General features: G+C 41.6%; 6 protein-coding genes, 8 long non-coding RNA genes and 2 pseudogenes across 34 annotated transcripts; 8 read left to right on the top strand and 8 right to left on the bottom strand.

Moving 5' to 3' along the window:
* Positions 1 to 71,623: 71,623 nt before the first annotated feature.
* LOC144291602 (thioredoxin-dependent peroxide reductase, mitochondrial pseudogene) lies at positions 71,624 to 79,365 on the bottom strand (annotated as a pseudogene).
* Positions 79,366 to 101,528: 22,163 nt separating this feature from the next.
* LOC144291841 (cyclic AMP-dependent transcription factor ATF-2 pseudogene) lies at positions 101,529 to 105,492 on the bottom strand (annotated as a pseudogene).
* Positions 105,493 to 135,653: 30,161 nt separating this feature from the next.
* On the top strand, positions 135,654 to 200,625 carry TSLP (thymic stromal lymphopoietin). The gene is made up of 7 exons (XM_077861197.1): positions 135,654 to 135,852; positions 136,034 to 136,209; positions 152,996 to 153,057; positions 195,408 to 195,579; positions 196,546 to 196,590; positions 197,255 to 197,389; positions 199,783 to 200,625. Exons 1-7 carry the CDS (start codon positions 135,654 to 135,656, stop codon positions 199,897 to 199,899), a joined length of 906 nt encoding a protein of 301 aa, XP_077717323.1. The 3' UTR covers positions 199,900 to 200,625.
* Positions 200,626 to 208,394: 7,769 nt separating this feature from the next.
* Positions 208,395 to 251,071, top strand: WDR36 (WD repeat domain 36). The gene is made up of 23 exons (XM_077861622.1): positions 208,395 to 208,723; positions 210,897 to 210,924; positions 212,478 to 212,578; positions 214,018 to 214,135; positions 215,992 to 216,124; positions 217,808 to 217,862; positions 219,091 to 219,223; positions 219,501 to 219,676; positions 219,988 to 220,108; positions 220,597 to 220,662; positions 221,908 to 221,994; positions 223,114 to 223,259; positions 231,083 to 231,197; positions 231,948 to 232,113; positions 232,348 to 232,456; positions 235,303 to 235,382; positions 242,677 to 242,784; positions 244,546 to 244,643; positions 245,037 to 245,182; positions 247,643 to 247,762; positions 247,926 to 248,007; positions 249,427 to 249,614; positions 250,883 to 251,071. Exons 1-23 carry the CDS (start codon positions 208,574 to 208,576, stop codon positions 251,030 to 251,032), a joined length of 2,676 nt encoding a protein of 891 aa, XP_077717748.1. The 5' UTR covers positions 208,395 to 208,573; the 3' UTR covers positions 251,033 to 251,071.
* On the top strand, positions 223,277 to 229,507 carry LOC144291838 (uncharacterized). Its single transcript, XR_013359411.1, has 2 exons — positions 223,277 to 224,280; positions 229,140 to 229,507. It is a non-coding gene; the product is annotated as an uncharacterized LOC144291838 (long non-coding RNA).
* LOC144291834 (uncharacterized) lies at positions 230,538 to 256,605 on the bottom strand. 2 transcript variants are annotated; one of them, XR_013359410.1, is made up of 5 exons: positions 256,307 to 256,605; positions 251,845 to 252,122; positions 236,905 to 237,130; positions 234,214 to 234,327; positions 230,538 to 230,664 (listed from the first exon to the last, which is right to left on the bottom strand). It is a non-coding gene; the product is annotated as an uncharacterized LOC144291834 (long non-coding RNA). The 2 variants fall into 2 exon arrangements; XR_013359409.1 differs by lacking the exon at positions 230,538 to 230,664 and adding an exon at positions 230,739 to 231,223.
* Positions 256,606 to 256,939: 334 nt separating this feature from the next.
* CAMK4 (calcium/calmodulin dependent protein kinase IV) lies at positions 256,940 to 527,359 on the top strand. Of its 6 annotated transcripts, none has more exons than XM_077861519.1 (13): positions 256,940 to 257,202; positions 332,068 to 332,415; positions 333,130 to 333,371; positions 430,761 to 430,839; positions 451,678 to 451,740; positions 453,643 to 453,725; positions 468,294 to 468,366; positions 500,107 to 500,197; positions 502,208 to 502,282; positions 512,846 to 512,921; positions 516,433 to 516,559; positions 518,810 to 518,962; positions 520,490 to 527,359. In XM_077861519.1, the coding sequence occupies exons 3-13, from the start codon at positions 333,211 to 333,213 to the stop codon at positions 520,928 to 520,930; spliced, it is 1,422 nt and encodes a 473-aa protein (XP_077717645.1). In that variant the 5' UTR covers positions 256,940 to 257,202; positions 332,068 to 332,415; positions 333,130 to 333,210; the 3' UTR covers positions 520,931 to 527,359. The 6 variants fall into 6 exon arrangements, 4 of the variants coding, with proteins under 4 accessions (XP_077717645.1, XP_077717635.1, XP_077717617.1 ...); XM_077861509.1 differs by lacking the exon at positions 256,940 to 257,202 and adding an exon at positions 313,819 to 313,873; XR_013359229.1 differs by lacking the exons at positions 256,940 to 257,202; positions 332,068 to 332,415 and adding an exon at positions 332,634 to 332,659 and having other exon boundaries at positions 520,490 to 522,639; positions 525,571 to 527,359.
* Positions 392,158 to 404,779, top strand: LOC144289988 (uncharacterized). The gene is made up of 4 exons (XR_013357876.1): positions 392,158 to 392,294; positions 392,882 to 392,905; positions 403,462 to 403,911; positions 404,684 to 404,779. It is a non-coding gene; the product is annotated as an uncharacterized LOC144289988 (long non-coding RNA).
* LOC144289983 (uncharacterized) lies at positions 402,908 to 409,308 on the bottom strand. Its single transcript, XR_013357875.1, has 3 exons — positions 408,951 to 409,308; positions 403,213 to 403,612; positions 402,908 to 403,059 (listed from the first exon to the last, which is right to left on the bottom strand). It is a non-coding gene; the product is annotated as an uncharacterized LOC144289983 (long non-coding RNA).
* A 1,831-nt stretch (positions 527,360 to 529,190) lies between the features above and the next one.
* LOC144291827 (uncharacterized) lies at positions 529,191 to 536,337 on the top strand. The gene is made up of 2 exons (XR_013359400.1): positions 529,191 to 530,135; positions 536,099 to 536,337. It is a non-coding gene; the product is annotated as an uncharacterized LOC144291827 (long non-coding RNA).
* On the bottom strand, positions 531,024 to 547,650 carry STARD4 (StAR related lipid transfer domain containing 4). Of its 5 annotated transcripts, XM_077861544.1 has the most exons (8): positions 547,516 to 547,650; positions 546,910 to 547,146; positions 540,644 to 540,757; positions 539,445 to 539,494; positions 535,599 to 535,725; positions 534,609 to 534,723; positions 533,381 to 533,553; positions 531,024 to 531,836 (listed from the first exon to the last, which is right to left on the bottom strand). In XM_077861544.1, exons 3-8 carry the CDS (start codon positions 540,746 to 540,748, stop codon positions 531,825 to 531,827), a joined length of 582 nt encoding a protein of 193 aa, XP_077717670.1. In that variant the 5' UTR covers positions 540,749 to 540,757; positions 546,910 to 547,146; positions 547,516 to 547,650; the 3' UTR covers positions 531,024 to 531,824. The 5 variants fall into 5 exon arrangements, with proteins under 5 accessions (XP_077717670.1, XP_077717662.1, XP_077717676.1 ...); XM_077861536.1 differs by having other exon boundaries at positions 531,024 to 533,553; XM_077861550.1 differs by lacking the exon at positions 540,644 to 540,757 and having other exon boundaries at positions 531,024 to 533,553.
* Positions 547,651 to 547,824: 174 nt separating this feature from the next.
* Positions 547,825 to 619,101, top strand: LOC144291795 (uncharacterized). 8 transcript variants are annotated; one of them, XR_013359338.1, is made up of 8 exons: positions 547,825 to 547,861; positions 549,160 to 549,234; positions 549,968 to 550,084; positions 551,200 to 551,332; positions 552,534 to 552,609; positions 552,996 to 553,093; positions 553,491 to 553,653; positions 554,564 to 558,921. It is a non-coding gene; the product is annotated as an uncharacterized LOC144291795 (long non-coding RNA). The 8 variants fall into 8 exon arrangements; XR_013359348.1 differs by lacking the exons at positions 552,534 to 552,609; positions 552,996 to 553,093; positions 554,564 to 558,921 and adding exons at positions 574,083 to 574,171; positions 619,087 to 619,101 and having other exon boundaries at positions 547,827 to 547,861; XR_013359344.1 differs by lacking the exon at positions 552,534 to 552,609 and having other exon boundaries at positions 547,839 to 547,861.
* A 33,159-nt stretch (positions 619,102 to 652,260) lies between these two features.
* Positions 652,261 to 665,615, bottom strand: LOC144291787 (uncharacterized). 2 transcript variants are annotated; one of them, XM_077861569.1, is made up of 4 exons: positions 665,477 to 665,615; positions 659,026 to 659,099; positions 657,054 to 657,187; positions 652,261 to 656,701 (listed from the first exon to the last, which is right to left on the bottom strand). In XM_077861569.1, exons 1-4 carry the CDS (start codon positions 665,498 to 665,500, stop codon positions 656,655 to 656,657), a joined length of 279 nt encoding a protein of 92 aa, XP_077717695.1. In that variant the 5' UTR covers positions 665,501 to 665,615; the 3' UTR covers positions 652,261 to 656,654. The 2 variants fall into 2 exon arrangements, with proteins under 2 accessions (XP_077717695.1, XP_077717687.1); XM_077861561.1 differs by having other exon boundaries at positions 652,261 to 657,187.
* Positions 665,616 to 676,216: 10,601 nt separating this feature from the next.
* On the bottom strand, positions 676,217 to 704,616 carry NREP (neuronal regeneration related protein). 2 transcript variants are annotated; one of them, XM_077861583.1, is made up of 5 exons: positions 704,598 to 704,616; positions 704,177 to 704,214; positions 702,795 to 702,858; positions 682,036 to 682,113; positions 676,217 to 677,970 (listed from the first exon to the last, which is right to left on the bottom strand). In XM_077861583.1, the coding sequence occupies exons 3-5, from the start codon at positions 702,795 to 702,797 to the stop codon at positions 677,845 to 677,847; spliced, it is 207 nt and encodes a 68-aa protein (XP_077717709.1). In that variant the 5' UTR covers positions 702,798 to 702,858; positions 704,177 to 704,214; positions 704,598 to 704,616; the 3' UTR covers positions 676,217 to 677,844. The 2 variants fall into 2 exon arrangements, with proteins under 2 accessions (XP_077717709.1, XP_077717702.1); XM_077861576.1 differs by lacking the exon at positions 704,598 to 704,616 and adding an exon at positions 704,413 to 704,466.
* Positions 679,528 to 690,394, top strand: LOC144291811 (uncharacterized). Its single transcript, XR_013359363.1, has 5 exons — positions 679,528 to 680,436; positions 685,120 to 686,515; positions 687,649 to 687,807; positions 688,439 to 688,873; positions 689,391 to 690,394. It is a non-coding gene; the product is annotated as an uncharacterized LOC144291811 (long non-coding RNA).
* A 109,944-nt stretch (positions 704,617 to 814,560) lies between the features above and the next one.
* Positions 814,561 to 889,370, bottom strand: LOC144291819 (uncharacterized). 2 transcript variants are annotated; one of them, XR_013359375.1, is made up of 6 exons: positions 889,282 to 889,370; positions 886,147 to 886,368; positions 871,174 to 872,867; positions 826,600 to 826,741; positions 825,957 to 826,106; positions 814,561 to 815,340 (listed from the first exon to the last, which is right to left on the bottom strand). It is a non-coding gene; the product is annotated as an uncharacterized LOC144291819 (long non-coding RNA). The 2 variants fall into 2 exon arrangements; XR_013359384.1 differs by lacking the exons at positions 814,561 to 815,340; positions 825,957 to 826,106; positions 826,600 to 826,741 and adding exons at positions 867,456 to 867,561; positions 868,614 to 868,752.
* Between the last annotated feature and the right edge of the window lie 51,324 nt (positions 889,371 to 940,694).

Genomic DNA, 940,694 nt, shown 5'->3' with positions numbered 1-940,694 from the left:
CAAGTGCCAGCAGGAAGGGAGGGGGAGGCGCAGCTGTGAATGGCTGGCCGCGTGTTAAAGGGGTGCCCAGCACACAGCCGCCCCCAAAGCCCAGCAGCCAGCTGAAGCCAGAAGTCCAACCTCGCCTTGTATCTAGTTGAGGCCCACCAGAACAAGACCTCTCAGGGGCACGATATCTGCTCTTCAGGGAAAGAACAATAGCTAACATATTCGAGAACTTACTATAACGGCCAGATCATTAATAACTCACATGTGTTCTCTTGCAAATTCCCTACAGCAACCTTATAAAGTAGGTCTAAACAGTATCCTCATTTTACAGACGCAGGAACTGTGGCTGGGAGGTTAAGAGCTTTGTCCAACCGACATCATGCGTAGTTAGAAGAGCGAGGATTTGGCCCAGGACTTGCTCAATTCTTGCCATCCTCGGCGGGTTCCCAGGCCAAAGTTCGCCTTGCTTTGAATGGTGACCTCCAACTGAAGGACCAGGGGACACCACTGTTCTCACTAATTGATGAACTGCTTCTCAGCTTAATCTGTCCTGGCTCTAAAATGGAAGAGGTCTTGGGAGATCCCCCCAAGTCCTCCCATGCCCTGCCCCTCTTAGGTTAAAAACATCTCCCTTTCTCTCTGAGCTTCCATAGCCTCTTAACTCTGTGACATAGAGACTCTCTACCTTGTAGTTGTATGTGAGCATCTCTTAAACTCTTTGACTTTATCCTAGACACCATGTTTTCTCCCCACTCTCACTACACAGACATAGACATAGACATAGGGAATTACACAGATGTAGGAGATGTTGAATGAACAAATGAACCTATAAAATGGTGCACCAAGCCTTGTCTATATATTCTGAAACACTCCTTTTTAGTTAGAATTTCGATGCTAAGAGTGACCTTTGGGAATCATCTTGACTCAAGCTCTCATTTTACAAATGTATAAATTGAGTCCTTGAAGTGTTCAGTGAGTTTACTAATGTCACAGAATAACGGAGCTGGTGCCATAACCCAGATCTTCCCAATCCCATACTAGTCTTTTTCTCCTATGTCACCTGCCTCTTCCACTCATCATCTCCCTCCGTTCTAGCTACACGTTACCTATGCAAACATACACCTGAAACTCTGAACTCCGTGGCCCTTGATAGATTCTACTTTCAAAAAAATATATATATGACTTGCACATTCCTTATCTCATTTGTTACCTTTTTCCTTCCATTTTTGTCCCTGTCCCTGGCTCCAATTTTTCTAATCCTCACCTTAGAATTTTTCTGACTCTGTTCTAAGGCTTTACTTTTTTGTGACAGGACATAATGTGCTACCATTGTTTCAATTGACTTCTCAACATTCATCTTCGGCCTCGATTTGTCTTCTAAACTGTAAACCCACATCTCTAATTATTTCATGCACTTCGGCACTTGTGTTCCCCACCCACGTTCAATATAATAAGAACTAAATTCATTATCTTTTGCAAACTGGTTCCCTCCTCTCTAATAATGTCAGCATCTTCTCAAACATAAGCAACCAGTTGAAATCATCTTCAATTTCTCCCCAGATATTTCACAGTCAATCAATTATCAAAGTCTATCAACAAGAGCATGCCTTGGAGCCTGGATCACTTGGCTTTGAATTCTGTATCTGTGGCATACTAATAATCTCTCTGAGCCTCAGTTTCCTCCCCTGTGAAATGAAAATAAGGCCTGTCTCACTGAAGTTTAAATGAAATAGTGTCTGTAAATAACCTGCAGTACTGAAAGTGTTCCCCTTTCCCATCTCCTTTCGGCCTCTGGAGTTAAAGTCCTCATTATCTCGCTAATGAGTAGTAGATTTTCCCTGTGGCTTTACTCTTTATAATTATCCTCTTTTTGACATTGCTTCTCGCTCAGTTGCTTTCGTTAACCACCCATCCAGGTGCCTATGCCCTTCCAGGGCCTTGCCATGTCTTCCCGGGCTTTCTCTAACCTCTCCCTGCCTCTGCAGGAGCAGCAGCTACTTGAACCACAGTTACCTCGGCACTTGGGCTGCTCTCATTCCTGTCTTTGCATCTTTGCTTGCTTTCTGCTCCACCAAGATTGTATCCTTTCATCTTACCTGCACAAATCCTAACTGTCTCTGGGATTCCTGACTCAAATCCTAAAGCACCCCAAGAGCAGATGTTCCTTGAGGACGTAGTACATGCTAAGGGCCCTGAGGCAGCAGGAGAGACGCGGTGAATGAGGCACCATCACATGCACCAGGAACTGTTTCAACAAGACTGTAACCTCCATCATAATAAAGGCTCAATTTTGTTGAGTGTTGGATATGTAGGGGGAGAAGAGCTTTCCCCTCTTTCCTTCTAGATTCTTTGGCTGGTCTAACAATTCAATTGACACGAGACAGATTAACAGGAAGAAAACAAATTTAACTTTGTATGTATAGGAGCCCATACAAATACAAGACTCAAAAAAATGACCAAAGCAGGCATCTTTTGTACCTTTCAGACAAGAAAACAATAAATTTGTGAAGAATTGACAAGACAAAGACATTTGTGCTTGGGCTAGTAAATTAGTGAAGAAGTATCAAGGTTTGTTTATATACATCTCTTGGCCCTAAATGCCCTATCTCTGGTGATAAGGATGCCTTCTACCCTCCTGGTGGGTGCTTTCACATGGGAGATCTATTTCCTGCCCACAGGGCACAAAGGAGGGCCAGAGTGTCCTTTCTGCACTGGCTGTTTATTAAGTAATTGTAATTCAAAATAACCAAAAATAAATAAATAAACAAGCAAATAAATAAATTAAATAATTCAAAATAATCAATATGCCAATGTGGTATATTTTAGAGGACATATTGTGCTCCTCTTCAGATGTGTGCCACACACTATACTAAATGCTTGACAAATATTTATTATTTATAAATTTTAGAGACATTAGTTAATATCTACTGAGACCTCATGAGGTTATTGCCTTCATTTTATTTTATATATTATATAAACATTACCCATAATTTTAATATTATACTTTTAATCATCAACATTCTATAATTATATTAATATCATATTAATAATATAATTAATATTACTATATATTATTATCTCGTTTTTAAAATGTAATCTCTACACCCAGTGTTGGGCACAAACTCATGATCCTGGGATCAAGAGTCACACATGCTGTAAGCACTGAGCAAGCCTAGCACCCCTGTTATCCCATTTTAAATAAAGAAAACAGAAGCTTAGAAAAATTTATGATGGTGAAAGTCACATACGTAGCAAGCACCTGATGTAGCAGATCCTCCAGCAGCCTAATTATAGACTTTTACTCATACTACCTCCTAAACGGCCTTCTTAAGATTTGAAATAAATTCACCACTCCATTCCACGCCAGCACCTAGAACATTTCTTGGCACACCTAGGTATTAAAATATATAAGCTATATTTACTATAAACAAGTAGCTTATTAAGCTCATAATTTACAGTGTAGAAGACGCCCTTTCAATAATCTCAAATTCTCCTTATCTAGGAAATGAGCTCAGGACTCCGAGAACTGCCAACCCGAAGTCCAAACTCTGAGACTAGAGCCTATCTACAGATCTCTCTTGAGGAATGGCTCAAAGCCTCAAACAAACCTTGACTTTTAAGGCTACTTAGAGAATTTCTTTACCCCCAAATCAGATTTACTGGAACCCAACTGCAAGTGTCTTTAAACAAAAGTATAAAGAGTGCTGAACAAAACCTGTATTGGGCTGTTATGAAACTTGTTCATCTGATCTGATGTACTGACGAGGGGAAACTTCCCACCCCTCCCTGTAGCACCCAGTGCCCAAGGAAAATACGTGTTTGATAGGTCAACTGCTTTATTTTTTATTTTAAAGATTGTATTTATTTATTCATGAGAGACCCAGAGAGAGGCAGAGACACAGACCGAGGGATAAGCAGGCTCCCTGCGGGGAGCCCGACTCGGGACTCCATCCCAGGATCTCAGGTCACGCCCTGAGAGGAAGGCAGATGTTCAACCACTAAACCCCCCATGTGTCCCAGGTCAACTACTCTAAATTACTGATGTAGTCACAAGACTCCTGCATCCAACAATGGAAATGTATGGCCCAAGTACATTTTATTTATTTAAAAATAGACCTGTGATGTGCTGCAACTAGTGAGCAGGTGACTTCTTTGGGCTAGCTGAGGTCATTCTGAGCCAGAGAGAAAACATGGCCTGGAGTTTGTGGGAATGAGAAACTTGGCATCATCAAGCTTTGGATAATAGAAGAGGTTCATTCTCAGTTACAACATTTGCCATAATTGCTACTGAAAAGTCCGTAACATTGACATCATTCCCAGTCTTTTATAACCAAGGGGGAAATTAAATAGAAAAATTGCCTGTATATAACTTTGGATGTAGCCTTTTCTTGAATTACACCCTGAAGCTAAATGAAGTTCCTTCCAAAGGTAACCAAAATACTGTCGATGATGGCTCTGTAAAAGTATCGAATCCCACTTAAAATAAAATTGGAATATTTACAGTGACACGTATCTATGTACAAGGTACAGCCAAAGAAGGCAGCATTTCATAATTCTACTCATTTATGCTCTTTATTTCAATATTCACTTTCAAAAGACATGATAAAAAAACAAGCCACAGACTAGAAGAAAATGTGTTAAACATGTATCTGATTATGACTCGTATCTCTAAGATACACAAAGAACATTGGCACACCAATGGCAACTCAATAATAAAGAAAATAACTCCATTAAAAGTAATTAAAAGTAAAACAGTAAAAGCAACTAATAATTGGGCAAAAGATCTGGACCGATCCATAGACGTCTCACCAGAAAAAAATATGCGGATGGCAAAAAAGCATATAAAAAGATGCAGAACACCACATGCCATTGGAGATTGCAGACTGAACCAGAAAGATAGTACTGCGCAACTTCTAGAAGAGCTAACATCCTAGTCACTGACGGTACCAAATGCTGGTGAGGATAGAAAGCAACAGGAACTCTCATTCATTGCTGGTGGGGATGCGAAATGGCACAGCCACTCGGAAGAAGGTTTGGCAGGTTTCTTACACAACTGAGCACACTTATGCCATGCAGTCGAGGAATCAAGCTGCTAGGTGTTTATCCAACTGAGATGAAAACTCACGCCCGCGCAAATACCTGCACACGAACGTTTATAGTGGCTTCACTTACAATTGCCAAAAATTGGAAGCAACGGAAAGGTCGTTCGATAAGTGAATGGATAAACAGACTGAGATGCATCCATAGAGCGGGATATGATTCAGTGATAAAAAGGGAAGGGAGCCACTGAGACACAGAAAGACAGGAGGAGACTTAAACGTTTATTGATAAGTGGAAGAGACCAGTCCGACAGGCCACGTACTCTGACTGCCACTCGATGACGTACTCAAAAGGCAAAACTGCAGAGACCCTAGAAGGATCAGTGGCTTCCAGGAGATGGGGAATGAAGAAGAGAGGGAGGGATGAATAGGTGAGAACAGGGGACTTTAGGGCCGTGGAGTTATTCTGTATGACACCGTCATGGGGAGTGTATTACAGCACGTATTCGTCGACACCCGCGGGCTGTGTGACACGAAGAACCGACGTTAATGTAAAGGATGGACTTTAGTTAATAGCAATGCATCCATTTCAGTTCATTAATTATAACATATGTACCACACTAGTGCAAGTTAGCAGGGGAAACTTTGTACCACGTGCGCATATTTTTCGTAAATCTAAAACTATTGTTTAAAAATCTCTTAATTAAAAAAAATACAAATAGTTGCCTTTTATCCCTCAAAATGCTTTGTCTTAATAATAAAATTTTATATGACCATGGTAAAATTAACAAAGATAATTAATATTGGAAAGATATTCATTAAACTACAGACTGTATTTGAATCCTACCATTTTTTCCACTAGTGTCCTTTCACTGTTCCAGGATACTATCCAGGGTCTCATAATGCATTTAGTTGTAAAAAATTCTGTTTTTTTTTTCTTTCATGATCTTAACACTTTTGAAAAGTACTGGTCAGTTATTTTTTAACTTGTCCATTAATTTGGACTGGCCTTATGTTTTCTCATAATTGAAATGAGGTTGTGAGTTTTTGGCAAGAATCCCATAAAAATGGTACTGTGCCTTTCTTCTTATCAAGGGATTTATGTCACCACGTCTTATTACTGGTGATGTTAACCTTAATTACTCGATCAAGATGGGGTCTGCTGAGTCTCTCCTCTGTAAAGTCACTATATTTCTTTTGTATTTAATATAAATATCTTGAAAGTGATAGCTTTAAACTATGCAAATTCTATTTACTCTGAAATTTTTACCCACTAATTTTAATATTCATTGGTGTATCCTGCCTGCAAAAATTTGTACTGTGATATGTACCCAGTGCGATTCTCTGTTTCTATATTTCCTTTTATTTATTTTTTTTAAGGATTCTATTTATTTATTCATGAGAAACACAGAGAGAGAGGCAGAGACACAGGCAGAGGGAGATGCAGGCTCCCTGCGGGGACCTCGACATGGGACTCAATCCTGGGACCCCAGGACCACACCCTGGGCTGAAAGCAGCACTAAACCGCCAAGCCACCCAGGCTGCCCTATATTTCCTTTTAAATTTATTAACTGTAAAGTTATAAGAGTAATTTTTTCTTCTTATCTGTTTATACCAGAATAAACTCATGCATAGAAGGGCACATTGAATTTTTGAGTCAAAATCACAAAAAAATATATGGCATTTATAAATATTTATGCAACAAATATTTATAAATATTTATGCAACAAATAACAGAGATCACTTTTATAAAAACAAAAAATAATCAAAAGTGTAGTCAAAATGCAAAAAAAAAGAAGATATAAGCTAATGATATCGAATTTTAACACGTCATTCTCGGTGTACTACAAATAAAGTGGACAAAAATAAATACTGATATTAAAGATCTAAACAACATAAGCAATTATGTAGATTTTATGGATATATATCAAATGTTATATCCTAACACTACAGAATAGATCTTCTACGTATACTATTGGAACAAAATATATTGACTGGATGTTTACAAAATATTGATCATATTTAGGTTACAAAGTCAACATCAATAAATTCTATAATGTAGAAATATTATTAATAACATTTTCTAAACATCGTGCAATAAAACTAGAAATTATTTTTAAAAATTTTAAGACTATTTCTCTTAAACTTAATAAAATTTTCTACTTACTAGCTCCGGGTAAAAGAGGAAATAAAATCTGAAATCATAATAACAAAATACTAAATATCAAAATCTATGGGATATACTTAAAACAGTGATCAGAGGAAAATTCATAGTACCATATACTTTTATCAATTAAATCAAAGAATTAAAATTAAATCCTAAGTTTTAAAAAAAGTAAACAAAATGAAAGCATTAAAGGGAAATAATAAATTAGATAAAGCAGAATTAATGAGGTAGAGAAAAGAAATAGATTACATAGAATTCTGAAAAGATTAACAAAATAGACAAAGCACAAGAAAATTTGATCAAAAAACAATAGGTGAAGCACAAATTTACAAAATAAGAAGAGGAAAACAGTGGATATGGAGAAAATTTTAGAAAGAAGAGGAGGCCACTTTGCAGAGCTTTATGCAAATGTATTTGAAAACCTACCTAAACTGAATAACTAGCAAAATACAGATTAACAAAAGCAGCACAGTTTGAAAATGGAAACTTAGACTAATTTTAGTAGAAGATATTGAAAAGGTTATCAAGGAGCTATCCCACAGACGCACAGGCCAGATGGTTTCACAGGACAATTCTAAGAAATGCTTAAAGACCAGAGGTAGTCACAATGCCCCATAAATTGTTCCAGAGCACTAAAAGTGAAGGAAAACTCCCTAAGTTTTTTTATGTAGCAGATATAACCGAATCTTACAGTACAATGAAAATTACAAACCAATATCACTTATGAATATTGACACAATATTTAATAAAATATTAGCAGAGGCTACAATATCACATGAAAGAAGTAACATGCCATGATGAAGTGGAATTTATTACATGAATGCAGGATTGTTCAGTATTAAAAACTATTAACATAATACACCATATTAATAGGTCTAAGGAATAAAACACGCGATTATCTCCATACATGTTGAAAAATCCTTTGACAAAAATCCAACAGCCATTTCTAACAAAAAAAAAAAATCAAGAAAAAGGGCTTGCTAGATACTCTCTAACATAAATATATAAACCCAAGTTAAACTTAATAAATAAACCATAGGCATATTTCCACTCAAATTAAGAACAAAGCACAAATGTCCACAATCTTGACCCCATTTTACCTTGTACTGCTTGCTGTTATTAGCCAGTACAAATAGCCAAGAGAAATCAATTGGAGACATAAAAACTGATTTTAAAGATCTAAAGCTATCCTTATTTGCAGATGAAATTTTTGTTTGCCTAGAAAACCCTAACATATCAATAATAAAACTTAAAAATTTTAGTTAGGTATTCAGTTCAATAAAAATTAATATACAGAAAGTAATTACCTTTATATATTCAAATAATAGGATACAGTGGCAGGGAGAAAAATCCCTCTTTCAATAGCAACAAAGAAGATTAAATATTTAAGAACAAAATTAACAAAAAATATGCAATGTCCATATAGGTTAAGGAAAAATTTTAAACCACTCCTGAAAGATACAAAGGTATATTTGAAGAAATGGAAAGCCTTCTATTCTTGGATAGGATGACTCAACATTGCAAAGATGTCAATTCTTCCTAAATGATTTCTAAAGCTGATGCAGTCCCAATAAAAATACCTATAAGATTTTATGGAGCTAGACAGTTAATACGAGAGTTCATGTGAAAAAAACAAATTTGCAGGCCAAGACAAAACTGACTTGGAAAACTCTGAGGGACACGTTGTCTTACTAAACATTATAATATATTGTAATATCTCTGTAATTAAAATAACGTAGGACCAGAGAAGTAATAGACAAACCGAATATATAAAGCCCAGAAATAGATCCAAGTGCATATGAAAAATTGGCACATGATAAAAGCGGCATCACAAATCACTGTGGGGTGGGGATGGCGAGGGGGAGGGGAAAATACTCTAATTAAAATGTGCTGAACAATAGTTTTGCTGCTTGGAAAAAGACAAAGTTAAATACATAACTCAAAGCTTCTCAAGAATAAATTCTAAGTGAATCAAAAATCAAAATATAAAAAAGGAAAAAATGAAAAATCAAATAGTACAAGCACTAAAAAAAAAAAAAAATTCGTGAATTTCTTTATAACTTGGGTGTGTGAAAGGCTTTCTAACTATGACTGAAAATCCAGACCATACAATTTAAGGTTAATAAATGTGACTAAATTAAAAAGTTTAAACCTACATAGCAAACAAACAAAAAAAAAACCATAAACACATTCAAAAGACAACTGACACCAGAAGAAAGTATTTGCAACAGAAAGCTGCTATCTCAAATATATGAAAGACTCTTAAAAATGGATGAAATGGGGTGTCTGGGTGGCTCAGCCAGTTAAGTGACCAACTCTTGATTTTATCTCAGGTCATTTATCTCAAGGTGGTGAGATTAAGCCCCACAGCAGCCTGTGCACACAGTGCAGCCTGCTTGAGATTCTCTCCCTCTCCTCTGCCCTTCCCCATGCTCCTGCTCTTTCTCTTTCTCTCTCTAAATCAATAAAATAAAATAAAAATAAAATATTTTTAAAATATGGATAGAATAAAGTAAAAAACAAAAACACCTAATAGAAACATGGCAAAAGATATAGTGCAGAAAATGCATTAAAAAGATGTAAGAATGGGGCACCTGGGTGGTTCAGTCGGTTAAGCATCCAACTCTTGGTTTGGGTTCAGGTTGTGGTCTGCGGCTTGTGAGATCCATCTAGCCCCAAGTCGGGCTCTGGGCTCAGTGGTGAGTCTGCTGGAGATTATCTCCTCCCCCTCTACTCTTCTGCTCACAGGCTCCTTCTCTCTCAATCTCTCAAATGAATGAATGAATGAATGAATGAATGAGCGAAAAATAAATAAATAAATAAATAAATAAATAAATAAATAAATAAATAAATAAAATCTTTCCAAAAAAAGACATAAGAATGGCCTTTAAGTATGGGATAAAATTTTCATCTTCACTCATAGTTACAGATACATAAAACTACACAGATACTGTTTTTCACTTAACTTTTTAAGATAAAGAAAATGTAAAAGGTGTGGCATCTTGTGCTGCATAATGAGGAAACAGTCTGGTGCATTTCTGGTAGATATTCCAACTGGCACAACCCTTTCCGAATAGAATTTGTCAGTACCTAACAAAAAACAGATAAGCGTTTCCTATGTAACTCAGCGATCCCAAGTCTAGCTGGGGCCATGGCTTCAAAAAGAAGAGAAAAACGAACAGAGGCGTCATCTGTATAAAAAAAAAAAAAAAAAAAAGGAAATGTTTTTCCTAAAATCCCCCAAAGACTTTCCCTATTACTCATCAGTTCCAAATGTGTCAAATGGTGACTCCGTATTGTAAGGAATTTGGGGAAGCAGGAAGTACTGTTGGTTGGGCACACGGACACTCTGAGTCTAGTTAGTAAGAGTTCTGTTACTAAGGAAAAGGAGGAGACTGGAAACTAGGGAGGCCACTCAGAGTGCCTGCCACAACTGGGCATATTTTTCTACACAGTGCTCTTGGCTTCTGACAGCCTTCTTGTATTTGTGGAATGTCCCACATTCTGAATCCCATCTCTCCAAGATAGAAACCAGAACTCACCTTTCTAGGATCTCTTGTGTCCAAGGCAGATACGTGTGACCTAGACTTTGTAGTCAATGTGCCCATGAGAAATGTCAGATCAGAAAATGAAAGATTACCATGAAATCCATCTTTGGGTGAGGATATAACCAAAACATTCTGCTTTTCAGGAGCAGTGATGACAAAAGAGTAGCACTGCTGTAAACTACGGTGTCTGTGTCCATTGGTGGCACATTAGGACCACTGCTAAAGCCTCAGTGCCTGTGGCTGGTGTGTTAGCTCCCGCCGCACGTCCTCTAGGCCTGGTTCTTTGGTTCACCCAGGAGTGAATGCTTAGTCTAAATTTAATGTATTGTTTCCACTTAAACTTAAAGAATTTAAATATGTAAGTATCACAAATATCAGGTGATATAAATAATAATCTAAATATAAATATATATAAAATATACACAAAATAGATATGACTACCATTTACATTCTATCATTTATATTATATAATATATATAATCTGTTTGTTAACAATCCCTCCTGGAATGGGAGTCCATATGGACAGAAATCTTGTCTTCCTTTCTCTTCATTTTCTCCCTGGAACCCAGCATAGACCATAGCATGGACTCAGTAAATATTTACTGAATTAGCTAATTAATGTGGAAGGAAACTTTTCCTTGGATATGTGAGAAAAGAAGTAGGGAAGGCCACAAACTTAGATATGTTTGTAGGTGGGATGGTGGGAAAGTGAGATTCTATAGGAAGTTCTAATGTATCTTATACTTTATTCTAAGGAATTCAAGTAGATAAAGCAAAACTGAGTTTCTGATGGTTTGGCATAATCATTACAACTATCAATTGTTGACGATGCCTCAGTAAGGAGACGATAATACCGAAAGCCATATATGCTAACACTGGTGTTGCCCGTGATAAGGTACCCTATTCATGTTAGTTTTTTCCCCTCTTTCCTTCCAGCTATTCCCATGATCACCTCTTGTAATATTGGTAACTTGTCCGATTCCTGACTTTGAGGATTTGCATGGTATATTGGAAACGAAATGGATTTTAGAATTAAACCTACTCATTGAATTCTAACTATATCCTTTAACACCGTTATGTCCTTGACAATATTAAACACTTTGAGCTTCAGTTTCCTCTTTGATCAAGTGAAAATAATAATACCAAATAAACAAAAATGCTGAAAATGTTTATGAAGAGTGTGTAGGTTGTGGCGCACAGGAAGTGCTCATTGAAATGTAGCTGCCAGAAGAAAGTAGATCTTGATGGTTTTGGACCCCTCCACATCTTAGCCCATTTCTTTGCTCCATCGGGTACCTGTAAATGTTCGATGACCTCCTTCTGCTGTCAATGAGTCCATTTCCTTTTGTTTTCATTACAGCTTGTGTCCTGCTGATGTGGCTGTCGGTCCTAAAAATTATGACTTTTCTCTTCTTCCTGTCTCTTGTTTCCTTTTTTATTTTCTTCTCCAATTACAGCCATGTCTTCATCGCACTGTTGCAGTAAAATCTGATTCGGGTATATTATCTCATGAGCTAGGACTTGTCGTAGGTGCAAAATCACCCCACAGCCATTTTCTCTCTGCTAGTTTCTCCAAGTGTCTGGTTTTGTTTCTTTGGTCTCTCTCCTCAGGCAGAGGCTTTCATAGTTACCTTTGTTTCTGTGGTCAGAGGGGTCATTCGAGGGGTACTTATTTTAAATATGCTTTGCTGATTGAAGAAGACATAAGGCAGCCTCTCCCAATTTCCTATCGAAATACCTTCTAGAAAAAAAATAAAAGGAAAAGAAAACTCAAAGCAGCAAAACTAGCACTGTCAGTCAACTTATTGTGAGAATCTTGGAGGATTTTCCACTTATTAGATACTATGAAACCTCACAGAACTTTGCTATCAGAGACTGACACACAGGAAATGAAGCACGAATTTCCAAATGTACATAGGAACACTATCTTTTTTATCTCCATTATCTGCTCTATCCTATATTTGCAGTTTAGTCAAGGAAGGAAATTTTATTATTATGTGCTGACAAAGTTCCCAAACTATCAAAAGGTCAAAAGGTCAATTGCCAGAAAGGACTCCTACAAAGCATTCACGTATCCAGTCTCAGTAGATATGTCTGTTTGGCTGTATGGACACAAGGAGCTCCTTAAATAGCTTCAGAAGCCAGAACTGTACAATTGGCTTCTCTGAAACCCAACCTTAGGAGCACCAGGAGGTCAGAGTTCATTGGAGCTCTAATTTGGGATTTGGACTGATAAACTCTATATAGTTCAAGAACATAATTTACTTAAAAGCAAATCACCTCTTGGGCATCCTTCAGGTAGATGTGGGTTTGTTTTACAGGTGTTTATTCTTCTCTCTACCAACACTCTCCCAACTCCAAGTGCACCAGCCTGAAGTGCAAAAGGCTGGAGGTGGTGCCAATAAGCAGCAGAGCTTGGATAGACCTAATTAACGATAATAGAGTGTACTAACTGCCTTGCTGTTTATCTTATCAGTGGTTGGCAAACAAGGGGATACATTTAATTTGGGCTTCTGTGGTTCGTAATGGCCTACTTAGTCACTTGTGATAACTCTGGCTTTAGTCTATATCAAGGTACACAGTACCCGAGGACATTGCTAATAACATAACTGGAGAAAGATGTGAGATAATAGGTGGTTGTGGTTATGGTGATGTGTTACACAGCAACTGATCATTAATACCATTAGTGATTTTACAATACTTTTTTAGAGAACCCTACGCAGATCAAGAAAGAAGGGAAAATTGCAGTTATTTATGGCCATTCAGAAAAAAGAAAAAATGAACACCTTATAACTGCAATGTCTTTTTACTTTAATCATCTTACTTTAGTCTCACACTCGTTTGGGTACAGGGGGTAATCTAGGAATCTGATAGTTTCAGAGAGACTCTCTGAGCAATACCATACAGCAAGTCAGCCAAATCTGGAGAGGACCTCCACCTTCCAGAGTTCTCCTCCCACGATCCTTGTTGCTAGACTACTCTGCCTCAGCTTACCATTCCTATCCAACAGTTGGTTGAGGGTTGATTAAATAAGGAAGCTGGGAAGCATTCAAGACTTTAACTCTAAACTCTAATACCCAGTTTAAGAGTGGGAGTTGGAATAAGAGCTACCCGCAGTTACATCATTTGTGCCATTATTTTATGAGATACTTTATTAAACCAGATAAACCATCATAATATGTAGAGACCATAACCTTATAGGCAGGCCTCCTGTCAGGTCTTCATATATCAGCTACTTGGTAAAACTGGTTCTCTTTTTCTGGTTTTATTGAGATATAATCGACAGACAGCACTCTGTAAGTTAAAGTATACAGAATCATGATGACTTACATATATTGTGAAATGATTATACCATAATAAGTTTAGTTAACACCCATCATCTCATATAGATACAAAAAAAAGAAAAGAAAAAGAAGAAAAAGACTTTGTCCTTGTGATGAAAACTCTTAGGATCTACTCTCTTCACAACTTTCAAAAAGGGAGGTGGGCAGGGGGTGGGGGATGATTGGGTGACGGGCACTGAGGGGGGCACTTGATGGGATGAGCACCGGGTGTTATGCTATATGTTGGCAAATTGAACTCCAATAAAAAAAAAAAAAAAGCAATACAATGGTGTTAACTATCATCATCATGCTGTACTAGACATCCCTGGTACTTATTTATCTCATGACTGAGAGGTTGGACTTTTTGACCATTTTCATCTGACTCCCCCTTCCCACCACCCCCTGCCACTGGTAACCACAAATCTGATCTCTTTTTCTATAAGACCATGTTTTTCCTGCTTCTGGAGAAGAAATCTAGAAAAATGATCATGAGTGAGAAGGAATAGGGTCTAGAAAAGTAAAAGATTAAATCAGTTACGTTTATTAATTTTAATTCATATTATCTAAGAATAGATCATATTCTTTGGAAGGAAATAGCATAAACTTTGGAAGGAAACTGTGTGATATGAAGTACATGTCAGACATTAGAAATATTCTCTTACTGCATGAAATATATGCTCCAAAATATCCACCTGGCACTTAACCTATACACCTTTGAGAGCTAGTTACTTTACTTCTTCATTTAAGTTGTGATATACACAACCATCTTTCCTTAGTTGACACCTTGAAATGGGAAGTCTGGTTTCCAGACCCAGATGAGATGCCTCCTCTTCGGTAGGGCCTTACCTAAGTCCTTCAGGCACAGGCAGCTTTTCCCCCTGGGCCTCCCCAGACACTATTGCATAACTACTTCTGTTCCATGGTATTCCAGTTATTTACACACTGCTTTGCTCCACTAGATGGCAACCACCACAGAGGTACAAAGTTCATTTTTTTTCTTTTTATTTCTTCTGTTGCAGAAAGGTACATACATAAGCATTAGCTACGTAAACAATGAAAGGAACCCAGCCGACCTACGTGGAATGGAATACATAGAAACACGCAGTCTATTGAGGTCTGTACCTACACGTCAGTACAGATAGGGCTATGCACACGTGGTCATTAGACAAAGAGACACTCTCCTGCTAGACCTCTGTGGTTCCTTCCAGTGGCTGAGACCAGAGCCAATCCTCTCTGCTCCCACAGCGGCTTCCCAGCAGCCCCTTCTGGCAGTCACTCTTGGCAGTGGCTCCTGGCACCGGCTCCCAACAGCTGCTCCCATCTGCAAGGGCTCCTCCCTGAAAGGGTCCCCGCTGCCAGAGAGCTCCATCACTAAACTCTGGGCAGCATCAACTTATTCTACCTTGAAGGACACTTGTTGTCCTTGTTCCCTTTGGTGCCTGTTTCCTGCTCTCTCTGCCCCACTTCCAGGGGTGGCTGGAGCAGGATCTGCACAGAGCGTGCCCCTTGGGCACTCATAGAGTGGAACTAAGCTCAAAGATAGGAAGATAAGAATTCTAAGTTATAGGATATGGTGCTGTGTAGCCTCTGTCATTTTCTATGGTCTACTCAGCACTTCCTGAGGTTTGGGATCTCCCTTCGGAGTTGGAACTGCTTGAGGACAGGCTACCAACCCTCCGTGACTGACAGAAGGATGTTTTGTGGTCTTACCTGACAGCACACATCTCCCCTTTTTTCTGGTGAAAGCCCTCTTTTGGAGACACTTCCCTCACCCTAGTTTCAGTGCACGTGGCTGAGGTGAAGACAGATGACACCTACCGACTCTTTTGTTCAAGGAGTTACACTATGTTCTATGTTGCACAGATTCTATGTTGATCCAAGTAACGGAATTCCAGGAATTTTATCTGGATATGTATCTAGGTGCTAAAAAAGATTAACTGTCTCTCTGATGGCCTTGTTAAAGATAAAGGACTATGTAATCTTTAGCTGCTGGTGGCAGTACATGGAATGGCCCATTTATGAGAATGTGTGTGTGCGTGTGAGAGGGAGGGATAAATAAATAGACAGAAAGACACACACACACACACACACACACACACACACACACACACAGAGACTGCTGAAAATAATATTTGAATGCCAGGACATAACCTGCCTGACCAGCTCTACCCATGGGCTTCTCTGTTATGTAACTTAATAAATTATTTTATTTTCATTCTTATTATTTGCATAAACTAGTTTGAATTAGAGTTCTGAAACTTATAAACAAAATGGCTCAACTAATTGATTAGGAAACTAAGAGACTGTTGGAAGCACAAATCCCACTTGCCCATCCTCTGAGTAGCAACCATACAACCAGGTAACTAGGATTCCTAGCACAGTTTTATTTCAAATACTTCCCTACTATTTTCCCTATCAATATAGTTCTATTTTCATATTTTATATTTTATTATTTTTGTAGAAATAAAAGGTAATTATGCCTACTGGACATAAGGGCAGCAATGAGAACCAAATTGCTCCATAGTTACTTTGGGCCGTTCATTATTCCTTTGTAAAATCTTAAATTACAAAAGAGGTCAATGATAGCTGCATTTCCACGCAGAATTGTTGCAAAAAATTAATTAGCATTTGTAAAAATAGAAAGATATATATATCAAATAGTAATATATCAGTTTACATAATATATCAAATAAAAAGGGTATGCAAATCTGTGGCTTCAATACTATTATTCCTATCAAGGTCTTTGAAATGATTGCGAGGTGCTTGTGGGTGGCCATGTCTCCCCTAGTACATCAAAAGTCTTAGAGACAGGGATCCCTGGGTGGCGCAGCGGTTCAGCGCCTGCCTTTGGCCCAGGGCGCCATCCTGGAGATCGAATCCCATGTCAGGCTCCCAGTGCATGGAGCCTGCTTCTCCCTCTGCCTGTGTCTCTGCCTCTCTCTCTCTCTCTCTCTGTGACTATCATAAATAAATTAAAAAAATTTTTTTAAAAGTCTTAGAAACAGTGTCTGCATCCCGACAGCATTTAGCACAGCTTTTGTTGCATGTGAAATGCCCTTTGTTGGCCACTGGATATGGATATGGTCCTCAGAAAAATTCTTGTTGAGAACACTTTACTAAAATCAGGTGGTTCCAATATAGAGGGGAAAAAAAAGGAAAATGCTCAACCAGATCATTCAACCTTCCCAAAAAGCATAAGAAAATTTCTAGAAAAATGAGGTATGTTGTAGGAATAACAGTTCATTGCTTTGTATTTGTGTTTCATTTTACATGTCCAGATGTCCCTCATACTTGGGTGATCCGGTTGGAATTCCATAATAAAGCCCCTACTTTTTCATTATAAAGGATGTAAGGGTTCAGAAATGGCTCATGGAGTCATTTCCTTACTCATGTATGAGTTGGGGTGCCAGGAAACAAGCTTCAGTCTTTCCTGGGAAGTCATCCTGGATCCAGTCATCACTCAGTACAAAGACTATGAGAGGAACACCAAGAACTGAGAGCTCATCCATTTAATCCTCTCCCTTTTCACATAATAAATCAAGCCTTAGAGAGTATCACTGATGCACGATGTTCACCTGCTGCTATAATCCATTGCCCAATGCTTTGTCACTCTGTCACCAATTCTACTGCACTGGGCATAATTTGGGCATACATAGATGAGCTTTTTATTTTAATAATCATATATTTAGCTTACTATACGTTTAAAAATTATAATAAACTTGAAATTTCACAAGTATTAGTACAAAAGATGAGAATAAGTTAAAAATAGTAGAGAGAGGTGGTTTAAGTAGGATTAATGAAAATTAAAATTACATGTGACAGGTATGTGGCTATGGCCAAAAATGATAAACATGATCTGAGAATGGCTAAAATCAGAAAAACAATTAATCTTCATGACATGTGGTATGACAAAATATATACAGATATGTACTATCTTACAAAGATGCAAATTTGAAATAATTTTCATTTGAACAATTGATTCTATTGAAAACAATAAAAGTGCATGAATGTATAAAGCAGCATATATGCATTCAGTAAACATTTACTTTTTTTTTAATTTCCTAACACGGAAGTTCAATTTTCCAGGAATTCTGTTTTCTTAAAAATTATTGGTTCTCTTTTTCCTACATATCTTGGCAAAAATAAATAAGTTATTTGGATAACTTAGAGAAATTAAACTTATTAATTATCTAGTGATCGTTTTTTCAAAAATGAAAGTTGGTAAACTTACTCATTTGATTAGTAATTATTAAGGGGTCCCCACAGGTTGGGCAGTAGGCATTGGGAATACAAGTGAGTAAAAAGTAAAATATTTGCTGTCATGGAGTTTATGTTAAAGTGAATGAAGAAGGCAATAAAAAATGGTTACATATTTTTAGTAAGTATTATCAGAAAGCAGGGCAAAGTGATAGAAATTGACCAGAAGATACTTTTGTGTTAAGAAAGTCTGTGTTAAGAGTCTCCTGGGGGCACCTCGGTGACTGTCTGTTAAGCATCTAACTCGATCTCAGCTCAGGTCTCAATCTCAGGGTTGTGAGTTCAGACCCCATGTTGGGTTCCATGCTGTGTGGGGAGCCTACTTAAAAACAAACAAAAACAAACAAAGAAACAAGAAAGTCCTCTCAGAAGAGACATTTGAACAGGGTCCAGTTTGAAGTAAGAGAGTGAGCCTTATGAATATCCGGGAAAGAACAATCTGGGCAGAAGGAAAAGCAAATGCCAATCACTCCATAAACCCAACATCTCTTCTTTATCCCTTAAGTAGTATATACTTAGACTGTCCCTATGATTCTCACCAACATGTGACAAAAGAAATTTCCAATCAGTATGAGATATTTAGCAGCATGCATGACCACTGTCTAATTATAAAGGTCTTTTATGTGTATTGTTGTATTTGGTATGCATTCCCACCTTGTAGTACCGGGAAAGCACTTTTTATCATCCCTACTTTTTAAGATAAAATTAAGTTTTAGGGAAGTTAAGTGATTTCCCTAAAACCATTCAGATAATAAACAATAAATCCTAGCCACAGATCTAGATCTGATGTTGGAAGCCTGGTATATTCCATTAAAGGAGAAGGAAAGAAGGAAGGAAGGAAGGAAGGAAGGAAGGAAGGAAGGAAGGAAGGAAGGAAGGAAGGAAGGAAGGGAGGGAGGGAGGGAGGGAGGGAGGGAGGGAGGGAGGGAGGGAGGGAGGGAGGGAGGAAGGAAGGAAGGAAGGAAGGAAGGAAGGAAGGAAGGAAGGAAGGAAAAAAGAAATAAAAGACAAAGGAGAGAGAGGGAGGAGGGGATGAGCAAAGAAAAAAGTTTACTTTTATTTCTCAAAATTAGATTAATATATGTTTATTTTAAAAACACTTAACATGTAAAAGCAAAAGAAAAAAATTAGATCTACACTTTGAAACACATCCAATTACTTCATTCATTTATTCAAACAGTAGTTATTGAGTTCCCACTATGTGCCAGGTATGGTGGCAGGTATTAGGGATACAGCAGTGAACAATTTAGGCAAAAATCTCTGCCCTAATGGGTCTTATATGAAGCCCTTCCAGCAGTGTGAGAAGGTGAATAAGTAAAATAAATCACTGCAATATAAACATGTTAAATAGTGGTAAGAACTGAGAAAAATAGAAAGGATATATACTATGAAACAATACATTTTACAAATAATGGTACCGAGAATATGTGGCTTAAATGAAACTCACTTCCCCTCTACTTTGAAGTCTAAGTGAAAAGACTAGTGTGGACTACAGGTATTTTGGTCCAAAAAAGGACCCTAACAAGAATAAACTGTTAGGTATAAATGCTTTGGAATCTTGAGTTGGAAGGAAAATTATGTAAGGAAAATCCTGGTGTAGCTCCAAACAGCCTAGAATAAAAAATTCTAAACTACTTTGGCAAAATGTAGAAATTGAGGATGAGGGTGGAGGGAGAAGAAGGACATTCAGTGGACTGAGGTGGGGATGGGAAGGTAAAGGAGTGGTGGAGAGTAAAAATATTTTACAGATCTCTCATCCTATTTAGGTTGTAAAGAAATAAGGGGAGGATGGCTGAGTGGCTCAGTGGTTGAGCATCTGCCTTCAGCTCAGGGCCTGGTCCTGGAGTCCAGGGATCGGGTCCCACATTGGGCTCCCTGCATGGAGCCTGCTTCTGCCCTCTGCTTATGTTCTCTGCCTCTTTCTCTCTGTGTCTCTCATAAATAGATAAAAATCTTAAAAAAAAAAAAAAAAAGGAGAAAGAAAGAAGGAGGATAGTTTGTGTTGTGGGAGAATGTACCTGTATTTTATATCCAAACGCTATTAAAGAAATGAATATGATCATGAGAGTGGGGAGAAGGAAAGTAGACATTAGCAGAACAAAGGAGTGAAGTAGAACTTTTAAAAGCATGAGGAATAAATGAAAAAAAAAAAACAATTTGATCAAACTAGCAAAAAAATGGAACTTGAAAACAGAGAAAAGACTAATATGAAATAAATTCAAAATATCATCCATTAGATGGAATGAATAAGCATGACTCCTTATACTGAGGGTAAATAGGCCATTTTCCCAAAACAGGAGAAAAAAAGATAGTCAAATTGGCTACTAAGATAAAAGCTATATGTTTTTTATAAAACACACACACCCATAAAATACAGTGGTAAGGATGGGTTAGAAATTAAGGGGATAGGCAAAGAAATGCCAGTTGAATCCAAGCAAAACAAAAAAAAATCCAGAATGAAAATATCAATAGTGAAAAATCACTATTTAAAATTTATATTAAAAGAATGAAACAAAATACAAATGAGTATCATATGATAACATACAATTTATGAAGATAAGCAGTTATAACTTCTATGGCTCAAAAACATAGCATATGAATATATAAAATCTTTTAAAGTGAGATGTTAAAAATGAAATTTTAGAGGAAGACTTTGAACTATAGATGTAGTGTATTAGAATATGTAAATCCCCTTATTCCTGGTTTAAAGAAAAAACAAACTACGGGAACAGCATAATACATACAGTCAATAACCTTGTCTCAGGAGAGCTATATAACCTCATGTAATACACAATACATGCATATGCAGATGCATAAGATTTAAGGGATATTATAGATTTTTAATTCATTGAATATTTACATAAATTGCACATGTACTTTACAGGCCAAAAAGAAACTTTAACATATTCTTAAAATTCACATTCTCTGACTGTAATCTAAAAATTAGAAACTAATATTAAAAACAATACCTCTGAATTTGGAAACACATTCTCAGATAACTCTTAAAGGATTTTAAAAGAAAAATCATAAACTATCTAGAAAGCAATAAAAAAATTTCATAGTAGAATCTTTGGACACAATGAAAATTGTGCCAAAGAAAGTTTAAAACATGTCTTTAAATGCTTTTATTAAGAAATACCAGTAAAAATCAGAAACATATGAAAATAAAAATAATTAAAAACTTGGAATAAAGGAAAAGAACAAAGCTGAAATGTATTAAATATAAAAATTTTAAAAAAGAGAAAAAGAGATAAATAAATCCTCTCCTAAACTTTCATGTAAATAAGAGAGAGGGAAAGAGGGGGAATGAAAGAAGGTGAAAGAGGATAGAAGTAGAGAGCAAACAAAAGCACAAAAATAAGCAATATTGGGGATCAGAAGATATAACTATGGATACAGGAAAGATAATAATTCTAAGAGAATACTACATGCAACTGTACTGAAACAAATTTGAAAACCTAAGAAGAAATATATATTTTCCAGGTAAAATATAAAAAAAAATTAACTCTAGTTGTGGAAAACATGAGTAGACCAATTTTCATAGAAAAGACTAGAGGGGCAACCTGGGTCGCTCAGTTGGTTAAGCATCCACCTCTTAATTTCAATTTAGATTATGGTCTCAGGGTCGTGAGATTGAGCCCCACATTGGGCTATGTGCTGGGTGTGGAGCCTGTTTAAGATTCTCTCTATCCCTCTGTCTCTCCTCCTGCACATGCTCTCTCTCTCTCTGAAAAAAACAAAAACAAAACAAAAAAGAAAGAAAGAAAGAAAGAAAGAAAGAAAGAAAGAAAGAAAGAAAGAAAGAAAGAAAGAAAAGAAAGAAAGAAAAAAGAAAGAGAAAGAAAGAGAGAGAGGGAGAAAGAAGAAAGAAAGAAGAAAGAAAAGAAAGAAAGAAAGAAAGAAAGAAAGAAAGAAAGAAAGAAAGAAAGAAAGAAAGAAAGAAAGAAAAGATTGGAAAGGTCATTAAAGACCTATCTAGAAATAGGAACTCAGTGCATAGGACTAGTAGCAGACAGATCCAAAATGTGGGGGGGCGGAAGGGAGAAGGCTCAGAATAAAGTTGCTTAAGGAATACTGGTTCAGAATGGTCATCTCATTCCCTGGGGTAGATGTAGTATCCAGAACCAGACACATGATCAGAAAAGACAGGAGAGAACCCTAGGCTTGCATCTCTGGCAGACATGTAGATTCTGTTCAACCAGGAGATGACAGCTAAGGCTGTTTTAAGCTACCTTAGTGATAAAGGAGTGATCAAGCTCAGAGTCAAGCTGCAAAAAACTGAGAGTGGGGTGCCTGGGTTATTCAGTTGGTTAAGCATCTGCCTTCGGCTCAGGTTGTGATCCTGGGATACTGGGGTCAGAGCCCCACATCAGGCTTCCCGCTTATCAGGGAGTCTGCTTCTCCCTCGCTCTCTGCCCCTCCTCCTGTTCATGGTCTCTCTCTCCCAAATAAAATAAATAAATTCTTTAAAAACTGAGAGAGTGGTATTTATTCTCATCTTCTTGGTTCTGACCATTTAAAGAAATCACTGTCAGGTCACTGACTGACACCTGAGATAACAGACAGACTTTAGTGTTAATGCATGATAAGGAATACAGTCTTTGCAAAAATAGTTTGGAAAAGTCATCAAACAGTTGGATGACTGAAGCCCTCAATGGTTAACAAAGAACACTGGAGTAGAGAGAGAATTTGATTTCCTGCATTACTGCATGATAATATTCAACATCTCCAATTTTCAACAAAATAACAATAATAAAAATCACACGGCATACAAAGAAACTGTGAAGTATGGCCCATTCAAAGGAAAACAGTAAGTTGACAGAAACTGGCCCTGAAGAAGTCCAAACATTAGACTTCTTGGATAAATGTTAAATCAACTGCATTCAGTATACTCAAAATGCTAAAGAAGACCATGGACAAAGAACTAGAGAAAACATGAAAAGTGATATATGTGCAAAATGAGAACCTCAATAAAGAGATAGAAATGTTACAAAAAGAACCAAAAAGAAACACTGGAAATAAAAATTACAAGAACTGAAATTAAAAGTTTCCTAGAAGGATTCAACAGCAGGCTTGAGCAGGCAAAAAGAATCTGTGAATTTGAAGATAAGACAAGTGAAATTATCCAATCTTAGGACCAGGAAGAAAAAAGAATGAAGAAAAGTAAACAGAGCCTGAGGGGCTGTCAAGAACCATTAAGTAAATCAACATATACTATATGGGAGTCCAAGAAAGGAAAGAGAGAGAGAAAAGTGAAGAAAGAATGTTTGGAAAAATAATGGCTGAAAACTTCCCACGTTTGATAAAAGACGTAAATCTACACAAACAAAAAAACTCAACAAACTCCCAAGTGGAGAGCAACACTCAGACACATAAAAATAAAAATAAATACAAATAAAAAATAAAAATAAAAATAGAAAGAAAAACAGAAAATATCAAAAATATCAAGAGAGAAGTGACTGGTCATGTATAAGTTACTCTTAATGAGATTACCAACAAACCTCTCATCAGAAACCATGAAGGCTAAAGACAGTGAGATGATTTATTTAAAGTCATAAAAAAAAAAAAACATGAAGGAAGAATTCCATATCTGGAAAAACTACCCCTCAAAAATGAAGGACAAATTAAGACATCTCCAGAAACAAAAGTTAAGAGAGTTCTTTGCTTGTAGACCTGACCTACAAGAAATGCTAAAGAAAATCCCTCAATCTGAAATGAAAGATCACTAGACAATAACTTAAAGCCACATGAGGACATAAAGAACATTGATAAAGGCAACTACACAGATCAATTTAAAGCCAGTACTAATATATTCTTCAGTTTATAACACCTGTTTTTATTTTCCATATTATTTTGTTTAAGATTTTATTTATTTATTCATTCATTAAGAGAGAGAGGGAGAGACACAGGCAGAGGGAGAAGCAGGCTTCCTGCGGGGAGCCTGATGTGGGATTCGATCCCAGGACCCGAGGATCAGGCCCTGAGCCAGAGGCAGACGCTCAACTGCTGAGCCACTCAGGTGCCCCTATGTGCTGTTTTTGTTTCTTTTACTTTTCATATATAAATCCCATAATATAGTCTTATATTTTATTTAAATAATAACTTGTCTTTCAAGAACAGCCAGTTGCTGAGGCTAAGTCCTTGGGGAGGGCAGTTGAGTGGTGGGAGCTCCCTTCTTCCATCTGCCTCCACCTGCGGCAAGGAAGCTCTACCAATGACACAGCATCCTGAGAATTGGGCTCCAATTAGCCTTGCTTCAGCTCATGCAGTGTTGGTTCCACACCAGGAGAGGCAAACCAAAATGATACGAGGCTGCTTTCTCTCCTAACACCACGCACTTAGCTCTTAGAGTGAGGGTGTCACTCAGAAAGAAGCTGCCATTGTCCTCACACCCAGTTCCAGATCTCTGGCTCAGAAATTTCTCTGGCGGGTATGATGCTGAGTGAAGTTTAGGTCAATTGCAGAAGGACATGTGGTCTCACACATACGTGGAATATAAGAAATAGTGAAAGGGATTATAGGGCAAAGCAGGGGAAGAGAGTGGGGAAAATTAGAGAGGGAGACAAACCATGAGAGACTGCTAACTGGGAAACACACAAAGGGTAGTGGAAGGGGAGGCAGGGGGATGGGGTGACTGGGTGATGGGCACTGAGGGGGACACTTGACGGGATGAGTGTTAGACTATATGTTGACAAATTGAATTCAAATTAAAAAATGTAAAAAATAAATAAATAAATGAAATACAAGAAATTTCTCTGGGTGGAGAAGCAGGTTATAAAATAGTTAATTCCTAATCTCTTCCAAAAGGAAATAACTTCATTTGCAAGAGAATTTAGAGAGGTTCTGACTAAAGGCCCAACAGTAGATGTTGTGGTGAAAGGTAATGGGAAGAAACTCAAGATACAGGATAAACTGTAAGCTGACTAGTTTTCAGGAAAGAATCAAGAAATAAGACAGCTCCCTCTCCCACCCCCGTTCAACTGTTAACAAATTATATTTATACGTTGTGTGTCCATTAACATAGGTTTGTAAAACCTTTAGCATCGGTCTATAATGACTATTTTATGCATTTGTCTTTTAAATAATATAGAAAATTGAGATGGGGCTGGATCTCACCACCCTGAGATCATGACCTGAACCAAAATCAAGAGTCAGTCATTTAACCTCCTGAGCTACTCAGGTGCCCTTATGTTTTAAATTTAAATCCATGATCCATTTGGAATTCATGTTTATGTATTAAATGTAAGTGAAGGTATTTTTGTCTATGGATGTCCAATTGTTCCAGCACCATTTATTAAAAAGACTATCCTTCCTCCACTGAATTACTTTTAAACATTCATAAAAAATCAACAATCATATTGAAAAAACTTTCTTCTATTTTTAGTTTTGGAGCTTTTTATTAGGTTCCTACTAACTTAGGATTTTTATGTCTTCCTAAGAGACCCACTTATCACTACAATTTTTTTTTTTTATCTCTAGTAATTCCCTTTATTTTGAAGTCTTCTTTGACTGATATAGACACAGCCGTACCAGCTGACTTATGATTACCGTTTACGTGGTATGGTTTTTTAACTTTTGCTTTTCATTTCTGTGTCATTATATTTAAAGTACGTACATTATAGAAAACATACACTTGGTTGTTGATATTTTTTAATGTAACCTATCAATCTCTGCCTTTTTATTGGTGTCAATCTCTGCTTTTTATTTATAAAATACATTAATATTTATAAATGTAAAATATAATTATATTTACATTTAATACATATATTGATATATTTGACTTTACCATATTGCTATTTTTTCCTATTGTTACTATCTGGTTTTTGTTACTTTTCTGCTATTTACAGACCATTTTGTTTTCTCTAGTGACAAGTTAATTATACATCTTTGTATAAATTATTAAAGATAATTTCTGTATGGATTACAGTATTCACTATTAACTTATCATAGTCTATTTAGATACTAATATTGTGATACTGAAAAACCTTAGGATAGAAAAATTGTATTAAACTCCTCTGCATAGGGCTCCCCACACAGCACAGTCTGCTTAAGGTTCTCTCTCCCTCTCTTCCTCTGCCTCTCCCCCCGCTCTTACTCTCTAAATAATAAATAGATAGATGATAGATAGATAGATAGATAGATAGATAGATAGATAGATAGATAGATAGAACCTTTTAAAAAAAATAGAAGAGGCACCTAGGTGGCTCAGTTGGTTAAGCATCTGCCTTTGGCTCAGGTCATGATCCTGGCATCCTGGGATCAGAGCCCCACATCAGGCTTCCCATTCATCAGGGAGTCTGCTTCTCCCTTTCCCTCTGACCCTCCCCCTTGCTTGTGCTTTTACCTTCACACTCTCTCTCTCAAATGAACAAATTTTAAAAAGTTAGGAAAAAATAAAAATAAATGTAAAACTACGAAGCTTTTAGATGAAAACATAGAACATCTTTGGGATTGAGGATTGAGATTTGTCAGACATGAATTAAATGCATGATCCCCAATAGAAAATAATAAGTTGGATTTTCTCAAAACCACTTTCTCACACCTCTGCACTGTGGAAGACTATTAAGAGGATGAAAAGACAAACGATAGATCCAGGAAGAAATATATGCAAACTATATACCCAAATATATTTTTATATGCCTAGACTATGTAAAATACTCTCAAAACTCAACAGAAAAAAAAGAACTACAAATAACCTATTATGAAGTGGACAAAATACATGAATGAATATGTCATCAAAGGGATAATATGGATGGCAAGTAAGCACACGAAAAATGATCAATATCTTTAGGCAAACCATAGATGTGGGAAACATTTTAGTAGTTGCCAAGGAACTGGGACTTGGAGGGGTGGGAGGTGGATGAGAGCACAACATGAGGGAGTCTTTTTGTGGTAATGGAACAGTCTGTACCTTGATTGCTGTAGTTACATGCATAGAGAGGCATAAGAAAACTGCATAGAACTATAATCATAAACACACACAATGACTGGAGTTATAGAAAATGATAAAAATTGGTAAGGTCTATCGTCCATTTAGCAGAGATATACCAATGTTACCTTCCTAGTTTTGATATTGTACCACACTTGTGTAAGAGGATTGGGGAAGCTGGGGGAAGGATGCACAAGACTCTACTATGTGATGAATGTGATGAATGTGATGAATGTGATGAACCCACAGAATATGTAAAGTATATAAAAAACCAGAGTATAAGCTGAGGGGTGAATCTAATTCAGGAGGTAGGATTTAAGTTCCATTTCTGATTCTGTTAAACTTAGAAATCGCTCAAGAGTAACTTCAAGGAAAAATTAAAAGGACATGACCTTCTTGCCCGCTAGCCCTACAAGAGTATTCTAAGGGCCTCGGATAGGTCTCCCTAAAGCTCCTATGAAGTATTTGAGCTTCTGACATTCATAATGCGGAATGAAAGGGCAAATAATGGCATCTTGTCCAAAGACGGCAAGGGATCACCCACCCTCAAAACAAGCCTGGATATAACAAGTGAGGTTTTTTCTTTTATGTGACGTTGGAGAGCAGCTGAGTGATTACAGCTGTGAATATAGGTGCACATTTCTGACTTACCCAGTCGGCTAAAATGCAGTTCCCAGGAAAAACTGACCATTCTGATTTTCACGTGTCCCTTAAGTGATGTCACTTCATTGCAAAAGCCAACAACCGAAGTTGAATTATTGCTTTTCACTTCCAGACCCTTCTCAACCCAGTCCTGTTCAGGCTGTGTGCTCATTAACTTCTGCCCGTTAATACTTCCTTGAGTGGAATTGTCCCTTTGCTTTCTTAATGGATACACATCTTCTTTATTTTTTTTTCTTATTTTCCTTTCAAGGTGTTTTGCTTTATTCTTTATTTTTACACTCAGGATTAATGCAAAAAGAGTTTTTATCAAGTGTTTTGTATAAGATTCTAGTTCTTGAGATGTCTTGCAGTTACACACTAAGGGAAATGAGACAAAGATATGAAACAAAGCTAAAGTATAACTGGGAAAGCACACTTTGATTAAGCTCATGGAATCTTCAGCAATTTTTTTTTAAGATTTTATGTATTTATTCATGAGAGACACACACAGAGAGGCAGAGACACAGGCAGAGGGAGAAGCAGGCTCCATGCAGGGAGCTCGTCATGGGACTCGATCCCAGGACCCCGGGGTCATGCTCTGGGCCGAAGGTAGGCACTTAACCACTAAGCCACCCAGGGATCCCTAATCTTCAGCGATTTTATAAATACCATGATGCTCACTGACCCACAGGACCTAAGCTGTGAATCTTGCCCCATCTAGCTTAAAGAGAAACATTTGTTTTTAAGACTTCAACCATTTTAGTAACTTTATATAGTTGTGCAAACATCCCCATAACATCTCTTAACAAGGTTTTCATACATTTCAAAAAACTGCCATTCAGAATTACTAGTATTTCTGAAACTTAAACATTGACCCTAAAAGTTTGGCTTGAGGCTTCCTCATATTCAGGGTCAATTGATCAAGTAGATGCCAAAATTACTAATCATCATTAGTAATGATTAGTAATCATCATTACTAACCTGAGGAAAAAGGCAAAAACAATCTGTCAAAATAAATTAAAAATATTAACAGATGGCTCTATTCAATAGATAAGGTAACAGAATTACAAACTAGCTTATTTAAGAAAATAAAAAGGGAAAAGAGGAGTTTTGCCTTAGCCACTTTTTTAAGCTAAAATTCTCTCCTAATTCAATGAGAGCCAATCCAACCACACATATTTCATATTGTAAATAAAGTTACATTCTGTGACGAAAGTAGATATAGATGTATGAATGAGAACAGATCAAGTTGAGGAAGCTATACATATTGACTAAGTGCATAGACTTAACATCATTTGTTTTAATACCCTACTGATTTAGTAGCTTGCAGAAAGACCAAACATTTCAGTTAATCCCTAATAGAATGAGCAGCATGACATTCGCTTTTACCTCTAAATATTTCTATTTCTCTTTACCTCTCCATCCTCTTGTTTTGCATTATCTGAATTATTAAAACTCTGACAATCCTCTCAGTGCCTAGCATGGTGCTGAAAACAGCATATTGTTAATACATTCTTTTTAGCTGAACTATAGCTTAAAGCATCAGTGACACACACAGAAGATGGCTCACACTAAAAGCCCCTAAGTGGAGAGGGGGGTAAGTCACGATGGGCCCAACGAGGAGGTGCCCCTAGTGAAAGTGGAAGGCGTAAGAGTGTGGAAGGATGAAAACGTGTAAAACCTGAGGCAATCAGGGTGAAGCAAGTTCCTTGAATCTCAGGTTTGGGAGGTGTGCGTTTCTCCTTGAGTTGCTCAGAGACCACGAAAGCTCAACGATGCGTGATCAAGTGGAAACAAACATGTTTATTCTCAGTCAAGAGTCCTGCAGCTCCATGTATGAGTGGGTACGGTTGGCTTGCACACTTAGAAACTGACTGTTTCACCTTCCCGCCCGCTTTTACTTTTCCTGATAAAGATGAAACATCACAAAACAAAGGAATGAAACCACCATATCAGAGTTTCTGCCCTGGAAAGGCCAGCGAGAGACAAAGTCTGAGGTGCACATAGGGCGTCGAATGCTGCATTTCAGGCTCTTTGCTTAAAAATACTCAAAATTTTGAATGCTCAAAAAAATTTGCTAGGTGTTTGCAGAAAATGCCAAGGAGTCAGTTTGCAGGCTAGGTCTTCACAGGGTTTAGGAATGCCGGTTGCTCCTTTTGTTAAATAGTGAATTTTTCATTATGCAAAATGTAAAGATAGTACAGAAATAATGCAAGTGATGGCTCGTGTGTTTGTTTTTCCACAGCCCTCCCCTAAATCTCAGTTGCCTTTCCCTCCTCCGCCCGCCAGGCTTGCTTTCTCCCAAGTTTGCACTTCTAGCACCATCTTGGTCGATTTCAATATGCGTGTTGACAATCCATCATATAACCTGGGGTCAAAATTCCCTGATATAGTCAAATAATAAGGGGCTTTGTCTCTATTCCATACTCTGCTCTCATCAGTACTACCTGGACTTTGCCACCTTCTAGAACTGTCCTGTACCTGAAATCTTGTTTTAGAAAATTTTTTCCCTTCAATAAATATTGATAGTTATAGAGATTTTATTAAAGATGTTATTTATTTATTTATTTATTTATTTATTTATTTGAGTGAGAGAGAGAGCATGAGCAGGGGTAGGGGTAGAGGGAGAAGCAGACTCCCCATTGAGCAAGAAGGCTGACGTGGGGCCCGATTCCCTGACTCTGAGATCACGACCTTAGCGAAAGGCAGATGCTTAACTGACTGAGCCGCCTGGACGCTCGATAATTATAGAAATTTTGAAAAAAAAAAATCATTGACAATCCTATTATCTAGAACCATGTGAGAGTTCACTAGTGCCTCCTCCATCTTCTCAATTAGGGAATCCAGCAGTGAGAATGGGTTTACTCCTCGTTGGCTTCCTCCCCATCCTAGGGTTCAAGTATGGTTTTATCTGGTTCTGCTCAGTTCCACTCTCATTTTTCATCTTCCAAAATTCTTGGCACCTCCTTTTCAGCTGTATCTCCTTCTTTTAATCTCTGTAGGGTCATATCTTCTTATTTCTTTTAGCAGTTCGTGGGAGGGAGCAGAGATAAACAAATGTATTCCGTCTGCCACTTTGCACTTCCAAGATACCCTCAGTCCTCAGCACTGGCCTGCTTAGCTTGGCTTACGACCCTCCTAACCACACTTTTACCACCTTCATTCTCTTACTCTATTTTTTCCACTGCACATGCCAATCTCCAGACATATACATCCTTTGATACTACACGTAGGGAATCAAGGTCTTCAGAAGACGACATGAAGCCTGTCACTATTTGCTTATGGCCTTAGCCACACATTAAAGCCATTCAACAATCTTCTGAGGCTTTCATCTCTTTCTTTTTTACAACAGTTCTAAGTCTTCACTATGCTTTTCAGGTCATAAAGTATGGGTCTCTGGAGGTTTATTGCCTGAATTTGCATCCGGGTTCTAGAACTTACTAACTCAGTGACCCTGACCATGAGTATCCTGCATAAACTCGGTCTAAAATCCCTCATCTAAAAAAATTAAATTAAATTAAAAAATAAAATAAAATCCCTCATCTAAGAATAGGGTTGGTGATAGTTACTAATATCATTACAGGGACTGTATGAGTCATAGGAGTATTGTACTGATTAAATATATTAATGGAACGAAAGCTTCTAGAAGAGTTTCTTGTACCTAGAAAGTGTTATGACCCCTTTCCTTAAATAAATGAACTAGCTCCCTTCTACTCAGAGAAAATCAAAGCTTTCTCATTGCTAACTCCATTATTTTATCACACACTCTCCACGAATGTTCATATCTGTGTTCATATTTCTTTCCTTCTTCTCTATTTCAGAGGAAAATGTGCACTACTACAAAGTAAAGTACACATAACATGTGCAGAGGAAAGTTGGCAGTTCCTAAGCCAACTCAGCACCCTGAGGAGGGCTTCAGGAAGAAGTGACGCAGCTGGGTTTTGAAGGGTGAATATAAGCCAGGTGACAGACTAGAGAAGGTACTTTAGGCAAGAACAATCTCTTGTACAAACCTTTAGGGAGGTACATAGTATGACGTTTTGAGAACTATAACCATTTTTAACAGAGCAAAGAGTCCCTATCATATAGGGAAAGGTAAATACATGTTGTATGCGAGGGTTTCTCTTCATTTTTGTACAGTGCTTCTGAGCATTTTATTAGCTGAGTTACATTCTTATCACTCATTTTTCAAATCAATCTCTTCGCCTCAGGTTGTACATCTCATATGGGTGGAATGATGTCTTGGACTGCCTCTGATTGCTTATAATACATACCACGTTGCCAAAAGTGATGTAAGCCCTCAGTAAATGATTATTCAATAATTAATTCTTTGAACTCAAAAATATTTCCATTACTTCAGTCAGCAATTTTTCTAGTAATCAAGAAAGAGCTCATTTAAATGCACAGAATTTTAAATCAAAAATAAACGTGTAAACAGGAGAGACATCAACACAAGTTGGAGCTTCGCATTGTACCTACAGAAATAGAGCAATGAGGGCAGGAAGAGAATGTAAGGATTTTCTATGCCACCTTGGTAAAGTGATAATCCGAATGGAAATGCAATCAAAGCAATATATGCTCTTAGATAAAACTTCTTTTATTAAAGGTAGCCATGCTTACAAAATGTGGATGCATCTAAAAAGCAGTGTTGATCAATGGTAATGCTTACAGGAAATGGAGTTTGCACAGTATAAGGGGAAAAATTCCTCTAAAATAGCTTTTACTTCTGCCTTTCAAGTGCAGCTCTGTACAAGAGGGCTGTCCACAAAGTCCATCTTCTGCATCAGGAGCTTCTCCCTCTGTCCTTCTTCTTCCTGCTCCATACTGGGGGCATTATTCTCTCCACTCTAAGCCCCCAGGGCCCTTCGACCTCCAGTGTCACATCCTGCTACTGAAAGATGGAACTGAGCCAACGTAACGTGGAACAGCCTCCAGCTTTTCACAACATGGTATTTCTACCACCTTTTTCTTTTCGGTTGCCCAGAGTCCTTTTTCTGAAAATTCCCTTCATTTTATGGACAAACAGGAAATGATGATGATATGAGACATTTACATATGATGAGCTTTGATGAGTTACATATTAATATGAAAACACTTGAGTCAACATGTTCCTTCAGACAGGATTTATATGTTGATTGGTTCTTTTTTCTGATGGCGAAATAAAAAATTTTTATTTCTGTTTAAGGAATTTAGGTTTCCTACCAGCAAGTGAAGAAATTTTTAATTTGTGTTCTTCAGGGATATTCTGAAGTCATGGCTTACCCAGACAGACGGAAGCTCTAGTCAAATAAAATCCCGTAAGCAGCCTGTTCATTTGGTGTTGTCGCCTCTAAACACCCCAACCTCGACGATCATGATCAGGAACAGCACCTTCACTTCAGGTACTTAGGAGCACTTATTTACCTTCGACTTCGTGGAAATGGAAAAATAATGATTTGTCAAATATAATCGAACAGCTTTTTGAGATACCCTAATAAAAACATAAAACGGGGTGCTGTCCCACTTTTTCCTGATTTAATCTACCAAATTCTATGAATCTCCTTTAGAGACACTTACTACACTTTACCTGTGGATATAATTCCTTGTTTGCATGTGTTAGTTTAATTCTTCTAAAGACAATAAAATTTGTTACATATTCGTTCTGTACAGACCACAAGGGCCACCCTACATCTTTGGTAGTTCTCCACAGTATTCCCTTGTTCAATCCAATATTTCCCTGGCCCATCTTTCAATATTTTATATTTTTCAATTATTAACCTTGAACTTCTCCCCAGTATTTCTCTGTCCAAGTTCCTTAACTTGTCCATGTTCTGTATTCTTTATGATCTCTTTCTCCATTTGGAATCGCTATGCTGATTTCTGTATGGGGTGGGGAGAAGCTCTTGCTGCAAAGGGGCACCTACACAGGCTGCCTGGCCACAGGCCACCTGGACAAGGTCGGCATACCCCACCTGAGCAGGCCCCTCACCTCTGCTATTGTCTGTCACCAGTGGGATGAGCTCCATACATCCTGGAAGACCGCAGGCCCAGTGTCTTTCCCACAGCAACTCATACCCCGCGCAACCTGGTCCCAAAGCATTTGGACATCCTTCACCTCATGGGAACCTCGCAAGATCCCTGTGAGGAGGACAGGATGGGTTATTGTACCCACTTTACAAATGAGGAAGGGGAGGCTCAGAGAGGAAAGGGGTTCCCCAAGGCTGCATGAGAACTGGTAAGAGGTGGAGGCTGAACTCATCCCAAGGTCTAGCCGAGTCCCTTGTACTTATTGACAACTGCTCCATTTTTGAAATCATTAATTCAGACATCCCCCTCTTATTGCGAATCCCTATTCCTCCAGCTTTTTTACTTTTTTATTTCTCCATAGAGTGGGTGATTGCATACCACAGTAGTTAATGGCATAGTCTCCAGAGCCAGATTTCCTGGGTCTAAATCCCATCCCTATCACTTACAATACATATAACTTTGTGAAAGCTGGTTAGTGTTTAGGGCCCTTAATTCCCTCATCTACATACAGAATGGAAAAAGTAGCATCTCACTCACAGAGAATTAGAGATCTGTGACCCATACATTAATAACATTTCTTGAATACATAGTACGTGTCAGGCACTACTTTACATGTTTTTAAAACATATTTTTAAATTAATTCATAAATTAATTTAATTTTCAAAGCAATCTTGTGAGTTAGATGTTATATACTGACTTTTTCACTATCTACAAACTGCTTCTTCCATTTTTCTTTCATTTCCTTTTCAGGATAATTTTTGTTAGATGAAAATTTTTCCTTTACTACCTTAGGTTGTAATGGATGGGTGCCTGGGAATTAACTAACAAGAGACAGATTAACAGACGAAAAGACAACATTTATTCATGTGCATATAGAAGAGCATAAAAGAAGTGGTTTTCTGAACATCTAGAACTAGGGGTTTATTTACCAGCTTAATAGAGGAAATCAAAAAAAGGGACATTTAGGAAAGACAACTGGGCTTTGGGAGAATAAATGAAAGGTATCACCACTTATGAAAATGTTTATGTATGCAGTCTCTCATCCTGGTACTAATAACTAGGTTCCTCTCTAGGACATTTATGACAACTGTGTTTTTGAGAGGTATATACTGTCAGCCAAAAAAATTTAGGTAAGATTCATTTATAATTGTTTAGGTTAAAAAAATCTTCATGCCAGTACAGAGAGCTGAGAATCTAAACATTCGATGGCATGTATATTTTTTGCTAACAATCTCAAATACCTCTATGATATCTTTTTGTTGCACCAGTCAGGCTGTATCACAGCTCAGGATCGAGGTAAGAATCTCCTTTGTCCACTCCTGCATCTAAGGGACAGAATTTTATAGAATTGTCATAAGATGCACTCGTCTATTCAGGCTGACCTAACAAAATATTGTGGACTGGGTATCTTAAACAACACTAATTTTCTCACAGTTCAGGAGGCTGGATGTCCTGGATCAAGGTCTAGCGGGACTAATTTCTGATGAGGGCTCTCTTTCTAGCTTGCAGATAGCCACCTTCTCATGTGCTCTCACATGGCAAACAGGGTGATCTCTGAGTCCCTTCCTCTTTTTGGAGGACATGATTTAACCTTAATCACCTCTTTAGTGGCCTGATCTCCCATAGGGCTCCAACACATGGACTTGGGGGGAAACTCAGATATTCAGTCCATAACACATGACCATACAACCATACAGGTAGGTAAAACTATAAATTCATGTGATATACTTTGCCCATACCTTTTTTAAATTAAGACTTTATTTATTTATTCATGAGAGGCAGAAACACAGGCAGAAAGAGAAGCAGGCTCCTCACTTGGAGCCCGATGTAGGACTCGATCCCAGATCCTGGGATCACGCCCTGGGCTGAAGGCAGATGCTCAACTGCTGAGCCACCCAGGTGTCCCACCCATATCTTTAACATAAACGACAATCCTTCAGTTTTTACGATTCAGTTTTTCCTCTCATTCTTCACAGTTACTATTTAAAATCTCTATCCTACTCAATCTTTGACTTTATCATCTTCATAGGTCCTGGGCCAACAACCCTGCTTATTTAATTTATAAAATAAAAATATAACAATTTCTGTTATGAAACCTGCAAAAAATATTTTCATGCTCATTTAAAACATTTCAAATGTAAGAATTATTTAATCTTGCTTAAACCTAACTTGTTTATTTGTTTTATAGATATCATCCTCTTCCAGCTACTTGAGGATCACTTCTCACTCTTAAAATTCACTGTTTCCCTCTACAGACACCTTCTAACAGGAAGGTGCTGTTCCTGATCATGATCATCGAGGTTGGGGTGTCTAGAGGCGACAACACCAAATCAACAGGCTACTTACTCTGTGTTACTTATCTTAAAAGTATTAAACAGAAAACTTCCCTAGCTTCCCTGTCATCCTTCAGCTACTAGCCTATCTCTCTCCATCCATTTACCTCTTTAGAAGCAAACTTCCTACATTTCCTGTAGGTACTTATTTTCCCCCTAGAATCCATTTATAAACCTGTAACAGTCTGGCTTCAACCCCTGCAATGCCACCAAAATGCTATGATCAGATAAAGCAAATTGATAGTAAATCCAAGTAATTTTTCAATATTGACCTTTGCTACATTTGATTCTGTTAACCTCATATTCCCTTTTGGAAGACTTCCTCCTCTTGCTTCTGAAGATACAACTCTTTCTGGTTTCTAGCTGCCATTCTGGCATTTTGTATTCAATCATTTTTGTGAGGTCTTCTGACTTTCTGCAAAATGTTGGTGTTCCTAAGGATTCTATACTAGACCCTCTTCTCTTCTTCTTCTATACATTTATATTCAATAATCTCATCCACTTCTATGATTTCTATTCTACCAAATAGACTAATGATTCCAAATTGGCTTATCTCCCTCTTTTTTCTTTCCTGGGCTTCATTCAAGAGTACGAGGTTTCATTCAATGGTCCACTCAATATTTATGGATTTCCTATAAGCACGTAAAACTCAACATAGGAAAAAAATAAGATTCTTGCCATCTTATACAAAATCACTCTTTCCCAGTGACTTCTTTTTTTCCCCCAGACACTTCCAACAGAAATTCAGTCATTTGCTAGAAACCAAATTATCCTTATTAATCCAGAAATTATATACTCAAGGATTCCTATACATAATCTGTTCGCTGCTTTCTATCTTTCCCACTTCCCTTGATTAGACCATGACCATTTCTCATTAAGACTAGATATTGCCAAAGCATAAATACTGATGTCCTCCCTGCTCATGATTATACTTTCCTCTAATCCATCTTTCATATTCCACCCAGAATATCTTTCCTAGGATACAAATATGATCATATCTCTCTCCTGCTTCAGATTCTTCAGTGGCTTCTCATTGCACTTAAGAAAAAGTTTAGTCTTATCAGAGTTTACAAAACTTTCCAAGTTCCATCCCAGCTTGCCTCCATTCTTATCTCTGATCAACTTTCAATTCTATGATCCAACTGTTTAAAATTTTTTCAGTTCCTCAAACATACCATGTGCCACTTAGCTTTGATATATGTCTTTTCCAGGGTTATTGTTGGCATCTCTTCCTACTTTTTACCTAGATAAACTCATATCCATGCTTCTGATATTAAGTTAAATATCACTGCTTTCAGGAAGCCTTCTCTGAATCCCTAGTTTGAGTTAAATGCCTCTCCTTTGTATCACTGTTCACCTTATAAAATGTATCATTCTATTGCCCGTTTACTTGCCTTTATTTCCTACCGGTATGGAAGTTCTATGCAAGAAAGACTATTTCTTTCTTGTTCACCATTATATCATCAGGGTCTAGAAGAATGCCTAACACATAATAGGCATTAAACAGGTATCTCTAATACAAACATATAATGCATAAATATGCTAAACTTTTAAGATTTCCAAGGGCAGAGATCATTCCCAGATTATTTTGAAATTCCCAATAACGTCCTTATATGTTTAATAAATGCTCCCTTTTGCATGATTGCTACTCTTTTTAATTTGTTAAAACGTGTTTTATGGCACAGAATGTGAACTACCTCAGTGAGTATTCCATCTGAGCTTGAGAAAACTGTATATCTTTCTGGTGTTCTATGAAGTATTCTATAAATATCAATTAGATCCGGTTGATGGTGTTGTTTAGTTCAACAACGTCCTTACTGATTTTCTGCCTACTAGTTCTGTAATTTTTTTTAGACTTTATTTTTTCATGAGAGACACAGAGAGAGAGAGAGAGAGAGGCAGAGACACAGGCAGAGGGAGAAGCAGGCTCCTTGCAAGGAGCCCGATACGGGACTCGATCCCAGGACCCCGGGATCACGACCTGAGCTGAAGGCACTTGTTCAACTGCTGAGCCCCCCAGGCAACCTTGGTTCTGTAACTGTTAATAAAGAGATGTTGAAGTCTCTAACTACGCAAGTACATTGATCTATTCATTCCTGTTGTTTTATTAGCTGTTGGATCACATATTTTGATGCTCTATTGTTAAACACATACACATTAAAGATTGTTGTGTTTTCTAGAGAAGCAAATCCTATATCATCATGTAACACACCTGTTGGTCACTGACAATTTTCTTTGCTCTGAAGTCTGCTATGAACGCTGAAATTAAGTTAGCTACTCCAGCTTTCTTTTGATTAACATTAGCGTGTTACATCTTTTCTCCATAGCTTTACTTTTAGTCTATTTGAGTCTTTATATATAAAGTGGGTTTCTTGCATAAAATGGCCAGATGTGCAATTAAATACTGATTCATAGCTGGATGTTCAGAAACTTGGAAGGAGCATGATTGGAAAATTGGTTTCTAATCTATTTGGAGAAGATAGATGTTTACAGACCTCTCTGAATGGACAGAAAATGTGAGGATATCTGTGTCCCATGTGAATGTTCACCAAAAGGTGGCCTCAGCAGAGGAAGTTAATAATAATCAAGTAGATAGAATGACTCATTCTGTAGATGCCAGACAGCCTCTCTCCCCAACCACTCCTGTCATCTTTCAATTGGCTGATAAATAAAGTGACCATGGTGGCAGGGAGGAAGGTTATGCAGGGTTCAGCAGCACGGACTTCCATTCCCCAAGGAAGACTTGGCTATGGCCACCTCAGAGTGCCCAATCGGCCAGCAGCAGAAACCAACTCTGAGTTCCTGATATGACATCATTTCTCCAGGGGACGAGCCAGCTACCTGGTGGCAGGGTTATTATTCCAGACCACTTCCATTCGCACATGGATTTACTTTCCCCACATGCAATGCCTCTGCCAAAACTACTATCCATAATCTTATAAAATGTCTTACTCACCATCATGGTATTTCACACAGCATTGTTTCTGATCAAGAACTCACTTCACTACAAAAGAAGTTCAGCAAAGGGCTCATGTTCACTGATCTTACCCAGCCTCCAGAACTGTGAGAAAATAAATTAATGTTGTTTAAATCACCCAGTTTGTATTTTTTCATTATGACAGCCTAAGCTGATTAAAACAATTATTAATTTTCATGTATGGTATGAAATAAAAATAAGGTTAAACTTTTTCTGTATGATATCTGATTGATCCAGCACCATTATTTTAAAAACTGTCTTTTCAGGGTGCCTGGGTGGTTCAGTCAGTTAAGCATCTGCCTTCAGCTCAGGTTCTGGGACTGAGCCCTGCATTAGGTGCTCCATTCAGTGGACAGTCAGCTTCTCCCTCTCCCTCTCCCTCTGTGATCTCTCTTATTCTCTCTCAAATAAATAAATAAAATTTTAAAAAATTAATAAATACAAAAAACTCTTTCCCCCCTGAATAGGAGTAGCATCTTTGCTATAAATCAGATCACTGTTATATGTGTGGATCTGTTTTAAGACCCTTTGCTTTCTTTGTTATTGTGTTTATTCCTATATCAATGTCTTAATTGCTGTGATTTATAGTAAAACTTGACATCTGCCAGTTAAGTCCTCAAATTTGCTCTTATTTTTTTAGATATTTTTGAATTCTAGGTCCTTTGTATTTCCACAATGAATTTAGAATTAGTTCATCAATTTCCACAAAGAAAAAAAGCTCCTGAGATTATTCATTGAAATTGCACAGTATTTGTAGATTATTTTAAGAAAAACTGACATTTTAATATTAATCATCTAATTCATGATCATGACAGAGTTCTCCAGTTATTTAGGTGTTCTTGAACTTCTCTCAGCAACATTTTGAAACTTTCTGCATGGAGGTCTTGAACACTTTCATTCCAAAGTGCTTTAAGTTAAAGATGGATATATAAAATTTAAATTTCTCTTTTTAAATAAAGCTCATTTGTGACTCATTACACTTTGGAAATGATGTTACTGTGCTAATGATGACATGAGAGTTTAGTTACTAAAAGCATTATAATATCTATTTATTGTCATAAATTAAGTTTTGAGACTATAAATATCTATGTGGAAGATCAATTAGTCACGTCAAATTATTATTAAAAAATCACTGAGCTTATGATTTGAAACAAGGTCCAGGAGAGACAATTACTCTTTTGAGTATCTTTTTTATAATCTCAGGTAGGAAATTATTAGTGATAAACAGATTTTGTTTTAGTCTTGTTCAGATACGAAACAAACACACAGATATGTACACACACATATGCACTCAGAAATTATTAGAAATTTAAAATCGTTTCTACTAAAGTTGAAATAAGACTAAATTTGCCAGCCCAATCCTGAGAATAAATATCTTTCAGCCACTTGCAATGCAGGCATATATGATAGTAGGAACAAGCGTCATCTAGAAGCTACTAGACTTGAAGACAAGATGAACAAAATACATAACAAGGTAACCTCACCAGAGTAAAACCAAAAAAATGTAGAGTGAAGGAAAGTAACCAAGTCATATCTTTTTGTCATATTGGATTTAGATTATGGAAGAAGTGGTTAACTAGATGAACAGAGGACTAAAAAAAACCCTAATTCTTGTGAGTTATCAAGTAATAATAATATTAATAATATAATTATTATATTGCCAGGCAACTATCTAATCACCACACATTAACGCATTTAACTTTCATAACAACCGCACCAGGCATGTGTTGCTGTCAGTTCCACTTTAGGGTGCCAGAGGGAGGACTAAAACTAGGAGCTGGCTCCATAGACCATGCTCTGAAAGGGGCAGAGTACTCTAAAGATAAGAAGCCACAAATTTCAAACATTAACTAAATAAAATTGAGGAGACATAACACATGCATATCTCATTCTTTGTTGTAACCAGACTTTGGGGGGATTCCAAATTTTGGGATTAATTTACCCAAATCCTTTAAAGTATATTTAAGCCAAACATCTTCTACAAAATCTTGCCTTAATTGATATTCATGGGTGAATCTCTCCCTTTCCAAATGTTCTGTAACACCTATGGGCACCGTGTTATTGCTCTTGAAGTGATCTAGAATTTGGCTTTCAGAGCAATCTTCTAAGAAAAACTCCACTTGCATTTCTATGAAGAATGAACATTATCTTCAGGGATAGTCTGGCAGAGTTGGATGGCTGATTAAGGAGAGTAACTTCATACAAGAAGGAATTCCATTTAGATAAGAATGTTTTAGATTGCTCCCTTGATGGTTTCAAGAAGAGGAGACAAAATTAAACAAAGTTTATAAGTATTTTAGGTTTCTTTCTGTCCTGATGATAAGCAGACATACTGTATCTTTTGAAGCTTATCTCGGAACCTGGCTTTATACTTGCTCTGGTCAAGAAAATGACTCAAGTCACACCTGCATTCCTTCATTCATTAAGGAAGTTTTAAAAGGGGTGCGTGGGTGGCTCAGCCAGTTAGGCATCTGACTCCTGATTTTGGCTCAGGTCATGATCTCAGGGTGGTGGGATCAAGCCCCAGCTTGGGCTCCATGCTCAGTGGAGAGTCTGCTTGAGCTTCTCTCTCTCCCTTTCCCTCTGCCCGCCCCCACTCATGCTCTCTCTCTCAAATAAATAAATAATTCTTTAAAAAATAAAAGATGGGCAAAATGCAGAAAGGTGGAGCAAGTAAGAGGTCTGTTTGTTAGGTGAATATTTTTAAAGAAAAAAATGTATCTGTATTTTATTCCAATGAACACCCAACATCAAACATGTTTTCAAACATCTTTTTAAAAAAAACACCAAAAATTATAAGATCAATGATAAGAAGAAGTTGTATCATAGCACAAAAGTATAGACGGAAACACTCATTAGCTGACTCCAGCTTTAGTATCGTCTCCTCTCCTTGCCCTTCGCCATCCCAAGATACAGTAAAAGGAACAAAAATATAAACTCTGAATCTGGATTTGGCTGGTTTTTCTATACTTACACTAAGAAGACTGTCAACATGGTCCACAGTGAGCCAGTCTTCATCAAGACTATAGTAAAGACCTGCACCGTATCAGTGCTGGTGGTGGTACAACGTACTAGTTGTTATGGGTTGAAATGCATTGTCCCAAAATTCTTTTATTTTTTTAAGATTTTATTTATTTATTCATGAGAGAGACAGAGAGAGGCAGAGACACAGGCACAGGGAGAAGCAGGCTTCTTGCAGGGAGTCCGGTGTGGGACTCGATCCTGGGACCCCAGGGTCACACCCTGAGCCAAAGGCAGACACTTAACTGCTGAGCCACCCAGGTGTCCCACATTGTCCCAAAATTCTTGTGTTAAAGTTCCCAGTAGGGCAGCCCCGGTGGCCCAGCGGTTTAGCGCCGCCTTCAGCCCAGGGTGTGATCCTGGAGACCCGGGATCGAGTCCCACATCAGGCTCCCTGCATGGAGCCTGCTTCTCCTTCTGCTTATGTCTCTGCCTCTCTCTCTCTCTCTCTCTCTCTCTCTCTCTCTCATGAATAAATAAATAAAATCTTTAAAAAAAAAATAAAGTTCCCAGTACCTCAGAATGTGATTGTGTTTGAAGACAGTGTGCTTAAAGGTGTAACTAAGTTAAAAAGAGGTCATATAGGTGGGCTCTACTCTAGCCTGACCAATGTCCTCATGAAACGAGGAGATTAAGACACAGACACACATAGAGGTTAGACCATGTGAAGACACAGGGAGAGGACTGTTGCCTCTAAGCCAAGGAGGGAGGCCTTAAAGGAAACCAACACTGTTTCTCCTTGATCTCAGACTTCTAGTCAACCAGAATTGCAAGAAAATATATTTGTTGTTTAAATCATCCAGTCTGTGGTACTTTGATATGGTGGTCCTTGCAAACTAACACACTGGGGTGGGCATGAAGAAAGCCAATGCTATATTATAGTTGAGAAGTCGAATTTAATTAAAAAGTAATCTCCAAAAAAAAAAAAAAAGTAATCTCCAATATTCAGAAGAAAAACATTGAACAAAATAACTCGAAAGCCAGCAACATTCTAGTGAGGTAAAATCCTCAGGAAAAGTTACCTAAATGGCCTTGAGCCCATATTTTATGACTCAAGCAGATTAGTCATGTGCTAAAGGGCAAGTATGAATTCTTTTTCCTAAGGAAGAGGAGAGAATAGAAAAGCAAATCAATATTCATCCTTCTATTCTTAACTCATAGAATTAGTCTTTGTTGCCCTTTATTGTCTTAAAATGTACTGAATACGGGACACTGGGATGACTCAGTGGTTGAGCGTCTGCCTTGGGCTCAGGTCGTGACTCCAGGGTCCTGGGATCAAGTCCCATATCAGGCTCCCCACAGGGAGCCTGCTTCTCTCTCTGCCTGTGTCTCTGCCTCTCTGTGTGTGCCTCTTATGAGTAAATAAATAAAATCTTTAAAAATAAATAAATAAATGTACTGAATACAAAGACATATGTTGGGGAATAGTATAATATTCAAACTTGCAGTCTTGATTAATCAGGCTCAATCATTTAAAATTTGAAAGCTCATATCCTTGATTGGCATTCAACAGATGTGGATTCTTTCTTTTTTTTTTTTTTAAGTATTTATTCATTTGAGAGAGACATAGCAAGCGAGAGCACAGCAGGGGGAAGGGGCAAGAGGAAAAGGGAAAGGAAAAAGCAGACTCCCCAACACCAGGCTTGACCCCAGGACCCTGGCATCATGACCTGAGGTGAAGGCAGACGCTTAACCAATGGAGCCACCCAGGCGCCCCCTAGATGTGGATTCTGAGTCTTAAATCTTTACCAACAGGCTGGTTGTCCCTGGTTATTTATTTTAGTTATTCAAGATTCCCTTAATAGAGAGGAGCATAGAGTCTCCACTGTCTCTCTCTTCAGGAGCTTCCATGCCAGCATTTGTGATTTTCCCACTACTCCCATCTCCAGCTTATTGTTTAATTTAACAAAATATTAATTGTGTGCACTACTTTCTTGGTGTTACTGACAGAGTAGGAGAAGGCATGTGTACGTGTGTGCATATGCACACACACTTCATGATTACAAAATTTCAGGGAAAATCAAATACATTCACAAGAATATTGCGAGTTCTACCAAAGGTACCTTGAATTAAACTTTCCCTGAGGTTACGCCTTTGTCACATTTCAGGAGTCATCTCTTCCTTGTCATTTCTGGTTGAGCTATACACACAAAAAAGAAACACTCTCCTGTTTGTTCAAGCTACCTTGTTCAAGAATTCAGATGCTTCCTTTTAAAACTGAATTAAACTGAAAAAAAATCCTGATTTTTTTAATAATGAATTTATTTTTCATTGGTGTTCAACTTGCCAACATACAGAATAACACCCAGTGCTCATCCCCTCAAGTGCCCCCCTCAGTGCCCGTCACCCATTCACCCCCACCCCCCACCCTCCTCCCCTTCCACCACCCCTAGTTCGTTTCCCAGAGTTAGGAGTCTTCATATTCTGTCTCCCTTTCTGATATTTCCTACCCATTTCTTCTCCCTTCCCTTATATTCCCTTTCACTATTATTTATATCCCCCAAATGAATGAGAACATATAATGTTTGTCCTTCTCTGATTGACTCATTTCACTCAGCATAATACCCTCCAGTTCCATCCACGTTGAAGCAAATGGTGGGTATTTGTCATTTCTAATGGCCGAGGAATATTCCATCGTATACATAAACCACATCTTCTTTATCCATTCATCTTTCAATGGACACTGAGGCTCCAAAATCCTGATTTTAAGGTGATTGTAATTCCCTTAAATCACACAGTCAAAGCTTAGCTTCTGTTTCTAAACTGATTAAACTACAGCTTTTACTCAGGTTTCTGAGTAAAAAAAATTAAATGGACTGGACTAGCTAGCTAATCAGCTGCTATTTATTTATTTATTTTTAAAGATTTTATTTATTTATTTATTCATGAGAGAGACAGGCAGAGGGAGAAGCAGGCTCCATGCAGGGAGCCTGACATGGGACTCAATCCTGGGTCTGTAGGATCACGTCCTGGGCTGAAGGCGGTGCTAAGCCACTGAGTCACCGGGGCTGCCCATCAGCTTTAAACCTTGCGGCCAAATAAATACACAAATACATAATCTATTCATTTATTCATTCATTCAGGAAACAATGAGAATCTACTTTGCACTATGTATTGTGCAAATCTTTATGGTTTCAACAGTTTACTAACAGACATGGGTCAACCTTCATGGAGGAGATTTTTGGTTTTCTTTTTAAGATTTTGTTTATATGTTTCAACAGTTTACTAACAGACATGGGTCAACCTTCATGAGGAGATTTTTGGTTTTCTTTTTAAGATTTTGTTTAAGATATAGAGCACAAGCAGGGGAAGGGGCAGAAGGAGAGGCAAGCAGACTCCCTGCTTGGTGGGGAGCCCAACACAGGCCTCTATCCCAGGACCCTGAGATCAGGACCTAAGCTGAAGTCAGATGTTTAACTGACCGAACCACCCAAGCGCCTCCACCTTCAAGGAGTTTGAATGAGTATTAAGAATATGGAAAGTAAGTAAAATATTGCAAGTAGTCTGGAATCTATTTTATAGAAACAAAAGTATAAATTAATAAAACCAAATATAATGTTCATTGCAAAACTAGTTGTAGGATCAAAACACAGATCAAAACTAGTTGTCTTATCTCAATCAAGCTGTACATCATGAAAAATCTAGTCGTTACAAAAATATAAATATATGAATCACTTGGAATCACCCATGACCCATGATTTGACTCAACAAAGCAGAAACAGTGAGATAAATGCTATAGTGACTAGAAAAACATGACTGGGAAAGACAGGTGTCATAGGACATTATTCCTTGAGGATTGATGATATCAAAATAATATTACTAAGAAATTTTCCTGCATATCATACTTTCAAAACTGAGATGAGCAGCACCCCCTATGATTTTATTTTCATTAAGATAAAATTCATGTAGTGGAATAATCATAATTTTACAATTCAGTGAATTTTAACAAATATATACACCTGAGTAACCAACATCCTAGTAAAGGTATAAGACATTTCCTTCATTCCAGACAGTTTTCTCATGCCCTCTTCTAGGCAAATTCTCCAACTTACAGAGGCAACCAGTGTAATCTTTTATCACCATAGGTTTGCAAGCATATAGATTGAAACACTCATTCTGTCCTCTTTTGTGTCTCTGTGCTTCCCTTAAGGGAACATAGCATTACATTAGCATTTTCATTATTTTTCCATGTTGCATGTATTAGTTTATTCTTTTTATTGCTGGAGAATATTCTATTACAATGATTATAGTGCAATTAGTTTATCCATTCTCCAAGTGAGGACTATTTGAATAAAGTTGCTATGAATATTTTTGTACAAATATTTTAAAACCTATATTTATTTTGAGTTGATACCTAGGAAGAATTGCTTGGTTCTAATAATATAAGGATTTCAGGGATCTATATTCTTGCCAATATTTGGTAAATTTTTTCTTTGGCCAAGTCTTTTGTTGTTTTTCATTTTTAACTATAGCCATTCTAGTGGGTATACAATGGCATCTCACTGTGGCTTTAATTTTCATATCCTTGACGACTATTAAGAACTTTTTTAAGTACTTACTGGTTTTTTAAATATCAATTTTATGAAGTATCTGTTCAAGAATTTTCCTGATTTGGGGAACGCCTGGGTGGCTCAGGGTTGAGTGTCTGCCTTTGGCTCAGATCATGAATGATCCTGGGGTCCTGGGATAGAATCTCACATCGGGCTCCCTGCAGGGAGCCTGCTTCTCCCTCTACATATGTCTCTGCCTCTGTGTCTCTCATGAACAAATAAATAAATTCTTTTTTTAAAAAAAGAATTGTGCTGATTCTTTAAATTGAGCTGTTTGTCTTATTTTTACAAGTTGTAACAGTACCTTATGCAGTTTGAATAAAAGACCCTCATCAAATATATTTATTATGAATACTTTCTCCTAGGACTTCTCACTTGCTTAAGAGTGTCTTTTGATGAGAGATACTTTTTTAATGTGAAAAAGCCAAATTTTATCTATTTTTCTTTTCTTTTTTTAAAGATTTATTTATTTATTTGAGAGAGAGAAAGAGAGTTGGAGGAGCAGGGGGAGAGAATCCTCAAGTAGACTCCCTGCTGAGAATGGAGCCTGACACAGGGCTCCATCCCATGATCCACAAGATCATGACCTGAGTTGAAACCAAGAGTCAGGTGCTCAACCAACTGAGCCACCTAGGCACCCCTATTTTTCTTTTATATCTCCTGCTTTTGACCACTCTAAAGTTGTGAAAATACTCTTTATTTTTGCTACAAGTTCTACATTTTTGGCTTTACATTTAGGTCCATGATACTTCCAAAATAAATATTTAAATATGCTATAAAATAGAAGTCAATATTAACTTCTAAAAAAAATTTTATAGAGTCATCTAGTTATTCCAGCATGATGTGCTGAAAAGATTTCCTTTCCATATGAAATGTCATTGGCATCTCTGCCAAAATTCAATTAACTCTATTTATCTGGACTCTGGATTCTATTCCATTGAGCTCTTTACCTTTTCTTTTGCCAAAATCACAGTGTCTTGATTACTGAACCTTCATAGTAACTCTTGATTGCAGATATTGTAAATCATCAAAATTTCTTATTCTTTCACAAGATCAATTTGACTATTCTAGTTCCTATGCATTTCCATACACTTTTTAAAAACAGCTTGCCAACTTCCACAAAAACCTGATTGATAAGATTTCTAGTGGGGTTATGTTCAATTGGTTGATAAGTTTTGAAGAATTGACCTCTTCACAAACTTGAACTTTCCATGAACATGGTATATCTTTCCATTTATTTGGAACCTCTTTGATTTATCTCCATAATGTTTTGTAGTTTTTTAGTGTGGTGCATTTATTCTGGTTGGTATTTGCTGAGTTTCTTGGATTGTTAAGTTAGTGTTTGTGAGCATATTTGATAACTTTGGGGCCACTATTTCTTCAATATTTTTTGCCTTATTTTTCTATCTCTTCTTTTTATGTAATTCAAATTACACCTAGATAAATAGTTTAATATTGTTTCAAAAGGTCAATTTTGAGGCTCTTAATTTTTTTTTCTTTGCTATTTGGGTTAGATAATTTCTACTGACTTATCTTAAAGTTCACTGATCCTTATCTATAATACGTAAACTTCTTTTAAGTCCACCCAGTAAGATGGGTGATATGATAGTTTCATTTAGATATTATAATTCTTGTTTTTAAATTTTCCATTTATTTTTTATTGTTATAATTTTTCTGCTAGGATTCCATAACTTCATATATTAGATTCTTAAAAGCATTATTACTTTTTTGAAATTTCTGTGTGCTAATTTCAACATTAAAGACATCTTAATTGCATCTACTTCCTGCTTTTAATCTTGGTTACAGGATCCATTTTCCTGGTACTTGCCATGTACAGTAATTTTTATTGTACTACAGATAATGTGAGAATACATCATAGGGAGTGTGGATTGATTTCTTCCATAAACAGTGTTGGTTTAGATGTGGCAAGTGGTAAAAGTATTGGCAAGTCATCCTGTTTCTATTAATCTCAGCTTTTGGCATGTAGTTCTTAGAGCACAACTATTTTGGGATCTTGTTGTGGACTGAATTATGTCCTCCTCAAAATTTACATGTTAAAGCCCTAGCCCCTAATATGGCTTGGAGAGATAGACTTTAAGGAGGTAATTAAGGTTAGATGAGGTCATAATGGTGAGGCCCTAATCTAATAGGTATAGTGTTATTATAAGAAGAAGGAGAAACACAGGGTTGCATCCATGCAGAAGAAAGATCTTGTGAATATACAGCAAAAAAAGTCAGTCATCTACAAGTTAGGAAGAGAGTTTTCACCAGAAACCAATGCTGCAGGCACACTGAGCTTATACTTCCAGCTTCTAGAACTGTAAGAAAGTCAATTTATTTTGGTTAAGCCTCTAGCATGTACTATTTTGTTATAACAGCCCAAGCAGACTAATAAGGTCTCAGTTGAATGCTCAATGAACTTAGTGAGGTCTCTCTGCTCTGACTGATTGAATACTCAGACTTTATCAGCATTGTATGACTTTAAGCTCTCTGCCTAAACATTAGCCACTCTGCTAGACTTTATGGAGTCTTGTGTGCATGCACAGCTTAGCTCTCAGCAGAAGGCCCAAGGGCCACAAAGACTTTTGGGATTCACTTCATCCAAATATGCCTTCCAAATCCACTTGGAAACAAAGATCAGAGCCACACATCATTACATATCCAGTCTTGCCAAGAGGGGATCACAGCAGCTCCTCCATTATTTTCCTCCAGGTTCTTTCCATTCTGCCAATGCTCTAATCATGGCATTCTCCGGCAGGTAGGGAGTGGAGTGGAGAGCAAGGTGATGCATCTGACCCTGAGCACTCCCCAATGCTATGTTGAAGACTTTTCTTATCATGACAGTTCCAAATGGGCCCAGAGCAAACCAGGCTTCAGCTTGCAGCACCACACCTGAATTAATTCTCCTGCCAAGAAGTCATGCTCCTTCCTGATTCCAGAGAAGAAAGAACTAGACTCTTTTCAAAGAGATTGTTACAAATGCTCTGCTGGCAGTCAAATTATTGACATCCAGGCTGCTGCTAAACTAACCACATCTCTAGCCAAGTGTATGCCAGGGAACCAGTGAGAAACAAAATAAGAGAAATGAACAGTTTAGGGTTTACTTAGCAGGAGGAGTCATATTTAATAAGACAGGGGGAAAAAAAGAGCAATTCCTGATAAGCTAGTCTTTGTTTCCAAAATCCTTTAGAAACCTTGCTGCCTACAAAAATACGCCACAAATATTGGATGATGAAATAAGTAATGGGTGGAGAGTAGGTTCTGCTGGGTTCTCTCAGGGCTCTACAATCCTCTAGTGGCATAATCTCAGACATTTTACCTTCTTCCTCTTGACTCAGTTTTCACATCTGTAGCATGAAGATATTAGATGAGATTTTCTCTGTGTCTTCTTCAAAGTCTCAGATCCTTTTTTCTAAAGAAATGTTTTATGATTCATACTTATTTGAATGATATCTCTTTCTATTTTTGACTAGCATTTTCTATTATATTGAAGGAGAATAAAGAATAATATCACATATGAATGCAGACAAATTACTGTCGCCTAATGCATGGTAAAGCACCAATTGGTCCAAAAACATTTATTTTTCAGGAATTGAATCTTAGAATGCAGAATTGAAAGAAAAATTTTAAATCATGTAGTCCAACCTCTTCATCTTACAGGTAAAAAAATATATATAGTATGAAGAAGTGGAGATATCTTCCCAACACTGACTGGCTTGTTAGATAAAGGATTAGTACAAAAACCCAGGATATCTGAATGCCTAGTTGTGTGGTTGCTGCACAACTTATCTCTGAGGAAGACTCTATCAGTTCCATCCTGGATACAAAGATGAATCAGACATGGCTTATAATTTATAGACAGAAAGAATCAGATAAAAAAATTAAAGGAGGAAATAAAGTGGATTATAAAAAAAATGGCACACCAACAGTAAATAGTTCCTGTGGACGCACAGAGGTGGGTAAGATTCATCATCCCTGTCAAAGGTCTGGAATATGATATCTCTGAATGAAGTCCACCTGTCCAGAAAAATCACCTACTATTAATACTACTTTAGCCATCTAGTTTTTCAAGTCAGTGCCAACAGATTGATTCATATCTCTTCCAGGGTTCTCTGCTTAGTGATTCCTGCTGGTGAAAGGAAAGGAAACTAGTCTCCATGGTGAAGCTAAAGTGAAAAACTAGAAACTAAAGTGAAAGCTGCGCTGTAGAAAGGATAGATGAGAGGATACTGGCAATGATATGAACAGGCAAACGGCAGTTTCATTAAGTGTAGTATTCCAGATGCTCCGAAGTGGTGCCCATTTTGCTACCAGAAGCAATCCATTCTTTATACTCTACGCATTTACTTTTTCTCTTCTCAGAGACCTTTGGCACTATCCTGTTTGCAATTTCCCTGGATTAATCCAACGAATCATGGCTAGGGATCTGTTTGGCTCTGAGAAGAGGTTTATGAAGCAAGGAGGACTCCCTAACTTCAGGACCACAAGACTGCTGCAGAATCACCTACATTTGCTTACATTCAGGTGAGTTTTGCTTTGCTTTATCTGGGACATCACACTTCATAAAATGCCCCATGAATGGTTTGGAACTCATGTACCTGGAGACAGTGGTATAGAAGGGTTCATGGTTCCCTTTTTGCCATTTGGTTTCAGTCTGGTTCAAACTTGCAGTAGTCTCTAAGTTGTTTTATCATAGCTAAGTCCCTGCCCAGTGCAGAGCTAATTGAGGTGGTCTAGGTACTTCTCCTTGGGCAACCTAAAGTCTGTTTTTTGCAGTCTTCATATTTGATCCAAATGGAAATCTACACCCACTGCATATAATATAGTATGATATGAAATAATACAATATAATAAATATTTGGAATGTATGAAACTTGGAAAAATCCAAACTGTTCTTTTTATTCCCACCCACACCCCTCACCCACTTCTTAGCCATCCCTCATTTGCTCCCCTCTACACATTTTGCAACCTATTCAGTAAATTTCTACTCATTGAATCTGAAGGAGAAGAATATATTGTGTTATTGATGTGATGGCCTGGGTTGACTCTCAGCTTAGTACATGGGCCTGACCCCGTAGTCATCTTTATTTAAATCTGATGGAAGCCTTTGATACTCAGTTTCCCCACTTCTGAAAGGCTTACTCCCTGATTAATAATATTTTCCTGAGAGGACTGAGGTATTCTATGTTCATACTAAACATTTTCCCTCACTAGAAAAAACACATTCACTTCACAAACACATCCTTACTTCTAAGCCAGAACTTTTCAGAGTATACTCCTGCATATAATTACCTACAATATTAAGTCCCTTATAATACTAAATACATTCCCTGGGGGTTGAGATGACCATTGGTAATATCACCTTTGTAAGGAAACAATTAAAATAAGTAAGTTATACATTTATGGTTAGGAGGATGACTGATGATTATGCCTACACTAAATTAACTTCTAACATCCTCTTTTTCCCTTACTGATAGATAAGTTGGCAATGTACTGTCAATGATTTTAAATTTATATACAGAAAAAAAATTACACATTCAATTTGGCCACAAAACTTGCCTATATAATGAAACATAAGTGAAGGAGCCAATGATTTCTGGGGTATTTTTTTAACCCACAATATCAGATATAGGTTGAAAAAATAAACAATGTATATCCAAATACTTCTAAAATTTAAATTGATCTTAGAAATACCTCTGGTTTAAACAACCTGAAAATAGATCCTTTCTCCACTTCTGACAACAATAATTTTATTTTTTATAACCAGTAATTTTTACTTGCTGAAGAACAATGGTCTTCTGTTCCACTCCAAAAATCCCTCCCAACACCTATTCTGTTTTCACCCATCCCAAAAGACAAGGTAGTGATTTCAACATTCCCTTGGAAAATATGTAAATTGCTACAAATCCTCTAAAGGGCAATCATACCACATCTATTAAATAAAACACCCATTCCATATGACTAAGCATAAAGTATTTGCCTTACTAGCTATCCACCCTAGAGAAACACCATCATAATATAGACAAAGATATTTGTCCAAGAATATCTGATTATAGCTTTATGCGTAACAACAAAAATTGGAAAGAACCTCTTAGATCTGAGCTTGAATGGTATCAGTGGAGGTAGTGAGAAGTGAATGAATACTAGGACTTCATCAAGATAAACAGCTTTTGCACAGCAAAGGGTACAGTCAACAAAACTCAAAGACAACCTACAGATGGGAGAAGATATTTGCAAATGACCTATCAGATAAAGGGCAAGTTTCCAAGATCTATAAAGAACTTATTAAACTCAACAGCAAAGAAACAAACAATCCAATCATGAAATGGGCAAAAGACACGAACAGAAATCTCACAGAGGAAGATATACACATGGCCAACAAGCACATGAGAAAATGCTCTGCATCACTTGCCATCAGGGAAATACAAATCAAAACCACAATGAGATCCCACCTCACCCCAGTGAGAATGGGGAAAATTAACAAGGCAGGAAATCACAAATGTTGGAGAGGACGCTGAGAAAAGGGAACCCTCTTACACTGTTGGTGGGAATGTGATCTGGTGCAGCCACTCTGGAAAACTGTGTGGAGGTTCCTCAAACAGTTAAAAATAGACCTGCCCTACGACCCAGCAATTGCACTGCTGGGGATTTACCCCAAAGATACAGATGCAGTGACACGCCGGGACACCTGCACCCCGATGTTTCCAGCAGCAATGTCCACAATAGCCAAACTGTGGAAGGAGCCTCGGTGTCCATCGAAAGATGAATGGATAAAGAAGATGTGGTTTATGTATACAATGGAATATTCCTCAGCCATTAGAAATGACAAATACCCACCATTTGCTTCAATGTGGATGGAACTGGAGGGTATTATGCTGAGTGAAATAAGTCAATCAGAGAAGGACAAACATTATATGGTCTCATTCGTTTGGGGAATATAAATAATAGTGAAAGGGAATAAAGGGGAAAGGAGAAAAAAATAAGTGGGAAATATCAGAGAGGGAGACAGAACATGAGAGACTCCTAACTCTGGGAAATGAACTAGGGGTGGTGGAAGGGGAGGAGGGTGGGGGGTTGGGGTGACTGGGTGGCGGGCACTGAGGGGGGCACTTGACAGGATGAGCACTGGGTTTTAGACTATATGTTGGCAAATTGAACACCAATAAAAAATAAATTTATTATTTAAAAAAAAGAAGTGAATGAATATGACACAGGCCTAGTTAACAGGATGTGTTGACTGATGAGATGAGAGTGGGAGACAAAGCACACAGCCTTGGAAGTCTCAAAGACCTTGGTCCCAAGAAACCTGGAAGAATAAAATTCCTATTTACTAAGATGAGGAAATCTGTGGTTAAAGCTACTTTGAGTGGTAGTGGTAGATGAAGGAATCAAGAGCTAGTTTTTAGTGAAGTTTTAGGTGCCTATTAGATTTATATACAAAGAGTCAAGTAGATAACTGGGTATATAAGTCTGGAGTTCAAAAGAGAAGTCTAGGCTAATGGCATAAATTGGGGAGTAATCAAATAGACAATATTTATAGACATAAGATTGGGTGAGTTCATCTAGGGATTGAATATAGAGAAGAATCTCAGAATTTAGAAGACAGGAAGATAAGCAGAATCAAACAGGAAGGGAAAAGGGCAAGAACTAAACTGGAAATCCAGGACAGGTTGTCACCTGAGAAGGCAAGTGAAAGAACAAGGTGCAATAAGAAAGTGATCAATTGTGTTAAAACGTGAAAATGCTAAAATGGTGTCAAATGCTGTGTTAAATTTTGAAAACAGCATTTGTGTTTAAGCCAAACTTTCAGAACATTGTAGTATATGTCAAAGCATTAAGGAGCAAACCTCAGTAATCTGTGTGGTTCATGGCCTTAGGAACCTCTGTTTGCAAAGCAAAGTGTGCTATTGGAATTTTATTGGGACACTTACAGAATTCGTATCTTATTTGAAGAAAAGACAGGTTTTCTTTTCACAGGTTTTCATGTGATTTTGGAACCAATTTGGTAACGACAGATTTAAGTTTCCAGTTCAGTTGTTCAGAATGGTTATATAAATGAAATTCTGATAGCTTGGAGCACGTCTAACATGAGTAAACCTGCTGCTTAAGTGAACTTTCAGTACCAGGTGGTATAGAGGTATTTTTGAAAGCCTCCCAATTTATCTGAATTGCATACCTGTTTGCACATGTCAATAGGCAGTTTGTACTTTTTCTTTTTTTTTTTTTAAGATTTTGATTCTATACCAACTACTCATTTGTTTATTACTACTGTAAAAAATTACAAAACTATGTAGTTTTAAATGGCACTATAAATTAATATTCTCCAATTATAGTTCAATTCTTAATGCTATCTGAGAATTCTCCTAGGTTTATCAGTTATTAGTTATTACTGCTGTTGTTTCTATTTTCTGTGGTCTCCGTTTGAGTCAAATCTTTAATCCCTCTAAACTTCCCAAATATTTCTCAAAATTAATAAAATCCATCTTATACAAACTCCCTCCCCCACAAAATCTACACATTTACATCCATACCATCCTTTCTCCCTTCTCTCCTGCTTGGGGAAATATCATCCATCTATATAAGGTGCACTGACAACGACATTCTAGACGCCCCCTCACTTAGAGACCTCCTTCGTCTACACTGTTATTTTTTTTCTGTATCTTCAAATTTTTCCACTTCAATGGTTTGTTCTCATTGATATTAAAAATATTTTTAAGTTTCTATGATCTTAAAACAAAAGCTAAAAAACAAATTTCCCCATGGCCCTACACCCTCCGCAGCTACTTCCCCGCCATTCTCCTTTCTTTGCAAATCAAAGTCTTAGCAACAATGATTCCACCTCCACTTCAAATCACTTTTCAGTCCACGACAGTTTACCTTCTGGTCCTGCCACCCCATAGAAATTTCTCATGCCTGAAACACCAGTGATTTTTCTTTGTTCCTAAACCCAATGCACATTTTCTTTTAATGTAATCGAACCCTTTAGATTACTTTATTTATTCGTTTGTTTGTTTTTCTTTTTTTTGGTTGTTTGTTTAGATGAAAGATTCCTGGGGCACATGGGTGGCTCAGTCAAGTGTCTGACTCTTAATTTTGGCAGTCATGATCTCAGGGTTGTGAGACTGAGCCATGTGATAGGCTCTGCACTGGGTGTGGAGCCTGCTTAAGATTCCCTTGTCTGCCTCTCCCTATAGTCCACTCCCTCCCACCCCTGCTGTCTGTCAAAAAAATAATAAAATAAAATAAAATAAAATAAAATAAAATAAAATAAATAAAAAAATAAAATAAATAAAATAAATAAATAACAACATAACATAAAATAAAATAAAATAAAATAAATAAAATAAAATAAAATAAAATAAAATAAAATAAAATAAAATAAAATAAAATAAAAAAGATTCCTATCCTTTGCCCTCTATGACATTACATTTGCTCCCTTGGTTTGCTTCCTCTCTCTTTGGCCATTTCTTCTCTATTTGAATCCTGTTCTGTCTTTCCTTTAAGTGCTGGTCTTTCTGAGGATCATGAGTCAAGTCTTCTTTTTAGTGCATTTAATACATTCTCCCTGAAAATGTACTTCCATACATTATCATGGTTTCAATTACAACACCATAGTGATATTTACCTTTTGGGCAAAAGCCAAACTAAAATCATGATTACTAATACTTATAATAATGCACAAACTTTATAAAAAGTGCTGAGTTAGAAGTCAGGAAATCATGATTCCAATCTTGTTTCTACTATTCATAACTAAAACAGGTCTTTAGGAAAGTAGTAGTAAGTTTCCCCTTTAAAGATTCTATTTTTAAAAAACAGTAATTAAAAGATTTCCTCTACTTAAAGACAAAGTGGTTTTGAAATAGAGTAAGATTATTAAAGAGTAGTGAAAAGTAGATAGAAGAGTATGAATATAGATGATATTTTATGATTATATATAAATTTGTCCATATATACCAATGATTTTGTGCACATGTATATTGGCTCATTGGGTTAAGCATCTGCCTTCAACTCAAGTCATGATTCTGGGGTCCTGAGTTCAAGTCCCTGAGGCTCAGTGGGGAGTCTGCTTCTCCCTCTCCCTTTGCTGCCCCCCATGTTTGCTTGCTTGCTCGCTTGCGCTCTCTTTCTGTCTCAATTAAATAAGTAAAAGTCTTTTTTAAAATGTGATTCATCAAATGGGACATTACTGTTCTGCTTAGACTGCTTGAAATACATATTTTTCTAAACTCAATGGGGGTTTATTTTATTCCCCATGTGCCTAGAACATAATATATTTTAGAGAGCTATGAGGTAGTTATTATATTTTCAATAAACTACAGTTAAGATATATTAAATAATTTGTCTAAAATCACACCTGTAGTAAATGTCAGAAGTATAATTGGACACAAAACTTATTTTTTAAAAAGCCCTCTTTCAACTCCTACCACATTATCAGTCTTCAGTCCTGCTTTCAAGACATATCTACTTTTAATCATTTTAGGAATAGAATGATATGGCTTCAGATATTTTTATAAAATAAGAACATGATAAATATCTGAAATATCTATATTTTGAAAGAACATAGATGAAACCATATAAGGCCTGATGAAAACAAAAATCCAGCAGTAAACTGTGTGTCTGTGTATGTATGTGTTTAATACCTTTATCCCTAGGTTGAACCAAGTTTATTAATAGATTTTTTTATCTGCTTTATAACACTTTACCAACAGGAGCTTAACAACTCTACTTTTTTTTTAAGTTAGACTAAGACATATGTGGAGAGAGGAAGGTAAAAAAACACTGTGGCAATTTCCAGAAATTTCAAACAAACTTGACATAGAGAAAATAACACCACTCCTGAATGACTCATTCTAATGGCTGAATACATCATGTGCATTGGATAGTTACAAAACTCTCCATTTTCTTACATCTGATTAGAGATAGGGATTGTCAAAGAATCACTAGAGTGAAGCTACTGGAAGGAAGTGAACTACAGAATTAGAATGTGGTAGTTAGAGAGTAAGGCACTGAAATTCAGAACAGGGAGATAGTGCTGTTGTCTCAGGGACATTTGTTTCTAGTTTGTTTTCCTGGTGATTGTCATCAAATTTATACCTTAGATAGTTATGCCTCCATTACTTCATTTATTCAATTTTTAACACTATCTAGGGGTGCTAGATATTGGCTCAGTTGGTTAAGCATCTGCTTTCAGCTCAAGTCATGATCCCAGGGTCCTGGGATGAAGCCTCCAGACAGGCTCCCTGCTCAGTGGGGCATCTGCTTCTCTGTCTCCTGCTCCCCCTGCTTGTGCTCTCTGTCAAATAAATAAATTAAATCTTTCAAAAAAGAACCAATATCTATTGACTTTCTCTTGGGAATGTTGGAATACTTTAGCTCATTTATACTGTTTTTCACTTAATTTTCCCTACTTCTATATTTTAATTATTATTTTATTCAGTGGCATAGTAAATTAGAAGTTAATTTTTTTGCTTATACCATTCAGATGTGAGGTGATTTCCCTCCATTCATGGTAGGGGCCTTCAGTTTTATGGCTATATCATCCCAGAGATCTTCACTGTCCTCTGCATGAAACCAGTAGGAGTGTAGATTTTAACCAAAATTGAACATATGATTGCTTAATAGGATACAGTATAAAATGCATTCTTTTACCTGATTATGGAAAAGAAGTCATTTGGACTTTTTTTTTTTTAATACCAGCCAAGTAAATCTGACTGAAATTTGTTAAAATTATTGATCTTTCAGTTATTTGGGCCCTTTCAAAGAGCTATAAGGGACTTAAAATTGATCTGTAAGAGTAATATGGGAATGAAGTAACTTGATTAGATAAATTTTGATCTAAGTTATGAAATTCAGGCCACATCTCCCTAGTCTCAGAAATTTCAACTCTTATTTGCTTAAGATAACATAAAAGTTCTATAAATGATCCTTACTGTCCTTCTTCCTTAAACAACTTAATTTTAAACATAAATTACAGCTGTATACCCCAACAAAAATATAATATCTTTAAGCAATTGGACAATTCAATTTGTCGTGTAAGAAGACAAGTGCCTGACTCCAACTTTTCCACAGTAAAGACAAAGGTAAAAACTAATATTGAGAGTCAAACACTATGACATGTAATAATGAATATAATGGAAAAATAGTGATAATAGAATAGAATACTGAATATAATTTTAAAAATGAAGATTTTACTGTGTTGCTGAGAGTTATTAAAGCTCCTGAATCCATATACTAAAATGTCTGATTTTTGATGTGTTTTTCTAACTTTGTTTTCTTTACGTTTAATTTAAATTCCAGTTAGTTAACTACAGTGTAATTAGTTTCAGGTGTACAATATAGTGATTCTACACTTCCATACATCAGCTGGTGCACTTGTGATGAGCACTAACTAACCCATAGCCCCACCCACCTTCTTCTGGTAACCATCAGTGTTTTCTCTATAGTTAAGAGTCTGTTGGGGCTCCTGGGTGGCTCAGTCAGTTAAGCAACTGACTTTTGGGTTCAGCTCAGGTCAAGATTTCAGGGTCCTGAGATTGAGCCAGCATCGGCAGGGAGTCTGCTTACTCTCTCCCTTTGCCCCTCCCCACACTCTCTCTCAAATAAACAAATCTAAAAAAAAAAAAAAAAAAAAAAAGTCTCTTTCTTGGTTTGTCTCTCTCTCTCTTTTCCCCTTTGTTCATTTGTTTTGTTTCTTAAACTCCACATGTGAGTGAAATCATATGGTATTTGTGTTTCTCTGAGGGGCTTATTTCACTTAGCATTATACCCTCTGGCTCCATCCATGTTGTTGCAAATGGAAAGGTTTCATTCTCTTTTATGGCCAATAACATTCCATACACACACACACACACACACACACACACCCTATTTATCTGTTCATCAATCAATGGACACTTGTATTGCTTCTATATCTTGCTATTGTAAATAATCCTGCTATAAACATAGGGGTGCATATATTAATATCTTTGTATTCCTTGGGTAAATACCCAGTAGTACTATTGCTGAGTCATAGGGTAGTCCTATTTTTATCTTTTTGAAGACCCTCCATACTGTTTTCCATAGTGGCTACACCAGTTTGTATTCCCACCAACAGTATAGGAGTGTTCCTTTTTCTCCACATCTTTGCCAGCACCTATTGTTGTTTTTGATGTTAGCCATTCGGACAGGTGTGAGGTGATCCCTCATTGTAGTTTTGATCTGTATTTCCCTGATGATAAGTGGCAATGAGCATCTTTTCAAGTGTCTATTGACCATCTGTATGTCTTCTTTGGAGAAACGTCAGGTCATGTCTTCTGCCCATTTTTAAATTGGGTTGTCTTTGGGGTGTTGAGTTTTATGAGTTCTTTACATATTTTGGATACAAGCCCTTTATCAGATATGTCATTTGCAAATATATAAAATGTCTGATTTTGAATTCCAGCTTTGCTATTACTAGCTGTGTATCCTTAGGCAAATTACTTAACAGCTCCGACCTCAGCACCCTCATCTTTAAAATGGGGATGATGATAATGATGATACCTAAGTCATAAATCTATTGAGATGATTGTAGGAGGTAATAAAAGTAATTACTTAAAGCAATGCCTGGAATATGATGAATACACAATAAATAACAGCTAATTATGATGAGGATGAGGATGATTATGATATCAATCTCACTAAATGTTACAGTTCTAAATGTTTAGTATATTAATAAAGTTTTAGAAATTTGGATATCTTTTAAATTTAATTGATATTCAAGTGTTGGGGGTCTAGAAGCAGAATTGTTGCGGTGACATGCAGTATCAGTCTTAGATTCTAGTTTATTTCCCTATAATACATATTAGGACATGATTTTTAATAATTATGTCTCATAACAAACTTCAGATGAGCTAGAAATTGTACCGTAAAGAGGTTCCAATGATGTCAGACTATCAGACAAAATATAGCATTAGAACTCTAAAGTTTCCTTCAGAAAAACGTTTCTTGGAAGCATCCTATCATCTTGCCAGCATGATGATATCATTAACTAGTAACCGAAACTTCTTTGTAGCACCTAAGTCCTTTGACCTTCTTATTGGCACTTAGCTTTGTAGTGCCAAAGAATACAAATTATTGCCATGCAAAAAACATAAACTACTACCTACAACCTGTTGCTGCATGTGAGAAAAACTCCCCAACAATTCTGTCTACACAATTAAGATATCATAAATTGTTTGGTTGAGCTGGCATAAATTTCACAGTGTACAAGGAGTAGAATGCCATATAAGGAAAAACTTGGCAAATTTCTTCAATTACTGGCATTAAGGGAGTGATGATTATACAAATATATCTGGAATTAAAGGTTTAAGCACCAAGTCATTACATCACTACTGTAAAAATTGTCTGATTAGAACATTTAATCTGACTTTATGTAAGTGCTTAAGAATATAAAAACTAAAGTATGATTCGGATCCAATGGACATTCAAATCAAATGATCTGTGGTCAACAGTAATCCCCAAGGCAAGGATGTCTTTCTCAATGACGATTTTTAAAGAGGTGTATCCTTGATTCTTTTAAGAAGCCATGTCTTCTGTTTCTAAATTTACCAAGACATTTTAGTTGATGGGTATTTCCTATCTATAGTAATTTTTGGATCAATTAATTCCATTTGCTTATTATATGAGACAAATAGCACTTACTTCTATTAGTCAAATTTTATCTCATTTACCTTTCAAATGCTCTTTCTTTGAGTCATCCAAAAAAGTTTCTGTTCATCTTATTTATCTTAATTGAGGTGTCAAAGTTTCTGGTCTTAATACCCTTCTCAGGCTATGGCTACGGCACCAGTCCATTTACCATCAAAATTGGGCAAGACAGTATGAAGAGGAATTCAAGCAGATTATGTAGCCACAAAACATATTCTTCCTCATTCTCACTGTGTAAAAGTACTTCTATTTCAGGGTCAATATTTCAATGTCAATTGCCTCTGCTTGCATGGTGTCTCCTTTAATTGCCAACTTTCTTGGTCAGCAGCCTGAAGTGTCAATGAGGCATTGGATCTGCATCTTACTCTGAAATAATTCAGGGGAAAAAATTCTTCTTTTTTCTCTTTTCTATTCTGTAAAGTTGTGATTGTTTCATATATCTATAGTTAGATTGATAGTTACACACATGTACATATATGTGTGTATATGTATTAATATTAACTATTAATAATTGATATTAAAATCAAATATACATGTCTTGAAGCCTTGTTTATCTTTTGAGAGTTTAAATTGTTATTTCTCCCTCTATATTTGTGTAAGCTTGTTAATATTTACATAAAATTGTTAATATTTTCCTTAATATTTACATAAAATTGTTACATAAACTACTACCTACAATATTTACATAAAATTGTTATTATGTGATAGAATTCACCAGTAAAACTATCTGAACCTGGAAGTTACTACTGAGTACGATTATTGGTTTTGAATTCAATTCCTTTCTTTCTTCTCCATTGAATTCAATTTTTCAAAAATAGGTATAGAGCTATTTAGATTGTATATTTCATATTGTATCAGTTTTCATAGTTGTTTCTCAAGAACTATGCCCAATTCATCTTAGTTTTCAAATATTTTGGCTGAAAGTTGTTTATATAATTTATTACCTTTTTTAAATTTCTGCAGTGATATCCCTTTATTTATTCATGATATTTCTAATTTGTTTTTTTTAAGATTTTATTTATTTATTCATGAGAGACATAGAGAGAGAGAGAAAGATTGAGAGAGAGAAAGAGAGAGAGAGAGGCAGAGACACAGGCAGAGAGAGAAGCAGGCTCCATGCAGGGAGCCCCATGTAGAACTTGACCCTGGGATTCCGAGATCACACCCTGAGCCAAAGGCAGATGCTCAACTGCTGAGCCACCCAGGCATCCCATGATATTTCTAATTTGTACCTTTTCTCTGTGTTAGTAAAGTTTTAACCACAAAACAAAACCACTATGAATATCATAGAATAAATTATTTATTCCCCAAGGCAATCGTAAGAGATTGGAGAAAGGTCTATTAGTGGGTCAGAGAAAGCTCATTAAGGAGCTGAGTCAACCCTCCTGAAGAACTGTCTTAATTAGATAATTTGGGTCTGGCAAGAGAATTTAGGGAATCAGGCACGTCTAGCTGCCAGATCTGATGACCCTCAGAAAGTAAAGGCTGCTGCTTCACTTTTGTCTTCCAAATTTTGTGTAAAATTCTCAGGTAGCCAACTCTAACTCAAAGTAGATTAATTACATCAGATCATTGTCATCATAAAAAAAGGAGGGGGGGACAGTACCTTGCTCTCATTGGAATGGATATTTACTCTAGAAAGCATTCAGCAACTGAAATATGGCAATGAGCCCATGCTGAGGGAACTTATTTGTCTTATCATGTTCTTTGTCACTCTAAAGCAGATGACCTGAGTCAACAGTGAAACCCATCTTTAATGTTACATTTACTCATTTGAAGTAGCCCATCTTACTTCTCTGGCTGTTTATGAGATTTTTCTATTTTTTGCTTTCAGCAATTGCACATTATATTTCTAGGTGTGATTTCTTTTTATTTGCTTTGCTTTGTATTTTTGGCCTCTGAATTTGCATATTGATATCTTCTATCATTATTAGGAATTCAACAATCATTATCTCTTTAAATAGTGCCTCTTCCCCATACCTTTTCTTCTATACCTCTTGGACTTCAATTAAATATATATGAGATCTTTATATTTTATCTTCTATGTTTTTTGCTCTCCCTCTCCTATTTCCTATCTTTTTTTTCTCTCATTATAGCATTTTTCATAGTGTCTTCTTGATTCTGTTGTTGATTGCTAATGTTCGTATTCCTCATGTATTTCCGAAAGTCCTCTTAAATCTATTATGGAACAAAGTGAAATAAACTACATAATTCTCCACATTTCCATGTTTCACAATATCTTCCAAGTTATTATTGCTTTCCTCTATATTTCTGTGAATTTTAACTGAAAAGTAGACAAGGACAAAGAGGCAGCAGCTTAAAAAACAGCAGTGTCAGCTTACTCATACACATAAGTATGTGAAGAAAAGCAAAACAGATCAGAAATGGAAAAAAAGGAAGCAGTAATTTGAAATATGGCTCATTTTTTAGTAACTTTGTTCACTTTGAGTAAATACTCATTAATATGAGTAGGGCAGTAAAACGAAAAAAAAAGATCAGGAAAGAATAACTGAAAACACAGCAATTTTATCTTAGTATATAGTGAGTGATATAGATTTTACATAACTGTTCAACGTAATCAAGTCAGAAAAAATATTACAATGAGTGTTTTGTTTTTAAAATTTTACTCACAATTACAGTATCTGTGATGGTTTATGTCGTGCATTCCTCATTTCCTGCCACGTGCTTATTTGAATCATCAACAATTTACTGCTACCTTCAACAATAGGAGTAAGCGGGTGATAGCACACTGAACATAGTGTATCATGATATAAACACTTTCAACAGATAATAATGATGCAAGAATGTGTTTTCTTAAATTACTATATCAGATACTTCACATTAAAAATTGGTAACGTGCTTGAGGCATGTCTTCATGAGCACCAAGAAAAAAAGAGCTTTCTTCCTCACGTTGCCTTCAGCATTTTCCCCTCATATTAAAGCAAAATTAAAAAATATATAAAATAAAATAAAAATAAAGCAAAATAATAAAGTGGTTAAATGTACTTTTTAGACTGACTGAAATGGGTAGGTGTTTAAAATCTATTGTTTACTATCCATATTATTTCACCTCTTTAAGCACTAGCTTCTTAACTGGCAAAATGAAAATAAAATGTTCACTTACGTTATATATTTCATTGTATTCCCCTAATGAGAAAATGCACATAAAACACTTAGCAAGAGTCCTCGGCACCTAGTAAATGTCGCAAAAATTATAAGCTATCACTATAATCTCCTGCGGTGATTGCTTCCACGTAAGGATACACCTATATGAAAGGAAAAACTGAATTTTATTCACGGTAAAGGAGATTAGGGAGCACAAGGATCTCCAAGGTTACAAATGTTATGAAGTCCCTGAATATCTAAGAATGTCACATGCTCAGGGTTACAAGAAGACCTAGACCTACCTCATACCACACCTGAATCTGTTCCCCAACCCAACAGTTTCATTCAGGGCTGCACAATACTTGAGCTTCCACATAAAACAAAACAAAAAACAAAACAAAACAAAACAAAACAATCATGGGGGGAAAATAGAGGCAAACCAAGGAAAGAGACTCTTAACCATAGAGAACAAACTGATAGTTACGGATGGGGGGTGGTGGTGGTGGTGGAGCGGGTAAGTAGGTTAAATAGGTTATGGGTATTAAGAGGGCACTTACTGTGATGAGCAACAGGAGTTGTATGCAAGTGTTGCATCACTAAATTGTACACCTGAAACTGATATTACATCGTAGATTAACTGGGCTTGAAATGAAAAATTTTTTAAAAAGGAAGTATATGGGGCACCTGGGTGGCTCAGTCAGCTAAGCACCTGCCTTTGGCTCAGGTCATCTCAGGGTCCTAGGATCGAGCTCCGTGTTGGGCTCCCTGCTCAGTGGGAAATCTGCTTCTCCCTCTCCCTTCCCCTCCCCCCGCTCATGCTCTCTTTCTCTCTCTCTATGTATCAAATAAATACATAAAATCATTCAATCTATAAAAAGAGCCATTTGCTTAGAAAAAAATAGAAGAGAGCAAATAGAAATTTCTAAAAATGCTTACCACAATGCAATCTAAGGATTTTTTTCTCATTAGTAGATTTATACCTCACCTTCAATTTTCTTAATATTTATATATTTCAAATTTATAAAAAGTAAGTTATACATGTGGAGGCAAGAGTATTATACATTTATAGATAGTGGAAATGACCACGTAGTTACACTGAACCCCCCAAAATATTTCACCATCAAAATAGAGGCTCATTACTTGTGAAAAATGAAGCAAATTTTAGTATTTAATTGTACTAATATAAAGATATTCCTCTTAAAGTAACAACTTAGAAAGGACATATATACAATATTAACTCCATAACGACTTCATAATTTCTTAAAGGAAACATTCTTGACTTCCAGTTAAAAGCTATCTATTAATGAAATTAACACCTCAGTATCCTCACTAAATGCTAATAAAAACAGCTATAACGAAAAATCAGAAAGCAAAACTAACTTAAACAAGAGAAATTAGTGAAATCAAACTATGCAGAGAGCTGCTGATAGCAGTAAAAATTGGAGAGAAAGCAACAAGGAGAATTTAATCTCTGTAGGCCTCGGGCAGGCACACAGTTCTCTGAAAATAAGTTTTACATTCTGAGGGACTGGACTAATTATCTCTTATTTGGAAAGTCAAGATTTGGGAGGGTAGGAAGCCTGAAAGTGCATTGTTGAGTCCCATTTGACTCCAAAGAAGGGCAGAAGCAAGATATACATAAAGGTGTGCCATCTTTGCAAAAAGTAGACTTTCAATGTGGAAATGTTGAGAATGCAACCAAAATGCATTCCATTCTTCAGCTGATTATTTTAGAAACAAATGCAAAACTCCATAGAAAGAACTCTTAAGATATAAGAATTCACTATCAGCCAGAAAGAATACCTGATCTTTGAGAGTGTAGATATACCCATAAGACAGTACTGTCCATAAAAGTATTCAAAAAAATTCAAGTATGTTGACTTACTCAATTCTTTAGCACCTCCTTCACACTATCCTTCAACAGATCATTGATCTATTAAGAATGGATGACATCTTAACATGACTATGAACAAGAAAGGAACCAGCAAGGAAAAGGGAAGAAGGCACATGTCAAAGGAAAGGACAATGAAGTGTATGAATCATAAAAATATACACACATAGTAGGTGAAAAATGCAAATACTTCCTTATAAAGTCAACATTCTCTCTGTAAACTGCTAAAATAAGAACTATAGAAGCTCTGTGAAGACATAGTAAGATTATTAAAAGCATTAAAAAATGGCTCAGAAAAGAATCTAAGTCAAACTATTTCACTTAAAGGATGTACTCAGTAACATTCTTATATACCACGTCAATGTACAAAAATAGGTTCCTCTAAACCAGCAATTAAATAATATAGTCTTCTTAATCATATATAGCACACTTATGAGAGAAATCTAACTGAAAATAACTGAAGCAAATCATTTAAATGTAGATATGGCATCTGAAAATGTATTGGAATATAAAAAAAGAATAAAATAAACAAATGAGAGATATGTTTATAAATGAGAAGACTTAAAAAAAATGAGAAGACTCAATATCATAATGATAGAAACTTTCACTAAATTTATCTTTCATTTTAATCAAATATTATTTTTGTAGAACATAAAATAATTCTAAATTTGATATGGGATGGTTTAAGCATCATGAATAATCAGAACAATTCTGAGTAAAAAGAGTATAAGAAAATAATGTATCCTATTGGATATCAAGTTATATTATAAAGTCATATTAATTTAAATAGTTTTGATGCAAGGTAGACAAATAGATCAAAATAGCCAATAGAAAGATATATATTATGTATATAAGAATATTCTTATAATAGATATAAGAATTTTGTAAATGAAATAGCACTGGAGTTCAATGAGATATAACATGAATTTATGGAAATTAATTAGATTCCCACTTTACACCATTCACAAAAATAGATTAAGTTAAAAGAATAGAATATTCAAAACCAAAAAGAAAGGAGCGCCTTGGTGGCTTAGTTGGTTGAGTGTCTGACACTTGTTCTCAGAACAGGTCTTGGTCTCAGGGTCATGAGTTCAAGCCTCACATTGGGAAAAACAAAAGAAAAAAGAAAACCAAAAAGGGAAATATATCAGATTATTTTTAGGAACTATAAGTAGGAATTTTTAAAGTAAGACTCAAACTTTACTGAATTCGTTGATTAGTCCCAACAGTTTTTGGTTGACCTTCAGGATTTCCTACATAGAAGATCATATCATCTGCAAATAAAGACAATTTTACTTCTTTCTTTATGATTTGGATCCCTTTTATTCCCCTATCTGCCCAATTGATCTAGCTAGGACTTCCAATACTATATCGAATATGAGGGGTGATAGTAGGTTCCCCTGTCTTGTCCTGATCTCAGAGGAAAAGCTTTCAATCTTTCACCATTAGTATGATATAGCTGTGGGTTTGTCATATAAGGCTTTTACTGTGTTGAAGCACATTCTTTTATACCCAATTTTTTGAAGGTTTTATAATGAAAGGATGTCATATTTTGTCTTTTCTGCATCTATTGAGATGGTCATATAATTTTTGTCTTTCAATTAATGTAGTGTATTACATTTATTGATTTGCATATGTTGAACTATCTTTGCATTGCAGAGATAAATCCCACTTGGTCATGGTGTATGTGCTGTTGAATTTGGGGAATGTAAACTGAACCACTACAGAAAACAGCCACTATACAAAACAGTATGGGGGCTTCTTAAAAAACTAAAAATAGAATGATCATATGATTCAACAATCCTACTTCTAGCTATATACCCAAAGGAAGTGAAAACAGGCTATTAGAAAGATATATGCACCCCCATATTCACTGCAGCATTATTCACAATAGCCGAGATATGGAAACAACCTAAGTGCCCATCAATGGATGAATGGATAAACTATTATACGTGTGTGTGTGTGTGTGTGTGTGTGAGAGAGAGAGAGAGAGAGAGAGAGAGAGAGAGAGAGAGAGGGAGGGAGAGAGAATGTTATTCAGCCATGAGGAAAAAAGAAATCCTGCCATTTGCAACAACAAGGATAAACCTTAAGGGCATTATGCTAAGTGAAATAAGTCAAAGAAAGAAAAATACTGAATGATCTCATTTATGTGTGAAATCTAAAAAAGGCTGAATTCATAGAAACAGAGAGTATGATGGTAGTTAGCAGGGGCTGAAGTGTGGAGGAATTGCGGGAATGTTGTAGTAGAAGCTGAATAAATTCGGAGACCTGATGTACAGCATTGTGGTTATAGTTTGAAGTTGCTAAAAGGCTAGATTTTAAATGTGTTCACCACGAAAAAGAAATAATAACTATGTGAGGTCATGGAGGTGTTAGCTAACATGATGGGGGGAATCATATTGTAATATGTAAATGTAGCAAATCAACATATTGTACACCTTAAATTCACACAGTTATGTCAATTATATATCCATTTTTTAAAAATCTCCAAATCATAAAAAAAGATCAATAAAATATGAGATTTCTATATGACAAACAATACCATAAATAAAACAAAAAAGCAAGCCATGGGATGCCTGGGTAGGACTCAGTTGGTTAAGCAGCCAACTTTTGATTTCAGCTCAGGTCATGACCTCAGGCTCATGAGATTAAGCCTCATGTCAGCCTGCTTAAGATTCTCTCCCTCTCTCTGCCCATCCTCACTCCTCTCTCTTTCTCTCCCTCTCTAATACAAAACAGAAAATGAAACAAAACAACAACGTTGTTGACACACAACGTACCATTACCTTCAGGTGTGCGACAGGGATTCGGCTTCTCTATAAATGATGCTATGCTTGCCACAAGTACATTTCACGAAAAGAAAAAAAAGAAGGGGATCCCTGGGGGGGCTCAGTGGTTTAGCACCTGCCTTCGGCCCAGGGTGTAATCCTGGGGTCCTAGGATCGAGTCCCACATTGGGCTCCCCGCAAGGAGCCTGCTTCTCCCTCTGCCTGTGTCTCTGCCTCTCTGTGTCTCTCATGAATAAATAAATAAATAATCTTTAAAAAGAAAAAAAAAGAAAAAGGCTAAATGGATGAGAACACTCCCTCTGTGGGTGAGCTCTGCAAATCTGAAAGCCACAGCGAAGTAAATCTCCCCAAGGAGCCTGCAGTCCTGGCAGGGTGTCACAGTTTCAGAAAATGCCTGATTTCTAGGGATGTTAGTGTCTTAGACTCCTGTAACCTGTTGGCTGACGTAGGTCACCAATATACATGTGCAAATATTTAAACATAAAATACAAAGTAGAGAAAAAAATTTAAATGACCTGATAGATCTCAAAAATCAAATGCAGGAAGAAACTGAAGAAACGTGAATGTTTTAAAACATGAAAATGTAAAAAGTATGTTACCGAGAAGTCAGGGAGAGGAGTCAACTCTTGTGTCTAAAGTAGTAACGTCACCATAAATATGTGAGCTACTTGTGTAATTTTTAATTTTCTGGTGGCCACATTAAAAAGAAACTGGCAAAATTAATTTTAGTGATATTTTTTGTTTAGCCCAACATACCCAAAATATTATCATTGCAGACCATATGATCATTATAAAAACTATGAATGAGTTATTTCACATTTTTTTCCTGAAAGTCTCTGAAATTGAATGTGAATTTTGCACGTAGAGCACATCACAAGCCACATTTCAAGTGCTCCCCAGCTCTCTGTGGCTAGTGCCTGCTTACTGTATACATAACAAAACAACTGTCTGAAAGATTACCTCAAGAAATCAAAGATTAAGCATATTATGGCAATTATAAAAACAAACACTAGATGATCTAAAAAATGGGAACTGGACACGTAATGTTTTTACTTAGTTGTTGACCTTTTGTATTAAATTGATGTTCTTACTATATACCCAGCATAATATGTGTAAGAGAGACTCCTTTCATTTATTTGGATGATGCTTTTTTCCTGAATAGTTTGTTTGGCTATTTTAAGATAATATCTATATCTGGGGGGGGGGGGGGGGGTCAAACATTCAAGAACTTATGGAACATATGACATCATAAACTACATTCACCACGTTTAAAATGGGTGCATTTTATTATATGCAAATGATATCTTATTTGAAAGAGTACTTTGTTGAGAATATAAAGAAAATATTAAAAGGAATCGATGCTTTTAAAATACTAATACACCTCTTTAAGGTCCTTTGCATTTGCTGTTCCTTATACCTTGAACATGTTGCTCCCACTTTCTTCTGGTTTTTACTCATATGTAAACTTTATATAAAGCCTTCCTTGGCTGACTAATCTAAAATGGCCAATGCTCCTGACAAGCCCTATCCCCTATGCCTTCTTACTTACCTACTATTTCCATTTAATATACCACATATTATTTATCTCAAGTATTGCTTGCTGTCTCTTGAGAGTATAATGTCTTTAAGGGCAGGGGTTAAATTTTTGTATCTCCAGAGTCTAGAATTGTGTCCTGTATCTGAAACTAAATGTGTACACATTGAATTTGTGAATGAATTCGCACATTTATTCTATCACTCTATTTTAATAATTCATTTATTCATTCAATGAAACTTAATTCTGTCCCTTTTAAGCATTGTGCTAAGCACTGGAAAACTGAGGCTTGGATGCCAACTCTGGATTCAATAAATATCCTTTATAATTACCCCCAATCAATACCTAGAATTATAGATAGACCCTATGTTAGCTAACAAATAAGTAAAATAACTATGTTAATCTCAAGGATGAGAAACATGCATGATGACTTAAGTCATTTTGCCACCATGGTTTTTTTAAGAACGTGATTCACATTTGTTTCAAGTAGATATACATGCATTGCAAGAGTTAAAATAGACCACTAATGTTAACACCTTAAAACTACGTATGATTATGGTCTTCGTTACCTTAAAAGAAAATTCAGTTTAGTACAAAGAAATTCAAGAAGAAAATTTCAGGACCCTGGATCAGAAGCTTCAGTATTTGTTGTACTACTCTGGTGTACATAAAATTTCAGGTAAGGCCAAGAAAGAAGAATGTTTCCTCTTCCCACTGAAGACACAATCCAAGAAATACATCAACTAGTGCTCTATGAACTAGCTAGCCATCAAGAAGTTACCAATAAAGGACACTTTGTGTGTGTGAGTACATTCAAGAGCCTTACCCAATATGACAAAAAGAAAACATTTAGAATATTATTTATGAATACAGGCATAATTGGTGTTTTGTCTTCTGTAAATAATCATCTTTAAAATACTAAAAATGAATTCCAACAGTGGCTCTTTCATGGTGCGATAAGCTGTGGGTGCACATGGGATGATCTGCTGATTAACCGCCTCAAAGTATTCTGTGGAAGAAGTTGGATGTGACATGATTGTAGGAGAATCCAGGTTGCTGGGCAGACTTCTCCGTGGATTTCCACAAACTGGAACACCTTCACCAAGCAGAGGGTTTCTTCCACACCGTGGCCCAGGAGAGAGAGATCATTGACACTCAAGTGCTTGATGCCTCCACTGGGGTCAATGATGAAAAGTCCTCTGAGAGCAACTACCTGGGCCTTCTAACAGCCCACTGTAGTCTCAGGAAATCTGTTTAGTCAAATCTGACAAGAGTACAATGTTCATGCGGCCCAAACCACCATTCTTCCTTGGTGTGTTGATCTAGGCAAGATGGATGGAGAGGGGATGCACTGAAATTGCAACAACTTCACAGTTCATGTCATGAAATTCATTGGGCTTTGTCAGTAAAACAACAATTTTTTGTAGGACACACAAAGATGAAGTCCAAATGACAGAAGAAAAGCACCAAATATTTGGTGATTTTAAAATCATCAAGGCTTAGGTCTTTGAACTCTCTGTTGACAATGGCAATGCCCTTACAATAGGGTGTGAGCTGGGTGATGCAAGAGCATGGTATGAGCAATTGGTGCGAAAAGTGAATTTTGTTTGACCGGAACCAGACCATAATACATTTGTCAGCCATGTTCTTTGGAAAGCAGCAGGGCTAGGGCTGCAGAAGCCTTACTTCTGACTTTCATATTCAAGCATTCAAACTGTCTGCTGTTGAGACTATTTCTGTGTAGGAATTTGAGAGACAAACTACACTGGCAGGATAATGAAGAATCACCCCTTCAAGTGTTTATTTCCATCCTATAACTGCTCCCTTTTCACTACTATTACCCTTCTCCTCTTTGGTTTCTGTGCGTGCGTGTGCTTCTGCATGAAAAACTTAAGAATGAATCGGTTACTAGGTTCATACCTGGATGAATGAACACAGGTTTACATTTAGCTGGTTGTCCTCATCATTAAGAGAGAAAAATGATCCTGGCATTGGTGCTGGTGGTGAATCAGCCAGTTAACTGGAGCTCTGACTAAACAATGATCTGAAACTTGCTGTGTGCATATACACAATCTTTTTGCTCAACAAAAAGTTTTGCAAAGGAAATATTCTTTTTTTTTCATTTTCAAAAGAAAGCTACATCTTTTTTGAGTAATAGGAGAAACCCATTTAAATCCATAGATGGTATGAATCATTCAGGCTTTCTTCTTACAAATTAGTGAAAAGAATAAGTAAAGTCAACCACCAAAGTTAGAGAAATTTTAGTCTTTTTTCCTGGACATGCACCACCCTTCAAATATTTTTAAGGAATCAGTTTTTGGAGGGGGTCTCAGAAAGAGCTGATCAGAAAGTATAGAAAAGGAGGACTCTGCCAACTGTTTTGAGCCAAAATTGTTTAGTCAGGAAGAGAGACTGTTATTTCAGTAAAAATCTGAAATAATATTACTAATATGACTTTTTTTTAAGAAAGCAAAAGTAGAGTCAGGTGCTTAACCAACTGACCATTCCATGTGCCCCACATTACTAATATGACTTTTACAGGCACCCGGGTGGCTCAGATGGTTGAGTGTCTGCCTTTGGCTCAGGTCGTGATCTCTAGGTCCTGGGATCGAGCCTCAGGTAGGGCTTCCAGCTCACTGGGGAGTCTACTCCTCCCTCTCCTTCTCCCTTTCCCACTGCTTGTGCTCTTGTGCTCGCTCTCCCCACCCCCTCAAATGAATAAACAAGAAGTCTAAAAAGAAAAAAAGACTCTTAATGAAGTACAGTAAAAAGTAGAATGCGCAAATTAACATTCCCGTAAACATTCTTTTGTGTGTGTTCATGTTTCTTACTAGAAACTATTTCTGCAATATGCTGTCTCATATCTGTAGAATTTAAATTTTTTAATTATTATGTTGTAATTGCCAATGAAAAAATAATTCGTCAACTCCATGAAAAACTGAACATCTTTAATTTCAAAATTTAACTTCCACAAAGCAAAAACTGCCTGAAACTTCACCATCAGAAGTTCACTCTTTGCCATATTATATATTTTATAAATTTAATTCATAATGTTGTCCCTCAAAGTTCCTCCACCAAATCACCTAGTCCAGTTTATTGAAATCATCTAGTCATCCAAGCTATAAACTTCTGCTCTTCTCTTTAATCATTTCACCTTTATAATACACTATACTTCCAAACTCCATGAATTATTCTCTCTTCTCCATCATGATTTTCATTACCCAATTCAGGCCCCTTAAAAATGCTCAAGTGGATCACCACAATGATCTCATAACCACTCTTATACTTGCCAGATGATCCTTATCCAAGGGAAAAAGAAAATAACAACAACAACAACAAAAAGTAAAAAGACTGATGGTTCCTGATGTTACCTCCAGAATAAAAATTTAAAAATCCTCACCAAGTGACTGAAGATGGTACGGAAAGAACATTGGTTTTATACCATTGTTCTCGTGTTTATTAGCTTTTCAATCTTATAGAAATTATTCAAATTCTCAGAGCCTTAATTTCTTTATTAGAGCTAGTAACACCTACCCAAGAAAGTAGTGGTATTAGTAAAATAAGACTATTCACATGAGACTGTTAGTAGAGCAGAAAATCTAGAAATCAGTTTTTCTTCCTTCTTTTCTCAGCATATTCCCAAACTGCTTTGTAGATCCTCCGGCCAAGTCCAGCCCCTTGCAATCCAAGCTCTAACATTCCAATTTCCCACAAACATGCACATCTGTATCCTATTTCTTTTGCCCGGAATTCATCACGTCTCTTAGCCTTCTTCACTCATCCAGCTTGTACTCATGTTTCAAGACTTAACATCAGGTATCACATCTCCAGGGTAGTTTCTTTCAGCCTCCTCCCCCTACCCCCACCCCCCCAGTCAGAAGAGATTTCTGAGCCCATCTAGGCTGACAATAGCACATTTCTATGTTTTCACATGCTTTTTGTCAAGAACTGTAAAGGATGTGAATTTTTATCTACTCTCACCTGACAAGTTAGTCTGTCACATACTCATGTTGGCAGAAGACGAGAGAATCCTGCACTAGAGACAAGAGACTTCGCTAATCATAGCACCGCAAGCACTGCGAGTTGGTTTTCCTTGCTTCCCGAGTCCCATGGTGTTGAGGCTGAGAGGGCCCGGGTGCATGCAGAGCATGGAGTAGAACTCTGAGCCCAGAGAACCTGAATCTGTTCATGAGCCGGGAACAAACCTGCCAATGTTTGCCCCAGAGGGAAACATCTTTATTATGCTGGACGACAAACAAGCAAACCTTTACTTGGCTCTACAAGGAAAGGCTAATTCCATCTTCTAAGGCTCTCACTCTACAAATATCTATAAAAGGTTAATCTGGAATGAAAGAGCAATTAGTTCTACTTGCAAATTTTGCAGAAACATGAGAGTCTCACGGAGAACTGTGTCCCAACACTTTTGATGAGGGAGCAGGGCTAGCTGAGGACAAAGCACAGCTGATATCCCACAAAGGACCCCACCCAGGGTGGGATGCGTGTGAAATTCTTCAGGAAGCCTCCAGTTGCCTTTTTTTTTTTTAGATTGAAGTTCGATTTGCCAACATGTAGTAAGACATCCAGTGCTCATCCTGTCAAAAGCTAGAGGGAAAAACAATCTTTAACTTGACAATGGCAAGGCCTCCAGTATCTTCCTCCTTAGCATGTGAAAATCCTTTTGAAATCTCCCTTTTGCTTACTTCCCCCAACTCTTGGGTATATAATCAGCCACCTCATAAAGGCCCAGGGCAGCCACTCTCCCTGCCCACAGGTCCTGTCCTGGTGCTTTAATAAAACCACCATTTTGCACCAAAGATGTCTCAAGAATTCTTTCTTGGTCGTCAGCTCCAGACCTCACCTATATTCCAAAACTTCATCACGTTCATGGGAGCTTGCCCTTTATTTCCAAGGTGGTGGTTGAGAAGGCCTGATAGTTTCCAAAAATCCATCTACAAACTATGAAAAGTAGCTATATCTTGATAGATATCTGAGCCTCACCTTTTATCTACATCATTAATCCTCATAGCAGCCTCATGAGGAAATTTCTATATTCCAAACTTTTGGACTGGGGTGTGTAGGTGGCTCAGGAGGTTAAGTGTCTATCTTTGGCTCAGGTCACGATCCTGCTTTCTCCCTCTCCCCCTTGCTCATGCTCTCTTTTTTTTTTTTTCCTCTCTCTCTCAAATAAATAAATAAAATCAATTTTTAAAAAAGTTTTAGACTGATTGGTTAAGTCGCTTACCCAAAGTGACAGAACTAATAAGTGGAGGACATATGTTATTTTTGAAACTAGTCTATTTGGTTCCAAATTCCATGAACTAAACTCCCTCATGTGAATTCTCCGGTAAGCTGACTCCTCTTAGCTCCATCAGCAGCTAGGACTGGAGAACCAAGTGAATGAGAGATGATTCTGGAGGTTGGCCCAGACTCAGGTCTGTGAGTGATTACATCGACAGTACTAAGCAGGAGCCACCAAGTGGAGAGAAAGAAGAGCATCTAAGTCTCACTTCACTTGCCTTCCAATTTTGGCTGAAGTCTGTCCTAATTGTAGATATACCAGAGCACACTGGTTCTCTTTTCACTTCATAGGAAGATTGGAGCAAATGCAAAGAGATGGGGCCACTTAGAAATGCAGTGCCGTGGCATTTCTATTTCTCAGATTAACATTGTTCATAAAATTTCAGATGGTTTCTTTCAATGATCGATTCATTCATCTCTCCATCAAGTCAAGAAATTTTTGTGGCAAGCTAATGAAGTCCCAGATAACTCTAGAATATAGAGGACTCAGCGTTAACGGAAGATATGTGAACTTTTAAATCAAACAGAGCTCAGTTGGAACCCTGCCTCTCCCACTTATAAGTTTTCTAACCTCTCTGAGCCTCTGTCTCACTGTATATAAGTGAAAGTAATAATCCCTATCTCTACGAATGTATAAAGATAAAACCAAGAATTATATCAGGGCGCCTGGGTGGCTCAGTTGGTTAAGTGTCTGCCTTTGGCTCAGGTAATGATCTCGTAGTCCTGGGATCGAGCCCCACATTGGCCTCCCTGCCCAGTGGAGAGTCTGTTTATCCCCTCCCTCTGCTCCTTCCTCCACCCATGGTCTCTTCCATGGGTTTCTTCCATGGGTCTCTTCCTCTCTCTCTCTCTCTCTCTCTCAAATAATAAATAAATAAATAAATAAATAAATAAATAAATAAATAAATAAATAAAATAAAATAAAATAAAATAAAATAAAGAGCTGTATCAGTTTCCTTACAGTACCCAAACAAGAATGATATCCTCTTCCTTTCTTTCAGATAGTACAAGGCTATGATGTATTATTTGCTACTCCTGAGAGACTAATGGATAACACAGACAAAGAAAAACTTGGCCTCAGATAACTGAAATATTTGATTTTAGATGAAGCTGTCTGCATGCTAGTTATGGATTTTGGACCAGAAATGAAGAAGTTTATCTTCTGCCTTGGAATGTCATTAAAAGAACATCAAACCCTTATTTATGCTCTGTGAAATTTTTTTCCAGAGGAAATTCAAAGTCTGGCTGGGGAGTTTTGAAAGTTGAATTATCCGTGGCTGCTGCACAGGTTGGGGCGGAGCACACAGAGATGATCAGCAGACCGTTCTCCAACTTAGCTAGTACCGAAACAGAGGCAAACTTGCAGAAATTCTGTAAAACATAGGTGATGAAAGAACTATTGTCTTTGCTGAAGCTAAGAAGAAAGCAGATTTTATTGCAACTTTTTTTTTTTCAAGAAAAAAAAATAGAAACTTCTGCTACTGATGATGATCTGGGATAGAGAGAGAGAGAAAGAGAAAGAGAAAGAGAAACCTCTTGGGGATTTTCATTGGGAAAGTGTCCAGTCCTCTTAAATACTTCAGTAACTGCCAGAGAGCTGGATATTGAAAACGCTAATGTTATCAACTGGTACATTCCTTCCACTATTAGTGAAAGTGTCCAGTGAGTCTGGTGTACTGGTCACGCAGGAGCACTGGCAGAGGAGCTTCCCTTTTTTTGCTCAATCGGGCAACCCTCAGCTGAGTCACTGCAAGAGTACGGTTTGATGCTCAAGCTGAATGCTCCTGCGTAGTTGGGAGAAATGCCTTTAGCACATATGTCCTGGATTCAATGACAGTATGAGAGGACATGTGCGCATCACTTAATACTCAAATGAATTATCAAGGCAAGAGCACTTTGGACATACAAAATCTTTTTCTTCACCAATTCCCAACCCAGTATGCTGATGAGACATGGGATCAAAGCCAAAATATTGAAGTTTGTGCTACTTTTGCTGCAAACAGGCAGAGAGTTCAGTTTTGATTTTTGAGCTTTTAGATATATTTAAATATATTTATATACATATATATTTATATATATATTTATATATAAAACATATTTAAAACCTAATATTCTTGTGTCTCCTGTCCTTCTCGTCTCACTTCGATCCTTTAAGAAATGAATTTTCACAGACTAGTTTAATGTGAGATGCCAAAAATAACACTGTTGTGGTTACTAATACAAGTGGTATTAACCAGAAAGATGAAAGCATTCTAAATGTCTTGGAAAAAAAAAAGTCCTTTAAAGAGTTTATATTTTACTTGGGGAGAGAATAGAAAATAACCAGAATAGAAGACAAAATATTCTTCAGGCCATAAAACAGAGAGACAGTTGGTACAATGGGAATATAAAGGAAAAACTGCCTCCAGCCTGTGATGTTGAGAATTTCATCAACATGAACTTGCCCTTCCTAAATCAATAGTAATGATCTGTGGAGAGGACTTTCCCTCTAGCTAGTTTAATTGCTCCCTCTTTGCTTCTTCATTGGCTTCAGCATGATTAGAGGAACAGAGAGGAACAGTCAGATGGAAACAAGAAAAGGCACAACCCAAGAGAATCAACCTTTTTGCCCTTTCCAGGGAGAATGGTATTGACATCAGTTCTCCACCCAAACCTTCACCTTGTGATCCCGCCTAGCCCGTCGGTGATATTTGCCTAATCTTCCTTAATGAGCACTGGGTGTTATTCTGTATGTTGGCAAATTGAACACCAATAAAAAATAAATTTATTATTAAAAGAAAAAAGAGTCTGTTTGGTAGTGTCCCCTTGAATCCCACATGTGAGTGAGAGCCAAATGGCTTTGCAAACTACAGCTCATCTCTCCACACCTCTCACTGATGCCACCTGTTTACCCTGATGGTGGTGCAAGTCCTTTAAAAATGCAACAGCCGATTACCTCCTTGCCTCTACTTTTACGCTACTTATCAATGATGTGTTTCCCAGCTCTTATTTTTTTTTCCTCTAGCCTCTTTCCTTTCTTAGGTAATTGTACTTTATTTTACCCTTTTGTTTTGATATAATTATAGATCCACAATTATTTGCAATGTAACCTTTACCCAATTCTCCCACTATTTCCATTGTTCATAATTATAGTATCAAAAGCAGGAATTTGGCATCAACAATGTATGTGCACAATGTGTAGCAGATTTTGCTTTCCTTATTGATTTTTTTCCCGTGTTTCTTGTGAGACTCACAATTTCTTACTGCGATTAATCCCCATGTTGGGCTCACAGTGTGCAGAAGGCAAAATGATGCCAGGCATATTGTGTCACTTTTTCTGTGGGCACAAACTTTCCAAGATAAACATGTCTCCAACATCAGGAAATCTTTCTACTTAAACTTTGGCAAGATGTTTAAAACACACACAATGAATGAAGGAAATGTGGTTTACTTAGGAAGATCTCAAAATAAGATAGTTGGTTAGCTTTTCTGCATTATACTTGTTATTATAGCCAATAGGTATAGACTATAATAGTTGCTTTATTGTGGTTACTTTGTTTGTTTGTTTGTTTGTTTGAAGTAGGCTCCATGCCCTGTGTGGAGCCCAACATGGAGCTTGAACTCATGACCCTGAGATCAAGGCCTGAGCTGAGATCAAAGTCGGATGCTTAACCAACTGAGCCACACAGGCACCTGGAGTATTTTTTAAAGATCTTATTTATTTATTTGAGAGAGAGACAGAGACAGAGAGCACATGGTGGTTGGGGGGGGGGGGTTAATAGGGACAGTGAAAGGCAGAGGGGGAGGGAGAATTAGACTTGATCCCAGGACCCCAGGATCATGACTTGAGTCGAATGCAGACACTTAATCAACTGAGTCACCCAGGCACCCCTCCAGTATACTTTTTTAAAGACTTTGTTTATTTTTTCAAGTAATCTCCACACCCAGAATGGGGCTCAAACTCATAACCTCGAGATCAAGGGTCATGTGCTCTCTCAACTGAGCCTGCCAGGCACCCCCATTATGGTTACTTTAAGTTACTTAATGTGGAATACTTTGCAGTTAATAAAGTGACCTTATATCCATTTTCTCATTTCACTTTTAAATTACATTTTGTTGAAAAGTATATATTGTTTTTCCTATTTAACAAATATAAAACTGTGGCTTAGAGACAGTAAAAAAAAAAAAAAAAAGACAAATGGGTGGAATGAGGGAGAAGACATTCAGTACTATGAGAAAATTGTCCTGCTCAAAATAAAAGTCATCTACAAACCAAAAAGAGAGCCCTCCGCAGAGAGTTCCTCTTAGAACCTGACCATGCTGGCACCCTAATCTCAGACTTCCAGCCTCCAGAACTGTTAGGACACAAAGTTCTGTTGTTTAAACCACCCAGTCTATGGAATTTTGTTATGGCAGCTCAACTTGATTAAAATGACCTTATGGTTTGGAATAATGGTCTCCAAATTTCTATACTCTAAAGCTCAGTCAACAGCTCAGGGACTTACTAGAAATTGATTGAAAAGTGACTACAAACTTGAAAGTGTGGCTACCTCCTGAGAGAAAAATTAAGCATGAGAGCACAAATAAAGGTAGGGAAAAGAAGGCAAATGCTCTCATTTTTTTCAGTATATTTTGCATACTGTTCAATATTTGAATATTTTATAGTTAATGTATTTATAACTTTAAACCAAGAAATTAGTATTTCCAATGTTTTTGTGTGTGGGATGTGGGTGTGTGTGATAGTGTGTTTTGTTCTTCAAGTTGTAACAGGAAAAACTGGTCAAAAAAGTTTGGAAATTCAGGCTGTAACCTTTATTTGATTGTAAGGTAGCTGCTCAAGCCAAAAATGTTACCTTAACCTTCCTTACCCTCAAGCCATCACCATTAAAAAATCTACTACTCACTCAGCCACCTGCTATTATCTGCACTTTGGTTATATTTAGGGCCATCTGTAGAGGATTGCAGGGTCTGGGAAAAGTCACACTCTGTACTCCTCTCCAATATTTTTATTGAGAATAAATATTTGTAAATCATTTTCAAGAATAGTATTCAAGGGGAAAACCAAGCTAAATAACACAGTGTAAACAGAGGTTTGCACAGACAGGAATGCTGAGTTGTAAATCCAAGCAGGCAGCCCCAGATCTGAATCTGGGGTGTGTCATAGATCACTTTCGGAATCCATGACATCTCATTCCACAGATTGCTGTGAAGTCGCTGCAGCTGAGTCTCTACAGCAAAAGAGGCAAAGAATAGAGTCAGCTTTGATTTTAAAAAATAACTTCTTTTTCTAAAATCATTCACAGGTATTCAATGATTCAACAAGCATGTGTTGAATGATGTCCCAGGCACTGGACAAGGCTTTGGTTGAAGAGTGTGGGACAAGGAGTAGGGGGGACACAGTCTAAAGATTCTCAATACACATTTCTCCATAGGTCTAAGTCATAAGGGGCTGGAAAATTGACTTGTCTGATGCATGAGTGGAAAACGAGCAAACACATATCAAAGTTGGGGGACAGGCTAAGTTCAAAAGCAGAACTATGAGTCCGAGCCAAAGTCAAAGGCATCCATTCTATCCACTCATCTATCTCAGTGACCACTAGCCAAGTCTACTAAGCACAGGCATCTCCCCACCTGCTGTGAGGAATACACAGGTAAGAAAACCACAGGTCCTGCCCTCAGGGCGCTTACAAACTAATGAGGAAGACAGTATAGTCAAGTACATCGGACACAGACCAGTACGCATTACACGCCAGAACTTCTGGCTGGGCAAACCAAGAAGTCATTATGGAAGAGGTGGTATTTGAATAAAGAGAATCATCTTAACAGGACCAAACCATGGAAGATCAGACAAGGGGAAGGCCTTTGAGGCTGTGCCACCAGCAGAAACAAGGACATAAAATCAGTCAAGAAGCTGGGGGTGCTCAGTGCCCTAGGACCAGGGAGAGTCCACTGACCCAGAAATGGGGTAAGCAGATGATCGCCAAGACATCTTGAGACAGGTGGGCTGTATAGGTTATCTCTCAACCTAAGCCCTCCCATGGCATTATCTTTATCCCTTTTGTAACTTGAGTTTCTACATACAATTTTATTTGGAGAAAACAAGGCATTATTCGCTAAAAGTATTTTAAAGCCTGAAAATCATTGAACTAGCACATTGGTTCATGTACGGAATGACAGAAATGTGCTCGGAAGAACTTTCAGGCCAGATCCTGAGAGTCATTAAGTGCCCAGAAGAATGTCATTTATACAGAGAACAGTAATAGAAACAAGAATACTGACTACTAAAGAAAGACTAAATTATGAAGTGACTCTTGGGTTTAAGATCAGGAAGGAGAAGAAAATGAGGCAAAGAATTTAATCAGAAGGGGAGATCAGCAGTTCAGGAAAAATATTCAGGGCCTGCAAGAGGGGATAGAGAGAAGGAAAAAAAAAAAAGAATTGTCATGGACATCCGTGCAAGCAAGTGAGAAGCAGACTGATAATCTAGGACTCTTTTAATATCTGTTTAATATTTATATTTGCAAGTGCTACACCCGCACACATTTTTAATAGACTATTTTTTTAACACTTTGAAATTTATAGAAACATTTCAAAAATAGTACAGAGGGATCCCATATACCCTGCACCCAGTTTCTCCTACTAATATCTAATATCAGGAAGGTACATTTGTTATAACTAATAAACTATGTTGATATATTATTATTAGTTGTAGTCCTTACTATATTCATATTTCCTTATTTTTACCTAAGATCTTTTTTCTGTTCTAGGGTCCAGGATACCATTATTACATTTAGTCATCACGTCTCCTTAGGCTGTGACATTTTCTCAGACTACTTATTTTTAATGACCTTAACAATTTGGCCAATTATTTTGTAAAATGTCCCTCCTTTGGGGATTTTTCTTATGTTTTTCTCATGATTAGACAGGAGTATGGGTTCTTGGAAGGAAGACCACAGAATGGCAGAATGAAATGCCATTCTCATCACATTATATCAAAGATACATGCTGTCTAGGTGACATTATCAATGATCACCTGGCTGAGATAGTATTTGTCAGATTTCTTCACTGTAAAATTACTCTTTCTCCTTCTTTTCATATTTTGCCTTTTGGAAGGGAGTCACTATGTGAACATAAACATTTGCTAGAGAAGAAACCCTTTCCTTGATTCAGCTCTAATGCCTATTTGGATACTTCATTCACTAATATAAAAACCCTGCAGTAGGTTAAGCCCACAAGACTTAGAAGTCACCTAAGCAAACATCTGTGACTTGAGCAGGTCTAACTCCTAAACAATGTATGAAATATCACTTTCCACCATAAACACTGTTCTCCATAAGGACTTCAGATAGATCCGTTTTCTCTCCATCCTTTCTCACCTTTCCGGTTATGCTGTGGTTCCAGTGATGGTCAAACACCCTTCTAAAACAGGTCCAAGTTCACTTGGCTGAGGCTCCCGTGTGCATTCTTCCTAGCAGCCTGCCCATTCCTACCCCAGCACCTCACCTTCATTCCAAACAACTCACAGAACCGCTGCCTTTCCAGCCTCAATCTACCTCTCGGGTCAAGGCAGTGATCAAGCTCCCACTGCCGCCCTATCCTATGGGCTGTAGGATCTCTCCACCACCCTACTTTCAAGCCACAGATGACACAAGAGAGGAAGGTTCAAGTCCCTTCCTCCTCCATGTCCTGGGGACCGTAGGGCTTCTCTCTCTTGGCATTCTTGCAGCAAACTGGGCCAACATCCCTTTCTGTCTAGGTGACTGTCCAAAACAGAAACTCTTCTGGCCACTGAACTCCTCCTAGTCTGCTCTAACTTTATATGGTATGACAAAATGTTAGAATGGAACTCTACCTGCCTAGTTTCAACCAAGGTGCTGACACATTATCTGTCATACTTCAAAGTCAGTATGAGACAGATCCCCACATGCAAACTGTGCAACGGAAATGTATCAGAATCATTGCACAACTCCCGTAACCCTTGACCAGATCAAGACTATCAGGAGACACCAGAGTGTGGAAAAAGAAAACTGGAAAGGAGATTCTTTTTAGTGCCAGCTACTATCTGGGCCCCCACTCCTACCTGAAGTTCTATGGTGGGGGCTTCTGTAGGATCCTGTAGAGAGTTTTGAAATATGTCTTGTGTAGCTGGAAGATGTAGCATACAGGTGCCTGACTCTTGAAAGAGAAAACTAAAAAGGACTCTGGTGGCAAAATGGAACTAATAGCCTGGAGTTTAGCCCTGTACTCCCAGAATTTGTCAGGGGCTATGGCAGCCAAAGAGGATCATAATTTCTTTAAATAGACTTTTTATAGGGGGTCTATTCCTTCCCCCTTGAGTTTTGATAAGCTGTGACTCTTTGACAAAAAAATACAGTGGAAATGACTCTCAATGCCAATTTCTGGTCCACTTTCTCTCTTTTAGAAAATTCTCTCTGGGATCCCTGAAGTACCACGTAATAGGTTCAAATACCCTGAGACCACCATGCTAGAGAAGCCCTGGGTATCCACTCTGGACAACCACCAACTTCCCAACCAATCCCAACGAAAGCACCAAACACTTAGGTCTTGGATCAGTTCATCCTCTAGCTAAATACCACTAAGTGACTTTCACCAAGGCCACATGGAGCCCATGAAATGGCCAGTTGAGCCTCTCTCAAACTCCTGGTATCATGAGGTATAATAAAATAGTTGTTGTTTTAAGCCCCTGAATTTTGGCATAATTTGTTACACAGCAATAGATAATGGAATGGCAGCAAAGGAATGTTTCTCACGGTACATGGGGGCCTTCCAGAAGAAAGCTGCAGCACAGTGTTAGCATTTGGGTTAGGTTTATGCCTAGAGTTGAGTCCTGTTTAAAATGCCTTCCTAGAGATGCTGGTGGACCCAAGCATTAGGAAGGTGGAGGTGAACACCAAACAGCTCGGGGATCTGGAAGGAGTTGAACGTGTCTACCCAGAATGAAATTTGTCTGCCCTGGTCAAGGGAACTGCAATTTAATGAGCTTAGCTGTGAATTCTGGAAAAGTCCATGAAAGTGTCCCATGGGAGAAGTTTTACATGATCTCTAGACCAGAGAATGTAGCTTGTACTGCACAGAAAAAAAAAATTACGTCCTGTTTTCTATTGATTTCTTTCTTCCCAGAGATGGTCATTGTTTTCCTTTGTCTCTATTCCTTGTGTCATTTGTCATAAAGAGGAAAACCATAGGGTAGAACATAGGCATGGGTCCTATAAGCCTGTTAGTCAAGCCAGCCTCGCAAACTGGTGAGTTCACAGTTCTCACAGAGCAGCATCTATTTAGACAAATTTTGTGGTGGGTCACCTGTGTAAAGACTGGATGAAGTTTTCCTCTCAGCTTGCTCAGCTTTGTAGCCAATGGAAATATTCTCTCCGGTCCAGAGACAGAAGATGCAAGTACCAGCTTGCGTGTGGTGTCTAGGTGAATAGACTGGCATTCTAAGACACGAGGCTGCAAACAGCATTCTCAGTGCTTGACCATGCAGTTCTCAGGGAAAATTTTTTTTAAAGATTTATGTGTTTACTCATGAGAGACACAGACTAAGAGAGAGAGGCAGAGAGAGAAGAGGCAGAGGGAGAAGCAGGCTCCCTGTGGGGAGCCCGATGTGGGACTCGATCCCTGGAATCCAGGATCACAACCTGAGCCGAAGGCAGGTGCCCAACAGCTGAGCCACCCAGGCGTCCTGCTCTCAGGGAAATTTGTCATGGGGTTCCCAGTCCCTAATGAGCCTTCAATGTCTCAACATTCATTGCCTTGTTAGTACCGAGAAAGTTCCATTCCAATAGCACCTGCCTGTGTCACAAATAGACACCTGTGACTGGAGGCATCTCGTGGTCCCATGGGAAACAGAGAACCCATTTTCATTCTAACCACCTGTGACACTCAAGGTCTTTATAGGTCTTTGTTTTCTTGGGCTAACTCTCCGGATCTTGTAATGGATTTACCTTTTGCATCCTCTTTGGGGACACTCCTTGCATCCTTGGTTAAGCCATAGAAGAGCTTACTAGTTTGAGTAACTACTGAAATGAACAGAAAATCCTATTTATTAATGACCAGAAGAAGGATCCTCTGAATCAGAAAATCTTCTATACTTAGGGGGAAAAATGGAGCTCTCTTCTTAAATAATTAATAATGATCTTATTGCTACCCATGGAAAGAGAAAATTAAAAAGTGGATACGAAGGAGTATAATGGCTAGCCCTAGGGACTCCCTTCACAAGATGAAAGGAAAGAAATTAGACTTAGAAAAAATAAAGTCTATGTTCAACATAAATCCCCCTCCTTAAAATCTGGCCCAATCTCCTCAACAAATTCCTTTAACTTCAAAAACTCCTCCACCTTCTTCAGAAAATGCCTTAAACACCCAATTGCCTATTTTAACCTCCCTTTCCCTACATGATTCATAGACAGCACTCCAGGGTGCTCCCTAAGGCCAGGGTGTACAAGTTATTCATGTAAATGCTGAAAGCCAGCAAGTGAATGTAGCAGAAGCGCCCAGGATGGACGACCAGGCTCACTTCGCAGGCCCTACAATCAGGCTGTGCCAGTGTCAGGCCTTCCTGTGCCATGTCTTTTGTGAACGTGTCCTGCCTTCTCTACTCACCTACTCCCGCCGGCAAAGAATTCATGTCCCTTGGACAGCAACAGGTCTTTTAAATTATGAAGTTCTTTTATCTCCACTTTCAGAAGATCCTACCAAACTGAGAAAGGAATTAAAAATCTTAGAGGCTCTTCACAACTCCACTCACGGGGATATTGATTGGCTGCTGAGGGATGTTCTCCCCACCAATGGTTATGACGTAGTTAACACACAAGCTGGATGGCTCAGATGAAACAGATGACCAGAATTTCTTGCAGGCCCTCCTCCAAATAGTCAGGAAATGAATCAGCTTGGACACTGATGTTTCGGAGCTAATAGAAGCAAGACTATATATTGGCTTCCCGCCCTAAGGTGAACTGGTCTGTGCACTCAGAAAGGAGAACATCGGAAGGCCTTTACTGAACGCTTTTACAGACCTTTCAGAGGCTTATTACCCTAAACCCTGGAGATCTAGGACATAGGAATCTTTTAATTTCTGCCCTGCTGGGAAATTTTCTCCCTGATATAAAAAGGCAAATTCAAAATAGCATGTTTGGATAGTGAAACTCTAAGCATGATAATAGAAGCAGTTACACAATTCTTTGAAGATAGACTGCAGAAATGCAAGAAAAGGGCATTAAAAATCAGCAATTCTTGATTTGCAATTTGAATCTTTAGAGAAATAAAAGCATGACAATGAAAGCAACTCAAAGTCCACTCAGACCCTTTCCTATTTGCCTTTCAGACATTTGCAGATATCATTATTTTTAAAAAATCAGAACATTGGAAGTATAATTGTCCTGCACTTAAGAAAAAGAAGGAAAAATGTAAATAGTCATCATCCTAGACTTCTAATAACAGACAAATATATTCCAAAACTTCTAGGAGAAAACTTACATTCTTTCTCTGTCTCTTGAGGATGAAAATCTTACCATGTCTTTAAAATGTAAACATCCAGAAGATAACTAAACCATAGCCCACAGTCACCTGAGACTGAAGAAAATAGAAAGAGGAAAGACACTGTAAAATCCTAACATCTATAAATTTCCCTTGCCCATACTCGAGGCTACACCCTCCACAAAATTCCTTGTCAAGGACAAATACAAATCTTAAAAGTCTACTCCACAAACATTACTAAAAATCTTTAGCCATTTGAGGGCGGAACCTTATTTAACTTGTTCTATCTCACAGAGATACAATTTGAATTCAACAGCTATTTATAAACTAGTGAGTTTTATATGATTGTAACTGCTTCAGAGCTAAAATTTTAGAACGAGAGCTATACAATTCTGGCTGTGTCTGTGTGTTTCTGTATGTCTATATATATAGATTACAGATATGATATTTTTCATTTTCATTTTCCAGATGGTATTGGCAAAATTAATTTAATAAAGAACTCTATACAACTGGCTTAAAAGTAAGTGCTTATGAATGAAGTATTTCTAAAACTCAGAAATACACAAACTAACTCAGATGTTTTCAAGTTCACATGATCTGGGATAATCTGTGATAAATAAAAGCTGATTTAAGTTTATTGGTTTGGGATCCCTGGGTGGCTCATAGGTTTAACATCTGCCTTCAGCCCAGGGCATGACCCCGGGGTTCCGAGATTGAGTCCTACATCGGGCTCCCTGCATGGAGCCTGCTTCTCCCTCTGCCTGTGTCTCTGCCTCTCTCTCTCTCTCTCTGGCTCTCATAAATAAATAACATATTTAAAAAATAATGATAATAAGTTTGTTGGTTTAATTAAAATAGGCATGTCTTCAGAGTTATCAGCATTAAATATGATTCATTAAATATAATACCTGGGGTTACTAATCAAATAAACTTATGTTCTCTCTTTGTCAGCAACAAAAATAGCCTGGGATGGTGGCTGACATTTTCCAATGTCTCATGAAGCTTTCATGTATAATGTAAATGTATTTAAAGCAAGCATACAAATACAGTAAGTGGAATAAAAGTTTATAAACTTTTCAACAATAATTATGTTTCCCAAATATTTTTTGTAACTTGAGGCCTTAGAGTTTTACTAAGTTAAGTTAAATGGTGGATATTTATTAAATATCTAGATCATTTCCTGATAAGACAAAATACTGAAACATTAATTATTGAACATAGGCTTTTGGCTTATTACAAGAACCTAATATATTTGGGTCTGTCAGTAAACATGTCCTGTGCTATACTGAAAGACTGCACTATGAGGAAGCTTATATTTCTAGAAATTATGAGCTGCATTCATAAATTTGCCAATGTAACATTTCACAAATACTTCTTAGTTTTACTAGAAATTAAGGTTTCTGAAGTTTAAAAATTCTAATTAATACATGTATTTAAAACTACTAGCAATAAGATGGGAGTTTTTGAGTTCAAAAAGAAAAGAAAAGGTATGGAGATGCACTTTTGCTAAGGAAAAGAAAATAAATTTGTCCTAGAGTAAAAGCAATTATTTCAGAATGGGAAGGAAGAAAATGAAGGACAAACTAAATGTATATAGAAAGCTGAAGACAGAGAATTTTACCTTGTGCAGTCAAGTTGGCTAAACACTGAATAGTTATAAGAGTTTTTAAAAATAAGCTATAGGGGTCCCTGGGTGGCTCAGTCAGTTGAGCATCTGCCTTCAGCTCAGGTCATGACCCGGGGTCCTGGGATTGAGCCCCATATCAGGTTCCTTGCTCGGCAGGAAGTCTGCTTCTCCCTCTCCCCCTGCCCCTTCTCCCATTCGTGTTCTCTCTCTCATTCACTCTCTCTCAAATAAATAAATAAATAAAGTCCTAAAAAATAAGCTTTAATATTAATAGTTTGATAATGTAATTTTCTGCTAAATCTGTTAAAAAAGAAAAAGATTTCTTGGACTATTGATCTGCTCTTGATGAAATATTATGAAAAGTTTTCCCTCACATTTTAAGTAATCTGCCTAGAAACCAAAGACCTTATATTTAACTATAATAATTTCCTGTGCTTTGTGTTGTCTTCATCAGGTTGTTGATTACTTAATTGTCATAACAGCATGAGCAAAGCTTTGCTTAAAATTATGTAACCTTCTGTATTTGTTTTTAAAATCCCTTTTTACTTTGGTTAAATAGATAGTTAAGGATTGTTTGTAATGATCTTTAATCCTTCTATATTCTAGTGTCCAAACTTTTTGGTATTTTTGACAAATTTTCCAAAATCGAATTCTGAATGAAGTTTTTTGACCTGGAAGAAATTTGGGATTTTTCAGAGCATCCCTGGAGCATCTCAAAAGATTAGTTCTCTCCTTATAAAAAAAGATTGTAAATTAATTTGGCTTATTTGATATGTTAAATTACAAGGAAGTATTGTCAAAGAAGTAATACTAAACCTTCTTAGATTATATTTGTGTGGATACATGTTATTAATATATGTTGTAATAATTACAAAAAATTCTGAAATATCCTGGTAAAATGTTATCAGTTGTAATTACAGTGTCATAGAAACAACTAAATTTCTTTGTTAATAATGAACTCTAGTCAGATCTTTAACCATGACCAGTTTTAAGCCTTTTTGCAATTTATGGAAGTTATTATTTTATTCTGATGCTTTTGCAAAAGTATTTCATCACGAGAGATTCAAGGAAAGGACCCTAACAAGCACAAGTTTCTAGTAACTTCCAGATCATACCATGATCTTAACTGAGTAAGAATTTACAGAACTCTAATGGAGAAACTGATGGTTTCATAAAACGTCTCATAAAATAAAAATAACAAAAATTAATTACCTGGTACTAAAGGAACTGACTAGGATAATAGTAATTTTTATGGTATTTTTATTTGAAACATAACTGGTTCTTTCATGCTTTGTTTTTCCAAGTTCTCTTAAGCTATCAGAAATTTGGTAAAATAAACTTTTGTGAACAAAAAAGAAACATTTATCTTTTTGACCTTGCCTGATCCTTTCAGAATTCTGAAACTCTTAGTGAATATTCTTATCTTCATGACACTGTAGTTATTTGCATGAACTCAATAAGAACCTGTTCTCCTTTTAACAGGACACAATTGAAACATTAGTTATATTACCAAGGCTTTGACTGTAATGTCGTATTTGAGAATGATGTACAGGAATCAGATATAAATAGACAGCTTTAAAGAACTAAGATTAAAAAAAAAGAAGAAGAACTAAGGTTGACTTTATGGAACAGATAAAGCCCCTAGTTTACAGGGTTCCAGACAACCTTACCAGGTGAGCAAGGAAGATCACTTCCTGACAAACTCAAAAACCCCCAAGCTATTTGGGGAATCTCAAGAGGAGAGCAATTTACCCAAATCTATAAGTATTGCAGGCAAAGTCTGATGGTAAGTCCTTGGCTTGGTTTCCTAGCCTCAAGTGTCTTTTAAAAGTTCAGCCTGAGATTCGTTATGAAAAATTCCAGCAAAGCAAATATAAAAGAGCCTACATTGCCAATTGCTATTCTTGCAATTGTAAGTGCAATGTAAATAACCATTGTATAGCATATGTAAATATAACCTATGTAAATAACCAGGCCAAGCTGAACAAGACTAGAGTTATTTTGCAAACAAATTAGTCTTGCTTTGATTATTTCTGATAGAAATGGAGGTAAACGTAGAGAGAAATTTTGTTTCAATAGAAACCTATAGCATACTCTTTTGGTTATCAGATTCTAGTGCTGTTAATTGTCTTTGAGTTTTTATTTCCTACCTGAAAACTAACGGATCCTGAATTCTTGTAACTTCCTCCAATATTTCGCTACAACTTTCCAAACTAACATTTCCAATTTTCTGCCGCTTTGACTTGAAATCACTAAGAACAAAAACTGCCCTTTTCTCAGAAGCCCTGCAAACTGAGTGTGAATGACTTTATATAACTTTTAGGGAAATCACCACAATAACTTGTGTTTAGATGATGTTTGTGCCTGTTGCTACTCAGAAAGTTTACCTGAACATTCAGCGGCATCATTAGAGATGTTCGGACTGCAAAAGATGCTTTGACCCTAACATCTAGAAATCTTCTTGATTGGTTTCCACCTGGGCTCAGAAACTGGTTTGTAATTTGCTTCAATCGTTAACCATTGTTTTTCTTTTGGGTACCTGACTTCTTTTTTTTTTTTTTTTTTTTTTTATAGGGTACCTGACTTCTTATACAATATAGATCTAACTTTGGGATCCCAGGTGCATCACCACCTCCAAAAATGAGATACAGCTGTTTAATCAAACTTCATTTTCATGACTAAGAGATTAAATCTGTGAAATAATGGATCAATCTACCAACTCATCTTCTTTTAAAAGAAAACAATTAGTTTTGTTTGTTTTAATGAATTTATCTATTTAGATAATCTCTACACCCGATGTGGAGCTCGAACACAGAACTCAAGAGTTCAAGAGCTACAAGCTCCACAGATTCAGCCAGGCACCACTACCAGTTCAGCTTCTAAATTGTGAAACTTCTTAAAATTTCAAAAGTGGTACTAAAGGGGAACAGAATACACCTCCCCAAAATATGCCACTTAGGCATACTGATTATTTTGAGTTAACGTTTCTTAAGAAACAGCCTATGCAAGAAATACTCTGACTTCCTTTGTTCTCTGAAAGTAGGAAATAAATCTCCCACATGAAATGTACCCTCTCTGTTCCAAGATGGTTGAAGACATCCTTACCACCAGAGACAGGGTATATTTAGGGTCAAAAAGGCTATATAAACAAAACTTGATACTTCACTAAATTACTACCCCAAGCCCAAATCTCTTTGTCTTATCAATTCTTCACAAATTTGTTGTTTCTTTGTCTAAAAGATTTAAAAGCTGCCTGCTTTGTTTGTGTTGGTTAAACTTTTTCAAGTCTCACATTGTTATGGGCTCCCATATGTACAGAATTAAATGATTTTTCTCCTGTTAATCTGTCTTATGTCAATTTAATTATCAGACCAGCCAAAGAACCTACACAAAAAAAAGGGAAAATGTTTCCTTCCCTATATGACAAATGCTTAGAGTACCATATAGATCAGTGCCAGCATACTAAAAATTTTCTTTTGTGTACAGCTAACCATTTAAAAAACATATATTCTAATAGCTCCAGCCTTTTTCTTGGACACAGTTTTACCAGTAGCTTAAACCTCACAGAGATCTAGAGTAGCAAGCATGCTTACAAGAGTAAACAGAAAAACAAGGAAACAAAAACACTTCACGTGCTAAGCCAAATGAGTCAATCAGAGAAAAGCAGTTATCATATGATTTCACTTATATGTGGATATTAAGAAACAAAACAGAAAATCCTAAGGGAAGAGAGGAAAAAATAAATGAAGAGAAAATCAGAGAGGGAGACAAACTATAAGAGATTCTTAACTCTAGGAAACAAACTGAGGGTCACTGGAGGGGTGGGAGGGATGGGGTAACTGGGGGATGGACATTTATGGAGGGCATGTGATGTGATGAGCACTGGGTGTTATATAAGACTGATGAGGGATGCCTGGGTGGCTCAGGGGTTGAGCATCTCCCTTCCACCCAGGGCGTGATCCCAGGGGCCTGGGATCGAGTCCCACATTGGGCTCCCCACAGGGAGCCTGCATCTCCCTCTACCTGTGTCTCTGCCTCTCTCTCTCTGTCTCTCATGAATAAACAAATAAAAATCTTAAAAAAATGATAAATCACCAACCTCTACCTCTGAAACCAATAATACATGTTAATTAGTTGAATTTAAATGAAAAAATATCAAACAAACAAAACACTTTTTAGGAATAATGGCCAAATTTGCTTGAAAATAAACTAAGATTCAATTTAAAAGATTGTTTTAGGTTTGTTCTTATTTATCTGCACAGTGGAGAATACAAACGCCAAACAGGACATTATTCGTATGTATATACTAAGGGAATCACCATAAATAACAATTTTGATTGCTATCAACTTTACAAATTCTGTCTGACTGAGCTCTAAGGAAGTGATTCATAAATCCAAACTCCTTAATTCTCCTTTGTTTCCTTATTCTTATTCCTTTGATTCAACTCTTTACCTCTCAACTAAACTATTAAAATAATTTCCTAGCTGGTTTCCCTCAGGCAAGTGTCTCCTAACTGGAAACCTATCTACGTATTCTCCAAACTTAATCTTTTTAAAATCCAAATCTGGGACACCCGGGTGGCTCACAGATTGAGCGTCTGCCTTTGGCTCAGGGTGTGATCCCAGAGTCCTGGGATTGAGTCCCACATCAGGCTCCCCGCAGGGAGCCTACTTCTTCCTCTGCCTGTGACTCTGCCCCTCTCTCTGTGTCTCTCATGAATAAATAAGTAAAATCTTTTAAGAAAAAAAATCTAAATCTGATTATATTTCTTTCTCAATTAAAAATTCATGCTAGTTTGCCATCAGGAAGATCCCCAAACTCCTTAACATGGCACACATATGACTTACTGACACTTCCAGCCAAACCCATGTACTTCACAAACACACCTAATTGACCACACAAAACTCATACCCATCACCCACACAGACAACCTGGCTTCTCCTCTATGGCTTTCTCCCCCATTCTTCTCTCTTTGCAAATATTTATCCTTCAAAACCCAATTAGGTTTCACCTCCTATGGAATCTTTCAGCACTTTTCAAAGTGAATTCACTTTTTTTCCTTGCTTTTTGTGTTCCCATGGCCCTTCACAGCATATTGTTTTGTGTAGTACTATTTTGGATAAAGTTTGAGCTTCCTAAAGGAAAGATACTGTCTTTCACCTTTGGTACCATCTTTAAGACCTAGAAAGTGCCTGGCTTATTTATTAGATAGCCTTTGGTAGATATTTGTGGTGTGAGTGAATGATTGATAGACTAGAATGTGAATCTAGACAGTCACACCAAAAAAAAAAAAAAAAAAAAAAAAAAGGTAGAATCCTGAAAGGCTTTTGCTGGCCTATTAGTTTATTTTCTTTCCTAGGTTGCTTGTTAAATTGGAAAAGTGAGAACTGGGTGATCATGGGATAGAATAACAAGGCATAAAGTCAGCTCCATCACAAAAATATGTCTGACAAGAGGCATAAAAAATTAACATTAGTTACTCAGAGATGTTGTCTCCTGCATAATTCTGGGGCTCTGTTGTAATTGTTTACTACTGAAGTAGCTGTGATCATTTTTTTAAGCCTTTTGGCAATAGTTTGTATTTTAGATCAAAGGCAAGAGACACCCTCATATCATCAGCCACATATTAAATCATCTCTTAGAATGGGCCACTTTAGGAAAGACTTCATTTAGGAATGAGCCAGTTAATTAATTAATAAGACCCAGTGGTTTTATTTAGTAATTGTCTCCAGGTCTCGTACATTGTGTGCATTCAGTTTTCCCCCTCTATGTATGAGCTGAGACAAATAAGAGCAAAAGAGCTAACATCATTAGCCCCTTAATACACACAGTATCTGCCTTCTTTCCTAATCTTCTTACCATATGGGATCCTGTGGGTCAGTCTACTCAAGCTGAGTAGAGTCAAAAATCTACTTAAGGAAGCTCTGAATGGACCTCAAAATTAGAGAGATAGGGCGTCTGTTCATTTATCCTGGATCGTCAGATGAATTTACATATTAGATAAATTTTTAATTTTTGAAACTAACTGTTTCCCAGGAGCAGCTGTTCTCAAACTAGAGTCTCAGATCTGATTTTCCCTTGGCTTTTCTCCTCTCTCCACCACTCACCTTACCTATGCTGTTGTCAAACATGAAGACTATTAATGTATGTGACTCCACTTGAATTAAGAATTCTTAACTTTTGAATAACAGTCTGTAAATATCTGAAAAAGACTTGTTCTTGGAGAGATTAGCTATCCATTATCATTTTTACATAAAATGATACGTACAAGAGAAAAAACATTTTAAACTATTATATCTACGAGGCTTAGACTTCCCATAATAGTACTTGTCCATCAGAAACATATAGTTAAGATATTTGGGTAATGTATGGATCCGACTCAGGAATACTTAATATATGAAGTACAAATACTGAAAAGTTCCTACATTCAGACTGAATCAAGAGACTCTGCTTGAAAAGTGTTTTGTAGTGATGCAACCATGCAAATGCCTCTGAAATTGGTTTTCTCCTATACTGACCTTGGAGGGAGCTCATCTGCTCTAAATAAACGAAGGTATGTGAACACTGCCCCCTCCCCCTTAATAAGTCTACCCACCTCTGTTCTATGCCATGAGTAGCTGCAGTGCTCTAGGCCCTGTGAAAGAAGATTCTAAGGAATTCAGACTTATCTCAGTTTGGACAAAGTCATACATGACTACGCGGGTTCACCCAAGCCATGTATAAATTATAGAGGAAAGAGCAACTGTTTAAAGTGGGTCTGAGGAGGCAGGTACAGGCATATGCTGCTGCATGAGTTGCTTTCCCCGTGGAGTTTCTGGAGATATTCAATAAATTCCTTGAAGGAATCATGTAACACTGTACTTGCCTTTAAGAGATGGATGCCAAGATTAAAACTTTGAACCTTTTAAGAGAAATACCTTATAAGTTAATGTAAGCATTCCAGACTCTGGAAAAGAATATGCATTACCAAGTATAAATCCTTTTTAAATATTGTAAAGGATATTGTGATATTGTGAGCTGCTTTAGCCTGTTCTTCATGGGATGCTCCTATAAAGTTCACTGTCTGTGCCTAAAAGCCCTAAAGTCCTGGAGGAGAGAGAGCTCCAGGGTAAAACTACAACATTCTCACAAGTCTCCTGGTCACCCTCTGGCATGCCTCCGTGGAAGTGATGGTGTGGGGGCCAAGAGCAGGCTGCCCCAAGATGGGCCATTTGGCTTGAAGATGATGTTGAGCTGAAGGTAATTGAGACCCAGAGGGGTCAAGAGAAACTTCTGCCTCTCCCGTCACCACACAGAAGAATCTAATTAGGGGTCTTTCCAGAATAAAGATTATTACCAGAGATTAATTTCACCTGAATCATGCATGTTTGGCGAGGCAACAATCTAATTACCAAGCATCTGCTCTTCTTCTTCCTGCCCTGTGAATTGCATTCCTTCTCTTCAATTTCTCAGACCGCTGCACACTTCCCCTTCGTTCAGCATGACTTACACACTTCATTTTCCTGACCGTCTTTGAAATTTCCAAGTCTTTGTGGATTCCCTGTACATAAATACCATTAAATTTAATTTTCTCCTGTTAATCTGTGTCATGTTCATTTAATTCTCAGTCCAGCTGGAAGGACCTTGAAGGAGACAGGAATTCTTGCTTCTCAACAATGGCATTCCTCCTCCTTTGCCCACTTTTCTCCATTTGAAATTTCCACAGTGACCAAATTAAATAATGAGTTATGTAGGATCTAACTCCAAGGCTTTTTAAGTAACAATTACCTTTTTGGTATTTGTCTGCATATGCTTTAAAAAGAATTCTTACTACTTTTCTCAATAAAACGAGGCTCAGAGAGGTAAAATAATTTATCTAGGCTTATAACTAGTAGAGAGCAGAAGTGGGATTTGAACCCAAATCACTCTGCATGCATGCCAGTGTTAACTCCTGTGGACAACACAGTGATCTTTTTTTTTTTTCAAATGAGTAGTTGAATATGTATGACTTGTCTATTTGAATAACTAGCATTTTGGCAAAGACGAACAAAAGATTATTAGAGTCTACTATGAACAAATATAAGCCAACAAATTGGATAATCTAGAAGCAACGAATAAATTCCTAGAAACATAGAGCCTACAAAGACTGAATCACAAGGAAATAGAAAATCTGAACAAATAATGAGTAAAAAAATTAAAGCAGTAATCAAAACCTCCCAACAACAACAAAAAGCCTCAGACCAAATGGGTTCATAAGTAAAAGCTACCAAACATTTAAAGAATTAATCCTGCTTCCTTTCAAACTCTTCCAAAAAATTGAAGAGGAAGGAATATTTCTAAACTTATTTTACAAGGCCAGCCAAGGCCTTACACCAAAGCCAGATAAGGGTCCTACAAGAAAAAAAATTACAGGCCACTATCTTTGGTGCAAAATCCACAAGAAAATACTAATAAGACACATTCAAAAACATGTTGAAAGGTGTATAAATCATGACTAATTGGGATTTATTCCCGGGATGTAAAGATGATTTGACATATGCAAATCAATAAATACAACACAACACTTTAACAAAATGAAGGATAAAAATTACATGATCAAGGATGCCTGGGCGGCTCAGTGGTTGAGTGTGCCTTCAGCTCACGTCGTGATCCCAGCGTCCTGAGATCGAGTCCCACATTGGGCTCCCCACAGGGAGCCTGATTCTCCCTCTGCTTGTGTCTCTGCCTCTCTCTCTGTGTCTCTCATGAATAAATAAAAACTTTTTTTAAAAAAATTATATGATCAGTTCAATAAATGCAGAAAATGCATTTGACAAAATTCAACATAATTCATGATAAAAATTCTAATAAATCATAAGTAGAAGGAATGTATCCCAACATAATAAAGGCCATATATGATAAGTTCACAGCTATTATCATCCTGAATGGTGAAAATGTGAGTTTTACTTCTAAGGTCAGGAATAAGACAAAAGTGACTGCTCACAACACTTTTATTCAACATAGTGCAGGCAGTCCTGGCCAGAGCAATTAAGTAAAAAATGGAAATAAAATGTAAAAGAAAAAAAAAAGTGGAAAAGAAAGAAGTTAAATTTTCTCTGTTTCAAGCTGACATAACCTTATATATAGGAAGCCCTAAAGATTCCACCAAGAAACTGTTCAAACTAATAAATGAATTCAGTGAAGTTGTAGGATACAAAATCAAAGTACAGAAGTCATTTGCATTTCTATACGTTAACAATAATAGCATCGAAAAGAATTAAATAACTTAAGAATCTGTTTAACCAAAAGGCACCTGGTGGCTCAGTCAGTTAAGCAACCAACTCTTGGTTTCAGCTCAGGTTGTGATCTTAGGGTCGTAAGATGGAGCCCCGTGTCAGGCTCTGTGCTTAGCACTGAATCTGCCTGGGACTTTCTCTCCCTCGCCCTCTGCCCCTCCCCACTGCTCTCCCTCTATTTCTCTCTCTCTCTCAAATAAATAAATAAATATTTTTAAAAAAACAACCAACAAACAAAAGAATAAACTTAACCAAGTTGGTGAAAATCCGTACAGTGAAAATTATAATACAGTGAGAAAAAAACTAAAGACACAAATAAATTTAAAAAAACTCTTGGATTAGAAGAATTAATATTGTGAAAGTGTCCATACTACCAAACTTATCTAAAAATTCAGTGCAATCCTTATTAAAATTCCATGAGTATTTTCATACACATGTGCCTGGGTGGCTCAGTCAGTTAAGCATCAGACTCTTAATCTCAGCTCAGGTCTTCATCTCACAGTTGTGAGTTTGAGCCTCACCTTGGGCATGGAGCCTACTTAAAAATAAATAAAGCAATAAATAAACAAATATGTACAGCCAAGTAAATGATCAACAAAATGAAAAGGCAACCAATGGAATAAGAGAAAATATTTACAAAGAATATATCTGATAAGGGGTTAATATTCAAAATATATAAGGAATTCTTAAAACTTTATAGGAAAAGACTATAACCTGATCAAAACATGGACAAAGGGCCTGAATAGACATTTTTTCAAAGAAGACATACGAAGGGCCAACAGGTCCATGAAAAGGTGCTCATTATCATTAATCATCAGGGAAATGCTAACCAAAATAACAATGAGATATCACCTCACAACTGTTAGGATAGCTATTATCAAAAAGATAAGCAATAAGTTTTGGCAAGGATGTGGAGAAAAGCAAGCCCCTGTATACTGTTGGTGAGAATACAAATTGGTACAGCCAGTATGGAAAACAGTATGGAACTTACTCAAAAAGTTAAAAATGGAATTACCCTATGATCCAGCTGTCCCACTAGTGGATATATATCCAAAGAAAATGAAATCAGGATCTCAGAGATGTCTGCAGTGCCATGTCCACTGCAGTATTATTCACGATAGCCAAGATACAGAAATGACCCAAGTGCCCATCAGAAGATGGATAAAGAAAATGTGGCATATTTATATGTGTATATAAATTTGTAAATGTATTTAAATATATACATGCACACACGCATACACACAAACACGGGGAAATTACTAAGCCATTGAGAAAAAAGCAATCCTGTGGCACCCAGGTGACTTTGGTTCAGGTCTTGATCTCAAGATCCTGGGACTGGGCCCCACATTGGGCTCTCCACTCAGTGGGGAGCCTGCTTGTCTCTCTCCCTCTGCCCCTCCTCCCACTTGTGCTCACTCTCTCTCAAATAAGTAAATATTTAAAAAGAGAGAGAGAGAAATAAATCCTTTCATTTGTGACAACATGAATAAATCTTTAAGAAGCTATGCCAAGCGAAATAAGCCAGACAGAGTAAGATACATACTGTGTGGTCTTGCTTATATGTGGAATTTAAGATCTTCAACCCAGAACCGGAGGATAGAATAGCAGCTGCCTGGGGCTAGGGGGTGGGGGAAATGGGGATAGTGGTCAAAGGGTACAAAGTTTCAGTTATAGGATGAATAAATTCTAGGAATCTAATGTACAGTACAGTGAATATAGTTACTAATACTCTATTCTGTACTTGAAATTGGCTAAGAAAGTAGATCTTAAATGTTCTCACCACACCCTCCAAAATGGTACCCATGTGAGGTACTGGATGTGTCAATTAGCTTGACAGTGCTCATCCTTTCATGATGTGTGCATGTACCAAACTGTCACATGTATGTCTTAAACATATACAATTTTTATTTATCGTTACACCTCAATAAAGCTGGAGGCAAAGGAAGTCATGTTGTTGTTTATTAATTTTCAGTGGACAAAGTTTTTAGTTGGTGACTCCCGTTTCAATTTCATTGTTTTCTCAATTTTCTTCTATCAGGTATATGAGATAACATAAAAATCTTCAGTTTTCTTAGAATTAATAAAGCCAATTTCCCATTTCTGTCTTCTTTCTGATTTTTCTAGGATTGTCAGAAAGTGTTTATTTATTTGTCATATTAAAGAGATGAGGATTCTGAGTCTGACCTCACACCTAAACACGAAAAGGCATGAAACAGAGACTATACACCATGTAATAAATTAACTACCTTTTATTATGACTTTTACAATCTAAGTCTTATATAATCTATAACATTTTGTCTATGACTTTTATATCTATGACTTCTACAAACAGGAGTTTATTATAAAGTCAGCTTCCCAAAACTAGTAATATCTTCGGTCACGAAGACCAACTAGTAGATGATGTAGTCACCAGTGCATTACTGTGGGATTGACCATCCAACTCCTCTCTCCTTTTTAAAACTGCTCCGTCTTCCCCATCCACAGTCTGCAGGAGTAGCTACATTAATGCTTAGCCCTTGCATTATCTGGGTATTGGGAGTTGGACTGGATCTTAGCATCTCCTCCAAGCTGAGCCAGTGAGACTCTACCCTGGGGTTTTGCAAATGGGACTTAGAAGGTGATTGTTGATTTCCTCCCATTTTATTGTTTAACTGTCTCAAGCCTATGTATAAGTGGATTTTCTCATGTCTCTTCCTGTATTGTCCACGCAGACTTGATGTCACGGTCCTCACTGTGCTCTACCACTGTATTTCTAGCTTCTCCGTAAGAAAACATTACGTCACAACTGGTCACCCCCTATCTGCTGGGATGCAGTCACCTCAATAATATAGTGCTTTCTGTGCCAATAAAAGTTGGTACTGGTACCAACAAATATTAGTAGGATACATTTCCTGTATTGTCTGTTCTTCAGTTCCACGGAGTATCATTAAATGAGATTGAACAACTGCATCAGTCTTTACAGAAAGATTTATGTTAACTAAAAGAAATTATGACATAAAACGGAGAAAATTAAACTAAATAATTAGCATAACATCTACCACAGTGGTTTTTTTTTTTTTCAGGTGATGTTACTTTATGAAAGATAGGTAAGGACAAGCAAATTATGAACATAATTTAAAGATAGAATTTATTCTCTGATGGTTTACTCATGCAAACTGCACATAAAAGAAAGTAGTACAGTTTGTGTAACATTGCAAATATAAGGACTCAAAATGCTAGGTACAGAAGTAGTGTGACATCCTGAAAGTCAAAATGGAATTTGTGTTTATACAACTAATAATGATTTTTATTTGCTGAGTACAGACTGATTTACAATGAAAGTTTTGCTAACCTTGATAAAAGTTCATTAACCGTTTACATGACTTCTTACACCTATGTAGTTTTATTTTACAGTTGCAAGAATTCCTGTTACCAAAAAACTTTAACTTGCATAAATAATAAAATGAAAGAAAAATGTACTGAAGGACTTAGGAGAGTGAAAAATTGAGGCTTTTCCTAACCCATTCAAACTACAATAAAAAATAGCCTTCTTGCAGAATTTATATTTTGTGCCTTTGAGATCAACTCCTTAGCATAACTATGGCAAAATCACGATTAGAAATTCATTACTTTAAAATTATAAAATCAGTTAAAAATAAAAAAAATTTAGAAGTAGAATTATCAACTAAAAACGCTCACTTTTAATAAGCCAAACAATAAAAATCCTATTATCTTCATACTTAAAAGTCCTGAAATGTCATTTGTATAATTTGAATGTTTCCCAGTTTGGAACTTAGGCAGGTGGGATATTTCCTTGAATTATCAAGGATATTCGATATAGGTTTTTTAAATGTCAGTCTCATTAGGAGATGGCACTGAGACGTTCGTAAATAGTGTAGTATAGATGCAGAACAAACTACACAACTTATTATAAATGCATTACAGATATTTACATAATGGAATCCTGCTTGAATGCCAGAAGTTGCTACTGGGTAGGACTCAACTATTTTACAAAGTTTTCTTACACACATCTACTACTTTATTTTTAACAATTTAGTCTATTTTAAAATATTGTACTGTATTTTGAACATAACTGCAGAATAAAAATAGATAATGGCACATTAGAAAACTCAGTATCCCACAGATGATTGGATAATGAGGAAAGTGTACCTACAATCATCTCATCAGAAACAAACTACATCATGGAATGTTAGTTATCCAAGCCTGCACAGTAATGACATTTTAAATTGCAATCATCTATTGGCCAGCATCACACTGAAGGCATCGTTAAACATTCAAGCAAAGACTGCTGGCATAAACTATTGAAAGAAACATACATACACACACATTCATACTCTCTCTCTCATTCACTCTTGCTTCTCACATTATAATTACATTGTTCTAAAGATAGATACTGATTTTTTTCCCACGAGAAACGTTATCAAAATTTGCTACTAAAAGATGACAGTGCTTTCACAAGAATAAGTACAAGTTAGCTTGCAAGTACAAGACAATGGGGGGTAAACAGTCTTAAATTTTCTAAGTAATTTTTAGGCTTTTTCTGGCAACCATACCATACTTGATTATGCATAAACTTCTCAGTTTGTAACCTGAAATCTGCAAAAAAAAGAAAACCAAAACCAAACCTAATTTCAAAAAATTACTATATCGGATAACCCTGTATCATAGATTATGTAATTTCGTATTTTATTAGCCTCAAAACATACGGTCTAAAATACTGAATTTAAGACTTGAAAAATAGTCATTTTGAAATGATAAAGGATTCCAAAATTCATGTCTACTTAAAATCTTAAAAGAAAATGCACGATTAATGATCTTGATTTAGTTTCAGAGTGTGCATAAAAGCACCGTATGTCTCTCACCATGTTTCACTCACTTAAAAAAGTGTTCGCTAATGTTATTCCTTTTGCATAATGTGCAAAATAAAAGGCAAAAAGATTAAAAGCAAATCTCTATCTTTCTCTTGCTAGTGCTTTATGACCTTGTTATTATTACAAAGTCAATAGGGACTATGCAGAACTTTGGTATAAATGATAAACAATACTACCATCACAGCTGAGGATTAAGAGGTGGTCAAAAGAAATGGAAGTGGGAAGAGATTCAGTAACACCCCCATTTATTAAAACACCACCAAATTAAAAGTGAAATAAACCACAATGAATTATAATACAATTTACACATTGAGCACAGAAAATTAATAAATCTAACAATATTTATAAAAAAAGCAAAATCAGTCTTTTTCCAGAGACTAAAAACTGTTGTTCAGTCTATCATCAACTGCTGCTACACCAACTTTAGAGCCAAATTTAATTTCAAGTAAAAAAAAAAAAAAAAAAAAATTTACAACCACAGATTTCGCATAAATGGAAACTGGTCTTTCCTTGATTTCCCTTTGAAGTCACTAATGAGTATCTAAAACTGCTGCACTGCAGGTTTCTAATCAACTTCCTGAGGGCTGTGACTGGGAGGCAGGAGCCATAACAATCTGCGAAAGCGCAGGCTCTGTACTCTGGTCCGCCATCTGCGTGAGGACTGAGGTGGCCACAGCTTCGGCCTTGGAGGTTGAACTGACTCCATTGGATGTGCTGACAGAACTATGCTGTATAGCTTCTGTATGTGGACTACTTGGCACTGACAGGTCTTCTGAACTATCATCTTTATCTGCGGTATGATAGCCAGATTTCTTCTGCATGGCGGTTACAGGGCAATCTTTATGAGCCAGAAGAAGCTGTTTCAGCTGTGCCACTTCATTTCTCAGCAGGGTGACTTCACTCTGCAGTTGACCATTTAATGAACTCAAGTCTTCTGCTTTCTTCTCTAAAGACTGAACCCACACTTTCCTTTTTTGTCGGCATCTTGAAGCTGCTGCTCTATTTCGCTCTAGAAATTTCCTCCTTTTTTCATCAGGATCTTCATTAGCTGCTCTTCTTCGACGACCACTTGTATTTTGGGTCTGTGGAGTTGTGTGAGCTGGAGAAGCCGGTGTTTCTGTAGTGGATGTAGCTGGCTGTTGTAACGACTGTGGTCGAGATTCCTCTGACTGAGTTCTAACCAATCCGCTGCCATGACCTTTGACTGTATCACCATTGGTAACCGGAGGATGTTGCTGGGTCAAAGCAGCTTTTAATCTCATTTTTGCTTCTGACTGTACTGGTTGAGGGGAGGAAGGACCTGGAATTCCTGGAACACTAGGCACCATGGTGACTGGTCGAACAAGTGGGACTGCAGCTGGAACATGCACATTAGAACTTGTAATTGATGCAGGAATAGCAACAGGCATGGTCTGTCCATTAGGAAGATGCAACAGAAGAGGAAATGGGCCTGGTACAGGAACGATTGGTCTGTTGGAGGATGGTGCCTGGGTGATTACAGTACTTGAGGTTGGTGAAGGTACTGCTTGCTGAATAATTACACTTGAGTCAGAACTTGTAAGCAGCACGTTGGGAACCTGTAATGATGCTGGACGAACAATAGCTGATGTGGGCTGTGCAGTTTGTGCCAATGGTACCTCCTTTTCATCACTGGTAGTAGACTCTGGGTGAGGTAAAGGACTATCCTGGTGAGTTGTTTCTACAACAGAGGGCTCCTCAATTTTGCTTCTTATGATAGGTGTTGCAAGAGGGGATAAATCTAGAGGCATTTTTTTAATGTCGTCTTCTGAGGCTTTCTTGAATTCATTCTCAAATGGACTTGCCAACTCATTAAATAAACCCACTTCTTCACAGTTTTTCAAGAATCTTGTTGGTGTAGGGGTCTGATCTGTCCACATCCAGGGGCAGTGCATAGAAAGGGTTTGTCATCACTCATATTCCACAGGTCCTTGTACTGCCTGGCAGAATTCACATGTAACTTGAATTTCATAAGTTGAGCAACTTATCACGTCCTCTGTTTCATGGCAAGGATACTTTCTAACTGGTGGGCCATGAGCTTTATTCACTGTTGCCAGGAATCCCTCAGCTCTAATCAAGTAAGCAGTCCTTCTCAAGTCTCCATCCAAGTATCTCTTCCCAGGTCGCTAGTTCATGCTTCTCGCGGCCGCCCGGGAGGCCCGAGCTCAGCCGTGTTTACAAACTACCCCTACCACAGTGTTTTGTAACTTCATGTGGAGAAGATGTTCAGACCATGAACCATACAAAGGCGACCATCCAAAAGTATGAATAACCTGATAATGTTACAGATGACTTCTTTTTGGCCAAATGTATTAAGTGTGTTTAAATATGTCTTGCTAAATTGGACATCACCAGTACTAACGTGCCTCTGAATCACACACAAGGAACACAGACAATGGCAAAGGAAGGTGATGAGTACTTCCTCAGACTTGTGGAAATCTGCTTTGGGCAAGTCACTCCATATATCTCATGAAATATGGGTCTGCTGGCCTGTGAATTTCTGTGGGACCAAGGGGTGCATGGGGATCTTCCCTGTGCCCTGTACCCACGATGATGCCACATTATCTCGTTTCTTTTCTAGACAGATATTCTTGAAACTAAGTAGCTTTCTATAATGATATATTTGTTGACTATCATCTGGTGTATACACTACCCTAAAAAAAGGGAACCAGGGGGATCCCTGGGTGGCGCAGCGGTTTAGCACCTGCCTTTGGCCCAGGGTGCGATCCTGGAGTCCCGGGATTGAGTCCCGCGTTGGGCTCCCAGCATGGAGCCTGCTTCTCCCTCTGCCTGTGTCTCTGCCTCTCTCTCTCTTTCTGTGTCTATCATGAATATATAAGTAAATAAATAATCTAAAAAAAAAGGGGGGGAACCAAGAAGTTAAAAATGTACAGACTAGCTTCTCATGGATGTCCCTGATCCCTGATCTCATGCCTTTCTCTTCTGCCCTGTCCCTTTCTTTAATGTTTCATATGCCTTTTGGGAAAGTATGGCCATGATGACAGGAGTCTATCTTGCTTTAAGATGCATCTGACTTCTCTCTGCAGCAGATTTTTACAGGTCAGAGTTATTCAGTCCGAAATAATTGCTCACGGGTTCTAAAATTCTCTGCACCAGTAGTAGTCACAGAACTTGTCTTATTATTCTTCCTATTTCTGGCAAGTACACACACACACACACACACACACCTCAAAGTATAAATATCAATTGTTATAAAACAGCATAATACTAATTCATAAAGCAGAAGATAAATACTTTTCTTACCAGCTGTTAAGACCAGAAATCTCACAATTAAATATTTAATATTCTTATTTTGCAGATCAGTGCTAATTCCTATCTTTCATCCCTATTTTGCACAAAATAAATTTTTGGCCAAGAAATATCCTATTCAGATCGTCTTTCCCCTCCACCTCTTCTTCCCCTCCTTTCTCCATCTCTTCTTCTTTCTCCTCCTTCTTTTTCTTAGAGAAAAGGGGGACATAGTTTCTTTCTTCCAATTAGAAAGCTACATTTAGGTGTTAGTAAGAGGTCAGGTTTTCGACCACATGTAGAAAGCCAGTCTATACACATAGGGAAAGGGTCAATAGGAAAAGGAAAGAGCCCTGAGAGTATTGCAGAGCCTGGGGTTGCGGCTTCTAAGGCCCAGGTGAATTCCTGCCCTTCTTACAACTAGATTGTTCTCTTTTCATTTCACTGTATATCATCGTGTCTCTCCAATCAATTTCCTAACTAAGAAGGCTAATCCAAACGTGCTTTATGTCACTTATAAGCAAAAGAAATCTCACTAGTAAACCAAACTAATAACAAAAAAAAAAAAAATGCTTCCTTGTCTCAGACCACCTGGTCCTGTTTGACAAAAGGCAGACGTTTACTCCAGACTTCATCATTTGCATAATTGTTGTACAGTGTTGACTCAAAATATTAGTAGCATGCTTTCTGTGCATTTCACTCCCCCTTTCACTCTTATTCAAGAGCTAGGTTTCCTCCTCCAGCCTACAACAAAGCAGAAGCAAAATTAAATCTGAGAGGAGGATTCTCAGATCTGTGCTTACAGAGCCAGCTTTCTCAATAGACTACGGGATTTGGAGGCGGCGGCATTGGACAAAAGGCAAAGAATACGTATAAGCTGGAGCAAAGTTAGATGAGAGAGAAAAACCCATAGTCTTTGAAGAGGGAAGAAGAAGGAATATCTTTGTCTCAATAGCAGCAAACAGAATAGAATGGACAACAACGAGCAAATGCCCTAAAGAGTCAGCACCAGTCCATGTCATCCACAAGGACAAGCCACGGTTCAACAGCTCTGCAAGCCTACTAGCCCCTTAGGAGGAGAATAAACATTTGACCATCCCGTATGAGATGGAAGCATGAAGGGAGCATTTGCTCCTGATCAATGGGAAATGAAAAGAACCAACTGGGGATATCCCTATGTGAACCGTCAGTAACTGTGTAGACCCGGCACCAACGAAAGCCAGAGCCCAAAGAAAAGCCCAAGATTACAACACTTCTCTGTGGAACTAAAACCTTACTCAAGCCAAGAGAGACCTTAGGGTTTATGCATGAAAGATTACAACTTGCCAGAAAAAGAAGATAAAGAACCAAATAATAGTTGGTTTAAAACACAAAGCTGTAAGTAGTAATTGCTGACTGCTTTTTATTTCTCTACTTTCCCAGTTGTCTTCACCATCTACCATCCTGAAGGATCGACTATAGTAGCAGTTTTGCAGGAGTTAACAGTCATCTGCTACTGCCTTCCCCTATCCTGCCTTCCCTGGGATTTCCCAAGGGCTCTTTCTTACCCATTTTTCATGTTGAAGATGGTTAACACAAACATAGGGCTTCTTGAAAACATTCCAAGTCTGTCTTCACAGCACGCCCCCAAAGCAGCAAAACTCCCCATTTTAAAAATACAAACTTTCACTCATCTATGACCTATGTAATACGTATGGAATAAACAGGAGATACGACAACCAATACTACCGAAAGGCTTGGTTTCAACATCTTAGTTTGTTAATGGTGAGTTTCTTGGAGCTCCAAGCTTGATGCTGGATGACCTCTCCTGCTTTTCCAAAGAAGATGACTGAACTCCTTTGTTTACCTATCTTTTCTTGTCATTTATTTTTCTCACCCACCTTCCCTCTTAACTTGAATCCCTGGAGGCCTTTATTCCATATAAGTAACCCAAAGACCATACTTCCAATCTGTTTCCAGATATTTGGGGTAGTGGCAAGAAGAGTAAAATTAAAGGGTTAGTTAGCTTGATTTTTTATACAGGAAAGTAATGGGAAAGATGGCAACACATGGCATTATTCCACATTCAAACTCAGATTAACCTATCTGATTCAAATGCCTGTCATCTTCACTCTAGCTGTCTCTCTCTTCCACTCAGCTGTGTTATGATTTTTAAAGCTATAAGAAGGGGTAGATTTGCTTTAAAAAAAAAAAAAAAAGACAAGACTTGTTTAGCTCCTTTGATTCCTTGTTGATATTCTAGGAATAGAAATGTCATACAAAAAAAAAAAAAAGAAATGTCATACAATTCCTTCTTTGAAATATGTTTATCTATTTATCCAATCTTTCTTCTTTTTCCTCATCTATTCCCTATCTTCCTAAAAGTCACCAAGTGTCTATATTTTTCCTACACGTTTCTTAACATCTTTCTCCAAAAATTATTCCTCCTTTCTTCTTCCTTACTTTGCGTAAGGTTAAGTGGCTTGGTTAAGAGGCATTGAAAAGATTTAAGCAAAGGAGATAACTATAACCAAATTGGCATTTTGGCAAAATTTTTCTGAATACAGTCATTTGAACAGTGACCACAAATAAAACATTAGATAAACATTCCTCTCGAGGCTCATCCTGAATGCAACTGAACTCTGAATGCTTGAGCTTCATGTTCGCCAGGGTAACATTAGCTCTTTTCTTCAACTGCTCTTATTCTGACCTGAGAGTCAGAAATGTCCAGAGATATTCATTCTGTTTTCTCTGTCACTGCCAATGAAATTCTTGAACTCCTGTATTCTCCTTACTTTCCTCTTTTTAAGATTTATTTTCTATGGTCCAAACTCCCACTGTGTGATCTCATTCTTCACTCCTCCCTTGGGCACTCCCATTCCAAGATTAACAAACCCATATATCTTCACATTCTTCATTCATATTTTTTTCAATGTTTATCATTTACTAAAATGTGATTGTCTCCAGAGGGACTCCCTGAATTTACTCAATCACTTTCCTGCATTTTAAGTGCAAGACTGCAAGAGGATTTCCAGGATCCTCCTTACTCTCCACTCACTTCTGGACAATTACTCCTCTCCTTTTAAGCCTACCTTCTACTCTTTCATCTCACTGCCACATAACAAAATCATTCCCCCTTCTCTTTACACATTGATGTCTTTGTCCTTTCCTTCATCCCCAAATCCTGTCATCCCCTCAGGGACACATAGCTGATCCATCCCAAATCATAGCTCCTTAGGTTTCATCACCTCCTTATTCCTAAGGACCTCTCCTTAGCTCTATTTCAGGCACTTACTTCAATGGCCACATCTTGAGCCTTGTCTTTATATGCAGCTACTTCACCACTAAAATAATGCATGTGACTCCTCTAAAACCATACCTTCCTATCCTTCCTGCTTACTTTGTTTATTATGCTCAGTCCCACAGATCTTGCCCATCATCAAGATCATCAGGCCATGAATTCCTCTATTATTGTCTAGCAACCATTCTTCTCTTTAATTTTTTTTTCAGTTTCAACTTTTTATTTAAATTCTAATTAGCTAAAATATAGTGCAATATTAGTTTCAGGAGTAGAATTTAGTGAAACAACGCTTACATTCAATACCTGGTGCTCATCACAATGCTCTCCTTAAAACACATTATCCCTGCCCACCTCCCATCCAGCAACCCTCAGTTTGTTCTCTATAGTTAAGAATCTCTTTTGGTTTGTCTCCATCTCCTTATTTTTTTAAACCCCCTCCTCCTATGTTCATCTGTTTTGTTTCTTAAATTCCACATATGAGTGACATCATATGGTTTTTGTCTTTCTCTAACTTATTTCACTTAGCCTAATACACTCTAGCTCTATCCACGTCTTTGGAAATGGTAACATTTCATTCTCTTTGGTGACTGAGTAATATTCCATTATATATACCACATCTTCTTTATCTATTCATCATCAGTGGACTTTTAGGCTCTTTCCATAATTTGGCAGTTGTTGATAATGCTGCTATAAACATCACAGTGCATGTGCCCCTTTGAATCGGTATTTTTGTATCCTTTGGGTAAATACCTAGTAGTACAATTGCTGAGTCATAGGTCATAGTTCTATTTTTAACTTTTTGAGGAACCTCCATACCCTTCTCTTTAGTTGGAGAAATATGTTGACCAGAGGTAAAGAAAAAATGAAAATTTTAAATGGGGCCTAATACACTGTGAGATTACAAGCAATCTGACAGCAATTCCTCATTTTCTCCCCATTAAATGTCCAAAAACATGGGCCTGAACTCAGTTTGCTGCTTCTTCTCTTATACAATGTAGGCATTGTACATCTTGAGTTGTGCTCTGGAGATTACAACTTGCCTTTGCAAGGACTCAATGCCAGGAATTATCTCTTTTCACTTGTGCATCATCACTGTCAGCCTCTTCACAGTTTGATCCTGATGACCCGTGATCTTCCATCTTTCGCCTTTAAGCATCTCATTAACATTCAATGCTCCTGACTTCCTCTGCCTTAGAATACTTTCTTCTTTTGGCTTGGGTGACTGTGTAATCTCCCAGTTTCCCTTCTATCTTCTGTGCTGGCATATTGTCCTACTCTAAGCTCTAAGTATTGGAGAGCCTTTTATCTCAGTCCTAGGCTGCCTTCTTTTTTTACACAGATTCTCTGGGTAATCTTGTCCAGTCTCATGATTTTAAACAAATACCCACCATTTGCTTCAACGTGGATGGAACTGGAGGGTATTATGCTGAGTGAAGTAAGCCAGTCGGAGAAGGACAAACATTATATGTTCTCATTCATTTGGGGAATATAAATAATAGTGAAAGGGAATATAAGGGAAGGGGGAAGAAATGTGTGGGAAATATCAGAAAGGGAGACAGAACGTAAAGACTGCTAACTCTGGGAAACGAACTAGGGGTGGTGGAAGGGGAGGAGGGCGGGGGGTGGGAGTGAATGGGTGACGGGCACTGGGGGTTATTCTGTATGTTAGTAAATTGAACACCAATAAAAAATAAATAAAAAAATAAATAAATAAATAAATAAATACCATGTATATGCTGTGTACACTGAAAACTCCCATCATCATATCTCTAACTCCTGACCTTTCCATTTGGAAGTCAAAGAAGCACCTTAAACTTCAAATTGTGTTTGGCTTCTCCCTTATGCAATTAAAAAGTTAATTCAGCAGACTCAAACTGCCCAAATTCTGCACATCCCAAAGGTCTAGCCTGGCTCTTTATTGGCTTCTAGGAGATAACCTTTGAGCCCTTAAAATATTCTGCCTAATAAAGAGCCTTTGTATTCCTGGAGCACCAAGTTATGCTCTATCAGTTTAAACTTGGGGACCTGGGGATTGGACATTGATTACCTGAAGTCGGCCATGTGGGTATCCCAGGCCTATGTGAATGATCCCCAGGAAAAGCCCTGGACACTCAGTCGCAGATGAGCTTCCTTGGTCGGCAATACTTCCATGCCTGTTATCCTACATTGCTGCTGGGAGAATTAAACACTGCCTGTATGACTCCACTGAGATAGAATTAGAAGAAGCTTGTGCCTGGTTTCTTCTAAACTTCACCCACATAGGGTGACTTTTTCCTTTGCTGCTTTTAATCTATACATTTTTGCATAATTATAGCTATGAATATAAGAGCTTTTCTGAGTTTTGTGAGTCCTTGTAGTGAATCATGGAACCTGAGGTTGGTCTTGGGAGCCCCCAACACTCCCCTGAAACTTGTCCCTCTTCCGCTTTTCCTGTATTAGGAACTGCCATCACATCTGCACACTCAAGCCAAGAATCTAGCAATCATTTTTGAATTGTACTTTCTTCTTATCCCACTCATCTAATCCATCACCAAGTTCTCACTGTTTCAGCCCCAAAGTATATCCTAAATCTATGTGTTTCTCTCCATCTCATTAATTACATTCCAGTCCAAGTCAAAGCCATCATTCACATGGACTGTTGCAATAGCCTAACTGCTCCCTTCTGTTCCATACTTAAATCCTATAACCCAGCCCTTAGTACAAAAAGTAACCATCCACATTTGCATCCCTACAGCAATTTCTCCCTGCACTTACAATAAAATCCAAACTGCTTTACGTTGCCTACAAGATCTTATATGATCTGTCCTGTCTATATCATCTTCCACCACTCTTCTCATGAACACTGCTCAGGCCCTCAGTCCTTCTCCCTACTTGTCCAACATTCCAAACTCATTCCTGCCTCAGGGCAGGTATATCTACTTAAATAGTCCTCCCCAAGATTACAACTTGGCTTACTATTCAGACACAGCTCAAGTGTTAACCTCCAAGAGGCCTTTTCTAACACATCTACCACTGCCTTCTAGCACTTTCCCTCTCAGTTGTATACCCCTGTTGCAGTTCCTTCATTGTCCTTATCATGAAATGAAAGCCTGTTTTATGCTCTGCTTAGTGATCTATTATATGTATCCTCAACTATAACATATGCAACATAAAAGCATACCATCTTACTCTTTAGCAGACCTTAAAATTGTCAAATATGTAATTGTTGATTGGCAGTTAAAAGATTTAAAACCATGGAAATTAGAGAGGACAGTCACAGGGAGATATTGGCAGTTTCTGCTCAAGCCTTGATAAGAGAGAAATTAATTACAATATGTAATATATCTCCTATGCTTATATAAGATAAATGTGTCAGGTTACTTTTGTCTGACTCCAGTAGATGTATCTACCTAAACCCCTTTCCACTAAGTCCATGCTTTTTGTCTTCACAGATAAACCTTTTTGTCCTCATATATAAACCAAGTGATGGATTTTGCCAAAGACACTTAAAATTTACATTATAAATCAATTTATATAATCTATGTATAATAATAAATATTATTATTTGCATTCTTTTCATGGCACATAGCCATGTTGCCTAATAATATTTGAGTTTCTACTTTATCTTCGATACTGTTCATGTTCTACTTGTCCAGTTCCCTCAGTTCCTTCTCGGGCCTCTTGCCTATCTCTACTTTGTCCTTCCATTTCCTAAATGAGATATTAACAGTTCAGTCCTGAGCCCTCTGTGTTTCCCAATCTATACTTGCTTTCATACACAAACTGCCATTCCTAGCTCAAAGATATCAGTTAGGCTTCCATGAAACCCAAATCTTAATCTTACTTTAGGGAACAATAATTGATCATTGAATTGATTATTGAATGAATTTCAACTTTTATTCTGGTCCCTCTAGTCCTCATATCTGGACAGTTAAGCATTCCTCTTAGATGTTTACATTTTAGCCAACTATTTTCCACTACCAGATTAATTCCCTTAAAACATCGCTTTATGCATGTCACTCATTCTCTCAAATAATTTTACTGGTGTCCTCTACCTGGGTCTCCCTGGAATTCATAATGTCACATCAAAATACTCTTCTAGTTTAAATTCCCACTGATGACCTACATCAACAACAACACATATTAGTTAATCACGATGTCCCAAGCACTATTCTAGATATTGGAAGTCTGCAATACACAAAATTTTAAAACATCTTACTTTCACGCATCTTTCTGTTAGTTGGAAAAAAGCGACAATAACCAAATACACAAAAATAAGTAAATTATATAGCATATTAGAAGATAATAAGTGCTAAAGAAAAAAAGATGAGTGTCAGGAGGGTCTCTAATTATAAATAGAGTGATCAAGGCAGACCTCATGAAGTAGATAACATCTGAATAAAGACTCAATGGGCATACTGGCATAAGTCACAGGAATATCTAGAAGGAAGGTATTTGTAACATTAGAAAGAGCAACTGCAAAGGCCTGAAGCTGATCAATGTCTGGCAAGTTCAAGAAATAGCAAAAAGGCAAGTGTGGCTGGCATGGGAATAAATGAGATGGAGACTCAGAGGAAATGAGGTCAGAGAGGTGATGGAAGCCAGATCAGAGAGAGCCTTGTAGGCCAATATGAAGGATCTTGTCCTCCAACCAAACTGGCCACCACCTCCGTTTCCCACATGTACGTAACCATTCCGGCTTTTACAGATTTGCTTAGCAGGCTTCTTTTTCCCTGTCTGCTTATCTAAAGCTCACCAGGCCCAGATTACTTCTCCCTTCCTTTTTAACACCTTCCATACCTCCTGCAGACTACAGTGATTTTTTTCACATTTTATCACACTGTTGACACTTAGCATATTTATGTTTTTGAACATCTTTCTAACTTGTCTATGTCTTTGTAATAACATCTCATTTTATGGATATTATTAATATTAATTCATAATGATGATAATGATTGTATTTAGGGCTTTGGTTGGCAGGTAATGCTAGCTATCACCCCTCTGGCCCACCAATGAAAGATGAAATTATCCACATAGAGTTAGTATATGAAAAATGCATAGCATCTAATTGATTCTCAATAAATAGCAACATTTATTATTTATTTCCTAATCAATGTCATATTTCACTTGCAAACGAAGAAGGCCAACTTTTTTTTCATTGTCAAAATATGAGTGATTATTTGACCAACTCATGGTGATTTCTCCCTCTTACTAAATATCTGAACCACTCAAATCTTACACAGTCATATTCACTCTTGATACATTTCTTGTATTCTTAATTTACTCTTACTTGTTTTTACAAATTTATCTTTCATCTTCTCAATTAAATAGCCGGTCAGCTTGAGGGCAAAATCTTATACACTATTGCACCTAGCTCAGCATTTCATGCCACAAGTATTATGGAATGGGTGTATCAGGAAGAATGATATTCTTTCCCCAAGCTTTTTTGTATATTGCCACAAAATACCCTCTTCACAGGACACCTGGGTGGCTTAGTGGTTGAGCATCTGCCTTTGGCTCAGGTCATGAGCCCAGGGTCCTGGGATCAAGTCTCCCATCAGGCTCCCTGAAGGGAGCCTGCTTCTCCCTCTGCCTGTGTCTCTGCCTCTCTCTGTGTGTCTCTCATGAATAAATAAATAAGATCTTTAAAAGAGAGAGAGAGAGAAAGTAAAGAAATCCACTTCTCTTTTGAGCAAGGGCCATCTCAAGGCATCCTGAAAGAAAATGAATCAGGCACTAGTATTGGTGTTCTAATCACCTTTGGATGATTCACTCCTGTATGAGCACAGCTGGCTTTTTGCCAGGCAGATCCTTCCCAAGAACAAGCAGGCTCCTGCCCTTTGTCTGAAGCAGTGCTTTGCCAGGCCTTAAGCTAGTTGATGGGAAGAACAATTTCTCACTTCTATTCTTTATCTTAGATCTTTTGGAGGGTAGGAAAAGCAAGTGCCAAGATTTTTTAGAAAAAAATAAAAACAGACAAGAATATGCAACTTCCCAAGGAACCAGAAAGCAGCCTCTTCTTTACTTCAGACCCTTAACATGACCTTACTAAAACCATCCCATAGAAATGGTTGGTTTACACCTGAGGAAACTAAGGCACAGAGAAGTCAGAAGCTTGTCAAATGTCACCCAGTGAGGAGGAGGCAGGGCCAAGTGACACTTGCTACCTATTTGGTCTTCTTCATATACCCCCTTAGTGTCCTTGGTCAGATGGGGAGATGGCATACAAGCAACACATTAGTTGGATTCAAAAAGTTAATTTTTAAAAAGGGGACACATTCAATAGGCATTTCATATTGCTACTTAAAATTATAAAACTTCAGAGTTTATTAAGAATAATATTCAGATCATTTCAAACCAACTACCTTAAATATTCCTTATTAGAAATGAATGATGGTGTGGGTTCATGTTTTTTGTCTGTTTTAACAAAGGCTGTAGGTAGGCAGGCACTCTGGGATACTGTATGCATTGTTGTTATCAGATAGGACGTTTTATATTTAAAATTGAAACAGATCTTAAGATCTCAACCTCATCCATGTATAATTCAATTATTAAAGGAACTTAATAGAGAAAACAACTTTATTTTCAGACACTTTGGCTTTTGACGAAAAAGCTAGTAAAATGAGCTAAGGGCTAATTCATATTATTTTCCAAATTTTCTCCTTTAGAGTCATCATCTGCCTTATCATTCTCTAAACATCTGATAAAGAGCAATAATTTAGATTTAGAAAAGGTTGATGGGTATATATTGTTTCAGTTCCTAGATGATAGCATCACTCCCTTTGTTTTAAGAAAGTGCTCTTATATTCCAACTCAGTCATTCCAGTAAGAGGCTTTGACCCCACCTCCCCACCAACAATGTGAGCTAAGCCAGGTCCATCAGAGTCCTATGACTTCTAAAAATTAGAGCCAATAAAAAGTGTCTTGTCCTTTTTGGTAATAAATCTGTATGTGGCTGATGGCCACAGTTCCAGATCTGAGGAAGAACTATTCAGGAGTGATTTCAACTCAAGAAACCAAAGATAGATGAGAGAAACTTTTGAGCCCCATGACAACTGTGCCCTTCCCATTGCCCATGTAAATTAATCAGTAAGTTGCAGGGTTTTTTTGGTCTAAGTTAAGGATGGGTTCATTCACTTGCAGCCAAAACAATGTAAACTACTACCAAGAAAATGCCTTAAATCATAGTTGCAACTTCCTTGAAGGTATGAGCTGAATGTGCTATATTCTTATCACTATGCTCACTCAATGAAGTACCAAGCATGTTGTGACTGCTTTTTAAAAATATGCTTGTTGGTTTTCACTAAACGGAATGACTCTAATCATTTGAGGCCGCAAAGCAGATTGGTTCAGACCTGGAGGGAGCAGATACTTTTGATCAGGAGGAAAATAGTGTGTCCCCCAATTCATTCTGCACAAGTAAATTTTTAGGCACAGTCCTGGCCCTAGTTATATAACGAGACCTCACTAAATACAACTTACAATATCAAATCATAGTCTTGTAAATAAAAAGCTCCTAAGGTATTACTTAATTAGTATAAACTTTTTCTTTCTTTCTGACTAAAACTGGTTGATGTTAAGATGCCTTGACTAATTTGAGCACAGACATTTAGGTCTTATTTAAAGACTTAGGATGTGTGGTAAATAAAATTGTCTGTTGTATGACTTCTCTAACTGGGAATATACAGTCTGATGAACTCATGACCGGGGAATAGTCTCACAAGATCAAATCCTGAAGAGGTCAATGACCACTGGCCAAAACGTGTTTACAGAGGCCATTTATGAAAAGGATTTAACTCCAGATCAACATCCTCAGCATCTGACCTTTATTCTTTCCTCATTTCAAAGGCCTGTATCCAGTACTTGGCTTCTTGCCTCATCACCAAAGGCATTTTGATTTCCCAAAAGATAAATATTAATAGCATAGCAAACACATGTGCTTTACAGAATGCAGAGCTAAGAGTTAGACATTACTAGTTTATAAATTTGCTGAGAGCTTCCAGAACTACTTTAAAAGACAGAGTCCCAACCTCAAAACACTTAAGGACAACAGAGGAGACAAGACAAGAACATGTCAGCTACCAAAAAATAAAAGTACAAAGTGTATTGCTGGGAAAAAAGAGATAGGAGATTATATTGATAGCCTGAAGAATATGCTATAGGACATGCTGTACAATAATAGATGGGATGAGTACTGGGTGTTATACTATATGTTGGCAAATTGAATTTAAATTAAAAAATGTAAAAAAAATAAAAATAATAAAAAAGCAATAGAAGCTATTATTTATTAGAGCAATTACTACATGGCAAGTGCTATATCTCAGTAACTTTGCAGAATTTCCCCCACCAAACAGAACAGAAAGCTGGATATTGATAAGAGTTAAGTGGTCGGCCAGATGCCATGTAATTAGTAACAGAGCTAGGGTTCAATCCAGATCTATGCCCAACTTTTAGTCGTTTTTCAATTGTTCTTATTTCTTGCCTTGGAGCTGACTGTTGGGCTCCCTTTTCCTGTCCTCCTTGGTTTTATGTTCCATTTTCAGTTTATCTAATTCAGCAGCTAGGTACTTCCTATTTATCACACTTCTTTGGAACCCCAAATGTTTCCTAAATGAACATAGGTCCCTTCTACTCTGTCTGTAGAAACCTCTCATCAAAACAGAAAGACGATGGGTTAAAGGAGAAGAATTTGAGGTATTGATTTATTCTATTCTCTGTGAAACTGTGCCAGTGGCAAAGGACAGCACTTTTGCTCTCTTTCATTACTCTCTCCTCTGTGGAAGACCGCTGCCCTTTTAAGGGAAAAAGAAGGAACGGTGTGGACAGGGATACATAGAGAGAAAAGTTTCTAGCCCCAAAGAATGTTTCAGATTATGTAAGCAGTTGACACATGGTATAAATCCAATGGCACTAAAAATCTCCCCCACCAGCCTGCTGCATAGCTGGCATTCCTTCCCTCTTTATTCCCTCTTTAAGGTCTTTTTAACTACAATGTAATAATGTTAAAAGAAACAAGTCACTAAATGACATTTAATGAAGACATAATCAACTAATTCACTACATAGAGATCCAGCAGAAAAGCAGATTCGAACAAAATGGGATTTCAAATAAGTGTGTATTTTGATAAGGAGGGACGCGTAGGTGAATATTCCCAAGAGAAGACGTCCAGCGTAATGTCATGAAGTAAGTTGGAAAACTAAAATTTTCACTTATATGACAATCTTTATTATCTTATTTTGCTCAGACAGTATTTCCCAAATCAAGTCAGAGTTTTCTGAACTGCAATGACACATAAACACCTATTTTGCTGACCCTATGTCATTTTGTAGGACTAATACAGTTATCGACCTAAGTCCATGTCCTTTTATCATGGCCAATGGTATTCTTTTATCCATGAACAAAAAACTGGTTATCGGTGCCCTAGGAAAAAAATCAGCAAATCACAGTCTTGAACCAGACTCAAAGTTGAGGGTTACTACCCAAGGGCCAAATGAGAACTTCCTCTAGGCAGAGCATGGTGAAGAGCTGTCTGAACTGGAGAGCACCCCCGGGCCTGTCCTCCCTTCCCATTCTCATCTCAGTTCTCATGTACCGTCTTTGCCCCCAAAACCTTCAACCAAATTCCTACCAAGGGCAATGGTGTTGTCTTTAGATGATTCCCATCATAACATCTGAAAATTTCTGTGTATCAAATCTGAAAAATTTTGTCTTTGAAAAATACATGTACTCTGCCCTATGTAAAGATAATACACTGACAATAGGTTCCAATGTCTAGACTAAGACGATGCCAAAACTAGAGCAGGAAAGAATAGGACAGCAAGCTCAGAGAACAGGCCTGGGCCAAGTAGCTCAGAGGGACCACAGCAATTGTCCTGACTCCCCATATTCTTAGGATGCTTTCCCTGGCAAGTGGAGAAAGTACAGAGGTTGCCAGACTTCCTCTGACTCACTCTTACTTATGAGTTGGCACCAGTGATGATGAAAGAGGGCGCAAACACAGCTGAGCTGCCTCCTGTCCTCACTGTCTTCCCAGCAGAATGGTCCTCATAGCCAAACTGAATACACTTCAGATGTGTCTGACAGCAGCTAGGAATGTAGTTGCTTCTCCATTTCAAGTCGCTCTGCCTCTGTTCATGCAATTTAAGATTTCATTACCTTTATGTCAAACTGTAAATTCATATTGAGTTTCCTTCCATCCAACCAAATTCTCAAAGTTCAACAAGCACTGCTGTTGGAATAGTTAGTTCTTCATCCTAGAGATATATGTATTTGTGGAATACAGGATTGAGGCTTTACATAATTCTGTTATATTTTAGAAAGAAGAAAAGAGGGGTGCCTGGATGGCTCAGTCAGTTCAGTGTCCAGTGCTTAATTTCGGCTCCAGTCATGATCTCAGTATCATGAGATCAAGTCCCAGGACAAACTCTGCACTGAGTAGAGCCTGTATAGGATTCTCTCTCTCAAAAAATAAAAAATAAAAAAAATAAAGATTCTCTCTCTCCCTCTACCCCTTCCCTGCTCAGGTGCATGTACATGCACATGTGTGTGCTCTCTAAAATAATTAATTGATTTTAAAAAGAAAAGGAAGATGTTCAATAAGAAGAAAAGTAAAAAGACACAAAAGGAAAACAAATGTGCAAAACAATAGAATGCCTTTTTTATGAAGACTCAAAACAAGTGTTGTTGATCCAGATTGTATACAGGAATACCTGTAGACGGGAAATGAGTAAAGTTTTATAAGATATAGTTTCTGGAGCTGATATTTACTCTGACTACAGTCCAGTCAGTTGGTACAGAAGTCTGAAAATGAAACTTGAAAATTGCCCAAAGATCGAAAACTGAAAAATGAAAATAGATATCTATTCAATAAAATCTAATTTCTTGCTTTATCATAGATTTAAAAAGGGGGGCGGGATTTTCCTAAAGGAGTTAGAGAAACTTAAGAGGAGTTATAAGTCTTTTCAAATATTTAATGCTATGTGGCAGAAAACATGGACAATATAGCTGCAGAGACAGAACAACGAACAAGTTTAATGCAGTGAATGTTACTGCCACAGAAGCAGAGTGCAGAAATGTCACTACTTCACTTATTCAAAATAGAGTTGATGACCTGCCAATACGGAACCATCCATTGCTGGAAGAGTGAAAAAGAGCCTTGATATGAAGAACCAGGTGACAAAGATCCTGATACTACATGGAAGCCTATGAAAATCACATATACACCACCCTCCATCCCGCTACCAAAAATCTGAGAATCTCAGAGCTATCTACTCAGGTTTGCAGGTTTCAAGAGTTGTGTTTATTTAGGACTATGATTATTAAGAGAAGTTTTAGGTTCACAGCAAAATTGTGAGGGAGGTACCCTACCCCCACACATGCATACCTGTCCTCATTATCTAGGTCGCCCACTAGAGTGGTGCTTTATTATAATGGATGATTCTTCACTGACACGTCTTCACTCCCCCAGAGTATGTAATTTACGTTAGGGTTCACTCTGGGTGTTGTATATTCTATGGGTTTGAACAGATGTATAATAACACATGTCTATCATCACGGCATCATACGCAGGATCTTCACCAGTGTTCAGCCTATTGGTCCTGCCCAGCCCACCCCAACTCTTCGCAACCACTGATCTTTTTACTGTTCCATAGTTTTGGCTTTTCCAGAGTGTCATTTAGTTGAAATCACACAGTATGCAGCCTTCTCAGATTGGCTGCCATCACTTAGTCGTATGCATTTAAGGCTCATCATGTCTTTCTGTGTGGCTTGGCAGCTCATTTTCTTTTAGAGCTAATTAATAATATTCCATTGTCTGGATGCACCACAGTTTATTTACCCATTCACCTACTGAAGGACATCTTGGTTGCTTCCAAGTCTGAGTAATTATAAACAAAGCTGCTATAAACATCAACGTGCAGGTTTTCTCCTGGACAAAATTTTTTTACTCCTTTGGGTAAATACCAAGGAACATGACCACTAGACTGTACAGGAAGAGTATGTTTAGTTTTGCAAGAAACTGCCAAGATGTCTTCCAAAGTGGCTGCACCATTTCGTATTCCTTTGTATACCAGCAATAAATGAGAGTTCCCGTCACACTATAACTTTCCCAGTTGAGTGTTGTCAGTATTCCAGCTTTGGGCCATTCTAACAAGTTTATAGTGGTACCTCATTGTTTTAATTTGTATCTCCCTGATGACATGTGATGTGGAACATCTTTCCATATGCTTGTGTGCTTGTACATCTTCTTTGGTGCATTGCATATTAAGCTCTTTAATCAGGTTGCTGTTTTTATTTGTAGATTTTTTTTTAAGTATATATTAGTGGAAAATATTTGTATGCATTTAACCATATCATGATAAACTTGCTGTGAGATCATGAAGACATCATATTTACCTGATATTTGCCCATCCTAATTGCTAAAATATGAAGAAAAGTTACTCGGGCTGAACTCTTTTAGTCACTCTCTAGTCTCCTTTTTAATCTCATACCAATAAAACAGCAAATCTTATTGATTCTATCACCAAAATACATCTAGAATCTGTCTACTTCTCATCCCATCAATTATTTCCACCTTCACACAAGTCACCACCATCTCTTGCCTGGCTTGTGTGGAAAAACTTTGGGACTGGTCTCCCTGCTTTCCACCCCCATATCGTGTATGTTCAACACAGCAGCCAGAGAAATCCTTTTAAATAAAGAGCATGTTATTTCTTTGCCCAAAGCTACTTAATGATTTTCTTTTTTACACAACAGTGTCTGACACACGATTAGGCACTCAAAAATTTGATTATTTTTGTAGGCTTCCCAAGAGATTCTGTGACATAAATTTAAGAACCATTAATCTGTGAAAAGAAAGGGCTGTTTAGTGTAAAGAAATTTGGGATTAGACAGTTTATTTTGTTGAAGGATTAAAGGTTTGAGTATCGTCATACAAAGAAAAAATGTATAGAATATCATTCTTATCAGATCTTCCTTTAAACATAGTTTCTCTGGCTTTATATTTCATACTACTATTTGTCTTATAATAAAGTAATAAAATTAAATTTTTCTCTCTTTAAAAACATTCTTAAATGTTGGGAAGGGATATATATCATTCAGAAAACAAGACCCAAGGGATTGAGGAAGGATCTGAAAACTTAGAAATCCTAGGAGAAGGAAAATCCAAAGGTGAATAATATGGCTATAAAGGAGAGTTTGGGGTAAACTGACAACACTAGAATGTGAAAGTAAGTGAAATTAAATTACTGTAACAACGATAAATATATCGAAGCTGGTAACTGTACTGTGATTATGTAGGATAATATTTCTAGTCATAGGAAACACTCACTGAAGTATTTAGGGATGCCACAACATGGCAAAAAAATTCTTTTTGGATCCTAAAGTCAGGTGCCATAACACAGACCAGCTTTTGAGAAGAGTCTTGATCTACCTTTCTATAAAGGAGATTCTCCACTCGGAAATTAAGGTCTTTCTTTCTCCTTCCTTGTTCAACCATCAGAGCATGTTTCATCATTACATATACAAAAAAGGGGGGAGCTTTAAAAAAAAGAATCATGAAGATATCTTCAACGTCCAGCTGTTCCTACCACACATCTACTCAGGTTTAAGACAGGCATCAGAACACTTCGGCAGTCATAAAATAAGAAAATAGACACTTTAGCTACAAAAATAAAAAATAAATGAGGTAGATAAAGCTTTCACACCCATGACTTGCCCATTCAAATATCGTAGCCTTCATGCAACACTCAAGAACAATCTTCATACTAACTTGGCATAAGCTGCCCCAAGGACATTTTTTTGTACAAAATAGTATGTGAAACTGTAAGAAACATGTCCTTTCTGTGAGTTTCTTCAAGAAGGAAAACCCAGGTCTTTGATCAAGTAGGCCATGGCGAACCAAATTAAGTCACCTGAGGGTCCCTGCTCAGGTGCCTTGCCCTCCTGGTGGCTCAGGAAGGAGGCATCTGGAAAGCATAGGAGTACACGGGCACTCTTGGGGCTCCAAAGGAACTCTCTTTAAATAAGCAGCAACACACATTGACTCCCTAAGGACTAAACCAGTCCATTTGAGGGTATCCTACCTAAGGTCCCAAGTTTGAAGGAATTTTGTAATTCTACAACCTTAGTTAAAAAAAAAAAAAAAGTACATTCAGGAAGAAGGAAGGAAGGAAGGAAGGAAGGAAGGAAGGGAGGGAGGGAGGGAGGGAGGGAGGGAGGGAGGGAGGGAACGTACGTACAGGGTTGGGGAGTCATACAAAACAGGTCCCTAAACAGATGCCACATCTTGTCCATGTACCTGCATACAGTCACCAGTATAAGTGCCCCCCCGCCATTAGGCTAACATTTGTCTTGTCCATTGTAGTTCACTAAGTTCCAACTTGAAATAGGAGGACAGTCTTTGGAAATACTCTCGGTTAAATAGTGATATTTTAAAAATAAAAATTTTAAATATCATTGCTTAATGTTTCAGTACAGAAAGAATTTCACCCGTAAGATTTTTGTCCTTATCCTGATGTAATCTTACTCACTCAAAGCTAGGCTTGCTGAGGATTTGAAGTGGTGATGTTATAAAACCAATTTGCCATATTCAATCCCGTTCTCTCTATTCAAGACCAGGTAACTGACATGTAAACAGCAAGGGGCTAATGACTTCAAATCTTCCTCATTATCATTCTTTAGAGTAGCCCTTCTCAATCAAAAGCTATATGAAGAAGATAACGGAAATCTTTGGGAAGAGCAAAGAAGCCAATTTCTTTGCATTTCAATGAGAATCAAATTATATGGGTGACTGAGGAAATCTGTTCTGCTTATCCAGATAGCAGAGTAGAGTCCTCTTCTCTGACTCCCTTGGCTCCTTTTACAGATTTCCTTGCCTTAAGTGTCCCAAATTGGGGCCATCATCATCTCCATTTACTTACTCTCTGTATATATAAAGTACTAATTTCCTCCTGTGAATTAAACTCTTACAGAGCCATATTTAGGAGATTCCCTAGGACCCTACTAATAAACTCTTCAGAAATCTGGCTGTGCATAAAACTAGTCCTTGATAATTATGGTTTACAGAGTCTCTGGTTTAAACCAAGCAAACAAATCTACATGTATAGACCTGCCTGCTGCTTTTATCCCCTTTAAGGGATTTGCTTATCTCATTTATAGTCTAGATGATCGACAGTAATTGTGTCTAATGACAACTTTTCCTTCTCATTAAGGCATCAAGAGGTAGGCATCCATTATTCCCTATCAGAGATATACAAAGATAACAAGTATGTAAAATCATCACAATAAAGCACAGAATGTTAAGACAAAAAATAATTGCATGTACTTATCCCATCTAGTTATATCTTAAGTAATCCCTATCTTGAGAAAATAGAATCCATCTTTCTCAACTATTTCTTAATAGTTTACTAGGTCTCTGTGCTTAGAGTTGAAGGAAGAAGTATCATATGCCAGATGGCCAAGAAAATCTCCTTGGCTCGCCAAGGCAGGGCTATAAGGTCACCCAGGTTACTGGGAGCCTATTTCTCCAATACAAAATCTGAACCAAGTAATAAGTGGAACAAGAGCCAAGTCTGAGTTTAAATTTATTCCCACTTTTGTTGTTTGCAAAGTGGAGTTTGGAGGCGGGAGCTTGGATCCATAGTCAACATGTGGTCCTCCCACTACTTCTCTCAAGCATAGATCTTGGGATCTACAAGTGGGATGAAATGAAACTACAGAGCACATTCAGTGCTTCCTTGAGATTCAAGGAAGACAGCCAGCCTATCCTGTCTGAACCCAGGAACAAAGAGAGAAATCTGTAAGTTTGGGCTGCAGCTTTCAACATGCTAACTCCACCCAATGAGAATCAGGTTCTTGTCCAAACTGCATGCTCCCTTTGATGGAGAGAAGTAGCAAAGAAAGTGGGGAGAGAGTTCAGAAGCATTTCACCAATCCTGATTCCTCTTGGGCAGTGGGGTGGGAACTCTCTCCCTTCTGCAGAAATGTGAGATGTGTGGCACTAACCCATCTTCCCATAAAAGAAGAAAGTAGAGTGTCAAAGTCAAGGAGTTTAGAAAGTGGAAGGTCCTAGTAGTTTGAGATGCAACCTAAGAGGAGGACAATGACTCCAGAGCCCAATTCTACTGGATGTTGGCAGCTTCAGAGAAAGTTTGTAAAAAGTGGCCATTGCCAAATCAAGGCAAAATTCTTGCTAGTGGTGTCTTTTGGTTTTGGATTTTTTTTTCCAGATATGGTATAATTTATTTTGCTATGGTTGTCATTGCTCTCACCTCAGGAAAGCGATAGTTGGGTATTTCAAAACACTCTGAGTAGCAGGGTAAGAAGAAAGAATGGAGTAAATGCTTGGAGGCAGGAATTTTGTTAGTCATACTTTCATTTGTTAAAGAGAAAAGAAAGTAAGCCCTTGCCAGGCATGTGTCTTAAGGCTGGTGTGGGAAGTAGGTGAAATTTTTCAATTATTAGCAGGTGTTCACTTGGCTGTGCTGTCAGAAACTTCTCCTTCTTTATATTTCATTTTTACTGAGATAAAACTGACAAATTGTACAACGTAATAATATGAGATATGTATGTATTATGAAATGATTATCACAATTAATCAACATCTATCACCTCATGGAGTTACAAATTTTTTTCTTGTGATGAGAACTTCTAAAATCTACTGTCAGCAACTTCCAAACATACAACATAGTGTTGTTAACTATCATCACCAGGCAGTTCATTACATCCCCAGAATTTATTTATCTTATAACTGGAAGTTTGTATCTTTTGACCACTTCCCTTCATTTCCCCTATTCCTCACCACCCATCTCTGGAAAACACCCATCTCTTCTCTATTTCTGTGAGTTTCAATGAACCTATTCTTCTATTAGTAAAGACAAATATAGATAACCTGACAGCTGAAATATGATGAAATATTCTGGTTTTGTTTTGCTATGACATTTTTAGAATGCCTACAATTCTAGTTCAAATAAAACTAAAAAGGAAGTTAGAATGGAGTGTCTCTGATCTTATGATCCCATAATATGACTTTAGGCCTGGCTATACCTCAACCCTAAAAATCTGGATCAAGTAAGCTTAAACAGCACTATACTATGGTCCTTTTTTCTTTGCTGGGGCTTTTATTTTCTTACAGGTGTCTTGGCTTCCATGTCCTCACATTGTTGTTCTGATACCCATAATATTGACATGAGTATGAAAATGAACTCCTTTTTCAGTTGTCAAACACACACACATGCCCCTAAACACGATCTTATTTATTGACTCTTATAAAAGATTAGAAATTTCCTATAATATATCCTTGTTCTGGCCATTTGTCTTTGTTATATTGTATTATTTTTTCTATTGATCATCTTCATGACTTTACATAATATATAAAAACCTCATTTTGTATTGTTTTAACTTCAAAGAGTAACTTCTCACTCTGTTACATAAGATGAGAAAAGTACATAGTATATTTATACCTCTTTCCACGGACATCTTCCTCCTAACATTTCCCAAACTCTGTCAAGTATAATGTTTTCTAATGTTGTTAGATTTTCTAATACTTGGATTCTGTGCTATACCCATGACTTTTCTTTTTCCAATCTTTGATCATAGGTTGATTTGGGAAATCAAAAGCAAATATATCATTAAGAATATTATGATAGTAACTATGCGTATTCACTGCAACTCCAAACCATATAAATGGAGCTAAGAGAAGAACGCCTATATCTTATGTCACAAAATCTGTTCCCCTTGAAGAGGAATGTTTCACATAATAATGTCAAAAGGATTATCTCTAGTTATACCACATTAACCATGCCTTCTTGTCATTTCCCTTATATTTGGTTCTTGATTTTTTTTTTATGAATTTTGCTTGACTTTCATTTTTCTCGGCTGAAAAAAACACTTCTCATCTAATCACTAAGATATTCCAAAATATCATACATGCTGTTTGTGGAAGGCTTTAATATTTAACAATTTAAATGCAAGAACTGTTAATATGAGATTTTTTTCATTGCAATCCTACTGAATTTTATATTCCATATTCATTTGTTTCTGATTCTTTGTTTTGCTAGAGTATTTTCACAAGGATTTTTTTGAGATAAGAAGCATGGGAACAAATTTTGAATGCGCATGTCTGAAAACTATTCTGCTTTCACACTTGATTGATAATTGTACTGATTATAGATTTTGGATACAAAATCATTCCTTGTCATAACTTTGATGGAATTTTACTGTCTTCAAGTATCCAAAAGATGTGTGTCCACAGCCTGAAAAAAATGTCTAATATCCTTGCGTACTAAAGTTGCATGTTATTTCAAATATATTATTTTGACTTTATGTCTTCTGGATTAATCTTCTAAAGCTCAACATTTTCTCTTATCTTCTATCTTTTTGCTATATCTTCTTGAGATTTTTCTCAACTTTTTCTTAGGGCCTCCCTATCAAATAAATATTTACTTAATAATATTTTTTAATTTTCAAGATCTTCTTGAGTTTAGAAGGGTTGCTTACACTTGGTTTGTTTTGGGGTTCAAAGGTTTGGTTCATTATTTTTGCTTTGTAATAGATATACTATCTTCATAAATCTTTTTGAAGAAAATAAATACAATTCTTATAAATTTAAGAAGTCCATCTCATACATTGTCTACCTGACACGTCTGACAGTAAAAGAGGTGTGTTATCAATTAAAACCTAAGAAATCAGAAACCAAGGTTTTCATGCAAACTGGGAAGTGTTAGCATCCTTTATAAAGTACTTTTATGTTTTTTGATTACCTATTTCCTCTAAGTTAGATGTTCTGTTTGTTCTTCTTGATATGGCTTATTTGTGCGGCTATTTTTTCCCAAACGCCTAGAGAAGCATGATTGTTTAAAATTGTTTATAAAGACAAGCTCCTTGATTTAGTTAGCATATATAGGTTTTCTCTTAAATCATTGACCTTTCCTTTAAATAGGTGATGTAACCACAAGCTCTGTGATCCTAGGTGGACCTTTTGACACGCAAGCATCACTAGGTATACAGGTAGGGAAGAGTTAAGGGCCAAAATCTGGAGGCCTGCTCTGGAACTCAACCCCCACTCTGAAGGCCTTGGCCTTCTAGGAAGATCACTCAATTGCATTAAGATTCTTTGCCTGATTTAATTGCACTGTGAACAATTTGTCCCAGTGTTGGGTTGAGGGATCAGTAACACACAAAGAATTAATCAATTCTCTCATTTCATATCTGTTCCCAAATGTCATTCCTATTCTCAGTACATGTTAGTTTGTGGTAGTTTTGCTCTGGAAGAAAAATCTGGCTCTTACTTCTGCTTCAGCCATTTCTCATATAGGCCTGGACTTCAGCTCCTTGTTCTATAGGGTAACCACTGCTATAAAAGCATCTACTTTTCATTTTCCTGAAAAGTACCAATCTCTTTGACTGATGCCTTTACTATAATTCTCAGCACTTCTTCTTTAGATTAATTTTAATGTTTTTCAAAATGAAGAGAACTAATATTTATGCTTTGTCTACAAGCTATTATTTAGCAAACATTCACCAATCATGTTTACTGGTGAAATTTATTTCCCAAGTGATTTTTATGCACCAAGAACTATGTTATACAGGTAGGAATACAAAGATAAATAACACATGGTACATAAAAGTGCTTCAAATCTAATGGACAATTTTTTTCTACCACTCTGAGCTTGATTCTTTAATTTTAAAATGAAAAGGTAAGACTATGAATTATCATGTTTATATTTTTAGACCAAGAGCCTGTAAGATCTTCCTCCAAAGTTGTGTTGCTCAAGAACAATGCCTTTTAGCTTACTATCCAACCATCTAGGCCCACTGGAGTAGCAGCATCCCTCCCACAGATCTGTAGTTAGGGGACAGCCCTGCTCCTTTGGTTCTGTGGGGGGTACCCACAATCCTTCAGCTTGGGGAGAAGTTGTGAGCTGACCCCTCTGGTTCTCTGTGAAGGACCCCACCGTGTGGTTCTCTGCAGGAGCCAGCCTTCTGAAACCAATGGGGAAGCAGCCTTGCCCCGGACTTGTAATGGGAGTGACAGCCCTGTGATCTCTGAATTGCTTTAAAGGTCATTCTTCCCTTGCTTGAAGAATAGTACACATCTACAGCCAAAGAGCTCTATGGTCACATTTTTATAGAAACCCAAGAAGTCTGACAGCCTTCCTTTACCTTGTCCTACTTTTTCTGCCCCTTTTCATTCAAAATGACAGTATCTCTGCTGATATAATCCCATCTCTATTCCTGGCTTCTGTTGAGATGTCTAATTAAGTCCATGAGTTGTACTCAATATCTCTTTATCCTGTGGTTAGTGTTCTCTTCAGAACATGCTTTCTCATTTTTTATAATATGGAAAGGATGAGAATTATCCAAATCTCCAAGTACTGGTTCCTTTTTCAATTCATATCTCTCCTTCCAAATTTTACTATAAAGCAGTAAGGAGGACTTCGCTTAGAAATCTCCCCTGCCAAATACCCCTTTCATCACTCACAAGGTCTATCTTCTGCAAAACAGTAGAATATAATTCAGCCAACTTATCTGCCACTCACAATGATCACGTTTCCTCTAGTTTCCAATAACCTGGTCATCATTTCTTTGTGAGACCTCACCAGAATGGTCTTTAAAATCCAGTATTTCTAGGAGTGCCTGGGTGGCACAGTCAGTTAAGCATCTGACCCTAGGTTTCAGCTCAGGTCGTGATTTCAGCATAGTGATTTCAGGGTCTTAAGCCCCAGCCCCATGTCCTGCCCTGCATTCAGGGTAGAGTCTGCTTGGGTTTTTCTCTCCTGCCTCTGCCCTTTCCACCGCTCTCTTTCTCTCTCTAAAATAAATGAATAAATCTTTAAAAAAATAAAATAAAATAAAATCCAGTACTTCTACAAACAATCCCTTTTTAGCAATCTCAGATTTTTCTAACACTTGACTCAAAACTCTTCTAGCCATAATATATCACCCAGTTCCAAGGCCACAGTCACATTTTTAGGTATTTGTTACAGCAGCACCCCACACCTACTGCCAAAACCTGTTTTAGTCAGCTAGGGCTGCCATAACAAAATACCATAGTCTGGGTAGCTTAAACAACAAATTAATTTTCTCACAATTCTGGAGGTTGGAAGTCCAAGATGAAGGTGCCAGCTGATTCCATTCCTGGTGAGAGCTCTCCTCCTGGCTTGTAGACAGTCACCTTTTCACTTTGTCCTCACTTGATGGGAAAAAAAAAAATCAAAAACAAAAAAGATGAAGAGAAGGTACTGTGGCGTCTCTTCTTATAAGGACACTAATCCCATCAAATCAGGGCCCTTCCCTTATGACCTCATTTAACCATAATTGCTTCCTTATTCCAAATACATTTATATTGCAGGTCAGAGCTTCAACATATGAATTTGGGGGCAGGGGGAGGAAGGACACAAATATTCAGTCCATAATGGCAGGCATGTGCAGGTCTTTCAAAAGAGGATCCCAAATCAATGTCTCCTCTTTGTTCATGTCATACTGGCCTATAGTCAGTACTTGCTAGGTATTAAACACACAAAAGAGACTAAGATTCCACCATCAAGGAGAGATCAGAACAGGAAACAATAACTATAATAAAAGACAATTTTCTTTTTCCTTAAGAGAAGTAGAGACAGTGTTTTACGAGGGCTCAGTAGAATGAAAACTCAGTAAAGGGGATTCAGAAAATGCTTCGTGGAGAAAGTCATGCTTAAGGAGGTCTTGAGGTAACAGGAGGGAGGATTTCAGGATTTAGAGGGACAGATTATAGTGAAAAGGAATTGCATAAGGAAAGGCTCAAAATGAAGAAAGTGTAGACACAGTCGGGAAACAGCAAGTAAGCCAAGATTGCCAGAACAGAAGATGCATCAAGACAGGAGTAACCAATAAGGCTAAGGAAGTAGGTAACATATTATGAAAATCTTCAATGCTAGAGTGAGAAATTTATAATTAATTGAGTCAGCAATGTGAAATTGAAAATTTCTGGAAAAGAAAAAAAAAAAAAAAAAGAAAATTTCTGGAAAAGAACCGTGTGACCAGAGCTAGTGTTCATATTTTAAGTCTCCAAAGCAGGAACACATCTTCTGTTAATTGTAATTCAGCAAAGAACAATGAAGAGGGTTGTGATTAAAACCATTAAAATAAAACTCATCTTAATACTCATTACTAACCCAAATTCGTAAGGTTATCCCATAAAGATTAAACCTAGCCCACCCCCAGTATTACTATTTCCCACTATATTCTAGAATTCAAAGGAGTACATGGCACACAATGGAAATGCAACATATATATGTCTTAAGTGAATAAATGAATGCTATTAAAAATTACACAAAAACTTTAGTTTTTCCTTAAGATCAAATACAACTGTTACAAACTGACTCCAATAGCATTATTTTAAAATCTTAGAAATCAGTAAAAGACTATTGAAATTACATGATTTCAGTAAGAACTACCTTTTAGTATCCCTAACTATACTTCTGATTTTATTTATTTTACTATGTTACTTCCCTTGAAGTCACCAAATTGGAAGATAAAAAAATTATTTTCTGCTTTAGCATAAAGGTTTACCTAGTATCATTCATTGAAAAATATTACTTTCAACTATAAAGGTTGATGGGACTGGCTCCTAAAATCAGCTCTTCTGCACTAACATTGTGGCAACCACTGTTTCTGAATATTAATATTACAACTAATGTACAATATTATATTCCACTTACTCTTAGACTAGTATCACTAATTCATCATCACTACACAGACTTGGAGAACAGAGGACTTCAACCCAGAAAATTAGGGCGCTGACTTCCTCCTACCATTCTGGACCTTCAGCTCTGTAGAGCAGAGCTCTCTGTTCTTCTTTTACCCTTTTTCTCCCATCACTTTCCTACAACCAGGAAGCACTCTCACTCTTAACAACTGTGAAGCACAAAGAAAGAAAAAATGAAAGCCTATATATCATATGTCTATTTAAAATTTATAAATTAAGCTTAAAAACCCAAATAAAATGTCATATCTTCCTATATTTGAAAATATATCTCCATAATAATGTATAAGTTTAGGTTGTGTTTTGGAATTCCAGATTTCCTCAGGGTTCTGTATTGAGATGTGCCTACCCAAGAAGTCAGCTTCTGGCTCTCAGCCCATAGCACCCCCTCTTCTTTTCCCACACCCTGGACCAGCCTGCCCACAAAGAGCCATTTGCTCAGCAGGTGGTCACCCTAGTCTTCATACCTAAGACTGGTCATTCTACTTACCACCTCTAAGAAGCATCTCTAGGCACTACTAAAGCCAACAAATGGACACCCCAGTGCAAAGTACAGCATTCAACAAGATGGACCAGAGAAGAGCACTGTGGAAGTCCAAAAAGTGAGTTTGGGGCCATTTGGATGGAAAAGTCTGGAGATTCAGAGGCCCTTTATGTGTGTAACAAGAGGATGAGAGGGCTACAGGTGCACGCTTCTCACTGGACTCATAGACAACTACCCCTGTGGGCTTAGGCATGGCTGGAAATGACTCAGAGTTGGGTACTCTACAGTATACAGCCTCTTGCCCAAGTTTCAGAGTGGTACCATCGGATTTCAGAGAATATATAAGTGGAATGGAAGAGAAATTGAAACTGACAGTGTAGGGACTCCTGGGTGGCTCAGTGGTTGAGCATCTGCCTACGGCTCAGGGCATGATCCCGGGGTCCTGGGATTGAGTCCCACATCGGGCTCCCTGCATGGAGCCTGCTTCTCCCTCTGCCTGTGTCTCTGCCTCTCTCTCTGTGTCTCTCAGGAATAAATAAATAAAATCTTTTTTAAAAAAAGAATAAGAAACTGATAGTGTAACAATGAGTTTTAAGGGTTGTGGCACCCACAATTTAAGCACTATGTGGGGAAAGCAGAAAAGAGAAATCCTTATAACAGCAAATTCTAAAATTAAGCATTACACAAAAATCAGTTTAGATTACTATGCAGGAGTGGAAAGAACATCCAATAAAAAATAGAGAAGAGGCACCATATATTTGGAGCTATGCCAATTAGCACAATTTCCAGTTGTAGATTTAAGCCAAGGATCCTATATCCTATATATATATATATATTAAAAAAATAAAATATCTAGTAATTATACCACTAAAAAAAAAAACCAACCCAATGGACAGAGTAGTAAAATCAGAACCTGGCTATATTTCACCTTTTTTGAAGGATGCAAAAAAGGAAGACAAAAAAAATTAAAAAGAGACCTGGGTCGGGGGGTGAGGGGAGTGGTACAAAGTAAAAGGAAATACATCCTGAGGGCTTCACAAGTTATTGAAGAATCTAGGAGAAATTTTAGGAACTTCACTGGTAACCTACAAAGAGTAAAAAATCTGCTTCTATAAATTGGAAGAAAACATATAAAGGGGGAAATACTGAAATGAGAAGATAACAGAAAAATAAAAATAAAAATAGAATAATGAAATGAAAGACAACAGAATGAGTGAAGAAGATGGGTGTGATGAAGAAGATTTCAGAAAATCTAAACTGTAAAACAGCAACTGACCCACATTAGAGGCAGTTAAGAGTATAATTAAAGTCTCAAACAACTGAATCACTGAACATGAGGAACGTGCTAAGAATACAGAAGAAAAATGAAAGGAAATTAAAACAATAAACTAAAATACTAGGTTATTCTACTCAATAACTCCTACAGCAAACTGACTTAGAGATTATCTGGATGCTAAAAATAATGAAAATGGGGCACCTGGATGGCTCAGGTGGTTGGTTAATGTGTCTGCCATGGGCTCAGGTCATGACCCCAGGGTCCTAGGGCGGAGCCCACATCAGGCCCCCCTCAGTGAGGAGCCTGCTTCTCCCTCTCCCTCTGCCGCTCCCCATACTCATGCTCTCTCTACTTCTCTCTCTCAAATAAATAAATAAAATCTTAAAGAAAAAACAATGAAAATGCTAAAACTGTACTAAGAAAATTTAGAACATTATGAGTATTTCTTAGACACAGTAAAAAGAAAATGAACAAAGTAAACTTTTAGAATAATAGGAACTAGATAAATAAAAACAATATGTGCCTACAAAAAGAAAATAAATAAGAACTAAATTTAGAATTAATAGTACATTTTAAAACAGGATAAATATGTAAGTTCAAGAACCAGTCTCTGAAAAAACAACAACAACATGAAATGGCAAGAGTGATCCAAAAAAAGCAGGGAAAAAGGAACAAAATATTTAACGATTAGAATAAGAAATAAAATAATGGTAGAAACTTACGACAATGTGCCACAAACTATATTGAATGATTCACAATCAATGATATCAACTTACCACGTAAATATCATTTGTATTCTAACTTTCAGGTGAGTAAATGAGTCACGGAGCATTAAGAGTCTTGTCCAAACCACAAAACAAGGAAGTGATAATACGAGTCGGTAGTCTGCAATCTCAATCTGGAAGACAAACACCAAACCAGAGGAAAAAAAAAATTGTAAATTATGAGAGATACTAGGTGCCACTCTAGTGAAAAACTAAAGTCTTTAATGAACAGGATCCATTTCTAAGAAAATGTAAATCATCAAAGTGTAGGAAAAATTCCCCACGGAGAATTCATCTGAATCAATATAAAAATCTCTATCCCAAAAGCTCTGCATCCATGTATTTTTAAAAGTAAGTTCCAGAATACTGGTGGATCATACCTACCCTACTTATTTTCCAGAAGACAGAAAAAGATGAAAAACTGCTCAATCTGTATGAGGCCAAATCAGGAGCTGATGTGGCAGACCAAAGATGAGCAGCACGTAAAGGAAAATAAAGTAACTTACCTATGAATAGAAAATTCACAAATCTATAGATTTGTCTATAGAAAAATCTACAAATAAAACTTTAGAAATGGAATCTCCCGGCGCATCTACCGCTGAGACAGCAGGACGACGCTTGTGCACCTGGTACCCAACCCTCTGCCTCCCTGACGACCTGGTCACTAGGATCAGTGCTGATGCTCAGGTGCGTGCACCTGGGGGAGCTGCCCCGCCCCCGCCAGGTGCGCCCCTGGGCGGGGCTTTAAGGAGCTCGAGGGCCGCTCCCGCAGGTGCGTGCTCTGCAGGTGAACGCCTCACGGCACCTGGGAAACTGGGCGCGGACGAGCGGGATCGGCGCTCAGGCCCCACCCCGGTCGCGTCAGCGCAGGAAACGCCACCCTTAGTTTGTCCGCGGGGCGGAGAATGCATTTTTGGCTTGAAATGTCATTTCAACCATCGAAATGTTTACAGGTGCAGCGGCTGTGAAGTGTGCTTTAGGGTTTGATTCTCCACCTGTGCGAAGGGTCTCGGTCGATGAGCGTTTACAAGAATTCAAGAGCCGGAGGCAGGCGGCGGGCGGAGGAGGGGGCACCCCGGGCAGCCCACCCCGGCAGCTTCCCAGCCCTGCACCCCCGGATCCGCCGGATGTAAACGGGGACCGGGGAGGAAGGCGGACGGAAGGAAGAACCAGGGGGGAGGGGCGGGGGAGCCCCGATCCCTGGGGGGGGGGCACCGGGCGGAGGGGGCTGAGCCCCGATCCCTGCTGAGGGGGCTCCGGGCGGAGGGGGCTGAGCCCTGATCCCTGGGGGGGCTCCGGGCAGAGGGGGCTGAGCCCCGATCCCTGGGAGGGCTCCAGGAGGAGAGGGCTGAGCCCTGATCCCTGGGGAAGGGCTCCTGGCGGAGAGGGCTGAGCCCCGATCCCTGGGGGGACTCTGGGCGGAGGGGGCTGAGCCCCGATCCCTGGGAGGGGCTCCAGGCGGAGAGGGCTGAGCCCCGATCCCTGGGGGGGTGTTCGTCCTTTCTAATGGCTGAAGAATATCCCATTGTATACATAGACCACAGCTTCTTTATCCATCATCTGTCGATGGACACCGAGGCTCCTTGCACAGGGTGGCTATTGTGGACATTGCTGCCATAAACGTTGGGACGCAGGTGTCTCGGGGGGATGGGGGGGTTGAATATTTTTTAATTGGAGTTCAATTTGCCAATATATAGCATAACACCCAGTGTTCATCCCATCAAGTGCCCCCCTCAGTGCCCATCACCCAGTCATCCTAAAATGGCAGAAGTTAATACCTTCTAAAATATGACCACCATACACCCAGAACCAAGTGGTATACTGTGCTGGTTCATTCTGTGAGATTATATTCTCTCCTCATTCCCATTCTGCCCCCCTCTTTTATCTCCTTTATGTTATGGTGGGCAGTGTTGGGGCTCTCTACAAGTATTTCTCATTTATATAAATTTGGGACTGAGCATCTTCTAACATACAGAACTTAATATACTCAGAAGCAAGAGGATCACCCTCTAGGACCCCTCAGGTAGACTACATTCTCCCTCCACTACAACTTGGTCACCACCACCATCTCCCGGTTCCTGCCTTTTTAAAATTTTTTCTCTTTTTCCTCTTTATTTTTTTTTCTTTTTTGTTTTTCTTCTTCTTTGGGATTTTTGGCTTTTATTTTTTACTACTTTGCTTTAAGATTTCTTTTTCACTTTAGTGGTCCTTTTTTTTTTATTTTGTTCTGATCTTCTTTTTCATTTTCTGGCCTCTGACCTCTTTGGAATCATCTAGGGCAGATTTTACTTAGGTCATGGCTGATATTTTTGACTCAGCCCACTCATACAGCCACTCTGCACTGAGCAAAAATGACTAGAAGGAGGAATTCACCACAAAAGAAAGAACTGGAAACTACTCTCTGCCACAGAGTTACAGAATATGGATTGCAATTCGATGTCAGAAAGCCAATTCAGAAGCACAATTATAAAGCTACTGGTGGCTCTGGAATAAAGCATAAAGGATTCAAGAGACTTCATGACTGCAGAATTGAGATCTAATCAGGACAAAATTAACAATCAATTAAATGAGGTACAATCCAAACTGGATGTCCTAACGACGAGGGTTAATGAGGTAGAAAAAAGAGTGAGTGACATAGAAGACAAGTTGGTGGTAAGGAAGGAAGCTGAGGAAAAAGAACAATTAAGATACGATGAGGAAATAATGACAGCCTCAGAAAGAAAAATCTATGTATAATTGGGGTTCCAGAGGGCACTGAGAGGGACAGAGGACCAGACAGCTTATTTGAACAAATCATAGCTAATTTGGGGAGTGAAACAGGCATTCAGATCCAGGAGATAGAGAGGTCCTCCCCCTAAAATCAATAAAAACCATTCAACACCTCGACATTTAATAGCGAAACTTGCAAATTCCAAAGTTAAAGAGAAAATCCTTAAAGCAACAGGAGACAAGAGATTCTTAACTTACCGGGAGAAATATCAGATTAATACCAGACCTCTCCACAGAGACATGGCAGGCCAGAAAGGGCTGGCAGGATGTATTCAGGGTCCTAAATGAGAAGAACATGCAACCAAGAATACTTTATCCAGCAAGGCTCTCATTCAGAATAGAAGGAGAGATGAAGAGCTTCCAAGATAGGCAGAAACTGAAAGAATATGTGACCTCCAAACCAGCTCTGCAAGAAATATTAAGGGGGCCCCCTATAAGAGAAAGTCCAAGAATCCACAAAAACAGGGACTGAATAGATATCATGATGACACTAAATTCATATCTTTCAATAGTTACTCTGAACGTGAATGAGCTAAATGATCCCATGAAAAGACACAGGGTATTGGACTAGATAAAAAGCAAGACCCATCTATTTGCTGTCTACAAGAGACTCGTTTTAGACCTAAGAACACCTCTGCCTGAAAATGAAAGGTTGGAGAACCATTTACCATTCAAATGGTCCTCAAAAGAAAGCAGGGGTAACAATCCTCATATCAGATAAATTAAAGTTTATCCCAAAGACTGTAGTAAGAGATGAAGAGGGACACTGTATCATACTTAAAGGATCTATCCAACAAGAAGACCTAATAATCATGAATATTTATGCCCCTAATGTGGGAGCTGCCAAGTATATCGATTAATTAAAAACCAAAGTAAAGAGATACTTAGATAATAATACGGTAATATTAGGAGACTTCAACGTGGCACTTTCTGCGAATGACAGATTTTCTAAGCACAACATCTCCAAAGAAACAAGAGCTTTAAATGATACACTGGACCAGATAGATTTCACAGATATTTACAGAATTTTACATCTAAACGCAACTGAATACACATTCTTCTCAAGCGCACGTGGAACTTTCTCCAGAATAGACCACATACTCGGTCACAAATCAGGTCTCAACCAATACCAAAAGATTGGAATGTCCCCTGCATATTTTCAGACCACAATGATTTGAAACTAGAACTCAATCACTAGAAGAAATTTGGAAGAAACTCAAACACATGGAGGTTAAAGAGCACCCAACTAAAAGATGAATGGGGGCAGCCCGGGTGGCTCAGCGGTTTAGCCCTGCCTTCAGCCCAGGGTGTGATCCTGGAGACCCAGGATTGAGTCCCACCTTGGGCTCCCTGCGTGAAGCCTGCTTCTCACTCTGCCTGTGTCTCTGCCTCTCTCTGTGTGTGTCTCTCATGAATAAATAAATAAAATCTTTAAAAAAATAAAAATAAAATAAAAGATGAATGGGCCAACCAGGAAATTAGAGAATAATTAAAAAGATTCACAGAAACTAATGAAAATGAAGATACAACCATTCAAAATCTTAGAGATACAGCAAAAAAGGTCCTAAGAGGGAAACACATCACAATACAAGCCTCCCTCAAAAAATTGAAAAAACTCAAATACACAAGCTAACCTCACACCTAAAGGAACTAGAGAAAGAATAGCAAATAAAACCTACACCAGGCAGAAGGGGGATAATAAAGATTTGAGCAGAACTCAATGAAATAGAGACCAGAAGAATTGTGGAACAGATCAACAAAACCAGAACCAAAGCTGGTTCTTTGAAAGAATTAATAAGATAGATAAACCACTAGCCAGCCTTAATAAAAAGGGAAAATACTCAAATTAATAAAGTCATGAATGAAGGAGGAGAGATCACAACCATAACCAAGGAAATACAAATGATTTTAAAAACTTATTATGAGCAGCTATATGCCAACAAGTTAGGCAATCTAGAAGAAATTGATGCATTTCTGGAAAACCACAAATTACCAAAATTGGAACAGGAAGAAATAGAAGACCTGAACAGGCCAATAACCAGGGATGAAATTGAAGCAGTCATCAAAAACCTCCCATGACACAGAAGTCCAGGGCCAGATGGCTTCCCAGGGGAATTCTATCAAACATTTAAAGAAGAAACCATACCTATTCTAATAAAGCTGATAGAAATGGAGGGAATACTTCCAAACTCATTTTATGAGGCCAGCATCACCTTGATTCCAAAACCAGACAAAGACCCCACCAAAAAGGAGAATTACAGACCAATATTCCTGATGAACACAGATGCAAAAATTCTCAACAAGATACTAGCCAGTAGGATCCAACAATACATTAAGAAGATTTTTCACCACGACCAAGTGGGATTTATCCCCGGGATGCAAGGTTGGTTCAACACTCATAAAGCAATCAATGTGATTGATCATATCAACAAGAGAAAAAACAAGAACCATATGATCAGAGAAAGCATTTAACAAAATACAGCATCCATTCCCAATCAAAACTCTTTGGAGTGTAGGGAGAGAGAGAACATCCCTCAATATCTTAAAAGCCATCTACAAAAAGCCCACAGCAAATATCATTCTCAATGGGGAAGCACTGAGAGCCTTTCCCCTAAAATCAGGAACAAGACAGGGATGCCCACTCCCACCACTGCTATTCAACATAGTACTAGATCCTGGCCTCAGCAATCAGGCAACAAAGAGAAATAAAAGGCATTTAAATTGGCAAAGAAGAAGTCAAACTCTCCCTCTTTGCAGATGACATGAGAATGTACACAGAAAACCCAAATGCCTCCACCCCAAGATTGCTAGAACTCATACAGCAATTCGGTAGCGTGGCAGGATACAAAATCAATGCCCAGAAGTCAGTGGCATTTCTATACACTAACAATGAGACTGAAGAAAGAGAAATTAAGGAGTCAATCCCATTTACAATTGCACCCAAAAGCATAAGATACTTAGGAATAAACCTAACCAAAGAGGTAAAGGATCTATACCCTAAAAACTACAGAACATTTCTGAAAGAAATGGAAGAAGACACAGAGATGGAAAAATATTCCATGCTCATGAATTGGCAGAATTAATATTGTGAAAAAGTCTATGTTACCCAGGGCAATATACATGTTTAATGCAATCCCTATCAAAATACCATGGCCTCTCTTCAGAGAGTTGGAACAAATTATCTTAAGATTTGTATAGAATCAGGGCAGCCCAGGTGGCTCAGTGGTTTAGCGCCGCCTTCAGTCCAGGGCATGATCCCAGAGACTCGGGATCAAGTCCCACGTTGGGCTCCCTGTATGGAGCCTTTTACTCCCTCTGCCTGTGTCTCTGCCTCTGTCTCTCTCTCTCTCTCTCTGAATAAATAAATAAAATCTTAAAAAAAAAAAAAAGATTTGTGTGGAATCAGAAAAGACCCTGAATAGCCAGGGGAATATTGAAAAAGAAAACCAGAGCCAGGGGCCTCACAATGCCAGATTTCAAACTGTATTTCAAAGCTATGATCATCAAGAGAGTGTGGTACTGGCACAAAAACAGACACAAAGATCAATGGAACAGAATAGAGAACCCAGAAATGACTCCTCAACTCTATGGTCAACTAATATTCGACAAAGCAGGAAAGACCATCCACTGGAAAGGAAAATCTCTTCAATAAATGGAGCTGGGAACATTGGACAGCCACATGCAGAAGAATGAAACTGGACCATTCTCTTATACCAGACACAAAGATAAACTCAAAATGGATGAAAGATCTAAATGTGAGACAAGAAGCCATCAAACTCCTAGAGGAGAACACAGGCAACACCCTGTTTGAACTCAGCCACAGCAACTTCTTGCAAGATCCAGCTATGAAGGCAAGGGAAACAAAAGCAAAAATGAACTATTCGGACCAAATCAGGATAAAAAGCTTCTGCACAGCACAGGAAACAGTCAACAAAACTCAAAGACAATCTACAGATGGGAGAAGATATTTGCAAATGACCTATCAGATAAAGGGCTAGTTTCCAAGATCTATAAAGAACTTATTAATCTCAACAGCAAAGAAACAAACAATCCAATCATGAAATGGGCAAAAGACAGGAACAGAAATCTCACAGAGGAAGACATACACATGGCCAAGAAGCACATGAGAAAATGCTCTGCATCACTTGCCATCAGGGAAATACACATCAAAACCACAATGAGATCCCACTTCATACCAGTGAGAATGGGGAAAATTAACATGACGGGAAACAACAGATGTTGGAGAGGATGCAGAGAAAAGGGAACCCTCTTGCATTGTTGGTGGGAATGTGAACTGGTGCAGCCTGATCAAAACTCTTCAGAGTGTAGGGATAGAGGGAACATTCCTCAACATCTAAAAAGCCATCTACGAAAAGCCCACAGCAAATCTCATTCTCAATGGGGAAGCACTGGGAGCCTTTCCCTGAAGATCAGGAACAAGACAGGGGTGTCCACTCTCACCACTGCTGTTCAACATAGTACTGGAAGTCCTAGCCTCAGCAATCAGACAACAAAAAGACATTAAAGGCATTCAAATTGGCAAAGAAGAAGTTAAACTCTCCCTCTACGCCGATGACATGATACTCTACATAGAAAACCCAAAAGTCTCCACCCCAAGATTGCTAGAACTCATACAGCAATTCGGTAGCGTGGCAGGATACAAAATCAATGCCCAGAAGTCAGTGGCATTTCTATACACTAACAATGAGACTGAAGAAAGAGAAATTAAGGAGTCAATCCCATTTACAATTGCACCCAAAAGCATAAGATACCTAGGAATAAACCTAACCAAAGAGGTAAAGGATCTATACCCTCAAAACTATTGAACACATCTGAAAGAAATTGAGGAAGACACAAAGAGATGGGAAAATATTCCATGCTCATGGATTGGAAGAATTAATATTGTGAAAATGTCAATGTTACCCAGGGCAATTTACACGTTTAATGTAATCCCTATCAAAATACCATGGACTTTCTTCAGAGAGTTAGAACAAATTATTTTAAGATTTGTGTGGAATCAGAAAAGACCCCGAATAGCCAGGGGAATTTTAAAAAAGAAAACCATACCTGGAGGCATCATAATGCCAGATTTCAGGTTGTACAACAAAGCTGTGGTCATCAAGACAGTGTGGTCCTGGCACAAAAACAGACACATAGATCAATGGAACAGAATAGAGAATCCAGAAGTGGACCCTGAACTTTATGGTCAACTAATATTCAATAAAGGAGGAAAGACTATCCATTGGAAGAAAGACAGTCTCTTCAATACATGGTGCTGGGAACATTGGACATCCACATGCAGAAGAATGAAACTAGACCACTCTCTTTCACCATACACAAAGATAAACTCAAAATGGATGAAAGATCTAAATGTGAGACAAGATTCCATCAAAATCCTAGAGAAGAATACAGGCAACACCCTTTTTTAACTCGGCCACAGTAACTTCTTGCAAGATACATCCACGAAGGCAAAAGAAACAAAAGCAAAAATGAACTGTTGGGACTTCATCAAGATAAGAAGCTTTTGCACAGCAAAGGATACAGTAAACAAAACTCAAAGACAACCTACAGAATGGGAGAAGATATTTGCAAATGACCTATCAGATAAAGGGCTAGTTTCCAAGATCTATAAAGAACTTATTAAACTCAACACCAAAGAAACAAACAATCCAATCATGAAATGGGCAAAAGACATGAACAGAAATCTCACAGAGGAAGACATAGACATGGCCAACATGCACATGAGAAAATGCTCTGCATCACTTGCCATCAGGGAAATACAAATGAAAACTACAATGAGATACCACCTCACACCAGTGAGAATGGGGAAAATTAACAAGGCAGGAAACCACAAATGTTGGAGAGGATGTGGAGAAAGGGGAACCCTCTTACACTATTGGTGGGAATGTGAACTGGTGCAGCCACTATGGGAAACTGTGTGGAGGTTCCTCAAAGAGTTAAAAATAGACCTGCCCTACGACCCAGTAATTGCACTGCTGGGGATTTACCCCAAAGATACAGATGCAATGAAACGCCGGGACACCTGCACCCCGATGTTTGCAGCAGCAATGGCCACAACAGCCACACTGCGGAAGGAGCCTCGGTGTCCATCGACAGACGATGGATAAAGAAGCTGTGGTCTATGTATTCAATGGGATATTCCTCAGCCATTAGAAAGGACGAACACCCACCATTTGCTTCGACGTGGATGGAACTGGAGGGTATGATGCTGAGTGAAGTAAGTCAATCGGAGAAGGACAAACATTATATGATTTCACTCATAAGGGGAATATAAGAAATAGTGAAAGGGATTATAAAGGATAGGAGAGAAAATGAGTGGAAAAAATTAGAGGGGAGACAAACCATTAGAGACTCCTACCTCTGGGAAACGAACAAGGGGTAGTGTAAGGGGAGGCAGGCAGGGGGATGGGGTGACTGGGTGATGGGCACTGAGGGTGGTACTTGACGGGATGAGCACTGGGTGTTATACTATATGTTGGCAAATAGAACTTCAATAAAAATAAATGAATAAAAAATAAAGATCTTATCTCCAAATATGGTTATATTCTAAGCTTCAGAGAATTAGGACTTCAACATATGAATTTGGATGGGGTATGTAACAGAAGAGTACCATAGTACATTAAAGGAGCACTGTACTTCACTTAGACTTATTACTTGTCATAACTAAGGAATTATTCGAGAACAGGCAGTGTAACATCATGGTTAAAGTCATGGAGTTTTTAAATCACAAATAAGTTCAAATTCTAACTTCCCTTTTACTAGTTGAGAAAGCTGAAACATGTTATTTAAGTTTGTTTCAGTTTCTTGATCTGAAAATAACAAACATTCCTGAAGACTTGATTTTAAAAGTGTTTAAAGCATTTAGAATTTGAATTTAAAAAGACGTGGCTAATAAACCATGGCTATTCTTTTTTTAAAACCAAAAAAAATTAAAAAAGAACATCACCAAGCCTTCACCAGGGAATTGTGTGTAGTAACTATTTCAAGCATAAATCCTTACACATATCTACAAAAAAAAAAAACTTTTAACAAAAGCTATGCCCATGGGAACAACAAAAACTTTCTCATTAGAAATTTAGAAAGTATTGGGATCCCTGGGTGGTGCAGTGGTTTGGCGCCTGCCTTTGGCCCAGGGCGCGATCCTGGAGACCCGGGATCGAGTCCCACATCAGGCTCCCGGTGCATGGAGCCTGCTTCTCCCTTTGCCTGTGTCTCTGCCTCTCTCTCTCTCTCTCTCTGTGTGACTATCATAAATAAATTTAAAAAATAAATAAATAAATTATTTAAAAAAAAGAAATTTAGAAAGTATTTATTTGTAGGTTGGAAGCTTTATTCAAATTCAATTATTAATATCTTCCCCATTATGTTATATTTTATTTTTCTCATAAAATAAGGAAAATACAAAGATTATTTTCTCCGTATTCCATATAGGCAATACTAAACTCCTTCCAGTGTACTTTGTGCAAACATTGTGGAGCCTCACAGATGAGATGGTTCTCAACTAAGTGACTAGAAGAGGAAGAAGGCTGTGTAGAAAGGTCGAAAATTGTAACTATTCGTACTTTGAGAAAAATGCCACAGAGTATTCTAAAATGTCCTCTGCCCTCAAACTGAGAGGAAAGAACCCTCTAAGGTTAGAAATATTATAGTAATAACTGCCATCACCATCATATCATTTTCATTCGCAAGATTAAATAACTAATTTATTGTGATTTTGTATATGGCTTACTACTATCTCCTGCCTTACACGGGCAAGGACCATAAAGGATAAACACATACAATTTGAAATACGACAAAACAACCACCATGACATACTTCTGTGTAATGTCTCGAATCCCTAAGAATTCAACTTAAAATAGTTACTGGACAAGTGCACAGACACATATGATCAAAGTTGCTTGACTACTATATATCAATCAAAAACTATAAAAAAGCCTTAATATCCAATAATAGAAAAATGTTTAAATATAATCATACCCATAACATTAAGAGAGGTTTAGTAGATGTGTTCCAGTTACCTTCTGCTGCTGTGGAAAAAAAAAAAAATTCCCAAATTTTATGGCTCAAGAGAACAAAACATCTACTTTCCTCATAAATCTGCAATTTGTGCAGGGTTTGGTAGGACTTCTTGTGTCTCTGCTACTCAACGTCAGCTGGGGCAGCTCTAAGGCTGGGGCCTGAATGATCAAGTATCTGGTGACTCACACTGGGACGTCTCTCCCTCCGTCTCTCTCCCCCTCATGTCTATCTGTCTCAGATCCTGCCCCTCTGTTATTCCACATGGTCTCTCTAGTATGAATTTTTCAGGATAGCCAGACTTTTTAACATTTTAGGGCTCCCAAAGGAGGTATATTTTCCAAACCAGAAAGAGCCAAGTAGAAGCCGTAGTCACCTTTTACAATCTATTCCCAGAATAATCATAGTATCCTTCTGCCAACAAGTCACTAAGGCGGTCAGTCATATTCAAAAGGAAGAAGAAGTAAACTCCAACTCTGGATAAGATGGGATGGGAATATTGACAAATTCAAAAATGTGCTTTAAAACATCTACATGATGTATATTTACCGACCTTTTAAAAAATCTTTATATATTATGAGTACAAACGTTATAAAACGTATATATGTGTTAATCACTTGATATGTTTATAGACATATATATAAATGTGAAAGTAAACCAAACATAATCTCAAGGTTATGCACCAAAGTATTAGCAATCTTTTAATGTGGATAAATGAGTCAAGTGGCAAATCCATTTATTTTAGTTGTTCTGTAGTCTTTCAGTAATTTCAGCAAACGTACACTACTGTATGATTTAGAAGCAATACACAAATAATCATTTGTGTATTGGTGGAGCACTGAGGAGACATTCTTTCTCAGAAAAAGACGTTTTGTACATGAAGAAGGAGGTAAAAGCTTTCGCTAACCACTAATGTGCTTAGCAAGTCTCTGAAAGGTGGGTTCAGAGTTCTTCTTCATTTTTAATGTGGATCTTCTGCTTAACCTTTAACCCCTTAAAAATAAGCCAGCTCTTCTCAATGAATGATCTGCATGACAAATATCCCCCACAGGGCACAGAGCTTCAAGCAACACAGAAAACTTTAAGCAGTGACACATCTTCAATATACTTCAAGAGAAATAGAGAAAAGAAGTAACAAAAGAAACAAGAGTTAAAAATATAATCATTTAAATATAAAAATTTTAAAAGGAGAGAAATAGTTAGATATTCTTATATGATTAACTGGACTCTCTGCTCTTATTTCTTCCAAATTTAATTTCTTGAAGAGCACCAACATTTCTGGTGGAGAAGGGACAAAGCATTACTTATAAGTGATTAGATACCCTTCCAGTAAACATAACACACGGTGATTTTCCCAGTGCCGAGGACGCATGCCATTTCCTTGGGATTTATTCCAGAAGATGAACCTATTCAGAACCAATCTGTGAGCCTCAGGCCAGTCCTAGGCAGAACGGAGCAGTTGGCAACGTTTCTTGTAGGTGTCCTCCACAGCTTCCTTGAGGGTACTTTTTCACCTTGGTCCCTCTTTGTCTGACCCCACAGCCCACCGACCACATGTATCCTTAGAGCCCAGGGTCTTCCTCTGCACTGGATGTTCTTAATCTGTTGGCCCAGAAAAATTCCCTAGTTTGGGATCTTCCCAAACTCAATTCTTCATCCCTATCATCTCCAGCAAGCATTAGTTGTTTTATGAGTCAGTTCCCTCAGGGTCTTTTTCTTTACTTAGTGACATCCAAAGGTAAAAATAAACTCACATCTGTGGTGAATGAGGGGAATTCTTGAACTCTTAACATTTTCATACATTCAACCAGTGTTCAAATCCCACCTACTTTCCATGTTTAGAATTGAAGACACAGAGTTGAAAGAACTTGGCAGGCAAACATAATTACATTGTAATTAAAGTACAATTAAAAGATAATTATTAATATAGATTTATGAGAAAACGGAATGGCTATGCCATTTTAGGAGGGATTTTAAAGGTTTCATGCAGAAAATACTTGAGCTGAGACTGGAAGGATGATTTCTTTTATCTTTTATATTATATTTCAGTAGTTTTGAAATTCCCAAGGAAGAATGAAATGGACAAGGATATTTAAGAGAAACTAGTTATTCATCATGACTGGCAGATGTTTAGCTTGAAATGGAAATGATGTCAAGTCTTAAAGGAAAATTGGATCAGGAGGCCTGGAGGTTCTAAGAACTGAAGAGTTCAATCAGTTTTTATTTAAAACGTATTTATTATTCGCCTAATACACTCTGAGCTTGCACTGCTAAGCACTGGGGAAAAAGTACGGATGCCCAAGGGATTTATAGTCCAGTAGGAGAAATAAACATACAATTCGGTGCCAAGATGAAAATACATTTGAAGTATAAATTGGAGAATAAATAGAGAGTTCTTATTCTACCTAGAGAAGAATGAATAGGATAGTTGTTTAAAGATGGAAAGAAGCCACGATGTCCTTCGACAGATGATGGATAAGGAGATCTGGCCTATAGCTACAATGGAATATTCCTCAGCCATCAGAAAGGATGAACACCCACCATTTACATCGACGTGGTTGGACCTGGAGGGTATGATGCTGAGTGAAGTCAGTCAGTCAGAGAAGGACAATCATCATATGGTCTCACTCATACAGGGAACATAAGAAATAATGAAAGAGATTATAAGGGAAAGGAGGGGAACTGAGTGGAGAAAAAATAGAGAGGAAAACAACCATGAGAGACTCCTAACTTTGGGCAACAAAGGGTTGCAGAAAGAGAGGGTGGAGGCATGGGGTAACAGGGTGATGGGCACTGAGGAGGGCACATGATGGGATGAGCACTGGGTGTCATCCTATAGGTCGGCAAATTGAATTTCAAGAAATAAATTTTAAAATAAAATTAAAATAAAGATGGAAATATCCAAAGGACAGTAGTTTCTATTTGTAAAGTTCGTGTCTCCGCAGGCGGGGATTTTAAGGAGGAAATCTATAGCTGAGATTTCTGGCAGCCTGGTGGGAGAATTATATGAGGTTAGAATCTTTTTACATTGTACCACAAAGATTTAAAGGGTCATTATACTACCTGCCCCTGATGCAGCCACTCTAAAATCTTACTAAAGTATTAAAGGAAAAAGTGTGATAGCTAAAGCTATTAGTATTTACTATGTGGTAGGTAAGATTCAGAAAGCTATACCCTCATAGGACTATTATTATAGTCCTGAGGAGCTGAGAGGTTAACTAGTTTGTCCAAGTTCGCACAGCTAGTAAGTAGCTGAGCCCGTATTCCATCCCAGACAGTTTGGTCCCAAAACCATGATATAGCGACATTGCCTCCCAACTCATCAGATTGGGACCAGTCAAGGTATTTCCAGATCCAAAGAAGAGTTTCCAGATCCTATAATTTTTATGGGACTGCACTGAAATTGTTTGCTGGTCACCCCTTTGTGAACCTCTGTAGGTAGGCAGGAAAATCCATCACAATCTTCATTAAGGACTTCAACTGAAATAATAGGTAATTGCTAATTTGCTTTCCAAAAAAAGGATGATTCCTGTTAACTTCAGTTAACTTTGTTTCAGTGAATGGGGTTTGAGCTTTTAGCCTAGATTGCAAGAGACAGTTGAACTCTAAAAGTCTAGGGCTGCCACTCATAATCTTCCGTTTTCCCTTTTTCCTTAGTTGGCCCTCAGCTTACTAAGTAAATATTGAAGGAGTAGCTTAGTATTATCTGTTTGGTGGGGTGCGAGATAACCAGCCCCCCTGGGAAGACTAGGTATTTCATCTAAGTCCAGCCTCCACCAATGACCACAGCTCATCACTGGACACTGGTTGGCATGGAAATTGAGTGCTTGGTTGACACAGTGACTCAATGAAAGTAAATCCACAACACTGGTCATCAATCCCTGCATCAGAGCTCTGAACCTAGGCTTCTGGCCAAGGGACCCACACCATCTGCCTGAGGCAAACTCAGTTCAGGGAGGGCTCTGAAGCAGAGATACGAGGAGAGACACCTGTTGTGGGCATTCCTACAACCCCCTTCCCCTTCACCTCTCCTGCTCCTGGGAGCAGGGGCGGGCCCTTGACCTCAGCTCTCGGTGAGCACCTACTGCTGGGAAGCACCAAAACCCATGTGTAACTGGAAGAAGTGCACCCCTCTCCTCTCCATTCACCAAAATCCCCAACCCAGGTGCCCCCACGAAATAGCCAGCAAGGCTAAGGGCCGTTACTTGGGTATTTCTGACTACGGGGAGCAGAGAATTCCTCCGACTTCAAGGTTCTCTAACCTTTGCTTTCTTCTCTTGTGATTACAGGAGATGGCATCTGGGGAGCACATGCCCCTTCACGCCACCACTTCTCCAGCTTGAGGGAGAAAGAGGTTTCCTCTCCTCTCCCATATTCCCTCCACTGTCGTACTTCATCTCAAAGCAGGACTACTGAACAGCTGGCTCTTCTATGGAGGTGCTAAATGTAGATCAAGCATGCTTTTTTAATGTTTTCCAGTCAATGAGAAGGTGAAAAGAGGGAAAAAACATTGAAACACAATTCTAAATTGCAGGGATTTTCCTAAGAGCATATAAACAAAATTTATATTCAAAGGTAAAACTTGAACACCTGGATGGCTCAGTGGTTGAGCGCCTGAGCTGAAGCTCAGGACATAATCCTGGGGTCCTGGGATCGAGCCCTGCATCGGGCTCCCTGCATGGAGCCTGCTTCTCCCTCTGCCTGTGTCTCTGCCTCTCTCTCTCTCTTTCTGTGTGTCTATCATAAATAAATAAATGAATAAATCTTTAAAAAAAGATAAAATAAAATTACACAGACCGTGAGACACCTGGGTGGTTCAATGGTTGAGCATCGGCCTTTGGCTCAGGGCTTGACCCCGGGGTTCCAGGATCGAGTCCCACATCGGGCTCCCGGCATGGAGCCTGCTTCTCCCTCTGCCTGTGTCTCTGCCTCTCTCTGTCTCTCGTGAATAAATAAATAAAATCTTTTAAAAAAGAAAGGTAAAACTATTGACAGAGCCACTATTATCTGTTCTCAGATCACTTAACTTTTTAGACTATTATTTCACTTAAGATGGTAACTTCTTATGATTTTTTTTCCCTAATCTTCCATCCACCCTCAACTTTAGGGCAAGAATTTTGGGCCACACTAATGAGATAGAACTATAAAAGGAATAGTAAAAATTATCACTTTTTTCTTTGGCTTTCTTTCCTGGAAGATTTAAGGAAGTTATTAGCCTGCAAGTTTTCTTAACTTTCCCCTACAAGACTTGCTGCAAATGAGGTAATTATGATGACAAATACCCTTTTTTACTACTGCGGCCTCATTGCAATAAGAAAGATCCCTTGCCTATTTTTCTGAATGGAAAGGAATTTTCTAATTTGCAAAGCTACTATTGGCTGTGGCACTGCTGAGTATGCCAGGGCTAGAGGTAGGCTATGGCTCCTAGCAATGCAACCTGAATAATACAGTGACTGGCTGAAAAGGCATTTTGGCTAAGGCACACCATTGACACTCCCAAATAGCCAAAGGGGCATGATTTTGATGAATAACACAGTTTAAATTTTACTAACTCCTTTGAAAAATCTTTTGGTTTTCTTCATGCGAAATAGAGACTCTAGCTTTCCAATCAGATTGTGGGAAAATCTGATACATGTATCAGTGGAAATTATGAAAATTTGGAGAAGAAACCAAAGGAATTTAATTTAATTTAATTCCATTAAATTCAACCTTTTTTCCTATAAGTTATTTTTTAAAATGAGTAATGCCTTTTTGAAATTCCCAAACTAGAGGGTATATATTTCAGAGAAAGAAAAGGATAAAAATAATGATCTTAGGAATTCTCCCTAAATCAGAAAACTTAAGTCATTATAAACAATGTATGACCACCACTTCAATAGAGTAAAGAATAGAAGAGTATTCTCTCTTTGGACAACATCTTTTTATCTTAGATGAAAAAATCACATATGTGTATTTCCAAGCCGTACACATGGAGGAGCTCCTAAAGTCGTCTACACCACCGCTCTTCTTCAAAGTTCATATAAGAGCCTAATCAAAGTGACCTATCCTTTCTCCACGCACCTGTCCTACACATTTACTCTATTTTCAACTTTTACTAGTCTCCTATTCTCTCACTGTTCTGTTTATATAAACCTAACTTTCACAAAAAATCACAAGCTCTTTCCACTCAGGAATGTAACTTTGAGAATTCTCACAAAACCTACTACTACCTGCACAATAAGCATTTATATTAAATATACTTCATGATTTATTAATCTATTCTTCCCTCTGGTAAAATTCCTTTTTAACAGACTTCATCTCCAAAGTGTTATGATATGATGTGAAGATAAATATGTGGCAAGAAAGTACATTCCCAGTCAGAAGACCCTGGGGATAAAATAGTTGCTAATCATCACTGTAATTATTTAGCAAATGCAAGGAAGTAAATGCCCCTTCATTCACTGATGCATTTAGCATCTGGCTTAATGTCCTCCTCTGACCTCAGATTTTCCAGTAACCTGGCAGGCACCAGTGTCTACATGAATGACCCATCCCAAGCTTAGTAACTTTTTTTAACCTCTCATTTTCCACTCTATTTATTATACATTTGTAAACTACTTCCACGGCCAGGTACTAAAAATTATTATCCCACATAATTGCCCACTCTGGAAACTTCCAATTCTCTGACCATGACCTCAGACCGTGTCTGGTCTGTCACATCTATTTTCCTAATAAAAATTTTTCAATTCTCTGTTTTCTCCCAGTCCTCACTCCTCTCCTCACCTCCTTTTATATAGACCTTTAGTTAAATCACCCACCTGTCTCTTCATCCTCTATCTTGCCAATATTATTGGCTGTCTTGGCCCATTTTTCTTTCTGTCACATCTCTCTGGGGAAAAAAAAAAAATCTGGACCAATGCAAAAGTCCTTCTGCATCAGAGCTGCTGAGCATTGCTGTTGAAAAACCCCATAGAATTGTACTATAGATGACCACAGAACTAGAAATTCGTGTTCTTTGATTTTAGTCGTGTCCCTACAGTGACCAAAAATTCTCTATTTCGTTTTACCGCTGAATCTCCACAGCAGCAATTATTACAATGTGCTGGGTTTCTGTTATTTTGCTTTTCCAGAATCGTATCTTGTCTTCATCTGAGAAATTCTCCCTCGAACCGGAGACTGCACCTGTGTACAGGTACAACCGCTGTGTGCCGGGTGGTCGGGGTGGGCGCCAGGCCTGGCCTGAGCTGACCTAACTCCCCACTCGCCAGCCATCCTTGATTCATACAGAACAATATTAATATAGTCTTCCTGAAGATACTTTTAACACAAACTGGGGAAGGAGATGAGTAAGAAGGAAAGAGGAGGAGGAAAAATGGAGGAGAACCACAATTACAATTAAAGCAAATAAACACTCAAATTAATAAAATCATGAATGAGAAAGGAGAGATCACTACCAACACCAAGGAAATACAAACGATTTTAAAAACATATTATGAACAGCTATACGCCAATAAATTAGGCAATCTAGGAGAAATGGACGCATTCCTGGAAAGCCACAAACTACCAAAACTGGAACAGGAAGAAATAGAAAACCTGAACAGGCCAATAACCAGGGAGGAAATTGAAGCAGTCATCAAAAATGTCCCAAGACACAAGAGTCCAGGGCCAGATGGCTTCCCTGGGGAATTTTATCAAACGTTTAAAGAAGAAACCATACCTATTCTCCTAAAGCTGTTTGGAAAGATAGAAAGAGATGGAGTACTTCCAAATTCGTTCTATGAGGCCAGCATCACCTTAATTCCAAAACCAGACAAAGACCCCACCAAAAAGGAGAATTACAGACCAATATCCCTGATGAACATGGATGCAAAAATTCTCAACAAGATCCTGGCCAATAGGATCCAACAGTACATTAAGAAAATTATTTACCATGACCAAGTAGGATTTATCCCCGGGACACAAGGCTGGTTCAACACCCGTAAAACAATCAATGTGATTCATCATATCAGCAAGAGAAAAACCAAGAACCATATGATCCTCTCATTAGATGCAGAGAAAGCATTTGACAAAATACAGCATCCATTCCTGATCAAAACTCTTCAGAGTGTAGGGATAGAGGGAGCATTCCTCAACATCTAAAAAGCCATCTACGAAAAGCCCACAGCAAATCTCATTCTCAATGGGGAAGCACTGGGAGCCTTTCCCTGAAGATCAGGAACAAGACAGGGGTGTCCACTCTCACCACTGCTGTTCAACATAGTACTGGAAGTCCTAGCCTCAGCAATCAGACAACAAAAAGACATTAAAGGCATTCAAATTGGCAAAGAAGAAGTTAAACTCTCCCTCTACGCCGATGACATGATACTCTACATAGAAAACCCAAAAGTCTCCACCCCAAGATTGCTAGAACTCATACAGCAATTCGGTAGCGTGGCAGGATACAAAATCAATGCCCAGAAGTCAGTGGCATTTCTATACACTAACAATGAGGCTGAAGAAAGAGAAATTAAGGAGTCAATCCCATTTACAATTGCACCCAAAAGCATAAGATACCTAGGAATAAACCTAACCAAAGAGGTAAAGGATCTATACCCTCAAAACTATAGAACACTTCTGAAAGAAATTGAGGAAGACACAAAGAGATGGGAAAATATTCCATGCTCATGGATTGGAAGAATTAATATTGTGAAAATGTCAATGTTACCCAGGGCAATATACACATTTAATGCAATCCCTATCAAAATACCATGGACTTTCTTCAGAGAGTTAGAACAAATTATTTTAAGATTTGTGTGGAATCAGAAAAGACCCCGAATAGCCAGGGGAATTTTAAAAAAGAAAACCATACCTGGAGGCATCATAATGCCAGATTTCAGGTTGTACAACAAAGCTGTGGTCATCAAGACAGTGTGGTCCTGGCACAAAAACAGACACATAGATCAATGGAACAGAATAGAGAATCCAGAAGTGGACCCTGAACTTTATGGTCAACTAATATTCAATAAAGGAGGAAAGACTATCCATTGGAAGAAAGACAGTCTCTTCAATACATGGTGCTGGGAACATTGGACATCCACATGCAGAAGAATGAAACTAGACCACTCTCTTTCACCATACACAAAGATAAACTCAAAATGGATGAAAGATCTAAATGTGAGACAAGATTCCATCAAAATCCTAGAGAAGAATACAGGCAACACCCTTTTTTAACTCGGCCACAGTAACTTCTTGCAAGATACATCCACGAAGGCAAAAGAAACAAAAGCAAAAATGAACTGTTGGGACTTCATCAAGATAAGAAGCTTTTGCACAGCAAAGGATACAGTAAACAAAACTCAAAGACAACCTACAGAATGGGAGAAGATATTTGCAAATGACCTATCAGATAAAGGGCTAGTTTCCAAGATCTATAAAGAACTTATTAAACTCAACACCAAAGAAACAAACAATCCAATCATGAAATGGGCAAAAGACATGAACAGAAATCTCACAGAGGAAGACATAGACATGGCCAACATGCACATGAGAAAATGCTCTGCATCACTTGCCATCAGGGAAATACATATCAAAACCACAATGAGATACCACCTCACACCAGTGAGAATGGGGAAAATTAACAAGGCAGGAAACCACAAATGTTGGAGAGGATGTGGAGAAAGGGGAACCCTCTTACACTGTTGGTGGGAATGTGAACTGGTGCAGCCACTATGGGAAACTGTGTGGAGGTTCCTCAAAGAGTTAAAAATAGACCTGCCCTACGACCCAGCAATTGCACTGCTGGGGATTTACCCCAAAGATACAGATGCAATGAAACGCCGGGACACCTGCACCCCGATGTTTATAGCAGCAATGTCCACAATAGCCAAACTGTGGAAGGAACCTCGGTGTCCATCGAAAGATGAATGGATAAAGAAGATGTGGTTTATGTATACAATGGAATATTACTCAGCTATTAGAAATGACAAATACCCACCATTTGCTTCAACGTGGATGGAACTGGAGGGTATTAAGCTGAGTGAAATGAGTCAATCGGAGAAGGACAAACATTATATGTTCTCATTCATTTAGGGAATATAAATAATAGTGAAAGGGAATATAAGGGAAGGGAGAAGAAATGTGTGGGAAATATCAGAAAGGGAGACAGAACGTAAAGACTGCTAACTCTGGGAAACGAACTAGGGGTGGTAGAAGGGGAGGAGAGTGGGGGGTGGGAGTGACTGGGTGACGGGCACTGGGGGTTATTCTGTATGTTGGTAAATTGAACACCAATAAAAAATAAATTAAAAAAAAAAGGCAAATAAACATTAACCCCCAGAGTTACCCTCCCTCCAGGAGTCAGGGTGGAATTCTCAATGTGAATAGAGCTGAGCCAGAGGCTTTCTTGTGTGTGTGTTTTTCACTGAAGTAGAACTAACATACAAGTTATAGTCGTTTCAGGTATGCGACATCCTGATTCAACAATTCTGTATCACCTCACACCTGTCAGAACGGCTAGGAACAAAATTTTAAAAAAAATAACAAGCATTGGCAAGGATGCAGAGAAAAAGGCGCCCTGCCACCCGGCTGGTGGAAGGCGAGCTAGTGCAGCCGGTGTGGGGAACAGGGTGGAGGGTCCTCAGAAAGTTAAAAATAGAGCTACCCTGTGATCCAGGAACTCCACGACTGGGCATTTACCTGAAGAACACAAAAGCACCAATTTGAAAAGACATGTGCAATCCCTTCTTTACTGCAGCCTTGTTTACAAGAGCCGGGACAGAGAAGTGTCCCTCAGCAAAAAAGATGTGAGAAGATGGGCTGGACCTACGCTGGGCCGGGGGACGTATGCTGGAAAGACTGCCCTCTGAGCACTCGCAGCTCTGCCCACACTCGCACCCATCACCCTTCCCACTCAGAGGATCACCTTCATTCCCACTTTAAAGAGACCATATAAGTCTCAAGAGGGGCAATCCCTCAAATTCCTGCCATCACAACTGTACGTTTTCACATCACACATCCCCCCTTCCTCTCTCTCTCTTGAAAGCACAAAAGAGCATGTGCCCTTCAAAGATTGATGTTCCTAGTCCTCTTGTCCCAGCCCCCCTGGTCAGCACATCCTGCTCCTTTGGGTATTTTTCTTCTATACTATGTCCCCAGCCTCTTTTCCAAGAGCATTGGACATTTTTTTTTTTTTGCAAGACTTTTTAAGTCTTGCCATTCTTAAAAATAATAATAATAATAGAATAAGTTTCTCCAGCATGTCCCCTCCAAGTACTACCCTACTGTTTTCTTCCCCACATTATGGTCAAATATTTTTCTTCCATTTGACCTCAGGTTCATGAAACTAGATTAATCATAATTGATGATTCATCATGATTAGTAGTCATCACTCCAAGCCTGGTGCCCTACGTTTGATTGATTCCTTACTTTTAACTCCATAGTAAGCTGCTATGGAAGTACCATCCCCGACAAAAGGTAGGTCCTTCAAACAAGCATGCAGCCTTCTCATTCCATCTTCCCATCTTCCTTTTCTTTTATTTTTTCCTTCTGCCTTCCCCTTTTTGAGGTGTCTTCCTCCTTAATCCTACGTTAATCGTTCATGGGCTTTCCTTTTAATATTAATAAAGAAATTCTCTTCTACTTCTAACCTACAATGACTTTTATATACTAATGCGTAATATTATCCAATGTTTCTTCTGGATTTTTGTTTTTGTTTTTGAGCGGTTATATGAATTTTTCCCTTTTTAATCTATTATGGGTTAGTTATATTCATGGATTTTTCTAATATTAAAACTTCCTTATAGTCTGGAATAAAACCAAATTGGCAGTAGTGTAATATCTGTTTTAAACGCAATTGGATTTTATTTGCAAGTATTTTTTAAATTTCTTCATATATAGTAATAAGTGAAAAAGACATTTTTGCCATGTCTTTATCTTATTTTGGTATCAGGACTGTTTAAGCCTCATAAAAGTAGTTTGGAAGTAGTTTCTCTTTGTTATTTTCTGGAAGAGTTTACATGAAATTGGTGAAATTGGGATCATCTGTTCTTTGTTTACTCATATTAATAATGAAGAACACTGGGACACCCGGGTAGCTCAGCGGTTGAGCGTCTGCCTTCAGCCCAGGGCGTGATCCTGGGGTCCCAGGATCGAGTCCCACATCGGGCTCCCGGCATGGAGCCTGCTTCTCCCTCTGCCTGTGTCTCTGCCTCTCTCTCTCTGTCTCTCATGAATAAATAAATAAAATCTTTAAAAAAAAATAAGAACACAATTTGGAAAAGATTTGTTGGATATGCTCCTAAAAGCACAGGCAATAAAAGAAAAAATGGATAAACTGGACTATATCAAAATTAAAAACTTCTTTGCTTCAAAGGACATAATTAAGGGAGTAAAACAGAAACCCACAGAATAAGAGAAAACATTTGCAAATCTGATAAAGGTTTAATATCCAGAACATGAAAATAACTCCTATAATTCAACAACAATAATTAAAAACAAGCTGATTTAAAAATGAGAAAAAGACTTGAATTTTCTAAAGAAAATACATAAATGGCCAATAAGCATATTAAAAGATTCTCAACATCCCTGATCATTAGAAGAATACAAATCAAAACCACAATGAGATACTACCTCAAATCCATTTAGATGGCTACCATCAAAAAATTAGAAAACACCAGGTTGTTAGCAAGGATGTGGAGAAACTGGAACCCTTGTGAACTGTTGGTGTGCATATAAAATGGTGCAGCTATTGTGGAAAACAGTATGGTGGTGGTGGCTCCTAAAAAAATTTAAAATAAAGATACATATTACTCATCAATTCCACTTCAGAGTATATACCCAAAGAACTGAAAGCAAGATCTCAAGCAGATATCTGTATATCTGTGTTCAGAGTAGCATTACTCAATATAGACAAAATGTAAAAGCAACCAAAGTGTCCATGGACAGATGAATAAACAAAATGTGGTATATACATGAAAGGGAATATATTTCAGCCTTAAAGAGGAAAGAAATCATGACACATGCTACAATATGGGTGAACTTTGAGGACATTGTGCCTAAGTAAAATAAGTCAGTCACAAAAAGACAAATACTGCCTGATTCCACTTACATGAGGTACTTAGAGTGATCAAATTCATAGAAGCAGAATGTAGAGTGGCAGTTGCCAGGGGCTGGGAAGGAGCAGAGAATGGGGAGATACTTTTTAATGGGCTTTACAGTTTTGCAGTCTGAGGAGTTCCCGAGGTGGACGATGGTGATGGTTGCAAACCAATGTGAATGTACTTAATACCACTGAACTATACACTTAAAAATGTTTAAGATGATAAGTTTTATGTTATGTTTATTTTATCACAATTAAACATATTTTTAGTGAAGAATACAGATATTATTCTGTGTAGCTGATGTGGTTTTCCTTTGCTTAAGGAAAGGAAGAAAGACTTTCCGAGTCTTTCTAAGAAAGACTTGGAATTAATTCGTTTAGCTTCTGCCCTACCTCCCACCCATTGCACCCTTAATAGTCACTAATTCTCAGCATGGGTGTTGTGTGACTACCACCAGTACCATCAGCTCCTATCTTCCCAATGCAACTTCCAGGATATATTCTGTGCTGTGGAGCTCTTTGCTATGTTTCATCCATCGATTTGTCTCCAAACACTTCCTTTTATATTTGTTGAAATTTCTTATTCATTGATGTCTTCTGCTCTCATATTTTTTCGCTATACATATTGGAACAGAGGATAGCCAATCCTCATAAGAAATGACTTTACTGCTGCCGACTACTGGAAAGCATCAATCACCAGATTACACCTTACACCAAGCCTTTTAGGATGTGCAATGATTACCTTTAGGTAGTCAAATAAGTAAGTTCAGGCTTCATGTCCTTTTAAATCTAAATCAACTTGAAGGAATCACCAGGAAATTATAATAACTAAAGTTAGCTACTTTGCTATCAATTAATAATGACCATAGAAAGTGTTTTCTAAGTTCTCTTTTGAAAATTTAACTGTGTCTGTGATAAAAATCAGGAAACTATTGGCAGCTACTCTCTAACATACTAGAGTAGACCAAAAAAACCCAGTTTAAGCATTAGCCAATCTCTATGTGGCCTTGGAATGATCATCCACTCAGATATGTATCTTAGAATCATGGGATCCCTGGGTGGCACAGCGGTTTGGCGCCTGCCTTTGGCCCAGGGCGCGATCCTGGAGACCCGGGATCGAATCCCACGTCGGGCTCCCGGTGCATGGAGCCTGCTTCTCCCTCTGCCTGTGTCTCTGCGCCTCTCTCTCTCTCTCTCTCTCTGTGACTATCATAAATAAATAAAAATTAAAAAAAAAATTAAAAAAAAAAGAATCAGTTAATACACCGCTGGTTTTTGATAAAAGCATATCAACTTTACATTCTCTTCCACTTGATCATATAATCTGTAAGAAAAACCTTAATGTAAATATTTACTATCTGCTTGGTTGCGAGACATAATATTCTTGGATAGCTGCCTAAAATAATGTGCAATTTATACCCTCTTCCAGGTATACTAGATTTTGTCTTGCATCTGGCCATAGCATCAAAGAGGTATACATATAACACATTGCTTTGGCTTCTTAAAAATAATTTTCTGTGTTGTAAGTTCATATCATGATATCTAATTATTTTGTGGAATAATGAAAAGCAACAAAATTCTCTCTATTTACCGTATTATTTAGTTAAGAGTTTGCCCACTACATCACTTAGCACCTAATTGAGGATGACTCATGGTAGAAAGGCCTTCAAGTATGACATTGTCCAAAAGCTTAATTAAGGATCAAATAAAGATGTGCCTTCTCCTCAGCTTATGGTTCTCCCGTGATCACTATGAGCATTGGTAGTGGGCTTGTTTCTCTTTCTGTTTTGTTGGAAGGAAGCTCAGAACCACTTTTGTATCTCACTTCCTACCAAAGATGTAGCATCTTTGTAGTACCAATTTTTAAATTAACTGTATCCCTGGTACATCATAATTTCTTATCCTGCTTTTACTTTCACTCATACTCATTCACCAGCGTTTTTTATCCTACTATAATTTATGTGTATATATATATGTGTGTGTGTGTGTGTGTGTCACCTTTATGCTTTTAGGAGAAAAGGATAATATAACACCAAAAGGATAATAAAACAGGGCAGCCCAGGGGGCTCAGTGGTTTAGCGCTGCCTTCAGCCCAGGGCCTGATCCTGGAGACCCAGAATCGAGTCCCACCTCGGGTTCCCTGCATGGAGCCTGCCTCTCCCTCTGCCTGTGTCTTTGCCTCTCTCTCTCTCTTTCTCTGTGTCTCTCATGAATAAATAAATAAAATCTTTTTAAAAAGAAAGGGATAATAAACAAAACAAAGCAAATCACACCATAGGACAAAATGTAAGCAAACAGCTAAACTACTGCACCACTTGCTCCACTGTCCTCTCTAACCTTGCACTAAGGTGGCTGTTATAAAAACAGAGACCTAAAAAAGCATTTATCGTGTATTTGTTCAACTATTGATTCAGAAACTTTCATGATATGCTTACTATGTGTTAGGTGCCATGATCATTGTTGAGCTTGCAAGATGTACAACTCATGGTCCTTAATACCCAAGAAACTCAATCTTCACTAGGAAAAGCAGATGAGTTCAATAGAGCATAGTAAGTGTAACACTAATAACAGAATTTTTAAAGTGACATTTATCTAGTGATATATAACACAAATATTTATATTACAATTGTCATGTTTTAGTTTGGTAAATTATAAAACTTAAAACGTATCTTAAAGAAAGAAGTAAAGCATGCCTGAAGATGAAGTATAGAAGGACAGTTGAAGCAAAAGAAACCACAAGTAAAAAGACATGGCGCTAAAAGACTATTTGGTATAATCAGGGTTTTATATGGCTGGAAACTCTTGTGTTTGTGTAGGTGTGGGGAACAGGAGCACCATGTGAAGCTGCACAGGTTGTGCATTGTGTAAATCCAGGTAATACCATTTACTTAGGTTGCAATGTGAAAGGTGTCCCAAGGGTGTCTAAAAACTTGCATAACTATATATAATGATAAGAGGTTGGGGATGGGCATGGAAGGAAATATGACATCCATAAAGCCTTGTTACCCACTGTAAGGACACTAAAATCAACTTCATTATAACAGTTCATTCTACTGGAGGGTATTATGCTGAGTGAAGTAAGTCAATCAGAGAAGGACAAACATTATATGTTCTCATTCATTTGGGGAATATAAATAATAGTGAAAGGGAATATAAGGGAAGGGAGAAGAAATGTGTGGGAAATATCAGAAAGGGAGACAGAACATAAAGACTCCTGACTCTGGGAAACGAACTAGGGGTGGTGGAAGGGGAGGAGAGGGGGTGGTGAATGGGTGACGGGCACTGAGGGGGGCACTTGATGGGATGAGCACCGGGTGTTAAACACCAATAAAAAATAAATTTATTATAAAAAAAATAACAGTTCATTCTTTGTAACATTATGCACCTTAATGAAATTTTGCCTACATTTCACTGCTTTGTTCACAGGACAATAATCATATCCATACATAAGCACATGATGTTGATTATATATCATCACCTAATCTGGGTGAGGCTGCAAACTATGGGAGAACTTTTGAACTTTAAAAAACCCTTGAGGGGATCTCTGGGTGGCGCAGCAGTTTGGCGCCTGCCGTTGGCCCAGGGCGCGATCCTGGAGACCCGGGATCGAATCCCACGTTGGGCTCCCCGCATGGAGCCTGCTTCTCCCTCTGCCTGTGTCTCTACCTCTCTCTCTCTGTGTGTGTGTGACTATCATAACTAAATAAATAATAATAATAATAATAATAATAATAATAATAATAATAAAAACCTTGATGCAAATGCTTGCTTAGTCAGGGCCAACTTCCCGAAGGTTACTCCCTAAGAGTAAGTCTCATATAGACAGTGTACAGGTAGGTAGTAATTCTGGAACCATATATATTTATAAAATCATGTAACTGTCAGTCATAACTCTCTAAATTAAGACAAAGGTACCTAAAAACCAAGACTAAAGATATGTATCCCATGAGATAGAAAATATCCATTTAAATGAAAAGGGCAGAGAAGGGGCAAAAATCTATCCTAGATGAAGCCATAAGGCTTTAGCACAAATCTGGAGAGAACTAAAGTGGCAGCCACAGCTCTGAGTTTGTCACTGCTGATAACCCTAGTAGACACACCAAAAAAATTGAACTTAACCCTGTTCAAAAAAGGAGCAACATGACTGGGGCTAAAAGATAGTCTGGCCAAATGCAGACAGGGGCATAATCTCATATGAACATCTCAGAACTGATCTGGATGAACGAGGAGTTTACTGAAGAGTCATGTGGCGTTTCTAGATAAGCAACTAATAAAAGTATTCTTTCATGGTTCCTGCAAGTAATAATTAATCATGAACCACCTTAAAAAACCATGTCAAATATAAATGAGAGATTCTCTGTGAAAAAGTAGGGTTTTTAACTGAGGGGGCTCTAAATTTTTTTTTTTTTTTTTTTTTTTTTTTAATGATAGTCACAGAGAGAGAGAGAGGCAGAGACACAGGCAGAGGGAGAAGCAGGCTCCATGTACTGGGAGCCCGATGTGGGATTCAATCCCGGGTCTCCAGGATCGCACCCTGGGCCAAAGGCAGGCGCTAAACTGCTGCGCCACCCAGGGATCCCCCTGAGGGGGGTTTTAAATTTCATCTATTTTAATCCCTTCTTTTACTTATAAGGAATCAGAAAAACAAAGGATAAAGTGGCCTCCCTAACAGCAAAGAGAATTGGTAGGAGAGCAGAGTTAGCACTCTTCAATTTACCATGCTGACCTTGAAACCAATGTCTATAACATTCAACCTTTCTTCCTAAATTTTAAATGCATGCTGAGGTGTAGTTCAAATGACATAGGATCAAATGATCTGACTTCTCTCTTAGCAGTCGAGAATCTAAACATCCAAATGAAGGCCTGCTTTCTTTGGAGTTTCTAGATCCATCCTTACAATGTACTTGACCTGCACAGCTCTCTGCCCCTGAATTTTTGACCCTACTCTTGAAAAACCAAACCTAAACATAGTGACTAATATCACAAGGTTAATTCATTCATTCAACAAATGTTTACTCCCCAACTTTTTCAGAGTTTGTTTCCCAATATCCTTTTTCCTTTCCTAACAACAATGTAAAATTTTTTGAGGAATGACCTCTTTCTTATTTAATGCAACCTTGGTTAGATTTTAGTTAGCAAACTTTCCTCCCTGGGTGGAGGAGCATGAGACCTCAGGTAGTCCATTCAGATGTTCTTTTCCCTCATTTGTATCTTCAGCATCAAGTCTAAGAGATTGAAAGCAGTTGGAGTCCCATCCTGATCAGCAGCAGCAGCATTCTGATCATTGACAGAGGACCACTGGTGGTCTAGCTTCCAACAGCTCCAAGAACTTCCCAAACTCTTGCCACAATTTTGCTTTTACTTACATAAGCCATAGTTGTTTTTATCTTGTTTGAAACCAAAGCAGGGCAAACTATCTCTCATGTATTCACCACTATTTTTGATTCTAAATACTGATAGAAAAAGAATATAAATTAATTAAAAGGCAGAGCCCCATTCCTCCAACAATTTCCTGTATAGCTGAAAAGGCAAGACATGCATATAAGAAACAAATGCATAATGCAATAGGTCACATATTACCAAATTAGTTGTTCCAAACAATAAGAGTTGTAGGAATCAAGAGAAGAAAAAATGAAATCAGAAAAGGTTAGGTCTTAAAAGATGGGTATACATGCAATAGCAGGAAGGAAAGGAAATGACCGCTTAGATGGGGGCAATCAAATAAACCAAAACTTTGAATCCAGAATGAACAAAGTGTACCATAAGAGTAGTAAAAATTGATCTCCAAAAAGATGATAACCTTATTAAAAACCAGGCCACTTTTTTGAAGGCAAGTGAATAGAAAGAATGAGGACAAACAGCTGTTGTGAGCCATGGAATTCACACAGGAAGGTGGTAGTAGGGGAAGCCAGAAAAAAAGAAGCCAAAAAAAAAAAAAAAAAAAGTAGAAATGAGAGAACAATGAACAAAGGACATTTGAACTGGAGTTTAAGGCACATCCTGAACTTCCCCGGTCCTCAGTTCCTCATCCTCAGAATAGGGATAATCATGATACCACCCCATAGAGTGTGGTGATGATGAGTTATATATGTAAAACACTTAAAACATAGTTGGACTAGATTAATAAATGATACAAATCCAAGTTTCAAGAGCAGTGTGCTCTCTAACTCAAGTCTCCAAGAAATTCAAACCAAGAACAAATGCCACCAAATTTAGTTTTAGTTCATGGTTGACTATCAAGAAAACAATTCTAAGATAAAAGTGAGATCACAACAATTTAAAGAGAAAATAAATGGTGAAAACATGGAAGATGTGAGCTTTTTATTAAACAACTTGGTAGGGCAGCCCCGGGCTCAGCGGTTTAACACCGCCTTCAGCCCAGGGGGTGATCCTGGAGACCCAGGGTCGAGTCCCACATCGGGCTCCCTGCATGGAGCCTGCTTCTGCCTCTGCCTGTGTCTCTGCCTCTCTCTCCCTCTCTCTTTCTCTGTTTCTCATGAATAAATAAATAAAATATTTTTAAAAAATAAATAATTTGGTAATGAAATGAAAGTGACAGAAAATATTTTTTAAGACGTATTTTTTTAGAGAGAGTGTGTGCATGTATGAGTGGGGAAGGGACAGAGGGAGAGAATATTTAAGCAGACTCCTCACTGAATGAGGAGCCTGATCTGGGGCTCAATCTCAGGGCCCTGAGATCATGACCTGAGCCAAAGCCAAGGGTCAATCAGTCACTTAACCAACTGACCCACCCGAGCACCCTAGAAGACACATACCACAACACTTTGAAGTCAGGGGAGAAGGATCCACAAGGAGGAAGAAGCAAGGAAGAGAATGAGATGAGTCTAGGCCTAAAAGATTTTCACTGGAGTCAAAAGGACTCAGTGAAAAGGACACAGAGCAATTCATCTTAGGAAAGTGAATCCTTCCTCCAATCTAGAAGAAAGATAAGCATACTAAGAGAGAAAATGATACAGTGAAGTAGAAAGTAAGTTCTATGATGAAATTCAGTAAGTTCTATGATGAAATCATAAGTTCTATGATGAAATTCAGGGCCACTGGGCATGACCTTATCAGGAAAGGAGGAAAGACCAAATGAAGTGAAGATGATGAGGTTATGGAGAGATATTATGACAAATCTTTGTACATCTCATTGAGACTCTACAATCTCAAGAAATTTCAATAGGGAAATTATAGAAAAACTATCCCTATAAGATGAAAGCATAAGATAAAAACTTATTTTAAATAGCCTGTTAGGCTGAGTGTTCATAACCAAAAGCCTAATTTATGAGGAGAGAAATGGAAGGGCTCAGAATGGATAAGAGATATCATGTAGCAGATTCCTGCAGTAGAAGGAAAGAAAAGAGAATGTCCAACACCCCATACATTTCTTTGATGTTATGAATCATCAAGATGGAAAATAAGGGGGCGCCTGTGTGGCTCAGTTGGTTGAGTGGCCAACTCACTTCAGCTCAAGTCATGATCTCAGGGTCCTGGGATCAAGCCCTGTGACAGGTTCTGCATTCAGTGGGGAGTCTGCTTGAGGATTCTCTCCCTCTGCTCCTCCTTCCCATTCTCTCTCTCTCTCTCTCTAAAATAAAATAAATAAATCTTGAAGAAGGAGGAGGACAAGCAGGAGGAGAGGAGGATGAATAGAAAATAAAATTTTATATCAGGAATTTTGTATCTAATAGGAACTCCAGGGAGTCAGGGTTTTCTGCATAATGTGTGAATCACAGGAAAAGGAGGCTTGACTTCTAGAAGGATGAACTTTCTTTATTCTCACAGTAATGCTTGCACGTCCCTAGATATCTATTATGTTATTTTCAGCTGACCCACTGAAATGACATAAGGACAGTCTCCAGGATTGGCTAATGGAAAGGAGGCTGCCAAAGGATCTGAATCTTTCTTACAGACTACTCTTTATCTAGGATTCCCTAGTGTAACAGAAATGTTCTAAGTCTCTTATCTCCCACAGCTTCACTTCTCTTTGAAGTTTCTCTTTGAATGTTTCAATCATTTTTTAAAATTTAAATTCAATTAGCCTACATATAGTACATCATTCATTTCTTATTTTGGAATTAGGAGAGCGATGCAAAGATGGTTCCTAATCTTATTTGGGCTGTGGTCCCCAATGAACATTTGATGAAAGCGTTAGAATGACTCCCAAGAAAAATGCACACAAAATATGAATGCAATCTCATTGAGGTCAAGGATTCCCTAAACACTGTCTAGAAATTAAATGAAGAAACACTGTCTATCCAGTAAGACTTGTAAGACCAGATATCCTCCCAAAATGTATATTCTAAAACTGCTTATTTCAAAAGGAATTTTAGTTGTGCATTGGAATTCCAGCACGTGGCATAGCTAATTTACATAAATTCAACCATTAAATCTTCTGCAAAAGTAGTTATTATAATAATAATTTAGGGACGCCTGAGTGGCTCAGTGGTTGAGCGTCTGCCTTTGGCCCAGCTAAGCCTAAGCTAGAGAGTGAGCACTACATGAGAGCCATGAATCTGTTTCCCTCTGTGGGTCCCAACATGTTGCTGACAGCATAGAATTCATGTTTTGCTGAACATCATTCTAGTTCACATAATATAGCCCCTGAACTCTAGCCACTTAGCTGGCACTTAGCTGGAAAAAAACTGATTTTTTTTCTGCTGAACTGGTATATTATATTTGTTGTTTCTTGACTTCCTGGTATCCAATAGCTCTCTGACCCCTTCTTAGTATCTTGATTTCCCTTTTAGGTGGAATTTCCCCATGATTAAGGTTCCCAGGGGAGGACAATTTCTAACCCCTGTCTCTCATGGTACATCCCATTACAAAATCCAAGAGACCTAGAATTTTTTCATTGTCTGACACTCGGTACAGCACATAACTTAAGCTTGACCAGTCAGAACTTTTAATCATAAGAAAAAGGTGCAGAGATGGAATAATGATTTGAAGGCCTAATTAATTGTAGTAAGCCACTGAAGCATGGACCAGACTGTCCCTGCAATCTAGCCTTTTTTAAAGAGCTCTTGATTTTTGCCCATTTGCAAAACCTAGTTACCAATTGATTCCCAATGAAGAATAATTCTCCATAATCTTCTAATAAATAACTCTTGCTTAAAAATGCCAGAGGCAGTTTTTGTTGCCTAAAACCAGAAGATGCTGATACTCCAGAGGAAAAACTAGCCAAGATGGACCAATGGAGAAACACAACATCAGTGTCACTCAATGCGATATTTCAAGTGGAAACTGCTTTAAGAGAATTTCAGATACAATTTTGTCTGAGATTTTTACCTTACATATTGACTAGAGACTAAGTTTTGTGTAATAAGTGACTCTAATATATTGTGCACCACAGTGAGATACTGGAAGCAACCAAAATGTTCTACAATAGGGGAATATTTAAAAATTAAAAATCTATAGTCTATGTATGGATTATTATGCAACCAATAAAATCATGTTATAAGAAAATACAAAATAACACTGAAAAACTGGAAAACACTGCTATATTATTACAAAATAGTTTGGCTAGTATGATTCTATGTTCACTTATTCTTATCCTCAGAAAAATGGCTGAAAATGTTATATATAGTCTGGGTTTATGAGTGATGTTTTTCCTGATGTTTTTATTTATCTTTAAATTTTCTTGGGATTAACATATATTACCTTTGAGATTATATTTTAATACTCTGATAATGTTACTGTAAATAAATAAGAAAAGTCCCTATCCTAGTGCCTAATGCTTTTCTATGATCTGAGATAAACCTTTACTTTCTCAATACAGCAAAAAAGGGTGGAATCATGCTTTTAAAAGAAATTACAGGCCCACCTGGGTGGCTCAGGTGGTTGAGGTCTAACTCTTGATTTCAGCAAGGTCAGGATCTCAGGGTCTTGGGATCCAGACCTATGGTCAAGCCTGGAGTTGGCTCTGCACTCAGTAGGGAGTCTGCTTAAGATTCCTTCTCCCTCGCCTTGTGTCCCTCCCCCTACACACATGCTCTCTTTCTTTTCTCTCTCTCTCTCTCTCTCTCACTCTCTCTCAAATAAAATAAATAAATAAATATTTTAAAGAAAAGAAATTACAGCTCAAGCTATGGAAGAAATTTATGGAAATAAGTTTATGAAATGTCTCTTACAATTTGTCTTGTTAGTTTGATGTGAATATCTTTCACCAACCCATTGGTTTAAAGCTTTTTATCTTTTAGCTTTATGTTTCAGAAATTAAGACTCAGAAAAATCTCAGATTTAGGATTAAAAATTCCCCTATTGGGTCATTCTTTTTTTTTTTTCCTGGATGACAACCCAAATGACACATGTCTTAGCAATCACATGACCTATAGAACTCATTTAGAAAATAAATTAACTGGAACACCTGGGTGGCTCAGTCAGTTAAGCAGCTGCCTTCGGCTCAGGTCATGATCCCGGGTCCTGGAGTCAGGCTCCCTGCTAGGCAGGTAGTCTGCTTCTCCCTCTCATTGTCCCACCCCCTGCTCACATGCTCTCTCTCTCTCTCTCTCTTTCTCTCAATCTCTCCTTCAAATAAATGAATAAAACCTTTTTTTAAGAAAATAAATTAATTAAAAATTAAAGGAAAATAAATTACTTTGAAATGACAATTAGCCACGGCTGGGAAAAATCCTCAATGGGCCCCATCCTCTGTAAATCTCTCATGATCTTACTAGTTAGTTTTAGTTATTGTTTGCAGTGGTGGTTTTGGCATGAGCCATCAATCCAGACGAATATTCACCAGGAGTTCTGACTGCCCCATTTTATCACTGGTTTTAAGTATATAGTAATTATCATCTATTAATTATTTATTTCATAGGGTGTGAGATATAATTGATGCTTCCATCTATTATGAAGAATTTTCTTAGAATCTTCATACAGTGAACACATCATCCCTATTTTACAGATGAGGAAAGAAGATCACAGAGGTCGCAAGGGCTAGTGAGTGAGACAGTGAGATCTGCCTATCAGGGTCTCCACTATAACAATATACTCATTATTTAGGAAAAACACTATGACTATCTAAAATCTAAACACGTTCTAGGAAAATTGAGCATACCAACACTTCAGGATATTAGAAACCATAAAAGCACTAGAATAAAATATAAATTGCTATTTTCTAAGTATTATACCAAAGAAAGAAATTATAAAGTTTAAAACATTTGTAATAAAAAGCACAATATACAAAAGAAAATGAGAAACTGAGCTTCCTCAGTTTGTAGCAAATTGATAGCAAGAGGCCCTACTATCCTTCACATAAGAATACCTATGAAATTATTAAGATTTTCCCAGGTCAAATGAAGTTGTGGGGCACTTTTTACAGACACAGACACAGACACACACTCTCTTCCTGCTCTAAACATGCAGCAATAATTGATAAAATAATTTTTAAGTATAATTTTTAAAAAGACATAGCCTTACTAATTTTTTTAAAAGGTAAGCTATCACTGTAGTCCAGAAACAGAACAAAATAAGCAGTTAGCCTGGCAGCAGGAGGAGACAGTTGATTTGACCATCTATGGGAAATGAAAACTCAAAGTGGCCCACCTAGTTGGTAAGCTAAGGGACAGCATTAGGCTCATGGCACGGTGACTAGGAAAGGTTAGATCCCTCCTGAGTGCAAAGACAGACTAAGAAAAACAAAAACCTAAAAGATATCATTACACCATGTTGTCTTTTTTTTTTTTTTTTAGGATTTTATTTATTTGTTTGAGAGAGTGATGGAGGGAGGGAGAACGTGATTGGGGGTGCAGAGAAAGGGACAGACTCCCTCCTGGGTGGGGAGCCGGACACCAGGACCCCGGGATCATGACCCGAGCCGAAGGCAGGTGCTTAACCCGCTGGGCCCCCCCACCTGCCCCTGTTGCTCATACACTGCTTTTTAATGAGGGAAATAGAGGAAAGCAGAGACACCTGACAGCCAGGAACAATATAAAACTAGTCTTTGTCTAAACGGAGGCAGAAGCCTCAAACCTTGAATATGTCCTGGTCTGGGAATGAGAGCTTCCCAAAATATTTAAATATAAAGGAGAAATCAAAGGAAATGTCCCGGTCACGATTAGCCTGCATATTACCCTTCCACTGCACATGGAGAGAATTCATGAAGACGCACAAGGCCTCGTTCTTCTTATGGCTGAGTCGTAGCCCACTGTGTCCGTGTGGGCCACGCCTTCTCTATCCATTCAGGGGCGCCTGGGCTGCTCCCACAGCTTGGCTGCTGCACATAATGCTGCAATGAACATAGGGGTGCGTACATCTTTCCAAAATAGCGTTCTCCTATTTCTTGGGTAGCTACCCAGTAGTGGAATTACTGTATTATTTGGCAATTCTATGTTTAATTTTTTGAGGACCCTCCATACCTTTTCCACAGTGGCTGCACCAGTTTGTACTCCCACCAACAGTGCAAGAGGGCTCCCCCTTCTCCACGTCCTCGCCAACACTTGTTTCTTGTGTCCTTGGGTTTAGCCATTCTGACCGCTGCGAGGCAATATCTCATTATGACTTTGCTCTGCATTTCCCTGATAATCAGTGATGCTGAGCAACTTTCCATGTGCCCATCAGGCATCTGTATGTCTTCTTTGAAGAAACAGCTATTCATGTCATCTGCCCATTTTTTAATTGGATTGTTTGACTTTGGAGTGCTGAGTTGTATGAGTTCTTCATAATAATTTGGATACTAACTCCTTATCAGATATATCACTTGCAAGTGATTTGCCTTTTCTTTCTTTCTGTTGTCTGACTGCTGATGCTGGGACTTCTAGTACTATGTTAAATAGCAGTGGTGAGAGTGGACATCCCTGTCTTGTTCCTGACCATAGAGGAAAGGCACTCAGTTTTTCCCCGTTGAGGATGATATTAGCTGTGAATTTTTCATACATGACTTTTACTATGTTGAGGTAAACTTACCCCAAGCTTATTGTGTTGAGAGTTTTTAGCATGAATGGACTTTGTACTTTGTAAAGTGCTTTTTCTGCATGTATTGAAATGATCATATGGTTCTTATTCTTTCTTCTATAAATGTGGTGTATCATACTGACTGATTAGTAAATATTGAACCACCCTTGCAATCCAGGAATAAATCCCACTTGATCATAGTTAATGATTTGTTTAATGTGTTGGATTCGGTTTGCTAGCATTTTGTTGAGGATGTTTGCATCTATGTTCATCAGGGATAACATTCAGTATTTTTTTAAAAGATAGATTGATTGATTGAATGATTTGACAGAGAGCGAGAGCAAGAGAGCCCACGCAGGGGAACAGCAGAGGGAGAGGGAGGAGTGGATTCCTTCCCGAGCATAGAGCCTGCATGGAGCCTGACCTGACCACACGGGGCTCGATCCCAGAACCCTAGGATCGTGACCTGAGCCGAAGGCACCTGCTTGACTGATGGAGCTACTTAGGTGCATCCAGTATTGATGCTGTTCCTCCCATATCCAGGATTCGTGGTCCTGGAACTAAGGGATGGAGACGTGAGTAGTGGCATCTCCCACTATTATCCCTAGAGACCCACTAGATAATGGTTTTCCTCCTGTTGCTATAACCCTATGCTTTGCTGGCCTGGACGACTTAAGTACAGAGGTGGGAGTCCTCCCACCAGGAGTCCCGATGACCCCACTCCGCTGGAGCTACTGTGCTGACCGAGGTGCCGAATCTTGACGGCCCAGGACAACTTGGGGGGCCCCTCCACGAAGGCAGCAGGGACGGCCAGACCCAGCCGTGCCTCGGCGGGTCGCACTGCCTCTCCTGAGTCCTAAGTAATTGCATCACCACCAGGCCAACGCGAGAGCCAGATCTGGAATCAGTACTGACCACTTGACAAATAGTTTTTTATATTAAAATCCCGTGATCCAGAAATCAGAGATCTTACAGAACTAAAGGTCTAATCACAAGCAGCCAGAACCAGTCTCAATGTCACAGGCATAAAACTTACCCAATTTGCTTATTGTCCTTTGTGCCCTTGTTGGTGAGCTGGTGGCTCCTCCACAGGCACCTCCTGTATTGGGGCCACAGTGGCTCAAACTAGGAGGTACAGGAAGCTCATCTAGAAGGCTTTCTAAACGCACCCACATCCTGGGCGCCTGGGCGGCTCAGTCCGTTAAGCACCTGCCTTCAGCTCAGGTCATGACCCTGGGATCGAGTCCCTGTTGGACTCCCCACTCAGTGAGGGGTCTGCTTCTCCCTCTCTCCGCCCCTCCCCCAGCTCGTGCTCCCTCTCCCTCTCAAATGAATAAATAAAATCTTTTAAAAAATACCCAAATCTAGAACCTAATGTTTGAGATTCCAATTTAAATGGCCTTGTGGAGGGAGGGGTGGGCAGGTGTGGGCACTGGTGATTCCACTGTGCTGCCTGAATTGAGAACCATATGCAGTATCCCTTTGACATGACATAAGATGAGAATCATGAACGTTCTCACCAGGTCTTGATGTCAGAGCAGACACACAAACCCTCATCAGACTGAATAAACTCACTACAGCACCTAGATCCCAGAGTGCCAGGTCTGAGAACATTAAAGGCCTACGTTCTCGGGACTGAGGACCTTAACGCTGAGGCCACTGAGTGCCACTTGAGGCACAGTCAGTGGCAATCTCTGCCACAGGCAAGTATTTCCCCATCTTTTTATTTTCTATTTTCTAGCCATGTCTCCATTCCTTCTTTTCTCCTCCCTGGTTTTCTCAGCTCCCAGCCTACCTTTTAGCTCATCATATTCAACCGCTTTAGACCTTATCAGAAAATAAACCTTGTTATCCCTATTCCAGAGCCATGCACTTAAGTAGATGGCAGGATTTAGACTTGTCTATGTCAGATTTGTGCTAAATCAGGAAGGGTCTAAACTCATAACCAGTTTGACCGTGACAGGATTCGCCAAACAGGTGAAGAGTCACATCATGATCATTAGGGTTGCTCAGCCTCCGGAAGAGGGTTGTTTTCGAGTTTCAAAGGCACCCATTTATTAGCAGTATTTTCACTTGCTAAATTATTTATAGTTCTGCCCTGTTTATTAAAATATCAAAATAGTCTTCTAAAAATTTAGCTTTACACAAAATCAGATTGATGTTTCCTATCTACTGCTTCAGCATTTGTCTCTTTCTTTGGGTCACTACAACTTCTACAGCTCCCACTTCACACTGTCGCAGGAAGTAAGTCACGGCCACTGTTGAAGACACGTGTGGGCAAGACTGATTCTGTGGTCAAACGAGCTAGGAAATCTAGTTCAAGCACAAATTAAAGAGGTTGTTTGTTTTACAAAATTACTCATACATTTAAAACATTAGTGCGTATCATCATTCTCCAAAGTGTAGATACGTTACCCGTTTTGCAAACTTCATTGACCACAAGGGAAAAAAAGTAAAGGGTTATCCTGAGAAACTAACATTGCACAGAATACACTTAGCAAATGTTGTTGAGAGCTTTACAATTGGTGATGACAAGGGCAATAATCGTGAGTCTAAGAGCTCTCCCGGACTCTCCCATCCCAGAACCCTGCATTTCTGCGATTTGACATCCTGGAAGCAGAGGAAACTGCCTGTGAAGTTCATTCCCCTCCCCTCTCGGGAGCTCCATCCACCTCCCAGGGTAAACTCCACATTTTCTCAATGTGGAGAGACAGGAAAGTGGAGTCCCAAGGTCGTCCTGTAGTTTTCATCTCAGGGAACTGAATATTGCTTCAGGCCCCAAGATCTAGGGAAGAACATTCTGGGGAATGCCAGGCACTAAAGAGAACATATTTATGAGGAGGCAGGGGTGATGAGGGGAGAGGAGAGGTGGTGTTTGATGTGTACGTGCTATTTAAACATATTTATTCATTTTTGAATCTGTTTATACCTGCAAATAGTAATAGACTCAAAATATACATGAGAGTATGGAGTGGAAGGTAGGACTCTTCCTTTCCCATTTCCTAAAGTAACCCTATTTCCTGTCCTGCTTGCAAGAGTCACCTCCATTACTACTTCGTTGTGTATGCTTTCACGTTGTGTATCAGAGTCTCTCTGAAAGGATATTTTAGTAAATGAAAATGAGATAGATGGGGAGGTAGCTAGCTACTAGAATCCAGAAATTTTTCATAATTAAAAAAATTATTTAATGTTATGCATAAGAAAATATAGAAAATAATATGATTCATGTATAACAGAGGTAGTATTTCAAGTTGTGGGAGTAGGTGGGATTATTTATGTAGAGACTATGAAGTCAGTTACACAGCAAACTAGGAAAATAAGCAAATACCAACCCTAAAAAATTTCAAAGTGAAACTAAAGTGCTAGAAAATAATGTGTATATGCATGTACATATGTTTGGCATATACATACAATCTTAGCTAAGGAAGCCCTCCAGCTTTTCTAAGTCATAGAATAATAGGTTGCTCAATTTGAGTATAAAATTTTTTTTAAAAACAATCTCTATAGGGGCACCTGGGTGACTCAGTGGTTGAGAGTCTGCCTTCAGCTCAGGGCGTGATTCCCCAGGTCAAGTCCCACATCCGGCTCCTTGCAGGAGAGCCTGCTTCTCCCTCTGCCTATGTCTCTGGCTCTCTCTCTCTCTCTCTCTGTTTCTCATGAATAAATAAATAAAATGTTTTAAAAAGAAAAAACGTCTATAAATTCAATTAACAAATTAAAAAGATACATGGCAAATAAAAACTTTTTTCAACCTGTCAGTAGGAGAAAAGACTAATTCAGTTCAATAAGAAAATCCAAATTTCCAAATCAAAAAGTAGGGGAAAAATATAAATAGGCAGTTCACAAAAAATATAGAGAGAAATAGCCAATATACACATGAAGACCTCACTTACAATTAGAAAAATTGGAATTTAAAAGTGAAGTAGCAGTGTATCAAAGGTCACAAAGAACAGAGTGAAAAGGCAACAAAAGGACTTTTGTGAAAATATTTGCAAATCATATATCTAATAAGAGGTGATTATCCAAAATATATCGTGAACTACAACTCAACAAGAAAAACCCAAATTAACCCCAATAAAAAGTGAGTCTGCTGGAGATTCTCTCCCTCCCCCTCAGCCTCTCCTGCCCATTCTCTCTCTCTAATAAATACACAAATCTTTAAAAATAACTAAATAAAGGCATATGCTCTGTTAGAATTCCTGACAGTGAGGATCACGCAGATCAGGGCATTAATGAAGATTTCAAATGCCATACAGAAACTCAGAGTGAAATGAACTCCTGGAGGCTCGGCCAATCTTTTTCCTCTTTTACTTCCCAGGAGTACTGCCTTGAACCACCCCAGGAAAAATTTAAAGGTGTTTTTCAAAGTGTATTAGTCAGGATAGGCCACACATTTACCAATGAGGTCAAGAGCATCCCTGGGGAGAAAAAAACTGGTTCTTGGTATGGAGGTAGGGAGCAAAGATAGCTTATTGTCTTTAATTAAGCACAGATAGGCACATAGTTCCTAAACAGAACAAAAGTATGCCTGTGGTATTAAAATTTCATGAAGGGGGCAATTATGAAAAAAAGCCTAGTCAGTCTACCTTGAGAAGTGATAAGAGTATGCTAAACTGCTAGGACAAACCCCCCTCCCCCTCCCCCCCCCCAATCTCAGTGGCTTTACCAAACACTTTCTTTGACAATAGGGGCCTGGAGTGTACTTTCTTCCACACAGTCATACAGGAACTCAGTCTCCTTCCATCTGGTGACTCTACTATTCCCCAGAACCCTTGAGAATCTTCCAGAATCCTCTTCATCTGGCAGCCCAATGTGGAAAGAAAGAGCAAGCGGAAGATAATAACAGGGTATTTTAGGGGCTAGGCGTGGCAGGAGGTGTACAATTTTCTCCGACTTTATATTGCCACAAGCTAGTAACATAGTCTCTATCAAATGCAAGACAACTGGGGAATATAGTCTAGCCCTGTGCAAGGAAAAATAGAATAGAAATACTGGAGTGGAAAAAGTTAATCTTTGCCTCATAAGACAGAGATTTTGATGCTTTACAAGGGTCTCACAATTGATGAAAATTGAATTATATTTAATACTTGCAAAGATAAAATGTACCCAAGGAAAAAAATGGAGAAGGGTTTATTTTAATCCTATTCTTCAGCTTTGAGTTCTCTTCTGATCTTCTGTGAACTTTATTAGCGGTAAACATTTTTAACTGCTTTGATAAACAGAAAAAAAATTTAAAGTTTGTTTCCCAACATACTCCACATATTCAACGTTGGAAAGAATATGGAGAAAAAGGTACAATGACTGTGTAAGTTGTAAACACCTGTGAAGGGCACCTTGGCGATGTCTGTAAAAATTTCGCAGGCACATAACTCATTGACATAGCAACCTCCACGTCTAAACATTTATCCTGAAGATACATGACCTCAAGTAAAAGGAGTTCACCCTTGCGTACTGCTTACCATGTCCCTACTAATAACTGACAAAGTTGGGGTTTGAACCCACGCAGTTCATCTCCAGTCTCTGCTCTTAACCACTATCCCTCCCATGCACACAGACGTGTCAAAGCAAAGACTGAAAACCACCTAAACATTCATTAATAGGAGACTGATTAAGTAAATTATGATAACAGATCACTACAAAGCTATTAAAAGTAATGAGCCACTGGTGTGAAACAATCTACAGAATTTACTACTATTTAGAAAAAAAAAAGATTATAGTGGAAAACAATGCATTTGGTAAGATATAATTGTATAAAAAATTTTGAAATGAATTTCTTTGGGGAAAAATTCTCAAGGAAAGAGAGAAATATTGATAGGCCCTTAAGAGAGACACTGAAGATGCCTGAGTGGCTCAGCGGTTGAGCGTCTGCCTTCAGCTCAGGGCGTCACCCTGGGGTCCTGGGATCGAGTCCCACGTCAGGCTCCCCAAAGGGAGGCTGCTTCTCCCTCTGCCTCTCTCTCTCTCTCTCTCTGTCTCTCAAGAATAAATAAATAAAATCTTTTAAAAAAAGAGAGAGAGAGACACTGAAAATCTACTGGGAAACTTCCTCTGAATATCATGTTGTGCTACTGGAATTTTGAAGTAATAGGTGGTAGTTAATTGCTATTTGAAACAATTATGATTTTCACCAATGTGCAAGAATATACAAAGGTGATGGAAATGATGACAATTATATATGCATCCATTTAATCTTTTCTAACTCATAAACTTCCCTTGCCTAATCCAGCTAGAAGTAGAGAGGATCAACTGCTATGCATTACCATCTCTTCCCTCCCATTACCTGTGAAGCAGCAAATCACAGTTCTGTCACTGGGCTCTGATTACGTCAGCACATTACGGAGGTCTGGTCTATTGCCTCAACATATTTCTCATCGCCTTGGCCATCTTTGTCATCCTTGCTACGTGCTAGCTCAGACCGAAATACTAGCTGGATCCTCTCAAAACTCTCAATTCTAGCTCCTGGGATTTCCCAAGGCCTGATTCATGTTCTACCTAATTCAAAAAACTTCTTCCTGTGACTTCTCTATCAGCATGGGTAGAGGCTTTCCCTGAAGTTAGTAGGATGTGAATCAGAGCTGCGTAAATCCCCTTGGATTAGAGGTAGCTTTTTATTTACACATTTATTTTGAATTTGTTTTAAATTTGTTATTTATTTACATGTTATTTTTTAAACCTCACAGAAAATAGAGAAAATGAAACTTTTAACAGCATTTTCAGGAATGGAGCTTAGGTTTCATAAGGTGGGGATAAAGCAAACAGAAGGTCAACACGAGGGCCAAAAAAATTAAGAAGCCTCATAAGGTTGTCTGTCCAATTGGATAAGACCTTTTACCTCACTTCTCTCTTTCAGTAAAGATCCCAGCATCTGAACTTCCTGAACATGTGGCAAAATTCCTCTTTTCAGTGTCACCTCTCCGGATGCATGAGAATCACCTATATGTGAGAGGACACATTCCTTCCCCCTTCTTGTCCATTTAAGGAAAGTTACATGGCCTTTCCTCACCGCGTGAAAGCTGCCAGCATTTCGTGCTTTTAGAGTTCCTTTGCAGTGCTTATCAAACTGTTTTGTACATTCATGGAGATTCTGTTAAAAATGCAGTTTCTAATTCAGTAGGCTTGCGGGAGGGGAGATGAGATTCCACGTTTCTACTGGGTGGTGCCAACGCTGCTGACCCAGAGAACACACCTCAAGTAGGAAGGCCCCGGAGACACCTTAATGCTAAGGAGCCACAGCGAGCAGTGCCGTTCTGAGTATGTGCAAAGGTGTCTGTGGCCATAAGGACTAGAACAGGGGGATGCTTAGCCCTATCATGAAAAGTTCCATGGAGCAGCTTATGCAGACGCAGAAGAGCATTTTGTTAAAAGCATGGGACCAGAGTCTGACAAGCTTTATTTCAAGCTACCAGTGTCATCATTCACATCTCCACTCACAATCTTGGAAAAGGAATTTAACCATGCTAAGTCTCTGCTCTCTTAGTAGTTGAGGAGGACGATAATAGGTAGAATTGTATGATATTATCATTTTTCTAAGTCAGAAATGGCCAAATGTGGATACTTTCACATGGTTCAATCTAATGGCATCACTTCCTAGAGCAGTTGTGAATATTTAAACGGATCGTATATGCGATGATCATACCACAGTTCCAGGAACCATAGAATAAGAGCACAATAAATTCTAGTACGTATTACTTTAGTGTCCACATGCACACTTTGAAGCATGAAGATGGGAAGAAATATTTTAGTTCCTTCTCCTTTATCACCTGGAGTCTTCTTGGATTTTTTTCTTTCCTTTTTTTTTCTATCAATATAATATTGTGTTTAAAATCACTAACTCTGGAGCCTGATTAATTGAATACCAATACACCAGGTATAAGCTGTATGAGTTTTAGAAATTTACTTTACCTTCCTATGCCTCAGTGTTCTCACCTGTAAAATGGAGAAATAATAGTATGTACTTCATTAGGATTGTTGTGATACTACATGAGCTAATATTTATAAATTGATTACAGCAGTGTCTGCCACACCCTAAATATTACGTACGTACATAGATAGATAGATAGATAGATAGATAGATAGATAGATATAGATAGATAGATAGATAGATAGATAGATAGATAGAGATAGGTAGAGAGATAGAGAGATAAAGATAGATACATAGAGATAGATAGGTAGAGATAAAGAGAGAGAGATAGAGAGATAGAGATAGAGATAGATAGAGATAGATAGAGATAGAGAGATAGATAAAGATAGATACATAGAGATAGGTAGAGAAAAAGAGAGAGAGATAGAGAGACAGAGATAGAGATAGATAGATAGAGATAGGTAGATATATAGAGAGAGATAGAGAGATAGAGATAGATAAAGATAGATAGATAGATAGATAGATAGAGTCATACATAATACTTTACCTCTATCTCACTACTCTTCTCAACAGTACCTGTTGATAGTTGGTTAATTCCAATAAAACAATTACTGTTAACGAATAAAACAATTGGTCAGTAACCACTAAAAACAAGCCAATAAAAGTTTAATGTTTTTCCCTTTCCCTTGTTCTATTTGAACACTAGTGTTGAAAAAAACTAGAGCTGCGGAATCTGAAATCTGGAAGATATCTTAGAGGCAATCTATTACATTTATTCATATCACATAGGAAAATGAAATCCCTAAATATGTACCTAACTGACTTAGGGATGGGAGTTGTCCATGAAGCCACCCTAAAGCTTCTTGTCTCTCCTTAGCTACTGCCACCAATTTCCTCCCCAGCAGATCTTTTACCAGGAACTATCAAGCTACAGAATTTCTTGGTCTCATTCTTACTTTTTCCTCTACTTTTATTAATCACTCTGTGGAAATAGCAGAATTACCAGCTGTAGCCTTTGGAATAAATCTCCCAAACTCATATTTCAGTTGGCCATACAATCTGTACTCATGGCCTCAGGAGTGGTTCTTAGATGGGACTGCCTCAGGACCTCAGGGCTCATACAGATTTAAAAAATATACTTCTTTGTTGTTGTCTGCAGCGGCTCCAAAAACAAAACAAAACAACAAAACAGCCTAGACTGGAGCCTACGTTGAAAATACAAGAAAGAGTCTCAATTGTTCAGTACAAGCACAGTTTCAGATATTAATCAGAACTGCTACCCCTTCTGGGGCACCTGGGTGGCTCAGTTGGTTAAGTGTCTGCCTTTGGTTCAGGCCATGATCCTGTGGTCCTGGGATCGAGCCCCAAGCTCCACAGTGGGCTCTCTGCTCAGCAGGGAGTCTGTTTCTCCCTCTGCCCCTGCCCCTGCTCCCTCACTCTCTCTCTAAAAAATAAATAAAATCTTAAAAAAAAGAACTATTACCCCTTCTTACATATTTCATAATGGACATTGTGGCTCATAGAAAAGCAATAGAAACAAAACCGATAAGCGATAGCTAAAGCCGAGGAGGAAAATTATACCTGGCCCCCCTTGGATATCTGGACTTGACTGAGTTGTATATGGTACCACCCATGATTCAAGTCCATAAGACTTTAAAGAAACAGGCAAAATTAGGTTTAACAATTCTCCAAGCAGAACACATCCCACAAAAACATATCAAAACATATGGCAAGTCTTACTCATCTTGAAGCTAGGTCATTTATTCTAAACTTGACTTGATAAAATACCACTATGCTAATTGGGGCAGATCATCTATGGGAACAGAGTTCAGTCACTTAAGGAGCAAAGAATTGGATCCCTGGGTGGCTCAGCGGTTTAGCACCTGCCTTTGGCCCAGGGCGTGATCCTGGAGTCCCGGGATCGAGTCCCACTTTGGGCTCCCGGCATGGAGCCTGCTTCTCCCTCCTCCTCTCTCTCTTTCTCTCTCTCTGTGTGACTATCATAAATGAATAAAATTTTTTAAAAAAAGGAGTAAAGAATTTATTTCTCATATAACAAAGTAAAACATGCCTAGCTGCAAGGAGAGCTTGGAAAGAGTCTCTCACTGGGCAATCACTTGTCAGTCACTATTTTATTAATGCCAAGGAAAAAAGAACAAGTTTTGAACAGCTAGAAGTCTCCACGACATTCATAAACACGATTTAATAAAACAAGACCTTAATGAATCATAGTGAGAATTTTAAAATCATCTGAAAGACAGGTCTCTGTGAAGATCTCTATCTTCTAAGTTTTTGAAGTTTTTGTGAACTAGTTTATGTCAGATTCCGGTATAAGCACTTTATATCCAGTAAAACTAAACCTGCAGTCCTACTATTCCACCACTATCAAAAGTGTCTTTTCTTTTAAAGATTTTATTTATTTGAGAGAGAATGAACAAGCAGGGAGGGGCAGAAGGGGAGAGAATGGAAGAGAGAACCCCAAGCAGTTTCCACACTGAGCATGAGCCCAATGCAGGGCTCAATCTCATGACCCTGAGACCATGACCCCAGCTGAAACCAAGAGTCCTACCTTAACCAACTAAGCCACCCAGTCACCCCAAAAGTGTCGTTTAGTGAAAATTCCAACCCACACTGATCTTCATTTTTCCTCATCTCCTATAATATTTATTCATACTAGTCTCTCCGGTGCTTCGTTATATATCGCTGCCCAATGCACACTTCTAAAAGACCACAACCTTCTTAAAGATTCCTTAATATCAGTAGTATTCAGTAAAATGCAAAACTTAGAAGGTACTTAATAAATACTTAATGATTTGAAGTAAAGGCTTCTGAGGCTGGAATCTGTCTAGTATGAACAAGATGGAATAGTTACTAAGTTTCCAATGGATACCAGCTTAATAATTTACTGACGACAATACTGTACAATTCCTTGTGACTAGAAAAGAGTGAAAGTAAAATGAGTGTGCAAAGTGGACCACAAAGCAAAAGTTTGCTCCTAGGAAAGTAGGAAAAGTCAGAAAGAAAGAAAGAAAGAAAGAAAGAAAGAAAGAAAGAAAGAAAGAAAGAAAGAAAGAAAGAAAGAAAGAAAGAAAGAAAGAAAGAAAGAAAGAAAGAAAGAAAGAAAGAAAGAAAGAAAGAAAGAAAGAAAGAAAGAAAGAAAGAAAGAAAGAAAGAGAAAGAAAGAGAAGAAAGAAGAAAGAAAAGAAAGAAAGAAAGAAAGAAAGAAAGAAAGAAAGAAAGAAAGAAAGAAAGAAGAAAGAAAGAGAAAGGAGGGAGGGAGGGAGGGAAGAAAGAAAGAAAGAAAGAAAGAAAGAAAGAAAGAAGAAAGAAAGAAAGAAAGAAAGAAAGAAAGAAAGAAAGAAAGAAAGAAGAGAGCGAGCAGAAACAGAGAAGAAAGCAGACATGGAAATGAAATCGTAAAAAGCGGTCAAATCAATCTTAAAGGAAACAAAATTGTAAAAAGACAAAGCACTTCAAGAAAAGAATAGCAGGGGCACCTGGGTGGCTCAGCAGTTGAGTGTCTACCTTTGGCTCAGGGCGTGATCCTGGGGTCCTGGGATCGAGTCCGACGACCGGCTCCCTGCATGGAGCCTGCTTCTCCCTCTGCCTGTGTCTCTGTCTCTCTCACAAATAAAAAAATAAAATCTTAAAAAAAAAAAAAAAAGGAAAGAAAAGAATAGCAGGCCTTTGGCATCTCTTTAACAAGCTCATTAGTAAAGTCCCAGTTGGGGCTTGTCACCAATGAATGAAGAGCTGGAGGAGAATATGCCTTCCTCAAGATGAATGAAAAAAACAGAGTTTTTTCTAATCATTTATGTGAAATTTGGTCCACTTCCTCATTTGCCAGTCCGTTCTTCTAAAATAAAAACCCCAAATTACCTTTGGTTACCGCATTAACTCCTTTGGTGTAAGAGCTGATGCCTTTGTTTGGCTCCTCAGGTAGATTTCTCGTTATCTCCGCCTATCTTCTGAAACCGTGAATACTTTTTGCGTGAAGATTTAAAGCAGCCAGGGGTCAGGAGAAGCAGCAAGGAATTGAGACTTGCACGTTTTCTTTGAAAAAATAAAAGATGGGGAACATTGTCCAAGAGTCAAGTTAGAAAACCAAAGAAATAAAGAGATGTGGCACCCAGAAAACAAACAAACAAAAAACCCACCAAAAAGCAAAAACTTGTGTTGTGACACATCATAACCAAATATCTTACAACCAATAATGAAGATTTTATTCTTTTGATGCCATTATACATCAGACTGCTTTTAAATTTTTTCTTTCAATTAAAAATAAATTTAAAAAAATAAAATAAAATTTTTCTTTCATTGTTAGAGTACAGAAATGTACCTGATTTTTGCATATTAATTTTATGACCTGCAACTTTGCTGAATTTATTAGTTTTAAGTTTCTTTTTGTGGAGTCTTTTGGATTTTTTTTAATTTTTTATATATAATATCATGTGATCTGCAAATAAGACAATTTTACTTCTTCCTTTCTGATTTGGATGCCTTTTATTTCTTTTCCTTGCCTAACTGAGCTGGATAGGACTTCCAGTACTAAGATGAATATAAGTGGTGAGAATGGGCATCCTCGTCTCCTTCCTGATCTCTGAGGAAAAATTTTCAGCTTTCAATACTGAGTGTGTTAGCTATGGACTTGTCACATATGGGCTTTATTTGTTGAGTTACATTCCCTCTATACCCATTTTGTTGAGAGTTTTTATCATGAAAGGATATCACATTTTGTCAAATGCTTTTTCTGCATCTATATTGAGATGACCATAAGATTTTTACTATTTGTTTTTGTTAATGTGGTGTGACACATTGATTGATTTGAGATGATGAACCATCCTTGCATCCCTGGAATAAATTCCACTTGATCATGGTGTATAATCCTTTTAATGTAACTGATGAACTCAGTTTATTAATATTTTATTGAAGATTTTTACTCCCATGTTCATCAGGGATACTGGCTTGAAACTTTCCTTTTTTGTTGTGCTTTCATCTGGTGTTGGTATCAGGGTAATGCTGGCCTCATAAAATGATCTTGGGAAGTGCTCCCTTCTTTTCTCTTGTTTGGGAGCCTTGGAAAAGGATTGGTATTATTTATTCTCTAAGTGTTTAGTAGAATTCACCAGTGATGCCATCTGGTCTTTGTTAGATTAATTACTGACTCAATCTCCTTACTAGTAATTGGTCAGTTTAGATTTTTCATTTCTCCATGATTCATTCTTGGTAGACTGTATATTTCTAGGAATTTATCTACTTCTTTTCAGTTGTACAATTTGTTGGTGTATAATCATTCATGGTCGTCTCTTATGATCCTTTGTATTTGTGTGGAATCATTTGTAATGTCTACTGTCTCATTTAGAATTTTGAGTCTTCCTTTTTCTTGGTCAGTCTGGCTAAGGATCTATCTATTTTGTTTATATTTTCATTAAACTAGCTCTTACTTTTATTGATCTTATCTATTGATAATATTTACTTAATTGTGTCCACTTTGATCTTTGTTATATCCTTCCTCCTGTTAACTTTGCACTTAGTTTGTTCTTTTTCTTATTCTTTAATGTGCATAGTAAGGTCTTTTACCTGAGATCTTTCTTTTATGTTAATGTAGGCATTTATCACTATAAACTTCCCTCTTAGACTACTTAGACTATTGGACCGCTGCATCTTATAAGTTTTGGTATGTTGTGTTTCCTTTTTCATTCTTCTCAAGATTTTTATTTTTCTCAAGAGTTTTTCAGCTTCTCTGTTTTTTTTTAAAGACTTTATTTATTTATTCATGAGAGACAGAGAGAGAGGCAGAGACATAGGCAGAGGGAGAAGCAGGCTCCACGCAGGGAGCCCAATGTGGGACTTGATCCCAGGATTCCAGGATCACGCCCTGGGCCGAAGGCAGGCATTAAACCGCTGAGCCACCCAGGGATCTCCAACTTCTCTGTTTTAATTTTGTCTTTGATTCACTGGTTTTTCAAAGGCATGCTGTTTAGTGCATATATTTATGAATTTATAGTTTAATTGTCATAATTGATTTCTAGTTTCATACTATTATAGTCAAAAAGGATCCTTGACAGGTTTTCATATTCTTGATCTTCATGATGTAACCTGAAGAATGTTTCATATGTACTTGACAAGAATGTGTATTCTGCTACTGTTGGATGGTATATTCTGAAAATATCTAAGTCCATCTGGTCTAATGTGTCATTTAAATACAATATTTCCTGGGGCACCTGGATGGCTCAGTTGTTAAGACTCCAACTCTTTATTTCAGTTCAGGTCATGATCTCAGGGTCGTGGGATTGAGCTTCGCATCAGGCCCCAGGCCAGGCATGGACTCTGCTTAAGATTCTCTCTCCTGGGGTCCCTGGGTGGCGCAGCAGTTTGGCGCCCGCCTTCGGCCCAGGGCGTGATCCTGGAGACTGCGGATCCAGTCCCACATCAGGCTCTCAGCATGGAGCCTGCCTCTCCCTCTGCCTTGTCTCTGCCTCTCTCTCTCTCTCTCTGGCTCTCATAAATAAATAAATAAAAATAAAATCTTAAAAAAAAAAGAAAATCTTAAAAGCGGCCAGATGAAAAAGACATCTTATGTTCATTCTTGTATCATAAGAATGACCACAGATTTCCTTTTAAAGATAATGCAAACCATTAGACCTTAGAGGAAATCTTCAAAACAATGAAAGGGAAAACTATCTATTTTCAGGAAAATATCTTTGAAAATTGAAGGCAAAGAAAGCAGAGAGATTCAGATATACAAAGTCTGAAATAGTTAATTACCTGCATATCTGACCTTAAAAAAAAAAAAATGCTTGGGCAGCCCCGGGTGGCTCAGCGATTTAGCGCCGCCTTCAGCCCAGGGTGTGATCCTGGAGTCCCGGGATCTAGTCCCACTGAAGGCTCCCTGCATGGAGCCTGCTTCTCTGTCTGCCTCTCTCTCTCTCTGTGTCTCTCATGAAGAACTAAATAAAAATCTTTTTAAAAAATAATAAAAATAAATGCTAAAGAGAGTCCCTTACTGGGGCTCCTGGATGGCTCAGTCAGTTGGGCATCTGCCTTCAGCTCAGGTCATGATCCTAGGTTCCTGGGATCGAGCCCCACATTGGTCTCTCTGTTCATTGGGGAGCCTGCTTCTCCCTCTCCCACTCCCACTGCCTGGGTGCTCTCTCTCTCTGTGTGAAATAAATAAAAAAGAAAGTCCCTTACCAAAGAGAGAAATATGAATATACAATATAAAGAAGGACACAGGAAATAATAACTACATGAGTAAATATATAAGGTAAATCTTTCTTATTTTAAAAACTCTTTGAAAGATAATTGCTTTTTAAACATGATTAATGTGAAATTTAAAAAATATGTAGAAAAAATATGAGTGATTGGATGGAAGGGGGAAACAGAAATATACATTAATAACACATTACTACACATGAAATGGTATATTATATTACTTGAAAGTACACTATGATAATATAAAGATATGTACTATAAATTCGAAGGCAGCCACACACAAAAGAACTAAGCAAATAAGGCAATAAAATGGAATTAAAAATACTGAATTAATTCAAAAGAAGGCAGAGAAAAAGAAAAAAACAAAGGAAACAAAAAATTTTTAAATAATAATATAATTATATGCATGCATATAATTTTCCCTGCAGGAAATGTTCTGTTCCTGCAACTTGTCAGATAGATATATATGGTATGTAATGAATGGCTGTGTCCCCCCAAATTCAAATGTTGAAGCCCTAATCCAAAATGTGAAGGTATTTGGAGATGGAGTATGTTGGAAATCATCAGGTCATGAGTGTGGAGCTCTCATGATGGCATTAGTGGCCTGTTGAATCCTAATTAGTGTCCCAGTAAATGTCCTAAAAAGAGACACCAGAGAGATCACCTCTCTCTCCACCATGTAAGAATAGAGTTGTGTGCAAGCCAGGAAGAGAGCTCTAACCAAAACCCAAAGCAGCCAGCATCTTAGTCATTGACTCCCCAGCCTTTAGAATTGTGAGCAACAAATGTTAACAGTATTTTCTTTGGTAGCAGCTCAAGCAGAGGAAAACACACTTAGCCTCACTCTGCAATTGAAAAATAATGACTCATGAAGACTGTTACTCCGAGACCTTTGCTAAAGGAGATAAAAATGCCCACGGCTGTTCATTACATAACAGCTCCAGAACTGTTTCTCAAGTGCATGTGATGCTACACACTCCCACTGAGACACCTAGTGGTGGGCAGTTTTATCTGAAGACAAGAGGAGACCTGTATGCTCAGTGTTTTACATTTTTACTCATAAAATGCACAGTTGGGGCTTTCCCCAAATACTCAAAGGCTTTTGATATATTAATTTCTCTTTACATCATCCCAGTGAGGCATAAAGAGAAAACAGACGGCTGCCTGGGTGGCTCAGATGGTCAAGCATCTGCCTCAGGCTCAGGTCATGATCCCAGGGTCCTGGGATGGAGCCCTGCATCAGGCTCCCCGCTCAGCATGGAGTCTGCTTCTCCCTCTCCCTTTCCCCACCCCCTGCTCCTGCTTATGCTCGCTCTCTCTCTTTCAAATGAATACATAAAATCTTTTAAAAGGAGAGAGAGAAAAAACAATGTGTAAGCAAACTTCCCTGGGCCAAAGACAGAACTGTATACCTTCATCTCCTGACTCCTATACTAGTTGACTATTCATTAACTCACCACATTTAAATTTTAATTATTAATAATTAAATAATAATTTTAATTATTAACTCTCACATTTTAAAAAATCATGCATTTACAAAATAAAATGCCACATTATCTGAATCTTTGAATTTACTTTTGTGAAACTAATAGTTGCTTAAAAAACATTAACTAGAACTGAATTACATTAATATATAATGAGGCCATGTTCTAGACCCTAAACAGAATATGGATATAAGCATCATATCTGAATTCAAATACATAGGCTTAAAATTATCAAGATTATTCAAAAACTATTGTCCTCTAGAAGAAATCCTTTAAAAAATTAAGTCACCAATTGAAAAGCTCTGACTTTGCAAAAATTCAAGTATACATGGGAAAAGTAACTCAGCTCATTGTATCAGGGAAGTTTGGGGGTTTAGAGAGAATGCAAGTTTTCTTCATTTAATTAAATTACAATAAACTTACATATTGGCACATTCTTGTAATAGGAATAATGCTGACACTAATTTTATAAATTTCTTCTTTCAAATAGGTGAGAGAAGCCTATATCTCTAAGATATAGAGTTATTGAGGTTCATTTCTGGTTTTATATTTTATAAACTAACAAAGTATGAAGTACTTGCCGTAGGTCTTTGTTTTCAAATTCTATCTCCTCTTTTCAAATGCATTTTTGAAAAGAGGCCTGTAAACATTTTCTGTAAAAGGCTAGACACCAAATATTTTAAGCTTTGCAGGCCAGATGGTTTCTGTCTCAACATGCGACTCCGTCCTTGTAGTGCAAAGGGAGCCAGAGACAATGCTGTTAAAAAAAAAAAAAAGAAAGAAAGAAAGAAAGGGCATGTCTGTATTCCAAAAAGCTTTATTTACCCAACAGGCAGGTGAACAGAATTCAGCCTACAAGCTGTAGTTTGCTTACCTCCTGCTCTAAATTCCCAGCATCTGTTCTAGATGATAGTCCCACCTGAGGACAGGCGCCAGGTCAAACTCTTAGATCCCAAATTTCTTTGCTGTCCACTTATCTTTCTCAATCTTGCACAGTCTCCTCCTTCTTTTCTATTTCTTCCTCTCTTCACCATCACCCTGCATCTGGAATTCCCAGGCAGCCCTTTCTCAGAAACTCTGACTGGCTGTATGGGCTTTAATGAGGCAGTGCCATAAAATGGTTATTAAAGACTTATTACATTTTAGAGAGGAAATACTTAGGGTGATTGTTTAGCCCAGATACATCATTGAAAATAGTGGGATTCAAGATAGGGGAAGTACTTGGAGGGCCTCGGACATACCAGATGAGAAATATGCTAGTGGCTACCACCTGACTCACATAAGGATCACTTTTCTTAAAAGCATTTTATACATAAACAATGAGAGCTCAACTATGAAGCAAGTTACACAATAGAGCAAGTAGGTGTGTGTGTAGCTTACTTACAAATCCCAGCTGACGATATTACTAGGAAGAGATGTCATTTGGGGGAAAAAAAAAAAGGAAGGAAAATTGCAGAATTTCTTATAACTCATCTTTCACGCTTAAAATGAGTAGTAAATTAGAATTTAATTATATAAGAACCACATTTCCTGTGTAAAAGTTGTAGAACTAGTATGCTGCCACAAGGCAGACACAAAAGGTGATGAAGCTGATAATTTCAAGTGAGTAATATACTGGTGACCATTGTAGGCAACTGTATCAGTAAGGGGGCCCACAGGAAACCAATGGTGCACTCAAGCTGGGTAATTGCAGAAGAGTCTAACAAAAGAATTATTTACAAAGGGCGTAAGTAGAGAAGTCAACAATAATCATGTAATTTATTGTTTAAATTGTGCAACTTTTAAGGGTAAAAAGCTTTATTAATAAATTATGCCAGGACATACATTATGTTCAGCCAAACTGCAACACTCAGCATAGAAGTGTACCCCTAGGCTAGAAAGAGTAAGGGGCCATTATCACCCTCAGGCCTAAAAATACAAAGAAAGGGAATGGTTATCAAACTCTGGAAGGTAGCAGGATGAACAGATCAACCAACAGGAGATAGGGCCCTCAGAAGAGGGAAGCATCAGTCTATGAGGAGCCAACATGAGGGAGTGGGTCAGTTAAGATCCCAACTTCATTGGTCTCCCTGGGTGCCGCCAAAATCTCCCACTGGCTGAATGTCACTTGAAGCTGTAGGTCAAGGGAGCCCATTCATGCAGTCCTTGTGGGCCAGGTTCCCTAGAGTACAAAGCAAGGTAGGGAAGGGTGGACGGTATATCTGGAGAAGAAAACAAGGTATTCGGTAGAGTGAATATCTTTGCAAAGGTATTGAAATTGGAGCTAACCTTCAGCTCTGACCTCTTCTACAGCTCTTTGGAAGCATTCTAAGGAAGCTCAACTGCTACCTTTTCCCTGAACAATCTTCTCCCTGTTCATTGCCTGTTAGATTGCAGAAGGGTAAAAGTAGGCAAGATCTTTTACCTCCAATTGGCTTAGGGGTAAGATGGTTTCTTCACACAGAAATGAGTGCAAACCCTAGGTTTTCATGCATCTATTTGGCCTCTTTCATTCCCTAACTCAAAAATATCTGGGAACATTTCTTAGCCATAAGCTGATTATGTAGATATCATCAGCCTTAGAATAGAATAGGATAGGATAGGATAGGATAGGATAGAATAGAATAGAATAGAATAGAATAGAATAGAATAGAATAGAATAGAATAGATCTGTTTGCATTTGTCATAAGAAACTCCCTCACTCCACGTTCTGGTCTAGAAGCGTCTCCAAAAGATCTTAGAGGAAGTATGGAGTTATGGAGTTTGCTAAAACCAATCAACAGTTCCAACCAATAGCAACACTGTTGTACAAATGCTTAATGCAAAATTAATGGGTGAATGGACATGTGCCAGAGTCATCACAAATCATACACTTCACATCACATAAACACTGCACCTGACTGTGACCAATGAAGGGAGAATATAAAGAAAGAATGTTTACTTCTGCAAAGTGTGGTCCTTTCTGCATAAGTGTGTGAGAACCAAGAGTTGGAGTGATTATATGACCAGCACCCTGGAAAATCCATTGAAATCACTTTACTTCCAGACTCAACTACTGGAGAAAGTGCATTTTCACACTTCCTAAAATACTACCAAGCAAAGGTTGGTGTCATCCACTTTTCTTACTCCACAGAAGATCTCTCCCCTTTCATCAGTAACCTATGTGACATCCTTTTCATTTTTTAAGTCCAATGACAACAGGCATTAATAAAGTAAAAAGTTTTAATTTAAAAAAAAAAAAAGCACCTCTCTTTCCTGACAGCTTGGATCTATGTCTTCAAACACAGACTGAATTTTGCATGAGGACTAGATTACTTTAAATATTCAGGATTGTTATAAGAAGAGGAGGAAGAAAGTAAGTTTAAAAGGAGGCAGGGAAAGAATAAGAATAAGAGAATGAAAAAGAAAGAGAACTATTATTAAAAACAATAACAAAAATATTAAGAAAAGAAATGAATGACAGATGTTTCTAATGAAGGTAAGAGAAAAGAGCTGTGTAACTGGTCATTTTCTGGCCCAGTTCTTGGGTAATCTGAGTAATCAGAGTGCTGCAAATGAACTTGCTTCTGTTTCCTAATATAAGAAAGTCATCATTCTTGACCTAAGCTAGTATTTCCCTAACTACACATATAGATACTGCTCACACCTTCAGCATGTGAACAAATGGAAAGAGAAAAAAAAAAAACAGAAATTTATTCAGCCCACCAGGAATTTTCAAAGATTCCCTTATCCGAATGGTAGTCCTAGCAAGCCATCAATGGATACTAGCAGGAAGACAGCAAAATGCTAGAAAGATCTCTCTAGAGAGATTCTTTAATATGAAATAATTTGCTTCCTAACAATGACCTTCACAGAAGGGTAATGTACTTTAATTGAGGATTTATTGAGTATCTACTACATGCAGTGCAGAAGACCAACCCCTTTGGTGGCTATGATGACAACCACAGGCATAAGATCAATTGCCTTCCCCAACAAACTTGTAGGCCCTTCCTTCCCATTGTCTCCTTTGCAGTAGTTGCTTGGAAAATTGGAACCATTTTTGAGCTTGTCTTAATTCTCCAGTTTTTTTTGTTTGTTTGTTTTAATTCGAGTATAGCTGACACGTGGTGTTACGTTGGTTTCAGGAGTGCAACATAGTTATTTGAACCTTTGACTATATTCCCTGTGTTGTACCTTTTATTCTCATGACTTATTCATCCATAACTGGACTCCTGTATCTCCCACTCCCCTTCACCTTTAATTCTCTAGTTCATAATAATGTTTTTCTATGGCTTCTTGTACCCAATCCACACTTCCTTTAGTTCTTTGGTTTCTTTCTTTTGCCTTATCTTGATGGTTTCTTACCTTCTGATACCAGTACATGTACTCCAAGTCACTTCAGATGGTTTTGTTAAAGGTAAATGGATGTTGAGAACAAATCATTTATCATAAAACATTTCTTGCTTCTAAAGAACTCAAAGTCTAATAAAAAATTACATCAAAAATATTATTGAAATATTACATCATGAATGGAGATCATAAAAGAGAAGCCCAAAATAAATATGTTGGGGATCCCTGGGTGGCTTAGCGGTTTAGCGCCTGCCTTCGGCCCAGGGCATGGTCCTGGAGACCCGGGATTGAGTCCCACGACTGGCTCCCTGCGTGGAACCTGCTTCTCCCTCTGCCTGTGTTTCTGCCTCTGTATGTGTGTGTGTGTCTCCCATGAATAAATAAATAAAATCTTTAAAAAAAAAAAGTATGTCTTAAAGGGGAGTGACACCACATCCAGGTGGGAGACCACTTTTGGAGATGTCCAGTGAAACCAGCGTCGAATGACAGGAGAATATCAACACCTGAGGGTGTGAGGCTGGGAAGAAGAAAGCTGAGGGTTTATGTGGAGCCTATTGAAGTCGGATACTATTTGGCAGAAGCCTAAGAGAAGGAAGGAGCTAAGGCTGGAAAGACAGCTTGGAGTCCAGCAATTGGAGATGTCAAGGCAACTATCTATCAAGAGTTTGTAAGCAGAAAAGTGATCTGATCAAAGTGATCTGAGAGCTCACATAATTACAGACAAGGAGATTGGGGGTCCTGGGCATAAGGGTTTAGCAGTGTGTGTAACAGGCAAAGAGATGACTTCCAGGATGCCTGAGGAGGAGGCACTCTGCATCATCTCTACAAAGACCCCCATGGATGCAAGGTTGTAAAAGAAGCAGCAAAGGCAGGGAGGCCACTCATTCACACCCTGGAGGAATGCAAGTGGAACCTCCAGGAAGGCTGCTTTCTTCTGCCCCTACTCCCATCCGCATAGCCCAGCCTAGTGAAAAAATCCGTCTGCAGCTCCTGCTTGCTGACCTCTTGCTTGCACCTCTGATGTCACAGCAGATGAATCAAGCTTTGGCATCGTCCCACGACACCCTGGGTGTTGACGGGGGCGAGGGGCAGCCAGATTTCTTTCCCAAAAGATGCTGCCATGACCCCCCAAAAATACAACCTTGGACTTGGAAGATTCCAGAAAAGCCCCTTTGTCAGTCATGGGTGAATGAGTGGCTTACTAGGACCCGGGTTAGAGCCCCGGGCTTTCTCCCGGGGGCCTAACCAGCGACTGGGGCCAGCTGCACCGGTGCAGCTGCTGGGCGCCTGCTGCGGGGAAAGCGCCCTTCTGGCCCGAGTCCCCCCACCCCCACCCCCGCCGCTGTCCCCAAGCACCCCGTGGCCCGTGACCTTTGCCGGGACTCTCGTGGGGGCCCTGCCTCGGCGGCCGGCCGATTCCTAGGAACTTCCCCAGGACCCGGGCTCCGCGGGGGGGGGAGGGGGGGGAGGGTGGACATCCCGGAGCCGCTGCACAGGCCCGTCGTTCCGACCCCGCTGGCGGGCTTCTCCGGGCGCCCCCCGACTCCCTCCGCTGGGCTGCAGCTCCCTCGGTCCGCGTAGACCCGCCGCCCCGCGGCCCGCGCGCTGGACAGCACCCTCCCCCGCGCGCCCCGCCTGGAGCGCCCAGGAGTCTCTTGACCCCTGTAGCACGTGCTAGGAGATACCGCAGCCCCCAAGGGACCCCCAGTCACCCAAGAGCAGGCGCGCCTCGCCCCGAGATTGGTAAGGGCGGAGAGAACCAGCTGGACTTGGCCCAGAGAAGTGCTCAGGAGGTACAGCAGGCGCGAGCATCCCTACCTGGCCCCTTGGGGTGTTTTCTAACCACGACAAAGGGGCTTAGCCATGGAAGTGGCCCCGGAGGAGAAAGGACAGGTACCTGTTTCCTAAAGCAGCTTCAGGTACAAGACAGGGGCTTAGCCATGGAACTGGCCCCGGAGGAAAAGGGATAGGTGCCTGATTCCTAAAGCAGCTTCAGGTACAAGACAGGGGCTTAGCCATGGAAGTGGCCCGGGAGGAGAAAGGACAGGTACCTGTTTCCTAAAGCAGCTTCAGGTACAAGACAGGGGCTTAGCCATGGAACTGGCCCCGGAGGAGAAAGGACAGGTACCTGTTTCCTAAAGTAGCTTCAGTAATAAGAAAGGGGCTTAGCCATGGAACTGGCCCTGTAGGAAAAAGGATAGGTGCCTGATTCCTAAAGCAGCTTCAGGTACAAGACAGGGGCTTAGCCATGAAGTGGCCCCAGAGGAGAAAGATATGGATATCTGTTTCCTAAAGCACCTCCAGGTACATATCAATGGTTTAGGGCCAAGATAAAAAGAGGAAGGTGAGGGAAATTCCTGATGATTTTACCAATGTGAAAATGCCACAGATTTGGCTAGTTCTATCTTTTCTTTCATGTAATCAATTGAGAATTCTATAAAGAAAGGGAATGACATCAAGGAAAATCATTGGCCTAGAAGAAAAGAGCCCGTAGGCGTTTAGGTGTTATATATGTGGAGCCAGAAAGCTCTGGAGCATCAGGGAGACTCCAACTTAAGGCAACAGCATGGGTAAATATGGGCTTCAGGAGGCAAAGAGTGGTGTCTGGGCACACACCCCTAAGGCAGGCCTCGCACATCTAGGGGTGATGCAGGGCGGTTGGAAAGTTTCATGTGAAACTGGGGTTGAACTGGGTTTCCGAGTGTATTGCCTGATGCCTTATTATCTGTTCTGTCAGTGTTTTTCAGGAAGATCTTCGTCTTGCAGCTGGTAGGGCTGGTGCTAACCTACAATTTCATTGACTGTGACTTTGAGAAGATTAGACGGAAGTATCAGGAAGTCATTTACCAAGCCCTGGAGAAATACATGGATGGGGTAAGTGAATAAACATTTTTTAAAGATTATATTTATTCATGATAGACGGAGGGAGAGAGAGAGAGAGAGAGAGGCAGAGACACAGGCCGAGGGAGAGGCAGGCTCCACACTGGGAGTCTGATGCGGGACTCATCCTGGGACTCCAGGATCATGCCCTGGGCCAAAGGCAGGCTCTAAACTGCTGAGCCACCCAGGGATCCCTGAATAAACATTTTTTAAAAAACAAATGTGTTTCATCAAAAGAACGGGTGTACACAAATATAAACTACAATTTAATTTTTAAGGAAAGAAAAATAATCTGGAAAAAGATCGCGGCCCGGCATTTTGTCAAAAATTTTTTTACAAGTGACACTTAAATATATTGGCCTCTCAAAGGACGACCTAGAAATCGGTGCACATGAGGTGTGCAGATATTGATGAGGAGCAATAGTGACAGATAACACATATCCAGGTGTGTTTTCTCTGCCCCAGCGCTGCTCCCCCAGGTGCAGGAGAGAGAAGACCGTGGGTGAGGGCCAGAGAGAAAAGGAAGGGTAAAAAGAGAGGGAATTCTTGTGAGCCAAGCCCTGGCCAGGCAGGGATCGCAGCCCTGGGTTTCTAGTGTTCCAGAAGCCTCGGAATGCCGTTATGGGATGGGGTGCGTTTCAGAGTTTTAATAGACAGCAGCGATCATTTCCCCTGATTACTGGTTCTGGATGGGGCACGCAGGTGCGAATGCACAGGTGGCCACGAGGCAGAAGGCGGGGCCCTGGGAGCGCGGCCTCCCGGCTCCCTGCTGCAGTCGGACGGCGGCCAGCGTGCCCGGGGCGCTGGGGAGGGCGCTGTGGGGCCGGGCGTCCCGGGCCCTTCCCACGGCCACGCACGGAGGCACCCGCGACGCCGGGAGCCGCGGGCGGGCGCGGGCGGCGGCCTCGCCAGGGACCCGGCGCCTGACCCGCGTGTCGCTCACGCTTCTCCTTCCTGCAGACCAGGAGCACGGAGTTCAGCCACCCCGTGTACTGCGCGGACCCGGTGAGCGGGCGGGCGGCACCGGCGGCGGGGGCGGGGGCATCCGCGGGGGCACCGGCGGGGCGGGCCGCGGGGCGGTGCCGGCCTGGCCCCGAGACCTGCCGCGGTCGGGGAGGGCGGGCGGAGCGGGCGCCGCGGGCGGGGAGCGGGGAGGGGCGCGGAGCAGGGGGGAGCGGGGAGGGGCGCGGAGCAGGGAGGGAGCGGGGGGAGCGAGGAGGGGCGCGGAGCAGGAGGGGAGCGGGGAGCGGGCGGGCACCAGGGGCCAGGCCCGGAGCCGGGAGGGAGCGGGGAGGGGCGCCAAGGGGCGGGGCCGGGGGAGCGGGGAGCGGGCGGGCACCAGGGGCCAGGCGCGGAGCAGGGAGGGAGCGGGGAGGGGCGCCCAGGGGCGGGGCCGGGGGAGCGGGCGCGGAGCAGGGGGCGCTCCTGCGGCGAGAGCGCGGTCTGGGCGCCGCCGGTGGGCTGCGGCGGGGAGCGGGGAGCGGGGAGCGGGGAGCGGGGAGCGGGAACCGGGAACGGGCGCGGAGCGAGCCCCGCGCCTGCTCCCGCCGCGCCGCCCAAGGACCGGCCCCCTGCCGCTCCGGCCGTGCCCCCCGCGGCCCCCCACTGGTCTCCCGCCGACCGTCGCTCTTTGCCCCCGCCGGTCCCCGCCCCGCCCCGCCCCCCGCAGCCCGACTGCCTGGCCAGGATCGAGCGGCTCACCCTGCACCGCATCCGCGGCTGCGCGTCGGGCGCCCGGGAGGCCTTCGCCGAGGGGACGGTCGCCGCGCTCGCCGCCGAGTGCCCGGGCTACGCCGCAGCGCCGGTAAGCCGCGGGCCGCGGGTCACGCTGGGGCCTGGGCCGGGGCCGTAGGAGCCCAAAGGCCCCCTGCAGGAGCAGGCCAGCGGGCGACAGCTGGCAACCAGCCCCTCGCTTGTTTCGGGGCTTCCGAGTCTTTGGGCAGAATTAGAATTCTGAACCTCGGGCAGCGTCTCAGGCTGTCCTCAGCGAGCCGCCTACATCTTGGCCGCCCGAGCCGGAGAGGGTGATCGTCCAAAATGCTGCCTCCCAAGGACCCAACCTTGCACGGGCCCCTAATGCCATCCTTATCCGCTACACACCTCGAGCGGCATTGCTTGGGTTTATCACCGATAATGCGTGCTGCTTTCTTACAATGCTAGATGATACATCAAGTCTCTACCCACACCTGCTTACTTGCTGGTACGGCTGGCTCTTTGCACAATGGATTTTTGCACACGCAGTTACCTGCCTCTGAATGGATGTGTAGCTTTAACTAGAAATAGTAGTGCGGAGTTAGGAGCAGGAAGTCTGCAGAAGGTCTGGCCTGACTTTGAATCCTAGCCCCAAAACTTTTTTTTTTTTTTAAGATTTGATTTATTCATGAGAGACACGGAGAGAGGCAGAGACACAGGCAGAGGGAGAAGCAGGCTCCCTAGGGTCTCCATCCCGGATCCCACTCCGAGCCAAAGGCAGACACTCAACCGCTGAGCCACACCCAGGCATCCCTGGCCCCCAAACTTCTAACTTGACATCTTCAATTTAGAAGATGTTCAATTCAATGTCAATTGAACATTGACATGTTCAATTTCATCTGCAAGACCGAGCAGGAGGCCCTAAATGCCACAAGAGAAACTCCTTTGGGTCTAGTGAAGGCTGGTTGGTACTCATTAATTTCCAAAGTACAAGGTGGGGAAACAGATGGCAGTTTAAGTCCATTAACCCCATTTTACTAGGGTCATATTAGCAAGTCCCATATAGTGTTTATGTGGATTCAATGAGTAAATAGACGTAAAAGTACCTAAGGTAGTGCCTGGCAACATAACAAGTATTCGGTAAATATTTCCATAGGCAAGTAAAATAGGTCATTTATCTCTCTGATGACAAATTTTAAAAAGACAAAAGAGAGACATGAGGATATGCATGATTACTGCCTATTAACGGGTGACTTTTCTCAGTCACTATTTTAGGGATTGAAGATTGAGCCATATGGCCCATCTGGATAGGGCTTGAGTTAAGCACTCAATACCCGACAGCCATATAAAAAAGCCTGTTTGGATCAATGCCTTCTATCAGAGATCCTGACAAATCTACAAATGGCCATAGTAGCATTAGTCTATGAAAGAAGAGTATAGAAGACAGTCTAGATCAGGTTCTGGACAGCATGTGATAAAGAGAAAGTCTCAGTAATTTATTTCAGCCCTCTCCTGAGCGCAAAGGGAGAGCCTAAGACCAATAATACTTAGGACTCGGCACATTTTAGATTATAAGATTTTTGTTTAGTAACCTGATGAATTTGATTGCTCTGAACACTGTGTTTCTAGAAGGCCTACTCTGTTGCTACCCAAGAGTAATTCAGCTGAAGGAATAGGTAGGAAGATTATCACAATCTTTTCTCTTTTTTTTAAGTTTAGACTCCACCTTAGTCTTGGGCACATGTGGGTGGTAGGCGATGGGAGGGACAGAAAGCAGGAGCACTTGGGATCCAAATTATAGTCTACTGAATTATATCCATGAAGAGGTGTATACACCCTGTTCGGCAAGAACTTACGATCTTGTCAGGGAGATCATGAAACCATTAACTGAGTCATTTATTTAGCCAATCAGTAAATATTCAATGCTTCCCATGTAAAAGACATGCTCAGCACTAACAGGGAATATCCATGATGCAATAGTTAAAAACAGCACGTAAGTGAGAGCCCCGTTAAGTGAAACACACTCTGAAGCACCAGAAGAGTTTCCAAAAGAAAATTCTGAGCAATTAGCAGAGGCCTTGTAACAGAGGTGGAACTTGGCCCTGAAATGAGGCAGATGGGTGGAGAGATGGCAGGGCTTCCTCTGGAGAAAGCACACTGGAGGGATCCCTGGGTGGCGCAGTGGTTTAGCGCCTGCCTTTGGCCCAGGGCGCGATCCTGGAGACCCGGGATCGAATCCCACGTCAGGCTCCCGGTGCATGGAGCCTGCTTCTCCCTCTGCCTGTGTCTCTGCCTCTCTCTCTCTCTCTCTCTGTGACTATCATAAATAAATAAAAATTAAAAAAAAAAAAAAAAAAAAAAAAAAAAAGAAAGCACACTGGAGCAGCGGGGGAGCAGGTGTTCAGGGGACATGCTGAGAGATTGATTTGCATAAAGAAGACCCTGCCATTCAAGGGCTTGTTAAAGGTAGTTACAGTCCTGATGATTGATTCTCCTATTCCACAGATAAATAATACCCAGGCAAAGAAGAAAAGAAAAAAAAGAGGAGTCACAACAAATAAATGCCGGGAACAAGTCGCACACTTAATAGGGCTGTGGCGTCGTTTCAGTCGCATTTCATAGAAACAAAATACACCTTCCTTAAGGCTATATTTCACAGCAACAGAATAAATCATCTTTTATTAGGTAGATGTAATGTTAACTCTAACTGTGACACCTAAAAGACCACCGATGTTTATTTTTTCATTGCGGTAGGGTTTCTTAACTTATTTTTGTAAGCTTTTATTGTTTGATGTACACATATAAGGCAGGGGAAATACTATCCCTCAAATGGAGGGGGAGACTCTTATAGGGGTGATGCCTGGGGCACTGTGTGTAGTAATTTTCGGCTGCAACTGCAAAAGCCTTTACTTCAAGGGAAGAACCTAAATGTGTAGTAGGAGGGGAAAGGAGAAGGTCAAGGAAGGAAAAGCTTGTAGACCTCTGTTTATAAAGGCAGGTGCTGCTTCTACATGTACTGATGCTTCTCGTGTTCTCATTCCAAAAGTATACAAAAGAAGAAAATAAAAGCAAAAGGGGTGCACAAAAAAGTTGTATGTTATAATGAAGCAATTTGTAAGAATTTCCAAGCAAAATATTGTGGGCATATTGTAAATCAAGTTCTAAAAATTATCTGACAAGAGTGATATGCAAGTAGATCCTGAAGAAGTGCCTTTGTTAAAGCTAAAATATATATATTTTTAAATTTATGGAATATATTTTTAACTTATTTGTAAGCACTTTTTTAAAATGTACATATTACTTTGTAATTGACACTACATATTTCTTAATAAAACAGTTCTCAAATTAGCTTCTTACAAATGGTCTTTTTGATGTAGTTTGTAGACAGTCTCACACCATTTTCTGAGGGGCATCACTTCTCTTCAGTTCTTTTTTTTGTGGTCTAGCTTTAATTTTTATTTGTTCTAATTAAAAATGTTCTTTATGGAGGTATAATTGACATATAATATTATATCAGTTTCAAGTATAAGCACAGTGAATCTGTATTTGTGTGTACTGCAAAATGATCGCCACACTAAGTCTGGTCACTGTCTGCCAACGTACAGTTAGGGACTTTTTTCTTGCGGTGATTTTTTTTTCTTCAGTTCTTTGCAGCCCCCTGGCTACTCCCCTCTTGCTTTGTGGCTTGGTCCTGCCCTTCGGAGAGAATATTAGGGGATAGGTGGCTTCCAGATGCATCCCAGTGTCCTTTCTCCTAAGTTGTGCCTTTAGTCCTCTCTCCCCCTGTTTAATGTCCCCCACATCTAGAAGAGACAGTGGAGTCTAAGGTCAACAATGCTAAATGCTTTCTCCTATTCTGGAATGCCTGCTGCACCCTATCAATCACCTTCCAGGGGGAGGGGCCGCCCCAGCCCTGAGCCCAGGCCAAAATAGAGCAGAGAGCAGTAGTTATTTGTTGAATTTTTCCTCCGGGGGGGTTGGGGGGAGGGACTTGTCCCTGACCACTGCCGGGAGGGCTGATGCTCACAGAAGAGGAGAGGTTCAAGGTCCCTAAATCCATCTTAACCTGCCAACAGGTAAGAGGAAGCCTACTTACATTAGGTATCCATAATGCATTTACGGAGCACCTACTGTGTGCCATGCCTTCAGCCAAGTACCAGGGATACAAAAGTAGATAGAACACAGCTTTCACCCAGGGAAGCTGAGAGTGTTGCTCAATAGGCAGTTCCCTTGGCCCTGAGGGACTTTTCTTTGCCTTCTTTCCAAAGTCAAGTCCTTCAAAGAAAGACCGAGCAGGAGGCCCTAAATGCCACAAGAGAAACTCCTTTGGGTCTAGTGAAGGCTGGTTGGTACTCATTAATTTCCAAAGTACAAGGTGGGGAAACAGATGGCAGTTTAAGTCCATTAACCCCATTTTACTAGGGGTTAACTGACGAGATTTTAGTAACCCATGGAAAGAAATGCTTTCAGAATTTTTCTCAAGGTTTTTTCCAATCCCCTTATGAACAGAGAGGAATGAAGAACTGAGGATAGATGAGGCCGCTCAGAGTCATCCGATTGAATGCATTTTCTTTGAGTTTTCTGCTTTATCTTTAAAATCCTGGGTGATTTATATATTTTATTTTTCTATGTTTTAATATAAAAATAATCATTTACATTACTGTCAATAAAAGTAATGTGCAAGAAGACACGCCACATTAATCTACTAAGAGCTTTTCCAAATATAAAGTGTGGATTATATGTGTCTACTTTTTAATTATTTTTATGTGTCTACTTTTGAAATGCACTGAGGTTTCCCAGGTGGATTCATATACAGTCAGTTTTATTTCCGTGGTCAGTGGAAAGTAGGTTGCAAATTGTGGTTTAAGCATATACCTACTGGGGCTCCTTTGTTAATCAGGCTGTTGACATCATCTGGATCCTCATCTCATGAGCTGGAAACAAGCATGTCACAGCAATTGCAGGTGGCAGTTACTCTATGATCATCTTTCAGATGAAGCTGTGGATGGCAGAGAAATAAGATGGAAAGGACCTGAGGTTTCAGGTGTACAATTGAATGGGCAGATCAACCAAACTTGAAGTTCACCCTGTTTCTTCATTTGCCATTGTGGGAGCTAGCTGAGTAAAGGTTTTGTTTCCTCTTTGGTTTTGAACCTGTGTGGTTTATTGTTACTTCTTGCTGAAAGATGCAATTTATCCGAATGCGGACAACAGATAAGTGAGGCTTTGGTTTAAGGAATAATTTGAATTGAGGTGGGAGGTAGGAGGTGGTGAGTATCACGGAGGGGGGGAGGGGTGCGGGCAAAGCCTCCTCTGTGACCTGGGATGGGAGGGGTGGTATGAGACAAGTTTGCATATGAGAGGATACCTCTCTTTAGCATATTTCATCTTGCTTCCTCTAAACAAGTCTCTTTTTGCCTTGGAGAGCATAGCCAAGCTGCTACTTTTCCAGAATGTGCCCACTGGTGCACTGCTTTTGGGAACCTGTTCCTCCCCTTCTATTCTCCGTTCCACTATTGAAGCTTCTCCTGAAAAGGAGACGGTAAGGGATTTCAGATTGTGTTGAGGATGAATTTAGACTGTTTGGAGCAGATATCTTGGATAGGAAAATTGGTGGAGTCATTGGGAGTAAATAGATCACATGGATGTGGACTTTGAGGAAGACCTGGTGAAATCTTAGGAGTATGGCTCACACTTAATCTTGAAACAATATCTAATACATAGTGGATTCTCAATAAATATGCTGGGTAAATGAATACATGAATTAAATTGAAATTGAAAGTTAAATACCTGTTTCCCAAGAACAAACTGTTCCTTAAAGGCTGTCATGTATCAGAAATGGAATTGGCGGTGGCAGCAGCTATCAGATAGATGAGCTATCTGGTGTCTGCCACTTGCTTTCTCTCCCCACCCCATTACTTCTGTATGTATCTAAAAGATAAAAAGAAAAAAATTATCATATTACAAAATGAATCAATGTTGTTGCAGTCTGCCAGTATTCTCCACAGGCTTTTTTTTTCTTAACAACCCTCCTCTATAAACTTCAAAGGCAAAGTCAGTCGATAGAGGTCTCCCTGGCTTCCCTCGTCAAGAATCACTACTCCACCCACACCAGTGGCACAGACTTGGGCCACACTGTTGTGCTGCTGCAATACATACCTACGTTGAGCACATCTACATTAAATTGATAATTAGTGCCAGTGAATGAAAACTAATATTGCAAGAGAAATTTGGAATTATGAATAATGTTGCCTTAGTAGGTGATGATGCTTGCTCGTACTATGAGTCAGAACACAACATCACATTGTTAAAATAAAGTAGCATTTTATTTTCAACTGTTGAGAACATTCAACTGTTCTTAACCAGTTGGTATGAAAAAACGCCTACTGCAAAAGTATTTTCTCAGTTTTCCATAAATAGTGTTAATTTTAACATTCTTTTAGGGGCGCCTGGGTGGTTCAGTCATTTTGGTGTCTGATTTTGGCTCACGTCGTGACCTCAGGGTCAAAAGATGGAGCCCTGCATCAGGCTCCATGCTCAATGCAGTCTGCTTGAGATTCTCTCTCTCTCTCTCTCCCTCTCCCTCTCCCTCTCCCTCTCCGTCTACTTCTCCCCCAGGTCATGCTTGCTCATGCGCTCACACTCTCTCTCTCAAATACATACATACATACATACACACATACATAAAATCTTTTAAAAATATATGATTATTTTTACTAGAAAAAGAGAAATCATATTCAACTCTATTTCTGCAAGTTAAATTGACCTCTACAGCTCATCTCTGTGTTGCTAATGCTAACTAATAAAACCTCAGAGTCTATCCTTAAAATGCAACAATGCAGAATGCATTTTTTTAAAAGATTATTTATTTATTCATGAGAGACACAGAGAGAAAGGCAGAGACACAGGCAGAGGGAGAAGCAGGCCCCATGCAGGGAGCCCAAAGTGGGACTCGATCCTGGGACTCCAGGATCACACCCTGGGCCAAAGGCAGATGTTAAGCCACTGAGTCACCCAGGGATCCCCCAGAATGCTTTTTATATTACAGAAGGAAGCTTAGACAAAGATGAAGGAGCTCTCTCAACCCTGTACCCACAGAGGAGGAGAGATCATTCTTTGTCATTAAGTATTCCAAAGAATTTTATTTGAAAGAACATTGTATTATATATTTTTACAAGAATAATCTGATTTTCCTATGAAATATTTGGATGTAAGTAAATAATCATAAATTTTATCAATGTCTTTTTTTCCCTTGTTACTATCAATCTGGTTTTGGAAGTAGTTTTTGGTTGGAAAGCTCTTGTAAGATTGAAAATTTTAGAAATTGTTGTCAGGATCCCTGGGTGGCTCAGTGGTGGAGTGTCTACCTTCGGCTCAGGGCGTGATCCTGGAGTCCTGGGATCAAGTCCCACGTCGGGCTCCCTGCATGGAGCCTGCTTCTCCTTCTGCCTGTGTCTCTGCCTCTCTGTGTGTGTCTCTCATGAATAAATAAATACAATCTTAAAGAAAAAAAGAAGGGAAAGAGAGTGTGTATTTGTCCCAGAAAACGAGCACTGGAGGAAGTGATACTTGGAAGTTCAGAGAAAGGAGAGCTTCTTACGGACTGAAAAACTCATAGAAGCCTTTGTGGAGGAGGGAGAACTTGAGCTGGGTTTGGAATAAAAGGGAGACTCTTATCCAGAAGGAAGGGGTGAGGACGCTGCGCAGAGAACAGAGCCTAAGCCGCAGCCTGAATGAGGTAACGGGATGTGTCGAGTGTCCCAGGCACTGCCACTGCAGGATAAGCCACTCTGGAACACACACTGTGTCGTGTTATGGCTCCGGTGTGCAGAAAGAGGACAGCAGAGATGCTGTGCCAGCTGAGAGAGCAGAAATCTGGGGGTGGCTCAGCACGCCCCCCCCCCCCCCCCCCCCCGCCCTGAAACAGTCTAGAGGCATCCGAGCTGTTGCGCCTGGTAGTTAGCTCTGGTTGTGAGCTGCGACCACGGCTGGTGACAGGGCGTAGGACCTGTCCACGCTCTCCACAGGGTCTCTCCACGTGAGTTTGGGCTTTCTCTCTGCATGGAGGCTGGCTCTGACAGTGGGCACCGCCAGGGAGCAAGGTGGGAACGCAAGGGGTTTTTATGATCCGATCTTGAAAGTCACATGCTCACCATGCTTCATTATTCAAAGCAGTTAAAAAGATTCACCAGGCTCAAAGGGGAGGAGATAAAGATACCAAGACTGGATAGTAGTAGTGTCAAGATCACATTTTCGTAGGAGTGTAAGGATGGGCAATTGTGTTGCCATCACTTTTGGAATCTCAATCTGCTACAGCATGAAACTTCTTCTAAAGTCTCAAAGCTGGGAACAAGTAACTCTTCTCTCTCCCTGTCTAAGGAAACCTTGCAAGTCATTAATTGAGGACTTGCTTAAGAGATGGCCGGTGACTGTAACCAGATCATGACCCGAGAAAGACAGTTGTAATTAGAGGATTCTTTTAAAGAGAATTTGTAGATGTAGGGAGAGCTGTGGTTTCCCCAGCAATCCTTACCAAGAAGGGGGGACCTGCGTTGCCCAGTGCCTGCAATTCTTAAGCTAAATGATGTGCCCTCTCCAAAAAATTATAGAGATTAAGGGTATGGACAAGCAAGTGAGATTGATGATTTACTCCCGGTCTACTAGGCTGTAGAATTTTGTAGGCTCACCCCAAGCCTACCTAAATGAAACACAAGATGGTACTTGGAAGATCTTGTATTTTGAGGATGAGTCAGAGTACATTAAAAAAAAAAGTTCTCATTGGGAGAATTCTATGGGGGGAAAACTAGTCATAATGGACTACAATGCCTAGGATCTTGAGATAGATCAAGAGTTGGTCAAGATGCATGAGACAGAGGACACTTGACAGTCAAGAGAGTACTACCAAGAGTACCTCGTGAATATGATGTCTGCTTTACATTTTCCTTTTCCTGATCCAAGCGGAGCGGACTCAAAGTCGTGGGGGCAAGGAGAGTAGAAGAAGACGTTAGTAGGAGTGGGTCCAGCTCCTGTCATTTTGAAGTATGGTTCTCTAATTTTTCCTTTGGTTCTGTAAGCATTCTCAGCCCTTAACCCCACCTCATGGATGAGGCACAATCGTTTTGTTTTAAAGTTTTCTTGCTTCTCTATGCTTCTGACCCAGACATTTCTAACCAATACAGATATAAAGGATATTAGGAGGGTGGGGAGAATGTGGGGGTGAAACAAGAGAGTCTTAGGAAAATTAGTTTCTTATTTTTGAAATATTTGGATATATCTCTCCTGTAGCATGAGGTTGCTGTCAAGACGTGTCAACAAGGCAGCTGTCATCTGAAGCCTACAGGCTTGACGGGGGCTGAAGGATCTGGCCTCAGGGTGCTTCTATTCACATATCTAGCAAGGTGTCCTGGTGGGTGGCAGGAGGCTCTCAATGCCTTGCCACGCGGAACCCTCTGTGGGACTCCTTGAGTATCCTCCCAACACGGCTGTTGAGTTCCTTCAGAGCAACTGACCCAAAAGGGAGCAAGTCAACATCTTGAACCGTCTTCATCTGTTGTGCTCAAGATTGCGAATCTGAGACACCACCAAAGAGCCGACACCAATGCAAGTACACGAGGGTTTATTAACAAGCTCGAGCTTGGGTCCAAGTATACCCGACACAGCGGAGCAGGGACTTGGACCCCAAGGTAGGTTACAGCTGGGTTTTTATGGGCTGGTCTAGGGGGTTTTCAGGTGGAGGAATTTTTTTCATTCTGATATGGGGGAAAGGGTGGGGGAGTTTCTTAAGATCTGTTTTCCTTCCAACACAGGACTTTCTGTCTCTTCTTTCTGATATAGGACTCTCTGTCAAGGGCGTTCTGTGGTTTTTCCTGTAAAGTTCAGCTCTTATTCACAGGGGCCTGAGATGGCTGTACTTGTGCTAATGTTAAACTTGAGCTGGAATGGCCTTAATTTTCTCGGCCTCCACATACCTTCATTGTCTTTTACGACCCAGCCTGGTCACACAAACCAACCCTATTTTGTGTGAGAGGGAACGAGGGTGTTGAATACCAGGAGGTAAGAATCATGCAGGGCCATCTTGGAGGCTGGTGGTCGCCATCCATGGAGTCACCCTCAAAAAAAAAAGAAATGGTCTTTGTTATATACCCTACTCAGAAACCGTCCTATTGAACGTTTTTTAAAAAGCTGGAAATGATTACATAGCACAGCTGTAGACTTAATGTACCTAAATATTGTGAAGCCCTAGTGTGTTGAATCAAATAGGAAACGATCATTTGCCAACGGTCTACTATACACACATTTCCTTGTATTCTAACTGGGGGGCGTCTCTAAGCAAAGAGTGAGAGCTGGTCCTTTCTCCCACTGCACATTCACGCAGGTCACTGGCAGCTGAAGAGCAAGCAACTAAGGGAGCCCACTGATGGGCAGGGGCGACCTGGGGCCCTTGTTGACCCAGTTAACCCCTCAGCCCACCCTCCCCGTAAGAGCTCGCTGCTGTGCTGCATCATCTGTCGCTGTGCCCATGCTCCTGTACATCCCTATACTACTGGATTTTCCAGGATGGCTCTCATTTTTTAGACTTTTGCCTTCCTGTCCAGATGTAGGTTAAAGAACAGGAATGTGATTGTGGGACAGACCCCAGTTCAAACTGCTACACGGCCGTCAAGTAAGCGACCCTCCACAGGTTAGGTAATCGGGCACTTCGGGTTCCTTGTCTTTTTCTTTCTTCCTTTCTTTCTTTCTTCCTTTCTTTCTTTCTTCCTTTCTTCCTTTCTTTCCTTCCTTTCTTTCCTTCCTTTCTTTCCTTCCTTTCTTTCCTTCCTTCCTTTCCTTCCTTCCTTCCTTCCTTTCTTCCTTTCTTTTCTTTCTTTTCTTTCTTTCTTTCAAGATTTTATTTATTTATTCCCGAGACCCCCAGAGAGAGGCAGGGTCCCCGCGGGAGCCCGGCGCGGGGCTTGATCCCGCGACCCCGAGGGCGGAGGCTCCGCTGAGCGCCCGCGCCGGCCTCCGTCCCGGCTTTCTGCAGGTGTGACCAGGCCCCTAACGTGGCTGCACGTGTCGGCCCCCCCGCGACCGCCCTCTGCGGGCGCGACCCCTCCCATCGGCGGGGGCGGGGGCACAGCCCTGGGCCGTGGCGCGGAACCCAGGTCGCGCGGCCCTGGGCGCTCGGGGGAGCGGTTTGTCGGGCGCACGGGGCGCCGCCCCCGCGGAGGCCATTGGCCGGGGCCCCGGAAGTGCGGTGTGGCGCGCGAGGCGGGGTCGGGCCGCCGCTTCCGCCGGGCCGGGCGCGGAGGCCGCCATGGAGCGCGGCGCGGGCAGCGCGCTCTTCGCGGGGTTCCGGGCCTTGGGGCTCTTCAGCACCGACGTCGCGCACGTGCTGCGGTTCAGTGCGCTGAAGCGCCGCTTCTTCGTGACCACGTGCGTGGGCAAGAGCTTCCACACCTATGACGTGAGTGGCCTCCCGCGTCGCCCGCTGCCCGGGACCCCGCGCCCCCGCGCCCCCGCGCCGTCCAGGCCCGCCCCTCCCCGCTCCCCGCCCCCCCCCACCTGCCCTGGGTCAGCCTGCCCTCCCCGCCTTCTCCCACTGCCCTGGGTCAGCCCCTCCCCCCCCGCCCTGTCGGCCCTCGTGCTGCCGGCCAGGCCCAGGCGGGCCGTGGGGCCGCGGGGAACCCCGCGGGGACACCCGGTTCCGTGACGTCGCGGCTGTTCCCTCACACCTGTGAAGGTGTCCTGAAGGTGTACATGTGAGGCACTCGGATCCTAGGCACACACACACCCCGAGATCTGCGCGAGAAACAGTCGTAAGACGCTTGGCTGTGCAGCTCTGGCCCAGGCTGGATTAGGCCCCCCCGGGGGAGAGCGGGAGGGGGAGGCCCTCCTCCCCGAGGCCCCCTGCGTCCGTCCTCCCACGTGCAGTGTCTGGCCCCCAGCCTCCTGGCCTAAGCCGGGCAGCGATTTCTCTCTACCGTGCGGGTGGTCCTTCCGGAGCGCCCTGCTGTAAATCCCGAAACCGTTTCAGAAATCAAGGTACCTGCCCCGGGCCCTCCTGCCTGTGAGTTGAGGGTTTTTCTCCTTTAACTTGTCTCGGTCAGTCGTCCTAATCACCTTTGTTGCTGTTTCCCTTTATCTGCAAATAAATGTGCGGGGCCGACAGCCAGTGTGTTTTTTTTTTTTTTTTCCTCTTTTTTACGATTTCATTTATTTATTCATGAGACGCAGAGATGGAGAGGGAGAGACGCAGGCAGACGGAGGAGCAGGGAGCCGGATGCAGGTCTCCATCCGAGGACCCGGGGTCAGGTCCTGAGCCGAAGGCAGACGCTCCCCGGATGAGCCCCCAGGTGCCCCGAGCCAGTGTCAATTAAGTACTTTTTCTGGAAACCGAGCTGCAACCCTTCTTTGAAGGATTGTGGAAAGCAAAGGGGTTATTAGTAAGAAGAGGTGGTTGCTGGTAGCTGGTTGGGGTAGCGGAAGAGGAAAGTGAGGGCCATGCCCACGGTGCAGGTGGCGCTGGTGACGGCAGCTGAGGTTTATTGGGCATTAGCTATGACTAGCTCCTTTCTAACTGTTCTACTGCTAATCTAATAACCCCATAAGGCAGAAGTCTGTTTTAATTCTTATTTTATAGTTGGGACTTTGAGGAGGGGGGGGGTGGTTGGGGTAACTGTCCAGGTCCTACTGCTGGGTCAGTAACCAAAGATTGGGGTCAACCAACTACAGCCTGCAAGCCAGTGCTGCCCACCATTTGTTTTTGTATACTCCTGACATTTTTATTTTACAGGTATGTTGTTTTTCTAATAAAACACTCCCCCAGTAAAATTTGCACACTAGTAGGATGCAGTGTAATTAAGCTTTGTCATGGGATGGAGACTTGCGTCTACTTCCATTTAAAAAATTAAGATATGGGACGCCTGGGTGGCTCAGTGGTTGGGCATCTGCCTTTGGCTCAGGGCATGATCCTGGAGTTCTGGGATCAAGTCCCACGTCGGGCTCCCTGCATGGAGCCTGCTTCTCCCTCTGCCTGTGTCTCTGCCTCTCTCTGTCTCTCGTGAATAAATAAATAAAATCTTAAAAAAATAAAAATAAAAAATAAGGTATTTAATATGACCTCCAAGGGCCTTTTCAATCTTAGGATCCTATCAGATCTGGGATTTGAATTTCCATTTATACCCCTCCGAGCTCTGTGCTTCAGAGATGGGTGGTTTTGACATTTATAAATGCTTGGGAAAAAGTCAGAAAAAAAAAGTCATATGTCATGGCATATACAAGTTACGTGAAAATCAAATTTCTGTATTCATAATTGGAATAGAGCCATACACATTTATTTATAAGTGGTTGTTTTCATGTTTTATTAGCAGTTCAGGAAAGACCAGATAGCCTACGAATCCCTAAATATGTACTGTATGACTCATTATAGAAAACGTTTGCCTATCCCTTCCATTAGTACTCCTGATGAAATAGTTGAAAAAATATGCTTTTCTAATAATGAAAAATTAGGATCAGTAAGTGTCTTTTTGACGAAAGATAGCATAGCAAACTTATGTATGAGATTATATTTCAGTTTTCAGGTGTTCAGTTTTCATTAACAAAAGCAATTACATTCTAATTTTTTTTTTTTTAAACAGGTTCAGAAACTTAGTCTGGTTGCAGTAAGTAAGTGTAAACTCTTTTGAATTTATACGTTTGATGTCTTTTAAAAACCTTAGAAACGTTGACATTAATTTAAGACTTTCAGAGTATATAAGAAATCTAGTATTTAGTTCTGATAAACTTACATAGTGAAAAAAAGAATCCAGGGTAGGATCATATGTTGGATTTAGTTGTCCTGTCTCTTGAGTGTCTTTAAATTTGTGTTTCACAGCATTGACACTTTTAGAATATGGGTTCTTTTTTAGAGTGTCCTTCAATTGGACTTTTTTTAATGTTTCCTCATGATTAGATTCAGGTTATGCCCTGTGGCAAGAAGAACATAGAAATAATGCAGAATTCTCAGTGAATCGTATCAGCAGGCATATGCTGTTGGTTAGTTCTTTTCCTGGCAGTGATAACTGATCATTTTATTAAGGTGACATTTGTCAGGTGGCTCCATTTTAAAGTTTTAGCTGTTGTAATTAATAAGTATCTTGTGGTAAGATCCACTGATCAATACCCTATTACTCTTCAAAGTTTTACTCATTTAGGGATGGTTCTTGCTGGAACCAGTTATTTTAATGATGATTACCAAATAGTGATTTTCTGATTCCATTCCTTCTACTGTAAGGAAGAGTTTTCCCTTTTCCTCCATTTTGATATTTTTTCCAATAGAAGGAGCATTTATTTTTTTGGAAACTATAGAACAGAATAAAGGGCTTGCTGGGGCTGAGAGAGTAGTTTTACCATCAAATATGATCACTGTAACAGAAACAGGATTTTTAGAAGTCTGATAAACAGAAAATCTAAAAAAGATTATAAAAGGCAAAGAAGGGCACTGTAACTTAAGTTGAATACAAAGTGAATGATAAACTTATAAAAGTAGTATTTGGGAAGTGGAATATGCAGCATGAAAAATACTTGAAACAATCTTTTATCTTTAACTCTCTTCCCAAAACAGGTAATAAAAAGAAAAGGCCAGGGTGACCATGATAGAGAGGAGTGAAAAAATCATATTCTCTGAGAAATGGCTAGAGATGATAGGCATATTTACCTTGGAGACTGAATAGATACCGTATTGTTCACTTTAAGGTCAGAAGGTAGAGTATCATAGAGTTTTTCTGAGGTTTTTCCAAAAGATCAAGTTAAATAGGGTTCTAGGTTTTGATTAACTTTAAAAATTTTCTTTGAGTTGTTAGTTTGATATTCCTGAAGGCATTTATATGAAAGGTGGATGACTGTCTGCCAGTTTTTTTATATTAAGTGAGGATATTTTTCCATAAAACCTCAAAAAGCTTCTCATTTCTTTAGGATTGTTTTTATGTCTGTAAGTCCTATACATTAACTCTCTTAGGGAAGGTCAAGATGATTTTATATTCTCAATCTGGTAGTTAATATTAGATGCATAAAATAACATTAAAGTCAAGTTTATCCTGATTCTCAGCTTTTACTTATATATACACACATTTACATTTTTTAAAAATTTTAGACATGAAAAATGTTCTATGTGTATTGAGGTTTCTATTTGTGCCAAGATTTTAAAATTTCATATTTATTTCATATTTCTCTTTACCTAGGTAACTCTCTTCCACAGGATATCTGCTGTATGGCAGCTGATGGGAGGCTAGTCTTTGCTGCTTATGGGAATGTTTTCTCTGCATTTGCCCGTAATAAAGAGGTTTGTATCACTGAACTATTTAAATTGTCCTTTGTAGTCAATAGTTGTCATAAAAGTAGAAGAAACTTTATTGTTGGCATTCTTCATCTGGGACATTCTGGACATGTATTTTTTAATGTAAACATTTATTTTTCTGGAAGAGGAGAAACCTGATGTCATCAAATTCTCAAAATTAGTTAAAACTTGTACTTAAGTTCAGTTTTATTTGTCATGGATGAACATCAGAATTATTTGGGCAGCTTCTTCAAACTTTTCTTGCCCAGTTGGGTCCCATCTCTTGAGCTCTCTACTTTGTATTTTGGGTTGAAATAGGATTTAGGAAATGCCTTTGAAAATGCTTTCCCTCAAGAGTTTCATATTTATACCACTATTTTATGTGGATTGACTTTTTCATTATAAACAACTCAACCCATGACTTCCTTTTCTAAGAACCAAATGCTTGTTTTCTGTGGAGAGAAAACTAGCTTCTTTCTCGTACCCTGGTCTTTTCTAGTCTTAATCTATCAGCTGGCTTCTAAGTTTGTCCTGGAACAACTGATTTGAGAGAGGACCTGGCTCTGGTGGCCCAGAATGAAAGGGAAAGTAGTAGTAGAGCTGCCTAAATAGCTAAGTAATTGAGTCACTGTACTTGTGAAGTCCTGACTTGGACTGACATTTGTTCCCAGAGTCCTCCATCATCACTGTCTGTGGCAGAGGGAGGTGGTTTACCTGTGGAGTGCTTTAATGGGACTTGTTTGGATTTTTAGAGAGTCGGGGAAAATGTCCTCTTGCCCGCCCCCCCTCCAAATACTCAAGTTTGTAGTTTTCCCTGTCTATATATATAGAGAAGAGGGCGGGGAAATAAGGGTGGCAAGGCATCAGAGACTTAACTGTAGGAATCTAGGGTCAGAAGGACAAGGAGAAGAAATAGTGTTTCTGGACCCTGGTGTGAACTGAATCCATGGTGTGAATTGAATCCATGGTGTGAACTGAATCCATGGCTGTAGTTCTTGAGGGATCTAGCTGCTGTAGAGATAAGGATCTCTGTCTAAACAAAGCTATGCAGAAGAAGTGCTCTATCTCCCCCATCATCTGGAAGCCAGCTGGTGATGGAGTCTGTAATGGTCAGCCTTTTAGAACATAACCACTATATTAGGATGCATGGAGTTGTGCTGGTTGGATCAGGTGAAAGACCCAGCTGTGTGGATGCGTCCTCCATAAGCTCAGAGGTCTCATTTCGGTGTTTCTACTCCATGCCTCCTTATTATTGGACTGACTGAGGAAGCAGGTGAAAATGCCTGGTTCCTTGCTATCTGTTAATCTAACCTTGGACAGTCAAAAGTTGGACCTCATTTCTCAGCATAAGCATCTTTAGGATTAGCATGTTTTTGGTTAATATGAATAATATTACATGGTGAATGAGTAATAATATGAAATTCTTTTGAACTTTGACATTGTAGGTAGTACACACCTATAAGGGTCATAAGGCAGAGATCCGTCTTTTGCAACCCTTTGGGGATCATGTTATTTCGGTTGATACCGACAGCGTTCTTATTATTTGGCACATATATTCAGAAGGTAAGAATGAACTAATTTATTGCATTAAATTGGTGGGTAGTATATATATAAGCTAAAATTAAAAACGTATGTAGGGCAGCCCAGGTGGCTCAGTGGTTTAGTGCCACCTTCAGTCCAGGGCCTGATCCTGGAGACCCAGGATCGAGTCCTGCGTTGGGCTCCCTGCATGGAGCCTGCTTCTCCTTCTGTCTGTGTCCCTGCACCCCCCCTCTGTGTGTGTGTGTCTCATGAATAAATAAATAAAATCTTAAAAAAAAAAAAAAAAAAAAAGTATGTAAACACAACTTCCATGTCAAAGGTTTCACATGTAATCAGAAAAAAATTTAGACTTTTTAATGTGTATTAGGAAAAAGATTTTAAGTAAAAAAATGGATAAAGTTTTAGTCAGCCAGTGAGCTCACGTTTATAACCTGTTTAATGTGTTTCTCTCAGCTAAAAACATTTTCTATTGCAGTTCTCCAAGTTTAGGGACATGTTAATTATTTTCTTTGTGGAGTGAATTTTGGTATATGTTCTTAGTTCGTATTTTCAACTTTCAGTAAAGGAGATTATAGTAGTAAACTAAGATCCTATAATCTGAAGAAAAGAACCCATCTTTTTTCTGAGAATATGAATCCATGTCCTTTAACTGTGATACTCTTCTACGGTGGCCCTGAGCTATGTCTGTAGGACGGTGTTACCCTCAAAGAATTTATCCCCAGAATATCCACAGTAAAGGACTGTGGCTCTCCCATGAATTCAAGCTTTTATGTTTTTAAAATCTGTTTATATTTTTTAGCTTATATTACCTCTTGTTTAACCCATGGTTCTATGAGGTATATTTTTAGTAAAAATTGCTCTCCTGGGAGTTAATCCATGTTCTTCAAATTAGACCTTCTTTGTTCTGTCTTTGCCCAGGTAAGAGAGCAGAATTCCTGAAGTAGTCCTTGTGCAGATGGATGTTAAGAGGTCTTAATAAAGTCAGAGAATTGGTTTCTTATAGTCCAGGAGGCTTTCTGTTGTTGCTGGTGCTAGCTTTTTATTATTAGAGCAGCTTATTGAACCAGTGTCTTCAGGGAGCTATTTATATTGGTTATAAGTAAAATTGCTTGCAAATAGAGGCAAAGATCTTATAAAGTTTAAATGATTTTCATCATTTTCTTTGCTTTTTAAACTGAAGACAAATGTCTCTGGGAAAGTGAAGCAGTGTGCTAAACTAAAAATTAAATGAAATTTACCTTTGATACTCAAATTTTGGGGAAAATTCAGTGAAAAATAGTTTTCATCATGCATGAACTATGAAGTAGGAATAAAAATTTACATGTAAGAATTTTAAATATAGGTAAGATTTCAAAAAATGACTAGATTTACTATTTTCTACTCCACAAGGCTGTAAGTTTTTTCTCACATCTATTATAGGCTCAATGGAAATGTTTGAAAAGCACTATTCTTAGTTTCACCAGGGTTTGCCTCTTTCTTTTTACATCTTTGAGTGGTCCGTCTTTGAGAGCTCAGTACAAGCACTTCACTTAGAATATTCACTCTGTCTCTTGATCAAATTAGAAATATGGCAAAGCTGATCCCTAAAGTCACTTCTTTTAATCCTTGTTTTTTATTCCTGTAAACCAGTTTAGCAGTGAGTGAAATTTTTAATAGTATTGATATCAGAACTTTTAGAAAAATTTTTGACAGTCTGTTATAGTTACAAGTTGCTCCTCATCATGTTTAATTTTTTCAAGGAATGTGTATAGGTTAGTATATAAGTCTTTGGTTTATATTAGGACATAAATTTTTTATATGGTAGACTTACGTTAAGGACTAAATATACAGGTACATGAAAAATAATTACATGTTATTTGTAACTTTTACTTTTGTAGAGGAATACCTACAATTGACTTTTGATAAATCAGTATTTAAAATTTCTGCAATTTTGCACCCAAGTACCTACTTGAATAAAATACTTCTTGGCAGTGAACAAGGAACCCTACAGCTGTGGAATATAAAATCCAAGTAAGTTATTTAGAATATAACGTGAGTGGTTCCCATCTTATCCTTATCTATTACTCCCTAATGCGTACTTAAATCATTCAGTTCTCCCTGACTTTATATGTTTACTTGAAGGGCTTTCAATAAATATATCTGCTTTTGGAGTTGTTACTCATGACATGTGAAAGGTGGCACATGGTCCTGACACAGGGCAGCTTCATAATACCCATTGAAAAGTATATACTTAGAGCCCTAATCTGCTGTAAAGAGTCCGTATAGCTATAGAGAAGACTCTGGCAAGGTAAGTTAAGAAAATAATTATGCTGGACAGCATCTAGTTTTCGATAAACTGAAAAGTTTGAAGAAGCCAAAGTAGGTCAGTGTTAATTTAGTATTAGCATTTAGGAATCATTTTCAGGGTAAAAGTACATTTGTTACCAACCACAAACTTGATGGACATCTATTATATTATTGGTAAAATTAGCTAGAGGGCTAGATAAATGGTTTTGAGTAACCTCTACCTCTTACTTAAACATTTATCTGGAGCAAAAAGTGACAGCTCAGTTTTTGTATAGCATTAAAAAGACAAATATTTACCATCCAAATTGTTCTTTTTAAGGCCCTTATAAATTTGAAAAGGAAAAAAAGATTATTAGAGGTTTATCCTAATTCTTAGATTTTTTTAAAAATTTATTTTTTATTTTTTTTAAAAAAGATTTTATTTATTCATGAGAGACATAGAGAGAGGCAGAGACACAGGCAGAAGGAGAAGCAGGCTCCATGCAGGGAGCCTGATGTGGGACTTGATTCCAGGACTTCAGGATCACGCCCTGAGCTCTAGGCAGTGCTTAACTGCTAAGCCACCCAGGCATCCCTAATTCTTAGTTTTAAATCCGTGTTTTTAGTTTAACAAATAACATTGGCTATCTACTCTGTGCTCAGCTTAGTGATAATGACTGAGAGATATTTTCTCTGCCCCTAATTTTATCTGTTGAGACTCTTTATGTAATGTTTAGACTATTATGCATTAAGTATCCCTTGGGTAATCATTGAGTAAACTAATTTGTGCCCACTTACTGAATTTACTATGTGATTTAATACTTTATTGAATATTGATATAATTTCAGAATATCTGTTTCTTCAAGGACTTATTTATCATTTGTGGCTTGATTCTGAAATTTAGAGCACCATCACTACTGTCATGCAGCAGTTCTACAACATTATATGATACGTTATATCATATATATGATACATTATATTGTATCATAGTTATAATCCTTTCTGTAATATTTTCCTAGAGATCTTTCTACAGAGTATGATGGTTTTTTATGATCTGTAATGCAAAATGGATTTTAGCCTTTTTTTTTTTTTTTTTTTTTTCTATTTCCTACAGAGTTGGTATAGTATAATAGTTACTAGCAGCATGGGGCATTGGATCTGGAATTGTCTGTCTGGGCTCTGAATTGTTAGCCATATAACCTTAGCTTGATTGTGTCACATAAATTAAGTTTCTTAGTTTCTGTGTCTGAAAAATGGTGATAGTATCTATCTTGTATTTTTTTTTTAGTATTAAATAAGTTAACATGCATACTTAGAATAGTGTGGGGCAGAGTAATAACTTAGATGTCTTCTATTATTTCACTTTTTAATATGTAGTAGATTTTGTTTTCCTAAAATTAAAACCTTTCACCTATTTTCTTCTTGTAGTAAACTACTATATACATTTCAGGGATGGAAGTTTGGAGTAACAGCTCTCCAGCAGGTAAGTATTTTTCTGTTAAGTCAACCATATTTTTAGACCTGAGGACAAAAATAACATACAGAACCAGCTTATTTTTATAAATATTACCCTAAAAATAGTATTTTGGAAATGCAATCGAAAACAAATAATAATGCCTTTGCCTATAAACATTTGTGGAAATCTTTTTGCCTGGAATTAGGCTCTAACCATATAGTTGGTATGGGACTGTGTTTACCAATCATTTTGCAAGCTTGTAGTCCAGGGCCTTGTGTAGAGTAGAGATGATAGAGATGAGTTAGTTGTTCAGTAAAGCAATCTAATGATTAGGTACCTTGAGGACAAGGAGTCATAACTTGTTTTAGAAAACAAAACAAAAACTTGTTTTAGTATCCCCAGGGTCTAGTGCATAATAGTCACTTGATGGTAAATTAATAAAATGTTGAGACTGATTCTCTTCTGTAATAGTGTGGGACATTGATCTTCTGTGCTAAAATAGAGAAATTTTATTATGGAGCCTGTTTGTAAGACCATTGTATAAAACGAAGATTATAGTCATAGAATATTAGAGCTGGAACAGACTAATTGTAAAACTTTTTTGCCTTTTAACGTATTTTATAGGCATTTCCTGTTTTCCTTGGATAAATAATTCTCCACTTTCTTTATAGTTGGCCTTTTATGGCATTTATGTTATGTTTTCTAAGAGTTGTCTCTTTTTTTCTGTTTCCATCCAGTTCATGATCTGTAGTGATATATAGGAGATTATTTTTCTTTTATAGTTGTTTTCTGTGTCAACTATGTTTTAGTGGTAAGGAGGTTGATGGTGGCTACCATATTTGAAACTGGAAGGTAACTTCAAAACATCATTCTTTAAAACATGCAAATAGCAATCAAAGTATGCTAGAATGGTAATATTGTTTTTTTGCCATCCTTCAGAGGATATTCCATGATTTGTTTCAATAACACACAAGTAATAACTGTTAACATCAGGATTATTAAAGATGTTTTGATTAAGAAAATAAAAAGCTGGGATCCCTGGGTGGCGCAGCGGTTTGGCGCCTGCCTTTGGCCCAGGGCGCGATCCTGGAGACCCGGGATCGAATCCCACATCGGGCTCCCGGTGCATGGAGCCTGCTTCTCCCTCTGCCTGTGTCTCTGCGCCTCTCTCTCTCTCTGTGACTATCATAAATAAATAAAAATTAAAAAAAAAAAAAGAAAAAGAAAAGAAAAAGCTGAGTAATTTAATTTTCAGGCACCAGCTGTGGATGTTGTTGCTGTTGGCCTTACATCAGGTCAGGTTATCATTCACAACATTAAATTTGATGAAACACTAATGAAATTTCGTCAAGACTGGGGACCTATTACTTCGATTTCATTTCGCACAGGTAACTTTTAATTTATTGATAAATATTAACATTTAAAATGCATAACTTCGAGGCTCATGGAAGTTTTCCAAATGGTTGTTTTCTTACAATTTAATATATTTGGAAGAAATTAGTGAAATATTACATCACAAATAGCCAAAGGAATAAGAATAGTTTAATAGTAGGTAGTCTTTTCTAACTCTATGTGTATGGATTAAAAAGGTGGAGAGAAGAATTACTAAGTTTGGTTGTTTTATGGTGCATTTTTTTTTTTAATGTATTTTACTTTTGGTAACAGATGGTCATCCAATAATGGCAGCTGGAAGCCCGTGTGGCCACATTGGACTCTGGGATCTAGAAGACAAAAAATTAATCAATCAAATGAGAAATGCACATTCTACAGCAATTGCCGGGCTGACATTTCTCCATAGAGAGCCACTTCTTGTCACAAATGGTGCTGACAATGCTCTGAGGGTATTATGATTATTATTATCATTTTCTTGGCTTCTATCCTTGGAATTATAATAAGGCTATTGTAGAAGCTTAGAAGATGAAAGGAAAATGGAATAAGATAATGCTATAGATGAAACAGAAAGCATAGCAGGTTACATGATTGTAGGGAAATGAGACAGTTACAGTTTATCTTTTCCCCCTGCCCCCCTCTCCAGAGTCAGAAGCCTGGCAAGCACTACCCAGTGCCAGTTGATATATGTGAAAGTTGATCTCACTGCTTGAAGATCATTTAACACATTGCAAAATAACTCTATCTTTTTATTTCTTGGCAGATATGGATATTTGATGGTCCCACGGGTGAAGGTCGGCTTTTGAGATTCAGAATGGGGCATAGTGCTCCCCTTACCAAAATCAGATATTATGGACAAAACGGACAGCAAATTCTTAGTGCAAGTGAGTTTCTGCTTTGTGCTTTTAATTTATTCAAACAATTATTGAGAATAATTTAATTTGATTAATATTTATTAGGTTTGACATTTATGAATTTTTGAGTTTAGATACTCCTTAGAGTGATTTGGAAATCTGGGGAAATGAGATTTTTTTGGAATACATCAGGAAGCATTGTAAATTATTTATCTTCATTTGGAGTGTTATTTTATTTACCAATTCTCAGAGACAGATGGTCAGATTCTGAAACTGTGGCCCTTCCCTAGTGTAATAATCTGAAAATTATTAGTACCTCATTTTATCCTTTATTCTTACTAAATGGCATTCTGTGCACAGGTGAATATGGTAATGAAGTAGTTGCAATCCAGCTCTCCTTTTAAAGTGTCCCAAACTGTAACTTCAGGTTTTAATAATCTAATTTTATAAGATCTGTCATTCAAATGATCCACTGTTGTGATGAAGTTTGACTAGGTATTTTCTATCTATATCAACAGGTCAAGATGGAACTCTTCAGTCATTTTCCACAATACATGAGAAATTTAACAAGAGTTTGGGACATGGTAGGTCACTTGCTAGGTGAAAATAAAGATGCTGGTCATAAAAGAAACATTTCGATACTGGGAGACAACCAGAGGAAGTTTCATTGATAAATTTCCTCTTTTCTTGGATAAAATTAAAAAACCTCTGTATAGAAGAGTAGTAGTAAGACTCTTAAGATCAGTGTTGCTATAGAAGTGGTTGACGTACTGCTATAAGATTATTGAAAAGAATTAGACTTTTTGGGTGGTAAAAACATACTCCTGCCACCCAGAAGATACCAGTGGTCTCACTGGACCCATGTTTAGAGTGCTCAATTTTAAACATGGAAGGGACCTTAGAGAAAGCATCAAAGTAAGCAGTGTCCCATCTTTTTGCAGAAAGGGCTTGCTTTATTCTTTCTTTCTCTATCCCTTCCCATTGTTTCCAACATTTGAAAGATTTTGTATATTAAACAAAAATGTTTTTCTGTTTTATTCATAATTAGCCTTCTTTTTAGCTACTATCCTGGCTATTCATGTATATATGTACTTCCAAATGAGTTTCAAAGTCTTTTTTTTTTTTTTTTTTCTTTTTTTGGATCATTTTTTAATCATCCAAAGTGATACTTGAAATTACGTTGGAGAGATTTGCTATCTTTAAGAATCTTCACATCTAGGGATACAATATATCCTCATTCAAGTTGTGTTTTACATTCCTTAGTGAAGTTCTTTTAGTTTTCCTCTTGTTGGTCCTATGTATTTGAGATAATTCAGTGGTATTTTATGTATTTTACTATAATTTGCTAATTTTCTTTTTTTGCTAGTATTATGGGTGTGATCTTTGCTCATTATATTTCGACCTTGCAGTATTTAATATTTAGTAACTAGTATAGAAGAATACATAGTTTATTGTAATTACAAAATAATAATTGTATTAAATACTGCATCATAGGGAACTCACTTTTTTTATTTCTGTTTGGTTATAAAATGATTATGAAATGATTGTTACTGTAAGTAGTTATTTGATTGTTTATCTTAATTGACATGACTATGTGACCATCTAAAAAATTATTTTTACCTTTGTTTTTCAATTTATATTTTCTTATGCAATTATATACATTAAATTTCATAAATGATTAAATAATAGTGGTAATAACATCTTTATTTGGCTCTTGACTTAAATAGGAATATCTTGAACTTTATAATTCTGTGATAAGGAATAGCTTTCTGTTACGTACATTTTTCATTAGGAAGAGTTCATAGCTATATTCCCTCCTTCAACCCCAGGATTAATAAATAAAAAAAAAGTCAAGCGGAAAGGACTTCAGAATGCCATGTCAGTGAGGCTTCCACCCATCACAAAGTTTGCAGCTGGTAAGTAACGTCTTTGTTTCAAGAAGTTCTGCTTTTCTTATTTCTCCTACTATTTATGTTTAAATTTTCTTCATTTTAAAAAATGTTTTTGCAAGTGTTTGAAAATAATGCTTGCAAGTGCGTGCAAATCCAATGTGAAGACTAAAGTTATTTATTTTTTCTAAAGTTATTTATAATTTGAAATTATTACCTTTTAATTTCAATTCGTTCTTTATAAGACCTATTGATAAACAGTATTTGATATTCCATTTTGTAACCTTTCTTATTGTATTATATGGTTGGTATAATGAAAATGACTAATGTTAAAATGGTAAGAATGGAGAACGTGTATCTCTAATCAAAATCAAAATATACTGAGGTCTTAGAATGCTACATCACTTGAGCAATGTTTCATTCAAAGAAGTGATTTTAAGGAAAATGTAGGTAGGTGATGGGATTGTTGAGTGAAAGCTATCATAGATAAAGTTCAAATAAAGTTGAGGTTGTTGTATCAACCACATGATGGTTTTTTCCTTTTTTTAACTTTAGTTTTGACCACCCTCCTGTCTTTTTTTATCTTAGAGCCTGAGTGATCTTCCTAAAACATCTAAATCCTGTCACTCACCTGCTTAAAAATCTTTTAGACTCCCCTTATTACTTATAGGATGCATTCTCCTCTCTTTAACATGGCTTTCAAGACAACTTTTGTGATGTGTGGCCCCAGTTGCCTTGCCTGCTACTCATCCTTCTCAGGAAGATGCATCACTTAACTTGCTGGGCTTCATTTTGTTCAAGATACTCTTGGACCTGTTTGTCCCCCTGCTTCCTTGTTAATTGCTGTTGGTTTGACTGCTTCTTTCAGGAAGCCATTTATTACTGTCCTCCTATCTTCTTTTTTTTTTTTTTCTCCTATCTTCTTAGTAAACTCTTCCTGAGTGCTTTTATGAGATACTATCATTTTTTTATTATAGTTTTTTCTAATCAGAATCTCTTGTTAGATTGGAAGCTCAGGGCTATCTAAAATTACCTGTAAACCATCAATCATATCTCTAGTGCTTAATGATAACATAAATATTATATGCTTTATAAATAATGAGGGAATGAAAAATAATGTGATTTATGATTTTTATTATGTTTTAGAGGAAGCTCGTGAAAGTGACTGGGATAGTATCATTGCTTGCCATCAAGGTAAATTATCATGTTCAACCTGGAACTATCAGAGATCTACAATAGGCGCTTACTTTCTCAAACCAAAAGAGCTGAAGAAAGATGACATAACTGCAACAGTAAGTGAGCTTGTTGATAAGAGCATTTTCTCCTATAAAACTGTCCAGTAGTAATCTTGTTATACTCAGGTTTATTAATGATAATGTTGGTTGAAAGAACATAGTTTAACATTTTGAAATTATTCCCTAATAATGTTATGTTTTGCAACTATAGAGAGTTACTTTAGGTTTAAGTTAAGCTTTGATTAATCAGATGTAGTATATTATTTTAGTCTTATCATTAATATAGGATTACTCAGAATACCCTTTGAAGATTCGGAGGGAATTCAGCATTTATCAATGAACTTCTTACCTTAATTATGTTAAGTATACAGTACTGTACTCAATGAATGTGTATCTTCAGGTTTCTTTTTTTTTTTTCTTGATTTCCTTTGACAATAGGGATTAAGATTTAGCCAACTCTTGAATGAGTTATAGATGTAGAAGTTATTTAAAGCCTTTATGTCTTTTCTTATGTTTGTCTCTTGAGAAGTGCCTTGAAGAGAAATTCTGAGTCCTAAACCTTTCTTAAATATAGCTTTTAAATGCCAGTGTTTACTTAAAAGTTTATTTCCATTAAATTTTGTTTTTGTTTGCTTTTGTTAATACGTATGTCTACTTTTGTTGAGTTCAGATTTTAAGATATAAAGTAGTAGTGTCAAATTTGGTTTGCAGAATTGTTGCTCCTATTTTTTTATAAAGTTAATTGATATAATTCACATACTAGAAAATTCTCTCATTTAAAGTGTATACAGTTCAGTGATTCTTAGTATGTTTATAGGATTGTGTAGGTCATCACTATAATCAGTCTAATTTTAGAACATTCTTATCACCTCAAAAAGAAACCCCATTCTCTCACTTCCCCTTTCCCATCTCCTTTTTTGTTTTATTATTATTTTAGCTTTTTAAAAATTTTATTTAAATTCAGTTAATTAACATATAATGTATCATTGGTTTCAGAGGTAGAGTTCAGTGATTCATCAGTCTTATATAACCCTGGTGCTCATCACATCACGTGCCCTCCTTAATGTCCATCCCCCAGGTACTCCATCCCCTCACCCCCCTCCCCTCCAGTGATCCTGTTTGTTTCCTATGATTAAGAGTGTCTTAAAAAAAAAGTCTCTTATGGTTTGTCTCCCTCTGATTTTGTCTTGTTTTATTTTTTTCCTCTCTTCCCCTATCCTCTGTTTTGTTTGTTAAATTCCACTTGAGTAAGATCATATAATTGTCTTTGATTGACTTATTTCACTTAGCATAGTACCCTCTAGTTCCATCCACATCATTGCAAATGGCAAGATTTTGTTTGATGGCTGAGTAGTAGTCCATTATATATGTATACACCACATCTTTATCCATTCATCTGTCAGTGGACATCAGGGCTCTTTCCATAGTTTGACTATTGTGGACATTGCTGCTGTAAACATTGGGGTGCAGGAAACCCTTCACATCACTACATTTGTATCTTTGGGGTAAATATCTAGTAGAGCAATTGCTGGGTCATAGGGTAGCTCTATTCTCAACTCTTTAAGGAACCCCCATACTGTTTTCCAGACTGCACCAGCTTGCATTCCCACCAGCAGTGTAAGAGAATCCTCTTTTCTCTGCCTCCTTGCCAACGTCTGTCATTTTCCTGATTTGTTACTTTTAGCCATTCTGACTGGTGTGAGGTGGTATCTCATTGTGGTTGTGATTAGTATTTCCCTAATGAGAGATGTCGAGCATTTTTTTCATGTTTTGTTGGCCATTTGTATCTTTGGAGAAATGTCTGTTCATGTCTTTTGCCCATTTCTTTTTTTTTTTTTCTTTTGCCCATTTCTTGACTGGATTATTTGTTCTGTGGGTGTTGAGGTTGAGAAGTTCTTTATAGATTTTAGATACTAGCCCTTTATCTAATACATCATTTGCAAATATCTTCTCCCATTCTGTTGGTTGTCTTTTGGTTTTGTCAACTGTTTTCTTCACTGTGCAAAAGCTTTTTATCCTGATGAAGTGCCAATAGTTCATTTTTGCCTTTGTTTCTGTTGCCTTTGGAAGTGTGTCTAACAAGAAATTGCTGTGGCCAAGGGCAGAGTTTGCTGCTGTGTTCTCCTTTAGGTTTTTGATGGATTCCTGTCCACATTTAGGTCTTTCATCCATTTTGAGTCCGTTTTTGTGTATGGCATAAGAAAGTGGCTCAGTTTCATTCTTCTGCATATGGCTTCCCAACACTATTTGTTGAAGAGATTGTCCTTTTTCCAGTGGATTTTCTTTCCTGCTTTGTTGAAGATTAGTTGACCGTAGAGTTGAGTGCCCATTTCTGGGTTCTCTGTTCTGTTCCACTGATCTATGTGTCTGCTTTTGTGCCAAATACCATACTGTCTTGATGATCACAGCTTTGAAATACAGTTCGAAATCTGGAATTGTGATGCCACCAGTTTTGGTTTACCTTTTCAACATTCCTTTGGCTATTTGGGGTCTTTCCTGGTTCCATACAAATTTTAGGATTATTTGTTCCAACTCTGTGAAATAAGTTGATGGTATTTTGATAGGGATTGCATTGAATGTATAGATCGCTCTAGGTAATATAGACATTTTAACAATATTTGTTCTTCCAATCCATGAGCATGGAACGTTTTTCCATTTCTTTGTGTCTACCTCAATTTCTTCCATGAGTGTTCTATAGTTTTCTGAATATAGATCTTTTGCCTCCTTGGTTAGATTTATTCCTAGATGTCTTAAGGTTTTGACTGCAATTGTAAATAGGAATGACTCCTTAATTTCGCTATATTCTCATTGTTAGTGTTCTGTGCAGTGATTTTATATCCTGCCATTTTTCTGAATTCCTGTATGAGTTCCAGCAATTTTAGGGTGGAGTCTTTTGGGTTTTCCATATAGAGTATCATGTCATCTGTGAAGAATGAGAGTTTAATTTCTTTGCTGATTCGGATGCCCTTTATTTCTTTTTATTGTCTGATGCTGAGGCTAGGACTTCTAGTACTACGTTGTGCAGCAGTGGTGAGAGTGGATGTCCTTGCTGTGTTCTTGACCTTGGGGGATAAGCTCTCAGTTTTTCCCCATTGAGAATGGTATTCACTGTGGGCTTTTTGTATATGGCTCTTATGATATTGTGGTATATTCCTTCTATCCTTACACTGTGAAGAGCTTCAATCAAGAAAGGATACTGTACTTAATCAAATGCATTTTCTGCATCCATTGAGAAGATTGTATAGTTCTTGTCCTTTCTTTTATTAAAGTAGTGTATCACATTGGTTGATTTGCAGATGTTGAACCACATTGCAGCCCAGGAATAAATTCCACTTTGTTGTGGTAAATAATCCTTTTAATGTACTGTAGGATACTATTGGCTAGTATTTTGGTGAGAATTTTGGCATCCACGTTCATCAGAGATACTGGTCTGTGATTCTCCTTTTTTGTGGCATCTTTGTCTAGTTTTGGGATCAGGTAATGCTGGCCCCATAGAGTTTGGAAGTTTTCCTTCCATTTCTGTTTTTTGAAACAGCTTCAGAAGAATAGGTATTAATTGTTTTTTAAATGTTTCGTAGAATTCCCCTGGGAAGCCTTCCAGCCCTGGACTCTTGTTTGTTGGGAGATTTTTGATTATTGCTTCAATATCCTTGCTGGTTATGGGTGTGTTCAGACTTTCTATTTCTTCCTGTTTCAGTTTTGGTAGTTTATATGTATCTAGGAACGCATCCATTTCTTCCAGATTGCCTAATTTGTTGGCTTATAGTTGGTCATAATGTGTTCTTATAATTGTATTTATTTGGTGTTGGTTGTGATCTCTCCTCTTTCATTCACGATTATATTTATTTGGGTCCTTTTTCTTTCTTTCTTTCTTTGATTTTTTTTTTTTTTTTTGATAAGTCCATGGGTTTATCAATCTTATTATTTCTTTCAAAGAACCAGCTCTTAGTTTCAGTGATCTTTTCTACTGTTCTTTTGGTTTCTATTTCATTGATTTCTGTTTTAATCTTTATTACTTCTCTCTCCTGTTAGGTTTATGCTTTATTTGCTGTTCCTCCTCCAGCCCCTTTAGCTATAAAGTTAGGTGTGTATTTGAGACCTTTCTTATTTTTTGAGAAAGGCTTGTATTGCTATGTACTTCCCTCTTAGGACCATTAGGACCACCTTTTGCTGCATCTGAAAGATTTTGAACCATTATGCTTTCATTTTCATTTGTTTCATGGTTGACCCACTCATTCTTTAATAGGATGCTCTTTAGTCTCCATGTACTTGAGTTCTTTCCAAATTTCCTCTTGTGATTGAGTTAAGGTTTTAAAGCATGCGACCCAAAAATACGCAGGGAATGATCCCAGTCTTTTGGTGCCAGTTGAGACTGATTTGTGATCCAGTATGTGATCTATTCTGGAGAATGTGCGATGTGCACTAGAGAAGAATGTGTATTCTGTTGCTGTAGAATGGAATGTTCTGAATATATCCGTGAAGTCCATCTGGTCCTCCATGTCATTCAAAGCCCTTGGTTTCCTTGTTGATTTTCTGCTTAAATGCTTTGTCCATTGATGTTAAAGTCCTCTACTATTACTGTATTATTATCAATGTGTTTCTTTAATTTTATTATTAATTGGCCTGTATAACTGGCTGCTTCCATGTTAGGGCATAAATATGTACAGTTGTTAGATCTTCTTGTTAGATAGAACCTTTAATTATGATATAGTGTCTTTCCTTGTCTCTTATTACAGTCTTTGGTTTTAAATTTAGTTTGTCTGATAGAAGGTTTACCACGCCTGTTTCCTTTTGATATCCATTATCATGAGAAATGGTTTTCCACCCCCTCACTTTAAATCTGGAGGTGTCTTTGGGTCTGAAATGAGTCTCTTACAGACAGCATATCGATGGGTCTTGCTTTCTTATCCGATCTGATACCCTATGTCTTTTGATTGGGGCATTTAGCCCATTTACGTTCAGAGTAACTATTGAAAGGTATGAATTTAGTGCCTTGTATTACCTGTAAAGTCACTGTTTCTGTATATTGTCTCTGTTCCTTTCTGGTCTGTGTTACTTTTGAGCTCTCTTCACTTAAAGGATCATTTTTAATATTTATTGTAGGGCTGGTTTAGTGATCACAAATTCTTTTAGTTTGTTTGTCCTGGAAGCTTTTTATTTCTCCTTCTATTTGAATAACATCCTAGCGGGATAAAGTATTCTTGGCTGCATGTTTTTCTCATTTAGCACCCTGAATATATCATGCCAGTCCTTTCTGGCCTGCCAGGTCTCTGTGGAGAGGTCTGCTGCCAGTCTATTGTTTCTACCCTTGTAGGTTATGGACCTCTTGTCCCAAGCTGCTTTCAGGATTTTCTCTTTGACTCTGAGATTTGCAAGTTTCACCATTATATGTCAGGGCGTGGACCTATTTTTATTGATTTTAACGGGGGGTAGGGGGGATTCTCTGTGCCTCCTAGACTCAGATGCCTGTTTCCTTTCCCAGATTAGGGAAGTTCTCTACTATGATTTGCTCCAGTATATCTTCTGCCCCTCTCTCTTTGATTTTCTTCTGGGATCCTAAGTATTGTAATATTGTTTTCTTTTATGTTATCACTTGTCTTTTGGATTCTCCCCTCATCAAGTATTTGTTTCTTTTTCTCAGCTTCTTTATTCTCCATCATTTTGTCTTCTGTATCATTAATTCTCTCTTCTGCCTCATTTATCCTACCTGTTAGAGCCTCCATTTGTTATTGCATCTCATTACTAGCCTTTTTTATTTGACTTGGTTAGTTCTTTTATTTCTCCAGAAAGGGATTCTCTGGTGTCTTTTATGCTTTTTTCAAGCCCTGCTAGTATCTTTATAATTGTGATTCTGAACTCTACTTCTGACATCTACTTATATCCTTACTGATTAGGTCCTTGGCAGTCAGTATTACCTCTTGTTCTCTTTTTTTTTAGATAAAATTTTCCATCTTGTCATCCTGCCCACAGGAGAGTAGATGAAGGAGAGAACAAAATACTAAAATGGCAACAGTGATCCCAGAGAAATATGCACTAAACAAATCAGAAGAGACTTGAAACCGAAAAACAAAAAACAACCAAGAATTTAGTCAGACAGGTGAACAGAATAGTATAATACACTGGATCCAGCATGTATTTTGGTCCATTTGTTAGAAAACTGGATCCCAAAATTGTAATGAGAGAAAAACTTCTATGTACAAAATAAATATAATGAAAGGATAGAATGTAACTGTAAAAATGAAACTTTAAAGACAAAAAAAGAGAGAATATAAACAGACAGATTAATAAAACAGAGCAATACACTATATCCAGAGTGTGTTTTGGTTGGTTTTTTAGAAGAAAGTGTATCCCAAAATTGTAAAGAAAGAAAACTGTGTGTGTGTGTGTGTGTGTTAAAAACAACGAAAGAGTAGAATGTAACCGTAAAAATGGGGGGAAAAGGAAAGAGAACAAAGTAAAAATGGAAGGACTAAACAATCGGGGTGGGGACCCTGTGAATTCTATATGCTCTCTTCCCCCTAGCGCTGGAGTTTTGCAGCTGTCAGTGATCAGTAAACTTGGTCTTGGCTGGATCTTCTTGCAGATCTTCTGGAGGAGGGACCTGTTATGTTGATTCTCAAGTGTCTGCCCCGGGCAGAACTGCACTGCTCTTGCCAGGGGCCAGGCGAAGTCATCTTCTCTGGAATGCTTAATGTGGCTTGTGTTCCCTGAAAGCTTTCTGTGCCGCTTTAGAGGATGAGAGGAAAATGGGGGCCTCCCAGTCTCTATCCTCAGAGCCAAAGGTCCAGGCCCCACTCTTCAGCATGACCTCAGGAAAAAGCAATCATTCCCATCTTCCTGGTCTCCATCTACACCCTACACTGAGCATTTCTAAGATCTCAGGCACATGACCAGGTTTGGTGTCCCCAAACCATGCAGACTCCTGTCGTGCGCTTCCCTGCCAATCTTCCCTGGGGTCTCGCTGGTTCTGCCACTTGCTGGGCTCCTGTGTGGAGAGTGGTGGTCACCTGACTGTGCTGTGGTTTGTGTTTTATGGCAATGCTGAGCTGAAACCCCCCCCCCCCCCCCGCTCGCTGATGGCAGTTCTCAGATTCCTGGGAATCTGCTGCACACAGGCACCCCTGGTCTTCCTGTGACCCTGAGACTACACTGTCCCACCTAGGATTCCCCATCCCCGCTTCGCTGCTTGAGCACCTTTCAGGCAAGTTTGTCCCGGGAGCAGACTTTTAAAAATTCTGATTTGCTCTTTGCTGCTATGTACTTTCCAATGGCCAGCTTACAGAAGCTCCCTACCCCTCCCCCATTTATTTTCCATATATCATTTTGGATTCACTTCTCTGCATCTCCTACCTTGCAGAAAGTGGTCACTTTTCAGTTGGTAGAGTTGGAGCGATTCTCTTCTTAGATTGCCAGTTGAGTTCACAGGTGTTCAGAATGACTCAATAGCCATCCAGCCGAATTCCTGGGACCAGATGAAACAAAGGTCTCCTAGTCCTCTGCCATCTTGGACTCTCCCCTGTGTCCCATCTCCTTAACCTAGGCAACCACAACGTGCTTTTTATTTCTATAGATTTTCCTCTTTTCAAGGTTTATTCATGTTGTAGTATGTATCAATACTTTGCTCCTTTTATTGCTAAATCATATTCAATTCTGTGAATAAACCACGTTTTATTTAGGCATAGATCAGTTGATGGCATATATGTTGTTTCTATATGCCCAAGTATAATTACATTATGTTTAAGGAAATGAGACAATTCATTTAACATGTTTTTTTTTTTAATGAGATAATTAGTAGATAAAAAGATATTTGGAAATCATACAGTACAGTAAAAATGTTGGTTATTTTCTGTATCATTTGTCTTTAAATTTTGTTTTCTAAGGCAGTAGATATAACTTCTTGCGGAAATTTTGCTGTAATTGGTCTCTCATCAGGAACAGTAGATGTATATAACATGCAGTCTGGTATACATCGAGGAAGTTTTGGAGAGGATCAAGGTATTGAATTTATTTCCTTTTTCTTACTTAAAAAAATAATAATATGGAAAGAAAGAAAGCTAATGACTGTCTGGCATTTATTAAATTCTTGAGTGAGTGCCAGGCATTTTGCCAAGGTTATAGATGGGTTATTGTCAAACCTACCTGGCAGTTACTGCCATTACACTTACTATAATGTTGAATGTTGAATGTTGTTACTTACTATGTTGAAATACTTAAAGAGAATGAAGCTATTGATAGATTAGGGAAAGCAGATATTATACAGAATTAAAATTTTTGTTTTCTTCCCGTTGCATGAAACAGAAAATCTTAACCTTTGTGGCATCAACCTGATGGGTGTGTTTTCTTTTCTTTTTTTTTTAAATATTTAAGTTTTTTTTTTTTTTTTTAATTTTTTATTTATTTATGATAGTCACAGAGAGAGGGAGAGAAAGAGAGACAGGCAGAGGGAGAAGCAGGCTCCATGCACCGGGAGCCCGATGTGGGATTCGATCCCGGGTCTCCAGGATCGCGCCCTGGGCCAAAGGCAGGCGCCAAACCGCTGCGCCACCCAGGGATCCCTGATGGGTGTGTTTTCACTAGAGCAATATAATAACTTTCTCCTTATTCCCTGAAATCCAGCTTAATTTTAAGATTTTAAGGGAACTAAATAGTAGGAACTTATTTAATTGAACGAATCATTCTTTGTGTACTGTTCAGAGAGGCAGTGCCAATTCTTACTTCTTTTTTCTTTTAAACGTATGCTTAAAGCTCATAAAGGATCTGTTAGAGGTGTTGCAGTGGATGGATTAAACCAGTTGATTATTACAGCTGGTAGTGAAGGATTACTCAAGTTCTGGAACTTTAAAAACAAAATTTTAATCCATTCTATGAGCCTCAGTTCATCTCCAAATATGATGCTGCTACATAGAGACAGGTAAAGTTTTTCCTTTAATGATTATGGATTTTCTTCTTGATGTTTTTGGTAAAAGTCTTAATGTGAGTACGTGATTTTCCAAGTGAGAAAATCAGACATTTAATGTAAAAGGACAGAATTTTGCTTAATTTCCCCACAGATATACTTGATTATTAGCAAAATTAAAATGACTATGAGATTTTAGTTAAAAGTTTGTTGGTTTGTTTACTAAAACTAGTATATTTATCTTACTAGTGGCATTCTGGGACTTGCCTTGGATGACTTCTCCATTTGTGTTCTGGACATTGAAACTAGGAAGATTGTCAGAGAGTTTTCTGGACACCAAGGCCAAATAAATGACCTGGTAAAATGAACTTGTGATGTTTAAATAAAACTGGACTAATTTGTTTCTATTTGGGTTAAAAATTTTCAAATTAATGAAATTGTTATCTTTTAGTAGCATTAAATTTATCATGAGGTATTCAAAATAAATAATTCAGAAACTAATTTTTAGAGAATAGATTTTTAAAGAAAATTTAGAAGTTAAAGAAGTTTAATATTTCTCAGGGAGTTAATGCCATCAGGTTAAAGCATAAATCCCAGAATTCATCTTTTTCTGTTAAACTCTAAACACAGCTGAAGTATACTTTGGAGAATGAGGACCTATTGAAACATCAGTATATCATTTTTAACTTAATATTAATCTAGGGTGAAAGAACTCATTTCTGATTTTTTGCATGCATAACAAATTAATACTAGGGAACCTGCAGCATCTGATACCTGTTTTTTTCTACTTTAGTGTAATTTCTAGTTTATATTTAACTGTAAAAGTTTAATCAATAAAAATGTATTTTAGCTTACTATTAGGTACGTGAAGTGGGATGAACGGTATGTGTGATATGACATTTTATTCTTATAGTGGGATATGTAATTACATGATACAATATAGTAGGATATAATAGTTGGAAAACTATATATTGAGAACTACACTGAGTATATATTGTAACTTTTTATCAATCACAGTCACTTTGATTTACTTGAAAACAAAAAAGTTAAAATCTGAGCGATTCAGTGGCAATTCCAATAGCTACATTATGTATCTGTTCTCGCATCAAAAATCAGAACTTGCAGTGGTTATCCATTCCCTTAAAAATATGGGGAAAAGGGCAGCCTGGGTGGCTCAGCGGTTTAGTGCTGCCCTCAGCCCAGGGTGTGATCCTGGAGACCCGGGATTGAGTCCCACAAGTCCCACGCCGGGCTCCCTGCAGGGAGCCTGCTTCTCCCTCTGCCTGTCTCTGCCTCTCTCCCTGTGACTCTCATGAATAAATAAATAAAATCTTTAAAGTGGGGGGTGGTCAGGAAATTGTGTTGTTCTGCAGGTGGAGATTGGCAGGACTACCCATTGACAGAATATGTTGTGATAGCCTCTATAGAAATGAAAGCAGGAGTGGAGTAATTTTATTTTATTTTATTTTATTATTTTTTTTATTATAAATTTATTTTTTATTGGTGTTCAATTTGCCAACATATAGAATAACACCCAGTGCTCATCCTGTCAAGTGCCTACCTCAGTGCCCATCACCCAGTCACCCCCCACCCCCTGCCCACCTCCCCTTCCACCACCCCTAGTTCGTTTCCCAGAGTTAGGAGTTTTTTGTGTTCTGTCTGGAGTGAAGTAATTTTGATGAAAATCTTTTTAAAACTTTTCTTTCGTCTTTTTTTTTTTTTAAGATTTTATTTATTATTCATGGGAGACCCAGAGAGAGAGGAGCAGAGACATAGGCAGAGGGAGAAGCACTCCCCCATGTGGGACTTGATCCTGGGACCCCAGGGTTACGCCCTGAGTTGAAGGCAGACGCTCAACCACTGAGCCACCCAGGTGTCCCTTGATGAAATTTTTTGAGGCATTTTTGAAACCAGTCAGTGTCAGCTTGTTCTTTGTATTTCTTTCCTTTTCAAACCTTACTTTGATCTTGTGTATCTGGAATATCTCCTACTTAATAATAAGTTACTCCTGTTTAATTAAACCTCTGAGCATTTATAACATGACTTTACCTATCAGAGTCATTTTTCCTCTTCCTTTGTTAATGTGCACTATTTTGTAAATTGAGTTCACTGTACCTTAAGATTTGCGTTTCCACAGTATCACTGCAACCCAGTGAACATCTGTTCATCTGTTTAGCCCATTATCATCTGTCAATATTGAAGGTCATAATCCTGGTGGTATTTAGACTCCTGGATAAAAATTAAATAAAATTTTGTTTTGGGTCTTGTTTCACATACGACCTGATCTAAGCTTCACAATACGTTTATGCTACAGGGAAATGAGAGCTGTTTCTCCACTATGTCAATAAAATAGATACAGCTTCTTTAAGGTGACATAAGTAATCTATTATTTAAATTTATTTTGAAATTCTGATTATTGCAGGTTTTTTTTTTTTTTTTTAAGATTTTATCTATTCATGAGAGACACAGAGAGAGGCAGAGACACAGGCAGAGGGAGAAGCAGGCTCCATGTGGAGAATTTGATGGCGGGACTCAATCCCAGGACCTGGGATCACAACCCTGAGCTGAAGGCAGACGCTCAACTACTGAGCCACCCAGAAGTCCCAGATTATTATAGTTTTAAATTTTATTTTGGAAATAAAACATCATTATAAAAGTTTTTTAATTGAAACTACAAGAAAAAGTTACTCATTAGTAACTTTAGTATTTTAAGAGTATTTACATTCTTCAAAATCACTTTGGATTCTTAGAAAGTCAGTCGAAATATATAGACTCTTCAGTAGAACTTTTGTTTCTTTCACATAACTTTATAAATGAAATTAGGCTAACAAAATATTTGTAATGAATGTTCTTGGAATAGCAGTTTTATGCTAAAAATGTTTTGTAGTCAGTTAACTGTCTATAAGTATAGGAGATTATGGAGTAAATTGAAAATTGGATACTGTTAACTTGTAAAACTTCTTGTAATTCATATAAAAGCTTAATTATATTTATCCAACCAATGGTATATAAGAAGTGATACTTTTTTATACAATAAGGTAGTCTAAGTTTTACGCAGGCTTATTTTTAATGAAACCTACATCTTGTTTTCATTTCTTACATTTTTTAAGCTTTAAATATACAGACACAAGCATATGTATGTAAATACGCACACATGTTGTGTATATATATATTCTTTTTTTTTTTTTTTTTTTTAATTTGAAGGCTTTCAGTCCTGATGGTCGTTGGTTAATAAGTGCTTCAATGGATTGTTCTGTTAGAACTTGGGACCTTCCATCTGGGTGGTGAGTTTATTTTTAAATCCCTAACCTCTGTCAGAAGATTTCTCAGTAATTATCTTTACATGTAACTTTTACCTATAGTTCAATAATTGTATGCCTTTTGAATGTAAATATATTTGGGGATTTTTCTGACCTTACTCTATTTTGTCCTTGGAGTGTTTGTGATCTTTTAAACAGCAGGGAGTAGTGCTGTAAAAAATAGTAGTAAGGAAATGCGGTGTCTCTTAGGTTTTCTGTTCCTGCAAAATTGAGATATAGAAGTGAGTTGCATAAACTTTAAGAAAGCTTACTTGACCCTTTTGATACTCCAGATACTGGTAGAGTTCAGATTTTAGAACTGCAAACTTCTGTTGAGTGTGTGTTGTTTATAGTGAATTTAGTTAAAAGGCCAAAAACCCTAACTTTCCTTTGTGTATATTATATCTTTTCTGTCTCTAACAAAATTCTTGAAAAAAGATGTTTGAGAGACCTTAAAGTAACGAAAATGTGTTAAGATTTGGGCAAAACCCGGGGCAGCCCAGGTGGCTCAGCGGTTTAGCGCCGCCTTCAGGCCAGGGCATGATCCTGGAGACCCGGGATCAAGGCCCACATCAGACTTTCCTGCACAGAGCTTCTCCCTCTGCCTGTGTTTCTGCCTCTCTCTCTCCTTCTCTCTCTCTCTATGTGTGTGTGTCTCTCATGAATAAATAAATAAAATCTTTAAAAAGAAAAGAAAAAAAGATTTGGGCAAAACCCAGCAGTGTTCAGAAATCTGTTTCACATGAAACTTGTTAGAAAAAGAAGCACTTAAAAAAATTATCTACTTCTGTTACATAATTGGAACAGTGGAGACCTACAGAAAAGAGCAAGGGAGCTAGCTTTGTTGTTAAAAATTATGTAGGAATAGACACAGTTTAAAATCATCTCACTTAACAGAATTGCTTGGATGAATATGAAGATGTTAATGGGAATAGTGAAGTGTCCATTTTAACAGGAACATACTTTAAGGAAATGTGAGGAAAATGAGAAGGAAGATGGCACTTTCTAAGCCTCTGAAATATTCCTAAATTAATCTCTGTCCAAATGTACTTCCTCTTTTCTTAGGAATTGATAAGTTTATACCTGAAAGCAACTTGACCTTTAGAAAGGAAAAACCCTGATGTGCTCATTTCCCTTTAACTTTGATGCAGGAATGAGGCACAGCTACTGTCTAGAACACGTAGAAGATTTGGAATATGCACTTCAACAGTGTCTAATGGGTCCAGCCCTAATAACAGGGACCTTTGTCCACAGGGCTCTTTTTCACTTAAAATACAGTAAAACAAAATATAACTAGTTGGTTGTGTCTTCTGGCTTTAAAAGGTTCACATAAAGTTGGTATTTTCTTATTTTTAAAACCTTTTTTCGAAGGCTACATTAGAAATGCTAGTAGTCCTTTGTTTCTTGGAGTTTCACTGTCTTCTAAAAATGAATTTTATAATTGAATTTCTTTACAGTAGAAAAGTTGTACAAGTAGTAGAGTTAGTATAATTTACCTTTCACTTACCTTTTTCACATTAGATGGGAGAGATGGGTTAATATTTTTAAAGTGGTAAGCTTATATTTGGATCCGAAAGTAGTATTCAGACCCACCAGTCTTTGACTCAACCTTAGCCTTTTTGCTGAATTTCTTCAGTAGAAAGTTGAACACATTTAAATCTGGCAGGTTTTCCACTCTGATATCTTACTTTTAGATGAGCACTGAGATAGTATTAAGTGAATACAGAGGGAAGCTAGGAGACACACATGAGCAAGAAATGAGTCACAAAGAGATAGTTAAAAGAAAATGTAATAATTTCTACACCGGTTGATTGAACCAAAATATATTTTAATAAAGAAAAACATTAAGTGCTTTTTGGTTCAGCCATGAGGTAGGTCGAATGAGAGTTTGAAAAGCAGTATTACATAGCTGCTGCTGCCTGATTGCAACTAAGCTGACATTTACCATGAGTGCTAGGCACTTAATATGCTTTTATTTTCATCTTCCTGCATATCCTATTAGCTGTAGATACTACTACTGTTATTAGTTCCATTTTACATATAAGGAAATGGAGGCTCAGAGAGAAGTGATTTTACCCAAGGTAGCATAGTTTGTAAGTGACATTTTGCTATAATAAGCGTAGGAGAAAGAAACAGATTTCCCAATAGTTGGTGATAATCAACTTTGGTTGCATCATGTTCTAAGGATGAATTACTTCTGTTGATGTAGAAGATAATAAGGAAGTGAGGATTAGTATTTCATCATATGACCATAGGTAACTGTTGGGTTTTTTGGTTTCTCCCCCCCTTTTTAAAAACATAATTACTGGAGCAATCCTTAAATACTCCTAGTTCTTTCTTCAGTAAGCAGGTTCATCATTTACGTAACATGTTAAAGAGTGAGTTTACTTATTACATAGTCTGAAAAGTGAAGCCATCTGTGAGCAGACCTTTGAGTGTGGTTACATACAGGTGTATCCATTTGTTGTAATACCTATCTAAAGCAGATTGCATGGATTTTGAACTGTTACCGTAAAATGTTTTTAAGTGCTGAAAATTTTCATGTGTTTGTAGGATTCTCAGAGAAGCAGAGTTGAAATTTTTTATCCCTGAAATTATCTGGCGTCCCCTATCACTACCACCTCTTATTTCTGGTTGTTTTTAACCTATTAAGAAGTTCAAATTTGAACCCCTTTGGAGTGAGAAAAATGTAAAAGGAAATAGTTTAATAGAAATTTACATTTTCTTCTTTTTCACCCTCTGACCCCTGCTTTCAATGGAGCATTACATGAATATAGCTGGAAGAGAACATTGTTTTGTGATTCTCACTGAGGCAAAACCATCCCTTTTGTTCTGTTCATTAAAGATACCAGTGTGAGGGATCCCTGGGTGGCGCAGCGGTTTAGCGCCTGCCTTTGGCCCAGGGCGTGATCCTGGAGACCCGGGATCGAATCCCACGTCGGGTTCCTGGTGCATGGAGCCTGCTTCTCCCTCTGCCCGTGTCTCTGCCTCTCTCTCTCTCTCTCTCTGTGTGACTATCATAAATAAATAAAAATTAAAAAAAAATTAAAAAAAAAAAAGATACCAGTGTGAGATAATTCTGATACTTTGGAGATTGAACATCTAGACGCTGTTTACATTAGTTTAGAATATAATAAAAAATTACTTAAGGGTGCCTGGGTGGCACAGTTAGTTAAGCAAAAAGGTTCAGTCCAATGTGAACTTTGTATAATAGTTAATAAGGGTCAAATGAATCTTAAGGTAAACAAAATTGCAAAAAGACAAAAGCACTTTAAGAAAATAGCAGAGTTTGAGTAGATCAGCAATTTTAACAGAAACTTGCCATAAGGGCAGCCTGGGTGGCTCAGTGGTTTAGCGCCGCCTTCAGCCCAGAGCATGATCCTGGAGACCCGGGATCGAGTCCCACATCGGGCTCCCTGCATGGAGCCTGCTTCTCCCTCTACCTGTGTCTCTCCCTCTCTCTCTCTCATGAATAAATTAAAAAAGAGAGAGAGAGAAACTTGCCATAAATACTCCCTTTACAACCACCACTGATTTTTTTGGCAGCAGAGAGCCATTGGAATCTTACAGCAGTAAATGGATACAGGGAATGGGATGACTGTAGTTAAGTGACCATACATGGGGAGTTCAGGCAGATAAGGCAAAAGGGAAGAGGTAAGGAGTGAAAACCAAACCCAAAGAGATACTCTTCAAACACAAGGCTGTCCTATCATTGTCTGTATAGCACTGAAGCTGTGCTTGCATGTGGTGAAAACAAGCATCAGCTCACATGTGGACCAAAGTGAAGTGAAATAAAGCAAAGCTTTATTTTAAAGAGAACAGAAACATGGGAACAAAACAAATAATGGCTCAACAGTGTTGGAATGAAAAACAAATTGAACTGGGATAAGAAACTTTTATAACCAAATAATAAAGCAACAGTAAGATCAAATTTCTGATTGCAAGTACAAGCAAAGTTGCAATGACCAAGGCAACATAAAACCAATCCAGGGGCACCTAGGTGATGCAGTCAGTTAAGTGGCAGACCCCAGATTTTGGCTGGGATCAGGATCTGGGGGTCGTGAGATCAAGCCCCATGTGGGACTCCACACTCAGGAGTTTGCTTGAGATTCTCTCTCTCTCTCTCTCTCTCTCTGCCCCTCCTGCTCAAGCTCTCTCTAAAAATAAATAAATCTTAAAAAAAAAATTACTTCCTTAATGTTACTTGTATATGCAATTTTCTGTGCTTAAAAATCTGATCCCTTAGAATGGGAATTTTAATGTTCTCAAAAATATGTATCATTTACCTAGGACATTTCATTTTGTGGGATTAGCAGAAGACTATGTGGTAGTTTGGTGTAGCGTTAAGCCTGTTCACTTAAACTTTATGAACTAATGTGGCAATGTAAAATAAGCTGCGTATGTGGAAATCACCTTTCTCTGTTTGATACTTTTACATAATGTAGAGCCAATCTACCCACACAAAACAGCTGTGGAACCCAGGTTACGCAATGAATTTGGTGAAATAATTTCAGTATCAAGTAAAATAAATTTGTTCAAGCATTAGATTCTCTTTTTAACAGATTGTAAATATGTTAGGAAGTTTTAATGTTCACGGAAGTTTTAATGAACAAATATTGATCGAGACACAAGAAATGGTAAGATCTGAAATTGTGTTTAAGTTTGATCTTCATCTGTATACACTGAGGTAATGTTTCTGTTCTGGATTGCTAGGATTAAGTGAATTAGTATAAATAATTTAACTGCTTCTGTTATATAGTAATTGTTTAGCACATGTTTTGTTTTTCCCCAAATCCCCTTGATTTCTAAGAGAAGCCATTCTTATGAGCTTCCAAAGTAGGTTTGAACAGAAATTAGATAGGTTCTTTTTTCCCATAACAATTAAAACATTGTCCTGAGCACACTTTGCTGTGTGTTTGTGTGTGTGTGTGTGTGTGTGTGTGTCTTTAGTACTAATTTTAGTCTTATTTTCCTATCTTGCGTTCATTACTGAAAGTTACATTTTTAATCTTAAATTTTTAATTTTAAATTCAGAAAGATTTTGTCATGAAAAAGTCACTTAATATCATCACTGGAGAATCTTTATTTCCATTTGAGCTGTTTAGAGTATGTTCCAGGGATCACCAATGTAAGGATCCTCTGGGTCTGTATATGCCCTTGAGCTATTTATTGTATCTTTAGTTTTAGTAGTTTTGCTGAGTTTATAGAGATGAAGAGTTCAGCTGCTTGGATGACAGTCCTTAGCTCAGTTGCTTTCTACCTTGAGCAGGTTTTTAAATCTTACTAGACCTCATTTTTCTGATCTATGTAGGACAGATCTGCCTCAGAGAGTTGTGAGGATTAAATTAAGTGGACTCAAGCACTCAGGTTACTTCCTAGCATGGAGCACTAAAAAAGTGTTCACAGCTATTTTTTTTTTTCTTGAAATAATGTTTTATTTCATGTGGATTTTTTCTTTGTTTTAGAGAGGTGAGGAGAAAAGGGAGGGGTGGGCAAGGGGAGAGACAGAACCTTAAGCAAGTGCCACATTCATCGTGGAGCCTGACACGGGTCTCCATCTCCGGACTCCGAGATCATGACCCGAGCTGAAATCAAGCGTCAGACACTTAGCTGACAGCCACCCAGGCGCCCCTTAATGTGGATTTTAAACTTCAGTCACTTTGCAGAGTTTTCCCATGGATAATGTATTGGCTTCAGTGAATAATGTAGTTTGCTGTGATTAAAACCAGTATGCTTCTCTTAAAATACAAAGTATTCACACTCAGCCAGCGTAAGAAGCCTCCTTTGCAAGATGCCAGTGGGTTAGACTTTTCTTTACTCCTTAGATCCACCTTTTCATTTCCTCCTGCCGCCATTGGTCAGGTGACTACTACCATAATCTCACTGTACTTCCTGTTCAGATGTATTCAACATTTTGATGGCAGATTTTCTTAGGAAGGTGAAGATTACACCACTATCTGCTGAAAAGCCTTTAGTGACTTTTCCATTGATTTAAAGATAAACTCATATGGTTGAATTCAAGATGCCGTACTCAGCCTTATGCTTATGCACCTGTTTATATACCAAACCAATACTCACTTGTACCTATTTGCATTTTCCTTCCCTTTGCGCCCCACATTTTCCTCAGCCAGGAAGTACTTTCTGTATCAACAACATCTGTGGAGACCTTGTTCATATGTAAGGCTCAGTCTCGATCTCTTTGAGATTTGAGATGGGCCACTTACCAACTGAGCCACGGTGGGGGCGGGGGGACGACGGGGGACGACTGGCTATCATATTTGGCTTTTATTTGCAGAATAGCTCAGTGAATTTTACAATGTTAGGGAAAAGGAGTCTCTAGCCAGGCCCTGGCCTTCAAGCCATAGCCCAGGACTACTTTATGACTTTGGCCAACTTTTCAACTCCTCTCTTTGTTCTTTGAAAATCCTCTTTTGGGGATCCCTGGGTGGCTCAGCGGTTTGGCGCCTGCCTTCGGCCCAGGGCCCAATCCTGGAGTCCTGGGATCGAGTCCCGCGTCAGGCTCCCAGCATGGAGCCTGCTTCTCCCTCTGCCTATGTCTCTGCCTCTCTCTCTCTCTCATAAATAAAAAATTAAAAAATCTTAAAAAAAGAAAATCCCCTTTTGTGTCTCCTACAGAGGTGTGATCACTCCCTTTTCCTCCCCAATTTTTAACTCTTCCAGCATTTTAAAGTTGTGAGACTGGCTTCCATAAGCTGTTCTGCGGTTATGCTCTGCAGACCGAATTTTCATGTTTCGCATATAGTACAGTTACCTATTTGAAAAATAGTTAGAATTACTCAAAAAGTTTTTTCCATTATTATTTTCTTATTCTTACTTACAGCTATTTTATTACTTCCTTGTGTTGACTAAGCCTTTTTAAAATTTCAATGGAATAACAAATATATAGGAGAATACTAGTAATCAGATTTATTTTAAATGTGTTACATCTTCAGAATTTGTCTCCAATTCAGTCTACCAAAATGGTATTCCAGAAAAATAGAGCATTTCCTTTAGTACACAGTAGGGAATATTGTTCAAACTTTCTTCAGTTAATTGGTCTGTTTAGTGTTCTTGGTCTTACTCATTAAGAGAAATGATTATTACATATTAACTTAATAAAGCTCTTTGTTAGTGATGGCTTTCTGGTATTCATTTGTGAATGTCAAAAATGAGTTTTCTTCATCTCTGATCCCTTGTTCTTTTACAAAGATATATTTTGTGAGTTATTTCCTTTTTTGGTACAGTTCAAATACTTTATAATTTTTTTTTTTTTTTATAGCCTTATAGACAGCTTTTTGGTGGACTCTGCTCCTCTCAATGTTACCATGTCCCCTACTGGAGACTTTCTGGCCACTTCTCATGTGGACCACCTTGGAATTTATCTCTGGTAAGTTATTTCATACATTTTTGTTCTAGGTAAGGACGACGACGATATTGTCAGAAAGTCATGTTGCTAACATTGTCATTTAGTTTTGGTTTTTTTAATTTATAAAATAGAAATTTCACATAGAGTTAACTGGCCATAAGTTTGTGACTGATTCAGCATCTGCTTGATAATTTAGGTATCTTTGCCTGTGTGTGAAATTCTGAACCATATGACTGATTTTTATTTATCACATTTGTTTGTTTGTTTTAAGATTTGTCAGTCTTAGAGCTGACTCCCTGCTGAGTGTAGAGCTCCATCCATGGCTCAATCCCAGGATTCCAAGACTTGAAGCAAAATCAAGAGTCGGCCACTTACCGACTGAGCCACGGGGCATGGGGGGGACAATGGGGGATCACTGGTTATCATATTTGGCTTTTATTTGCAGAATAGCTCAAGTGAATTTTACAATGTTAGGGAAAGGGAGTCCCTAGCCAGGCCCTGGCCTTCTGCCACAGCCCAGGACTACTTTATGACTTTGGCCAACTTTTCAACTCAGCCTTCTTTATCTACAATGTAAGCTATAAGTATGGGCAAAATGCTTTCTAAGATTCATTCATTCTAGTTACATAACTCTTCATAACCATGTAAAGATATTTATGGTGGTGATGATGAACATGTAAGAGTTCAAGATAAGTGGTCCATTATCTGAGTCTAGAAAAATTTTACCTATTTTCTGAATTCACGTCTAATTCCTTTAATTCTTATTAAAGAGAAAAAAGTGGATTCCTTTAAAATTTTATAGATTTTTAGGATGTGAAAATAAATATATAATAGAAATAGCTGGCCACTCTAATATACAAAATAGAGTATCTGCTAGAATCTAAGAAGCTTGAACAGTCAAGACAAGAGAAGAATAGTAGAGTACCTGTGGGACCTCAGCAAGAGTATATAGTGCCACTATTAATGAAACTCAGGATCTGATACTCCCAATTGTTATTTTATATTCCAGATTTATAATGTATGGGAAAGAGAATCTGATTAGCCCACTTTGGGAGAGTTCTCTACATCTTGATTAGTCATCCAAGGCCATGGTGTACAGGGTTAAGTAGCAGACACATGACCACTTTAGAGGATCATTCTAAAGAAGGGAAAGTCCGTAACTTCAGCAACGCAAAGTATCTAATCAGCATAGTCTCTCTCTGACTTAATTCTCTGAGTCCATCTTTCCTTCAGTAATGATTTCTCTAAATGGACGTGTTGCCATTTGTCAAAACAATACAGATATATGTTATCTTGTAAAATTTTATCTACTACTGATCTCTCAAAAAAATACTTTTTTGTATTACATTGAAAATAAAGACTCTGGGGATCCCCTGGGTGGCGCAGCGGTTTAGCGCCTGCCTTTGGCCCAGGGCGTGATCCTGGAGACCCGGGATCAAATCTCACGTCAGGCTCCCGGTGCATGGAGCCTGCTTCTCCCTCTGCCTGTGTCTCTGCCTCTCTCTCTCTGTCTCTGTGTGACTATCATAAATAAATGAATAAATAAGACTCTGTTTATAATGTTTATGCACAGCTTTCTTGTGATGACATCTGTGACACAAATTGAGGCATTTTCAAAATAATACTTTGAGTTTTTTTTTTTTTTTTTTTTTTTTTTTTACTTCAAAATGATGGAATCTGATGCTGAGCGCAGGATAGTAGAGATTATTGCCAGTAACTGAAGTTTCTCAGAAAAATCTATTTTTATAAGTTTTTAAAATTGTTTATATGTTTATTTCTCAGGTCCAATATTTCCCTGTATTCAGTTGTTTCACTACGGCCACTTCCCACAGATTATGTTCCTTTAGTAGTGATGCTTCCTGGTACTTGTCAAAACGAAGGTAATCACAAAATAGTAGTTTTGAAGTATAATATCATAAACCTAACATGAGGGATATTACTACTGAAGGCAAAGTTTAATGCATTCCTTCAAAGTATTTTCTAACTGGTAGGCAATATTTTGAATGACTTTATGAATTAATTGCAAAAATATAATTGATACAGTATTGATAAGAAATTAAATAGTATACCAGTGGATAAGTGTTTTGGAACTGGTCATGGGAGTTGTAGACAATATGAGAAGGTCAGGAAATGAAGTCAGTAGAGTTTATAAGGCTATGTTCAGTTAACATGGTATGAAATACTAATGGATTTAGAATAAATAAGTTGCTTTTTATCTGACAGAAATCTCATTCTGCATTAATTTGTTTCACCTGAAAATGTTTTGTTTTAAGATGTGGAATTTTCAGAAGAAACCATAGAACCAAGTGATGAAATGATAGAGTATGATTCCCCAGAACAGTTGAATGAGCAGTTGGTGACACTATCACTCCTCCCTGAATCACGGTGGAAAAATCTTCTTAATCTTGATGTTATTAAGGTAATGCTTAGAACGCTTAATATTGGCTCCTAAAGACACATTCCAGGAGCATTTTCTTTAGTAGAGATAGCTCCTCTATTTGGAGAGTTTCAGAAGGAACAGTTAATGCCTAAGGTAGTAGAAAATACTAGTTGAATACTGTTTGATCCAATATTATTCTTATAGGATTCTTTCCCTATAGAAATTGACTTTGAGGGCCCTGAGCAAAAGTACAGCCTACAACTAGAGAAAATTGGGTGTTTTAAATTTAATAAACTTTTTTTGACTTTTTTTTAATTTTTTTAATGGCTGCTATGATGTGTGATATTTCTATTGCTAGGTACTTGGGAATGAAAAGAAGACTTTTGCTGGTCTTTTAATTAAGCTTCATTTACTATTCCATATCTTACTGTCAACTCCAAGAATATTTTTATAGCTTGCTGTGTTGAGTCCAGGCACATAAATTAATATGAACTAAGTACTGGGTAATGTCCTGAGGACAACAGCAGTGAAAAAAATCCTAGTTCCTTTGTCCTTGAGGAATTTATAGTTTTACATGAGAAATGGAAAATTATGGCATAAGTTAGTATTTTCCAAAGCATATTTTATGACTCCACATTTGTGAGTAGCAAATATAATTTAATAGAATAGAAAACTTCAAAGATTATCCTGATAGTAAGGATAAATGATGTTTTATGAAACTTGATTGTTTAGATATACATCTTCACATGCATTAGAGGTTATGTGTATACTAAGTGACATGGTGGGCCGGGCATAAAATAGTGTGAGAACTGACATAGATAACTATGACAAGATAGGATGTTTTTGTAATTGATTACTTAGCACCAAAAAAGATAGGTGTGTCTTGGATAAGAAGAGTTTTCATGTGTTAATTTTCCTCTCAGAAGTTAAATATTCTTGTTTCTACTTGCTCACTTTGTGAGAGATTGGGCATTAGCTTTAGCGTGCATTGTGTCGGAACATAGTTATGAAATCTGTCCATCATGTTGCCCAGGGTGTCAGCTGTAAAGGGAATACTTTATGGGATAGCTTTAAAAGCAATGCGTTAAAAAGTCCCAAGTAGACTAGTGTGAAGGGAGCAATCAGAATAATGCCCAATTCATTGAGCTAAGGTGTTGAACAGCTCTGTTCTGTGCTCAGATACAGTTTTGTTCTGCATAAAAACTTACCTAGAAACCTGAGTGAAGGGGGACCCCTGGGGAGCTCAGTGGTTGAGTGTCTGCCTTTGGCCTGGGACATGATCCGGGGTCATGGGATCGAGTCCTGCATCAGGCTCCCTGCATGGAGCCTACTTCTCCCTCTGCCTTGTGTCTCTGCCTCTCTCTCTCTGTCTCTCATGAATAAATAAACTCTTCAAAAAAACAAAACAAAACAACAACAACAACAAAAACCCCTGAGTGAATGATCTTTATGGGAGAAATATGCTAAAAACCCCAATATTTTTATTTCTTATTGAATGAAAGAAGTTAGAATTTTTACATTTGCTCTGTGGTAACTTTTCTCCTTTTGGTTTTCCTTGTGAGGTTAGATAATTTCCAGAGCCCTATGGAGCACCTGCAGAAGCCTTTTGTTCTTATTTACATCTCGGTGTCTCTCCCTTCTAACTCAGTGTGACTGTGACCCTTATTGCAGTCTCCACCGTCATCAGGAAGGGCTGTGCTTACGCTGCAGGCAGCAGTACCTTGTCCTGCTTGCGTGCAGGAACTTTCTTTTATGGTATGCCTCCACAAGGACACCAGTATCCCTGGTGATAGCCCTGGTGGAATCAGGGCTATTCTTCACACACAAAAAAAATTTCACCAAATTATTTCTAGTGGCAAAGTCTACCCCTGGTTCCAAATTTCTTTTGGAGAAAAAAAAAATTTGAGAAACTGTTGAGCACTTATCTAAGTTTTGCTTTCTAGCCCATTTTGCGAAAAAGGTCGTATAAGTTCAAAATTACTTGTTACTTGTTTACCAAAATATTCATATAAATATGTTTGAGGAAAATGAGAACTCTCAGAGCTTCTCCAGAACCCTGTCATTCTTCTTCTCCCTCGTCAGCAAGGGCACTAGAGGTCTGCCTTGAGAAGCCTAGTTTATTTTTTTACTTATTTTTTATTTTTTAAAAGATTTTATTTATTTATTAATGAGACATAGAGAAAGAGGCAGAGACAGAGAGAGAAGCAGGCTCCACACAGGAAGCCTGACGCGGAACCCGATCCCGTGTGCCCAGGATCACACCCTGGGCCGAAGGCAGCACCAAACCGCTGAGCCACCTGGGTTGCCCGAGAAGCCCAGTTTAATCTGTAATCTTGGTCAGTTGGGACTTTATTTTGGCATTCAAATTTGAGAAAGTTCATTCCTTCCGTTTACTTTTTGCACTTTGTTTTAAAATTGATTTGGAATTAAATATTAGAAACTGTTGGCAAGGTAATTACTAATTAGTCCTTTTTCCCGTTCTCATTTCCTTTTAATCAGAAAAAGAATAAACCAAAGGAACCACCCAAAGTACCCAAATCAGCACCATTTTTTATTCCAACAGTTCCTGGCCTTGTACCCAGATATGCTGTACCTGAGCAAAATAATGATCCCCATCAGGTAAAAACCAAATTGAAGCATTCTATGTTCTACATTTATAGTTCTTTATCAAGACCTAGTTTTACAGATATAAAGCAAAATGTATGACAGCTTTTAATTATAAGCTATAATTTTTTTGTTACACTTGTATTCTTGGAATAATGTATTTTTGTTTTTGTTTAAGTCTAAAGTGGTAAATCTTGGAGTTTTAGCTCAAAAATCAGATTTCTGCTTGAAACTTGAAGAAGGACTGGTAAATAATAAATGTAAGTTAAATTATGAAATCTTTCACCAAATACCATCAATGTATTATATAATACATCTTATGAAGAGAAATTGAGTGAAATATTAGCAAGTTTTCCAGTAGTTGAAAAAAGATAGTAAAAATTTGAAAGGAGTGAAATTTTGATTTTAATGTGAAATAATTTTAGCTTTTGTATTGTTAATGTTAGACAAGTGACACTAAACGCAAATGAATATCAATATTATAATAACTTTTTGAGAACCTTTCACATTTTCCATACGGAAAATTAGTGGGTTTTTTCTTCCTGTCTTTTTTGTTGTTATTTACAAATACAGTTTATAATACAGAGACTTTGATCTTAGGTGATTTTTAGATAGTCCCAAGTTACCCCATTAAGACAGTTTTTAAAATTTATTATGATAATAGATTCAAATTTTGAAAGCTAGAGTTTGTAGCTAATAGTGATCAACAATATGAACTATAAGCAATTAACAAAATCACGGTCATTCTCCTTTTCGATTTATCCTCTTGTTTTTTTGGATCCAAATGCTTTTGTTTTCATACTGGCATTACTTCAGTCCACCTTGGCAAAAGTCAAATAATGGTACTGATGGGCCATTATATAGATGACTAAAGAATAGCAGAATCATTAAGGAGTAACTCGTTATATTTCTGAAGGGACAAAGAAGAAAAGCACTATTATTTAGTATAGACTGAAGGACAGAAAATAAAATTTATTAGATTTTTGTCATTGGTGTTATTCCTTTTCTAAAAGCTAAAAGCATAGTTATTGCCATTATAATATCAAATGCCTGTTTTAAAAATAGTTGTAAGTGTATAGAATATGTACTTGTAGGATGCATATAAAACAAGAGTGCTTCTTTCTGGAAAAAAGGAGTAAATTTAGGTGGGTAAGAATAAGGTGTAGAGTCTTCCCCCTCTTAGATATTTCTGTATTGTTAGTGTTTCTTAATGATCATGTGCTTTAAAAAATTTTTAGCAATAAAAGGAAAGAAAAATAAATACCCTCACCTCATTCTATTCTCCATGCAACTACTGTTAATTTGGTGTGTACCTTACAGCCTTCTTATATTTGGGTTTGTTCTGATTGATATGTGACCATCTGATTGATGTAAGACCATCTTGAAGGGTCTGTTGCTAGGCATTAATTAGATTTTAACAGCTTGAACAGCAGGGGAAAAAAACTTAGAATGCAAAAACTTTAGTGCTTTTAGTACTTTTTATTGTATTTCTCTCATCATTTGTATTGATTGGTACTTAATTTGGGGTTCATTCTACTACTTAAGAGGAAAAAATAAAGTCATGGGAAGACTTTCCTGTGTAATTTAAATAGATGTTGCTTGGGCATGAAATGAAACTACAGTTTTTTAAGTGAAGTGATTGTAGGTAATAACTGGATTCTTCTTCAAACTTAATGCAGATGAAGCTGCCCTTAACCTTCTGAAAGAATTAGGCCCATCAGGAATTGAAACAGAGCTGCGAAGCCTATCTCCTGATTGTGGTGGGTCTGTAGACATTATGCAGAGCTTCTTAAAGATGATCGGGATAATGTTGGACAAGAAGCGTGACTTTGAATTAGCCCAGGCTTATCTTGCATTGTTTCTAAAGGTAAGTCCAACGTAAGGCAGGAATCCTCAGCTTGCCTTCCTCTAGGGTGATGTCGTCTGATGGAATTGTCTGCAAGGATGGCAGTGTTCTCTGTCTGCTCTGTCCAGCATGTCAGCCCCTCGACACATTTCACTACCGAGCTACGGTAGTAGCACTACGCCAGTTACACTGAGAAATGTAGCTAATGTGACTGAGAAACTGGATTGCTTATTTTACAGAAATTTAATTAAATAGCCATCTTTACCTAGTGATTATTGTATTGGACAGCTGAACAGCACAGCTTTGTAGTCTTTTCCTTTACTCAACACAATTTTGATACATTCCCCTGACTTTTCTGTGTCATCCATTTGATTCAATATACTAAACTATTAACTTTTTAAAGTCATTATATTTTGGCACTCTATTATCATGAAGAGAAAATTAGGTTTCCTGTTTACTTTTTGTTTTTTTCTGCTGCTGAAATCAAGTACATCTATCCTGGTTGAAGGGGTTTCAAGTCTTTTGGCAAGAACAGTGGGTTTTATGACTAACGTAATGGAGAAATCATGTTTATTTCAATAGTATATTGTATTGAAGAAAGTAGATGATGTGACTTAGTGTTAACAGATGATATACTCCATCTATCCTATTAATATATATAAAATCAGTTTTCACTTGATCTAATTATTTAAAATTATTTTAAAAGTAAATATGCAGATGATACCATGTAGGTTGAGAAAACAAATGCTACAAATTTTTTCTATATCCCTTCCCAAATTTACCAACTATAGTTCCTGAATATAAATTTACTTTAATCTTTAGAAGATAAAGCCAAAGGCCATCAGTCATTCATTACCAGTGAGTTCCAGTGAAAGGAGAAACCTAAAGATACAGAAATATGGAGTTAAGTGTTAGAACTAGGACTTTGTTTCTCTATTTGTATCAGGGCGTTCCTTAGGTGGAGGAGAGTGATGACAACTTCAGTTCTCATAAGGGAGAGACAGACAGTACCAGAAACGAACTCATAAGAAGGTTTGATAGAGGGGCTCCTGGGTGGCTCAGTGGTTGAGCATCTGCCTTCTGCTCAGGTCATGATCCTGGGGGGTCCTGGGATCGAGTCCTGCATCGGGCTCCTCCAGGGAGCTTGCTTCTCCCTCTGCCTGTGTCTCATGAATAAATAAATAAAATCTTAAAAAAAAATATATAGTATCTTGCAATGTTCCTTGGTAAGAAGGTTGAATCTAGAATAAACAAAAATTTAATTTTAAATGTTCTATTTTTCTTTTCAGTTACACCTTAAAATGCTTCCTTCAGAGCCAGTACTTCTAGAAGAAATAACAAAGTTATCATCACAGGTGGAAGAAAATTGGATCCATTTACAATCACTCTTCAATCAAAGCATGTGTATTTTAAATTATATAAAAAGTGCTTTGTTATAAAAATAAAATTATGTGAGTAAATACTTTTATATTAAATGAGTTCAGTTTAACTCCTGTCTTGTTTTCTAAGTTTCACCATGAAAAGAAAATTGCTAAAACTACTAACTAGTTGTCACTTTTCACTTTAAATGCTAAATAGTTTCTTGAAATAAAATGATCCCCGCCTTTTGTCTTAAATACTTACAGAATCTACTCAAAATACTTATTTTCTGAGTCTCTTCACATCAGTTACTTGTGTATGACTTCTTTGAACTGTCGTCATCGGCTCCTGTTTTTTGACTATGTGTAACGTAAGAGGTGTTAGGTGTTTCATGTAAAATATTGCTGAATGAAGATAAAACTGGTGTTTAATAGAGTTGTAAAAGTGCCTTCATGATATGAAGTAAAAAGGCCTGTTTCCTTGGTGGCCTGTGGTGAAGACAGTTTGGATCGTGGAGTCTTGGAGTTTAGGTCACTGACTCAGACCTTAATGCAGCCAGAGCTCTTGGAAGGCAGGAGGGGAAGTTCCCCGGTGGTTGTGGGATCTCAGCAGCAGAGCAGGTTTATGACCCTGCCCCAGGCTCTCCCACTGAAGCCCTTTGTCACAGGGACTTGTTCTAAGGAAGGTGAGAGGCACTTTCCCAAGGCAAACCCGCCTTTGCCTCCGTAGGAGAGCGCTGACTGGGTACTTAGGGCGGGGCAGGGAAATTCTGAATTTCACTGGAGAGGTGGTTCTTCCTCACCCTTGACCTCTTCATTTGGGAGAAACTACTGCCCATACGCTTTCTCTCCTAACCGTTGTGAAACCAGATTGTTCTGGCAGGGTCTCTTACCTTTATTTTCGTGAGTTAAGACTTCAGCAATACACGAATTCAAAGTCAGCAATTCCTCTGCCCGGAAAAGTGCCAGAGGTCATCACGGCACCTGCTTGGGCCTGCTGTGTGTGTCTCCTTTCCCTGCTGCCAAAGAAGTCTTCCAAGGGTGCAGCTAAGGTCACCAATGAGTGAACGAGCTGCCAGTCTTTGCATCTATTAACTGAAGCTCCCTCAGAATGAGAGGTTGATAGAGGACTTTATGGTGGGATTGTGCTGTCCCAAACGTAGACACTTTCCTAATTAGCAGAAAAAGGCGGGGACAAGTTACGCCAGTTACACTGCAGGTCTTCAAGATACAATAGGACTGCTGTGGTGGTGTCTTAACTCGGTCCCTATTGCTACAGGCAATTTATTTAATAATTGGAAACCATAATGATAATGGATGTATTAATCTGAAAACAATTTTTAGTTTATACATTCAAGCGTAGTGTTATTCATAAAATGCAGCTTGTACTCGAATGCCAGTGTCATTCTCATTAGAATAAGGTTTTACAGAATAATCTCCAGAAAGAACAATGCTCACAAGGAGTTGATCAGTTGGTGACTTTAAATATCAAAGGATTTTTGTTTAAATGGTTGAGGTGGAATTAGTAAACTGCTAAAGAAATACGCCAATCTGGATTTCAGAGATGTGTATAAATTTAATAAAAAACTACTGACTGAAATGCTCATGACTTAAGTTTAGCCTTAAAAATTGTATTTCCCTCTGCCCCAAATACTGCCTTCTAAAGATAAGCAGAATTTCAGTGTACAATCATGTACCATGTGGATGTCAGAAGTCACTAAAAATAATAGGAGCTCTAAACAGATCCTGTATTGCTTTTACAAATCTTGAACTGAATTTTCCTTTCTTTCAAATGAGAATATAGGAGTTGAGTGTATCATTTCTACTGGAGATATCTTTGTACAGAATTAGCATCATTGTGGCAGGTAATCTCCCAGAACCTCACCTGTATGTTTACATCAAGGAAGGAAAGGAGGAAGAAATACAAATAATTTTGTGTATTTGTTTCTTAAAATGCATGTTTGTGCATACTGCTTTTTCTTTACCTTTGAGATTACAAATGTAGTATATGACTACACTTTACTAGTAAAAACATAAGAGATAAATCTATTTTCGGCCATCACCTTCAATCCTAATGCCTTCCCTGTAAGTACCAGTCGTTAACTTTCTACCTAGACCTTTGTCCATGGATGTACATACATGTTCTATGTAAGCACAGGAAATAAAATATATAGTTTCCATTTTTGCATAAATGTATGCTTTTTGTTCTGCAACTTTTCTACTTGGCTTATTTCAGTATAATCACACCTAATCTCTTTACTTTTATAAAAATAAGTTGTTCCGTAATCTAGTCTAAAATGGACGCTTAAGAGAGTTTCCCCATTTTTGTCCCGAATTACAAATGATGCTGAAAGAACACAGCACATCATCCTGTATGGCTCTTCAGTGCATATAAGGATCTCTCTGCAGGAGATAGTTTTAGAATTGTTGGACCAGAGTTAGGCAGTTTTAAAGAGATACTTCAGTTGGCTCCCAGAATGGCTTGTCAATTTATGGTTTATCTGCAGTGAGTGAGTACCCGTTCCCCATATTACTAAGCACATTTGATACCAGATTTCTTAATTTTTTATTTAATGAGTGAAAAAATATTTTTATTTTAATTACAAACTGGCACTAGTAGGGATGGGCATCTTTTCATGTTTATTTTAGACCATTTTTATGTTAGGTGAAGTGCCTTTTCTAACATGACCCATTTTTCTGTTGAATGATTGTCTTTCTCTTTTTTGTTGTTTTTTTCATATAGTGTAGAGATTAGTCTTTTATGTTACCCATGTTTATTGATTGGTCACTTGTATTTGACTTATGTGGTCTTTTATTAATAGATGTTTTATATTTCTGTGTATTCAGATTGATACATTTTTTACTAATTTCAAAATATGAAGTATATTCTCTAAGACATCATGTATGCATCCAGCTAGATCTTTATCAAGAATTGACTTTTTTTTTAAGATTTTAAAATTTTATTTATTCATGACGGGGGGGGGGGCAGAGACACAGGCAGAGGCAAAGGGAGAGGGAGAGAAGCAGGCTCCATGCAGGGAGCCTGACGTGGGACTCGATCCCGGGCCTCCAGGATCACACCCTGAGCTGAAGGCAGCGCTAAACTGCTGGGCTACTGGGGCTGCCCAAGAATGGATTTTTTGAAGAGTAAGGTATAGAGCTACTTTTATTCAAAAGTTCAGAATCCAATTATTGAAGTCCACTCTTCTGATTTGAAATGCTAGTATGTACTAAATTCTTTGAGGTATTTGATATCCCAAATAAAATAATTGCTTTGATTCTGGTTTTCTGGTGTATTGTCAGATTTGATGGAGATAACACCCTACTAACGTATTTCGCAAAAATTTTCTTGACTATTGGTGAACATATCTTGGAAGTTTTTGGTTGTGCTAATAAATTCATGGGATTTGGAGAGATTTACAGTCGTATTTCTCTTGAAGAACAACATACGTTTTCATTAAACCAGAGCTTTTTGTAGGCTTGGTTTTGTAAGATTTCTTACATTTTGTAACATTTTCTGGGCATTTAATTTTTGTTGCTGTACTGAAATCTACCTTTTTCCTAATATATCTTATAACTGGCCATTGCTGTCATGGTAAAAGCAGTTTGGTTTTTATGCTAATCCGTTAAACTGCAGAACTCTTGTGAACATACTCTTACCTAGAAAATCCAAAAGAATCCCATCTTTCGCAATTGATGAAACTTTATTTCCTATATGATATTTAAGTGTTCTTAGGATTGCTTTAGCTATGGTCTAGCACAGATAACTGGATACTAGCAGTGTGTAACAAATACTTGCTTTGCAGGGCACCTGCGTGGCTCAGTGGTTGAGTGTCTGCCTTTGGCTCAGGTCCTGATCCCAGGGTCCTGGGATCAAGTCCCACATCAGGCTCTCCCTCTGCCTATGTCTCTGCCTCTCTCTCATGAATAAATAAACAAATACTTGCTTTGCTACAGACTTCAGTGGAAATGCTTTTAATGTTCCACCATTAACGATAATAAATGCTCTGAATTTCTTGCCGATACCCTTTCGTTAAATTCTATTAATTCCTACTTTAAAAAATTTAAACTAGAAAGAATAAAATTTATCAGGTTATTTTTCAGCATATATGGGAGGATCGGTATCTGCCTTAACTGGTGTAATTTGGTGAATTTTATTCAAATATTCTTAAAAAATTATTTGAGAAAGAGCACAAGCTGGGAGGAAGGGCAGAGGAAGAGAGCAGCTCTCCCCGCTGAGCAGGGAGCCTGATCCAGGGCCAAAGCCAGACTCTGGGGTCATGGCCGGAGCAGAAGGCAGCTGCCTACCTGACTGAGCCCCCCTGCGCTCCTAGTCAAAGACTTACTCTTCACTTTTATTCTTGGGATAGAATTTGTAAGTAAGGTGAAACTGGTGGATTTTTCTGTTCCATAGAGTCATCCTTGATTTTTCTTTTTTTTAAGTAATCTTTACACCCATCGTGGGTGGGGCTTGGACTCCTTACCCTGAGGTCACGCGTGGCGTGCTGTACTGAGCCAGCCAGGTGCCCCTGACCTTGATAGGTCTTTAAAACTTGTTTAATCAAAGGGAAAAAGTCTTGCACAAAGTCTTTATTGAGATTTTTGCCTAGTTTTTTTTCCTATGGTTACTGAACGGGGTTTTCTGTCTCTTGGCCCATATGGGTAAATTACATCCTCCTTACACGTCAGGACTTTATTATTTTTAAAAATATTTTATTTATTTATTAATGACAGACACAGAGAAAGAGAGAGAGAGGCAGAGACCCAGGCAGAGGGAGGAGCAGGCCCCACGCAGGGAGCCCGACGCGGGCCTCCATCCCGGACCCCGGGGTCACGCCCTGGGCCGAGGGCGGCACTGAACCGCTCGGCCACCGGGGCTGCCCCACGTCAGGACTTTAGACTGAGTTTGAAATTTACTCGTGTAGGTTCTGTGAGGATCATGCTTTCTATTTTATTTTACTTCAATTTTTTAATTTTTATTTATTTATGATAGTCACACACGGAGAGAGAGAGAGGGGCAGAGACATAGGCAGAGGGAGAAGCAGGCTCCATGCACCGGGAGCCCGACGTGGGACTCGATCCCGGGTCTCCAGGCCAAAGGCAGGCGCCAAACCGCTGCGCCACCCAGGGATCCCCGGATCATGCTTTTTAATCAATCACCGGGTTGCGACTGCCCGGAACCGCAGGCCTGCGTGGGCGCCCCCAAGCCCGGGGCTAACGCCGGCCTCCCCTGCTCTTCTAGCGCGTTCCTCGGGATCCCCACGTCCCGCCTGGCCCAGGAACGCTCCCGCTCCTCCCCGGGGGCCGGAGGATGCGCTGCGGCCGCGGCTCCGAGTCTACCCGTCCTCTCCTTACCTCACTACAAGCGGTTCCCTTCAGACGCACCCGGGTAGGCCCCGCCTTGAGCTTGCCCCGCGGCGGCGGAGGGAGCGGCCTGTGAGGGGCGGCGGCCGCGACCCGGTGACCCCCGGAGGGCGCGGCGGGTCCCACGTGCGGCCCGAGGGGAGGCCGGGGCGGCGGCCGGCGGGCACGGGGGCACCGGCGGGGTGAAGCAGGCCCGGGAGCAGGCGGCTGCCCCGCGCCCCCGCCAGGCCCTCCGGGAAGGAGCCCGAGCGCCTGCGCTGAGCAGACGTCCCAACCGGAACGTCACCTTGCCCTGCTCAGGCCCAGGCCGGCGTGGGGGGCCGCGTGCATGACGGGCGTGCGTGGGGGCGCGTGCGAGGGCGCGTGTGTGGCAGCCCCGTGTGAGGACGTGTGTGTGACTGATGCGCGTGAGGGCGAGGGTGCGTGCGTGCACGCATGCGTGAGGGGCGTGCGTGGGGGCGCGGGGTAGCGCGTGCGTGACTGACGTGCGTGAGGGCGAGGGCGCATGCGTGCGCACATGCGTGAGGGACGTGCGTGAGGCGTGCGGACAGGCGCTGTCGGGCGGCCTGGGAGCGTCGGCGTGCCGTCGGCGGCGCGAGGCCCGGGTGCGGCGGGTCGGGGCCGCGTGCGTGCTGCTGGCGGCCGCTGTCGTTCTGCCCGGGGAGTCCTGAGCAGGAGCCAAGCGTCCGAAGAGACGACGTGCGGTCGCGGAAGGCCTCGCGTGGCTGCCGCCGGAGTCCCCGGGCGGAGTCCCCGGGGCCGAGCGCCCTTGCTCTCGGGTGATGGAGGCGCGGCCCGCGGGCGTGTGGAAGCGGCGGGAGGCCGGGAGCCGGGCGGGCCCGGAAGGTTGCGGAGAAGACGGCGGCTGCCGCGGGCCCGGGGGAAAGGTGGGTGCGGGACGAGAGGCGGGCGGGCGGGCGGGAAAGCGGGCGGCTGACCACGTGCTCGTCCTTACCTGTCGGGGCGCGAGCCCGAGGCCCCGCAGTCTCCATCGCGGGATTCAGGGAAAATCAGACAAAACAGGAAATGACGTGAACCGCAGACTCTGGGCTTTCTAATATTTCCGTTTCAGAATTCTCCGGCGGTTTTAAGTTTTTATGTAATTTTTCTCATGAAACGTGCACACACCCGTCCGTCCGCCCGTCCGCCCGCCCGCGCTCGCATCCTGGCACGTGCGTACATCCCGCGGCTCCGGCGGCGCTGCTCCTTCTGGAAGGCGACCCCTGCGCAGACCCGCAGGTACCCCGGCCTGAACCAGGGCGGCCCCTGCACGCAGTCTCGGCCCCCCGGGCGCCCGGCGCCGTCCTCGGCGTTTCGATGGAGCGCGTGGTGCCCAGGCCCCCTCCTCGCCCGGCGGACGCGAGCTGCAGCTTAGAAGGCGCCCCGACGACCAGACAACGACGAGACGACGACGACGACGCACCCTGAGTAACCGGGAGCCGGACCGAGCCTGGAGCTCCTCCAGGAGGCGGTGGGAAGGGCAGCTCTTGGCAGAAGCGATCCTCACCTGCATGGCGGGGTTTCCCAAGAAGCGGGAGGAATATTGAGGTGGAGAGTTTCACTTTCCTTCAGCGATAAACAGAAATAATCCGCTTGATTGCAGAGGAGTTAAATGTCAAAGGGAGACTTAATCCCAATTAGCTTATCTCCTTACCCTTTACCAGAGTGCAAAGCAGGAAATTACCATTTCCCTTCCTGCTGGGAAATGACAGTCACCTAACAGATACACCACACCTTTGTATCACTGGAAACCAATTTCGTCTTTAAAAAATGACTAATCTGTAAGAAAAATGTTGACTTTTTTTTTTTAAACCAAAGTATCTTTTTTTTTAAAAAAAGTTATTATATGCAAAATCCCTAGACAAATAGCACTGCCTGGAGGCACTTGAGATAAATTTAGATCAGACACGAAAGTATCTCTATTTTTTTTTTCTCCTCTTCACAGTGGCTGGTTTCCTCCACTACTGCCAGCGTGGCAGCCACATTCTCACGCCTCTCCTTCGCATGAGCTGCACATTTGCTAGAGGCCGTTTCGATGTAGGGCAAACAACAGATGTTCAATAAATACCTAATTCCGTGGTTTTTGTACAGTGAGCCAGTGTTCCCTGGAGGTTCTCAAAATTCTTTTAGAGGATCAGTAAAAGTATTATGAAAAAGTTTCATAAGAGAGTAAAGTATTATGAAAACGTTTCATGAGTTTTTTGGCTCTCTGTGATCTCATGATCTCAGTATTTCAAATATAGGAAATATCAGTAGATATAATCTGTATAACCAAAGCTTGGTGAAGTCCTTAGTAACTTTTAAGACTGAAGGGATGCTGAGACCAAAAATATTGAAAATTACTGCCCTAAATGATTGGTGAATGAAACATACAACTTGACCAAGATGTGCTAATATATATGTAATATAAGCTACGCGATACCTAATGCCCATCTATGAGAATGCCTTAAACCCCGATGTTCTGAGATACAGAATATGAATCAGTATTACTCTCAGACCCTGAGAGGGCTAGTGGGGCCAGGGCAGCTCTCTGGTTTTGCGATCCAATTCACTTGCAGATCCATTGGGATCAGTGGTTTGTTGAGTTCAGTTAGTACTAGATAGATGGCTGACTTTGGGCTAGGACAAATGATAAATCAAGATGTTTAAATTGTTAATAAGAGATCCATCAGTCTGGGTGTTTAGAATCAGTTTTAGCTATTTTCAGCTGTATGCAAATTTATTAGAGAACATTAGTAATCTTTCCAAAATTTTTCTTTGTGGCTGAGAACAGTGTCTGGATCATCTCAAGGCACTTGTATGGCAGCACTGGCCCCGGGTTGCTGGGTATCCCTGGTACCTCTGAAGGCTGGTCGTCTTGGCCACTACCTCCCTGGAACAGATTACACACAGTGCCTCCTCCATACCAACGGCTTATAATTCATATTGTCCTGAGGGTACATCCAGTTGGGAACAGGCTAAGGATCACTCCTATACCCAAGTCACAAAGGAAGCCAAGAGAGTGAGGTTCTGAGTTCTATGTTGGGGATGCAGGAATTTTAAGTGGGAAATTCTCCAAACATAGAGTGTTCACAAGGTATTTGGTATCAAAAAGTAGGTCTTCCCATAATCTTCCGCTTGGCTGTCCAACACATACCATTAGTCTATACGTTAAATGTCAACAATAATACAATATTAACCTTCATACAAATAAAAGCATATATACCCTCCCCATAGGAGAAACAGTTCTCTATCAGTTAAAAAATGATATCAGGATTAAGTAACAGAAAACCCCAATAACCATGGTCTTAACAGATGGAGGAGCCTTATTTTTTTTTTTTTAATACATTAAGAAGTCTAGACGTAGGCAGTTTTTCACATTGGTTCAGTTTTTCAGTAATATTGTAAAGGACATAGGGTTTTCTTCTAGTTTCCTTTTTCATTTTTATGAGATTTTGTAAAAGATATTAAAGTTAGTTCCTCATATCTTATTTTGTGGTCAGGATGGTTACCAACAGCTGTAGACATCACACCTCATCAGACCTTTCCAAGAAGGAAAAAAATGGAAAGAGAAAATTATTTCTCCATATGAACTTTGTTCTTTTAACTGGAAAAACCCCCAACTACCAGCCAAGTATCCCTGGGCAGACCTGGCTCACATTGCTACCATTTGGCAAGTCACTGATAAAGAGGAATGATTAACTTAGATCAAACATGGTGTAGCCCCTAGGGCTAGGGAAAGAGCAATGGACACAATCTAAACATGAAGCTGGGATGCTGTTAGAAGGAAAGAAATGGCAGGCATTGCTGTTACAGTGGCAGTGGACACTGTCTTTTGGTTCATAATACCAAAAAAAAAAAGAACAAAAACCTCTTACACTATTCATCGTTTACTGGAGATTATTTTTACTGAGTTATTGGTTAAATATTATTTAAACAAAATATATTTGTTTTGTGTATAATTTAGCAGTTGGTCAGATATTTTAGTATGATATGAAAGTGCATAGATGCTGAGGAATTAAAATTGTCCAAATAGTCCAGTTTTTTTCTGCCTTGTGAGCCTGTCTCACCATCTCTGAGTAGCTATGAGTGGTAAACACAATACTTCTTGAGTTGGTAGCAGTACAGCTCTTAGTAAAGAATCTAGAAGGGAAGATTTAAAGCTATAGATGACATTTATGACAAAGTCTCTTGTATGAATGTGACCTTGCTGTTTTATATAAATTCGCTCTTTTTAGAAACTACGCTCCATGCCAAGCATGGAGCCCAATGCTGCGCTTGAACTCATGACCCTGAGATCAGAAGTCAGATGCTTTATCGACTGAACCACTCAGCTGCTCCTATAACCTTTTTAGTAGCCTCCTAAATTATAGGCTTTCTCCAGTTTAGGTGCTGGTGTCACATGATTTCATTGCTTTCAGTTGCCCTATTCCCCTCAGGTCCTTACTCAACTGATTAAGTCAGTATGAAAATAGTAGCTTCTTGGATAATTGGAGTTTCTTTTTAAAATTTTTTTTTAAGATTTGTTTTTATTTATGATAAACATAGAGAGAGGCAGAGACACAGGCAGAGGGAGAAGCCAGGATCCACGCCAGGAGCCCGACGCGCGAAACCGCTGAGCCACCCAGGGATCCCCTGGAGTTTCTTTTTTCTTTTTTTTTTTAATTTTATTTTATTTTTAATTTTTATTTATTTATGATAGTCACAGAGAGAGAGAGAGAGGCGCAGAGACACAGGCAGAGGGAGAAGCAGGCTCCATGCACCGGGATCCTGATGTGGGATTCGATCCCGGGTCTCCAGGATCGTGCCCTGGGCCAAAGGCAGGCGCCAAACCGCTGCGCCACCCAGGGATCCCTGGAGTTTCTTTTTTAAAGCTTTGTCAATGTATAATTGCACACATGTAGTATATATAGCTTGATGAGTTTGAACATGTGCCATGATACCCAGGATAGCATCGCCACAACCATGGCGGGGTCAGAGTGCCCTCTGCTGATCCCTGGAGTCCCATGCTCATTCAGCACAGGAAAGTAAAGTCACTCAGATCTAGTCCGGGTGTGTGGGCAAAGTGCTGAGGAGTCCCTCTTTTCAGCACCTCATCTGTCAATAGCAACACCCTGTGAAAGTTCAAGATTCAAAGGGTGTTTCAGTCAAGTGATGGTACGCACAGTTAGGTACATCTCTCTTTCTCATCTAAAAATATTAAATGATCTAATGTTAGAAAAAAGGTGTTAGGGAAGGCTTAGAATATTTTCAAGGAGTTTATACCGAATTAAAAGCTATCTCACAGTACACCTGGGTGGCTCTGTGGTTGAGCGTCTGCTTTCGGCTCAAGAGTGTGATGCCGGGGTCCTGGGATCAAGTCCCTCATCGGGCTCCCTGTGAGGAGCCTGCTTCTCCCTCTGCCTGTGTCTGCCTCTCTGTGTCTCAGGAATAAATAAAATCTTAAAAAAAAATAATAAAATAATATCTCAAGTTGATCATCTATGTGAAAACATACTACATTTAGAAAAAAGTTTTACCTTTAAAAATAAAGACATATCTATAAATTTTAATTTCCATTAAAGAAATGACAGACCAGGAAATGCTATGTTTTAAGGAGAGAAAACATGTGGCATCACTTTCTAGCAACAATGCTGCATTTTTAAATGAATCCTGAAGAAATCAAATGTAAATAACGTAGAGTACTTTGTACTTTTTTTTTTATTAAACTACAGCAACTTAAAAATACAAGTCTTCCTTCTTCCTCCTTAAAAAACAATAACCGCCAAACTGCCTCCTTAAAAACTATCATTTGGCACCTTTTCAGTGACAAAGTAATTGTGGAAAACTGAATTGCTAGTTAGAGTCCTGTAAAAAAGGTCTGTACTCCACACTTTTCTCAAGTTTAAGGCTTCAGTCTGCTCCCCAGCCAAGGGTTTGTGCTCCGCAGGAATGAGTGGTGGTGGCCACTGCAAACCTGATGTCCTGACTAGCCTCCCTGACCGTTTATTCTACAAGGTGCCTCTGAGGTGACGAAGTGAAGGGATATCGGGAAAGCAGGGAGAGGAAGAGATCATGGGTCAAGAGACTGCATACAGAGGGGTCCCCCTCCTCACTGCTCCGGCTGCACAGCCCTGCCCCTTGGGTGTGCATGTATCTGTATTCCCTGACTCTGTGTGGTCCACTTCCCAGCGCTATGGTTGCCTCGTTTGCCACTCGCGTCCAGAGTTCAGCACAATCCTGGCCTGTCCTCTGCCTTCTACAGTCCAGCCGCGCTCAGCCAGTTTCTCTCCTCAACACGTGCTGATCTACAGACACTTGCACTGCTTGCTGGAAATTTCCAGCTCTTCCTGTGGCTTTCCCATGCCCATGCTTTGGCTTGTGTTCACAATGTCCTCTCTGCCAGTTTCCAAGTATGAAAGGAGAAGATTTTGCTTCTGGAATGAGCCTCACCTGACAGCAGGCCTGATGGAAGCTCCAGAGTCTTTGCAGCTTTGAAGTGAGGGTTTAAAAAATGGGGATCCCTGGGTGGCGCAGCGGTTTAGCGCCTGCCTTTGGCCCAGGGCGCGATCCTGGAGACCCGGGATCGAGTCCCACGTCGGGCTCCCGGTGCATGGAGCCTGCTTCTCCCTCTGCCTGTGTCTCTGCCTCTCTCTCTCTCTCTCTCTCTCTCTCACTGTGTGCCTATCATAAATAAAAATAAAAAATAAATTAAAAAAAATGCACTGCTCCCCAGGATTCTTGGAAAATGCCACATCCACCACAGAGCCTTTTTCATCATCCACGTGGGAGTGCATATCTCTTGGGCACCCCGTGTGCTATATATATGTCCGAGGGGGTTTGTTTGACTCTCGTTCTTAGATGGTGTCCTGCGAAGTATCCCCAGGGTTAAGAATAAATCTGTATCCTGGGGGTCATATGTCTGAAAAAATTTGGCCTAGCTTTTTGGAAATTGCATTTTTTACACTTCATAGTATATGTGTGTGTGTTCATGTAAAATAATGCATAGGTTTTCAACTTCTGTGTGCCAAGACCCACTGGTAATTCAGCAAATGGTCTCTGAGTATGTGCTGGGATCTGGAATGCCCCTAGGCACATCTCCTCCAACTTTAAGTGGACCTGTCACTATACGTGACATGAGTGTGCTGCATGTATATTGGCACTTTGCCAGTGTGTGACAGACATTGAAAAACACTGCATAGTTGTTTTCTTGAACATGTCCTGTCTCCTGCAGTCTCGCATGGGAGAAGTTTGTCCCTGCCAGGTCACTTGGGGGACAGACAGAGCTGGGCTCTTACTCATCTGTAAATCCCCAGTACTGATGGGCAAGATGGCTTGGGTACCTCCTCAGTGAGTGTCTCCTCCAGGTAATTGAGTTGAATGTCAGAGAGAGGAAAGTGAATTCCCAAAGCAGACCAAATCAGACCTGCCATTGCAAAGCTGCAAGGATCCCAGAGCTTTCATTAGGCCTGCCAGAGTCTTAGGCTCGCTCTAGAAGCAGTGGCCTCTCTTTTACCTCATCTTCCTCCTTTCTCCCGATGGGCTATGGCCTCCGTACCAAACTCTTAGATCAATATTAATATAAGCCAAGGAGAAATTATGAAAGTAAAAGTAATAAAAAATACACTATCCCAGGAAGCAGAGAAGAGAGGCAGGCTTCCTGGCCAAATGCTGCTATTGCCGCATGAGTCTGGAATTCAGAACCTTGAGGATAGTGGTGCTGCCTGGCTGGTACCTGTGCCTTAGGAACTTGGAGGAGGTGCCACGCTGAGATGGAACCGCCTCTCAGATCAGCCATTGGTAGCATTGGCCAACTGGTGCTGGTGCCTCTGAGTGAATGCTATGAGGTCCTAGTCTAGAAGATATGCAAACAAGAACCAACCATTGCCTATGGAATGAATTACTGGTCTGGATTAAAGAAGTGCAGCTGGGGGACTGCTGGCTGGAACAGGAAGCAAACAAGAAAGGAATGTCTTAGGACGCCTGGGTGGCTCATTGGGTGAAGTGTCTGCCTTCGGCTCAGGTCATGATCTCCGGGTCCTGGGATGGAGCCCCACATCATCGGATGCCCTGCTCCACAGGGAGCCTGCTTCTCCCTCTCCCTCTCCCTCTCCTTTTGCCCCTCCCCCTCTGCTTGTGCTCTCTCTCAAATAAAAATCTAAAATAAAAAAGAGGGGGAGTGTCTTCTTCCCACACTAGCTTTGCAGCCTCCCTTCAGCAACCTCTTATCACTGAAGACTGACAGGACACTGGAGAGAATGCCAGCCTTCCTACCCCCAGGGAAATAGCAACACTTTCCCCGTGGTCATCAGGAGAAGTCACCTAGACAGTAGAGCATCTTCTTTTTCTCCCTTTGTCTATTTGTTCAGTGGTGCAAGGAGCCCAAAAGATAAGTGGAATCTCCACTCCCAAGTCATGGAACCTTTGATTTGTTCTCTGACAAAGATACTATTTCTCCATTAGGAACCAAGAACAGCTCACACCAGAGGGGAAGGGAAGCAGGAATGCTGAGAAGGTTATTAAATGTCCTAGATTAGTCACACCTGCTCTACCACTTAGTTTTCAGATTCAAACATTCTAGCTATGGGAGAAACAGCACCATGTGTTGGGTTTGAATCAAGACATATACTGTCTTCTATAAGGTATTACCTATCCTTTCAGGATATTGTTTCTCAGCTGGCATCATAACTGAGACTTCAGTAAGCTGCTCTGTCGGTCTATCAAGTCCCTTTTCTCCCTGTAGTTTCAGGGTCATGTAAGACCAGTGAATTCCATAAGCATGAGCCCATTAATGCACCTTGATCACCATGACATGAGTTTCTTGATCCAAAATCGCATTCTGGCAATACCATGGTGGTGAATATGACATCCATAGGTCCATACGGGCGGTGCTGGCAGAGATTTTAAAGGCAGGGAGCACAAGTGCATATTCAGAATATCAGTCTACCCTGTGGAGGACAAAATGCTGTGTCCTCTATGATGGAAGAGGTCGGGTGTAATCCCTCTGTCCCCAGGTGTCTGCTGTTCTCCCAGGAAGTGCTGGCATACAGGCACCCAGCAGGAGTCTTCTTGTGTGCAAGCAGAGCACTCAGCAGTAACAGTACACAGATCGGCCTGTGTATTTTTTAAGCCTATATACTGCCTCTCTTCATGCTACCGTGATCCCTTTGTACACGGGGCGCTTTAAAGAAACACCCGTGTGATGGAGGCAGGAGTCGGATTGACATCCACAGAATGTATCTTCTTGTCCATCTAATTATTGAAAGCTGCCTCTGCCATGGATGCTTTTAAGTGACACTCACATGAGACACAAATACTTCTATCTTTATTTTCTTTTTTTTTATCTTTATTTTCTTAAAGATTTTACTTATTTATATGACTGAGAGAGCACAAGCAGGGGGATTGACAGGCAGAGGGAGAGGGAAGCAGGCTCCCTGTCGAGCAGGACTCGATCCCAGGATTCTAGAATCATGACCTGAGCTGAAGGCAGACACTTAACCAAATGAGCCACCCAAGCACCCTATTTCCATCTTTATCCATTCTAAGAATCATTGCTCTTGAGTGGTGAAACTAATTAAAATTGATATATGTTGTCTGGGTAAAATGCTTAGCATACTAATTAGCCAAGATAGATTAAGCCCAAGGGAATTCCTGTCTGGGTGTAGATGCAGTAGCCCCTGAGCATTTCTTTAGCTATTTAATTCATCCAGAGTGATGTATACATAATGTTCGTGGCTTTGATTGATACCAGAGTGGAGGCTCATCATGTTCAGAGACCTCAAGCTCTTCTGTGTATAAAAGCTCAGACAGGAGCTAGTAGTTAATTCAGTCTAGGAATTTATCATTTGATTTGATTTGATTTACTAATTCATGAGACACACACACACACACACACACACACACACACACAGAGGCAGGCAGACAGACACACAGGTAGAGGGAGAAGCAGGCTCCATGCAGGGAGCCCAATGTGGGACTCGATCCCAGGACTCCAGGATCATGCCCTGGGCCGAAGGCGGCGCTAAACTGCTGAGCCACCCGGGCTGCCCGGAATCTATCATTTTAAAAGTGTCTCAAATCTGCTACCATGTCCCATTTTCTCCTCTGACAGTCCCCTTACATATTTCTCTGCCCTTGCTGTAGCACCAGGGACACACTGGGTAAGCAGTTCCAACCCTCCCCTTCTCCCCTTCTGTGCTTCAGAAGGGCCATATTCAATCAAGAGTCATAACGTTCTAAAGTTAAAAGGGGAGAAAAAAAACGCTAAGTAATTAAGAATCATCCAAATGATTGGCTCTCTTTCCTAATGCTTACAAATATTTTGACATTTTCTGTAGTAATTATGATAGCACAGAAGCAAGTAGCCTGATGGAATTGTGGGATCACTTACTGAAGACTCATTTATGTGTCAGTGTTTTCTTCAAAAGTATATGAAAGCCATTTTTCCACATACGTGTCTGGTATGCAGATTTCTGAGAAAGAGAGTGTCATCCAGGATTTATACTTATTAACATCCCTTGATGATCTCAAATCATTGTACTTAATTTTCCCTTTACCTCTGAGAAGTGAAGTCATTTGAGGAAGTTTGGCAAAGATCACTCTTTAGTTGGTGGTAGACAGTCTTTGTCTCCAAAGCCTATTCTACTTAAGGAAACTGGCACAGTGTCATTAATATTAAACAGGAATATTTTTGTACATCCCATAAATTCTGGGGTGTCCTGGCTGGGATTAATTAGTTACTAGAAAGCTCCTTTTCTCCACCTTGGGAATTGATCTGTACTTGCACAAATAAAAAAAAAGTAACCTATTAATTTTCTTATCAACTGGAGAATCTTCTCACTGATCTGGTACCTTGATAGGAATAGCTGTGAAAAGTTCATATCCAATTGCCCTCCAGACCAGTTTGGGAAGTAGATCTGAAAAACAACCTGGCTAATTAATCAAGGGCACATCTCATTAATCACTGGTTTTGATTTTCTTCAGAGCCCAGCATACTTAGGAGTATGGAATTATTTGGAAACTGACTTCCTGACTCACCTACTCTTCTGGTGAACCTCACTACTTCCAGAGGAGAAAAACTGTAGCCAGCCAGAAACTGATTATTTAGCTATAATCTTAGATTTCAAGAAGTCAATTGAAACTTCAGGGTCCTTGATTGATGGAAAGTGCTAGCAAGGCTGTTGGTAATATCTGATAGCCCTTTCTCTACTAAGTTTTCTTCTTGGAATTTAATTTGCATATATGTAAATGTACAGATATTAAATGCTCAGTTCAGGTGTACATCATGAATCTATTAAAACAAGATGTAAGAGGTGCCTGGGTGGCTCAGTCGGCTAACTGTCTGCCTTCAGCTCAGGTCATGATGGTCCTCGGATAGATGCTTCTCCCTCTCTGTCTGCCACTGCCCCGCTTTGTGTTCTCTATCAAATAAAAGAATAAAATCTTAAAAAAATAAAAATAAAACAGTTCTATCACCCAGAATGCTCCCTCTTGTCCCTTGCCAGTCAGTTCCCCTTTCTTCCACACACAGATCTCAGAAACAACTGCTGTTTTGATTTTTGTAACCGCAGAGTAGTGTTGCCTGTTCTTGGATTTCATATATATGGAACCATACATTGTTTAATTTGTGTCCAGCTTCTTTCACTCAACATAGTGTCTTGAGGTTCATCCATGTTTTTGTATATATCACACAATTTTTTATTGCTATTTAGTCTTCCTTTATATGAATTTACTATAATTTATTTCTTTGTTTATAGACATTTTGGTTGTTTCTAAGTTTTGGATTGTTTAAATTTCCTTTTCTTTCTTTTTTTTTTTTTTTAGATTCAGATTTTTTTTTTAAGATTCTATTTATTTGAGAAAGCATGAGCAGGGGGAGGGGCAGAGGGTGAAGCTGACCCTCTGCTGAGCAGGGAACCTGAAGACCCGGGCCTCCATACCAGGACCCTGGGATCATGACCTGAGCTGAAGGCAGATGCTTAACTGGGCCACCCAGGTACATCAAAGATTCAGATTCTCTAATTGGAGTAGACTTCATGTAAAATTATGAAAGGAGAGTATATATTTTGCAAAGAGGAAGCTTCCTTAACTAAAATTTATTTCTTTATTGAACAGAAAGTAGGACTGGATTTGTTTTTGGAGCAAAGGGGATTTCAAATAGACTCCCCCAAAATTTCAACTGTAAGGTTTGAGGGACCTGGAATTCTTTTCCAAGGGAACATGTGGCATCTCCTTTATTAAAGGACCTTAAGTGATATTTGTTCTGATTGATTTGGTATAATTTGGGTGAAATTCAGAAGCAAAAGGAAGAGCCAAATCCGTATCCTCCAGATGTTATTTTTAATCCTAAACTGATAGAGACACCATTCTTTCAAGAAACGACTTCATTAGCTATCCTGGTACAGAGACGTGCGAGACTCTGATTAAACTCTCTGCTTTGCTTGTTCAAAAAATTCAGCTTCCTTTCTCTAATAATGCTGGAAGTATATCCTATGCTTAATTCTTGTGTTCATTCAGTCATTTATTCATTTGACATGTTTGAGTATCGTCTCTGAGTTTTAATAGAGGTTACTGTTGAATAAAATGTACTTCTTTTGACATTATATAAATTGATTGAGGCCTCTTGTGAGGGCCCGGTATAAATGGATTCCATGTTATTGTTTGGTATTTGTTGAAGATACTAAATGTATAGGTAACAATCATTACATCTATTATGGCAAAAACCAAGCTTGTGCTTTTCTTCAGACTGGAAGGTGACTCCATGTATACCTGGGAGTAGGATGATCAGATCTGCTGAACTGTGGCAGCAGTGACCTGACACTTAATCTTCATTCCTGGCCTTTCTCCTCCAACTCACTAACTCCTGTCCAGGGAGAAAGAATTTTGCAAAGCTTAGTGCAGCCTGCCTCTGGAGAGTGGAGGTAGTGGAAGGGCTGAAGCTGTCTGTTCTGCTAGGAATTGGTGAGCAAGTGAGTTTTTGTTTTTGTTTTTTAAAGATTTCACTTATTCATTCATGAGAGACAGAGAGACAGAGAAAGAGAGAGGCAGAGACACAGGCAGAGGGAGAAGCAGGCTCCACGCAGGGAGCCTGACGTGGGACTCGATCCCAAGTCTCTAGGATCAGGCCCTGGGCTGAAGGCAGCGTCCAACCACTGAGCCACCCGGGCTGCCCAGCAAGTGAGTTTAATTCAAGGGAAAAATATTGGCAGGACCGTTTGGTTCCAGTTCTAATGCCATATTCTCCAGTCAATTTTTCCTGTGAAGAAAGTAGGTATATTGAATATATTATCTTGAGGTATACGACTATCTTTCCTAAAATGTTATCTTTTTCCTAATTTAACTTGCATTAGGGTGGGAAAGTGGAGTATGATAAAGTATAATTTTAAAACATTGAAAGTATAGCTCATAAAAATATGTGATGAGCACATATAAGAGATATGTTATTCACTCATTAATGATGGAATTATCAGGAAGGTAAAGCTGGTTCAAAGAGAATATAAGAGATTGAAAGAAAGTAAAAGAAAGACTGCTAAAATCAATTCCTAAGTTAGATATAAAACTAGTTAATGTTTTACAGAGCACTTAACTTCAAACTCTGGGGTATCTTTTTTTTTCTTCTTAAAGAAATTACTTTCATCTCTACTGGACAAAAAAAGTTACTACTTATCTATCTTATTAAAGTCAACAATTTTACAGAATTGAGGCCTTAATCAAAAGTCAAAATATTTTCCCTTATGTCATCAGATGACCATTGTTGACAGTGTAGCTTCTTTAGACAATGACTTAGTATGACTTTAAAAAGAGATGAAGTAATCTTATTGCCTTATTTCCAAGTCTGGATACTTTTTCTTCTTTAACAGTTATTCTTTATCAAGATACCACAAATCCGGGGATCCCTGGGTGGCTCAGCGGTTCGGCGCCTGCCTTTGGCCCAGGGCATGATCCTGGAGTCCCGGGATCGAGTCCCATGTCGGGCTTCCGGCATGGAGCCTGCTTCTCCCTCTGCCTGTGTCTCTGCCTCTCTCTCTCTCTCTCTCTCTCTATCATTAATAAATAAATAAAATCTTAAAAAAAAAAGATACCACAAATCCTAAAAGACAGGTATTCTTTCTATAAATAAAAAATAGGAGAAAACACTCTGGCCTGGAATGTGGCCCACTGAAGGCAGTTGTCACTAACTGGGCACCTTTCCTTCCACAAACATTACTAAAACTTGTTCATATTCTACAGCATTTGTTATAGACTGAATGTTTTTGTGTTTCCCTGAATTCATGCATTAAAATCCTGACACCTCCCCTGCCCCCCAGTGTGATAGTATTAGGAAGTGGAGTCTTTGGGAGACAATTAGGTCTGAAGAATGGATCCCTTCTTAGAAAGACAGGAGAGCTTGCTTCCCCCTTTCTCTGCTCTCTGCTCTTCGAGGATAAAAGAAAACAACCATTTGCAAAAGAAGAGGTCCTTCACCAAATACCAGATCTGCTGTAGCCTTGATCTTGGACTTCCCCACCTCCAGAACGATGAGAAATGAGTATCTGTTGTTTAAGTCACCCAGCTGTGGTATTCTTTTATAGAATTGACTAAGACAGCATCTGTATAGTGGTTGATTTTTGACAGAAATCTTTACCTTTTAGATGAGTAAGTCGCAAAATGTGCCTTCAGATTGTTAAATTGACCTGTTTTATGAAGCTACTGCCTGGACCATCGTGTGTGTTTATGTAGGTGTTAGGTTCTGCTTTTATGGCCCACATGAATAGTAAGAAGCATGTGATATAGATTATGGTTTTATTGTCAATCATTAATATTTAACTCTTCTAACAAAAATTGTTCTGTTTCTTCTTGAAACTACACTGCGTTTCTATGCCATCAACATAGAACAGAGCATTTGTCTATCTCTTAGCCATGGCTGGAAGCCATGGAGCTCTTCATCTAAAAATGTATCTAGTCACTTTGACTAAAGATAGGTGGAACTGGGACACAAAACCATTTTATGCCATTTTGTAATGGAACTTGTTCTGTCAACTGCCTATTCCTAGTACTCAGAGAATCACAATTATTTTTAGGAAAAAGATTCTGAGGGAACAGTAATAGCCTGGTATCTATTTAAAGATGAAATAGCTTGGCTCTTTGACTGTTTCTGGTTATAGTATCAGGAATTGATAGCAAGAATATAATCAGAAATTGTATTATGATTCAAAACAGTAAAGGAAGTCCTAAATAGCTTTGCAATTTACTACATTGTAATAGTTCAATAATATGATATTTTGTCCAATATCTTTTTGTACTTTCATAGAATATTCAGTTGGAAAAGTTGGACTAGTATGTTATGTATAAAATTGGTATAGATTTACAAGGAAATTCTTAAAGAAATTCAGTGATGTGCTTTTACAGTAAGGGAATGATTGCATGGTGAAATATGTCGGAAAAGCCAACTTAAGGTATAGATAGATATTGATATGTAGCTTGTGTGCTTGGCTTGGGTTAAAATAGTTTTATATACTTATTTTACTGAGATGCATTAAGCTGAATTCAAAGCTTAACATTTCCCTTGTTCTTATATAAGACTATTTCGAAAGGAGCATTGTGAAAGTGAAAGATGCCAGGTGTAATGTGAATTTTCCTCTTTATTTCAGGATACTAAATTTTGCCAGAGAGCGTGAGATAAAAAACAAACGGACAGAACACACTTAGCTCTGTTAAGAGATAAGTAAATTGGTAACCCATGAGATATATGGCACAAATAAAGCAAGTAGAGAATATGTGTGTGGATACAGATGGAGAGTGATGGAGGAAACAAGTAGACACTAAGTATTTAATATACACTACCTATCTATGAGACACACAGTATTTGTGAGATCTTAAATCAGCCACCCATTAGGGACACCCATTCTGGCCCTGTCTATTCTCTGCCTGAGTAAAAACCGTAACTGCTCATCAGACCGATTGGTGAGCTACACTGTGGCCCCAGGCATTTGCCCCCAGAATAGCTTGCCTGATGATGTACTTACAGGCAACCATTGCATCAAGGTGATTCCCTACATGACATCAGGAATTGAGAAAGGATGTTTCAAAATATCCTCAGGCAACGAGTTTTAGGTTTTTATACTTTTTATAGTTTCTCCCGTGTTTTTTATACTTTTTATAGTTTCTCCCGTGTTTTATCAGTCTTTCCCTCTAAGCCGCATTGCTAATTCTTACAGTGAGTCACTGATGGTAATGGCATTTATCATCCCCGTCAAGGGTTGGATTTGCAAGGTTCCCCGTCACCTAATAGTGTGTTTTATGCACCCCTTCTCTCTTCTTTCTTCCTTCCTCACTTCTTCCCTTCTTTCTGTCCCATTTCTTTTTTTCTTTCTCCTCCCCTCTCTTTTTCTAGTTTTCTCTCTTCCTCTCTGTTACTTTTGACCCTCCTTGCTGCTGCTTCTGCATGGTTTGTTTTAGAGATGTCTTAAGGTTGTTTAATGTTTAATAAGTGCAGCAAAATAGTACTTGTGAAAATAGGTGAAAAAGAAGCATGAAAATCTTGGGTGGAGATACAATATGAAGCTACCACAGAAACTTCCTTGTACAAGATGCGCCACAAAGTTGGTTCTAAGCCTTCTGAAATTTAATGTAAAAAGAAGAAATTGATCAGGAACTGCATTTCCAACTCTGGGACACAATGCTGGCTTGAACAAAATTTGATGCTGTTAGTAAGGAATAAAAGATCATTGAGCAGAAAACTAGAAGTATCTACCACTTTCTACTCCTTTGGCTTTGTAACATTCACGTACACCCTTTCTCCTATAAATTGAATACCTTCCCAGGCCGTTCCCAAGTTAAATCAGTCATGCATTGTGTGATATGTCTTGAGAAATACAGTTCCCTCTAAAATTGAGTAAGACTTTTAGTCTTTTCCAGTTAATTTCTGTTTGTGAACAACCACTGCCTAAGGTCTTACAAGATACAGTGTTAAGGCTTGAGAAATATTGGTTCCTAGTGACAGGTTTTTATTTTCCATACATCCTTTCCTTTATTTTCCTTTCCTCCTTTCCTCTTCTCTCCTCTTCTCTCCTCTCCTTTCCTCTTTTCTCCTTCCCTTTTTTTCTTTCTTTCTTTTAAAGATTTTATAAATTTGACTGAGAGAGACTAAAAGAACACAAGCAGGGAGAATGGCAGAGGGAGTCTTCTTCTCCTTTTCACTTAATTGCTATTAACAATATGAAATAATAAGTTTGGAGGTAAAGAAACACCTTTTATATCTCTTTTTACCAGCAGGTTTACCTCCTTTGTCCAGCAGAGGACATGAAACAAGAACTGGGAGCCCAATACCAGCCTCTGGTAAGGCTGCTGCTTCAGCTCTGGTAGAAAAGTAGTATTTGTTCCTCTTACAGTGGGAAGACTCCCATCATGGGCTTCACAGACAACTTAGATTGCAGTCTGCATGCAGAGACCTGCTCTCTTAGCTGTAAGACTAATCAACTCTCATCTGAATTCATTTTTCTCAGGTAGGACTTTGCAAAAATCATCAATAACGCACACATTTTGTATTTTCTTTTTTTAAAAAAATATTTTATTTATTCACTCATGAGAGACACAGAGAGAGAAAGAGAGGCAGAGACACAGGCAGAGGGAGAAGCAGGCTCCACGCAGGGAACCCGATGCAGGACTTGATCCTGGGACTCCAGGATCATGCCCTGGGCTGAAGGCAGGTGCTAAACTGCTGAGCCACCCAGGGATCCCCACACATTTTGTATTTTCATATCACTTTCTTCTAATACTAGAGCTGCAGTAGTAAACTCAAAGTCTGTGCATGAAATCACGTTTCATACTGCATAAGAAAGAATCTTCAAATTTCCAGACTGAGATAGGAGAGACCTAGTTGTCTGTCTCTCTGCCTTCTTTACTTGGAAAATTCACATTTTTGTTTCTTCTCTGTGCAGCATTCCACTGCTAGGTCCTACACTTTGCATCAATGTAGAATGCAAGTAACAGAAAATTTAATAAAATGGCCTAATCAGATGGGTGTTTGTATGAGTAGGCTTAGATTGCCATAACAAAAATATCACCGACTAGGTCAGTTAAACAATGGACATTTTTTCCTCAGTTCTGGAGGCTGGCAAGTGTGAGGTTAAGGTGCTACTTGATGAGGTTTCTGGTAAGAGTTCTCTTCCTGGCTTGTTGATGGCTGCCTTCTCACTCTGTCTTCACCTGGAGGGGTAGGGAGATCTCTTTCTCTGTAAGTTCAATTAAATATTTGATTTAATGTGCAGAGAAAGATCTGGCTTTCTCTTCTAAGGTAACACTAATCCTATCTGGTTAGGGACCCACCCTTATAATCTCAGTGAATAGTAATTATCTCCAAAAAGCTCCATTTCCAAATACTCTCATAGTAGAGATTAGGGCTTCAACATAGGAATTCAGTCCATAGTTAGATCCCCCCCGCCCCAAATCCACTTTTTTCCTGTAAAATTCTAGAAGAAAGGATTTCAGGACTGGCATAGTAGCTCCATGATGTCACCATTGCCTCAGGCTCCATCTGTTTCCCTACTTTAGCTTGTGGCTTCTGTTCCAGCCTACTTTACATCTGCTCACCTGGCTGGCAGGATGAAAGGTTGTATGTTCATCAGAAAGCAGTTTTTTTTTTTTTTTTCTCCAGCAGAGTCTTACATCGTAGAGAGACCCCTAACTGAGGGGGTGGAGTGCTAAACATCGAGTTTTGTAGCTTGGGATAATTTTGCTTGGAATTATGTTAGAGAGGAAGAAGTGGTGAATGGATATGGAGAAAGTGACTCTCTCCAGACAGGCTGCAAAAATACCCAGAGCATAGTCAGTTAAAAAAAAAAAAATCAGGAGATGCTCCTCACGTAACATATTCTAGATATATAACCTTTGATGTTTTTATTTAATCCACAGAAATACTGTAAATTTTTCTCTGTAAATATCCTTACAAATCTTTTTTGTGTATTAAAGCACAATGTGATCTACCACTGCTCTCATATTTAGGCCCAGCATCAGACTATTTGCTAGTATTAGTCTATACTGAAAAGGACCAAGACTGCTTGGAGGGTGGTTGAATCTATGTACTTGGGGCCAGGAAAAAACTGGTCTTCTCCAAAGTACATCACAATTCCCTTCGGAGAGGCGGCTTCTCTCCATTGCCCCTGTGAGTGTCCCCTCCAGATGCAGGGATGGGCTGTGGTATCACATTTAGCCAGTAGGTGGAAACACTGTCTAACACATGAAGATTGCTGACCGGCAGCCACACGCAGGAGGCTGAGTGCTGTCATTATTTGTGTGTACAGCTCTCCTTTTCTCTCCAAGACTCCAGCAGAATTGGATTAGCTTCCTGAGTGAAATGATAATGTGTTGATGCAATAAGCTAAACACAGGGACAAACACAACACCTCTCCTAGGTGAGGGAGTTTTAACAAGAGATCTCAACACGCGATGCTTTGCTTCCCCCCAAAGTAACCAAAGAAAGGCCTAGAAGGATGTGGAAGATGATGTGGGGGGAAGGTTGCTTAAAAGTCTGTTTTGGGGATTTCCCCCTGGAATGCCGAATAGGACATCTGTAGCAGCCCACTACACCTACACTTAGGCTCTACACGAATACAGTTGCCTCGTAAGTTTTTCCAGAGGAAGGGATGTGTGTGGTTCATTTTGGAAAGGAGGGAATAGAAAGGAAAAATTAGAAGTTTTGAAGCTTCTTATCCTTTACTCTGAAAATATTTGAGTAAAAACTTGGCCATTACATTGTTAAGAAAATAGAAAACAGAACCTTGATTTCTGTAACTGTAATGGACATCTATGTAGCACCTACTATAAACTAGATGCTTCACACACAGCCTGCTTATAAATCCAGATTTGTAATTCACATCCTATGGTAAGGAGTCAGTGGCTCACGGGACTTAAGTGACTTGGAACTCTGTATTCTAAGCTTACCCTGAGCTCCAGATTTTCTTATCTCTTTACCTAATCTCAATAAAATGTTGCTTGATGGTAAGATATCAACACTGTCTAAAGGGTATCATCAGAGGAATTGGTAAGTGAAGACTGGAATCAAGCCCTGCCACTGTCCAACTAAATAGGGTGATTTTGGGGAAATTGCTCAATCTGTAAGAGACTTTATAGTTTTTTACATTTGAAAGCCTATGAAATAGCTATTTTTATAGATAAATAGATCAGAAGTCGACAGTTTAATGACACTGTTGAATCAGTAGGACCACATGACACATCATTGCTATCATTTCGCATAATTATAATTGGATAACCACCATGATCTCCATGGTAAAAGTTCAACCATGATCAGTAGTGATGAAGCTGCAAGATCAGAAAAGTCAGTTGATCCCTTAGAAGCTACATTACTTACTATTTATGTAGGATGATTCCACCCAACCATGATAAGAGGATTTCCTGTTGTTTCTGTGTGCTAGGTCAGAGCCTTTACACTTGTATACCAAAAGCAAGGAGGCAGTGAATCTTAGAATAGCTTACTGAAGTCTGGACATGTGACAAATTTAAAGTATAAGGCAGAGAACCCAAGGGAATTGATCTGAATTTTATTTTCCTCTTGCCATGTATCCCAATTATAATACCATTTCTAAGAGTGGCTGTCTCATGGCAAGCCCACAGATCTCTTTGTTGTAATCAGGACAGGAAGGATTCTGTAATTATCTTTCCATCAGCATTTTCCCTGGGGACTGGCTGCAGTATTCAGAAAACTCTCCTGAAGGAAATGGAGTTGTTCTGATTTAAAAGTCATGGTTTCTGCTGGAACTTGTGTGGTCCTAGCTTCAGGAGTTTAGGCCAAGAATCAAGGGGAAGGATCAAGTGGGACTTCTAGCCTCCAGAGTTGTGGGAAAATCAAGTTCTGTTCTTTAAGCCACCCAGTGTGTGGTTCTTTGTTATGGTAGCCTAAGCCGACTAATAAAGCAATGAATTCACATCAAGAGAGAAAAAATGAGAGCCTAGACAGAGGTAGTAGCTTTGGGTTTAGAGAAAGAGCTAGAATAATGAAATACAGAAAACAGGATATAGTGATCTATTGCATTTGGGGAGTAAGAATGAGGGGTCTAGGCCAACCACAAGATTTCTCACATTGGTACTAGGGTAGCAACTTGGTACTGATTTCATTGAAAGAACTGGTGAACTTATGAGTGTGTGTGCATGTATACGTGTGTGTGTGTGTGTGTGTGTATTAGCATAAGGCTGAGAAGCTAAAAAAAAGTCGCCCAATAATTATTCTTTTGCTTACAAATATAGACCTCTACTTGTCTCTCATATATTAGTACAAGAGCCACATTCCTGGTTAATGGGTACTTCTGCTTCTCAGCGACCCAGGTTTCTAGGTTGCTTCTTCATTCCCCAAAGCTTTGTCCTTATACTTGTGGTCGAGGTGGGGTTGCCACAGGTTCCAGCTGTTGAAAATGGCAGAGAAAATGAAATATGGAGGAAACAGATCTGGACATCCTAAATCTTAGAGCTGGAATTGGCAGACATCACATCTGTTTACATTGTTTGAAGAGAAATTAGCCATGTGGTCACAACTAACTTCAAGAAAAGCTGGGAAATTTTGTATGTCTGGGAAGTTCTGTGCCAAGCTAAGATTCTATTTCTATTAAAAGAAAAGGTAATGGATTTTGGTGGAAAGTGAACAGTGTCTGCTATAGTAAGGACATGAAGTGGCTAAAGGTGTTTATTTAGGAACCACAGAACTATGAAAATGGAGATGTCTAAAGAGTGTGTGCAGATGAGGGATTCATGCACAGAAGGGAACACCAGAATTTGGAAGAGGAGCCCATGAAGGAGATCAAGAAGAACTGGACACACCCTTATCTTTTTACGTAGGTATTTATCATTCTTTTAGTCTACCCAGCATCTAAGCCCTCTTCATATGTTTGAGGAATTTCTTACCTCGCAAATTTTGATAGGAGAACCACCTCCAGAATACAGAAGTATGACGATGCCAGACACTTCTCTCCTAGAGGGCCCTGTATCAGGTTTGTGAGCATGTGACCTAGCCCTGCCAACCAGATGCTTCTGATCAATCTCTAAGTTACAAGCTAGTAAGATAGAGCATGGACAGAGGAGTCCTCTGGCAGCAATAGTGGTGGCAGTGGGATGGAGTGTCCAGGGCAGCGCCATGGTGGTACCAGGGCAGTGTCTACATCCAGTGCTGGAGATGTTGGAACTGCTTGGTGCTTGTGGCAGTAATAATAGTAGTGGTGTCTCAAGCAGGTTACTTCTGCTGAATTATGTTAAGTATTGCTCCTGTCTGCCAAGCCTATGAGCCACCTTCTCCTCCTCTGAGATCCATTAGATTGATGCAGTAGCATTATAGTAAATTACTCCCTTTTTTCCTTAGAAAAAAAGAATCTCTTCTCTTTCTTCAAATGCAAATTTGTGGTTTGTCCTTTCAATTTTTGGAAGTCTAGTGAGTATGTTTCAGAATATTATCTAAGAAGGAAAGCATTTTCCCCAGAAACGTTTGAAGAACTAAATATGTCAAAAATAATAGGTATGTGCATAATGTAGGTCATGAGATGGATGTTGGAGGTGGTTACAAAAACCTTGCCATGTTCAAGCATGGTTTTGTTTTTAGTAATACAGGCTAGTGGTTTTGTTAAATTGCATGAACATTAATTTAGATAACAAGAGAAGCTGGGCCTGTACTTGTGGTTAAGTAATGGGAAGTCCAGAAGAGATACTAAGCTGCTAATGATGCAATTTACTTAATGATGCAAATTTCAAATATGATTTAAAATTTATTTTCCCAGTCAGTTGATGATTTCATAAGTTAACCTGTTCCCATGGGAATAAGAACATATTTTATAACTGCAGTTTTAGTATTTCTTTATCCATTTCTGGGCTTAGCTGTTAGGATAAATTATTTTTTATTTAAAGGACACATAATTAAATATAGAACATAGCTGATTATTCCATCAAAACCAGAATTCTTATGGCTTAATTATGGCATTATGATTACTTCTTAAAAATTTATTGTTTATGCTTCCTACTCTTTACCTTCTTCTCTTTTTTTCTACCTTCTTTCTAAATGGATACCAACTTCTCTATTTCTCATTCTCATCATTAGTCCTTTGTAAATTATCCAGCCATCCTCTTCATTTGTCACTTGAGGAAACAGAATAATTTTTGGAGTTTATGTGTATGTGATATCCTGTCACATAGCTTTTGATGCTCTCCACCTCCATCCTACCCCACCCCAATAGTTTTGTTTTCTAAGCCTTGGAGTAGAGTGAGAACAAGTGTCAGCCTTCCTGGATGGCACCTAGATCATTATCGCTCTTTTGATGCTCTCCAGTGCACACTTCAGTTCTCTGATTTGTCCAAATACTTCTGTGTTTTGAGGCTTTACTGAAAAATTGTTTCCTTTACTGGACTATCTCTAAAATTCCATTGGATTCCCAGTTTTTTCTAATGTTTATTTTTATTATCTAGAGACAGTTAGAAGGGTTTTTAAAAATAGGAACAGGCTCCCAGCAATTTGTTTCCATCCTGCTAAAGACCTAAGTTTATTGGGACACCTGGGTGGCTCAGCAGTTGAGCGTCTGCCTGTGGTTCAGGACATGATCCTGGAGACCCAGGAACGAGTCCCACATTGGGCTTCCTGCAGGGAACCTGCTTCTCCCTCTGCCTATGTCTTTGCCTTTCTCTCTGTCTCTCATGAATAAATAAATTAAAAAATCTTAAAAAAAAAAAGACCTTAAGTTTACCTACTAAATTTGCTGGCAAAAATGAGTGCATAGACTCTGTGAAACTTACTACCACAATCTTATAATCTTATAATAATGCAAACCTTTTAACACTGGTAGATAACTTCAGGAGATAAATTGATATCAACAGGGACTTTAAGCCTTCCTCCTGCCTCAGTGCTAGAATCTTGAAAAATCTGGGGTATTTTGCTCTTGATTGGGTCATCGCAGATGATATTGCTGCTGACATTCAGGATCATAACGCAGTGTTATTGAAACACCATACAGTGTAATTATTTTTCATAAGAATTAAGGAGAGAAAGATAAATAAAAGGAAGGAAAAGATGAAGAAAAAGGAGAGAGGCTGGGAAGAGGAAAGGTACCGAGAAGGAAGGAGATCTGGGAGAAGGACGCAGGAGCAGAGGGCAGGAGATGGGGAAGCCGGAGAAGGAAACATGTTGGAAACTGTGTTCTCAGGGAGTCCCAGGTGCAGATTTACGTTCTCATCAGCCTGGGCAGCCTCGCATTAGCTCCACCACAGAAAGAACTGGCCTCTCTCATGATACAGTCTCAGCTTGCCTTTTTGGCCTGAAACATGTGGGGGAAATGAGCACAAGATTTTAGGGTCTTTGTCGTTCCTCATAGGAGAGGCTGCCTTGCAGGCTTGTTGGGCTCTAAACCGCTACTTCAGATAAAAGTAATTTGATGTCTGAACTTTTGGTTGAATAGTGTGTCAGAACAGGTTTGGGTCACATATCTGATTAATTGGGATGATCTGCCTCATTCAGACAACAGGATCTGCCTCTCCTGTACATTAGACTGTTGTTTTCAGTGTGGTTTTTTGAAAAATATATTGAACTTACTAAGAGTCAGGAAATAGGGCTTATACTCTCAAACCTCAGGCTTAGTAACTCCTAGCAACTTGGTTTTGGGCAATTCACCTAACCTGCCTGGTTCAGGTGAGCCTCCATATCATGATCAAGCTGAATGAGTTCTCTTCATTTGGAACATTACACAATTATTTTAGACATTTGTTGAGATTCCCTGCATGTCTACTTTGAGGAGACAGCGGTCTCGTAGAAATGAACACAGCAGCCATACAGTGTCCTGGACAGTGTAGTGGTGAAGAGCACGGTCGCTCCAAGGCCTAATATAAATCCCAGCACTGTCCGTTAAACACAGGCATCCTTAATCCTTATTCCAACATTAATCTTTGTGTAGTAGGAGAAAAAAAATGATTATGTAACTAATCCTAGTTCAAGATTAGTCATTAAAAGAGTCAGAATAACGTGGCTCTCCCCTGACCTGTGTCCAGTCCAATAAAGAGTATGCACCCCCTCTCCACTGTTTTCGTCCAGCTTCCCTGTAACAGACACTCCTCCTCCCCTATGCAGGGTCGCTGGCTGCCCTCCCCAAAGACATCCTTTATTTTGGTATCGTAAAATTCAGGACACTTTTTCTCTCCTCATCTGATTTTGTTTTTGTAGCATGTGCTACAGTCAGCTACTTCCTCTTTCTTGAAAATATTCTCTTGATTTCTGAGACACCACTCTTCCCAGGTTGTCTCCAACCTCTTTGTCGTTTCTTCCCTCTGTGTCTTAGTCTCTTTTCTGTAACTTTCCCCATTAAATGTTGGTGTCCTTTCCAGTTCTTTTCCTAGAAACTCTTAATTATTCTCTGTATGCTCCTTAGAAGATGTCATTTGGCCTAAGACTCTAACAACTACATCTCCTAAAGAATCCTGTATTTTATCCTTTTTTTTTCCCTCTCCCCCCCGCCCTTTTTTTAAAGCAACCCTTGTGTCCAAGGCTGACTTTCAATAGATTACAGTGAGGGGCTGCTCTGCTACTGATGAAATTGCAATCTTTTTTTTTAATGTTTATTTCTTTTTCATGGAACTTCCCACAAACTTATTTATTATTTTAATTTTTTAAAAAATTTCATCAAGGTTATTCAACTCTGTTGGTGTCCTCATGTAGTTCTGACTCCATACCTGCAACTGATGAGTTTTTACTGCTTATACTGCTATTTCTTAATTTTTCAGTCTTCTTTCTGTGGAAATTAAGAATTTAATGCTTTTTCCCACTTCCTCCACAGCCCACCAAATGAACACACACACACACACACACACACACACACACACGCACACACACACACACACAGATCTTCCACAATCCTCTTGATGTAGTTGAACACGGTGGTGCTGTATGGCTCATAGCTGAGGAATGTAATATGTTATTATTTCATTTATTTTCTTATATAACTTTTTTATTAAAGATTTTAAAAATATTTTTTTTGGAAATTTATTTATTCATGAGAGACACAGAGAGAGAGGCAGAGACACAGGCAGAGGGAGAAGCAGGCTCCCTGCAGGGAGCCCCATATGAGACTGGATCCCAGGACCCCAGGGTCACACCCTGAGCCAAAGGCGCAGGTGCTCAACTGCGGAGCCCCCCAGGGGTCCTCTTTTCTTATGTAACTTTTTGTTTCCCTTGGAGAAGAGAATAAATGTCTTTTCTTCTAGTTTCCTATATAGCTCACTAAATCATCTGCATACTCTTTAACTTAAGAATTTCTGGGGCACCTGGGTGACTCAGTAGGTTAAGCATCTGATTCGTAATTTTGCCTCAGGTCATGATCTCAGGGTTATGAGATCTGCCTTGTGTGGGGCTCAGTGCTGGGTGTGGAGCATGCTTAGAATTCTCTATCTTGTTCTGCCCCCCTACCTACCCTCCCACCTGCTGCCACATGCACACACACTCTGAAAAAAATTTTGTCAGTGATTCAAACATAATAGATATTTCTATGAATTTAATCTCCTTTTATTTCCCTCTTTTGGAGCCCACTATTCTCTTGCCAAAATTTGAAATGGTTTCTTTCTAAGCCTATAGCTCAGCTGTCATTCTAGGTTCACTATTATTCTGTAGATTCCCTTTGCCTCTCATTGTATTAGATTCTCCGTTCTATGTATCTTACTGTTTTCTGCTTTCCTAGTTTTTTTTTTTTAAGATTTTATTTATTTATTTGACAGAGAGAGAAAGAGGGAGCACATAAGTAGGCAGAGACACACAGAGGGAGAAGCAGACTCCTTGCTGAGCAGGGAGCTCGATACGGAACTTGATCCCAGGACCCCGAGATCATGATCTGAGCTGAACGCAGATGCTTTTTTTTTTTTTTAAGATTTTATTTATTTATTCATGAGAGGCGCAGAGAGAGAGAGGAGAGAGGCAGAGACCCAGGCAGAGGGAGAAGCAGGCTCCATGCAGGGAGCCTGACGTGGGACTCGATCCTGGGTCTCCAGGATCACACCCTGGGCTGAAGGCAGCGCTAAACTGCTAAGCCACCTGGGCTGCCCCTTGAAGGCAGATGCTTAACTGACTGAACCATCTAGGTGCCCCCCAGTTTATTATCTTTAAACAGAGTATCTCTTTTTGAAGATTTCTAAGAAAGGGACAGTATAGAGATAAACATGTGAGACTTTGAAAGTCTGAAAATGTTTTTATTCTATTTAGATATTGTTGTCTTGTTTCATTTAGTTGATGTTGGTTGATAATGTTTTTCAAATATTCTGTATTTTTATTGATGCTTTCTTGTTCTATAAATTATTGAGAGGAAGATATAAATCTAACTGTTTGAGTTTGTCTATTTCCCTTTCCAGTTCTATCTGGTTTTGCCTCTTGTATTTATAATCTCTGTTATTAGGTACATACACATTAAGGATCATTATGGTTTCTTGATAAATTGCTGCATTTTAACTGTTCTTTAATTCTTCAGTGTTTAATTTGCTGTCAACCCTATCCACTGTGATTTTCATTTCAGGTATTATTGTTCATTTCTGGTAGTTTGGTTGGGCATTTTTTATGTCTTCCATTTTTTTTATGGCACTACATTTATTGATAAATAGAGAAAAGTACATAGGTTATACAAATAAATAGTTTAAAGAATAATAGTAAAGGGTGCCTGGGTGGCTTAGTAGTCGAGCATCTGCCTTTGGCTCAGGTCGTGATCCCAGGGTCCTGGGATTGAGTCCCACATCAGGCTCCCTGCGTGGAGCCTGCTTCTTCCTCTGCCTGTGTCTCTGCCTCTTTCTCTGTGTCTTTCATGAATAAATTAATAAAATCTTAAAAAGAAGAATAATAGTAAAACAAATAGCCATGTTCTCACCACTAGTTTCAGAAATGGAATATTGAATTCCTCTGTGTATCTCAACCCTATGACATTCCCTTGCTTTCCATTAGATTTATTTTTAATTTTTTTTATTTATTTATGATAGGCACACAGTGAGAGAGAGAGAGGCAGAGACACAGGCAGAGGGAGAAGCAGGCTCCATGCACCAGGAGCCCGATGTGGGATTCGATCCCGGGTCTCCAGGATCGCGCCCTGGGCCAAAGGCAGGCGCCAAACCGCTGCGCCACCCAGGGATCCCTCCATTAGATTTTCATATACATGTGTCTTCCTAAATGATACATTGACTTTTCCTTATTTGGCCTTTTATATAAGTAGAATCATTTAGTGTGCCTTTTATGATGTAATTTTTATTTTGTGTTAGATATTAGTTTCAAAGATACATCCATGTTGGGGCACCTGGGTGGCACAGTTGGTTAAGTGCCTGACTCTAGATTTTGGCTCAAGTCATGATATCAGGATACCAGGATCAAACCCCACATTGGGCTCTGCACTCCACTTGGAATCTGCTTGAGATTCTGTCTCCCTCTCTCTCTCCCCCTCCCATGGGTATACACTCTCTCTCTCAAATCAATCAATCAATCAGTCTTTAAAAAAAAATAAAGGTAATCCATGTTGATGTATCCAATTGATTTATTTTTACTATTCACTAGTTCATAATTTAAATATGACCAATTTATCCAGTCATTTGAAGACTGAATGTTTCCAGCTTTTGCTGTAATGAAGGCAGTTCACTTATAACTGCTCTCTGCCTTGGATAAGAGTGGAACAGGGAATGTACTTGTCCATATGTACAATGTAATGACAGTTGATGTTCCCATTGACAGGCATGATGGGTCCTATTGTTCATCTTGCCAACCCTTTTGTTGTCATTCTTAACTGTTTGTCCAACTGTGAGGTGTAAAAATGTGTTTCGTTGTGAGTTTAATCTGCATTTATCACTGATGACACTGAGCATCTTTTAAAATCTTCATTGGACATCCATATTTCACCTTCCTTGAAATGCCTCTTTATAGTTTTTTTGCCATCTTTTAACATCTATTTGTGCCACTTTGTGTCTTTTCCTTCTTTTCATGATACCTTTTTTTTGTTTTTATTTTAATCCCAGGGAGTCGATATACAGTGTAATATTAGTTTCAGGTGTACAGTATAGTGATTCAACACCTCCATATGGTGTTAATCACAAGCATATTCCTTAATACCCATCACCTATTTAACCTATTCCCACCCCTGTCTCCCCTCTGTAACCATCCGTTTGTTCTTTATAATTAAGAATCTGTTTCTTAGTCCCTTTCTCTCTTTTTTCCCTTGCTCATTTGTTCTGCTTCTTAAATTTCACACAGAAGTGAAATCATATGGTACTTGTTTTTTTTCTGCCTTATTTCTAGCTCCATATGAATTGTTGCAAATGACAAGATTTCATTCTTTTTTATGGCTGAATAATATTCTGTTGTGTATATATTACCACATCTTCTTTATCCATTCATCAATCAATGTACACTCGGGCTGCTCCCATAATTTGGCTATTGTAAATAATGCTGCTGTAAACATTGGGGTATGTGTATCCCTTTGAATTAGTGTTTTCATATTATTTGGGTAAATACCTAGTGGTGGTATTGCTGGATTGTAGGCTAGTTCTATTTTTAACTTTTTGAGGAATCTCCATACTGTTTTCCAGAGTGGCTGTACCAGTTTGCATCCCCATCAATAGTGCATGAGAGTTCCTTTTTCTCCACATCCTCACCAACACCTGTTGTTTCTTGTGTTTTTGATTTTAGCCATTTTGATGGGTGTGAAGAAATATCTCATTGTTGTTTTGATTTGCATTCCCTTGTATATGTTCCATTTATTAACCATCATTTTCATGTTTTCTTATATCTTCTTAACATATAAATACATATAAACATATGTTCCCTATATATACTTTATATCCCTATGCTGTATATATTATATATAATCTATATATATTATATACACACACACCATATATATATATATATATATATATATTCTGTTTTAATATACTTACTCCCTAATTTTATCATTTTTAACATTTCTGTGCCTGTTTCCATTAATTAAGCTTATTTTTTTGTTATGGGACATATTTTCCTCCCTCTTTCATGCCTGACAATTTTAGATAAGATGCTAGACATTTTAGGGGATGTGGGTGGAGGGATGAGGTAACTGGGTGATGGGTTTTAAGGAGGACACGTGATGTGATGAGCACTGGGTGTCATGCAACTGATGAATTACTGAACTCTACATCTGAAACTAATGATGTACTATATGTTGGCTAACTGAATTTTTTTTTTTTTGCTAATTGAATTTAAATTAAAAAATGAAGCTAGACATTTTCAATTTTAACTGATTGATTTTCAAAAATTTATTTTCTTACAGTTTTAAAGTTTGTTCTAGGACACAGTTATTTAGATTTAGTTTCTTTCGCAGCTCACTTTAGAGCTTTATTAAACTAGAGCAGGATTAGTTTAATTAGATTAGGATTAGGGCCTAGAGCAGGATTAGTTTAGGACTACCAAAGCAATAAATTTCTGATGACTCCACCCAGTGATCCATGTAATAGGAAGTTTTTCCATTCTGGCTGGTGAGAATAGGCGCTAAGTATAGCCCTTTTTTAGCTATAGAAATTGTTTTGCTTACTCTGTTCCAATGGTTCTTTCCCCCCAGACTTGGGTAGTTTGATCACAAACATGGTTAGATCACAACTCAGCCAAACACTCAAGTGAACCCCTTTGTAGATCTTAGAGGTCTCCGTGAAACTCATCGCTCTCCGATCTCCACCTCCCCATACCTTCCACCCCACCTGCCTGCCCACTACACACAAATTTCAGCTACCTTAGCCTTTGAATTCCCAACCCTATCTTGCCAACTCAGCAAGATTACTGATGTCTCTTTGAAGTCCCCCTCTCTGAATGGCACACAGGAAATGCCCTCTAGCATGCGATGCCTTCTTACTCTTCAGATTTCATTTCTCAAAATCTTCTTAAATGACATACAAAGTATGCACTGTTTGCTTGTAATTCAGGTGAAAAGGCTTCTGGTAAACTTAGGGTTACAGCTTATGAAACATTGATATTTATTTTCATCCTAAAAGAATAAATCACTATGCCCTAAATCAGTAAAATTAATAATTTTTATTCTTGAATTTCCTAAAAGGCTGTCAGTCCATATAAGTAGGTCCCAGCCCTCACACTGATATAATTTGGCACTATTTTATTTCCTTTTGTGTTTAGCTTGATTCATCAAAAATTTGATATTTCAAGTATAGGGGCATAGCAGTCTTTGTCATTGAAAATCTAAACTCTTCCTGGAAATTCCCATGCAAGAACTTAGTTCTAATGGCCACTGTCTCAGCTGTGAACAGGTTTAAGAAAACTCTCATGTTCCAAAAGATTAAGATTCTTTATCTGCCTCAGAAAGCTCCCAACCACATTTGAAGGTGTCATTGCATCCCCGATTTAATACGCTTCAGTTACAAATACAGAAGACTTTTCATTCAGGGAAGATGACACTTAACCGTGGACAAGATGATTTATCTAGCATAAGCCCACCCAGCCTCATGGCATTCATGGGTAAGTAGGGGTTCTGCAAGCAAAATAAGTGCCTTTGAATATCCTATTTTCTTTTCTAAAACTGCAAGTTTTCTCTCTGCTCAGCAGGGAGTTGTCATCTCCTTCTGCTCCCCTATCCCCACGTTCATGCTCCCTCTCTCTCTGAAATAAATAAGTAAAATCCTAAAAAATGGGGGGAGGGTGCCTGTGGGTTAAAACTACAAGTTTCCCCAGAATCAAAGTGACATTAAAATCTAAAAAGGTCACAGTTGTAGCATAGACCAAGCTGTAGCTACAAGTGCTTATTCTAGGAACAGTGTCATTATTTACATACAGCAGTAATCGAAGTATGTCAGCTGCTGAAAGATGCATACCTCTGTTTTGTGTTTGATGTGAGAAGGGGGGAAGAATGTCAATCTTGTTTATAAAGCAAGAACCTCCAAGTTTTTTTTTTTTTTTTTAAGATTTTATTTATGTATTTGACAGAGAGAGAGAGAGAGACCACAAGCAGGGGAAGTGGCAGGTAGAGGGAGGGGGAGAAGCAGAGTCCCTGTTATCAGGGAGCCTGACTCAGGGTTTGATCCCAGGACTCCGAGATCATGAATTGAGCCAAAGCAGATGCTTAATCGCTTGAGCCACCCGGGCACCAAAACCTCCAACTTTTCTAAGTATTTTCTCAGGTGGGAGGCTCCTATATCATAGGGCCTTTTCCATCCATGTTTTGAGTGTATGTTGTTAGATCCAGTGTTGGAAATGTAAGCATTTTGCATATTTTTTTGACAGCTCAGAAAATGTATTGTTACATTTTTATTATGGTATGGATCACCAATAATAAAGGGTATGGTAATAGACCTAGGTACAAACCCATAGCTTTTAGTATTTTTATTTTTTTAAAAATCTATTTATTTTTAAATAAATGAGAGTGAGAAAGCAAGCATAAGCAGGATGCCCAGAGGGAGAGAGAGGGAGACTTTCAAGTAGACTCTGTGCTGAGCACAGAGCCTGTCACAGGGCTCTATCCATGACTCCGAGATCATGACCAGAGCTGAAACCAAGAGTCAGAACTCAACTGACTACATCCCTAGTATTCTGTATTTTTAAAACATTGAGTAATTTTTGGATATTCATATGGCTCAAAAATCAAAACAATAGAAAAAGGTATACACTGAAGAAGATTGTTCCCCTTCCAGCCTCCATTCGCTTTCACACTTCCCTCTCTTCTCCATCTTACTAGTTTCATATGTTGTCTTTCCAGTGTTTGTTTTTTAAATGCAAACACAAGCAAATATAAATATGTGAATTTTTATTTCCCTCTTTTTTTTTTAAAGATTTTATTTATTTAATCATGAGAGACACAGAGAGAAGCAGAGACACAGGCAGAGGGAGAAGCAGGCTCCCTGTGGGGAGCCCGATGTGGGACTCGATCCCAGGACTCCAGGATCATGTCCTGGGCTGAAGGCAGACATCCAACCGCTGAGCCCAGGTGTCCCTATTTCCCTCTTTTTAATACAAATGTTAGCATAATATGTTGAGTGCTATGAATTTTGCTTTTTTTAACCTAATAATATGGCTTTGAGATCTTTTCACCTGAGCACTGATAAACTGTTGAGTAGTATTTCTTTATATGAATGTTATCATACTTTCTTTAACCAGACCCCTTCTGATGGATACTTGGGTTACTCCCTATAGTTTATTTTAACAGTGTTAGAGTGATACTTTCTTTGGCATGTGTACTCTCTTAGCTGTAGGATTAATTCCTTGATGTATAACTTAGGTCAAAGGGCAAATGCATTTATTATTTTATCAAATACAATCAGATTTCTTTCAAGATAGATGGTACTAGTTCTTACTCCTAAGCAATAGAGTGACTTTGCCCATAGCTTTGCCACCAGAATATATAGCCAAATTTGGATAATTGACAGTGTAATAAATGAGCAGTTATGTTTTAGTGTGGCTTCAATGTACATTTCTCCATTTATGAGTCAGGTTAAACAGCTTAATATGTATAATCATTTGTATTTATTTTTCTGTGAATTCTCTGTTGTTGCCTTTTACCTATTTTCTATAAATTTGTTTACCTTTTTCTTATTTATATTTAAGAAATATATATAAATCAGAGATTGGCTCTTGCCATATGAGTTTTAAATATTTATTTCCAGGGGATCCCTGTGTGGCTCAGCGGTTCAGCGCCTGCCTTTGGCCCAGGGCGTGATCCTGGAGACCCGGGATCGAGTCCCATGTCAGGTTCCCGGCATGGAGCCTGCTTCTCCCTCTGCCTGTGTCTCTGCCTCTCTCTCTCTCTCTCTCTCCCATGAATAAATCAATAAAGTCTTTAAAAAATAAATAAGTAAATAAATATTTATTTCCAGTGTGTCATTTGGAGTTTTATCTGTGGTATATACTTGCCAATTAGTAGATTGTTTATTTTTTATATTTATTTACTTTTTTAAAGATTATTTATTTGAGAGAGAGTGTGAAGGGGAGGGGCTGGAGGAGAATGAGAGAGACAATCTCAGACTCCCTGGGAGGGCAGAGGCTGTTGCGGGGCTTGACCTCACCACCCTGAGATCACGACCTGAGCCCAAATCAAGAGTCAGGTGCTTATCTCACTGAGCCCTCATATGTCCCCTTTTTAAATTTAATTGTTCTTTTAGGCTTTCAGATTTTAAGTCGTAGAAAGGCCTAAGTACAAGGCTCTAAAGGAAGTCTTCCATAAGACTTTTATTTTATTTTTATGTTTTACACTTATATATTTGACTCATTTGGAATTTACTCAGGTGTTTAGTTGAGGTATGGATATAGTTTTATCCTTTTCCCTAAAAGACATGAACAGAAATTTCACCAAAGACATACACGTGGCCAACAAGCACATGAGAAAATGCTCCGTGTCACTGGCCATCAGGGAAAATATAAATCAAAACTGCAATGAGATACACCTCACACCAGTGAGAATGGTGAAAATGAATAAGACGGGAAACAACAGATGTTGGAGAGGATGTGGAGAAAGGGGAGCCCTCTTGCATTGTTGGTGGGAATGTGAACTGTGCAGCCACTCTGGGAAGAGTTAAAAATAGATCTGCCCTACGACCCAGCAAATGCACTGCTGGGGATTTACCCCAAAGATACAGATGCAGTGAAACGCCAGGACACCTGCACCCCAATGTTTTTATAGGAGCAATGTCCATGATAGCCACACTGTGGAAGGAGCCTCGGTGTCCATCGAAAGATGAATGGATAAAGAAGATGTGGTTTATGTATAAAATGGAATATTCCTCAGCCATTAGAAACGACAAATACCCACCATTTGCTTCGACGTGGATGGACCTGGAGGGTATTATGCTGAGTGAAGTAAGTCAATCGGAGAAGGACAAACATTGTATGGTCTCATTCATTCAGGGAATATAAAAAATAGTGAAAAGGAATAAAGGGGAAAAGAGAGAAAATGGAAAATATCAGAGAGGGTGACACAACATGAAAGACTCCTAACTCTGGGAAACGACCAAGGGGTCGTGGAAGGGGAGGTGGGTGGGAGGTTGGGGTGACTGGGTGACAGGCACTGAGGGAGGCACTTGATGGGATGAGCACTGGGTGTTGTGCTATATGTTGGCAAATCAAGCTCCAATAAAAAATATACAAAAATAAAATGTTAAAAAAATAAATCTAAGTGTCAATTTAGTGCTACTTCCAGACTTCCTGTTTCATTCTTTCAACAGAGTTTGGGAAGTAGGAAGGGATCACAAATATGTCTGAAACTAAGTTAAATGTATTACTTGTTAAAGAAGATAGAAACATGTTTTTTGGACACAGTCTTACTGAAGAAAACAAAAAAACAAAAAAGTAGCCTTACAAAATTTGGGGAAACATGAAGGGTAGGCATTAGCTGACTTTCAGAGTGGGGATAAGGGCCAGGCTGGGGTGATTGATTGCAGCTCGTTTAAACCAGTTTTGTGATTACTTATTTACAACTCAGAATATGGGCAAGAGAGAGTCAAATTTAGAATGTAGGAACTTTTCTTCTCCATGTTCTGTCTACCTATTCATGTCCTATGCTAATTCAGGCCTATCATTTTATCACCAGAAGGCCTATATGCATGAACATGTTATGAGGGAGACAGTTTCATACTCATATGAGTTGTGAATATGTCTGGTTTCTGTATAAACCTTGTTGGGTTTATTTTCACAGTTCCATTTTGACCTTTTATTTCCCCCAATTGGTTCCGAGTGACATGAGCAAAGGAGATATTATTTGATCTTTAGGGTTTTGCAAGTTTCATTTGAAATACAGTTTATAAAATATACACCCTGCTAATTGGCAAGGATATTATGAACCTAGGGAGAAGTCATGTAAATGTTTCTTGCTTCCAATTATTGTATTAGTCTTCACATATAAATATGTATCTATCTATCCTGAAAAGATACATACAACTATTAAGATTTTTTTAATGGAATCGGTACTTCTCATTTGAAAAAAATTAAGCTAAATGTCAAAAGAATTTTCTCTGATGTGGAAATATGAGTTGCCGGTATCTTGTCAGCTTTTCAACATTGTAGTCCTGACAGATTGAACAGGGAGTTCTGATAGTGTTGAACAACATGGGGACCTTTGGAACAATCTTAGATTTATGATATTTCGGATGTGCAAAGTTACTCATTACTCATCCATCTGGGTTTCATCTTTATAAATTTCATTGCCATAATTTCTTCTATTCTTCCATGTGGGTTTAAACTTTAAACTTTTCGTTTTTATTATTTAAAAAGATTTTATTTATTTATTTGATGGAGACAGAGAAGGGGAGAGGGGCAGAGGTGGAAGGAGAGGGACAAGCCGACTTTGTGCTGAACACGGAGCTCAACATGGGGTCCATCTCATGACCCTGAGATCATGACCTGAGCAGAAACCAAGAGTGAGACGTTTAACCAACTGAGCCATCCAGGTGTCCCCTAAACCTTTACATTTTTTAATTAAATTTTATCCTTTACTGTTATTTCAGTGGGATTTTAACTGGGAGTGAAGAGAAATGCACATATTCAGATATCTTCTTCAACTAGAAGCTGTCCCATAGCATTGTTAAGTCTTTTTAAATTCATTTATATCTTTGACTAATTTGAATATTCCCTGAGAGAATACCTATAGTCAAAACTCTAGCCCATGGCGAACCATCACATGTTCTCAGTAGATTATTATTTTTGATTAATGTGTACATTGCAAAATACAGACACAACTGAAAGAAGTTCTTTTAAGGCTGTATTGACAGAGAATTTTCCATCATACTGTGTTGTGCTCTAATAGATTAGTTTGGATCCAATAGGAGGTGCAAGTTTTTCTATTCAGTTCTCATTATCTATTTTAATCCACTTATTCTCAATATAAGCAACTTGCTTAGCTTTGAAATAAGATTAAATCTTATCCAGAAAAAAAACAGAACATGGCAACAGAGCAAATTGTTGTCATTTTATATCAAGGAAAATAAATCTCATTTCATGATGATATATGGCACACTACAATAAATTCCCAGCACATTCAATGCCTGCTTTTTCCAGGAAAAAAAAAAAAAAGTAAATGTTCCATTCCAGGAACTACTTTCTACTTAGAAAAAAAAATGTTTATGAAGTGATTAACTTTTCCTTTACTCAAAATCACTGAACTGATAATGCTTTCTGTATGGAAGTCCTATGTCTATTCATAACAATGGACTGTACATTGGTCTCAGCTCAACACAAAAAAACACCTCATGTATTACAAATCTTAAAATATTTTTCAACCTGATTGAAAATTGAAATCTCATTTAGTTTTATTTTGTATTTTCTCTCTCTTTTTTAAAAAAGACTTTATTTATTTGAAGGAGAGGAGGGGCAGAAGAAGGGGGACAAGCAGATTCCTCACTGAGCAGGTTGCCCAATGACACAGGGCTCTATTTCAGGACCCTGGGACGGTGACTTGAGCCAAAGGCAGACACTTAACTGACTGAGCCACCTGAGTGTCCCTATTTTGTATTTTTCTTATTATAAACAAGGTTCAGCAGCTTTTCACGTTTTAAGTTTTACTGTCTATAATTTGTCTTTTCTTAATCTTTGCTCATTTTTCTTTTGGATGGTTGATTCATACACGTTTACTATGTTAATAATATTAGTTCTTGTCATCTTTTGTGTTGCAGAAGCTTTTTCCTAAATTTAATTTGTCATTTTAACTTGTTCACATGAAACTTTTTATTTTGGGGGTCAAAATATATCTTATTTTCATTGCTTCTGAGCTCTGTTTGATTGCTGAAAGAGACAGAGTAAGAGAGAATTCAAAAATTTTTTCATATTTTTTTTTTAGTACTCTCATCTATCTTATTTTACATTGAAAAGAATGCTTTTCCTGGGATTTATTTTGGTGTAGAGTGACATATGAATCCAGACATCACAACGTCTATAATTTACTTTGAAAAAATGCTTTAGCATTTATATTGTATTATGTGTGTTAACTTACATGGAGCCATAATGCAAGTCAACAAACATTATATCAGAAACTCCTGGGAAGCGACCACAAGCTCTTCTATTATACCTGTCTCCATCAAGCCTTGCTTTTCTTTCTTTCTTTTTTTTTTTTTTTAAGATTTCATTTATTTATTCATGAGAGACACAGGCAGAGGGAGAAGCAGGCTCCATACAGGGAGCCCGACATGGGACTCGATTCTGGGACTCTAGGATCATGCCCTGAGCCGAAAGCAACGCTAAACCACTAAGCCACCCAGGCTGCCCTCTTTTCTTTTTTTTCTTTTCTTTCTTTTCTTTTCTTTTCTTTTCTTTTCTTTTCTTTCTTTTCTTTTCTTTCTTTTCTTTTCTTTTCTTTTCTTCTTTTTTCTTTTCTTTCTTTTCTTTTCTTTTTTCTTTTCTCTTTCTTTCTTTCTTTCTTTCTTTCTTTCTTTCTTTCCTTCTTTCTTTCTAAGATTTTATTTATTTGATAGAGAAAGTGAGTGAAAGAGAAAATGCTAAACCGCTGAGCCAACCAGGCTCTGCCTGCTTGCTTTCTTTTCTTTTCTTTCTTTCTTTCTTTCTTTCTTTCTTTCTTTCTTTCTTCCTTCCTTCCTTCCTTTCTTTTTCTTTCATTTTATTTATTTGATAGAGAAAGTGAATGAGAGAGAGAGTGCACAAGCTGGGGGGAGAGGCGGATGGGGAGGGAGAAGCAGACTCCCTACTGAGTTAGGAGTCCTATGGAGGGAGCTCCATCCCAGGACCCTGGGATCATGACCTGAGCTAAAGGCAGATGTTTAACTGACTGAGCCACTGAGGTGCTCCAAGCCTTGCTTTTCTGATCAGCATATTGAATGTCATAAATTTTTTTAAACTATTGAATGTCATAAATTTTTTTTAAGTTTTCTGTTGAAAATTGTTACCTGTTTACTAATTTGATGAAAATTGGAAATGGAATATCACTGGTGAAATTAAAGGTGTTTAAGACATAGGAATGGGTCAAAAGATTTTAGAAACACTCAAACCGTGCATGAACAGAGTTTAAGAATTCATTGAAGTTCCAGTCTGCACCCTTTGGAATAAAGCTTGAGTCTTGAATCTCTAAGTCGTTCTGAATCCAGCCAGTAGTTTGAAAGGTTGGTTGGTTGGTTGGTTGGTTGTATGATGCTGATGATCCTTTCTTGGTAATGCTCTACTCTGGCTCATGTGAATCTATTATGCAAGGTAGTGGTAAGAGCATCTTGGACATTTATTTAAGATGTGTAATATGAATGTGTATGTGTGTTTGGAAGCTTGTTTTCATTCTGACTAAAGGAATATCTAATTAACAGAGGTGCAGTTTTAGTCAATAAAGAGTAAGTGACAGTCATTTCTCAGTGATTACAATCTGTGATATCAGAACTGGTGAGGCATACCTTCTAGTTATAAATCAAATTATAATGATTTTGTTTTGATCCTCCTTAAGCTAAGTGTGGGCGTTTTCATCCTGGGGGGTGGCTTTCCATCTAAAGGGCCATTTTCTGCTGCCCTATGCTTTTCTAACCCACCCGTGCATAGTCTTCTTAAAGCTACCTCCCACATTCCCATAGCCAAAGCCATCTTGAAAAAGAAAAGCAAAGCAGGAGGCATCACAATTCTGGACTTTAAGTTACATTACAGAGCTGTAGTGATCAAGACAGGATGGTACCTGCACAGAAACAGACACATAGATCAATGGAACAGAACGGAAAACTCAGAAATGAACCTATAGCTGTATGGTCAACTAATCTTCAATAAAGCAAGAGAGTATCCAGTGGAAAAAAAGAGTGTCTTTAACAATTGGTGTTGGGAAAATTGGACAGCAACATGCAGGACAATGAAACTGGATCATTTTCTTAACACCATACACAAAAATAAATTCAAAATGAATGAAAGACCTAAATGTGACACAAGAAACCATCAAAATCCTAGAAGAGAACACAGGCAGTAACCTCTTTGACATCTGCCATAGCAACTCCTTACTTACACATGTCTCCTGAGGCAAAGAGCAAAAAGAATCTTTTGGGATTTCATCAAGATAAAAAGCTTCTGCACAATGGAGACAAGAAAACTAAAAGGCAACCTATGGAATGGGAAAAGATATTTGCAAATGACATGGCTGATAAAGGGTTAGTACCCAAAATATATATAAAGAACTTATAAAACTGAATGCCACCAAAACAAATAATCCAATTAAAAATGGGCAGAAGACATGAATAGACATTTTTCCAAAGAAGACATACAAATGGCTAAGAGACACATGAAAAGATGCTCAACATCAGGGAAATACAGATCAAAACTACACTGAGATATCACTTCACACTAGTCAGAATAGGTATGAAATAATCCAGGAAACAGCAGATGTTCATGGGGATGCAGAGAAAGGGGAACCCTCTTGCATTATTGGTCAGAATGCAAACTGGGGCAGCCACTTTGGAAAACAGTATGGAGGTTTCTCAGAAAGTTAAAAACAGAACTACTCTATGTCCCAACAACTGTATTACTAGATATTTACCCAAAGGATACAAAAATACTGATTTGAATGGATACATGAGCACCAATGTTTATAGCATAATTATTAACAATAGCCATATTATGGAAAGAGCCCAGGTGTTCATCAACTGTTGAATGGATAAAGGAAATATGGTGTATATACTATAACACTGGAATATGACTCACCCATCATAAAGAATGAAGTCTTGCCATTTGCAACAATGTGGGTGGAGCTAGAGTGTATTATGCTAGATGAAATAAGATAGTTGGACAAATACCATATGATTTCACTCATGTGGATTTAAGAAACAAAACAGATGAACATATGGGGAAAACGAGAGAGAGGCAAACCAGGTAATAGATTCTTAACTATAGAGAACAAACTAAAGGTTACTGGAGGGTAGGTGGGTGGAGGAGTGGGTTAAATGGATGATGGATATTAAAGAGGGCACTTGTAGTGATGAGTACTGCTGTTGTGTGTAACTGATGAATCACTGAATTCTACACTTGAAACTAATATTACACTATGTTAACTAATTGGAATTTAAAAACTTAAAAAAATAAATATTTTAAAATCTTTTTAAAAAAATTTTATTTATTCATGAGAGACACAGAGAAAGAGAGAGGCAGGCTCCATGCAGGGAGCCCGATGTGGGACTTGATCCCAGGACTCCAGGATCACACCCTGGGCCAAAGGCAGGCGCTCAACTGCTGAGCTACCCAGGCGTCCCAGAAAATAAAATAAATACAAATCCTACAACTATGAAAAAATAAAAAGAATGGGTCCTGGACACAGAAAGAAAAAACTGCATGATCTCACTTATATGTGGAATCTAAAACAATCAAATATATAGCAGGAGAGAGTAGAATGGTGGTTACCAGGGTGGGAAAGATAGGGAGATTATTGGTCAAAGGACACAAAGTTGTAGTTATGTAGGATGAATAAATCAAGAGATCTAATGTACAGCATGATGACTATAGTTAATAATATTGTATTGACTCTTGGAAATTTGCTCAGAGAGTAGGTTTTAGATGCTCTCATCACAAAAAATTAACTACATTGGCTGTAGTAATCATTTCATGTATACCTTAAAGGTACATAAATATATCTTTTTACTGAAGAAAGAAAAATGGCCAACAATTTAAATGGGCAAAGGATATGAACAGGTAATTAGGAAATTTAAATTTATTTATTTACTTGTTTGTTTTATTTTTTATTTTTTTTGGAAATTTAAGTTTAAATGTTGCTCAACCTTAGTCTTAACAAAAAGAAAATACAAATTAAAAAAAAAGGGGGAAGAGCTAAAGATGTATGTTTCTGTACCTTTGGATATATTTAGAATGATAACTGAGATCACCACATGAGAACCTATTCTCATAATTTATATAAATCAAATATATCAAATATATATAAATGAGTAAAAACTATATCAACTGTTTGAAAATCAAAGTATACCAAAATAATACATAAGCTGACTAATCTCAGTTTGAACAATTTATCCCAGGGGAAATTGATAGAATGAATATTTGGCATGTGTATTTATTTATTGATGAAATATTAAAAATATATGAAATTAGAAAATGACCTTTCAAATGTGTAAGATAATTTTACTTGCATTACAAAATTTTATGTATACATGTAAAAATATGTGAAAGGCGGGTAAACAGATTGTTAACCATGATTATATTTAGGTGGTTGGATTACAAGTAGTTTTATTTTTCTTTATATTTTCATGAAATGATATTTTATCATGAATAAGTATAATAAGATGATATAAAGATGTGTTAAATTTACTTCATGAGAGAGTTAAGACACTAGTAAAAAAATATATATTATGAAACCAGAACAGAATGGTCTCCTAGTTGAAGAGATCAAAATAACTGCCTAAAGTGGAACACATTTTACTGTAACTTTTTAGTTATATTAAGAATTAGCCTTCTCAACTATAACAAATAGGTATAATGAAAATGATTGATGTTCAATTATTAAGTCATTAAACCTAAATAAAATAATTTATTTTTTTATTTGACAGAGAGAACACTTTAAAGTGCTTGTTTATATTAAAAAATACCAAAATTAAGGATCAAAATTAAAATGTTCGACAGCATTCCCTTTCTTTCTTTCTTTCTTTTTTTTTTTAAGAATTTATTTATTTATTAATGAGAGACACAGAGAGAGGCAGAGGCACAGGCAGAGGGAGAAGCAGGCTCCATGCAGGGAGCCCGATGTGGGCCTCGATCCCTCTTCTCCAGGATCATGCCCTGGGCTGAAGGCAGGCGCCCAAGCGCTGAGCCACCCAGGCATCCCAGCGTTCTCTTTAATATTCCTTCTACGATTTAATTTCACTGCTTTAAGCTTTACTATATTGTGATCAGAAGCAGAATACGTAAAAGACTACAAGCTAGAACTTAGATCAATGTGACAGTCCTCTGTAAAACATTTTCTTGTTTTTTCTCAAAAGCAAATTTTAAAACATTTTAAAAACTAGAGGGCAAATCTTAAGCTCCCTAAATTTTGATTTCTGTAGAAGTAAAGGAATCCAGATGTACAAGGCAAAGGAAAATCAGTAACATTGTTCCAGGCTGTATTTTTATTTTAAAAATTAAAATATATACTTGGAAATTCTTTCTTTAAATCTCACTGTAAACTTTTACTTGATGAATCATAAAATGACTATGAAACTCACCTTGCACTCTAACTTCTCTATGCAGAGAAAAGGTAGCCTATTTTGCCTCAAGCTTCTCCTGCCTTTATCTTGAGCCCTAAGATTAATGCTTCCTGCTGAAACCAAAAACCTGCCAAGTAGGTTTAGGTGAGAGCCTGCCTCTGCCCTCACACTTCCTCTTCTCTCCAACTGTATCAGATAGAGCAGACACCTGATAACATCACTCTCTTTCCTCTTTTTATCTTTTCCTTCTCTTTCTTTCCTCCAGAAGCAGAAAGGCATGTTTTTTTTGTTTTGTTTTGTTTTTTACCTTACCCTTCCAGTTTCCTCTCCCCACAGTAATGATGCTAAAGAAGGAGATTAAAGCAAGTGGAAAGGTCCTTGCTTAAGGCAGTAGCTTGATTTGCAAGGTAATTCTAATGTGATAGCCTATTTTGAATGGAAGATGCCAAATATTATGTAATTTTTTTCTAGTAAAGAAAAAAAGGTTAATTTATGCTGTTATATTGGAAATTCCAATTTATTTCCAGCATCTTAGCTTATGCTTCCTATTTACCATGCTTTTTCTTTTCTTTTTTCCTCTATTGACTTCTTTTGAAATCATTCTACTTTTCCCTCTTCCACAGATTTAAAAGTTCTATTTTCTTTTATTTTTTTAATATTTATTTACCCATACTTTGTAATAAAAATCTGATTTTAGCCACATGCAGAAGAATGAAACTGGACCAGTTTCTTACACCATACACAAAAAATAGACTCAAAAAGGACGAAAGACCTATATGGGATACAGGAATCCATCAAAATCCTAGAGGAGAACATAGGCAGCAAACTCTGTGAGCTTGCCGTAGCAACATCTTGCCAGACGCATCTCCAAAGGAAAAGGAAGCAAAAGCAAAAATGAACTACTGGTACTTCATCAGGATAAAGAGCTTCTGCATAGCAGAGGAAACAGTCAACAAATCTAAAAGGCAACTGCAGAATGGCAGAAGATATTTGCAAATGACCAGATAAAGGGCTAGTATCTAAAATCTATAAAGAACTTATCAAACTCAACACCCAAAGAACAAATAATCCAATCATGAAGTGGGCAGAAGACACAAACAGACATTTCTCCAATGAAGACCAACAAATGGCCAACAGACACAGGAAAGAACGCTCAGCATCACTCATCATCAGGGAAATGCAAATCAAATCTTACTTCACACCTGTCAGAATGGCTAAAATGAACAAGTCACGAAACAACAGATGTTAGCGAGGAGGTGGAGAAAGGGGAGCCCTCTTGCGCTGTTGGTAGGAATCCAAACGAGTGCAGCCACTCTGGATAACGGTATGGAGGTTCCTCAGAAAATTAAAAAGAGAGCTACCCTTTGACCCAGCAATTGCACTACTAGGTATTGAGCCAAAGAATACAAACATGGTAATTCGAAGGGGCACCTGCACCCCATGTTTATAGCAGCAATGTCCACAATAGCCAAACTATAGAAAGAGCCCAGATGTCCATTGATGACAGATAAATGGATAAAGAAGATGTGATATATAGAGACACTGGAATATTACTCAGCCATCAAAAAGAATGAAATCTTCCCATTTGCAATGATATGGCTAGAGCTAGAGTGTATTATGCTAAGCAACATAAGACAATCAGAGAAAGACAAATACAGATTTCGTTCATGTAGAATTTAGGAAACAACACAGATAAACAGAGGGGGAGGGAAGGAAAAATAAAATGAGATGAAAACATAGAGGGAGACAAACCATAAGAGACTCTTAATCATAGAAAACAAACAGGATTGCTGGAGGAATGGTGGGTGGGGGGATGAGATAATTGGGCGATGGGCATACAGGAGGGCACTTGATGTAATGAGCACTGGAGGTTATATGCAACTAATGAATCATCAGATTCTATCCCTGACAGTATACATTAACTAAATTGAATTTAAATAAAAAATTAAGAAATTAAACAAAATAAAAATTAGAACAGAATATATATAGTGAAAATGTGACAACATAATTAAATCTACAGATCACTGAATTTTTACAGATTTCACATACTGTGTAGTGGTATTTAATTCAAAGAGTAGAAGTTTATTAGCCCCCAGAAACTCCCCTTTGTGATCCTTATTAGGTATAGTTCCAGCAACCTGCTTCATTTCTAATCCCATAGACACTTTACTCCTCCTTTTGACTTTGTATAAGTAGAATCCTGTAGTATGTATTCTTTTGTGTGTGACTTCACTATTCAACTTTGTGAGATTTCTTTATACTGTTGTGAGTGGTTGTAAATAATTTATTCTCACTGCATATATGATTCAATTTTATGAATATACCACACTTTATTTACTTACCTGTTTAAGTGTTTTTGGTACTTGGACAGTTTTGGACTCACATGAGTACAGCTTCTATATACATTCTTCTGCCTATCTTTGGTGAAGCTATGGAAGCATTGTTTTAATCTAAGAGTGAAATTGTGGGTCATGTACAATATGCATATGTTCAGCTTTAGGAGATATTTCTACACAGTTTGACGACATGGTTGTGTCATTTTTCATTCCCACCAACAATGCTTGAGTCTGATTTCCCACATGCCCCTGAAATCCTGTCTCTTCATTTTAGTCAGTCTGATAGGTGTACAGTGGTGTTGCATTGTCATTTAAATTTCAGTATGCATTCTCCTAATTATTAATGAAGTTGAGACCAATAGAGGACAAATTGAATGTTGATGTAGGGAACTGGATGGGAGATGGAATAGATGGGTGATGGGTATTAATAGGACACTTGTTATGATGAGCTCTGGTGTTATGTGAAAATGATGAACCACTGAACTCTACTCCTGAATTCAATATTGACCATATGTCAACTAACTAGAATTGAAATAAGAAAAATTATGGTGTTGAGTCCACATTAATATGTTTATTGGTTATTTGAATACTCTTTTTTGGGAAATGTCTGTCTTTTGTCTATAATTCTATTTGGTTGACTTTATTTTTCTATTGATTTGTAGGAGTTGTTTGTATTCCTGAATGAGTTGTTTTGTATATATGCTTGCTTTTCTTAAAAAAAATCTCATAATACTATCTTGATGCAAAGAAGTTATCAAGAAGTTGTATTTTAATATAGTCCCGTATATCCATTCTTTTAGCTTTTTGTCCCACTTTAAGAAATGTTTGCTTCCTTGACAGTCTTAAAGATATTCACTATTTTGTTGCCTTTTATTTTTAAATGTAAAATCCTTCTGAAATTGATTTTTATATATGGTGTGAGGTACAGTCAAGATAGGTCTCTTTTTAAAATATGGATATCCAGTTGACTATTGTGTATTGAAAAGACTGCAATGTCATTTTTGCCAGAAATTAAGTATGTTTTGGGGTCACCCAGGTAGCACAGGTTGAGCAGCTGACTCTTGGTTTCTACTTGGATTGTGGTCTCAGGGTCCTGAGGTTGAGCCCTGTGTTGGGGCTCCATGCTGATTGTGGAGTCTGCTTGAGAGTTTCTCCCTCCGCTCCTCCCCCTGCCCATCTCTCAAAAACAAATAAATATATCTTTTAAAAAAAACAAATCAAGTATGATTTTTTTCCCCACTCTTATATTTCACTGGTCAATTTGCTTATCTTTGTGTGGATGCCACATTGTTTTAAGTAATATACCCTTTTTTAAAAAAAGGTTTTTATTTATTTACTAGAGAGAGAGAGAGCATGAACAGTGGGGAGGGGGAGAAGGGGAGGGAGAAGCAGACCCCTCACTGAGCAGGGAGCTTGATGTGGGACTAGACCCCAGGACCCTGGGATCATGACCTGAACCAAAGGCAGATGCCTCACCAACTAAGCCACCCAGGGGCCCTAAGTAATATACCTTTTAATACATATTGATCTTTCTTTTTTTAAAAGATTTTATTTATTTATTTATTTATTCATGAGAGAGACAGAGAGAGGGGCAGAGACACAGGCAGAAGGAGAAGCAGGCTCCTTGCAGGGAGCACAACTCGATCCTGTGACTCTGGAAACACGCCCTGAGCCAAAGGAAGATGCTCCACTGCTAAGCCATCCAGACGTCCCCATATTGATCTTTTGTTGTAATTTCTCTACCTTTTGATGATATTATAAATGACGGAATTTTATTTTCTCTTTTGTTGTTTTTGTTACTTACATGTAGAAATGTAATTACATTTTGTACATTGATCTTGTATCCAGGAACCTTTCTATATTCATTTATTCTATTGTGATGAAGATTAGATGAAATAGTGCTGGTAAAAATCACATAACATCATGCCTAAGAAGAAAAAGTACTTAATACATTTTAGTGTATTTTGAGAAGAAATTTCTTGAAAGATTAGGTGCTGTCTATTAAGGTTTCTTCTAACTCTGAAACTCTGTTATTACATCACTTATAGATAAGGCTATAAGGCTATAGATAAGGCTCTATACTCCTTATAAATTACATTTTCCCAGTAGTATACATCACAAGTCACAACCAAGGACATAGTTATGAGTGGAGAGAGAACTGTAAGGGTGGTAATCATATTCTTACTCAAGAAAAGCATTATGGCATTCTAGAAGGAGAAATCTAATTTGACTTTTACCAATTAGCTGTATAGGTAGCTAATATCAATTACAATGCAATTGATGTGAATGGTATTATAACAAAGTTTATTATTGTTAACCATAAATTAGTCATGTGATCTTAGTGAAATTATGCTTCTTAGATTCTTGGTTTTTTAAGTTGTAAAATGATAATATATTATCCCCCTCAAACATTTGGGATGAAGATTATTTATGTTTTGAGCATGACAGCATCTGGCACTGAATAGATATTCCATAAATTGTTTTTATTCTAAAGTATAAAGCTTGACAGAAAAAAAATGTTTTAGAGTCAAAGTTGGAAGTAAAACACTTATATATGTCTATTTATAAAAGGCCATCTCTCCCTACCAAATTAGGGCACAAGAAGCAGAAGACAAAACTAGAGGCAGGAAAGGGGACTTGCTCCTTCCAATTTTGCTTCCTGCTCATGTCAGTGTCATGGCAGCAATAGTTTTTTTCATCCTGGCAACTTATTTCCCATCCTTGCAGAACTGGCCTCATTTGTGTCCTCAAAGGTATCAGCACCAGCTTGCAGCTGGTCCCTAGTGTCCCTTCCTTCAATTTCTAAGTCCTAGCTACACACATCTCTCTTTTGAGGTCCTGGGATACCAGCACCAGCTGGCCAGTTGAAACAACCTCAACCTTTCTCTTTGCTCCTCCAGCCCTAAAGGTAGGAGTTGTTTTCTGTAATTCCTTCATCTGCTATTTAGTGATTCCTTTTACCTTTTACCCTTCAGTCACCCAATAACTCTTTAATAATTCCTTAAATTAAATTTACTCTGTTAAAATAACTGTGTGTTTCTCTTTCCACAACTAGGCCCTTGACTGATATATTCAGTATTTGAATAAGGCACAGAAAAGATGTACAAATTGTGTATTTATTAATGTAGATGGCAGTAAAATATCCAAAATAGAAAAAAAAATTCGAATTGCAATTCTAATTTTGGGGGATTAGGAGAGAAATTTACATTTTCAATAATTTGTGCATAATAAAGTATAAAATGACCATTTTTAAAAAGATTTATTTATTTATTTGAGAGAGAGATCATGAGCAGGGGGAGGAGCAAAGGGAGGGGGAGAAGCAGACTCCCTGCTGAGCAGAAAGCCTGATGCAGGGCTTTAATTCCAAGACCCTGAGATCATGATCTGAGCTGAAGGCAGATGCTTAACTGACTGAGCCACCCAGGTGCCCCAAAGTGACTACGTTTTTAAAACATGTTTTCCATTAAAAGTTTTGGGAACATTCTCTTGATTATTAGTCCTGATTATGCCTTACCTTACAGAATCTGTTCGTTACTTCAGAGTGGGTTTTGCAAGGCCCCAAGTTGTTACTGAAGTAGCTGCCCCTGGAGATTCCTCATTCACTTTTTCTCTGATTATATTCTCCCAATGCTGGTGCATTGTAAACTTGTGAGATTAACCTAAGGGTCTGATTTTAATGCCTTTTCTCCAAATAAGTCATTTTTATCTTACGAGGCTCAGAAGTTCAAGACAAAGAAGAATTAAAAGTACACAAAATCATTGACATTCTGTGAAGAGAATTTGTTCAAATAGATGCCTCTGTATTCAAGTACAATTTGTTACAACATTCTGCTAAAGAAAGAACTAGACTAGATGTTTCCACCTACCCATTAATCCAAATAACATCTTCCTTTGTGAAATATCCATTCTGTGTATTAACCATGTGATCTTTCCACAGTGATATTAATAGACCAATCCCTTTTTTGTAATTGGAATCATCCTTCAGAAATTTGAACTGTAGTTAAGTTGCAATGGAAATGTTATCAGAAGACCTAATGTTTGTACATGAAACATTTATATTTTTCCCCTCTCAATTTCTTTAAATCTTTTTTGAGTTGGAGTATTTTTATTTTTTTAAAAAGATTTTATTTATTTATTCATGAGAGACACAGAGAGAGGCAGAGACACAGGCAGAGGGAGAAGCAGGCTCCATGCAGGGAGCCCAATGTGGGACTCCATCCCAGATCCCACAATCATGGCCTGAGCCAAAGGCAGATGCTCAACCACTGAGCCACCCAGGCATCCCAAATTGGAGATTTTATATAGTATACATATATATTATGACTGTCAAGTTTAAGCCCAGTTGTATTTAAGACTAAGTAGCTAACTGTAATATTGAAAATAACAGATATATAATGTCCACAATTTCTGGGAATTCAGGTTTCTGATGGATTATAGATTATTATTTGGTCAAGCAAAGCATGTAGTAGAGGATGATAAAGCAAACATATTACCCTCAAAAAGCTTATGAGCTCCTATGACCACTTGGGTCATGTATATAAATAGTCATAAAACAAAGTAGAAAGACTGACAAAGGGAAATATATTTGCCTTAACATAGTGCTGTGGAAATTGAGTCTAAAGAAAATTACTTCTATACAGGTGATGAGGGAAAGCTTTCTGTTAGTATTCAGCTTAATCTTGGAAAACTGACGGTGGGGAAAGCACACTCCAGGCAGGGTGACCAGCATCTGAGTAAAGGTAGGGGATGAGATTGGGAAGTACAAATGTTTTAGAAGGGACCTGGGAGAAAATATGTTGGCAGGGACAGTTAAAGAAAGAGGATGGAGAAAGTGAAATGCCATAATCACAATCATACCTATACCCATCTTCACAAAATCTTTGGGAAATCACATACATTTATGGCTCTCAGGTCTACAGAATCAGATACCTCATTCTGTGTTCTTTAATTACATGTAGAGAAAATAAAACCTAAAAATACATACTTTTGAAAAATAAAGCCTCAACTCCATTAAAATGGAAAATATAGTTCATATGCAATATATATTTCAATATGAAAATATTGAACGAGACTGTAATAGAAAACTTAATGAAGAAGCCAAATATTTGCATGTTACCATAATGAATAAATTTGGACTTTAGTTGATCTAACACTTTAAGAACACAAGGAAATCATAGACCAGAGGTATAGGTGACATAAACCTAGAATTAGGATAGGTAATAAAAGAAGACTTACATGTATACAGTAAAAGTGAAGTAACTTCAGTTGATGTGAGTATAACATATCAGACAATTACAGGCAATTACCTTCAGTCTCTGACACTATAAGGTCAGATAAAGGTTGAACTGAAACAAACACACACCAGGGCCCACCAGGTGCTGTCTGGCAGACTATGGGGACAGGGAAAAAGAGTAATCGGGAACCCCCAAATAAATAGTTATCATATGCAGTATTATAACCTAGATTTATCCTATGCTACAATTAGAAATTACATAGGAGGTATTAATATGAAACACTTAAAACTCTTTTATTGATAAATTCAGTAAGATTCCTACATGTCATATGTCTTTGCTCATTTAAAAATATTCAACTCTAAGTCTGTTAGAAAGAGTCTTGATCTCTTCTGTTACATATTTGCATGTGAATTAAGACTAAGAATAAAAATAAAAAAAAAAGGACTAAGAATACAGGCCAGTCAGCGGTGGTGTATTGTTTTGTCAACTCAAAACCACAGACAGCATTGCTTTCCCTAAAATGATTTCCTGAAATGATGGTCAGCCTTCTAGCTGCATTCTTAAAAAATAGTAAAACCATGAGAAAATACTTTGCGATTATGTTTTAAAGATTTTAAGTGTGTTTACATGCCAGATATTTTAAACTCAACTGATTATAAAATGATCTTTCAGTTGCATTAACATCTTGTCAAGTATTGGAAAGTTGGGCTCAAGCAAAGCACCTCTTAAGTATGAATGACCCACACTTGCTACCAGCCCTAAATCTCTTACCCTGTCCACTAAGTGCCGTTCGCCATCCCTAGTCATTGCAGTGACCCTAAGTGGCCACACACACCTATGGAACTCTCCATAGGATATGGTATAATTGTCACTGAAAATCACTGTTGTTAGATGTGAATTATCAGTTTGCCAGGGTCAGACTCAAAGAATGAAAACTTTCAGCAATGATTTGAAAGATGACCAAATGATTTTTAAAGTTCAGCGTTCATTGAACTGCAAGAAGTAAGGTAATCAGGAGGGAATAAATACAGAAATGAAATTCAAAAATGAAATTATAGCCTCAAGTAATACAACATGTCCTATTTTTAAAAGTTTTTATCTGATTGCTACACTCAGAGGTTTTTGTAAGTAGTTGTGTACGTATATTCCATAAGCATCTTTCTATGTTGGTACTTTTAACTGTTTTTTAAAAAACTGGATTATGGTAATTCACGGGTCTTTTTTTTCTATAAAACTCAGTATCTCAACATGCTGTAGTAACTATTACATATTTCAACAACAATTGAGTGTTCTTTAGAACTATAATAATAAATATATCAGGATAAGTTCAGAAAAAATTTAAAGTGGTTAAATTTGGAGGAGAGAAAGGAGCATTAAAAATTGTCAACTTTCTCAAGAGGATAAAGAGCAGTGAGTGACCTAAATGATGAAGTCACAACCTTGGGAGTCTCTCAGAACCTCTGCTAGTCAAGCACATCATGACAGCAGCAAATGTAATTTCGCCACCCTCTCATCCTGTAACTGTGATCATTTTAACTGCAACTGCAGATCGTTTTAAAGGACCTGTGACATCTGTTTTTATATTCTCATATATAAATGAGAAAAATGATTAATTATGGAGAATTTTTGCCCAGACATTTCCTTCTTTAAAAATATTTAATGAGGAAAAAAATATTTAATGAGAAAAAAAGAAACTATTTAATGAAGATATCTGTGATCGAAAAAAGAAATCACATTTTCTTTTTTTGAAAAAAATTTCTACTTAAGTAAAGTCATAGGTATTTATTTCAGGTTATTTTGATGATGTACTTGTTAATATCTACTTTTAAACGAGGAAAAACTTTAGAAACAGAAAGTATATCCTTAAATGACCTTAAAGTATATCCCAGAATGGAACCACCTGCCCTAATCATGAGCTCCTGGAAACCAGAAACCAGCCTTATTTAACCTACTTTGTGTATGTAGCATCTACTAGAAAAGGAACTGATCTGGGGACATCCTGTATTCATTTCTACCTTAGCAGTTATTTCCCTATGTTATAATTGCCTGTCTGCTTGCCTGTCTCATTCCACTAATCCCAATAACTTTTAGAAAATCAGCCTCCTTTATATTAGATTAGCCTCTTAGTGATGTATTAAAATCTTCCCCTATAATTTTTTCAGTTTTATAGTTACAACAGTGATCACTGTGTTTCTAGTTATGCTCTTGTCTAATGCATACAAGTGTATAGCTATTACATCGTCTTGGCTAAGTAGTGATTGTATTTTGAAATTGTACCTTGTATATATTTCATTCTCTTTGTATTTACGTTTGCTTAGTAATTATTTTTCTATTTTTTTCCTGTCATTTTTAAAAAGATTATTTATTTTTATTTATTTTAAGATTTTATTTATTTATTCATAGAGACAGAGAGAGAGAGAGAGAGAGAGGCAGAGACACAGGCAGAGGGAGAAGCAGGCATCATACAGAGATCCTGACGTGGGACTTGATCCAGGGTCTCCAGGATCACGCCCTGGGCTGCAGGTGGCGCCAAACCGCTGCCCTATTTATTTATTTTTAGAGAGAGAGAACATGAGCAGCAGGAAGGGCAGAGGGAGAGGGAGAGAATAAATCTCAAGCAGACTCTGCACAGAGCACAGAGCCTGACAGGGATTCCATCTCACAACCCTGAGATGATGACCTGAGCCAAAACCAAGAGTTGGATGCGTAACCTACTGAGGCACTCTTTACTGTCGTTTTAAAATTTATTACTTTAGGTATATTTCTTACAAATAGCATATACTTGGGTTTTGGTTTTTGTTTGTTTCATTTTTGAGATATAATTAACACATAACATTAGTTTCTGGTGTACAACATAATGATTCAATATTTGTATATCCAATTGATTCTTAAAACAGGTTTGAATTATAACAGTCCACTTATACACAGATTTTTTACAGTACTGTTAGTATATTTTCTTTCTTGTGATTTTCTTATGAACATTATTTTCTCTAACTTATTTTGTTGTAAGAATACAGTATATAATACATATTACATACAAAATATGTGTTAACTACTATTGGTAAGGCTTGTTTATAGGCAATAGTAGACTATTAGTAGTTAAGTTTTTGGAGAATCAAAAGTTCTATGTGGATTTTCAACACATTTAACCTCTATGTTGTTCAAGGGTCAACTGTACTATGAAATGAGCACCACATATAGTTACCTTTTTTTCTTGTGGTGAGAAGTTTTAAGATCTCTCCTAGCAACTTTCAAGTATACGATACAGTATTATTTATAGAGTCACCATGCTACATCTTATATCCCCAGAAAGTTTGTACCTTTTGACAACCTTCAGTCCTTTGCCTGCCCCCAACTCTGGCTCTGGCAACCACCAGTCTGTTCTCTGTATTTATTAATTTGGTTTTGGGGGCAGGGTGTTGTTGTTGTTTTAGATTTCACACATAAGTAAAATCATAGGATATCTGACTTTCTCTGTCTATTGACTTTAAACAAAGCTGGAGTACTTTGGCCCATTCATACTTAAAATAAGAACTTGGATGCTTCCTGCCGTATTAATGTTTACTATTTATTTTATTGTTTCCTCCTTTACTTTTCCTCGTTTCTCTTGATATGACCAAACTATACTTTATTCTGTTTACTAAGTTGAAAATTCAGCTTAATGTTTCAGTTGCACTAGGGGTTACCTTCCTGTTTCAAACACAAATTCGCACTTGTGTTATGAAAGCAAAATACTCACCATTCTCATTAGCGACATTGCTAGTTACCCTCCTGATCATATTTTCCTCTTTTTCTTTACTAATCAGAATGTAGATTTCTTTGGGGGAGACAGTTGCCACAAACTTGATTTCCCACACTTTTCTTTTGACTAGGTGTGGCCAGGGAACTACTCTCTAGCTAATGAAAAACAAGCAGAAATATATTGGGTGGGGCTTTGGGTGGCTTTAAGGAGAATGATAATATGTGTATTCTCTCTTTCTCTTCTTTCTGCCTAAAATGCAAGTATCGTGCCCAGGGAACAACCCTCTTGTGATCATGATGACAGAAGCCACGGAGGGGGGGGGAGGGGCGGGCTGAGTGGGAACACGGGCAATTAGGGCCTTGCTGGCAGTGTGGAGCTGTGCTAGCACAGTTGCCTGTGCCCAACTTCTCCTACTTGAGAAACACAAGACTTCGTAGGGTCAGACTGCTTGCTTTGAGCCGTTGAATGCTGTCCAAATGAAGATCGTCCATCCCGACCAAGGATAGCTGACCCTTGGTGCCCCCCTCACATGAGATGGAGTAGATGAATGCTCTAATTCCCTATTCTCCCCAACCTATGATTTGAATCTTTTACCTCTGCCCCTTTCTCCTCATTCTCTACATAAAAAGTCTTGGTGAAATTATTTTGTGTTTTAATTCCATTAAAACTAAAAAATATTTTGTATTATTTTAGATAATGCCATTTTATTTCAAAGTCCTTTATTATTTCAAATCACTTCCCCATATATTGCAAAGTTCATTTCTCATCATCATTTTTAAGGGTTTTTTAAAATTATTTATTCATGAGAGACAGAGAGAGAGAGAGGCAGAGACATAGGAAGAGGGAGAAGCAGGCTCCATGCAGGGAGCCCGACGTGGGACTCAATCCCAGGACCCCGGGGTCACACCGTGATCCCAAGGCAGACACTCAACCACTGAGCCACCCAGGCATCCCTCATCATCATTTTTTTTCTTCTTCTCCTTTGCTTATGTTAAGATACCTGTTCTGAGTATTCTTGTCAGAGACATGTGCATAAAACCTGTGAGTCCTTGCTTATCAGTCTGCAGTTTTTTCTCTGACTAGCCTGTCAGTGTTGTTTAAATTTAACCAGGTTTTTATTTTTATTTTTTTAATTTAAATTCAATTTGCTACACATATAGTATAACACAGTGCTCATCGCATCTCGGGCATTAATTGGGACCTGTGGATGTTATTTAATGCCATCTACTTTCCAGGATGACAGGAAAGAAATCTGAAGTTAGTCTGTTCTTTTTCCTTTGTAACTAATACTCTTTGTCTAGAAACTTATAATATTTTTATCATTGGGATTCAAGTATTTCAACATGCTAGCCATAGATGTTGTCTTTTATAAGTTACTCCTGTTCAAATTCAGTGAGCATTTTTAACCTGCAGAATCAATTTCTTTCTTGAAGCCAAGGAATTTTCCCCTAGTATCTAATTATTGCATCTTTCCCTTTGTTTCTTTTTCTTCTGAATCATCTAGTATTTGCTCATTTGGACCCTCGTGTGTTTTCCAAATTACTTCTCTTTTCCCTCAGGATTTTTTTTTTTAATTTTTGTTCTGTTTTGAAACATTTCTATACTTTGATTTTTGGTGACAGTAATTCAGTTCTCAGTACTGCTCATTTTGTTCGTCATTGTGCCTAATGTATTACATTTTTTAAAAAATTAAAAACTGTGCTTTTCATTTCCTGAGAGTGTGTTTTGAAGCTGTGACCTACTGTCCTTAAGTCCTCTTCTTCTTTTGTTGCTGATGATGTTAAATGTGTAGCCTGTCCCCGTTAGAAATTCTCATCCCTGAGAGTTCCCTTTTTGCTGGGAGCCACAAGTGGTGCTTGCTCGTTCTTCCCTCATCTGGTGATGCACCCATTTGGGCACTGGTTTTTATTACCTTCAGGACTCAGGTTGACATCACCAACAGAATGGTGGGGCCATGTAAATTGATGATAGACAAGTGTGGCTTATTCCTAAGGAAGCCTCTTTCCTCTCCACTCTCAGCTACACACAGTTGGTGTCAGGCTTGAGAAGACACAGAAGTCAACATTGTTGTGACCATGTTATGCTTTAGGTCCTGTTCTAAGCAGTTTATGCAATTAAATATTACTATTATAACAACTCTTGGATCTATACACTGTTATCTCCATTTTATGAAAGAGGAATTAAGAAACCTGCCCAAGCTTTCACAGCTAGGAAGCAGTGGGGCCAGGACTTATATCCAGACATTCTTTATCCATAGCAAGGGAGTATATTATTCTGCCCACATGAGCATTCCTCACGTGTGTGTCCCTAATGGCTGTTCCAGGGTGGAGGAGAGGTACTAAAGCTCCTCCAGAGGTACCGAAGCTCCTCACGAATCAGAATCTCACCAGGAATCCCAGGGCTCAAATCCTTGCTTGTGGCTTTTCCACTGCTAGTTCTCAGATTCTGTTGGCCAAAGGAGGGAAACATCCTGTACCATTACCTCCTCAGAACCCAGCTAGGGCAAGGCTTTGTACACACCCTTTTACAAACTCTTGCTTCCTGACAGCTATCGTTTAGATTAGATTAGAGGAAGCTTTTGTTGGAGGCTGGAGCAGTTTGAATAGGCTGGAGTCAGGCACGTGCATCAATATTATACCATCCTCTGAGTGTAACCTGTTTGAGGCTGCTGACTGTGTGCATTAACCAGTCCATTCTCAATTTCCTGGACTTTATAGAGGGTGTAGTAGTAGCTCAATAAGTATTTACAAAATGAAATGATAAGAGGCCTTAATCATCTTAAAGCCATCCCCCTAAAGTAGGTTAGACCAACTAGACCTAGAACTCCATCCCCAAACTCTAATTCCCAAACCAATCCTTTTCTCAGTCTTTGGAAAGCAATCTCTGAGGTCTGTCCTTTTAGAAGAGGGAAAGGGAATCCTTTATTCATTCTTTTGGTTATGAGTTTACAACAATAATAAAAGTAAAGACTTTAATTTCTTATTCATAAATGAATAAACATTGTGAATATGGAAGTACTCTAGAAAACTCTTGTGTGTGTGTGCATGTGTCTATTTGTGTGTCTGTGATGATAAGGAAGAAAAGAGAAAGATCAAGCTGATGAAAAGTTAATATGGCAACCCAGCCCCACAAAGAAGGAAAATGTTGCTTAGCAACTAGAAGTTTCAGGAAGGAAAATTCTAAATTCCACTGGGGGGAAGTGTGGAAGGTAGGTAATACATATCTAAAATGAAGGCTTTTGAGATGACGGTGATGGTGAATAATCTGCTTTGAGAAATATGCTGCTGCTCTTCCTCTACATGCACTGAAAATTTGTCCCTGTCTCAAAGCATAACTAATAAATGGCCAAAATGAATGGAGTGACCAAATTGAGGTCAGCTTGTTCATTACAAATAGATGTGGCCAGGGACCAAAAAGGAAAATCATTTGCTACTTCACTGCTCTAATTGTTTTGTTTTTTTAATTACCAATTCATGAATATATTCTCATGGTAAAAAGTTTTTAAAATTCAGAAGTATTAAGAGCAAACCCTGAAATGACCCTTCTAGTGTGCTGCTCCTACTTTCCTTTCCAAGGTGGTACCACTGTCAGGAGTCTGCAGGCATCCTTCTGTCCTTGCCTGTGCATTTGTGTGTGTGTGTGTGTGTGTGTGTGTATTTGCTTTCTAATTTTTAAAAATATTTTATCTATTCATGAGAGACACAGAGAGAGAGGCAGAGACACAGGCAGAGGGAGAAGCAGGCTCCCTGCAGAGAGCCTGATGTGGGACTTGATTCCGGGACCACTGTGGGGTCACAACCTGAGCCGAAGGCAGATGCTCAACCACTGAGCCACCCAGGTGTCCCTGCTTTCTAATTTTTAACACAAAGGGAGTCAAACCCTACTATTTGAACTTGTATGTATATATGTTACATATATGTATATGTATGTTTAGAAGTCATTCTTTTTATGTGCCATACACAACTTTCCTATCGATGGGCATTTCATTGTTTCCAGTTTTACATTAATACAGGCAATAAGGTTATTGAATATATCATTGGTTACTTGAGAAAGTATTTTTTGAAAATGTGTTTCTAGAAGTAGAATTGCTAGCCTAAAGGGATTTAAGATTTAAAAAATATATTTCCTAATTACCTTCTCAAAAGACTTTAGACTTTCCTCTGCTTCATCTGAATGTGTCAGTTTCCCTGAAACTCTCTCACATTTGACAGTTTATACCATCTGATAAGTGAAAAACCACACACACAACTTACACACACATGATTGCCAGTGAGACTGACTATCCTTTATATTTACTGGCCATTTTGTTCTCTTTTTGAGAATTGCCATCTGGCATCCTTACTCATTTTAGTGTTGAATTGTTTGCCTTTTACTGAATTATTTATAATCATCCTTATACATTCCGGTTATTAATACCCTGTCTGCTAAATGTGTTACAGTAATTTATTTCCACCACATGTATTTTATATTTTTTAAGTCCCCCCCCCAATTATACAGTGTTTTAAAGTTTTTTGAGAGAAATCTGTCATGTATACTTGGTTTCTGGGTTGAGGGTCTCACTTGAGAGGACCTTTGCTACCCCAACAGTTGAAAAGTATTCTGTATTTTACCTCTGACACATAGACATTTTTGCTTAATGTTTAGTGCTTTAAACTATCTAGAATTTGTTTTAGTAAATAACATGAGGAATGAATAGTATCTTGCTTTATTATTTCATATGATAGCTACTTTTCTACAAATTAGTAAATATATAATTTTTCCCACTGATTAAAAGGACAAACTAATCATGAAGTCATATATGTGTGAGTCTGTTTATGTACCTATTCAGTTTTATTGACTTGTTTCCCTGTTCCCAAAATCTCCAGTTTTAATTAGAATAAACCTCACCACATGTATTTGTATTTCTTTAGAAGTCTTGTTCATTGATAGTCTTTCAGATGGTTTTTGCTCTCCTGGGGCATCTTCTTTTTCATATTATGAAAGAGGAGATTAGATAGATAAATAGATACACATACAGTCTTTTGGATTTTGTTTTCCAGGTATTTTATGTTTTTTGATGAGATCTATTTTTTCCACTGGGTATTGCTTATAAAAAGAAATGTGCTAGCTTTATATTTCTTTCTCCTATGCCTTCATTACACATCATTACTGTAACAGCTATCCTTTTTTGTGTGTCTTTAGTTACAATGCTTCTCATATTTTGCCATAAGGCATGATATTTTCTTAGATTTCATATAAGCACCCTTTATTTATTTTTTTAAGCACCCTTTATTAACAGGGGATATTTCCTTTTAGTTTTTGTTTGCTAATTTCTTGAATTATTAAAGAACATTGAATATAATCAAATGGATTTTTTCCTTAATCTGCTAATAATGATTTATATTTTTATGTCCTAATATTTAACCAGGTGTTCTGGGAAACCTTTGTTAGACATTTCCTTATAAGCATACATTTCAAGATTTTTCCTCTCATTTCTACCAATGAACAGAGAGGAATGACCCTATAATACAGTGTGAATACGGTAATAGAGAGAACTGGTTAGGCTTTGTGCCAGTCACAGCTGTACCAGAAGAGGTTGGACAGAGATCTGTCTACCTCACATAAAGTGCAGAGGAAAGGGGTTAATATTAGTTCAGATACATGAAAAAAAGAAACAATTTCACAGGCAAAAGACTGAAATAAGGGTGACAGTATCTGAATTTGTGTAATGTGTTGGTTATAGAATAAGTGGTCGATGGAGTAATATTCTAATTTCTGAATCTCTTAATGTACTGAAATTTCTACCTCTTGATCACACACACATACATCCAGGAAGCAACTTTTATCTGATTTTGGCAAATACCTAAGAGATGACTTCTGTTTGTTTATGATGTATTCTTAAATTTTCTGCTGGGTTTAGAATATTAATATTTACTTCAGGATTATGATATCCATGCTCATGAGAAGAAGTTGGATTACATTTCTCTTTTTTATACACTTTTTCCTTTGTTGATAGTAGAGAATTGCTGTTCTCATAGGATGACTTAACAGCACTTTCATATTTTTTTTTAAGATTTTATGTATTTATTCATAGAGACACAGAGAGAGAGAGAGAGAGAGAGAGAGAGAGAGAGAGGCAGAGACACAGGCAGAGGGAGAAGCAGGCTCCATGCAGGGAGCCCAACGTGGGACTCGATCCCGGGTCTCCAGGATCACACCCCGGGCTACAGGCGGTGCTAAACTGCTGTGCCACTGGGTCTGCCCCACTTTCATATTTTTTTTAATGCTCTGAAACAGTTTATGTATAATGTAGAAAATATCAGCTATTTGAAGTCTGATAGAGTTCTTCTATTAAATTACCTGGACCTGAAGTCCTTCAAAGAATAGATTTTAATTGCCTTGTTCATTTCTTTATTACTAATAATAGTTCTATTCCTATTTTTATACTTTTTGAATTAATTATAATAATATGTACTTTTATGTGAAGTGATACACTTCACCTAGTCTTCTAAATATGTGGCATAAGGATAACCATAATATTTTCTTATAATTCTTACCCTATTTAATGTAATATTATGTTCTTGTTCCACTGATAATGTTGGTTGCTGGTCTTTTCTAATTTTCTTTTCAATAGAATTGCAAGATGTTAATTTAATGGGATTTTCCAAAGATAAACTTTTGGTTTCACTTACTGTACTTAATCTTTTCATTGTATTTAGTCAATAACTGTTTTATATTTATTAATTCTTTTAACTTTTGGGGGGTCTATTTGTAGTCTTGTTTCTTAAGTTATATGTGTAACAAGATGAGTAAATCAGATATTTATTGTCTCATTTTGTCTGAAAACCAAAGGCCAAAAGCAAAATAATAGGGGACAAGAAGCCCTATATTTCTAAATGAAGGGATAATTCACCTGTGTACAATTGACAGAAGAACTAGCTGAAAAGCAGTTTTGTGACCATTGGCCCTAAACCCAACTTAAGGGGAATAAAAGGATTGAGGTTGGAGAGCCAGGGAAAAGAAGATATTGTGAGGAATGTTGTCACTTGGTGACATTGTCCAGCCATACTTCCCTTCACATTTAGTGTGTGGGGTGAACGAGTGGCAGCAATGTTACCCCTGACCTCTGGACAAACTAGAGGGACTTCAAGAGACCTTCTTATAGAATTGTATATCCTTGCCTTCGCGTATTGCCCCTGGTGTTTGATGAGGCAGTTTTTGGTCTGCATTTACAGAAAATAAAAACAGAAAGTATGTGGCTAGAGCTATCTTCCTGGGGAAGAGCAAAGAGAGGTGCCTGCTTCCACTATGGCTGAAGAGAGGCATGTGTTTTCCTAGACCAGATGCTCTCATAAAAATGGGAGCAGTTGGGATGAACGGACCAAAAAGAGGCTGGAGGAAACATTAGATACTGAATGTGAGAGCAAAATCTTAAGTGGTAGGCCGGAAGCAAAGCTCTGCTCACATCGAGAGAGCTACAGTTGGATGTTCTGGTGAAGACATCTCTATAAATTATAAGTCACCAAAATACCCCATGAAGCCAGCAGTAAAAATCAGCAAACCCAGAGAGCACTCTCACCACATCACAACACCCCTCCTTTCCTGGAATAGCAGCCCCAGTACTCCCCTGATAGGTTACGTTATGTTGTGTCAGGCCTTTATTCCCCTCTACCCCCTTATGCCATCTCTGATTCTGCCCAACTCCAACCTTGGAGGGTCCTAATATCACACAGCTTAAAGTGTGGCTTTGAGTGAGGAGGAACTGAAAGAGCAAGGACAGAAATTCCCACACACATCCTACCGTCTGAATTTCAGCTGAATTTCAGCCTGAAATGAACCTGAGCTGGGAGGAGGGGAAAAATGAAGGATTAACTAAATTCCCAGTGTAGACTATTTCACTAAAATGGACAGCTTAATTATTTGAATAAAAACAATTGGTATTAGAAGTTTTGGGGGTTTTTTTGTTTTAGTGTTTAAGGTTAATGATGAAAGCTATGATCTTTTCTCAATATTTTATCTGAGAGGGGAAGAATAAGACTGTATAATGGATTTAAGAGGATATGAAAAAATAAACTCATATTATGTTTGCATCCTATCAATTTCTGCTAGTTCAACATACCAGTTACATAATCTTAACTCATTTATTTTCAGTCTTTGTTGTTTACTAACACATGCATTTAAAATTGTATTTCTGTGAGTACTGTTGTGACTACATTACACAGATTATCATAATTAGTGCATTCATTTTTACTCATAAAGGATTTAAATTATAATTGTAATTTCAATTTTAATTTTATCTGAAGGGCTTTTAAAAATTTACAAGTGCATGACTCTTTTTGCTATTTTTGCTAGTTTCTTATTTTACTGTATTTGGAAAGAAAACTTGTCCTGTATGATTAGTCTCTTTGAATACTGATAATTTTCTTTGTGGCTCAACACACAGATTTCTACCTGAGGGCTTAAATTCAGTATCAAAAGGAGCAATTTGCATGCCCATAAATTCTTCCTTTTGCAATTTTATGTTCTGACCTCCTTGATTCAGAAATCTCAGGATCTAACTTTGTGCCACTCCATGTCAGCTGTGTCCTACAGCTCCTCAGACTATAGTCCCTTTCCTGGAATAGCAGCCCCACTACTTCCCTGATAAGTTATGTTGTGTTGTGACTTGATCCTCGTTATTAGTCTGGAGACCAGGGGGATGGTGAGAGGATAGGTGCTGAATGGGATGCTTACTATCTTGAAAGACTGTGGAGGAGCGGTGGGCCACATCTACAGGCCTAGATGGTCAAGGAAGTCTGTTGTTTCAAGTTTCTCCAGTGCATTAGCCAAGATGATTCCATACCAAAACTCAGAGTCTCATTTGTTTTGATAAAGGGCCTGACCTTGGCAAAGTAGACTTTCCAGGATTGAGAATTTCTCTTTCTCTGCCACTAGCTATCTTCATAATTAAGTCCTGTACCTGATTCACAACTCTTCCAATGTTCTATTGCAGGAGGTGGGATTTTCTTCAAAAGCTGCCACAGGGGATCCCTGGGTGGCGCAGCGGTTTAGCGCCTGCCTTTGGCCCAGGGCGTGGTCCTGGAGACCTGGGATCGAATCCCATATCGGGCTCCTGGTGCATGGAGCCTGCTTCTCTCTCTGCCTATGTCTCCGCCTCTCTCTCTCTCTCTGTGTGTGACTATCATAAATAAATAAAAATTAAAAAAAAAATAAACAAAAGCTGCCACAGAAACCCTCTACTCTTTCCTACTTTACCTTAAATTGGTGATTAATCATCCATGGCCTTTTATTTTCTTTTTCCAGTGCTTGATTGCACTCAATAAAATCCATCTGATTCCATTGTCTTTATAATTATGACTTTTCTTGGGATACCTGGGTGGCTCAGTGGTTGAGCGTCTGCCTTTGGCTCAGGGCGTGACCCCGGGGTCCTGGGATCGAGTCCCACATCAGGCTCCCTGCAGGGAGCCTGCTGCTCCCTCTGCCTGTGTCTCTGCCTCTCTCTGTTTGTCTCTCATGAATAAATAAAATCTTTTAAAAAAAATTATGACTTTTCTAAACCCGTCGAAGATTTGAGACCATTGCACCATTGCTTTTCCTTCTACTATGATTCCATCTCAGTTCACCACTAGTGAAATTTTAACAGTTATACAGTAGTCTCCTAAGATGACCCCAATTCCATGGCATCCTACATGTATATGTCACACATCCTGTCTCCTCTCCCTTTGAATCTGGCTTATGCTTGTTAATTGCTCTCTGATCAATAGAATGTGGAATGAGTGATGCCTTTGGCCTAGCCTTTAGTTGACCTAGCAGTTTCCACATCCTCTCTTTTGGAATATTTATTCTTGGGATGTTCCCTCTTGGAACCCAGCTGCCATGCTGTGAAAAGCCTACTTGTTAGACATTTTGATCACCACTTCCAGGTGATCTCACAGTTGAAGCCTATGAATGAAGCTTCCAACCATATGAATGAGCTCAATTAAGCTCCTTGATGACTGCAACCCCAGTTGACCTTATTGAAGCTGGAGAACTGCCCAACCAAGCCCACAGAATAATGAGAAATAATTAAATAGTTATTTTAAGCCACTAAGCTTTGGAATTATTTGTTAGGCAACAATATGTAATCAGAATATGTTACCACAGTATGCCAGGAGCTACCATACTCCATTCACTACTAATGGGATCTTCATTGTTAACCAGCTGGTGAGTGATTTGGCTACAAAAATTCCATCTTTAAAGTCCACTTCCTTGGACCACTTAGCACCAACTGTCTGAAGCCAGGTGCCCTTAGATACATTTGTTGAGATAGAGAAGACAGAGATAATAATCATGCACAGAATGTATTGGGGAGCAATCAGGAATAATGCCTATGAGGGAATAAGGAAAGGATTGAGAAAAAAAAAAAAAGTTCAGTTCATTGATCTGTGATGTATTTGTCCCAGAGGTCTCAACCAATCCTGAAGGGAGCTTTAATTATGGGACCTTCAGAGGTGTCCTAAATTGAGGTAAAAAGTATGGGATGAGTAAGTGGATGCAAGCAGCTTCCAGGGAGGGAGCTAATTTTGAGGAGGCATCCTTGTCAGTGCACCACAGCATCCACTATACTTCCAATTTAAATATTTTATAGTACTGTTTTGTTTCTTTTCATTCCTTTGTCCTTTATCTATCAAACTGTCATTGTCCTATTTCCTCCCCTTTGTTATTTGAAGACTATAAACACTTTCTATTATTCCCATTTTTCCTTACATTTTTAAGTGTGTATTAACCTTATAACTTGCTATCGATGTCCAATGACTTTATAACTTGCTGTCAATGTCTGATTAATCAGAGTATCTCTTCTTTGCTTGGAAAGAATGGAATTTGTAGTCTACCTCTATGTTTTCTGCTCCTAACCTCTCTCCTCTGCTGCCTCTCATGCTTCTAGACTGATGTGTTATATTAACACACATTATTTTATTTGCACTAATAACTTTTAAAACATAGTTTTTTGTTCATTTAGCATTCTTTCTTGTATTCTGTGTCGCTGTCTTTTACATATAAAGCATTTTGTTGCAGTTCATCCTATAGTCATTATTTCTGAGAGGAAGAATGAGTGATAAATCTTCTGACTCCCTAAATACTCAGAAGTGTCTGTTACTTTGCTTCACTTGAAATGCTAGTTAACTTGGTCATATCATGAAGATTTAAAATCAGATTTTTTTCTTTCTTTCTTTCTTTTTTTTTTAGAGAGGGGGAAATGGTAGGTGGAGGGAGGTATTGTAAGAAGGCTCCATGCCCAGCATGGCACCCGACACAGGGCCCAAGGTGGAGCCTGAGGTGGGACTTGATCTCACAAGCCTGAAATAATGACCTGATATAAAATCAAGAGTCAGATGCTTAACTAACTGAGCCACCTGTTGGGTTTTTTCTTTGAACTTTGAAATGATAGCTTCTTTGTCTTTGTACATCCACTGTTACTGATGAGAAATCTAGTGAAATTCTATTATTTCTTTGTAGGTAACTTGGTTATTCTTCCCAGAAATTTTAGTATTCATAGCACTAAGATATATGTCTATGTGGGTCATTTTACCTTCACTTTTTGTTCTAGAATTTCAAATAAATCAAATCATACAATACATACTCTTTGGAGTCTACTTTCATTCAGCTTAATGTTTTTGAGACTCACTCATGTTTCTGTATTAATTGTTTATTACTTTTATTGATGAATAGTACAGTTTAAATTTTTCTTTTCTGATTATTTGTTGCTGGTATACAGAAACACAGTCTTATACTGAATTTTGCATGACTTTGTATTCATTGACTATAAACTCTTTAATTCTAATAATTTGTAATTGAAAATTTGGATTTTCAACATAAGTAATCCTATCATCTGTAAGTAATAACAAGTCTTTTCTTTCTTTTCAATATTTATTCCACTTAGTTTTTTTTTTTTAAATCAATTTTTTTTTAATTTTTATTTATTTATGATGGTCAGAGAGAGAGAGAGAGAGGCAGAGACACAGGCAGAGGGAGAAGCAGGCTCCATGCACCGGGAGCCCGACGTGGGATTCGATCCCGGGTCTCCAGGATCGCGCCCTGGGCCAAAGGCAGGTGCCAAACCGCTGCGCCACCCAGGGATCCCTTAGTTTTGTTTCTTAATCTTGCCTTATTACATTGGTTAAGACCTACTATATAATACTGAATAAAAGTAGAGGTAGTGGTAGAGAGTATGTTTTCATCATTTCTGATCTCAGAGGGAAATTTTTACATTTCACAATTGTCTGATTTTGGCTGCAGATTCTGTGCCTACTTCACAGTGTCTTTTTTGGCTTTTATAATTAGTGGACTGGACTTTTATCACATTTTTCTCTATCTACTGAGATGGCTTTATGATTTTTCTTTAGCTCTGTCTGCTAATGTGGGTGAGAGGGTGAGATACATGATTGACTTTATAATATTAAACTAATCTTGGGTTCCTGGAATAAACCAAACTAGGTCATGATACAGATTTACATTTTTTTTTAATTCATGAGTGATATTGGCCTGAAAATTTTTTTCCTTGTAATGTTTTTCTTATAAACCTACTGATCCTGAATTCAAGAGTCGGTTAAAAATTAATCTTTCTTTTTATTTTCTGGAGTAGTTTGTGTAAAATTGATGTTCTTTTTTCTTAAAATGCAGAATTTACCAGTAAGCCCATCTGGGTCTAAAGTTTGTGTGTGTGTTTTCACTAGAGATTCAGTTTCTTTAATAAATATAGCGCTGGCCAGATTTTCATGTTTCCATATCCTCTTATGACTTTCTAAATCTCTATCAAATTTGTGGTAATTTCTCCTGCTTTAATCCCAATATTGGTTACTTGTGTCTCCTCTTTCTGTTGATGATCTGCGGAGAGAAGTTCATCAATTTCATTGGTCCTTTTGAAAAACTATATTTGGGGTTTCTGAGTATCTCTATATTTGTTTTCTATCTTACTGGTTTTCCCTCCTATCCCCTCTTTCTAGTTTATTTCCCTTTTTTACATATGATCTCTTTTTCGTTACTAATTCCTTGAGTTGGATACTGAGATCATTGTATTTCAAAGCCAGAAAATGTTAGGAAAGATGAACAAGGCAAGAAAAGCCAGGTCATCTAGCTAAAGAAAAGAACTCTGCAATTGTTTGGAAATCTGGGAAATTTAGACGATAATTTCGAAGACTCAGGACTCAGGCTATCCTCTGTGAAGTGGAAATTGAAAATAGAAATAAATAAGGCAGAGTACTAAGCTTTGTGACACTATATGATTTTTAAAAATACATCTTTATATTAGTTTCTTTAAAAATTAAGCTGGATAAAAATATAATGAATACAGTAATTTCAGTTATGCAAAATCCTAGAAAATGTGAACTTCTTTATAGCAGACCAGTAGTTACTTGGGTTGGGGGTGGCAAGGCGAGATAGAAGGGAGAGATTACAAAGGAGCACCAGGGTTGGAGGTGATGAGTATATTCACTATTTTGATTGTGGTGATGGTTTGGCAGGTATATACATATATCAAAGCTTATAAAATTGTACATTTTAAATATTTACAGTTTATTTTATGTCAATTATACTTCAATAAAACTCTTTAGAAAACATACCATTAAGGAAATAACAGGAAAAAAAGATGTCACTTTATTGTCATCTTCCTTCTCTGACAGGAAGTTTATTGTAACTCTTATCTTTTTTCTTTGTATGTAATGTGTCTTTTTTTCTCACTACCTCCACATTTTCTCTTTGTCTTTTGTTTGCAGCAGATTAAATATAATATGCATTGGTGGTATATTAATAATGTACATACACAGATATGTAAGTACTTACATATGTATATAATATTTGATTTATATCCTTGTTCTTCTCTAAATTTCTTGAATTTGTAGTTTGATGTGTGTTACTAATTTTGGAAAATTCATAGCTATTACTGCCTCATACTTTTCTCCTGCTTTTTCTTTCTTCTCCGTCTGGAATTCTATTTAGGCATATGTTAGACTGTATAAAATTGTCCCATAGGTCTTGGATACTATATTCTGTGTTTCAATTTGGATAATTTCTATTATCTATCTATAAATTCACTGGTTGTATAACCAGTGATATATCTGTTGATATACATGTTGAAGATTTTCTTCATTTATTTTACTGTGGGGGTTTTTGTTTCTTAAAATTCCATTTGATTTTTTTCTCTTGGATCCCATTTCTTGGCTGAAATTTCCCACTGATCTTAAAGTTTTCACCTTTTCCATTAGAGTTTTTAACATAATAATCTCAGATATTTTTTAGATCTTTCTTAGATAACTAACATGCCCATCATATCTGAGTCTGGTTCAGTTTATAGTTATGTTCCTTAGCCATATGTTTATTTCTTGATCCTTTGTTTGCCCCATAATTTTGTGTTGTAAGTTGTGCATCTTGTTTTGGACAGTGGAAACTGTGGTACACAGATTTTATGTCTATAAGTAGGAGTGCCTTCCCTTCTTGTGGGGATTTTGTGTGGGAGTTTGAGTTAATCTAGTGAGGATTTTGGTTGGATTTGCATTTGTTTACGCTATGCTTAGCCTCACTGCACAACATGTTTTGTATTTCTCTACCAATATCTTTTGTTTAGGGTGGGGGCTGGTTTTTCTCAGCATTTTTCTCTGTGTTGCCCACCCTTAGCTTTAGGTCTTCTAGGTTGAACTAAGCCACAGAGTAGGCCTGTATCTGTGCTCTTGAAATATTCTACTGTTACTTGTTACTTGATGCTTGTTAGCTTGGTGGTGGGGAGCAGAGGAGACCTTCTCTGTTGTTCTGATTAAACTTTAGTGTTAGGTAGGTCCTGTGTTTTAGAGATGTGACTTTCTGAGAACTCTAGCCTTTCCGCCATTTGTAGTTTCGTGTTTAGGACACATTCCTGCCTCTCCCTTCAGGGAAGAGCAAGTTTTCTGATCCCTTCCTTGTGGGTTTGTGCCTCTGCCTCGAGATGTCAATGTTTGTTGCCTCCCCCTTCCTGCAGAATAATGCAATTTCTTTTTTTTTTTTTTTTTCACATAGTAGAGATAAGGGAGACAGTCATGGCTGGTTTTCCACCCCCTCCTAGTAGCTGCTGTCTCTTCTTCTAGATCTGCACCATGAGGCATGCTTTTTCAGGACTCTCACCCAGTTTTCTGTGTGCCCAGTAGAGTCTGTGGGGAAAAGTCTGCAAGGTGTGAGCTCTTCCTGCATATGTTGCTCCCAGGGGGTTCACATTCTGTTCTAAGCCCACATTCAACATCCCCCAATTTGTTAACTCTTCATAAATAATTTTTACTATTTTGTGGCTACGTTTGCCACAGGTAAGCAACTGCCATCTTTCCTGTGGAAGCTCTGTCCTAAGATTTTAGACTACTTGGTTGTCCTGTGACCTCAGTTCTCTGAAGTGGTAAGAAAATCTTGACCTTGCGTTCTGGCTTTTGGTTGTATTATAAAGATTGGAGCAGTGCTCTTTGCAGCTCTCTACATCCTGAGTAGAAACCAGAAGTCTTTTAATTGTTTTTATTTAATCTTTGTATCAATTTCTAAGAAGTCTTTATGTATTCCAGGGACAAATTCTTTATCAGATATTTGTATTAAGAATATTGACTCCCAGTTTGTGACTTGTGTTTGTATTTTCTTAATTTTGTCTCTCAGTGTGTAGAAGGTTTAAAACTTAATAAATTCCAATTTTTAATTTTTTTCTTTTATCTTTAGAACTCACAGTATCTTGTCTAAGATATTTTTTCTCTTATAAATTCCTGAAGATATTCTTCAGTTTTTTTTTTAGAAGTACTGCCATAGTTTTAGCTTATATGCATAGGTTTATCCATCTTAAATTAATTTTTGTTTGTGGTACAAGGAAAAGATTGAGGTTTGTTTTTTCCCATATATTTATCCAGTTCTAGTACCATTTACTGAAAAGACTTTCCTTTGCTCATTAAATTGGTTTGAATCTGCTTACGAAAATTAATTGACCACATGTATATAGTGAACTCCCTATTCAGATTTCATTTCTTTAGCTTTATTGTAAATTTTGAAATCAAAAGAGTAAAACCTCCAACTTTGTTCTTTTTCAGAATTGTTTTTGGGGCAGCCCTGGTGGCCCAGCGGTTTAGCGCTGCCTTCAGCCTGGGGTGTGATCCTGGAGACCCGGGATCGAATCCCACGTCACGCTCCTTACATGGAGCCTGCTTCTCCCTCTGCCTGTGTCTCTGCCTCTTTCTCTCTCTCTCTGTCATGAATAAATAAATAAAATCTTAAAAAAAAAAAAAGTTCTTGTATTCCAGGTATTTTGCACATTTTAGAGTAGACTTTTTAGTTTCCACAAAGACTACTAAAATTGGCCTATATAATTTAGGGGATAATTGACATGTTTACAATATTGAGTCTTTTAATCAATGAACATAGTATATCTTTACATTTATATGGATTTTATTTCATTTCACTTAGCAATATTTGGTAGGTTATGGTATAGAAGATTAAATTTTTATGCTTTTTCTGTTGTAAATGGAATATTTCTATTCCATTTTCCAAATATTTCTTGCTAGTATTTCAAAATATAATTGATTGTTTTATTTTTATCTTGCACCCTGTGACCTTTTTAAATTTACTTAATAATTTTAGTAGTCTAAGTCAAATCCCAGGATTTTCTGTGTAGAAAAATCAAATCATCTATAAATGGTGACAGTTTAACTTCTTCCTTTTTAATATTTATAGACTTTTGATTTTAGCTAAGTTAACGAATTGGCTACACGGTTACTATAATTTTTAATTGGCTATATTATATACAGTTTGCATGCAACAAATACATCAATTTTTAAAATATAAGTAAGGAGTTTTGACAAATCACATAATAAAATCATATAATCACCATCAAAATCATGATATAAAATTTTCTATCCCTCCCAAATCCCCTCAAACCTATTTTCAGTCAATTGTCTACCCTGCCTTGGACTCTGATAACCATTAATCTGCATTTCGTCACTAATTTTTACCTCTTCCTCATTATTATATAGAAGGATTTATATGTAGTATTTTGTATCATATTTTACTTCTATATATTATAACCCACAAAGTTCCATATTGTAGTTTTTACTTTAAACCATGAGTTGTTTTTTAAGTAAAAGGGAGAATAATAACTAGAGCTTTTTCTATTCCCACATATTTCCCATTTCTGCTATCTTCATTCCTTTCTGTGTATATGAGTTTTCATTTTTTTTTTTTTCCTTTCAGCCTAAAAATATTCCTTTAGGGGCACCTGGGTGGCTCAGTCGGGTGTCCAACTTGATTTTGGCTCAGGTCATGATCTCCGGGTTGTGAGATTGAGCCCCATTTTGGGCGCTGTGCTGGACATGGAGCCTGCTTAAGATGCTCTTTCTCTCCTTTTCCCTCGCCCCCCTCAAGAAAATCCCTTTAGTGTGGAATTCTGTAGCTACAAGGATTTTTAGTTTTTGTTTTTGTTGTAGTTAAATGTCTTCAAAGTTAAATAACTTTAGAGATACCATTCCATTATTTTTTGGCCTACATTATTTTTGATGAGGAATCATCTGTCATTTGTATTATTACTTTCCTATAATATATAATATACTTCCTTCTCTCTTTCTCTTTCTCCCCCATACCCTCAACAGGGGATGCTTTCGAACTGTTTTTTTTTTTTTTTTTTTTTTTTAATCTATTGTTTTTAGGCATTTGACTTAAATGGGCCTATGGTGTGATTTTATTTCTTTTCTTTTTTTTATTTTTATTTTATTATTATTATTTATGATAGTCACAGAGAGAGAGAGAGAGAGAGAGGCAGAGACACAGGCAGAGGGAGAAGCAGGCTCCATGCACCGGGAGCCCGATGTGGGATTCGATCCTGAGTCTCCAGGATCGCGCCCTGGGCCAAAGGCAGGCGCCAAACCGCTGTGCCACCCAGGGATCCCTGTGATTTTATTTCTACTTCTATTTGGGTTTCTGAAATTCTTGAATCTATAAGTTGATGTTGTTTACTTAAATTTGGGGAAATTTAAGCCATTTTTTTCGAAAGAGGTTTCTGCTCTAGTTCTTTTCTATCTCCTGGGACCCCGGTGATATCTAAGATATCTTGACACTGTCCTATAATTCACTGAGACTCGACCCTCCCTTCCCACTTTTTTCGCAATTTTTTGTTTTCACTTGCTGTTGTTATTGTTCTCTAGATTGGATAATTTCGATAGTTGTGCTATTATTAATTCTCTATTGCTGCAAAACAAATTATTCCAAAACTTAGTGATTTATAACAGCAATAATCATTTATCTCCCACAGTTTCTGTGTATTCAGAATCCTGAATTATCTGAAATTCTGAATTATGTGGTTCAGCTCAGGTCTCTTAGGTTTTAGTCAGATGTTGGCTGGGGTTGCAGTCATTTGAAGGTTTGATTGGGGTTGGAGAATTTACTTTTATGATGACTGACTCACATGGCTAGTAAGTTGATTCCTCTCCACATTACTATCTCCATGGAGCTGTTTGGGAATCCCATGGAAGTTGGCTTCCTTTGGAATAAGCAATTCAAGAGATCAAGGCAGATTCTGTAATGCTTTTATGACTGTGGAAGTCACAGAACTTTACTTCTACATGCTCTATTTGTCACATAGGTCAACTCTGATTCAATGTGGTCAGTGAACCCAGAAAGTCATGATTATCAGGAGATGATTAGTGGAGACTCTCTTGGAGGTTAGATATCATAGTCTATCTTTGGGTTTGCCCACTATTTCTGCTGTAATCTGCACTCTTCTGTAAGCTCTTTGATTTTATTTTCTAATTTCAGATAATTTGCCCATTCAGCTTTTAAATTTCCAATTTTTCTTTTGAATGGTTTCCATTTCTACAATAGTATTATGCATGTATACATACTGTAATTATTTTTCTAAAAAATTATTTGAACATATTTATAATAACTATTTCAAATCCTTTGTCTATGAATACCAACTTATCTAAATCATCCTAGAGTTGGTTTCTGTTGATTGATATTTCTTTCGACTGTGGTTCAACTTTTTCTACCACTGCACGTATCTAGTATTTTTTTTTTTTTTAATTGTATACTGGATTGTCTGTGATTCTTTGCAGAGACTCTAGATTCTGTTATCTTTTCCCTAAAGAGAGTTTTTAAAAATTTATTTCTTGTAACACAGTTAAACTTGGTGAAACTCATACCCCAAACCATGTCTCTACTATGATAAGGAACAGCTAAAATTTTTTCTCAGCTTTTCAACCTTCCAGTTACTGCTTTTTGTGCTTTCTGCTGAGTTCCTTGGAGTTTCCCACACATATGCATAGTTCAGAGATTGGCCTTGTATTTGAACACAGTTTATATGTAGATTTTTGGATTCTTCCACTGTGCTCCCTCCTTTCTGGAATTTCCCCCTCAATTTCTAGCCTCCCTGCCAGCCCTGAATTCTGTTTTCTGACACCTCAAGCTACTAAGAGTTGTGTTGCCTGCAGAGCCCTCAGAGGAAGAGCTAAATAAATGTGCATCTAATTCAGAAATTCCTTTCTTTTGAAGGTTACATCATTTTCAGTTTTCTGATTTTGGTGGATCTCTAGCACATTTAAATAATTCTTTTTATATTTAATCCAGAGATTATAATCGTTATGTGCGGCAGGTTTAGTCATACCAGCTACTCTGCCAAACCAGAATGGAACCTTATTCATCATGCATGTTTGAGTGAGACAAATGATAGACAACTAGAAGCTTTGGATCCCCAAGCCTGTTCAGTGATAGGCTTCACTGTAAGGTGTTGAGGAAAATCAGGATATTTTGTTGGGGTGGGGGGAGCATCCTAATTGTCAGTACCCATAGGTCCCTCTCTTCTTGGATTACTTAGTTTTCTCAGTGAGGAGTCCTTTAATTTCCTGTATGGTTGGGGATATGATTGATATATGCATTCTAGGAGCCCAGTGGACCTGGAAATCTCATATTTTGTTATGTAGAGTTTCATGAATCCCTGTTTTCAATATGGTCTGATCCATATCTTGTGATGTAAGACAGATTTCATTTTCTGTTTAAGATTTTCAAAGATTAAATAAATCTCCTCTCTTTTCCAAGGGTCTGGGAAGTGTGTTTTTGGTGTGAATGGTGAAAGAGAAACCTAGAAGCCTAAGAACTTCTTATAAAAGTGTTCAACTAATGTCTTACTTTCTATTCCAACTTTAGAAGGATCTGGTATTCAATTTTTGAGCATTTCTCGAATTTTGTGGTACAAATTAGATTTTTTTCTCATCGGCTTCTCCCATTATAAATCTGAGTTTCAGTTATACCTTGTCTTCTAAATCAGTTACCATCTGTCTGTCTGCTCTTAGATTCTGGGGTTTGGTTGATAATATTTCTCCCTTTCTTTTTTTATTTTTTTTAATTTCTCCCTTTCTTTTTGTTGATATATGCCTTTGCTCTTCTGATGATTTTAGATGATGTTTTGTAAGGAGAGAAAAATCACATGGATTCAATCTTGTTCTACTTGTTTTAAGGATAGTATTTATTTTCATCTTCTATTTTTAACTAAACATAAACTGATTTATTAAGCCAGATACCCTCTTTTGAAACATCAGCTAATAATGAAGTATTTCTCTGGCTGTTGTTCCCTAAAATAGCAAGAGTAGAAAGACTTATCTCTTTCAATGTAATATGCTTGCTTTGAACTTATGTTGTAAAAGAATTGCTCACAACAGGCAAATGTATACATGCAGTGCTACTTCAGAACTTGCCTCAAAAACCTGTGAATAAAAAATGGCCTAGCAACTACTCCATGCCCCTCCTCCACCAGTTACTATAAGCCAAGGGAAACTTACTTCATGAGGACTAGAATTTACTTTACAGCTTTAATAGCTTGCTTTGAGTTGAGTTTGATTTTCTAACATGAAGATTAATGAATCCATTCTCTGAAAAGTAATGTTGTGTGAGCATTTGCAGTCTTTCACCAAATCAGTATTTCACTGAATTTGTATGAATCTATGTATATTTGCTATGTTTTAGGCCATTTGTAAATTGAGCATATGCTCATCTTCATAAAATTACCTGTGAGGAAGTTTTTATATATTTTTTTTCATTTCTAATCAACCAAGGATCCTATTCCTTTCACTGGTTGGTTAATTTTTGTTCTTTTGGGTTTTTTTTTTTTTTTTTTTTTTTGGTAGTTCACCAATATAGCATGAAAGCTCTTAGAAGTCAGAAATAAATCAATAAATTAGAGGAGCATATTGGACTGTGTTTATTGGTGTCATCAGGAATAGGGACATGTGAGAAGAGTTTATTGCATGTTGGAGGAATGTAAAAAAAAATACTGAAAGTAACACCTGTGAGATAAGGTTAAAGAAAGGGCCTAGAGTCATTTACCCAGAGATAAGGTTGTGATGTTATAAGTATTTTTATATGTATTTATTACAGAATATGACTGTTGCTTGTCTTTGCTGAAATCCACAGGGAAGAGAGTACAAGGGTGGCAGTACAAACGAACGCATGAAGCAGTACTCCGAAGAGTAGCCTGAAGGTTGACAGACACTGGAGTGCTTGTGATGGGACACATCTCCTTGGAAGAGGAAAGAGCTTTGTAGCAGTCTGCTGTGTCGTGAACGGTGACAGGTCCTGCCTCCAGGCTTCTACAGGGCCCTCCCGGACCTGTGATTCCTGGGTCTGTGTGTTGTAGCCTTCAGAGGCTGAGCGCGAGCCAGACGCAGCAAACCCCGGCCCTCCCGGGGCTCCCCCCGCCAAGGGAGGCCGTGCCAGCGGCCGCGCAGCAGCAGCCCCTGCACCTGCAGACCTCCCTCAGAGGTGAGCCAGGGCAGCGAGGACCCGCGGCCCCCGGCCCCCCGGCCCCCCGGCCCCCCGGCCCCCCGGCCCCGGCGGCAGGGCGCTGGGGGAGCCGGCCACGCAGGGCTCCCTCCCCGGCTGCGGCTGCGGGGGCGCGCTGGGACCGGGGGGCGGACGGGGGCGGCTGCCTCGCTGGCGCCAGGTGGGAGGGGCTCGCCGCCTCGAGCTCCGGGCTCCGGGGACCATGAGCGCCAGCGCCCGCCAGGTGCCTCCGTCGGCCCCCGCCCCCGCCCCCGCCCCCGGCCGGGTGGTAGCGACCCGGGGCTCCCCGCGCGCTCGGCGCCCGCCGCTCCCGCAGCCCGGCCCCCCGGCTCCCGGCACCTCCCGGCTCCGGCTCCCGCTCCCGCCCCTGCTCCGGCTCCCGGGCTTCCCCGGCCCCAGCCGCCGCGGCCCCCGCCCGGGTGGGGGAGGGAGAGGGGGAGGGGAGGGGGAGGGGGCGAGGGGGGCGACGCCTCTCCTGCACGGTGCCTGCGCCTCGCGGTCCTCCGCCTGGCTGCTCGGGCTGCGGCGCCTGGGCGTCCCTGCACCCCCGCCCCGCGCCCCCTCCCCGGGCCCCTCCCCCTCCCCCTCCCCCTCCCCGGGCCCCGGCGGCGCGTGCGGGAGGGCCCGGGCGGCGGCGGCGGCGGCGGTGGGCGTGCGCGGCAAGGACGCCACCTCTGGCTCCTGCGTTCGCAGGCGGCGGGCGGCGGGGCTTCTCGCTCCGGCAGCGGCGGCGGCGGCGACGGCGGTGGCGGCTTCCGGAGTCCCGCCGCCAAGATGCTCAAAGTCACGGTGCCCTCGTGCTCCGCCTCGTCCTGCTCTTCGGTCACTGCCAGCGTGGCCCCGGGGGCCGGGAGCCTCGTCCCGGATTACTGGATCGAAGGTTCCAACAGGGATGCCCTGAGCGATTTCTTCGAGGTGGAGTCGGAGCTGGGACGGTAAGGCGGGGGGCGCCCCGGGCGGGGTGGGGCGGGGTGGGGCGGGAGCCCTCGGCGGGGACAGCTCGGGGATGCGGGGACAGCTCCCGGATGCGGGGACAGCTCCTGGGATGCGGGGACAGCTCCCGGGATGCGGGGACAGCTCCCGGGAGCGGAGACAGCTCCTGGGATGCGGAGACGCAGGTGCCAGCCCCGGGGATGCAGGGACAGCTCGGGGATGCGGGGACAGCTCCCGGGGGTGCGGGGACAGCTCCGGGGATGTGGGGACAGCTCCCAGGGATGCAGGCTCAGCCCTGGGGATGTGGGGACAGCCCTGGGGATGCGGGCGCCAGCCTTCCTGCCTGTCCTCTCCCGCAGCCGGGGTCCAGCACCGAGCTGTGCAGCTCCAGTTGGGAGGCAAGTCTGGGCGCCCAGGCCGGTGCCACTGCGAGCGCCCCGGCGGCTCTGCTCCTCGAGGCCGCCGCTTCCCCTGGGTGACAGCTCCCACTGCACGTGGGCCCTGCTCTCCTGGTTGCCGGCCTTGCTCACCATTATAGCTCGCCAGACGTCTTGTTTGTCTAGTGATTTTTTGGGGCCCAGGCGGAGGGTGTCCCTCCAAACCGTGACAGAATTATTAAATTAGGTTCTTCCAACTTCCTCTCATCAAACTCTCCAAAGCAAGTGGCACTAGAAATTAAACTTAAGTACTAGCTTCCCTGCAGAGTCTGCTCAGGAGTGAAGGGGGGGAATGAATCATTTTAAGGGAGCTGAAGGCAGAATAATGAACTAGTGTGGCTTTAAAGAAAAAGCCGCACATGGGGTCTAGGCAGTGGTAATTAGCAGAGTTCTGCTCTTCTTTCATGCTGGAGTGATGTGTTTAAATTATGTATGCAAAAAGCTGTCTCTCTGGGGTTGCAGAAATGTCCCTCACCTGTCCTCTAAGGATCCAAACAGGTAGAGAACACTTTCCATGTGGATGGTGCCATACGTCCTCATGTTTTTATCCATAGAAAATAATATTTTTTCTTTCCCTTTTTCCTTTTTCCTTCTTTCCTTTCTGTTATTGGCAGGTAAGGAGAATTCTGTTCAACACCTGTTTTAGATCCAGGCCTTTTATGGGAGGGAATCTGAAAATGTAATTTCAAGTGTTGACAAGCTGAAGCATCTGTACTTAATACTTTGTAATTTCATTTTCTGTTCTTTTCGTTGGAAAGAGTTTAGCTAAGAGCCAATTAAAAAAAAAATTGCCCCTGGAGACCACAGTGCGGGATTATGGGTGTTGGTACTTGGTGGGAAGGGGTAAGGGTCACTTCACGTTCTGTGTCTCCCCACCCCCATTTACCCCAGTTTGCCACTGCTGTTAGTGACTCATGGATATAGAAGGTGTGTAAGAAAGGTAAAACTTCAGGGTGCTTGAAGGCCTTGTTGGTTAAACATTCAACTCTTGATTTCTCCTGAGGTTATGATCTTAAGATCCTGGGATCCAGTTCAGCAAAGGGCTCCACACTCCGTGGGGAATGTGCTGGAGATTCTCCCTCTCCCTCTTTATTTAAAAATAAATCTTTAAAAAAAATGTTCCAAAATACTTGGGCATTGAATAGCGTATACATTAATCTACTGCTTTGATCAGAATTTTCAGTGCTCATCTGAAGATGTGCCATTGTCTGCATTTGCTAGTAGGTTGGCAATAAATGAAGTGCTTCCTCTTTTCAGGTTGGAACTTTACTATAATTGTATGGTAAGCTTCAGTGGAGCAGTATAAATTTCTGATCAAAGAGATAATCTACTTACAATTGTTTACTTGGTGTTTTAGAAACTGCCACCTAGTAGAGGAGGTGCCTGCTGGTGCTAAAGGGACTGTCCCACCACCAGATCTAACTGCTTTCTGAGTAACATTTACCCCACAAGCCTAATTGACTCGGACTTCTCATTAGCACATGTTAACTTTATGAATAAGCTTTGCCAGCAGGAAACTGAAGACATTTCTTTAATTTGAGCAATGGAAAAATGGTTAGAAAAAAATAAACTGCCAATTGTACACAACTGTGGGATGGTAGACTTTGAAGGGAAAACCTAAGGAATTTGAAGTTTATTTTTTTAAAAAGATTTGTGGTATATTTTGCAATACCTTTTGGAAGACAAATATACATCAGTTATATATTGGCTAAGATTCTCACTCTGCTATCTAGCTGTTTCATTACCTTGCAGATCACAGAGTTAAAATATTTTGAGAAAACTAAAAATTCTTTTGCTGCTTTCAGTAGTGATTGTATTAGGTAAGTTCTCTGTAGATGGCAGTATCGGTGAGGTGCATGCTTACTTCTTTTGGCTGAGACTGAGAAATGTCCCTTTATGATCAGTCATTTTTTTTTTCAACAAAATAAACCTAAAACATAAAGCAACTAATATTACAGATATAATTACTAAGAATCTATATAACCAGAGAATGCAGAATTATAATTTTAGGTATTGACTGACAAAAGTCCTCTTTTCCTCCTCCACTAGGAATAAAGTTGAGACTCAGTCAGTGGGTTTCAAGTCTTTACTCTCTTAGCTCTCAGCCTTGGGCCAAATCTGCCTTGGTAACTCTAAGGCCAAAACATTTAATTTACTAGTAACACAGTTGTCATTAAGATGCTAAAGGAATGATGACCTTGGTGTTGTGGAGTGCCCCTGTGGTCAGTGTCAGGGTAGAGACAATCCCCACTAGATTAGGTTAATTTGAGAGTTAATTCCTCTGTTAAAATTATCTCCTGTAAGCTAGTGACTCCTGAATTAAAGAAGATTGGACATGTGACTATTAGGGCAATACCTCTGAGGGTATGTCTGGGAATTTTAGGGAGCTCAGTGAAAGCCAGATGCTGGCAGCACTGTTTTACAGGTAGCCCAAGGCCATGTGATAGCTCCTATTTTATTTTATTCTATTTTACATATATATATAAGGATATATTATAAATATATATATATAAAGGATAGAGAGGTTGAGGGGTGGGAGTGGGGTGAGGAAGATTATTTAAAGGGTATCAGACAAACTAATTTTTCTTTTTCTTTTTTTTTAAAGATTTTATTTATTTATTCATGAGAGACACAGAGAGAGAGAGAGAGAGAGAGAGAGGGAGAGGCAGAGACCTAGGCAGAGGGAGAAGCAGGCTCCATGCAGGGAGCCCAACATGGGACTCAATCCCGGGTCTCCAGGATCACGCCCTGGGCTGAAGGCGGTGCTAAACCGCTGAGCCACACGGGCTACCCCTAATTTAATATTTCTAAAATCACATTTGAAAATACTGCTTTGTTTATAGAGTTCGTCAAAAAGTTTACAAAAACTGTGATGCCCCAACAAATTCAGTTCCGCTTATGAATATGAATTGGCTGTGATCCTATTCAGGGCTCCCTATCCTAGAGAGCAGTTGGTCCTTTGCCCAGTAATTTGAGAAATTGGCATTTTAAAGGCTTTTCTAAGGGAGAAAAGAGCCTACCTCTGATCCAGATTCTGTCCAGTGGTTTGGCACAAGGAGAACAGAATTTGGCCTGGGCTGTCCTGTGGTGGGGATTTGGCCTTGTGTATCCAAACCCACGTCCTGTTTTCAGTTATTTCCCAGCTTTTGTTTCTCTCTGCAGTATGAGACTGAAAGAATGTATGCAAAATTAGATGGGTTCCCATACACAAAAGTTAAGGGAAACCAAATGAAAGATAATTAGTACAAATTCCTTATTAATTTGCATTCTACTTACTATAGTTTCTTTAGGCCAGTGAAATGCAGTCACCACCTCCCCCTCCCCAACCTGATCCGTAATTTAAAAGAGTACATTTATATGTCAGTGGAATTAAAGCAAAGTTTTATAGGATCCCTTGCTATATGTATTAATGCTTAGGAACCAAATAGATTTAGATAGTGAGACTTAGGTGTGTATAAAATAGAAACATGAAATTATGGTGTATAGATTGGAAACAAGTTTCATAAAACAATGTTTATTTTTACTACCAACAATATACTCTAATATTTCCTATTCAATGCCATTTGATTTTATTCTACTTCATTTATAATATTTGCTGAATCCACGTGATCTCACTAATGGATTGTGACTCAGTATGAAAATGCTGTTTTAGGCCACAAACCTATATTATGGCCAGATTAAAATATTAGGCAAACCCCTTTTGAAAAATGCCTTGCAGACCAACTGGTAATGCTGAGTGGTCTCCATTTGCACAGCTCTGTAGAGAAAAGTTCTCCTGTCTTTGTCTCTGAGTTCTCCCTGGGTTTCCCTTCCAAACATTTTGGAAAAACTACTGTCTCCCCGTGATCTGCTGGGTGCAGTCTACTCTGAAATGGCTGACAGGGACAGGAGGCCCGGCCAGGAGCGCCTCCCCTGTATAGGCGACGAATTCAGAGGACTGAACACTTGTGCATTCCACTTGGTAACACTTCACTCTGGCTCTGGGTAATGGGCGGCAGGTACTTCCTGTAAGGAAACCTGAAAATCAGCATTTTCTAACAGCAGGGCTCCAACCAGTGCCCTTGGCTGGTGAGGAACCAGATCCTTCCTTCCCCATCCCTCTCTTTGTTCGAGCCCCTTCCTGAGCCATTTTCAGCCAGTACTTCTCAGACCCTTGGTTTTCCCCCACACTGTCCTTTAGGACCCCCCAGCTTATCCAGAATATACTACTGGTTATGGATCTCCTGCCACCCACACTTAATATCACTTAATATGCACTTAATATCTTAAGCTCATTTGGGGATCTGACTGGGACTTAAAAATGGAACTGTTTGGTCCCTCTGTTGTTCTCTGGGCCTCCAGTTCTTTTCTCAGGCAGTTGGCTCAGGAGCATGGTGGGATCGGAGGCGGGAGAGTAGACACCCGGGTCCACATACTTCAACACTGACTGTAAGCGCCCAGAAGGCAATCTGTGGATGTGGCTGGTTCACTGTCATGTGCTCAGTGCCTCACCCAGTGCTCTGTACCGGGCAGGTGTTCATCAAATGATTTTAAGGAGAGTGAGTGAATGATAATGAAATGGGCCAGACATAGTGGGCATGACCCCAGGGAAAGGGAAATCTGGTGACTTGTTTATCTTCTCCCTAAAATTTGTGCGACCATAATCTCGTTTGTGCTGGTTTTCTTTCTTCACAGTGGGAGTCCTGATAACTGTCACCTCTTTTAGGTGTTGAAAATAATGCTGCTTTTCTGTTGGCAGAGAGCTTTGTGGCTCTGAAATGAAAAGGATTCAGTTTCACCTTCACTATCATTTTGCCACAGGCATCTCAGAATTAGGAATTAAATCAACTTGAACATAAAGGCATGAAATGCCTCCAAGCTATACCAACCACTAATACTAATACATAGTAAATGTTAAGTTAGGGAATCTACTCATTGTAAAGAACCTTAAAATTAAGTGATGACTATGATAGGATCACTAGTTTAAGAACACACTATTTTTTATGTTTGAATACTGTTACAAGGGTAAAAATTACTCCAAATTTGAAAAAAAAAAAAAAAAGACACAGGTGCAATTTGCTTCTAAATTGTTCTAGAGAACATTACTCAACCAAAAAAAAAAAAAAAAAAAAAAAAGAAAGAAAGAGAAACAAAACACTAACCACAAAATAGCTTCAAAGAATTCTTGTAAACACTTTACCCTCAGAATATATGTATGTATTTGTATTTGTAGTAATGCATTTGAGACTATAGTGCCAAGTGTAGCCTTTTCAACTACTGGTTGTTATTTTTTTATGTTAATGTTTCTTGTTTGTTTGTTTTGCCTAGCTTTATAAGTAGTTCTCCTTAGACTCCCTTTTGGGACAGCTAACATAGCTAATATATTTAGTAAAAACTGTATTTTTAAAATTTCAAGGTAAGGTTTATTCTGCAAAATATATTTGAGTTAATAAATCATATAAATCAGGCGAAAGAGTAACTTTATGTGTAATCATGAAATCAATAGCAGCTAGAATGAGGTTTTACTCAAACTACATTAGTCTTTTTTTTTCGCCTCTTTAATAATGGGTCATCTGAAAATCTCTTAATTCCCATGGCTTAATTAGGAAGCTGTATCTAAATATTGATAGTATACTGTGAGCACATAAAGATTATGGACTCCTCAATACAGTCCATTTTAAAATTCTTACTGCTAACTGGGGGCAGTGGGTATCTGGATGGTATAAAATAGTGAAAGATTTGGGTGGAAGATTGTCCTCAGTAATCATATCAATGGTGAAGAGCAAATAGGGAAAGAAGTTCTGGACAGAGGGTGATTTATTAACAGTGGGCAAAGCTCTTACATGTGGAGCTTTCTCTTTTCCTTTAGAGCAAGATTTCTTAATCGTGGCACCACAGACTTTGGGGGCCAGATAATTCTTTCTGTAGGGGCTCTCCTGGCACTGTAGGGTGTCTAATAGTATCCCTAGCCTCTACCCACTAGATGACAGAAGTAGCTCCCCCAAACCCCCAGGTTGTGACAACCTAAAATGTCTCTAGACATTGTTGTGTGTTACTCCCTCCCCCTTCCTGTTAAGAACCACTGTTTCAGAAGCTTGAAGCTAGTCTTTCACATGATTTTCTTTTAGTTTTGTAGAAGGTTAACAAGAAGGAGGTTGATGGATTGAAATCATTTAACTTTGTTGAGTATCTGCTATAACCAAATGTTTCTTCCATTTCTAGGTTAATGCCATTAAGATTTCTGTCGTATGTGCATACCACCTGTGCTATAATATGCTTAATATTTTTTTGTTTAAAGTATTCCATTTGTTAACCTAAAGTTATTTATTGAAAATACTTATTTTCATTACCTTGAAATTAAATTTCATTATTTTGTATTTATGCCAGAAACAGAAGGAAATTATAAAAATAAATTGCAGCAAAAACAAAGCATTTTTGTTAAACGGGGGCTGTGAATGTTTTCTTGCAGAAGGCTCCAAGCCTGAGGATTGTTCTCTTCTTTTTTAAAAAGGGAGATTATCAAAGATTAGCAGGGTTAAAATCATAGTAGCATAAATTGAGGATCTCTTTTGTGATTAATCAGAAAAACTGAAAAATAATTGAAAAGAGAATAATGGTCTCATTTCTTGATTCTTTGTTATTTAATTCAATGTCTTTGTGCCACCTTAGTTCTGTTATAGGTCTGACCCTTTGTGTACCTATGAACTAGGTGATGTATGTTGGTAGCTTGTGTGACCAGGCAAGGAAGCTGGAATATGATGGATAGAACACTGTATACTGACTTCCAGTTGTGTAGTTCACTGTATACTTTACAACAATAAATTTAATATGAGATAAATAATACATAAAACTAATATGATATAGAGCTCAGACAGTCACCACAATCTAAATATGGATAATTCTGATTGGCAGGATTGAGTTGTCTTCGTGGGAGGGGTGGACCTTGAAATTCAGCAGAATTTTAACAGGTAGAGCTTTATTGAAGGACATAGCAGGTGGAAAGTACATTCTAGGGATGCCTGGGTGGCTCACTGGTTGAATGTCTGCCGTTGGCCCTGGGTGTGCCCCTGGGGTCCAGGATGGAGTCCCACATTGGGCTCCCTAGGGGGAGCCTGCTTCTCCCTCTGCCTGTGTCTCTGCCACTCTCTGTGTGTCTCTCATGAATAAATAAATCTAAAAAAAAAAAAAGTACATTTTAAGAAAAGGCAAAAACTGGCAGAAAGTACATTCTAAGAAAAGGCAAAAACATGGAGGATACACATTTTATTTTGCAAACTTTATAAAACATGAACATTGTCATGGCATTTAAGGTTGGGAGGGTGAGTTGATGTCAGGCCAAAGAGAGCCTGTAAAAAAAAAAAAAAAAGAAAAAAAGACTGTATCTCTACTAGTTAAAAACCAAAACTAGGTAAAGTAACCATTATGAGAGCAAAGAGTGGCTGTAGAAGCAGCTGCATCTTGGGTTGATGTTGTGGGACTCAGAATTTGCCATTAACCCATAAACCAGGGCGTGAGTAAGAGAGAACTTACCCTGTTTTTTAAAAAGGAAGGAAGAGAAGGAGGGCAGAAGGGAAAAGAAGGATTGAAAGAAAGGAAAGGAAGAAAAACACCTCCCACAGCCTATGATGAGATAAGAAAGGGGAAGTGGAATTTAAGCAATTGAGATCAGTTACCTAGACCTGGTAAAGAGCCCGTAAAGGAATAGACACTTAATATTTTAGGCTTCGTGAGCCCTGTGGTCTCTGCGGCTATTCAGGTCTGTGATGGCTGAGTGAAAACAGCCATAGACAACACAGAAACAAGTCCACGTGACTGTGTTCCAATAAAATTTTATTTATGATCATGAAATTTGAATATAATAATTTTCACGTCACAAAACATTATTCTTCATCTGATTTTTAAAAAACTGTAAAAAGTATTTTTAGATTGCAGACTATAAAAAAACCAGTGACTGCCGAATTAGGCTCTTGGCCTGTGGTTTGCCAAACTCTGGCCTAGAATGTCAGTTCAAATTCTACCCCTCTTCAGTTACATGAGAACTTCAGGTTAAAATGATATCAAGACTTCATTTATTCAAGAAACCACCTTGAATTTCCCTTTCATTTTGAAAATGTTAACCTGATACCAGTTTTTCAGGTGGACATAAGCTTTAAAGCATACTCATCCTTTTTCTACATCTGTTGAAACTGAAACAGTTACGGTTTTTACCTGTGTAGCAAGTTGGCTAGCTCTGTTCATCATTTATGTTTTTGAAAATCAGTGTTTATATTGAGAGATTATTTCTTGGAGGTTAATTTATTTTTTATTTAATAATGAAATAGGTTTCAGATCATTCTATTGTATTTGAAGTGACAGTTTAAAAATAATATGCTAAATAATCTAGTGATAAGAGATTCACCTCTAACTAGTAAAGTTTAATTAATTTTTTCTGTTGGCTGATATATTAGCCACATGTTGAATAATCCTTCTATATGCCATGCATATAGCTCAGATGGACTAATTTAAATTGGGACTCTGTTTAGATAATCTTTTGAAAAAGTAGAATTGTTCTTGTTTATATTGAATAGACTTAAGTGCTAAATTAAAGCATTTACTGACATTTTGACTAAAGTAGGATGTCCATATCTAGGGTATGCTTGAAGAGAGTATTAGAGAATTTATTTTTAAAAATATTTCTAATTTTTGCTTTCAATTTTGTTTTTGGATGTTTTAAAAAACACATTACAGATTGGTTCAGTAGCACATGTATTGCATCTGCAGGTGCATGAATATGCATAACTTTGGAGCATGTTCTTAAAAACGTTTCAGTTGGATGATTATTGGATCAAAGAATGGTAGTTACAAGTGGAAACTAAGTTTCTTTACTATATTTAAAACACATTCTATTTTTTGAAAATGATTTTAAAGCAGATACATAGATAAAAACTGACACACAAAAAAATCATGTGGCAAGGTGTGTCTTTGTGCAGACAGAGGAAGTGGGTACATATATGCACTTGTTATGCTCTTAAGACTGATAAAAGGGTTTGATAAGAGCTTACTGCAGTTGTAACCAAAGAAGTCACAAAGCAGAAAACAGAAAAAAGAGAAAAAAAATCCAGCCTGCCTGTCAAGCAGAAGGCTGAATGAATTTTGTTTTTCTTTATTGTTGAACCCCAAATTCATATCATTTGCAAGAATCTCAATTTCAACCTACCTGCTTTGTGGTGAATTTTGCCAACTGCTGCTTTATGCAGCTGAAGTGTTTGGTGGGCAGTGCTTGCAGAGTTGAGATCCTTAGTGCCGGGATGCCGGGCTTACCCCTGTCAACAAATGCGTTGTCATTGCTTCATCACTTCGTAAGTCATGCTTCAGGGTCATACGGTCGAAAAATTCACCAAGTGCAAAAATGCAAAATAGTTCTTAAAAGATAAAAAAGGCTAGACTTTAACAACCCTCTGACCGGAATGATCTTCTAGGAAGGTAATGGATATGACATAGATTCTTAGCTGTTTTCTCTACTGGTTTGTAGTAGCCTTCTTTGTTAAAAGTGCACTTTCTTTGATTTATGTCATGATTATAGACAGAATCTGACTAATATTACAAACCAGAACAAAGAAGAGTAGGCAATCACAAATCTGTTCATTGTGATCACATTTATTGCTACCTACAGTGCAGTATTTCAACAACTTCTCTTTACTTCGAGTCCTTATGGACTGTTTAATAGTCCTTTGCTTGCATTTTAGCCATCATTGCACTTTTTACTCGGTGTGCCTCACGTGTACTGGGGGCTACTTAGTGACTCTTTTAAGTTAGTAGGTGACAACCTTTCATTTGGTGCTCTGACAGCCGTATAGAGTTGCTGTTTAGGTGTGATGATTAGTCCGTGTAAGTTTGGTCTTTGGTAGGGTGTAAGTTTCCTATTACCTATTCATGCAAGTGAATCTTATATTTTTTTTCAAAGCTCTCTGTTAGGATAACCGCTGAGAAAATGAGTCTATATTATTAAATGTGACCAAATTCACAATATGTAATTCAATAAAACAGCCTGGCCTAAAGTGTTCTCAATCATAATAGGCCTCTAAAGGTTTCTTGTGTGAGTGGAAACATTTCTAGTGGCTCCTATGGGACTCTGGGTCCTTCCTTTCCTTTTTCCCTCAATGAGAACATGAAGCTAATAATCAGTGAGAGAGGCTCTCCTGAGTGTCACCTGTAACTAGAAACAAACTAACACCATAATAAACAAAGCTTTTCCTGTATACGTATGACATATGACGCGGCAGTGAGATAGAAAGCTGACGAAAGTATCAGGATCATCTATGGCAAACCAGCACAGTTCTTTCAGATCTGGAAATACTGAGGAAATGAACCATCAGGACTGAGCAGACCCCCCGGGGGGGCAGTCGGGGGTGGGACCCAAGCCAGGAGCGGGCAGCAGAGTGGCAGCCCAGGGTCCTCAGGGAGCCACAGCCCAAGGCGGCTGCTTCCGGGGGCAGGGGCTGCAGGCTGTTGTGAACAGCGGTGGAGAGAGTGAAGAGGACTGCCGACTAAGGCAAGAGGTGAACTGGGTGCTTGGGGCAGGGAATAGGCAGGGGCAGATGGCTACTTGGTGGCCCTGTCCCTTTAGGCGTGACACTGAGTGAGCTTCACTTAGCCTTGTTTAAGAAATGAAGTACATCCTCCCAAGGTTGCTGTGACGGTGAAGTGAGACCACGTATGTCACACCTGAGCTCTGGTGCTGGCACAAAGCTTACTGCCATTCACCAGAAGGGACGTGAGGTGACAGTTTAGGGGGTAATGATTCCTACAGGCATCTGTATATGGGGAAAACCTTAGGCTAGCTTCTGGGCCCTTGTTAGTCTGACCCCAGCCTGCCTGCCGGGGTCACTCCCCACCACTTCTCTTCCTAATTACCAGTTTGGAGCTTGTGGTACAGCTTCTGTACCTTGCCAGTTATCTCGGTAGTACGAGATGATCACACCAGCAGGACCCTGAGGTTCAGAGGTTCAGAGGTTCAGAGTGTTCAAGCGGCTTGTTCAAGCTCCTGCAGCCTCAGGGACCTCTCCGAGATCTTCGTATCTCTGTGGTGTTGTCCATGAAACTCTCTCGGCCTGAAATGCTCTTGTCCTCCTGCTCCCTGCAGGACAGGACCTCCCCCCAAGGCAGGGGGTGCTTGCTGCCTCCCTGCCCTCCTATCACTTCATATGCTTATTGTCTTACAGGTAAATGCTTTGTGGTCTTTACCCTGTATCTCATCCATCTTTTATTCCAATTACTAAGCCAGTTCTTCATCAGCTCTCCCCCACTGTTACCTGCCCCTGTGAGTGCTTCATAAGTGTTTGTGGAATAGTGAGCACATAAATACAGGAATGCATGAATATTGAAAGAGTTAGGTGAACAGCAGCAGAAAAACAGGATTTAAATCTCTCCCTTTCTTCAAGATGTTTTTCCTTTGTAACTCTGCTAAACCAGCAGGAAGTTAAGGAAGTTACTTATGCAATGACTACGTCCATATCTTTTTCAGTGTGAACTGTTGTGGGCTGGGCCTCTGACCCCTTGTTCACTGCTGTGTCCTAAGCGCTTAGTGCGATGCTTGGCACATGGTAAGTACTTAGTAAACATTTGTTGGGTGAGTGAGTGAGTTGTGCCAGAGGGGCTTCTGTAGTTGAAAGTCCTCTTGAAACTCAGGGGCTCTGGTCTTTTGTCAGTCTACTGTCTTGAAGGGCCCCATCTCTGAGTGATGGAATAGTGTGACTTTCTGATTCGGTCATTTACCTCTAAGGTCCCTGACAGCCACAAGCATCTGAGCATCTGTGTTGTCTTCCAGTTGAATTCTCTGAATGATTATCTGAGATCTTTACTGTGTGTTCAGGAGACAGGGCAGGTTTTGGAGTAAAGTAGGGCTCTAAGCTTCAAAGCCTTTGTAAATGTGTCAGAGGATCCTTGGATAATTTCTATCCTCCTTCTGTGCTTTTTAAATGCCTCATCTCTTGTTAGAGACATGTATTTAGTATTATATTTGCTCATTTTTGCTTCCATTAGTGAACTGTACAGATGCTGACGACGATTGTGGTATCTAGGACAAGGTTTTTCTCAGGAAGGATGCTTCCTGGCTTTTCCCCACTCCTCCAGTTTTGTTTTTGAAAGGAACCATCCTTTTAAAAAAGCTTGACTTGTGATTTGTTTGTGGCTGTGTAATCGATTAGCAATGTCCTGTAACACAGTCCTGTAACATGCATCTGGTGAAGGAAGAGCTAAGGAGATAATTGTGAAGGAGATAAGAATGTAAATAGTCTTCCCTGTGTTTCTCTTTATTTGGGATTGTTATTTTAAAATGATCTATTGAAGTGTCTCATGCTTTAATCAGAAATAAAAATAATTCCTGGACATAACTTCCAGGTAGGGTCATTAACTTTATGTTCATGATTTGTTTGCACTGTTGAATTAATTATCCTGGAAAATTTGTATGTCTCCATCCCTGTTTTGACCAGAGCGGCCAGGGAGTCTGGTGAAAGAAAAGCTGTGTAGGAGGGAGAGGCAGAGACAGGGCTGAAGGGCAGAGGGCAGGCCACCCTTCACCCTGGTCCACTTCTTGTTTTCAGGGCCCATTTACCCCTCAACCCACAGGTGCCTCTCTGTCCTTGCCTGATTTCTCCATGTCCCATTGTGCCACCAGAGCCAGGGTCCTTCCCACCCTTGTTATGGACTGAATATCTATCCTCCCCACCCCCCACCCCAAGTTGCTAGGTTCAGGCCCCAACTCCCAACATGATGGTATTGGCGATAATTCAAGTCAGACAAGGTCACGAGGCTGGGGCCTTCCTGATGGGATCTGTGCCCATACTGTCTCTGCCATGCGAGGACTCAGCAGGAGGCAGATGTCTGAAATCCAGAAGAGCGCTCTTAGCAGAAGCCAGTCGTGCTAGCCCCTGATCTTAAGCTGCTAGCGTCCAGAAGTGTGAGGAAATACTTTGCCCTTGTTGAAGCCACCCACTTTATGAGATTTTGTTCTGGCCGCCGAAGCTAAGACAGCCTTTGTCCTTCTTCCCCACTTTGATGTCTGTCTGACTGGTCATAATCTCCGAGTTTGCTTCCTCGGCTCAAAAACTAAGCTAGGTTAATCTATGCTAATATGGCAAACAGGGTTTGAGAAAAATGATGTGCCTTTCCTTTCCCAAAGGCCCACCGTTGTTTCTCTGCCAGGTGTCGGGAGATGTAGTCCAAAGACTCACTTTGCAGAGATTATAGCCCCTGCATTTGGTTTATCTGGGATGGCGGAGTGGACTCGGAGTTGCTCTTTTTACACATACAAGAGGGCTTCCTAGCACACTGCCTTGCTGACCTTGGGCTGGGACACTTGTTCTGTGGTGATGCTCTTCCTTTCCTCTGCCATCTAGACCCTTCCGCCTTGGCATCCCCTGTGTGTCCATACCTGTTGGCTCTCCAGGGGCCAGTGCCTGCCAGCTCCCAGCACATTATTTCCTCAGCAGCTGGCACAGGATTTTTTTGTTGCCAGCTGGAAGCTCAGCTATTAAAAAATAAAACTTGGCCCATCTTGAGTATCATATGTTTCCATCAGGACTTGGATCAGCGTCTTGGCACAATGCACAGTCACTTGGACACCTCTCTAGGACTGAGAACCCGGTCTTCTTCTAGGTCTGGGACCACATTTTCACCTGCTACGCCAAATACAATTTCCTTGAGAAACCTGTGATGTTTATGATTAATTGAGGGCCACTTTACCATCATTTCATGTGGTCATATTGAATTTATTAACCTCTACAGTGTTTCTTCAGCATTAGGTTGCCTGCTCTGATAGTTACTGTCAGTTTCATATGGTAAATTGTAAATTCTCAGAATAAGGTTCATGTTTCTTAGGTTAATGAGCAGCTAACACACAACCCTCAAATGGTGGACATTTACTGCATAGCTTCACGTGAGCTGAGGAGATCCAAGAGCAAGAGATCTTAGTAAATACTTGACGAGTGTCCTTGGTATTTCACATGCTGAAAAGAACGTTTGGTAGAATGTTTTTTATATCTGCAAACAAAAGAATAATTGGGTAATTTAAAATAGTTACTGTAGCTGGGTCTTTCTGTATAATTCTTACACTGCTTTGCTTATAAGAAGGACATTAAAATTAGAAAATATTAATCATTTTGTAGCTTTGAGATCTTATTTGCACTAACTTCAACTCTTTGTCATGAATTCATTAATTTTTTATTCGGAATAATGTATTCTTCCCTGGAAAGTTAAATAAGCAGGCCTGGGATTACTGCAGCTTAACTGTGATTCAGAAATAAAGAGTCCTGGAAATCACTTACTGGTATTAAAAAATGTATACAGTAAGGAGGATTTTAAAGCAGTCTGTACTGTGTGTATACTGATAAAGAAAAACAGCACATTGAAGAGACTTCTTATATTTAAATGATGTCACTGTTAGTCATACCAAAAAAATGTATTTCTCTAATGTGGTACCTAGATGGTAAAGTAAAGATTGTCTTCTGGTTTCATCATGTATTTCTTTAGTAGCTGGTATGAATTGTCTGGTATCTATGAGATGTCTATTGTTAATGAAGGTTTTAAATTGTAATGAACTTCGCTTCCTTCATCTGTAGAATGAAATAGTAGTGCCTTTCTTACAGGATTATTATAAGGAATTTTAAAAGGTAAATTATATGGCTATATTAAACACAGAAAGCTGTGTACATAGTGCAATGATACATTTTATTATTTGAATAATAAATTTTTTTAACCTCTTAACTCCAGACTTTATTTAGATTTCACCAGCTTTTTCCATTAATGTCCTCTTTCTCTTCCAGGATCTAGTCCAGACAGCCACACTGGATTTAGTTGTTATGTTTTTCCTGCCTTCTCTGATAAGTCACCGCTTCTCAGTCTTTCCTTACTTTTCATGACCGTGACAATCCTGGGGAGTGTTGACAGGTATCCTGTAGAATGCCCCCCTCAATCTGGATTTGTCTGTCTTTTTACCACATGATTAACTGTGATTATACATTTTTGGAAAGAATACCATAGAGGTGAAGTGGCTTCCTTGTCCCATTGTATAAGGGGTGCATGATGTCGCTGGTGATAGTACTTTCACTACTGGTGTTTGTCAGATTTCTCCACTCTACAGGTACTGTTTATCCCTTTCCCTTTCTATCTAGTCTTTGGAACTAGGTCACTAAGTCTAATGGACTCTTGGGAAGGAGTGTGATTAAGCCCCATCTCCTGGTGGGAATAGCGTCTGCATATATTATTTATAGTTCTGTAACGAAGACTTGTAAGCTATTATTTTATCACTTAATAAATCCTTAATACATAAAATAATAAAGCATCTCAAATAATTTTCCAAAATTCTTGTAACAATATACTGCCACTATAGATCTTGCAAGACAGTGAGAAACTTTGGATCTGGTAGAAGAAGCTGTCCCTGGAATTTTGTGCTTAGACAGTGAAGCATATTGGAAATGAGGACAGGAGAGATGCAAAGGTAATGGTTCTCTCCTGTGCTCAAAAATAGGCGTAGTGGGGATCCCTGGGTGGCGCAGCGGTTTGGCGTCTGCCTTTGGCCCAGGGCGCGATCCTGGAGACCCGGGATCGAGTCCCGTGTCGGGCTCCCGGTGCATGGAGCCTGCTTCTCCCTCTCCCTCTGCCTGTGTCTCTGCCTCTCTCTCTCTGTGTGACTATCATAAATAAATAAAAATTAAAAAAATAAAATAAATGGCAATTCGCCTTTAAAAAAAGAAATAGGCGTAGTATGTCAAACACTTAAGTTATGAAAACACCAAAGATCCTGTGATTGTTTCCTGTGCCTGGATCTACCTGGATCTACATCTACATCATTTATAAGGTTTTGGCTTAGATTTGCAGGAATGTAGAGTGGATACCACCTTAGAAATCAACCGGTCTGGTGTTTCTTTGTACAGGTGAAGAAATTGAAGCACAGAGAGGGCATATATCTTCCTCAGCACTCCAGAACTGGTTTGCACAGGGACAGATGGTAACTAGATTTATAGTGAGCATCATTTTGTAATGTATGAAATATCAAATCACTCTGATGTACCCCTGAATTAATAGGGTATTATATGTCAGTTATACTTTAATTTTAAAAAAGAAAAACCATAACAAAATAAATCACCTTTATTTGTTCTTCCTAACTCCAGAGAATTGGAATGTTTGAGCAGATGGCTTGATTAATAGCATAACCGAATTTTTTTTTTTTAGCATATCCGAATATTTAGTAGTACTTAAGAACTGGGAAAATTGCATGGAGGTGTTTTTGTGCCACCGCATGTTATGCGACCAAGCCTATTATCTTATTGACACTATTGACTCAAAAATAAATTCATAGGAAAGATATATTGGATATTTATTTTTAATTTTAATTAATGCTAATAACACCTGATTTGCATTGAGTAAATATTCTTGTCTTTTTTCCCTTCCCTAATAATTTTACTGACTGACTACTGTGGGGGGCTGGCAAGTTAGGTTTTCAATTCTTTTAGCTGATAGGAAAAATATTTTTACTTACTGTTGCTAGAAATGGCAGAAGTTGTTATTATCAGTAAGAGGGAGAGTTATGAGAGTGTCTTACTTGTTTCATTCACCTGCCTACATCTAAGCCTGGGCTGGAGTGCTGCACTCTTCATAGCAGTTCATGCCCTATCTTTGCTGCTCTTCGTGGTCCCCCGTTCTCTGACGTGGGTCAGCACTGCTGTTTCCTTATTCCTCTCAAACAGCTTCTCCTTGGGCCCCTTCTATCTGGTTCTTATCCTGATTCTTCCATTAAAGGGACGGTTCAGTTCCACCTCCCAAACAGATTCACTGATCTCACTGATGAAACCTCCGAACTCCCTGTGAATCTGTTAATCACAAATTTTCCCTTGCCTTTTTTTTTTTTTTTTAGTTTTACTTATTTATTTGAGAGAGCACAAGGTGAGGGCGAGGTGGGGGGGGGGCAGACCGCCCGCTGAGCAGGGAGCCTGGGCGGGATGGGGGGCACTGGGCTCCATCCCAGGATGACCTGAGCTGAAGGCAGACATTCGTTTGCCTTCACCGCTGAACCCCCTGAGCCCCCCAGGGCCCTTCCCTTGCCCTTTTTAAAGTGATACGACTGTGCTTCCTGTGCGGTGCGATGCTAAGCATTTGTGGATTCGTATAGGAGGTTTAACTCACGTAAATACAACTTACCACAAAACTGGTGTCCGTGTCTGTCATAATCACCTGAGGACGGTTACCAATCCCAGGAGTAAATGGTTCTCACAAATAATTGGAATTTGTATGACCTGTGTTCCGCCCAACCATGTTTTTAGTTTTTTCTGTGTTGCTGTTTATAAAGAGCCATCACTGTTGATGGTTTTTCTTGCCACGACGAAGAGTTAGGGATTCCCAGTTTCACTCCATAGACCTCTGGGTTTTAGTACTACATGAAGCTCCTGAAATTGCAAGTTAGATTTTTCCGTGTTAAGCATTTTTCTGAGGCAACAGACCATAGCTTTCATCAAAGTTCCTAAGATGTTTAAGGAGCCGTGATGTTCAGGGTTCATCTACACACGTATTCTTACATAGACTCAGAGCAGTTGGCTAGCAGACTTCATTCATTCAGCAGACTTCTTTTCTCTCTTTTGCTGTCCTTCCCAGTTCCTCTGTATTCCCCACATAGCGCCTCCTGTATTTTTATATTCCTAGCTCTTACCTCTTCTATGCTCCCTTCCGTTAGTTAGGATGCTGTTAGGTGCAGGTGTAATTTAACAAATAGACATTGAAGCACCAAAAGAAACCTGACTCAGATTGCCTTAAACAATGGATTTATTGGCTCAACTAATGAAGGACAGAGATTGTTCAGATTTTACATGTGGTTTGACTTGGACCCAGATTTATTTCTCTGCATTTCTCTCACCTTTGCTCTCCTTCCTACATGTATTGCCTTTGTTCTCCTGCCAGCTTCCCTCATGGTAGCAAAAAGCAGCAGTTTTAGTCCTGATGTTGACAACCAGTCATCATCATCCAGTCCAGTAGGCGCTTCACTTCCTTCTATCATTAAATAAGCAGAACCAGTCAGGTTAGCCCGGGGGATGACTTAAGCGTGGTGTTACCACCATACCTGGATAAGTCACAGTGATGAAGGGGAAGAGATTACCATATTTGGTTTATGTCAATCAAGATCTACTTTTAGGACTTTAGCATTCCAACTTGGGTGTGGGTGTGGATGCTGGTAAGAAATCTGCTGAGCAGCAACTAACAGTATTTATCATATCCCTTAAATTATGTGGGGTTCTGACACACAGCTCCTGGTGTTTGACTGCAGTCATGTTTTGGAGATAGGATTTTACTGCTGTAGAAGTTGGGAATACACTGTGTTATGTGAAGAAAGTTATGTGAAACCTTAGTTCTTGGGATGTTTTACTAGTCAGAGATCTACCAGAGAAACAGAACCAACAGTGAACACACACACACACACACACACACACACACATATGCAGGTACTTTTTTATTTAAATATTATTAATGTTAAATTTTATTTACCTGTTTACCTATTAAACTTATTTATTTGAAGGCATTGATTTATGGGATTTGGAGGCTGCTAAACCTGAAATCCCAAATGCAGGCAGGCAGGCAGGCAGGCAATCTGGAAACTTGGGCAGGAGCTGATACTGTAGTCTTGAGGTAGAATTTCGTCCTCAGGGGACCCTTGGTTTTGTTCATAAGGCTTTTCAACTGATTGGATGAAGCCCACCCACATCACAGAGAATAATCTCCTATGCTTAATGTCACCTAATTGTAGATGTTAATGAGATTACAAAATACCTTCACAGCAACATCAAGACTAGCGTTTAATTGAGTAATAGCTTAGCCAAATTGGCACATAAAACTAATAATCATCGATGTTATTATTGTAACACCAAAGAAGGCTTCTGTTATTAAATAAATTTGAGAAATGTTATATTAGACATTGTTCTAGGCTTTTCATTCTTTAATATGCTTAAGCACATTGTGATTTTTAACTATTTCTTTAACTTGATCAAGGACATTTTTTGTTCCCCTTAAGACCTTCTCACTGGACTAGTATTTCACAGAACTCATTTTGCAAAACATTGGATTAAACTAGGACTAGGAAGAAGGAGTTTACTATAATTATGGGCAGTTTTATTTATATGTCTCTGTTGTTTGTGCTCTTAAATTTTTAATGCGTATTCCTCTTCCTCTGTTAAATTATATGCCTCTTTTGGCATTGTGTCTTCACAAAGTGGAAATTCAATAATGTTGGCTGAAATATTTTTAGATAAATGAATGGTTGTTAAGTCTTGGGTTAATGATCTTTATATTTGCTCAGAGCCATCACTTTCCCTTGACAGACATTAAATGGTAATAGCTTTAAAATGTTTGCTGCTCTTTGGAGGTTTTCTCATTGTGGAGAACCAGCTAGTAAGATGGAGCTGGTTCTATGTCATGGGCATAATAAGCCTCATCTTACCACTTCACTTTTTAATGTGACAGGCTATAACTTTGTTTCACTTAAAAGATTATTTAAGTGGACAAATTATTTAAGAGAACAGAACAGGTTATGGTCTGAAAGCAACTCTGCTCGTTTTGTTTGTTTTGTTTTACTCCTCTCACGGTACCCAGCACGTTGTCTTACTTTCGTTGGTGTTTGGTATATGTCAAGCCTGACTCTTAGAAGAGAAAAAGAATTCCTCTTAACTTGGCTTCAGTTCCTTCTGTTTGTGATGATCTGTTATGAGATCAAACAGCTGAGATTTGCTCTCAGCCTGTAACCTCTCATAATGTCCTGTGGTCTAGAGATGGTCTAGAGTCTAGATGTGGAGTGAGTCCTGTCCAAAGACCACGCCCAGTAATCAGATCACGTTGAGGGTAGATCCACTTGCCTGGAGGGGAGTGGAGCAGGCAAGACAGGAGTGTTTGTCCCCTGAATGTCCTGAGCATATGAGCTATTATCTTGGATCCCTTCCAGGTCCTTTGAGCTGTTTCCTATATAGGATAGGAGCCACCCTAACCTGTTTGCATAGATGTTGTGAACAAGGAAAATCACTCTTGGAAAACAAATCAAAATTTAAAGTCTGATTGAATTAGAGGGGCACCTGGGTGGTTGCAGGCAGTTAAGCGTCTGACTCTTGGTTTTGGCTCAGGGCATGATCTCTAGTCATGAGATCAAACCCTGCTTCAGACTCTGTGGTCCGTGGGGAGTCTGTTTGAGATTCTCTCTCTCCCTCTCCCCCTGCACTTCCCCTCTGCGTGCTTTCTCTCTTAAATAAATAAATCTTAAAAAAAATAAAGCGTGATTTGATTAGAAAGGCTCTAATTGTATCTGAAGAGGTTATTTTAAAATAACCAGTTTTGATTGAATTCAACATTTTGTGCAGGCATGAAAAACTGGACATGTTCATTTCTTTTCCTTGCCATACAAAAGAAAAAGATACTTCAAAGGTGTCATTGGTCATGGAGTTGGGATAAAGCCCAACCTTATAAAACTTAAAAGCGTTCTTCCTTCCAAGGACAGAGACAACCACAAAATTATCTGTGCTGCTTGAGACAATAGCCTGAAAACTGAAAAGAGCTAGCCTTAAACACTTTTTCCCAGATTAAAAATGAATAATCTAAATATTATTGTTATTTTTAATTTTTTATTTCAATTCAACTTAATTAACATATAAGGTATTACTAGTTTCAGAGGTAGAATTTAGTGATTCATCAGTTGCATGTAACACCCAGTGCTCATCACATCCCTGCCCTCCTTCTGTGCATTACCCAGTGACCATATCCTCCCACCTCCATCTCCCCTCCAGGGACCCTCAGTTTGTTCCCTAGAATTAAGAGTCTCTTACAATTTGCCTCCCTCACTGATTTCATCTTATTCTATTTTTTTCTCCCTTCCTCCGTGATCATCTGTTTTGTTTCTTAAATTCCACATATGAGTGAAATATATGGTATTTATCTTTCTCTGAGACTCCTTTGCCTTTGCATAATACCCTGTAGCTCCATCTACATGGTTACAAATGGCAAGATTTCGTTCTTTTCGATGGATGAGTAATATTCCATTGAATATATACATCACATTTTCTTTTAAATATTGTTTTATATATAATACAATATGTAAAATATCTACATTTACTATAAATATAATATATTTAAACATATTAAATATCTGAATAACTATAAAATAATAAATCCGGGCAGCCTGGGTGCCTCAGCGGTTTAGCGCTGCCTTCAGCCCAGGTCATGATCCTGGAGTCCTGGGATCGAGTCCCACGTTGGGCTCCTTGCATGGAGCCTGCTTCTCCCTCTGCCTGTGTCTCTGCCTCTCTCTGTCTCTCTCTGTGTCTCTCATGAATGAATAAATAAAATCTTAAAAAAAGTTAAAATAATCATTTTGATTGTAGAAATTTTGGAAATGACAGATAAAAGGCAGGCATTAAAAATTACATTTAATCCCATTACCCAGAAATGATCACTATTCACTCTGTACTTAGTTCTTATTGTATTCATATATGTACGTGTAACTGTTTTCACCTAATTATTTAGCTCCCCAAATAATTATTTTATTTTTAGAGCCTTAAGGTTAATGTTATAGAAGTTTATGAATATATTCCTTGTTGATTATTAATATGCTTTTATATGATTCATATAAAATATAAAAATACATCTTATATGTTCTTTTTTTTCTCCCACCTTCCAACCTTGTTAGAAGGACAAACTCTTTCTCTCTGTAGCGTTCCACCTGTTCTCTCTTTAAATCTCAGGTCGAATTCGTAGGTTTTCAGGATGATTTGAAAGTTATCTAGGTAAGTTGGTGGGAACAGGTGACTTGGGGACCCTACTCCTCCGCCATCTTGCTGCTCCCCCTTGTATGTTCTTTCATCGAATGTACAAAATCACACACAGTAATGGCAGCTGATCTTTAATAGGTGAATACCGTGAGCTGCATGCATTACCTGTATTGTCCTCAACCCTCACAATGAGGTGCTAGGTAGGTATTGTTTTTTTTTGTTTTTTGTTTTTTTTGCTTTTTTTAAAATTTTTATTTATTTATGATAGTCACAGAGAGAGAGAGAGAGAGGCAGAGACACAGGCAGAGGGAGAAGCAGGCTCCATGCACCAGGAGCCCAACGCGGGATTCGATCCTGGGTCTCCAGGATCACGCCCTGGGCCAAAGGCAGACGCTAAACCGCTGCGCCACCCAGGGATCCCCTAGGTAGGTATTGTTAACCCAAGGAAGCAGAGGCCGGGGGAAAGCAATAATTATTTATGTTACGTAGACAATAAGTGCCCGTGGTCGAGGACTTTCTGGTTATCTGACTCCAAAGCTTATACTCTTAAAACTATCATATTATCTCTTCTGAAGTAAATTTCATGTCAAATTTATCAGGTCCCAGACACAATATCTAAGACATGAAATTATGAGCAAACTGGCCATGCACACAGATTTGACATTCAAGACTTGACAGTGGTGATTCAGAGTGCTTTCACATTTCAGAGGGATAGTATGACTGTACAGTCCATCTAGGGATCACAGGGAGCCAGGGGGAGAGTCCTTTTGCCTGGTCCCACCTGAGTGAAGGCATGATGCACTTTATTTATTTGTTTGTTTGTTTAAGGATTTTATTTATTTATTCATGAGACACACACACACACACACACACACACAGAGGGGCAGAGACACAGGCAGAGGGAGAAGCAGGCTCCATGCAGGGAGCCCAACGTGGGACTCGATCCTGGGTCTCCAGGATCACGCCCTGGGCTGAAGGCGGCGCTAAACCGCTGAGCCAACGGGGCTGCCTGATGCACTTCTTTAAAAAAGGAATATTTTCTCCACAGACTTTAAAAAATCAGGTTTGTTTTTGATAATGACCTCAAACCAGTATCAGGGGACCCGAGTTGGTGACTTGAAGGTTAGCTGATAACAGACTATATTTTGTTATCCATTATCATTGCCTGTGGGCTCATTATGGGCCTACTTTATATTCCTAGAAGAAAGCCCACGTACTGAAAGTTAACTCCACTTCCCAGGACACTGCTTCCCTGTCATTATGGTGTCTCCATCCCTTCAGTGTTCATTTTCCTTCCTCATACCTGTGTCATTCTTCATCCTTTCTAATCTTACCTGGATCCCACTTTACCATCTCTCTTCTTCCTTCTCTCGTTAAGTTTTCCATGCCCCATCGCCATTCTTCTGTCTCTCACTTCCCCTTTATCTTCCACTCAGATCTTCAATCCTGTGCCAGGCTGTACTCCATTCTGAGCCCTATCCTTGGTCGTCCCAGATTTTTCATACTCTTTATCTAGCACTTAGCCCCTCAGTGCAGTGTGACCTTTGTCAGCTCAATAGCTACGTTGGCTTTGTGAGTTAACTTCTTGGACTTTCTTCAGTGTTGCTTACAATACTCAGGTAAAACTTTTTCAGGAGTGGAGGGCATTTCTGTTTCTTTAAGACATAAAATGGGGGTAGCTGCATTTTATATTTTCCCCTCTCGTTAGCTGCACTTCATGAAGTGATTGTTTTGCTACTGGTAGAAAGATTTGTGTTGTGAGTAATCTGATTAGGTTTTACTCTCAACCCAAAGGCGTTTGACCCACAGAGTGATCTCCAGGTCATTGTCTACTTCATTCCAGAGGCACAGGTATCTTTCTTGAATTCTTTCTCCAGGGTCATTGAGTGTAAGAGAGGTCCTGTCTGCGTGCATGTCCCAAGTTGATGTTGGAAACACACAAGTACCCTGGTAGTAATATGGAGGCCTCCAAGACCATAGCAGAAGGGAACTACCTACAAGGACATGTGCGGTGTTTGCATGCCCACTACAGTACAACACCAGAAGGAGCATAGGGCCAGGTTGATTGCAGTTTTCTCCTCGCTTTCTTTTTAAAATAAATTAAACACACACATGCACACAGCTAAGAGGATTCAATTTGAGAGGGCTTTTACTTTTTTCCTGTGATTTTTATGGTGTCTGTGTTTTTCTTTAATTCTCTCCTTTTCCTTTTTATTTTTCTCCTTTCGGTCTAGTCTTTCCCTCCCTCTTCGAAATGTCAAATCTAAATAAGGAAGAATGTGATACATAGCTGTGATGGAAGGGACATTTCCATACGAATTCACTGGGAAAGGTTTCCTGATTCATGAGTATGTTGAGGAAGATTGCCCTTTTCTAGTTCATGTTGTGTGTTGTAAGCATGTGACTTTGAGGTATTGAGTTTGGGGATCACTGATGTGTTTCTTACTTCGGGCTTCCATGTTCATGCCTCCTTGCTGCTAATGAACCCTGGTGTGATGGACCAGGGCAGGGAATAATCATGAGTCCAGACTCAGGCATCTGTGCACAGTTTCTTTTTCTTTATGCCTGTATTTCTTCTTGAGTTGTGCTAGCGTGACAGAAGGCATCTGAGCTAGGGCAGAGTTATGGGATGCCAAGGCATAGTCATTATTACAGGATGCCAAGGCACCATCACGTTCATGGCAACTCTGGGAATTACTCCCCAAGTCTGTACTCAAATACTTTCCAAGAATATCTATTTGGAGAAGTATTTTAAACCTTGTCAAAGTCATTTGTCTTGGCTTCTTCAGTTGATGTATGTGGGGACTCTGATTGTTGGCTGCTGAAGTGCAATCTGTACATGGAGATATAGGACTCATGCTGTAAACAGTATGGCATATCATAAACCAGGGAAGAGTGAATGGCTTCTTACATATTTTTGTTTGGTATGGAGAAGTGTGGAAGAACACAAACACGACTGCTTCCTTATTTAGGCTCTCATGATATATTCAAGACCGGTGTTATCTTATATATGTTCTCTGGATTTCTCCATGTAGCCAACTATAAATTGAAAAACACTTGTGGGGAGGCAGTGGACACTAGTGGAGTGAGAACAAATCCGACAAGCCTCACCTGGAGAGCTCAGTGAGGACCTCCACAGTGCACTTACGTGGCATTACCGTTATTTTGAGTTAAAAGCCATTCAAACCCAGTGGATTCAGAAAAAGCTCTTTACCTCCCCTCAGCTGTCTGCTTATACCAGGAAGAAAGCTATTAACAGAGATTCATCTTTCCCTAAGGAACTTACCTACCTGCCACCTTTGTTTTCTGAACATATCCTTTCAGCTTCCTGCCAATAGCCTTTGTCCCCTTTGTACCCTGAGATCCCTTACCCTTCTCCTTAGCTCATGTAAGCTACGTGTTGTCTCATGTTGTCTCTGGAGTTTCCATGTCTGTGTGGATTCCTGTACATATGCTATTAAAGTTGATTTCCTCCTATAAAAAAGAAATCTATGATGGGATTTTTAGCAGTGGGCTAGTAACTAATACAGTAGTAATAATGTTGTAACAGGAAGTTAATTATAATGTAATGTTAACAAGTAAGATGGTGCTGGAGAAGCTTAGACTAAATTTTGTGTCACTCACTATATGTTTTCTGAAGAAATTCTTAAAATTTCTGACCTACTGATTTCCAAAATAAGGACTGAGTATGAAATCTGTCCCTGATTTAATGATAGTTATTAATGTAGCATTTGCCTGAACTAGAAAAATTATTCTAGTAGTCTACAAATTTTCACCAGTCTGACAATGACCTCGTAATAGTAAGTGAACCTGCTTGTATTGGTGACAGCTCTGCATGGACAATGCACAGAGATAGAGGCTCAGGCTATAAATTGTATTTGCATTTGTATTAGTTTCTTATTTTCATCAAGTCCAAATTCTTGTCAACAGAGTCTTATTCTTTTAGGTCATTTGGCCTCTGCTGATTAAGTAACCAGACACATGCACGCACACACACATAGGCACGTTAATGCCTTAGTCTGTGAGGTGGAGGTGGATGCCGTTTTCTGCCGAGATGGTTCTCCAGCGTGCCTCTCCTGCCCTACTACCCCTCCCTTCCATCTTCCTCTAAAAGCACTTTTGGGTTGGCAGCTACGTATGGGAGAAGCCTCAGAGCCATGTGCTGATCCTCCTCTTCTGAGCAGACTTCCCAAACCCAACATCAGGTGCTGGCCACCCTGCTTGCCCCTGGAGCCTGGGAGGAGAGACAGTTCCAATTCTGGACAGGGTCGGGCTGTTTTGCCACAACAGATGGCCAGCATTTGGTCTTTAGTCTTGTCACCTGGTGACTCCAATACTGTTTATAGTCTCTTATTTGCTTTTCATTTAAAAAGGCAGAAAAGGGGACCACAGTGCCATATCAAAACAGCCAACAGTTTCAACATGGACAGAAGTGAAACACAATACAAAAAAAAGAAAACGAGAGCGGAATAAACATGGCACGTTTGCTGAAATACTTAACTACAATTCTATGATCTTGATTTTATTTATTCCATTTTATGGAAGATTAAAAGGGTTTAGCTACTGAAAAACTATTGAATAGATTTTATAATGTAGTTTTTTCACTTTTCACAAATGAGTATGCCAGAAATTTCCATTTTAATTTTCTAATTTGATATTCATATATTCACACTGGTATTTCTTCATCTCAGACAAGACTTTTGTCATTATCAGCTCCATTTAGCTACATAATGACAGGTCAGTCAATTCATTATTTAAATCATTTCCAAATAAACTTCAGTTATTTAAATCACAAATTACTTGTTATGTTACACATAAATATTTTCTTTTCACCTAGAAAACATTTCAGAAGTCTTACTGTATTCAGATACAGAGCTCTGGTAATACTATCATAGTTTAAGATCTGACGATTGAATCTGACTTATGAAAAATAGAAACCCAGAGTATATGATCTTCCTCTAGATTACTGCTGCACATGAAGGTGGCAGTGACTCAAATTTTATTCTCAAATGTAGACAGGGTCTGTTTTGGGAGTTGAGGGCAAGGGCCTTAGTTCTGCCTCCTGGGATATAAGTAGCTGTGTTGCTGCTCATATTAACTCATTTTCTGAGCCCGGTACAAAGAGGGAAGCTGATAGGAAATGAGGTGAGGGTCGGGGGCATGTGAGACCCCAAGGAGAGTCACCAGGAGACTGGCTGAGATTGCTGCAGTGTGGTCATTGCAGTGTGGCTTGTAAGGTGACCCCCAGGCCCTGCTCAGAATCTTTTCCTAGATGTGAGCAGTGTTAACACCCTTGAGAAAACATGGACCTGTTATCAGACCTGTTTAACTCATTTATTAACTCCTTCCCACTCTGTAAGGACACGAACTGACACTAATATCAAAATACAGATTTGGGGGGGGGACAGCCCAGGTGGCTCAGCGGGTTAGTGCTGCCTTCAGCCCAGGGCGTGATCCTGGAGACCTGGGATCGAGTCCCATGTCGGGCTCCCTGCATGGAGCCTGCTTCTCCCTCTGTCTGTGTCTCTGCCCCCCGCCCCCGTTCCCCCACCCCCATGTATCTCATGAATAAATAAATCTTTAAAACACAAAAACCAACAAAATACAAATTTCAAAGTGTGACAGAGATGATGTTTATGTAAGATTGAATAAATTAACATGTTAAAGTAACTGAAGAACCAAGAGGTGTCTCTCAGGATTCACATAAATGCATTCATACAAATCTATGTGCTCATCTCATCTACTCTTAGTATTTAGATTTTCACTGAAAATTGCCAGCATCTGTAAGGCAAAGGGTTCTGTCTGCCTCAGTGTTGGCATCAATATTGGCACCTAGATTTCTTTGGGTGATGGTGATAAGAAATGAAACTAGTAGTAAAAAAAAAAAAAAAAAAAAAAAAAAAGAAATGAAACTAGTCAGGTATGTACTTCATTGGATAATGAAGGCCAGCTGCTCTCCATTCCCTGGGTTTTCTCTGGTTTTTGTTGTGGTTCCTGGGTGCTGTTTTCACACCCTGGCCGTTACTTGTGTTGACCTTGATGGGTCATCAAGTGCTGGAGGGAAACCTGAAACACCTCTTGGCAATGGCATTGATGTGAACACAGTAACTGCAAAAGAATCCAACAAAATCTCAGTGTTTCTGGGGCCCTTTGGTGGCACATTGTTCAAACATCTGACTCTTGGTTTCAGCTCAGATCATGATGGTGATGAGATCGAGCCCCTTGTTGAGCCCCACATCGGGCTCCCAGGTCAGCACGGAGTTTCCCTAAGACTCTCTCTCCTCTGCTCCCCCCTTCAAATAAGTAAATAAATCTTTTTAAAAAAATCTCAATGCTCCTAAAGCTGAACTTTGTGCAATCTTTACTTAGAACTTCATTTATTTTTATTTTTTTTTACAAGATTTTATTTATTTATTCATGAGAGACACACACAGAGACACAGGCGGAGGGAGAAGCAGGCTCCCTGCGGGGAGTGCAGTGCATGACTGGATCTCAGGACCCGGGAGTCACGCCCTGAGCCGAAGGCAGATGCTCCACCACTGAGCCACCCAGGCGTTCCTTTACTTAGAACTTAAAAAAATCAACTTAGTGGTTTTATGTGTCTTTGAAAATGGAGCCAATTATTGGAATCCCCCGGTGAGATTGAAGTACATTTCTGATAGGATTTGTTGAAGTCCTAACATAGTTGAATGTTATCTGTGCTGCTATTGATGGCCGTGGAGACAGGGTTCCCGTGTCTTACAAATGACTTTGGTCAGCCTCACCCCATTGCCATCGTCATCCCCATTGGATCTGCTCACTTTGGTGAGCTATGAATGGAGAACTTTCCAGGTACCAAACAATTATACTTCTCCTTACAAACAGAAAAGGTTTGCCGCAGTCTTTATTATATCTGAGTGGGTTTTCTTGAACTTACGCCCAGCAAGTTTTTTGTGTTTGTGTAGAGTAGGCTGATTTTCTGATTTTCTAATTTTCTGTGTACTTCTTGGTAGAGTTTCCGAAACTGTTTATCTTTGCTGACAACTTCAGGTTGGTCAGTTTGAGTGAATAAACAACACACTAGAGCCTTTAAAAAGCCATTATCTGAAATTACCTAAGATCTTTATTGCGGACTCTCAGAGTAACCATTTCTGCAGCAACCTTAGTTCAGCCTGACTGGGGAATGAAAGCAAGAGCTGAGTTTTGTGTTTGTATCCCCAAAGCTCCAAACTGTGCTTATAAAGTCTCTATTATTTATTTTTGTAGTCTCAGAAGCTTTGCATTATGGATTCATTGTATCATTGCCTTATGATTTGGAGTCTGTGATGATGTTCTAATTAAATGCTCATTTCCTAGTTACCACAACACTGTTTCACACAGCTTAAAATACCAGCCTCCCCCAGTGTATTTTTGGATTGTGAATAATGGGTTGGAATCAGCAGCATTGCAGGAAATAAGCGATTTTAAGGCTAATGGTATAAAGATTAAAAACATTTCCTCAAGGTAAGTTTTCACATCTTTTGAACACATACAAACACACATACTCTATATACAGTAGCACATATTTGGACATTGACTCACTGATCACAGAATCTAATGGCACATTTTATAAAAATGAGCCATTCTTGCATCCACGCAATGGCCACCACTCAGCAGTAAAAATAATAAACTATTGGTACATGAAACTACTTGGATGGATCTTAACAGCCATATGCTGAGCCACAAAGCCAGTGTCAGAGGTTGTATACTGTTTGATTTCATTTACATAACAGTCTTGAAATGAAAGAATTACAGAAGTATAGAACAGATTAGTTTTTGCCCGGGGTTTGGGATGGAAGTGATGGGAGGAAGTGGCATTGGGTGACCATAAAGGGGAGCATGAGTGAGATTGGTGGTGATGGAATAGTTTGTATCTTGATTTTGGTGGTGTGATGAGTGAGCACATATGATAAAAAAGGCATAGAAACACACACACACACTGCACTGATACCAGCTTTCTGGTTTTGATTTTGTATTATAGTTATGTAAAATGGGAAACTAGATAAAACTGGGTAAAATATAACCATTGGGGGGAACTCTCTAATTTTTTAATAGTTTTCTATGAACCTATAATTATTAAAACTTTTCTTTTCAAATGAGGCAGTAGTTATAAGGATCCCTAGGGAAAACAAACCTTTCCTTACTGATGTAGATAATAAAGTTGTGCTAAGTGAGTCTCAGAGCTAAAAAAGACTTTCCATAATATTCACAGATAATGCTAGAATAATGTAATGGTCCTACCCTTTTTGTTGTGAAATTTGCTAATGTGGTGGAAGTTGTTTACTTTTTGTTTACTGTTTTTTAAAAAAAATCCTGAAATCCATATCCAGGCATTTAAGCTGGCTAAGAAAAGCAAGCATTTCAAGTTATGGCAAGGGGAACCTAGGAAAAACCCATAAGGAAGTAAACCTCAACATATGGTATGAAATTTATATAAAATTGTCAGCCCTAAATCTAGAGAAGAAAGGGAAGGATTTAGTGCTTTATTTATTTATTTATTTTTTTGGTGTGTATGCTTTTCTTGAGTTGTCCAGTGGCAAGTCATTTCAGGAATATGCTGTTTTTACCTTCTCCACTTCTTCTCTTCCCCTTCCCCAGTAAAAGTAAAAGGAACAAGGAACAAGAACTCCTAGAGCAAAAAGAGTATGTTTTCATCACCTTCTTTTAGATAGAAGAGTATGTACATCTCAGAGGGTAATACATTTTATATTAATCTCTGTATCTCTCACTGCCATATCTTAGTGTTTGCCATACGGTGTAAGAGTTAACTCATTTGCCATAAAGTTTAATATTACACCTTCAGTAGTCTTTAAATATGGGAACTGAATTATTACTTAAAAGCTGAGTGAAGTCCGGGGAAAAGTTGTAGCAATGACCCAAAATTAATGGATTCTTTGAGTGTAATTTAAAATACAAGTAAAAAATGGTTTTCACCCAAGTATCTTAAAGGATATTCTTACAGAACTCATGGTATCCATGGAAAGAATGTTGAAGAGTACACAGGCAAGTTTCCAATAATCCATTGGAAATGCCAGGGATCTGCAGTCTTTGGAAGATGGGGTGTGGGTAAAGGTGCACTGCCATGAATTCTCTTCCGCAGATTGTGATGGTGACCCACATGCATTGTTCCAAGTGATTAGAAGATGGTGTAATATTTTTTAATACCATAGCCCTATGTGTGATTTCCTAATTGTCCTGCTTTGCATCAAGAAAATGTGATTTACAAAGTTTCCACTGTATGAAACTAATTAAAGTATTTCAAAAAGACTTCATGTTAACAAAGGATTTCCTGTGACATTCATATAAGAGTGAATTCCTTCAGGGTGTGAAAGTTAATTTCTATTAATCATTAACAACCTGAAAGATTATGGGGGTAGAAAGATATAAAACCGTTGTTAGGAAGCAGTGCCAATTGAGGATCAATCAAAAGTGACATAAAGTAGTTCTGAAAACTTTAGATGAATTAAGCAGAAAAAATCTCAATTTATAAACCATTTGGCAAGAACATATCAATTATATACACTTAGTACACTGTCTATAAATTCTTTTAATCTCATGAATAATAGCTGAAAAGATTTTCAATAGACAAAATAAATCGATCTCTTTTTTATTTTACAGCTAACATTCTTGAGGGAGAAGTCAGTTCACTTATTTCTCCTCATTTTGGTATTCCACTCTCTTCTCTATCCAGGTCAGTCTTGATGCTATCCCACCAAGTCTCTGAAGCTCAAGCATGAAGGTCATCTTCTATCAGCCACATTCAACAGTTACTTTTATTCCTTATGTTAGTTGACTTCTTTCTGGCATTTGATAGCTTTAATCATATGATACTTTTGGAAACCTTTTCCTTTGGTCCCACTTATACCATGCCCTCTGGTAAAATCTCCTTCATACCTTACCAGACCTTCTCTGCCTTTTTCACTGGCTTTGCTTTCTTAGTCTACTCCCAAAGCCTGGGCTTCCCCCAGAGCTCCATCCTCAGCGCCCTACCCTAGTCTTCCTCTACAACCGTTGCTGGATGATCTTGTAAGTGCCAACATTCTTAGTTATAATTCAGTATTCTTACGTCAAATATGTATCTGCAACCCCTCCCCTCTCTGAAGGCCTGATTTTCCAGTCTTGAGTATTCTATCTTACTCAAAAAAATCCCTGCTTCTTTCCCTGAATACCTGCTCTTATGCCACCAAGTTCTCAGGCTCTTCCTAAGCTCTGTTTTCTCCTTATTTCCCAGTTCATTCCCTCATTTCACAGCCTTAAGATCCTTCAAATCCAGAAACTGCTCTGCATCCCTACTTTCACTATTTTTTCAAGCCCTCAACATTTCTTACCTGGATTATTTCAGTGGTAGTCTAGCATGTATCTTGATCCCCAATTTCTTCCTTTTAACATCCACCCTCCTCATAAAGTCAGAATTATCCTTCTAATTAAAATCTGATCATCTCAGTCATGATTCTTAAGACATTTTACCATCTGATCCCTGCCTACATTTCTGGGCACATAAATTGGCTTCCGATCCAACATTCACTTTTTGACATCTCCATCCTAGAATTCATTGTCACTTTTCCTAGAATTCCCTTTCTCAGACCTTGACCATCTGGTACACTCCTGTTAATTTGTGGTACAGTTTGTCAAACATGGTGAAGTTTTCTCTGGTTCTTCCAAAACCTGGAACCATTTGTCACAAAAAATCACAACAGTAATTGTCTTCATTTTCCTTACTTCATCATCCTTGGGATTTCATCTTCTGCTTCTGAAAATTACTCCTCTTATCACCAGAGTTAGTGAGGTCTTTTTTGTGCTTCCCATACTGGGAGTGAGTCACTTTTTCTATTTGACACCCACATTTACCGTGCAGAAAGGAATTTCCCACTTGTGTTAGTTACATTCTCTCCCAATTAGTGTATTGATCACAAGCAGATTTTGCCTCTTATTCCTTTAGTAATAAGGTTTTATCCCATGACTTACTTTTTCTTAACAGATCCTCTCCTCTCTTGAACCAGCTTAAGCTCATTGGGACTGGAATATGTTTCAGTCTGAGTGACTGACCCTGTGCTCTTTTTGAAAGTATTTCTTCCCTCCATGTGCTTAACCGTTATCTAGACCAAAACTTGGATAACATATCTCTCCCTTTTTTCAAGGCATATAGTGCGAGTCAGTGAAGACAGGCCTTTGTCTCTGATAGTTTAACAGTTTGGGCACCTTACATCTGCAGACTCATCTTTGAGTTCATTCATTGATTGTGTCCTTGTTTGGATTCTTGAGCACCCTTTCTCCACCAACATATGTTCATGAGCCATGGAGACCCAATTTAGGTCTTCCTTCTACAACCTTGTTGTGTAGAAGAAACATTGTACCAAATCAAGTTAAACAGGCAAGGAAGATTTTATTTAAGACAATTGCATTAGGGGACAGAGACTATTGTAATAGGAGAGAGCACTTGAACTCCACTCTCCTGAAACAAAAGGCACGAGGTGGGAGCTAGTGGAAAAGTACGGGTGGACATTAGTGGTGAGGTTGATTGTAGTGATTAGGTCATCAGTGTTTGCTCAGTGCTTATGGAGGTTAGGCTTCTACCTTTCCACAGAGACTGGAGGAGGAAGATGCTATCTTTCTTGATGGTTACATTTCAGAGGGATAGTTTTCACATCCTGGAGGAAGACATTCTGGGTTATAGCAGATTTATATCCCAAAGGGGCAGAGAAAAAATATTAATTTTAAGTTCCCTAAAGTAAATGCTCTAGGAGAAGGGAGGTCTGGGATCCATAGTCAGGAAGAAACCTGTCTAAAGTTTAGTCAAGCAGTTTTAAGTTCATCTTGGTCAGATGGGTAAGCATAAACTAAAAGATAAATAATGACCCACTTAACTTGCTTTCATGTGGCTTTTCGTATTCCATCAATAACAATGAAATGGGTCATGCATTAGGACAGGTACCATTAGTTAATGAAATTTATATATACTTTATTCTAATAATTTGTTACGATTGTGAATAATTTCTCTCTTAGGTAATGTCCTTTTGAGGAGGAATGAAAAAGCACTTCAAAATGAATGCTTTACAATTATCACTGTTTTCTTCCTTCTAACTATTTATTAAAGGTGAATGCATTTATCACAGAGGCAAATGCTTATGTTTTGATTTATATTACTGCATTCCCTTTACTGTAGAAGTTCCCATTAGGGTAAGTCTTTCTGCAATGCAGGAAATAATAATTTAGTGCCCTAGCTGGGCTGTTTCTAATCTATGTGACTCATAACAAAGCCAGAGGCCGGGTAAGTTAACAGAAAGGGAAGTAGTGAAGTAGTGAAGAAGACAACAAAAACAGATCATAGGTCAATGTCACCATCTTTAAAGCATACACTTTAAAGGGTATATCTTGACTACATCAGGTGATTTTTTTTTCTCACTTGGTGGAAATGGTATAGACTTGTTTTCCCGTGCCTATTATGTAGAACAGATTTCATAAATACAGCTAGTGGTCCTAAGGCAATAGTGATTTTTTAAATTATATTACATGTATTATAATTATTACTGTGACCCGACCTTTTAGATAGAGCTGCATGGAACAGGGAAAATAAAGGAAGATAGGAATTGGGGCAGGACATAGAATGAGTGGCCAGTGAAGGCTGTCAGGGGACAGTCAGTAACTGTGCCCACGGAAGTATCCACGGAGGTCTCTGAGGTGGACACAACTTTCTGACATGACCTGAGGATTCAAGGCAGGGGAGCTGGCCATGGGCAGTCTTGCAAGGGGGCTAGGCGGGGAGACACTGTTCCAGCCTCTTTGGGCTCTTGGTTTGGGAAGTGGGTGGGCTCTTCTGGGTGCCCTCACCCCCAGTAAATGAACTGGGTAGAGAAAAAAACAAACAATAACAAAACAAAAAAACATTGCCCAGCTTATTTCTGCCACAGAGCCTTTGCCCCTTCTGTTCCCTGCCTCTGGACAGCATGGCTACCGGCTTGGTGTTTGCTTTGCCACCTTAGTTTCCTGCTTCATCTCTTTGCTGCTGTACTGCTCCCACGCTAGGCTGCTTGTCCAAACCTCATCACTGTTGCCTCTCCGTTTTTGTGTCCACTCTAATCCAGTCCAGCTTCCCACATCTCTGCTGGATTGCTGCAGTAATATCTTTACAGATACACCAATTTTTATGGCCTCTCTACAATCTGTGTTTTATATAAAATAAGCTTTACAAATGTAAACCGGACCAAATGGTCCTGCTCAGTACCTATAAGACTTGCCGATTGCTTTTCCATGTGGTCAGACTAAATTCAAACTTCTGTGGCCCTCAAAACCCAGTAGACTCTAGACTGTCTACCTCTTACTGTTCTGGTTCACGTTGCCCTCAGCACACCATCCTTTCTGTTCCTCGAAACTGCCAAGCTTATGTCTGCCATGGGGTCTTTGCCCCTACTGTTCCCTCCCTCTGGACAGCGTGGCTACCAGCTTGTTGTGTAGCAACAAGCTACCTTGCTGTTTATCTGTCAGCACAGATGTCCCCTCATCAGGGATGATTCCCTGACCACCCAGTCTGTGTCAGTCCCCTTCTCCCCATTCACCATCAGCCTATTACCTTCATCTGGTTTTGGTTTCGTTGTAATACTTAAATTACCTGAAGTTTCCTTGTTTGCTTTTTTTACTTTGCTTGTCTACAACTGTGAGACTGTAAGCTCCGTAAGGGTAAGGGTCTTGCCTGCCATATATACAGCTATCGCACAGGCACCAAAACACCCCTGAGACATTGATATACCCAATAAATATTAGAGCGAATGAATTAATTTACTAAATATCTTTTATTAATGGCTTACTGTCTTCCAGGTTCAATAAAACATTCTTTTGAGAATCATAAATGAATATTGCATGGCTCCCTACCTTATGAGCTTACTAGCTTGCTGTTACCTTTATCTGGGCATCTGGTTACCAAACTGTATTTCAAGATACATAATTTTTGTTTGGGAAAGCAAGATAAATGGATACGATGCGTGGTTAGCTGGATACTTTGGTTCTCTAAGTTTATGTTCTGCTTCCTTTGAAATGTCTGGTAGGTGATGAGAGCCATCAGATATGTGCTAGCAGGACAGACACTAATGCAGCACACTTAGAGCCAATTTGACATCTCTTGGCAGAATGGACTGAAGTGTAGACAAACTGGAGGCACGCAGGCCAGTGGTTCGCAATCTTTTACAATATGACAGTCCAGAGATGACAGACTATGAGTTTGAAAGGTGGGAGGGGAGCTTTCCTGAAGAAATATATTCAACACACATATACACAGTCGTGCATCCAAAGAAACTTTTTCATTACTACATTTATCCTGAAGTTACTCCATTCTTCAGTCTGGGTTTTTCACCTTCACACTCATGAACTCTGTCCTCCTATAGTTGTGTTTTTAGAAATAGATTTTTGGGTCTATTTTACTATTCTTAGGTATTTAAAAGCATGTTTAAAATCTCTTTAAATCCTGAAAATTTTCCATATTGCTAGCATAGTTGAAACATCCATATTTGAATTTGGCCACAGTGGTTTTTACTCTTAGGAATTACTGTCTTCCTATTTATTATACTTTCTTAACAGATTAGTGTAGTTGGCCTTATTTTCTCTGTAAATATTTCACTCCCGCCTCCCTCAACACACACACCAGATCACATCATACGTGTATCAGAGATGTCTTGCCATACAAATCCCTTATCTAGCCCTATGAGTTTATACATGTCACTCATATCTCTTGGTTTTGCCATGTGCCATAGCTCCGAGGGTGCCAAGTGCTAAATCCACTGGATGTATTTCAGTCCTCACTCTCTTTGACTTCTTGGAGTATTTGATGTTGATGACTACTCTGTCCCTGAAACACTGTTTTCCATGGGTTCCCATGCCATAACATCCTCTCTGTTTCCTTTTCTCCTTGCCTCTTAGTCTGTTTCTACTCTGCTGGAATATTCTTTGCCTTGCCATTAAATATTGATGTTTTCCAAAACCTGGGTCCTCTTCTCTTCTAATTCTGCATGCTCTCCCAGCTGTTACCTCATTCTCACATTTTTGGCCAGTAAGATCCTCTCCAAGTTAGCTCCTGAATGCTTTTATGATCCTACTAGTCTTTGAATGTTTTCTAGCTACCTAGTTTGTAAAGATATTCTAGTCTCTCCATAATATTTCCTGCCCTCCACCTGCGATCAGCCATTTCTAGGAAGTCCTGGTTTCTTTTATTGGGAAATGCTGTTTCAAGACCATAATATGAGCTCTAGAAGTATAGGTTGTGACAGGATTTGCCACTGTTTCTAGGTTTTTCCATTATATAAACATAAAGTGACACTAGTGTTTCTGTTTACAATTCTTTTTTTTTTTTTAAGATTTTATTCATTTATTCATGAGAGACAGAGAGAGAGAGAGCCAGAGACATAGGCAGAGGGAGAAGCACGCTCCATGCAGGGAGCCCGATGCGGGACTCGATCCCAGGTCTCCAGGATCAGGCCGTGGGCTGATGGTGGCACTAAACCGCTGAGCCATCCAGGCTGCCCATCTCTTTACAATTCAAAACTATGGGGCAGCCTCGGTGGCACAGTGGTTTAGTGCCACCTGCAGCCCAGGGCGTGATCCTGGAGACCCGGGATCAAGTCCCACGTCAGGTTCTCTGTGGAGCCTGCTTCTCCCTCTGCCTGTGTCTCTGCCTCTCTCTCTGTGTCTGTCATGAATAAATGAATAAAATCTTAAAAAAAAAAAAGAAAAAAAAACAATTCAAGACAATGTGGTTCTTAATTCATCTATTTTACATCTGTATTTCCTTTCTTCCACGTTGATGATCTTGGTTCTGAAGGACACGGGATGCTAGAATTAGACTACCCCACATTACTAGCACAGCAGCCTCAGAATAACAGTTGTAACACTGTCATCACAGTGTGATGTATGTACTGCTTTTGACTTAGGACATGTTAGTGAGAATGCTGATGAATATGTGCACAATGTTCTAATCAATCTAGAAAGTTACAGACCTCTATATTATTTATTTGTATATGTAACAAATGGTACTGAGTAGTAGGAATGATTTTTCCTCGGTATTCCCTCCTTTATAGTTGAGGTTGTCCTTGGTTTCCAAGGGAAGTCTTGTGGGGATTCCACACTCAACAGGCAGATGAATAATTAGGCTCAGTGAATTTTCACGGTGAGACAGTACCAGGTGGAGGCTAGAGGTGGGCCCACTACTGCTCATTATTATCATTCCACTTCAGTAAAGGGAACTTCCAGACTTATGAAAATATTAGATCTACTGGGGATCAGTGATTGTCCTTTGATATGTTTACTTCCAATGAATATAGTACTGATTTTGTATTTCCTGCTAGGATATAATGGCTACTCCCTTGAAAGCCACTTTTACAGGATCTTAATTATTGTTCAAGTAAGGATGGAGGTGTGTTTGTGATAGATCTAGGATGGTAAAGGAGTTTCATGGATTCATTTTGCAATGAGATATATAAGTGTTAATCCTTTTGAAAGAAAAGTGAGCTGAAACCTGTTTCAGTGGGAATAATGAGAACCCTGAAGACACTCTGGCAGCATCCCTGGAGTTTCCAACCTATGAATGATTCCTGCTCAGTTTTCTTTTAAGATTTATTTATTTATTTTTTTACAGCAGTATTAGGTTCTAAGTAAGATTGAGAGGAAATTACAGAGATTTCCCATATAGATCCCACTCAGTTTAGCTGTGTCAACAGCTACTTTGTACTTAGAAATCTTAACCTTTGCAGGAAATTAATGGAAAAAAGGTAGTCTTTTGAGTCTTTGTGCAGTTGGTTTTGGGGCAGCCAAATTCAAATCTAGCTCTGAAAACGTTTAGGAAGAAGAAAAGAACTTTGGTAGTGGAAATCACATTACATGCATTTACCATGTGATTTAATAGATGGAAAGGCTGATGTGTGATGTGTGGCATGTTGAGGATAATTTCTACTTCTTTTTAATGAGACATCACTAACTTGACATCCCTTTTTAGCTATTCCTAAACCTGAAAGGTATGAAAAATAAAGACATGTGGAGCAGGATAAGAAAACAGAATTAAGGAAATGTGGAGATGTATTTCAAAGAAAAGGTTTTAGAAGCTAATTACATACAACTTGAATTACATTGGTTAGGAAAGGATGTAACCTACAAATAATGAAAAGCAGCAAATAAATCTGAAAGCCGGCAAGATTTATTTGATGATGAAAGATATATGACCAGGAGGAATAAAATGAAATTAAGGTATGGGGAATTTAGTTTAAAAGTATTTTAATACTTACCAATAATGATAACTTGAAAGAAATACTTTTTTACGTTTGTGTGCATTGAAATTGTAAATTTGTACGCCGCATGCATATGTGCCAAGAAATGGAGGCATCTACTCTCCGATCTGTGAGCTGATCTAAATTGCATAGTGGAGATTGTATGAGGAGAATAGGAAGGCAAACCTTAAACTTGACAGTTTACTGTATCACAATATCTTCTGATTTAAATAACTTATTTTGGATAGTTTTGTCTTTACTAAGTTTAATATTCAATTTCAGTTTTTTATATTTCTTCCTCTCCTGCTTTTCCTCTCTAAAGTGGCATCTGATGGTATAGGATGGGGCTTACATGATCTCTTAGGACAAATGGGGGTTCCATAACCAGTCCACATCCTGGGCCTTCCTGGGTCCTTGCTGTGCAGTGGCTCGTTTGGTTTCCTTTTGAGATTGGTGGCTGCTGAAATCTGTCTGGCCGAGACTTGCATTGTGGGTACCATTGCGGGTGCCATGAAAGCACTTAGAGCTCCTGATCCCAGCTATTTGTCTTTGTTCACCAAGTCCCAGGTTCCTACACACTGTATTTATTTTTGTCCTACTCCCTAACCCTGCTTGCGCCTCCTCATCTTCTCCCCGCCTCATATGGAAAACTCTGGATTCCCTGCATAGATTTCCTAACGGAGAACATGGGGCTCTGCTTCGGTTTACTCATTGAGCCACTTCCTTCTACTTGTGTTTCTGCTGGATGTTGTACAGTGTTGGGCATGAGCATGTGAAGGACTTCTTCAGATAACAAATGTGTGCCACCAACAAAACTTTGCAGTGTTTTAGAGCTCCCAATACCTGCCTGAATGTTTATATTAATGCCCTGCCCCTCCCTAACATGGCAAGGTAGAGGACCTATGCACCTGACCTTTCAACTCTGCCTGTATCTTCTGCTTCCGAAATCTACCAGGCCGGGTCTGGCAGCCTTTTATCCCCTTCTCTAATCCTGCAGCATCTCTGGGCCATATGGTTCTCCATCTCAGGGTAAAGTTTTCCCTATCTCCTTCCTTGGTGTTATGATGTCAGAGTATCTACTGGAAAACCTGATTCACTAGGAGGAGAAGTAAAAACACATATAGGCAATATTTTTGAAATGTTAACTGTGTTATAATAATAAAAATATTAAATGTAGGTTGTGGTGGAAAAGGTTGTGTAAAGCTCCTCCTGCCTTAAGGCTGTTACTACCCTACCAGCCCCTCCTCTTGCCTGTCCGTCTCTTACAGCATTCCCTGTCCTAAACTTAGCACGGACAGATAAGCACTTAGCCCACATCCGCTTTCTCCCTCCAGTGGCTGCCATCACCCTGGCCTCTGGATTCTTCACCCTTTTTGTCCTTAGTTACTTCCATCAAATTGTAGAATGGCTTCATACCCCAAACTGTCAACTCCTACACCCCAGTCTGGGGATACAGCCTTCCTTTTAGCTTTCTCACATGACCACTGTTAAAATACTTCCTTTTTCAGCCTTTGGCTCTTGTTTTCCCTTCTTGCCTTTTGGCTTCCCTATCCCCTTCCTTTCTCATTCCTCTTAAATCCCATTAACCATGCCTTCCATATGGTGTTAGTTTCACCGACCTGACAGGTCAGTTTGGACCCGCCTCACCCAGTTTTATCATGCTGCAGCCTGGATTTCAGAGCACAAGGCGCAGGGCCCAGCATACACTAAGTGCCTAGTATTTGCTGGATGAATGAAAGCCTGTGGAAAACATACAATGGAGTATTTAAGATGATGGAATTTGGCTGAGACGCAGACACGGTTTCAAGCTGTAGGGCCTCGAGCATGTTAGTAAACCCCCTCTGTGTTTCAGTCCTTCACCACTAAGATGAAGATCGTAGTCGTGTTTACCAGATGTGAAGATTCAAGGGCATGACGAGGATAAACCATGTGGTGAGGGGCTGGCACATGGTGCCCTGCAGGGCCTGCCAGCCACCATGTGACGTTGAAGCAGAATGGTCACCTGCATTTGCACCCTGGTTTCCATTCCTTGACTGCATGTTCCAAAGACTTATGATTGGACTGGCAGGAGAAGGGAACAAGGAGCCCACAGTTAGATGAATGTGAGATCACAGCAAGCAGGAGATGGGAGTGTGTGTCAGTGGCTAATAAAATGACTGTAGTATTTTCTTTTTCTTTTTTTTTTTTTTAAGATTTTACTTATTCATGACAGAGAGAGAGAGTCAGACAACAGACAGACAGGCAGAAGGAGAAGCAGGCTCCATGCAGGGACTCTGGACATGCAACGTGGGACTCCATCCCAGGTCTCCGGGGTCACACCCTGGGCTGAAGGCAGGCACTAAACTGCTGAGCCACCCAGGGATCCCTATTGTAGTATTTTCATGACACCGTTTCTTGCTCAATGCCTAATGAACATGAGTATAAAAAACCTGTTACCGTGGGGTGCTTGGGTGGCTCAGTTGGGCAAAGTGGCCGACTCTTAATTTCATGTCAGGTCGTGATCTCAGAATCTTAGGATTGAGCCCCGCATCAGGCCCCATGTCAGGTGCGCGTCAGGCTCTGTGTTCAGCTGGGAGTCTGCTTGAGATTGATGTTCTCTCTCTCTCCCTCTACCCTTCCCCCTGCTAGCTCGTTCTTGCTCGTGCACTCTCTCTCTCTCTCAAATAAATTTTAAAAACCCCAAAAACAAAAGCAAAAACTTGTTACCACATAAGTAAATTCACAGAAAGAATCATCCTAATTTTTGCTAAGATCACATTTTAGATTTTGATTGGGCTTATTCATTGCTCTTGCTTTGTTTTCCCCCCTCTCTTAAGCATCATTCTCACCCTCTTGTGTAGTTCCCAAGGTTTCCTACCAGGACTTCTCTTGCCTAGTTTCCAATATTTCCTACTTCTAACTATGCCGTAGAACTTCATCTCAGCTCTGTTTTTGAGGCTTCAGCAAAGATACAAAGCAAAATGGGTATCATCATCCATGTGTTATTGGAGTTTCCTTAGCACTCATATTTTTCTTTGCATTCTTCAGTAAACTTTGCAGATACCCTGGGAAGTCTTCTGTGAATATCATCCAACCCAAAAACCTGAGAAGGCATGGGATTTGTCTTTTTTGCCCTATGATGCTATTCCCAATCATTCATGTCTGGCCCATAGACAGCTTTACGTGTGTGTGTGTGTGTGTGTGTGTGTGTGTGTGTGTGTTGTTTTCTAAATAATTTAAAAGGTGGGTAATTTGCCAGGAGGTCAGATACCCACAGATGTGATGGAACTTTGTGTTCCAACTTACAGTTTCTGGATTTCTTTGCTTTAGTTCTGCTAAAGAGGTCACTAGCCAGAGTCTTCACTGGGGCTTTTTTTTAAAGATTTTATTTTATTTTATTTTTTTGAGAGAGAGAGAGGGAGTGGGAGCACAAGCAGTAGGAGAGGCAGAGAGGGAAGCAGACTCCTCACTGAGCAGGATGCCCCACTGGAGGCCTGATCTTAGGCCCCTGGGATCATGACCTGAGCTGCAGACAGACACCTAACTAATTGAGCTCTCAGGCATCCCTTCACTGGGTTTTGTAAAAGTATTTTATGGTTTACTTTTTAAAAAATATTTTATTTATTTATTTATTTGTGAGAAACACAGAGAGAGAGAGAGTCAGAGACACAGGCAGAGGAAGAAGCAGGCTCCCTGCAGGAAGCCTCATGCAGACTCGATCCCAGGATCCCCGGGGTCATTCCCTGAGCCGAAGGCAGACGCTCAACCACTGAGCCACCTAGGTGTCCCATTTTATGGTCTACTTTTACTTTCTTCCTTCTATTTCCCCTCCTTCTTTACCGTCTTTCATTTATGTTATGGTATAGAGAAGGGGACCAAGATATACATGCCTATAATGGTTTTTAAACATTTTCATAGATATTAAGTAATCACTTAACGTAAATGTGATTCCCACAAGCAAAATGTAATACCTATAATAACCCAAGAAGTGGATTTTATCTCTCCAGTTTGTAGATGAGAAAACTGAAGTGCTAAGAGGTTAAATAAATATTCCAAGGACATACAGCTTTTAAGGGGCCGGAACCTAGATTTGAAAGAACTATTTTGGGACTGTAATCTTGAGGGATGACAGCGTACACAAATTCACATAAAACTTATACTTGATTTAACATATTCGTGCCATGTACTATGCTAATGATTGCAAATTAGAAATTAGGTAATGTTACATATTTGACTTTTTGCAATTAAGATAATTAATTATTTGGAAATGTTGTGAATAAAATGCGTTCAAGTATTTCAACAAAGTTGCAAAGTGTCTGAGTGCCAGTTTGAAGGAAATAAATTTCTTTGATAGGAAAGATGGCCTTGTTAGGGGGAGTTACGGGTTGATCTACAGAATCCATAGACAACGTTTTAAAACGTTTCAAGTAATTTCTCTGTATAATTCTTGTCTCTCTGTACAGTGTTCATGAAATACGTGGCAATAAGAAAATTAATTTGCTAGGGCCTTTCGCATGCAATCATTAGACTGTGTACATCACCTTTCACAATTTCAGCCTAATCATCATTATCCATGGGATTGTCTTTCTAGGAAGGTACACACGTAGCGTGTCTATTTCTGTGCTTCCCTGAGTCAGGAATCCTTGGGAAGTGACTGACCTTTTATCATGTTGGATATGTTATTGTGTAAATAAATTTTCCAACTGTTTCTCTGCACCAGTAGTCATTCAAGATTTTCATTATATATACATACATATATATGTGTGTGACTTTCATTATACGTGCATCATGTATATAAACCTATAGATCTATGTAAACATATACCCACGTACAACCACACATATACAAAAACAGAGTTGTCCAGAAAAAGGCAGTCTTTATGAACAATTATCATACTTATGTACCATTTTTATAGAAATTTACTTACAAAATTTCAAAGAGTTCACCTGGAGGAGACTGTAGTAACAATATTTACTTGTTAGAGATGCAGAGGTTTGCTGGATGGTTAAAGATTCTTTTTCTTTATCTAATTTTTAATCTAACAAATAGCACATGTATTCATTCTCATCATGAAGAAATTAAATATCATAAATTTACCAAAATTCCTTTTGGCAGTTTCTCCATTCCAGAGCACTCCTCAGAAAAATCACTGTTGCCTCTTTTGAACATATCCTTCCAACTATTTTTTTAAAAAATGTGTTTGTACACACACACACACACACACACACACACATACGCACACATTTAGCTTTATGTGTCTTTTTGTTTTTATTATTATTTTAAAATTATAGTTAGCTCACAGTGATATATTAGTTTCAGGTGTACGACATATCGACAGTAATGTATGTCACACAGTGCTACCTGCAACAAGGGTAGTCACCGTCTGTCACCATACAGTTATTACAATATTGTTAACTTATTCCCTGTACACTTTTCATCCCTGTGACTTATTTTATAAGTTTGTACCTTTTAATCCCCTTCACCTGTTTTGCCCATCTCCCTACCCCTCTATTCTCTGGTAACCGTCAGTTTGTATTTTTTATTTATGAATCTGTTCATTTATTCATTTGTTTTTTAGACTCCATATATAAGTGAAATCATATAGTATTTGTCCTTTTTTGTCTGACTTACTTCACTTAGCATAATACTCTAGGTCCATCCATGTTGTCATAAGTGGCAAGGTTTCATTTCACATCGTGTGTGTGTAGGCACATCTGTATGTATACAGACACATCTTCTTTATTCAGTCCTCTGTCGATGGCCACTCAGGTTGCTTCCATTTCTTGGCTCTTGTAGGTAATGCTGCAGTAAACATAGTGGTGTATGTATCTTTTCAAATTAGTATTTTTGTATTCTTTGGGTAAATACCCAGGAGTGGAATTACTGGATTGTGTGGTATTTCTATTTCTAATTGTTCGAGAAACCTCGATACTGTTTTCCACAGCGGCTGCACTAATTTGCATCCCCACCAACAGTGTGCAAGGCTTCTGTTTTCTCCACATTCTTGCCAGCTCTTGTTTCTTGTCTTTTTGATAATACTTACTTTGAATGGTACAAGGTGATACTCATTGTGGTTTTGAAACCATCCACAAAATGAAAAAGGAACCTGTGTGGAATGGGAGAAGATATTTGCAAGTGATATATCCAATAAGGGGTTAATATCCAAAATATGTAAAAAAAAAAAAAACTCAGACAACTCAATACCCAAACCAAATAATCCAATTAAAAATGGGCACAGGACCCGAATAGACATTTTTCCAGAGGCCTACGGATGGCCAACAGACACATGAGATGTTCAGCCTCACTCATCATCAGGAAAATCTGTGTGTTCTTACTAGAAAAGGTGCTATAGGCAGGTATTATTCTGCAAGTTCTTTGTTAGTCTGTATATACTACAGACTCTCTGTATCAGGCCATATACACGTAGATTGTTGATTTTAAGAGCTGCGTGGTGTCTTACCACTTTAGAATAAAGGTCAAGCCCTTACCTGATACAGTTCACAGAGTGTGGCCACCTCATCTTAGTCTCCTCCTTGCTCACTTCTTTCCAGCCACCCTGGCTGTTTCTTGCTGTTTCTAGAATACGCTGAACATGGTCTTATCTGTGTCTTCTGACACAGGACTCCTGGATAGTTTCCCACCTTATTTCCTTCCTTCCTTCAAGTTTCCCCCAAAATGTTCTCTCATCAGAAACTCCTTGTCTGTTCACTCCATCTCTTGCACCCTTCCTTGCTCTGTCTCTTTCCGTCTTAGTGTCTCTTGCCCTTTCTTTCTCCCTCCCTCTGTCTTTCTCAGCTCTATCACTTTGTTCCCTCTTAACCTGCTTTATTTTTTTTGTAACGTGTACCACTCTCTGGCATGTAATAGATTTCTTTCTTCTTTGTCTGTCTTCCTCCACTGGAATGTAGGATTTACTTTAGGAGTAGGTTCACTGATAGATCCTCAGGACCTGGAACAGTTGCTTGCACATTATTGGTGTCCAAATAATACCATTATTGGTATTAAGCATTGGTATTAAGCATTGGTTTTTTTTTTTAATTTTTATTTATTTATGATAGTCACACACACACACACACACACAGAGGCAGAGACACAGGCAGAGGGAGAAGCAGGCTCCATGCACCAGGAGCCCGACGTGGGATTCGATCCCGGGTCTCCATGGCCCATGCACCACGCCCTGGGCCAAAGGCAGGCGCCAAACCGCTGCGCCACCCAGGGAGCCCCTAAGCATTGGGTTTTTATGCTTGAGATCCTCCAGTGGGTTTTTTTTTTCCCTCCTTTTGTCCATTATTGTAGTGAATTGCATGGATATATTTTTTAGTGTTAAAACACTGTTGCATTCCTGGTGATAAATGACCTACTTTATCATGATGGAATCAATTAGCTACTCTTTTTTTTTAAGATTATATTTATTTATTCATGAGAGACACAGAGAGAGAGAGAGAGAGAGAGAGGCAGAAACACAGGCAGAAAGAGAAGTAGGCTTCATGCAGGGAGCCCAATGTGGGACTCGATCCCGGACTCCAGGATCACGCCCTGGGCTCAAGGCACAGGTGCTAAACTTCTGAGCCACCCAGAGATCCCCAATTTGCTACTATTTTTATTAAGAATTTTTACTACATGTTTGTAAGTTAATACTGACTTTTGGTTTTTTTATTGACCTGTCTGACTGTGGTATAGGAGTTTATTTCAGCATTATAAAATGATTACAATAGCTTTTTCACTTTTTTACACTATGGAACAGTTGCTATAATCTGAGAATTATCTCCTTGAAGGGATGTAGAGATTAACTCATTAAACTATTTTAACAGCTAACTTTTTTAGGGGTAGATGTTTTTCTGTCTCTTATTGTTTTTGAACTTCTGAATGTTTCTGATTTATTTCGTGCCAATTTTGGTAATATGTTTTCCTAAAGAGATTATTTGCCTAGATTTGAAAAATTATGTAAAGCTCCTCACAGTGTTCTTTTATCATTTTTTACTTAAAATCTCTTAGCTATTATTACTGTCCCCTTTTTTGTTCCTTATTTGTTTCTTCTCCCCTCTCTCCCTTTTAAAAAATTGACTTGCCAACCCATTTGGATTTTAAGTAAATGGTCATAACTTTAAATATATAAGCCTAGGGATCCCTGGATGGCTCAGCAGTTAAGCATCTGCCTTCGGCCCAGGGTGTGGTCCTGGAGTCCCGGGATTGAGTCCCACATCAGGCTCCCTGCATGGGGCTTGCTTCTCTCTCCGCCTATGTCTCTGCATCTCTTTATGTGTCTCTCATGAATAAATAAATAAAATATTAAAAAAATATATGTATATAGGCCTACTGTCTTTTTGTATCAAATATTACTGAGAATTCTATTTAAACCTAATATTTAACTTTGATTTCTTCAGTGTTTATACTGGAAGCTTAGTGTATATTTTTTCTTTATTCTTGATGTTCTCAGATTATGATCTGTGTCTGCTTATTCTCCTCTGATTTCTCTCCTTCCTTTGATTATGAGGGCTAATGTCTTTATTTAGGTTTGAGAAGTGTTGTTATAAATTACTGAAGCATTTCCTCCAGTCTGTTTTATGTGTTCTCTGTTTCTGGAACTACTAAATAAGTGTTCCAAGATTAACATCTGTCCTCTAGGTTTCTGTGTTTTCTTTCCAGCTCTCATTTTCCTTTTTTGATGCATTTTGGTATAATTTTCTTGCTCAATTTCCCAGGTCACTTCTTCACTCTCCTTTTTATTGAAGTATAATTTATATATTTAAAAATGCACAGATCCCAGGTGCTTAACAAGGTCAAGATATAGTTCCATAATTCCAAAAAGTTCTCTTGAGCCCCTTCCTAGACAATCCTTACCCTCCACCAGAGACAGCCATTATTTTGATAGCTTTGTCACCATTTTTTAAATTTATATAATATGAAATTATGTAGCACATACACTTTTGTGTCTGCTTTCTTTCACTCGGTATGTCTGTGGGATATGAGAATAACTTCTCAAACATAGGTAAACTTTAGGGAAGTTCAGACTGAAAAATCCTTGCTGAATTAAGAAAAAAAATGTATGACTTTTGGCCATTTTTCTATTATCACTTGTGGTTCTTCACAATCACAAGAGTTTGGTCCCTTTTAACCTTCAAATGGTGTAAGAAATTTGATTTTAAAATTATACATATATATTTCTGTTCTTTAGCCATAGACAGTATTTTGCTAGATTGAAATTAATAGTTTTAAGTGAAAAATCTCCACTTGATTGAATTGCAATTTCCCAGGAGGTGTTTTCACTTAGCCCAAAATATATATACTATTGGAAAGTTATCTTTTACCTATTTAATTTTCATTAAGATTTTAACACATGGATGATTAACTTTGAGAAGCTGGATTTACACATACAACACATGAAGCTCTCTGAGTAATGAAGTATTGGAATCCTAGGGATTTGGCCTTGGCTTTGTAGGCCACAAGCTTTCAACCACTTAAATTAAAATCTCACAGAAGCTAGAATAAGTCTTTGGTTTGCTCTTGTTGCAACTGGTAAAAAATATCCATTGAATTAAACAGTGACATGTGGGTATGCTATATCATGAAGTATTAGGAGCATAATACATCATAGACTCTGCGTGCAACTGATTTTCTGGGATTAAAAGTAATGTTTCATTCAGCCAGTTGCTCGTTGCAATTTCAATAGACTTGAAGCCATTTTATTTTTATTTCCCTTTTTACCTCCCTCTTGAAATTTTCCTATAATATGATTTACAGTGACTTCAATTTTGGTAAGAAATCATAAATCTCAGTAGCCCTAAAAAGGGTGAACAGTCAGCATTAACTTGAAATCAAGATTGTTTTTAGATGTTAATAAAACAAAATAATAAATTTTTAAATGCTGGTTATGAAAATCAGGCACATTTTTCTTCTCTGAATTTGTTGCACGACTTTCTGTGTCTCTCAATTCTAGCTTCTAAACTACATGTAACATTTCATACATTTTATGTCACAACATTTATTGATGCTTAGAGGACCAATAGACTGTGAGCTACTTCTTAGTTTTGAGAATTTAGAACATGTTATAAGTTTGTTTGTATATATGTATAAAAACTGTGAACCCGGAAAAATTTTAAATTCAGTATTGCCAGGGGTAATGTTTGATCTTTATACGTAATAAATTAATAAATTAATTTTAGGATGTGGTATAACTCGAAGAAAGAGGAAAAGCCAATACGTGGTGAATCTCTTCCATCTTAGAACTTAAAGAATCAACTTATTCTGTTACTTTATGTTTTGATAGTTGTAATACTGTTTTTAGGGCATTCCTCTGTATGCTGTATTTCTCCCCAACTGAAATGATAATGTCCACGAGGGCAGTTTTGCTTTTGCTTCTCTCTCCCATATGAATAATTACAGTACTTACAGAGTGTTCAGAAAAGAATGCTTGGAGCTTTGGAATCTCTTCCAGACCTCTGGACACTTGGGAATGCCTGCTTTTGTGTAGAAAAAGGGTATTGACTCAAACCCATGTAATAATCATTGCATTTTATAGATTAATGCTGTAATGAATTTCACTATGAAATTTGTAGACTTGAGCTTTTTTTTCCCCTGACAGTGAGTTTAAATATTTCGGAAAAATTTGGGAAGGGCCATTCACAATTACTAAAACCTTTATCTTAATGAAAAGTTTAAAAGTAATGTGCTTTTGTACGTTCGAATACATTAACAGTTTATATGTTGAATTGTATTATAATATAAACAGATTTCCTGTTAGGCTTATATAAATGAATAGTTAAGAAAACTAAACAGATTTTTTTTGGGTATTTATTGAGGCTTACCAAGCATCTTAAACTGGATCTCTGCATCTTGCAAAGAAACCCTACTCAGCTCTTTACTTTTCAAAGAAATGAGAGAGATTAAAAAAGGAATGTTTTCAAAGTGATTATGGAAATTTTAAAAATACTTTTTAATATATAGATAACTATATATATTTATATATAGTTCACATCTGCTTTTGTGGGAAAGAAGTGACCTTAGAGGTCCTAGAAAAGATTGTAAATGTCTTAGGACACTAACTCAATGACAGTAAAGTACCTTAGTCTAGACTCTGGGGACAGCCCTCTGAGAATATTCTAGTGAATGGTGCCCCCTGGAGCACAGCCTTAGTATGAATGGCATCCCTTGGAGTTTAGCAACACTTACTCAAAAAGATAACTCATGTCATTTACCTGAAATGAGTCCAGTTTGCACCCTAAATTCCCTTTGTTTGAAGAAATTTAGTCATAGGCTTGAATTGATCATGTGTATTGACTTGAGAACTCAGGGTAGAATAATGGAGACTACTGGGAAACATGAGTGAGGTCAGGCTGGGCTTCACAGAGACCTGGGTTCCCCACCCAGTAACTGTGGTTGGATATGACACACACTGGCTGAACGGCTTGGGAGCTTGAGCTCTGTTGCCATAGCAACGCTGGGACCTCTTCTGCAGATCTTAGCTGTAGCTGCCTCTGCCAATCAGCTCCGGCCCTGAGCCATCAAATCCATTTGTGATGAAGCCAGATGCTACATACTGAAGGATGCACAAACCAAGCACAGAGGAGCCCGAGGGAGGGAGGAAGTGAAATATTCTCTGAAAGTGATTTTTTCTTTCATATAGTAGAAAAAGTTAAAGAATCCAGTTATTCTACTTTGTGTCAAAGCACAACTGATTCAGCAAATCCGGACTCCCATTGCTCATCAGTTGCTTTTAAGAGCTCCTGGAGAACTTAATTTTTTATACTGCAAGTATAGAACTCACCATTATTGTATTTTTTTTGCAGTGCACATGCAAACACGTGTATTGTGTATTGGGTGTTTGTGTTTGTGTGTGTTCTCCAACGGGTTTGAAGTGCCCTATGGACAAGCATAATGTGGTATTTATCCTTGTGTTTTGTACCTACCACCGTGTCTGGCACTTGGTTAGGCACCCCATGAATGCTGTTTGACTTGCTGAATGTAATTAGGAATGGCTATGCTTAATAAATGATAGAGCCACTCATGAATAAATTTAATTGGTGACTGAACTGGAGGTGGCCAGAGGAAGAGAGTGTTACAGAGCAAGTATTACTGAGGTCAGACAGTAATGAAACACAATTGTCAATTGTATGTGTGCAGCTTGTAAATAAAAACATGAGAAGGCAATTTTCATAAGGAGCAGAAGAACTCTCTCGAAATGTGTGTTTTCATACATCTGATTGTGGTTTACTAATGGAATAATAATATTCCCCAGACATCACAGTGAGGGGGCCCCATTTTGAAACAGCAAGCTTTTAAGTTATTCTTCTGATAGATTATCAGGTAATAGCAATAACTTCTTAGTTTTAAAAATCAGCTCCAGTAAATTACAGGTTTGATAGGAAGAAGCATTCTGAAGTCACTGGCCAAGCATTTTGTACCTTAAAAGGCAGAAAAAGAATTCAGCAGTGCAAAATCTTTTCCTGGTTTTTGAGACCCAAAATAAGTCTGCCAGTTACATAAACTTGTTATTAACCAGGTTTTGAGACATCTACCAAAGGTCTTGTTTTAATGCTCATGCTTCTTCCCCTTTATCATGGTGCCTAATAATTAAAATATATGTGTTGATCAGTAACTTCACAAAGGAAACGAACACTCCAAAATTCTAAATATGGTTATTTCTATAGGAAAGCCAACTGTTCTGTTAAAAATCTAGGCTTGACTGACCTAGATCTCCAAACTGAAAGGTTTGCAGAGACACGTGCAGCCGTGTAAATCTCTGAGATGTGGGTTATTTAAACAGATGGTAACTGTGACACAGTGAGCTCTCCATGCAAATTGGCAGAGACCAAAACCAGAAAGGAAGCGAGCTAGAGAGGAAACATTACCTCACTATGGACCTCTGAGAATTTTAATTAAAACAGAACAAAATTCAGAGTGCTTGGATATACTTCTTTAGAATATTAATTGAATATCAGTATTGGTTGTATTGTTGCTATGATACTAATAGTTGGCAGGACTAGAGAGTTTTCAGAATCTTCCTTATACTTTCCCAAGTTTCTGGATGTTACTTGATTTGGCCTTGCCATTTATATACACTCAAGTAGGATGTGGAATGGGGAGCAGTGTTCCTGCTGTACTGTTGAGGCTGGCAAGTTAAGTTGTGAAGTTGGTTTGTCTATAACTGTGTTCTATGCAAGGCGCTGGCTTGGTTGGTGTCAGGACATAATTAAGGCAGAGACATCAATGGCATCCGGATCCATGGGTCTAGAAATCCCAGAATTTCTAATGGTGACATGGAGGACAGCTCTGTGGTCTTTTCTGAGATTCAGTGCTGGTCGCCTTGCCTCAGCTCCTCGTTTGCTGTATTGGCTTTTTAGCTTAAAAGAGCCTGAATAATTTTTCTTTCCCGTGTCCCAAACCTACCTGATACAGTACATGTAACAAAAGATTACTATTTCCTGCTGCACCCCATCTCCCAGATCTGTGGTACGTCTTTCATAAGCCTGTTTCCATGCTGAAGTGTAAAGAACACATCTTTCCCTTATTTATTTTTCTCTATAAGGAAGAGGAAAATAACATTTAAGGAGAAAGAGGTTAAGCTTATTCATTGAATAACTCAGACCATTTTGGAACATGAGAAGATTATCAAGAGTGATAAGGATAAAACACTGCCTGAGAAGTCAAGTTCACAGGATTTAAAATCTGTTTACAACTTACATGACTCAAGAATAGAAGATGAAAGAGTGGCTACTTCTCCCAAAGAGCTGCTAAAATAGACAAGGAATTTCCTGGAATAAGGGCAATGGAGACCCCATTTATTGTGTATTTTCTTCATTGCGTTTTTTTCTCCATAGAGAGAGTCAAGGGGACAAAGCAAATACAGAACTGTTTGGCTCATGCTATTGGATGATGGCTCATGCTGTTTGGCTCTGATAGAAAGATACAATATTAAGTTCATGCTTGGTTATTTTGTCTGACATTTTAAAATACAAGTGTGTGATTAATTCCCTAATGTTATTTTAGTTTTGAAAATATGGGAGTTGATGTAGAAATTGAAAAAGTTCCAGCCTGAAAATAAAAGAGACTGATATCCCATTAACCACTGGTAATTAACTGCCAGTCAATATTTGTATCTATTTGCTTTTGGCCAGTTTTTCTAGGTACATAGGACTTGAAAACAATACAGTAATGTAAGAGTATATTTTCCAATTTAGAAGTAGAACTTCATAAATGATCAGGTTAAATCACATTTTTCTGTGATCTCTAATTCTGATTCTCTTACCTCCATCTGGCCTGAATTAGTTTCTGTAATTAGCTTTGTGTTTTCCTTTCAGTGCATTTTTTATATTTTGACTGGAATGTGTATATGTAGCTAAAAAAATACAGGTTATAATTTTATGTGAGTTCTTTTTACATGAATAGGATCATACTGCATGTATGTATATTTTTGTAATGTACTTTTTTCCTTCAACAATATGCGTTTGAGGGATCCCTGGGTGGTGCAGCGGTTTGGCGCCTGCCTTTGGCCCAGGGCGCGATCCTGGAGACCCGGGATCGAATCCCACGTCGGGCTCCTGGTGCATGGAGCCTGCTTCTCCCCCTGCCTGTCTCTCTGCCTGTCTCTCTCTCTCTGTGTGATGATCATAAATAATAAAACAAAAATTTTAAAAAAATTAAAAAAAAATATGCGTTTGAAATCTGTCCTTATATTTGCATATACATGTCTCATTCTCAGCTCCTCAACATTTTTGTATTAATTACTAAGATGGAAAAAAGCATGGCTAATTAAACTGACCTTCTTAGACTTATTTAGATGTAGTTTTATCACTTATTACTCTGTGTATTTAGAAAGGAAAATACAAGAAAAATTAACTAGTTAAGATAGTCCTAACATCTCTTCACATTCAGAATTAAATTCTTGAGTCACTGCTTGACTCAGTTACTGATGCATGTGTTTTTTCTAAACAGTATCATCCAGAGAATTGCTGAAAGAACACTTCTTTTCTTATTTTTTAAAAATATTTTATTTATTTATTCATGAGAGACACACAGAGGCAGACACACAGGCAGAGGGAGAAGCAGGCTCCCTATGGGGAGCCCAATGCAGGACTCAATCCTGGGACCCTGGGGTCACGCCCTGAGCTGAAAGCAGATGCTCCACCACTGAACCACCCAGGTGCCCCTGAAAGACCACTTCTTTAGAGAATGCTCTATTTTTGGGGCACCTGGGTGGCTCAGTAAGTTAAGCATCCAACTCTTGGTTTCAACTCAGGTCATGATATCAGGGCCGTGAGTTCAAGGCTCATGTCAGGCTGTCCACTTAGTATGGAGTCTGCTTGAGATTCTCTTTCTCCCTCTCCCTCTGCCCCTCTCTTCTCTCAAAAAATAAATTTTTTTTAAAGGATGCTCTATTATCTCCAGTATTTTTTCTAAGCAACTGGTACCCATTGTGTCAGTTTTGATGTTGGTACTTTTTTATTTTATTTTAAAGATTTTATTTATTTGAGAGACAGAATGAGCACAAGTGGAGGGAGGGCCAGAGGGAGGAGAACCAGACTCCCCACAGAGCAGGGAGCCTGACACAGGGCTCCATTCCAGGACCCTCAAATCATGACCTGAGCCCGAAGTAGACGCTTAACCCACTGAGCCACTGCCCAATGTCAGCACTTTCTTGGTCTGTCCAGGGGGTGAATAGAATGTTTGCAGATAGCAATCAAGATTGGTATACTCAGTTTTCAGGTAATCCGTAAGTGGTTTGCTGAGTACAGTGTTACAGGATGGCAGTTGTGCAGGTCTGCCATCAGGGATAGGTTGTTTGCAAGCTTAGTCAACAGAAGCATGCCTGCTGCCTGAACAAGAGACATTTTGTGATGCCATTGATTGTAAGAAGCAACAGTATTTCGAATATAGTAAAATGTGGAAAATAGTACAGCTTGGAATGATGAAATATGGCAGTTCATCTTTTAAGGTGCTATATATAGTATTCCATTAAAAAAAGCACAACCTACTTTAATGGTCTGTTCCTATACTCCTGAGCATTAAGGTGGTTACTTCTTTTTGCTATTGTATTTCACTTGGAAAGTATTTTTATTTTTGTGAATTGTGTCATAATGTTTACAATTTAATTTATGAGGCTTTCATAAAATACGACATTTCAGATATGGCTAAACTTTAATACGTAATTAAATAATTAAATTAATAACAAGTTTACAATTAAGTGGAAATTGTAGTTTCCCCTCCTTAAACCTGTCATCATCACAGTCAATTAAACAATGCATTTTATATCTCACAACTTTGTAAGCCAAAAGATTTTCAACATTTACATGGAATGATTGTAGGCAACAAACATTTCATATTTGGCTTTGACATATTGTTTAATTTATATATACTGTAAATGTGGATTTGTCAGATAAACATTAATCACCATATTCATTCAAAAGACCTTTATTGGTATTGCAAGGTAATGTGAGAAATATAAAGATGAGCTAACAAGAAACTGAAAAATCGTCTGGTCTTCCCAACATAACCCTTGCTCAGAATCTTCCCGTTTCTCACTTGTTATTTCAGACTTGGGATCTCCCGATGTTGAGGGCCTGCACGTGCAGACTCCATACCAGGTGCACCGAAGCCCTCTTTAGATGTGGGCAGAGCCCCGACCTCAATAGCTCCTCCTGCCCGCCTCCCAACCCCATTCCATGTGCACACTTAGTTTAGATTTGCAAATGCTTCTTTCCTGAAGTGCTGTGAGAAGAGAATGTTTAGGTTTAAAGGCTCCTACCAAGTTAAAGGGGCCCAGGGCTGGGAGACACACTGAGGACAATACCTCTTCTTCCTGTTGTTGTTTATGCTAATTTGGAAGTTAAACATACTAGTGATTTGTATGGGAAATAAACAGGAGTATAGTCAGATTTTTGTTGCCCACCTAATTTCTATTTTCTCTTGTTCATGATTTCTCTACTTCTTTTTAAGCCACGAAAAAGAGATTTTCAAAAAAAAACTCACTTTCTCACAAAATTGTATGTCCAACTGTATGTCAGTAGACTCTCATATGTTACAAACTTGGATATGTTGGATGATTTATAATTTTTCAACATTTCATGCATGGTACATATGGAACGTCTGTCACTAAAATAAGAGCTATATCACATACTGTTCTTTTGGCTAGAGCATAAAAATAAAACCCTAATCCAAAGAATCAAAACAAATGAAGATTGTCTTAAAAAGATCACGGTACACCAGAAGGAAAAAAAAAATACTGTGCTATGCAGAATATTCAGAACGACATACACTAATGAACAGCTTATTTACAATTTGAGAAATGAAATACATACACACACACATATCTGAGATATCCATGTATTTTTACGTGCATTATAATGACTATTAAATTTGTACTTTTCCTAGTCTCTGATGTGCTTTACACAATTCACAGGTTGCCAGTGTGATTTTCATGAATATCAGAATGGCCTGGTACTTTACTAACTTAATTGTTCATTAGCATAATGTGTCATGTACTATTAGCAAGATGACGCCTGTTAGCTTTTCTAAAACATCTTCTATAAGCACAATTAAAAATGCTGCCAAACTTGAGGTTCCCATGCATACTGATGTCACCTACGGTGCTCTAAGCATGGCCCAGTAGATGCGTTTCAGAATTTATGCTTTTTCTTTTTTCTTGTTTTAAAGATTTTATTCATTTGAGAGAGAAAGAGCGTGTGAGTGCACACACGAGTGGGGGGGAGGGGCAGAGGGAGAAGCAGACTCTCCCCTCAGCATGGACCAGGACCCCAGGATCATGACCTGATCCAAAGGCAGGCACTCAACCAAGCCACCCAGGTGCCCCGAAATTCATGCTTTTTCATATACATAATTCCTCAAATCTTTTCTCTTTTTTCATGAATGCAATTCTGTGTTCTAACTGTGTTCATTCTTGGAATGAAGTGGCATATTCATCTGTTTTTATGGTAATCCCCTTAATGATGGGTTGTTTATGTTCCTTGTCAAGGCTCTTCTGGCCAAATGACATCAGCAGGTACATCCCTGCTCTGTTACTGTGTAGTTGCCCCTGTGACGGCAGGCAGCCTTTGGGGAATTACATTGGCATGTACATGTGGTCATGCATTTTTCTGATAAAGTAAGCCCACGAGAAGAGTTCCATAGTCTGTTGAGGAGGACACTTCATCACTGACTCACTGTTAGCAGCATTGCTATGATGCCGCCATCGACCTAGCTTGGGATAAATGGAACATTATTAGCCAGAATCTGTCACGGCCTGGGCTGATATGTGACCAAAATACAAAGGATATGTTATCAAGCTGGAGACACCCTGCTGTAAGAAAAAATAGAGGTATGCAGAATGCAGTGAAATCCGTATTCCAATAATGATGGTGACGTCTAAGAGTCCAAGGGCTCTAAGTTCTGTACATACTAGTGTATATCATATATCATCTCATTTAGTCATCATGACAGCTCTTTTGTGGTCATTCTTAGCATTTTCTCTTTATAAAGATGAATAAATGAAGCTCAGAGAGGGTAAATCCTTGATCCAGTACCACACAGCTATGTCATTTGGCATTTCACAATCCCGGATAGAGAGCTTTTACTTGATGATATGTAGTTGACAAATTGTATTCATATAATATGTCCACAGTATAGGAATAGTAAATATAAAATTAAATTAGCATAATTGTGAAAATTGATACAGTGTACTTTTATAGATTATGCAAGATTTTACATACCTTATTCCATTTAACAGTTCTTTGTGGCCCCCATTACAGATGATACTCAGAGTGTTCAAGAAGTTTGCCCCAAATCATATGTCTATTAAGTTTCAAAACCAAGACTCAGACTCAGTTTCTTAGGACTGAAGCTACATGCTATTTTCCAGGTACTAACGGTGATCTAAAGCCATTTTGTGAAGGTGACTTTTTGTTTCCACCTTTGGTGGTATTTCTAATAGGAATCCAAATAGGGAACACTAAAATTTAATCTACTCCTATTAGATGCAAATTGATGCATATTAGAAAGGAAAACCAGGGAAGTGCTACTGAAATTCATGTTTTTGATTCCTTAATCGTTAGACCTATTTGAAGTTAAAGTTTCCAGTATTTTTGGACAAATTCAGCCCTTCCTGATGCCTCTCTCTCTCTCTCTCTCTCCCTCCCTCCTTCTCCCTCTCCCTCTTCCTCTCTCTCTCCCTCTCCCCTTTTTTCTCAGCAAAAGCATTTAGCCTTTATGTGTTCTGAGACTTTTTTAAAAGTCACAGGAGTCAAATTCCATGACCTCTTCAACCCCTGGTTACAATATGCTAGTTGGTGGGGATAGTAGTGTCTTTTGATCAGAATGGCCTCACTGAACCTTCTTTGACTTCTAGAATGTTCTTTATGTCAGATTCCTAGAGGTCTCTGCAGACAGAAGACCACTGCACTTTCCCTCTCTGAGTGTAAACAGGTCACTGGGAAAAACCTGAATGTTTCTCAGAGTATTCAGAGCATGCTAAAAGGGGTCTGAGGGATGAATCAGGCCAGGTGATACAGGTTAGGAACAAAGTCCCAGAGAAAGTTGGTGGGCAATTGAGTGAGCATAATAGTTAATAGAACTCATAGAGGTCACTAACAAAAAGCTTTGGTTAATGCTTAAGCATAAAATGTAACTTTTATACTTAGAGTTGATATGAAATCTTGAATAATTAAGATTTCATTTTTGTGTTTGAATTTTAAACTGTTGATGGCGATGGAAAGAATTATTAGATATAAAGTTATATTTTAAATATGTATAATATTTACTGTGACAATCATATTGCTTTGACAAAAATGTCAAAATACACTCACATTCTATTTTGTATTTTAACACTTTTAAAAGTGATGGAAAGATTAGATGCTTTTATAATAGTTTGTCTTTCAAATATTTATAGCATTTACTGACTGTTAGAGATGATGTAATGCTCAAAAAGTGACCATCTCATATAAAAAGCAAGTTAAAATTGCATTTTAATCTCCTTTTTGTAAAAATGAAAAAGAAACAACAAACCCACAGATAGAGAAAAATGGAAAATTGCCAACACTGAGGAGCTTCTTGCATGCCTTTTCCTAATCCTGTCCCCTTCCTTTCTATGATAACCAAGTTCCTTGGTTTCCTTTTACACAAGGTATGCATTCCTAAATAATATAGTTTCATTTTGCCTGTTTTGAATTTTATATCCATGAAATTATGCAGTGAATATCATTTTCTGGTCTGTTTCTTTTGCTCAAATTAAGTTTTTAAGACTTACTCATGTTTTGAGTATAGTAACAGCTATTTATTTTCATTGCTGTATAGTATTCTGTTGTAAAAATATACCACAATTTATTTTTCTGTTTTACTTTTCAGAGAAAGTTGGATTGTTCTTAGGTTTTGTTACTACAGATAATGATGCTCTGGGCATCTTGTTTGTAAGCTGGCACACATGCAAGTTTCTCTAAGATGGATAATCAGAAGTGAAATTCATGCCTATAGGGGATACATGTTTAAACTTTATTAGATAACGCTGTTTTTCCCAAAGAGATTATGTGTCTTGACACTCCCACAATAGTGTATGAGAATCTTCATTGCTTCACATCTTTGCCAGACATGCTGTTTTGAGACTTTGCCTCTATTTTAATATACATTTCTATGGTTACTAATAATGTTGAACCTTATATAACTATTGTTATATATAAATGTGTCATATAACTGTTGCCTATTTAGATTTTCTCTTTCATGAAGTCTCTAGTCAAACCTTTTGTCCAGTTTTCTATTAGGTTGTCTATCTTTTTTGTGTTGATTTGTGAAAATACTTCATATATTTTGGTGACAAGCTCTCTTAGTCTTCCTTCCCCTTATAGCAGAGCTTGGGATGAAGGGTTTATCTGCTCCGTTAGGGAGTGCAATCTCAAGGAGAAGGCATGGGTAACAAGGAGAGCGAGGCAGAAATGGGGGGAGAGCCAAAGAAAGGAAGTATTACTGATTCCTGAGCAGTTTACCACTACATGTAACTAATTGCTCAATCTTAGACAATTGTCCCACAAGAACAGTAAATGCCTCTTGAGCCCTTCCATTCCAGGAGAAAAGTGACAGATAGCTACCTGCCAGCTCTTGCTTTCTGTTGGTCAGAGGTCCATACAGAGGGTGTTAACTACCTCACACTTCTGGGTTGCATATATGTGGGTGCATATATGTGGATCTGCTAGTCCAGCTGCAACAAGGAAAGCTCATGGTGGGAGAAGAGAGTCTGAAACACAGGCCTGAGGTAAAGTATCCAGCTTTCATACAAGGCCTTTATCTTTTATAAGTACAAGATGTCCTCCTCATTTCTTCTTCTTTTTCTTCTTCTTTTTTTTTTTTTAAGATTTTATTTATTTATTCATGAGAGACGCACACAGAGAGGGAGGCAGAGACACAGGCAGAGGGAGAAGCAGGCTCACTGCAGGGAGCCTGACATGGGACTCGATCCCGGGACCCTGGGGTCACACTCTGAGCCAAAGGCAGATGCTCAACCACTGAGCCACCCATGGATCCCCCCTCCTTATTTCTTCTAATCAGTCACAGTAGCCCCTTCAAGATGGTAACCTGTCACGATGTCTGAAAGACTTAAGGCAAGAGGATTAATGAGACAAGTAATGGTTTCCATTATTGTGGGTAATCTCAATCTCAAAGCTGTAGTTGGTATTCATTGTAAATTTCCCTCACCATCAATTCTAGATTTTTTTCTTACTCTTAGATAATAATACACTCCCTCGTGGTTGCTTGTCTGTGAGTAGTTCCATATCTTTATCCCTGAGAGATTTCAACTCTTGGATGCCTTGTTCTTGTTGGCCTATAGCTGCTACATTTGGTTATTTACTATTATCACAGAGGCACCATGAGATGCCAATGAATAGTCCCACATTTATACTCCTTCTCACACCCATTGTGTGGCAGAAACTCTAGTTCCTTTTGATGATAGGGTTGATTATCTGTGATATTATAGTGAATCATTTATTTGCCAATGGAGCCTCAAGCATGAGGAGTCTAAAGTTTTGTAGAAATAATACTATATCTCCTGATGGAAGCAGTATCTTCTCGGGAGCTCATTATTTACCCTTCCATTGTTCAAGATTGTGGGGAAGTACAAATTCCACAAGTGGATCTTTGGGAGTACGGGTGAGAAGGGCCAATCCTACTTCTATCCCTAGATCCTCAGACCTGTGAATTCCAGACCTGTACTGTATCATGTATATGCCGTGGGCTCAATGTATATGCCATGGGCTCAATCCATAAACCTTGTGTTGGAAAATAGACTGCCCCCTTCTCAGACCTCATAGAATTTTCCCTGAGCCGATACCTAAGATGATCCTGTAGCTGGCCGTTTTATTATGCTATTATGCCACCTGTTTCTTTTGTTAAAACGTTTTTTGAGTATAGTTGACTGATTTTAGGTGTACAACATAGTGATTCAGCCCCTTTGTGTGTTATGCCATGCCCACTACAAGTATAGATACCATCTGTCACCATGCAACACTATTACAAGATCACAGTTTCACTGTATTCCCTGAGCTGTACCTTAGGCCAATTGCTTCAATTTTAGTTGGAAGATTAGTGATTCCCATGATCATGCAAACATTTTTACACCTTTTTGCCATAAACTGATCCCTAGCCAGAAATCAGAATCTGAGGCAAAATTCTTAAGAACTATCACTTACTTAGGGAATTAAATCTCAGGCGTTGGGAATGAAGGACAAGAGAAATGAACTAGAAAATGAAGGCGAGCCAGTGTGTTACTGTGCTGGCAAGCAGTGAATGTAACGGATTGCTCAATTCCGTGAGACTGTCCCCTGGGAATCCTTCTCAGGGCTGTCTGACATAGGCAGGGATGGAGGCAGAGAAAGGGGAAGAATTTGTCCACTGGCTCTTGACCTGGTCATAGACAGTCATTAGGGAATATTAACTTTCCCACCCTTGCGGGTGGCACCCATGTAGGTGCCAGGTGAGATTCAGTGGTAGTAGTGGCAGGGATGCTGAGGTGGAGACATCCTGTGCAGGAAGGGTCCTGGGCCCACAGACCCTGCTGTCATCATTAGGGCCTAACATTGCACTCCTGTCAGAGGTTTCTAGAAAAGAATATCTAAGACTTCAGGAACCACACGTGTAGATTGGGACTCTGTCATGAAACTTGGGCTTATTATAGTCCAGATGTCACTTAAATTAGGAATATGCCACATGGCTTCTTATTCTAAGGGCAGAATTCTGAGGCAAGAATCTTAGTCTGTGTTGCCAGTTTGTTAGGTGTCTACCTTCAGCTCAGGTCATGATCCCCAGGTTCTGGGATTGAGCCCCACATCAGGCTCCCTGCCCAGGGGGAGCCTCATCTCCCTCGCCTTCTTCCCCTCCCCACTCATGCCCCTGCTTGCTCGCACTCGTTCTTTCTCATAAATAAGTGTAATCTTAAAAAAAAATAAAACTACAAATCCCATGATGTTAAAGATGTAATTCATAATTGGTAAATTTTGGGGAAAACCCCCTAATTTGCATTTAGTTTTACACAATACTTCGTTATTTTATACATATGTTCATGCATGATTTTAAATAGCACAGGCATTTTTTTGTATTTCTTTTTTACTTGGCATTAATGTGAGATATTAATTACAAGGAGCAACTTCAAAGGTTCAGGATGCCACAATATTCTCCCTCTTATTTTCACTCTGTGGTTTCCAGAGTCATGATTGAGAAATGTATCATTCAGGTTCAAAAGCAAGATGGTGATACCTGATGAATACTAGCACTAAGCTACAAAAACACACAAACTGATGCACATTGTTCTGTATTTTGTTGCAAATACTGCTAATTCCTAGTTCCTAGTGTTTTGGAGAGAATCAGGTGAGGCTAAGGAGCAAGCATCTGCATGATATTGAATATGCCCTGTGGCAGAGTCCTTGGTGCTGCAGTCTTTCATATCCCCAAACTATAGGTTTTTCTTCCTTTTTTTTTTTTTTTTCAAAGCAGGTTGTATCCTTCATGAGCAAATTTTTAAAAGTAAAGCTATAATTATTATTACTTATTATGAAATTGTTGCAGATGCTACTAAGCTGTGTTCAGTGCATGAAACTGTTGTATTTTCCACTTTGAATACAAAGTGATAAAAAGCTGATTGTAGTACAGCTCTGTCATCTATACAGGGAAGTAATTCTTCAAATAAAACATTTAGAGGCGAATTTCATGTTGGAAATTTGTGACTTTGAAAGTCTGCACAGATTTCAATTTCAAATTAAAAACATATTGCCAGCTGCTGTGGTTTAGTAGGGCTTAATTTGCAGTTGTTCTCGCTTTTAAATTTAACTCTTCATGATAATTGTCCCAAATTGGCTTTTCCCCCCTATCTTTCTTTTAAGACTTTAAAATAGAAAAGGAAGCCAGAATATCTGCAGATGAGTAGAACTGTGTGAAAGGGAGACAGTTACAGTAGGGAAGTCCAACAATAAACATCTTTAAAAGCATGACTGTTTTCCAGGCCCTTCTGCATCCAACAGATTTCTCATTAAGCTGCACCTCCACGCTCACTACCCCATATGAAATTGCCAGTATACTATTACTATAAAGCTGAAACTGAAGCAGATGGAATTTTGGTTTAAGTTCAGTTCAAGAACTCTAGACCTAAAATGATTACTTAAAGAAATTTTTTTAAAAGATTTTATTTACTCATGAGAGACACACACAAAGAGAGAGGCAGAGACCCAGGCAGAGGGAGGAGCAGGCTCCATGCAGGAGCCCGATGTGGGACTCGATCCCGGGACCCCGGGGTCATGCCCTGAGCCAAAGGCAGATACTCAACCGTTGAGCCACCTAGGCGTCCCAGATAACTTAAAAATTTAAGTTTATCCTTTAGCCTCCAACTTGGTGTCGCTGAAAACCATAACTAACGGCAATGTGCAGGATGAGATCATCCCAAGTCTGTATCAGTAAAAGCTCTCCCCATAGTAAGGCAAATGCATTTTAGAGAAGTAGTTACTAAAGCTATCATGGAATTACGGAATACATAGGAAAGAGTACTATCTTTATTTGCCCTTTAATTCCAGTATATCTTCGAAATTATTTCTGGGAGTTGTATAATATTCCAAAATACTCAGATGCTGGGCTTCTCTTTCTTCTCCCAACTAATGGTCTGTGTGTTATGGGGACAGGTGGAATAAGGACAGCTCAAAGCAACAGGTTGTTTTTTGTTTTTGGTTATAGGGTTTAAAAACATAGATTGAAGAATATAACTAAAATGAAAAGTTTTGAATGATCTGTGAATTCTAATTCTGTTACCAGTCTTTGTTTACTATGTAGTTGGCCATAGTGACTTGCTTCTCAGAGGTATTATTGTATATTTGTATCATATATGTTGTGAAAAGGTTTCCCCATCTAGTTAATAAACATGGTCATCACCTCACATAGTTACCTCCTTTTTTTAGTGAGAACATTTAAGTTCTACTTTCTTAGTAAATGTCAGTTATATAAAACAGTGCTATCAACCATAGTCAACATATTATGTCATTCATCTTACAGCTGAAAGTTTGTACCTTACTATTAATTAACCTTTCCTTGTTCCTCCTTTCCCCGATCCTTGGCAACTACTTTTCTATAAGTTTGACTTATTATTTTTATTTTTTCTAATTTAAAGATTCCACATATAAGTGATACCATGCAATATTTGTCTTCTTTGGTCTGACTTACTTCACTTGTAATGATTCATTTATTAATCATATCATAATAATAGATAATGGTAAGACCTCAAAGCTATTTTTATTTAGAAAGATAAACCTCATATAAATTTCTAAAAACAAAACAAGGCCCACACGCCTTCCTCTAGAAAATTAGCAGCTTTTTTGGCACCGTCTCAACATTCCCACCTCCACCCCTGTGGGTATGGAAAATAGCAGTTTGTGTTCATTGGCTGTGATGGAGAGAGAAGCATCTGGCACCTCAACATTAGCTTCCTTTATAAGAAGTTAGGCTTCCCTTCAGGAAGTATAAGGGAATGTTTAAGTCTAGTGAAGACAGCTTTGTTAAAAACTACCCTTACAGCCCATCCCTCAGGAAAATAGGAAAAGGTTCATGGATGGTCTTCATGTATAAAGTCCTAAACAAGAATTCCTGGTTCAGCAAATCATTTAAAAAGGGACACATAACTAACTTCTAATCTCTACTGTCAATTGCTTTTTTCATTTATTTAAGTTTGCGTTTGCATTCTGTGACTCTATTATCAAATAAATATCTTCTACCAAAAATTTGTCAAATGTACATGTGAATAAAACCACTCTAAATTAGCATATTAGATGAATAACGTATGGCTTGAAAGAAGCTGGGCTGCATGAGAAAGTAATGAATGAATGAGTGGGTATTTAAACAATACTAGAACAAAACCTTTAGGATTTTGGCTTTGTTAGGATACTATTGCATACCCTTGGGAAATTCTGTTCATGATGGGCCCAGAGCTTGCAGAGCTAGACATTTCTGATACAGTAGCAGCAGTTCTGGCTCTGTGCATAATACTGAACAGATTACCAGTCATTCAGTTCTGAATCAATACATTTTAGACACAGATATAGCATAAATCAAGAAAGTGATTATAGTCCGTGAAACTGGTATTGATTAGAAACTTGATGAGGTTCTACAAAGGAAAATCCTAAGGAGCCTTCTCATAATTATTTAGGGTTGGCCAACAAACTGCATTTGGTTGCTTTGTCTGGTGGAGTTTCCAATTTGCTTGTAAGCTTCTTTAGGGTACAAAAGAGTCAGATGTTTTTATGATACACCAGGATTTCAGTTTCTTGAAAATTTGCTCAGTTAGAATCCCATTGTAAAAATGAGTTATTTCTAACTGCACTAAAAGATTAAATTTAAAAAACCTTTATAATCCAACTGAAAACAATGAAACATTCTCTTCTTTTTCCAAAATTATTTAATACCTTTATGGACACCATACAATTAACTTTCAAGACTTGATTATGTAGGCAACTTAATAGATTCATAATTTTTTTTTAAGATTTTATTTATTTATTCATGACAGAGAGAGAGAGACAGGCAGAGGGAGAAGCAAGCTCCATGCAGGGAGCCTGATGTGGAACTCGATCCCAGGTCTCCAGGATCACACCCCAGGCTGAAGGCGGTGCTAAACCGCTGTGCCACCAGGGCTGCCCAGATTCATAATTTCTAAAGTCTTTCCTGGGGCAATGTAGTATTCCAAAGTCAAGCTAAAATATGGAAAAATAGTTAAGTGTACTCTGTCACAGCCATTTGAAATAGATTTTTATTTAAATCCATTTGATACATGAGTGGTTCTCAATATTCTGCCAAGCCATATTGAAGCCTAAGGCAGAAGGAAACAGCTCTATGGATTCTATTTTTATTAAAAGTTCTAATATTTTGTTCAGCATGGATTTTTGCATTGACTTTAAGTATTGCACAAAAATGTTATTAATCTTGATTATTGTTTTTGTTGCCACTTTCAATTTTGCACCCAAGATGAACGCTCTCTGTCTTCACCCTGGCCTTGGCCTTGGCCCTGGTGGTTCTGATAAATAGATTTGAGAAGCAGATCTCGTTTTTTTCTACTTGTGGCAACACAAATGTCTGAATGTTATAGTTGCCAGACATCATCCTACAGGTGCTGGTTCCTCTTGGTTTAGAGCAGTCACCTCCACTGACATGCATACACGTCAGTTGAATTGGGTGCTTCTTATCTCTACTTCTGTTATCTCTAGTAAGGAATACTGTATTTCATCAATACTTAGGGGCACACACAGGCTTTACCTATTTTAACATCTATGAAATTCAGATATATTTTATAATAAAGGACATTTTACAATTATAATTGGTAGCTTTTTTTCTTTCTTGTGTGTCTTACAATTGGTAGTGCCTCTGAATTGATGAAGCACACTACTCTCTATAGCATAGAAGGTGGTAATACTAATTTTCTTTTAAGCTTCTCTATACTGAGAAGTAGGCATGTCACTTAATAGCATTCTAAGCCTCGACTCTATACTAGGACTTTTTTACAATTGGGAAATATTTCAGTAGGCTTTTATTTTTTAAATTCTTATTGGTCATTTAAAATTGTATGTATAAGTTCTAAATAGATAAAGATTATAAATATGCGTTATCAAATTGGAACGCATATAGATGAAGAATAGTAAAAGGATAAAGTGTGCAATAAGACCAATACACTTTTCACTGAAATATAATTAGTACACAATACACTTAATTTAGATTACTTTAAGTGATCTCTTTTGCAGAATTCTAAGAATAGCTAGAGAACTCAGCTTTGATCATACTGTATCCAGTGAGAATTATATTGCCTCTGTTTCTCCTCCCATCTGTCTTGTTACTCACAGGCCCTAGTTGTGCAGTGGGGGCATTGCCTGTGGAAATAGAGTTGGGCTGGGCAGGAGTTCTAAAGGCCATGTCGGGTGGAAGCAGAGGTCACCTGAGGTACCAGTCTTACTCTAAGTCAGTTAGAAAAGTGTAAATTAGTGTTATGGTCAAGACAAGACTGTTGCTAAGAAAATACTGCCAAGAGAGAAATCTAATAGATAAGGCAAAGATGAGGGATGCCTGGGTGGCTCGGTTGGTTAAATGTCTGACTCTTGTCTTCGGGTCAGGTCATGATCTCAGGCTTGTGAAATTGAGATCTAGCCTTGCATCCAGCTCTGTGCTGGGCCTGGAGCCTGCTTAAGATTCTCTTTCTCTCTCTCTCTCTCTCTCTCTCTCTCTCGGCCCCTCTCTCTGCTGTCTCTCTCTAAAATAAGTAAATAAATCTTTTTTTTTTAAAAAAAAAGATATGGCAAAGATGAAATGGGAGGATGAAGCTCACAGTGGGTAGTAGAAAGGTGGAGAGCCAAGTGAAATCAGCTGTGCAAGGAATGGATTTCAGAGTGCTGCCTGGAGAGAAGTGGAGAGCCGGATTATGCTAGAACTCCCTTTGCAAGGTGCCATCCCCCAGTGCTTCAGAAAGGTGGTGGCTGAAGGGGGCCTTAAAGACTAACTTCCTAAAAACCATAGTTGGCACTTTGTCTTTGCTTTTTCCCCTTTCAATTTATCCTCATCCCTCTCCAACCCTTCCACCTGTCAACCTGTACCACTCCAAGAAAACCATTCTCATTAAAATCAGTAGCAACTTATTAAATGCTGGCCCAATAAGCAAATTGTAGTCCATGACATTTAGAATTATTGATCCTTCCCTCCTTGTGAGTGATTGGATTTATGATCAAATGTGTGTGTGAATGTACTGTTGTTTGGGAAGAGGAGAGAAGAGTATTGTGGATTGTGTGGAGAGTTGGGATTGAGCTTGCTTTCATCCCAACTACTGGTTCAGGCCCATAGCAGAGGCAGTTCCATGCTTGGCGGCTGCTGCTCACTTCATGGGACTCCTGTCCTGTTGCCCAGCAGGGTTCTCAGGTAGGAGAAAGAAAGCTCCAGGTCGGACAGTTTCAGGGAGGACCTGAATGTCTCTTCAGAGGACATTGAAGAAAAGTAATGTAACATGAGAAGAAGAAAATGGATGAGGCCTGACAAAGTACATTTTAAGGATATTTGGGAAAATACACTGCCAATTTAGAGAGGAGTTTGAAATAGGGCACTCTTCTGATTTTAGGGACTACTGTTCTTCCCCAAGACCATAAAAGGTCTCATGCGTTTCTTGGAAAAGGAGAGATTACAGTAATTATAAGAAACTGGGGTATAGACTTTGCCTTATGGGAAATAACATTTAATTTAGGAATGAGAAATGCCTATTTATATTTACAGTGGAAGGCAGTCCCGAATCAAATGCTAAGAGAAGCTGTACAAATGACTTTCTCATTTATCTAACACGCAATCTCTGACAGCCCAAAGAGGGCTGGCAGCTGTGTGGGGTGTGGGGGAGCAGAGGGGGGTGACCGGAACCCGAGTGGCTGTGGGAGGCGGTGAGGACGCGGGATTCTGAGGCGTGACTTGGAGGGGGGTGTAGCTTGGAAAGGTGGGGGGAACGACGGTGTTGTAGGCAGCAGCCTGAGTTAAAGACACGAACCAAACCGAGTGACGAACAGGCTTCCAGGCATGCGGCAGTGCCTAATTGTATTATTCTCTAAAAAAAAACCAGAAACAAAAACAAAAAAAATAAACGAGTAAAGGGCAAAGTATTTGCTGGCGGTGGTGGAACCTGGCTTCCTCCCCCGGTCCTGGGTCGGTGCTGTCCGGCGCGGTGCGGCGCTGCTCCTGCGCACCTGGAGTGTGTCCGGTCTGCCTTGGGATGGGCTGTTCAGTGCCCTCACTGAGATGCGTACTAGGCTTTAAAGACCCAATGAGGACAGAAAATGTAAATTATCTCACTAATTTTATGCTGCCTACATATTGAAATGACAATATTTTAGAAATAGTTTATATTGGACATGTTTTTGGATATATTGGTAACGTTCCATATGTTCTTAACATGAACTTCACCTGTTCCTTTTTACTTTTTAAAATACGGCTCCCAGGAACCTTGCCTCCCATCCCCGGGCAGCATTTGCTGAGCAGCGTTTTGCTTCTGTTGGGCGGTGCTGTTCCATTTGCTGTAAAATAGGAGGGTCTGGTAACAAAAGATCTCTGTGAGGTTATTACCTCCCATTTACACATTTTTAAAAGCCTTCTATTATTCCTAGTCATATGCCTCATATTTGATACAATGCAGGTTTTTCTTTTTTGTTACAGTATTTTCAAACTATCTCTGCGGAACTTCCAAGGGGCCCGCCGCTGAACAAGCCCGCAGGCACCCGGGCAGCAGCCCGAGCTGGGCTTTCACCCGGGCCCCCTCTCTTTGCACTTCCGGCCTTGTCGTCTTCTCCATGATTTCACCTAGAGGCTAAAGAAAATGAGAAAAGGGCATAAGAAATGGCACAAAGCATGAGGTGATGAAGTAAGCTGAAATGGTAGAAATGATAGACCAATTGTATGCGGACGTGGGAACCATGGGACTGTTTAGTTCATAAGATTCATGAAACAAGATAGAATTGCTGCCCTTAATAAAACTAAAACTTGCAAGAGCAAAAGAGCACGTTTAGACTGGCTGCAGGTTCAGATGCTTACGTTTTCCCTTCTTTGTAATCTGAAGCTTTGTCTTGTCTGCGAATGTGACTTTGCCTCCTCCTCTACCAGCTTAAGGTAATTTTGAAATTCTAAAATTGTAGTTTTGAAGAAAGCTGGTGAGATAGACACCATTTCACTAAAAATTAAGTCACAGATAAAAAGTGTAGATAATCTTTGCAGTTGATAGTCTTTTTGTTCAAGCTTTCTTTTCAAAGAAAAAAATGTTAAATAATTGCCTCATTTCCCCCTACTCTAGTAAAATATTCAATTCGATATCTGTTTCTTGGCCATTGATATTATAGTGGAAGATGTCATAGATAAATTGTTGAAATAATACAACTGACTTTTTTTATTGAACAAATGAGTTTTTTTCTTTTGAGTGTTTCACAGAAACTGCCAAACTTCAACATCACTTTAAGGAGTTGACCCATTTAAATTTTTGCAACCTATTTCACGTTAGTTTGAGAGAGATGTTATGAAAAATAGATTAAACATGTTGGAATCAAAAGTACATGAGGTCATTTTAACATCATTTTTAAGCATGTTCTAAGAATGCTCCTGGTAAAAATTTGAGCTGCGTATTTAAATTAAGCTTAGTGGAATGCGTATGCATCAAAATTACCAGTTAAATTGTAGGGAAAAAAACCCCAAACCTCAAGAGCCAAAGTGCATTAAAAACACCTCTGTCCTGTGTTTGTAAAGTCAGTGACCATAATTTTAGATAAGAATTTTTATTTACCATTGGGAAAATTTGCAATTACTAATTTGCAGTTGGAACTGATCATAAACAAAATCCACATGCAGGAAAAGGGTTTAATGGCTTTGTGGCTAATTTTTTTCTAACCAGCAATTGTTCCAGTGCCTTTGGTAAGAGGATGGCTTGCCTCCTTCACCCAGTTCATCTTGACTACAGATGTGATTTGCTGCCACGTTATCTCAGGCAAGATCTCTTCCTAGCAGTGGTGGAAAAGATTATTTACTGGGGAATGGCAACAGCAACAACATTTTTTTAAAAAGATAAATTTATTTATTTGAGAGAGCAAGAGAGAGAGAACAAGCAGGGGGAGGGGCAGAGGCAGAGGGACTCTATGGGGCAGGGAACCCAATGTGGGACTCGATCCAGGACCCTGAGATCATGACCTGAGCCAAAGGCAGTCGCTTAACCAACTGAGCCACACAGGTGCCCAACAAAACACTTTTTTAAGAGTAGCTCCTGTCCTTCTATTGTAGCGTTTACCTACTAACCAGTCACAGTTAATATAAATGTGTACATTTAAGTAACTTCAAAAGATAGCAATTAACCAAGAGAGATTCTAGTGATGACTGTTGATCTGCTCCCAGTTGGGTGTTGGTGAAACTTCTTGGAGCAGCCAAAGGAACCATGAGCTGTGATTGCGTTCTGACCATGCCCAGGATCAAAATGTCCCTGAGGAAAAGTCATTATATTCCCTTTGAAGGGCATGTGGGAAAGGACCTGGGTAGGAGGATGAATTTTCTTGATTAATGTAACTTCCATAGGGGTACCTGGGTCTGGAATGCACACACTAAGCAAATGACTTGGATTCTCCCATTTCAGAGAGATTTGGTCCCATTGTGTCCAGCCTCCTTACGCCTTGGTCCCACTGCATGTTGAAGACCCTGTTTTAACTAGACTTCAAACTTACCTTTACATAAACTTGATTCCATTTACAGATTTAGATTCATTTTTAGGACTGGACTGAAAGTGCAAGCCATTGTAGAGATTTTTTTGCATACTCTTATTGCTTATCATTCTTTCTGCAGTTCACTTGTAAAAATATTACATTTAGTTGGTTTTCATATGAGAGAGAGAGAAGTCCTTTGTTCAGTTGAGGATCATTTATTCTGAAGAGCTTTTGATGTAATTATTCCATTGGCATTTGAATTAGGTGAGGATGCTTACTGAAGAATGAATATTCTTAAATTGTAAAGCCTTGGCATCTTTAAACCTTTTAACTAACTACTGTTGATTTTAGATGGAAAATAAATTTTAAAGAAGTTTATATTTATAGGCCACATTCTCTTTTATTTACTAATAAAATATAGGTATACTTTAATTATTAAAAACCCAGGGTTTAAAAAACCAAATAAATAGAATTATAAGATAGGAGGAAGATGATAATGGCTACAGAAGAATATTTTGTTTATAAAGCAACCAATAATCCCTCTAAAATAATCATTTATTTTACTGTACTACTTATTTATTTACAGATATGTATCTGTAGGTCACATAGTTTGCAGATTAAATTTGAGAGTTAATTTTCAGAGTCATCCATTTTTGTTTTACTTTTTAAAGATTTTATTTATTTGAGAGGGAGAGAGAGAACAAGTAAGAGTGCAAGAGCAGGGGGAGGAAGAAGCAGACTCCCTACTGAGCAGGAAACCCAATGAGCCTCAGGACTTGGAGATCATGACCTGAGCTGACCCTGAACCCACTGAGCCACTGAGGCGTCCCCAGAGTCCTTTCCTAATCCAGCATAACAGCAGAACATCTTGGGAATTGAATTGCATTGCAGTGGGAAAACATGATGTGATTTAGAGATGTTTGGTTGACTCAGGTTTTAGAAAAAGTTAATTATGTAAAATATTCCTGGAATCATTTATACAATGGGAAATAATAACTAATTATCTAGGCTTTAGCTCTTGTTATTGAACTTATTAAAGATGCCTACTGTAACCTCAAAGTGAAACCCAGTTAGTTATTTGAAAGGAAAAGGAAAATTAAATATCCAATAATTTGAAAGTAACACTTGTTTAACTATCAGTGAAAAATATAATAATCGAGACATGGTTGACCTTCCACTTGCCACATGGGGTTTACCGGTGTTATGGTTATATACGTTTAACTTCATCAGCTGATTGACTTCTTTATAAAACAAATATGTACTGTTCTTACTGAATGCCAGGCACTGTGATCTGTGCTGGAGACATGAACGGATAAGACTTGACCCCTGGACTTGAGGATCTTTGAGTCTCGTGGGATCAGACAAATAAGTCCGCAGAAGAGTGGCCCGTGTCACAAGGCTGATAGCTGCTCCTTCAGGGCATCCTGAGGACACATAGGTTAATAATTCCGGGGCTTTGCAACTTAAAAACATCCTATTGTTAATAAGCATCCACACCGAATCAGTTGGCACATGAATGGTGTTATCAGTTCTCCTGGGTAAGAGGAACAGGGCAGCATGATCAAAGGCCTGCATGTGTGTGGAACTCTTCAGGGTCTGGGCCAACACTCCATCCCCTCTCGGGCCCCTGATTACTTCGGGATGCAGTGAATGCCCATATTTCGCTGCAATTAACTATCCTTATAAAAACTCATTGCAGCTAAATGTAGCTCCTTAAGTTAAAGCCGCATCAAGGCTTGAGCTTTGGTATTTGGCCCTTCCTGTGTTGACCCTGGTCCTGAGCTGTTTACTGCCTGCTTCTGGTAGTGGTTCTTCCCCTGGGGGGGAGCTGTGACCTCTGTGCTCCTCGCTGCAGGTAGGCTGTTTTGTTTACTCCAGCTTGCTCTTTCTGCAATCATTGCCCCTCAGTTACCACCAGCATCTCTTTAAAATCTCTGTTCTCTTTAATTTTTCTTATTTTTAAAAAGTGAGCTTGAAATAAATATAAACTGGGATTCAGGACTTTGTATTTATTCCATCTCCAGGACCAGCAGTGGCCAGAGTTGAGGGCAGAGGCTGAGTAAAGGATATCTAATGGGCTGGTGCCTTGACTTGTGGAAAGATAAATGGGCAATCTTGCAAGTGCTTGGAAATAATGGATGAACAGTTTCTTAAAGACAGGAGTACAGGACAAGGTTCAGTCGTTTTGTGACCTGCTGTTCACAACCTGAGGAGTGTTTTGCTGACACCTTCTTGAGTATCCTCCCCTGGCTCATACGTGGTGCTTAGCCTAACAAGGCATCATCAGCTTCCTTGTTTTTGGTGCAGGTCTGAGTTAACCACACTCCTCAGTCATGGCATCTTACATTCCAGATTGTGCAAGGTTTCTCTAGTTTAGTGCTTTATTCCCCTTCTGTCAGCCACCCTACCTCTCTGCCTCCACCCCAGTAAGCATCTGTTCTCATGTGTTTGGTGAATGTCTTTGGAAAGTAAAGTATCACCATGAAGTTCAGTGTTTTATGTATAAACACGCTTTTAGTATATGTCAGTGATACCGTGCTACATGGTGAGGGATGCCAGGGCGTTGCCAGGAGCTCAGTAAGGCTCAAAGTGCTTCTAGGCACTAATAGCAAAAGACACAGGCAGGAGTCAGTTGATAGATGGTCTTATATGTCATGCTAAGGAATTTAGATTTTTTTTTTAAAGATGTTATTTGTTTATTCATGAGAGACACAGAAAAAGAGAGACACAGGCAGAGGGAGAAGCAGGCTCCCTGTGGGGAGCTCAATGGGGGACTCGATCCCAAGACCCCTGGGTCATGCCCTGAGCTGAAGGCACTCAACCACTGAGCCACCTGGGCGTCCCAGGAATTTAGATTTTATCCATCGATAGTTGGGAGTTACTGGAAGATTTTAAAAGGGGCATGACAAAATCAGCTTTGAGGCTCAAAGTTACTTGGACAGTAGTGCAGAAGATGACTTACAGGGTGCCAAGTGGGCATTTAGTGCATAGGAACTTCTCAACGATGATAGCTACTGTTACTTTTTATGTGTCAGTAATCTCTGTCCTACTTAACACCATACAGCTTTAAAGTTAAGAATATATTCTGACACTGTCACTTAAAGATCTAGTAAACTACAAAAAATGTAATGGTCTGGTTTTATAGTAGTTGAACTGTATTAAGTCATTGTAAGCATACTCCTTTTTCTAGGACATAAGACAGTTATTTGTGTTCATTTGGGGAGGTTTGTGTAGTGTCCTGATCTGTGGGTGATGATGACACCCAGACCCCTTAGCTGTGTTCCTCTGCTCTCACTGGCATGTGACAGATCCACGCATACCTATTCTAAGAATGACATTAAAATACAGTGACCTTAAATTGTGAAGTTTATGTGCGGAGAGAATGTTATTAAAAAATCCTCAGGCTTGAGTCAGAGCAGTGCCTGGGCGGACGTGAACAACTTTAGGCCTCCCTCCCACGTCTTCCCTTACCCTCTCTGCTGTGATGAGGAGATGTGGCATCGCTTTAGCTGGCATAAGGTTGTAATTAGGTCCAAGGCAAAAAGGAAAAAAAAATATTCTAGTTCCTCTTCCTCAGATTTTCTAAAATTGGCTTGTGGAGGCGCAGCCTGCTGCCCCGGGCAGCCACCCCACTGCCGGCCTCGGAGGACTTGCCAGAGAGCACTGCTATTACCCTGCCGCGTGCCTGTGATTTCTGTTGGAAGAAGGATGGAGCTTTCTGTGGAAAATCTCAGAAATAGGTGATACGTTCAGTCATTCTCTCTTCAGAAGGAAAAATGGTGCAAGAGAGCGTAGAAAAACTACATGGTGGTTGAGAGGCTGGTTTGTTCTGGATGGTATGTGACCTCCGTAGAATAGATCTGGGAATAGCCAGGCTTTGCAGAGCTAGCATCACACCCTCTGTTCATATGGCACAACTGTCATTCAAAAGGAAGTCGAAGGATTCCCTGCTTTTTTTAGGAAGTTTCTCAAAGCCTGATAATTGTAAATATTATATAAAAACAGCTGTGTTTGCTGTCGTCCTTGGTCTCATTCCAGTAGTGAATCAATGTGGTTGATTTGTCAGACTTCTCAATCTTCAGTAGCAGTGAGTTGGGGTTGTGTGGTTGCTGTTTTGTCACAGCCGATTCTCTTGGTATATGTAGAAAGCCAGATTAAAAGTTACAGTTTTTTGGAAAAGTCAAAGAACTAAAAATACGAGATGGATTTCTGCCCTAAAACTGTTAGTCCTTTTCTCTTTAAAGCAAAGCAAATTCCTTGGTTTTTAAATTGTGAATTTGGGTACAAAGAACTTGTTCATTCCAAGAAATACTTCCATTTCATTGCAGGGGGATGCACCCTGTAACATGGCACAGATGCGCCTCGTGCATTTGTTCGTGCCAGGACCTTACCACCAAAGCGGAGGGCTTCTCCTACACACCCAGAGATGGGGCTCTGAGAGATTGCCGAATAAGCCAGATACCATGATGGGTACAGGCGATGGCTCTAACAATAGGGACAACTGGGTTCAAACTCTAGCCTTACCTCTTAATAATTGTATGACTTTGAGCAAGTAAGTAACCTGGGCCTTAATCTTTTCATCGGTACAATGGGCGTAAAATAGCTATCTCATAAGGTTGTCCTGGGAGTTAGGTGAGATAATACGTGTAAAGAGCATAGTACAATGCCTGATCTAGAGAGACTGCTTATGAGCACACACTCTGTCTCTCTCAAATAAATAAATAAAATCTTTTTTTAAAAACCTAACTTCTTTGCAAATTTAAAGCTCAATTTTAACTCAGACTAAGAATGAAGGATTTGAGAACTTTTATTACACCAGATGGATGTCCCTTCTATTCTGAGTATCCTGTATCTGCCTGAACAGCTTAGGATTCTGAATTGGATCCGTCTCATCTTAAGCCCGGAGTTCTCAACCCAGCACTATTGGTGTGTTGGGTCAGTAATCCTTTGGGTGGAGGTGGGTGTCATTCTGTACAGCGTGGGAATTTTTTGCAACATCCCTGTGCTCTACTTACTAGAAGCCATAGCAAACACTGCTTCACTTGGATTTGACAACAAAAATGTCTGTAGAGATTTGTAAAGGTCACCTGGTGGGGGCAAAGTCACCCCCAGTTGAGAACCGTTAACTCTACTTAGCATACATAATTTTAGTAACAGTCCAGTTATGCAACTTTAACACTGCAGCTTTGAGAGAGTTTTCTTTCTTCCCTTGTCCTCTGTCTTGTTTGGAGCGTATTCATTTAAACTCTTCTCTTTGTACTTACCCTGTGTTGTGGTATCAGCCATTACCTCCAGCCATGTGATACGCAGATTTTTCCACTCTGAACATCTTGACTGGAATTTTTAGTTTTAAACTCCATATATCAGAACTTGATTTAAAACTTCCTTCTAATTCTTTCTGCTTTGTTTGCCACTCTTCCGGTAGCTCAGGCTCAAATCTAATCACCACTGTCCATTCAGCTGTCTCTGTCTCCACCCACTTCTAACCATTCCTAGAGGTGACTTTTGAAATAAATCTCTCTTTCAACTTCCTGTTCTCTCCTTGCCTGCTACCACCGTCGTCCTCCTGTTTCCGCCATACTTGTGCTCCTGTAATGGCTTCTCCAGCAGTCTCCTGGATTTTGTTCCCTCCCCGACCAATATGTTCCTCATCCCTTATCCTCCTGTAGTGTACTGATCTTATTACTCCCATGCTTAGAAACCCCAATAACTTCCCTCTGCCTGCGGAGTTGGGAGTTGATAACAGATTTCCAATCTTAGCATACTCTGGCCTCATCTTATTTACATGAGAAGACTCCCTCATCCACCTCATGGAAAAGCCAGCCTAAGAGCTCTTGCTGTTCTTGTTGTCTGAGGTTGAGTCTTCAGTCCCAGCTTCTGAGCTATTGCTCACTTCCTTTGCCCAGAATGACCTTCGCCTTATCTCTTTCTGGTAAATTTTTCCTACCTTTGAAGGTAGTCAAATTATATTTCCTCCCTGAAGTTTTCCCTAATTCATCACTTTTCTTTAAGCTACCATTGTACTTTATCTGAGCTTCCTTACATCACTTGATCTTCTAGCAACATACCTAATTAGAGAATCAAGAAGATTTTTTTTAATATGTAAGCAAATGAATAGAGATAAGATCTCTTTGTTAACAGAATTAAAATTTAAAATGGTTTGTCCCTTCTACTGAAAGGTATGTTAGAAAGTCTTTGTTAATCAACTAATCTGTCATTCTACTTAAGAAATATGAATCATGGGGCACCTGGGTGGCTCAGTGGGTGACCATCTGCCATTGGCTCAGTTCCTAATCCCAGGAGTCCCACGTCGGGCTCCCTGCATGAAGCCTGTTTCTCCCTCTGCCTGTGTCTCTGCCTCTCTCTGTGTGTCTCTCATGAATAAATAAATAAAATCTTAAAAAAAAAATACAAATAGCCACACGACTTTTCTTAAAAATGCCAATAATGCAAGTCATCAGATTCTTCCTCCCCACCACATACTAGCTTTGTGACCTCGCCCATATTACTTTACTTCTCTGAACCTTAGTTGTCTCATCTCCTTAAATAGGTTGTTGTTATGAAATGGTATATGCAAAGTAGCCAGTACAATGCCTGGAATGTAGGGCTCAATACATGTTGGCTATTTGTACTTTGCCATTTAAACTATACAAAACATCCTCTTTAAGTGAATTTCTTCTGTAAGGATTTCTACAAAATGCCCAGATTACAGACATAACTATGTGCTATTTGGATATTTCACTGTAATGAAGTCAGAGGGGAGGACAATGAAATGGGACCTAACTTTAATGTATGCTCTTTGAAATGATGTATGAAGTTATATGAATTGATTGTCCTTTTAAAAAAATTTCTTACAGTAATTGTATGGTCATATAAAATGATAGGAGCAGAATCTTCCTAGTGAATTTAGAGTTCTTAAAAGTGCGTCTTTTTTCCCACTTAATATGATTTTTTCCCTATAGAAACCACTCCTCAGAGGTATAGTAGAAATTAACACAAAAAGTAATCCAGTATTAAACAATTGTGTTATTTTGGGGAATTAATGTATTTAACATGTGAGATATGGTCAATATTTACATTGGAGTTTCTTATAAATGTAGATTTGGCTAGTTTTCAGATTGTGTAATTTTTTTAATAATTTTTTTAAAATTTATTTATTCATGATAGAGAGAAAGAGAGAGAGAGAGAGAGAGAGAGAGAGGCAGAGACACAGGAGGAGGGAGAAGCAGGCTCCATGCAGGGAACCTGACGTGGAACTCAGTCCTGGGACTCCAGGATCGCACCCTGGGCCAAAGGCAGGCACCAAACCGCTGAGCTACCCAGGGATCCCAGTGTAATTTTTTTTTTTTTTTTTTAAGATTATTCATTTGAGAGAGAGAGCACAAGCAGAGAGAGGGGCAGAGGGAAAAAGAAAAAGAGAGAGAGTCCTCAAGTAGATTCCCCTCTGAGCGCAGAGCCTGACACAGGGTTCCATCCTAGCACCCTTAGATCATGACCTGAGCCGAAATCAAGAGCTGAATGCTTAACCAGCTGAGCCACCCAGGTGTCCCCAGGTTGTGTAATTTTGAGGAAGTATTAATGATACCTTTTGATGCTCTTGAAACTACTACAAAGGTATGAAGACATACCTTTGCCATCTTTGTCCAGATCCAGATAAAATTTGATCAGTAGCACATCAAAATCCATATAATGGAAAATCATTTTAATACAATTCTAACACTATTTTGCAATCATGATTCTGCAAATCCATTTGTATGATATATAAATAGTATATCATAATGCAATTTTATAACAGTGAAGACTCTTACTGAATAAAAAGTATTACTCTTCTTCAGTGTATTTACAAGGCTGTAATTACAATAATGTAAATTGCTTTATATTCTTCTGGTGAATGTAAAGTATTGCTCATGTGCCTCATAATACACATTTTACTTTCCAAAAATTGCCTTATAATTGACCAGTAAGTTGATAGTACCTTTATTTTTTTTAACATTTTATTTATTTATTCATGAGAGACACACAGAGAGAGAGAGAGAGGCAGAGACACAGGCAGAGGGAGAAGCAGGCTCCATGCAGGGAGCCCGACATGGGACTCGATCCCGGGTCTCCAGGATCACGCCCTGGGCTGAAGGCAGTGCTAAACTGCTGAGCCACCCAGGCTGCCCTTGGTAGTACCTTTAATTGAGAAAAGGAACAAACTCGTTCTGTCATCTTTGCAGAATACTTTTGTATTTTGAAAACATTAAAAAACTAATAGTTAAAAATATACAGAAGCTAATGAATTAATTAGTTCCTATCAATAAATGATATAGTCTAATATAATCTTATGTTTTATTTGTTCTTGAAAATGGTTGAAAACCATTAAGATCATTAAATAAGTATCTTGTTAATATGTTGAAATCACTATTTCCATCTTCATAATGAACACTATATAAATGAGGAAAGTTGACATTTACTAATATGGAAGAATTTGTGTTTAAAATGAACCAGCAGCGACTACAAATAACTTGAGAGAGATTTCTCAATCTTTACATTTTGACAAGGTGATAATAGCAATCTAGATGAAGAAATGCCTTTTCCAAAATAGATGGATTTGGTATCAAAAAAGCATTTTATCAAAGATAAGAGAGTGCAATAGCAGAATGCTAGGAAAAATGGATGTACATGTTTCCGCACGGCTTGCTCTGTTCCAGACACTCCGGTTCCTGATACACGTTTTGCTACCCTGTTTGTTGCCAGATTATCGGGGACAGTCTTCCATACCTCATCTGAAGTGAATGTACTTTGGGTGACCTTTTGGCCAAGGTTCTTTAAGAAGAAAACTGTAAATCGAAAATTTTTATTTCTTTCTTGAATTAGTGGTCAAAGAGAAAAGTCACTGTTTGCCCAGATAATTAGCAATTTTGCTAGCATTAGCTTTTCAGTTGATTAAAGAGAGAAATAGTTACTTTAATTTTACGTACTGTTTGCCTTGTTCAATTTAATGACTATTGATCTGTTCAGATTAACTTGAAATATTGACATTATAGGTGATGAACAGAAGAGGGACTCTGATTTATTAATGAGTCTGTGTCTATCTGGAATTCCCAAGTCAGATACAGGAGAAAAGTAAGATTTGTTTCGCTCCTTTTATGTGCCTGACACTGTGCTAGGTTCTTTCACATAAAATACTTAATTTAAACCTCATAACAACCTTAGTTGCTGTTGAAAAAGCAACATTTTTTACACATGAAGAAACTCATTATTGCCTCAATCTTACCTCTTTTCCTCTAAATCTTAAACTCACTAATCCTTTTTCCCTCAAGATATGTAGGAAGAGCTAAATAAATAGAATAATCTCGAAAAGTGATTTCTGTTTGGTGTTTAGACAAATTCTTGCATGTTTTGCTGAAAAGGTTCATCCTATTTTTCCCAGTGTGCACCCAGTGGCGGCTCCATCTGGTAGGTACTTTGATTGCAGGCTGAATGGTCGCAAGGGCGCCGATGCCGATGCCAAGGTCCCTTTTGTCCGTGTAAGTTACACAAGCTTTACTGCTTTCTTCAGGAAGCAGCTCAGCAGTCTAGGATTAAAGTTAAAGAGGGCACAGAGGAGCTTATCATTTCGTTTGGCTCATTAGGCGATAATTAGATGCCATTTCTAATTAATGCAGGAAGCAGAAGAGACCACTACTACATTGTAGCCATTAAAGACTGCATTTTAGGCCAACTCAAATTATTCCATGACCCTAAGCAAACATTACTGATAATAAAGAGGAAATTGACATTCTCCTAAGGGATTTCCAATCATTCCTAATCACATCAGAGCCCTGGCATGTGGCCTAATACTCTAATTCCCCCCCCCCCCCCCCCCCCCCCCCCCCCGACCTCCTCTGGCCATTCCCACTAAACAGGAACAGGGCAGAAGATGTCGCCAGTCCCCTAGAGAAGATAAGGCATCTGTGCAGTTCCTTTACTGTGGCCAGCCTCTGCGGTTTCAGTTCAGGGTACTTTGTGATTGCCACTGTCCCACTTCAAGGTTCCCAGCCATTTAGTTCCGCCCCCCCACCAAACATTTGCCCAGGAGGCCTGTTCTGACATTTGAAAACACGCTCTCAGTTGTAACCACCTTTTTCTTGACTTTTTCTTTGAAGATTAGGACACCGAGGTGGCTTTTTCTTCTAACTCTGAGCCTCTGATAGAAGTTGAGTGATTGATCTTCCTCCAGCACTGTCCACCCTTAGCCTTAAATGGATAATGAGATAAAAGCATGAAGATGCAAAGAGAAGGTTCTTTTGCGGCCATAGATAGTGTTGTATTCAACCAGAGAACTCCATTATTTGTTTAAATTACTTGTTTTAAAATAGAAAAAGAAAATAGTTTTCATAGGTTACATTATGCTTATTAGAAGAAAAAAGGATCCAGAGCCTTTATTGTCTCTGCTTTACCGGCATTTATAAATCACTAGAAACAAGGAATCTATAATTTTAATTAACATTACATTTTCAGGAATAGGAATAGGACTATTCTAACCTATTTCAAAGCTATTTAAATGTTCCCTGGAAAGCTGAATGAGAACAAAGATCAGAACAAAAAGATATTTACTTCCACACTACCCATTGAGTCATTTTATAATTAGATCCTAATATGTTTTGTGTTTTGAGACCCAAAAACACATAGGAATTCATTTTGAAATTTCTAGCTGGTTTAAGTTTGTCTCCTTTGCTTTTGCCCCAAAAACAAAATGCAGGAAAGTTACAGAAAAGGTATTGAAATGACAACAACCACAAAAACCTCTTCCTACAGGATTGGAAATTCTGCCAAAAACAGACACAAGGACTCAGAATTGAGGAAACCTCAATCTTCCCTCTTCATAAATTCTAATCCAAGCAAGAAGGAATAAATAGAGCCTCTTAATGCCTTTGATAATTTAACATGCTAGGAGGATTTATACCCAGAAACTAGGGATGCTCCTAAAACTGGAGGCAGAGTGATGCAGGGACTGGATGTGCCAGAAAATAAATGTAAAATATCGGAGTTACACTACATAGTAATTTGAAACAGTTTAGGTTAGTTTTAAGGCATCCATTTGTGCTCAGGCACATCTGTTTAGTAGACTCTTATTTCAGGAGGATCTTATTGTTAACTTCCCAAAGTACACAGTTGATGTAAAATCATGGTAAAGATTGTTTTTAGAAAGAATTTGAGTTTTCATAGAAGGATGAACAGTACTCATTTGTTTCAAGCTTGGACCTGTAAGAAATATTTTCTAATATTTGTTAAATGAAAAAGAATTATGTTCATCAATAACTTTGTAAAACACACAAAGTGTTTTGGAATCTACAAAGGATTTGAACTTACATTATGTCATTATGATCCTCACAGTGACCATGAGAGGGATAAGGCAGGCAGGTGTGATTAGGTCATTTTTTGTAGATGAGCAATCTGAGGTTCAGGGAGGCCAAGTGATTTCCCTCTGATCAGCGCCAGCTTCATGGGCATTTGAGCTGTACAGTCATGTGGGTTCCTGTACTCAGGAAGTTCTATACTTTGTTTAATGCTTTACAGTCACCCTTTGGAAAAATTTTTTTTAATTTTTTTAAAATTTATTTATGATAGTCACGGAGAGAGAGAGAGAGAGAGGCAGAGACACAGGCAGAGGGAGAAGCAGACTCCATGCACTGGGAGCCCGACGTGGGATTCGATCCTGGGTCTCGAGGATTGCGCCCTGGGCCAAAGGCAGGCGCCAAACCGCTGCGCCACCCAAGTATCCCTGGAAATTCTTAATATCTAAACAAGATGCCCTGTATTGGCTGAATGCAAAATTACATTTTTTTTTTCAAATAAATCCAGAATCTTAAAAGCAGTGACTTAATCCCTTCAAACCTTAGCTTTTCATTTAAGGCAAGATAATTATAAATAGTAATGATTTGTTTATATAAGTATATTATTTAATTTAGCAAATTCATTAGGAGGAAGCATGTTATTTATGACATGAAATGGCTTACTAAGTAACAGCTGAAAAAAAGGTGATCAACTTTCCATATTGGGATTTAAAGTTGGCAAACTATATGGCCAGCTGAATTCATAATTCCTGTGATCCACGTGGCTAGGCAGTATCATTTTGCAAGGCCCAGAATTGTCAAATAGTAAAACCCCAAATATGGTTCTTGTTTCCTGGACAAGTAAGTGAGGTTCATTGAGTACTGTTTATGGATCATAAGACTGTTGTAAGGCCGATGGCATTAACATAACCATGAATAATAGTTACTCTTTTCCCTTATGAATTTTATTACCCAAGTGGAAGAGGGAAGAAGACATTGTAAGTCTTTTGAGGGGAGGAACCCCCAACAAACTGTATAAATACCAACCTCTGCTACCTGTCAGTGTCAATTCAACTTAGACAATACTGTCCAAAACAGCAGTGTCCCTTCTAATTGTAAGAATGACTCTTAAATTGTGATGAAATGTCACTAATGAAACAAATTGTTCAGCATTAATGAAAGAAACACATAGTGCTATTAACAAAGTGAGAGGTGGTGGTGACCTGGTGGAAACATATAAATCTGAAAGAGTCAGTAGGACAGTAATGTAACTAAAACTTTTAACTCCTAAATGCATTAGAAACAGAATGAATTTATCTGTTTTATCATGACAAATACTGTTGATAAAGATGGGAAACAGTAACCAGGTAAAGTGGACTCTTGACTGAGTTTTATTTTGTTTTTATTTTTTAGATTTTATTTATTTATTTGAGAGAGAGACAGAGATAGCAACAGAGAGAGTGAGAGAGCGTGCACAAGCAAGAAGGAGAGGGAGAAACAGGCTTCCTGCTGACTAGGGGGCCCAGTGTGGGGCTGGAGCCTGATGGAGGATTAGATCCCAGCACCCCAAGATCATGGCCTGTGACCAAGGGTGGATGCTTAACTGACTGAGCCACCCAGGAGCCCCTTGACTGAATTTTAATTTCTCTTCTTTTCTAACAATATTCTTCTTTCATTCCTCCTTTTTTTTTCATTCTTTATTTCTTCCCTTCTCTCCTTTCGTGTTATTATAGAAATAACAAAGAAAAGAGAGCTATCCATTCAATTTCTTCAAATTCTCCAAGCCAGTGTTTCAGGTCTACTACATGAGAGGTACTGGCTGGTCATAGGATTTCATCCTCAAGTCATGTGAGGGGGACACATGCATACAGGTAACTACAATACACAGCAGTGAGCAGTAAGTTCTGTGAAGGGAGGGCTATAGAGGACATGGTGATTACCTTATTCACTGAAAAAAAAAAGTTGAGGTTTCATCACCTTTCCAGATAGATAGACCACAAAAGACTGTGTGTCTTAGTGCTAAATCCTGAGACGTGGAGTAGAGATTTGGGTTCAGTCTTAGCTTTACTTCATATGAATTATGTCTTCTTAAGCAAGACATTAACTTTCCAAACTAGTTTCTTTATCAACTGTAAGTCCTAATACCTACCTTACCTTTTTTAGTAGACTGTTGTGATTGTCATATCAGGTTAATCCATTCAATTCATCAACTGTTTCTTGAACTCCAACTTCTAAACCTGGCTTTGTGCTGGGCACCAGGGGACACAGATCAATAAGATACTCCCTTAATTCAAGGAGCACACAGTTTATACCCAAAGTTGCAAACTCTGATGCTTACTGAGGCCAGGTCTGGATTGTAAATGATTGAAAGGACATATTATAAACCAGTCGGATTGGTGGGCTTCCTGATACACTGTAGAAAGTATGTCTTATCTTGATGGGGTGGCCCCTGCCAGCTTCAGCTCATTGTGGCTTTTCAAGAATGCTAGTATCTTATATCTAGGTTTGGTTTCCTTAAAATATGAAATAATTTGTATTTTTATTGTGGACATGCAATTATAGATATTATCTAAACACTTTGCAGGCAAAGTGTGTCTGTGAAGGATGGAATCCACTTATGAGGTGGCCATTTACAAGCTCTGGTCTAGACAGGCATGCATGCAGATAAACCACAAGGCATAAACCATAAGTACAGAAATGGACTGAGCTAGCTTCAGATGACTCCAGAATGGAATGAAAAGATGCAGTATTTGTGCTGTGGAAGGCATCCCATAAGAGGTGATGGCTGTGCTGAATTAAAGAATGACTGAGATCTGGTTAGCCAGAAAATTGGAGGAGGTGACTGAAACGAAGAGTTTGGTATTGGTAACTACAAAAGGGAGAGCAAGAGGAGGTGAAACCAGAAAAGGGCAAGATACCAAATGATTTCACATGAGGTCTCACATCTGAGAAAACTGGGTCCTTCTCACTGTCATGGAGATGGTGAGCATAGAGGACAGTCAGATTTCTGTTCTAGAAAGATTGTCCTGCCAGTAGACTGGAGGAAAACTGAAGGGAATGAGACTAGAGGCCTGGAGCCTATTTGAGAGACAGTGGCAGAGAGGATGGAAATCAGGAAGAGGGTGACATAGATTTGTAAACCAGAAAGCATTCTATCCATGTGTGCTATTCATATATGATATTAACATTTTTGATTGGTATTAAGATGTACAATTTCCCACATTGCAACACCTCTGTCTCAAGATGGATTCAATCCATGAAATAGTCAAACAAAAGCACCTTTTTCTCTTTTTTTCTTTTCTTTTCTTTTCTTTCCTTTTCTTTTCTTTTTTTCTTTCTTTTTAGTGATCATAGCATAATGATGCCTCTGAAAATCGATGGTGTCTTTGATACAGTGAAATAGAGTAATAATCATGGACTGAATTTTAAAGCAGAGAAATGAAATATGTTCTAGGAATTGGGAATCCCACCTACATCTCTGGAAAGGAGCCTTTAGACATTCATCTGCTTTGGTTACCAGCAGCTGTACTTACTTCCTGAATGTTCATTAGGTCAGGGAAGGCAAATGTGTATGCCACAGGATCTGGGTGGTGATGTAAATGTATAAAGCTATCAAGGGCACTACAGGCCCTCTCTAAAAATCATTTGCTACTTAGGTCATATCAACTACTACTAGACATGATTTAAAAATTACTGTTGCCAGATTCAAGAAAACCTGGAAATCTGAATTTTTTAATGAAATCCTTGAATATTTATATCTTGGCAAGACATTCAAAAACCTGTGCAGGCCAAATATCTATGTATTAAATAAGCTCCCAGCCTTTCCCCTTGCTAAGCTGTTCGTTGAAGGAGTGATCGGATTGATATCTAATCCTTATAGTTTCATACTATTAAATGCTAGATGTTGCTAAATGCCAGTGAGAAGACTAAGTCACAGCTGGGAGAGATGAAATCTCTTCCTTGTCTCTAGTGACCATCTGGTACAGCTCACAGCCATGTGAATCCTTTAGAGCAGTCTCAAGGCCTGTGATCTAAAATGGGTTAGTTATTTTGTCCTAAAATTTGCCTGTTTGATCATTTTTCAACAGGAAAAAATTTTGGCCACATTGTTTTGACATAATTATGTCTCATGCCTCAAAATTTCTTTCTTTTTCAGAAATAATAACTGAAGCTATTGATGTTTAAAAGCTGTCTAGAAAGCCAAAGGGAATTTCTTAATTTTGCTTTTATAGATTTATCACTTACTAATCTCCTTTGCTCACAAGCTTTGTCACCATTTGCAATGCACTATTAATAAATGTAGAAAGAATAAATATATTGTTTATCTTTTTTGCAACAATAATATCTGATTTAAACTTGATAAATTAATAAAAATTAAGAGTGTCAGCAAGGCGTTCTGCTCTGGCAGTGATTGGAGTAAGAGGAAGTACATTTATACTTCCATAAATTACCTGGGCATAATGCATGGCACAGTTATTTTTAGGCACTAAACAGTGCAGGACAGGACTTTGGTTCCTGAGAGAAGGGAAACACAAGGTAAGTACCACATTCACCATGGTTCTCTGAGGACCATATATGGTGAGGTTTTATGAAGCTAAGCAGCAGCAATAGAGCTATCAGAAGAAAGATAGGCATGGATGTTAGAAGACAGGGGATCTATGGCCAAACCAAGGTGGAGAGACTTCACTGAGCACCTCAGATGTTTGGTTGAAATCTCAGGGACAGCCCGAGTGGCTCAGTGGTTTAGTGCCGCCTTCAGTCCAGGGCCTGATCCTGGAGACCGGGGATCGAGTCCCACGTCGGGCTCCCTGCATGGAGCCTGCTTCTCCCTCTGCCTGTGTCTCTGCCAATCTCTTTCTCTCTCTCTCTCTCTCTCTCTCTGTCTCTCATGAATAAATAAAATCTTTAAAAAAAATCTCATGTCATGAGACATGAGACATGTTGGGAGTATAGGCCACATCCCTAGAGCAAGGACCATGCTGTTGCACCAAGAACAAAAAACAAATAGATTTGCTTTAACAACAAATAAAACCAAACTGAACAAGGTCAAAAAGATTTGTCCCCAACTCAACTGCCTGCCACCAAAAAAGGCAACTCTTTTTAAAAGGAAGATAACACAGGGGCACCTGAGTAGACATGGAAGGCATTATGCTAAGCAAAATAAGTCAGACAGAGAAAGATACATACTGTATATATCACTTATATGTGGGATCTGAAAAAGCTGAACTATAACAGAGTAGAATGGTGGTTGCCAGTGACTGGGACGTGGGGGAAATGGGGAGATACTGGCCAAAGAGTACAATGTTCCAGTTATGATTGAATTCTGAGGACCTAATGTGCTACATAGTGATTATATTTAATATTATATGCTTGAAAATTGCTAAGAGAATAAATCTTAAATATTCTCACCACAAAAAAGAAGTAATTATGTGAGGTGATGGAAGTGTTAAATGAACCCCAGTGTGGTAATCTTTTACAATATATAAGTGTATCAGACCAACACGTTGTATATCTTAAACTTATGCAATGTTATATATCAATTATATTACAAGAAACTGGAAAGAGTACATTACGACCAATAGTATACAAAAACAATAGTATTTACTGCATGTTGGTATCACTAAGCCTAAGTCAAGGTGGGAAGGCTGGATTAGATGAATACATGTAAACACAGTAGTAAAGTAGATGATATGGAAGAGAAGGAAAGGAGTCTGGGAATGGAGCAGAAAGGTGAAGAAAGAAGAGCCATAGCTGTCCTCATCTCATGGTGACATGAGATGGTTGATTGGAAATTCAGTTTCATGTGTGTTGCATGCATGTGCACACACAGATTCAAAGAGAAAAGAAAAATAAAGTCTTCATCAGACATTTGGTTGATTGATTCTGATGGCTAACATATGAGACAGTAAATATTTTAAAGCAAACAAAGGGAAGGAGTGATAAGAGTATTAGGACCCTTTATGTCCACAGTATCTACTGTTAGGTGATTTTCTGATTGAGAACAAATACATAAGGCAACCTGGTACTTTGAAGCTGTTTCTTATTTGTTTTATTGTACTGAAATTCAGCATTTGGATTCCAAATCTTCTTAGGCTCTTACTTTGTCTTAGGGCAGGGTCTTTGTTAAATTTTTGAAATAAAAGGAGTCATATATAAGCTAGTCATTGCAGAGACTGAGGACTCGGAGCAAAGTCACAGCTAGGTGCTGTCAAGGCCACAACTGAAAGGAATTGTGAACTCGGAAGCAGGGCTGTGAGGGCCTGGAGGCTCGCCAGGTAAAGAGCATGATGGTTCATGGTTTGAGGTGGTGGTCAGAATGGAGGAGTTAAGCACTTGCCAGCGTAGATCTTGAAGACATAAAGGAGTGGGCATAGAGCAAGCTGAAATCAGGGTGAAACAAGTGAGAATCTGTCCAGGAGAGTGGAGGAAGATGGGTTATGACCCTGCTAACTCAGGTTGGAGTGCTTGCCCTGGCTCTCTGCACGATTTAGCAAGTAAATGAACCAGAGAAGGGAGAGCATGGTTCTGGATAGACTGAAATTCTGAACCAAGCCTTATTAAAACCTCAGGCCTTGAGCACTTCATAAAATCTGAGGTTTACTGGCATTCCTTGACATGATATTTTTGAGATATACTTTAGGATTGTAAACTTTACCAGACTTGGAAAACCTCCAGGTCTAATAACAATTTTCTAAATTTTAAAGGTTAGCCGTTCCTCAAGTTGTGGATTGAAAATGCCAAATCAGGGATCCCTGGGTGGTGCAGCGGTTTAGCGCCTGCCTTTGGCCCAGGGCGTGATCCTGGAGACCCGGGATCGAATCCTGCGTCGGGCTCCCGGTGCATGAAGCCTGCTTCTCCCTCTGCCTATGTCTCTGCCTCTCTCTCTCTCTCTCACTGTGTGCCTATCATAAATAAATAAAATAAAAAAGAAATTAAAAAAAAAAAAGAAAGAAAATGCCAAATCAGTAATTCAGTCATTCCAGCAGTTTTTCCTGTTCTTTGTTGGTTTAAGGTTCAGATTTGATTTTTGTCTTTGGTGACGAAAGAGCACCTTGAAACACTTCAGTATTGAAGAGCATGGAGGAGTTGCAGCTGACAGGGTTGGAGAATGAAACAATGAAAAACTGTCACTGGAATGGAGCAAGATGTGTGCTGACATTAAACATTTAGAGACTTTGATTTTTTTCAGGCTCCTGTTCCTGAGTATGACTCTACTTTCACCCCCAAGAAGAATCAATTTTGGAGTTATAACCAGTATTCTTTAACAATTCATTGAATCTAAAAAAAAAAATCAATGAAAAGAATAGGCTTGTTAAATAATAGCCAAGTCAATCATGTAGAAGAAATACAATGACATATAGAGTTGGCACACATTATGTTTTCAGCATATGACTGACAGTTCTTATTAATCACAGCCTTGTTCTTAAACCCTTCCATAATGAGTGTTAGAAAGATCTTTCCTAAAAAAAAAAAAAAAATCTTTCCTGCAAGCACATACACATATTGAAAATAAAATAATTTAAAAACCAGGTGCAAAACCAAACAAAACAAGAAATAAATGCATCGAAATGTTTAAAAATTATTAATATTTTAGCATAATTCAATGCTTTAACCAAGCACCTTCAACATTAGAAAAAGGTAACAAGATTCTCTGGGTCCTGTTTGAGACCCCTCCCATTTAAAAAAAAAAAAACAACAAAACTCTTTCATAGCTTATGAGGCTTAATACACTTAGCAGAGATGATTTCGCATGGCTGTGAAGCGTATCATTACAGAGGCATGTCTGAAGCCAGCCAGAGACTAGTCAACAGTCCCTGCAGACCTCTGTGTTTTAAGAGATTCTGTATCTGCAATTCTCTTGCATTTCCAAAGAACAAGTTGTAGGTTTGGTAGCAAGTCAAGCCAGCCTCTATTGCTTCAGCCCCCAAATCACTAATGTCCCACTAAGTCCTCCCCCAGAAAGCCAGTCACTGATTTTTAGCCTTCCTTACTGGAGAGTGCCCATGACTCTAAATTGTCTTAACATTATGCATTTTCATCCTAATTCCCTGAAACATTAATGTGAATCCTGTTGATAGTTGTTCCTTAAGTGTTGGACATGAGGAGCATGTAAAGATGAACTACAGGATAAAAGGCCCCCTTTTCTGTGCTAAGTAGTCCTAAATGTAGTAGCATGGGACTCTATACTTGATATGTTCTCAGACAAATACATAAATATTATATCTGGAGCTTTCCCCCACATCTGTAAGTTTGACACACACCTGGGTACCAATATCAACTGTTTCTTAACTTTTTCATCTTTCTCTGTAATGAAACTTGATAGTCTACCTTTTAAACTTGTTTCCTAATAACCATCCATTTTAGAAAAGGCTAGAGTTAAAAAATATTTTTTTTCCAAAATTTCTGTTAAGGGGGCCCCTGGCTGGCTCGGTTGGTGGGGCATGGGGCTCTTGATCTAGGCTTGTGAGTTCAAGCCCCACATTGGGTGTGGAGAGTACTTAAAAATAAAATCCTTAGGGGCTACTGGGTGGCTCAGTCGATTAAGCCTCCACCTCCTGATTTCAGCTGAGGTCATGACCTCAGAGTTGTGAGATGGAGGCCAAGTGAGGCTCCGCACTGAGTAGGGAGTCTGCTGGAGTCTCTACCTCTTCTTTAGCCCCTCTGGGTGCTCTTGCACACACGTTCTCTCTCTTTCAAAAAATTAATAAATAAAATAAAATCTTTATACATCAAGACTTATTTATAAATTAATATTTATTTATAAAATAAAGGTTTATTTTATAAACAAATAAAAATAAAGTATTTTAACAATTCTTTTAAAACCATTGTGAAAGTAGAAGTTCAAATTTGAACTCCAAATTTGATATTAACTCTCAATTTGGATTTGGATATTATTAACTCTCTTTCTTAACAAAGTCATAGCAGAAAAAATTCTAACTGGAATAATTTCTTTATTTCTTGGCCTTTTTGTTAAAGAATATATTGTAATGAATAGTTAATAGTTGTAATGAAGCTTTTTTTCTTCCAGTTGAATAACTCCATATAATATCCTCTGCTATAATCTTCTTGCTTCCTTTATATCTCAGAAAATTTTATGGTGATTCTCTCTATATAATCTATTTTGAAATGTGGATACAATATTATAACAAATATTCTTTGTGTATTAACTTTCTGTTTAACAGAAAATAATTTATTATTTTTATAAAAACATTGAAATGTGGTTTCTTTAAGCTAATCATTTAATTTGATCAAAGAATGGGTGATATTTTAGAGAAATTACTGAAATGTTATTTTCACATAAATTTATTTTGGCTGCTCTATTCTTTTAACTTGAATTTTTTATCCTCTAAAAAGTTATTTCTAAAATTGTGAAAGTTATTTCTAACTATGTGAGGTGATGGATGTGTTAACTAGTATTACTGTAGTAATTATTTTACAATATCTACACTTATCAAATCATTACATTGTACATCTTAAATTTATACAATGTTACATGTGAGTTATACTCAATAAAGGTGGAAAAAATTAAAATATGTTAATATTAACAAGTCCATTACTTAACAAAGTAAAATTGGATTCTCTTAATGGATTCCTCATATACAAAAATACCAAAAAATTTTTAAAGGTTTTTATAAATTATTTCTGGCATACTTATATCCTGAGGTTGATCAGTTAAGAATGTATTTTGTTAAACATGTTTGGAAGGCTTTTGCTAAGACAATGATTTTTATACTGAAATTATTGATAGGTAATTTAATGTGATCAGGAAATTAAGGAATAGATGATATATAATGTATTTCTTTGACATGAATTTTTGAGTATCTTAATTTTTCAATTGTTATAAAAATGGAAATTGGATCTTTAGTTTTCTTCAGTGTTTGCAAATCATTTTCCCTTGTATTTTCTGTTCTTTTTTCTTTTCCTTTTTTTTTTTTAAGATTTTATTATTTATTTATTTATTTATTTATTTATTTATTTATTTATTTATTCACACACACAGAGGCAGAGACACAGGCAGAGGGAGAAGCGGGCTCCACACAGGGAGCCCAACGTGGAACTCGATCCCTGGTCTCGACGTGGAACTCAATCCCTGTCTCCAGGATCACACCCTGGGCCGCAGGCAGCGCTAAACCGCTGCGCCACTGGGGCTGCCCTCCTTTCTTTTTTTAAAATGTCATCGGTTACCATTAAATAAAAATAGACTAAGTTGAGTGTCATAGGCTACATTTTGGTAATTTTTAAAAAATCTTACCTTTGAACAATATGGTTTTCTTGAAAAGGTTTTTCACTCTATTTTTATCAAGGTGTAATTGCATACAGTAAATTTCACCTATTTTATTATACATTTCTACCTACTTTAACAAATGTATGTAGTTATATAAGCAGCACCACAAGCAAAATGCTAAAAAATTCTCCCATACTCACTTGTAGCTGGTCCCTCCTGATCTCTGAGCACTGATGTATTTTCTGTCCCTATAGTCTTGTCTCTGCAAGAATATTCTATAAATGGAATGAGTATGTAGACTTTTGAATCTGGCTTCTTTCCCTGAGAATACTAGAGAACCATCCAAGGTGGTGTGTGCACTCTAGCTCTTTCCTTTTTCTCTCTGAGTAGTATTCACCTCTATGGATGGGTCCACAGATAGTTAATCTGTTTCTCATTTGAGGAACAACATTGGAGTTGTTTGCAGTGTTTGATGATTACTAAGAAACTGCTACCAAGATTTGTTTTCAAGTTTGTGAGTGAACATAGCTTTCATCTAACTTGCGCAAATACCTAAGAGTAAGATGGATGGATTATATGGTATTGTTAATTTTATAAGAAACTGCCAGGCTGTTTTCCAAAGTGGCTGTACCATTTTGCATTCCTTCCAAAAGTATATGTTTTAGTTGCTCTGCATCCTTGCCCGCCCATGGTTTGTGCGTTCTCTCTCTCTCTCTCTCACTCTCTCTTCGTCTCTTTTCTTTAAGGCGTTCCACTAAGTATGTAGTTGTATCTCATGGTGGTTTTAATTTCATTTCTCTAATGACTAATGACACTGAGCATCTTTCTCTGTACTTTTTGACATCGATATATTATTTTCTTTGGTGAAGTAGATGTTAAAAATCTTTGGTTCTTTTTTTTTTAAGATTTTATTTATTTATTCATGAGAGACACAGACAGAGAGGCAGAGATACAGGCAGAGGGAGAAGCAGGCTTCCTGTGGGGAGCCTGGTGTGGGACTTGATCCCAGAACTCCAGGATCATGCCCTGAGTCAAAGGCAGATGCTCAACCACTGAGCCACCCAGGCATCCCTGGTTCATTTTTAAAATCTGTTATTTTTTATTGGGTTTTAAGCTTCTTTGTAATTTTAGATACAAGTCCTTTATCATATATGTGATTTGTAAACATTTTCTCCCTGTCATGGCTTTCAAAGAGCAGACATTCTTAAATTTAAGTCCAATTTATTTATTTATTCTTTGATTCATGTGCTTTTGGTTTTGTACGTAAGAATTCATTGCCTTAACAAAGGTCACAAAATTTTCTTCCATGTTATTTTGGTCATGTTTTAGAATCTTAGGTTTTATATTTATATCTGTGATCCATTTTGAGAATTTTTTGGTACAGTGTGAATTTGGAAGAAGGTTTTTACTTTGTTTTGCTTGCTTGCTTGATTGTTTTTTCCATGTGGGTATCCAGTTGTTCCAACACTATTTGTGTAGTTAGAAAGACTGTCCTTTCTCCACTGAATTGCCTTTTTACCGACAAGTCCTATATGTTTATGACTATTTCTCTTCTTTTTTTCATTCTTTTTCATGTTCTTTCTCCAACAGCACTTTCTTGATTACTATAGTTTTATACTAAGTCTGGAAACTGAAGATGTGAATCTTCTGACTTTGAAGAAAATGTGTATTCTGCTTTTTCTGTAATTTTCTCTTCATTTCAGTTAGGTTAGCTTAGTTTAATAATATTCATGACTTCTATCGGTGAAATTTGTCTACTTTTTCTAACAATTGCTGAGAAGGTGTGTTAAAGTCTCCAGTTGTATTTGTGGGTTTGTCTTTTTCTCCTTTCAGTTCTATCAATTTTTGCTTTGTGCATTTTGAAGTGCTGTAACAGGTGCATATACATTTGTTATGTCATTACGGGAAATTGACCCCTTCATAGTTAAGTAGTGTCCATCTTTATACTTATTCTGAAGTCTGGTTGACTTGATGTTGGTATAACTATTTCTGCTTTCTTTTGGTTAGTATTTGCATAGTATCTCTTTTCTATAATTTTATTTTTAACCTATTTATACCTTTATATTTAAATGGTCTTATTGTCCACAGCATATAGTTTGATCTCAGTTTTCCAATCCAGTCTGATGATCTTTATTTTTAATTAATGTATTTATAAAGTTTAATATAATTACTAATATGATTGGATTAAAATCCACCATATTTTTAGCTGTTTTATTTTTAATCTTTTATTTTGTTTCTTCCTCTCACATTTCACTTTTTTAATTATTTCATTTTAGCTTCATTATTGATTTTTTATTATTGATTGTTCAAATTATTTTATACATTGCCCTAGGTTATACAGTATACATCTTTAATCAAAATCTACTGTTAAATAATCTCATAATACTTAACATAAAGTATAAGAACCCAACAGTATCTTCCTGATTTCTCCCCTCATTCTTTGTGCTATTGTCATATATTTTACTCTTACATATAAACACAATGCATCATTAATAATTTTGCTTTAGATAGTTATCTTTTAGATAATTTAAAATAAAATTGAATTTTGTAGTTCTATCCGTTTATTCCGTTTCTAAAACCCTTTATTTCTTTGTATATATGTTATATCTTACTAAAGTTTTTAAAGATGCATTGAAATTGTTCCTTTGTATTAGCACGTAGACCATCAGTTCCTGACTTCTTACTCTGTTAAAAATGGATTGTGAATGGGCAGCTAGGAATATGTTTAGTTTTCATAATTCTTTTGTGCTTACTTAGAATTTCAGAAACACAGGATTGAATATGTCACAAGAGGTCCTTTAGCCTGATTTTTAAAGTGTGACAGGTTTACTTCAACTGATCTTATTTTAAAATTTATCTAAAGTTCTCTTTCTGAGGTTGAACTTAAGCCTACTTGGTGTATGCACTTCTTTTGTCTCTGTTTAATTGTCCTGCTCTCATGTGTGGAGAGGGAACATCAGGACCACACTGCTTTTTAATGTCCTCCTTTTAGTAACCTCACACACGTATTAAGACAGTTACTGAGCCCTTCTTGCCATTCCCCTTTACAGGTAAAAAACATTCTATACTTCTTTGAGTTTTTAATAAATATAGATTTACTTTTCCTCTGTATGTCTTATAACCATTTCTATCGTATTTTCTCCTGGATATCTCACACAATTGTTTTTGTTAGGACATGTGTAAATAAATGGTAGCAAGCGTCTTTCACCAACATGAAAGAGCCAGCACCTTTGTGGGGTTAATGTTGGCACTGGAAGAATGCTGGGCATTGAACGAATTGGTGTAAGTTCACAGGGTTCCCTGTTCCTTCAGCAAGTAGTGCCCGCTGTCCTGACCCTTCCAGCCTGGTGCTGAACTTAAACCCTCTCCCTGACGCCGTACGGTTAATTTTACCCCAGACACGTACCTTTAGAGAAGCTCAGGGACTCTGAGATTTGGTTGATGTCCTCCAAAAGCTACATTCACCTGAGGAACCAGATTATTCCAGAGCCTACTGAATGGAGCAGCCCTGGGCATGTTACTTGTATAGGTATGGGCCGGGAGGAAAGGAACAGACTGGAAAACCTAGAGTTTTTCTGAGTGAACTGTACTCAGTTGTGAGAAAAAAAAATACAACATTTGGGCTGGTACTGTAGTACAACTTATAAACACTTGTCAGTTATGAGAGTAACTGCAAAAGATACTTATGTTCAAGCTTTCCCCTTGATTTCACGTCCAGAGCATAACATTTTCTTTTTGTCTTTTTCCCCCCTCAAGGGGTGCTACCTCCATTGTGTACAGATGCAAACAGAAGGGGACCCAGAAGCCTTATGCTCTCAAAGTGTTAAAGAAAACAGTAAGTCTATTTCATTATATAACAGTATCTCTAAGGGATCTGTGACCTGGAGAAGGCGGGAGCCCTGATTTACGGGGCAGAGAGGCCAGAGAACTGCTGTGTGCAGCTAACTCCCTTGAATCTTGATAATGAGAGTGCAGCCAAATGGCTTGTTTTCTGATGGAAGCTACGTGATCCTTTGAAAGTGAGTGGATCTCAGGCTGGGAGTGGTTGTGGGGAGAACTGTGGTGAGGAGAAACATTTAGAGCTGGCAGGTGGACCTCTTACGCTTTGTACACCAGTTATGTTTTCATATATATATGAAAACATATATACACACACACACACACACACACATAAAATCTCCAATAACAGTTTAATATACTAGAAATGCTTGCTGTTTAAAAATACCTAAGTGAAACACAAATAGATGCATTTGTGAAAGGAGTCATCAGCTTCTGACTTCATTTTCAGATGTTGGGTTTGCTTTGGTAAAGTGCAACTAGACAAATGCTGTCATTTCTAGGACTGAGCCTGTACATTTGAGAAGTCTATTTGAATAAAGAAGGATGGTGTTTTCATATTGCTTCTTTTGGCATATGCTCCTAGGTGAGCTGAGGGGGGAAAGTTACTTAGGCTTATCTCCAATGAGTAAGAAATGCAGCAGGTGAAGGTTCACTATACAAATGGCAGCATCTAACACTAGTATTCCTGGTAGGCTCTGTGTCCCACAGAGTATTTGTCACTGCAGTCCCCTGGTACTCTCTGTCTTTAAAGAGTTTCCCTTTATAAGACCACAAAAACACAACATATTCTTTATAGCACATTCTTTCTCAAATTCTGTGAAATATATATCCTTCTGAAAACCCAGCTGTAAAGTATGCTGAGGAGAGAGCTATCATAAATTTTGAAATCAAATAATTCCTCTTTTAGTCCAAGAGATTTTTTTTTCTAAAGGTGGTTTAATATCACCAGCTGTTTATGTATTGTCTGGCACAGGGAAATTTTAGAATCTCATATAATGAAGAAGAGCATAATGGCATAGGATTTTTCAGTTGAGTAGAAGTAGAATGACATCTTGAAACAACCTTAGAATTTAAAGCCAGAGCAAACTAACAAAGACAGTTTAATTGAAGGATAATAATTTAAATGTCAGTTTCTACTATAAACCTCTATTTTGAATTTCCTATTTGGTATAGCCAATGGTTTAAGTTGCACCAGAATATAGAAGAATCTTTTGATTGATAAGGTTTGGAATTTTGTCTTGAATCAATTTCTTATAGTCATAACATTGATTTGTTATGAGGGTAACTGCAAAAGATACTTATCTTTCATAAAAGATAAATTTGATGAAATGGGACTTCCTATTAAATATCTATTTTTTATGAAAATAAATTGGCATGCTTTAGCTGTAGTCACACAAGAGATGTTTTTGGACTTGATTGTATCCTTTCTTGCCGGTTAAAAAAATTGTCAGTAAAATTTGTGAGTGGTTATTTTATTTTCATAAAATAGTTGAGGCAACCTTGAAAGGGGCTAGCTATATGAATGTCTAGGAGAGGAAACATTCAGAAATGACCTGTGAATGCTCAGAATCCCAAAGAACAAATGACTGGTTTAGAAAAATAATTGGTTTATGTCAGAAATCTTTGGTTGAATTGGAATAAGAGACGGGTGAAGACATTTGGTGGGTTGGTGACTCATTCATTAGGAAAGTAAAGCTCTGGTTTGCCCTTGCTGTCTTCTCTTCTCCACCTCTGTTGGGGAAACATCCTCCTTGGAAGCCAGGCGGGAAGAAACTGTGGATGGCAACCAAGTGTCAGATGGTGCTGTAAGGCAGATGTTGTCAAACACAGTTACTGCTGTGCCAAATGGATGAGAGAAAATCCTCTGGAGAAACCCAAGCTTTGAACGTAAATCGGATGGAATCTCCAGCATTGTCTCCTAGAATAAACCATGCACAGAGATGTGTGAATGAGAGAAATAGGAGGCAAAACCTCGAAGAGCAGTTGCCTCCAATGTTTAATTTCATATCGGTTGTGAAGACGAAACTTCCTATCTAAGTGAGATGCATGAAACTTAAGAATCTTTTTACAGAAGAAAAGCAATGCAGGGAAAACAAAGTATTTTCCTAGTGAATGGTTAAAGATCTGCTCTTTCAGGGAAAAGAGGGCTTCAGAAATTGAATTATTTATGTAATCTATTAATTAGATTGAACTGCATAAAATTGCCTCTATGAAATCATTTTTTTACATACAAAAATGGCAACTTTGTGTGGTTCAACTGATAACTTTGGAACCACCATACTACTTCACTGGATAATTCCTCAAGTCCTCATTTTATGACTAGACCTAAACCTAAAAGATCTAAAAGATTGTCTGTCTATTTATCTACCTGTCTATCTTTCTGTCATCTATTATCAGCTATTGATGAGAATTTCCTGGATCTGGTATAATAAACTACCAGAAACAAGGAGGCTTAAAACAATGGAAACTTATTCCCTTACGGTTCTGAGGCCAGAAGTCTGAAGTCAAGGTTATTTTTTTTTGGCAGGGCGATTATTTCTGGGCGTGCTCAGGGAGACCTTGTCCAATGCCTCTCTCTTGGCTCCTGGTGACAGAAGCTTGCTTGCAGACGTGTCACTTTGACCTCTGCCTCCATTGTCACATGGCTACCGTCTCCCTATGTGTCTCCATCTCATCTTCCCTCTGCGCACTGTGTCCAAATTTTCCTCTTAGAATGACACCATTCCTATTGGGTGGGGGCCAACCCTACGCCATTATGATCTCATCTTAAATGAACTACTTACATCTACAACAACTTGATTTCCAAAGCAGGTCATTTTAGAAGTATTAGTGGTTAGATCTTCAGCATAGCTTTTGGCAGGGGACACAATTCTACCTATAAATACTACCTATAAGAGAAAACGTCTTCTTCTTCTTCTTCTTCTTCTTCTTTTTTTTTTTTTTATAAGAGAAGACTTCTAAGGTGAATTTCAAAACATGCCATTTAGTATTTTAATGTGAAGATGAGTGTAACTTATATCACACTCAAGAAAATTAATAAACCAAAGAAGATTCCATGAGTTTACAGGTGATTAAATTCACATATGAACATTTTTAAGTCCAGCAAAGATTTCCCATCTCTTTAACAGTCAATTATTTGATAATAATAATCCTCCCAGGATCTGTTTAAATACTTTTCAAGACAGTTTACTCAAATTTTATTTTGTGTCAATGTTAGTCTGTAATATTCTCATAACTTAATACTTGAGGAAGGATTCAGATTACGTTGGCAATAAAAGACTTTCAGTTCATCACTGAGAATCCCTTAGGCACTGACATGTCTGGATGATAGACAATGACTCGAATTTAGACAGATTAATGCACCAGCCCTATGGAGAAATCCATATCTCTTTGATGATCAGATACAGGACAGAGTTAATACTGATAATAAACATAAACCATCATGTTTAGACAATTGAATATTTTGACTAAAAAAATCTTTATGGGAAATTAATGTGTAATTATAATAAAAATACATTCTTGAGATTTTCTTTAGTTGACAGCACAAGCAGGGGGAGTTGCAGGCAGGTTGTTGGAGAGGGAGAAGCGGCTCCCTGCTGAACAAGAAGCCCAATGTGGGGCTTGATCCCAGGACCCTAGAATCACCACCTGGGCTGAAGGCAGACGCCCAACCCATTCAGCCACCCAGGCTCCACAAAAATGTTTTTAATTACCATATATTTTATAGGTGGATATAATACCATATACTTCATATATAGATAACTATATTTTATAGAATTAGTATACATTAAAATTTGTATCAACCAAGGTAATAACATGCTTGCAATTTGCCTTCAATTAGTTAAGCAACAAAAAAATGTGTGTGAGTATATGTATGTACACATATATATGGGGAGAGAAAGAAAATATGACAAAAATCAACAATTATTGAATATAGTACAATATACTAGTATCCATGCTGGCATATCAAAATTTCAGTATATATAAAAATTCTCATAACCAAAAGTTTGGGTTAAAACATACTTCAGCATTGACATCCTATTTATCATAACTTAGCATTTCTTCTAGCCATTCAAAAAGCATTTCAAGGGACGCTTGGGTGGCTCAGCGGTTGGGTGTCTGCCTTTGGCTCAGGGCGTGATCCCGGGGTCCTGAGATCGAGTCCCACATCGGGCTTCCTGCATGGAACCTGCTTTTCCCTTCTGCCTGTGTCTCTGCCTCTCTCTCTCTCTCTGTGTCTCTCATGAATAAATAAATAAAATCTTTAAAAAAAAAGGCATTTCAAAATCTTGCAGGTTCTAAATGTTCTGATAAACATCAGTGACTCTACTATAGGTGTATTGAAGTGCTAGAAAAAAGAACATTATAGTTGAACCAACTTTTTGCCCTAATGAAAATCCTGGACGTTTCTAGAAGCAATATCCATTCATCTCATTAACAAGGATAAAGCTTTGAGGACAGCAGGAGTAATAAACAAGAAGGAAAATGAATTAAGAGTCTTTTGTAATCATGGATTTAATTTTTTTTCCACTATTATTCATGGTCCTTGTACTGAAGTAGTTATCAAATCACTTGGAGTGGCATCCTTACTCTCCTCTTGGGAAAAAGGTGGCCTGTTTTATAACTTTAATTTTGAAACAGCTACAAATTCAGAAGCAGTGCCTTTTGGTTGCCCGGAAGTTCTTTATCGCCTTGCATTTAAGAACTAAGTGACTTGCAGGTATCAGTAGAACTTTTACTATGAACTTTGTAAAACATGAATCAAGGGTGAAGGAAGAAACAAGGCTAACTTTTTTCCACTTCATTCATGAGTTCTTTACCATCTCCATTTTATGTGATATTTGGAAGAAATTGAAGTAGAGAAAAAGGATTTACTAAGCTACTTCCTCAGATTAATAACATTGGAGCATTAAAGGATTGTGACAGGCACAGGTATTAGGACAACCTGTGATGTAGGAGACGGAACCTTATTACTGGTATCACACGACTTTTGAATATGCTGAACCTAAAACTGCGACAAAATGAGAAAAATAGATTCAAGAAGGTGTCAGAATTTGAACAGATTAAGCAGATGGAACCTTCAGTTTGGACTGAATTTTGCTGAGTGAAATGGAGTTACAACTTTTAAAGAATGGCATGGTGATAATGCCGTTACTATTTTAGGAGTGAGTTACGTGCTTTACCTTTCTTCCTTAGAAGTACATACCTCAGGGTATATCTAAATAATCACCCTTCATCCCTATCAGTATGGCTCATATTCAAGAAAAACTGAAATTTAAGAAAATTATGCTCACCAATCATTATAGTGTCCTTGAAATTTTGGAGACAAGTATTTGAATTCTAAAAGTGAGATGCAATTTCTAGCTGTATGGCTCAGCTCTTGGAAGAGACTTCATTCAGCTTACTGGAAAATCTATGCCCTTTCATGAAATACCCAGTACCAAGTCTAAGAATTAATCTCAGTGTATAAATTCAGAATTTGTGAGTCTGAGAGCCAATCTCAGCATGCCATTTCAGCATGTATAGGTTTTCTGAGTCTCCTTAAGAAGGGCTGTGCAGTTGTGGGGTGAGATTATGGGGTCTGGAGCCAGACACATTGAGTTCAGGATCACTCCTGCCATTTACTACTTGTGTGGCTTTACAACAAACAAACTCTCAATCTTAGTTTCTTCATCTGTAAAATGGCTTTAAGAACATCTAGCTCATGGTGTTCTAATGAAGATTAAAGTGAGATCATTTATGTAAAATATTTTTCAATACCTAGGAAGCTTGCTATAAGTGGGAACATTCTTATTAATTATAAAGGGTCTACACAGACATTTTATATTATGATAGTACCAGTTCATTCTGTGCAATTCTGATGTTCTCATTAGCTTCATTTAAAACTGAGTAAGCAGTACCCAACATATTCTGCAATTTTGTATGAATAAGATTAATTATATTGTTTTTAGAGTGCTTTTAAAATTACTGCTATTATCAATCAAATTTAATACGGTGCTAAATAAAGATCTCTGATCTTAGGACCTCCTATACAAACAAATCTTGGATCCTCATGATTGCTAGATTTAGAATGCTTTCAACCTCATTGCTGTATTCTGGTTCTTAGCATGGGAGCAGTGTGGCTAGGTCCACAGTGTAGAAGCTGTCCCTGGTCTAAATTTTGTCATATTTTAGTTATTAGAGTGTAAAGTTACCTATCAATTTCTATAAAGGTTTTTGTTGAATAATTTATTTTACTAGAAAATGCCTTTAAGTTTTATAAAATTTCCATTAAGTGCTAAAGGGTGAAAGAGGCCTTTTATCTTTTTTTGAGTTAGTTGAAGAAACACACCTTGTGATTTGCTAATAATTCTGTGGTTTATTTTTTAATGTCTAATCATTTTTCCTTATATTCTTATGAGTTAACTATTTGAATATATAACTATGATGTTGCAGGAGAATTTGAAACGTTCTAGATTAAATATACACAGGCCTCCTCCTAAATTCTTGGTAGATGAAACTTCAGGATATGTCCATTAGAGGAAATTTCCAGATTCTTCCATTCTAAAATAAAGATAATACTATTTACCCCACTGGGTAAACTGAGGATTACCTGCTCTTGTCTCTTTCTACCTAGCCTTGGGGAACATAGAACACTGACCATGGGCCATTTATTTTCCATTTTCAATGATTTACATAAGAGAGATGTCTGGGTTCATCTTAATTAAAGATTTGCATTTATTAAATGTTGCCATGGCCACTTGTAACCATTCATGGGTGTGCTTTAAAAGTGAAGTCAAGGTTGCCTTTGGTCAGTGATGGACAGGAGAATATAAATCAGTATCTCAAATAGACTTTTTCGGCCCAGTTGAGGTCTCAGAACACATTAAGTAAAGTAGCTTGCAGATAACAAGCTGTATCAACTGAAGTGAAACTTCTTCAAGCATTGTCAGTTGAAACCTATTGATTTTTAGGGGAACTATTAAGGCAGGTTTCCTGGAATAAGAACAGGTATATTTCTATTCAGTCTGTGACAAGTATATGTCTACACGAGAAAAAGGTAGTGGGCTGGAATGTTAAAACCTTGCCCTGATTTGTATGCTTTACCATTCAGAGAGCCACTTGGAAGTCTGAACCTTCTTGCAGAGAATTAGTTGTTGCAGTGTGATTTGTTCTCATTTTTGATAGCAAGGCTGCTGGAATTTGTCACAATTCAGCCTGCTTATCCATCCTCTCATTATATTGATCTTTCCTAAGTATTTTGTTGCCTTTTAAAAAATAAACCATAATTCAGACAACCTGCTTTGAAGGGTGGTGGGAGGTGGGGAGAAAGAGAGATTGAGAGTATAGGCGCATGCCTGGGTGCTGTTGCCTAAAGGAAACACACTTTGCAGTGACGCCATCCACTCAGATGATCACAGTGAAACCTCTAGTGCTTTTATAAGGAGTGGGCAGCTTGATCTAAAGTGATCTCCACCCTTTAAATGGAGGCTGTGGAGTAGTAGAAAAAGGAGATGCGTGATTAGCCACAAACAGGAAATCTTATAGGTGGAGACTAGAAACTTCTCATAGAGCTGAATGGAAAAGGCCTAGAAACCGAAGGAGAAGTGCTAGGAGACCAGCAGTTGAAAGGAGCCAAGGTTGGAAGACCAGAGCTGGGGAGTAGTGCCCAGTGGGCCACATCCAGGGAGACGAGAGAGTTGAAAGAACAGTTTACCAGCCTTAGAGCAGAGTTGGGATTCATAGCTTACTAAGAAGGGAACAGGCTATAATATCAGTGTTAACAGAAGGACATTGCAATAAATTTTGATTTTTTTTGTATTTATGGTACAATGTTGAATGATGGTCAAAGCTACATACATCCAGATAAGGTAAGAAGAAGAGGGGAGAAGGAAGGCTAAGAAAAAGGATCAAGTTGTGGAACTCCAAAACCATGGGTCTGCTAAAGGATAGGAAAGGAGTGACTATGAGCAGATATTAATTAGAAGAGATTTGAATAATTTTCAGTATTGAATTAGCTTTCAGCTGCTTTCTTTTTAAAGTTAAATATTCTCAAGTCATCTTATGCCCCTTCAGTAGTTTTAACAGTAAAGGAGCTTAATGCTGATAAGAATGGTGCCCACATGTAATTATTAAACCCTATGTGGCCCCTTCACATGTTAACACAACATGCCCCATGGGAGTATCTTACTTATGGGAGTTTTAGAAAACAGACGTGTCCAAAGTACATAATGGCATACAGAATTTGAACCCAGGGCTTTGAGTCCTAAATCTGGGTCCTTTCTGTTTATACCAGTTAAGTCCTGATAAAAAAAAAAGACCAAAGGGGGGAAAAAAAACAGACAAAAAAAGATAGGAATGATCATGGCCCAGATCTAAGACTGAAACTAGATATTGCTCCTTGCTAAGCTGATAAGAGATGAAAAAGCCTCTGTTGACACAGAAAAAGAGAAACTGAGTGCATTTCTAAGTCACACTGTGAAACAAAGGTAAATAATATTCCCTATGTGCAGCAAACACAAGCAACCTATTTCTTTACAAATGCTGTTAAAAGCTTAATTTAATGAGTCTCAGCACACAATATTCACTAACAAATGAAAGAGGAATAACTAGGGAGCGTGTAAGACACAAACTATATTGTGTTGCTTGGTGTGAATCTCTTTGCACTTTGCCTTACTGGCAGATGGGATGGAGGGACCCCAGGCATGGATGCGTGTATGGAATTCCAATATCTTCTCTGCTGCAGGTGTCAGTATCACAAGATAAATTCACTTAAAGCTTCTCATATTTATCTCTACCCCAGAAATCTGGAAAATATATCAAATGGGTTGTTATATCTAGTCCCCCCCCCCCCCACACACAACATACCAAGCTGTCATTGGGAGGATTTTTTTTTTTAATTTGGGGATCAGAATAGTCTAGAACTATTTTTCCATAATAACATGAGGACACATTTGGGTGTTGTGATCAATGTCAAGATGGGGCATGTGTAATAAAGTACTACAAGCTGTGAATGATTTTTTTTCCCTGATAAAGCAGATGTAAGATTACCATTATGAGCTTTTAAATTTTGACATTCTTATGAAGGGGAAATGTGGACAAGTGTCAAAATTTACCTACAACGTTTATCTGCCAAAAAATTTAAAGTATCCTCTATTTTCTTTTTTTTTTAATTAAAAAAATTTTTTATTGGAGTTCAATTTGCCAACATTTAGCATAACACCCAGTGCTCATCCCATCCCCCCCTCAGTGCCCATCACCCAGTCACCCCCACCCCCCGCCCACCTCCCTTTCCACCACCCCTAGTTCGTTTCGTTAGGAGTCTTCCATGTTCTGTCTCCCTTTCTGATATTTCCTACCCATTTATTCTCCCTTCCCCTTTATTCCCTTTCACTATTATATTCCCCAAATGAATGAGACCATATAATGTTTGTCCTTCTCCGATTGACTTACTTCACTCAGCATCATACCCTCCAGGTCCATCCACGTCGAAGCAAATGGTGGGTATTTGTCGTTTCTAATGGCTGAGGAATATTCCATTGTCTACATAAACCACATCTTTATCCATTCATCTTTCGATGGACACCGAGGCTCCTTCCACAGTTTGGCTATTGTGGACATTGCTGCTAGAAACATCGGGGTGCAAGTGTCCCAGCGTTTCATTGCATCTGTAGCTTTGGGGTCAATCCCCAGCAGTGCAAAGTATCCTCTATTTTCTATGATAATTAAATTCTTCCTGAGACTGGTACCCCTGGATATCTGGGGAAATGATACTTAAACTTTCCAGTTAAAGACATCTTAGTGTTACCTCATTTAAAAAATCTTTTTCAGTTTAAAAGAACTTCTCTAGGGTAAATATTTAATGTAAGTTTATCTGTCTCAGAGCTGTTTGTCCCTTGCCCTGTTCTTTCCATACTTGCTTAAAGTTACCCATGGTGTCTCCAGTGAGATTGAAGTACCCATGCACCACAGCCATCACCAGCCGCTGACTACACTGAACACCTGACCAGATGAGGCCGCCAGCAGCGATAGACAGTTGGGGACACATCAGGGAGTCACATAGTGGCCGACATTCAGGGACAGGACTAAACCAGCCAGGCAGCACAAAATCAGAGACCAGCTCAGGGCATAGATCACAAACCCGTTCTGCTGTCTTCTCTGAACGCTGCCAGTCCCGGACAGTATCAGAGAGGGGACACGCTAGGGCATTGGCATGGAATGATGTGCGTGTCTACCCAGTCACTTAGGCATGAGGCCTTTAAACTCTGAGCCATTTAACCCAGAAGAAACTTAAGGAGAAACTAATGGGAGCACCAGGAGGATGTGCACATCACCCCAAAGAGAAAGATGTTGAGAAGAACTGAGCTGACATACTTCATCTGCGGATTTCTAGAAGCCTCTGGTCTCCAGAAAAGCGAAGCTCTGGGTCCACTCATGTTAAGACGCTTCTTCAGCAAGGTCACACCTTCAGAGGAAGAGTACTGCCCTGCAGCAACATCAACAATGGAATTTTTTTCAAACCTTAAATCATTAAGATTTCTACTATCTCTTTCCTTTTAATTCCAGCCCCAGAACATGTTTATATTGCTTTTGAGGTAATTTAAAATCTTTTTTTTTGTCAGTAACATTACTTTTCTTAGAGAAAAATTTCAGCATCCTTGAACAATATTAATTAGCTTATTTGAAAGTCATAATTATCTTAGAAAGAACAGTTAAGGAGCTAAAGCTTCTAAGAGTGTCCAGGTTTCTCCTATTGAAAGCTTTTCTCTTATGCGATTCAACCCCAAAATGTGATTGTTGAGATTTAAAATCATGTTTATAAGAGTATTTTTTGTTTTTGTTATTTGACAGACCACAAAGTCATAAGATCCCTGTCTTTGTTTGGGGTCTGGGGTTTTAAAATTGAGGATCATGATGGCGTACATGTCCTCTCAGGCATCCAGGAACCACCTAGAGCAAAGATGAGGACCCAGATGTTACTCCTTGGAGCCAGGAGGCCTTGATGTCAAGACGCCCAGCCCTGGTGATCTGGAACAACCACATGATAGCTGCATCCAGTCATCCACACCTGGCCTTCCTCAGATATTGTCTATTCTAGAGAAATCAAAACTCCTCATCTCATACCAGGAAGATGTACACTATGTGCATTAAGGCATGTGCAAAGGAGGGGTGCAGGTCCTAGCAAGAACAGAGGCAGGAAAGGCACAAAAAGCAGGTTTTTATTCCTTCCTTCAGTTTCCCTACCTCAGCACTACAAGGGCATGATGCAATTTGTTAAGTTCTAAGAGAAATTCGAATTAGGAGATAGCTGATACCCAGGTCTGTAGTAACTCAGGTGTGACCTCGGTGGTCAACTGGGTAATAAACATAAGATTTTGGTATTAAAAGCTCTGTGGAGCTTAACCAAAGTAGTGCGGCTCTTATCCCAGTCTTCAAAAAAAGGTGCAGGAAGGCATTTAAATGTAAATGCAAACAGATATCAGTTCCCCCCTTTGATTACCTTCAAATAAGAAGATTATATTGGATATAGTTTAGGATTTTGATGAAGTTATCTTTCACTTTTAGAAGGAAAGAGGAACAAAACCATATTTCAAGCTTCTTAGACACTTTTTTCCTTACTAGGACTGGCACTCTCATAAATCCCAATATTTCTAAATTTAGTTTGTTTCAATTAGAGTGACTTTTATGGGAAAACATAGAAAATTGAAAATAGAACACTAGGAAATACTTACCTTACTTTTAAAAAGTCCTTTCAGGAAAGGCACTGAACATCTGTGAGCAGGAGACTTCACAACTATTTTCATTTACTCCTTAAACAGTGATACTGTAAATAGCAATTATTATCTCTATTTTAGCTCTGAAGAAATCTAAATAATCCTCAGACAGGATAAATGATTTTATCAAGGACTCTAAATGGCAGAACCAGAATTCAAGTTGCATTTTCAAAAAATTGTATTTATTTATTTATTTATTTATTTATTTATTTATTTATTTATAAAATATTTTATTTTTTAATTCATGAGACAGAGAGAGACAGAGACACAGGCAGAGAGAGAAGCAGGCTCCCTGTGGGGAGCACAATGTGGGACTCAATCCCACGATCCCACGCCCTGAGCCGAAGGCAGATGCTCAACCATGGAGCCCCTCAGGCATCCCACAAGTTGCATTTTAAAATAAAGCACAGCCATGGCTGTTCATTACACAATGATTTATATTGTAGCAAATTGTAAGAAATCCTAAGAATCTAATGATAAAAATAGTCATTGATGATACTAGGGCATTAGGAAACTGTTTTACACTTTGCTTGTGAATGTTAGGTATCCTTAATATCTTATGGTATTTTTCATGAAAGTTGTAAGAAACAAAGCTATCTCTCTGTATTTGAAGTATGTAAAGAAACAGCGTTTAAAAAGTTGAAAGAAAATGAACCAAAATGCTAATGATAATTGTGTTCCAATGGTCGGTATATTCCTCACTCGTATGTTTTATATTTCACATTTTTTTTAAGATGGCTAGGATACTTCTCTAGAAATTTATACTATTTTTTTTCTTTCTTTCTTTCTTTCTTTCTTTCTTTCTTTCTTTCTTTCTTTCTTCTTTCTTTCTTTCTTTCTTTTTTCTTCTTTCTTTCTTTCTTTCTTTCTTTCTTTCTTTCTTTCTTTCTTTCTATTTCTTTCAAGATTTATTTACTTATTTGTGATAGACATAGAGAGAGAGAGAGAGAGAGAGGCAGAGATACAGGAGGAGGGAGAAGCTGGCTCCATGCCTGGAGCCCGATGTGGGATTCGATCCCGGGACTCCAGGATCGCGCCCTGGGCCAAAGGCAGGCGCCAAACTGCTGAGCCACCCAGGAATCCCCTATACTATCTATTTTCTTCCAGCCCTGGCAACATGCCCCTGAAAAGAGAATTTCGGAGGCTGACATTACGTTCCTTTTTTATCACAGGATATCAGCTTCTTTCTTTTTGCAAGCATCTGACTGTGCTGGTGTCAGGGAATCTGGGGGAGTAGGGACCCAGCCAAGCTTCCCTATTGAACTGTCCCCTGGCAGGCAGAGACAACAGAGAGTTTGCAGCTCCATCCCTACACTTCCCTGCTTCCCAAGGTCGTCTAGCTCCTTCAGGAGCCCATAGTGCCTTCCAGCTGGCACTGCTACCAGCTTCTGATTTTCATCATTTTCACTTCTTTTAATCTTTTCTCTGGCTGTGTTTGATACAAAGCATTGATCACACAAATAAAGGCAAGGTGTGCTGTTTGAAGAATGGGCCTCCCTTTTGGCAGCTTGAAGAGCTCTGTATCCTGTGATGGGGGAGAGGAGCAGATGGGAAACATCACCCCCTGTTGCAGTGAATTAGAAAGTCTGTAACGCCATCAAAGCTTTTATTATTATTTATTATTTCTTGGAACATTCTCACTTACCTTGGGAGAATGTCGTCTTAAGTAAATGGCATACTGATTCTTTGTGGCTCACGGTTTGGAAACCACAAGCTAATATCCATGCGGGCCCTAGATTGGGTATTTTGCTCTGCCAGGAGGACAGGTGTCCTCCACTCCATTAGTACCAATAACATGACAAAAATGTCATACAGATTCGAATGACAAGAGGACAGACTAACCAGTTCTAATCTCCGCTAACCAAAGCTGTGAAACCAGGGATCTTTCCTTTGAACCAGCCAACTCTTGTATTGAAGTACTAGCTCCCTCCCTTCCTTCCTTCCTTCCTTCCTTCCTTCCTTCCTTCCTTCCTTCCTTCTTTCCTTCCTTCCACTGTATACCAGGCATTGGTAAAAAATGCTGGGGATACTGATGTGTAGGAAATGGACAGAACCCTTGGTGTCCTACAGCTTTGTGTTCTGGTAAGAAAAACAAACAATGAATTGGAAATTAAATGATAACATTGGCTTTTTTGGTAAATGTTATTAAGAGATTAGAGTGATATGATTCATGGTGTGAGGATAAATGTGTATGTGTGTGTAGTCACTTTTGAAGAAGAGTCCAGGGAAGGCCCCTCAAGTGCTCTGAGAAGTCAGAAGGTCTAGTGCAAGAGAAAGGAGCAAGTGCAAAGGCTTTGGAGTCGGGTCTAGTAGTTGAAAGGCCTGTGTAGAGAGAAAAATGACATCAGATTGAAAGGGTGAGGCCCAGCCATCCAGAGTTTTATGGTCCATGGTAAAGCGTTTGTGTTTATTCTAAGTGCAATAGATGCCAACAAAGGCATTTAGGTAGGAGAGTGACATGCTCTGATACACATTTTAAAGACATCACTGTAGCCTGTATGCAGAGGGAATGATTGTAAAGGGTAAGAATCCAGAGAGATTAGTGAGGAGGTATTTCAGAGCCTTTATTTTTTATTTTATTTTATTTTTTTAAAGATTTTATTCATTCATGAGAGAGAGAGAGAGAGAGAGAGAGAGGAGAGAGGCAGGCAGAGACACAGGCAGAGGGAGAAGCAGGCTCCATGCAGGGAGCCCGACGTGGGACTCGATCCTGGGTCTCCAGGATCACACCCTGGGCTGAAGGCGGTGCCTAACCACTGAGCCACTGGGGCTGCCCTCAGAGCCTTTAAAGTAGAAGGAAAGTCAGACCAGAGTGGTGACATGGAATAATCAATTTTATTTCAAGAACGGAGTGACCAAATATATCCAATGCTGCTGACAGGATAGGATGAGTAGTTTGGCTCCAAGGACTCCTCCAAAAAGGCCCTGATTCTTTTCTAGAAGAGCAATTTGGAGGCGTTCTTGGGATGAAGCCAGAGAGGGTTGCACTGACAAATACAAGGGGGTGGGAGGAAGAAGTGGAGAAAGGAGGCAGAGACCATTCTGGGGAGTTTGTCTGTGGAGGGAAGCAGAGAAATGCTTCGGAAGCAGGCAGAGAGGTGAGGCACTGAGGGATGCCTCTGGCATTGTGAGATACCCAATCTAGGGTCTTTTGAAGGAGAAGAGGTATTAAATCAGGGTTACTCCCATATATTCTTAATCCCAGGGAGAGATACAGAAATGAAAAAGGGGAAAAGAGCTAGTGAAAGATGTAAAGTCCTTTCTGCTTTATATATTTTTATATATCTCCTGTCTTTTCTCTGTTAAGCCAAATCTGTTTCTAGTGAGAGTCTAGCATGAGCCAGATCTTTTGTATAAACTTTGTTCAGCTTGTCATCTCTCCTAGGAATATTTTAAGCCTGTTTCATTCACTATAAAATAAAAGACTGTTTCTTGTGAAAGAATCTCTGGCATCTGTGAGCAGAAAGGCTTAGATGTTAGAATGTAGGAATGTGGGAGCAGAGGTGCCTCCCTTGAGGGAGCTGCCCGGTTCTGAATCTCCCTGACTATAGACATTTCCGGTTCCGAAATACAGGCATCTTTATTTCCTGTTTGAACTTCACGGAGCCATTCTTGTCTGGCCTGAACTCTTCCAGTTCTTGGGCTCCTCCTCCACTGGAAAGCTCTACTCTTCCCATGGCCCTGCCAGTGTTTCAGGAGTCTGCAGGGAGTAGGAGGTGACTATTAACAGAACTATCAAAAAATGAGTCTCATAGTTTCCAAAACCAAGCTTATTTGATTGATGTGCATTATGAGAGTTTGTCTTCCCAGGCTAATCAGAACAAGAGTGGTGATGCTCGTCAGTGTTAAATATAAAATAAGATATTGGTCCCTCCACAGTGCATACCTCCTTGCTGTCCCACCCCATCACGGCCAGGGCTCATCACTGCCTCCACCTCTGAACCATGACCTCCACTGTGCAGCTGCCCCTTCCATGTTCCTCTCCACTGGGCCCAGACTCACACTGCAAGATCTAGCAGAAGAACATTCAGGACAGAAAACTATCTAGTACATGGTGGAAAGGCCCAGAAATGGAAATGATCTTGGCTTCTTCAGAGATTGACTAGATGATTAGCGAGCTAGAATGAGAGGGGACGGCCGATGGGTAAGTGGAGTGGACAGTGGGCAGGGCCGTGATGTTACTAGCTCTTCTGAACCTGCTCCTTTAGTCCTTCCCACCTCAGGACTTAATGGCCGTTTTATGCTTCCCATTGCTGAAGCTGAAAAACTTAGAGTCAACTTGTGCACTTTTCTTTCTCTTACATCCCGTAGCCAGTTCATCTGCAAATACTATTTTCTCTCCCTTAAAAATACCCATCTGCTTCATGCCTCTGTCATCACTACCAAACCTCCCTAATTTCTCACTGGAATAACTTGTTAACTAGTGTCCCTGCTTTACTCTTTCCATCATCCTCATCTCTATAAAATTCAGAGCATCTTTTTTCTTTCTTTTTCTTTCTTTTTTTTTTTTAGAGAGGGAGTGGGGAAGGGCAGAAAGAGGGGAGAGGGAATCTCAAGCAGGCTCCATACTCAGCACAGAGCCCACTGTGGGGCTCAGTCTTATGCTCCTGAGATCATGGCCTGAACCAAAATCAAGAGTCAAATGCTTAACCAACTGAGCTGCTCAGTTGGTTACCCCTCAGAGTATCTATTTATCTATCTATCTATCTATCTATTTATTTATTTACTTACTTACTTATTTACTTATTTATTTATTTTTATTTATTTTTTCAGAGTATCCTTTTAAAACTTAACTAAGACTGTGTCATTCTTTTCTCAGAATCTTAAAATTGTGTATGACCTCTCTCCTCCTAAAGCATCAAGTTCTTACCCAGTCACCGTAGCTTCTATGACCTGACCCCTGGTTATGTGGAGCCTCCATCATCATCTCCTACTTTCCTCCCCTGTCACTTTGCTTTGGCTAAACACCTTGCTGCCACTCGTAGCTGAGGGCCTTGGTGTTTGCTGTTTCTTGGTCTAAAGCACTCCTACCTCAGATCCAAGTGGCCCTGCACCATGGTACGTCTCTAACCCTCGATCTCAAATAGCATCCTTGCTATTGGACAGGTAGGACACCCCATGTCCTTTACCTTTTTTTCTTCCTTAGTATTTATCAACTCTGGACCTTTTACTTATTTACTTATTTTGTAATCTTCACTAGAACATAATAAGCTTCTTAGGACATGAAATTTCTAGGCAGTTTATCTGTTTTGTTCACTCCTGTATCCTCATGCCCAGAATAACATCTCCATGTAGGGGGGGATCAAAAATTTTTGTGGAATAAATGGATGACATTAATTGGATACAAATGTATATAAGATAATAAATTGGATGATGATAATATTGTGTTCTCTTTGTATTATTTATACCTCTCAGAGGGTTGGAAAGGTATAGAATAGGAGATCTATGGTAAAAGGGGGAAGGCAGGGGGAGTATTGGATGTTAGAGGAGGAAAAGTGTGAAATGTTCTGTTGTAGAGTAAGGAGCTCTGAGGGTCCCTTGAGATTAGGGGTCATAAATTAAAAAATGGGACCAGTCAAGATTGTTGTCCAGACACTTTAGTTCAGACACAGACATGGAGTAAAAGAAGAGTAGAGTTTAACCAATTTAAGGGTTTTACTTGGGAAGTCCAACAGAGAAAGATAAGAGCAAAAGGAGTTGGGGGAGATGCATATCAGTGCTTATCCTTTTTTAAAAAAAGATTTTATTTACTTGTGAGAGACTCCGAGAGAGAGGCAGAGACACAGGTGGAGGGAGGAGCAGACTTCCTGTGGGGAGCCTGTTGGGGGACTCGATCCCGGGACCCTGGGACCTTTGGTCACGCCATGAGCCAAAGGCAGACACTCAACCACTGAGCCACCCAGGCGGCCCTATCAGTGCTTATCCTAATGGACCATGGAAACTAAGTAAGAACTAAAAAGACAGGAGGTAGAAGGCAGAAAGCAGGAGGTTTCAAATCAGTATTTTTGAAGTGGTACAATTGCTGGTAATGACAAGGCCTGGATATGGCAATGGGGATGGGTTACTAAGGGAGAGTGGAGGAGGAGATTGTTGGAATTGAAGAAATGACAAACTAGAGACAAGGATGTTGACAGGATCGTTCACATGAGAGTTGAAGTTGTTAAGAACGATGACAGGATCCGAGGTTGAGATGAAGTTGCTGAAATGTTCTGAGATCTGAGGATGCTTAGGAAGAGTAACAGAGATAGGAATAGGAGCAAAACAAAAAAGGATGCAAGTTGGACTGGCTGATGGCAGACATTTCAAGACAGCTGAGACTTTAGGAGGACAAGGGAGGAGAAATGGTTTAGACATAGCAGTGGGGACAGGAAGGCCACCTGTCCCCCCAGGCCCTGTGGTATATCTCCTATTGGGACAAAAACAAGACACCACTTGAGAAGACAACGAAAAAAGTAAGGTATCATGAGATGTCCAGGTTTCCATCAGGTTAAAAATATAAAAGGAATAATCAGATTTGGTTAAAATTAAATAGTTACGGGAGATACCAGGCTCCGTATTTTTATCTGTAAACCGCATTTGATTTTTACATGTTCAAACAGCAGTGCTTAGCTTTTAAATCTTTGTAGGCTAAAACTGTCATTCTTGAATTTAACAAAGTGCCAGCTGACAAGTCTTTTCACCAAGTATGTTGGTGCCAACATGTACTTGTTGATATGTCAGGAAACAGGATGTTAAATTAGGCAGAAGCTATGCAGAAGAGAACTGTTGTGAAAATTTAAAGACATTTGTCTGCTTATTTATTTATCTACTAATAATTTGTATTTTGCCATTTTCCACAAAGCGTTTGAGGAGCACAGTCCTGTGCTTCACATCATGTTCTCTTGTCATTGCTCAAGCCACAAATAAGCCTAAGAAGCCAGAGAAAGAACAGAGAGACACACAAGGCTTATGGACTCAAACCCCACAGAGAACATGAGACGAGGCTGAGCATCTGATGTGGAGATGCCACTGTACTTGCCTGAATCCTAGGAGTAGAGCAGTAGTCTCTGCTCATATAGGTTCCCCAACTCAGCAGAGTATTTAAAATCCCAGAGTCCAGATCTGGGCCACATCTGAGGTGCCCAAGTGGCTCAGGTCCACCACAATCTGCTGTTACGAAATCCCCTTCTCCTCCTCAGGTCCTTTCCTGCCTCTGCCTCCATCCATCATTCCCACAGTACAGAAACGGGTTTCCTTTTCTTTTCCTAAGTCCTCATTATGTCTTCTTCACGTATTTTTCAATCCTTTCTCCCTTCTTTTCTGTAACTTCTCAGCCCCAGGACAGGAGTATAACTGCTGTATATCTTAATGAAGGGTCCATGTCTGATTAACTCTGTTCCAATGGTGGAGCCTTTTTCTTTGATACTACTCTAGAATGACACCTTTTATCCATTTCTTTATCTCCTGCCATAGAGAAAGATAGTAAAATTGGGATTTCTTTCAACAATAAGGAATCTTAAGTTCCATGGACTTTTAAAACTGTACAAATCAGTATAACCACTTTTATTAAATTGTTTTATTTTCTTATGTGTAATCTTCAAGAAGTATGTTTTCTATTGAAAGTATTTCAGAAACCATTAAAATTATTAGATGCTTCAAAGGTGACTTTATGAGGATGAAGGGAGATATTTGGATATTTTGAACAATTTAAATAGAGGAGCTAAAATAGGTTTTAAGAAAAACCCCATGTACCCAGCCCATTTAAAATCGACAACTAGACCAATAAGACAATATAAATAGAAGACAAACCTCTTACTAATTAACAATAAAAGGTAGTAAATTAGAGAGGCAGGACCATTATCCCATTTTTGTCAATCTGGCTTACCTTATGACAGATGAGCACTCAGGAACACACTGTGACAGGACAAACTCCTTTGGGCTTCAGCTTCTCTCTGTCCACCAGTCCTCCCCACCAGGAGAGCTGGAGTGCCCACTGTCTGCTTCATGCAGTTAGGCCAACTGGACACACAGCTGAAGCTTGTGGCCCTTCCAGCCACTTCTAGATTTGAGTGAGATAGAATACCTCATGAGGAGGATTATGGCATCAGAACTGCCACAGAGACCGGATGTGCAACCTAAACGTGTGGAAAAGTTAACACCAGAGGGCAGGATTGCACCTGTGGGAAACAGGAGAAGTAGCTTCCAAGGCGGGTGAAGTCTCCCTCCTTCCTGTGAATGTCTTCAAGGCATGATGGCTTGGTGCGGCTCCTCTGGATGAGTGCTGTGTGCCAACTGTATGCACCTGCCCATGTGACCTCCTATTTCTTTACATCTCCTGTGCCACCGTAGGCAGTGTGCTGACTGCATATGTCACCCCTCACCTTGCCGTACTTCCCCTTTTCCCTGCTCTCATGGCATCTTCCAAATAAAATATCAGTGTTTGTTGATCCTTGCCCTCACGTTTGTGTGCTGGGGAACCTGGGCTCAAATACATCCCCCAACTTAGAATTTAATAATATATGTTATGTATTTTATAATTGTGAATTGTTAGTAACAAAAAACTACCATTCTTCAAGGTGTTTTGTAAATACTGAAGGTAATTTTATGGGTTTCAATTTTGTAATATTGATCTCTTGAAGCCATCTGTTGATGTCTGAAGATGCTAATTATAGTAGCACTTGGAAGCTAATTTCAGGTCACCGTAATGACTGTTCAGATAGCTGCCCGGTGATTTTTGTGGTGTGTTTGACAGTTATTTTCTAGAAAAACATCACTGATTCTGAGTGGCAGGGTCAGGGCTCAGTCCCTCCCCTGGCCTTTTGTGATGAGAGCAGTGATTTTTGAAAAAGAGGCTTGACAAGTTGTGATCCACATTGTAACTAGTTCTGCCTTATGTCTGAAGTAGAGAAGAAAGACCTACAACTGAAAAGGGGTGGAGGTGGGTGCGTTAGGAAAGAGACCAGAAACGCCGGAGAATGAGCCTCTTTGCCAATGACCTGATTCACCCAGGTGGTTAGTGCTGTTTCTGATTCTCTGCTGCAGTTAAGGTATTTCTAAGGTGAGAGTTCCTTTTACTTTCTCTCTCTCATTTTGCCTTCTAGGTGGACAAAAAAATTGTGAGAACTGAGATAGGAGTTCTTCTTCGCCTCTCACATCCAAACATTGTAAGTGGTTTTTAATCTACTATTTCAAATAATCCTCAAAGTTACAGAATGGGATCTTTGTTCTTTGTTGCCCATGCTGATAATGAGAAAGGAATTCTTCACCACCAGCAGGTAGCTGCCATCACCTCCTCTCGTCCTCATCTGATCACATTTTTCAGTTCTTGAGCTGAATAAATCTTTAAAATAATACCACTTGAAAGAGTTTCAAAATGGATGGATCAGCACTATATACCATCTTTGTTTTCATGCATAAAAGGATACCTAAAAATTGAAGAGTTTTGTTTCACTCTAATAAAACACTGGCTTTTTCCTTTTGTGTGCCTATCTTATTAATATGCCATTGCTGAAAAAGCAGGTGAAGAAATGCATGGCTCTCCAAAGTCATTTCAGTGTCCTTTGAGAGGCTATCTACTTTAGAAACAATGTGAAGATTCAAATAAATGATGTACTTGAATGGGAAACATAAAATGTCCTCAGAAGCTCTGCTCTAGGCTATGTCCAGACAAAGGCGCTGAGGAAAAGGTCTGGCAAAAGCTTTCTTGAGCCAGTGAAGTGAAGAGAACAAAATCATTTTCCAGGCCATAACTTGAATTGAGCCAACTACTTAAAGAAAATATTTTACTCGTTTCTTTGAGAAAGTCTTAGTGTCCAGGAGGATGACTAATCTGCAATGCTTAGTTAGGCTTAAAGCAAAGTACTTAAGACGTAATATACGGGTTAGCAATGCAGTCAGCTATAAGTCATGGAAACTGGAATATGGCAGTCTAGACGAACACTTTATGTGACAATCAGAAGGCAGGCAGTTGGTAGCATTGCGTCAGCTCCTCAGTGGGAGATGCCATTCAGGACCTAGACGTCTTCCCCCCTCAATGCTTTTCCTTTGTGGTCCTCAAGGGCCGCTCCACAGTCTTCACAAGTTGTCAGCCCATACCCTAGACAGAAAGAATTGGAAAGGCCTCGCCAACAATGTGATGAGAAGAATAGAGGCTTTTCCAGAATTTCCAGCTACAGCAGAATTCTCTCCAGACTTTATTAGCCAGAGCTGGCCACAAGATCATCACTCTTCACTGCACGGAGACTGGAAAATTGGGGAGGAGGATTATCGTAAACAGCTTAAACCAATCACGATCCATAACGTGAGGCTGGGTACTTTGCTTCCCTAAACAAAATCCATTTGCAGTAAAGAGCTTTGGCAAAATGGCACCAAAAAATCACCACTTTTACATTATCCATCTTTTTCTTTCAATGAAAAGCCAATATGGATTTTTTCTCAATTGCAGATCAGTCCTGGTCACTAAATTTTTAGATATATTGAGGAAAATATTCAAAATTGAATGGATTTTCTGAATGTGATGAAAACCCTGTTACAGTCCATCAAATCCCTACCATCACTACTTTTCTGAGGATCCCTGCATCTGCTGGCAACATTTTTGCTATTGAGAGATATCCTTTCCATACAGACGGACTTTAACCTGGTCCCTCCTGTTCTGGCTTAGGTCTCTAATTCCAAGTTCCTTTTGAGGAGAAAGAGGCATTTGCATCACTAGTAACCATGATGCTTTCAAATGGCTCAAGTTTTCTTTGCTTGCTTTTGCTTTTTAATTCTGAAGCAATTCAGAAATTGTGATGTTTTGGCAAAATTTAGGAAGTGTTTCTAAGGCAGGTATCTTTCAGCTGTGAAAAGGAAAAAATATAAAAACTCAAAAGGGTCTTTAAGAAATGAGATAACTGATACAAATAACCAGAGAGTGACAGATGGCTGCTTGTTACCTGGATGTGGAACCTTTATTGACGATCCAATGTATTACTGTTACAAAGAGTGTTGTTTAGTCATGGCGTTAGCTTTTCCTAGAAAAATGAAAATAAGGAACTTACGATGTATTTTTTAATATCTTTCCCCAGATAAAACTTAAAGAGATATTTGAAACCCCTACAGAAATCAGTCTGGTCCTAGAACTGGTCACGGGAGGAGAACTATTTGACAGGTGAGTTGGTCCTAGAAATCTAACCAGAGAAAGGTTATGCTTCCAGGCATCAAAAAGTACCAAAGGGAAATTTCTCCTGCCAATTTTCATAATGACACATCATACCACTTGATAAGTTCTACTAAAATAAATCATAAGAGGAATACACAATGGAGAGGGAGTGTTAGTTGATATGATATGGGTAGGTGAAATTTTGCTTTGCTTAGTAAAACATGAAACACTGTAGTATCAGTTTACTTTTGCAAATATTTACTTTCCCAATAAAAACAGATTTCTAAAGTCATTCTAAATTTAAACTAAATAGTAGCATTTATGAGAATATTTCATGATAAAATATGTGATGAAATTTATAGAAAGTTAAATGTGTAGTAGTATTCTCTGTTATGATCCAAAAGCTCATAAAAATCAATATTCTTCAAATAATTATTTTTAGGCCTATGTTCTCTATTAAGTTGTTCTGAGTTCCAAGATGCAGAGTAAAACATGTTCTGTTAGGACCAGTTATAACCAGCTTTAGTTGTCTGATCATATGCTTATCACTCAAGGCAGAGTTTGAGGACGGTGGGGAGTATGCCTGAAAATCTGGTAGAGCACAGTATAGGCAAACAATATGTACAAGAAACACAACCGTCACGTTTCTGTAGCTTTCCCATCTTCCTTGTTGTCCCAGGAGAATTCCCTGTTTACCTTGATGGACCCCTAGGAGCCCTTTTCTGTGCTCATCGGGGTAATCAAAAAAGATTGGAACTGGAAGAAGACAAAGTGACTAAGGAGGTACATATTGGAAATGGTTAGAAACTGTGTGCTGATACAAGCTTCATGTTGGTTAAGAATGGGTTAAGAGAGAAGTGGGCTGCAGAGAGAAGACAGGAAAGATTGAAGGACTGTGATGAAGCCTGAGCCTGGAGCACAGTAAATTCTCAATAGATGTTTGCTGAAAGAATGAGCACCGCTCTACTGAATGGACTCTGGAGGGAGAGTCTGCAGGGAATAGGGTTAGAGCGTGCTAGGAAAGGAGGAAAGGAGCACCCCTCCCCATCCGCCCCCCCCCCCCAAAGGTATTCATGATGGTTTTCAAAGGTTCTGTTTGTTTTTACTGTTACCCTGTGTAGATTTGGATCTTCAGATCGCAAGGAGTAAAATGGTCCAGTTTGATCGGAGCTACATATGTATCTTCAACAGATAGACGGTTTTGTTCGTATATACATTGACATTTTCTTAGAACAAGTTATGTGCATTATCAGACTTTAAAAACTGTAACATTGGGGATCCCTGGGTGGCTCAGTGGTTTGGCCCCTGCCTTCAGCCCAGGGCGTGATCCTGGACACCCGGGATGGAGTCCCACGTCGGGCTCCCTGCGTGGAACCTGCTCCTCCCTCTGCCTGTGTCTCTGCCTCTCTCTCTCTGTGTCTCTCATGAATAAATAAATAAAATCTTAAAAAAAAAAAAAAAGAATAGTAGCTAAGAAAGTAGCATACAAAAATGCTAAAAAAAAAAAAAACAAACTAACATTTTAACTCTATCCATACTTGACAAATAAATGAATCAACTTTGGGAAGTGAATATCAGTAGCCTAAAGACATGCACTTCTTGTGGCAGTTCGGTAGTCATTTGGATTCATGGTTCGAAGTCTTGACTTAAAGGCAAATACTTAACCTAGAGTGATTTGCTTACCTTTCTGAAACTCAGAACAAATTTGAAGTGATTCTATGCTGCTAGGGAAGCTGAGACACCCTGATCCACGGTAAGAATAGTCTTGTTCTAAGACCATCATGTTATGTTCCCTTATAGTTAGTGAAGACTCTTCTAGACTAATTTACTTAAATGTTACCAGAATTGGCCAAAATGGCTTCTTTTTCAACAACTCTATAGCTAACTCTTTCATAGACATGTTATATAGTTATGCCTTTGGAGCCGTGAGGTCTCTCTAAGGAGAACTAACATATTTCTCTGCTAATTACAGTCTATTGGAGACAAACACCATGTTCTTCCATTGTAAATAACTGCAGGACAGGAATGTCACACCAAAGCCATCATCTACCAATAGCATTTACTATTTACCTACTCACCTCTATTTGTTTGAATTATTTTGGAAGAAAGTCTCTTTCCATCCCTCTCCAACCCTTTTTTTCATGAAAAGATTCTTATTCTCTCATCTTGTAGTTTAGTTGATATAATGGAACAGGTAAAAATGAAAAACTAAATACTGTTGATAAATTTCATTTACAGAGATAAATGGATGAAATATTCAGATTTAACAGAAGACATAAAGAATGGCAGACAGCCAGTAAAGCACTCAATCACTTATAAACTCTTAGTGGTCTTAGATCATAGACTTTATTCCTCCCGAATGTTATTATCCATGTATCTGTTGCAATATCTGAGATGGATTTGGTTTCTCCATTAGGTTATTTAATCCTATAGTTATCTTTAAAATTGTATCAAGCTGAAAATATGTCTTGCATTATTATCCATGTATTGCTTTCGTTCTTGAGGGTTAAAAATCATAATATGGTCCCTTTTTCCTGTACTTAGGTCAAAACCAAATTCATTTAATTGTGATGATCAAAATTCATTCCTCTTTGAATGATGACGTTAATTGTTTCTAATGAATGAAATAATGGAGCAATTGATGAAGAAATAATTATGTTCGTCTAATATAGTCAAAATGGTTGTATTTTATTAGCAAAAAATCTATTCCATGGTGCTTCTAAAAAACTAAGCATAGTAAAAATCCAAGTGGAATCTGCTGTTTCATGTAGAATATAAATAGGAAAGTGCATAGGACAATTGATTAAAATTTTTGGAATAAAGCCAGTGATTATTTTGTGTCCAAGAAAAGCTCCAGAGGTTTTCTGTTTCATCTTTCTCAATCTCAACATAATTCTTAGAAATTCACTGCATTTTTTTTGTGGCCATAATGTGAGGTTGTTTGCTTTAAGAATAAATTTTCTTTTCTTTCTTTTATTCCAGAAAACAATTATATTTTATTATTTATTTATTTATTTATTTATTTATTTTTGTTTTTTATTGGAGTTCAATTTGCCAACATACAGCATAACACCCAGTGCTCATCCCATCAAGTGCCCCCCTCAGTGCCCATCACCCAGTCACCCCCACCCCCCGCCCACCTCCCTTTCCACCACCCCTTGTTCGTTTCCCAGAGTTAGGAGTCTCTCATGTTCTGTCTCCCTCTCTGATATTTCCCACTCTTTTTCTCTCTTTTCCCCTCTATTCCCTTTCACTATTTTTTATATTCCCCAAATGAATGAGACCATATAATGTTTGTCCTTCTCCGATTGACTTATTTCACTCAGCATAATACCCTCCAGTTCCATCCACATCAAAGCAAATGGTGGGTATTTGTCATTTCTAATGGCTGAGGAATATCCCACTGTATCCATAGACCACATCTTTATCCATCATCTGTCGATGGACACCAAGGCTCCTTCCACAGTTTGGCTGTTGTGGCCATTGCTGCTATAAACATCAGGGTGCAGGGGGCCCGGCGTTTCACTGCATCTATATCTTTGGGGTAAATCCCCAGCAGTGCAGTTGCTGGGCCATAGGGCAGATCTATTTTTAACTCTTTGAGGAACCTCCACACAGTTTTCCAGAGTGGCTGCACCAGGTCACCTTCCCACCAACAGTGCAGGAGGGTTCCCCTTTCTCCACATCCTCTCCAACATTTGTGCTTTCCTACCTTGTTAATTTTCCCCATTCTCACTGGTGTGAGGTGGGATCTCATTGTGGTTTTGATGTGTATTTCCCTGATGGCAAGTGATGCAGAGCATTTTCTCATGTGCTTGTTGGCCACGTGTATGTCTTTGGTGAAATTTCTGTTCATGACTTTTGCCCATTTCATGATGGATTGTTTGTTTCTTTGCTGTTGAATTTAATAAGTTATTTATCCTTTATCTGATAGGTCATTTGCAAATATCCCATTCTGTAGGTTGTCTTTTAGTTTTGTTGATGGTATCTTTTACTGTGCAAAAGCTTCTTCTCTTAATGAAGTCCCAATAGTTCATTTTTGCTTCTGTTTCTCTTGCCTTCATGGATGTATCTTGTAAGAAGTTGCTGTGTCCGAGTTCAAAAAGGGTGTTGCCTGTGTTCTCCTCTAGGATTTTGATGGAATCTTGTCTCACATTAAGATCTTTTATCCATTTTGAGTTTATCTTTGTGTCTGGTGTAAGAGAATGGTCCAGTTTCATTCTTCTGCATGTGGATGTCCAATTTTCCCAGCACCGTTTATTGAAGAGACTGTCTTTTTTCCAGTGGATGGTCTCTCCTCCTTTATCGAATATTAGTTGACCATAAAGTTAAAAGTCCACTTCTGGATTCTCTACTCTGTTCCATTGATCTATGTGTCTATTTTTGTGCCAGTACCACACTGTCTTGATGACCACAGCTTTGTAGTACAACCTGAAATCTGGCATTGTGATGCCCCCAGCTATGGTTTTCTTTTTTAATATTCCCCTGGCTATTCAGGGTCTTTTTTGATTCCACACATATCTTAAGATAATTTGTTCTAACTCTCTGAAGAAAGTCCATGGTATTTTGATAGGGATTGCATTAAATATGTAAATTGCCCTGGGTAGCACAGACAGTTTCACAATATTAATTCTTCCAATCCGTGATCTTGGAATATTTTTCCATCTCTTTTGGTCTTCCTCAATTTCTTTCAGAAGTGTTCTATAGTTTTTAGGGTATAGATTCTTTACCTCTTTGGTTAGGTTTATTCCTAGGTATCTTATGCTTTTGGATGCAATTGTCAATGGGAATGACTCCTTAATTTCTCTTTCTTCAGTCTCATTATTAGTGCATAGAAATGCCACTGACTTCTGGGCATTGATTTTGTATCCTGCCACACTGCCGAATTGCTGTGTGAGTTCTAGCAATCTTGTGGTGGAGTCTTTTGGGTTTTCCATGTAGAGTATCATGTCCTCTGCGGAGAGGGAGAGTTTGACTTCTTCTTTGCCAATTTGAATGCCTTTAATGTCTTTTTGTTGTCTGATTGCTGAGGCCGGGACTTCTAGGACTATGTTGAATAGCAGTGGTGGGAGTGGGCATCCCTGTCTTGTTCCTGATCTTAGGGGAAAGGCTCCCAGTGCTTCCCCATTGAGAATGATATTTGCTGTGGGCTTTTTGTAGATGGCTTTTAAGATGCGAGGAATGTTCCCTCTATCCCTACACTCTGAAGAGTTTTGATCGGGAATGGATGCTGTATTTTGTCAAATGCTTTCTCTGCATCTATTGAGAGGATCATTTGGTTCTTGTTTTTTCTCTTGCTGATATGATCAATCACACTGATCGCTTTACAAGTGTTGAACCAGCCTTGCATCCTGGGGATAAATCCCACTTGGTCATGGTGAATAGTCTTCTTAATGTATTGTTGGCTCCTATTGGCTAGTATCTTGTTGAGAATTTTTGCATCCATATTCATCAGGGATATTGGTCTATAATTTTCCTTTTTGGTGGGGTCTTTGGTTTTGGAATTAAGGTGATGCTGGCCTCATAGAATGAAGTTGGAAGTACTCCGTCCCTTTCTATCTTTCCAAACAGCTTTAGTAGAATAGGTATGGTTTCTTCTTTAAACGTTTGCTAGAATTCCCCTGGGAAGCCATCTGGCCCTGGACTTTTGTGTCTTGGGAGGTTTTTGATGACTGCTTCAATTTCCTCCCTGGTTATCGGCCTGTTCAGGTTTTCTATTTCTTCCTGTTCCAGTTTTGGTAGTTTGTGGTTTTCCAGAAATACGTCCATTTCTTCTAGATTGCCTAATTTTATTGGCATATAGCTGCTCATAATATGTTTTTAAAATTGTTTGTATTTCCTAACAATTATATTTTAAAGCAGCTAATTTAGCAGTATCGTTACACTCTTCCAATTAAATTTTTGAAGAGGTATTTTTTTCCTGATTTTTGTCTTACTCCAATATCAGAATATATTATGAATGTTTAAATTGTGTTTTTTTTTTTTTTCATTTTCTACTTGGGTTTTTGCTTGCCTGATTATGCTTGTTCAAATGCCAAACATTATGTATAAAACATATTGGAATATGAGGCTTTAAATATGTAACCTTCCAAAAAAGTGTATTTTCTTTTGCAGGCAGTTAAGGTAAGGAGCAGATCACTTTAGTCCAATAAGATATTGGGTTGATTCAAAGCTGGGCTTCCTGAAGGCAGATCTATTTCTTGTCAACTCTTACTCATAGGGTTTTGCTCTTTAAGGGTTCCAATTTAAGTCAGGAGATTGTTCCAGGGCCTCCTTTCTTGACAGACCCTAAATGCCAACTTCTGTTCTCTCCATCCTGTGAGATGGCCAGAAGCTTTGTTCATCTTCTCAGCCTGTTAGCCACTGATGTCGAGTCAATAAATGCCTCAGTCAAAGCCTTTAAAGGGAAAACAGAGGCATCAGATGTTAGGTTTGCTTTGCTGGGTTTTTCTTGGCTCCTGAAGCCTTTACTTCCTTGGTAAACTCTCTGATGTCTTCAAATATATTTTTAAACAATATTTTATTTAGCTTGTTTTCATTGTTCTTGCCTGGAAGCTTGTCTACCCCACTGTTGCTGAGAACAAAAAAATCAATATATGGGGTTTTAAAAGTCCTTTCCCAGACACTAGTGTATTTTCCTCTTTTATAGCAACGCTTTGGGGTAAAGAAGATGAAAAACCATTGCCCCCACTTTTACAGAGATGGCAGCTGAGAATGAGGAAAGGTAAATGATGTTCCCAAATCAGGCAGCCAGTCTGTCTTCTGGTCTAGCCCTGCTAGATGAGTTTTCCAAAATGAAAATACTCTTTTAAAAACTACAAGTGGTCAATAAGCAAGAGAAGTAGTGGTTATATTTGGGGACTGTGCATTTAGCCTAGTAATTACCTGACAGAGGGACTATGTCTCCTTTTATATGGAATTTCTAGAAGGGTCAAATCTATAGAAACAGCAAAGCTGTGATTGCTTAGGGCTGGGAGAGTGTTGGGGAGGGGAGCCTGTAAGAGGTTTAAGTAGTTCAGACTTGTTAAGCTCTATTTTAACAGTATTGTTGTAGAACAGAAATTTATCGACTAACAATGGCTGGGAGACAATGGACCACTTGAGGGAAGAAGTAGTGAGGTTTGTTAAGTGGGAATGTGTAAACAAACTAGGCAAGAGTAACGATTTTTGAGGAACTCTGAGGGTCTCCTGAGGCTGGAGGTTGGACGTTTTTAGCGTCTGGTCCATGGTATTTCACACTGCTGGCTAACCTTCTCCATGTCCTTCATGTGGCATGACATCACCTCTTTTCCCTTGGATTTTATTCGGCCTTTACAGTTTTATCCTCCTTGATCTCTTTCCTGAGTTCCGCTTCCTCTTTCCATCCTTTAAGTGTCGCCCTTCCCTAAAGTTCTTCCCACATTCCCTGTGGGTAAGTTGGACACTCTCCTGTGGCTTCAGCCAGGCTGCTGGCTGCTGTCTCAGCGGAGATGAAAACTTTATTTTAAACAGTCTGCTAGACATTTCCACCTGTACATCCCATGGGCACTTCTAGATCAGTGTCTCCTCAGGCCCTCCCTCAGTCCTGCTTCGTCCTCCTAACTCCCTGAGCTGATTTAGCTTATCTGAGCTGGTCCGCACTGAACTCTCCCTCTTCCTCTCACTTCCCAGCCCCTTTCCCGTGACACTTTCTCTGAGCAGCCTTCAGACCATTCTCTCTCCCCTTTCCCACTGCTTATGCCCTTTTGAGTCTTCACATTCACTTTTCCATTGCAACAGACTCCTAACTGGCATTAGTTTCCCTGTCTGCCATCCATCTCTGTTTAAAGCACTGATTATCTGATCAGGTCAGCCCAAAAGTCTACTCCCCAAAACTTAGTTCTCTTAAACATGACAAACAAAACAACTCAGTTTGGCCTCACCCGACTCTTCTGGCTTCACCACCCACCTTTATTTCCTTCTCACCATCACATTAACCATAGCACATTGCTGTGACCCTCAAGAAGTTCCTAGTCTAGAACAGGAAAGGAAAAATGTGATACGGCCCCTAATATTGCTTTTTAATACCACCATCATTTCCCAAAGATGTGTTAGGGCTTGCAGGGGCAACCACAATATCACAAGATAGGAGGACAAGGAACTAAAAAGGAAATAAAAATAAGAGGCAGTACACAAAAGACATATATCATAAGATACTTTATATTTCTGAGAGGTTGGCCACAGATTTGGCTGTAGGTCTTCATGTGGGAATAACATGTGCTATCATTGGGACATAAACAGTACTTTGGGCACAAAATCAGGGTATCTTCTAAGGCAGAAATGGCTTCAGGGTAGAATAGAATCTTTGAGCTGAATTTTACGTGAGATATCAAAAATTAGCAGCTAAAGGGTAGAGGGGAATGAAATGAGAAAGGGCAGTGAATGAAGCTTATAAAGGAGTGGTGGATTGACACAGGGCACAGCAGAATTCACTTTATACGTACACCAGCATGTCGTGTGCTGGCAGCCCTTAAGCCTTGGTTCCTGAAACTCCTCTGTCATTTGATCCTTCAAGTGCACATTGTCATCAGACCAGTGCCTTTCTTGCAAAAACCTACAGTCCTCCAATAGCGCCTCAATTAGAGAAAAAGCTGTCATTGGTGGGGGGAGCAGTAGGGCTCCTAATCTGCGTGCCAGGAAGTCTGAGGGCCTCAGGACATGATCAGATTAGAGCTCTTCAGCTGCATCGCTGGTGCTAACTGCCCGGCTGGAGATGTGCTCAATTCAATTTGCAGCAATTAAGGTGACAGCAACAAATGCACGAAAGTCATATTTCCAACAGATCCGTGGAGAGAAATAGGCATTGCCTGTGCTTTTTTATCCTGCAATTTTAAACTGATGAGAAGGAAAATAGTCCCAACTGTGGGGGAGAGGAGCATGCGCACCCACACAGGAAACAGTGGCAGTAAAAACACCTTCTGGGCCTAAGAAAGCCTGTGGAAGTCGGAGAATCACAGCCTGGGAACACGTCCCCCGTGCACTTTCTTCCCAGGTCTGTGGATGTCGGCTAGGCCTGTTACTGATGGAGGGCCCTGGCAAATGGAGATCCCAGGGTAGCCTTTTGGGTCCTGTTGTGATTAAAATCCTAGGAAAGATTTTGTTTTTAGCCCTGAGTCTTCTAGCCCAGTTCACAGTGGAATGATGAGAAATCTTGCCGCATAGCTGCAAACTTCATGGCCCTGGGCCTTTGAAAACGATCTTAAGATGCTGATAACATCCGAACTGCTTTCTTATTATTTTATAGAGCATGAAAAGGAAATTAGTTTGCTAAATCTGAGGAGAAATAGAGCAGTAAATATGTTTAAACATAAAAACCAAAACTATCAACCAAAATTATCCCATTTCTACAGTTCTAAAACACATACAATGATTGAATATTTCATTGTTTCTAAAAATTGAAGGCACTAGTATATTTTGTATAAAGCTGTAAATCCTTGGCTATATATACATGGCAACTTTTTTTTAATTCCAGCTAAATTTTATGTAGAAATTGTTATGTGTTGCCTTATGAAACAAATGCTGTATTTTGCTAATTTGAATCACTTTGATTTTATTCAAAATAAGTTTCTAAAAAGATCATGTTATTACAATAATATCTAGATACTATGAATGATTCCTAAGACCAACAATAACCTTTCTACTTGTTGCATTTTGCTTTGGGAAGCATCTGTATGGCTGCTCTCCCTCTGGATTGATAGCCAATGTGCTTGTGGTGAGCATCACTTCCCAGTCCAGTGCTTTGTTCCCTATGAGAAGGAACCCAGGCAAAGGAGTTGTTCAACCATCCAACATCTGAAATTTCTCTGGCACTCATTTACTTGGCACTTAGTATTGATTCTACAAATATTTATTGACTGCCTACTATGAGCAGTGTTTGGAGCTAGGCCCGGTGGGTGATGGAAACAACAATCTAGTGAGAAGGCTAAGAATTTTCTCACATTTTCTCACAATGACCTGCAGAAGGCATTGGCCAAACATACCTACTGTAGTCATGCCTAAATGAAAAAGATTGCAAGACTTCATTTTCCTTTGCTTGGTTACTGATGTATTCACTTGCTGTCCTAGCTGTCGATTATAAACCTGAATTTGCAACTTGTGAAGTTCACTGTAACTGATCTTTCTAGTCAGCCACGCATGGCCTGAGTGGTAGTTCAGCTGATAAAATAATTAAAGTTGAATGTCTGAGTTCCAGAAACCTGCCTTTGTGACGCTCTGATGAACAAATGAACTGGGAACAAAATTCCTTTGGGCAGAAGGAACCTGGTAGAGACGCAGTTAAATTCTGATAGTAGGGCCGTGCTGTGGCAAGCAGAGCTCATGGGGATGGGGTGGGAAAGGCACCCGCATTCTGTGCTCCTGTCCCACATATCTGCTCTAGGGGCATCTCTGACAATAGAACTTATAACTCTTTTGACTCTACAGACCTTAGTAAAATATATATTACATCTATGATGATGTTTTTGTTAATAATTTCTGTACTATCTGGGGCAGGACCCAAACAGTATTCTTTATAGATTTCAGGAAGTACCTGGCTCATGTTAGACAGAAATATTTATTGGCCATCACTACGCCATCCACAGTCCCTAATTCTCACTGTAGTGTTGGTTCTTTTACTTGGAGAAATCTCCTTCCCCTCCAGTCCCTGCTCCTCCACACCTATCCCACCCTTTCTGCACTTGGAAACTTCTGTACCCCCTTGAGATCTGAGCTGAGATATCAGCTGCCTCTGGAATCCCTTTCCCACCCTGTTCGGCCTCCACAATAGATCACTGGCCCTCTCTGTGAGCTCTCAGGTCATTTTCTAATACCTCTGTCACAGCAGGTAGCACAGCGTGCTGATGGTTTTCTGTCTGCTTATACCAAGAGAAATCCCGTGAGTGCAGAGGCCATGTCTGGTTCACTACTAAATGCCCAGCCTATAACAGTCATTCCATAATATTTATTGAATAAATGAATGAATGGACATATTTATTAGAATGTATCCTTAATTAATAGATGAAATATTTTATTAATTTAACTTATATTGTGGAAAATTAGTGAGATTTCCATTAACTATTATTCTTATACCTACTGTTCTTCCTTCTATCCTACCTGAAAACAGATCCCAAGAAAATTCACTCCTTTATCCAGCTAGTCTCTAAATTTTCACTCACAAGACCACATTCTGAACACAAGCACTTAATTCTAAATTGTACCCAAAGGAAAATGCGTGAACATCATATTTAGGCCAAAACTTGAGAAGTGATAATAAATCAAAATACAGAGAAGCACTGCTTGTATTCTAGTGTGTGAAGCACTGCCCCTTTAAGAGGTAGGGATGTTTGTAAGAACTCATGTATTGAGTAGACGACAAAGAGGATTTCTCATCAGGGAGGCTGTCCGTGGTTGTGCAGGTTGGCTCTGGACAACCCCAAGGAGTAGCGCTCAACAAAGACTAAGCCATCAGTAGTACCCCCTAGAGAGGTACAACGAAGTGGTTGTGAGAAAGCTCTAGCCTTGGTGAGTGGCCATCGGGGAAATCGACACTGATTTTCACAGGCCAGGAGGTAGCTGATTTTTATCCTCCTCTGAGAAGAATGGGATGTAGGAATAAAGTTAACTCTCAGCTCTTCTTTTCCACCATCTTTGTAACAACTCTCCTCCTTTAACAGGACTGGTGAAAGCCAAGCTGCTGAGAGTGCAGGTGCCACACACAGAAGAGACACTAATTACATTTGAGTTGGTTCATGGACGTACCACAAAATCCACATTTAGAACAAAATGCAGAGGCTGATGTAATGGTAGCCAAAGTTCTCGACTTACCTGACACAGTCGTCCTTCTTTTCCTCTTCTCTCGTGCTTAATTTTTACATGTTCAGAAAGTATAGTACAAGTAATTACTTCAATTAAACTTTTAATAAGTAGACATTGTAACTTAATCATAAATTGGAAGAATGTGTAATCTTGTAAGGAAATATTGTATGAAAATTGATTTTCAAGAACCAGTTAATATTGACTTCCTGAATATTGTAATCTACTTTCACATTTTATTTGAAATATGATACTTAACAGGTATCCAATAAATAAAAAGGTGAGGAAGGATGTTCCACCTTTCATCCTTTGAAAAGATGAGTTTGTGTTTCTTTACAATGTTCTGAATAATTGCATAGAAAAAATAGTTGGAATTTTTGCATCAATATGGTTTTTTTGAATCTTAATAATTATGGTCATTTAAGGTATCTTCTTATGTATTATTTATTTTATATCTGCTTTTTTTCTGCTTTTCCTCATCATCCATCCCCTATTTTGGAAATTTTCTAGATTTTTAAATCCAGCTTTTAACACCAGCTACTTCAAGAATTTACAACTTTTTACAACAACATATAAAAAAAAGGAAGATACTTTCTGAAAAATAATTGTGCTACTTAAGATATTAACAGTCTAAAAATTTCAGTGCAAAACCACAAAAATTGTTGAAGTTTTGTGTCTTATATATTTTGAATTTACCTTTTATTCAGACCTGTTTTCACCATAAACTTTTTGTCAGTTGAAAGCACCTTATGCAAGTTGGTAATCTTCAGTGCTATCAAAAATGTTTTTTCTTGAACTTTTGGGAAGATAGAAACAGCAACAATGTGGTTTTCCTGTCTTTCCAAATATCCCTATAAGAATAGACAGAGAAACTAGGACAGAAAAAACAAAAACTCACAGACAGTATCTAACAAAACCAGGTGACAAGGTTCCTTGTGAAGCCTAGAAAACAAGTGAATGAGGACAAACTAATGATAATTGCAAGAGCCACGTGGTATTAGCATCTATGTTATGGGAAGCAAGAGGACGTTGATGAACCTTAAATCTCCAAAGCCTCCAAATCAGTGAGAAGCAGAATGGGCCAATACAAGAGCAGCTGAAACTGTGAAGGCTTTTTGCCTCCAAATTTCTGAAAAGCGCAAGGGCTGTACCCATAGTAAGATCTGAAGAGACTAATGCAGTCAGAGCCCTGTGAACTCCTGAGACTAATATCTGAAGCCCCCTTGGGTAAATTGGAGAAACTGCTGGGAAGAGACTCGAGTAACCAGAGCAGACGTGTAGAGGCAAGGGAATGAAGTTCCCGAGAGAGGAGAAGGGATCTCAGAAAATATGAGGTCATAATTTTGAATGCTTCATGAAAATAATCTGTCAAGAGCCATGAAACTAGAAAAGATATCCTGACCCATTAGTCTGTCAAAAAGGTTAAGGAAACCACCGTTGCTTACAAGTAAGCAGCAACAGACAGGTGTCTCCATTAATTGCAATGCAAAATAATTATAAGAGCACAAAATATCAGTGTCATAGGAGGATATGCCCACAAAATAGATGAAAGTATAATCTGCAGAATATTAAAGTTAGTATTACTTAATACTAAAATTAGGAAAGTCATAGGAGAAAGAACAATATAAATTGAAAGTAGAAAAACTCCTAATACATATAATTGCATACCCCAAAAAAGAAAACTGAAGCAATGGAAGAAAAGAAATAAAGCATTCTGATTCAGGAAAACATTCTTGAAATTAAAATGGAAAAGACTTAAGTTAAAAGAAGGATTTCTTAAAGGAAAAGAAAGATTCCTTGTCCACATCCAGGCGTAAAGAACAAGTCATTTATTTGGAATAGAAAGTCAGTTGGAGAGAAAGGAGGAGGGCAGAAGGAGGTGGTGAGGAGTTATAGGCAAAAGGAGGATAAAAGACACAGATACCAGTCAAATCATGTGGGCCTTATTTGGATACAAATTCAAACAAATTTTAACATGTCCAGGATCCCCAGATGGCTCAGCGGTTTAGCGCTGCCTTCGGCCCAGGGCGTGATCCTAGAGTCCCGGGATCAAGTCCCACATCGGGCTCCCTGCATGGAGCCTGTTTCTCCCTCTGCCTGTGTCTCTGCCTCTCTCTCTCTGTGTCTCACATAAATAAATAAATAAATAAATAAATAAATAAATAAATAAATAAATAAATAAAATCTTTAAAAAAAAGTTTAAGAATTTTAACATGTCCAAGACAGTTGGGAATTTGAAACTCTGTGTATTTGAAAATATTAAGAAACTGTATAATGGCATTGTAGTTAGGAGTTATAAAAGGTCCTTTATTTTTTAGAGACAACTCTTTATTTATGAAGGAAATTGAGATGTCTGATATTTGCTTCAAAATAAAAAAAGAGGATGGTGAATAAATAATTGATTGGGTAGATAAAACACTGGCCATGAGTTAATAAATATTGAAGCTGTGTAACAGTTACGTGGGATGATTTGTGGTATGTTGTCTACTTGGTATGTGTTTAACACAATTCACAGTACAGAGTTTTAAAATAATTTTTTTGTCCTCAGATAGGATGGAGAGTTCAAGCCTAGGCAAAATACATGCTTTCATTTTCCTAAATACACCCAAGGTTTCTAGAGTATCAGTTCATGGAAATATTTCCCCCCTGTGTCATGCTAACCTGTTGCAGTTGTGTAGATTTTCCTTAACATTAATTCATTTAACCTCTTTTCACATCCATTCCCCCGAATGCATGTGTCTGAGAAGAATTTCCTGATTCTTTTTTTAGGATTGTGGAGAAGGGATATTATAGTGAACGAGATGCTGCAGATGCTGTTAAACAAATCCTGGAGGCAGTTGCCGTAAGTATGAAGTGACAGCACTAGTGTGACTCTTGGTAACCTTGTCCTTGTGCAGAATCATCCCTCACCATGCATGTCTGTGACCAGCCGTTACATTCATAGCAAAACAGTGCGAAATGCTTGGTAGACAGTATGCTGAGTACATTTATATTTTCTCTTGATTACTCTCACTCCGAAAGACGTGGTCCTCCTGTAAGATGCCGTCAGTCTGTTAACATAATTTCCCATTATTATGAAATCAAATCAGACTTTGGGGCTTATAGTCGTTCTCCTCTCTTTCTTTCCATTTCTTGAGTTTGTTTCTCCATTGTTTTTGTTATTCAGCAGGGAAGTGGAGGGAGGCAGAATGTGATAAATATAGATCTGGGAGCATAGGGGCTATTGATTTTTCTTTCAAGACAAGAAGTAAGAAAATTCAAGTAAAAATTCTGACAATTTTATTTTTTTAAGGAAGAAATCCAAGTTGATGTTTTTAACGAGAACAAAGTTTTGTAAGTTAATAATGGAAATGTGTACCCATATTTACACAAAAATAGAATTTTGAGAAGCTTGTTGGATTGAATTAATAAGGAAAAATCTGCCTAGATAAGACAGACTCCACTGATGAAAACCTTCCCATAGATTTAATGGTGTCTAATAGGTGCTGAAACACTTTGGTGATTCATTTATTGAATATATAAAGTCAGAACAAATTATTCTCTAAACAAACAGGATGAAGCCCAAGGGAAAATATTTATCAGGGTTAAAGAGACAAATCTCTAAAATATACCTCGAGTTAAGTTATATTCTATTGTTTAGAGTCAGTTATATAAGTAAAATCATCATTCAGTATCTTGAAGAACCAGCCACAGTAACAAAAGCACACATCCTATGAACTTTTCCCCCAACCAAAACAGGAAGGAGGAGAGAGGGAAGAAGGGAGAGAAGGAAGGAAAGACGGAAAGGCTCTGGCGTCTAACTAGCTCATCTATCATTGAGGAAAAGGGAAAACACAGTCTTCACAAAGTGCACAGGACTGCTAGAGAGAGCAGATCTGGCGTCTAACCAAGCCCACGATTGAGCTATCAACACCAAGTTCAATAGGCCCACTCTTTCCACATTGTTCCTTCCTGTAAAACTGTGTTGGTCTTTTTGCTATGGTGGGGGAGAAAATGTTTGAATTTGGGGTGGATAAAAGCTGGAGAGGATGGCCTGGAATTTTACTCTCCAGTACACAACACAGCTCCTAATCACATGAATATTGAATTTCAAATTCATCCTCTTAAGCATGCCCAAAATAATCACTCCATTCTAGATTTTTTGGTCACCATCCCTGGTTTCCTGAGCTTACCAGCTTAGGAGCTCTGCCCTTACCGTCTCTCCTCACATCCACCTTTCCAACGTCAGTGGGGTCTTCTTCTACTGCCCATGAATGTAACCCTGCTTCCTACCATGCTAGGACTGCCCCTTTATTAAACAAAACGAACAAAACAAAACTTGTAGTTGCTTCCAGTTCCTGTCCTTAAATGTATAGGTCTAGAATTCTCTTTTGCAGTCCCTGCTTTCATCTTGTCATTTCTGTGTTCAGTAATGGCAGTTTTATGCCTTTCTTAAATACCCATTTAAAAACATCATTCCTCATTACCACATGCAATAGATTATCTAGTTAAGTAAACGTGCTGGCACTGGCCCACCATCACTTTACCCTAATCAGGCAGGAAGCTAGTGTTACAGTTAAGAGTATTTTAGGAGTCAGTCAGAGTCTAGATAGGTGAGCCTGGGCCTTGGACCCAATCACTAAATACTTCTAATCCTCAGTTTTCTCATGTAAATAGGCATAGTATTCAACCTAACAGAGCTGTGGAAAAAACTAAATAAGATGAAGCATGGAAGTCATAGCAGTGTTCAAAAAAGAGGGAAAAGGATAGGCAACGTGAGACTCAGGACATTCATGTAAAGATATATTAGATGATGTAAATCTATACATACATGTCTCCTCCCCAGCTAAGCACTGAAGTCAACTGACAATAGTCAGTGCTTGGTAAATATTTACCAAATAAATAGCTGAAAAGATATCAAAATAGGAATAGTCACTATTCTGTTTGTCTTTCTAGATGCTGATACGTTTAGTGAAACATCCTTACTGTCGTTTTTCTACTCATTTCATCTGAAATAAAGCTTTCTTTATAACTTGTTTCCATTCATGAGATTCTTTTCTGCTCTTACTATCATTTAATTCTTTTCCTTTTGCTCAAAATGCACCTTCTTCAATACGTTCTTTCTGGGTGCCTCCATCCATTTAGGTCAGCTCTTGATTCTTTTGGCGTGTCACAGTGGGCATGCTTCAATTTAGTGATACCTCAGGTAAACAACTGGGAGAACTCTGTCTTCATTCAATCAATGAGAAATGAATGCTTTCAGCATCAGACTTTTCCACCTATTGGAGTTACACACCAATTAAGGAGTAAAAGGGCCCCCAACAGGGATGCCCCAGATAGGGGGTACCCCACATAGAAAAGAGGGACTAGACTTTAACTCTATTCCAGATTTGCAAAGATGGGTTGATTAGTCTACTGCTAATCCTCAAATTAAAACAAAATACATTGTTATTCTACCTACTTAGAAAGTTTCAGTTTAGTAAGTAGGTTACCAGGCAAAGGGGAAAAAAAGAGAGAGGCAAACCAGGAAACAGACTCCTAACTCTAGAAAACAAACTGATGGTTACTAGAGAGGAGGTGGTGGGGGGAGGGGAGAAATAGGTGAAGGAGATTAAGAGTGCACTTGTGATGTATGGAAGTGTCAAAACACTGTATATACCTGAAACTGACATTACACTGTATGTTAACTATGGGAATTTAAAAAGAAAAGCTTAAACAATAAAAAAATAAAAAGTAGAAATAAGTAAGAGCAAAAAAATAAAAGTAAATTACCACATTCAAGTCACTCTTTGAAAGAAGGTTTATAAAAATCAAATTTTCTCTAATTGCTACAACTAAGAATTAGAGAAAAAAAAAGTTAAAGTCATTTCCCTAAGTGTTTCCCCAGGTAAAAAGCAAGCAATTTTAAACTTGAGGGAAGTGGCTGACATTTATGAAATAATTTATTGTCAACTACATAGCTATAGATAGCTATAAAAATAGGACAGTTGGGAACTCAAAGTAATCAGTGATACATCTCACATTTCCTCTGTATCACACACTTAGAAGACTATATCTAGGCTGGCTTTTGAAAGCACAGAAACAGAAAGCTTAAAGATTGGAAAGTTCTTGGGAAATAATGTTGTGGGGATAACTATACCCCTTAGGAAACAAATCGCACAATCCTTCCCTTCCTCCCCTCTTCACCCTAATTCTTGCCCCAAATATTTCACAGTATTTGTCTGACTATAATCTAGCTCCTTCTGCTTTTTAAGCTTTAAATAGAATTTTTGAAAGCTTTTAAAGTAAATTTGAAAGATGTTTTCCTGTTTTTTTGTTTCTTGTTTTTTTGTTTGTTTGTTTGTTTTTCTGTTTTTTAATTCATCCAGTTAGTCTGTGAGGGCAGATCATTAAGTCTTCTTGAAGACTTCCTGAAGTGAATTCCAGGTTGTCCCAAATCAGATGCTTTACGTCAAGCTGGACATTCTGGAAGGGTCATCATGTCCTCATCTGTCATAAAGCACAGTGCCTAACTTTTAAAGCCCTCCTTTTCCATTTATTTACTTGAAAAGATAACTAGGGAATATTCCATCACCTCTGAAGTCTCTTCCTGTTGCCACCACCTCTTGTCCTTCTTTTGTTCCTCCTGATGTCCTACTGTCTCTGTTCCCTAGAAAATCACTATCTTCCTTTTTTACCCCACTCCTGATGCCACTTTGCATCTTTTGCTGGCCATAGTTCTCTTAGATAGTATGTCTTAATTTCAAAGTCATGACTTGAGAGCCTGGAGAAACTTATACATACAATAGACATAGAGTATCTATTGAATTTAATAAAATAAAAGGAAATGGTTACAGAACTTAAATATGTCTGCCACCGTAGCAATAGATTTAGGGTCAGAATTTTTTTTAAAAAAATTGTCATAATGGGGGTGACAAGTTGCACACAAAAGCATCTAACTCTTTAAAGTTATGGAAACCAATTTGGCATCTGAACATTGAAGTAGAGCAGGATGTGGACATGATTATAAGGACAAGAAAAGATGAAGTAGTACAGGCTTCTTTTGGTAAAAAATTTTAAGACCTGTAGCCTCCCCTAAAAAGGAACAGATTTACCCTATTAAAGGATCTATTGATAAAGAATTGATGAGTAAATTCTTGAAGAACTGGAAAGGAAAAGGGGGAGTACTAAACTAAGGTCCATGCAGGTAGCACCTACAGGAAGCAGCCTCTGCTCAGACTAGGGGAACAAAGCATGTGAGATGATTAAAGCTTAGACATTTTTTTTTATTTTTTAAAAGGATTTTATTTATTCATGAGAGACACAGAAAGAGGCAGAGACACAGGCAGAGGGAGACATAGGCAGAGGGAGAAGCAGGCTCCCTGCAGGGAGCCTGATGCGGGACTCGATCCCAGGACCCGGGGATCACACCCTGAGCTGAAGGAGATACTCAACTGTTCAGCCACCCAGGCATCCCTAAAGCTTAGACATTTAAAGAAGGAGTGATGAAGGCTCACTGCCTGGCTGGTGCTGGTGTCCAGTCTCTGAGCTAGAGGAATTGCCCCCAAAGCTGGCACTCCAACCTTTGAGAATGGTGTTCTAGCCAGTTAGAGCTGGTGTTGCTGAAGAGGAACACTGGTTGGTTCTGTGAGCATTGGAAAAACTGCAGTCAGCAGCTGCTGCTAGAATGATCCGCACTGCAGAATAAAAATGTGTCTTTAGGGTGCATGGGAATAACAAGCAGAAAGATAGGCACAGAAAGCAAGGAGGACTGAGCGGGTCCCTTCATCCTCCTCCAACCTTCTACTCTCTCCCTAGCACCCTCTAATAGCAGAGCCGAACAGAAAGCCAGCAGAAGGGAAAGTGTGGCTTCTAATTCAAAGTGGACTGAGGAAGGGTGATTTACAATTGAGAGCCAATCGCTTAATAAATGGCAGAGGAATATATTTGCTTTTTTTTTTCCAGGAATTTATTTGAAACAAAAAATAAATTTTCTAAGTTCCTATTGCTATTCATAGTCATCTAAAATGTTCAGTCTTTACTACTGTGCGTGAAATGGTTCTAGAAGTCAATGAAATCAAAACAAGTGCAGCAGCATTAAAATAAACCACTGTCTATATTTAGTCCTGAGCACCATCCTTGATAATATTTATAAGTTTGGTGGACAACATATACATTATCAGATTTATATTTCTTGACACATTCAAACCATCTTCCACCTGACCTCTTATTCTCTGTTGATAGAGCCAATGTACCTTCATAAAGATGGAAGATGTCAGAATGTTTTTTTTCCCAGCCTCCCTTGCAGCTAAGCAAAGGCATATGACCTGATCCTTAGCAGAGAGTTCTGATGAGTATTCTGAGTGTGGGTTCTGGGAAAACTTCTTAATAAAAGGAGACCCAAGGAAGGAAAGTCCATTTCTCTTTTTCAGTGGCATAGTCAAGTCTGCATATGATGCAGGAAACTGCTTTTTCTATCTTGTAATTAAGAAGAAAAACATAATTGTGTTGAAGAAGGTGGAGAAAAGAGTAGACCACTTTAGAATTCTCCTCCTGTTTGCTATCTCAGAGGATAATAAGATTCTCAATATTTCTGCCACTTTAAATTATATATCCTGTTACTTGAAGCAATAAGATACTGAACTTCTTGAATAAACTTTTGAGTATATACTAATAATTCTGTGGTCAGAGCAAGTTGTGTAATTTTTCATCCATCGAAACATAACACAGAGGGCATACTCCTTGATAAAAAGATTCTTGTCCCCACAAATTTCTAAAAACTGAATTTCACTGAATACCAAGCACACATCCACTCCCTGATAAATCCGTGAGGTTTAAGGTTATTAACAGTAGCGAGCTTGCTTCTTCTGATAACTGTTGTTTTTGTGAATATTGTTCCCACTTGGGTCCATTATTGTCAGTGAGAAGATTCCGAGAGTTCAATTAAGTAATGAGCCACTAGAACAGAAAATATGGGGTTCTTTGTGGTTTGTTTTAAATCTGTCAGTTCCTATGGTATTTGCATTTATTTCTGGAGGGATTTTGTCTCCTGTTACTCACATTTGAATATCTCTGGGGGATGGATTTTCATGCAAGGCTCAAAGCACTGAAACACTATTATAATGACAGCTTTACCAGTAAAAAGTAAAAGTAGTTATATACTCTTATTAAGAATTGAGATATCACAATTACCAGAAAAGAAATAAAAAATAGTTCTGTTAATATTCTAATATTTTAATTTATAAACACAGAATTAAATAGAGTAGCAGCTCAGCCAGAGCATAGGTATTTTATTAGAAAAGAGTTTGGAACAAAAAATAGTCTATATTCTGAAAATTATAGCTCAATATTAGAAAGCTAGAAATCTAAAAATAATTTCTGGGAGGCAGAGTATCTTTCTTATTAAATGTTTCTATACATCATGATCAGCAGTGATAATGATATCAGAATTTTGTCAGATTCCATCTAAGTGGCTTCCTCTCTCTTGAGTTCTGGGAGAATCACAATTCTAGGAACATATATTAAGAAGCTGACTAGTTCATGGGCCAGATAGACACATAAACACACGGCTGTACAGTGACCTATGTGCATCTGTTGATGCATTTTGCAGACTAGAGAAAGAGAAAGCTATTCAGTATACCTAGAGAGAAACTGAGTCAGAAAAATCTTGCCAGAGGAAGTTATATTTGAGTTGGGTTTTAAAAGAAAAATTGTTTTAACAGGCAGCCAGTATGAAAGAAATGGAATTCAGGGATATTCCTTTTCTCCCACAGATTTTTAGGGAACATAATAGACCAAAGGTGCAAAGGCATGAACTGCTGGTCTTTGGCTATGGCCAGGAGTGAAGTACACTTGGTGAGGACCAGGGCTTGCAAGAAGTGAGAAGCCCATCTTGAGGGTCTACCATGACTTTCAAAAGAGGTTCATATGACTGGTGATGAGCAGACCTGAGGGACCTTTGCTACAGGACCGTCATCCCGACGGCGGCATGAAGTCCACAAGCAGTGAGACCAGTTAGGAGGCTGCGGCAGGGTCAATCAGGAGGAACGTGGTTTGTGGCTGTATGAAGGGAGTGTGCTAACCAGCGAAGCCCAGAATCCCCCTTGAAGCTTCACGGTCAATATTAAAGAATGTTACTTATGCAAAGACATGGAGATAATGAAAAATAACCCACGGCAGGCAGCATGCGGATGAGCAGTTAGAGGTTTGATAAGAACTTCTCACCGAACTCTCTCTCTCACCTTCTCTGCTCTCCTTTACCTGCTTGTTCTCTGAGATTTTATTCCACTTTCTTCCATCCAGTCTCTCAGCTCCTCTAATGACCTGTGTTTCTTCCATTCCCATTTCCCTCTCCTCCAGCTGGGAACTAATGATGAATAAAACAACAGCAGCAAAAATAACAAACATTTTAAGAGCCATTAGACCAGGATGACTGTGTTTACTACACACAGCACATGTTGTACGTAGGTGCCCAGGAGAGCTATAGAGAATAAATAGGAGACACAGTCACTGCCTGGAAGAATTAACAAGGCAAAGAATATTTTTAAAAATAACATCTAAGTTATCTTTCGTCTCAGGATTGAGATAAGTGTTTTCACTGGTAAGAAAGCCCACTGAAATGTCATGGACATGATGTCTGATTCATGTTTGATGACCTCAGATTATAGTCTTTGCAGATTCATTCATAGCTATTTTGGCAGGTTTCTGTTGATGAGGGCATGAGATTCACAGATTCATTGATCTTATAGCAGGAGAATTGGATAATCTCCAGTAAGGGTGGGAAATATTGTCTAGCTAATGATGGCAGTATCCAAAAAAGCATAAAAGAGCAAACAATGTAATAATAGAGAGGTACTCACAATACCCTTAGGAGGCCGGGAACGGCAAGTATTGTATTGTGTCTGTTTCCGTAGATGACCTATGAAGACTAATGTGAATGAAGAGAAAAAGAAAAAGGTGGGCATTCAAGCTATAAGGGAATACAGTTTTGAGTAAGGTAATAAGTTTTAATTATGTTTAGAAATGTTTATTCCAAGCAGGTGTATATAGACTGTGAGAGGAAAGGAATGATCATATTATCACAATATATTTTTTATTTTCAAACCTTACTCTAATCAGTAACTTGGCCTATTTTCCATTCTTGTGACACCTCCATTGTACATGTACGTATTCTGTTCCTCTGATACTAAATGCTGTGAAAAGCTAAAATTCAGGGGAAAAGCTGAGCAAAGGATTGTGCCACCCACAATGGGGTCTCTAGGAGGACAGTCTCTTCTTGACATCAATATAATGTACATGCGACAGCCTCTACCTACTATGAGCTACAAGGGACGGACTCTCAGCTGGAAAGATTCCTTTGACAGTGATCCCCTTTTAAGAAAGAATGATTGTGTGTGAAATATCAAAGTATCGTGCTTTGAAGGTGAACCGTGATCTTTTCTTTATAAGTATGCTTCTCTCCATGGGTGGTAGAGTGACTAAGGTTAGACTCTAGTTAAATATTTCTATGTTGTTCTTCCGTCGTTTGTTTATTGGAGGATGGGGATGGGACCATGAAATTTATTTCCCTACTCTCTGGCCCAAACCTACAGTGTCCCTGTCTTGAGGAAATAAAGTCCTATTTTATGTTATATGGTGCAGTGTGAATCTACTACTTGTAATGTCCTTGACCCATAAACATGAATTTTTATTTTGGGAATGGCTAATTCAGAGGCAGTTTTGAAAAACATGAACAATGCTCTCAAAAAGAATATTTTTTTTATTTCTAGAAGAACATTCAGTCAATATTATAATATTCTGTTAATTTCATTCTTTGAACATGGAATTTTTATTTTATTATTATTAAATAATTCAGGAACAAATTCTGCAAAAGTTTTACAGTATATTTTTTACCTGCCCTTGTAAATAAGAGATAGATAATTCAGTGAAGATGCTAAATTACCATACAGACAGAGGCCTAGGTCATAGCCTGTGCACATTACACTGGTCATAGGAACAGAAGGTTAACCTGGTTTTCTTATTTTAATCAACTCCTTCCCTCCCATCTTAAGTGTTTAGCTCCTGAATAAGGAATGTTCATAAAAGTGCAGTTTACTCACTTTGACTGAGATGCAGAATTTCTCAACGGGGATGATGGGAACAGTAGTTTCATTCGGGCAAAGCAGTTCTTTTGTGTTTGGTATTCCTGACTCTGATGGCCTGTTCTGGCTGCTATAGCAGGATACCATAGACTGGGGGGCTAAACAATAAACATGTATTTCTCGCAGTTCTGGAGGCTGGGGGTTCCAGATCGGGGTGCCAGCATGGTGAGACTTTTGGTGAGGGCTCTGTTGCTGGCTTTCAATATGCTGCCTTCATTCTGTATCCTCACATGAGGAGGAGTGTGAGCTCCCGTCTCTTCATCTTCTTGGAAGGGCACTAATCCCCTCTTGGGGCCCCACCCTTAAGACCTTGGATCTAATTACCTTCAAGGGCTTCACCTCCAGATACCATCACACTGAGGACTAGGACTTGAACATTTGAATCCTTGGGGACACATTCGCCCAGAGTGCTTGTTCCAATAACTAAATGCCAGTGGGAGACCCAGATTTTGTGACAAAAGAAAAAGACTTTCACACAATTTCCAATCCATCTAAGTGGAACCTTTCCCCTAATCTGTTTTCTTTCTCTCTCCCTCTTTCAACCTCTCTCCCTTCCTCCTTCCTTCTATTCTCACCTCCCTCTTTACCTTGTAAATTCCAAAGAATCATCACCCTCCAAAGATTCAGAGAAATGTAAACACCATTGCAGTGTGTGCAGTGCTAGACGTTGTATTAATTCTTGTTAACTTTTTGCCTCCTTTAAGGAAATTTCAATAACCATTAGTGGTTTCAAGATGTTTTTTGACCTAGGAAAAGAATACCTTCCTCACTTAGTGTCCCATTTTATCATTCTGGCTTTTGTAAATGTAATTTAAGGTCCCTCTGTGCGATATCCTCTTTATTTTTAGCTCATGAAAGAAGTATGGTATAATTCTAATGTATCTTACATGCCATGTATTTAATATTAATCTTCCCTGGTTCCTGAACATTGATGTTTTCTCCAGATTATTTTGCTTAAAGTTTACAGAGCCTGATCTCATTTTTTTCATAGAAATATTTCCCTATATATTATCAATCTGAAAATTTTTCCTGGAATGTCAGGGCTCTGCCTACTATGTTATAAAGTGGTTGGTAAGTTAAATAGAGAATGGCTTGGCCATACACTGCACACTTAAAAATAATAAAAACTCAGACTTTATTAATAAGACATCCAAATGTTTTAAAAGATAGATATGAATTGAGAGGTGCCCAGTTGGCTCAGTTGGTTGAGTGTCCAACTCTTGGTTTCAGCTCTGGCCATGATCTCAGGGCTCCCCTTTCGGCATCGAGTCTGCTTCTCCTCTCTCTCTGCTCCTCCCCACCCTCCGCCCCACTCTCACTTCCTCTCTCTCTCTCTCCCTCTCTCTCTCTCTCAAATGAATGGATGAATCTTAAAAAAAAAAAAAGTACATATAAGTTGCATGATTATATTAGCAAATGATGCCCACCAGGAAAATGAATAATTTACACACATAACCTGGGCCGTAGATGAGGGTGAGTCACATTTAACTGTCTTTGTTTTCTTTATGTAGCAGAATGTGTTGAACTGAAAGTATAGTAAGAATTGCGGCTCTAAACCTGCGTGTTGGCAATGATTGCATTGTCGTCTCCGTAGTCCTCAGTTTCCCTCACATCTACTTTTTGATATTTAAAAGACATTGCTTGAACATTTGGGATCCTTCTTGATTTGTAAGAGAAAAGCATACATGGTATGATAGCATTTCTCCACTCAGCCCTCCGCTGTCACCCCGCCAGACTCCCCACCCTGCGTGTGTGACCCTTGGACTCCTGCCTGGAAGGTCTCCTCTCCAGGGTACCATCTCATTCACGGTGCTTCAGTGACCTTCTGTCCCTCCAATAGGAGAAATCCTAGGCCCTGGAACTCTGAATTCTTGTTTGAAACTAGAATAAATGAGTGCCTGGGGGACTCGTTGGTTATGCATCTGCTTTGGGCTCCGGTCATGCACTGGGGTTCTGGCATCGAACCCCACTTTGGGCTCCCTGCTTGACATGGAGTCTGCTTCTCCCTCTGCCTCTCCCTCCACTCATGCCCTCTCTTTCTCTCTCTCTTTCAAATAGATGAATAAAGTCTTTAAAAAAAAAAAAAAAGAAACTGGAATACAAATTCCTTGAGGTCTTGGACCTCACTGTACTATGGCCAGTGTCTGGAGTGTTTCCTGATACACATTAGGTCTTCTGTAAATATTTGTTGGATGACTTGACTGACCAAAGATCTTCATTCATTTATTCATTCATGCATTCATTCACCAGCTAACCAAACAAACTACAAATGTTTATTGAGCATGTTTAGTTCCTACCACTGTGGAGTCATTAAAAAACACATGGCCCCTATGTGCCAAGAGTTCGTGTTCTTTGGCCCATTAACTTGCTAACTGCAAAATACTCAGTATATTAGTTTTCTTTTACTAACTAACAAATTACCACAAATTTAACAGCTTAAAAGGTCTGGAGTCCAGTGGGCTCTAGTGGGTTCTCTGGTTAGTCTCACTAGGTAGAAACCAAAGTGGTGGTCAGTGGGGCTCGTATCCGTATGCTCTGAGAGAACATGCTCCCAGGCTTGTTCAGGTTGTTGGCTGAGGTCACCTTCATGTGGTTGTGGACTGGAGTCCTTGTCCCCTTCGTACCAGCCCACAGCCTGAAGGCTGCCTGCATTTCTTGGCACATCCTTCCTCCACAGCCAGCTGAAGTGCTTCAACTACCTGGTTTTCTTTTCTGCTCCCAGCCAGAGAAAACTCTGCTTTTCAGGGGCACGTGAGATTTGATTAAGCCTGTGCGAATCATCTCCCTTTTGTCATTTAAGTTACCATGATCATAGGGATGCTAACCTCCTCACTCAGAGATCCCACCCACACTCAGGGGACAGCTGGTCCCATAGCGGGGCCATTGTTGGCATTCTGCCCACGGCACCCAGACCCCCCTATTCTTTTTTTTGTTTAAAGATTTTTTATTTATTTATTCATGAGAGAGAGAGAGAGAGAGAGAGAGAGAGAGAGGCAGAGACACAGGCAGAGGGAGAAGCAGGCTCCATGCAGGGAGCCTGACGTGGGACTCGATCCTGGGTCTCCAGGATCAGGTCCTGGGCTGAAGGCGGCGCTAAACCGCTGAGCCACCCAGGCTGCCCAAGACCCCCCTATTCTTGAGAATCGGTGTGTGATGCAGGAGTTTCTCCATAACGCCCGTAGTCTAATCAACCCCAACCATGGTTTCCATTGGAAAGTAAATTAGGAGTCCAAAGGTTGACCCAGTCACAAGAATAAATTTGAATGTCATCGCTTTCCAGGCCTTCCAGAGGCTCCTTTACTGACAAGTGTTTTGGGTTGTTTGTTTTTTAATGTGTAGCACTTACTATGTGTTCTCATGCTCTTCCTTTTATTCTTTTCTCTTGTTTTATTCTCCTGGTTTTTATGTTAGGAAATCAATTCGGCTACTTCAAAGCATTAGCCACAACGAGCATTTTCAAAGGTTTTCAGAACTGCTGTTAGGAAACAAGCTCAAACACAGATCAGTGATCAAAAAGAAGGAATGATGGCTGTGGCTGAGACTGTGTGGCATCTTGGCACATAAAAATACAAATAGTGTCCTCAGATACATTTCTTTTTCATGTTGCTCTCGTATCTTGTTTCCCTTAACAATAAGTCTTAGAAATCTTTCTGTTGATAAATTAGTTTGCTATCAAGGCATAACAAATTACCACAAACTTAAAAGCATAACCAGCACACATGTGGTATCTCCTAGTTCTGGTAGGTCAGAAATTGGGCACGACATGACTAGATTCCCTCAGTTCCAGAATCTAGGTATCAGCAGGCTGCCTTTCTGTCTGGAGGCTCTGTGAAAGAGTCTGCTTCCGGGCACATTCAGTGTGTTGGCAGGATCCAGTTCCTTGTAGCTGCCTTGGCACTAGACCGTCTCCATCTTCAAGCCTGCAGTGGCGCATCAGGTGCTTCTCATGCTGTGAATCTCTTCGACTTATTCTTTGCATTCTTCTTTCGATTTTAAAGGCTCATGCGGTTACACTGGGCCCATCTGGATAATCCGGGATGGTCTCTGTATTTTAAGACCAAAGTGATTAGTAACCCTGACTACAAAAGTTCCTTTGGCCAAGTTAATGGCATGTTCATAGTCCTGGGGATGAGAGCATGGAGTCTTCTTAGGGTCCATCATTCTATCTACATCAAATGCATTATATTTTAGTGCATTTGGATCTTTTTCACTCTTTTAATTGCTACAGGATAATATATTTCATACTATGGGTCCTATAATTCATTCAGGTTCTAGATAGTTGTGTAACTTTTTCCCAATTTTAAAAATTGTGAGTAATATTGTCATAAATATCCTTGTAGGCATATTTACACACAAGTAAAAATATTTCTTTAAGATATGTTCTACGAAGTGGCTTCTTTCATACCCAGAATATATTCATTTTACACAATTTACAGATGCTGATGAATTGCAAGGCTTAACAGCCTACAATCCTGCCAGGAGTCTGCGTTTGCTTTTTTACCAACATGTGCATCTAACCAGTCCTGGATAATACCAGTATTTTGAGAGGAGGGGAAGGGAGTAATATAAGTGCAAAAAAATAATTCATTGCTTTGTTTTGCTTTTTCTAATTTTAATACTAAAGATGTCATGAATATTTCTTCGGTTTATGGGTCCTCTGTCAGTTGGTCATCATATTCTTTACCTTCTTCTATTCTGTGCTCTTTTTGCAATGATAATTTTATGTTTTTTTCTTAATGTGTAGAAGCTCTTTATATATTCATATTTTAATCTTTACTGTATTATCTTTATAGTAATCTTTATCATGTAGACAGATGGACAAATAAAGTAAATGGTTTTTTTCCTAGTTCTGCTTTGTTTATGCTGTCTTGTGATGTGAAAAAAAATTTTAAGTTTTTATTTAAATTCCAGTTAGTTAGCATATAGTGTAATCCTAGTTCCAGGTGTAAAATATAGTGATTGAACACTTCCATATGACACTGGGTGCTCATCATGACAAGTGCCCTCAATCCTCATCACTTATTTTACCTGTCCCTCCACCCACCTTGCCTCAGGATTAGTTTGATTTGACAATTCTATACATTTTGCTATGCTTAGCATGATAAATATGCTTATCATCTGTCACCATTCAAACTTACTGCAGGATTATTGACTCTATTCCCTCTGCTGTACTTTCATCCCTGTGATTGGCTTATTTCATAACTGGAGCTGTGAACCTATTAATCCACTTCACACATTTCACCTGTCCCTCCAGCCCCCTCTCCTCTCACAACCACCAGTTTGTTTTCTTTTTTTATGATTCTATTTCTGTTTGTTTTATTTTTGTTTGTTTGTTTTATTTTTTTAGATTCTACATATAAGTGAAATCATGTGGTCTTTGTCTTCTTCTCTCTGACTTATTTCACTTAGTATAATACTCTCTACATCTATCCATTTTGTCACAAATGGCAAGATGCACACACACACACACACACACATCACATCACATCTTCTTTATCCATCCATTTCTGGATGGACACTTAGGTTGCTTCCATATCTTGGTGTGAGCTTAGTGAGTTTTTGTGTATGCATTTATATTTTCAGTTCTTCTGGTGGCTTTCCTTTTATAACTTTATTTTTTTTAAAGATTTATTTATATATTTATTCATGATAGACATAGAGAGAGAGGCAGAGACACAGGCAGAGGGAGAAGCAGGCTCCACACTGGGAGCCCGATGTGGGACTCGATCCCAGGAATCTAGGATCGCGCCCTGGGCCAAAGGCAGGCACCAAACTGCTGAGCCACCCAGGGATCCCCTCCTTTTATAACTTTAAACAACATCTTTCAACCTCTATGTTTCATTAAACTTCAGCAGTATATACTATTTTTTCACTGAGAAAAATAGGAAATTAAATTCATCCACTTCTTCAGTTGACCTCTGCCTTCAAATTCTTTCTTGTCCTAGCTCTGTTTTACATTGGTAAGGTTTATGTCATTTATATTCTGCATCTTATTTGTTCATTTGGGTTCTACATTTAAATGGACTTAATGCCCATCACCAGCCCTTTACCACCACATTTGTTTCTCTTTATTTCTCATGTGGCTGACTTTATTCATTCAAATAGTTGGGATTTTGTTTGTATTCTTTGGGTCTTTTGCTTGTTTGTTTTTTCAGTTTGTGGAAAGACATGGCAGCAATATATAGCAATATATCGCCTCAGTGCTTTCATATTTGCAGGGCATACTGTAATATTTGCAGGACACTTGGTTCCAGCCTCAGCAATCTGTGTGTATTCTTCTGCACTGCATGGAAACCTGCCTTGCAAAAATCTGCACCAACTTTATATTCCCCTTCTTACAGATGGTCTGCTTTTTTCTGCCTACAGGTCTAAGAATCCCTTCTTTATCCTTGAAGGTCAATAACTTGAGCAGGTGCATGTCAGTTTCCACAGCTGTTTTCCTGTGAGGAAAGGAACAATAGCATTTCCCCTATTTTACAATTATGCACCAACTAAAGTTCAGAGAAATTGGCTTTTGCAATTTACACAGACTGGAACCAAGGTGGTTAGAACTCCCAGCCTAGGCTTGACGACATGGCCAGGCATCTGTACAAGTCTTCTTTATTGGCCTTTAGGACTCTGGGCCTTTCAAGTTTCAATCTGTATAGAAGTCCACTAATCTACACAGCCTTATGGGTTTTGGATAATTTTCTACACTAAATCTCTGTAACAAAGCAGATGGAACATTTGAGCTGTTTTAGTTCCTGTGACTCTCTGGCCCATTTCTTAGGGAACTTCTGAACGTTAACCTAAGGTTCTTCCCCTTCCTTCATTCACCTTTAATAAATTCTGCCACTAAGTGCATATATTTGTTTTTACTTTTATTTTTTTCTTTTCTTGAGAGATACAAGTTCTGAATTTCAGCAGATCTGCTTCTTCCCTGCAATCCCATGCATTTTCTACCACTAGTGTGTAGCACTAGCCACCTTATATTTTGGTTAGTTGCACATGAGCGTGTCTCCTGAAAGAGGCAGATTCTCTCTAGGCTAGGAATAATGATTTATTCCTCTGTATCTATCATCATTTTCCTCTGGCCTCTACCCCCCCCCCCTTACAAATACACATACAAACCCCTTATGCCCCTTTGTAGTCATAGCACATAACAAACACAGTATATATTCTTTGACTTGAATCCAGTTGTTTACAAGAACTTATTTAGGATTCCAATATTTTGAGTGCTGGGAATATTTTAGAACTGGCCTTATATCCATGGTTTCTAAAAGACAATGGAAACCCCTAATACATTGAATAATTCAATAAACTGTTAAATCACATTACTTTCAAAAATCACATTACTTTCAAAAATCATATTACTTTCAAAAGTGATAACGCTAATCCAATTTTCCAGGAGAGTGCTTTTCATGGAATATAATGTATTTTAAAATTTAAATAAATACACATAGTATATTTCTCTCTGTTTTGGAAAAGATATCTAATTTCATAGAACTTAATGTGCTGATAGATACAGGGAAAAATCTATGTCGAAAAACAAAATTTCTCATGCATATCATTTGCATTCTAGTCTTGGTTTCTACTCCTCACACTTTAAATGTGAAACACTTATATTTTTTATGAATAATATGTTGAACTATGTGTCATAGGTTCTCAGTGTGTGATTTATTCTTTGAAATATTCCTTTGAATGTTAGAACTCATCTAAAACATATGTAACTTTTAAATTATCTTCCTGACTTTTGCCTGTGAAATTACTTTTAGAGAAACTTAGCCGCACTCAGAGTTAAATGGCTCTGGATCAATCAGAATTCCAGAAATGCAGCTTTATTTTAAGTTGAATATCATTGTGAAAGAGCCTTATGACATACCATTTCACAATGTTCATACCTTCTGTTTACCCATATAGTAGGCCACTTGGTAAAGAGGCTAAATACTTATGCTAGATTTTGCTAGAAAACTGAAAGAAGAATCTTGAAAGGAATATGTAATTGGAACACATGGGGGCTGCTTCAATAATAGTGACACCAGCCATCACTACCATGTGTTATTAAGTACTTACTGTGAACCAAGCTCTAGCTAAAAGCTTTATGTACATCATTTCACTTAATCTTCATACCTATAAGGCTGTCTCATATTAATTTCACAGATGAAAAAACCGAGACTCCAAGATTAGGTAGCTTTTCCAAGATCATACAGCTGGCTCATGGGGGAATCAGGACTAGAACACAAAATCAAAGATGACTTCAGAGTTCATGTTCTTAAGTACTTTGCTTTCTACTTTCCTCTACAGTAACTGCTATAGACAGTGCTGGACCCAAAGCCAGAAACACAGAGGAGCACAGGGGGCCTTAGCATGGCAAGAATTCAGGGGCCAGCAGTGAAACGAGACAAGTGAGGTACATCCATTTTAAAGATCACATAGCAGGAAAATTCACATTTTTTAAAAAGACACAGGTGCTTTGCAGCAGGTGTGCCTCTTTATGTTTGCCTGTGCTTTTTTACTCTTGGATTCAGTTCTCGAAAACTACATATTTGACATAACAAGAATCACTTCACATGCTATAATTAAAAAATTAAATCTGTCTCAAATAAATTAAGAATATGTGCATGCATATTCCATTCTTTTTTAGGACAAGTGTAGGTGGGAATAATAATAGCTCCACAGATGTAAGTCTTCCAGGTGCAGTCAGCTCTGTAACTTTATCGATGTCCAAGATGATGGTAACATTAAAAGCTAAACATCCTCTATGTGAGTCAATAGTAAGAAATTGGGTAGAAGATTTCTTGTTTAATTCTTTGCAGCCAAATTCAACTTCCATTTATTGCATCTCCTTATAAGTAGTTGTCCTTTTATGCCAGCTTTTTAAGGGTCACAAAGAGAGTGTAGTACTCATGGGCAAATTAGTCATACTGGTCTTACCTGGCATACATGGTCCAGAGCCTGCTGATGACCAAATTGACTCTTAAGTAGCAGCTTCCACTGCTTTCAAGTATTGTGAAAAGCTTTGGAGGTAGGATATGCTGTCTCCATAATCCACTGTTCCCCAGCCCAGTGAGTAGGAGTACAGACTCCAGGCCAGACTCTGCATTCAAATCCCAGAACTGCTACTAACTGTATGAACTTTAGCATGTTATTTGACTTGGCTGTTCTTGATGTGTAAAATGGAGATAATGAAATTGTATATACTGATATTATACAGAGGATTAATATACATGTAAGATATAACAGAATTGATATATTTGGTAAATCACTTAGAACAGTGCCTGTCACATAGTAAGTTCTACAGAAAAGTTATTAAGTAAAAGTATTTAAATTTAAATGGAGTTTTGCCCACTTCACTCTCATGTTCTCTGCCCCTCCTTTAGTGATATTTGAGTTTGAGATTCCTATTCTAAATAATCTCTTAAAGTCTGGACTGACTCTAGGATTCTTAGAGTAATCCTTCAGAGAGGGCTTTAAAAGAATTTGCTTGTAAAACACCTTAATTGTCTAAATTTACTATAATCTGAAACCTTCTTTAATAAGACTTAATATTCTAATAGGCACTTGATGTTTTTTAACGTATAGATGAGTTGAGGCACTTCAGGCTTAGTAGTAATTTCAACATATGTCAATCTTCAGAGGTTTGATAAAATTGTACTTTCTTTTCTTTAAATGAAATGTTACAGAACACGATAGATCTTTTGACCACTTTTATCAATGAAGATCAAGAGATTGTGTAATTGTCATAAAGCATAGAGATTCTCTGAACAATCACCATATACAGGTGAAGTTGATTTATAATTTTCTGAAGCACCACTGAAATACTTTAATTACTAAATGGACTGTTGTAGTATCTGAAAATGAGTAAAACCAGTGTAATTCCTCATATCAACTCTTTAAGCAGGTTTAAAGCTGCTTTAATGATATACTTGTATAATAATTATACCTTTCATATATTTAGTATTTTTTCCTATTTTGGTAAATATTCATTTTTTATCAATAAATCTTTAAGGTTTATGAATCACAAATTATGTAAACATTGTATAAAGAGTAGAATACAATAAATAAATACTTCATCTCTACTTGAAAGGAAATATGGCCTTTAATGGTTAAAACATTGATTCATCTATTTTATAGATTTAAGAATTTTTGAAAGGATTATCTCTAAGCCAAGCACTGTTGTCTCTCTTTAACTTATTTACATGATTTTTATCCTTTACTTCTCTATATAAAGAGACTTTGACTGCACTTCACATCTGGCACTTCTCTCAGGCACTCTCATTGCCTCACAAAGAAGAAGAAATTCTTTCTAACCAAAGAGCAAGCTGAAAACTTAGAAACATAAATGAATACTATAGAAAATTTTTAAAAGATTCTATGTATTTATTCATGAGAGACAGAGAGAGAGGCAGAGACACAGGCAAAGAGTGAAGCACAGGCTCCCTGCAAGGAGCCCAATGTGGGACTCGATCCCGGGACCCTGGGACCACAGCCTGAGCCACACCACACCCTTTGCCTAGATCTTCAACCACTGAGCCACCCAGGTGCCCAATACTGTAGAAATTTTGATCAACATTGAACTAAGTGCAGAGTTTCCCACATTTGTCATTTTTTATTTCCTTAACAGCTTTAACAGCATTAACTGGTACACTAATAGCAGTAATAGGTTCAAAATGGTCTCAAATACTGAGGATAATCCCAATTTTAGGTATCAAGTAGAATACTACTTAGAAAACACTTAAAATGTGTGGAGTAATGGTAGTAATTTCTGCTTCTGGGCAAGATGAAGTAAAAGGGACTAATTTACACTCTTTCTGAAACAAAAAACCAAAAACTATGCAACATGGTTTTCAGACATTGAACATCAGTCAGCCCAGCACAGGGATCCTTGAAAAAGGGAGCACAAATACTGTGAGCCCTACAATTGCCTGAAGAGAGTTTCCAGGCCGCCATCGAAAGAGGAGAAACCAAAAGGGGCCCCGCGGTCTCCCTAGGTTGAGACAGAACAGCGTCCAGGAGGCCCAGGAGACCAGGGTTCACAGAGCAGAGTGCCTGAGATGAGAGACCTGCTCTGGGAGAAATCTCTGAAAAGCTGTGGCTACCTGTCCCCCCAGATCTCCCGGTGAGTACTGATGAGCATATGCCTGTGAGGTAACCACCAGAGGCCAGGGGAAGAACCACGGCTTAGCAGGACTAATGCTTGCCGTTCACATAGGAACGGGAGGAGTTTGTGTTTCCAATAGACAGAGTAGACAGTTTTAACAAAGTTTAAAAGCAAGCCTCAAAAGGATCAACCTAGTTACAAGAAGTCTAACTTAGCTGCATCTGGACTAGAACTAAAGAAGATCACAACTACATCTGTATTTGTCTGGCTCCCAACAAGATAAAATCACAGTGTCTTACCCACTTGAAATTATGAGAAATGTATACAGTAAGCACATCCAGAGTGAGACTGGGTGAAAGCAGGGGAAAAAAAACGAATCAAAAGAAATAGCCTTAGAAGGACACAAATGAAATAAATAGTATATAGAGACCTTAAAACAGTTGTTATTACTGTATTCCATATTCAAGAAGGTAGAGGAAAGACTGAGGATGTAAAATATATATGTCGAAACTATTTAAAAAAACTGAAATCAGGGCAGCCCGGGTGGCACAGCGGTTTAGCGCCGCCTTCGGCCCGGGGCCTGGTCCTGGGGACCCGGGATGTAGTCCCACGTCGGGCTCCCTGCGGGGAGTCTGCTACTCCCTCTGCCTGTGTCTCTGCCGTGCTCTCTATCTCTCTCTGTGTCTCTCATTAATAAGTAAATTAAAAAAATCTTTAAAAAAAAAACTGAAATCAGACATCTGGAGATGGAAACTACAGTATCTGAGATAAAGTCTACTGGATGGAATGAACAGCAGATTAGATATTTCAGACATATAAAAGAAAGTGAACTTGAAGACATAGCACTAAAAACTATCCATTGTGGGGACACCCGGGTGACCTGGCAGTTGAGCGTCTGCCTTTGGCTCAGGGCGTGATCCCCTGGGGTCCTGGGATCGAGTTCTGCGTCGGGCTCCCTTATGGAGCCTGCTTCTCCCTCTGCCTGTGTCTCTGCCTCTTTCTGTGTGTCTCTCGTGAATAAATAAATAAAATCTTTTAAAAAACGAACAAAAAAATACAAACAAAAACTATCCGGAGTGGAACAGAGAGAAAAAAGGCTAAAAACAAAATGAACAAAACATGAGTGAGCTTGGGAACAACTTCAAGTACACACACACATACACACATTATGTATATAACTACACATACATAAATTGAAGTTGAAGAACAATGGGAGATAGAATTATATCGGAAGAAATACTATTCAAATTATTCCAAATTTAGTGAAAGTTGTAGAGACGTACATGCAAGAATCTTAATAAATCTCCAGCACAAGGAAGACAAAAAATATGATATGAAGGCGCAGCATATTCAATGTCCTTAGAACTAAAATAAAATATCATAAAAGCATCTAGCGAAAAGATACATTACATCAGAAGAACAAAGATAAGGATGATATTAAATTTTCATCAGAAATAATGCAAGTAAAAGACATGAAAGTATTACAATAAAAGAAAAGCAACCTGTTATTCTAAACTTGGTGAAAATAAACTTTCAAAAGGGAAGGCAAAATCAGGACCTTATTAGACATATGCAACCTAATCAAATCCATCACTTGCATACCTGCAATACTCGAGTCGATTTGGTTACGCACCATAAAATAGAACCGATCAGTGTGCATTGTGTTCTCTTTGTAGCCCGCGAGCCAAGGGCGGCTGTTGCTACTGCCTTCAACAAAGAGCACGATGAGTTGAGTTCACTGTTTCTTGAACACAGGGCCACACACTTGTGAACCGGGATGGACACGGGACATTTATTCTAATCCAGAGCTATTAGGAGCTATTTCCTGTCTCAGTTTAGGAGTTCACCATTTTATTTATCTAACAAACATCTGTAAGTGCCAATATGTGCTCGACCTATTCCTTGGGATTTTGTGTCTATTTATTTATGCCTGTCATAGAGCCTCATTCAACCCATGATTCTGATTATTCATTAATTCCCTGCTGCTTTCAACATTTTTTTCACAAACATTTATCAAAAACACACCAGACCCTTTGCCTAGAGTCTGCAATACAAAGGCAAATAAAATAATTCCTGTTCTCAAGGAATTTATCTATTACAATAGATACAGTACAATTTATCTTGTACTGTGATAGACAAGTACACAATTAACTAAATATTCTATCAGAGTATTACAGGGATATGAAGAAAATGCTACTGGGAAGAGCAGAGAAAATGATATTTATTTTGCTTGTAGAACTAGAGGAACATTTCACAGAAGAAGTGGTATATAATCTTGGTAATGACATGTTCCAGGTCCTGTCGCTGTGTTAACAAATGATCCCCAAACCCACCAGCTTGAAACATCCGCTGTATTGTGCTCACTCAACATATTCTCTGCATCAAGACTTTAGACAGGGCACAGTGGGAGTGATGATTACCTCTGCCCCGTGACGTCTGGAGTTTGGGCTGGGATCACTCAAGGGTTTAGTGGGTTTGATGGCTGGAAACAGGACTCATTTAGAGGTGTCTTCACTCGCATGTCTGGCAGTGAAATGTCTGCCACGCGGGACTCCAGCAGGGACTGTCAGCGGGAGCAACCATTATGTGGCTTGTCCATGTTGCCCAATATTCTTAAAGCACCATGGCCTTGGGACGGTTACAACTTTTTATGTGGCAGCTTAGGCATCCAAAAATGAGTATTTAGCACACAAGGTAGAGGCTGCATTGGCCTTTATGTTCTAACCTCAGAAGTTACACATTGTCACTTCCCTACGTTCTGTTGGTTCTGGCAAGTTCCAGACCAAATTCAGGAGGAGGAGGCTCCACCTCTAGATGGGAAGTGGCATGATGCTGGAAGAGCATTGGATGTGTGATATTGTTGTGTTTTGTTTGAGATTTTATTTATTTATTCATGAGAGGCACAGGCAGAGGGAGAAGCAGGCTCCCCACGGGGAGTCGGTTGTGAGACTAGATCCCAGGACCCTGGGGTCACACCCTGAGTTAAAGGCAGATGCTCAACCACAGAGCCCCCCAGGCACCCCTGGTTGTGTGATATTGTTGGAAGAGTCTTTAGAAAATACAGTTTGGCACATGAAAGATTATCCTCATCTGGGAACCGAGTGGGAATATGTATGGCATGATTTAGGAATAGTAAGCAAGGCTGTAGACTTAGTGCTTGGTAAGAATTGTCCCAAGATGATGCACAGTCAGAAAGAAACTGGGGGCAGATTTTGCAGGGCCTTTATTTTCACCCTGAAAATATTAGACTTTGATCTATAGGCAGTGAGGAGCCCTTAAGGCTGTACTGTTTTTGTATTTATTTTATTTATTTTTAAGGATTTATTTTGGAGACAGAGCATGGGTTGGGGAGAGGCAGAGGGAGAAGAAGAAAGAGAACACCAAGCAGACTCCCCACCTAGTGCAGAGCCCAACATGGGGCTTGATCTTGTGTCCCTGAGATCATGACCTGAGCCAAAATCAAGAATCAGATGCTTAACCAACTGAGCCACCCAGACAGTCTGAATGTTTTTGTTTTTAAAAGAGGATTGATGTGAGCTAATCTGTGTTTTAGAAAGATGACCTAGATGTAGGGATGTGGGTGGGGGTGATTAGGAGACAAATGTCAATAGTGCCAGTAGGGACTATGAAGGACTATGCACTCAGTGGTAACAATGTAAATGAGAAGAGTAGATATGAGATGTATTTTGGAGGTGGAATCATGACTGATTGGCCAAGACTAGTGAGAGAAAAGGAAACATCAAAGATGACTCTGAAATAAATGGCCATGTAGGCTACTTGGCTAATAAATGAGAAACCCCAGCACTTGGCTGCTTTGCTGACGGTGGATTCCTCTGATCTTGGGATGTTCTCCAGATTAAGGCTTACCGTAGGTCTCCAGCCCGCCAGTCCCAATCATGCCCATCGATCTGGTCATGGGAGATAGTAGTCACCTATTGCTTTTCCCGTATATTCTGTTCACAATTCTGAAGGCATCAGAGAGTGTAGAGGTCAAGCAGAAAGACAAAGGTAGTAGTCTCCAAAGCAGATGTGACACAAAAGTAGAGAATTCACTTTGAAGTTCTTACTTAAATTTATAGGTATTGATTATGAATTTTCTGAGCAATAGAGAAGAGCCATTTAATTTTTCATGCAGTTTAATTTTCTTCCCAAAGGAGAGCTGTAGGCAGAATACAGTTTTCTTTTTTTAATGACTGGTTCTTCTTTGTCCTGTTAGATTTTTAAAGAGATTTAAACTTCCTCCTACCAACTCCTGAGACATTATCAATTAGCCACACACAGCCCATTGAACACAGCATAGCTGTAATTAAACTAAATTACTATGCAGTAGCTTTCATTACACAATGACACGGTTTTTGTTAGGACCATAGAGAGAGTTTAATTACATGTCTAGACACCCCCTGAATTCAGAGCAGCAGTATTATCTTTGTCTGTTTAAAAGAGAGTTTGAGCTTCTGGTGATTGCATTTTTTTTTTTTTTTTTGAAAGACCAAATGGTAAGATCCGTTGGGTGTTTTTTTCTTCTTCATTTTAATTCTACTTTCTACTTACGAGCCATTTATACATCTGTGGATATAAGTATTTTCCAAGAAAAATGTATAGATTGTCACTCTTTGTCATATTTGATATACATTTTACTTTCATCCAGAAACTTTCTTTCTCTAATATGTCCTCAAATATCCACTCTTGACTTACTAATATATAAGGCGTGTATGGTAATCTGAAGTACGGTCACCTCTTATAATAATATTTCCGGCTTCCTCTTCTTTGTGAGGAAGCTCATCCCTCTGCCTGAGCATGGAGTACTTTCTGCATTTCTCCTCAGTCCTGCTCATTCAACTTCTCTGTGGACTCTTAGCATCTCTTGAACAGTGTGCAGTTTCAAGAGCTCCTGTGTTTCTTTTGTGCTCCAGCCTGATCTCTTCTTACTCATTACGGAAATGTGAGTGCTCGTTCTCTCTCTGTAACTGCTGATGACTGTTGGACCTTTTTCCAAGTGATCTATTATCTCCTGAATATGACCTCCATTACATTGGTCAAGCCTTTCCATAGCCTCCATTCCTCAAATCTCATCTTTCCTAAAATCTGACCACATACATTGGAAATAAGAGAATGAAATTTTCACATGCTTACCATCTCTAAATATTCTCAACAGCCCCTCAGAAAGTTGTCCTGCAACGTGCACCTTCTCCGATCTTATATACAAAAATATTTTATATATTGATTGTTTGCTGATTACATGTAAATTACTTAAAATTTTTTGTACTATCTTAGATGAGACTTGTCTATTTAAATCAAGACATATCACTTTTCCCATGAGTTTTTTGCATAATGTGTAATTTAAAATGATACAGATTCACTTAATAATTGCTCTTGAAAGAAATGATGTGTTTCATTGAAGTCTTGAGTGAATGTTTTATTTTTTTTTATTTTTTATTTATTTTTTAAGTTTACTTATTCATGAGAGAGAGAGGCAGAGACAGAGGGAGAAGCAGGCTCCATGCTGGGACCAATGAGGGACTCGATCCTGGAACTCCAGGATCTCACCCTGGGCAGAAGGCAGGCACTCCACCTCTGAACCACCCAGACGTCCCTTGAGTGAATGTTTTAGATTTTGAGTTGAATCTAAGGAAAATAGTATAGGTAAAATTATATGTTCCACTAGTACCACATAGACCATTCTTACGAATATGTACGTAGTAGAATTTTATAATATGCACATTTAGAAATAGACAGGAAAATGAGTTTCTAGACTGTTGAAAGTATCCCTGTTACCTCCCTCTGAGTTGGCCCACCAGGAGACTCGTGCTAAAATCTGAAACAAGACCTGGAGTCTGTTTTTCATGACCTGTTTGCCTATCAAGTGCTCTAACCTACACCCCAGGTTCTCCTCTGCAGTGGCATTCCTAATTATCCTCTCTGTTAGCATCCCGCTTCCTCTCCCTGTGATACTGTTACTCCCGCCACTCCATTGCTCCCTCAAAATTCCCAGCTTTTCTTTATCTAGACACTTGTAGGCCACACCCCAAATCCCTAGTATCTTTATGCTCCCATGGGAACCTTATTCAGGGACAGGCCGCAGGCTCGGTGCACCCCTAGGGGGCCCAGCGTGGAGCCTTCATCCACCAGCAGAGGACTTGGGCTTGGCCATCGATCGTTAACGTGTCACTGCAGCTGGCCAAAGCACTACTTAGTTCCATTTTCTCAACGAATGTTTGAGACACGAAGGAAACTGAAGAGAAAACTAACAGATGAATTTTCAGCTCTCTTTGCCCAGACTCCCCTGAGGCATATGTTGTGTTGGAAATTCAGATCCACTTCAAAGAATGTGAAGAGATTAATTCAGCGATAACTATCAATGCTACTACAGAAGAACAAAAACTAATTATTCAAAATGTCTTTATGAGGATGAAACCCTTTTGCCTGATCTTGGAGTTAAAATGTTCTTACCGGGGTTTGACTTTTCTCAGAGTGATGCTATAAATCTCAAAGTGCCTTTGAAGTGGCTAAGTATTATTAGCCAGTGAGTACAGTATGTTTCATTAGCACACAGATGCTCAGCCTTATTTCAGTTAAATTTATCAAAGTGATGTTGCTATGGAAATACGCTGCGTCAGGGGCACCTGGGTGGCTCAGCATCTGCCTTCGGCTCAGGTCGTGACCCGGGGTCCTGAGATCAAGTCCTGCATCGGGCTCCCTGCCTGGGTCTCTGCCTCTCTCTCTCTCTCTCTCTCTCTCTCTGTGTGTGTCTCAAGAATAAATAAATAACATCTTTTTTAAAAAAGTGAATTCTTATAAAATCCTTAAAAAATGTACTTGTTCCCCTACCTTGATTACTCTGCAGATAGAGTATTTGTCATTTTATGCTGTTTTTCTTTTTTTAAAAATATTATTTATTTAAATTCCATGTAGTTAACATATACTGCATTATTAGTTTCTGAGGTAGAATTTAATGATTCATCAGGTGCGTGTAACACGCAGTGCTCATCCCATCCCGTGCCCTCCTTCATGCCCAGCACCCAGTGACCCCATCCCTCCACCTCCTCTCCTCCACCGGCCCTCAGTGTGTTTCCTGAGTTCAGGGTCCTTTATGGTTTGCCTCCCTCTCTTTATTCATCTTATTTTTTCCTTTCTTTACCCTGTGTTCATCTGTTTCTTAAATTCCACATATGAGTGAAATCATATGGTATTTGTCTTTCTCTCATTAACTTACTCTTTATGCTTTTTTAAAAAAAGATTTTATTTATTTATTCATGAGAGACACAGAGAGAGAGGCAGACACAGGCAGAGGTAGAAGCAGGCTCCCCGCAGGGACCCCGATGCGGGACTCGATCCCAGGACCCCAGAATCACGCCCTGACCCAAAGGCAGATGCTAAACCGCTAAGCCACCCAGGGATCCCCTATATGCTTTTTTCTTGAAAGATAATATATTTCTAAAAAATTGAGCCAGCAAATTAATTGTGCTTCTCTGCCTCTTCCTTTTCTGCCCCCTTTTTCTTCTTCTTTTTATTCCTTAAGGTTTTAATTAAATTCATATACAACTGGTTATTTACTCTTCCAGTTTCTTTATTAAAAGTTACGATTAGTCAAGATTCAGTAGTTAGATGCTACAGTTGTCAGATTTATTATTTCTTTCTCCACTAAATTGTTAGGTTTTAGAGATCTTCCAAAATGGCCTTTTAGTTTTTAATGTTTCCTTGCTTATCTCTGGTTAACTTTATGATTATTTTCAACCCTTGGTTTATTGTAGAATAACCAACTATCTCATTTCTCAATTTTTCCTCTCCTTTTGTCTACTTGTGATGAATCCCCATGGTTTAATCTGTAGCTAAGATCAACAATATCGTGATAGGGTCTCTTTATTCAAAATTGGGTATTTCTTAATCAGTTCTACGTCACTGATACGATATTATAAAATGTATTTGTACAATTTCCCATGAGTACATAATTTTGATGGGCATCTACCCCCTCAGTTTCCTTTTCTCCACTTTTCTGTGTAGAGTGATCTTGGGTGATCTTGATAGGATCTAACCTCTTGATGAGGTTAGAGGTGTGCGTGTCATTTAAAACCCAGTCTGAAAATAAAGGGCAGTGTGCGTGTTATTCAGCTCTTAAACTGCCCTTGTTATGTCTTCAAATGCTCTAAGAAGCTTTCAAAGTATGGTCTAAGGATTCCTGAAGGGTCCCCAAGACCCTCCTTTCAGAGGGTCTGTGAGGTCAAAACTGTTTTGTCATAATATGAAGGAATTTCCTTTCACTTAGGAAAGTATGATGGAATTTTCCAGGGTCTGTATCGTGTGTGATTTTACAATAGACAACACAGAAGCAGATCGGAGAATATATTAAACAAGAAATCAAAGAAATTTCTAAAACTTTAAAACAACAACACAGCACTCGTTACTTTTTTTGTTTTAGAAAATAGTTATATTTTTATTAGAAAATATTTATGTTTACTATATCATGAGTTTATTGCTTTTTAAAAATAAAGTGTATTTTTTTAATTTCTCAGTTTTAACCATTAACATAGTAACTAAGGTTAGACAGAACTCATGTAAGCAAAAGCTCTTGGAGGTTCTCAATATTCTTTTTTACTATAAAGGGGTTCTGAGAACAAGCTGTTTGAGAACTGGGGCTCTGAAAGTGTTGCAGCTTCTAACAATCGTATTTTCTTGGGGGGAAGACAAGAGGTCATATTCCACGTTTTCCTTTTTGCTTGGCCTTTTAGCGTGAGATACTGTAAAAGGTAAAAATACTCACTGTTCTTTAAAGACAATCAGTGGGTCCAAGCAAAAATAAAAGAGTGACTCCTTCTGTTTTGTCAGTCAAATGCATGTAAACGTCTCCTACCAAATGTGTATGTGATTATACGTCAACTTTTAATAATCTCTCTACAGCAAGAATTTATAGCAAATGATCTCATTTCTCGATCTCTGCCTATATTTCTAAAAGCCAGGATCGTGACCTTCATGATTTCATTGCTTTGTTTTGTTTTTAAATATGTTCCTCCTTAGTCTGTTATTTTCCCTCAAATGTTTCTTCTGCTCTCTGGCCCGGCTCTCCTCTGTGGAGTGCCCCATGGTGTCGTCTAGTTTTGTTTTGTCTTAGTTCGGACTTCGAACAGCAAACTCCGGCTTCTGTCCGGACGGCCAGGCCGGTGCTCGGGCCAGTGCTCAGCCCGTGTAGCCGGTCCCTGCGGGGCCGCGCTCGGGAGCCCGGACACTGCCGCGCGGGCTGCTGTGAGCCTGGGCCCCGCCTGGCCTCCGCCTCAGAGCCCGCGTGTGCGGCGCCGCGTGGCGGGTCCTCCGCCGCCTTCCGTGGCCTGCGGCCCGCGGCCCGGCTGCTCCGGGGCTGTCACGCTCCACGCCGCGGAGCTGCCATGACCCTGCAGGGGGAGGCGCGGGCCCCGTGGGTTCTCGCGGGCCGGGCTCGGGGAGCCCCTGGGAACCTCGTCCTTGTGCCAGCGCGGCCTCGGCACCTGCGACTGCCAGGAGCCCCGCCGCCTCCTCCCGCTGCCCGCCTCCTCCTCCCGGTGCCCCACACACCCCCAAGCCCGCGAGCTGCCCGCAGCCCCAGTCAGCAGCTCAGCCTGACACCCTGTCCCTGACGTCTCCATCCAAACCTTCTGTTTTTCTCAAGTGAGAAAAGTGAGCTGCATATGACTCCTGTCCCCAGACCACTGAGTGACACCCGGCAGGCCCCACACACTGTGACCTCTGCACTGCCCACTTCTCTTACTTGCCTTGCAGAGAAACAAAAGACTTCTTCCCTCCCCTAGACTGAAAAGGAGAAAAACTGAAGTGCCCCAGCAGTTTTTTCTTTTAACCTCAACAGAAAATTGGGCAAAGAATATAAATGGGGAGTTGATGCAAGAGGAAAACCAAAAGGCATGTACTATAGCAGTAATCAGGAAAAGACAAACTAAACCAAACTTAAGATGCAGTGTTTACACTGTAGCTCCACAAAAGTTAAAAGTACAGATTTGGTGAAGATGTCAGGAAAACAAACACATTGTTTGTGTGAGTAAATATTGATGGAGTCTTTTAGGAGAATGATTTTGCAACATATGTAAGAATTTAAAATATGCCTTTTGACCCCACCAGACCTGCTTCCAGCTGCCTGTCCTAGAGAAACACTAGCAAAAACACCCAAATACCCAAGTGCTAGAAGACTTATTACTGCATTATTTGTAATTTTTTAAAACTTGACTGTTGATCAGAAAGGGACTAGCAAAATAAATTATGATGCATCCAACAAAATGGATGCAACTGTTAAGTAGAATAAACTGTAGTGATTTGTGGGAAAGGTTGCAAAGCCATATTGTTAAATGAAAAAAAAGCAGTGTCGAAAATTAATAGTAATCCTACATTTATGTAAGAAAATGGAAAAATCAGGAGTATCTCCTTGCATACATATATTCATATTTGTGAATTGATAGAAAAACTTGCAAACCACTTCATAGTGATGAGTAATTACTTTTGGAGAGGGTCTGAGACGAGGGGAAGCAGGATCAGGTAGGATTTCCACATTCACAGTGAGAGGATATTACATGGTGATAACACATAATTCACAAAATAACTTAAAATATAATAAAATGAGTAGGGTTGCTACAGGCATTCCATAAGATCATCTCAGATATGCCACTAGGTATTGATAGTTGGATTTACTAATCCTGAGGAAGGCCTAAGAGAGCATTCATCACCTTTATTTTTTTTCTAAGATTTTATTTATTTATTCATGAAAGACAGAGGGGGGGGGGGGCAGAGACACAGGCAGGGGGAGAAGCAGGCTCCATGCAGGGAGCCCGAAGCAGGACTTGATCCCAGGTCTCCAGGATCGCGCCCTGGGCTGAAGGCGGCGCTAAACCGCTGAGCCACCCGGGCTGCCCCATTCATCACCTTTAAACAATATTTATCCTATTAAGGATCGTCCTTTATAATAATTACTCCCATCTAAAATTCTTGTTCAAACAGTAATTATAAAGTCTTCACTATGGTTGGGAGCTTCTATGATGACACATAAAATGATACTTTTCAGATAATAAGCCAGACAAATTTGCATATACAGAACCTTGACTTAATATAATAATTAGCAGATTTGAACTGATACATTAATATGCATGAAGAGAATTGCAACTAATATTCTCTGAGGAGCAAATATTTTATTTCTGGCAGTTGATTTTATGCACATTAAACTGTATTTCACTTTTAGGTAACTGTATATAAGCTGTTCTTGAATTATGAATAGTATTTTCCTAAATGGTGTTTATTTTTAAATCATCATATGCATGTGTGGTTGAATCATATGACATAGTAAAGATTATTCTAGTTCTGAAAAGATTAAACATAAATGTTGGAACCATAAATACAGTTACTGGAATGTTAATTCATCATGTTCCCTATTTAGTACCTACATGAAAATGGGATTGTCCATCGTGATCTCAAACCAGAGAATCTTCTCTATGCAACTCCAGCCCCAGATGCACCACTAAAAATCGGTGAGGACATTTCCAGAAATCTTATGACCCCTTTCCTGTAGCAGAAAAAACTTATTCCATGGAATTTTAAAATATTGTTCCATCCAGTTTTGCCTCCATTTATCTTCCTTGGATAGTTGATGTCTGTAAAGGAATAATGCATTGTTTTTGGAGGTCTGTATTCTTTCCTGATATATTAACCTGGAATCAGTGCCTAGAAATTGGTGCTCCAGGTTGGGACATAAAGGAAACATAGCTCTTAGAAATCACAGGGACTTCAGAAGGTGATGGTGTATGTTGTAGATAAATTTATACAGAAGAAAAATCACAGATAATATAACCTCTTTTTTTTGTTACTTTTTATCACATAAATTAGTTGGAGCTTAATTTTAGATACTCAAGGACTTTGACACAAAATGCTTAGTACATATCAGTGAATTTAGGATCTGACTCATTTGTTTATTTGAACAGAGATAACTGAGATCTGTCTTTCCCAGAGTGCCCTCCCTAGAACACTGGTTCCTCAATTGAGTGCGCAAGTGTAAAATACTATAATTTCCTTTGAGGGAAGTGGCAGTGGTTTGTGGAAGCGCTAAGGTTGGTCAAATAAGTTAGGAAATGCCAACTTAAACAAGATTTTATTTCCTTAGGACTTCCCAAAACTTTAAAAGTACTACTAATTTGTGAACTGACATCTAAATTAGTACATTCTGAGGCTTTTTCCCAAGCCTTATTTGACTCTGGGAACCTTGTTTTTTCTCCCAGTAAGAATTTTGAAGAACTACAAAGGTGAACTTTGTGAAATTCCAAACTATTCAAAGAGTTCTTTAAATTGACGTTTTAGAAAAAAGTATACTAAATGTTACTTTCCCTGTCTTTTCATTTGGAAATAATAATAAAAGAACTTATTTTACAGGCGTTCTCCTTAGCAGAATCCGTGTTAAATCCTCTGAAGGACATTGCTCTTTTGCTACTGGCCTGTATAATGTTAATCTGCTAAGTTCGCTGCATTAGAAGTGTTAACACCTTTGAAAATTAAGTTATACATATCATGGAAGAGCCCAGACAACATAATGTGCTTTATGAATGCAAGAACCCAAAGAAAAAAAATACATACCCAAGTCCTGCCAGGCGGCCAGCTTGTTCTTGTAATCACTCCTGAAAGGCAGGGAACAGCAGGGAGACTTCCATTTCCTTTGACATCACTTTCAAAGATTTTATCCTTAAAGAAATGTCTTTAAATGGATGGACAGATACTAATTTAGACAGGAGAGGCTTTCTTTCTGAAGGACTTCCTGCCGCTTTCCCTGATAAGAATCAGCACCTCCGTGGAAATGTGGGTTTATCTTTGAAGTCTAAAATGGCATCAATTCTCTACCTGCCTCTCTTGAAGAATGGCCTTGAACTGTTTCCTGATGTTTCCTGAGCGAAAGAGATGTAGCCCAGCAAGGAGACCATAATGGTAGCAACTCTGGGTGATGTTTTACCGGAGTAATATTCTGAGGAATAAATAAAGAGGATATTTGGAAAAAAACAGAACAAAACAAAACATCGTATTCCTCATCTGAAAGTAAATCCTTTTCCGTGAGATATACTAAGGAATTACTTTATTTTGAAGCAGAATGAACCTTTTGCTATTTCTGTTCATGTCTGTGACATTCACAAAAGCCTAATTTTTATTTTGATCTCTTCCGGTGCATTACCAATTGTACCTTAGAGTTACTGTTTCATAAATTAGACAAAATGCAACTGTTGCTTCAAGAAGAAACAGCTTATTTGCTAAAAGCTAGGAATTATAGAGAAGAGCATAAAATGTATTTGGGAGTCATATTTTTCTCCAATTTAAAGCAAGATTGGAATTATTATTATTTTTCAGTTTCCTCTCCCAGATGAGTGGTCCCCTTCTATATCTGCCTGTCATCAGATACAAAAACAAATTAGTCCGTTTTATTTTAAATAACAGAAGTGTCTGTCATCTCATAAAAGCTGAGAAAAGACCTGATTCACTAAATTTTTCTCTTGTGTTGTTAGCTGATTTTGGACTCTCTAAGATTGTGGAACATCAAGTACTCATGAAGACAGTGTGTGGAACCCCAGGCTACTGCGGTATGCTCTTTAATACTGATGTTTACTTTTATTGCTATTGGAAATCTATTTTTGTTTAGTGATTTAATTTCTTAACTCCTAATATCTCTAAAGTGTTTACTGTGTGGGGGCTCCTGGGTGGCATAGTCGGTTAGGCGTCTGACTCTTGATTTCAATTCAGGTCATGATCTCAGGGTCATAGGGTTGAGCCGCACGTCGAGCTCCACGTTTAGCGGGGACCATGCTTGGGATTTTCCCACTCCCTTACCCTCTGCCTCTCCCCCCCAGTTTCTTTCTCTGTAAAAGATAAAAATAAGTGTTTTGAAACACTTACAATATGATGCAAGTGTCCATGAGGAAGGCATATAGAAATGACACGCAGACCACTTCTGCATGAAGGGTTCAGTGATGTCAGTTTGAGGGCACCCCTCTTAGGAAAAGAGGGAAAGAGGGAGCCCCAAGGGGTGAGCACTGGGTGCTCTGCACCTGTCTTTGGGGCAGTAGCTCCTCTTGAACCCACTCTGGGGTAGAAGGACAGTTACCAAGAAAGAGGGCAGGGAAATAGCTTTGTTTGTGGTTGGAAGTAGGACGGTGAGCCCTCAGTCACTTTCCTTACCTGCTTTTATTTGGGAAGGTGTGTGAGGAGTTCAGACAACATTTAGGACAACATAGTCCCTAGTCCGTCCTCACTGAAGCCATACACCTAGCCCTACTAAGACAACGGTCTGAGGCGGGGTCCCCACCAAGGGCCCCAGTCTCTGGACATGGAACGTGTGACAGTCCTCACACCTGAGAACCGCATAACTGACTCGTTTTGACATCAGCCTGTAGAAGGCACAGTTAGATATCCACTGAAGCAAATATGTGACAGAACTGTACTGCTAGAAGAAGCTGTAAAGTTCACTTAATAACATTCTCATTTCGCGTTCCAGAGCATGACTTTCCCAAGATTCCCTGTGTAGTTGTTAGTGGGCCAGAGATGAGAATTCATGTAGCCAACGTCCTAAAAACAGATTTACAGAACTCCCTCCTCAAAAAAGCAATATAGATAAAAATCAATACATCTTTCCTTCATAGAAATATTTACCAGTTATTGTTTATAGCTTAAAATGGTTTTTAAAAGCTTTTATTTTTAAGTAATCTCTGAACCCAATGTAGGGCTCAAACTCATGACCCCAAGATCAAGAGTCACATGCGGAGCCAGCCAGGTGCCCCTAAAATGTTTTCTATTTTAGTGTTTTAAATCCCAGTGTATAACTTGATCATTGTAAGATGTAAAAATCCAAGCATATGTAATCACTCTTAATAGTCTTATGCATTCTCCTTCATCTTTCTCCATGTTTCCTTAGTCACATAAATATTTTGTAAGTTTGCTTTTAACTCATTAGTTTCCCTAGTGAATCGAAAATATTATTTCCTTGTTTCTCAATTGTCTGTAAACCCAAGTAATTACACAGAATGAAGTATAACCTATCTTTCTGTTAAATCTTTACATTGTGCCAAATATTCTTGTTCTGGATCTTAAACTCCTTGACAACAAGGGTAGTTTTTCAACTGATAAATTCAGAAAACTCCAAGTAACGGTAGCTTGAACAAGATAGAAGTTGCTTTCTCTCACCCAGACCTTTCCTATCTCGCTCTAGCATTCTTTAGCATGCTTCCTCAGGGTCCAGAATGGCTGCTTGAAATCACTCATTACATCTGTGTTCTACGAGAGGAAGGGGGGACAAGAATGTACCTTTTCACTATTAAATAGACTTGCTAAAGCTCCATGTCACTTCCACCCACACTTATTGGCCAGTCCTTGGTTACCGCCTGCACGCTGTGTCGTTTGGCTAGACATGCTGGGCCCCCAAGTGAATTCAGGGTCGTCTTCCCAAGTATGAGTATTGCATCAGACAGCTCACTAGCTCTACCACAGACTTAATAAGAGGAGGATTCCCAGTCCTAGAAAAGAACCCACTGAACTGCACCATGTTCCCTGTCGGCATCCTCTTGTTTTGTTTTGTTGTTGTTGTTGTTCTGGGTTTTTTTAAATATATTTTCCTTAGAACTGTTAGCTGACACCCTCTCCCCGACCCTTTCCTTCTGATGGTGCCATAGATATTTCCCCTCTCTCTAATTTGTGTGTCCTTATTTATCGTCCTCCTCTATTTCTTTCGTGCCTCCCTATCTCCAAGACTTAAGAAGAAAAAAAAGGAACCCCGAATTTAGTACTGCGTACCAAGCAAGGTTGCCCGTTTGTGAGTTCTCACTGCTGACCACAGTCGGTAGAAGCTTTGAACGAGAATTGACAGAAGAGTGATAGAGCACAGTAAGGACTTCCCAAAAGGAAGCTGGTGGGCAGTTTAGTGATCATCATGTGGTAGCAGTGTCCCAAAGAGGTAGGTAGGCTGGAGCTGCTGCCCGAGAATTTGCAGCCCTGTAGCGGGAGGTTGGGGCGAGCCAGTCCTCTAGCCATCCTTCAGGGCCCCTGCTGTGATGACCAGACGGCCGCGTCCTCTCAGTGGCTTTGGTAATAGTGATAAGAACAGTTCTTTGTTGCAGCACACGGAGCAGTCATTCTGGGAGGGAATGATCCACTCATTGGTAAAACGAACAGTGAACGTCTCGCAGATGCCGTGTTAGGCTCCGAGATGACAGGAGGGAGAGCCATATGGTCTTGTCCTCAAGGACTTCATGGGCTATTTAGGAAGAAACGGCCATATCCAGTAAACCAGTTTGTTAGGATAGCTTCTCCGTTTATCTCAGCTCAAAGCTTGAGGGAACTTGATCCTCCCTAAAGAAGTCTTTAGAGAGGAGGGCATGTGAGCTGGACCCGGAAAGTTGAGTAGGAGTTCAGCAAGGAAAGAGGTGGCCACGGGCCTTCGTGGGCAGGCGAAGGAGAAGTCGGGGAGAAGCGCCGGCCCCTGGCAGCGTGCAGCCTGCTGGTTGCTCTGTGACTTCACACGACTGCAACATAGGTTCTTCGGTACAGAGACTACAGATGCGCTTGGAGAGGTAGCAGCGACCATATTTTTTAAAAGAATCTATAGAGCAGGCTAAGGAATTCAGAATAGTGTCCTGCCAAGGTCCTTAATCAGGGCAACTATATTTTAAAATCAAATCTGTATCTCACAGATACCTTGATAATGACATTATGGGAGATGGATTGGACGGAGACAAGAGTTCAAAAGAAGATAAATTAGAAAGTATTATAAATTCTCTTTCCTGTCCTTCTGCTGTCAGAAGTCTACACACAGGGTGCTGTCGCTCCCATAAATAGCTTCTCAGCATAATGAATGCGATCTGTTCTACATCCAGTCATTTACTTTTTTTTAAAATATAAAATGATTATAAAAATACTACTTCAGACTCCTGTCGCTGCCATAAACAGGCCCGTCTTGCAGATCGTGTCATCTACTAATGGAGGCTTGGTTTCCGTTGCTCTTCGTGTTTCCCTGCAGATACCCACGCCACCCCGAGGCTAGTAACGGGGTGACCGAGTGTTTCCCAGATAATCCCGTTGCGGCGCTGTGGGTACAGGCTCACCAGGAAGCAGTGATTTGCTATATTATAAGAAAAGGGGGAGAAGCAGAGAGGAAGCCGGGCGTGGAAGGAGGAAGGATGGAGAGGGAAACTAGAAGTGCTCTGTGGACTCCCAAGTGCTAAACATAGGTGCGGAATTACTATTGTGTAGGCAGAGGCAGGCTCGGAAGTCAAAACCAAGTAAGTTTGGACCTTGGTACAAGATCAAGGTCTAAATTATATGTAAATAGGCATATATTTATTCATACATACTCTGGATCCAAAGGAAATACACTAAATTTTACTTAAAGTGGGAGTAGAGGTGGAGGCTGGGTTTTTAGGGTGCTCCTGTGTATAACAACCCAGAGGACCCTGGAAAGACTGAGTCAGGGACAAACAAGTCACAGAAACCCCAGGGCACGGGAGGTGGATGACCTACAGCAGAGGAAGGATGCACAGTTGAAATACTTAAAAATTAACACAGTAATGAATATTTCTGTTTGCCTGTCTTACAAGCAGACTGTTTATCGGCAAGGCCGAAGCCCCTGTGAGGGCCGCTGGGTTCTAGCATCTCTCCCTGCACCACCTGTAAGCTCTGCCAACCGTTTGCTGTGTCTCCTCAGAGAAGACCCGGTGGGGAGGAATCTGCCGTTGGTAGGATGAGTTGGAAACGAGACCCAGTGCGAGACTGGTGGGAATCCCCATTGCCCTGCAGAAGGCGTGACTCACACCGACACTTTACACTTGACAGAAAACGCATCTGAAGCCCAACTAGTTGGTGGAGAGGAGAGGCGTGAGCTCGTCCCCTTGCTCGTTGCAAGATGACCTCCGGGCCGGTCATCCTCCCATTCACCGGGTCTTGTTTCCTCCTTTACTGGGAGGCTTTCTCGTTCCATCTTTTCAGGGACGGGCTGTGTGTATTATACCATCTGTCATTTGTCAGGAAATACACAAGTGAGAAGCACCCATTCAGTCTCATTCACAGAACCTTTACCCCGGGCTATTAATAACAGAGGGTTCTCCTATAAGTGAATTGCAAAAGAAAAATCACAGATGCTGTGTGTTTAAGCAAATACTCATTATTTCCTGGGAAATGTGCCCAGTTGAAAATAAACTCCAGGCCAGAAAATTAAAATCTGTGATCCAGATAAATGAAATCAACGAGTAGTGCCCTGAAATGACCATGAAAAGATTCTCCACATCTTGTTGGGAAAAGAAATAGGTCTCAACCACCCCACCCCCCGCCGCCCCCAAATCCATTAGGTTAGGGCTCCTGATAGATGGGCCACAGTGTACGCACTCCTACTACCAAGATGTCTTGAGTGGTTTTGCCGTTTGAGGCCTGAAGCCCGGGCTTGCTCACCCTGCCCATGCCAAGCACAAAAAAGAAGAACAAGCTGTTAGAGTAGAAGACAATCTGAGAAAGGGCGAGATTAGAGAGTGTCTCTGTCTAATCCTGATTTCTATTTCGTAAGCTTAGTTGATTGAACTATGTACGTTCATCTTTTGTACTTCTACCTATCTACCCAAATTCTATTTGCAGGGTCTAGAAGCTGTTAAATTTATTTTCTGTTGGCCTTTGCCAGGGTCCCATTAGAGATGATCCTATGTTGTTCCACGTTGTTATGTCTTAAAGAAATAGCTTATTCTGGTCACTATATCACAGTTAAAGACGCTGTTTCAGTAGTCTGGAGTGAGACAGAACAGATTTCTGTCTACGTGAGCACACACGTGTGTGACCAATGTAGGGGTATTTAAGTGAAGGCAAAGAAGTAAGTCTAATAATCTAAAATATAAGCTTTCAGAATACTTACATTAAGAGATGGACTTTTGTTCACCTCCACGGGACTAAGGAGCTAGGGTGAGATCAGAATGTCAGATTATACTGGTAATCTAACCCCCTGGAGGGTGGTCTCACCTGAGAACAAATGAGATACCCACAGCAATGACCTTCTTTTCATAGTGAATCTAAGAAACAGCAGAGGAGCACAGAGTAAAATGTCAAATGCAGGGACTATGATCTAATGCCTGACAGGCTGGGCTGTGTACGCAGGGTCCTGTGGGGCCAGCAAGGGACGGAGGGGAAGCAGGCAGCGGAGGCCGGGTGGGCGGGGGAAGCGTGCCTGGGCCCATCTCCCTTTGGCACCCACGGCCCTTCTTCCTCCCTTGAATAGGCTGTGGGTCCAGCCGCCGTCGGACTTCCGAGACTGGCCCCGGGGCCAGGGGTGGGAGCGCCGAGGCAGGCCAGAGCTCGTCTTGTGGTCCCCCCCGGACTGGGCCTCTGCCGCTCTGCGGGTTGTTGTCAGCTGTCCCGGAAATCTTCAGTCCAGAGGAAGACGGGCCTCCTGGGGTGCGCGGATTGGTTTGGCGCTGCCCTGAGCATGGTGGATCCTGTGGAGCTCCAGTCACGCGCCTGCTCGGGCCTCTCTTCGTGTAATAAGTGCCCACTGAGCCCCTGCTGTGCAGCAGGCACTGTTCCAGGTGCTGGGGGTGCAGTGATGACACGGTGAGAGGCTCTCCTTTAAGGACGCCACGTGGGAGTGGAGGGGCCAAATAATAAAATGAGGGTGTCGATACACAGAGAGGTGATGCCGTGGGAAGGAGGATGGGGGTGCTGGGGGCCTGGGCTGCCGACACAGGCCCACTGGGAAGGGGAGTGGAAGAACAGACTTGGGAGAGGTACACAGATGCTGGGGAGGGAACATTCTGGATGGAGGGGACAGCAACGCTCAGGCAGGAGGGAGGCCGTTGGGTGGAGAGTGGTGACAATTGGGGGAACAGGTAGGACGGAGGATGCAAGAGCCCTGACTGGAAGGATAGCGTTCACGTGGGAAGGACTGTGGGAGCACAAGAGCTGGGGCCTGGGGACGTTGCGGTGCTGCTTAGCTCTTCAGGTGGAGGCGACCCGTGGGCAGGATGGTGTGTGTTTGACATTCAGGGGCAGGGACGTGGCTGTTGACAGAAGCGTGGGCTCCGCCACCATCTGGGTGTTAGGTCAGTCCTGGGGCGCTGCGGCACCATGACTAGGGTGGAGCCCGAGCGGCTCACCTGGACCCCGGGGCCGAGATGGAGAGGCACACCAGGACCCCAAGGCGGAGACGGGGTGGAGGGGGCGCGGAAGGGCGGCCGGGGCCGTGGGCTGAGCAGAGTGTTCCTGGGGTGGGGGTTCACGACTGCGTCGGTCTGGGTCCGCGGCCCCCGGGAGGCTGCCTGCTGCCTGCAGAAGCCTGGCTCAGCGGTGCGCTGGTGTCCGTGCTCTGAGGGTGGCAGGAGGATGAGGCGCTCCCCAGCTCCTGCTGCGGCTCATCATGGGGTGCGGAGGCGGCTCCCCAACACTCAGTTGGGCTGCTGCGTGCCAGGGACAGGGGGCAGCATGCCTGCTTCCGACGGGCCGCCCCCACCCTGTACCTGGGCTGCCTCCCTGTCCCCAGAGCACCCGGCCCCACCCGCCCCCACCCTGCACCTGTGCTGCCTCCCGGTCGGAGCACCCTGCCCACCCCACCTGTGCCAACTCCAGGAGCCAGTTTCCCTTTCCTTCCTCATCCGCTGCGCTCCCCCCCTCCCCCCCCCCCCCCCCCCCCCCCCCCCCCGCCCCGCCGCCCGGTTGACTCCTCTGGTCCTTCACGTCTCCCCTGCAGCTTCGCTTTCCTCCCCCTCCCTGGTCCTGCGCAGGCCAGGCCTGTAGTAGAGGCGCCGTCCCTGCCAGCCCTCCACCCCACACCCCCGCACACAGTTCTCTGGGTCAGTCACCCCCCAGACCGTGCGCTCCACGATGCCGGAGACTTGTCCTCAGCAGCTCCCCGATGCCAATGCTGTGCAGCACCATGCACAGGGTACTAGGTTCCTGATGTGCTTAGTGGGGAATGAGGGAACCGTGGGCTCCTTCACTTCAGGCTCCTTTGCAGGTGTCCTTTGCGTACAGCTCACAGCGGCTTGGAATAAGTCTGAGGAGGAGAAGGAGGAGGAGGAGTGCCCTCTCGTTTTAGCCCAGTAGGTAGGCGGGTACAGTCAGGGGCCAGAGCCATTCCTCCGCCTTCCTCCTGGGGCTCTGAGAGGAGGGCAAGCCTGGGATCCGTGGTCCCTAGCAGCATGCCGCCCCCCGCGCCTCATGCTCTTTACGTGGGACCATTTCTAGACCTGGTTACGGTGAATTTATTTAATAAAGTGAAATTCGTTCAAGTCTATAGATGGATCCTCAGTCTCTAAATGTTTCAGTGGTACCATGATCTTATGAAAAAGCACCCTGTGATCGATAAATATCACTGAAGTTTGGATTTTTAATATACATTTTATATTCATTTAAAATTGCTTTTTAAAAAGCGAAGCATATTTTGGTAATTCTAAGACCATTTAGCAAGATTATTCTGTTGGAGACTGGAGTATGAAGCGTGCTGGGGGCTCTGTACAGTTAGTGGTAATGAGCAACAGGCAGGAGAAGGTATGTTCAGGAAGTGGCACAAAGTGGACCTCCTTAGGAGACAGCCAGAAAAATCAATAAGGGATTCTTGACTATTTTAGAAAAGATGATTCTAAATTATTTTAAATACCTGTTTAAAACTGGATCACACCTTGAAATGGTTTTCTCCCCTGCTTCAGTTTGTTTGTCCATTTGTTTGTTCTGGCAATGAAGTGAGAACAGATGGGGAAGACGGGCGGGAGTGCTCACAGCATTAAATGTGCACTAGCCGATGTCTTTTCTCGAATGAAGTTGGGAGTAATCAACTATTTCTCATCTTAAGAAAATCACAGATTGGAATCCACTGCAAGGACATTTGATACCTAGGAGACTTGTAGTGCTGCTATGCTGGAGCCTGAAATTTATCCTAGAAATTTTGGGCTCTTGGAAAGGCTCCACATACATTACAGAGGATGTCCTGCTGGTCCTCAAGTCAAGATCATGTCCACTAGCAAGGATTTAAAGGTTTCTGTGAGTGGGATCTGATTGGGTCTAGATGGTTAGTTTGTTTCACCTAAATTTTGTATTATGATTAGTAAATATTATAAATTCCTCTTAAGAGAAACTTATTATGGAGGGCAAGAACATTCCATACTCCTTTTGTCTCAGTTTACGTCCCCAGGGAAAGTTGAGCTTTTCACACTACAACTCTGCCAGTGTTGGAGCCCAGTAATGCCTTACAAGGAACTGAATTGCCCCCGGGGGTAAAGGTGGCACCCCGTGCTGTGGAGGGAGGTCAGATATGGCCACATCAGGTAGGAATCCCAGGTGCCCCATAGAGTGGATTCAGAAAGAATTTTGTTCTGTGGCGTTCACTTCATTTCAGGCCTCAGCCTGGGAGCCATAGCGAATCCAGAAAGAGCACCTGCCTCTGCGCGGGGTCCTAAGCCCTGGAGAGCCGGGGCCAGCAGGACAGGGCCCACGGGCAGCCCGCGTAGTGGGCCCTTCAGGAGCAGTGGGCTGTGGACGCCGAGTGCCCTGACGGTCCCTCACTGGTACCACAGCGGCTAACAGCTTCCGGCTCGAAGTAAACTTGGAAGTAGCTAATCTAATCCTCTTAGATTTTAGAGGTTAAAAACAAGTCCCAGAAAACGCGAAGACTCTCGCCGACTATTTCTGTATGTTTAAACGTCAGCGTGGGACTTGCCAGCACTTCGCTGAGCGGGGAAGGCCCATCGCACTGGCTGTGCGTGCCCTGACCTGGCAGCCGCCCTCCGGGTGCAGCCCAGCTGAGATCCCTCTGAGCTGTGAGGAGCGAAGCCTTGGCAAGTGGGAGTCGGTGGTGGGGCCCGAAGGACCTGAGTCGGGCTACGGATTGCCCTGGAGAAGGAAGGCTCACTTGCCAAGAGTGAATGGTGTTGGCAGTGAGCTTGCATTTCTCTTAATTATGTTAATTAAATCCTAAGAGGAAAAATTTCTAGGAATAATGTGCCTGGAGATGAGAAGAACTTCTTGGCCCCAGATACCAGTCTTTAGAGGCTGCATCTTGCAGCAGTGCTGCTCGGAGCGCTGCGTTGCACACTCTCACTGGACTCATTGGTTGCACACACCAAGAGTCGTGTGGACTCTGCAGCTCGTGTATTTTATGTCACACAATTTCTGCAGGGAACAGAGTATCCTGATTGCATAAGGACGGGGGCGGGGGGGGGCTCGTACGGGAAGACATTGGTGGAAAATCCACTGTGTGCCTTCTTCTGAGTCCGACCCGAAGCCGCAGGAGGTGGCTGGTGGCTTCCCTCCGGAGCTCTCTGACAGCCTGCACTGAGTGTGACCTTCCAGCCCGCAGCAGGGCATCCAGCTGGGAGGGGGCTACGGGCCCACCCCCAGGGGCGCTCGCCGGTCAGCTCCTTCCTCAGGGACCCAGGACAGCTCCAGCACCTTTGTGCGAAGTGGAAAAAGGCCACTCAGGCTCTAGGGCTGAGCCTTGTTTGTGCGTGGATCATGAAGCTCTCGCTCCTTCCCTCTTTCTTCCTTGTTAGTTAAACAAGTAACCCCTCCGGTTGTCGGAGCCAGGTGCCGTCCGTGTCCGCAGCTCCAGCATAAGACCCGGAGGAGACCGCCTCGTGCCGCAGGACAGGCCCCTCGCGTGGCCGGGAGGGCCGCCGGGCGAACGGGAGCAGGCCGGCTGTGCCCCGGGAACACCTGTCCCTTTTCTCAGTCCATGTCCCATGCTGACTGGCAATGGCATCCGCCTGCTGGCCGACACGTGCCCCCTGGGCCCCTGCCTCTTGTCCCCCCGCGTCCCCGGCAGACCAGGGTGTCAGGATAGGTCTCGGGTGTGGTCGCCTGCTGTGCTGACCGGCTCTGCCTGCCTGCGTCCGAGTCCCCCTGGGAGGAAGGCCGGACCCTCACAACACACATGGCTCCATCTGATGACCGATGTTCCCTTGGGGACCGTGCAAGCCGCTAGCTGTACCGCTCTGCACCTCCAACACAGACACACTAGTTTCCCCCACGAAAACAGGCGTAAGAGTTCATAGTCTCATCCTTGGGTTTGGGGGGACAAAATTTGTTCCACAGCTGTTCCGAACTTACTGTTAATTTTTTACATGTTGCTTGTTACTGAGATGTAAATGTTAAATTTAGTGTCTGACTTAACATGATGTTCATTCTTTCCGCAGCACCCGAAATCCTTAGAGGCTGTGCCTACGGACCTGAGGTGGACATGTGGTCCGTGGGAATAATCACCTACATCTTGTAAGTGGAGAAGGCGAGGTCCGTTCGTCCTTCCTGTGCAGTGCCGTTCCTCACGTGGCTGTAGTCCTTGTGAAAAGCGAGATCACCCTTTGACTTCTGTGATTTTCTACGACATACTAAATGTCAGACTTTTCTGAAAATAAGCATTGCTTTTAATTCTCTGATTTTCTTGAAGCCGGACCCTTCATCCAGGGCTCTCTGTGCGTCCTTGTGCAGCGTGTGCCAGGCTCAGGGGGCGCGTGCCCTGCTTGCTGCTAGTGAAGCAGGAGAATGAGGTTCTTATCTCGGGGATGGAATCCCACAGACCCGGGAGAGCGAGGGAAGGGACGAAGTTTGCTCAGCAAGGAGCCGGGAGCGAGGGGCCCCCAGGGTGGCCACCGGGCCCGAGGGCCGGACCTGTGCTGCGGGGCAGCCGGGAGCCCCAGCGTGTCCGCACCGCGCTGCTGCCAGCACTGAGCAAGGCCTGGTGACCACCCCCCCACCGTCAATGGGGACTTCCCTGTAGGACGTCAGGAGCAGCTGTAGAAATGAGACGCCCCTCTGGCGCCTGGGTTGGGAAGGTCTGCTTCCCTCCTGTCTCCTCGTTCTTGGGGTTTTTGCAAGTTGCCTCCGTGCCCCCGCCCCCGGCCTGCTGTCCCTCACTCTGGCTTGCGGCCGCAGTGTCCGTGATGCAGGTTGGCCTTCGGTGCTGTCTCTGCCCCTTAGCCCTGCGACGACCTTGACTTCCATGCCCTGAACTTAGAGGAACCTCTGCTCCGGTAGAAAGAGGATGGGCCACGCCCATGGTTGTCTGGTGTCCCCACCTCCGGGCCCCTGTCTACTAAGGGGTGATGGACTTGCCTGGAGCACAAGGGATGAAAGCGACGGGGGATTCTGGGAACACGGCCCGAGAGCAGCCCCGGGAGGGAGAGCAGTGAGTCTCGGAGCTGGATTCAGAACGAGTAGGTCTGGGTGCCACTTGGCCGTGGGCGTCTGTAGAGGACCGTGCAGGGCCAGGCCGCCGTCAGCAGCACCGCGTGTCTGTCGTGGCTCCGGAGGCCGCAGTGTGGGGTCAGGAGCTGGGAGGTCCCATCGTGGAGACAGGCCCGCACGGCGAGGGGGAGCGTGAGCGCTCGTGTCTCCCCCTAAGGACGCCAGTCCCACCTGGTGGGAGCACCCCGACCTCTAGGGCCCTCGGGCAGGGGCTTCCCATCCTAGGAGTTGTGGGTCGCACGGTTCAGTCCGTCCACAGAGCTTGGGGGGCTTAACAGTGATCTTAGCGCAGCGTCTAGGTAAGAAGGGCTAGAGGGGCCTCGGGCACCCCGACACCTGAGCGAACTCTGGGGTCGGCCGGGCGTGCTCCGCCGTCCGCAGCTGACAGGGGTCGACATGCAGCCCTGGAGGTGGCCACGGGCCGCTGTGCACGTCCAGACGGTTCCAGCGCTGGGTTCCCTGTCCATCCAGACGCCAAGCCTTGAGCAGCCTTCGGAGAGGGAGGCTCTTCCTATGGAAGTGCGGAGCCGGCAGGGAACGTGTCTGCCGTGGTAGGGGCTTGCTTCGTGAACCGAGTCCCGGGCGGCGGCCGTGCGGTGGGGCGGGTGGGCGGCAGGGCACAGTCGGGGTGTCCCCCCAGACACGGGCTGGCGGGGCAGGCGGGTGCAGGTGGAAGACGCCGAGCACTCCGAGGGGGGCGAGCAGGCCGCTCACGGTCCCTCTGAGGCCTGAGAAATGAACGGGGCTCCCGGCGGCGCCGTCGGGCACGCATCCAACTCTTGACCTCAGCGAAGGTCCTGGTGTCCAGGCCGTGAGTCCAGGCCCATGTTGGCCCCGCCGGGCGTGGAGCCTACCTGGAGAGAGGCGGGTCAGGGTCCCTCCGTGGTGCACCTCAGGTCGTCAACCACCACTGTGGCTTCCGAGTACATGGGAGCTCCCCGTGCGAACGCGTCCCCGGCGTTCGCGCTGCTCTGTGGTCGGCAGTACGCGGTGCTGTCCGCGGGGTGAGGCTCCGGGACGCGTCTGCCACACTCTCGTGGGAAGCTCCACGTGCCCTGACCTTGCGCCCTGACCTTGCGCCCTGACCGCCTATTCCTGAGGAGAACACTAGGACGAAAACCAGGGCCGCTCTGTTACTTCTCACAGAATTCTGGTCCCTGTACCTTCTACTCCTCAATCCTTTGTACGCCGGACAGAGCGGCCACTGCGAGGCTCGGGTCAGCGTCACATCAGGTAACCTCACTCGGACGCTTCCGCTCCCAGCAGCACAGCTGGCCCCGTGGCTGGGGCCCCGGTGCATTCTCAGCCCAGGCCTGAGGCCCTGCCACCCCCGACAGCCGTGGTCGCCACCGCAGCGCTTCCGTTCCTGCAGGCGTCTTGCACAGTGTGCGCGTGTGCATGTCGCTCTGGCACGTTTCTTCTGCTTGGGCATCTCTGCTGACGTGACGTGGGCTCCTTACTCCTGTCACCAGCACAGACTGACAGGCGCGTCTGAGAGCTGGGAGGGGCAGCTGGGTCTGTGCCTGCTCAGCTGCCACCGTTCCTTCTAGATTTCCAGAAGGGGAAGCACCAGGGTCTCTTGAGCCAGGTGGGGCGGGTGGGCCAGTCTCTCCATGACCGGGCGGGTGACCGGGCGGCGCTGGGCTGTCCCGTTCTCACGTGGTGGACGGCGCACGGGGGCCCTGTGCCCGCGGGAGCAGGACCTGGCCGCCACAGGGCGGGGGGAGCTCCACGGTGTTGAGGACACACGGACTGTCCCCACAGGACGTCCCCGAGCAAGGGACACAGAAGCTGCTCGGGTGGGAACCCCCAGGTCAGCGTTGCCCTCAAACAGGGAGGCCCCAGGAAGCGTGTCTGACGCGCATTGTCCCCCGTCGTTTGCACAGAGTGGCACCTGCCGCGGTTGGGGCGCCATCGTAGTGTCCCCAACGTCTCCAAGCCCGTCCCCGCCCGTAAACATGGGAGGCGTGGCGCCCAGGCTGGCCGCTGCGTCCCTCGGGGTGCCCCCCACGCCTGCTGCCGCCCCGCAGGAGCCTGACAGGGTCGCTACGGGTGTCGTGCGCCGGCCCGGCGGGGACGTGGCTCCTCTGTCCTGTGTGCCCCTGAAAGGCCCTTCGCTCACAAGACTCTCCCTTCCCGACTGTCCTCTGACGTCCGGGGCGGGGGGGCTCTCCCAGTGGACCCCCTCTGGGGGCGCCTCGGGAGCGGGGCTGTGGCAATGCCCTCTCGCTGCTCCCTGGTCCTCGGCCTTGCCCCGGGCGCCGTCCTGACGTTGGGAGAAGCTCTCCGGACCCTCAGGTCGGTGTGGAGCCTGGCGTTGGTTCCGGAGGGCGCGGTCGTGTGCGGGCAGGGGCAGGGGGCCAGGGCAGGGGGCAGGAGGCAGCGGGCCGGGGCACGGGGGCAGGGGGCCGCACCAGGGCGGCTGCGCCGTGGGCCGAGCGGCCTGGACGTGGGCAAAGGGTGAGTGGGACTTCTGTGGGAGTTTGATGAGATGTGTTCAGGTTCCTAAAGACAGCTTCTCTGTCTTCTGTCCTTCTAGACTCTGTGGATTTGAACCATTTTACGATGAAAGAGGTGATCAGTTCATGTTCAGGAGAATTCTGAATTGCGAATACTACTTTATCTCCCCCTGGTGGGATGAAGTGTCCCTAAATGCCAAGGACCTGGTAAGTGCGACCACGGCAAAGCCCAGTCGAGTCTTCACGTTGATTTTTTACTGATTAAGGGGCAGCAGCGTCCTTTCCCAGTCCGCCCCCCTTGATGATCGTCATCCGTGAGGCCCCGCCTGCGTATGCCCACAGATCCATCTTCCTCGTAGGTCATAGGTCGTGCCGAGCAGGCCTGCCGGCTCCTCGCTCCCACTCCCGACCTGCCACAGGTGCCAGCTTCCCGGACGTGGGCGGGGGCCTTGCTTCTGGCTCGGCCTGCCCGGGTCCCCACACTGGGCTGTGCTCGGCATGAAGCAGCTTGGGGGTTCGCACGGCCCATGTCCCCGTGACGGCACCAGCGCCCTGGCCTCAGGCCTCCCAGCCGAGCTCGCCGACGGGTCACTCGTGGGCTTGTCCCTGTTCTCACTGCTTCCCACCTGAGCTAAGGGTGATGCCCGCCAGCACAAAGGAGCCGGCCCGGCTGTAGGGTGAAGGGCAGCCCCAGGTGAGGAGCTGCCCCCCGACGGCCGGCTCACCCTGCACGGGAGCCTGGGGAGGTGTCCTGCTGTGCAGGCCCACAGCGGCCGCGTGTGAGGGTCCAGCCCAGCCCAGCCCGCGCCACCACACGTTTCTGGCCCCATCGAAGCCCCAGGACATGGCTACTCCTGGGACGCTGAGGCCTCCTGCCAGCTCCTCCCTCCAGGTGGCCCCACGCCCCAACATCTCCTGACTCTGTTTACTTCTCCGCCCCCCCCGCCCGCTGCCCGTGCCCTGTCCTCCCCTGACCCCTGACACCCCGTCCTCCCCTGCCCCCTGAACCCCCCTCCTCCCCTGCTCCCTGCCCCCATCCTCCCCTGACTCCTGCCCCCCTTCCTCCCCCACTCCACTACCATCTCCCTCCCTTCCTCCCCCTTTCTACCCCCTTCTCCTTCCTCCCACCCCCCTCCCCCATCTCTCTCCTCCTGGACCTGCGTGGACCCGAGGCCCCTTTTCCGTACCTCGAGCTGTGACCCAGGGCCTGTTTTCTGGGATGACGAGGGCCTTCTGTAGGTTTGGGGGACGGGGTCCTGGGCAGGCTCAGCAACCACCGCCGGCTTACCCCAGCCGTCCTGTCACTCCTTCCATTTCCATCACTAACAAACGTCAAGCGGCAGGAAGGCGCCCTGGGCGGTGCACCTGCTCCGATCATCGATCACCACAGGGTCAGGGCTCACAGGGGCCTGGCCTTGCTGCTGGCGGCTGGCAGGGGGACGCACCGGGAGGGGCAGGAGGGCTGGGGACGCGGAGCGTGTGTGCCCGGTGCTGTCCTAGGCACTGGGCGCGGCCCGAGGCGGTGGGGACCGCCTCCGGGTGATGGCTGGAGGGCCGTGGCCCCAGTGCCAGGCAGTACCCGCCCCCCACAGCCTGGTGTCCGCGGCAGCAGGGCTCTCTGGCTGCTTCCCGCCCTCGTTTCCCAGGGACAGGCTGCAAGGGACTGCGCGGTTCTGCAGCCCCCGCCACGCCTCTGGCAGGGGATTCACGGGGACTCAGAGTGGAGGTGACACCGTGGGAAGAGGGTGTCCCAGCCCTGCAGGGTGTGCGCAGGCTCGGGCTCCAAGTCAGCCTGCAACCAGGGTCACGACCGGGGGAGCATTTGTGAGGAGGGCCTGCCGGGGCCCAGGCCAGGAGACTCGCTGCTCCCCTGGCGGTTCAGCCTCTGCTCACCCTGGGGGCAACCTCCCCCACGGGCTAGATTCGGTCCTTCGAATGGCACGCCCTAAACCGCTGACGCTTTATAGGCTTGTACGCCAGCACTTGGCCTATTGCTTCAAAACCATCAAGGTACCAGAAGGAATTGTAGCATAGAAGGTGGGATGAGCGTCAAGACATGGTCTTGCCGTTTGCGTGATGAGAGCACCGTGATTCCATCGCCATTGACTTGGCCCCGAGGTCCTGAGTTCTAGGTGGTGCGCGGGGCCGCCGCCACCACTCAGCACCACTCATGCTGGTCCCACTCCACAGCACGTGCGCCGCGCAGGCCACCACCTGCCCCTTGAGCTCCCTTGGGAAGGGCAGCCGGTGGGCCGCAGGCGCTGCACCGTCTCCCCCGCCACCGCCACCTGACCTGTCCTTACCGTGACCCCGAGGCCTTCAAATTGTTTTTTTAAATGTGTATTTAGTGGCACTTCTAGGAAAACAGAATAAAACCTACAAGTTCACCAACTGAGAGGCAAGCCTGGGTCACTGTAAGATTTCCCCTAAGAAATCTATGGTTCTTGATCATTTCAGGTCAGAAAATTAATTGTTTTGGATCCTAAGAAACGGCTGACCACCTTCCAAGCTCTCCAGCACCCATGGGTCACAGGCAAAGCAGCCAACTTTGTGCACATGGATACAGCCCAAAAGAAGCTCCAGGAATTCAATGCCCGGCGCAAACTTAAGGTAAGATACGTTTTGTTTTGCTCTGTTTCTTTTTTAATCTCTTGAACTGTTAAAGATAATTCCACTATTCTTCATCTAATACTATTTATCTCTTATGGAACCAGTGAAAATCCTGCTTTGAAATCCCAACAATACTGGTGTAAAGCACTGACGCTCATGTGATTCTCTCATAAGAATTCATTGTTAATAAAGGGAAATGAGTGATGTTGAGATTTATTCACCAAATATATTGTCCCTGCTTCTCATTTAATTAAGACTGAACTGCTTGATGAACATCGTTCAGGAAACATACTTATTCAGAAAGTTGCCTTCTTTCTGAATATGTGAAAATTGGGAAACTTTGTAAAAAAAAACTATATTTTGTAATATAAATAAATCCCCATACTTGATAAAAATTAAAATACAACTAATGTTTGAACAATGCTGGGGTTACGGGCACCACTGATTCCTCTATAACTTTTGGTCTATAACTTTTGACCCCCTCCAAAATGTAATCCCTGACGACCTACTGTTGACTGGAAGCCATACCGATAGCAATCGATTAACACGTGTTTTGTATGTTATATGTATTATGTGCTGTTTTCTTACAATAATATCCGACATTTTCTTAATGTTTTGGTTATTTCTAGGCTGCACACTTTGTGAGTTTTTTTAAATTGTTACAAATCTCCAAAAAATTTTTCAATGTATCTGTTGAAAAAAATCTGCTTGTAGGTAGACCCTTGCACTCAAACCTATGCTGTTCAAGGGTCGGCTATAATTCACATGATGGAGAAAATTATCCAAAATCATATTTTTTTATGGAGTATATATGGAATATCTATTTCATGCCTTTCTCTTACTTAATGGTGTTTAGGACTGACTACATCTTCAGAGGATTTCAGAGAATAGCTGAGGGTCAAAATACTGTTCTGTCTAGCCATCACTTACAGGCTGGTAAAGGCTAAAGAATAAATAAACCTTAAGGGTTGTGTGGTATTTGAAATACCGTGGATTAGGTAAACTTGACTTACCCCTTCTCAAACAAACTTGACTGTGGAACTCTTTTTGTTCCATGAAACAAAGACTTTGGGAAACAAAGTCCAAAATACTTGAAAACAGATAATCCAGGAGCAGACACATCTACCTGAGCTTTCGCTTGTCCAGATAACTAAATACACTAGCTTGAGATCAAAGAGATGTTGCTGTTCATTCTCCGAACAAGTTTCATTAAGTCATCTTGGAATATATTTGGAATCCATAAAATAAATGAAACAAACTCCCTAAATGCAAAGCTGAGATTGAGCTCTGATTCAGGATTTTTTTTAAAAAAAAGATTTTATTTATTCCTGAGAGACACAGGGAGAGAAGCAGAGACATAGGCAGAGGGAGAAGCAGGCTCCCTGCGGGGATCCTGATGTGGGACTCGATCCTGGGACTCCGGGGTCATGCCCTCGGCCCAAGGCAGATGCTCAACCGCCGAGCCCCCCAGGCGTCCCTGATTCAGGATTTTCAAGTACTACCTAACACTTTTGTATTTCCAATCAGGCGGCAGTGAAGGCCGTGGTGGCCTCTTCCCGGCTGGGAAGCGCCAGCAGCAGCCACGGCAGCATCCAGGAGAGCCAGAAGGCCAGCCAGGAGCCATCTCCCACCCAGGATGGCAGTGAAAATGTTAAAGCTATTTCGGAAGGAGAGAAAGTTCAAGGAGGTGGGGCCCACGTGGCAGTCGAGGGGGCAGAGGCTGAGCTGATGAAGGTACAGGCCGCAGGGGACGTTGAAGATGCTGATGGAAATGCTGCCAAGGCCACCAACATGGTGCCCAAAGCACTAGAGGATGAGATGAAGGTGGCTGACGCAGAAATAGAGGAGGGCTTAGTGGAGGAGAAGCTGAAGAGCGTGGAGGGAGCAGCGGCCCCCAAAGAAGGGCAAGAAAACCCAGCTCTGGGATTTGGAGCTCCGCAGAATGATGTGATCCTGCCAGAGTACTGATGTGGCTTCTTTCCGATCTGGAAGCCAAATTCTGGCACTTTATGCATTTTGTCCTTCAGCAAGGAAGGTGTGGAAGCATGAGAAGCACTATAGTGATTCTGTTTTTTGAGGTGCAGAAAAAAAATACATTATCTATCAGTTGGTAATCCTAATTTCATGCATGTGATTGCTTTATGAAAAAATAGTGTCTTGTATGGTATGTAATGGATACCTCATGCCGAGGAGTTAAATTTGAAATTGCAAGTAAGTGCAATGTAACTTTTAAATACATACATGTTCAGGGACCAGTAGCACAGATTGAAGTAACTAGTAACAAATTGTTTTTGCTTTGAAAACCTAGTCATCATACATCCTTTGGATTTCTTAAGGCAGTGATTCCTTTGCACTCTGGCTCAGCTAATGTTGAGTAGGCTGGAAGACATGTTCGCAGGCATTCGCAACACCGTACTTGTCCATGTGCTCACACTGTCCGATGTGCCCAAACTGTTTACAAGGACATGGTCACAGGCTATAGTTTTATGATACATACAAAAAAAAAAAAAAATCCCACATATAATGGTAAGATGTTGAAGCGTACTTAAAGGCCATGAAACAAAATGCCCTTAAAGCTTGTCTGGCTAATGCTTCCTTATTTTGTCCTTATTTATACACACAATATTACTAATAACCAAAAATGTTCTACACAAAATCCTGCCATCTTACAGTCCCGGAGAAAGTATTTTACCAACTTCTGCTGAGGGAGGTACTCCTTCCTTCCCCGCTAATACAGTTTCTTTCTCACCGACAACACTTAAGGTAGGCTAACACAGTCAAGGGAAGAAAAGGACCTAAGGCCTGGTCTTACACTAACAAAGGTTGACTGCTTCTCATTTTCAGATAAAATTGGATTTCTTTATAAGTTTGTACAACTTTAAAGACCATGACATTTTTGTGGATAAACTCTACAGTTAGCCAAGTTTCAAATATTTAGAAAAATCTACCCCACACGCTGGTGCCAAAATGTCTGAGTGAGAATAATATTCCATATAAGATCATTCATTATTGGCTTTACTACATTAAGGAAACTTTTGTTTATGAAAGCCCTTTTTTCCTTCAATTGATGGTTATCTCGATCTATTGCTTATGAACTAAAGATATTTCTGAAAATCTGGTATATCTTTTTTTCATACTTGGAATAGAAGTGCCCAAACTTTTCAATGTAGTCTTTAGCTTCCATGCCAAGAAATTTAGGACAGTGCAACGTTTTATTTACCTTAAAAAAAGAAAAGAAAAGAAAGCACTGATTTCAAATCAGACTCATGAGAAGCTGTAACATTAGAACTAATACTTCACTATAATTTTTTTCAAAGTATTTTTCTTTGGTTTTCATATGAACACCTTTTCTTTATAGAAATCACACTTAAATTCCAAGTACATCATATTTATTTCTAGTTTGAGTTGAACATTTTTATCAAATTATGTATCACATTTTAGGTTTCCTCAGTTTTAAAAGACTATTCTCAAAGACCAAAAGGATGGACAGTAAAAATGACTGTCACATACAAATCCTCATCAAAAAAAGATCTTAAATTCTTTTAGCTCTTCCTCAAAACTATGAAATTGGAAAACGACATTAAACCTCCAGTTCCTGAGGGCTACTGGACCTTGGGAGACAGTCTACTTTCCAAGCACAAATCTTCCTCTACTACGATTCCAGAGAAGAAAACAAGGTAGGACTTCTCCTTGTCCGTAGTTTAGAGGCCTGAGGAGTCAGTCACCGATGTGGACAGAGGAAACCGCCCTGAAGGGCACATCACCTGGCTCAGAAGAAAATTTTTTGTTTTGACTTCTTTTGATGAGTTAGTAGAGAGTACTTACCTCTTCTCCCTTTCTTTCCTTCCCTCTTTATCCTCTCTCAGAATTTCCATGTTAGGATTTGTAAAGGGCTCGCTATTTTTAACCTTTAGGATTGCCTTTTTCACTAAAGCATTAACATTTCCATGTGAGAAGGTCAGTTGCCTGGTGTACTTTTCCTAATGAGACTCAACAGGCATACAGGGCAAGTGCCCCACGTATTGGAAAAGGAAAGAAGAGGGGGAAGTGGGTCTGACTAGAAGTGCTATTAGCTGGCAGATGAGGGTGCGCTGCCCCTCAGGGCACCCCCCATGCCCCGCACACCCCTCCCCATTCCCAGGGCAGACGGCGGCCAGCCTGTCCTGCCTTCACTGGGGCCTGACCTGCGCGGCTGGACGCCCTGTAGCAGAAGATGCAATAGCAGCCCTGCCAGTGCCGGGGCCAACATGTGGTTAGGAATGTACCCACTTAAATGAGTGCACATGCCTCTCCCTCGGTGGTAGTTGAGCGAAGGAGGGTAACCTCCTCTCTCTGTGTTTTTACCCTGTAAATTGTACTTTCTAAAACTCAATGAGACTTTTAAATTTTAACTTGTATGTTAAAGAGTAAGTCCTGATAATGCCTAAATAGTGACCAACTTTGTCATTTCGATGGAAAACAAGTCTGACTTTCACAAAAATTGGGTCATTTCAGCCAAGTGATTCAATCTACGATTTCACAGAAATACAGCCTTAGTTAGGATCATTAGGTTAACATTTTTGAAAGAAGAGCAAACATTTATCTTGCTTCTTAAAATGAGATGTTACCTATCTCTGAGATTATTTAGCTAAATAATGGTAGCCTATTGCAGATAGAGCCTTAATTTGACAAACTGTTGTATAATGTTACCTTTAAATAAGACAATATAGTCACAGAGCAAAAAACATTAAGGATATTTCAACACAGAACAATAAATTATGTTTTGCATTTTAGAGCTGACAGTTGTTACATTATTGATTTTTGTTTTTCAGATAAGTTCAGATACAAAGCATAAACTAGACTATTTTACCATGAAGATAGACAATCTTTAATTATTTCACCATTTTAAAAAGTCTAATTGGAATCCCAGTGCTTTTTTTTTTCAGAATATAAGTGCTCATTTGTCCCACAAATACATAAATAAGGTAGAAATTAGAATAATACGATTGTAGAAGTTATCGTCTAGAACAAATGCTGTTGTTCCAATGTATAATCAGTATGAAAACTTAATGAGATATTTTGAATTTTTTATTTTTATATCAAGTTCTCAAAATCAGGAGTACATGTTACACCTTCAGTACATCAAGTGCTCAATGGCCACATGTGACTAGTTGCTAATGTATTGGAACAAAACTAAGTCCTTCTAAAGCAAAATGGCGCGTGGATTTCTGTGCTTGGATTTGAGCTGCCTCAGTTTCCCACATGGATGAGCTGGTAGGAGGCCAAAAAGAAAATATTTCCGAAGTGTCATAGACTGAAATAAGTTAAAACTCTTGGCCATATCTGCTTAATCATGTGCTTCAAAGGGATGTTTCCCAACATGACTTAGAGAACAATGCTTTCCTGTGCATTGCAAACTTGTCTGTTGGCTGCAGTCCCTTGATTCCCTCGTTGGGCCCTGGAGTCTCCGGAGTACTCCCAAAAGTCAATAGTATTCTTGTGTATGAAAATTTACTGTGTGCAGACGGTGGGCCCCCATTCTTCAGGAGGGACTGCACATAAAATGTTAATGGGATTTTGTAGGGTTGGACTAATCTGGGCATCATTTTCTTACAGGCTTTCTTTCTACAAATCTACTGAAACGTACTAAATTTGCATGATGAAGATTATATGATGAGGAGAGGATATTCTCAGTAACACCCGAAATGGGGATGACCACTGGCTGGCATTTTTTAGGTTTCCTTAGAACGATTTAATCAACACTGCCATTATACATGGATTCAAAAGACTTAGAATTTTCTTACATACTGCTACTTTAGAATAATCCTCAAGGTTCTATAGCCATTTTTAGTGGCAAACTTGAAAAAGAAAGGAATAGTTTGCCTTTTACTGTGACCTCAATTACATAGTATTTTAAACATTTTGTAATTTAGAATGTCTAGCAACCCCTATTTCCAGTTTCATATGCAAGGTAACTGCTGGTGGGCTGCCTACAGACCGAAGATTTAGAGAGAGCCATTTTGTTTCATAATTCAGTTCTTATTTCACAGAAGCATCTGGTTGCATTTCAAATGGAAAAAAAGAACTAAAGCCAGAAAAGGCAAAGAATAAAATTAGTAAACCATCTATTCAGTTTTAGGATTGTTCTTGCAAAGCAAATGAAAAAAGAAAAGTCAACGAAGTGAATCAGCATTCGATTTTTCTGGATGAAGGTTGACTCCACATAAAATTGAAATAAATATACTGAGCAGAGTCATTTACATAACTACAACGCCATTATGTAATTTGCTTGTCATTGCGGAGTATTCAGTCTGGTTATGCAGGCCTGCTTTAGGTGGTGCAAAGTTTCCAGACATTTGCCTACATAATAGGGTTTGTAATATCCTTGCAATTACTGTCTATTAGGTCATATTCCAATTTCCTTAATGTTCATCATGGATATGTTCCTGATTAGGGTCGTAAATTGGAGCATTTACTGGTTACATACTGCCTATCGACCAGATTCTGTGTATGTCATCCATGTTTTTTAAAACATTTATGTGCATGTAAACACAATGTTGGTGTAATGATATTCATAACCATGTGATAAGCAGAAATGTACCCAATAATTTTCTATGTTTTTTTCAAAGTCCTTTTCTTCCCCTGGCACAACTCAGGGTGAGTTTCTGGCTCCTTGACGAATATGAGAGAAAAAAAAAAGCCACTGGAGAGAGATCAGCTACCCACCATGGTTACCAAGTTGAGCATTTCCTCTTTCTACATTCCGATCTACTACGGGCCAGTTTTTGTCATTATTCATCCTTTCCGCTATCACCTGAGATCAGATAATACAGTCTCAGCGCACAGAGCCCAACCATTTATACACTTCTCTCGGAGAGCAATAACAAACTTGACTAATTCACGTTGGCTTGTTTAAAATTCCCATTTTCATAAAAGCTTGTGAAATACTCCAAAGGATTTGATTGCATGATTTTAACTTCCTTCAAGCCTCAGTCATTTCCCCTGTCATCTGGCCCAGACGTCCACCTAGAGCTAGATGGAAGCCTTGAATGAGAGCGGCCCATCGGACTCCTTTGCGGGAATCAGACTTCGCTCGCAAGACTCCAGGTGTCTGACCTGGTTGAGCTCAGATGAGCCAAATGGAAAGAAGCCCCTTCCCCTGCTGACTGAAAGTGATGCTGTGTGAATGCTGGGATTCCTGCTATTATTCAGCGATGAGAAAATGGGACTCCACCCGTCACTCTTTCCTGTGTCTTGGTTTGCTACTGCTTGGCCCAGATCAAGGTTTTGTTCCATCCTTCTGCCGTCAGGCTGCCCTCTAGCTTGAGATCCTCTAGAACCCTGGAAGGAGCATCCTGGACTTGTTGGAGGACTGTGGGGCCTGTGGTGGCCCAGAATCTAGTTTGAAACTCTAAACAGCAATGCTAAGACTGTAAAATCATGCTTATTCTTAATAGTAGTTTTCAGCATATTTTGATGATTGACCTGGAAAACCCATGGATATGAAATAGTTTGTATCTGTGTGATCCTTGCTATGACTCATTGTTAAAAATGACAGATATTTAATCTTCAGCCGGTTAAAAATAATACTATTTCTTTTCCACTTAAAAGATTATTTGGGGCACTCAGATATAATAGGCTTCACATTAGAGTTTTTGAAAGCTGCCCCCCCCCCCCCCCCCAGTGGTCTCACTCTGACCATCAGTTGTGGATAAAAATTGACTAGGTTGGTCCTTTCTTTGTCCTTTCCTTGAACCATGCATGGTTGTTCATCTGGTCTGTAAAAGATAAAAGTATGACTATAAATTGGAAACTCCCTGCCTCCTGTTAACCTGACCTATTTTATCAGCTATCATGCCGCGACTCATGGCAGCATAGAGTACAAGTAGCGTATTCATGGATTCAGATTTTGTTTACATTTTTATCGTCAAGGTTACTGCTTAGGTTAGAAGTTCTGAACAAGGTGTTTCTCTTAGCACACCCTTGGTCTCAGTATTATGCTCACGGTCCTCCCAAAGCCAAGAAAATTATCATGTCCATTAATTAAGTCGTTGGGCCCGAACAATCAGTGTCCTAGTGCATTCCATAGCTGATGGACGTTGCTGTGTTTCCCTTGAAATCTTAAAATGTCTTGTGAGTTCACTGAATTCCTCATGCCCGGTGAGCTAAGGGTGTCTGGCGAAAGGTATTATTGCTAGTACATGAGTTAGAAGGTGTTTATATTTTCTTAATTATCTCTGGTGGTTATGATATGCCTATAAAACGTCTGTGTGCATTTTTTAAAAAGTAATTTCCACATCATCACCCAAGGAAATAAATTTCAATCTCCAAAGAACCATTTTCAGGAATCAGGCCGACTGGGGTCCCCGACCAGGTCAGCAGGGGCCTGCTTTTCTAAATAAAGTTTTTATGAGAACACGACCAGGCTCAGTTATTTGCCTGCTGTCCGGTCGCCTTTGCAGCTGCTCCGACAGACCGGAGACGTTTCAACCGAGACCAAAGCAGGCGGCCCAGCGGGGCCTGGACGACGCGGCGCTGCAGGCAACGGCGAGGCTGGAGCCCGTCCCGTGGCGTCGGGTGCAGCCGCCTCGCTCCGCGGGGCCGCGGGCCTCGGGCTCTCGCTCCGGAGGAAGCCGAGGGGGAGGCGGCGCTGCTGCCGGGCGGCTCCCAGGGCCGAGAGAGATGTGCGGGACGAATGGAGCTGGTTGGGGCGGGGGAGGCATCCGGGGCCGCTTAGAGACCGCAGCCCCTGTCTGAAGTCCGTACCCGGAGCTCCGCCGCCGGCGCCGCTCACCTTCCAAGTCCAGCTTCAGCGGCCTCAGCCCCTCGGACGCTCCCAGGCGCCTCCCGGCGGCGGACTCGTTCTGAAGCCCCGCGGCGCGCGCCCGACGGCAGCAGGTGCCCCGGGGCGGCCAGACGCTGTCGCGGGGCTCGCGGGGCTCGCGGGCGTCGGGGCGCAGGGGTGGACGTGGGCCGGCGCCAGGTACCCGCGGCCTCCTGCCCGCTGTTCCGCCGGGAGCGTGACGGGCGCGTGGAGCGCGTGGGGCGCGGACACGGGGGGCGGCGGCTGGTCCCCTGGAGCCTCCAGTCCGCCGGGGCCGGCGCGGGAACCCCTGAGGCGACGCGGCGGAGCAGGCGCGGCCGCGGGGAGGGGCGGGGCCGAGCGGCGGGGCGAGGGCGCTGCGGGCGGTCTGGGTCCCGCCGGCGCCCGCGGGCCTCCCCGCGCGCCCTTCCCCCGGGGGCCGGGGCTCCCTCCGCGGGCTCCCGGGTGCGCCCCGGGCGGAGGCCCCCGACACGCAGACGCCCGGCAAGTCGCCCGCGTTCGCGCCTCGTCCCCACGGGGAGCGGCCCCCGCGGCCGGGAGGAGCCGCCGAGTCTCGGGCCTCCCGCGCGCCCGACCCCGCCCGGAGGCCGCCGCAGCACCGCCCGCCAGTCCCGCGGCGCGCCCGACGGCCCCGCGGAGGCCGCTGCCCTGCCCGCCCCCGCCCCGCGGCCGCCGCTGCCCTGCCCGCCCCCCCGCCCCGCCCCGCCCCGGGCCCGCGGCCGCCACAGGGACGCCCGGGGCCGGGCCGCAGCAGCGACGGCGCGGACCGGCCCCCGCGGGAGGGAACAGCGCGCGCTGCCGGCTCCGCAGGCTCCGGGACCAGGGGCCGCGCCTCAGGGCGACCGCGGCGGGGGCCGCGGGAGGGGCGCGACGGGCGAGCGGAGGCGGCGCTGCCGACGCCTGAGGCGAGTCCTCGCGGGGTCCGGGGCACCTCCCGACGCGGGGGACCCGGGGAAGGACCCGCGGCGCGTGGCGGGCAAGGCGGGCAATGCGCTCCTCGGGGGCGCGGCCCTGTCACTCGGGCGCGCTGCGGGCCGGGGCCCCTGTCCTGCTCCGGGGACGCGACGGCCGCCCCCGCCCCGGTGAGTACGGTGGCCGCGGCCCTCCTGCGGGAGGCGGCCCTCACGGGGGGTGGGGGCGGCCCTGGGGGATGGGGGGCAGGGGGAGCGGCCCTCGGGCCCGGCGCGGCCCTCAGGCGGGAAGCGGCCCTGGGCGGGGGGGGGGGGGAGCGGCCCTCGGGCCCGGCGCGGCCCTCAGGCTGGGAGCGGCCCTCACGGGGTGGGGGGCGCGGCCGTCAGTCAGAGCCCGACGTGTGGACGGCGGGACGCTCCTCGCCCGCCCGCGCCCCGCCCGCGTCCCCGAGCCCCCGCCCTTGGGCCCCGGCGTGGGCGGAGCGGCGTCCCGGCGTCAGGGCGCCCGAGGGCCGCGGCGCAGGCAGGCCCCGGTGCGCAGCCCCCGCGTGAGGGCCGCCGCCTTCTCACCGGGAGACGAAGAACCTGCCCGGGGCTCAGGGCGGGGCGACGGGGGGTGGAGCCGGCTGCCCCCCGCCCGGTCTCCGCCTCTGTCGGCGTCTCTCGTGAATAAGTAAAATCTTTTAAGAAAAACAAAACTGTGGAAGCTCTGGCCCCGCGTCGCTGAGCCGGCGACTCGGATTCCCCGGCCCCTGAGGTGGCGGCCGCCGCGGCCTCAGGTTCAGGGACGGGAGGCCCCGCGGGGCAGGGCGGGCGCGCGGCGGGAGGAGGGGAGGCCGGGCCGGGCCGGGCCGCGCAGCTCGTCAGGGGCCGCGGTGCGCGGCGGAGGAGACGGGGCCGGTGAGCCTCCAGCCACTGACCTTTCTTTTCCCGTTTGTTTCGGGAGGCCGCGGTCCGCGGCGACGGCCACGGTGCCCTGGTGTCGCCGACAAGGGCCCAGGCGTCCCCGGCCGTCCCGGCATCTCAGCACGGACACCCCGCTCGTGCTCGTGCTCGCGCTCGGGGGGCTCCGGGCGGACGCCCCGCCCCCAGAGTCACACACGTTCGTAAAACGTGAAGCCCCCCGGCGGCGGCTGAACTGCGGGACGCGACCTTTTACCCCGCTGCACGCGCAAAATCTTTGGAAATGACAACGTGACCAATGTGCTCTGCTCCTTGTCTGCTCCGATCCCACCTCCTCCTCCTCCTAGGACCAAAGGCAAGGGCGGCCGACCCCACAAGGGGTCCTCCGACCCACGTTGCGACGGAAAGCGGGTCCAGCCCCGGCTTCTCCGGGCCGCTCACCTGTCCCCACGGTGGCCGCGGAAGCGCAAGCACAGCGAGGAGGCCCTCGTACCCGCCCGACACCCGCAAAGGGCTTACCCGGCAGGGCCCGCCCACCTCCACCCGCGACCGTCAGGTGAGAACGTCCTTCAACCCGAGCGTTGACAACATGCCCTTCAGTTAGTGCAGGGCAGGAGCGGGAACAAGAGTATTTTTATTGGGACATGGTCTGACCTGCAGACACCGGCCAGCGTACCCAGCCTCAGGAAGAGTGCCCCGGAGGCACGGCTGGGATTTGCCGTGTCTCTTAAGCGCTCGAGCAGCTCGCGGCCTCCAGGTCCCGGCCATCACTTCTGCCGCGTCCTGTGCTCAACTGGAGGGTCTGTCGGGTTATCAATACACACGGGAACTTCAGAGCATCACTTGTGTTAAACTACTAATTTTTATATGAAATTAATGTCCTTACAAAAATAGGTGACACGTACTGAAAACAGTCCTGTGCCAGTATTTCCTGCATAAATAGATTTCTAATGCAAACTAGCTAGAAACTAGAGAAGATACATCTAACACGGCAGATTATAGTTTTTTTGTTTGTTTCATTCATGGCCGGTCCACCTTATTTTTAAAGGAAAAGCTTTTTTGGCTACAATTTTTACATTATTAACAACAATGAATGGATTTCTGATGTTCAGAAGTCTCTATTTGGCAAGCAGGAGGCTCCAGGGACCAGAAAACATTTTGCAATTAAGAGAGTAATTCTGTGAAACTCATCACTTCATACTATAAAAAGACGAATGAAACCAAACAGATCTGTGCTGGCCACCGCACGCTGCTGGCCTAATGTGGACAATGCACACTTAGAATGTGGCTCATTCAACCCAGTAAAATACACACTAGATTTCAACAAATTAGTATAGAAGGAGAGTATAAGCCATCTTAATCAGTTTTTACACTGATTACAAGATTAAATGGTAATATTTGGGATTACTGAGTTAAAACCTGTATCATTAACATTAACACCAGCTGCTTTTTATCTTTTTAATGTGGCAGATAGAAAATTTTAAATTACATTTATGGCTCATGTTATTTTTCTATTATCCAGCACTGCTACAGAAACAGCAGACTCAATTACATGTTATCATTAATCCCAACCCAGATCATTAAATTTTTGTATAATTACAGTGTTTGAGATAACATTTAATACATTACCATAAGGTGCCTGAGCTTAGGATCAAACACACCTCTCCTCTAACAAAACCAGATAAAGCCTACGCTAATCTTTTTCATCTTCTGTATAAGGGCAACTGCGCTCAACTTTGGTTAGATCTGAGTCTGCAGACAGGCAAAGGGGTCGTTTGGTTGCTAGAAATATTCTAAAGCTGGATTGTGGTGATGACCGCACAACTCTAAGTGCATGCGAGATGTAACTGGACTGTATTCTTAGAACCAGTAAGTCGTGCAGCATATAAATTATACCTCTATAAAGCTGTTTAAAAAAGAAAAGAAAAAAGTAGCATCTAGAGCCCAGCAAATCTCAAGTGCCATCTAGAAGCTGCATAGAAATTTCAGGTAATTCAAATACTATTTTTCAGTCTATCCTAGGACTCAATATTGCAACAAAAATTTTTCCTTTTATGTGCAAGGGACCCAGTGCAACAGTGGATTATGTAATCACTAATTGGAGGTGATTGGTATAAGCTGAGAAACACAAACAGCACATTAGACAGTTTATTCATGTTAGGGGTACCCAGCTCAGGCCATCTTGTCACAAATCCCTCACCCAGTCTGGGCCCCATAATTGGACGTCTGCTAGCATTTCACCATCCTAGACAGTATGCTGGAATAGAAGAAACCTCAGATTAATTTAAAAAAAGAAACAAAACATTTAGAAACAGTAAGTACCACGTAACTCCCACTGAACAGGAGACAGATTTCAAGATATAGGCCTGAATACAAGCATAAATACACCCGCAAGGATACAGCGAGTTGTCTCAAGGTCTCGTTTTGGAAGTCAACCAGGTGGCTATTCAAAAGCAACAGAATCACTTGGAATGTTCAGATCATTCGGGAATGTTCATTTAAGGCAGCCATGGAGTCACGGGGTCTATTACAGTCCAAGCCAGTTTTATAAAATGACTCATCTAGGCAAGTGGACAAATGTATGAACGCATGTACTAAACTTCCAGACTGGGATCCCTGGGTGGTGCAGCGGTTTAGCGCCTGCCTTTGGCCCAGGGCGCGATCCTGGAGACCCAGGATCGAATCCCATGTCGGGCTCCTGCTGCATGGAGCCTGCTTCTCCCTCTGCCTATGTCTCTGCCTCTCTCTCTCTCTCTCTCTCTGTGTGACTATCATAAATAAATAAAAATAAAAAAAAAAAAGTTCCAGACTGAGTCACGTTCACACTCGTGAACGTGTATGATGCAGTCAGTAACACTTTGAGGGGAGCGATACTTTGAAATGTGAACATGGATGAAATGAGAAAGACTAAAAATCTGATTATTTTCCTACAGAATATTGGATACTTCTCAGAATTAAAAGCTATTTCTCGAGGGCTTGTCTTAAAAAAAGAAAAAACTGAAATATGAAAACACTCATTGAATTTGATTTCTGGACGATTTGCTGTTGGTGAATGTAGGACATCACCACGCCCTTTACACAAGCCATCGGGTTGGTGGCTCCAGCACATACTTGGCAGTTCTTGGTCTCATCCGTGCATAAACACTTTGGAAGACTTCCAAAATAAATGGACAGAAAGATACAAATACATTTTTAAAAGATATCCAGAAAATAATGTTATCTAGGTATCAAAACAACTGTCTGAATTACATCTATACTATCTCTATTCTTCTATTTCTGATTTTTTCAATATTTGAAGTAGTACAAGTCAACTGACAAGTTCACCTTTTATAAAATATAAAGAACTCTTCTCTTTAGATATTGGCCAACTCATAGAGCGTACCAAAAGTAAAGCACTGATATTTAATTTCCTAAGATAGTTAAAACTTTTAAAGGTTTGTAAAGCTCTAAAACAGATGACTTAACCAGTATGAAGCTTGTGCTTTCATATTCACATCGAGGCAATGTTCAGTTTCGTAAGAGTTTCGGTCAAACAAGATGCGCCGCTGTACCAAACAGTGCGCAAACAACTGTCTAAGGAAACGGAGATGCCTTCTCTTAGATAACTAAGGAATAAGATAAACTGACAAATCATCTCATGTTTCTACAGCTACACAGAAGAGAGAAAAGGATGATTTTCACAGGCCACGCCACTGAGGGAAAAAGTTGATTTGGGGGAACGGCTGTCCTACGAGTTTAGACATCTTAGGCCTTCTGTAGGGCTTTTCGTAAATCCACATAGAAGCTGATTAAAGTGCTTGCCATGGCTGTATCGACCGCAGATTGCGGGATCATCCCACGCAGATCCGTCTGAATATAGCCCGTCAAGAGACTCTGCTGGGGATTGTCTTTACGTGGAACGCAGAACCAGCCACAGGGATGGTTAAACCCACGAATAAACTCTGGTCTCTGTTCACTCCAGTCAACACTTAGCCCTGTAAGGGAATTTTAAAATAACACCATGAATAGCAGTGACTGAGATTAGTCTAAAACTCTCATTCAAAGACCCTTACCAGATTTCCTGTTCAAATATTTCCCTTCTTACCATGTAGATGAGAAGTGAGCCCCAAGAGAGACCAGGAAAGAATTCCCAGGTGGAATTCTGATGGGGGCCTGGCGGGTAGGAATGGGGGACGGTTCGGATCCCATCAGAGTAGGTGACAAATGTCACTTCAGTAACTCCTTGTGAACTAGGCATCTTGGCGGGAGCATCCGAGACTCAAGGTGCCAACACTGAAACCGGCACCAGCGCTACTCCCTGGGGCACCGGCACGGCCGCCTGAGGCGCGTGCCTGCGCGGGTTTACCGACGGCTGCCAGCTGAGCACAGACTGTACTCGAAGACAACACGCCTACAGGTGGCTCTTAGAAAGCAGGAGACTTCTAAATGCAGGAAATGTCAGCTTTTAAAAGAAAGATACTACACAGCTCAAGGAAGGGAAGATATTCTAACACGCACCAAGCCTGTTTTTCTGTGTGTGACTACGAGGCAGTCTTCTGAGAAGGACAGAAGCTCCTTACTCCATCCCTGCCTCAGAGGCAGCCACGTGAGCCCTACTCGCTAGCTGTGACCTGGGGATACCAGGTAACTGAGAATCAAAGCTTACCGGAAAGATTTCAAAACCCTTCTTGATAGTGTGATTTTAATCCCTACGCTGTAGCGCTTGCAAAGCTTAGTGATTATTAGGTAAGTGTGGAGGCTGAAGTGTCTCTCACACAGAAACGTCTTGCCTAGAACACTCAACTATTTAAAACAGATGAGGGGATCTCTGGGTGGCACAGCGGTTTAGCGCTTGCCTTTGGCCCAGGGCGCGATCCTGGAGACCAGGGATCGAATCCCACGTCGGGCTCCCAGTGCATGGAGCCTGCTTCTCCCTCTGCCTGTGTCTCTGCCTCTCTCTCTCTCTCTGTGTGTGTGACTATCATAAATAAATAAAAATTAAAAAAAAAAAAAAACAGATGAAAAAAGTATAAGGTCGTGAGATCATTACCACAGGACAAAAGCCCGTCTTCGTAGTCCACGGTGTAGGAGAAATCCACAAACTCTCGAGGGGAAATTATATTCCAAAGCTGACCAGCCGTAGTGTAGCGCATCACACAGCAATTCTGAAAGACAGACAACAGGTAACAGGTGTTGCTACTTAGGAAACATGGACTCAGATTTAAGGGCAAAGAGTATATTCCCCTAAAATTAACCCTTAGTAAAAAACGACTACTCCTATAAATGTATTATTACTAATAATTCTGACAGTGATTCTGATAGGTTTAGACCTCTATTCTAAATGTCACTGCTACATACGGACGTGAATAAGGTACATATAATCAAGGTACAAAGAGGTAAGCCACCCAGCCTCTAAATCTCTACCTCAGTACAGTGACCTTATATCCTATAGGACATTCAGCATGGGAGCAGGTGGCGTAGACTGTAGGCGTTTAAGATAAAATGCACAAATACTTAGACTAAAACACCCAATGTTTCAATAAAGAAATTCAAACATGGGAAGAATGAATTAATATAAATAGAGAAAGAAGACAACATGCCTCAGTTACATCATTCTCTAATGCCTAAGGTGGCATCGTTATCTCTGATCTTTGACTTTTGGCTTAATATTAATGGAAAAACCTACATCCGATTACTTAGAAACCTGAATACAATGGTGCTGTTTTCAGAATTTTAGATTTCGGAACCTCAACATAACTTTACAATTAAAGATGCTGACAATTTTCTCAAGCAGCAAGGGGAGAGCTACTGTGGAAAACAAACTCAGTTCTGACTAAACTCATTAGTTAGTATGAGGAAGCTCAAGGTTTTTAAAAGGCAGCTAGTATCGTATCCCCTGTGAGGTCTTTGCCATGACTACTCACTCTCAAAGCAAAGAATACGGCGAATATAAGTGGGTACATGCTCACGCTCACCTGCTCTCTCTCATGCGCGCGCGCGTGTACTCACACAACCTGAAGTGATGTTTCTAAATAAATACCTCTTCAAAGTGTTCCAGAATATCCATTGAAGTCATTAAGCTGTCCCAATCCAAGCGATAGGGACCCGGGCGTATATGGTCTATGACACTATTGACAATGTCATCTATAACACCCTGGGCTTTGAACCTGGAGAGAAAGATAGTAAGGTCAGATGCTATTCGGATGAAGAATTTCAGCATATGCCCTCATAGAGCTAACTTAAAAAAAGTAAAAGTTAATAAAGATGTTTTAAATGGAGTAAATCCCAGCAGTTTTTCTGGTAAGTTACATCAATTATTTTATGGAATGCACTCTTTGCCCTCAAAACCGATTAGTGACCTGAAGGCTACATCATGTTACCATGAATATAGTGAAGCACCCCCACGTTATAGTATAGCCCCAAACCGTCCATACAGCACTAGTGCTTTATTTACTCTGGATGCTATTCTTTTCTCAGTTATGCTCCAACGGGTTATTAATATACATATATTTTTACTCTTTCAAAAACTTTTTTTTACAGGGACAGAAAAATAGGTCACCCAGGAATAGCACACCGAGGGTGGACTCAGGAATAATATCCAGACCTCGACGTATTTCGAAGGTGCAGTACCTGTCGGTGGGGAAAGGGTATACTATTCCTTGGGTGGCCCTTTGATTCCGTACTTATGCTAATAGGGAAACTAAACACTGAATCACTACTTGATACCATTCACAATGATTAATTCCAGATGGACTAAAAACCACTACATAAATTTTACACCTTTGAGAAAAATACATCTTTGTGACTTTGGGATTTCTTGAATATGTAAGACACACAAAAACAAGTAACACTAGACAGTTAAAATTAAAAACTTGCATACCACGAACGACAAAATAAGTAATTTCTTTAAAAACCAGCCACAGACTGGAAGAAGGCATGTGCAACATATAAACAGACATCATTATAGAGAATATATAATTAATTCCTGTAAATCAATGAGAAAAGACAATCCAAAGAAAATAAGGGCAAAAGATATGTTAAGATCTGAAATGTCAGTAAATTTAGAAAAGATGCTCAACCTCACTCATAATCAAGTAAATACTAACAAGATAGCATCTCACGCCTCTGAGTGTGGCAGAGTGAAACTGAGTGGAAGGGAAGAACTCTTCAGACTGCTCACTCCACTGCAGAGCAATGAATCCCACAGTCTCACGTGTCCTTAAGACCCAGGTACACACCCAGAGAAATCACACATACCAGAGACGTTCACGGTAGCATTACACTTCATAAAGAGGAACTGTCAACGACCCAAAAATGGGCAAACACAGGCAAACATATCAGAGCATTTTCACATGAATGTAAAAGAACAGATCTGCATGGAAAACATGGCTAAACCTTGAAAAAACACTATATGGGAAAAAACCATAGCAAATTACTAATAGAAACACAGTACACACATATATGGCCAAGGCATACTACAGGGATAATGCACACTTACAGTAGCTAGCTCTGGGGAGGAGAGAAAAAAGAAGAAAAGAGAGACTGCTTTAACTCCAGCAGTAACATTAGGGGTGGGGCTTTTTAAGTTTTTTTTAAAAGCATCTGAAGCTGTTGCATCATTTTGTAAATATTTCCAGCTCAAACTAACATTATATCCCCCATCCTAAATCTGCCCTTCCCTTCTGTGTTCTCTAATTTGGGGTAGGGGTGGGAGTGGGGGCAATACAAATTAATCCAGTCACCCAAATTAGACATCTGGGATTCAACTTGGCTTCTTCTTTTTCTCTTAATTCCATTTCAGTAGTCAGAACGGAAGTCACCATGTTTTATCAAAAAGACATACTAAATGTAAAGTGCTTAGAACAATATTTGGCCCTCAATAAATTAGTTATCATCACCAGCACCACCAGCACCATCATTAGAGCTCTTTCATGTTCACGTGCCCTCCTCAAGTCCCATCCTTAGTGTGTCCAACTCAACACTAACCGTTTCTAGCTCTTTGGACTACACACCTCTTAAAGTTTCTGAAAAACACCAAAGATCTCTTCTCAGGAATATAACATTGACATAAAGTTTTATGATCTTAAGGAAACTTTAAGAAGCTAGCCATCAGCTCCCAGAGTAAAACCTCTAAACTCTCCATGCTCACCTCCATTTTCACAGTGCTATGGGATTAAGTTCAAAGTCTCTGAGAACCTGGGAAGTGGAGGTAAAGGTTGAGCAAGGGTGAGCACAACACTGAATTCCTTACTTTAGAATTAAAAAATCCCTCAGACAGGGGCACCCAGCGGGCTCAGTGGTTGAGCACCTGCCTTGGACTCAGGTCATGATTCCAGGGTCCTGGGATCGAGTCCCACATTGGGCTCCCTAAGGGGGCCTGCTTCTCCCTCTGCCTGTATCTCTGACTCTCTCTCTGTGTCTCATGAGTAAATAAATAAAAAATCTTAAAAAAAATAATTCCTTCAGACATATGTTCTCCCTACCCTCACACTTTATGCTCTAGCTATACAGACATCACTTGTACTTCCATCAACAAACTCCTCAGAGGGTTTCCCATCTGTGTTTATGTAGTAGATGCAATCCCCTCTGCCTGGAATATGAATCAGTCCTTCATTCCCTAAGAATTAACTCATTCTTTCTTTAAAGCTCAGCTCATACACTAGCTCTTCTGTGAAGTCCTCTCAAGCACCAAGTGTAATGCTGCCTTGGCACTTTTTTTTTTTTTTTTTTTTTAATTTTTATTTATTTAGGATAGTCACACAGAGAGAGAGAGAGAGAGAGAGAGAGGCAGAGGGAGAAGCAGGCTCCATGCACCGGGAGCCCGACGTGGGATTCGATCCCGGATATCCAGGATCGCGCCCTGGGCCAAAGGCAGGCGCCAAACCACTGCGCCACCCAGGGATCCCTGCCTTGGCACTTTTTATGGTTTTCAACCCCCACTGGGAATCAGCGATGTAAGGGATTAACTTCACACTTGCTTACAGTGCTTGTCAGAAATCTTGTTCTGGAAATGCTGTCTTTGTATTACACTAGAAAATATAGTACGTGGGACCAACAGTTTCATTCTTAAAAGGGCTGATTCCCAACCCAAGGATATGAATATTCCACTCCCAATTACACAAGGCAATTGTCTCCACTGGCATTAAAAACCAATTTTTTTTTCTGATTAAAAGCATAATTCATGTTCAACTATATGCAAATACCAAAAAATGGAAATAGAAATCACCTACAGAACTGCCATCTAGAGGTGTATATTTGGTATTAAATAAAAACATTTTAATACAAAAAAATATATAAAGTCAACTCACAATTCTGCTACATGCAGTTTAGAATTCTGCTTTACTCACTTTATATTACATCTTGAGCATTTTCTGGTGTTTTAAAGTAATATTTGAAAATGTAGTTTTTAAAGACTGTAAAATATCATGTTTCAAAATTTAACCATTCTCTTTTGATTATTCAAATTTTTTGTAATTTTTAATATTATAAGTAATGCTGTGATGGAAGAGAGAAGTACTTAACTATTATCTTTCCTATGATTTAAGATAAATTCTTAGAATAAAGTATGCTACAGCACTGAGTAAATACAGAAGACTATTAGAAAGGTGTTACATACCATGCTGAGAAATTAAGATTTTATCGGCCATTTGATATCCTTATTTATGATTTCCTTTATCACTAACTCAGTCCACAAGGAATATGGACGTTGATAAAGACTTTGAATTTATAAGGTGCTATTCTTCTCAAAAAGTTTAAGTTCCTAAAAGCAATATTTTACTGGCAATGATGATTTAGTGATAATATATGTATATTATCACTAAATATATATATATAAAAAGTTTGGCAATGTCCTAAGAGCCACATAAAACTACAAGAATTTACTTACAGGTATCCATTAAATTCTTCTGAAGGTTTTCTCCAAATTGTTACATCTTTCTAGAAAAATAAAAACAGTATATGGGCATAAATCAACACCTAGGTAGAACTCTGTATATAAAACCAACAGTTTCAAAGTCTAGGGCATCAGTCTATCCTTGCATTAAAATAAAATGTAGGGATCCCTGGGTGGCTCAGCGGTTTAGTGCCTGCCTTTGGCCCAGGGCGTGATCCTGGAGTCCTGGGATGGAGTCCCACACCAGGCTCCCTGCATGGAGCCTGCTGCTTTCTCCCTCTGCCTGTGTCTCTGCCTCTCTGTCTCTCTGTCTCTCTGATGAATAAAAATCTTTAAAAATTTTTAAAAATTTAAAATAAAATAAAATAAAATTTAAGTAAATATTCAAAGAGTTACCTAGAAGTCACTTATACCATCAAATGATCCATATTTGAATTTCTTCTGTATCCTAAAGTTCTTCACATTTTATTTAAAGTACAGACCCCCCCAAAATAGATTATCCAGTAGCTTAATGAGGTGCAAACATTGTTAAGATCCTGGGTTGGCTCTAGCTCACCGACCATTATTATTTGCCTCACTCCAATCTTATTTAGCATTATGGACACATTTAGACTAAGATAATAGGAATGCTACATATTTCATTTTGAACTTGCTCCTATCTTTTTAAAAATCAAACCATTCACATCTATTATGGCAGTGACCATACCTTGAGTTGGTCCCTACCAATTCTTTCTGATCATTTCCCAAGAAATTTTGAATATCAGAGTAGCTGTAGTACTGAACTGGAAGAGTCCTGAGCTCTAGGTTTGGCTCTGTCAATACCTAGCCATGTGATGGTTTGGACAGGTCATACCTGTAGAAAAGAATGCTAACTGGCTACCCTCTTAGGCTTGCTGACATAGCTGAAACTATTTCAAACTACCCATACATGATATATTTTATATGTTGACTTTAGAAGCTACTATCGCCAAGAGCCTATTCTCACGTATAATATCTAAAGAAGTAATGAAAGCAGTGCAGGATTATTATGTGTTTGCCTTGGTTGAGATGTGAAACCACCAACTTTATTAGCTTAATTATCTACCCTGCACATCCAAAGTATGGTCCAAATTTTCCCTTATCATGTTGAAAGTCATCCACCAACTCATTAGATAGAAGATAAATGCCAAATACAGGTAATTTAAATAATTTACCACTTTCTTGGCAACTCGCCACTTATCATCTTCGATGCTATGATATTGGATGAGAGTGTTTTTAAGCCTAGTTGCAAAAGCAGCAGCATCAGGCAGGCCTTCCATTTTTTTCTCCTGTTACAGAGACAAAGATTAGCATCCACAAATTCCACACTTTGAAGCAGTAGACTAGTGAGTCTCGAGGCTGGCTTCATAATAGAATCACCTGAGGAGCCATAAAAGATACCAATACCTGGATCCCATCCCAAATCAACTAATCAGAATCTCTGGGAGTAGGACCTGGGCATCAGTTTTTTTCCTGAAAGCTCCCAAGATGAGTAACACCTAGTCAAGGATGAGAATTCCACATTTTAAGTTATTAAAATCACTCATATAAAAATGATAATACAATCCTATTTTCCCTTTTTATATATTACAGAATTCTAGATAACTTAAAGAAAAAAATTGCTGTTTCCAAACTACAAAAGTAAATACATAAGGAATAAATTCTTCTAAAAAGTCTTTAGAGCTTTAGCCATTAAATGTTTAATTTAACATCCGACAAATTTAGGACTCATTCTAGAAAACTAATGACAAGCTCAACTAGAAACTTGTTCATACATCCTTTCAGGATAAGGTTACAAAACTTTGAATAATTTTAATAGTTTGAAGAACTGCATCATTTTCAGTATTTTACTTCATTTGATTAAGTGTTACAGGATTCAGTATCTGTGTAAGGAAGGAGATCACCTGTACAGCATAAGTAAGTGGTTTGTAATTTTAAGGCAGTAATTTTGACCATATAAAAAAGTACTAAATCAATCAATTCCAAAGATAAGCTACCGTTCAATGTTGTTTTTAAAGAGAAATGATTACTAACCTTAAAGATAATAAATGATATAATGAAGCCTCCTGTAATGTGACAGTTTTAAAACATTGCTGCAAATTCTCTGATACAGTTCCCTTCAAGAGGTGGTCTGTGACTGCATGACTTCCTAGGCTGGGTTAGAAAAGTCCATGCAAGCTCTGCAGGTTTCTTTTAGAATAATTGCTCTGGGAGCCTCTGATCAACACGCAAACGTGCAAAAACTCTGGCTACCTTGAGGCTGAGAGGGGAAATGGGCAGAGAGATACAACTCTATAAAGTCCCAGATCCAGAAGCATAGTTAGAGCTCCATCCTATCACCTGAGACTTCCCTCAGTTTCACTTGGTCATCCTCATCTTAACAATTTACTTTTATTTTTACTTATTTATTCTTTAATGTAGGCTCCACACCCAGCATGGAGCCCAATGCAGGGCTTGAACTCAAGACCCTGAGATCAAGACCTGAGCTGAGATCAAGAGTCAGATGCTTCACTGGCTGAGCCACCCAGGGGCCTTAACAATATACACTTAAAATGGTAACTGAGTCAGTTGCTCAAAGTCAAAGCCTAGGAATCATCCTTAATAGAAATTAAGAGATTCCTATTCACACCACCACATCTTATCACCTATAATAGTCTAGTCCTACTGCTTTTCTTTCTGTCCCTCAAATAGGCCAAGCTTGTCACTGACTCTGGGCTTTGCACTTGCTATTTCTCTGCCTAGATATTATTATTATCTCAAATCTGGGCATGACCAGTAACAACTTGTAATGACAATTTCATTTTAAACCTCCTGTCTCAATATAGCCTTCTGCAAGTCACTATTATATCCTTTTATTTTCTTCAGAGTGCTTATCACTATCTGAAATTAACTTGTTTATTTATTGGTGTACTGTATTTGACGCTTTCACCATCATATCCCCAAATAATAGAGCACGGGCCTTATTTATCCCCATATCCCCACCAACTAGAACACTGCCTGGAACACAACAGGCCCTTAATATTTGTTGAAGTGTGTTTGCTTCAAAAGAAGAATCATTAGGTCTTTATTTTGTGTCCTTTTGGTGTCCTGGTGCACTCCAGTAAAAGGAAAAGGAGAAAAAGCTTCGGGGGGAATAGCTGCACAATTTGCATAACTATCAAGTTACTACTAAAAAGAAAATCAAGAAAATATGTAAATGAAATGTCACACCCCAAACCTCCATGGGAATAAGGCTGCAACTCTCAACCACAGGTGCACACATCAGAATCCCCTTTGTCATATTTTATAGTAGTTGTTGCTGTTGACAAAGATTCCCCTCCTAGGCTCTCTGCGTCCTCTTTTTGACCAAGCATCATTCTTGGGCTTGTCCTTGGCCCCCTAAGTTCAGCTTTACCAAGAATCTCACTGAGCTAGTTTACTGAAAAACCCTCACCCTCAAAAATTCCTCATCCTACCCTTGATCTTATTGCATTGCTCTTCATTCAGCAAGAATCCTAAGTCAATTTAGCCAGAATCCTTCTTACCCCTAATGCTTCCTCTTAGCAATTTCCCATCCGTTGACACCTACCCTGCTCCTTGGCTACAAATCCACACCATCCTTACTGTAATGCAGAATGGAGTGCAATTCTTTTTTTTTCTTTTCTTTTTTTTTTTTTAAGATTTTGTTTATTTATTTGAGAGAGTAGGGAGGGGCACAGGAGAAGGGAGCAAGAGCATCCATAGCAAGCTCCACACTGAGCACAGGGCAGGAGACAGGACTCTATCCCATGACTGCAGGATCATGACCTGAGCTGAAACCAAGAGTTGGAGGCTTAATCTTAATTCTGAGCCCCCAGAATGAGGTACAATCCTATACTGAGGTACTGTTTCCCCTCTTGTAATAGTTCTTGAATAAGATTGGCCTGTACCATTTTCACTTCTATTTGCCTCTGGTTTTCATTGACACTGTTTTTAAAAAATATTAGATTTCAGGGCCCACTGCCAGACAGTGTGATTCAGTGGGTCTGTTCTGGAGTAGGCCCCCAAAGTTTAGGTTCTATAAAAAGCCTCACTGACCATTCTGTTATCCAGCCAGGGTTGAGAACCACTGACCTAAAAACTAAAGGTAACGGAAATAAATCAATGTTGTAGTCAATATATAAAGAGCATAAAGCAAAGCATATAAGCCATTAAACATGATGAAGAGTAAGATGATAAAGAACTGTAGGGAGGAAAAAAACCTTTTTCTCTACTCTCTTAGGTTATGCCTCTGGGTCTGCAAATTAAACTGAAAGAAAAGGAAAGTATACTAACAGGAGAAAAGGTACACAAATTTTATTTGCTATTAATAATTTAATTTTTATGTGCATAGAGGCCTACACAAAAAAAAAGAAATGGAGACCCAAAAAAGCAGTTAGATCTAGGGCTTATATACTGTTCTAACAAAGGGTGATAAACTGTGGAAAAGTGACAAGACAAAGGAAAAGGGATTTGGGCTTTTAGGGGTAGTAAATCATGAGAAAGTAAATATATGATGGAAAACTAATAGAAAAGAAAGGTTATTATAGTAGAGTTTGTTTTTAGACAACCTTGGTGTCAACCCTATCTTCAGTGATGAGTTGTTCTCCTGCCATAGGAGAGGGGAGAGGGAAGACAAAGGGAAATTTATGTCCTACTTTTAGGCAGTAGAGGGAGAGAAAACAACTCTTTCTGCATTTGCTGCTGAATTGCCCTCAGCTCAAAATAATCCTTATTCCAAAGTGGCATTTTTGGGGGTGGTATATCCCAAAAATATGGGAAATGTGAGAAAGCATACATAGAAAATTCAATAACACAGAATTTAGGATCTATGTAAGTGATGTAAGTGAGGTAAAATATATAATAAATACAGATTCCATCCACAGAATAAAAGTGGATGAGCTCATTCAAAAAGTGTGCCAATCAGGAAAGTATTCCATTTCCCCTCCTGAGCCTGCCAACTTGGTATATACAATAGATACAATACAATGAGCTTAATCAAGGATATGTTACAAACAAGCACAAATTCTTAGAGAAGAATTGAAAAACAAATTTATCTATTACTGGAATCATTACGACTAAACACTATTCTTGAACCACAAAGGTTGCTGGCCAGGTTCCTGTGGTTGCCAGGGAAGATATTTTTTTTCAAAACCCCGATAGAAATCAAAGATGAAATGTAGATATGCTATTATCACAGACGTCATCTTTGTACAAATCCATTATACAAATGTAAGCAATAAAAACTACCTATAAAGATGAGAATCTGCATGTTTAATTACTACCTGAGTAATCGTTCATTCTTACTGATCATATAGAGTCCATACTCCTAAATATGGCTTCTGGGCCCTCTTAGCATCTGGCTGAGCTTTACGGCCTAATTTCTTCTTTCTTGGACTCCCCTAAAGACTAGGTTCGCTTCCCTCAACACCACCAATGTTTCTCACAGCAACTCTGTGATTATTAATTTGTTAGCTTTTCCAATTCAACTATAAGCCTTTAGGGGGACAGGAAATGTGCCTTGTTCAATGTTATCATCCTATGTCTAGCATACAGTAGGAACCCAGTAAATAAAAGTGGGAAAAAAAGGTAGACAGTGGGCTACTAGTGTCACTTATGGAAGACCTCAAGATGGGGAAGACAGGGCAGCCCGGGTGGCTCAGTGGTTTAGCGCAGCCTTCCGCCCAGGGTGTGATCCTGGAGACTGGAGACCTGGGATCGAGTCCCACGCCGAGCTCCCTGCATGGAGCCTGCTTCTCCCTCTGCTTGTGTCTCTGCCTCTCTGTTTCTCTCATGAATAAATAAAATCTTAAAAAAAAAAAAAAAAAAAAAAGCAAAGACGGGCCCACTTTTACCAATCATCCTGGAGCCTCCGAGTGACAACTTCATTGCCATAACTAACTACAGCAATTTCTCAAGGAAGTCTAATTTATTCACCAAGCGCTAGTACCTACCAGATCCTAGAACTACAGAAATGGATGTAATCCAGTGTTTGCTCTCAAAGTTGACTTATTCCACCCTTTAAATATTTAACTCTGAATTGCAATAACAACAAAAGCTAAAACATTAAAAATCACTAATGAGCCTCTTCTAACGGTAGTGGAGTTGTAGGCAGGAAAGAAGAACAAAGTAAGTATAAACTCAGAAGACTTTTTTTTTTTAGCCCAATGAAGTATGGAATCAGGCAGTTCATTCTTGCATGGATATTTTTCATCAAGATTAAGTCCAAAAGAGAATAATGGTTATTGTCTGAACCATCTGTGTGTGGGCAAGCACAATATATCTCTTGAAATATAGCCCAGACTTGAGGAGTGGGCAGTACTGATTGGGGTTACCATCAAGGTCTTGGGCTCTCCTAATAAAACAGAGAGTGCTCACACTGATCGACACTGATCGAAAGGAGAGCAAACAACATGCACCACTGCAACCTCCACTTCTGAAGAATGTGAGGCAGACGTTTTAAATACTACTCTGAACTCCGCCTTGCTGATCCTTTCATTCCCTTTCTTGACCCACATGGGGAACCTCTCAACTCAATCGCTTACATTTCAGAGAACAGGTACCGTTTCACTGTATCAGAATCTAGCAGCTCCTTCTGACGGTTCTGTTACTCACTACTCGGTAACGTCCACCTCCATTTTTTCCCTACTGTAACCTCTTATTCACGTTTTCTATGCCCACGTCTTTGCAGTGATCGCCAGTATAGACAATGGCTGCCACTGCGGAGTGGGCAGCCTGCCAAAGTCAGAAATGATCCTGGGGCCATCTATGGGCACCACACTCTGGCCACTACAACTCCAATTTTCATCACACTTACATCACAGGGAGCCGGCCAGAAGTTCTCTTTTATATACGAAACATAATAAACACTTTAATCCCTAATAAAAAGTGAGTGTCCTCACAGTGTCTGTACCTCCGTAGTATGAGGTCAGGATTCGCTCATTAAAGAAGCTGTTACCGGAGTTGTTTAAACTTCCATTTCCCAATGGATAAAGGCCTTACATGAACAGCTTAAATTTAACATGCCATAGATTTTCCCCAAGATGTCATGCAAACCCAGGCTCTGTAAAACAAATTGTACAAATACAAATTGTATTTGTACCTGACATAAAAATTCAGCAAATGCCGGATTTCCAACCCATCTTTGAGTTTGTAATTTGGCTTTTCCAACCCAGTCAAATACAGTAATTTCTCTTTTTCTTTTTTGAGACTGGCTGTAGCAGGGACTCAACAAGGAAGCTCGCTTCGGCAACGTGACCACAGCACTTCCCTCTGTTTCAGGACTCACTTCAGCTCGTTCTAGTGTAAGCGTTACAACAATGCAGAGACTTTTTACAACAGTTAGGGCAACGTTAAATTCTGACGCTATCTGGGCTCTCAGTTTGAGTCCAAGCTGATGTCTGAGCTCCTACATGTCTAACAAGAACACTTATTGATCACTTACTATGTGATCAGTCTTTCTGGCCGCTTTGGGTTGTGTTCTTCCCTCTAACCCCCACAAACGACCTTCAAAGCTGATCCTATTATCCTTATTTTGCGGAGAAAGAGCCAGCAGAGAAATCCAGTCACTTGTCCCGGGTCTCGCTGCGGGTACGAGGTGGAGCCAGCCGGGCCCCCAGCCGGGCCTCCGCCTCAGGGTCTACAAGTCTATTTTCTGTCAAGCGCCGAAGTCGCCCACAAGCTGCAAGAGACATTACATAAAAAATATGACCTCACACTGAACCTGTCCTTCCGCCCGGGCTCCTGACCGCAGGCGGGCTCGGGACGCTCCCTAAGCCGACGAGGGGCGGCCCGACGTGCGAGAACTGGCCCGGCTGCCCCGCGCCCTGGAGGGTCACGCCGCCCATTTCCCGGATGCAAAGACTGACGCCCGGGAGGCCGCCAAGAGGGAGGACGGGCGACACGCCGGCCCCGGGGTCCTTCCGGGGACCTCCTTCCTCTCACGCTGCGGGCTCCGGCCCCGACCTCCACGCCGGAGCCCCCCGCCCGGATCTCCCCTGCGGCCCCGGCGCCCCGCGTCCAGCCCGCCCGGCGCCGGCCCCCGAGATACCTGAGACGCGGCGGGGAGGGAACGCGGCGGCCTCCCGGCGGTCGGCGACCCTGACGCTGTGGGCTCCCGGACGCCCCGCCCACTGGGGCCGGGCGGGGGCGGGGCCGGGCGGCGGCAGCCAATGAGCGACGGGACGCTGCCGCTCGCAGCCAATGGGAAGGCAGGCGGCTCTCGAGGGGAGGAGGGCCTAGTTCCTCCGCAGAGCGCACCCGAAGGGCCTGCGGCAGAAGTTGGCGGGGCAACGTGTGTTGGCTTGGATTGGCTGGCGCGGGGCGTGCGGGGCGCTGATTGGCGGGCGCGGGGCGTGCGGAGCGCTGATTGGCCGCTGGGGATGGAATGATTTATGGTGCGTGGGCCGGCGGGAGGCGGCGGGGCTGCGGCGTGCGGGCTGAGGGGCCGGGGCTCGGCGGCCCCCGGCTGCCCTCGAGGACGCAGCAGGGAGGGGAGGTCGGCGGTGACTGGCGACGCCGGCCTGCCTGCGGAGGCGGCGGGGCCGGGCTCCGGGACCCACGGTGCGGTAAAGAGGAGGCGCCGGGCCGGGACGACGGTGCCCCCGCCTCCCGCCGGTTCCCCCGCCGCCGCCGCCGCGTCACGAGGCACACAGTCGCGCTGCGAATCCGCCTTCGGCCGGACGGTAGTCCTCCCAGGAGGGAGACGAGGAGCCCCCGAGGAAACCGAGCCCGCGGGGCGGCAGGGGGCGGGGGAGCGGCAGGTGGGGCGGCGGCAGGTTGGGGGAGCGGCAGGTGGGGGCGGGGGGGCGGTGGCAGGTAGGGGCGGGGGGCGGCGGCAGGTTGGGGGAGCGGCAGGTGGGGGCGGGGGCGGCAGCAGGTAGGGGCGAGGGGCGGCGGCAGGTTGGGGGAGCTGCAGGGGGGGCGGGGGGGCGGTAGCAGGTAGAGGCGGGGGGCGGCGGCAGGTTGGGGGAGCGGCAGGTGGGGGCGGGGGCGGCAGCAGGTAGGGGCGAGGGGCGGCGGCAGGTTGGGGGAGCGGCAGGTGGGGGTGGGGGGGCGGCAGCAGGTAGGGGCGGGGGGCGGCGGCAGGTTGGGGGAGCGGCAGGTTGGGGGCGGGGGGGCGGTAGCAGGTAGGGGCGGGGGGCGGCGGCAGGTTGGGGGAGCGGCAGGTGGGGGCGGGGGCGGCAGCAGGTAGGGGCGAGGGGCGGGGGGAGGCGGCAGGTTGGGGGAGCGGCAGGTGGGGGCGGGGGGGCGGTAGCAGGTAGGGGCGGGGGGGGCGGCGGCAGGTTGGGGGAGCGGCAGGTGGGGGCGGGGGGGGCGGTAGCAGGTAGGGGCGAGGGGCGGGGGGAGGCGGCAGGTTGGGGGAGCGGCAGGTGGGGGCGGGGGGGCGGCAGCAGGTAGGGGCGAGGGGCGGGGGGAGGCGGCAGGTTGGGGGAGCGGCAGGTGGGGGCGGGGGGGCGGTAGCAGGTAGGGGCGGGGGGGCGGCGGCAGGTTGGGGGAGCGGCAGGTGGGGGCGGGGGGGGCGGCAGCAGGTGGGGGGAGCAGCAGGGGTGGGAGCGGCACGTGGGGGCGAGGCGGGGCGGTGGCAGGTGGGGGGGGCGGCGGCAGGGGGGGGGCGGCAGGTGGCTGTCGGCTGCTCGCCTGACGGGTCCTGGCTTTTGAGTGCTACCCATGAAGAAAGAGTTCTGTTTTCTAGGATGTCCGGTTTGCGACCTAAGCGCCAGAGCATGCAGTGCCGCGCGGTGAGCCCTGCTGCTACGTGCAATGACAAGTAAGTACGCATAAATCGTTAGATTAATGTCACTAAAAGAATCACCAAACACCACTTGCTAGTTCTTATTGGCAGATTTTAAAATCTTACTGTCAAAGCTCACGTCATCCATAAAAGGAATAATTTGGCTGGTGGTTACTTTTCCATTACTTCACATGTAGTCATCTGTAAGACTCAGCCACCTTGGGGGGAGGCTCTTAAGTAGACTGAGCGCTGCACGTAGTGTGAGACCTTCTACAAAGCACTTTTCCACACCATCCGAGGTCATTACGCAGATATGTTTGCAAATAAGGCCACAATAATTAGTCAATCATAGCAAGCAGGTGAGGCCTGGGCACAGCTCCTAAGGCAGATTTACTTAATTTCTGAGTAGCTGAGCAGGTCTGCTGGGCTCCAACACCAGAACTCTTCACCCCCCTGCAAACCTTGGCATGTGTTTCACGACTTTCCAGTGGGCACGTGTGCGCGGCAGTGAGGACCAGAAAGAAAAGACGGAGAGACCTGATCCTTGCCAGCAAGGTGTACGCAGTGTCATGGGACAGAGGAGCAAGTTCTCAACAAATAGAAAATGAGAGTCTCTTGCTGTTAGGATTCAGCTGGGAACGTGTTGCTCAGCAGCTCTGCAGTCCTCTCACAGAACCTAATAGAACAACAACAACAACAACAACAAAAAACTAGTAGAACATGTTTAAAACAAAATTAACCTGGCTTTTGTTGTGATTTTCTTGCTTAGAAAGAAGCCAGAGGTCATTAAAAGCCATCCTATATAGCACAGAAAGCAGAACTGCAGGCTCAGGAAAAAGAACATAATATCATCTGTGGCTATTATGGATGGCGCACTGTGGACAAGGTAAGCATTTTACACATAGTAACTCGTTTAATCCTGATAACGGCCCTGTGGGGTTTGTACATTTATTACTGTACTCACGAGAGCACAGCCATATATAAGGCCACAGACAAGTCCCTCCTCCAAGTAGTTTGAAAATGGGGAAATAACCTATCTAGAGTTCAAGTATAAAAGAGACATAATGTATTTGACCAGCTTTATGGAAGGTCGCCCTAACGTAACAAAACAGCTTCCCTGCCAAGCCCTGATTGAAATCAGACTGAATATATATTTATATATATTTTATTCCTAAGAAACAGGCAGAGACACGGAGGGAGGGAGGCGAGGGAGAAGGAGATGCCCTGTGGGGAGCCCAATGCGGAACTCGATCCTGGGACCCCGGGGTCATGCCCTGAGCCCCAAGCAGACACTCAGCTCAACCACTGAGCCACCCAGGTGTCCCCAGACTGAATATATTAATGTATCCAAAGAAAGAATTTTCAAAAAGAAAAAAAAGTGCAAAAACACCGAAATACATTCACAATTTCTTACCAAGAGGCAGTAAATCTAGAAGTAAAACAAAAGACACAAGAACACACATGCACAAATACCCCTAACTACTTGAAAATTAAAAGAAATTCTGCCTTCCAAATTCTTCAATTAAAATTAAATCAAATATTAAATACTGTAGAATATTAATAATACTTAAAATATTAATAAATGTTAATAGAAATAAAACCCTGATACATCAAAGCCAGGAAAATATGACAAATTCTATGCTTAGACAACTTGACTCTGGAAAATTCATAGCCTTAATTCAATTCAAATATTTATTAAATGCCTGCTGCAGGAAAACTGTTGAAACTGGGGCAGTTTATAAAGTGACCCTCAGCCAATTCCAGAGCTGGATTTAATCCTGAACCTTTTATTTATATAATCGAGTAACTTTGTTTTTCTTTTTAAGTCAGTTTGAGTTGACTTCTTTCATTTAGAATGAAAGAGCCTTACTGAAACTAATATTACACTTATATATTAACTAGCTGGAATTTAAAAGCTTTTAAAAAAATGGAATGAAAGAGAATTTAGAGACTTGAGGGCACCTTTTCCCCTGCAACACTTTCTTCCTTTGTTTTATCCAGCCATGGCCCTGAGCCTGGTGAAAACAGGGAGGAGACACCCTAGTGGCAGCTGTTCAGGAAGGAGGGACGTGCAATGTTGCAGCTCTGGGGAGGTAAACAGCAGCTCCTGCCCTTCGCTGGAGAAACGTATGCTGTAAGCCACTTATATGTAGGTTGGGAAAATAAACATCTGGCAATTAAATCTATTTTCTCTGATATCGCAAGTATCTCAAACACCCAAGCCTGTGTTTAATCCAATTTCCTTCAGGCCAAGCTGTATTTTCTACCTTAGTTTCCATGAAATTCTCCTACATCCTTTCCCTAAGCTGCCTTTACGTCTTTTGAGTGGGTTTCTGTTTCTTGTAATCAATCCCTGACTCTCATCAAAGGGCAAGGCTTGGCCCATCCCCTCATGGAGACTTTTACATGCTGGAACAAATGAATTCACATCAACCATGGTGCCAACTGCACGCTCTTGTCAAGGAAAGAGGCAGAAGACTTTGGACAAATTACCAAACATAACCCAGTCTTGGTTTCCTCACCTATAATATGGGATTGAGAATATGTCCCTGGCAGGGTACTTATAGGTGTTTGAGCCAGTGGCTGTGAGGCTGGCACGGCCTGTGGCCCTGCATGGGCAGCGGGGGCTGGGAGGAAATCCTGGGTGAAAGTACGAGTGCAGGCTCGGAGCAGAGGTCCCTGAGACTCTCCTGCACTTGCAACATGGGAGGCAACCTGAAAATACAGACATCATGCCCTCTCCTGAAACCACTAAATCTGTCTTTTTTTTTTTTTTTTTTTTTTTTTTTTTTTTAATCTAAATCTGTCTTTGAGGGACTAGTTAGGAGTGTGACCTGAATGAGCCCCGCCTGGATGACGTCACTTAGCTAATCTAAGAACAGTCTCGCTGGAGTTCAAGAATTAGAACTCCAGAAAAGAAAAAGAATCAAGGTTTGTGGGTGAAGATAGCAGGCCCGAGGGATAGCCAGCTGGTCAGAATCAGTGGGCCAAATACTGAAGTATCCATGCTATTTATTTTTGTTGCTTAGATTTTGGGCTCCACTGTTTTGTGCTTCTGCTCTATTCGTTCAAGCTTTATGCTCTCGTTTGTTTTCAAAAATACGTGCACTGGGGCGCTTGGGTAGCTCAGCTGGTTAGGCATCTGACCCACGATTTCAGCTCAGGTTACGATCTCAGGATTGTGAAATTGAGCCCCCTGGCAGGCTCCGGGATGGGCGCGGAACCTGCTTAGGATTCTCTCTCCCTTTTGCTCTGCCCTTCCACCCCCGCTCTAAAACAAAAACCAAAACAACAAACACCCCGTGCACTTAAAAAAAAAATTTTTTTTTTTTAAGCTCTAGGCTCAATGTGGGGCTTGAACTCAGGACCCTGAGATCAAGAGTCATATACTCTTCTGACTGAGCCCACCAGGTAGCGCCAAAATACATACACTTTTAAGTAAGTTTAGGGCAACTGAATGGTAAAACTCACTAGCCCAATGTAGGTAAAATATGCATGTTAGGAGACCATAGTTAAAAGAAAAACAAATAAGCAAAACTTGGAATTTTCCCTGAATATATCAACATTTTACCTGAACATATCAAAATATTCAGATGAAAATGAAAACCAGTTAATAATGTTGTGATGAGCACTGGGGGTAGTAAGTGATGACTCATTAAATACAACATCCGAAAGCAGTTTTACCCCATATATTAACTATTTAGAATTTAAATAAAACCTTGAAACAAACAAACCCCCCTCAACATTGTGATGATCATAAAGTGTGTGAGTAGCTGATACCAATTTCTCTGTTGCAGGGAGCGTCTCTGGAAGGCTTGTTACAGCCCAGGCACTGCTCTGAGAGCCTCTTACCATGACCCCCATCTTGCGTGTTAGGAAACTGTAGCGTAGAAAGGTGAAGTAATCGTCCTGAGGTCACACAGCTGATGAGTGACACAAGTCAGATGTGCTTGCTGTGCTCCTTGTCACTGTGCTGAGTGCCACTCCCCCTTAGTACAAAAGCTACAAAGGGCAGGTCAGCAGTAGAATCTCCATCCGGGTGTGGGAGGCCGCGGTAGGTAGGTCACAGTAAGTACCAGGTGTGACCAAGTACATATAGTAACTTTGTTTTTCTTTTTTAAGTCAGTTTGAGTTGACTTCTTTCATTTAGAATGAAAGAGCCTTACTGAAACTAATATTACACTTATATATTAACTAGCTGGAATTTAAAAGCTTTTAAAAAAATGACACAGCAGGCTGTGTCATTATGAGGATGGTTACTGAAGTTAAATAGTGTGTTTGCGTCGGTTCAGGAGAACACTGACACACGACCGGACAGTGAAACCACGCAGAGGGAAGCGCTGTCGCAAACACCAGCAGTTGGGCTGAGTGTGTGTAGTGTGTGAAGGAAAGGACTCCCCACCCACGGGGAGGAGAGGATTGCCAGCTAGTTCCACAGCTGAAGTGATCAACAAGGTACTTCTGATGAACTCTCTCTTAATAATTTTTTTTAATTTAATTAAAAAAAGTTTTTTATTTATCATTTATGTAAACTCTACCTTCAACATGGGGTTTGAACTCACAACCCCAAGATCAAGAGTTGTGTGTTCTGCCGACAAGCCAGCTGGGCGCCCCTGAATTTGTTTTCATTTATTTCATGCAATTCTCTAACACACAAGGGTTGGCAAATGACGGTCCGTGTGCCAAATTAGGTCCCCCGTCTTTTTTTGTAAATATAGTTTTGTCAGAACCGATGCACTCTCATCATCAGTGTGCTGTCTGTGGCTCCCTTCACACTATAGTGTCCAGATTGAGAAACCTCAACAGACACGATGTGGCCCCCAAAGCTGACTATACTATCTGACCTTTCAGAGAAAAAATTTACTGACCTCTGCCCTAAAACATATTTCACAAATCTAGATTTAAAACTCAATTTTGTAAAAAGATAGCAATGAAGCTCGAAACACGTCCGAGAGCGCTTATTTCCTTGGATCATGGGTGTCCGAAGACATGGGGAGGTCAGACCACCTGAAAAAGAACAAAGTGTAAGAGACGTGGATTGATCCAGAACTGGATTCCCAGTTACAAGGTCAATTACTTCCGCAGAGAATGAATTGTGTTAACCAGAAGGTTACGGGTGAAGGTATTCAGAGAACACTATATTGCGCTTGAACCAATAGAAGTACAAAATAATTGTGCCAGTGTTTGCCTTTTACAAACCTGATCTGATATTTCTTATTGCCTGCACATTTTCTCTAAGAGGGAGCTTGTTTTCACATACTTGTCGACTATGAAGAGCCCCGTCTATGTCAGAAGGAACTCTAAAATATTTATATGCATGGTCTGATGACCTGTGCTTTGTCTCCTTCCCCCTTTTCTTGCGCAGGAATGGAGCCCTTGATATTTAGCCGGGTGCATCACAGCCCAGAACAAGAGTCATTTCTGAGCCACTCCGAGAACCAGAGCTCTGAACTACTTGGATCCTGCCCATCCATGTAGTTGGCAGAGATTCGTAAGGTGGAAGTCGTGCTTGCACTGCCTCCGCGATGCTACCGCGGGTTTCTGTTTCCCAGTCCCCTGCCCCAGAACAAAACTGCTTTATGATTTCGGTGGCTTTCCAGTGGCTATAGGACCATCTGCATGGGCGGCCTCAGTCTGTTGGGCTGTTCTCAAAGGAGTCCTTGACTGTTTCTTCAGTCCTCCCACTGGTCCTCGAAGCCATAACCAAACCTGTGCTAAATCCCGTTCTGATTTAACTAGCTAAAGTGAATTCTGTTTCCAGCAAGTGAGCTCTGACCATACAAAGTTTGGAATTTAGACGTGGGCTGCTGCCCTAAAAGATATTAACGGACACTTCCTTGATTTAGCAGTCCAAGCAGCTGGTGACAAGGGCAGGTCTAACAGTGTGGGAGGCTGGAGACCCTCGTCATTGGGCGTCCGAGTATTTGATAGATGGTCACCTACAGGGCCCTGCGGGGCAGATTGCATATTGCGGGAGCCTCTAGTGGCAGGTTCAAGGGTGGACAACTTCATAATGCTGTAGGCTGGTTGCTTCTGCTACTTTCAGCGAAGTTTTACCAGAGAAAGATGAACTACATGTACATCTGCAAAAATAAATGAAAAGAATGTGTCTGTTAAGGAAAGGACAGCAATCTAAAGCTCCAGCAGAGTATCTCACCTGCGGCAGGGAAGCCAAAATATTTGTGACCCTAATAATTTGGTGCCTTGCAGTGTTGAAAAAGCCAGTTGTGTCTGTACTTTCTCACTTAAGAATTATAAGAGTTTGCTCTGGGCAGCCATGGTGGCGCAGCGGTTTGGTGCCGCCTGCAGTCTGGGGTGTGATCCTGGAGACCTGGGATCGAGTCCCAATCCGGGTCCCTGCATGGAGCCTGCTTCTCCCCCTCCCTCTGCCTGTGTCTCTGCCTCTCTCTGTGTGTCTATGAATAAATAAATAAAATCTTTAAAAAAAAAAAAAGTTTGCTCTGAAGGAGTGAGCACTGTCGCCCCAACTATTTACAAGCACCTCCCAAAAAAGCATTGGGAGCTGGACGTGAGAACCGGCCCAGCAGCGGAGAGGAGGCTGGGGTGTTGCCCTCCCCCGCAGGAGCCTCGTTTCAGCACATGGTGGTGGCCACCTGCACTAATTTGCTAGGGCTGCTCTCACAAAGTAGTGCAAACGGAGTGGCTTGATCAGAATTTGTTGTCTTACATTTTAGAGGCTAGAAGTTCAAGGTCAAGGCATCAGCCGGGTTGGTTTCTTCTGAGAGCAGTAAGGAAAAATCTGTCCCATGGCTCTCCCCTAGCTTCTGGTGCTTTACTGGCAACCTCTGGCATTCCCTGGCTTGTGGATGCATCACTGAGATCTCTACCTTCCTCTTCACGTGACCTTCTCCATGTATCCACGTCTGTGTCCAAATGTCCCCTTTTTACCAGACCAGTCATCCTGAACCAGGGCTCACACCCTAATGATGTCCTTTTAACTTGTCTCCAAATTGATTGTCTCCAAATAAGGTCACATTCTGACGTACTGGGGGGTCAAGATTCAAGCATGTCTTTTTTGGGAGGGACATAATTCAACCGTAAACACCATTAAGTCAAAAAGAGGCTGTGCACATCATAGCAGCTCATAATTAAAACTAGGTCTTCAGATTTTAATATCTATTTAAATTTAATATAATTTAGATAATATATAATTAACTTTAATATCTTGTATATTTGTATATACTGCCTAGATTAGTTCTTTGGGTTCTTGATGAGTTCTAGATGTCCCTATAGCTATTGGAGATATTCTCACACTGGAAGCCTATCGAGTTGAGGAGGAAGCTCTTTGCCGCAGAAACGGTCACCCTGGCTTGCCAGAGCTTGGCTGTCAGCACAAAGCAAACCTAAGTAGCCATACCTGCTACCTAGCCTCCTGCCGCAGAAAAAAAAGCAGGATGTGGAAGTTTTACAGCCTCCAGAAAGGAAGCCTCTCCAATGGTCAGTTCAGATGCGGTCACAGAGTCTCCCGGGTAAGGAGGAGCCTCCAAGAGAACAAAGCCAGGGGTCATGGACACGAGAGAGGAGCCAGAGGCCAACCTGGAAAATTGCAACTAAGTCTAGCCAGGGCCAAGGGCCCGGAGACTCCCACCGGGCACTATTTTTCTGCACTTTCTGTTATAGCCGTCCTGTTCCTACTCTGCCTCTGGGTGGTGCGCACCTCTGTGCCTGTGTGTGGCTGTCGTTGGACACACGGGGTAACTCACCTGGCACTTCCTGGGTCACTTGTGCACCGATGGCCGCATCTGGACTTGTTGGGGAGGACTTGGAATCGCTCAGAGGCCCTGGCCTTGAACAGGTGCAGTCTCCAATGGGACTTGGAGGTCTTCCCTCGTAGATAAGCCACGAATTACTCTGGGGAAAAGGGCGTTTGCGGGTCTCAGAGATAAAAACAGATGGCCCACGGCAGATGCTAGCCGTCCTCCAGTGCTGCTCTCCCCCTTTCTCTTAATCTTTGGCGGTGGAACCTGTGATTTTTTACTGGCGCACAAGAGCCTCCGAATAAAGGCTATGTCCAAGCCTCCCGCGCAGCTGTGGCTCAGCTATGAGGCAGTTCTCGCCAGTCAGGTCTGTGTTGAGCTATCGGATGGCGGGAGGCCGTGGAGGAGGCCGTGGAGGAGGCTGAGGAGGCCGGACACAGCGCTGCCTGTGGTAGCACCCCGGGGGAGGCGGCCTTGGCGAGCCTGGTGGAGGCCAAGGGCTTTTACAGCCACAGCCTCCCAAAAGGCAGGTACGTCCCATTTTCCAGTGTGAGGCGCGAATCTGTGTTCCGGAGCAAATTCCTTTTGTATGTAAACGAGCAGAGAGATCGTGTTTACTGCAGCTGAACGTGTTCAATACTGATTGAAATTTTATTTTTCTCATTTTATGGATGAACAGACTAAGGCTTAGGGCCGGGAATAAGCCAGCAAACCTGCTCTCTGTGGGGAAGGAAGAGCCCCGTTTGTGGCATTTGCAGCATCTGTGCTACCGTGGCGAGTGTGAGGCTCGAAGGGTTTAAACACTTGTAGGCAAAAGTCCTGAACATTGAACAACTGGCTCCCATTAGCTGCCTCCTGCTCCAAGCCGACGCTACTTGGAGAACGTAACTGTCCCCAGGAACCACATCAGCAAGTATTCAATAAAAAGATTAAAAATATGTGGTACTTATTCTGCCTGAAAAATCATTATGCCTTGTTGAGAGCATTTGGGGCTGCACCTCAGTATTGAACAGAATTTACAGCACATGGTAGGTTCCGCGTCTTCAGAGACTTCGCTAGGGAGCTTTGCGGCGGTAGTGGAGAAGGACAGAGTATCTAAAAGCTTTTGGTAGAATTTGGATGGGCAGTCATTGCCATTATTGTTACATGCACGGGACAAAAGGGATTTAAACAGCCTGAAACTGTCAAAGTGGCAGATGGGACTTAAGAAGGGAGGGAAATAATTCATAAATTGGTATGTGGAAAGTTGATGCTCCTTAATCAAAACTGCAGTTTGGTCTCACGTCACACCTGTCAGAAAGGCTAGACTCAGCAACACAAGAAACACAGGTGTTGGAGACGATGTGAGAAAGGGGAGCCCTCCTGCACTGTTGGTGGGAACGCAAACGGGCGCAGCCACTCTGGAGAACGGTGTGGAGGCTCCTCAAGAAGTTGCAAATAGAGCCACTGTAGGGTACAGAAATCACACTACTGGGTGTTTACCCAAAGGATACAAAAACAGTAATTCAAAGGGATACATGGACCCCTGTGTTCACTGCAGCATGATTTACAATGGCCAAGATACAGAAGCAGCCCAAGTGTCCATCGATTAATGAATGGATGAAGATGAGCATAATGGAACACACACACACACTGGATTATTATTCAGCCATTTAAAAAAAGAATGAAATCTTGCCATTTGCAATGACACAAATGGACCTGAAGAGTATTATGCTAAGTGAAATAAGTCCAAAAGACAAACACCATATGATTTTACTCATATGTGGAATTTAAGAAACAAAACAAATGAGCAAAGGGTGAAAAAAGATGCAAAGCAAGAAATAGACTCCTAAATGCCCCTGCTGGTTACCAGAGTGGGGTGGGGGTGGGATGGGAGTGAAACAGGTGGTGGGGATGAGGAGAGAGCAGTTGCTGTGATGAGCACCGGGTGATGTGGGGAAGTGTAGAATCACTGTACTGTATGTGTGAAACTAATATTACACTGAATGTTAAGTAACTGGAATTTTTTTTTTTAATTTTTTATTTATTTATGATAGTCACAGAGAGAGAGAGAGAGGCAGAGACACAGGCAGAGGGAGAAGCAGGCTCCATGCACCGGGAGCCCGATGTGGGATTCGATCCCGGGTCTCCAGGATCGCGCCCTGGGCCAAAGGCAGGCACCAAACCGTTGCGCCACCCAGGGATCCCAAGTAACTGGAATTTAAATAAAAACTTAAAAAAAATAAAGTTTGTGCTTCTTGACTCCTATGGGATTGAGTTGGTGGATGAGGTATTAATACAACTGACCTACTCAAAAACTCCAGGAGACCACATGGTGAATGGAAATGGGTTTTCTTCAAGCACATTTTGACAATCGTGTTGCTTTTTGACCTTAAGTGAGCACCAAAAAAAAACTGATAATGTACTTGTTTTTCAGGAGGTTGGTGAGGAAGTTTGGTGCTTAGCCATGAGATCAAGCCTCTAAAGCTGTGACTGACAACCTGGTTAAAGCCAAGGCTTTTAGGGGAATGATCAGGAGAACTTTAAACTAGATGAGCATTTCATTTTTAAAAAATCTGAGCAAAAAATGGAGTCATCTGCTAACATAAGAGGTAAACTGCCCAATGTGCACAATAATGAACATTTCACGGAGCATTCGAAAATTGTCAGGTGAGAGTGGTAGGAAAGAGAAGTGGAAAGGAAAGGTGATGGGATAAAGAAAGATGTGAGTGTGAAGCTGAGACCCAGCCCTTGTCCGCTCCTAAACACGGCCAGCAAGGCCTGGCCCGCTCGGGGCCCTCACAGGTGAGCAGACAAATGAGCGCCACAGCAGGTGCTGCTCCTGGGGGCGTCTGGACAGGAAGGCGACTCCCTCTCTAGGTCAAGTGACCACACATGTTTTGCTTTAACACTGTGCAAGATAACACAAGTACAAGGTGATAGGACAGTTCTCAAGTGTGGTGTTTCTCTATATGGTGAGGATATGATGCAAAGGGCAAAACATTTTGAGAGCAAGAGCATTCCTTACAGAATAATGGGGACTTAGATGAATCCTGTTCCCTTGGGTATAATTGCTCTAGAAAATAGTTTCCCTAGTTTCCTTCTATTATCTATGAAGAATCCATTACCGAGTGATGAGAAGACGTTACTGCTTGACAGGTGAGAACAAATGCTAGGAAAATGGATATTTTAAAGATAAAATGTGAAGACAATTTTATCTAAAAATGCCACTGCTTTAAAGATAAGGATTAATTTTAATTCTCACAGAATCAGTCGCTAAGTGTGATAGATTCTCCTCTTTTAGTATCTCTTCGACCCATCCTGGTCTCTCTAGTCCTTTCTCACCACCAGAGCCCCATGTGTGTAGTATTACACTGCAGTCCTACTGGGATGGAACACACTTTCCTACTTCCAGACCTTCTCAGCCCAAATCTATCCTCTAAGCTGCTTCCTAACTTTCCTAAATCACTGCTTTTGTGAGCTCAATCCTCTTCTATAAACCAATGGTCCACAACGTGATTTATTAAAGCATTATGGAAACTTGTCCCAGATTAGACAGAGCTGAGATGTCCAACACTAGAGGATTGTTAGACATAATTTTGTATATCAATGAAATACCATGCAGTGGTTAAGAGCATGCCATAGAAAACAATTATTGTTCTGAAGAAAATATTTGCACCTTATTGAATATAGAGCAAAGCATGAAACAAGTCACCTAGTAGTACATACGAATTCTACAAAAAGAAGTAAATACTCTCTGACTCAAAATTTTTGTTTCTTGTAATTTACCTAAGAAAATGAGAGTGGGTGCAAAGATTCCAAGTTCGTCTTCATCCAAGAATTGTTTTCAATAATACAAAAAATTAGAGAAAACCTACAAGTGCAAAAGCATGAGCTTGAATTTCTGTTCGCAATCAAGACAGAGGTTAACAAAAGACATACAAAGCATGTTCTCTGTAGTCGAATAAAATTAGAAATCAGCAGTTACCTGGACAAACCTCAAATATATAAATTACCTATGTTTACATATCCCATAGGTCAAAAGAGAAATTAAGAAAAATTTTAACTAAATAAAAATAAAAACGTAGCATTTGAAAACTTATGGGATACAGGCAAGGCAGTAATAAGGAACATTTTTTCCTCTAAATACCTGTTTAAAAAAGGTCTCAAGTCAATGATATCAAGTGTTCACCTTAAGAAACAAGAAAACCTTCAAATTCCTTAAAAGATAAAAACTACCAAGCTTATTTAAGAAGAAACAAATCACCTGAAGAGCCTTATGTCTTTTAAAGACATTGCATTTTGAGTTTTAAATCTTCCCACAAAGGAAATTCTGGTCTCAGATGCCTTCACAGGTGAATCCTACCAAACATTTAAAGAAGAAAAAATATTTCAACATGAACTCTTCCAGGAAAATTGAGTACTTCTCCGCTCAATCTATGAGGCCAGCATGACTATGACACCAAAACCTGAATAATATAAGAAAACTACAGAACGATATCCCTTGTGAATATGGAGATAACATTTCTTGCTGAATTTTAACAAATCACATCTAATGCTATATTAAAATGATTATTCATCATGATCGAGTGGGTTTACCTCGGGGATGCAAGGTTAGATTGACATTTGAAAACCAATCAAGGTAATTCATGTTATTAGACTAAAAAACAATATAATCATCTCAAAAGATGGAGAGAAATCCTCAGCCTGATAAAGAGCAGTCACAAAAACTGTTGTGTTAACATCATCCTTAGAGGACAACGTTCTTTCCCCTAAGATGGGGCAACAGGCAAGGATGTCTACTTTCACCACTTCTGTGCAATATTGTGCTGGAGGTTTTAGCCAATCCACCTAGGCAAGAAAGAGAAACAAAAGACATCCAAATCGGAGATGAAGAGGTAAAATGGTCTTTATTCACAAATGGTGTGATCACCGGTGTAGACGATCCTGTGGCATCAACATAGCTCTGTATTTACTAGACCTCCTAATAAGTAAGTTAGGCAAGGTTGGGAAAAGTGAGGTCAATAGACTAGCAACAAGCAATTGGAAATAACACTACCATTTATGAAGGCATGAAAATATGTAGTACCCAGAGATATCTATGAGAAGATATCTATGAAGGCATGAAAATATGTAGTACCCAGAGATATCTATGAGAAGAAATATGCAGATCCTATACACCGCAGACTGCAAACCATCCTGAAAGGAATTAAAGAACTCCTAAATAAACAGATGCCATGGTTGGGGGTAAACATGGATAAAACAGCAATTCTCCCTAATTTGATTTCAAAGGTATAAGACAATCCCAATGAAAAGCTCAACAGGATTATTTGTATATTTTAATAGTGAACTCTAAAATGCATAAGGAAATGCAGAGGGCATGGAATTGCCATAGAAGAACCAAATCTGGCTAACTTCTACTTCCCGACTTCTACTCTTCTGACGTAGTTTAAAGTTACACTGACCGAGATTGTGGTACCAGAATTAAGAGAGACAGAAAGATCAATAGAGCAGACAGCCTAACGATAGACACCCACATATGAGATTGATCGATTTTCAACACAGATGCAAAAGCAATTCAAAAATATGAGATTGGGTAAGTTATCCTGTAGAGGATGCAGCCATTCAATTTGGATATAGAGGTGCATGTGTCAGTATAGCAAGATGTTCCCGATATGCTAAGACAAAACGTTAGGTCCAAAACGCTTTGTAAATCAATATTCTATTTTTTAATGGGATCTGTCTTTTCCTAAGGCGATACCTATGCACATGGACATAAAAATAGACACACGTAACAAAAGTGATTTTTAATGGTAGGAGCTTGGAATTGATGATTTTACTTGTGCTTTTAATGTTTATGCTTCTACTTTATTCGTAATAGACAAACCTGAAACATTAGGATACTGTATATTTATTACGTAAAGTCCAATCTCTTTTTGGGGGGTTAAAAACTATACGTGATATGAAGACTGGAAGGTGTATTACAAATATCACAAAGAGAACAGGAGCTATAAATCGTGTTTGCCTGTTTGGTTTCCAAATTTTCCACCTTGAGCGCATCTTGCTTTTGAATAATCCCACGGTCCTAATGCTGTATAGACTTCAGATTCTGGAGCTGGACTGTTTGGCTTTACGTCTTGGCTTTGCCAGTTAATAGGTGGTTGGTCTTGGGGCAAATTATTCACTTGTCTTTATTACCCACTCTCTTCTAGAAATTGGGTACAGGAGAACTTACCACATAGCTATTGTGGAGTCAAAAAGTTGTCCTGAAAAGCATTGCAATCTTCTCTGGAACATGGTGAGCACTCAGCAGATATTAGCTATATTATAATGATTGTTGTTTTGGCATCACAGCCTCAGAACCAAGTCTTCGTTACACGTGTCCTCTTGGTAAACCCAGCGATTGAAGGACCTAGAGAGCATTAGGAAAGGGCCCCTGTATTTGACTTTTTTTTTTTAATTTTTATTTATTTATGATAGTCAGAGAGAGAGAGAGAGAGAGAGAGAGAGAGAGGCAGACACAGGCAGAGGGAGAAGCAGGCTCCATGCACCGGGAGCCCGATGTGGGATTCGATCCCGGGTCTCCAGGATCGCGCCCTGGACCAAAGGCAGGCGCCAAACCGCTGCGCCACCCAGGGATCCCTGTATTTGACTTTCTAAATTGAGTCTCCTTAGCTAATCGAAGATTCCTCATATGCTGTGCTAAGCAGGATTTAGATAGAAAATAAAGTTAGAATTTAGAGCTGATGCTTTGGGATTAAAATTCTCACTGCAATGCCCACCGTTGGCCACTAAGTGGGGATAAAACACTAGCTGTGATTTTTTTTTTTTTTTTAAAGCTAAACTCCAAGAAATTTCAATGATTTAAAGAAATGTTCCATAGTTCACACTTGCTTTGCATAATTTCTAATTTCCCCCTCCTCACTAGGGAGGAAGGAGGAAAGGGAAGCAGGAGACAGAGCTTGTCCTGTCAGGCCTGGGCCTGGGTCTCAGGAGAGGCTCAGTATTTGGGTTGGTCTCTAGTAGGCCGCACACCCACTCAGGAAGCCTGGCAAGGGCCATTACCTGCCCTAAGGGGCACTGCTTACCTAGGCCGTGCACTCTGGGTGCAGGGGACCCATTTCTTCCCCACCCCATGGCTACCACGCAAGTGGAAGGCTTCTCTACCTGCAGCCTTACCCTGGGTGGGTGGCTACAGTGCTGTGGCCTGCACTCCAAGGCTCGGGCTGCCCCAGGAAGACGGAGGCAGGAGTGGGGTAGATGCTGGCTGCTGGGAGGTCACCAGTGACTCACTGGAGCAGCCTGTGCAAATGCAAGGGGAGGCCTACGGGCCTGGGGCTCAGGCCTCTGATGTACAAATACAAAATATTCTTAGTCTCTATATCTGCAGGTCCTGAATTTTCAGATTTCAAGGTCAGGGATCATCCTCTGTATTTAAAGCTCTGGATATATGCTCCCCAGTGTGGCTGCCGCCAGCCGCCTCTCACGGCTCCTCTTTGCACTTACAGGAAGAATGTCTCTGTGGCTCTTGCTGCTGCCTCGGCACAGGTCTGGAGCTACATACATAATCACATCCTTTTTTTTATTTTTTTAAGATTTTATTTATTTATTCATCAGAGACAGAGAGAGGCAGAGACACAGGCAGAGGGAGAAGCAGGCTCCACGCGGGGAGACAAATGTGGGACTTGATCCCTGGACCCCGGGGTCATGCCCTGGCTGAAGGCAGATGAGCACCCAGGAGCCCCAGAGAATCCCATTCTGTTCTCCTCTTGATAGTGGAGACTGGGGCAAAGGAGAGTAACTTCCAGCTGGAGGTCAGGCCTCCCAACTGGTCTAACCATGGATTCCATTCTTTGGTCACACCATCGATGCTCTCCAGGGATGCAACTTCTTAGGAGGATTCCTTTTGTTTCTTTAATTGTGGTAAAACATACAAAACATCAAATATGCCATTTTAGCCATTTTTAGACCTACAATCCAGTGGCATTAAGTAAGTCTCTTCCAGGCTGGGTGGGGGAGAGTAGAGGACGATGGGTGGGATTCTCAGAAGTGCACCCCAGAGCATCCTGGCATGGCTGATGCTGAGGTGGAGGTGCGAGATGCCGACACAAGTGCACACAGTGTGGGGTGTAGGCAGACGACAGCGTCACATACATTGCAAATATGGGTAGATCTCCTCAAATACATAGTGGAATAGGATGCTTCCAGAGTGTTGCCGGTGCTGTGTCCTCTGACCGAGGAGGTCCTCCCTTCGTGTCTATGCCTTTCTATCGTTAGCGTAGAATCACACCTGACAAAGTGAAACAGGCAAGGAAGACTTTATTCACGACTTTGACAGTGTATTCAGGGCAAGGGGAGAGGGAAACCAAATCTGAACTCTACTCCACTGGAATACAGGGCAGGAGGGTTTTGAGCATGAGAGCAACTACGGGGAAGTACTGGGGGATGTTAGGGACTGGTCCATCCTGGACGTGTCCAGCACCGTGAGTTCCTGACTTTGTGTTTTCCTCTGTGATTACTCCACCTGTGTTTGCCAACTGGCACCAGGGAAGTCAGGGTCCTACCCTCACAAAGAGACTGGGAGATAGGGGCATTATCTTCCTTCTTTTTCTTTTTTCTTTTTCTTTTTCTTTTTCTTTTTCTTTTTCTTTTTCTTTTTCTTTTTCTTTTTCTTTTTCTTTTCTTTTTCTTTTTCTTCTTTTTCTTTCTTTCTTTTCTTTCTTTTTTCTTTTTTAAAGATTTATTTATTTGTTTTAGTGAAAGAAAGAGTGCACACAAGTGGAGGGAGGGACAGAAAAAGAGAAAGAGAATGTCAAGCAGACTTCCTGCTGCGTATGGAGCCTGCCTCTGGAATCGCCTGGGGTGGAGCTCGATCCTAGGAGCCTGAGATCCTGACCTGAGCTGAAATCAAGTCAGGCGCTTAACCAACTGAGCCACTGAGGCGCCCCGGGAATTATCTCTCTGGATGAGTACATTTCAAGGAGGTGGCTCCCAAGGCTTTGAGAAAGATAGTCTTGGCTAAAAACCTGGCAGGGGGATTTGAAAGAGATTTTCATCTTAAAGGGATAAAGAAAGAAATGACAAGTTTTCTAAGGCAAATGCTCTAAGAAAAGGAAGGTCAGGGCCTACAAAGTCAGAAGCAAACCTACCTAAAGTCTAGCCAAACTGAGAGGACTTCAGGCCATCTTGGTTACTATTTATCTTTAAATTCCAGTCTCGGTCACTGAAAATGACACACATTTCCTGCTTGTCTCTCTTTCCGCCACCCCAGTTTTACTCCCACAACTGGCTGCAGTAAACCATACTTTCTGGCTCCACACCAATCGTGGGTATATGGAACTAAACTGCAAGTATTGATTTATAGGTTTGAAGCATTTGAGACAGGGATAAAGTCGTATTTCATCAGTCACATGGCGATAAGCACATGGTTGGGGGGGGACACAGAATAAATGTGATTAAATTGAACTAAATCTTACCACCCAGCACAGGCTATTCCAGCTATTTTCGCTGATTTGACCTTTCCATCAAGGTGGCGAATTGCACGAGCCAATGCACTTACTCCCCTCCCTCCCCCCCCACCCCCCCCCCCCCGTTTTTTGTTTGTTTTATTTTGCTTTTTGTTCATTTGAATAGTTTGCAGGTGTCCTTAGGTTAAATGACCAGAATTCTGATGTTATACATTACCACTCAGTTTGAGCCCAGTTCAAAGGCTGGATAATTTTTAGCTAAACTCACAATTTGGGCAGTTAAGTTTTCTACTTTCTCTATTAGCAACACTCAAGCAGGGGAAAAATCAAAGGAGAATCTTTGTAGGCATTTTGATGATAAACAAAAGGAAAAAGAAAAGGAATTTGAATAGCCAAAAAATGGCTCTCAATTGCCCATCAGCTTAAAAACTGCCCCTCAGGTAGTTCCAACCCTGGTTCTCTGCAGTCTAAGATTTTGTCTTCACACCGTGAAGGGAGGCCTTAAAGAAATGGTTTTTACATTGGTTTCAAATTCCCTCTTAAAATGATTTTCTAGTTAGAGGAAACATCAGTCTTTTGGTCTGAATTATCCAGAACTAGTGTCTGTTTTGATAAAATCTACCAGACAGTTTCTAGTTAGCTCTTAGCAGTAATCTTATTTAGCCATCCAGATGGCTAGAAATGCCATGCCAACGTCCTCTTACTTATTGTGTTGTTGACCAGACACAGCCTAATGATTACCTTGGATTTCTGTTGGCACACACACACACACACACACACACACACACACAAATATGGAATATTATATATGTGTTGTTTTTACATTTGCCAAGGGGTTGGTTTTACTCTTGAGACTTAAGTTAGACACCTGCCGGTGTCTGGCGGCCCCTAGAGCAGCACTTTGTATACATACAGCACCGGTAAGTTACCATGAGGAGCCCATTCACATGGAAGAGTTAATATGTCTCTAAAAATTCTTAGTTGCTGCTTCACAGAAAGTGAATGACATTCAAACCACCAGAAGACGGGGAAACAAGAGCACGTGCAAGTCTAATGATGAAGTGCATCCACATTTACTTTGCTCTGGCTACAGCATAAAAATTATCTCTGAATTAAAAGAGGATCAGGTCTTTTGAGATAAACCATCATTCTTACAATATGGGCCACTATTTTGCAGCTCTCTCTCCCTCACATCTCTCCATTCCTCCACTGCCTCATTTCTTTCCATGTATTTTTCCTATGACTATCTGATTTGCTCACGTGGATCTCGATATAACATATATGCTAAGTTGAAAATCAGCTGCATGAGAAATACAAAGGAGAAGATGGATTCCCAATGAGAGGATATGTAAGATGATTTTTCAGCACTTTTAAGTCTGAGACTGGTGTAGTGTTTGTAGGAGGAATGTTATTTATATTGATTTTTAAAATATTTCCTCTTAGGGACACCTGGGTGGCTCCATCAGTTGAGCGTTGAACTCTTGATTTCAGCTCAGGTCATGATCTCAGGGGCCTGAAATCCAGTCCTGCACCTTTCTCTCCCCACTTCCTCTGCCCTCCACCCTGCTCTCTCTTTCTCTCTAAAAAATATATATATATAATAAAAAAATAAATAAATACAAATATTTCCTCTTCAATATCTTTTTTAAAAATTTTTATTTACTTATGATAGGCACACAGTGAGAGAGTGAGGCAGAGACACAGGCAGAGGGAGAAGCAGGCTTCATGCACCGGGACCCCGACGTGGGATTCGATCCCGGATCTCCAGGATTGCGCCCTGGGCCAAAGGCAGGCGCTAAACTGCTGAGCCACCCAGGGATCCCTTCAATATCTTTGATAAAAGAAAGGTACACATTCAGATGCTAAAAACCCCTCTGTCCTTATGCAGTTGCCATTTTATTAATTTTGTGTGATCTTGGGCTCTGATAATCAGCAAAGCATTGCCACTAATACATTCAACTAAGTTTGATTCATGGTGTCTCATATCTTCGGGTGTCCTTCATGTTCAAGAGTTTTGTTTATATATGTAGAAGTTGGGAATATGTCATTAATAAACTGTAGCTCTAGTTCTCTCATGGAAAAGGTCATGTCTCTACAAGGCCATTGAATTAATTGATTGCATTAGCTTTCTTTGCATTATATTGAACTCAGATAAGGTTGCTCAAACCGCCACACTTAACCATTTCTCAATCTGTGCATCTGCTGTGAAGGAGAAAAGAATTATCTGATAGAGATCATCATTACACTCTAGTTTTTCTCAAGGACAAAGGTCATGTTATGCACATGGCAATCATTAAATAAAGGAGACAGCATCTAATACATTTAATATCAATCATACACTAATTGTCTCACCATAAAAAAATCTACCATGACAACAAAGCCTTTATTCACAGGTAAGAGAGCTAGTCTGGGTAAGAGATGTCACTTTTCTTTATGTCTGATTCTAGACAGATCTATGAGCGAATCATTCCTTTATCTGTGCTGGCATGGAAAGTTATTTCAGGACATTTGACCCACATCCATCAGTGACCTCATCTATGAAATGGGAATAAAACCACCTCCCTCCTAAGGTTGATGTGACAATTAAATGAGATATTATATCAAGCACTTAAGAAAATGATTGCTGCATATTCTCAGTAAATGCTAACCATTAGGAATTTTGTTATTTTTATTTTTTAGAAAGGAGGGAAGAGCAGAGGGAGAAAGAGAGAATCTTAAGCAGACTCCACACCAGTGTGGAGCCTGATGCAGGGCTCAATCTCACAACCTTGAGATCATAACCCTGAGCTGAAATCAAGAGTCAGACACCTAGCCAATGGAGCCACCCAGATGCCTCTAATTTTGTTATTAATTAGGAGCATGAGAAGAGAAGTGAAATGTCCTTACGTGATGCCTACTGGAGAACGATGGGAATTAGGAAATCAGGAAGGATTCACGGCTCTCTTAACTCTCAAGTTGTCTATGAGTAATGGAATTTTTTCTTTCTTCTCCAGAACTTCCCCTGGATTTTCCTCTTCCTGGAGAAACCCACAAAGGTGTTCCAACTTATAAACCTCATTCTTACTCTCTTGTCAAACACAAATCTCTAGCCCCAGCCTTCTTTCCTCTCCTCTTGGTAGTTTCCCACATTATCCTTGGATGTCTTATTCCTCCAATCTGCTAGCGGCAGATATGGAATCCCCATCTCCTTCCTTCATTTTTGGCCTGAAAGTATGAGACATCTGCATTGGTATTGGAGGACAGCATATGCAGGAAAATAAAAGTAGGTCAGAATGGCTTGTATTGGAGCACAAGGCAAAGGGAGAAGCTAGAGAGAGAAGGAATCAGATCATGGAAAGCCTTGAGGTTCTGCTGAGAAGCTGGATTTTATCTTGAGAATAACTGAACCAATCAGTATGATTTAATCCAGGAGGAACTTGATCATATTTCCCTTTTACAATGAGGACTTGGGCTATAGCATTGAGAATGGGGTGGGAGGCCACATTACTTAAGAGAATTATAGGAGCCTCTATAAAAGCTGTAGTAATGAGGATGAAGAAAAGAGACCATTCTGAGAAGATTCTAAGGAGGCAGATTCACCGGGGCATCATGGCTCCTAGAAGGTAGGAAATGAGGGGCAGAGGGAATCAAGGACTTCAGGGTTTCTGGCTTGGTTAGACTATGGGAATGAGGGGCATGATAAGAAGGGCCAGCTGTGGAGAGAAAGAGATTAAGTTCAGCTTGAGGTGTAGTTCACAGGTCAACCAGCAGTCACATCCTTTCAATGACCCCCTCCAGCAACACCTGGCTCGAATTTGCGTCAGGAAATCTGCTCTAAGACATTCACAGTCTAGAAGGGCCTTAGTAAGCTTTGTCACACTCTGGAATATTGAAACTCCATTTATTTTCCCCAAATGTATTTGGTTTTATTCCAGGAAGAGTTGAAAGGACAGGTTTTCAAAGCTGCAGGTCACCTTAGAGGCCCTGTATTACCACCTGCACAGGTGAGGGGAGGGAGGTGGAGGGCATCCCAGCAGCCTTGTCAGAATGGCATCTGCCAGGAGTCAGGGCTTGAGGGCTCCCCGCCCCCAGGCCCCCAAAGTGGAGACATTTTCCTTACGGGCTGGGAGGGACTTCTGCTACGTCAGATGATCTGGTTACATTGCCTGAAATCAAATAGCATATGCGCTCTAAATTTTCAGAGCACCAAATCTGGAGGGACAAGTAATACCTGAGTGACATGTGAAGCCAGTCAGTGGCAGCTAGATCTATAGGCCTAGAACGCAACTAAGTTATGAGCTGCAGGGGTGCCTGGGTGGCTGAGTCAGTTAAGCTTCTGACCCTTAACCTCAGCTGTTGATGTCAGGGTTGTGAGTTCAAGCCCTGCGTTGGGCCCCATGCTGGTGGTGGAAGCTTCTTTAAAAAAAAAAAATTACGAGCTACAGATACACATTTGGGAATTATTAGTATAGGAAGACAGGGATGATGTGGCAAGAGGAACAGAAGCAAGTAGAAAGGAGGACCCTGGGAAGCACCAACATTCAAGGGAAAGGAGGATCTGGAAACCAGGAGAGTCATGGTTCCCAAGCCATGGGATGAGATGATCTTAGGAGAGGAGTGGTGGTCCACATTGAAGGAAATGGTTTTCATTTTGTTGAGAAACTAAAACAGCTGTGAAAAATTACCAACGATCATAGAGAAGGATATTGTGGAGACTCATCTATTTGATGTTTTATTAAATTCAATACACATTTATTATTAGACCATTCCTCTGTTCCTAACAGGGTGTTGGAGACAAATATAAACTAGATATAATTTCAGAGCTTAAAAAGCTTAAGATCTAAGAGCAGATCCTGAAGTCAAATGTAAAAAATAACTAACAAAAGATTTGTGTAAGAAAAAAACAGATATATTGGACTGAGTTTTTTTTATTTTCATTTGAGTATTTATGTTTCTTTAGATAAAAGGCTTAGCTCTGCTATGTCAAAACTATGGCCAAAAAGTGGAAAAATTAAATAGACTCTGCAATATAAATTTAGAAAAAAAAAAAACAGTAATTTTGGAGTCATATAGATATAGGCATGATATATTCCTATCTGGGATTATAGCACAATTTGATTTTTCATTTCATTTTATTGTAGCAGACCCTGTGAACATATAAATGCATCCTAATTATCTTTATTAAAAAGTTATATGTCACTGCTACACTTTTTAAAGGGATTTTGAAAAAATTCGAGAAATCAAACAATCTGTTTCTGCAGGGACTATTTCTCTAGTACTTACACTCATCACATTTGTACAATTTACATTAAAGAGCATTCAGAAAAATCAAAGAACCCTATTATTAACTCAATGCTGAGGACATTTATCAATTATTAGGACGGTGGACAAAGAATGTTGAATCAAAAATTAGAAAACTATGTTAAAAAAAAGAAAACTAGGTTTTGTGGTTTGTTTTTAAAGAAGATTTTATTTATTTATTTGACAGAGAGCACAAACAGGTGGCGGGAGAGGGAGAGGGAGAGGCAGGCACTCCCATAGAGTGGGGAGCCCGATGCGGGGCTCAATCCTAGGACCCTGGGATCATGACCTGAGCCAAAGGCAGATGCTCAGCTGACTGAGTTACCCAGGTGCCAAAAACTAGGTTTTTAGTCTCAACTCAATCGCTTACTATTTGGGTAATTTTGGGCAAGTCACTCAATTGTTTTGAATGTAAGTGTTCTTATCTATAAAATGGTAGATGCAGTATTGTTTTGAGGCATTCAGATATAAAAAGCTCTATATCAAATAAATATATGGAACTGCTTTTCAAATGATAAATTCCTATACAAATATTTATATTATCATTACTATTTCCTTGAGAGAAAGGCAACTGTGAAAAAAAGTTTTAAATTCCTGCTTGAGGCTTAGAGATGCATATTGTTTCGATGGTATCTCAGTGATGTGTAAAATCATTGCCAAGTTGACAGAAGCATCAAATAACCAATCCCTTATGGTCGTAAATGGAATAGAAGTGGTCAGTTGGAGCATGGTGCCGATCTTAATGACAAGATAGCACCCTTTGGCACTTGACATTCATGATAGATAAATTATCTGGTACCCAAATAAATCAGTTACATAACTGAAGTCTCAATTTAAAAATAAAAATTTCATATATAGGAATACATAAATATATGTGCTATGTATATGAATATATGTCCTGGCTTGGGCTTATCGATAGATAGATAGATAGATAGATAGATAGATAGATAGAGATGATATAGATAGTATACATTAATATAGCATAATCACATCAATTTTCATCAATATTATTTACCAAAAATATTTTTGATTTAAGAAAGATAGCAATTCTGGGCACCTGGGTAGCACAGTCGGTTAAGCGCCCGACTCTTGGTTTGGCTCAGGTCCTGACCTCAAGATCATGATATTAGGGTCATGAGATTGAGCCCCCATTTGGGCTCTGTGCTCAATGCAGAGTCTGCTTGAGACTCTCTCTCCCTCTGCCCCCCCTTTCAAATAAATTAATTAATTTAAAAAAAGATAGCAATTGAAGAAAGAAAAATGTGGGTGAGAGAATAACATTTTGAATAATTTGGATTTACGGGCCTCTAATTTACCACAGAATCACTGAATCTTAGAGTTGGAAGGAATCTTTTTTTTTAATTTTTTTTATTTATTTATGATAGTCACAGAGAGAGAGAGAGAGGCAGAGACACAGGCAGAGGGAGAAGCAGGCTCCAAGCACCGGGAGCCCGATGTGGGATTCGATCCCAGGTCTCCAGGATCGCACCCTGGGCCAAAGGCAGGCGCCAAACCGCTGCGCCACCCAGGGATCCCTGGAAGGAATCTTGTACATTTTGTACATTCATGCCCTCCCCTATATTCCTTAGCAGTGGTTTTCTGGCATCTGCTTGCACATAGGAGAATAAATATTTGGCCAGGTAACCTGTTCTTTTTTTGAAAAAAAGATTCTTTTCCATTTTTAAACAGAGTTAGAGAGAAAATTATATTGAGCTGAAATATCACAAAACCTCTTTAAATTTTTGTAGCCATAGACAACATTTTATGGGGCAGGAATATCATTCATTTATTCATTAGACATTTACTGCCATTTACCTGCTGGTATTCATTTTTTTTTAAAGTTTTATTTATTTATTTTTATTTATGATAGTCACAGAAAGAGAGAGAGAGAGAGAGAGGCAGAGACATAGGCAGAGGGAGAAGCAGGCTCCATGCACCGGGAGCCCGATGTGGGATTCGATCCCGGGTCTCCAGGATCGCGCCCTGGGCCAAAGACAGGCGCCAAACCGCTGCGCCACCCAGGGATCCCCTACCTGCTGGTATTCATAAACGTAGGCCCCACTCTCAGGCCAGATACAGTCAAATTTGAGATAAATGCAACTCAATTGTGATTGTTTTCTTCCAACACCAAATCCCCAACTTCCTAGGAAAACCTACAAAAAGAATCTAATTGCCTCTCCTGGAATAGTCTGAGTTGATTTTGCAATGGAGTCATTATCACATTTTCCTGTTACTTCCCCAAACCAAATATTGAAATAATACAGGCATACGCAGGGGGTAGCAGGCAAACAAAATTTGTTATCCTTTCCCTTGGAGAGTTTTCTCTAAGTCTGTGTATATACAATAAAAAGTAAGATGGACGAAACTGTGAAAATTTTACTTGTCCCCCCAAATTTGGTGCTCTGAAAATTTAGGACATTTATGCTCTGTTTGATTTCAGGCAATGGAACCAGATCACCTGATGTAGCAGAAGTCCCTCCCAGCCCGTCAGGAAATGTCTCCACTTTGGGGTACCGGAGATAAGTGGGGGTAGGTGGGGGGGCCGGAGGTGGGTGGGGGTGGGGGGAGCCAGCCAGCAGATGCGGGAGCCCGTGGCCCAGACTCCTGGCAGATGCCGGGTCCCCTCCCTCCGCCTTCCCCCCTCACCTGTGCAGGTGGTAATACGGGGCCTCTAAGGTTACCTGCAGCTTTGAAAATCTGTCCTTTCAATTCTTCCTGGATAAAATCAAATACATTTGGGGAAAATAAGTGGAGTTTCCATATTCCAGAGTGTGCGAAGCTCTCAGAGCGGATTTCCTAATGCAGCGGGTGGTGGGGAGGGCTGGTCCCCGGCCTCAGGCCCCTCCTGCTCTCTGGCCTGCGGGTGTAGACGGCATCCTCCCTGCGGTGCCCGCTGTGGGCCGCCTTGGGGGTGCGGGCCTGGGAGACGCCGGTGCAGCGTGGAACCACGTGGAACCAAGTCAGGGCTTCTCCTCCAGATACCAAGCTGGTTTCCCAGGCTCAGACCTGCCACCTGGTGCCTGGCGCCCTGCAGGTCGTGTGCGGCTGGAGCCATGGGCTGCCGTGGGCTGCAGGGCCCTCACCACCACCTGCAGCAGGCCATAACCTATCCGCAAATTGATTTCTCAGTCGATTTAGTCAGAACTGCGTTTGTTTTACTTGTTAGCCTATCCATCCTGAAGCTCCCAGCCACTTTGAGGCTATATGAAAATTTACGGAAAATATGGGAAAATGAGACATTTTGAATATACATATGTGTATGTGTTCTCCATATTTAAGTGCATATATTTTCCCATCACCAGGAAATAATTCACTGACGTGAAAGACTGAATTACTTCAATTGTCTTCATTTGGGGAGCACAATCCTACAATTCTTTGAGGTGTTCAGGTCTTTACTCTTGTTACAATGCATTAGCTTCTCTTCTATATGTGGGTGCTTTCACCAGCCGTCCCTGGACCAACTTTCTGACCACCTCCTCCTCCTGACAGCTGGATGGGAAGTCCTGCACAGGTGTGCCCTGCAAGCTCACTGGCAGGAGGGCACCTGGTCCGAGACTCATTGGACCAAGATTTTTTGTTGAATGGGGCTGATTTTCCAAAATGCAGCGATGCAGTTCCCCTCTGCTCCTCCTCCCGCTGTAGCCTCTCCGGCCAGATTCGCGAGAAGAAAATTATTGCACAAGTTCTCACAGCCCCTCTTGAAGAGATCTGGGCACTTATGGAGACAGCACTGAGGCGGCTGGGTGTAATTTTTCCTACTCAGGCTTGCCAGTGGCCTTGGGCAGGTCTCACCACGTCTTAGCCTCCATGTGGTTGAGCTTAACAGTTAATGAAACTCCTCACGGCTGCTTCATCTGATGACTGCCCTATTTAGTGAACTTTTGGTGATTTTCCCTAAAAATTAAGTCTCTTTTTAAATTTAACTCAGTTTCCAAAAATAATCCTACAATTTGACTGTTTTTTTTCCTTTTGAGGTAGAATTTTATGAGATTTAACATATGTGTAGATTCTTAAACCACCACAATCAGGAAGCTGTACTGTCCCATCATCTAAAAAATTCCCTTGAGCTGTCCCTTTATTGTCACACCCCCTACCTTAGCCCCTATGATTTTGTCTTCAAGAATGTCAGATAAGTGGAATCATACAATATTCAACCTTTGAGACTGGCAACTTTGACTCAGCATAACGTTTTCAAAATTTATCCAAGTTGTTTAGCATATCAGTAGTTTGGTCCTTTTTACTACTTGGTAGTATTTCATTGTATGGACATGCCACAGTTGGCTTATGCCCCTGCTCATTGAAAAACATTGAGTAATTTCCAATTATTAGCAGTTACAAACAAATCTATGGATGATGTGTACAGGCTTTTGTGTGAATCTAAGTTTTTATTTCTCTAGTAAATAGCAAGAAGTGAGGTTGCAGGGTCAGTGGTCAGGAAATTTTAACTTTATATGTGACTACAAAACCATTTTTCAGAGTAGCTATACCACTTTGCATTCCTTCCAGCAATATATGAGAGTCTAGTTCTTCATCGGCACTGTGTGATCAGTATTTTTTTATTTTAGCTATTCTGATAGGTTGTTGTGATATCTAATTGTAGTTTGTATTTGCATTTATCTAATGGCTAATGATGTTGAACATCTTTTCATGTACTTATTTGCCATCCCTATATCCTCTTTACTAGAGATTCTGCTCATGATCTTTGCACATTTTGTAACTGGGTTGTTTTCTTGTTGAGTTTTTATAGTTTTTTTGTTAATGTATTCTGGACAGTCTGTCCAATACTACATGATTTGCAAATATTTTGTCATATCTATGACTTGTCTCTTCATTTGCTTGGCAGTGTCTTAAGCAGAGAAAAGTTCTTGATTTGATGAGGTCCAAATCATCAGTCTTTTTCTTTATGGGTCTACTTTGGTATCATTCTTAAGGCTTTATCTAACACTAGGTCATACAATTTTCCCTAAGAAAATAATTTTAGATAAAATACTATATTCAGATGGATATTCCTCATGGCACATTGGAGAATCATGAACAATTAGAAATAATATCATTTTGCTATCATAGAGCAAAGGGTACATAAATTATGCTGTCATCCTATGGCCATTAAAAACATTTATGAAAAATGTATAATATCATTACAGGAAAATAAGTATGGCTTAAGTCAGAGTAAAATACAAATGATATGCTATGAACTATGTGCCCATAGTTATAGAAAAAAAATATTACTTAGAAGAAGAGATAAGAAGGAAATACACTTAAAATATCAAAGCTAGGCCATAGTGACTCTGGGTAACTTTTCCATTTGTTCTTCTTTTCTATATTTCCCTGGTTTTCTTTAAATAGGTTTATGAAATAAAACTAAAAACCAAACAAAATTAAAAAAAAAAAAAAGAAAAGAAAATTCAGCCTTGACATTTTTGTCTCTGGTATGAGACCAAGCACTGTCCTTTGCTGAATCTGACTGCTGGGCTCTGGAGGATTGGCCAGCTGGCCAGGGGATAGAAGCCTGGGGAGAAAGGTCTTCTGGCCTGGGCTAGGGGCAGTGGCCCCAGGTCAGGGGAGGGGATGACAAGGGGAGGAGGGAAGGGAAGAGCAGAAGTAGGTTGGACACCACATAGGGACAGGGATGGAAGCCTGCATGCTAACAAACTCCATTCTTCTCTCTACTGTCTGCCGCCTAAATTTGCTATAAGCCAAGAGCTCTGGAAACTGTTGATTTTTATATGGATCTTGTTCATTCAGTCAGTATTGAGATCACTCCGTGTGTCAGGTCCTGTGCTCTGTGACAGCAGAAGGACTGATGGCCAGCCTCTGTGTAGGATTGAGGACGTGCCCTGTAGGCCCTCACAATCCCGTGATTCCACCTGCTGTCCAACACAGGCTAGACACTTGTCACTATAACTGTTAAATAAGCTCTTCTCTGCTGGAATTGGCCTGCAGTTTTCAAAATCACCTTTCACTTAATATCTCTCCAAATAGCCACACGATTCACCATTTTCTGGTCGTCTGCCCTGGACTGTAAAACTGTGGTGTGCTTTGTCTCTTAAGCACAGTTGCTTCATTTCACACTAGGCCATGGATGGTTCCTGAAGAGGTAGGTAGTCACCATGGTGTTCTCCAGCACAGGGGAAATCCTCACTGTGGACCCGGAGCAGAGCTCAGATGCTTTGTAGACCTCTTTATCCCAATTTTCCCCTTTCTCCATGGCATTTGAAGCAAACTGAAAAGCCTCCATCCACCAGGCCTAATGAAGGTAACTTGCTCAGAGGTGATCTTAACAAGTCCTTAGGACTCTCTTGAATACTTCACATGGGAAATGCAGAAGCCACCTGCGGCGGCTGAGCAGGAAACAAAGCACAAAGGCACAGAATCTGCTGGGAGCCAACAGGCGACCAAGGCTGTCAGGGTGCATCACAAGGTGGTGCCCTCCCGCCAGAGGGAGGTGCTCCCCGCATGACCTCTTGCCCCCACACCTTGGTCCCTTTGACCTCGGAGCGGGGCTGTGCTAATAAAAACCGGAGGGGCTCATTAGCTTTCTTCTCCATTCATGCTTGTTTTGAAAACATTACATGCCTTGCAGATTACATGATAATTATACCTAAGGGCTGGCAGGCGCTTCAGGAGTGATTATCATACGATCTGCAGGTTTGGGAGCTCATGGCAACACTTCAGTGCTGGGACAGCTTCTTCAGTCATTCACAGCAATTGCCCTTCTGGAAAGTGCGCTCCCGCGGTCTCACGTCGTTCCTCGGGCCGGAGGAGAAGCCAGAGAGGCGGAGTGAGATGTGCTGGGAGGGCGCAGGGGCTTCGGGGTGCGATCTCTGCCCCCGGCCTGCCTGGGAGGCCGGCCCAACCCGGGCCTTTACTGGGTCCACACGAAGGTCACGGTTCACTAAGAGCAAACACCTGCTTGGGGAGCTCCCCGCAGTGGACACGGGAGTGCCGACCCCTTCCTTCCTCTTCAGGGAAGCATTGAAATGTGATTCAAGGTAGCAGGACAGCGCTCTCACCACTGTGCTGGAGTGGCTCCCATGGCGTCTCTAACAGTGACCCCTGAGCGGTCAAGGCCTTGGGGATTTTGTCCTCCCAGCAGGTGAAGCGTTAGCTCACCCTTCCTGTCGTGTGTGGAACCTCCCCGCTTTGGCACCGCGGCCACATTCTTCCTCACTGCCGCTCCTGCTTGGCCTTAATGTCTGTGCCAGCACCGTCGAGGCTGTGCCGGCTCCTGGGGCCTGCAGCGGGTGGCGGGCAGCTGTTTATAATAAGCTGGTGGCCACGCGGGCTGCCAGGAATTGTGCCCAATGGTGCGCCTCACGCTCAAGAAGAGTGTGTGCAGTGTTGGTGGGGTCTGGGCATGGGTCGCTCAGCCGTTTGCTTGTCGTCTGATACCTGCTTAACCTGTATGAAGTGACGAGCAGCAGGATGGGAACAAAGCAGGTAGGGGCGGCCGGGGTTTCTGCCTTTGGGGGCCTGGTCCAATGGGAGGCGCCAGGAAGTGCACGGCAATCCCACGGGGCCGACTGAGCTGTTAGGGCCGTGGAGGCCGGGCCGGGCCAGACGCAGCAAGGCCCTGGCTGGGCGTGGGTGGCCACCCTGACCGCTAGGCCGACCTGAAGGGGAAGGAGGCTGCGAGCGGGTGGTGGGGAGGCAGGCCCGGGGAGCAGCAGCCCCGGAGCGTGGCGTGGATGTGCATGGAGGGCTGTGAGGGCTGCGGGCTCAGGGCGTCGTGCCCAGAGGGGTCCAGGCTGGAGCCAGCAGGCTGTGCCAGGGACATGGCCGCAGGACCTGTGGGGACAGGAGAGTGTTTCTGGGGGACGCCTGCTCGCCAGGCTTATTTTTTTAATCAATAGTTTTGAAAGATGAATTTCTCTATTTTGAGCCTCAAAGAATTTCTGGAAGCTTTGGTGACGTCATAGACCCCTGTGTATCAGCATGTAGAGGATTTGAGGCAACCTCTTGTCTTCTTTCCTGTTTGCACCACTTGCGTCGCCATCAGATCTGCTACACGACCAAGAAACCGCGTCTGATTTTGGGCAAAATCCTGCAGCCATTCAGGCACCCCCAGAAGTAAACGCCTGGGGCCTTAGAGCCACTTGGCTCCTTAATGATGTTATCTTGGAATTTCAGCCTGTTTCCTCAGGAAGTGCTGTTAGCAGCACAGGATGCCGCTCGGTCTAATGAGTAGACAATAATGTGGGCGTTTTAAACCCGGGCTGTGCCTTGGCCGGCTGCTTACATGTAAAAGAGCCCCCGGACCCTGTTTGTCGTGGCCCAAGGACCCCCTGTGGCGAGGGCTCCCCTGCCCCCAAAGGCCTGGGCTGCAGGTCCATCCATCAGCCACCGGCCTCAGGCCCCTCTGCAGCCCCAGGAGGGCTCCAGCAACCTTGGGTCATTCTCTCTCCAGGGGGGTCCCCAGATTACTCACAGCTCAGGCTGCCCCCCGAACCCCCGCTCCCCCAGGTGGTGCTGACAGGAAGCCTGTGCACCGTCCTAGAAGCCAGCACCTGGCAGGCCCCGGCGGCTGGACACACCTGGGCGCGTGGACACACCTGGGCCGAGGGCCACGGCGCGGGCACGCCCTTCCGCCAGCTGGTGTGTCGGCCGCCGTCTGCGGGCTCCCGTGGCAGAGAGAAGGAAGGAAGCGACTAAGAGGAAGTCGTGCCCAGGTCAGCTCAAAAGTGTGTTTTCCAAGTGACTCAAGTTTTTCCCGAAGTGGGGATTCGGGCGGCTGCGGGAGAGGCCGAGCCCCCACGGGCTGCTCCCGCCTTGGCCCTGCCGGCTCCTCACCAGCGCTCCCGGCTGCCGGGGCCCCTGCGCGGCGGCGAGGGGCATGTGGGGCGCTGGTGCCCGCGGCTCCCTCGTTCCTGGGGGCCCCTGCGCGTGGGGCGAGGCGCGTGGGGCGCTGGTGCCCGCGGCACCCCTGTTCCCGGGGTTCACCTGCGCGGGCGGCGAGGGGCGCGAGGGGCGCTGGTGCCCGGGGCTCCCTTGTTCCCGGGGGGCCCTGCGCGTGGGGCGCACACGGCCCTGGTTCCCGGGGGGCGCCCTGGCCGCCCTTGCAGGCGCTGCCTCTCGCGTGGCCGCGTCCGGGCGGTGGGCGCGCAGGGCCACGAGGCGCGGGACGGCGGGAGCCGGGGGGGGGGGGGGAGCGCGGATGGAGGCCCTGCGCGCGGGCTGGGGCGCGGAGCGAGCAGGACGCGCCCCCCGAGGCGCTGGCACCCGCCGGGAGCCCCGTGCGCCCTCTCCCAAGTGGGACGCGGGCCCGGAGGAGCCCATTTCCGCGCGTCCACGCGCAGGTGAGCTGCAGGCGCGGCCCCGGGAGCCGTTCCCCACGCCCTGTCCCCGCCCCGGGGCCACCGCAGAGCCCGGCCACGCGGCCCTCGGGCATCAGGTGAGCGCTCCTGGCCCCCCGCGGCCCGCACCTGGTGTGTTCGCGCCTCCTCCACAAGGAGTGCCCTGGGCGCTGCTGACCCGAGTCAGAGGTTTCCCTTCTCTTCAAAAAACAAGAATCTGAAGCGCCTATGAGAAGCGTTCCAACAATCAAGAGAGTTAAGGAGGCAGATTATTTCGAAATTCAGTGGCTTGGAAGTTCTGAGGACGCTCAGCAACCAGTGAGCCAAGTAGAACTTGGACACCCCCAGCGGGGGCCAGGGGAGGGTTTAAACTGCTGCTGAAATCCGAACACCGCAAAACAGGAGTTAAACTGTGCTTCAAAACAGCTTAGCGAAGAGCGACCCTACAAGGCCACGGCTGCTGGGGCCACACCACACGGGCACGTGCCAGCGGCGCCTGGGGGTGCGGGGGGCCTGGGCGCCCAGGGTCAGCTCCAGAGAGACAGTACAGCCCTGGGGCTGGAGCAGCCGGGGGCCGGTCCCAAGTGACAGCGTGCTCCTGTGGGTGAGCCCGACCCGCTGCTCCCAAATCTCTAGGTAGCCGAAGAAAAGTTAGAAATATGTATTTTTGACAAAATTTCCCAACGTAAAAATATGAAGCCTATAATAATTTGTCTAAAATACCAGGCAACGTAATAGGGTGTGGGGCAGGAAAACACTCCTTGTGTTGAATATGCTCTGTGACCTGCCAGGGGGCCACCTGATTTAGAGGGAAGCCGTTTTTAATCCTAGAACCAGGATATTATTAAAATAGTATGTTCAGATCACTGACTAAGGAAACCGGTTCCGAGGGAAGCCAAGCCAGGTGAGGGCCTGTGTGCCTCCGAATTCCGCAGGCGCAGGCGGGTCTCCCGCAGCCTCAGTCGAGGCTCCTCAAATGCAGCAACTTGGGAGGGCAGCACGGAGGTGGTGGGGACAGGCAAGGACATGAGGCAGACACGGTTGGCATTCGGGTCACAGAGGACACTTGGAGGGGCCGGGTCTGTCCTTTGGGGGTGCTCAGGGTGCGGGAACACAGAGGGGCCCAGACGTTTCTCTGGGGAGAGGGCACAATGGGAGCCCCGGTCCAAAGGCCAAGGCCTTGAGGTGCTCTGTAGGAGCCAGCAACCAAGCCAGGCAAGCGGGAAGGTGGTGTGAGTCCGTCTGTCCATCAGCTCCAGGACGGCTGCTTGGGGCCTCCCAGGCGGAGAGAAGCGCACACCCGGTGTGCGGGCCAGGCACCCGAGAGCCCAGGGCCTGGAGGCCGATGCGCCCACACTCAGAGTGCTTGCTCTGGTTATGTTCACATGGATACACTTCCTCCTGATTTTTTCCAAAGACTTGTATTTCTTCAGGGTTTTTTGTTGTTGTTTTGTTGATCGTGCATACGGTGCCACTGGGTCAACGGGTTGGAAGTGCACTCCCTGCCTGCCCGCACAGCCACCCGCGGTCGCACAGGCCTTGGTGGCTTCAGCAGCAGCCGGGCCTCTTGCGTCCCTTGGGTTCGCGTGGCTGTGTGGGGGCTCCCTGGCGGCCCTGGGGCACTTGGCATGAGCGGCAGGGCGGCCGGGACCCGAGGCTGTGGGGCGGGGGGGCATCCTGGGGGCCCGGCAGAGGCTCTTTTAACGTTCATTAAAAGTCCACTTGAGTTGACTCAAAACATGAGTAAATCAGAAAGTTCATTAGGCTGGAGGAGCTGAAAAGGGACATGACCCGAGACTTGAGGTGAGGGTCAGAGAAGGAGGCCTGTGGTGGAAGCGGCCCAGAGGCGGGGACAGGCAGGTTGGCAGGTGTCCGGCCCAGAGTGTCATGGCTCCGGTGAGATGCATGCCAGATGCATGCCCGCCAGCGTGTGGCAAGGCAGTGTGGGGCCCCAGGATCCGGAGTGCCCCCCGTGAGAACCAGAGGCCCAGGCAGGTCACAGGGGCCGTGGGGCCAGGGGGCCTGTGCTCCCTGCAGGCAGCGCGGGGCTCTCATGGGCAAGGCGGGGGGCTGGCTCGCATGGCCCCTGGCCCCCCACTACCTCCAGACCATGGAAGCGTGTGGTGCAGGCCCCGCCGTACTCCCAGGACCTCCTGTCCCTCCTTTCCCAAGCTCCTGGCTTCTCGCAGGCCCCACGTGACCCACCGTGTGCAGCCCGTGCTGGATCCAAACACCGTGGAATGTCCTCCCTGAGCTGGGGTCCCTGGTGGTGAAGTCTGTGGCCTGTCCTCCAAGGTGACCTCTCAAACACTGCAAGCTTGGGGCTCCTTTCTGCACAGCAGGCTCTGGGGCCCTTGGATATGACTTCCCAGCGACCCCAGAACTCAGGGAAGACAACACCCAGGGCCCCGTCCCAGGAACTCCGGCCATAGGCCTGCGCCCCGGGAGCTTGCTGGGTGGAAGTGCGGTGGCTGCAGGAGGCTTGGCTCTGTATGCAGGACCTTCACCGGGCTCATGCCCACCGTATGTGGGTGCATCACTGGGGTTTTCCTTCACTTCTGCAATATTCACAAGCCCACAGTCCACCAGGACTTAGTGAGCAGCTGCAATACAACCATGCTGAGTTACCTGCTTTAGTGAAGGCTGCCGATCCCGGGAAGCTCCTCACTGAAGTGAAATGATAAAAATAATTTTTGTAAAGGGATATTGAGTAACACAGGGCAGTGTGTCATAAAGGCCCAAACTGTGAGTGGCAGACGGGTTCTGTGAACGCAGTACCGAAGGGAGGGCAGTGGGTCTGCCTCCAGAGAGATTTATGACAGGCTTGGTCAGAGGGGCAGGAAGTGAGTAGTGGATGGATAATGAAGACTTTGACGCAAGAAAAAGATCTGAACTCATTCAAGATAGAAATAGTGAACTACACAAGGCTTTGAATAGTCTCGGTTTACACATTATGTTGCCTCCTCATCGTTATTACCTTATATTACCTATATTACCATATAGAAATATGGTGTAAGACAAGGAATTTGATTTCTCTTTGATACAGATTCGAATAATCTGCAAGTCCCTATTTACCTCTGCCATTTGGCTTCAAGGGTGACACTCCCGGATTGTGAACTTTAGCCAGCACGCACCATATGCTCCTCGATCTCACACCATTTTCTTTCAACTAATAATTTTATATTATTTTGCTGGATGTTGTCTATGCATGGTGAGATCCACTTTGCCCTTGGCTTTGCCTAGTCCCTGACATACCGCTTTCCCACAGTGTCTGCCCCTCTTGCCTCGTGAATGGGCACATCAGCTAAGATCCAGTTCACATTCATGTGTGTAATTCATATTCATCCTGGGTTTCAGAAAGTCTTGGTGGCCTTATATTAATTGTTGTATTTCAAACTGAGAAACAATAAGCAGCCAAAAATTGATATTCAAAGTAAGTATATCAGCAGCTTTAAGAGCTGCTCAGGCCAGAAATTGGGGTCTCCCTGAGGGACCGGCGCCAGGGGCCTAGGGGCCAGTGCCGTTTCAGTGCTGAAGCCAGGTAACAAGAAAGCTCTCCGTAATGGGAACCATGTGAATATTAAAACCAGACGGTGCTTCTCGTGGGTGCCCATGTGCTTCAGCAGAACTTGAGGGACAACGCAGTTGGTCACAAGGAAGTTGATACCTGCAGACCTTTGCCCGTGGACAGCCTAACCTCCAAATGTGTTTTGGGTCGTACCGGATGGCTCTCAGGTATGACCAAGCCTCTATCTCATGCAGGTGCGGGCAAGTGCACGAGAAGACTAACAGGCTGAACTATGGGAGGAAGGAAGAGCAATTATGTAAGTAAGCAACTGTAGCTTCACCACGCCCAGTGGGACTGGCTTTGTAAAAAATAGAGGGGGATTTATTGGAAGGTGTTCAGAACTCCATTGTAGAGACCAGTGAATGTGCATAGTGGAACAGGATTTGGAGTTTGGAGTATATACGAAAGCCAGATATTCTGGCCAAAAAGTGAGCAGTTTTGTTTCTCACAAGCAAAACAAATCCCATTGGGTACCATTTGTTTGTGCCTTGGCTACATTAGAAAATACTCCTAAAAATAACAACACCTGAATTATTGAGACATTTCTAGTGTCCTTATTTTCACAAAGGGGAACCATGATCCTGCGATAAATGTACACAAGTTTTATTGGGTAAAATTTTAAAATGCTGGACCGGATTCCAGGAATGAGCTATAGACATCCCTTCAGTGTGTATCCTGTTTTATTGAATTAAGTGTTATGTAAGGTCTCGAACAAATACACCCCTAAAGTGACACATGTGAACTCCTTAGGTGAGTGTCCTTTTGAGATGCAGCTTAGAGACGGAAGGCTTTGGGAGAACACCATGGGGCAGAGTCCTACCTGGATAAATAATACTGCTTTCATCCATTTGACTGCAGGCACACCATAGAATGAGCAGAGGAGAGCATAGGAAGCGAGGTGTTCTTGACTGACCATGGTGACAAGTTTGCTTTGAGTCCTGCTCCACGGCAGTTACTGTGATAGGTATTCAAGATATGGGGACGAGTGGCCCTTGGTCTCAGCTTACAGATCAATGGAGGGGAAAATAATAACTTCAGAAAAGTATTTGTTTTGATACAAACAAATGGTGATTTTCCATTTGATGAAACGGAAACAGATAGGAATGACTGTTCTAGAATTTGTATGGATAGTGTGCGGGGCTGGTTGGATTACATCACAGACCTTTTCCCATAGCTAACTTGGGAATTGAGGGATGATTTAGGATTAGCTAAGGAATATTTAGGTGGGGGCTACATTGCTCTCCACTGCCTCATACAAGTTACAAATTAATTTTTTTTCTTATATAAAAATTCCAGCCTAGGAAGGTAGTATAGGGTTGTAGGAAACTCTGCTCTGTTGGATCATTTCGGGTCCTAAGTTCCAAGTCAAGGACTGTGAAGAGTCGAGACATTATCCTACTTGAAAGCAGTCAGTTTAGCAGGCCGCAGGGTCGTGGATGGAAATAGCCGCGGGACTCTTGGGTCAGAGACAAATTACTTTATTACTCATGGCAACAGCAGCAGCCAAAAAGTATCAGCATTTGTTCTGGTTATCTAATCCCCAAATCTCAGAGGGCACACCAAGAGGGGCGGGAGATACGTGCACCGGGAGTGGGGCACTTAATGAGAGGGGAACCCCATACTTGGGAAACCAGATTGTTCATAAGCGGCAGAAAGTCTGCCTGATTTCTGCCCCAAAGGAAGACATTTATTATCCTGAATAGTGAACAGACTTGCCCTTTGATCTGGATGGAAGTACTGTCTCTGTCTTCTAAAACTATTTGCTACCCAATATCCTTGAAAAGAAAAAAATACCAACAACAGTCTGGAACAAAGGTAGTTAGTGCCTGTGCTCAGCAGATGGGCCAGAAAAGTTAAATCCATGGAGAGTTCTGCCTCAGCATCTTCTGTTTCTGTCCTCTGGGGCAGGGATTGGCAAATTATGACCCGCAGACAAAATCTGACCCATCCTCTGTTTTTATAAATAAAGTTTTACTGGCACATAGCTAAGTACACTCATTTACGTATTATCTGTTGTTACTTTAATGCTACCTTGGGGGAGATAATTAGTCTCAGCAGAGACTGTATGGCCAATCTCTGCTCTAGGGCATGGCCATTTCCACCTGACTGAAGCTGGCTGCTGCTGACCATATCCACAGTCCAGCTGTAGCTGGAGGGGAAAGAGGAAAAAGAGCCAACAATTCATTTAAAGGACGTGACCCAGAAGTTGACTTCTGTTCACATCTCATCAGCCAGAGGGTAGTGACACATGACCTAGTGACACTTCTTCTAGTTTCAGTGATTCACTAGAAGTGCTCACAGGTCTCAGCATTTAGTCTTACTCAGGGCCAAGATTTATTAAAGGCAAAGCAGGTGTTCAGCATGAATTGTATATGTTTATACAATTTAGGGCTAATGATCCACTCTCAACAGGGACTGGTGGGAACTCTCCTGACATCTGAGTTCCCAGATGCCATCCAAGAGTTAACGTTGCAGAGGCGGCCTTTCCAAGAGCAGGAGACCTGGATCTGCACCAATGCCCACACTTGGCTATGGTGGAAGCTGGGGAACATGGCCCAGCTAGGAGACTGCGTGCCCAGCCAAAACTTGGGAGGTTTGATTATTAAAGAGGAAGAACAGATACCATGAATAATTAGTTGTCTCTGTCACACAGTGGAAGAGAGACCAGATTAGGGTTCCCAGCCAGAGAACTACTGACATTTTGGGCTGGATAATTCTTTACTGCGGGAGGCTGTCCTGTATGTGTTGGTGGCACTCCTCTCAATCCTGACAAGTAAATGTCTTCAGACATTGCCAAATGTGCTCTGGGGTCGCACAGATCCCAGTTCAGACCCAAGCCAGTGTGTGAAGGCCTGAGAGACCAGGCCAGGTTACAGCTTGAGAATGAATGAGAAATAGAGTGTGGCAAGAAATAAGGCTGAAGGTGTAGGCTGGGGTCAGGTAATAAGGCAGTTTGTGGGACACCTGGGTGGTTCAGTTGGTTGAGCCTCTGACTTGATTTCAGCTCAGGTCATGATCTCAGGGCCTGAGAGGGAGAGCTCAGCGGGGAGTCTGCATCTCTCCCTCTCCCTCTGCTCTTGCTTATATCTATACTTTCTCTCAAATAAATAAATCTTAAGAAAGATAAAAAAAAAAAATAAAGCAGTTTATGTGCCATAATAAGGGGCTTGGAGTTTTGAGGAATCGCTTGAAGATTATGAGGAGCTACTAGAAAAGATTTAAGTGGAAAATCGTATTTGTATTTTCAAGCCAGTTTGACTTACATACGGAGAATTAACAGAAAAGCAAATAGTCTGCAGTCAGAAAGACTAACGAGAAGGATATTTCAGTCATTCAGATAAGAAATGTTGAGGAACAAAATGAAGACATTGGCCATTGAGAAGAATAAAATGGGAGGGATTTGAGAGGAGTGTTACTAATAGAAAAAGAGGCCTTGGTGGTTGGTTGTACATGAGAGTGTCACCCAGAGTTTTTTTGGGGCATCTGGGTAAATAGGTTACCATTCATGGAGCTAACAGTGAAGACAAAAAGAATAATCTAAGGGGAAGAGTGATCAGGTCAGTTCTTGCTGGGTTTGCAGTAACTGGGATTTCCAACAGATTGATGGGGTGTGATGAACAATCTGAGATGATGGTCACCTGGTGTATTGTGGGTAGGAGAAGATACCTGCACATCCAAACAACTCTTGTCAATATTTCTTTCCTACTGATTTTTAAAACCCAAGGTTTACTTTCAAATGTATATAAAGTAACTAAGTAACTGTTCTTTTTTTTTTTTTTTTTTGGAGAGGGTGTGTCCCTTATTCACAATTTATCAATTTATTCAGATGGGTTTCAAACTATTGCAAATTACTGGCTAATCAAACATTTTCATTTCTTCATGGACTAGGTGTCCTTTCTTGGGCACAACGAGTATTTTGGCTTCAGTCACTTCCTGCTTTAAGAACTTGAATCTCCTGGCATTCAGGGCCCTCAAGTGGAAATAATTCCTGCATAGACAAATGTATAAAAACTTAGGTACAGATACAGAAATTACTATTCTGAGGTTAAAATGATTTAAGACATTTCGTACTAGTGACTACAGTTTCCTCCTCTTCAGTAGAAGGTGTAGTGTGTTAGCAGAGTAGCTAAATTTGCATTCTCTCAGGCAAGACATGCATCATGTGATTGAAGAATTAGCTGGAGATTAGTTACTTTAATTAGTAATCACGACACAAGATAGTGAACATGAGAGCACTGATTCGGAGCCCTGGCATACCTCAATCCATAATAATTAGGGAAACTTCTTTTTTTTTATAATATATTTTTTATTGGTGTTCAATTTGCCAACATACAGAATAACACCCAGTGCTCATCCCGTCAAGTGCCCCCCTAGTGCCCGTCACCCATTCACCCCCACCCTTCTTGCATACATTCCTTGTGGAGTTTGATATGAGAGTAAACAGTGGGATGAAATTCAGGTTCTAGTCTTCAATGACTCGAACACAGATGTTGCCGTTGACAGGAAGAGATACGTTGAGTGTTGTTTTCTCCATTTGCTTAGCAGGATTTGACATGTGGTGAGCCAGAATAGAAATTTGAAGAGTTGAATCAAGATGTGTTGAGGGAAGGTTGGGTGAAAGCAGTGATGAAAGAAGCAGGTCCTGATATACAACATTATGCTGCAGATGGAAACTTTGCCAAAAAAAACAAAACAAAACAAAACAAAACAAAACAAAAAAACTTCCCAGGATGGCCTGGGATAAGCTTATTGGTAAATTCAGTTGGTCTTAGAAAAGAATTTTAAAAATACATTGGATACATAGCCGGGATATCCTAACTGTAAGCAGCATCCTTTACACATTTCTTTGTGTTTGTTTATTCGGTGATAAGTGCTTACAGATGGCCCCGGATGCTCGAGCTGGGAAAATAAATTAAGGCGATGGCGCAGGGGAGGGGTTGTGTTCGGGTCCCAAACTGCTAAGTCTTCCAGGGCCTTCCAGTTCACAATCACTGTGCTTTCCTTTCCAGCTCTGGCGAAGGCTGGAGGGTGTTGCATCGACTGGTTAACAAGAGGGATGAGTGGATTCTATCGAGATGGGGACAGTGATATTTGTAGATCCCTTCTTTGATAGAAGAAAATGGTCTGCTGGATAATACTACAGACGTGGCAACATGGCAAGCGCTAGAGCTTTGTCCCTGATTGGCCACGTCTCGAGCACGAGCCAGTTGGGGGTCTTTGACCTCCCATGAGAGCCAGGATTTAATCTATTGCCGTAGATTCTCTTTTCCTGCCCGCCGTCCTTGCTAGTTCCTAAAGGTTTATTTGTTACTTCTGAATTAACTGCCATGTCTTTCCCTCCTTTGTGGTGTGTTCACCGATTTTACTTTTGAATCTAAAGAAAGGTGAGGGCAGTGGATTTTGATGCTCTTTGAGAGTAGTCACCTGCCACTTAGTGCCCTAGGGTGGTATTGAGGCTTGACCTTCCCAAAGCCAGTGCTCTAGGCCTCATGCCTGTCAAAGTCCATATCCCCTTCTCAGATTCACCTGTCGGTTGGCATTTAAAAGACCTTACAAAGTCACTAAGCTACTAATGACTGATGCTCATGAGGAAGGCTACTCCTTTTCATGTATATTTTCCTTTATTTATTGCTTCTATAAATATTTATTCACCCATATGCTAGGCTTTGGGAACATTTGGATTTTGTCAGTCAAGGTCCTGAAGGGAAATGATGGCACACCGAAGCTGGGGGATTTGAAGAGAGCATCATAAAACGACTATTTGCAAATTAGAGAGGACAAGGCGAAGTGCAGTTTCCTAGGGCTGTTAATAGCAGTGGTGGCCAAGTCATTTCCACCAGGACACAAGAACAGGACCCTGAGTCGGGGAGAGCTGCGGCAACGAGGCCAACATGAAGAAGCTGTGACCTGCAGCAGAAGGAAGCTGCCAGGTGCGATGACCCTGCATGAAGGGAGCTGGGAAAACTATATACATGTCTACTCCACCCTTTGAACATTCATTTCCTTCTGGTGCCTTCTATCACCAAATTCCAGAGGACATGGCTGGGATTACCAGGACAGATCAGCCCCTTAGAACACAGCGACTTAAGAGTTGAGGGTTGGGGAGTGAGAGGGGCAAAAGAAGGTCCGTAACAGGAGGTGGATAACAGGGTTCGGGGCCAGGAGCCTACACTAGCACGTCCCACGCCTCAGCAAACTCGAGAATCACATGGAGGGCTGATTAAATACAGATTCTTGGGCCTTACCCTCCAGCAGTTCCTATGCAGCAGATCCAGAGTGAGGTGGGAAAATCAGCATTTCTAAGCCATTGTCGTGTGGCCTGGGCTGCTGGTCTGTGGGTCACGCCTTGTGGAGCACTGGCCTGACCTTCTGCGACTGGGCAACGCCAAACCCTAAGGAACGGGTGGCTAGTCGCAGAATGTCAGCTCCGCTAAGTAAAGGTATTTCTGCTGATTTCTTAGCACGCTATTGTCAAGCCTGCTTTCAAAGCAAGCTCCTCTTGACTGGAAATCATCAAAGAAGAGAGTTTCGAATTTGTAAGAAGGAATGAGAGGACGGTCTTGGGTCTAGCTTTTCTCCTCCCAAGTAAATTGTCCTGTGTATTGCCTCATTCAGGATAAGCTAGAGACATGGTGTCACACTAGGACTGGCCTGCCATTACTGTGTATATATTATATATTATATATATATATATACATATATATATATAAAATATACATATGTGTGTGTAAAAATTTTTTAATGTTTTAATTAAAAGAATTGAAGTCAGATGATTTCATTTTTGATATTTTTCTGTAACAATTTTTTTAAGGGAACTTTCTAAACTAAAAAAGAGGAAAAAAAATCAAACAACGAAACAGCTCTAGTGAGATCAGCACCTACCCAGGAATCGCATGGGTAGTCCTCCCCCAAATATTCTTGGACAAAAGCCCATTTCTTTCATATGTGCACCTCCTTCTTGAGCATTATTCCGTGGAAGTAAGGTACAGTTGACCAACAATTAATGAGCAAAGTGGCTCAGAGATGAAGTCATCCGGGAAGAGGAGGTGGCCTTTGGCGAGCAAGAGAGAATCAAAGTGAACGGAAAATACCTGCTCAGATCAATCACTTTGTAGATGCATAAACTAACATCTCACCTCAAACAGTCTTATTTCCCACGAGCTCCTCCTAATTCTTCCCTGTATCAGTCAAGCTTCTTGTTAGGGTGGATCAAACTCACAGGCCCACTTCTTCACCTCCATTTCTTCTTTGTCCATTGACTTCTGACTCTCAACTCTTCCAAAAGTACATTGGTTGAGGTTAACTGTGCCCAGCTGATCCCCAGCAGCAGTCAGGGCTGTGAGCCCCCCTCGTGGCTCTGGTTCCGATGCTTCATCCCTCTGACGACAACTCCTTAAAGCTCTGGTTCCTGCGGCCCCCCTCTCCCAATGCCTCCTCCCTCTCTGACAACTCCTCCTTAAAACTCTCGTAAATCTGTCCTATCGCGTTGTTCAACCTCGATGCAGACACTTTTTCAAAGATGTCCAGAGCAACGACTAAAAGCATCTTAGCCTCATAGCCCTCAAAGAGTAGTGAAAGGGATCTGATTCCTCCCCTCTACCCAAAGGCTCTCATAATACTCAAAAGTTTCCTGAAAATGCACAGCTGGTCCTGATCCTCTCTCACCACGATCTCCAGAATTCTCGTCTGGAGCTCTACATGGGAGGCTCTTTTCCCATCCAGCTATTTATTGTATTGATTTACTTGCCTTTTGCTTTTCTCACTATTTTGGAAAGAGAGAAGAAACGAGAAACGAGGGGCCAATGACAGGTTTCTTATGGTGGCGTGGGTGAGGAGTGGAGGAAAAGCGACGCGGGGGTGGGGGCGGGGGCGGGGGGCTGACTCACATAAGCTCTGCTGTTCTACTCGGGCTCGTTCTCCTTCATTGGCCCATCTTGCTGTGCTCCTCCCTGAATTGCTGGCAGCCCCCCAAGTCTCTGGAGGGCATTGCCTGCTGGTTTTATCAGCTACTCCTGTGACTCTCTTTGGGAATTGTGAGCAATGTTTCCCTTGCCCAGCACGTACTGGGCATCTCCACAGGGATAACCTGCCGGCCTCTCCATCCTCAGTGCAGCTGCTCCTCCTTGCTCAGTCCCGAGCAGTGGGCATCGTCCTCGATCTGCTCACCTCTCTTAGAAGCCACTCAAGTCAGTCACCAAGTCTGGGGTTTTTCAGTTCGCAAAGTCTCTCAAATCCACCGCTGTTTTCCGGTCCTTAAGTTAGACCTTATGTGTCTCCTGAACTGTTTCACCAGCGCCCTATGTGTTCCCCTGCCCGCAGATCAGCTCTCCTCCTATTAAACTTCATTACTGACAAAGGAAACTACCTAAAATGCACATCTTACCCCGGTAGTTCACACTCCACTATTTAAAATGCAGTGTCTCTCTATTACCTGTGAGATTGGGGTCCTTTGAGATCTGAGCCCCACCTGCCTCTCTCTCTGTGCTGCAGCTCCTCTGAAAGTCTGCACATTTCTCACCAACCATCCTCTAGGCCTTAGCCTGTTCCTTTCTCCCCCAACTGCCCTTTGCTCTCTTTAGTTGATGCTGACTCATGACTTTACCCTACTAAGCTGAACCGCGTGGCCCCTCTTGGCATTCCTGTTCCCACAGCATTGGATTTATCACTTTGTATTCTCTTGTCTGTTTCTTGGTTTTCTCTGAGGACGAAGCTCTCCTACGCGTTGTGAAGAATGTCAGAACTGAAATCCAAGTTTAGTGAGAGGGCAAAAAAATCACTGGAACTTATGGGAACTTGGGGTCAAGTCCAAATTAACCATTAATCTGCTTTGAAATCTTGGACAAGTCACTCCACTAGTCCATCTTCCACAGGAGAAGCTGGGCCACATAATCCTGTCCACCATGCTGACTCCACTCTGTATCTCCCCACATGCTTGGAGAGTGTTCGCTAATGTTCACACACTACCTTTTCTACTTCTCCTTGTTGCTCTACTTTCTCCAGGATTTTATCTAAAATAATTGTTCTCTACACTTTACAACTCTGTCTATGGATGGCCAGCCCTATCCCAAGGAGTTCTGGTATTATTGGTCTGATGTAGTGCTACAACATCGGTAGTGTTTGTTTTTTTTTTTTTTTAAGTTTTATTTATTTTATAGAGAGAAAGAGATTGGGGAGGGGGAGAGAGAAAGAGAGAGAATGAGCAGGGGTAGGGGCAGAGGGAGAAGCAGGCTGCCCGCTGAGTGGGGAGCCTGACAGATGTGGGACTAGATCACTGCGGCCCTGGGCTCATGACCTGAGCTGAAGGCAGATGCTTAACTGTCCGAGCCACCCAGGCACTCTCTGGATAATCCTACTGGCATTCAAGATCAACAACTATTAACGTCATACAGTGTTAGAGCATCAGCGTCACTTGGAAAATTGTTAGAAATACAAATCCTCAGGTTCCTAGTGAATTAGAAACCATAGTCAGTATAGGTGATTCTGACACATGTAAAATCGTTGCCTCCTTTTGGGTCCTTCTCTCCCAAGCCTATAAGTTGGAACTGGAGGTCACCACTGTTGTTTCAGAGATAAATCCCCCTGGAGTTTATTTAAAGATTTTCCACCAAACAACCAAAGTCAGCTTCAAATGAATTGCTTACATCACCCTTACATCTTCCAAGGGGGAGCCTTTTGGGGCTGGATCAGAGTTAACAGTGTGTGTGTGTGTGTGTGGTTAGGACCAGAATGGAATGATGGAGTTTATCTTAGGGCAGTGAGGCGTACATCTGGCTGGGATATAGGATGGGAGTGAAAATCAGGCACAGATGTTGCCCACAAAAAAAAAAAAAAAAAAGATGTTGCCCACAAGGTAGGGCCCTTGGAAACAGGCCCCCTGGCATTAGCTATGGTGTTGCCTCTTTCCCTCATGTAAATCTCTGATCTTCAGCCCTTCCTCACACGTCCTGCAGTGAGTATATAGTGTGGGTTGAGGCTACCAGTCAGCTCACATCTAGAGAATTGCATGTTTCTCCTAATTAATGTTCTAGGAAACAGAACGTTACACACAACAGAAAGCCACACAGTCTGACTGCCTGAACTTGTATCAGCGCTGATAATACTTCAGCTTCTGAAGTTTGTTTGTACCATCCTCCCGTCCTGCAAAGAGGGGGGCAGACGATGGCAGCGTGAACTAATTTCCTTACTCTCAACCCATTCTGCCCATGTGAGAGACCGTTACTCTCTGTCAGCTCAGAGATCAATTCCATTCGCAATTTTTACCTTTTATTTGTCCAAGCGATTGCTTGTCCCTAAATTATAGAGCTCTGGAAATGTGTGTATTTAGTCATTAATTGGTTCTTGGACAAAATGTTTTTATTTGAAAGCAATGTGTTTGTTTTATACTTATCACATTTTTCATTATACAGTTATTTATTTATTTGTTTAATTATTTGTCTAGCTTCCTTACTAACTGTAAGCGTCGCTCCGATAAGACCAAGTCAGTTGTTAACCACAGTGTGGCCAGTACCCGGCACCTTGTAGTTGCTCATTAAATATTTAATGAATGAAGTACTGAATGGCTGCTTCAAGTGTCATATAGGGGAAGGAAAGGGTACTTTTTAGGCAGACGGGGCCGGCTCATAACCTGTTGTGATGCCCATGTAAGGACAAATACAAATGAAAAATAAGGGGCTTAAGTCTCCCTGTTGGAAATAAGAGAAGTTTTTGTGTCTTCTTTTGTCTTGGAGCATTTACTTTAGAAAAATTGTAATTGTAAATTACTTTCTCCTTTCTTTGAAATGTATATAAGTTCTTTAAAAAAGCAAGTCCAAAACAAAAACACAAAGAAACAAAATTCTTTTGAAAACTAGGTAGGTGTTTTGTCAGCCTTACAGTGTCTTCCTCAGGGACCTGGAATCCATCTCCTTGACACATACACGTCGAGGGAGAGAGTACCCCCGTCTTCCTAGGAGCCTAATTTTGATGGGCACCTGGCTCCAAGTTGCAAAACTGCCTCCTGTCATAAATCTATACAAAATTTGTCTTTCTTCTGGATAAAGCCAACAGGCTAACAACACTCATGGTCACCCCGATTAGGAGGTAAAGTTAGGATGAACTGTGCGTGACAAACAGTGCTGTCCTCTTACTTGTGGACTAGTTCTTATTTATCTTGGAAGCACGTATTAATGGGTTGTATCTGCTTGGCTACCAAAAGGGTGAGATTTCTTTCAGTCTTTGCAGTCTCCTGGGGGATCGCCTGTGATACGCATCACATTCTGGCTTTATGCTTATTCGGTAATGAAACTGTTTTCTGCCTCTACTACCTTGATGGGGAGGTTATCTGGGCTGGGAGAAGATTTTTGATTCCAGTGAGATTTCCCTAACAGAGACATGGGGAACCCAGTGGAGAGTTTACGGGGAGCAGAGGAAGGGCATTTCAGTCATGTGGAAAAGACCAGAGGTGTCAGAAAGGACTAGTTGCAAGAGAGATGCAGGGAAGAGCTAGACGCTGAAGAGCTTTTAGGTTATGTTAAGGGATTTGGACTTTATCCAGAGGGAAATGGAATAAGCAAGATGGTGTCCTAATAGGATTTGCCTTTAGGAGCCATAACTCTTGCTATAATGTGTGGAAAAGATTGAAGAAAGTATTAGTGGATATGAGGAGATGAAGTTAGGTGAAAGATTCAGGTATCAATATGGGTGATACTAAGACAGTCATAATAATCTTGGTGACCACAACTAACCCTTTCTTGAGCTGGTCATGGGCTGGGTACTCTTCTAAGTCATTAATTTCTACAATGACTCTATGAGGTTGTCGTATTACCGTCTGTTTACAGATAAGAAGCATAAACAGACTAAATGACTTGCCCAAGGTCGTATGAGGTAGACCTGAAATGTAAACCCTGGCTCCAGGGACGGGTCTCTTATCGTCTCTTCTACACAGCCTCCTGATGTCCTGGTGTGGACAAGGACGGTGGCAGGATGGGTATGTAAGGTGGATTGAGTCCATAAATATTTAGAATATAGGATAGATAACCTAAAGGTTAGATGGTGGTGGAGAATGGACCAGAAGGTGTTAAGCATGTTGCCCAGTGCTTTATTGACACAGTTGGGCCACTCATCGGGACAGAAGTGCCAAGAACATGGCAGTTTGGGGAGAGAAGTTAAAGAATTTGAAGGACATGCTGCCCTGAGGAACCAGAGTGATGTCCAACGAAGCAGCTCTTACAAGGCTCTGACACTCAGGAGGGAAGACATCATTGGGCACCAGGATGGTGAGGTGGTGGGAGTGGAGCGGAGCACCCAAGGAGAGAGGGCACAGTGAAGAGGAGAGGCCTGGACCCAGCCCTGGAGGAACATGAAGAAGAGTTGAGTCTCCCCTTTAGGAAATTAAGAGGATGTGTCCAAGGGGGTATAGGAAAACCACTATGGGAGTGTGGCATCTTTACAGCTCAGAGAAAAGAATGTCCCCAAAGGAGGTAGGGTCAGGTCAACAGCATTAAGAGCTGCCATAAAATCTGCCCTGGTTCAGCAAGAAACAAGTGAGGCCGGGACCGTCCCTACCAAGCGATCAATCGGTCTGAACGTGAACCTCACTTGCTTTTTGATGGAAGTTTAACATGGCAACACTTCTGTTCAGTTTTTGCTTTAAATGTGTAGCCTGGGGCACCTGGTGGCTCAGTTAGCTGAATGTTGGACTCTTGAATTTGGCTCAGGTCATGATCTCAGGGTTGTGAGATCGAGCCCCGTGTTGGCTCACGTGCTCTCGTTCTCTCTCTCTCTCTCTCTCTCTCTCTCTCTCTCTCTCAAGATAAAAATTAAAATGGAAAAATATATAGACTACTATCAAGCCCCCCCCCCGCCCCCATGGTACACCATCCTGCTTTCCTTCTGTGAAGCTAAGTATGCAAAGTAAGACGTCACACATCGTCCTGCTGCCTCAGGAGGAAAACGCAGAAAATGAAGGCTGGCACAGTAAGTGAACTGGGCGCTCCTCTCCTAAGAGCAAAACCAGCCGTCTTGCTGGTCTCCCCTTTAAGCCCCCCGCACGCCACGGATGCCGTTCACTCTGCAGCCTTTCCTTGTTGGCGACCCACAGCTTTCTATCCATATCATTTAGCTACTTGGCATTTTCTTTTGGAAGCAGGGTTAGGGCGGTTTAATGATGTCTTCAGAGATTTGGTTGTTTTTTTATTTAAAAGTAGACCTGCGAATGGGACACACCTCGTTTGGGTAGGCCAACCTGCAGCCTTTCATTTCTGCTAAAAAGATGTTGGGGAACGACTACGTAACATTTTCATTCAGTGCATCCGGGCAACTCAATTTCATTGTGTCCCCTGACATTTGAAGATAGCTTTAGGGTTTTCTTTTCTTTTTCCCTCTGTTCATTGTCTCCCAAAGTCTCCCCTTTCTTCTCTTACCCTCCCTGCTATTGGATTGTTCATCTTTATTGGCTTGGAAACAGGACTACAATGTGATTTTCCACTTGGATTCTAGCGGAATGGAATTTTTAGAAGTTTTTTTATCTTCAGGCTGCAATGGGGGGATGAGGAAAACTCTCTCCATCAGCGCCCAGAGGACAATACATAGCTACCAGGAATGGTGGAGGCCCGGCGGTGAGGGCATCTAAGCCAGTGTATAAAATAAAGCCAGACCCAAAAGAGCCGAGGAAACGAGAGACTAGTGTTGTGTCTTCAGGACTCGGAGCCTCCCTCTTCTTCGTGGTCCCTCTTCAGTGAGTCTTCATAGAAATGAACTAGCAGGGGCTGGAATCCTATGCAGGGCTGCCAACCCGGCCTCAGCTCTCACTGTGGGTAGTGGTAGCTTGAAGCACTAGGGGACACGGGGAGGGGGTTAGCTCTGGGTACAATGCCAGGTGGATTTTTTTTTTTCTTAGTTTGATTAACTTTGAGAACCACCCCAATTTGGTTCCTTTTAGTTCTAAATACCCCCTCCCAGCTTTGCTACTGATTGGCTAAACATTTAGTGAATTGTATAGCCACCCTTGAGTTTGGCTTGCTCCTCCTCGGAGCCCACAGCATCACCCCTCTTCAGGGCACTGGAATGTTTTCAGTTGGCAGGAAGTGAAAGCAGTTCTGTGTACACACTGGCCCTAGTGTTCTCCTTCCAGTGCACACTCGGCCCTAGCAGGGCTATTCTGTGGGGGACGTATCTTGAGGAAGCTCTGGGAGTCGCTGCCTCTGAACAAGTGACTGAAGAGCCCTCCCCCTGAGTGAGAGGAGCGTGAGGGCCTCTGGAATGGCCAAGATCTCCGCTGAACAGCCCCCCTCGCCGCCCTGGGGGGCCTGGGCCCGAGCACCCTGTGCAGCCCACACCCCGCGGGGCGGTCCATGCAGACGACTAGGTCTCCCAGCCACTCAGGGAAGCAGGTGCACTGCTGCGCGGCTATGCTCGGGGGAAACCGAGGTTCTACGAGGCTGTGGGATCTGCTGACGGCTGCCCTGTTAGCAAAGGACGAGATGGAACGTGAGCCAAAATCTGACCTCATGGCCCTTTTTGTTCCCTGATCTGCCTCTGGCATCTGTTCGCCGCTCTGGCATCGGAGGGATGGGGGCTCCCTGTGGGCCCTCGCTTGTCCTCTCTGCACCTTGGCTTTAGTTCTGACCTGCTCCTGCTATGGGAAGGGGTGCGTGGCTCGGGGCTGGCAAGGAGACAGGTTGTCTCTTGGCCGCTGTGATCAGATCAGGGCCAGACAGACAACAGGTGTAAATCCAAGGAGCGTCAGTCTCTGGGACTAAGCGGAGAGGTAGCCCCTTCCCTTAGGAATTGCTGGGCCTCGGGACTGCAGGCCGGAGCTGCAGTCAGAAGCCTTTGCCGGCCGCGGTAGCAGCCCACCTGCAGTGAAGTGGGCAGAGGGGAGGGCACAGAAGGGGTGGCCCTGACCCCGCAACTAGCACCTCCTCTCTGCTGTGCCCAACGCTAAGGGACTCTCAGCTTCCCGCGTGTTGAGCCAGTTTTCTGGCTTAAGAAAACTATTTGCTAAGTTTTCTGTTACTTGCAACCAAAAACCCTGACTAATATGAGCATTATTTGGGGGGGGGGGTGCGGTTAAAAGGTGTTTCTGGGCAGCCCGGGTGGGTGGCTCAGCAGTTTAGTGCCTCCTTCAGCCCAGGGCGTGATCCTGGAGACCCGGGATTGAGTCCCACGTCGGGCTCCCTGCATGGAGCCTGCTTCTCCCTCTGCCTCTCTCTCTGGGTCTCTAATAAATAAATAAAATATTTTTTTAAAAAAAGGTGTTTTCATGGTCTCTGATCTTGGAAATTTGCAGTTTATATGGGGGGAGATGCCGCACACCTTTGAAAGCCTTACTGACCGTGGGGTGCTCTCTTAGCTTCCTGTTGCTCCCATGACGGGTCACCACAGACTTAATGGTGGAAAACAGGATGACTTTATAGAGTCAAGTGTTAAGAGTCTGCAGTTCAGAGGTTTGACACAGGACTCATGGCACTAAAATCAAGATACTGACGGGGCTGCATTCCCTTCTAGACACTTCAGGCGAGAACCTATCCCCTTGTGTTTTCCAGTTTCTGGAGATCACTTCCCTTTGGTGGCGAAGGGTTCCCTTCTCCATCTTCAAAGCCCACAAGGCAATTTCCAGAGCCGCGTATCTTTCTTGGACTCTTCTCTGCCTCCATCTCCTGCTTTTACACCCTGGCCGTCACTGTGGGCCCAAGAGAATGTCCCTATTTCAAGGCCAGCGGATGAGTAACCTTAATTTCACCTGCAATCTTCATTCCCCTTCTGCCTGTGAAGTCACGTACAGGTTCTGGGCATTAGAATGTGCGTATCTTTGGTGGAGGGCAGGAGGGCGTTATTCTGCATTATTATTATTATTCTGTTATTACTGTGCAAGGGACATGCTTATTTTGGATCTCATGTTCTCATGCTTGCTTTCCCAATAGCCTGTGACCATTTCTTATTTCTGATTTTGTCCCGGTGCCTACCGTGGAGCTCAGCCCATAGTCAGTGCCAATGAAAACATCTGGGTTTGTTTGCTGTAGAAGATCAAGGAAAGGGCAGTTAGGCAAGGGGTCAGGAAAGGCTTTCTAGAAGGTGGTTTCTTCGGTCATTGCTACATTTTTGGCACCCGACACTGTATATTTTCAAAAAATATTTGGGGTGGGGAGCGAATGAATAAATAAAGGTAGGATTTGAATTGGATCTTTTAAGGTCGGTACTGGTTAAGGCTTGTAATAAAAAATGTGCAGGTGCGCCTGGGTCTCGGGGGAGAGGATGAAAGTAATGGCTGGTGCGGAGGGTGGGCAGCAGGAAAGGCTGGGTGTTGGAACAGCGGGGTCGGGCTGGGTCACAGCCAGCCTGGGAGCAGCCTGGGGAGCTAAGGGCTTTTGCTCTCTGTAGACACTGAAACATCCTCAGGGCCCTTGCGCACCTGCAGGATGTCGTCTGCGCTCAGTCCTTGGTGACCCCCTCTGGTCCCATCGGAGCCATCATCATGCTGCTGGCTCTCCAGAGCACCTGCTTAGCCCAACCTCTTGGGCCTCCGTGCTCACAAACTCCGAGTGCCCACTGGGCATCGCCGCATAAGGATCTGAAAAGCACCTCGAGGTTCACAGGGCCCGAGCCGGACTCCCGATGTCTGCCGCTCCCCTCAGCGCCAGCATTGGCTCCCCGCAGGCCTGGGGGGTTCGGGCCACGGAGCTCAGGGCAGAGGTCCCGGGGCCACCTTACGGCTCATCCCCCAGTTAACAGGGAATCCTTCTTCTCTGGCTCGGACAGCTCCGGAGGCTGGCGGCCTCTCAATGCCCCGCCCGGCCTCGCTGTCCTCTCTGTCCCCTCTGTGGTGCCCCCCCCCTCCATCCCTCCTTCGCCGTTTCCCCCTTACTGTCGATGAAGTAGCTGGAGTGCAATGCTTGGAAAATTCGGAGGAGCCCTCGGCTCAGCCCCCGGGGGCCCCGCATCTCACTTGGAGTAGAAGTCGAAGGCCCCCCACCCCCTGGTGGCTGTGCCCTCGCTGCCCCTGCCCGTCTGCAGGCCTGGCCTCCCTGCGCCCCTGGGCGCCCCGACTGCATGCTGCCCCCCCCACCCGCCATGGCTCCTGCCCAGGGCTCCCTCCCGGGTCGCCACAGCACCGCCCCCGGGCTTTCCCACACCCCCGGGGACCAGGCCTCCTCCCTAAGCCTCTCCCCTCCTTCTACTTAAGGTTTCTTTGTCGCCACACCACTGGCCACCCTGTGGCTTCCCATCCGCGTCGTCCTTTTGTGTCGCCTCCACTAATAAATGTGAGCTCCCAGACGGGAGGGACTTTGCAGGGACTTGGGGACTCACAGTGCGACCTGGAGTGGGGCCTGCCCATGGCAGAGCCGGTGCCTGTTGCCTCAGGAGCACCATTTCCCCTGAGACCGTGGAAGGGGGTGACCTGTCACCTGGCCTGGGCCCCGGAGCAAGGCGACTCAGTGCCCCTGGGCTGCGATGCGCTGGGGACTGTGGCCAGTGGCGTGTCCTCGGGCAGGGCCGTGGGAAAAGGAGGGCCACAGAGGGCAGGGGTCATGGGCCTGGGTGGAAGCTGGAAACCACAGCGGAGGAGAGGCAGGTGGCCCGCAGTCTGGGGCTGGGGGGTGGGCAGGTGCGCGTCCCCCAGGGGAGGGCGTCGGGAGAGCCCAGCTGTGGCCAGGTTCCTGGGCATCCACTCCAAGGGGGGGAGCAGCCCCGGGGGGAAGGCCGGGCTGGGCCTACACCCGCCCATCTGCAGGGACCCTGCGCCCGAGGGCTCTGGGGGGAGCCACCTGCCACGGCCACCTCCACCTCCATGGCCACCTCCACCTCCATGGCCACCTCCACCTCCACAGCCACCTCCACCGGTCACGGCCACCTCCACGGCAGGGCGCCCGGGCCCATGTCTACCCCTGTGCTCCTTCATGTTGGTGACAAGGTGGGGTGCATGGGGAGCTGGCAGGCAGGAGCCCTGGATGCCTGGGAGCTCGGGCTCCAGGGGCTGGGAGTCGGGCCAGGTGGTGCACCAGCAGCAGCACGTCCCGTACATTTTCAAAGTTCACACTGAGTTCCGCGTGTGGGGATCGCGGGGCTGGGGGAAGGGAGAGGGCAGGGAGGTGGGAGCAAGGCGACCCGCAGGGCACACGGCCTGCGGCTCCAACTCCACCTATCGGACCTTGCGTTTCTGGGCCCTAAGAGCTGAGTCGTACCTGGTTTCCAGGAGCGTCTGTGTGCCGGGTGTGGTCAGCATCTGCCCTCTGACCTTGAGGAACATGTCTTTGTGACCTTTTATTTTTTTTTAAAGATTTTTTTTTTTAAATCCAAATTTTTTTTTAATTTTTATTTATTTATGATAGAGAGGCAGAGACACAGGCAGAGAGAGAAGCAGGCTCCATGCACCAGGAGCCCAACGTGGGACTCGATCCCGGGTCTCCAGGATTGTGCCCTGGGCCAAAGGCAGGCGCCAAACCACTGCGCCACCCAGGGATCCCCTTTTTTTAAAAGATTTAAAAAAAATTTTTATTTATTCATGAGACACAGACACAGAGAGGCAGAGACGCAAGCAGAGGGAGAAGCGGGCCCCACGCAGGGAGCCTGATACGGGACTCGATCCCGGGACCCTGGGGTCACATCCTGGGCCGAAGGCGGCGCTAAACTGCTGGGCCACGGGGCTGCCCTCTTTGTGACCTTTCCAAACACCCAGTCTGGTTCATCCGGATCACACCTAAGTCTGATGCTTTTATGGGTCCCCGGCCTGGAACAACAGCACCGCAGAGCCGTTCTCTGCCCCAGCCTGCCTGCCCTGACCCTCTCAGCCAGACGGACGGCTGCTCTGAAAGCGCCGAAACAGCTTTGTCGTGAAACGTAACTTCCGTTCCACAAAATTTACCTAAAGTGTAGAGGTCAGGGGTTTTAGTTTATTCACAGCATTGTGCAACTGTCACTGATCTAATTTTAGATCTTTTATCACTCCAAAAAGAAATCACGGACCCATTAGCAGTCACTATCCTCCCCCCCCACCCCCCCACCCCAGACCTATGCACCTACCAACCCACTTTGCATTTTCATTGATTTCTTTAAAATGTCATAACATATGTGATCTTCTGTGACTGGCTTTTTTCAGTTTAAATAATGTTTTCAAGGTTGATCCATAGCTCGTATCAGTACTTTCTCTTCATTGATGGACGACCACGTTCTGTTGCATAGATAAACCACCTGTGTATCGGCTCATCAGGTGATAGATATTTGAATTTTCCTGTTACTTCGTTTAACTGTTTGAGGAACTACCAGGCTGTTTTCCACACAAACATCCACTTTTGCCAATACCATGTGCACAGGGCAAGAGATGTCAGCCTCCTCCCTAGATGCAAATGTTTTTTTTTTTTTAAGTTCTTTTCCTAATTGGAAAGTTTTTCTATATCACGAATCAACTCATTTTCTGTATTTGAAAGTAACACTAAAAGCATCATCCCTTAGTTTCCTCCAAATAAGAATTCAATACTGAATTCTTTAGCTTATTTTCTTTCCTTTAAGTAATTTCTTGTTTTGCCTAATTTTCTCGTCCTTTATAGGCTCCTCCTTCATTTAAAATATGGAAATCAAGATCCTTCACCCTAAAAAGAATCCGACCAATGCCAGCAATTACAAAAAGATTGCTTTTGTAGTAACATCACGTACTGCTTTCTTGGTTGAGTACAGTTCACTTTGACCCTCACGTCTCTGTCATATACTTCGTAAATTGGGTTAATCTGGGTTTTCTCTCGGTAGTTTTCCGTATTTATACACATCACTTTACACGCCTGCCAGCTTGACTCTGGTGCTCATCCGGCCTCTGAAGTTGATGGGGTTTTTTCTTGTCCACCTTAGACTCTTACTCATTTCTTCATTTGGGCTCCACATAATAATTCCGCTTGGATCACAGCTCTTTCTGTTACATGCCCTCTATTTATTCAGTCATCCATCCATCCATCCCTCAATACGTGGTTATTGAAGGTCAGGCACTGTTCTGGGTTCTGGGGACATAGTAGGGAACAAAATAGACTAAGACCTTAGCACTCATAGTTTATATTCGGGCGAATGTCACACAATTTAAGCATAGAAAAGCTTGAACCCTGGGATTACATCATTTAGAAGGGACTTTATATTGTCTGGTGAAGTCTCTGCGGGACCCAGGAAATTGAACAAAATCCCCTACCCCTGGACAAACAGAGCAGGACTGACTCTATTTTGGGCTGCACCTTGCACTGACCTGCTTATTACTTAGGGCACTGGCCCGCCCTAATCAAAGACCAGGACACACCCTAATCGGAAATCCGGCTCAGCAGACCAGCATGACTTGCAACTTTCTGCGTATCCTATTGGCCACTGGGCCCCTATAAAGTTGCTAAGCCTCTTAGTCTCGGGGTCCAAGTCCCTGCTCCGCTGCGTCGGGTATACTTGGACCCAGGCTCGAGCTTGTAAATAAACCCTCGTGTGAACCCTCGTGTGATTGCATCGGTGTCGGCTCCTTGGCGGTTTCTCAGATTCACAATCTTGGGCACAACAGTCTCCCCCGCCCCCTTTAAAGGAAGCTGAGGAAAAGAACAATTACTTGATTTATTCATAAGTGGCCTCCGGTAGGGCTAAAATGCATCCGAGGTCTCAGACTCACAGTGTTCTCTCCACCACATTGTGCCAATGGCAATGGTTTGAGAAGCTCCTCGGACTGACAGACATGCCAGGAGTCGATGTAGCGTTTCTTAGTTATGAGAACATGCATGAGGTAGTAGTGAGCATTGCTATAGGTCTTGGAATGAAAGAACATAAGCAACAGGGACAGGAAGGATGGGAAAAGCAAAACGTGGTATTTCAAACCTTTTAAAATCCAGACCCTCTTTCTTGAGGGAGCTTCTACAAAGCCAGACCCCAAGTTACAGAGGACACCGGGAACAAATGTGTAGAATGAACCTTTCACAGATTCCTTTGTTTTCTTCAAGGGACTATGAAAGCTGCTTTCAGAGGGCAAGTCAGGCATGAATTTTCCTGTTTTAATTTCAAAGTTCAACATGTTGTTTTATGTTCCCAATGGTTCCCTGTTTCTCCTTTCCCTCAGAGTTCAAGATGAACAGCAATTCTCCACCTTGAAAACAATGCAAACATTTCACCTCTACGGGTTACAATGAGGTCGGGCTCATTGATGCGTGTGTGTGTGTCTGTCTGTCTCCTCTCAAGCCGGGTCAAAGAGGTGGATTTTTCCCCACAAGTGTGGGAGATAATTCCAAAATTGTGTTTGCTAGAAGCTCGTGCTCAGAGTCATACCGTCAAGGTTTCAGGTTTTGGGGCCTGGTGCTCTTGTTGAGGTCTGTACCTGTCTGGTGACTGAGTATGACCGGATGACCAGTCTTCCTCCATCTCCAAGCCTAGAAATGTCAATGTTGACTCCCTGCTATTAAACGTATACCTCTGTCACCATGTCCTTTCCCTAAGAGAAAGCAATGAGAAATCAATGGAGACAGAAATGACTAGAAAGAGCAATAAATATGTAGCCAGAAAAGGCAAGATTTATCCTCTAAAGGAGAGAAATTAAAAGGGAAGTGTCATGACGGCTTAAAAGTGAAATATTTACGAATGTGCCTCTAGCAAATTTGGAAATTTAAAATATGTTTTAGAAAGAGATGAGACAAATCTGTTGGAGATCTTGACCCTTCCACCCCTTCCGTACTTTCTTTCCCCATCACCTCGACTCCATGTTTCCCCTGCACACACATCTCAACTTGCCAAAAAACGCGGCCTAGTAATATGTGACAACAAAGGATTCAGTCATTCCCCCAAGCAAGGCAAAGAAGATCTGGGCCTTTGTCTCTAGTATTTATGATTCACAAGGTGTCAAACAACCTTACATGCTGCCAATGGGAGCAATCATGTTTCCTGACAGAAATCCCTCTGCCTGCTTTTGTTTGCTTGGAGATGAAGCCTGTTACAGAGTAATCCCAGGAACCAAAACCCTCTGGTTCACAGCTGTCACCTTGCCACACCTGGCTTTTTGCTAGTTCTTCAAGCCATCTGGCAGCCATCTTCTTATGGCTGTTGAGGTAAAAGGTAAAGGGAGATTCTTTTAAATTCTGTCAATATTTATTAAACACTGTGTGTTGTTTTTTGCACATTTAAGTGACAAGTTTAAAGAGATAAAAATGCATACTGTATTCTCGAGATAGCTGTAAGTGACTCATAGTTTTGTTTTCTTTTTTTTTTGAAAGTGAACAGAAAAAGGGTAACCCATCAAGTATTGTAACCTCGCCCTCATGATCTCCATCAAAGACCACTAAGTGCTTAGAATATGGAGTTGTCAGAGGTAAACTGTGTGTCTTTCACCTGGGACCAAGGGCCACCTGTGATAACTACTAGATGCCTACACATCCAACATGGGCTATTCCTAATAGGTATGCCATATAACACATAAGAATGTCTTGGGACTTCCAGAAGGATGGTGGCTACTATTCTTAAACTTAAAGGAACCAGGTGGATCAGAGTAACTTTGAAATTATATCACAGTAACTACATGGCTATCACATGGTAATTACTCTTTGAGAACCAAATTATATCCCTTCTGATCCATTCCCCTTATTAGGCTCCTAGGAAAAAGCATGAAGATTTACAATTAACGGGGGAAACAAAATAACATGTAGCAGATAGTACAGTATAAAGAATAAAGCCAAAGCTCTGGCCAGACTCTGGATTTGAATCTTGATTGTGCTACTTACCGTAAGACCATGGACAGTTTTCTTAATCCATGCTGTGCCTTGGTTATCCCATCTGTAAAACTAGGATGATAGTGGTGTCCACCTCAGGGAGTGTGGAGGTTAAATGAATTAATACTTGGAAGTATTTTGAACAATGTCTAGGCCATAGAAATAACTTGATAAATGTTAGATCTTATCATTATAAAACTACCCTAAACAAGTTAATTCAGGACCAGTTAATATAATATTCACATTGAGAACTTAGAGCACGGATATATATATACATACATATATGTATATATACATATATGTATATGTGTGTGTATATATATATATAATTTTAATTCCTGTTAACAGTTTGTATTAGTTTCAGGTGTACAACATAGTGATTGGATAACTCTGTACATCACTTTGTGCTCATCACAGATGACTCCTTAATCCTCATCACCTACTTAACCCATTTCCCCCCCCCCTACTTCCGACTCTGTTCACCATCAGTTCTCTATAATTAAGAATCTGTTCCTTGGTTTCTGTCTCTCTGTTTCTTTTTACTGTTTGCTCATTAGTTTTGTTTCTTAAATTCCACATAGAAGTGAAATCATGTAGTATTTTTCTCTTTGCTTAGTGTTATACTCTCTAGCTCCATCCATGTTGTTGCAAATGGTAAGATGTCATTCTTTTTTATGGCCAAATAATATTTCATTGCATGTGTATGTGTACTTTTTATCCATTCATCAATCGATGAACACTTGGGCTGTTTCTATAATTTGACTGTTGTAAATAATGCTGCTGTAAACACAGGGATGTGTGTATCTTTTTGAATCCTTTGGGTAAATACCAGTAGTGTGATCACTGGATTGTAGGGTAGCTCTATTTTTGGTCTTCTGAGGACCCTCCACACTGTTCTCCAGAATGGCTGCACCAGCTCGCATTCCCACCAGCAGTGTAAGAGGGCTCCCCTTTCACCACATCCTCACCAACACCTGTTTCTTGTGTTGATTTTAGCCATTCTGACAGGTGTGAGGTGGTACCACATTGTGGTTTTGATTTTCATTTCCCTGATGGTAAGTGATGTTGAGCATCTTTTCATGGGTCTGTTGGTCATCTGGATGTCTTCTTTGGGGAAATGTCTGTTCATGTCTTCTGCACATATTTGCACTTCATTATTTGGTTTTTAGGTGTTGAGTTTTGTAAATTCTCTATATATTTTAGATATTAACCCTTCATCAGATATGTCATGTGTAAATATTTTCTCCCATTCCAAAGGTTGTCATTTAGTTTTGTTGATTGTTTCCTTCAATAGTTTGTTTTTGCTTTTGTTTCCTTTGCCTCAGGAGATACATCTAGAAAAAAGTTGCTGTGGCTGATGTCTACGAGGTTACTATGTTGTCTTCTAGGATTTTTATGGTTTCAGTTCTCAAATTTAGGTCTTTAATTCATTTTGAATTTATTTTTGTGTATGGAGTATGATTGTGGTCCAGTTTCATTCTTCTGCATGTAGCTGTCCTGTTTTCCCAACGCCATTTGTTGAACACATGGTCTTTTTCCCACTGGATTTCCTTTCCTGCTTTGTCGAAAATTAATTGACCATACACTTGTGGGTTTATTTCTGAGCTTTCGATTCTGTTCTATTGATCTTTGTGTCTATTTTTGTGCCAGTACCATCCTATCTTGATCACTACTGCTCTGTAATAGAACTTGAAGTCGGGAATTGTAATGTCTCCAGCTTCGCCTTTATTTATCAAGATCACTTTGACTGTATAGGGTTTTTTGTGTTTTCATACAAATTTTAAAATTGTTGCAGGTCTGTGAAAAATGTTGGCATTTTGATAGGAATTGCATTAAATGTGTAGATTGCTTTGGGTAGTATAGACATTTTAACAATATTTGTTCTTCCAATCCAGGAGCATGGAATGTCTTTCCAGGTTTTTGTGTCACCTTCAGTTTCCTCTTTGGTTAGGTTTATTCCTAAATATCTCATCATTTTTGGTGCAGTTGTAAATGGGATTGTTTTCATAATTTCTCTTTCTGCTGCTTCATTATTGGTATATTATCAGTCTGTCAAAATTTTCTGGTTCTTCCTGTTTCAGCTTTGGTAGTTTATATGTTTCTAGGTATTCATCCATTTCTTCTAGGTTGTCCAATTTATTGACATAAGAGTTTTTCATAATATTATCTTATAATTTGAATTTCTGTGTTCTTGGTCATTATTCCTCCTCTCTCATTTATGATTTTATTTATTTGAGTCCTTTCTCTTTTTTTCATTTCTTGATAAGTCTGGTAAGAGGCTTACTAATTGTACTCATTTTTTCAAAGAACCAGTTCCTGGTTTCACTGATCTTTCGTTTGTTCATTTGTTTGTTTTTATATCATTTATTTCTGCTCTGATCTTTACTGTTTATTTTCTTCTGTTTTTAGGCTATGTTCCTTTTATAGCTCCTTTAGGTATAAGATTTAGTTGTTTATTTTAGATTTTTTCTTGATTCTTGAGGTAGGTCTGTTGTTATAAACTTTCCCCTTAGAAACATTTTTTCTGCATCCCAGAGGATTTGGAACATGGTGTTTACCTTTTCATTTGTTCCCATGTACTTTTTAATTTCTTTTTTTTGATTTCCTCATTGACCCATTCATTGTTTAGTAGCATGTTATTTAGTGTCCATGTATTTGTGGTCTTTCTAGTTTATTTCTTGTGTTTGACTTCTGGCTTCATAGCATTGTAGTAAGAAAAGATGCATGTTATGACTTCAATATTGAATTTGTGGAGGTTTGTTTTGTGGCCTCATACGTGATCTATTCTGGAGAATATTCCATATATACTTAGAAAAGAGCGTGTATTCTGCTGTTATACAATGGAATGTTCTGAATATATCTGTTAAATCCATTCGGTCCACTGTGTCTTTCATAGCCAGTATTTCCTTGTTGATTTTCTGTTTAGATAATCTGTCCATTGATGCAACTGAGAGATTAAAGTCCCCTACTATTATTATATTATTATTGATTAGTTCCTTTATGTTTATTATTAACTGTTTCATGTATTTAATTTCTCCTGTGTTGGGTGCATAAATATTTACAGTTGTTAAATCTTCTTGTTAGATCGGCCCCTTTATTATTATATAGTGTCCTTCTTTGTCTCTTGTTACGGTATTGTTTTAAAGTCTATTTTGTCGTATGTAAGTATTGCTACTTTGGCTTTCTTTTGACATTCATTCACATGATAGGTGTTTCTCCATCTGCTCACTTTCAATCTGCAGGTGTCTTTAGGTAGATAATGAGTCTCTTGTAGGCAGCATATAAATGGGCTTTGTTTTTTAATCTACTTTGTCACTCTATATATTTTGACTGGAGCACTTAGTACATTTACACTCAAAGTAATTATTGCTAGATGTGTATTTATTGCCATTTTATTGTTTTGCGGTTTTTTTTCTGAAGATTTTCTCTGATCTTTCTCTCTTTCATGGTTTGCTGGTTTCTGTTAGTGATATTTTTGGATTTCTTTCTTTCTATTCTTTGCATATTTTTTAGTGGTTTTTAATATAGGGTTACAATATGTCTTGGTGTGAATCTGCTTCTATTGATTTTGTTGGAGATTCTCTGTGCCTCCTGGATCTGGGTATCAGTTTTCTTCCCCATATTAGGGATGTTTTCAGCTATTATTGCTTCAAATGAATTTTCTGCCTCCTTTTCTGTTCTTCTTCTGGGACTCCTATGAGTGTTATTACATTTGATGGAATTACTGAGTTCCCTAAGTCTGTTCTCATTTTGCATAATTCTTTTATCTCTCTTTTGTTCAGCTTGATTACTTTCTATTACTCTGTCTTCTAGGTCATTAATTTGTTCCTTTGCTTCTTACAGTCGGCTGTTCATTGAATTTTGTTTATTATTTTTTTAAGATTTTATTTATTCATTCATGAGAGAGAGAGAGAGAGGCAGAGACACAGGCAGAGAGAGAAGCAGGCGCCATGCAGCGAGCCCGATGTGGGACTTGATCCCAGGACCCCAGGATCACACCTTGGGCAAAAGGCAGATGCTCAACCACTGAGCCACCCAGGCATCCCTTCATTTTGTTTATAATCTTATTTATTGCACTATTCATCTCTGATTTTTTTTTAACCTCTGTGTTAAGGGTCTCACTGATGTCTTCCATTCTTTTCTCAAGCTCAGTGAGTATTCTTATGATCATTGATTTAACTACTCCATCTGGCATGTTACTTATTTCTGTTTTGCTTTGATCTCCATGGTCTTGTCCTGTTCTTTCTTTCGGGATAAATTTCTCTGTCTTCCCATTTTGTCTGAGTCTGTGTGCCCATTTTTCTGTGTTAGGAAAGCCAGCTATGTCTCTCGTTCTTGAGGGCAATGCCTAATGAAGAAGAGGTCTTTTTCTGCCCTGCCATGTAGTATCCCCTCTTTCTCAGCACTTCAAGGAGTGCCTCCAGTGTGTGCTACATGTGTCTGCTTTTGTCTCTTGGCCACTTTATCCATCAGACCAGTCATCTGCAGAGGCTCACTTTGCCTATTATGGGCAGTGTTTGGTCCCTAACTAAATGTGGTACATTTTAACTACACGTGCTCTGGTCTGTTTGTGAAATGGGACCTGTCACCACCACTGCCAGAACCAAGGCTCTGCAAAACTCCTGTATCAGGGTGGCTGGCTTAGTTGGTGGAGCATATGACTCTTGATCTTTGGATCTTGAGTTCAAACCCCACACTGGACAAAGCTTACTTAAAAATAAACAAACAAATGAACTGCATCTTGAATTAAAAACAAAAACAAAAAAGTCCTGCATCAGACAATGTGGTAGGAGTATGGTTTCAGGCTAGTGTTCTAGGGGAGGGGGCTTGCCATGCTGGGGTGGAGGGAGTATGACTGGTAGAGGTAGTTCTACCAAAGCCTGGTGGCAGGGATGGTGTAAGCAAGTTAGGTAGTGAGTCCTGGCACTGAACTCGTTACCACATGTGGCCCTGTGCTTATATTGAGAAGCAGGTGAGGGAAATGGCACTGGCCAGTTCCTTTGTTCCCAGAGGTGCCTGTCCATGACCACTGCCTCTCTGGGAGATGCTCCAAGATGAGCAAATAACCTCCTCACTGTGTGTATCAGGTGCTTTTTGGAACACTTTCCACACTATATGTCTGTGTGCCATTTTCCCTGCCCTCTCCCCACGAGCAGCCCTAATACTCTCTGGGCCCTGTCTAAGCCAAGGTCTGCTGGTTGCAAGAACTCACCAAATTCAGTCCCTTTTGTCTTCCAAGCCAGTTGCTGTGGATATTTGTTTTCCACATGTGTTCCTCTGTGTGCTGGTCTGTCTCTTGTCCTTCACCATGATTGCAGCTCCCTCCCCACTGCAGGGGTCATGATCTATTTCTCTTCAAAAACATGTCTCCATACTTCCTACCTTCTTTGATGTGGCCTCTTCTCTACCTTTAGTTGTGGAGTTTGCTCTGCCAGTTTTCAGGCCAATTTCCGGGATATTTAGGATGATATGATAGTTTCTAGTTGTATTCATAGTAGAAGTTGAGTCTAAGATCCCCCTACTATGCCACCATCTTCCCCTCTGAAGCACAAATATATTGATGAAGGTTGGAAGTCTAAGTTGGCCTCATGGAGGTGGTGATGCTTGAGCTCAGTTTTGTATACAGGTAGTACTTTCAAGGTGAGAAAAGAGCACCTGAAATGTTATATACATATGAATGAGTTAAGCATTACACATAAGGAGGAGGCTGAGAAATACATTCTACAAGAGTCAAAGCAAGATCCTCAGGCAATAGCTGGAGAGAATGAACGCTCACTGCTTAAAACATCTCCCAAACTGGCTGAGCAATAGTGAAGCACAGTGACAGAATGAGTATATTGCAAAGGTGACAGAAAACAATGATAAAGATAGAAGTAATTTACACTAGTGCAAGAAAACATGAACTGTTATTGAAAAGAAATTTAGAGGAGTTACTATAATGTAAGGAAGAGGATGTATAAATTAGACTTTAAGTTTCAAATAACAGGATTCACTTTGCCTAAGTAGAAAATAAACTTTTTTGGGAGTATTAACTATCTCCCAGAATGGGGAGGAAGAGTAGAGTCAAATTATAGAATCACACAGCCCAAAACAGTGCCCAGTCATGCTAGGGCTTTGGTAGTTAAAATTTAGCTAAAATTTCTTACCATGATTGCTCAGCACCTGTCACAATCAGAATTTGGTATTGGAAGTTCCATCACCACCATCTTTGAAGTAATGGCTTAAGTCAGGGGCTGGCAAACTCATAGGCTGACCACCTATTTTTTGTAAGTAAAATTTTATTAGAATACAGTCATGCCCACTAGTTTACATAAGTGTCTGTAGTTGCTTTTGTGCCACCACCAGAGTTGAATGGAGTGGAGACAGAGTCCATGTGGCTCACAATACTGAAATATTTACTATCTGACCTTTCACAGAATAAGTTTGCCAACCACTGGTCTAGATATTTATTCAGCTCTGAGAAGGAAAAGGGATTTAGCCTTAGAAAAACAAATGAAACCATGACATACTCTACCAATCAGCACATCTTCCTCTCTAACCAGATAGGCTCTGATAAACAAGAGCAGCTTTCATAGAGAAATGAACAAGGGTCTCAACCAGAAAGATGAATGCTACCAATAATCACAAAGCTTTTGAAGAAAACTATATACAAAGAGTAAAGATACACAGAAGATGAAATAATCCATAAGGAAAAAGTTATTAGAACCAATAGAAGAATATCTTGAAGTATGGTCAACATCTATAGAAATTTAAGAGAAGGTATTATATATATAAAACAAGACTTTATTATCAGAAAGAAGCATGGAAATTTTTTTAAAATATGATCATACAAATAAGAGATGATGCACATAGGTAGAGAGAGGGAGTAAAGATTCTCCCAGAAAATGTTTCAAAATAGCAAAGATTTGGGAAGTATGAGAGAATATTTAAATAGTATGAAGGATAGATTAAAAGTTCCCATGTCCATCCCAACAGAGATGATATAAAGAACAAGGTGAGGATGGGATCAAAGATAACCTAAGGGGGTAGAAAGGATCTTTTATTCTATGGTGAGCAGGTTGAGTGCTGAGAAGAATAAGTGGGAAAAATCTCTTGCTTCTGTGCATTTTGGTGAAATGTAAGACACCCCAAAATAGAAAATCTTAAAACTTGTGGAGGAAAATTTTTAAAACTTTGTTAGAGTTAGAGGTATTCAACAAAATGAGCATCTACTTGGTATCAGATGTTCCATTGATAAATTGGATCCTAACATTATGAAGCAGATATGAGAAGACATAATTCCACTATGGATAAAATTTTCAAATTACAAGAGTGTTCTATATATAAAAAAATCCATATGAAATGAAAATTTTATAGGAAAGCAGTATCCAAATTGGCTACGGAAGGATTAAAAAATGGGGAAAAATGATAGAAAAAATGGAGAAGATGTCCAAATATCTATATATAAAAGGCAACCAATTCCTGATTTTCCATAGATTTTAGCTGCCAAACTTTTCAAAAAAACACATAATTTCTGTTTTATACACTATTACCAAGATAGAAAAAAAGGGAAGGCTTCCTAAATTGGACCAAGGCAAGCATGATTCTTATTACACTCAAACCAGAAAAAACTGGCATGGAAAAGGGAAGTTGTAAGTAAATCTCACCTTTGAACAAAGATGCAAAACTCTTAAATAATACATTAATAAATCAATTCTGAGAATATGTAAAATGAAAAATAACTCATGTTTCATCATCCCACTTCCCCTCCTCTATTACTTGAAAGCTATATTCTCTTCCATGCATTAGTTAGCTATTTGGTGCTTTTAAGACTGTTTTTTGTTTGTTTGTTTGTTTGTTTTGTTTTTTTACTTTTTCCTCTAGCTTTTCAGTTATTCTCAGTAAAGATTGGTCTAAATTATATGATCTGCCGTTCCTAGAAATAGAGGCTCTGGAACTCTATCTCACCTGTTTTTGGAAAAAATAATTCAATGTCCTGAAATAACAGATATAATGAAATATAGTATTTCGGGAGGGGAAATGAAGAATTTTGTATATCATTATCCTGGCCAAAGGTAGTAGTTAAGAAGAGAGAAAGACGATATTTTTTCTAAGCAAGACACAAAACTCATATGCTATAAAGAAAAAAGAGCAATAAACTTGAACACATAGAAATTTAAACTTCAAATTTATATTAAACACATTGAAAATTTACAATTACAAGTTTAAATTCACTCGACCAAGGACAACATAAGTAATGTTAAGAGACCGGAGCCAAGAGGAGATATTTGGACCCCATGTAACAAAGAACGATGTCCATAATAGAAGGGGTAATTTACAAACCAATAAGAAAATAACAAGGAACTAGCCCCCCATTCTGATGAGTCAAACTCAGCAACAAGCAATTCACAGAACAGAAATGCAAATTATGGATAGATTTAAGAAGATAATCTTCCTCACTAATAATCAGTGAGATGAAACCAGACTACAGATAAACTAGTGCTGGCATACTGTTGACAATAGCAATAAATATGTGTACCTTTAGCCAGCGTTTTGAGAGCTGCTTAGAATCTTCAGTGCCCCTCAGTACAGTAAGGTTAACATCCAGATTATGAAGTTCTATGTAGCTGTTATAAATATTGGGATAGGTTTATAAATGCTTCAGGGAAGTATCACTATGTAATGATACCAGGTAAAAGTAAGTTTGAGAACTTTTCTTTTTTATTTATGTAAAAAAAAATCCCATGTGTACTTACTTGCACATACATATTTATAGATGTAAAAACTCAAAAGATGCACAGCAAATTGCTGGCAGTGTTTGTGCGGGAGGCATTTGAGAGTTGAATGTGGATAAGTGGGGACTTTCACATGTTTCTTACATAATAATATATTCCTTGAATATTTAATAATGAGCTGTATTCATTTATTATTTATATATTAAAAAGGTACAGTGCGCAGACTAAGAGATACGATTAAAGGAGCCTGAACTTCGGAATCAAGCAAACTTAGCTTATATCTTCCTGGCTTTTTCTCACTGGCTCTGTGACTTTAGATTAGTCATTCAGGCTCTTTGAAACTTCATCTGAATGTAAAATAAGGGTGACAAAATAAAAGCATGTATGTAAATGTCAAATAGTGCCTTGCGCATAGTAGGTTTAATAAAATTTTCTGTGTTCCTTGTCTTGGAGAATAGTGAAAAAAAAGTAAGGCAGAGGAGGGCAGAGACCTCTTCTTCAAGACTTTGACAGTGAGGAAGAATGACTTAGCCTTCATTTGGTAAGAAGAGCCATTCTAAAATCTTGAACGAGAGAGTGACCTGATCCAAAAGATGTTCTAGGAAGATTAGTTTGGCTATTCTAAAGAGACAAACAAGTCTATTGGCACAGCTTTAGCTCCTTTTTCTATATAAATGGTGACACTGTAGAATTGGAAACCCTTATGATGCATCATTTGTCCTTCATTGTCAGACATGACCTAGTGAGGATCTGGGCAAAAGAGAGCTCCCCAGAGAAGCCCACAGCTGTGCAGATTTATTTGATCCTCTTAAAATCAGCATTGTGGCTAAGCTCCAGTGGAGTCAGTTTCTCTAATTGCTTTGCACCAGGACCATCTATTTTTCTTCCAGATCTCTAAGCTACCACTGCAGATATTGAAGCACAACCAATTGTTTGTTAGTACTTTCAAGAATACTTTCAAGGCAGACCTGGTTTAGTCATAGCACAAAATTTTGTCATCACAGATATTCCAAAAAAGATTTCCCAATGTTAGGATAGACTCTCTGTGCTTCCCTGGGAGATAACTGACATTCTGGAAGGTTACTCTCCCATGGCACGCCCATATTAGCTTAGTGGAGGCCCAGGGCTCTTCCCTTGATCGTTCAGGATTCAGGACCCTCATGTCCCAACATATGTCCTCTAGAGGATAACAGTTGGTAATAACAATAATGTATAAATCTGCATAAGTTGGGGTCTACAAATCCTCCAAGTATCTACAAATGAGAAATAGACCATGCTTCTTGACAATCTTCCCATTAGGGCTCTCTCACCCCATGTCTTTGTCTTCATCTTCTCTCTCTATTGGAAATAATCCTATTAGAATCTCCAGATTTCAGTGATATCAAACTGAACTCAGCCTTGAGAAGGCCTGGATAGATATTAACCTTTTTTTTTTTGTTTTTGTTTTTTTTTTTTTTTTTTTTTTTGGCGGTCAGTGTGCTTTCGAGTCATGCCACTGCCCACATTACTTTCCAAAGACTTAGAAATAAAGATTTTTGTATCCACACAAATATCTTCCTCCTAAGGTAAAATTAACAGCATCTGACCTCCAGTGTTACCAGGCAAGTCCAGAGGCTGGAAGATACGTCCAATAATGAGGGAAAAAAGAAGTTCACTGAAACTAACTCAGGAATGATATAGCTGATAGAATTGGTAGTAAAGGACATTAACAGAGTTCCTGTAACACCATCCCGTATGTTCAACATATCAGAGAAAGGACTGAACATGCTAGAAGAGACATGATAGATTAAACATAGAAAGATAGAGATGAAAACTATAATGTCTGAGGTAAAAAATACCCTAGATGGGAGAGATTACATTTATCACTGCAGAAGAAAAGACTAATGAACTTAAAGACATGGTAATATAACCTGCCCAAAATGAACAGATAGAAAAAGGACTTTAAAAAATGAACAGGGTATCAGTGAACTGAGGGACAACTTGATGTAGCCAAAGATGAGTATAATTGGAATCTCTGAAGGAAAAAATGGGGGAAAGGGCAGAAAAAAATAATGAAAGTAAGAATGGCTGAGAGTTTCTAAATTTGATGAATCCTATAACCCACAGATCTGAGAATCCCAGTAAAGCTCAAGCATAAGCAACACAAAGAAAATGACACCATGGCAAATCACATCAAATTTCTTTCTTTTTTTTTTTTCTTTAAAGATTTTATTTATTTATTAGAGACACACAGAGAGAGAGAGAGAGAGAGAGAGAGGCAGAGACACAGGCAGAGGGAGAAGCAGGCTCCATGCAGGGAGCCTGAGGTGGGACTCGATCCTGGGACCCCAGGGTCACGCCCTGGGCTGCAGGCAGTGCTAAACAGCTGAGCCACCCGGACTGCCCTAGATCACATCAAATTTCTTAAAACAAGTGATAAATGCAGTCTGAGAAAAAAAGGTGTATTATACAGGTGCTGAGGGACAGTGGTAAGGATGAGAGCAGATTTCTTGTTTGAAGCATTATAAGCTAAAAGACAACGGAGCAACATCTTCAAAGCACTGAGACCTAGAGTGAGAGAGAGAGAGGCAGAGGGAGAGGGAAGCCTTAGCAGACTCGGTCTCAGAGTGGAGCCTGATGCAGGGCTCTAGCTCAGGACCTGAGCCCAAACTAAGATTTAGATACTTAACACACTGCACCACCCAGGCACCCCTTGATCTGCAATTTTAAAATGGATATAAGCGTAGGAGGATAGGATAAGGCCACAAGACGAGAACCAAGTCCCTAGGTCAGTATCTCGACCTGGTGACCCACAAAGGGCAAATTGGAGGAAAGAGGAGAAAGCCGTGTGCGAGACCGTATCGGAAGCAGAGGGTGGTTAGGAACATACCCGCTGACCAAACGGTGTAACCTGGCTAGGAAGACGTGAAGCAGGATGCAAGGAGGGACAGTGCAGCAGGACGGCCTGGGGAGTAGAGCATCCTAGACAGTTTGGGAACAACGTGGGCACAGTTAGCTGATGAAAAACAAAAGGCTCTGGAGGCAGTGACTCACTGTGTGCCTCACTGATGTTAGACCTACACCCATGTCGCTTTGTCACTGCGTGTGTGTCACTTCCCTGTCTGTGCTCCTCCATAGATGGAGTATTTCTGCTTTGCTGTATTTAAATATTTATTATATTTGATTTCTTTTTACCATTTAAAACCCCCAGGGCTGGATGTGGTCCGAGGAGCACTGCTACTACCTCTCCACCGAAGCTCAGGCCTGGGAGGCCAGCCAGGTCTTCTGCTCAACTCACCATGCTACCCTCCCGCTGCTGAACCACACCCAGGACTTCCTGAGCAGATACCCAGTCAGCAAGCACTCCTGGGTGGGAGCCTGGCGAGGCCACCATGGCTGGCACTGGATCGACGGGGCCCCAGTATCGCCCCAGCTACTCCTGGAAGATGATGAGGACCGGCCGGATCCCCAGTGCGGAGGCCTGGAGGAGGGCAAGCTCGTGGCCCTGGACTGCGCCTCGCCAAGACCGTGGGTCTGTGCCAAGGGGGCCAAGTGACCTGGAGGCCGGCGCCCAGGGGCAGCCAGCTGGCCGGCTGGGGTGGCCTCTTGTTGGACCCAGGCTTCCAAATCTTCCTGAGCGGTGGGGGGCCGGTCCTGACACGGGCAGGTCACGTCCAATGGCAAGGTGGCTTTCCAGGCCCTGGGCTCAGTGTCCAGCTTCTGAGGTGGATTTGTTGAGTTAACCGGGGATGGTTTTTTAGCATTTTGAGCCGACGTTTCTCCCTCATTAAAGTGGCCGTTTCCTAAAACAAACAAACAAACAAACAAAAAACCGGCCTGACTGTGGATTTGCTTTAATGCAAAGGCCCATTTGAAAGGTGGACAGTGTAGAGGATGTGTCCCTGTGAAGAGCAGGGAAGCGTGTCTGCGTGGCTGCAGGAGGACTGCAGGGCTATCCCCCAGGTGTGGGCACTGACCCGCCAGCACCCAGGTCCTCTCGTGTCACGACCACCCTCCCTCTATGGAGTTCAGGAAGATGTCATCTTAGATTCCCCTGAAGGTTTTATCGCTTTGCTTTCCACATTTGGGTGACAACCAACCCTGAACAGACTTGTGTACGTGGGATCAGGTGCGGGGTCAGCTTGCTCTTTGCCTCATCTTAGGGCCACTCGGTTGCCCCAGTGACACTTATTAAGAAGCCTGTCTCCATTGCGCCATGTAGTCAATGATCTGCCTCTGGGCCTTGAATGTACTCATCCTCTTATAAAGAGATATTTTTCGAGTTCATGAATTGAAGCCCCGGATCCTCCTGGGATCCCTTTCCTGGGCCTTGCCTGGAGGTGAGGCTCTCTACATAACAGTCTGCATCAGTCCCTGGAATGACCTGTCCCTGTGGTCATCCTGTGTGGTTCGGATGTTAAGTCCCTTGCCCTGGGGCACCAGCGGGTTGGAACCAAGCCAAGATCCCGAAGTCGCCCGGCATCCTCTCCTGGGCCCGTTTCACAGAGACGACCAGGATGCCACCTCCCAGCATCCCAGCCTGTAGGTGGCCTGCCCCACACCTGCCCGCCCGGCCGCCCTCTGACACCTGGCTGCCCCTGCCAGTCTGGAGCCGCATCTGCCGACGGGATGTGAGTTCTTTGTCTGTTTAAAGGATCAGATACAGCCGGAGGCTCAGGCGGCCCAAGCTTGGCCCCGGCCGCGCTCCTGCCACGGGCTCCTTGCTGGGGCCGGGGTTTCCCCAAAGGGTTTGCCACTTGATACCCAGTCTTTGGCCTCCTTGCCAGCCTGTGACGCCCTCCTGAGCCCCCACGGGTGGTTGATTGTGCCGCTCTTCCTTTGTGTGCAAGGAATGCTCCGTCCCCAGCCCAGATCTACTTCGCCCAGAGGTGCAACGGGGGGCGGCCGGGCCTGCAGCCTTCGGGCGCCTGGCGGTGGGTCCTGGGCTGGGGCCTGTGGGGCTGGGGCCGTGCGGTGCTGCCAGGCAGGCTGTGTTTGCAGAGGGGGTGGTTGCCCGGGGCCTGCGGCCCAGCCAGAGCCAAGTTGGTGAGAAAGAAGAGGCTGGGGCAGCGCCCGGGCCCCGAGTCCGCCCCGTCATCAGTGGGGAGCTGCTCTCGGGATGTGGGCAGGCCCTTGGGGTGGCCCCGCTTTCCCCGCGGTCCCCAGAGCTGTCGGGCACACTGGAGTGAGATGCCCGACAAGGGGGGCAAACAATGGGGGGGGCATGCTGCCCTCCTCTGAGGCTTGCGACACTAGCTGGGGGCCCCGAAGGCCTCCATCCTTCCTGCCACAGAGGTCCGCCTGCACCCTAGCCTGGCCCTGATCCCCACCCTGGCCTGCCCCCTTCCCCTTCCCCGGCCCCCTCCCTGGCCGGGCTTCACCCCGGCCCGGCCCAGGGCCCTCAGCACCTGTCCTCTGGTTGAGCACCGTGTGGCTGGCAGGACTGCAGCTCCCGGCGTGGGCGCCCCCGGGGAGGCAGGGAGGCCCCGGTGCAGACTCTGCAGAGCCCGGCCTCCCGGCGCGGGGTCCCTATCCTCCGGCCTCTCACCCTACCAGGTGCTCCGCCCCGTCTCTAACAGGAGGCTCTTTCCAGCAGCTCCGACCTTTCCATACCTTCCTTTTTCCTGCATGGGCTCCGACAGGGACCTCAGATGGTTATGGAGCTTTCGGATTTATTTACAGGAAGGGACGATGTCGCCAGGCTTGTGGCAGCACCGAACCGCAGGGAGGTGTCTTCAGTGTCAGCTGCGATCTCGGTGTTTCTCTCAGCGCCTCCGCTCTGGTGGAAGCTGGGGTGGGGGTGGGGGGTTGGCGTAGGGCTGCCTGGTCCCTTTGGCACCTTCTGGGTTTTCATGTAACTCATTTGGTGCAAGGATGTTTTCCGAAGTGGGGGTCCCAGCCGGGCGTCCCCAGAACTGCCGCCACGGGTGGCTGCCCAGGCACTTATGACAAGCATCTCCTGGGCGAATCTGCGCAGATTCGGGCTGGCACCTTCTGCGAGCTCGCGGCCCTCACATGCCTCCGTCTCCGTGCCTCTGGCCTGGACGCTGGGACGTGTCCTGAGTGTTGGAGTCAAGCCTTCCTTGGAACCTGGGGCCTAGTCGTAGGACAGGCAGGCCGGAGGATCCCGAGAGGGACAACGTGTATAGACGGCAAGGGAGGGGTCTCCCTGCTTACACACTGTCACCAACGTGCGGTGGCAACGGCTCTCTCCATTTGGTCATGTTTGGTTACACTCGTCTTGATTTTGGCTTAGGTCATGGTCTTGGGGTTGTGAGATGAAGCCCCTTGTCTGGCTCTGCTCTTAGCGCAGAAGCTGCTTGTCCCTCTTTCTCTCTCTCTGTCTCTTTTTTTTTTTTTTTCATAAATCAATCAATGGTCGATCGATCACTCTTAAGAAACCAAAACAGAGAGGGGCTTCTTAGGGCTGGACCAGAGAGCTAAGTATTGGTCTAGAAGGGATGATGTTGAGCTGTAAAAGTTGAAAACAATTTGGGAGAAGAGGACTCACATGACAAGGGTCAGAGGTGGAGCCTCGGGTTTACAGCAGGCCAGGATAAGGCGGACGGGCCCAGGGACTGAGGAATTCTAAGGGTTGGAAGCTATGGTGCTTTCAGAACTATGGTGGAGCTAGAACACAGGCTGCAAACCAAAAAAGTAGAATAATGGAGACTCACAGAGAAAAGGTGACATCTTTACTCAGTGGTGGAACATGATGCTTAGTAACATACTCTGTATTCCCCACTTCTTGTCCTCAGTATTCTAGAAAAGGTGGGGCCTATAGCTGCTTTTGGAAAATGATAATAAATGCCTGTCTTAGCTCCTGGAAGTTGGCTTGAGATCCCTGAGCCAGAGCACATAGCGTTTTCCTGTCTTCCATCTCACCCTAAACACCCCTTGCAAATTTCAAAAGACACTTTCTCTGTGTTTCTAAACCAATCCAGACTCGTAGTGTATTGCAATGGCAAGACCAGCCCAAGAAAGCTAGGAAACAGAAGTTGAAATCTGACTTTGCAAAAAACATTGGATCTTAGACAAGTCACTCATACTTCCTGGGCTCCACTATCCCCAACTGGAAACGGAAAGATTACCTTAGATTCTATGTCATAGAAGTCTCCTGAGTCTAACAATCTATAAAGCAAGTGAGAGAATAAGATGTAACATTTATAAAGGATTTTGCTTCTTCATAAATAAGGTTTTCAAAGGCTGTGCTGAATGAGTGACACTCGGAGCAGGCTGTTTCCAGGTTCTGATTCATTATGCTGGTAATTTATCAGCCCTCACTAATTACTATTCTCCTATAAAAATGAGCCAAATTTTGATAATTTGGTTTACCTAGAGAACAGGTCAGGTTTTAATGATTTATAAATATATCAAAATAAGAAAGAATGGGGAATTGAAAACATCAGAGGCAAAAACTTTTTTTCTTTTCCTTTGAGAAAGATGACAGAACATTTCCCTGCATTTTTAGTGTGCAGCGTGTGGGAAACACATTTGCCATGTCCACACAGCGATACTTGGAGAGCGTGGGAACATTTCCAGAGAATAATAAAAACTAAAAACTAACATTTCTTTAAAAGGCTGAACTTGGGTGGGAGGGGAGATTGAGAGAGATACTTTCAAAGGCATGCCTCATATTTGCTTTCCTTAAACAAAGTTCCTGGGTGAAACATATGGCCGAAGAGGTCGTTAGTGCTCCTTTTGGAATCATCAGCTGAGGGTACCTGTCAATGAGATGCTGACATCTCCGCAGGTTGAGAAGAGACAGCGTCTATGCAGGACCAAACCGAGCGCTCTCCAATATGCTTTCCTGGTTGTATTTGCTTTACTAGAGAAACAGTGTGTTCGGTGGTTAGGACCGTGGGATCTGAAGTCAGACTACCTGCGATGTATCGTTTAGTAGCTGTGATTTGTCATTAGTAGCTGGGTGGCCTTGAGCAGACTATTTCGTCTTGCCCCAATTAATGTATCTCTAAAATGGGATTATGATAGAATCTCAGAGTCGTTGTGAAGGCCGGATGAGCTGATGCACATATGTAGCATGAAAGCATGCTACTGGGCGCTACTGAGCAGCACTCTGTGCTACTAGGGTGCTCGTCGCCGTTGCTGCATTTTATTGGTGTGGAACAACCTGTGTGCCCAGCTCGAGATCCGATCAGGGATCGTGATGACACTGGCTGAATAATGGTGACTGTTAACATTGACTAGACTGAAAAGACCGAAGCTCGAGCAGAGACATCGGCTTGTCCTGAACCATAATTATGTCATCGCACATGATCAGTACCTGACTACACCTTGGTTTTCATTCTAATTGGGGATGATCGTTGTCCCCACTTCTCTCCATAATGAGAAAGGAGGGGCGACTGAGGATGCCTTATAATGATCAGCTAAGCAGCCTGGGACATGACTGCTGTCAATTCTCTCATAGCTTTTGGGAATTGGATTAGAAGTGAATGACTGTGAAACTAGCAGTTATCATAATTCACAGATACGGTTCCCTCCAGAGAAAGGATAGTCCAAAGCTCCTTCCATACTTGCTTAGTTCTTTTTAGATTTTTGCCTCTGACAAGGTAATCTTTGCCAATCATATGGCATCATGATAGGCTAGATATGAGAGAAGTACCACTTAGGGACAAAAGGACATAAGAGAATTAGCAACATATTTTAAGGCCTATCAGTATTACCAAGAGGGAATCAGACATTCATTACAGAGCATCTTCTCTTTAAACCTTTTAGCTTAAATAGAACCACTGCTCTGTGGAGTTTTCCAAGTTGGGCATGTTCAACTAGCAGAGCACTTCTAGAACATGTGCCTCTTTCCATACTCCCCGTCTACAGAGAAGGTGCCACAGCCTCCATTCTCCGCCTTTGCCTTTATGACATCCTGGTGATTTTGGTATCAGTAATTCAAACAACCACTACTAAGAACTAAGTTTAAGATTCCTTGTGTCTGATTGGAAAGCAATGAGGGGCTCTGATGTCATGATTAATATAAGCATCACTTTTGGCATTTTTGTTTCCTGATTTCTTATTTGAACCGATAGTCTTTTCCAGAGCCCAGTAATTATGCACACAAACCCTAATTCGTTTCTTGAGTCCATGCTGAGGAACTAACCTTTGTTTGTAGAAGTGCTCCACTCTTGGCTGAGTAGCAAACAGTTTCATTTTGTGTGCACTAAGGAGAAGTGGAAGGGCACAAGGATGGAAATGAGGGATGTGGAGCTACCGGCCCTGAGTAGCAGTGGACATTTCTCTTGGGTAATGACTTTAATAACCCTACACTTGACAGGAAGGGCAAGAAAGGAAATAAAGTCGATGGTTCTCAACTCTATTTTTCCCCCTGAATTTTAGCAATTCTTGCAATTGGAGTCATCACACTCACCTTTGCCTATTTTTCCTTAAAGCCAGAGATTTAAAACACTTATGGTATTAAGCCATGGATACCTGAATCACTGGTATTAAGTGGATAGTAGATGGTTCTATGAGTTAGGATTAGGATCCACAGCATCTAGCAGGGAAACTCAAGAGTGACAGTGGCTTCATCAAGATGAATGTGTTTTAATTCTTGCTCAAACAAAAGGAATACAAAGGAAGGCAGTCCAGAGCTGATGAGGTGGCTCCACAGAGTCATTAGGAACTCAGGAACCTTCTAGGTCTCTGTATCATCATCCCTGGGCTGTGGTCCTTGTCCTTGAAAGCCCCAAAAGGTCTTCTAATTATATCTGTGGACCAGACAGCAAATGGAGAGATTCTTTTTTTTAAGGGATTTCTCTTCCAAAATTCCAGTTAACATTTACATCTCCTTGGTGGATACTTAATGATATAGCCAGAACTGGCTGCAGGAAAGGCTGAGAAATGGGCCTGTAGCTAGGCAGTACGTACCCAGATAAAACTTTGGTTTCCTATGGACAAGAAGCAGAACATAGATAATGGGACGCAACTAGTATTCTGTGCAGAATCTTGCAGCAGATTCATTCTGGAGACCAATGATAGAAATTGAGAAGATTCGATGAAGGGGTGCTGGGTTGGCTCAGTCAGAAGAGCATGTGATTCTTGATCCCAGGGTCATGAACTAGAGTCCCACGTTGGGTGTAGAGATTACTAAAAAAATTTTTAAAAGAATAAATCTGTCCTTATGAAGAACACTATAACATGTGACTGAGTAACATGGAGAACACCTAATGGAAAACTATAGCAAATTATTTTTTAAAGATTTATTTATTTAAAAAAGATTTATTTATTTGAGAGAGAGGGAGAGCAAGTAGGGGGAGGGGCAGAGGGAGAGAGAATCTTCAAGCAGAAGATTCTGACTTGGGGCTGGCTCAGTCCCAGGACCTTGAGATCATGACCTGAGCTGAAATCAAGAGTCAGATGCTCAACCAACGGAGCTACCCAGGTGCCCCCATATTATTTTTTAACTGGGATTTAAATAAAAACTTAAGCTGAAAAAGAAAAGATTCTGTGAAATAATGCCTACCCTTCAAGGAACCTATGTTTGTTCTGGAAGTTTCTAGTTCTATGGGTAATGTATGTCATCTATGCAAGTTATCAGGTTATATTATCAAATTCATGTTTAATAAGGGAGGACGTGCAAAAACTGATTATAGAAAGAAACTGATTATGCATCAGAAAATTAAGTCAGGATGTTATAATTCCTGCTCTTCCCAGACTGCCCATCTGCTGACACTCAGGAGTTACATGCCATGACGCTGCGGGCATTGTGCACTTAGCCAGTGTTAGATTCCTCTATGAACAAAGGACAAATGTAAATGCAGGGAAAAGGGGTGTGGGAGACCCATCCTCCTTATCACAACCAAATAGATAGCTCTAGAACTGTGGCTCAAGTTCATGAGAAAACCCTAGTTCCTAGATGGCTTCAGAGAAAGTTTATGCTTAGGATGACACATCCGTGGAAGGTAGTTGTGCCGACCTACATGACAAAAGTGAGCCAGAGAGTGCTGAAGGGACGCAGGGCAAAAGCAAAGATGAAGGCATGACTCAGGAGACAAGGCCTGTGGGCTGCCTGTTGAGGGCTTGGAGGAATAAAAGTCCAAGCCAAAAAGCCCAGCCGAAGATTCCCTCTGGCTGAGGGGGTGCTAGTTCCTTCTCCCCTCACAGGGTTAGCTTCAAACAAACCCCTCTCAGAGTTTAGCAGAAAAGATGTGCAATGCATTCACCTGTTGCTCCAGAAATAGTTAAACCCAGGATCATCTGTCAGTCCTTAAAAGCCAAATAATGAAATTTTAAACAGAAGGCAGAATTTTAAACAAAGGGCAGAAGGCCACACTCCCACTTGCAGGTCACAGAGAAGACAGCTCTCCTCTCCTCTCTTCTCCTGGGGTGAGGAGCCCTAGGCCAGGTCTATACCGCATGTCAGTGACTGTGGTCCGGTGGCCCTGGATGACCTGGGTCTTCTCAGGATTCCTGTGAAAAATGCAACCCTATTGACTTTACAGTTTTATTTAGTCTTACTCCAGGGGATGGACTAGTCTCTCTCACTGACTCGAGACAACCCCTCTGCAGCTGGAGCCTTAAGAAAATCCTCCATAAGCCCTCTGGCGAGGACAGAGATAGAATCATGGTAGAATGAGAAAAGTTCCTTTGTCTGAGATCCCAGAGCCCCCTCAGATGGTTGAGTGGAAGCAGAGGGGGAGAACGAGTGGTCGGTGCAGATCATCAGACTCAAAAGACCCTAAAGCTCAACCCAACAGCGTTACTGCCCATGTTACAAAGAGAACATTCTTGGGATTTAGACGAGACGTAGTATAACCTCATCATAGGAAGCAGACACCCTCAACTCTACCTCTAGGCATCAAGCCTTTCCAGTAGGTTTCTGGCGGCCCAGGCTTTGTTTTACTCCGATAACATGCGCAGGTGCAATAAAGAAGATCGATGTACCGTATCCCGTAAGCCACCTCCACAGGGCTGGCCACCACAGTACTGCCCGTGCTCCTGTTTTTCCTTGCACACTCTACTGTGTTTGGAATGCCTACAAGCAGGTAGGAGCCACCCGTGAGCCTCAGCGGGGAAAGACTGGTGAAAGGGGGTCTTCTTGGCTGTCAAGATGTCTTCTTCTGGCCCTCAGTGAAAAGCCATAGAGCTCCATAAGAGAGAGAAGCAAGGCTCTTCAAACTATTTATGAATAATCCTAATATTAATTTATTCTATTACCATCCATCTTATCTTAACCAGGCACTAAGCTAGCAACTAGGAATACAATGGTAAATAAAACAGATGGCCCCTCCTGTCACAGAGCTTACTTTTTCATAGGGAAAACTAATTTTGAATAACCAAATTCGCAAGTAATTATTTAATGGAGGGTGTGCTAAGTTGCTACAAGGAAGTACCCGATTTTGCAGGGTATGTTTTAAGGGCACTTATCTAGCGTACAGTTCAGGAAAAGCTTCCTTGAAGTTGTGTGGTTGCGTAACAAGGTGTAAGTTGATATCTGAAGGTTGGGTAGGAATTAATTAGCAAGGATGGTGCCGTGCGCAGAGGGAAGAGCATGGGGGAGGCCCGGGGAAGCAGAAGAAACACAGTAATAAGAAAAAAAATGTGATATGTATATACAGTGGAATGTTACTCAGCCATAAAAGGAAGGAAGCTCTGCCATTTATGGCAGCAAGGATGGACTTTGAGGGCATGATGTTAAGTGACATCATGAAAGACAAATGACCTCACCTATATGTGGAATCTTAAAAAACAAAACCAAACAAAAAACAGCCCAGAAAATGAGTTCACAGATACACAGAACAGAGTGGTGGCTGCCAGAGGCGGGAGGCGGGAGTGAGTGGGTGTACTGGGCCAGGGTAGTCGGACGGCTCGAACTTCCGGCTGTCGGGTCGTCCTGGGCCTGGCATGTCCAGCATGGGGACTGTAGCTAATAATACTGTACTGCGCATTTGAATGTTGCCAAAAAAGTAGATCTTAAAAGTTCCACTACAGGAAAGAAAATCATAACTCTGCGTGGTAATAGACGTGGACTAGACTTCACGTGGCAGTGGGCACGTGTTATCAGGCCATTGTGCGGCGCACCGAAGCTAAGACTGCTCTATGTCCATTATACCTCAGTCTGAAGGACTCAGAAAGGAGGGAAGGAAAAAGGGAGGGAGAGAGGGAGGTGATTCCACAGGGCAGTGGGCGATGAGCCGCCCCACATGAGACCGTGGGACCGAGGGGACTCGTAGCCCGGCTCAAGGATTTCCACATACCATAGATAAGGAGAAGCTCACAAAGGCTTCCAGACAGGGAAAACTAAACAAATGCACTGTCTTCTTGTTTCTCGATCCTTAGCTTCTGTTTTGACATCTTCAGCCCAGGAGCTTCAAATTTTAGGGCAGACTAAGAAAAAGCAAACCAAGTTTAAAGCTTTGTGCAAAACTAAGCTCCTTATGGGAGAAGAGTACTAAGCAAATGAACAGAAATATAAAAATGAAGCTAATGTTTTCATCAGATTGAATATATCTATAATTCAGTAGATTTGGCCTTGGCACTTGAGCTCATTTATCTCTAAAAACATGTGCAGGTATTTAACTTCCTGATTTGTACGCATTCATGGCTTTCTACAGAAAGCAGCAAATACATGCCTGTTTTGAATAGTGAAGGAGACATATTCTGTGTACAGAAATAACCTTATTAGTCATATAAGAACACACTGATGGAAAAGGAAAGCACCTTTCTTTGCTATAAAATCGTATATTGTGTGGATAGATGGAATCCACCCATAGACCTGAGATAAGGTACAGACATGTACCCACACGGAGAGACTTGTAAGTATTAATTTGCTTCAAAGTTCCTTAATCTACTGTTTCTGAAAATGTCAGTACTGGAGATGTCAAGAATTTCTACTACTATCTCCAACCCCCATTTATCCAGAATGTTTACAAGGAAGGCTGCTTTGCTTAGCGTGGCGTGGACTCTCAGCCTCCAAACGCGGTGCCCCCTCCTCCCGGCACAGCGAGACCCCCCTGCCCCCCGCTGCTGTCAGCTGTGTTCCAGAGAATAGTAATGGAAGTCATGTAGGCCATTTCTAGGCCTCAAAACTTCCCAGTAGGCCATCCTTTGTGTCATTCATCCTTTATCAACTTGATGAAAATAAGCACAGTGACCTTGGATTCGAGATGAAGGCGGTAAACCTGGAAGACGGAGAAGGCGCAGGGCTTTGCTTTCAGACGTGCACAATAGCAGCTGCTCGGCGCCTGACTGTTCACTTTTCACTTCTGGAACATTAGCATCTTCCTTTCCTGAGCTTTGCTATGATTTAAACTTTTGTACTCTGCTTCGTTCACCGTGTTAACTGTGTTAGGAGAGCACTATACGTCCGTTGGCTTGGCCTACCTTGTCATCAGGGCCGGAGCTATGTTAGTGCCACGGACAACACTGGAATCCTGAAGTAGCAGGACGGATAATTTAGGAGGTCCAAAACGGATTTCACGGGGCCTCTTGTCATAATTATAACCTCTCATGTTTCATGGGTTTATTACAGTGGAACTCTCTGGTTAATTGTTGGGTGACTTGGGTTTCCTACCCTCACAAATACTGTGGATTGGCCTGATGGTAGGAGAGAGCTGACGCTTTGTGTCCCTGCCCTGGGGGGAGGGCCATCTCAACCTGTAGGACAGCTATCCCCGTGGTCTGTCTGACCTTCCTGATGGGATATAACGTCCCCCAAACTGTGTTATTACTTGTTAATTTTCAGAAGGAAAACCGCTCAAGAAATAGTGTAGGAAGAGGGAAGTGTGGAGGGTGATAGAGCACGAGGGAAACGGTTTTAGGTGGGGGGCGGTGTGTCACCACAGCCTGGAGACTCGCCGTCCACCAGCAGTGTAACCTTCGGCAGCTTTACTAAATCTCCCTGAACATAAAAACTGAACTACGTGCAGTTTTTATATCTGCACGTAAAAAATGATAATATTAGTTATCTCATAAGTTATTATTTGGGTAAAAGGGATAATGTATGTAAATTACTTAAAACAGATCCTGGAACAACAAAAACACTACAAATATGCTGGATATTATTATTTGAAATTATTCTGGAGGTTGAGAGTAGGAAAATGGCAAATGTGTACAAGAAGCACCTAACAAGGCACCTTGCCAGGCCTCCTTGGAACTCAAGCCTGTTATTATCCAGTGTCCGCTGCCTTTCTGGCTGACTCTGAGCTACTGCGTCCAGCCCCACTGTGGAATTAAGGGCTATGAAAATCCAACTCCTCTTCTCCCAGCCCCGCCACACCACCCTTTGGCGTCAGTCGCCGTGGCTCCCTGTCCGCTAGCTGCCCACCATCACTTTTCCAAAGATTCAAAGCCTCCATGACTCTGTGTCTGGCGTGAGGGACAGGGCTCCCAAAGAAAATACACGTCTGAGTTCCTTAGATTCCTTACAGAAACCACCTTGAAATGACTCATCCTTTTGCTCCGAAGGATCAATATCTTTTATCTTTTAGTAGATGCTGGGTTTTTAAAAAAAGATTTTAGTTACTAGAGACAGAGAGCATGTGAGCGGTGAAGGAGAAGAGAGGGATGGGGAGGGAGGAGGGGAAAGAGTCTGAAGCAGACCCCACACTGAGCACGGAGTCTGATACCGGGCTCTACCTCACAACCCAAGGTCCCAACCCAAGCTGAAACCAAGAGTCAGATGCTTAACCAGATTGAGCCATCCAGCTGCCCCTGTAGATGCTGTCTTAATGAGACTTGGTCATTGGTGCCATTAAGTTCATAGTAGGTACTCAATAAATGACAGCTCTTACTATGGCTAATTTCTTCAGTCACCATGTTATCTCTTTAAAGTCTTATCTTCCTTTTCAAAGGATTTCAAATATCCTGGCAATGGTAGTTTTGTGTTTTGCTCAAATTCCACGAGGTTTTAAATTTTTAATACTAATGAGTTCCATGAGTCACTCTCTGGCACAATCTACAGCTGCTAACATCTCCAGTGGTAGAAAAATGACCCATAGCAAGATATGAGATTGAGAAGAAACAAGTGATCAGCTTCAGAAAAAGCTACAGGAGTGGAACAAATGAAGGGGAAAAGGGTTTCGGGTTATATAAGAGTGCGCGTTCGGAGATACGAGGTCCTGGGAGTAGCACGTCTTCTGGCTGAGCAGATGCCCTTTTGAGCACTCATCCCGTGGCCTCGCCTGGCTTCTCCGTGCGCCACCCGCGCCGAGTGGGCTTGGCGTGACAGGGACGTGGTCTCCAATACAAGCCCCTTTGCTCCCTTGGCTCCCGGGCTGGCCCAATACATTAGAGAACGGGATCTCAGAACTGACAAGAGGAACCTAAGCCTCCACTTCATTTTTTTATTCCTATTAAATCAATCACACAAACATTTGCCCACATTCTGTGGAGCCCGGAGACGAGGAGCCAAGCCAGAAGGAGATGCGGCCATAGCCTGAGGAAGAATTTTTTTTTTTTTTGTCTTATTTCTCTTCTCTGGTCTCCTGAGTTATGTGCTGGAAACAGAGCTGGGCTGTGTTAAATCCCCGAAGGCGGGCAGTGGTAGGAGGGAGCACGTATGGCTATGGCCCTGGTTAGTACTCTATGGGACTTTTCAATAAAGTAAGCTAGGGAAATTCTTGGAGAGACGAACTCGAGGGTTTGTGACCAGCCCAGCGTCCCCTTGACACGGTGGCTCGTCAGCGGAGCAAGCCCGGCTCCAGGATTGCCCAAGTTCCCACGAAACGCGGGAGATCCGATTCCCACGGCCAGTATGAGAAATCCCTGCTCCTAGACACGTCACGCTGACATCCTGAGAGGCCATGAGGACACCACGCTATGTCTTGACACGATGATCACATAGCTTTAGCCTTGGAGCTATAGTGCCACTCGCGAAACAGAACCTTTCAAATGACCAGACCCTAGAGATAAAGAGATCCTTCCTGCTTAACAAGCTGAACCAGGACTGCGACTGCCCTTTGCGGGTGGACTACCACTCTAGTCGCTGCCCCTGCAGTGCCGATGGGCAGAACTGGAACAAGACCCCCTCTAGCTGAGATGCAGTAGGGTTTCCATCACATCTGTGGCTCTAGTGCTTTGGACAAACATGGGAAGAAGACAATGGGACCCCATGTCGCACGACCAGCCCTGGACACAGTTTCAAACAGGTTCTACGAGGGCTTTCCTGTTATTGAAAAGGCAATTAATCGTATTTCCACCAGAGACCACGAAGGATATTGATTCTGAAATTACTTGGGCTTTCTTCTTGGACAATGAGTGACTAATTAAGATTAATTTCTAGCTTACATAATGTCCCTTGCACAAGAATATGTTTGCACTCTTGAGAGTATTGACACTAGCAAATGGGGCCAGACTTTTGGCAGGTTTTTTGGATAAACAATGCCAACCTGGCTAACTTCCTCTATTTCTCTAGTCTTTTTTTTTTTTTTTTTGGAAAATACTTAGAACACTTTCCAAGAAATTAGTTTAGATCAGTCAGTTTATTCTGGATAATACTGTGTTTACTGTTGCCTAAGAATCTTTGATCAACTACCTTTCCAGACCCAGTCAGCGAATGCTGACATAACACACCGGTTTTTCTTTTTCTTTCTTTTCTCTTTTTTTTTTTTTTTTTTTCTTTTTGGTCCAAGACATGAAGGCTACCAAGGTTATAGGAGGAAATACACATTCTATTTCTGGGTCATTTGAATTGGCCATAATCTCACTACTAATTCTGAGGCTTTGAGGAAACTCTAGTTGATAATAGGAGAAATAGTACTACCCAAATAATTTGGAAAGCTAAGGATTTCTCTGTGTCCAACTCTTTCCCTACCGGTAGAGGCAAGTATTCTTAGAGGGGAGAAAGGTACAAGGCTGGAAGCCAGTAATGGGGTTTGAACCTGATTTTCACAGTTATTACCTGGTCCTATTGAACTGTTCAGTGGGACACAAAGTACTCAGTGGACAAGTGTTGACATGAAATTTCAACAAAGTCAGGGCTAATCTCAGTTTCCGCTGATCATAGAATGAATTCCAGTCCAACAGAAATTTAGTTATTATGGTAGTTTTGTCAATGAAGTTTTTAGTTGACAAAGTTTTAAAAATCTGACATCAAGTTACAGGAATAATAATTGCTCAGTACTATCAGCGACTAGATTGCTTCTACGATCACTACACTGTAAATCTGTAATACTGGATAGTCATTCACTTTCCATTGAGGTTAATTGAGGAACAACATAGTTTTGGACAGCTCTCGCGGTCTCAGATACTGCTAATAGTGATGGTGCCACCCAGATATTAAATGTTCCCTTTTCTCTAGTAGTAATTTACTATGACTTATTTTTCTCTTATCACCTACCAACAGATAAAATTTTATTGAAACAGTGCCACAAACTGAAGCTTTATTCACTGCTTTAAGAAAATGTTTTCTGAGCATTTTTAGAAATCTATTTAAAATTATTCTGCACAAAAATAACAGTTTTCAGAGTCATTGTGGGTTATTGCAGGATTTTCTAACTACTAGAATTTCAACATGTAAAGCACATGAATAGATTTTCACCTTATGTCTGGAATGCTCCCCTGTGTTTGAAAATGAATATTCAGTTATTAATAACAGACTCAAGTAGTGTGCCTTTGCTTTACTGTCATTATGCTGATTAGATTTTATTGTATCCTCGTGGTTCCTATTATTCTTGATCATAAATACTTTCTGAAATGCTAAAAACCATGAAGGCTTTCCAAAGGCTAAGGTTGAAGTCCAAATCAAAGAGCAGGTTTTGGTCAACTCTCTAGGTTGACATTAAGCTATATAAGGTTGGGATGTTCTCTTAACCTTTTGAAACTTAATCTTCTTCACCTCTTCTTTCCACCTCTTATTAGATCGTTGTAAAGATAAAAGCTAGACAATAAATGTGTAAGTCCTTAATAAATGGTAAAGGTCTCTATATATGCACAATGTGCTATTCTTAGTTATTTCAGAAATGTTAGCACATCTTCTGTTGCACCAATCAGAGGACTAGGGCAGTGTGTTGGTGTAAGTGGTGCTTATAGATGCTTCATTCCTCAAAATCTCCATGCCAGGAACCCCACTATTAAGCCATACTCAGTGTGTCCCTTTCTTCCCCTGACAACCCACTTCCAGCCTTGACTGTCTTATGCCTTGTCAACGGAATTAACCTCAGCAATGTTCTCGCTGTCTGCAGGCCCCTCCTCTCCATTCTGCCCAGAATGCCAGGACCATATTCACCTTCCAAGATGTCTATCATGCCATCTTAAAGTCAAATGGTGCTCCCCATTACGAGATAAAGTCTGAACCATCCATGAATCCTTAACAATCTCGGTGCAGCCAACAGTTAGACTCTTACTACTCTCTTCTCATTCCCTGTGAGCCAATCAGATCAGACCTCTTGTTTAGCCTCCCTGTGACTTTTCACATTTTGGAGTCAACATCTCTCTGTAGGTGGTGTTTTCTACATAAAGTACCGTCTTCCTCCTCTCTTGTCTGTACAAGTCTCATTTACCATTTCAGGCTCACTTCACAGTCACAGTTTGTAATAGATTATAGAGGCAAATATTTATATATACCATTCACGTATGTAAACACATTTCTAACTATAGGCTAATTATATAAAATTAGGCTTTAGAAAATAAGCTAATATATAAAACTACAAGAAGGGAAATAGAAATTACTTGAACTCTCAGTCTTGAGACAACCACTATGAATATTTTGGTGACTTTTTTTTTAAGATTTTATTTATTCATGAGACACACACACAGGCAGAGACACCGGCAGAGGGAGAAGCAGGCTCCCTATGGGGAGCCCGACTCGATCCCAGGACCCTGGGATCACGCCCTGAACCGAAGGAAGACGCTCAACCACTGAGCAACCCGGGCACCCTTTCTTATACTTCTTTATGTATGAATATACACATATATTTATCTTGTTATAAAAATAGAATAAAACTATACCTGCTTTTTAGAATCATATTCATTTTTATGTATAAATGAAAGTTTGACTTTTGTGTTTTACATAGCTCACTCCTCATCCTCCTCTTCTTACCATTCTGACAAACTCACCTCAGCTAATCAGTGTTAAAAACGTTGCATATTTTCCTATACTTTTTTGCATATTATTGGTTGATTTTCAAAGCAGACTCATAAATATATGATAGAAATGTCTCCAACTCACTTAATATGGAGTTAAAAATTATTTTACCTATTTTATTTTTTCACATAGCTACAAATAAATATAATTTTAGGGGATCCCTGGGTGGCTCAGTGGTTTGGTACCTGCCTTTGGCCAGTACCAGGGCGTGATCCTGAAGACCCGGGATCGAGTCCCACATTAGGCTCCCTGCATGGAGCCTGCTTCCTCCTCTTCCTGTGTCTCTGCCTCTCTCTCTCTTTGTCTCTCATGAATAAATAAAATCTTTAAAAATAAATAAATATAATTTTACATAAATGCATGCTTGTTCTCATAGTTTTTAGAGATTTATTTCAGAGAGAGAAAGAGTGTTAGCAGGAGGGACACTGGGAGAGAGAGAAACTCAAGCAGACTCCATGCTGAGTGCGGAGCTCAAAGTGGGGCTCGATTTCACGACCACGAGATCATGACCTGAGCTGAAACCAAGAGTCAGACACTTAACCAACTGCTCCACCTAGGCGCCCCCTAGTTATACTTTTTTGTGCCATCTTTATTTGCCTTTTTCTCTCTTTCTTTCTTTTCTTGGTGTGGGTGGCATTACTTCATTCTTTTTAATGGCTGCATAATATTACACATACCACAGTTTATTTTACTATTTCCCTACTGATGGTTATCCATTTTGTTTCTTACCGATGACAAGAATGTGTCTGTGTGTGTGTGTGTGTGTTTGAATTCTTGATTTTAATTTGGCAGATTAGATTCTAAATCAAAGGAAATGTGTGTTTCTAATTTTAATTAATATTAACAAATTGCTTTCCAAAAAGGCTGCACAATTCATATTTCCATTAACAATGAATGTTTGAGAGTGCTATCTCCTCATCTTTATAAATTAATACAAGTCTTATCTGAGAGTCCGTGTGATCCTCTCTTTACCACTTAAGTTTGCATTTCCATGACTACGGCAAAGGCTGAGGATCTCTTAAAACATAAAGTGATCATTTGGATTGCTCTTATGTGAATTGCCGGTCCCTGTTTTTTGCTCACATTTATATTTGGGTTTTTTTTTTCTAACCAATTTGTAACAGTAATATGCATATTACTGTGGTCGGCAGGCTTCCAAAGTGATTCCCAGGGGCTCGCGTCCTGGGGTGCTCATGCCCGCGTATAATCCCCTCTTCTGAGCGTGGACTGAATCCTGGTGACTTTCTTCTAAAGACCAGTATACAGCAAAAGCGATGAGCTATCACTTCTCTGATTGGGTGTTAAAGACGATGACCTCTATTTTGCTGGTATTCTCTCTGTGGCTTTTGTCACATGTTTTCTCTAATGGTGGAGGCTAAGTGGCCTGGAGCCAAAGTAACCTCTGTCCGCAGCCCATGAGGAATGGAGATTCTTATTCCAAAGTCCTCAGGAAATGAATCCTGCAAAACATCATAAGATTGGAAGCAGATGCTCCCGAATCAAGCCTTCAGATGAACCTGTAGCCCGGCTCACATCTCAGTTGCAGCCTGTGGAAGACCCGGAGGCAGGGCACCCTGTTAATTGGTGCCTGCATTCCTGACCCCCAGAAACTGAAAGGACTAAGTGTCTGTTGTTCCAAAATGCCAAGTTTTGGGGTTATGCTGCAGAATGAGATAAGTAATACGATTATATATGCCAGATTTTCATCTGGATCATGTATTACAAAAATTTTTTCCTGCTTTTTATTTTTTTTCCTTGACTTTGTTTATGGTATCTTTCTCCATACAGGATTTTAAATTTTTATATATAACTGAATATGTCTGTATTTTCTTAGATGGCTTTTAGATTTGAAGAACTGTATATAAGTGTCTCTCCAATACCTATGTAGTATCTAGAGTCTCTTAAACAATTTTCTAATATATCTAGTATTTTATTTTTAAATTTAATTCAATTTTAAAATTTTAATTCCAGCATAGTTAGCATACAGTGTTATATTAATTTTAGGTGTACAGTATAGTGATTCAACAATTTCATATATTACTCAGTGCTCATCATGAGGACTTGGACTCCTAATCTCCATCACCTATTTCACCCATCTCCACTGCTCCCCTCTGGTGACCAGCAGTTTGTTCTCTGTAGTTAAGAGTCTGTTTCTTGGTTTGTCTCTTTTTTCCTTTGCTCATTTGTTCTGTTACTTAAATTCCACACATGAGTGAAATAATATGGTATTCATAGTTCTCTTTCTAACTTATTTCACTTAACATTATACCCTCTAGCTCCATCCATGTTGTTGCAAATGGCAAGATTCCATTCTTTTCTATGGCTGACTAATAGTCCACTGTGTATATACACCACGGTTTTATCCATTCATCTATCAGTGGACACTTGGACTGCTTCCATATCTTGGCTATTGTAAATAATGCTGCAATAAACATAGGGGTGTGCATATCCTTTTGAATTAGTGTTTTTGTATTCTTTGGGTGAATACCCAGTAGTGTGATAACTGGATCATATGGTAGTTCTATTTTTAACTTTTTGAGGAACCTCCATACCTTTAATATTTGCCTTTGACTTAAAATTTCAAAACATCATTCAGGGAAAATATATTAGAAGGTCAACCTCAAGATCTTTTCTTCCTAAATCTCCATTTTTTAAAAAATTAGGAGTAACACTGATTTTGTTGTTGATTGACTACTGAATATGTTCCCTACTCATGGCAGAGTCTGAATCTGTTAAACAGATTCCTCATTCTAGGATTGCAAAACATTTTTCTTCTAGAAAGATAAAACCAACTGAAATAATCCTAGAAGAAAGGAGTGAGCAGGAATTTGAAATGTTTATAAGATTCCAAAAGAAAACCCTTTTATTCTTAGATCATAATACTATTTCTTTATCTCACAAATATTTGTTAAGTGCATTCCACGTGGCGGGCATTGTACTTAGTCCTGGAGATAAAGGGGTAGAGAAGACAGGCAGACATGTCTACACCTTCATGGAATTTAGGAACAGGCATTAATCCAGTTATTACAAATGTAGTGAGTGTTATGAGAGGGATATGCAGTGACAGCATATGGCAGGGAATTCCAACAAAGACTGTGATGAAGAAGAGACATTTAGGCTGAGAGACGAAGGGTGAGTGACTTAGTCACTTTTAAGGTGAGAGCAAGCATGGCACAATTGAGGAACTGAACAGGAAAGATTGATAGGCTAGAGCCCCAGGCATAAGTGAGCTGCGAGGGCTAAGGGTGGTAAGACTGCAGAGCCCCAGGTGGTCGAGAACCCACACACCGTATCATGAATCAAGATATTATTGTAGAGAAACAGAAAGCAATAGAAGGATTTCAAGACTGAGAGTGTTTTGACAAGGTCTGTATTTTAGGAAAGTTACTCTACTCATAGTTCAGAGAATGGATTGGAACAGGAATAAAATCAAGGGGTTCACTTAGAAGGCTGAATAAGTCAAGTTTCAGAATTACAACAACTTTAGCTAATTTAAGAATTTTGCCTAGGGACTCCTTCCTGGGTGGCTCAGTGGTTGAGTGCCTGCCTTTGACTCAGGGCATGATCCTGGGATCTAGGATTGAGCCCCACTTTGGGCTCCCTGCAGGGAGCCTGCTTCTCCTGTCTGTGTCTCTGCCTCTCTCTGTGTGTCTCTCATGAATAAATAAATAAAATCTTTTAAAAAAATTTTTTGGCTGGGAAAGTGTGATAATATGATACTGGGCAGAGAATGTGGGGTCAGAGGAGGGTTTTTTTTTTTATTTGATTTTCAGTTTTGTTTGATTTTGCCATAGGAAAGGCTTGAGTATGACAGAAACAGCTAGTCGATAATAAGTGCCAGAAGATACATAAAAGGAGGAGGCAAATCCAAATTGACATAGGCTAAGAATCTGAGTTCCCAACAAGACGATATTCTTCAAATATGCGGCTAAGACTTATTTAATGAAGAACTGACCTTTAATGTAAAAGAAATGGCATACTTTTTGTTCAAGATAAGGAATCTATTTTAGACGTTAAACATATATCATGTAACTTACTTAAAACTGTCTTACATTTGAGGTTTTTTTAAAAGCTTTATTTATTTACTCATTCATGATAGACTGAGAGAGAGGGAGAGAGAGAGGCAGAGACACAGGCAGAGGGAAGCAGGCTCCACGCGGGGAGCCCAACGCGGGACTCGATCCTGGGACTCCAGGATTGTGCCCTGGGCCGAAGGCAGGCGCCAAACCGCTGAGCCACCCAGGGATCCCCTTACATTTCAGTTTTTATACTCAAAACTGGTCATTTGGTAATTCTAACTAAGAATGGAAGTAAAGTAAGCATGTTAGCTACAGGTTTTGTTCAAGATACATTTTAAAATCCTTTTTCCTGGCTTTCACGTAGGCAGAAAGCTTCCCAGTTATTCTCTAGTTCTTTCTATTGTGATTTTTAAAATCTGTTAGCATCTTTAGCTGCATTTATCAGGTGATAAGTCACCCTTTCCTAAGAAACAGCATTACTCTCCATGTAATGGTTGGCTGTGGCTTAGGTTAGCATTGGGTTACAAGGTCCAAGAGCAAAGTGATAATCATATTTTTTCAAGGTAACGCTTGAGAATCCTTTACATCAAGTAGAGTAGAATGTGTGTGGTTTGGTATATATACTTCACTCTGGCAATATGCAAATATACACGTGTAAAATACATAGTAATCTAGAGGACATAATAAGGTATGTATGTGAAAAATATAATTCTATCATGTTTTTAATTATGGGGTAGCAAGATAAGGAGAACAGAAGCATTAAAAAAAAAAAAAAAGGAAAACAGTGATACTAAATACTCACCATGCATCCTGGATATTTCTGCCTAGCTCTGCTCCTAATAATGGTGACTCCCCACGATGACTGATTCTAACAATAATGATGAGTTCAGTGTCTGTGGGACGAGGACCGAGATAATGAGGATTGGTACTGTACACTAACTCCAGGGATTTGTTTTCCTCCTTTCTGACAATACTGTTGTAGGTCACGTGAGCAGTGAGGAGATGGGCAGGGAGAATTGTTCATACTATTTAAACTCTTATTTGCTGCCACTAATGTTTCTTAACACCCTTGCCCTGGAGCGCCTGGGTAGCTCAGCTGGTTAAGCATTGGACTCTTGGTTTCAGCTCAGGTCATGGTCTCATGGGTCATGATGTCCAGCCCCACATCAGGCTGCGTGCTCAGCGGGAAGTTGCTTGGGGGTTCTCTCCCTGTCCCCCTCCTCCCACTCATGCACAGGAGCCCTCTGTCTCAAATAAATAATAAATCTTTAAAAAAAAATAAGATTTTTTTTAATAAGATCTTATCTGCTCAGCTTTCACTTTTGTTCTCGCTCTCCCTTTCGTGGTTCATATGTCATTAATTTCATGTAAGGAAAATACACATTTAGGGTTCTCCACTATATTGGGTGGGGGGATTTCAGCTGACTCCAAAAGATTGTCCACTGGCTGATTTCAAGTGTCGGTGGCAATACTAGGATTGTATCCTGCAATGGGAAAGAACACAAAAACTCACTTGTGGTAGACCAGAGTTGGAGAGGAATTTGCTTATTTGCTGTTTTGTTTGGTTTTAACTTCCATTCAGTAGGAGGGGGACCAATTTATATCTTACGGTTACACATGAAAACCTGAGTTAACTTGTACTATATAGTTCTACACTAATTTATCCCAGGGAGGGCAGCCTGGGTGGCTCAGCAGTTTAGCATTGCCTTCAGCCCAGGGTGTGATCCTGGAGACCTGGGATCGAGACCCACATCAGGCTCCCTGCATGGAGCTTGCTTCTCCCTCTGCCTCTCTCTCTCTCTCCTCTCTGTGTATTCTCATTAATAAATAAATATTTAAAAAAAATTTATCCCAGGGATTTTTTTTAAACCTCTAATGAATTGGCACACTAGACTGCTGCTCAGGTGACTTGACATTTAATCCAGACCTGAAGGTGGGGAGATGGTCAAGGAAGTTCCCTGAGATGTTGAGATACGTGATGGAAAACATCTGACCTTTCGTTGAAGGAGGGGCTTTTTATCAAATGTAAGGAGCAAAGCAGGACAGGGACACAAAACAAGTTAGTGTGGAAATCTGGAGAGTTCCAGTTTGATGAGGTGGGTCGGAGAGTCAGAAGCGTGGTGAGAATTTTAAGGTGGAAATGGAATATGAACTGACCAGAGAAACAGAAGTTTATTAGGATGTTCCATTTCAAGCACCCAGCTGAAGAGGATGGTCTTACCATCTGGTCAACCATCTGCCCCGTGGTGGGACTTTCTGTAGTAGTATCGCAGCCTGGCTTAGGCCCTGAGAAAGCCTTCATTTTAGGAGAAAATATTGAGGAAGGACAGTATCAGAAACCCAAAGAGAGAACCAAATTACAAAAGATGGAGGCGTTAAAACGTGAAGCGAAGATTGACTAAAAAGTAAGGAGTATATGTTTCTAAGGCACTGTGGCCAGGCCGTAGGTGTCAAGGCCTGACCATGTGGAACCCCAGTGATCATGAAGCTGCAGGTATATTAGTGTAATCAAGAGGAGCTATATTTTCTGGTGAATCAATAATTTTTATGGCATATTTCCCCAGGTTCCTATTAGAAATGTATGTGATGAATTTTATGACCCCAAATAGTGGTTTCTATTCTACTTTTTAACACAGGGAAGGCTAAGCGGTAACAGGTTTTCCAGGGGTCCTGCTTCCTCATGGAAGCAGAAGGACCGCTAACGGGTGGTCCATTTCCACTTTCCACAGACTTTTCAGGAGTTATTGGAGCCCCACAGAAGTTTCCAGAGAACAGAGCCATAGCTGTGTGACTCCCTTAGCAAAGGACTGATGCCTGACTCAAAGTCCCACCCCACAGCCAACAGTCCATTTAACTTCAGTCAAAATTTAGGAAAGGCATGCAAAGAAGTCCTGCTTGTTTCCTTGGTCACAGAGTACAGACATCAATAAAAATCTTGACGTTTACTAAAAGGCACGGGGGACCAGGAAACCAGTGGCCTCAGTTCGACGCTTACTTAATATGGGTCCTGTGGAAAAATCTTTCCTTTAGAGGCTATGGTGCGGCGGAGCTGTTGTCACTTCTATAGTCCCGCTCCCTGAGTCCAGAGCCGTCGTCTCCACTTATTCTAGAAGCTGGGTGACCATGAAAGAGTCAGGGAAGCTCCTGTGTCCTGATTTACTCATTTATAAATAAAACACGAATAACGGTATTGGTGTGGGCGCTACATGGGATGGTATTTGCACAGGTGCAGTACTTGGCTCAGAATAAGCATTCGGCACCAGGCGGCGGCGTGGGGCCGGTTTCAACTTCCTTAGGATGACTAGCCGTCCCAGCTCCGAAACGCTAAGATTCGGTGGCAGGAGGGGGTTTTGGTCATTGTCCCTGCTCCACGTTTTCCGCGGAGACTGGGCAGCGCTGCGGCCGAGGGGCGGCGGGTGGAGGCCGCGGGGAGGCCGCGGGGAGGCCCGCACCACGTCGTGCACCGCGCAGAGCACGGCCGGCAGCTGCCCTGGGGTCACACGGCTCGGGCTGCAGAGTGGACAGGTGCGGGCTGCGGGGCCGACAGGTGCGGGCTGCCGCGGAAAAGCAGGAGGCGCCGACCGCAGGCACCTAAGCCGCGCGTCCTCAGCTCGCTTGTGTGTGGGACCACGCGGCGGAAAGCAGGTGCCCCGGCAAAGGCAGGTGAGTCCTGGGCCCCACAGGCGCAGCCAGCCTTGAAGACCCGACGGGCATCAATGTGTGCAGCAGGTGGACTGGGGGCGTCCCTGAGAGGCCCCTGAGATGTGCCCGGCCGTGGCTGGGAGTGGGGTCATGGGGTCCCAGGGTCCCAAGGCCACAGAGTCTCGGGGTCCCAGGGTCCCGGGGTCTCAGGGTCATGGGGTCCCAGAGTCCCAGAGTCCCAGGGTCCCGGAGTCCCAGGGTCCCAGGGCAGCAGTCGTGGCACAGAGGCAGTCCCCAGGCCGGCGGGGGCACAGTGCCGGTCGTGGGTCGCTGGAACACGCCCCGAGTCCAGCAGAGGAGGGCGAGCAGGGTCCAGCGCTCACCGCCTCTCCCCTGCATGCACCTGAGAAGGGCCCCCGGGGCGGCGCCCTGCCCGGGCCGCTCCCCCGACCTCAGTCCGGCGCCCCCGGCGCCCCTGGAGCCCGCAGCCCTGGGAGCGGAGCAAGGCGGTGCAGCAGCTGGGCGGCGGGGGAGCAGGACGCCTGGACGGGCTGCGGGCTGAGCCCCGGTGACCTCGAACCCCGGGAGCCTGGTGGATGGGCCCCGGCGGATTTGAGCTGCGCTGCACAGGCCTGCTTCTCCCTCTGCCTGTGCCTCTGTGTCTCTCATCAATCAATAAATAAAATCTTAAATAAATACATAAATACAAATGAAAATGGAACAAGGAGGGGGATCCCTGGGGTCTCAGCAGTTTAGTGCCACCTGTGGCTCAGGTCATGACCCCGGAGTCCCGGGATCGAGTCCCACATCGGGGTCCCTGCATGGAACCTGCTCCTCCCTCTGCCTATGCCTCTGCCTCTCTCTCTTGTCTCTCATGAATAAATAAATAAAATCTTTTTATTTTATTTTATTTTATTTTATTTTATTTTATTTTATTTTATTTTATTTTATTTTATTTTATTTTATTTTATTTTATTTTATTTTATCTTTTTAAAATAAAATAAAATGGAACCAGGAGATGAAGAAAGCCCACAGCAGGTAGACACCCACCTGGGCGCCACCGTAGCCTCGGAGGCGTTGGGCCCCCTGGTCCTGCAGCTTCAGAGTTGTCTGGGGGTCGGCGGGCCCAGCGTCTGGAGACTGGGGAGCAGGAGGCTTCCTGAGCTACAGGAGCACCTTGCGGGCTGCTCGGCCCCACGTCACCGGGATGCGTGGAACAGGGTCCCCACCAGGCCAGGTATGCGGGGTCCACCCCAACCGTCAAGGCAGCCGGGCCACACTGACCTAACCTCGGCCCTTCTCCTCTGGTTCTTGTCTCAGTGACATCAAAGGGCTCCAGGGAGCGGGCCACTTGCTTAATCAGTGGCTTTGCTGTAACCTTCACTGTTGCCATAAAATATTCCAGGCATCTCCTGAGGAGTAAGTAATTCCCCCAGAGCAAGTTGCAGAGCCCAGCGGTATTTGCTTTCACCTGCGTTCCACAGATGTGGCACCAGCTGTGGGCACCCATGGGGCACTAAGCCCCTGAGGCCTGCTGGTAACCATAGTCAGTTAATAGTTGATGTTGAAATGTCACATAAAGGAGAGCAGAAATCATATAAAAGAGGAGTCCTTGCAGAAACAATTTAGAGGGTCTAATATTTAGCACCTGAGAAACAGGATTTTACTTTTTTGTTACACTAGTAGACCAATTATTAAGGCCCAGGCCTGGGTTGGGGCGGGGAGGCTAATAAACTGGACAGACTTTGAAAAGAAGGACCCAGACAGAACCACTCCTTTATTTTTATAAAATTCCATTAATTAAATGATCGTGAGAGAAAACATCCATAAAGATGAGAAGACAATCAAACACATCTTTTCTATTTGAAGGATCACACATCCCCAGTACACAGGAATTAGCCACTATCTGCAGGTATGTTATTGAATTTCCCCTTTCTTTATACACACATCCTGTTTTTCCTCCTATAAAAATTGATCACCACAGATGTGGTCTTGAAATCCCTGTGGTTTCTGAAATCCTGTTCAAAAGGAGCAATGTATTTTCCTATTCCTGCAATTTGAGCAACGAATAGCAGAGCAAGTAAGTCAAATTATTCTGTTTCTTTTTTTTTTAATCACATAATAGCATACCAGTGGATTAGTAGGATGCCATTGACATGGCCTAGTCTCTGTCCGTTGGCTTAATCATCAATCCATAAGCATTTAACGACCATCCACTATGTCCCAAGCACTGGGAAAACAGATGTCAAACATGGTGCCTGCCCATGTGGGGCTGAAAATATTTAGTAGGGCAAGAGGACAGGTCAGCACAGAATCAGGATAATATTTGGAAATATTATGAGGAGTCTTTTTCCTTCTCAGAAAATCTTGTTTTACTGCGCAGCTCTTTCACTATTTAACCAAATCAAGAGACTAAGGCTGGTTGCCACAAAGAAGAAAAGACACAAAAGAATCCAACCAGAACAGGGTCCAGTTTCGGACTGAGCATATAAAAAGAAAGCCCTTAAAAGCTCTCATTTCCAGGAGCCTGGTGATTGGAGGAGGGAAGAAGCTGGGGGTTTGCTTTTGTTGTATGTACGTAAGTATTCGTTCTTTCTTTCTCTTTTTCCCGCCCCCCCCCCCCCCCCCCCCCCCGGCCCCTTCACCTTGGCTCTGACTCAGTAGAGGAAAGCCTGAAAGACAAGCCAGTTTCCACCAGGGACCGGGGCGGAATGCCTGATGACTCAAGCAGCAACTTCCCAGCCTTGGAGGGGCTGAGGCCTTCTCTGAGGTGGGGAAGGAGTTTTGAGATGAGGAGAAAGGAGAGCTAGAGTGCTGAGATGCGGAGTGGGCTTTGTGCACACCGTGGGGTGCAGATGGAAGGTGTGGGACGGTGCCCCCTGGAAACATGGGGCTTTGGCAATAGGAGATGCCCTGTTCCATTTGGAGTAGCCCTGCTGGCCCTCTGTGCGGCCGCTGCCCGTGGTCGGCTATGTGTTAGATAATTTTAGCATCATTCTTACTCCGGAGAGTTTGGGTGGGCTTTATCCAGGGGGGTCAGCCCTATGACCTGCACTTCTAGAAGAACTTGAGTGAGGTGAAGAGCATAAACCACAGGAAAAAGTTGCGGAGATGTGGAGAGTGGCTTGGAGGCAGCTGCCTGGGCCTAGAGGGGCGCGGAGCCCGGCCCAGTTCAGTCGTGGCAAAGCCTCGCTGCTTGACACCAGCCCGACCTTGACAGGGGTGTGCTTCCGAGGAGGGTGTGGGAGGCGGAGGGCCTGGGAGTGCTCCCCGGATCCCAGCCCGCTGGGCCGGACACAGGTGCCATCAACTGGCAGACTACTGAGCGGTCACGGTGGCCCAGGAAGCCGGCAAGGAGCTCAGGTTCCACCCGGGCATGCTGTGAAGTCCTAGGAAATCCTTGAGAAGTCGGAGAAGTGCGCACCGGTTGGTACCGTGGTGAGGACGATCTGGGGCTAGGGGAACAAATGAACCCACTGTGCTTACTGATGAGCCGTCGTGTCTCTCGGGAGAGGGCTCTGCCCTTGGCGAGTTTTCTTCAAGAACTTGGCTGTGGACACAGAGGCGTACTCCTCAGATTGGCGTAGGATGCAAATTCTGAAGAAATAGCTCTTACGGTGCAGGACAGGATAAAAACTCAGAAGTCTGAAGCAAGTGTCCGAGAAGAGCAGGATGACCCCTGACAGAACAGATGCAAAGTCCTGCCTTTAGGTGAAGCCAAGCGAGCAGCACAACTAGAGGATGCGAAGGCCTGGCGGCAGCTGCCCCAACAGCCACATGAGGCTCTTAGTTGGCCTCACGCTCTTGTCCGTCAACGGCGTGTGGTGGCCACCTGAAGGCCACCTTCCCTCTGGATGTGGTGAAATGGAGCCATGAGGATGACCTTCCTAGCAAGGGCCTCACTTTTCCCAAGCTAAAATAATTTTTTGAGAAGAAAAAAAAAATGGTGTAAAGAAGCCACAGATCAAAAACGACGGCTTCTGCTCACGCACTCCCACCACGCCGGGCAGAGAACGGCCGCTCGCCTGGTGGCCTCGTGTCTCTGATGTCACCGCTGCCTCTCCCGAGCCCCTGAGATCTTGCAGGGTGTCGCGTGAGGCACAGGCAGCCCGCCCGGAGGGGCCCGGGCCCAAGTCACCGGGTGGCAGAGAGCTGCGCTCGCCTGCTGCCCCCGCATGGACGCGGTGACCTGTCGCAGAGGCCGAGCCGACACTCAGCGGCGATGAGCGGCGGCCACCGTGGCCCGGCGTGGACGCTGCTCCTCCACGCAGCCCTCCTGGCCCGCAGCCTCCTGCAGCCCCGGTGGCAGTGGCCGCTCCTCAAGGCCGCTCACCTGGTGGCCCTGGTCGGAGGCCTCGTCACCCACGACAGGGCCAGGTCCTGGGAACCCCGGGTAGCAGAGTGGCGAGAGCCCACGGTGTTGGTGCAGGCAGGGTCTATCTCAGGGAAACCAGCAATTTCAGCTAAAGTGCAAAAGGCTTCACTTGTGAAATCCAATACACCTCCTGGGTTGATTCCTAGAATATTCTTCTGTACGAAGGGGGCTTTGCTAGATGCCAGGCGAGCTGCCCCTCTGTTCTAAGAAGCGAAGCAGAAAACCGAAGTACTGGAGGAGCCTTGGAGGCCACCCACCCCCGGGCCGTATGGCCGAGGACACTGGGCCCGAGAGAAGTTAGCATCCTTGTCCCCAGTCTCAGGTCTCCTGAATTCTATTTTCAGTGCTCTTTCCAGTATGAGGCTTTAAAAATATAGTATTTCATTTTATTTTTATTTATTTTTTTAAGATGTTATTTATGTATTCATGAGAGACACAGGAAGAGAGGCGGAGACACGGGCAGAGGGAGAAGCAGGCTCCCCGCGGGGAGCCCGATGTGGGACTCGATCCCGGGACCCCGGGGTCACGCCCTGGGCCAGAGGCAGATGCTCCACCACTGAGCCCCCCCGGCATCCCAAAAATATACTATTTTAAAACAAACCAGCAATAACGAAAAATCTTACAGATTTTTTTTTTTTTTTTTTTTTACCGTGAGAGTGAGCTAATTCCTTTATGTTGGACCCGTTCGATCCTTAGGACTCCGTGAAGAGGAGGGAAATGTTCCATCAGCAGCAAGGAGGGGGAGCAGAGTGTCCCAGACGGGGGGAAGGGAAGTCCGCGCGTGGGCACCTGCCTCGCCCCCGGCCCTGACCCTCTGCGCTCCAGGCCCCCCTCCTAACCACGCGGACGCACAGGACCCACCTGCCTGGAAGAGAGTCCTTCTCTTTTTCTCATTCCAATTTAAACTTAGTCCATTGCAGTGATATTTTTTTAGTTCATTTTCCTTGTAAAAATCCTAGTTTCTAATTTCAACCCCAGGATACTCGTATCTCAAGGCCCTCGCTCTTTGTTGCCACTGAGCGCTAACCCTCCACCGGGGAGCGGGAAGAGGGGGACACACAGGCTGACGGGGGCGAGGCGTCCTCGCGGGGGCCTGGGCAGCAGCACTCCTGCCCGGACTCGCCCGCGGGCCTCGCCACCCCCGGCAGCTGCACCCTGGGCCGCGGGGACCCGCTCCTCATTGCCACTTTGTCCCTCTTACCTTCCCACCGGACCGTCTGCTACTTCGGTTGGAAATCCCAGAGCGACGGCAGCTCTCTGGGTGCCCTTCCGCAACCCATCAGGTTTATGGAAAAGCTAAGAACTTCCTGATTCACTCCCACCTGATTCTGTGGGAAACCAGGGGAGTGATCATCGCCCTTTAGCCACCCGCTGCCCTTCTCTGCACCTCCCCAGGGCCCCTTCCCACGCTGGAGGAACGCCGCCCGCCACCATCCAGAAGCTGGGGGACGCTCATCTCTGCTTGCCGCATCTGCCCCCATTTCACTAGGGAAACCTTGAGAGAGCTCGGTCTTGGGGGCAGCAGGTGTGAGCGGAGCTGGGAGGGGACAGAGGGGTCCTTACTGCTTCGGTGGTGGTAAGGCCTGCGTAGCACCTGTCCCTCGCGAAAGGCTCCCAGGGCCCGGCGAGGGGGGATCTGCCCAAGGTGGCTTCTCTCGTGCTTACCGGAGCGGGAGCCGCGCTGCTGGCGGGGCGTCTGGGGCCCCAGGTTCTCACGGGCGGGCTGCCCCGGGGTTGCCCCTTCCCGCCAGCCAGGAACCGGGAAGGAGCGAGAAGGGACCCGGTGGCGAGCCGCCCTTGCCTTGGCACTGACCGCGGGAGGCCAATATGAACGCGTGTGCGCCTGTCTACGGCCTTTCGTTGTGCTTTTAAGCCATGAGTTGTAATAGGTAATGTAGCGACAGGTGCAAACAACACGGAAGTGGAACAAATAAAAACCAATTTTCTGCTACTTCATTGCCTCGCCCCCCACTTCCATAGAACCATTTTCATCGGTTTGGGGTATGTGTGTGTGTTCCCTGGATATGCCTTTTTTAGATATGTGGACATTTGCTTTCATTTTTATAGGAACGGGATTGTACACCTACGGATACGTGCACACATGCACTGTATTTTTGTGTGTGTTTTCCTGAGTCTTTTTTCACTTTACTATATGGGGACACGTGGATCTATCACATCATTTTGGTGCTTCCTTAGCATTCCCGGTATGAATGTTCTGCGACATGTCTGTTGGCCAGTTGATGGTATTTGGGTTGTCTGTCCTTTGCTGCATTGCAGTAACGTCAATGCGTCCGTGTGCACGTGCGCACACGCGCACACACACACACACACACACACCCCTTTCGCTCTAGACTCAACTTTTCTGAAATAGAATCTTGCAAGTGGGACCGCGCGGTTGGAAGATGTATTTATTTTAAATTTGTTAAATTCTGCCAAATCGTCTTTCAAAAATGTCACGCCCGGTAACAGAACATTAGGGGGTGCACCTTCTTATCCTCTTATAAACACTATATGTCATCAAAATATTTGTAAATTTTGCCAGCTTAACAACAACAAAAAACACCTCCTTTGTTTCTGTTTAAATTACTGTAACTGTTAGTTTGAGCGCCTTTCAAATGTTTCTGGCCGTTTGTGACCTTCTGCTCTAAAATGCCTCTTGTCGTTTGCCTGTCACCCCCATTTGGTCTTTTATATTTTTCTGCAGGAGCGTGTTGGCTGTGACGGATGTTAACTCTTTGTCTCTTATATGTGTTGCAAATATTTTCCCACAGTCCTCATTTGACTTTTAAATTCCTTCGCGTGAGCTGATTCCGCCAAGTAGAGGTTCTGACTCCTTAATCGTTCCAATCTGTCGGCCTTTTCCTTTATGGTTTCTGGGCCCCTGTTGGCCTGACGTGGTTCCCTCACCCCAGGCCCACGGAAGTAGGGCAGGTGTGCTTCCTGGGGGAGGCGGTGGCTGCCTTCAAAGAGGCAGCAGGAAGCCGACGGATGGGCCGCCAGGAAGGCCGCCCGGGCCCTGGACGGCCCCGGCCCACGGGTGTCCCCCGCCCCCCGCGGTACTTTTCCAGCCTCTGGCGATCTGTCCTGCCTCCAGGCAGCTCTGCCTGCCCACCAGGTTCGCCTCGGGCCCCCTCCCCCGGGGGACCTGCCACGGGCTGTCTTTACCCCGTTTCCTGCCTGTTGCTGGCAGCGGGCGGCCTCGCGCAGCCTCTCCTCACGCCTCCTCTTCCTGCCGCTCCCCGCCCCCCTTCCTGCAGCGGGGCGCCGGTGCACATCTGTCCGGCGGCCGGTTCCGTGGGAGGTGTGATGGTGCAGTGCTCTAAAAGCCGCTCCCTTCCCTGATCTACAGCCCTGCAGGCCTCCCTGACTCCTGATTCTGATTCACTAAGGACAAAGGAAGCGCGGAGTCTGCGGCTGCCTGGGTCCCGGGGGAAGCAGCGCCAGGCAGGGAGGTGACACGGGAGTCACTGTGTCGGCCCCGGCCTTCCTCCAGGCTTTGGGGTGCCATCGGCAGGGCCGGTTCTCTCCCGGCTGGGGTCAGCCACCAGCCACCAGCCAAGGCCAGCCCCCACCCCCGGCCCCGGTCTTCGTGGGCGTCGGGACATCCGACCTGTGCGTCCCTTAGACGTGTGGGGAGAGCAGTGTGGTTGCTTCGCAGATGTGGCTTCAGGCCACCCCCGCAGTCCCGCAGAGCCACACGTCGCCTGGCACGTTGGGATCCTCCCGTGTAGAGGTCTTGGGTCTGACGCCCTCCAAGTTCTCCAGGTGGCTGCGGGGCTGCAGGAGCCCAGGAGCCCGAGAGGCATGGCCAGGGCTTCAGGTGCAGGAGGGAGCAGGGAGCCCGGGAAGCCGCCGCTGTCCCTCGGCGGGGCTCCGTGTCGTGGCCCTCGTCCCCCTGCCCACCCTGGCCAGGCCCGGCCACTCCCGCACCTCCGTGGGGTCCCTGGCTTCTGACGGTCTCCTGGGCCCTAAGCGCGGCTTTCACGGTAGAACAAGGTGCTCGTCTCAGCTCGGAGCTTCCCCGGGCTCCCGGGAGGGGTTTCAGGAGCCACGCGGATATTTCAACGGCTCCGGGGGGCCAGGGCGCCCGACGGGCGGGCAGGCGGAGGGAAGGCAGCGCGGCCCGCGGGCCCTCGCTGGGGAGGGGCTCTGAGCCCCGCAAACACGAGGGGACACTGGGAGGCTCGAGGGAGTACGAGGCAGGCCCCGACGGGCTGGCTTCCGCGCGGGCCCCAGGCAAAGGAAGGCGACTGCCCGGCGCCCGGCCCGGGCCTTCTGAGCCGGAGGTGACCCAGCCATCGCACCCCGACACCGGCCGCGGCCCACACCTCAGGGAGCACGGCCGGCTGGCGCCTCTGGCGCAGCACAATTTCGGATGTGTGGTGGCCCCACCAACTGCGTCGTGGGTCGCCCAGGCCGCGGGGACCTCCAAGTCTCCCTTCGTGGACAGGGTCGGGGAGCAGTGGCCCGGTGGCGCCCGAGGTGTTGGGGACGCTCTTCAGGGGGCCGCGGCCTGGGCGGGCACCTGCCTGGGACCCCAGCCCTCGAGGCTGGCACGACCGCGGGGGTGCGGCTCGGGGTGCGGGTGGCCAGGCACGAGGCCTCGTCCAGCCATCTCTCTAAGCTGGGGTGAAGCCGTGGGCCCCTTCCCGCTAGGGAAGGTCCCGCCGCCAGGTGTCCCCCAGAGGCGGCGCTGGTTGCCAGCCCCCCGGGGGCCGCACCGACCCCGCGGGGAAGTAGGAACCCGACCTTCGGAGACCGCGGTGCTCTGCGGTCGGTCACTCGGAGGCGCCAGAGGGAACACTCAAGAGCCTACACCCATCCGCCATGCCTTCCGTGCAAATAGGCATCAGCCACCGAGGAACCCAGAACTTTCCAAAGCACAGTAGGAGCAACACCACAGGCCGCTCTCGTCCAGTGGAAGGGAAAAAAGATGCGCAGTCTTCGTCCTTGGGCCCGGTCTCCGGCCCGCCCTTAACCCCCTTCAGAGACACCGGGTCCCTGGTGCCTGCGGAGCTCCGCCTGCGGGGCTGCGTGGGGACTTGCTTAGGGTGGCCTGTGTCACACACATAGGGCCCTGCAGGGGCCGCCCCACCCCACCGCTGCCCCACCAGCCCGCTCCACGTCGGCAATGGGAGGCCTTGTGGTCTTTCTCCTGGTGATGATGGTAGTGCTCTTTGCAGAGTTAAAACAAGAACAATCTGAATTGGTCTAAACCTTCGAGCCTTGCTGCCCCCCAGGAAGCCTGAAGGTCATGTTCAGACGCGAGGACAGTTGCTGTTCTTGGTGTGCAGGATGCGGCCCCGCAGGAAGGGCCACACTCTCGGGTCGGGCCGCGCCTCCACCGCCGTGGGCACCTGATGGCACGCCACCACAGCGTCCCCTGCCTCACGGAGCCCTCAGAGGGGCTTATACGGGCGTTAGGACCTTCGTGTTCTACTCCCATACATCATTAGTGGTGTTCTAGAAAGGGGCCCTTTCTACATTTTTAATAAAAGAGGACATTGATCAAGTGCTTTATTATACGTTAAGCCCCCTACATGGGTTTTCTTGCTGACTTCTCGCAAAAATCCTCTGGGGTCACTCGTAGTATCAGCCCCATATTATGGACGAGAGAATGAGGCGTATAGAGGTGAAGTAGCTTTTCCGAGGTCATGGAGCAGTAACGGCAGTGCGGGGACCCCACTGGACATGCTGTCCGACCACAGAGTCCATGCTCCACCGAGACTCCTGTGGGGGACCTGTGGACAGAGAACTTTCTCACATGTACTTCAGAAGAGCCTTGTCCACAAAATAGTACCCTTATCTGACAGATGAAATGGTCAAAACATACACTCGGGTCCGCTCCATTAGCTTTTTAAGTAAATCATTTTTAAATGCCAAGCCATCCTACAAACCATTAAAACCTTTTACATATGATATTTTTCGCATGGTTTTTTTTTTTTTTGAATATTCATCACCTAAGAAAATGTTAATGTTTAATTTTAACATAAAATTTTGCCAACTCCCCTTCTGGATAGGGATGCCAGGTTTAACAAATAAAAATACAGAACGCTTAGTTAAATTTGAATTTCGGATAAACAGCAAATGATTTTCAGGGGGCACTTATACTAAAAAAGAATTCATTGTTTATCTGAAATTCAAATTTAACTGGCCACCCTGAATTTTATCTGGCAGCCCTATTTCTGGAGACCTGTTTAGTATGCAGTAAATAAGGAAACCTAAAGCCAGTTGGAAAAGATGAGGAAATGGCTCCTGTATCCTCAGCTATGTTTGCGCTAAGCACGTGACGGTGGAGGCTGGCTCCAGGGCAGCTACCGGGCTGCGCAGTCCGGCGTTCCTGGTGCCACACATCCCCGGCAGTGCAAAGCACAGTGCTAAGTGAGGATTCTTTTATATGCTTTCAGTTCACGCTACTGAAAATTAATAATAGGAATTGCCACTTGTACAGCATTTGAAGATTTGTTCTAGTTTAAGATTCACAGAAATCTCATGGTGGGTATTCCCATTTCACAGATGGGGAAGAAGAAAGACTGAAAGGTTACTGGTCTAAGGCAACGGCTCCTAAGGGGCAGAACCCGAGCGCAAGGCTTCTGATCCCGGACCCACTCCTCTTTTGTCCACACTGCACAGCACCGTGCTTGTCAAACAGCAGGCTGGTCCCAGAGGGGGCCACAGGGAAGGGGCTGCCACATAGGAGTAAGTGCCCCGCCTTTCTGGGCACCTTTGTGATGGTGCCAGATAGAGCCTTGGGTGACAGGAGAGGGTGAGGATTCCCCAGGAAGATGTCTTTAGGTTGGCCTTGGGCCCCTCAGACTGTTAATGGAGCTGTCGGGGTTGGCTCAGGTGCACAACCTAGAAGGCAAGTGTGTTGGAAGCAAAGAGTAATAATCCAAAAAAAGCTCAGGTCCCATAGGGATGGTTTGGAGGTCACGTTTCTCGCAGGGCCATGATGGCTAACTTCGTGAGTCGCCTTGACCAAGATGCAAGCTCCCAGATATTTGGTCACACCTGGTTCACAGCGAGGGTGTCTCGTGGCTGGTGTTTGAGTCCGTAAAGCAGGTTGCCTTCCCTCGTGCGAGTGACCTCATCCCATCGGGTGAAGGCCTGAGCAGAGCCCAGGACCAGGCCACTGACACTTCTCCTACCTGATGGTCTTCGAGCTAGAACACCCTCCCCGCCTTGCGTTTGGACTCGAAGCGCAGCATCTACTGTTCCTGGGTCTCGAGCCTGGTGGCCTTTGTCCTGGAGCCATACCGTCCGCTCCCCTGGGGCTGCAGCTTGCCCACCGCGGACGTTGGGGCTGGTCAGCCCCGTAGTCACGCGAGCCAGTCCTCCTCCTAAACCCGTACGCAGGGAGAGGGACTGTGCGTGCGCGTGTGAGCGTGCTCCTGTTTCTGTGGGGAACTCTAGACAATACAGCGGATGTCCACCTCACCACCTGCAGGTCTGACGAGGAAAGCCAATGGGTCTCACCTCTCAAAACCCGGGTGCTTTAGTCCCCAGTAACGCACTGTGTCCTCCCCTGTCTCCAGTCAAGAAAACCGACATTTCGGAGTCATCCAGGGAGCCGTCTATGCAAGGCAAATGTTTTAAAACATTGTTTTTTATCGAGCCTATTTTTTTCTAAGCTGACAAAGAATCTCAATATGTAAAGTAGATAAAAAGAGGAACAACTTTGATGAAATTGGCAGCCCCGCGTCAGGGTGGGAGCGCATGGACGTTCCCCATCTTCTGCTGCCAACTCCTTGCTCTGGGCCTCCATAGGTTTGGTTTTCATCATGTGGAATAGAACTTTATTTATTTTTTAACATATTTTTCTTCTCAAAAAAATTTTTTATTATGCAAGGTGCACGTACTTCCTGTAGAAAATATAGGTGTCCTCGAATAAAAGTGACAATTACCCATTTTCTAAAGTTCTGCCAACCAGAGGAAACTCACATTTTTTTCATGTTTCTGAATGGTTAACACACGTGCACACACACATATGTATATTCACCTTTATATTTGCGTAATATACATAGACCAAAGCCCTTCTGAAATAATTCTCGTCAGAACACTTAGCCGTATTGGATCAGAACTCATCCTTGCACCAGGCGGTGACAGGCGAAGGGGCTGAGAACATCTGTATGAGCTGACCTTGGGTGACACATCCCGAGTCTTTATATTCAGATGAGTTTTATCCTTTTCCTAACAGGCACCTAGGAGACTCTAGATTCTAGTAATGCTGAAAAAGTGTTTTTAGGCTGTCTAGAGGCCTCAGGACATTCCTCTGAGTATTGCTAGTTGCAGCAAATCTATGTTATTTAGGAGTGACTCAACTGCCTGAAGTCCTAATAGACAAGTCTTTGAGGGGGAACGCTTTTCAGGGGTGCTGAGGGCCTTCAGTTCACTGCCTGGACTCCAGCATCTGCTCCAGCTTCTTGCCTGCACATGCCCTACGCTCTCAGGGTTCGGGCTCCCGCACTGCGCTCCGGGTTCCCCGAGTCCGTGCTCTGGACATAAAATTCCATCTCATGTAGGAAACACACTCCCGGTTTGAGCCAGTAGGTTTCCAACGTGGGTGCGCATCAGAGTCACTGGGTTCTGATTTGTTAAACCACAGCTGGCAGGGCTACGCTCCCGGAGTCTCTGGTTCAGTGGGTCTGGAGTGGGGATGAAGAATGTGCATTTCCAGCACATTCCAGGGGATGCTGGTCTGTGGATCACATCAGAAGCTCCACTCTGCAGGGCTCCTCAAATGTTGTTGTGTCTGTAACCATCGGAGCGTTCCATTAGAGGCAGGGCCTACTTCAGTGGGTCTGGGGTGGATCCTGAGGTTCTGCGTGTCTAACAAGCCCCCAGGGACCCCACTTTGGGCATTTCCTCAGTATGCCCCTGGTTTGCTGTTTGCGGAGAAAAATGGCTCCCCTTCCTTCCTCTGTCAGGGCTTCCTGGACCTGCCTACCCGCCGAGGTCACCTGGGCCAGCCCAAGTCCTCCTGGTGCCGGTGTCCCAGCCCAGAGGCTGTGGTTGGTCTGCCCTGCGGCTGGAGACGGTTAGGGCCCCGGGTACCCGTGGCACGTAACCACGTGGATGAAGCACCGATCCAAGCGCCCACGTACCTTGCGCCCTCCGTGGGACCTTGGTCCTGGCTCCGGCCTGTTTGCCTGTTTTGTGTTTCCTTCGTCTGCCCGGCTGCCCGCCGACCCCCGCGGGCTGGACCGCATACCCGCTCCCCCACGGCGTCTGCCACGCACTGGGGATTAGTGTTTGTTGAATAAATAAATGACAAAAATCAAAATCAAAGGGAGTATGAGGGAGACATCCCGCAGGCCGCCAGCCCCCAGTAGAGTGGGTTTACCCAGGAGCCCCTTCTCCAAGGCGGCTTGTGGGACTGGCTCAGGGTAGATGGATGCATCCTGCTCCCTCTACACATCACCTTCCCACCTTTCGCCCTATGGGAGTTCCCTCGAGAAACTTCCCCATTACAGGCGTTACCTGGCGCTTGCTGTGTGGGCAGGGACTCAGCGGGCTCTGCCTCGGGGGACCCCTGATGGCAGCCCATGGGGTGCCAGCCGTGGAGGTGCCCGGGCCCCCCGAGCCTGTGCACTGAGCCACGGGGGAGCTCCTCACTTCATCCCCCGGGCCTGGGCCCGCATCAGGGTGTCCCCCTCGCTGTGGGGCACGTAGCTCAGACAAGGCGGCCTCAGTTTCCTCTGCTGCCGGGCCCCCCCGACAGCTCAGCAGGGCAGGTGCAGCTGGGGCCACAGGCACAGGCCGGGGTGCAGGGGCCGGGCCAGCAGGAGCGGCCGCCCGCGGCGCCCAGTGCCCACCTGTTGGGCCGCCGATGCCCCTCGCCCCCCGGGGGCTGGCCGCCCAGGTCCAGGTCCCCAGTCCCCGCTCAACACGAGGCTGTGGCCCGAGCCCCTGAGCCCACCGAGCGCGGCCGGGCCCGCCGCCTCTCGAGGTCGGAAGCGACCTCATGCAACACACGTGAAGGCCAGGTGATCCCGCATGGCGCAGACCTGTCTCTCTAGCAAGGCGACTGTAAATGTGTTTCTAGTTTTAGTTCCTAAGTGGAGAAGGGGGCCTCGAGGGCAGAAGCCGGGGTGGGGAGGACCGGGGGTGTCCGGCCCTGGGGTGAGGGCGGCCCCGCGCTGGGCTCCTGCTCCCTCCCCTGAAGCCGGGTCTCCCGAGATCCTGAGCAGTAACAACTCAATACTTATAAATAATAATAATAATCGCGTTGCGTCCGCCGGCGAGAGATCACTAGCTAGACGAATCCTCTATGTTTGTTTGCTTCTCTCAATGGGAGACCAGACAATCTTGTTTTCCCTTTGGCACGAGTTGCTGTTGTGCAATGCTGACTCCCTTGACATCATTTTCCAAGCCCAGCATCTCAGCAGCTTCCACCGCAGGCTGCGCACTGTTTATCATTGCCCACTCTGCTAACTCCTCTTCTCGGTGTTTTGCCAGTCGATTGGGTTGGACTTAGACCAGCACCTGCCACAGGGTACTGTGCTTCCTGGTTACCTGTGTACCTGCACAGCCTGCCACCGGCCCTTTCCCGGAAGACCGTCTAAGGAGGAATCGGGCTAGTGATCACTGTATTTTCATTTGTGGTCAGAGAAGAATGGGTTTTTCTTCTCCGCAAACATTTGGCCTCCAACTGCCAGAAGCACCGCTTATGAGCCATTTGGCAGAGCTGCTGGCCCTTAATTGTTTCCAGATGACATTTAAAATGGATCATGTGGTTGGATTTGATTCCTGTTCTGAGTGCAGAGGATAAGCTTGCTATCCCAAACATCATGCCTGAAACATTTACAGAGAACACTTACCATGTAACCTGTCCCCAGAGCGGAGGCTGCAGTTCACAAGACTAATGCAAAATCCTCCAAGCGGGGACATCTGCTTGTTCAACTTGGTTTTCCCATGGCCCATTTTTCAGAGGGGCCTTTCCATCCTCCCCCTGAATCTCAATCCAGTTGAATTAAATTACCAACCTAAAAGAAGTTGACCTTAAAACCATTTATGCTTCCAAAACCAATTCAGGATATTAGGTTTTCCTGGGAAAAACAAACTGTCATTACTTACAGTCTTGGCTGAGAATGAAATAAAGTGTCATTAGCATCGTGTTCTCTTAGACGAAAGCATGTCCCGAGAATCAGCTTAAGATGAAAAAAAGGAAAGAAGAGTAAAGGTCAAAAAAATAAATAAATAAATAAATAAAGATTTATTTATTTATTTATTTATTTATTTATTTATTTATTTATTTATAATAGAGAGAGAGAGAGGCAGAGACACAGGCAGAGGGAGAAGCAGGCTCCATGCCGGAAGCCCGACGCGGGACTTGATCCCAGGACTCCAGGATCGCGCCCTGGGCCAAAGGCAGGCGCTAAACCGCTGAGCCACCCAGGGATCCCCAATGCTTCACTTTCTAAACTGAGTTTCTTCATCTGGAAAACGGGGGTAATATTACCGACTATAGAGAGGTGGTGATGAAGATCCTCGGGGTTGAACCTTAGCGCCTCTCACATTTCAACACCCAGATGGGTGGTGTCTGTGTTGTTACTGTTGCTGGTTTTACAGGTGCAGGGCCCTTGCCAGCCTGGCTCAGGAAATCTGTTTGGTTGTCATCACCATAGCAGGGGTGTTAGACGGTCATAGTTGGGAAGGAGAAGTATCAGAAAAGCATGAAACTCCTGAGTAATGTCTCTCCTTATCCCTAAATGTTCCTCTTCTGTGTGGAAAAGTGGTTTTTTTTTTTATCGGTTCACAACTGTCAACCACCATGAAGAAAAATCTCTGGGAGAGAGCAGTGACCAGATGCTTGGTTCTTTTGCCGTCTTCCAAATCAAGGAATGGAGCCTCTTGCATGCCAAAGCCATCTTGTGATTTTTAGAAACTTGTAGTTGATTAATTTAGTCAACCATCTTCTGTGAAACTTACTCCCTTTAGTCACACAACAATGTGCCAGATTTTGAAAAATGAAACCCAGGGCTGTGGGGTTGCCTTCTTGTGGGTGAGCCCCCACCCTGTCAGGGAGTGCGGGGATGTCCTCTGGAGGACAGAGGGTGTCCCTCTGCTAGCCATCCAGGACAGATTATCGATCATGCCTTGGTCTTTCCTTCACGGCAATTCCCTTCTCCTAGGAAGGAGAGGATATTGGAAGCCTTAGTTCTGGCTAATGGAGAGTAGGGTCAGTCCTGTTGTGCACAGAGGTAAGATGGTCCCTTCACGGCAGCGTGTAGGCAGCGCTGGACCAAGGTGGCCGATGCAAGAGCCCGGTGGAAGCCCCTAGGAGATGCTAGTAGACTCCTATCTAGAAACTGGTTTCTAATCTTTGGGGTTTTTTTGCATGATTATTGCTACCAGCCTATACCTCAATAATCTTTTGTTAAATGTTGCTATGTAGTCTCAGCTCATACTTGGAGGAATTGCCAGAGTCCATGTGGGAGAATCCAGGGTTCCTACTTAGGGAGGAAGCAAGTTATAAGATGGTAGAAGATGAATGGCTAGTGAAGAAGGAACGTCATTCAGAACAAGAAGGCTGGCTGAGGAGTACAGGGGTCACCAAGTCATTTAACGGAACATGAAAACGTTCCTAAGTAAATTCTTGAAAATTTAGTGGGAGCGCTAGGGTGGGTATGAATGTGGTAATACCAGACGTCCACATCACAGGGAATGGGATTCCTGACTACTGAGGTATGTGTGTGTGTGTTTAGGTGTATTCTGAATCGACAGGAAGGATTACCCAAAGAGCTGGAGAGTTTGCCGACACTGGGGTTCCGTTAGTTGGCTGAGGCTGCCGTAACACAACACTACAGATCGGGTGGACGCCAGAGTCCTGGAATCAAGGTGTGGGCAGGCCTGGTTTCCCATGAGGCCTCTGTCCTCGGCGTGCAGGGGCCTGCCTTCTCCCTGTGTTCTCACCGGGCCTTTGTCATGCATCAGCATCATGGGTGTCTCTGGCTCTTCTTGTAAGGACTCCAGTCCTGGTGAATCAGGGCCGCCCCCACGACCCCATGATCCCTCCTTAAGGCCTCTCTCCAAACATACTCACATTCTGCTGCGGTGCCTGAGTGCTAAGGCCTCAACACATGAATTTGGTAGGGACACAATTCCGAGGTTAATACGGATGTCAAAATGCAGCATCGTTCAGGCCCCTGAAAGTGAAACAAGGAGATTCAGGTGACAGCAGCGTCACGGTCTTCTTCCTCTTCATTCAGATCCTGTCTCTCATCTGCAAAGCCTGGCATCATTTTTAACTATCTTTCTGGAAACCCGAGGCTGTGTCCTAAATGCTAACTTTTCTGGAAGGTTGTAATAGCTCTTCATGAGGGATCGGTGAAATGGTGTGATGGACAGGACTGCAGGGCTGAGCCAGGAAAGGACCGGAGCCTTCCATCCCGGGCCCAGCGGTGACAGCTTGGTTAAGACCTGAGCTATGCCATGTAAGCCTGCTTTCTGCACTCGACTTCCCAGCCACCCCCAGGGCAGCCAGTACTTCATTTACACTCAAGGCAACATGCTCCAATGCTCGCTGCACATTTCTCTGGCAGCTTTTCAGAGCTTCATTCTTCTTAATGGTGGCAGAGAAAATGACACCGAGTATCCAGGAGTTGATTTGCTCCTTGCCTCACAGTTTCCTTCAAAGTCCCTTCAGAGTTTTCCGAATTTTACTTTCTAGAACAAATGTTACTGGCATAAATGTCAGGAATGCATGTGCAATTATTCTTAATGGTTGTGGTAAGCAAGCTCTGGATTCTCAGGTCAGAAGCAATCTGCCTTTTAGCAATTAGCAATTAAGGACCATGTGGTAATAAGTTTAGTTGGCATACAGGCTTATTTCTCCAATTCATTGGGTCAACAGTGACAACAGCAACCACACAGCGTGAAGATGAACATGTTTCCGTTGGGTCACCTCCTGACCTCTCGTCTACACTATCACACTACGTGGCACCACCCCAGGTTCTCCTCTGGTTGCCTTGACTGAAGATGGCATCTGAGGAGACTGATTGATTAATCAAACCCTAAAGTCAGACAGGAGCACAGGAAATGGTCCAGTTAAATCTTCCAGGAGAACTGCCGTGCAACCAAACCATCCAGTTTTCCAGGGCAGACAGACAGTGTTCCCTGTGCATTTCACTGTCAGGTTTCCCGGGATGAAGTCACTCCCCCGCCAGTGTCGGAACTTGAATTAACTGTCCATCTTACTAGATCTCCCGACTGACATCCAGTCTCAGGAGGAGGCCCGGGTTTCCAACATTTTGCAAGAAAATACACAAACTGAAGTCTGAGCAGTGACCCTGGGTTACCCTTGAAATCCTGGTTTACAGTGTTAATCATGGCCAAGCTACAAGGGCACTTAGCCTATGGCTGATCTAAAAATTCTTGCTTAATCAATGACTCGTATGGTTGATTCCTTGAAATTTGATCATAAATGTGAATTTACGGGGAAACCCTCTGTAATGTTTTTGAAACCTAGTTGCTTTTCTTTTATGTTAGAAATTTGGCCCTTTGCTTACTTCAGGCTGTTCGCGTGTCACTGTGCTGTGCCTTTGCATCGAGTGTGCTTTGTCGTGTTCTCTTCTTTCTCTGGCCTCTCGTTCAGCTTTCTTTAAGTCTCCAGGAGTGACCGGTGTTTTTAAGAACACCACTCGCCGACTGGCAACTCAGCGATGCCATCGGTCACTTCTGGCTCTAGATCCCAGCTTGTGCTGTTGGGCAAATGCAAAGCGAGGTTTGCTCAGGGCTCTGCTTTATGTGAGAAAGAAACTGAGGCTTAGTGACAAGTGGCCACAGGGAAGGACTTGGACTGTACAGTACTGCATGTTAAGGTCCCGGAGTTCTGGGCACAGAATCAAAGTGGAAATGCCTCTGGAGCTGTCAGCACAGTTGAACTGCCTCCCCCGCCACTGCCTCAGCTAGCCCGGCTCAGGCCCCGATCGCCTGGGGAGGCGACTGAGGCCCGGAGACTTAGGGTCATTTGCCCCAGTTCACGAAGTTGTCTGTGACCTGGGCCCGACCCCAGCTCAGCATGTAGGACATGATGCTCCGTGGCTCTCAAGGTCTTCACCATCCTGTCCATCCCACAGTGCCGCCCAGGCCCCACAACTATCCGGGCCCGTTTGCTGGATGCCACACAGAATAACAAGTCTGATACGTGAGCTGTGCAGCCAGAAACCCTGAATGTGCTCTCCGCTCTGCACCTCCTCGCTACCAGTGGTGCTGGCTTTGCACACTCATTCTTCAGAGAGCAAAGGGCTACAGAAACCACGTCATAGTACTGGTCTCCTCAAATGCCTTCAGGGTTCCCCACACAAGGTCAAACACCCCTTAGCCTGCCCTAAACCTCCCTGCCCCCTTCTCTCCAGCTGCTCCTCACCCCGTCTGTCTGTCCTTGTCACTGTTGTCTTCTTGCCGCCTCTTGGCCAAGTGTAGGGCACCCCTGCTACACTGCTCTTCACCTAATTCTAGCCAAACCTCTGAGACCCGGACTCTTTTTCCCAGCTTTTGCTCAGAGAGATCCCTTCCCTCTGCAGAGTCATCGAAGCACCCCTGAACACTGAGCATATAAGGTTTGCTGTGTCTTCTGCAGGCACGTCAGCTGGGTCTCTCCTTCATCGATACCTTCCAAATGTGCCTCGTACTTCTCACCTCTGTGCCCTTGCCCACACTGTTCTCCTGCTGGGAAGTGGAATCCCACCTAGATGTCAAAGTGCAGCTGAAATATGCCCTCTGTCAACCTTTCCCTAATCCTCTGTACCCTAATGCTGCTCTAATGAATTACCACAAACTCAGTGGCTTAAAACAACTCAGATTTATTTTTGTTATAATCTTGAAAGTCAGAAGTCTGAAACAGCTTTCACAATCAAAGTAACAGGTCTGTGTTTTTTCTAGAGGTTCTAGAGGAGAATCCATTTCCTTGCCTTTTCCACCTTCTAGGAGCCACAGGCATCCCTTGGCTTGCAGCCCCCTTTTCCATCTTCAAAGCTAGCAGCGTAGCATCTTGAAATATCTCTCTGCTTCTGTCATCACATTGCATTCTGTCTGAAATTCCCGTCTCCGTCTTATAAGCACCCTGGTGATTACACTGGACCCACCTGGGTATTCCAAGAAACCTCCTCTCCCCAGTATCCTTTACTTCACATCTGCAGAGTCCCGTGCACCATGTAAAGTGACATAGTCACGGGTTCTGGGGATTCCCGTCAGAGACAATTGATATCTTTTATTTCTATTGCCTTATAACATTGTGTTTGAGTATCTGTAATTCAGGGTTCCTCAGAGACTGCCTTGAGCCTGCAACAGGTTAAGTCCTTTGAGAGCAAAGACTGTGTCTTGTCTTTATATTCTTAGAGCCCCATGCTCAGCCAGTCAAGCTCTACTACTGAAAAGGGCTCAGGTGGCCGGAAAGCCGGCCATAGAGATATTGACCTTCTTTGTAGCTAACTTGAGTTCTGGAACAGTTGTGCTGTACGTGAGGCCCTGTGAACTCTGTGGGCAGGGCTTACGGCTCCACATGCTGCGGTGTGCCCATATGCATCTTAGTATATACATAGTGGCTTAGCACAATGTATGTACACAGAGCAAACCGAGTAAAACATTCCTGAATCCTCCTATTTTCTGTTGGTAGCTGTATAAGTTAGCACAAGTTTCCTAGGGAATAGTTTGGCAACAGATTTGAAATTTTTAACTGCACATAACCTTTGTCCTTATGATTTCATCTCTAGGAACCTTCCAGCCTTTCTCTCCCACTGTGATGCCCGCTCATGGCACAAAGATAACTTATACAAGTATCTCCATTGTAGAAGTATGGAAAATCGGAAACAATGTAAAAATCTATCAACATGGTACTAGTTATTGAGTTATGGTGTAGTTAAAAAAAATAACAGTAAAGCAAACATTCAAAACAGAAATCCATAAACTAACGTGGAAAATGCTCATGATATGTTTAAAAAACAAGTTGCATATGGTACAACTAAAACGATTTGGTTTTTTGAGGGCACCTGGGGGGCTGAGTCAGTTAAATATCTGACTTCAGCTCAGGTCACGATCCCGGGGTCTTGAGGTCGAGCCCCCATGGGGCTCCCTGCTCCGCGGGGGGGCCTGCTTCTCTCTCTTTTTCCACTGCTCCCCATGCTCCTGCTATCTCTTTTAAATAAATAAAATCTTAAAAAAATAAAAATAAATTTGGCTTTTGAAAAAAAAATCATATGTATAATCATACATATATTACATATATGTCATATATATGTATATATAACAAAGATCTGGAAGATAAGGAGGTTGTCTCTTGGGTGTTTTTGGAACATTTTCACCTTCTTTGAATATTTGAACTTGATTTTACAGTTATGATTTGCTTTTATAGATGTAAAAAGGGAAAGAAACCTATTTCTGAAAAAATACAGTGACAGATGCCACGTGAATTCTGGAAATGAGAGAGGTCATTAAGGGGCATTTGGTTGGAGACCAAAGCACAAGGTGTTTTTTCTTCAGAGGAAGCTGCAAGCCAAGAAGCAGGTGGCACCCCCTTTAAACTTACCGAGATCAACTTTCTTTTCCTCATTGTGACGACAGTCGCATAGAAGCATTTCTTGGGGACATTGGATGTTGAGAGCCCACTGCTGTCTACATCTGATCCTTCTCAGTACTACAGGCTGAGGAGATCTTGCAGAACTCCCAGGCAAGGAAGTAGAACAAATTCCTGCTTTGTTACTGACTTGCTGACATCCTACACCAGTTCCATCATTCACTGAATTATGAGGTTTTTCTTAGTACGTTTGTTTTGTGGATAATGGTGGGTAGGCACTGTTTAAAGGTGGGTGACATTACCTACCTCCCCACAGAGTCACTACCAATGGTTCATACGACCTGAAATGCCAGCTCTTTGTCCTTTTACGTAATCCGACCACATTTTTCATAGAGAAGTCTCTAGAGGCAGATGTGACGACAGGTCCGTGGCAGACGTGTATAACTGTGAAGGAAGAGCTGGCTCCCGGGACCTCAGGACTCTCACAAGGGCACAGGCTTGGACTTCCAAGGCAGCTTAGAACCTACTGAAATGCTTGAGAGAGAGAAGCCAGAGAAGACAGGGCGTGGTTCAAACACTGGCTGTCCCGGACACTCCGGGGACTGAGCATGTCTGCTTCCATCTCTTTACCTGTAAGGCAAGGTCATTACGAAGCACCTATTTTTAAGCTGTTGTCAGAACTGAAGCAAATAACGCGCATACCGTGTGCAGCATCCAGTAGCTGGAGTGCGTTAAATACACACTGTTGTCGTCATCGTGTTGTGAGGCTCCAGGGGGAGAAGTAGAACGTGCAGTTGAGGATCAGAAAGAGGAAAACAGTGAGTCAGTTCAAACACAGAGTCTTCTGACAATTTCAGTGTAGAAATAGTGAAATCACTTCCTAGCAAGGGCAGCACCCAAGGAGAGACTCGGTTTCCCTCAGAGGTTTGTCTAAGGCTTCAGGAGAGATGCTTGCTCAGGGCAGAAGACTGGACGTAGAGTTCCCTTCGCTTCTCTGCAACACACATTCTGCAGCGTGGACCTGTGTTCTTTCCTTGCAGGGGTGATTTGGATGTGGCTGTCCACATGCAGTCACAGGAGGGTCCCCCCGTCTGCAGCCCCAGTACAAGCAGTACTAATAATTTTCTGCTTTCACATGTCTTCAGGCATCTGCACACTTGGAACCTGACCTTTCCCATTCCTCGATTTATATACACAGTCATACACATCCTCAGACAACCCTAGCCCCGGATTTGTTTTAAAAGATTAGGACTCTGTTAAAACAATCGGACCTTGTTTCTGGGATTAAAATTGTGCTCCAGGCTATCTCTCTAGGTTTCTGTCATTTGTATTTTTATGCCATTTGATTCTTACCTAATTGTTGTGTATCTACTGGCCTCCCTGCTCCTTTTTCTCCACCATGAAAGGCTTCGTACAGCTCTTTACTCTTGACCCGCCCCTCCCCACCCCTCCCCCCAGTATTGTTCAGCAGTAGCATGACTTCACCCGGGGCCTAAACCATGTCTTGTCTGGTCTGTACTTCTGGCCTCGCTCCGGCTACGTCTGCTCATCCTCCCCCACTTCTTGGTCCTGTTTCAGCTCAGGATTCCCCTAACACCCAAAGCTGGCTGTCAGTTGTGCTGTAACTTTTGAGAAATTACAATCAATTTTTAACCAGCTCGTAATGCTTCCTGTGCCCATTGCTTCATGCATGAAGGGTCAGAGGAATCCCTTGGTCTTGATGAATAGACTAATCATAAAATATAAATGATTTATAAACATTAAAAATGTTCACCTTCAGTAATACAAAAGAGAAAATAGAGGCAATGAGGTACTATTTTTAAGCTGCAAAATTAGCAAAGGTTGGAAACCAGGTGGGCACTGCAAGCCTGATGGCGGTGCCGTAGGGCAGATACACTACTGTGTTGACGAGTGTAATTTGGCACAAACTCTTGGAAAAGCACTTTGGCAAAATATGAAAGGAAACCCGAGGGACGCCTGGGTGGCTCAACTGTGGAGCGTCTGCCTTGACTCACAGGGCGTGACCCCAGAGTTCTAGAATCGAGTCCCCCATCGGGCTCCCCACAGGGAGCCTCCTTCTCCCTCTGCCTGTGTCTCTACCTGTCTCTGTGTCTCTCAGGAATGAATAAATAAAAATTAAAAAAAAAAACACAACAGATAAAGAGCTTTGGAGCATCATCTAGAGTATGAAAAATAAGAAACAACATAAATGTCCAGGGTAGGTAATAGATAAGGTCTCCTATAATTGAATATTTTGCAGACATTCGATGTTTTTCTCTTCCTCTTTTTCAAATTAGACGTTCTATTTTGAGATAATCGTAGATTCACATGCAATTATAAGAACTAAGGCAGAGAGATCCCATGCACAAATCACCCAGTCCTTCCAGCGGTACCTTGTGACACCGCAGCACAACCTCCCAGTCGGGATATCGGCCCTGGGGTGGCCAGGATGCAGGACATCGCCATCACCGCGCGCATCCTCAACTCCCCGCTGCAGCCCCCAGCAACCACTCAGCTGTCCCCTGTACACCTTTGTCGTTTCTAAAGAGTCATATACGTGGAATTACTTAGTACGTAAGCTTCTGGGACTGGCATTTTTTCCCCACGGAGCGTCATTCTCGGGAGGTTCCTGCAGGGTGCCGCTCAGCTCACTAATTCCCGTGTTTTCACGGCGGAGAGCTATTCCGGGAAGTGGCCACAGTCTGCTGCGGCAGCTCCTTGACGGACGCCCGGGTCGCCTGGGCCCGTCCTGAACGAGGCTGCCATCCACGCCCCACACCGGCTTTGCCGTGGACGGGACTTCCCGGCAAGGCCGTTGGGGTCACAGGTGAGTTGCACGCTTCGTTTTCTGCGACCCTGCCAGGCTCCTCCGGAGCGCGGTCCCGTCCCACATTCCCAGCAGCGGGCACAGCGGCCGGCTCCTCCTCCTCCTCCTCCTCCTCTTCCCCTTCCCCAGCAGCGGTGTTTGCTGTCGCCCCCAGGGGTCCGGAGAAGCCCCGTCGTGGTGGGCGCGCTCCTTCGCGGCCTGGCTCTGTGTCTCCACCCGCCGCCCCGCGTTCCCCACGTTGCCGCATCTCTTCGTGCCTTGTGCCGTTTTCTAATCGGATCGTTTCTTCATGGTCGAATCTTGTAAACGCGGAGATCCGGTAACCTATGAAGCTCACCCTTTTAAGGCCTAAAACTCCGAGCGTTCCGTAAGCTGTCCCGTGGACGCCAACGGCTGTGTGGCCGTCGCAGCCTCGCACGCCCAGAGCAGGCTCCTCCGCCCCGCAGCAGAGCCCGTACGGTTCGCGGTCAGGGTCGTTCTCTCCGTCCGCGGCCACAGCTCGCGGGACGCTTCCCACCTCTGCGCGTGCTCTCCCGGACACTGAGGGCCGAGGGGTCCTGCGGCCGCGGCCCTGTGCAGCCCCGCGTGCCCCGCGCTGCTCCCAGGGGCTGCTGTCCCGAGCCCGCGCCTGCGCCCTGGGGCCGCCTTCCTGCGCCTGTGCCTTGGGGCTGCGCCTGCGCCTCGGGGCCGCAGGCTGCTGGGTGGCGGCTGAGGCCGACACCGTCCGTGTCCGCGCTCGCCCCGCGGGCCCCGTTGGCCCACCCGACGCCGCGCCGCCTCGCTGCTGACCGACGGGCCCCCGGCGGCGCTCGGCCGGGCCCCAGGGCCCCTCAGCCCTGCCGCCTCACCGGCCCCGCCGCGCCCCCCGCGGAGGCCTTGCCGTCCCTCCGTCCTTCCGGTCGCGCCCGGGCCACGTGGGCGCCACGCACTTCCGGTCGGAGGGTCCCAGGGCCACTGGCCAGAGGTGACGTGGGGGGGGGGCGGGGCAGGGGGCCCGCCGCCTGAGCGGCTCCCGGAGCTCGGCCCGACGGGGTGGAGGTCAGGGCGGTGCCCGGCCCGGGGCGGGTGGGGGGTGCCTGCTGGTGGACCCACGCACCCGCTCGGCCTCTTCCCTGACGCTCTCGCGTAGCCCTCGGTGAGGCGGGGAGGACCTGCTGTGTGCTGCGTGGGGGAGACGGGAGGGGGGAGGGAGGGATAGGGAGGGAGGGGGAGGCCGTACCATGGGGGGGAGAGGAGGGGGAGGCCGTACCGTGTGGAGGAGATGGGGGGTGGGGAGGAGGGGGAGGCCGTACCGTGTGGGGAGACGGGACGTGGGGAGAGGAGGGGGAGGCCGTACCATGGGGGGAGACGGGGGGGGGAGAGGAGGGGGAGGCCGTACCGTGTGGAGGAGATGGGGGGTGGGGGAGGAGGGGGAGGCCGTACCGTGTGGAGGAGATGGGGGGTGGGGGAGGAGGGGGAGGCCGTATCATGGGGGGAGACGGGGGGGGAGAGGAGGGGGAGGCCGTACCGTGTGGAGGAGATGGGGGGTGGGGGAGGAGGGGGAGGCCGTACCATGGGGGGAGACGGGACGTGGGGAGAGGAGGGGGAGGCCGTACCATGGGGGGAGACGGGGGGGGGGAGAGGAGGGGGAGGCCGTACCATGGGGGGAGACGGGGGGGGAGAGGAGGGGGAGGCCGTACCATGGGGGGAGACGGGGGGGGGGGGAGAGGAGGGGGAGGCCGTACCATGGGGGGAGACGGGGGGGGGGAGAGGAGGGGGAGGCCGTACCGTGTGGAGGAGATGGGGGGTGGGGGAGGAGGGGGAGGCCGTACCGTGTGGAGGAGATGGGGGGTGGGGGAGGAGGGGGAGGCCGTACCATGGGGGGAGACAGGGGGGGAGAGGAGGGGGAGGCCGTACCATGGGGGGAGATGGGGGGTGGGGGAGGAGGGGGAGGCCGTACCATGGGGGGAGACGGGGGGGGAGAGGAGGGGGAGGCCGTACCATGGGGGGAGACGGGGGGGGGGAGAGGAGGGGGAGGCCGTACCGTGTGGAGGAGATGGGGAGTGGGGGAGGAGGGGGAGGCCGTACCGTGTGGAGGAGATGGGGGGTGGGGGAGGAGGGGGAGGCCGTACCATGGGGGGAGACGGGGGGGGGGAGAGGAGGGGGAGGCCGTACCGTGTGGAGGAGATGGGGAGTGGGGGAGGAGGGGGAGGCCGTACCGTGTGGAGGAGATGGGGGGTGGGGGAGGAGGGGGAGGCCGTACCATGGGGGGAGACGGGGGGGGAGAGGAGGGGGAGGCCGTACCGTGTGGAGGAGATGGGGGGTGGGGGAGGAGGGGGAGGCCGTACCGTGTGGGGAGACGGGACGGGACGTGGGGAGGGGAGAGGGAGGCCTGCCGCCCCATGGCCTTGGGCGGGGCCGACCTGCCGGGAGCCCCGGAGGAGAGGGTGCGGAGTGGCGAGCTGTCGGCCCCGGCGGGCGAAGGGCACTGGCTGTGTCCGGGCTCAGCCGCGTGGCCTGTGGGAGCAGCTGGCGCCTCAGGAGACCGCGCGGGGCGGCCGCTCACCCTGTCGCCGGGCCCACAGGAGTGGCCCGCCCTGGGCCGCCACCTGGCGCAGAGGCTCCCGAACACCTTGGTCCTCACGCCCTCTGAAGGAGCTGTAAAGAGGGACCGTCCTCGCGCGGTTTTTAAGGTCCTGAAGGTTTTTGTCGTAAGTTTAAATACTTGCAAAGGATCCAATTTGGAGCATAGTGTAAATGTGTTAACATTTCAAAATGAAAGTTGAATTTCTTTTGTGAACGTGTACAATCAAATCTGAACACTGGTGGTTCATAATCCATTATTCCTTTTTTTTTTTTAAGATTTTATTTAGAGAGAGAGCAAGCACGAGGCGGGGAGGGAAGAGGTGGGGGTGGAGGGAGACAAGCAGGGGAGAGGGCAGGGAGCCCGCCTTGGGGCTCGATCCCAGGGCGCTGAGAACATGACCTGAGACGAAGTCGGGTGCCGAACCCACTGAGCCACCCAGGAGCCCTCTAGGTCAGTCTGTGTTTAAACACAATGAACTTTTTTTGTTTTTCTCCTTCAAATCAAAGTTTCATTTCATTCCCCCACAAATTTTACCTTGATATAATTTATATTTAAAAGACCTCACTAATCACCTTATCACATTTATTTTTTTTAAACATTTTTTTAAAAATTTTTATTTATGATAGTCACAGAGAGAGAGAGAGAGAGAGAGAGAGAGGCAGAGACACAGGCAGAGGGAGAAGCAGGCTCCATGCAGGGAGCCCGACGTGGGATTCGATCCTGGGTCTCCAGGATCGCGCCCTGGGCCAAAGGCAGGCGCCAAACCGCTGCACCACCCAGGGATCCCCACATTTATTTTTAATAAAAATGTATCTAAATTAAAATTAACTATTTTAATAATCATTATTGCTAATACACACAATTAAAACCACAAGTACATTATACTAATTATTAAATACAAAAAGTGAAATTACTTTATAAATGCATCTGTTAATGAGATGGACTTTTTGTCAGTCCCTGTATTTGTAGAGGAACATTATGTGTGGCTAGAATGAGACGGCTCCGCTTCAATTCTATTTCTGTTTGGTTTTTATAGGTGTAAGCTACAGGATTGAAAGTTTTATTATAGCAATGTAATTCAATTATGTGAATTTCTAGGTTATATGCCAAAGTTCATATAATGAGCTGTTGTCAAAAAATATTTTTAATTTTCTGTCACCTGACAACTTGGTTAGGTTCTTCTACATTTTTCTTAGAAGCAGTGACTTGGAAAGCACGTGACTTGTGGAGAGCTTTGTTCTCATCATTAGCATAATTCACTTTGTCCATTTATGGGACGTACACCAAAAGAGCTCTGCTGAGATTTATTAAATCACTGTTTTTGTGCTGTAACACTTTCACATGCTCACCTTTTAAAATTCTGTGTTTTCAGAAATGATTAGAGAAACAGATACGTTATTAATTTCATTATAGTTCTGCCAAAACTGTGCCTTTTGATAAAATGCTTTGACCTTATTTTTGCTTTAAATACCTTACTGTTACTTCGGAGCTTGCAGATCCAGCTCATTTACAGAAAATGTCTATCACAAGCCTCGTTGACAGAGCCAGTCTTTGCTGCCAAACCAAGTAGCCAAATCAGATGCACCTTCTGTCAGAAAAAAACTTTATTTTTCAGTTCGGTTAGCTATTTTGAAGATTATAAAAATCAATGAAGATTAAAAGCATACCTTGTGAAACCAACCACTGAAAGGATAAAAAAATTAAAATGATATAGGTGTAACATGATTAATTCCATGGTTAAGTTGTAAAAACAAGATAATCAATAGATTCTCTTCCATATAAAATAAGATTGTAACTGGCTGTGGAGAATAAGAACTAGCGTACAAAAATCAGAAATACAAAAAAAAAAAAAAAATGGAAAGGTCCTCGGCTGCTAATGAGGGTGGCAGCGTACAATTTTTTTGTTATTATGGAAAAGATAGTATATGCTTAATAAGAGAATGTGAGGAGAATTGACTATAACTGAAATAAGTATTTCATGCTCTGGTTTCATACAACGGGGTTTGACAACTGTATTAACTAACATGCAGCAAACCTGAAAATGCACAGCAAAGTGTATCCTTGGGTTTTATCATCTTGTCCTGTGAAAGTTTCGTGTTCCCCCAAGGCGCTCTCGGTGCATCTAGTCAGCTCGGCAGCCCTGTGCTGCTGCAGCCGCTCTGGGTTGCATCTCTTCCCAGGTAAGATACTTTCTAGAGAGGAGTTCGGAGCCGTGTGGAAGGCATTTATGCGAGGAGGCCATTTTCGGTATTCGTGGTCTCTGATTTTTCTCTGTGCTTCATTCTCACAGGCTGTCCCGTGAGAGCCACGTGTTCTTTGAGGAGTGGAAGGAGATGGAAGAGGAAAAGGTATTTAATTTAAATTGTCATTATTTCTGCCACTCTGCTTTACCATATCTGAATTCTGAAAAGCCACGTATGAGTCTAAATACCTTATTTCTGTGTCTTCCAACATGTCACTTTCAACGTGTGTTTAAGAAGGGAAAGCCCAAAGTCCTGTGGCTTTCTGGTTAAAGGGACCCTGAAAGGGCCATAAAGGTTCCATTAAAGGACATTTCCCCTGTGTTTGCCACACCTGGGAGTCTGGGGTCGTCGTGAGGGCAGCGTGTCCTGTTGAGATTTGGAATAGATGAGACTCAGCTTTGTTCCCATGTGTGTGAATTCAGACTCGTTCTCAGGAGATCCGTTTGGGAAAGAGTAGGATGATGGGTAGGGGATCTGAAAATGAGCTCTGTGAAACTGTCCATGAGCGTGTACCCTTGAAAGGCTTCACATGCCGCGAGGCACACGTCCCTCGATTAAAAATCATGATTCCTCAGGCCCCTCTATAGCCTGGGCCACCCCAGGACAGGATTTTTTACCCCAGGGGCCTGTCACTGAGGGAGGGTCACTCCAGGTGTGCAAGATGCCTGGAGTGCTCATGGCCTGCAGCAGCCCCTTGTGGGGAGCAGTGATGAAACCTGGTCCCAGGCTGCTGTCACGGGCCTGCTGGTGCCCCAGCCCTTTGCTGGTGATGGCGGAACCGGGGGCAAGTGCTGCAGCACCAGCCGGTGGGGACAGGGACTGGGAGCCCACCGTGCTCTGGCCCCCCATGGCCACATGTCCCAGTTTTCCCTGCCTGTTCCCTGAAGCCTTCCCAGTTGTACACGTTGGCCACCAAGTCAAGGTTTTTATTAGACACTTGGTCGCCTGACAAGCGCACAGGCCGTGCATGTGCCCAGAGGTGGCGAGCGGCCTCTTGCCCAGGGGGCACACCTGTTACTCTTGCCTCCAGAGGAGAGTGCAGCTTCCAGCAGTGGTGTCCCCATGTGGACCTGCCCGCCCCTGCTGCCCCTGCTGCCCCTGCCTCAGTGGCCTGAGTCGCACCTAGCTTGCTGGCTGTGTCTGCAGGTGTGAGACGTGCCACTTCCTTCGAGGGCGGTGGGGCCTGAGGGAACGGTCCTCGGCAAACCCAAGCCCCTGAGCCCCATGGGGCTTTAGGGCCCTATCCTGGCGCTCCTGCTCCTATGGTTCCTGATGCATCCTCTGCATTTCCCTCTGGGGGGGCGGCCCCGGGGTTACAGGCCCCAGTGCCCTCCATGCAGCCTTCCCCAGAGAGAGCTGGCCCCGGGTTCTGGAAGCCCACAGGCTGATGCCTGTGCAGCCAGGGGCGTCGCTCTGGTCCAGCCCTGGCTTACAGTCCCCGAGGCCCTGACTTCCCATGGCGTGCTGGCTGAAAGTGGGGCCGGGAGTTCTGCACCCTTCTCCCCTGGGGAGGGGCGCCAGGTCCCCTCCATGAGTGTGGCCTGTGGGCTATAGTGACTTGCTCCTAAGGAACGGAGCTGACGGAGGCGGGGGCCTCTGAGGAGAGGTCACAGGCGCTGCGGCCTCAGTCCTAGCTCTCCACTGACTGGCTGCGGGGGAAGCCAGAGGTCACGAGGACCCTCGAGTAGCCCTTTGGACAGGCCCCCAAGTGGAGGAACGGCCTTCTCCTGCCAAAAGCGGATTCTCTGGCCCTGGTCAAGCCTTCGGATGAGTCTAGCTCACTGACTCCTTGACAGCAAGCTCGCACAAGCTGGAGCCAGAGGCACCAGCCAGACTCCAGAGTAGAGCAGAATCTGGGAGCTGAGAGAAGGTCATGGGTTCAGGATGTGTGCTGTGGCTGTGACGTGCTGGGTGATAACAGCTGGCCAACACAGGTGGGCATGAAGCCACCAGGGCTGGGCCACCTATGTGGCCCGGCCTCGTCCCCGCTCGGCTGCTGTGGCAGGACAGGATAGATCCCCTTCCTGCTGTGAAAATACACAGGTGACAGGAGGCTTCGAGGTGGGAAAATGGCATTTATTTACAAGGTGAAAGGCGACTCAGTTTAGGGAGGACTTGTCTCACATTGGGACATACTGACCTCTGGATGGGATCACCAAAAAAGATAGTGGTGGCTCCATTTTATGAATTTTCTTTCAGCTTGAACAAATTCTGAATCTGTGGCAGGCAGGGGTACTTAGTTCTGCTTTAGGGCTCCTTTCTCTTGATAAAAGTTGAGGGAAAACAGGAAACTTAGCCAAAATCTGAGATGTGCCTTAATGTCAGAAGCAATGGCCCAGTAGACACGGCCCTCTGGACACATAAGGGCCAAGACTCAAGGTTTCCCAGAGCGAGCATCTGACCCCCACTGTCCAGAAGCTGAGTGGCCACTTTGGAGCAGTTCCACCTTCTGCTCTTATCTCCAAGGCCAGTGCCTTACCCTCTGCTCACATGAAATCGAACTAGAGGACCCAGCCAGCCCCTTCAGCAGCTTGGGGTGAGCCGGGTGATGTTTCACGTGTCATACACAGGGAGAGGATGAACCCCCTGGGCTCCAGGGTCATAGGAGCCCTCCGGAAGGTTCTGGTGATGCCATGGCATCGTGTGCTACATCCCAGGTAGCTGGGTCCACATGAATTAATGTCTTGAAGTCTTGTCTCAGATCTTTATCTTCCTACAAGCGTAAGCCTCTTTATCTGTGTACAAGGGCAAGTGAGGCCTGGTGCCTTGTGGCTAGAGAATGCCCCAGAGTAGGTCTTGGTGGCAGGGAGCAAGGAAGACCAGGTTTGGAGGGGTGTGCGACTGCCCTGAAAAGGGAAGACGGTGTAGGCCTGAGCGGAGTCTCGGCTGACTCCCGTTTGTATTCAGAGGCAGCCCTGCAAGGCCACCTGGACAAGCCAGTGCCTCGGCCCCAAGCTGGTAAAGCCTGCAGAAGGGAACAAGCACAGAGGGTGGGGCACATGCTGTTTCCATAGCTGCCCCTCCATCTACTCCGGGGGCTCTGCGAACACACGAATTGACACGGACGGGTGAGCGCATTCGCACAGCAGGCCTCTCCAATGACAAGCCACACCGGGTACCTTACAGCTTGCATGTTTATTGAACAAATACTACTAAAATAGCTGAAATACACTGGGTACTTGTTGTGAGTGCATCAGTCAAGATCACATTGTTTTTTTTACAAAAGCCTGCGTTGTCAGCAGCATACAACCGCAACTCTACGTAAATGCCACAGATGCAGAATACGGTTTTCTTGCTCTATTTACACAGCTGATAGACCTATTCTAACCAAGGAGGGAGCGGGAAGATGCACAAGAGACTCAGGTCAAGGGGGGAGCGAGAAGAGTAGGAAGAAGGGCGGCGCATGCATCTTGGGGTTAACAGTCAGGAGGGCACAGCGCGGGACCAAGCCTGCCCCGACGGGAAGAGCCAAAGACGATTATATAAAAATTAAGGTGGGCTTTCAGACTGGCTAACACAACAACAATCCATGAGTAGATGGTATTGTCTGGTTTTCTTTTTTGTTGATCCATTTCATTGGGAGCAAGGACAAAAATGTAAAGTCTACACCTTGCTTATCAAAAACTGCCAGAAAAGAAGTGCTCTGCCTTTTTTTTTTTTTTAATTTTATAAAGACATTTTTTTCCAACTTGATTTTCAGGAAAGGTGCGAATTTGCAGATTCCTACTCAAATGCCAGTTTTTTGGATTTTTTTTTCCAGAGGGCGTTTATTTTAAAAGTTGGCCCTCTTTTTCCCCCCGAATATCCTTTCAAACAAAAAGAACCAAAAGAGACACCTAAAAACGCCTGTCAAATTATTGCTTTTCTTTCTCTAAGCTAGGCAGGCGAGGCTACCAAAAAGAAGAGATTTGGTAAGTAAATTACAGTTTTGTGATTGCTCCCGCGACAGGGACTGCACGTCTGTGAGTGCCCGCCGATGAGACGCGAGTCTCTTACTCTCTCTGGTAGCATTCACTCAACCTACAGCGCTGAAGAAGAAAGCCACACTGAAGACACAAGGAGAACAAGTCAATCCAGTCTAGAGAACAACATTCAGGGAAACAGAGTACCAACACCTTCTTAGAACATGGAAATAAAATATAACTCCATCAGAGCTACCTCGCCAAGGAGCATGTTGAAAGTCCAAAATAGCACCATTCATCAGTGTCTCAGGTCCTGTGGCAGCATCTCGGTCACTTACCACAAGGAAACAATGAGTTTCAAACTACTTCTATACATCAAAAGAGTACATGGATAAAATATAGAGATATACAGACAATCGATGAACATAAACTACTAGGCTTGTTACATCTAAATGAAAAAAAAAAATGGGGACTCTCAGCCTCTGCGAGAAGCATTCTGGAGCAGTGTGAGTGAGAAGGCAGGAGTGGACCGGTTGTGTGAGAGCAGAGGGAGTTTGAGTTGTGGAAGACATCGTTGTCGAGAACCAGGCCTGAAGGCCCACCTGGAAGGGTTGTAAACGTGGATTCACAGTGTGAAATTCTGAGCGTTTCACTTGAGTCAGAATGAGTAAAAACTGGTTTGATGATACCTATTTGTCCACTGTAAATTCTCTAAAGCAAGGCTCAGAGTCCCATAGTTTCTTCTTATACTTGATGATTTACACAGAAAAAAATCCCATATATGATACCATGACCTCATCAATACCCATACACCATATGTAATACAAATGGAGGTGTGACGATTAAAAAGAGTGGAGGTAACCGGTGCCTGCGGCGTGGAGTTCACTGCTGCCAGGTGGAGTCAGGGAGGCCACCTTCATCTGGTCATCCTTCTTGCGGTTCACTTCCTTTGGGATCGGAAGTCTTCCCTGCAAGGCAGGTGGACCCGTGTGCGCACACACACACATACACACAAGACACTTAGTCATGCTTCTGAAACCATCTGAAATTTTTTGCTTCTCCCTCCCGCCTTTTATCCTTGAACTCCCCGTGTTTAGCAAACAGAGTTTACATATTAAACACAGTTCACCTGAATGTAAATATTAGGTCTGTGGGGGCATGAAGTGATTAAACACTGGCTGCCTTGGCTTCAGTAGGATCAAGTGCTTCTCTAACGGCCATGCCCAGCCATGTGGGAGGCAGCATTCCCCAGAGTCAGGTTTCTGAGGACAGGGCCCAATGTGAGGCTGCGTAAGGGGCTCGTGAGCATGTTAGCACATTTTCTTTAAGGTGTTTATGCAGTGGAGGTGGGTAACTGCCTGCCTTCCAGTATATAAGAACAATATTTAAAAGCAGAGTCCCTAGGGCAGCCCCGGTGGCGCAGCGGTTTAGCTCCGCCTGCAGCCCAGGGTGTAATCCTGGAGACCCCAGATCGAGTCCCACGTCAGGCTCTCTGTATGATGCCTGCTTCTCCCTCTTCCTGTGTCTCTGCCTCTCTCTCTCTCTCTGTCTCTATGAATAAATAAATAAAATCTTTAAAAAATTTAAAAAAAAAAATAAAAGCAGAGTCCCGCTTGTACAAAGGTAACTTGTTGTATGGTTTATTCTCTGAGCACCTGGCCCAGGCCACATGGGCCCGATAATCAGAACCACAAGTGGCTATCAAAGGAAAGAGGAGGATAGTGCGACTCCCACCAGGCTAGAAGGTAGTGAGATCCCCCGAGTTCGGACTGGAGCTATTCTAAGTCTAGCCGCACACCCTGGGGAGGTGGTGTTTGTGTCTGTCTGCAGTAATCCAGCCACAGCGCCACTCCTGCTCCGTCAGGCACCCATGCGGAGAAGCTCTCCATCATAACCAACTAGCAGGAGGACAGGACAACGAAGCCTTTTGCTCCAGGGATGATCAGGCTTAACTTGACCACAGATCCCTGTGTATCCCGATCAGGTATGAAAACAGCGATTGACAACAGTCTGTCAGCCAAGCCATTAATTGCTGGGGTTTTCTCAGAAACATTATCCAGTATGATTTGAAAAGATTTTTTTTCCTCCCCTTTTTACTCAGGTCACATGTTCTAATAGGACATTTACAATAAGCTATTTTGACTGGATATGAATACTTGGATTAAAATAATCTTGCATTGAGATCTGTAAATTATCACATTTGAATTTCTAAGAATTCAGTGGCTAGGAACTTTAAAACCACCTGAAACCTGAATAAATGTTTTCAGCAGCCCCAGGATGAACTAAATGTAACAGGTAACTCAACTTTAAAAGGTCTTTTTTTTTAAAATATTTTATTTATTTATTCATGATAGTCACAGAGAGAGACAGAGAGGCAGAGACACAGGCAGAGGGAGAAGCAGGCTCCATGCAGGGAGCCCGACGTGGGATTTGATCCCGGGTCTGCAGGATCGCGCCCCGGGCCAAAGGCAGGCGCCAAACCGCTGCGCCACCCAGGGATCCCCAAAAGGTCTTATTTCCAGTACATATTTTTTTTTATGTTAAACATCTTATATGCCTAAGTTTTATGTTTAAAAATCTCAAACTCTCAAAGCATACAGCATCTTCAGGATGTATAGAAAATCCATTCAGTATATATTTTCATGCTCCAGTCTTAGATTGGGATTTATAATTTCTTTTGGTGTAAGCAAATAGCAACAGGACCTAATCTGGAAACTGAATTAAAATATAACTCATCACTCACACACGATGAAGGATTTAATAGAGTTTCAGAAGCATTATATTGAACAGTCTTTTTCAGTCTAATTTTAATCTTGAAATTTTGGCATGCAACCCCAGGATTTGATAAAAGAAATCCATTGTAATCCTGGTGCTTTTAAACTGTCCCTCTTCTCGCCTTGGCCAGTCAGCCCAGGTCACAACGTGAAAAACTTAGGTTTTGGACAAATGAAGGATTCAGTGCTGCTGATTACCACAGGCCAGGAAGGAAAATCAAAACTTCTTAAGTGTGATTCCACCCAACTGCACCCTGGACGTGGCTGCCCTTAAAGCTGCTCACTTCACTTTTGCCCAGAAGTGAATATATAGTCAGTCTCTGTGTAAGTCTCCATCTTACTAACCCATTAGCTCTGTGGAAAAATCCACAACAAAACCAGATGAAGATTGGGTAGGATTCTGGGTAATTTGGGGAGAGGTATTCCAGAAAAAAAAAAAAAAAAAAAACAACCCTATCTTCAGCAGATAACGGCTCCTAGAGCACTGGGGATCTTGAGCTATCTAGAAGGCGGGGCAGCAGGGACATATGCATCCAGTGCCCCACAGGCCGGCGCTCCTGGAGGGTCCCATAGCTGATCTACCCCAGGCTGCATGACCTCTCTCCTGAGGACTGTTCATGTACGAATCCCCCAGTTACTCAGTAATGTGCCTTGGACCAAGTAAGTCAAGACTCTCTTTTTTGATTATGCAAAGCTGTGCTTTTCCACTAGGAGACTGCTGGGAAGGACAGACCCATTATGCTTAAAGTATTATTCACATATGGATCGAGGAAAGAAATTAGTAGAAGACCTGAATCTCAGGATCCACTGTGCCAACCACCCTCCCCGTCCCCCCTGCTTCATTGGAGGCATGGTCTAGGGCCTGGATTGGCCTTCTAAGAAAAAGGGAGTGACTGCTAACCTCCCTCAAGAACTTGCCTATTCTTGCCACTCTGGCTGGTGTCACCAGTATCAAAGAGAGGATTTCTGGATGGGGCAGAAATAATGAAAACACTATACTCACCCTTACGCCTTCCATTATCATGTCTTACCCTCAGCTGCTGAGATGAATTATGCCCTGAGATTCCCAGTAAAGACTGGGGTGGTGGAGGGGTGGGCAGTGATGGCTGGTAGGGTAGTGGTGGGATAGTAAAGGATTGGGGTAGGTTGGTGGGTGGTGGCCTGGTGGTGGGGTATGCGTGTCTTAAGCCCAGTATAGAGCTCCCTCCCACCCCACCCTTGTAAGACAGTACAAGTGTAGCTCTGCAGGCCTATGTTCCTAACTCTGGTTTTCAATTGGACCTTCAGAAATTCTCTAGAAGATAAAAGTGATTTAGAATTGTTTTCTCTTAGTGCAAACTGCCCACGGACACTGTCTCTTCGAGTTGTGCCTGTCAGTAAAGGATGGGGAATGGCCAACTCCCTTTAGTGTAAGAATCTCTCAGACATTAAAATGTCAGAAAGAGCTGGGAAAGCCTCACCATGTGGCAGTTGTACTTATGAAACTTCTGAATGGAAATTTTATTTTTATTTTAGGGCACTTTATTTTTCTTTCTTAATTGCAAAATCAACAGGTCATCGGTAAAAAGTACAATCCTCCTCCTTAAGGTCAAATTAGTATTTACCTTAACAGGAGAATCCAAAGATATCTACCCCCCCCCAAAAAAAAAAAAAAAAACTGGTAAATGTTGTTGAAAATGATGCTAAAATCTAAAATGTAAATTTGACAAATTTTCTTCAGGCAGACAATTATCACACCTGAGACGTCAGGACAAGGAAAGCATGTTTGTAGGAAATACTTTTAGGCCTAAAAATTAGAAGAAAGAAAAATAATTGTTTCTGTTCTTTCTGTTTTGTTTCTTGGGTAATTGCATCAGATATCTGGGCACTATTACCAGACAAAAGTGTCATCATCTTATACTTTTAAGATATCTTGTAGTTTAATCATCATACTTGAGTTTACTACCCAAGAATGGAACAAATTAAAAACCCGTAAAGTGTACATTTGATAAATTGATTTCATGATTCTTAAAATCTGCTTTGCACTTTGGACTTGTCAAGAAAGGAAGACAATGTGAACTGTAAGAGTCACAGGACTTCAGAATACATACATATGTATCTATTTTAGCATATCTTATTTCCAAGGTCGGAACAGTATCATGTTAATAAATTCTTATTGTAGACTAAATGCATATTAAAATTAAAAAGAACTGATTTTTTTTATGTTGTTGCCTCTAAATTGAAAAACATTTTTAACAAAATGGCAGCTAGGGATCTTACCTTAGGAAGCCTTCCCTCCATTTCCGTATTTGGAAATGGTTCTTGACTGACCCAGACAGAGAGCTCTGGGTAACACACCTACAGAGACACAAAAGCATACACATTCAGATTAAACACAGCATCCACTGTGGAACCACAACGGGGTCAACTTCATGAGCTCAGGCCTCCTCAATGTCACTGGAAAAGCCCGCCACGTCTTTCAGACTGTTAGGAAAGTTCTGGCTCAGTGTCTTCTAAGACTGGGTCCAGTAGAGCAAAGAGTTCAATCAGTGTCATCTGCAGCACACTAGGTGACAGCCTCTTGAGGCGACCGGCTGAGCAAACTGAGGCACTGGGGGGGACCTAACTCCCCAAGCAATGCATGATGACTCTGTTTCTGAGATGGAGGTGCCACGTACCCCTAAAATTCTGGTAGGGGTTATCCCAGGAACTGGCCAGAAGGCTCAGCAGTATGCACAAAGCGTAAGGGGGGCAGTGACAGGCAGGGTCTACGTGGCCACCGGCAACACTCTGCCTGGTACCTGGAAGTAGCAGGGTGTCAGAGAGGCAGGGGGACGGGCCCATGTGCCAGCTGATGAATGTGGGGGTGGGGGCATGTGGGACAAGGCAGGGAACCTGCGTTGAATTGGGTAACTCTTCTTTTTTTTTTTTTTAAGTAACTCTTCTTTAAATGTACAAAGGGCTATTAGCATAAGAAGGTTGCTGACCAGCTGTTCTCCATCTCCAGGAAAGGCTGGGAGTAGGGGGTTAGGAGTTAAATGGCAACATGGATTTAGGTCAGCTCTAAGGAAGGACTTGGCAAAAGAATTGTTAAATTGCTAAAAGAATTTAGAGAGGAAAACTGTGAAATCTCCTTTAAGAAATTTAGAAACAGAATCTAACAACCATCTGCCGGAGTTAATTCACATTTGATACAGGCCTGCTTGAGAGGAGGGGAGGAAATTAGGTAAGATTCCCTCCAGATCTGATTCACTAAATAAGCTCTAAATAAGCATCACATCCAATAAGTGATAGTAAGAATCACTTCTCATTAATTAACCACCAGGCTTAAGATCGTTTTTGTTTTTGGAAGCGGTAGACAGAGTGGCCTAGTCACCAAGCTAACTGCGGTTTCAGTGTCCCCGTCCATCCACCCAGTCAGGGGACTCCAGGTAGGAAACATGGGAGGCTGTGTTGAGCCTTCGGGATGATCTAACAGGGACTAGCTTTGCTTTACTCCAGTGACATTATGGAACATCCCAGGTTACCCTAATACATTCTGACATTAAACCTGCAAATAGATCTTACCATTTCTGAGACAAGAAAACAGAGACTCAAAAAGGCCACCCGCTTGTCGGGTAGGATTTGAACTCAAAGCAGACTTCCAGATTCTAAATTTCCCACTCTCCTGACGCCCTCAAATCACCCTAGAATGCAAACTGCCTACCACCTCTGTCAGAATTACGCCAGTCCACAGACACCACACACGTTTGTATCTTAAATATCTGCAAGAGCTCATCCTGCAAGAGCTGAAGTCTGACTTCAGACTGGGTCCGCTTTCTGGGCTGTGGGGTTGCCCCAGAACCTCCTTCAACTCTCCCGCTCCTCTGTCCAGATCCTTCTGGAAGAATTCCACGACCTGCCTTGTTTGGGACAAACAAGGTCCCCTTGACATTCTCTTTAACCAGAAAACTGCCATCTAAAATATACAAGCTCTTCTTTAAGGCTTAAAACAAGTCCACAGCATCCAGAACCCCACTTTGTACATAATTTAAGGAGATCCCAATTGGGATCAACTATAGATTCACTTAATATAAAGAGAGATAAAGTTCACTTAATATACATTTCTATATTACCTCTAAAAGCATGCTTTAAGTGCAAACTTCAAATATTATACATATTAGAAATAAAATTCTATTGTAAGCAGAAATGATAAAAATATATGTAAAACCTCAGTAGGCACATGGACACAGTGAGAAGTAACATCAAACATTATATCTGTGTTCTTGAATTTTCTGTGATAGTCTCTTTTAACAAAATGACACTGCTTTAGTATTGAGCTTCCAGGTTCAAAGCATCATTTATAAAAGCCACCCAAGTGCAATCTGCAGGGAAAAATAGCTAGCCTCAGAAATCATTACATTTACTATTCTTACAATTTGTTTTTCCAAGAACTTTTCCTTTTTTTTTTTTTTTTAATAAGAAAAACAGTCCATGATTTTTTTGCCAAAGAACTCAGGAACATGGGTATCTGATAGCAAAACCCACAACTAAAGAAACTTCTTCCCCTAACCCAAATTTGTTCTTTTGAAATATATTAATTTAGCCACAAATTGACCAAGGGGACTTCTAATTAGGCAGTTTTTAGTGTTTGATCATAAGATAATCATTGCAGACTTTGGGAAAAATAAATGTGACTTTGGCCTTTTGGTAAATTCTTCCAGTCTCCTTCAGAGTCAGAACTTTAAGCCAAAAATGGCAGGGAGAGAGGGGTTTTGGTTACATTGTTAAAACTTGCTTGGCTGGTCTCTAAGGACTCCGCATATCCCCGGATATAGCATCTAAAGGGGATATTTCAACTTCTTCTTTTGCATTTGGAAAAAGTTGGTAGATTGTTGTAAATAGAGACTACCTCCATTACAGCTTTGTTCTTTCTCATTCCTGTGGTGTTTTGGGGACTCTACACGAAAGGATGTAAAAGTAAAGAAAGACCCACGATAACCATTACCCTTGCTCTCAAGTAGCTCAGAATGCCTTTGTCCCTGCATGCATTCCCCTCAAGTTTGGGAGGCACCTGGGTGGGCTGGACGCTGCTGGGTCCTAGGGATTACAAGAAGCGAAATACAGTCCCTGCCTTCTAGGAGTGCAAATCTCGTGGTGGGTTGGGGTGGGCTGGGTGACGGACCTTCTAAGATCATCATCTTATAAAAGTGTGTTCTTAGTGGCTGAATTGTACATTCCCCACATTTAAAATTCATATGTCAGAATCTTTTCCTTCCCTTAGAATGTGCATATATTTGGAGATAGAGTCTTTAAAGAGGTAATTAAGTTAAAATGAGGTCATTGGGGTTGGACCTAACCCAGTACGACTGGTGTCTTTATAAGGAGGAAATGAGGACACAGACACAGAGGAGAGGCCATGCGAGGACACAGGGAGAAGACGACCGTCCACAAGCCATGGCCAGAGCCTCAGAAGAAACCAACCCTGCTGACACCTTGACTTCAGAGTTCCAGACTCCAGAATTGTGGGAAAACAAAGTTCTGTTGTTTAAGCCACCTAATCAGTGGTACTTTATTTTGACAGCCCTAGCAAATTAATAATGTGCTTTAAGTGCAATTAAAGAAAAAAATGTATAGGTTATGTTAAATATAACTGCTGTTGAAACATGTATCAACAGAATAAAAAAAAAAACAAAACCAACATTCAGCAAACGATCCAGCAGTGCTGCCAAGAGAGCAAATGGGGGTGGTTGTGAGCAGATCTGGGAGGGCATCGGATGGTGACCAGATGCAAGCCAAGAAAGCCAGTGGGTGTGATGAGCTCCACGCAGGAAAGCACCTCTGGCCAGGAGGTCTTGCTGCCGCACTCAGGGGCCATCATAGCAACAACACAAACACAGCCCCACAGACTGCTGTACCCTGTCTTTTTCCTAAGTTCAGAGTAGCAGGAGCTGCCAGTGGCCCCGCGATCAGAATTCTTTGAGCACTGATCATATATGGGTCAGAAAACAGGGATGAGTTGATCTATCTTCCTAAAATCCATCTGTTTGCAAGATGGACCCTAAACTAACCCGTTCTTTTGGTACCAGTCGATTGATGCCCCAAAGGTGGATACACAGCTTAAACTTAACTCCATTCATTCAGTTTCCTGGATTCAAATTTCTGTTTTCCACAAAGACCAACTGACTTTTTCTTTTTTAAAATTAATTGAGTTCTCTATTGGTGGGAGCGATGTGCATCTCAGAAATGTAAGCGTTCTGGATAATACCTAAAACTACCTGGCAATACCTAAACACTACTGTTTTATTAAACAAGTAAACCAAAGTTTGCCTTAATCTTCACAATAGAAGATTGTGTTCTTTTCACAAAGAGATACATATCCTTTTGAAACTGCCATGTATAAAATAATTGTTTGCTCTTGCTCAAGTAAAATCGTCAAAACCCTGTAGAGTACTGTTCTTCCAGATGTCAGGAATCACAGAAACAAGCTATATCCTCAACAATTAAGAAAACATGAGTGTTTGAGAAAATACAGAGGGAAGGGAAACCTTACAGTGTTTTAGATTGGAGAACATGCAAAGGCTGTGCTTGAATTCTGGGAAAGGCTGAGGGTTTACGCTTCTCACTGACTATATTAGTTAATGTATCTTTTTTTTATAGTGCTGCATTATTTCACTGACAACCAGGTTTAAAAACAACAAAACTGACATAATGAACCACACTGGCTTAAGCACACTAATCATGATACATGTGTATTTAGATATCCATGAGCAGTTCTCAGGTAAAAACAATTTTCTCTGATTAAACATATTTAAACCCACTATATACTTAAATACAGTGTTATGATGAAAATGTGCTATTTCTTACTGATTCTCTTCCTTGTATTTGATAGTTGGGTATTTAAGTTTCAATGGTCTGTCTTACAAGTTGAGAATAAGAAACCATGTTGATGGTTTCGCTTTTTAAGTATCTCTTTCTTTCTTGGCTTATTTTACTCTCTGGATAATGCATTTTGAAAAATAACTTCATTCTTTTCAAGCCCATAAGGCTTTTCAAGCCCATAAGGTAATTAGCTTGCCAGTAATCATTACTTGGCATCCAAATTAGAAAAATAAAACGTGAGGGAAATCAGAGGCCACTCCAGCAAGGTCCTAAAACCATGCAAACTAGATTATCATTTAAATTGTTTTGTTTTTAAATCTCTAAGCTTTTTGAGACCCCCAGGTGGCTCAGCGGTTTAGCGCCTGCCTTTGGCCCAGGGGGTGATCCTGGAGTCCCGGGATCAAGTCCCACGTCAGGCTCCTGGCATGGAACCTTCTTCTCCCTCTGCCTGTGTCTCTGCACCACCCCCCAACCCCCCGTCTATCACGAATATATAAATTTTTAAAAATCTTAAAAATAAATCTCTAAGCTTTTCATTTTTTAAGGAATTTTTTATTTATTTATTTATTTATTTATTTATTTATTTATTTATTTATTTGAGACACAGTGAGAGGCAGAGACACAGGCAGAGGGAGAAGCAGGCTTCACAGGGAGCCCGAAGCAGGACTCAATCCCAGGACCCCAGGGTCACACCCTGAGTCCAGGGCAGATGCTCAACCCTGAGCCTCCCAGGTGTCCCTCTCCTAAGCTTTTCATTTAAAAACTTGCAGAATGTTTTCCAATAGTATGGTCCACACACAGAATCAAACAATGGACATGTCTCCTATCACTTTTATGGTGCATGTAAAATTTGAATTTTATCTATTTATTATCTGTTTCTACCCGTATTTCTGTCCAGAAAGCAGAGTTAAGTGTCAATTGGTGCCTAAGTTGGCAAACATTCTGGTTTGGGACCTACAGGAAATGAATTGGTATTTTTCTCTGTTTACTGTCTTTATCAATAGCTCTGTTTTTTTTTTTTTTTCTTTAAAGATTTTATTCACTTGACAGCACAAGCAGAGGGAACTGCAGGCAGAGGGAGGAAGAAAAAGGCTCCCTGCTGAGTAAGGAGCCCAGATTCAGGCTCAATCCTAGAATCCCAGGATCACGACCTGAGCTGAAGGCAGAAGCTCAACCGACTGAGCCACCCAGGTGCCCCATCAATAGCTCTTTGAAGAGACTGTTAGAGGAGAATGACCCTCAAAGGCAGGGCCATGGCTTTATTCAGAGCTACACACGTCACATAGGTCTGTGCTGCTTACCTAATTGGTTAACATGCCGTCTTAGAATCCTGCTGTAAAGATGCTGCATGGCTTGGTTGTTAATGACCACAATTATTATTTTCTATCCTTGGTGGAGTTCTGTGTGCTTAAGGAATGCACACACATGGCCCTTTTATGACCTAACAGGGACAGGTGCCCACCCCCCTGCAATTAGGAAAACAGAGCAGGGCAGCAGGTGTCCAACCTGCATAATTAATTCTTCGAACAGCAAAGGAGCATATTTCATAATCTCTCTGCCAATTAAACAGTGTGTGTATGTCTGCGTGTGTACATGTTCTACTCTGCCTAATTGGCTGGGAGGTCACGCGGGCTGGTACCGTATTAGAAGGAGAATTTATATGCGTATACGTGTACTTCGTTTTTGCAAACACCCTTTCAAGTGGTGCCATTAAGAGTCTCCCTCAAGAGCTACTCTGCTCCCAGGTGTTGCTGGCCATGTGAGAGGGCAGGATGTAAACTGAAACCATAAATGAGTTACGAGAATCATTTTCTCCGAACAGCATTACATCAAAGATTAGATGGTGCCAAAAGATGATGCACTGAGCAAGCTCTCTGGAGGCCTGGTCTTAGCAATCTGCCTAACCCTGCGAGTGGTGTTTGCAGATGAGCACAGCGTGGAGGAAACGCACTGCCACCAGAAGACAGAAAGATAAAAATACAGAACCCCGGGCCATTCGGATAATGCATGTAGCCTCTGCACATTCTGGAGGGCAGAGTAAGTGTCAGTTGGTACCTAAGCTGGCAAACACGCTGGCTTGGGAACTCGGTGAAACACGCAGCCACCTAAATACACAGACACATGCAGGAGCCGGCTGCCACGACAGTGGGTGATTATGGAGGACACGTTAGCCACACCTGACCAAGGCGCTCAGCTGTACGGGCCCAACCGACGGAGAGGTCGTGGCCTTCCAGGGACGCGCCCTCCTGCGATAGAGGTTGGTGGCCTTCCAGGGATGTGCCCTACCACTACACAGGTCCCCGCAGCCTTCCAGGGACGTGCCCTTCCACTGCACAGGACCCCGCGGCCTTCCAGGGATGCGCCCTCCCACTACACAGGACCCCGCAGCCTGCCAGGGACGTGCCCTCCCACTATACAGGTCCCCGCGGCCTTCCAGGGACGCGCCCTTCTGCCGCACAGGTCCCCGCGGCCTCCCAGGGACGCGTCCTCCCGCCGCACAGCAAGGGGAGGTCCCACAGGCTGGCCCTGGCGTCCACTCCGGGCAGAGAACGTCCACCTCTTACTGCCACGCGGCAGGACGTCCTACCGCCGCCGTTTCCTGCCGGGCGGGGGGAACATGGTCATTCTTGACTTCCCGAGTCGGGGTGTCTGAAACAAGCTGCGTAGACTCTAAGAGTAGAATCTTTTAAATTCGCTGGGCTGGTGGCGAAGCCATGTTGAGAGGCCGCTGAGGAGTATGTGGGAACCTGACAGCTGTGCGATCTTATTTCTAGATTTCAAGGAGGCAGAGAAAGGAAAAGGAAATCTCCTTGCTGGCAACAGAACGAAAGTGTTTACATGTGAAATTAATCGTCAGCACCAAGAGCTTTCGCAGTCGCCGCTCCACAGGGTAACCCGCCGCTTGTTTAGCTGCTCGCCCTTTAAAAATTTGATTTCTAAGAATAATAGCAAAGACTTTCAAGAGGAGCAAGGAATCGGGTCAGGAGCAAGCCACAAAAGGCTCACCTCGTCCAGGCACCGCCTTTGCTTTCACCCCCCGCCTGCCACAGCTGGGGGAGTGGTCAGGGCTTGGCGGAGCTGGGGGGGAGCAGGCCTAGCAGCCGGAGGGGGGGCCGTGCCTCCGGACCCCTCCCCACCCCCCCCCACCCCCCGGCCAGCAGGGCCTAGCTCAGCGCCCAGCAGTCCACCTAAAGGCTCCATAAATCCAAAAAAGGGAGTTACTGATCGAGGAATTCTCAGATTTCTGCCAAGACACCCTCCCCTGGGCTGGAGGTCAGCCTGGTACGGGAAGCAGAGCCAAATCGTGGACTGGACTCAAGGAATTAGGCCGAACACTTCAAATCTGGACTTTTAACGGACGATTTTTTCTTTTCGGCGATGGAGACAAAACAAAGTACAAACGGCTGATAACAGCCCAAAGTAAACCAGAAGAAAAAGTACAAGAACAAAGCTTGGAAACAAATCTCCTAAGGGATATCTAAGAAGAGATTTTCCAAACAGAGGAAAAAAATAAAGCGGCTTTTTAAAGCTCTGGTTTGAGATTAAGCAGTTTGTGAATGAACAATAAGAAAGTAAAGGCCACAAAACAAGATATTTGCTCTTTTCAGCAGAAAAAAAAAATACTGGCCTTTGTTAACTAGCAGCAAAAAAAAAAAAAAAAAAAAAAAAGGCCCCTCAGGCATTTAAGCACAGCATAAGCTTCTCCTTGCCCCCATGACCTCAACAAATATGTTAATAAAATCTCTTACCTCCCCGGAGTGGGACCAGAGTAAATATTTACTTAACACATTGCGTTTCTAAGTCTGGACCACCTTCCCTTATAGAGATTGGTTTTCACTTGTAATTAAGGAACTAAAACACTACCTCTCCACGGCTTCTCCTGGGCTTAAGGTGAGAGAAGGGAAGGGGGAGAAAGGGAGGCAGCCATCTGGCGGCAACGGGCTTGGGAGCTTCTGAACCGGTGTCTCCCACAGACCAGGGCCATGCTGCCGCCGGCTCCCCAGCACCGGCATGGGGGTCAGCGGGACGGCTTCCAAGCACATTCCAAGGTTAATGGGAAACATCTAGACTTGCTTTTATTAGCTGGTTTAAGTAATTTTAGGTATGCGAGGTTTCACCTTCAAATAACTGTAAGTCTGATTGCTACTCACCCAGAATGCCATTGTTTCTTTCCTCTTGTTCTACAAGCATGTGCTACTCATTAAGAGCTTAGGAAAAATTTCAACATAGAAGAAAAAGTCCTTAAATATCAATTTCTTTTGTTAAAGCCCCTGAATCAAAGGGTACATAGTAAGGTGTTTTCTTGTATCTAGACATAAGGATTTGGGATTTTTCTTGGTTGGGGGAGAATGAAATAGCCGGTTGCTTTTCAGGAGTCTGTGGACATATCCAAGCATTCCTCATGCTGACATGTTCAAGACCGAGCTTTCCAGAAGGTGCGCGCTTTGTCCCAAAGGGCTCATTCCCAAAGACATCATTCAGTCTTTCCACCGGTGTGCCCTCCTCTGCGGGCAGCCGCAACCCCTCGGCCGAGCTTTGAGCAAAAACCATTTTACCGGCCCCAGGCCTGGACCAGTCTGCTGGGTCACCTAACGCCCGCTCTGTCCTCAACAACAAGCTGCGACCTAACAGATCCCCGGACTCGGAGGGAGGATCCTATCTGCTGCAAGGGACCCTAATCAAATTGGCTTAAACCAGGTGCTAGTTGAGTATCTTATAAGCAGCCTGGCTTCAAAAAAAGGAAAAATATAGCCAGATCTGTACCCACATGCTCCAAGTGCCTGGGTCCCACAGAGGCCACTAAGGGGACTGCGCTGCCGTCCTTTATGAAAATTGGCAGAAAACTAAAGGGAACAGACTACGATCAGGATGGATGAGCCCCTGTGCACCGCCTGGATTTTCAGCCGCCCTGCGGGGGCCTGGGGCACGGTGCACGCTCGGCTTCTGGAAGCTTCTCTGTGGTGGGGCCAGGCCGGCGGGCTGTGGGAAGGGGCGGCAGCTCACGCAGCGTCACGGGCGGGGACCGAGGAACCGGCGCGAGTCAGTGCGTGTCCACGGCCGGCAGCGCGGAGGCCCGGCCCGACTCTCGTGGGCGCCAGGGCGCGGCCGTCCTCGGGGCAGGCGGGAGCTCCCGCGGCAGCTCCCGGGCTGTCCCCAGCGTCCGTCCGTCCCGCACCCGTCCCCGTCCCTAACCCCCCGTCCCTCCTGCACCCGTCCCCGTCCCCAGCGTCCGTTCCTCTGGCACCCATCCCCGTCCCCGTCTCTCTCCCTCACCCATCTCTCTCTCGCACCCGTCCCTGTCCCTCGCCCGCACCTGTCCCCGTCCCCATCCCCCTCCCGTCCGCCTCCCGTCCCGTCCCCCGTCCGCACCAGCCACCGCCCCCCACCGTCCCGCGGGGTCCCGCCATGGCGCCCCGCGTCCCGCCATCCGGCACACACACCCCGGGCCGCGGCCGTGGTCCTCACCGCCTCCGGGCGGAGACCGCGCGGGGCCACCTGCGCCCCCACCTGCGCCCCCACCTGCGCCCCCACCGGCCTGGCGACGGCTACCCGCCCCGCGCGCCCCGCTGCGGCCTTCCCGGACAGGGACACGGCGCCCGCGTGGCCGCCCCCGAGGCTCCCTCGCCACCTCGCGTGCATCACACCCGCCACGCTGGTCTTCGCGCTCTTGTCTTTCTCGCGTTTTCCCCGGGAGGAAATATTTAGAACCAAACAAACGTCTACAATAGCCGCAGCCAGTTACGAAGCGCATTTGCCGAGAACGCGAACTGCTCCGCGGGACCCGCAGCTGAGCCCCCAGCGCCCTCCACGCCTCGCCAGGCCCACGCAGAAGCGCTCGCCTTCCCGCATGTGTTTAACCCTCGCGCACTACAGCTCCGCCTTCCAACATTTCAATTCAAAAACTCCTTAGTGGGGAATTAAAGTTTTATCTTTATCAATGATCTTCAAGTATAAAACCATACATAGTTGACCCTTTCACGACACAGGAGTTAGGGGCCCCGATGCCCCCAACAGTGAAAAATTTGTGTATGATTTCTTCTGACTGCCGGACACTGAACTAGAATAGTCTAGGTTGACCAGAAGTAAGTAACTAGAATAGTCTAGGTTGACCAGAAGCCTTACCAGTAACATAGTCAATTAACACACACTTCGCACCCATGTGTATTGTTTGCTGTATTCCCACAGTAAAGTACGCTAGAGAGAAGGAAATGTTATTAAGAAAATACACTGACAGTATTATATTTGTCAGAAAAAAATCTTCATGTAAGTGGACCAGTGAGGGTCAAACCTGTATTGTTCAAGGGTCAATTCTCCTACATAAAAAATATAAAGTGACCCTAAGTGAGGAAGAAAATACTCATTAGCCCAGAGAGACAGTGTATAAACTACCAGGAATGGTAACTCAGAAAGAAGAACAAATTTAACCAGACCCCATTTGGAGACTTTGTAATTAACGTAGTAGGAATGCAGATAGTTCTAAGACAAAAGAACAACAACAAAAAAGGGAAGACAGAGATGGGCTAACAAACCAATTATTAGTTATTACCATCACGAAGGTACTAAATAATAAATAACGAGGTATGTAGCATTTGATCCTCCGATTGCATGCGGAGTGCTGTGCTCAACGACACTCAAAGATATGGCGTCCCTCTGGCTTCCTCTAAACAATGTAAAAGTAGCTGATCAATTTAGTAAAAATTCACATTAGTAATCAAATGAGTTGTTTTTGTGATGCCAAAGAACTTAATTGAATTTTTGATTGAATTGATTGTGACAGTGTAGATGGTTAAGCTTCATATAATAAAATTAAAGTTTAAAAAGCAGTCTTCATTAAAAAAAAAAGGAAAAGGAATATGCTTAATAAAGATAAAAAGATGTGAAGACTTGGCTTCCAGACCTTGATAACAAGATCAGAACAATTTAAGATTATATTATCAAGAAGTGAGCAAAATATCCATAGGCCGGGGGCATTTCGTGATGTACCATTAGACCCGAGTCTCCACAGGGCAGCAGGAGATGCAGACCCGGTTATGGTCCAGGGCACAGAGGCTTCACCAACAGTCAAATCCAGGTAATTAAGGATCAAACTCATGTACAGGAGCAGGACTCAGAGAAGATGTTGGGCGGAACTTCCGAGGCTGGAGTAACTCAATTGGTTGGTTGTAGAATCTCAATTATCCAACCAATTAAAAAATATGTACCACAAACCTACTTTCTGTGAGGTCCTGAGTAGCTGGTAGCAGCGTTCAGTCCTATAGAATGAGTGTCCTATCAAGAGCACATCCCGTTAGTTCAGGCTGGAAGTGCCAAAGCAGCAAACACGTTTTTTTCAAGAAAGTTTTTTTCTTTTTTTTTTTAAACAACTAAGTCACCAAATCCTGGGATGTCTATCCAGGAACGGAGGGGGCTCATAATTAAGTCATCTTTTCAAATTTGAGTTCTCTGCAGCACACACCACTGCAAGGCCCTGTGAGCCCATGTTTTGGAGAGTGGTTCCACCCCCTGCGCACCCGCATCCTTCCAGCCGCAATCGCAGCGATCACCAAGGCCCCACCTGCACCCTGACCCACCAAGACTCAGCACCTGCCTTACAAAATAAGAATAGACCTGCGGAGGGTGGTCCCGGGAAGCTTCTGGGGAACTTTCACTAGGGTCACCTAATGAAGGACGCGGAACGGTACTTCTCGGAAGAGTACTTAGCAGCACTCCCTCAGTCGTGTTTGTCAGGATCTTCATACCTGGCCTCCATCTAACTTCTCATCCTAGCTTTTCCTTGACAGTAGTGATCGGTGGCTGCCAGCACGCGGGGTCTCCTCCTTTCTCCTCCTTCCCGTCCAACCCCAGGTCCTGTACCCGCATGGACTTGAGCCAAGCAGAGTGTCCTCCTGAGGCCTGGACCCGCCTCAAGCACAAGCGCCTTCAGCGTCCTCCCCGTCGGGCTCAGGCCGCAGTACTTTTCCCTGCTGGAGTTGGATCAACACAAGTCGGACAGGAAGCCTGTCACCTGCCCCAGTAATCGGAGGCCGCACGATGGTGACCTGAGCGGCCGGGCGGGGCCGGAGGGCAGCCCCGCAGCTCGCGCTTGTCCGCCCCTAGCGCTCGCTGTCCCGCAGCCGCTCTGGCCCCGCTCAGCTCAGCGACCCCCCTTCCCCCCCAACCCAGCTCACCCCGGCCCCCTCCCCTCTGCAGGTGTGCATCTGTGAGTCGGGGCCCAGCAAGGACGGGTCTCGCGGCCAGGAGTCAGGGGAACCCCCAGCTAGGACACCCTGGCGCCCGTCCAGGCACAACGCTCAGGACGGACATTGCTGGCAGGCGGCGGCAGGCACTGGATTCACTTGTGCATCCCCTGTCACCTCGTGGAACCAGAGCCTGTGACACGGCTGCAGCCAGGCGGGGGGCAGGGGAGGGTGCAGCACCAATGGCCCGAGCCCTGCAGCCCGCACTTTACGTGGGACCGTCCACAGCTGGGGTTTCCCGTGCAAGGGGACCCTCCCGCGGGAGCCTTGGGGCTCAGAGGGCCTCCTGGGAGGAGCGAGCGCGGGGCTGCTCCCCGCCAGGAAATCCCACATCTGTCCTGCTCCTCTCATTTCTGAGCGTAAATCTTACAACCTGAGCTGTCACACTTCTGCGAAGCTCTGGGCTGTCACCGGCTCGAAATCTCAGGGTGGGTCACCTGGTTCTGCCCAGAAGTAACAGATCTTCACGTGTCCACCACTACGGACTCATTCATTTATCCCACACACATTCATTGATCACTAAGGATGTGCCAGCTCCAGGACAGGAACTCAAGGAGCCACCAGATGGGCTCAGAGACGTCGTGGGATCCCTTCCAGGTCCCATTAGAACAGTCAGCGCAGGCGAGGCCTTCCCACAGCTTTGTGGGAAGAGAACCCAGTCAACTCCACCAGCTGTTCTAGGGTTCCCTCTCTGGGATGAACTTCTCCACATCTGAATTCACCATCCTGACCATAGAGGGAAAGAAGAAGAAAAAAACCAGCAAAGCATCACAGCCTGCACTGCAACCCCCATTTACCGGGGGCCGGTGTGCTTGTTTCATGTCTACGGCCACAGAGGGCAGAAATAAGCCAGCGACAAGGAGCGTGTTGTAAGCAAGGTGCCGTCCAGAGAGCAGGAGAAGATCCCCGCTGGCTGTGCACGCCTGGGTTTCGTGCAGGAGCTGCCATTTACGCTCAGTCTCAAAGGAAGAATGGCTTTGTCAGAAGGAGCATTCTTTCCAGGCCTGAGTCTGCGAAGACACGGCAGGGGCTCTTGGGGTATGCTCAGAGAACAGAGTGGCTGGGCCCTCGAGGAAAATATCTACCTTATGCGTCAACATGGTTCTTGGCATGGCTGCCCAGTCTGAGAGATTACATTTATAAAGGTCCACATGGAGAAATTTAAAAATAAATTATTTCGAAGTGTGAGGTGAGAGGAGGCAAAGAACAATGCTTACCTATGTTACTTTTACCAAGGGAATCGGGTAAATCCAACCACATTGGAAGGGACTAAAAGGGCTGGTGAAATCATTCCACATTGAAAAGCTTGAAGCAGATGTATTCTAGACTAGGCATCTGTGAAGACGAAGAAATTCCAGAAAAGTCCTTCTCAGTCTTGGCTCTCCCCCACTTTTGTGTTACCGTGTGATGAGGTTCCCTTCAAATGGTCATTAGACTATTGACTAACTTAGTAACAGCCTGTAGGCCTCAAACTATAAACAATGTCATGATGATGATGATGTCCGCGTTGGCTTCAATTCTGAGCAAGTGTAGACACACTGCTCAGACACACTTCCTGGCTACCCAGGAAGAAGTGGAGAGAGGGAACCCACGGGGGCCATGTGGTTGCAACTGATTATCACGTGGCTACACTAGTCAGCCTCCCAGAAGGGAAGTGTGTGGCTCCTTTCAGGCAGCTGGCACGGCAGCAGCGCCCTCTTTGGCCACATGGGCACTGATGAAGCTGCTGGAATTTCCCAGAAGTGCTGCCACCTTCTCGAGGGAAACAAGGTAACCACGCTCGCTTCCTCCTTCCCGAGTCCTCGAAGCGAGGGGCCTGCCTCCTCTCCAGCACTCTACGCCAGCCCGAGGACAGTGAGGGGCAGCGACAAAATAAGCTTACATCTAACCCAAAGTACATGGAAGTTTGTGTGATCTTTTCTGTTGGGCATGAACAAAAGGCAAAGAACCTGGAGGTTGGAACCCAAGTGATAGCCTTGGGCCACAAGCCACCTCTATGATGCCTGCTTGGTGGCTTCCTATGGCTTAGCACATCGAGTCCTTGACTTCTAGTTCCAGTTCTTGAGGTCTGTCCTTGACGGCACCGAGGCCCTAAATAGGAAGGACAGTCCCTACTGCATAAAAATGCATCGTTCTGACTCCCGCCAGCAAACCTTTCCCTTTATCTGGAATTCATTTCTCTCTCATCTAAATCTATCCAAATATTCTGAATTCTTCATTCACTTAATAATCATTAAGGACCAGGATTAAGGACCAGGGTTAGGAAACGCTAAAGAAGCCCTGGGGAGGAAACGCTTAAGAAGGTATGGGACCTGCTCTCAAGTAGCAAACAGTGCACTTCTACGTTTCAAATGTAGCGCCAACTCCAGTTGTAGGAGTTCAACTGATTAGTTGAATCCTACACTGAGGATTCTGGACACATATTCAGGCTGAATAAATAATGAGTATCAAGCATGATTAGCAATGTCTGCCACAAGTGTCGCAGGAGGGAGCGGTGGCATGCCTACTTGCCATCTTCGGGTCTAGCTTAATTTCTACCCCCTTAAAAACAATGTTCCCCCTAACATTGCCGTTTCCCCAGTGCTCAGTGATCTCATCCTCCTGCACCTTACAACTCACAACTAAGGTATACTGCATGACGTTAAATTTGTCACATGTTAGTCTTCCTTCCACAACTAATGTATGAGCTGACGAGGGCATAGGCCAAGTGTGCATCCACGGGCATGCAGAAGAGCTAAGCACAAATAAAATGCTCCAAAAACCCTTGTTCCACTGGCACGGGAGCAGACGCACGATCCCACCGGCAACTCTTGTCGTTCTCTTCAGTATTTTCAGTCCTGGCACCTTTGTGTCCTCAGGGTCATTTTCATAATATCACAGAATCAGACCGTACTAGAAATAAGTGAGGGCTTTAAAGTTCCGTACTGGGATCAAAACTCCTCCTGGATCCCAGAGGGGATTCTAATGGCTGTGGGGAAAGTTGCTGTGAGCTTTGAGTACCACAGCTGGGCCCAACCTAGCATATCACCAGGTTGATCAGAGTGTGGCTCTAAAAGCTGGTAAATGTGAGAAATTGCAAGCCAATCTCTTTTGGCAAGTGGCTTTATGGCCTAAACACAAATTCTGTCTCTTGTTAATAAATAATGGAAAATAATTTACTGTGAAAACTGAAATTATACTACCTTCAACTTCCTAGTTCTTTAGAAGAAGGTAAGGATACCGATTACTTCCAGATCACCAAAAGTAAACGTGATTAAGTCATTAAGGATGAATTTTTTTAAAAGTCCAACCCCATATTTATTGAGCTTCTAACGGATATTTAAAACTTTATTAAGCACTGCCTATGAAGTTTATAAACCCTTTGGGAGCCTGTGATTTATTTGGCCAATGGAAGAAAGGAATATGATCCAACCAACAAATAATGCAGGACAGTATAATCTAGTGATACTCCCAGGTTAATACCATGTCATTGCTACTAATAACTGAATTGATATTTAGAATTTAGTTGAGAGCCATGTTAATGCTTAAATCCCAAACCATTAGAGCTGCTAATACTCGTCATGCACTAGCAGATCAATTTCAGGGTCACTGCTATTTTTTAAACCACTGAGACCGAAATCCCTGAAGCTGTCCCTACCTGCAAAATATGTCTCGAAATATCCATTTCAGATAAATTTAGGACCCCAGAATGATATTTTTAGCAACCATGATTTCTACAGATGTGGGCTAAGATTTATGGTTAATCTGTTTTCCAGTTCAAAGCAAAGGCACAGTTTAAAATTGGAATCTTTTAATATATCTTGATCAACCAAGATGACATAGTCCAAGTACATTCAATATGTTTTCCTCTGGCATATTCAAAGTGGATTTGCTGATAAGATTTCCTTATCCCTAGTCTTTTCCTGTACAACAAAGAAATTACACAGATCATTCAGGCAAATCCTGCCCACTCTTCTATCACTCCAGCAACATTTTGAATAACCAAGATGAATCAGATGAAATCAAGTTTTTTTGTTTTGTCTGAAGCACAATTATTCTGATAACTACGTCAATGCTCCATTTCACTCTGGCTGTGCGGATAAGACCTTAAAAGACTTTTCAGCCATGAATGGCACTAAAGAAAAAAATGTGCCAGACCAGGGAAGCCAGTATTTCACCCCAAGGCTCCCCAGTCAGTCCAGTGTGGATGATGTATAATGCTTGTCATGTACACAGTCCTCGTCTAATTTAGTGAAGTATTCACATTTTATGATTTTCTCAAGTATTCACATTTCAGAAGTGTATTTGTCTACTTTAGAAATATGCATTTTAAGATAAAGTGAATTCCTTTAGTGTACTTATGATATGCTTCACATACAAATCGTTAAGAATTCTATCACATTAAAATAGAGTGACACTCTGAGTGGCTGTTTAATTCCAAGATTTCTGCTCAAATGCCTTCTCCTGCCTGAATTCTCTATATAGCTCAGGAGGAAGCTGGACTGGGGTTAAAGCTGGATAGAATATCTCTTCTGTCCTAATTCCCCAAACAATCCCAATCTCCCCCTCACAGTGTGCTGGAAGGCCTCGTGTAAGATAGCACCATATAAAATTACCCTCCTAGGTACTCTTCAGCATCTCCACAATCAACTGAGCAACCTGTAAATTTACATTCCAAAGCCCAACGGCCCAGCTACCAATAGGACCTCATCCCTCCTCAATCTTTGTCTTTCTCTTTAAACAAGAAAACCTTATGTTAACGGAGAGATTATTGAAAGAGTCCCCTTGTAAGCCCATGAATGCCACTTCACAGACTGTACAAAAAGCAGAGCTCTATGAACGGTACAATAGAGTCAACTCATCTTTTTGAAAAGCTCAGCATCAGCCTCAGAAACTTAAATTGTTCCAATTCCTAGATCTCTATTAAAACGTAATGAGTCCATGTGGATGCCACTGTGAGTCCATGCACACACATACGCAAAGGCAAGTTTACTGCACAGAGGGTAGTCATGTCTAAAATCAGGACTTAACCTTGACACTGGATTAAATAATTTATTTGTTTTCAAACTATTCATTAAGATCATCTGCTCATTCTGAAGTGTTTTCTTCTCATGGACATATCTGAAGTAAGTGCCTTTCAAATAAAACACTTAAATACCAAAAGCCCACATAAAATATATCCTAGAAATTCTAATTTAGCTAAAAGCCAAATATAAATTAAATACAGAAGATCTCTTCAGATTCACAATATCTTGTTAACTGCAAAAAAAATAAAAATTAGAAATGGGCAACTGGAAAAATACATGCTTACTGGATAACCTAAAAAATTTGGGAATGAGTTATTGAAAAGACTTGGGCAATGAAGACACCACAAACTATATTCAGAATTACACCTTTTAACAGTACCGAGTTGTACAACGCAATACACTGTAATCTATATAAATGGTGCTTCCCCCCGCCCCCCGCCCCCCACGGTGCTCTGAGAGTCCCCTACACAATGTGATTAGTGCCTGGGAGAGTTAACAAAGTGTATTTTTTTGATAATGCAAAAGCACTCTAGGATTCTTGAGTTTCTTCAAATTATTGTGAAACATCATTTTGGTGTATGTAAAATATCTAGATATTGAATCACTCTGTTTTGAATTCTGAGGTCTACCAGCAATTTCTTACCCTACAATGAGCTGATCCTAAATTTGTATTTGGCATTAGCCCTTAACAGTCTAAATACACTGAAATTAGATCTTCTTTAATGTTTTAAATTACGTAAGTGGAAATACACATTTAACAGAAAAGGGATGTCCATATATTTTCCAGAGGTGGCCGGGTGTTAGATCTAGTGCCTCCCTAGCAGAAGTTTCTATAGTACGTAGGCTAAGTCTTTAAGTAAGCTAGTTACAAAGATCAGCAAAGTAATGCCAGTTTCAATCAAGGAAAGAAAAGAACTTCATTTTGCCAAAAAGGAGAAAAGGAGGCACAAGATGCCACTAATAACAGTTTTGTAAAGAATAAAATGGAAACTAAAAAAAAAAAAAAAAAAAAAAACTAACGTATGCAAAGACTTTTAGCTCAGGCCTCCCGGAATAAACGAATTGCTAGAAAGTTACTTGGAATCACCCACAGACAATAACTGTCGGTGGTTTCATTTCAGGCAATGGGCTTGTGCCAAAAGGGACTGACATCTTGATGAAAGGATCACCAAAAAATTGTAAGAATTTTTTCCATGAGTAGAAATCCTTCCAAGAGCAACACACTGTGATTTCTCATTCTGCCACCATACATAAAGGACAACTGTTAGAAATTAACAACATGTAATAATAATTTAGATTTACTCTTCTGCATTCAAATCATTCCAACTTTCATTCTCGGCTTTGGCACACACGCTGGGCTTTCACAAAGCTCATTCTGCTCACTAATACAGAAACATGATATTTACTCCCCGAGCCTGACCTATAGGACTGGTTTTGGCAAGGTCAGCGGTCGAATTTACGTTTAACCAAACTGGTCACCTGACATATAACAACATGCATGAACCTCCGTGGTCTACCCACGGTGATACAGAGGGGAAGCTTCTAGATAAACATCTACAAGACAAGCTGATGTGGCCAGTCTCAGTTAAAAAAAAAAAAAAAATGAAAGAAAAAAACAAAACAAAACAAAAAAAGAAACAAAAATATGTTGTGGCAGTTCACTTTATTACCATCCCAGCACTCTATGACAACGGCCAGTTAGAAACTTACTATGAAGTTAGGAACCATCTGCACAAAATGCACTCAGCAGTTTAATTTGCTGTTCATCCCTTTTGCCCTTCCACATCAAGTTCCTTAATTTAGCCACTATGCTCTAAGGTCGAGCAAGAGCTATTTTACTTGAGGCTTTGACACCCACCTGTTGAACTGACAGGTGAGGCAGACTCACAAAATAAAGAGCTTACTTGTTAATAGGATTCAAACTGAACTCATGTAATTGCTCTGATTCATTCTTCTCCTTGGAAGCCTATACTTGGGTTGTTCTCAAAGAAAACACCAAGTATATCAGATTCAATTTTGATTCACTAAATTCCACCCTCGTTTGAAAAAAAAAAAAAAACTAAAACTAAATTTGGAAATCACACATTCTAAGCGACAAAGAGGTGTCTGAGAGAGTATAAACATCTGTAGTAGGACATGCTGTTCTTAGCTGAAAAGTTACAGGGCATCTCTATTAGTTTTCGCAGTCCAGCCTTATTTGCAAGGAGGAAATTTTTCATGGAAGATTGATATGCTTAGTCAGCGGTTTCTAATGTGCATTTCATCCCTTTTGCTCTTTAATCAGTCATCACACACGGAACTGCCCTCTCTGTGGATTGCAGGGCTTGTCTGAAATAGTCACGCTTTCCTTTACAGGTAGCATGCTTGACTTCTGAAACTGAGCAGATGCCTCTCAGAAGTGATGAATCCACAAAAAGTATCAATGCTAATATTATTTGAGATACAACAGACAGACTACATGAATAGCAAAGCCCATGCTCTTCATATATATTGCTCTTAAGGACGGCAGACACTATGGCCTCTGGGCCAGTGGGACACAGGCTCCTGCTGGGAGGCCACGTCCTAGCTCTCTCCAGGCTGGGACCATTGCTTTGTTTGAGCCCTGCTGCTGCCACCTCTTCCATGCGTGTCACATCACTCTCCTTAAAGAACAGAATGGTTTTTGCTGCTCAAGTTAAGTAAATCTTCATTTCTGGAAGAGGAATTTCAGTTTTCTATTCGAAATGACTGCAAATCAAAAGACTGGATTCACCACATCCAGTTCCTATGAACTGCTATTCTGCAAGGCTCCACATGCTGGAGAGACCCTTTTAAAGGTCAAATGTGGTAGGAACAATAAGGGGTTGAGGCAGGATGAAGGCGGGTGGTTGATATTTATACGAAATAAAGACCGACAAGAATCTACTGAGAATCTCCTCTGTTGACCCATTCTTACCATTTTGAGAATCGTAACAGTCTTGGCCTTGCACCCTCCCTCTCTTCAGTCCAGGGAGACCAACCTGCAAAATATGTTTAAATACAGTAGACAAATGGCCTCACCACAGGTCAGCAATGAAAAAAGCCTGTTCAGGGAATACAGACAAAGAATAATTTTCTGTGGTTAAGATAAGTTACATTCAAATTACTGTAGCCCCTGGGGCTTCTGCGAGGGCTTTCCAGGGGTCTGTGGGCTTCCACTGGGGACAAAGGAATCCCGGCACCCGCTCTGCAGAGTCCTGGGCTATTCTTAGCAGTTGGTTCATCTTTAAATTGAAGGAGTTCAGAAGGTTTAGCAACTTAAAAGTAGAACCACGCGATAAAAATAGATTGTTTTCTGGCTGCTCTTTGTTTCCAGACATACTACTGGCAGTATATTTGCAATCAAGACAGCAGAGCAGGAATCAGCCTTCCACCGTGTAGTGTAATGCCTCGGAGTGGATATTTTTGGAAATGGCACTGCATTACATAACCTTCCGTGTTTTTTTTTTCTTAAAAAAAAAAACTACACTGGGGGGGGAAAAGTCAGGAATATACACCATTATGCCCTTCTCTCTATACCAAACACTAATGCATACGCTGCAGTGATTTCCCTCTCAGCCTGTGTATCAGCAGAACGCAGTTCTTTTGTTAACATAAGTTATGACAAAAATTAAGATGAATGGAGAAACTAAAAGTTCTCCAACAGGGTACCATAAGCTCTTAGAGTTTTCCTATAATGTTATTATAGATACACAGAAATGTAAATCAGATTATTATCAACACCGAGCAAAAGGCAGTCATTTATTTTTAAGCCCGCCCTCCCCCAAAGTTCCACTGCTTTTATGAGAAAATGCAGAAAAAAGTGTTGCAAGATCGAATGCCTGAGAAGACCCTTGGCGGCAGCGCGGCGGAGAGTAATAAAGTGTACAGATGGAGGGACACAAATTCATTTAATAAAGGGGGTGGGGGTGCATGCACCAAAGTGCATCTAATGCAAAGAAGCAAAAACAGTTCGTAACAATGCTTTATGAGCAAGAAGAATAAAAATCACCCATACCAACAAGCAAAAAACCCCACCCCTTCCCCAAAGAATTCTCCCTCTTAAGAAACTTGTGCATTAGAGAAAGAAAGAAAGAAAAAACAAAAAAACAAAAAAAAGCCCAAGTTAAATTCCAGCCTTAATGCAGCAGGACCAAAATACCAGAATTTCTTCAAGGCACACGCTTCAGCTCTTTAAAATTGAGAGGGAAGCAGCATGAACTGTGCAGGCTTGGAGGGTCCAGCTAAGAGCAACGGCAAGAAACCGACACAAAAGAGAAAGCAGCGCTCCCGGCCGGCGGTGGGGGAGGACGTACTTACAGACAAAGCCTGCTCCGGTCACTGTCTCCTCTCTACACCTGAAACACAAATGTGGATGAAAAAGGGCATCATGCTAGAAAGACGGCGGGGGGAGGGGGAGGGGGAAGGGAGGGGGCGGGGAGGGGAGGGGAGGGGCGGAGGGAGAGGCGAGGGGAGGGGAGGGAGACAAAACCCAAACCGGCTCCACTTCCAAGAAGTGCGGCCGTGGAAGGAGGAGGGGGGGAGGGTCTCCCTGCCTCGCGCTCTCCCGGAGCGTGTGTCTCCTCTCTGAGTCTCTCCCTCCCTTCCCCTCCCCCCTCCTCCCTCCTCCCTCCGCCGCCGCCGCCAGGGTGCCGGTGAACAATGAGCTAATTCTGTGGGGCGGGCGCGGCGCCAGCAAGAGCCTCCAGCCACGGTGTGGCCGTGGGGCCAGACTGCTTACTCGGCGGGAACCGGCGGCGCGCACCCCGCGCCCCGCGCCCCCCGTGCTCCTGCCGCCCCCACTGCGCCCGCCGCCCGGGGGGACCCGGGGCCCGCACCGCCGCCCCGCCCCGCCCTGGGCGCACCCCGGCCCCGCCTCTCCCGCCCCCGCGGGCTTCTCCGCCTCGACGTGCGGTGGCTTTGCAGACAAATAAGGAGGCGGAGCGGGCGGTTTGGGGGCGCGCCAGGCGGGAGGGCGGCCCGGGCGCTGCGCGGCCCGCCGGGCGGGGACAGGCGGCGGCCCTACTGTAACCATAAACCTGCGGCGGAGGGCATCTGAGGGAACGGGGCCGCCGGGCGCAGCCGCCTCCGGGGCAGGAGCCCGTCCCGAGCGCGGCGGGAGGAGGTGCAGCGCCGCCGAGCCGCCGAGCCGCAACCTGCACGCAAGGAGCGGCCGCCGAGCAGCAACCGATGCGCAAAGAGCAGCCGCCGAGCTGCAACCGACACAGAGCGGCCGCCGAGCAGCAACCAACGCGCTAGAAGCAGCTGCCGAGCAGCAACCGACACACAAAGAGCAGCGCTGCACGCCTTTGCGCACGGCCCGGGTCAGCCCGCAGCCCCGCCGGGTTGCGCCCCCGCCCGCGGAAAGCCCGGGGTCCCGAGCACCCGAAGGCCCCCGGAGGCCCCGTGCCTGCGCGCGCACACGCTTGTGCACACACGCGGGCACACAGCCACACGCGCGCACGGACAGGCCAGAGCTGCGCCCTGGTGTGAACGGCCCGAGACACACTCCCCTCTTGCTCCCTTTTCCTTGAAGGATTTAGCCCCGTCACCCTGCTCTTTGCTCTACTGAGATTACTACTTTTTAAAATGGGAGATTGCTTTTTTAAAAAGTGCTTTGCATGTCTGATTTTTTTTTTTCCAAATTGTTCCTATTTGAAATCTGACTGTCTTCATAGTAATGTAACGGCTCCAAATTTTGCTACCACTTGGTTTTGTTGCCAACAAAACAGAATATCATTTTATGGTAAATGTGAGATGTTAGAGAAGATTATTTCCTAATTAAATTGCTTGGCCAAGAAGAAAGATATAAAAGATCATAACCTCCTCTAAATTTACATTCACATTTTACTGAAAGCGGTATTTTGCCATCACAACAGTCAGAAAAGACGTCGGGGTTATGCAGTAGGGAGAATTGACAAAAACGTCTATAAATGGTCTGATTTTTTACATTTAAGGTTTTTTGGTTCAGAAATAGCACACCTTAAAAAGCAATATTTTACACTCTTAATTCTGAAGAATAAATTATCTGTAAACTTGTTGCCAGGACTGTAGATCTTTCACACTATGAAAGCCACTACAGCGGCAATACTTACAAAACTGTCAGTGGATGTGATGTTTAAGGGACCAGCTAGGGGCTGCCCTGAATTAATCTAAAGCATCCCATTTTTTCTGCAAAATAACTGACTTTGGAGCCATTACTAGGAACAAAGGGAAGACACAAAACTCATCTAACTTCCTGAATGCCTTCAGGGCCAGTGTTCACCTGCCAGGGACATGGTCTGGGGAGTGAGTTGGGTGGTGGGAGACGGCTGCTTCTGTAGGCCTGAAGCCCCAGCAGGCTGATGAAGGGCACCTCAACATTGAGACCTTTGACCTCAGAGTCAAGCTCAGCAATTCAAGAAGGCGCCACATCAATCACAAATCTGTCCCGGGAAGGTGTGTTCAAAAGCTATTTCTATAAGAACACATATGCATGCCTGCCGACTTCAGTATTTATACAAAACTTCCCTAAAATGTCCTTTAAAAACACAGGGAGATTGGGGATTTATTAGATGTTAATTTTTCTTCGCTGGACCACAAACGTCCAGGTGACATAGCTTTTTGTTGTTGTTGCTGTTATTTTAAAGAAATAATAAAGAATAAGAAATAAGAATAAGGTCAGAAGCATAGTCTATTTGCTGTGTTCCAGAATATGGTTACAACCCAACTATGGAAGGAACCTTCCTGAGTCCTGGGTAGAGAAGACTGTGCTCATCATTAGGGTCATAAAGGAACCCTCACCCCACCTCCTCACTGGGAAAATGTAGTGACAGCTGTCTCACAGTGTTCCTGGCTACCACACCTGCAGTGTGTATGGTGGCCCCACTGGCCTGAAATACCTTCCTAGTCATGGTACCCCCTCCCCATTACCGGATAAATCATTACACACAAATCTCACCACAATATGACCACAATCCAACTTTCTAGCTTTATCATCGGATTCTTCGATTCTTCTCCTGTCATAGAATAGTGGCCCTTCGATTCAGTCTGATGGCTTACCTAGGGCACGTGTGTATCCCTAGACCATTCAGGAAGCAAAGTCGCGTAAACACTGACTTAAAACACAGTGTCTCCACCTCGGGGCTACTGACTTCTGGCACTGAATAACTTTTTTTTTTATGATAGTCACACACAGAGAGAGAGGCAGAGACATAGGCAGAGGGAGAAGCAGGCTCCATGCACCGGGAGCCCGTCGTGGGATTCGATCCCGGGTCTCCAGGATGGCGCCCTGGGCCAAAGGCAGGCGCTAAACCGCTGCGCCACCCAGGGATCCCACTGAATAACTTTTTGATGGGGCCAAGGGATGGGGTGGAAGACAGGGGATGTCCTGTTCCTTGTAGGATGTTAAGTGACATCTCTGGCATCTACTGACTGGATGCTGGTAGCAAACCCTGGTTGTGTGACAACCAAATGTCTGTCCGGACATTGTCAGATGTTCCGCAAAGGGGCAGAGTTGCCCCTACTTGAGAACCACTGTCTTAAACAGTCAGCTCCATCTGCTGAGATGGGAGAGGGGGTCCCCCCCAAGGCACGTGGTCAGTGTGCAGGAGGGAGGGGGACCTGAACAAAAGCAAGGTTTTCTTAGGAAAGAGGAAAAAGAAGTAGGCACTGTCCTTATCTTCGTGGAATCTACAGTCTGGGCTGAGGGGGTGGAGAAACCACCAGAGCCAAAACCACAGCGCAGCACCACGCAACGAGGATGATTGCAGAGCTCTGCAAAGGGCACACTGTGAGCACAGAGGCTCCTCCTGCATCAGACCAGGGATTCAAAGAAGATTTTCTAAAGGAGGTGATGCTTAAACTTAATTTCTCAAGAATGAATAAAAGCTGGCAAACTGAAGAAGGGGGAAAAGGACATTTGGGGTAGAGGCAGGGATAAATCACAAGCCAAGGAATTTGGGCGGTGACTGGTGACAGCCAGGTGATACAGGAATCTTGGGTCAGAGGCTGCCCCTCATGTTCTGGCCCTACATGGATGCCAAAGGATAGTCCTTCCCAAGATTTGATCATAATGCAGGTATCTTTAAAAAAAAAAAAAAAGATTTTATTTATTCATGAGAGACACAGAGAGAGGCAGAGACACAGGCAGAGGGAGAAGCAGGCCCCATGCAGGGAGCCTGATGCGGGACTCGGGGCTTGATCCTGGGACTCTAGGATTATGCCCTCGGCTGAAAGCAGGCGCTAAGCTGCTGAGCCAACCATTGATCCCTGAGGGTATCCTTTAGACACAGTTTTCCCTCAACCTCCCTTAGGTATTTCATTCTCAAATATATCTTCATATATTCAGATGTGTCTCAAATATATACTCTTGCGATTTTCTTTGTGGTCTGTGTCATTCATGGCTTGGGGTCACAAGTTCCAGGAGTTTGAGTTCCAGGCAGAAAGATGTATGTGAAAGTGGTCAGAGCCAGCTCTGTGTGACCCTGGAAAACTCATTTAACTGTGTAGTATGGGTTTCTTCACTGTTCCTCTGGGACTATACCACAGGCCCAGAGGGCTGGCTCCTGTGAAACCGCATACTCTGTTTGGGTGACACGTGCGGCCACCGTAGGCATTACGTGTAGCTTTATAAAACAAAACTTGTACAGCATTTTTTCTCTGAGCCTCATCCCTAGTCCCTTTCTTCTCCACTTCAGTGATGCATGGTTGGCTCCCCACAATGACTCTTGGACCTTTTCCCTTGCTTTTCCTGCCAGAATGTCCCTTCCCTTTCTTCAATGTATTTCTTGCTCCTTCTTCATAATGTAGGTGATGTATCACTTCTTTTAGGAAACTTGCTTTGAACTTCTGGCCCAATTTGAAGTCCTTGTGCTCAGGGGTCATCACTGTCCTTATCACACTGCTGTAACTTTGGCCTGATTTTTCTGTTGTTACCACCAGGCTGTAAGTTCCAGGAAGGAACAGACTGTAGTAGACATTTCTGGTTACTTGCCTAACACCCGTTGTCTCTTCCCTCCTCCTCTTTCTTAATGAAACCCTGATTTGTGCTAGTCTCCATCCTTCCCCCCAAACAACCCCTAAATTCCAGGGAAGGTGATCCTGAAGAGTAGATACCATTTATTTTAGCCCATCAGTGTATTAAATTATTTGGCTATGATAACGGGCTAGAGATGAGCATGTGATCTATGTTCAACCAATCATACTGAAAGGAAAGAATTATATTGCAAGCTTGAGCCAAGAAATTTAAATTCCATGCAATATACAGCTATTGAAGAAATGTGATCTGAAAGTGACATGAACAGATTTTTTTTTCCCTAGAAAGATTATTCTTAGAGCAATTCAGAGGATGTATTTGGGTCGGGAGAAGGGGAAGAGCTGAAGAGATGAGATCAATTAGGAGACTATTAGTAATCCAGACGCAGAATCATGAATGGCCCCTGGGAAAGGAAAGGAGGAAAGGAGTTGGGTTACATTATGGAGTTAGAATTGCAGGAGTCCTTGGGGGCTTGATAGAGAACTAGAGATTAGCTGGAGAACAGTCTAGGATGATCCCAGATTTCTGGCATTGTGACTGCTTAGGTGATCATGCCCCTTCCTAAAACAGAAAATATGGCAAGAGGAGTGGATTTGGGAGGAGAAGGGAGCAATGATGAGTTCAGCATCATGCCTGGTGAGTGTAGAAGCTGTACAGTCAGTGTTCCAACAGCAAGGCTTGTGTCTCTTATCACCACCTCCCTCTTCCTCATGCTTCCTTCCTAAGATGGGCTGACTTGTGTCCCTTCCAAAATTTGTATGTTGAAGCCCTAACCCCCAGTACCTCAGAATGTGACTGTGTTTGGAGATAGGGACTTTAAATAGGTAACTGAGGGAAAATGAAGTTGTGAGAGTGGATCCTAATCCAATGTGACTTGCGACCCTGTAAAAAGTGATTAGGACACAGCCACACATGGGGATGCCCATGTGAAGACTCAGGGAGAAGAAGATGGCCATCTACCTGTTTCTTTGTCTCAAAAGACACCAACCCTGCTGACACCTTGGTCTCTAGAACGGGGGCAAAATAAATCCATGTCGTTTAAGCCATGCAGGCTGTAGTACTTTGTTATGGCAGCCTCATAAACTGATGCACCTTCCTTGCACCAAACACCCAAAAGGATAGAAGGTTTGTAGTATTTTGATTTGTTGTGAGTTTTGGGATACTGTAAAATGGAAAGTCCAAGGAAAACCTTGAAGCTAAAGAAGTCATACATTCTCCAAGGGCAAGGCTCTGTCCAAATCTAGAAAGTCATGTTAAATATGTATATGAAAGTTGCATTTGTGGAGGCTCATCTGAAATTCGGGTCCGTGGTTCTCAGATGGCATTCCAAGACACATAAAGAAACCTATTTACAATTTCAACCCCATCTCCTTGCAAGTTTCCAGCTGTATTTACACAGCTGGTGGAGGCAGCACAGATGAGAAGGATTCTCCACTTCACCACTTAGAAACCCACACTGAGAATAAGTCCAGAAAATGCCTTCCTATGTGAGAATTCAGTAAATCTCAGGAAGGAACACAAAGCTTCAAGAAGTGAGCCACTGACGTTGGGGACACTGGTAATGAAGGGAGGAAAAATAAGTGTAAATTTGGCAAAATGTGAACTATGAACGTAAAGTTGAATCCAGGATGACTTATAACCTATGTCAGTCTATAAAATGTAATGATGAACACAGCGTTTAAAAGATAAAGGGGAAAAAAGGAAAAAAGAAAAGATAAAGGATAGGGGATCCCTGGATGGGGATCCCTGGATGGCTCAGCAGTTTAGTGCCTGCCTGGAGATCCAGGATCCAGTCCCATGTCAGGCTCCCTGCATGGAGCCTGCTTCTCCCTCTGTGTCTCTTTCTCTTTCTCTCTCTCTCTCTCTCTGTGTGTGTCTCTCATGAATAAATAAATAAAAAAAATATTTTTTAAAAAAAGATAAAGGACAAATGTAAGAAGAGATGTGGAACTTTTGAAAATCATAGTGCCCTCAGTCTTGTATTTTGTCCAACATCTGGAAATAATTGGAAATCCCTGGAAAAGTCAAGTTAGCCCTCCTAGAGGTGAAGAACACAGAAACAAAGATAAATGGAAGGAATGTCTCAAAGGAAGATTTATCCCGATTATTCTATCACGCAAAACAGACCATATGAAACACATTTAAAAATTCGCCTTCTACTTGCCTTGAAAGTTATCTGAAGAGTGAAGCAAAACTTTAAAAATAATGCTGGTGGTTAGTGTTGTTCCAAAACAAGTAAAAGGAAATTATTTTAAAATCCCATTGTGTGTGTACCCGTGTATGTGTGTGTCAGCTAATTACTCTTAACAAAGAGGAATGGTTTTTTCCACGGGAAATTCTGAATTTTAAAGTCGACTAAAGTCATCAGGGGTGTCCTCCACAACTCGAGAGAGCCGCAGAAGCGTGCCCTAGAGACGCACACACTCCACACCACCATGTGGTCCGTGGGTAGTGCTTGTCCCTTCACCCGCAGGAGGAATAACAGAAAACGTCCCAGGCTTTCAACATCCGTTGCGCCAGGTCGTGGTCACAGGGCTCTGTGCACACCACTTGGAGGTTAACTCAGGAAGTAACTCAGGTGAACTCACCTTGAGAGCCGAGCGAGGTCCTGTCCGGTTCTGGGAGCCTCTGCAGACCTCAGGCTGGCATCGAGGCCTGGTGCCCGGGGCCCAGCTGGGAGCACCTTCCCCCCAGCACTGGGGATGGGAGGAGGGGCTGACCGAACGGACACAGGCCGCTGGCAAGGACTCTACGCCTTTAGGATGAGCTTCTTCTTTGCAAAATTTGGCGTGACTTCCCTCTTCTCCTTGTGGGGCTGCCCAAGGAGGCCAGCCGCGGCCGGAAGCTTCCAATGCCACCTTCCCCTGGAGTCCAGAGAAATACAGATGTAAAGGGTAATGAAGGGGCTTGGGTTTAACTATCGCACGCGTGTGTTGTACTTTTTAAACACACACACACACACACACATAAATAAATGTATATATTTACAATGGGGAAACAGGTAGACAAACCAGGGGAGCCACTTAGGATCCCAGCTCAGCCCGAACCCAGCTTAGACCGTCTAAATCACGACAGACTGCACTGCTCTTGCCCAGCGCACTGCACTTATCCCTGAAGACAGCACCTGAAGCAAGCATCGCCCGTGCAGGCTGTGGGCTCACAGAGCGCTCCCACCCACTCGGGCACCCACGTGGCCTGAGCCACCCCCGGGCACGGAGAGCCCGTCCTGCCGGCGCCCAGGACGGTGGCAGCGCTGGAGCCGCGGCGAGGCCTAGACACACCCAGAGCCAGGGACAGGCCGCTCCTGCCCGAGACCTCGCCCGGCCCTGGCCCTGGCCCTACTCTTCTCCGACTTCCTCCCACCCCGCGTCCTTCTACCCCACAAATTCCGACGGATGCAGAGGCGAGATGGTCCTCAGGTGGCAGTTTGTGAAGACGGCGCCGCTGCTTTCCCCAACCAGCCTGCAGCCTCGGGGGACCCATTTATTTTACAAACGGTTTCGAGGGACACCACATGCCAGTTCCTCCACCAAACGCCCAGCGACGGAGGGAAACGCCTCCCCAGGCCCCATTATCCTCCCCTGCCCAAGCCTGTTTGCACGCGGGTCACCACAGTTCCTTACACGCACACACGGCTCACGGTCAGGTTCACCTGGGCCTTGGCCTCGGATGTCACCCTTTCGTCCTAAAGGAGACACCTTGTTGGGGTTGGAAACCGTGTCCCCACCATATCTTCACAAGAGCTTAGTTTTGTCTTTGTTGATCCTGAGACATGATGATACAACAGTGGGGGTGCGACCCATGACCAGAAGGGCTCACGCGACGTCCCCGAGAATCCGGAGGTGTGCACCTTAACAAGCTGACACTGGACACTTCCAAGAATAATTGCCAGGTTTCCATTTGCACGACTTGCCTCATTGTGCACCCGGAGGTCAGAGCCCAAAGCACTGGCTGCAGCCCCTCGCCGTGCTGTGCCCAGCTGGCAGGGAAACACGCCTCAGACCCTCGAGGGACAAGGCCGGGGCGGGCCACCGAGAACACGAGTGGCCAGGGCTCTTACCGCCGCCTCCGGCCCAGTCCCCGGCACACACCTGAAGGCCGCGGCCTTCCTGCCTCCCCCTCCTCTAACCCCGAGCTCCAGGCTCCCTCCTCGCAGCCTCAGCTCAAATTAGCGCCCACTGACCTCTACCCTGTGGAGTCGGGACCTTCCGGTTCAGGGCGGATCCTGGCCAAAGGCCCAGGAAAGGGGAGGGTAAACACTTCCTTCTGGAAGACCGGACGGGGAGAACGAGCTTCCTGCCATAAATCCTCTTTCTGGTAATTCTTCACTGGTTTCTAAGTCCACAACTTTTTTCATTCCTTCTGCCAACAAATGAACAGTCTTGCAGTTTTAAATTGTCCTGAGTTCATTTTGTCCACTTCTCAAAAACTGCCATTTACTTTATCCGCCCCCACCCCTGCCCCGTCAGGATTAAGGACCCACGTGAACAGAGCCTCAGCTGGTGATGCAGAAACACACCCTGGGGAATCCAAGCACTCAGGATTTTGATGCTTCAATTTGAGTTAGGCTAACCTGAGGTGGGACGGGGCATATTTTTGCAGCATGTGTGAAAGGAAGATTTTACGAGACAAATAAGATAAACAAGATTGAAGGCTTTCAAAAGTCCACCTTTATGTTTCAGGGTCTAGCTTCAGTACATTCTCAATAACGTTCATGAAATGTGCTAGAAGGCGATGCCCCGGGGGGCTCAGGGGCTGAGCATCTGCCTTCGGCCCAGGGCGTGACCCCAGGGTCCGGGGATCGAGTCCCGCGTCGGGCTCCCTGCAAAGAGCCTGCTTCTCCCTCTGCCTGTGTCTCTGCCTCTCTCTGTGTGTCTCAAGAATAAATAAATAAATAAATAAATAAATAAATAAATATATATATATATATATATATATATATATTTTAAGTGCTATAAATCACACAAAAAAAGAACTTATTTATTAAATAAAGTAGCCCCCGAAGGGCACATGCTTGGGAGTTGTTCACTGGCAACTCTCCAGGTGGCTTTGCAATGTAACACGTAGAAAAAAGTCTCTGTCTTCAACACAAACATATCTCCTTTGACCAAGTCTCCACGGAACACCCCTACCCTGAATGTCGCACCATGAACTCATCTTACCCCAAACTGAAACTATTGTTTTCTTGGAAGCCTGGGAATATCTTCCATTCTCTGTTTATACAAATGGCCACACTTCCACATACTCACTCACATCAGGTGGAAACCCTCCTCAACTCACTCCTCTCATCGTCTCTGGTTGGTTTTAATCTGGTATCTTAAACAGCATCCTCAAGCCTCAGGTCAAACATCCCTTCTTTTGTGAAGCTTCCCTGATGGCCCATTACTCATGGCACCATTCATTTGACCTACTAAGTATTTGTTGAGCATCTGCTTATTATGCACAGAGGAAAATCCTAAGCGCTAGAAATAGAACAGTGAACAAGATAGACCCTGGCACTGTCCTGATAGAACTTAATTCTACAATCACAATTCGCAATACAAATAAATTAGTAAGCAAGGCATTTTAAGATAAAGAAAAAACTGTTTTAAATGATGTGGCAATAAATGGCTGGGGGTAGGGTGGTATAAAGGGTATTCAGGGAAGGCCTCTTTGAGCTGACACTTGAGTTAAGACCTGCACAGTGAGATGGAGCCAGCAACTGAAAGATATGAGGAGTAAGCATTCTATCAGAGGGGAGGAAAGTAACTGCAAAGGTACTGTGGCATGAATCTATGGAGTGCTGAAGGCATAAGAAGCTATGTCTTTGGAGGTAAAGGAAACAAAGGCAAAGATGAATTATTGGGACTTCATCAGGATAAAAAGCTTCTATATGGTGAAGGAAACAATCAACAAAACTAAAAGGCATAGGGGAGGCAAAGGAATAGAAGATATTTGCAAATGACCTACCTGATAAAGGGCTAGTATCCAAAATCTATAAAGAATTTGCCAAACTCAACACCCAAAAACCAAATAATCCAGTTAAGAAATGGGCTCAAGACATGAATAGACATTTTTCCAAAGAAGACATACAGATGGCCAACAACACATGAAAAGATGATCATCACTCATCAGGGAAATACAGATCAAAACCACAATGAAATACCACCTCATACAGGTCAGAATGGCTAAAATTAACAACATAGCAAACAACAGATGTTGGAGAGGATGTGGCAAAAGGGGAGCCCTCTTACACTGCTGGTAAGAATGCAAGTGGGGCAGCCACTCTGGAGAACAGTATGGAAGTTCCTCAAAAAGTTAAAAATAGAGCTACCCGTCACCCAGCAATTGCACTACTGGGTATTCATCCAAAGGATGCAAAAATACTGATTTGAAGTGACATGTGCACCCCCATGTTTATAGCAGCATTATCTACAATAGCCATAATGTGGAATTTAAGAAACAAAACAGATGAACATAGGAGGAGGGGGTTTTAAAAAAAAGGAGACGGAGACAAACCAAAAGAGATTCTTTTTTTTTTTTTTAATTTTTATCTATTTATGATAGTCACAGAGAGAGAGAGAGAGGCAGAGACAGGCAGAGGGAGAAGCAGGCAGAGGGAGAAGCAGGCTCCATGCACCAGGAGCCCGATGTGGAATTCGATCCTGGGTCTCCAGGATCGCGCCCTGGGCCAAAGGCAGGCGCCAAACCGCTGCTCCACCCAGGGATCCCCAGAGATTCTTAACTATAGAGAACAAACTGAGGGTTACTGGAGGGGGAGCAGGCTGGGGGATGGGCTAGATGGGTGATGGTATTAAGGAGGCACTTGTTGTGATGAGTATTGGGTGTTACATAAAGTGATGAATCACTAAATCTCCTGAAACCAATATCATGCTATGTTAACTAACTAGAATTTAAATAAAAACTAGAACAACAAAAAAAGAAGGCATAAAAAGAGTGTGATTAAGATAATATGGCTGGAGAGTGATGAGCAGCAGAAAAGAGTAATGAAGATGAGAACAGAAAGGCAGGAATTCTTCTAGCTTAGCATATGTCATGCTGTATTTTAAGCCTTTCACTGTGTTTGTCATATCGCTAGACTTTGGGAATCATTACTTTGGATTTTCAGACCCCTGATGTTGGACACAGAGCCTGGCACTAAGTGGGTAAAACATCTGGTTAATGAAGGAATATTAAAGAATACATGTTTTGGTTCAAAATAGAGTGTAAAGTGGCTAATCAGGGCAGCCCCAATGGCCCAGCGGTTTAGCGCCGCCTTCAGCCTGGGGTGTGATCCTGGAGACCCAGGATCGAGTCCCCCTTCGGGCTCCCTGCATGGAGTCTGCTTCTCCCTCTGCCTGGGTCTCTGCCTCTCTGTCTCTGTCTGTCATGAATAAATAAAATAAAATCTTAAAAAAAATAAAGTGGCTAATCAGTTTAAGATATGAAGTTTTACTAACTGTTTAATAAATCATCAATATTCAATTTCAAAGATGCAAACTATTGTTTCTCTCTTCAGTTTATGAAGGCAGGTCTCAACTTTAGAATTTATTTGAGGCATTAAAATTATTTTTTTAAATCCTTAGCCACACCAAAACTCAAGTTTGATTTAATGCCAGAGTTGAAATTGAGTTGATGCTAATCTGACTGGATGTCAGGAAGGAAAGATAATGAAGTATCTCCAATCCCCTCTCCCTGGGCAGGCAAAAGCAACAAGCACTAGGTCTTGACCCGAATGAGTTCTTTCAAAGCATTTTCTAAAGCTCATGCCCAGAACCACTTTTCTCCTAGGAAAGAAACTTTCAATACAAAAAATTTTGGTTTCACCTAAGAACAAAAAGTATTCAAACTCGTCAGTCTCAACTGCGTTAATGTCCTCCCCCCGTCTCCCTTTCCTATAGCTGTTTGGAGAAGAGCACTGATACTTATTTAGAATTAATGCAATGATGCAGACTGCATATAAGGGGTAGGTAAAGTCACATGAGGGGTGGACACGAATCATGAGAGGAACAACCACCGAGCTCTATCTTAGGGGTGCTTGTGTTGAGCACATCCACCTGCATAATCTCCCTTAAACTTCACCAAATTTTTTGAGTTAGACATTCTTTAACTCATTTTAACAGATTTTAATACACTTTAACAGATATGGGATTACTGAGTAAATAATTTGCCTGAGCTCACACACAGTTACTAAACGACAGAGACAAGATTTGAAAGTAGGACTAACTGACCAGAAGCTTCATACTCTTACACACACACACACACAACTGGATACATATATGTTCTTTATAAATCTCTGCCAATGGAAAATTTAGAGGCATGGTTTTATTGTGCCATCAAGATTTAGTATTTCCTTATCCTTCTCATGTAAACCAAAAATTATACCAAAGTCCCTAAGAACATGCTGCATGACTTCGGTTTTAGTTAAATAATTGAAGCAAAGAGTAATGAAAAACCATGATTACAGAATGATTTAAAAATATCTATCTGCTGTTACAATAGCTTAGTTATAAATGCTTAGCTATGAATGCTTAGTTATGAATGCCACTGTAAACTGCCATCATTAGGAAATGTTTCAGAGGAAAATGGAATTATTAGGTATTCCAAGATCTATAAGGCAAGGAAGTTGACCTAGAAGGTTTTCCAAATCCCTCCTGGTTCTAACATTGTAAAAATCCTATGACTTTAAAGCCTGGAATGGAATTTTTGTGTGAAATTTTACATATGAAGTTTCCTGCTTAAATGCATTTCTTTAAGTTGCCCTCAAACTGTGCTGACTTGGAAAATCAACGTCTTAATCACTCTCTAGTTGGTCAGTGCTGAGCCTACTTAGTCTGGCCCCACATCAAGGAAAAGGTGAAAAGCTGCAGTATTATGCAAGCAAGTCATCTCTTCCAGCTTCTCACCACTTCTCTTCGTAGGAGAACACAGAAGCCCCTGGTCCTTCAAGGGAACTGTAACTGTAGCCTTTGACCAGGAGGCAGTACATTTCCCATAAAGAACATAACTGGAATCACCTTAGGTTCAGCACCTGAAAGATGTTGTTTTCCTGAAATGTTCCTTTCTGTGAATTTTCCTTATTACATATTATTAATCAAAAAGACAACATAAATGATGCTGAATTTCATAGCATGACAGTTTAGATTAGGTAATGTTACCTTGTTACTAATGGTTACTGCTGCTTAGTTTCTCTTAAATAGCAGAATGATGATATTCAAATGATCTATTTTAGGTTCCATGTTCATCTGTATGCAACTTAAATCAACACAGTATTGATAATTCCATAATTTCACTATATATAAACACACTTTCTTTTAACTATTATGTTCATACATCACCTCTATCTCCTCAGTTCCAGGTTGTAACAGACAGTAGAGCGGGCAAGTTACAGTGCATATAACTTTCACTTGATTCTCTAAGCCTTTATTTATTTCAATAACAATTTAGGGAGCTAACCATATGCCGAGAACTGTACTATGTTCTTGGATTGAAGATGAATCCTTTGCTCAAGGAAGATGCAGCCTACTGGGGGAGACAGAATTATAAACACACATAAAGACTCTAGTAAATATCTAATTCTCTAAAGCAAATGTAATAAATGGTATTTGGAGGTTATTCATTAGTCCTTGACCAAAGCAAAAAAAAAAAAAAAACTCATAATGATATATTATATTTACTTCAGTGAAATCAAGAAGTGGGAGCTAAAGTATTAGTCAAAAGCTCTTTGCTCAGGAAATGTGGAGATGAGTATTTATTCCACTGAGAATATTTAGCACTGAGAATATATTCAGTGAAATTTGTTGGGGAAGGGTGAGAACCTGTATTCAGTTGTCCAACAAAGATCAATTAGAATTTGCCTCTGGGTAGATTGTAATCAAAATCCTCATGACAGGATGTCTCTTTACTCTTTACTAAGAAGACCCAGAACCAAAGATAAAGCTTCAAATGATCTAAAGTTCTTTCTCTACCACAATGGGATATTTCTTCAAAAATATGTTGCTTTCCACAGAGTGTTTAATATTCTTTTCTGTTTTTCTAAAAACCCCTGTGAGTCCAAATTTGGCTTCTGTCAACACAGAGCTCTGCATACACACCAACCTCAAAGTGGGTAGGGCAACCCCAAAAGTGAGCTTAGACCAGAAGACACAGAACCACACCCCTGGGTCAGGCAGGCCCTTCACCCCAAGCTGAGGGGAAAAGATGATGAAGAGCCTCTTATGTTTTTTTTTCTGCTCTGTTCTTCCAGGAGTTAATAAGTACCTGACAAATTCTTGATTCAATATATATTCCCAGAATTTAGACTGAAGCCTCAGAATGAAGAACTCTAAAAACATCAACTAACCAATATTCAGTTAGTTACATGTCCAGCATTGTGCTAGAGCTGTGGTTTAAAGAGAGAGACAGAGACAGAGAGAGAGATCAGAGAGAGAGAGGAAGGGAAGAAGAAAGGGAGAAAGGAAAAGAATAACCCTGTAGACAGATTAATGACTCCCCCAAGGACATCTCTGTGCTAACCCCACAACCTCTGACTATACGACCTTTCGTGGTTAAAGGGACTTTGCAGATACAATTATAGACCCTAAAAGAGAACAACTATCCTGGATCTTTCAGTTGTGCCCGCCTAATCACATGGGCCTGCTAAAGCAGAGAACCTGTTCTGGCTGCAGCAGATGCCACAGAACAGGGCATCGTGAGATCCAAAATGTCAGTGCACTGCATTGGGCTTGAAGAGGATGGGGCAGTAAGACAGGAGCACAGGTGGTCTCAAGGCGCTGAGAGAAGCTTGTGGGTAACAGCCATCAAGGAAACAGGGACCTCAACTCTATGATCTCAGAGAAGTGAATCTGCCAACAACCTGAACAGCTTACAGATGGATTCACCCCTAGAGCTTCCAGAAAGGAACAAAGACTGTGGACGCCTGACTTCTGTCTTACAAGACTCTACACAGAAGATTCAGCTGAGCTGTGATTCTTGGACTTCTAACCTGCAGAACCTCGAGATAAAAAAAAAAAAGAATGTCATTTTAACTGTTAATTTTGTGATAATTTGTTGTGGCACCAATGGAAAACTGATACAACATGGTCCTTGGCTGCAAAGAATCTGATGGAAGAGAAAGTGAGTAAATGTCAGGCTATACATTATGAATTTAAAAAAATTTTTCCAAAGCTTTATTTAAATTCTACTTGGTTGGTTTTAGGAGTAGAACTCAGTGGTTCATCACTTATGTACAACACCCAGTGCTCGTCATGACAAGTGCCCTCCTTAATGTCCATCACCCATCTGTTCCATCCCCCACCACCTCCCTTTACCAACCCTTGTTCTCTATCGTTAAGAGTCTCTTATGATTTTAGGGGATCCCTGGGTGGCTCAGCGGTTTGGCGCCTGCCTTTGGCCCAGGGCGTGATCCTGGAGTCCCGGGATCGAGTCCCACGTCGGGCTCCCGGTGCATGGAGCCTGCTTCTCCCTCTGCCTGTGTCTCTGCCTCTCTCTCTGTGTGTCTATCATGAATAAATAAATAAATAAATAAATCTTAAAAAAAGAGTCTCGTATGATTTTATAACATTAGGATCTTAATGGGAAAGGTCAGTGGAAGAGGAGAAATCATCCTGAAGAATGAGATCAACAGTTTCAAGCATCTCTGATATCACTTTAGGTCCCTCCCTATACCAGTCCTAGCTTTGAGGGCATTTTACAGGGTACTCTAAGTTGACCACGTATTTGGGAGCAGTGTGAGGTGCCTGCCAATGTCTGTGACTTGTATGCTGCCCTAGGGTTGTGTGAGCCATCTGATTATCACATATAAAACTTTTCAAAGCTGAACAAATGGCTCTAACACAGAATATTACTAGGAATGCAACTTGCCTTTTGCTTTCTTGAAAAAACTAACCATACATAGGTTCTGTGTATCTGTCAATCACTCTTTTTATATGGAGGCTTCCTTTTAATTCTTAGGCCTTAGGGCAAGATTATTTTTAATAATCCAGAGAGTGAATTTACAGGATAAATTATTTTTATTGATAAATAATGATCAAGACACATCTTGTGGGTGGTGGAAGAAAGCGTAGGCAAGGGCTTTGTAAACTATACTTTGGAAACCTGATATAAAGGAAATATCCCCAATTATTCTCTTGGCTATTGAAATAGAAGACAAGCAACAATCTGGGGGAAAATAGTCTCTTATCACAAAGGTCTAATTTCTTTATAATCAAAAGAGCTCCTCTAAATCAATAAAGGACCGACAACTCAATAGAATAATGGATTACATAATGATAAAAGAGAAATCTCAGAAAAAGAAATACAAATGTTTTCAAATTTTTGAGAGGATACCCAGTATCCCTTGTAATAAGAGACTTTTGAATTAAAACTACAAGGAACCATGCTTTATACCTATTGGACAGACAAGTTCAAAACATTTGCTGATTTCCTACGGCCATGAGTATGAAGTGAAAAAGTGTTAAATATTGCCAGGAAGTACACCTGCTAGTTGAAACACTTTGGAGACCATTTATTCATATCTGCTAAAGTTAACAATGCACGTATCCCTCCGTCCAGCAACTTCACTTTTTATACTCTTTCCTAAAGATAAGCTTGTATATGTACAAAGCGATCTCTGTAACAGGATAATAGTTGGGACATATTTTGTGATAGCAAATGTCTGGAAACAACTTACATTTCTATTATTAGTGGGCTAGTTAAATCATGGAAAAATCTACTTAATACTATGCAGCTGTTAAAAAGAATGAGCAAAATTGGCATAACCGTTAGGGAAAACTGGCAACGTTTCCTAAAGCAAAACAAAAGCTGACCTCTTTTGACCCAGGCGGCACTTAGATATATACCCAAGAGAAATGAATACCTGTATCCACTAAAAGATATGCCTAAGCCTGTCCATGCAGCTGTAACCCAAATAACCCCAAACTGAAAACAATCCAGATGTCCATCGACAGGAGGAGTAAATAAACAGTGATCTATTCATATAATCGTATAATATTCAGCAACAGAAATAAACAGAAATACGACAAAATGGAAAATCTCTCCGACACGTTGAAGGAAGAAGGATACAGATATGGTTTCATGTATATGAAGTCTCAAAACAGGCAAAACTAACTGGAATGACAGACATTTGACTAGAGGTTGCCTTTGGTGGCATGGGGGAACATTCTAGATAGAAATGTTCTGTATATTGATCTGAATGGTGGATACATGAGTATGTGCATACACAAAATTCTCCCACTTATACACTTAAGCTTGTTGCACTCCACACACTATGTTTCACCTTGATTAAATAAAAAAGGTAAAAGAGGAAGAAAAAGGAAAAAGATGAGGATGAGTAGGAGGAGGAGAGCAGACCTGCATGTACCCCTGCGTGTAACCTGCAGGCTAGAGTATTAAGTGAAGGCATTTCTCAGCTAGGGTTCCTCATCTGAACCACAGCACACAGAGAATTATTTGTAACTATTTCTTCAATTCTCCAAGTTTGGTAACTTAAAACTGTTCCTGATGCTGAGTAGAAATGTTCATTTTTTACAGGCCATGGATACCTTCAGGTACAAGAGCTTAACTTTCTCAAGGAATCCTGGATGAGAATGTTTATATGTGCTACATTTCCTGCATTTAATATATATATATATATAAAATATATATAAAATATATTATAATTTAATAAATATATTAACAATTATATTGATAAATTTATTTAAAATTTAAATTAAATTAAAATTTAAATTAAAATAATAAATTTATTTAAAAATAAATAATAAATATATTAAATAATTTAATAAATATATTAAATATATATATCACAAAAAAAACTTATAGTGATTGTCTGGAGAGGGAATTGGGTAGCTCACTTCTAACTGGATGACCAGTTGTACAACTTGAATTGCGTACTATGTGCGTGGAAACTCAACAAATTTCTAGACAGGGCGCGAGAGTGTAAGAGAGCTGGGACATGTAGGAACAAACGCAGTGAGGTTTTGGTGTGGTTGTATGTTAACTAAGAAATGTATGCTAACAGTACTTTGCAACAAAAATGTTATGGGATCAATTTTTAAATCCAAAATGCTGTTTATAGGGCAGCCCGGGGGGCTCAGTGGTTTAGCACCGCCTTCAGCCCAGGGTGTGATCCTGGAGACCCGGGATCAAGTCCCACGTTGGGCTCCCTGCATGGAGCCTGCTTCTCCCTCTGCCTGTGTCTCTGTTCCTATCTCTCTCTCTCTCTGTCTCTCATGAATAAATAAAAATCTTTTTTTTTAAAAAAAATGCTGTTTATATTAATTCTAAGATATTCTATTAATTCTAAGAAAGAAATAATAAAAACTTTGATGCCTAGTATATGATTTAAGACTGACCAAGTTCCAGAAGTTTTAGGTGTGGAGGGAAAAATAAGAAATTCATCAGGAGCATAATTAAAGTACAGCAGCCGGTTGGGTCACTTTGTCCCGTCAAGCTCAACTGTCATCTGATTGCCTGTGTGATGGCTCACGTGAAATAGCTGACGAAGGAGGTAAGTTGGGGAGGGGAGGGCCCGGGATCTGTTTTTCTGGTAAGTTTAAAGGTTAGATAGCAAAATAGCAAAATAGTTTCTCTGTTTTGCTGGCAAGTTAATAAAGCCAAAGAAATGGAAGCTTGATGGCAGAAACCACAGGATTTAGTACAGACCAATGTCTCTCTCTCTCTCTCTTTCACACACACACACACACACCGAGTCTGGAGCCGTCTTAGTGAGCAGAAGCAAGCTGGGCTCCAGTCTCCAGGCAGCGCATCAGGCTCCTCATATACCAGGAAAATTGCACCAGAATTTCCAGATACATTTGTAATAACAGAGAAAAGAGTAAGGGCTAAAGGAGGTGGTAGGAGATTTACGGGCACGTGGGGGCGAGGCCCAGGGCTTGTGGTACCCCTACCGCCAAACCCTCAGCACACCTGCCGCAGTGAGTGAGGCCGGGGTCGTCCTACTGCAGGAGGAAAGGGCTCTGGGCGTGCAAGCAGCTGGGCGTGAGCACACCTCCTCTCCTCTGGGCCACATCGTCTGTGGACTACACGCTCGTCCTCAGGCCGTGCACCCCTGGGTAGAGGGTCGCACACACAGCTTTACACGGAGGCCAACCTTTGTTATTTCATCGTGATTGAGGCTTTTTCCACAATCCATTGCATTTCTCAGTTTGCTAATGTGGTTGATCCCATTTCTTGAAATGGGCTCACATTTCTTAGAAACGCCTTACACGGTTCTTGTCTGCCTGTTTCTTTCGCTGTGATGCTCATCCTAAGAAGCAGGTACAGATTTCTTGAAAAAATAAAATTTGACAAGCAGCGAATTCTTTAGCATTTTGCAAAGCGCTGTGATGGAGCCCCCTTGCAGGAAGCTCCCTGTTCAAGTGTTGATAAATGCAAAATAGCTTCAGAGACACTTCAGGGGCAGAGTGTTTCTTGAGAAAGCTCCTTGATTATCTACGGTAAGTTCACAGTGGCAATGTCTCATTCAGTGTTAAAGTAGGTCTTGAATCCTTCTAAGGGCCCGAGAATATCGGGGGGAGCATCAGTTTCACGGTGTAGAAACTCCCTGATTTCAGACTCTGCACTGCTTGCAGCACATACGCCCAGGAAATAGGAGGTCCGTGAATTAGTGAAAATCGGAATCCCTGTCTGCGTTGCCCCGTCACTTTCCATGTAGAATAACCTCTGCCTGGTTGCAGAGCAGTTGGCAAAGCGGGGTCAGCTCTTGTCTCCATGTTGGGGTCCGTGGGCCGCGCAGGGCCCGCCGAGGCTCCGGGTCTCTCCCGAGGGCCGGGGGGGCTTCGGGGACCTGGATTTCCTTCCCTGGCTCCCACGACCCAAATGGGCCCCGGCCACGTCGCGTCTGAGCCTCTGTCTCTGCTTCCGCCTCAGCTGGGGGCTTGGGGCGCTTTGCTCAGACTACCCGAGCCCCCCTTGTCCTGAGCCGTCCCAGGGGTGAGGGCTCCCCGGGCACCTCCTCGCGGCCCATTTGGACGCAAGGGCCGCCACCGCGGCTGCGGGCCCCATGACCGCCGCGCCGGGACTCTGCGCCCTGGCTGCCCCGGGGGAGCAGCATCCTCCGGGATCTGCCCGCTTAGGGCCCCGCGGGGAGGGGTCAGCTCGCTCCCCTCCCCTCCCGCGGCGGCGCACCTGCTCGGGGAAGCTCTCTACCTGCGCCTCCGAGCTTGTTTACACTGTCCAGGGCCCAAGCCCTCCCCGAAGGCCCTGGACGCCTGCGACGGCGGCCTTGGGTGCTCAGGGCAGGGGGCCCGGTGCAGCGATCTCGGGGCGGGGAGAGGCCCCCCCGCAGCAGGACAAGGGCCCGGCTAGGTGGGCTCAGGAGGGCCCCCAGGGGGCCCCCAGGGCACCCCCTCCTCCGCCCAGCACCGCGGTGGGGCCCGGGGCAGCCAAGACGCATCAGCTCTTACAGGAAAGTGGAAGGTGTTTAATTAAAGTGCTTACTGCCGACAGAAGAGACACGACAAGAAACAGGGTCACAGGGGTGGGGGTGGGGGTGGGGGAGCCCGGGACCCAGAAGGGCCCACGGAGCTGGCTAAACAAGCCATCTCCACGGGGCGGCATTCCCAGGGACTCGCCGGCCACGGTGCAGGCCCCACGGCCGCCGCCCCCACCTGGACAGGTGCACAGAGGGGCAGGGGGGCAGGGAGCCTACTTTCCTGTGTGGGGGCCACGGAGGGAGGCCGAGGTCAAGTCTCCCGAGGGGCAGAGAACTGGGAGGCAGCATGTAAAACAGCGCACTAATGGAACTAACTCCGTAAAAGCAGGAGCCAAGGGGCATCAGCGATGGAAAGCTTTTTAATTCCTCGCTGTTGCTTCCTGTAGGAAACTTTTCTTTGGGGGAAAAAAAGGCACACAGTGTTTCCTCCATTCCTCAGGCTTAAAAAAAAAAATGTGACACTGACGCATCTCCACCAAGGATAGTCTTATCCTCCCTGAACCCAGGGGGTCCTCCTAAGTGCCTCACCCAATGCATCAGCGGACGTCATGCTGCAGGACTTGGGAGGCTAGGTCAGTGAGGCTGACGTGGCTTCCATGTGGCCCCTGCTTTCTGCCAGGATCCTGCCCTTGGACCCACGCCTCCATGTGTGAGGAAGCCCACGCATTATGGAAAGGCCGTGTGTGTATAGTCTGACCAATGGCCTCAGTTTCAACTCCTAAAAATGTGGGCAAACAAGCCTTTGATGATTCCCATTCTCATTCTTCAAGTTTTCCAGCTGGAAGCCCACACATTGCATGAGGCAGACGCAAGCCATCTCCGCTGTATCCTGACTCAAAGAAATTATTACTATTATTGTGTTAAGTCACTACCTTTTAGGGAAATTTGTTATATTAGATAAATAATATATCCTCACTCCCAGAAATAGAGAATTTTGTGATGAAATTTAGACTAATTCTACTCAAAGCTTAAAGAATTGGATCATATCTGCTTTCATGGCACCTGCTAGATCTCAAGTACCAGTCTTTGCACTTCAAGAGTTTTGTAGCCTGAAAGGTAAAGGCTATCAGGCCATAAAAAGGGGATGGTCCGAATGTCTGACTCCCCATAAAATTCATGTATTGAAATCCTAACTCCTAGAGGTAATGGTATTAGAAGATGGGGCCACTGGGAGGTGCTAAAGTCATGAGGGTGGAGCCGTCACGATGGGTCTAGTGCCTCATACAAAGGGCTCCAGAGAGAAGCCTGGCCCCTTCAGCCCTACGTGGCAACAAGAAGTCTGACACCCAGAAGGAGCCCTCACCCAACCATGCGGGCGTCCTGATTTCTGCCTTCCAGCCCCCGGGGGTCACAAGAAGTAAATTCCTGTTGCCTATACGCACCGGTGGTATTTTGTTATAGCAGCCGGAACATACTAAGACCCAAGGGGAGGTGTTTCAGGAATAAAAAGCACACTCCAAAGCCGGCCAAGGAGAAAATAAGTGGCTTGACACACTAAAGAATTAATCCCCCCAGCTTCAGCAATTTACTAACCACGTTACTAGAAAATTGGTTTTTTGGTCTCAGTTTCTTCACCTATAAATCCAGCTAATCTGTGTTTATAATTGTGAGGATTACTAGAGAAAATGCCTGTAAAGTGTTTGGCATAGTGTCTGGTGCAGAACAAGGGGTCTATGAATACTAACCGGTTGTTATAAGGTGCCTAGCGCAGCATCTAAGAGCAGGTAATGGCTGGAGAAAGGGCAGCCACAATCATTACCGAGCTCCGAATACGTATTCTAACGCGCTCACCCGCGTCACTAAATCCTGCCTTTCTCTCTCCACAGCTATGTCCCTGGAGTTTCGGAAGAAGAGGACAGAAAGTTCTGTAGTACATCGAACGTACGACACCAGTGTGACGAGTAAGTTCACGATAGAATTGAACTCATTCAACATGTCCTAACCTAAAGCAATTTGTTCGTTAGCTACCAGCCTAAAGAGGCATTGAGTCATCTCTGCATGTGCTGGAGTGTAAGTGGCAATCCTTAGAGATATGATCATAAATCGTGCCAACCTTGGAACATATTCATAACTTGGAGGATCTGTGTTTCAAATTAGACTCTTACATTTTGAGTAGTTAATTCCATTTACACTTAACTATATGAAACTTTTGACTCCTCTGTAAAAATAGAGCTGAAAATAGCTTCTCTGGGCATCTGATAGTTCTAAATTAACTCTATAAATAACATTTTGATGAGTAAAGCAGAGAAAAACCAAAATTTTCCATAATATACACAATAAGTGGGAAATTCAACTAAGCGAGTATAGGAAAAACAAGGAAGCACATGGTATTTTTTTTAAAATAGAGACCTTTTCCAGGCTCTGAGTGAACTCACAGTAGGAAGTCCTCATTGTTCTATAAGATCAGCAGGAAACACCCCCCAAACTATCGGTGAGGCTTCACTACACTTACCAACTACATAATTGGTCATAACTTCTGCACCTTAAATCTTCATACCTACTGTTCCCCTAAGAGATGGAACAGAGAAAATGCACTGACTCCCTGAGGCAACCCAGGGGTACTGTGTACATTTCTATTTTATAGTTTTATAATTTGAAATTTCAATTTCCTTTAAAGGTTGAAAATCTTCCCAAGGTCGCTTAATATATTCTTCAAGTTGGGGAAAATACACCATAGGAGATTACTTGGCTCAAATATTCAAACCAATTTGTCGTTGTTTACTTTAACTCTACCAGCCATGTAGATACAACCAAAGAATTAGTTAAGATGTCTGTTGGAGGTGAAATCAATTTTGCCCAAAAGATGTCTCAATGTTTACAAACTCCAACAGATTTTTCACAAAGCCTAACAAATCAATTTTGAAATGCACGAGGTTGAATCAGGTGGAAAACTGTCAAGTCAATCTTTTCTCATTTCATTTTTTTTCAACTTATCCTGGTATAATTGAAGTACATTAAAGTGCACATAAAGTGTACAATTCAAACAACTTTGACATAAGGATAGACCCATGAAGTCATCACCAGAATCAGGATAACAATCATTTACATCATCCCTAAAAGCTAACTTATGACCTTTTCTAAGGCTTCCCTCCCTCCGTCTCTATCCACAGACAACCACAGATCTCCTTTCTGTCACTATGGATTATTTTGTGCTTTTTAGAATTACATTTAAATAGAATCCTCGAGTATGTGCTCTTTTCTGCCTGCCTGCCTTCACTCTGCATGATTTTGAGATTCAACATATTGTTAGATACATCACTAGTTCTTTCCTTTTTATTACTGAGCACTATGTAAAACAAACACAATTAGATCATTCATTTACCTGCTGATAGACACTAGGGATGCTTCCAGTTTGGGGCGATCACAAACAGAGCTGCCCATGGATGTCTGTATGCAAGTCTTTATGTGGACATACGTTTTGTTTTCTCAGGTAAACACCAAGGATTGGAAGCGCTGGGTCATATGGTAGATATAAATTTAACTCTAAAAAACTGCCACGGAGTACTGGAAAGCTCTAGTTGTTCCGCATCCTTGTCAACACTTGGTGTCACAGGATTTTGAAAAGCCTTATCCATTCTAATACCGGATGTGTAGTGGTATCCCATCGTATTTGCATTTCATCAATAACTAACAATGTTCAGCATCTTTTTGTATGCTTACTGGCCATTCCTATGTCTTCTTTTATGAAGTATCCGTTCAAATCTTTTGATCCATTTTCTTACTAGGTTGTTTGTTTTCTTACTTTGTGGTTAATATTCTCTAGATAGGTAGAGCAAGTCCCTTGTCTTATGTATCTGTTGCAAACATTTTTTTCCCAGTCTTTTCCTTTTCAACTTATGAAGATGGAAAATATTTTTATTTTGGTGAAATCCAATTCATTTTTCTTTTCATTTATGGTCTGTAATTTTTGGATGCAATCTAAGAAAATTTTGCCAACTCCAAGGTCACAAAGATTTTCTCCTGTTTTCTTCTAGTTTTTTAGTTTGGCATTTTACATTTAGGTCTATGATATATTTTGATTTAATCTTGGGGTATAGAATAAAGTAAAGATCAATGTTCATTTTCTTCCTCCACAATGTTAACAAGCACTATTTGTTGAATGAACATTCACTTTTCCATCAAATTGCCTTGGTTTCTTTGTCAAGTATCAGTGACAACACATGTGAGGGTCTACTCTGGACCCTTTTTGTTGATCTCTATGTTAATACTTTCACCGATATAAAAATGTCTTTACTACAATAGCTTTATAATAAGTGCTTAAATCTGCTAGGGTAAATCTTCTACCTCTATCTTTACAAAATTGCTTTTGTTATTCTGGTGCTTTGCATTTCCATATGAATTTTAGAATCAGTTTTTCTATTTTTACAAAATTAAGCTGCTGGAATTTTGACTACATTAAATTTATACATCAGTTTGGTTAGCACTGCAAATGGAGTCTTCCAATGCTTGAACATGGTATATACCCTTCTACTCATTTAGGTCATCTTTAAATTCTCTCGGTGACGTTTTCTAGTTTCCAGTATTTAAATATAAGATTCCTTTGTTTCATTTATTCCTGAAAATAAATCTCTGCTGAAAAGTTTGGTTTTCTAATTGCAGATAGTACATAAGAATACAATAGATTTTTTTTTTTTTTTGTATATTAACCTTGTATCCTGGAATCTTGATTAAATAATTAGTTCTAATTCTAGCCAGTTTTCAGTTTCTCTAGGATTTTCTGTAACAGTCATACCTACAAATTGGGATAGTTTTAAATCTTCCTTTTTTACTTTTATGCATTTTATGTCTTTTTCTTGCCTTAATTCACTGGATAAGACATCCAGAACTATGCTTTATAGAAATGATGAAAGTGAGCACCCTTGGATTGTTTCTGATGTCAAAGGGGAAAAAGTCTTTCAATATTCAAGTATGGCATTACCTATAATTTGTTTTTTGAGAGATGTTCTTTATCCATTTGAGGATATCCCTTACTATACCTAGTCTGCTGTACATTTTTATATTGACTGGGTATTGAATTTTGTCAACCATACAAACATCTATTAAATTGATATATGGTTTTTCTCCTTCGTTCTATGAACATAATCATGAGGAATTTCCAAATTTTGTGACTTCATATATAAATATCTATGTTTAGATGGAGACTCTAATGTTTTTATCTTTATGTTCTTAAACTTAGCACCTTATTCATGACCAATAAATGTTTGTTGAATGCTTGAATAAATGAATTAATGACACTAAACATATCAAGTATGCATTGGCTTATATTTCTGTTTAGTAATGATAAAATCTCCCTATACAAGTCATGGTGAATTCAGTAATCTGCATGGGAAACATAAATTTGGGATGACGCACTATTTTTATGTCTTGTGTAAAATCCAATTGTTTTGTATGTGCGGTTGGAGGTAGATGAGAGAAGGGAGGGCTCTGCTCCACAAATAATTCAAGAATTCAAGCTGCTAGAGGGTTCGCCATCTTTAACACGTGGCTCTCTATGTTCTCCTAAGCAATATAGCCAGCCAGTGGGCTGGAGGAAATAGTAAAAAATGTCATTCATATATATGAATCTTTGTTATATAAAATTTTTTTACAAGCCAGGCTAAACGTGCTATGCTTAATTTTTATTCATATTTCATTGGCCAGAACACTGTACATTAACCCACATAGATACAAGGGAGGTTGGGAATGTAGTCTGTTTTCCTGCAAAATTATAGGAAAGAAGAACATACATTTTTGGTGAGCTGTTAGTTACATCTGCCTTGAGAAGCAAAAAAAAGTATTTATTAAGCATCCAATTAAGGTCAGGCCTAGCCTACACACCATATGCTACTGTACCTTTGATTTGTTATAATGTAGCATTTCTCAGACTATGTCTGGCAGAGCAATGAAGTCCTGCACCATGGATGGTCTTTGAAAAAAAGTTTTTCATGGTCAAATGAGAAAATGTTAAGTCTAAACATACTTAAGCAAGTTTCTTTCTTGTAAGACTTCTCAGGACCTTTAATATATCGATACACATTTTTACTCTCCAAGAATGCAGGGAATGCGAAACATTTCCATTCCTTATTTGGCTGTAAATTACCTATGAAGATAATAGGACTTAGTTTGAGAATCATTGAAACAATGGATATCCAATGACAGCAACTAAATTAAAAGTTGTGTTCTTCAGTGTTCCTAACCATCACTCATTCTCCTTATTTTTATGAAGAAAATACAGTGACATCTGGAACGAAATGAACTTTCCACAAAGCCAGGCTGGGCGTGCCTGGGAAAGGGAGAAACTGTTCCAGCCAAGAGAAGGCTTGTATTCCCAGGGCCTCTCTGGTGCCATCATCGGGTCTGGAGTTACAGTCACTGAGTGTCTTCCCTACACAGAACATCAGACATGTGTATGAAATACAACCAGGATCTGCATCCCATATTCCTGGAGAGAAAGAAGAGGAAGGGTTCTCAGCAGTAATCCATCCCTGGAATCTTGCTCCATTTCTTTCTTTAATATAGATTATTTGGTACACAAAATCTCCATCATGGTTTTCTTCATTAGCAAGAGCATGGCTTTGTTAAACACAGAGACTATGATTTCAGACACGACTCATTTCTTTCTCAACGTGAGTAATCATTACTCCAAGTTTTGGAAGCTACTGTTGGTAAAAATACATGCATGCCATGGTGACGTCAGAATTTATATATAAGAGCTGGCTTAGGATGGTGAGTTAGTGGAAAGGAGAAGAAACAGGTCTTAAGGCTGTGTTTGCCTAGCACATTTTATTAGGGGAAAACATGACATCAATAGCAATGAACGGGAGTTGAGGGTCATGAGAGAGGCCCCCTTTGGGGGCAGGAGTGGGGTCTGAAGCACTCCTACATCTTACTGAGTCCTCACAGTTTATATATAAACTATAAGAAGGAAGTGGATGGTTAGAGGGAAGGGGATGCAGAGGGAGGATGAGGGCAAGAGCTAGAGAGAAAAATGAAGAGAGATCACAATATTTCATTGAGCTGTTTAGAAGCCAGAAAAGGCCTCAAAGGCCACCTTGTCCAGTTTCCTCTATTAGAACCTCTACCTTTCACTAATGCTCATTCAGCTTCTGATCACTTGCTGCTAATGACAGGGTGCTTATGCTGTTCCCAAATCAGCTCATCTGATTTCAAACAATTCTAATTGCGTTAGAGGTTCGTTTCTTATTTGTTAAAATATCCATCCTCTGTGCTTGCTTCCATTTATTGGTTCTAGTTCTGCTCCCCTCCTGGCCTCCTAAGTGATAGAGAAATTCTTTAACATGATTGTCTTAAATATTAAAAGATCCTTGGCTTGGCCTTATTACTAAGTGTTTCCTTGTCTTCCAGATATCGCCAAGTCTGCCTCAGGTTCCTCAGGTTTCTCAGGTGCAGTGATTTGAGAAACCTTCTTCCTTCTTGTCACTGTCCTCTGGACACATGTCATGTATTCAATGCCCTTCTTACAATTCCATATGAAGTAGATACAATCAATGTACAATGTACAACTAACGCTGCTGCATCTAAAGGTAGCATTTTTGGGGAACTAGGATCTTTTAAGATTTGACCTTGTTAGTCTCCCTAGCTGGGGGGGAGGGAGGGGTTGGAGAGTGATCAGAATTTTGCACACTGGACTAGACCTGGAGCCATTAGATCTGTCAGCTTAGGAAATGTCTGTCTTATATTGTCAGCCCTGCTGGGTAAGTCCTCACTGTGCTTCCTCCCAAGTCCCAGCCAAGGGACTGCTCAAGGTTACAACCACTCCTCATCTGACACTGGTGTTCCCAGTGATCATAGTAAAAAACATTCTGAAGCTACACATACACATCAGTTCCAATGCCCAACAGTGTGCATGTGTTAGAAGGAGAGAGTGAGCATGAATTATCATTATTATTACATAAATAATTTGCTTTGGACCAAGGTGTGAAGAAACTGCTTGTTTCTTTGGACAATATCATAATTTCTAATGGACAATAAGAAATTCACATTTAATTGATTGCTTAAAGCGTGGTCTATAGTTTTGACTTGATAATCCTATAAGCTCTTATGGCATGAATGCACACTTACCTGCCTCTTTGACAGTCTCATTCTCCTAGTCAAATCTTTCATTTTTAATATCTATTGTCTTGTTTAGAGTCTGATATATGGCCCTAGAGATCATCTCAGAGCATGAGAGACCATAATTAAATAACCAACTAACCCAACTGTATAATATTTTTGGAAAAGGTTTAATACATATGCTGTTACCTGTCTCCTAAGTTTAAAAGAAAAATATTATAATAATTGTATAAAATTAAACTTGGGTGTACAATAGAAAATAAATGGCTTGATTTCCCACAAAAAGGTATGGTCTTCATAAGCCAGGTAACAGTTGGACTCTACTCTTACACGGCCCATGTGAAAAAGGGCAAAGCACAGTTTTCTCTGAGATACTTCCCATATATAAATAACATCTATCGTATTCTGAAGAGAGAGATGGCTAGATGTAGAAGAACCAGTAGAAAAAAATGTTCTAGCAATCTTTCAGCATGTGAAAATAAGAGAAAGAAGAGAGAAAAAAAGACAAAAGAAGGGAGAGGACAAAATAGGAAGAAATTATTCAAATATAATGAATATACAAAATTCAGTTCTGGTGATTCAACCGTAAGTCAAGTTTTGTGTGTGTCGTGTGTAACGCAGTTGGCAATTGGCTACACTGGCCCATATTAAAGCCACATCAGAATGTGAAAATTCCTTTGTGATAGTGCTTCTTGTGATACCTAGTTTTTCTAGCTCTTCCAAGTTGAACATCACCATACAAAGAATACAAATGGATTTTGGAAAGGAAAGGGGACGTGTCATACTGATTCACAATTCTAACCAGGCACACGAAAGGACAGAACTATCCCCAAGCCGCTCAGTCAAGTGACTGCTACGAATTCAAATAAAATATGGACATTTCTCAACTGAATTCTCTTTTGCTTCATTCTGAGAAGTGATCGGTTTTAGGAACCCTCCTCATTCTCGTATATACTGCTTTATACTCAGTGAAAGCTAAGGAAGGTTGATGAGTGAATGTCTGTTGTAAAAAAAATTTCTGAAGTCTAAGTGCAATCTATAGCCTCTTTAATAAACAGAAAGGCATTAAATTAACTTAATGTTTTCATCCAGAATTCAATATAAAAATTCAGTGTAATGAATGGCTTTGTCCTGAAACAGTGAACCAGTTTAAGTATCTTCGATTCAAGGAGTATTATAAAGACTTATCTAAGGAGACATTGATATCCTACCATCCTGTGTCTCTGGTTCTTTAAAAAATTTTTCTATTTTGTATAAATGGATAGGGAAGCACAGATGGCTCATTACTAAATGAATACACAATAAATAAAATGAAGATGCCGGAGGCCAGGGAGTGGACTGGCTCCCTCATGGTTATATCCTACTCAAGACTGCGGAGTCCTGTAAGGAGGCTTCAAGGTGATTTTGCTGACACAGCTTCGCAAGCAAGCCCCGCACAGGGGAGTGCACTGGAAGCCTGGCCTTCATTTGGCAAGTTCAAGCTGTGTGGACAATCAATCTGAATTATTCTAAACCATTTCCTCGGACACCAAAAATTTTCTACAGTTGCTTGAGTCATCCTTTTGATCAGACTTCACCTTTTTATAGTCTATAAATATTTTTGAAAATTTTAAAAATAATTTGTTCAAATTCCTTAGGAAGTAAAGTTTCTGTTGCTACTCATATTCAAATCAGAGAAGTTAAGTCTTTTAACCTTACAACCTAGTCACTTTTATGTTTGTTTAGGAACTATTCATGCATTAAAATATACTAAGTACTTAGAGAATACATTGCTTTGGCAAAAGTTGGTGAATTCGTCCAGAAACAGCTAATTAAATAAGTAAACAATATACAAACAACAGTTATAATAGGCATTTTTAAATCAACTGAAAACTTATAGAATACATGGTGCAAACTGGCATTTATTAACACTCAAGCATAGTTTAGCCAACATCTTATGAGAAATGTGCTTTCATCATTCCCATTTTGGAGCTTGAAGAACTGAGGCAAAGCCAGGTGTTTAATTAAGCAGGAAAACCTGAGTCAGGCAGCATATTAGTTTCCAACTGCAGCTGTACCAAATCACCACAAACCTAAACCATGCGAACCTAGCATCTCGCGGTGCTGGAGGTCCTAAGTCCAAATCGGCTTTCACTGGGCTAAGATCAAGGCTTGCATTCCTTTTGGAGGCTCTAAGGGAGAACGTTCTCCTGCCTTCTCTAGCTTCTAGAAAACCCTGGTTCATGGCCTATTTCTCCATCTTCAAAGCTGCAGCACAGCATCTTCCATTTTTTCCCTCTCTCTCCCTCCTTACTTCTGTCTCTTGTTCTCTCACCTCTAGCTTTTGTCTTCCCATCTCTTCTCTCGGATTCTTCTACCTACTTCTTTCACCTTTTTTTTTAAGGTTTATTTATGAGACACACACAGAGAGAGGCAGAGACACAGGCAGAGGGAGAAGCAGGCTCCCTGTGGGAAGCCCGATGGGGGACTCAATCCCGGGTCCCCAGGGTCACGCCCTGAGCCGAAGGCAGGCGCTCCACGGCTGAGCCACCAGGAGCCCCTACTTTCACCTTTTAAGGACGCATGTGATTACATTCAGCTCACCTGATAACCCAGAATAATCTCCCCATTTTAAAAGTCCTTACATCCCCTTGCCATGTGAAACGACATATTCGCAGGTCTGGGGATGAGGATGGGGACATCTCTGAGGGACATTCTTCTGGCTACCACCAGCACGCCATTGACTGGCAGCCCAAAGCCACTGAATGAAGCAGGCAGAGCCAGGACAACACTCCCGGGCCTTCCGCTTCTTTACATAATTCTTATTTTTTTTTATCATATTATGAAACTGATATTACAAGGAGTCATGACAAAGAGAAAACATTGAGAAAGAACTGCCTGCTTAAAGCCTCCCATGGGGTCACAGTGTCACAGTCGGGCTCAGGAAATATTCAGTGGATTAATGAGTGACTGCTTGTAGATGGCTCACCTGACTTAGTCAATCAAACATTCAGGATACAGTGACCACTGATTAATTGCCTATGATTTTTATATAACCTACAGGTAAAACAAAGGGCTTGTGGCATTTTTTCCGCTCTCAGGAAGCTTATTGCAGAGAGAGTTTTACCTTGCACAAAACCATTAAACAACCACCAAACTCGTAAATAAGAATTAAATTGTATTTAGGGGTTGCTATCCTGCTGTAGAAAGTGATAGTAAAAGGAAAATTTGAAGAATTAATCGTGCTCATACTGCTAAGAGGAACAGTGGAGTCTTGGGAATGACGATGTTCAGCAAAGTGACAAGAAAACACAAGTGCAGTGAGCACAAATACAAACAAATCAAAGTAGACAACTTCCTCGTGGAAAACACACAGGGACTGTGGGATAAATTAGAGGAGAAAATGGAGATTCCGCAATTCATCTACTCAACAAATATTTATTTCTTGAGTACCTATTATGCACCAACACTACTCAAGAGCCGGAGAAAAAAATACTGAAAATGTACAGCTTGTATTTATACTGTGACATTTCCTTTTCTTGCAACTGAATTTTTTGCTTATTGCTTAAAATTGAGTGGGGGAATTCTGGGCCAGCCACTATCCTATAAGAAGTATTAACATTTTAGGATCAGACCTAGATATACTAGAATTTAGAGAAGAAAAGACGAGTTGAACAACAGGCCAGGCCTGACAGGTATCATGTTTGGCATGGGCTGTCTTTCCTTGAATTTATGGAGTCCGTAACTTAAATATGCACTTTCTGATACTAAATATAAAGCTGATAATCTTGCTGGAGCTCTCAGAGTCTCTGCAGCTAAACTGGGAAGGCCAGCAGGCAGGGTTGCTGGGTTGCAGGGTCTCAGATGTCAGATGAATTCGAAAGTGTGCCAGTTTTATCTTCAAAGGAAACGAGTCTACTAAGTAAGAGAATTGAGATGAGAGAACTGGAAGCAACCTCAGAGAGTCAGAACAGCCTTGCAACTGCAGAGGCCCCGATGAGCATGGGTTTTTTTTTATCCTCTTCAGAAAACCTTGGTTTTCCTAGAAAACTGAGTGTAACAGAATGAGACGAGTTTTAGACAATTCAATAGAACATATTTATGGAAGAAGGAAAGTCGAGTTTAGGTAAAACCAAAACAAAGAAATGTGTGGAAAGTGCGCAAAGCAAAAACTGATAGGACAAACCACCAGGTGTGCAAGAAACAAGAACTCCTTCATATTGCAGCTCTCACACACTGTTATTTGGGACTTTATATGGAGCAGAGATTGCTGGGAATTAATTAGATAATGATACAGTTTCCCCCTTAAATTTAGTGACCTCCTCTGGATATTCTGACCTAAAGATTATAATTATAGTGATTATTGGAAGGGGATATTATACTTCCTTTGGTAGAGCTGGATTTTGAGAGGTCAAATTTAATTTTAACCAACACGATTAAAGTAAATTCTTGTTTACATAAGACCACAGAGAAATGAAAAACTAAATTGTTTAAGCCACAGACATTCTAAGAGTGAAATATAAAAATCTTTGAAAATGGATCATATAACTCCATACCTTGGTCAATAGAGAATTCTATAGCTATTTTAACATTTCCTGGGAGATCTGGTATTATCACTATTACATTCCATGTGGGTTTGATGGTTGTTGAGGAAGACCTTTTGCCCTGAGCTGGTTGATTCTATAATACGACCCCTCCAAAACTTTTTTATGTTCCCTCCCTGGTGTAGTCTTGATGTTTATACTGTCTGCATTTCTGATATGCTTCTACTCTACTCTTGTATATACAAATGTCTGCATCAAAGTCTGAGATAAACTCGGTGTCCCTCACTGAGGAATAAAATAACTGGACTTAATACCAGTTATTTCTGACTTAAATTTGTCCAGAGACTACAATCATTTAATTCTGGTTATATCAACTCTGAACCAGGTAAAGGATGATGTTATTTACTTGGCAAATTATTTGGAAATAAAATGTTTCTTGGACTTAGCCAATAACCCACTTCTCTGGAGTAGAGATAATGAAATGTAGTGGAAGAATTTTGTTATTTTCTTAGAACTTGCTGGTAATGGGATTTTATATTTAATGAAATATAATTTAAAAAGTAATAAGCGTGCAGAAAAAATAGTGGCGTTTTCATTGTTTAAGGTCTTTCAGTAGAGCTGAGGGGCAATGGTTTGGGTAGTATTTGCTGCAAGCCAGTGATCCACCAGGGGTCCGTATTAGAATCACAGAGCAGGCTTCATGGACATCCAGCCTCCGCAGACACAGGGCCCTGCATCTAGAAAGACCCCCCCCCCCACCCACCCAACACACACACCTGGTTTAATGCTCTGTGGACGCCATCTTGAAATTCTTACTAATTTCGTCTTTAAACCTGTGTTTTATAAATGAAGTCTTATGGAACAATAGAGCACATGGAGCACATGGATGTCTACTGTCATCCCTTTGCCTCTCCTTCTGCCTACAGGGTTCACGGCGCCACCAGAGCATAGAATTCTGGAGTTCATGGGAGTCCAGAAGACTCCAAGGAGATTATTATTGGGGACTTATGTTTAAAACCTGATGAGATGAGCACTGAGTGTTATACTATATGTTGGTAAAATGAATTTAAATAAAATATAAAAAAATAAAAATAAAAAACACCCTCCTTCCATCCCAAAAAACCCAAAACCCTTCCACAAAATTAGATGAGGGAAAACTTATTTTTACTATTGACTAGGCTTCAACCAGAATGTGACTGGCATCCCAGGCATCCACTAAAGAGATCGTGGAGACAAAAAGAAATCTTACTCCTTTATATTGCTAAGCAGAGATAAGCCATCAGCACACATATCTCAAGATAAACAAGAAGTCCTCAAGTGAGAGGACTCACAGCGCCATTCATCACAGCTCCTCCTATGCACTTGGAAAGTGGGGTGACCATCTGTGCTAGCTGCAAGGCTTTGTCCAAAGGAACAATAAACTTCTCCTATCTTTACCGCAGGAGGTAGGTTTTGAGCGAGGCTAGGCTCCGACCCTCCCACAGAAACTGGAGATGCGGTGCCACCTTCCCAGATCGCTTTTCAAATGATGGTTCTCAGGTCTTTGAGAAAGACACTCCTGAGTCCTCAAGCTGGTGAAAGACTTAGTTTATAAAGATTTCCTTATATGTCAAAGAGTCCGAAAGAACTCCCAATTACAAGATTTCTGAAGCAAATGCTCTAAGAAAAGGAGTAGGGGACAGGGGGTGGCTTTCCATATTTTCAACAGGAAGATTCAAGCCTCCTGATTTTAAATTTGTGCTTGCCCTTACACCATGACTGAGGTGGGGGCGGTGGGGGGCTGAGGCCCCAAGAGACTGCGCTTCTGTTGACCCCACACTTGCCTTCAGTGCAGAAAGGAGGCTGCGGAGGAGTCATAAAATTTCCTCTCTTACTCTGGTTACTTCCCTGAATTCACCCAACACTTATTCCAAAAATAATGACAGAAAAGGAAGAAGAAAGGGAAAGCCTCTCCTAGTGCTTGTCCTTCTGTCTTTACCCTTCAGTACGTGGAAGGTAGAGAGTGTTGGTAGCATGTGGGCATGTCAGGAACTGAAATAAAAACAGTTCGGTTAGTTTGTGAAGTTTTCCACTGTTCTGATAAGAAAAGATTCACATGCACACATGAGCTATGGTGTATGAGTTGCGTCATTTCAGTGATTTCACAAGTCACTTAAATACCCATATTTGCATTTAAAGCCGGCACTGTACAGTATAAAGATGAACAGTAAGATTCATTCTGACAACTCAAAATTTTACTCTATTTAAAATAACAATAATAAATTGGAAGTAAGAAAATATCATGGCAAGTTGAGTAAGAGATCATGGAAGGCAAGGAAAAAAACTTTTTTCCTCTGCCTTTTGAGCAAGGGGCCCAGCATTTCCCTTTTGCATGGGATCCTGCAAATTATGCAGCCAGCTCTGATCTCTAGTGGAGCTTTAAAAAACAAGGTTTCCAGATTATGGACCTCAGACCTGTGGAATCAAAATCTCCAGGCAGAGGCCCCAGACATTCATACTTTTAAAAATTTAGATGCAAACTAGAGGATTCTGGTGAGTGTCTGATTGAGAACCCCCACTACAGGCCTTAAGGAGAAGATGGTGCTGCCTGGAATAGTCAGAGAAGGCTTAATGAAGAATAATTTGAATAGAGCCTTGAAGGAAAAAGATTTAGTTGAGTGTAAGTTTAAATGGGATGGTGTTAGGGCTAAGAACACAATGAATGAAAACATTAGAGATGTGTCAGAGTGTTAGAGAGGACAAGGAGACAATTTGCCCTGGGCAAAAGAAATCAGTGGATGATGAAGCAGATGACCCTCCCTCAAACTCCCAAAGAGCCTTTTTGTTGGAAACATTGGGGAGCACAGAATGCTTCTATGAAATGGACTCGGTGCCTTATGCAGGAAAGGGTATTGAAGCTAGAGATAGGAAGCGGGGAAGAGCGGGAGTATGACTTTGCAGAGCTCCAGGAGAGAGACGACAGAGCCTAGATCAGCAGAGTACTTTAAAAAATACTATTTTAACAAATGTAAAAAAAATAACAAATTAATGATATGAAAAATGTCAGCTCAAATGCACCCCATTACCTGAACATTAGTCGAAGGAAATTGGCATGTTCTTCAGTAAAAGGACCGAGATTAGTTTTTTTTTAATGTATTTTTTTAAATTAGAATTTTACATTTAAAATTTACTTAACATGCATGAAAACATAACTTCGCAACTTTTCCCTGAAAATGTAAAACATCCTGCAGAGTATTTAGTGGACTGCAAGGGACTATGGGCTCGGTAGATGGCCCTTTCAGCGGACTGTGGCAAGGACCTTAAGAATGAACTTGACATAACAGAAGCAAGAAATAATACAAGGGAAATGCCACAAGATTTGTTGACTGATTGTAAGTGGCTAAGGAACAGTGGAATAAAAAACGGGGAGTGTGATGTTGCCAAAGACAAAGATTTCAATTTGGTTCTGGTTTTGGATAAGGGGAGTTTAATACGGCTATGGAGCAAGTCAATGGAAATGAGCAAGTGCCATTGACACCAACCACACAGTCAGATGCGGAGGGAAAAATTATTACTTGGCTCAGGTCTAATGATGGGGATTTTACTTTATCTGGATAGGAAATGAAGTTATGATAGTAGATGAACCCTCCAAAGAAGCAGCTTTAGATAGAGCAAATCTTGATAAAAACTGACAGAGGTGATTACCCAAGGTAGAGAAAACTAATTCAGAGAGGTTTCAAAAAATCTTCATTGATACAGCGTCAAGAGCCAGGGGGAGTATTTTGTCTAAAACGCACATTCACTAGACAGTAAACTGCTATGTCTGAATCCTGCACACATCTTTGCAATGATCTTCTTTCCTGATCCTCTTATCTGCATCCTTTTAATTACATGCTCGTTTTGATAATATTCTAATGTTTGGAGTTCTCTCTTTGTAAGAGATACTAAGTTTGTCCTTTGTTGCTCAGAGCATTTCTGTTGATGCACGTGCAAAGACAAGGTTGCATTTTAAATGCCTGTTGATATTTATTACTGTCACAAAGCAAGAATATTCAGCACTATTAATAGACCTATCATCTAAAAATCCCTTTATGTATTATCAGTTATATTTCCTAATAGAATTTTTCAATGCCATGTTATGTTGTGTCCCTCACAGAGATTAGTGTTCAAATTTGAAAGGGGGAATATACAAAATCATGCATAGACACAAAAGATAAAATATTCAGGAATAACTTTAACAAGGTATGTGGAAGTCATCTTCAGTGACACAAAAATATGCTTGAACAAGTAGAACGATACTCTTTTTTTTCTTGAAAGAGGTAAATAAATATCATAAAGATTCCTATCTTTATATTCTTTATTATTCTCCATGGGTTAGTTTATAATGTAATACAACCCCAATATAATTAGTAAGTTCCCCTCTGTCCTAGAACTAACAAGTTGATTCCAAATTTGCTTTCTGGAGTAACCAGGAAGGGCTTAATGAAGAAGAATTTGAGAGAAGATAAGAGAAAAATAAGAGAAATGAAGGAGGGACTGGACTATTAGAAATTTTAACAGAAATCTCCAGAATTAAAACAGTGTGGTACTAGCTCATGAATGCTTAGTTAGAACCACAGATCAGTAAACAAAATCCCGAAAGAGATGGCATTTGGAAATATAGTATATGATGAAGGTGGCATCTTCAAACATTGGGGAAACAGAGACTTTTTAACAAGTGATTTGAAACAACTGGATAGCCTTTGAAAAAAGATACCATACCTCACCTACACGGGGATACACTGCGAATCGTCAAAATGAAACCATTCAAGGACTAGAAGAAAACACAGGTAAATTCTTCTATGACCTGAGTGGAGGGAAAACTTCCTAACTATGATTTCAAATGCAAATACAGTAAAAGAAACGACAGATACTTATGGGCTATATTAAACCACAGTAAAATCCTTTCCATGGCAGAAAAATGCCATAAGCAAAATCAAGGATAAATGCAAATTGATCGACAACATTTGTATATAAAGATAGGTAAAATACTACTTTCTCTAATATGGAATAGAATTCTAAAAAGTGGAGGAATAGAAGGGCAAATATATAGATGTATTTCAGCAAATCAACATATGTTTACATGTAAGGATATATCAATATGTATTTATTTTTTTATTTTTTATTTATTTTTATTTTAAATTTTTTTATTTTTATTTTTTTTACATTTTTTTAAATTGGAGCTCAATTTGCCAATATATAGCATAACACCCAGTGCTCATCCCATCAAGTGACCCCTCAGTGCCTGTCACCCAGTCACCCCCACCCCCCGCCCACCTTCCCTTCCACCACCCGTTGTTCATTTCCCAGAGTTAGGAGTCTCTCATGTTCTGTCTCCCTTTCTGATTCAATATGTATTTAGCTATATTAGAAAAATGGGCATGGGACATGAGCAGACATGAAAGGTGCATGCAAAGAACTCTTGAAAAGTGTTCAACTTCACTCATAATAAGATAAATGCAATTTATTTAAAAAAAAAGATTTATTTGAGAGAGAGAGAGCACAAGCAGGGGGAAGGAGAGGCATACTCCCCGCTGAGCAGGGACGCTGATGCAGGACTAGATCCCAGGCCCCTGGGATGATGACCTGAGCCAAAGGCAAACACCTAACCCACTGAGCCACCCAGGTGCCCCAATAAATGCAATTTAAATTGAGAAACCACTTTTCACCTATCAAGTTGCCCAATATTAGAAGTTAACAAGGGCAGCCTGGGTGGCTCAGCGGTTTAGCGCCGCCTTCAGCCCGGGGCGTGATCCTGGAGACCCGGGATTGAGTCCCATGTCGATGTGCTGCGTGGAGCCTGCTTCTCCCTCTGCCTGTGCCTCTGCCTTTCTCTCTTCTCTCGATCTGTGTCTCTCATGCATAAATAAATAAAATTTAAAAAAAAAAAAAGAAGCTTAACAAGACGGAGGCAATGGCCCTCACTCGTTGCTGGTGGGAATTAGAAATTGCATAACTGCTCTGGAGGGGAAAAAGCTTTATAGAAACTTATTCATCAAACCCATAATCCCCGTCTAGAATTTTCCCCTAAAGTAACACCCACAACAAAACAGAAAAAAAAATGCACAAGGCTATTCATTGCATGTTTGTAGTAACTCAGTATTAAAAATAACCTGGATGCCTATATACTGGAGATAGCCAGATAAAGTATGACACAGCCACATGATGGGGTATTACATAGTGTTTAAAAGCAGCGAGGAAGATCTAGATTAGCTTCTATGGAGTGATTTTTAGAACATATGGCTAACTGAATAAAGTAAGGTATAAAATAGAATATGTGATATATATGCATGAGAGAGAGAGTTGTCTATGCAGGAAGAACAATCAAACTAATGAAATCTGTTATGTATAAAAAGAAATCCATCATATATAGGGGATCTGTAAGGAAAAGAGTGGAAGCTACAGAAAATGGGATAGGATCACACTGATCATATCATCTAACGCAGTGTTAATTTGGGGGCCATGTTAATGTTTTAGACATTAAATAATAAGGGTAAGTAAAGGAGGGGGATTCAAAGTTTAAAGCGAGCAGAATCAAATGAACCTAACTATGTATCAAATAAATAACATAAACACAGAAGGAAAAAAGAATCCAGGGCTTCTGAAGTGGGAACTCCCTGACTAATGCACTGACAAGGATGCAGCACCATCCAGGTCATATTCTGGGCAAGAAATGTGTGGCCTGAAAGTAATCGTGAGGACACAGTACGACAAATCAAAACAGAAGATCAAAACGACTGGTTTGGTATCTTCGAAAAATGTAAACAGCTAGCAAGTTGCTCTGGATAAAAAAGGAGACTAAAGTGGCATGACAATGAAATGCAATACACATGCTCTTAACTGAACACCAGATTTTAAAAAGAAAAAAAAAAACCTGCAAAGTTATGGGGGCAGTTGATGAAATCAAAATTAGAACCGTGTGTTAGATAATAGTATTGTATAAATACTGAATATCCTGACTGTGATATTATGTTTATATAGGATTTGCCCTTTGTTGTTGTTGTTGTTGTTGTTGTTTTTGCTTTTTTAACAGATACACATTCAACTATTTGGGGCTGAAATGTTGCAAGATCCATAATTAGCTTTCAGACACTTTAAGCAAATAAGTGAATTAATGATTGAATGGAAAATGTGGGTTGATTACGGAGAGATAGAGGAGAGAGAGAGAGATGGAACAAACGTGACAAAACGTCAACAACTGGTGGATCTAGGAGAAGGTATGTGCCACTGTATTATGCTATTTCCATTCTGTAGGCCTGAAACTTTCCAAAATAAATAGCTGGGGGTTGGGACCGAACATGCAGAGGCCGGTATGTTAGGGACAGAGAATAGCTACGGGGATCTGCTCCGTTCCCACCCTTTGGGTCCAAGGACACACATACCCAACTATCCCTATAGACATAGTATTTTCCGTGTTGTCCCAGAGTATTTCCACACAGGGACTGGGGGGATCCACGTGGCCCTAAAAATATGTGCTGTGCCTCACCCAGAAGGATGACGCGCTGGCCGCAGAGAGGCCGCAGGCCTCCAGTGCTCTACAATGAGGGTTAGGAGACCCACGTCCTATGTGCAGCATCTGTTAAAGCACCTCAGCAGCCTTGACGAGAGGTTTGGGCAAGAGTACGGAAGGAAAAAATATTTTCTCACTGCAGGTTATTGGTGGAGGATGAATTAGTCAGCATATTTGTTACAACCAGCAGCCTCGGAGATGCATTTAGCCTTGAAGGCTCCGTCCAACATGGGACGGATACTAAGCATCTAATTCTGGCCTTCCAGCCCTGTTTGGAAACGGGTGCCAATCCAGAAGTTTGTTCTTTTTTTTTTTTTTTTTTTTTTTTTTTAAGGGAATAACCAGCTCTTCCCTATTCTAAGTTTGAATGGGTCCTTCTGATCCTGCCCCCCTAGAAACGGACCAAACTGCGGACTGGGCCACAAGCCTGATATGAAGCGAAGAGTGTGAGTGGGATGAGGGGTGTCAGGAACACATGGATGCTATGGGAGAAGCCCCTGGAGCAGAGACCTGCCTGCCTGGGTCCGCCCGGACCTCCGGGGAGAGCCAGATTTGCTGTGGCTTTTGGCTGGAGGAGAGGGAACAGACTGTGCTGGGGAACTGGCTACTTGGAAAGTCTATTTTAAAAAAATGTGGGCTGGCAAATTTTGATGCCTTTACAAGGCTGCATGTAAGACAATTAAACCTAATTCATCTTAAAAAATAACTTCATGTATCTGAGTATAGATGTCAGCTTAAATGAAGATCTAAAATCCTAACTAAAATCTTATACTTGTTAGTTGTTGACTCAATGTTAACAACTGCAAAGTTGGAGATTCTTTATTCCAGCTCCAATTTTAGTGCAAGCTCTCTTCTAAGACGGAAAAAAAAATCACTGACTTTATTACATCTCATCAGGTTATTCAATCATCGGAGAATAACAATCCTAACCTTTCTTTCAGATGACTCTGAAGTGACTAACAAACACGAAGGAATCTTGCCTGGAAGTTACCAAATATTATGTAAATGTTTATGGATTAAAACAATTCAACCAATTTCGTCTCATTATCGAGAAATTTGATGCAATACATTTTATTTTAAAAATGTTGATTTTTCTTAAACGAGGAAATTGTCATTTTTAAGATGGCAGTTTTTAAAGATGATTTTTAGAAAAATAATAGAAGGTGAAAGTAAATTTTATTTAGATAGGATGGAAATAATTGAAAGTTATCTGCAGGAGTAGAAGCCCCAAAGCAAATGAAAGAGCTCTAAAAAAAAAAAAAAAAAAAGTGTCAAGGACAATTTGGAAACATTTGTGACATTCTTTACGATGCACATTTTAAAAGTCAAAAAAGATTTCCACAGAAATGGACTCAGCAGTTCCGCTAGTGAAGTTAATGCACCAAGATAGCGCTTAAGGGGGGGGGGGGGGGGGGGCTCCTGTTCTAGACAACCAAGCTCTTTATTCCCAAGCATCCTGGTTAATAAGGTGCAGACGTGGTTCTCGCTCGTGGGGGGGTGGGGGCGGTGGGGGCAGGGAGGGGGCCTGTCAGTGGCTGTGGGCTCAGTCCTGCCTCCCGGAGCCAGAACCTTCTCTGGTCCTGCCCCGGTACCAGCTGGGGAGCTGGAGGGGCCTTGAAGGCCGACCCGGGGCCGACCCGCCCCCCCACCCTGCTCAGAACAGCCCGCCCTCCTCCTGCCTGCCCTCCTGCCACCCGGGCTCCCCCCCACCCCCACCCCAGGTCCCAGGCACAGCACGTCTGTCACCCAGAGTCCCGCCTCCAGCTCCCAGGCCAGCGCCGGCGGCCTTGAACACAGAACCCAGGGCGCCGGCGCTGCCCACATCCCTCCCCGCGTCGCACCCCGGGGCGGCTCGCCCGACCCCAGGGCCCTGAGATCCTGCCCTGGGGGGGCGCCCCGTGTGTGGTCGGCTGGGGCTTCAGTCTCATTCTCTCCCTCCCCTTCTGTCTCTCCCCCTCCCCCTCTCTCATTCTTTCCGTCTCTGCCCTCCCTCCTTCTCTCCCTCTCCGTTTCTCCCTCTCCCCTCCCTCTCTCTCTCGCTCCCGGTCTTCCTCTCTCCCTCCTCCTCCTCTTCCTCCCTCCCCCCTCCCTCTCCCCCTTTCCTCTCCCTCCCCCTTCCTCTCTCCGCCTTCCTTCCCCCTCCCTCTTCCCTTCCCTTCCCTCTCTCTCCCTCCCTCTCTCCCTCCTCCCCCTCCGTCTCTCCCCCTCCCTCCTTCCCCTTCCCCCTCCCTCTCTCCCTCCCTCCCCTCCTGTCTCCCCCTCCCTCTCCCCCTTCCCTACCCCTCTGTCTCTCCTCCCTCCCTCCCTCTCTCAGTGCCCTTTCTCCTCCCTCCCTCCTTCCCCTTCCCCCTCCCTCTCTCCCTCCCCCTCCCGGCCTCCCTCTAACCAGTCCACCTGCAGCAGAGCCGCCCCGCCCCGCGCCCCCCTGCGGGTCAGCAGGCTTCTCTCCGCGGGGCCTCGCCCCGCACCGTCTCCCCCAACGCATCCTCTGCTCGGTCCTGCTCGGCCGCGACCCTGGCCCCGGGCCTGCGCCCTCCATCCACAGGCGGCCCGCGGGGCTGGGGCGGGCGGCAGGCAGGGCGGCGGGTCGGGCCCCACGTGTCCGCGGCCGCTGTGCGGGGCCCTGAGCCCACGGCGACCTCCAGTCCCCGGGCGCGGGGCCTGGGCCTCTGGGCCTCGGGGCCTCCCGCGGGGCGGCTGCGGCTGCGGCTGCGGCGGGTCACCTGGCGCGGCGCCCACACCTGCCGGGGCGGATGCGCTGGGAGCCACCAGGCGGCAGGTGCACGTGCGGGGATGGGCCCTGGGGGGGGGGGGCACGCGAGGGGCCCGAGGGCAGGGGCCCGGCCCCCAGAGGGACCGCGGGTACTGGGCACGAGCCCTGGGCGCGGCGCCCAGAGGCCAGGGCAGCCGCAGGAGGAGGCGGGCGCTCGGCAGGTCGGGGACCGGGGGTCGTGACCCGGCGCCGGCCCCAGCACGGGGGGAGCACACCTGCCCCGACCAAGGCCTCACCCCAACAGGTGAGGGCGATGCAAGGCCCGCGCTGGCCTCGGGGTCTCCTGAGTGCACCCCGTTACTCAGAGGCCCTGAAACCTTTGCCCAGTTTCCCTCCTTCTTCCTACAACAGCGCAGCCCAGTGTCCCGGCAGGGCGCCCCCCCCCCCCCCCCCCCCCCGAGGTGGGCGCGACCCCAGCACGCGGCGAGATCCCCTGCTGCTCCCTGGCTTCCAAGGACCAAGGCACATCTCGCTCTGCTAAACGCGGTTTCCCTCTGAACAAGTTTCCTGCATACTGAGCCTTTCATTTATTTATTTATTTTTGTGCAATTGCTCCCGAATGGCTCGTGAGCACCGGGACTGTGTCTCACGGTTGACAGGGACGACTGGGTGTTCCCTGAAGGGCCACTTGCAAGCACAGGCAAGCGCTGCCTGCTTCTGCCACCGCCCGGCGCCCGCCCAGTACTCTGCAAATTAATGTAGGGAACAGGTTCCTGGTGCTCGCTGGGGAAGCCAGCTGGGCCGCCTCACCTGAAGGAATCAGAGGAGAGGAAAACAGTACAGCAGTGTGGAATGAACACGGGCTCTGGGCCCCTTAACCTCTGCTTCCTTTTTCTCCCCAAACTTCAGAGACCCGTAAATAGTATTTCCTTGTGCATCCGATATGCGTCCGAGATGCGTCGCTTCAACCCTCTCTTGCCACCAGCCTTCCTCTCTCTGTCCCCCCGGAGTCTGGCCTACTGTTCCTAATAGCCGTGAAGACACGTGCCTTACACCTGCGTTGTTGCAAGCCCAGCCTAGGACCTTCTGCAGGCACTTGCTCAGTTGACACCCTTAACTCCCGCAACAGAGAAGTCAAGACTGCAGTGCTCTTTTCGAGTCTTCTAACTCGGACTCCACCTCCATCAATGGGGACATTGCTAGGCCTTCCACACGCACACACTCGGAATGGGAGCCCTGAGGAAGCACTTCTTCCTGCAAGTTACCTGCATCTGCACCCGCCTCAGCCTTCTGTCCAGTCTCCGGCTGGGAAGTATCAAAGGGCAATCTCATCCAGAAGACAGGGCTTCCAAACCAGAGGGCTCTAAGACTTTTCTGGAGTAGGACCAATGATCTACAGGGAGAGTTATTCTTCCCTTGACATTAGTGAAGCCTCTAGTTCAGAGGTACTGGTGCTAACCTGAAGCTCAGAACTTTTGTGATTTTTATTAGTTCCAGTTACTGGGCTTAACATAAAGGGTTTTGTTTTCTGTACAATGATGAAAAACTAGAATGAGAATCAGTGATCTGATCCTTTTTCCATGTTATCCTCCCTGATGCCTGGTCTCAGAGAAGCAATGATCAGTTCACAAAAGGTAAATATAACTCTAAAAAAAAAAAGAAAGAATTAGAGACTAATGTTTTTCAATTAGATTAAATTGACTTCAGCTTATTTCATCTCAGTTTGATCCCCGAAAAATTTCTGCAAAATCCTACTATAATGTAAGATACTGTGGCTTAGTGATTTTTAATATTTACTCTAGCCTAAGCAAAGGCCATGCAGTATTATCTTTGGAAATCAAAATGCTTTAAAATAATAGGTATGCATTAATTTCTTCATTTAATATAGCTTAAAAGGGAGAATGAAGGAAAATTCCTTTGGTATTACTGCAAACACAAAACAAGATCCAATTCTACATTATAATCAACATATTCAATTCATTTAAGCCAATGGCTTAAAAGTGATAGATTTTTTTTTAATTATGTAAAACAAATCTTTTATCTTTACCTCCCTCCTCTAATAAGTCCTATCCATGCCAAGCACTTTGGGTACTTAATCTTCTCCAGGGTCATATTAACCCAGATTGTATAACTCGAAGCAAGTGGTAGTTCTAATACAGTGATGCTGGTCAGTGCTGGTCACCGCATTGTCCTCATTACTACATGCATATTATACTTGTGGAGACTCGACGTAGCAGAAGTATCACACTTGTATGTTAGTAATAAGACATCTTACCTAGAACTTGGCACGTGAGACCATTTCTTAGGACCTGAAAATGACTCGTTTTCATTTTGTAGGTAAGAAACTGAAGGTTTCACCGATTAAGTAATTTGGCAACAGTTAATAGCTAAGTACAGATTTTAACCTGGGACGGCTTAACCCCAAATACTAGCTTTTAGTTACTACACTGTATTTCACCTTATAGGGACTTTACTGTTGGTGTGCACATGCAGTACATATATCTTTGACCTTGAGAGGTAACATATGAAGTAGGCATTATCATCTTCATTTCAAAAATTAAAATTCTGAGGCCTAATATGGTAAAGTGACTTTCCCAAAGTTATTTAGCTGGTGAGAGGCCGGACTGGGCTCCTGATGGCATTTGCACCTGTCTGACTTTTCTGTCAGGTATTCTTGAAGGCATGTATTGTTAGACGGACAAAGAAATCTCCTTTGTTGTTAGTTTCAATAAATAGTTTTAATAATATTTAAATTGTTTTTTCCCAAAATTAGCCATCTTCATAGTTTTGAGGATACGCTGCGTACCAAACCCTGTTAGTAATAACGGGTTAAAAATTAAAACTGACCACTTATGTTCTAATGTGTCATCTCCATTTGACTTTCTAGATACACCTACATATTTTTTTCCTTTATTTTAACCTCCAATTTTAGAACATTTCCATAGCCTTAAAACCAATTTCTGTAAAAAAAAAAAAAAGGGCATTGCCCAAAGTATACTTTATAGATGATCATATTATGTGATGTATGGATCATACTGTTTTTAGTAATTGACCTCTCTAAAAGGAGCTGGTTGTTATAGTTACTACAGGGAGAAAGTAAGAGAGAAGGGGGGAGAGAGAAAAGGGGGATGAGAAAAAAGGAGAGGGGTCACTTTGAAACAACGCACTGTAGAGTTTTGTCTGGAGTGGTCATGTTAATAATTCCCTGGCTGACTAACCTCATCATCCTCTCGGGAAACAGACAATTAATATACATAAGCATGGGAAACTGGAAATACTATTTCTTAATTCTTTTGGTATCTGATATGTTCCAGATTCCGTAGATGTGGAAACTGCCTTTCCTATTCTTTTGCATGTATCCTCTTAAATCATTTTGTTAAGAGTTCTGAACACACTTTAACAGTTGTAGTACTAAACTGTGTAAATGCAGGATAAAGAAGGGAAAGTCTTAAACCTTCAGCCAGTATTTGGTTGGGATTCTGTGAAAGGCTGATAGTCATGTGCATATCAAAAAGCATGAGTTTCAGTTATGCAAATATAATGTCCTTATACTATTTGTTATGTTTATTTGGAACACTGAACACCTGCAGATACAATCAGTAAAAGAAAAGAAAATATATTCAAAGGAAGTTAAGTCTCTGACTTACCTATTTATACAAATTTCCAAATGTTTAATCAGGACACAGGCAAACATTCAAACAAGATTTCTCATTCATTCTTGTATCAGGATATATTATGGGATATAATAAAGTGAAAATAATTACCATTCTAAAGCGTAATAATCAAGAAAAGGCGAAGACAGAACAATTTTTTTTCCTCTCCACTGGCTTCCATAACTTTCTTTTTGATTGATTTCGGCTCATCTTTGAGAAATATATATTTTTTTAAGATTTTATTTATTTATTCATAGAGACACAGAGAGAAAGAGAGAGGCAGAGACACAGGCAGAGGGAGAAGCAGGCTCCATTCAGGGACGCGGGACTCGATCCTGGGTCTCCAGGGTCAGGCCCTGGACTGAAGGCAGCACTAAACTGCTGAGCCACTCCGGCTGCCCTTTGAGAAATATTTGAAGTAAAGGGCTCCGCAGGCCTAGAAATTTACACTGTCTGCCATTCATTAACTTGTCCAAAGAACAGATATTTGTTGAGTAGCTACTGTGTATCAGACAGTGCTAGGTACTTTGCAGGACTTTTGGGGGTACTGATGCCAAACAACCCCCTCACTATCTGCTGGGAAAGACTGGAATCTAAAGAAATGGTCAAAGAGACTTGGAAAGTCTGAAGGAAATGGAGGTATGTATAAAGAATTGGAAGGCAAATTCTTCTAGGGGTTAATGAGGGAAAATGGGTTGGTCTGTGGACACTGGGATGCTGGTAAGTAGACAGTAGGAAGTGAGGAATAGTGAGTACAAAAGGAGTAATAGGCTTTGAAGTCAGTGTGGGGGGCGGGTATGGAGATTGTTGAAAAAAAGTGAAAAGAATGTGGTAAAGAAAAATGGAGAGTGGAATACTAAAGGAACTGAGCCTGCGGGAAAGGATTTGAACCTATCAAGGGACTTTAGAAAAGTCAATCTAATCATCAGTTGAGTTTTGCCCTTGAGCATTTGCCATATATGAAACTGTGTGAGGGCAAAACTGGAAAGAAACCAAGCAGAAACCTGCTACACCATAGATTCCACTCTCGTAGGCTACAGAGACAAGAATTTCAGTCCAGGATCTACCAAGGAAGATATGGTTGATTAAAAATATCCAGGCTTCCAGTTGACAGTTGAGAACCAGTAAACCTATGCACTAGTAAAAAAAAAGTTGGAAATTGACAAGTCTAAAACTCAAGTCATCTCCATATTTTATTGGATCGAGATAACTTTTATTCTAATTTCTCTCTAGAAGAAAAGTAATCTTCTCTATAGAGAAAGAAAACTGTCTACAACCTATATAACCAAAAGCCTTGATTATCAAAGAAGATTACCAGGCATACAAGGATTATTGTACAAAGATTTTAAAAGCTATTATAAATATGTTGATGAAAATGGAAAAGAAAATTAATTTCTCACCAGAGAGTATGAAAAATCGAATGGAAATTCTAAAACTGAAAAATACAATCGCTGAAATAAAGAAACCAAAGATTGGGTTTTGAAGTTTAGACGGAACACAGTAACATAGAAGATGGATCAGCTAAAAAAGATCGAAACTGAAGCAGACACAGAATAATGAACAGAAAATACATATCAGGCCACAGATCCAAGAAGATTTATAAACACCAAGCAAGATAAGGTCAAGAAAACCGCATCTAGTCACAGTGGAGCAAAACTACTGAGAATCAAAGACAAAGAAAATAATTTTAAAAGCAGCTAGATGAAAAAGACATATGGCCTTCAAAGGGGCAATAGTAAGACAACATTATTTACAATAGCCACGACACAGAAACAACCTAAGTGACCACTGACAAATGAATGAAGAAATTATGGTGCATGTATATGTGCAATGGGATACAATTCAGCTGTAAAAAAGAAGGAAATCCTGCCATTTGCAACAACATGGAAGGACCTTGATCGTATTATGCTCAGTGAAATAAGAGAAAGACAAATATTGTATGACTGTAATATGTGAAATCTAAAAACAAAAGAGATCAGATTTTTGGTTTCTGGAAGAAGCAGGGGGATTGGATGAAGGTGGCCAAAAGGTACCAAATTCTAATTATAAGATAAATAAGTACCAGGGATATAACGTATAACATGATAACCGCAGTTAACACTGCTGTATGATATATTTGAAAATTTCTAGGAGAGTAAATCCTAAAAGTTCTTATCACAAGGAAAAAAAACCCCCTTTTTTTTGTATTTGTATGAAGTGATGGATTCACTTATTATGGTAATAATTTCACAGTGTAAGCCAAGTCATTATGCTGTACACCTTAAATTCATACAGTGTTGTATGTCAATTACATCTCGCTAAAACTGAAAGAAAAAGCAATCCTATAATCAGTAAAAAGATTCACCAAAAGATTATTTTTTAAAATGTCTTAAAAACATTTCTTTCAAAAAATAATTTTGGAATGAAAAAATAGTCTTCTCAAATAAATATAAACTGAAAGACTTCATTGCCAACAGGCCCCCATAAAAAGAAATACCCAAAAATGTCTTTAAGCAACAGGAAAATAATGCTGCATGGAGGCCCGGTATTGCATGAAAGACTGAAGAGCTCCAGAAAGTGTAAGAAGATTGATCTAAATGACTATAGATGTTTAAACCACTGACAGTAATGTCTTGTGACATTAAAATTATATAAATTGAAAATACATAGCAATAATAGTAAAAAGGTAAAAGGTGGGTAAATGGATTTAAAGTATTATTATATTAGCTCCTTTTACTCTCTGAGAGGTGCTAAAATTACTAACTTATGACAGACTCTACTAAGTCTAAGTGCCTTTCATAGTATCTACAGTACACTAAAGTAATAACAAAAAATATACAATCAGTAAACGAAGAAAAAGGAAAACATAATGACAAAAAATAATTAACCCAAAAGAAAGCAAGAAAGCACAAAAACTGGTAATCCCCAAGGACAGTAAGGTGATAGATTTAAATCGAATGTATTATAATTCCATTATATGTAAAGGGTCTAAATATTTCCAATTAACCACCTAAAATTATCAGACTTTATAAGAATAAAATATTAATATAACAATCCAGAAATAAAAGGATGGAAAGAATATACCATGAAAACACTAAAAAAAAAAGTTGAAGTAGGTATAAATAACAAGTACAAATTTAAGATAGGAATATTATTAGAAATACGAAGGACAGAATTTATTCTTTAGAAAGGTCAATTCAGCATGAAGATATTATATTTCTAGATTTCTACATAACTAAAAGCCTACTCACAAACTTAAAAAAAAGGCTAGAAATAAAAGAATAAATATACAATAATGGATGGAAATTTTATTCACATGTGATTCTCCACATACTTAAAATATTTCATATTTAAAAATAAATTATAGAAGTGTGATCTGTCTTCCTTCATTGTTTTATTAAAAGACTAAAAAAAGGGGGCTTAATTTCCATCTGAATGTTATTAGATAAGTTATAAAAAATTTTTGTGATAAGAGTTGCCAAGGATTAAAATGGATTATTGAGATATGATGAAAAAAGCCATTAATTGAAGGTGAAGTCTGAGGACAAGAAAATCTAAATCTGTAACAGCGTTTTAGAAACAGAGGTGGGAATGAATTCGATCAGAAGTCTCCAAACTTGGTTGCGCTGCAAAAACAACTGGGTAAGTTTTAAAAATACAGACAGTTATGCGGGTCCCAGTCTTTCAGATTCTGATGAGTAGGTCTGGAGTCAGTATTTTTGAAAAGCTCCCTAGGGGATTCCAATGGACAGTCAGGCCTGAGAGCCAGAGCCTGGATGCCAGCCTCAGACACGGGGCGTGTGCCTGCAATGCTTCAGAAGACGTCATGCACGCAGCATGACTGTGCCTCCTGGAGTTGTGCAGGGTGGCAGTCCCCCTGTCAGACTCATGTGCTTTCTCTGTCATATTATTTATATATTCCTGATCCGGACACTGATCTAATGACTCACTTGAGACCGTGAGATATGAAACGTGGCTTCTGATACACACATTTTTAGTTCCATCTTGTCACACCCTTCTTTTAAAAAAGTCAACTCCTTGCTTGGGCTTAAATGCATTGCTTAAATCGTGCATGTATATGTGAAAAAAGAAAAATTTACAAATGTGTTCTAAAATAGATTTAATGTAATCCTAAAGTCACTAATGTAATCACATTTAACGATATACTTATACTTCTAAATCTGAATCCGAATATGTGAAACAAATCAAGAAGAAGTATTTAAGAATGGAAAACATCAAAGAAATTTCTTGACAAAAACAAATGCCAACAGTAAGGCTGTTATTAATATTTGAGCTTTTTTTTTTTGAACATATCAAAACAGGAAGCAAGGAGGTCAGAGATGTAATTCTAGTTCCATGTGTCCTTTTGTGCCTTTCTCTCCTCGCCTAATGGACTCCGCATCCTAGTCCCAGCCCTGGTACTGGCAGCCCCTCTCTCCGCTCCCTCGCGCCTTCACTATGTGCCCGGCCGTGGCTTAGGACTCACAAGAGGCTGTGGACAGGAGGAAGAAATGTCTAGATAGTTTTTTGACAGTAGAGCATGATGCCACGCTGCAACAATATCAATGCAGGTTATGTTGCTTTCCACACAGCACCAACCACCTCTTCCACTATGAAAACACTTGAAACGTGTTCTGTATGCATTTATTTAAATGCACCTTTTATTATTCTTAAACCACAATTAATTTTAACATTGGTTAATCACATTCTGTGTTAGCAGGAGTTGCCTTTGTACCGACGAATACACACAGAAGCACAGGCGACTCCCAGCTAGGATGGATTAGCTCCTTTCAGACCAATTTTTCCCGTTGAAAACAACTAGAAAATCTGGGGAAAAAATGGAAATGAGCTCTTTGACGGCACCAGAGAACCAGCTGGGTCATGCAGACTTGAGAGTCCAAGACCCTGGAGGGAAGGAAGGCGTAGAAGAGGGAGCCCAACATTCGGTGTTTCTCTGCCCTCAAAGGACAGAGAGTTCGCAGGACATCCCCTGGAGGCCGGGAGGCTGTGCAGGAGGCTGTGCAGAGCCGTGAGGGCTTCGTGGAGGGGGGGGACCAGAGCTCGGCGTCCGGAGGAGGAAAGGCCCTCCGTTGGGCCCTGGGGGGCCGGAGCCACGGGTGAAGCCGCAGGGAGGAGAGCGGTCCCTACAGGGACTGGCCCGCAGTTGCCCGTTTCCTGCAGGCTGCAGGGGTGACCTGCCCTAACCTGACCACCTGCCTGAGTCTAAAGCAAACACTCTCTGTGGGAACCTAAAATCATTCAGAGTCTGAAATCCTCTCCACGACTTTCCTAGACGTGGTCCACCATGTAATAATAATGATAATAGAACACACGCCAGGCGTCCCGGGTGACCAGATCAAACAGCCCAGATCAATAAGAGAAAAAGTGATAGAAACTGATCCGCAGGACATCCAGATATCAGAGCTACGGGACAGACTATAAAACACTCGTCATTAGGATGTACAAAAAAATACATGACAAGAGATTTAGATTTAAATTCCAGCAGAGAACTAGAATCTTAAAAAAGAATTAAGTAAAATATAAAACGGAAAACTGTGTATGTTCACACATATCCTTGTCCTTCTATTATTCAATCCAGCTCTGTCCCCTACCGACTGGAACGAACCTAAATTCTGACTTCAGTTGCAACACTCGTGTATATTCTTTTATTTTTGTCTAAATACACTTTTTCTCTAAGGATGGAGAATGTCTAATTATTAAAATAGAATGCTAGAAACAGTTCAATAAGACCATTTCCATATACACCATCCATATCCAAATGTGTGTCATGTTGGTAAACTGACAATCAGACATATATAAGACTATTCATTAACCAGGATTATTTAAAATTCCATTGTTAATGAAAAATGTCTAAATGAGCTCTCTTCACAAGAGTATAGTCTAACTTGTCTGCCAATCACAGACAAAGCTTTTGAGTTTCAAAATATCATTTAATTCTTATGGTTTTACATTTCCTAGGCAAGGTCCAGAGTAATTCAATATGGTCTCTGAGTTAAAAAAAACTCAAATTCTTTCTTAATCTGCTAAAATCATTACTCAGTGATGTCAGATGACAAAGAGGAGCAAAATCAATAATGTTCTTAATAGATGTTTCCTAGTTACAAACGTATTTTTAAGTATTTTGTGAATTTACTTTTAGGGTGTCATGTATCTATACATAAAAATAAACACATGCGTGCATATAAATACTTACTTTTTAAAATTGGTTAATATATTAATGAAATGAGTCCTTATTTTCTATAAAGTCTAAGGGGCCAGAGGTGGGGGGTAGCAATTAGAGGAAAAGAAATAATATTTATTAAGATCTAAACCCTGTAAAGTATTATTATTACTATTATTCCTTCCATTATGCAATGATGCACAGAGAAATCGAGTAACATGATCACAGGCACAGGGCTAGTAAACGGCAGCACAGTTGTATTTTATTTCAAAGCCTGTGTTCTCTCCAGCACACTGTGCTTTCTATGTAGAGAAACGGATGGATGGATGGATGGATGGCAGATGTGTGAAAATTGGTGAACATACAATCCTTTTAGGGAGTTTAACAGAATTTTTATGTGAAGGCTATCACATTCCATATTTGAGTGTAGTCAGTTCATCAAAGCTGGATCTCGTATTTCAACGGTGTATAGAATTCCACACATAATTTTTGCACTTACTGTTTACAGTCTTCTCCAGGTAGGTTTAGCGCCCTGTGTTCCAGTTCTACAGCCTTGAATGCACCGGGTGTACATTAACTAAAATAAAATAATAGAAAAGGAATAAGGTTAAGTCTTTATGTAAAGTGTTATGAACAGTTCAAAAAATGTGTGATGTCTATTATTTGTTTTCCCACGTATGTTGTGCTTGAGGTAATTCATAATCGGAGAAGAGACCGAAGTCTCCTCATTAACTGTTTCCTCTCTGAGTCAGAGTTGAGGACATGATGTTGTATTACACTGTTATGATGCAGAATATACTTTCCCTTCGCATTAAACTGCTTTATTATTCTATTATAAATGCTCAAGAATATTAATGTTAGATCCTTTGACACTTAATGGTTAAAAAAATAAATAAATAAAGCTCAGAACTGCTCTGTGTTTTCAGGAGGCCCAGCCAGAAATGTTCACACTGAAGTAAGTTGCTCATTTATTTCTCCCTCTTGTTCTCAGCTGCGAACACTTTGATGAGTATCTGGGGTGGGAGATTAGCGCAGGGCCATCCCTACAGACTTTGACCCCATTATTTCCCATATCTCCCTATGCACTTTCTATTTTACCTCCACAATTTCAGTGACATGTTTTTTTTTCTTTTTGTGTTTAATGTATACCTCTGTATCCATGACATACCAAAGAACAGGGGGGTATATGTATGTGAGTGGTTCACAAGGACCTACATAGAATTCTCAATTACAAACAATAGAGACTACTCTGATTTGTTGAAACAGAAGGGATTTTTGGTAGTTCACAAATCTCCAGGAGGGCTGGAGAGGCAGGCTTGGATATTACGTAGCCAGGAACAATGAAGGTAGGGAAAATGCCCAGTTCATGCCATAGACTGTTCTAATAAACCAGTGCAACTGCAGCCCAACACTTAGCACCGAGCATGCTGACGTAGGACACCACAACTCCTACCACAGCAATTCCAGAAGAAGCACTTTCTAACTCAACTGTGTATATTAGAACTATTTTCTTTTACGGGTTGCTGGGGTGGCTCAGTCAGTTGAGCATCCAACTCTTGATTTTGGCTCAGTCATGATCTCAAGGTCATGGGACAGGGCCCTGTGTTAGGCTCCTCACTCTGCAGGGAGTTTACTGGAGATTCTCTCTCTCCCTCTCTCCCTACCCTCTCCCCTAAAATAAATAAATAAATCTTAAAAAGGATAACCATCTTTCCAGGGCTATAGCCCCAAGTTTCTCACTTTAATATTCAAGTCTCCCCTAAGGCCAACTGATTGGTGGCACCCAGGTCACATGGCTGTGTTCTAATCAGAGGGGTTTTGGAAGTACAATTTTAGCTTTCCAGACTATTTAGTGGAAGACGACAAGCTGGAAGAGGGCTGAAATGGATATTGAATGAGTCCATGTTCAAAATACGTTCCGATATCCGATTACTATTTGTTGAATTTCCTTCACAGTAATTAGGATTTATTTTCTCATTTGAAGATGTATTCTTATGCATTAGAATAAAAATAGAAAATGTATGCTTTCTTGAAAGCCAATTCCGATTGCTTGTTAGCGGCTGGCTTTCCCAGGTTCAGTGGGAAAATGTCATGATTGATTGGTAGTCTCTTCCATATACATAGAAGGTTTATTTTCAGTCTAAATATATAGGGATAATAAAGCTTTACGAGTGGAAGAATGGGCACTACTGCATCATATTTACCAACATGAGAGATGAACACTTTTGGTTTGCTTCCTACATGTACTTGTGGTTTGGTGTCAGGGAACCTTTAAGGTCAATGCGTTACCACCAGAAGGGTTGTTTCGGGATGCTAAAATTGTTCTTAATTCCACTTCCGTAATACTTAGCATGAATGAAGACAAGAGTTGCTGGCAGAGTCAGTGTTTTTTTTTTTTTTCAAAATGGCCACCTTATGCCTAAGATATGGAGAAACCAAGCTACTCCCCCAAAGTGACAAGGTTTTCTATTTGCTCTCCTCTTCTCAGTGTGGCCATGTCAGCTGCCCTTCAGACTGAATAAACACTGCGCACCCTCTAGAGATTCAATACAGTACCAAGTTCACAAGAAGTAGGTTTTGCAAAGGTCTTTTCAGAAAACATTCCAAATAGTGCTCACGTGAGTATCTTTTGTATTTATGGGTAAGTTGACACAAAATCTATTACCTTTGGATATTTGTTTTGTAGGCAATAGGCGAAGAGAAAGGTTGACAGGTATGTATGTGTGTGTGGGTAGGGGAGATGTGGTGTATTTGGGGAACATGGTAAGAGTATTCTAGGAAAAAATGCAATTAATATACTATGACCTGTGTGTCTCTTTAAAAAAACATACAAACATTCATTTCCTAAAACAATGTTCACCTGCTGTCCCTTGGATGACTTCAGCTTAATTTCACACTTAATAACCTTAAAGATTAGAGTGCTTAATTACAGCAGTTACTGTTGATTGCTTTGGAAATGAAAAATGGATATCTAATATAAAGTCATTAATATTATACTTGATGGATTGGTGTTATTATTCACAATAATCCAGAGTCTTGGGCCCTCATCTAATTTTTAACATGATAAAATGAAATACTTATTGCTTTAAGGAAACAATTTGGTGCTCCATAAAGACATTAATGCATTCAACAAATATTGAATAAGTGCCTACTATATGCCAAGGGTGGGCATAATCAATAAGACAATTTACCTCAAGAAGGTCACAGTCTGGTGAGCAACACAGACATAGACACTGTACCAACAGGGCATCATAATCAATGTGCATACGATACTGTGGGGGCCCAGCCTGAGGATTAGAAAGCTGTATGGAGGGGAAGACAGCTGGGCTTGAACCTAGTAGTATTCCAGGCAAAGACAAGGTCTTTCAAGGTAAGGAAATGAAGGCAAACTGGCATGAAAGAGGACGGTGTATTTGGGGAAAAACATATAATTCTGTGTGGCTAGAACATTGGGTACATGTTGGAGAGACACAGGGATGAGGTTGCAGAGCAGACTGTCCTGCTTGTGAAGGACATTAAATGTCATGCAAAAGAGTTTAGACTCTCCTTTTGCAGAGGGAATCCGAAGAAGGGTTTTCAAGCAGTGTATTGACATAATCAGATTTGTATTTCCTAAATGGAACTCTGGCAGCCAGGTGGAGAAGGAATTGGCAGGAAGAGCCCGGAGTCAGAGAAACTAGCTAAGACTATTTCAGAAGACCAAATGAGAGATGATTATCTTGAACCTGTTCCCCAAAGATAGTTTGACACCCACTGACCCATAAAGACAGGATTTCTTGATACTTCTGGCTTCTTCCCAACCTGTACCCTCACATATCAAGTTCCCTTTGGGTTTTTGACCTTTGATTCCAGATTCTGCCCCTTTACGTCCACTCTTCATGTCTTCTTAGCTTAGTTCTCCCATCAAATTCTTGTCTCACAGTGAATGAACTCAGCAAATACCTAATAAATACCTGGTGTCTGACCTGGGGAGTCTAGACCTTACCTGAACTCAGCTCCTTACCTGATCATCCCATTCATCTTGCTAATCCTCTTTTTATTAATTAATTAATTTATTTATTTATTCATGAGAGAGAGACAGACAGATAGACACACACACACACACACAAGCAGAGGGAGAAGCAGGCTCCATGCAGGGAGCCCGTGGGAATCAATACCGGATCTCCAGGATCAGGCCCTGGGCCGAAGGTGGCGCTAAACCGCTGAGCCACTCGGGCTGCCCAAATCCTCTTTGTTAAATGGGAAAGGACCTGGATGTCAAATACCTACTAAATTAGTCCAAGCCATTCCTGTCCCTTTAAACTCAGCTACCTCACCCACATGCTATGCCACAGGCTGGACAAACTCCCATAGGAAGTCATAGCTGAGTTATCGACTACTACGTGTATTGGCTCTTACTGCCCTGGATTGAGTTTACAATGCTGATGAAGGACCTCTTTACAGAGTAACTTACCCAAAATAATCTAGATCAATTCTTATGATTAGCCCTAGAAAAATCTCCTAGATCTTATGGCAAATCCAGTGAAAGCTTCAGGGATGTCATCAGGACAAGGGAGCTGCAAATGCCCAAGATTAAGGTGGACTTCTTGAAAAAAAAAAAAAAAGTGCCACTCAAAGAATCAAGCCCCACTCAGGCAAAGAGTGGAAATCTTATGCCAAAAACCAATGTGACCGTCACTTCTGAGTCAAGAGGTATCCAACATTGAAATAGATGACTCAGATGTGGATCTCATCTTCTGATCCAGAGCTTTAGACAGGCCCCAAAACATCAGAAGTTCATTTGATTGATCCATGGGCCACCACCACCTACTCTAAGCTGAAAGTGACTGCACCAATGTATTGGCACAGAGCCATTCTTGCTCTCCATGCCCCTGATCTCTCCTTTTCCCTCGAGCCTAAGCTATTTTAAGAGAAAGTATGATTATGGGTGTGGCCAGATCACTTGGTCTCCAATGGTTACATACATCCATTTGAGTATACTGGGGAGTTTTAGAGAGGAAAAGGACTCAAACTTTTATGGTTCCGCTGGATTCAGGAAACAATTTGCTGCCTACCAATGCCATGAGGGGCGGGGGCATCAGGATTCTATTAATAAGGATTCGGTAGGGCCTACTGCGGGGAAGGGAAGCTAATGTGACTTTATGGGTGGTGCCCTTTGAACCAATTCAATGTACTGCTGTTGCTGCTTTCACATCTGAGAGACTATCTCAAGAACTGATGTCATATACTTACACTTCCCAGTTTCTTAAGTGCCAGAAGGAATTTTCCTGATGGGGAAGAGCTGCATGTAAAGTAGTACAAATGAAACATATCAATTACTATTCAACCATTTCTTGAGCCCATCCCAAGCAGAGCTGAACAACCTTAATGGCCCTTTTAAGCCATTAAGTACAAGTCTCTGTGACTGATCATTTTGCTACTAGAAGCCTCCACCTAGAAACACCCCTGTGGTTCTAGACTCATCATTTCCCTGACAAGGCTACTGGTTGGATCCCATTTGAAAAGCAGCTATTAGCTTGCGACCAGGCTCTTGTTGACACTGAACACCTGACCCTTGGAGGCCTTATAACTCTCCAGACTAATAATCCCATTTTTGAGGTGGGCTGACTCAGACTCAACAACAAAGTATGAAGGGCACATGAAGCCTCACTTGTTAAATGGAAATGGTATATTGAAGAATGCAGTCTGCCTGGCCCGGAAGGATTTGGGCTTCATATGAAGAAATGGCAATTGTCCTTGTGGAGGAAACTTTATTTCTCCTTATACTGTTTAAAGCAAAACCACTAAGCCAATGAAATCTTCAATGCATAGAGGTTCCCCTAAATGACGGGGCCTGGGTCACTGATGGCTCAGCTAAGCTAAAACCAAATGGTGTTTCCTGTGCTGTTATGATATTTCAATCTCAGTGCTATCCATGCAGAACCAAAAGTGGGCATGGTCACATCCTCAATGAGCAGGACTCAAGGCTTTTCTTATAGTTTTGACCACTATTCCCTTTGATGAACCTTGTTTTATTTTTGTTCACTCTTGGGCTATTGCCAATGACCCAGCTATTGGCAACCATCTGGGTCACTCACATAGAAACTCACAGTAGGGCGTGAGTTTCTTTTATGAGACTAACTAGAATCAAGCTGCTGGTAGAGCCCGCACCACTCAGACTGCTACCACTTGTGTAGATCCGTGATCTTACTACATATGGCAATACATCTACTATCATAGACTGAACAAAAAGTACATTTTTTTCTGAAGCCAAGGCTGCTATTACATGCCAGAGTTGTGACTGGTGCCAAAGGTTGATCTGTTTCTCAGAGTGAAGGAGGCCACACCATATGCAAATTGACTCCATCTGCTCCTTGCAGACTGACTACATTGTACCTTATATTCCTTCTTGGGGCTCTTGGTGACTCCTCTCCACCACTGACACTTTTACAGATTCCTGTGTTACTGTTCCAGTCCCATCAGCCAACTTTGGTAGCACCACTGCAGCCCTTGAAATGAATCTGTGTCATGCTTTCAGTTTTTCAGGGTCTGAAAATACTTGACTTTTATTGCAAAAAAACTCAACAATAGGCCAGTGGTCAAGGTACTTGATGGGTCTTTTGCTCTGTCATCCATAGATACCCTGTATCATGGGATCTTGGAATAACCTTCTGAAAAAACAACCCCAAGAGGGACGACTGGGTGGCTCAGCGGTTGAGTGTCTGCCTTCAGCTCAGGTTGTGACCCCAAGGTCCTGGGATTGAGTCCCACACTGGTCTCTGTGCAGGGAACCTGCTTCTCCCTCTGCCTGTGTCTCTGCCCCACCCCCTGTGTCTCCATGAATAAATAAATAAAATCTTTAAACAACAACAACAATAAGAGACTTTTGACTGCCGGTCTCATCTCCTGGTCCATACACTTTAGCAAGGGAGTTTGTTCACTACACGTGGCTGTCCTCAGAAAGGAATCATGTTCTCTCAGACATTTCCTGGGTAAAAATCAGGAAGAAAGGGGCAGAGTACTATGCAGATCTATTTTGAAAACTTGTGATTCCAACCTGACCATTCCTAGACATTGACCACTTCTTTCTTTCCCTTAATGGCAACCTCAGGCCAACATGGTTGATACACCCTCCTGGTGGTAGACAGACAAAAGGGACCCAGTGGACAATTTAATTCCGGTGCCATCATCTGATTCTCTTGTGGATTTGATATAGTTCTACATCATAAGGATAATGGCCATTTGGTTGAGTACACTGCTTGCCCAGGGGCCATGCAAGCCAAAGTGATGGACATAAAGCATCTATGTAGTTTTACAACTCTTCCCCTTCTTGCATTGAGACCCTTTAGATGAAAGTTCTAAGGGTGAGGAAGGAATGACTGGAAGTAGAGTAGATTTCTGGAATTATTTCTATTGCAATGAGGCATACTGATTTTTTGGCAATGGAAGGGGAGCCAGAACCCTCACCTCAGAGAAAGGAACGCATTAGACCTGGGCAGGTATAGGAGAGGGAGGAACATTAGTGATCTTTGTCTTTCAGAACCACCCTGGAGTCTTCCTTAGGAAGAGAAATGCCCTAGAGCAGCCCACCCTGAGTACTGCAAGCATTTTCAATTTACCTAGCTGCTGGGTCCACCATTCCCCACTAGACGATCCTGACCGTGATTTAGTTACCAATGCTTTCACTTCATTGAGAAATCTCAGAAACAGCAAGGGAAGGCCCCGGCTTCTGCACTTTCCATCCCAAATACCTGCCAGTACCTTCAGATCCCTTTACCACTCCCACCACCATGGCCAGTACTCAATAATTTGATGGGTTGGACAAATGCCACGTACATGGTGCCATGGACAAATAGGCCAGGTTGGACTCCCTCAGGCAGTTCCTCTAAAAACAAAGATTGTACTCAACTACTTTAAGTATACTTGGAACCCTAAGCTGGCTAGGAGGCCACACTGGAGACACTGTCAAAGCTGTGCCTCTGACTGAAGTAGGTCCCACTTGGTGGGCCACAGAGATCGTAAACAACAGTTCCTTCCCCAGGACTGTACCTCTTTGTGGAAGCCAGGTAAGACGTTCCCTCCTTCTCTAAAACATGTTTTGCTCCTGAGAGATGGTCAAAAGAGACCTGAAAGTGTTTAAAGAAACACCACCTCTAGATCCTGTAGCCCTCAGACAACTGTGACGTTCTCTCCAAAATAAGGCTACTTTTAGTTTCTCTGGGAAAATTCTCGGAGGGAGAACGGACTTGCTATTTATGGGTCCCCTTGGGAGAGTTTTCCCTACAACAGAGATCTTTCAATTACAAAAGACAACACAAAAAGTTCTCCTGACTTTAGCCAAACTGATCAATGATAACATTTTAGTGCTGGAAGGCATCTGGGTCAGTCTGAATTCATAGGCCGGCATCGGTGTGTTGGTGCGGGTGATAGAATGGTCCCAGACTTCCTTCCTCCTTGCAGGCCAAGATGGAGTCCGTCCAATCACTAATACATTCTGCTGTACCTGGACTAGCGCCTCAGGCCAGAAAAATTTAATGAGAAATGACCCGACTTTCTACAACAGACAGGAGTGGTTTATAGCATTTGCAAATCCAGGTGGGTCTGAGACCCTGGGGGCACAACTGAAGTTAGCACCGCAGGATGTCCTCATTCTGTTGAAGTCCTGATGATAGAGGCCTTAAGGAAATCACTTTCTACAACTATTTGACAAGTTTGGTCCCAGCCTGTGTCACTCAGATTACTCAGAGTAGTTGGTGGAGTGGCACACTCATGGGAAAATTCACCAGAAGCCAAGGCAGTACAGAAATGAAGGGTAGGGGACAGTATTATTTGTGGGTCCCCTTTGTTTCAGAATACCGTGTGAGCAGAGGACTATCTCTGCCCCAGATGATCTCTTCAAGGATACCCGTACAGCAGACGGCCTTCAAAGATAGAAGCAGCGTCTCCCTCTAGAGAAAAGAGCAGGAGCCTTACTGCCTATTATAAAAGATTTGACCTCCCTAGGCCTCAGAGTCCTCCTGTATCACACCGGCCCACTGCGAGCGAGGGCAGATGTCACCTGGTGTCCTTTGTGGCCCTCCACCTGTGGGAACTGGGGTTTAGGAAACCCGTGCCGATAGTCTGGCCACTGCTATTGTCATGAGTGATGAAGCCCTTTGATCCTAACCCTTGAGTTTCATGTCTTCTGTTACCAACCCGGGAAATAACAAATAGGGTAAAATTTCAGACCCTTCACCATTCCAAACAGCTGCAGGATGGCAATTTGGCAGGTTCCTTACCAAACACTATGACTCGTGTTAATTCTGTTGCTGACCTCACGATCCTTCCAAAAGTGGAACTCCGCATCTTGTAGTAGTAGACAAGACACGAGACAGTTCTTTTCAACTAAAATATATTAAGTCCCAGGAAATATTGACACCAGGTCACAGATTAATGTAAGGAAATGAGAACTGCAGTAAGGTCTAGAAGCATAGCCAGGCCATTAAACTAGTCTATAGAACACAACACATTCTAGCTGTTGCAATCATCCCTTTCCCTCTTCATGCACTTTTTCTATGTTCACATAATGAAGCTGAAAAAGTGCCAGATGAAATATCCGGACACCTGAGCCCAGGTACTGATTTTACCAATTACTAGCTGTGGGACCTTGGGCAGGTTATCTCCCAACTACTCTATAGATCCCTCATCTTTAAAATTGAATTAGGGTGGGCAAAATGAATGGATTTTGCTACATAATTTTACATATTTTCTCCCTAGTTCTTATTTCCAAAGAATAGTAGAAAGAATTCATAGCCAAGATGGGTAATCATGAGGTGTTTTCTTTTTCCTGTTTGTTTTAGCAAAAGGTGCTGACACTGGAATAAAGATTTTCATAACCATCTCCTTGTCCCTGCCCTTGTGAGCAAGATCTGTTTTAACCCTCCTTGAATTAGCACTTACATTCCAAGGAGGCACCTCCTATGAAATGAAATGTAAGAGAGGAGCATTCCTTGCACAGAAGGTCTTTTCATTTGCTGCCTTTGCCACACACAGCCACCTTTCCTTTGGCCGGCATACTACATAAACAGGAATGTTAGTTGATTTCCTATTCAATACATGACATGGTTTTGCCAAGGTCATGCTGTCCCCGCCAGGGCTGCTACAGGGGGAACACCCATTGGCATAGACTATCAGAGGGTTTTTCCTGGGCACAGTGCAGCAGCTATAGATAATGAGATGGTCATTTGTTCATTCACTCATCTATTCAATTAAAGCTTTAAGACCTACCATAGCCAGTCACTGGGGATACACGTATTATTAAGAGGATCTTGAACCTGTCCACAAGGACCCCACAATCACTTGGGGGAGGCATATCTGTCAACAGATAATTATAATACATCCAATTCTAGGTGAAATTATAGAAGTGAATAATGACCGGCTCCTCTGGGAGTCTTAGAAGGCTTCCCAAAGGGAATGCTTTAGCTGAGACTTGGCAGCAAAGAATAAGAGGGATATTCAGTCAAAAGAAAGATCATATAAAAGAAAGAAAAATGAATCAAGAGAGGGTCAGATATTTCAATATGGCTGGAATATAGTTTTAGGGGTGCAAGTGACAAGAGGTGAAGATGGAGAGGCAGGTAGGAGCATGCAGACAAGAAGGGAAGGGGGTTCCACACAAATCTTAAAATAATTTGTTCTAACTCTCTGAAGAAAGTCCATGGTATTTTGATAGGGATTGCGTTAAACGTATATATTGCCCTGGGTAACATTGACATTTTCACAATATTAATTCTGCCAATCCATTTAAGATTTGTGTGGAATCAGAAAAGACCCCGAATAGCCAGGGGAATTTTAAAAAAGAAAACCATATCTGGGGGCATCACAATGCCAGATTTCAGGTTGTACTACAAAGCTGTGGTCATCAAGACAGTGTGGTACTGGCACAAAAACAGACACATAGATCAATGGAACAGAATAGAGAATCCAGAAGTGGACCCTGAACTTTATGGGCAACTAATATTCGATAAAGGAGGAAAGACTATCCATTGGAAGAAAGACAGTCTCTTCAATAAATGGTGCTGGGAAAATTGGACATCCACACGCAGAAGAATGAAACTAGACCACTCTCTTTCACCATACACAAAGATAAACTCAAAATGGATGAAAGATCTAAATGTGAGACAAGATTCCATCAAAATCCTAGAGAAGAACACAGGCAACACCCTTTTTGAACTCGGCCATAGTAACTTCTTGCAAGATACATCCACGAAGGCAAAAGAAACAAAAGCAAAAATGAACTATTGGGACTTCATCAAGATAAGAAGCTTTTGCACAGCAAAGGATACAGTCAACAAAACTCAAAGACAACCTACAGAATGGGAGAAGATATTTGCAAATGACATATCAGATAAAGGGCTAGTTTCCAAGATCTATAAAGAACTTATTAAACTCAACACCAAAGAAACAAACAATCCAATCATGAAATGGGCAAAAGACATGAAGAGAAATCTCACAGAGGAAGACATAGACATGGCCAACATGCATATGAGAAAATGCTCTGCATCACTTGCCATCAGGGAAATACAAATCAAAACCACAATGAGATACCACCTCACACCAGTGAGAATGGGGAAAATTAACAAGGCAGGAAACCACAAATGTTGGAGAGGCTGCGGAGAAAAGGGAAACCTCTTACACTGTTGGTGGGAATGTGAACTGGTGCAGCCACTCTGGAAAACTGTGTGGAGGTTCCTCAAAGAGTTAAAAATAGACCTGCCCTACGACCCAGCAATTGCACTGTTGGGGATTTACCCCAAAGATACAAATGCAATGAAACGCCGGGACACCTGCACCCCGATGTTTCTAGCAGCAATGGCCATGATAGCCAAACTGTGGAAGGAGCCTCGGTGTCCAACGAAAGATGAATGGATAAAGAAGATGTGGTTTATGTATACAATGGAATATTACTCAGCTATTAGAAATGACAAATACCCACCATTTGCTTCAACGTGGATGGAACTGGAGGGTATTATGCTGAGTGAAGTAAGTCAGTCGGAGAAGGACAAACATTATATGTTCTCATTCATTTGGGGAATATAAATAATAGTGAAAGGGAATATAAGGGAAGGGAGAAGAAATGTGTGGGAAATATCAGAAAGGGAGACAGAACGTAAAGACTGCTAACTCTGGGAAACGAACTAGGGGTGGTAGAAGGGGAGGAGGGCGGGGGATGGGAGTGAATGGGTGACGGGCACTGGGGGTTATTCTGTATGTTAGTAAATTGAACACCAATAAAAAATAAATTAAAAAAAAAAAAAGAAGGGAAGGGGGTTTAAAGATGTGAAAGGATCCTGTTCATATGCTGAGTGGAAGGAGCCGATGGAATTGCTAAAGAGAGAGGAAGGGAAATTACTGCTCAAGTATGATCCCAAGGAAATTAGGAGATGGTTTCTAGCAGGAGGTGAGTGGAAAAGCTAGTCTGAGATTAAAAATGGGTCTTTCCCCGTTAGAAAGACAAGCAAAGAGAAAATAGATAAAGAAGACAGTAAGTTTGAAAGAGAAGTGATTGGAAAGCCAAGAACGAAGCATCCTGGCTCTAGAGTTGGGGAGGAGAGAAGGTCCCCACAACCCGAGGGCTCAGCAATTCATGTGCTTGTTCATTCAGTCCTTCCTTCCATCCTTCATTCAGAAAGATTTATTGAATATAGAAATACAGTGATGAACTAGATGCTGATTCTCCTTTCAAAGAATTTACGATCTAGTTCAGAGAAAAGAACACAAGCCTGGGTAGGCAGTAACTTAGTGTACGTCTATAGAGTGAATAACAAAATAATACATCCCACAAGAAAGGCAGAAATGAAATATAGTTAGGATAGAAAGAGAAAGAGATATTTTTAGGTTTGTATGAGCCCCAAGGAATAGGTGCACCTGAAGATACACAGACTGTTAGAGGTGTCACTTATGCAAAAAGAACACCTGAGCAAAATTCTGGAGGTAGGAAAAGCTAGGCACGAACACAGGGAACAGCAAATGTGTCCTGAGGAATGCAGCAAAGTAAAATATAAAAACAGTAACACAAGCCTTTCTTTCCTCACATTTCCTTTGGCACTCTACATCAAAATCAGTGGTATTTATTGCCTTGGGTAGGAGACAAAACACTTCAAAGAGAAGACAGCATGAAAGTAGAAATGCGTGATGAGGAATAAGAAGACAATTCCTTGAATCTGTTCAGAGGGAAAGAACATCCTAAACTTTTTCACACCCCAGGAGGGGTGGCATTCATTGTGAATGCATCATTAGACCTGGAAATTCCTAGCAAGTGGGAGACAAAGGACATGTAGTGGTCTACAAAGGCCCAGCGACCACGGAACAGAGAAAACGTGGACATTTTAGTTGCGGGGGCCACTGAAAAAAGCGAACCCTATGGTTTGCAAAAATCTGTTATCCCAGAAGTGAATGAGACACCACTTTCTGGGTACTAGGACGGCACAGAATACTCCTTGTACCCTAAATCCCAAGCCTGCACCATCTTTGGAAAAAGGAAAGGATTGAGAGGAAGGAGACAGGCCTGAATTTGATTGAATTTTAACCCAATCAAAGCTAAGAAGAATCCAGAGGGGCCATAAGTTTATTTTGACTGGCAAGCTTTGGTTTCCTGACATCAGTGGAAATTTAGGTTGCTTATAGGAAAATAAAATTCCTTTTTTTTTTTTTTTTTTACCCCTAAGTTTATGACTATGAAATTCAGGCAGCATTACAAGTAAATAAAGAAAAGCCATGACTAAGCTTATGATAAGCTTAAGATCTTGGTTTCTAAATACATTTCCTAATACAAGGAGCCAGAGCTTCTTGGAGAAATGACTGATTTAAGATCTGAGCAGGAAGGTTCAAGGTGAGTCCAGGATATATTATTGTGTCAGAAAGCAAGAAAGCTTTCCAGGATTGATGAGATAATGTCAAAAAGACACTGGAACCATATTGGAGGGGCTCCCATAGTCCAAGATGTGAAAATTCAAGCATCAAAAAGAATAATGATTGCAGTTGATTGAAAGATATTCAACAAGCTCATGAGTTTATAATGATATTCCAGAAAGAAAAGCCAATAGAAAAGTAATCTGTCATCATTTACGACAGCTATTAAATCAATTCCTTAAAAATCAGTTACTGAAGGAAAGAGCTAATTTATCCCAGCTTTCCAATAAGCATTTATAGCCACTAAATGCCCTGAGTTAAACAGGAAAACTTTACAATAATGACAATTAATTACGTATAAGGAAGGACATAAATGGACATCAGCTTTTTGCAATCTTTGATGAAATTATTTGTTCAAATGAGAATTATCAATGGCTACTGAAACCATGTGATGAACTGCTGATGAGAAACTAGACATTCTTATTGTGGCAAAATAACACCATGAAGATTGCTTTCTGGTCACAAGGAGGAAAAAATGTAATTTTACCACGGAAAAATCAGAGGGTCATCCACTTGATCCAGTGGCCACGCTCTAAACCACTAACAGTATACAAGATGATACTTTCTTCTACCGTATGAAGTATCACTGCAATGTCATCCTGCTGGGAAGGTTCAACTTTCATCTAATAAAACCTTTATAGTTGAATTTCTCAATTACAGAAAATACAGAGTCTGGAGCAGAACTACCCAGAAGAAGTAAATGTTGCCACATATGTTGTTTAAAGTTTTTCGAGTAAGCATACTTTAAAAAAGTAAAATGGAACAGTAGAATTAGTTTTAGTAATTAATACATTTCATCTCACCCAACATATGCAAAATACTATCATTTTAGCATGCAAATTGATTGTAAAAAATGGTAATTCATAATAAAAAAATTAATGCAATAATTTGTATTTTTTTTTAGTGGTATCTATCATGTCTTCTAAATTCAGCGTGGATTTTACCCTATAGCACACCTCGTGCAGACTAACTACATTTCAAATGCTCAATAGCCAGCGGCTGCCGTGCCAGACCGCACAGGGCTAGAGGGATGAAGCTAAACACCAGGACGGTTAGTTCTCTGCGTCCCTTGGCTAAGCTATCAAGTACGTCGTTTTTAACCAAACACCAACCTGGGTGTTGCTGGGGAGGTATTTTATAGATGTGGTTACACGTACGATCACTCGACTAAGGAAAGGAGATGGTCCTTGATCACAGAGGTGGGCTCATCCAGCCAATCCAAAGGCCTTGAAAAGCAAAACTGAGGTTGCAAAACTCCCGCCGACCTCCTGGCCGACCAGCTGTGCTTTAGGTCACACGCTTGCCAGCCCCACAATTCCATACACCAATCCCAAGCGTTTCATCACGTACGTACACGGGCGTGCACACACAACGCCTACACACACGCATATCTCTAGCGGAACGAGTCTTTGTTAACAAAGTTTTAGCTTAATATTTAACAGAGTTTTAATGCATGATCAACTGATTTAAAAAAAATTTTTTAAATGAGAGGGAATCTAAAGTGTGATGCAGTTAACTCCCTGCAGACCAGAAGGCACTCCACGTCCAGAGTGTGGTGGCCAGTGACCGGAGTCCTCGGGACATGATGCAGATGATTCAGAAATGTGAGTTTTCCCTACTTTGCCCACGTTTCCATATGACGTGCTGGGACAAGCGCCGTGCCTCAGAACGACTCTTCCAAATCAGCTATCAAACCAATATTCTGGCTTTCTGTATTGTTTTCTTAAGAGTGCAGATGTCCTGGCCATGTTACAGTGTGTTCTTCCCCAAACTCTCCCATACCGCTAAAACGACAAGATATTTTTCTTTCCTTTCCTGTCATTAAATTGTAATGCGGCGTTGATGGTCTTGCTGTCATGGTTACAGTATTACTATGGGGACAGTCTATGCATCTCCAAAGAAGGAACCACCACCAGTCCATGTACGACACTTTATTGAGGTCCTCTGTCAGAAGTAGAAGGTGAGCTTATTTTATCGATATGAATTCTAAATAAATACTCACGTACCTACCACGTCCTCTGCTCAGGGCAGGGCAGAACCAGAACGAGCACCCTGCAGAGCTCTGTCCCAAGCACGGTCCTCTCCGAGTCTCGGGCGACCCCGGCGGGGCGGGAGGACAAGGATTCAATCCATTTTGTGGACGAGACGGTGGCGGGCCGTGCCGCAGGCCCCCGCAACACCCACTCCTGCCCCCGCCTCGGCTCCGTCGCTGACGAAGTCCTGGTTGTGTGGCAGAGGGACACAGACGGCCCGGCCCAGGTACTTGCTCTCCTCAGCCCGACGGCTGGGCCCAGGAGCCGCAGGTCAGACCGCGACTCACGGGGACGGAATCTGCCGGCCTCTGGGCAGCTTCGCTTGTACGTGTGTTGGGTTTTGCTTAAAGGAACTGACCCGGCTATCTCTGTCCTCACTCTCCGTCCTGCCTCGCACATGAACGCAAGGGCGGGAGCTGCCATAGCAGTTGTGTGACCCGGAAGGAAAGGCCGAAAAACAAAAACACAAGACAACCCAGGAATATTTATTTGTTCAGCAGCTTACGTCTGGACTTTACTGTGTAAAAATAAAAGCCCTTATAGGATTCAAAGACTGCGTGGAGTTTTCTGCTACCTGCAGCCAGCTGGACTCTCAACTGAGGCTGAGACTGTTTAAAAGGGGCATTTCCAAGAGGCATGGATGAGACCCACTGAAGGCGATTATTCTTTGCACTTTCCAAAAACTGTCTTGTTCATTCAACAGACGACAACCATTATCCAAGGGTTACAAATTGCTGCTCTCTGGAAAGTACACAGATGAGTGGGACACAATGCTTCTCCCTGATACAAGCCGAGTCTCAAACAAGTACAGAGAGTAGACGTATTATGGGAGAACCCGTGGGCCAAACCGAACCAAAACCAGGTTGTGATCTTTGGTGTAGATGATACTTGGGCAAGACTTTGAGTATAAAGAGATTTGCCAAATAAAAAGGAAAAAGGTAGTTTTAGGCTTAAAGTTCAGCAGAAGAAAGGGTGGAACTAGAAGTTGTTCTGTGTCACTTCTGTGAGCTTGAGCTTGAGTTTCTCCTGAAAAGCAGAGTCTGAGGCCACAGCTTGCACACATGTAATTTATTTCGGGACATAACCCAGGGACTCTGTGTAGACGTCTGGGAGGAGTGAAGCAAGAGCAGGGGAAGAACCAAGACAAGGGTGAGTTATCAAGTGTGAGCCTCCTTTGCTGGGACTCTTCAAGGATACACAGAATTATCTACCCAAGGGCTAGAAAATGGGGGCACGAGCCCATCCGCTCTTATCTTCCAGAGGTCAAGGGTTGCCCCACGGATTCTTAACCATTGTGTACTTTCTCGTTTGGACATGGGCTAATGTTGAGAGACTTCTCAACAGCATCTTGTCTTCCCTCCAGAAAAGTCCTGGAGCAGAAGATAAGAGATAAGGGGAACAGCTGAAGCACGACATCGTTAAGTGATGCCTATGGAAGACTGGTCTCTGCAGCAACAGTTAGAATAAAATGTTTGCCAAGAGGATCTGAGGCCTGGCAGGGAAGGTGGTCTGATACACTGGGATACGGTGGAGTTGGAAGGGATCATGTTTAGAGAAGAGACTAGAAAAGTAGACTGGCACTTGATGAGAGAAGATCTTCAATCTTTTTTTTTTTTTCTTTTTAGATGTTAAGTAGTCTCTACACCCAACATGGGGCTCAAACTCATGACCCTGAAATGAAGGGTCGCATGACCCACCCACTGAGCCAACCGGGCGCCTCAAGGCTTGGAGTTCTCATAGGAGGTTCTCAATCCTGGAGGTGCTCCTCCCCTTTAGTGGGACATCTTAGGGTTTCAGAGGGCTCAAGGATCCAGAGTACCTTAGAACCTTCCATGCTGAGTAACAATCAGAGTGGAGATAAGAAAAATACTGGGGTGGAGTTCGTATTTCCATTTTTTTCTGATTGTTAAAGTTCCATGGTTTTGGAAGGTACAGACGGGAAGGCCTAGGTCAGAGCCGCACTTGAGTGACGAGCCTCTGGTTAGCACCGTGCCACGCAGCCCGGGGCATGCAGGGGTCTCCGGTGGAAGCCAGTGCTGGGATCCTACTGCCGCCCTCACTTGGCGCTGTTAGGGGCTGGTTGTGTGGACACCTCTGTACACATCACTTTATTTTTACATGATTCCAGGCATTAAAGCTAGTTTCTGCTTAACTGAACTAAGGCTCTTGCGTTCCTCGAATGTGCTCAGATTTTCCCTTTTCTAGGGGAAAGCACATCCCCGCCCCAAGTTTATGGTTGAAATTGAGGCCCTGGCAGGTGGGCTGGTGGAGACACTGCCGTCTTCCAGGGCCAACAATTCCTGCGGGGGTGCTGTTGGCTGCGCGGAGGCTGAGTCCAGGGTGGGGGGAAGGCAGGCAGCCTCCAGGAGGTCGAGTGGGCAGGGAAACGACCGCGGCTCAGAGCCTCTGGAAAGCGCCGGGCCTCCGGGCCCTGGGAGGCCGTGCACCCGTGACCCCTCGAGCCCGAGGGGCACACACCTGCGGTGCGGGAAGCCACTAAATCGGCGCTGACTTGCCGCAGCGGCCGGCGGCACCTCGACGCAGAGGGCTCCCTGCAGGCTCCACGTCTGGTTAAGCAGCTGGCTTGACCCCTGTTCGGCCAGTCAATGCTCCGTCGCGTTAACTCGAGGACCACGAAACTTTCTTTCTTTTCAAAGATACGCTGCGGTTCGCTTGTTCGTAACCCAAGTTCACCTTTCCCCTGATTTTCCCAGGGGCTGATGTGCATCCCTGCGGCTGCACAGTTGCAGGAGGGGACACCAAAATCGCCGGGGCGTGTTCCCTGGAGAGGACGTTCCTCTGTTAGCCTCCCGTTAGCCCGTTGGAAGCTGTCTGTACACGTTCCATGAGGAGCTGATCAGAAACCAAACGGGGTTCATTCACATCCACGGTGCCTTCGTTCAGGCGTTCGTTAAACCACCGTCGTATCAAGCATCCACCAAATGTCACGAAGTCAAGCCAAGTAGGGGACCAAATGCTAATAGAAGTGACGCCTGGTCCCCGAGGCTCCTCGGCCATGATAGCGACGTGGCCTCTTCGATTTCACGAAGCTGCTGATGTATTTTTTAAAAACGGAGATAGGAAAAGCATGTTTTGTTTCCCACGTTAAATAGACGCAACAAACCAGTGCTTTTTTATGCACACACATCGGCGTGACACGATCGTGTTCTCCACGCGCTAAGGACGAAATTTACAGACTGCACTATCTCAGGGGGCTCCGTGAGGCTAGGGGGTCCAGCGACGGGCCCAAGCTTAAAGTCACAGGATGAAGGGCATCTGGCGCCAACCCACAGCTCATCTCTGACTTCTTGGGCACGCGTATTTGCGGACAAGGTCAACTTCTTAAATTTGCTTCCCTGTGCGTATGGGAGGCCTGGGCCAAGTAGTCCTTTCTGACCCCAGTTTTTTTGTTTTTGTTTTTGTTTTTGTTTTTTTACATTTGAATTACAATAAATTGCACACACAGTCACCAGTCATATAGTTAACTATACGCAGACACAACTCTTATTTGTGACCATAAGCGAGTCAGAACCACTGATTTGCATCGACTTTGAGTGGAAATAAACATACATCCTTTCTAGGTCCTTCATTCCAGAGCATTCCTAGAGAGCATTTGCTGGTGGATGGTCTAGCATTTCTGAAGATTTAGGACCAAGCACGTCTTAGAAAGAAATCCCCGACCTTGGGGTTCAGCAAGTCTCAAGAGCCTGGGTCTGGAAGCTCTGGGCCTCCCCAAACTTCTCCCCTGAAAACAATATCTCACAGATATTCTAAGCTGATAAACGTTCGGTCTGTGGCTCTTGCTATCTGTGTCCAAATACTGATGACGAGGAGAAAAACACAATTAAAAAGACATTTAAAAAATCCTCGGTTTGCCATAAATTTAAGAGTCAGAGAGCTCTTTGTTTCACACAGACTATTTTTAGACTCCATTGGCAGGCCATATGGATGTATTTCTAGTTCTTTATTTCTAGTACGGTTTTTATTAAAGAAGAAAGCCACAGATTAACGCTAGCGCTTTCAAATCGGTGCAGATTTCAGTATCAGCCATTTAGATGCTCCCAGGATGCTTTCAACACTCTCATTTGCCCACATGGGGAGAAAAACCGTTTCTCTCCCAGTAGCACCTTGCATCCACACCTGCCTGTTTAAAATGAGCCATACAAAAGAGGAAGTCCTGATAAATTTGGGGCTGTCTAGACAAGTATACCAACGTGCCATGTTGGGCTGCTCGTTGCTATGGCAATAAGCAAATAAGCTCTCACAGCTCCGCTAAATAGTGGGTTGTGGATGCATCCCTCACAATAGGCAATTTTCCCTCCCCTGAAATGGGGATTGCCATAAACAACCCAACGAACTCTAAGATGTGGAGTCACGAGAGGGAGAGGCAGGCTCCCTGCGGGGAGCCCGAGGTGGGACCCGATCCCAGGACCCCGGGGTCAGGCCTGAGCCAGAGTCAGCGCTCCACTGCTGAGCCCCCGGGCGCCCCCAAGGGCCTTTCCTGAATGATCATTACCCTTGGCAAGCCCAGCCAATGCTGCCAGTGGCCCCAGTGTCTCCGATCCCCCTCCACGGCTGCCCAGCTGCAGGCTTGTGTCCCCCAGATGTCCTTGTGGCCAGTGCATGCGGCTTGCCAGGTCGGCCTTGCCCGTCCCCCCGCTCCCCGCAGGCCTGAAGGTGAGGGGCTGCTGGGAAGCCTCTGCAGGTGCAGACTCTTCTCGCCCGAGCCTCTCAGGGTGCAGAGGGGCCAAGAGCTCTGTGGGCCCCGGAGGAGGGCTCTGCGCCTCGGTTACCTGCCATCTCATCACCTCCCAACTGTCACACTGGGAGGTAGCACTGCGACCTGTCGGGACGCTGCCTCTGGCCCAGGGCGTGACCCCGGGTCCCGGGATCGAGTCCCGCGTCGGGCTCCCCGCATGGAGCCTGCTTCTCTCCCTGCCTGGGTCTCTGCCTCTCTCTGTGTCTCTCAGGAATAAATACATGACATCTTTAAAAATAAAAACAAAGGATTTCACTGTCTGTTTTTGGGAGGAGGAGGGCCGGGCGGCAGGCTAGGGCGGGCAGCCCCCCACCGCTGAGCGCCACCCTGTTTTGCCGCGGGCAGTCTCAGCCAGCACCCTAAGTAATCACACTGTCTCTGCGTCACCGGGCGGGGTAGGGAGCCAGCGGGTCCCTGAGAACTGCCGGCTGTCTCCGTGACAGGCCCCCCTCCCCGATCACCCCGCCCTCCTGCCGCTCCTGTGACCAAGCCCCAGGGACTCGCTTCCCTGGACTGTCTGCTGTCGCGGGGACGGGAAGGCTCTGTTCCTCACGGTTTCATTCAGTGTAGAGACCCCCAATTTTACATTTGAGCCGATCCTCGGCTGGACCAGTAGCCCCAGAAGCCTGCAGCACGTTGCCCTCAGGTCTCCGGAGCACCATGTCCCTCGCCCAGGTGACGTGCTTCCCAGCCACTCACTTCTTCAAGGCAGCAGCACCTTCCCCCCTACTCTGAGGCCTCAAGATGAACGTGAGCTTCTCCTCTCCTCCGTCCTTCCGCTCTCACCTGCCCCGAACCCTCGCTGCCCTGGTTGGTCTCAAGTAACTTTGGGGGCTCTTCTTCTCCCCACGGTTCGGTGACTGTTCCATTCGGTCCCCGTGGCCAGGGCCCTAACTTCCACTGCCGTCCTTTCCTGTCCCGTCCTGAATACGCAACATTGCCGACCATCTCCTAAATCTCGGTTTTCCCCTCTCCTTCCCCAGGAACTGAGGGCTTTGTCCCACCAGGCCCAGAGCCGCGCCCTGAGAAGGAGCAGACGTGACAGCAGGAATGGGGGCTTCGGCGTCTCTGGAACAGGGCGCACTGACCGCCAGGTGCGCGGCCTTGAGCAAAGGCATTTACCACTGGAAGCGTAAGGAGTAGGTGCGTAAGACAGAGACGGTAAGAGTGCACACCTGGGAATCGCTGTGCCTCAAGTGGGTGGGGGGGCGTCATTGTGATGTTGGCCCCAGTGACCTAGGGAGTCGCCCACAGTGATCGTTACCGACGCCTGTGCCCCAGGAGCAGCCTTGGCCTCATTCGCAGGACATGCAGGGTTTGCACAGGCCCCGCGCGACCCTCCAGCCGCCTCTCCGCGGGACGGCGGGCCTCCCTGGCCGCTCACCCTAACCCTACCCAAAACCTCTCTGGGGGCCGCTGGCTTGGGAACCCTTCTCCACCATCTCCTCATTTGCCACAAACACAAGTTCCCCTCGTGGGACCAACACAACCCGGTGCGGATTCTGGCTCACATGGGGGGACGTTGGTTTGGTCACTGCCCGGGCGCTGGTGCAGCTCCAGGCCGGCTCTCCGCCTCCCTGGGCGGCCTGCCCACCTGCTGCTCCCTCGCTGCCCAAGCCTCAGGACACCCTGCGGCCCCTGCGTGAGGCCGCCCCCCCGCAACCGCCGCCCCCCCCCCCCCCCAGCAGCCTGTTCTTGTTGTGCACCTGGGCCGCCTGCACTCCCAGAGCTGCTGAGGTTGCCAGGCCCACGCCTCCGCGTTCCCTCCCTGCCAGGAGCCAGTGTCAGGTGCTGTCGCCTGTGCCTCGTATGTACTCCAACATCCGTGGGTCAGAGAGGAAACCCCCTCGACTCCCTCTGCTCTGGCCTGAACAGTTGCTGCTGTCGGTGCAGGTCACGGGCGAGCGTCAGGGCCCTGACACCCGTCCTTTCAGCCCCCCCCAATGTTGGCAATGAGGACTGCACACCCTGCGGGTCGCAAAGCCGTCTCCTAAGGACTGTCCCCTGCAGAGTCAGGCCGCCTGCTCGGGTGCTTCCACTGGGAGGAGCAGCCCGGGAGCCCCCGGGGACAGGATGGGGGGGGCAGGTTCCTTATCCCAGTGGCAGTGGGGGTGAGGGAGGGAGGGAGGGAGCCGAGGTGGTGCCACTTCCCTCCCTCACACGTGTTGGCTCCCCCTCAGCGACAGCAGCGCCCCCAGGGGGCTGGGCCTTGAGGCCCTGGCTTTGTGCCTGTCCCTGGGAGCTCAGATCCACCTCCGTGCACATCAAGAGACACTAAGGAAGCGCCTTCCCCGAGCCTGGCCACCGGCCTCTGGACGCAGGACCCACAGGAGGCCTTCGTGCTGGACGCTGCAGGGACGGATTTACTGGGCCGGTGACTTAGCAGGTGCTTCTCCCTTGGGGAGCGAGGGAGGAGGCACAAGGGGAGAGAATCCCCAGCGGCTCCAGCTCGGCTCCATCTTACCACCCTGTGATCGTGACCCGGGGCGACCCCGAGAGTCGGATGCCCCCCCTTCGGACATCCCCCCACCCCGATGCCCCAGGAAAGTCCTCCTTGCAGCACGATGCTCCCTGGGGTGACGGGTGCCCTGTCCCTGCAGGGCCCAACAGGACAGACCGATAGGACGGCCACCAGGACGCGGGCTCCAGCATCCGTGCCAGCCGTCCGCTCCCGTGTGCCCCGGAGCTAATCCCTCCCCGGCCGTGCCTGGCCCCCCAGATCTCCGCCTGGCAGTCCTTGGGGCTTGAGGGCCGCAGAAAGGCCAGCACACAGGGGGCCCAAGGACACTGTGGACTTCAGAACAACGGATCGAGCTTGCTTCGTCGTCACGGCAAATATACCTCGTGGTCGCAAGACGTCGAGGGTGCAGGGGGCGCTGAAGGTCGTTGGGCCTTCCCCACACGCCTAAAGCCACCCTAAGAAGTGCCATCCGTTAGTCAGTTTTAAAAAAGGTCTTTAACAGAAACCAGCACTTAGGTTAGTTACTATTACCCTGGTTACTATTACTCTTCCTTCCTTTGAAAACAGTAACTTTTTTTTGCAATATCTTTTTAACAAAGGTTTTTTTTTTTAAACAAGGTTCCAGTTCTTTTTTTTTAAAGATTTTATTTATTTATTCATGAGAAACACACAGAGAGAGAGAGGCAGAGACACAGGCAGAGGGAGAAGCAGGCTCCATGCAAGGAGCCTGATGTGGGACTTGATCCTGGGTCTTCAGGGTCACACCCTGGGCTGCAGGCGGCACTAAACCACTGCGCCACCAGGGCTGCCCTTAACAAAGGTTTTTTTTGTTCTTAAAGCCGGGCGGGCACCCAGGCCCGCATGCCATGGGGCAGAGCAGCCCCGACTTGGCGGATAGAGCCTCGTGAGCCTGCGGTGTCCGCGTCTGGCCTGGCCGCGGAGCCGCTCGCCGTGCCCAGGGTTCAGCCCCAGATGCTCCTTCTGGTTTGGCGACTGAGGCCGCTGCTTTGCCGAGGCCCCGGGGACGCAGAACAGCCCAGTCCACGTCCTCCGTCCCCGGGCCCTCGGGGAAACCACGCAGGACACAGCCTGGCTCGACGTCTTGCCGCCCCGGGAGCCGCAGAGGCCGACAGCCGAGGAGGGTTGTTCCCCCTCTTCCTTCTCAGCGGAGGATCCAAGACGGAACCCCGCCTGCCCAGCCACCCAAGGCACAGACAAGGGAGGACAGCTCCAATACAGGGGTGCTGCCCGCGATGGGGACGCGCGTGCCCCACAGAGGGGCGCTGGCCCACGGTCTGGGAAGAATCGTCCCGGGATGTCCACCCGAGGGGCGCAGCAGCCTTGCGGCTCAGGGCAAGCGGGAACACAGAGGGGGACATGGGGGCAGGGACATGGGGTGGGGACACGGGGCAGGGACACGGATGGGGACACAGAGGGGGACACGGGGCAGGGACATAGATGGGAGACACGAAGGGGGACACAAGCGGAGACAGAGGGGGACATGGGAGGACACGTGGGGACATGGAGGGGGACATGGGGGGACACAGGGGGACACGGAGGGGGACAAGGAGGGGAGACACAGGGGGGACATGGGGAGACACGGGCGACATGGAGGGGGACACGGGAGGCACGGAGCGCTGTGCAGCCCGAGGCTCGGGTGGCAGGTGCACTGCCTTGAGGGCCTCTGGGGGCCCAGCTGCAGCCCTGCAACCTCCCCAGGTTCAGTTGCTCCACGCAGGTGACACCAGGAGATCTCGAGGCCCTTGTGCCCCCATCACCTTCGGCCTCCAGATTCCCGCGGGGGCTCCCCAAGCTGCGCTAATGCGCGGGAAATACTCCTGATCTCCAGGGAACCATCCGTCCATCCGTACGTCAATCTGTCCAGTCAGTGGCACCCGAACACGGTGAGCAGCAGACGAGAAAGAGCAAGCGTGGCCACCGGCCCTTCGCAGAGAGGCCAGGACCGGCCACCAGCAGCCGGGGTAAGGAGCCGCCCTCGCACCCCTTCCCACAAGCACCCACTCCCGTGCCTCTCCCTGCAGCCTTCCGGAACTTTCCGCACCCGGAGGGATGCGGAGAAAGCGGGCAGCACTGTGCTCGGATTGCGGCGTAGGTGCGACCACACCACTTGCTTCGCCCGGCGGCCTGCTTCAGCAGCGGCGGGGGCCTTGTCGGCCTCTCCCGGACACGCCTCCTTCTTTTACAACATTTATTTCATTCAATTCAATGAACGCACGCTGTGTTCTTGGGCTCAGGGGTAGAATTTAGCGATGCAGGAGCCGCACTGCACACCCGGTGCCCGTCACCCGCTGCCTCCCTCCGGCCGCCACCAGTGACCGTCCCCACCAGGTCGCCTCCTCCTGCTCGGCTGCTCGCTGTGCCCCACGGTCCACAACGGCTGCTGCCCCCACGCCCTGCTGCCGGCCGTCCAGCTCACTGCGGTTATTCCATGAACACAAACGAAAACTGGTCTAACCGGCACCCTGCGGGGACGAGCGAGCGCAGGCCTCTCGGACAGACGGACGGACGTTAGTAAGCGGAGCTGCCCAATCGGTGCGTGAGCAGTGGCTTTCACATCGGCTCCTCCGTCGTTCCGGGAAGGATCTTCCCCAAGTGACGTGCCTGTGGGGCGTCCACCTCCGCGGCGCCACGTGGCCTTAGGATGAGAAGGCCCGGGGGGGGGGGCTCAGCGCGTCCACCCAGCCCCCCTCATGGTGCTGGGACCCTGCACCTGGGTCAGGAGGACCTCCCTGCAGCCCAGCCCCACGTGCGTGACGGGAACAAGCCCGGCTCTGCGGGCAGCAGTCCCAGGGTGACAGCACAGTGGCTGGCACTCAGGGGCTCCTCCCAGGAGCTGTACGACCTTCGGCTCGAGGGGCTTCGAGCTTCTTAACCAAAGGGTCTCCCTCCCCACCTCCCAAACCGCCCGTGAGTCAGGATTTTTCCAGACCCAGAGGTTAAATGCCTGCTGGGCTCATTTAACTCACACTTTAGATTCCTCCTCTGAAGTGAAGCCAGCAGGGCCCTGACTGACAGGCCGCCAGGGCCTGTTTGTACGACAGTTTTTGCTAATGTAAATAGCTGACTGCAAACTGCAACATCTAAGAACCTTCAGGGGATTTGAGGACACTCCTGGAGGAGGCTGACTTCACTAATACTGCAGAAGCCAACACCTTGGCCACAGGCCGCCCTGAGCCCGCACGCAAAGCCATCCCTAGGGGTACCGGGTGCAGGACAAACTGTCCTCCCCCCGCCCGTGGCGCTTTTATGCAGGTAAAATCAGGCTAAAATGAACACCAAAGGCAGCATGGAGGGGGAAAGAAAGGTGAAAGTAAATTATTTGTAGCTCAAAAGATGTTGGTGAAAAGACAAAAAAAAAAAAAAAAAAAAGGAAGAAAAAGAAGAAGATCTGGTGTTTGGACTGGTTGGCTGCTGACTATTCCTACTTTGAACATACAGGTCTCGTCTACGGCTAGATTGTTGTAAGTTTGATACCAGCTTCGATATCTCAATCTCGTTGCTTTTGTTTCTGTATGTTTCAGTGTAGTCTGTTTGCAATTTGACTTCAAATTTGTCTATTTATAGACACAGGCTAGTTGAATTTTGCTGCATGATGATAAAACACAGATGCAATAGGAAATTTCCGCAGAATCCAAAGAGCATGTGCTGGATTTCCAGATGGGAACTGGCCTGCACCTTTTCCTGGAAAGCAGGGTTGAGATTGCCAAGAGTAAGCCTGGGAGTCTTTAGATGCAAATGACTGCTGGTCAGCCCTGCATTGCAGGTCACAGAGGTCACTACACCCAGAAGTTTCTCTGGGCAGGAACTTGGCTAGGCCCCGGGGCCATGGAGTGCAAAGCTGTGTGGTCCTGGCTTCCCCATAAGCACAAGTAGCATGCGCTACAGACGAGAGCGCGGAATCTCAACCCAGAGCACCATGTTGGTTCTTTGGCCTCCAGTATGGTCTTCCCTCTCTGAACTAGCACCTTAAAATTAGTATCACAATATTTAGCAGTTTGGGAAAAATTGAGCAGATACTTAATCCTCCCTGGGCCAAACTCTAGTAGCTTCATATGATTTGGTCTCACCAACCCAAGAAGCCTTAAGTCTCTGGAGTGTGTGGATCGGACATTATTCTATCTTTGCTGTGTGTTAGGGTGCGGGGTGTGAGGCAGGGGAGCATTAACAGTATCTGATCACTAAACTGTCTTTCTTGGGGCAAAAGCAGTTCCTTGAGATGAGCTCTCTTCACTACACTCTGAAAGATAAACTCCATGAAGGGACAGATTTTTCACTATCGTGTTCATCATCAGGTCCCCAGGTTCTAGAAAAGTAAGTAGAACATAGTAATAACTCGACAAGATATGTATTGAATGGAAAAACAAATGAATGCATGTGCTGTTTTTCATTGTCCCCCGGAAGGCACCAGAGAGGACATGAGTAGCTGCCCACCTTCCCGTAGCACAGAACTAGCAGTACAAAGTGACCATAGCCACCGCCCCAAGTGCAGCCCCTTCCAATACCAAGCCTGGAACCAAATGCAAAGGACGGGACAAAAATGACCCGCGTGGTCCTCTACTATTTCAATCTACTTTACAACATTTTAAAAACACTCACTTCCCAGGCTGCAACACCTAAAAATGAGAAAATGACTTGGAGCAACGGCTCTCAAGAGAGGTCCCCAGAAAGAGCAGCGCTGGCATCACTTGTTAGGAATCCTATCTTCAGGTATGACAGCAGACCTACTGAGTCAGAAGCTCTGGAGGTGGGACCAGCAATCTGTGTTTTAATGGCTTTCCAGGTGAGTCTGATCATGCTAAAGTTTAAGAGTCACGAACCCGGAGTCCAGCACCGTCCCTGTTTCTGTACCCTCCACCCACAACCCATCCCTGCAGAGTGAGGTTCTCTCAATTTTCTTCCTTTTTACCTCCCTACCTGCATGATCTGGGTTTTCCGTGGCCCAGGTCTTTCCAGACAAGTCCAGATTGCCTAGTTTAGTCCCCTTCTGTACATCCCAAGAGCCCCCGGTCCAGCTTTTGTCTGTGAGGAGCAGGGTAACACTCACGAAGCATCTCTGGATAAAAAGCTTTAACCAAGTTCTTAAGACTTTGGGAGCTAACGGGGGTTTGGAAATTTTACGTTCTGAATCATCCATATTACATACCAGGAAAATGGATCTCAAAGACACTAAATTACTTAGCCAAGACCAAAGACAGCGAAAAGATTAGAACTCCTTCTGGTCAGGTAGCTAGGCTTCCCCTACCGTCACTGCCAAATGCCCTCCCTCCCCATCTTTACGCTCAGGATGTGTATTTCTAGAGCATCCAGCACCAACAAGAGAACACGGAACATTTTTATGTTACAGTGATTTTTACAAAAACCTCCAGCTTCATTCCCCTTTCCCACCAAGAGGCCTTCAACAAAGTAGAAGGCTACACACAGATGAGCAGCCGAAGAACTGGTCCTGAAGAATAAATGACCAAGTCAGGAAAAACTAAGTTCTATCTCCTACTCCGCAGCTCTGGGGGAGGAGGAAGGGGGAGTCAATCCTGCCACCCACATGCCTCTGATGACATGAGCCGACACAAAATGTGAATTCTTGGAGCTGGAAAAAGGTGGGTAAAGAGGTCATTTTTGAATACTTTGGATTACAGCTTACATAGCATGCTCCCTTATCTCTCGCCCACCAGAAAGCCCTTATTTATCTAAGGAGGAGTCATTTTGAGCAAAGATTTTAATCTTTAGCTGGTAGTTACCCAAAAAAAGAGAGAGAGAGAGGGAGAGAGAGAGAGAGACTCCGTAGCACTAGGTGGACACTAAGTTCCGGCTAGCCAAAGAAAATCTCAGGCACAACTGCATAGAAAGGGAAATGATAACAAGTTTAGACAGGAGAAACTGCTTTCAGAATGAAAATTTTTGCCAAGGAAAAAAAGGCATATTTGAGTCAGAGATGAGAATGTGCCAGGCAGCTGTATCCCACAGCATCTCCTCTCGCTGTTTAGTATAAATTAGGAAACTGGAGCTCCTTAGAGGCCAGGGGAACGAAGCGAGGAGGACGGGGCTTAAAAGGGCAACGCTAATGGGCTCACAGACCTGCTAGGGATCCAGAGCCAGGCACAGCCTTTCCCCCTGCTGGTTCTCTCCCACCCCACCGTACCGGTTGGTATTTATTTTTCCAAGGACTGCAAGAGGAGGTCAAGCCCGGCCATGCTGAAAACAGAATGGTTCCAGGAATCTTGCTGAGAAGTCCAAAAATATCTACCACCCCACAGGCAACTTTATCTGCCCAGTATTTTTTAATCAGGTCATCCGACTACTAACAGTGCCTCGTAATGTTTCTTGGGGCAGTGAACATAAACCTAAACTAATTCAGTGTCATGTGAAACATTTTTATTAGTGTTCTTACTTCTCATCAATTTGGCTCTGTTGGCTCACCAAAATTTCTTTCAGATTTCAGGGCTTTGGGCTAATTTACAGGGCGGGCCAATACTCTAGAGCCTTACTTTTGACTCTCCTATTACAAGCAAGTTGCATAATCATGTTGTAAGTGAAAAATGATGTTGTAATGAAATCCTTCTAGGACTTCCAGGAATAAACTTTCTTGGATGGGGTCTAAGATGAAATCACCTAACACTAAACCCAAGGCTTAAAGCAACTATTTCAAGGCTCCGGTGTGAGTGTGTGTGCACTTGCAAGGTAGGAGGACACTCCCTTTGGGTTCTCTGTCTCCTCAATGATGCCACTGTCTTCGTTAGACTACACCGAAAACCTTGGCATCCCCTTTGATGGCCTCTTCTTATCACTTATATCCAACTTTTCACCAGGACCTATCATGTGTTTCCTTGAGATATTTCTTTCATTTAGACCACCTTGTCCATTCTATTTGCACATTAATTATGGGTCTCATCAGAGAGTCCTCAGATTACAGCATAATCTCCTAGCTAGCCACCCAGACTCCAGCCTTTCCCTCCTTCAATCTGTGCTAAATTCAGGTTCCAGTCTGTATACAGAGGAAAAAACATTTTGCCTATTTTCAAGGGCAATATCCAATAAGGTTGATACTCTGTATTTTATTTTATTTTTTTTGAAGATTGTATTCACCCATTCGTGAGAGACACAGAAAGAGAGAGAGGCAGAGACACAGGCAGAGGGAGAAGCAGGCTCCATGCAGGGAGCCCGACGTGGGACTCGATCCCAGGTCTCCAGGGTCAGGCCCTGGGCCGAAGGCAGCGCTAAACCACCAAGCCACCCGGGCTGCCCAATATTCTCTATTTTAAACTATATTTCTTATTCATCACCCAACATATAATAGACATCATTTTAAAAAAGCAAAGTGAAAAATTGTTGTTAGGAAGGAATAGGATAATTCAAATGAAATGCCTTATGTATTCAGAAGCATTATACCAATGTAAAGATTTAAAGAAAAAAAAAAAAAAAAACCTTTCCGAAACACTTGAGAGACATTTGTAACATGCTTGTGCATAATTTTATGGTTCACTGCATATAAAAAATGTCAACAATGAATGCTCCAGACATTGGATCAAGATGGTGCTCTGAGAATTCACTTCTGCCCTAAATCCCTAAATGTGACAGAAAAGAATCTTAAAATCCTCAAAACAAAGAAAAACCACCAAATGATGAGGAATCCTTGAAGAAAATGGGTGGGAAAAGAATAAGGGAGAAAACCATAGTCTAAAACACATAAAGGGAACCGCTCTGGGTGCAGGAAATGTCAAAGGCACCCTAAGATCCCGAAGCCTTAGGTACAAAGACCAGGAAGTGCTCCTGTGGCAACTGCCATGGGCTTTGGGTTCTGCTTTTGAAACAGCCAAATGTGGAGTGTTCCCTCTTTAACCTCTGCATGGCTCAACCAGGGTGGCTGCAGAGGTGTTTGCCTCCAGGTTACGGTACAGGAAGCTTGGGTCAGAAAGGTGGCAGTGCCGCTGGTAGCCACCTGATACACAAGGGGGAATGAAGGGAGTGCTAGCACAAGGAGAAACTAGCCACAGACCTAGAATTCTCAAGGCAAGTGTCATCTCAGTGAAGTCTTTGATTTCCCCAGGACTAGGGAGGCTCCATTCTCTTCTGTGCCCATGGTAGCTTCTACCAATCTCCCTTATACCAGTTACATTGCATCTCATTTGATAACGGAAAGAGCCATAACAAACATAAATGGCATTTTATGATTAGATTTCAGACCTTTCAGAACAGGAACTGCTACATTGCTACGCAGTACAACATGAAATGCTTTTCATTAGGTTTTCTCAGACTCTAGTCTAACATGACAAACAGGGCTTGCAATCTGTTAAAGACGACGGACATAAAACAACCCACTGCATAATTGTTTGTAATTGTGACAAGTAAACAAGGAAGACAGTAAAAATCAAGAGACCACCAGTGTAGCTCATCTTCTCCAACAAAGAGGGAGGTGAAGGCAAAGTAGGCTTGTTAAGGTAATCAGGAGGTTATTTGGGGCAAGAGAAGACAGACTTAATACTTTGATATTGATTCTAAGAGCATGGCCCTTGAAAGTTTTTAGTCTGGGGATGATATCATCTTATTTGCAATGATAAAAGATCACATTGGCTTCTGCGTGGAAATAGAGTCAAAAGAGGCAAGAATGGCCCTTAGCAGACCAATTAAAAAGCTGTGGTAATATCCAGGTGAAACTGGTGGCAGTTAGGTGTAGGGTGATGGTAGCAGAAATTGATAATGTTGAAAACCATAAGAAAGAGTAAGAGTTAAAATCAAGGTGATTTGGTTATTAGGTTAGAGAGTGAATGAGAGAGAATGATCTCCTGATCTCTCTTTGGTGTTTGTGTCATTCATTGAGGTCAACTACACTAGAAGAAAAAAAGATTGAGTTCAGTTTTTTATATGCTGAGGGAGATACCCATAAAAGGCATCACTGAAGTAGGCAGTTGGGTGCTAGGGTACCCAGGCTTGGAAGTCAGAAAAGAGGTCCACGCTGGAGGTGTACATTTGGAAATTGTCTCTTTCCAGATGGTTGAAGACTTGAGAATAGATGAGTTTGTTTAGAGAGATTATGAGTAAGAAAAAAAGGCGGCCTAGGAATAAGCCTTAAGAAACTAACCTTTAGAATCTGAGGCTAGGAGAATGAGACAATAAGTCTGAGAAATGGTAGAGAAGGGAGAGACTATGAGTGCAGTCCCACTGAATCAAGGCAAAGTGAGTATATCAAGAAGCAATCATAATGAGCAGCAGTTGGTGATGAACAGTTGAAAACGATAAAGACCTTATTCCAGTAATCTGTTGTTCCTATCCAAGGTGGATCATACATATTGCCAGCTTTTAGCTGGAAGATCAGTTGGGACTATCACCTGGCTCCTCGGTTGTTCCCCATATGGAACACTCCATGAGTCTGTTTGGGTTTCCTCACGCCATGGCAGCCTGCTCCAACAGTCAGCATTCTAGGATATAGGGAGTCTCTTGAGGTCTGAGCTTGGAAAATGGCTCATCATCTCTACTATATTCTATTGGTCAAGCAGTCATGTTGTTCACCAAGATTCAATGGTATGGGACATAGATCACAACTTTTGAAGGAGGATCGTCAGAGAAATCATGGCAGCTTAGTCCACCACAGACGTCGATATTTGACATGTACACTCTATTCGTTATAATATGTTTTATAAGCAGTAAAGATTGGCTATAACCTAAACATTGATCATTGGGATCCTGGTTAAGTAAATTTATTTAAATTTATAAAGTTAAAAACTATGTACTCATTAAAAAACACTGGGGATACTTTTAATACAATGTTATGGAAATATGGCCATATTAATGGGTTAAATCTTTTTTTTTTTAAGATTTTATTTCTTCATGAGACACACACACACACACACACACACACACACAGAGGCAGAGGCACAGGCAGAGGGAGAAGCAGGCTCCCTGTGGGGAGCCCGATGCAGGACTCGATCCCAGGATCATGCCCTGAGCAGAAGGCAGACGCTCCACCACTGAGCCACCTAGGCATCCCAGATATTAATGGGTTAAAAAGCAAAGATTAGAGAAGGTTGTATGGAGTGCTACCATTTGTGTAAAAGGAGGAAAATAAAATGCACTTATATTTACTTGTATATGAATAAAACACATATAGAACATGCATTCTCCATGGGAGGATATCACCCCGAAGGGGGCAAAAATGAGTTCTTGGGTGGGAGGAATCTTAATCTTTTTATACATAAAGTACAGTTAGATGGTATAAAAACATATACACTATATCTGCATATTAAACTTTAAATGACGGGGAGATAATCAGAGGAAAAAATGTCTTCAAAGGCTCCTTAGTGAATTGATGAAAAAGTTTGAGAAACACTGATATAGAATATAAAGAAATGAGTTCAAATGGTTGTCTCCAAGAGTAGCCATGGGTTACTGGGGAAAGGAAGCAATGAGAGCAAGAACGTTCAAGGTGTACTCCTTCACATTGATATTAGAATCATGGGAAGATAATATCTACCAAAATTCAAATTAAAAATAAAATTTAAAACGAGGCTATCCATTTTATTCATATATTACTAAATAGGAGCTCTTTCAACATATACCACAGTATATATAAATCATACACTTTAGAAAGTCTAGTCTGGGCAAAGAATAATTTCACGCAGCTATCTTGAGTGTTCAAAAGGGAAGCTAGTGAAGGGACATTTTATGCAGAACTTGAAGAGTCAGTTATTATATCTCCAAGGGAAACAGTCTTGAAAGACACGTCGGTAGAGGTACCTCCTTCATTGTGAAGGGACAGAGAGCATGTTCCACCCCAGGGGTGTGAAGGACCACTGGAGTTTTCTAAAGTGTTCTCTTCTTCACACTCCAGGATAGGAGAAGCAGCTCTAAGATCTAGAGAGGCTGATGCAACAGCAACAATTAAAAGTCTTCAGCAACATATAGATTTGGGGGAAAAATGGTGCCGTGTGCCGACAGCACAATTTACACTACAGAAGAATGTGGCCATGGTTAATGTTTGGCAATCCCACTGTTTGGCTCACCCATATGGAATATGGTGAATAACATGAATAAACATGTCCTTGCTGTCATCCGTGCTCCTTAGCGCTGAAAATCCACACTGGGTTGTAGCTCTTCAGCGGCTAAAGTCACCAGGGAATGAGCAACACTACACTTGACCCTGGCATGTGGATGGCAGCATGTAACACTGGGAGCTGGACCATATCCTAGGGAGGGATTAGCTCCGCCCAGTGTTGCAAGCAGCAGCCCGTGACACCGGCCAGAGCATTGCGCTGCCACCGGGACAGATGGAAATGATAAGGAAGAGACTTGCAAGCAGTGAACAGTTAGCGCTTAGCCTACTACTGACCTTGCAAAACAATGGCTATCTTGTACTAGAGTTCGTATCTCCCTCCAATGTTCCCAACTGGTATTGATGAAGCTGATTTAATTGCGTAGAAATTCCACAGAGACTACATGGGTACGAAGCCCTGAAAATACAAAGCACACTTAGACCCTCCGTCATTTCCCAGATTTACTCCCAGGTCATTCGATGCGCGGCTCTGATCATAACTGTCATTTAGAAAAGATTGTGAATACATGTGGCGCAGCCAAAACCATAAGTTCTGTTCAACAGTGCATAAAAGCTAACGCTGAAAAGCACTGTGGGGATACACAGCCACTCCCAGCCAACTTTGGATGCACTCCATTGCCTTGAAATATAAAGCTCTCTTGTGGGTTCTCTATGGACGCTCAGCTAGGAGTTGCTAGAAAGAGCGCGGCGGGCTGCCATAGCAATGTCCTACGTTGGGTGGCTTAAGCAACAGAAATTCATTTCCTCACAGTTTGGAGTCTGAAAGTCTGAGGTTAGAGGGCCAGCATGGTCCAGTTCTGGTGAGAAGCCTCTTCCTGGCCTCCAGATGGCTGCCTCTTGCTGTGCCCGCACAGAGGGAAAGAGGGAGAAAGAGGAGATGAATGAGGTCACCGATTCTACTGGATCAGGAACCTAACATTTATGACCTCTTTTAACCTTAAATAACCACCTAAAAACCCTGTCTCCAATTGTAGTCACATTAGAAGTTAAGGTTTCAATATGTGCATTTTGGGGGAGGAGGGGCCTCATAATTCAGGCCAGAGCATGTATAGACAGAGAGGAGAAATATTTAAATATCAGCAAGGAGGGGCACCTGGCGGGCTGCGTCGGAAGAGCATGAGACCCCTGATCCTGGGTTGTGAATTCAAGCCCTGTAGCGGGTATAACAATTATTTAAAATAAATAAACTCATAAATAAATGAATCACATCAAGGAAACTTTAGGTTGCATATTAGGGAGGTTAAGAATCACATCAGAAGAGCTTGAAAAATGGAGCCATCTATTCAGAAAACAAAACAAAACACATCACCCTGACCTCATACTGCGTGTCCCCCCTATTGGCAAATACGCATCTTGGCCCTGTGGGGATGGCATTTTTCTTTCAATTGAGGCAAAGTGCACATAACAAAATTCACCATTTTATCCCTTTCAAATGCATAATTCCGCGACTTCTAGTACTTTCACAAGGTTGTGTAACCATCGCCACTATCTAATTCCAGAACATTTTTATCACTCTAAAAAGAAAGCCTGTACCTGTTAAGTAGTCACTTTCTATTCCCCCCACCCTGAGTCTTTGGTCCTCATCTTCCAAAGTTCGGGAGAGAAAGTTAGGAAGAAGTGCTAGTTCTTCTCTCCACTGAAAACAGATATTAAGAATGCTATTTTAAAAGCTACTGGAACCACTAATTCAGAGTTTCACAGAGGAATGGAGGCTGTCTTAATTTATCAAGGAAAGGACAACTTCACAGAAACACGGCAGCCGAGGTCATACAGAGGGTCTCAGTTTCCAGTGTTATCTCCAAATGTTATACTGAGCAGCTGAAAAAAAGTTATAAATATCATGTCCTCATACACCCTCCTCAACAAAGCAGATTTTATGTTGAAATACAGTTAGGAAATTCTAAGTTAAACTGTTAACAGATTTCTTGGCCAAGCAAAGAGGATGAATAGAGCACCGTCAGGGAGGGTTTTGATTTTTGTTTTAATTATCAGTGTAGAATAGCAGTTACAACCTGGTGCTTTTTGGGTTTTTTTTTTTGTGTTGTTTTTTTGTTTGTTTGTTTTTTGTTTTGTTTTGTTTTGTTTACAAAAAATCGACCAAAATCATAGATGGATTTTATTTTTCAAAGAAATTGAACCAATAATATATTACTAGTAAATTTCATACAAAATACACAGATTCCTAGCTTCACTTAAAAATACTGGGTTGAACGGCAACTCAGGGCCCTTAAAGCTTCTGGCAACAACTGAGATGAGAGACAACTGCTGTTTTATGAGTGTTATGTGTCTCCAACTTCACCACGGCTGCCGTCGCGTCTGCTACTCTCAGGTGTTAGCTCCTTAACCCCTGATGGCACTTGAATTTGCTTCTCCTGTCACAGAACAGCCTCTACACAGAGATTGCAGAGGCACATTCTTTCAACCACACTTCAAGCACAAAGCTTCTTAACGGCAGGCAAACCCGGAGCATCATCTGATTTTCTACCACGGTCTCAAACTTTCCATACTCAACAGGAATGATGGATACCACTTCTATGGATCTAGAAACTGGATTGCAAAGTACAAAGTTTCAGGGCACCTGCTGGCTCAGGGGCTGAGGGTCTGTCCTTGGCCCAGGACATGACCCCAGGGACCTGGGATCGAGTCCCATGTCGGGCTCCTGCATGGAGCCTGCTTCTCCCTCTGCCTCTCTCTCTGTGTCTCTCATGAATAAATAAAGTTTTCTTTTTTAAAAAAAAAGAAAGTACAAAGTTTCTGAGTGGTGGGCCAATGACTAAATCTGACTATTTTACAAGGTATACAGAAATTTCTGCCGGAGTGGCAAATGGCCATTGCACATTGGCTGTCGTCATAGGTACACAGAAGCTCACTTAGAATCTAAAAGAAAAAACTTGTGGGAGCCATGAGGTGGGAATAATTTGAACAATAGCAAATAGTTTACAAAATGTGTCTATTTGCCTGTGTCTCTCTCATATGGAAACAAATATGGATACCGGTGCAGATACAGATAGAGGTATAGTTATGGGATCTACATATTCATACTAGTTAAGGAGAGATCGTTTACCAACATCAGAGGAAGCAAGCGAAGCACAGAAGTTTGCTCAAAATTGCACGTCTGCTCGGTGGAAGAATAATAGTTAGAATTCCCTTAAATTCTATCTGTTGACCTGCTGCTAGAAACCATTCTAAAGTTATTTCAAATATAGGTATTTCTGACTATTCCATTTAAATAAAAAAGCAAAGATTTTTCCAAAATTATTTTACCTACATTTTACCTCCTCTTTTCTAAAACTGAGCAGTATAGTTGTTCTGAAATTAATAGTTGTTAACTGAGTTTTAACTAAATATCCCAAGTTTTTATCAGCAGTTGCATGCTGTGCTGTAACTGTTTTATAGTCATACTGTTCTTCATGTTAAATATTATAGTATAAGTGATCCAGAATAATCACATGGAGAGAAAGAATAAATTGAATCCAAGGATTCTTCTTAGAAGGAGCAATGGATTTGCTTGGAAGGGATATACTTTGAGAAGTTCTAGGGAGGAAAGAGTGAGACCCTAAGAGCATACTCAAAGGCAAGAGAAGCAAGGGGTAAGGGGAGGAATCTTTCTTCCTTGATAGACTGGGTAAAAAGAGGAAGAACCAGCCTCAAGTTGACCAAATGCAAGAAATGTTTTCTGCGAGTTAATTTCTTAATCAAGAAATATATGAACAGTTGAGTTGACATAGGGCAAAAAAGCCAACGTATTAGAATGTGGGTTTCCTTTAAACTTCTTCAGCATAGAAACCGTGATATTGTGTATATGCCAGTAGTTTAAACTTCAGCTCTAAAGACAGACTATTGAGTAATAATGAACCATGCTGGGTGGCCATCTAGCTTATTCCTAAAGCTCTCCGTATCTCCAACACCTGACGCTTTTAGCATGACGCTGATCATTAGCACATCAAAAATGGATTCTCTTCAGTGAAATTAAAGGCTTAATTAGCATGATGAATTTTTGAAAATGGATTTCATTGGTGAAATTAAAAGGTCTTCATTATATGTAGATTGGTTGAAATATTGCATGAACAAGTATTATTGGCTGAAGTGTGTCCTCTGAAAAGACACGTTGAAGTCTTAACCCCCAAATCCCTAGGAAACTGACCTTATTTGGAAATAGCTAATTATATTCACAGCAACCCTAAGATAAAGTCATGCTGAAGTACGGTGGGTCAATGCCAAAAATGACTGGTGTCTATAAAGAAGGAGAGAGAATCCTACACAGGTAGGCTGCTGTTAGATGGAGGCAGAGACTGGAGTTACACAGCTGTAAGCCAAGGAAAGCCAAGCACTGATGGCTACCAGGAGAAGAGGCAAGGATGGATTCCATCCAGCGTCTCACAGACAGCATGGCCCCGCTGACATCTCACTTTTGAACTTCTAGTCTCCAGAACTATGAGAAAATAAATTTCTGTTGATTTAAGACATCCAATTTGTGGGCCTTTATTGCTTTGAAACTAATACACAAGATACAAGATTCTAGAGAGGATCATACCCTGGACCCTTAGGCCTCTATATTTGTCAGGATTCTCCAGGGAAACAAAACTAACAGGATGTATGTATCTGTACGTGTGAGATTCTCTCTGTCTCTCTCTCCTAATTAATTAAAAAATTGACTCATGCAGTTGTGAAGGTTGGCAAGTCCCAAGATCTGCAAGGTGAGTCAGCAAGTTGGAAGCCCATGAGAACTCACAGTGTAGTTCCAGTCTGGATGGAGGCTGACAGGCTCAGAATACAGGAAGAGCCGATGCTTCCACTCTAGTCAAAAGGCAGGAGAAAAATGATGTCTAAGCTTGAAAGGTTGTCGGGCAGGAAGAATTTTCTCTTACTTAGGGGAGAGTCAACCTATTTCTTCCATTCAGTCCTTCAACTGATTGAATGAGGCCCACCCACAATATGGAAGGAATCTACTCAAGCTACCAATTTATGTTCATTTAAATGTTAATCTCATATGAAAGCAACCTCACAGAAATACACAGAATAATATCTGACCAAATACCTTGGGAACCTCATGGCCCAGTTGACATATAAAACTAACCTTCACGGCATTCAAGTTAGATATCTAAGAAGTCCTGTGTCCCACTATTGGTTTGGAGGACTGATGGTTGCCTGGGCCACCAATAAAGGTAACAGAATCTGGTCTCCGAAATATGGTCACATCTGCTTAGGTGAACTGTCTGTATAAGGTGTGGCTGGAGCACCTAACATTAGAACTTGATAAATTCTGGATTTATGAAGTGCTAGCCCAGCATACTGATGAACATTTAAGAGCTGTTTGGGTCTGTGGCAAACCTGAGGTGAGACTTGTTTTCATTAAGAACTTGATGACAAGTTTTGGGAGAAAGTAGTTAACACTCACAATTCTCAGACTTCTTCTGTGTCACTTCAACTACCAAAAAGAAATGTAATTAAGGTGTACGTGACTAAATCCCTGTGATGGGCTTTAGCTCTTCACGGGCTGAGAGCCTGCAGGCATTCAAGCCATGTCTACTGGGACCCCAGGGACAAGGCATTCCCGGGTGATAGGTAGTCATGTAACTTACTTAACTGCAATGTGACCTTGGGCTGTCGCCCTTTCCAAGCCTTAGTCTGGTCACCTGTTAACTGGGGAAAATGAAAGTATCCAGCTCATGTATTATTGTGAAAATGAGATATAATAATGCAGGTGACATATTTATTATAATGCCTGTCACATTTTAAGTTAAAATATTGACTAAAAGTTTCCATTATTATTTTTAAACTTAAATGATGTTTGCCAGGCGAGAAGAGAGGCAAATGGGAATGATGATAAAAGGGACAGAGGGAATAAGAGATGATTCGTTTTCTATCATCACTGTAACAAAAGGTCACAACTTTAGTGGCTCAGACAAAGATTTATTATCTTATAGATAAATAAGCCCACAGTCTATATAGGTCACAAATCTTTAGAAGAAGTTTTCTGAGAATTATACAGAGCTGGGACTAAGGAAAGAGATATTTTTCCCTCCAAAAGCACCCATTCTGAGTGACTTATGAAGCATGGCTCCCTGGCACCTGACAGCCCGTGATTAGGCTTATCTCTGTGTAGTCTTGCCTCTGGCCACTTGTCACAGAGCAGAGTGCTCTCTTCAACACTCCCCACTAAGAAAGTGATTTTAAAGGGATGATTCAGGTGGATTCAGCACACCAGATCCGAAACAATGTCCTTCTCCTCTTGAGCTGACTGTCTGAAATCATATTATTTAAAGAGTTGTACTTGGAAATATTGTTAAAATGTGCATACTACCCAAAGCAATCTACAGGTTTAGTGCAGTCCTTACCAAAATAACAACAGGATTTTTCACAGAACTAGAACAAATAATCCTAAAATTTGCATGGAATCACAAAACACTCCAAATAGCCACAACAGTCTTGAAAAAGAAGAACAAAACTGGAGGTATCACAATCCCAGATCTCAAGGTATTCTACAGAGCTACAGTAACTGAAAAAGGATGGTACGGGCGCAAAAATAGATACACACATCAATGGAACAGGATAGAGATCCCAGGAACAAACCCACGATTATACAGTTGATTAGCCAATGACAAAGCAGGAAAGAATATTCAATGGAGAAAAGACAGTCTCTCCAACAAATGGTGCTGGGAAAACTGGACGGTAACATGCAGAAGAAGAAATGGGACCACTTTCTCACACCAGATGCAAAAATAAACTCAACAGATTAAGGACTTAAATATGAGACCTGAAACCATAAAATCTGAGAAGAGAGCACAAGCAGTAATTTCTCTGATATCGGCCATAGCAACATTTTTTCTAGATAGTTGTCCTGAGGCAAGGGAAAGAAAAGCAAAAATAAACTATTGGGAAAAAAGTTTCTTCTCAGCAATGAAAACAACAGAACCGAAAGGCACCCTAGGGAATGGAAGAAGCTAATTGCAAATGACATATCTGATAAAGGGTTAGTAACCAAAATATATAAAGAACTTATAAATATCAACACCCCCAAATCCAACATAATCCACTTAAAAAAATGGGCAGAAAATATGAACAGACTTTTCTCCAGAGACAACATCCAGATGGCCAACAGACACAAGAAAAGATAGATGCTCAGCATCACTTATCAGGAGAGAAATGCAAATCACAATGAGATGTCACCTCATACCTATCAGAATGGCTAAAACCAAAACCACAAGAATAAGGCGTTGGTGAGGATGTGGAGAGAAAGGAACCCTTGTGACTGTTGGTGGGAATGGAAACTGGTGAAGCCACTGTGAAAATAATATGGAGATTTCTCAAAAAGTTAAAAACAGAAATACCCTATGATCCAGGAATTCCACTACTGGGTTTCTACCCCCAAAATATGAAAACACTAATTCAAAAGATATATGCACCCCTCTGTTTATTGCAGCATTAGTTACAATAGCCAAATTAGGAAAGCAGTCCAAGTGTCCATCAATAGATGAATGGATAAAGAAAACATCGTACATATATATAGTGGGATGTTACTCACCTATAAAGAAAGAAATCTTGCCATTTCCAATAACATAGATGAACCTAGAGAGTATGATACTAAGTGAAATAAGTCAGAGAAAGACATATTCACTCACATGTGGAATTTAAGAAACAAATGAGCAAAGAAAGAAAAGAGAAAAACTACACTCTTAACTCTAGGGAACAAAGTGGTGGCTACAGGAGGGGAGCGGGAGGGGAGATGGGGGAAATAGGGGATGTGGATGAAGAGAACACTTGTCATAATGAGCACTGGGCGATGTACGGAAGTGCTGAATCACTGCATTGTACACCTGAGACTAATACAGCACTGTATGTTCTTAACCTTACTGGAATTAAAATTTTTTTAAAATGCTTTTAATTAAAAATAAAGCATTGTACTTTGCCCTACCCACTATGTTAAATGCAAATACCACAAGGAAAGGGAAACAATGACCTTTCACCAGTCACTCATCTCTTGCACAAGACAGTGATTAGATCAGAACTTTTCCAAAGAGTAGATCTTTGTAAGGAGAATCATGGAGAATAAGCAAAAGTGAGGGTGAGCAGTGCTTTCCCGAGAAGTAAAATCAGAAGCACCTAAGACAAGGTTCACCCACTTCAAAATTTTGCCAAAGGTAATTTTTCCCCTCACTTTGTGACTCTCTTTGGTATAAAAATCCTTAACCCTTTCTCTTCCTAAACTTCCTCTTAACTATTCAATTTTAAAATAACGCTTTTCCTTAAAGAAAAAAAAAGCCTTTTAATAACAGGCCTTATGAGACAAACAGAAAAAGAGATTGAAAATGCTTCCCACTAGGTCTGGAGCTATCATTTAAAACAAAAATTGCCCCCCTTACATTTTTGCTGAGAGAATCACTTTTCAGAAATACATACATATATATATTTAGAGAACATGGAAGCTCACGGTTTCCGCCACTCCAAGTGTCCACAGGAACTTACCAAACGGCTCGCAGACCCGAGCTCTGCTCGCCCAGATTCCTTGCCCTGTAAGTTACTCCCCATCCTTTCCCCCTCAGTGTCTTATGGACCAAAACACTAGGATTCAGAAACTGTCACGTTACCGTCAGCTCACGTCCCATCATGCCCTGGTCGGGGGAGATCCCTTCCAGTAGGTTCCTCCTGGCAGGTACTTTCCACGACTGGTGGACACGACGGGGCCAGGGCTGACATGAGGGCCGCGGCCCGGCTTCTCCGCTCTCCTGCCCTCGGCGAGGATCCCGAGGCTCACGGTGTCCGGGACACGGTCCGCGCTCCGTCTCCGCCGGGGCCTGGCCTTGCCGGCCGAGTACCCCGAGTACCACGGGGCCACCGAGCACCGCTGGACACGTCCCTCCAGCTTGGGGCGTGGGGTCTTACCGAGGCGCCTGGAGCAGAGGGGCGAGGCCCGGCCCACCGCCCCGCGTGGCCGTCCACACCGAGCACATACACCAGACCTTATTCCTTACGTCTCTGCTGCTCGGTCCTCGCTACCTGCCAGCGACCATTCTAAGGGGCTTACAAACATCCACGCGGTTAACCCTCAGGAGGAACTTGTGAGGAAGGAAACTATTAGACCCATTTTATGGATGAAGGAGACACAGATGGGGTCTGTCCCGACAGGCGACACAGAACGTCAGACAACTTGTCCAACAACCACAGAGCTGGTAAGCCGTAGGACCAGGATACAAGCCCAGGCGGTCTGCGCCCTTAACCATCATGCTGAGCTGATTCCCGTTCCCTAATGATAAAGTACTGACATATCCTGCACAACGCAAAGTACCGAATTCCCCTTCTTTTCTCAGGACTTGCTCGCACATACCCGTCGCTGAGTCTGGCCACAGGCCTGGCCCACCCAGCGCACCTCACGGTAGCCAGCCGGCCTCGTCCTAATGCCCCAAAGCCCACCTGACCCACCGTCCGACTGATCTCAGGCTGTCCTCTCCTCTGCTGGGGGCTTGCCGGCTCCCCTGCACCCCGCGGGGGCTCCACGGCCAGTGCCCCGTCCTCTGTGCCTCAGCCCTTCTTTCTCACCACCTCCTGTCCTCCGAACCAGGGACTCTCGAGGTGTTTCTCCGTGACCCACAAACATATTAGTTGTTCTAAAGATCTTTTAAAAATTGGGATTTGTAGCTGCTAACCCCAGCCCTGTCGGATCAGAATTTTTGGAGACGGGGCCCAGGAATGTGAAGCCTAATAAATTATTTAGGAGGTTTTTATGTGTCCTGCAGTCGGACAGTCCGAGACCTATGGCTTCAATGCCAACGTGCACGCAAGGGGACGGTGGCCTTCAATGACTGGGCAGGACGGACCCCTGTCTGCTCTGCCCGGGGCTCGGGCCAGCTTCTGAAGCACGTCTCCTGGCCTGGGCCTGGGGCCTTCCCTGGGCACGGCAGGTGCATCCGCGCCCCCTCCCCAGGTCGGGGCTGCTGGCTTCCCGACTGCCTCGGCTGCACCTGAACTTCTCGGGGGTCATGTGTGTCTTTTTCAGATTTGACCTCTACTGGTACCAGAGAGCCCAGAACGCCCGGAGAGCGACCCCCCACGGGGCAGCTGAAGTCCACACCGGGTCAGAGCAGCGGGAGGGGGTCCTCAGAGGGGACGTTTGTGTCGAGATATGAAGCAACGTCACAGACCAGTCAGGCCACCTGTCCCACCTAAAGCCAAAGAAAGGCCAGAGACCTTCCCCACTGCCATACTCGGGGTCCATCAAGGGGAAACTTCTTCGCAAAGTTGTGCTTATCACGGTTTTGGGGTTTTTTTTGTGCAGTAGAAATTTTTAGACAGAAATTAAAATAGTAGGAATCTAAGTCTGTGTGGTGAGCACAGAAAGCCTGATCTTTAGAAACACATCAGGAGCCACCAAAGGCAGGGAGGCCGGGACTTTGGCCATGGAAAAGGGGGGAGAGAAGTGGGGTCCCCCACAGGCAGTAACTTCACTGATATTGGGGGCAAAGAGGATAGTTTAAATTACGGAGGACTCTGGTGGGAGATAGGTAATGGGGACGACTGAACAAGACGACCCGGGCCCAGACCCAGCTCCCAAATCTCCCCAGCGAAGGCTGCACCGAGCGACTGACCGGTAAGCCTAAGGTTATCTATTATTTACCGTTTGCTGCTATGCCTGCTAAAGTTAAATATTAATATGCTAAATAAGAAGCTTGTTTTATAGTGTAGTTTTAGCTTTTAGCTAATCCTTGCATTATCTTTGTAAAGGCCTAAGCAAAGAAACCTTTTAGAACGGAGCAAAAAAACAGTGAGAGACTTAGAACCCCTTAGGCGGGCAGCCCGGGTGGCGCAGCAGTTTAGCGCCGCCTTTGGCCCAGGGTGTGATCCTGGAGACTCGGGATCGAGTTCCGCGTCAGGCTCCCTGCATGGAGCCTGCTTCTCCCTCTGCCTGTGTCTCTGTCTCTCTGTGTGTCTTTTGTGGATAAATAAAATTAAAAAAAAAAAAAAAAAAGAACACCGTAGGCTTCCTACTTGAGTGCCTCTCTCCTACACAGGCTCGGTAACCACAGAGAAGGTTCTGACCACCTCCGAGCCTTAGACAGTCCATAGGTTCTTCTGGATCATGACACCTTGTTCATGTGTTTTATGTTATTTAACCTAATCTGTAATTGCTTCCAACAAATGCCCTTGATCCCTCACTACATGCCAGACATTGTTCTCGTAGCCTCGAATATAGCGTTGAAGAAAATAAACACCTCTGCTCTCGAGCTCATACTCTAGAGGAGAAAAGGGTTAACAAAATGACTACACAAAATTACAATATGTCGGAAAGTAATCAATAATAAGGACAAATTGGGGGATCCCTGGGTGGCTCAGCGGTTTGGCGCCTGCCCTCAGCCCAGAGCTCAATCCTGAAGTCCTAGGATCGAGTCCCACGTCGGGCTCCCGGCATGGAGCCTGCTTCTCCCCCGGCCTATGTCTCTGCCTCTATGTGTAATAAATAAATAAATAAATAAATAAATAAATAAATAAATAAATAAATAAATAAAAATCTTTAAAAAAAAAAAAGAACAAATTCAAAGCCCAGAATGGATGGCATTATTAGAAAGTACCTGTCTGTGTACCTGAGGGCAGGTACGATGTTCGTCTGCCCCACTATATACATCCAGCGCCTAGCTGAGTGTGGTCTGTTGAGTGCTGGAGGAGAATCAGAGTAACATGAAAGCGACTAATTCCAGGCTGCCAGCGGGTACCTGGGTTAGTCTCAGGCTTCCCTAAGAAAATACGATGGACTGAACAGCTTGCATATGGTCACCTTCTTGAGGGGCCCTTGCACGATCATCCCTGTGTGTCTGCTGTGTGGAGGGTCCAAATTTCCTCTTCTCATAAGGACACCAGTCCTGTTGGACTAGGCCCATTCTAATGACCTCACTGTACCTTAATCAACTCTTCAAAAACCTAATTTCCAATTATGATCACATTCTGAGGTCCTGGGCTTTTTAATCTCAAAGTATGAGGTGGGGAGAGGGTACTGTGGACACGATTCAGACCATGACACCAAGAACGCAAATCTTCTATGCCTTTGAGTGCATTACTTTATTTTCTTCTTATTATTAATTTTTAAAGATTTTATTTATTTGTTCATGAGAGACACAGAGAGAGAGGCAGAGACGCAGGCAGAGGGAGAAGCAGGCCCCATGCAGGGAGCCGATGTAGGACTCGATCCTAGGACTCCAGGATGACGCCCTGGGCTGAAGGTGGCGCTAAACCTCTGAGCCACCTGGGCTGCCCTGGGTGCATTATTTTATTTGATTTTTACAGCAACTTAAATAAAAAAGATTTTGTTTATTGAGAGAGAGTGGAGAAGTGAGGGAGGAGTAGAGGGAGAGGGAGAAAGAAAATATTGAGCAGACTCCACGCTGAGCACAGAGCCCAACGTGGGGCTCGATCCCACAATCCTGAGATGAGGACTTGTAGGAGTCAGCCACTTAAGGGACTGAGCCACCCAGGCACCCCCACAGCAACTCAACTTAGCAAGGAGACCCATATTCCCATTATCTCCAGTACACCGATAAGACAACTGCCTTAGGCAGAACTGGGCTTCCAAATCAAGTGCTCAGTCCCAAGATCATGATACCTGTTATCCACGAGCTATCACTTCCACTAATCTCAGAGAAATACACGTATGAGCTGCAGATGCAGAGGCCAATCTAGGCGACGCAGAGTAGGACCACAGTGGACCAAGGGCCCTGAACAGCGTGGGATAGTAACCCATGCACCAGACAGTTTACCGGGTGTGAAGAACGGAAACAGGGAGGTTAAATGCCTTGAAATGTAGCCAAATATCTTGTCATCTGGGGTCTGCTTGGCTATTTTTCACTGGAACTGTTCAAATCCAACCAAAGACATGCCTGACAGGCTGCACCCAGAAAACTCTAATTTAAAAAAGTGCTGACATGACCACGGGCATTGCTCCTGAGATGTGAGCAGACCTGATAGCGATGCGTTCGCCTTTTTAATAAAGTCCTGTTCCAGCTTCCTCCAAGTACAAATTGGACCTAACCCTCTCACAGCCACCTCGTTGCCTGGCCCAGGAAATGCAATTCTGATCATTTCTCAGCAGTATCCCCAGAGGTGCCTTGTTAGGGCCGTCACAAGACCGCCTGAAATCCAGGGGGAGTCCTGTCAAATGAACTACTGAGACGGTTTTACTCTGCAAACTTACAGGGTGTAGTCAGTTGCAGCGCTGAAGAGTAACTTTGGGGTAGAACCCAAAGTCCGCTGGCCCGGGGCAAGGGTTGGCTAAGGCAGCGAGCCTCTGGTTCCAGAAATGCTGTCATTCGTTTGCGTTGAAATCCAGTCTAATACCCTCTCAATTATGAAACCAGGCTCACTGCCACCGCCCACCTTTATTAAGATGCAATCTTTCCTTTTAGTCTATGCCCCACTTCTCAGGTAATGTGTTTTGGTGACAAGCTTACGGCAGATTGCATGTAGCTTAACATCAACAGGAACGTCCTTTCTCCTCTCCTAGTCCTCCCCCTTGGGCCACGGCCCAAACCCACTAGGGTGCACAGGAGGTCCCCCAGCTCAAATGTTAGACTGAGCACACACATCTGCCTCCCGTCCTTCTCAACACTCTACTGAAATATTTACGAGTGCGAAACGCATCGGTGTATGACAGCAAAGAGAGTGAGAGCGGGGTGGTGATTGTCAGTGGATTGACAGGTCTCAGTACATCAAAGAAAATGGAAAGATGGGCATGACCTGTGACACAGCAGTTACACTCCCAGATAGAGGTCAGAGGCATGTTCACTTAGGTCGGCTGGGCACGTGTGCACATCTTTGCACGTGGACACAGTGGTCGTTAGGGCAGTGGGGAGCTAGAAGAGATTTAGGGAATCGGATAATTGAGGAGGAGCGAATGTATTTCACGAGACACTGGGCAGCAGTAAGTAGAAAAGTGAGAAACAGAGCAAGTAAAAACATAGTGGGAAAAGCAGATACAGAATGAGAAAGCACAATATCTTCTGTATAAATGAAAGCCTCCCAAATGCAACAGTGCATACTATAGAAATTGCATATTGTGTATCTTAAGGCCACATCAATACATAACTGTGGGTTCCAGGTGGGGAGAGGTGGGAGTGGGGGTTAGCCAAGAAGGAAAAAACACAATAGAGGGGACCCATTTAAATTACTAATAACCATGTGCTTTGCAAAATATATTGAATAGATTGGAGGGAAAAGGGAAGGGGAAGCCACATTTCAGAATGTACTGGAAGGGAACCAACCTGTGCACTGTAACATCACGGTGATCTCACATCATATAAGGAATGAGAAGTTTCTTAAGATGCACTCTAGGGGATCCCTGGGTGGCTTGGTGGTTTAGCACCTGCCTTTGGTCCGGGGCGTGATCCTGGAGTCCCAGGATCGAGTCCTGTGTCGGGCTCCCAGCATGGAGCCTGTTTCTCCTTCTGCCTGTGTCTCTGCCTCTCTCTATGTCTATCATGAATGAATAAATAAAATCTTAAAAAAAAAAAAAGATGCACTTTAACTTTTTATCATAAGCAAGTGTAAATAATTTATTTTTCACCATGGTGAACATGTTAGATTAAAAAATAAAACTGTGGGATCCCTGGGTGGCGCAGCGGTTTGGCGCCTGCCTTTGGCCCAGGGCGCGATCCTGGAGACCCGGGATCGAATCCCACGTCAGGCTCCCGGTGCATGGAGCCTGCTTCTCCCTCTGTCTGTGTCTCTGCCTCTCTCTCTCTCTGTGACTATCATAAATAAAAATTAAAAAAATAAAAAAAAAAAATTTTTTTTAAATGTAAAAAGAGGGTTGTGATACATCGAAAAAAATTCAACTTGCTTCCTTTTCTGCAAAACAAAAACAAAAACAAAATAAAAAAAAAAAACAGTAAGAATGCCTGGAGGAAATATAGATCAAGACTTCAACGTGCAGAGTGACTACAATCTTAATTATTCAAAACCTGCTTTTCTCCTGTGTGTGTTACAAAAAGCCCTCAGAAGCTACGCCGCGAGGCCCTGACGAGGGCTCCCTAGGGCAGCCATTCAAGACACTGGTTCGGGCCTCCATAAGCCCTGCGAGGATGCGGGTTTCTTGGGCTGTGAGGGTTAGTGAATCTTTTATTAATGAAGGCCAAGCCCACCTTCCACTCACATGAAAGGAAAACACTGGCTAACTGAACTAAGCATTAAGTTGGAGAAAACCTCGAACTCCAGTGCGAAAGCCACTTTATTGATTCTGCACGTTTGCCACTGACAAGGCCCCCCAGGCCTCCTGATGTCGTGCAGGAGTCCAGCGCAGGCCGAGGCGGCTGCGGCCGGGCGGCCCATCTGGGTGAGACATCGTCCAAATCCCAGGGAGACAGAACAGGGTCGAAAGCCCAGCAGCTGCAAGGAACTCCTGTCAGGGTGTCCGGACGGCTCTTTGCCTTCACCGTGATCACCGCACAAAGTGCGGAGGAATCACACACACACTGGCCCAGGCGCCCCTTGGGCCGTCAGTGGAACCTATGGACACCGGACACCGTAAGTTGAGTAGAGGAAATAATCAAAGACGGAGCAAAGACAAAACAGGGAGACCCCAGAGCACTTTCTCCCTCCTCTATAGGCTGTCCCTGGGCACTCACTCAGGGGGACATTCACGTATCATTTAAAAATGTATCCAGTGAAACTTGATGCCTCATTCCCAAGGCAAAAACCTACAACAAGAGAACTTCACAGTTTACGTGAAAATAGAAAACGGAGGCCACGTAAGAGGGTGTGTGAAGATACATCCACCTTCTGGGTCAAGTCCGAAGGGCTGACTTACCATTTAATTTGAGGAGTGCCTGAGCATTCCCAATTCATTTTACAATCTTATAATTATCATGGAGCAGAAAGGGTAAAAAGGGAATTTTTACAAGGAGGCCTAAAAAATACAGTAGCCTCAATTTATGAATTGCTTCAGTTTTTGTAAATAATAAACATTTTCCAAACAAAAACACTTAGTTTGTCTAAGTATAGCATATTGAATAGAATAGAATCAGTTTAAATAGCTATGTTTACGATGGGCCATTTTATTTTTTCCCAAGGAATGGACATTTCTGTGACTAAGGCTTAGAATGAATTCACGTTTTCTGTCAGTACATCTTGAAGGATTTCTTTTTCTTTGTTTCGCTTTGTTTTTGTTCATTTGTTTGAAGTCCTGCTGGAACAAAATTAAATATGGTGAAATTTGGGCATTCAGTTGTGATTTTCCTGGAAATTTGATCTTTTACAGTCAAACTGAATGGAAAACCCAGTTTTCTAAAAGAACGGGTAATTTTGTGTCAAAACCTGATTCCCCAATTCCAAAGACAAATTTAACCCGCGGATTCAAAGCATCTGAAATGTCGGCCTAGCTCTTCACTGTACTTACGACACAGGCAGCCCGAATGCCTTTTACCTTCAGGCACGGAGACAGCAGTTGTTGATGGATCACAGCGGACGGCCCTTAGGATTATGGCCAGAGCGGGGTTAGCTCAGGGTCAGGGTGGGGAGGCTGCTCACATGAGGGGAGGAGCCATCACTGTATTGACACGGTTATGGGGGTATATTGAATTCAGATCTTCTGCAACAGCATCGTGAGATGTTTAATCACCGCGAAGTTTTAACTCATGTTATGCAGAGGATGCCTCGGCCAACAGTCTTGGTCAATGACCCTTAGACCATCAGAGTGGAAAGCTCTGGGGGATGAATGGTGTTAGTGGTCACCTTATGAAGCTGGTCTATCTGCTGCTGCTGGGGGGGTTGACAAAGGTGTCATTTTAATCCAGAGACGATTTAATGGGGACTAAAAACAAATCGATATACCTTTGAAACAGATACGCTCATCTTATCCTAAATTACATCCCTGCACCCTTTAGAGACTGGGGATCGAGGAGAGTTTAGAAACTGGGAATGGTGAAAAATAAATGAGGCTAGGCTGGGGAATGGGGATGGGTATGAGAGGGACAGACGATCGCTCGGCAAACATCAAGGCACTGCTCGCCATGCTGGGGCAGAGGAACACGCTCTTCTATCAGGTACCGACAGTGGTAGAGAAGAAACAAGTAACTTCACAAGGTAGTATCAGGTAGCTTCAATGCTATGACAAAAACAAGTCAAACAGATAATGTGATAGAGAATCCTTGGGGCAGTAGTCGTTTGCCAGGCAGAGTGAGAAGGCAATGGAGCCGGAGAGGTGGGGGTGGGGGTGGGGAGTGGTACAGATGAGATGAGCGGGGACAAAAATTTTCCCGGGGTGTCCACTTGGGAATCTTCGATGTTGAATTGAATATTCAAAGAATAGATGGTATTAATTGTGGGTTCCTGGACTGTCTAGGACTAAGAATAAGGTATTGTGACTGTCGTCCAACAGAATCAACGACTTGCCTGTGGTCCTATGTTGGCAAATATTAAAAACAAATTATTGAACTTATTTCAATTTAAGTGAAATTGAATTTAAAAACAAATGTTAAAAACAAAAAAATGGAACACACGTGTTTTGACAACCAATCCAGTACTGAGGGGAAGTGCCCCACCAGAGTATTATTCCACAGTGTAACTCACACCATACGTGAACTCTTACTTGACCTTTTCCTGAAGAGAACCTGGGCTGCTTCTCAATCCAGGCAAATTTTTTGAGGTTCCTTCTCTGCAATCTAATTTTCCCATGCTTGATAAGATTTATGTGGCTGTCTTCTGTGTTAAACATGCTGTTTTTCCTTCTGCTCGCTTGGCTCACCTCTGTCCTAGCTGACATCTTCCTGCGACTTCTTAGCTGGCAACCCAACTTTTCCATGATTAGTTCAATCCTATTATGACTCAAACAGTGGAAGAGACTATGAAACTTGAATTATATTCCCTTCTTCCATGCTTAACGTCTTTAACTTTTGTTCTCCATTATTAATAGACTCCCTTTTCTTAACCTAAATTTTTTGTTCTGCATTGACAATTTTTTTAACTGATTTCAAGATTAAAATGTATTATGGAAATGCAGCAAATGACATACAAGGACAAAGAAGAAAATATAAATTACCCACATTCCTACTAATCAAAGATCAGCAGAATGTGATTGCTTGATTATTTTTCTTGAATTAAATGCTTAATTAACAACTTAAAACACTTTCTTGTTAATCGTGAGGAGGTTCAAGTCTACGAATCTTATTCCAAGTACAGCTTTGGCCACACTCCATAGTCTTGGGGGAGAGAGGAAGAATGTCATTTCAGAGGCAGCATGACTGATCCCATAGGGCCTTGTCTGCCATCGTGCAAATGTCGCCTTTTACTGGAGTGAAAGAGAGGGTACTAGAGTTTCAGGCAGAGCAGCAGCATAATTTAACTTAAAAGGTCAATTAACTTGCAAAGTTAAGATGCCAGAGAAGTAAAAAGAAGTCTAAGAAAATTAAAAAGCAATTTATCCTTCCTGTCTGGACGTAACGAACCCTGTGATTTCACAGAAACATGTTTTACTCTCTAGAATTGTAATAACCAACAACTGATAAACATTTAAGTAGGTATTAGTTATTACATTTTCATGTGATCCTAATGTTTTAAATTCATACTATCTAGACAACTGAATCTTCCACAATGAGTACTCAACAAACACCAGTTTGGTTAAAAAAGAAGAAAGGACGGGAAGGCGAGAGATGGAGGGAAGGAGCGGGGAAGGTGCGGGGATGGGAGGGGAAGGGAGGGGACGGGACGGGACATATATCTACTTCCACAAATAGGGAAATGCTAGGACAAAAAATTAGGCTAAAACATCTACTCACTAATCTTTTAGTATTTAGGAAATATATAATATGGTGAGCCTAGAGTTTAAAAACAAAAGAACTGAAATGTCTTTTATTTCTTAAAAGTGCTCTTAAAAACTTACTGAAGTTGTGTCTGTTGTTACCTATAAAATACTTGCCTGCCCTACTTTTGTCAGGAATAGGGATCTTTTTTTAAGCCCTATTCCTAGGCCCACCCTCTACATACACAGAGAGAAAGACAAATTCTTGTGAAAAATGAAGGTGGAGCAAAATAAAGTGCTCATTTGCCCATTTGGGCTTGGTTTCGTTACCCACATCTTGAACAACACTGATTTTTATGTTGATGATTGGATTTTATATTGATGAAAGGATTGATTATGGATTAAAGGGTTATTTTATGCATTTTCAAAATGAAATGGGACCAGCCTCCGTGTCACTGAATTTAGCCGCTCGCCACGTGGCTGGGTAGCGGGTGGGCTGGGGAATTGGCTTTTCCCGTGGGCAGCATGTACCTGCAGCCCGAGTGGCTTCTGAGTCTCCATGACCTAAGAGCACCAACGAGACAGCGGAGATGCCCGGCCGGAGGTCACGGCAGGGAGGTGTTTGTGCGAGTCCCCGCGTCCCCTCTCATGACGGCTCACACCGCGAATGCAGCCCGTGTCCATGTCATTTCCATTTTCTAATGCAAATTCCGCCCAGAGCCTCGAGACAGAGCTGTGTCCCCTCGGCCTCTCCAGGCAGGGAACAGACCCGGTGGTAACCGGGATGTGCGAGGCACCGTCAGACGCAGACGGCCCCGCACCGCAGCCCCGCAGGTCTAACCGTAAGTCCTCCGTCTGTGGGTTAGGGCGGCCGTGACAATTTAGCCGTCTGGGCCGTAGCTCTCTGCGACTCCTTCTCTTCCTTTCTTTCTTCCTTCTTTCCTTTTCTTCCTTCCCTTCCTTCCTTCACTTCCTTTCTTCCTTCCCACATATAAGACTGACTTGATTAGTAAGTCTCAGGCAGGCACAGTATAATTTACTATTATTATATAATGCACGTTTACAAGAGGATATAAATTACTGAATCCTTTGTAGACTGATGTTATATTTTCCATTTCCTTAAATTCGATTATCCGCAGCTAGCCACATTTATCCTGATTAATTAAACTCTGGTAAAAACCATCTGCACTTCTGACTCCATGCACCTCCCTGAATTTTCACCCGGGGTGCCAAGGAAAGAGGACATTCATCTTAGTCTCTGCCGTGGAAGCATCTTAATTTTTTTTTTTTTTTAATAAACGTAGAGTGAATAAAGAACTTGTCATTTCTCTGTAAGGCCAAGTTAAGTCATCTTTCTGCTTTTCTATAATGAGAGTTCTCACAGGGATCAGAGAGGGCCGATGTGTGGGAATTAATTGGCTGCTGTCTTTAGTATGAGGGATTGGAAGCAGGGGGTCCTCACAACCAAAAAGATATTAAGAGCTGAACAACTCAGGCGGCGCCTGGATAGCTCAGGGCTCGAGCACCTGCCTTCAGCCCAGGGCGTGATCCTGGAGTCCCCGGATCGAGTCCCGTGTCGGGCTCCCTACGAAGAGCCTGCTTCTCCCTCTGCCTCTCTCTCTCTCTCTCTCTCATGAATAAATAAATAACATCTTATTAAAAAAAAAAAAGAAAGAACTGAATAACTCAGAAGGACCCACATTCAGAATCTGCTTACCCCATGAGAAGAAACTTACGGTAAGTTATAAGTTGTATCTAAGATAAGATTCAAACAACATGAAAGCTGCTGGTGATACAAATGCTCGCCACGGATGGATTTGGGCCACGAAGGTCCACCCCAGCCCTGGGCTGTGCGGCTGCGGAGCTTGGCCTCAAACTGCAAGACGTTCAAGGCCTTCCCAGGAGCTAAGCCCTCTAATGCCATGCGAGTAACTCCGAGAAAGAAAACCCCATGAAAAGGGACCTTGTCTCTGTCTTGTTCACGACCAGAATGCGTCAGTATACCTGGCTTTTTAAGACACAAGTTTGCAAATATTAAACGATTGCTTCTGACTAGTCCATAGGTATACACTGGCGTGCAGCCCCCGAGTGGCCCCCACTACTCCAGCCCCTCCTAGGGGGATGCTTCACTGGGGGGAGCCCCTGCAGAGAAGAGCGTCTCTACCATCACTGGGGGCAGTTCTGATTAGCACTCAGGTGATACTGGTTTGCCGAGTACTCTAGAAACCACCCCCTTCCCCACCGTTCTGTCTCCAGGCCACGGAGCAGTGTCTGCCACAAAGCAGCTGCTCAATACGTTTCTCTGAGTAAACTGATGGACAAATGACCTACTTATTTTCCTTATTTCGTATCTTTTACTTACACATCCTATTGCCAGCTCAACCCCATGAATACCAAATATCTGTATCGGGATTATCCACGTTTCTAACACCATTCAAGACCAACCCTAACTGAGCACCTGCTTTGTGGCAGAAACACTTCTGGGCCCCAAAGGGAACCTCCGGGAGCCCGAGTGAGCTGGAGAGGTGTTGGGACTTTTTCCCCAAAAGCGCAGATCCCATAAATAATTCACAAATAGGAAAGAAAAGGAAATGCCAAGGAGATTAAATGAGTCACACGTGTGCTACTATTCTTCAGGCTTAACTTGACTTCTTCTTGGCTTCGGTCATAGGGTCTAAAAGCTATTTTTATGAACAGCTAAAGACATAAAAATAGGCACAGCCATATGACAGGTTGCATAAGCTTGAGGAGACCTCTAAACAGACATGCAGCATCACACCCCCAAACAGCTTACACTCACGGCCCACATGCTGTGTGCCAAGCCCTGCGCTGAGACATACACACGGCCCCTCACCTGGTATCTGGAGCCACTGCCTGAGCAAATACCGGTCCTTATCGCATTTTGGAGATGGCACAGCTAGGTTGTGAGGAGGCACACAGCCGACCTCTGACAAGGACGAACGTAGCCTCTGGTCCTTCAACCCGAGGGGTCAGGTGGTGATCACCGCACCACCGACCCTATACGGAGGTAAACCTGGCATCCTTAACCTCTCTGAGATTACAAGTTTTAAGCTAGCACATCCAATATCTAAACTAGAACAGTCTTTATTCTTTTTGGTCCACTTTAATTGTTCTTCCCGTTTCATGAATTGGTGTAAGTTGCTATGGCAACACTCATCAGCTTGTCCTTCCTCTCTGCGTTCGTCATCCTCTCCTCCCCGACTCCCTCATTCAGTCTGGTGTGACTCCTGCAAGTGAATGAAGCCAAGACGGGCAAGGGTCTGCGTGGTCCGTTTCCAGGGAGCACATGAGCATGATTTCCTTGTTAAGCCTCTCCTCTCCGTCCACTCGCACCTTCCCCTGTTGTCCTCGTGCCCTTCACTGCCAGTCTGTTGCACATCTGCTGTGCCATTCACGGACCCTGCCGGCGGGCCAGGACTCATCATCTACTCTTTCCATACATCTAAAATGACCTGATCCTCAACTTTTCTGAAAGATACAGGTTTGTCTCCGACTCTGAACTTTTCATGGACAAACTTCACAGAGGATGGAGATGTTCTCAGTTTCCTGCCTTTCCAATATCCAACTACCCCCCAAGACTTTATTTTTAAAGATTTTATTTACTCACGAGAGACACAGAGAGAGGCAGAGACACAGGCAGAAGGAGCAGCAGGCTCCATGCATGGAGCCCGATGTGGGACTCGATCCCGGGACCCCGGGGTCACGCCCTGAGTCGAAGGCAGGCGCTCCTCCACTGAGCCCCCAGGCGCCCTTCATCAAGACTTTATTTGCCGTACTCGTGATAAGCCAACGTGGGAGTCGGTACCACACATCTTTGTGTCCTTCACAGCACAAACCCAGCCTTTTGTACCTAATAAATACATTAATAAGTTGACAATAAATGAATGGATAGTTGGCTGGTGGATGAATAAACTATAAAAGAGCTGGTACAGGGCATACATGAAACAATCTAATTTAAGAGGCACATCCTATATTTGTTTCCCTCTGTACAGACTTCCTAAGGAACATTTGTTCAGATGACCAGTGTTACTTATTTGACTTACAATATCATTAGTATATTAATTGCAGTATTTAAGACACCTACTCCGTATCAGACACTGACTTGAGAACTCTTATAATTTTAATTAAGTAGCCCTCCCAAATATAGGAGGTAAGTGTTAGTATCCCCTTTTTACAGTTTTGTAAAGGTGTGTTAGGCAAATTCAGAGAGGTTAAGGAGCTATGGGTAATCTCTTAGGGAATAAGAGATTTGAAATTAAAGTGACATTGGATCAAACCCAAGACTTCGCTCTTTCCACTGTGCCATACCGCCTCATTGAGGGAGTCTTATAAAAATATCCCTCTTAACATTTGCAGGAGCTGGGGAGCTAGCATGTTGTCTTCAATCCATTGCCACAGACTAGTTGACAAAAGCATCCAGCCATCTCCTAGAGGAAAGAATGACCTCGTATAAATAGAATTCAGGGTAGATACATTTTGATGAGAGTAAAGGATGTTTAAGAGGATTCAAATGAGCATCTGCCCAGATTAATAGGGGGATGAGTCTATCGTTTAGGGCCCGACATGACCAATAAGTAAGGTGATGACACTCAATGACCAGAACAGATGGAACCAGAAACCAAAAGAAGGAACTAATGGAACAGGACGGGGAAAGGACGGGTGCTGATCACAGGCTTTCCCACTTCACAAGGGATAAGGGGAAGCTTCCCAGTTCTCCCCTTTCCGCGTTTCTGGCTCTGATTATAGGGATGGTACTATTACTGCAAAAAAAGACTAACAAACTGTGGAGGATAAGAGAAGTAGAACAGATTCCTCTGAAATAATACCAGCTTTTAAAATTGCCTAATAATGGACAAGGGCATCTTAAACTCCAGTCAGGCCACAGATGTATTTTTAAAAACTGGAAGCATGCCCAGCTTGAATTAGGGGATACAAGGAATGCAAGCATCCTTGGATGTCAACAAGCAACACCATTCGGTGGTCATTCGTACCCTCAGATTTGAATTAGTCGATAGGGGGAAAAAAAGCTGAAATGGAAATAGGTGCAAGGGTAGGCAGGCACCAGGCTAAGGGAGATATTCTTACTTCAGGTCCAAGGATCACCTTGACGAATCATCCAGGCAGGACACTGCTGGGTCTTTAGCTGAAGCACTTACTGAAAAGGGAGTGCTGGCCTCTTGCCCTCTGCTCACACAATACACATCTTTAAGGCAGAACATGTCCCCCTGTGGTGGTTAGAGACCCTTGAGAAGCTTGAATGTACAGTCTTCACGGGTATGGACTTAGGAAGGTGCCCAACACCACTCTCAGGGAGCAGCCTTCCTATTTTTGTAAAAATCTCATTTTCCTTCCCCACTGATTCCCTAAAAGTCTTGTATATGGTGACAGATGGTAGCTAGACTTACTGTGGTCATCGTTTCACAATCCATACAAACACCAAATGATTATATCGTATGAAAACCAACAAGTCTCCTTAACTACAGGCACAGAAACCCATTCTGACTGGCTCTGGCAGAGGCTGCCTCCAGCCCAACGCCCTCCGACTCCTCGGGCCTTTCCCTGTGAGCCTCTGTGCTGTTGCCTTCCGTGGCCTGGTCAATGGCTTTTCCTTTGGGGACCCCCTGGGGCTGTTGAGAGGCACACATAGGGAGCAGATCGTGCCTGGGAGTTTGCGCTCCCCCAAGGTAGTTCTGACCCAGTGAGAGATGGTGCAGGGCCCTGAAAGTCCAGTCAAGGGAGCCCTACGCTCCACGGACTTGGCCCGAAATCACACCGTGCTCTCCTTTCCTCTGCCCTCCTGGTGCTTTCCCCCCACTTCCTTCCAGCTTCCCCTGGGAGACTTCCTTACTAAATTACTTGCACATGAATTCTCATCTCAGACTTAGTCTCCAGGGAACCTGACCTACGACACCAGCCAAATAAAATACGGCTGGGGTGTTTTGGGGTAAGACTGCAAAGGCGGCAATCACAGACACAGAAGCAGGCACAGCTCTGGCTGAGGAACTGGCCTGAGAGCATCTGGGGCTCAGTCGGCCCTTCCCTCCCCAGCACACGTCCATGTCACTCACGCACAGTGCTCTGGTATCTTTTGTGTGTTTTTCTTGGCATCTGTCTGGCCCATTCTCCTCACTGCAGACAGTCTTCCCCAAACTTCAGGCAGCCATGTCCAAGGGTGCTCAAGTTAGAGGCAGAAGACTGGTTCCCTAGGTGTACCCTTCTCATTTGAGGGGTATCCACACACACACACACCCACACACACACATCCACCCTGTTAAGCTGTAAGGTGCACACGTGAATGAAGCTGAGGGGGAGCAGAAAAAGGCAGTGTATGAAGTACGGATATATTGGAAAATTACTGTAAATACTTTTTTAAAGACTTATTTTAGAGAAAGAGAGAGAGCCAGCGAACGAGTGGAGGGAGGAGCGGTGGGAGAGGATCTTCAGGCAGGCTCCCCACAAAGCGTGGAGCTGCCTCGTGGCTGCATCCCACAACCCGGGAGATCACGACCTGAGCCAAAACCGAAAGCTGGCTGCTCAACCGACTGAGCCACCCCGGCGCCCCTACTATAAAGATTTCCTACTTGAAAGTGTGCTAGTCATCATGTACAACAAAACATTCATCTGAGAAAAGAACTAGTAAGGCATGCCAACTTGCAAGTTTTAGTCGCCTTTCACACAGGTTTAACTACTGTATATTCTAGAATGGACGATTAAGAAATGATCAATCTTGGGCGGGCCAGGTGACTCAGTGGTTTAGCGCCGCCTTCAGCCCAGGGCCTGATCCTGGAGACTCAGGATCGAGTCCCACGTCGGGCTCCCTGCATGGAGCCTGCTTCTCCCTCTGCCTGGGTCTCTGCCTCTCTGTTTCTCAAATAAATAAATAAAATCTTAAAAAAATAAAAAAGAAATAATCTTTCCTAAAAAGGTACATAGGTAGCAGGGGAGTGAGCATGAGCTAAAGTGAATTGTGACCTTTTCTTTCCACCTTCCTACAGTGTGAGTGATTATTCATGTTTCTTGGATCTGCCTTCTATCTTGCAGTACAGGTAATCACTGCGACAATTCAGATCCTGTCTCTCAATCCTTCCCATTGCTCTTTCGTCAGGAGATGTACCACACCGACCATTAGTCATCTGAACCCCACGGCCATGGTTTTCAAACATTTCAGCCCATAGTAACCCCACAACCCAATATACCGCCAGACAGGTTCACACGTACTAAACACTTAAACACAATCAAAACAAATGTTTCATGAAATAGTTGTTCTTCTTATCTGTGATACACTCTATTTTCTTATGTTTTCTGTTATAAATGAATCTATTCATTGTTAAATGCTAGCAGCAACCAACTAAATTGATTTCAGGACCCATTAGTGGGTTACAGCCAGTGCCTTGGGACATTAAGGGCTTGCGTCTAAATGCTAATATTACCAGAAGAGTTGCCCCTATAAGTTATCATCACCCACTAACACTTTGTTGTGCATCAGCTCATTATTCACGTAACAACTGTGTTTCCAGTGCCTGATTCATGCAGGGTGTTTTGCTGGAAGCCAGGAAGGGATACAAGGGATGCACCCACCCTCACCTTTGAAAACTCACTGTCAGGGTCCTTAGCTGCAAGCCGACAGGAGCCTATCTGGCTGATATAATGTACAGTTCATATATATCACCATATATTATACACAGTATATAGTTATAACTATGAAGAGGTTTATAGTTAGACAGACCTGGGAAAGCCTCTATCAGAAGAGACAGAGAACCAGGTAGAGAGTTGCACGGCCAAAGCCACAATCACAGGCACATTCTAGAAGTGATCCACAACTGCCCCTGTTGGCGCTTCAAGCTGCACTCAACATGGCCAGCACTCGGGAGCCAGCCCAAAACCCGCTGTCACTGCTGTCCTGGGAGAGTCCAGGTACTGAGCAGTGGCTCTCCCTGGTCCTAGGTAGATCCTCTTTTCTTAAGCACCAGCTCTTGAATTAAAGTCTGCAATGATTATACCTGAACTTGGACTGTGTACCTGTGCGTGGTGACTAAGAGCTTAGATTCTGGAATCAGATTCCTTGGGTTCAAATCTTGGTTCTTCCGATCGCTGTGTGACCATCATGAACAAGTTACTTTCTCTCTCTCTCTCTGTGCTTCAGTTTCCTGAACTGCACCAATTTGATAATAGCGCCTACTTCACGAGATTGTTGAGAATCAATTGAGTTGCTACAGGTTAAGAGTTTAGAAGTGATGATGTCTGTTAATATGAGGAATTAGGGAAGCAAATATCTGGAGCTTTCAGATTTTTATCACACAAGATAGGCTTGGCATCCAATCAAGACTCTGAAGATGGGGACATTTCCAAACCACATGATGGCAGGTGTAAAAGAATGGCCAGTGCCCATTATATACCCTGGTAGACTAGTTTAAAAGATGAGTCAAGTGATGCTCTTGGAGGGCAGGGCTCTGAGGGAATGAAACCCAGAATGGCATGAAGAGCAAGAGCTATGGAAAGGTCTGCAGCCTTGAGGCTGCCGTCTGTGGCTGCCAGAAGTCTTGAGACAAAAGACTCCAGAGGAAAGACAAAGTGGAGAGAGAAGGAGGGATAAATGCCAGAGTCTTCCTTACTTGGCAATTTTGCCAAGGGGTATCTCAATCTGAGATAACATGGCATTTCTGGAGTAGCAGTCTTCAAATATTTTTGGTCATCCATCCCCTAAAAGAATTTTGCCAACGATCGGTGCCCCACAGACTTTTAACATCTAGAATTTTTATCATATAATTAAATAGTTAAGAAGGTTGTGATTTCTTGCATATAACATATAGGCTTTAAATATATTTTCCTCAAGATCTTGAGGTCTTGGCTTTAGCTTTTTTAATTTATAGAAATTGTCATTAGGAGGGAAATGACAAAGTTCTCAGTTTCAAATTGGTCGGGCAAAACCGACTTCATTTTTGTCAGAAAAAATATCTGACATGGTATTTGAATTGCAACGTGTGTATTAATCTGTGTTCTTGGTTAACCATCTGACTTCTGAGTCTCAACTCTGAAAGATAACGGAAGCAAGTTTCCTTAAGTTTGGAAGCTGATGAAAGAATGTGTTTCTTCCTTAAGATTTTTCCATTAGAAGCTCTTTTCTCTCTCTCTCACACACACACAATGCTCCTGGTGGGCCGTAAAGCCTCCACTTGTCCCTTTGGCAGTTTGATGGTTAGTTCTGAACAATGCCTCATGGTCAGATTTTGGATGTCAAGTAGCTAGAAAAGGGAAGATGGGAAGAGAGAACCCATAGACCACAGACATTCCGAGGCGGCCAATTTAAGGAAGAATACATTTAGAAGTTAAAGAATGGAGTTTATTCCTTAAAACAATCCCAGCTTACATACTCACTGGAAAATGGTCACATACCTCCTGGAGTGTGTGTTCCAGTTTAGCACACACACCCCTATTCTGGAAAAACATCTGACATGGCACTGTTTAAGTCATTAGACGTGTATTTTCTATTAGGATAAATGTAATAAATGTATATGTTTTCTGTCTAGAGTTAGAGCCAATCAGGGCCAATGTGGCAGAGTGGGCGACACTTCTCCACAACCCTTCCCCAGTAGAAGGAATAGAATCATTTAGCAAAGGGTCATAGTATTTTAGATGATACATTTATTTACCCACTGTCTTTGCAAGTAAAAATAACTCCATCACATGCTCAACACCAAGCAAATAGTAGGCAGGAGGAGTGGGATTCTCTCCAGGAGCCAGGAGTCCCTTACACAGACCCAGACACAGTCCTGGGCTGGGGGGCCAGCAGATCTGTCCTGAGGTGGACACTGAAACAGATTCGAGTTCCCTTTACAAGGAAGAGGAGGAAAGGGCTCCTGGGTTGATGAACAGGTGGAGGCTTACATTTTTATGGGGTCCAAAATGCCTCTGGATCCAAGTGGATCTTGGCAAAACATTGCACTTGTAAAACGATAGGAGTATTTTATAAAGTGCTATGCCTTTGCTATGCCTTTTGGAGCAAAACTTTAAGGCAAACTTTAAAAGAGTAAGGAATTTTGCCAAAACCTTATTTTAAAAGGGGGAAGAGTCAGTGGGATGAGGAATGAAGGGGTCCTTCCTCCTCCAGCTAACCCTGTCGTCAGCCTCAGGGCCTCTGCAGAGGTCTGCCCTCTGGGCAAGGACCTTCCCTTACCACATGCTCTAAGGAGCTTGTACCGGTCACAAATATAGAGACGAGTTTAAGTTATATTCCCCGACTGCTGTCAAATTGTATTTTTTAAAATCTTTCTTTCTCTTAACATGTGCATGACTGACACAGAATTCTATAGGAAATGAGAAATCTGCACAGCAACGTTTACACATTTTAAGTGCTGGCAAATTCCTCAGGGAATTAATTTTGTGTACTGGATCTCCTGTTACTCAATTTATCAGGGCAATTCCTGGGTGTCCAACAATGTTTTCCACTCCCAGTCATTCACTTGCTCCTCGAGTGACTGAAAACTGAAGCTCTTAGGTAGACTCAAAGCTAAATAAGTGAGTGAATGAATGAATGAATGAGGGAGGGAGGGAAGGAAGGAAGGTAGGAAGGAAGAAAAACCTACTAAATGCAAAGCACCTAACTAAATTCCTTTGAACTAATCAAGTTTAGCCTTCTTCCCAAGAGGGGCAGATTATTTTTGCTTTTTCCTCTCCCTTTAGTTCCCTTCAATTTGTCTCAGGCAGTCGTCCAGCAATTGTAAAACTCCATGAAATGACTAAAACAGATTAAAGCTGAGACAGGACAGACTGCTGGGGAGATTTCACCTTGGGTGAGCAATGCTGAAACCCTGAATAGCTCTGCAGGTCTCGGGAGCATAAAGAGGCAAGAGCAATGCCTTATACTGGGCCCTAATTCAGCAAGAGCATCGAGGAGTACGAAACACAGGGGAAAGACAATATATGACAACCAATTCAATACCAGACCATTTAATTCACAGCTCAAGATTTCTCTTTCAGTGTTAGGCTTCCATAGACAAATGGCGAATTTTACTCCGTTATTAACCCCAAATGAGAAGAAATGGAGGCTGCACCCCATCCCAAATGATTAATAGTTGCCTTGTGAGTGGTGGATTTAGTTTAATAACTAACCCCTCTTTTCCAACAACACATTGAATATGATTAAAGATGTGTCTTGAGATTACATTTCCTGAAATTTTAAAATATTTTTTAACTAGAATGAGTTTTATATAAAGAACTATTGAGGGGTTCCCTAGACTCGATCTTCCGTCTAAAGGATAAGCCTTTATATTCTGCAAAAGGGGCGATGGTGCCCTGTACGAGTGGCGTGGTGACTGGAAGACCATTATGGAAAGAGGCGAAGAATCCAGAACAAGCTACCTGGTCACTGTCAGCTCAGTAGTCATTTCCACTCTTCCTTGTAAAGGGAGCTCTCATCTGCTTCAGGATCACTTCAGGGCACATATCCCGACCCCGAATCTACGAAAGTCTACCTAAGTCACTCATAGCAATCCCACTCCTCTTGCCTGTGATTGGTTCAGTCTTGCGCATATATGATGCAGTTCTGACCTCCTGGCAAGACAGGAAACCACTATGAGCTCCCAGGAGAGGTTTCCTAATGGAAAAAAACAAAAAGTTGGGATCCCTGGGTGGCGCAGCGGTTTAGCGCCTGCCTTTGGCCCAGGGCGCGATCCTGGAGACCCGGGATCGAATCCCACGTCAGGCTCCCTGCATGGAGCCTGCTTCTCCCTCTGCCTGTGTCTCTGCCTCTCTCTCTCTCTCTCTCTGTGACTATCATAAATAAATAAAAATTTTAAAAAAATCACGTTACAAGGAAGATGCCATCCATTTGTTCTTCTGGCTATTACTGCAGCTGGACAGGACAGCCAGAACTTGTGCAGTCATTCGGTCACTGTGCAGGGAACTAACCTGAACACAAAGCCAAGTCAGCGAGCACGGCAGGATGGAAGATGGGAAGCACTTGGATCCCTGGTGACGGCACCGATATGATGAACTAGAGAAGCCCAGGCACTGCCCCATGTTGCCCCTTCTCACATCCTTGTCGTTTAAACCTTCTGTGGTAGCTTTAACATGTGTCCACAACCCTTTCACTCTTTTCCTCACAGGAGGGGAAGCCTAAATCTCCTCCCTCGAAGGTGAGCTGGACTCAGGAACTCATTTCTAACAAATAGAATAAAGCAGGGTGACATTATGCAGCCTCAGACACCGGATCTCGAAAGGCACCTTGGCTTCCTCCTCCTGCTCTCCCCCGGGTCACTCCTGGTGACTGAAGCTAGCTATCACAGGATGGGGACACACAAGCAACCTAAGGGGAAGCACACATCACAAAGGACCGAGGTCACCTGCCAACAGACAGGTAGGGGAGTCGTCTCGGAAGCAGAACTCCCACCCCCTGTCAGGCCCTGAGATGACTGCAGCCTCTGCCTATGTCCTGAGATACAACTTCATGAGGGATTCTTGGCAAGAACACTCCAGCTAAGTCACTCCCGAACTCCCCACTCACAGAAACTGTGAGACATTTGTTATTTTAACCCACTATATATCGGGGAAATCGTTGCACGATGGTAGGTAGCAAAGACGCTTTTTAAGATTTGGTCTAACATTTTCAGACAAAGGTGCCTTAATTGGTAAAAAGGTTGTAAAAGACTGCATTCTAAAACCAGAGAATTACAGGGTCCTCGGGTTCCTTTTCCTTCTTACAAGGACTGTATAATGCTCTCTGAGATAAAGAGACATCCTTCTCACAAGGCCTTCCAAAAAAAGAGGTAACAGTTGCTCTGGGGCTTTACTTTCACAACCATCTGGCGAGAGGCTAAAATCCCTCTGGTCATGATTAAACAATTGCATTTCATTGTATGCTTAGAATTGAGTGGTGTTTCCCTAACTCTCTTACAGAAAAAGCATCCTGAATGATATTAACAGATGTTCTACCCAAAGGGGAGGGCTGAGGTAGACATTCAAAAGACACATACAGCAAACTAAAGACTTTGGAGAGGTCTTTCACAAAGAAATCTGCTTAGCTTTTGCTTAACCCAGAATTTCTCAAATTTAATGTGACTACAGACTGTCCCCTCTATGCTCCTCCCCCGCCCTCAACAAAAATATCCATATTCCTTGGGACGTCAATGTTCTTTAGAACACAGGGAACCACTAGTGTGGATGCCACAATACACTGAATGAACGTATTAGCATGAATGATCAAAATAATCCAGCACTATACTCAAAATACCACAGCCATCCTACAGAGACTCAGCCACATCCACTATCTGAGTAATCTGAAGTATCTAAGTTTAGACTTAGATTTCAAGTCAGAAATGGTACAAGTCAGGAATTACCAATGCGCCATCAGGAGCAAAATAGGACTCACACACATTTACTCAAAGATGAGTGGTTTTCTCCAAAATGATTAGTTTCTTGTTTCCCATTACACGAAAACCTGCTCCCCCCTTTTAAGATTTTTTGTTTTAATACTTCAGGTGAATGTTTCCTCTCACATATTTGGTGTAATGAAAAAAATCCTCTTACAGGGAATTTTGAAATATCAGTATCTGGTTTGTAGGACCCCAAGGTAGCATACCCATGCGAGCTAAAAGTCAACTACTTCACCGACGATGCAGCCAACACAGCCAAGGAAGCCAAGCCCTCTTGACTCCAGTCCCTGGATTCTATCCTTCTGTTAAGCCCTAAAATCAAGTGAAGGAAATCCCATACTCCTGAATAAGTAGGAAGATCATATAGCAGTTGATTAGGACTTGCCCCAACCGGGCGATGTCACATGTCACGTAAGGTAGACGGTTCTGTCCTGGGGCTGGGCCAACTCCGACATGCCTAGAATACCTCGGACTGCTTAGTATCACAACTTTTTTGCCTCTTAAAAATCAAACCACCAACCATTTAAGACTTGAGCAGAAATGGGATTTATGGAAAGAAAGGTGTGCAAGCAGGTATGTGAGGAACCCCACCTTCTCCCTCCGTCGCCATGACGCCCTGTCCTTGATTCTTGCTCCTTTACCATGCTCCCGGCTTCCCCCGCCCCCGGAAGGCAGCCTGCCTTTTTAACTCGGATTCAAGTGAGAACACAAATGCTTTTTTTTAGTTCACTTAGTACGAATGAGATACACTATCGTTTAGGAAAGTATCTGGTATCTAAAAAAGGGATCCCCTAAAGAAAATAAATCAAGGAATTACGGAGCAATCCTGGAGCGGTCAAGTTTCAGGTGGACGGAATTCTGACGCTACAACTACGCATTGGCCCCAATAGCTGGTAAATCTGTTCAGACGCCTTCCTGGTTTCTTCTGTTAGCTAACCCCTTACATGGTTAGCCCATGACCTGTAAACCTTTATTAAGAGAGCATATTGCCATCTGGGTCAAGGACAAAATGACTACAGTCTTTCTCATCCACACCCATTGCCCCCAACGGTCCAAGCTCCATATTTTCTCTGATGTGAGAGATTCTCACCTACAGCTTTCCTAACTTCCCATATCTGATTAGTCCGCAAAACCCATCTGGAGGGTATCGCTCAGTCCCAGAATTTCTAAGGGCTTAAGGGCACCTGCACCGCTCATGTTTCTTTACCTGGGGGAAAGACTGACATTGCACGGTAGACTGCACTCATAGAGAACCCACAGCTACTCATCTAGAAGCTGGGGAGGACTTAGACGATCTCAGAAACCAGAGAGGCTCCTGAGAGGAGTCACGCAGGGCCTGAAAAGACCTTGGTGGCCTTAGCCGGTCTTCCCCCTCAAGCCAGATGACAGTGGCTCCCAGACTTTTCCTTGCCTTCTCTCAGGTGAAGCAAGCTGTGCCTACAGTTGTGAGACAGGAGCCAGCCCACACTACCTCCAGCCTTAAGCAGGGAGCTGCTTAGTAGCTGATTTGTGTGAAGCCCAACAGAGGTTTATCCCGGTGGGACCTTGTGCCAGTCAGTGCAGGTGGTTGAGCAACCTGGAGACAAAAGGACTGTCTTGGAAGGACAGAGAACTTCCTGGGGGAATAAGCAGCAACCCCCAGATGAGGGAGGCAGTAACTTAGCCAGACTTACCTACACAACTTCGAGAGGCTGGAGAATAGATCACCCACATGGCCAGATGCTGCTTTCCCTGTGGGAGTTACTGTCCTCGAAGAACACGTTCTGGATGGAGACCCAAAGCATGATTGAGGCGGGTGGGTAGGAGGAGCAGGAGACGGCCACCTAGAAAAGAAAGAATACTTCTGTAGGATTTTTTTTTGGGGGGGGGGAATAGTTTTAGTAACTATTTTTCTAGAATAGAAATGTAGACATACAGCATTTTTGAAAACTAACTGACAGTTTCCCAAAATTTCTCCACTTTCCCCTTCCCCACCTTACACTCAGAGCAGCCAGGCTGTGGTCATTACTGCGTGGCTCAGAGGTGACAACAGAAAGCAGATATAAAAAGAATTATTCCAAGCTAATGCCCAAACACAGAAAGAGAGAAATTGTCTACTGAGTATAAGAAATAGGCCCCCCGACACCACCTCCGAGCCCTCCGTACCCCAGCGTGGTTTGAACTTAGCCGAGGACACCCAGGGACCTGGAGGGCCAGGAGAGAAGGAATAGGACAATCTCAGCGTTGACCCACAGAGACCGAGGCCTGAGACCCAGGGCAGAGGATGGGCGCTCCCGGGGGAAGCCGCTGCCCAGGCAGACGCACCGTAGAACTCACCACACACGTACTTTGAAGTGTAGCTGTCCGTTCTGGGAGGTGAGGGCACGAGGGAAGCTTGACTAAGTTTCCGCCATCCCGATGGAATAAAAATTGAAGTGTGTGTGGGGTAAGCTCACACCTGGTTGAGGTAAGATTATTCCTGCAAAGATTACATTCAAAATGTAGACTACGATTGTTAGGTCCATCCCTTTTTTCAAAAATGTAAAGATGTACATCCTAAGAGAACACAGTTCCCTTTCTGTCAATTCCATGATAGGTTCCGGGCACGTGCGAATAGGCATCTGTAGCAGTTTCCTGCAGCTGCCACAGCCAAGGGCCACAAACCAGGTGGCTGGAACAACAGACGTGGACGCTCACGGTTGCAGAGGCTAGAGGGCGAGACCACGGACTCCGGAGGGCCAGGCTTTCTCTGGAGTCTCTAGGACGGAAACCCATCTTGCCTCTTCCTAGTTTCTGGAGGCTGCTGGCAATCCTGGTGCCGCACGGCTCATCGGCACATCACGCTAGGCTTTGCCTCATCTTTGTCTTCCACACTGTTCTCTTCTGTCTCTGCACCAGTCATACTGGATTAAGGAGTGTGACCATCTTAACTAATCACAACCACAATTGCCCTATTTCCAAATGAATTCCTATTCTGAGCTTCTGGGGATGACATGAATTTGGGGAAGGGGTGTTGTTCAACCCAGTACAGCAGCCATTGCCATGCCGCCCTCACTCTGTACCCCAAATGCACGACGATAAATCCCCCTAATCCCCTGCAGAGACAGCAGAGACCAAGAGACAACTTCTGGCCAATTTTCTACTCCAGGTGCATAGAAAAGTCACTGGAATATGGCAAAGAAAGTAAATCACAATCCTATTAGCCATGGCTTCTTTCAAAGCCAGCAGCTCCAGGCCCAGCCAGGTGTCCCTGACTCACCTGAGAGCTGCTTCCATGGAACCCTCAATAGACATATTCTTAGACACCAGACTTGCCTGAGGCCCCCAGAGAACGGGTTCTCCTCCCCTGTGGTCCAGGGTCTACTTCTCTGTCTGTTCCTACTCCAGGATCAATATCTTTACAAGATAACGGGCAATAGTAATGCCCCTTCAGAAGAATAGTATCCTTCACCTTCAGGGGAGAGGGTCTTATGTAATTAAGGGGGAAAAAAATCTTACTATCACCCTGATGACATTACAACAGAGCTTAGAAGTTACACTCCCGCACATCGAGGTTTTCAGTTTTAAAGGACGCCAAAAATTAAGGAGAGAACCTTAAGAAGAGAAGTTAACGTAGCCTCAGGAGTCCAGGGGTCCATCCTCTTTCGTGCTAGAGTAACCCCCACGGGTAGCAGGACCCTGCGCTGGGTCACTGTGCTCCACCACAACTCACCGAGCGGATGAATCAAAGTTGAAGTGTTCAGGCCTTTTTGATCCTTTTTATGACCTCCTCCCCGGCATAAAGTAATGAGCGTTCCTACTCTCCTTTTCAAATACAAAGTCCCCCCACCGAGCTCTCAACACTTGCCCCATTCTCCCCTGCCAAAACCATCTTTTACACAGGGAACGAGTGTCCAAGTAAGGCCCAGCTATCTTCCTGCGTACAGGGGAAAGAAACATTAAACATCCTTCCTCCCCCCAGACAGCAACGAAGTTTTGGAAGACATAGCTCTGGTTAAAGATAAAGCAACCACGTGAACTCTAAAGTAGGACCCTTGGGTAACTGAAGGACCATCTGTGTCCCCCAAGCAAAGGGACATCTCTGCCCAGGTCCCCAAGTCTATCCAGAAATGTGTAAAGGGCACACTTCTGGCTTCTCTGCTCCCATCCCTGCGCCCCATCGGCCTCTCCTCCCGTCCTACCGCCTCTCCTCCACACCCTCGAGGGCTCCCTGGGCCCCCCAGTCTGGGGCTCCAACCCAGCTGCCTGTTGCAGACAAACTGGCCTAGATCGACCTCTGATGCTTGACTTCTTAGTCGTCCCTTTTGGAATGCTCCTCGTGCTGACTTCTGCACCCATTTCTGGCTGCCCCCTCTCGCCCCTGTAATCTAATCTCCACCTCTACCCCCTGCCTCCTGACTTCTCTCTGGTTCAGCATTCCCCCAGGGGTTCCCCTGGCCTCGTGTCTGTCCAGCCCTTCTTGGATTACCAGTCGCCCTGGCTGTAGCCTCTGAGTTCCCGTAGTAGCACTACTCTCTGGCCATCCTCCCCCAGGGTACCAGGCTCTTGACCCTCACTCTCTGCCTCACTGGACGCTCCATTCCTTTGTCCATACTCCTCGCCTATGATACAAAGACCTTCGCAAACACATCCTTGCATCCTCTCCCCACTGCTGCACAAGAGGGTCGTCATGTTACTGAATGCTACTGCGTCATTATCTTAGAAACCCAAACTACCCAAATCTACACTGTGGGATATTGTCAGTACCTGCATCCTATTTTCGTTTTATTTCGTAATAGATTAGGTTTTTTTAAATTGAACTAAAAGCTGCATAATCTTAGCATCCAGACAAATTTGAACTTAAAATTTTTCTAAGTTTGCTTCTTCCTTGAGAAAGAACATAGAAGAGTATTGGCTCCTTAAGCAGATGGCCTTGCTTGAGTCTTAAATCTGTCACTTACTCTATGTAGGTCTTCTAGAGCAAATTACCTAACCTGTGCCTCGTGCTTTTCATCCACAAACTGGGAGTGATACTATTTACTATTTCCGACCTCAAAGGCCCATGGTAAGGATGAGATGCCTTAAACACCTAAAGGACTTAGAGCAGAACTTCGAGTGCCAAAAGCCTTCCATGAGGACTGGCTGCCACGGTTGCTTTCCTGACTGAAGGCCCCATCCACTGCCGTCAGCAGCCTGGAGGTCATGGGCTCAGAAGTTTTTGATGGAACAATTAACAGGGACGATGGCATCTCTATAACAAATATGAAGAAACAGTATTTACTGGGGAACAAAAAGAGTGGAGGCCTACTGCCAATGCCTTACAGTGGCTGAAACGCAGTCTGGACTAGGCCATCACTGGAGGGGTTCCCATCCTACTACCTTCCTCATAATCTATCCAAGATAGACTCTGTTGTTTTTTTTTTTTTTTTTGTCAATAGTACCTAGACACCACCCTGTTCATTCCTATTCTACCCCTGTCCTCACATCCTCCAGGACGGAATGCCACCTGGCAGACACACCAAATTCCTCACAAAGACTGGTAAACTTCCCATAGCACACATCTGACACATTAAATAGGTCAAAGGTGCAGAGATTCCAGCCTTGTTCCTTTTGGAAAGATGGGGAAAAAGGTAAGAAGCTCTTGTTTCTTACAGAGACGTGAATGTCATAACCAAAATACCAATTTCCTTTTAAAGATATTTCATGGCAATCAGCATTTTCCTCCAATGATACAGTCAATTCTCATTATTTGTGGATTTGCCTACTTGCTAAAATGTGGAGGCCCCAAATCAATACTCGCAGCACTTTTGTGGTCCTTAGTGGGTGTGCACAGAGTGCAAAAAATCTGAGTTGCCCCCATGTGCAAGTTCCCAGCTGAGGTCAAACAAGGCAACGGTCGGTCTTCTGTTTCAGCCCTCAGACTGTAAGGTGGTATCCTTCTCGTGATCTATTTAGTGTACAGTTTTCACAGTTTTGAACTTCGTGTTGGTGAGTTTACTACTTAAAAGGGCCCCAAGAATAGTGTCAAAATGCTGTCTAGTTTCCCGAGTACAAAAAGGCTGTGATGTGCTTTGGAGAGAAAATAAACGTGTTAGATAAGCTGCTCTGAGGCATACGTAATGGTGTTACTGGCCATAAGTACAGAGTTACTGAATCAACAATTTATTAAAAAAGGTGTCTTTATACAGAAGCATGCATGAAGTAAGGCTGTCTACTGATCAGCTGACAAAATGCGGTGACCAGAGGTTTGCAGGAACCTAGCCATGTATCTTCCCTACAGGCAATGGTTCCGTAGTCACTAATTCAGTGTAAGTGTCAACTTTATAAAAACATAACCACAACATGTGTACAACATAGAATATACCTGCAACTATGGAAGTCAACCATATATTCAAATCTGAATTAATTCACTCCAAGAATTCCCATTGCTAGCCACTCATCGAGCACAGTATAGTAGGTTTTCATTTAAAAAATAAACCCCCAAAACTCCTCTAAAGTAGATTCACTTGTTTCACAAATTGAAAACCTGATTTAAGGTATCCAGCCTTTTGTGATAAAGCTGTCTAATATACCTCACTTGAAAGAGGACTGTGAGATACCAAAAACAGAATTGAGTTTAAGGATGGGGATAAAAGAAAACATAAAATGAAAATTATTGAAATACCATTCCCTCCTTTTTCTGCTTCCTGATTTGAACGTCATGCCCTCGACCCCACCAGCCCCCTAGGTAGCCGCCGTCACCTCCCTGCCATCACAAGTAATAGCAGGTATGAGGTTCTATAAACAAGGGGGATCAGGGTGTCTCGTTGTGTATCTCCCCGTGTTCCAGGCCCACAAGGAAAGAACTCAGTAGACCTCTAGCTCCCTCCCCTTACAACTTGCAGAAGCCCTGGAGGGAAGAACAATAGGTGTGGCTTTCCCTATCGCCCACCACCAGCTACTCCACAGATGGGCCTTGGCTCAGAGAGAGAAAAAAGTGCCAAGGTCGGGAGTACACAAGACCACCTGCATTACTGACACTTAATGCAAGGCAGGAAGGGGGATAGCAGCTCCTAAAGACCATCTCTGGCCCCAAATTCAAGTTCAAGTTTCCTCAAGACCACCCTCAGGTTTAGTACTTTGCCAGAAGACTCAAACTCAGCAAGACCATTAGACTCATGGTTCTAATTCTCGTGAAAGGCTATAGGTCAAAAAGTAGCCAAGGAAAGAGGCACACAGGGCAGCGGTCAAGAGTTCCAGGCGTGAGATCCCGGTTGTCGTCTCCCAGGGAGTCATGAAGATAGTGCCTGTTTCTCCCAGCAATCAAGTCTGGTCATAAAGCACAGAGAGTTGCCAACCAGGGAAGTTAACCCAATGTACACTACAATGTATATTTATGTTTTACAAAGTGATTTTTTTTTTGGGGGGGGGATAAGGAACAAACTGATTCCTGCCTCAAGGTCGTTGCTGGGAAAAACCAGAATGGACTAATTTACAAGCCAATAAATGGACATCAAACTTCCCTTTGCCAAAGCAATTGCAAATTGAGAAGGAGGAAATCACTAAAAATTACCTGAGAATCAGAAGGCTTGTTTTCTGGTTGTTTAATTATCTCGTTATAATCAAGAGTTTGATACTTGGAGTGAAAGCTCAAAATCATACTTTTTTGTACTAGTTTGCTAGGGCTGTTATATATAACATAGTACCACAGAGTGGGTGGCTTAGACAAAAGAAGTTTATTTTCTCACAATTCTGGAGGTTAGAAGTCAAAGATCAAGGTGTCACTAGGGTGGGTTTCTCTTTGGCTGGCAGATGTGGCCTTTTCCCTGTGTCTTCACATGGTCTTCCCTCTGTGTGCGTCTGTGTCCTATCCTCCTCTTCTCATAAGGACACTGGTCATATTGGGTTTAGGCCCACTCTAATGACCTCATTTTAACTTAATTACCTCTTTAAAGACTCAGTCTCCAAAGACTATCACCCTCTGACATATTGGGGGTTAGGATTTCAACATATGAATTTGGTGGTGGAGATGGAGGACAAAATTCAGTCCATATCATTTCTATAATTAATGAATACAAAGCTGGTATTAGAATTTTATGACAGGACATCTAGGAATGGAAGTAATACCTAAACATTTTAGTGTTTCTGGCCTGGGGCACAGCATTCCTATCTTAAAAGTAATTTAAGAGGTTGACCTAAGAGACTCCAACCAATGGAAAGTAAATCTTTAAATTCTGTTATTGTCTACGTAGATTCTATCTTACTTGGTTACATCTTCCTTCCTAAACATATTTAACTTCTATATGAACACAATAACTCACTCATTACTGATTTATGTGCACCATGTATGGACTCAGGACTTGACTCTTGGTACATTTAGTCCAACATTCTGTAGAATAATAAAACTTTTTTGCTTTAGTGTTAAGAGTACCTGGGCTCAGGGATCAATTCCATAAGGCATTACATTCTCATAAAAATCATTTTAGTAACCTAGCTTCACAAAAGACATTTTTTTATGGTAATCAGCTTAGGAAAAACTGTTTGCCAGCATTTGATAGTCATTTGTTAATAAAATTTTAATTTCTGATGCTTACTATACAATACTTAATATCATTTAATATTTTTATTTGAGAATGACATAACACTAAAAATGATTCGTATTTGCCTCAATTGTGGGTATTCTGAACTTTTCTCACTTAAAAAAGTCTCATGAGATTAGCATTCCCATCTGATAAGTGAGAGTCATGATCACATGTGATGGAGTCATTACTCAGATCCCTGACGCTGGTTAAAAACAGTCTTTAAAATAGGCTGTTGCTTTTCCTGGTGTCTTGGCTGCATTGTACTACATCTGCAACACTGCAGGTGTCCTTTATTCATGGCAGAGCAGTTTGTGCTATCAAATAACAGCAAGTGTGCATGTTCCACTTTCTGTGCAGCTTTGACAACTGCACCCCTTTTGCATCTCCATTCTGTCCCCTGGTTAATTCAGTACCACGTTAATAAAGCACCCTACTATTACTCACTCTTCAACAATAATAACAGCTAACACTTGTGACTATATATTAGGCTCCAGTGATGCTTCTTTTTGTGAAATACATTCTACTGTCTAAAACATTCTCTGTTAGCCCACAATGTCTAGGATCACTTTGAACTGGAGGATGTCCAAGTTGGTATTTTCAGCAATGAAGTGTCTGAATTCCAAACCTGTTTCTTCAAGCCTGCACTCAGATTCAGCAAGAACAAAACTCAACTTTCAATGAGTTCACCTCCCCTGCCATTTCCCTATTTACAATAATCCTTTGTTGCACTGAAGTCCTAGTGATTATATACTCAAAATTCAGGATCATCTTCAACTCTCCTTATCCCTATATCCCTATTCCAGTAGATTAACACTCCACGACAAGGACTCTTCCTTGTAAGTTGGACAACACCCTGATGGCTCTTCATGTATGTAATTCTCTTCCTTCATGAATGTTTACTGTGCACTTCTACCAGAGTAATCACCCTAATGTACAACTCTTGTCATGCTATTTATTTCCAAAATATAAAAGCTTTAGGCTATACATGATCAAGTCCAACATTTATCCTAGTTTTCAATGCCTTGAATGGCCTGATCCTTTTTGCTACAGTTTCTTTTGAGGACCTTTAAGTAAGGGGGAAAGGAAGAGAAGAAAGGATAAAAAGGAAAGGGAAGGAAAATGAAAAAGGAAAGGTAGAAGAAGAGAGGAAAACAAATACAGGAGAGTATTTTTGTTGGAAATGACAGACACCAACTTCAAAATAAATTAACCACAAAAATGAAATTGTTGACACATAGAACTAGGAATGTAAGAGCTGAATTTGGCTCTGGAATAGTTGGATCCAGGGTCTTACATGATATCATTAGGACACTGTGTTTCTCTCTGTTTCACAGCCCTGTTTTCCTCAGTATCTGTTTTATTCTCAGGGTTTCTGTAAAAAGATGGAAAATATATAAACCAGTTTAGGAAGCCCATTTAGATAGCATTAGCTTACTGTAGACCCTCTGACCAACTCTGAACCAATCACTATGACCAAGGACAAGTGGTTCAGTCATTAATCTGATCTGAAATATATCCCCAACCCTAGAGTTACCTGGTGTGAGCCCCACTTGAACCAAATGGACTGAGAGTGAAGGAGAAGAAACTCTCTGAAGAGACTGTGATGTCACATAACACACATGTATGTAAGAAGAACTAAATTTTTAAGAGTTAGTGAGAATAACTTACCCATCTGGAATTGCCAATTCTAATCATCCATTGGTGAGATCTTGTCAACCTAATTCGATTTCCTTTGTGCTTTAGTTTCTTTCACAACAAAATAGGCACAGAATTTATGCCACCAGCTGCTCTAAAAAAACACCAGATCCTCAAATGAACCTTGACAAAGTACTGCCAACATCACAAATGACAAATGTTTATGAAGTTAAGTGCTGGTCTTGCACTGAAGTTCTCCACAATGTTAATTTGCACATGTGTAGAACTATGGATTTTAAAGCACTTTCATGTTGTCTATCTTTCTTTTTTATTGTTTCTACTTAATCATTTCTTAAACTTCTATCTTAATGAAAGGAAGAGATTAGTTGAAAGTTGGTAATAAGCACAATGAAGTTTCCAGGAGAAAATGATATTGCTTTTCCAATTGCTTGTACTTATAATTTTTTTTTTTTTTTGGCAGAAGGTTTATAAAGGGCTAGAACAAACAATCCTACAATTTGTATGGAACCACAAAAGACCCCAAAGAGCCAAAGCCATCTTGGAAAAGAAAAGCAAAGCTGAAGGCATCACAATACTGGACTTCAAGTCATATTACAAAGCTGTAGTCCTCAAGACAGTATGGTACAGCACAAAAATAGACACATGAATCAATAGAACAGAAAATTCAGAAATAAATCCATTACTATATGCTCGATTAATCTTTGACAAAGCAGGAGAGAAAATTCAATGGATAAAAATCTCTTCAACAAATGATGTTGGGAAAACAGAACAGCAACAAACAGAAGAATGAAACTGGACGACTTTCTTACACCAACACAAAACTAAATTCAAAATGGAGGGATCCCTGGGTGGCGCAGTGGTTTGGTGCCTGCCTTTGGCCCAGGGAGTGATCCTGGAGACCCCGGATCGAATCCCACATCGGGTTCCCGGTGCATAGAGCCTGCTTCTCCCTCTGCCTATGTCTCTGCCTCTCTCTCTCTCTGTGTGTGACTACCATAAATAAAAAAAAAATAAAAAACAAAAAAAACAAAAATGGATTAAAGGTCTAAATCTGAGGCCTAAAACCATAAAAATCCTAGAAAAGAACACAGGCAAGAACTCCTTTGACATTGGCCTTAGCAACTTCCTACCAGTAAGTCTCCTAAGGCGAGGGAAACAAAAGCAAAAATGAACTATTGGGACTTTGTCAAGATAAAAAGCTTCTGCACAGCAAAGGAAAGAATCAACAAAACTATACCGCAACCTATAGAAGGGAGAAGATGTTTGAAATTGACATAACTGATAAAGGGTTAAAATCCAAAATAAATAACTTACCAAACTGAACACTCAAAAAACAAATAACTCAGTTAAAAAGTGAGCAGAAGACACCGACACTTTTCAAAGACATACAGATGGCTAAGAGACATGAAAAGTGTGTCCACAACCCTCATCATCAGGGAAATACAAATCAAAACTACAGTCAGGTATCACCTCACACCCATCAGAATGGATAAAATCAACACCACAAGGAACAACAGGTGTTAGGGAGGATGTGGAGAGAGGGGGGCCCTCTTATGCTGTTGGTGGGAATGCAAGCTGATGCAGCCACTCTGGAGAACAGTGTGGAGGGTCCTCAGAAAGTTGAAAATAGGGCTACCCTATGGCCCAGAAACTGTACTACTAGGTATTTAACCAAAAATCCTGATTCAAAGGGACACACACACCATGTTTATAGCAGCGCATCAACAATAGCCGAATCATATTAAGTCTCACACGGTCTGAATACCACCACCGTGAAATACAGTTTTTTGTTTTATACACAATGCATGAGTTTCTTAGACCATAGTAAAAGATAAGTCCCCTGAAAACTTCCCAGTTGTTATATGGAATTGGTCATTTTTCTCCTCCCACTTCTCCTATTCTCATCCTTTTCAGTATATGGACGCGACTCAGTACCACCTCTGTCGGAGCCTTTTTTTTTCTCTTTAAGGGGCTGACAACTATGCAGAGGGGCAGTGTATTTCCTCTTGACCCTCCTTCCCAACTAAGAAATAAATTCCCATAGACCTCACCTCCACCCGAAGAGTAGCTCCAATTTCCACCAAAATTATTTCTGCTCCTCCTTCCAATCATACATCCTCTAGAGTTTTGTGGTCAACCAACTGGGAAGCCAAAATCAAACCCAATCAACCGAGAAACATAAAATTTCTTGTAACAAAGAAAAATAAGAAAATGCTAACCTCCACACTATTACTCCAAATATCTTTCTACAATATAATTTAGCTAATAAACTTTAATTCTCCTATGGCATTGGCTATTTGTAATACTCAGAAGCACAGTTTATAGCTTAAATGTTCTCAACAAGCATAACCTTGACCTTTTAAAAGGTATACAACATTCAAAGGAATAATGTAAGACTATGGAAGTCCCTGTTCTTGTGTTTCTTCCTCTGCAATATTTCATAGCTGTCCGCACACAGTAGCTACTTTAAAATGCTTTAACATTAATTAAAACATTGTCTTTGGAGATCTAAAAAGACAAACTTTCTAGAGAAAAACTTCCCTAATTCAGATCTCATTAATTCAGATTCTGTGCTCTTTCAATTAAGAACTGAATTGTCTACCTTAGTACTATTAGTAAGAAATGTGACATTACAATTATATAATGTAATCATAACAGGTATTAATTGAGTGTTGATTGGCAGTGCCAGGAATTACACTGTTTCATATTATCTTATTAAGTCCTTACAACAAATCTATGAAGTGATTATTTTAATCTGTTCTTTACAGATGCAAAAAATAAATCTCACAGAGAAACTGCCATGGTGGCATCTATAGAGGTTAGAACCTAGCTACAAACATTAGGCTCTTAATCAATACATTATATACATTATACTCTTTCTCCTTCTAAGAGGTGACCATTTCTCGGAATAGTGCATTGTTGTGGTAATTTTTACTTTTTTATATGTACCTTAACATAAGGAATCTAAGGAAGCAATATTTTAATAGCACATTTTAGTTATCATGTACATCTGAAAGTAACTAAACATTTAAAAAATTTTTATTTAAATTAAATTTGCCAACGTATAACACCCAGGGCTCATCCCATCAAGGGCCCTCCTCAGTGCCCATCACCCAGTCACTCCATCCCCCACTCTCCTCCCCATTTCTTTTTATTATTTTTTTTAAGATTTTATTTATTTATTCATGAGAGAGAGAGAGGCAGAGACACAGGCAGAAGGAGAAACAGGCGACTTGCAGGGAGCCGGACGTGGGACTCGATCCCGGGGCCTCCAGGATCACGCCCTGGGCCAAAGGCAGATGCTCAACTGCTGAGCCACCCGGGCATCCCTCTTTCTTAATGTCTTTTAAATATGCTTTTTAAAAAATATTTTATTTATGTATTCATGACAGACAGAGAGAGAGAGAGAGAGAGAGAGGCTCTAGAGACACAAGCAGAGGGAGAAGCAGGCTCCATGCAGGGAGCCCGAGGTGAGACTTGATCCTGGGACCCCGGGGTCACGCCCTGGGCTGAAGTCAGTACTAAACTGCTGAGCCACCCGGGCTGCCCTAAATATGCCTTGTTAGGAGTTGCTGAGACTTTTCTAGACCTCTTTACTCAATGTATCACCAGTTCAAATGTTTATACTTTATATTCCATATTGGTGACCCTCATTCTCATTACTCATAATTTATAAATCAGTATTTGCTGCCATTTCAGTTTTTAAGAGCCCTATTCAATTCTTTGACTATCAAAGTTACATTTGTTGGAAAACACATTGGTTAGTCTCAGATTTTAATAATGAAGATAAATTGCCATCGAGAGAGGTAGGAAACTAATTTTCCCTATAAATCCAGAAATATTTAATTTCCCACAAAAGCCTTTTTCTAATAATCTCATCTTTCCTGTAAAGATATTTCCCCAGTGAGAAGATCAGGTCAGTGTGTTCCACAGTTTTTGGACAACTTTGTATTTTGGATCAGAAATGTATGGCAGTGAACAGCTGTGGAGAAAATAGAATGCAGTGTGTTGGATAAACACTAGCCGATTCACACTGAAATTAATTCTCACTGTTTTAGCGCAACAACCATACAAAATATATTCTTCCCGTCTCTGTGGTAATTCAACCCTGCCTGTATAGCTGCTATATCAGAGATGCCCTGATGGTGTTTGCTTCTAGGTCAACAATCAGTTGGCTAGAATTTCTCCTGGATATTTCAGTTCTATCAAGTTCAAAGACCATTTGTCTTATGTGCCCAGTAGGGACAAAAACAAGAATCCTTCCCAGACAGCTGTGCCTTAGGGCCATGCAAAAGTGAGTGGTAGTCCAAGGCATGTCTTCATGGAAAAAATTCCTAAATGCTAAAACAAATCCAATACTTCTCTCTCCTGCCCTGAGAGTCTGTCACCTTCCCCAAGTATGGAACAGCTCACTGTAAGTGGACAATATGTTCCCAGCTGCGGCTGACTCATATCATGACTATGAATCCAAATCAGCATCTTTCCAATGTGGGAAAAGTCTGAACTTAATCAATTCCCCATGTAGAAGGCATTTCCAATTTGTCTCATCCTCTCTGGAGAACAAGAAAGTCACCTAACCTGGAGGACTTGGTGAACCTAAACTCATCCGGCTAAGATGTGAAATGAAGGACAAAGACTGTTGGTGAATCTCTTACTAGAATGTTCAAAGAGAAAAACACAGAACAATGAAACCATGGAATCTAGGCAGAAAAACTGAAGTCACGGTAAAGTATCTAAAGAAGAATAAATGAAAAAACAAAATCCTAAAAACCCTTTCTCCCCTCAGCCAGCAATTTTTCCATAGCAACCTGTTCCAATCACAAATCAGTGTCACTGAAAGACCAAAGCTCTTGAAAGCATTTTCATTGTCCAGCACAAATGTTTTTATGTTAAAAATGTGCAATCAAACAGACCCCAGGGATGGAATATGTGGGCCGCACCATTGAATGTGACAGTAAGATACAAGGTAATTGCAGCTGCATATCAATAATGGGTCAAAAGCTACAGTCCAATGCAAAGGCATTCGAAATTAAAAGCCCTAGAATTTTTTTCAATCATAAAATATTTGAGGCATACAAAAAAGTCTAGGATATAGTATAAGCACTCATTTACACATTTGTGTATCCTCCGAGAGCTTAAGAAATAAAGCATTAAATTGCAATTTAAGTCTCCAACATATCCCCCCACACCCTCCCCCACTACCTTACTCTCCATATAGGTTATCATTACCCTGAATTTGGTGTTTGTCTTCCTCAAAATGGTCTTGTATTTTTATTACATGTATGTATCTCAAAACAATGTCTAATTGCTTTGTATATTTAAAACTTTAAATAGTGTAATTCTGTCTGCATCCTTATTTAAACATGTGAGATTTATCAACAATGATGGTGTTCTTGTTCATTTTTTTCTATTATAGCATTTGATTGCACATACATATATATAACTCTTCATTTGTTCATTTTTCTAGTGATGGACTTTAGGCTGTTTCTAATTTTTTCTATTACCAACAATGCTCTTAAGAACATTCTTGTGCATTTATCTTTGTGTACATGGTTGTTTCTTAAGGGCAGGAGTCAGAAACCATGCCTGTGGGCCAAATCCGGCCTTCCACCTGTTTTTGTCAATAAAGTTTTATTGGGATGCAGCCATGCTCATTTGTTTATATACGTCTGTGGGTGCCTTCACACTACAGTGGTGAAGTTGAGTAGTTAGTTGTAACAGAGTGTCTGGTTTGCAAAGCTGAAAATATTTGTTTTCTAGTCTTTTACAGAAAAAGTCTGCCCACCCCCTACTTTAAGGTATAAACTTAGCAGTGATACATTTGGGTCAAAGGCTGCATGAGTATTCAATTTTAACAAATGTTGTCAAATGCTCTGCAAAGTAATGTACCAATTTAAACTCTCCTCAATCATGTAAAAAAAAAAAAATCCCCATTCTCATTGTTCCTCATCCTCACCAGTACCTTCATTTTTGAAATCTCAAAAATGTTCAAATGGTGTCCATTTATTTTGTGATTCCATTTCAAATAGCCTAGAGTTGTTAGGTCATATCTATATCTGTGTATACCACATGTTTCAGAGTAACAATTGAAATGATAGAGCGACAGTTTAACTCCATCCCAAGGTCAGGGAGTGCCAATGGACACCTCTCTGGTTTCAAAGAGAGTTCCTCCTCCCCAGCCCTACATCCCATGTTATCTTATGGCACCTCTACCCCAAACACACTATCTCTAAGGATCTGTTGCTCTGGATCATGTATACATGTTCTTCTATAGCTCTTAATTTTCTGCCTGAATACAATCTACTCCTTCCCTTCACAAACTGCACTGCTAGTCAGTCCCAGAGCAGCGAGAGAAAGGAAAGCAGCCTCCCTGTTTTCCATATGGAACACCTGGTCTCCACATTGCACCACCTGAGGGCATTTGTTATCACCTACACGCAAAGCCTGCCAGGTAGGCAGGAGCAAGAATGTGATGGTAAAAGGCGGAAAGATTCATTTGTGCCTCTGCTGCTCCCAGGGTGATGCTCCCCATCTAGGTACCTCTCAGATTATCTGATTTTGATCACGTTCTTTGATGGAAGGAAATCAGTTTTTCTTTATCTGCCCAGGGCCCACAACATCGTTCTGGAACACAAGTGTTGATTTATACAAGTCTAGATTTTGTTTCATTTATGTAGTTGGCTATAGTAAAGGGAACTCTCTTCCTTGTCGATATTTCTATAACTTGCTTGGGTAAATTAGGCAAGGAGGTGGCAGGGGATGACCATAATTGGAACAAATCTAGAGCACTGAAATCCCAAATTATGCCTCAGTTTGATAGTGAAAGCTGTGACCTTAGGGAAGGGAAAGAGCAAGTGAAAGAGAAGAGGGAAAAGTCATTTGAGGAAGAAAGAGAGGAAATCATGATGATGGAAGAGAAAACAAGCATGAAGAAATGTTGAAGAACAGGGGCGTTTAAGAAAAAAAAATGCTGAGTGAAATAAGTCAATCAGAGAAGGACAAACATTATATGATCTCATTCATTTGGGGAATATAAAAAATAGTGACAGGGAATAAAGGGGAAAGGAGAAAAATGAGTGGGAAATATCAGAAAGAGGGACAGAACATGAGAGACTCCTAACTCTGGGAAACGAACTAGAGGTGGTAGAAAGGGAGGTGGGCAGGAGGTGGGGGTGACTGGGGGATGGGCACTGAGGGGGGCACTTGATGGGTAGCACTGGGTGTTATTCTATATGTTGGCAAATTGAACACCAATAAAAAATAAATTTATAAAAAAATACAATAAATGGTTAGCCCAGTACCAGCCACAGTGAACCACAAGCTGGGCTACCATAATACAGGTACATGTGCTGATACTTAGAGGACAGGAAGCAGGGACTTCCCACCCTGGGGGTCAGTGACTCAGGGCAGTATAACTCAAAGTTTTGTCAAGTATGAACTTCCCAGAAGGGCAATGCATGAGTAAGTGCTGATGCGCCACGAGACCACACTGCAGCAGACATAGCCGTGGCCATGATACACCTTGGGACTAATTCAAGGAGTTTCCTTTAGAACACTCTCTGCAAGGCACAGAATCATCTTACTGGCAACCTCCTCCATTACTGTAGTTTTTTTTTCAATCCGATTAGTTGTCTTCCAAAGATTTCTTGCTTTTAAGCTTTATCTGAGCAGGCATTCATTCTCCAGGCATCATGTATCCCACAGATATTTATTGAAGGCCTACTCAATAAATGTTTTTAAGCACTGAGAATATGGTATTTTTAAAGAGACATGGTCCCTGCCCTCAAAAACCTCACAAACATGTAAGTCACATTACAGAATGGAAAGGAGGACATAAACCAAGCGTCCAGAGCAGAAAATACAGGGCAATGAACTCTGCCTGTGGGAATCAAGGAATATTTTTCACAAGATTTGGGCTGAATTTTGAGAATAATGGTAAAACAGGAGAAGGATAGTCTGAGTAGAAGGATCAACACATACAGAGGCACCACAATGTAGAAACACCTAGCATATTTAGGGGAAATATTTTGAAATAATTACTCCTAAGGGATGGGAAGTCCAAGCCTCATGTCCTTGAAGTACAGCACGAGTACCTGTGCAAACGTCAACAAGCTGAGGATGGATAAGGGCCAGAGAGTGAGATATGAGCCAGCTAAGGAACTGTGACATTATTCTCTAGAGCCCCATACATCTCACTAACTTGAGTTTAATTAAAGTGAATTGTCATCTAACTTTCAGCTAAGCACATGATTAAGTCTCTCATGACATTTGTTGGCCAGAGTGAAAAAAATATGGGCTCCATGATGGTACACTTGATATATCATGTGATCATCTTCAGATATTGGAAGAATTTTCAGGAAGAAGAGGGATTTCACATTTTATGCCCAAATCCAGAGTAAGAGCTGGAACTAATACATGCAATTTATAGGGAAGCAGATTATTGTTCTGGGTCAGAAAAAAGAAAAATAAATTTCTATGCAGTGTTTAATTCATTAATAGTCCATTAATGCAAAATAATTAGCTTAATGGGGAAAGGAACTATTTCACTGCACAAGTGTTCTTGGTTTGGCAGAAGTTTTCAATTTTATCATGGCTTGAATAGCGATACACTGAGTTTTTTCTGACCTCACAAAACTGTCAAAGAATGACATTTTTTAAGAACCCCAAATAGATGCATTTTAGTATCATTTAAATTACTTGCTCTGACAAATGACAATTTGTCTAGACTTCAAAGTAGTGTTAGATTGGAAAATAACATTTTCTCCTTAGCTCACGAATAGATATTAGAGGGTCAAGAGGAGGGAAAAAAAATAGAAAGATTAAAAAAAAAAAGCAGAGAATAGGAATGCAAAGCAAGAAATAATAAATACATAAAATGGAAAGTAACAGGTTCCCTTCATGTAACAAAGAGGGCAGGAAGGTCATAAGCAATTAAATGTTTCCATGTTTGCAGAGCTAGAATCTGGGTCCCATGTCATCTGGGGTCTTGCCCTCAGACTATGCTGTGTCCATCTGCTAGGATGTATAAAAAACCTTTTGGAAAAATATATTTTGATGAATATTGGTGACCAATAGGAAAGACTGGCTAAGTACAAAATGTTACAGATGATATAAAGACTAACAACCCACTGTAAGAAGCAGATTAAAATTATTTTAAGAAGAAAGAGTATGTATATTAGTCCACTAATGCTGCTAAAACAGTACCACAGATAGAGTGATTTAATCAACAGAAACTTTTCTCACAATTATAAAGGCTTGAAATCCAAAACCAAGTTGTCAACAGGATTGGTTTCCTGCCTTTCTCTTTGGTTTGCAGGTGGCCACCTTCTCACTATGTTCTCATGGTTTTCCCCTATGTTTACACATCCTTGGTGTCTCACCCTCTTCTTTAAAAAGACAGACATCTTATTGGATTAGGGCCCTAATCTTATGGCCTCAATTAACTTTAATTACCTCCTTAAAGGTCCTGTCTCCAAATACAGTGATAACAGGAAGCTCCTGCCTCAATATATATGGATTTTGTTGAGATATCATTCAGTCCATTACAATATGTATCACCCAAGATGTCAGGCCCAGACAAAGGACAGTAATACCTACATTACTATTTCATAGATTTCACTCCAGCCTCTATTTTGCATGCCCTGTGGCATCTTACTGACCTCTGATGCCCTACTTTTGCCTTTTAGAAGTTGTCAAACATAACTATTTCTGGACTTTAATCTTAGAATCAGCTTTTCAACTCTTGCCTTCAGAATTGTGAACTCTATTCAAGGGCCTGGTACCAACCAGTTTCTAACACAAAGACTTCCTTGCCTTAAGGTCTTTATCACACCCCAATATGACCTTTTCCTATACAATGACTCGAGTATAGTTGTCTTCCTCCACCAGCTCCATGCATACGTACATCCTCTCAGGCTTCTGAGTAGCCCATATCTGCCTACTGCTGCTTCTCGATGGAACTTAAAATATCTGCCAGCAAATGACCCTCCATCACCAAACTAGAAGTTCTTGAGTCAAGGACTATGTCTTCATCATATTTGTGTCCTCGAGGCCTACAACAGTGCTCGAGCATGTAAGGATATTCTGAAAAATGTTTTTTTGAATAAATGACAAAGAACAAATCAATTTTCCAAAAAATATAAAAGAGGAAGAAGGCTAAGTGAATTCAATAGTGAATCTGGGATTTTTGTTTACTCTAGAAAGGAGAATGTCTGTCCACATGCATTGACACTCTCCTCAACAGCCAAACTTAGACTTCGTCTGGCTGAAACATAAGAGGCAAAGGGAAGATAAGTAAAGGTTTATGGTTAAGAGTCGTACTCCCAGTGTTTGATTCCCTCAGTCAGTTAGCATTCACTGAGCAGCAGCTTCAATCCAGGAACTACACAGTCCATACATATTCAAAGAGGAATGCAGTTATTCTACTTCTTGAGGTCAGGACCTATATGGTTAACAGATCTAAACAGACAGAATGATAATAATACTTGAGTATTTATATGCCACTTCATTCTACAAAAGAATTGAGAAATTTTATAAAAATTCATAAAATGGAGAAGTATAAAGTTAATAGTTGAGAGCATCAGAAAGAAGGAAAATCTCATATAAATGAAGGCCAACCAGAACTCTGTAGCTATGGGTGCTGGAAGCAACGAATTGTACATAAACTACCTAGTGGCTAATACAGAGAAAAAACATTCAGCTTTAAGATTTGTGTATAGGTACCCATAAGTAATTTCTTCCTGTGTCTGCATTAGGGAACACTGTGGAGATTTCTAAGTCAAGAAGACATATTACGTACATACCTTGCACTTAAATAACTAGAAATACTAAATAAGATATATTAAACTATACTCATCTGTATGTACATAGCCTGGATGAAGGGTATACGGAGAAATACCCAGGCGCCAGAATTGTAGTGATTTTGAGCTGAAGTCTGGAACTCATGGTAGAAGCAGCAGATCCTGGGAGTAAACAGAGCCATAGGGGCTGTACATTAACACCAATATGAGGATGAGAGGTGGAATCACCTATCTTACTCCTGTGGTGGAAAACCAAAGTTGATCTTCCAGTAAAAGAACAGGACCTGGTAAGCAAACCACCTACTCAAGACATGTGATTCCAGAATCTTGGATCTATATCGGCATGATTGCAGAGGCCTAGTTATATTTTCCAAGTCTGAAAAATCCAGAGTCAAAACACAAATTTAAGAACTTGCTCAGAGACAGTGAAAGCCCCCTAGGGAAAGCTGAAAAAGGGGAAATTGTGGAGATTTCTCCACATTCCAGGTTACACATGAGTAAGCTCAAAGAGAAGATAGTGTGCTAGGAAAATGAGCTCACAGACAAGAATGACAAAACATACTAGAATGTCTGCATCAAGATAATAGACAACAAACATAACTCACAGCAAAGAAATAACAAGAGAACAAGTAATGGATGTTTAAATGAGTACATTTAAAGTCTTCAAAGATATAAAGAAATCTTTTGTGAAACAAAACCACAAACGTTATGAAATGGTACATTGATATTAAAAAGCTCAATAGAAGAAATATTAAAGCAATTGAAAAGAGAATAAATTTGAAGAGAAACCTCAGAACATTTTTTCAGAATGAAACAGAAAAGAAGAACTGAGTAGGGAAAGTTTTTTTTAATTAAGGGAGTATGAAATGAAAGGACTATGAGGAAGTCAAAAACACATCTAGGAGGCATTCCAGACAAAGAGTAAAATTGAGGCTCTCTTCAATATTCATAAAGACAATAGTTGAGAATTTTCCAGAGGTGAAGAAAGATTGAGTCTTCATTTTTAAAAATGCCTGTTAAGTACACTGATGTGCAATGTAGTGACATTACAGAACATCAAAGTTAGAAATGTTCAATTTCTTAGAGAGGAAAAAAGAGATTGCTTCTATTGAATAAAAATGGGAGGTGGAAGGAGAAGCACACCAATTAAATATATGAAGAATGAAAAGGGGTAACATCATACATAATTTTGATTTGACAAAATAATACAGGTACCTTTAGCAATTTAATATCAGATATTAAATTCGATAAAATGGAAAAATTTCCAGGAAATGCTGAATTACCAGTATTGACCCATTAGAGATTTTTAAAATCTCTAATGAGTCAATATATATTAAAGAAATAGTGCTGTATCCCTTCCCCAGAATCCAGAATATAATTTTATCAAACTTAAAAGTTCAGATCATTCCTATCTTATATAATTCTTCCAGATAGTAAAAAGAGGATAAAAGGCTAATTTTTATGATGTTGGTATATTTATGCCAAACCAAGACAGAGTACAAGAAAGTAAAATACGAAGCTAATCTCACTTCTGAACATGAACGTAAGAGTTTTATTTATTTTTAAAGATTTATTTATTTATTTGAGAGAGAACACACATGGTGGGGGAGGGGGCAGTGGGAGAGAGAATCTCAAGCAGACACCATGCTGAGCCCTGATGCAGAGCTTGATCCCAGGACCTTGAGACCATGACCTAGCCGAAATCAAGAGTCAGATGCTTAACTGACTGAGCCACCCAGGTGCTCCAAATGCAACAATTTTAAATAAAGTATTAGTGAATCAAGTCTAACTTCATATCTAAATGTATATATAGCTTTATATAATAAAATATATATATTTAGTATCACTAGAAAACTTAGGGGAAAATAGAGGCTTAAAAACTCAAGAAAATCATAAAGAACAAGACATCTCGATAGATTTTTTAAAAACTTGGTAAAAATGCAACAATATTCATTCATGATTCAAAGAAAGAAAAGAGCCCAGGTAGATAGTGATAAAGAAAACGTACAGAACTGGAGCTTTAAAAAAACACCAAATATCTTATGAAAAACTTTAGAAGCATTCTTATGAAAGGAAGAGATAATTTTCATTATGTAGTAAAATTTGTGTGCAGAATTGAGAAAATATCTCATCTCAAGCAATAGTAATGTGATATACCCAAGTTTTATTTGTAGTCTTAGAAATTGTTTAGGATTAAAATATTTAAAATTCTAATGCTATCATTTTTCTCATTTACGTAAAGCTAATTTTCTTCATCTATAAAAATTTAAATAGCCATCCTGTCCAATGCAAAACAAAAGCAAATGATATATAAAGATGAGAAAAGAAAAAATTAAATTGTCATTATTTATAGATGATATAATTTACTACATAGAAAATCCAAGAAAAACAAAATGCAATGATTTAAAATGAAGAAGATCATTCAGCAAAGCTGCTGGATTCAAAGTCCTATTCAAACTAGTATTTATCTTTAGACCTTATAACTTTTTAGAAGTTAATGGGGAAAAATTCCCATTCAAAATAGTAACAAAGTTACTTAGCTTTCCTGGATCTTTCTCATGTATACAGGAAGTATACATGTTATTAAACTTTTGTTCATTTTTCTCCTGTTAAAAAGAATATAATAAGAAAAACTCAAAAGCATAGAATTAAGTCTGCCTAAAATACAGATTTTTAAGCTTACTTAAAAAACGCAGTTATTATATTGAAAGAATTTGCATACTGATTATAAGACTTGCTTTGAAAGCTGTATGAATATCAAGATTTTTTTAAAAGGACAATGTTAGGACAGAGTTTGTGCCACATATCAAGACATTAAAAGTAAATGATATCAGGATGCCTGGGTGGTTTAGTGGTTGAGCACCTGCCTTCGGCCCAGGACGTGACCCCGGGTCCCGGGATCAAGTCCCACATTGGGCTCCCTGCAGGGAGCCTGCTTCTCCCTCTGCCTGTGTCTCTGCCTCTCTGTGTCTCATGAATAAACAAAATCTTAAAAAAAAAAGTTATTTTCACAAAAGTGTAGTAATATAGCAATGGGACAGAATAGACAGTCCTTTAGTATGTCATGCATCCCCAAGAAGGACACAGTTCAAGACACTGTACTTTTGCTTTTCAAAAAGAAAAAAAAAACTTACATTCTTACTTCATACAAGAAAAAAATCAGATGGGTCAGGAAACTAAATGTGAAGATTAAAACTGTGAGCCTATTAAAAGGTGACAGGAGTTTCAGAGGGAAAAGTTTTCTTAAGCAAATCATCAAAAAAAGCACTAAGAATATATAAACATATTTGACTAATATATAAATGGCTGAACATCAAAATTTACTCTAACTTTAAGCTCCTTAATGCAAATTTTAAAAGCAGGCAAAATTAGTCTATGGCGATTGAAATCTGAACAGTGGCTACCTTTGAGGAAAGGATGGGTGGGTAGTAACTGGAAAAGTTTGGGGGGTGTTCCTCTGAGTGCCAGTGAAATTCTTTCTTCTGATCCAGGTGAGGATTACACTTTTTTGAAAATTTATCAGGCTGTACATATGTGTGGACATTTTTTTCTGTATACTAACTAAATTTAAATTTTAAACACAGCTATCAAAGCATGACTAAAATGCAAATGCAGTGTTGGAGAGTGTTAAATATAAAGGAAAATGAGTATTCAGAACATGTATTTTACTAAAATCTCACAAAATCAAAGTAAAACAACATACCATTTTTTACACATAGTATTGGCAGGAACTTTTAAGTCCTCAAATGTCAAGACGTAACAAAGAGGTAGGGAAAATTGTATTCTATGAAATAAACTAGTTTGAACATATTAAAGAGCAATTCGGTAATTTTGTATGAAAATTGAAACTTCCTAGGTCTTGCAACTTGGTAATTCCACTTTTGTATATATATATATATACACCACAGAGCAGTATTTTTCAAATTGTATATTTTGACTCATGAAGCGGTTTTTAAGTCAACTTCATGTATTATAAACAATGGTTTGTGTGTGTGTGTGTGTGTGTGTAACAAAAATAAGTTAGAAAAATACCAAAAATACCAAAATGTTGGTTTATAGTTAGCTGCCAGTCCGAAACCTGCTGTTCCCTGGACAAAATGAAGAAACAAAAGGTTTCATAAAACTAAATTTGTTAATTTAATACTAACAAATATTCCAAGAATTCCAAGATTGTCCTTACAATCTTTATGGTACCAAAAAAAAAAAAAAAAGATTCATTCTATTATAAATATAAATTACAGATGCCTCCTGTTAATGGTGCCTATGGGTTTTTAATATTTGTACCTGACAAAAACCAAGTCGGTACGCCTGTATGCATCCCCAATTTTGTTTTTCTGAAATGTCACTCATGACTGACATCCCCAAGCCTGAGAATCATTATTCTACTCCATTTTTCTACTCAGCTGTTTCAAGCCGATCACAATCACATTGAACTTTTCACACTGTACCTACGGAACGACTCACTCACTCGTTCCATAACACGTGCAATAGATGAAGAGGACTGCTGGGGGGGCGGGGAGTGGAGGTGGGGGTGAAGTCAGTAAGCTTGATTTAATTCCACAGCAAGGCCTCTCAAAAATGTGCCATTGTTCACAAGGGCACGGCAATGGAGGTGGATGGATTATCGGAAATCTATCACTGCTGTGAAAACCGGTTCAGGTGAAACCCTCATCTTTATCCAAATATGACAGCACCTGAGTACAGTCCTAAGCCATCTGACTGGGCGAGACCGCAGAGGCTCAAAGGAAGGTCAGTGAAGGTCTGGAGCCCACTGCACGCAGCTTACCCGGTGGTTGTGACAAATAGGAATGGAACGGCCCTGAATCTGCGATGGAATTTACACTCACCTCTGACTCACTCTCATCGTATCTAAATTTAACTTTAAAGTTTAGAAGTAAACTGTGTGTATTGTTTAAAGGTTTAAATGCTTTGTGAGTTTTATATTTTAAAAAATCAAGCAGAAGTCTACAAATCTGTAGAAGACGAGAAACTGGTCCTTCAGCTATGTAAAGAATATAAAGTGATTTTAAAAAATCAGCTGATAAGCCAAAATAAACTACAACAGTATATATATATATATATATATATATATATATATATATATATATATTTTTTTTTTTTGTTTTGTTTTGTTTTGTTTTGTTTTTGGTTTATGGAGTCATAAAATGTTGACAATAAGCATCTGTATGGCACAAGTTCTGGCTTGGCTGCATTTTAGGTTTCTGCCTACTGACAAGTTGCTTTCCACTTCTAGTCACAAACTTTGAGAAAATTTATCTCAATCTTTCTCATTTTGCAAGTGAAGAATGGACCCAGAAGGTGACATGACTATTCTATGATCACGCAAGTATAGTTAAGCCAGAACCAAGGCCCCCTGGCTCTCAATCCAGTGCTCTACTACCTACAGCCCAAGGCCCCCTGGCTCTCAATCCAGTGCTCTACTACCTACAGCTCTTTGCTCCTCAAAAATCATCTGTAAAGAGGACAGAAACTGTACGCACTCGAAAAGAGTGCACTTCACCAGCCAGCAACCAGGGTCCACTCAATTTAACTTTGAAAAGGAAAACAAACATTAATAATCAGCAATCACATGCTGTATTTTTGTCCATCAGAAAGCAATAAATACTATGCTGCCCCGATCTCTGGTCCAGTTAGAAGAGCTTTCCAAACAGTAAAAATGAAGCAATGAACGTTTGATGGGAGACCATTCTTCCTAAAGTTTGCCTTAAATGGTAAAAATATGCTCAAAATACTCCACATTCAACTGTAACATTCCTCTGTTCACGTCAAGAGTTTATATTGTATTTTAAGATTATGAGTTCTATCATATTTCTATGGCAAGTACTTGCTTTTATTTACTCTACATTTATGATTTTCAAGTAGCCCTATAGTTCCTGTGCGTAATTTCCTCTGGTTGCAATTCCTGCAGCTCAGGAAGCATCAAATACTGCAAATTCCCTAATCTCTCCTGATTCTATTAATCAAAGTTTCCAAAATTGAATGCTTTTAGGGATTAAGAAAAAAAACAAACATACAGAGTGATCATTTCAAGTGGTGAGAAATTGAAGAGAAGAGTTCATGTCTTGGTTTTCGTTCTACGTGAATCTTGAAAACACGTAGAATTCTCCTTCTAAGAGGAGAGTGAATTTCCACGAGCAATTAGTCAAAATCCTAAGGAAAAAGGGGAGAGAAATTGGCATAGTCGTCTAGAAATGAAGGCTCTGCTTCTTTAGTATAGGCTTCCCGTCCAGTGTACACTCAAATTCTCAGGAAGGTGGCAAAGTTCACAGCACAGGGGCCTGTGGACATGAGGACAAAGCTCAGGTGGCCTCAGTAGGCAGGGTTCTTTTTATCTCAATAGATCGACTCTTCTGTTCTAGCTTTGATCAATGATGAACAAACTTTGTTTTCAAAAACACCTACAGATCTTTTCCTATACCTCATTATGCCTGAGAAAACCCCTTTGCTCACTAAGAGACTATCCTAAACTTCCATCATTTAAAAAATCACTGTACAAGTGAATGAGCCAGAGGAAATTAATCCATGTAATAAAACGGACACAGAACATTCCTGACGTTCTCCCATCCTAAACTGCACTAATCTAATCTAGAAGAGGTAAAGAAATTTGCATCACAGGAGAAATTGTCACGTACGATTTCCTTTGTTCTTGAGTAGAGGTTTCCCTAAAGATTCAACAAATGTCTCAGAGAAGGACAGCATCTCAGAGAAATTCTCCGAAGCACAAGCCACAGGCTTCGGACCAAGGCATCGTTCCACCAGGAAAGAACAAGAGGTTTTAAAATGGACCATCGAAACCCAGTGGAGAGTGAGAGGAACAGGAGAGCGCGACTCGCGCACGGAGGGCAGTCTACTCAGCAGACTGAACTCCCTCCCCGGGGCCCTGCCTGGCGACAGGCTTCAGGTTCTCCGGCGGTCTTGCTGTCTTCACAGCTGTATCTGCCACACAGTTTCTACGGCACCCTGCTCAAATTCACAGGTTTTACGGAATTGATACTCAAGGCCAAGAGCCAGTATGCTTGGAAAAGAAAAAGGCAGAATGAGGTGAGATCTGCTGGGAAAACAGAAAATGACTATAAGAAGTGACTCAATGAGCTAGGCATTTCCATTTACAAAAACAGAACCCAAGTCCTTGGTGGTAAAATGCTCAAGACTAATGGGAGTAGCGATCTTGGTTTACCTTTTTTTTTAAACTTCGTACCCAGTTCATTTCTAATATACAACACTGTTTGTATTGGTTAAGACGAAAAAAAAAAATCTCCTGCAGTATTATCCATGCATATAGAAGAGCAAAGTAAACAGATTTGCATTTAAAAAAAAAAAAAAAACAAGCCAGCCCTTAAGGAACCATGATAACGGTAAAGAACAGGAACGCCATTGCCAGTCCCTTGGAACACCCACCCCCGTGTGCCCCTCCAGATTGCACTAAAAACCTTTTCTCAAAAGGAAACCACTCTCCCGGGAGGGGGAGGGGCAACTGTTCACTTACTTTATACGTTTACCACTTAGATGGGTCCTCTGTAACCATGTGTTTTTAGTTTTGTTCACTTAATGTAATCGCATCACTCTATATAAATTTTATGTCTGACTTTCTCCACTCAATATCTACTTGTGAGACTAGACTAGGTCGATGGGCAGGGCGGTCGCGTGCTCATCCTATTGCTGTGTAATATTCCACTCTTCGAATATATCAGCTTAATCCGTCCAATTGCTGATAGACAACTCGGTGCACCCAGCTTGGCACTGTTACCAGAAGTACTGTTAGGGACGTTCTTGATCGTGTCTCCTGTCTCACACGTGCAAGAGTTTCCTTAGGGTGTACACCTGGACAGAGTAAAATTCCTGGTCACAGAGTGTGCACACAGTCCGCTTAGAATGCTTTCAGCAGAGAAAAAAAAACTAAAAATGGCTTAAGCCATGGGGTCTACTATTTTACAGAATAAACCGAGACAGGGCGAACCCAGGGGGGCCGGTGTCAGAGACTCCAGGAGGCCATCGGGCTGCGGGGATCTCTGTCCTCTGCTCTGCTCTCAGGCCAGACCCTGAGTCACGAACTGCCCCGAGCTCCCGACACCGGCCGGGCCACGGGCACAGCCAGGAACGCGGCAGCGACTTCCCTGCCGTGTCCCACGTGTCCTAGTGTAAGCAAAACTCCATCCTGCCGGCCGCGGGCCTCCTCCCCCTCCAGGCTCCTGGCGTCGCGGGCCCTCGCGGGCTGGAGGCACCTGCTTCCCCCAGCACCCAGCCCGGGCCCGGGGCGGCCGTGCTCCCTTCCATCAGTCCCCTCACCTCTGCGGCTTCCGCTGTGGCCAGTGAGGTGGCCTGTGCAGCCCCGGGCAGGGGAGAGGGCATGAGGCACAGAGTGGCCCACCCACCCGCCAGCTGGCAGCTCTCCCTGCCCTGCTCTGCAGCCGCCTGGGACGGCTGGGCCGTCCACACTTCTCAGGGCGAAGGACCTGTCTCCCCCCAGCCCTTCCCCTGGGGCATCCATCCCCCACAGCCCAGGCTGGCAGGGCAGCCCAACCAGGCCCTGGTTCCCACAGGTCCAGCTGCCATCTGGATCTACAGGCAAAACGCAGCACTCCCCCTCTGGGCAAATCCAGTAATCCCACTTACAGATGATGCTTCAACAGAGTCCAGCCCCTGTCACCAGAGGGTCCCCCTCAAACCCCATGGACCAAAAAAAAAAAAAACCATGGACCCGGCCATGAGCGGACCCCATTGGAATGGCCAGCACGCTGATAAAATACCATGCTCTGGTCTCTAACCAGAGACCAAAACCCCGACGGGCTAAGTTTAGGTAGGGACAGCGGCCCCCAGCACGAAGCAGCTCGCTTGACGCATCTTTGAGAGGAGACCGCCGCCCAAATGTCCATCTGTCAGGGAGGAACATAGAGGCCACTTAGGCAACAGGCTTAAGCAACAGAAACCTGAGTAAGGTAAAAGGGCCCAGGTGACCCCTGGGCCCAATGCAAACAGGCTCATTAGGTGGCCCACCTCAAAGCAGCCACAGAGCCCACCTGGCCAGTGGGCTACTTAGGCCCCAACACAGGTAATTTTGATACGTTCTCATAGCCCTCTTCCTCCCCCTCTTAACTACAGCCCCTACCACTGCCTCCTCGGAGTCTCTTCTTTGCTGTCCTGTCCCTGCTCCTTTGCAGCATATTCAATAAAATTCTATCTCCTTTAAAACAAACAGTCTCTAACATCAACAAATATCCTGCCAGGACTCAGTCCTCCAGACTTGAGCTCAGCTCAGGTCTTGATCTCAGGGTCGTGGGTTCAAGCCCTGCATTGAGCAAAAACATGCTCAGCATGGAACCTACTTAAAAAAAAAAAAAAAAAAAAAAGAAAGAAAGAAAAAGTGTATTTGAATTGAGATCCAAGTAAATCCCAAACACTGTAATGGGTTGATAGGTCTCCTAAGCAAGACCAGGTACTCTTGGGGGGCGGGGGAGAGGGGAGGGGAAATCAGGCTCATAGGCTCCAACCAGACTGGGGATGATCCTTCTAAAATGCCCCCTGATGATGGTCAGTGGCCGCACCTGGAAATGCTGCAGCAGGGAAGTCAGGTTACTATCTAGCAGAACTTTGTCCCTCAAAGAGCAAAAGTATTAAAGACTCAGATCTCTTGAGAAAAGTATACAACAAAGAAATGAGGATCACTGAATACTGAGTGGTAAAGAGCATGGAATTAATGCTAGTTCCATTACAGAAAGATCTTGTTTTAAAGAAGTCCACATGAGCAAGAGATTAATAAAGATGGTGGAAGACCAGACAATTATAGTTCCCTGGCAAATACCTATTAAAGTAAAAACATATACAAGAAAATGGCTTCAATTCACCACTTCTTTGTAATCAATTTTGTTTTTAATCTATAGTTTTAAAATTAGGTTATAAATACTCAAAATGATTGGTATTGAATTTGAAACTGTAATTGTTTTTTTTTAATGTGCAGTTAAACTACTAAAAGAAATGCTGTAATGTTAATAAGATTGTTTGGTGTTATTTATTGATTAATATCTCTTCTGCTTCCGAAAGGGATTTGTAGTAACAAAATAAAATACAGGGTTTTTACAAGATTGGAAAAATGTCAAAGCAACATAAAAAGGCAAAATTCAAGAAATGAGAAGAGGAGGAAAGGAGGAGAATAATTAAGCAGAAAATATAGGCTAAAAGGAAGGAATTAAACAGAAAATGAGGGCAAGAAAAGCCCCATAACTGCAATAAAGTAAATCCTACTTTAGTTCATAAGACATTTACTATTTTTAAAAAATAAAAGTCTAAATAAAGCATGTGCTGTCCTTTCTCTCCATTTTTTTCCAGCCTTTCCCCCACCACCCTCCCCCCCGCCAAAGTCAGAGGTAGTAGTTTGATAAAGAGAAAAATGCTGATATCAGCACGGTTTCTGCAGGGGCTGCAGGGGGATGGTGTCAAAGGTAGGCTCTCAGGCAGTGGTTCTCCTTGAGGGTGATTTTGCTCCCCACTCTAGGGGCATTTGGTGATACCTGCAGACCTTGTTCTTTGTTGCAGCCTGGGGGGAGAGTACCGTGTTTCCTAGCGGGTGGAGGCCAAGGCTGCTGCTAAACATCCTAGAATGCACGGGATCAGCCTCCAGCATACAGAGGTAGCCAGCCCCAAATGCCAGGAGGGCCAGGCTGAGCACCCCTGATCTGGTGAGTGGGATGAACAGCTCTGAGGCACCAGCCCATTAACATACACAGAAGGACTTGTCTCTCCTTCGCCAAACAAAGGTTTTCTCTATGACTCTTTCCTCTCACTACCTTTGCCACAATCAAAATGCAAGATTTAACATCTCACTTCTAGTTTTCCACAGGCTCCCAACTGACCTGGCTCACTTTGGCTCACGGGCACAGAGCTGCCCAGTTCATGGCTTTTCGTGACGTTGTAATACATTCCTTTGCATTTTAAGAATTGCAGTGGCTTCTATTTTGTCTATGACGTCAAAGCTAAAGTCCTCATCCTGACGTCAGACTCATTAACCATCAATAGCTAACCCATCCCTTTTGTAATCTTACCTAACATTCCCACAGCTCCTTTACTGCAGCCAAGACATCAAGAGATCTTTCTCCCTCTTATCTCCTTTACCTGTTTTAGCCTTCCTTCCGGTTGACTCCTGCTGCTTGGGTAAAGGATACCTTGAAAAAACAGATTGCTTTTTAATTGCCTCCACTGTGGATAAGCGGGATAATAGTAGTAGAATCTACTACAAGATTCATGAACTGAAAATAACTTGAATATGCTCTTTCTAGTACATCTTCATAGCACATCTAGGTCAGGAAATTGTTTTCAATACTTGAAGGCCAAAACAAAGCATTTTTCAGGCCAAAAAAAACCCTCAATTAATTATCATTTTTCCATTTTCCAAAAGGTCTAATTTAGTGGAGATTTTCTTTCATAATAATCTTGGCTTGGAAGCAAGGAAAATTAGGGAGATATCATTCACATCTGTTTAAAATCTTAGTTTTTTTAATCTTAAAAGATACTTCAGGGGAATTTTTTTTGTATGTATCGAACCCTATGGGCACAAAAACATAAAATTAAAAATGAAAATTGAATTTGCACTTTTCCAGTAAGGTGTATTGATTGCATAAGAGACTAATTCCCTTATTTCAGATACTGCTAAGTCAGTAACATTTCTAGTAGAGAGATTGGAAATGTTTGGCCTGAATAAAAGAAACATGGTCACTATTTAAAATATTTAAAGAGTTCTTACACAGAAAGAGGAAGAGATAAATTTTCACACAGAGAGAGAAGCAGAACAAATGGGAGCAGGTGCCAGGAGTAAGATTTTGGCTCAATACAAGGGAGAAGTCCTATAGCCTCTCTGATTTTGAGGAAGCTTCACTAAGGTCTCAAGAGCAGTTAGGAACATATTCAAGGCCATCACTGCAGTTAGAAAATTGTGCCCTGAGCAAAACCCAATAGCCTCAGCTTCAGGATTCCCTCTTCGATGCATTATGCACATGCTAGCCCTATTACTACGCATCCTGGTCCTCGGACCTCCGGATGCCGGCTTCTCTAGGCACCTGGGCAGCCACCATCCCGATGCATCTTTCAGAGGTCATTATGTTGTTCCTCTGATCACCTGCAGGAGTCCCCCTACTGTCTGCAAAACAGTCATCACCCCTAATGGTGATTTTCAAGGCCTTGCACCATCCCCTCGCCACCATCAACCCACTGCCCCTCGCCAGGTAGAGAAGTAAAGACTTTGATGTATAATAGATCAGATTTATTTATTATTTATTTATTGTTGACTTTTTAAAAAAATAATAAAGGGCAGACTTAGGGAAATGTTATTGATACAACGCATCCGGACAATATAAAGAAACCAAAGTCTCCTGTAAACTCTTTGCAGCCAAGTGAGAGAGGTGAACCAGGTGCTAGGTCATTCAGGAGAATCTGTAACTAGAAGGGTGACCTTCAAGTACCGATTACTGGGGGATTACCAGCCTGAAAGAGATGTCCAGGGATGGAGCACAGAATGTTGCCCATGCAACAAAATAGATAAAAATATCAAACTCATTGTCATCACACATTTACAGATCATGATGCTGAGAGGAAAAGCAAATACCGTAAAGGGCAGGAATAGACAAAAAGCCAGGAGTCCAGAACAGTGGATGGAGCAAAAAAGGATGAAATTCAACCAATTCAAAAACGAAACTGCAAAGGCACAAGACAGAGAGACAGTGATATCCCAGAACCATTTGTGGAAAAGGCATAAATATTTTATTCCATCGCAAGCTTAATATAAGTCAACGTGACTCTCCCCCCAAAAAGGAAACTAATATGACCTTGAGTTGTATTAATAGATGTACAGTAGCTATAATAAGGGAGATAAATGTTCCTCTGTCCTCTACAACCTAAATGGCAAAAAAAAAAAAAAAAAACCGTGGTGATATTTAGCCTGAAGAAAGAAGGTAGATTGATCGTTCTCTTTAAATATTTAAAGAGGTGTCATGTAGAAGCAGCCCTCAAAAGTTCAACATACAAGCGGTAAAATATAGGAGGAGATAAATTTGGATTTTTGTCCGTTACAGTGAAAGTCGCATGGGAGAAAGTCTGCACTGCTAGTCTGGGCCAGTTTTCTTAGGCTGTAGGTGGGTCCCCAAGAGCTCATCAGAACGTCAGGTGTTTGGCAGATGTGCTGCCAAAGCGAGCACAGAACGTCAGGTGTTTTGAACTCAGATCCTCCGATTTGCAGTAACCCAGGGGCTGGGGGGCCACTGGTGAAGGAGAATTAATGGCTACATCCTCAGGGATTCTGAAGCAAAATTGTGGCTGTCTCTGAGCAAAGTTTTATGAGGGATAAACCGCATCTCCACACTCATTTTGTACAAAACCTAATGATAGAACTATAGGGGAAGTTCTCTTTCCATTTTATGCCATATAAAAGCTTTAAAATGCTCCCTCTTCCTAAACCCGCTCTGTAAGATCGCTTTCTCCTAAGTCGTAGAAAATGTGGATTTATTAGGCATTTTCCAAGAGTAATCTTTCAATTGTGGTTAGCCAAAAGCAGGCAATACACTGTAAAATAAATTTATTCCTTAGGACTGAAATTTGTGGTTCCAAATTTGTTTTTTGTTTTGTTTTTTGTTTTTTTTTTTTTGGCTTGATTTTAGTTTGTCTGGCCTAGACATCAAGTAGAATACACACACCTTATCACACGGCTACACCAGCGTCAGGACGAAGGCCTCAGCCCGAGGTTTCAGCTCTCAGCGCCAGGCGTTGGCTCACCCTCCTTCAGGCTTGGTACCAATGGCCCCTGGACGCACGGCTCGCCGGCTGGACACACCGGGGAAGTCCAGGCTCCAGCCTGTGGGCCTTTCCCGCCCTCGGGCCGTCACCCCGCACGGCTTCCAGGCAGTGGATCTTTCCAAAAGCCTTGCGGGCCCGAGCGCTCCCGGCCCGCCCGCGGCCTCTCCTCTCCAGGCAGCGGTTCTCTGAGAGCGGGCCCACCCCTGGCAGCCGCTTCAACACGCGGTCCTCGGGCCCAGCTTTGTAGCTGCCTCCTGAGGGGACAAGGCCCTTTTAACAAACCCCTCCCCTCGGGAAGGTTCTTTCCCTAACCAATTTCTTTGCATAGGTCGTCAACGGATTACACGTCAAGAAACCCTCTCAAAAGGACTCTAAACCGGAGAAATGTGCAATGTGGTATTTTTGTCATCGGACATGAAAAATATTTATTGGTTATCTACGTCTTTATAATAATGACTGGGTAGGGGGCTCAGCAGTTGACCTTTGGCTCAGGCCATGACCCCGGGGTCCTGGGATCGAGTCCCGCATTGGGCTCCCCGCAGGGAGCCTGCCTCTCTCTGTGTGTCTCTCATGAATAAATATATTTTTAAAAAGTAATACTGGGCAGCCCCGGTGGCCCAGCGGTTTAGCGCCGCCTTCAGCCCGGGGTGTGATCCTGGGGATCTGGGATCGAGTCCCACGTCGGGCTCCCTGCATGGAGCCTGCTTCTCCCTCTGCCTGTGTCTCATGAATAAATAAATAAATCTTTAAAAAAATAAAAAATACTGACTGGTTAAGTCAAAAGGTATCCCCCTGACTCAAGAAGAGACAGCAGGATACATGAAAGAGATGTCCAGGGACGCTGCGCTCCAACAACACATTCAGGTCCTTCATATGAACACGGAGATTTGAGAAGCAAGCATATGAGGGCGTGAAAGGTGACGAGCAGCACAGGCCACCATATCAGGATCAGCGTGGGCCTCCAATGGCCCAAAATAACAGTAGCTTCCGTACTGAAGTCCATCTCTGTCACACAAGCAGAGCCAGGCCTGGTAACCAGGGCCGGTGCCATCCCTTGTTCCGCGAGCTCCTCGGAGACCCAGGCTCCTCTGGGCCAGGCCGCGTGCCTGCTGCACTGCACAGCCCGGGGACGAGGCGCCCACGCAGCAGTAACCAAGGACTGTGGATTTATCATGGCGCTGGTCCTGTACCCGTGACAGAGGACCTCCAGATCAGTGCCTCTTTCTCAATCACAGAAACTTGCTCTCGGGGCAGGTGGCAGAGTGGCATCTAACTTGATGCGCTCTCGTCCCTTTGCCCTTCTGCTAAGTTACGCTTCCAGATCTCATCTTTATTTTTCAGGAAAATCCTGCAAGAAGGGGCAAAAAGTACACATAGGCTACCTTGTGCCAACCTTCTCTGGTGCTGCTGGAGGCTCAACAACGTCCCATTTAGGAGGCTGGATCCCAGACACACATCCCGCTGCAAAGGAGACACATCCCGCTGCAAAGGAGGAGGCTCAATGGAGTTTTCCCTGGGCAGCCGTTTGCCGGCCCAAACACCTGTTATGGGGAGGACCGGGGCATGGGGACAGGACACCAGGGCTCATATATCTGGATACAAAGCCACGTATTCTTCTTTTTTTTTTTTTTTCTAAGATTTTACTTATTTATTTGATGGAGAGAGAAAGAGAGAGCACAGCAGGCAGAGGGAGAGGGAGACGCAGGCCCGCCCCTGAGCAGGGAGCCCGATGCGGGGCTCCATCCCAGGGCCCCGAGATCATGACCTGAGCCGAAGGGAGACCCTTAACCCCTGAGCCACCCTGGCGCCCCTATTTCTGAGTTCTCCAAGGCAAAACAGGCTACTCTCTCAGAACCTGTTCCACTCAAGTAGCTGGTTCTAGCTCCGAGGTGGGCCTCCCCAGTCTGCCCCCCTTGACCCAGCACTGGACCCGCAGCAACTGGGGGGCTCGGCATCCTTCCCTGTGCAGCACAGGGGCCGGGGGCAGAGAGTGGTCGGCAGGGGTGCCGGACGCCCGCACCGAGGAGCAGGGGAGACCAGCAAGGAGCTCACACCCCCCTCCTCAAGCCTCGGCTTCCTCCAGCCGCCCCGTCCAAGGCAAAGCCTGTCCCGCAGGCAGGACATCGGACCGTGCTCACGAGGGGCCTCCACGAGGCAACGGGGTGGCTGCAGTTTGTGGCGCCCAGTGCGCAAGGTCCCCTGTCCACCAAGAAGCGGAAAGTGCAGTTGAAGGCACTAAAGTATAAAGCTTTGTCCTTCAGAAAGACCTTCGGCCTACATCCGACATGTGGTAGGAGTAATAGCAACCAACACACGAGTAACAGCATAAATCTACAAATTATAAAAAAAATATTTTGGTGCTTAACTCTATAATACAATAAATATTTTATTAATTTAGTATATCCAGAGCCAAGGGTTCTTGCAGAAAACTTTTGAAAAAGATTTAATCCCCCATAAAAAGCAGTGTCCTGCATCTGAATCTAATTATACATGTAAATTAGTACCACGAATGACATTTAAGTATTTCCTCTGACATTTTCCGAAATGGAGGTGCACCTCCGAAACCAAAAACGGTGTCATAAATTTGCAAATGATTCAAAAACACCTACTAATAACATTCTATTGTATTTTTAACTGTTTTTTATTTTTTAAGCTTATTTTAATTCCAGTTAGTTAACACAGTGTTATATGAGTTTCAGATGTACAATAATAATGATTCAACGACTGCATACACCACTCGGGGGTCCACACCACAAGTGCCCTCCCTCCTCTATCACCATCACCTGGTCCCCCAACCACTCCCCGCCTCCCCTCTGCTAACCTTCAGTTTGTTCTCTATAATTAAGAGTCTGTTTCATAGTTTGTCTTTCTTTTTCCCCTTTGCTTGTTTCTTTTGTTTCTGAAATGGCCTTTATCACTTTGAGGGATGTTCCCTCTAAACGTACTTTGTTGAGGATTTTTATCATGAATGGATGTTACACTTTGTCACATGTTCTCTCTGCATCTATTGAAATGATCATAAGGCCCTTAGCCTTTCTCTTATTGATGTGATATATCATGTTGATTGATTTGCAAATCCTGAACCGTCCTTGCAAACCAGGAATGAATCCCATTTACCACACTGAATGATTTTTTTTAATGCATTGTTGGATTTGGTTTGCTAGTATTTTTAAAATTCTTTTGAAAATTTTAGTTTATTTTTAAAGTAATCTCTACACCACCGTGGGGCTCAAACTCAAAACCCAGAGTTCAAGAGCCACACCCTCTACTGACTGAGTCAGCCAGGTGCCCCTCAGATTGTCATTTTATTGAAGATTTTTGCATCTGTTTTCAGCAGGGATGTTGGCCAGTCATTCTCCTTTTCATTGGTGTCTTTATCTGGTTTTGGTATCAGGGTAATGCTGGCCTCATGGAATGAATTTGAAAGTTTCCCTCCTTTGTTCATTTTTTGGAATAGTTTGAGAAGAATAGGTATTAACTCTTATTTAAATGTTTGATAGAGTTCACCTGAGAAGTCATCTGTTCCTGGACTTTTATTTCTTGGGATTTTTTTTTTTTATTACTGATCCAATTTCTTTGCTGGTTATTGGTCTGTTCAAGTTTCTATTTCTTCCTGTTTTAGTTTTGGTAATTTATGTTTCTAGGAATTTACCCATTTCTTCCAGGCTGCCCAATTTGTTGGTATGTAGTTTTTCGTATCACTCTCTTATAACTATTCGTATTTCTGTGGTGTTGGTTGTTATTTCTCTTCTCTCATTTGTGATTTTGAGTCCTTTCTCTTTTTTTCTTGATAAGTCTGGCTAGAGGTTTATCAACTTCATTGATTTTTTTCGAAGAACCAGCTCCTGGTTTCATAGATATGTTCATGTGTGTGTGTGTTTGTGTGTGTGTTTAGTTTCTATATAATTTATTTCTGCTCTAATGTTTATTATTTCTTTCCTCCTGCTGGCTTTAGGCTTCATTTATTGTTCTTTTCCTAGCTCCTTTAGGTATAAGGTTAGGTTATTTGTGATTTTTCTGGCTTCTTGAGATAGGCCTGTATCGCTATACAATTCCTTCTTGGAACTGCCTTTGCTGCATCCCATGGTGTTTTCACTTTCATTAGTTTCCATGTACTTTTTAATGTCTTTTTAAACTTCCTGGTTGACCCATTCATTGTTCAGTAGCATGTTATTTAACCTCGATGTATTTATGGTCTTCCCAGACTTTTTCTTGTGGTTGACTTTTAGTTTCATAGGGTTGTCGGAAAAGATGCGTGGTGTGACTTTGATCTTCTTGACTTTGTTGAGGCTTGTTTTATTGGCTAAAATATGATCTATTCTGGAGAAGGTTCTGTGTGCACTTGAAATGGATGTATACTCTTCTGCGTTAGGATGGAATGTTCCGAATATATCTGTTAAATGCATCTGGTCCAGTGTGTCATTCAAAACCATTGTTTCCTTGCTGATTTTGTTTAGATTATCTGTCCATTGAGGTAAGTGGCATGTTAAAGTCTTCTACTTTTATTGTATTATTATCAATTAGTTCCTTTATGTTTATTCACGGTTTTATGTATTGAGGTGCTCCCATGTTGAGTGCATAAGTATTTATAATTGTTATCTTCTTGTTGGATTGTCTCCTTTATTATTATATAGTGTCCTTCTTTGTCTCTTGTTACGGTCATTGTTTTAAAGTCTAGGTTGTCTTATATAAGTATTGGTACCTTGGCTTTCTTTTTACATCCATTTGAATGGTAAATACTTTTCCATCTCTTCACTTTCAATCTGCACGTGTCTTTAGGTCCGAAATGAGTCTCTTGTGGGCAGCGTATAAGTGGGCCTTGTTTTTTTTTATCCATTCGGTCTCCCTATGTCTTTTGATTAGAGCATTTAGTTCATTTACACTCAAAGTAGTTATTGATATGTATTTATCATCATTTTATTACTTGTTGTGTGGTTGTTTCTGAAGATTTTCTCAGATCCTTACTTGCCTTTCTCTCTTTCATGGTTTGCTGATTTTCTTTAATGATATATTTGGATTTCTTTCTCTTTATTCTTTGTATGTTTATTAGTGGTTTTTGATATAGGGTTACCATTAGGTTTGTATATAAGGTCTTCTGCCTATAGCAGTCTACCTTAAGTTGATGGTTAAGTGTGAACCCATTCTTTTCTCCTGTCCTCCCCATGTTTAAGGTATATGTTATTATATTTTATATCCTTGTTTTTTGTGAGTTCCTTGACTAATTTTTTAACAGAAATATTCATTTTTACTGCTCTGTTTCCTACCTCTATATTATCACATTTGGTCTTCTCCTTTCCACTCAAAGACTCAGCTTTAGTGTTTCTCGCGGTGCTGGTTCACTGGTCATAACTCCTTTAGTTTCTGCTTGCCTGGGGAACTCTTTATCTCTCCTTCTATTCTGAGTGACAGCCTTACTGGATAGAGTATTCTTGGCTGCAGACTTTTCCCTTTCAGCATTTGGCGATACCATGCCACTCCCTTCTGGCTTGGAAAGTTTCTATTGAAAAGTCTCCTACTAGCTTTATGGGTTTTCCCTTGCAAGTTACTGACTTCTTTTGTCTTGCTGCTTTAAAAATTTTTTTTTTCTGTATCAGTATATTTTACCAAGTTAAATACAACAGGTCTTGGTGTAGGTCTGCTTTTGTTGATTTTAAAGGGAGATCTCTGTGCTTTCTGGATCTGGATATCTGTTTCCTTCCTCAGATTAGGGAAGTTTTCAACTACTGTTCCTTCAAATAAATTTTCTGCCTTTTTCACTCTTCTTCTGAGACTCCTAAAATATGAATGTTACTACCTTTGATGGAATCTGAGTTCCCAAAGTCTATTCTCATTTTGCATAATTCTTCCTCTCTTGTTCAGCTTGATTACTTTTCATTACTCTGTCTTCTAGGTCACTAATTCATTCCTCTGCTTCTTCCACCCTGCTGTTCATTCCATCAAGCGTATTTCTCATGTCATATATTGAGAACTTCTTCTCTGCTATGTCATTCCTTATCTCTGTGTTAAGGGTCTCACTTAGTCTTCTACTTCCTTATGGTCATTGCTTTAAATTCTCTTTCAGGCATGTTAGCTTGTATTTGTTTCACATAGATCTCTGGCTGTGACCTTGTCCTGTTCTTTCACTTGAGATAAATTTCTCTGTATTCTCATTTTGTCTGCCTCTCTGTGTCTGTTTTTTTTGTGTGTGTGTTAAGACAGTCAGCTGTGCCTTCTACTCTTGAAAGTAGTGACTATAAAGAAGAGGTCATGGAGTGCCCTTTAGTGCATGTCCCCTGTTCACCAGAACCTGGCACTTCAGGAGAGTATCCTATGTTTGTTGCTTTTGCCCTGCTATTGTGTTTTCCTTTCAGCACAGTCATCTGCACTGACTCTCGGCCTGTTGCGGGCTGTGCTTGTTCTCTAATGTTAGTGGGACCCAGCCAGGTCTGCTCTGAGAGGTTATGACATTAGCAAAATTTGTGTTGGGTCACTAGTCCTGTGCTGGGTCCTCTGAAGTGCTACAGTGCCTGGGAGCTGCATGCTGGGGCAGTTGGGGGAGTGCCACTGGGCACAGTGCAGTGGCAGCTGTGCAGCTGACAGCTGGGTGGGGTAAGTATGCTGGCAAAATATGCCCTGAGCTCAGGGCAGAAGCTGGCAGGCTTGGAGTGGAGGAGTCCTCAGGAGAACTTGGGGGACTGGAACACAGCTAGCTGGTTACATACCAAGTATTTGTGTAGCCCTGCTTCCCACAGGTGGCTCTATGTTTATGCTGAGGGGCGGGGGGGGGGGGAATGGTGCCAGGCAGCTCCCTCATTTTCACAGAAGTGCCCCACCATGCTCTGAAATCCATATGAACAGATTTATCTCCCATTTGCCCCAAGAGTTGTTTTTATGTTGCCTCTCTGCTCAGGCTGCTGTCTCTTTAAGGGTGGGATCAAGCTGTCACCTGCCTCCCTCCCCACCCGCCCCAGCTCACCCAGTGCTCAGTCAGCTGACTTTTAAAGCTCCAATTCCAAGTCCCACTGGTTTTTACAAACACAGAATTTAGTCCCTCTGTTTTTTTATGGGAAATAGTCTTCCCCATGTGAGCTCCCTGGTATAAGGACACATTTTTCTGCCTTTTCCATGTGTGCAGTTGTCTCCCTCCTACAGGCAGCTCCCTCTGCCTTTCTGTCCTTCCCAAGCTTTCAGATGCAGCTTCTTTATATTTAGTTGTGGAGTTTGATCTATCAATCTTCTGATCACTCTCCATATTATTGATTTAAATGAGGATGATATCTTGTGGTAAACATGGGACAAAGAGTAGGTCCTCCTACTCAGCCATCATTCCTCAGACGCCTCTACTGTATTTTCAGTTAAAAGGAAAAATCAGTTTTAGAATTGTCACCTTCATTAGTAACCGACTCATCTGAAGCTTCATATGAAAACAGTATTCTTTTCCATCTAGTAGGATGGTGTTTTTATTTTCCCCGGAGGGAGAGAAGTGGGGAGGGGCAGAGAGAGAGAGAGAATACTGAACAGGCTCCAAACCCAGCATGGAGCCTAACATGGGGCTCTATTTCACAACCCTGAGATCATGACCTGAACGAAAATCAAGAGTCAGATGCTTAACTAACTGAGCCATCGAGGTGCCCTTAATGGGACAATCTTTAAATTTAATTTCTATTTATAAGCCTATGGATATTTGTTTCATAATGTTGCATAAATTCTAAACTCTTTGAAAAGTGATAACTCTCTTATGTGCTTTCAGCAATATCCCTGTGTATGCTTTTATTTTGTAATGATTTACAAACAAAATTTACTTCCTTGGTGCCAGCATTTCCTCTACCCATGCTCAATCTACAGAATTAATGTTTGTGCAGAAGCTCTAGGGCCCAGCTTCTGAGATGGACCACCGAGCCAGTGTTACAACCTGGGTCCCAGTACTGGCTCCTGCCATATACTTCTCTTTCCCAAGGCCACCAGTGCTCTTGTTGCCACCACCAATCTAGACCCAGGTCCAGCCACAGCTGCCTCCTTGGGGTCCTTTGGCATCTTGGATCACCCCAGGCTTCTGTGTGTGTGTGCTGGGGAATGCTCCATGTATACACTGCTGCCTGCAGCCCCTGGAATCTGCAGGTCTGTGCCCTCTAGTACACACCCCTGGAGTAACCTCCTGTTCACATGCACACTCCTTATCCCATCAGACTCCACTTACAAAACACAAGTTCAAAGGGAAAATTACCAAGCATGCCCAAACAGCAACAGTAAAACATTAAAATAAGCACAGGGTCTCTTCTGGGAACAAAGTCATGTGGCACTATAAGGCTTGCACACCCATGACACTGGCTCTACTGGGGAGGAAAGCCTTGAATTAGGTAGGAATTAAATGGGATGTGACCATGTTATGCTGTCATCTCAAGAACACAACAGGAAGAGAGGCTTCTTTCCTCTGTATTTTACTGTACTCATTTCTCAAAAAATGTAGCCCTCAGCATTTCTTCTGATCTTGCAGTGCCAGAAGCTGAAATCTTAATTTATAATTTGTCCTGCATAGCAAAAAAAAGTTTTTTAAATTAAGGTTGGAACTTCTTATTAAGATGAAATCCAAAGGACCTACAATGGCCTGCTAGCTTTTATCCACATGTCATACTTGTAGGCATTAGCTTTTTTAAGAAAAAAAAAAATGCTTCTCCACATTTCTGAGTTAACCAAAGCTATTTTTAATAATACAGATGGCCAGAGTCATTTGACCAGGATGGAGGCTTGTCTGGGTTTTCATGAGAGCATATTTTATTTGCCCCTCAGAAGTCTTGCCTCCTGGGAAAGCAATTCCAACAAGTCTCTAACCAAGCCCTGGGACTGAGACCTTTCTCACATTTCCCCCTATGGTGTTTATCCAGAGGTCATTCTCCACCTTGTTGTCTTCATTAACCAGAATAACGGTCATCCCAGCTCTGGTTTATAACTGCCTTGGTATTACGACTAATGGTCTGTTATTTTTGTCATCTACTGTCACCTTTCAGGACCTCTCTCCTTCTATTTCTTTTCACAAATCTATATCAAAGTCCTGAGTTTTGAATCCTGCATTTGTAGTTAGCAAAGAAGCCATATGTGTAAGTTGAGTACATATCTGCATTTAAGTTCTCCTTTTTCTGTCTAAGTTACCAGGTTTAATGCTATTTATTTGTCCCAAAATTTTATAAAGCAATTTGTTTCTGAAGTATTTTCCCAAATCACATACACATGTATTAATATATGTGTAGTCTCCATTTTGGTTCTCTATTACTGAACACACCTGCCATGCTATGAGCGCTAGCTGTACTTGCAGGCTACAACCAACAAGAGCTGGGACACATCCTGCAAAAACCACTGCCTCTGAGTATGTTGCCTTGCTTTCCTACAACAAGCATGTTCTGCAGAGTATCCACTTTCCATGCTCTTTATTTCTGCCAATTATTTTGGGTCTGGTCAAGAATTTTTCTTCTTAATGGCTAACATAATGTTTGCAAGTGATAGAGTTGGACATGCCCCAAAGAAAGCAAAGAAAATGACATGCTGGATGCTATAATTATACTAGTTGTAAGGCAGCTGGTGTTACCTTCAAAGAAATAGATGTGAAAACAGAGAGTGAAGCTCAGTACACAATTCCAGGATTGTGGAAATACAGTGACATTAGAATGGCATCATAAATATCTCTGTAGCCTGGGATAATTGACCTGCTGTTGTTTGAAAAACACCTAGAAAAAAAATTGGGCCAGAAGTATGTCATGACTTCAAGTCATTTGAAGAGAATAGAAGAGGTACTGTCAACATAAAGTGCCAGGAATGCACGGTCTTGACAGCTGTGCTGTAACAACCTGCATAACATTGTTAGCAGTTCTGTTTCCCAAAACACATCCTCCTTGCCAAACAGGGTGTGTACATCTTATACAACAGTATCTCTCTATAGAGGTCATCACTATAAGAACTATCGCTGTTCAATGTCAACTAATCCTAAAATAGTTACTCAGCTAACATGAGTTCATTATGTTTAAGTCAATTTTCCATTTAAATTATATCTTCAGGATTATCATCTAGCTATAAAATCATGGCTGGCAAGATCATCTCTATCAAAACTAAACACTTACAATGTTTAAGGCCCTGGAGAGACACAAAGGTAGGATAGATTGTCTCAGTGCTCAAAGAGTTTAGCCTAGTTTGGGAGAAATGAAAGTGCCAGTGAGTATATAGTGAGAACAAAGGCTATGTGAGTTGTGAGCATAGAGAGAAGGCCTGTGTAGTCAGGGAAAGATGCACAGGGTGTGTAGGATTTGCCCTGGATGCCGGTAAGGATGGGGCTTCCACAGGGGGTGAGAATGGTGAAGATCACACTGCAGAGGTGTGAAGGCAGGAACACAAGAGAGGTTTAGAAAGTAGGATGATAGGGGCACCTGGCTCAATTGGTAGAGCATGTGACTCTTGATCTCAGGGTTATAAGTTTGAGCCCCAAGTTGGGTGTAGAGATTAGTTAAAAATAAAATCTTAAAAAAAAAAAGAAGAAGAAAAGAAAATAGGATGTAGAGCCCAAGTTAATTGAAGAGCTCATATAGGGCAGCAGGGAGGGTGACTGCATCAGTCAGGAATTGCTTGGTTGCATGTGATAGAAACCCAACTTGAACTAGTTTAATAAAAAAGGGGAAATCAGGATAGTGGAGTGTCTTACACAATTCACAGACAGAAACCTGGCACTGAACCTGGGAACAACTGGAACCAAGAACTTTTGTTGTCTGTCCTCCTGCTCTTCTGGGCTTGTGCTTCATCTTATCTTGGACTCTGTAGACCACACCACACAGTAAGAAATATGGGTGCTAACACTGCCCCAGTACCTAATCTACAGCCTCAGCAATTCAGAGCCAGAGGGGCAGAATGGGCTTTACGCCCATTTCTAAAATCCCTAAAAAGGACATTGTGGCTAGGGCAAAGGATCAGTAGATTAACATGGAGATTCCTTCGGGAAGCCTAGGGACTGATGCAAGGGATGCAGGGTAGTTCAGGAAGGGATGTAGTTCTAAAAAAAAAAAAGTGTTTGAGAAGGAAAATGGTTATACTAAAAAAAAATGCATAATACATATAGAAACAGTATCCATAAACATAGAAATTCATATCCAAAATGAAAAATGCCACATTTTGTGTTTCTTAACTTGGAATTACAAATGCTTAACACCTCACATCAAAATGCTAACCTGAAATAGAATTGATTCATTCCTCTTATTCTTCCCCCAAAATAGTTAATTTCACCTGCAATTATTAGACTGAAATGCGTTTCTACTGAGGACTCACTGCTGCTTTGTATTCTATGCCAGCATTTCACCAAATCCACATTCCATCCTCCTGCTTTTTCTGTCTTTGTTTAGCTAAGGCAGCAGCATATAGAATTCTTTTACAAATTAAGCTGCTCTTTCTTCTAGTTGGAGTGAAACCTTTTTATAATGATAACTGAGGGGAACTGGGCTAACCCCCCAAGTATAGATTAACTATGTTATATCAGGATTTTATGGTGCATATTATGTTTTGAGGCCTAAGATTTAACTAATTTCATATAATAAACCATATTATAAGGAATCATTACTGCCTTCATTCAGAAAACATTGTGTAACAGCTTCTGATTTGAATAGGAGCTCTGAATATCTCAATGCTATAATGAAAAATGTAGTTAGAAGCATGATCGAAAAACTGATGTTTGTTTTATGGCATCCTTGATGCTTCAGGAAATTTAGGTTCCACATCCAGTGTTCCCTTCAGAACAATTTTGCCATTTGTTTCCTGCAGCGTTCTCCTTTGTTGCGCCCCAAGTGCCTTCGACCCAGGTCTGTCCTTAACATGCACCCCAAGCCCAGGGCTCAGTCTCCTGGGAGCAGGAACCTCACAGTATCACAACCCCTAAAACAATGCTGGATCACAGAGGCAGTCAGCAAATATTGAATAAATGAATGAAATACACAAAGGGTTTGTATTCACGGACACGGGTTCATAAACACAACATAAAAACAGCCCTCATGTAAAAAGACTAAGGTTAAAATGGAGAGGTCACTGAGGCGGGGACAAAACATCCTCTAATTGCTTCCTTCCTTTAAAAATGTCCCTTCGTATGCATAAATAGTAAGCTATTCTTTACGTACCAAAGACGAATAATTCCAACTTCTTCCATTTCAATTCTGTTAGCGCTTGGGGAAAAAGCTTGGTCTCTAAAGAACAAAGAAGTTTCTTGCCCGAGAGTTGGCCAGATGGCTCAGGACACAGCTCTGAAGTCCATTCGGATTGTCCAATGCTTCTTTTAATAAATAGCATGATTGCACTGCCTGGAAAAGTTAATTCCTTCTATCAGAAGATGCTGGCAACGGAATCATTCTGGACCATAAAAACTGTAAAAGGAAATGATAAGCGTGTCAGCAAATTCAATCAGTAGGATGAGATCAGCTTTTATTGGGTTCCTTGGATAAGCAGACAGCACATAGCATACTCTGTGAATTAAATCTATCCAAGCCCAAACATCCAGTTTCACACAGCATGCCACATGTCTTTCTGCTACATCCAAGACATTTTCCTAATTAGCAAAAATGAAGAGCATATGGTGGGAAGGAGAGGGAGAGCAGACGCCAGGGGCTCGAGGTGTGGACGGGGCAACCCGGAGGGAGATGTGCAAGAAGGCTATAGATCAGGGACGGTCTAAGCCGCAGCTAACGTGTAGTGAACACTTGCCGGGCCCCGGCTAAGAGGCGCACCTACCTGGACTCACGTAAGCCCTGCAGCAACGGTCCTCAGTGGGCTCTACTGTACCCCCACCTTACAGGTAAGGACGGGGAGGCCCCGGGAGGTCAAACAGCCAGTTCACAACTAGCAAATGGTAGCACTGAGATCTAAGCCAGCGTCTTTCTGGATCCAGAGTCTACACCCTTCACCCTCACATATACCTTCTTATAGAAGAAAGTTGTAGGTTTAATCTCCTCTTTCTCCACCTTTCTTCACAACCAAGCCATTGTTTCTTTCCTTCACGTTCCGTGTAACTGAACCTCAACGACAGCTGTCACTTCCCTTCCCCACTCTGCTGGACGCGTTCTCACGGAGCGTACCAGCTAAGATGTTTTGGGATACCGCTGGCAGGATCCCCGACAGAAAGTAGCCTGAATAAAGGGTTTCTGTTGTTTTGTTCTTGTGTTTGTTTTGCTTTTTTCAGACAGCCAGGGAGCCTGAGGCTGGGCAGGCCTGGTATTTGTTCAGTAGCTCAGGGGCCCAACCTCTTTCCATCTTTCTGTTCCCTTCTTTCCTACATGTTGGCTTCTTTCCGCCAGCCAGTTGCCTCATGATGCTCAGTGAGATAGCTGTACTCCCTCACCCAACTGCACCAAGTGAGAAAGAATGGAACAGGAACACTGCTGATCCATTTTTCTCTTTACATGAGGCGAGAAATCAGCCACATTTCCCTTCATGTCTCAGGGAAAGTGTGTTTTCGCAGCATCCCTAGCTGCAAGGGATGCTAGGAGGCAAGTATCTGGCAGTTTTATAGTCTCAGTTGTGGACATCGGGCTCTAGGATCTACCAACATGAGAGAAGGGAAGGATTGTCACGTAAGCCAGGAGATGGTTCTGCAACCTACCTGCTAATCCGGAGGTGTCCTTTCAGCCCTGGCTGGACTGGCCTTTTCTTGTGTACGACACTGGTGCCTGGTTTCCTCCTTCCTTACACTCCTTCTTCCCAGGCCCAGGTTCTTAGCTGTCTTGCCTCCTACCTCTCATTGATTTACTTACCCCTTCTCTCGCCTCCTCCCAATACCTCTTCACCACGCCTCAGCTCATTCCAGGTCACACGGATGCCTCTAGGGATTAATAAGAAAAAAAAAAAAAAAGCACGGAGGGGGCCATGAGTGATAGCAAGGGAGCACTGGGCCCTGTGGTAAAGTGGAGAATGCACGCCTGTTTAAAACACTTCAATACACATTTTAAAAGCCCTGGGTTAGGAGAGATTCACCCGGAGGCTCAGTGTATCCTCAGAATAACTCCATCGCTTCAGTTCTAATATTTCTGCATGTATTTCCCAAAGTAAGTTAAATGTTCATGAGAGCCCAATAACACTCTGAGGCCACAGGTAAGGTGTGCCCAGGTGGACGTAACAAAATATCCCAGACGGGCGGCTGCAGCAACAGGAATGTATTGTCTCGTAGTTCTGGAGGCTGGAAGTCCATGATCGAGGGGCCAGTAGGGTTGGTTTCTAGTGAAACCTCTCTTCCTGGCTCATGGGCAGTTTCCTTGTCACCGTGTCTTCACATAGACTTCTGTGCACCCATGGAGAGCGAGAGCGAGGGAATATGAGCACAAGTAAGTGAGTGAGCTGTAGCATCTCTTCCTGTCTTCTCAGGCACTAAGTCCTTAGGATTAGGGCCCCACCCTATGACCTCACCCAACCTTTATCCTCATAGGCCATATCTTAAAATACAGTCACCTCGAGGATTAGCCTTCAACATGCGAATTTGGGGGAAACAGATCAATCTGTAACAGTGCCAGTCCCTGCTCACAGCGCTGAAACTCGCCAAGTAACATTGGCAAGGACGCCAAAGAGTGGCAAGGACATTCTAACTCATTTTAGAGATTTAAACACAAAGTTGGTTAGGTCATCAGAGGATGGCGATAGAACACCTTAATGCTTACAGAACTACAGGTTTTTTCCAACACAACACAACACAACCCAGATAACACAGACGTCACCCACAAGATGTGATTGGCAGGCTGTGGGGCAATGTCCTTACTGAAAAATATCCTTAACAGTTCCATCTAAAATTGTATAGTTAGAAATTCATTCCTTTAGATTGTTTTGATTTTGTGTTTTCAAGAACCTTCTGTTATGATGCCAATACCTATGGGTAGACTCTTATATTTGTATTAGATAAAACCTTAATAGAGTCAAGGGCAATAAGTAGGAAGTAGGAGAAAAAATGAGTCACTTCATAAATTACCAGAAACAGAAATGAGCAGTTTTTATTTTATAATTGAGATTATATTTCCCATACAAATCCAGGCTCTTCATCTGAAAAATCAGAAGACCTAGAAAAACTTAGTGAACATTTCCTAATGCTAACAACCAGTCAAAGCTGAGCAACGGCTACTCTTATTAGACGGGGCATGTGTTCTGTCTGCCACAGCTCTTGCCCTTACCTCTCACTGTCCTATCAACTAAGAACAATGTCAGTTGTCATTTACCACTGCCTGGGCTTTTCTGTCATCGAGAAATATTTCTTATTGATTATATCTATCTAAGAGTGGGAAACAAGATGCTGACCAGGTAGGACATTTCCAAAATATGGGGGAAAGTTCATAGTAGAGATTTCTGATATTCACTAATAGCTGAGCTCTTCTTTGCTTTCTGGGCTCTACAGTTCCTGGTCTTCCTGTGAGCAGAATGTGAACGAGTGACGACGTATCACTGGGGTTGAAAGTGTTTTAAATGGATGCTCTTTCTTAATACTTTCTCTTCCCGTCAAATGCAAATGATTCAGTGGAGGACTGTGGGATGCCAGAGCCACAGAGGAGAAGTGGACTGGATCCCTGAATGACAGTGTGGAACAGAGCTCCCGCTCATACTCTGCTCTGTATCATGCGTGAGAAATGCATATTCTATGAAGTCCCTGAGATTTGAGGGCTGTTTGTTACAGCAGTTAGCTGCCTTCACTGAAACAGGATGTGCATTTTTGTGGAAGTGAAAAATACCTTACATAAGCAAGAAATTCTGTCCCCTGCTGCTTCATTACATTACCTTTCAGGGACAGGTAGGCATCTCAACCCTGGAATAAAATAAGGTGTCACTAAAGATATGTTAATTGTGTTTATCTTTTCCAAGAACCAAAACTCTTAGTTTTATCAATCTTTTCTATGGTTTTTCTGTTTTCTCTGTTTCATTTATTTCTCCTCTTTATTATTTCCTTACATTTGCTACTTTGGGGTTTTTCTTCTTTTTCGAATTCCTTGAGCACTAGAAATTTGGGTTGTAGTTAGATTGTTTATTTGAGATCTTTCCATTTTCTTGATTTCTTGATGAAGACAAGGTGTGCTTGAAGAAAGATGGGTTATAACAATGGCAACTCAAACAACACTGGGTGTGGAAGCCACAAGTAGTAGAAACCAAATGCAAGATGTGTGCCTGGAAAGGGTAGGGAGAGTCATGGACAGAGAAAGACATTTTTCTCCTATTTTCAATCTCTCTCAGGGTTGACCCTGGCTGATTCTTTGTCCTTTCCTCTTATACTCAGTGACCTCTCCCTCCCACACATACTCGGTCTCTTCTATTCAATCTATAATATCATTTGCGCTTTTTACTTTTTGATCTTGAAATATCATTTGGGTATTGGAGTTGTTTTATATACTTTCCATCAATGAGAGATGATGAATTTAAGATTCATGGTGTATCCATTAAGGGTGATTATGTCATCCCAGCCTCTCTAGCTAGAGATTCTCTATTTGGGAGAAAATGACTAAAGTCCAGAGCAGGAATTTCAATTAGTTTAAGTTTTTTTGGAAAGAAAGAACACAGATTCACTTATGCTAAGTCAAGGAAAGTGGGTTAATTATAAAAAGAAACAAAACAGATAGCTCATGGGAATCCAAGAACAGAAACAAGTGAATCCCACAAAGACAGGAGTTGCACTGGGGGAAGCTCTAGGGACTTCTGCAGCAAAGTCCACACATTTTCCCTGTAATGGCAATACTATTGAAGAGATCCAATTACTCTCTATATCTCTTTTTCTTTTGGTACTGATTCTTTTTTCTTTCAGCTTTACTGACATATAATTGACATATAACATTCTGCAAATTTAAGACGTACAATGTGTCGATTTGATACATATATATAGGCACACCTCATCGTACTGGGCCTTGCTTTATCATACTCTGCAGATAATTGAGTTTTTTACAAATCAAAGGTTTGTAGCAACTCTGCTATGAACAAGTCTATCAGCACCATTTTTCTAACAGCATTTGATCACTTCACGTCTGTGTGTCACAATTTGGTAATTCTCACAATATTTCAAATTTTTCATTATTATCATATTTGAATTGCTATAACTTCAGGATAAAACTTTAACAGATTGGGAGTTGCTTCTCATGGAGGAGAAAGTGGTTTCTTGAGATAGAATCTAATCCTGATAGATTAGATTCACCACCATCTTCCTGGTGAAGATTGTTGAAATGACAACAAAGGATATAGAATATTACATAAACTTAGTTGATAAAGCAACAGCAGGGTTTTAGAGGATTGGCTCCAATTTTGAAAGAAGTTCTACTGTGGGTAAAATGCTATCAAACAACATCACGTGCTACAGAGAAATCATTCATGAAAGGAAGAATCAATCAAGGTAGCAAACTTCATTGTTGTCTTACTTTAAGAAGCATCTACCGCCACTCCCACTCCCAAGCAGCCACCACCCCGAGCACTCAGCCGACGTCAATGTCAAGGCAAGACCCTCCACCAACAAAAGATTTACAACCCGCTGAAAGTTCAGCTGATGATGAGAAATTTTTAGCAATAAAGTATTTTTAAATTAAGGTATGTAGATTGTTTTTTAAAGATATAATCCTACTGCGTACTTAACAGACTACAGTATAGTATAAACATTAACTTTTTTTTTTAAACATTAACTTTTATATGCAGTGGGAGACCAAAAATTTCATTTGACTCTTATTGTGACATTCACTTTATTGCAGTGGCTGGGAAGCAAACTTGCAATATCCTCAAGGTATAACTGTGCAGGAAAACGGTTACCACTGTAGCATGAGCCAACACCGCCATCACATCGTGTAACTGCCAGTTCTACGGGGGGACAGATTCTTAATTCTCTTCCATTACTAATTGGCTCAACATCAACTCCATAACTTTCCTACCTCAAAACTTATTCTTTCTTCTTTATAACTTTTATTTGTTCATGCTCCCTCACCACTTTTATTGGGGTTGATGTTACCAAGCTATTGAATCTCAATGGATGAGATTCACAGATCTGTGGCTTGTAGTTTTAGCAGTATTTATGTTGAAGCTTGTGTGAATAGGCAAAGCACAATATGTGCATTGTTTTGTAAATAATCCCAAACATTGACCACAGCTAAATGTGTAAGAATGCAGAGTTGTTCCTTGCAGGGATCAGGATCTGAAATGAATTTTGCAGTGTACCTTCCTACCTTCACCTGCCAACCCTACCTGACACAGACACACCCAGTGGTTTTCAAAATAAAAAATTAAAACATTTTTTTGGATAAAGTAATACAGGCAGATGGAATTTCCATATATTATACAAGGATTCCCCAAAAGAAACTAAGACTTCCTGACTTCCTTCCGCAAACCTCCTATTTCTTCTCCCTAAAGGTAATCATTGTGTTTCCATGATTTTTATACAAATGGATTCAAATTTAAATAAGCAATGATAGCCTTAAGGTAGCGTAGGGGAGAAAAGCAATCTCACCCAATTTATTTGGACAGTTGTGGAGGATTTACAGACCTGAAGAAGGGGCTCCTTTTCTTCCACTAGGAACCCTAATGAGTCTCACTGTGCATCTAGAAACCTCAGAAAATCCGACAGCACAGAGCTGAGTCCCTCTACCATATCTCAGCAAAAGTTCTTTGTACAAGTCAGGTAGCACCTGTTAGGTTTCCTCTAAAATATGTGTGAATTGGTAAGTTAAAGCAAGCTGGTGCCTCTATCAAAGGAACACCAGATCTTATGGCAAAAATTGTCTGGAAGGAAGTCTGTGCATTCAGTAGGAGACCCACAGAAGCCCAACCTGATAAATCAGATTCTCACCCACACCTTCTGTCCTCTCACTATCATTTATACATCCCAGGAGAGTTTTCTCTCTCCAAATAACAAATGTTGAAGTTCTTAGTCAAAATAGATTTTGATGCTTCAGGAAATCCCATAAACCTTTTGGTGATATAGGTAATGTCTCCTTCTCTCCACTCACATGATGCAAAGATCTCTGGAATTATAATGACCATGTAAAACCTCTGTGGGACCCTAAGGTTCTCATCTCCACACAATCCTTTCTCTTACCTTTTGAGTCCAGGTAATCTACCTGTTTGCATCCTCAGTACTTAATCCCCAGTTCTGTAGTAATTTCTTACACTGCACCACAAAAGGGTGCTAATCTTTTCTTGCCCAAGAAATATCAAAAGATGTAGTTAGCCCTCTAGAAGCTCATACCCTGCCACTTTTTAATGAAGATATAGGACAGGGGTCCCCAAAGTATAGCCCATGGGTCAAATCTGGTTGTCTGCTTATTTGTACAGGTAACAATTTATTGGAACACAGCCACACTCATTTGTTTATGTGTCGTCTCTGGCTGCATTTGTGCTATAATGGCAGCACTGAGTAATTACAACAGATGGTATATGGCTCACAAAGCCTAAAACATTTGTCATCTGACCCTTACAGAAAGTTTTTTGACCTCCAGTTTTGGCCTCTAGGAAGTTAGATGGGGCACCCTATCATAAACATGCTTTTAGCAAAATATATGACTTCATTAAAGCATACAACTCTTGATCTCAAGGTCGTGAATTCAAGCCCCACATTGGGCATGGAGCCCACTGGAAAAAAAAAAAAAAAAAAAAAAAAGACCTGACAGTGATTTTTAACATAGTAATATTTATGCTTTCCTAACTTAAATTCCAGAATTAGCCAGGTTTCAGGTTTACAGATTCAACAGTAGCATCAGAGATCCAGGATCTTTATTTACCCTTTTGTATCTTGCTATCCTCAGCAGGTTGACTTACCACTTCAGAGTTTCCAGATGGCTACAACAGCTAAAAGCATCCTCATCGGAAAGCATCCAAAAAAGAAGGAAAGTAAAGGGCAAGAAGACTTTTTCTTATAAAATTCTTTTTTTTTTTTTTTAATCATGAAAGCAAAGCTTTCCCAGAAAACTTTAGTAGAAATTCCCCAACTGGGTTGCATGAGCATCCTTGGACAATCACAAAGGGAACTGAGATTGCTGTGATGGGTTTGGAGCCATGGCTGTCATGCCTGGTTGCATATTAAAATGAGCCACAGAGTAATCAGCAAATTAGAAAACACCGGTATTTTGTGCTCTGTTCATTTTCTGGAACTAAGGACATTCCCACATGAACAAAGGCAGATTTCATTTGTCTGGGAAGAAAACATAACAGTTGATGATGGTTTTGGGGTAGGCAACCAATGGCATTTGCCACACTCATGTACACTGACACTGAAGTAAGTCAGATAGATAGTGGGGCTAGGGGAGGAGAGACTGTGAGCAAGAATCTACCTAGAATCCTCAATGAAAGAGAAGAAACACCGAGAAAGTTTCTGGGCAACAATTTTAAGGAGAGTAGACGGTCATGGATTTTAACAGTGGAAGGACAAAGACATGGAGATCACAGGAGCTGGGGAGTGTCAAAGGAGGCAAGGAATATAGGGAAGTAAGGAGTTCTGAGGATATAGTTCAATATTGGCATGCTGAGGGTAAAATGTCTACGTTATATTGAGGTTGAGGTATTAAGGTACTTAGACATCAGTCTATAGTCTATAGTCTATAGTCAATGATAAATCAAGTCTGCTGCCATTTACAGACTGTAGATGTATAGAATTATCTTGAACTTCTGCTAAAGACAATAGAAATGCAAATGTTTTGCTTGACATATTTTAAGCCTCGGTGCTAAAGTGAAATCACACTGTTCTCAGCTAATAAGAATGATATAGTTACGAAGCCAAACCCGAGTCTTCTAATTCCAGATCCCTTGGACTGAGCTCTCACTTAATCCAAAGACTGATGTGCACGTGACTGTAACCACAGAATCTGAGTGACCTTTTGGTCTCCAATGAAACACCCTGGGAAAACTGTTTTCCCTGCTCTCATTTAAAAACAGTAACTGCTCTAGATCATTTAAGATCCTTTGTCAAGGGAATTCAATTAGCATCAGCCTGAGGTCACCCCAGGACTTCATAAACTTTTTCATCCTGTGAACTCCCCTGGGTTTTCCATGACTCATATCAACTGTCCCCAAAAAAGTAAGTTTGCTTTTCATCTTACGGATCCTGCAGTAGCTCTGGTCTCCCTCTCAGTATCACATCAAATCTGAAAGGAGGAAGTGCCCGAGGGGAGGCAGTAGGTGGAGAATGCTGGGTCACCCACAGTTCACTGCCTCTTCCCCAAGCAGCTAGTCAGGGCACTGGGGCTGCTGTCTCTGTGACTTCCTGGTAACAGCCCATGATCTCCCTACGGGTCAACTCCCAGTTTAGGAAACACTGGGAAAGTACCGAACATCCATTTGATATAATGACAGACTATAAGTTAAATAGAACTCAGAAAAAAATAAAAAAATAAATGAATTAAATAAATAAATAAATAAATAGAACTCAGAAATGCTAAAATGATAACACTTGCCAAATTTGCTGTATCGATGGCAAAAGAATAGCAGCTTCAATCAATGGACAAATATTTGTTGTTTGCTATTTTAGTAAAACTAAATATGCCACCTTTGCTGAACTAATATAAGCTAAAAAAAAGGCATTCACTCACTGAGCCCTTAGTTCAACAAATACTTGAGCGCCCACTGTGTGCAAGTCATTGTACAAGGCACAAGGTGAGTGAAACACAGTTCCTGCTTTTCAATAAATTTAAAAATCTAAAAATCTAAATAATATCTATGTAAAAATATATATAATACGATATTACATATTGCACAGAAGTGTTAAGAGTAAGCCTAGCAGTGATCACTAGAATTCAAACATGCTTAATCCTATCTGCAGGCTTAGTGTAATGGGCCCACCAGAAATCCAACCATATGAGGCTCTTCGTATGAAGGTATCATGAAGACAGGATCAGGTGGGTAATCTAGACCTCGTAAAACATGTTCAGTCACAGTGATGCGATTATGAAAACCTGTAGCTGTCAACAGGATGTTTCCTTTGCCCTTTGAGTAAAAGCAGAAAGAGATGTTTTCATTAACATCTGTAAGATATTGGGCCAGACAGGAACGCAGCCTGGTACCCTTTTCTCAAAGAGAAAGGCATACAACATGACCAAATATTAATGTGACCAAATTCAGTCATTCAACAAATACTTATCAAATCCTTACAATGTGGCAGAGACCGTCATAGGGTTGTGTGGCCCAAGAAAAACCAGGTAACAAATAATGGACATAAGCCACTAAGTCATCAAGCTGATATATTTTAAGTTAATGAGGTCCTTACTGGAATGGAGTGTCCAACTGGTGATGAATTTTTAAAGGATGTATGAAGGCTAAAGTGGATTCAAAGGAGAATGGTAAGGATGATTAATTAGGAAAGGAGATTAGGTTCTATGAGAAAAGGTTAAATTAATTCCAGTTACTTAACTTGGAGAAGAGAAAACTAAGGGCTGACTTGATTATTATCTTATCTTCATAATCAGGAGAGCTTTTAGGCTTTTCTTTTCCTTAAAGGCCTAGATGTGAGGAAACAGGATAAAACTGAAACATTTTTGAAGCCGCTGATTTAATCAATAAGCGCATAATATGGGCACTGTCTTGTTGCCTAACACAATAAGAGATTGCGGAAGCACAAAAATGAATACGACATGGTCTCTGCTAGAAGTCATTTCATTTGGACATTAGGAAAGAACTCCTATGAACAGTTAGGTGATATGACTCAAGAAACGACTAGGGGAGCATATGCAACATAAGTGCTTACAGATTGTCAAGAAGAACACTGACCACTATTCAAGATTGTTGTGATCGTAGAACTAGATGATGATTGAAGTTCTCTGTAGATCTGTGATACTAAAACCTGTACCACAGTCAACCGTTTCCCACAAAGTGATATTAAAAGTGATATATAACAATAGTACATGTAACTGCATTTATATTTGCCCATTGACTAATGTTTAGATTTCGTGTCAAATATTCTTGTGTCCATTTTTAATTGATCTTTAATTAAAAGCGAAACCTGATGACTCAGGCTTAAGGGAAAACATCTAATAATCTCTCTGACAAAGAATTAAGAATTTAAACTGTGGATCAAAATCCATTAACAGGTTGCAGCTATAAAATGAGAAGGCTATTTGGAACGTGGCAACTTTATTTGAATTTGGGGTGTGAGGTACAATATCCGGTGTTGAAGTAAATGAACTATGGAAGCTTAATCAAGTCCTTTGCAAGCAATGTACTGAGGTACATGGAACCTTGAATCGCAGAGTCACACCTAGAACATTTGTTTAGCTTGATTGCTAGAGAGGATAGAAATACTGGGAGCTGCCCACTAGATACCTCCCTTTGGATATCTCACTGAGATTTCAAATTCAACACTTCAAGAAAAAAGAGTGAGAAAACGAGAGAGAGAGAGAGAGAGAGACCTATCTACCTCAACTCATTTGAGTTGTACTCATGTCTCTTAATTAAAGATATCACTCTCTTCCCAGTACTTCAGAGCAGAAATGTCAGCTTTGACGCTTCGCTCTCCTCTGTCCTCCAAAATTAATTTATTTAGCAATACTGTAGTGTGCATCTATCATCAGCCTACAAGGGGTTAGGAGTGTGAAGGTCTATGTCACTGTATTTGTCCTCAAGTATAAAGTCATGTGGACCGATTTTCGTCCCATGTCATCAGGGTTTGCTTGTTCTTTAAAATTTCATTAAGGTTATCGTAAATTCATATCTAGTTGTAAGACATGATGGAAGGAGACCTCTCTTATACTTTGCCTCACTTCCTCCAGTGGTAACACTTTGCCAAACCAGAGTATAGCAAACTGGCGTATTTACAGACACAATCCTCCTGTCTTACTTGTACTTGTTTGTGTGTGTGTGTTGAGTTCCACACAACTGCATCACGTGTGTGGGTTCCAAATCCACCACCACAGTGAAGACACTGAATGATCCCATCACCACACGAGTTGTGCTGCCCGTTTAGAACTAACTGTACCTACTTCCCTCCCATCCTCCTCCCCTATTCTTAGCCTCCGGCAGCCACTCATCTGTCCTCCATTTCTAAAATTGTCATTTTTAAAATGTCGCACAAATAGAATCGAACAGTATGTAATCTTTCAGGATTGGCTCTTTTTTCTTTCTTCCTTAAGCATAATACCTTACAGATTCATCCAAGTTACTGCATTTATCAATAGTTGTTCCTTTTTATTACTGAGTAGTAGCTCATAGTAGGATTTACTGAATAGTTTGCTTAACCGTTCACCTGTTGAAGGACACATGGGCTGATTCCAGCCTTTGTCTACTCCAAATAAAGCTGCAATGAGCATTTATGTACCGGTGCTTGTGGGAGCATACACTTCCATTTCCCTGGGATAAATGCCTAGGAGCACGACTGCTGTGTCATAGAGTAGCTTGATGCTCAGATTTTTTTTTTTTTTTTAATCTGCCAGAGATTTAAAACCTCTAAATTTAAGAAGCTGCCAAACCGTGTTCCAGAATGACGGTTCCATTGTATATTCCCACCAGCAGTGCATGCATGATCAAGTTTCTCAGCATTCTCACCAGCACTTAAGAGTTGTCCCTATTTTTTATTTTACCCATTCGGGTAGATGCATGGTGTCACGTGATTAGCTTTATAAAAGACAAGTGAACCTATTGTTCTAGGAGGCAGGGGAAAGACTAACTCCTATATCCAGTAGCATGGGGGGGGGGGCGAGTAGGTGGCAGGAGAGGTGTAGGTGGGGAAACATCCATAAAGGAGATAACCTTTGAGCTGGGTCCTTAAAAATCGAGTAGATCTGCAGAAACTAGAGAGAAGAGAAGGATACATGTAGCATAGGGAGCAAGATATTCAGAACTGGGGGTGCTGGGAGCGTGAGAATGGAGAGGTCTCCCTAGGTGGAGGCCAGCGCGGAGAAGGGGAAAGACAAAGGGGCCGGGGCCGGAAGGGCACCCTGTGTCCTGCAGGGGGGTTAAGGATAGGCTGTAGGGAGGAGAGAGGCCTCACCACTGTGATGGCGCAGCCAGGCCTCGTTGTGGTTCTCATGCCCGCAGCGCGGCCTGCACCTGCCACCCATCTGGCTGCCCCAGCCCTCGGTCACGGTGCTTGGGCTGCAGGCTCAGGGCTGCCCCCACAGCGCTGGCTTCGCCCCATACTCTCCGCACACCGGGGCCCTTCTCCTGAGCCCTGGCCTTCACGGATCTCGCAGGACCCCACACCCCAGAGACGGAGCCACACCCTGCCGAAGGTGTGTAAACTCTCAGGGGATTTGGAATCTCAACGGAAACTATGATGATGATGATAATAATGACAAAAGCAGAGTATGGTTTGTTTCTTAAGAGCATGAATCAAGAGCCGTGTTTATTCCACATATATCTAAAACGTGACTGGCCGTTTAACTTTGTTTCATTTGAGGTTCCCCAGAAACATTTTCCAACAATAAAAAAAAAAAAAAAAAAAAAGGAACAAGAAAGAAAAGCGCCAGGCTTGTGGAAAATGTGGCAAAGTCTATTTTGAAATTTTAGTCTTCACTTCTTTTTTTTTTTAACTGTAGTGTAAACTTGCTATTATCTCATAAATAATTAAACGTGACAACATATTCAAAATTGTTTCTACACAATAAAGACTTTAAAATAAGAGCAACAAAAGAGAACATAGTACTACAGTTTAAAAACTCCTTCTAACACATTTCTGTGGATATCCAACCCACTTGTGATAAATTAGTGAAAATGCAGAGAGTGAGTTGTACATCAAGAGTGTTGCCCGTTCCAGACATTTTTCAGATACAAGGTCTCAAGTAACAAGACTCTCAAGAGCGAGGTCAAGGTGACCGCTCGTTACCTGGAAGATGCGGACCAGACTGTTTCTTAACAGTTTTCAGAATCAGAAATCTTAGGACAAACATATGCAGGATGATGGGCCAATGAATGTGCTGATCTAATTTGAAATTTATCAGGAAAACTTGAATCCCCTATTAAAAAAAAAATACATGAATCATTCCCTAAATCAAGACCAAGTAAGTGTCGCCTTTTCTTCCTAATAGACTCAGAATAGACTATTCTATTCCCGTAGTGTCCTGATGGCATTCACTGCATCTTCCACTTAAAGAAAAGGAGAAAGCAGCACATGTCAAGCTGACCGCTTACCATACACAAAATAAAGGCCACAAGTACGTAAAGGTTAAAGGAGGCTTGTTGGGCCTCTCCTCCCTGGACACACAATTGTTAGAAGCTGATGGTTAGGGCTGTCTTTGAGGTTCTTATGTAAACTAAGTTTCTGCTGGTTTTTATTTCCTCGGGTCAAGCAAATATTCTTTAGTTTCAAAAGAAATTCAGAAACACTGAGATCATGATTTTTATTAACTCCTGAAATTATAGCCAGTATCTCAGCTGCATCTTTTGATAGGGCCTTTAATCAGTTTTTAATCACATTCTCCACAAGTACCAGGCACCGTAATCAAAATTTCCCTCTAACTTATTGGACCTGAGAGGAGTATAATCTTTTGGAAATTCCAACACATGCTTAGCTGAACACAGACATTTCCTTGGAGCCAAATTTTATTTCAGCCCTGTTTTCTGATGAAAAAATGAAAATGAAAAATATTTAACCATTAAGTGTACAGGAGTGGAATGGCTGGTCAGGACCTGCACAAACCAATGACAGTGAGGTTCAGATTAGCTGTGACGGATGATCATTACTAATAAAACTGATTTATATAAATGTTTCAAGTTCTGTGCCTTTCCCCCCCCTTCTCCTTTAGTACTGGCTTTAGTAAAAGCCAGGATTTTAAAAAGGAGGTTAGGGGAAGGGAACAAAGAAACACAATGGAGGGAAGTCAGAGGGTGGAAACGGAGCCACACGGTGAAATGCAATCACACTCTGTGATGGATCCACGTCGCCGCCGTGTTGGAGGGTAATCCTGAAAAGAAGTTCAAATGGGGAAGAAAGGAGAGAGCCTTCAAAAGTCCGCCGATGCTTTAATAACTAAAAATCACGCTCGTGTAAATGCTTCTCCTCTGGTTGGTGCTTGGAATTCACTGTGCACTTTCACCCACACACGTTTTCCTTCCTAACCCTCACAATGCAGCTCTTTGCAGTTAAAAAACAAACAAACAAACAAACAAACAAAAACAAAAAAAAAAAACCTTACTTAGTTTCATGCCACCCCTCAGTGGGGCATTCGACTGGAGGAAGGGTGTACCTTCTCTGGGCTCTGGGCGACAACCGGGATCCTCCCTCCGTACTGTGCGAGCCGAGGGGTGGGCCCGGCCACCCTCGGCGGCTCGGGTCTGCTCAGGCTGGGTGCAGCAAACAGCATCTCAGGCTGCTGATCTCCTGCTGTGTCCGACCGACTGCTCGGAGCTGCTCTTTGATGTGACTTTGATGGTGTGGGCAGTAGAAGGCCTTCTCTCTAAAGGACAAACTTGAGAAAATTCAAAGGCAGCTCCAGGGGCTTCTCTATGAATAAGACAATCTCGTACTGTGATCTGACAAATCTTTAATTTTTAAGTTAATTTAATCTCAATGAAATCCATCTGACTGGAATAGCTGCAATTTAACTACAAAACCCTGGCCAAGCTCTCTCTTTATCCTATTTGGGAAATTGAAGGCTTCAAGTGATTGGTGGGTCTGAAATGAATGGTAACAGGTTCTAATTGAGTTGGGACTTACAAAAATGTTTCACATCTTTTGTTAGTTTGTCATCTACGGCTTGTTTAGTCTAAAACAGAGCAGAGGCCACGAGCGTTATTTCCGTGGCCTGGGTTCTGGCCACACGAGACACACAAGGCCTCAGACAGGGCACACTGAGTCAACACTGTGGTCTAGAATGAGGAGGAATGAGTCCTAGACTGGAGTTCGCGTCATGGTGTGGAGCCCCCCATGGACCCAACAGCTAATGGAGTTGAATCATGGGTCCCTCAGGGCTAAGCCAATTACTTCCAAACCACGGAGTTTTTTTAGAAAACAGATTTCCCAGACCACACCCTGGATCTAATACACCCACATCTCTTGGAATGGGGCTTACGGATCCACACTTTTCAAAAGCTTTACAGGTGATTGGAGGACCAGTAGGTTTGGGGAAATAGAGGGCCAAAACTAAAATTATCCTAAGTGGGCATAAAAGTGGGGAGGAGTTCTCCATCTGCTCAGAGACAGAAAAAGCCTCCTTAAACTACTTCTTCAGCATCTAGTGCTGCTAACTAGAAGTCTGACTACAATTTGACTCTTATTCTTTTCTTGGCCATCTGTTTGGTTTTTTGATTGATTGATTTTCTCTCTGGAAATTTAAAATTGGGAGACCAGAAATTCCCTTAGGATGTAGCTATATAAGGACACTATTAATCTGAAGACTCAAAATCTTCAACTCAAGGGAAATTCTTCTATTTCCTGTTCATCTCTTTCATTTCCTGTGTTCTGCTTTTCTAGAACTATTAAGTGGGTGTTTAACATCATGGGTTAAAGGTATTGCGTTTTAATTTTTCATTCCTTTTTTTCTATCACCTTCACTTTTTTCTCCAGACTTTGCAACATTTTATTGTCTAGAATACTAACTCAGCCTTCAGCCATGTTCATCCTGTTTTTTATCTCTTGCAACTTGATTTTTTTTTCTGCTTTCCCAATAAGATTTTTTATTTCTAGAATCAATTTGGGCTAATTACTCATATTAATAGAAGACTTTTCTTTCCCCTCTTCCTAGCCCTCCCTCTCATCTTTGTTTACTTTTCTTTCAATGAAAATAGCCACTTGACTCTCTAAAGATATTTTAAGGTTTTTTTTTTTTTTAATTTAAGTTTTCATCTGTTCCGTGATGAAACCTTATAACCTTAGATCAGTGATTCTGTTAGTGGATCTTGGTCCCTCTCTGGCTTTTCATCAACTGGCTGGTGATGGGTTGATCATCCGTTAATAGCTGGCATGGGTTACTTCTACAGTTCTGATAGTACCCCGGGCCTCAACTTTGAGGGTAAGATTGCTTTTTAGTTTAGTTAACCATGAATGGTTATGGTGGGTTAACTGGACAAGTCCCTTAAGGCTCCCTGGGCATGGGCTGGCAGGCCAGTACCTGTCCCCTCCACCCCCTTACCAGCTTAGGAAGATGTGCATTTTGGCAGAGGTGCTTCAAAGCCCGAACCTCCTGGAAGAGCAGTCTGCCCCTTCTCTCCATCTGTGTCTGTATGTGTCTCAAATCCCCACATGACCTGCTCTTCTCACACAGACCCCTGAAGGATTTATTTTGATAATACTTTTCAGGCTTATCCTGACATTGAATTCCACTTGTGCCTGTCATTTAATATAGTAGGGGAAGGGAAAAGCTGAACTGGTTTGTTTTTCTGAATTTAGCTCCTGTTTAATTACTCTGATGACCGTTCCTTCATCTCACTCTCCTCCATATATTAGGTCACTCCAAGCTTGGAGGTTTTCAGGATTGCATCCTTTTCTAATTTGCAAAAATTCTCATTAATTTTTTGCCTGCTAATGACATTCTTTCTCCTTTCTCTGGATCTTTATGAATTTTCAGCCACCTAAGGGATTCAGGACAAGAGGAAATTCAGGCGTGTGTTGAGTTCAATCTCCTCCTACAATTAACCTCTTTTTGACTCTTCCCATATTATGCCACTGACACATTGAACTGCAGAAAGGCAGAAACACCAACATCAAACCACATCACTCCAAAAACACACAAGAAACAAAGGCATACGTGCACTCACACATATAATTAGCCATTCTTTTCTATTTTTTCTTTCAAGAAAAACAGTTCTATCCGAAAAGGTCTTTTCTTTTCTTTTTTTATTTGACAGAGAGAAAGAGAGTACAAGTGGGCAGAGTGGCAGGGAGAGGGGGAGGGAGAAGCAGACTCCCCACTGAGCAGAGAGCCTGATGCAAGGCTCAATGCCTGGACTCTGGACTGAGCTGAAGGCAGATGCTTAACCAACTTGAGCCACTCAGGTGCCCCTGAAAAGGTATCTTAAGAGGAACACTGCTAGAGTTGATAAAGCGTGCCATTCAACTAAATAGAACAGTTTCTACCATTTTCAAAATGTTTAGTTTCAGAGAAACCTAAAATTAATCCATCGTCATGGCCTATCATATCATATAAACATATAATAGGAATGATGCCTACAAGGTATTGTGAAAATCACATTAACCCTCAGTGTCTTGGATAGTTATAGACAGTCCACAGTTACTATTTACACAAGGAAACTGTTTCTTGCCAAAGTACAGAACCACTGTCCGAGGATTACAACTTCCTGTTAATCAATGTATATGCTTCCCTTAGAGACTGCATTTTGAAATCACATTAGTTGTTATTTGTAAATATCACTCAGGCACTTACCATTTCTCATCTGCTCAGAGTGAAAAATCAGGAATCACTCAGAAATCACACATCAGTTCTGTATGTTCACTGTAACATTGATCCTAAGCATACATACCTTCCAATTGTGATGTAAACTCAAAACTAAGGGCGGGGCACCAGGGCAGCTCAGTGGTTGAGCATCTGCCTTCAGCTCAGGACATGACCCCAGGGTCCTGGGATCGAGTCCCGCATCACGCTCCCTGAATGGAGCCTGCTTCTCCCTCTGCCTGGGTCTCTGCCTCTCTCTGTGTCTCTCATGAATAAATAAATAACATCTTAAAAAAACAAACCACTAAGGGCCTTCAGAATCTCATTTCCAATTCACATCTAGACAGTAAATAGGGAATGAAATGTGACCCATGACAAGAACTTGTCTGTCATGTACTCATGCATTCAATTTGGTCTTAGGGTGATGGGAGATGATATTCCACATAGACAAAAGTATGAAGGGAGAAAAGCAAAGAGCATCTGTAGTAATGGTAAGTTGTCCAGATTGCCCAGAGCAGCAAACTGTAAAACTAACCAGTGGGCCAAATGGTCATGAAAAGAAATTAAAAGCATTTCTCAATACCAGGCAATGAAAACAGAGTTGTACTGACAGTGGCAAAAATTGTGATTATTCTTTTTTTTTTTTTTAAGATTCTATTTATTCATGAGAAACAGAGAGAGAGAGAGAGAGAGGCAGAGACACAGGCAGAGGGAGAAGCAGGCTCTTCGCAGGGAGCCCAACACGGGACTCGATCCCGGGACCCTGGGGTCACGCCCTGGGCCAAAGGCAGATGCTCAATCCCTGAGCCCCCCAGGTGCCCCATGATTATTCTTTGTCCTGTTAACTTATAGACACTCTGAATCAGCCACATCAGAGAAGCTCCCCAACCCCCGAAATTATAGATTAATAGTAAGCCACCGCTAAAGTAGAAAAGTGAGAATCCAAAGAAAGCCAATACTCATGCTAGTGGGAAATCCTACAATTTATATTAAATGTAAGTAAAACCTGCCTTGGGTCTCAGAGAGCCAGAGACCTGATAGTGTTAAAATGATACATAAATCATATGCAAAGACGATTAATTCCACTTTGATGGCCAATGTTTAAAATTTTTTCTAGTGAAGATAACGTGTGACATGTCATGTTGAGTTTGGAAAGAGAAATAATTACAACCTCTTATTTATATATGGATATGTGTTGGACAAATAAATCTAAAAGTATGTGAGGGGTTTTAGGCAGAAAAATCTGGAAAATAAAGTATTTGTGCTGTATTTAGTGTGCTAGTTCTGCTTTCCTGGGGCCTACCCTAAAGGTCTTATTTTAACAAGTACCTCTCTAAAGACTATCTCCAAATACAGTCACTTCTGAGGTACTGGCTGTTAGGGCATCAACATATGACTGTTTGGGGAGACACATGCTATATATTTTTGCTAAGTTTTGTTTTCTTAAAGAGAGCAACAGTAAATGGGCAGGAAAGCTTTAGCACTTAATTCCAAATAAATAAGTTCACCAGAGCCCACACAGCCAAAATAAATGTCAAGCAAGTGCTGACACCACACGAATGAAGGAATTCTAGATATTCTTAATTAGAAAAGGAGCAGTGGCAACCTGAAAGAGACACATTGGTTCTTGCATTTGGCCCTTAACTAATTCATACTAAGAATAATAATATCCAAAGGTGTAGATTCATCAAGAAGTTAGAGAAACATTTTTAACTGCAAAGTAAACAGTTAATCTAGGATTATTTGAGATGAGATCAGAATTAATTACGTATGAAGCTCGTTTACTGGAAAACATGATAATATCATTTGTTGTGACATTGTAATATGGGATATTAAGTCAGTGACATAGTCTAGCCAAACTTTCCCCAGTTCTCTGGTATCTATATAGAGGGCGATTTTCATAATTAGGGTAAGATTGTTGATATTTGGCTTGTTTACAGATTTGTTTTGTTTTTGAGGAATATCATTAGTAGGACATGAATAGGAACATGAGCAACATGAAATTTCTTGGCTTTCTGACCCTTTCTGAAAAAGTCAGGCAGACCTGCCAAGATAAGGGTGAGGACCAGCACATCACTTCATGTTAACATCGTCCATTTCGAATTTTCACCACAAAACATCCATGCTTTTAAGTTAAAAAGGTAGAACAAATCCACTTCAATAGGCTTTCTGACTTTAGCTTTATACTCTCCCCTCCAGACCTCATCAGCTGTCTGGAAATGCCACCAAACAGTCTAGGTTGAAAGAAGTCAAAAGCATTGATGTTTCTTGGCAAACACATATTCCTCCCTTCTGACTTTCAATCACAGCTTCAAAACCCTATGGGGTGATGCCGGGCCCCGCTTGATTTAACTTGGGATGTGACCTGTTTTAGCTCTTGTGCTGGTGACTCACTAAACACATCTCTTTTATTAATCCTTGAATCTATTGCTATCAATCAACTCTGGGGCTGAAACAGCTTTACTGAATGTCAGAAATAAACAGTGTTTTCCTGTAAGCTCAGAGGGAAAAAGTGAGAGAGAGAGAGAGAGAGAGAGAGAGAGATGAGGGCATTGGATGTATAAAATCATATGCTATATATATTTGGCTTAGAAAACTCAATGTTTTCAAAATCTGTCTTTTAAAAGTGGAGCCTAAAATTTTAATTATCCTTACTCAGATTTTAGGGGAGATTATTATTTTTTTATTTTTATTTTTTTAGGGGACATTATTTGTCTATCTTAGCTTTTTTCAGTTTTCTGGTATCTACATAGACGTTGATTTTCATTATTAGGACAAGATTGTTCGGTAAAGTGGTTTTTGTTGCTGTTTTTTGCTCATGTGTTTATCTGGAGGAGTTCCATTTGCCATGCATTGGTTTTTCCTAAATGGCCCTGATTTCTCTTCGCCTAATCACAATTATAGTTACTTTGAGTCTTCTCTTTAAGGTGGGAAGGGACATGAGGACTTGGCTTCTCTAACAAAGAGGCAAAATACAGACAAACTTGATAATTAAACTTCTCTTTTGGTACAAATCCTAGAAAACTCTTCATAGATGTACTCAGAAACATACAAAAATACTTATGAAGTACTGTTTGAAGTAGCAATAAATAGGGAAACCATGTCTGTTGATACAGGAGTAGTGAGTCAACTGTAACATATGAAAGCAATGGAATAATACACAGCAGTTAAAGGAATGAGGTGAACCCCCGTGTATGTAGCAGATATTTGCCAGGTCATTGTGAGTTTTTCTGCATGGTTTTGGCTATCCAGTCTGTAGACTTAATTTTTTATTTGAAGGAAATTCTCCTTTCACAAGATAAAAACACTTGGTAGATTTATTGGATGACTCACCCATCCCCTCTATGTGCCCCTAGACAGGCCCAGTAAAATATTCTCCTTCCAACGCCTTTGGCTATTTGGTGAAGGTGATACCAGCATTCAGAATGCTTAGAAACAAATATTAGAACAGTGTCTGCTATATAACAAGTGCTCAATAAATGTTACCTATTCTTATCCATCTACACAGAAGCTTGCAGTATTAACTCGACTAGCTTTGCACTGGGGAATGTGAAATTCAAAATTTTTTGTAATACTGCACCCTGATTCTGGGCTAACACTAATTCCTGGGATTCAGAACATCACTATGGGTTACTGATCATGGTGAGGGTGGAGGGAATTCAGGTTAAAAATGGATTGCTGACAGCCCCGTAAATGGGTCCAGGAGGACTCAGAATCTCTTAAGGGTTATCTGCAATTACAAACTTTGGCGCTGAAGAACTGATATCTTAACCAATCACAGACTCCCCGCCCACTTAACAGCTTCCTGATTCAGAGTAAAGAATATAGGAGTAAGTAACAAATAAAATGGTCTGGAACAGCTTTCTCCTAATGAAATATTCAGCCAAAAGCCATACTGCAATTCTGGGAACTGGCCAATGTGATAACATCAGTGAAGATTTGAAATATATGGATGGTGACTTCTATTCTATCGCTACTTAATTCCTCATCTTGGTTGGTCAAAGAAAGAGATGGATGGATGCTAGAGATTAATAATGGGAGAACATAATCCCTTAAGTAAAGCTGTTCCCAAAGCACTCCATTATCAAATAGAAGTGGATTTAAGGATGAACTTTGAGCAGTTCTGAAAATCCAAGTAAATTGAAAAGGAGAGTTGCCTATTCTTATTCTGGTCCAATTGCTGGGCTGCTCTATCATCGAGTTGGATCTTGGAGGCTCCTGCCATCAGACTGACTACTTTGGCCCATCTGACGAGACCATACCTCTCAAGAGATGGAGGTATCACCTGGTGCCATCGCACAGTGAGTTTATTTAAAGCCCCTTGTTCTGAGTCCACGATCACCAAGAAACTTCTGATTCCCATGCTGTTTAACTTTGGGAAAAGAACAGACTAATGATACAAATTTCATTCCTGAAATCACTGTATTTTTTCCATGGTTTATGATGAAGCTTCCCACGGAGGTTTGTCAACAGGAAAGGGCTGTGTTGACCATGCCCTCACATGTACTCCCAGGACACGTAGTAGTTATTTTTCCTTTGTTAATAAATAAAAGAGCATTCTTGTGTCTACCTCAGTCATGCAAGTATTTTGGTAAGCATGAGTCAGGTTCTCAGGGTCTGGTCACTCCGAGAAAATACAAGTCACTGGGACTTCAAAAGATGACCAAATTCAGCTGGCCTCTCTTTTCAATGACACTGCATACAGGAGCACATGCCCATTCCGAACACTGAATTTTTTTTTTTTTTTCATTTTCTTCCTCTCCCTTTAGCTTCTGGTAATATTCATTCTGTAGCTGAACTCTATTTTTATTCCTTCATCTCTATGGCATGGAAATTCAATTTCCAGTTGCTCTTCTGGTCCAAGGTCTTCACTAAAGTTTCTAGAAGGGGATTCTGGGAACCATGGTTTTATTAATATTGTTGTCACTGCTACTGGAGATCTTGGTCATATGACAAATGTAGGCCAGGGGCCCAGTGTTTCCTTCTCTAGCCAGCTATATCTAGAAACAATTGATACTTAATGTCTATATAACTAGAAAAACTCATTTCTTTATGGGTTCATAGGTTTTTTCCCTGCAGAGATACATATATTTATTGGTAGCTCCCTCAAGAACTGCCTGTATTTGCCTGTTGCCCAAACACATTGCCAAAGCCAATTCTCTTTATTTCCTGAGTCCTACTTAAGTATATTAATCTGGATTAAATAAAGCAGTTTTATACTGACCTGTCAAAAAAATCAACCCCATAAATGATTCAACTTTTCTCAAGTCCTCTTCTAAACAAGTACCCGGCTGCCCAGAGGTTTATCTTGGCAAAACTGGAACACAGAAAACCTAGGGCATGCTAGGTAGAAATCTCATCATTAATCTTCAGAGAGGTCACTGAGTTTATTTGGCATCCACCTTTGGCCTTTGGCCAGACATGTAGCAACTTTTTCTTAGTGACAAAATAGAACTAAAGGCATTCAGAAGAGAAAAAGAGAAATACAGAGAAGGAGGGGGAAAGGGAAATAGAAACACTAAATAAGTATTTTCTTTGGACTTGTGTATCAGAATAATGTTCATTCAAATCTCAAGTATGGGTTGAAAATTTGTTCTATATTATTTTTGTAATTGGCTAACTAGGAATGAATTTGCAAAATGGATTTGTTATAACACAAGATTTAACAATGGAAGAACATAGAACTTTTAAAAATTGTTTTAAAAATCATTAGTTCTCCAATTCATGATTTAGCATCTGAATCGTAATAGAACAAATGGCTCATGTGAAAAAAGAAAGACGTGTTAAGTGACCACATATAAGTCTAGTTTTTTTGAACTGCTATAAAACCAAGTTTATTTGAACTACTTTAAAAAACCTAAGATTAGGTTCAGATTTATTGTATTTCGGAAAGCTGCTTTTTTCAAAACTACAAGGATCTTACACTAGAGCAGTTAGTAAACAATCACAGGTTTTTTTTTTTTTTTATGATTCCATTTGCTTAGAAAAATATGCTTCAATTAGCTAATTGCTTTTGTGTGGGATACCCTATAACATCATAGCAGATACAGCTGAGCTTGTTACTTATACACCTCAAATAAATGAATTCACATATAAGATGTTTTCATTTTTCAGGTCTCCTCAACAGGAAAATTTTGTTCTAAATCAATAAAGTAAAAATTTAAAAGAACACACACACAAATATGAAAATAGATGATAATGGAATTTACATTTTTAGAAGCCATGTGGCTCATTTTGCAGATGAGGAAACTGAGGTCAGAGGGTTATAAATTAAATGATATCTGGCTTTAAAATAGTAAAAATGGGGACGCCTAGGTGGCTCAGCGCTTAAGCGTTTGCCTTCGGCTCGGGGCGTGATCCTGCCTGGAGTTCTGGGATGGAGTCCCCATTGGGCTCCCTGCATGGAGCCTGCTTCTCCCTCTCCCTGTGTTTCTACCTTTGTCTCTCTGTGTCTCTCATGAATAAATAAATTAAATCTTAAAAAAAATAAAATAGTAAAAACATATTCTGTTCTCTTCTTTTAAAAATTAGTCTCAGGGCACCAGGGTGGCTCAGTCGGTTAAGCATCTGCCTTCAGCTCAGGTCATAATCCTGGGGTCCTGGATGAGCCCTGCATTAGGCTCCCTGCTCAGCGGGGAGCCTGCTTCTCCCTCTCCCTCTCCATTCCTCATGCTTGTGCTCTCTTGGCTCTCTATCTCTGTCAAATAGATAAATAAAATGTTAACAAAAATCACCCTCAAGAGATGCCTGAGTGGCACAGTCAGTTGAACATCTGACTCCTGGTTTCTCTGGGTCATTATCTCAGGGTTCTGGGATCCAGCCCGTGTGGGGCTCTACACTCAGCGGGAAGTCCGCTCAGCATTCTTTGCTTCTGCCCCTCCCCTTGCTTGATCACCCGCACACTCTCTCTCTAATAAATAAATAGATCTTTTTTAAAAAGTCACTCTCCAAAATACATAAATAACAAGAAACAGAAACAAAAACTTCAACTTCAGTGCAGCTAGGAGATTCCTGTAATCCTAATGCAAATATTTGAACGCAGAGAGTAGATGAAGAAATGGTAAATGACTTAGCAACAGGAAGATTAAATCAATCGTGGGATAATACAAATGAGAAGCAAGCATTCTGATCTTCTGAATCCTGAAAAATTGCAGGAAATGGGGGCAGTAATCATTACAGAAGCCAGCTGAAAAGTCTGTATAAGGGGCAGTGAGCACTGCAGCCCCCCCCCCCCCCCCCCCCCCCCCCCCCCCCGCCCAAACAGGTAACATAGCTCTCTCACCCCCAGGGGAATACTGAACGGAAGAGATGTAGATTGGGTCACCCAAAGCGATTAGGGTGGGATGTGGTGCCTTGCTGAGATTGGAGGATTACATTTTATCTGCATAATAGACCTTGAAACTCCCAAGCCCCTCTGCCTGCCCAGATTTCTTATGCTAAATACCATCATTACACCCCCCTGGGGAGGAAGCTGGAAGATCCTCTTTCTGAGAATAACTGTTTTAGAATACAAATCTACAGAAGCTCCTATCTGGAGGGAAAAGCCTGCTGACCACCTTGTTGATAGCCAGAGATCTGTACACCCCCTGGCAAAGAGACTCCAATCCGTATTTTGCTGCTTCTCTCTTCAACATAAGTCAAGAGTGATCAGACTTTGAGAAATGTGAAAGGGGGAGACCAGATCTGCCTGTCTGGGCTTTGTGATAATTATATGAGTTTGTAAATTCACAGCGTTTGGCTGAGTGAAGGAGCTTGTAATGCATCCATTAGATTCTTGGATAATGTCAAATTCCAGTGTACATTTCTTCCCCTCTGAAAATAAGCAAATATTTATTTTTACAATACGACTTTAAAGGTAGAAGGAGCATTTTGTTGTCTTGCTATTACTGTCATTGTAGTTGTTATTGTTGAATAAAGTGGAAAGACTATGTCCTTAGCAGTTACAAGAGAGAGATTTGCAGCATGGATACTACAAAAATGGGAAAACTCCTTACCTGCAATGCACACTCATGGCTGGCTACACATCTAGCAACACAGAGAGACTAAGAATCTTCAGATTCACACTCTCCATTATAGGTGTTTGTACCTGGAGCTATCTGGGAAACCATGAGTCAATATAAATAACTTAAAAACAGGATAATCCGGGGATCCCTGGGTGGCGCAGTGGTTTAGCGCCTGCCTTTGGCCCAGGGCGCGATCCTGGAGACCTGGGATCGAATCCCACATCGGGCTCCCGGTGTGTGGAGCCTGCTTCTCCCTCTGCCTGTGTCTTTGCCTCTCTCTCTCTCACTGTGTGCCTATCATAAAAAAATAAAAAAACAAAAAAAACCAGGATAATCCATAATGATGTGGATTACTAGCATATTTGCCCTAAGACACTAAAAAACCAAAAATGTTTCATAATACAATTAAAGAAAGTAAAAGTATGGTGACAATGTTTCTAGATAGGGTATATGGTCACCAATGTAAATAATAAAAGACGTAAGATTAATGTTAATCCAAAGTCCTTTTTATCTCTGTGACCAATCCCATCAATTTGAACAGCCTCACACCTGTCACAGAGACCTCTGCTGTGAATCTTTGTGTGATTGTTCATCTGCATTCCCTCTTCCTTGAGTAATGGGTCCAGGTGGTACTTTTTGCCAATCCTCAGACCCAGTGGTTGGTATGGAACCAGTTCCATTCCCAGGTGTAAGGGTGGACATCTGATCCTTGAGGGCCAGTCAGAACGTTGTCCCCTGCCCTCAAGCACAGTAATTGGTTAAGCAAAGGAAATGTGACCACATCAGATACTCCCAGGCCTTTGGACATGGGCACTGGGTGAGAAATTCTTTCTTTTCTAACCCTGGAACATGGGAAGATATTTTTTTAAGATTTACTTATTTATTTGGTGGGGGGAAGAACACAAGCAAGTGTGAGGAGGGGCAGAGGGAGAAGGGGAATCTTTCAAGCAGACTCCCGGCTGAGGGTGGAGCGTGAAGTGGGGCTTGAGCTCACAACCCAGGAAATCATGACCTGAGCCCAAACCAAGAGTTGGATGATTATCTGACTGAGCCACTCAGGCGCCCCAAACATGGGAAGATATTAAGTCTGAGGTGCTAGGAGACAGCCCAGAGAGAAAGCCCACCTGAGAGGGAAGCCAACTTCTAGAAGGATGTAGAACCAAGATTAAAAGGGTGATTTGGTTCTGATTATATCAATACATTGGATCTAGAAAGGCTGCAGACAAGCAACACCCCGGATTCTTTAAATAAATATAGGAGCCAATGAGCTGCTTAAGCCAGTCTGGATTGGATTTTCTATCACTTGAACTAAAGAACCTTGACTAATACAGTCGTGAATTTGTATGTAAGTATATTTAAGATACAGTATTATCTTGTCTTCTTCCTTAGATCATGCAGGCTAAACTCCCCACAGATGTCTCACATCTAGTCTTCCAGCACAAATATATATCATATTAATAAAAGAGTCAAAGAGTTCCTTCTAATCTTTGATTCCCCAACATCTAGCATACTTAATGAGGAGTGAGAAACCCTCAGTAAATGTTTATTGAATGATTTGAAAATGACAGGCTGAATAGATGAATGAATAATGTAAATCCCTGACCTTGTCTAACATTAATCCTTGCTGTGGGCATTCTCTGTATAGATAATCATTAATCCTAATTTAATGATTTCCAGGAATCATTGGAAACTCCCAGGCTCCTTCAGTGGAAAGAAAAATATTCAATTAGCTTTACCTAATGCAAATAGAATGTGTCTACAATATTCTTGGTGCTTGGTTAGAGACTGGAAAAAAGCAAGTTAAATTGACCTGGTTCTTGCCACCTAGGACCTCATCAGCATTTATGGATATGTATGGAGAGAATTCTAAAGGAAATATGAACACGATACTGAGTTCTTTCACATTCCTGGGAGGTCTCTAAAAAGTATACTAAATTGTTTGTACAAAATCATAATTGAAGTCCTTCAGTAAGCAATTACTCTGTGCCATGCTCTGTGCTAGATTCTTTACATACATTCCTTTTTCTTGAACTTCTCATAATAATGTATATGGTACAATAGAAGGTAATTCAGTTGAGAGTTTAAATACTGTAAATATGCAAATAGTGAATTTATTCTTAAAAAAAATGTTTTCTTTGATCATCCATTTTTACTTACACTGTGTAATAGTAGCAGATCACTTTGCTAAGGAACAGTGCAATCTCAATCTCCAAGGCTACAAATGAGAGGCAGGCGGCGACCAAGTGGACAAAGTGGTGTGGATTACAAAAGGATGGTTCGAGATGGATTCTGACGAGGCTGTTTGATGCTGTGAAAATTTCATAAATACCATGGAACAAAATTTACCCACTAGTGTGAAGTAATTCCAGATGTATAGGTTGGGGGAGAGCCTTGAAAATAAAGGATGACATTAGCAAGCAGAGGCCCCTGTCTGATCTTTTCCAAAGACTTATTGTATTGTTCTCTCCTGTGGCTGTCACGGAAGAGCAAATGCTGATGATTAGTGATCTTCTCAAATCTCTTTCTGCAGGTTAGGAACCAATTTCATTTTTCTAAAATATATTTTGGGCTTAAAAAAATTACTAGAAAAAAATTACTAGATGCTTTTTTAAACCATTGCTTAGGAAATACGTATGGTTTATAAATTGTAATTTTGCAGTAATAATTTGGTAGGTAAAATATGCTAATTAAATATAACAGTTACATCATTAAATGTTTATATTTTATGTGATACATGTTTTCCTTCCACAGGTAAACAAACTTATTTTCATTTAATGCAAAACATCCATAGATATGCAATAAATTCCTTAAGTGACTCAAAGTGATAAGTAAAAAAGTGTTTCTATAGGACATCTATGCATTTTAACTTATTTATCATACTTGGCATGTCATATGCTAAACTGTCCAACTAAAATGTCTTGTGTAAATCACTATATTCTTTTGGAGTTAAGATATCTAAAGTAAGATACAGTAATCTGGAATGAATCAGGCCCTGACAGTCCAAGTAAATAATCTTCTATTGTAGGTATTAGTACTCTCACTTTATTAATGGAAAGACTGGGATTCAGAGAGGCTAACTAACTTGCCCAAGGTCAAACAAGTAATAGTTGGCTGAACCAAAATTCAAATCTTTGTCTCTCATATCCCAAAGTCCATTCACCTTACTCATGTGATATATCATTCAAAGAGCAATGACCAAAGGAAACGCCATATGACTGATCTGGCATAGTCCATTTGGAATGCAGTGTGTTGCACAAGATACAGCAGTGTAGAATAAAATACACTAGAACAGAACTCTGTGGAGTCAAGAATTTTACTCTATAGTTTCAGAATTTATGATAGTTATTAACACATAAAAGGTACTTAATAAATATTTGTAGGATAAATAGAAAAATAGATCACTTTGTTTCTTTACTATTAACACAACCCAATACTTAACGTGTTTAGCAATGAGAGGACAAAGCTGTATTTGTATTTACATCTATTAAAACTCATATTTTTTCTCATATAGTAAGCCACAACTCTTCCATCATGTATGTGAAGTGTTTTAAAATTAATAATTACTTATTCATTCAACAAATATTAGGTACCTATAATATGCTGGCAGACCTAGGTATTTGAGGGCCACTGGCAAACACAACAAAAAACGCTGCCTGCATGGAAGTTGCATTCTAGAAGGGGAGAAGGATAATAAACAATAAAGCTGATAAATAAATAATATAGGATCCTGGAAAATGACAAGTGCTATGTAAAGAGAAAAAAAAAAAGTAGAGTAGACTCAAAAGTGCTGAGGGTTGGGGGACATGGGATGCAATTGTTAATATTTAATAGTGTGTCAGAACAGATCTATTGAGAAGGTGACACTTGAACAGAAGGTGACAGAATTAGGCAGGTGGGTATCCAGTGGAAGAGTGTTTCGGGCAGAGGGAACAGCCAACACAGGCCCTAAGGTGGGAATGTGATTGGCGGGTGTGCACGACAGCAAGAAGGCCATTATGACTAGGCCAGAGTGAGCAAGGTGGAGCCTAGGGGGAGAAGACGTAGCTGTAGTGGGAGAGTGAAGCATATAGAGTTTTGTGGCCACTGTAAGGTTCTGACTTTTACTCTAAATGAAATGCGTCAGTGGTGTTAGCAGAGACTGAAAGGGCTAAAAGTAGAAGTGGGGAGACCACGCGGAGTTTAGCGCAGCAATCCAGGCTAGAACTAACAGTGCCTGGTAACAGTGCCTGGGACCAGGGTTGTCACAGAGAAGATGATGAGATATGATGAAATTTTAGATAAATTTTGACAGTAGTGTCAACAGACTTTCTTGATGAACAGGATGTGGACTATGAAAGAAAGGGAGGCAATATCAAGGTTTTTGGTCTACAAAACTGCAAAGATAAAGTGGCATTAACTGAGAAGGGGAACACCAGAAAGAGAAACACATCTGTCAGTGGGGGAGATCATTTCTAGACTCTGTAAGAACAAGGCATTTGAGAAAGAGATCTGAACTGGACATGCAAGCTTGAGAGTCATGGTATACAGATGAGACTTCAAGCCATGAAAACTAGATGATCATCAAGACAATGCATGCAGAAAGAGAAGAGAATAAAATCAGAAGTGAGACTTACTTCTTTTCATAGAGAAGAAGAGACCACACAGAGGAGGGAAAGAAAAGCAAGGAGGCTGAAAATGAGTAGCCAGTAAAGGAATAAAAATCACAGACCAGTATGGTGTCCCGAAGCCAAAGGCAGAAAGTGAATGAATGAGAAAAGGAGAAGTAACACAGTGCTAACTGACAAATCAAGTAAGATAAAGATTAAGATCAGTTTTAAGGGAATTATGGGGGCAAAGTCCTGATTAGAATGGGATTAAGAGAGAATGGAAAAAAAAAAAAAAAAAGAAAAAGAATGGAGACATTGTCAAATAAACTCTTTTGAGGAGTTTTGTTCCAAAGAACTGGAGCAGAAGAAAAATCTGAAGGCTTTTTAAGGTAGAAGAACTAGTAGCTGTTTACATGTTTGTGAATATGACCCAGTGGAGAGTAAAAAAAAAATTGGCTGTGAAATCCCAGAATTCCTGGAATAATGTTTTTGACAAAATTAGAGGAGCAGGATCTAGTATATATATGGTGGCTGCATGTCAAGTCATAAACAGTTCTCTCTAGAAACATAAAGGACGCAAAGTACGTAGGGGCAGAGGAGGTGATGGGTGATGTGCAAGTTCTCACCAGATTACTGGTATTTTTTGCAGAAATTAGTGGCAGTATTAAGGTCCACGTCAGGTTGGTGGTCATGAATCAAAGCAAGTGAAGCAAGTAGGCAGAGTAGTGGGCATTTCTTCAGCCATGTTTGTCCATGGATGCATGTAGAGGATCGGATTTTTCCAGAGTTGTAGTTTATAAAGTACAAAGTCAAGATGTGCAAGGGAGTGGTTATAATGATCAGCCATGAAGTTAAGCGTGACGAGGAGGCAGGAGAGAACAGCAAGGGGGGAAAAGACAATAAAAGGCAGTTGGTAGGATCAGTGGGGCGGAGGTATCCAGCTTCATCATTTTAGTTTAACCCATTTTTAGAACGACTCTTTTTGACTCTTCATTCTGTCATTAATCATATAACTTCCTTTTCTGTGTCACGTGAAAAGAATGATAAATACAGCATTAAGTCGCTCATTCTTTCATCTGTTCAAAAAAGTTTTCCTCATGGACACAAAGTACCAGACGACATGGGATATGCAGTTATATAAGACTGGTCCTTGGCCTCAGGTAGTCCATGGCCTAACTGAGGAAACGGACATGTAGATGGAGAATCCCAGAAGAGCGTGGCCAGCAGCGTGAGGAACCGTGAGGGCGATACAGAGGTAAGACCTGGAAGTCAAACCTGAGCGAGGCGGAAGACTCACACCAAGAGGGGATTCTGAAGCAGCGTTTTGAAGCTCAAACAGGAAATTTCAAGAAGGGCACCTTCCGTGGCTTATCCATCACCCATTAAAATGCTGACTGAGTCTGGGCCAAACTGAAGGCCTGTAGCGTATCCCAAAAGATCACCTCCTCAATTATAGGGCTTCACTAAGTAGTGGCCAGAGCTGTTCTACCAGATGTGGCCATTTCACCTCAGTTCACCCCCCGCCCCTCCCCCCGCTTGTCCACGAAGCCACCTTGGGCGCCTACTTCACATCACCTGCCTTGGTCCTCTAACCCCCAAAATGGAAGGGTCCTACCTACGGCAGAAATCGGTTTGCCACCTGTTCTTAGAAAATTCAGATCCTCATAATTTATCACTGTTTTTTTGTTTTTTGCCCCAAGTGCCGACAAACCTGTTGTTTCATAATCTGTTTTAGGATTTTGCCACTAACTGGCATGAGGTTCACCGTTTGTAACTCGCCCTTAGAGAGGATTAAACCAGGCTGGAAATCGCTATCTCTTTTTGAAAATCATTAAGGAGATGATAGGGTCTGAGAATCACTTCCAGGCCAGGGGAAGGGAGGGCAAGGTACCAGGAATACAAGGCTGGAGATGGGCCAGGAAGGAGGGAACAGCAGCCTGGGAGATGGTGTCACCCGGGAAGTGGGCATCCAGGTGGCGGGGGCGGGGGCAGTAACCAGGGCGGCCTCGAGGAGCCTGGAGAATGCAAAGGTGCCGTCCTGGTTCTGACATCTGGTGAGGGCCTCTCAGAGCTCAAGATAAAAGCCAGCCTTCCTGGGGAGAAACTTGAAAACCACTTTCAAATAAAACAAAGGAAATGCTTTTCTATGACATCACGTCGCTTCTGCCAAATCCGGTCTCCCAGCACTGGTCAGATGCTTGCAGTCAAGAACGTGAATGCACGGAAGCCTCAGGTCCCTGTACGGCTCTGCTGCCAGGAACCCCAGGAGCTCCATCACCGGAGGGGGGGGGGGCACACAGAAACCTAAGTCGACCATGACAAAGACTTAAGCTCAACCCAGAGCACAGGCACCAGTGGGTTAAAGAAATTGCATCCAGTGGGTCAGCCCAGGTACCTGACGCCCAGCCACTAACTGCTTTTTTTTTTCCTTAATTTGTAAAAGTTTACTCCCAAATTTTCTCTTATTTAATTCCTTTAGTGTCTATATTTATTTTTCAATCCTAAAATCAAAATACAAATGTAACACTACTTTTATTAAGGTTAAAAGAAGTACCCGACCAAGGGTGCGACTTCCTTTGATTATCTTTTGGTTACACTTTACTAAAAAAAAAAAATAGAAATTATTTTAAATGTTTTAGAGAAGTATCTGATGTGCAGAAAACCCAATAGGGATCCCTGGGTGGCTCAGCATTTTAGCGCCTGCCTTCGGCCCAGAGCATGATCCTGGAGACCCGGTATCCAGTCCCACATCAGTCTCCCTGCGTGGAGCCTGCTTGGCCCTCTGCCTGTCTCCGCCTCTCTCTCTCTCTCTCTCTCTCTCTCTGTCTCTCATGGATAAATAAATAAAATCTTAAAAAAGAAAAGAAAACCCAATATACTTTGCTTAGTTTTTGCAGGGGGATGCAGGAGGTGTAAAGTAGAAATCCTGAAATTGCCAAAATTAAGATAGTCTAAGTTTCTTTGCAACTTAACATTGGGAACAATTTATTATTATGCCAGGACTCACCAGCCCTGAAAACAAATATGTTTCCTTTAGGGAAAGCAGCAAAGGCAATTAGAACAATATGCCAATTGCTGCAATCTAGAAATATCATTGAATTATTCTTTCCATTTCAACAGACAAAAAAATTTTAACCAGCATTATTTATGAAACAGCAACCAAACAGTGCGAATAATTATATGGGTGGGTACTCCATGGGTGGGTATTGTTCTAGTACTTTATACTCTCTCAACAGCCAGCCATGCTACAAAAGCAAGAAACTTTGAAAAGCAAGCTACATGAATAATTTAGATTGAAATGACATTAAATACACACAAAATTAATCTGGTCTGTTTAATGATGAATCATTGTTATTGTTCTTTTATATTATTGGCGATTATGCATAATTGACAACAAGCTTATATATTTATTAGAACTAGTATCTTTAAGCATTTTTTTTTCTCTTTCTTATTTCTCAGTCTCTACTGTCAGTGTTGCTAGACAGCTTCCCCCCATTCCATGGTAGATTTTAATTTCTACCACTTTACTCCCATTGTATAAGTTAACACAAGATTCTAGACTTGGGACCTCAGATGCAGGCCCACAGCTCCCCTCTGGGGCCCTGGGTGCGCCCAGTTCTCTGCCCACCCTACACCACCACACAGGACTCCAAACACCATTGAATCTACTCTCTATTCAGGACCCAAAGAGGTCCTGACATCTAAAGGAATCAAGAGCCTGAAAACGTAGGCTATAAGTCTGTCCAGGCGTCGGTGACACAGCAAGCACATGCTAGGAGCAGTATACAGGGCGGAGGTAAGGGAAGCGGTCAGTCCATCTGGCTTCACAGAAAAGGGAAGGAGAGGATGCCAGGGACAGAGTGGATGGGAGTAGGAAAGCCCGCACGTAACGCTTTCAGAGAAAACACAGAGCTGCTCCCGTTGTTTTTTCTTCTTATCTACTTTCTTCCTGATGTTTATGGCCCTAATATTACCAGATGCCTGGAAAGGAAGGGATAGCGTATCTCCATATTATTTCACAGACCTCTTTTCGGCCTTACGTACTGCGTAGCCCCAGGACTTAGCATAATGCCTCAGATGCTGTTGGAAGTCCGTGAAAAATTGACTTACATTATTTTTAATCATTTTTTAAAGAGACCTCTCAGTCTTGGATGTATATGGCTCACTAGAACCTGCCCATTGGCTCACTTAACCCATTGGCCATTGATCACTAAATTGTTAATCTAGACAGAAGTCCAGAGAGAACATGTACCTAAGCACAGTTTCAGGTCATTCATCCGGTGTTCTAGGTACAAAACAGGTAGATACCTATTTTCTGCCTCAAATCTACATTTTGATCTTACATAACTGTGTGAATTGGATCCTACTACCAGCGAGCCGCTTGACCTCAGGGCAGAGAGTTACTATACTACCTTGGTTTTCTCATCTTTAAGAAGAGGGGCTCATTCATGTTGCTAAATTTTATTAAGTGGGTCCTGACTGCAAAACATCATGCTAGACACTTCCCTAGATGAGAAATGCGAGTGTGGTACCCCGTTTTCTTCAGGGGCTGAGACCATGCAAAACAGGTAGGTAGGTAGGTATCCATCCTTGTCTAAACACTCACCAGAAACACCACTTAGGAACATCTCTTAATAAACAATGTCAACAAAAAAAAGTAATTCTTCACTTCCACTTTCTTTTTCTTAAATCCCTTTTGGGGTTTAGTAAGGACACTGATAAAATGCCTTACATTCCCTAGAGTTAGAAAGCTTTTTATTTCTAATCTAAATCCTTCCTGCTATAGCTTAAATCCATTTCCTCTTATTCTATTCTCATGGAAGACAGAGAAAAACCATTCATCCTCCTCTATATAATAGTCCTTCATGTATTAAAGATTTCGGCCTTCATTTCTCCAGGTTACATAATGCCAATTCTTTTCATTTTACTCATATATCTTATTTTCCCAAGCTTTTAAATTAATTCCATCACACTCCCCTTGGACTGTATGGATAATGAAATAGTCATGCAGCCCCTTTCAGATTCTAATTGGGTAATAAACCTTCAGGGAAGCAAGTATTTTTAAATCTTAACTCAGAATCTCACATGATCTGGGGTTTAAAACATTTTTGGAGAGCAGGAGGAGGCTGGAAAGCACATGTAACATTGGCACAGAAAGCATGGGAAGAAGTGGGAAAGTACCATTTGGATGTTATTATTTTATAAAAGAGAAAAGTAAGGCGTGTGTCATAGCAAATAAGGGAAAGATGCAAGATTAAAGTTACAATTAAAACAACCAGCTGCTGATTCCTGGTTTCCTACCAAATTGCTGTCAAGTGACTATGATATCTGATCACAGTAATCTAGGCTGAAGTTAAAAAAAAGATCGCATTATCACAGCTTAATTGGGCAGTGGGAATTCACTCTACACGGTGTTGATATTATTTTTCCGGAAAGTCTTCCAGTTATCTCCTCTTCCCTTTCCAACTAAGTTCTACAAAAGAGTTCCTCTTCAGTAACATATTCTACAGGGGAAAAGAAACAAAACTCTGAGATTAATTTACCCAACTTCATATATCTAAATCAATTAGCATGTATATGAAATATAATTTGCCTTATTTGGGTAACTGATGCATGAACAAATAAAATGTGGTATATCTACACAATGGACTATTATTCAGCCATAAAAGGGAATGAAGTGCTAACACATGCCACATACCATAAATAAACCTTAAAAATGTTAAGTGAAAGAAGCCAGACACAAAAAGCCGTGTATTGTAGGATTCCATTTGCATGAAATGTTCAAAATATAGAGACAGGAGACAGATTAGTGGTTGCCAGGGGCTTTGGGGAAGAGGGGTGGAGAGTGACTGCTTAGTGAGGACAGCATTTCCTTTTCCGGTGATGAAGAAGTATCGGAACTTGACGGTGGTGACAGCTGCACTTTATGATTCCACTTAATGCCACTGAAACATGTGCTTTAACATAGTAAATTTTGGGGCACCTGGGGGGCTCAGTGGTTAAGCATCTGCCTTTAGCCCAGGGCGTGATTCTGGGCTCTTGGGATTGAGTCCCACATTGGGCTCCCTGCAGGTAGCCTGCTTCTCCCTCTGCCTGTGTGTCTCTGCCTCTGTCTCTCATGAATAAATACATAAATTCTTTAAAATAAATAAATAAAATCGTAAATTTTATGTCATATGCATTTTGCCCCAATTAAAAAAATTATTTGTATTCTCAGGAACTGTATGTATTAACACAAAATTAGGCACACAGAGGTGGGACCTGAGAGGACTCTCTTGAAAGTTGGTAATCAGCTAAATATTTACTGAGAGCCCAGTCCTGGGCTGGGCACGGAGTCATGGCAGCACCAGAGACAGATGTGGCCTCTGCCCAGTATAGAAATTTTGCAGAGCATCCATTCTTCCATTTCTTCTCCTCTGCCAGAGATACATTTATTCTTAAAGGAAAAATATGAGGAAGAGTAATGATTGGACTCTACTGATCCACCTCTATATGTGAATATAAGCAAACCCGAAATGAAGCCATTTGCTGCTTAAACACATAGGAGTTCACCTTGAGTCCTAAAATAAGGGTGGTCAAATTTACACTTAAATTTACACTTTACCTTACTGGATGCCATGGAAAGAAGAAGGCATAGTGTAGACTGCACCTGCATGTGATTCACAGACGGAAGTCCTTTTGCTCTTACATATTATTTATTATAAAGGATAAAACACAGGATAGATGGAGTACTGCTCAATCATTACTCCTTCCACACATTCCCACCCCTCCATGGGTGCCATATATCTCCCTGCCCCTCAACTCAGGGCTTGGCCACATGACTGACTTTGGCCAGTGGAACCTCAGAGGATGACGGGCATAGAGGCCTTCAATGTGTTTGCACAGTGAAACTTGGTGCTTGTGTCACAAAAATGTGTGCTGGGCAGACACTGGTCCATGAAGAGTGAAAGGCCCATAAAGCAGACATAACCCTAACCAGCGGCCTGAAAAAGAGTTGCCCAATTGTTCTCGACTAAATCAATCTGCACTCAAATATAGACCTTTCGAGCATGAGAATCATTTCAGGCTGTGGTCAGTCATGAAGTTTTGGAGTGTTCATGCAGTGTTATCATGGTGACAGCAGATTAACACAACACATGGACTGAAACAAACTCAGCTAGAATTCTCTCACAGTATGACTTTATAAAATACTTAACAAGTTAACCATCAATAATAAATTAGATTTTTCTTTCTGTATTTTCTTATTTGGTTATAGATTTAGTATCAAAAATTGTCCACTGTGTAAAACGGAAATTTAAACTAGGTAATCTAACTTTTACCGATTAGTACAACTGAAAAGATTTGCAAGGATGTATTTTATTACCGGGATGTTAAGAAATATAGAAATACATTTGCTGCATATATGCTGATATAATCAGGTTCCAGTAAACATCTTGATGAAAGCAAATTAATCACTAATTTGACATTTTCTTTTGGCAAATTAGCAAGATTAGGTTTCACATGAAATGAAAGTGTTTGCACTGAAGTACTCCATCAAAGCAAAATCTCTGATGGCATGGCGAAAGGTGTATAATTCAAGGAAATCTCACTATACTCTTCCATTTCAGGCATTTCTATTCCTAATTTTCACATTTTTCAGTCCCCAGACAATGTCACCTTTTTGTAAAATTTTCCTTATAAAATATTCAAGAAGATTATAGGGAAAGCATGTGGCACATTCAGAACAACCTTATGATGTTATTCCTTTAATCTGTGTCTCTCCATCAGTCTAGGTGGAAATTTGAAAACTGAGACACCATAGAGGGAATATTTTAAAAAGTTTTAAAAAGACATTGTATCTCTTAAAGAACTGTGATTCTGTTCTAACTTTTTGTAGGGGACAAGGTTTTTTCCTCCTAAAACGATAGCTTATCAGAAAAACATTATTTACAAGCTATGATGGAAACTCATGGGAAGGTAATTCTTCTCACTGGATGCCGTCATTCACAAAAGTTCACCAGAATAGGAATGCTCCTCAAGAAGCATAAATAATTTAAAATTTTAAAAAGAAAAACAAACCTCCCAAAAAAAATCTTAGAAAAAAGACTGGAGGGTAGATAAATTATAGAGGCAGGCAAGGACACATAGCATCTACTTCCTTGAGGTTGCTCAGAGTTAAACAGGACTGTAAAAAGGCCAAAACACACCCCTAAAGGGCCACAAAAGGAAGTGTACCAGAAACTGTTATTTATCCATCCATTCCATAAACATCAATCATACACTATGTACTTGACTAGAAATTTAAGTAAATCAAGGAAGTGGAGATTATAGGTTGTAGGAACTCTGAGAAACTTATGTATAGACTAGAGTAGAAAAACCCAGCGAGGAATTCTTCCCTGGGAGACTCCAGGGGCAGGTCTCCAGCACAAATTCACTGTATATGTCCTTTGACTAAATTAAGGCCATAGAAACCTGCCCTTGTATATTCATGTACTGTGAAGCAGTAGGCCTTGTCATCAGAAAAAGGACTGAAAGCAAGAGAAGAAAGTATTTGGAGAGGTCTATCAGCTGTACTGTTGTAAAAACTGATAGATGAAATGCCTTGCTGTGCAAATTCAGAAATCAGTGGACTCCCAAACACACATATAAAAAAAAAAAAAACTAAAGATTTTTATTAAATTCCTAATACGTGTGAGACCAAGTAAGTTTCAGATAATTTTAAGTGTTTAAATAGCTTCCAAAACACTTTTCAAGTTTTTCATCTCTGCAGTGGACAGGACTCTGAGATTCCCACCCCCTTGCCCCGAGATTCCTGGCATCTGGTGTGCACACATATCCTGCGATTCAAACAAACAATAAGCCAGGTGCTGCTGTGAAGGGATTTTGCTGATGTAATTAAGGTCCCCAAACAGCTGACCTGAAATCAGAGACATTACATGGGTAGACAGGACCTCATCACATTAACCCTTTAACACGCAGAGTTTTCTCCCATTTGTCTTAGAAGAGGAAGTCAGAGAGCTTAGCTTCAGAGTGTGAGATTCCATGGGGGAGAAATTCCCCGTTGCTGGCCCTGTTCATTTCTGATTGCTGCTGTAGCAAATTGTGACACATTTAGTGGCTTAAAATAGCGAAAATTTATTCCTGTATGTTCTGGAGGTCAGAAATCTAAAACGAGTCATTAGAGGCTAACATTTTTTTAAGATATTTTCTTTACATATTTATTTTGAGAGAGACAGAGAGAGAGCATGTGCATGACTGGGAGGAAGGGCTGAAAGAGAGGGGGAAAGAGAATCTCAAGGAGACTCCACGCTGAGTGTAGAGTCCAACGTGGGGCTCAATCCCACAGCCCCGAGATCATGATGAGCTGAAATCAAGAGTGGGATGCTTAACCAAATGAGCCACTCAGGTACCCCAAAAGGCTAACATTAAAGTGTCAGCAGGCCAGTTCCTTCGGGAGGCTCCAAGTGAGAATCTATACCTTGCTTTTCCAGCTTCTAGAGGCAGCGGCATTCCTTGGTGTCTGGCTGCATCATTCCAATCTCCGCTCCTGTCCTCTCCTATGAGGACCCTCGTGATGACATTCAGCCCCATCTAGATAATCCACGATAATCCCCCATCTCAAGATCCTTAATTTAATCATACCTACAAAGTCCCTTTTGCCATACAAGGTAACACACTGACAGATTTCAGGGCATGGGATATGGCAATCTTTGGGGGACGGGTGTTGTTCAGCCTGCCACACTGGCTTTGAAGTTGCAATGAGTGCCACGGTCAGGAACGTGGGTGGCCTGTAGGACCTAAGAACAGCCCCCAGCTGACAGCAAGGAAAGGCAGACCCCAGTCCTTCCCCAGCAAGAAACTGGATTTTACTGATAAGAATGAATTCAGAAACAGATCCTTTTCCAGAATGTCCAGATGAGAACTCACTCAAGCTAACAGCTTAATTTCAGCTGTGTGATATTATGAGCAGAAAACCCAGGCATATCATACAGAATGGTAAGCTATTATAGAGGTATTGTTTTAAGCCACTAAACTTGTGGTCATTTGTTACACAGCAAGAGAAGACTGATGGAATCCTAAAACATTTTAATCTCCAAATATTTTGAAAATCTTTAAAATATTTCAAATTAGCTGCAATATTCATAATGCTATGCACTAAACAGTTTTGAACTCTGTCCTCGAGTCATTAAAAACGTGAACAGCATGGGTATGTGCAGGTATCAGTATCATCTAGCTATTCATGTTCTTTTTCAACATCAGCATAATTATTTTAGCACATACTCTAGTGACATATGAATGAATACCATAATACTCATGGGGCACCTGGGTGGCTCAGTCATTCTGCCTTCAGCTCCGGTCATGATCTTGGGGTCCTGGGATCGAGCCCCATGTTGGGCTCCCTGCTTAATGGGGAGCCTACTTCTCCCTCTCTCTCTGCCTTTCTCCAGTTCACACACACACACACACACACACACATACACACTCTCTCTCTCTCTCTCAAATAAATAAAATCTTAAAAAAAAAAAAAAAAAAAAGGAAAGGAAAGAAAGAAAAAAAGAAACCCTAATGCTCAATTACATACTAGTTAGGAGCAAGAGACATATGCAAGGACTTGGAAGAAGATGGCCCCATGCAATATTTACTCTTCCACTTTAATGAAATTCGGACCCAGCCTCAGGAGCACATTGAGAACTGAACTCCATCTCCATCTTCTTAACCAGTGTGCTTTTCGTTGTTTTTTTGTAAGAGAAAATATAGTATCCTTTAAGTAGAAGGAGAAAATACGAAGTCTATTAAAATAAATGAACCTAGATTCATAAAACTTATGTAGAAAAGCAGGGTATTACCACAGTTTATACCAAAGACTCCAACATATCTACCTTCTATATATAATGAAATTTGGATCCAACCACAGGAAAAATTTGAGAACTGAAATCCATGTCCATAATCTTCATCAGAGCACAGTTCTTACTGTTTTTTTAAGAGAAAAGATAATATCCCTTATGTAGAAAGAGAAAATAACCAATGGCTATGCTGAACCATGGAGAAAAACCAAAAAGCACCCACTTGAAGCATATTTGCATATCCAAGGACAAATAATGAGGGAAGGCTGAAGAAGGTATCATGCACAGTGCCATCTTTACTTTATGTGATAATTCATCATTATGATCTTTCAAACAAACAAAATTAGAAGGCAGTCCTCTTTTCCCATATGCTACCCCAACCTCACACACACACATACACACACACACACACACCACAGACGTAAAAAATCTTACCTTCTACTTAGGTTTTAAGGGTTAAATTTATACAGTGCTTATGTAAACATGATGGGGCTCCCACACAGTCTCTGAAATACAGGTCAAATACCCACATTTATGATCCTATTTCAAATCATCAGGCATCAAGAAGGCGTATTCACAGAGACTGAGACATATCTTCCCCGTAGGCCTTCTACCTACAGTATCAGTGATGTAGAGAGGACTTGTGCATATGAAGTTAACAAGCTCCCCCAGAATCCTAGCTCCACTAAGGTTTAAGGCAGAGCCTCTCATGTTGAGAGTAAACCCTGGACTGTGCCTAAATCAGGGAAATGCCTCCTCGAGGCTTCCTAACCCTATAATATAGGATCAAGTTGGAGTCTACACACTGAGTCAAAGATCCACTCCCCATTTCCTGTTGCCTCCATCAACAGGAACCAAGAGGGAGCTTCAAGCATCCAATTGTTTCTGCCCCAAATGCAGCCTTCCTACCAATTTCTGCCTTGAATCAATCAGGATGAATCTTATTATGGCCTTTAGCCTATTTATGCTCATCTCTATAGCTCTAGGTATCTAGGTCCGTCCTCATCTCCCACTTTATAATCCCCATAAAGCTCTGATAGTTCCTCATCTTTCCTTTCTCCTATCCCTCCTGAAATCCTTTCACTAGACATTTGAAACTCCATTACTGGTACAATCCTAAACATTCTAGTCCCTTCTCTGATTCTCTCTTTACCTTCTTACTTTAAAGGAAACCTGGCACTGCCCTGAGGACACTGCTTCCTGCACAACCCTCTCAAACAGGCTGGTTTTCTCCCAGTCCTCATACTACTTAGCATGGCAATGAGGTGGATATCCTCCCTGTTGCTCCTTGCTTCCTCGTTCTCCTCTACCTAAAATCCTCCAGCATTATAGGTCATGGCATTAGATTATATTATCTCCTATTCTATATCTTCTATATCTGCATACCTTGCCCCAGGTTATTTCCTCTTAGTTTTCAAAGACTTCCACTTCTGGCTCACTGTCCTCCTCTCTATGACTGTTGCTTTCTTAACTTTTGAAGACTACAATATACACATAGATGATCTTTCAAATTTCCTACCTTCTCAGTTCCCTGAGCTCCTCTCCTCCAGGGATCTTGTCTTTACATTATTTTAGCTGCCTACTCCATGGTCATTTTAACTTTAATTTCTCCATAATCATAATTTTACATGCTGTACTATTGGATAACCACCTCCTTTGGTTCTTGTCACTCCTTCTTCTGCCCAAACTCCAACAATCATTTGATCCCACTAGGACTCTGGATCATTAGTCTTACCAACATTTCACTGTCTGTCACCTTCTTGATCTTTCCATAACCAGCTTACTCTCAGGGTCACTGTAATCCTTCCTGCTATACATCCTTAACTCTCTTGTCCTTCTCTTCCATCATTACAAATCCCTGGCAAATTTCTAACCCTGATTAAATTCAAACTTTCAACCTCCACATGCCTGTAGCTTTGTAGCTGGATGTGGCTAAACACACATACTCACACACACACAGAGAACTACCTTGATTGGTCTCACTTTTTTTTTTTTTTTTTTTTATTGGTCTCACTGAATTCATGGCCACAAACCTCAAACAATCTCCTAATGTTGTCTGGCTATCATACTATATACTTCCGTAGCCTGTTAATTTTCTACTCTCCTAGAAAACTATTTTACTTTTTCTCCTTTTTTTTTTTTTTTTTTTTTTAAGATTTTATTTACTTATTCATGATAGAGAGAGAGAGAGAAAGAGGCAGAGACACAGGCAGAGGGAGAAGCAGGCTCCATGCCGGGAGCCCAATGTGGAACTTGATCCCGAGACTCCAGGATCACACCCTGTGTCAAAGGCAGGCGTTAAACCGCTGAGCCACCCAGGGACCCCCTTTTTCTCCTTTCTTCTAAAACTTCCATCATCTCCTCATGCGTTCTCACTCTTGATCATGATTTTACTTCCAACTTCACTATGAAAATTGGAGCAATTAGAAGATAACATTCACATATTCCCACTTCCACATCTAACCAAATGACCGTCTTGCATATGTCACTTGTTACCATAGCAGCTTCCTGACTTTTGCAGAGGAAGCAGCTCCTATAGCACATCAGCTCTGGAGTGCTATTCCAAGAATCATTCTTGGTGTCCCAGTCTAGAACCTACTTCTCCTGCCCTTAAGTGATGCTGCAATACAAACTTCCCAGCTGTAAATTCTTTGTGCTTAGAATAGTTAAAGCAGCTTCCTTTATTGCAGCTTAACTGATACATAAGTCAAAACTTAATAGGGGAAAAATATGGTTGACAGATTTTTTTAATGGAAAGAAAGGAACATACCCAACAAATGACAGGTGAAGAAAAGATTTTAAAATGGAGATACTCCAGGAAACAGAAGAAAATTTTAGACCAAACATCTTAAATAGGTAATCAAATCAAAGAGAAGAGATGCAAGAGAACAAAGGTGAGATGCTGTTTCAATTAAGGAAGATGTATGTAAAAGGAGCTGGCAAAGCCTAAGGGGAAAACATCATTACAGAAATAAAAATCAAATTGGAAGCAGTTAGACAGTGAGCTAACACTGGTGAAAACACAGTTGTAATATGGAGAAGAAGCCCAAGAAAACAACAGGGCATGAGGATAATAAATCTGAAAGGCAGTCAATACATAAAGAAGAGAACAGAATGCAAAAATCATTCATCAATGAAACATTCCTTTTCTTTTCCTTTTACAAAGATTTTTATTTATTTGAGAGAGCACGAGAGAGAGCACAAGCGAGGGGAGGAGCAGAGAGAGAGGGAAAGGGAGAAGCAGGCTCTAGATGGGCTCTTGAGCAGAGAGGACTCTGGGATCATGACCTGAGCTAAAAGCAGATGCTTAACTGACTGAGCCACCCAGGAACCCCAAAACATACCTTTTCTAAAAGAACACTTATATGTTAATGTTAAAAAGGTTAACTGTGAAAACACAAAAAATCCCGATGTTTCCTATTGATACTACTCTATTTCAAAAACAAAGACTCTTTTAAGTACTTGAAAAGAATCAAATCCTTTACAAGTGTTTTTTTAAAAATAGAATAATCTCAGACTCCACTTCAGCAAGACTGAAGGCCAAAAAGATGAGAAAACTAACTACAGAGGAATAAAGGGAAGGAAATGACATCAAAAACTATATACCCAGCCAACAGGCTGTCATGCAGAGTGGGGGAAATATCTGATTTTGCAATACCTCAAGAATAAATGCATTACAACCTCTTCTTGAAAATAAAATATATATGAATTCTTAATAACGCTCATTGGAAGATGGCTCAAAACAAAAAATTCGCTAGTGAAGAAAACCCACTATAAAAGAACTAGAGATATATAATGACTCAAAATAATGTAAGTAATATATATAAATATAATAAGAGTAATAGTATTGTTATTTTTAAAAGGAAGGCTATGTAAGTATTAACTATAATGATACAATAAGTGATCAATGCAAAAATTCCAAAATGGCCCATGAAAAACAAAGGAAAAAAACTTAAGAATATTCATAACCTAAAACCCCAATATTGCTAACTATGAAACTAATCAATAAAATAAAAGTAAAATCAAACCACAAAATAAAAGAGAGCAGAATGAAATAGTAACAGTGGAAACAAGATAACTAAATTAGAAAATGGAAATGTCACAGAACTGATAAATCATCCCCGAGGCAGTTTCTAAAATAATAAATTAGATAAATAGTACCTAGATATTTTTAAATAACACAAATCAACATCTACAAAATTAAGAATAAGAATGAGAGGAAAACACAAATATGCCATAAATTAAGAGCATTATAAGGACAAATTTGCACAATTTTAAGCTAATACATTTTTAAACTAGGATAAAATGGATAATTCAATCCAAATTAAAAATTTATTATAAAATCATGAAGATGTGCCCAAGATTGACAGATTATTTAATATGGTTTATGATTATTCTTTCAATTTTATAGAGCTACTTCCCTAAACATCACTAAACCCCAATAATTTCACAAATAAATCATTTCAAATCCCTAAGGAATAAAATTCCCATGCTATTTAAACTGTGCTGGGGCACATAAAAAAAAAAAGAGAATGACTTCCCAGACTATTTATAAATAAACATATCACTGCCATTGTAGTCAGATAAAGGCAGCTTTAAAAAAGAAAATGTAGGCTAATTTCACTTCTCTGGCATTAATCATTCCAGGAAGGCAGACAGAGATGGATCAAAATCAAGAATTCTATTAACAATGTTCACTATATAGTAAACTAAATAGGTAGCAAAAATACATTTGATAAAATTTAATATTTTATAAAAATTGGCTTAAAATTGATTCTTGAATTTTAAAAACTTCAATAAAATCAACTTTTATAGCTACTTAACTATACAACATATATAATTCCAAAACCAGTGTCATGCTTAATGTTGAGACACTGAAACATAGGATTAAAGTAAAAAACAGGGTAAGAAGATGTATAATATCACCATGATACAGTCACTTTGCTCCAGTAGAACTCTGAAAACAGAGTGTGTGTGTATGTGTGTGTGTGTGTATGTGTATGTATATATATATATATATATATGAAGACAATATCATTACTGCTTGCAGGCTATATGATCATTGGTCTGGAAAACCCAAAGTAAGTAACTGAAAGAGTAAGAGCAGAAAACAAAGTATTCAGCATTTAGCTGGATCTAATATTAATATACAAAAATCAATAGCTTCCTATTTTCTTATAAATGTAACAGAAAAAATATTTATAATTGAAATAAAAACCACAAAGCATTCTGGGGAAATGTAACCAAAAAGGGCATAGTCTTCCAAAGAAAAAGAGTATAAAACTCCACTGAGGAACATAAAAGAAGACCTGAAAAACTATTTTAATTTTATTTTTGGATAGAATGACTCAATAGTTTTAAAGTATTGTTTTTCATCAAATTAATGTATAAAATCAGTGTTATAAAAATCAATATCCCCGCTGTACTTTTTAAGTTAGGTCCATAATTTGGGCAAAGGAAACTAGAAGGCCTCTTAAATATTCAAATATATTAAAGCTACAGTAATAAAAACATCCAGTATCAGCACAGAAATAGACAGCCAAAATTAATACAACAAAAGAGACCCAACTATACGGAAATGTAGTGTCTGATAAGGATGGTATTCCAAATCAGTGGAGGGGAAAATGGACTATTGAAAGAAGCAGGTTGTACAATGAGCGAGCCATTTGGAAAAGGATAGCAATTTGGAAAATAATTAAGTTGAATCCATGCCTTATATCTTGCTACAAATAAATTCCAAAAGGATGAAAAACTTGCATCCTTTTCCTTTCCGACCTTTTCCTTACTCACATGCTTTTCCTCACAAAGCAAAAATGTGAATTCACAAAGAAGCTAAAAGAAACAATGGTAAATATTTGTTATAAACCTAGAATACAAGAAGCACCCGAAGTATTACATGAAACCTAGAAGCAATAAAATAAATTGTGAATAGATATGTTCACGTGAAAATGTGAAAGTTCTGTAAGGCAAAATGTACCATAAACAAAATGAAAACAGAGAGGTAATCAGGGAAAAGTACAGACAATACACAGAAAAGACAAAAGTCTAACATCCCTAATTTATATGTAACATATTAATATATATTAGCATATATGTTAAAATTAATGTTTAAAAGGCAAAAAACCCAATAGAAAAAAATGAACATGAACAAGCAACTCATAGAAGAAAAATTAATATATTTATTAAATATATTAATATACTGCAAGACTATACACAAACTGTCAGTCCTAGTTACTTCTGAAGAGCCAGGTTATAGGGGAATTTCACCTTATTGTTAAACATTTGTGTAGCATTTAATTTTTTTGTAAGAATTATTACTTTTAAAATGATCAAATATTTCAAAGTATAATGGAAATGCAAGCAAGCTTAGAAAGAGCACTTCTTCAAAGTTGGTTTCTCTGTCACTTTTTTTCCTGCCAAGTACACATCTAGAGACTCCATAGATACGATTTTTAATTTCCATCCCATTTGTGACCATTCCATCTCCTCTGTTCATGCACCGCAAAAATAGAGGAGAATGGAATGGTCTCTGTCAAAGCTTTACCCATTAACACCCAACACTGACACAATCTATCTCCCCATGGTACTCAGATTGTTGATTTTAAGAGTCATTAGGCAAGAAACGTTGGAAAGCTAGTGCTGAGTTACATAAACAATGATCTGAACAGAATGAAAATGATTGTGCTTTGCCAACTCAGCAATCTAAGAATTCTGTTGGGAAGCAACAGAAAGTTGTTTATATCAAGATAGTTTGTGATGTTTCCAATAAAACTAAAAATCAAAGAACTAACTTGGACAAGCCTGCTCCTTATTAATACTTTGGAAAGGTCTTATCAGCTACGGGCCTCCTAGAAGTTGTTATCCTCGCTCAGCAGAGGGAAGAGAAGGGTTTTCACTTTTTGAACTAAAAATTTTTAATCTTTCCTAGCACTGGTTCAACATCATAAAAATTCAATTTAATATTGACTTCTACATAATAAATAATATATTAAATGGACTTCTACATAACCATTTGTATGGTTCTTCACGTTTAAATTTTCAGGGTAGGCAATGATAAAAATGAAGAAAGGAACTTGGAAAAATATAGTTTAGTAACCAATTCTTCCAACCAATTCATAAATTAAAGACAGAGAATCAAACTTCCCTGAGGAATGTTTTTTCTTCCTAGTAATAGTATTAGCTCTATTAGCGTTAGATCTATTAGCATCCCTATTAGCATAGAGATGACTAACAGAAATTGAGGTCAACACCAGCCCATTTTCTGTAACTTGACAACGGTTTAGGGATGTGTCTGTTGGATGGACACATGCAAGCCCTGGATGCCCCCCGGGTTTCCTCCATGAAGAAAAGAAAGCTTGCTTCTCCATACCCTTCTCATCTTCTACATGGCAACTCTCATAGTTGCTAGAGGATAATATCTCATAGTCACTCTGATTCGAACCTCATTTATGCATTTAGAAGAAAGTATCTTTGTCTTTGGCACTCTGCTTCTAAGCTGAGCTTCATTAAGACAGATACAAAATTCAAAATGAGGACTCCTCTAGGAGCAAAACTGCCACAGCTGAATTGGAAAGGAAAGCAATCCTGGTACCAGCTGTTCAAGGGTTAAAAATTAAGAGGCAGATCATGGTTGAGTATCAATAGGGAACGTAAGAAAGAAAAAGGATGTTAATTCATAAGATGTCTTGATCTCATTCAAGTTAGGACAAAAAGGAATCTCATAAGGTAGTACACATTGTTAGGGCTCACTAATATTCAGTTCTTCCTTCTGGACACAGACGACTGCATCTCCTTGCACACCTGTGACTGAGCAGGGCCCAATAACTAATTATGGTCAGTGTTATGGGCAAAGGGCTGGGTACCTCTTCCAGGCTGAAATATGTAATTACTGGCATGGGACCCTACAGATCCCTTCCCTGTTGTGTTGATCATATAAATACATTATAAAATGGCAAGGTCAAGGGATGGTGGCACATTCTTCATCCTGGGTCTCTGAATGTGAAGAGCAGAAACCTCCTGCTGGACTCACTGGGTGTATTCCTGTTTTAAGCCACTGAGATTTCAGGGATTTGTCATAGCTGCATAATCCAATCTGTCTTGACTGATACAATCAATCATCATAGTAATAGTCTTTTTTATTTCCTCATTATTGCTGGCAAAGATGAGTTGGGGGGAGCTTAGTATTATCATTTCAGATCTAGAATAAAGTTCATGCTTTTTTTCCTACACATTATTTGTGAGCATAAAAATAAATAGGTGGCTAAAAAATACTATAGATAATTTTCAAAGACTAACAGTGATATTTTTTCAGTTTGCCTTTCATTTTCAAACTCTTTGGTTTATTTTTTAACAAGTAATACTCAAAGGAGAGAGACCAAAAAACAAAACAAAACAAAACAAAAAAGGAGAGAGACCATGGGAATAAAATTCATCCTTATCTAGTTAGCAGCACTTACACAGGTAAGAAGGGTGCTTTCTCAGTTATGGGAAGGAGCTATTCTTAAATCATGATGGCATATGTAAAAGCCACAGGATGTATCATATAACATCACGACACATGCTTAGCCTGAGACAGTTCTATTCTAATGAGACAAACAGCTAATGTACAGGATATTTTCTATTTACATAATGCAGATCCATTCTCTCTCCTTTCCACCTTGTTCTTACCCAACAGGTTTTCATGCAATTCAGCTTCTGGTTGGGTTTAGCCAATGCTCAGGTAGAAACTAAGGAGGAAAGAACCAGGGTGGGGTATTATTCCCCTAATTCTCTTCTTAGAAGGTCACCTGAACCTGACTGTGTTCCTCAAAAGAAAGTCATTGCTTGTCTCAAGGCATTGTGTCCTGTACTCATCCTTCTGGCTCCCAACCTTTCCCTCTTCGTGTCCCTTCCAGTGTAGGGGTGTTAACACCTTTAGTATTTCTAGCTCTGGGTCCTACTACTCTTGTGGCTCCCCTATATACCACCCATAAATTTAGAATTAGCCCCCCATCAAATTTTCTGTGTATTTATCATTTATTTCTTTTTGGAAACCTAAGTGATTCATCTAGTCTGTTGCTTACTGTACCAAAAACTTAATGAGGATAAACAATTGTGCCTGAAGTAAACAGAGGCCAAGCAGATGCAGTTAGCAATGAAATGCAGTGAGGTTTTCCCTACATACTGGGAAATCACATGAACACCTAAACTACATATTTGCATATAAACATATATACATATACATAGACACATTTATACACAGATCTTATACATACATCTAGTTGCTCACACAGAGTTGCCAAGCCAACTTTTCTGCATGTAGCAGAGAGGTGGGGCAAAGAGTATGCAATGTGAATTCACTGTCCTGAGGGGATGGAAGTCGGCTACACAGATCAAGCCACTCTGAACATAATGTTCTGCTGACAGGACCATCTTCCCAGCAGCTGGAAATATCACTGAGCTCATCCAGAAAGACTGCAATCCTGGAAGCTGAAGCCATTTGCAATGTGCACATCAGGACTGGTCAGCAGTTCAAAGGTCCAGAATCATGGACCTGGCAAGACAGAGTGGACAGTCACTGCTCCTGCCAGATGCAGCCTTAAGAGATGGTGACAGGGCACTTCTAAGAGGGCTCTAGCAAACACTGAGGACTTTCCAGATCAGAATATTTATATAATCTTATATTTCTTGTCATCTTAAACCTTTAACGCTATTACTTAACCTGCAGATTAGTGTATATAAGAAGATAAAAATATAATTTTAGAAGAACAAATCCCTTATAAGCAGAGAACTATCCATCTCTAGCACACACTTGGGACAACAGCCAATATCTACCAGGACTATTTCACTGTTCTTCACAGACATAGGTTTATCAAGACACAGGAAGCAGTAAACTATGGGGCTGAAAAATTCACATAAAGAGCAGAAATATAGATTTTACAAATTAATATCTAATGCTTTCTAAGAAATCAAGGAATGAACTAAAGTTCCACAACTTGTCATAGTTTGATTTCTGTGCATTTTTTAAAAACTTGGCAATTGACTCAAAGTCCCTTGGAGAGGCTGAACATTCACAGTTCATGTCAATTTTGTGTCCAATGGGCTATACAGTATACAGAATTCTCTAGAAGTTGGACTACAAATAGGTCATTTAGTGTATTCACTCTTAGTCATTAAATTTATTATTTCTCATAAAAAGGTTTTGTTTGTAAATTAACATTATAAAGCTCTTGTGAAATTATCTTTAATTCTTTGTTTTTGAGTACAGCTCTGATATTAGCTAGCAAGTACTATAGTGCACATGTATAGAAGTCAAACATAACTATATATGATTACTGTACATTACCTCGAAGAGTCAGTGGTATAATCACATGGTTTTATATTTGTCCTGTTGTGTTGAGGTTCTGAGGTGGGAAAGGTGAAATAATAGGTGACAGAAGGGAATAATTATTGATATATAAAATTAATTGATATGCTACAAAATTCTCCAACAGATCCGACTTAATAAAAGAAATGTTTAAGCATTGGTGGTTAGGGAAATAAAGTATTAAACATTTTTGCCATTGAATCACAACATTTCATTTTAAAAAGAGAAGAATAACATCATGTATTATTTATAAAAGAATCCAATTTGTTATTTCACTGGGTCTATCTCTTCATGTTTATACAGTAAAATACTTTTCTGAAAAATCTCCTTGAATCTCTACATAAAACAGCAATCATCAGATGGGAAAACAAAACAACCTTTGCATCGGAACCAACTGACAAAATAGCCCCACAAATCCACAGATAGAAGCAGGTAACTGAGGGGGCACTTGACGGGATGAGCACTGGGTGTTATGCTATATGTTGGCAAATCAAACTCCAATAAAAAAAATATACAAAAGGGACCCCTGGGTGGCTCAGTGGTTAAGCACCTGCCTTCGGCCCAGGGCATGAACCTGGGGTCCCGGGATCGAGTCCCACATCGGTCTCCCTGCATGGAGCCTGCTTCTCTCTCTTCCTGTGTCTCTGCCTCTCTGTGTGTGTGTGTGTCTTATGAATAAATAAATAAAATATTTAAAAATATATATATACACAAAACAAAAAAGCAAGTAACAATAAACTAACGATAAGGTGTTGGTATCTGTGTGAAAGAAGACAGAAGGAAGCTGCCAAGGGATGTCTGATGGGCTTAAAATTAAAGAGCAAAACTGTGCACAAGGATTCCTGGGAAGTAAGACCAGCTGATCTGACAATAGCAGCAAAATCGGAAAGCATTTTGCCTAATCCAATAGTGGATGATTCCAAGGGGCCCACGGTAAAGTCTGAAAAAGACTGAAGCAGTCTGGGCCACGTGAGTTGTGAAAATCAAACAACCAGAATTCTCTTTCAAATGAGAACCCCACATTTGGGAGAAACTTCTTAGAGTGAAATCAAAATTCGGCAAGAATTTGAACAAAAGAGACAAATGAAAGTGAGGGTCCAGATAGGTAGAGGAGGGGAAAAGAGCCAAGAAATCTCAACAAGTAAGTGAGTACATGTTTTAACAGTTTAAAAACAAACTAACAAACAACAGGACTGGGAGCACCAAGAAATCAAAAAGATACCTTGAGCCACATCTTTGAAAAGTTTGGGAAAACTAGTTTCACAAATATGAGCAAAAGGAAAATATGTAAGTCGACTCCTGTACAAAGTTATAGAAGAACAAAGGAGAGAAAAGCAAATAGCATCCCTCTAGACAGTGGAAACATGCCAGCAAGATATGTCCACAAAACAGACCCAATCATGACCTCCTAGATGAAATTAGGCTAAAAGTTAAAAAAAAAAATTATATAAGATTTAAAAGAACAACATAATTCAGGGTGAAAGATTTAAGGACAGGATTAAAAATTAAAGAAAAAATCATTTTAAAAATGAAGACTAGGGGCACTTGAGTGGCTCAGTTGGTTGGGCCTCCAACTGTTGATTTTAACTTAGATCATGATCTCAGGAATCTAGTCCCATGTTGGGCTTTGTGCTGGGCATGGAGTCTGCTTAAGAGTCTCTGTCTTCCTCTCCCTCTGTCCTTTCCTTCCACACCCTCCACACACACACACATGCTCTCGCTCACTCTCTCTCTAAAAGGAAAAATTAAAAGAAATAGAAATGAAGGCCAAACCAGAAGAAATATAAGAGCAAATAAACATAACACATAATACCTTAAGGATAATAGCTTAAAGGAGAAAAGATGTAAAGGGGGTTAGAAAGTAACAAATAGTGAAGATAAGCAAAAAGGAGCCAGCATATAGATTGCAAGATTCCCTGAGTATTAAAACCAAACAAGAGAACATAACAAATATAAAAGTATGTATTTTAAGAATATAAGAATGTGTTTCTTGAATTAAAAATAAAAAGATTGAGGTGACTAGGTGATTCAGTTAAGTGTCTGACTCTTGATTTCATCTCAGGTCATGATCTCAGGGTTATGGGATCCAGCAGTGCATCCGGCTCCATGCTTACAATTCATTCTCTCTCTCTCTCTCTCTCTCTCTCTCTCTCTCCCTCCCCCCCCATTCCTCTCTAAAAAAATAAATAAATACCAGTAAAAAGATTAAAACTATACAACTCACATGAGAATAATGACCCAGAGTAACCAATTCTAAGACACTTTCTTATAAAACTACTAGACTTTAGAGAAAAAAATTACTTGAATATCTAGGAAACAAGAGAAAATAACCTTTAGGGAAAAAGTCAGACTACAATCAAATTCTCAACACCAATCTTTATACCAGAAGAGAAAAAAAATTATACATGTTATTCAATGAAAAAAGGTACAAGCCTAGATATTTTATCTAGTAAAATTGACTTTTGCGTATAACAGTCATACACAAGATGTTATCAACATGCAAGAATTCAGAGAATGTTATTTCCATGACCCTGTCCTACAGAAGAATTTTACATAATCTAAAAGTCTAGAAAGACATCTATATAAAGATTGGGTGTGAGCATTAAATACATACTTGCTTGTAGAATTATGACTAAATAAAAATTAAGGAGGATAAATTAAAAAATGCCATGGCTATGTGATTTGACAATGTAGAAGTAACAAAACTACTTTTTTTTTTTTAAATGGGGGAAGAATGCAGAGAACATGTGTTTAAACACTGTTTTCAGAAATCGTATCGGTGGTGATAGTATTAGTATACTCATTCTGAAATTAATGTGTATAGATCATGTTCTAATTTTATCATCATCTGTGCCTTTGAGATTCAGTCCTTTAGAACTCAGGGTGGAAGATGGGAGATTCAGAGGTATTCTAGAAGATGTCATATAAGAGCCCTAAAATCCTGAATTTGAATAGAAAACATCAAAAGGAATTCTGTCCACAAAAAGGCCTAACAACCACGACCAATTCAAAGCAATGAGCATCTCTCGTTGTCTCAGACTGTGATCCTGAAATACCACTTCCCACTAGAAGACATTAGAAGTACTTGGAGAAACAATGGATTCTAGCTCCAAACAGGAAATGTAGATAGACGGCCCTGCAAGAATTTGTCATGCTGGGGTCGGTTGAATAATGGCCCCTCAAAATATCTAGCATTTTTTATTAAGTTTTTTATTTTAATTCCCATATAGTTACACAATGTGTTATATTAGTTTAAGGCGTATGACATCATGATTCAAGAATTCTATACATTACTCAGGACTCATCATGATAAGTGTACTGCATAGTATTAGAACAAATAATCCTACAATTGGTTTGGGACCACAAAAGACCCCGAATAGCCAAAACAATCTTGAAAAAGAAAAACAAAGCTGGAAGTATCACAACTCCAGATTTGAAGTTATACTACAAAGCCGTAGTCATCAAAACAGTACCGTGATGTCATAAAATTAGACATACAGATCCATGAAACAGGAGAGAAAGCTCAAAAACAAACCCACAATTTTATGGTCAATTAATCTTATGGTCAATTAATCTTCAACAAAAGATGCAAGAATATCCACTGGGAAAAAGACCATTTCTTCAACAAATGGTGTTAGGAAAACGGGACAGCAACATGCAGGACAACGAAGCTGGACCACTTTCTTACACCATACACAAAAATCAACTCAAAATGGATTAAAGACCCAAATATGACACCTGGAACCATAAAAATCCTAGGAGAAAACATAGGCAATAATTTTTCTGACACTGGCTGAAGCAACATTTATCTAGGTATGTGTCCGGGATCCCTGGGTGGCGCAGTGGTTTGGCGCCTGCCTTTGGCCCAGGGCACGATCCTGGAGATCTGGGATTGAATCCCACGTCGGGCTCCCTGCATGGAGCCTGCTTCTCCCTCTGCCTATGTCTCTGCCTCTCTCTCTCTCTCTCTCTCTCTCTCTCTCTGTGACTATCATAAATAAAAAAAAAAAAGTCTCTTATCTAGGTATGTGTCCCAAGGAAAGGAAAATAAAAGCAAAAATAAACTATTGGGACTATATCAAAATAAAAAGCTTTGATACAGGGACGCCTGGGTGGCTCAGTCAGTTAAGCATCCAACTTTTGGTTTTGGTTCAGGTCGTGATCTCAGGGCTCTGGGATCCAGCCCTGTGTCAGGCCTTGCACTCAGCAGGGAGTTTGCTCGAGGATTCTCTCTTCTCCTTCCCTCCACTCATTCTTTCTCTCTCTCTCAAATAAATAAATCCTTTAAAAAGCTTTTATACAGCAAAGGAAACAATCAACAAAACTAAAGACAACCTACTGAATGGGAGAAGACATTTGCAAATGATATATCCAATAAGGGGCTAGTATCCAAAACACATAAAGAACTTCTACAACTCAACACAGACACACACAAAACAAAGAATCCAATGGAAAAAAAGAAGACATGAACAGACATTTCTCCAAAGAAGACATCCAGATGGCCAAAAGACCCATGAAAAGGTGCTCCACATCACCCATCACCAGGGAAATGCAAACCAAAACCACAATGAGATGCCACCTCACACCTGTCAGAATGGCTAATGTCAGAAACACAAGAAACAGCACGTGCTGGCGAGGGTGGGGAGGAAACAAACCTTTGTGCACCGTTGGTGGGAATGAACTGGTGCAGCCACTGTGGAAGACACTGCGGAGGTTCTTCATGAAGTTAAAAACAAAATATCTTGTCTTAATCCCTGGAACCTGTGTATGTTACCTTACATGGCAAGAGGCACTTTGCAAGAGAGATTCGGCTAAAATTTTTGAGACAGGGAGATTATCCTGGACTCTCCATGAGGATCCTAAATATAATTTAAAATGCCCTTATAACAGGGAAATTAGACATGAAGAGAGAAGGCAATGTGCAAAATGAAGCAAGGTGGTCTGCTACTGGCTCTGAAGTTGGCAGGAGGGGACACAAGCCGTGGAATACAGGAATTATTCTAGAAACTGGAAAAGGCAAGAAAACACGGTTCTTCAAAATAGCCACTGGGGGGAGAGTCACCCTACTGATGCTTTGATTTTGGTCCAGTAAAACAATTTCAGGCTTCTGACCTCAGAACTGTAAAAAAAAATCACTGTGTGCTGTTTTAAACCACCAAGTTTGTAATGATTTGTTACAGCAGCCATAGAAAATTAATGCCCATACCAAATAACAAGGTTGTGATCTAAGACTAGGGTCCTATCAAAGGACACCGAGGGCAGTTTGCAGAGGCTCTCACTGGCTACGATTAAGAAAACTTGAACTTCATAAGGAGAATGATTACCATGGTTTGAAGCCCATCAAATATATTTAAATCCATTAGTTCATAATGATATTACAAATTAATTTGATACCTTTGGAAGATGGTAGGAAGCAAAATTTTTATCTGAAAAAATGGGAATGTGAACTGGTGCAGCCACTCTGGAAAACTGTGTGGAGGTTCCTCAAACAGTTAAAAATATACCTGCCCTACGACCCAGCAATTGCACTGTTGGGGATTTACCCCAAAGATACAGATGCAATGAAACGCCGGGACACCTGCACCCCGATGTTTATAGCAGCAACGGCCACGATAGCCAAACTGTGGAAGGAGCCTCGGTGTCCAACGAAAGATGAATGGATAAAGAAGATGTGGTTTATGTATACAATGGAATATTCCTCAGCTATTAGAAATGACAAATACCCACCATTTGCTTCAACGTGGATGGAACTGGAGGGTATTATGCTGAGTGAAGTAAGTCAGTCGGAGAAGGACAAACATATGTTCTCATTCATTTGGGGAATATAAATAATAGTGAAAGGGAATATAAGGGAAGGGGGAACAAATGTGTGGGAAATATCAGAAAGGGAGACAAAACGTAAAGACTGCTAACTCTGGGAAACGAACTAGGGGTGGTAGAAGGGGAGGAGGGCGGGGGGTGGGAGTGAATGGGTGATGGGCACTGGGGGTTATTCTGTATGTTAGTAAATTGAACACCAATAAAAAATAAATTAAAAAAAAAAGATTAATGAATCATTGAAAAAAAAAAGTTAAACAAATGGCAAGAAACAAGTATTAAAGATTCTTTTGCCGTACAAAGTGCATCACTGGATAATCAAGTAGGGCATAAAGAGAAGCATCTCTTTATAGCAGTATTTCAGCTAAAAAAATGGGAAAAAATGATAAAATTAAATACTATCATTTGGCAACCTCCGATGTATTAATGGATGTAGGCATAAGTGTCAGTGGTTATTAGCATCAGATAAAACAGACAACCAGGGATGCCCGGTGCATCAGCGGTTGAGTATCTACCCTCGGTTCAGGGCGTGTCCCTGGGGTCCTAGGATCGAGTCCCCCATCGGGCTCCCTGCATGGAGCCTGCTTCTCCCTCTGCCTGTATCTCTGCCTTTCTCATGAATAAATAAATGAAATACTTAAAAAAAAGAGAGACAACCAAATATCATCATATGCCTCGTAGTGACGGCATACAGCCCCACATGTAGGCCCATCAAGGGGACTGAACTGGATTTCTGACCAGTGCCAGATTTCTAAGCTTTGGATCCAGCTGTCAATTTGCAGGAAACACAGAAGATGGGAAAATGGGTTCAAATGCACCATTTGTTGTTGGAAGGAGGTGACTATGACTGGGTCCAGGCATATGGGAGGCACATGTTTTAGTTCTCGACCTGAAGTGACAGTTACAAAGGTGTCTACACAATTTACTAACTGCATTTGTCTTATGCAGCTTTCTCTGTTTTACTATAAAATGATTTTAAAAGGAAAAAAATACAAAGAGCTGGGAGTGGGCAGAGGGCGGGCCGGGGGCAGCTGGGGGCAGCTGGGGTGGGCCAAGGGCAGCTTGTGGGGAGCTTTGGCAAAAGCAAGCCAACTAAACAGAAACGTACAGCCAAAAAAAAAAACAAAACAAAAAACCAGAAACATACAGTTTCTATGGCAGTGGGGATGGGCAGGTAAATCAGGGAGTGGAAGGCTTAGGTCGGGAACTGAGGAAGCAGGACAGCGTGAGGGACGCGGACGGAGCAGCAGGTATCCGCAGAGGGCTGCACGCTGGGGCACGGCAAGGCAAGACGGCCGGCTGCACAGGGGTCTTTGTTGCTTTGTTTTTTTGGGTTTTTTGTTTTTTTTACTGCATGATGCCTGGGAGAAAAACTATACAATCTCCCTATATGAGACAGGTTTTTTTCTGAAAATATAAGCCTTTTAAAATAATTGCATCATATTTCTACTGACTTACGTGTCCCTTCTACTCCAGAGATTTTTAAGTTTCTTATCCATCTCCTTGGGCATGGCTCCTTGGAGAAAATTTTAATTTCGTTATTTCTCTAGCCTCTGTGAAATAACTGATGATATTTAAACTAACCCGTAATTAAGAACTAGAATTTATAACTTAAAGAATTTAGGATGTGTGCTTTTGTAACTAGAATAATTACTTTCTTATTTATGTCTGATAAATTTTATTGTGTAGGACGCGGTTTTTATTCCATCTCAAAACAAATGGAAGAAAGCTGAGCTGGTTCTTTGTCATTTTTAAAATTTTTAACTGAAGTCGACAAATAATATTCCATTAGTTTCAGGTATACAGCACGATGACCTGACAGTTATACACACTATGAAATGTTCACCACCACAAGTGTAGTCACCATCTGCCACCAAATGAAGTCATTACGATCCTACCGACTATGCTCCCTAGGCCGTACCTTCCATCCCTGGACTTATTCATTCATAACTGGGGGTTCATCCCCCTACGGCCCCTTCACCTATTTTTTTTAATTTATTTTTTATTGGTGTTCAATTTGCCAACATATAGAATAACACCCAGTGCTCATCAGATCAGTGCCCGTCACCCAGTCACCCCCACCTCCCCTTGTTCGTTTCCCAGCTAGGAGTCTCTCATGCTCCGTCTCCCTCTCTGATATTTCTCCCCACCCTCCTGCTTCCTGCCAACCACTAGTTTGTTCTCTATATTGATGCGTCTGTTTCTCCTTTTGGTCACTGCTTTTGTTCGTTTGCTTGTTCTTAAGGCAACCACATTTTAAGCACAGCTTTCCCTATTGCCCAGAAGCCTCAGCGTGGGCCCCAAACCTAAAGACAGTGGGTGTCAGGTCACAGACTGAACTGAGCAGCCAGCCCGTTCACCCTGACCGCGCCTTCATGCTGGCTCTCCACCCACCCACCCACCCCATCGGCCATGGGTGACACACGGTCAAGGGGCTCTGGGCTCCAGCATCCAGGCAGGCGGGGGCACCTCGGGAGAAATTAAGCACCTTCCCCAGGACTAGGTCACAGAGCCTGGTTTATGGCCCACGACATCAGCTGGCCCTGAGGGGGGCACAGCCATCGGCGACACCAAGAGCTCTGCCCGCAGGCGCTTGGCTGCACAGGGGCAGGGCCTGGAGCAGCCAGGAAGCATCGGCAAGGACACGTCCTGAGTGGCAAGGGGCCTCAGGATCCCTGGGGTGCCCAGACGGGGGAGCACGGGGGCAGCCGTCGTCCACGGCGCCTCGGCAGCCCAGACTCCCCTGGGCTCCAGCCCTGTGCTTCCTCCAGAGCCAGGAGCCGGCCAGCGGCTGGGAGGACGGGTGAGCGCTGGGTGAAGTGCTCCCCTCGCCTGGCGGGGGCCTGGGGCAGCAGCGGCTAGGGGGAAACTGCAGGGGAAGCTCTTGAATGGGGTAAGAGGCCGATGTCTGGATTTAGACAGGACAGGACTTTCTCCCATCTGAAGATGAGGCTCTAATCCCTGGATACACCAAGAACTCTGCGAGGTCTCCCCAAAAAAGCATCCTGGGGTGAAGGGACATGAGGCGGGACAGGCCCAAGGACAAAGCTCCCTGCCAGCAGCGCCCCTGCACCCCGGCTCTGTGGCAGCACCCGGGCACCCAGCACCCAGTCTGGGAGCCTCCAGGAGGAGGGGCAGCAGGTGGAGAGGCCTGACTGCCCGCACACTCCTGTCCTCACGGCCGACCCCGGGGAGAAGGCCCACTCACCCAGAAGGTGCGGGGAGGACCCCCCAGGCGGCTCGTTCATGTCCCCCGCAGGCGCGGGCAGCAGCAAGGACGGCAGGTGTCGCACTGCGGCTCCCGCAGGCACCGGGCACAAGCAGGTGTCTCCCGCCTCCACCCGTTCCCCACCCCGGCTCCGGGCCCCAGCCCCAGAGAGAGGCCCTGCGGGCGGGGGCGAGCCCCCCAAGGCGCCCTCTGGCCGAAGGCCGCGTGCGCTCCCCACCGACGCCCGCTTCCCTTCGCGTGTCAGGAGCAGGTCGCTGCACCAAGTCACAGGATAGAGTAGATTTTACTCACTATCCATTTGTAGCCCAGAATTACTTGATTCATACCAATACTTGCTGGGTTGTTTTAAAAATACTCATTTTCTCTATTTAAAGCTGTCAGACACAGACTCTTGGGTTGCAGCCTGATGTAAAATTAACTACCAAGCATATTTCTGCTGCCAAGAATAAAAACTTAGAACCATAAAATGTGGACGGTTTACTGAGCTACAGTTAACTTTATAGTTAGCATTAGTTTCCTTGCCGAGGAAGAACACGGTATTAGGTTTGGGACGTCTCACTGAGCGCCAGGCCATCACCGAGACATGCACTTCCCCGGCCGTCGAGGCTGTGCTGGCCACAAGGGACCGAGGAAGGTGGAGCACACAAGGGCCAGTTTCCCAGGGCCCGAAGGACGGCCGAGCCTGCGGGACGCCGATCCCTCCGGTTCCCTCCGGGCGGCCCAGAAAGCGGTCAGGAGGGGACGGAGTGTGAAAAGACCTCCTCCGCAGTCACGCAGCCCTTGGTCCTTTAGCTGCAGGGCAAGGCCACATTCTGCTCTGTTTCGGTAAAGAAAGGCACTTTGCCTTCTGTTTTCTAAGCTCTCCTTTCATCAAGGAATGCTACGAGGGAGACTCAAGCTGATGCTTAGGAAGCAGTTGTATAACCACATCTGTGTCTCCTGCACCCCCGGCTGTGCCTGTTCTTAGTGAAACGTACTCTGCAGCCAACACCCTTCGTTCCCCCACCGCGTCAGGACCTGCTCCCTGGGTCCCTAGCGCGCGATGCCAGGCATGCTTGCGCCGCAGTGGAACAGGTTCCAGCAGGCGGCAAGGCAGAGGAGGGTTCCCAAGGGGCACAGAGGAACCAAGGAACTTGGACACGTTTCCCAGCCACTTTCAACTTCTTGGAGCTTGCTCGTGTCAGTACCATGCTTATTTTCCCCCCATGATGATTGGCTGTTAGACCATCAAAATACGAAGATCCTGTGTTCTATCTTTGGGTGAAGAGAGCAAAGGGTGCTGGAACGGGAGCATCTGGGTCCCCCCACACACAGATTTGATGAGGAAGGATTTCAGATTTCAGGCGTGGCTAAAACGGACGATGTTCGTTTACCAAGGCCCCCCACTCCCTGAACACACCTGGGCCAGGCTCAGGGAGGGCAGGGAGCACCAACCACATCACAGCATTTACAGGTGTGTGACTCGAAGGACGGCCCATCCTTGTTAGGCTTTTCCTTTTGGATGCAGCGTGGATAGGCCTGCACTTAGGTAAAGCACCAGCCACAGGAAGCAAAGCCAACCCGGGACGGACAGGTTACACAGAAGTATTCTCTAACTGACTTTCTCCGTCTTGAAGGAGGTGTGGCCAGACTACCTCTCCCCACACAGAGAATTCGGTAGAGAACGTCCCCGCATTTATTCTTCTCTGGTTCTGGCGGGGAGGAGGGGGGGCTATCAAGTCAACCCCAAAAAGCCCCCTTAAACTAAAGAGCTAAAGTGATTCTCCATGATTCAGTGTCTGGAACAGCCTCAAAATCAAAGAAAAACAGACTATATGTTGGCAAATTGAATTTAAATTTAAAAAATGTTAAAAAAAATCAAAGAAAAACAGATACCAGAAAAGTGAGTACAAGGAAAAATGACAACCGAGTGAGTCATCATATAGAGAAGTTCCCTTTCTAGGGAAGTTTCAGCCGTCTCTCTAATAGCCCTCCTAAGAGCAAGCCCTCAAAAGGAAAGGGGAAAAAAAAGAATCTGTGTATTTTGCACATATTTGGACACTGATGTTTGGAACATCTTTTGCAAGCTTCAACAAAAGGGCCACAGAAACCTGGATAAATACGGGCAATTCATAAAGTAATGACCACTCCTTCTGCACCAGCCTCGGAAGCAACCAAGAGTAGGTACCGCAAGGAATAAAAAAAAACATAAAAAACAATCCCACTTAGGAAAGTGAGTGATACGGGGAACGAGGAAACATTCTCTTATTTCTGAAGTATTTATGGTTCATGCGTTGGTTCTTACTGCCCTGGATTATCCCTCTTTAATTTCCAGTAACATAGTCTTGAAATTTAGATCTTTTTTCCCTTTATCACGTTTTTCTTGTGTCACATTTGCTCTCGGGTCAACATGAATACGGCGGCACAGAAACACACATGCGGCTAATTATATTTTCCTTACTATGTGCTTCTTCTCTGCTGTGGATCAGTTCTTAGGTCTCTGTCACAAAGCCAAGGAAATCAGATTTATATTCGCGGAAATGTAACAAGAATTTTGGAAATGCCTGTAATTGATCCCACATGTTCTATTTGCTTAGATTCATAAAGCTGCAAGAGAATTTCAAAAGATCATCGAGGGACTTTAGAGATGGAATTTTATAGGATCTGATATCATTTACTAATTTTCCACAAGGACAGATTGACTGAGCAAGTGAGTGGTTTCTCTCTTATCAGAGGGCTCTCTCTCTGTTAAGAGCGAACCCACGTTTGAGTCAAAGAACACGCTGTTTGCAGATGGAGGGAACCCTGATGTCCCCCGTGAGGGCACGAGAAGTCAGGTGGCTGACACCATGAATGGCACTGAAGATCCTACTATCTACAGACATGATGACACCAGAATTCTAACCAAGTAAAAGCACACAAATGTCTATGAACCACGTAAAAGCAGGCAGTCCTGTTTCCTGAAGGTTCTGGCGCAGTATAAACCAGCGAGTGTGCTTTCTGCATGGTCGGGCCACGAGGACTGATGTGCTCGGTGACTCTTCAGTCAGGAAACTACTTTATCACATGGGCTCCCCAGATGCTCTTTGCCTGGAGGAGACTGAAAGTGTTCACCAGCTTTTGGGCCAGCCCTGCAGGTCAGGCGTCCAGATCCAACTGTTCAGAACAGGTGGCTGTTTTTCCACGTCATTTGCGAGAGCCTTCAGAAGCGGGAATCTTATGACCTTGGCCTTCTGCTGAAATGCTCCCCACGTGTAAGTGTGCCCCTTGGGTTACTACCAAGCCACCAGAGCAGGGGGCCTCATCACGGCAGCAGGTAGATGCCGTGAAGAACCGGTACCGCAGGGCAGGTGGGCAACGACAGGTGAAGGACATGGGAGGACTGGCGGGCCCTGATCAAGGGCCCCTGGCACAGTGCAGCGCCTCTCCCATAGCCTCCGTCAGAATCCCTGCGCGCTCGCTGAATACACTGCTGGGCCCACCCCCGGCTGTCTGACTCGGGTAGCCACGCGCAACGCAACGCCTGAACGCTTAAATTTCTAAAACTTTCCCGGTGATGCTGATGCTTCTGGTCTAGAGACCATGTTTTAAGAACCACTGGCCCACAGTGTTTGCTCCTGCAGAAAGTCCTAGCCTCCCAAGACGCAGGAATATGTGCAAGAGAAAGACAGAAAAATCTCAGGCAAAAAAATTTTGCTTTCCTTTCTCCTAGAAACATGTTTCACATACCATAAGGATTAGCTCTGCAACCATTTGTTTCCCCAATGATGGAGCTAATTGCTCTGATCCAAAAAGACCCCAAATGGCTACAGCCCAGACTGGAGTGTTACCTCCCTAGGTATTCACATATCAAGGAGGAATGAGCCCCAGAACTTGCAGACATCTCTTAGTAGTAAAAGCCAAGACACACAGGGCATTCTGGCTCCTTGAGAGATTTTATTTATAAACCAAAGGGTTGGAATGAGGATTCAGGCCCATTATGTTTCCAAGGAGACAGCAGGGGAGGGGAACAGCTGCCTCCTTCCCCATTAGAAACAGAGAAAAATAATTTTCCTCGTCTCTCACCTATGAAGTGTCCTGCTACTCAAGTAGGATTATTTGGCCTTTTATCACATTGCCCCAGAGACGAGTTCTGGGGTGTGAGGAGCTGACACACTTTTAAAATCTCTCTCCTACCTAGAACACTTTGTGTACACATTCAGGATAAAATTAATAAAAACTTGTATTAAAAACCCAACAGCAACCCAACACTAAATGAGTACTGCTGTGATTAGGATGCCTAGCACCTCTTGATAAGAGCATGAGTACACCCAATTGATTCTATAAAAGGAATATTAAGAAATTTTATCCAAATTATTTCTCTCTGGTAGAAAAATAACCCCCTATGTTACAGTTTATTGCCTGTTAGCCAGTTGCCAATCTAAGCTAGCAAGCTTGTTCTAACATTCTCTTACTAAATTTCCTGTAAATGCCCCATTTCTTAAAATGCAATCAGCTATCCATCTTACTGATTCCTTCATTAATTGATGAGTTGTGTGAAATTGTTGATAGCTATTTATATTTGCATGAGTTATGCTCTTAACTTTTTGAAAATACAATTTATGGGAAAGTCTAATCATCATCACTCCAACAGAGCCTAGAGCGACCAGGCACGACCCTGGTCTGGGCCGCTGTTGATCTCCACTACCTACTCGTGGAAGTGTTGCCCATTTTCATGACAAAAAAGACTCAGCTTACTTGGGTGAGCACCATCACCCTCTCCCAACATCAGTGTACACTCCATCTTGTTTGAAGTGGGGAAAACTTCAACCCTTATATCTGCTCTTTGGCAAATGGTCCTCCTAGGGCTTCTAGGTAGTACAACTGCAGGTACCGTTGGACGGTCGCATACAATTCCATTAAATGGTTCCCTCTGGAATTGTGCGACGTGGGAGGCTCTAGATCGACCCCAGCGGGAACTGTCTTGGGATTAATCGTATTTTATCCACACTCAATGAGCCTGTGGAGGTATAACTACCTACTTATCCAGGGGAAAAAGAATCTACTTGTGGTCTACATCTGAAAGTATGTGGCTAAGGAAGAAGGAAGTAGTTATAGGCTGCTATAATGAGCCTCAGTCTTTTCTACTTTCTTGCTTTTAGGCAGAAAGTCGTCTTCTTTTCTGAACAAAACAATACACCTCGTAATTTATTGACTCCCAAGCACTGAAGAAACACAAAGGTCCACAGAGGCAGTACAAGCTCCGCTGTCTCTACTGACACCTTTCCAGAACACTTTTGCCTCAGAAGCAAATTCTGGTTCCTCCTTCCAGATACATACATGGCTGGTGTACGCAGTTTGTAGTGTAACAGGCCCTGGTAGGGATGATTTTTCTGAACTGTTGTTGGGTGTGATGCCACTGACCTACATTGGATGCCTAGATAAGCAACAACTCTCAGAAGAACTCTGTTAGGAGTATCATTCATTATATCTCACAATGTCATCACTAGTAAGGCTTCGGGAAATACCTGCCTGTCTCCAGCTTCCGTGATACTTCTGGGCCTCCAGAGCCAAAAATATGTTGTGATCTTAAGTACCACTGACTCCATATTACCTCTTTCCTGAATAGCTTCTAGAATGTCAGACACAAACTTGAGATGTTTTCTGTGTCTTTGTGGTTGGCATTTTTAAAAATTAATGTTATTTCTTGCTCCATTTTATTTTATTTATTATTATTTTTTAGAGGGTGGGATGGGGCAGAGAGAGAGGAAGACAGTGAATCTTAAGCAGGCTCCACGCCCAGCACAGAGCCTGTCCTGAGGGCCCGTCCTCACGACCCTGAGATCATGACCTCAACTGAAATCAAGTCAGACACTTAACTAACTGAAACACCCAGGTGCCCCTCTTGCTCCATTTTAATCTGTGACCGTGTGTTGCTTTTGTCTGTTTTCCTTTAAAATTATATTATCTTGCTTTTTCCACCACCTCCTCCCACACACACATCATGCACACAACACACACACAGGAACAAAGATCTATAAACTTAAGATCTTTCTGGAAGAAGCCAGTCTGTAGAAGAAAGAAAGACCTTGTGAGGTCTCTATGAGCAGGATTTAGTATCCTAGCCATCTGTTCACTTAAGCCCTCATAATTACTCATACATTACTCATCTACAATCCCCTCACCCTGGGTTTTCCAACCTATCTTTCCTACTTTTAACATGAGCAATAATCAGCTTATGCAATATTCAGTAAACTTTCAAGAAATGCAGCGCTTGATATTAGGGAATTCTTTCAGCGTTGTCAAGAAACAAGAATGCATTGGTTAAAGGGAGTCATTTGGAGAGAGGTGGTTTTTTGAATTAGTGGGCAGTCATTTGTATATTCACGTCTCTGTTCAGTAAAAGTAAAATTTATTACTGCAGGTTATGTTTCTGATTGTGTTTTAAACTTTCATTGACCACCAGCAGCATACAAAGTACCAGAAACAACAGCATTAGACCTAATTACAGCCCAGTGGGCATGCTGCCTAAAATGGTCATTTTCTTGCTTCTGTCTAATATAATTCTATTTATTTGGCTTACTCTGTCAATTTAAGTTTTATTTGTCATCTCTTATTCATCATTATTTTTAAAGCCCTATACGTATACCACCAAGAATTCCCAACCAACTCTAGTCATGTGAAGAAAAGGAAAATCTAATTTGTAGAAAGTATCTGGGTCCCAATTTTGTTATAAATTCTGAGATTTATTTCTTTTAATAATGTATCAAGAAAATTTGAATAATACCCTTTTTATAGATTTTAATGTTGAAAATTCTAGACCTTAAATTTTTTGCCTTAGCTCTTGCTATTTCCAGGAATTCAAGAAATGTGGAAATCATTCCTTTGGGAGTATACCTCGCTAATGTATTAGAATTTCTTGTGTATCACGATTGCTCTTATAAGAACAGGGTCAGGGCTAAAGTTACCCTTTCCTGCAAAAGAGGCTGTGGTACTAAGCTTTACTCTTGCTGTGTGCTCCCTAAGTGTCCGCTAATTGTGGAAGGAAGACTTCACCTTCCAGAGCCTACTTCATCATTCAGTCTCTCTGCTGGCCCCCGATGCTCACGTCGTGCTGCCCACCCCCTACCCCGGTTCTCTCTTAGCTTTCTGTACTCTTCGGCTTCAATGCAGATGCCAGAAGTGGGAAGCATCGCTAGCATCAAAATGGGAAAAGGCGAGGAGGCAGCAATTTCTCTTCCCTTATTTAGGCTGCAGAAGGTTCACCAAGACGGTAATGTAGCAAGAAATTACAGGGCTCAAGTGGGTAGTTGTAAAAGTTCCGCACCTTTTGGTGTAAAATGTGAGCTGTCACTCATCCTTCTTGCCCCCTACCTCCAAGCTGGTGCTATTCCAAACTCTCCCAGGTTCTAGCACTGGATCAAGAATTCATGCCTCTTTGTTGGCTACTTCTAAAAATTCCAGATAAGTTACAGTCATTTGGACATGCTTCTTTTCTTGCAAATCCAAAAAGGAAGGGACTGAAAACTAGCCCCCCACCCCTCCCACAGAGACATCTGAGTCACTGCAAAGCATCAGGAAAATTTATATTCTGGCAAAATTTCCAATCTCCCCTCCTTGCCTCATCTTCGCTGCAGCTAGAAACTCATTGAAATGCTTTTGATTATGCCTGGCATATACAGACCACATGCATTTCCCTAGCCTATCCTGCAACACGCCACAAAACCAACATGGAAGTATGCAAACCCTATGCTTGTATCAGTTTCCTGAAGCTGGGGGCTAAAACAGATCACCACAAATTTGGTGACTTCAATTGAAAGGAACGAATTCCCTTGCAACTCTAAAGGCCTAGAACCAGTATCTCAGAGCAGAAATCAAGATGTCAGCGGGGCCTCTGGAGGCTCTAGAGGAAAAACCGCCCCTGCCTCCTCCAGCTTCTGGTGGCCACCAGCGTTGCCTGGCTTCTGACTGCATCACTCTAATCTCTGCCCCTGTGGCCCCATCTCCTTCTCTTCTGTCTATAACGACCAATATCCCTCTGCCTTCCTCTCACAAGAATACTCGTGATCACATCTAAAACCTATGTGGGAATCCAGGATAATCCCCCATCTCAAGAGCTCTCACTCAATCACACCAGCAAAGGCTTTGCCACATAGGGGAATGCTCACGGTTTCCAGAGATTAGGAAATGGATGTCTTCTGGGGGAGCCATTATTCAGCCTAAAAAGATACCAAGGCAGTAATCCAACAAAGTTCAAGAAAGCACAACTTTTTAGAAGATTAAAGGAGATGGAGCCATGGGGATTGCTTTAACAGAACAAGGGAAGGGGAAAACACTACAAACAATGAGCCGCCCATCTACTCAGCAACCCTGTCCCAACATGAAAGGAGGAAGAGATTATTCTCTGGAGACATAAGGTCAAGAAGGCCTCACAGTCCTGGCCATGAGAGAGTGGAGGAGAGGAGTGTGGCACAGAATGAATGAAATCTAGGAATAAAACCTAAGGGTTTGCAAACTCCTTCCTCTGACTTACCCCCAAAATGCTACCATATAGCCCAAAGTCAGGGAAGTGAGGGATTCTTTCCTGAAAGAAAATGAACAATTTCAGAAAAATGCACCTACAAATAATACCATTTGGGGGCA

The sequence above is a fragment of the Canis aureus genome, chromosome 2 (genome assembly GCF_053574225.1).
Source record: "Canis aureus isolate CA01 chromosome 2, VMU_Caureus_v.1.0, whole genome shotgun sequence".
Taxonomy (NCBI): domain Eukaryota; kingdom Metazoa; phylum Chordata; class Mammalia; order Carnivora; family Canidae; genus Canis; species Canis aureus.
The sequence above is the reverse complement of the archived record's forward strand: the minus strand, read 5'-3'. Positions and strand labels throughout refer to the sequence as shown.

Coding starts and splice junctions, on each gene's coding strand:
- NREP (XM_077861583.1), bottom strand. Junction 677,971..682,035: donor TGGAGGGAAGGCTTCCTAAG/GTAAGATCCCTA, acceptor CCTGCCTTGCAG/GGAAGACTTCCGATCCCAAA.
- WDR36 (XM_077861622.1), top strand. CDS start 208,574: ATGGAGCGCGGCGCGGGCAGCGCGCTCTTCGCGGGGTTCCGGGCCTTG. Junction 208,724..210,896: donor AGAGCTTCCACACCTATGAC/GTGAGTGGCCTC, acceptor TTTTTTAAACAG/GTTCAGAAACTTAGTCTGGT. Junction 210,925..212,477: donor ACTTAGTCTGGTTGCAGTAA/GTAAGTGTAAAC, acceptor CTCTTTACCTAG/GTAACTCTCTTCCACAGGAT.
- LOC144291787 (XM_077861561.1), bottom strand. CDS start 665,500: ATGAGGAAAAGAAAGTTGATCTCG. Junction 659,100..665,476: donor GGAAAAGAAAGTTGATCTCG/GTAAGTTTAAAG, acceptor TTTCATCTTAAG/CTGATTCTCGGGACATGCTT. Junction 657,188..659,025: donor TTTCATTCTCAGCCAAGACT/GTAAGTAATGAC, acceptor ACTAATCCCCAG/TGCGTGGCAGACGCCGTGGG.
- CAMK4 (XM_077861491.1), top strand. CDS start 332,639: ATGAGCGCCAGCGCCCGCCAG. Junction 512,922..516,432: donor GGAATAATCACCTACATCTT/GTAAGTGGAGAA, acceptor CTGTCCTTCTAG/ACTCTGTGGATTTGAACCAT. Junction 518,963..520,489: donor ATGCCCGGCGCAAACTTAAG/GTAAGATACGTT, acceptor ATTTCCAATCAG/GCGGCAGTGAAGGCCGTGGT.
- TSLP (XM_077861197.1), top strand. CDS start 135,654: ATGGAATCTCCCGGCGCATCTACCGCTGAGACAGCAGGACGACGCTTG. Junction 153,058..195,407: donor GAGACTGCACCTGTGTACAG/GTACAACCGCTG, acceptor TGGGTTTCCGAG/TGTATTGCCTGATGCCTTAT. Junction 196,591..197,254: donor CCGTGTACTGCGCGGACCCG/GTGAGCGGGCGG, acceptor CGCCCCCCGCAG/CCCGACTGCCTGGCCAGGAT.
- STARD4 (XM_077861536.1), bottom strand. CDS start 540,748: ATGGAAGGCCTGCCTGATGCTGCTGCTTTTGCAACTAGGCTTAAAAAC. Junction 535,726..539,444: donor GAAGAATTTAATGGATACCT/GTAAGTAAATTC, acceptor CTTTCTCTCCAG/GTTCAAAGCCCAGGGTGTTA. Junction 534,724..535,598: donor TTCTGGAACACTTTGAAGAG/GTATTTATTTAG, acceptor TCTGTCTTTCAG/AATTGCTGTGTGATGCGCTA.